Source organism: Triturus cristatus, chromosome 2_1, assembly GCF_964204655.1.
Source record: "Triturus cristatus chromosome 2_1, aTriCri1.1, whole genome shotgun sequence".
Classification (NCBI taxonomy): domain Eukaryota; kingdom Metazoa; phylum Chordata; class Amphibia; order Caudata; family Salamandridae; genus Triturus; species Triturus cristatus.
Window position 1 is genome coordinate 286324296 of NC_140581.1, and position 886934 is coordinate 287211229.

General features: G+C 45.1%; 2 protein-coding genes and 1 long non-coding RNA gene across 7 annotated transcripts in view; 2 read left to right on the plus strand and 1 right to left on the minus strand.

Moving 5' to 3' along the window:
• Positions 1-90951, plus strand: part of EGFLAM (EGF like, fibronectin type III and laminin G domains) — a 699898-nt gene extending 608947 nt beyond the window's left edge. Inside the window, exons 16-24 of one of the 2 annotated variants that reach the window (XM_085631113.1) lie at positions 16333-16444; positions 41331-41447; positions 44776-44956; positions 50911-50934; positions 52587-52665; positions 56761-56904; positions 70837-70920; positions 72639-72742; positions 85714-90951. In XM_085631113.1, the coding sequence (XP_085487239.1) occupies positions 16333-16444; positions 41331-41447; positions 44776-44956; positions 50911-50934; positions 52587-52665; positions 56761-56904; positions 70837-70920; positions 72639-72742; positions 85714-85868 (1000 nt within the window). In that variant the 3' untranslated portion in view covers positions 85869-90951. The remainder of the gene's footprint in view (positions 1-16332; positions 16445-41330; positions 41448-44775; positions 44957-50910; positions 50935-52586; positions 52666-56760; positions 56905-70836; positions 70921-72638; positions 72743-85713) is intronic. The other variant, XM_085631115.1, reaches the window with a different exon arrangement.
• A 143648-nt stretch (positions 90952-234599) lies between these two features.
• LIFR (LIF receptor subunit alpha) lies at positions 234600-871598 on the minus strand. 4 transcript variants are annotated; one of them, XM_085631117.1, is made up of 21 exons: positions 871475-871598; positions 691795-691856; positions 553008-553158; positions 520322-520439; positions 490879-491027; positions 477842-478005; positions 475723-475897; positions 458121-458366; positions 444272-444404; positions 438510-438676; positions 400848-400993; positions 376855-377020; positions 363590-363666; positions 347142-347361; positions 338968-339147; positions 335818-335919; positions 321343-321510; positions 289318-289479; positions 270874-270967; positions 252723-252801; positions 234600-239347 (listed from the first exon to the last, which is right to left on the minus strand). In XM_085631117.1, exons 3-21 carry the CDS (start codon positions 553102-553104, stop codon positions 238694-238696), a joined length of 3297 nt encoding a protein of 1098 aa, XP_085487243.1. In that variant the 5' UTR covers positions 553105-553158; positions 691795-691856; positions 871475-871598; the 3' UTR covers positions 234600-238693. The 4 variants fall into 4 exon arrangements, with proteins under 4 accessions (XP_085487243.1, XP_085487248.1, XP_085487247.1 ...); XM_085631122.1 differs by having other exon boundaries at positions 691795-691853; positions 871475-871542; XM_085631121.1 differs by lacking the exon at positions 871475-871598 and adding an exon at positions 752883-753103.
• On the plus strand, positions 659057-673469 carry LOC146864108 (uncharacterized). The gene is made up of 3 exons (XR_014976610.1): positions 659057-659104; positions 672089-672177; positions 672489-673469. It is a non-coding gene; the product is annotated as an uncharacterized LOC146864108 (long non-coding RNA).
• Positions 871599-886934: the final 15336 nt, after the last annotated feature.

Genomic DNA, 886934 nt, shown 5'->3' on the forward strand with positions numbered 1-886934 from the left:
CTCACTGCTAACCTTTTCACGGTCACGGCACCCTCCACATCATGCAGCTCCATTCTGCAAGCTAATAGGTCTCACATTTGGTAGTGAGTCTTGATATCGCCATGGCAGAGGACATACTAGTGCACCTATCATCATCACAGTTTGTACACCCGCTCAGTGCTTGCGGTGCTTCTAACTCAGTGAGAAGTGAGGCCAGGCTTCGCTGTTGGGCTCAAGCCTACACTGCGGTGCAGCAGAGCACACAAAACACCAAGTGTCTGGACCACCGGGACGGGCCATCACCGTGGCGGTGTGACTATGCCGGCCGCAGTGCATGCGTTGCGAGCAACTCTAAAATGGCATAGAGCACATGTGCCCGGTCTTTTTTATTAGTAGGGTGACGTGTCATGTGACGCCTGTGCTGGATGGGTGTGGTGTGGGTGTATACCAGCTGTGAGGGAGTGGCTGTGGGAGGTTTCCGTGTTGGAGTGTTACCATCACCCGGGTTGCAAAAGCCAAAGTGTCACTCTGTGAGCCAAGTCCAACAATATGGCCAACATGGAAGGTACGGGGAATTACTAACCCTATATTCATCCATAGTTCCACACAAGAAAGATGGTGGACATGAGACATCTGTGTGGATATGAATGTTTATTGCACATTCAGTGGAGTGTTGCAGCTGTAACAACACAGGGCCATGGAAAGTTGAAGTTTCAGTTTTTGGCACATGGAGGGCAGCCAATTAGAGACAAGCTTGTTGTCGGAGTTAGGCTTGCGCCAACATGTGTACTTATACAATCACTGCGAAGATCCTCACGCACTTATAAATTCACTATACACTCTGCTTGCAGTACTCTATTGATGTAGTCTCTACGTATGTACTTGTACAATGACCGAGACAAAGTTACATAACTAAAGTTTTCCCCCACTGTCAAAGGTAAGATGGTTGTATACACTGTCCAGAGCACTATGTAATGTGGTAGGGCCTAGGGGTAGCATGTTGCATACATAATGAACACACGGACACAGATAGATAGTGGAACTGGGTACGGGCACGTGCGCTCGACTCCTTTTTATTACCAGGGTCACATGTCCAGTGACGTCTGTAGTGAATGCGTGTGGGGTGATTGTAAGCCAACCCTCCGGGAATGGTTGGTGCTGGCAACAAGTACAACAGTAATCATTGGATCAGACACAGAGATTCAATCATAAAGGGTCAATGATTTGTGCTGCACTAAGGTACGGGTACCAGATATGAAATCATACAGAAAACATTCGATCGTAAAGGGTTCATGACTTGTGATACACTGAGGTAGGACAGCAGATGTGAAATTATAGACAATATGGGCATCAGAAGCATTTAGCGTCTGCGCAGCCAGCGATGATACGTGTTCCGGGTGGGCCGCACTGGGAGCAATGTCTCTTGCCTACTGGACTGCGTCATCTGCAATTGCGACTCGATGTGAATTGTGAGCCCTGCTATCTGCAATGTAGATGGAAGGCAGTAGTCAGCACAGACATCGAGGAATGCTTTTTGTCACTTCCTCTTGACAAAATCCGAGGACATAGAGTACAATTCTGTCTACAATTAATAAATCATGTCTCAATGTAAATTGTGAGCTCTGCTGACTGCAGTGTAGGTAACAATAGATGAAATATGTATGGAATACATTGTCAAAATGTGTAGGTTTCGGGGACGTTATAGTTAGTTGCCTACTGGACTCTGAAATTCATGAATCACGACTGAATTCGAACTGTGAGCTCTGCTGACCACAGCGTAGATTGCCATTCAGTGTTCCTTTGGACTTGCAAGATCAATTTTGTGATTGTACTAAAGCTATAATTGATATCAAAAAAGTTCTTGAAGCAAGGATACTAAAAGGATATTATTTAGGTTTCAAAGAGGTTGTAGTTAGTTGCCTACTGGACTCTGTAATTAATGAATAAACACTCAATTTTAATTGTGAGTCGTGCTGACCGCAGTGAAGGCCAGAGGCTGCAGTCAGCAAGGCCCCACAGCCACATGGCATTCAGTAGAGCTGCACAGTTATTCGCAATTCAGCGTGTGTGCAGCCAGCGATGATAAGTGGTGCACTGAGTTAGTGGCACCTGAAGCAACCTGCGTGTGCGCACCCTGCGATGATGCGTCGTCCGAGCGGGCTGCACTGGGAGAAATGTCTTTTGCCTATTGAATTCAGCCTTAGTAAGGCCACGTGGTGATGACTTATGGTGCACTGAGTTAGTAGTATCTTTGGCGCACAGCGTGTACGTACCCTGCAATGATTCGTGGTCCGGGGGGGCCACACTCGGAGCAATGTCTTTTGTCTATTGATTTCTGCCTCAATAAGGCCACGTGGCGATGATTTGTTGTGCACTGAGTTAGTGGCACCTGAAGCACTCAGCATGTGTGCACCCTGCGATGATGCTTGGTCCGAGAGGGCCTCACTGGGAGCAATGTATCTTGCGTACTGGACTGGTCATCTGCAATCGCTACTCCATCTGAATTGTGATGCTTGCTCTCCGCAGTGTAGATCGAAGGCTGTAGTCTGTATGGACATAAGTCTGCGGTGCTGTGCCGCTGGGTTCGTAGGGGGCCTGTGTCGAGGAGACCCGCGGTCATGGCAGCAGCCACGTGGCAGGGTGAGGCCCGCCGCTCTGGCAGACTCGTTGGTCTTCACAGTTCACAAGTGAACCACGCCCAGAGCCCCGGCTTATTTATTCATACTCCTACACTGGAGTGCCGTACGTTGGACCAGCCCACCGCGCTTCCGCTTTCAGGGGAGGACAACACAGCTACATGTCCGAGATCTTCCCCACTGCCTGAGGTAACATGGTTGCGTCTATTGTGCACAACACTACAAGCACCAGCAGTATATGTACAGATGGAGAGGTTTATGATCTGTATAGTGAGGTCTGTCCAGCACATCACCGCTACACTTGGTATTGTGTGCATTATTATTATTGATGGATGAGTTGCTTCCTTCACACATATTTGCTTGCCATATCTGCCAACATTCAAGTATTGTGTGGCTGAGGGACCTTGCTGTTTTTGGAAGGTCCGCTGTCCTGTTTTGCGCTGCCTCGGTGGTAGTAGGGAGGGGGCTGGTCCGGGGGGGACGTCCTGAGGCTGGTGGCAATGAGTGTTGTGGCCTTCATGGGTGTTTTAGCTGCGTGATCAGTAACTCTATGACATATGTTGCGCTTCAGATGTGATTCTGGGCTGCGATCCCTTTCACATTGTAGGTAGTCGTCCCGGTTTACACCAGTAAAATGCAGATGTTGGATACCTACTGCAAACGTGGCGTATTCCCTGTTTTTGGATCCTATCCCAAATTTGGATGCTCGTTGAAAATATCGGGATCTGGTGCTTTTGTGTTAATTTTTGTACGGGGACGTCTACACTGTATATTATTACTGTTAGTTATTCTCATTTGTGACGCATTTTTATGGGTGGAAGCTATTGCTGGAAAACTGGGGATATTGGCTGTTTTCACTAGGTTGACAATAAAGTGATAATTTAAAATCACTGAAAAAACTATAGGTTTAAAGAAGAAAATAATTAGAAATTAGCATTTAAAAAATCTTTGAAATTCACTGAAAAAAACATAGGTTTCAGGTACATTATAGTTACAAATTAGCATTTAAAAAAACCTTTGAAATTCACTGAAAAAACCACAGGTTTCATTGACGTTATAGTTACAAATTAGCATTTAAAAAACCTTTGAAATTCACTGAAAAAACCATAGGTTTCAGGGACGTTATAGTTAGTTGGACATTTCACTCATACAAAACCATAGAAATTCCGCCGTTATAGTTAGTTGAGCTAACTATAACTCATGCCCCCGCAATACACTGCTGATGATGTCACATATTACATCATTCATGACATGGTCAGTGACATCACTGATGACATCACTGATGACATCTCAAATGAACTCACTGATGACATCACTGATGACATCATCAATGTGACAATCTGATGCACCTACTCACACCCTAATATAACCTTTGATACACCCCCTGTAAAATACAGACTTCCATTTTCAAAACCATCGACACACCAATACCAGTTATTACAAACGCACTCACTAATTCCTAGGTCTACAGACACATGCACTCATTCATCTATACAACCATTCATACATGTATTCGCTGATCAATACAACACTATCATATGCACTCATACACCTATACAGACTATACACACCACCACTCATCCTAGCCAGTCATGCACTTATCCTAGTCAGTGATGCAAAGAATCAATCACAGTTCCATTTACTCACCTACATAGTTATACACACACCACCTCATTTAGTCATTTACATACTAATGCATACTTACTCTCCTATATAATCACTAATACAAGTATACACTCATCCATACAGCCACTCCCACAATCACTGACTCTCACATATAGTCATTTATAAACTCCAACTCTCACATACACTGCCTTTTACTTTTGTACTTACTTGGACATCTACCACTGAGACATCCAGTCACTCACCAACACATCCATACACACACTCACTCACCCATAGAACTGTTTCCACATGCACTCTTAAAGTCATACACCCAGTCAATCAACCACTCACACATCTATGCACAGAGTCACCCCCCCACCCAACCACACACACACTCAGTCCCCCATACAATTACTCAGGCAACTAATCAATAACCCATATAGACACCCGTGGAGCTACTGACCAACTGATGCAGCAGTTTATACAACAGCAGACAGATTGATACAGACATTCACACAGTTTAGTCACTAACCCATGTATTCAGTATGACACATTTAATCACTCACTTAAACAGTGAGTCACACACCTACTAAACCCTCCATCCAGACACTTATACATCCACTCATTCTTCAATACAACTTGGTATTTATATAATACATATTTAAATTTGAAAGTAAAACACATTCACTGGATGATGTCATCAGTGATGTCATTTGAGATGTCATCAGTGATGTCATCAGTGATGTCACTGACCATGTCATGAATGATGTAATCTGTGACGTCATCAGCAGTGCATTGCGGGGGCGCGAGTTATAGTTAGCTCAACTAACTATAACGGCGGAATTTCTATGGTTTTGTATGAGTGAAATGCCCAACTAACTATAACGTCCCTGAAACCTATGGTTTTTTCAGTGAATATATATATATATATATATACATATTATCTACTGGCGGTCGCCAGTAGATAGTTATAGTTAGGACCGTGTTTCCATAGGAAATCCGCAACATTCTATTTGGAATAACTTTGGCGCCAGTTGACGAATCCTCGCGAAATTTTCAAAATAGGTGGGGCGCTGCGCTCCGCTCCTACCCTAAAAGTCTCGGGGGGATTCGTCAAGCGGGGGCTGAGAAAAAAGGGGGGTCCCAAAACGCATTTTCCCCATGCAATTTTCCATAGGGACCTTTAGTCCAAGGTACAGCCCGAACGGCTGAACAGAATTACTTGAAATTTGGCAGAGAGGTAGTCCTCAGGTCAGGGATGTGCCTTTTGCAGGTCTGGTGTCAATCTGTTCAGAAGTTCCTGAGAAAATCAAAAGTAAACTCATATATATATGTGGGCGGAGCCTAACCACACATCTCATCCTGAGATCTGATTGGCTGTCAGCACTTCATCCAAGAAGTGTTGGCAGCCATCTTGGGACCAATATACATGATAGCACCTCATTAAAAAGCATTGCAGTTAATAGAAGATTTTAAGACTTTAGTTACATTATAAATCATTTGTTGATGGTACCATACTCATTTTAGGAATTGTGGTATGTTCTAAGGTGATTTCACCATGTGAAAAAGCCTTCTGCTGGGATATCATGATTGAGAGAAAAATATTTTCTCACGCTTTTCCCACAGAGGTTTGGAAGCTTATTTTCTGTAAATTCACATTATCTTTTTCAGTCATGTGAGAATGAAGTCTGACATTCTCAGTAAAACATGTACATCCAACAAGGGCAGAGACTGTCAGTTGATTCCTTTGTGTTCTACTGCAGCTTCCCAGAGTGTTCCAAAGAACAACTAGAGCGCTAACAGTCCTATTTATGATAAACGTATGGCACACCTGAAGCCTTCTTGCTTGGATTAAAGTGGTAACTCTTAAAACATTTAATTTAAAAAGGAACAAAATGAGGGGGCTCATTTTTCCATAAAAAGTATGATTAGTGCTGCAGAAAGAAAAATTAGGGCACATTGTGAGTGACTTCTCAAATCCTCATCTATTTCATTAAAAAATTCTTACATGCAGACTGAAACATGCACTTTCAATACCAGCAGCAGTTTTCCCTGGTGAGCAGTAGCTTTACTACAGTGATCTAATGAGCAAAAAGAGTGCTAACATTCTGAATTTATGGCAAATGTGTGACACATCTGAATGCCTTTGGAATCAAAGTAAAAAACTGAAAGTATTTCCTACTGAGGAGACTGCAGTAAATGAGGAAATTAGGAAACTTCATCACAAATAAGTCTGCCAAGATGGCCACCAGAGACAAAAGAGCCCAAATGTAGCCCAAATATCACCCAGATGTAGCCTAAGTATAGCCCAATGACAGAATGTCCCAGAGTGTTCTTAAAAACAATTAGAGCGCTTACTGTCTTCATTATGACAAAAGTATGGCACACCTGAAGCCATCTTGATTGGAATAAACTGGTAACACTTAAAACATTTAATTTAAAAAGGAACACAATGAGGGGGTTCATTTTGCCATAGAAATTATGATTAATGCTGAAGAAAGAAAATGAGGGCACATTTTGAGTGACTTCTCAAATCCTCTTCTATTTCATTAAAAAATTCTGACATGCAGACTGAAACATGCACTTTTAATACCAGGAGCAGACTTCCATGGTGAACAGTAGTTTTACTACAGTGATCTAATGAGCAACTAGAGTGCTAACATTCAGAATTTATGGCAAATGTGTGACATATCTGAATACCTTCATGATGGAATCAAAGTAAAAAACTAAAAGCATTTCCTACCGAGGAGACTGCAGTACATGAGGAAATTAGGAAACTTCATAACAAATAAATCTCCCAAGATGGCCACCGGAGACAAAAGAGCCCAAATTTAGCCCAAAATCACCCAGATGTAGCCCAAATATAGCCCAATGACAGAAGTGTGCAAAACACTTATTATTTTGTGTTTTTGCAGTGTTATATAGTGCAGACTTGTCAGGTATTGGAGTGCTTTACATGAGCATTGGTTACATCACACAAGAACAAATTCATTTTGGTTGTAGACATGGGGAGACTAAGTGATTTGACCAGAATCACAGAATGTCGAGCTGAAGCAGAAACTCCAACCTGGTTCCCCAGTTGCAAAGTCTGCAGTTCTGGAAGTAACACCACATCCTCTCCCCTAAGTGCAACATTTAATCAAGTGGTCAACTGGATAAAAAAACATAAAGGTAACAAATAATTTAAAAGTGCTTTCTCGCTAATTGAAAACTCAGAAAATATGTCCTTATTTTAGTCTTTTAGAGCACTAACCATAATTTTGATGCCAATCAGACCCTCTCATATATGTAATTTCTAAAGGAAATGCTCTAGGTATTACAGTTTTGATTACATCAAGATGACGTCAGGCGTTCCACACTTTTGTAATAAATATAGAATGTTAGCAATCTAGTTGTTCATTAGGATACTGTTGAGAGGCAGAGGCCAGGGGCACGGACTCTGAAAATTGAAGGCAGGTAGGAGGGTGCAAAGGCAACAATTTAACCACACTGAGCAGGCAGGAAGGGCCGTGGCAGCACAATAGACTATGGAGGGCAGTGGATAGGGGGGCAGGGGCAACAAACCAACAATACAGGACTTGCAAGAGAGGCTGTGGCAATGTAATAGACCATTGTGGGCAGAAGGAAGAGGCAATGGTAGTACAACCATACATGCCAACAGACCTGATTCAGCCAGGAAACGTCCAATGTTTTTAAGCTCAAATGGGCTTTATTTTATCTGTCTCCTGTCTACAATCTCCTCTTTTTCAATGTAACTCAAAGGGGAAAATCAATACCCCAGTTTTTTTTCAAAATCTCCCTCTTACCAAGTTCAATTTGTTCGCAAGTATGGTACATTGGATCATGGAAGGAAATGGGGTAGGGACATGGACTTGGATAACAGAGGACAGGAGGGACATGGAGAGGTGCACCAAACTGACCCTGCAGGGCAGGCATCAGGGTTTGCAGCAGCACAATACAACACACAGGGCATGCGGGACGGGAGTTTAGCACAACAATCCATAGAAAGCAAAAGGGAGGGGACAGGACCATGCACATGGACAACAGAGAACAGAGGGGCAAGAGGCAGGACCATAATGGACAGACAGGAGAGAAAGCTGCAGCATAACAGACCATAAAGGGCAGGAGGGATGGATCAGGGGCATTACAATGGAACAGACAAGCCAGGAGGGAGGGAGTAGGGGTCTGCACATGTAAACAGAGGGCTGGGGGCAAGGGGGCAGGGCAGTAGCAGCAAGATAGCCATGGAGGTCAGGCAGGATGGGCACTAGAAGCAAGAGACACCATGAAGAGCAACAGTGAGACTATGATGGCATACACACAGACCATGGAGGGAAGGTGGGAGGGGTTCAGGGGCAGCTAACTGACCACACAGGGAAGGTGGGAGGGGCCATGGCAGCACAGAAGACCATGCAAGACAAGTGGGAGGGTTAGTGGTATTACACTGGCTATGATGGGCAAGAAGGAGGGTGCAGGGGCATGCACAAAGGACGATGGAGGATAGAAGGGAGGGTCAGGACCTGTGCACAGACAAGAAAGTTCAGGGGAAGGGGCCTCACAACAGACCGCACGGGGCAGGCAGGAGGAGCAGTTGCAGCACAACAGACCAGGGAGGGCAGAAGGGTGTGGCAGTACAATGGACCATGTAGGACAGGAGGAAGAGGATAGGGGCATGGCATGTGGACAGGCAGGGTGGAGGTGGCAGGGACAGGTTACAGTCATTTGACAATGCTAGGCAGGCGGGAGGGGAGTGACAGCTCAACAGAACACTCAGAGTAGATAGGAGTGGCAGGTCCATGGAACATGGTGGGCAAAAAGGATGGAGCAGGGGCATACACAAAGACATCGGAGGGCAGGGGGAAGGAGAATAGGGGCAGCAAGCTAAGCACAGAGTTTAAGCAGGAGGTCAATGATGGGGCATAGAATTGGGCAATGGAGGGCAGGAGGAGTGGACTGGTACATCATACTAAATTGAGGGCAGTGGCAGCACATCAGACCATGCATGGCAGGAGGGAGGAGGCTAGTCCATGGATTCACACAACAAGAGGATAGGGAGGAGGGGGATGGGGCAGCAAGCTAACTGTTCAGAGAAGGCGGGTATTAGGAACTTTATTGTTTTTAAAACGTGTGTCTGTGCGAACTACTTAAAATATGAACAAGTATGCAGCATAATCTCACTTATATTCAGGAAGAAGAGGACGTTTGTGACTGTGACTCCGGGCTCACTTGGCACAAACACCCCCTGACCCTCCACCCCCTATCACAAAATGTAATGCCCGTGAAAAGGGTAGGTGAACACAGTGTTATATAGAACATAGTCCTGAGAGCACGATTGAAAATGAAAACTAGATATAGTGTATGGTATAAACTATGCACCAAAAAGTGTGATATAAGATGAACCGGGTGTGAAATATAATATGCAATACATTGTGCGCAATGACAGATTCATTGGAGAGCGCGAGATAGCACAGGCACTAGATTGTGCTATGCGATATGCGCCTTGGAGTGTAATATGCACAGGGCAGTGTTGTGTAACCTAACTAGTCTCTAAAGTTGTAATATAAAATATGTGCTGGGGAGTGTAACGTTGCATATGCACTGTGACAAAGATATGGATCCCAGATTGTAATATGTATGGCATAGCACTGTGCGTTATAACATAGGCATCGAGGAAGGCACGTTAGATGGGGCAATATAACCCGTGCGAAGACAAGTGTGGCATGACATATTCACGGGGTGGTGTTACAGTGCACATGGGCTAGAGAGTGTCATAGCATATGCACTAGCTGGTGGAATACAACACAGAGGTGTGTGGCACTCGGCAGGCAATGGTGGGTGTAACACAGCATTGGGCTCTGCCAGGAGCGCACTGTGACTCTCAAGTGATGTTCGTCCCCTTTCCAGAGAGTAAAATAAAAAGTATTACACATCCGGCAGTGGATGTGTGTTTTATTAACCGTGAGGGGGGTTTCTTACATAGTTTTGGTCGAATTTTTGTCGAATCCCCTTTGAATGGCTTGGTGTGCATGTGTATTAAATGTGCCCGTCAATAGCTACCCATGTTTGTATAAATAAACTACAAGGGTGTCTACCGGGATTAGGCACGGTAGGGCATCAGACATGTCAGAGCTTCACTAGTGGTGTAAATACATTCCACGTGGATTCATTGTATGCATAGTCGCCTTTTAATGAATATCACGCAAATCCTCATGGTGATAGGTACGTACGGGTTGTTCAGCATGTCCTAGGTGTGTCTATAAATATATATTTTTTAAAAATAATAAAAAACAGTGGCCGGCCCTGGGGATTGGGGTCAAAAAAATATAATTAGGAGACAGGCCCTGGGGGATGGGGTCATCAGGGCCAATAAATTAGAATAAGAAGGGGAACCACACAGCCCCCCTTCTTAAAAAATTAAAATAAATAAAAGACTGGCATTGTGCCGGAGGCCACGCCCCCTCCTTGCAGCACTCTGCAAACGCGCCCCCTGGCGAGTTGTAAGTTGGGGAATTAATTCCTCTTCAATACTGAGGGTCCCTGATGGCCAACTAGCCCAACAGGCATCTCCAGTATGCGCCAGGGAGCTGCGCTGCAGACAGGTGTTCTGAGGCCAAGCCCCTTTTTACACCTCTCTGCAACGCAGCTCTGTGGCGCTTACTGGAGGTACCTAGTGGTCTAGTTTGACCCTAGGGACCCTTAGGATTCAAGGGGACTTAATCTCTCAACTTAGAACAGCCACAGGGCGTGTTTACACAGTGGTGAAGGGAGGGGACGGGGCCTGAGGTGACGTGTGCAAACACGCACTATGGCACGTTTTAAATTGGGGATATAATTTCCCTTCAATACTGAGGGCCCCTGGGGGCTAACTAGCCCACCAAGTGCTTCCAGTAAGCGCCACTGAGCTGCATTGCAGAGAGGTGGTCCAGGCTGTGCCACTTTTTACACCTCTCTGCAACGCAGCTCTGTGGCACTTACTGGAGGTACCTAGTGGGCTAGTTGGACCCTATGGACCCTCAGGATTCAAATGAACTTAATCTCTCAACTAAAAACGGACACAGGGCGTGTTTACACAGTGGTGAAGGGAGGGGATGGGGCCTGAGTTAACGTGTGCAAAAACGCCCTGTGGCCTGTTTTAAGAGGTAGTTTTAATCCCCCTGCCCTATTATATACTAGGGGCTTACAGAGGAGATCATGCTAATCACAGGGGGACCCCAACGCATAATGTTCCCTAGTGTATGTAGGTGTTTTCACTGTATTCTAAGTGTCTTTTAACATAGCACTGGCTCTAGGACTGGTTAGTCAGACTCAGTTACCACCAGTATCCGTCTGAAAAAGTTGAGGGTACAGGATGATTTTGCAACAAGGATTCTTTCTGCTCTTATTTTTGTTCTTTCTGCACGTTATCCTTCTTCCTGCACTTTTCTTCGTCTTTGAGGACTTCTGTTGCTTCTTTCTGCACTTCTTTTTTTTCTTTCTGTGCATTTTTTCTTCTTTCTTCACATATCCTATCTCTGTAGGCATAGTTAGAAATTAGCATTTAAAAAACCTTTGAAATTCACAGAAAAAACTATAGGTTTCAGGCACGTTATAGTTAGGAATTAGCATTTAAAAAACCTCAGAAATTCACTGAAAAAACCATAGGTTTCAGGGGTGTTATAGTTAGCTGGACTTTTCACTTGTACAAAACCATTGAAATTCCCCCGTTATAGTTAGTTCAGCTAACTATAACTCGCGCGCCCGCAATGCACTGCTGATGACGTCACATATTACATCACTCATGACATGGTCAGTGACATCACTGATGACATCTCAAATTACATCACTGATGACATCATCATTGTGATAGAGTGGCAGACCTCCTCTCACCCTAATATAGCCTTTGATACACACATTCAAAAATAGAGACTAAAATTTTCAAAACAATAGACATACCAATATAAGTTACAACAACCTATTCAGTAATTCTAAGATCCACATACACATCCACTCATTCACCAACAGTCCTATACAGTCACTCATACATGTACTCACTCATCATATGTACTCGTACACCTATACATCCTGTTACACAATGCCACTCATCCATAGAGTTACTCACCCACATAGTCACTCATGCTAATAAAGAATCAAACATACATTAACTTGCATATACAGTTATACACACACCACCACACTTACTTCTACGGAAACTTACACATACTTAGTCTTTTAAACAATCACTTATAGAAACACATACTTATTCATACAGGAACTCTTTCAATCTCTCACTCTCACATATACTCACTTATATACACCAATAGTCACATATACTAGTTTAAAACATATGTAGTTACTCATAAAGACACTATTGAGACAGTCATTCACTCACTAACACACCCATACACACACTCATCCACCCATACAGTCCTGCACACATGCTGTCTTCAACACATACAAACAGTGAGTCACTCATTCATGCACCTATGCACTACGTAATACCCCCACCGAACCATGCAGACACTCAGACTGATACTCAAAAAACCAACTAATAACCTATATAGACACCCATGTAGCTACTCACCAACCCATGCAGCCACTTATACACAAAGTGAGAGACTGATACAGATATTTACATATTTAAACATTACTCACTAACCCATGTATTCACTATGATACACTTAATCGGTCAGTTACACAATCAATTTTTCAAAAACAAATCATCCATTTAGACACTTATATACCCATTTATTCTTCCATAGACCTTGAGATATACATATATAAAACATATTTAATTTTCAGAAAAACAGACATTCACTGGATGATGTCATCAGTGATGTCATTTGAGATGTCATCAGTGATGTCATGAGTGATGTCACTGACCATGTCATGAGTGATGTAATATGTGACGTCATCAGCAGTGCATTGCGGGCGCGCGAGTTATAGTTAGCTGAACTAACTATAACGGGGGAATTTCATTGGTTTTGTACAAGTGAAAAGTCCAGCTAACTATAACACCCCTGAAACCTATGGTTTTTTCAGTGAATTTCTGAGGTTTTTTAAATGCTAATTCCTAACTATAACGTGCCTGAAACCTATGGTTTTTTCTGTGAATATATATATATATATTCACTGAAAAAACCATAGGTTTCACACACGTTATAGTTAGGAATTATCATTTACAAAACCTTGCAAATTCACTTAAAAAACCATAGGTTTCACACATGTTATAGTTAGCTGTACATTTCACTCGTAAAAAACCAATGAAATTCCACGTTATAGTTAGATCAGGTAACTATAACTTGCGCGCCCACAATAAACTGCTGATGACGTCACATAGTACATCACTCATGACATGGTCAGTGACATCACTCATGACATCAATGATGACATCTGAAATTACACATTGTGGATTGCAGTCGCGCAAGTTATAGTTACCTGATCTAACTATAACGTGGAATTTCATTGGTTTTTTACGAGTGAAATGTATAGCTAACTATAACATGTGTGAAACCTATGGTTTTTTAAGTGAATTTGCAAGGTTTTGTAAATGATAATTCCTAACTATAACGTGTGTGAAACCTATGGTTTTTTCAGTGAATTTGTACGTTTTTTTAAATGCTAAGTTATGTATTTATTTTTTATTATTTTTTCTGATTTTTCACTATGCGCACACCCTGCGCGCACGGTGCGCTTTGCGCACCGTGCGCGCGCTGTGGGCGCTCGGTGCACTTCGCGCACCGAGCGCCCACGTTGCGCAGTCCAGGCCGTGCGCGCCTCGCCTTTTTTTACGCAGTAACATTTGTTTTTTTGGCCCTTGTGGGTCCTTTAATTTATTTAATAAATGTGATTGTTACTTCTTTATTTTTTTTTTGTTATTTTTTTTGCCGTGCACGTACGGTAAGCTTACCGTACGCGTACCCCGCGATTTTTTTTGAAAATTATTAAATTTATTTTTCGTACTTTTGGGTCCTTCTTGGACCCCCTGACAAACACTAGGGGGTCTGCAACTCTCTTCGTTGCCCCAGTTTCACGTTCCCCACCTTTGTTTCTCAATGCGAGAGACAGAAAATGGCGGCCGACACTTCCTGATTTCGACCGATTCGAATGTTTACAGTCATGTAACCACCAATCAGAATTGAGCTTGCGCACGGCACCGTACGCGTATGGTAAGCTTACGGTAAGCGCACGGAGCGCGCTTACAGATATATATATTGATTTAAATGCTATTTTCTCAGGACCTACTGAACAGATTTACACCAGACCTACAAAAGGCACATCCTTGACCTGAGGACTACCTCTCTGCCAAATTTCAAGTAATTCTGTTCAGCCGTTCGGGCTGTAGCTGTGTCTAAAGGTCCTATGGAAAAATGCATGGGGAAAACGCGTTTTGGGACCCCCCTTTTTTCTCAGCCCCCGCTTGACGAATCCCCCCAAGACTTTCAGGGTAGGAGCGGAGCGTAGCGCCCCATTAGTTTTGAAAATTTCGCGAGGATTCGTCGACCGGCGCCAAAGTTATTCCAAATAGAATTTTGCGGATTTCCTATGGAAACACGGTCCTAACTATAACTATCTACTGGCGACCGCCAGTAGATAATATATATATATATATATATATATATATATATATATATATATATATATATATATATATATATAGTGATTAAAGCTGTTCTATTTTGGAAACACACTCATAAAGGTCATTCTATACCAATGACATTTGTCAAGCACAGCTCCTCTCCTTGGGAGTTTTAGTGACACAAAAACCAAATATTCTCAAATTCAGTGCCCAAAGTCCATATCAAGGCTCCGCATCAGCAATAAAAAACTACTCAGTCAGCACCTGAAAACTCATATCAAAGGCATGTGCCTAGTCAAAAGTGCTCACATAAAATGTTTAATATTTGTATCTAGACTCCAGCGTTAGGATCAAGACTCCAATATCAATGATATAAAATTACCCAGAGTCAGCAATGTAAAATTCATATCAAAGTAATGTGCTTTTTCCAAAGTGCTCACATACAATTTTGATCATTGTATCAAGACTCCTAAGTTTGTGTCAAGTCTCCTTAATCGCAATTTAAAATTACTCACAGTCTACAATTGAAAATCTTGTCAAGGTTTTATACCTTATCAAGAGTGCTCACAAGCAATAGTCGGTATTTATATCAAGATTCCCAACCAATGGTGTAAAGTACTTGGAGTTCCCTCTCAAAATGTGTATCGAAGCTTCATAATGTGACACAAGATGGCTGATTTACAACCAGTAAGGACAGCGAGTCAGCCACAAGCATTCTAATCACAACTCATGTCTGCAAGGTGTCTCTACACATGAAAGCTCCTAAAAGATATAGAGAGCCTTTCAAAAGAACCTACCTGTAAACAGGAAGTTGGAGGTGGTATGAGGCAGGCAGAGTGAAGGGTGAAGTTTGATGAGGAGAGGGCATGGGAGAGCGGTGGTCAATGTGGAGGAAGATGAGATCACACCCAAGAAAAATAGGACAGTATCAACCTCACGTCCCCTTAATACTCACCTTAAGTCATACAAAAAGCCAAAGGACAAAACACACTTAAGTTGACAAGAAAAGTATCTCAAACAGAATTGAGAGGTTAAGCCACTTATTTGTCAGGATGCAGCAGATAAAGGGAATGAGCCTTAAATTGAGGTAATCTTTTGAATTTATAGTTGTTCGATTTCTAATGAATATGGCATTTTTTCATCTGGCTTTTAAAGCTACATAAGTTAAGCTATTCGTATAATATTTATTCTTTGCAAATTTCCTTTAAATTTGATTTGAATGTCAAAAACTACTAAGTAAATTATCATATTGAAATTCCTTTGTTGTGCTGCTTGTTGATGTGCTGTGGAGTAGTACGTTATTACAGAATTGAAATGCTGGGAGCTTTATTGAAGCAGAGAGCAAGAAATACCCGTTACATGTGCTTTTGACCAAGATACTTTCACATTTAAATAGTGAATGAGTTATCAAGATGTCATGTAGACTTGTATGGACATGAAAAGCAATTTCTTCACTTTAGAGTTCCTCATTCTATACCATTTTGACAGTAGCAGAAGGAACATTCCAAACACATTTTAAACAGTTTTAATACTCACAAAAGCAGTTTTTTCCCCCAGGAGTGCAGAACCCATAAGTCTGGGCCAGTGGCATGAGCTACGTGTATCTCGCACAGCAAAGAATGGTATTGTACAAGTGGATAGCCAAAAACCAACAGAAGGAATGGCAGAGGTAAGCATTAATAATGTTCATTAGAAATGTCTAGTTCTGATTAGCAAACTATTAATGAGGCTTAATTAAAAAAACAACACTTATTTTTCAGGTATTTGAATCTTACCTTTAAGTGCAGTAACCAAGTGACATAAATGTAGATAATTTGGACATGCTTTTATAAAATAGTAATAGATTTGATGTAGTATATGACAAATATGAAAAACATGTTGACAGTTTTCTGGAAGTGGTTTTGCTGTCCTGTTTTGTGACCAGAAAAACCTCTTCCTCAGTTCTAATTAAGGTTTCGTTTTCTGATATTGATATGCAAGCCCTTCACAAATAACTATTTTCGGCTTAGAACCACAGGGTAACAGAGATAGAAATAGCATGCCAGCGGAATAAACATGTTTTTGTTTTTTGTTGAATATGTTATCTTGACACACCTTTTATTGACTGGATAACAGAACGGCCATCTTGCATTACTATGGTGAATGCTGATTGTTTTAATTTAGCTAATAACCTGTCACACATTGTGAAATAGTCTCAATATTGCTTACAACCGAGCAAGTTCGCCATTCCATAATAATGTATTACTGACATTTAACAGACAGGTGACCACTATTAAACTAATACACCTCTCCCTATCCCTCCAGGATACTATTTCCAATGATATGGTGTCTTCCCAATGATATGAAAGCAATACAAAATGTGAGCATTATTTAAGACAATAATGTGTGCTGATCCAGGTCCACTTTCACATTCTTTCACCTGTATGTTGGTGAATATGGCTTGTACGCACACAAACATATAAAAAAAATACAGTGAATACAAACCAAGGATATGGCATATAGGAGGACTAACTTAAAAGAAAACTTTTGAGAACTTTTTAACTATTCTTCAAATTTGCAGATCCAGAGGAACTAGTTGGAGAAGGCTATTAATGATGAAGACGCAGCATGTTCTCACCAGCAACATCACTGCTTAGACCCACAAAACCATTTAACAACAACAGCACGGACAGTAGTACCTACACCTGCTGCTCCTCCCTTAAACCTCTGCACTGTGATACAAGCATTTAGAGTGGCCTGCTGTTGATAATGTTGAGAAAGGATGCAATATATCACCAGGTACAAGACAAGAATCATGGGACTGCAGATTCAGTGCACTGAGTTCATATCTACAATATGGTCCACTGCATCCTGTGCCTTTGGACAAATTCACTATACTGAGTAGTGGGCCTGTCTCTATAGTGCAACACATACTGCAGGTATCGCCACCACAGATGAAGAGATTCAAAATCTTGCCACCTCTCAAATTCTCACGCCACACATTATACAAAAAGGAGCATTAAATGTTCTACCTCTCCATTGTCATCTACCAGGCCATTCATATTTTGCATTGAATAGTCAGGTAATACCAAGTAACTCTTGCCTAGTTCAATCATCAAGCGCATCCATACAAAATATACCAATCTAATCCATAATTCCAGCAACATGGGTGACAGAATCATTTTAACATTAAGTACAACGAAAAAAAAGAAGTGTTTTCAAATTACAGCATCACCAACATAACTCATGCTCGTCCAATCCATCCACCATTAACCCACAAATAAAAAATACAACAAACCCATACAACATCAGTTAGGCATTGAATTTAGTATCATATCTTCCTGTGCGCAAAATGCGGTGAAAAATAGGAACCAGCTTTCTTTTAGCATTCTCCATTGTCAATTATGTATAGGAAGAAAGACATCACAATTTTTAAACAAGCATTGGCAAAACCTATAGGTCTTGCCTTTGTGAACTGTTGGCATTGGCCAATTGTTTTTAGCCATGCTGTACAGCATTCCCCTATGCTTTGCAACATAGCCAAAGGAAATAAACGTAAAAAAAGGTGCTATGATGTGGCGGTTGCATCATCTGTGTGCGCCTACAAACTGGTGTTGGTGAGGAAGAGTTTGAAGGGGATCACAAAGTGCTAGGGTGGGAGACAAGCAAAGTAGTAGCGGCAGTCATGAGGAAGCAATGCAGGGTGAGATGGAAGCAACACAGTGATCAGGGTGTAAAGAGGAAGTAAAAGGTGTGAGAGAAGAAGGGTTTGGGTGTGGGAAAGTAATACACAAGACGGGAAGGAGAAGCAATGGGCAAGAGAGCAATTTGGAGCAGGTGGGAGAGACCAACGTGGGTTGGAAATCGAAGTGGGGGATGTAGGAAGGTGATTAGAGAAGCAACAGGAGAAAGAGGAGGGCACGTGGAGGGGAAGCAACACGGAGTATTTGGGTGGGTAAGTGAAGCAACAGGCGATAGACTAACCGGGAGCAGGCAGGCGATAAGTACATAGGCGAGACAGAACAGAGCACAGAACACAGAGAACAAAGGGAGGAAGAGAAGAATCCTAGGGAGATAGCTGAAAAACACAAGCACTCTCGTGGAGTGCTTAAGATAGAAGGAAAATGTATGCCCCTAAATTTGAGCAGTGGAAGGACATAAGTACATTGGCAATGCTCCAAGGATGTAAAAGACAAAGTGAACAAGGCAAGCTATTAAATAAGAAGCAAGCTAATGGGAGTGACAGAAAGCCAACACATGATATGGAATGGGTGTGCTCCTGGACCCTGTATGTTCTTGACAGGCCCACAATATATCTCTCAACAGATGGTGCAGAGCTGTCTAGTAGACTCAACCTAAAAATGGTAATTGTAAGAAATTGGGTTATAGATTGAGGGCGGTGAAGACCTTAGTCAAATAACGACGACAATCCTTGTCAGGGTGAACCACAAAACTTACTAAATTAACCGGTGCTTAACCCTCTGGTAGCTTGGCGTAGAACCAGTCAGGATTAACTTAGAGGCAATATATAAAGTATTTATGCAGCATACAAACAGTAATAATGTGAAAGTAAAATTTTATAGATAAGATGACATAAAAACGAATTGGATCCAATCAGTAGAATCGTAGTTATGAATTTTTAAAGTTGTAAGTGAAAAGATCAAGGCACCATGGTTTTCTGGTTGTGCGAGACGAAGGAAAAGTCAAAAGTTAAGGCCGGCTGCAATGAAGCTCGGTTTGACTACACAAGGTGAATTAGGCCCAGTCTTGGCTTACTGTTGGATTTAGAAGAAATTTAGAAGAAAACTTTCTTAGAAGGTAAAGTCAGCAGGTCAAGGCAGCTGGATGTATTTGAGGAGGAGGCATCATCGTCAGGGAGCCACTGGAGGGAGTCGCGGTGAAGAATTCTACTTTTGGACTTTGAAACTTTTTTGGAAGTCGAAAATCTCCAGTGGAATGAAGCTGTAGGCTATAGCGGAGAAGGGATCCATGAGACCGGATACTGTTGCTTGGAGCTTCTGCTGAACAGGATTTGCTCCTGCTGAGAATAACATAGTGTGAGCTTCTGAACCGCCTTATCCAAAGACCTAAGACATCTGGGAGGCAGGTAAGGTTTTAGTCGAGTGGGCAAATATGCTGGGCGGGACTAATGGAGTACCTTGTGTGTCAGACAGCATAGTTTAAAAATGACACGCCATCTAATCGGCAACCTGTGAAACCTCCTAAGAATCAGGGAAGAGGGAGAGCAACAGGGAAAATTGCAGTTTAGCCATGCGGCAGAGTTCTGGACCACCTGCAGCTTGGACAGCAAGGTGTTGTTTACTGATGTCAACAGAGAGCCTCATGGTGGCAAAGGAAGTGTGTTAACTTGGTCTTTCATGGAAAGTGATTGGTCCAAATTCACTCCAAGATTTTTCACGACCTACTTAGGTGAAGGGACAGGGCCAGGTTCTGAGGGCCACCAGGCAGCTGACCATAACTCAGTCACTTTGCCAAATAGCATGATCTCTGTCTTGTCGCCTACAGTAGTAAAAAAATGTTTTTTTATAACCACATTTTTATTGTTTATTTCCACAACCACAACAACAATAACAACATAAACAGCAACTTTGTGTCAAACCTGTAAGGACAGTACAGCAATACAAGTATTACAGTTCCACCCTCAGCCCATGGTAATCCAACCACCTACACCAGATCTTCTCATGTTTGAGGGTACAGCCTCTTGCTTCATAAATAGGCTGCACCAGGTGTGCACACCAATCTACCCCCCTCCTCCACTGAGCCACAGATGGGGGATTTGGGGCCCTCCACCTGCAAGCTATATCTCGTCTGGCCACAAGTAGCACCACTCCAATAAAGGTGCGGTCCAACCTAGGTCCTCCCAACTCCTCCAATAGCCCCAACAAAGCAACTCTAGGGGTGAGATCAACTTGGTGCCCCAGAATCTCAGAAATCTCTCACTCACTCTCCTTCCAAAACAGGATCAGTTGATGATATGTCCAGACCATGTGGAAAAAATCTGCTTCAGCTGTGGAACAGCGGGTACAACAGAATTGCCAGTTTGACGGAGCCTCTAAGGTGTCAAATATGAAAGCTGCAGGTAATTAACCTGTACCATTCGCAACTGCACAGCGATGGCCAGTTCCATGGTGGCTATCAGGCCTCACGCAAATTGTTCTCATCAAGTTCGCCCAACCAAGCATCCCACCAGCCGTGTTGACTCGGGTAACACCCTTGTCCAGCTTCCTCATCAAACGTTTAGCTTCAAAGGGGTTGAACTCTGGGATCTGTGTACCTGAGGGAATGTGAGCCAGCAAGGCATTGTGCAATTGCAGATATTGGTAGAACTGCGTGTGAGAGAGCAAGTACTGCTCCTGCATTTCTTGGAAGGACTGTAGGCCATCTACGTGCCACACATCTCCAAGATGGGTAATACCTATTCTGTCCCACCTCACAAAGCCTCGGAGCCCAGCAGTGTGGTGCAGCCAGATCCCCTGCCACAGTGTGGTCAGCCCGGTGAGCTTCCGCTAATCCTTGCTTAGTAAAATTTGGATGACCCATGATTTTCATTCATCTTTATAAAGGCCATCTTCTTCACATTTATGGGTGAGAAGCTTGCCATTCTGTCACTGGTGATTTAATCATTTGCACAAAATCCTCTCTCTGTCACTACACTGACTATAGGCAAAGGAATAGTGAATGAACAAAAGTACTGAAAATGTATTTAGATAGTATAAAACTGTCATCTTAATTTAGTATTGTGCATTGAAGAATAAACACAAACCGACGCATAGAGCAGGCCATAAATTAGATCTAATTTTTACCACTGTGACAGAATAGAATTTCTCCACACAGAGGAATCATCTTGGACTGACAATTTATTTCATGGTCATATTAAACATTCTCGAAGTGAAAAAAGCAGTGGTCCTACTTCTGTTTTAAATACCCGTGATAACTGCAAATTAGTTATACCAACAACCTTTAATAATAAATTTCATAAATCACTTAAACAAGTGAGCAATTTTAAAAAGCTTAAGGATGTTGGTAAGATTGTGACTGCAACAATAGGTATATATATTCTATGGAAACGAAGAAGTAGAAAGTCTAATAAATTCAGTATCCTTGGAACACTCCAGTCTTCACAGAAGAAAAAGGAAAATTGAAAGAATTAAATAGGACTTATCGTAACAAATTATATTTCTCTATATAAGCTTGAATTCTCAAAACAAATGCGTTACTACAATCAACTAGTAAGATAGACAGAAATAATCTATAATTCCCACAAAATATTGCACACTAAAAACCCTGCAGAAGAGATTTTTTAAAACAATGGAAATTCTAAATAACACAGCCTCTACAAATAACAGTATAATTCCATCTCATGAGTTAGTGGATACTCTAACAGTAGACAGAACCTTAAACTTGGAATGCTCTACGCCTCAAGAAGAATTTAATTGCACCAATGAGAACTTACTTATCAATAAACATTTCTTTTGTGCTTTTCACAGTGATTTCAGAAAAGGAATGTAGGAAATAAATCACACAGACGAAGCCATCGGGCTCGCCATTCGATGCCTGCCCTATGGACAGATTAAAATCCTATAGCCAATATGTCACTCATAACACACATTAGCAATATTTAATTCAAATCTAGGCAGGTTCCCATACTCTTTAAAACTGCCATTATTAGACCTTTACTTAGAAGTCTGTCCCTGAATCCTAAAAATCATCCTAATTTTCAACCAATGTCATTGCATCCATACATTGCAAAGCTCCTGGAAAAGGACTTTATGTTGGGGAGTCCTGCAAGGGTCAGCCCTGTCCCCACTACTTTTTAATCGTTATGTTCATTGTTCTTAAAACAATTTAATATGGGTATATACCTTTATGCTGATGCTACACAAATAATAATCAACTTAAAAGATGATTCTGAAAATCCAGTGTTAGGCTTGTTGCCCACTCTAAAAGCAGTATATGTACCAAAAGCTAATTCCAATGGGTCTCTTCAGGACAGAACTCCATCTACCAAAGCACCTGGGAGAAAATATTGTGGGAACATCTATTAACCTCATAGGTATTTTTACTTGTTTCACGCATACACCTACTACATATGTACCAACTTCAACAGGATGAATACATTCAACTGTATTTATCCTGTACTTTAGAGGTCTCAATCAGGTTCAACACCGTACCCTACTGTAACAAATAGCCACATCCATAGCGCAATGTGTAGATGTCGTCAGAGAAAAGTTACTTACCAACTTCTGGGCCAGAATAAGAACCCCGCTCCAAAAAAACATGTATCACTAGGAGGTATGGTTTAGTTTAATAATGAGTACTATAGCCCATGTTATTCTATGGGAAAACTATTGATGTTGCTCTACAGTGTTGAATTCAACTTAGGGCCCCAGAAAAAGCCAGCGTCGCTTACTTAAAAGACTAGGGGGCATATGTATCAAATGATTTTGTATTCACAAATGCTGCGATTCGCAAAAAAACAGCCTTTGCGAATACAAAATCGCAATACGCGATGATTGAGCCCTTTCCGCATCGCATTATTAAGGAATCGCTAATTTTGCGATTCCTTAATTTTGCGTAAGCATTTAAGGAATCGCAAATTGCGATTCCTTAAAATGCTATGTAACAAGCACCCAAGTTGTGCGATTTCTCCTTAAGAAATCGCAAATTACCACCAACTTCAAGTTGGTGGTAATTTGCGATTTCTTTGAAAAATTCACTTTTTGCCATTTTTCAAAGTGCCATGTGGCACACATGCTCATTTCAGGGGTGCATCAGTGTGTCCTTATGACACCCTTGCACCCTTGAAATTATTCTTAATTTGCGATTCTCTAGTTGCGAATAGCAAATTGAGAATGACTTCCCATTCATTCCTATGGACCTCCTGGCCCATAGGAATGAATGGGAAGGTATTCCTTAATTGCGATTTCGCAATTTGCTAATCGCAATTAAGGAATAACAAGAAATCGCAAAATATTTGCGAATTTTTAAATACATCCCGTATTGCGATTCTCAAATAGCGATTCTCAAAAAATCGCTATATGAGATTCGCAATAACGGATTTTGATACATATGCCCCATAATTAGAGGTACATCAAATGGAAAAGTAACAGTTCATGGGGCTTCAATTTGCCCTGATTTAGGTACAAGGACCCAAAATAATGTGCGCAGAATGGCACTGAATGCACCTGCAAAGGGCTGTCTCTGGCATTATCCAAAAGGCATTACACCTGGTCTGATTCAGCTCAGAGGCTTTCCCTTTTTATAAAAACCTTAGATTCGCACAGAGCTGTCGTAGGAATCCTGGCAGGGTCATAGCTTGAAGGGGGATTTTGGGGTGAGAAGTCCCCCAAATAAATACATTCTTGGCATTTTGCCTCTGGGGGACCCTAAGTCGCGTCTGCTATGTCTGTGTCATTTCTTTTTCTCTTTTGTTTACATTTTACTCATTCAGTGATGCTATAAATGATGTCATAGGACACCATGAGTGATGTAATTTGTGAGGTCATAAGCAGTGCAAAGCAGGGCACAAGTTATAGTTAGCTCTGTAGCTCTGTTAACTATAACTTGTGGATTTCTGTGTTTTAATTAGTTCAAAACATTAATGTTATCACTGACATATTCACCTAATTATAACGTTACTTAAACCCTTGTTTTATCTCAGTGAATTTCTACGTTTAAAAAAAACCATATACAGATCTATTTATTAAATATAGCTATAAAGTTACTCTACTCTTCGTTTTTGTCTGTGAATTTCTACTTTTTATTTTACGTAAAGTAATATTTTATTACCAGACGTAAAGCCAACACCCCTGAAAGGGCACGGCCTTAGGCCACGCATAGCAGGGTTGGGCCACAGGGCCTGGGCACAGAGGCAGACAATCCCATGCTGCAAATCAACAGCAGGGGGTTAGCTACAGGACCTGTGGCCAACCCACCTGGAGGCAGCCAACCCCTCGCTAGCAGGCAACTTCATTCTGCGCATGTCCTTTTGTCGTGCACAGTGTGGGGTTGGCCTCAGGGGCTGGCTTGCAGCCAGACCCTGCAGCCAACTCTCTACAGGCAGCCACATCTATGCTGCCCAGAGCCTTTGGCCATGTGCAGCGAAATGTTGGCCACAAGACTTGGCCTGCTGCCAAATGCTGTGGCCAAAGCCCCAGCAGGCTGCTAACCCCACACCGCACACTGCCCCTGGCGTGCGCAGCATAGGGTTGGCCTTTGGGCCCGGGGGAATGCACCCCTGGGGCAAAACATATATATATTAAGGGGAGAGGGGGTGTGCAGCCCCCTTCCTTGACACCTAAATGGCCTTGGGAACCCCTTCCCCGGTCAGTTCCAATAAAAAGGGCACTAGGGCCATGTGACATCCCTCCCCAAGATTTAAAAGGTGCTGTGTATCCTATTAAATACAATTAAACAGGGGAGGATGGCATGCAGCCCCCTTCCTGAGCCTTATTAGGCCCCGGGTGCCCCATCCCTCAGTCGTTTTTTTTTAAATGGAAGGGGGGCCTTCTCTAGCCTTGATTTCAAAAGGGTAGAGAGCCCCCCTAAACCTCCTCAATCCTGGGGAACCCACCTCCCTGGGTCGTCCATTTTTTTAAAGGAGGAGGAGAGCCTATAAGGCTAAGGTGGCCCAATCCGGCAGGGACTCATTTCATTTTTAAAGGGCGGGGGTCATGTGTCCCCCTCCCCTAGCCTTATTAGGCCTGGGTATACTATCTCCTGGGACCACGCTACATTACAAAGGGGGGACCACGTGGCTCCCTCCCTAAGCTGTATTTGGCCCCAGGGACCCCACCCCCCAGGGTCCAGTGCATTTACGAGGGGATGGAAGCTGCACAGCCCCCTTCCCGAACCTTTATAGGCCTTGGAGAGCCCACCACAGGAGCCACAATCTCCTAAAAAGAGGAGAGGCCACGCACCCCTCCCCCCGAGCCATTTTCATTCCCTTCTCCTGAGCCATTATTGGCCCCAGGAAGCCCATCCCCCCGGAACCGAAATCTTTAGGAAAAAGGGGAAGGGGCTACGCGGCCCCCTACCCAAGGCCTATGAAAAGGCCCTGTGTACCCTATCTCCTGGGCTGTCACCTTTTTAAAAAGGGAGAAGTTATAGGCCCAAGGGAGGACACCCCCAGGGCCAAAATTCACCATGCAAGGAGAGGGGGCCACACTGCCCCCCTCCCAGAGCCATTATAGGCCCCTGGAAGATCGACCCTGGGATGAGGTTCTCCAAAAAGGGGAAGGTGGGTTGTGCCCCCCCTTGAGCCGTAAAAAGGCCCTGGGGACCCCATTCCCCAGGGCCACTACCTTTCCAAACAGGGATGGAGATTAATGACACAGGGGACCCCATCCAGGTCCTGGTCACTTGCTGTGTACCGGGGAGCCCACCCCAGGACACAGCTGTTTCCCTGTCTGCACTGCAGGGTGGGAGCATTTTAAAATTCCCACCCAACGGGAGCATACACAGTATTGCTCTCATCTGGAGGGAACAGCTACTTATGCTGCTCGCTCTGGGCGGAAGCAATTTCTTCTTCTGTTTCTCTGCGCATCAGTGCCGGCAGGGAAGCAGATCAAAAGCCTGCTCCCTGCTGGCGAGTGTATTATTAAAGCTCTCAACCACTGATAGCAGATATTGTTTTCTTTGGATAGTCTCCACTTATTTTCTAGGGATTTGCATCTCCTTTTTTGTAACTTTAACTCTAATCAATACCATTTCTCAGATGGTGTATTCCTGTTAGATTTATTTATTACTCTAGGGGTGCACAAATCCAATGCATTAGTAATTTCATTATGCAAGCGTCAGCCTCTGCCTGAGCAGAGAGTGTTTCCGCAATGTTTAGGTCACAAGCAAAGTAATGGGACGGAAACAGCTCGGGGGTAATAAGGTTCCATGGTCTTTTTGCTGTTGTTGTTTGTGTGGGCGCCTTGGTTTGCTTAATTGGCAGGTTAAGGGAAAAGGAGATTAGAGAGTGGTCAGTCCGTGACAGCGGTGTGACCTCGGAGACAATGGAAGGTCCAATGTATGCCCTGCTGTATGGGTTGGTCCTTTGATCCATTGTTTTAATTGCAGTATCTGCATGTCACTTTCTAAGTGTTTCACTATTGGGTCCATGGAATTTTCAAAGTGAACGTTGAAGTCACCAGCTATATAGTTTTTGTGTTTTAGGACAGCAATTTGGTGCTAAACTCTGGTTTGTATCCAGGAGAATTATAGATCACTACCCCTCCGAGTAGATTTTGCTCACCCCTAGACACTGAGAAAGCCAAGATCTCGTGTTCACCCAGTTGGGCCACCGGTTCAGGAACGCAGTTAAAGCTCAGCTATACCCCCTCCCTTTTGTCCCTTCCTGTCACTTTTTAGTAGTTTATAACCTCCCGGTAAGACGGTCACAATGTCAGGGGAGTTGTTATCATCCAACCAGGTTTCTGTAATGAATGCTAGGTCAGAATTTACATCTGCTAGGATGTCCCAGATCTCGAGGCAATGTTTGGGCATTGATCTGGAGTTAAAATAAATACAGGTCAGCTGAAGGCCATTCAGGCTGATGTCATTCCTAGTGTGCTGTTCAGCTGCTACTTGGCTGCTCCATTTACAGTGGAGGAATGAGAAAGGCCCCTCCATTTCCCGGGGGGATGTTTTCACACAGGGTTCAAAATTATCTGGCTCGGATTTGGCTAATTTCAAAAGCATTTCTCTAGGGTATTGGTGGCAAATATTTGGTTTTTGAATAAAAGGTGCAGTGTTCCTGGCCTCAGGACCCGTTCGGGGGCGCATGGGAGCAGACGGGCTTGCCTTTGTTGTGCCGGTGGTGCGGCTGCTACATGCGTCCACTGCGCTGCCGCCGCCCCGTTTTTTGTAGTCCAGTGTGTTCCCACAACTAGAATGCAACCCCTCCTCCAGCGCTGCTTCTGGCAGCTTCCGGTTGCGCTGAGGTTTAGTTGTGTGTTTCGTGCCCTTCTGCCCTCCTAATCAGCCGAGATTTCGGGAAAGCACAATCAAATTCAAATTACATTACTGGTATTACATTTAAACCGTTTCTAGTAAGTGCTAGTTAATTCAGTCAATTTGTTTCAATCACCGTTTAAAATACAAAGTAAACATTTAAAAAAGTGAGACATTTTTAAAAGCGATAGTGCGGGCGATGCAAATGCTGTCCTAAAGCTTAGGGGGAGTACAGAGCAAATTATGGTGTAGTCGAGTCAACAGTGCAGTAAGAATAAGCGATCCTGCTGACCTAATTTGGGGGAGGGTATGACTTAACGGCTAGGGCGGACGACTTTGAAGCAGAGGAACCAGGTTCAAGTCTGGCGGGAGGCTCAAACATCCTGTGATTCCGCGCAAATCACTTGGGGGCATATGTATCAACATCTCCATTTGCGATTCTCAAATAGCGATTTTTAAAGAATCGCTATTTGAGAATTGCAAAACGGGATGTACTTAAAAAACCGCAAAACTTTTGCGATTTCTTAAAATTCCTTAATTGTGATTAGCAAATTGCGAAATCGCAATTAAGGAATACCTTCCCATTCATTTTTATGGGCCAGGAGACCCATAGGAATGAATGGGAAGTAATTCTCAAATTGCGATTCGCAATTTGCTAATCGCAATTTGAGAATAATTTCAAAGGTCCAAGGGTGTCATGATGACACCCTGATGCACACCTGAAATGAGCATGTGTGTGCATATGGCGCACATACATGCCCACGTGGCACTTTGTAAAATTCCAAAAAGTGCATTTTTAACAGAAATCACAAATTACCACCAACTAGAAGTTGGTGGTAATTTGCGATTTCTTAAGGATAATTCGCGATGCTTTGGTGCGTGTTACATATCATTTAAGAAATCGCGATTTCTTAAATGCTTACGCAAATTAAGAAATCGCTAAATTAGCGATTCCTTAAATTTGCGATGAGAATTTGCCTCATACATCCCGTTTTGCGAATTTTTAATCGCAAACGCTGTTTTTTGCGAATCGCAGCGTTTGCGATTAAAAATTTGGTTGATACATATGCCCCTAAATCTCCCTGTGCCTAAAAATGTATGTCTCCGTCTGTAATGCAACTGGTGCTCTTGTAAAGCACTCCGATACCTTCGGGTCAAGTTCGCGCTATATAAAGCTGCAAAAAAAAAAAAACATTAAAATAACTACCCAATGATGGCTGTCACTGATAAATACGTGTGTGTGTGTGTGTGTGTGTGTGTGTATAAATATAAATATTTATAAAATATTTTCTTGACACTAGACCAGCAGAGTGTTATAATCATAACAAATTATTGATGGAGTTAATCTCGTGGTGTCTGAACAATAATTTCTTTGTTTTTGGCAATGAGGTATATGTCCAGAAGAGAGGCGTTGCGATGGGGGCCTGCTTTTCTCCCAGCTATGCGTGTTTGCACGTAGGCTGGTGGGAAGAGCAGGTCCTCAAGCGTGAGCACTCTATGGACTTCAACAACAATGTACGCCATTGGTTTAGATTCATTGACGATATTTTTATTGTATGGAGTGGAAACACTGAAAATGCTACTGATTTTGTTCATAAGATCAATCAAAACACATGAGCAATGAAAGTATTGAATTTTTGGATGTGAAGGTGTTTGTAAAAAATGGAAAAATTGCCACTACACTGCATAGAAAAGTCAATGCTGGCAATTCTATATTGCATGCCAGCAGTGCACACCCCAAACACCTTATTGACAAAATCCCCTATGGGGAATTGTTAAGGCTCAAAAGAATCTGTACTGATCATAAAGATTTTGAATCATGCTGTGAAGAAGCTTTGAGCAGGTTCAGAGAAAGAGGATACAATGAAAAAAGATTACAAGAGACAGTAAACAAGGTCAATCTGAGATCTAGGGAATCTTTACTTCCGAAAAATAACGATGACAATGATGTAAGTTTAGAAGATGAAATACTCACTACTTATAACAAACAGGAGAGAAAAATTTGGTTGATTGTTAAACACAATTGGCCTATAATAATGACGGATGGAGTATTAGCCTCTAGACTCCCTAACCAACCCACCATCACCTTTAGAAAAGGACCCTCAATGCGCACACAAATTGTGAAAAGTAGCCCAGAACTCACTACCTCTAGTACTTGGTTAACAACCAAGCAAGGGTTTTTCAGATGTTCCCCGTGTCGGGCATGTAAGTTTGGGGTGAATACCACTGAGTATTTTACACCATTCAGCCCCACAGCAATTGCAATTAAGGGCAATTTTGGTTGCAGGACTGAGTTTGCGGTCTATGTTCTGAGATGCACCTGTGGCCTACGATATGTAGGCAGCACTAAACTACAGGTGCATGTCAGAATATTACAGCATTTACGAGCAATTGTGAATAATGACCCAATGTACCCTGTGGCACGACATTTTAAGACAGAATACCACAATGATCTTAATTGCCTAAATTATTATGTCATCAAAGCGGTACCAAAACCACGCAGAGGTGGAGATAGGGAAAAAATACTGCGGAAACTGGAATCTACAACTATATTAGAATTGGATAGTAAGGTCCCTAATGGGTTAAATAATACTGAGGACCTTCACCATTTCCTATAAACTTATAAACCTGTCAAATATAAGGATATGACCATTTAAATACTCTTGCATATGCATTAATGCAGTGAAATTAGAAAACGAAAATGAGAGAAAAATTGGGAAAAAACTTTTTTTACGCTTCTCATTACATCAACTATTTTAGTACATTACGTATATTTGGAGAAAATGTTTGTACATTTTTTTTATCACAATTATTATAGCACTGGCACTTTATTTAGGATAATGTTGGTATTTTTGGAAATTTTCATTAATACATAAATCCTTAGATTCGATTATAACATTTCCACATTTCAACAATATTGATAAATGTATGATAGAGTCATAGTCTGTCTTAGATTATATTCTAGGTTACACTAAGTGCAAATTATTTAAACTATTTTCACTTAGATTTTTTCAGGTTTACTCATATAGCGATTTTGCACATATAAAATATTTAACTATGTTTTTAACCAATGTTAATTCGTGGTTTCATTACTTTTGCTGTTGGAACAATATAATTTATGGATAACAAATAATATTTATATATTTATTGAAATATTTATGTATTTATGTTTATATATATATATTTAAACTGCAATGTTTTACGGTATTTTACTGTTATATCAAATGTGCTTTTATCAGCTGATGAAAAACAGACAACATACATATACAAAACGTAGGAAATGTTTAAAAAGTATTTTTACTATATCTATTAATCACGTGGTGTTTCAACTGGCTAAAAAAATGGCGAACAACATTTCCCCTGTATGTGAACAAGGACTGTTCCAGTCCGAAACGCGTCATCTTTGAGGAAAATAAATAATAACAGCCATACCTTCCAGTTGTCCGTCTCTCTATTCGCCTTAATTGGAAGTTGGAGAGATACCTGTTCTGCATATATTCATATATATATATATATATATATATATATTCATATATATTTCCCCAAAGTCCAATACTGCGCTCTCAGTTACCAGTAAATTCCAAGATCCAAAATAGTATCCAAAGAGGTGTTTATTCCTCACAACAACGCGTTTCAACTCTATGCAGAGTCTTGATCACGTAAGGACAAACAATAAGTGAGCAACAGATAAAGTCTTCCGGGAGCGGTAAACAGTGACAAAGGACAATCGTGTTGGCCCATGTCAGTACAGTGGCAGACATTTTGCAATGGGAATACAGACGTAAATCGTAACAATGTGGCAGACATTTAGCAGTGGGAATGTGTACGTAAATCATTGTAGCAGTACATGAATGCATGTAAATAGTGCCTAGTTGATAATTGCTGAGTGAGCATGAATTAATATGCAGGATCAACATGTGTAACAGGTAATCTGTATACAGTACATAAAACGCATACACCACATAGACCGCATGGATCAAGGTACGGCAAGTGCCGCTTGTCACAAGGCAAGATTCGTCTCAGCAAGTGCAGAGTGCACGAAAATTGCGGGGGAGTTACTAGTGATGTGCATTCGTGCTGGGAAATGTCAAGACGCATGCCACAGTATAAAGAGCAACTATCGTATACAATGCTAAAATAGTCATGTGGGTGAGAATATCACTGTCTTATATTGGCAAGTGCCTCAAATATCAAATAAATCAAATAGATCAAATAAATCAAAGCTATGCAGGGCAAGTGCCCGTGTGCGCCTAGTGCAGTAAAAGTCCTGAATGAACACGGAAGTACTGAATAGATCGGAGATCACTGTACCATAACCTCAGAAAGCTTCATCCAAATGCAGTGAGAGGGGGGGGGGAAAGGGTAGGAAGCCCGTGAGTGTGCACGTGATTGTGATGAGCTCCTTCCTTCCCTCCTAAAGTAAAACAGAGAACAAAACAGTGTTATCATCTTAAAAACACAGACACAGCACAACATTAACAATGTTGTCATTCTAATCAAGTGTGTTACAGACAAGGAGGAGGGGGAGAATCTAAACAAGTTTGGCCTACAGTATGTTCTGCTGAGTTAAGTAGGCATAAAACCAACAAACAACCAAAACAAAGCGGAAAAGAGATAAGCATAAGTCTATAAAAATAAAATATCCATTCATCATGATACATATTGTGATACATATTATGATACAAATTACTTAAGGTGTACTGCCAACTCCTCATCCTGGTTCAAACCCCTGGGGTGTTTGGTCTGGAAATCTACGATGTATCTAGATTCCCTTTGTCGTAGTTTGAGTACTCTATCACCCCCCCTCGGGTTATTGGAAATCTGTTCCAGGATAAAAAATCTTAGGAGGTCAGGGTTGGAAAAATGTCTCTCGTTCCAGTGTCGAGCCACCGCATATTTGGCATCAGAATGTATGATGGCCCGGTAGTGTTCCAACACCCGTTTTTTCGCCATCAAGGTGGTGCTACCTATGTACCATAATTCGCAGGGGCATACAATCGCATAAATGACAAATGTCGAGCTGCAGGTAAGGAATTGTGTTATCTCTTTATGGATACCATTGCAACTGACCTTTTTGCAGTGAAAACTCCTCTTGCATGCCTTGCAATGGCCGCAGGGAAAGAATCCCTGCAACCCATGTTCTTGTCTCTGTGGGTACCTGGTGACATCATTGTGTAGTAGCATATCCCTGAGGTTCCTCCCCTTCCTGTATGTGACACCGGGTCTCCTGGGAATAAGATCACCAATAGTGGTGTCTGATCTAAGAATATCCCAGTTTTTGCTCAGAATACCTTGTATCCTGCGTGAGTCTGCACTGTATGTCAGAATGATTCTAGTCTCAGTGTCGTCAGCATTGGTGATGGTGTTGGAGAGGGTGGTGGCCCTATCTATTGCGTCTGCTCTGTTTTTTGCTTTGCTCAGTACCCAATTGGGATAGCCTCTGTTCTTGAAGCGTTCCAACATCCTGGTACTCTCTTGCTGGTAGGAAACCTCGGTATTACAGTTCCTTCTTGCCCTGAGCAGCTCCCCATAGGGGATACTCCACTTGAGAGTATCCGGGTGGCTACTCAGAGCATGCAGGATGCTGTTGCCTGCCGTCGCTTTTCTGTAGAGGGATGTCAGTATGGAATTACCCACGATGTCAAGCTTGACATCGAGGTACTCAGCCGAGCTCTTACTGATGCTACCAGTGAGGACGATGTTGTAGTCATTGGTGTTGAGTAGGTCAATGAATTCAAGAGCTTCGTTCTCCGCGCCTTTCCAGACCAGAAAAAGATCGTCAATGTATCTAAGCCACATGATGGTTTGGGCTAGATACTTGACAAAATTCGAGTTCATGAAAACCTCTTCTTCTCACTTGCCCATGAAAAGATTCGCTAGACTTGGCGCAAAGCAAGAACCCATCGCGGTACCCGTAGTCTGTCTATACAGGGTACCGTCGAAAAGAAAGATGTTATTGGACAGACAGAATCTGATCATGCTGAGAATCATCTTATTATGCTCCCTGTAGTGTAAAGGTTTGGTGTTGAGAAAGTATTCACACGCTGCAATACCTTGTTCATGGTCGATGATCGTATACAGGGATTGCACGTCTAAGGTAATCAATAAACAGTCATCATCCACCTGTAAATCATTAATCTTACCCAGAAAGTCCTTCGTATCCCTGACATAACTGGGCAGGTTGCTGACAAACCCTCTCAGAAAATGATCTACATACTTAGACACATGTTCAGTAACACAACCCCTAGATGACACGATGGGTCGCCCTGGTGGCTTGGTGCAGTTTTTGTGTATTTTGGGTAATAGGTACAGGACCGGTACAATGGGATGGTCATTTTTGAGAAAACAATATTCTTCCCATACCAAAATACCCTTATCCCGCCAGGTGGTTAGCATATCCCAAATAGTGGTAATGCTGTTGTTGTAAATGGTGGTATCTATGGGTGTGTAATATCTTGTGTCAGAGAGTTGTCTTTGTGCTTCGGCAATGTAGTCTTCTCTGTCCATAATCACTATATTGCCTCCTTTGTCAGCTGGACGTATAATGATGTTGGTATCCTCACTCAGTGACTTGAGTAATGATCTCTGCTGTGAAGAGAGATTGGATCTGTAATGCCGGTTCTTTTTATGTCTGAATGTGCCTAAGGTCTTGCTGACTACATCATGAAAAGTATCGATGTTATCGTGGGGTAGGAGAGGTAAGAATGTCGATTTGGGTTTAAAACCCGAATGGGCTGGAGAATCAGTGATCAAATCCAAATCTTCTAAGATTTGGGTGGTAGTAGGTCTAGTTTCTGTGGAAGAGATGTTGTTGGGGTGTTCGGAAATGGTGCTATTGGTAATGGTAACATTTTCATCTCCTAGCTCCAACATCGTGATGAGTGTGTCAATATCCCCCACATTCAACTCATTGTCATGTACAGAGGTATTTCTAATATTCTTGTTACATTTAGAGTGGTCCAGTCTTTTTAGTCTATGCCATTTCTTAAGTTTGAGCTTTCTGGTAAATTTGAAAAGGTCGATTCTGGTACCTGTATAATCAAATTGTTTTGAGGGGCAAAAGGACAAACCTAAACACAAGGTGCGCTTTTCAATCATAGATAGGGGTCTTTTAGAGAGGTTAATAATAGTTTTGTTCACCATCTCTGGATCCATTAGTACATCTTTCTCGGGCGTCTCCTGCTTCCCATAGCGCCCCTTGCCTTGCCTCTTCCTCCATCGTTGGAAAACCCTGATTCGTCTGTTCCTGCGTTTGCGTTTCCTCGGCCGCGGCCCCGGCCTTGACCCGACCTCTCTGGCGTCGTGTTGTTGTTATTGGGTTGCTTTGTATAGTCCTCTGACTCCTCCGGATGTGCTGGTGTTCCTCTAAAAAATTGACTTGTCGAGGAGTTTGGTTAGTTGGAATGCTAGTATCTGCTGAGACGTCTGATTCCGTATCGCTGATCACAGAGGTTGTCGATGTTTGTAATACGCATGAACTGTCAGTGTTGATAGGAGGCGCTTGCTCATTGTATAAGTGATCATATTTCCGACTGAAAGTTAGGATCCTCCCACTCTCGTAATCTTTGTAGTCCCGGTCCAGTTTTCTTTCTTTGCGAGCTTTGATATCTTCCTCGTATTTGTTTAATCGTTCTTTTATGTTGCTCATGCTGGAGTTCAGTTTATCTGCGTCCATTGTTTTGGCGAGTTCAGATAGGGTGTCCTGGATTTCTTTCATGATGGTATCCCTATCGATCCAAGCGTATTTTACTAGGATTTCCAGCATCCTTTTGGAACTTAACGCGGAATTCATGGACCACTCGTTAAGCATCTCCGGGTTCGGGGTTTCATACGTCGGGGTCGTGAATATTCTTAGACCTCTTGGTACCATGTTTTGGTCTATATAATTTTGTAGGGAAATTGCTTCCCACCACTTTGAAATTTCAAGTTTTTTAAGCTTCTCCAGCTTACGAAGTTTGTCATCTGAGGGTAATTTCGTGCCTGTTGTCCCTCCTGTGGCAGCCTTGGGTTGTCTTTTCGCGAACATAGCCTGAGCGGCCGCTCTCCTTGCGTCTTCTTCCTCCATGTCCGTGTGCACCCCTACAGTGGTGATAAGTGTTGAATGGTACTGGGAATTTGCTGGGAACCCCTGCTGTAATAGCAGGTTCCTCCTGCCTCCTGAGTACAAACGATAATCGGTCTAGTGACAGGAGGGACAACAGGCACGAAATTACCCTCAGATGACAAACTTCGTAAGCTGGAGAAGCTTAAAAAACTTGAAATTTCAAAGTGGTGGGAAGCAATTTCCCTACAAAATTATATAGACCAAAACATGGTACCAAGAGGTCTAAGAATATTCACGACCCCGACGTATTGGGTACTGAGCAAAGCAAAAAACAGAGCAGACGCAATAGATAGGGCCACCACCCTCTCCAACACCATCACCAATGCTGACGACACTGAGACTAGAATCATTCTGACATACAGTGCAGACTCACGCAGGATACAAGGTATTCTGAGCAAAAACTGGGATATTCTTAGATCAGACACCACTATTGGTGATCTTATTCCCAGGAGACCCGGTGTCACATACAGGAAGGGGAGGAACCTCAGGGATATGCTACTACACAATGATGTCACCAGGTACCCACAGAGACAAGAACATGGGTTGCAGGGATTCTTTCCCTGCGGCCATTGCAAGGCATGCAAGAGGAGTTTTCACTGCAAAAAGGTCAGTTGCAATGGTATCCATAAAGAGATAACACAATTCCTTACCTGCAGCTCGACAGTTGTCATTTATGCGATTGTATGCCCCTGCAAATTATGGTACATAGGTAGCACCACCTTGATGGCGAAAAAACGGGTGTTGGAACACTACCGGGCCATCATACATTCTGATGCCAAATATGCGGTGGCTCGACACTGGAACGAGAGACATTTTTCCAACCCTGACCTCCTAAGATTTTTTATCCTGGAACAGATTTCCAATAACCCGAGGGGGGGTGATAGAGTACTCCAACTACGACAAAGGGAATCTAGATACATCGTAGATTTCCAGACCAAACACCCCAGGGGTTTGAACCAGGATGAGGAGTTGGCAGTACACCTTAAGTAATTTGTATCATAATATGTATCACAATATGTATCATGATGAATGGATATTTTATTTTTATAGACTTATGCTTATCTCTTTTCCGCTTTGTTTTGGTTGTTTGTTGGTTTTATGCCTACTTAACTCAGCAGAACATACTGTAGGCCAAACTTGTTTAGATTCTCCCCCTCCTCCTTGTCTGTAACACACTTGATTAGAATGACAACATTGTTAATGTTGTGCTGTGTCTGTGTTTTTAAGATGATAACACTGTTTTGTTCTCTGTTTTATTTTAGGAGGGAAGGAAGGAGCTCATCACAATCACGTGCACACTCACGGGCTTCCTACCCTTCCCCCCCCCCTCTCACTGCATTTGGATGAAGCTTTCTGGGGTTATGGTACAGTGATCTCCGATCTATTCAGTACTTCTGTGTTCATTCAGGACTTTTACTGCACTAGGCGCACACGGGCACTTGCCCTGCATAGCTTTGATTTATTTGATCTATTTGATTTATTTGATATTTGAGGCACTTGCCAATATAAGACAGTGATATTCTCACCCACATGACTATTTTAGCATTGTATACGATAGTTGCTCTTTATACTGTGGCATGCGTCTTGACATTTCCCAGCACGAATGCACATCACTAGTAACTCCCCCGCAATTTTCGTGCACTCTGCACTTGCTGAGACGAATCTTGCCTTGTGACAAGCGGCACTTGCCGTACCTTGATCCATGCGGTCTATGTGGTGTATGCGTTTTATGTACTGTATACAGATTACCTGTTACACATGTTGATCCTGCATATTAATTCATGCTCACTCAGCAATTATCAACTAGGCACTATTTACATGCATTCATGTACTGCTACAATGATTTACGTACACATTCCCACTGCTAAATGTCTGCCACATTGTTACGATTTACGTCTGTATTCCCATTGCAAAATGTCTGCCACTGTACTGACATGGGCCAACACGATTGTCCTTTGTCACTGTTTACCGCTCCCGGAAGACTTTATCTGTTGCTCACTTATTGTTTGTCCTTACGTGATCAAGACTCTGCATAGAGTTGAAACGCGTTGTTGTGAGGAATAAACACCTCTTTGGATACTATTTTGGATCTTGGAATTTACTGGTAACTGAGAGCGCAGTATTGGACTTTGGGGAAATACTTACGAGCCGGCGTGCTCCGCCGGCGTTTGCGCCACCTCCCTTGGGTCGAGCAATCCAGCAGGAGCGTTTCTTGGATCATATTCATATATATATATATATATATATATATATATATATATATATATATATATATATATCAGGCCTCAAAAAGTCATAAAAATGTTACTAGACCTACACGTCGAGTAACTTCCATAATCTACTCGACCCAACTTTGATGTACTTGACCTGTAAACTGGTCTCAAATTGTGTGATCATTGGCCTTTTTCTTCATTCTCACATATGCGAGAACCTTCAAATATGTGAGTTCAGCATTCTGCTGTAGAAAGCATAACTCTTTTCTTTGATTAAATAGACTAAACGTTTTCACCATGGGTAATACGAATCTAGCCCACATATAGGGAACATATCATCCCTCACTTTCCTCTCAGTTTACTAATAGCCTTGCCATCAGGGCAGGAGTGTTTCTCAGTTCATTTTTAAACATTCACTTTTAATAAATATATTACTACGGCATGATATGGTAGAATGAAAACACAAAGAACCCACGGGTCCAAGAAAGCAGCCAAGAAAAATAGTGTGAGCCACAATGACCAACAACAAACAGGACAAAGATGGGAATATCCCTTTTAAAGGACAACTCCCCTCACAGGTGTCAAACTTCATCATAAGGGGGCCTCCTCGTGTTGGGACCTAGTCGCGGCACGGGCTACAACCGCCTCTCTACGAGGAGGGAGATCAGGGATGTTTTGTTATGTGGCACATGGGTTGTCCTAAAAACCCTATGTGAGCATGGGGTGTGAACAGAAATGTGGTGCAGTGCTCAATGAGTGAGTGAGTAAAACTGCCTACAGGGTAAGCAATATACTTTATTGGGCTAGCCTGTAACAGGATTAAAAAGCTGTGAATGAGCCTTATCAAAACTATAAGTGGCTTCATTAGCTAGATCGACATGTTTCAGCCGCAATGATCTATTCAAGTATCTTGGCTTTCATCAGGATCTGTGTAGTGCAGCTACTGCCAAACAGAGAAGTGCAAAAGGTGTCAAAACAAAAAATAACATCAAAGTGTTTATACTGAACCAGATGGTTGTTTGCTCATTCTGGTCCGCAAATTGAGCCTGTAATGAAAGCAGACAAAAAATGTTGTGTTGGATATCAGGTCAGGTCACAAGTATCTTGACATACATTAGCCCCAACCAAATAGTGAAATGTGGCACTTATCCAATTGGTGAGGAAAAATTGCCACAACTGTCCGGTGCTAATTTTAGCAAGTGGTACAGATGCCAACCTGAAAGGAGGAGGGATGGCGAAATAAAATCAAAGCAAAAGAGGAAATAGGCAAGTAGAAACCTATATGCATTCATCATTCTCTGGAAAAGAAGAGTTAAATTCCAGAGTTGCACCTAGCTCGAGTGGGCTATAAAAGTAGCACACTGTCATTTACAGACAGTACATTCCCAAGAAATGGGCTAAAACCTTCCCACTATCTTGCAGCTGTAGTGATAAAACTATATTGCGTATTAATAATAATCTGTGAAAATTGAGTTTCAGAAAACATATTTATCTTTTGCACATCACCAAGTAAAGTGTTCTAATTTATTTTTCATCCCACTAAAATATTTTTTTCACCTAGCAGAAGTACTAAAAATGGCCTTTCGCAACTAATGAAATATATTTTGAAATGTTTATACAGTTGACAAATTAGCTATTTAAATGTGTGTTAGGAAAAACCTGAAACCCTACAGCCTTTCATTTCACACTTCGTACATGAGGTCAGACAGTTCACTTTACGAAATCCTGCAACTCTGCAGTCATAGAAGGAGAAGTAATTGTAAATTGACTTCTAACCTCTGTCTTTGAAAACAGAGCAAATGCCACAAGATAAAAACAAGATTTAAGGCATCTTTATTTCTCCTTCACTTCCTGACGGGTCAGAACACCTCTACTTTGTCACCTCGCCAGAACAAGCGAGTAGGTCCTAAATATAGTTTGACCTGATAAAATATGACTCACCATAGGGAGTGGGAGAGTGGACTTTTTAAGGCCTGTATAACTTTTTTAAGCTTACAAACATTGTCACCAGGAGGGTAAAAAGCTGTGCCAGTCTCAAATTTCCAGGCATACATCTGTCAATCATACACCCAGGTGAATGGGGGAATGCTTGCAAATAATCATACCAGTGGCGGACACCTGGGTGGCTTCTGACCCATTGTTTTTCACCCACTGTTTCACACTAGACAGAGGCCCACCTAATGCAAATCAGTACGGACTCTGTTCTTCATGTAAATAGTCAATCCTGAACCTTGCTCATCTCACCCCTCCAACCAACAGCTCTCTGTTTTATCATTGTGAAATTTAGATTCACACTCGTTCATTTCACTGACTAAGCTACATCCCTGAATCCAAGTCTAGTAGACACTAGATGACTTAATGGAGACAACAGGTCATCAAGGAGCCAGGTCACTCTAAACGTCCTTTTTGATTTTGGTGGTGTTGAAAGGCCTGTATCTCAAGATCTCTCAGTCACAGTACAGCTTTTTAAGGAAGGGACACCCAGTGTCTAGGAACTCCCACCTGGAAATGCGGTAGACACTAAAGTACTGACCTGTGCCTAAGACTTCTGACCACTGATTCAACAAGCAATATTTCTGTAAACTTAAAGGCTAAGAAGATGACTTCAGTAGTTAATAGTTAAAAGTTATTTGACATCTATTTATTTTGCACCCACATAAAGGCTGTTGTAAATGAATGAATCCCAAGCAAAGTACACCATATCAAACTAACATCTAAAAGTATTGAGTTAAAAATATAGTGTGGACAAAATATTGTGTCAAGAATATTGAAGCCAAAAATACTGTGAAGGTAAGTTTCTATGGGTAAGCAAACCTTTACTATACTTAACTCCACATTTATGTGCTTTGACAATATAAATATCTTCAAGGTACGTAGATGTGGAGTTAAGAATAGTAATTCTTTACTTACCTATTTTCACATACCTTACCGATACTTTGGTCCTCGATATTTTTTACATGATATTCTTTCCACCCTATATTTTTAGCTTTGATGTTCTATCAGACAACCAAAAGAATTTGAACACGTTGTTCTGCATAGCACTGATGGGCCAGATAAAGACATTGTGTAGCACAAAGGAATGCGAGGACAAATATTTAAGTCTAGGACCAAGAGGGTTATGTTAATGTCTAATTTTCCATGCAGTTTAATAGAGTCCTAGACTGCAAACCACCATGTGTTCTTGCATGCAATAAGAAAAATAATAAACAGAACTATGATATTGGTTGGTGTGAAACTGCACACGGTATGATAGCTGCACAACGATGAAACACTTAAAAGCTCTGTCATCTGTTTTGCAGGGAGCCTTCAATCAAATTAAATGCAATACAGACATCTTTGTTGGTGGCGTTCCTGATTATGACTCAGTGAAGAAAAACTCTGGCGTTGAGAAGCCGTTTAGTGGAAGTATTCAAAAGGTAAGCAGCACTTTTTAAATCAGATTTAGCAGATGTTGGACTAGAATTTCATGGTGTCCAGATAAATATGTACTTCACATGACATGCTTAGGAGGAACATCAGAAATTCCCGGTTCTTCATTAATGGGAATATAGAGGCATCGACTAAGGTAGCTACATTTGTAAAACTTACTCATAAAAATAGCAACAAAAGTCCAGGCAAAGCTAACACTGAATGTCTGAAGGTCTCAATACAGATATCACAAAGGAGTTGCTTTAGACCAATACCTTCTTGGAGGGCCTGCATCAGTGTTTCAATAATAACTAATTATAACAACTTATATTTTCACAGTGTGTTCTGCCACACTTCTGCACTTTTAAGCTCTGTAAAGAAAGACTGTTACTATCAACAAGTTTGATGGCACTCAATTCACCACTCTTGAACAGGTGGCAGGCTGAGTTGCTGTTGCAAGGATTCAAACTTGTTATCAGCAGATCATCTAATATTTGAGCAGACATAGGGGCTTAATTGCAAGCCCCTTGTGCCGCAGGTGCGTCACTTTTAATATGGGAAAAATGACGTACCGGCAGCACAAGGGGCTTGTAAATAAGCTCCAGAGTTCGACTCACTGAACCGTCCACAATGTTTACTCCAAAAGCTGTGGTCACTTCCATGATCAGCTCTACTGTCTGCAAGAGAAACATTACTGGAAACGGAGCACTAACATGTGCATGCTTATGCTCAGAACTTAGTATAGAAAAAGTTCTAAATATTATATTTAATATTAATTTATTATTTAAATATTTAATATAGCAGAATCATGCTTACCACTGTATATTTTCAACTGAAGACTTTTTATGAAAAAATCTAGAGAAATTACTTTCAAGGTGATAAAGATTCTGACATAATGTTCGTAGCACATGTGACTATAGATACACATGCTCTCCATACTTATGCCATCTAGTTGCTTTTGTTCAAAGCTGTTTTCAAGTCACAAGACCTCCTGTGACTCCACCCTTAGTCCATAGATCCTCAAGACAAAGACTCCACCTCAGATTGTTTTCTCCCTCAGGTTTGAATGTTCATGTGCCAGTGCCTGAAGCAAAATGTCTTCTTCCATGGCATTGAGATATAGGGCAGATAGCGCCCAATCCATGATGAAGGTGCCTGTCTATTATTCTTCATCGCTTCCCTGCATCAGTTGCTGGCATTTATAGGCGAGCGAGAAAGTTCTAATTTCAGTTTGTTCCTGAAGCTCACAACTTTATTCAACCCTGTATTGTAAGGGTTTTCTCTCTCTGTCTTTCAGCTATTTAAAGACTCTGTGTGTGCTCGGCTAGACAGTAGCAGAATGGTTCATGAGGAACAGAGTGTGATGAGTTTTTGCACCAGTACTGTTTGTGTGTGGTACAGTGCACATTGAATTTAATTCTCAGCTCTAGTGGTAGCCATTGAAGCTGTGTCAATGTGGGTTCAATATGATCCTTCATCTGTAGATTTAAGGAGATCGTGGCACCCTTATTTTCGAGTGACTTTAGCCTCTTGATCAGTCACTCTGGAAGTCCTGTGTAGGTGATGGTACAATATCTAGGTGTGGCATCACCAAGCGCAACTCTGTAGATCATTTTGAGGCATGGGAGATATTTTCATAGTAGGCCACAGCATTAATTTGATGGTTAAATGAAAGCTCGGAGGCAGAAGAAGATTCCCAATTACTCACTTTCTCAGTTGTAGAGGGGAGTGGATCAAACTTACAGGAACAGGTGGGCAGAGTTGAAAGGGTGTCTGTATGGGTGGCACTGTGTCATTTGAAAAAACAAGCAATTGTAATGCAATAGGTCTCCGATTTGTGAGAGTTTAAGCTAGTGGCATTGTAAATGACAATGCCTTTCATTTATCGGTTTTGATAATTAACACATAAATAAAAGGCGTTGTCATTTACAGTGCCAATACTTCAAACTCTTTTAAATGCGAGACCTTTTATACTTCAAAGCGCTCATAGTGTGTTGAATGTTGCAGGAAAGCATGTCGTGCCTGCAGTAGGTGAAACTTATTAAAGAAAATAGTGATTACAGACTAAATAAGGCATGCCGTGTAACAACAGCAGTAAAAGGGCCAGTCCTCATGGGAGATTACAAATTAAGACACGGCGGTTCTGAGGAGGGACTAACAAGCCTATTAACAAATCAGAAACCAGCATTTGCAAAGAACAATGACACAAGCCAATGACAAATATGGGCAGAGAGTGGGAGGAGGTCAAGTCCATACTCAAATACAGCACGCCTCGCAGACCTAAAAAGAACAAGCAGAAAAATACTTGCAATTGGATTTAGCAAAACAATCTCTTCAAAATAATGTCTGTTAAAACACAGCTGTCGAAAAGAATGGAATAAATAATTTGGATTCTTTTTGTCAAATTCTGTAGGAATTTCAATATCATATCCAAATCATATTGGTGTATGGAAATAGAAGGATTACAGGAAATATATTTTTTGATTTTGAATAAATAATAAAAATGGATGATAAAAAAACTTTTTATTAAACTGATTGCGATTTGTTATGGAGAATGCATGAATGAATTAAACGGTACTTCAATGTTCAACGATAAAAAAAAATGGAAATATACGTGATTATTTTGCAGTTTACAGAACCATAAGGTGCAAATGAATGACTAAGAAGCTTGGGTTTACGCCACAGGATTTGGATGTCCTTTGTCTTAAGCAAAGATGCTATTTTGACTGTTGGTGACGTAGCTGTGTCCTTTTAATTTCCTCTTTTTGTATGCCCATGCACACTTTTTCCTTTGTCTCTCACACATCATTCTCTTTGGTATACAAGATTGAGAGAATGGAGTGCTACAAAGTATCTCCCAACTAACGATGTGCAAAGAAAAATGCCAGCTCTGAGATCATGGCTTTGTTCATGCGATTCACCACTATCACAGTGTATAATGAAAAGGACAAAAGTGATAGCTCCCTCCCCGCCACAGGCTAGAGCCTCAAAATTCTACCCATGGCCCTCACCACTTATTACAATCTCCTAAATTTGCTTTTGTACCCAGTGTGAGTGTGATTGAAAGTCATCGGGATATCATTCAGTGATTGTTACAACACTGGGCATTCATTTTTTACCAGTACCAGTTTCCCCCATATCAAAGACACTGGATTAAAAAAAAATATGCATGACATAAAATGTAAAAAATAAACTTCGAAATCAAGGATGCGTCTTGCATTCATTATTATCACACTTCCTAAAATAATATAATTGAAATGAATGGCTTGTCATGGTATCAATGATGGATTCTGAGTACCAAAGAATGTGTTTGTTTCTCTGTCTGTCCTATCGCAGATCATCCTAAATGACCGGACCATCCACTTAAAGCAAGGGCAGGCGTTTGGGGTGAACCTTGACAATACTGTGCACCCATGTGCGACTGTGCCCTGCGCTAACGGAGGAAGCTGTAGGCCGAAACGGAACAGCTACGAGTGTGACTGTCCACTGGGCTTTGATGGAAAGCATTGTCAGAAAGGTATGATGCCACCTTTTCATTCATTTTTTAAGTGATAAAATGACCATTACAGGTTTTCTTTTCCAAGGATAATCAGGCTATTTCTTTGTCTTATCCAAGACAAGGGACTGCAGTACCAGTTCAATGTCCTTTCAAAAGTAATTTATCAGAGTAAACAAGTTTTAAGTATAATATTGCTGCAATGTAAGAGCTAATGCACTGTAAGTGAGTAAAGGTTTGTATGAGAGGCTCCAGACTTCTATGTGTTAGCTGACTCATGAAGTGAATAAGGGATGTAAATAAGCTCACAAACACCATTAATGGTGCTGGGAACCAAGGATGTAGTGTAATAACATGTAAAAATATTGGGATACAAAAATATAGTAGTAAAAATATCAACTAAAAAAATACCATCTAGGTATGTATCTGTTAACTATATTTAACTCCACTTATATGTAACTTGGCATTATGTATATATATATATATCTTCAAGGTACATAGATGTAGCAGGAACAGTGAGAAGAAAAGAGTTACTGGAGAAAAAGAATTAGAGATATGATGTTGAATGAGCCATTTCTTGTGAAGTGATGGACCAGGTGAATCAGTGCTTAATTTGTAGTGCAAGACCCAAGGTATTCCACTACAGGCAGCACCACCCACTTCTCTTGCCACTGCTGCTGAATGGCAGTGCCAGCATCACCTTCTAGCAATCACACCCAAACAAGTGGGACGTTTTGGGCTATTGCAAGTAACCTCAGGCTGTAGGGATGGCCTGGAATTGTGAGTTTTATCATTTTTAATACATTGCATTGCTAAACAACACCTTCTAATTTCCATCATATTTTCTACTATCCAGTCTCAATTGGACCCCATATACAATACTGTTCTATGTACAGTACCTCAGGAGTTGCTCCCGATACAATAAAAAAAAATATCTGCAAAGTAATCTACTGCTTATTGGAGCAAGGTGTGCAACACCAAAATGTACCCTTCCAAAAATGTATATGCCTTAATAGATAGATAATTTAGACACACTCACTAAGATTCAAATATATCATAAGGAAGATTAGATTGCTCTTCTGGGAATAGTGTTGGGTTTAAACTCAGTAACAATTCCAAATGGACTGGAACAATCCCTACAAAATAATGAGCCAAGCGGCAGAGCTTTTCTGTGGAATCTCTGCTTGTTTAAGGGAAAGGCTACGAGATAGACTAGATGGGTTTGGCAGCCTTTATATCCAGTTTACAATCATTATCTTTCACTATTTTATGAGGGGAATTATGATGGTTTTAACAGTGATGGGCTGCACCACCTGCTACAGGATGTGGAAATAGGGAAATTATATAGCTTGATATTCCAAGGAAGTAATGCTACACAATCAGGTTTAGGGCAGAATAGCAACTAAAAATCCAATATGTTCTCTTAATTTCCATATCCTGAAACATGTAAATGTCAAAAAGGTAAACTTTTACATTTTACTTAAACTTGGCCTTCGACTTTATCAATGGGTCTAAATTGTTGTACATTTTTAACTTGATGGGAATGTAGAGCAGTCTGCTTGCTGCAAATTAAGGTTTATTTTAAGCCTACTCACTGTTTGTAAGGGACATACAAATAGAATACCCACCTTTTGAAAAGGACAATCCACAGGTGTGGGTAATGAACTATACCCACTTTTGTTTGATATTGATGCTACTATGGCCCTCCGAACAATGGAAAAGAAAAATGTCCTACGAGTCTTTTTAGTGAAGACAACAGAAATAACAAACATATTGAATCTTACTAGGTGGGTAATTAAAGTAATTACCTTTTCCCCCAATTGTGAACTGAAATTAAATATTAGATAAATCATAGTCATAATTATAGGTTGCGAAAACACATGATTCTAGAAAATTACTTAGGTTCAATCAGCATTTCGTAGGATCCTGTTAGTAGCTACTGACTATGCTGGTAAAGTATTAGTTATTGTATATTACTCCATAGAGGTTTTGGCAAATGTATTATTCAAAAAAATATATGATAAGTGCTAAAGCAGATGTCAAACTACTTGAAAGTACTTTTGCTCTACACATGTCCAGCCAGGTAAGGTAAGTAGAGAGTAGTGACAAAATGTGGGGAAGCAAGGATGAGAGGATGAAGGAAGAAGGATGCCATGTTAGCTGCTGCTCAGAATGTTTACTGGACAATATGAACAATGCTACTCTTGGCACAATTTAAGAATTCAAAAAAATTTGTTATTTGAAATACTTTTCTTCTATTTTTATATTTGTGTAATGTTCATAATGATTTATCCAATATCAATAAAGTTTATCGCTGTTGTTTGTAAAACAGAACTAGTGTAACATTACTACACAACAGATCTTATATAGAATGCCCTAAATCCTGAATGCATTTTGAAACATGAATGGTTTTTCTTCACGAGGTGTAACACCCCTCAAACATTATACAAAAGAAAAAAGGAGAATACAAAAACTATTGCTCTCAAATATTAACATATGGAAAGCAAATTAGAAAATGTCTTAACTTAGAAATAATAATTCTTTCAAGTCTGGGTAAAACTATCCCAGGTGGTTTTTACTATTTCCATATTTGCCTCGTGGTTTCATTGTTCTCACTGCTGCCAGTATTTATATTATTCATCATATTTGATTCATTTTTTGTCCTTACTTCAAACCACTCAATCCTTGGTTTATCTATTTTTTATTATAGTCCTCAAACTAACTGAAACAAAACAATTAATGTCAAGGAGAGCAATACCTCTGGATTGTAAATTATGCCCATAAACAGTAAATACAAAATGCCTCTTGTTAACATTTTCTGTAATTTTTATTTGAACAAATACTGGGGAACATCCAAATGAACCTTGCAATACAATAGATGCTGCTAATAGATCTCATATTCAACAACAGACTGTGGAGAAATCAGTCAAATATTTTTATCTACACTCCTAAGTTTTCAGATTGACTTTATTAAGAACGGTCCTTACCTTTCAAGCTATACCTCAAACCTGGTTAATAGATACAACATGAATTTAGAAAGTCTGGAGGGTGTTGATCATGTAGTACTTTGTACAATGCTCTCAACAAATCAGACTCAAAGTTGGTACAAACATTATCCAGGATCTCTATGTGATTGGAAATATCAAGGCAATATTAGGCTGTATTCATTCAGGGCATTTCCCATGTCAGACGTCAAGCAGTGTCTCTTTGGTTCTGTAAATTCTGATGGGCGTCTACCAGGTTACATTCATAAGACTGCCAGACAGGTAGATGATGAACTCATCTATAAAAAATAAATACATTATTTCAAAGTAAGTTGCCATGAGACATCTGAATATAACAACTACCTAAGACCTGAAAGTTTCATCTACTCTTTCCCTAAAACCTCTAAAGCCATAGATCCACTTGCATTGGCAATACTAATGGGGCCCCTACATGCCTTGGCTCATGATATTACTGTTGTATAATCTCTACTTTCATGACAAATATAATAGACTGGATGCTTCCTAAAGCAAAACACATAAGCCATACAGTAATCAAGGCTGCCGACAAGGGATTTTGTTTGTGATAACTTGGTTCTATTTCTTAGTAATTCATTTTGGGGGGTGTATTTAAGCAAATTATACACCAATAATAAATGTTATCAACAAAAACAATCTTTAGATAAAAAGTACACACACGGGAATTATTTTTTTGTGAATGAAACACAAATCTTTTTATATATATATCAGAGTAAAAAAGGAGTACAAAAGAACCATTGGTTTTGAGCAATAGATCATGAAAGGCGGGTTAAATCAGATCCACATTTCATCAAAAGACATCTATTTCCGTATAATTTTAACAGAGACTAATCTCATTGTTGAGAAAAAATCAACTGCATTTATTTAATGTTGTGGAATTAGACGATGGAGTCGACGTTTCGGTCTTGAGTGGCAGAAGTCCGTCAGACCATCTTCAGGACAGTTAGTTATTGCATAATTAGACCCTTCGTGAGTTCTAGGAATCCCACATGACTTGTATTTTGTTTGTTTTATTGTTGTCAGGGCGTTGTGGTTGATACTATAGCCTATCAATTTTCGAACTTTCTCATGATAGGAGATTGAACGGGGGAAGTCCTTACTCGTTCTTTTTTCAAGAGATTTCTGATTATCGTTCAAACGCGCAAAAGTCTGCCGGGTCCTGACCAATAGAACCAAGTTATCACAAACAAAATCCCTTGTCGGCAGCCTTACTGTATCAATTTATCCGCCTAAGCCCTCAAGGGTATATTGGGCTTGCCCTTCATCTGGTGCTGCCATACAGTAATCAAAGCATGAAGGACAGAAAATAATACAGTGATCCACAAGATTGAACAATTTTACTCATAGGAATAGCCATGTTCCAAATTTTCTAACGGATCAACTGTTTTTACATATGGCATGCGAGTGCCATGAAATCATACAAGGTTACTCACATAGTGATCAGTGACGTCTTGCTACTTGCCTTGGCTGTTGTATGTACCGATCACCAAAGAATGCACGATTCAGTTTAAGTTTGTTCCTAAGGCAAAGATATCACCAGATATTTTATGTACCTCATCATACCCTCTGGATCCAACAGGCATATGCCTACTAATGTTTGTGCGACTTCTTGGACAATTGTATTAAGTAGTACATAAAGTAACAATCGGGACTATTCTAAACTACCACACGTTTGATCATTACGTTCCTAAATTAAATTGGGCCTTTAGAATGAGGAACGATAGTCAAGTATAGTGTAACTGTCTTTTTCCGATGTTCTTTTTTTGTCAAATTATTCTTCTCAGTGAGGTGCTATCATGTTCCTTTACTGGAAAATATTTTTCATTTTAAATATTTATACCTAATAAGAGGGTTGCTTAAACTAGGTGGTAACTGTCAACCCCAAAGATACAATAATGGACACTGACAGTGGACACATTTGGTTTGTCCTCCATTGAGTAAGTAGTCTACATTTTTTGTAACAATTATGTGCATCGCTGATGATAGTAATGTAGGCAACATCATATGCGTAAATATTCCTATGCTCCCCTTATGAAAATCTCTCTTTATTTATTTTACACACTGCAAATGCATGTAACTTGTGACATGTAATACTGTGCAATGAAACCAAAACTGTCCTAAGTAGTTGTTTACAAATCACTCAAATTACGTAAAGAGGAAGTACGTTTAGGATTAAAAGTTGTGTGCACTGCTTTTTTTACTAACAAATGCCAGCCTTCTATACCTCAGCTTTAAGCTTGCTGCTGTTTAGTCATAATATTTGACTAACATTCGTTAACGGATGTGAATGTACATTTAGGAGTACTTGTGGAACAGGGAATGCTAAAGAAAGAATAGGATCATACTATTCACTAATCTAGAAAGTCTTTGGAGTCTTTTGGGTTACCAACTTAATCAGTGGTTAATTTCTAAAAGAAAAAATCCAGTGGCCTAAAGTATTGCTCAGAAGTCTGTGAATAGCACTATTGAATGTCGGTGTGCTGAATAACAACACTGTGTAGTCTTGATTTCACCTCATGCCTCTTTCCTCCATCACCCTGCCCATTTATCTCACTCTTTTAGGTTCTTTTTTTATCCCTACGTTCTTTGTCAATATTTTTCCATCTTTCCCTACCTCCTTCATTTGCCTTTTGTGCTTTTCTCTCTCCAGCTCTAGGTCAAAGTTTGAGGAAGAATAAGTGCAGATCCCTTAAAATTAAGTGCTGGTGGGCACCACCTGCAACCACCAGCTAAAATTAAGCACTGAACTTAATTTGTGAGTTGTGCACAAATGGACAGTGCCCAAATCTAAATTGTTAATCAGTGTTATTCCAGCTGGGTTAAGTGAACATATATTATGAAACGAAACTGAACCATTTTGTCTACAGTAAATAAGTGTCTTTAATAAAAAGTTATCTTACTTGTACCTAGTGATGGATTTTAATTATCATTTTGTTTCATGCTTACTGCATGCAGAGTGTGGAAATTACTGCATCAACAGTAAGTACTTTTAATGGCTAAATATTGATTGAATCATTGTGGATTGGCAAATACCCGCCCAATCAATTCAGGAGTTCATCACACTATTTTCTGTGTACATTGCTAGTTTTTATTCTAAAATAAGCAAGTATACATTTTTATGCCAATGGCTTACACTTTCCGTTGCCACATTCCATAGGAGTGAAACAAATTTACAGATCTTTTTCCAAATGCATATGATAAACTAAATTACACACCAATGCTGCTACAATTGGGTATCTGTCGCCTATTGTAACAAGCAACATCCCAATCATGTTAAGTGCTCTGGCATGCATGCAAGGTGACATACTGGTGACGATGCAAAAATATATATAAATATATCAGGGAAAAATAAAAGCAACAATCGGATGTAAGAAGAAATGTATCTGAGTCCTTGGGAATAACCGAGTCCTCCATCTATAATGAATGGATAGGACATAGTAGTTGTGTCAGTTTTTTTAGGACAAATAGAGACTATGTAACTCTCTCCCATTTAGATTAATTGTAAGCATCACATATGAATGCCTGGAACATAAGTAACACATCTTCCTCTTATGGAAATGTTGGGCAACCTTGTGGTAAAACATATGTTTCTTGGAGTGGAGAATATGCATACCATTAGACGTCATTTAGGGGTTGCCAGGGGTCTCAGCTGTGATCCCTGGCTGGCCCATTGCAACCCCAGGAGTTGCCTTTGTGACCCCAGGCCACAGAGGTGGCAAAAGCAATGCCAAGAACAGAACAAAAGGTAAACGGTGCTGTGATGTGCACTGTTTACTTTCTGCAGCTCCGGCTGTGAACTAAGGCATTCAACTTCAAACAAATAAACATTGTTTTTGTGCAGGAAGGGGCACCTTCCTGCACAGAAACAATCCTTAGAGGCAGATTATTCTTTCTATGTGTGCTGCAGAATGCAGCACATATGGAGAGAGGAATTATCAAGGAGAAGTAAATATTGTTTTCTTTGTTGCACCTCTGTTGGGTAGGTGCACCATTTTGGGTCAAACTCAGGTTTACAAGTCTTTGTACATCGGGATCTGCATCAAAATGCACGTATAGATGCATTGGCATGCTTATCCTCCACTCATGTAATGCCTACTCAATGTAAAGTAATGCAAGGCAGTGACTTATGCTGCATTGCATTACTTTGCATTTACTAATCTAAAGTGGTTTTGCCTGGCTTAGTAAATGCCAAAAATGGTTTTGTGTCGGGGCTGCGCCACAAAAGTGACACAACCCGGACTCAAAAATCATTGTAAATCTGGGCCCTAATATTATGCGTAATAAAAATAGAAATGTGTAATGGTCCATCATCAGTATCCTATTGAAAAAGTGATATATAATATGTGCATTTATTTATGTTCATAACTTGTGTTATATAATTGTGAACTTGAGAGTCTATAGCTTCAGCAATATCAGGTGCTATCATTAAGATTAAGGTCACGTGACATGCTTTCCTTAGAGGATTCAGGTTCAGATCATATCTTGTCACTTCCTGTGATGTCAATGGGTCAAAGGGAAGTTATGTGAGTTCACTTCCGCGACCACTGGCATTTTGATGATTTGAAACCCACGTGAATATGTTTGCTTTTCAGTATCATGCGTTGCTAACTGTGGTTTAATTAATCTTCCAGTCATTACAGAACCCATTGAAATCCCACAGTTTATTGGTCGTAGTTACCTGACATACGACAATAGTGACATGTTAAAAAGGTAAGAAACCTTTGCCTGGCTACAAAACTTATGTCTATTTTTTGATTCCCACATTGTCATTTTTAAGAAAACGTATTGTATAACTTTGAATTTAAAACAGCTGCCTGAATAACATATTTTTTTAGAGTTTTCTCCATTTGGCTTCTGAAGAAAACAGACTAACTGAAAGCATCTGCATGAATTATTTTGTGCTTGAATTCTTCTTTCAATTGAACATCAAACCTAACATTTATTATTCCTTTGTTCTCTATGGCCTTTTTATTTTGTGCCAATACTGTTTCTTGGCCGCCTTAAGGGACTGACTTTGGCAGAAGGTTTTAACGCAAGGAATTGATGTAGTCTACCCCCAAAGCTCTATTAAAACAGCAGTACTACCAATAAAACAGATTTTATATATCTTAAAAGTGACAGATGTTTATGATATTGACTTGCATTCTTCCAGTTGTTGTTCATAAAACTCAGAATAGCTGTCATAATTGGTCGACACTCAAGTTGGTTATCGCATCAGAGTTGGGGACATTCTCCTATGCTTTGTTAGCTTGCTGCCTTTTACTGTAACCATTACAGTGAAAGAAGTTTAAAGAGATTTTTCAGATTTGATTGGGAGACAACAAATTCAGGAGTATAGCCATCTTCTTGAGAGAAGAATCAATAGCAACAAAGATGAGAATAGGACTATTTATAAAATATGCCTCGAAGATGAAATGCAAATTCATTTAAAGGATTTGCTCTTTTTGTTTGTGTTTTTTAATGATTTTGTTTATGCAGAAAGAAAATAAAGCTACAATTGCAGAGACAAAAACAAATCACAAGCTCTCCCAGTCCGGTCAAAGCATACCCTGCCATACATTTATGTAGATGAAAAAGTAGTAAACAACAACAGCGATGTCGATATTTTTGTGACCACTCTAAATGTCTCTCATATTGAAATACAAGCTGATCTTAACAGATATTATTATTCTCAGGATTAGCCATACTACAGCAAATGTCTTTGTGCCCCTGACATTAGCATTCCCTTTCAAAAAACTGTTTTATTACTGGGGAAACCAAACAAACATTGTAAAGACATTAGGTATCACCTATGTGTGAGCAATTGCCTTTGTCAATGGGTGGAGATGGGTAACAAGGGGTGGTGGTCAGTAGTGTGGCGGTTAAAAAATGCACTGATGAAAACATTTTTTTTTTATTTTCTATGGGAGGGGAGAAGAACAAATGATAGGAGAGAGGGTAGCCTGGGGAGAAGAAACAGGGCTGGGGCCGGTGGTGGGGGAGAAGACACAGGGATGGGGCAGGTGGTGGGGGAGAATAAACAGGGATGGGGCGGGTGGTGGGGTGAGAACAAACAGGGATGGTGTGGGTGGTGGGGGAGAACAAACAGGGATGGGTCAGGTGGGGGGAAACAAACACGATGGGGCAGGTGGCAGGGGGAGAACAAACAGGATAAGATGGGCCTAAAGAAACAGGATGGGGCGGATGGAGGGTAGAAGAAAGAGAATCGAGGAGGTGCAGGATGGTAAAAAAGTGCTCTAAAGCGGCCAGTGTTGACCATGTCATAGCATGTTTCTTTTAAAAGGAAATAGTACCTGAATCACAGGAATGGATGGCCAGCGCAGGGACATAATTAAACCTAAACAGTCCATGCGCCACTGAAAGAAAAGATTGTGACCAAGCTCATTATAGAACACTAGAATCTGGCAAGTAAGAGCACATGCACTAGTGCATACGCACGGAGGCAAGACCTAAAAAAGGGATGGCTAGTTTACTTGTTTCAGCATATTTGAGCCTTGTTATTCCAGCAACACAGTGAGCACAGGAACCAATTCTGGACATACAAATCGTACTTAGGGCATTATGCGGAGGAAACCAAAAAACTGATGTGTGGATTGCTTGAATTAATTGCAGCTATTGGTAACTTACTCTGGGCCGAAATTGAATCTATCATTTTTTCCTAACTATGCCACGTCAGACAGGAACCAGCCTTGTGCAAACAGTATTGGTCCTTCTTCAAAAGGAATAGTTCAGTCCAAACTGCCAATTTAAACCCCCTCTAAATCTGAACACAAGTAACCACATACCAGTTTCAACCTTTTTGGGCCTCGTCAATAGGATGCAGCTTGAGTCTATAGCACAGTAAGCACAGGACCAATGTCTGAACATGACTGCGTGCTCTCATCCAGTACTAGATTTTGTGCTATCAGGAGTGGATCTGTGTTATGAGGCCCCTAGTTTCTACTTTATTCTAGTGCTCCCAGAAATATGTTATTCTATATATATATATAATTTCTCATTTTGTATTATCATTGAGCTGAAGCCTTTAGCTCGGATTCCCTGTGCCGCTCCCGCTTTTAATGTTTCCCTTTTGTTCCCCTTCCCTTTATGCCTAATACTACATATTCATGGATACACGGTGGTCCCTACTGTATTTGTACCCATTAATTTGACGGAGTTGGTTATGCGTCCCCCGCCCCTTATTGTTTTCAAGGAATAGCAGATTATAGGTGTTTTTATATATTGCAACTTCTTAGGCCACAAGGCCGGTCTGGTAGAATTACAGTTTGTTAATTAGCCACTTGGCTTAGGACAACCTATGGAATGCACATGCATTAGAGCCTGTGGACATTGAGAATTGAATAGTGAAAACCTGGACTCAGATGTGACAATGCCAACATTGAGTGACAGCACACGCTCATTTATTGTTTATATATATATATTTCTAATTTTACATGTGTGGAACACATTGTGTATTTTCTTTGTTTAAACTATATCTTAGTACAAATAAGTCTTCTCTCCACCACTTGGTATTGATTTTGTTGCAATGTTTTCCAAAATACCACCGCAAAATGTAAAGGCAGTCTGTTGTTGCTATCTATGCTTGTAACCAACATTGTCTGTCCGTCTTTTATGTTTACTTATGTGCACTACAAATGGTGCTTGGAAACGGTGAAATTCTGACTTGTGAAGAAGACAGTCTTGGTCACAACACGTTGCCTTTAGATAAAATTTGGCCTTTAAAGTGACCCTGGAGTGCGACGCTTTCTTGTGGACTTAACTGTACAAGGAATTTCTTACATTTATGACCGGGATCCAGCAACCGTATATCGCACCGACCCACCGTCTGGTGAGGGATCAGCTGTGCTGGAAGCTTTCTCGAATAGAGATAGATATATATATATATATATATGTATGTGTATATATATATTTGCATTTGGAAGGCTGACAGACCCTCTTCTAGCACGGGATCAGAAAGTACAAGACACCCAACACATGCATGCATACATAAAATATTGAGTCAAGGAGTTAGGGCCTAATTACGAGTCTAGCAATCCAAGGACGGCCAGACTCATGGTGGTGCCGTGGTGGCAGTCCAGCCACCGCCGCTCCAGCAGCCTGAGAGGCATGGGTGGTGGTACCGCCCTGGGACCACTGACGCCACCAGGGAAGTGTTGTTCCCTGGTAGTGGCGCAGACGTCTCAGGCCGCAATATGCTTGGCAGGACCGCCCTGATCCGGCCAAGCATAATACGAGTTTCCTATCTGCCAGGGTTTTTATGGCGGTTCCACCGCAATGAAAACCCTGGCGGGGAGGAAACAAATGGGGCCCACTGTGGCTCAATACCCTGTGCATCCATGCAGAGGAGCACAACATGTAACCCCCTGAGTTCATGCACACCAGTTCCTGCACGACATGGACACAATAGTCCATGCCGTGCAGGTACCTTGTGAGCCTTCCCATTGCTGTGCCTTTTTCAAAGGCACCACTGTCTTTGAAAGTTGCACCGCTGGGGGGAACCGCCACATCGCCCACCCGTCAGACTACAAAAACTTCTAATCTGGTAGCAGCAACTCTTGGCAGTGCAGGGGTGCGGCGGTGTTGGGCCACCCGCCCCCCACACGGCCAAAACTCATAATCGGGCCCTTAATGTTTTGATTGATTTACATATTTAACATGAAGAGACAAAGTCATAGTTCTGTTGTCATCCTGTTGGAAAACTGGTTAGTCAATTGCTAAACTTTAGACAGAGATATTTGGTTGCTTCAAACTAATTTTTGATTGTATAACCAATCTCTGTTATTTATTTTGATTTTTAACCAACAGAGTTTCAGGATCTCGAACAAACATATTCATGCGGTTTAAGACAACAGCAAGAGATGGTCTGCTGATGTGGAGAGGCGATAGCCCTATGAGGCCAAACAGTGATTTCATCTCTCTTGGCCTCCACGATGGGGTTTTAGCATTCAGGTAAGCATTAGTTTTAGCTTCAGGCTGCACATGTACAAGTTAAGTGTATTTATGTCTGACATCACAGCACCTAACTCATTTCTTTACTATTTTGACTTTAGTATTACACATTTTGCGACTATTTCTTCTGATCTAGTACTATCTTTGATCTTCATTTTCTAGACACAAACCACCATCGTCTAATATTTTCTGTATTTTCTATTGTGTCTCCTCCCTTCATTCAGTACACTCACAAATTGGCAAAAATAGGTATATTTTCCAGCAATCGACTATAGACTACTTACAGTTGTGATTTTTTGACAATATCTACATCCTGCAACCGGGCTGGTACACCATTTGTGCATTACACATTTAATTGACATTAATATTGTTTTTTTCCATTCTGTCTGGTGACTGCTTAGCTTTCATTATATACAGGCAATGTTACTAAATCAGTGGTTTTTCCAAAATCTAGATTCTGTATTAAGGGCCAAATGGGCAAGGGAGGGATTAAACTTGCCAGATATTTCTGTTGAATAGATTGATCATAAATATACATAACTTGGGCATCATCTGGCGTATTTATTTTAGGGAGGTTTAGCATGCGTAAAAAAATATTGTATTAGATGTGTTGGGATTTATGGAGGACTTTGGCATAAAATGAATTAACTAAAAAAAACAGTGTCTTTCTTAGGTTGTAGGATATTTAGTCATGCATGTAGGAAAGTGCCGCTTTTTTAAATGATACCCCCCACACACTTTTTGCCTGGTATCTGATGCAATTTTGACAGAAGTGCACTGGGTTCCAGCATTCTAGGTCCCCAGTGCCTGATCTCTTTCCCTAAAACTTCACTATTGTTCCCCCAATTGCAATACTTTTAGCACCTCCTGTATGTCCCTAGTAAATGGTACACCTGGTGCCTAGGGCAGGAAAGCTACAGAGGGTCTCTAAAAACTGCAGCATGTATGATGCCACTGTAAGAGATCCCTCAGCAACCAACATGCAAACTGCTATTGCAGGCTGCTTGCCATGGAGTAGAGAAATGTTAAGACATGGCACACCTCATGTGTGCCATGCCTGCAAACACTGCACGCATTATAGGTGTGTAACCCCTACAGCAAGCCTTACAGCTCTAAGGCAGGGTTTACTATACTACATGTGTGGACTTATTTGTATGAGCAGATATGCCCCTGTGATGTCTAAGTTGATTCTTAGATATTGTAAGTGGATAGGGAAGCCATTTTGAGTACATGTGCTAGACACTGGTGTTTACGAGTTCCCTCAGCTACCTGATGGCTTCACTGAAACTAGAGCTGTTTGCTATCAAACATTTCATATTATTAAGCCCACACTGATTGCAGTGACACATTTATTAATACATGCACCCAGAGGGCACCTTAGAGGTGCCCAATGAAAACGTGCCAACTATCAATGTACTGGCTGACAGGGCGTACACCAGCCTGCCATCACAGACAGGTTTCTGACCCCCTGCAGGTGAGAGCCTGATCTCTCTGAGGGCAGAAACACTTGCCTGCTCTGGCCGGAGGTGTTGTCACCTCCTCCAAGCAGGATGGCCAAGTAATTAGCATATCAAGGCAGTAGGCTTCAAAGGCCTCTACTGCCTTTTGATAACCGACCCAAAGCTTCCTCAGACAGGGGAAATGCAACCCATGACCCTGGCCCATTTGGCACCAGGACAGGCAAGAAAATTAGCTAGTCAGGAGGCGTGCTCCCCTCTCAGGCTAATGCGACCCCTATAGTGGGCTACCTGAAGTGAACACGACTTGTAGAATTACATCATCTTAGTTTTGGCGGAATTAGTCTCTCTGGGATAGGGTTATGCCCACCTCCCACTGGCAGTGGTCATATAGAGGGTGTAGACACGTTGAAGGCAAATAGCCCATTGCCTACTACCTCTAACTCCCCATTACACCCCTTTGTTGAGTATTTAGGTGGCACCCCTGAAACCAGGAACTTAGATTTGACAGATCAGGAAGAGAGTACAAAGAAGAGGCGTGAGAAAAGGGAGAACTGAAGACTGCTGTGGACATTTGGTGCCAAACCCTGCCTGCCTTCACCAAGTCTTCACAATCTTACCCAGCGACTCGTCCTGCAGCTGACCAGCTTCCAAGAACTCTGGGAGAATGCCAGCATTCACAAATTGTAATGTAATCTACCCATGAGTAGAGGAGCTACTCCTCTGCAGTCCACAGGCATGAAACAAAGTCCGGTCTACCAAGTTGCCGCTCCCCGGCCAGACCAACACAGCAGCCCCCCAGAAAGAGGACCCAGTGCTCCTGAAGGTCAGATCTGTCCCACACCAAGTGAGAGGACATTAGGACCAATTGAAGCCACATAGGACCAATACCTGGGGCACCAGCACCCATGAGAGTCCAAACAGCACCCATGAGAGTCCAATCCGGACTCCCCCTGCATTGAGAGACATCAGCACTGCAGAGACCCACTTCCAGAGTGGCCCAGCTGTCCTGATTTTGCACCCGCAACCGGCGTAGACTAACTGAAAGGCATTAGGACACAGAGAGCTGACCTTTTCAATCTGCACACAAGTGCCCCAGCCAGGCTACCAAAACCCGGCTATGTTCCCTACTCTCTAGGACCCTTGTTAACAGAGTCCCCCATTGGGAGCTCCCTGACATGGCCCCACATCACCTACTCTAGCCTGTGTCTAAGTGGCCCTCCTTATTTCCACCAACTTAGTGCACACAGCAACCAAACCGACCAGCAACTCTGCACCTAGACGCCCTAGGGCAGGTAACAAGTACAGGTAACTGATGGTGGTACTTTGGACTTTGGCCTCCTACGAGCATATGTCCCAAAGGAGACCCCCAGAAACGAATCGCGAATATCAGTATGCAACATATACCTTTTCTTCCATAGGGAAGTATTGCTGCGTAAAGACACATTGAATTGACGATTTACTTACCTATAAAAATGCAGAACAGCAAAATTACTTGCTTGATAATGAAGTTCTTGGTATCAAAACGTATATAAAAATACAACTTATTTTTCTAAATTTGTCTCGGATTTATTTTTGTGTGTGTATCTCATTTATTGCCTCTATGATTACAACAAATGCTTAGCAGTACCCTCTGATAAGCCTAACTGCTAGCCCCCACAACACCGCAAAAGAGAGCATTTGGATTATCATTTCTGCCTTTGTTAAACCAATTGGGGTTTGCCTGAACTCTTTACACAGTGTGCCTCGTTTTTGTTCACTATATAAAGAAACACACACAAGATGATGGACGGAATGTTGCGCAATGGCAAAACACTCACCCCCAGTCACAGATCTGGGTTTAATCCATCGTTATTTTGCTCACCACACCACCCCAGTTCCGACATGGCCATATGCAAATCAGTCTTGACCCTGTGCCTCATGGGAACAGTCCAGCCCGAACTGCCAAGCCATGTCTTCCCTAGACCGGAATCAAGCATCCTAGGACCGGTTTCTGGCTATCAGCCGTCATCAGCCAGGATAGCTTGACTCCAGTGGCGTAGTGAGCACGGGACCCACGTCTGGGCATACCCTTCCCACATAGGGTGAACAGCAAAACACACAAGATGATGGACGGAATGTTGCGCAATGGCAAAACACTCACCCCCAGTCACAGATCTGGGTTTAATCCATCGTTATTTTGCTCACCACACCACCCCAGTTCCGACATGGCCATATGCAAATCAGTCTTGACCCTGTGCCTCATGGGAACAGTCCAGCCCGAACTGCCAAGCCATGTCTTCCCTAGACCGGAATCAAGCATCCTAGGACCGGTTTCTGGCTATCAGCCGTCATCAGCCAGGATAGCTTGACTCCAGTGGCGTAGTGAGCACGGGACCCACGTCTGGGCATACCCTTCCCACATAGGGTGAACAGCAAAACACACAAGATGATGGACGGAATGTTGCGCAATGGCAAAACACTCACCCCCAGTCACAGATCTGGGTTTAATCCATCGTTATTTTGCTCACCACACCACCCCAGTTCCGACATGGCCATATGCAAATCAGTCTTGACCCTGTGCCTCATGGGAACAGTCCAGCCCGAACTGCCAAGCCATGTCTTCCCTAGACCGGAATCAAGCATCCTAGGACCGGTTTCTGGCTATCAGCCGTCATCAGCCAGGATAGCTTGACTCCAGTGGCGTAGTGAGCACGGGACCCACGTCTGGGCATACCCTTCCCACATAGGGTGAACAGCAAAACACACAAGATGATGGACGGAATGTTGCGCAATGGCAAAACACTCACCCCCAGTCACAGATCTGGGTTTAATCCATCGTTATTTTGCTCACCACACCACCCCAGTTCCGACATGGCCATATGCAAATCAGTCTTGACCCTGTGCCTCATGGGAACAGTCCAGCCCGAACTGCCAAGCCATGTCTTCCCTAGACCGGAATCAAGCATCCTAGGACCGGTTTCTGGCTATCAGCCGTCATCAGCCAGGATAGCTTGACTCCAGTGGCGTAGTGAGCACGGGACCCACGTCTGGGCATACCCTTCCCACATAGGGTGAACAGCAAAACACACAAGATGATGGACGGAATGTTGCGCAATGGCAAAACACTCACCCCCAGTCACAGATCTGGGTTTAATCCATCGTTATTTTGCTCACCACACCACCCCAGTTCCGACATGGCCATATGCAAATCAGTCTTGACCCTGTGCCTCATGGGAACAGTCCAGCCCGAACTGCCAAGCCATGTCTTCCCTAGACCGGAATCAAGCATCCTAGGACCGGTTTCTGGCTATCAGCCGTCATCAGCCAGGATAGCTTGACTCCAGTGGCGTAGTGAGCACGGGACCCACGTCTGGGCATACCCTTCCCACATAGGGTGAACAGCAAAACACACAAGATGATGGACGGAATGTTGCGCAATGGCAAAACACTCACCCCCAGTCACAGATCTGGGTTTAATCCATCGTTATTTTGCTCACCACACCACCCCAGTTCCGACATGGCCATATGCAAATCAGTCTTGACCCTGTGCCTCATGGGAACAGTCCAGCCCGAACTGCCAAGCCATGTCTTCCCTAGACCGGAATCAAGCATCCTAGGACCGGTTTCTGGCTATCAGCCGTCATCAGCCAGGCTGGGGGTGAGTGTTTTGCCATTGTGCAACATTCCGTCCATCATCTTGTGTGTTTTGCTGTTCACCCTATGTGGGAAGGGTATGCCCAGACGTGGGTCCCGTGCTCACTACGCCACTGGAGTCAAGCTATCCTGGCTGATGACGGCTGATAGCCAGAAACCGGTCCTAGGATGCTTGATTCCGGTCCAGGGAAGACATGGCTTGGCAGTTCGGGCTGGACTGTTCCCATGAGGCACAGGGTCAAGACTGATTTGCATATGGCCATGTCTGAACTGGGGTGGTGTGGTGAGCAAAATAACGATGGATTAAACCCAGATCTGTGACTGGGGGTGAGTGTTTTGCCATTGTGCAACATTCCGTCCATCATCTTGTGTGTTTTGCTGTTCACCCTATGTGGGAAGGGTATGCCCAGACGTGGGTCCCGTGCTCACTACGCCACTGGAGTCAAGCTATCCTGGCTGATGACGGCTGATAGCCAGAAACCGGTCCTAGGATGCTTGATTCCGGTCCAGGGAAGACATGGCTTGGCAGTTCGGGCTGGACTGTTCCCATGAGGCACAGGGTCAAGACTGATTTGCATATGGCCATGTCTGAACTGGGGTGGTGTGGTGAGCAAAATAACGATGGATTAAACCCAGATCTGTGACTGGGGGTGAGTGTTTTGCCATTGTGCAACATTCCGTCCATCATCTTGTGTGTTTTGCTGTTCACCCTATGTGGGAAGGGTATGCCCAGACGTGGGTCCCGTGCTCACTACGCCACTGGAGTCAAGCTATCCTGGCTGATGACGGCTGATAGCCAGAAACCGGTCCTAGGATGCTTGATTCCGGTCCAGGGAAGACATTGCTTGGCAGTTCGGGCTGGACTGTTCCCATGAGGCACAGGGTCAAGACTGATTTGCATATGGCCATGTCTGAACTGGGGTGGTGTGGTGAGCAAAATAACGATGGATTAAACCCAGATCTGTGACTGGGGGTGAGTGTTTTGCCATTGTGCAACATTCCGTCCATCATCTTGTGTGTTTTGCTGTTCACCCTATGTGGGAAGGGTATGCCCAGACGTGGGTCCCGTGCTCACTACGCCACTGGAGTCAAGCTATCCTGGCTGATGACGGCTGATAGCCAGAAACCGGTCCTAGGATGCTTGATTCCGGTCCAGGGAAGACATGGCTTGGCAGTTCGGGCTGGACTGTTCCCATGAGGCACAGGGTCAAGACTGATTTGCATATGGCCATGTCTGAACTGGGGTGGTGTGGTGAGCAAAATAACGATGGATTAAACCCAGATCTGTGACTGGAGGTGAGTGTTTTGCCATTGTGCAACATTCCGTCCATCATCTTGTGTGTTTTGCTGTTCACCCTATGTGGGAAGGGTATGCCCAGACGTGGGTCCCGTGCTCACTACGCCACTGGAGTCAAGCTATCCTGGCTGATGACGGCTGATAGCCAGAAACCGGTCCTAGGATGCTTGATTCCGGTCCAGGGAAGACATGGCTTGGCAGTTCGGGCTGGACTGTTCCCATGAGGCACAGGGTCAAGACTGATTTGCATATGGCCATGTCTGAACTGGGGTGGTGTGGTGAGCAAAATAACGATGGATTAAACCCAGATCTGTGACTGGGGGTGAGTGTTTTGCCATTGTGCAACATTCCGTCCATCATCTTGTGTGTTTTGCTGTTCACCCTATGTGGGAAGGGTATGCCCAGACGTGGGTCCCGTGCTCACTACGCCACTGGAGTCAAGCTATCCTGGCTGATGACGGCTGATAGCCAGAAACCGGTCCTAGGATGCTTGATTCCGGTCCAGGGAAGACATGGCTTGGCAGTTCGGGCTGGACTGTTCCCATGAGGCACAGGGTCAAGACTGATTTGCATATGGCCATGTCTGAACTGGGGTGGTGTGGTGAGCAAAATAACGATGGATTAAACCCAGATCTGTGACTGGGGGTGAGTGTTTTGCCATTGTGCAAAATTCCGTCCATCATCTTGTGTGTTTCACTATATAAAGAGCCAGCTTCCTAGAATGCCCTCATATTATTTGAACAAGAGAGATCTGGGTCGGGCTTAGAAGTGGTTTAATTAATTTTGATAGGAATGGGGCAGGAAGCCTACATTTCTCTTTGAGATACATAGAAGTGCAATCAAACCCTTGGTAGTGTTGCCTTCCTGATGGTTTATACCACTGCTTTTTTTTAATTCACCATTCCAAAATGGTTTTTTCCTCTGAAATAATGTCCAAGGATCCTAGCTAAGAGACCATGTCTTACGTTACTTTTCTGTTTCGATGGTCACTCATAAGACGAACAGGTGAAATTCACAAGTTTCACTGGTATCTCTTATATGGCATAATTATTATATCCAGATGTTTAATAAAATATTCCCTGGAGATCCTGGATAAATGAGGGAATATTAATAGTTAGTCAAATGTCAGTCTTTAATTTTGGGTCATTTTGTCATCTTAGACAGGAGATTTATACATAGAAAATTGAATCTAATAGATATAGATTGAGTTGTAAGGTGCATAGGGCCAGATGCATCAAACATTTTTCTCCTCGCAAACGGTTGCGATTGCGAAAAATGCTTTTGCGATGCATCAAACCCAATTTTGTGATTCGCTATTTGGAAGAGGTGTGTTTAGGGCGTACCTTCAAAATAGCGAATCCTAACGGTATGCATGAATGTTTTGTGACCGTGAATGCTGTCGCAAAACATTCGCATTTCAAGTAGGTGGTAGCCCATTCGGAAATGGGACGAGCTCCCCAACGGACCCCTTCTCCTTTGTGAATGTCTGTAAAAGCATTTTTAAGAGCAGGCAGTGGTCCTTTTCATTTTTCTTTTTGTAAAGCATTTCGTTTTCCTTTAAGGAAAATGGGCTGCTTTAAAAAAAAAAAAGATTGCTTAATTTAAAATCAATCACAGACATGGTGGTCTGCTGATCTTAGCAGGCCACCATCCCTGTGATTTTTGCTAGGAATATAGATCGCATGCCATTACAACGCAGTCGTTACAACTGCATTGTTACATCACAAAGCATTACATTGCAAGTCGTTACAACGACTTGCTGTAGGGGGCACGCTGGACTTAGGCATAGTATTATTTACTATTCCTGCTCCAGTTTGTGCAAGGGGAGAGGTGTGGTGCAGCGGCCAGGGCAGCTGATTTCGGAGCACAGGGTTTACAGTTCGATCCCCGGCTCCGGCGGCAGCTCAGCTCAACACCATGTGACTCTGGGCAATAGTTCCCTTAATTTCCACGACGGCCCCTAGCGCCTTGAGACCCGTAAGGGTGAGTAGTTCGCGCTTTACAAATACGGATTTAAACAGCAATTCAACACCTTGTGCCCTCTATCGCAAGTTGTTGTATTTCATGCCTCCCCCTCCTCTATTGCTCCTTAGAGGAGGTAATTGCATGATTACAGTTTTTGTAAATTATTAAAAACATCATTGCTTAGTCCTCAAAATCTCAGGGTTGTGCAGTGTGGGAAATGGATATTGTATGTATGTGTGTTCTTATATAGCGCTCGACTTACCCTTGGGCATCTCAGCGCTTGCATTGGGAACCCGTCCTGGCTTTTTCCCTGTGAGATAACCCGTACTGGGCATCCCCAAGGTGAAAGCCAGGCATCCCGCCGCGGGGGGGGGGGCGTAGTGGAGATTAAGCAAGCTATTACCCAGAGTTGCAGAGTGTGAACCCATGATTGGAGTAGGCACCAAAGTGAGAATTATCGAGTCTGTGGACATTTGGGCTCAGACCCTGCCGCGTCAGGAATTGAACCCTGGTCCCGGGTCTGACCTCTGCTTCAGGGTATGCCTTCTCTAACCAGTGAGCCACACTTCTCCACCCATCCATCCATATTCAGCTGGTTACCCCTGTCTGGGAATCTATCTTGTGTTGTACTATCCCACAAACCCTGCATATTAATTTGCTCTTTAACACTAAAAATATTTTTAAAAATTCCTGCACCCGTACACCATTGCTTAATTTGAGGGCTGCTGCAAATGACTCTTGTTAGCGCTGTAACAAAGTAGTTGGTTCACACTCTTAAATGAGTGAATGAATGAAGGCAATTTATAACACATGCATTTACTCCAGAGGAGTGTCCAAGTGCTAGTCTGCTAAGAACAGAACAGCCACTCACAGTGGGTTCAATGAAAAAAGATGTGTTTTTGGGGACTTCTTAAAGAGAGCCTCACACTGAATAGCACGCAGAGCGAGCGGAAGTGAATTCCAAGCATTTTGAAATATAGGAATCCTCACTAATAAAGCTGTTGTCAACCGAAGAGCTTTAAACAAAACCCTTTTCTTAATGGGAAGCCAGTGAAGTTCCTGCAGATAGGAGGAGACGATACACTTCTTGAAAGGCACAATACAAGATAGCCTGTAGCGTTTTGGACAGTCAGAAATTTCCTAGTCTTTATAATCGGACACACCGATAAAAAGACAGTTGGTGAAGTCCAGCTGTGGTGTAATCAAAGCATGGACTACTATCCCCCAGGTTTCAACTGCTAACAAGACCAGGAAATTCTAAATGGAGCATAGCAGATTGAAACAGGTCCCAGCTACAGGACCAATCTGCATGTCCATAGACATGCTGTTTTTATGTACATGTAATAATCTGGTTCTATGGGGGCCTCCTTTACTTATTATTTCCTTTAAGATAGGTTTATCATACTTTAAGATTAGCATGCACAGAACTTTATATTTAGTGTATTAATTGTTGTGGCTAAGCCCATTCTTCTTGGCCAGGTTGCAATTTTCCCCAACTTACTTTTTATAGGTGGCAGGTCAGACAAAAGTGTTGCATACTTTCTGATTGATTAAACAAATTATTGCAAGCTCAAACTGGGCCAGAAACCATTTACCAAATGTTTGGTGAGTAGTAGTACATTGCAACTTGACATTCTGAACTAATTTCCTTAGAATGCATCAGCACATAAGGCTTTTCGCTGGCTCTTCTGCACAATGCGGATAGCTTGCAACCCAAGAAGGTGTGGTCTTTTCAGTTGTTGCTCTGATTTTGCTTTTCTTTGTGCAAGCTGTTTTGTCTTTAGTGTATTCAAAGCTACCGTTTTTCTCTATTCAGAGGAAAATGTTGGGCTCAGTAGATTTCCCATATCAAACAGATTGTTTTTTAGTATGATATAATGCTTAAGGGAAGAAGTTCTACGAAGGCTTTAACCACCAGATAGTTTGTGAGGCTGCTTTCTATCTGCATAGTGTGCATAGCTATGCTGCACACTCTCTGGAGTTGACCTAAGTGTAATCTTCTTTACATGCGATAAAGGGAAAATGTTTGGAGAGCGTCCTAAGTGTTTCCTCATTACTCTTTCACTAACTCGTAGCTTGGAAGTATTGGACTACCGCCTCTCCTTGTGACTTCATAAGCCATGAACTGTACTATGCTGGCAAATGTTTATTGACCTGATGAGAAAGGGTACTGTTGCGCTTCCTTACGAACCACATTTCCTCCAAACTCTTGACTACCCCAGTTTAATGTGAAATGTTATCCGCATGTATGATCAAAAACAGATATTCCTTTACTACAAGCAATGGTTCTTCACTTTTACTTTGGTTATAGACATATGTCAATGGTATTGGCTAAGGACTATCACTTATGATTCACTGGTGTGTATTTGTAGGTCAATTGCTCTACAATAGGTTTTCATCACTGATGCCTGATTACAATCTTGTCGGGTGGGATACTCCGTCACAACATGACGTATATCCAATCCGCTGTATTACAGGTTCCATAGGATATAATGGAATTGTAATTTGGAGGATGGGATATACGTCACATTTCTGATGGAGTAACCCTGTCCACCAAGATCGTAATTAGGCCCCAAGTCATCTGAATAGAGCATTAGAGAAACAAAGATCCTGGGGATGTCTTTGAAGGCATTAAACCGCCTAACCAAGGGCATTTATGTGTAGGGGGAAGATACAGGAAGCTTCATACAGCCTTGTTTAACGTACCTTATTGTATGGTATTTGTTGGTAAACCTTCCTTTCAAGACTATCCGAACATGGGTTGATTATTCAGTGTACAGGGCTGGGATGACATTTAAGAAATGTTTGCTGAATGCTGATGAAAAATGAAAATAAACAGCATAGAGTTTGATCTTTTTCACGTCTGTATGCTTGTGAAAAATGTGTGTTAAGAAAGAGATGCAGTCTAATATAGAGAGATCTTGTAGGAAGCCCCATTGGCTTTGAAAATAACATTTTATTCCTCAATCCACACTCTCAGTTTGTATACACTTACGTTTAGACACACTTTACAGTAACCCTCTGCAAAAAGTTAAGTTTCACCTTGTTCCAAAAACATGTCACATTAATGATGAACAAAATATTCCTTTCACTCACCCATTCCATCTCTTTTTATTTTAATTTCACTCAGATTCCTGTTCTTCATCCCACTGACAGCCATGATCCAGCCCCCACTGGATCATCTGCTTCCAATTGCATGCAGTGTCACGCCTTATTGCTCACCTGCTGTGACCCTGAGAGAGAACTCCTTACTAGGGCTAATCAAAGATGGGTAACAATTCACTGGAGGCTAGGTCATGAGGTTTACATCTGTTTCCTTAAATCCATGCCTTCTCAATGTATCGCTACTTCGATCATACTTCAGGAATTAGTGCTCATAAGTATAGAATACCACAAGAAATAACATTCTATGTGCCCAAACTAAGGTGGAGGACATTTTGGAAACAGAACTTAGGAATTGAGAATGTCATTTCCAATTCAAAGATGGTGGACATTTTTAAGTCAGTTTTCAAGTCTTGAGAGAGTGCAAATGAGAATTGGTTTGTGGCAGGCATTTTTTAGCTTCAGTATATCAAGGAACTTACCATGGATGTCCTTAGTTACCATTCCTTGCTCCGGTCTGTTTGTTTTTCTTCATGCCTGAATCACATTTTCTTCTATGAACTCACATTTGCTGTTTCCAGTGGTCCTCCCTCTGGTTTACCCATGTTCCTTCACCAACAACAGCATTTAATTGAGAATTCTACACCATACAGCAAAGTGTATTTGGATATTCCTTTTAAGGCAAATGAGTGAGAATTCTGAATGTACACTGCGATTTCAACAGCTCTTCACTCATGGTTACCACTAAATATGAATTATATTGGGTTGCAACAATAACATTTTCTGGGCTTTGCTTGAAACATTGTCAGACCACAGGAGTGTTTCATCCTCACTTTCTTTCGATTGACTTTTTCCATTGAAATGCACGAGGGAATATTTTACAGCTAAAAAGTACACATTATCACCACATATTTAAATTAACTCTTTATCTTAGCCATGCATTGTATACACAAAGCAACCCACCCTTCTAATTGTTTTGTGTTGAAGGCGCAATGTTTTTACTTTGCAGTTCTTGTTATGCTTTGGAACCAGTTCCATTAAGTTTCCAATTAGCTAGAATGTTCATTGGTTGATTATCTAATGAATGTCCATGATACCTTTCTAGATAAAAATGTAAATATTCCACTCGAGAGACTTATCTAAAGAGTAGTACCTTGGAGCTGGTTTGGGTACTAGTATTTGGGTATTAGACTTTCTTGTAACCTTGCCTGAATGGTTATGCTTTCCTACTGTTATCAGTATACACAGGACTCCCACTGTATTTTCTCAACACATTAGCACCGAGAGTTGGGTACAAACTTGCTTACATTATTTCACATAAGCAGACAGCCATGGCCCAGGGCTGGAGCTTGCAGAAGGTGTTCAGAGAAAGCCCTCCTTAGAGTCGTCATCTACAGCTTGCATACAAACAGCACAGAGTCATATGTCCTCAATCCTACAATGCCTGGTGGATTATCGAATTGCCTCAGTTCATGTGTATTGAGTAACCGTGTGTCTATTAATATGTTCAGTCACCACCACAAAGTTTCACTTGCTTTACTTTTCATATCCTTGGTAAATCAAGCCAAAAAATATCCAATCTGATTCTAAAGAAGTATTTTTAAAAACTGTATTAGAAAGATGTTCATTGCCAAACTATCCAATTTGTGATTTGTCTGCATTGGAGTGTTTTGACATTTGATGCTGAGCAACAATTCATGCCACACATGCAGAAAGGGAAAAATTGGAAAAACATTAATATTCACTCTAAAGAAAATAGAGAAATGAATATAACCCAAATGAAAAATTGTCACAAAGCAATACCTTTTTAGCTGCAAAAAAATGTGTTACCAGGACTGGGCAGTCTGCATCTCTTAATAAACAATCTTGTGTTGTTTTGTACACTCTGTGGTCCCTTTAAGGTACTATATTTCTACATCTAATGCTCCAGAACGATTGTCCCTGTTATCTAAGATATAAAATGGAAACCTATATGTCAATGCTCAAGGTGTCCAGTTCTATATAAAGAGCATTGTAAAACCGAAATCAAAGTCAAAAGAAAAGTGCTTTACTGTGAGGGACCAAGAGTGTCCTTCATTTTGACCACTGCTTAAAATTACAAATGCAAATACCTTGCTGGTAATCCTATGCTACTCACTCTTCCTGTACTTTTGGAGCACAGGCTTGCAGAGGTGATTATTTTCATTGTGTTTGCATTAAATACACTTATAAAGCATGAAATATTAGATTAAACCTCATATAAGGTAACACAATTGGAATAAATGAATCTGGCATTAATATGCTAATGCAATGTTTTTACAAAAATAAGCCCAGACTGAAAGGGAAGATTGGTGGTCTACATGTAAGGCGAGGATATTTGTAAGACGAGGATAGCTGATGCTGCTCTGTTTCAGGACTTTCTGTATCTTATTGTCATTCAATTGATTGATGTAAGCAAGGGATGTCATTATCAGTGCCTCTTACTATTCTTTTCAGCTACAATCTGGGAAGCGGCATTGCTACAGTTTGGGTCAATGGGTCCTTCAATGATGGAAGGTGGCATCGAGTGAAAGCCGTTCGGTACGTGATCTGTTTCTAAACAGTTTTTTACTTTTTGTTAATGATCAATTATACGATGGATAGTTGTATGTCACAACAACCCCACTATTTAAAAGGGGACCAAGCAAATGGAATACAAATCATATGATCTGCAATTTGATTGGTGCATAACTCTTACATCATTTAGCTCCCTTACTGCTGCTGTGGTTGTTGTTTCCCACTGTATCCTGTTAATTGTCCTCTGCAGGTTAGCACTGTGCTCTCACCCCATTAATGAATAAGGAGGCAGGACAGGGCAAATGCACAGTGCTTTCCATCAAGGAAGGGAGCCAGAATGAATGACTTCGTCCCTGGCTGCTTCACCGCTGATCTAGCTGCTCTGCAGTTGGCTGTTTTAGTGCTTCAATTGCAGCCATGTTATAAAGTGGTACTCAGTGGACACATATTAGTGCAAACTGTATCTAAATAAGCTAAGAAACATGATTTAGAAGTACTACAAAAGCAACTGTGTTGCATTTTTAAGGTGCTAATAGCGTCTGGTAAATCCTCCGTTCTGAAGAACATCTTTTATTTGAGGCTAGATTGCCATAGCTCAGCATCAGCTATAAATTGAAATTACTAATATGACTACAGTAATGAAAGAAAAGCCTGCCCGTTGTATAATATGCATGTATGATTATCGCTTGTCTTTTTTTAAATCTCTTTATTAGCATTTTGAATTTTTCCTTTAAAATCAGGTTATACAGGTAATATATCAACTCATGACATTGCTCAACAGTTAGCAGACTGCAATCTTGGTACAGAAACATGCATCATTATAACATTTTTCCATGCAAAATGTGTAGGCATGTCCATTATACCGATCTGAATTTCTAACCTCTTAATAGTCTCCTCATATGAGTCTGCATGCTGGGTTTCATCAATTGAGTCAACCTTGCCCAATGTCTGAACAGTTGCAATCCAGAGATTTTTATCTCCAACAATTCAAACTTTAATATAACAAAGTTGCCTAGTCTAGCCCTGGTCTTCAACATTAGCGATCCCCACTACACTCCAAACTCCCCATGTATTTTGCCACGTCAATAGAGTGTATTACATATACAATTTCACTTAACACATTTAGATCCCCTGAACCGTCATAGCACCCTATCGAGTGCATCCGCAGTAATGGGGCTTGGGTCTGTTTATTTCTAGCCGTGTCCTTAGTCCCTGCCCATGGAATCCCCATCACCCATTAGTGCAGTGAGTTGTAGCGCTACCAGTATGGAGTCCCATTGTCGCGCAATAGGGTATGTTCTTAGCCATAACGTGTCTTCTTTGTGTAATGCAACACTTTCCGCCTGGACCCACACCAGAAGAGATTGTATGATTATTTCTTGTTATATTGTTGATAAGCATCTATTCCTAATGGGTGTAGTTATTCTATTGTCTCTCTGTCTTTAGTTATCACAGGCAGATTTATTGACCACAGTTACTTAGTAACCACGTACAACTCTCCCCATCTTATTTTGGATTTTAACCTTCTTTTTGTTAAGATGCATTTTAGTGGCAGTGAAATAGTTCAAACAAATTTGTCTTTTTCAAGTTAATATTCCATTGTTTGGCATTTCATTATAATGTAGTCTTGGTGGGTTTTTTTATTCACTTTGTTCCATAGTGAATTTCTTAGTATGGTTCCAAGAGGGGTGTAAAGAACATGTCCATCAGCAGTCATGAATACCTTTTTATTTCTATTGCAGTGATGGTCAATCAGGAAAAGTAACTGTGGACGATTATGGTGCACGGACAGGAAAATCACCAGGAATGATGCGCCAGTTAAATATCAATGGAGACTTGTATGTTGGTAAGTGTCCACCTCTCAATGACAGTGATTTACTTTTATCAAAGTCTTAGAGAAATTGGCAAAAAAAAGTTTATCAAAGAAGTATTACTATTAAATTGTAGTTTTGTTCGGACCCCAACAACCACTTAATAAAAGTAGCCTGCACCTGCCTCTTGAGTTTGAGGAACTCTCTATATTGTTTGAGCTCAATGCTATTCTTTGTCCTCCTTATTTCCCTTGAATCAGTCACACCGTGCTTTGTGGCAACTCCATGGATTCTTGGCTGCTCCTCTGATGGGGTGCCCTACAACATACATTCTAGATAAGCTCACACATAACATAAGCTAGTACAATTTAAACTACTACATAGGCGGCGAGGAGGTCCGGTCATTTGCGGTAAGGGAGGACAGTGGCAGTGTCTCCCGACTCCGCTTGGCGTCAGGTAAATCCTTGTCAGAGCGGAGCATTGAGCATCGAGCAGTCAGCATATGTAGCGTGTTATTGGCATTGTTTAATACGTTTTTAAATCACTTGCGGCGTTTTTTAACTTGCACGCATAATTGCAACCACTTTCATCTTGGGTTGTATTTTATTTAGTGGACAGCCTATTGTTCATTTCTGTACTGTGAGGGGCTCTGGGGGCCGGATTCTGTCTTAGCTCGGTGTTTCAGCCTACCCGCCCTGGTCCGACTCGGTAGCCAATACCGTTGAGCGGAGGGCGGGCAGACAAGAGCAAGACACGCCCAGTAACCCCGGAACTGTCGAACGGTTAGCGCTCTAACATCACTCCACACAGGGCTATTTAGCCCCTCGGAGGTCAAAGCGCGCAGCGGTTGCGCGCAGAGGGGCGCCATTGACGGCGCCGAAGACAAGCCAAAGACCTGCCCGTCTGCGCCCGTCCGCGACAGGACGGGGCCAGGGGCTATGGGGCCAAACAACACTGACCACCCATCTTCGCCGACTCCAAGGATGACCTATTCAGCACAGGTACTTCATGAGATAGGCGGAAATCAACATCAGTTACAAGAATGTATGATGGGAAGGTGTCTCCAGTTAGACAGCCCATTTTCTTGCCGCTTTTGTCGAGCTCAGTTTGGCATATTTATTGAGGAGACTTGTCCTAATAAAAGTACCTATTCTGCTAGCGTTAATACAAATGGAAGTAAAACTGTTGTCGGAAGGAAAAACCTACTTTGTAATATTAGGTCTCTTCCCAAACATACATCAGAAGTGTGGGATTTAATTTCTACTAGTGAGCCTGATTTTTGTTTTCTCACAGAAACTTGGCTCAAACCCCATTCTAATCCAGCGATTACGTTAGCAATTCCCTCAGGCTACAAAATAATTAGGCTGGACCGCCCTAGTAAGGTAGGAGGGGGGATAGCCATTGTACACAAACAAGACATTCATTGTACCATCTTGGCTGAATTGAGCTCGCCAGTTATTGAATTATTGGTTTTTAAATTTTATTATTCTCCTAAAAACATTCAGATGGGTGCTTTGGTGTATCGCCCCCCAGGACCATGCACTAATTTTTCTAATACATTAATTGAGGTTCTTGCCCCTCATATTAGCATTGACAAGGACTTTTTACTGGTGGGGGATTTTAACATACACAGTGATCTGAAAGACTGCAAAGAGGCACAGTCTGTGTTAAATGATCTTTCTCTACTTGGGCTAACCCAAAGGAACTTTGGACCAACGCACCGGGCAGGACACACATTAGACCTGATTCTATCCAAATTCCCTGCAGTCACATGTTCTCCTCCCACTCAAGTAAGTTGGACTGACCATTATATTATTGAATTTTATTCTTCCTACCCTAATAACACTTTGCACAGACCTATCTCTCTTCCTTGTCTTCGACGGCAGTGGCACAAAGTTAATAAAGAAGTCTTTACCAGTAACTTTATAGAGCCCTCTGTTACTATGTTAGAAAATGTGGAAAGTGCTCTAAAAAAGCTGGAAACGGCTTCTAGAGCAGCCATAGATAAGATAGCCCCCATAAAGAGTTTTAAATCTCGGCCTGCTAATAAACAGGAAATCTGGTTCTCCAAAGACCTTAAAACATTAAAACAAGCAGCCAGGAAGCTGGAGAAAATATGGAGGTCCTCCCATTTGGAGAGTGATAGAAAGCGCTATTGGGACTCATTATCCAGCTATCATAAAGCAATCCGGAGTGCGAGGAAAATTCACATAACATCTCAAATCACGGCAGCAGGGAATTCTCCCAGGGTCCTTTACCAGGTGCTCAGCTCGTTTGTTAAACCAGTAGCATGTGAAAGCATCGAACTTGCGTCTCAACAGCTCTGTAATGGTATATCATCTTTCTTCTCCAATAAAATTGACACTATTTATGAGAAAATTGTGGTATCTAATAATGCCATGACCACAGACACAGTTTCTACCTTTCAAAACACAGAATTCGATCATGGCATAAACACTCTGGACACCTTTCCCTCCATTACCTATGAGGATCTATCTGTATTGGTCAAACAGATTAAAAGTGGTAGTCCAGACGATATTATTCCAGCCAGATTAATGCCCACTCTATTTGACATACTAGGTCCCACGATCATTAAACTCATTAATCTGTCCCTGAGCATGGGATCTGTCCCCAAAGAATGGAAACGTGCACTAGTCAGGCCAATCAGGAAAAATACCACCACTGCTTGGACCGAATTATCCAACCTAAGGCCTATCTCACTGTTACCTTTTCTGGGGAAACTTACAGAAAAGTATGTTAATAGACTCCTTTCCAACTATATCGAAACTGTGGGCGGCCTTGACCATTCTCAATCTGGCTTCAGGCCAAAACACAGTACAGAGTCTACATTACTGTCTGTTATGGACGACCTGCACATGCTCCAAGATAAAGGCTATTCTGTGATCTTAGTCTTATTAGATCTATCAGCAGCGTTCGACACCGTGTCTCATAACATTCTTATTGACCGGTTGTCGAACGTGGGGGTTAAGAACAAAGCCCTGGCATGGCTGAGAAGCTTCCTTTCTGAGCGCACCCAGACTGTCACCATGGGTACGTATCGCTCAGCAGAGGTAAAAGTCTTGAAAGGGGTACCACAGGGCTCTTGTTTAAGCCCAACGCTTTTCAACATCTACGTGGCTCCCCTGGCAAGAGTGATGCGTAAATTTGGCTTCATCCCCGTGTCATATGCTGACGACACGCAGCTCCTCTTCCCTTTTAAGACTCTTACCTCGGAATTGAGGAGATCTTTCTCTGCAGGCATGGAAGCTGTAGCAAGTTGGATGTCCACCAACTACTTACAGTGTATCGTTAGTAAAACGGAGGTCATGCTGTTCGGTGAAGCGAAAATACTCTGGACTCCAGACTGGTGGCCTCCTGGTCTAGGCGTAGCACCTGAGCCCAAACAGATAGTTAAAAACTTGGGGATTCGCCTTGACCAGGATTTGTCACTAAAACAACATACGAATTATGTCGCAGGCGTATGTTTCCATACTATTAGCCTGCTACGTAAAGTCTTTCCATTGCTGCCTGACCAATTCAGGAAGACGCTGGTGCAGGCCCTTGTTATGAGTCGGATCGACTACTGCAATGGTCTCCTGCTCTCGGCAAATGAGGGAGTATTGAATAGACTTCAGGTAATAAAAAATACTGCGGCTCGCCTTGTTCTTAATGCCCCTCCTAGAACAGCATCAAAGCCACTTTTAGAAGAACTGCACTGGCTCTCTATCCGCCAAAGGATAAAATTTAAAACTTGCTGCCTAATACACAAGAGCCTAAATAGACAAGGTCCACTATATCTGGAAAAGAAATTTATTCCATATATTCCATCCAGAATGCTCAGATCCAGTAATGGGCATTTACTGGTAGTGCCGCGTGCCAAGAAGGCCAGGCACGGAAGTAAGGCACTATCAGTGTTGGGACCTAAATTGTGGAATTGTCTCCCTGTAGCTATTCGTTCCTGCTCCGAACACCTGATGTCTAGGAAACAACTTAAAACCTTGTTGTTCACAAATGCGATCTAGTGACTTCCGCATCTTCCACTCTTGATAAAGGACTATCCCGTCAGCAGCGCAGAGATACTCCAGCTGGAGTCGATTCTAGCGCTATAAAAACCTGCAAATAAATAAATACATAGAACGTACTATTCACGAACAGCCCTAGCCCGAATGGGTTATGGGGAGGACACAGGGTTTAAGAGAGAATGTGGAAGGGAAGGATCGTTCTTCAACATTTTGTGGGACTGTCAGATCATCCGTCATTATTGGATGAGGGGCTAGGAGGTATGTCGGAAGTGCTGGGTCATGAACTCGACCTGGATGGCAAAAGGTGTTTACTTAATATATGGGGTCCGACAGATCTTAAGAGCAAAGAGAAGCTGTGGGCGACCTTGGGACATATGGTGGCGAGACGCAATATCACCAGGCTGTGGGGAGCGAGAGAGGCCCCAACACTGGCCTCATGGAAAAAAGATATGGACTGGTGTATGTTTAGAGAAGAAACAGTCTATGTATCCAGGGGTGTCGAAAGAAATGGTCTCAAGTATGGGCAAAATGGAATGAATATCACAGAAGTATATGTGCCCCCCCCCGTTGCTCCCTACCCACCCTGCCTTTGACGACAATATGTCAGCCGACTTGTGTAAATTCAACGTATGTGTGATTCTGCCTGCTAACTGTGCCATTACAATATTTTGGCAGATGCATTTAAGTATTTCTGTATGTTGTTTTTCTGCCATGCTATTGTACGACTGCATGATAGCTCTCAATAAACAGAGTGAAAAAAAAAAAAAAAGCTCACACACAACAGACAGACAACAATACACTGATCTTCTCATTCACAACAGCTTTCAACTACACACACTATTGGATGTGATTAAAGGAAGCCCACTCCCGAACCCCTACAGGACACCCTCAATTCGGACTGTCCCAGGACAGCCAAACCTACACACCAACATGCTGTTAAACAATTGGCTACATAACTTACAAAACATTTTGAGTCAGATTTTAAGCCAATGCCACTGACTACAGGCTATAATTTCAACTGGAACCACTAAAGTGTCAACAAGGTCATAAAATGGAGAAAGCTGAACTATACATGAAAACAATGTTCGGCCTGCATTCGTCACTTTTAATATAGTGGGTAAAAAGTTTGCATCAACTTTTTGCGATCATCCTTAAAAATGTGGATTTGCTGAAGTTCACAAAACCTCCTGCCTGCGGGATAATAATTATGCTGGTTGGTTCTCCGACGACTTAAAATCAAAGAAACTTGCTCTAAGACAAGCAGTACGTAGGTGGAGACGCCACTATTCCTCAGATAAGAAGGTTATATTTTTAACTCCGCTTAAAGAATATTAAAACGCTATTCTTCAAACTAAGGCAGATTACTTCTCCATAAAAATCTTAAATTCGGCAAGTAAGCCCAAGGACATTTTTTCTATAGTAGACGAGCTTGCCAAACCAGATAGAGTCATGGCGAAACCTGTCACCTTGCAATCCTTATGTGACTTTCTCAACTCCTTCGTCGAACACTCCCTCTTCCTTGACTCTCATCAGGCAGGTTTTAGACCTGCACACTCAGTGGAGTCAGTTATTCTTACAGTCATGGATGAGCTCAAAAGGGGGGCAGACAAGGGCATCTCCCAGGCCTTGGTACTCCTTGATTTGTCAGCGGCATTCAACATGGTCGATCATGATCTCCTGATTGACCGTGTCAGCAATGCTGGGATCCAGGGTCTGGCGCTAATTTGGCTCTCTTCTTTTCTCAGCAATCAATTTCAAGTGGTTCGCCTCGCCCATTTCTCTTCCATCAAAATGAAATTGACCTGCGGGGTGCCTCAGGGCTCCTCCCTTTCACCCCTTCTCTTCAATTTGTACTTACTACCCTTGATTTGCTCCCTGAGAGAAAGAAAGGTTGGAACTTTTAACTACGCTGACGGCCTTCAATTGGTATTTGATATCAATTCATCGGCATCTTCTGTGTCCAACTTTCAATCCACTCTGAATTTTATCAGCAAATGGATGAATAGCAATCAACTAAAATTGAACCCTGATAAAACCGAGCTGATCCTTACGGGTGGGCCAGCCAACCCGTGGAACTCCAACTTTTGGCCTTGATTACTGGGAAATCCCCAACTCTCAGCAGGTTCTACCAAGAGTTTGGGTATTGTGATCAGTAATGATCTGTCTATGAAAGCCCAGATTGGCTCAGTGGTCTCCGCCTGCTTCTTTCAATTGCAAAGAATTAGGAAGATCATTAGAATTTTGACCATGGAAGCTCTGACTTTAGTCATCCTAGCTCTGGTAATCTCCAGTGTTGATTACGCCAATTCACTGTGTGTTGGTATCCCAGCATATCAATTACATCGCTTACAGCTGGTGCAGAACCAAGCGGCCAGGTTGATTTTTCATCAGCCCAAATGACACCACGCCAGACCACGAATGAAAAGCCTACATTGGCTTCCTGTGGCGAAACGCTGTGCCTTCAAGCTGGGATATACCATCTTCAAAGCCCTCTCTGGTAATAGTCCAGCATTCATTTCTTCTAGGATCCAGCGTTATACTCCTTCTCGGGACCTGCAGTCTTCCCATTTGAATTTGCTGGCTACTTCATCATTCAAACGCAAGAAGTACGGGAGACTAAGATTTGCAGTCTTGGCCCCGCAATTTTGGAACTCGCTTCCTGTGGAGTTGAGGTCTGTGACCTCTTGTGCACAGTTTTGGAAACACCTTACTTTCCAACTCACTGCAAAAGCCTGCAAGGCACAGGAGTCCACCACCACTGCATTCACATTCTTCCAATTTTTACAATGTCACTTAAACACTTTATAACAGAATTTTAAAGAGAAGACAGAAAATAAATCACCATCTAATTAGACACTTAAAGTGCAGGCAAAATAAATAGCCTGTATTTAAAGTTAATATAAATAAATGAAATAAAGCCACTTTGAACTAGGTTTGGCACTGAAGAGAAAGGAACTACTTTTAGGTGAATAATGTGCACAGGCTTTGTGCAGTCACTGAGAGTGAAGGAAGCCAGTGAGTAAAGTGAGCTGATCCATTGTCCCATGCTATAAACTGTGATGGGTGGATGCAAAATGTGAATGACGTTTAACTGACCAAGAGATGCAGATTACTGACCCAAAGCCCATCTATGAATGTGTTATATGCCTGGATCCTCTTAGGAATGACATAGGGGTGCCTTCTCCCATATCCGATCAGTGGGTTGCATTTGCAATTGCTATTACAAATCATTGATACGTACCATTATGACTCCTAAGTAGGCAAGGGATCGCCTTTTTATGCCCCCCCCCTTTTGCTATTCATAATGAGTTGCAAAACCCCTGTTTCACAGAGACCTGGACCAACGCATCCTCCGCCCCAGACATAAGCACCACCATCCCAGACGGATACAAGATCCAGAGGAAAGACCACCCCAACCACCCAGGAGGGGGCCTCGCCATCGCCCAAAAGGGCACCCTCTTCCTCACCACCTTCAGCGAAACCTTCCCCTCCACCAAACACCTGCACTTCCAAATCCAGACCACCCCCAAAGCCACACTCCGAGGAACCCTTGTCTACAGACCCCCCGGCCCCCAAACACCCTTCACCACCACCATCACTGACTTCATCGCACCCCACGCCATCGCCTCAACAAACTACATACTCATTGAAGACCTGAACTTCCACCTCGACAACCCCAGCGACCCCAACTCCACTATCCTTCGTGACAACCTCGCCAGCATCGGACTTAAACAACTCGTCAACACACCAACCCACAGTGCAGGACACACCCTCGACCCCATCTTCGTGGCAGGAAACAGCATCCAATTCAGCCACACAACGCAGCCGCCATGGACCGACCACCAATGCGTACACTTCGCCATCAACAAACCCAAGGCACCCAAACCAGCCCCACGCCCACCACGAAGGAACTGGAGCAAGGTTACCGACGAGCAACTTAACTCCACCCTCACCCGAGACAACCACACCTGGGCACCCGACGCAAACGACGGAGCCAGAGAACACCACACCTGGATCTCCGACTGCTCAGACGAGCTCGCCCCGCTACGCTAAGCCGCCTAGTTCACCACCGCTCTCCAAGAAGCCAGACGCACCTGCAGACGCCTGGAGAAGAACTAGAGAAAAACCAAGACAACCGAAAACCACACCACCTACAAGGACACCATGACGGACTATCACAACCAGATCAGAGCCACCAAGAGGAACTTCATCCACAACAAAATCCTGGCCAACTCCAACAACTCCAAGGAACTTTTCAGTGTCATTCAAGAATTCACCAACCCACGCAGTGAAGCCACAGACATCACCCCATCCCAAGACCTATGTGACAAGCTTGGAACTTATTTCCACCTCAAGATCAAAAACCTCTACGACAACTACATCGACCATCCACCAGGCACCACAGACTGCCTCTCGCCCCCCAGAAACACCAGCCAGCCCACCATCTCCAACTGGACACCGATCACGGCCGAAGAAACCGCCTCGACCATGAAAAGCATCCACTCAGGGGCCCCCACCGACCCCTGCCCCCTCCCTTCTACCACAGAGCTGCGGCTGCCATCGCACCCGAACTGCAACTCACCATCAACACCACCTTCAAAACAGGCACCTTCCCAGATGACTGGAAGCGCACAGAAGTCAGACCTCTGCTCAAGAAGCCCACAGCTGACCCCACCAACCTCAAGAACTATCGGCCCATCTCGCTCCTCCCCTTCGCAGCCAAAGTTGCAAGGAAAACAGTCAACAGGAAACTGACACGATTCATTGAAGGGAACGCCGTCCTCGACCCGTCCCAATCCGGATTCCGAAGCAACCACAGCACAGAGACAGCCCTACTCGCCGCCAAAGATGACATCCCCACCCTCCTGGACCAAGGCCACTCCGCTGCCCTCATCCTACTCAACCTATCAGCGGCCTTCGACACTGTCTCCCACCGCACGCTAGTCGCCAGACTACACGACGCAGGCATACAAGGAACAGCCCTGGACTGAATCCGATCGTTCCTCACCGGAAGAAGCCAATGGATCAGACTCCCACCCATCCTCTCTGACCCCATGAAAATCACCTGCGGAGTCCCACAGGGTTAATTCCTGAGCCCCACCCTCTTCAACATCTACATGGCCCTCCTTGCAGCTATCGTCCGACAACACGGCCTCAACATCGTATCCTACGCCGACTACACCCAGCTCATCCTCTCCCTCACCAAAGACCCCACCACTGCCAAACTCAACTTCCAGAAAGGAATGCAAGACGTCACAGTCTGGATGACCAACAGCTGCCAAAAGCTCAACGCTGAGAAGACAGAAGTCCTCGTCCTCGGTACCACCCCTTCTGCATGTGACAGCACCTGGTGGCCGACTGCCCTCGGAAGCCCACCTACCCCCTCAGACCACGCCAAGAACCTCGGCATCGTACTCGACTCATCACTCACCATTAACCGCCAGGTCAACACCATCACCTCCAGCTGCTTCAACACCCTCCGCATCCTCCGCAAGACCTTCAAGTGGATCCCCCCTGAGTCAAGGAAAACAATCACCCATGCACTCATCACCAGCAGACTGGACTATGGAAATGCACTCTACGCCGGCATCAACAAGTCCCTATTCCGCAAACTCCAGACTATACAGAACACCACCGCCAGACTCGTCTTCGGCATCCCCCGACACGAACACATCAGTCAACACCTACCAAGTCTCCACTGGCTCCCCGTGGAGAAAAGAGTCACTTTCAAAATCCTCACTCACGCCTACAAATGCCTACACAACACCGGACCCAAATACCTCAACAACATAATCAACTTCCACGTACCCAAAAGAAACCTCCGATCTTCCAACCTCGCACTGGATGAAACCCCGTGCATCCACAGAGCCGGGGCAGGCGGAAGATCCTTCTCCCACATTGCAGCCAAGACCTGGAACGAGCTACCGGCAGACATCAGATGCGCCCCCTCCCTGAACACCTTCAGGAAGATCCTCAAGACCTGGCTCTTTGGCTAAGCAGATCTGCGGATGCCCCCCTCAGCACCTCGAGACCCTCACAGGTGAGTAGCGCGCTTACAATTCCCTGATTGACTATTGCGAGTCAGAAAGACGTTTCTGACTTGTCAAAGTGGTTGTACACACCAAACACACACTTTGGCAGGCACAAAGCCTGAGTTTTTTAGATTCGTATGCCTTGTGACCATGAAAGTGTTTTATACACGAGTTCCCTTATTCCCAACGTTTATTTAAGATAAGCACTTGCGCAACAATGTGTTTTGAAGAACCTGCATAATGATAAATTAGATCACATTTAAGTACAATTAAATAGAAAAGAATAAAAAGACAAGTATCAATAAATGCAAAGTCATATCATATATACATTCTTTAGGGCAATCTGAAAACAAGAGGAAGTATTAGCATGCGTATAGCCATAAAGAAAAGGTATAGCTAAACAGGAGTCCTGGTGCCAAAACCTTCATGAGCCATCCTAAGAGGCAAGTTCATTGTGAAAAGAGACTGCACCTTGTTGGGAACATGCCTGCTACAAGTGAAATCCAAGGTAGCAAAATTCTAGAGTGGGGACAGAGTATACCATCCTAGCATAGAGTGGGTGAGATTCTCTTCACTGCACACGCATCCCAGATCTTGCTTCGTAACAACATTGAGGAGGGAGGGTTTAAGTTTACCCAAGAATGGACTATAATGAGCTTTGCTGCTTTCAGGACGTGTAAATGAGGAGCCTATATAAACCAAGACTTTCAAAGAGGCACATCTAGAAAGCAGGAAGACAAGGCCTTAATATCCTTGATGTAGGTTAACATTTTCTTCCAAAACATATTTACACTTTGACAGTTGGACCAGATATAATGCATACTGTCAATTGTATTAATTTGTTTCCATCAAATGTAGGAACATTTGGGCTACTCTGATGAGGTTGTCATATCATGAGTAGCATAGCTTGTACGCATTTTATTGATTTTAATGCACTGAGAATAATTCAAGCTCCTTGTCTAGATGTTAGAACATAAACTTGCAGGTATTCATCTATTAGGCTCAGACTCCAGCTCTCTCAGCTACCTATGCTCAACTCTTGGTGTCTAATGTAATGTTTTAGATGAGTTCTCGTGTGTCTGGTTGTTCAATTGAAACCTACTTTTTTTCAGACAGTTTTCAAAGCCCTTGGACCAAATTTATATTTCGGCGGACAGGACACTCTGTCACAAATGTTGCAGATATCCCATCCATGGTATTAAAAGTGCATTCATTCCTATGGCATTTGCAATATATCTGACGGGATAGCCGTCACGTTTGTGACGGCGTATCCAGTACCCGAAATATAAGTCAGGCCCGATGTGTCAAAGTCTACGCTTACCATCAGAAATCAATTGCTGAAGTGTCCTGAGACAACCATCAAAGCAAGCAATAAGCTACGAACTAAGGGCCAAGAGCGACGGAAACCTTAAGTCAGGTTTTTAAAGAGACGCAAAGCCACTTTGCGTGGCTCAAAAAATTTGGAGTAACACAACGCAGCACAAATCGCAGAGAGGCTTAACGAGAAGGAATATCTTTAATTTTCCTTGTTACCTCCTCTTTCTACGTGTGCTGTATTCTGCAGCACACAAAGAAAGAGGACTATGGGCCTCCGGATTGTTTTTGTGTCGGAAGGTGTCTCTTCCTGCACAAAACCAATCCTGCATGCGTCCCTGCACTATGCTGCAGTGGTGCTTGCATTGGTGCTAGGCTGTCAAAAAGGCACCAGCACAGGAGGAAACCTCAGGAATGTGCCCTATGCATTAAATACAGCACATTCTTGCCCTTTCCAAGTGGCACAGTGCAGCACAGCAAGATGACATACTTTGCTGCACTGTGCCACTATCCCATAAATATGCCCTTTGGAAACCAAACACAAACTTGATATTTCCCAAAATTGCCATAAGTGGGCCAGAACAAGTTGAGATGTAAAGCCGTACAACAGCCATGTTCCAAGCAATATATTTCACACTGAGGGCAATAATGTAGCATTTATTGGTAAAGTTTCTCAGCTATTATTCGCATCACTCGTTACAAAATTCCACCTATTTACGAGTAAGTATGAAGTTGATCACACTGGATTCTCTGTCAGATAATGTGTGTTGGGTTGTGGGGCTAAGAAACTCTATTAATGTTATGTTACATTGAAATGTGTCCTTGCATACACGTTATATTAACAACAATATAGAAGTAGGGGTTCCTTACAAATGAGCTAGGAAAATGACTAGATAGCCTGCCAGATATACAACTAGACAGGCACGCAGATGCAATTTTCCGTGCATTTGCACTGTATAAATAGTATGATAAATAAAAGTGCAGTTTACATGCCAGATAAATCCTGACATAAGCAGAATGGGGACATCAATATATATCTACGTGTATGCAGTGTTTAATTAATAAAAAAAATAAGTACCAGGGCCTACAATATTTCGCATGAGTCCACTGCAGCTGACACTTTTTACTTGTCACCTTAAAACTATAGGTTTAAACCATAGTTTTATAAAACAAAATATTAGGTATCATAAATAACTGTGTTCCACTCACGAGTTCTGCCAGAAAGTCTCACACTGCCACCAAGTGATGCATTCTGATAAATACAAGTAGGTGTTTTACAAATACGTTCCCGAGCCAAACATCAGCAAACACAGGCACAAATTAAACACTGCTTGTATATATGTGTTGTATGTATAGTGTGAACCTAGCTGAAAGGCATTGGGGCGCTATGCCAGATCAAAGGGGAAGGTACAGTTTCAAGGGATTGCAAGCGTAAATAGGTTCTGAGCCGGAAGTGGACATTAACTTTGTCATGATATAGTGTTTTTATAGAAATGTGTGTGTCTCTTTATCATTAGCATGTTAGATAGAAGCACAGACATATCGAACGAGCACCGGGAGAAATACAAATATTCGCAACAAGCAAACCTATGGTCAGATTTTTAATTTGTTGCTGTCTGTATTTTTTCTGCCCTGTAGGTGGAATGAAGGAGATAGCCTTGCATACAAACCGGCAGTACATGGGGGGCTTTGTGGGGTGCATATCACACTTCACCCTATCCACTGATTTCCACGTCTCCCTGGTGGAAGATGCTGCAGATGGGAAAAACATCAACACTTGTGGAGCCAAATAGCGACGCAGAGACTTTCAGTGAAAGAGTAATTCCAGCGGTGTAAGACCACTAAAAAAAGACTTACTGCTTCCCGGGACCACTCTTCCACGGAGCCACCGAAATATTACAGAAGACGGGAAATATAAATCTCTCTTGTAAAACTTTTGCTTTCTAAATTGCACAGTTTTTAGTGTATGTATTTAAAGTTAAAAGGCTTCTAATTTACATGAAGATTGTGTCTTTGAGTTTAAATATATCACCCCCTTCACAGAATTGACGTCTGACTACAGAAAACTATGTACTCAGAAAAGGAGATGTGATGTGATATTTTTTCTGCTAATAGGTCTTGGCATTAAACATGGGGTTTATACCTACATACAGCAACCACATTTACTAAAAAATATGCAGGGATCCAGATCTCATCGAATTGCCAGAAAGTTCAACAAATCCGCATGCCCAAAATAGAATGTATGAGTGATCATTTTTGATGTCAAATAGCAGTATTTATTTGTTCTAGAAGGCAGATGGAAAGCTTCATTATTCAGTTACCAATGTGTACCAGTGTCTAAAAATCAGTATTAGTAATGTTTACTTAGCGGTGAGGATGACACTGGGGGGAAAATGCTCTAGGACAAGTCTACGGACTCTTTCCACACAATCAGCGCTTCTTGTTTTCTTATGGAAGTTACTTAAGGAAAAAAATCTAATTCACTTAAATCAGTGCCCACATCATTAACATCTAGGTGTTATTTCTAAAGGCAAACATCTAGGTGTTATTTCTAAAGGCAGACATCTTGCTGCTATACATTAAGCAAGTTCTTGTTTCCCCAAAGATGCAAGTGGTATCTGGGACAGCACTCCAGCAGTAGCTAATGGACTGAACAATAAAAGAACTGCGCATAGAGGTTATATGGACCAAAGCCTGTTTCTGGTTATGTCCCAACAGCAAACGTCATTGGGCTCCGGGCACAATCTGCCATTTTACAAGCTGTTCTTCAAGGATACATCAAGGTGAATTCCATTGTCGGCTAAATAGCTCAGTGCAGGTCATACGTCCGAATGTCCTTCTGAGACCGACACCATTTCGATAAGGATAACAGACCTTTAAGAAGCTCAGTTCTGGACATATAGTAAAGGCAGTTTGCCAAATGTTCTGAGATAGTTTGACAACTACAGATAACTCACCCTAAAATCTTTCCCCATGAAGGAATCTGACGGGCAGTTCGGACCAACATAGAAGGAGTAACACTTTTTAAAGTTTCTCAAATACCTTTTTTCAGTTACCAGCACCATGTAGTCATCTTGCATATTCATGCCTTTCCTCTGTGCTTAGAGCATAGCACCTGAATCCCTTTCCTGAGAATAGGGTATGAGAAGGATTTTGTATCCAGGTTATTAAACGTCTGCTTCAGTGGATAAATGAAGGCTACCCACGGGTTCATGCTCTCAATACTTTATTCTGGGCTATTTCCTGACATAATTAAGGTTTAGGTAAACAGAAAGACACATACACCTTAACATATTTCCACAAGTTATGCTCTGTTTAGGAACTATTGTAAATCCTTTTTATGGTGCTTCATATAAAGATCATCTACTTTAACATAATTCGTAATAATGTGTACAAACAGGCAACCTATCAACTGTCGAGGACATGCTCTTCCATATAGATGAGTTCAAGGAGAGCGTTTACAAACTTTGCACACATGTATGCCCACAAGTAGAGGCAAATTTCACATGTCACATGTAAAAGTATAAAGTCATAGGTTAAAGTAAATATTCAGAATTTTCATCAACATTTAAGAGACAGTCAAATGGGAGAGATAAATCTGTCATTAATTGCAAAATTACATAACAGGAATACATGCTATACAACTGCAATTAGAATACAATAAAATAGGCGCTAATGGTGCCACACGGAGGAAGGCATAACTTCCTACCATTTAGTGAAGAATCCGAGTGTAGATTCACTAAACATAGTCGTGCACCCTAGCCTGAAATCTACATGGTCAATTTGTCTGCAACTTACTTGATAATAGAGCCTGCAGAACTTGTATTTCACTTTCAAGGATGCTATATTGTGGAAACTGTGTACATATCAGTATAAACTCTCACCAAGGATACATTAACAATTTAATGATCCTTCAAAACAAATTGATTTCAATTCCAGCCAGGCTTCTCACGCTTCTCTCAGCTCTTCTGTCTAATTCTTATTGGTAATGGGGCTTCTGGGAGGCACAGAGAAGTGCAAAACAAATGTAATATATGATTTTTGTCAGTAATAGGATGTAATCTCATTTTTAAAATAACTTCTAGTTAGTTACACATACTTAATGTTAATGTATGCTCATCGTTATCAAACATAACACATTTAGATCCTCTGAACCATCATAGCACCCTTATGGAGTGCATCCGCAGTAATGGGGCTTGGCTATGTTTATCTCTAGCAGTGTCCTCAGTCCCTGCCCATGGAATCCCTATCCCCCGTTAGTGCAGTGAGTTGTAGCGCTACCAGTATGAAGTCCCAGAAAATTGGCAGCTTGGTGGGCTGACCTTTTCTAGACCATCATGAAGAGGAGTTAGAAAGGACTTCTAGGTAACTTGTTTCTTAAATTATGCCTAATTACATAAAGAACATGTCCAGCCTCTTCCCGATTTGAGGGAAGCGTTTAGATCGCCTCAGAAAGGAGTATAGGAGGGGACCCGTTACAATCAAAGACACCTTATTCAAAAAAATTGTCCCACACACTGTAACTACTACACAACAGTTTCCTTCCTTGAATTTGGTACAGTCATGTCTGCTTGAACAGATAATTAGAAGTAACACTACCCCTCACCAGTAGCATTTGTATGTGGTATGAAACTCCAAAAAACAGCAAAATGATATACTACCAGTCTCCCACATCAAAGAGGCTAATTGCTTCCACTGTGTTCAAGAACCATGATAAAGGAAAATTAGGACTGTAAGCAATGATGTTTAAAATGCTCACTCCTACACATGTACAACTGTAGCACCTGTGAGTCAGCAGCAAATATGTGCCACCTGCACATTATGACATTCATCCAAAAACCCAAATTTAATGTGCTACTCCTTGGCGCCTCCAGGTGTGCATCACAAGAGACCCAGCTCCTATCCAGTACTTTTCATTCTTTAGACATTACAGTGCAAACTGACATTCGTCTTGATCCATGGTTTGTTATCTTCCAGTCTATTTATTTGCATTTATAAAGCACACACCATGCCATTAAGTAAAACAGCATGGTGGAGAGTAGTGCAGAGGAAGCAATTGGTGTGCAGGAAGTGTAATTTATGGAGACAGGATGTTTTTTTAAGATCCACGTGTACGTCCAAGGACAGTAGAGGGGCAGAAGGTTTATTTACTATGGTATGAGATGTTCCTTGAAGGTTCTTCACATGCTTTAGAAAGTGGGGGATAGAATAAGCTAGTGCAATGGGGTGACATTTCAGAACCTGGTTCCTGGTCTGGTCTTCATTGTGTTGGCAATGCCACTACTAGGGCTGTTACATGGGCCTTGATCTTCTCTTGCCACCAAACTATGAGATCTTTGTTAAAATTCAAGCAAGGTTACTGAGTGGCTGCCTCTGTCAAGGGCCCATAGAAGCAGTGAATATTTCTACAAGCACCGTAAACTTGCTGTCAAGCAAGAAAGTCATGGTGCTGTTCTTAACAAATAACTCACATTATACCTCATTCAAAGTGATGCAGAAATAGCCAAATAAAAAAACAGGTTATGGAAAAAAATGGAACGATCCGCCATTACCATGGTGTATAAGGCGATAACCAACAGCTGGTTTTGATTACTTAGTATTTCTGCTTTACAAACAGACAAAGACAAAAAAAGGACAAAATACTCTGACAAAAGACAGGCATGTAAAAAAGGATTTTGCAGCCAATACAAGCCAGTTTGCAGTGTGCTTTTGACTAGTAACCTTTTTAACTGATGGATGAATCTATTCGCAGAGTTCTAGGTAAATTCTTCTCTAATATATCCGGATGCATCCTCTCAAATAACAACTTTTTTTGCTTCAGCCTGCAGGTGGGTATCAAACTATTTCCTATTTACCTTGCCTCACTCAGGAGCTTATTTTACAAATTCCTTCTCTAGCTTGTGACACAAGTACTTAATCTCATACTACTTCTGTGTGTTTGTGTGGCTTTTTCAAACACACAATCTTGCGTACACCCAGGTCCAATAGAAAACTAGATGAAGATAAGGCCGATATGCATGAAGGACTGTAAAAGCTTTCTTCGGTTCTGAAATGCACAAAAGGTTTAGTTTCAACTCACATAATCTACAATGAGATTTCTGTAAACATCCTTGAACCATGGAACTAATGCAAGTCTCCATCAAATACTGGAATGGATGAACAAATGCATACATTCATTCATGAATTCCATAGAAATTAGCTATGAAATATTCATTTAGAGGAATGCAAATCTCCATAAAATATTGCAATAAATGAATTCTCTTAATCATGTATTCACTGGCACCAATGCAAATCGATATCAAACATTGGAATAAATGAAGAAACCCATTCAGCATTTATAGAAAACAATGAACAACTTCAAATACTAGAAGAAAGTTCCTTCTTTCTCCAACTTCACACATTGGCGAGCCGATTCACCTATTTTTAAATCGAACTACACATTCTTTCAAATATAATTAATTCAATTCCAGGCATCATGTTTTTTAATAAAAACACGAAGAATGAACTTGTCTGAAGGTTGAAATTCTTGCAATGAGTGTCTTCATATTTTGTACTATGACCAAACTACTTGACCCTACCTTTGTAAAACCAAACTAGACATTTTGTACATGTATATTTTTATAGATGCAACAGGCTCTGGTAAATAACTATTTAGCATACTTTTGACATTTTAATCCTTTGCACAATTTCCAAAATATGTTGTTTGTTGATTAGGAACGGCTATGCTTTGTGCTCAAATTGTTCAACGTTATTTTTAGAGATATATGTGAATTATAATCTGTTTTAAATCTGATGTTTTCTTTTGTAAATTTTGATGATAAAACTTGTACATTTATGAAGCCATCAGACATAAACAAATTAAAGATTTGAACTATTGCACTGGTGTCTTTTTATCTATGGTTAATTTATTTCTAAAGCAAATGATCACAAACCAGCTTTTTTATGCTAAAAAGGGAAGTGGCTATTTATCTGGTCACCAGCAAAATAGCACAAAATCTATGCTATTTACTAAATTTGTACTTAATCTCTGCTATTTACCCAGCTAAATATCTGAAACTTCTCTATTTATCTGGCCACATGCTAAATATCAAAGATTATGTACTATTTCACCAGCGACCAAATTAATTCTGTGAAAGACAACTTTATTTTGCTGGACATGAACAATAAAGGGACTCAGGCAATGGAATGAGGTGGCCATTTTGTAATGGGGTGAAGGAAAGCACGTGTAGCATTATAAAGGAAGTGCATACACAAATTTAGAGAAGTATGTAAAAAAGTGAATAGTTTAAGCCAAGTTGTTTATGGATAAAAAAAAGTAAAACCAATTCAGAATAAATACATTTCTGCTGTATAAAAAGAGATGTTAAATCAAACTTCTGCTACAGAAGCTTCAGGTTATATGACACAGATGTTGTGTTCTTCAGTATGGGTGTATCTGGCTGTTTGCATATGATTCTTTAAAGTAATGTCTGCAAAGCGTACTGAATATGTTTTAATTAATGTTGCATACATGTTGATCATGATGCGTCATGATAATACATTGATTTTTAATGTTCATTATCAACCTTTTGATATTAGTTAGGGCTGGACTCATCTTGGACTTCTTATTGTAATGTCTTATTATGGGCTATTTTTTTTATTTGGGATGTGCTTTTTTAGTAGTTCAGATATGGCAAACAAGAGCAGCTTGTAAGCAGTAGCAAACAGGGAGTGCAGAGAGACAGGTGATATCTGGGCCACAGAGGAAGGGACACTGAGGTAAGGCAATTAGAGCTAAAGGACACCTTGCTTTGGGGCACTTGCAGGAGTAAATTGGGTCAAGAAACTGTAATGTGGCCTCTGTGAAACAGGACAATTAAAGGTATGGGACAGGTTAGCAATGCACCAGGTCATTAATAAGGGAAGTGTCTATTCACTCCACTAGCCTGTGAATAAACACTCTTTTTAGGTCTCGCCTACGCAGCACGCATGCGCTGCATAGGAGGGCCTTTAGCTGTCGCTCTGCTCATTTTCAAGCACACACTCGTGCTTGTGGCGGCATCCACCTTGCGGGAGCGAGCAGCGGCACGCATGCTAATTGGCTGTTGCTCGCTCCCATAAGGGCATCGGGTAATTAGCGCGATTGGTTTCACTTTCACGGCCGCGTCGATTTATGCCTGTTGTTTGATGTCAGTGAATTCCTTAACTACCGCCTCAAAACTTGTAAGTAGTGTGCCTCCTTCTAGTCTTCCCTCGAGTCCTTGTTCTTTTTGGTTAAGCAATCGACAATCCATGGGAGTTCATGTGTTTTCCATATTTCTCCCTAGAATAACTCTCTCCCTTCCCCCGCTTGCTCCGTGTTACTCTTTATCACCCAGGTGCTTCTCCCAGGCCCCTTTTTTTGTTGGACCTCTCTCGTATGCCTCTTTCTCCAGCTTCATGTTGCTCTCTCTCGCCCATGTGCTCTGGTAGTGCTCTACTTTGCTCTTTCACCATGTCATTTGTTTAAAGCCTCCATGTTGCTTTCCCCACCTGTGCCTCTCTTGTGTGCCTCTTTCTCCAGGTTCATGTTGCTCGCTCTCGTCCATGTGCTCCGGCAGCGCTCTACTTTGCTCTTTCACAGTGTCATTTGTTTAAAGACTCCATGTTGCTTTCCCCACCTGTGCCTCTTGTGATGCTTTGCTGCTGGCCCGCACCCACCATTTTGCTTCTCCCATCCACCCGCTCCCTCCCTGCAGCTTGACCCATCACTCTTTCTCCTTCTTGCAGGAGACAGCCCTCTGTCTCAACTTGTCTCACTCTCTGCCATCCCGGGTCCATAAATGTTTCACACTGTGTCTCCTCTGTCTCTCAAATTATGTAGCTTCGTACTACCCTGTCGCTCATGACAGTTTGTTGTCTCTGTGTCTTTCAGTTGTCTCACCATCTCCAAGTCTGTCACGCTCTTTGTCTCCCTCCATCTGTTCTCAGGATATCTCGCTCTCTGTCACCTCTTGTCTCCCACTGCATCTTACTGTGAGTCTCCTGTCCTCTCATGCTGTGGCCGCCTGTCTCTAAGGATGTTTTGTTGTGTATCGCCCTCCTTCCTCAGAATGTTTCGCTCTGTCACCATTTCACTCGTTGCGTGTTGCTAAGTGACTCCCGGGGTCTCTCAGAATATCCAGTTCTCTCACTCCCTCAGGGTTTCTCGCTCGATATCACCATCAATCTCTAAGAATGTTTCACACTGTGTCCGACATTCGGGAAGTCCCTCTTGGTCTTTAGTTGTTACTCTGCCTCTCCAAATGTCTTGCAGAGTGTGTGTCTCCTGTCTCTTAAACTGTTTGTCTGTCTCCTCTCACAGAATGTCAGTCTTTGTCTCCATTCATTTCTCAGGATATCTACCTCTGTTTCCACCGGTCTCTCAGGTGTCATACCCTGTTTCTCCAAATGCATTGTCTCTTCATTCTTACTGTTTCTTAGGATGTCTTATTATGTCACTCTATATATCGGAGACTGTTTCACTCTGTCTCACACTCAGTGTTTCAGGATGTCTTGCTCTATGTTTCCATCGGTTTCTCTCAGGATATCTTTGTCTTCATGTATTGTTCAAGTGTCTCACTCTGTTTCTCAGGATCTCGCTCTCTGTATCTTCCTGTCTCTCACACACTCTCGCTCTGTAGAACACACTGCCCCTCGTGGTGTAGTGTTCTGTGTCTCCATATGCATACCAAGATACATGACTCTTCCATGATTTACTCCTCCGTGTCACCTTAAGTCTGCCTCAGGAGCCTCACTCTGTGCCGTGTTCCTTTTCTCAGGATGTCATATTCGATGTCTCTCCGGACGTCTCCATCTGGCCCAGACCATGGATTCAGTGAAGCAGTGTCCAGAAGTTTGTCAGTCCTGGGATGTAGGCCACAACTGGAGCTCATTCATTACTGTAGAGTCATGGTTAGTGCACCTAGGGACCTGGGAGAAAGCAAGTCTTCATTAGTAGCTATTTATTTTTGTTCTGTTTAGGTCGAGCCTGGGCTGTGCATACGCTGCTCTGCGAGGAATGCTGTATTAGAGTGCGGACTTGATGCACGGCCCACTCTCTGCCCATATTTGTCATTGGCTTGCGTCATTGTCCTTTCGTAAATGCTGGCTTCCAATCCCCTAGTAGGCTTGTTAGTCCCTCCCTAGTACCACCTAGTCTTCATTTGTAATCTCCCATGAGGACTGGCCCTTTTACTTCTGTTGTTACACGTTATGTATTAGTTAGGCTGTAAGCACTATTATCTTTGATGAGTTTCTCCTACTGTTGGCGCGAAATGCTTTCCTACAACATTCAGGTCCCTCATGCACGCTTTCACTTTCCAAGCAGCTTGGGACAATAGCAGCTGCTTCTTTGAAATGAAATAGGTCTCGTGTTTGTAAAAGTTTGAGCTGTTGGCAATGTAAATGACGATGCCTTATATTTATGTGTTAATTATCAAATCAGATAAGTAAAAGGCATTGTCATTTACAATGTCAATAACTTAAACTCTCGCAAATGCGAGACCTATTGCATTGCAAATGCTTGGTTTACACTTTTCACCCAGAGTAGGTTTCAGGCATAGATGGTTAATGGTTCCATGTTGTGGGTGGCCCTTTCAGCCACACTGGCATCTTAGTCACCTGTTCAATATGTCCTTGGAATTGCGCTTTAACTTTTAACATACAATACATTGTTTTAATTTGGCTGAGACCTGACTCTACTGAGCCTTGAGTTGGAGCATTGGCAGCTTTGTTAGCAGAAGACATCTGGAAGCCAAAAATAAACAAGCATTTGCAATGCAATAGGTCTCGCATTCATGCAAGTTTGAGCTAATACCATTGTAAATGACAATGCCTTTATTTATGTTTTGGGTTTTAAAACATAAATAAAAGGCGTTGTCATTTCCAATACTAATAGCTTAAACTCTCGTAAATGCGAGACCTATTAGATTGTAAATATCATAGGAAGAGACCAGCCTGCAACATCTTCAAAGTAGTGATAAATAGTGCAGTGAAGAAGATGTGTAAGTGTTGTGAATTACACAAACACAAAGTGTGAAGTGAGAGTTACAAATGATCCGAGCGATAAACAGTAATAAAAGTGCTCCAACACCTTTCACACCGTGATTACACTGTTGTGGCTCAGGAGGGAGAGCGGGGGGGCTATTTCCTGCCCTCTCCGTAATTTGAGTGTGCAGTGCGGCATTGCATAATGTCATTGCTATCTTTGGCCTAATAAACACTCCAGCTGTAGGTAGGGCCCTGGCTTCACCTCCTGGTGCAGGGTGGGCTGTGCTTTATGGCACACATGGAGGGAGGTATGGTTTGGGCTGCAGCTCTGGCCTCGTACAGTGCCCCTGCTATTTCTAGTCAGCGAGAGGCATTGAGAAGGTGGTGGTTTTGGTGGTGGTGGTGGTATTGGTGGTGGTGGTATTGGTGGTGGTTGTACTGGTAGTGGTGGTGCTGGTGGTGGTACTGGTGGTATTGGTGGTGGTTGTGGTGGTACTGGTGTTATTAGTGGTGGTACTGGTGGTATTGGATGTGGTACTGGTACTGGTGGTATTATTGATGAGACTGGTGGCATTGGTGGTGGCACTGGTGCTGGTGGTACTGGTACTGGTGGTAATGGTGGTGGTACTGGTAATACTGGTGGTACTGGTGGTGGTGTGATACTGGTGGTGGTGTTGCTGGTACTGGTGGTGGTGGTATTGGTGATGGTGGTATTGGGGGTGGTGGTATTGGTGGTGGTACTGGTAGTGGTGGTGGTGGTACTGGTATAGGTGGTACTGGTGGTATTGGTGGGGGTGGTAATGGTGGTGGTACTGGTGGTATTATTGTTGAGACTGGTGGCATGGGTGGTGGTGCTGGTGGTATTGGTGGTGGTGGTGATACTGGTGGTACTGGTGGTGGTGGTACTGGTGGTGGCGGTACTGGTGGGTGCTGGTACTGGTGGGTGCTGGTACTGGTGGTGGTGGTACTGGTGGTGATGGTATTGGTGGTATTGGTAGTGGTGGTATTGGTGGTGGTGGTATTGGTGATGGTGGTATTGGGGGTGGTGGTGGTGGTACTGGTAGTGGTGGTGGTGGTACTGGTATAGGTGGTACTAGTGGTATTGGTGGGGGTGGTACTGGTGGTGGTACTGGTACTGGTGGTATTATTGTTGAGGTGCTGGTGGTACTGGTGATGGTGGTATTGGTGGAGGTACTGGTGGTACTGGTACTGGTGGTGGTGTGGTGGTGGTGGTGGTGATACTGGTGGTGGTACTGTTGGTGGTGGTACTGGTGGTGGTGGTACTGGTGGGTGCTGGTACTGGTGGGTGCTGGTACTGGTGGGTGCTGGTACTGGTGGTGGTGGTACTGGTGGTGGTACTGGTGGAGGTGGTGGTGTTACTGGTGGTACTGGTGGTGGAGGTACTGGTGGTACTGGTGGTGGTACTGGTACTAGTGGTGGTGGTACTCGTTGTACTGGTGTTGCCGGTACTGGTGGTGGTGGTACTGGTAGTGGTGGTGGTACTGGTTGTATTGGTAGTGGTGGTAGTGGTGGTATTGGCGGTGGTACTGGTACTGGTGGTATTAGTAGTACTGGTGGTATTGGTGATGGTGGTATTGGTGGTGGTGGTACTGATAGTGGTACTGGTAGAGGTGGTGGTGGTTCTGGTACTGGTGGTACTAGTGGTATTGGTGGTGGTGGTACTGGTGGTATTGGTGGTGGTACTGGTACTGGTGATATTGGTGGTGGGACTAGTGATATTGGTGGTGATACTGTCACTGGTGATATTGGTGGTATTGGCGATGGTGGTATTGGTGGTGGTGGTACTGGTACTGGTGGTGGTACTGGTGGTGGTGGTGGTGGTGGTAGTACTGGTGGTGGTACTGGTGGTAGTGGTACTGGTGGTAGTGGTACTGGTGGTAGTGGTACAGGTGGTGGTGGTACTGCTGCTGGTGGTGGTACTGGTGGTGGTGATACTGGTACTGGTGGTACTGGTGGTGGTGTTGGTACTGGTGGCGGGACTGGTAGTACTGGTGGTACTGGTGGTGGTACTGGTGGCGGTGGTACTGGTGGTGGTACTGGTTTTGGTGGTACTGTTGGTACATGTACTGTTGGTGGTCTTGATGGTACTGGTGGTGGTACTGGTACTGCTGGTGGTGGTGGTACTGGTGGTGGTGGTACTGGTGGTGGAAGTACTGTTGGTGGTGGTACTGCTGGTGGTGGTACTGGTGGTGGTACTGGTGGTGGTTGTACTGGTGGTAGTGGTACTGGTGGTGGTACTGGTGGTGGTGGTGGTACTGGTGGTGGTGGTACTTGCACTGGTGGTGGTACTGGTGGTGGTGGAACTGGTGGTACTGGTGGTGGTAGTGGCACTGGTGGTGGTGGCGCTGTACTGGTGGTGGTGATGGTGGTTTTAGTACTGGTGGTGGTACTGGTGGTGGTGGTACTGGTGGTGGTGGTACTGGTGGTGGTGGTACTGGTGGTGGTGGTGGTACCAGTGGTGGTGGTACTGGTGGTGTTGTACTGGTGGTACTGGTAATGGTACTGGTGGTGGTAGCGGTGGTGTTGGTACTGGTGGTGGTAGTGGTACTGGTGGTGGTACTGGTGGTACTTGCACTGGTGGTGGTACTGGTGGTGGTGGTACTGGTGGTACTGGTGGTGTACTGGTGGTGGTACTGGTGGTGGTGGTACTGGTACTGGTGGTACTGGTGGTGGTACTGGTGGTACTGGTGATGGTACTGGTACTGGTGGTGGTGGTACTGGTGGTGCTGGTATTGTATTGGTGGTACTGGTGGTGGTACTGGTGTTACTGGTACTGGAGGTGGTGCTATTGGTGGTGGTGGTATGGGTGGTGGTAGTGGTGGTATTGGCTGTGGTACTGGTGGTATTGGTGGTGGTACTGGTCTCGTCTGAACAAAGGTGCGTGGCTGTTATTAAATTGAAAATGCAGAATGGGGCGCTTTTACAAATAAAAGCATTTTTTTCTCAAGTCGACAAACAAATGCTTTTTTTTATAAAAGCGCCCCATTCCGCGCTTTCACTTTAATAGCGGCCGTGCACCTTTGTTTAGATGAGCCCAGTCTAAAGAAAGTAGCGTGCCACCATTAAAGATAAAGAGCGGAATGGGGCGCTTGTTTTGAAAAAGAAAAAAAACGAATAGTCCATGAATACCTACATAACAAAAGCGATGGAGCTATGAACCAATATCAGGCAACAGCTGAAATTACACTTTGTAGAGTGTTTACAGGAGGTCTTGCAGACCGCGCATGCGCGCTGATCTCAACCTAAAAATAAACAAATACACCTGAATGACAGGCTTGGAGGCCGTACCGGAGTAAAGTCTTTGTAGAGGAGGCCTGGGGAGGAAGGAGGAGGACTTGTAGAAGGAGAATGATGATTAGAAACAAGGGGTGGACCACCTGGAGGGCTAGAATGGCCAGAAACATGAGAACAAGAAAAAAACAGGATGAGGCTACCTAATCCATGAGGACTAGGGTGACCATAGCCAGAGGATACCAGGAATAAATAGATGCAGAGCACAATCAGGTGAAAAAGAGCAAGGAGAACCCAAACAAGAATGAGAAAAATCAGAAAGTTATGGAACAGGGGGGATTAGGGCGCCGAGGACCATGGCCAGAAAGAATAGAAGGGCCAGGGGTAGAAGACCCAGGTGGACAGTCCCAAGAGAACTAGTACCTGGAGAACAGTAAGAAAGAGGACCAGGGTTAGGGGTGGTGGTGGTACTGGTAGTGGTTATGGTACTGGTGGTATTGGGTGTGGTGGTATTGGTGGTGGTAGTGGTGGTACTGGTGGTATTGGTACTGGTGGTATTAGTAGTACCGGTGGTATTGGTGATGGTGGTGAAGGTGGTGGTGGTACTGGTAGTGGTGCTGGTAGAGGTGGTGGTGGTTCTGGTACTGGTGGTATTGGTGGTGGTGGTACTGGTGGTATTGGTGGTGGTACTGGTGATATTGGTGGTGGGACTAGTGGTATTGGTGGTGGTACTGTTACTGCTGGTATTGGTGGTACTGGTGTTATTGGTAATGGTGGTATTGGTGGTGGTGGTACTGGTGATACTGGTACTAGTGGTACTGGTGGTACTGGTACTGGTGGTGGTGCACGGGTGGTGGTACTGGTGGTGGTGCTGGTGGTGGTGCTGGTGGTGGTGGTACTGATGGTGGTGGCACTGGTGGTGGTGATACTGGTACTGGTGGTACTGGTGGTGTTGGTACTGGTGGTGGGACTGGTAGTACTGGTGGGGGTACTGGTGGTGGTGGTGGTGGTGGTAGTACTGGTGGTGGTGGTACTGGTGGTGGTAATGGAGGTGGTAATACTGGTTTTGGTGGTACTGGTGGTGGTGGTACTGGTGGTACAGGTACTGGTGGTGGTGGTGATGGTACTGGTGGTGGTACTGGTACTGCTGGTGGTGGTGGTACTGGTGGTGGTGGTAATGGTGGTGGTACTGGTGGTGATTGTACTGGTGGTACTGTTGGTGGTACTGGTACTAGTGGTGGTGGTACTGAAGTCAGCGAGAGGCATTGAGAAGGTGGTGGTTTTGGTGGTGGTGGTATTGGTGGTGGTATTCGTGATGGTTGTACTGGTAGTGGTGGTGCTGGTGGTGGTACTGGTGGTATTGGTGGTGGTTGTGGTGGTACTGGTGTTATTAGTGGTGGTACTGGTGGTATTGGATGTGGTACTGGTACTGGTGGTATTATTGGTGAGACTGGTGGCATTGGTGGTGGCACTGGTGCTGGTGGTACTGGTACTGGTGGTATTGGTAATGGTGGTGGTACTGGTAATATTGGTGGTACTGGTGGTGGTGTGATACTGGTGGTGGTGTTGCTGGTACTGGTGGTGGTGGTGGTGGTACTGGTGGTGGTGGTATTGGTGATGGTGGTATTGGTGGTGGTACTGGTAGTGGTGGTGGTGGTACTGGTATAGGTGGTACTGGTGGTATTGGTGGGGGTGGTAATGGTGGTGGTGGTAATGGTGGTGGTACTGGTACTGGTGGTATTATTGTTGAGACTGGTGGCATGGGTGGTGGTGCTGGTGGTATTGGTGGTGATGGTGGTGGTGGTGATACTGGTGGTACTGGTGGTGGTACTGGTGGTGGTGGTACTGGTGGTGGCGGTACTGGGGGGTGCTGGTACTGGTGGGTGCTGGCACTGGTGGTGGTGGTACTGGTGGTGGTGGTATTGGTGGTATAGGGTGTGGTGGTATTGGTAGTGGTGTTATTGGTGATGGTGGTATTGGTGATGGTGGTATTGGGGGTGGTGGTATTGGTGGTGGTGGTACTGGTAGTGGTGGTGGTGGTGGTACTGATATAGGTGGTACTAGTGGTATTGGTGGGGGTGGTACTGGTGGTGGTACTGGTACTGGTGGTATTATTGTTGAGGTGCTGGTGGTACGGGTGATGGTGGTATTGGTGGAGGTACTGGTGGTACTGGTACTGGTGGTGGTGTGGTGGTGGTGGTGGTGATACTGGTGGTGGTACTGGTGGTGGTGGTACTGGTGGTGGCGGTACTGGTGGGTGCTGGTACTGGTTGGTGCTGGTACTGGTGGTGGTGGTACTGGTGGTGGTGGTACTGGTGGTGGTACTGGTGGAGGTGGTGGTGGTACTGGTGGTACTGGTGTTGGTACTGGTGGTGGAGGTACTGGTGGTACTGGTGGTGGTACTGGTACTAGTGGTGGTGGTACTCGTTGTACTGGTGATGGTACTGGTGGTGGTGGTGTTGCCGGTACTGGTGGTGGTGGTAGTGGTGGTGGTACTGGTGGTATTGGGTGTGGTGGTATTGGTGGTGGTAGTGGTGGTAGTGGTGGTATTGGTGGTGGTACTGGTACTGGTGGTATTAGTAGTACTGGTGGTATTGGTGATGGTGGTATTGGTGGTGAAGGTGGTGGTATTGGTGGTGGTGGTACTGATAGTGGTACTGGTAGAGCTGGTGGTGGTTCTGGTACTGGTGGTACTGGTGGTATTGGTGGTGGTGGTACTGGTGGTATTGGTGGTGGTACTGGTGATATTGGTGGTGGGACTAGTGATATTGGTGGTGAAACTGTTACTGGTGATATTGGTGGTATTGGCGATGGTGATATTGGTGGTGGTGGTACTGGTACTGGTGGTGGTACTGATGGTGGTGGTGGTAGTACTGGTACTGGTGGTGGTACTGGTGGTACTGGTAGTGGTGGTACTGGTGGTAGTGGTACTGGTGGTGGTACTGGTGGTGGTGGTGGTAGTGGTACTGGTGGTGGTACTGGTGGTGGTGGTACTGCTGCTGGTGGTGGTACTGGTGGTGGTGATACTGGTACTGGTGGTACTGGTGGTGGTGTTGGTACTGGTGGTGGGACTGGTAGTACTGGTGGTACTGGTGGTGGTACTGGTGGTACTGGTGGTGGTACTCGTTTTGGTGGTACTGTTGGTACATGTACTGTTGGTGGTCTTGATGGTACTGGTGGTGGTACTGGTACTGCTGGTGGTGGTGGTGGTACTGGTGGTGGTGGTACTGGTGGTGGAAGTACTGTTGGTGGTGGTACTGCTGGTGGTACTGGTGGTGGTACCAGTGGTGGTGATATTGCTGGTGGTACTGGTGGTGGTTGTACTGGTGGTGGTACTGGTGGTGGTACTGGTGGTGGTGGTGGTACTGGCACTGGTGGTGGTACTGGTGGTGGTAGAACTGGTGGTACTGGTGGTGGTAGTGGCACTGGTGGTGGTGGTGTTGGTGGTTTTAGTACTGGTGGTGGTACTGCTGGTGGTGGTACTGGTGGTACCGGTGGTACCAGTGGTGGTGGTACTGGTGGTGGTTGTACTGGTGGTACTGGTAATGGTACTGGTGGTGGTAGCGGTGGTGTTGGTACTGGTGGTGGTAGTGGTACTGGTGGTGGTACTGGTGGTACTTGCACTGGTGGTGGTACTGGTGGTGGTGGTACTGGTGGTACTGGTGGTGTACTGGTAGTGGTACTGGTGGTGGTGGTACTGGTACTGGTGGTGGTACTGGTGATGGTACTGGTGGTGGTGGTACTGGTGGTGCTGGTATTGTATTGGTGGTACTGGTGGTGGTACTGGTGTTACTGGTACTGGAGGTGGTGCTATTGGTGGTGGTGGTATGGGTGGTGGTAGTGGTGGTATTGGCTGTGGTACTGGTGGTATTGGTGGTGGTACTGGTCTCGTCTGAACAAAGGTGCGCGGCTGTTATTAAATTGAAAATGCAGAATGGGGCGCTTTTACAAATAAAAGCATTTTTTTCTCAAGTCGACAAACAAATGCTTTTTTTTATAAAAGCGCCCCATTCCGCGCTTTCACTTTAATAGCGGCCGTGCACCTTTGTTTAGATGAGCCCAGTCTAAAGAAAGTAGCGTGCCACCATTAAAGATAAAGAGCGGAATGGGGCGCTTGTTTTAAAAAAAAATAAAAAAAAAAGAATAGTCCATGAATACCCACATAACAAAAGCGATGGAGCTATGAACCAATATCAGGCAACAGCTGAAATTACACTTTGTAGAGTGTTTACAGGAGGTCTTGCAGACCACGCATGTGCGCTGATCTCAACCTAAAAATAAACAAATACACCTGAGTGACAGGCTTGGAGGCCGTACCTGAGTAAAGTCTTTGTAGAGGAGGCCTGGAGAGGAAGGAGGAGGGCTTGTAGAAGGAGAATGATGATTAGAAACAAGAGGTAGACCACCTGGATGGCTAGAATGGCCAGAAACATGAGAACAAGAAAAAAACAGGATGCGGCTACCTAATCCATGAGGACTAGGGTGACCATAGCCAGAGGATACCAGGAATAAATAGATGCAGAGCACAATCAGGTGAAAAAGAGCAAGGAGAACCCAAACAAGAATGAGAAAAATCAGAAAGTTATGGAACAGGGGGGATTAGGGCGCCGAGGACCATGGCCAGAAAGAATAGAAGGGCCAGGGCTAGAAGGACGTGGAGCACCTACCAGGGGGATAAGGAGGAACAGAGACAGGAGTAGAAGACCCAGATGGACAGTCCCAAGAGAACTAGTACCTGGAAAACAGTAAGAAAGAGGACCAGGTTAGGGGGACCAGGACCACAGAGATCAGATCAAGGAGGATCAGGGGACCAGAAGCAGAAGGACCAGGTAGGCCACAACAGGGATGGACCAGGACTAGCAGAACCAGGCGATCATATATCAGTAGGTCCAAGAGGAATAGAATGGACCAGAAAGTACAGGTACTATTGGACCAGGATCAGAAGACCCATGAAGGTCAAGTTTAGGAGGGCTTTAAACCATGCTGAAAATGGTGACCCACACCACATGAACTAGGAGGGAAAGGGTCAGATTAAAAAGGACAAGGAAGAGCAGACCCAAGAGGACCACTATTCCCAGGATGTACTGCACCAGACAAACTAGTAGGACCAGAGCCAGAGGGCAAGTAAGACCAAAATTAAGAGGACAGAGGTACCAAGGTCAAAGGAATAAGAATGAGGTGAAACAGGCAAACCTGGGGGCCAGGAGGACTAGTAGGACTATGATGGGGCAGAAGGATCAGGGGGCCTTGGAGGGCTAGGGAAACCAAGGCCAGTGGAACTAGCATCAGAAAATCGGATCCAGGGGAACCACACAAAGGAGCACCAGAACTAGGAAGACCAGGCGTAAATGACATGGGGAACAGGAGCAGAAGGATTATGGAACAGGAAAACCAGGTGGACTAGGTACACCATGGGAGCAGTATCAGGTAGAATGGGGCTCCAGAATTCGGGTGAGGATGATGAAAAGTGCTAGAACCAAAAGTATGTGAAACAGGAGGACAAGTATCCAGAGGGCCAGGGCAGGAGTAGTTGGAATGGCAACCAGAAGGACCAGGACTGGGAAGGTCAGGAAGTTGTAAACCTACCATGGACAAGAGGTCCTGGACCATCAGAATTGGGAAAGGCTAAGATGATCAGCTGTGGGCCAGAGCAAGTTATTGCAGAACCGTGACAACAAGGAGAACTAGGACCAGGGCTAGATGGAGGAGGACACTGTGACAGGTTTCAACACAGAACACCACAGAAGAGAATCAGGAAACCTATGACAAGGATGAGATAGAAGACAGGTCACTAGTGACTACACCCATGGATGACAATAGCTTCCAGAATGGGGTCCAAAAGACACTGCCCCAGTCACCCAAGGAATGGGATATGACTTCCAGGTCAGAGAGGGCAGAGCACAAAACACAGGTAGTGTGCAACAGCAATCCAGTACCATACTCTACCTCTGGGAGGCCAGTTCAATCAATCAATCACATAATTTGTAAAGCGCACTAGATACCCGGTAGGGTTTCAAGGTGCTGGGGGGGTGGGGGGAAAGGGGTGCTGTTACTGGTCGAAGAGCCAGGTCTTGAGTTGTCTCCTGAAGGTCAGCAGGTCTTCAGTTTGTCACAGGTCGAGGGGGAGGGTGTTCCAGGTCTTGGCGGCGCAATGGGAGAAGGACCTGCCGGAAGTGGTTCTCCGGATGCGTGGGGCCGTGGCCAGGGCATGGTCAGCGGAGCAGAGATTCCTGTTGGGTACGTAGAAGGAGAGTCGACTGTTGAGATAGGCTGGGTCGGTTTTGTGGAGTGCTTTGTGTGCGTGGATCAGGAGCTTGAAGGAGATTCTTTTGTCGACTGGGAGCCAGTGCAGGTTCCTCAGGTGGGGGGTGATGTGGTCACGGCGCGGGTCGTCGAGGATCAGGTGTGCGGAGGCATTCTGGATTCTCTGTAGTCTGCTGATGAGCTTGGATGGGGCTCCGGCGTAGAGGGCGTTTCCGTAGTCGAGTCTGCTGCTCACTAAGGCCTGGGTGACTGTTTTCCTCGTGTTGGTCGGAATCCATCTGTAGATCTTGCGGAGCATGCGGAGGGTGTTGAAACAGGTGGAGGAGACTGCGTTGACTTGTTTGGTCATGGAGAGTTTTGAGTCGAGGATGATTCCCAGGTTATGTGCGTGGTCGGGGGAGGCCGGGGGGACCCCAGTGACGTGGGCCACCAGGAGTCGTCCCATGCGGAGGGGTGGGATCCGAGGATGAGGATTTCCGTCTTGTCTGTGTTCAGTTTGAGGCGGCTGTCCTCCATCCAGTCGGCGACGGCCTTCATTCCCTGGTGGAGGTTGGATTTGGCGGTGAGGGGGTCCTTTGTGAGGGAGAGGATCAGCTGAGTGTCATCGGCATAGGAGATTATGTTGAGGCCGTGCTGTCGGGCGATGTGTGCTAGTGGTGCCATGTAGACGTTGAACAGTGTCGGGCTGAGAGAGGTTCCTTGAGGGACGCCACAGATGACCTCGGAGGCCTCGGATCGAAACGGGGGTAGACAGACTCTCTGCGTTCTGCCGGAGAGGAGGGAGGTGGTCCAGTCCAGGGCCTTGTTACAGATCCCTGCGTCATGGAGGCGTGTGCGTAGTGTGTGGTGGCAGACGGTGTCGAAGGCGGCGGAGAGGTCCAGGAGTTCGAGGGCCACCGTCTCGCTGTTGTCCAGCAGGATCCTGATGTCGTCTGTGGCGGCGATGAGGGCGATCTCGGTGCTGTGGTTGCTGCGGAATCCTGATTGGGACGGGTTTAGGATGTTGTTGTCTTCGAGGTGCTGGGTGAGCTGGGTGTTTACTATCTTCTCGATGACCTTAGCTGGGAATGGAAGCAAGGAGATGGGCCGGAAATTCTTGAGAATCGCTCGGGTCCGCCTTGGGTTTCTTCAGTAGGGCGTTGACCTCTGCGTGCTTCCAGGCCTCAGGGAAGGTGGCGGTCTTGAAGGAGAGGTCGATGATTTTGTGCAGGTGGGGAGCGATGGACTTGCTGGCTTTATTGAAGATGTGGTGCGTGAGAGGGTCCGATGGGGATCCGGAGTGGACTGTTCCCATGGTCTTGATTGTGTCCTCGATGCTTACGTTGGCCCAGGTTGTCAGGGTGTCGTGGGCGGTGGGGTGCGGTGGGTTCGCTGCGGTGTGGTCAGTAGGGGTCGTCCGGGGTCTGAAGCTGTCATGGATGTCGGTGATTTTCCGGTGAAAGAAGGTGGCGAGGGAGTCGCACAGGGCTTGCGATGGTGGGATGTCGTTGGCGTTGGAGCTTGGGGTGGAGAGTTCCTTCACGATGGTGAAGAGATCCTTGCTGTTGTGTGCGTTGTTGTCAAGCCGGTCCGTGAAGGAGGTTCTTTTGGCGGACCTGATGAGGTGGTGGTGGTTGCGGATGGCTTCTTTGTGGGCAGTGCGGCTGTCTGGCGTCTTTTCATTGTGCCATATGTTTTCCAGTTTTTGCCAGGTGCGTTTGGAGTTGAGGAGTTCCGGGGTGAACCAGCTGACTCTTCTGCTGGTGTCTGTGTTGGTGGGGTTTTTCAGTGGAGCGACGGTGTTGGCGCAGTCTTTCATCCAGCGTTCGAGGGCGAGTGCCCCTTCATCCGGGTTGGTTGGGGTCGTCGGGGGATTGAATGTGAGGTTTGTCTGTAGTTGTTCTTCAGTGATTTTGCCCCAGCGGCGGCTGGGGGTCTGTAGGGTGTGGTGGTGTGTGAGTGGTTTTCGGAAGGAGAAGTGGATGCAGTGGTGGTCTGTCCAGGTGAGTTCGGAGGCGTGGCTGAAGGTGACGTGGGGGCTTGAGGAGAAGATGACATCTAGCGTGTGGCCGGCGTTGTGGGTTGGCATCGTGACGAGCTGTTTCAGTCCGAGGTTGGCGAGATTGTCGATCAGGGTGGAGGAGTTGTTGTCGTTGTTGTTCTCCAGGTGAAAGTTCAGGTCTCCGAGGAGGATGTAGTCAACAACAGATGTTCTAACAACCATCCTTCTAGAAACCATGGTTTTTGGTGGGGGTTTCATTCTCTTATTCCTTATACCCTCCTCTTCACCTTTTCGCAACTGGTGCTCCCTACGCTTCTGGATACTGATACTGTCAGGGAACTAGCAGGTGATCTTTCAGGGGACTAACTGGTTGAGACTGGTACAAGACTGGAGACTGGTACAAGACTGGATACTGGGTTTGTGTATGGTCTCTGAACAAAATACAAATAGGAGAGTACCTGAAGGCTGCCAGGGAAGCAGGACAGAAGCAGAGGACTGAAGCAGGTTGGAACAGACAGTGCATAGGGAACTGGAAGTCTGCAGAAAACACAAGTACTAACAACAGAAAGGTAAAGCAGGTAATCAATAGCCAAACTATTACAAATATAGGAAATGATTGCTCTGTGAGGTGAAGAGATCTAATTTGAAAGCAAGAAGCAGATAATCTCACAGAGTTCTAGGAGACACCCAGGAGCTCCCATAGAGGAATGCAGGGTGGTCCTCTGTGCCAATGGTGCAAGCCTTGGACTCTATCTGGTGCCTTTGAAGCGAAGACAATCGGAATTATAATATAACCTCAAGACAGAACAACAAGGAACAGAACAAGGATACACCAAAACAGAAACTGGGCTCGGGGAAAATCAGGATTGGAATCTGGATTAGGAGCAGGACTGGACACATAGAGCTGAGATACTGAAAATAAGGCTAGGAATGATCTACACTCAAACAATGCAAAACAGAAATATGCAGACAAACAGGAACACAGAACGCAAGCATAGGTGTCTGCCTGTAACAGGGCAGATCAAAAAGAGTGCAGACAGGAGACTATGATCAATGACTAATACAGGAAAAGAGATGCAGGAAAACAAGGGACAGAATAGCAAATAGCAGGAAAATAGGTGGAGGTAATAAGTGAAACAGAATCAAAGAACAAGCCTATAACAGCGTCAGAAATAACCAAGCCCAAGGAGACGCAACAGAAGTCAGTTGCAAGCCTCTGCACTCTGCCCCCACAGTACTGACATAGCTGGATGCTCAGGGAAGGAGCACAGGTGCAGGGAGAAAACCAAGTGCAAGTACTTAACCAGGTGCAGGGAATCGGGGAACGACCAATGAAGGGAAGGCTGAACTGGGACCTGGTGACCAAGGGAAACAGGAGACACGTCACACAGAATAGAAAAACCTGGAACAGAGTATGGATTGGAACATAGAGAAGTGTTCAGAATACAAATATAAAAGGATCTGAATAACCGTAGGATCCAGGAACAAATCTAGTGAACAGAAAATCACCACCAGGACATGATCTAGGAAGGGTCTAAAGACAGAGAGAACTAACAAGTACCATAATGCATCAGGGGAGTGGAACAGAAACCTGGACTAAAAGGTAAAGCAAAACTAAGTATGGTAAGTGTTGATATGCATGATGTCCTATACAGATGTGAAAGGCAGGTTTGTAAAGGGCCTTCAGGAGTGACATCTAGAGGCAGGATAGCAGAATCCTGACAGAGACAGGAAGATGGAGAGAAGGTAGGATTAGCCTTGCTATCCTTTGAGCCACCCTATGTGGGTTGTGCCACTAAGACCATCAGGAGGACAGTGTTCAGTAGGACCAAGAGCTCTGTATAGGCAGGACAAAGTAGGAATAGTGGGCGACGGGACCAAGGGCCTGGAGCAAGGAATACCAGAACAAGGGTGATATGGTGGACTAAGAAGTCCAGGAACAGATCATTGAGAGGGCATACACTACCAAGCAGTATAGATCAGACAGAACCTGTGGTTGCAGGACTAGTGTGAGGAGGATCAGATATAACAAATCCAACCATAGTTAGGACGACCAAGATGATTGGAGAAGAGTGTCCAGGGGTACCTGGGTCCAAATAAATAGGCTCAGGAGGACCTGAAGAAGTAGATTTACAACAAGTAGAACCAGGAACAAGAAGGCGAGGTCCAGGGGTTGCAGTACCAGGAGGACCAAGAAGAGAAGGAAATGAGCCAAGAGGACCAGGATAATCCAAATAAGGAGGACAAGGACTAGGAGGGTCAGACCTAGGTAGAGAAGGACACGAGAAACCAGATTGACTAAGGAGACAATCAAGAATAGGCACTGCAGTACCGGGACTCGAAGATTGAGAGCAAGGGGGGCTTTTACAAGGTGATCAGGGCAAGCAGGACCACAAACTAACTTGGCCAGGAAGGGCTAGAATTGGCAAAGGATAAGCTTTATCAAAACCAGCATGAGAGGTCAAGAACAATAAGGACCAGGAGGTCTGGGAACAATAAGATAAATACTAGGCTGGCCAGGAAGACCAGGTTCAGGAAAACTAAGGCCAGGGGAACCCAAACTATAAGGACCAACAGGAAATCGTGAAAATGGCAAGCTTATAAAAAACAAGAATAGTTGGATCTGGTCATAGAGGACCAGGATGAACAGATCAGGGACCAGTCAGCCATAGCCAGAAGGATAGGCTCTAAGAGGACCAGGAAGACCAGGGCCAAGGGGCCTGGGATGATCAGAACCAAAATGGCCAGTATCTGTGGCACCAGGACTAGGAGGTCAAGACACAGGAGATCAGGATGGCCACAGCCAGGAGGACAAGGCCAGAATACTAGTAAAATGATGACTAGTTGGTTGAGGAAGAAGATGTCCATGCCCATGACTAGAATGAGGAGGATCATGGCCAGTTGGATATAACCATGAGTACAAAGAGTATGAGAACCAGGGTCAGGAGAATCAGGACCACATTGAGGAAAATCTGAAGCATGATATCTATGCTGGGTAGCATTGGGGGACTAGAATAAGCAAGAAATATGAGAATACAAGGAGGGCCAGAACCTGAGCAAGAACATCTAGAAAAATCAGGAGCAAGAGAACGACGTGCAGGGCTTGGAGTGCCTGAGGGACTGGGACCTTGGAACAGGAACCAAAGTATAGAGTGGAGTATAAATACCAGGACCTGGGGGTAGCAGGACCAAGGAGAGGAGGATTAGGAGGACTAACAGAACCAGAGTCAGGAAGACCAAGGGAACAAGACCCAAATAGCAAGGAAGTCTAGTACCAAAAGGGCCAGGTTCAGAAGGACCCAAACAAAGATAACCAAGATGAGGAGGGCTGAGCCCTAGAGCATTAGGGCCAGTGAGTGATATACCAGAAGGGTCATGAACACAGTAAACAGGGTTAGGAGGACCAGGATTATCCAAACCAGGAGGACAAGAAATAAGAGGGCCAAGCCCAAGCGGGCCATGCAACAAGAGGTCAGGTTGACCAATGGGAGCAGCAGGACGAGACTCTGGGGTACTAGGAATCACATAAATCAGGTGAGGAAGATCAGAAGAGTCCCGAAACCACTACCAGGGTGTCCAAGGCTATGGGGCTAGGAAGGGGGCCAGGAGAGATCCTCAGCCACATATATTAGAATATCCCTCTTATAAATGGTTCATTCTTCTTATGGTGTCAAATCATAGAGACCTCAACCTTTCAGCCTACTAAAGCAATGGTGGGAAGTAGAGGCTAAATAATTATACATATAAAAAGCCAGGAGCATCACACCCAGAAGCTTTCTGACACTGGCACAGTGGTCTAAGGGATGATCAGGAGCTGAGGGGCCAGAAATTGGATGGGCAGCAGGGTTGTGGTCTGTGAAGAATGGTAGAAAGAGTTTTAAAAGCTCAGAGGGCTAAAATCAGCAAAAAAACAGATAACAAAAGGAGGCAAAAATGATGTGGCAATCAGCAGAGGACACTGCAGATAGATTGGCTCAGTTGGCCAACATAGGGAGTCTGAGTAGCAAAGGGCTGTGATTGCCGTCTCTGTTAGCACAGAGAATTGAGATCTGCAGTGGTTGCTTTAGCATATCTTTTGGCAGTCAGAGGAATTTGAAACTGGGCTGTGGGGCCTTAAGGCAGAAGAAAGGGTTGGAAGGGCTTTGATATACTCTTAGGGCAAATAGAAAATTCAGAAACCCAAACATGATATTCTGAAGACAAATGTGAGCCTGTCAAAGCCATGATATGGGTTATGTAATCATCGAGGAACAGCAAATGGATTCAGTGGTCTATGAGGGCTGGCAAAGGCGTAAACAGACTTTTGAGGGGCAGCAAGGCTGGAGTCATGAGAGTCTGAAGAATTTTGAGGGTCAGTGTGCACTGTCAAGTGGCACTGGCTTAGAAGCTATAGGCTTCTGAGGGTTACTGGGCCGTGAACCACCAAGAAGACTTTAACCTACACTGGCCTATGGGCTCTGAGAGCTAGTGGAGGTGGTGGGGCCATGAGTGTTGGTAGTGGGGATGTGAGCTTCAGTAGAGAGAGTTGTCCTGGGATGAGGGATCATCATAGGAGATCAAAGTATCTTAGTGGCAGTGGGAGGGGGTAAAAAAACAGTAATTATCTGATGATCACTGTTAGGGGTGGTGGAAGAGGCCAACAGGTGTGGTTTGAAGGCTCTTACAATTGCCAGAGGTACTTGAGGGATCTGAATTTGCTCCCTGTGAACAAGTGTATTTTGTTCAAAACCCTGCTCAGATTCAAACTGGCCCAATAAATTGTTCCACCAAGAGAAACTTGCATTCAACTAATGGCCATTTGGCCAGAGTGCCGAGGGTCTGCCTTTCAAAAGCTGGTGGCCGGTCTTTCACCTACCTGGGCCCTGGGGCATGGAACAAGCTCCCATTTGACCCATCAGGCGTCAAATTGTCTGAGAGGTTCAGTTCAGAAAGAAACAAAAGACCTGGCTTTTCGCTAATTAGTCAGCTAGCTCCCCTCCTCCCTAGTGACTGTGAATAGCACCAGCACAGTCCTTTGAGTAGCCGTGCTCTGTATAAATCCAGCTTCACTTTTATTTCATTCATTTCAATTAAGTTCGTTTACTATGGCTGAGGCTCGTTAAGGTGGTATGAAAACGTATGGGTTTTGAAAGTCATTGGAGGAAGGTTTTTCTTTTTTAGAGCATATCTGCAGTTGTTGGGTGGTTTGAGGGGCATCTGAAGAGTAGGAGACTGACAGAAAAGATAGGTTAGACTTTGATATTTTCAGCGGAGCTTAGATGGCTGACCTGAGTTAAAGATATTCATAGTGTTGGTAGGACATCTGAGGTCCAAACAAAGAGATTGAAGAGCTGGCCGCCAGTGTGACGTAGATGGAGGTTTGCCAGAGAGACTAAATGGCCTGTAAAGAGGGGGGCTTGGATAAGGGTTTTGTAGAAGGAGGCATGGAAGAGGTTGTGATGCAGTTGAGAAAATTGGATGGCTGAGACTGAGGGTAGTTTGAATGTGTGCTTTGGGGCTGGGCTGGACTTTACAGAGCCAGTGAATTTCACTGTTTAATAAAGGTATTTAACAATATTGAGACAGGAATGCCCCCTAGAATAGCATACTGGCACATTTCCCTGCCATAAGTGCCTGACTGCTTTTGGAACAGGTATCCTGACTTTGTTTTATTGGCCCTGGACATACGGATTCCTGAAACAGTTGGCGATTGGGGAAGAAGCGGCCAAAGCATTTCCTTTGTCATATCAGGTTTCCTCCAGCTTTCTGCATTGCTATTGATCTAGACAATGAGAAAATATGGAGAGGGCATCTGGCCTGGAATCAACAAAACATCTGACCCATCCATACTGGTCTGACCAATGATTCTTGTCATCAGAATCCAGGAGGAGTTGAACTACAGAAGGAAGAAGCACTTCTGTCGGATTATAATATTTTGTATTGCAAGATCTGTATAATGCTTCATGCGCCACTTAAGGCTACAAAGTATTTCTGGGTTGCCCGCTAACACACAACCCTGTTTTCTGTATATTGATGATATTGTGTGGCCTCTATGGGAAACACTGGGTATCATGCGTGAGAAATGTATGCCAATCATTTTATAGAAGACTTGTGGTTGTGTTTATGCATGAATTGAAGCAGAGAGTTTTAGTAGAGATGGTGTAGCATTTTCAGACATGTAACATATTTTTGGTGGTTGTGCTTAGTTGGTAGTGTTGTGGGCTTGTAGTCCCCCTAGATGAAAAGTATTAAGTATCATGCAGGCGGTTTAGAGGAATGCTTTAATTGTGTGTCCTCATTCTCAAAGGTGTGCTTATGCATGGAGTGAGGCAGAAAAGTGTAGGATAGATGAAGTCCAAATAGTGGGTATGTACCATCATCCTCTTATTAGACCCAAGAATAATGATCTGGGTGGGAACAGCAAGTGCTATCCCTTCAATAATAATTAAAGCTACACCATGTAATAGGCGAGACTAATTGAATACAGGCATGAAACAGTAAATCTTCAACAGCAGAATGTGGTACCATCTGGCCAGCAATGCCCTCTCCATGACTCAGGCACAATAAAGACAGAAGTTACTATTGCGATTAGTAACAAATATAAAACACTGAAAATTCAAGAGTGAGTCTATTTGAACAGTATATTTAACCGGAATTATTTTAGGGAGGTCATTGGAAATGTAAAAGTTTTTGGTAGGACATCCTTATATCCAGGTATATCATCACCGGTTCTCAAGTAGGCAATCTATAAAGGTGGACACCAACACGCTATCAAATATTTATCTTTTACTATGATTATTAGTACTGTAAAGGCAAGTACAAATACAATGAACACAGACATCTTGCAAATGTAAACCTAAATTGGATCTTAAATGTAATACGCATTCTACATTGGCCATATGTCTGAGAGAAAACACACACTGGACAAGAGATCTGAACTTAACAGTCAACCAACAGACACAATAACGTACACTCCAAGCAAGTGCTTATCATAGTAAAAAAAACAAAAAATGTTTAAACTCACAGCAAAACAAAACACTGCGCGGTCCAAATAGGATTATAGTTACCATATTGTAATCTCATCTACAAATCTCAGTGCAGAGCTTTAGCCCTCCTGGTGCCCTTTCACATTTCTAGGAGTTTTCCTCATGTCCACAGTCCTTTTTATGAAATATAGGGTTGGGCATTGGTTAGGTACAGGTGCAGTTCACTCTGGGTGGCCCCACCAGCTAAAGCTTAGATCGGTTCAACAGTTCATGCTGCTACTAGTTTACACTGGTTCTTAACAGCAGATCTGCCTCTGTACATTCAATCTCAGACTTTTCATGGTTGGGCCCCATTTTACCAGCTCTATTTATGGCTTTTGTGGTGTTGGTGGGTGCATCCTGAAAATCTGCTCCCTCAGCAGCAGCAGTTTTAAGATGCAGGACAGTGGCAGTAGCTTCACTCTGAACATGTGCTACTGGGTGCGGATCAGCGCCACAGGTCCATATGGAGGGCACAGGCGGGTTCTCAGTATCGGCCATTACACGATCTCAAGTGGATGTTCGCCTTTGGCAGTTTGTGGATTTCCAGGCCAGATCACAGCTTCTGGATTGGTGACAACAACAGTCCCTGTTGCAGGGAGAGCAGGATATTACATTGATCAACTCCTGGTTTCATTCACTCTGGCAACCAGCTTCTTTTGGCTGTTCCTCAAGCTAAGCACATGCTGATCTTTTTCTCCAGGACACTCCCTACTCTTGTAGAGTCAGGCACTCTCCTTCTCTTACTAAGAAGACAGGTAGGCTTCTAGGTAACAAGACTCTCTGCTCCTTCAGCAAGAAGTGTAGATTTCAGGTCCCCTTACTGCTGAGAGACTGGTTGTCATGCTGTCAGCAGTTCTGGTCACACAGGAGCTCTTCCAAAACTCTGCAGAGAACTCCCTTTCTTGGTCATTAAGAATTTGGATGTATCAAAGCAGGCCTGTTCAGTGAGAGTCTTACCTGGTAAAGTCAAGACTGTGGTCAGGGTAAGGTTACAGTGTAACTCAAGAGCACGCACCCTGGTCAGCTTTGATGAAATGAGCCAGAAGTGGGTTGTTGTGGTCAGCTCCTGTGGGTAGGTGTACACTTACCTAGACGACATTGCTGTCTTCAGTTCCAGTTGGGAGGAACACCTGTTCCACCTCCAGAAGGTGCTTCAGGCCCTGCAGCAGACGGGCCTGACTATCAAGGCCAGTAAGTGCCTGGAAATTCAGGGTTGCATGGTATATCTGGGTCACATGGTGGGCGGGACAAGGTGCAGCCCCTCCTGGCAAATATTGAAACCTTCCTGGCAACCCCCTAAAACACAGACTGAGGTGAGGGCCTTCCTAGTCCTCACAGGATACTTACTATGGGGGGTTTGTTAAGGGATTTGGCACCATTGTCACCCCCTTAACAGGATGACTTCCAAGAAACATCCCAGAAAAGTGATCTGGACAGACCTGCCAGAAAGCCTTTGACACCCTCATGGAGGCAATGTGTACAGCACCTGTACTCAAGAATCCTGAATTTGCTAAGAGGCTTATTGTGCAGACAGATGCTTCAGAGCATGGCATAGGGGCTGTCTAAGACCAGTTAAATGAGGAAGGCCAAACCAACCAGGTAGCCATCACTAGCAGGCGGTTACTTCCCCAGGAACAAAGGTGAAATGCTATTGAGAGGGAGGCCTTTGCTATGGTCTGGGCACTGAAGAAGGTGAAACCATACCTGTTTGGGACTCATTCCAGAGTTCAGGCAGACCAATGGACCTTCAGATGGGTCATGCAAGTGTGGGGTGAAAATCCCAAACCTTTGAGATGGTCCATCTCCCTACAGGGAATGGACTTTACGGTGGAACACGATCCTAGGTCAGACCACAACTATGCTGATGGTCTAGCCAGGCTTTTCCGCCTTAGTGATGAGAACTCCCTGAAAGTTGCGTAGTTCTCCCCAGTCTCAGGTGCGGGGGACATGTGTTAGACCTGTCAGCTTTAAGGTGGTCTTCCCCAGACTCCTGCATATTTTTCCGATCTCATTTTTGTTGGATCTAGGACTCTGTGCGCTTTAGCACTGATAACCAGTGCTAGAGTGTGTGCTTCATCCTTAAATCAGGATAACCTTGGTTTCTCCCCAATTGACAAATTTAATTTACTTATATGTTCCCAGTAAAATGGTACTACATGTATCCATGAACTATAAATTAAATGCTACTAGTAGACCTGCAGCCCTGATTGTGCCACCTATTTAAGTAACCCTGCAAACATGTCTCAGGCCTGCCATTGCAGTCTGTCTGTGCAGTTTTAAGCTGTCAACCTGGCAAAACAAACCTTTTGCTATGAACAAACCTTCCTTTTTAGGTCTCGCCTATACAGCGCGCATGCGCTGCACAGGAGAAAGACCTTTAGCCATCGATGCGCCTTTTCAGCCAAAAACGTACACGCATTGCATTGCTTTTAATGGCAACACGTGCACGTCTGCCGATTTCCTTGCGGGAGCGAGCTTTGAAACCATATGTTTGTAATTAACCTGCAAACATATGGTGCCCCTGCTCGTTCCCGGAAGGGAAACAGGCGCAGGCCCCATCCTGTCTTCCCTCCCCCACTACCTCCTTCTTTAGCGCGAGTCGCGCGTGCGTGTTTGTTTTCATTAATGGCGCTCCTGTGCTTGTTCTTTTCTTCTAGCGTCTTTGCAGTCGTGCCGGATGAACAAAGAGAGCCCGCCGCTGTTATTTTAAAGGCAGCCTTGCTTCCTACACTCATGTACCCTCTTGCCCCTAACATGCATGTCTGCACCTGAGATGTTTTTCCGAACCCCGAAACTATCCAACAGTCAGATGCATCGTAGGGCAGACTCCAAAGTAAAACGTTTGCCCCAGCGCTTATAATTTTACAAATTGAGCACTGTCTTGCCACCCTACCCCCACCCTTTCCAAGAATGTTATTCTCTAAGCGTGACATAGCTGCATTTGGGGTGTTTGCTAAAACCCCAAACTACTGTCAAGACGATTGAACCAGCATGAGTTCCAGTGGAGTTGGCAGTTGCGCCTGCCTTCTACGGGGGTGTTCGAACCCCGAAATGTCCCGAATCTACAGGGCCTGACCCAAGCTCACGCACTCCACCTGAGACTGTACTTTTGCCACAGATAAGACCCTCAGAGCAAGTTATGTTACATGCTGAAAGTACAGCATGGCACGGTCTGTGGGTGTGCTTGAACACCCCCACACCCCCCCAAACTGCCAGTATGCAAGAAGGGAACAATGGCTTTGACCCTTCCAACCACCGACCACCCTTCGCTGCCCCTTCCGCCCGCCTATCCGTCTTGCACTGCCCTTTCTTCCGCCCTCATGCAAGGATCCCAAAGCCGGAGTATGTCATGCATCAGGAGCACAGTACGGCCGCAGTACACGAGTGATCAGAAACCTCCGAAACTGTCCATATCTGCAGGAGGGGGAGGGGGATCTTGACTTTGCTGCATAACATATATCCACCCCACCTCCATGTTGCACGCCCCCATCCGCCCGTATAGCACAATGGGACATGTATGTCACACACTAAGATTGCGCCATGACCATTATCTGCGAGTGTCCCGATCTACCAAATCCTCCGATTTAGCTGGATTTACAAACTTTGTGCCACCCTGACCCATGGTTCCAAGCCCTTGTCCCCGCAGCGGTCTTCCACAAGTGCAAGGGGAGCTGAAACGGGTTGGCATGGCATGGCAACCCTGGACAGCAAAGAGTGGAGTTCGCAGGAGACCAGCAGTGGCTGTTCCCCGTCGTTTCAACGGGGGAGCCAGACATTCTAAAAGGCACACCATGGCCAGTTTGAACATTGTTACAATATTTTGTCAAAGGAAAAGAACATATCCTTTGTACACAGGAAGAGCTGTCATTGTGATTCTCGTTCCTCCAGAAACACTCCTAAAAAAGCTTACAGTTTAATGGTGAATAAAACCCGTAGAGAACTGGTACTTGCGTTTAGTAACGCCCTCTCCATGGTGGTACACAAATCTTGTGTTGTGCGAGTATATTCTACCTAACGACTTACTAGGGCATGTTGCTATGATCAGCATAAATGATAAATGGGTGAAACCTGCTGTGCACCCTGGCTCCTCCTTCGCCCCTGTGCCCACCCCTGCCAGACCTCTTCCTGCTGTTACTCAACGGGCTGTTCTTTAACACGCAGCCGGCAGAGCAGACACGGGGGAAAATGGCTGCTCCCACACCAACATTCCGGAGAAAACACATCGAGTCAACGCCCTGTTCCTGCCCTAACACTGCTCGTCCTGTACCCACATCACCACCACAGCCGCTATTAGGCAGGTACCCCTCAGCCGAGTACAGTGTAGCACATCCGCGCCCCGTAAACCCGCTGTTCTACGCCACTGTCCCCAATGTGTGAAGACACGCAAGGTGTCTCCCCTCACCCCTCCTGCCATCCACTGGCAGGGTTCTGTTTGCACCGTGCCACCTGATGTCCACCCAAACCGGCCACTCAAGGCTTAGAGGTCTTCATCTGTACCCGGCAGTGCGAGCTGGTCACCGGATAAACCTCCCCAAATCTAAAGATGCGCCCCTTATTGGCTGTCTGAAGACACAGACCACCCCCATGCCCCCGGCCTTGTATGAATAATGACCGTGAGTTATTCCATGCCAGCCCCTGGCACTGCACGAGGCTTCGAATGGCTGCCACACACGGGGCACCACTGACTGCTTCCTGCACAGCGCCTCTCCCTGGTAGGGGTCCGCGCACCACAGATCACATGCTAGGTTAGACCCCCCACAGCCAAGGAAGCTAATGCTTAAAAGACACCGACATCGCAGACAGGCTGAGGTTTGTCAAATTGACGTTTCTCTCAATTTGCCCTTTCCACTGAAGACATCACAACTTCATTTCCCCAATTCTGCGTATTTCAGAATGGCTGCCTCCCCACAACTGGCCCGCGTGCAAAGGGGAAGCAGAATCCAGCCCCGATAATCTCACAATGCGCGCCCTCAAAGAGCAGGATGGGATACATAGTATAGTCTGCAAAATGTGCCCTTCCCTTAAGCAACACTGAGCATTAAACACAGAGCTTCTCCCATCCTTCTTATGAAAGGACCCCAGCCTGGGAGTTCCCAGCACACAAAGCGCACGCGGGCAAACAGCAGATGCCCTATTTGGGATTACTCTGCAGCGCTGCGAAACCTTTGCAATGCTATTACAGGATTGCAAAATGCACCTTTTTATTCCCAAGAGTACCGCTCCCACCTCAAACACACCAAATCCACACACACGCAAAAAGAGTTGGCTATTTAGCATCAACAAGCAGTGTTGCGAAATGTTTGCAGAACAGCGTGCTCGAAAATGTCTGGTTTAACCCAGATTGTTCCCTGACGGATGTAGCGCCCCAAGTCTTGAATAGAGACTCAGGGTACTTAATGCCTTGTTCCCCATCTCCAGGAAGGATTCCGCAAGACCAAAGAACACTAGTATTTATTGCTCATTGCGATTGCTTGTAAAAGACCCCTCTCCAAACAAGCATTGGCATAGCCAATTGGTCTCGCCTTTAGAACCTTATAAGTATTTAGTTATGCAGTACAATATCCTTGGTGCAACAACATCAACTGTTGCATGTTTAAACACTTATAAGGTCCCAAAGGTGAGACCTATTAGCTTTGCCAATGCTTGTTAATACAAATGTCACCTCCATGGTAGGCCCTAAAAGGCCCACAGGGTGTGGTGCACTGTATTTAAAAAGTAGGACATGTACTTATTATTACGCTGCTCCTCAAATCTGACGTAGATCCACAGCTCTTTTCATCCTACCACCCGATTGCATTTCTTAATTGTAATGTGAAACTGTTCACTTCTATATTAGTCCGAAGACATCACAACAGTTAGCCAGCCCTAATCTCTACCCAGCTATCCGGCATTAGTAAAAATAGGCAAGCGACAGACAATGCCTGGCTTGCAGTGCTTTGATGGAGGCGGCTGCGAGACTGATGGTTCTTCTCCTTCTTGATGTGGAGAAGGCCTTCGACCGGGTTGATTGGCCTTAGCTCACCAAACTACTAAATAGAGCTGGATTGTGCCCTAAAATGCGAACCTTCATTCAGGCAAATTTTAAACATCCTTGAGTAAAGATGAAGATTAAATGGCAAAACACCCAGCCAACACCAATAACATGAGGCATGCGGCAGGGGTGCCCTATTCTCCCCTGGTCTTTGCTCTCTCAATAAAACCTCTCATAGTCAAGATATTACGTAATCCAAATATTAGTGGTGCATGGGTGGAGGAGGATGAACATAAGCAAGCGTTTTTGCCGATTATATACTCTGCTTCATAACCAACCCTGCCCGCTGCTCCCAGCTCTACTGGCGGTGCTAGACCGCTTTGCAGCAGTCTCAAGCTTTAAGATCAATTACTCTAAATCTCAAGGCTTGGGGGTGGCAGTACCCCATAGGGGAAATGTGAAACAAAGTCCATAAAATATCTAGGGATCCACCTACCCGCATACACTCTATCGCTGTTGAAATGTAATATTCCACCTCTTCTACAAATCCTATTCAAAGACCTTTATCACTGTGGTAAATTATACATTTCCTGGTGGGGATATCTAAATATCATAAAAATGTACTTCATGCCCTGTTTACTGCATACACTACAAACATTGCCCCTGAATATCCTTTAACTGACTTTGTTACATATCTGCCTGGAAAATGCCAGACTTTGTTTGGTGTGGTAAATTGGCTATACTAGCACGCTCAATACTTTCCGCCGACTAGAAAAAGGGGGACTGGGATTCCCTAATGTTATTGCCTATACCCAAGCAGCCCAGATACGACCAGCTCCAGACTGGAATTATAATCTTGACAACAAACCATGGGTGGTGGTAAACCAAGCCTTCTCCAACATTCCCCTAAAATATATCTTATGGTTCCTACCTAGGTGAACCTGAAATAGACAAGCCCTTCTTCTGATTACAGCAACGTTGCTTGAACACTGTGAAGGAAGTGACCCGATTAGGGCCACCCGGGTCACTCGCAACCACCTCTCAGCCTTCCATAGAAATGAAGAGTCGGTCAGACATTAGAGAACACAAACCAGGTATATTTATTCAGGTTCACTCGAGTGGAGCCCCATCAGCTTAGTCACTTTGGGGTGCTGCAGAGAGGACTGACATCAACAAGCATTGTGATACATTATGTACGATTCAGAACCAATAAAGGCACGCCCAGACTGGAAATTTCCAGATGGAGGCAGCTACACAAAGGAGGTACAGAAGGATAAGTTTAGATCCTGGGACCGGGCACACACTATCTCTATGCCAAGGTTGTTCTGGCTGCGCCTATCGCTATAATAGAGGGAGCAGGCGTCCATCTAGTGGGAAAGATATGCGTTAATAAGAACAATGTATTCATTAGTACAGCAAGGTCCAACCTTGAAGGAAACGAAAATTACCAAGGCTGCTTCTCGCAGAGACAGAGAGAAGCTAGTTTCAATCATGGTTCAAAATGGCGACCAAACATAAAATGGTGCCACGAATGCTAACTTATGCAATAGGAGCATCGGTAGCTTTCCTATGGGCACTACACTTGACTGTTGCCAATTTCTTTTGGATTGTCAGAGCGGACAAAAGCCTATATATGTGATGACCGTGCTGGATCTTTGTGCCATGGGAAGTAAGGAACCCTCTCTCTGCCCAGAGTCGCCCAAAATTATGGGCGACTCCAAAGGCGTACTGACTGTCAGTATAAATATTGACAACTAGCCCTCACTCAATTCACAGGCTCTAATAAGGGCAACCAGCTCTGCAGCTTGGACCGACTTATAGGGAACTCGTGATGTCGTAACTACCGTATGCAGCGTAGTAATAGCGTATGCAGCAGTTGTAGTGCCATCTGGTAATTTAAAGAAAGAGCTATCGACATATAGTTCCCCTTGAGGGTCAGATAAGGGAACATCAATCAAGTCTACCTGTCTTTTCGTCTCTTCTTCCATCCGGAAGATACAATCATGTATGTCAATCTCCTCATTCTCAGAAGGGAGGGGTAGTAACATGGCTGGATTCAGAGTGGCACATCATTTGATCGTAATATGTTTGACGAACAGCGTTAACTCGTAACCTGTCAGATGTGTACTGGTGAGGTGCTCTGTCTTTGTCTTATTCAAAAGTGTATCCAGAGCATGGGGTACCATGACTGTGAGATCAGTATCTAATATGAGTCCAGCCGATTGCCTTATCGAAACCGCCACCGCCGCCCTTACACAGCTCGAAAGGGCTCGTGCGACAGGGTCAAGCACAGAAGAGAAATAAGCACAAGGCTGTTGCTTATCTCCGAATTTTTGTGTTGGAACAGAGCGTGCAACCAGCCATCTCATGGACGTACAACATAAATTGCTTTGCATAGTCAGGGGTGCAGAGTACTGGAGCTGAACAAAGTGCAGTTTTCAATTGCTCAAAAGACTGCTGACATTCAGGCGTCCAGGGCAGGGGTTCATGCACATCTTTTAGTGTTAAAGCAAGCAGGGGCTTTATTAACAGTGAATAGCAAGCATACACTGCCTGCAATAGGTAGTGATACCTATGAAAGCGTGCACATCTCTTTGAGTTTGCGGAACAGGCATTTTAACAATGGTACTGATGCGCTCAGGGGTCAATCTCCTACCCTCCTTCGACAGTAGGTGACCTAAGTAGGTGACCTCCTGTTGACACTACTGAAATTTGTAAAGGTATACTTCATGGCCATGCTGAGCTAAATGCAACAACAATCTAACCGTACTGTCTCTGCAATCTTGTTCTGTATCCAAGGCGATGAGCAGGTCATTGACATACTGAAGCAATTACCTGTAGGGATCGACAAGGAATCCAGCTGACCTTTCAATACCCGATTATAGATGCTTGGACTGTCTGTATAGCCTTAAGTAGCGCAACAGAATCTAAAGCTTCTACCAGCTAGGGTGAACCCAAACAGATACCTGTTGTCAGGATGAATGGGAAGGCTAAAGAACGCATTTTTCAAATCAATGACAGAAAAGAATGTAGCAGAAGAAGGAATCATTGTCAAAAGAGTCGTAATGTCAGTGACCACAGGAAACTGGGGATCACTATTTTATCAACTTCCCGCAAGTCAATCACAAAGCGATAAACATCTGCATGATCATCAGAGGAAGCTGAATGTGTCCATTTGAGAATGGGAAGAATAGGGCTATTACAAACATTAGCAGTCGTCTCCTCAACCACTCCTTTCTCAATCAAGTCCTGTATAATGTGTAATAAAGCTCGCTCACCTGCCTGCGGTATTTTAAAATGAGGGATTTGAGGTAGAATAGCATAGTCTTTAACTCGGATCGAAACTGGCGGTATCTGTAACACTCCCACATCTGTGTCACCTGTCTCCCAAAGAGTGGGTACATCTTTAAACTCTGCAGGAAGAGGCGCATCTTTGGAAAGGCACTGCATAGCGTGCATTACATCTGGGCCCATTGTCATGTAAACACCCGCCGGGGAGCAATAGATCGTAGCATGCAATTTCTTCAAAAAGTCCAAGCCCATCAATTTTCTCCCAATTAGACGTCAACAAGAATGGCGAATCCATAGTGAAAGGACCAACAGTCAACGCAAGAGGTTTTGAAACGGGGCTCACAACCGGTACACCAGAAAAACCTACCGAAACATTATTAGGGCCAGACAGATCTGCCCTAGGGACCAAGGAACAAGAAATCGAACTGTTAGTTGCACCTGTATCCACCAAAACCTCCTTAGCCGAACCATGCACATCCGCACTAACATACGGACCACATTGATCTGCAGGAATCGGAACTGGCTCCTCACTCTGTCCCTGGCTGTCCCAGCTGTAAGACATCCCTGTCACCTCATCCATGTCATAATCATCATTATAATACTGTCCTCCCCGAGGGTCATCATAATAGTTTTGATCAGAACCACCCTGTGAGGCTACAGCATTCTGGGCCCTGTCCTGACCACCAGCTCCACGACCACGTCCACGAAAACCTCATCCTCTTGGGACCGCCACCTTCTGCAAAAGTGCATGACAGTCGCTACGCCAGTGTCCCTCCTCTTTACAATACGCACACTGATTCGGCCCTAAAGGAATGGTATTTGTTGGCCTGCTAGTGCATGGAAGCTGCCGGGCCGAACCACCACATCCTCTACCAATCCAAACCCCTAGAAGCCTGCTGTAACAATACCTTCGCCTTTAAATCCGTGAGATTCTTCTCCATCCTCTCCTTATCCTAATTTTCCCTGTGTTCATAATACTGTGCCAAATTCAAAATGACAGCAGGGGAAGATGTGGACCAGGTGCTCTCGGAAGCCTGCAATTGGGTCGGAATCTCAAGAAGCAAATTGAAAACAAATCTATTGACAAACAATCGAACGCCACCGAAATCCTGTCCACTATAATCTAGAAACACACCCTCAAACCGAGTGGAAAAAGTCAGACACACTCATCTTTCTTCTGGCGACAAGCCGATAACTTGTCCCAATCAACTTTTCTCAGAGGGATAAGAGAATGCATATATGTAATGATAATGATAATGATACGGCTAGGCAAAGCAAGTATCTCTGGTCTAGGCTTATCACTTTGCTTCAGTTCCTGATCCCATACTTTAATTTGATCCCAAGTACCACCCAATTCCGCAGCATGATCCTGTGTGTTTACTTGTCTCCAAATATCAACCAGAACTAGTAAGCCAAAGAACATTTCAATATCATGTGTCATCACTATAGAAGAGGCAGCTTCAATCAATTCTTTATCATAAACAGTTGAATTATTTCTAGGGTCAGGTAACTGAATCTTAAGAGACAAGACTTCACTCTTTTCCCACAGAGTATAAACCCATTATTCTTTGAAACAGGCCGCTGCCCCATGTCTAGTAACAACATTATGCTGATCCCTTAACTCTGGTATTTCGGGATAATAGGTAGGATAACCTCCCGCATTGGAGACTGAGATACCGGCGTGGGACTCTTCTCAAGCAGTCTACCCCAATAAGCAACCAATGTCGCAACATTACCAAAAACTTGACCGGGCGCCATATCAGTAACATATACATGATTCTTAATATCATATAGAATCTGCGGTGATGCATCATTGAAACACTGCTCCCAAAGACAGATCAAAGTAGTCAACATATGCTTAAGGGCATGCTGTTGTACAAAAGGCTCATAATCTTTCATCACACCGACACATCTTTCAAACCATAAATGGGGTTTTGGGCCCAATGCGTTGCCTGATTAGCCACTACCTTTTTCTCTGCATCTCCAATCCTTCATCCAGTCTCTAGCCTCAAATCCACGTACTGGTGTCCCGCTACTCTGTGATATCGGGGAATGGAAGAACACAGTGGGAGTGATAACAGAGGAAGTAGGCACTAATGTCGCTGCTAGCAGTGTCGCAGGTGTAAGAGCTGGCGAAAGGGATGCCGAAGCAATAGGTGTTGCAGAAGAACTAACAGTCTTAGTTGCCACAGACGGCGAGGACAAAGAAAGAACAGGGGGTGTCTTGGCCAAGGCAGTCCGATTAACAGAAGCAGAAACAGCAGAGACAGAAGAACCGGGCAGCTGAGCCTGTGAGGGAAGAACAGGATATATTCTCTGTGGGGTATATGGGGGTGGGGGTCGAGTATCTAACAATTTTTCCACAAACGTATCATTTTCTTCTTGGGTCACATAAGATTTATCAATATTCAATCAAAACCTCCTATCTTCACGTTCAATTCCTCTCTCTTGTTTCTCTCTATCATGTGCTACAGCCTTCTGAGCCAATGTTTGTATTCTCCCATTCCGGGCCCCTTTCTCTGCTTTCATTCGCCTCTGCTTAGCCTCCTTGTGCCACGTTCGAAGAGAATCAAACATAGACTGTCTACTTCTTTTTGCAAACAACTTCTCCTGTAAAAACCCAATTTTTTGTTCATAAAAAGTGCCCGTCAACGACCACTGCAACTTGGCATTGTCCCTCATATATTTGTGCCATAGCATACTAAACATAATAGGGCTAAGGCATGCTACACATACATATCAAAGTTCGGAGTGCCTTCTGGAGGCGCAGGCTGACTTTCTTCCAATCTAGCATCTGCAGGGCAACAACAAGAACAAGAAACCAAGAACCAGCTAATTCTGGGCATTTTCAAAAGTGAGCCAAATTCGTTATGTTGCCCAGCAAAGTGTTTGCAAACACTTTGTACCAAAATCGGTCCTCAGACCGAGCCAAATACAAACCAAAATGGTACCATATCCACAAAGAACCAAACCAAACTCACCTGGTGCACACAGGTCAAACAAATTTATTCTCCACTGCCGACTCTTCGGACCAAACGGTCAGATCCAAGGGTTTCACCGTTCAGTACTCCAGTCGGGATGACCGCTGGGGAGGCACCATCTGGCAGGACAGAAGGGGCAGCTGCGAGCAAACAATGCTCCTCATACAGGGATCCCTAATTTGTCCGTCCGACCCGATGATGGACTCGACCTCCCCACCCATCCTGAGGAGGGGATGGACCACTCACCCGATGGAGTCCCTGTTCGGGCACCAACTGAAGGAATTGACCTGATTAGGGCCACCGGGGTGACTCTTGACCACTTCTCAGTCTTCCATACAAATGAAGAGTCGGTCAGACAGAAGAGAATACAAACCAAGTATATTTATTCAGGCACACTCGAGTGGAGCCCCGTCTGCCCAGTCATTTAGGGGTGCTGCAGAGAGGACTGACATCAGCAAGCATGGTGATACATTATGTACGATTCAGAATCAATGAAGGCACACCCAGACTGGAAATTTCAAGATGGAGGCTGCTACACAAAGGAGGTACAGAAGGATAAGTTTCAAACCTGGGACTGGGCACACACTTTCTCTATGCCAAGGCCATTCTGCCGGCGCCCATTGCTGGACTAGTGGGATCAGGCCTTTATCTTGTGGGAAAGGTATGCGCTAATAAGAACAGTGTATTCATTAGTACAGCAAGGCCCAACCTTGAAGGAAATGAAAATTACCAAGGCTGCTTCTCGCAGAGACAGAGAAGCTAGTTTTGATAATGGTTCAAAATGGCAGCCAAACATAAAATGGTGCCTCGAATGCTAACTTATGCAAACAATATATGTAAACCACACAGCTAAGGCATTTTTATTCTAACAACTGGAACACCTTGATACATCAGAAAGCTTTTCCCAAATACCCTATTTTGCTCATGCATATAATCCACAACCCGGACTTCCCGCCAGGGATCCTCGACCCTCACTTTGCTACTTGGAATGCGGGTGACCCCCACGGCAAAATTATTTCTTTAAAGATCGAGATCTTCAACGCTGGAAACCCTGATAGACAAGTGGGCCCTCACTAGATGGGGACGACTATCGCCTCACACAAGTGATCCATTGGGTAGCAGGGAGGCCACACCGACAACGGATCAATAGAGATGACACTCACCTAGAGTCCTTATTCAATGCCAATATGAGTAGAAAGGATATATCGTGGCTACATAAATATATTACAGAGCTCGAATCCCACTAAAAACTAACATACATTACACAATGGGAGAGAGATTTGGGCATGGACACCTCTGACAACAATTGGAGGGCAATATGGAGGAGAGCGTCAGGGTCTTCCATGTACATACAACACAGAGCAAATGACCACAAGCTTCTAACTAGATGGTACCTCACTCTCATGCAGCTACATGCTATATTTGGTACTCCAGACACATGCTGGAAGAGCTGTGGGGAACGAGGTGTGCTACTACACTTGGTGGTCTTACTCGCGTGTCTAAACCTTGTGGCGGAAGACTTGGTCTTTGATACAACAGATAATGCACATCACTCCCCCCACACTGCCCATAATGGTACTCCATGCCAACTGAGGGCCTTTAGAAACCTTCTCCCTGTCTTCCCCAACTGGAAAATGAATATCTCGTCACCTTCTAGCTACTCCGCTTATCAAAGTTAAACTATGGAAGGTGTGGTTCATAATGTGTTCATTTAAGCAATAAAATGCCTGTCTCAATTGGTCCATGACCGCCTGTACAAATTTGAGAAGACCTGGCGTCTCTCATTACCCATGTGAAGAGAGAACGTGGGTGGGGGGTCAGAATTTCACCACAGTTGACGCTAATACTTTGCAGCTCCGGAGTTTGCTCGCTCTCCCACTCCGAAGATGAGGGCACTTGAATATCTTAGAGGGCCGCTGGGGTTTGGGGACATCCTGGGTGACTGTTTGGAACTGGTAACTTCACCATCGGTTGTGGAGCTCTTGAATGCTACGTGTCACCATATATCCTCGGCAAAAGTGATAATTCTATCACCTGTTTCCTTTATTTTATTAATGAAGCCACCCTAAACAGTGTTGTGTGCTCCCAATTGTGTTGCTCGTTCTTATCTTTCTATGGGCACAGTTGCACTTGTTGTTTTGTTTCCTTATTTTTGATATATAATGGTAATAAATGTATGTTTCGTTTAAGTTTTTACACAAAATATTTATGAAGTGTGAATCGATATGTAGAATGTAAACTATATATATTTTTTAAACATGTATGAAAAATTATACATTTTTGTTTTAGCTATTAATTTCAAATAGATAAGTATAAATGAGATATAAATAATTATTAAAGTAAATAAATGTAATTAAATAGAAAAGTATCCTTGTATAAAACATGAAATATATGTGCTCATTCATATATTATGCATTCATTTGTGTAGTACGCCAAAAGAGGGGGATTTTTAGGCATATTTGATGCATGTTTACAATTGCAGATTCTTTTGCATGCATAACTTGAGCATTCCAACATAAATTATGCACCAAAGCTTTCATCCCATCTTCGGAACTACAAAAAATGAGGCTAAACAAGAAAAATATTAAATATGCTAATATCTTTTGAATGGTGACACCCAGTATTCATGGATTTAGCTGCATAGGACAATGTAAAAAAGAAAGTGTGCATATTTAAATATGTACATTTTTGGGAAACACACAAACTCTTTTAACGAAAAGAAAATTCACTAAAAAGCTTAGCTTAATTTTAAAGTAGGAATATTAGTTAGGTTTTTCACTAGGTTAATTGTGAAAAATGGTGCCATAAATGGGTTACTATAGCAACACAAAAAGATGATGACTGGAATGCTGAACATTGTTAAATATTCACCCCAGTTGCAGACAGTTTGAGCTGGACTGTTCCCATGGGGAGCAGAGTCAAGACTGAATTGCAAATGGCCGGGTCCAAACTGGGGTGGCATGGTGAGCAAAACAATGATGGATTTAACCCAGATCTGTGACATTGGGTGAATGTTTCACAATGTTCAGCATTCCGTCCATCATCTTTTTGAGCCGCCCTAAGTGTGAAGGTTATGCCCAGATGTAGGTCCCATGGTCACTATGCCACTGGATTCAAGCTAGCCAGGCTGATGAGGGGTGAAACCCCGAAACCAGTCCCAGGATGCTAGTTTTCCGGTCCAGGGAGGACCTGGCCTAGAAGTTTGGAATGGACTGTTCACATGGGAAGCAGGGTTAAGACTGATTTTCAAATAGCTAGGTCCAAACTGGGGTGGCATCGTGAGCAAAGATACAATGGATTTATCCCAGATCTTTGACTGGGGTGAAAGTTTGACAATGTTCAGCATTCCATCTTAATGTTTAAATGGGTAAAACAAAAAAGAGAAAATAAAATTACTGGTGTAAAATATGCAATTTGCGAACTTCACATAAAAATAAATTACATAACCTTAAGAATTGAATGAAGATAAGATCACATCTACAGAAAATCTTTGGTTTGCTCGTAATGACAGCTTACGTTTTTTAAATCCATTATGAGTATTAAGTTAAGATCCTCGTTAAAGTTATCTTAAACAATTTTTTGAGTCTTTAGCAAATCAGCTCCTTTATCTTTCAATACATCTAATTTATTATATATTTATTATGTGTACTTTACATTTGACATTGTTCAAAAATCAGCTTTTAATATTCAGAACATAATGTTTAACAGAGTATAAATTTGCATGAGTATAAAAAAATTGTATGTAATATTCTCAATATATTTTAAAAATCATATTTACACAATTCAACATAAAGGAGCTTATTACGATGTTGGGCGAAACTGCGTCTGCCTGACGCCATCGCGGATACGGGTCTGACCGACCGCTTAGTTATGATGTGACTACACATGGTGCAGTCGCAGGCTCCCTTTTTTGTGTGGGAGCTTGTGCAGCGGTCAGAAACCAGTCACAGCACAAGCACCTATACAGAAAAGGGAGTTTGTGTTCATCCCTGCATGGCATGGCAGGCACCTCATGGTGCCTGTCACGTGATGGAGTAGTGAACAGGGGAGAACTTGGCCACCAACCAGAGGCCCCTGGTTGAAGGGGTCCTGCTAGTGGCCTCCAAACTCACTTTCCCACAGGCTTTCCATGTCAGAAAGCCTGCTATGGAAAGCTTGCTGGAAACTGAGCATCGTAATCCGGACAGGGTAAAATACCATCCATATGGATTACGGGACAGCCTCCACTGGTTTCACTTCTGACAGCCCAAATTGTATTTAGGTAGTCGGAAGTGAATCCGACGTTCTCGGTCAGAAAGCCTGCGACCTACAAAATATAATTTCATATACACAACAATATTTAGGTAATAAAAATTATGACCATCAATATTCTTTTTGCAAAGTGACCAAAACAATATTATTACCATTGATATTATGTCCCATAATGTTCTGGATACCACGTTATTTTAGAAACTTTATTATAGACTAACAATATTCTTCAGTCAATATGAAATTGAATCATCAATTGAATTATGCCATTGTTTGGCCAAGTTTCTTGCCTTTTCATAATCTTTGTTAGTGACAATTGTGCCAAGCTCAAAAATGGCTGGAAAGCAGGAGCTGTTACATAGGACGTTTGCTGACGATAGCCATTTGCTTTTGTAGTTTTGGGGGTTATTCTCAATATTTGCCTTTAAAGGAGATGCCATGCAAGAGGCAATGGGGGCTGGCTCCATATAAGTGTTTTCCAATGTTGCTTCCTCCGGTTTTATTCTATTTTTAGACACTGATTTAGTAGTAACTGTCTGAGACCAGTAACTTGTAGGGGGACTCTGAAAGTACCTTTTTAGTAGGTGTCCTCTAATTTACCTTCTCCTTGAGACATTTTAATCAGTCTTCATTGGGCTTTCTCCAAACACTTAACATCCTCACCAGATGAATCACATGTGCCTGCTTAAAAGTGTTTACCGCAGACTTTTTGTGTCTTGTTCCAAACTCTCCTTGCTGGTAATATGCCTGCAGTCTCTGATCTTTAGCTATCTACAGGGTTGAGACACGTAGAGCTCAATTCTAGTTATGGGTACATATAGACAGTTTCTGCTGTCAAGCGGACCATGAGTTGGCGATGCTTTTGAGCGTATACTTCAAAAACTGCATTTTGGGTTGATACAAGTAGAATCGCACCACCCTCTTGACGTTCGTCGTTTCTCAATCTCACATTGGATCAGGAAGTACTGAATCCTCAACTCACCTTTCTCAATTAGCTCAAAGAGTTATTTCAAGACCCAAAAGGATCCTCTTCCCCCACCTCTGTTGTGGTCACAGACTGGACACAAAGAAGATCTTTTTAGTCCTCTTCATTATTACCCTAGGAAAGAGAACTGTTCCTGGTAGCCAAAGTGCTACCCTGAACTGACGAGTACAAATGAAAAGGGCCATTTGTTGCCTTAAAAGTGTTCCAGTTTCAGGGGAAAAACCTACAAGGGTTAAAATATGCGTTGCCAATCTTGAAGCCCTTGATTGAAGATGAAGATTAATACTGAAGTTAATAGCAAGGCACCAAGCTCCCCTTGACATGAAGGAAGAGGAACAGGCAAACATTGAATATCCAGAAGTAGATCCAGTAGAAATTAAAATTGCAAGAAGCAAAAACTGGGGATAACAATAGTAGCAGGGAAGGGTAGATTGCAATGAAAAATAAGTGAACAAACATGCTGTAAATGCCTCCTTCTGTATGATACAAGCAGTAACTCAGATTTGGAACCTCAGACAGCATTTTATGAAGAAACCACTATTGTGGAATGGGCAAATAATAATGCGTGGCTATGTCCCTTTACTCATACTCATGGCATTGGATTGGCACACAAAGAAGAAAGCCAAGGCTGACATCCTTTGCCTGGAGCTGAATTCCACAGTCCTACTCCGGCCCTTTATGTCTGAAACTACATGCATCTTGCTGAACAGACCTCTGTGTGATGATTAACACTAGCACCAGAGCAGTCTAGGTTGTGTGGAAGGTTTCCGATGGTGAGCACTAACGCCAGAGCTCTAGGTTGAATGGAAGGTTAAGTACATGTTGGGCATGGTTTCCAGCAACATGCTGTCTCATAGCTTAGAGTGCTCTGTCTTCTCTTGGAAGCTCTTGGGACAGCTCTAAGCATGGATATAACACTAAGCCTTGATTTTGAAACCAAGAGCTTATTGGAGTGATGATGAAAGAAATGGTAGCCTAACAAAGAGCATAAATGTCAAATGCATCTCTCCAAGACCGATCACTAGATACATAATCTTTTAGGTGAAACTTACAAGAATCACACATTTCCTGAACCTCATTTCCTGGTTGCTCGTGTATCGTAACTGCCAGAGGCTCAGACTGAAGCTAATGATAAGGGTTAGGAACATGCGACTTCAGTTGGGATGAATGCAAGATGGAATGCACCTTCCAAGAGGGAAGCAACTTAAACCGAAATGCCACAAAATTATAGGCTGAGTTATACAAATGCACCAAGAAATTGTGGTTAACATTTAACTCTCAATGAGTGAACAAGAAGGAAACATGAACACATACTTGCCTTCTCTCCAGGAGCAAAAGGAGAAGAATTTGATTATGATTAATAACCATATTCTTTCATTTTGATTTTAGGATGGAGAAACAGTTCAGAAACAAGATGCCTATGCCTCTGTAATCTCAAATAATCAGTAGCTACTGGGGAAATAGGTTCAATTCAAATCAGATGAAAAAACTCTTAGATGAAATCCTTGCATACAAAAGAAAAGTGAAACCTTGGTGACACTATGGGGTGTATTATTATTATACTACAATTCTAGAATTGGCAACAAGGAAACCCAATTATTTTTAGTTGTTTTACAGTAGCATGGTAGCTATTGCTAACTTATAAACATTGATTAGTTCATTCAGTTTGCCGGCTTGATTGTGGATGATAACTAGAAGAAAGAACGTGTTCAACTCCCAATGCTTTTCAAAATGCTTTCTAAAACATGAAAGGTGCTGAGTACATCTTTGAGAAATTATAGTATGAGGCAATCCAAGAAGATGAAAAAGATCAATCAAAAAAATGTAGGCCATTTACTCAGCTGATGGTAATTTGGACAGAGGCAAAAAACATGAAACATGAGAAAAAAGCCCAAGGGTCGGCCGACCTGAATCACTGATGGCTGGGCTGCACATGCAGAGTCACAATGGAGTTTGAATTCTCAAGAAGGAGGATTCACAATGCAGCTCCTACCGGTCTATATAGGAAATAAAACATGAGGGGCAATGCTCCAAACAAACAAAATGACATTCAAGTAAGAGGCAAACAAAGATGGGAGCAGACAAAAAGAAAGGGGCAATGTGTTGATGGAGTTCAGTGTCCCTTGACGAAGCTGGGCAAAAAGCCACAGTGAATTTTGAATGAAGTCTTAAATCTAGATGGTGCACTGCAGGGGATGCGGAACGATGTAACTAGTAACTATGGCAATAGATTTGTCAACCCTTGGCGATAGCACTGAAAGTGGTACCAGAGACCCTGAGGGGGTGGAAGGGCTCCTTTACAGAGGCTATAGCTTGCCCTTCTCTTGCCGTTTGATTACTAGCAGCACTTACACGATTTAGTCAATCACGGTCGTCCCTGCCTGCTTGTGCCCATGGACCTCCTACCCTATTGCTGATAAAAGACTGGGGGATTGAAGCACACTGGAAAACTGATAAAAGCACCAGCCTAAAAGCAATCAGGAGGCAACCAAGTACAGTGCAAATACTGCAGAGACTGGATGAGCCCACCTCTAGAGATTGGGGAGAGGGATACACTGCCCCCCCCTTAGAGACCACCATAGAGTGCAGTTACTGGCACAACATGTAGGAAGCACAGACCATTTTGATACTATTTTGAGGGAAATTGCTGCATCCCATGATGCGACAGAGTCCAAAATTTATGAGGTAACCGTTGCCTGAGTTTATTAAGACCAGATATGAAAAAGCTATCAGAAGTGGGCAGCAGCGGTGGTCCGTCGGCTACGCTGCCGACTTTGGTGCTGGAAACCAGAGTTCGAGCCTCGAGGTCGCGTCCACATCCTGTGATTCTGGGCAAATCACTTAATCTCCCCGTGCCTGAATGTGTACTGTAAATACGGTGCTCATGTAAAGCGCTCCAATACCTTTGGGTCGAGTACGCGCTATATAAATATGCAACACATGCCATACTGTACAAAAAGCACAGCAGCACGTCAGACGTCAGCTCTAGGACGAAGGTGTTGGTAGCGAGAGCAGAAGATACGGAGGGAAGTCCCAGTAGGAATAATACGATTGTTGGGCTGCCTGACAAGATCGAGAGTCCTTCCAAGGAATTGTTTCTTGAGCAGTGCTCATGCACCACGCGGTAGCAGAGGATCTCACCAACGTTTTCAACATGAAAAGAGGACAAAGAGTAGGCATGAGTTTCTCTGTCCCCCAGAGCAATAGTATATTGACTTTTGATTACAGGGACAGAGACAATCTTCTGCAACTGGCGAGAAAGAGTGGTCCCTATCAGGTGGAAAGGAGCAAAGTATCTCTGTACCCTGCTTACACCATTGCAGGTGGACATGTCAAGGTCAATCTTAGGGCACTTGGCTTTAGTACATGCTAAACTGAACATTGTGGCTGGCTAATGGTAACACACATTTGTTCACAGATGGGAGACATCCATTACAATGCAGGCATTACAACATAATGCCTTTACAACGCAACCATTACAACGCAGATTCACTTACATCGCATGATTTTACAATGCATGCCATTACAACGTATGTTTTTACAACACATTGGTAAGTATTGTATGGTAAGTGTTTATTTAACTTTTTGAGAATGTAGGTTTAATAATATAACAAATATTAATTTATAATACATTTTTGTTTATGAAAGTTATTAATATTTAGGTATTAATATTGTTATTAAATAGTTTATATTTCTGATAATGATCATATGAATTATTTATGGAATACGTATATTTTGGGGGAAATAATACTCAGGTATGCATATTAATACTAACTTGTTATTAATTAGGCAAAATGTATAGAAAATATTAGTTTAATTTTTAGGGGGGATTAATACTCGGGTATTAATTTTGTTATTAAATTGTTTCTATTTATGAAAATAATGATACTAATTATTTCATGGATTAGGTATAGTTTTTGGAAAATTAATATTCAGGTATTAATATTAATTGTAAGTAGTTATTTGTTATGTAAAAATGAATAGAAAATATTCTTTTGAGTTATAAAAAAAAATGAAATATTCTAAACATGAAAAAATTAAGGGTTAATTCCGATCCTGTATTTTTTTTTTCCGTACGACTCATATCCGTAATTTTTCCCATACGAATCGTACAAGTCCCGTCCCTCCTGTGAAGTACGATTCGTACGGGAAAAATACATACGGATGGGCCCGATCCATACGGATCGGAAAAAGTTGTCCGAGACGGACCCGGACACTTTTCCGTACGAATCCTAAAAATACAGTCCGACCGTACAAGTACGATCCGGATCGGCTTTCCGATTTAGGATTCGTACGGAAAACGTTCTGTACACGGGGAATGACTTTACCCGCTACAAAGCAAACTTTGTATGACTCGTATCCCGGGAAAAGTAGTTCCCGGGGTGTGAGTCGTACAGGGGTACAAGTCGTACAGGCCCCCCATGCATATGTACACACCTTACAACAACATCGCGTATGTACGGTGCGTACCCCAACATCGCGTATGTACGCACCTTACAACATCACGTATGTACGCACTTTACAACAACAGCGCGCATGTACGGTGCTACGCCAACATCGCGTATGTACGCACCTTACAACAACATCGCTCATGTACGGTGCGTACGCCAACATCGCGTATGTACTCTGGGTCCGCCAACATCGCGTATGTACGGTGCGTCCGCCAACATCGCGTATGTACGGTGCGTCCGCCAACATCGTGTATGTACGATGCCTACGCCAACATCGCGTATGTACGCACCTTACAACAACATCGCGTATGTACGGTTCGTACCCCAACATCGCGTATGTACCGTGCATATGCCAACATCACGTATGTACACACCTTGCAACAACATCATTGCGTATGTACGGTGCGTACGCCAACATCGCGTATGTACACACCTTACAACAACATCATCACGTATGTACGGTGCGTACCCCAACATCCCGTATGTACGCACCTCACATATGTACGCACCGTACATAGGCAATGTAAAACAGCACAAGGAGGGCCTTTAGAAACCTTCTCCCTGTCTTCCCCAACTGGAAAATGAATATCTCGTCACCTTCTAGCTACTCCGCTTATCAAAGTTAAACTATGGAAGGTGTGGTTCATAATGTGTTCATTTAAGCAATAAAATGCCTGTCTCAATTGGTCCATGACCGCCTGTACAAATTTGAGAAGACCTGGCGTCTCTCATTACCCATGTGAAGAGAGAACGTGGGTGGGGGGTCAGAATTTCACCACAGCTGACGCTAATACTTCGCAGCTCCGGAGTTTGCTCGCTCTCCCACTCCGAAGATGAGGGCACTTGAATATCTTAGAGGGCCGCTGGGGTTTGGGGACATCCGGGGTGACTGTTTGGAACTGGTAACTTCACCATCGGTTGTGGAGCTCTTGAATGCTACGTGTCACCATATATCCTCGGCAAAAGTGATAATTCTATCACCTGTTTCCTTTATTTTATTAATGAAGCCACCCTAAACAGTGTTGTGTGCTCCCAATTGTGTTGCTCGTTCTTATCTTTCTATGGGCGCAGTTGCACTTGTTGTTTTGTTTCCTTATTTTTGATATATAATGGTAATAAATGTATGTTTCGTTTAAGTTTTTACACAAAATATTTATGAAGTGTGAATCGATATGTAGAATGTAAACTATATATATTTTTTAAACATGTATGAAAAATTATACATTTTTGTTTTAGCTATTAATTTCAAATAGATAAGTATAAATGAGATATAAATAATTATTAAAGTAAATAAATGTAATTAAATAGAAAAGTATCCTTGTATAAAACATGAAATATATGTGCTCATTCATATATTATGCATTCATTTGTGTAGTACGCCAAAAGAGGGGGATTTTTAGGCATATTTGATGCATGTTTACAATTGCAGATTCTTTTGCATGCATAACTTGAGCATTCCAACATAAATTATGCACCAAAGCTTTCATCCCATCTTCAGAACTACAAAAAATGAGGCTAAACAAGAAAAATATTAAATATGCTAATATCTTTTGAATGGTGACACCCAGTATTCATGGATTTAGCTGCATAGGACAATGTAAAAAAGAAAGTGTGCATATTTAAATATGTACATTTTTGGGAAACACACAAACTCTTTTAACGAAAAGAAAATTCACTAAAAAGCTTAGCTTAGGGGAGGAGCCTAGCGCGCAACCATGATGGCCGCGTAGGTGCGAGGCTCCCGAGGACCTCCGCGACCTCCTAAATTAATCCTGGTGATATCCTGTCCTTGTTGAGGGGACTGTGTCGGGGAACCCGAGCTGAGGCGCCACCCGTTTTTTGGGCTCGAATCGGACCCCGAACACCGGTGGGAGCATCGATCGAAGGTTGCGGCCTTCTCCTCGCTGGCCCCCCGGATTGGAGTAGTGGGGCGATCCGGGGACAAAGTGAATAACAGCGGCGAGCGGGGCTGGGCGACTCGCGTACCCCGCACTTTCGCTTTCGCTTTTGCGCCCTCCTTGCTCTCAGGCAGGGTCGGGTTGCGGAGCGGGGTGCGGTGGTGTGGTCTTGTCCAGGAGCCCGGCTGACCCGCCGGCGGTGGGTTGACCTGCGGTTCGGTGGTCGCCCCCGCCCCCCCCCTGGCGCCCGTGACTTGGTATAGTGGCCCGTTCGGGGAGCTTGGCACGACGGTGGAAGAGCCAGCATGTCCACCAAACAAGATGGCGACCGGGCGAAGGTGAAGACGACCCGCCGTGGCACGGCGTACCAGGCTAACAGTATGGACCGCTACACGCTCCAGAAGGGATCTCCGGAGACATCGCGTGCATCCCCGGTGGGCCCGACGGAGGCATCTGCTCATCCGGTGGATCTGACCCTCCGGGACGTCATGGGCGCCATCGCAGAGATGAAGGCCTCGGTGGACCAGCGTTTTGACACCTTAGCGCAAAAAATAGACTCGGTCCTGGTGGATGTGAGCCTTGTGAGGGCAGACTTGTCCAAAACAAACGACCGAGTCGACTCCCTGGCCCACACCACAACGAGCCTCACGACAGACGTGGTGGCCCTCCAGAAGGAGGTGCGCCGGCTTGGCCAGGCGAGCGCCCTGATGGACCGGCGACTGGAGGATTCCGAGGGTCGGGCCCGGAGGAATAATGTCCGTATTGTGGGGGTGCCGGAGGGACGAGAGGCGGAGGCGGCGGATCTTTTCGTGGAAGAATTGATCCTGACCCATCTCCAGCCCCGGGGGCTGAGTAAGCTTTTTGCGGTGGAGCGTGCTCACCGGGTCCCCGGGGGCAGACCTAAGACCGGTGCCCCGCCGCGGCCTCTCATTGCCCGGATTTTTAATTTTCGGGACAGAGATGCCATCCTCCAGACCTCCAGGCAACAGGGACCGGTCAAGCTCGACAACATGGAGGTACATTTCTACCCAGACTTTACTCCGGCGGTCCAGAAGCAGAGACAGAGCTTTCTTGGTGTTAAACGTCGCCTAAGGGACCTGAACCTCAAGTACTCAATGCTCTTTCCAGCTAAGCTGAGGGTAGAGGTGGATGGTCGCACGCACTTCTTTGACCGGCCCGAGGCGGCTGGGGACTGGTTGGACACTTTGCCTGGTGGTCGGGGCCGGGGGGGCGGGGGGGGCACAGCTGGCGAGGAGGGCCCGCCGGATCAGAATTGAGGGGTGACTGAATAGGCCTTGCTCTGGACGTTGTTCCTTCACCATTTATTGATTGCGTATGTTCCCCTCCTATGGAGGTCGTGCGGGGTCTGTTGGGGGCTTCCCTCCTCCTCTGGGGGACTAGTTAGTGTTTAGCTATGGGGCGACAGGCACACTGCACTTTGGGGGGGCTGTCTGGGCTCATGCAGGGGTGCAGGGAGGGGGGAGTTCTGTTGGGACCGGGGGGTGGGGGGGGTGTGTTGTTTGTTAGTACCGCAAGGCAAACCCGCTACTGTGTTGTTGTTTTTAAGATGCTCGGTGGGGGACGACCGATTGTTTCGACGTATGATGGGGGGTAGGGATTTGACTGTGTTGTCATGGAATGTTAACGGCCTGGGGGATAGGATTAAGCGTGGTGTGGTCCTGCAGTACTTAAAACGTATTTCACCAGATGTTGTCTTCCTGCAGGAGACGCACCTTATAGGTAACTCCTTTCATGCAATGAATCGGCGGGGATATCGGTTGGCGGCCCATTCCGGCTTCACTTCGGGCTCGCGGGGGGTGGGTATTATGATCAAGAACTCGCTCCCGTTGGAGATTGACGAGGTGCGCCATGATGAGAGGGGACGTTACACTGTTCTGGTGGGAAGAATGGAGGGTAGAGTGTTTATCTTTATATCAGTGTACGTCCCGCCTGGGTTACAAGCCACCACATTTGCGGACCTGGGGTGCCTCCTTCTGGACCTTCCGAGTGGCCTGCTGGTGGTTGGAGGGGACTTTAATGCGGTAGCTTCTGGGTCTATGGATCGCCATCCCCCTAGGGACCTCCCCCGGGCACAGGCGTGGCTGCCCGGCCTCTTGGACACGCTGGGCCTGGTGGATTGCTGGAGATTAAAGCATCCCGCATTGCGACAGTACACCTTCCACTCGGGTGCCCATGGTAGCCTCTCGCGGCTTGATTACATCCTTGTCCCGGCGGCCCATGCAGGGAGGGTGGGGGAGGTGCGCCATCTGGCGCGGGGTATCTCAGACCACTCCCCATTGTTGTTGCATTTCGATGTCTTCCCGAGGGGGGATGGCAGGGTGGCCCCAATCAATGCATGGTATTTGCGCGACCCCACCATTCGTGCCGATTTGATCACATCCTTACAGCGATATTTCGACGAGAATGTGGGGTCGGTCCCTTCGGCCATCTCCCTGTGGGAGGCTTTCAAGGTAGTCCTTAGAGGGGAGGCCCTCTCCTTCATCTCCCATGCCCGGCTGCGCGAGCGGGAGGAGGTGACCCGGGTAGAGGCCGAGATTGCAGAACTGGAGGGTGACCTGGGGAGCGGGGTAACAGATGCCAAGTTGCATGTTCTACACCTAAAGCAGGCGGCCTATCGGGCCCTCGTCACGGAGGCGGCCAGGGGCCTCAGTAGAGAGCAGCAGGGGCGATTGTATGATGTGGGTGATAAGGCTGGCAAATTGATTGCGTGGTTGGATAAGAGGGAGAGAGCGAGCCGCGTGGTGCCGTTGATTGAGAGTGTGGATGGTGCGTGTGTCACTGAGCCGGAAGCCATTGTCTCCTGCTTCGCGGATTATTTCCGCGAAGTCTACTCCCCGGTTTCCCCCTGCTCGGAGGAAGATTCCCATGCCCTGCTTCGGGACATCGCACTGCCCTCCCTTACGGTGGAGGACAGGGATTCGCTGGACGCCCCTCCCACCTCGGACGAAATTGCCTTGGCTATTCGCTCGGTTGCATCCGGCAAGGCCATGGGCCCCAATGGTATTCCCATTGAGCTATACAAGCTACGCCCGGATGTGTTGGCGCCCCACCTGCGCGCGATGTTCCTGGCGGCCCACTCGCAGGGTTCCCTCCCGCCGGACCAGCGTCTGGCCACAATTGTGGTGATCCACAAGGAGGGGAAGCCCCGTGAACGGGTCACATCCTATAGGCCGATTTCGCTCTTGAACGCGGAGCCCAAAATCCTCGCCAAGGTGTTGGCCAACCGGTTGGTTGGCGTGGTGGGCGATTTGGTCCACCAAGACCAATCTGGCTTTATACCACACCGCAACACGGCGCTCAATCTGCGGCGCTTACACGGGGTGCTCACGCGTGTCCCATTTGTGCGGGAGCCGGCCATCTTGGCGTCCTTGGACGCCACCATGGCGTTTGATACGCTTGAATGGCCCTACATCTGGGCGATGCTGGCGAAATTTGGGTTTGGCCCGGGTTTCATTAGCTGGGTCAAATTGCTATATTCGGGCCCATTGGCGCAGGTGGTGGTGAATGGGCGAGTCTCGGCCCCATTCGCGCTGGGGCGGGGCACGCGACAGGGTTGCCCCCTGTCACCTCTCCTGTTTGCCCTGGCCCTAGAGCCCCTGGCGGAGTGGCTGCGGTGGCACCCTTCTATCCGCGGCCTCCGCTGGACCCCCGAGCATGAGGACCGTGTGTCTCTCTATGCTGATGATATCCTTCTGTATCTCGCCTCCCCGCGTAAATCACTGATCGTCCTGGTTGATGTTTTGCGCTCATTCGGTCGCAACTCAGGCCTGGTCATCAACTGGGCGAAATCCTGTGTCTATGTGCTTTCCGGGGAGGCTCCGGTCCTACCACGGGACTGTCCGATCCAGCTTGCCTCCCAAGGTTTTCGGTACCTGGGTATATATATCACTCTTGACCCGGAGGCCCGCTATGAGCGGAATTTGCTACCCCCCCTCCAGCGCTTGAAGGAGGACGTGGTGCGCTGGCGGCGTCTGCCGCTTTCGCCGCTCGGCCGAGCGGCCTTGTTTAAAATGATATCCCTGCCGCGCTTCCTGTACGCCCTCCAGAATACTATGGACTTGGTCCCGGCACGCTACTTCCGTGAGGTGGAGGGCCTCCAGCGGCGCCTGTTCTGGGACGGGAGGCCGCGCATTGCTCTGGCTAAATTGACGCTCCCGTGGTACGATGGGGGAGTCGCCCTCCCGGACATTAAACGGTATTACTGGGCCTCCCAACTAGCTGCAATTAATCATGGCCTTTACGGGCCCGCCTTGAACCCGGCATTTGAGATGGACAGGATGCTCCTGCCCGGTGGCGATTATAATCGAGCGCTCTACTCTGGCGTGCCCGACTCCCGTTTGACGGGACCGACGCGTGTCATGGTGCGTGTCTGGCACGCGGCTAATGCAGCTATGGGGTGGAAGGACCGTTTGACCCGGGCGTCACCGCTGTATGCGTCTGAGAGGTTGGGCTCCCTGTGGACGTCGAAGGGCTTCGAGAAGTGGGACACGATCGGAATCAGCACGGTGGGAGATCTCTGGACGAGGGGGGGATTCAAAACTTTTGAGACGCTGCAGGCGGAGTTTCAGCTGCAGGGCAGTGAGTACTTACGGTACATACAAGTTCGCCATGCGCAGGGCTCCGTCTTCCCGGATGTCGCATCCATTCCGGAGTCTTCCCCCCTGGAGGACAGAGTGCTAGATGGCCATGTCCCGGACAGCACGATCTCTCTCATATACAAAAAACTGATCAACGATAGATCGTGCCTGCTGACTAGTCTCCGCGAGGCTTGGGTTGCCGACGGGCTGGAGCTGGACGATGAGGATTGGATTTCCGCGGTGGCCTCTCCGAAAGAGGTGGCCATCCCGGCTCGCCTTCGTTTCGTCCAGCTCAAGATCCTTCACCGGGTTTACGTGACGGGGCCAAGGCTTCTACGTATGGGCTTTGCTGGTGACGGAATGTGTAAGCGTGGCTGTGGTGCGTTGGCGACTTTCATGCATATACTGTGGGAGTGCCCGAAGGTGGAGCGATTCTGGCGTGGTGTGCATGCGGTCCTGCGTGTGGTTACGCGTGTCGCGCTGCTGCCTGAAGCGAGGAGATGCTTGCTGAATGTATGGGAACCAAATGACTATTCGGTCCCGCAGACGCGGTGGGTGACTCTGGGATACATGATAGCTAAGCGTGATATTGCTCAATTGTGGGGATCCCAGAGGCCCCCTGCGGTGTCGGCCTGGAAAGAGCATATGGATTGGTGTATGTTTCGTGAAAAGGTGGTGTATGTGGCGAGGGGTAAGCCTGGGGCGTGGGTGAAACTCTGGGGCCCCTGGAACGCCTACCGCGGGGGTATTTGTGAGCCGCCACTGCTACCGGCCGCCTCGCCTGCTCCGTCTCCCTAGACGGCCCCCCCCCCTTCGGCCGCGGGCGCGCGGTCCCCCAGTCCCTGCTCTACTCCCATTCCCCTCTTCAGAGTTCTGCTGCTGGTTTGGATCCCCCACTTATGGAGCACGTGCTATCACTTGGGATCGCGGGTTGCCTTGCGGGTGTGTGTTTTTCTTTCTTGGTGTTGTTTTGATTCAAGAAAAGGGAACCGTACTGTGGGCATGGAGCTATGTGGCCTGCACCATTGATTACTCCTGTTTCACTACTCTGCACTGCCGAGAGGCTTTTACTGTATGTATGCAATCTGCTTTTGTCACTCTAGCGGCCGGCCGGGTGGTTGTAGGCCCATACCTGTAACTTTTACAAACTGCAATAAACGGTTTCAAAAAAAAAAAAAAAAAAAGCTTAGCTTAATTTTAAAGTAGGAATATTAGTTAGGTTTTTCACTAGGTTAATTGTGAAAAATGGTGCCATAAATGGGTTACTATAGCAACACAAAAAGATGATGACTGGAATGCTGAACATTGTTAAATATTCACCCCAGTTGCAGACAGTTTGAGCTGGACTGTTCCCATGGGGAGCAGAGTCAAGACTGAATTGCAAATGGCTGGGTCCAAACTGGGGTGGCATGGTGAGCAAAACAATGATGGATTTAACCCAGATCTGTGACATTGGGTGAATGTTTCACAATGTTCAGCATTCCGTCCATCATCTTTTTGAGCCGCCCTAAGTGTGAAGGTTATGCCCAGATGTAGGTCCCATGGTCACTATGCCACTGGATTCAAGCTAGCCAGGCTGATGAGGGGTGAAACCCCGAAACCAGTCCCAGGATGCTAGTTTTCCGGTCCAGGGAGGACCTGGCCTAGAAGTTTGGAATGGACTGTTCACATGGGAAGCAGGGTTAAGACTGATATTCAAATAGCTAGGTCCAAACTGGGGTGGCATCGTGAGCAAAGATACAATGGATTTATCCCAGATCTTTGACTGGGGTGAAAGTTTGACAATGTTCAGCATTCCATCTTAATGTTTAAATGGGTAAAACAAAAAAGAGAAAATAAAATTACTGGTGTAAAATATGCAATTTGCGAACTTCACATAAAAATAAATTACATAACCTTAAGAATTGAATGAAGATAAGATCACATCTACAGAAAATCTTTGGTTTGCTCGTAATGACAGCTTACGTTTTTTAAATCCATTATGAGTATTAAGTTAAGATCCTCGTTAAAGTTATCTTAAACAATTTTTTGAGTCTTTAGCAAATCAGCTCCTTTATCTTTCAATACATCTAATTTATTATATATTTATTATGTGTACTTTACATTTGACATTGTTCAAAAATCAGCTTTTAATATTCAGAACATAATGTTTAACAGAGTATAAATTTGCATGAGTATAAAAAAATTGTATGTAATATTCTCAATATATTTTAAAAATCATATTTACACAATTCAACATAAAGGAGCTTATTACGATGTTGGGCGAAACTGCGTCTGCCTGACGCCATCGCGGATACGGGTCTGACCGACCGCTTAGTTATGATGTGACTACACATGGTGCAGTCACAGGCTCCCTTTTTTGTGTGGGAGCTTGTGCAGCGGTCAGAAACCAGTCACAGCACAAGCACCTATACAGAAAAGGGAGTTTGTGTTCATCCCTGCATGGCATGGCAGGCACCTCATGGTGCCTGTCACGTGATGCAGTAGTGAACAGGGGAGAACTTGGCCACCAACCAGAGGCCCCTGGTTGAAGGGGTCCTGCTAGTGGCCTCCAAACTCACTTTCCCACAGGCTTTCCATGTCAGAAAGCCTGCTATGGAAAGCTTGCTGGAAACTGAGCATCGTAATCCGGACAGGGTAAAATACCATCCATATGGATTACGGGACAGCCTCCACTGGTTTCACTTCTGACAGCCCAAATTGTATTTAGGTAGTCGGAAGTGAATCCGACGTTCTCGGTCAGAAAGCCTGCGACCTACAAAATATAATTTCATATACACAACAATATTTAGGTAATAAAAATTATGACCATCAATATTCTTTTTGCAAAGTGACCAAAACAATATTATTACCATTGATATTATGTCCCATAATGTTCTGGATACCACGTTATTTTAGAAACTTTATTATAGACTAACAATATTCTTCAGTCAATATGAAATTGAATCATCAATTGAATTATGCCATTGTTTGGCCAAGTTTCTTGCCTTTTCATAATCTTTGTTAGTGACAATTGTGCCAAGCTCAAAAATGGCTGGAAAGCAGGAGCTGTTACATAGGACGTTTGCTGACGATAGCCATTTGCTTTTGTAGTTTTGGGGGTTATTCTCAATATTTGCCTTTAAAGGAGATGCCATGCAAGAGGCAATGGGGGCTGGCTCCATATAAGTGTTTTCCAATGTTGCTTCCTCCGGTTTTATTCTATTTTTAGACACTGATTTAGTAGTAACTGTCTGAGACCAGTAACTTGTAGGGGGACTCTGAAAGTACCTTTTTAGTAGGTGTCCTCTAATTTACCTTCTCCTTGAGACATTTTAATCAGTCTTCATTGGGCTTTCTCCAAACACTTAACATCCTCACCAGATGAATCACATGTGCCTGCTTAAAAGTGTTTACCGCAGACTTTTTGTGTCTTGTTCCAAACTCTCCTTGCTGGTAATATGCCTGCAGTCTCTGATCTTTAGCTATCTACAGGGTTGAGACACGTAGAGCTCAATTCTAGTTATGGGTACATATAGACAGTTTCTGCTGTCAAGCGGACCATGAGTTGGCGATGCTTTTGAGCGTATACTTCAAAAACTGCATTTTGGGTTGATACAAGTAGAATCGCACCACCCTCTTGACGTTCGTCGTTTCTCAATCTCACATTGGATCAGGAAGTACTGAATCCTCAACTCACCTTTCTCAATTAGCTCAAAGAGTTATTTCAAGACCCAAAAGGATCCTCTTCCCCCACCTCTGTTGTGGTCACAGACTGGACACAAAGAAGATCTTTTTAGTCCTCTTCATTATTACCCTAGGAAAGAGAACTGTTCCTGGTAGCCAAAGTGCTACCCTGAACTGACGAGTACAAATGAAAAGGGCCATTTGTTGCCTTAAAAGTGTTCCAGTTTCAGGGGAAAAACCTACAAGGGTTAAAATATGCGTTGCCAATCTTGAAGCCCTTGATTGAAGATGAAGATTAATACTGAAGTTAATAGCAAGGCACCAAGCTCCCCTTGACATGAAGGAAGAGGAACAGGCAAACATTGAATATCCAGAAGTAGATCCAGTAGAAATTAAAATTGCAAGAAGCAAAAACTGGGGATAACAATAGTAGCAGGGAAGGGTAGATTGCAATGAAAAATAAGTGAACAAACATGCTGTAAATGCCTCCTTCTGTATGATACAAGCAGTAACTCAGATTTGGAACCTCAGACAGCATTTTATGAAGAAACCACTATTGTGGAATGGGCAAATAATAATGCATGGCTATGTCCCTTTACTCATACTCATGGCATTGGATTGGCACACAAAGAAGAAAGCCAAGGCTGACATCCTTTGCCTGGAGCTGAATTCCACAGTCCTACTCCGGCCCTTTATGTCTGAAACTACATGCATCTTGCTGAACAGACCTCTGTGTGATGATTAACACTAGCACCAGAGCAGTCTAGGTTGTGTGGAAGGTTTCCGATGGTGAGCACTAACGCCAGAGCTCTAGGTTGAATGGAAGGTTAAGTACATGTTGGGCATGGTTTCCAGCAACATGCTGTCTCATAGCTTAGAGTGCTCTGTCTTCTCTTGGAAGCTCTTGGGACAGCTCTAAGCATGGATATAACACTAAGCCTTGATTTTGAAACCAAGAGCTTATTGGAGTGATGATGAAAGAAATGGTAGCCTAACAAAGAGCATAAATGTCAAATGCATCTCTCCAAGACCGATCACTAGATACATAATCTTTTAGGTGAAACTTACAAGAATCACACATTTCCTGAACCTCATTTCCTGGTTGCTCGTGTATCGTAACTGCCAGAGGCTCAGACTGAAGCTAATGATAAGGGTTAGGAACATGCGACTTCAGTTGGGATGAATGCAAGATGGAATGCACCTTCCAAGAGGGAAGCAACTTAAACCGAAATGCCACAAAATTATAGGCTGAGTTATACAAATGCACCAAGAAATTGTGGTTAACATTTAACTCTCAATGAGTGAACAAGAAGGAAACATGAACACATACTTGCCTTCTCTCCAGGAGCAAAAGGAGAAGAATTTGATTATGATTAATAACCATATTCTTTCATTTTGATTTTAGGATGGAGAAACAGTTCAGAAACAAGATGCCTATGCCTCTGTAATCAATTCAAATAATCAGTAGCTACTGGGGAAATAGGTTCAATTCAAATCAGATGAAAAAACTCTTAGATGAAATCCTTGCATACAAAAGAAAAGTGAAACCTTGGTGACACTATCGGGTGTATTATTATTATACTACAATTCTAGAATTGGCAACAAGGAAACCCAATTATTTTTAGTTGTTTTACAGTAGCATGGTAGCTATTGCTAACTTATAAACATTGATTAGTTCATTCAGTTTGCCGGCTTGATTGTGGATGATAACTAGAAGAAAGAACGTGTTCAACTCCCAATGCTTTTCAAAATGCTTTCTAAAACATGAAAGGTGCTGAGTACATCTTTGAGAAATTATAGTATGAGGCAATCCAAGAAGATGAAAAAGATCAATCAAAAAAATGTAGGCCATTTACTCAGCTGATGGTAATTTGGACAGAGGCAAAAAACATGAAACATGAGAAAAAAGCCCAAGGGTCGGCCGACCTGAATCACTGATGGCTGGGCTGCACATGCAGAGTCACAATGGAGTTTGAATTCTCAAGAAGGAGGATTCACAATGCAGCTCCTACCGGTCTATATAGGAAATAAAACATGAGGGGCAATGCTCCAAACAAACAAAATGACATTCAAGTAAGAGGCAAACAAAGATGGGAGCAGACAAAAAGAAAGGGGCAATGTGTTGATGGAGTTCAGTGTCCCTTGACGAAGCTGGGCAAAAAGCCACAGTGAATTTTGAATGAAGTCTTAAATCTAGATGGTGCACTGCAGGGGATGCGGAACGATGTAACTAGTAACTATGGCAATAGATTTGTCAACCCTTGGCGATAGCACTGAAAGTGGTACCAGAGACCCTGAGGGGGTGGAAGGGCTCCTTTACAGAGGCTATAGCTTGCCCTTCTCTTGCCGTTTGATTACTAGCAGCACTTACACGATTTAGTCAATCACGGTCGTCCCTGCCTGCTTGTGCCCATGGACCTCCTACCCTATTGCTGATAAAAGACTGGGGGATTGAAGCACACTGGAAAACTGATAAAAGCACCAGCCTAAAAGCAATCAGGAGGCAACCAAGTACAGTGCAAATACTGCAGAGACTGGATGAGCCCACCTCTAGAGATTGGGGAGAGGGATACACTGCCCCCCCCTTAGAGACCACCATAGAGTGCAGTTACTGGCACAACATGTAGGAAGCACAGACCATTTTGATACTATTTTGAGGGAAATTGCTGCATCCCAAGATGCGACAGAGTCCAAAATTTATGAGGTAACCGTTGCCTGAGTTTATTAAGACCAGATATGAAAAAGCTATCAGAAGTGGGCAGCAGCGGTGGTCCGTCGGCTACGCTGCCGACTTTGGTGCTGGAAACCAGAGTTCGAGCCTCGAGGTCGCGTCCACATCCTGTGATTCTGGGCAAATCACTTAATCTCCCCGTGCCTGAATGTGTACTGTAAATACGGTGCTCATGTAAAGCGCTCCAATACCTTTGGGTCGAGTACGCGCTATATAAATATGCAACACATGCCAGACTGTACAAAAAGCACAGCAGCACGTCAGACGTCAGCTCTAGGACGAAGGTGTTGGTAGCGAGAGCAGAAGATACGGAGGGAAGTCCCAGTAGGAATAATACGATTGTTGGGCTGCCTGACAAGATCGAGAGTCCTTCCAAGGAATTGTTTCTTGAGCAGTGCTCATGCACCACGCGGTAGCAGAGGATCTCACCAACGTTTTCAACATGAAAAGAGGACGAAGAGTAGGCATGAGTTTCTCTGTCCCCCAGAGCACTAGTATATTGACTTTTGATTACAGGGACAGAGCCAATCTTCTGCAACTGGCGAGAAAGAGTGGTCCCTATCAGGTGGAAAGGAGCAAAGTATCTCTGTACCCTGCTTACACCATTGCAGGTGGACATGTCAAGGTCAATCTTAGGGCACTTGGCTTTAGTACATGCTAAACTGAACATTGTGGCTGGCTAATGGTAACACACATTTGTTCACAGATGGGAGACATCCATTACAATGCAGGCATTACAACATAATGCCTTTACAACGCAACCATTACAACGCAGATTCACTTACATCGCATGATTTTACAATGCATGCCATTACAACGTATGTTTTTACAACACATTGGTAAGTATTGTATGGTAAGTGTTTATTTAACTTTTTGAGAATGTAGGTTTAATAATATAACAAATATTAATTTATAATACATTTTTGTTTATGAAAGTTATTAATATTTAGGTATTAATATTGTTATTAAATAGTTTATATTTCTGATAATGATCATATGAATTATTTATGGAATACGTATATTTTGGGGGAAATAATACTCAGGTATGCATATTAATACTAACTTGTTATTAATTAGGCAAAATGTATAGAAAATATTAGTTTAATTTTTAGGGGGGATTAATACTCGGGTATTAATTTTGTTATTAAATTGTTTCTATTTATGAAAATAATGATACTAATTATTTCATGGATTAGGTATAGTTTTTGGAAAATTAATATTCAGGTATTAATATTAATTGTAAGTAGTTATTTGTTATGTAAAAATGAATAGAAAATATTCTTTTGAGTTATAAAAAAAAATGAAATATTCTAAACATGAAAAAATTAAGGGTTAATTCCGATCCTGTATTTTTTTTTTCCGTACGACTCATATCCGTAATTTTTCCCATACGAATCGTACAAGTCCCGTCCCTCCTGTGAAGTACGATTCGTACGGGAAAAATACATACGGATGGGCCCGATCCATACGGATCGGAAAAAGTTGTCCGAGACGGACCCGGACACTTTTCCGTACGAATCCTAAAAATACAGTCCGACCGTACAAGTACGATCCGGATCGGCTTTCCGATTTAGGATTCGTACGGAAAACGTTCTGTACACGGGGAATGACTTTACCCGCTACAAAGCAAACTTTGTATGACTCGTATCCCGGGAAAAGTAGTTCCCGGGGTGTGAGTCGTACAGGGGTACAAGTCGTACAGGCCCCCCATGCATATGTACACACCTTACAACAACATCGCGTATGTACGGTGCGTACCCCAACATCGCGTATGTACGCACCTTACAACATCACGTATGTACGCACTTTACAACAACAGCGCGCATGTACGGTGCTACGCCAACATCGCGTATGTACGCACCTTACAACAACATCGCTCATGTACGGTGCGTACGCCAACATCGCGTATGTACTCTGGGTCCGCCAACATCGCGTATGTACGGTGCGTCCGCCAACATCGCGTATGTACGGTGCGTCCGCCAATATCGTGTATGTACGATGCCTACGCCAACATCGCGTATGTACGCACCTTACAACAACATCGCGTATGTACGGTTCGTACCCCAACATCGCGTATGTACGGTGCATATGCCAACATCACGTATGTACACACCTTGCAACAACATCATTGCGTATGTACGGTGCGTACGCCAACATCGCGTATGTACACACCTTACAACAACATCATCACGTATGTACGGTGCGTACCCCAACATCCCGTATGTACGCACCTCACATATGTACGCACCGTACATAGGCAATGTAAAACAGCACAAGGAGGGTATATTCGACCCGCACTACACCACAAAACACGTCTACAGTGCACAAAACATGGAAATGACTGACCTGGCCACATCCAAACAGGCAAACAGCGGGCCAGACTCACAACCACCCCTTATAACACACCCACCAAAAATGCAAACCGAGGCCCACCCACAAATGGACCAATAAAAAGGGCCCACACACACAAACCATGAGCCTTTGCAACAGACTCACTGCAGATAGAGAGCACACACCAACAACTGCACCCATCCAACTTAACATACACACCTTCACACAACCTCCTTCACACATACCCCCTCTTCACATTCAGACCCACAACTTCACATTCAGACCACACACCCACAACCATCCACACCCTCACCCCACACCATGCCCACAGCCAAGAATCCAAAGTTCAAAAAGGAGGAGCTGGAGATCTTTGTCAATGAAGTCATCAGAGTCGAGCCACAGCTGTTTGGAACATTGGTCAGACAGACCAGCATAGCCGAAAAATCACGCCTGTGGCAGAGGATCGTCGATAGGGTGAATGCTGTTGCACCCATCAGAAGGACCAGAACTGAATGCCAAGCCATGTGATACGATCTGCGGAGGGCAGTCAAGCGAAAAATGAATGATGACTACGCCCAGAGCAACATCACTGAAGGTGGTGGGCCCCGCAGACCAGTACATTTCCATCCCTGGGATGAGAAGGTGATGGCCCTGCTTCTGCCGGTGGGAGTACATGGACTTCAAGGAGTTCCAGAGCCTGGTGAGTACACAAACAACTTATGTAACATGGGGGTAATGGCATCCACACCCCAACTACACAAAATGCACGCAACTACCTCCAAACACTCACTGGCCAGAATCATAGTCAAAAACAACGCTAATGCCACTAACATGTGTATGCCCCATTGAGAAAGCAAGGCCATGCTATGTCCCATGTTACACGAAGCACTAACCCAAGAATGGATGTCCGGTATGCTGGGAGGGTGGGTGTCACAAACGCATTGTTGAACTCCAAATCAGACACAATTGCCCTCATCCCATATGGCCCAGGTACATACCCATGCACCATGCTCAATGCACAGGGACTGTGAAAGTACTAACAAGATAGCTGACATTGGGCCATGGTGTAGGCAGCACAAGGCCCTCCTGTGACCAGTGCAAACACAAACACCAAGACAACAAGGTCAGATATCTAGGACAGGAACTCACACTCACTGTCATGGCAGCATGCTCCATGGGGAGACAGCTACATCACCGGGGAGCCCCAGTGCCAAATCACACTACACCCACCAGCAGGCCCTGTCACACACTCCCCTTACACAAGCAGACACCCCCGGGACAGGCAATGGATATACCCACTGTCACAATGGACATGTAACACAACAAGACCAATACATAGCCGAAGAAGCATCCAAGCCAAAAATCAACAAGTCAAAGACTCAGGAACACATATCAATCTGTCCCCCGCAACATACCCATCCACAAGTGAACATTGAGGAGAATGCTAGGCACATACAACTACCTGGAGGAACAATGCCAACTAGAATGTGTATGAAACATGGATGTTGCATGAAACAGCATTAACATGGTCTGTCTCTCACACACAGGGCAACGTGAGGAATCTCCCCCCAACAATTGGGGTGAAGAATCACAGTCCCAGGCTCGGGAGGAGCCTGATTCCACTGGCAGCGACGCCTCTCAACACTCCGTGGATGACCCCGACCGACCTGGACCCTCTGCTGTCCAAGCCCCTGCAGCACCTGGTTCAGGAACATCTGTGCCAACCACCACCCCCATTCCTGCCACATCCCAGGAGACACCGAGGAGCCCTGCCCGCAGTTAACAACTGAGCCAGTCTGACCAGGAGGGACAATGTTCGCCGGGCAACCAGGAGAAGGCAGACAACACCACCACTGCCATCCCTCAGGGGTCCCGTAGACCCGATGTGCCCACAACGGCAGGCCAGGCTCGTGTGGGAAGGGGTGGTGGGAGTGGAGGCAGGCGGAGGCGAGAACCTGCCCAGCCACAACATCATGGAGGCATACCGGCGTGACACCAGGGAGATCAGCCAGGTAGTTGGGACACTCACAGAGATAAAGGGGACCATCACAGAGATGAAGAACCAGCAGGCCGAGCAACATGCCAATCAACAAGAACACCAAGGACGGATGGAGGCAAGACTGGCTGAGCTTTTGGCGGTGCAAAGGGACATAAGCCATTCACTCTGTCGGATCGCAGACAACATGGGCAACCCTCCCTCTGCCACCATGCGAAGACCACCACCAGCCACAGGGAGGGAGGTGGATTTGTCCGACGGAGCATCCCAAGCATCGTCAAGGCCTGCATCTGAGGGTCCCCCGAGGAAGGTGGGTCGTCCACGGAAAAGACCGTGAGAGGCAGCGGCCCATCCACATCTCCTAGGTCACCTGGCCTGGCACCTGGCCTTCATGTGCAACAGCATCACCTCATTGACTGACATTCTCTGCCACATGGACTTGCTGGTCACAGTCTGACCAATGATGCCAAACACTGTGGTCTGGACTCTGCTGCTTTCAAATGCCAAGGATCCCATCTCCCCCTGGGAACTTTGGATTCTATGGTCCCTGCATTGCACCTTTTTCTTGCACAAATCACGCCCCAGACCTATAACAAAAAAAGCAAAAAAAATGTGATGTTGCAGTCATTTCGCATGAGTCCACAACATAAGTGTGGGGATATGTCCAAGTATGCCTGAGTGTGGAACTAACTCCAGCCATCCATACACTGGGATCTGAGTCCGGTCGAGGACACACATGGGTCACAATGTAACATCAAATACAGACATGGAGCCCAATACTCACCCGTGATGGCCTCAAGCTGCTGAGGGGAGGCTTGCAATTCTGCTCGGACAGACCAATTTGGAAGAGTATCATGAAGGCGCAGAGGTCATGGGTCATGTGGAGGTGCCCGGGGAGGGAGTCCCAGGTCTGTTTGGCGAGGTGTGAGAACTATCTCCTGCATGCAGTTGTTCTGTGGATATGATGAATGGTGGCCAGGGCAAGGTTGTCTGCACGGAGTTGGGCCAACGGGGTGTTGGATGACAGACGTCCAAGGTCGGTTTTGGGTCTAGGGTTGTGGACTGCCTCCTGAGTGTGGGTGAGGAGTCTGAAGGTGATCCTGCAGCAGACAGCGAGGCATTGTAGCTATCTCAGGTGGACGGTGATGTGACTGGGGCGGGGGATGTTGAAGATGAGGTGTGCGGATGCACCCTGGATGTGGACAAGTTCTCCTGCAGATTTGCTGTTGTCCCTCCGTAGAGGGCGTTGCTGTAGTTGACCCGGCTGGTGTCGTGGACCTTGGGGATGGTCTGTCTTGCCTTGGAGTGGATCTATCTGTGGAGCATTTGCAGCATGTGGAGGGTGTTGCAGCATGAGGTACAGATGGTGTTGAGTTGCATGGTAATTGTGAGCGATGAGTCCATGATGAACACCAGCTTGCGTGCGTGGCCACTGGGTGCTGGTGCGGTGCCCAGGCCGGTGGGACACAAGGAGTTGACCCAGCCGTAAGGGGACAATCCTCAGATGATGACCTCAGTCCTGTCCAAGTCCAGCCTCAGGTGGCTGATGTTCAGCCATTCGTCAACCGATCTCATGCCTTCTTGAAGGTTGGATCTGGCAATGGCTGGGTCTTTGGTGAGGGTGAGGAGCAGCTGGGTGTCAATGGCATACGAGATGAAGATGAGGACGTGTGCGCATGTGATGGTGGAGAGGGGGGTCATGGAGACATTGAAGATCGTCACGCTGAGAGATGAGCCCTGGGGCATGGGCCAGATGACCTCAGTGTACCACATGCGGAAGGGTGGAGGCCGACTCCCTGGGCCTTGCTGGTGAGCTACTTGTTGATTTAATCCTGGGCCCTCCTCTGGATACGCCGTTGAGAGGTCAAGGGGGTTGGTCTCACCATTGCTGAGCAGGGCAAAGTTGTTGTTGGTGGTGGCAATTATGACGGTTGCAGTGGTGTGATTACTGTGGAAGATGGTCTGGTGCTGGTTGCCTGGAGCTGTTTGCGTGGAGGAAGTTTGTCAGTTGCTCGTTGAGTGTCTTCCTGATGACATTTGCTGGGTAGGGAAGCAGGGTGATGTTCCAGGAGATCCTGCGGTACTGCCGTCCTTTGTTTGAGATGGGCCTGGGTCTCTGCATGCCTCCAGCTCCCATGGAATGTGGCAAACTCAAAGGAGACATTCATGACGTGCTGGACGTGGGCTTCAAGGATGGGGAATGATGTGGTTGAGATGTTGTGTGGGTAGGGGCCTGATGGAGAGCCAGAGTGGATGTTGCACATGAGCCAGGTGGTGTATTTGCTGCTGATGGGAGTCCAGAACCTGAGGGGGGTTTGTCCCGCGGATAATAGTGCTGTCTGCCTCTGTGTGCCAAGGCTGTTGTGTATGTCCATGAGCTTGCAGTGGTAGAAAGTTACAAGGGATTTGATCGGCTTTGCAAGGGTGGGGTGTCTTTTGGATGGAGAGCTGCTGTCAGTCCACTCACAATGCTGATGAGCTCCTTTATGTTGTGTGTTTTGGTGCCTCGGCCCTATCTGAAGGATCTCCACTTGTCCTTGCTGACGATATGGTGATGGCTGTGTGTGGCGTTTTCCAGGGCTGTAAGGTAACTGATGGTTCTTTGTGTTGCAAGGTTTGCACATGAGTCCAGTAGATCTGCCTTGTCTGAGGTGGCTTAACTGTTGTTGTGCTTCACAGGAAAGTCCGTCAATGTGGCAAGATTGTTGGATCAGTTGCTGATCCAGTGTGTGAGGTTGCAGGGTGTGGCGGGGGTGTTGGTTTGAGTGTCCCACACAGCTTGTCTGTGGTGACTTACATCAAGCATCTTTGGGGGATGGGTAGCGGGGTGTGGGGCAGTGTGTTTCTTGTCGGAGACTTGGATGCAAATGTTGATGGACCAATGATGGATGGTGGTGTGGTTCTCCTCCAGCAAGAAGTTACTGGCCCCCAGCCACATGTAGCCTGTGGAGGTGAGGGCGTGCATGCAGATGTACGTATTGATGGCTTTGCGGATTTGTGGATGTAGGTCTGGAGATCTGTAGATGAGTGTTACTCTGAGGGTTGCCAGGGGGTTGGTGCAAAACCGGATTTGTGACACTGAGGGTGTACTTGTGAATAAATTGCAAGTCATCCGCCGGGATTATTGGTGCCGTCCCTGCGGGTGATCTTGTATCCGAGAGAGATGGCAATGAAGAAGTTGTGTGCTGAGGATGCTTTTATTCAGGTTACTGTCATGAAGGTGATGTGTTGGGCTGTTGTGTTGAGGAGGTAACAGAGTCCAATGGCGTTCTGGTGGACGGAGCGGGTGTGGAGTAGGAGGCACATGACCTGGTTGTTCTGACAGGGTCTGGTAGGCGGGGCAGCGCTGTGTAGGCAGTTGGAGTTGCACACTCAGCATGCAAAGGTGTCGTGTGTGCGCTTAGGGGTTGCCTGATAGCAGGCGGTTGCTTGTCTGGTGGACATTGCTTGGAGGGTGGCTGCGGCATGAGCCTGTTGTGTGACGTGGGTCATGCAAGGACCAGAGGGTCGTGCAATGTGCACGTTGCAGGCGCAGACGGTCCTGCCTTTGGCACGGCGTTGGCGCAACAGTAGCACAGACAAGCTGCTGACTGCATTAAGAATTGGTGCAGGGGGGAAGGGAGGAGCATTTTGGAGGTGTGTGGGTTGCAGAATCAGGGAGCTCGGTGGGGCGGTGCCGCAGGTGAGGCTGAAGGGGTTAGAAACTATGCAAAAAGTAGCACACAAAGACTAGGAGGTCAGAAAGGCACAGTGCAACAGGTGTATGTAAAGGAAGGTGTGTCAGGTTACTCATGGGTCACTCCGAGAAAATGTATGAACAATCACAAAAATTAAGGCCACAGGATCAGGCAACAAAATGGGGAGCTGCGCACAGGAGACGCACCGTCCGCAGGCGTTGACGTCCCATTGTGGGGAGCAACCTGCACAAATACATACACAACCAGGTACTTCATGCACAATAGAGATTTTTAGCTATGAAGAACTGCATGCATGTTGCCGAAGTAAACATACACTCATATGCTCAATCTTTGACAATTATGACATAGATGACACATGCAAACTGGCAAGAGATCTGCAGTGACAGAGATGAGGCACTTTGGATTGTGCTGAACACCTGTATTGCACAAACTCACACAAAGGGAAATGCATCCATACGAACAGACTCACAGGTCAGTTGACAGAACATGTGGGACATACGCTGGACCCCCCCCCTTCACAACACGGATGTTGTAAATCCCAATGAACTGGCACACAAGTTAAGGGGATGAGCCAAACACATCTTGCTGCACACGGAGAGGCTGCAATTCACCATAGAGCCTGTTGTTGTGATGTCCCACACTATGTCTACCCGTAGCATCTGCAATGTTTCAGGGGCAAGGTTTACGCACATTGATGCCTTCATCAGACTCCACACTCCACTACAGATGACTGTCAAGAAGGGTGACTATCATGTCATGGGAGTGATGCTGCATGTTATATGCTCCATGGTGAGAAGGCATGTATGCATGGTACCACAACATGTACACATTCCCAACCCGTACCATCACCAAGAAGCCTTGCTGCAATCCTTACCCAAACTGACAATTCCACATGTCCGTACATGGAACGCTGATTCAGCACACGTTGCAATCCTCATGAGGAATAGCAGGAGGACAAAGGTGACACGAGCAGACAACAGGCGCAAAAACCTGGGAATGACAGACACACAAGAAGTCACCTAAAACAAATCTCGCCGCACACATGGTCAGTTACGAAACCTGAACAATGTTGGACACATGCAAATTTCAAAGAAAGTCTCTCCGTAAAACTGTGTGGCATGACATCATCACTCGAGTGACACATCAGTACACACATCAAAGTCACTTTGCATTCAGTCAGCTGGACACACAAATTGCAACACATGCCACTCAATGCTACAAGCTTGCACACTCGTACCCAGTGACTCACCATTATGAGAAGAAGTTGCGTATGAGCTGACTCCGGATATCATCCTCCTCCTCCTCATCACTTGCCTCGTTACCAAGCCCTGGATCCTCCACGGGTGGATGTTGCTGCTCATCAGGATCAAGGATGAGTGGCACTGCCTTCTCAACGGCCATGTTGTGCAGCATGCAGCGCACAATGAAGATTTTGCAGACCTTCTCTGGTGCATATGGGAGGGACCCGCCTGTTTTGTCAAGGCACCGGAATCAGCTCTTCAGGAGGCCAAACGTCCTCCATGTGCATTGTTGTACCTGTGATCTGCAGCTGTTCTTGGGTTGCGGAGAGGTGTCATTAGCCATGGCATGTTGGGTTATCTAGAGTCCTCTACATGGAAACATCATGTACATAAGTGGGTCAGGAGATGCCGTAAGAGCCAAAGATACCGCAACACACAGGACAAACAGAGTATACCCGCCAACAAGACATGCTCGTTCGTTGTGCAGCCGCAGCATCATTTGTGGCACCCTGCTATGCCTCATGATGTAGGCATTGTGTGTTGATCCTGGAAAACATGCACAGACATGGGAAATCAGCATGTTAGCAAGACACACCACAAGGGCATTTATTGCGTGTTAATGTTTACGGTTGCGATAGGCTTGCTCCTGTGCCTGTGGTGGTACCAAAGCCACATGTGTCCCATCAATGGACCCAATGACATGGGGCATCCCTCCCAGGGCATAGAAATCACCCTTGACATCTGTCAACTCCTCAGGAGTAGGAAAATTGATGAATTCATCAAGGTGCTCCAACATGGTTGCCAAAACATCACGCAGGACACGGCTGAACATTGTCTGTGACATCCCACCAACATCAGCTATGGTCAATTGAAACGTACCTGTGGCAAAAAAATGTAGGGCTGCCATCACCTTCATCTTGGGGGTCAGCGCAGTAGGATACCTGTGTCGCGGTTGGAGGTGTGGTGCCAGCTTGTCGGACAAGTTCTCAATCAACTGTCGAGTGAATCTGTAACGTCGGATGCAGGTACGTTCCCTCATGGCAGCCAAGTCTGGCATTGGTCTTGGGAAAGGCGGTGCCCTGCAAGACATTGTTAGGAATAATGAAGATTGAGAGTCTGCCAACATCAATGTCAATGAACATAGCACATGCTAAACTGCTACTAAACATCCGGTAACTATGGAGTCTGGTGTGTGCAATACATCCAGGACACATAAGCAAGCTTGCTGGCACTCCTACGAAAAGCCAGATACACCGGTTGATTGTCAAGTCTACATGACATGCCCTGAAATGAGCTGGGGGCAAGTCTGAGTGAACAGCCAGAGATATCACCGGAGTGACACTCATCCACATAGCTGCATTGGAAGGATGTCATCTCATCCAGACAGTTGACTGCAAGGCACACGCACAGGTCACATGGAATGTCAAATGTACATATGAAACACATTGCGATGAAGGGGTACACGTGACAACAAATAAACTCAGCCATTGAGACGACGCAGACATGTATGCGTGGGAAAATATGATGTCCAATGCACACAGACCCTACAGCCGTGGGAATCCACATGTGGCATGGTGTGCGTAGATGTGTGCCATGCCCATCTCCACACAGACCCATGTTGGATGCACCAACAGCAGATGCAGTTGCCGGAACACTAACAGCAAGCTCATGGGAACAAATGACACACACCTGACATAGTCACATAGGGGCACGCTGATCGTGACAGGTCAGTTGATAGAGTGTCCCTGTCCCTGGCATCAGGAGACAGGTGCGGGTGGTGATGACTGTGCCATCCCACTGCTGCTGTGCATGACACAGTTGTACTACAGACACACATGTGGCAAGTGTCAAGGTGATGTGTGCCACATAGTGACCCATCACACATGACATGTGTACACAGGTCATCACACATCAATTGTGCAACTAGATGAGATGACCTGTGCCATATCACTGGCTGACACACTTAGGGCCTGCACATGAAAGTATGCAACGACAAGTACTTGATGGACATCCTTGTGCAACTCGTAGCCCTCCATTCCTGGCGTGTGTACGCCTCGTATCACTATTCTACTGGTGTCCGTAGGGGTACGTGTGAAACACACCGTACACATGCATTCATTGCGTGTGTGCGGTCCGTATCACTGTTCTCCTGGTGCCGTAGGGGTACGTGTGAAACGCACCGTACCCACGCATTCATTGCATGTGTACGGTCTGTATCACTGTTCAACTGGTGCCGTACGTGTAAGTGTGAAACGCACCGTACCCACGCACTCATTGCGTGTGTATGGTCTGTATCACTATTCTCCTGGTGCCGTACGGGTACGTGTGAAACGCACAGTACCCACGAATTTATTGCGTGTGTACGGTCTGTATCACTATTCTCCTGGTGCCGTACGGGTACGTGTGAAACGCACCGTACACACGCATTCATTGCGTGTGTACGGTCCGTATCACTGTTCTCCTGGTGCCGTAGGGGTACGTGTGAAACGCACCGTACACACGCATTCATTGCATGTGTACGGTCCGTATCACTGTTCTCCTGGTGCCGTAGGGGTACGTGTGAAACGCACCGTACCCACGCATTCATTGCGTGTGTACGGTCCGTATCACTGTTCTCCTGGTGCCGGGTTGCACTATTGTTGTGCTGACCTCTGTCAACATTTCCTTTGTTGGTGACGGATCCCTTCAACAATGGCCATCCCTGCTCACCGATGTCTCCTGCTGAATCGTTTGTGCCATCCTTGCTAGTCACTGTACTTGTATTTTGAGTATGTAGGAATGCCTTCAGGGACAAATTCACCCTTTTCAGCACTATGCATGTGTGTAATCACAGCCTACCACACAAATGGTACTTGTTATGCAGGGTATTTGGGCACCTGACTCACAATAGTGGGCATTGTATCTAGGGGACTTCCACCCTATTCCTTCCATGAGAAACAACATCTTGGTGGCTGGTCCAGCACCTGGACATTCCTATCAGTCCTGGGATGTGCGTGACAGTGTGTGTTCCCTTTGGCTATCTTAGTTTTGTAGGCAGTTACATGACTATACAGTCTTGTGGCATGAAATCAGGGTGTGTATTGTGCTGCATCCGCCATGGGTGGGTATGCATGTGTTATTTGTCCTCACACCCACATGTGGTGTGTCATGCAGTGGGTGAAAGACATCCATCCTCCTGGGAGTGGGACACTGCTGTCAGTGATGTGTTGTTATAGCACTGTCATCATAGTCCAAAGTTAGGGATGCGTACATACCACCATGTAGGTGTGGTCATCTGATAATGATGTACACCCCCCAATATATCTGTCCACTGCTGGGAGTCCTCTGCACCCACCTCCATGTCTCTGTCCACTGCTGGGAGTCCTGTGCACCCACCCCCATATGTCTGGACACTGCTGGTATTCATCTGCACACACCCCTCATATTGCAGGCCACTGCTGGTTGTCATATGCACCCACCCCCATGTCTCTGTCCACTGCTGGGAGTCCTGTGCACCCACCCCCCATGTCTCTGTCCACTGCTGGGAGTCCTCTGCACCCACCCCCATGTCTCTGTCCACTGCTGGGAGTCCTCTGGACCCACCCCTCATATTGCAGGCCACTGCTGGGAGTCCTGTTCACCCACCCCCATGTCTCTGTCCACTGCTGGGAGTCCTGTGCACCCACCCCCATGTCTCTGTCCACTCCTGGTTGTCACATGCACCCACCCCCATGTCTCTGTCCACTGCTGGGAGTCCTCTGCACCCACCCCTCATATTGCAGGCCACTGCTGGTTGTCATATGCACCCACCCCCCCATGTCTCTGTCCACTGCTGGGAGTCATGTGCACCCACCCCCAAATGTCTGGACACTGCTGGTATTCATCTGCACACACACCCCTCATATTGCAGGCCACTGCTGGGAGTCCTCTGCACCCACCCCCATGTCTCTGTCAACTGCTGGAAGTCCTCTGCACCCACCCCCATATGTCTGGACACTGCTGGTATTCATCTGCACACACCCCTCATATTGCCGGCCACTGCTGGTTGTCATATACACCCACCCCCATGTCTCTGTCCACTGCTGGGAGTCCTCTGCACCCACCCCCATGTCTCTGTCCACTGCTGGGAGTCCTCTGCACACACCCCTCATATTGCAGGCCACTGCTGGTTGTCATATGCACCCACCCCCATACCTCTGTCCACTGCTGGGAGTCCTCTGCACCCACCCCATGTCTCTGTCCACTGCTGGGAGTCCCCTGCACCCACCCCTCATATTGCAGGCCACGGCTGGGAGTCCTGTTCACCCACCCCCATGTCTCGGTCCATTGCTGGGAGTCCTGTGCACCCACCCCCATGTCTCTGTCCACTGCTGGTTGTCATATGCACCCACCCCCATGTCTCTGTCCACTGCTGGGAGTCCTCTGCACACACCCCTCATATTGCAGGCCACTGCTGGTTCTCATATGCACCCACCCCCATGTCTCTGTCCACTGCTGGGATTCCTGTGCACCCACCCCCATATGTCTGGACACTGCTGGTATTCATCTGCAAACACCCCCATGTCTCTGTCCACTGCTGGGAGTCCTCTGCAACCACCCCCATATGTCTGGACACTGCTGGTATTCATCTGCACACACTCCTCATATTGCAGGCCACTGCTGGGGGTCCTGTGCACCCACCCCCATATGTCTGGGCACTGCTGGTATTCATCTGCACACACCCCTCATATTGCAGGCCACTGCTGGTTGTCATATGCACCCACCCCCATGTCTCTGTCCACTTCTGGGAGTCCTGTGCACCCACCCCCATGTCTCTGTCCACTGCTGGGAGTCCTCTGCACCCACCCCCATGTCTCTGGCCACTGCTGGGAGTCCTGTGCACCCACCCCCATATGTCTGGACACTGCTGGTATTCATATGCACACACCCCTCATATTGCAGGCCACTGCTGGTTGTCATATGCACCCACCCCCATATCTCTGTCCACTGCTGGGAGTCCTCTGCACCCACCCCATATGTCTGGACACTGCTGGTATTCATCTGCACACACCCCTCATATTGCAGGCCACTGCTGGGAGTCCTCTGCACCCACCCCCATATGTCTGGACACTGCTGGTATTCATATGCACACACCCCTCATATTGCAGGCCACTGCTGGTTGTCATATGCACCCACCCCCATGTCTCTGTCCACTGCTGGGAGTCCTGTGCACCCACCCCATATGTCTGGACACTGCTGGTATTCATCTGCACCCACCCCTATATGTTTGTCCACTGCTGGTATTCATCTGCAGCCACCTCCATATGGCTGGACACTGCAGGTATTCATCTACAGCCACCCCTATATGGCTGACCACTGCTGGGAGTCCTCTACAGCCACCCCTACATGTCTGGACACTGCTGGTATTGATCTGCAGCCCCCCCATATGGCTGGCCACTGCTGGGAATCCTCTGCACCCACTCACCCACCCTCTTGGAGCAGTACACTGCTGGCCTGGACCTACACACACACCAATATGAAGGTAACATGCAGGGCAAAACCGTAATCCCACATTCGTGGCGTGTGTACGCCTTGTATCCCAAATGTACTGGTGCAGTAAGGGTACGGGTGAAACGCACCGTACCCCCGCATTCATTGCATGTGTATGCATCGTATCACTATTGTACTGGTGTCCGTAGGGGTGCGTGTGAAACGCACCGTACCCACGCATTCATTGCGTGCGTACGGTCTGTATCACTGTTCTCCTGGTGCCGTAGGGGTACGTGTGAAACGCACCGTACCCACGCATTCATTGCATGTGTACGGTCCATATCACTATTCTACTGGTGCCGTACGGGTACGTGTGAAACGCACCGTACCCACGCATTCATTGCGTGTGTACGGTCCGTATCACTGTTCTCCTGGTGCCGTAGGGGTACGTGTGAAACGCACCGTACCCACGCATTCATTGCGTGTGTACGGTCCGTATCACTATTCTACTGGTACCGTACGGGTACGTGTGAAACGCACCGTACCCATGCATTCATTGCGTGTGTACGGTCTGTATCACTGTTCTCCTGGTGCCGTAGGGGTACGTGTGAAACGCACCGTACCCACGCATTCATTGCGTGTGTACTTTCCGTATCACTATTCTACTGGTGCCGTAGGGGTACGTGTGAAACGCACTGTACCCACGCATTCATTGCGTGTGTACGGTCCGTATCACTATTCTACTGATGCCGTAGGGGTACGTGTGCAATGCACCGTACACGTCCACTTCCATAGTTGCGGTATGCAGGGGTTGCTGGACACACCCCCCAAGTGACCAGACCCTGGTGGTAATGTATGGGCTCCATATTATAGGTTTGGATTTGGGTATGGGGTATGTGTCCTGCCCCTCACCCCCACACTTGCCCCTGGGTGTTCTCACCTTCTGCGGCGTGTGCGTCGGGTCCGGTGCACCAGGTCGTAGGCTAAGAGGACCGGGATGACACGTACCATGGGGTTCATGGCATGTACGTCGCGTACCGGGGCTCCGTTGCGTAGCAGTTTGCGTAGGACTCTGCTTTTCCGGCTGTGGTTGGCTCCCGTAAAAAAAAAGCCATACAGAGTGACGTAGGGACGAATCGTACTTGCTGGGCCGGAACCGCTGCTTGAATACGTCCGGACGTCGCGTACAAGCTGTTCCGGATCAGAATCGGGGTTTTTTTTGACCCAGATGGTCTTTTGAATGAAACGTACGGAAATAGGCTTTCTGTACGAATCGTACTTCCTAGCTTGTACTGAAAGTTTACTGGGTACGAGTCGTGCGGAGAAAAAGCTCCGTACAACGATTCGTACAGCCTTTTTCCAGGACTGGAATCGGCCCCTTAGTAATGAAAAAATAGGTATTGTGATGTTTAAATATTATGTCTAAATTTTTGTTGGGAAAATTAAATATATAATTCAATGTAAAGTAGATGTACATTCAAAATTATTTATGTTTAAAAAATATTTTATATATATATATATATATATATATATAAAAATGTTTAAATAACAAAAAATATTTAGATTTTTAATTTATTTGGGTTAAAAAATAAACATGTATAAATAAATACAACACATGTAATGAATTTATAACTATTTTTTAATCATAAATTTACATATTTATAATTTTTTCAATAAATTAAGAAACAATTATAAAAAATAGAGTAGACATACATATTTTATAAACAATTTTGTATTTTATTATGTACAGTAACATTTCATACAATTTTCCCACGCTTTTCCATTGTTTTCAATGAGAGAAAATGTCCATTTTTATTTTAACAGAAAGAAATGACGTCGACGCGTTAACTTAACTTTCATCATTACGGAGATCATTGCTGGAGAGAACAGAAGCAAGGGAGAGCTGCGTTAAGGTAACACAAATTTACATTATTAAAATACATATTGAAGTGGTAATTTTTATTGTAAGGAGAGATGAAGGAGGTAGATAGAGGTAGCAAATGTGCTTTACGTATTTTTGATGTGTGTTTACCAACTAATTTCCGCCATTACATGTTGTAGTAGGAGGCCAACGTCGGGTGTCTTTCTTTTCACGAACTATTTTTGTTTCATAAAGTGGTTAATGGTATATATATTAAACACTTCATGAAACAAAAGTGTTTTGAAAGGTGTGCTTCTTTAGTTTAGCGACATGCTTTTCAATAAAAAATATATTTTTATCATTGTCGCGGTTAGATGTGTTTACAATGTGATTTAATGTTATACATTTTGGATGTGTTCATCATTATTTTTCACCAGGATTTTTGGGCCAGATGGATTGAATTCTTGAAATTTGTTGCGTTTTTTTTGACAAACAAAAAAAAATTGGGGATTTTTTAATTGGGTTGACTCATTTTGGATTTCTACTGATATCGAAATGGAATTGTATTTCAATTTGAATTGGATTGCAATGTTGGAATTTGTTGCGATTTTTAACAACATCTTTATTTTTCAGGATTTTTTTATTGGGTGCGTTTTTTACATATGCACAGTTTTTAGTGTGCATATTAATATCTTTTTCATCGGTCGATGGATATTTTGAATGGATTCTCTGTTATTTACTTTGGATGTAAAAAAAAATAAAGGACTCTTGGTGAAGTAATGCATGGAATGTAAGTCCAAGAGTTGAAGAAAGAAAACATCGAAGGTAAGGAGACCCAACTTTTATTATTAATTTTAAAATGTTTGGAAATAATCAATAGAATAAGTGGGAGTTGTTTTAGGGCAAAACAGACAAGTACAAATATTTTGTGTGTTAGAAATGTAGGATGTGAGCAAGATTATCAAGATAGTCTGAAGCCACTGTCAACGTAAACTGTTGAATTACACCCAATAGTCTTTCAGACATTTCCTTAGTTCTGGTAGAAATACATGGGTTCAGACTAGCCGATAATGATTGTGACATTCTCATTTCTTGGAAACTTTGCTCCTTCTTCAAAAATTAGGATGAGGTTTGCCAATTGATTTGCTGAAGGAGTTATGCAATCCCTCTGTGGCATGGTTTGTTTTTGCTCCTCCCTCTAAGCAGGTCGAGTAACAGTTCCACCACTCTACATGGAAACGTGGTCTCCTTCTGTGACCCGACCTGGTTAGATGACCAATCCATGTGTCTTCAAAATAATTTATTATAGGTGCCAATTTTTCTTAATTTGTTGTAAAATATTCAGATTCTGTAATTGAAGTGTAGGATTCGTCTACATTGTTAGGAGGAACAAAGCAAAGGGCTGTTAGTTTTTTTAAGTTCAAACTGTAGTTTGCTACCTGATATATAATCCTCAATTAAGGATGTTTTTTGTAGTTTTCGCCAATATGCCTGAGAAATGTGAAAGAAACATCCTTGAATTTGGGTATCTGGGTATGTTTTTGTTATTGTATTAATCATAGTTAATTCATAGTCAATTTTTAATTTTCTCGGACTTTTGTTGGATGCTTTAGATTTTTTCACTGATAATAATTCAGTGTATGTTGAGGATTTTTTATCAGGTAGTAAACTGTATACTATGGGAATTACAGTATTGTTAATGTATGCATGAATAGTGTATATTTGGGTGAATGGATGGGGCGTGCTTTTAAACGTTCCATCCATCATCCAAATATCACTGTTTTCTAATCTTACTAGATTATGGGGTGTGCTAAAGATTATTATTCTCTTTTGAGGGTTTTGGTTGTTATGCAATAGGAAACGTTCATTAGAATAAGTAAAAGAGAGTTCAGGTGGAATTATTATGTCAGAGTAGGTTTGGGGTGTTATTCTTTGTGGGTTACTTGTCTGTTTTTGACATCGAATAATTCTTCACAAATTAGGTATGGTGGGCATACTACTTGCAACATGTGGGGGAATGTGTTAGGATACCGCCCTTAAAACTGCACCACAGGTTTCTTTGGAGGTGAATGCAATATCTTTAATTTCATTAATTATTTCTCTAACTTCAATCTCCATTGCAGAGGCAGAGTGGTTATGGTCTGTGGTTCTTAAAACAGTGTCACCAAGAGTAACCACTCTGCCTGTGCAATGGGTTGAGTAATATTGCACACACCTCCAATGACACCTGGGTTCAGATAGTCTCTCCTTACAATAAACATGCCCACTATGGTTCAGTAGTCCGTTCCCTCTTTTTGATGTCAGGTATTTGGCTTCCTTGGATGGGGTAGACATTATGGTTTCTGAAAAGAAAAAAAAAATAATGTTAATATATTTAATATTTTATTGTGTAATGACAGTATATTTTATCTAATCAATTTAACAGTTTACAATTCATGCATTTTCAAGTTCTGTTTAAGGTTTTAAACTGTGTTGTTTTTCTGTCTTTGTTGATTTATTATATAAAGAATCATGCTTTATTGGGAGAAAAAAAAGTTAATTTGTTGTATCGCAAAATATGTCAATTTTTCTTACCTTTGAATTAGATGTTGTTTTATTATTTTTGTTTGGTAAATTGATTTATTGATTTGGTGTTTCTGAAATGAAAAATATGTAATGGGTTTTATTATATACATCTAATTTATGGAAAGGTTTCCTAGGGAGAGAAATATAGTTAAGTTTTTGTATGGGTTTTTTTGTTTCAGAAATCTTACCTTTGCAATATTGTTTAGGTTGTTTCTTGCTTTTGTTTGTGAGTTTGAGTTGTGGCCTGAAAAAGTAGAAAGAAACGTATTGTTAGTATATTGAAAGTATTTTAAATTATTTGTCTGAAATACAATAGTATATTTTTGATTACGGAACAACACGTTCAGATTTTATAATTGGACAAAAGTTTTTCATTTTTATTTGAAGAGATATATTTTTGCTTATTTGACTACATTTCTTTAGTCAAGTTTAAACAATCTATTTACATGCTATATGTCTTTCTGACGGGAGGAAAAAAACGAATTTCTTTATTATAATAGAAGTACAATTTTTAATGTAATAATTTATTGATGTGAAAATTACCTTTTTATGTTTTATACTTTATGGTCGTTGAAAGTTTTAAAAGCTGAAAGAAAAAATATTTGAACATTGCTTATAATTTGTAATTATGTTTTTTAATTTTTTAATTTGTGTTTGTATACTATATCATTCGTTTACTTGGGTTTTTGCTGTTTATATTTAAGGAAATTACCTTGCAATATGCTTTTCACAAATTTTTCTGGATAATTAGATATGTAATTCTGTCCAAATGTTCTTGGACTTTTGTTGTTGCATGTAGTAGTAACCTGTTGATATATAAAAAAGAAGTATCAATATGTTTAGTTTGTGATAACATTTACTAGGTAGTTAAAAATACAACAGCATGTTTTACTGAGATAAGTGCATGTTTTAGTAGGTTTAGTAATATAGTGTTTGTCAATATACAGTATTTTTACAGAGTTAGGTATGCTTTAGATTAGAAATAATAGTTTTATCTTCTTCTCATTTAGTACTATTTTTGAGGTAGGCATGTTTTGGGGTAGGAATAGTAATTTAAACCCCACCACTATCGAGCGTTTTCTCTGAGGCAAGCACCCTTTGGAGTGGGAATAGTAGTTTTAACATACCACTATCCTGCACCTTTCCTGAAGCAAGCACCTTTTGGAGTTGGAATAGCAATTTAAACCCCACCGCTATCCAGCATTTTCCCTGAGGCAAGCACCTTTTGGAGTTGGAATAGTAATTTTAAACACACCACTATCCAGCATTTTACAGGAGGCAAACACCCTTTGGAGTAGGAATATTAATTTATTAATTTTAACATACCACTATCCTGCATTTTTTCTGAAGTAAGCACCTTTTAAAGTTGAAATAGTAATTTTAACCCCACCACTATCCAGCGTTTTCTCTGAGGTAAGCACCCTTTGGAGTGGGAATAGTAATTTTAATATACCACTGTCCTGCACCTTTTCTGAAGAAAGCACCTTTTGGAGTTGGAATAGTAATTTAAATCCCACCACTATCCAGCGTTTTCTTTGAGGCAAGAACCCTTTGGAGTTGGAATAGTAATTTTAAATACACCACTATCCAGCATTGTACGGGAGGCAAACCCCTGCCCTTTCCCTGAAGCAAGTACTTTTTGGAGTTGGAATAGTAATTTAAACCCCATCAGTATCCAACATTTTCTCAGAGGCAGCATCCTTTGGAGTAGGAATAGTAATTTTAACATACTACTATCCTGCACCTTTTCAGAAGCAAGTACCTTTTGGAGTTGGAATAGTAATTTTAACCCTATTACCATCCAGCATTTTACAGGAGGCAAACACCCTTTGGAGTAGGAATAGTAATTTTAACATACCACTATCCTGCACCTTTTCTGAAGCAAGAACATTTTAGAGTTGGAATAGTAATTTGAACACCACCACTATCCAGTATTATCTTTGAGGCAAACACTATTTGGAGTAGGAATAATAGTTTTAACACTTTAATATTTTGCACCTTCCCAGAGGTAAGCACCTTTTGGTGTAGGAATACCAAATTTAAACATATCACTATTCTGCACCTTCCCTGAGGCCAGCATATTTTGGAGTTGGAATAGTAATTTTAACCCCTCTATTAACAACTATTTTCCATCAGGCAAGCACCTTTAGTAGTTCGAATAGTAATTTTAAACCCACCACTATCCAGCATTTTACAGGAGGGAAACAGTCTTTCGAATAGGAATAGTAATTTTAACATACCACTATCCTGCACCTTACATCAGGTAAGAATCTTTTTTATTTGGAATAGTATACTTTATTTTTGGAACATTTTTCATAAACCCACTATTATACATTTATTTTTAAATGGTAAAAATGTATATAGTTTTAGTCACTTACTTTATATATATATATTGTCCAAAATAGAGTATTTGGCAATGTTTTGTCTGAAAAAAGTTAATATACTTTATTTTACTATGTTTGCTTATCTAGAAATTGTTAAGTAGATAAACATTTCTGTAGTTTCTACTTACTTCATGTTTTAGAAGGCTCGCTCCAAGGTTTATCGTTCTCAGTGGCCGGCTTCTTTTACACGTTTAGTTGTGTTGAACGTAATTTGAAAGGAAAATATATTTTGTGCCTAATTTTTCTTTGTGTTTTTAATGGTGTCTGAGAATGTAAATAATTATTTTGTTATGTATGTTTTCGTAACTTTTTATTTTTGTATGTTATAACATTCATTTCGGCTATTTCCGGGTCAAAGTAATTTCACTGAAAGAGTTGTAGGACTTTTGTTTTCTGGAATTTAAAAACAGAAGTTGTTTTTTTTGTGTTGATATTAGTTGTGTGTTATAGTGTTTTTGTTATTTGAAACTTTACGATTTATTAATGGTAGATTACTTTGTGTACTTAACTGTATTAATGTTTGTTTGTTTTGTGCTTACATAGTAAATTTTTGAAAATGTTGCATAAATGTATGTTATGTTAAAATATCATATATAAATTATGTTATACTAATTTAAGTTTGATATTTATTTTATATGTGTTTTATACGTTTTGGTAATGTCTAGTAAAATTATATTTAAAAAATCATTGGCGAAAAGTGTACCTGAGTATTAATTTTATTACTTGAGTATTATTTTTACAAGTGAGTAATTTTATTAAATATCGTGTTATAAAATAGTATCTGTTGTAGCAATATTTTTAATAAATTTATAGACATTTTTTTCTTTAATGTATTAATATTATACATGAGTATTAATTTTAGTACTCGAGTATTAAATTTGATGCGTGTGTATTAATTCCCAGTAACCACATTTTAATACACTTCCCTACCCAAAACCCCTATTTCTCTGCATCCCGCACCAGGGGTTTATTATACAAAAAATATATGCATATTGCATTGTAAAAGTGTGCGTTGTTGTAATATACATTGTAATGGATCATTCAATATATTATACTACATTTGCATTGTAATGGTATGCGTTGTCATAGTAATTGCGATGTAATGTCAGTTGCGTTGTAAAAGTTGTGTTGTAAAAGCATGCGTTGTATTTGTTTGTGTTGTAACGTCATATATTCTTCACAGATACATCAGATGTAGCAGCATGGGTAGAGAGACTGGCAAAATAAAGAAAAATCCAATTAGACCTATACAAAGAAATTGAGTGCCTCTTAGGAAGCGCACCAGAAGCAAGACCATGACGCAATATAAGCCGCCATTGAAACAAGTCAAGACTGACCAGCAGCAGATGGGTGCAGAGCTAACAAAGTGGAAAGAAATACACCGAACATCCTTTGGGTCCCTCAGACGGCACAGGAAATGTTTTGGAGCAAGAAACTAGTCGTGCTGACTTTGAAATTGGAGGAATGATGGCAGTGACAATTAGATGGCTGATGACCTGTTAAGTATTGAGAAACAGGAACAGGACATTCAAGTAGATCTGAGGGAATGATTGGGAGATGACTGGTTGATAGAGATGATTGAAAGCTCAGTTATGGGGGGTCAAGTAACTTGTATACATCAATACAAACAACTAAATAGCTGCACCTTGAAAACCAAAAGACCAACTTGGGGGATTGCAGACTACAGAGAAGTATTAAAGGTGTCAATCAATCAAGAAATTTGTAAAGCACACTACTCACTATATATATTGTCCAAAATAGAGTATTTGGCACTGTTTTGTCTGATTTTGAAAAGTTTTCGAACAAACTGAAAAAAAGTTAATATACATTATTTTAGTATGTTTACTTATCTAGAAATTGGTAAGTAGATAAACATTTCTGTAGTTTGTACTTACTTTGTGATTTAGATGGCTCGCTCCGAGTTTTATCGTTCTCAGTGGTCGGCTTCTTTTACACGTTTAGTTGTGTTGAACGTAATTTGAAAGGAAAATATATTTTGTGCCTAATTTTTCTGTTTTTAATGGTGTGTGAGAATGTAAATAATAATTTTGTTATGTTAGTTTTCGTAACTTTTTATTTTTGTATGTTATAACATCCGTTTTGGCTATTTCCGAGTCAAAGTAATTTCACTGAAAGAGTTTGTTTTCTGGAATTTAAGAACAGAAGTTGTTTTTTTTGTGTTGATATTAGTTGTGTGTTATAGTGTTGTTGTTATGTGAAACTTTATGATTTATTAATGGTAGTTTACTTTGTGTAATTAACTGTATTAATGTTTGTTTGTTTTGTGTTTACATAGTACATTTTTGGAAATGTTGCATAAATGTATGTTATGGTAAAATATCATATATAAATTATGTTATACTAATTTAAGTTTGATATTTATTTTATATGTGTTTTATACATTTTGGTAATGTTTAGTAAAATTATATTTAAAAAATCATTGGTGAAAAAAGTATCGGAGTATTAATTTTATTACTTGAGTATTATTTTTACAATTGGGTAATTTTATTAAATATTGTGTTATAAAATAGTATCTGTTGTAGCAATATTTTTAATGAATGTATATAATTTTTGTTTAATTTATTAATATTATACGCGAGTATTAATTTTAGTACTCGGATATTAAATTTGATACATGTGCAATAATTTCCAGTAACCACGTTTAAATACACTTTCCCACCCAAAACCCCTATTTTCCCTGAATCCCGCACCAGGGGTTTATCATACAAAAAATATATAAATATTGCCTTTTAAAAGTGTGCGTTGTTGTAATATACGTCGTAATGGATCATTCAATATATTATACTACATTTGCATTGTAATGGTATATGTTGTAATAGTAATTGCGATGTAAGTCAGTTGCGTTGTAAATGTTGCGTTGTAAAAGCATGCATTGTATTTGTTTGTGTTGTAACGTCATACATTCTTCACAGATACATCAGATGTAGCAGCATGGGTGGAGAGACTGGCAAAATAAAGAAAAATTCAATTAGACCTATATTAAGAAATTGAGTGCCTCTTAGGAAGCGCACCAGAAGCAAGACCATGACGCCATTGAAACAAGTCAAGACTGACCAGCAGCAGATGCTAACAAAGTGGAAAGAAATACACCGAACACCCGTTGGGTCCCTCAGACGGCACAGGAAATGTTTTGGAGCCAAAAACTAGTCGTGCTGACTTTGAAATTGGAGGAATGATGGCAGTGACAATTAGATGGCTGATGACCTGTTAAGTATTGAGAAACAGGAATAGGACATTCAAGTAGGTCTGAGGGTTTGATTGGGAGATGACTGGTTGATAGAGGTGATGGAAAGCTCCGTTATGGGGGGTCAAGTAACTGTATAAATCAATACAAACAACTAAATAGCTGCACCTAGAAAACCAAAAGACCAACTTGGGGGATTGCAGACTACAGAGAAGTATTAAAGGTGTCAATCAATCAATCAAGAAATTTGTAAAGCACACTACTCACCCGTGAGGGTCTCAAGGCGCTGGGGGGGAAGGGGTTCTGCTACTGCTCGAATAGCCATGTCTTGAGTAGCCTGCTGAAGGTTAGTAGGTCCTGGGTCTGCCGTAGGAGGATGGGGAGGGTGTTCTAGGTCTTGGCGGTGAGGTGGGAGAACGATCTGTCGCCTGTGGTTGCTCTTTGGATGCAGGGATGGTGGCGAGGGTGGCGGAGTGGAGCTGGCGGTTCGGGGTGTAGAAGGTGAGTCGTCTGTTGAGGTATGCTGGTCCGGTGTTGTGGAGTGCCTTGTGTGTGTGGGTGAGGAGTTTGAAGGTGATCCTCTTGTTGACGGGAAGCCAGTGCAGGTCTCTCAGGTGGGGTGTGATGTGGCTGTGGCGAGGGATGTCGAGGATCGGGCGTGCAGAGGCATTCTGTATGCGTTGTAGTCATTTCAGGAGTTTGACCAAGGCTCATGCATAGAGGGCATTTCACTAGTCCAGCCTGATGCGGACGAGGGCCTGGGTGACCGTTCTTGTTTCAGTGGGGATCTACCTGTAGATCTTGTGGAGCATGCGGAGGGTGTTGAAGCAGGAGGATGAGACGGCGCTGACTTGCTTGGCCATAGGGAGTGTTGAGTCGAGGATAAACCCCAGGTTGCGTGCATGGTCGGTGGGTGTTGGTGCTGCTCCTAGTGCGGTCGGCCACCAGGAGTCGTCCCAGGCTGAGGGGGTGGGGCCGAGGATGAGGAACTCCATTTTGTCAGAGTTCAGCTTCAGATGGCTGTTCTTCATCCACTTAGCGATGGCTTTCATTCCTTCGTGGAGGTTGGTTTTGGTGGTGAGGGGGTCCTTGGTGAGGGAGAGGATCAGCTGGGTGTCGTCGGTGTAAGAGATGATGTTGAGGTCGTGCAGTCGGGTGACGTGGGCGAGCGGTGCCATGTAGATGTTGAACAATGTTGGGCTGAGGGATGATCCTTGGGGTACACCGCAGATGATCTCAGAGGCTTTTGAATGGAAAGGGGGGGGGGAGGCGGATGCTCCACGTTCTGCCAGCGAGGAAGGAGGTGATCCATTTCAGATCCCTGCATTGTGGAGGTGTGCGCGTAGGGTGCGGTGGCAGACAGTGTCGAAGGTGGCTGATAGGTCCAGGAGGATGAGAGCTGCGGGTTCGCATTTGTCCAGCAGGGCCCTGAAGTCATTGGTGGCGACAATGAGGGCAGTTTCGGTACAGTGGTTGCTGCGGAACCCGGACTGGGACGGGTCCAGAATGTTGTTCTCCTCGAGGTAGCGGGTCAGCTGTTTGTTGATGGTTTTCTCGATGACCTTCGCCGGGAACGGGAGCAGGGAGATGGCCGGAAGTTCTTGAGGTCCCTCGGATCTGCCTTGGGATTCTTGAGTAAGGCGTTGATCTCGGCGTGATTCCAGCTCTCTGGGAAGGTCGTGGTCCTGAAGGAGATGTTGATGGCCTTGTGGAGATGGGATGCAATGGTGGCACTAGCTTTTTTGAAGATGGTACGGGCATGGGTCTGACGGAGAGCCGGAGTGGATGGTGTTCATGATTTTGATGGTGTCGTCAGTGGTTTTGTTGGTCCAGGTGAGCAGGGGGTTGATGTTGGTGGTGGCTGTGGGGTCTGAGGTGTCGGTGGCTGTCGGGCGGTCAGGTTGTTGAAGCGGTCGTGGTTGTTTGCGATCTTGCAATGGAAGAAGGTGGCAAGGGATTCGCACATGTCTTGCGATGGTGGGATGTCGTTGGTGTTGGAGCTAGGGTTGGTGAGTGCCTTCACGATGTTGAAGGGCTCTTTGCTGTTGTGTGCGCTGTTGTCGAGGTGGTCCTTGAAGGAAGCCCTTTTGGTGGATCTGATGAGGCGATGGTGTCTGCGGATGGTGTTCTTGTGGGCTGCGTAGCTGTCCGGTGTCTCTTCACGGTGCCATTTCTTCTCCAGTTTTTGGCAGGTTTGCTTGGAGGCATGGAGATCCACAGTGAACCAGCTGGCTTTCTTGTTAGTGAGTCTGTTGGAGGGTTTTTTGATCGGGGTGAGAGTGTTAGTGCAGTCATCGATCCTGTGCCTGAGATTGCGGGCGGTGGTGTCGGTGGGGTGGCGGGTGGGCTTCGGGCGAGGGTGGTGTTTAGCTGGTCCGGTGATTTTGCTCCAGCTGCGGTGGGGGTCTGTTGAGTGCGGTGGTGCATGCTGGGTTTCCAGAAGGTGAAGTGGATGCAACGATGGTTGGTCCAGTGGAGTTCAGTGGTGTGGCTGAAGGTGATGTGGGAACTTGTGGAGAAGATGGGGTCAAGCGTGTGGCTGGCGGAGTGGGTGGGTGTTGTGACGAGCTGTCTGAGATCGAGGTTGGCAAGGTTGTCAATCAGGGTGGTGGAGTTGGTGTCGTTGTTGTTCTCGAGGTGGAAGTTCAGATCTCCGAGGAGGCTGTAGTCTGTGGAGGCAAGGGCGTGCATGCTGACTAAGTCGGCGACGGAGTCTCTGAACTGAGGCCAGGGTCCGGGGGGTCTGTAGATGAGAGTTCCTTTGAGGGTGGTGTTGGGATCAGTGTGGATATAGAAGTGCAGGTGTTCGGCGGTGCTGAGGGTGTCGTTGGAGCTGGTCGTGACCCTGAGGGTGTTCTTGTGGATGATGGCGATTCCACCTCCTACTCCGTTGGTGCGGTCCCTGCAGGTGATCTTGTAGCCATCTGGGATGGCTATGGAGATGTTGGGGGCTGAGGAGGCCTTCATCCAGGTCTTTGTCAGGAAGGCAACGTCCGGGGAGGATGTGTCGAGCAGGTCCCAGAGTTCTACGGCGTGTTTGCGTGCGGAGCAGGTGTTCATTAGTATGCATCTGAGGTGGTTGCGTCCTGTCGCAGTGGGCGGTTTGGCGGTGTGGGATCCCCTATAAAAAATAGGTCTGTTTATGCATCTGCGGACTGGTCTCACAATGTCTATGTTGTTTTATAGTGGTTGCTCATTGTACAAATGTTGACATTGTTTAGATGTTGTTAATTGGTTTTATTTAAGCTACTGGGCACAGCCTTACTGACTTGTAAAGGAAGGTATTCACTGCAGAAAGGGTTCATAGAGATGGCGAGCTATAAGGGCTATGTTAGAAATGGGTCTCACTCGGCACTGATTGAGAATTGTTCATCATGCGACTATAACACAATTATAGGAGTACATATACTGAATAACTATACATTTTTATCCTGGAATATACATGGTATGGGGAACCCAGCTTAAAGGTAAAGAATCTATGAAAACCTGTGTAGGCAGAGGATTGATGTGACATACCTAGAGGGTATTGGAAAAAGCTCCCTGTTTAAGCTCAGGGGAGGATGTCATATAAAAAATTAATATCGTCCAGAAACTGCTTTATTACTTTGAAGTTACTTGCAAGTATGTTTAGGAGGATGAACAGTCAATTGGTTAATTTGATATTGGTATTTGATACATAAATACGCCTAGAAAAAGTTGCAAACTCCTGACCACGGAGCGAGGACTTGCCACACTAGATATGGGGCTTTATTACTGTCCAGCACAATTACAATGGTTGGAAAAATCACGAGGGACAAATTTAAACGTTGGGATGTCTGATGCATGGACGGTCCATGGAGCAAAAATATACATAGGTTATGCAACACATTGGCTCTCCTGGAGAGGTTGCAGGGGCCACTGACGCTGTTCACGGTGGACTTTGAGAAGATCTTTGGTTCCGTAGCTTAGACTATCTCTGTGCGCTATTATTAAAGGCCAGTTGTGGAGATCTGTGCATTAAATATGTGCAGCTGCTGTACTTTGATTTGTCGGCTAGGGCCTGGCTTGGTCGGGGGGTTTCTAGTGAGTTTTCTGTTCAGAGGGGGACAAGAAAGGGATGCTCCGCTAATGTTTGCACTGGCCATTTAGCTCCTTGCTGAGTGGCTCCGCGTTGATGGCCAGGTTGCGGGTTTTGAGTGGGCTCTCAGGGTCTGTGAAAGAGTATTCCTATATGCAAATGGTCTGATTTTTCTCCACGAACCCCAGATGTCTAGTACCGGAGGTCTTCTGAAGATATGCATATTTGGTGTACTAAATCAGAGGTTTAACCCTATATGCTCAGAACTCGCAGAACTATGATGGGCTTCCTCTCTGCAGATCATGACAGAAGGTTTTAAGTATTTAAGAGTGTATGTTTTCAGGGTGGAATACAGGGCATAGAAGTGTAGCATTTAAGACCAACTATTCAAATTGCAGAGAGCCATCTCCTTCTAGTCCCTCCTTCCTCTGTTGCTCTTTGGCAGAACAGCCATCTTAAAAATGGTGGTGTTGCCTCTCTTTCTGTATCAGCTCCAACATTACCCATTTTAAGTCCCTGGTAACACCTTCAAGCAGCTGAATTCCTTGGGGTTTTCTGTGAGAGGGTAAGATACAGAGGATTTGCCATAAAAGTCAACATTTGAGGGCGGTATTAGTGTAGCGGATGCAGTCTTATTACAGAGCTGTGCACTTAGCAGTGATTGACAGCTGGCTTCACTCACTGAAGACTGTCCCACCTTTGCTACCAAGAGATTGGTCATGGGTGATATACATTTCTTTGATTACCTGTATGGGGGACTCGTACCGGTGACTCTTCACTGGCAACCAAACAGATATCAGGGTCCAGAAAGAGGGAAGACGGGTGCAGAAAGAGGCAAGAGAGGTGCAGAAAGAGGCAAGAGGCAAGAGGGGTGCAGAAAGAAGCAAGTGAGGTGCAGAAAGTAGAAAAGATTTGCAGAAAGAGGCAAGAGAAGTGCAGAAAAATAATGAAAGGTGCAGAAAGAAGCAATAGACATTAAGAAAGAGGCAAGAGAGGCACAGTAAGAAGCAAGAGTGGCTTGCACACCATTAGTACCAATTTAACACCCACATTTAGCAGTAAGTAACAGATGACCTTACACCACGCTGTAACACTTGTCGCTGCATTTTTGGTAACATTTGAGCCGTTTGAGCTATAAACAAGGCATTTTTGTTCAAATCTGCAGATTAGGCAGCATATGATGGATTATGTGGCTAATGCGGAAAATGAATAATTTTGCAAAAGTCGGCGCAGGCAAACAGTCGCATCATTCCAATAGCCCTGCTCATACCTCTGACTAGGTCCAGAAGTGCTCCTCAGTGATTTCTTCTTTTTTTATCCTCATTGAGTTCATAGTTTAGCTTCTATGGAAACGAGGAAGACTAAACCTGAGGTTACCACAACACAGACTACCATACCACTTAATTACTCTCCATAACACATAATCCCACTCTACATAATTCCTATACACTAAATACCACATACTTCCTATCCACATAATTTCACTGCAAAACATACCACATAATTCCATTACACACAACGTACTTCCACTCCACTCCCAAAAACATTAGTAAAAAACTTTTAAATTTACAACACCAATAGCTCTAACTCTTGCAAATGCGAGACCTATTACATTACAAATGCTTCTTTAACTGGTAGTCGTGTTTGTAGTGTGGTCGCCAAAGGGGGTTTGGCCTCCAACCAGCGCTCTGGAATTCCGCTGCATAGGACTTACAGGAGGTACCAGGAGGGCTTCTTGGCCCCCAAAGTCCCTCAGGAATAAAGCGGACTTAATCCCCCATCCCGTAGTGTGCCAGAAGGTGCATTTGCAGACTAGTGGAGAAAGGGGGGCGTGGTCCCCGGATACCTCTTAGCAATACCACTGCATGGGACTTTACTGGAGGTAACAGGAGGGGTAGTTGGCCTCCAAGGACATGCTTGGGGGCCAACTACCCCTCCTATTACCTCCAGTAAGTCCCGAGCATCAGCATTGTTAAGTACTCATAGCAGGCTTCCCTCGCACACTCTGGGTAGGGGATTAAAGTCTCATTCGCTGCTGGAGGTCCTTAGGGGCCAACTAGCCTACCTGATACCTCCAGTAAGCCCCAGATAGTGGGATTGCTGAGAGGTGGACACAGGCCACCCCCCTTTCTCCACCACTCTGGAAAGGCACCTGCTTGGGCGCTCTTGGTTGGGGGATGAAGTCCCCTTGCCTCCTGAAGGCCCCTGGGGCAAACTAGCCCACCAGTTACCTCCAGTAAGCCCCACAGGGTTCCCTTTTTGGGATTTGAGAGCTGTTTAAGGTGGCAGGGCTGGGGACAAGGGTCAGGGGGTTATACTTACCTGAAAAATCTTAAACACACATATGTCTTTGCCATACATGCCTTAACAATGCATACTTCGTTGCAAAGGCATGCATGGTAAAGGCATGTGTGTGGTTAGGACTGTGTGGAACTGGCATGTGTGGGAATCGAATGGGTGGTTCTGTCACACAACCCTACTGATAGGGTCAAAGCTTGGGATAATTTGTTACATTTCTTTAAAATGCGGATATTCGTGATGAGTCTGGGATAGAAAATGAGTAGAAATGTACTTTGCAATGGAAATGAACTGCGTATTGGAAGAGTATGGTTTATTAATTAGAGTCCTTTAAAAGTTTGGCATCAAGTAAAAAATGTACTTACCAAATTAGTATATGTAAAAAAGAAGTGTACTTGTGAAATAAGATGTTTCTATACATGCTGTGAATGGGGACTGGACATAAGTGGGGGAGAAGTTAAGGTAAATGGTAACTGTAATTGTATAATTGTGTATGTTTTATTAAAATGCTAATACAATTATGCAAAACAAAAATAAGTTAGACAGTAGCAGTTGAAAACAGTTATTATGTGCAATAATATACATTGTCATGACCATGAGTGCACTTCACTCACTGGTGTATAGGAGCCCCCCCAGGCATTTGTTTTATAAATAAGCCCCGGGGAGGTTGCGGTCCCCAGGGCTGCAGGGGGGCTGCATGCCCCCCACACATTATGGATAAAGCCCCAGAGAGGTGGGCATTGCCCCGGGACCTGGCCCACCCGGGGGCTTTATGAAACAAAGTGCGGGAGCCCGAGCATTGTTTTTTTTTTTTCGGGCAGATACGCGCACTCAGCGGGAATTCGGCAGATTAGGTTTTTAAAAAAAATTTTTTTTTGCGTTTTCAAAAATGCTATTTTGGGCGTTTTTATACGCATTACGGACTTCGAGTCCCAGCGAACATCAGTGTGACGTTGCATTTAGCATACGCCAACTGGGGGGCATGTAATAAAATGAGCCAGAAATGAAAGTAATGCGATCCTCAAGTGTCATGTGTGCAGCCCAAGAAGAAGAGGTTTCGACCTTGAAACGCATCGGCACAACATTTGAAAGGTGGAGAAGAAAGGCAGGCTGGAGTACAGAGCCGGAGGGCAGAGCACCGTCGAGTGCCTTCTTAATGCTTAGGGCATTTTGTTGATTGATTACTGCACACGGCAGCCCAGCCGTGGGGAAGGCATCATCGCCTGCTGGAAGAAGAATGCTAATACCAGCTGGGCAAGGCTGGAGTCTGAAACTGTTCGGGACTTTTTTGGCACAGTGCTCTTCATGAAAATGAAGCCTGCTTAAACGTGACACAACCTACTATAGGTATTTAAATAAGCCTAATTTACAACTGAACACTTGAACTAACTCAAAGCAAGCATTTTTATTCGCATTATGGACTTCGAGTCCCAGCAGACATCAGCTTGACGTTGCACTTAGCATACGCCCACTGGGGGGCTTGCAATAAAATGAGCCGGAAATTAAAGTAATGCAATCCTCAAGTGTCATGTGTGCAGCCCAAGAAGAAGAGTCCACACAACATATGAAAGGTGGAGCGGGAAGGCAGGCTGGAGTACAGAGCCAGAAGGCAGAGCACCATCGAGTGCCTTCTTCATGCTTAGGGCATTCGGTTGATTGATATATATATATATATATATATTATCTACTGGCGGCTCTTTCTGCACCTCTGTTGGTTCTTTCTGCACTGCTCTTGCTTCTTTTTGCATCTCTGTTGCAAATTTCTGTGCCTTTCTTCCCTCTTTCTATACTCCTCATCCCTCTTTCTGCACACCTGTTCCCTCTTTTGCACCTCCCTTGACTCTTTCTGTACTTTTCTTGCTTCTTTCTGTACCCTTCTTCCCTTTTCTGCAGATCTCTTGCCTCTTGACATTGAACATTTAATAGATAACCTTTCACAACGAAGCGCATAATATGTCCTCCGTGTGCGGACGGTGCGCGAAGCGCATCGCGTGTACATGGCCCATCCAGCGTAACGTGGGCACGCGGTGTGCGTAGCGCACCGCGTGCCCACCGTGCGTGCACGGCACTAACTGCGTAAAGTGGGCGCGCGGTGCGCAAAGCGCACCGCGTGCTCACTGTGCGCGCACGGTGCGCGAAGCGCACCGTGCGCGCACGGAACGAACTGCGTGAAGTGGGCGCGCACGCCACGAACGGCGTAAAGTAACTTAGCATTTAAAAAACCGTACAAATTCACTGAAAAAACCATAGGTTTCACACACGTTATAGTTAGCGGACATTTCACTCATAAAAAACCAATGAAATTCCCCCGTTATAGCTAGTGCAGGCAACTATAACTCACGCGACCGCAATCCTCTGCTGATGCTAATACTGTATTTAGACACTTATTTGCCTATGTCTTCTTCCATTAAATTTTAGCCATACATATATTGCAAATATTTTTTTTTCATAAAGACACATATGTCATCAGCAGAGGATTGCGGTCGCGTGAGTTATAGTTGCCTGCACTAACTATAACGGGGGAATTTCATTGGTTTTTTATGAGTGAAATGTCCGCTAACTATAACGTGTGTGAAACCTATGGTTTTTTCAGTGAATATATATACATGTGATCAAGGCCCGAGTGGGGGCTGAAACGCGTCATGGCGGACTGGTACAGAGTAATATGAAATAAAATCTCAGTGATTGGCACCGAAGTTTTGGGTCCGTTCTTTCGTCTAACCAAGGCAGCAGCATTAGAGACGAATTTACATTCATATATATATATATTCACTTAAAAAACCATAGGTTTCACACGTTATAGTTTGGTGGATATATCACTTGTAAAAAACCAATGAAATTCCCCTGTTATAGTTAGTTCAGATAACTATAACTCGCACGACCGCAATCCACTGCTGATGACGTCACATATTACATCACTCATGACATGGTCAGTGGCATCACTCATGACATCACTGATGACATCATCCTTGTGATAGAGTGGCGGCCGCGCGAGTTATAGTTATCTGAACCAACTATAACGGGGGAATTTCATTGGTTTTTTACAAGTGAAATATCCACCTAACTATAACATGTGTGAAACCTATGGTTTTTTAAGTGAATTTGCAAGGTTTTTTAAATGCCAATTCCTAACTATAACGTGTGTGAAACCTATGGTTTTTTCAGTGAATTTGTACGTTTTTTTAAATGCTAAGTTATGTATGTATTATTATTTTTTTTATATATTTATTTTCCAATAAACTACGTATTAAAAAAAAAAAAGTACTTTTTTTTTGGGGGGGGGGGTTTCACCGAGCGCGCACGGTGCGCGCATCCCCGTGATTTTTAAAAAAAAAAATTAAAATGTTTTTTCTGCCTTCGGGGTCCTTCAGGGACCCCCTGAAAAAGGTTAGGGGGTCAGAAACTCTCTACCCTGCCCCCTTTTCACGTTCGCCACCTTCCTTTTTCACTCTCGCACTGAAAACAAACAAAATGGCGGCCGACACTTCGTGATTTCGACCGATTCGAACGTTGACTAACATGTAACCACCAATCAGAATTATGCTCGCGCACGTTAGGGTGCTCGCACGGTGCGCGTACGGTTCGCGGCTATAGATATGTATATGCTTTTAACTGCAATTTTCTCTGAAACTACTGAACAGATTGACTCCATATATGCAAAAGGCACATCCGTGAGCTGAGGACTACCTCTCTGCCAAATTTCAAGTAATTCTGTTCAGCCGTTTGGGCTGTACCTTGGACTAAAGGTCTCTATGGAAAATTGCACGGGGAAAACGCGTTTTGGGACCCCCCTTTTTTCTCAGCCCCCGCTTGACGAATCCCCCCGAGACTTTCAGGGTAGGAGCGGAGCGGAGCACCCCACCTATTTAGAAAATTTTGTGAGGATTCGTCAACCGGCGCCAAAGTTATTCCAAATAGAATGTTGCAGATTTCCTATGGAAACACGGTCCTAACTATAACTATCTACTGGCGACCGCCAGTAGATTATATGTATATATACTGTGTAGGACTCTTAATCAGGAAACCAAGCACTTTCACACCCATGTAGAACTTAAGGGCACCAGAGCACACCTTAATATCATTTTCTGTATATTCCTGTACACAGTCAGTCATCGATAGCAGACAGATATGCCACTGGAGAAACTTGTTGGCAAAATGATGAATGTACTCTAGACATTTTATGTAACCAACAAGTATTTTCACAATTATTGTACAAATGGCAGTATTGTATTTTATCCATGCACTTACATGTACTATTGCACTCATTCATTTGTTCAAAATGTGACGTAAAACATGTTTAATTTAATTTCTACTATGTCTATGAAAGGCATTTTCACTGTACTTTTAAATAATTGCAATGTGGAGACGGAGGTCATGTGACCAAGACCACGGACGTGGTCGAAACGCGTCGTCCTAGCTGCCAGGAATAAATCTTACCTGCTGAATCAACCTTGTGGGCTCGTCTGATATCCTTTTCGCCGTATTTCTCTTTGGGAATATATATATATATATATATTACCTACTGGCGGTCGCCAGTAGGTAGTTATAGTTAGGACCCTGTTTCCATAGGAAAACCGCAACATTCTATTTGGAATAACTTTGGCGCCGGTTGACGAATCCTCGCGAAATTTTCAAAACTAATGGGGCGCTACGCTCCGCTCCTACCCTGAAAGTCTCGGGGGGATTCGTCAAGCGGGGGCTGAGATAAAAGGGGGGTCCCAAAACGCGTTTTTCCCATGCATTTTTCCATAGGACCTTTAGACACAGCTACAGCCCGAACGGCTGAACAGAGTTCCTTGAAATTTGGCAGAGAGGTAGTCTACAGGTCAAGGAAGTGCCTTTTGTAGGTTTGGTGTAAATCTGTTCAGTAGATTCTGAGAAAATAGCCTTTAAATCAATATATATATCTGAGCCAGCTTACGGTGCGCTTACGGTGCGCTTACCGTACGCGCACGCCGCCGTGCGCGAGCGCGATTCTGATTGGCTGTTAGATCTTAGTAAACATTCGAATCGGTCGAAACCAGGAAGCGGCGTCCGCCATTTTCTCTCTCGCAGTCTGAGAGGGGGTTAAAAAACAAAGGCCAAAAACATGTAAAGGGGCTGTTTAGACAGATCCTAAGCACCTAGCCATGTTGAGGGAGTCCTCAAAGATCCCCCAAGGCCAAAAACCGAATTTTAATTTTTTTGATAATTTTGCCGAATACGCTTACCGTAAGCGTACGGTAAAAAATAATTCAAAAAAATATATATATCCCTACTCTCCCCACCCCATGTGCAAATGGTTCCCGAAGGGCACCATTTGTGCATTGCATTATACAAATGTGAAAAATTAAAATATTACCTTTCACAACGAAGCGCATCATATGTCCTCCATGTGCGCACGGTGCGCGAAGCGCATCGTGCGTACATGGCCCATCTAGCGTAACGTGGGCACGCGGTGCGCTTAGCGCACCGCGTGCCCACCGTGCGTGCACGGCACTAACTGCGTAAAGTGGGCGCGCGGTGCGCGAAGCGCACCGTGCGCGCACGGAACGAACTGCGTTAAGTGGGTGCGCACGCCACGAATGGCGTAAAGTAACTTAGCATTTAAAAAACCGTACAAATTCACTGAAAAAACCATAGGTTATACCCATTAAGTTCAAATAATAATTTTTAATTTTTAAAATAATTAATTGAAAATATAAGTTTAAAAAATGCGATAAAAAAATATTTTAAAAAAAGATAATGAAATTGACACTGAATTTGAAAAATATACAAATCCAATCAAAATCATTAAACATGATATCTTTAGAGATAAGTAATAGATAGGAATTAGCATTTAAAAAACCTTTGAAATTCACTGAAAAAACCATAGGTTTCATGCACGTTATAGTTAGGAATTGGCATTTAAAAAACCTTTGAAATTCACTGAAAAAACCATAGGTTTCAGGGGCATAATAGTTAGCTGGACATTTCCCTCGTACAATACCCTAGAAATTCTCCTGTTATAGTTAGTTCAGCTAACTATAACTCGCGCCCCCGCAATGCACTGCTGATGACGTCACATATTACATCACTCATGACATGGTCAGTGACATCACTGATGACATCATCCAGTGAGTATGTGTTTCTGTACAGTTTTAATATGTTTAATATATATAGGGAAAGGTCTGTTGAAGAATGAGTGGGTGTACAAGTGTGTGAACGGATGATTTTCTAGGTCCGTAACTGACTCTATAAGTGAGTCATTAAATGTATCTTACTGCAGACTAGTGACTAAACTGTGTGAATGTCTGTATGTGTCTGTGTGTAGGTGTATAAGTGGCTGCATGGTTTTGTGAATAGCTATAGGAGTGTCTATATGGGTTATTGATTGGTTGTCTGAGTATCTGTATGGGTGCCTGAGTGTTTGTGTGGGTAGGGTGTGTGTGACTCTATGCATAGATGTGTGAGTGGGTGATTCTATGGGTACATGGTTTTAAGAGTGCACCTGTGATGGACTGTATGGTTGGGTGAGTGTATGTATGGGTGTGTTAGGGATCGAATGTATATCTCAGTGGCACATGTGTGACTAACTACATATGTGAAAGGCAGTATATATGTGTGTAAGAGTATATAAGTGGGTACATGTGAGAGTGTGTGATTGTGAGAGTGGCTGTATGGATGAGTGTGTGCTTGTATCAATGATTGTATAAGAGCGTAAGAATGTGGTACTATTTTTATGAGTAAGTGAACTTGAGTGTGTTTAACTGTATAGGTGAGTAAATTGGACTGTGTTTAATTACTTGCACGACTGACTAGGTGTGTCAGTACCTCAATGGATGATTGGCGGTGTGTGAGTGTCTATATAGGTGTATAAATGCATATGATAGTCTTGTACGGAGTCACTGTAAGTATGAGTGACTGTATAGGTTAAGAGTTATAGAGTTAATGAGTGGGTATGTAGTTATTGGTATTGGAGTATCTATGGTTTTCAAAATGGCCGTCTGAAATTTTGAGTCGGTGTATCAAAGGTTATATTAGAGTGTTAGAAGATGCACTAATTTATCACATGGATGATGTCATCAGTGATGTCATGAGTGATGTCACTGACCATGTCATGAGTGATGTAATATGTGATGTCATCAGCAGTGCATTGCGGGGGCGCGAGTTATAGTTAGCTGAACTAACTAAACAGGGGAATATATATATATGGTTTTTTTCAGTGAATTATCTACTGGCGGTCGCCAGTAGATAGTTATAGTTAGGACCCTGTTTCCATAGGAAATCCACAACATTCTATTTGGAATAACTTTGGCGCCGGTCGACGAATCCTCGCGAAATTTTCAAAATAGGTGGGGCGCTACGCTACGCTCCTACCCTGAAAGTCTCGGGGGGATTCGTCAAGCGGGGGCTGAGAAAAAAGGGGGGTCCCAAAACGCATTTTTCCCATGCATTTTGCCATAGGACCTTTAGACACAGCTACAGCACGAACGGCTGAACAGAGTTACTTGAAATTTGGCAGAGAGGTAGTCCTCAGGTCAAGGAAGTGCCTTTTGTAGGTCTGGTGTAAATCTGTTTAGTAGTTCCTGAGAAAATAGCATTTAAATCAATATATATATCTGAGCCAGCTTACGGTGCGCTTACCGTGCGCTTACGGTAAGCTTACCGTACGCGTACGGTGACGTGCGCGAGCGCGATTCTGATTGGCTGTTAGATCTTAGTAAACATTCGAATCGTTCGAAACCAGGAAGCGTCGGCCGCCATTTTCTCTCTCGCAGTCTGAGAGCAGGAGGAAAAACAAAGGCAAAAACATGTAAAGGGACTGTTTAGACAGCTCCAAACCACCTAGCCTTGGTGAATGTGTCCCCAAAGAACCCCCAAGGCAAAAAATTCATTTTTAATTTTTTTCGAAACGGTATGGTACGGTAAAAAATATTTTTTTAAAAAAAATTATCCACACTCTCCCCACCCCGTGTGCAAATGGTGCCCGAAGGGCACCATTTAACCATGGCATATCAATTACAAAACAAAATGTAAAAGCTTACCTTTCACAACGAAGCGCATAATCTGTCCTCCATGTGCGCACGGGGCGCGAAGCGCATCGTGCATACATGGCCCATCCAGCGTAATGTGGGCACGCGGTGCGCGTAGTGCACCGCGTGCCCACCGTGCGTGCACGGCACTAACTGCGTAAAGTGGGCGCGCGGTGCGCGAAGCGCACCGTGCGCGCACGGAACGAACTGCGTTAAGTTGGCGCGCACGCCACGAATGGTGTAAAGTAACTTAGCATTTTAAAAAACGTACAAATTCACTGAAAAAAACATAGGTTTCACACACGTTATAGTTCGGAATTAGCATTTAAAAAACCTTGCAAATTCAGTAAAAAAACCATAGGTTTCACACATGTTATAGTTAGCTGGACATTTTACTGATAAAAAACCAATGAAATTCCCCCGTTATAGTTAGTGCAGGCAACTATAACTCACGCGACCGCAATCCTCTGCTGATGCTAATACTGTATTTAGACACTTATTTGCCCATGTCTTCTTCCATTAAATTTTAGCTATACATATATTACAAATATTTTTTTTTCATAAAGACACATATGTCATCAGCAGAGGATTGCGGTCGCGTGAGTTATAGTTGCCTGCACTAACTATAACGGGGGAATTTCATTGGTTTTTTATCAGTAAAATGTCCAGCTAACTATAACATGTGTGAAACCTATGGTTTTTTCACTGAATATATATATAGATAGATCTTCGTTTTCCTATACCTCTTAGATGAGGAAGAACGAACACAGATCACAATTCTGGTGCAAATGTTTTCTTTATTGTGGATTGTCTGCCAGTTGAATAATACCATGTGTTACTTAAGAGTGGATAAGTCATACATAATCAGTCTGCAAAGCAGATTCTTGGATCTCCTTAAGGGATGGTTCGACAAGCAACTACATAACTGGGATGAGTATCAATTCTTAAAGAATGAGACTCCACCATTCTACCTACTACCAAAGGTACATAAGGACCTACATAACCCTCCGGGTCATCCCATAGTGTCCTCCAAGAAAAGTCTGTTCGAAAATGTTTCCATCTATGTGGATCATGTCAGTGTACAGGAAGGATCTTAATTCTTTTGTAAGGGACACAAAAGATTTCTTACAAAAAGTACAGAACATCCATTGGCGGCAGGAACACTGGTTAGTTTGTTTAGACGTTGAGAGCCTATACACCAGTATTCGGCATCGTGATGGTTTAAAAGCTTGTGAGTACTTCCTAAAGACCAGGAGTATACACTTGTTGGAGCATACACGTTACTTCAAATTATTGAAATGTGTTTGACTATAAATGTGTTTCTTTTTAACAATGCTTTCTACAAACAAGTACAAGGCACTTCCATGGGCACCTGCTTCACTCCCAGCCTTGCTAATCTATTGGTGGGCTAGTGGGAGGTGCTATGGAGTGAGGCATTGGAACACTGGGCATGTAAAGTGAATCTGTGGCTAAGGTACATCAATGATGTGTTCTTTTTGGGGGAAGGCAATGAAAATGACCTGAAACAATTTGTAATTGAATTTAACTGTAACACCGTTAATTTAAAGTTCACTATGCAACAAAGCCAACAGACTGTTGAGTTTTTAGATCTTAGGTTAATTGTAGAAGATATCAAACTCCATACTGATTTTTTAGAAAGGAAACAGCAGGGAATTAGATACTCCACACGGCCAGTTGTCATCCCCCCAATTTTAGATGGAGCATCCTATACAGTGAATTTTTGCGAGGAAAAAGAAACTGTAGTTTTGAATCCAACTATAAAAAGGAACAAGTTGGAAATGAGAGGGAGGTTTCGAGCTAGAGAGTATCCCTAAAAAATGCTGCAAGTAAGAGCAATGAAAGCAGATAACACGAACAGGAATGAAGCTTTGTTTCAAACCCCAAAATCAGAACAAAAGACAGTTGATAAGGATGTCCCCATATGATTTATAACTAACTTCAATACCAAGTCAAGAGACCTTAGAAAAATCATCACCAAAAGATGGCATATTCTAACACAGGATACAATGTTAAATGCTAAACTGGGCCAAGTGCCATCTATTACGTATAGAAAAAGTCTATCCCTTAAGGACATGTTAGTCAAAAGCCATATGGCACACTCAAAACCAATTGGTTGGAGAGGGGTGGTGGGTTTCATAAATGTGGCAAATGCAAGGCATGTAGCCACAGAGAGATTGTGAAAGAGGTAATTCTACAGAGAACTAACAAACGGTGGAAGATCAAAATAAACATCCAATGTGGAACAGACTTTGTAGTCCATGCCATCTCCCGCCCCTGTGATAAATGGTATATCGGATCCACAACTTTACCTGTTAAAAAGAGAATACTCAGAAATTGAAGGGCCATAACTAATAAGGATTTTAGTTATGGCACGGCCAAACACTTTCATGAGGCCCATTGTAGCAATTGGACAACAGTGAAGTTTTTGGACCACGAAACGATCCCTAAGAATCCCAGAGGTGGTAACCGAACCTTGGCGTTGAGTAGGTTAGAATCACAATTCATCTTACAGGCCGGCAGTACTTTCCTAAATGAAAGAAAAATTATGAGGAATTACATGTACACTCATAAATCGCCGATAGCCCCCGGTACCCCACTCCTAACAGGAGTTTCCGGAGTTTTTTTTGGCATGACACAATTTAGAAAGTTAGAAGAACAGAGACCTGGAACTGTTCGACATAGTAGCTGTCTCTCCTTAACAGAAGATACTATATTGTAGAGATTGATATGAACATGACTTAATTTTGTTAAAGGTTTTCTTTTGATAGAATTGTGTTACCGGAGACGGTGTGGCAATATATGTGTACACATAGTGAACAAAACTAGACAGTAATCATAAATAAGAGGGTACTTAACCCATGATCTACATTTGAACTAGATGAGAAGTTTAGGCAATAAGACGTAAGGATACTATACCCTGAATCTGACTCCACTCTATGCTATTTCAATGATGTTACTCGTAAACCATGATGACATACCATATAATTACTATTGTTTCCATGCTTAATAATTTGTGTTGAACGACATGTATATGGTAACCTCGGTCTACACTTCCTGCCATTTTTCTCCCCGCTCCCACTGCCGTGTCCACCTGTAACCCCTCCACCTGACCCCCACTCCCACCTCCCAGCTACTCGTTCCCTCGCCCCTCCCCTACAAAATGGCAGCCGCTGTGGGGAGAGCGCGAGTGAGACCTCTGACTTCAGGTCTCAGAATCGCACTCTCCCCGGCAGCTCCGCTGTGCTGTGTGCCGCCTGCCAGCCCCTCCGTGCAGGGTTCAAGTTCTCCATGCCACTGGTTCTTATTTTTTTCCACTTTGGTGTTTTAATTGTGCTTCATCCTCCCTGTGCACTGTTCCCTAACTGTGTTTTATTTTTCTGATTGCCATTGCTTGTTTTTCCGTCTTTTCCTGCTGTAATCGCCAACTATCCCTGTAATCCTTCCCACCGTTTTTCTCCCCTCTCCCCTGCCGCATCCACCCATAACCCCTCCCCCTGACTCCCCACTCCCGCCTCCCAGCTACTCGTTCCCTTACCTCTCCCCTACAAAATGGCAGCCGCTGCGCCAAAGGAGCACCTAAGGCAAGCCCGTCTGCGCCCGTCCGCGACCCGACCGCGACCAGGGCCTCCACTGCCTCACCGCTACGAGTGAGCCACCCTCCACGCACTCAACCATGGAAGACGCGCCGACTGCACAAGAGCCTCACCGATCGCCACCTGCGGACAATTCTCGTGCAGGCCCTGCGGCAAAACCTTCTCCATCAACAGAGCCCCAGTCACACACCCCACCGAACCCCTGTCCTGCATCCTGCTCAATGTGCGCTCCCTGCACCGACACGCCATAGAAGTCTGGGACCTGCTTGACACCCTCTCGCCCGACGTCGCCTTCTTCACGGAGACCTGGACCAACGCCACCTCCGGTCAAGAAATCGCCGCCGCCATCCAGGACGGCTACAAGATCCAGAGAAAGGACCATCCTCACCGACTGGGAGGAGGACTAGCCATCGCACACAAATCCCACCTCCGCCTCTCCACATCCAGCTCGAGTGACCCCCACTCCAACACAGAACACCTCCACTTCCAGATCCAGACAAACCCCAAGACCACGCTATGCGGCACCTTCATCTACAGACCACCAGGACCCCACACCCAACACACAGCAACCATCGCCGAACTCGCCGCACCCCACGCCATCACCTCCATGGACTACATTCTACTCGGTGACTTGAACTTCCACCTCGACAACGGCAATGACCCTGACTCCACGGCTCTCCTCGACAACCTCACCGACCTAGGACTGAATCAGCTCGTCAACACACTCACTCACAGGGCGGGCCACACCCTCAACCCCATCTTCGCGGGAGGAACTATCATCCGCTTCCAGCACATCACCCAGCCCCTCTGGACTGACCACCACTGCGTCCATTTCACCTTCAACGCCAGCTCCGCACCCAAGCCCGCCCCACACCCACCATGACCGAACTGGAGCAGGGTCACAGATGAACTCAACACCACCCTCCGCCAACACCCTCCCAGCGCCACAACAGACCCGAACATTGCAGGCAGGGACTTCCACTGCAAGGTCTCCCACTGCGCCGACAAGCTCGCACCCCTCCGCCCCCCCCGCAAAACAACGCCCGCCAAAAGCCGACTGGTTCACCACAGAGCTTCAAGAAGCCAGATGCTCCTGCAGACACCTGGAGAAGTCCTGGCGAAACCTGAAAAACACGGTAGCACGGAACAACCACAAGAGCGCCGTGAAGGAATACCACTAACGCATCAGAGACACCAAAAGGACCTCCATAAGAGACAAAGTTCAGACCAACACGACCAACGCCAAGGAACGGTTCAACATCATACAGCAGTTCGTGAAACCCACCTGCGAAGCCATGGACATCACACCCTCCCAGGAACTCTGCGACAAACTCAGCGCCTACTTCCATCTGAAGATTAAGGCCATCTACGACAACTTCAGGGAACCGGAGACGAGTACCACCGTCCTACCCACCGCTGCAGATAAACCCACCATCACGTCCTGGGACCCTGCCACTGCCAAACTCATCACTGCTACCATGAAGAAGACCCACTCCGGAGCCCCAACAGACTCCTGCCTACCATGCATCTTCCACAGGGCCGCCACCGTCATCGCACCCAAACTGGAACGCACCATCAACACCTCCCTCAGCTCAGGCATCTGCCCTGACGACTGGAAGCGAGCAGAAGCCATCGGCCGACCCAAAGGCCCTGAAAAACTACCGGCCCAACTGTCTCCTCCCATTTGCAGCCAAAGTCACCGAGAGACTAGTGAACACCCAGCTGACTGCCTTCCTGGAAGAAAACTCCATCCTGGACGCCTCCCAGTCTGGATTCCGCAGCAACCACAGAACCGAGACCGCCCTCCTCGCCGCCACTGACAACATCCACTTGCTGCTTGACCAGGGCCACACCGCGACCCTCATCCCCCTTGACCTCTCTGCAGCTTTCGACACCATGTCACATCGCATCCTCGCAGCCAGACTACACGACACAGGAATTCGAGGAACCGCCCTCGAATGGATCCAATCCTTCCTCTCCGGCAGAACACAGAGGATCCAACTCCCCCCTTTCCTCTCCGAGCCCACGGAAATCAACTGTGGAGTCACCCAGGGAACCTCACTCAGCCCCACGCTTTTCAACATCTACATGGCCCCCCTCTCCGCCATCGTCAGACATCGTGGGCTCAGCATCGTATCCTACGCCGACGACACCCAGCTCATCCTCTCGCTCACGAAGAATCCCGAACACACCAGACACTGCTTCCAGGAGGGCATGAAGAACGTAGCAGCCTGGATGAACAACAGCTGCCTGAAGCTAAACTCAGAAAAGACCAAGTCCTCATCCTCGGCCCTTGCACCTCCGCCTGGGACAACTCCTGGTGGCCCTCGGGAGCCCACCCACCCCCACAGACCACGCTCGGAACTTCTCCATGAACCGCCAGATCAACGGTGTCACCTCTGCTAGTTTCAACTGCCTGCGCATCCTCTGTAAAACTTTCAAGTGGATCCCCCCTGACTGCAGAAGGACCGTCACCCACGCACTCATCACCAGCAGACTAGACTACGGCAACGCCCTCTATGCCGGAATCAACAAAACTCTCATGCACAGACTCCAGACCATCCAGAACACCGCAGCCAGAATCGTCCTGGGAACACCGCGCCAGGAACACATGACCCAACACCTACGAGGCCTTCACTGGCTCCCTGTCGAGAAGAGGGTCACTTTCAAACTCCTCACCCACGCCTACAAATCCCTCCACAACATCGGACCCAAATACCTCAACAAGAGGGTATCTTTCCAAGTACCCAAGAGGTCCCCCGCATCCGCAGAAACAGGACCGGTGGGAGAGCCTTCTCCCACATCGCAGCCAAAACCTGGAACATGCTCCCTGTGGACATCAGACGCTCCCCGACCCTGCACACATTCAGGAAGGACCTTAAGACCTGGCTCTTCAACTGAAGCGGAACCGCTGCCTCCCCCTCACCAGCGACTTGAGACCCTCACGGGTGAGTAGCGCGCTATATTAACCCCTGATTGATTGATACACTGAACAGTGAATGGACATCTAATTTAATTTAATCAACCTATTAACTAACATGACATTTAATATTTTCTCAACCTTACCTGAAGAAATTATAATTTTGTTGGTTTATGATTTCATGCATGATTAATTGTTCAAATGTAAGGCGTATGTGTAATCAAGAGAGTATTACTGAAAGTCTTTTGTTTATGTCTCTTTACATGCATCATGTGAGAGAGTGCATAAGGAATGGAAACTTGTTTTAAGGTCATGTGACCAAGACCTGGAGAGGTCGAAATGCATTGTTTGTTTGCCTGAACAAACTTGGAGTAATTGGCATCTACAATCGGAGTGACTCGTTTCTTACTACGAACCTGGTAGGAATATTGTGCATGTGTCCAAGCGGCGGCATCCGCTTGAAACGAGCCCCTACCCATAAACGACTCGTAAAGCCTTTGTTGTAAAGGCATCCCATTGTTGAGCCTTCATTGTAAAAGCTGTTTTCCATGTGGGACAGTCTCTGAAAAGAAGGATCACATTTGAAGTAGCAGAATGGCTAGTGATAAATGACCATAGAACCCAAGAGATGAGCATTTGGAAGAAGTAACTGTTGACATTTAAAGTTTATTGTATGTGATCTCTCTTGTATGCGAAAAACTGAATGTCAATATAACAATGAGATGGGACCTATATGTTAGTAAATGATGTACAATAAACGGAGCTATGCCTATTTTTCTATGTAAACACTAAAAAAAGTTACATTATTATAATAATTTTTTTAAACAAACAACTGCTCTGAGGAGACACATTAAGGCAGGTGGTACCCACGCCTTAGTCTTTAACAATCAAGATTAGAAGCCAGCTGGGATACACCTCCCAATAACATACACACACTAATCAACCACCCTCTTGCCCAGTACTATGGTCACACCAATGACGAGAAGCCCTGAACACTGAATTCTCCCTATCATTGGACCCAAAGTTAGCTCTAGTTAGTTTGTCTCCTTTTAATTTACAGATTTGTACCAGTAGGGTACCATGAGTCACTATACATAAGCCGAAATAACTTCTGTATATACCTTCACCAACAGATCCCCTATCACATTGTTATAATGCGGGAGTCTCAATTTGGACAAAGGAAAGTGGTTATGCTTGTAATAACAAAGATTTTCCTGCTTGTTCTTTTTGCGATTGTCATAAGTTGTGTGTGTCAGTTGGTCACCAAACATCATAAAACTAAAACAAATGACAAAAATGGCTGAGTAATAAGTTTCATTACATTGAACTGTAATTCCTTATTTGGCTCAAATGTAGCTTGTTAGTTAAAATACACATAAGGCCTTATTATGATAGTGTACGGTCAGACTGTCGCCGACAACCACGGCAGTCAGGAGACCGCCTGACAAGCAGGCGGCGGTCCAACCTCTCAATTACAATGTGACCGCCGGGCGGGCGGTCGCAAAGTGCTCATTTTCCCGTCAGCAGGAAAAGGGCTGCAGCACAATTGTCGTGTAAAACAGCACTTTGCGCACATATATGCACCAAGTGCCATGCACCACGTGGTGCAATGCACATGATGAAGGGTGTGTGTGGGGGTCCTGTCTGGGGTCCCCAAAGTCCCTTTCCTACAGCCTTCTTATGGCAATTAGACCACCATGAAAAGGCTTTCAGAAAGGAGCATAGTAATCCTGAGGGTGGTGCCTGCCTCGGCACCGCCTCCATTCGGGATCATGATTCCGACCACTGCCCCATTAGGCTCACTGATCCTGGTGGAGGTGGTGGTCTGTCCTGCGACAGACAAGGGTCCGAATACCAGCATTGTGATGTGGCGGTCGGACAAAGGGCTGTCTGTCAGTGGGACCGCCACCGACAGAGGCCCCTAAATTCTTCAAGCTAGAGGGGTCTTTAGATAAAGATATTCTAATTCATGTGGATCCATCTGTTCTTGAGTCATCATGAATATGACTAAGAAAGATGCCAATTAGACACCGACGGTGAATTACATACTGATTATAATTAACTGACTGAGGATAACAATCAGATAGAGCATCTACCATACATTGAACCAGGAGTATAAGTGATAATGAAATCAAACTGTGCAAAGAGAAACACCCCTGTAGTTTGATGACTATTCCAGCAATGAAGATTTCATAAACACTGCAAATTCAGATTTGTATTTCAAATGGTTCTCTATTATCCTCCAAAAGAGGTCTCTATTTAGTGCAAGATAACTTCATGGCTAATAATTCTCTTTTGAGAAGTGAGTAGTTCTGTTCAGACAAAACATGAGATTAAAGAGAGAGAATACTCTTAGAGTAGACAGTACTTTACTTTCTAATTTTTGGTAGTATGGGCAAGCAGTAAGTCTTTATCAGAAGGTAGTGCTAAGCATTTATATTACAACCCAGGCAAGAGGTGATTTCACACTCTCAAGGACTAAACTCTGACCAATTGGTTTGCATAAAAATATTATTTAGTTTTATTTATTTTCTGAAACCAAGCCAGGCCTGGTACAGGTCAGTATAGAAATACTTTGCAACCATAAGCAGCTTAAATACAGGTTGAATGCAGTGAATTAGTTACAGTAGAATTATTTTGTATTTGCAGATAGTCAGAATTACTTTGCAATTACCTTTCTTACACAGCCAGATATCTCTAGATACAAGGCTGGTGCATTTCCAGGTGAGAAAAATGAGTCAATGCGTTTTGCAAACTTAATACAGGTTTACAGTATTACCCACGAGCCACAGTCTGAAAAGGCAGAACTGAGTTTACGGGTCCGCGTGTAGGATTTAGTCAAATGGGTACTCGAGTCGCACCGCCAGCGGCACTGAGGCGGCAGGGTGCAGAGTGCAGGGACCCAACATTAGCCAATGGGATAAGCACAGTCGCGGGCTCGGGGACTGCGGCAAGCAGGCCACCAGATTGGGGAACAAAAAGCTCCTGGGGCCGGGGTCAGCACTGTAGGGCCCAACACAAGAACTACACCACCAGAGGCACAAGGGCAGCCGGGTGTAGGATGCAGTCTTGACTGATGCTGCAGATCCGGTCATGATTCCCTTGGAGTCAGTCAGCTGCTGTTGAGGGGAATGGGGTTTTGGAAGTTGTCGTCCTGTGACCGCAAGTGTGTGGTGACGGAGTCGTTTGGACGGTCGCGGTTGTTCTTTCTGGACCGCTTTGGTTATGGAGTCGGTCAGGGTGTTGCCTTCAGTCGCAGTCGAGGGGACCTTCTAGTTGTTGGCTGCAGGCTTGATTTGGGAGCTTGTTGAGGTACAGGGGTCACTGGGATCCAGGTGAGGATCACTGTGGGGACCTCCTGAGGGTATTGGGTCACTCTGGCTTGGGGCACCAGGAATAGAGTGAGGGAGACTCACTGAGTCGACCAGAGTCAGAGTCGGTTACTTTTGAGCACATCTGGTACTCACAGGAGACAAAAGTCCTTTTTAGTCACAAAGGCATGGCAGGTTCTCTGGGTTTTCAAAGACTGCTGGCTACACCGAGATTCTGTTGGAGGAGTCTGAGGTAGGGATAGGCCGGTAGAACTGGGGCCAAGTCAGTTGGTGTCCTCCTCTTCTCTCCACCCGGCTGTTCGGTCCTCCTTTTTGCTTCTTTTCGGCTCTGGCCTGAGGAGGCAAGGTTCAGGGTTGCCCCTAAATACTACATTTAGAGGCGTTTACAGGTAGGTTCAGGTTGTGACCAATGGGTCCCTTCCTTAGGGTGGGTACACCCCCTATTATGCAACCCTCCGGGGGGGGGGGGGTGGAGCATGACCCTCACTCTGCTTGAGTCCCCTCATCTGCAAAATGGCAGGGACAGAGTTGTGCTTCACCTTGCCTCCCCCTGAGGTTGGCAAAGGTGGGCACACCTATCCTCCGGTCTTGGTTTTCCTGCTGATTCTCCCGTCCAAAGTTGGGGTCGCAACCTGTAGGGGCCAGTTGCTGGGAGCAGCAAATGGCTGGGGTAGCTCACAAAGGCAGCAGGCCTTTGAAGCTTGCCCTTCGTGGACCCTGCCCATCCTGGGGAGGGAGCTTAGAGCCCTATCCCAAGATGTGCTTTGTTTCAGGACCCCAAGAGCGGCAGGCTCTCGACCAGGGGTCCAGAAACATGTCTGGAGGTGGCAGTCGGTGAGCAGCTCCTCAGCAAGGACACTTTTCGTTTTTCAGGGGGTATCTCTAAGACACCCTCTGAATGCATTTTTCATTAAATCCCACACTGCATCAGTGTGGGTTTAATGTGCTGAGACGTTTGATACCAAACTTCCCAGTTGCCAGTAATGCCATTATGGTGCTGTGGAGTTCGTAATAACAAACTCCCATACCATATACTCTTTATGGCATTACTGCACTTACAATATCTAAGAATTGACTTGTAGGGGTAAAGGACTCTTGCACCTGTACCCTCACCACTGGTATAGTGCACACAGCTAGAGGGGTGACTCACTTATGGCAGGGTAGTGGGATGTAGGCATGGCTCACAGGGATGTGTGCCATGTTGAGTCTTCACTTTGTTCTGCACCAAAACACGCAGCCTGCAATGGCAGTGTGTGTGTGTAAAGGTACAGGGCCTCTAAGGGTGGCAGAAGAAGTGCTGCAGCCCTTAGAGATCTTCCCTGGTCACAGTGCCCTTTGGTATCTAGGGTACCTTTTACAAAGGACTTTCATGTGGCCAGAGAGTTACCAATTTGGTTTCGCAACAATACAGTTTAGGGAAAGAACATACACCCTGGGTACAAGGTTCACAGAAACCCAGGGCACACACAGTCAAAGTGCGTCAACACTGGACAAAACGTGGTGGGCAACCATGCAAAAAGGGGCACTTTCCTACACATAGTTGTCAGGCACTCTTCTCCCTTCTTAGGCCTCCGAACCGCTCGGTCTCTGTGCACTTATGCTACAGCATGCTGCCTGGACTTTCTCGCTTTTCGTACGCCTCCCTTGCAGCTACCATGGAGCCTTCAGCACATGCCTCGGTGGCTACTTACCATCAGATATCACTCATTTAAATGTTGCCTGGCCTGGTTTTCTGCTATCAGCATGGGCCTCTCCCACCTTTCACAGCTACCACTACCATCATTGTGCTCACCTTTCTTCAGGAGCCCAGGGGTGAACATGCTGCAGGACAATAGGTGGTATCTTGTTGTGGTTGGGACGAGCTCCTCCTTGTGGGATTTAAGATGTCAGAAGGATCCCTGCTCTACTCTCGACTTGGACCTGGACTAGGGGAGCACAGGAGATTTTGAGATCTGGGATTTGGGACCGTGAGCCAGTGGATGTGTAGCCCATAAGGGGGGCATCCTTTTGGCCTGTTCTCGCCTCTTTGGCCTCCTGCACAGCTGGATTTAACACTCCCTAAGAGACCAAATGCACACCATTGGATTTTTGGACACTGCTTGAGCCTTTCTCTGTGGGTGGAGGCGTGCCCCATTTTGTTTACTGGGGCGAGGGGGAGCCAAGTGTACTTTTCTCCCTCCATTTCTCATCTTCCATTTTTCTGCATTTTCCTACATGTACTGGTACTTCATTGTGGCACAAGGCACTGAAGAGTTTTGAACTGATTCTTGTGAATTATTTAAAGACTGGATCTTCTAATGAATCTTTGAGTTTAAATTAACTATTCCGTTTCTGGGGGGGCGGAGCTTTCTGGCACCGAAGATGGCCGCCTAATAGAGGAGCTCTGTGCTTCAACCTACGATCCTTAAAGAAACCTGCATTAACCACCGCCCTGTGAGGCTGGTGCCATCCGCTTCTGAAGGAGCCGCTCAGCTCGAGTTGTGGTTCCGTGCACACAAAGTTACGGGTGTGACAGAGCGGTGAGTAATCTGGGCCGTGAATCCCCGGACCTGCGTCGCCACCCGGCCGGCCGGAAGTGGGATCGGGCTGGGATACATAGCTGTAGTGTGCTAGTCGGAGAACTGGTGAAGTGCGGAGCAACATTGCGAGCGGCCGCTGAAGGCGTCAGTGGTTGTGCGGAGTGTGGCGCCCTATCCTGTGCACACCGGTCTGTGAGGAAGCAGTGACGCGGTCCCCAGCGGGTGTCCGTTGATAGCGTTAGACGCGTGCCTGAGGCCTGCGGATGGGGCTGGACTGACGAGACGGTGAGCGTGAGGGAGTGACTGGGCGCTGGGATGAGCTCCGATCCTTGTGGGTACGACTGTGAGCCCCGGTCTGCAGAGGGCTCCAGTCGGAAATTGTAATGGTGGCGTAGAATCAACGGCAAGCCGCCATTTGTGCCCCCACCGAATGCCCACTGTGACGTCTGCTGCTCGGTGGGGTGCGCTGCGCTCCCTGCTTGGCTCAACTGCTTGAGGACTTCTGGTTCCTGAACTGGCTGTCAGAGCTGGGAATTCCTGTCACCACGGATCATCTCACTAATAACTACAGGTAGTGGGTGCGCTCTGGACTGTTAATGGTTTGGCACCCACTACGCCCATTTTGAACTGCAGGGGAGGCGTCGGCCTTTACGTGGCCAAAGGCGAAGAGTGTTGCAGTGCTCCTTGCAGGGACGACCCCCATGCTGCGGGGTTGGGGGTCCCTCAGTGTGCCTGTGTGCGCTGTGCTGCCCTCCAATAATACAGTGCTGCCGACTGTGATTGACTGTTGATCCCTTCTATTGCTCTGCACCAGACACATAACGTGAAATCTGCAGATTATAAAGTGCTGCCCTACCCAGACCTGGTGAGTACTACTGTGGTGCACCGCTATGGGCAGAACGGACAAGACACAACAGAGATTGACTTTAGAGCAGCGCAAGCCTAAGGACCACGCACTGTCCGCTGACAATCGGTAAAATGGCGGCGAGCGGGAGCAAGAATCGCCCGATGGTGAACTCAAGACCATGCTGGCCTCGATGGAAAAAGGCCTGCAAACCTCACTAACGGTCTTGGGTACCAAGATTGATTCCCTTTCCTATCGTATGGACCGGATGTCCGAAAGAATGGACAAACACGCTGAACGCATCGATATGGCGGAACGACGCATCACTGAAGTGGAAGAGACGTAAACCGAAATGGATACCGGCCACAGACGTATGGATAGGGTACTACAAGTGCTACAAGAGAAGACCGAAGACTTGGAAGCGAGGTCTCGGAGAAGCAACTTGAGAATTACCGGCCTACCGGAATCTACCTCTACCGGAAACATGGAGCAGTTCATCGAAAAATTGCTGGTATCGCTTCTGGGCTCCTACACATTCTCGCCCATGTTCATGGTCGAACGGGTGCATCGCTCTCTGGGCCCGCAACCAGTCCCTGGAGCACCTCCGAGGCCTATCATAGCGAAGTTGTTAAATTACCGTGACAGGGATGCAGAGCTGCGAGTCGCGAGGGAGAAGCAGACTTTGCAATATGAGGGGTTCACGCTCGCTTTATTCCCCGACTTCACCATGAAGGTACAGGAGGCATGTTGCCAGTTCCTGCCACTCAAGAAACAACTTAAGGACCGCAACATTGACTATGTAATGCTATATCCGGCCCGCCTGTGTGTCAATCCCCAGAGCAAATCGCACTTTTTTACAGATCCTAACCTGCTCCAGAAAGCTATGAAGGACTGGACCAGTGGATAACGACGTAGCCCGGATAAGGAAGTCGCGCCTGGGGCGGTTGGAGGTTCGCTGGTGGAGCAGGACTGATATTTGACAGATCACCATACAGATAAGACTTATGTCTATGAAGGCAATGTATAGTGCCACCTTCACTTGTGGGAAGATCCAACATTAGGGAGGTGCTGGGAGGCGATTTGATGGGAGTGGGGGGGGGGGGAGGTTTCAGTTCTGCAGATACACTGTCCTGACCCTACCACTTCCTGTTGTTTGGCACTTTACTGTTCGGTTGTAGGGCAGTCTTGGTAGCTTACTTGATCCCACAGCTTTACTCTATATTGGACACGTGTCTTTTGTTAATGTTTAATATCAGCTTGTTTGAGTGCGGGGGGCTCTCAACTGTCGCCCAGTAGGTAGGCAGTGCACTACCGGCAACCTCCGCCTACGAGTGCAACACACACACTTGGGTATTGTTAATGAAGCTTTCTGAAGGGAGGAATAACGGCTCCTTTGTTCAGAGCAATGCTAAGTATGTTTTGTTTCATGTAGAATTTGGGGTATTTTTGCATCAAGTCCTGGTTGGGGTGGTCTTGATGTGGGAGGGGGTGAAGGGTTGTTGAGACTCAGATGTTGTATAGTGCATGTTGATAGACAATTACACTTGCCACGCAGCGCCACAACGCCATACACTATTGAGATATGGTGACACAGATTGATTCCGAAGTACATGGCCAAGGGGGTGTTCGGGACTCCAGGGTGGACACGCTAGGAACCCTCACATGGAACGTCAGGGGGCTGAATGATTATAGGAAAGTTTGTATAGTCCTTTCATATTTGTCGCGGCATGCCATAGATGTGGCTCTTCTGCAGGAAACACATCTCCCACTTAACTCCCGCATGTTACACAGCAGAGGCCTACAAGGCAACATCCATGCTGCAGGGTTCACCACGCATGCACGCGGTGTCCTTACATGGGTCAACCCCAAGTCGGCACTTACTTTTGACCCACTGTACACTGATACTGAGGGCAGGTATGTCATTACTAGATGTTTTGGGAAGGGCATGGATCTATTAATTGTGAATATATATGGCCCCAATATTGATAACCCTGAGTTTTTTACAGTACTGGCAAATAGAGTGGGTGGTCACTGTGAGGGCATCCATCTATGGGGTGGCGACTTCAACCTGGTTCGGAACCCCAGTTTAGATAGATCGGGGGGACCCGAGAGGCATGTTACAGCTGCTGCCAGGGAGGTTGAATGTGCGTTACTTGGGTTTGACTTAAGGGACGTGTGCCGTCTGAAACACCCGTAATTGGGTGGCTATACACACTACTCTGCAAATCAAAATTTACACACTTGCATTGACTATTGGCTAGCAGCCCAGACACTCTGACAGGGTCCGCTCATGCCATGTATTGCCACAAACGCTCTCTGACCACTCGTCAATTCTGTTGGTGATAGACACACCCAGCAGGCTTATTCCTCCGTTCATGTGGCGGTTCCCCCCCCCCTATTCTCTAATTGATACAGTATTTAAAGAAGAACTAGCTGAAGCTATTGAGACCTTTTTTGATAAGAACGTTGGCTCGGTAGAGGACTATCAGGTATTCTGGGAAATCTTTAAAGTCTACATTAGGGGGATCACAATATTAAAGCGATCGGGGGTCCTCCGCTCTACACAAAATCGACTGACAGAGTTGGAGGGTAAGATCAAGATTCTGGAGTGCCGCCTGTTGATAGATGTGGACGACTCAGTTACGAGGGACCTTGCAGAGCTGCTGTGAAAATATCACGTGTCGGCTGATGACTAGCTCAAGCACATGGGCAAATATGCCACAGCCAGGGCGTATGGTGAAGGTGAGCGGCCAGGGTCAGTTTTAGCGCAACTACTTCGGAAACGCAGGAAAGCACTGCAAACGGTGGAGGTTAGATCAGCAGAGGGTGAGCTTTTGACTGAGGTTACTGATGTGGCAGATAGATTCCGACAATATTATACAGAATTATATGCTACCAGAAACGAGGCAACAGACAAAGATATTATTGACTACTTGTCACACATACAACTCCCATGGCTCTCTAATACACACAGCAAGTTCCTCATGAGACCCATAGAGAAAGATGAAATTCTTCTCGCCTTAACCAGTATGAGAGCATGGAGTGCCCCGGGGTCAGATGGTCTCAGTGTCTCATTCTATAGGGCATTTTTAGATTTGTTCCTCCCGCAACCGACTACACTTTTTGACGACATGTGTGTTACGGGCAAAATGCCCCCCTCATTGTCTGAAGCAGTGATTGAGGTCCTTCTCAAGCCCGGTAAGTCTTCGGAGGAATGTGCATCATACCGCCCTTTGTCTCTGCTTAACATGGACACGAAGATATTCGCAAAAATCCTTGCTAATCGTCTAGTCCCCTTAGTCCCAATTTTGGTTGCACTGGAACAGACAGGGTTTGTACCGGGTAGAAACTTAACCTATAATCTACGCACGGTCTTCGGTGCGTTACAACACACCAAGCCTGAAACACCAGCGGTAGCAGTCTTCCTAGATATTGAGAAGGCGTTTGATTCTGTGGAGTGGCCGTTCATGACGCATGTTCTGACCAGAATGGGAGTGAGCCCAGTTTTCCTACAATTAGTCGGCACCCTTTATAATAAGCCCACGGCCAGCATAAAAATAGGCAACATAGTGACAGTGTATTTCATGGGGCACAAGACAAGGCTGCCGATTGTCTCCATTGCTTTACGCTTTAGTGGCAGAACCTCTTGCCTGTGCGGTCCGGGAATACCATCAAAATCGGAGTATATGTTATCCACGCTACAAAATCATAGTATCCACGTATGCGGACGATACGCTCTTGTATGTCAGGCATCCGTAATCTAATCTCTAGGCAGTTCTTCGCGAAGTGGTACGCTTTGGAGCTCTTTTGGGTCTACACGTGAACTGGCCAAAGTCCATTGTCTTTCCGTTGACCCCAAACACTCCACAGTTTGATCTAGACCAGGGGAACTCACAAACTTTCTCTTGGGGGCCAAATTTACAGTGTGGTTTGTGGCCGAGGGCCGCACCTTGGGGGCGAGGTCATTGGGGAGGGGGCAGGGCTAGAGCAACAAAAAAAAACTGTGACCATGAGGTGGAACACAGGTCCATGCAGCCGACGCCTTCGTCCACTGAGCCACCGGACCCGCCATACACATATCTCTCTCCCTCTCTCTATCTCCCTCCCTCCCTCCTCTGTCTCCCTCCCTCCTCCGTCTCCCTCCCTCCTCCGTCTCCCTCCCTCCTCCGTCTCCCTCCGTCCTCCGTCTCCCTCCCTCCTCCGTCTCCCTCCCTCTCCCTCCGTTCGTCTCCCTCCCTCCTCCGTCTCCCTCCCTCCTCCGTCTCCCTCCCTCCTCCATCTCCCTCCCTCCTCCGTCTCCCTCCCTCCTCCGTCTCCCTCCCTCCTCCGTCTCCCTCCCTCTCTCCTTCTATCCGTCTCTCTCCCTCCCTCCCTGTCTCTCTCCCTCCCTCCCCATCTCCCTCACTCTCCCCGTCTCCCTCTCTCTCCCCGTCTCCCTCTCTCGCTCCGTCTCCCTCTCTCTCTGTCGCCCTCCCTCTCCGTCTCCCTCTGTCTCTTTGCCTCTCTGTCTGTCTCTGCCTCTATCTGTCTGTCCCTACTGCCCTCTGTCACCCTCTGTCCCCTTACCCGACTCTCACACCCTGCTGTTCTCTTGTCATTCTTTGTCACCACCCCCCTTTGCACCCCCGCACTCTGCTTGTGTGGCAGCTGAGGCAGCTTCCCTTCCAGGGCACACACAAAGCCCCACCCGAGTACTTCACAGGTCTTTAAGAGACCATTTGCATGATAACGAGGCTTTGTTGTATTTCACCTCTTAGCGCCCCAGCAGCTCCACTCGGACTATCGCTTGAATCCCCGGGCCCCCACAGAGCAGAGTCTTTGTTTGCTGACACTGTTAAAAAAAAAAACACTGGTACGATGTCTGAAAGGTCCGCGGGCCGCCAAGAAAGGCTTGCCGGGCCGCTGGCGGCCCGCGGGCAGTACTAGGAGTACCCCTGATCTAGACTATCCCCTGCAGTGGTCCACAGATGCGGTAAGATATCTGGGTATTAAAATTCACACGGACTCCGATATAGTATTTAGAGAAAATTATGGGATGACCTTTAGTAAATTGGAAGATGATGTTGAAAGATGGATAAAACTCCCGTTGTCCCTTCTCGGCAGAATATCCATCATGAAAATGGTGGTGCTGCCACGTCTTCTGTTTCTATTTACAAATATTCCTATGGTCCTGCCGCACGTCTTCTTCGATCATCCTACACCTTGATGGTTCGGTTGGTGTGGGCGGGTAAGCAGCCAAGGGTAAAGTGGCAGATATTGGTACTGCCATACTCAATGGGCGGACTGGGCGCACCTGTCTTCAACTTGTATTACAAGGCCGCACAAGCTGCACATGCATATCATTGGGTGCATGGCGCCCCAGACATATCGCACCTCCGTATTGAATCGGTAGTGGCACGCCCGCTTCCACTCCCCGCAATGTTGTTTCAGGCTCCTGACCGCCGGACATGCATCTTCAACTCTATTAATGCCACTACCCATGCCTGGCACTACCTACTGCAATCACAGGCAGGTGCGATACTTTACTCCCCGGCAACGCAGATAGACTGGTGCACATGGCTACCACCTTGTAGGGAGAGAGGAGTTACACAGGTGCTTCACACTCTGGGTATACACACAGTGGGGGAGCTGTTTGACGGCGGGGTGACCAAGGGTTGGGAGGATATCAAACCTGCAGATCAGGAACCTTCCATATTGACGAAATTTCAGTTCCATAGAACAAGACACGCACTGAGGGAGCTGCTGGGGGACGAATACCTAGAACCACCTGAACTTCTTGCTTTAACACTCGTTATCCAGGTGAAGTCCCCTAAGCTCGTAGTTGCGACCATTTATAACTCATTCATGGCCTACAGAGCGAACCACTACATTAAAGCGTGCCTGGCGTGGCAGCGGGATTTGAACGTGGATGTAACAGACACTATGTGGACTTATTGCTGCACAAGTACAAAGCGGATCTCGCTTAACGGCAGACACCGACTGATACATTTTAAATACCTAAACAGGGTATATCACACGCGATTTGTGAACGCTGCCATGCGACATTAGTTGACTTCCTCCATCTGGCCTGGACATAGCGGTCTTTTGGGTATTGGTCTTCAAGGAAATAGGGCAGATCACGAAACTGGTTCTTGATCCAGATCCCTTGCTCGCCCTACTAGGCTACTCTAGGTTAATCCCTAAAGGCGTGCGCAGATTGGTTGATATGAGAATGCTGACGGCCAAACGCAGGGTTGCTATACACTGGTCGCGATGCCTACGATCACCCAGTGGAAGAATGACATGACATTCTGCAGTACACAGACGGAGCTTTTTAGTGAACTGCTCCCGTCACGCAATAGGCCCAAAAACTTTTGGGAGCTATACAATACTTATCGACACACCTCCACAACTAGTGTGAATGACACCCCTGCTCACACACACAGTTAGTGTGCTCAAGGCGAGAGGGCGTCCTTGTTCGCTCTGTGGGTTTGACCGATCTACACTCACAGTTAGAACTTATTTCAAGGGGCTGACTCACCAATGTGCCAATTGTACGGGGGAAAGTGAATGAGAATGCTATGATTTTCCCTTTTGTTTATTGTGTTCCTGGCTACATGTTCTGTCGACAATTTACATCATTTGACATAAGTCCATATGTATGCACTGTGTTATAATACGTTGCAATGCTGAGTCTCGCAGTTGTTCGAAGAAAATCAATAAAAATACATTTAAAAAAAAAAAGTTTCTGACAACCACTATTTGCCACAGTATTGCATTTATTTTATTTCAAAGCTTTTATTAAAGATTTTAGTACAAAACAATCAGTTGGTATACATACATGGGATACATAAATTGCCAACAGTACAAAAGTAAGTTTATTACATATGGGTAGTATGAAGGCTGGCAAGCATTTATCAAAGAGCCCACTAAGGCATTTATATCTACGTTGATCAACCGCTTGGTGAGAAAGAGAGTGAAGAAGAAAAGATACAATAAAGCGAATAGGTACAAGAAGGTTACCAATGTTTACAGATGGCAAGTGTATACCACCTGTCTAATCTAAGTAGGCTATGTCAGCAGGAGTAGGCACCTAAGTCTTGGTTGCAAACCTGCGCAACAGGACGTTAGTAGTGATTGTGTAAAAATAGTGCAGATTAGTATCTCAGGGGGTGTTGATCTGTCCATGGTAATGGTCCAGACTGTTCCATAAAGCTGTATTAGCCGAGATAATGGGGTAATATTTAGTGTGTACCCCTAGAAAATCTGCTGGTGCTGTTTGACATTTGGCATCTAGTTTTCTATTTGAATCCAAGTGTTATTCAGTGCATCACACCTAATCTTTTTAGGGCACCTATTTATGTCATACAAACATGCTCCAAATGTGGTATTGAAGGATGCTCTGCAGCTACACCCAACCGTTATTTCTCCCAAAGCATTTAAAATCACACATAGCCCATCTTGTCAAGTCGGTTTAGATGACAGCAGCTACAAAAACATGCAGAAGATCTGTTGTCAGTAATTGATGTCAGCAAATTTCACATTTCACAACTACCAGGCTCCCCTCCTCCAATAGTGAAAAGGATTTAGTAACATCCATTGCCACTAGCTTGCACTGTAATGATAAATGCATGTCATCTCAACCAACCACTCTTCCTGCCCCACCAACCCCCGCTGAGAAGACGGCCACTTGCTCCACTGTATAGGAGTCAGATAGTGGCTTCCAGTTTATTTGCTGTGAGAAAAGAGGCCTTTTAGTTGGGGTAGTTGTGAGACCTAAGCAAGTATTGATGTTACGATTCTGGATCAGGTCCTGGTGAGTTTCTATAACTCAAACCTCAGTTCAGGGTAGCCTTGGCACAGAGCGGACAGGCTTAACTCAAAGGAAAACAAGTGTAAAGCATTTGTCATTGCCTCAACAGTCAATATGTAAGGAGCATGACGGCATAAAAATCCCACTCCGATTTACAAATATAGTGTGTATATTTTTATCTTTAAACAGACACCTAAATGACAAAAATCAGATCAAGGGAACCAGAGTAATGATTTTTGCAAGGTTTTCATAAGTCACTTCAATTCAATCCCAAACAATTTGTAAATCACTGCTTTTCCCTCTTAGCAGTACTCTATGAGCCTCAATCATGAGGGTCAGGCCAAAGTCAAAGTTTCAGGCTGACTGCAATTGAGTGCAGGGTTAGATGCAGGAGCTGGGATGGCCCCAGTCAAGATTTTACTTTTAGTTGTAAGTCTGTGGGGAGAAAAAGTACACGTTAGCACCAGCCAAGGGCCCAGGACTTCTGGGGTACCGCTTGGGGGCTAGGGCTTGATCTGATGGACTAAAGCAGTGGCAAGTCCAGCGGCATCTGGTCAGCTGGGCACTGTGCAGGCTTCTTTAGTTTTTGTGTCCCTGAAGTTTATCAGGAGGCTAGTCAACTTGCCCTTAGAGCCCACTCACTGGTCCTTGGCACAAGTGGGAGCAGGTCTAGCCCTTGGGGTCTCTTGCCACGGGTTTAACAGCAGCAGCCATTCTTTTTCTGAAGTTCTGTCTTGGTTTAGCAGGTGCAGTCTTTCTTGGTGCATCCCTTCTTTCTGAAGTCCACAGGAACAGCAGTTGCAGTACTTCAGTTTTTTCCAAACCCAGCAGCGTAATGAGACTGGATGCCAATTTTGAATTTGTGGGTAAGGAAGGGCTCCCCGGCAAATGAGGGCCCAATTCCTGTGGGACACCCCTGTCCAATCTTACATAATTTTCTGTGCGGTTGGCCCTATACCAATAGATCAATCAATGTTTATTTCAGGGATGTTTCCCCATAAAAGAAAATGCAATATAATACAACAATAGAATAAAGTGTATGTTGCAAAATGTACAAATGTAAAATGTTGGTTTAGGCATATAAAATACAATTCACAAATACAGAACACCATTGAGAAACATACATCATAAAATCATCTCACTACTCAATATCACAAACAGCTTCCTAAAATCAGATCCCCAAGCACCAAGGTTAGTCTACGCAAATGATGTGCTATCCAATGGTGACCTAGAATGCCAAAGCTGACCGGTTCCTAATTATTCAGAGACAATGTAAAAACATAATTAAGGAGAACGCAAGAAGGGGTAAATGGCCAGACTGTAGGACTCTTACAGTAGGCATGTAGTATTGAAGACCCATACATAGACATGAAGGGTGAATCCACTTCCTCCTCCCTGCAGTACCGTTCGGGATAATAATAATATATGCTCGGTTTTCTACTTTCTGGCTATTGCCACGTGAGCAAAAGATAGTTGTGTCTTGGCCAGTATTCTACTCTGATATTAAGCTTGTAACGCAAAGGGTTCCATATCGGAATTTCAGAAATAGTGCTCTGGCTAAAGGAGGATATATATCAACCACAAATGTCTCAAAAGATGGAAAAAGCTTGAATTCTAGGTATCTGTGAGACTCACTGTGCCGGTACACTCTTGTAACTGGCCCAACATATACTCCCTGTAAAGCTTTTTTTATAATGCCTTTTGTGGCAGGTGTTTTAGAAGACGGACCAATCCCCAGATTCTCCAGCTGCAAAGTACCTAGCCAGAATTTTATGTGACACAATCAAGGGAAATCATTAGAGTGTAAAGATATAGAATTTTGAATAAACGGACCTTTACTGGGGGCAGGTTCGACGGTTGACCATAGTATAGCTCAAAACAGAAGGTGTCTCCAAACAGCTACAAGCTCAATCTTATTTAACACAATATAAAAAAAACAACTGAACCAAAGGTAGGTTAAAAAGAGATCTGATAAAAATGCTTTCCCCCTACAGCAAGTGCAGATGTATTTGTATGACCCCACATCTCTGATACATGTAGAGCAGCAGACTGCACCTTAGCTTTATACACCTCCAGAGCTGGGAAGACAGATCTAGAAATTGCTGTACGTTGCATCTTTAGATGTGTGGATGCCCTATGCTTGACTTGCCCTTCTCCATTTGGGGATCCCAAGATAGTCTATCATCAAACTTAATTCCCAGGTAACCACATCTTTTCGCCCTCCCCATATACACAGGCCCTACGGAAATATGCCAGCAAAAGTCTCTGTGAGGGTTAATTGCCACGCACTTTGTTTTCTGCATATTCATTTTTAAACCCATTAAACGCTTTACACTTAGACAAAATATTTTGCAGGCCAAAAGGAGTTTGAGATACAGAGAGGGGATCATCAGCAAGGAGTAGAACTGGTAAGGGTGAATCGTTAAGTGTAGGAGAATCGTTTGAATGGATTAAAAGAGTTTTGAAAGCATCATTAATATAAAGAAAGAAAGGAGAGGGTGCCAGAAAACACCAGTCTAACCTCTCGTCATACATGGACGCATTCTGTAAGCTTCCCGTTTACCCCAGCACACCTGTGCATAAATATACTCATGAAATCGAACTGTAATGGTCAACAGTGAATTGGCACACCCATTGACTTAATGGATTCTCATACTGACTGTCTCAGGGCAAAGTCAAAAGCTTCCCACAGGTCAGCAAATGCAACATACAAGTGTTAATAGAAATATATTTCCATTGGATAAGAAAAAAATCTAAAAACTTGGTCAATGTTGCCTAAATTCATCCTGCAAAGGTAATAACACCTCACTCAAGTTTGTTAAGAACTTGTCTGGCAAATATCTTCTGCAATTTGTTCAATAAGCTTATCAACCTAAGGTTACTAGGAATGCCTTTAAACCCTTTTGCTAAATAAGTAAGATTTCAGCCCAACGCTCAGGTATCCGGTACCTCTGGGCCAATCAATTATATCACTGGATATTAAATTAATGTACTGAGTGCATAATGCTACAACATATAGAAAAATATCCTGTGATCTTATCAAAGCCTTGTTCTTTACCTGCCTTCACATTCACAATGGCAGGCTGGGCTTCTCCAATAGAAAAAATTGGATAATCTGTTGATTCAGATCTAATGGGGTTGGCCCGGAAGTTATGGTGGCTAGTCAAACAAGTCTGAGATGGACATAAGGAGGAACATAGGTTCTCAAAATTAGAAACCAGGATGAGGGCTGAATAAAATGGTTGGTAGGGAAATTTCCTCAACTGCCACAGGCAATAATATACCAGAAAGAAGTCATATCTCTGGTTTTAGATGCCTCAATAAGGTCTACCAGAAAGCCTCATTCCATTCCCTCTTGTAAAGAAATGCCTATTTCTGTATGGTCAACCCCAATGTTTTGGATTGATGCTGCTGGTTTTACAACTCAGAGTGCACAGAGGTCTGCTAACCAGACCTCATTGTCAGTGCCCTGACCTTAAAATGTGTATGTTTGATTGGCTTATGCCCAAATGGCATAGGCTAACTTACTTGTAAGTCCCTACTATATTGTACACAGTGTCTAAGTTAGATGGACACCATTGGGACAGCAGCACTGGTTGTGCCACTCTGGGTAGGACAAAGGTAAAACATGTCTCCTAGTCCGCCACTGGAGACTTGAAGGGCAGTTTTAAACTGCCAACTCAACTTTGTCATGGTAAAGCCTAATCCTCTCTTTTTAATATATGCACGTCACCACTAGGGTAGGTCTAAAGAGTCCAAAGCAGGGTGCTGTGTAGTAGAAACCCAACAATGCTGTTTTTACAGTGGAAAAGGCTTGTAGCCCCCATTGGCCAGTGCAGATTTGTAAGTGGACATCTCAGGCTTGCTAAATTCTTAGTGGTAGTGCAAAAGGTGATACTGAAAGGTATCAAACAACTCATTACATTAAGCCTGACTTGATGCCCAAGTCGAAAGCTGGGCCATCTGTGACCACAGCCCTCTAGCCATCCTGTCAGGAGAAGGTCACACCTCCTCCCCCAGGGAACCTTTTGTTCCTCCTCCCTGGGAGCGCTACACACCTCCTGGGAGGGCAGCAGGCTGTCTCAAGTGACAAGTGCTGCAGTTAATCAAAAGCAGCTACTAGAACATTGGGGCAAACAAGTGGCGACTTTCTAAAGTAACCTTTATGTTAATAGTCACATTAAATCGGACTGCAGCAATACGTCAGGTTTAATATAACCATCAATTTGATACCATGAAGTCCTATGTTTGGTGGCCCCAAAAGAAGTTAGCACTCAGCAGTTGGGCTAGTGTAACCTTATGTTAGCCAATGGGACTACCAGATTTACTCCAGTGAAAACAACAATTGCGAGTTTTTACTGTCAGGATAGTTAAAGCATAAAAGAAACATGTCTTTTAATATTTAATATTTGGTTACTAAGGCCTTCCCTGGAAAAAAATTAAATTATTAAAAAGACATTTCCTATAATATTAGTTAATATTTGGTTACTAAGGCCTTTCCTAGGAAGGACTTATAATTATTAAAAAGAAAGGTTTGAACGTGGCGAAAGAGTTTATTTTAATATGTTGGGTTGGCAGTTTAGGACATTTAACTTACTAGCCCTGGTTACACTTGGTTTGATATACTAGGGACTTGCAGGTGAGTGAAATATGCTAATCAGGGATTAGCCAATCGCACATACACTTTGAGAGGTCAGAGCATATGCACTGGGGCCTGGCCTGCAGGGCCCAGTGCACTTCAGAATCGAAAAACCAGCAACATCAGTCTAAACATTTGGGTTGCGGCCCTTTATTACATATTGCAATAGAAGGCTATGCAGATTACAAAACTGGTGGTACCACGATCCTAGTCCGTGGCCCAACCAAATTAGACACATGCCAACAGGCCACTAACCCATGAATATTATCTTATGCTTAACAACAGACTAATCTGGCAGATTGTCGCCTCAGGTACATCACTGTACCTGCAACCACTCAATTTTGCGATGAGGAGGGACCTCGGTATGACTGGTCTCCCAGCCTCCATTGGCCTTTCAACACAACAGTCTTAGGCACAAAGATACACATGAGGTCTCACATGGCAACACCAAAAGTGGCCCGGTGGGCAAAGCTATAGTACTTAATGCAACAGCAAAAATGTTACCCCCTGTTGTGCCATGCATGGAAGCCCCCAAACACACAGCTTCAATCAAAGAACCTTAGGGGGCCTATAAAGCCTACATAATTGACCTGAAACATCTGAGGGTCACATGACACTCTCAATCAAAGTCATTTGTTGAATCTTCTGCCATAATTTGAGGGCAATGACAAGCTTACATCTAATGGTATTCTGTCAATTGCATTTCTAAACACACGCGAGTCATAATGAAGCCACAAGGTCACACAACATTCACCCGTGCGCAGCTGTATAGGCTGCAAGGTCTCTACTGAGTAACTTGGGAATACTGGTAACAAATAGCTCACTTAAAAAGTATCCATTCATCCTTAGTTTAGTCAACCAGTCTCCACATAAATACAGTAATGTACCAGGTGACAGACCAGCTTATCGGTTTAAAAGCTTGATCACCGCAAAGTACCCAGAGATGTCTTGATCTTCAAACTTCCCATTGTGAGGATAAGATAGAACACCAGTAAGAACAGTAGGATTTCTTCAAAGGTGACTGGGCTGTTCAATCCCTCTTGCAAAATCCATTGAATGATTCCTAACACTACACACTGCAACGTGGCTTCTGTGGTTACCGTCCATGTTCCTCTAATCCTGCCATCAACTAAGAAACATAGCCTCTCTGCACTTAAACTATTTATCTAGAATACGGCAGGCCTAGTGCCAATATGAAGGATGCTGACTGGTGCATGTTTATCAATAAGCACCAGATCTGTGCATTCCAGGGAACCTGGGCTCTAATCTCCTTGCATATATCAGGTTTCTACTGTTCCGAAGTTCTCGCTGTAAACATATCTAAAGGGAGGACGTAATGGGGACTGTGCATTTGGCTCATTATCCCACTGACCTGTCAGATTACTATTATTAGCTCCAACCACCCATTACCCAGCATTTTCTGTTAACCAGTCACTCAGATTTTCAAATTTCTCTCTGTAATGTACCTTGGAGAGGGGTGGCCTCAGGTTAAAAAGCTAACGCCTTATTGACCATCGAAAAGGCGCTAAACACTCGGAAGTAAGACTTGACAACTAGCTGCAACTCTGCAATAATTATTGCTGGGGACTTGCTCCAAATGGTATCCAGGGTAATTCAATGCAATTGAAGATGATGACAGGGTATGGATAATTTCATATTTCAAAGAAAATAATTTGTGTCCTCTGACCCAGATCACTGGGCCATCAGATTTCTAGGGTTGTTCAGGTGCCATCTCCACCTCACATCATGCAAGACATGTATGCCCTGTTTGGGGAATTTAAAAACCTGTTGGAGAAGAGTGCATTCTTTTCTTTAAGTCATGTTGTACAGTAGCCCGTGCTGTTGTGCAAAATGTCTAAAAAAGTGAGGGAGAAAACACGCGGGAGAAAGCAGCAACTGACAGTGGGCGGAGGAAGCACAATTTAGAAGATTTGGAGGAGAGCCGCAACAATGGAAGCAGGAGGAAGTCGATGGACTTCCTCAGAGATTTGCAGTTGATGACCCTCAGAGCCTCTTGACACGAACTCCAGCACCAACCGACAGTCACTAACCCTCAAGGAAATGCATGTTCTATCATTGTAGAATGACTATTGGTGGTGCTATGGAATATATGTCTTCCAAATTCTGCCCTTGGGCCACACCAAATACCAATGGTCAGACTAGCATGCTGACACTAACTGAGGAAGCAGCTGTGCAGAGCTTTGCCATTTGTCTTCGGATTCATTGGTACCAAAATGCAAAAGAGTTAGTCCTCAAAAGCTAGCCAGAACATGTCAGCTTAGGAGCGAGTAGTCTAAATGTCTGAACACGATGGCAGAAAACATTCTGCAGAAGAGAATAAGTCCTTTATCATTCATGGACTATCGGAGGAGTCACAGCATGTCGTGACGCTAACTTTTTGAACAAAAACAAGTTGTAACATCCAGGGCTAACAATAGATGATATGAGTATACAGAGAATGTAACTACAGCCACATATGCTACAAATAGTTTTTTGAACCTTTAATAATAACTAAATAAATTGGGTTAACTCCATGTAAAAATCATGTTGTTATTATTGTACATTTAATTAAAAAGGGAAAGATAGATGAGAGGCCTAGTCCCCCAAACTAAACTCAAATTAGTGTTTGTTGTTGTAAATATGATTTAATAGAAGGCAAGGGGGTTGGTGGCACTTACACTTATGTCAAAGTAGTGTTGTTATTCTACATATAAATGTAAATAATTAAAAGGGGCCCGGTTAACCCCATGTAAAAATAATACTGTTATTTGTAATTTTATATTTAATTAAAATGAGAAAGGGATTTGGAGGGGGTTACCCACAATTAAATTAAAATTGGATGATTTCTACATTGGATGTAATTGAAGAACAGCTAAAATGTTGAAATGTATGACTTTCTTGTTTTGAATGTGGATTATTTATGTTAGTCCTGTTCGTACAGCAGCAGGTTTAATATTGTAATGTAAAAGCATTTTTAGGTCATCTAAGTCTAGAATATAGACCAATATTTTACGTTGTGACAGTAATCATGCCGGTTTTCCTTCTTGTCTTTAATTTCAGGTTTAGATTCTCGCATGACTAATTTCTTGGAAACTACACTTTGTCCAGTGTTTTCAAGAAGTGGTAGCAGGTTACAGAAGTAAAGAAGATATGGCATTAGTGTTTTTTGCCTTACTTTCCAAACAAGTTTTGTATAGTAGTTTGACTGTGATATTTGGAATTGCGGCTGCTTTCTGCAACCTGAATTGTTCAAATGACCTTTCCCTGTTCCCTCAAAATATTTTAGGAAGACCGACAATTTTTCTTCATTCTCATCATAATAATCAATTTGGCAAAGAGTATTATAATGCTCATTCAAGTGGTCGGATTTAACAAAGGCCAATGCTTTAATTTCTTTTTGCGGTTTACTCCCTTTTATGTACTTCTCTACAAGGCAGATTTTTGTTTGTATTTTCTGCCTGATTGGTTGTCCTAAATGAAAAACAAGCAATCTTGGATTATATCCTTGGATACAATTGTCTTATGATGGTTATCGAAGACAATCAAAATTGTTTATTTTTTAAGGTTAGATTTTGTTCGCTTTTGTGGTAACCCAATTAAACAATTCACCGCAATACTGTTTTAACACTGTATATTAGTGACATGTTATTTTGTAGATAGTGTAATTTTGGGTGAAGAGTGGTGGACAATTATTAAAGAATCCATCCAGCATTCAAATTTGACTTTGTTTATGGGTAAGTGGGTTTTTGGTTGTGGTAAATAGTAGTATTCTTTTGTGGGCTTCCTATTTGTCATGAAGTAGGAAAGGTTTGTTAGTATGTGCTACTTTTAGAACAGTAGGTATTAGCACTGATTATGAAATTAAAGGTTTGGGTGGATAGTCCAGTCTTTTACCTGTTGTCTTAGTTTTTTACAGTTTATGGTCTGTTTTATGTTTGGTAGTGAAGGTAACTGGCTTGCAACATGCTGGTATACGTTAAGGCTCTTTTCTTTCAATATGGGTCCTGGATGCGCTTACCTGTCCTTATTTGTCTAATTGCGCTTACCTTTCCCACAGGTGCCGTGAGGGGAACGGCTTGACTCTGTCCATCAGCGGAGCCGTGAGGGGAACGGCGTCACGGCACTCATCGCGGCTGTGAGGGGAACGGCCTTCACCTTGCCAATTACATCCCCGAGAAGGCAGCGCAGGTGTACCGGCGTCATCAGAGGGCGTCAGGAGCCCTCAAAACATCGCGGGGGCACACGCAGCGCGGGACGCGCGCGGGCGTGCCCGGGCGCTGCCCGGGCGAAGCCCGGGCCAAGGGCGGGCCCGTCTGCGCCCGTCAGAGGCCGAAGGAGGTCGGGTCGGGCCACCCCCCTAAAATCTTCACAATGGGTAAGCGTAAGCAAGCAGCGTCTGTGGAAGGGAGTGGGAAGAAAGCGAAGGTCCCCAGGAAATCTGATTGCATAATCTCCTATTTGTCATCTGCTGTTGGGGTGCTATCCAAGGAAATTGCCAATGCTGAACAGGAACTTGGTCTGGTACCTCACATTCTGCCCCGTGAAACCAGTGACTGTGTGGCAGTACCCAGTATTCCTCTGGAACCTGTGGTGGTTGTGTCTAGTCCACCTATAGGAAGGGAGTCTGTCCTATTTTCCCAGGGTTTGGTTGATCAACGGGAACAACAGGCCCATGACAATGCAGGACCTGTGAGGTACTCCAAGAAGAAGATCTCGAAATGCCCCAAACCCCTAAAAGCTGCCCTGCCTACCGGTGGGCATTTAGGGACTCTTACGGTGGACGTATTAGAGGATATAATTACCTCACGAATAGAACCTTTACTGGTGGGCATCGCCAAAGACATTGTTTTTTTTTTTTTTTTTTTTTAAAACCTTTATTACAGTTTCAGAGACATACAAGTATGGGCCTACAACCAACAGGCCGGCCGCTAATGCACAGTGTAGACTTAGGCACAGCTTAACATTCACATCGATCAAGCAACAAAAGAGCTACTGGAGTGCTAATCAACTCAGCCGGCCGCAGCCGCAGTCCATAGTCAAGCAAAGAAAGGTTTCATATTTTGAAAAAACGAAAAACATCACACCCACAAGGCAGAGGGGGTTAATGGCAGTAACATGTGCTCCTCGCATCGAAGGAGTAAACAAACCCGGGGAGACAGAGGGGGGGGGGGGGGGGCCAGGCAGAAGAGACCAAATTCGCATGTCGCAGGAGCATGTAGGAATGCGCGGGCTAGGGAGACAGAGCAGCATCCATCTCACGTGTTTGGGGCGGGGCGCAAATACCTCCACGATAGGAGTTCCAGGGACCCCACACCTTAATCCACTTCCCAGGCTTGCCTCTCGCCACATATACCGTTTTCTCTCTGAACATACACCAGTCCATGTGTTCCTTCCACGCTGAGATCGTTGGCGGCCTCTGGGAGCCCCACAATTGTGCAATGTCACGCTTCGCTACCATATAGCCTAGGGTCACCCACTGCGTCTGCAGCACATTGTAATCAGTCGGTTCCCAGACATTCAGCAAACATCTCCGTGCCTCCGGCAACAAGGCAACATGCATGACTTCTTCCAACACCGCATGCACTCTACACCAAAACCGAGTCACCTCCGGACACTCCCACAGGATATGAAGGAAAGTCCCCAGTAGTCCACAGCCTCGCTTACACAGACCATCCACCGAATACCCCATACGCATCAAACCAGGCCCCGTGAATTACACTCTATGAAGTATCTTAAGCTGGACGAAACGCAAGCGGGCCGGGATAGCCACCTCTTTCGGGGAGGCCACCGCTGACACCCAATCCTCGTCATCAAGTTCCAAACCGTCGGCAATCCATGTCTCCCGCAATGAGGTCAGCAAACCCATTCGATCATTGATAAGCTTCTTATAAATCAGCGAAATGGTGCTATCCGGCACATAGCCATCCAATACTCTGTCTTCCAACGGGGAAGACTCTGGAATGGCCGCCACGTCCGGGAACACGGAACGCAGGGCATGATGAACCTGAGCATAACGAAAGTATTCCCTATCGTTCAACTGATATTCAGTTTTCAGCATGTCGAACGTCTTAAATTTCCCTTTCGTCCAGAGATCCCCTACCTTGCTGATACCAATCATATCCCATTTCTCAAAGCCTTTCGTAGTACACAGATAACCCAAACGCTGGGAAGCGTACAATGGCGTTGCCCGAGTCAAGCGATCCCTCCACCCCATCGCCGCATTTGCCGCATGCCACACCTGCACCGCGACCCGCGTCGGGCCTGTCAATCGCGCATCAAGGGACCCCGAGTATAGTGCTCGATTATAATCCCCGCTTGGCAATAACAATTTGTCCATCTCAAAAGCCGAGTTCAGAGCAGGCCCATACATCCCGTGATTGACAGCAGCCAACTGGGAGGCCCAATAATATCGTTTAATGGCAGGGAGAGCGACTCCCCCATCATACCACGGTAGGGTTAGTTTGGCAAGAGCAATCCGCGGCCGCCCGTCCCAAAACAATCGACGCTGAAGACACTCCACCTCCCGAAAATAGCGGGCCGGCACCACGTCCATAGTGTTCTGTAGGGCGTACAAAAAGCGTGGCAGCGACATCATTTTGAACAACGCCGCCCGGCCGAGCGGCGAGAGCAGCAGCCGCCGCCAACCCGCCACATCCGCCCTTAGGCGCTGAAGGGGGGGGGAGAAGGTTCCGTTCATACCGGGCCACCGGGTCCAGGGTTATAAAGATTCCCAAATACTTGAACCCCGACTGCGCAACCTGGATAGGGCACCCCCGCGGAAGGGGGGGGGGCCTCCCCGGAGAGAACGTACACACAAGACTTAGCCCAGTTAATGACCAATCCGGAGTTGCGACCAAAGGAGCTCAACACATCCACCAATACAATAAGCGATTTGCGCGGAGATGCAAGGTACAAGAGGATATCGTCCGCATATAGGGAGACACGATCCTCGTATTCCGGCGTCCATCTAAGGCCACGCATCGAGGGGTGCCACCGCAGCCACTCCGCAAGGGGCTCCAGACAAAGCGCGAAGAGAAGAGGCGACAGCAGACATCCCTGTCGTGTGCCTCTACCCAAAACAAAGGGAGCCGACACCCGTCTGTTGACCACCACCTGTGCCAGTGGGTTATCATAAAGCAATTTCACCCAGCCGATAAACCCCGGGCCAAACCCAAACTTCGCCAATGCTGCCCAAATATACGGCCATTCCAAGGTGTCAAACGCCATGGTAGCGTCCAGGGACGCCAAAATGGCCGGCTCACGGATGAACGGCGCGCTAGCGAGGACGCCATGCAGTCGCCGCAGGTTCAAAGCGGTATTGCGATGGGGTATAAAACCGGATTGATCCTGATGAATCAGGTCGCCAACAACCCGGATCAGGCGATTGGCCAGTACCTTGGCAAGGATTTTGGGCTCCGCATTTAACAAAGAGATAGGCCTGTAAGAAGTACACCGATCCCGCGGCTTCCCTTCCTTATGGATAACAACAATAGTAGCAAGACGTTGGTCAGGGGGGAGGGTGCCCGCCGCCTGAGCCTCAAGGAACATGTCCCGGAGATACGGCGCAATCTTATCTGGGCGCAACTTCTATAATTCGATGGGAAGGCCATTAGGACCCATGGCCTTACCAGAGGCAATAGAGCGAATGGCCAAAGCAATCTCATCCGGCGACGGGGCCGCATCCATCAATAATGTATCCTCATCAGATAGAGATGGCAGAGCAATGTCTCGAAGCAGCAGTCGAGAATCTTCCTCCGACCGCTCAGAGACCGGAGAGTAAACCCCGTGAAAATACTCCGCAAAGCAATCAACAATATCACCGGGGTCCGTCACACGCACACCATCCACCCTCTCAACATCCGGCACCACTAGACTCGCTCTCTCCTTCTTATCCAACCAGGCAATCAACTTCCCGGCCCTATCACCCATATCGTACAAACGCCCCTGTTGCTCCCTGCTCATACTCCTAGCAGATTCGGTAACCAGCGCCTTATAGTCGGCCTGTTTAAGCTCCAGCACATGCAGTCTGTCATCCGTGACACCTTGCTCCAAATCAATCTCCAACTCGGTGATCTCATTTTCTAGCCGAACAACCTCCTGCGCCTCGCATTTTTTGGTATGGGAAATGAGAGACAGGGCCTGGCCCCGGAGCACCGTCTTAAAGGCCTCCCAAAGGGAGATGGCGGAAGACACCGACCCCACATTGTCATTAAAATAGTGTTCCAGGGACTTGACCAGGTCTGCACGGATCTTGGGGTTTCGTAGGTACCAGGGGTTGATCGGCGCCACCCTCCCCTCCGCCCCCAAGGCGATATCTAGGTGTAGCAAAAGAGGAGAGTGGTCAGATATACCGCGTGCCAAGTGCCGCACCTCCCCGATCATCCCAGCTTGGGCAGCAGGCACTAGCATATAGTCAAGCCTCGAAAGACTACCGTGGGCCCCGGAGTGAAAGGTATATTGCGCCTGTCCAGGGTGTTTCAACCGCCAGCAGTCTATCAGTCCTAGGGTATCCAGAAAGCCCCCCAGCCAGTTCTGGGCCCGAGGGAGGTCCCTAGGGGGGTGTCGATCCTCAACTCCAGAAACCACAGCGTTAAAATCCCCCCCCCCCCCAAGACTAAAACCCCCCCCGGAAGCCCAAGTAGCAGGCGCCCCAAATCAGCAAAGGTGACCGTCTGCAGGCCCGGCGGCACGTAAACCGTGACCAGTGAAATCAACTTACCCTCCCACCTCCCCACCAGAGCAGTGTAGCGCCCTCTGTCGTCGTGGACCACCTCATCCACCACCAACGGGAGAGAGGTCCTGACTAAAATGCCCACTCCCCTCGAGCCAGAGGTGAAACCAGAATGGGCCAGAAGGCGATATCCTCGTCTGTTCATGGCATGGAAAGAGTTCCCTATGAGGTGCGTTTCCTGCAGAAACACAATGTCAGGCGAAATACGTTTCAAGAACTGCAGGACTACCCCCCGCTTTATCCTGTCCCCAGCCCATTCACATTCCATGAAAGAAGTCTCAACCCCTTACCCCCCATCGCTCCCAGCACAAACTATCCCCCTCCCGGAGAGCACAGTCATAATAGCACAACAGAAAACATTACCCCGCCTTGTGAAACAAACAAACAAACCCCAACCCCACCCCATCAACCCCAACAGAACTCCCCCCTCCCTGCACCCCTGCGTGAGCCCGAACAGCCCCCCCAACATGCAGTGTGCCTGTCGCCCCAATATAAAACTCACTACAGAAAGGACAAGAAAAACCCCAGAAGGAGGAAAGGGCCCCAACAAGCCCGCCGCAACCTCCAAATACCACGGGGCAAAGAGTTACAAACTGGAGTCCAGTGCAGCCACAGGTGCAAAACGTTACCAGTCCAGTCCATCGCCAGGATCACAGTTCCATTCCTACTCCGTCAAACCCTCTCCGCTCTCTGCCATCTGACCTTCCCGACCTCGACTCCCGGGTAGGGCATCCAGCCACTCTCCCACCGCCTCCGAGCGGTCGAAGAAGTGTGAGCGACCATCTAACTCGACCCGCAGCCTAGCCGGGAATAGCATCGCATACTTCAACTCCATGTCTCTCAAGCGCCGTTTGATGGCCGAGAATCCCATCCGTTGCTTTTGAACCGCTTGCGTGAAGTCTGGGTAAAAGCTAACATTAGAGTTCTCAAATTTTACTGGCCCAGCCACCCTCGAGGCCTGAAGGATAGCGTCTCTATCCCGAAAATTAAAAAGTCAGGCAATGATCGGCCGCGGGGGGGGGCACCCACCTTAGGCGCACCCCCTGGAATCCTGTGGGCCCGTTCCACAGCGAAGAACTTGCTCAGCCCTTTGGGTGCTAGATGAGTCACCACTAGATCCTCTACAAAAAGATCCACAGCAGACTCCTCCGATCGTTCGGGCACCCCGATAATACGGACGTTATTCCGCCTGGCCCTGCTTTCGGAGTCCTCAAGGCGACGATCAGTCAGGTCACTGGCGAGCTGCAACCTCCGCACAGTCGTCTGCAAAGCGGCCACATCTACCGTTAGGCTCGACGCCGCTTGAGTCAATGAGTCGACCCGGTCATTAGTTTTGGACAGATCCGCTCTGACCAAAGTGACATCAATCAACACCGAGTCCAATTTATTAGCCAAGGTATCAAATTGCTGGTTCACAGTCGCCTTCATCTCCTCAATGGCCCCCATGACATCCAGCAGAGTCAATTCGGATGATGCGCCTGAGGCCTCCTTGGGCGGCTCAGGCGATTTACGTGATCCACTAGGGGATCCCTTTGGCTGCGCATAGCGGTCCATATTGTTGGCCTGGGAGTAGGCTCCCCTCCGGGTAGACTTGGGTTTCAGTTTATCGCCGTCCACTCTCGTCGTCATCGTTAGCGACCACCAAAGTCAGCACCCTCCAGCACCCGGAGGAAGGCCAGGAGATCCGGGCCACCAACCGAAAAGGCCCGTTTACAGATCAAGAATCAGGCTATGCACTCCGTCCTCGGCGCTGCTCATCCAATGTCTCGACGTCAGTTTCCGCAGATCAACTCGAAACCGAAAGTGAAAGCACGGGGTCCGGGGCAGGCCCAGCCTGGCATGCCGCTGTTGTTCACTTCGCACCCGGGCACCTCACCAACTCGAGTTCGGGACCAAGGCCGGAGAAGGCTGCAAACTTCAGATCGCCACAATACCGGTTCCCGGAGTCCAATTTCGATTTGGAAAACGAGTGGCACCTTAGCGCAAGATCATGAACAGAAGCCCATCGAAAAAACCAGGATTATGACAGGATAGACGTGGGAGGTTGCGGAGGCCCTCGGGAGCCACAAGCCTCCGCGGCCATCTTGGTTGCGCGCTAGGCTCCTCCCCGCCAAAGACATTGTTGAGACTCTGAATGCCTGTGTGGCCGATTTGCTTAAAAAATGTACCGGTCTGGTAGCTTCCATTAAAGAGTTTAGTTTACATCAAGAGGGGGCTAGTGAGGCTATGCATAGTCAAACTAGGCTAGAGAGGGGCACGGGTGTTTCTTCTGGGCCAATGATTCAATCATGTTCTCAGGGGGCGGGTATTACCTCTGGTAGGGGAAAGAGCAAGGACCCACTCCCTCCCACTGTGCAGCCATTATTATCTAATCATACCTATGGTAATATGTCGCTGGCGGCTAGTAATGCCGCACCCCAGTCCTTGGGAAGCAGTGTGAAGCACGCTAGGGATAGTTTGGTTACACTTGACCTTCCCCCGGAATCAGCCCCCTTGGTGGCTGTTTTTGTTGGGGTACCTCCGCTTCGTGGGGGCGCGTTGGAATCTACGCATGATTTATTGAGGCACTCTAGATCTTGGTGCTCAGCCTCTAGTTGTGGTGGCCTGGATATCTCCCCTAACATAATTATGGCGAGAAGGGTGGGGTGGGTTGGGAGGAGGCAGAAGCGGCTTGTGGGTGACTGTGTAATCGTTAACTTTAACAGACCGAATATTGCAAATAGATTGTTTTGGGATGGGTCTGAGGTAGGGCATGGGGGAATTAGAGCAGTCCCCCTAGGGTTTTTTTACCCACCCCAACCTAAAATTCTATCCGGTCTACACAGTCACCGGGCAGAAGCCCGTATTGTTAAAAACACTCCTCCCACACCCCTGAGGCAAGATCCTCTGTCTAGACTGCCATATCAGGTGGGGTGCCAAAGCTCTGGGGTTTCGTTAATGCCTGGAGATTGTCAGCTTCCCAATAATGTTTTGTTGCCCTGTCCCTCTAATTTGATTTTGAATAATTACTATACCCCACTGTCAAATCTGGAAGATAATGATTGACTGACAAACTCAGCTCAGCTACCTGACCTTTATACTGAAAACCCGGCTGGAGGGGCTAGTTGTAAATTAATTAGCTGGAACGTGGCCGGGACCAGAGCCAAAAGAGAGGATGCGTCCTGGCTTGATTTCATAGGCAAATATGACATTATTGCCATGCAGGAGACTTGGGACCCCTCCAGTAATTTTTTTCTGGATGGTTATTCTAGTTTTGTGGTACCGGCAGTTAGGGGTGGTGCAGGACGAGCGAAAGGGGGCCTAATATTCCTTTTTGCACTCCATCTGGTGGGCACATTCACTCGCTTGGTGTCTGATTCCAATAACTTTCTTTGTGTAGAATGGTTCGCTTCCCACTCTCTGAAAGTTTTACTGATTAATTTTTATAATTCAAGGGACTGTGCTGACTTTAATCAACATGTGATCGCCTTGCAAACTTTTATGTTAGAATACAGTCAAAAACAAAACACTGGCTTCGAGATCGTCCTTATGGGCGATTTTAACGTTCATTCTTGTATTGGTGACTGTTATCTGAGGTCCCATGATGCTCCTGAGGGGCCTTCAGGTGCGGTGGAGCCCCATTTCGAGCATACTAAGCAGGGGGAGGCCCTGGAGGTTTTCCTTGCCACCATCAACATTTTTTAGTCTAATCTTATAGAGGTTGGGGGCAGAGCTATTACATTTAAAGGTTCTACCTTGGGATCAGTAATAGATTACATTTTTATGTCCTCGGGTGCCTTAGCTAGGGTTATAGCTCATAAAGTTGTCCCGTCTGCCCACAGTGATCATAACCCGGTATTTCTGGAGCTGGTTTTGCCGGAGAGTCCGGGTGGTTTGCGCCAGGATTGTTATAGTGATCTTCCCCTGATTGTAAAAGATCAGGGTCGTAGGGTCAAATGGGCTAAGGTGGTCCCGGCAACCTTTCAGGAGGAACTTCGTGCTAAAACTGTTGGGCCCTGGGCCATTTGCCTGAATGATAACTCGACTGCAGAGGAGGTGGTGGAGGCCTTTGAGGCTATCTGTGTACAGATCTCCAGGGATTTGACCTTGACCTCCACCAATACTCGCCGAGGTAGTAACCCCCCTAGATGGTTCGACGGGAGTTGCTCTAGGGCCCACAGGAATTTGCTTGAGGCGTTAAAAAGCAGCCCTAGGGATAAGGGGGCAATTGGAGCAGCGAGAAGGGCTTATAAAGAGACTATTGCTAAAAGGAAAAAGTCAATAAAATTAGAAGCCTGGGACAATCTTTTATCCATTGATGTCCTTCGGGACAGTGGGAAGTTTTGGGCTACAATTAACCACCCTTTTTTCTCGGGCTCTGAGGGCACTGTCCAGGACTGTATAATCCTGGCTGAGCAATGGTATGACTACTTTAGCAAAATATATGGGGCAGGTGGTTTAAGTCTCGCTGGCGGTAACACTTCTCTAGTACCCCATTCCCTGCCCTGTTTATTTTTTGATCTGATGGACGTGGAGAGAGCCATAAAAGACTCTGCCAGTAATAAGGCGCCGGGCCCTGACGGTGTGCCTGCAGATCTATATGGCTACTCGCCTAGTCTATGGGCAAAGATTTTAGTCAATGTTTTTAATGCTGTTTCAAGCAATAGGTTCCCTGCTTCGTGGGCTACGGCACTAATTATTCCAATTTTCAAAAAAGGCCAACGTGATGACCCTTCCTGCTATAGACCCATCTCCCTGTTAGACTCTGCGGTTTAGATCTTGGGCAGGGTCTTACTCCATAAACTCAGGGATGTCTTAGACAGTCAGGGCATTTTGTCTAATTTACAATATGGCTTTAGAGATAATAGGGGGACACTGGATCAATGTTTAAACCTACAGCTCCTGATTAGTAAATACACGGTGGCGAAGGACGGGTCCCTTTTCATGGCTTTTATGGACCTGTCCTCTGCTTTCGATCTGGTTAACCGGTGTAAGCTGTGGGCCATCATGACGGATTTAGGTATTGATCCTGCATTGGTGAGTTTTTTAGCAGCACTACATCAGGATCTCTCAGCCTCAGTGAGGGTCACCCAGGATGGGAAATGCACTAGACACTTTAGGTCAGAGAGAGGGGTGAGGCAGGGGTGTATCCTTGCCCCACTCCTCTTTACTATTTATATTAACGGCCTGGAGAGGTCCCTGGGGGCCCCGAGAGCGGACGCGCCGCGTGTGGGGGAACTGGTTGTACTGGTTCTTCTATATGCGGATGACGCTGTTCTGTTGGCCCGCACTGATGTGGGGCTCCAGAGATTGTTGGATGCCTTCGGTGCCTTTATGGCCGCTCTAGACCTTAAGGTAAACATAAAGAAATCCCATTTTATGGTGGTAGGGAAACAGAGCAAACAGTCTAAATCTAGATCTTTATTTTGTAATGGGGAAGAGATTACCAGGGTAAAGGTTTTTTGTTATTTGGGAGTTCTCTTCGATGAGAATGGTTCCTGGGGACCGCAAATTAAGCACAAACGTAACTCTGTAGCAAGGTCCACCTCAGCGCTGTTGAGTTTTGCTAAAAGGCTGGGGGCAAGACCAATGGAGGCCCTGCTGAAAGTCTATACCACAAAAAGCCTGGCTATTGCCACCTATGGCACGGCTTTGTGGGGCTATGTTACGCAGGATTTGATTCAAGTAGTTGAAAATAGATTCCTGAGACATTTGCTTTCTGTTCCCCAATCGACTCCTGTTTTTTCAATTCATGCGGAGGTTGGTTTGGGTTATGTTACGGACAAGCTTAAGATGGCCCTATTGTTGTGTTGGGTGAAAACCTGGTTAAATCAGGAAATCACTCTTAACCATCTGATCCTTACCGACATCCTAGCCTTGGATAATGTTAAAAGAATACCTTGGTTGGAGTACGTTAGAGCGGCGTTCTCTTGCCTTGGGCGCCCTGAGCTTTTTTCGTCCCCATCACATATTGTCAAGGCAGACATTGCTTGGATTAAACAGTCTTTTCAAGACAGGGTAAAATTGGATCGTGAGGAGCGTGAACTATTAAAACCCTGTGTTAGAGCGCACTTCATGCTCTTTTTATCTCCCTCATTGGAACCGTACTTAAGTATTGTCTCCAATCCATACCATAGATTTTTATTGTTGAGATTTAGATTTGGTCTGATCCACCGCTCACTTGGTTTCTATCCGTCCTGGGGCAGGCCTGAATGTAGTAAGCCATGCCACTGTGATGATTTTTCATCTCAAGACACTATGCACTTTATTATGTTCTGCGAATTCTACTCTGTAAGCCGTAAAAAATATCTGCTCCCAATTTTGAAGGAAGCCGGCTTTTTACAAGTCAGACCTGCATTGTTATTTCTTCAGCAGCTGAGTAGCACTCGTATTATATTCAGTGAGGCAAATTTCCTGGTGGCTGCTATGCGCTGTAAGGCGAAAACTTTTCCCAACCTATGTAACCAGTGAGCAACTTTTTTTAATGTTTTCCCTTTATGTATGGCATTTTTAACTGTGCGGATTTACTGCAATTATATTGGTTTATTTTATGTTTTGGATCGTTTGTTTGATTCTTGTATGAAATCTGTACTTTTAGGATTTTAATTAATCGAATAAAGTGTTTTGACTGACTGACTGTCTAATTGTTGCCTCCTGGACAGCAGCAAACCCCCAATGGAAGATGAATTGTTTACTTTTCACAAAGGTTATGTGCACACTATTGAGTTGTTGCTTTTTGCAGCAAACAATTTTTTTTTAATAAAATAAGGGATTTGTCTAGATAATCTTGAGCAAGCTCCGTAAGGCTGTTCATACAAGAGGTTAATTTTTCCAGATAATTTGTTTGTTGGAAAACATATCACTCTAAATTCCAAACAAATTTGACCAACTGCTAAAACATAATGCATACAAAAGCTCTTTGGAAAATACTGAAAAAATGAATGTCCATGAAATGTGTTAACATGTAAGAAAATATATTTATTTGTTGATGATCACAGCAAATGTATAGCACTGGCTTATGGCATGCATGTGTCAGACGAGACATACATTAGACATTACACAAGAGGCAATTCAATTTAGAGGAACATTGACAAGGTAGTATCTTTACCGATTCTAAAATTCTGGATATGTAGCATAGATATTTGTAGCATTCAAATTGCAGCAATCCACTGTTTGAGCATGCATGAATAAGGTTTTACTCTGAAGCTTATTTTTTTGATGTATTTCTAAGGTAAGCATAATAGGTTCCAGTAGAGAGATCCATATCTTGCATGGGAACAACACGCATTGACTTCACGTCATACATCTTCTCATGCATTAAGCACTTTTAATGCACCATTTGTGACTGTTTACTATAAACAGGTATACAATATGTGACAATATTAAAAGCTTATCAAAGCTTTAGTGTGTTATACTGTGAAAACTATTAGGAAATACGTATCTAGAAAACACAAGGACGCCTCACTATTGAAACTTTAACACCCCCATCCCGCAAGCATAGTGTTGACTTGATTAAAACAAAGAAGCTTGATATGTATAAGCTCCTCCACATCACATATGTATTGGCATTAGATGCTCCCTATTACATAAGGACTGCATATTCTGCCTTACCCCACACAGACGCTACTGTAAACTCACAAGATAAATGTGTTACATCACGGTCATTGTTTCACAAAACATTTCACAGTATAAATTTTGTTAAATTGGGTATAAGATATGTGCTAACTCCTACTCCACAACAAAAAAGCACAGCCTTTTGATTTAATTTCATTGTGAAGTCTTAAGAAAGTCCCAAACATATTGGTTAATGGACAAATGATGTTGCTGCAGGAGTATTACATTTTATGTAACCGCAATACAAAAACCTTATGTGTGATCCCCAACAGAATGGCATTTAATTTATGATACTTGGAGGAATCATAGGTGTACATAATGTAATGCACCTTGATAGTTTGCATTTTATTCATAGTCAAAGATCAATTTTGAAACTAGCAAGAAACAGGTATAACTTATTCATATTGTTTAAGGAGGTTAATGTATATACAATGCTGTAACAATAAATGCTGAGTTACATCTATGCAGACCTGGAATCCATAAAGCTTACGCTAACATAATTCACTTTAAATTCTATAACATGATAATTCATGAATTTTATTATGCTGCTTAATTAGGTCTTTTTTAAATGTCAATATAGCTGCCTGTAATAATAAATACCTATTGAACATGGGAAAGATTTATTATGCAAGTTGCTATGCGTTACTATTCATTGAAAAGGCTGGAAACAAATACAGTTGACAAATATCATTGGTGCAGATGATTAATTTACAATTCTCTAATTTTGGAAACCACCAGAAGATTAAAAACTAAAACAAAAAGGTTGCTAGAGTGTTGATATTTTATACACATTATTACCATCAATAAGTTGTTATATGCAAGATGTTGAGAAATAATGCAAATATCAGAACACTAATATCAGTAAATTATGTTGTGACAAGTCAACTTCAACAATGAGTCGCACGGTAATTTGCCAAAAATATGTTTGCCAAGGAGTACAGGTGCTTTAAGAATAATGCACCAATGACAAAAGGTATCAAATCATTCTAATATTTGTATGTGTTGTATGGACAGCACCTTCGTTGTAATTATCACTCTAGTGTGTTTTGGGCATACAATGTTAATGTTCTCAGCATGCGAGATGGATTTCAATGATAGCACAAGTGATCTGTAACATATAGTACTCTAGCATATATTTATACATGGGACAGGGTACAACAACAAAAAGGTTGATAACATTAAACAGTGATTTACAAATGGAATGTACAGTGATTATTGAAATAAGTAATACACTTAAGTTGGATAGGCAATATTAAACAAGATTATGTATCTAAGTTATGCCACCTAAAGCATGTAGCATACTTTTAGAAAATAAGTCCCAATAGTTTTTCCAGATTAATGCCCTCTAAATATTAACAAACAAAAAAGATTTTGACAAATTTAACTAGAAATATCTGGAAATAGGCAGACATCACTTATGTGTTCTAAATCATAAGGCAATCTAGTTATAGCTTACATGTCAAAAAAGTGATTAAATATATGAGTAGTGTTCAACACCAAGATCAAAGTATGTAGTGACTGTAGGCATATTGATGCCATTAATAAAGACCCCATTCAAGATACAAGTTAGATGTCCACTTTAAAGTGTATAATTTTTACTTTTTTACAATTAATAGGTCACAATGGTATATTTTCTAAAACCTGGTGCTGGTCATATATGTATGCCTAATGCGCACAAACTCCATAATCTTATGAATTGTGGATTTTCATTTGGAATGGTGGTCAAGGATCCCCTGGGTGTCACCATGAAAATACTTCTGGACTGCGCAGGGGGTATGCAATGCAAATCTCATCCATTACCAAACAGTAGAGGACTTCAACGGAATTCACGTTTTTCATGCCACTTGCTACCGTTAAGGAATATCTAACATACACTTGAATGCACATGGCCAATGTTGGGTGAAAAATAAGGTGATGTCATTACATAGCTCAAAATATAAGTGAGGAAAAAAGTGAAACAAACAAAAAGAAAAATGTGAATAGGTCGATATTCTGTAATCATACCCATTTGTCAAACATATACAGATATTATGAAGGAGTAGGGTTACAGATCTAGGAATAAGTCGGCTGAATTTGGGAATTCTGTACACTTCTATGTGAATTATCAGAAAAGTGTATGCTACTTATAAACAGATGACGCCCACCCTGAAATATCTGTGAATAAACTGAAAGTTGGAACTTGTGCATAAATTAGATCTTTATTCTGAAATCTTTCTAAATCAGCCCCTTAGTGTATATATTTCTGTTGAATGCTAAAAAGGTTCACTGCATACAATCTAGGACAAACACACAAAAAACTTAAAACAATTCATATGAAACAATTTATAAAAGGCAGTTTTCAGAACACACTGAGCTTATTGAAAAAAAGAAAAGAAGCTTGCATATTGTCTACATTTGTGTAAAAAGACTTAAGCATATACACTGAAACAACCTGAAAAGAAAGAAGCTTATTGTATAGCAATTCGAAAAAACCTGATTTGAGCAAACTTCTTTCTGAGGGACCTTACTATAGCAGATGCCAGAATGTACCACTAAAAGGAATATTTTACAAAACAGGATAATGCTAAGAGCAGGCAGCTGAAAGAGTTTCAGATGTGTTTGCCTATTGCAAGTGAAGAGCCTACTTTCAGTGCTTTGATCACCAGTGGGTATCCCACCAAGTCTTGGGTATGATGGTTGTGGCAAGATTAATGCTCTCCATCTACTGAAATCCTGGACTATTCCGTCAAAGGACATATGGCATGTTATCTAAATGTTTTTTTATGAGTGCATACTTGATACAATCACAGCAGCATAAACATTTAACTTTTTTTTAATTGTTTGAGTGATTAGGAGGTAAGGGCCTGCTAAGGGGAACACTATTAATGCTTGCACTCACCACACTGTTCTTAATCTATCTTTGAAAGGGTGTTAATAGTCATTATATTAGTACATCACTATAAATTCACAGTTCTAAATTGCACTTCTGGAATTATCTATGTATTTATTTCATGTAGAAACCTTATGGATTGCTACTTTTTTCTAGGAAATGTCACAGAGGAGAAATGAGGATGATACAATTTCCAGATTCGAAGGTACGGGGGTTTCATAAAATGACACTAATAGACTTATTCTAATTCTTGGCTTTGTGCATGTATCAATATTCATGTTTTCGTTTCTTGAGGGAATGAGCAATCAGCAGTTGAAGAGAAATATGATCTCAATGTTATATGCTGTTATGGAACCTGGGATCAAAAAGTTGTCAACAGTTTATTTAATGCAGGTCATGTGATGAGAAAGTGTTTGGGGAGAAAAGGGGGAGTATCATAAATATATTTGAACATTCATCTTAACGTTACCTAATATGAAATATATCAAGCATCCTTTAGTTTATTTCATTTGACCGATTTCTTATAATTAACTGTTGGCATTTTACAAATACACAATGATTAAGGAATTGCATTTTTGCCAATTTGATAGCATTCAAAAATTTGCACAAAAAATTCTGAGAGTGGGGTGCACTTTTCCATTGACTAATAATTTTAGAGTTTTAGCTGCCATCAATGGTATACCCAAATACATCATAATAACTATCTGTTTCAATCTACATGTTTAGGAGACAACATTAATGGGCATTGCATAATGCATCTCTGCTGTCCAATGTCGTAAGCGAGATGATCAAAAGGTGAGTGAGATAGCTCAGAAATTCCTAGGACTTTAATGTTATGTTATGTTATATAAACTTATAAAGCGCACTGTTACACGAGGGTGTCCTGGCGCTGCATACTGTTTACCTGAAAGAGAGTCCACCCCCCAAGAGTTTACCGGATATTAGAATGAAAACAGCCATGTCTTCAAGTTTTTTCTGAAGGTTAGAAGTTCCGTAGCAGACCTTAAATAAAACGGAAGCCTGTCCCAGGCGGTGGTGGCTCTGAGCACAATGCTCTTTCCACTCCAGCTGGCCTTATTTGCCCTAGGAACTGCTGCCCGTTTGGCTTCCGTTGAGCGCAGTGCTCTCCCAGGGACGTACCATTGGATACGTTCTCTTAGATCTTTAGGTCCTGTTCCTTGTAGGGCTTTGAAAACCGTGCAAAGAGCCTTAAATTGGGCTCGTTTTTTGATTGGGAGCCAATGAAGGTCAGTAATGCCTTTCCTAATTGATACCGACCTAGGAGTGCCAGTGAGCAGCCTAGCTGCCGCGTTCTGAACCATCTGGAGTCTGTTATGATGTTTATTGTTAATCGTCAAATAAAGACTGTTGCAATAATCCAAACGGGATAGAATTAATGCAGATTCTACCGCCCTAAAACTTTCCTCCTCCAGGAGTGGTTTGATTTTTTTCAATGTCCTAAGGATGAAAAAGCATGTAGATACCACTCTGCTGACCTGGTCCCCGAAAGAGAGGGTGTTATCCACAATCACACCCAGATTTTTTACTGTGCGTGTGGGTTATGGCAAGAGCCCCATCTCACTGGGCCACCAGGCCGGGGTCCAGAGGTTAGGATTGTTCCTGAAGATTATCACCTCTGTCTTGCCAGAGTTCAACTTTAGGCAATTGGCTGACATCCAGCCTGTAATGGCCGCCATGCAATCCTGGCAACTGGTGGCCAATCCCTCTTCTTTCCCTCTCTGTAGAGATAGCACAATCTAGGTGTCATCCGCATAAGAGGTAATGAGCAGGCCGAAGGAACGTATAAGGGCAGCCAGAGGTTTCACATAAATGTTAAAAAGTGTGGGGCTAAGGGAAGATCCTTGAGGGACTCCACAGGGAAGGGCAAAAGGTTTAGATCTTTTCCCATCCAGGTCCACCGTTTGTGTTCGGTCTGTCAGAAATGATTTCAATAGGTCCCAGACAGCGCCTTGGACCCCGACCTTCGACAAACGATCCAATAGTAGCTTGTGGTGAACAGTATCGAAGGCCGCTGACAAGTCTAGCATGATAAGAATAGCTGACCCACCCTGGTCGACTGCCTCGCGTTTTTGTAACGTGGCTTTTATCAGAGCGGACTCCGTGCTGTGCCCAGCGCGGAACCCATATTGGGAGTGATCCAGTATGTTATTATTTTCCAGGAACAGGCTTAACTGCTTGTTCATGGCCTTCTCCAAGATCTTGGCTGGTAAGGGGAGGGGGGAGATAGGCCAATAGTTATTGGGATCACTTGGCTCGAAGTTGTTTTTTTTTTTTAGGAGAGGTAGAATGGAGGCAGTTTTCCAGGAAACCGGATAATGCCCAGTACACAATATCTGATTGAGTAAAGGAGTCAGGGAGTTGGTAATGATTACCGGAGACATCTTCACTATAGTGGCCGGACAAGGGTCCTTAGGGGAACCAGATCTACAACCCTTGAGCAGGTTAGAGACCTCCACGTTAGTCAAAGGGATGAAAGTATTAAATGTGGGGACAGGGAGGGTTGTTGTGGACACAGGACTTCTAACACTGGCTGCTCTCGATTGGTTGTTAAAGGAGGAGAAGATGGTATCAACTTTGTTTAGAAAAAAAGTGGCGAGAGTATTACAAAACTCAGTGTCGCCGTGCACAATAGGCTTGGAGGGAGTCATAAGCAAGGTTACCGTTTTGAACAGTTCTTTTGCTGAAGATTTAGCACCGGCGATTTTTTTCAGAAAAGTAGGCCCTTTTTTCCTCCTGCAGGGTTTTTTTGTATTACTAACACATTCAAAATTAAAGAAAATCATTAGTATTATGCTTGTGTGGGCATATTTAGTCTTGAATCCAATTGTATTTAGGGGGTTCATGTCTGTATGCCCATCTTGGAGGAAGCTCTTATTAATTCATCTGCTGATGTCAAAGATATAGCAAACTGGCCGAAGTGGTGACAAGCCGCAAAGGCCGTAGATCTTTGGCATATGGCTCCTTCTGGGGCTTTAGGCTGAATAGGTGAGGTCAGCAAAAAGGCATTTATAATTTTGGAAAAGATATTATAAGAGTTCCAACTGAATCGAAAGACATCTGGGTACTTTTCTGCAATAACAAAGGAGCAATTATTAGTGCCACTGTATCACTGAATAAACCACCTTGCTGCAGGTGTATGTCTACCAGCCCATGGTCTTGGAGATTAATCATAACAGATAAACAGGAAGACATTGTATACTTATCTAGAAGGCTGCAAATTCTACCCAGTTTTTATTAACTTGACCTTTTTAGCGAAGAAAGATTGACTTTAATATGACTTGACAGTCCACATGATGAAAAAGCTGGCACAGTTTGTGGCAATAAAGTAGTGTTAAGATCCTTGTTTCATAGTATACGTTTTATACTTTTGTAACGGATGAAGGTAGTAACGTAACTGTCTAAACTTTTTAAATAGATACATCAATATTAAAATAATTTTCACATTTAGGCAAATGAAGAATATTATTCAACCCTAAGTGATTGTATGACCAAAACATATGTTGTGCAGTTCTATTACATCTACATTTTCATGGAACTGCTCGCTACAGCATCCAGCTCAGCAGCACTTAAATCTTTTCCTAAAAAGACCACATTTTCTGTGAGGAAATGAAAACATATACTGGAACGTAAAGTGCTTTTGAATTGCTTATCGCTCCCCAAGCACCACTGGACATGCATAATCATAGTTTACAGTTCTTACTGCCAAACCAGTAAAACATTCAACACTATTTGTGCTTAGAAAGCAAAAATAGTGTTGAATAGTCTGATACATATGTAAGTACATGTGAAATTACGAATTATTCTTCCCACCCTGACTGTCTCAAAAAAGGCCAAAAGATTGGTAAACCTATATTTTCAGATTATTTCTGAGCCCTAGAAGATGAGTTCTATGGGGCCACTGTACGTGTACAGCATATTGTGGAGAATTACTCACTTAAAAAATATCAAATATGATTGGAACTGGAACTGGAACGAACTGGAACTGGAACAAACATCCCAGTAATAAAACACCCGGATTTTAAATGAATTCCACAATAAACTTACCAAAACAGATGTTCTATAAATATGATCTTTTGGCATAATGCCCCAGAGCTTAAACACAGACATAGGCAGGTGGTCACTTGCAGCCAAATCTATGCATTTGAAAGCAAGTAACAAGCACAGTTTCCAAGGAGAGAATCCAATTCATTCACATGTACTTTTTTTGTTGAAAACAGATAGCTCTTAAACATTCAGTCTGGACTCTGCATAGGTGCAATGTATGTGAAGCTTACCATACTGTGAGCCAAGAAGAACTGTATTATACTGCAGGAACATGAACACTTATCACATTAAAAGACATGGATCTGTCAGCACACTTTATGATTCATGAAAGGAAGACTATAATATATTTGGTACAACACAAAGTTTCTCTGCATTGTGTGAAACCTCACATTGAGTTTAACGGAGCTTTCATTTGACTAGGCACTTCTTAAAGACACATATTTTCAGAGTTTAAAAATGCAGTCCTTAAGTCAAGGACTTTCAGACCTCTAGGTGACCATCTAGTAGGTTACCCTTTGTAGCAAACTACCTATCTTAACACACAACTTGGGTTCCCATGGTTTGGCGGCCAGAGTGTTCTCAAAGAATGTTAAAGTAATGGTGTGAATGAAAACATATCTAAAAAAACGAAATTAATAATAAACAACTTATTTAAAGTTAATTATTTTTAAAAGAATGACATGCTGTCCCTGGAAGTTACACACCCAGTCAAATCACTAACGACCAAATCTGCCAAGTCAATGCATTTAGCAAATACAATTACACATTGATGCATAATGGAAGTAGAACTATCCAGTGCATAGTATGGCCTCTCCATAGACAGTGTTTTAACTATATCTCTGTTTTTATCTTTTTTTTTTTTAAATAACCTACTGTAAACACGGCTATCTTACACATAGCATTAATGAATTTGGGACTTTTAACTACTAAAGACTACACTAACACAACATCTGGGTTAAGTATAAAATAACTAGCAACCATTTCTGAAAAAAAGGAAATATGCCAAAAACCTGTGCAAGTCATATAGGTCATGCAGGTGCCAAATTCTGTTACAGAGTGCCCAGGAGGAGAGCTATGTGGGTTGAAAAATAGAGGCAGGCAATACCAAACAAGGAAGATGCTTGGAAGAGAGGCATGTTTGAGCTCAGAGGCAAGCGCTAGCGACTATTAACAGAATGTTTTGCAGTGACAAGGCCACTGTTAAGAAGCTTTGGCCACCAAGTCTCTCTCTTTGCAGATTTTTGGCATCCCAATATCGCACGGTATAGCCATCTTTGATGGAGGTAATCCAAGCCCTAGACACTTGTAATCTGAAGGGTTTTGAGTGTGCTGATTTGGGGCAAAAAAGAGGTTGCTCACCTGGAATTCATTAGAATTCTGCATGAATGACAATGAAATCCATCCTATCAGTTTTCCCAATTTCATCAAGCCTATTAACACCTTTTTAACACACAAAGCTGTGTCTTTACACTCTTGGTACCAAACTTCACCATACTCAATTCAAACGGGGCTCATAACTTAAGTGATATGAGTAATAGCAAGTGTGTGGTGAAAAGCAGCACCGTTTACAGCAGGTGTCTGAAGAACAAGAATAGAAAACAAAAAAAACACAAGAGCGTCTGTTCATCCCTTTTTTTTTTATCACCAAGAGTAATCACTTTGTGATTGACTAAATAGTCTAAAGCCTTCACCATTTCACACAAACGGGAACCCTGAGGTACGTGATTGCATCTGCTTCATTTCAAGAAAGCGTGACTTTTTCTCATGACTTCATTTAACAGTAGACCCAAAGACTTTGCAGCAGTATCCACAGAGAAAAAGGTGATAATCTGAGGACAGCAGACCTGTCATAAAGTCTACAGCACTTTAAAGAGGGAGGTAAGCATCTATGCAGGTAAGCTTATACAGGTAGCTGGGCATAGCTTACTGCTATGTTCTGTCACATTTTATACATTAGTCTATTGACCATGTTTCAGCATGCTTGCCTACTATACAATTTCAAAAAGAGGCCCTACATATTTTCACCTATCAAAGTGACTCCAACACTGGAAGAGTAGCTAAGGTAGAAAACATTCTTTGGCTAAAACTAAATTTCATCATTTTTTGGAATTTAGAGACCATTCCAGTAACAGGTTTATTGGACGTGGATATTAAATTCCTAGAAATTAATACTAGAACTGTAACAAGTGTGGTAACAGCCATCCTTCTGAAATACTCGGCCACAGGTAGCAATAAACTGTGTTGCTGCCTTTGCAACACGAGGAAGACTGCACACTTGGGCAGCATTTTGAAGATGGTTTTTCCAGAAGCTACTCATCAGGTTTGGTTTGAAAGAGGGAGGTAAAAGACCACCCAACATGAGTAGGTTTGAGTGAGTCCTTGTCATCCTCTGGGGGAATCAAGAAATGTCTAGAATTAATTGAACATGGACTGCCAAAAGACGCATTTTCACCATAACTCGCAGCCGATGTAGGTGAGCTTGGAGAATCTGCGTTCCAATTATTTACATTCACCTGAGGCTTATACCCTGCGCTTTGGTCTACGCCTTCCTCAGCAGGCAAGTGCCCGCCCATATTCACAGTATTAATAGGCAGTTGCATTTGCGGCTTGTAGCCCGCCATGTCCTCCAAGTCAACATCGGTTTCATCGTTGGCCTTCGTTTGTGGCTGGTACATTAACTGAACGTCAAGATAGATTATTTGAGAATCATCTGCATTGTCATCTACTCCTTGGTTACATATCTCTTCCTCAATGATGGGCGGGCAGTAGGACACAACAACATGATTTTCGCTTTCTGAGTCAGAGTCATCTTGAATCAAATTATCTCCAAGCTCATCACTGTATGCAACTGGTGATACAAGTTCAGTATCCACTATCTTCGGTATGGTCGACAGGGTTTCCACCACTTCCACACTGTTGGGAGTGCAAGGATTCATCTCCAATGTTTTAAGGGATGGATTACCCTGAAATGCATCAAAAAAATAATGAAATTATTTTTAGCCTTTTCTGTTAAGTAACAAACACAGAAAACATATTTCAGCAACTGAAGACTCCAGTACCTCAATAGGGGCAGTAAAAGACAAGACTTTTTCTAAAAGACGGTAAAGGGAACATTAAGTATATTACAAGTCATTGATCAATGAGACACACATAAAATAGGGGTTCAAATATAGGTGTATATCTAGAAATTTTAAAAACATGAAAATCATCTGAAGCTATAATGTAAGGGAACTAAACCAGTTATTAGTAGGGACACACATAATTTCCTGAAGGTGTGCGTAACACAGAAGAAAGGGGAAAATTAGATATAAAAAAAGGAAAAACAATAGATCCCAGCAATCACCATGCATTATGCCAAAGTTTAAATCCTTGATGGGAGCAGGGTCAAGACTGTTTTGCATGCAGTTGGGTTCAAACTGAGGTGGCATGGTGTGCAAAATAATGATGCAGCCCATGTAAATACCAGTGGCTGAGATTAATTCAAGGATTCCATCCATCACTTTTTGTACAATTCAATCAATCAATCAATCAAAGCATTTGTATAGCGCACTACTCACCCGGAGGTTCTCAAGGCGCTTGGGGAGGGGGGTCCGCTACTGCTCGAACAGCCAGGTCTTGAGCTGCTTCCTGAAGGCGAGGTGGTCTTGGGTCTGGCGGAGGTGGGTCGGGAGGGCGTTCCAGGTCTTGGCGGCCAGGTAGGAGAAGGACCTTCCTCCTGTGGTGGCTCTTCGGATGCGGGGGACGGCGGCGAGGGCATGGCTGGTCGATCGAAGCTGGCGTGTTGGAGTGTAGAAGTTGAGGCGGCTGTTGAGGTATCTTGGGCCTTGGTCGTGTAGGGCTTTGTGCGCGTGGGTGAGGAGACGGAAGGTGATTCTCTTGTTGACCGGGAGCCAGTGAAGGTCTCTCAGGTGTCCGGAGATGTGGCTGTGTCGGGGGATGTCGAGGATGAGTCTTGCTGAGGCGTTCTGGATACGCTGGAGTCTCTTCTGGAGTTTGGCAGTGGTTCCGGCGTAGAGGGAGTTGCCGTAGTCCAGTCGGCTGGTGACGAGGGCCTGGGTAACCGTCTTCCTGGTCTCGGTGGGGATCCACCGGAAGATCTTACGTAGCATGCGCAGGATGTTGAAGCACGACGAGGAGACGGCGTTGACTTGTCTGGTCATGGAGAGGGAGGAGTCCAGGATGAAGCCCAGGTTGCGTGCGTGGTCTGTTGGTTTGGGTGCGCTGCCCAGGGCAGGGGGCCACCAGGAGTCGTCCCAGGAGGAGGGCGTGGAGCCCAGGATGAGGACCTCCGTCTTGTCCGAGTTCAGCTTCAGGCGGCTGTTCATCATCCACTCGGCTACGTCTGTCATCCCTTCGTGTAGGTTGGCTCTGGCGGTGTCGTTGGTGAGAGAGAGGATCAGCTGGGTGTCGTTGGCGTAGGAGATGATGTTGAGGTTGTGTTGGCGTGAGATGGCCGCAAGGGGGCTCATGTAGACATTGAAGAGGGTGGGGCTGAGTGAGGAGCCTTGAGGAACGCCGCAGATTACTTCGGTGGCTTCTGATCTGAACGGGGGGAGGCGGACTCTCTGTGTCCTTCCGGCGAGGAAGGAGATGATCCATTCTAGTGCCTTCTCATGGATTTCGACGTTGTAGAGGCGCTGCGCTAGCGTGCGGTGGCAGACAGTGTTGAATGCCGCGGTGAGGTCCAGGAGGATGAGGGCCGCTGTTTCCCCGTTGTCGAGCAGGGCTCGGATGTCATCAGTGGCTGCAATGAGGGCGGTCTCGGTGCTGTGGTTGGCCCGGAAGCCAGACTACGAGCGGTTGAGGGATCCATTCGTCTCGAGGAAGGCGGCCAGCTGCTTGTTGGCGGTCTTCTCGATGACTTTGGCCGGAAACGGGAGGAGCGAGATGGGGCGGTAGTTTTTGAGTTCGGTGGGGTCCGCTGATGGTTTCTTCAGTAGAGCGCTGAGTTCGGCGTGCTTCCAGCTCTCCGGGAAGGAAGCGGTGTCGAAGGAGGTGTTGATGATGTCCCGCAGGTGGGGTGCGATGACAGCGTCGGCCTTGTTGAAGACGTGGTGCGGGCAGGGGTCGGTTGGAGATCCGGAGTGGATGGAGTTCATCGTGCGTCGGGTCTCTTCGGTGTTGATCGGGGTCCAGGCGCGGAGGGTGGTGGTGGGGGGTGCAGGTTCGGTTGTGGGGTGCGTTGGCTGTGTGATGAAGCTGTTGTGTATGTCTGCGATCTTGTCGTGGAAGTAGGAGGCGAGGGAGTTGCAGAGGTCTTGTGATGGGGTGATGTCGTTGTTTCCGGCGTTGGGGTTGGAGAGCTCTTTGACGATGTTGAAGAGTTCCTTGCTGTTGTGTGCGTTGTTGTCCAGTCGTTTCGTGAATGCGGTTTTCTTGGTGGTGCGGATCAGTTGGTGGTGTTTTTGATTGGCGAGCTTGAGGGCGGTCATGTTGTCTGGTGTTGGGTCTCTGCGCCAGGCTCTCTCGAGGGCTCGGCAGTTCTTCTTGGAGCTCTTGAGTTCGTCGGTGAACCATGGTGCTTTCTTGCTGCCGGGTCTGCTAGGCGGGGTCCTCAGAGGGGCGAGGTCGTCTGCGCAGTTGCTGATCCACTTCGTGAGGTTGTTGGCGGCCTGGCTGGGGTTCGCTGAGCTGGCGGCGGGGTCCTGGCTCAGGGATGCGGCGAGCTGGTCGGCTGTGATCTTGTTCCAGCTTCTGCGTGCAACCTGTTGCTGGTGGTGGTGGATCGTGTTCTTTCTGAAGCTGAAGTGGACGCAGCTGTGGTCCGTCCAGTGGAGTCCGGTGGCGTGGCTGAAGGCGATGTCCTTGCTAGATGAGAAGACGGGGTCAAGTGTGTGTCCGGCGTAGTGGGTGGGGGTGGTCACCAGCTGCTTGAGACCGAGGTTGGCGAGGTTGTCCAGCAGGGTGGTTGTGTTGCGGTCGTTGTTCTCCAGGTGGAAATTGAGGTCCCCGAGGAGGATGTAGTCAGCGGAGGGGAGGGCGTGCGGGCTGATAAAGTCGGCGATGTCTTCGCTGAATTGTGTGCGTGGTCCCGGGGGTCTGTAGAGGAGGGTGCCTCTAAAGGGGGGTCTTGGGGTCGGTGTGGATCTGGAAGTGCAGGTGCTCGGCGGCTGTGAGGGTGTCGTCGGTGTTGGTCGTGATGCGGATGGTGTTCTTGTGGACGATGGCGATGCCTCCTCCCGTCTGATTGACCCGGTCCCTCCGGGTTATCTTGTAACCGTCCGGGATGGCGATGGCGGGCGCTGAGGAGGCGTTCATCCAGGTTTCCGTGAGGAAGGCGACGTCTGGTGATGTTGTGTCGATCAGGTTCCAGAGTTGAACGACCTGTCTGTGGATGGAGCGAGTGTTGAGTAGGATGCACTTCAGGTGGTTGCTGTTGGTGCTCGGCTTGGCGGATGTAGTGCAGGTCCGGATGCAGGAGAAGTTGCAGGAGTGGCAGCTGAAGGGTCCGTGGGTGCGTCTCGGGGTGGCTCGGTGGCATCCAGGGGTCCGTCCGGTGTTGAGTGCATTGAGTTCGGTGGCGTCGTAGGTCCGGCGGGTGGGCTGGTGTCTGCGGGGGCCAGGGGTCCGGGCACTGGGCGCGGGCCAGGCGTGGACGGGCACAGATGGGCTTGCCTTTGGCGCGCCTTCGGCGCACAATCGGCGCGCCCGCTGCGCGTCAACACTGCGCGTGTGCGCAATTGAGTATGTCACCCTAAGTGGGATGAGTATGCCCAGACGTGGGTCCCGTGCATACCGTGCCACTGGAACCAAGCTATATCCAGCTGATATGCCCATAACAACCGGTCCTGGATTGCTTGTGTTACGGCTCAAGGAACTGCCAGTTCAGGCTGAACTGGCAGTTCAGGCTGAACTGTTCTCAGTAGAGCAGGGTCAAGAGTGATTTGCAAATAGGCGAGTCCAAACGGAGGTGGCATTTTGTGCAAAATAACGATTGACTGGGAAGCGGCCCGAGTAATTACCAGTGGCTGAGATTAATTCAAGCATTCCATCCATCACATTTTGTCCACTTGACCAAGTCAGATTGGAATCGTTCAACCACCACCAAATGGTCCAAGCTCACCTCATCCAAGACCTGGATGTTCTTCAAGAGGCACCCCCCACTGGGCAGTTGACTGTAGTTGAAGGATCCAGTGTAGAGGCTGCATATGCAAACAGGCATGAGGAGGAGAAGCTAAGCCTCAGAATCAGTTGGTCCAGAACAAAAGCTCAAGCCTGAAGGTCCTTGACTTGCTGCTTGGATAGAAAGGCTTGGCTACGACTGTCACAACAAAGAGAATCTGATGCACGGGCCAAAGATGGGATTTCAGCTCATTGATGGAAAACCCCAGGGTGGCACGCAATTAGATTATCACCTGCAAGTGGTCTGAGACTAGCTGACACGATTCTGCCCTCAAAAGCAAGTTGTCGAGGTACAGGAATAAGTGAACTGGTAATGCTCAATCCTGATAATGAACCAGAATTAATGCTTGTGGGTTGAAGGATGTCTGTGGGTTGCAGAATCGGCACATCAAAGTATGTGTTGTGTAACTCCAAGGACACCATCCAGTCTCTATGATCCAAAGTCCACAGGACCTGGCAGCATCAACAATCTGAGATTGGAGAGGAGGAGCCTAGCACGCATCCAAGATGGTCGCGTGAGCACAGGGCTCCCCGGACCCTCGCTGCTCCTCGGAATTTATCCTGACTTTATCCTGACTTGGTTGACGGATTCTGGAAGATGAACGTTGGCTGAACCCTAAACTCTTTTCAGAAACCAAATCGGACCTGGGAGACCTGATCTACGGTGGTTTGAACTTTTGAGGCCCAACTGATGGTTGTGCCCGGTGCGAAGGTGAACTGTGGAGCCGGGGCATAGTTGAACAACAATGGCATTGGGGCTGTGCCAGCGGCCGTTCCATCACTTTCGGTTTCACTTTTGGATCTCTGAGTGGCTGGACCGTGGAGTTGCTTTGTGCGGCTGGGTTTTCACTCGGCCTTCGCTTGGTGCCTTTGCCTCCGCCTGATACCAGTGTGCCCATTGACTTTGATCCTCTCGCACCGCCACAGTGCGGTCTCTGGTACGGCTCGTGTCTGCTTCGCCTGTGCCCCTTCGCCGCTTGCTCGGTGGTCCCCTTCGGCGAGCGTGGTTCAACATGGGTGGCAAGGGGGATCCCGAGAGGCGTAAGACCAAGACATCCCTACGTGGGGGACCGGTCCAGACTAACAACATGGACCGCTACACTCAAGGTAAAGGGTCCCCTGGGACGGCCAGTGTTCTCCCGGATGACGCTGGTGGTGTTCCGTCCGTCCCTCCGGATTTGTCATTGCAGGACATCATGGGCGCCATTAATGGCATCAAGGAGACCATCGCTAAGCAGTAGGAGGCCTTGGCCCGTAAAATCGACACGGTGGCCATTGATGTTACGCTAATTCGGGCGGATCTCTCTAAGACCAATGAGAGGGTTCAATCGCTGGATTTGCGGACGTCCACCCTTGGTACGGATGTGTCGGACCTGCAGACTGCTCTTGGCGACCTCAAGTCGGCCAACGACCTGATGGCCCGGCGGCTGGAGGACTTCGAGGGACGGGCTCGACGCAATAACATCCGCGTCATAGGTGTTCCAGAGACCTCCGACAGTCGCCCGGTTGATCTTATGGTTGAGGATCTCATCCTCAACCAGCTTTCCCCCACTGGCCTGAGTAAGTTCTTTGCCGTGGAGCGGGCCCATCGAGTCCCGGGCGGTCGGCCGCGACCGGGGGCTCCCCCGAGGCCTATTGTTGCAAAACTTTTTCACTACAGAGACCGAGATGCGATTCTGCAGGCCTCACGGGTACATGGCCCGGTCCGATATGAGAACTCATCCGTTAACTTTTTCCCGGACTTCACCCAACTTGTCCAGAAGCAGCGGATGGGCTTCCAGGGGGTGAACGCCGTCTCCGGGACCTGGGTCTTAAGTACTCTATGCTTTTTCCTGCTAGGCTCCGAGTGGAATACGAAGACCGGACTACCTTTTTTGACTGTCCTGCGACCGTGAGTGACTGGCTGGATTCTCTACCGGACCGGGGTGACCGGCCTGGGCCTTCTGGTGGTGCCGAGGGTGGCGGGCCTCTTTTGGAGTGACTTTTGGTCCTTGACTTTGACATTTTGTATTGTTCGGCTGGGTTCTACTTCTTTTGTACATTTTGTTTAATTATGATCTGTGTTGGGGGCGGGCAGGGACGGGTCCCTTTCCTCCTCCGGGGTCTTTTCGTAGAATGGGGTTTGTAGGGCGACAGGCACACTGCAAGTTGGGGTGGTTTTTTGGACCGCAGGGGTGCAGGGTGGGGGGAGTTGAATTCGGGGGGAGGTTGGTGGGTGGGAGGGGTTGTTTGGATTTGTGTTTTTTGTTTTCAAGGCGAGGTATTGGCTCTGTTTCGGTCTCCGGTGTCGCGCTATTTGCTGGGGGACCCTTGATCTACTGGAGGGGATGGGGGGGGGACGGGTTGAGATTGATGTCTTGGAACGTCACTGGATTGGGGGGATCGTATCAAACGGGGTGTTGTGCTGCAATATTTGCGTCGTTTGACTCCTGATGTGGTATTCTTACAGGAGACGCATTTGGTTAGTAATGTTTGTCATGCCATGAACAGGGGGGGCTACCGACTCGTGGCCCATTCCGGTTTCACCACCGGCTCTAGAGGGGTGGGCATTCTCCTACGATCTTCACTTCCGCTAGAGATCACCAGGGTTGTCCTAGACGATAGAGGGCGCTATGCGGCCCTGACTGGAGGTGGGAGGGACAGTCCCTTTCCTTGGTTTCGGTTTATGTTCCCCCGGGCCTCCAGAACTCCACTTTCTCAGACTTGGGTCGTATGCTGCTTGAGCTTCCCGACAGTCTTTTGCTTTTGGGTGGGGATTTTAATTCGGTCGTTTCAGGAGATCTGGATCGCCACCCGCCCAGGGCCCTCCCTGCTGCCCAGGCGTGGCTCGGCGGGCTCTTGGATACCCTCGGTCTGATGGATTGTTGGAGGTTAATGCATCCGACACAGTGTCAGTACACATTTCACTCTGGGGCCCATGGGAGTCTCTCCAGATTGGATTATTTTCTTATGCCCGCGGCCCAGACTGCCCGGATTCGAGAGGTTAAGCACCTGGCCCGGGGTATCTCTGATCATTCCCCACTGTGGTTGCTTTTTGACACCGGGACGCGGTCCGCTGGGCGGATCGCCCCTATTAACCCTTGGTACTTGCGAGACCGAAAAAACCTTCGTGATAGCCTTGTTAAGTCGATTGATCGGTATTTTCTCGAGAATGAGGAGTCGGTGTTGTCCTCAGTGTCCCTGTGGGAAGCCTTCAAAGCAGTGCTCCGCGGGCATGCCCTATCCCAGATAGTGGAGGCTAAGAGGGTTAAGAATGAGGCGGTGGTGAAGCTGGAGACTGAAATATCGGGGCTGGAGGCAGCTTTGGAGACGGGTGTCACTCAGGACGGGCTTCACGCCCTCAGCTTGAAGCAGTTTGAATATAAGTCTCTTGTTACTGACGCTGCCAAGACCATGTATAGGGAGCAGCAGGGTAGGTTGTATGATGCCGGGGACAAGGCGGGTAAACTGATTGCTTGATTGGATATGAAGGAGAGAGTGAATCGTGTGGTCCCGGAGCTTCGGGTTTCGGATGGAGTGTGTGTGACTGACCCTGGTGAGATTGTGGAGTGTTTTGCTGACCACCTCCGGGCGGTGTACTCCCCGGTGTCTGATAGAGAGGAGGATGACTCTCGTCTCTTGCTGCGGGATATTGCCTTGCCCGGCTTATCCGTCGAGGATCGTGAGCAGATGGAGGCCTCCCTGTCCGTCGACGAGATCGCTACCGCGATTCGTTCCCTTCGCTCGGGCAAGGCTATGGGCCCCAACGGACTGCCGATTGAACTGTATAAACTACGCCTGGATAAAATCGCGCCCTTCCTCCGTCGTATGTTTCTGGAGTCGCTCGAGCGGGGTTCCCTTCCCGACGACCAGCGTCTGGCTACCATAGTTGTGATTCCCAAGGATGGTAAGCCACGAGACCGCTGTGCCTCATATTTCCCTACTAAATGCCGAACCGAAAATCCTTGCCAAGGTCCTCGCTAATCGCTTGCTGAGAGTTATATGTGATTTGATACATCCGGATCAATGCGGCTTTATCCCGCATCGTAATACCGCTCTCAACTTGCGGCGTCTCCATGGCGTCCTCGCTAGGGCGGAGTCCTTCTCTGAACCGGCCATATTGGTTTCCTTAGACGCCACGATGGCCTTTGATACCATCGAGTGGCCATTCCTTTGGGCGGTCTTGGCGAAGTTTGGCTTTGGGGAGGGATTTATTAGTTGGGTTAAGCTCCTCTATGCTGGACCAATGGCTCAGGTGGTTGTCAATGGGCGGGTTTCTCTGCCCTTCGCTCTCGGGAGGGGTACTAGGCAGGGGTGCCCGTTGTCCCCTCTGCTCTTTGCTCTCGCCTTGGAGCCGCTCGCTGCCTGGCTCCGCTGGGAGCCCTCGATCAGAGGGATCCGGTGGGCCCCGGGCTTCGAGGATCGGGTCTCGTTGTACGCGGATGACATTCTTTTGTACCTCACCTCGCCGCGGAAGTCGCTCAATGTGCTTTTTGATGTTCTTACTTCCTTCGGGAGAAATTCGGGTTTGATAATTAACTGGTCCAAATCTTGCGTGTATCCTATCTCCGGTGGCCTTCCTCTCTTGCCGCCTCGGCTTCCGATCCAAACATCTCAACCTTTCTCCACATCCTCTGGGAGTGCCACGAGGTGGCGGAATATTGGCGCCAAGTGCATGATGTTATGAAACGAGTCACTGGGGTCGCTCTGTTGCCGGAGGTGCGCCGATGTGTTCTGAATGTGTGGGAGCCCAATGACTATAATGCGGCCCAGGCTCGGTGGGCGGCCCTTGGAAACATGATCGCAAAGAGAGATATTGCGCAGCTTTGGGGTTCCCAACGGCCTCCCACCGTGTCCGTATGGAAGGAGAACATGGACTGGTGCATGTTCAGGGAGAAGACGGTGTATGTGGCTCGTGGTAAACCGGGGGCGTGGGGTAGAATCTGGGGTCAGTGGAATGTGTATCGAGGGACTATCTGTTCTCCCCCCCTGGTGGATACGTCTGAGGTTGCCTTGTCCCCCTGATCCTTGAGGGTTCCTTGCTTAATTTGTTCATCTGTGTATAGATTTGGTTTTCCCGTGGCCCCCCCTCCCTCTCAGACCCCCCCCTTTTTTTATTGACCACCCTAGGGTGGTCGGGTGTGGAGTTCCTCTACTGTGGTTATACGCCCTTTCAATGTTTTTCGCCTTGCTTTTTGTTTTTCTTTACTTTTGTTGATATTTATGTAAAACGGGTATATCCTGACGTCCCTTTTGTGCAGTCTGATTTTCTGTAATTTAGCGGAGCCCCTGTGGGCCAGTCATTGTTTTTTGACCTGCTTGATCATTTCTGAATACTAGCGGCCGGCCCAGGAGGTTGTAGGCCCGTGCTTGTACCCTTTTTCTCTGCACAATAAAAACTTTTTAACAAAAAAAAAAAAAAAAAAAAAAAACAATCTGAGATTGACCTTCCTCAGAAAGGTGCGTAGAAGTCTGGGATCTAAGGTTGTGCACAATCCCCTCATCCCTCCTGAGAACCAGGAATTATTGGATTATTGGTAATAGCATCCTGTGTCCTTTTCCACCTTGCGGACCACCTTGGTCAAAACCTTGGCAAGCAGAGGATGAACTTCCATGTGGAGGGTAGTAGCATGCACAACCGGTTTCTGTGTAACAACTAGAGGAAAGTGGGAATGGAGGAACACAAAAGGGAGGGCGTAACCAACCTGAAGGACCCACTGATCTGAAGTAACAGCATGCCAACAAGTAAAATAAATGGATACGTTAAAGTGGCTTGACAACAGTCGCACCAGGTGGGGAGGAGGAAGATGAAAGCCGGGTTACCTGGTGACCACGGCCTCTACAAGCACCCTGTCCTTTGGAGCTGTAAAAAGGCTGAGCAATCTCCTGAACAGGTTGAAAGGGCTGCTGTTGCAAGTCCTCTCAAATAGCCCTTGAACTTTTGGTACTGCTGGTAAAACTGACGGGTGGGGACAGCAGCCCCAAAGGGCATGCCATAGCACTGTGGTCTTTAGTGCACTCCAGAGTCGAGTCTGCCTTTTCACCAAAGATCCTGGATCATCAAATTGTTTATCCATTAAAGAAGCTTGGACATCACTGGAAAGCCGGAGGTGCGCATTTACTTGTGGTGATGAATCACCATCCTGGTGACCATGGTATGAGCTACACAATCTGGGGTATCCAAGCCAACTCTGAGTACAAACTTAGCAACATACCTGTTTCTGTGCACAATATCTACGTGAAGGAATGTCTGAAATCATCAGGAAGGGCAGGTGAAATGCCACTCACTATGATCCTAGGTCCAAACTGGATATTGACAGCACACGTTTGCCCAAATAATCAATCAATTTTGATTCCCTATCCAGCACAAATATATGAAAGATATTAGGGTTACTCTTGGTAGTGGAAGGCTGCAACAAAAGTATTTTTGCAGTTGGGTACAGGGGCCGGAGAGGGGTGTCCCTGGGAACAGGCCTATAGCACCATGAAATCATCTGGCTTAACAGAGGACAGGAGCAAGGCTTAGACCAAGCTACAGAAAAGCAGATTATAGGGCCACATTAAATAGCAACACATTTTAGAAGTAGATGGTGCAGTTTCAAGAATTTATATCAATAAATGTACTTTAGTTTCCACTGAAGGCAACTGCAAATCCAAGACCTTCACAAAACTGCATACCACCATGTCAAAAGAGGCATTCTCCTCAGTGGGAGGATCCAAAGGAGAATTATTTTCAGTTTAAGGAGAGGTATCAATGCCACTATCTTTCTATAAATCCATTAAAGTCATTCATCGGTATAATGGGTGGAGGGAGTACATGTGACTGTGTCATCATCATTGTGGGTAATGGATCAATCCCCAGGACAGTGTCAGGGTCTGAGAAAACAAGGCCTAAGATCTTTGATATTGCCATCAAGGAAGGAGTGCAAGAGAGGGAGTCTTCCATGGAATGGGATCGAGCTAAAGTCTACTCTGGATCAGAAATCATAATAAGTGAGGAATACATAACTGGTGCGAATTTGGGGACAAGTATGGAACCTGTTGCAGAGGCACCAAGGTACAGTCTGGGGCCGATGGCAGGCCAGATTGAGGTTGAACAGTGTCAGATGGCGTTGGGGAAGGACTCGCTTGTGGAATTACAAACGGAACCTCCTACAGGCATGAGGCCCGAAGATGAAGCACAGCAAAGTGTAACCACCTTACACAATTGCAGCATGGCCCTTTTTTAAGGCCTCCGTTTGCCTTGGACACTACAATGTCCTGGAAAACTTCAAACGCATTGACACGAGGACTGGAATTGAGTCCTAAGACGCAGCTAGAGTTGCATTGAAGGGGTAACTGTGTGAATTCTCCTTGGATTGGGAGCATTGGGTAAGGGTTGTATTCCCCTTGGATTTCTTGTCATTATGCCACAACTTGCCTTTCAACCTCATCTTAGACTTACTCAATGACATAGAACTGAGATTAAGAGCGGCTTCATGACTTTGAGCGGTGACCCCTCTTCAGTGTTCAGTGAGGCAGAGTTTGGTTTTACACTCCATGATGGCTCTCAGGTGCATCAGGAACCAGTAGCGGCTGGCAGGGAATGAGGGTAAAGTGGAGGGGCAGAGGGGGTGGGGGACAAAATAAATAAATAACACTTACCTGTTCCATCAGCCGCATCTCTCCTCCGCTTCTCGAGTCCAGGAAGCACCCAGGCTCCCCATAGCCAATCACAACGCTGCAATGCTGTGTTGTGATTGATCAGAGTGCCATGGATCGGCCCTTAGATGGGGACTGGGGAGCTAGGCATGCTCCCCACTAGGCAGTGTAATGCAGCCTGCTGGGTAACATGCAGAGTGCGCATGACTGTTTGGCCAGGCCAAGACAGACAGCCTAACAGTTATTGGCATCTGGAGTGTGCAAACTACTCCTTACCCTATGCCTCCAGCCGCACATCGCCCTAACCCAGCCCTAACCTTAACCCAGCCCCGAACCTGGGAAAAATAAAATGATAATAACTAGGTTATTATCATTTTATTTTTCTTGCTCAAAGAGCAATGGGGCGACGCTATGCTGCCTTAGCGGAGGAGATGCCCCTGTTCAATTTTGCCATTACTGGCAAAGAGCTGGGTGTTTTGAGTGACAGCAGGCTTGGATATTGAAGATTGTACCTTGATCACGAAATTCAAAGAAAGGTCTCCTGCTTATTGGGAGAATTTCCTGACAGAGCCTAATTTGGACATGGAGAAGGTACATGTAAAATATATCACAACGAAGATGAAAGCTGAAATGTTCACTGGGGAAACCAGTATGAAAGGCTTAATTTCCCCTCTATTTAAAGACGTAGAAAGGCAAAATACATGACACATGCTTTACTCTGCCTCATATTATATGTTTGAGAACATGAGTATCCAAAGTAGGGTGTCACATGCAGAGGTTAAAACTGTCCCAACTGCCTTCTTCAATCACTCGAGGACTTTAAGAAAATTGCAATTTCCAAGGCATTGCCATCATCAAATTAATGAAAATGCCACTTTCCCATCAGCCACTCATCTTATATACAATGTGGGCAATAATGTAATATTAAGCTTCATTCTGAGCACTAGTAACAAGTGCCAATATAATGCTTTCAACTTAGAACTCCTGTTACCCCTCCAGTTGCCTCCCTCTTTTCTTTCCTCCCTCCCATCAACATCATCTCTTCCTCTCTTCACTACACTCCCCATATCTTATCTGCATGACATGTTTCACATCTGGAATGCCTTTCAAGGGAGGGAGAGAGAAGAAGGCATGAAGTGAAGTAAACACACAAATGGGAGAGAGTGCATTTACTGAGCCTACAGCTGTAGCCCATAAATCAGTGGTGGTGGTTTGATATGCCTTAATGTTCAATAACACAGACGTTGCTGGACGAAATTAGATAATCATTCAAGTATGTTAAATCCGGGTTGCACATGTTTATCAAAAATGCACGCTCTAGAATTTGAAAGTGCCCCCTGCTGATGGTTTGAATGAACAAGGCCCATCAAGTAGCTGCTTCTGGTCTTCAAGAACCTGTGGATGCATCACAAGTTAAAAACGTGTTGCAGATATCTGTGCTTTAATTCTAGCATGGAACAAGTAGTGCTAGCAATCTTCCACTTTTCATTCCCACAAACAACAAAAAGAAAAGAGCTTTACCCAAAATACCTGCATGCAATATATCATTGTCCTACCAATACATTCAAATATTCAGAGTGCGATGAAAATTATTACCTCACTGATACTGTTTTCAAACTGCAGTGCCTTGCTGTTTTGTGGATTTGGAATTTCAGGGTAAAAAGTTTCCTTGAGCCTTTAAAAATAAAAATCAACATTTGTCTGAACATTATTGCCATTTAAAAAGAGAGTGCGATTTAAAAAAAAAATCATACTAATTGTATATAATGGATACAAAATAAGGAATCAGAGGGAACTTTAAAAAGTGGCAAAAACATTGATGTCAATCTCATCCATTACCACCCGACAATCTGAAAGAGATTACACAATTTGCACCTCATATGTCAATACAACTTCAAATGTGCTCAAATTAATACAAAGCAGACTAAAATCATGGGCAGAGGTACAAAAACAAAGAATCATTTGTATACTTTAATTGAGCTCACTATCTCCAGAAAGACAAAATTATGAAGGGAGAGGTGAAGCACCGCTTGAACCAAAATGTCAATCTGCTTTGAAGTAACTTATAGCTATGCTTTGAATCCTTGTTTCTCTCAGTACATCCTTTATTGCATAGAACATGCCTTTTATGAATTACACTCAGATGTACAATGTACGTTTAGGAACCTTAACCACTAACAGTGTCCTCACATCTTATCAATGGAGGCACGAGTAAAGTGATAACATACATTATGAGCATACATTATGGCTGGCTATAAACAAAGATATTATTCAAGGACATTTAAAATGTATTAGCAACAAACAAGTATCCCCACAAGCTTTTTTCATGATAAAGACATATTAAATCATCAGTAGAAAGCATAAGCTACTTCTGATCTGATAACAGGTTATAGGAGCTGCAGAATCTGTTATGAGAAATGATTTAAGAATGTTTTGATGGCCAACTGGAGATACTTCTTCCACTTTTTTTCTCAAATGGCACGTTTCTTTGATTTACGTACTCATTTCTCTCCTCGCCATCATCACGTACAAGCCATTTTCAGGTGAGGTACACAATAGTGTGTATCATCTGCATGGTTGCAACCTCTACAGATAGCATGTGATGATCTAATTTTTAAACTTGTTCCTCTTGTCAAAGAGTAGGCACCTGGACTCCTGGCCTGCCACTTGGATGTGGTTCTTTAGTTCCTGCTTGTTCCAGCCTGATCCAGTGATGCTACCGCTGACCAGGTTTTCCAGCCCAGGTTTTCTGCTCACTGTTCTTCCCACCAACAGAAGCCCACCCCAGGACCTACTTAGTGCAGGCTGCAGATCGATTGCATAGTGGACGCACGCAGCCGGTGTGCCACTCATCTGTGCCTAGACCGTGCCCAGTGCCACGACTCCTTGCCCTCCCATCCCCCGAAGATACACCATCTCCGAGCTCTACACACTTGATGCAGCAACAAACACTGCCACAGCACTGACCCACGCTTCATGGTAGGACCTTTCACCTGCACCCACTGCCAGTTCACCTGCCACACCCCACCGACCAGCCCCACCCTGAACACACAACAGACACCACCTGAACAAAAACACCAATTTGTATGCAGCCTTCTCAACACACGCTCACTATGCAAACACACAACCGACGTTCTCTTCCTCACCGAGATCTGGCTCAAGGCCACATCTGCACCTGACATCGCCACTGCAATACCTGAACGATACAAGATCACCCACTGCGACCGTATCAACAAGCCTGGTGGAAAGATCTCCACCATACACAAGGAATCCATCCAATGCACCACAACACATAACATCACACCAGCCATGGAACACCTTGAGTCTGACTCCAAACAGACAGCAAAACCACCATCAGGGGCACCCTTGGGTTCTTCAGGACCAAGTGCAGCATTCTGCAACTTCATGGCCAACTTCAACGCCTCCCTTGCTATAGACTCCAACAACTACATTTTCCTCAGCAACCTAAATTTCCATCTCGATGACCACAATGACATTAACACTACAGACTTCCTCGACAGCATGAACAACAGCAGACTGACCCAACTAGTCCATGACCCCACGCACACCGCAGGCCACACACTAGGCCACAGCTTCACCGCCAGTGACCACAGCAGGTATACCCACGCCACAGAACTCACTTGAACCAACCACTCCATCGTCCATCTCAACATTACCAGCTGACGGACCTCCGCCCCAGTCTGCCCAAATCCCCTCACCGCAGCTGAAGAAAAGTCTCAAAGGACAAATGAATCAACGCTCTCAACATCACCCAGCCCATCTCCTCCAACAACCTAGACCAGAACGTCAGAAACATCAACAACTGGATCAGCACCTGCGCCGACAGCGTCACTCCCACCAGCAACAACACCCACAGGAGGTCCACCAAGCAGGCTAACCAGTACATTGAAGATCTCAGAACCACTAGATGACACTGTAAACAACTGGAAAGGAGATGGCGCACCAGCAAGGGAAACCGACAAGGCCGTCTTCAAGACATCCCTCAGCCCAGACTACAGACAGTTGAGAAAATCTAAGAAAAAAAGCCTTAGCCTCAAGCACCGAATCATGCTCCAATAACAGGAAAACATTCTTCAAAAGGAGTCAAAGAATTCTCCAACCTCTCAGCTGCAACAAACATGACCTCCTGCACAGGACCTCTGCGACAACTTTGCAAACTTCATCTACGACAATGTCGCCAACGTCTACAGAAACTTCAAACCCCAGCCCATGGCTACCGACTACTTCAAGCAATACAACGAACAGGCTACCACCACAGACATCCAACTAACCAAATGGAGCCAGCTCACCCAAAAGGACATTGCCTCCATCATGAACCTGGTCCATTCAAGGGGCAAACCAACATATGCCCTAACCGCATCTTCAACCTAGGCGAAGCCAGAATCAGCCACGCACTCATCACTGTCTTGTTGAACACCTCAACTGCCGTGGCCACCTTCTCCGACGACTGGAAATACACAGACGTCAACACCCTACTAAAGAGACCATTGGCAGACCCCATCAAACTCAACAACTACCGACCGATCTCAATGCTCCCGTTCTTGGCCAAAGTATTAGAAAAAAACTACTAACAACTCTCCTCACATATGGAACAGAACCTCCAACTTAACACCTCCCAATACGTATTCTACTGCAACCACAGCACCAAGACACCTCTTTTTGCAGCTACCGATGACATCCGAGCCCTACTCGAACGAGGAGAGACTGCGGCTCTGATCCTCCTAGACCTCTCGTCAGCCTTTGATAAGGTCTACCACCCCACATACATCACAAGGCTGCACAGCATTAGCATCCAAGGAGCTGTTCTCAGATGGATCGCCTCCTTCCTCACCAGAAGAAGACAAAAATTCCCCCTTCACCTCCGAACCCAGGGAAATCATCTGTTGAGTACCCCAAGGATGCTCAATCATCCCCACCCTTTTATGACACTTATGGCCAGTATCGCCAAAGCCCACTGACTCAACATCAGATCTTACGCCAATGACACACAACTCATCCTTTCCCTCTCCAAAGACACCACCAACAATAAGACCAACTTCCACAACTGCATGACAGACGTCGCCAACTGGATAAAGGACTACTGCCTGAGGCTCAACACGGACAAGACAGAGGTACCGATTTTCTGAAACAAAAGCTCCCTATGGGACGCATCCGGGTGGCCCTCAGACCTCGGACCTACTCCTACCCCCACTAACCACGCTAGGAAAATAGACAATACTCTGGACATCAAGCTAACCATGACAATTCAGGTCAACTCTAACTTCTCCTCCTGCTTCTTCATCTTCCCCATGCTTCTTAAGATATTCAAATGGTTAACCCAAGAGTCAAGACACATCATCACCCAGGCCTTCATCTCCGGCTGACTGGACTATGGCAATACTATCTATGCAGGGATCGCAGCTCACCTCCTCCTCCGACAATCACAGACCATAGAGAATCCCGCAGTCAGTCTTGTCCTGGATCTCCCTAGACAAACCCACATCACACCTTACCTCAGGGAAGTCCACTGTCTCCCTGTACAGAATAGATGCCAGTTCAAGCTACTGAACCATGCATACAAGGCCCTACACAACTGCGGACCTGCCTACTAGAAACACCGCCTAAACTTCTATCAGCCCACCAGACACCTTTGCTCTGCGTCCTTTTCTCTATCCCTCACCCCTGCATCCGACATAACAGATGTGGAGGTCACACCTTTCCCCTACCAGTAGCAAAGACATGGAATGGGCTACCCTTTCGTCTACAGACCTCCCAATCTCTTCTGGAGTTCTTAAAGTTCCTTAAAACCTGGCTATTTGCCTAATCAACCGGAAGCTGTCAACGTCTGGGTATCCTCAAAGGTGACAAATAGCACTCTACAAATCTACGGATTGATTAATTGATCTTAGATGCATCCTGTGATAGCTCTACCAGCACAGTGTTCAGTTTATATACAAAATGAAAAGGGGAGGGTCTAGGATAGAACCCTGGCATACCCCACTCTCTAAATTAAATGAATCAGTACACTCACTATTAGGACCAAACCTTTCCCTGGCACATAGGTTAGGATGCATGATTGAGAGAAAAAAAATATTTAGTGTTTAGTTCATACCGAAGAGCATTGGCTGCAGCTTAGATCTGTTAACCCTGGCAAAGGAACTGGAACTGGAGAAATTCATTAACGCAGTGGCCAATGCTAGGCCAATAATAGAATGGAGATTTAAGCACTGCTTTATATGTACCAAGACCCACCCTAAACACATAATGGAAGGTGCTCTGAACCCCATGCTCATTAGCCATCACCTAATTCTATTAAAAATTACTGTACCATATACCTTTACAGTAGATTCTATTAGAGATATGGGCCGATAGTAATGTGGGTCTGCACGATTTACCTTTTTCAAAATAGGGTAAACGATGGAATTGGACCAAGAACAAGGCACATTTTTCACATTTAGGTTGTTAACGACATTACATTTAAATAAGTCTTTAGGCATGCCATTAGGTCTTGGGGCCTTGTTGGATGGATATTCAAGCAAGCCTACAACAAGTACTTGGAGATCCGCTTCAAGTTTGAAGTAGGTGTGTGATCCATCTACCAGAGAACCACCACTGTCACAGATCGGTAAGGAATAGATACTACAAAGCTACAAAACCCACTCCTCTATTGGTATATGGGAGCTCACAAGCAATGTCTCTCTTATGCTGGCTACAATCGAGTTAAGGGTATACCAAAATAACTTTTTTCTTTTATTTGGAGAATGTGGTCAAAGCTTCACATCACTCTTTACGATTATCCCTTAGGGAGCACTTTTAATCTTTGCGACAGGTGCCTACAAAGCTGGCAGACAAAGGTTTAGCAGACAACGCACTCAGCAGCCTATTTGCAGCTAGGTATGCTGCATTCAATCACCTTGGAGTGGAGGATTTAATAAGGGGCTCAAAAAAACAAGCATTGGTAATGCATCGGTTTCGCCTATGTAATGAATAAAGAGCTGTTTTTATCAACCATTGTCTGGAAGAAGGAAAGATCTCCCAGACAGATAACACTGGAGTGGAGAAGATGTGGCGCAGTGGACAAAGCTGATGATTTGAGGGATGGGGATCCCGGTTCGAATCTCCGTGGCGCAGCGCAACATCCTGTGATTCTATGCCAATCACTTAATCTCTCCAGGTGATAAATTGTTATATAAATATGCTGCAAGAGTAAAAGGCAACACTTTATGAAAATATAGTTCCCCCAAAGAGGATGTTAACAGTATTTCGGCGGCGGGAAAACTGATAAGAGAAGCAGACGAGGAACAAGCATTGGTGAATGCAGGAAAATATTTTACAGCCAATGAGAAGCCAGGAAGGAGAGGGGGCTCTTTTAAGTTTATATTGAAAACAAAAGATTGCTCAAGCACAGCAAAACCTAAAAAACACCATGATTCAGTAGATTCCACATAAGACACAAGCTGTTATTGTGGGGTATCAGATTAAAATGTATCTTAGAAATGTTACTAGACAAAGGTGTGGGAGCTACCCTTTGGCAGTTAATGGATTATGGTCTACAATATTCATATTAATGATTCTGCAGGAATACAGATGACCCAAAAAACTGCTCGGTAAAAAATATAGTCTGTAGTGGATAAACATCCTCTTTAAAAAAAAAGTAAGAATAAGGGATGAAATAAAGGCCATCCATTTACGTATTTTGACCATATATTGTTCCAAGATAGATTTTCCCAACTCAGTCCCTCTATAGTTTCACAGGCAGAATTAATGTCTGGAAAGTTCTGATATGGGAAAGAGTCATTTAATTTGTTCCAATTTAAACTAGCATGAAACTCCCAACAAATCACCCAGTTAGGTGTTGAAAAAGAAAAACTGGATGAAATCTGCAAGGTATCAATGAGGTTAAATAATACTAAACAACTGGCAATGTTTATATATGAAAAATCATCAGTATAAACATGATTTCCTACAGTGTTCTAACAAACCCTGTACCCCATTGTTGCTCATATCAATAAAGATGATGTTAAATTTAGAGCAAGTTTAAACCCTACCGAAAGTTCCCCCATGGCTCTGCATGACCTGTATTTAGCAGCAGAACTGAAAAATAAACATATCCACCCCAAATGGGATCCACGATTGATCAGGTTTCCTGCAGGACGACAATGTAAAAACCGTCAATAAAAGACGCCCAAGCTTTAACATAAACTTTCTAGGTCAGCCCGCAATGTTCTAACTAACTATACTTCATGTAAAACAGAAAGCACAGATGGAGAAACATTGCTGGGACTTTCGGACAAAGTACACAAAGTTGAGGAGGAATCACAATAGGTACCAAAAAGAGTGGGTCGTAGTGAATCCAGGTCACAAAAGCTCTGCATAGGGAATAATCTGTTATAAACTGGTATGGGATTATTACACTTAATTGGGAGTAATCTGGGAACAGATTCAGAATGGGAAGTAGTACAAAATAATGATGGCTTATTTAAAAAGCCAAGTGCCAAGCTCCAAATTCAACTGTGCTTATCACATTGATACGAATAGCTAGCTGTCAATGTCCTAACAAGAATAGGCTTTCTAAATTGATGTTTACACTGTTATCGTGAAATGATTTCAGGAAAAGCCCACTCCATGGGACTCTCCTCAAAGTCAACATTTGATCAGTTATAAGTGCTAAATTCCAGATGCTCAGAGATCCAATGTATGGCTTTGTTCCATAGTTGTGACACATCTTCCTCTAAGAGTTCTCTTAGCGCAGGAACATTTGCAAGGATTAAGACATATCGGCAGGCCTCTGGGGAGAGAGGTTTGAAGCATACTGAGGGTTCATATTCCATTGAATACCTGGCAACCTGCCCTGGATTCTGCTAGCCAAAATCATTGCCATCATTAGTTCTGTGTTCATGGATCTAGACATACTTATATCTACATACAGGTCTCCTTCTGGACATAAAATGGTGCCTACAACAGCTGGACCAGCTGCGGGCACAGAACGTGCTGCAAGCTAGGGGCGTGGTTGAGTATGGGGAGGATTTCAGGCCTTGACTGGCACACCCTGGCTCAGCACTTCCTCAATATGTTCCACCTTATCATCGATGGCCTTAATGATAGACATTGTCATGTATAACTGTAAAATCTAACCATGCCTAGGACTCAGATAAAATACCTTCCATATGAACACTGTATGTGTTTAATCTTCTCAACAGAGGATGATAATACACCATGTGATCTAGTTGGTGCCCCTTGAATTATTGTGTTCATTAATGGGGCTGCATCTGAAAAAGTGCAACATGCAATAAAGTATAACAATGCATAAAATTGGAGTAAAAAAACTTTCATAAAAACAGTGCTCTTGCTGACTCTATCAATTTAGAATAATAGGACTGTCACCCCATAAAATAGGTTGAATATGCTACTTACCAGTATGCATCTGTTCTTGGCATGTAGGGCTGCTGACATTCATATCTGTGCATAGATCGCCGCCTAGTGTTGGGTCCGGATGTTTGCACGTTGTTGTCCTGGAAGAGTCTTCGAAGTATCACGAGATAGGAGACTCCTCCCCTGGACCACAGTGCGCATGGGCATCCTCTCCATCCTTAGATTGTTTTTCGCCATTGTGGCAGTGATGGAGTAGATACAGTAAGGGATGACCATGCTATACAGTAATTCTGTGAGCTGCAGCTGCTACAGGCGCCGGGGAGGAGGGTGGGCGATATGAATGTCAGCAGCCCTACATGCCAAGAACAGATGCATACTGGTAAGTAGCATATTCAGTTCGAGGCATGTGGGCTGCTGAATTCATATCTGTGCATAGAATACATAGCAGTACCTCCTATTAGCGGCGGCTACCAGTGCCAGCTGCAGCAGTCTGAAAAAGAGTTTTGAGAACAGCCTGTCCTACAGCTGCCTGCTGTTTTGAGTGTACATCTACACAGTAGTGTTTGGTAAATGTATGTACAGTGGACCATGTGGCTGCTCTACATATTTTGTGTAAAGGAATGTTTCCCAGGAAAGCCATGGACGCCCCTAACTTTCGTGTTGAGTGGGCTCGTGGGGGAATCGTTAATGTGCGTTTAGCTTTTTGATAGCAAATTTGAATACATTTAACGATCCATCTGGCTATACCTGCTTTGGAAATGGCGTTGCCCTTGTGTTGTGGAGAAAAGGCAACGAAAAGTGGTTTTGTCTTCCTAAAGTCCTTAGTTCTGTCTATATAGTACATGAGGGCCCTCTTTACATCTAGTGTATGGAGCATTCTCTCAGCGACATTTTGTGGATTTTGAAAGAAAACAGGCAGTTCAATAGTTTGATTCATGTGGAACTGCGATATTACTTTAGGCATGAATTTGGGGTTGGTACGTAGTACGACCCTGTTTGCGTGAACCTGTATGAATGGCTCTTGAATGGTTAGTGCCTGGAGTTCACTAACTCTTCTTAACGAAGTGATTGCTATTAGGAAAGCTACTTTCCAGGTGAGGAATTGAATCTCACATGAGTGGAGAGGTTCGAAGGGTGGACCCATCAGTCTGGTGAGGACCAAGTTGAGGTTCCACACCGGTGCTGGTGGGTGTCTTGGGGGAATTACTCGTTTAAGTCCTTCCAAGAAGGCTTTGATGGCAGGCACTCTGAATAAAGAGAGGTGCTGCCTGTTTTGGAGATAGGCTGCTATTGCGGTTAAATGGATACGTATTGAGGTGTATGCCAGATTGCATCGGTATAGGTGTAAGAGGTAACAGATTATGTTTTGAATGGATGCGTCTAGCGGGTTAATGTCATTGTTGTTGCAGTAAATGACAAACCTCTTCCATTTAGCTGCATAGCAAGCTCTGGTAGTGGGTCTCCTGGCCTCCTTGATGATCTCCATACAGTCAGGTGGCAGGTTTAGGTAGCCAAACTCTAAGACTTCAGGAGCCAGATTGCCAGGTTCAGCTGTTGCGGATCTGGGTGCTGAATTTCGCCATGGTTCTGCGTCAAAAGCGCGGGTTTGATCCGCAGCCTTTGATGCGGCACCACGGAAAGTTCCAGAAAGGTGGTGTACCATGGCTGGCGCGCCCACGTTGGAGCAACTAGGATGAGTGTCAGTGAGTGCTGTCGCAGTTTGCGTGCCACCAGCGGTATTAATGGCGCTGGGGGAAAAGCGTACGCAAATATGCCGGACCAGTTCATCCATATCGCATTGCCCTGCGACTGTGGATGTGGGAACCTGGCGGCAAAGCTTTGGCATTTTGCGTTTTCCTTTGTGGTGAATAGGTCTATCTCTGGATGACCCCACTGTTGGAAGTACGGTTGGAGCCTTCATGGCTAGGAAGATTGCCATCAGTTCCAGAAGGTTGATGTGCATCTTCTTTTGCTGTGTCGTCCATAGTCCCTGCACTGTGTAATTGAGTACATGAGCTCCCCATCCCTGGAGAGAGGCGTCCGCTGTCAGTACTATTTGTGGAACAGGCTCGTGGAACGGTCGGCCCTTGCAAAGGTTTTGTGGATTCCACCAATGCAGAGAGTTGTATGCCCGACCGCTCACCAACACTAGGTCTTTTAATTGCCCGTGAGCCTGATTCCATTGACGTGCCAAGCCCTCCTGAAGCGGGCGCATATGTAGTCTCGCGTGCGGGACTATGAAAATGCAGGAGGCCATCATGCCTATCAACTGCATGAACACTCGCGCAGGAAGGGAGTGTTGAGGTTTGAACTTTGAGATCAGCAGTTGCATGCTGTTGATCCTCACTAAATTTGGCTGAGCTGTGGCTGCCAGAGTGTCTGTGGTCGCGCCCAGGTACTGTCGTACGTGTGCGGGTTGGAGATGTGATTTTGGGTAATTTAGTGAGAATCCCAGAATGTGAAGAAGGTGGATGGTGAGGGACATGTGGCTGGCGCATTGCTGGGTTGACTTTGCTTGAACAAGCCAGTCGTCCAGGTAAGGGTAGACGTGAATGTGTTGTCTCCGTAGATGTGCAGCCACTGTAGCTAGGCACTTGGTGAAAGCCCTGGGTGCTGTTGTCACGCCGAAGGGGAGGACTTTGAATTGATAGTGCTGTCCCTGAATAGTGAACCTGAGATATTTCCTGTGTGATGGGTGTATGGGTATGTGGAAGTACGCATCTTTGAGGTCTAGTGTGGCGAGGAAGTCTCCGTGGCTGAGCAGCGGGAGAACCTGCTGTAGGGTGAGCATATGGAAATGCTCTGACAGAATGTAGTGGTTGAGGGGTCTCAGGTCTAGTATAGGTCTAAGCGACCCGTCCTTTTTTGGGATTAGGAAGTACAGAGAGTACACCCCTGTCCCCTGCTGGTTGACGGGCACGACCTCTATTGCACCCTTTTGCAGCATACTTAGCACTTCCTGCTGCAATACTGCTAAGTGCTCTACGGACATAGGACGGTGCTTTGGCGGTATGTTGGGTGGAGTGGTGATGGTTTTGCACGTGGACAGGAACCGCTGGAGTCTCCCCCCGACAGGGGTTATGTGGTCGGGGGGGAAGGGAGAGGGCGTCACTGTTTGTTTTTGGGTGAGGACCTGGTGTTGCCCTAACCACGTCCTCTGCCCTTGGTGCTGGAGCCACGATATCCACCTCTGTTGGTTTTATCGTAGGTACTCTGTGTGCCCCCTTGAGTGTATTGCTGCTGTGACCCCTGGCCTCTAGCTGCTCCCCTATTCCCGGGGCGACGAAAGGAGCCACTACGAAATTGCTGCGTTTGCAGAGCCCCCATTGACTTCGCAGTGTCAGTGTCTTTCTTTATTTTTTCTAAGGTGGTGTCAACTTCTGGGCCGAATAAGTAGTCGGGGTTGACTGGCTGATTCAGGATGTTGTTTTGAATCTCTGGTTTGAATCCGGAGATTCTTAACCAAGCGTGTCGGCGTAACATGACGCTGGTGTTAATTGCCCTTGCTGCTGTGTCGGCAGCATCCAGTGCGCACTTAATGGATGCGTTGGTAAGAAGTTGTCCCTCTCTGATGAGGAGCTCCGCTGCCTCTTTGTATTCATCTGGCAGATGCTGGAGTAGCGATTCTAGCGTGTCGTAGTGTGAACGATCATAGCGAGCCAGGAGGGCCTGTGTATTGGCAATGCGCCAGATGTTTGCTGCTTGAGCTGCAATTCTCTTGCCTGAGGTCTCCAGCACCTTGGACTCCTTGTCTGGGGGAGGAGCATCACCTGTTGTTTGCGAGTGGGCTCGTTTGCGAGCGTTAGCAACCACCATGGAGTCCAGAGGTAACTGACCCCTAATGTACATAGGGTCTCCGGGCGCAGGCTTGTATTTTTTTTCAATCCTGGGGTTTAGCACCCGTGCCCTGGTTGTTTCTTTGAAAATGTCCTTTGCAGGTTTGAGAACACCTTTCAACATGGGCAAAGTTTTGACAGTTCTCTCGGAGGAGGCGAAAGTGTCCACTAAGAAGTCTTCCTCAACCGTGTCAGAGTGGAGTTGTACTCCATGATTGGCGGCAGCATGTTCTATGAGGGCATTGAAGGCAGCAGTGTCCTCTGTGGGAGATGTTTTGGCGCTGTAAAGCTGCGTGTCCTGGGTATCTGTCGCGGTACCCTGGTTTGTAGGGTCATCCCATACTTGATCTGGGTCCTGCTGCTCTTCAGGATCGATATCCCTAGGGTAGGTGGTATCATCACCCATGTAGTCCTCCATTGCGTCTGTTTCGGACGGCGTAGGAGAAAAGGATTGGGGATCCTGATAGGAGGTTTGCAAATGTTCATACAGAACCGGTTTCGACTCTGCTGGCAATTTGTGCTTCAGAGGTATTCTGTAGGAGTCCAAGGCCTTCTCTGGCGTGATCTTCCGTTTGCGGAGCATCAGTCTGCCAGTGTGGGCGTCGATGAATTGTGGCTGTGAAGGCTCAGAAGGTGAGTGTCCAGTAGATGGGGACTGTGTCTGGCGGACACGTGTTCGGATCTCGAACATCTTCGGCGCCGTGGATGGCGGCAAACCAAAAGTGATGTTGGTTGGCGCCGAGGGTGCTTTTGGAGCCTTGTTCGTGTCGGGGCCCGACGTGGATTGGAGGGCTACCCGTTCCCTGATGCGTTGCAATGACGCCGCGACTTGTCGCACCGAGAATGCCGAAGGTTCTTTGGTGCCGGTCGGTACCGTGGAGGTAGGCGTCGACTGCTTTGGAGCCACAGGGTCATCGATCCAAAGAGAGGTATCAGCGGTCGTCGGAGTCGATGACTTGGCGTGTGCCGCCGTCTTTGAAGTGGACTCAGATGGAGCGGCCATTTTGACTTTGGTGGTCGGGGCCGACTGCTTCGGTGCCAGGGGCCGAGGCGCTTTTGTGGGACCGAGGGCCTTCCTTTTCGGGTCGGTACCGATATCCGCTGCAGCGAGTTCGGCGCCGAAATCCCTCTTATTGCGTTCGGAGCCGACGGTCTGTGTTGGCGTCGAAGAAGTGGAGGTCTTCGAGGCCTTCGAGCCGATCACGGCCAGTTTCACTTTTGGTTTCGGTGGAACTGGTGCGACGATTGGTTTCGGTTTCGTTGAAGGGAATCCAGTCGTCTTTGGTAATAATGGCTCGTGCTGGATGTTCGAGGCCGGGCCCGAAGGCGGGGCCGTAGAACTTTGGGATTGATCTCGGGTAAGGCCCGGAGGCGATCCCTTGACCTGAGCCGTTGAATGACGCACTTTGACGGCCTCCGTATCGACGGGTAGGCCTGGCTCTTCGCTAGAGCTATCTTCTTCGGCCCCAAAGGCCTCATCGTAGTCTCCTACCTCGTCGACGGCTTCTTCCCTGTGAAAAAGCACTTCATCGGCGTCTTCCGATCGGGAATCGTGTTCGGAAGCGGGGCTGGAGTTTACTTCTTCCACGCTCTCAACATCCTCATCCTCGGTGCTGAAGATGTTGGCCGGGGCAGGCGCCGATTGCTGCGCTTCTAATCTCGCTGCCCGTCGATTCCGGAGAGTCTTCTTCGATCGGAATCGGGCACAGGCCATACATTTCGATTCGTCGTGATCCGGTGAGAGACATTTGTTGCATACCGGGTGGACGTCGATGTGTGGGTATTTGGCGTGGCATACAGGACACCGTTTGAATGGGGTCCTCGATTCCATCGTCGATATAAGGTCGATGTTCGGACCAAACGGATCCGAAAGGATGGAAGAAGTTTCTAAACTAATTAAGAAAGCAGTCGATACCGAACGGGAACAGTACCGACGAACACTAAAGGCCTTTTGGCCTTAAACTAAATTTTCCTAACTTGAGCTAAGATAAGCACATCCGAACCCAATGGCGGAAAAAAACAATCTAAGGATGGAGAGGATGCCCATGCGCTCTGTGGTCCAGGGGAGGAGTCACCTATCTCGTGATACTTCGAAGACTCTTCCAGGACAACAACGTGCAAACATCCGGACCCAACACTAGGCGGCAATCTATGCACAGATATGAATTCAGCAGCCCACATGCCTCGAACATATACACTAAAGGGGCCCTAACAGAAAGAGTACCTCGTGTTGTTTTAAAGACAATTCCAAGTCACTGTTCTTTTTTTAGTCTTTGAGCAATCCACCATATTGCACTGGATGTTTTTTTGGGCACTTAATGTGTTGTGCAGGGAACCTAGTTGTGAACACATCAGAAAGTGCAAAATGTAGCTTGTGGAAGGTTATAAGTGCAAAGTCAGGATTGTTTAAGGGCAAGAGTGTGACCCTGAGAAAGAGCGATGTGCTAGTTGTGTAAGCATAAACAAGATTTGAATTATGTTGTTTCTATGTCATAAATCCTTTTGAGTTATGCATTTTTTTTTGCAATACCATCAATTTTTATGAATGAGTGGCCAGTTAGCAGACTTTGGATTAGGGCCAAGTATTTGCCAAGTCTTGCCAGCTTAGCCGGGGTTTCTAGGCTGAAGAGCAGTTTTTTTGCTTCCTTCATGTGCGTGCTCCATATTTTTGGAGTACTGCCTTTAATAAAGTGCGAAGGTCACTTAAAAGGACCAGACATATGCAAAATAGATAGCCCAAAGTTTCCCCACTTGAGTGACACGGTCTGCACGTGCGGTATTGGCAAGTGACTTCTAGCTTCTGTTTAGTTCTTTAATTGGGAGAGGGGCGAGTCTTGCATAAAGGATCTGCTTGAGCAATGGATTTCTTAGAGCGTTGTTCAAGTATGGCTGAAAGAGCCTTTCCCGATAAGAGTTTAATATGACCTTGATGCTACTTTTGGACTCTTCGATAGTTTTGATGTGTCCTGCTTGGCTAGGAGCCTGACTTGTTTTTTCAGTGTGACTCTAATGTCAGGTGATTTACGATGTTTTCCCAATTTTCTCTGGGCAGGTTTAGTTTAGTACATGCTTCAGTCAGGTAAACAGACCAGGGATTCCACCCAATTATAAATATATCCTTGAAGATCTCTTTCATTGTATTTTTGGGTTGATAAACAAGCGCTGTGATACTACTGAACAAAGGCTTCCAAATTCTCAAGGGATTGTTTACTCAGAACAAACTCTAGACGTACTAGGGAGTTTGGAAGAATTTGGAAGATGTGCTTATAGGCAAGACATTGCACCCTCTCATTGTGTACACTAAAGCCCTGGGGAAGACTATTTGACCATAACAAATAGTAGGTACGATATTTGCTCTTATTACCTTTCATATTACTTCCGTGGATGGGCTTTGCATGGTGAAAAGTATAAACAAGGAGTAGGACACTGCCTTTCCCTTTTCTTCCATATGAGTGATATGCAGTTTAGCCTTTTCATACTTGCGAACCACACGCTCAGGGAATTGTATTTGGGGCACTCCTTATTTTCATGTTTCCTAGTTTCCAATGCAACTTGTGCTTGTTACGGTAACACCCAAATGCGACAACCTTGTCTTTGTGCAGATCTCCATGAGTTCATTAATGGTATTGTAAGCGTTTAGCACATCCAGAGCTCTCTGCAGTCCCACCTTCATGTGGTCCAATAGTATCATGTCATCTGAGTACTGCATCAAGACTAAGCATACCTGGCCAATTTTAGGCAATAACAGATTTGGAACTTTTAAGGATTTACTTAAGTCTTCGGTATACAGGCTGAAAAGCATGGGTACAATGACACATCCTTGTTTTTAGCCTCGGTCCATGAAGATGGTGGTTGCCAGGTTTTGCGTGAGCTTGATTCACACCCAGGTTTGAGAATAAAGTTCAATTATGGCATCCAACAATTTTTTGGGATTCCCCAGCTGTGTAGTCTATTTCTGAGAATTTGCCTTTCCACGCCATTGAAGGGGGTTACTCGGCTGGTTAGCCTACACCACCAAATATGCTAATATCATGATTTTGTCGGTGGTGGAGGCCCCTCCCTGAAGTCCAATTGGTAAAACGGCATGATGCCCTCTTCTCTGACTCCGTTTTCCAAGTCCTGTAATGATGTGCTTTCAAAAGCCTTTGCTTCGATAACCAGCAGAACGATCATTCTGCAGTTGGGCGGATTTGTGTTGTCACCTTTTTTATGTTTAGGTTGGAGGATTGATCCCCTCCAGGAATTAGGGACTACGGCTGTAGCAATGCACTGCTAGAAAAGTGGAGAGACTAAGGATGTCCAAAATATATAATCCTCCCTAAATAGGTGGCTTGGCAGCCCGTTCGGTCCCGAGGCCTGTGTCTTCTTATGTTATTCAGGATTTTTCTAACTCAGCTGTGGTCCCAGTACAACAAGCTTGTTGCAAGGCTGGTCATGTGCAGGTCCATGGTTTTGATGTGCATGTGATTTAGCACAGCGCTTTCCTGTGGCTCGGGTTGGATGGAGCCAATGGCTCTGGTTGAAGGTTTGCAGTACAATGCTTTGACAGTCTTAAGCGAAGAGTCAGCGGGTATGCCATTGCATTTGTCTTGGGTGGGACCATGTAAGTGATTAATGTGCTGCCAGAATTCGGCCAAAATATCAGATCTCAACAACAGAACGTCAGATAAGGGGAACGCAATACAAGTTGATACTGTCAGATCAGACACACCAGCAGCCTTTTTAAGTAATCTCAGGTTATTTCTGCTCCCCTTTTTCCATTTGCAAACTGGCTCAGGAATAGGAGACACATCTTTTTGTACAGGCCCGAAAAATGCCCAATGATTTAATGGGAGTGTCATGTGCAAGAATATTAACATGTGTGGGGACAGAGATCTTTGAACACGAGGGAGCAACACTGACAAGTGAAAGTCCTCTTTCGACCAGCTCGATCTCCCCACTTACAACCCCTGCTTTGTGGGCTAAAAAACTATCCAAAGTGGAACTATTGGTGGTAGAACTGGACGTAGCAGAGGAAGCACAAGTTCTTATGTGTTTCCATAACCATAAAATACAGCAACATCTGTTGCAAGTGAAAGAAGGGTGTCTCAATGTGGCCTCTGTCGAACGCAGATGGGCACGCTCTTCACCCGGGCCCTAGCCCGCGCTGCAGGACATGAGAATGCACTAAAAAGTCCTAAGCCCCACTTTCAAGAACAGGGAATACTGGTAATTGATGTCCCCCTGCGTCCACTCCAGCCTCCAGGCAGAGCACCGACTGGAACGCTTCCCCTCTACTCGCTAATTTGTTTGTTACGATGCCCTCTGTTTATGCTTTGGTCACTTTTCAGTTTCTAGTCCTACTAACTGGACGAATCGGATACTGAAATCAAGACCAATAATTATAAAACATGGCTGTATCTGTAGAATGGTGCTAACATCGAACATTGCTTTGCTTGAATATTTGTTGCCTAAATGTCCAGTGTTTGCCTATTTATGTGCAGAATACTGGAGTCAAATGGGAGCCATATTTCTGCAAGGTGTCAGACACCCAAATTCTTGGTCCTTCCGTAGTAGTGCTGTTTGGATCACATCAGTAAATTGCACACCTGTACAGGCTGCACAAACATAGCACCCCAGACCATGACATCTTCTTTCATCATCAGAACATTTGAAAATAAACACAGTTTAGTGCTCATCAACTGAAGAAAGGGCCTCGATATGAAAATAAATCTAGTGGGTTGGTCAGCAAGGACACAGTCTCCTCCACTGTGTAGGCTTTGTTTTAGTATTCGTGCGTAAGACAGTAGGAGCACCCTCTCCACCGCTGTGCACTTTTTCTTGATACAACGATTTACTAGAACATTTTCACTAGATACCAACATTAACAACTCACTACATTTTGCAAAAAATGAACAACACAACCGAAGAAAAATGCAATTAGGAACTTCACACTTGTTTGGATTTCTCCACACAGTTTGTAAGCCTGAGATTAGGCCTAGGCGGTAAATTCCGTTCTGCTCGCGGAATTTGGGTAATTTTGCATTCTACGTAGAAAGCGGAATTGCCCAAAGTTCTGCATTCCGCGGCTTCGCGGAATTTTTTGCTTGTTCACATTTTCAAAATGTATGTTCGCGAGATATTTCCCTCCAAGCAAGCAAACAGCGTTCGTGAACAGGAAAAAAGCATCGCGAACAAGCAATTCCGCGTGTTCGCGGAATTTCTGCGTGCGTGCGATTTTTTACCGCTTTGCGTAGCGCGACTATACAAATTCCGCCCACCCCTACCTATGATGCCAATGGCTCACTGAGGCTGCTCGGTGTGAAGAACCTCCTGCTTACTAGCAAGAAGGTGGTAAAGATGTAATGCACCATTGTTGCCAAGGGTAGAGTGAGTAAGCTATCCAGTCTCATGTTCTCTTCACCAGTGGCATTTCACAGCAAAAAGTAATTATAAAGACAAAGAATGTTTTCTCTAAACTCAAAGAATCCGTCAAAGAAAAACTAAAATAGTTGAAATCTCAGGCATAAAAACACAAAACATGTTAAAGTGTGCTTTACCATTCTCGTTTCCGGTAGCAGATTGTACTGGTCACAACGCCAAGCAGCAAAGCAACGGCAATTGGGATGAAAATAGCCAGGATTAGGCCCACCACTAGGAAAGAGTAAAAAGACCCAAATTAAAAACATAATAATTTAAAGTTCACATGCTGTATTAAACAATTCTTTATAGCACTGATGCCGAACAAGCTTTTCTCTAACAAAAGTTTTTTCTCTATCATATCTGTGAAACAAAACCTCAAGGCAATCTTTCTGCTTATATGAGGTTTTGAAAATTGCCGGTGTGAGGGTAACAGTAGATGGATTTTGTGCGACATAAGTTGTCTCTGTCAGGATATGAAAACATGGATCAAATGGTCTTAAATATTGTGTATTTTGCTCAAGTGCTGAAGTCGAAAACTAGAATGACGTCCCTTTATTTCAAGGTTAAGATCTAAGCCACTAGACTCCATTCCTTTACCATAATTACTTGCATTTGGGTCACAAATGTAGTTTCTCATGCGAATTCTACTGATAAATAGGAAACATTCATATTTACAATAATTAGCAAATCATTCATAATTCCAAACTTTCAAATTACAGGAGTAGTCAGCACATATCCAGTGATGGCCTGTATTTTGAATAATGCATTTATCAAATCACTGGCCAGGAAGTATGGTGAAAGTAGAAGGTGTAGCACTCCAACCCGGCCGTATCGCGAGGCCCTATCTATTCTCCACTTCTGGACAAAGCTAGACTCTTCTATTCACGCAATACCTCCATGCAGAGTAAGCAACCAGCTGTCAGATCACCTGAAGAGAGTCATTACAGCTCCAAACTCTCTCTCGCCCTGTTCCTCTTGCCTCAGTCATCCCTCTGCAATCTTCCCACATACTCCGTTCCCATTCACATATCTGTAATCCTCCATGTTGCCTGTGGCTGCTCTCCCAGCGAATACCCCTACAATAAAGCAATCCCCACTCTCGCCCTGTAGATTACAATCCAATCCCCTCCACCCTCCAGCTGATTAAACAGCAATTCTTCTTGAATTAGTGGCTAGATTTGAGCTTTATAAATCACATTTGTATATGCATATAACCTAAATACCAAAGTATAAAGAATATATTGTAGATTTGATTTCCCTAACCATCGCAATGGACACCCATCTTAAATGTGAAAGGTGTAGAACCTACTATCACTAGCCGATGACAGGTAGTGACAACAAACTGATTTCAGTTACTCTGAAAAAAGAGATGAAAAATGTAGTCTGCTAATTGGTCTTAGAGGTCATCCTATCATAACTTCAAACATAACAGGGTCGAGGGTTGTGCAACAAACTTTGATAAAACACTGAGCAAAGTCGACATTAGTGATGGTCAAGCGGCTTTCTTCAAACCCCAAATGGAAATGACAAGCTACCGGAAGAAGAACCTCTTTGAAATTTTAAGACATATTTTGAACTATATATGCACAGACCCAGAAATCATACACGTAGAAAGACATGCCAAGAATTCACCAATTCTGACTCTCTGCTAGCACGAAAAGGTCCATTTTTAGGATGTTTTGAGAGGTAGTAAAGTCACCACCTCGTAAAAACATGAAGGCAATTCCATCTGATCTAAACAGGTACCATCACATACTTTGCCCCTCATTTCCAGGTAAAAACAACATCTGCAGCTTCAGTACTTACAAAGTTTAACTTGGTAAGCATACACCGCAGTAGTCCACAATCATCAGGCCTGTTAGCAGTACAAGAACAGCTACCTTGAAAGGAAAACATAGACTAACCAGTGGTCTAACCAACATTTAAAACTATTTATCATATGTTAGCCATCAACACTCTTAAAGGCATAATAGAAAACTGTTGGAAGAGGAGGAAGAATATATATGGACTTCTGAACCAATGCCCTTTGAGGCTACCAAGTCTCAGCTTTGTTCATTGTGCTCTTCAATTTGTAAATCGAGAACCACGGGCAGTTAACCAAAATCTTGGCATTGCTACTACAAATATTCAACAATTATACTTAATTTAGCTTAACGTTCCAGAACAACATGGCATGAACTACAATGTGACATGCTGGATGATACATTAAAGAGTGGATGTCACAATAACACCGATAAAGCCATTCCGTTTAAAACAGTGTGTTCTGCTTGTTACTTCTTAGATCCCTATATATGATTGAAATTATTTACCCCTCCACAATGTTTTATGGAATACCCCCACTGCTGGCCATAAAGACATATATGGACATCAAACGACACCTACATATGGAAATTATAGTGAAAGAATTTCAATCTCAACAACATCCTATTGATAAACAAATAATGAAATTACCAGCACAGACTTTAGCTGTGAGGTGCAAGATCAAGTGTTCACAAGAACAGATTACTGCAATGCAACTTTTCCTAAACATGGCATCTTGAGTAATCTATGCAACCTGGCTTTGGCCCCATCTCTATATTACAATCTTTACATTGATTAGCAGTGTAAGCCTGGTACATCTTCAAATCGAGCAGATTTATTTGCACCCTCCATTTGTATACCTTACTGGTGACAGCAGATCCCATTCCACCAATATCCTCAACTCTGAGCACTCCAATGCTGAAATGCACAAAGGCTTAGACGACCCACAATCCACCACTCAAGAGACCGAGACTTGCATTCAACAATATGGTACTTTGCTGACTGACAAACATTGCTGAGACCCAACACACAAGCCTTGGTTGAACAATCCAGAACTCAAGACAGACGTGATTAATTTGCATAATAACACAGTGTACTCGACTCTAGGGACAAGACACACTGGTCATCATATCATGGCCTATTGCCTATACTTGTACTGTGGAAATTTGTTTGCAACATGCATGCTTTTGATTTCTCCTACAGTTCACCATATTGGATCAAAATATCCAGGACTTTATAAAGCTAAGTAGATTCAACATTTCCTGTAAACCACTAAGTGATGCAATTATTTGCCCTGAATATAATTTCAATACAGAGTGGCCCAGTTTCCTCACTCGTTTCCACATGCTATCATTATTTATTATTTTTCCAAACACAAAGATACACATTCAAGTTTTCCAAAACACTTCCACAGTTAGAGTTCAATTGCATGCAAAGGGGAACAAACTGTCTAATGTTTTATTTACCAGCATACTCCGGTTGAGAGCGCTTCATGGTATCTCGCAAGACATATGGTTAACGTACTGATGCCAGTCATTTGGTCTTGCTTCCACTCCTTCCCCACCTGACCTATGTATCTTACTGCTTTCATCATTTGCACAATAAGACTTGTGATACAGATCTTCAAAGCCCCTTCACAGATGCTGACTAGACAAGAACCTGTACGCAGGTGCAGAACATCACGAGTAATGCAAGATTCAAATTAACATATTTTAACTACGTACACCCACACCTATCCAGCACTGACTAGATTAAAGAGTATATACCCTAATAGAACTTCAATTTGCCTGTGGTGTGAAGAGTGAGAAGCCTCATACCTGCATAAGATGTGGACATGTGGGGCACTGTCAGTGTTTTGGTAACAGGTTGTATCATGACACAAAGGGGTGGCAAGGATTTGAATTGAGACCTCAGTACAACACTGCCTACTTAGTATTATACCTAAGCCCAAACGAGGGAAAATGCAACATACATTTGTGAAGCTTGGTCTGCTTTTGACGAAACGCTATATAGCAATTCAGTGGTTATCCTATTGGGGAGCCAGAGTGTTAAAGTGGGGGTAGAGATATAATGGAGTGGGCCGTGGTGGAAGTGCTGCACTTAGGCTCCATTATGGCAGATGAGAAATTTGAGAAGGACCTGAGAGAGTGGGCAGACATGATAAGTAGATCTAAAATCATGCGGAAGCGGATGAGTAGGGTGTCCTATGCTGGGGACCTTGATTAAACAAATGAGTGAGCTGCGGGAATGTGGGCCTATCGACCTACCCCATTGCTAATGTAACAGTGAGTACATGGGGAGAGGTCAATAAAATAGCATTTACAAAGTTGACAGGGAGGGGCGAGAATTATCCCTGAAAGTGATCGTAAAGGAGGGGATGCAACACTTCACGTGTTGATGTTATATACTTCTATTACTGTAGAGATGTTGATAATGGCACAAATGATTTTAAAATCCTTTTTCTTGTGTACATGAGCATAACAATGTTTAATTAAATTGTCACTATGTTAAATGATTGAAAACATAAATAAGGATTCTAAAGCAATATATAGGGGAAAGGAAATACAAACACCCTATCAAGTAGAGAGTTTTTATAAACAAGTAAAAAATAGCACCACAATTGTCATCCTAGTGGTGTGGCTCAGAGAAAGAGAGTCTGCCCCAGTTAACCAGTTTACTTTTCACTTATTCAAGAGTTGTTAGAACATTGGTAGCATGGAATTTGACTTCAGAGACTTTTACATAGAAAGGAAGATATTTAAAATCGACTAGCTCCCAATGCAATGAAGAGTTCACATCTCCCTTCACATGTTCATTCTTGTGATCACAGAAGACAGAAACCGCCACACCCTATCTGACACCTAAGGCACAGAGCACGTGGAACCACTAGAGTCAACAAGAGAGCAGCAGCAGAGTAAAATCAGTTAGAAAGTCTAGTTTTCCAAATAGGATGAAACAGGTAATGGGGGTTTTCGAAGCAAGTCAACAGTGGTTCAACTACTTTAATACTAGCAGAGCTACCTCTGTCACCATAGAGGACATCCCAACATCTTCATTCAATGTTTGTGTGCTCTCATCGCACAATTGGTGGGAGAACATCGTCTGGTTGACAGCTGGTTGTAAACATAGATCATCTGATTCAGGATTTACCTTTTACTTGGCCCCTCACAATAAACTTGTTCGGCTGGACAATTTTTTTTATTTCCAACGAATTATCCGAAATAGTCAAAATAGAGAGTTTTCCGAGGGCTGTCTCAGATCACAGCCCTCTTGTAGCTGAATTTTCGTTGATTGGCATTACTAGAGTTCGAAACCCCTGGACCTTTGCAAGGAAGCTTTTGTTTGATCAATTATATTGTGATCATATGGTCAAATGGATATTAGAATTCTTTGATATCAATAGACACAGTCTCAGGTACTATGGCCTGGGATACTTTCAAGGCAGGGGTCCTAGGGGAAAATCTGAGCTTTTCTCTGTCTCGTCAAAAAGTGTTACAGGAGGAAATTCAGGAGTGGTTTGAGCAATTAAGAATGGCTGTTATGAGCTTATGGGCAAAGTAAGGGCCAAGTTATTCTGGACTGTCAACAAACAATAGCGATTATGAAATCAAAAATCCATCAACACTTTGGGACGGAGGCGGCAGCTAAATATATGCTGTATAGTGCTGAATTATATGAGTTGGGGGAAAGTACGGGGCGAATATTACATAAACGCTTGCGGCAACGAGAGGTGACTAATCGAATCTGTAAGATCAGAGACCATTTAGGTATAATTCATGAATCACCGGTGGAAGTATTGAATGTATTTAAGAACTATTACGAACAGCTATATACTGCGGGAGCAATTTTGTTAAGAACTGAATCTTCGGAACACTTTTTTAAAGATCTAGGGAGACTGAAGGCTATGCATGAGCAAAATGAAATCCTTGCAGCTCCAATTACTTGGGAAGAACTGGAGGATGCTTTAACCTCACTAGCCCTGGGTAAAGCTACTGAGTTTTATAGAGCATTTTCACAATCTTTAGGACAAAGCATGTTACAAATTTTCCAGCAGGCTCAAAAGGGATATGTCCCCAATTATTGGCAGAGGAATACTAGTTGTATTAAAAAAGGAGGAAGCAAGATTTGATTCCAGCATCTTACAGACCTATATCCCTTATACATTGCAACAGTAAAATATATTCTAAAATACTTGCAACTAGGTTGGGTAAGATTATCACCCCTTTGGTCTCAATGCGCCAACATGGGTTCATCCCTGGCAGAGATAGGGCAAATCATGTATGTCGGGTCATAGCCCTTCTCGACTGAGCTCAGGCCACGGACTCACTGCTGGGGGTAGTCCTGTTGGAGGCTGAGAAAGCGTTTGATCGGGTCTCCTGGCGGGTTCTGTGTACTGTCCTTCAGTGGAAGGGAATAGGTGGGGAATTTATCCAGGCAGTTAAGGCATTATACCTACTACCGAAAGCCACAATCAGCATTATACGGCAGTACTCAAATATGTTAAGATCAGCAGGGGGCACTAGACAGGAGTGCCCGAATTGTCCCCTGCTCTTTGCTCTCCATTGTGACCATTTTATAAAGAAGTTAGAGCAGTGAAGGTCAACGGTATCGACTATAGAGTATTGCCATATGCAGACGACATTGCGGTGCTTACTGCTGATGTCGTTTCTGCACTTCCCGAGGTGAAGACTCTAGCCCAGCAGTTTGGGGCCTTTTCTGGATATAAATTAAATATAGATAAAACACAGATGCTCTGCTCAGGGACTATGCAATGTATAAGCCTACCAGTAGTTCTAGAGGCAACTTATTTGGGGGCCAAATTTGCAGCTGCCATAGATAAAATTCCTGATTTAAATATTGACCCAATATTACATAATGTAAGCAAAAAATTGGAGGGATTAGATCATCTACATCTCTCATTATTTGGCAGAAGCAATGTTCTCAAAATGTCAGTCTCGCCAAAATTGCTATATGTCTTCAGGACTGTTCCTTTAGAATTCTCCCTGCTTTGTTTAGCATATTTGGAAAGGGTATGCTGTAGGCTTTGGTGGGGGTATCGTAGACCAAGGAGGGCTTACAAATGGATGACTCTTCCAAGACAGCGGGGGGTGTTGACTATTCCCCGCTACCTTTATTTTTATTGGGCTTGCCTCTTGCAACATCTGGGTATCTTATTAGTCGGGGATAAAGCAGAAGTCCCTGTGGAGGAGAGGCCGACCATGTACGAATTAGGACTAGGGACTGAAGCCAAGGGCTGTCTGATCGGGATACTTTACCCCAGCTAGTTTAAAGACTACATTTAAAATATTAAAAGCTGCTTATAGAGAATGGAGGCAGGCAAGGCAGAAACTGAAGATCCCAAAATGAAACATATATACTCTATTTTTTGATCCAGGTATCCTTCCATCAATCTTTCAGGACCAAGTTACTTTTAGTTGGGAGAGGGATGGGATTAAGCATTTGGGTGCTTTATATAGCGAAGGTCAGCTTTTGTTGTTTACGAACTTACAGTAAGAGTATGGGGTAGATAAATGAGATTTGTTCAAATTTCTGTACATACGGAGTTTCCTAGAAGGAAGTGGGAACAGGGCAGCTCTGATAGCAGAAAAAATACCAGTGGTGGAGACCGTGAGAAGCAAGTCCCGGATTGGGCAAATTTACCATTTTCTCATACAAGCATCCACAGATGACATTGAGGCTCAGAATGCAAAATGGGAAATCAGGATGGGGAGGGAAGGAATATATATTGAAGATTCATTGGGCCTGGCGAACCAGGTTTTAATAACAGGAAGTCTTAGTACCCAACATTTTATATATGCTTTTGATCTTTACTACACCCCAGCGAAGATAACTAAATGGGGTGGTACGAGGGGAGGGAAGTGCAACAGATGTGGTTTACAATCAGCAGATACCCTACATATGTTCTATTCCTGCCCCAAATTGGTTAGCTTTCTGCAAGATCTTGAGGCTTTCTTAATTATGGTTTTAGGCTCATCGGTTTCAATCACCCCAGCTCCTCTAATTCTGGGGGTACTAGATAGTACGGAGACAATTAAAAGGGTAAGGGCAGAGAGAGGGTTCTTGTTTATTGCAATGGCTTTTGCCTGTCTGTGTGACACCTCTCCACGGCTAAGTAACGACCCTCCTGATTTTACCAATTGGCGGTCTAAAATGTTAGCAATATATAATATAGAATCTTTGGTTTATAAGCTAAGAGGACAACGGAAAAGGGATCTAGGGTGGAGAATCTGGGCACCAATCTCTAGATCGGTAAATCAATAAGGGATAGTGAAGAGAAAATTTAAATTTCTACTTTCTGTCTTTGGGGTTTCTTTTCTTGGAGTAGTTGGCTAAGGAGGAAGGCAGGGAGTATGTCATTCAATTCTCCATCTAATGATATCTGATTGTAGATTATGTTTATGTATGAATTCTGTATTTGAACTCTCTATTTATTGCATTTGCACTTTTCCTCTGTAGGCAACAATCTATGAGGCGATTTAAGCTGCTTGGATGTAAAGTGTTCATCCCTCTTTACATATCTATATACTTAATGAATTTAAAGTATAAAAGATTCAAATTATGTTTTCCCTTACTCCTTTATATTATATATTATGTGAAGAAATTGTATGACATGTATTAATTATCTTTATTATTGCTGCAATTAAAAGTCAATAAAAAAAGATAGAATTGGTGCTCCTGGCAAATACAGTTAAGCACTAAACATATGAACACAGATAGCTAAAAATGATCAAGTGTGTTTATGTTTGCCAAGAACAAGCTTCCTTTAAGACCTAGATCTTGTACCTCACAAAATACCAGTACAATAGCTCCTTCTATCCTGTTATTTGTGTCTACCCTTCTACGGACACTAATACATGTGAATATGCCTATTTTTAAATCATGTTCACATGTAAAGTTGAACAATAAAACTCTCAACATTTACTATCTATGATAGTATTACTTCATCACACATGCATAAATATATTTTCAACAGTCTTTTTAGTACTACAATTATGTGTATCTATAGAACAGTTAAAAACTGGTTATCTCAGAGTGCCACAGAAATAGGATGGAAATTAGTGAATTTAAGATTGGAAGACATTAAGATTTCAGAGATTTTCGGAAGCTTTAGAAGTACTGATCTCTCAACATCTTTGCGTGTGGCAGTTCAGTTTCTTGGGACATAGACCATTCGTGCACCTTCCATATGCTGCCTTCCTGATAGCCTTGTGAGGTTGCCCTATTTAGTCTGGTAAAGGTTTTAGGTAGCCTTAATAATCATATTGTCGATTAGGGTTCAAGTCTGACATCTGTTTTCCAGCTACATGAAGCCAATGGACATGCTTGGGATGAAATGATGGACGAAATGCTTTAAGCAATCTCTGCATCTGATAATTACTGTAGGCCATGTTACACCCCCATCAGTTTTTTGGCTAGCAGTCTACTATAGACCGGGACTGTGTTAGTCATGCTTAGAAGCAACTGTGGCAAACAGGCTATTAAGAGCAATTGTTCCTCTAAGAGGAACAGTGGATCTTCTCTTGATATAGTTATGTTTGACTGAGAAAAATGCATATTAAGCTGGAAGAATACAGATATTGTGTTTTGACTTGAAGAGCATGTGTTTAGTTTTTTCCATTGCTTAATTCCCTTTGATTATCTTACATTCACATCCCAACTAGGAGAATAATCTCACTGAGCTTCTTGGAATCTTGACAGCAGGGTGATCAGCTGTTTATTTCCCAAATTTAACTTGAAGATCACAACTGCTTGCTGTAGTACCTCCTCAAGTGCCATTAGTTATAGGCCTTGCAGACCTTTACTTTCCTACCCTGGTATGGTAAATCGGCATTTAGATTAAAATTGATATCCAAATGGATATTAAAATCACCACAAAAAATCAAGGGGCGTGGCCATGAGGCAAACTCAATACTCAAATAATCCTGTACATCGGGATCATCTACATTGGACCCATAGATAGAGCAAATCATAAAAGAAGCATTATTAGCTGCTAGTTTATATTTTACAATAGCCCATCGGCCCTGCTTATCTTCCTTGGTTCATTTACAGATACCCATACTATTTCTTACTAAAATTGCCACCCCTCTAGTTGTTGTCCCCTGACGCTTACAAACTAACATATTATAGCCTAAATCCCTCAGCCACCATCGTTTGCTCTAAGGGTATATGGGTCTCTTGAAGGCACACAAGATCAATCTGCATGAATCGGAGGCTCTTGGCCAACATACCCCTTTTTTTAGGTCTCGGCGAGGCAGAGCATGCGCTGTCTCGTCGAGAGATGCTGTATAGAGTATAGCGGGGAAAGATCCAACCACTTTTCGGCCATAAATGTGATTGGCTGCAAAATTAAATTCTTCTTTTTGATTGGTATTTGGCTTCTTAGTGCCGCCTCCTGACTGCCATGGTGTCATTTTTGCTCTTCCGAGGCTATCAGTCCCTTTACTTGTAAAACCGCTTTGTTTCCCTGTCTCTCCCCGTTCCCTCCTGCAGTCCTCAACTTCTTGTACCACATCCACCCCCCCACCTCCTCCCGTTTGTGCCTTCTTTCATAACGGCACTTCCATTTAAAATGCAATAGGTCTCGAGAAAATCCAAGTCCGATTGCATTTTCAATGCATGTTTGCGGTGTGATTGGTGGGTGAGTGTGCACTCTGTGTCGCATGCTCGCGATGCCTTACATCGTACACATGCGCAACAAAACTGTGGCGTTCCAAATTCACGGCGGAGCTCCACTCCCAGGAATACAAAGTACTGCAGGGGTCAGTCCGGAGGCACATCAGAGCAATGACGCTCTTCGACGGTGTCTACCCCTTACACCCCCAGAAGAGGAGGCCGTTCATCTTCGACGTCCAGCTGATCGTCATTATCATAGTCTTCCTGACGTTTGTGTGCTCCTTCCTGCTCATCCTGCCTGGGATCCGAGGCCGCGCGGTAAGGGACCATCAAACATACATGCCTTCCTGTTATTCGACAGCGATCGCCTCAGAGGAAGCTTATGAAAATCCACCCTCCTGCGGGTATCTGGCCTGAAGGAAGATGGGCAGGCCCCGGCCTGCCACAGTTTCACGCACTCAGCTCCGCCACGGCAAACTCATGTTCACTATTAGATCTGTGAACATCTCAGATTTCACCCAAAGCAGCCTGGCCCTTAAGGGAATCTGGGATGGTACTCTCAGGTTAATGCTACGGATGGCGGGAGGGCTGTCACTTGGCCAGTAGGGCTGGGGCAGGATCATTCCCATTTGGCCGAAGACCTCTGGCCGTGATAGCGTCCAGATACTTTCACTTTTTGTGACTCAAAGTTTGCAGACACCCTCTTTATTGCTCTGAATTCACTATCTCCAGGAGGCCACCTTTTGAGTAAACTACCTGAAGTTTTCCATATAGGGCATGTGCACAGATAGAATTGACATTTCTGATGTGCTTTCCAGAGGAACTAGTCTGAAAGAAAATCTATTATTTTGCTTTGTGTAATCAGAGCTTTAAGTGAGGGGGAAAAGTGAGAGAGAGAGTGTGTGTGTGTGTGTGTGTGTGTGTGTGTGTGTGTGTGTGTGTGTGTGTGTGGGGGGGGCATCTAAAGAGCGCTTGGCTAGGTATTTGAGGGCAGGGCTTAACGCATAACCTATATTTCTGTGACTTAAATAATGGGCCATTCAACCGGTACTTTGGTTTCTCTCAGAGTTCTGTTATTGAATCCAGATATATAACACATCTGACAAACACCTAAAACCAGTCATGACTATTGGCTTTGTCGGTTGATAGCGATTTAAGATCAGTGGTTGATAGCTATTTAAGATTGAGTGAGAACAAGAAGCGACATTTTTTCACTCTCTTCTGAATGTACTTCCTCGCATCCCCTTCACTTTACCACCCCCTAAATGCACTCACTCACCTGTAAACACTGCTTTCATTTTCTTTTACTTTCGCCTAGTTAATATTTTGACAACTGTGTATCTCCATCACACATATCTGCACAAAATTGCAAATGGAATACCTGACAATTAAACTATGTGCTCTACAGAGAGGCCAAGGATTGCATGGCCATGTATTCTGAACATATTTTTGACCCACTTACAAGCACTGCGAGAAACTCAAACTGCCTCAGCCTCAACTCCTGGGCTCTTAATCATGGCCTAGAAATGACTCCGTTCAAAGTATGCACTATACACAAGCACTATATAAAATATTATACAAGACAAATTGTCTTCCACGAGCACCTGTGGACAATATTTTTTTCAAATCTTGTATTTTCAGTAATATGACCACCAAAGACCCTGATTTTATATTAAAACAGAGCTTTGGACTATACCATTTCCCGCTGAAAGGCAATATTTCGCTCCATGGGTTCCCATACCTGGCATGTTATGCAGTTTGGTGCCGACTTTGCCTCCATGTTAAAGAACAGTAGATGTTTCAGCACCCAGGCTAATGTGCTGCATAGCTAAATACATAGAAGATCCCAAAGGCGAGACCGATTGCATTGCAAATGCTTGTTTGTCATTGAGGCCACATATGTTCACTGAACATATCCGAATTTTACCCTCCATCCTTGCATCTAAGATTCTTAATATCAGATATTTCCAAAATATTTATTAATTAAAACATTTCCACGAAGAACATTTCTTTCCTCCTTACACAATTAGAAGCGTCATGACAAATATATTTTAAACAAGCATTGGCATAGCCAATAGGTCTCGTCTTTGGGACCTTATAAGTGTTTAGCCATGCAACAGTTGCATAACTTAACACTTACTTATAAGTTCCCAAAAGCGAGACCTATTGGCTATGCCAATGCTTGTTTTAACTGCTGCCATCTATTGAAGCCTCACGGAGAACATCAAAGCAGCCGTGAGGCCGAAAAAGTGATCGCCATCGCGATCAAACATCAAAGCGGCCTCGAAAGTGAAAGTAATCGCGGTAAAGCGCGACGCGCGCGCCCGCGCACATGCACTGTGGCTCTAGGCTGGCCTGGTAGCACTTTTTGGAGCCCTCACAAAATGTCTCGCCAGACCAGCGCATGCGCTGGGTCAGGCGAGACCTAAAAATGATCACCAAATGTTTGCTCCCTCCCCACCTTCCCGCCCCCCCCAAATCCTTGCTCTCCCACCAACCCTCACAGACGACTGGACCTTCCTGGTTGGATGATGGAGTGCAACCCCTTCCGTATGTATGTCACCAACCGCAAGTTTATCTATAAAACCCTAAACAAAAGAAAGTAAGAAAAAAAAAAGAAAAATTGGAAGAATACCATTACTTATTCCCCCTAACATAGAAGGGAATCTATTCAAGAGACTGTAAACTCTTTAACTTTAATCTCCGATGAGAAGAAAATGTGGGATCTCCCTTCAGACTACCTTTAGCTTAGCAGGATACATTAAAAAAACCTGAGCTCCCTTGCTTTGGAAAGGTTGGATCAACTGCCGCAGTCGCCAGCGACTTTCTACTGTAGTGTGGCAATAATCAGGTTTGCCAAAAAAAGTATGCCCATTAAAGGAGGGCTGCCGATCTGGTTGAGCTAGATCATAGATTTCCTGACGAAGGAGAAAATTCCCAATATAGATCAAAATTGCATCAGGTTTACTCCCTGCTGTCAGTGAAGGTTTCCTCCGCTTAAATGGGAATCTGTGTGCACATTGGATTTCTTGAGTCCAATCCCAATTCCCTAACTCTGGGAGAGCCCCTTAGAGAAGACCGACAAAAGTTTTTATAACATCACCCCCCTCAGACCCCTCTGGAATGCCCAAAACCCTCAAGTTATTCCGTCTTATTTAAGTTTCGAAGTCCTCCAGCTTCCATTGGGTGTCTGACATCTGATTTTCTAGTGACACTGTCATTTCTCTATGTGCCGATGCTTCGTTTTCCAGCGTGTCCACCCTATTCTCCACCTGTCATTCTTTCCAATGCTATCTCAATAAAGTTATCAAGGAAGTTTTGGTACACAAACATAACATAGGATGGTGCTATGAAATATGTTGATAATGTAAGTACACATTACACACACATTAAAATATAAATATGTATTTTGAATTAGCAAATTATTTGATTGAGTAACCAGACATTGTTTGCCATTCTATTGCATTTACACATTTGGAGTAATTACTGGGAGGTCTTGGAGTATTCAGTGAGGACATACAAACAAGCAGTCATAACAATGCTGCTGCTACTTATTGAAACAATTTAGAGGGCACCATATAAAAACAGTTTTGAATGTTGTACAGGCTATTAGTTTCACAAAATGTAACATAATTTGAATCATTAAACACTTTAGTTTGTTAAACTATAACTAAGCATCAAGTACCCTGAACCTTGTTATATAAAGGTTTCCACCGTTCCTTTCCAAAAAACATCTGCTTTATATTTTGAGCTGATAGTTATGATACATTAGTGCACTTTTCTGCACTAGTACAATAAGGAAACTCTGTGAGGTGCATTTGATAACACTAATAGAACTAGGATTCATGAAAAAAGACAAAGTCAACAATCCTAAGACTGCTAATGATTGGAAAATGCTGGCAGTGCCAAGAGGGTTTCCAAATTTGCCTAACCGTATTCCTAGATGTAGTCAACTACATGGGTAACACCCGGTCTTTTCAATGATCCTTTGCCCTGATTATAGAGTACAAATCTCACTGAAAAACATCTTTAATTAACAAGCCTTTGCAAAGCCAATAGGTCTCAGCCATCCGAGAGCTCATGGCGCTGTCAATGACAATGTCCTTTAGTCATGTGTTTTGGAGTGTAGTGGATGTATGTGGTGTGGAGTGGAATTGTGTAGGTTGGATTGGAATCGTTAGTTGTGGAATTGTGTGGCATGTAATTGTGTGATGTTGAGTGGAATTATGTGGTATAGTGTGTAGTGGAAATATATCGATAGTAATTATGTGGTATTGAGTGTACTGTAATTATGTTGAGTGGTATTGTGCGTCATGGAGTACAAGTATGAGGAGTGCCATTGTGTGTTGTGGAATGGCATGGAGTGGAGTTATGTGTCGTGGTGTTAAATTTTGTGGCATGATGTGGAATTATGTGGTGTGGATTGGATGTATCTGGTGTGTAGTAGAATGTTATGGAGTGGAAATATGTTTGTTGTGAAATTATGTGGTATGGAACGAAAATGTGTAGGTTTGAATTGTGTGGCATGGCACTGTGTGGCACTGACTGAAATGATGTTGAGGGGAATTATGTTCCATGGTGTGGAGTGTATTTATGTGGATTGTTGCTATGTGGCATAGAGTGCATTTATGTGGGGTGTATTTATGTTACTGAGTAGAGTGAAATTATGTGGAGCTGAATAACATTTAAAAAGGCTATAAATTCCACAACATTGGCCATCGGTATACAAATCTTCTACGCTGGTTACTGGAATCCTTTGCTGTCGCTTTTTTTGTAACATTTTTTACAAGAGCATTTTGTGAACTTCCAATACACACTTTCATACCATTTTGCAGAATAGCGAGACCAGTTGTAGAATGTTTTGCTATAGGAGGATGGCACCTGCCCTCTTCATTCTTTTGTGACTCTGATTTGTAAAGCGGGAGAATGCTGAGCTGTACCAGTGAAAACTGATTTAACGCTTTGTTGTGAAAGGAGTGGGGGCTTATTTCGGGTCGAGGGGAGTCTTAGTGCCACTTTCTGCCATAGTATCCTCAAGGCCAGTGTTGTGATCATGAGCTTGGCTTTAATGAGAATGCTGGACGCCAATTATGGCCTGCTTTTGTTGATTGCATGCCCTCGTCTACAGCCCGAGGCAAAACAGGCACAACAGGGAAGAGTTACATGTTCGGAAGGAGGAAAGGATGAAATGTGTTTCACATATGGCAGTTCATGCGGTAGATTGTTACAAAAAAAACTGGTACTGCATCACTACAGATGGCTGACAATCAGACGATGGGGGACTAATGGCCAATTGCAGGTTTAAACAAGACAATGGGAATAGCTCATTTATTTTAGTGCTTTGAAGCTACCGAAGCGATTACAAGAGCCCAAACAAAGCCCAAAACTTCTCAGCATGTCAAGTGTCACAAGAGCAGGTGCAGGCATTGCTTGGCAAACCTTAGAGTAGGCCATTCAGGGAAAGTGTAAGGGTTTGATTAACCAGCTCAGTGTCATCACTTGAGATATATTATGTAATCCAGGTGATTTTGGAAGTCAAATAAATAAGGCTCATATAAAATACCATCAGCCCATTTAATAGACACGCCATCCAACACTTTTGCTGCCTGCTCATGGTGAATATATGAATTCCTCAAATTTTTGCATAATAATGCTCTATGTCGCAGTTAATGATCCTTGCTAAAACCCAACTTCTGGCTCCTTCGTTCAGATCCAATGGCTAATCACTCTGGATCACACTTGCTCTACTATACCCAGTGGGTAAACAGATGTCCGGCATGCCGCTGACCGTGCCTTGTATTGGCCAAGCTAAGATAAGTTACTGCAGAGATAGGCGCTCTACACTGAGGAAGCTGCAGCTATCATTAGATATGGGTGAGCAAACAACCTGCGCAATGCTCTGTAAGTGTTTGCAAATGTGCATCATACAACACAAATCACGTAAAATCTGATAGGGTTTATAAAATACTCAAACGATGTATTCCTTCAACATGTTGAAACTTGGATATTAATATGGCACATTACGGCATGGCACTGAGAGGTACTTATTCAAAGTGATAGTTTTCAAACCTTTAAAAAAAAGAGTGAACAGCCCTTGCAGTCGGAGGTTCAGGACAGGAGGAGAGAATGTGGTGGTAAGCCAGAGCTGCCGATTATGAAGCTGGGAAACCAGTTTCGAGTCTCGGCACAACATCCTGTGATCGTGGTCAAATTACTTAATCTCCCTATACCTACAAAAAAATAGTGTCCTTGTGTAAAGTAACTGCTGTTCACGTAAAGTGCTCTAAGAATATATTGGGTGGTGTTCATGCTATATAAAACTGCATTAAAAAAAAAAAAGAGAGAGGATGGAGCGAGTGAACTGAAAACACGAGTGATCCAAGAGAAATAAAAAAAGTAGTCCCGAAAACATTTCCTAAAATGGCGGTTGTGTATGAATAGTAGTATTTAGCTCTGCTCTTGCGGAGGGTTAAAGACGAATAGAGAACGAATAATGGAGCAACTAGGGATCCAGCAAATGGCAAGCCTACGGACGGGCTGAAGACCACAAAGTACATACAACAGGTCTCTTTGAGACAGCGTATGCGTGCCATCCAGAGCTGAGACCTAAATACAGGGTTCCTTCTTTTACTTTTATTCAGCGGTGGTGGCATTTTGGCAAGAAACGGTGTGCATAGCACCAAGACGATGAAACCTTAAGTCAGAAAGCATCAAGACAATGATAGGCTTTAAGTGGTGACAATAACAAGGAACAGCATACATTTATCATTTGCACATATTACACCCAGCAAGCAATGACGAGAATAAATGCATCAGTGGGCTGGGGATGTGTGGTCAGCAAGTGGGTCAAGCAGAGGTGTGTCACTGATATCAGGAAAAAGGGGTTCTGCTCTTGCCCACACAAGTGTACAGTTTGGGGCAATTCAGCCACAGTTAAACAACTTTTCTCTTAAACACCACTTTGATTGGCCTTGGAAGGGATGAGCTGTTAATCTGATTTAAGCAGGAGTCAGAGACCCTCATTATTCTCCTAATGTCCACAGCATGTTCTGCTGTCTCCACAGTAAGCTAGTCGGTATTTCGGAATCCAAGAATGTGAAAATTATTTAAAGAATAGTCCTATCGATCTGGGATTAACACTTGGTACTTCAGCAGGAACTGTCTACACAGACCGCAAAAGGGCTCCAGCAGAAACTCTGACCTTGCCCATTACGCTCCGTTCCTACAAAAAGGAATGTGTCTTTGTGTAAAGTAACTGTCCCGCTCTAATAATACATTCGGGTGGTGTTCGTGCTATATAAATCTGTATTTAAAAAAAGAAAGAGTGAGATGGAGGACGAGGCGAGTGAACTGAAAACACGAGCACTGTATGAAGTGCTCCAAGACAAATAAAAACGTTGTCCAGAAAACATTTCCTAAAATGCCCACTGTGTATGAATAGTAGTACTTGGGCCCTGCTCTAGGGGAGGGCTAAAGACGGGAAGAGGCATGACACATGCATGCCATGGGCAAATGGGGAGAACGAATAAGGGAGTGATGAGGGAACCAGGAAATGACAAGTCTATGGGACAAGTCTATGGGTGTGCTACAGCCCACAAAGTACATACAAAAGGTCTCATATTCGAGACAATGCATGCAGGTCGTCTAGAGCCGAGACCTAAAATTCACTTTAAAAAACTAAAGCAATACATCATGATAGTCTTTGGAAGTCAAATTACTAGCTATATCTATTTAGTAATGCATAGCTCCTTTTCTATAATCTTTGTAAGCTGGTATTGTGGATATCTAAAAAACTAATATAAAGAGCAAGGCTCTCTATGTAAGACTCAAGCTGACCTCTGTACAACCACAGTGCTCAATATGTTAAATTTTTTTTAAATAGCACGCTAAAGATCTAGAAAAGTAATGAACGGTGTACTTCTTAGCTCTTCAGAGCACACCTATTTGTGTATCTACTTGGAGGATGGTGCCCATCCCTTCCTGCATTCATCCACGTATTCATCTAGCTTCCCATCGGATGATCAAACATGATGGTTTTTAGCCAGATAACAGGACTTCATGTAAATGTGGTTTTGAAATTGATATCGGGTACCAAACTATTGTATTAAAACGGCTAGAAACATAGAATATACTATCCTCTTACTTACAATTGTCTGGTGTGTCCACGAACAATAAAGTCAGAGGGCTTTTTCCACCTCCAGTATAAGATTGCAAGCCCAGCATATAACGGGTTCCACTTTTAAGATCACGTATTGTCAATATCTTTGTTTCCGTATCAGTGATATTCTTGACTTTCATGTCTGTACGACCTAATACCAAAATGAAAATATTTAAAAGGTTATAGCATGAGCGGAGGCAAATCAGGTTAAATGTGTATTTGGAAAGAGAATTTCATACGATTTCTAGCTACAAGGGACAATACAGGTCAGCAAGACAGAATACTATTGTAAAAAACAGGTCAAATATTACCAGTAAATAATGAATGGATTTAGAAAGCATAAAATCTGCAAAGCTTTGCAGACATATGCCCACTGTTTGGGTACAAATAATTCAGAAATGGAATCAGTATTACCAAACGTGTTAGAAATGTCCAGCAAAATGATCGTATCAGCAATGTAGTTATCTACTTATTGCAATGAAGATGGTAGACTGGGTGAGAGGATCTTGTTTGAGGCATAATTATAGCAAATAAAAGGCTGACCCAGTAAACATTGAATGATTTTAGGTCCATGGTGGAATAACCATTGACATCTTAGCTCCAGTCAGCTCATCCCAGTATCTCTAGCCATAAGAATGACTTGTGATTGTTTCATCAAATGCCAATATGTATGTAATCCAAACATTTGGATGTAATTTGAAACTCATCATTGCGTGATTAGCTCCATTATATAGTCCTGTGGAAAAATAGTATGCATACTGACTGTGAATTACTTGGCTGTCTGGAAAATATTACCCATCTACTACCCCACTGCTGGGTATCTATGTTTGTGGGAAGAGTCTGGTGGATTTGTTTGAGACAATATGCATTATCAATACCATACCGAATGAAGGGTGTGCCTGTGTTAGGGAAGGAAAATTACTCTGCATGTTAAAGATGTGTACATCTGCCATGAGTGCCCAACTGTACTGTTGTCTGGATCTCTAATGGGGAATTTTTATCATAGGCGAACAAGGATCATGTGTGTGCCATGACTTAGGCCTGTCTCACAGACTGCAGTCTTGTTGGGCCGGCAGGAGCGCCAAAATCATTACCCTCATGATGGTGGAAGGCTATGTCTTCACCAGGAGTTAAGGTGAGCAAGTGTAAAGGTGGCAGCAAACCGTGTAGTAATCGGTAGTATTGAACAGGACGTTTGTACCTTGTGTCACTGTAATTAAGCCTGCAGGCTCACTGACCTTTTTAAAGGTTCCGCTGTTGTGTGCTTAACTGACCCGTGGCCTGTATCAGGTAAGATGTGGAGTGCCGCGCAGCGCAGGAGTAGTGACACTATGAGGTTGTATGTGTGCCTGGGAAGGGTACAGTACAGGGATAGAGCAGTACTGTCTTGTATATGTGTGGCTAGTACGTGCACTGGGTGTATGTCATGGCAAGAGGAATGAATACATAACATGAGAGATGCAGTGCCGAGAGGTACATATGTGGATAAAGCATGTGCTGAGTGTGTGGAGCACAATATGTAGGTTGAAGTGTTGTGCAGCACACACCTAGTGAGTGTGTGTTTGTAAATAGCACACCCTGGTTAAAGATAGAAAAGCTTCAGTGCTAAACAGTGTGTGCACTGGTTGGAAGGGTACATGTAAGGTAACATGCATGGAGAAACTGTGCTGGGCTGAAGGGTGCTGTGAAAGTACACTGAGTGAATGTACCTGCAATTGTGCATGGTATGGAGGACCCAGGGTTCCATTTTGGTGGCCCAGCGCTGGTTGGTAAAGACATGAGGAGGAGAGGGATCACGCCAGACAGATTTGTGTATTGCTGCATTCCTGTGAGCTGGGTGGGGACACGCTAGAGGGAAAAGGAAGAGACTCCCTTTACATTTCATAAGACTGCTCTTTGATTTAGTGATAGATCACAAGGAAGGAGCCTGGACACATCTCAGGAAAGGAGATGGGGCTGATAAGAGAATCATAAAGAATACGGCTAGGGCCCTGGGATTAACCTTTTGATGCACATATCACTGTGGCTGATATCCAGGTGTGAATTCTGGTCACTCCCATGAATTGTCCTATGGACAATCAGCTTTGAAGTTGTGCTTACTATGACAGACACCTTTCATGAAGGAAGGTGAAAAGGAGAAGTGCCCACTTCAAAAGAAGCAAAATCTAACATAAAACCCAGACCCTAAATCACATTTGATATTTGTAAAAGCACTAGAAACAAGCATTAAAAATGCAATAGGTCTCGCCTTTTATTAACTTAAAGCCATTTGCTTTGCTATACAATACCATTAGCAAAGCACATTTACATACAATTCATAATATCAAGTTTATAAGCAGAATCGACGTTGGTGGGTAAGAAAATAAAAGTAGCTACAGATAAAGTTAGTGCCCTTCAGAGCAAGCACATTTGCAAAGTAGAAAATCTGGTATTAACACTCATGTCTCCTGTTTTGAAAACTGACCAAAGTCACTATGCCACGTATCCTGTCCTACACATACATGTGGTAAAGTACAGTGTAGATACATCACAAAGACATTGCACATCAAGGAGGAAATCACCAGATAGACTGATTAACCCAAAGGCTGAGTTTTATATCTTCAGGGAACTCTAAGGTGACTTGCAATATTATTTTAACACACTGTATGTGGTATTTTATTCCTTATGATACATGGCTATACTATTACTCTGTCATAAGCTGCCAATAAATATCTAAGCTCATACACTTTCTGAAGAAGGGATATTTAAAGTTGTAGGCATGTTTAACAGCTGTGAAATCTGTACTGTACGCATTAACATCACAATATGTCAAATGAAGTTTGTTGAACACCTAATTTAAGCATTTTGATGCAAGTCACTATCAAAACAGCTTTTTGGTTTACAATGTACAGATAGATTCCTATTCTTTAATTGTTAACTTCTGCCATCCAATAAACATACATTCTTCTATGTCTCCTTAAAAGACAGTAACAGCATTGTCAGGGAAAGAAAATTAGAAACGTTATGTAGAGATTCTCCTGCTAATAATTGTTTCAGTGCCAGTTGAAGCTGACTGTTTGCTAGGGAAGCCGCTTTTTTCCAGTACTTTCTGGCCTCGTAGCAGGTATGTTAACGTCACAAGTGAACGTTAATAAATGATTACATAAGGAGGAGCCTAGCGCGCAACCAAGATGGCCGCGTAGGTGCGAGGCTCCCGAGGACCTCCGCGACCTCCTGAATTAATCCTGGCTATATCCTGTCCTTTTTGAGGGGACTGTGTCGGTGAACCCGAGCTGAGGCGCCACCCGTTTTCCGTGTTCGAATCGGACCCCGAACACCGGTGGGAGCGCCGATCGAAGGTTGCGGCCTTCCCCGCGCCGGCCCCCCGGATTGGAGTAGTGGGGCGATCCGGGGACAAAGTGAACAACAGCGGCGGGCACGGCTGGGCGACTCGCGTACCCCGCGCTTTCACTTTCACTTTTGCGCCCTCCCCGCCTCCAGCGAGGTAGGGTCGCGAAGCGGGGCGCGGCGGTGTGGTCTTGTCCAGGTGCCCGGCTGACCCGCCAGCTGTGGATCGTCCTGCGGTGCGGTGGCCGCCCTCCCCCCCCCCCCGGACCCAGTGAACGGGTCTATCGGCCCTTTTGAGGAGATTGGCACGACGGTGGGAGAGCAAGCATGTCCACCAAACAAGATGGCGACCGGGCGAAGGTGAAGACAACCCGCCGTGGCCCGGCGCACCAATCCAACAGTATGGACCGCTACACTCTCCAGAAGGGATCACCGGAGACATCGCGCACGTCCCCGGCGGGCCTGACGGAGACGCCCGCCCAGCCGGTGGACCTGACCCTCCGGGACGTCATGGGCGCCATCGCGGAGATGAAGGCCTCGGTGGACCAGCGCTTCGACACCCTAGCGCAAAAAATAGACTCGGTCCTTGTGGATGTGAGCCTGGTGCGGGCAGACCTGTCTAAGACGAATGACCGGGTCGATTCCCTGACCCACACCACAACGGGCCTCGAGACAGATGTGGCGGCCCTCCAAAAGGAGGTGCGCCGGCTTGGCCAGGCTAGCGCCCTGATGGACCGGCGACTGGAGGATTCCGAGGGTCGGGCCAGGAGGAATAATGTTCGGATTGTGGGGGTGCCGGAGGGACGAGAGGCGGAGGCCGCCGACCTTTTTGTGGAAGATCTAATCCTCACCCATCTGCAGCCCCGGGGCCTGAGTAAGCTTTTTGCGGTGGAGCGTGCTCACCGGGTCCCTGGGGGCAGGCCGAAGACCGGTGCCCAGCCGCGGCCTATCATTGCCCGGGTTTTTAACTTTCGGGACAGGGACGCTATCCTGCAGACCTCCAGGCAACAGGGACCGGTCAAGCTTGACAACATGGATGTGCGTTTCTACCCAGACTTTACTCCGGCGGTCCAGAAGCAGAGACTGAGTTTTCTCGGTGTTAAACGTCGCCTGCGGGACCTGAACCTGAAGTACTCAATGCTCTTTCCAGCTAAGCTAAGGGTGGAGGTGGAAGGTCGCACGCACTTCTTTGATCGCCCCGAGGCGGCTGGGGACTGGTTGGACACTCTGCCTGATGATCGGGGCCGGGGGGGTGGGGGGGGGTGCGGGCGGTGGAGAGGGCCTGCCGGATCAGAATTAAGGGGTGAATAATAGGCCCCGCTCGGGACAATATTTCTTTACCATTTCTCGATCGTGTATGTTCCCCTCCTATGGAGGTCGTACGGGGTCTGTTGGGGGCTTCCCTCCTCCTCTGGGGTACTAGTTAGTCTTTCTCTATGGGGCGACAGGCACACTGCACTTTGGGGGGGCTGACTGGGCTCATGCAGGGGTGCAGGGAGGGGGGAGTTCTGTTGGGATGGGGGGGGTGGGGGGGGGTGTGTTGTTTGTTCGCACCGCAAGGCAAACCCTTTACTGTATAGCTGTATTCGAAATGCTCTGTGGGGGACGACTGATTGCTTCTATGTATGATGGGGGGTAGGGACTTGGCTGTGTTGTCCTGGAATGTTAACGGCCTGGGGGATCGGATTAAGCGTGGTGTGGTCCTGCAGTTCCTGAAACGCATATCGCCAGATGTTGTCTTTTTGCAGGAGACACACCTTATAGGCAACTCCTTCCATGCCATGAATCGGCGAGGCTATCGTTTGGTGGCCCACTCGGGCTTCACTTCGGGGTCGCGGGGGGTGGGTATCATGATCAAGAACTCGCTCCCGCTGGAGATTGATGAGGTGCGCCATGACGAGAGGGGACGCTACGCTGTCCTGGTGGGTAGAATGGAGGGTAGAGTGATTGTTTTCATGTCAGTGTACGTCCCGCCTGGGTTACAAGCTACTACATTTGCGGACCTGGGGCGCCTCCTCTTGGACCTCCCGGGTGGCCTGCTGGTGGTTGGGGGGGATTTCAATGCGGTAGTTTCTGGGTCTATGGATCGTCACCCCCCTAGGGACCTCCCCCGGGCACAGGCGTGGCTGTCCGGCCTCTTAGACACACTGGGCCTGGTGGATTGCTGGCGACTAAAGCACCCTACGCAGCTGCAATACACTTTCCACTCGGGTGCCCATGGTAGCCTCTCGCGACTCGACTACATCCTGGTCCCGGCGGCCCACGCTGGGAGGGTAGGAGAGGTGTGCCATCTGGCGCGGGGTATTTCGGATCACTCCCCATTACTGTTACATTTTGATGTCTTCCCGAGGGGGGAGGGCAGGGTGGCCCCAATCAATGCATGGTACTTGCGAGACCCCCCTATTCGTGCCGACTTGATCAAATCCTTACAGCGATATTTTGACGAGAATGTGGGGTCTGTCTCTTCGGCCATCTCCCTGTGGGAGGCCTTTAAGGTAGTCCTCAGAGGGGAGGCCCTCTCCGCTATCTCCCATGCCCGGAGGCGTGAGCGGGAGGAGGTGACCCGGGTGGAGGCCGAGATTGTGGAACTGGAGGGTGACCTGGGGAGCGGGGTAACGGATGCCAAGTTGCATGTTTTGCACCTCAAGCAGGCGGCCTATAGGGCCCTCGTCACGGAGGCGGCCAGGGGCCTCAGTAGAGAGCAACAGGGACGATTGTATGATGTGGGCGATAAGGCGGGTAAACTGATTGCGTGGTTGGATAAGAGGGAGAGAGCGAGTCGTGTGGTTCCTTTGATTGAGAGGATGGATGGTACGTGTGTCACCGAGCCGGAAGCCATCGTCTCCTGCTTCGCGGATTACTTCCGCGAGGTGTACTCCCCGGTTTCCCCCTGCTCGGAGGAGGATTCCCATTCCCTGCTTCGGGACATAGCGCTGCCCTCCCTTTCGGTGGAGGACAGGGATTCGCTGGACGCTCCTCCCACCTCGGACGAAATTGCCCTGGCTATTCGCTCGGTCGCGTCCGGCAAAGCCATGGGCCCCAATGGTCTCCCCATCGAGCTTTACAAGCTGCGCCCGGACGTACTGGCGCCCCACCTGCGCGCGATGTTCCTGGCGGCCCACTCGCAGGGTTCCCTCCCGCCGGACCAGCGCCTGGCCACGATCGTGGTGATACACAAGGAGGGGAGGCCCCGTGAGCGGGTCACATCCTACAGGCCAATTTCGCTCTTGAACGCGGAACCCAAAATCCTCGCCAAGGTGTTGGCCAACCGGTTGGTCGGTGTGGTGGGCGATTTGGTCCACCAAGACCAATCGGGATTTATACCCCATCGCAACACGGCTCTTAATCTGCGACGCTTGCACGGGGTGCTCGCGCGTGTCCCGTTTGTGCGGGAGCCGGCCATCTTGGCATCCTTGGACGCCACCATGGCGTTTGACACGCTTGAATGGCCATACATCTGGGCGATGCTGGCGAAATTCGGATTTGGCCCGGGGTTCATTAGCTGGGTCAAATTGTTGTATTCGGGCCCATTGGCGCAGGTGGTGGTGAATGGGCGAGTCTCGGCCCCATTCGAGCTGGGGCGGGGCACGCGCCAGGGTTTCCCCTTGTCGTCGCTCCTGTTTGCACTGGCCTTGGAGCCCTTGGCGGAGTGGCTACGGTGGCACCCTTCTATCCGTGGTCTCCGCTGGACCCCTGAGTATGAGGACCGTGTGTCCCTCTACGCCGATGATATCCTTTTGTATCTAGCCTCCCCGCGCAAATCGCTGATTGTCCTGGTTGATGTTTTGCGCTCCTTCGGGCGTAACTCAGGCCTTGTCATCAACTGGGCGAAATCCTGCGTATATGTGCTTTCCGGGGAGGCTCCGGCCCTACCGCGTGACTGCCCGATCCAGATTGCCTCCCAGGGGTTCCGGTACCTGGGTATATATATCACTCTAGACCCGGAGGCCCGCTATGAGCGGAACTTGTTGCCCCCCCTCCAGCGCTTGCGAGAGGATGTGGCGCGTTGGCGGCGTCTTCCGCTCTCGCCACTCGGCCGAGCGGCCTTGTTTAAGATGATGTCCTTGCCGCGCTTTCTGTACGCCCTCCAGAACACTATGGACTTGGTACCAGCGCGCTACTTCCGCGAGGTGGAGGGCCTGCAGCGGCGCCTGTTCTGGGACGGGAGGCCGCGTATTGCTCTGGCCAAATTGACGCTCCCGTGGTACGATGGGGGGGTCGCCCTCCCGGACATTAAACGGTATTACTGGGCCTCCCAGCTAGCTGCAATCAATCATGGCCTTTACGGACCCGCCTTGAACCCGGCATTTGAAATGGACAGGATGCTCCTGCCCGGTGGCGATTATAATCGAGCGCTCTACTCTGGCACGCCCGACTCCCGTCTGACGGGGCCGACGCGTGTCATGGTGCGTGTATGGCATGCGGCTAATGCAGCTATGGGGTGGAAGGACCGTTTGACCCGGGCGTCACCGCTGTATGCGTCTGAGAGATTGGGCTCCCTGTGGACATCGAAGGGCTTCGAGAAGTGGGACACGATCGGAATCAGCACGGTGGGAGATCTCTGGACGAGGGGGGGTTTCAAGACTTTTGAGACGCTGCAGACGGAGTTTCAGCTGCGAGGCAGTGAGTACTTTCGATACTTGCAGGTCCGCCACGCGCTGGCCTCCGTCTTCCCGGATGTTGCGTCCATTCCGGAGTCCTCCCCCCTGGAGGACAGGGTGCTAGATGGCCATGTACCAGACAGCACGATCTCCCTTATATATAAAAAACTGATCAATGACAGATCGTGCCTGCTGAATGGCCTCCGCGAGGCCTGGGTTGCCGATGGGCTGGAGCTGGACGACGAGGACTGGATCTCCGCGGTGGCCTCTCCGAAGGAGGTGGCCATCCCGGCTCGCCTTCGTTTCGTCCAGCTTAAGATCCTTCACCGGGTTTACGTCACGGGGCCGAGGCTTCTACGTATGGGCTTTGCTGGTGACGGATTGTGTAAGCGCGGCTGTGGTGCTTTGGCAACTTTCATGCATATACTGTGGGAATGCCCGAAGGTGGAGCGATTCTGGCGTGGTGTGCATGAGGTTTTGCGTGTGGTTACGCGTGTCGCATTGCTACCTGAAGCGAGGAGATGCGTGCTGAATGTGTGGGAACCAAATGATTATTCGGTCCCGCAGACGCGGTGGGTGACTCTGGGATACATGATAGCGAAGCGTGACATTGCCCAATTGTGGGGATCCCAGAGGCCCCCGGCGGTGTTGGCCTGGAAAGAACATATGGATTGGTGTATGTTTCGTGAAAAAGAAGTGTACGTGGCGAGGGGTAAGCCTGGGGCGTGGGTGAAAATCTGGGGCCCCTGGAACGCCTACCGTGGGGGTATTTGTGAGCCGCCACTGCTACCGGTAGCCTCGCCGGCCCCATCTCCTTAGCCGACCCCCTCCCTCAGCCGTGGGCACGTGGCTCCCCAGTCCCTGCTATACTCCCATTCCCCTCTTCAGAGTTTTGCTGCTGGTTAGGATCCCCCATTTACGGAGCACGTGCTGTCACTTGGTTCGCGGGTTGCCTTGCGGGTGTGGTTTTTTGTGTTGTTCTGTTTGACAAAAGGAAACCGTATTGTGGGCTAGGAGTTATGCGGCCTACGCCATTGATTTTACCTGATTTGCCAATCTGCTCCGCCGAGAGACTCTCACTGTATGTATGCTATATGCCTTTTGCTACTCTAGCGGCCGGCCGGATGGTTGTAGGCCCATGCCTGTAACTTTTTCATCGTGCAATAAACGGTTTAAAAAAAAAAAAAAAATGATTACATGAAAGATGCATAATCACAACTAGATAGTGATAAGAAAATTTGAGACAGGGTTTTTTAACTGGGATTACAGGGTCCTCTGTATAGTATATTTATAAACACTGACAAGAATAAAGGCATCTCAGTACAGGCTTTTATTGTGAAACTGCTGCAATGTATCAGCTGCAATAAATCATTTTTTTGGCTGTTTGATACAATACAGAGTGAAGAACATGTGCACCAGTAGTCAGTGTAATATCACAAGTAGTCCACTGTACAGTGAAAGAAAGCTCAAGTACGGCACACAGATGATTATGTCATGAACGTTTTATTACATCCACTCAAATATAAATGTAAACAACCGTTATTTTTTAAAATATTTCGCTGTGAGTGGTTCGACGGCAGAAGCACACCTAGCGGGTACCATCAACGTATGGTGTGCTGAAAGGTTATAAAGAAGATCATTATCATTTAGCAAAAGCAGGACTGTCCCAAGTGTAAACTAAGCAAGAAAGAATTTGCTATGTTCCTTCCTTCCTTCCTTTTTAGGATGAGAGACACCAAGTCTGTATTTCATGAAGAAAACATTTACAAATCACCAGTGGCAGATCAAAAAGAGAAATCGCAAAATAGATCTAAAAGGTCAAAATCAAAAAATAAAACTGCAACAAAAATGAATGTGTTCAGGTGTACGATTGTACTTAAAAATGTGCAAGTTTGCTGTGACCAATGTGATAAAGCAGCTCTCTATGGGCGACAATATGAACGACTTTTGGCCTGATCTAGCTTAAAGTAAATTAGTAATGGGTTAAGAACCCATTATCGACATTTGCTATTATGCAATGGAGTGTCTACAAGAACATATGCTCTGCCTGGCCAAGGCTACATCTCCGTACAGCTAATTACAAGCTATGCGGCACCCCACTTCTCGAAGATCTCTGTATGTAGCCTGTTATTAGGGCTGAACTGCCTAATGCCGGTCACCATTCCTACAGGCATCACTGGGGCGGCCCTGACAGGGAGAAAACATGGCACGTTGGAACCTGCGTGAAAAAAGATGGGGTGGGAACGGAGCCAGTGTATACATGCCAACAGCAGCGATGGCGGATGCTGATCATGTACAGAAGGCAGCGCAGCTGATGAGGATGCTGCCGAGCATGTGCAGCAGAGATGGGGGATTCGGTGGCTGTGCTTGGAAACACGAGGGCATATATATACAGAGAGGCGATAGAGAGCATGCCACACCCCAGACTCTCAACTGGATGCTGGAGATTACAAGCATTGGCATTGCCGGGCGGCTGCAAAACGGAGTCTCAGAAGTCCCGTGACTGGACCAGAGAGTGCAACAGCCGGGACGGCGTTGGCTTCACTGCCGAATTGCATCCGGAGATAGTTATTAAAGGGTCAAAAGGGAGAACTCTTGATTACAGCCTAATAGTTTGAATTCCCTGATGCAGCCAGCAGTGAATGGGGAATAATCCTGAACATGTAATACAAAGTAGGGCGAGACAGGGATTAGCCTGACATTACTAAATGCCCAGACCTGAAGGGGACTATGTTGTTGGATTGGAATGTCATATTTCTTTGCCGTTGTAGCGTTAAAAATGAAATGCAGTTTTTTTTTCATAGAAGCAAGTATTTGCACGGACATTGATTTATTGTTCGTACTGCATTTTGAGTTAAAAGTCATGTTTACCTACCTGTATTTACAACCCCTGTGAGGGAGCCTTAACTGCTCGACCACAGCTAGCACTGAGAGTCAAGAGCAGAACCCTGGGACATAAGGAGTAAAAGGCCTTACCAACACGATTGGGCCCAGTAGCCCCTGCATGTCCCATGGCTCTCTGAAAGGGGTTCTGACAGCCTGTCTGTGTAGATAATGTTAGCTACACATAAACTGCATCTCAAATATCTTCTTCAAGTTTGATTTAGTCTGTAAATCTGACCAGGACTTTCCCACAGTGTATTACAATCAATAGCTTAAAATTTTTCTCGAGAACACAAGAATATTATTTTTCTGAATGCAGCACAGCATCAGTGGGATTAAACCTGGCTTCACAAAAGTGCTGACAGTGAGTAAGATTATGGCTCAAATGCCAGGGCAGTCTGTTCATCTACCCCAGGTGCCACCCTTTTTTAAATCATTCTCTTTTTGGCTAAGGGACTCATGCACAAAGGAATTTTGTGGTCACAAAGCCTATGATTCGCAAACTCACAGGGTTTACTTGGCTAAATATATTTCTACTATTTACAAAAGCCTTTTCATGAGTTGCAGAATTCTTACCAACTCATAAAAGAGCTTTTGCAATCCTGTCTCAATCACAAATAGAAGTGGTTGTGAAAGGGGCGTCCTGCTCCTATGTGTGATTCTGAAAGGAATGTATCAATGGTTTGTGACTCCAACTGTGGTCCCAAACCGTTGCTTAGATACAGACAACTCAAATGTGAGAGGTCTCAGATTCACAAAGTGGAAGCTGTCCCTGTGGAACATCTTCACTTTTGGGAATCACACCAATCAATCAATCAATCAATCAGGGGGTTTATAAAGCGCGCTACTCACCAGTGAGGGTCTCTAGGCGTTTGGGGGTGGGGGGATGCAGCTCCGGTTCAGTCGAAGAGCCAGGTCTTGAGGTTCTTCCTGAGGGTGTGCAGGGTGGGGGAGCGTCTGATGTTGACTGGGAGCTCGTTCCAGGCCTTGGCTGCAGTGTAGGAGAAGGCTCTTCTGCCTGCTCTGGTTCTGCGGATGGTCTCTGCGAGGGCGACGTTGGCGGAGTGGAGGTTCCTTTTGAGTGTGTGGAAGGATACTCTCTCGTTGAGGTATTTGGGTCCGATGTTGTGGAGGGATTTGTAGGCGTGGGTGAGCAGTTTGAAGGTTACTCTTCTCCACGGGGAACCAATGGAGGTCTCGTAGGTGCTGGGTCATGTGTTCGTGCCGTGGGTCTAGAGGACAAGTCTGGCTGCAGTGTTCTGGATGGAGGTTGTGTAGGAGGGTTCTGTTGATTCCGGCGTAGAGAGCATTGCCATAGTCCAGTCTGCTGGTTATGAGCGCGTGGGTGACAGTTTTTCTGCATTCGGGGGGTATCCATTTGAAAGTCTTGCGGAGGATGCGAAGGCAGGGGAAGCTGGTACAGGTGATGGAGTTGATCTGGTGGGTCATAGAGAGAGAGGAGTCGAGGATGATGCTGAGGTTCCCTGCGTGGTCTGTAGGGGTGGGCGGGCTCCCAAGGGTGGAGGGCCATCAGGTATTGTCCCAGGTTGAGGGTCCGAGGATGAGGACCTCGGTCTTCTCTGAATTGAGCTTCAGGCAGCTGTTTTTCATCCAAGCTGCGACGTCCTTCATTCCTTCCTGGAAACAGAGTCTGGTGTCTTCGGGGTTGTTTGTGAGGGAGAGGATGAGCTGGGTGTTGTCGGCGTATGATACACTGGAGAGCCCATGCTGTCTGAGGATGGCGGCGAGGGGGGCCATGTAGATGTTGAAGAGCGTGGGGCTGAGCGAAGATCCCTGGGGTACTCCGCAGTTGATCTCTGTGGGTTCGGAGAGGAAAGGGGGGGGGGTCGTCTGACCCTCTGGGTTCTGCCAGAGAGAAAGGAACGGATCCAGTTGAGGGTGGTTCCTCGTATTCCAGCCTCGTGGAGTCTGGCTGCGAGAGTGCGATGTGAGACGTGTCGAAAGCTGCGGAGAGGTCTAGTAGGATGAGGGCCGTGGAGTGTCCCTGGTCGAGTAGCATGCGGATGTCATCGGTAGTGGCGAGGAGGGCGGTCTTGGTGCTATGGTTGCTGCGGAATCTGGACAGGGAGGCGTCTAGGATGGAGTTTCTTTGATGAAGGTGGCTAGTTGAGTGTTTACTAGTCTCTTGGTGACTTTGGATGTAGGGGAGGAGAGAGATGGGCCGGTAGTTTTTCAGGTCCGTAGGGTCGGCCATGGGCTTCATGAGGAGGGGTTTGACATCCGCCCGCTTCCAGTTGTCTGGGAAGATGCCGGATTTGAAGGAGGTATTGATGATCTGACCTAGTTTGGGTGCAATGGTGGCGGCAGCCCTGTGGTAGATGTGAGGTGGGCAGGGATCCGTGGGGGCTCCTGAGTGGAAGTTCCTCATGGTTGCGGTGGTGAGTTAGCTGGTGGCAGGATTCGAGGTTGTGATGGTCGGCTCTTTGTCGGTGGTGGTGGTGGGGGGGTGGTGTCCGGCGTCTGTTCGCTGAAGTTGTCATAGAGGACCTTGATTTTCAGATGGAAGTAGGCACTGAGCTTGTTGCAGAGTTCCTGGGATGGTGTGACGTCCGCGGCTTCGTTGGGGGGTTTGGTGAATTGCTATATTATGTTGAAGAGTTCTTTAGTGTTGGTTGCGTTGGTGTGGATTTTGTTTCTGATGAAAGTCCGCTTGGTGTCTCTTATGTGCTGGTGGTATTCCTTCAGGGCGCTTCTGTATCTGTTCAGGTCTTCCGTTGTTTTCTGGTTTCGCCTGGTTTTCTCCACGTGTCTGCAGGAACGCCTGGCTTCTTGGAGTTCTGCAGTGAACCAGGCGGCTTTCAGGGGGCGTTGTTTGACAGGGTGGCGGAGGGGTGCGAGCTTGCCGGCGCAACCGATATCTAGCGGTGAAGTTCCTTTGCTGCGGAGTTGGCGTTGGTCCCAGTGTGTGGTGGGTCTAGGAGGAGGGTGGTGTTTAGGTGCCCCTCTGTGATCTTTCCCCAGTTCCTTCGTGGAGGATGAGGGGCAGGTTAGGGTCCGGAGGTGGTGTTTAAGGTGAAGTGTACGCAGTGGTGGTCCGTCCAGAGGGGCTGCGAGGTGTGGCTGAAGTGGATGATCCTGCGATGATGGGGTCGAGGGTGTGCCCAGCTCTGAGTGTGGGGGTGGTGACAAGCTGCTTCAGTTCGAGGTTGGAGTCGGGTCGCTGTGGTTGTCGAGGTGGAAGTTCAGGTCTCCGAGTAGGATGTAGTCCGTGGAAGTGATGGCGTGGGGTGCGACGAGATCAGCAATGATGGCAGTGGACTGGGTGCGAGGTCCAGGGGGTCTGTAGGTGAGGGTGCCTCATAGCGTGGTCCTGGGGGTGGTCCAGAAACCCAATGCCTGTTCACCCCCATATCTTCGCAAGCAGATTTTTTAAAGCAGCATACGTTATTTCAATAGGCATGGGCTGCTTTTAAAAACATGTTTCCATTTGGAAATACAAATTTAGGGGCGGAGCTTTAATGAGCCTCGCAGGCTTCCACCCCTGCATTTGTAGCTCCCAACCTGCCAACACAAGGGGAGCAATGTGAGCGAGCGGCATAGTCAGACAGATTTTCTTATTTTTCTAAAAACAAACCTCTGTACATAACAATAAAGAGATCGACTTCACTGTGGGAGTGGTTCCTTATTACATTGAAACAAATTCTAACTCAGAAGATTTTTAGAGATAGGATCCCTTCATATGCCTTTTGGTCTCTGCGCAAGACTCCTGAAGCACACTATAATAGAAAAGATGGAATGTGCACTCCATCAAAAGAATCTTTCACAGCCAGTAGCTGGCTAGTATGGGGCCTACAACTGGTAAACGGACTACTGTAATCATGGAACATGGAAATCCTTGCTATATCTTCTTCAAAGCGGCCATGAAGAACAAGTTACTTACCTTCTGTAATGTAGTTTCTGGTGCATACTCCCTCTAATTGCAAATTGCTCACAGTTAGAATACACCAGGCACCATACTGGATGCAGACGTTTTCACAGCAGTGCTCCAGAATGCCACCAGATGGCTCCATTTGGTTCAGTGTTCGCCTCATTCTGCCCTGGAGGTTACAGAGCAGAGCTGCATATAAGTGCCACCATTGCATGCCAATGTCAGTTTCTTCCTTGACTTTTTCCAGGCCCCCCATCTACAAAGTCCTATTTTCAGACCTTTGTAGATGGTAAAAAGGAGGCCACTTCACAGAATGAGGAGGTGGAATGGCAGTGAGGAATGTGAGGTTAGATAGAGTATCTACCAAAAATTTAAAAATGGTTACTTACCAGTAGGAGTAGTATAGTAGCTTAAAGACTTTTCAGAATTCACATGCTGTGCATTCTTTTCCTGGCTAGTCGTTGGGTGCCGAATTGTGTGTCTCGTTTTTTTTCTTCCCTTTTTGAATATTGTCGATCACCATTACATGGTAAGTCCATCCTCTCTATGACGCCAGACATGCGTCCGAGTGCATGGTGACGATCTTCAGATCCTTTCTTCCCCTTGACAGCTTGTAGTTTTGGAAAGTCCCTTTCTAAGAATTTACTCTCTCTCTTTGTCTGTTTGCTACTTGACATTTCCTGTGGAGGTGTAGGCTTGCATGTGAATCCAGAAAATTCTAAAGCTGCAAAACTACTCTTACTGGTTAAGTAACCATTTAGTTTTTCATCCTTTTTTGTAGTCACTTGCTGTGCAATTATTCTGTAGCGATGTCGACCTTCTTGGGGAGGTTGAGTTAAAAAAAGCTTAAGTTTACTCTGTTCAAACCATGCTTCTTTGTATGTCCACACCGTCGTGTTGTTTTGTGAAGGTGTGTTTTAGCCAACATGTAGATGTCAGTGATGGGCAAGTTTGCCAGGAAGACCAGAGTTGTGCCCTTTTTCCTTCATAAAATGTGTTCAGGGTTGTTTGTACTATGCATCTTGCTATGGTTCCCTTAGTCACTGGCATGCCTTTACTTGCTCCTGCAAAATATAAGAAAAGTTGGCATCCCTTGCTTAAAGTCTTTGTGCTATATAAGAGCCTGCATATGTCCAAACTGTGCAGGACCCTTTCAGCTTTGGCTCTTGAAAGAAGGCCTGTAGCTGAATGCTTTGGTTAAGGTGGAAATGTGACATCACCTTGGGTAGAATTTTGTTCTCTACACTACCTTGTCCTTATATTATTAAAGGCAGAATTCTCGGTGGTGAGTGCTGTTAGCTTGTTAATCCTGCACATCAACATGAAAGCTGTCAGAAAAGCTGTATTTTACACTAGGAACTTGAGGTCTGTCTAGTGCACGGGCCCAAAAGGCTCTCATCAGTTGTGTGAGCATGATATTCAAGTTCTGTAATGGTGATGACACAGCTCTGGATGGAGATACCTTGTTTAATCCTTCCATGAATCTTTTTACCACTGGTATGGTGAAGAAAATCCTACCTAGAAGGGAGGTGGAGCTGGCCAAATTCTATGTACTCAAGCGCCAGGCTATGAGGGTGAGAGTGTTTGGTTCTGGGTGACAAACAAGTACCCTGACATTATATGCAGATCTTGTGTGGGTTTTGAGGCTAGGTTCTCTCTCTACAAGATTATTACTGGCTCAGAGTACCATGACAGTCTGGCCCACTGTGGGGCGAGGAGGATGAGTCACACGTTTGAATGTCTGAATTTGTCAAACACTATTGAGATCAGGAAAATAGGTGGAAATGTGTATGTAAATGTCCATGATCAGCCTATTGACAGGACATTCCCCCTGGACCGGGGGTGCAGGTACCTGGGCACGAAGTCTTGGCATTTTGCATTTTCTGGTCTTGCAAGGAGTTCTATGTATGGTGTGCCTAATTCCCTGAAAATATTGGCCGGCACTTCCTGCTTTAGCGCATATACATGGGATGCATTTGCTAGCCTGTTTAATTTGCCTGTTACAATGTTTTGTATGCCTGGGAGGAGTATTGCTACTAGGGTTGTGGCCCTTTGGATTGCCCATTTATACATGTTGTGTGCTAGATGTACAGTTGGAAAAATCTTGTCCCGTCTTATCTGTTGTGGTACAAGATTTCCGTTGCTGATCAGCACACCCTCCACTTCTGCATGGAAGGCTTTCAAGGATAAGAAAACTGTCTTCAGTTGCAGCAGGCTTATGTGCTTTAATGGCGCCAGTAATCTCTTATCCTTAGGTCATTTATGTGTGCTCAGCATCCTGTGTGGGATGTGTCTGTCTTTATGGTAGCTGTAGAAATCTTGAAGGGTTTCCCCATGGTCACATGTTCTTTGTTACACCTGCTATTCCCTTCTGAATTTTTACAGTGGCAACCACCAGATTCTCTCAACTCCCTGTGGCTGCAACCAGGAGTTGTTAAACCACACTTGTATTGTAGCCTTGCTTGCGGTTTGAGAGGGATGCATGAGGTAATCATGCCCATTAGCTTAATTACAGTTCTCACTGTCAGAGACTGACTCCTCAGTTAGTCGAGCTTGTTCTGTTATAGCATTCGGACTCTAGGGCACTGGGTAAGCCTGTGCTGTCATCAAGTTTAGCTCCACCACTAGGAACACTTTCTTCTGTTCTTGTTGTGGGGATGAGTTTTTAAGGTTTAGGGTGAAATCCAGTGGGTGCAGGGTCTGGATCATCATTTGTATGTCCTGTTGGCACTTGTGCCTCGAGTTTGCCTTTACTAACCAGTCGTCCGGGTATGGGTAGGAGTGTATAGCCTGCTTTCGAGGTATGCAGCTACTGCTGCCAGACATTTTGTGAACACCATTGGTGCAGACTTCATGCTGAAGGGGAAAATCTTGAACTAGTAACAAACTTTGTTTTAGGTCTATAGTGGTCATAAAGTCTCTTTTCTTTAGGAGCGGAATTACAACCTGCAGTGTCACCATCTTGAAGTGTATCTTTATGAACTTGTTTAAGTATTGGAGGTCCAGGACTGGTCTTAAAGTTTGATCCTAATTTGACACTAGAAAGCAGGCAAAGGAGAAGCCTCTTCCAGTTTCCTGGAACTCTTTCTATGGCTCCTTTTTTGATTAACACTTGCATCTCCTAGTGCAGCTGTCTTAGTTCCTCCACTTGCAGAGGTGGTCTTCTGATGCGTTCTATGCAGTAGCTGTGTTTTATTATATTTAGTATCCACTTGTCTGCGGGGATTGACCTTCACTCCTGAAGGAATCTCTTTATTCTTCCCTCCACCGGTGTTTTGTGGTGGGGTTGTTGTCTGAGATAGTCACTGGCTTAATTGGGGTCTCTCTCGTGGTTGATCCCACCAACTTGCCCTTCCACAAGAGGGCGGTCATACTGGGTACTGCTATTGCACTGTGTGGGCGGCTGGTTGTCCAAACCGGTGTTGTTTTTTGCGGGACTGTGCTGTGTTGGTAGCCTCCCTGACCTGGGATTATTCTGGTAGGCATGCTCCTCCATTTGGAGTACCCCCTGGAATTGAAACACATCAATTACCTCTGCTGTTTCATGTCCTTCATCTGCTGCGGTGCTTTATCTACTTCTGGCCCAAAGAGGGCATACCTGGTGAAAGGCATGTTGATGCACAAGGCCTGTACCTGTGGCTTGAACCCTGAGACTCTCAGCCATACGTACCTCCTGAGCATTACTGCGGTGCACATCTGTCTGCTTGCGGTGTCTGCAGAGTTGAGGGATGATTTTAGGCATGACTTGGTGATATTCTTGCCCTCTTGAAATACCGAATTGGTCTTCTTTTTGGACTCTTAAATGAGGTGCTACATAAGGCCCTGCAGTTCATGAATTGTTGACGCCATTAACGGTTGAGGAAGGCACTGGAAGTGGCAATCCTCCACTGGATTGAGGCCTGCCTACTAGTCCCTCCTCTTGCTGTCTCCACCTGGCAGTGAGCCAGTTGATGGTGGTGCATGCCTCTCTTTCTTGTTGTTGCCACTATGATAGAATCAGCTGGAACATTGCCCCTTATGTCAATAGGGTTCTGCGACAAGTGTTTGTATATTTTACTGCCTTTGCTGGTTGTTGAAAGGTTTCCTTTCATTGGTCAACGATGCTTGGTAGCTTGGGTTTGCCTTTTGGGACGGCATCACTGTCACTAAGAGGAACCAGGAGTATTCCTTTTGCTACTCCAACGTAACCCAATAAGTGTCAGCTGTCCTCTTGATCAGCCCATTTGACATCTGGTGGTGAGATCCTCAACAGTTCTTAACACCATCCTTGGGGGATTCGCTGTCAAGATCCTGCCACATGTCTTCCTACTGTTCCGTCCTTCCCGATAAAATTTGAGTCTTTGTCCTTGCAGTGGAAGAACTCTTGTTCTCCCTCCTTTTTGCTCCTATTCCTCATGTGGGGTTCAAAACCTCTTGAAGGACTCATCAAAGTCCTTCTTTCTTTGCTGGAGTGCCACCATTTGAGATTTGAGTGGTGTCTTAAGGTCATCCTCGAGCGCCTTTTGTTCAGTGTCAGTTGCCATTGGTACCTTCTACTTCAGAGTCGGCAGCTCTTGGGCCTTGTGCTCCTTCTCCTTCTCCTCTTTCTGGCACCAGTAGCTCTAGAGGATATTGTGAAGGTTTGATCACATTGATGTCCTTTTGCTTAGACCCATGCAGCTCCTTGGATTCAAGCTGTCCTTCGAGTGTCATACATTTTGATGTCAGTGCAGAGGCAAACTTAACGTACCTTGAGTCTGTGGGTTTCTGGGGTTTGTTTACCTTCTGGTACTTTTTGCACTCGGCTTCCTTTGCAGACTCCTTCCCTGCCATCCTCATGGCTTCAAGTTTCTCAACATAAATGACCTCTTCCTCTGTGTCTGGCTCCCCTCCCTGCACCAGTTCCTTGGGGGGGGTTGGGGGGGGGGGTGAGAGGAGGTACTATCTTCTTTGCTTGATAGAACCAGACTAGGCTTAAACTCGGTCTCCCCTGCAGCGTCTTGGGCTGGAATTTGGCACAGGCACAATATACAGATCTCATGCAGGTCCCTCTGCGTGAACTTGTAGAGGTGACTGGGGCAGACCTGAAAAGGGGTATTCACAATGTCCACTTTCTGCCCCACCTCAGTGCATACTCTGACCATGTGCTCCTCGTTCAACTGGACTTCTCCCGTGCTAAGAAGTGGGCCCGGGCCCTAACTCCCACAACCCACATTCCCTCTTCCGCTTCTAGTGGTCTTCGGTGGTAGTCAGATGTTTCCTGTGTCTTTTGCAGTGTTTTCTTTGACAATCAGTTATGTTCCTTGAATTTCCCTCAGAGCTCCTCCATCTTGCTTCCAGGCCACCAGTGGAAAAAAGGACCTAACTATGGCAACCACGCACAGGAACTTCCGGGTGACACATCTGACGTCATTGAGAGTATGGACTTACCACCAGACGACGAGCGACCATTCCGGATCCAATCATTAGATGGTAGAATAATGCACAGCAAGGGACTCCATAAAAGGATTCATACTGCAAAATCTGCTCGTCTGATGGATACTTCTAATCTCCGATTGCTTATCTTTGGAATATACCCGTAGCACCAGACTGGATCCAGAAGTCTATAAGCAGCAACCATGTGCTCTGCCGTCAATTCCTTTCTTACCAAGCCTTCAAATAAGGATCCAAAGCCCCACAACAGTTTTTGTCTGTTTTCTCCAAATTGAATTCCAGTGAGCAAGGAAACAATGTCTCCAATGAAGACTACAGGGTTTAAACCTGCCATGACTGTCAGAAACAGATGTTCAGTAACGGATGGCACTATATGTGCCTTTGGATTTTGGGCTCAGGACATGACTCTTAAGTTGTGCAAAGAATATGCCCCCATATTCCTGAAGGCAATTTGGGACAGTGAAACATAGCTGCAGTCCAGGTTGAAGGTGTGGACCCATTCCAACTCTTACAGTTTCTCCCGCCCAGGTCTTTTATGAGATCAAAGTCACCCGGTAGTCAAAGTCAAACAAATAACTTAAGGCGTCGATGCAGTACTCAACCCTAACCCGCTGACTTTTTAAAGAGTATAGCTACCCCTTTTACAACACACTCCTGATCTGTACAGACATAGCAATCTACCCATCTCGTTTTTTTTATAATGTCGTCCCATTCCTTTTTTAATAGATGTGTCTCTTGCAAAATTATGATCTCACTATCTATTACCCTTAAGTACTCCAAAATTCGACGCCTTCTACTTGGTAGCCTTAAACCATTTACATTCCAAGATAATATGTTAACGTTTCTTCCTGACATTTCTTCTCTCTCCTAATCTTACAATCCGCTTTACCCCATTTTCTCTTAATTGTCCTAGGTGGTCCTCAATAACTCCCATTGCTGCTTTTTCTTTTATTTTTGCTGCATTCTGAGGATATTTTTTTGAATTTTTCCCTAAATTGCTCCCCACCCCTGTGCATTTTTTTTGAGTTTTTATATTTTTGAATGATAAATAACCCACCCTGGGGAAGCCTCCCTCTTTATCTTGTTGGGGTATATTGATGCCCCTTCAGAGCTCCAAGGCTGCCCGCTTTTTTTTTTTTTTTTCCCTTTTCTCTTCATTTTAGTATATATGGGCTCCTCTCCTCATTGTATATATATGTATTTTTTGGGGGGGATTTATACGGTTTGTATGAGTTCCAATTTTACATTTAAAAAAAAAAAAATAAAAAAAAAAAATGTTTAGATACCCAATCACTAGGCTAAATCACCAAGAGCTAAGTCCGCAACCCTTCTCTCCTGTAATAAATATAATTCAAACTCCAGTAGACAGCCCTGATTGACTCCTTGCCTGATCTTTCATTTGTTCAAGGAAAAGATCGACTTCAGCAGGGTCTCTTATGTTGTGCATTTTGTTTCGCCACATAATTCTGAGGCTGGCCGGGAACTTCATCTGTACTGAGGCTCCTAGACTTTTTAGTTCCTGCATGTATTGACCGAGTTCCCATTGTCTATTTTGGGTAGATTTTGAGATATCTGATCTGATTCTGAAGGTCCAATCATCTTTTTTATGAGGGCCTTTCTTTAATGCTTCACTCAGGATTCTTTCCTTGATGTTGTAGGTTTTAAAATTTACTAAGATTTTTCTTGGGTTCTTCCTCTCTTTATTTCTACCAAAGGGGTCACGGTGGACTCTTTGAATATCGTCATCTAGTCCTATTTCTTTGGTCCATGGGAATTGCTCCTCAAGTAGTTGGACTATAAATTTCTTGATATCTACCCCTTCTTTTCCTTCAGGGACATTTAATATTCGTATGTTGTTTTTCCTTGCCTGATTTTCCAAGGATTCCAGTTTTTCACTCGTACTTTTTTCCTTCTCTTTTAGAACCCTTATATCTTTTTCATTTTGTTCTACTTTTTTAGATAGTCCCTCAACTGTTGCTTCAACTTCAGTAACCCGATCGTTCAGTGCAATCATCTTAGTGTCTAGGGCCTCACACACCTCACAAATTTTACCCTGATTCATCTCTGATATTGCAAATTTTGCCCTCATTTCCTCCAGCATCTTCTCAAGGAACTGATCTGTTGGACTTAAGCCTAAGGTCAGGATTTGTGTTTGGTTCCCCGGAACTCTATTCCCACTATGATGTGAATTCAATTGATCGTCTGCCGGAGTCAGCTGGGAGTCCACTGGTGAATTAGGCTGAGCTGACATAGCCGAGGTGATAGGATCAGAGATTAACTCAGACATCATTAAAGATGCTGATGATATGACAGTTTTGGAATGGGACTCAGTTGGTGCAAGCTTTGTTCTTTAAAAAGTCAGTAAAAGCCCGAATCGAGAGAACTGAAGTTGATAAAAAAGGTAGATGGGCGATTGCTAGGGTCAGAATTCACAACACCCCATACACGATAGCTGGGTATTACGGGCCGAATCTAGATGACCCCACCTCGCTACAAAATTTATACACTCTTTTACTATCGTCTGTAACTCCAGTGGTCTTAGGAGGAGATTTTAACTTGATTCCAGACCCCAAGACAGATCGCCTGCCCCCAATGAAATACATAAATCTCCCAAAAATGAGGGAATGGTTGCGAATCTACAGAAAAGATCTGGGGTTGGTGGACATCTGGAAGGAGAAAGGTGATAAAACTTACCCGTTTACGTTAAAAAATAAAAGACTGGGTCATCAATCCAGAATTGATTTTTTTCTTGGAGAAAAAACGATAGTATGTAAAATCATGGGGTTGAGCATTTACCAGCCTTACTTTCAGATCATTCCGCTGCCCTACTCAAAACTCAATTGGGCATGGAACAGTCTAACATAAGATGGACGGTGGATCGAACCATTTTCAATGATATACAAATCGTTGAGAATCTAATAAAAGAGTCGGTGAATTTCTTTGAAAATAATAAAGAGGGAGTATCTCCTCAAACTACATGGGATGCATACAAGGCTGTTATCAGGGGGAAAATACTCAGTCTGGCCGCTTATAAAACCAAAATATCAAAACAAGACATTAGAAGGTTGGAAACCGATATTAAAAATTTAGAGTTATTAATAGAAGCGGAGGTGGATCTGGAAAAAAAAAAAGAAGTTGGAAGTAGACAAGATGGCATACGAGGAAAGATTAACAGGAATTCTAGAAAGTAAGGTTAGAGAGAGATGGGAGGTAAGCAAGCTCGCTCATTATGAATACGGGGAGGGCTGCAGTAAGTTGTTAGCATGGAAAACGAAGACCGATACCAATAGAAATAAAATACTTAATATCTTACCAACCCTGACCTGCCCCTCTCTGTCTAAAGAAAAGCGGCAAGGGTGTCAAAGTGCCAATCGATCTCACTCTTGATTCCTGATTGAGAAGTTGATTCCACAACTGACCATGATGTGGCTTAATTCCACGGGTTATTGCCAACATCACAGCAGATTGAGGGCCTTAAGAAGGCCTTGCTTTGTATTTCGGTCTCTCTCTCAGCAATGGTCCCTGTCTTGTTAATGTCGGTGCCAACTTCGCTGGAGTGAGATCTGTTTCGACTCCAATGTCAGAACCCAAGCTGTGGTCTCGTTCTGACTCCATCAAGCGTACCCAGTCCCATACAGTCTGGCTTAGTTAATGTGCTCCAATTACCGTGGAGCATTCCTCAGAGGCTCTCATCTTTTTGGGTCTGATTCCAACCAGAGTCTGCCACATGCTGGATATGGCAATGGGGATGATTTAACCCCACATTATGATGACAGACGTTTATACACAAACTTATAGCAGGCCAGTGTGCTTGATATCTCCCAGGATACAGGGGTGTTTTAGCCACTTGGACGCCCAACAGAAGAGAGTGCTTCTTTTGCGGTCATAATTAGATGAGCAGCTCAGGTCCTGGACCTACAACTGCCTTCAGCTGAAGTCAAGACAAATGTCCTCACTGATGTTTTGCACACTTATGAGAACTTAATCTAAACCATGATCTTGCCTACTGATAAACAGGCAGATGGCCAGTTGCCATACACTGGAACACAGCAACCCGGATTTTCTTACCCCGCAGCCTAATCCTGAGAGTTTTGTGGTCCAGGCTACCACCAGCAAATTGCTTCCTTAAGTCGTCCCGTGACCTCTCCAGACGGGGAGTCGAAAAGGATTGAGGCATTCTGGAAATCAAAGTTCTAGTCAGCCAGCCTAGCATGGAGGTCAGTCAGTGCAATCTGTCTATTAGGACGGTATATGCAGGCCCACTTTGATATGGCCAGCGAGATCTTGTCAGCAGTCTCAGAGGCATTTAGGACCTCCTTGGCACAAACCATCCAAGATGGCAAAAAGACAGCCAAGTGTGTGACTCAGGCTGGTCTGAATATTACTGCCCCATTGGGGCGAGCGGAGAGACTAGTGTGGTGCTCCGTCGTCATGCGGGATGCGATCCACAGGGTCTTCTGAAGATGTGCAGGCTTCCCATATGGATTTGATGGACCTGACATTTTATTCAGCTTGTGATTTCTCCTTTTTGGGTAGAGTAAGTTATGGTACTGCCTAAAGATGATAATGGCCACCGAGAAACTAAATATGGGTCACGTAGCTGCTTATTATAGAGCAGTCTTGGCTCCTCTAGTATGGGGGTGTGACTGCTAAAGAATATTCACAAGTGAATAACAAAGTTCCATCTAAGAGCAACAAATCTCTTTTCAAAGAACTCCATGCATCACCAAAGAATCCTCAGTACCAATTCAGCCTACACGAAGAAATTAGATACTGCATCCAGAGACCTGTTCACTACAAGTGGTACTCTTGCGACTAGGGGATTGGTGCTGAGAAACCCCATGAAGATGACTAGCAAAACCAGAATATCAAGCCCTAAATAGAACAACAACAATGTGCCAACTAGTCACTTTCACAGTGCTAGAATACAGAATCACACAGTGTACAAGGGCTGGGTAGACACATTTACTACAAAACACCTATACAGGCACTCTGTACACGGGTACAAGAATAGATAAAGGCAAAATTAAGATCTGAAAGGAGGGATAGTGCAGAAGTCATGCATAACTCTACTACTGGCGCTCAAAAGAGTTAGTTGCATAACACAGCAAATCCCAAAGACATTATATGTGGTAAGTAGATAGCACCATCAGTGCTCTGTGGTAGTTTAGTGCATGCGTTCAGAATCATACACTTGAAGATAACCCAGGCCAGAGATGCGATCAATAATCCTATCTGCAACATCCAATATGCCAACATTATTTCCTTTACCCCACTAAATGCTTATGTTGTTCAAAAACACACCTCTACCACAGTTACTATGGGTTTCTTTGTATTTATGCTTCCCTGGCTGTCTTATGCATGTTCCTATCACATATGTACTCCTGACCTAAGTATTTCTTCATATGCCCCTGCCAGACTGCAATTTCTTGACCTTTTTTTATTCTGCAAACAGCAACACAAATCCTTCTGCAACCAGGGTGGTAGCTGACTGAGCATATTGCTTAGCTTCATCATTTTGTTAGCAGTTGCAAGCATATGGAAACACAAAACAAGACAGCCATTTCAGGAGGAGGAGCCTAGCGCGCAACCAAGATGGCCGCGTAGGTGCGAGGCTCCCGAGGACCTCCGCAACCTCCTACGTTTATCCGGTCTTCATCCTGAATCGGTTGAGGGGACTGTGTCGGTGAGCCTGAGCCGAGGTGGTACCCGTTTTCCGTTTTTGAATCGGACCCCGGGTGCCGGGGTGAGCACCGACTGAAGTTTGCGGCCTACTTCTCTCCTGACCCCGGATTCGAGTTTGGGGGCGACCCAGTGGCGAAGTGAACAACAACGGCAGGCTGAGCCTGGCGAGTCACGTACCCCACACTTTCACTTTCGCTTTTGAGTCCCCTTGCCATCATCGCGAGTGGGATTACGGCGCTTCTTTGTGTTGGGGTGGCCTCGCTGGGAGACCCTGCCTGCCTGCCTGCGGGGACCCGCTCTGCCTTCCTGGGGTGACCCCCGGGGCTCTCGGCCTTGATTGCTTGCTCTCCACTGCGTGGCTGGTGAGGGTGCGAGATACACGACGATGGCCACGAAGCAGGATGGAGATCGGTTGAAGGCCAAGTCGACCCGGCGTGGCACCGCACAGCAGGTCAACATCATGGATCGCTACACCCTCCCGAAGGGGTCTCCCGGCGGATCGCACAAGTCTTTCGAGTGCCCCCCGGATGACCCGGATTTGCCTACGGATCTGACTTTGCAGGACGTCATGGGCGCCATTGCTGAGATGAAGACCTCAGTGGGCCAACAATTCGACACCTTGGCGCACAAACTCGACGCGGTCCTCATCGATGTCAACCTTGTTAGAGCAGATCTCTCTAAGACAAATGACCGGGTCGACTCCTTGGCCCATACCGCGTCGGGCCTCACGACTGAGGTAGCGGCCCTTCAGACGGAGGTGCACCGGCTCCGTCAGGCAAGTGCGCTCACGGATCGGCGCCTGGAGGACTCCGAGAGCAGGGCCCGGAGGAATAATATTCGCATTATCGGAGTGCCCGAGGGACGGGAGGAGTCGGCAGCGGATCTCTTTGTGGAGGACCTGATTTCTACCCATCTCCAGCCTCGAGGACTGAGTAAATTCTTTGCGGTGGAGAGGGCCCATAGAGTTCCTGGTGGCAGGCCGAAAGTCGGAGCCCCTCCGCGGCCTCTTATTGCCCGTATTTTCAATTTTCGGGACAGGGATGCGATTTTGCAAGCTTCCAGACTGCAAGGGCCGCTTAAGCTGGAGAACATGGAGGTAAACTTTTATCCTGATTTCACGCAGGCGGTCCAGAAGCAGAGATTGAGTTTCCTGGGCGTCAAGCGGCGGCTTCGAGACATGAACTTAAAATACGCCATGCTTTTCCCGGCCAGGCTGCGTGTGGAGGCGGATGGTCGCACTCACTTTTTTGACCGTCCTGAGACGGCCGGGGACTGGTTGGACACTTTGTCTGGGGGACATGGTCGGGATGGGAGGGGGGCGACGGGAGGAGAGTGCCCACCGGACCGGGTCTGAGGTACTTACACGGGAGCTCACTCCGGATGATGCCTCTTTCGGCCAAGCTTAGGATCTCCTGACTGTTGTGTCTTGTTTCCCCTCCATTGGAGGTGGTGCTGTGTTTCGAGGGGGTTCTCCTTCCTCCTCTAGGGGGTCTTAGTAGTTTAGTTTACACAGGGGCGACAGGCACACTGCAAGTTGGGGGGGCTGTTTGGGCTCATGCAGGGGTGCAGGGAGGGGGGAGTTTTGTTTGGGATGTTGGGTTGGGGTTGGTTATTGTTTATTTGTACCACAAGGCAGAAGTATTGTTGTGCTATTTCTAAAGTGCTCACTGGGGGGCGATTGATCGATTTCGGCTATGATGGGGGGTAGGGGACTGAGCCTTTTGTCCTGGAATGTTAATGGACTGGGGGACAGGATAAAACGGGGGGTGGTCCTGCAGTTCTTAAAACGAATTTCACCCGATATAGTATTTCTGCAGGAAACACACCTCATTGGAAACTCCTTTCGTGCCATGAACAGACGGGGCTATCGCCTTGTAGCCCACTCGGGCTTCACGTCTGGTTCGAGGGGTGTGGGCATTATGGTTAAAACCTCGCTCCCGTTGGAAGTTGAGGAGGTGCTCCATGATGATAGGGGACGATATACGGCTCTGGTGGGTAGACTGGAGGGTAGAGTGATTGTTTTCGTCTCTGTTTATGTCCCGCCAGTGTTGCAAACAACTACTTTTGCTGATCTGGGGCGCCTCCTTCTTGGCCTGCCGGAGGGGATTCTAGTGGTTGGGGGCGATTTTAACGCTGTAGTTTCCGGGACTGAGGATCGTCACCCTCCCAGGGATCTCCCCCGTGCCCAAGCGTGGTTATCCGGCCTCTTGGATACATTGGGGCTGGTGGATTGTTGGCGGCTGAAACACCCTACGCAGATACAATACACCTTTCATTCCGGGGCTCATGGCAGTCTTTCGAGGCTTGATTATGTTCTGATGCCAGCGGCACAGGCGGGGAGGGTTGGAGAGGTACGACATTTGGCGCGGGGTATTTCAGATCACTCCCCGCTCCTGTTGCACTTCGACATTGTCCCGAGGGGGGAGGGGAGGGTGGTCCCGATTAATCCCTGGTACCTGCGTGACCCCACAATTTGCGCAGATTTGGTTAAATCTCTTGATCGATATTTTGAAGACAATGTGGGGTCTGTGTCGTCTGCGGTTTCTTTGTGGGAGGCGTTTAAGACGGTACTCCGGCGGGAGGCCCTATCCCTCATTTCCCATTCCCGGAGGCGCGAGCGGGAGGAGGTGACCCGTATCGAAACTGAGATAACTGAGTTGGAGGGTGATCTGGAGTGTGGGGTGACGGATGACAAATTGCATGCTCTCCGACTCAAACAGGCGGACTACAGGGCCCTCGTCACGGAGGCAGCCAGGGGCCTCAGTAGAGAGCAACAGGGGCGACTGTATGATGTGGGTGATAAGGCTGGTAAACTGATTGCGTGGCTGGATAAAAAGGAGAGAGCGAGTCGAGTTGTCCCGTCGATTGAGAGACTGGATGGTGTGTGTGTCACTGAACCGGGAGAAATTGTTGATTGTTTCGCAGAGTATTTCCGTGGGGTGTATTCCCCGGTATCTTCCCGCTCGGAAGAGGATTCCCATGACCTGCTTAAAGACATTGCGCTGCCTTCCCTTTCGGAGGAGGATAAATTGTTGTTGGACGCGGCCCCGACATCTGAGGAGATTGCCCTCGCCATACGTTCGGTCGCCTCTGGCAAGGCCATGGGTCCTAATGGCCTTCCCATCGAATTGTACAAATTACGACCGGATACGCTGGCTCCGCATCTCCGTGCTATGTTTCTCGCGGCCCGCTCGGCGGGTTCCCTCCCGCTGGACCAGCGTCTGAGCACTATCGTGGTTATTCATAAGGAGGGGAGGCCGCGGGATCGGGTCACGTCCTACAGGCCCATTTCGCTGTTGAATGCGGAGCCAAAAATTCTCGCCAAGGTGCTGGCTAATCGGCTGGTTGACGTGGTGTGCGATCTGATTCACCAGGACCAGTCCGGCTTTATCCCTCATCGCAACACCGCGCTCAACCTGCGGCGTTTGCATGGGGTGCTCGCGCGGGTCCCGTTCATACGAGAGCCAGCCATTTTGGCGTCCTTGGACGCCACTATGGCGTTCGACACGCTTGAGTGGCCATATATTTGGGCGACGCTGGCTAAGTTTGGGTTTGGCCCGGGATTCATTGGCTGGGTGAAACTGTTATATTCCGGACCGCTGGCGCAGGTGGCAGTGAACGGTAGAGTATCGGCTCCGTTTGAACTGGGCAGGGGCACGCGGCAGGGCTGCCCGCTGTCGCCGCTCCTCTTTGCGCTTGCCTTGGAGCCCTTGGCGGAGTGGCTGCGGTGGCACCCTTCTATTCGTGGTCTCCGATGGACCCCCGAGTATGAGGACCGCGTATCCCTTTACGCGGACGATATTCTTTTATACCTTGCTTCCCCGCGTAAATCGCTGATTGTACTAGTGGATGTGTTGCATTCATTTGGCCGCAACTCCGGCTTAGTCATCAACTGGGCTAAATCCTGTGTGTATGTCCTCTCCGGGGAGGCTCCTATCCTTCCGCGGGGTTGTCCTATCCAGGTCGCTCCGCAGGGATTTAAGTACCTGGGTATCTTTATTACCCTGGACGCCGAGGCCCGGTATAAACAGAACTTACTCCCCCCCCTCCAGCGCCTGAAGGAGGACGTGGCGCGCTGGAGGCGCTTGCCGCTCTCACCGCTCGGCCGTGCGGCACTGTTTAAGATGATGTCGTTGCCACGTTTCCTATACGCTTTACAGAACACGATGGACGTCGTCCCGGCGCGCTACTTTCGTGAGGTAGAGGGTCTGCAGCGACACCTGTTCTGGGAGGGGAGGCGGCGTATCGCTCTCGCGAAGCTGACGCTCCCGTGGTATGACGGGGGGGTCGCCCTCCCAGACATCAAACGGTATTACTGGGCCTCCCAGCTGGCTGCGATAAACCACGGCCTTTATGGGCCCGCCCTTAACCCGGCCTTTGAAATGGACAAACTGTTACTGCCGGGTGGCGACTATAATCGTGCGCTTTATTCTAGATCGCTCGACGCACGTCTGACGGGCCCTACGCGGGTCGCGGTACGGGTGTGGCACGTGGCAAACTTGGCGATGGGGTGGAAGGATCGGTTGACCCGGGCGACGCCACTGTATGCATCTGAGCGACTGGGCTGCCTGTGGACCTCGAAAGGTTTTGAGAAGTGGGACATGATAGGCATCAGCAGGGTGGGCGATCTCTGGACAAGGGGGGGATTCAAAACGTTCGATGTGCTGCAGACGGAATTCCAGTTGCAGGACAGGGAGTACTTTCGATATGTACAGGTCCGTCACGCGCTGTGCTCCGTATTCCCGGATGTTGCCTCCATCCCGGAGTACTCCCCTCTGGAAGATAGAGTGCTAGATGGGCATGTACCGGATGGCACGATTTCATTGATTTACAAAAAGCTCATCAACAATCGCTCGGGACTGCTGACTAGCCTTCGTGGGGCATGGGTCGCCGATGGATTGGAGCTGGATGACGAGGACTGGGTGTCTGCGGTGGCCTCCCCGAAAGAGGTGGCCATACCGGCCCGCCTTCGCTTCGTCCAGCTCAAAATACTCCATAGGGTCTATGTTACAGGACCGGGTCTGATGCGTATGGGATACGCCGTGGATGGGCTGTGTAAGCGTGGGTGTGGTTCTTTAGGGACCTTCTTCCATACTTTGTGGGAATGCCCGGAGGTGGCGCGATTCTGGCGTGGTGTACATGCGGTGTTGCAGGCGGTCACGCATGTGACGCTGCTTCCCGAGGCGAGGAGATGTCTGCTAAATGTGTGGGAGCCGACTGACTACTCGGTGCCGCAGACGTGGTGGGTGACTCTGGGATATATGGTGGCCAAGCGTGACATAGCGCAATTGTGGGGCTCCCAGAGGTCACCAACGGTCTCGGCGTGGAAGGACAACATGGATTGGTGTATGTTTCGGGAGAAGGTAGTGTATGTGGCGAGATGTAAGCCTGGGAAATGGGTGAAGGTGTGGGGCCCCTGGAACTCCTACCGTGGCGAGATTTGTACCCCGCCGCTGACGCCTGACTTGGCAGTGGCCCTGTCTCCCTAGTCTGCTTGTCACCTTGGTTCTGGGTATTGTGTCCACTTTGTTTCTGTCCCGGCCTATCCCCCCCGCTATTCCTGTGTATCGGTAGGGTCCTCCCCAGGGGAGCTCATATTGCTGCTTTGACTTTTGCTGCCTTGTGGATTTGTTTGTAGTTTCTTATATAAAAATGGAACCGCCATTTGGGGGGTCCGGACGGTGTGGCCGCCAACGCTTCTTTCAACTCCTGTGACCTCTATCACGCTGCAGCGTGTGTTTCATAACTGTATTCTATGCTCTTACTGTTTGCTGGCGGCCGGCCTGAAGGTTGTAGGCCCATCTTTGTATATCTTTTGCATTCTGTAATAAAGGTTCCAAAAAAAAACAAAAAAAAAAAAAAAAAGACAGCCATTTCAGGAGAATGCATCCTCTAACAAAACAAAATAATCTTAAACATCATGTTGAATAACAAACATTATCAGTCAAGCAAAGTGCAATTATTTTTACAGCCTATGAAACCGGATACCTACATTGTTACCAGAGTTTTATCATGATTTCACAACTAATGTTGTAACAGGAAATCTTCTTTCAAGAAAGTACATTACTAGGACAAACATTCCCATTAAATTTTTTTTTGTTAAACATCAACTAAATACAGCAAATTTCTTGATCCTCTCGTCACAAAAACACAATGGACGATGCAAATAACTGCCTATGTCTAACATACAATACATTATTCATTGTGTTTTACTTACCATTCCCCATAAAACTGAGCACTGATGTGTTTGTACCCTCCTTAGAAATATAGACCAAGTACCCCTTCAAAAAGCCTCGAAGCACTTCAACGGACATGTCATCCCACTTTATCTGAACTGAACTTGAAGTGGTTTCTTTTACAGTACAATTTGGAGATAAAGCTGGTGCTGTTGAAGAATGAGAAAAGTATCAATGGAATTGGAACAAATTCATTAGTGCCGCCTAACATGCATTAAGTAGTTCAATTTTTGCTATGTACTACACATGAATACAATATAAATCCATAAGTACAAACTTGAAATCCCAGGATCAAAAATAATCCTGTTGAAATCATTGTAATAGGCAAATTCAAAGACACAAATTTAATTCTGGGATTTTTTCCTGATTTCTTTATGAAAGCTAAAATGATTATTCTTTTTCAAAAACATACAAATCGAGTAACATCTCAACATTTAAAGAGGAGAGGATCTAGGGGCTCGAGAAGACAGCCGTGAATAGCAAAGCATGTATGAACCAGAAAAAGGGTTTGGAGTACAGCTGGAGTGGGTTGTGATGTGGAGGGAGAAGTTTGCAGTTGACAGGGTAGCAATTGAAAAGTAAGTGAAGATCAGAAGAGGATATGTGCTGCGGTCGGGTTAGCAATTTCTGAATGATGTCCACAGTTATTGGTGGCTTTGGTACATCTTTCATGTCACAATTTAGGTCCATTTTCCCTTTTGAGGTGATGACAGCATATGGATTAAGAAAATAAGTCAGGGATGTGTATCTAAGCTTCAAACTCAAAGCTGTTGGGCCTATGTCAATAATTTTGTGTTTATTCTTCGGACAGGACAGATTGATGATAAGATTTTAAAAAACAAATCAGTGAAGCTCAGTGTGGTCTCCAGCTCTAGAAGCAAGATGTCCTATGCAATCTTGGGCCTGTGTACAGTAAATTAACGATGATAGTCTTGACTGCAGAGCACTCTGAGTTGGAGTTAGAGATCGAGAGCTGGTACATCCCCAAGAAGACACTGTAGGAGTACTGGGCAAAGTTTCTATTTCTTGGACGTGTCGCAGAGGGTGTGTTGCAGAAGGTGTGTTTGTTTGGTCTCTTTAGTTCTCAGGTCAGTCTCATTGTGGTCATGACATATTGAGTTTCACCATTGGGTCACCATAGGCAATAAGAGGATTTCAGAAAACGACAGGTCAAATGGCATTAATACATGTGGAAGCCTAGTTCTCCATTTTAGATTAACCGTGGCAGGTTCTACTGGTAAGAGCAAAATCTACTTTTTCAGATGGAGCTATCCAGGCACAATGACAAATGGTTTTCAAAGAACACTGTTACATTAGAAGTATAGACAATGGCAGGTGAGAAGCATGTGTTTATAGTGAAGTATTGTGGCGTTAGCTCTAGCAAAAACTGGATTCTAGACCGAAAGCATGGAGCTTATCAGGCAACCATAGTGATCATGTGAATACAGATGCAGATTCTAGCATTTAGCAAGTCATGTAAGGATTTCTTTTTGACTCCGATATAGATTTCTTAGGTGACCTAGCTCAAGGACTGGTTGGGTTCTGGGTATTTTTATTCAATGTTGTCTGTCAAGTAGCAGTATTTGCTGGATAATTTGGGTTTGTTTTCTGATGGATGATGATGCGAGTTACATTTGCTTGATGTGCAGTTGCTTTTTTTTTTTTTAATTTAAGATATTTTTTATTTAATTTTTACAACAAACAAATAACCACAAATAACAAAATTGGAATAATATATGAGCAAGATATTCGTGTCAAATTTGCTAAGATCGCATAAATTATGTGATGTATCAATAATTAGAGTTCCAAAACCTGTATATACACCAAAGATAGAAAGAAAGAGAAAAAGAAAAAAGCCCTTTAAAAACAAAAGAAAAGAAAGAAAAGAGAAAAGTAAGAAAAGAGAAGAAAAATAGATAATAAACAACAAGAGGAAACCTGTATTAAGGGACTATTAGCATTTATATACATCTATTGGGAAGTTCACTACAAGCACAAAAAATCCTGAACAAACCATCAAATATTGCAGAAATAATATTACAGAGAAAACAAACGGAGCATGGTTATTCACGGGGGTTTGTGTGTACTGAAGTAAACGTCCAAGGAATTCCATAATGGTCTAGACGAGGGTTTCCATGGAGAACACTGTAGCGCAATATTGTCTGCACAACTAAGGTGAATAACCCAGTTCATCCTTCCTTTATATGAAGTTTTGTGTGTGTCCTTCCAATTATTAAGTACCATCTAAACTGATGACGTAAGTAAGAGATCCAATAGGGCTTTGTCTGTATCATTACATAAATCAACCACTAAAAAGCCAATAGTTAGTACAGAAAACTCTCTTTTCCACTCACATTTGAATATTTTTGAAAGAAAGACAAAAACCTTGCCCCAAAAGGTCAACACGGCCTTACAATGGAAAATAAGATGGGCTAAGTCCCCAGTTTCCTCTTTACAGTTCCAGCACAATAGGTCATCACGAATATGAAGAGAGTGTAGTCGAGCTGGGGTCCAAAATGCCTTGTATAGAAGCCAATATTTAGTTTGAGAAAGTACAGGGGCTATTTTATTACCGGTTATCGAATTCCACACTTGTGGCCATAAAGAATCGGGTATCGGGTCAGCAGAGTGCGAACTCAAATATTATCATTGAGTTTGGAAGTTTTAGCGCGGAGAAGTATGTAGATATGTAAGACTTCATGTCCTAGTTTATTAATCTGTCACAAACGTTGGTAAGGATGGAAGTACATTATGAAATTTGGATTTGGTTATTGCCGCTCTTACTTTTAGAAAATTATAAAATTCTAATTTGTAACTGTTTGAAGGTCTGCAAATGTCACAGGATATGAAGAGTGTTCCAACTGATAGGGGAAGAAAATACCCCGATTGATCCAATCAGCAAAGTTTAAACTTTTCCCTTTGTAGAACACTGTACGATTAAGCCATAAAAATTCCATCTTAGATCCCCTAATACTTACATCTAACTTCTTATCTACTAGCAGAATGGCCAATTTTGTGTTTTTGAAGATAGATTTTGATCTGCTTGGATAGAGTTGGGTAGAGGTAAGCAATGCCAGCGGATTGAGATTATCAAGGATGGATTGTTCTAGATCTAACCACACCGGGCTATAGTGGGCAGGGTGCAAAATCCAATAAGAAACCTGTTTTGCAAGAAACATTGATTGATATAATTTAAAATCCGCCAGATTAACACCACCCAAGGATTTATCAAGTCTCAATGTTTTGATACTAATACGAACCTTTTTGCCCCTCCATAGAAACTTTGTGAGAAGGATGTCTAGTTTATGGTGGAAATCCTCCGTCAACAGAAGTGGGAGCATATTTATAAGATAATTGACCAAAGGTGTGATCATCATTTTTATGGTCTCTACCCTTCCCCACCATGTTATAAATTTTGGAGACCAGGAATCCAAAAGTTTTGTGAACTTTTCCAAAGTTACTTTCTCATTGTGAAGCAAGGTATCAATAATATTACAACCAAACTCGATCCCTAGATATTTTATATATCCCGATTGCCATGCCAGGCCCAAATTACCCAAAACATCTTTAGTACAGTGCACATTTAAGGGATTCACTTTCGATTTGTATCTATTAAGAGTGTATCCTGAACGTACAGAATAGTCTGCGATTGTATCCATCAAGGCAGTAATTGATGGACCCGGATTTTCAGTCAATCAATATATCATCCATATAGGCAGCTAATTTAACCTGAATTTCCTTAAAACCAACTCCCTTTATATCTGAATTCAACTTAATATCCTCAATTAACTGCTCCAGTGCCAGCGAAAACAAAGATGGAGACAAGGGGCAACACTGTCTAGTGCCCTGTTGAAGAGAAAAAGACTCAGACAGGGATCCATTAATCGCAATACAAGGCGATGGCACTGCATAAAGGAACATTACCATTTTGTTATACGATTCAACCAGATTAAAGACATGCATACATTGTTCTAAAAAGGCCCAAGAGACCCTATCAAAGGCCTTCTCGGCATTCCAATGTAATAGCAATAGCTGGATCCGGTTTAAACGCAGCATTTTCTAAAACATGACACATCAATCGAGTATTATCGTTAGGAAACCTATTTGTGAATTACTTATTAAACGTGGCATAACAATGTAAAGTCTTGTGGCTAGAATTTTTAAATAGATTTTACAATCAACATTGATGAGAGATATTGATCTATAGTTCTTGGGGAGCAGAGGATCTTTCCCTTCTTTAGGTATGACTACTATGTTGGTTTCTGTCATAGAATCCGTTGTGCGTCCTTCACTAGCTTTATCATTAAAAACTCTCAGCAAGGTCGGTTGTAGTCGGTCTGAAAAAGTTTTATAGAAAGTGGCTGTAAAACCATCTGGGCCCGGAGCTTTAATATCTTTAAATGTTTTTATCAAAATCATTACCTCTTTAACACTGATTGGTTTTCCTAGCGCTAGTTTATCTGTGTCAGATAATTGGGCAATCTAAGCCTATTCAAGTATTGGGTACGATTTTCTAGGTTAAGATCCTGACCCTTTTTATATAAATCCTTGTAGAAGGATTTAAAGGTGTTTAGAATATCTTTCTGTTTTGTATGTGTATGACCACTGATATCCTTGATAGACGAAATAATATTCTGGTTCTGTATGTGCTTTAGATATGAGGCGAGTCATTTTCCCGCCTTATTGGCTTCACAAAGATTAAGAGTTTTAAATTTGTTTACCCATACACCCGCCCGTTCACTCAGAATTTTATTGTATTCATATTTCATTTGCGTAAGTGACATGAGGATAGAATTATATTTTAAATAAATGGCATGAGAAGACTCCAAAGATTTGATTTCAAATTCTAATCTACCTAATTCAGCATTAAACATTTTATTTATTTTTGTTTTAATTTCAATAATTATTCCCCTAATAGTAGCTTTCAAGGCATCCCATAGGGTATTAACATTAGTCTCAGCAGTGTCATTATGCATGAGATATTCTACAATAGCCTCCTCAATTTTCTTTTTGTCCTCAGGGTCTGATAAGCCATCATTATTGAAACGCCATCTTTTTGGTGAAGGTTCATTATGACTGCACGCCAGTTTAAACCCAATGCACGAATGATCCGATACTAGCTTAGGGAATATATCGGAGCGTTCAATTAAATGCGTGAATGAGCCTGAAATAAGAATGTAATCAAGTCTAGTATACGAATTGTGTGGATTGGAATAAAAAGTATAGTCTCTGGAATCCGGGTGTTGAAGGCACCAGGCATCTTTGAGATTACATTTAGAGCATATAGTGTGAACTATGGCATGCGATCTGTTGGGGTGGTATGTGCAGTTGTATTGTCTGTCTATTATCGGATCTAACGGAATAGTCTCCACCAACTATGATAAGGTCCTCCTGAGGAAGATCCTCTATAGTTTTTGATATGCCCTCCCAAAAGTCTGGATCATCTGTGTTGGGGCCATATATATTCACCACATGTATGAGATCTTCTCCTTTCCTTAGGTGGGTAACCAATAATCTACCATCACTGTCATGAGTTTGTGATTCTAGCGAAATATTTGCTTTTTTAGCTATCAAGGTTATCACCCCCTTCCTTTTATGATCTGCCGGTGAGCAAGCAATTTGTGCAATTCAATTATGCTTAATGAAAGTAGAACATTTTGTTTCTTGTAATAAAATTATGTCCCTTTTGGTTTTAGCTAAATAATCAAATATCTTTCGGCGTTTAATTGGGTGATTAAGCCCTTTAACATTTAATGATATGATATTAAGATCTTCGGCTAAATTGCATAACCTAGGTTGTGCCATCATACATACAATGGAGAACTGGGTGAACTAAACACATGATAAAGTTGAAGACAGAAGGTATTATGTCCAAGTACACGTTAGATGCATCAAAATACTTTAAATTGTCTATGATCAATATAAATGCATCAAAAACAATCATGAATGAAATAACACATAGGTACTCTTGTTTAAGCAAAGCACAATATTTCCAAAGGACCTCTTTTGTAGTAGAACCATGGTGATCCCCCATCAATAACAATAAGCAGAAAGCAGCAGACAGAAGAAAAGGAAAACAAAAATGAAACTAAAAACAGTCGGGAATCCTCAAGAAACAAATCACATCACACCCAATGAAATTCCACAACTCCTGGGGTTCCCCTCCCAGACTCCCTACACCCGCCCCCCCATCCCTGCATACTTCAAATGTAGGAGGTGCGACAGCAGGAACATCGAACTGTCGAACGGAGTGTTTCATCATTTAACCTGATAAAAATTTCCAGAGAACATCTTCTAGATCAAACGGCTTATATGATATAAATAAGCAATATCATGAGTCTAACCGTTGTTAAACAAGACAAATATTCTCTACCTTCTTAAACCTATTCGAAAACAGTGAACAAAGGAAAAACAGCCACTCCCTATATTAAGGAGAGTTATCAGTGTAATTAGAACCCAGCTTGAAAACTCTTAATTTTCACTTGGTATGAGAAAGAGTAATCAGTAATTTTGAAACAATTCGTGTAATCACCCATAAAGGGCCATCAAGGATCAAAACATATAAACAATAATAAGCAGAGACATGTATACATCACGACTTCCTCTTATTGGAAGAAGACTGAGAAGAATCCATGCCCTGAGTGGGCGGGCCTTCTAGAAAGTTTGATAAGTCCGTAGGGTCAGAGAAGTAATGCTGATGGCCATTAACTATGATTCAGAATTTAGTCTGCCCTACAAAAGAAAACTGAATACCTTTGTCTCTTAGCTTATCTCGTAGGATGAGGAAGCCCCTTCTAGTATCCACAGTAGGTTTAGAGTAGTCCTGCGTGGAAATTATTTTGTGGCCGTTCCAGATAAGCTGTCGAGTCTTGCGGGCGTAGTTGAGGATAGCTTCAGTGTGTTGAAATCTCAGTGGTCTACAGATGATAGGATGGAAGTAGATTTAAAAGTTGGAATTCTATGCACCCTGTCTAGTTCTAAAGGGTTTGAAAATTTCAAGCCAGTGAATTGGGGTATCCAGTCTTCAAGAAAAGCTATACATGACCCCGCATCATCCTCCGAGTTTTCCAGTATACCTACAATTCTAATGTTGCCCCTCCTGTTTCTATCTTCAAGTTCAGCGGATTGTTATTTTAAGGTTGGTTGTCAGATCCCTAAGTGACTTCAGCTTTTTTTTTTTGCAGAGTTTTATATAACGCAAACTTGACCCGAATCCAATCAGGTATCAGAGCGCCTTACATAGCACCAGTTACGTTACATTAGGACACACATTCATTCTTTGTTAGGCACGGGGAGATTAAGTGATTTGCCCAGAATCACAGGATGTTCAGCGTCATTACCGAGACTCGAACCCAGTTCCCCAGGTCCGAGTTCGAGCGGCCTAGCTGTTAGGCCAACTCTTGAAGGTCTTGTATGAAACATACCCCACACTGCTAATTCTTTGTTCTGCGGACGCAACTTTCGAGTTAACTGTACTCTTGTCTGCTCGGATAGATGTTAGCTCTAACTGCATTGCATCTGTATTCTGTTTGGTGGATTTAGAAAGATCATGAACGTCCGCTAATTTTTTGAGAATCATATCCACTGTCTGCTTTGGCCTTGATGGGAGAATCAGACGGTGAAGGGTCACCCTTGTTTCTGTTGAATTGGATTTTAGATTCTTTTTCGGCCATTGTAGAGGACTTGCAAGGATGAAGTGTAGATTACACTTGCCCGTACACTCAACGGTAATAATGGAGTAAGCGTTATACTTAAGCAGAGCACTAATTTATTTATCAGGACCAGAACGCAACTTGACCACAGTTATTGAACACACGGAAATGTCTAGAGCAGGAACAGATGAGAGGAGTAAAGCATTTGACTGATGAAATGTGCTGGCAGAGCAGTGGTGAAAAGTATATAATATCAACTAATACTTCGCATTATATTGAAGAATCACCAACCAGTTGCTGACTGTGGTAAATGAGCTGAGGAAATAATGATCAGAAATGGCATCCCTAAGCAACTCACCCTGCAGAGCAGAAGATGGAATCCTGAAAAGGGAATAACACGCCTCTACCCTGCATGGCTAAGTCAGGACAACACTCCACACAAACCTTAATTGCTGATCTTCCTCTGCACATATATTAAGCCTAAGGCTTTGGTTAACGCTGCACTTGAGTTTGTGACCACAAGCTATGAAGGCGCTGGTTATAAACGATAAGACCGGGAGTCCAAGAGCTGAGCACTCACCGATCACACAGCAAGGAAACAACGTGCACTTTGATTTCTCCTGGCAGCCATCGCAAGGTCAGGCACTGATCAGCTGGAGGGCACTATAGCGGCAGGACCGGTCACGCTCTCAAAAGATTCCCAAAATTGATCACATCATTCATAATAACCAAGACAGATCCTCGTTTGGTGACACCGCATAATATATCCCTCGTAACGCTAAAATAGCGATCTCTGCACCCAGTCAATCACAGCCGCCATCTTGAGGCCAGGTTACAACAAAGAAACGGTCGTCGGGAAACGTGAAAACTTGGTTACATTTTTCAAAATACCTCATCGAGGATGTGCACGGGCAGCAGTCCTTCAAATCCGCTGCCTGATATGGAATCCGGTGCTAAGCAGGTCTTGTAAAAGTCCCGGAGTACAGAACGCACGAGATACGATATTTTGAGCCGACGGGACTCCAAACTTATCAAAGTTGCTGACAGTGAGTACATTGTCAAACGCAGACTATTTCTTACGGTGACAGCATTCACAGGAGCAGCGCTCCATCAGGGATCAAAGTTGGATTCAGCGAAGCCCCACCGTTTCCCTTTTCTCCAGAATAACTTCAAATCCCCTCCGTAAACGACGGAGTCAAGCAGCCATCGGCTCTGCCGTCTAAGCCACGCCCCGTGCAGTTGCTTTTTTGACGAAGGATTTACAGTTGACATTTCAAAATGCGAGCTCTAAGTGATGATAGGTGCTTGCCTTCTGAACATTGGACAAGGTCACTCACTTACTAATTTTCAAACTCTTTTTTTATCCAGGCTTTCCAGAATGGTGAAGTGCTTTGCTATAGTTTTGAGGTCTTTTTCCTACTAAAAGCACTTGTTCATCCTGCTTATGGAGAGTTCAGAGGCTTCAGTATATTTGTTCTTGGAAGACACTAGCAGTATAAGAGCTGCTACAGTTTCATAATGGTTTATGGATGAAAATGTACTAGATCAACACTTTTATCTATTATATTGTAACATATTATATTGTCATGATGCAGGCTATATAATGAGCAGGCCTAACCTCAGAACGGAAAAAAAACTCAGAAACAGAAATAATATAAAAACAAGACATACTTAACTTGTTGATAGTACTACATGGATTCTTTCCCAGTATACACAATACTTGCTTTAAATTTGTATTGAATCTTTAATGCAAGGGTCATTCATTTAAGTGTTCAAAAATTCGGCAATTTAGATGAATGGTTAACAGAACGGATGTTCAGGTCATCTTCAAATCGAGATGTAAGTGGATAATAATGAAATTTACCTCCACAAGATGTCCGAGTGCCAATACGGCATCTTGGATGCCCTAACCAATGTATTCAGAATGAAGAGATATATTTGCTATGAAAAGGGATATATTTTGCTTACATGTCTATAAGTGAAAGAAGTATGGAAGACAGCAAAACTTGAACCTCTTGTCCTTCACTGAGCAATAAGTATAAGGCAATTTCACTTTAATAAAGTCAAGAACCTTTGTGTTCTATTTAATTTTTGTTTTCCTTCTTAGTGCAGGCAATTATTCTTGTCATAGTAGTAATTTTCAATTTTTTTTACAAAGTTACCATTCATTTATATAATCTAATTAACTATGGCATTTAACTAGAGCATCAATTATGGTGCTGCAGCACTTTTGTAACATCATACATATGGGCTGTCCCAAAAAAAGAAATATTTCAATTACTCTGAACCATATTAAGTGCAACTTACACCATGAGCTCTCTCGGTGCTAAAGGCATTAAGGAAGACCAACATAACCAAATTGAAATTTGGAAACATAATACGCTAATTTTTTTCTAAATAACAGAAGTGTTGCGATCATTTTTAATTCTACTGGAAGTCTGTTCCAAAGAAGGGGAGCCCCCCAAACAAAGCTTATGAAGATGATGGTGGATCTAACATCTGAACTGATGACTGAAGCGTGCAGATTGGCTTGTATAAATTTCATTTACTTTTTATGATTTCCAGAACCTCGGAATATATTCTGGTAGCCCTTTTGGAGGCCCTCCATATGTTTCTGTGCAGGGAGCACACAAGATTGTGAAAGAACTCTTTAATCCTAGTCGTGTGGCACCTTTTATTAAAGCCTCTCAGGAACTCTGTGATGACTTGAACTCTTTTTTTATTGAAAAAAAAAATTATTCAGACCTCCATTGCTTGTAACAATTATGATGCAGAAGATAGTAGGGCTCCCTCCAATCTCCTTTCACTTGATATTCTCCCCATGTTAAATAGGGAAAAATATTTAGAATTGGTTGCTAAGGTCAAATCTGGCTCTCCTATGGAGGAATGTCCTATAAATATTAAGAAAGCAATCTTTCTGGCTTTTCTTGATCCTTTTCGTGAGTTACTCAATCTCTCTCTATCACAGGGTATTGTTGCATCGGCTTTTAAAGAAGCGGTAGTTATCCCACTTCCAAAAAAACAAGGACTTAGATGTCAATAAATTGGAAAATTATCGACCGATTTCCTTACTTCAGTTTCCGGCAAAACTGCTGGAAACTCACGTGCCATCCTGCCTTAGTTTCTTTTTGGAAGATTCTAGGTTTCTGAACATTTATCAGGCAGGTTTTCGTCCTGCTCATTCCACAGAATCTGTGATCGTATCTGTCCTGGATGATCTCAAAGGACAGGCCGACATGGATTATAATCAGGCTTTAATCCTCCTCGACCTTTCCGCGGCATTCAACACCGTGAACCACACAATTTTGTTGGATCGCATTGCCGCGGCAGGTCTTGGAGGGCTGGCACTTGATTGGTTTGGGTCTTTTTTTTTTTAAATCGTAAACAGTCGGTGTGGCTGTTGCCCTTTAAATCCAATAGTGTTGCAATGAGTTGTGGGGTTCTGCAGGGCTCCTCTTTGTCGCAGATTCTTTTTAACATCTATATACGTCCTCCTCTTATTTTGAGTCTTCGGCAGAGGGGAGTAAAAATCTTTAATTACGCTGACGATATGCAGCTGATCTTTACCTTGGAGAATATCAGCGAATGCAGAGATTTCATCAGGGATTCAATGGTTTTTATAAAGACTTGGATGAATAAGAATCAATTAAAACTAAATTCGGAAAAAACAGAAATAATTACTCCATGTAATAAAATTATCCATTGGGCACCCTCTTATTAGCCACCAGAGTTAGGTGTGGGCCCAACTCCGAAATCATCGGTTAAGAGCCTGGGTCTTTATATAGACTCTGACCTGTCCATGAGAACTCAAATTAACGCAGTTACCTCTGCTTGTTTTATTCAGCTTCGAAGATTGCGTAAGATTAGACGTTTTTTCAGCAGAGAGGCCTGCATTCAAATTGTGATTGCTATTGTTCTTTCCAAGTTAGATTATGGAAATGCCCTTTATCTTGGCATCCCTTTATATCTTACACATCGGCTCCAGATGATTCAAAATCAGGCAGCTAGACTTATCTGTCTTAAGGATAGGAGATGTCATATCACCCCGCTCCTTAAAGATCTTCATTGGCTCCCAGTTGAGCAACGTGTGCTGTTCAAAACTGGCTGTATACTTTTTAAAGCTATCCTAGAAATTGGCCCTAGGTTAATTATTTCTTGCATTTAAAAACATCGGCCTGAGAGCAATTTGCGTTCTAGGCATCTTAATATCTTGGAGGTGCCCAGAATCAAATGGAAAAGAATGGGCGGGACCCGGCTCTCTTATCTGGGCCCGCAGTTTTGGAATTCCTTGCCTAACCACATCAGACAGGAGACAGACTATTTGCGGTTCAGGAAGGTTCTGTAAACTTGGTTGTTCTCTTCAGTTTTTAATTAGGCCCTTTTTCCTTCGTTTTCCTCTTTTTCTGCTTAGACTCCGTAGCGCCAAGAGACCTGTTGGTGTACGTGCGCTTTTATAAGTTCCCAAATAACATAACATAACATAACAGTGATGCTGCACAAATGTGCGGACTAGGGCTGTTAATAATAGGCTTCTTATATGCCCATTATTTCTGAGCTATGTTAGAGCCATTTGCTCCAATCCCAGAGGTCCCATCCACAAAGGTTTACTGTCTTGTTGGTACTCATGCAATTGTGGACACTAAATTCTGACAAATTTGGCCTTCGTGAAAAGACCATTGCCAGTCAACTGTAGATTTGACAATTATATGTTGGGCAAATGTACGCTTCAAAGAATCTTACCTGTCTTCTATCAGTGGCAACAGTTAAACAACACTAAGATTTAGAATCTGAGATGTTGCCCAATAAAGTGCATAATTCTGCGAAATACATAGAATTGTTTCCAGACAAATAACACCAAATGTCTCTTTGAAGAGTCAAATAGCCCACTTACATTTAATCAAACCATGTGCCAAGAAAAATCTTGAAAGGATCTACACTGCAAACATTCAAATTAAGACAATAGACTAGCTTTCCAAGCGAGGAATATGTGAATTTTGGTAAAATAATGTAATTCTATTTCAGCACTCAAAGCCTTCGTTTAAACACTAATTTATAAGACAGTGGGTGCTGCAGGAATAGTTCCTCTCACATACTTTGAATGCTACATTGTTGGATGATAAGAGATGAATTTCTCTAGACTTATCTACTATTGCAGGGTTTTCCAGAGTTGATCCTGAAGGGCAGGATCCATGCCAGACTTTAAAGATTAAAACATTTATCTAAATGGGGATATGCAAAAAATCTGGCATGGATTCGGCCCTCAGGCCCGACTTTAGAGAACTTTGCACTATTGCATTGACAGAGTAAGCTAGCGTTTCCAATAGTTATACAAAGGTGTATATACAATTATCCACACGTTGTTCAGCACAGGCCAGGGGATCTTGAGGGGCCTGAAAGCTAATTATACCTTCTTCACTTCCCTTTAGTAAATCATCACCATGCTAGGATAAATTAAACAGCTGTCCCTGTAATAATGGAAACAACCCATTCTTTAACCACAAGAGGTTACCAGAGTACTCCAATAACTGCACAGGTTGCCATGCAGAAATGCGATCAGATGGTCATAATGGTAATGGCCTTACCAAATTATACACAGCCAAGCAGCATACCATTACGGGCACCTGGGTCGTCCACTAACTAAAACGCAAGAGAGCATAATGCAAATATCTTCTAAATAAGATGGATGGACAACTCTTATTCTGGTCTCCTGTTGCACCTCGCCTTGATATTCATCCCTTCCCTTGACTGAATTTCCTCAGCAATAATACTAAACAATGACTCAATCTGGTATAATGATTTGTTCCTTTGGTATCTTCCTATCACTAATCTTCAACACTCCTTACAATTATCCGTAGCCCTTTGTTGAGAGGCGCTCCTTGACTCTCTCTCTTCAACTACATAGATGATGTCTGAATACATTTGACCATAGATATATTTGGAGCTCTCGTTTTACCCTATTGCTTGTAAACATTCTTATACAAAGGATTTTACTTCAGTGTTCTCTTGTTACTGTGAATCATTTCACAGGGTTCACAGTCTGTCCTTCCTTCATGGCAGAAGTATGCTACTTATTGACCATAAAGCTTTCAATCCCTGCAGATTCAGTGCATATCCTACAAAAGTAAAAACTAAAATCAAATATTTTATGATCACATCAAGATTACAGTTATCTGTGTAATCAGATCAAGTGATCAATTTGGTTTCTGAGGTCTTAAAGGATCATGTGGACAGGGTGCCCACAGAAACAACACAACACCATCTGCTTCAGTTTTTCAAGTGGGGAAGTTACGCATCCAATGCAGTCAGTTCTACTACCTAAGAGATACCAGTGAGATGTGTATATCACTTTCTCTGTGAGAAGAAATGCGAGGCTAGCATTCTAACAGCACTGCGACTAAAAAAGCAAGACAGAAAATATGGCCATTATTAAGCAAGGACCAATAGGTTAAGAATAAAAAACAAATATCAATTTGTAATAGCATGAATTAAAAGTTTCTAAATCTTCACATTCAAGCATAGGACGTACAATAAAATATAGTTTAATATTAAATGGACTCTTATTTTCTCTAAATTGAACAACATATGCTTTATGGTATTTTAAGACAGGCAATGCATGACAAAACAGTTTATTCTAGGTCTGAGGTATAATAATATTTTTTAAAACAAAACAGTCAAATATTGGTTATAATTGGATTTTGCAAAGTTTCTAATCCACACCTACTGTGCAAAGATTTGATTCGATTGACCATTCCTAAAATACTTAAAGGTTTGGTTTAACATGTCATAGCAAATGAAGATACTTACGCAACTCTTGAATGTATCCGATTACATTCTTTAACAACTGATACTCATATTTGTGGCAACTATAGACTGAAAATGTGTATCTTACTCCAGGCTGAAGAAGCGCTGCAAAGGAAGAAACAGATATATTTTAATCGTTCAAGCAAAATACAGAATATGTCTTAATGGGGGAGGCACTCTGAATTCAAAAAAATCCAGATAGGAATGAAACGCTTAGGCTGGGCGGTTTAATTTATAGGGTTGACTATAAAAGATCAAAAGAAACAAGTTCTACACGTGAGGTAACTTCGAGCCTTCATTTGGATCTGAACAATGAATTAAAAACTATGAAGGAGTACATGCCTAAGGAGTTGTCAAGCACATCTGACAAATCTTCACACTTTTGGGTTGGGAGTGTAGTTCATTTATCGCATATTTGCATAGCAATGCATTCAAATGGGGTTGTTGATGGTCGGTCTGCGGAGGAAGAGAACAGGTGTGTGTGTGAACTCTTGCATGGCTATAAGAGAATTAGAGAATGCAGATGATAAACCCACGTCTGTCTTTGAAAAACTATCTCAGAACACAGCTAAAAGGTTAGGATTGATGAGGCTTTCTGCAGACTTAACCCTTCTGGAATCACAACATGCCAGTCTATGGCCATGTTGTACTTGCAAACTATAAGACACGTGTTCAACACAAACATTTATATTGATGGCTGCCATCTGAATGCATTTTCTAATATTGTATCATTGAATGGGATATTTTAAAATAAAACAAAGTCTATAAAAGATGACAACTGCACAAATGTGCACACGCATGGGTGGCCATCATGAAATGTTTAAAAAAGTATTTTAAAATGACCGCTCACTGGTAGTGTGTCCAGTGGGGAAAAAAGCACCAGGGGATTTTTAAAGGGGGTGGTAGTGACAGGAGAAGTTGACGAGGAAGAATTGGAGGGGGAGCAGAGAGAGGGTCATAAAATGGCCTCTCTCTTGTACTGCACTGCAATGTAAGGCCTGATGTCACCAGTGAAAGAATACGTCAATCAATCAAAATATAGACTAGAATGGTCCTGGCAGGAAACACACAAGAATAAGGGGAGGAGATGTGCCCTAACAGCCAGAGGTGCCTACTTTGGAATAGGGCAACCAGGTTCAAGTGCCGGTTTTTGCTCAGTATCCTGTGATTCTGGGCAAATCACGTAATTGTACTGTCCCTAAAAAAGAAAAAAGAATCCGACCTTGTGCAATGTAATCTTGTGTAAAGGTACAATGCTCTAATGCCCTTAGGCCAAGCTTGTGCTATATAAAACTATATTTAAAAAAAAAACACCTTGCAATATGGATGAACAACAAAGCCAGACAGCCAACAAAGGCATCTAATCGTGGGCAAGAAGATAGATGTAATGTTAATGTTATTGACATTTGTAGAGCGCAAACTGCTACCCGAAGGTGTCCTGGCGCTAAAGATGATGCAAACGCCTCTCTTAAGATATGCTATACAATGGAAACAATGTGTCTTCTCCAGACAACTTAAGCTCTGCATAGCAGAGACTTAAAAGACATGAAAGAGTGGCATAGAATTTTATGCTCGGGTGACGGCACTGTAGAACATCTTCCCTATGAAAGACAGTCACTGTGGACCATCTTAGCATCAGGAAGGAGCTAAATTGTGCCTCTACCCTATACAAAGTAGACTATGTTATCTATTGAGTCACAATAATATGTTCAACAACAAGACATACAGCCAGAAGACCACATTGTATGGAAAACGCGGAGTACTAATTCCAAAAACAATGTGGCCTACATAAACTTGGTATCTGAAATACACGCAAATGCTACACTACAGATATTTGGCAGCAAGAATGGAACATCATGCTCTCTTTAATGTCCAACTGTTATCAGCCCAAGGTGAGTTTGTAACCAGGCTTTCCTTGTAAGTAGTAATTGCAGGTATATTAAATACGTCTTAAATTTAAGATGTACTTGTATGTGGGCTACATTCTGCTTTCAAATGATTGTAGGGCTGGTGTGTGCATCAGAGGTCGAGATGGTCGGATTCAGCCAGATTTTCTGACAACTACTTAAGATACATTTATATACCATGCATCTAAATGGCATTAATTTACATAGTCAGTGGTTAGCTTGAAAATCTGGCATCTACGATCTCCATACATCTCCTGGGTCTATAGAGGACAAGTGATGGTTCAGAGAATGCTACTTCTAGGTCTCTATTCTTCAAAGTGACACTGGGCTCCTTTCATCTTCAGCCTACACAAGGATGACACCTGAGGACAGAGATGGACAGAGTGGAAGGACTAACAGGTGAGCAGAGCAGCATTCAGAGTGAAAGTGCTCGCAGACTGAAATTCCTATAGTGTTTGACTGGCCAAAGGAAGAACTTGCACCTTCATTTAGTACCAACTTGCACCTTAATGACTCCCTGAGACAAATATCCTGCAGCAGTGGACTGGTAATTCACCCTACCTGTGATATTAAGTGGCATCAGAGATTTGAAGTGGTATTAATTTGTGCCCTTCGCATATGCATCTACCCTTCTTATTTCATATGGATCCTCCATGCTCCCTAGCCACCTCTGTAGCTGGTGCTATGGGTCTGCCTTTTGTTGGATGGCCTCTGGCAGGAAGCTCAGACATAGAAAAATATTGTAGTCTGTTTGGATCAACAAAGGGGTTAGTTCGCTTTGGGGTTCAAAATGACACTACAGTTAATTCAAGCTGTGCTCTTGTTGTCTAGCAATAGAGCTGCAAATCTTTATCGGCAAACAACCCCTTGACAATTCTAAATGTTTTTGTAGCAATCACAGAATAATGCAATTTGTTTTAGCACAGTTTGTCTGTGTGATGCTGCTATGGAACCCTAGATGTTGGATACTGCTGGGAGTCTGTCTATATTTGCATGGCATTTGCAATAGCCAGAATAACAACTATAGATTCCAAAACTCGAAAAAGATATGTATGTGGATGTATATGTTTGAAAATATTCAATACTAAGAGTTTTTGAAACTAAGTTTAACCTATAAAAACAAGTACTTGTTAAAGATCTAAACAAAATAATGTTCATGCATTTCCATTTACAATGCATAAAAAGTGCTACGTATGACATGGTACATAAGTTAAATATTTAAAAGAAATTGTCAACTCAGACTTACAAGAGGGAATCCATGCATCGGTTGCATCCGAAGGAAATGTTTTCCAGTCCAAGGGTGATGGCACAGACCCCAATGACTGGCGCCACTGCACCGTGATACCACAGGTGGCACCGGAACCATAACGCCACGTGATGTTCATGCCATCACCTGTTCCCACAGCATACTCGGTTTCAACATTACCTACGAGTAAAACATCAAGTAAAAGAGAGCAAAATAACTGAAAAGGTATGAATGAGAGAAAAATAGATGTTATTTTTATAAAAGCAGATACATTTATGGACAGACTTGATATATGCTGGATGTCGTTGAACCTGTGAAAGGGGATGACTATCTGGAGCGTGAGTGTATATTTAGGAACAATGAATACAGCACAGGGCCGCTTTTAAAAACTATTTTCCATTTTAGAACAGGCCACTACTAGACTGACAACGACCCTGTCCTGTCGTCTTTTATTAAAACTGCCAAAAAATAAAAAGATGGCTAGAAATGTCATTTTATGCAGATAGATGGCAGAGGAGGCAGGGGGTTCAGAGCAGGTCAGGCCCGGGGTGGGCAGAAGGCGGAGAGGCCGTCTGGGGCCATGCAGGAGGGGACAAGCGCTGCACTTTACTTCCCCTCCAAAACGGAAGGAGGAATCTCAACTCGTAGTAAAAATGCACATTTTATTAACCTCTGCCTGTGCTGGAGAACATCAGGAGGGATTAAATAGAGAAAATATTTCTTATTTGTTATAAAAGTATCTTCTGCTCTGTGAGAATAGATACATTCACAGTGTGGGGCCCAGAAGGACAGAGTTAGATGTTTCGAGCTTCCTTCGCCCTATTTTTCACGACACCGGAGCAGCACTTAGTTGCCTAAATACTCCACTGCTCACGTCTTTGTGGTCCAATGGGGGGGTAAGGCAGCTGGTGGCTGTGCAGTGTTCACAACAGTAAATGTAACACTAGAGAAGCAGCCTGCTGACTAAACATTCCCGTCTACCATCGACAAAGGCGCACTAGAAAATCCCCTGCACTGCTGGTCAAGGTGGAAAAACACCAAATTAACTCCCACCCTGGCACAAGACAAAGGAGAACACAAGGAGGAACGACGAGCCATTCGAGCCCTTGTCAAAGATATAGAAAGTCCTAAATAAAGCAATACCCTTCTGCACTGGGGAAGGTGTAGGGGCCACAATAACCCTGCCGGCCCTTGGGCATGTCTGCGAGAGTTTAAAATGTAAACAGCCCTTTCTGGCTCTGAGCAGGGGTTAGTGGTAACATCAAACCCGCCAACACATGGACCTGATTGAAAAGGTCATGTACAGGGTGAAGCGAAAACAAATATCTCTCTCTGTCCTTCAGTTTTGGCAGGGTTAATGCTTGACCTTTAGGCACAGTGGAGGAAAGAACAACAACCCCATATCATTTGGTGGAGAGCCTGATCTTTAGAAACAGGAGCTTCCCATGGGACTCCTCCAGGCGGTAGCTGAACTGGGACGCACACCCTTCCCCAAAGACCAGGCCAGAAACCTCGTTTCATCCTAGACAACAAACTCACAAAGAATAAACAGGTGAATGCAGTGACTTTATCCTGCTTCCGCATACTCAGAATGCTCAGCAAGATTTTCAAATAGTTTCCCACGTCCACGAGACGCACTGTCACCCAGGCCCTCATAACCAGCAGGCTAGACTACCACAAAGCGCTCTATGCTGGCATCTAAAAACACTCTTGCCAGACTCATCCTAGACACCGCAGAAATGCGCACATCACTTCCTACCTCACAGAACTACACTGGCAACCCATCCAGGGAAGATGCCAATTAAAGCTGCTCGTCCACGCCTACCAAGCCCTCCACAACAACAGACCTACCGTAACTCAACAACTGACTTCAACTCCACCATACAACCAGACAGCTACGCTAAGCCTCACTCGCCCTAACAAGTACCCCCCCCCGCATCCACAGAAGCAAGTGAGGAGGGTGCTCCTTCTCCTACATCTTCGCCAAGACCTGCAAATTAACTCCCTCAACACATCAGTACCGCCCCTTCGCTACTCAACTTTCACAAGAAACGGAAGACCTGGCTGTTCAACTTGAACTCCACCCGACCTACGTTCCTGCTCCAGTGCCTGGATACCCTCATGGGTGATAAGTTGGAAGGAGATGGTAGAGTGGACGCAACCAGCAAAATAATCTCTGATAACTTGGCAAAGCCAGGGATTCTGTTTTCCTTTGACCTCCAATCCATCTGGCAATGGCAATGATCTGCTTCTTTCCCTCATGGTCAGGCCAAGAAGGTGGGAGAAGGAGAAGATTCCTTCTAATTTGGATCTCTTTGTCTTCTTACACCACAAGCACTCCAACATTGTGGTTGATTTCATCCTCGCAATATTCATGAATATCTGAAGTTAATTTATTTAATCTCATTTTTTTCTAATATTAGTGGTTTTCCTTGCTTTGATTTGTGAACATGCTAATATTTGCGAACAAATGCTATTGAAGGATAAAACTGCCAATTGAATTTCCATGGTAAATGGAAAAAAAACACTTGTTTTTTGATACACCTTCACTGATTCACTTTGCTCTCTTTGTTCAATCTGTAACAACTGTGATAGGTTAAAAGCCTGCACTATCTACTCTGGTTTCCCCAAGGTTTGGTGCAAATTGGTTAAGGTGGTTGGGGATATGCAAAAATGAGGTTTCCTAAAGAGTGTTTTCTATGTCGAACTCAGTCTTAACTAAAAAGAGTCAGATATCTGATGTGCAGAGTACAATTTGCTTTTTATTGATAAGTTATTGATTGCTTTTTAATTTGCGGTTCTCGATTGTTTTTTTATTGATAAGCCTTCGCCTCTCATGATAAATCATGAGAGGTGAAGGCTTCAGTGAGCCTTGATACCTCTCCCCTTCCTCCACAATAGTAATAGTAAATGGCAAACCAATAAGATGCTACACCTCGGGCCGGAATCTAGATACTGCAAGCGTGGTAGTGAATTAGACGTGCTAGTGGTACTGGAGCTGCTTGGTGCTCAACTCACAGGTAACAGCATCAAGATTCACCAATTTGCCAATGAGTCACAACTCTACTAGACAGTCTACTCTGCTTTAGACATTCAATGCCACTGCTTGCACATCATCCAGAACTGGATGTCTAAAGCCTACCTGAAGGCTCACCCCAACTAAGACAGAATTTCTATTTGTCAAGAACAACAAAAAGTACAAACCTGGCTCAATGGCATGAACCTTTATGGTTTCAAAGCACAACCTTCACTGAATGCCAAATCACATAACTTCACCCTGGACACCAACCTCTCCCTCAAATAACATACTGTCAGAAAATAAAGACTGCCTGGCACCAGCTCCCTCTTCTAAAGTCAAACAGTTTCTTCCATAAAGCGACTTCAGAATTACTATTTAAACCGGTGTACTCTTACATCTGGATGGTGGTAAGGCCCTACTCTATGACCTCCAAGGCTCCATCAGGGCCAGAAAAAATATGATCAGATGATAGCTTCATGATGGAACTCCATTGGCTCCCGTTGCCAGCCGCACTATCTTCAAAATTAGCTGCATCACTTACAAAGCCAAAACAACTAGCACTGGTGCTCATCTTGCAGACTAGCTTACCACCTCTAGTGGCTTTCGGAACAGCCACAGCCAGGACACCAACAGACTGCAAACAGGACACCAACATAATGCAAACTAAGTGTAATAAAGAAAAAACAAAACTGGCCTTTTCTATCTATTCAACAGGATCTGTGTATCCATCAGGACTGCCCAAATGCTGCTCCAATTTAGGAATGAGTTGAAGACTCACTTCTTTAAAGAACCCAACAATACAATCCATTAACTGTGCAGACTTTAAGATTGCCTTTGACCAAGTACAGCACTTTGCGGCCTTTTGGCTAGGTTTGCACTACAGAAATACCATATTCATACATAACTACTGGTCTCCATGGATGCAGAATAATCGGTATCTGTAGCACTCCTTGTATAAGTATTTGAAATATTTTGTCCTTCAGGATGATCTTTTCCCCCTGCTTTTTGTAAGCGTCATAATGGTGCTTAACCAGCTCCCCCATTGATAACAGTAATATCTTTAAAGCAGGTCAATGCAGTTGGCAACACGCCACAGTGCAGCTGCCCCCCACTGCTAACCACTTTCCTGTGCCATTGATTTTCTTGTCCCCCCCAACCAGGCCAAGGGGTATACTGCATGCGTGAAAGCCCTTGTTAGTGCAGTATGTACAAGTGAATTAGATGGGACACTTTCTCTAAGGTATATATGGTCTTGCAGAACAGCTTTATACTTACTCTACACCCTAAATGCGAGTACTTTTGCTTCAGCTGGACCCCTGAAGTTCTACTGGAGCATTTAAGTACACTCCTCAGCACTGGCAAAATTGTACAGATGGCTCAAAAGTTTATGAGTGCCTCAAGGAAAAAGTCATTTTCTTCTTCCACTACACTGAGCTTAACCTTGTGGTGATCTGCTGCCCATTGCATAAAAGTTTGTTATGGGTTTGTGTTATCCAGTAGGGATGGCCTGACTGGGTATTACTCCTAAGATGGGTCACCTGAGGGGTCCACATGATAGTCACGTCAAGGCTCACCTTCGCCATCTGCAGGTATTGGTCTTCATATATTCATGGCTGATCTGCAGTGGGGTCCTAATCTGAATCTGTGCGTTTAGACTGTGCCGGGGATAGTGACCATGAAGATGACTGTGCGAGTAGAGTTGCAGGTGGCTTCCTGGGCTTTTTCTTTTTTGGGTGAGGGGTAGGCCTTAAACTCCTCTGAAACTGCTTACTCAAGGGCAGGCTGTGATTTGTAGGTGTGAGGTTGAAATATTTGCGAGCCCAAACTGCCTCGGTGGCCATCCCTCACTGGGGATACAGTTTGGCCCATAAAGTTTGACTTTGTTTTTTTCAGATTCATGAATCCTTAATGGAATTTTAAGCACAAACCTCATGATGCACAGTGCCAAGTCTCTTGATGTCATTGATGATGTTGTTTGTGATGTCATTGCTAACATGTACTGTCAATCATGTGTGCTTAACTACTCATAACTGGATATTTCAGTGGCAATACGGCTGAGATTTCTAACATAACTGCACATTAAGTGTCATTTTTCAGCAATTTTCTAAACAATATACTAATTTTCTGAGAAAATTACCCATTACCAACCTTTGAGTGAAGCCCTAACAAGTAACTGTGTAATTTGGGACTTTACTGCCATCGAAGGGTTCTAGTGAAACTACACATCATACTCAATAAGGCCTAAACCCCATTAGTTTGCAAATGTCACTGGAATCCTAAGGTGACACAGCAGAACATACTATACAGTTGCCCACAAGTTAAGAATATATTATTACATGTCTGTTTTGGGACAATTAGGTTTTTTCAGTTAAATATTTTTTTTAAGTAGGGTTTTTGAGGTAGGAAAACAACTAAATGTGTATTATTTACAAACACACACACAACCACCCATGTATATTCATAGATAAGACATTACAAATAATGGTAGTGCACACCTTGTAAAAGTTCTCATATGAAAAATTCTATTCTAAGAAATTGACTGAACACCATACACAGTGCTGTTGTAGTTCCAAATCAAAACATAAACCCCACTTAAATTGCACAATTTATAGTCCTCTACACAAAACATAACCTGTTCTCCACTGTATAAAGATCTTCACTTGTGCATTCAGTGATACAGAAGATATCAAAATGCATTTAATAAAGGCTATTCTATTTGGCATTCTAAATGAGGAACATAAAAAGCTGGCAAAAATTAGGACATAAATATTGTAGGAAGCTGGCTCTTTATATGATATATCAAAATGATATATATTGTGTGAAGAGTCCCAGGGGTTCCCTTCTGAGGGGAGAGGGGGGCTTGTAATGGCAATCCTTAGGCGCTCTTCTAAGGGGCAGTGTGTTCGAGCAACTTACAAGACCAATCTCCAGGAGTTAAGGTGAGTGGTGGGTAAGGCCCACGGCAGCACCAGCAGAACACCACCAGTGCAAATAGGGCAGCTGGGTGGAGAGGTGCAAAACAGAGTTGGGGGCCCAATGTTACTCTATAGGGATCGGTCTCAATGTAAAAAGGGGCTGCAAGCTCTAACTGGGAGGCCAGTTGGGCTGAACCAACAGAAGGGCTCAGGCCTCATGATGCCCAGAGACGTTGGGTCACCTATGATCCTCTTCTGCACAGCACAGGGGCGACAGGTGCAGAGGTGTCTCTAGGCGTCTTGTTTTTCTTAGAGAGAGCTGTTGCGGTAGAGGGGACCTGCGTGCAGAGGCTGCAGACATGTCAGAGTTCACTGGGGTTGCAACCACAGTGGACTCTGTCTCTTGAGGGCTGGGGGACCTCGTTGACACCGTTGGCCCACTTCTATCTGGCTTAGAGCAACGGGTGCAGTGGCGTCTTCAGGCATCAGGTTCCAGTGGTCACAAAGTCCTCACAGGAGTCTTTGGATGCCTGCAGGGAAGCTACTTTTCGGGAGGTCTTGGTTCCTGGGTGAAGTGCTGGCAGGTTTCCCAGGCTTCGTGGACACAGCAGCTGACTGCTGAACATGTTGACTTTTGGCACAATTGTCGAAGTCAGCAGGCAAGCAAGCAGGGTTGGAGCCAAGTCAATTTCTGGGGCTTCAGTTCTTGCAGGATGCGACTCTTCACGTCCTTTTTCGTCTGATCTTCTGGCGCCAAAGACCCCCCTAAATACTGAATTTATGGGTATTAGGGGAGTGTAGGGTGATAGCCTATGGGCTACTGACCCTTGGTGTCACTATGCCCCCTATATGACCCCTTCCTGTGGAAAGTGGGCATATAACCCTGTCCCAGAGTTCCTATGTGTGCCAACACAAAGATGACCAATTCTGAATAGTCGTACCCACATCAGGTTAGGCCACCTTAGAGTTGTACTAGACTGGGGGTGAGCACCTGACTAGTTAATTTCCCCCCTGTCCAGGTGCCAAAGTGCTCCAGTCAGAGACGGTCGGCCTCTTCTGTGAGGGGAGACAGATTCGCAATTCAAAGGCGTGAGCTTCTTTGAAGCTCGCCGGCCTAGGAGTGCTAATCAGTATGCCATTCTGAGGGAGGGCATGTGAACACCCTCTTCACTTGCATGTTTTGTTTGTGACCTCCTGAGAGCAAATGCCCTTACCCTGGAAGGTCACAAATCTGTCTCGGTTGGCAGGCTGGCAGAGACCAGTCAGTCAACACACCAGAGGCTGGTAGGTTTTCAGTGGGCACCTCTAAAGTGCCCTCTGTGTACATGTATTCACCAATCTACCACTGGAATCAAGGTGGGTTTGTGAATACAAGATGTTTGGTACTATACATCCATATTTTCAGTGAAGCCGTCATGTAGCTGGGAAGCTCGTTTTCACCAGTGTCCAGCACACGTTCTAAAATGGCTTCTTTGTTCACTTGCACTGGCAGTAGTGGAACTGACCAGCACAGGGGCATATCTGCTTATGTAGGTATGCCCTTACATGTAATATTAAGCACCCTGCCTTAGGGCTGCAAGGTCTTCTGAAGGGGTGACTTACAAATACTAAATGCAGCGTTACGGGACATGGCACAGAGGGATGTGTAACATGTCATATTTTAACTTTTGTCTGCATCAACACATGCAGCCTGCAGTGGTAGTATTGCATGCGTTTGGTGAGGAGTCTATTAGAGTGGCACAATTCGTGCTGTAACCCTTGGATACCCTTCTTTAGTACTTCATGCCCTAGGAACCAGAGGTACCATTTACTAGGGGCTTGTATAGGGTGCTATAGGTATAGTCAGGTGGGGGGACAATTGTACAGTTTTGGGAAAGAGATTTGGCACTCACTCTGGACCTAGTTAACAGGAACCCATTGCACTTCAAGTCGAGATTATTCATGTACCAGGGAAAAAGTGGATGTGACCATGTCAAAAAGGGGCACCTTCCTGTGACATAAATATTGGCACCACTTTCCCACACTAAACAAAATTTTTTTTTGAAATCTCATTCAATTGTGTTAAAATAATGATTCCGTATATAGCAATTCATACCGTCTGCTGTTTTTGTTTTAAATGTTACCCTTACCCAAATTTAAAAGCATTGAGTCTGTGAAATTAATGCATTTGAAAAAAGTGATGCAAAATATTGCAGCAATTCAACTGCAGAGCAATAATTGAGTCCACATTGAAAACTCACCACTTGTAAGCTCCAGAGTAGACAGGTTTGCAGGGGGGGAAACCCCGGCAGTGTTACTTGCCACAACACTGATTATGTAATCTTTGTTGGCAAGCTTTATCTGTGTAGTGGTCTGCGGAATGCCAACAAGGCGTCTCTCTGGCAAAGAATTCCCATTCAGTGCCGTCCACTGAACTTCATAATTAAGGATCTCCCCATTGGCCGCATCTTCAGGTAAAGGCTAAGAATAAAAACCAACATGTAAAGCAAATCATCATCATGGTTGCATAAGTAAAGAAGGTAAAAGGAAAATTTCAGTGGATACTTCCTTTAAACTAGGACACCTGTGATGATAAGCTGACAGACGTGGGCACAATTCATAAAGCTTATTCTTTGAGTAGCTTTGTCTCACCCACAACGGTCACTTAGAGTGTAGCTGCCATGTTTTCCCTATGATACCCTGGCACTGCCTCTGTTACATCTGATGTCAGGGGTCATAAAGGCAGTAACAGAGTAAAGAGGGATCTGGGGTACTGTTTATTGTTCATACTGTCCACTGTAATAGAACATCAGACGTAAATAGGATGCTAATAAGTGGCTACAGGTGGGAAAAAGGATGAATCCTGTAGACCCAAAAGAAGTAAAAAAAAAAGGCTCTGGCAAAGTCAATAGGTCTCACATATACAAAAGCTATTGGAAATGCGTTTTTTGCCAATTTGCAAACCAGTGTGGCTGCTGTTCAGCATGGCCAAATGTTAGTGGAGTAGACTGTTTTAGAGTGAAGTGGTAGAAGTAGTGTTGTGGACTCGATTTGTTGGAGTAAAGTGTCGTAGAGGTGAGTGGAGTTCAGTGGCATAGAGTGTTGTAGAGTAGACTGGTATACTTGAGTGAGTGGCTTGGAGTAGGGTGGGTTAGGGTGGACTGAGTTGGAGTGGATTGAGTTAGTGGGGTGGATTGGGTTGGAGCTGATTGGGGTGGGTTGGATAGGGTGGATTGAATTGGAGTGGACTGAAATGGAGTGAGGTGGAATGGATTGGGGTGGATTGGAGTGAGTGGATTAGATTGCTTTGGGTGGGTAGATTGGAGTGATGAGACTGGGTTGGGGTGGATTGGAGTAGGGTGGTATGGAGTGTGGTGAATCAGAGTGGGGTGGATTAAACTGAACTGGAGTGGGGTGGATTACACTGGACTGGGGTGGATGAGGCTGGACTGGATCGGGTAGATTGGACTGAATGGGGTAGACTGTAGTGGGGTGAATTGGATTAGAGTGGGGTGGACTGAACTGGAGTGGGGTGAACTGAACTGGAGTGGGGTGAACTGAACTGGAGTGGGGTGAACTGAACTGGAGTGGGGTGAACTGGACTGGGGTGGGGTGAACTGGTCTGGAGTGAACTGGACTGGGGTAGGGTGGGTTGGATTGGAGTGGGTGGATTGGAGTGTGGTGGGTTGGATGGATTGAGTAGGGTGGACTGAACTGGGTATGAAGTGGACTGGGTTACAGTGGGGCGAATTAGAGTAGAGTGGATTGGACTGGAGTCGGATGGACTGGACTGGAGTCGGATAGATTGTAGTGGGGTGTGTTGGAGGGGTGGATTGTAGAGAGGTGGACTGGATGGGGTGGATTAGATTGTAGTGGGATGGATTGAAATGGGGTGGGGAGGACTGGAGTGTGCTGATGTGGATGTGATTAAGGTGGGATGGAATGGAGTAGGGCAGATTGCATTGAGGTGGGGTGGATTGAGTAGGGTGAAATTGATTGAGTGTGGTGTACTGGATTGTAGTGGGGTGGACTGAAGTTAGGTGGAGTGGGGTGGAATGGACTGGCATGGGTGGAACGGACTGACATGGGGTGTGGTGGACTGGAGTTGATCAGATTGGATGGTACTGGGGTGGACTGGATTAGAGTGAGGTGGATTTGATTGAGTGGGATGGCTAGAATTGGGGTGGGGTGAACTAGATTGGGGCGGAACAAACTGGATTTGCTTGGACTGGATTGGTCAGGGGTGGAGTGGATTAGACTGGGGTGATGTGGAGTGGGGTAGATTGGATGTGGCTAGATTAATTGCTGTGGGGTGGATTGAAATGGGGCGGATTGGAGTGAGGTGGATTGGAGTGGGGTGGGATGTATTGGAATGGGGAGGATTGCTTTTGGATTAGAGAGGGGAAGAATGTTTTGGATTAGAATGGAGCAGGTTGGAGTGAGGCAGATTGTTTTGGATTTGAGTGTGGCAGATTGATTTGGACTGGAGTGGGGCAGATTGTTTTGGATTGGAGTGGGACAGATTGTTTTGGATTGGAGCTGAGCAGATGGTTTTGCATTGGTGTGGGGCAGATTGGAGTGGGGCTGATTCTTTTAGATTGGAGTGGGGCTGATTCTTTTGCATTGGAGTGGGCCAAACTGGAGTGGGCAGATTGTTTGGATTGGAGTGGGAAGGATTGAGTGTGGCATATTGTTTTGGATTAGAGTGGGGAGGATTGGAGTGGGCAGATTGTTTTGGATTGCAGTGGGGCAGATTAGAGTGAGGCGGATTACAGTGGGGCAGATTGTTTGGATTGGAGTCAGGCAGATTGTTTTGGATTGGAGTGGCGCAGATTGTTTTGATTTGAAGTGGGGCAAGTTGGAGTGGGGCAGATTGTTTTGGATTGGAGTGAGGTAGATTGTTTTAGATCGGAGTGGGTAAGATTGTTTTGGATTGGAGCACACAGGAGTGGGGCAGATTATTTTAGATTGGAGTGGGGCAGATTTTTTTGGGTTGGAGTGGGGCTGATTGTTTTGGGTTGAAGTGGAGCAGACTGTTTTTGAGGGGGGCAAATTGCTTTATATTGAAGTGGGGCAGATTGATTTGGAATACAGTAGGTTGGATTAGAGTGGGGTGGAATGGGGAGGGAGTAGGGTGGATAGGATTGGAGTAGGGTGGATTGGATTGGGGTGAGGTGGAGAAGAATGAATTGTGATTGAGTCGGTGGATTGGGGCAAGGTGGACTGGAGTGAGGCAGATTGTTTTGGATTGGTGAGGGTAAATTGGAGTAGAGCAGATTGTTTTGGACTGGAGAGGGGAGTATTGGAGTGGGCAGAATGTTTTGGAATAATTGGAGCACATTGGCGTTGTGCAAATGTTTGGATTGGAGTTGGGCAGATTGTTTTAGTTTGAAGTGGGGCAGATTGGAGTGGGGCAAATAGTTTTGGGTTGAGTTGGGCAGATTGTTTTGGATTGGAATTGACAGATTGGAGTAGGGCAGACTGAGTAGAGTGGAACAGATTGTTTAGGATTTGAGTGGGACAGATTGTTTTAGATTGCAGTGGAGCAGATTGGAATGAGGTAGATTGTGTTGGATTGAAGTGGGGAGAATTGGAGTGGATCAGATTGGAATGGGGTGGATTGGTTTGGATTGGAGTGGGTAGATCGGAATAGGGCAGATTGTTTTGGATTGGTGTGGGGCAGACTGGACTGGGGAAGATTGTTTTAGATTGGAGTGGGGTACACATTTTTTGGGGATTGAAGGGGTGCAGATTGTTTTTCAGGGGTCAAATTGTTTTGGATTGGAGTGGGTTAGATTGGAGTGGAGCAGACTGTTTTGGAATACAGTAGGGTGGAATGGAGTGGGGTGAATTGGGTAGGGTGGGGTGGAGTGGGGTGGATTCGATTGGAGTGGGGTGGATTGGTGAGGGGAGACTTGGTATGGAGTGGGCCGATTGGGATGAGGTGGACTGGATTGGAGTGTAGCAGATTGTTTTGGATTGCAGTGGGGCAGATTATTTTAGACTGCAGTGGAGCAGATTGGAATGGGGCAGATACTTTTGGATTGGAATGGGGCAGATTGTTTTGGATTGAAGTGGGCAGATTGTGTTGGATTGAAGTGGGCAGATTGTGTTGGATTGAAGTGGGGAGGATTGGAGTGGACCAGATTTGAATGGGGTGGATTATTTTGGATTGGAGTGGGAGATCGAAATAGGGCAGATTGTTTTGGATTGGGGCATATTGGAGTTGGAAATATTATTTTAGATTGGAGTTGGGCAGAACATTTTTGGGGATTGAAGTGGGGCAGATTGTTTTTGAGGGGTCAAATTGTTTTGGATTAGAGTTGGTAAAATTGGACCGGGGCAGACTGTTTTGGAATATAGTAGGGTGGAATTGAGTGGGGTGAATTGGGGAGGAAGTAGGGTGGATTGGAGTGGGGTAGACTGGATTGGGTTGGGGTGGATTGTAGTAGGGTGGATTGGAGAGGGGTGATTTGGGATGGAGTGGGCGGATTGGGGTGAGGTGGATTGGAGTGGGCAGATTGTTTTGTATTTGAGTGGGACAGATTGTTTTGGATTGGAGTAGGGCAGATTTTTTGAATTGCAGTGGAGCAGATTGGAATGGGGCAGATTGTGTTGGATTGGAGTTGGGCATATTCCTTTGCATTGAAGTTGGAAAGATTAGAGATGGATGGATTGGAGTGGGGCAGATTGTTTTGGATTGGAGTTGGTAGATTGGAGTGTGACAGATGAGAGTGGGACAGAATTTTCTGATTGGAGTGTGGTAGAGTGGGGCAGATTGTTTTGGATTGGAGTGGGTAGATTCTGTTGGATTGCAGTGGGGCTTACCAGAGTGAGTAGAGTAGATTGAAGTAGGGCAGATGGGACTAGGGCAGACTGTTTTGGAGCGGAGTTGGTCAGATTGGAGTGGAGCAGATTGTTTAGGATTTGATTGGAGCAGATTGTTTTGAATTGGAGTGGGGCAGGAAGTTTTGGATTGGTTTGGGTCAGGCTGCTTTGGATTGGAGTGGGGCAGGTTGCTTTGGATTGGAGTGGGGCTGTCTGCTTTGGATTGGAGTGGGGCAGGCTGCTTTGGATTGGAGTGGGGCAGGCTGCTTTGGATTGGAGTGGGGAAGACTGGAGTGGGGCAGATTGTTTTAGATTGAAGTGGGGTAGATTGTTTTAGACTGGAGTGGGGCAGATTGTTTTAGACTGGAGTGGGGCAGATTGTTTTAGACTGGAGTGAGGCAGATTGTTTTGGACTGGAGTGAGGCAGATTGTTTTGGACTGGAGTGGGGCATATTGTAGTGGGATGGGTTGGGAGGAGAAGAGTGTGGTAGATTGGAGTGGAATTGGATTGAGGTGAATAGTTTGGAGCGGGGTGGATTAGACTTAGTAGAGTGGATTGGCGTGGGACAAATAGGAGTTGGGTAGATTGGAATGCTAGGCCTTCTGTAATGAATTACCAGGCTTTAAAGAAGAATGCCATGCTGTCTGACAAATGGCAAGCAACGGGCGGGCTCCAAGCCCTTAGATGTTAACAACAGTGTCTGGCAAGTGAGACGCATGCGCTACAGCATGCTCTTGCAGACTCTACCCTAAAAATGCATAAGGATACTTCATGTATCCCTGGCATTTTAGTGAATTGGCAGCCATGATCTTACTACTGTGTTAGCTGTGAATAGCTCTGAATTGCCCTAGATAATACCACTTTTCCTGCGAGTAATAGGGCCAAATGTACATACGTTAGAAATTGCGAGTTCCTAATTGCGAAATGTGTGAAACACTACTGTTCTGCAAGGAGATATATGTTTTGCAGAATGGCCCATCTCCATATGCTCTGAGCTAGGTGTGAAAGCTGCAGAGAGTGTGTTCCCCCCTGTTTCTGTATGTAGTACATTGCTGTCATGTTGTCGGTACGGACCAGGACAGCTTAGCCTAGGAGGTGGAGTTGAAAAGATTTTAACTCTAGGAAGATTGCTAACAGTTCCAGGTAGTTTATGTGGACTTCTCTTTGTTGGGGGTCCATATGCCCTGGATGGTATGGGTTTGAAGATGAGCTCCCCAGCTGGTGAGCGATGCATCTGCTGTTAGCACGGTTTGTGGAACAGGGTTGAGGAATGGCCGTCCTTTGGAAAGGTTTTGGGTGTTCCACCACTGCAGAGAGCAATGGGTGCAGGCGTCCACCAACACCAGATCTGAGAGCTGACCTTGAGCCTGGTTCCACTGACGTGCCAAACATTCCTGTAAGGGATGCATTTGGAGTCCTGCATAAGGGACGAGGAGAATGCAGGAGGCCATCACCCTGATTAACTGCATGAACACTCACACTGGTAGTGAGTGTTGAGGCTGAAATTTCTGGATTAGAGCCTGTATGGCGCTTATCCTGACTTGATTGGGATATGCTAGAGCTTTTAAAGTGTCGATTGTAGCCCCTAGGTATTGTTGTTTGCTGGACGGTTGGAGATGGGATTTGGCGAGGTTTACTATGAATCCCAAGCTGTGAAGCAGTTGAATTGTGTTGTGTGTGTGTTGCACACAGCTGCTGTGTGATTTGGCTTTTATGAGCCAGTCGTCAAGATAAGGGAAGACATGAATATGCTGTCTCCTTAGGTGGGCTGCAACTACTGCGAGGCATTTGGTGAAGACTATGGCTGCTGTAGTGACCCCGAATGGGAGGACTTTGAATTGCTAGTGTTGACCATCTACCACAAACCTGAGCTATTTCCTGTGAGAGGGGTGAATGGGAATATTGAAGTAGTCGTTCTTTAGATCCAGAGTGGAGAGAAAGTCGCCCTGTTGAAGTACTAAGAGCACCTGTTGGAGAGTGACCATGTGAAAGTGGTCTGACTGAATGTAGAGGTTTAGCGGCCCGAGGTCCAGTATGGGCCTGAGAGAGCCCTCCTTTTTTGGAATTAGGAAATACATGGAGTAAACCCCTTGGTCTTGATGAGGCAAGGGGACTGGTCCTATTGCATGTTTTTGTAATAGAGAGATAACACCTCTTGTCTGAGAAGTGTTAGATGTTCCGAGGACATGGTACACTGTCTGGGAGGAATGTTTGGGGGTGTAGAAGTGAGTTCCAGGCAATAAGCATACTGTATAAATTGTCTTACCCACTTGTCTGTTGTGATGGAATTCCAGACAGGTAGGAACTGTAAGAGACGTCCCCCGACAGGAGTGGGATGATCGGGGGGAAGTGCAGGGAAGTCACTGTTTAGTGGTGGGGGGTGCGGCTATTGTAGTCACAACCTCTCCCTTTATTATTGTTGCCTCTGTAGCCTCCGCGAAAGTATCCTTTCGGGGAGGTTTGAGTGGGGCTCTTGTAGGAGGAGAAGGGATGTTCTGAACCCATGGTTTTGGAGCCAGGTCTGTAGAAGGAGTGGCGAAAAGAGCCTCTAGGGGAAGGGAACTGTAAAGCCCCCATAGACTTAGCAGTCTCTGTATCTTTCTTCATCTTTTCTAGGGATGTGTCAACTGCGGGTCCGAAAAGATGTTCCTGATCAAACGGCTGATTCAAAATAGAAGTTTGAACCTCCTGCTTGAATCCGGAAACCCGGAGCCAAGCGTGTCTACGCAACAAGATGCCAGTGTTAATTGCACGAGATGTGGTATCGGCCGCATCGAGCGCACATTTTATTGAGGTATTGGTAATGAGTTTGCCCTCCTGGATAAGGTCGTTGGCTATTTGTTTGTACTGGTCAGGAAAGTGTTCCATGAGCTTTTCAAGCTCGTCGTAGTAAGACCCGTCGTACCTAGCCAATAAAGCTTGGGCGTTGGCAAACCGCCAATGGTTTGCAACCTGCGATGCAAAACGTTTTCCGGATGCGTCAATTAATTTGGAATCCTTATCAGAAGGGGGGGGTGTCGCCTGTACTCTGTGAGTTTGCACGCTTGCATTAGTTACCACAAGGAAATCAAAGGGAATCTGACCTTTAATGTAAATTGGGTCATTGGGAGCTGCCTTGTATTTTTTATCCACTCTGGGATCGAGAACCCTGGCTCTGACTGGGTCCTTAAAAACTTCTGGGGCATGTTTTAGCAAGCCTTTTAACATTGGCAGGGTGCTTGTTGACTTTTGCGAGGGTGCGAAGGTTTCGAGCAAAAAATCTTCATCTAAGGGGTCAGAATGTAAGGGGACTGTGAGAAGTTGGCCTGATGTATGATGTCACTAGTTCTAGTGTACACCTTATATCAGTCCAAATACCCTTATGGTGATTGGTTGTAAAGTCAACCTTATAGACCAGCTATCCTAGTGGTAGCATGGACAAGAGCAGTCTTAGGCTAAACTCTGAATGGCATGTGAAGCCAGCTGTGATACCATATATAATCCCTTGAATACCAAATGAAAGGACACCACAACAGATATATATATAAACTAAAGTGTATTTATTCTAAGCAAACCCTCAGCACTCTTTATGAGATTAGAGGTAAGTACAACACAGTCTTATTTAAGCATACATTAAGTCACACAGGTAAGTAATACAGTTAGGCCCTAGGGGCCACGCAAACCATATACTAAGTAAGTGGTATAAGAACCACTGTCACGGAAATAGAATAGGCCTAGGCCTAGGGAATCGCTGGGGCTACACTACACTAGCGTTAGTTAGGAAGTGGGAGGCCCACGGGATTCGTGTGCAGAGTGGAAACACTCACGCGTAATGCGTAAAAGTCAATAGCAATAGTACAGTTTAGAAAACGGTAGATTTAGGACACTTCCGGAGTAGCTAGGAAGTTGAGACTTGAAAACTAGACACTAGGATAGTCACTATCCTGATGAGCACCGGAGTACCCAAGTTACCTAGCCCACAGGCTGCGGGTGCATAGGGGTGAAGATGCGTCGTTTTCGTCGTCGACTCCTATGGATGCCTGAAGAAAGATGCTGACAGGCAGTCAGTGAAGAGTGTCCGGTGGATCCCACGGCTGGGATCAAGAAGAGAAGAAACCTGCAAGCAGAAGGGACAGAGTCAAGGTCACTAGCCAGTGACCGCGTGGAACCAGGAAGGAACCAGGCGATGTCGTGAGGATTGCAGGTGAAGGTGAAGCTTGTTGCTGCAGCCAGGAGGACCAGGAAGCGTCGAGGACGACCAGGACCAGGAGGCGAGCTGTCCCACGAAGGCTCTTGCTGTCGGCGGCGTCGAAGTTGGACTAGGACTCACCAAGCCTTGGCAAGCGGAACCCACGAAGAACGAAGGACTTGCTTCTGGTGCAGACCAGGAAGGTCTGGGGTGCTTCTTCTTTGCAGAGAAGCGGGAGCCAGTCTGGAGGAGCCAAACCAGCGCAGAAGATTTCAGGGAGCGTCGTCACAAAGGCCACTAGCCAGCGGGCAAGCAACCGGACAGACGCGGCAAGCAGGAGACTGCTGAAGGGCCCCACGCAGGACTCGTGGAGTGTGGGGGGCTGATCTTCGGTGCAGATGGTGCTTGGGGTTGGGGCTTCTCAATCCCCGGTGCACAACTTCGAGGGTACCTCAGAAGCTGCGCTGTAAGTTACTAGCCACTTTTTCCAGGTAGCCGGTCCCACGTCGCTCGTCGCCTCCACGGATCTCAGCTCTGCTGCAGATGTGGATGAGGGTCGGAGAGGTCTGGAAGTCAAGGCTCTGGTCGGGCTCTGCAGTCGGTTCCTCGTAGAACGGTCGCAAAGCAAAGGGTAGTCTCTTGATGGTGCCTGTTTGCACAGGGTAGCCACTCCTTGGCTACAAGGGAGATTCTTCAGTCTTCTTCTTTCGTCGAATGTCGAAGGTCCAGAGTTTCTGTTCAGTTTTGCAGGTTCAGGATAATCTAAAGTCTTGAGGCCCAACTCCCACTCTTATACTAATCTGGGGGGCTGGGATACCTGCTAGGTCACGCCTTATGGGTGGGACCTGGGAGGGGGTGGTTACACCCACTTCCCTTTGTCCAGTTTCGCGCCAGAGCTGGGGCTGGAGTGCCCCAGCGCCGGTTTGAACTGGACTATGCAAGGAACACCTTGTGTGCCCCAGGCATGTCTCATTCCTTTCAGCCCACCCTGCCCCAATACACTAAAGGCTGTCTGGGGAGGTGCTAGCACCTCCCCAAGCAGGAAACCTATTGTCCAGGCCTCCCTGGCTGGGATCACTCCCAGCTGCAGGAGGTCAGACTTGTGTCGTGGCAGCAGCATCCATTTTGTGATGCTGAGGCTTTGGTCAGAGGCTAACAGTTGAAGTATGATTGTAACATGTCTTTCCCTCTAGAAGGGGGGAATAATATTCTCATGTCCAGAAATGGCATGGGGGTATTATTCCACAGTGTTAGACACCTTACACGACATGTTTTGATACAGACCAACCATAGTTACCATAACCGTTTAAGATTATAAGGCACTTTAAGAGTATATGGTAGGCTATATCATAGAACAGCTATAAGGACATGGTTCCGAAAGCTGCAGACAGGCTCAGCTCATGCTAGAGCACCATCTCACATGTTACCAAGCACTCTGCCTCCAGGATTGTTAAGGCCTGCCATAGGAGTGACTGATAGGTACACATGTGTCTATATATGAGGGTAGATATAGGCATACTATATCTAAGCAAGGGGTGATTACACGACCTTGCCCCAGCTGAGTGATCAGCCAGTTGTGTCTGATTGGAAGGCCAGACCAGGGGTGGCATAATACATGCTGCAGCCCCTGGGAGGCCTAGGGTACACCTATGCCCTGGGTACCTAGGGTACACTGTACAGGGTCCAATAAGGTGATCCTTACCAATTGGTTATGTACCTAGGGTACATGGAGTCCATTTTACAGAGAGAGCAGACAGCCTGAGACCCTGAATGGCAGGATATCAGGCCAACTAAGTCGAAAAACCAGCTAGACACTAGGCAAAAAGTTGGGGGTAACCATAGTCAGATATCCACCTTCCTACAGGGACCCTGTGGTATTGGGCAGCCCTGTTGATTTGTTGCGCAAACCGAGTGTTGTCATCTGGTGGGGACGGCTTAGATGGATAGAGATCCAGATCATTATGTGGGTTAGGATCTGTATTGTAGTCCCCCGAAGTGTCTACGTCATGTGGGAGGCTTTCCGTGGGGTCTTAGACTCTTTAGGTTTTTGCGGCTCCGAGACTTTTTTCGGCTCTGACGATTTTTGGAAGTCAGAAGCCTTTTTTGGCTCTGAAGATTTCTTCGGTTCCGAGTGTTTGTCCTTGCTATGCTTCGATACAGAGGGCTTCGGCATCAAGGTTCTCTTCGGCGTGGACAAAGAGTCTTTGACTTGTTGCTTTGGTGCCGAGGAGGACTTTCCAGTGCCGGTATAGGGTTGGCTCGAGCCTGAGCCGGAAGGCTTATGTTTAGGTTTCATAGCCGGGCCCGAGAGCGGGAGTCTGTAACATGTCGCTGGTGCGACCCAAGCCGGAGGGCGAGGGTGTTACCGGAGCCTTCGGTTTATTTTTCGGGAGAGGGGTTTCGGTTCTCACAGACCGCTGAGCCGAGGTGACTGTTTCCTCTTCGGCATCGAAGTTGTCGGCCTCGGAGACGGAGAAGTGTTCTTCATCACCCGATTGTTCCGACTGGATATTGGGGTCTGCTTCGAAGATGTCCGGAATCGAACTGCTTCCGCGAGACGTCAAGCCCAACGATCACGGATGGTTTTCTTCGACCTGAACGATGCACAGGCCTTGCAGTTTTTATCTTCGTGCTCCGGGGAGAGGCAGAGATTGCAAACCTAATGCAAGTCTGTGTGTGGGAACTTAGCACCACATCCGGGGAATTTTTTGACAGGAGTCCTTTCCATTGACTGTAGGCGTGGTCGGCGCAGAGAGACCCAATGGCCTGCATCGAAGATCGAGGTCCAGGAGTTTGTTTTAAATGCGCGTCAAAAAGGGAAACGCGATCGAGACAATAGCGTTGAGTGGAGAGGGATTGCGCATCGAAGGGGCATTCCAAACCGATATCGTCCCGGAGCGCAGCAATTCACACCCAATGGCGGAAAAAAACAATCTAAGGATGGAGTTGATGGCCATGCGCACTATCGTCCTAGGGAGGAGTCACCTACCTCATGACTACAAAGACTTCTTTCAAGACAAAAACAAAGTGCAAACATCCGAGCCCAACACCAGATGGCGATCTATGCAAAAGTATACAATCTGCAGCTCATATGCCTCAAACACGTTTATGGTTACGTGTATTTATGCACTAATTTAAATAGTGCACCCTCTACCCGACTCAAAGGTATTGGAGCACTTTACGTGCGTGCCAGTTACATGATCTATGTTTACCTCATTTGCCAAGAGGATATCGAGTGTTTTGCAGTGGCCTCCCTTCTATGCTTTCCTTCATCATACTTTATGTGCTTCTCTGCACCAGCGCTCCAGTTTAATGTTTCCCATCTGTTTTTGCTCCCCCCATAACTCTCCCACACCAGTACAGCCTTCTACTCTGTGATTTTTTGTGGCCCTAGCATTTCTTGTTCGTATGTGTACTTCTCCTTGCCGGCCACTTTGCATCAATAATTCCCGACCCACCAGTTTTACAGGTAAAACTTCTCAATTTTTGCCTTCACCCTAAGGTGAAAATAAAATCTTAACTCTGCACTGCCTTTAGTGTAACTTCAAAGACACTGGTTAAAGTTCTTTCACACTCACCATTTCAGAACTGAAGCATTTTCAATGTTCTATATATACAACAAAGCCACAGTTGTTGCTTTTTTTATCATATTCAACTACCAGTCACTGACAAAACCAATAGTCCAGGCTTGTTGTAAGTGTAATGTTACTTGTTGTATTATATATCTGGACGCAATGACAGAAGCAGCAAAATACCTTTCAGGCAGCACACTATGCTAACTAAGCACAGATTTTTTTGTTTAAATTTTTTTCAAGCCACGTCCTTAATTACATTGGCCACGTCCTTTGAGAGACACCCACACAGTTTTTTCATCACAATTAAAGCCCAGGTTACAAGGATGAAACATTCAAAGCACCTAAAAAGGCCTTATGTTATAAATAACCGTATTGCCATTGAAGTAATCAGCACACAAATTATTTTTAAAGTATTACAACTCATTGTTGTCTGTTTTACAACAACTGTTGAAGTACTGATGGATTTTGGTCAAAGCTTCTCTGTTTTCCCTAAGCAATTGTTTTAGCGTTACCAAACATTTGTAAAAAGGAACTTACTACGTACCAGCCCTTCTAAGAAACACTGTTGCCCATATTATACACACTATAACATTTTTCTGTGTATTTTAATTGTTATAGATTTGCTTTTTCATTAAAACACGCTTCCCTATTTGAAAATGTGTGCTACATTATAATAACACCTCCTTTGCCACTGTAAACACACCATAAAAATAAATCTTAATTTTGCTGCCACAGTAGTGGGACAATAATCACAAAACTCTAAATCTTTTTTTATGTTAATTTTATTTTTAATAAGGTCGTTCAGTTGCGCATGATGTCTTCTTGATTATATATAAGGTAACAAAAATGCTTATAAGACTTTTTTATTCTAACCTTTCAACATGCTGCACAGCAGCCACAATGCTCTACAACATAGCTTGAACACAATGGCAAAGCTAATAGCTCTGGCTAAACACTAAGAAGGTCCCAAAGGCGAGACCTATTGGCTATGCCAATGTTTGTTTAGCACACAGAGCACCTTATAGGAGGCGAATACGAGAACATGATGCAACCAACACAACCGCGCTAGCGCAATTGTGTGCCTTCTCACGCACATGAAGAGATCTTGCCCTCCCGTATAAAATATTGCATTAAAAAAATAAAAAATAAATAAAGATTTCCTGTTTGAGACTGCTTTGAATTCTCTGGGGTCAGCAATAAATGCTAACGAGAAGTGGGAAATCCCTAGAATGCGTGAGAGTTGACGTGCATTCAACTTTTACAACTTTTACAGAAGCACTGAAACCATATGGCAATGTCTGCTTCTCCCCCCGACTCCTTTCTGAACGCCACCTCACTCTGTTAGCCTTCATGTCTCAGTGAACACAGACCTAGGTGGCAGCACCAGAGGAGCAGTGAGGGAAGTGGATATTCGCAGGGCTCGAGTCAGGGTACCACGCGGGTGGACGGCGTCCCCCCACTTATTTTACCGGGAGCTCGATAACTGGAGCAAATGGAGCCACACATTCACTCTTTGACCTCTCTGGGGCGAGATCGGAGCTCATTCAGAACGCTGCTCACGCGCTGGCTTCTCTGATGCAATCGCATCTAAGGGGTGAGCGAGGGGAGGCAATGAGTCTGATGGTGCAGGCCCCCTGTCGTGACGTCAGCGTCCCCCCACTTCTTTTTAGGTCTCGCCTGATCCAACACTTGCGCTGGTCTGGCCGAGACATTTAGTGTACGGGTTTTTAAAGTGCTACCTCACTGGCCTAACGCTTGCGTTCACACGAGCGTGCACGTGCGCAGCCGCCATGTGTCTTTCCTCCGCCGCACTTGATCTCGATCACTTTCACTTTAATGCTTGTTATTATACCCGTCAGCTCGGCTTAGAACATTCCCAGATGACATCAATGCAGACCGTCTGTATGTTTAAATGGGCTTAAATGCAAAAGTTTGCGAGACATTTGCATTTAAATTAGACTCGCTTGGCTGGCATGTCATCCAAGGAGTCTGCACCGAGTCAAAACTGGTTCAGAGGTTTTTATTTTGTTGCACATTTCAAAAGATGCCCGCAGGCTGCAAATAAAATGTTTGGTGCACTAGTGACCTAGTAAATTTTCAATCATATTCAGCTACAACTGTATTGAAATCCATAAATCACTGACCCCAGTTATGTCATGATTACAGTGCTTATTTTCTGCCCACAGCGATTCTTGCTGTTTGCTCTATTGACTAATTTCAAGAGGCAGTACATCATGAGTGACATTTGCAGCCTTCTGCAAATTATGGAGCAAAAAGGCAGTATTTCTTCAATAAGCTATTGATGTATGCTAAATTTTACTTTTAACACGTTCATGGTTACTGAATCTCAGGCAGGTACACTAGCTTGTCAGACCGTTCGATTGTGAAATGATCTACAAGTTCAAATGTAGATATTATTTTAATATTTTTATTTTAAGTGTGCAGCTCTATTATTGCTTTCAAACAAATATACTGCGAAAAGCTCACTTTCAAACAAATATTGAAAAGCTCACTTTCAAACAAACATACTGGTAAAAGGTCAGGTCATAATAGAATTAACAAGCATTGGCATAGCCAATAGGTCTAGCATTTGGGACCTTATAAGTATTTAGCCATGCAACAGTTGGTGTTGTTGCACCAAGGATATTCTGCTGCATAACTAAATACTTATACGCTCCAAAAAGCGAGACCTGTTGGCTATGCCAATGCTTGTTTAAGGACTTGTGCCCTGGATATTAAGCAGTTTACTGCACCCTCTGAACTCGTCCCCGTCCCCTGGGCGTGGGGGAGGGTCCTCGGTACGGGAGAACGAACACGTTTGCGGAAGATTAACAGAACTCTATCCAGCATCCTTAGCATGTCTAAAAGAATCCAGGGCAAACATAATAAGTAGGGGAAAAAAGAAAAACAAATTCGATTCATTCAGCAGCGGAGTTCCTTGTCCCTTAATGGAAGTAGAATGTGTACACGAACGAAGATGAAACGGGGACAGGGACGGGTGGGGGTGGAGAAGGATCTGAGGGGGCAAGGAAAAAGCAGCAACATGAACGGTGGGCGGGTGGGAGGTTAACAGAAGGAACTTGGATGATGGACAGGAGACGGGCTGAAACAAAACACCTAACAGAACAAAACAGAACTATGGGCGGACTGCAAGCCCACTGAAATAAAAAAAAATGCCTTGAAGAGACAGTGCACAACTCTTGACGAGACCCCCTCCCTGCTTCCCCATCCTTCCTTCTCTCTCCTATTCTCGATTCGGACTTCCCTCCTCCCCTACATAAATGCCTGGTTTTCTACTGGGAGTCACCCGCTGTAAAGACCATATACTATGCGCTTATTATCTGATGTTAACTTAGTACACAGCTTTCTTACATGAGATGTTATGCTATGTTTATACAATATTTACTGATATGCATATCGTGTCCTACTCACCAAACCCTGCTTATGCCACACAATTTCCTCTCTTTTTGTTGATATTGTTTTTGTTTTGTTTTATTAAAATTCCAATAAAAATGATCTGAAATAAACCAACAAACAAGCCCCACCTTTCTGTACAAGTATGTTTTCCCACAGCACCTCAAATCTCGAAACGTTGAAGTGAGTGGTCCTCTCATTAACTCTTGGAGCGTTCATTTCTGTCCCCTCCCCCGTTGTAAACTACTTTGTGGTCGTCCAGGCTCATGTTAGGGACAGCTGCTGATACCTAAAGCACACAGTGTGGAAGGACGAAAGTAAAGGCCAACACTCAGCGAGTGCAGCTTAGCCTGGTGCGTATTTAAAGACCTGGAGACCAAAGGGTTCTCCAGCCCTTTGTGCTGCTCACTCAACTGTGACAACACCTGATGTACAGGCTTCCTGCAAACAGATGTTGCATCAAGAGCTAAACGAACAGTCACCGAAAGGATTGCACGGGAAGGCTAGCAATGCTCGGCACAGCCAAAACAGAGAGCCAGCACGGTGGCCACCCCGGCCCTTCCCGGTGCTCCTTTGCCTTTAGTGTCACCCGTTTTTCCCCTGTAAGTTATACTGCCCGCCCTGCCCTTCTGTACGACCTTCGGATACAAATGATGAGGGGTCCATTTGCAGTAAACACAAGAACACGCCTGGGCAGTTTTCTGTGTTACAACTGAAGCCTACCTTCCAGTATAAGAAAAGTGTCCGTCCTTCTGAGCTCCACGTGATTTCTCGCCAGACATCCGGCTCTCGTTCGGGAGCTGAAGCCAAGAATTTAAAATACAATTAATGGTAAATACGTGCTACAGGAGATGGCATAAAGGACCTCTTAGAATTTATAATGGATTTCATTTAAACAAGTATTTTTCCATTTTACATAAATGCAGGACACACTATTTAACTAATGAAACTACCTCTCACAGTAGAAAATGTATGCATTATTTACGTTTTGCCTGAACTTTAATTATCCTATATCTTTGAAGTTGTTTTACATACTTATATAAATGTAGTATCCACACCTTTCAGTTGAATTTACAATAATACGCCACAGACTTGTTATTTTAAACTAAAGCATAGGTCAGTTCCAGTATTATTGGCAGATGCGCTGATTAAGTAAATCCAGCACGGCAGTCTCATCTAGGCATCTTAATCAGCCTGAGCTCCCTTCTCATTCCTATATGTGGTTTAAATAACTTTCAAGGTATTACACCATCTTACATGCCTCTCACACTACAGGTATGTAAGTGTTTGGAAACGGCTAGGTATTGTCATCCAGTTTATTGGCTCACAAAGTGCGGCACTCAATGCCCCATGCTGGCATCAGGCAGAAAACTGCTACAGCTCTCAACCTATCCAAGACGGTGGGTGGGTTAGGACTTGGCTAGGGCTGAATGTCCAGTGGGAGGTGCTGGCCCCAAGCTGCACTATGGTCCAACATGTTTCTCTTAAAGCTGCAAGACAGAATGCTGCTACCTTAGGCTTTCCGACTGAGAGCAATCCACTAGGTTACAACGCTTAACACTTTTTAAACACCTACATACCAGCAGTGTGAGAACGCTCTCAATGGTTAATACTCAATTACAATGTGAAGATAGGTGAGTAGATAAGTATACATTGCACTTGTAAAGGTTGCTGTGTGATAGTCGCGCCATACTAGCCGGTCGCTCTGGCCTCTTCCCAGTGGGCGGCAGGCTAGGGGCTGCTTTCAGAGTAGATGGGCTGCCATCACCCAGCCAGGAAAGTCCAGAAACCCTTTCTTGTTGGGCCCTTCTACAATGTGGGGCTTGGTTCAGCATTTTTGCCAGGACTGGTTTAGGTTTCCAGTCCAGCTCCGAGGATAGCATTCCATATAATTCTCTAAATGAAGAAGATGAAATTCCACCTTTTACCATGTTTTTAATATGGAGGTTGAGATGGAGTCCGATGCCCAATACTAAAAAAAACCCAGCAAGATGGATATGCAAGAGGCATTTAAGTTGGTGTAATGCTTTAAACCACCAGTAGGAATGAGACCGAAGATGAGGCTGAATGAGATTAAAGGCATCATTTCCAGGTTGGTGGATAGGGTCAAAATGTGGCAGGTATTCTGTCCACCATGTTGTAAGTGCCATAGGCTATAATGCACTTGTAAACGGTGGATGGGGCATTAGTGTCCCATTCTCCAAACTTTAAATAAGGACCTAACAATTGTCAAGGTCAGCAGAATAGAGCAAGGGGGTAATGAGATAAACCCGGGCAGGCAAGGCAAACTTGGCAACCGCTGCACGCAAGAGGAGCCCCAGCTCTGACAAGGGACACCAGTGTGCCTGAGGCCGCCGCTGTGTTTGTGCACCATGCCACCTACTACTGGCCTCCCTCCCACAACATTGTGCCGACAACACTTGATAGAAAGCAGATGCAACACACTGCAGATGTAGAAGAGGGGCATCATCAAATGAGGAGATCCTGCAGATGGAACAAAAATCGGGAATATTTTGCACTAAATTGAGATATTGAGGACTGGAAGTGAGATCTCAGCAAAAACGACATTTGCATATTAGACCTGTTGGAATCCAGTGACAAGAAAATTCAGAGAAATTTGTGGAGCGGCGCCTTTCAAAGGTTTTTAGTAGAGACCAACTCTCCCCAGTGTTTCTTGCGCAGAGGACACACAGATCATGGGACGGTAAGACCCTTTCCCCTTTACCTGGTGCTCCACTACGACCTGTAATCATTTGACTGCAAAACTACTGTGATAGAGACATGGTCCTGATGCTGGCAAGAGAAATCAACATCAATGTGTTTAATTTTCCTTCTACCTTGACTTTACAGCTATTGTGCAGGAAGCAAGGGAGACCTTAGGAGACATCAAGAAGCTACACTCCCGTGATGTACAACATGCAATGCTTTATCCAGCCTAGCTACGTATACTTTGGGCAAAAAAAGACTACTAACGTTTTTTAAAAGAATATAACAAGTAACAAGCATTTACAATGCAACGGTCTCGGGATTGTTAAAGTTAGAGCCATTGGCATTGCTCATGACAATGCCGTTTCTTTAAATGTTTTAAAAACAAACAAAAATAATGTCATGAGCAATGCCAATAGCTCTAACTTTACCAATGCCGAGACCATTGCATTGTAAATGCTTGTTCAGAATATTTCGACTGATAGGAGTGAAATGGTGTAAGGTTGATGATACACAAGTGTCTGGGGTTCGGGCGAAATAATACGTCAAGCGCTTATAAATGTCCAAATGTGTCTTTTACGTGATGGACAACGTAGGGGGGCCCTGCCGCCCATCTCTTTCCTGAACAGAAACAAATGTTCGGGGCCATAATCCCAGCCCGTAGCGCGTGGGCACTCCATGGCGCGCGGCCAAGCCTCTCTGACCTGACCTTAGGGTTAAGGGAGACTTGTGGCGTCACATCCCGTGGAATGGTGGCTGTGCAAGCCCTGCTCCGAGTCACAAATTAGACAGCCTAAGAGAGGGGGAAGGACCGGGACAGCCAGTGACCCCTGAAGGCGGATTAACCTCCAGTGGACCCTCATTAGAAGGCACTTGCTTGGATGCGGACAGACGTCAGGTGTGACCCTCGGCTCAAAAAATCTCTTTATTAAAAGACGCATGAAGCACGCTCCCCTCCACCCGAGGCTTTGAAGTCAGATCAGTGCCCGAGTAAGAGGGATTTGAGGGGACAATGGGCAGTCCTCCCCACCCCCCACCTCTTACTCTGGGGCTGCAAGCCCCTCCCGCGCCCACTGCCACCTCATTAATTAAGATTTACACATGAAAGTTACAGAACACTGACATTTTCACCAGCCGGGACCGGGATTAAAAACGCGTGAATCTCTTCCTTTTGGGAGCTGCCAATATTTTATAATGTCACTCAAATAAGAAAATGATAATTAAATCCGGATTTTAGCGGCCAAACAAACGCCAAAGGGCTGACGAGTAATCACGAGCGTTTTTTATATCCCATATACACGAGCAGAGCCTTTAATGTAACCCTGATATTAAAAGTTCTGATTAGTGGGGGAGGAGCCTAGCGCGCGACCAAGATGGCCGCATAGGCTTAAGGCTCTCGAGGGCCTCCGCAACCTCCCACGTCTATCCTGACTAAATCCTGGTAAATTTGACGGGCTTATGCTGATGCATTCGCGCTGAGGTGCCACCCGTTTTCCGAATTCTGATCGGACGCCGGGAACCCGAATGGTTGCCCTCCGAAGTTTGCGGCCTGCTGGTGCCTAGGTCCCGGTCTCGCGTTGGTGAGGTGCCCGGGTACGAAGTGAACAACAGCGGCATGCAGGGCTTGACCTGCCCCGTACCCCGCACTTTCACTTTCGTTTTCAAGTCTGCTGCTTGGGATCGGCTGAGGGACCCTGGTGTTTCAGAGGAGCGCGGACAACGGAGTGTCTGGCCCGATCTTCGGACTATCCACGGACGTCCTGCCTGCGATCGCAGTGTCCGCTTAACTTAGCCAACGGGTCCCTGTCCCTGGCGCTGGCGGGTGCCAACCTTGGTGGCCTCCGGACGATGGCGGCGAGACTCGAAGGGGACAAGTCGAAATCTAAGTCAACCCTGAGGGGATCCTATGCTCAGGCCAACAACATGGACCGTTACGCGCAGCTAAAGGGATCCCCCGCTGGCCTGCATAAATCGCCTGAGCGGTCTAAAGAGCTGGCGGGCCCGGCGTCGGAGTTTACCCTGCAGGACGTTATGGGCGCCATTGAGGAGATGAAGGCTGCTGTGGGTCAGCGATTTGATACCCTGGCACATAAGTTGGACGCGGTACTGATCGATGTGAATTTGGTCAGGGCAGATCTGTCCAAAACCAACGAGCGGGTGGACTCCTTGTCACAAGCAGCGTCGAGCCTAACTGTGGACGTGACCGCCCTGCAGACGGAGGTCCGTCGGTTGCGGCTTGCCAGTGACCAGACTGATCGTCGACTTGATGATTCGGAAAGCAGGGCTAGACGGAACAATGTCCGTATCATCGGAGTGCCGGAAAGATCGGAGGAATCTGCTGCGGATCTTTTTGTGGAGGATCTGGTGATCAACCGTCTTGTGCCCAAGGGATTGAGCAAGTTCTTTGCGGTGGAGCGGGCCCACAGGATTCCAGGTGGTGCGCCCCAAGTGGGTGCTCCCCCGCGGCCTATAATCGCTCGACTTTTTAACTTTCGGGATAGAGATGCTATCCTTCAGGCGTCGCGGGTGGCTGGGCCGCTGAAGTTTGAGAACTCCAGTGTTAGCTTTTATCCGGACTTCACGCAAGCGGTCCAGAAACAGCGGCTGGGATTTTTGGGTGTCAAGCGGCGCCTGAGGGACATGGAGCTGAAATACGCGATGGTATTCCCGGCGAGGTTGCGGGTTGAGTTCCAGGGCCGTTCCCACTTTTTTGACCGACCGGAGGCGGTTGGTGACTGGCTGGATGCCCTACCGCGAGGACAGGATCGAGACGGTCAGGCGGAGGAGAGCGGACGGGATGTGGTGGAGCAGGACTAGAACTTGGTTCCTGGCGATGGACTAGATTGACTGTTCATTGCACCTTGGCTCAGTTACACTCTAATCCGGCACATCATGCCCTTCAAATGTCTGGGGGTTGCGGGGAGATTTTTGGGGTCTTTTCCTCCTTCTGGGGTTCTTTTGTGGTAAATGTTAGGGCGACAGGCACACTGCAAGTTGGGGGGGCTGTTCGGGCTCAAGCAGGGGTGCAGGGAGGGGGGAGTTGTGGTTTTGGGTCTGTGGGGGAGGGGGGTTGTTGGGGATGGTGGTTGTTTTTTTGTTTCGCAGGGCAATGTGAAGTTGTTTGCTGATTTCTCCGGGTTGTGCTCTCCGGGATGTGGGTTTCATGTGCGGGAGTGGGATGGGGGATAGGGGATTGTGAATCCTTTCGTGGAATGTGAATGGTCTGGGGGACAGGATCAAGCGCGGGGTGGTGTTACAGTTCTTGAAGCGGCTCTCGTCCAACATTGTTTTCCTGCAGGAGACACATTTGGTTGGCAACTCCTTCCAGGCCCTAAATAGGAGGGGCTATCGCCTGGCCGCTCACTCTGGCTTCACTTCAGGCTCTAGGGGAGTGGGCATCTTAGTTAGGACCTCCCTCCCCCTGGCAGTAGACGAGGTGCTTCACGATGATAGGGGGCGATATGTGGCACTGGTGGGGAGATGGGAGGGTAGAACCATCTCACTGGTGGCGGTCTATGTGCCCCCGGGGTTGCAGACGACTACATTTGCTGACTTGGGGCGTTTGGTTCTGGGGCTTCCTGGGGGGGTTTTGGTGTTGGGTGGAGACTTTAATGCTGTGGTCTCTGGATTGGAGGACCGTCACCCCCCCAGGGATCTCCCTAGGGCTCAGGCCTGGTTGGGGAGTTTTTTGGACACTTTGGGACTGGTAGATTGCTGGAGAATGATGCACCCGGGGCAAGCGCAGTATACCTTTCACTCGGGGGCCCATGGGAGTCTCTCGAGACTCGACTATATGCTCATGCCGGCGACCCAAGCGGGGATGATTGGGGAGGTGCGTCACGTAGCCAGAGGTATTTCTGACCATTCCCCTATATGGTTGCAACTGAGGGTTGACCCTGGCACAGAGGGAAGAGTGGCACCTATTGGCCCCTGGTATCTTCGTAACCCTAAGATCCGCGCGGAGTTGGTCAAGTCCACTGATCACTACTTCACTGATAATGTAGGGTCGGTGTCGTCGGCCGTCTCCCTATGGGAGGCTTATAAGGTGGTGGTCAGGGGGCAGGCCTTGTCTCTTATCTCCCATACTAAGAGGTGCGAGAGAGCTGAGGTGGTTCGCCTGGAGACTGAAATAGCTGAAATGGAGAAGGACTTGGAGCGTGGAGTTACTGATGAGAAATTGCATGTTCTCAGCCTCAAACAGTCAGATTATAGAGCGCTAGTCACGGAAGCTGCTAAAGGGATGTATAGAGAACAGCAAGGGCGTCTGTATGACGTGGGGGATAAGGCCGGGAAGTTGATTGCTTGGTTGGACAAGAAGGAGAGAGCGAGCAGGGTGGTGCCCGTTGTGGAGAGAATGGATGGAGTTCGTGTGACTGACCCTGTTGAGATTGTTGACTGCTTCGCGGATCACTTCCGCGGGGTATACTCTCCGGTTTCCGTGCGTTCGGAGGAGGATTCTCATCTGTTGCTTCGAGACATCGCACTGCCAACCTTATCGGAGGCAGATGCAACATTGATGGAGGCGAAGTTGTCGTCAGATGAGATTGCTTTGGCCATTCGCTCGATCGCGTCTGGTAAGGCGGGTGGTCCTAATGGTCTTCCCATTGAACTATATAAGTTACGTCCTGATAAGATAGCGCCGTATCTTCGTGACATGTTTTCGGCGGCACGTGCGGCGGGCTTCCTTCCCCCTGACCAACGCCTCGCCACCATAGTGGTGATACACAAAGATGGGAAGCCGCGAGACCGCTGCGCCTCCTATAGGCCCATTTCGCTGTTGAACGCGGAACCCAAAATTCTGGCTAAGGTGTTGGCTAACCGACTGGTTCGGGTCGCGGGCGACTTGATTCATCAGGATCAGTCCGGTTTTATACCCCATCGGAATACCGCCCTGAATTTGAGGCGGTTACACGGTGTGCTGGCTAGAGCCGAGTTTATACGGGAGCCGGCCATCTTGGCATCTCTAGATGCTACTATGGCGTTCGACACTTTGGAGTGGCCATATATTTGGGCCGTTTTGGCGAAATTTGGATTCGGTCCTGAGTTTATTGGTTGGGTAAAATTGTTATACGCTGACCCACTGGCTCAGGTGGTGGTGAATGGTAGGGTGTCGGCTCCCTTTGCACTGGCGAGGGGTACGCGACAGGGGTGTCCGCTATCACCCCTTCTCTTTGCGCTTTCTTTGGAGCCTCTCGCCGCCTGGCTGCGTTGGGAGCCGTCGTTGCGAGGCATTAGATGGACGCCGGAATTCGAAGGCCGTGTCTCCCTTTACGCGGACGACATCCTTCTATATCTCACTTCCCCCCGACAGTCACTAATGGTATTGGTGGACGTGTTGACTTCCTTTGGCCACAACTCTGGCCTGGTTATCAACTGGGCCAAATCGTGCGTCTACGTCCTCTCCGGGGAAGCCCCCCTCCTGCCGCAAGACTGCCCTGTTCAGGTTGCTACCCTGGGGTTCAAATATTTGGGAATCTTTATCTCACTGGATCCCGCGGTCCGCTATGAGCGAAACCTTCTCCCTCCCCTCCAGCGGCTGAAGGCCGACGTCGCAAGATGGCGACGACTTCCGCTTTCACCGCTTGGACGGGCGGCATTGTTCAAAATGATGTCGCTGCCTCGCTTTTTGTACGCCTTGCAAAATACTCTGGATGTCGTACCGGCCCGCTATTTCCGGGAGGTTGAGGGTCTTCAGCGTAAACTGTTTTGGGACGGGCGGCCGCGGGTTGCTCTCGCCAAGTTAATGCTTCCTTGGTACGATGGGGGGGTTGCACTCCCTGATATCAAATGATACTATTGGGCGTCTCAGTTGGCGGCTGTGAACCACGGGATATATGGTCCTGCCTTAAACCCGGCGTTCGAGATGGATAAATTCCTGCTTCCAGGTGGGGATTATAATAGGGCGCTGTACTCGGTGACCCCGGACACGCGGCTGACGGGACCCACGCGGGTGGCGGTGCGTGTGTGGCACGCGGCGAATGCTGCGATGGGGTGGAGGGATCGCTTGACTCGGGCGACGCCGCTGTATGCCTCTGGGCGGTTGGGCTGTTTGTGGAGATCGAAAGGCTTTGAGAAATGGGACATGATTGGTATATGTAAGGTGGGTGATCTTTGGGTGAAGGGAGCTTTCAAAACGTTTGAAATGCTTAAAAAGGAATATAAATTGAACGATAAAGAGTATTTCCGATATGCTCAAGTCCACCATGCGCTGTGTTCGGTTTTTCCGGACGCTGCTGCCATCCCAGAGTATTCTCCACTGGAGGATAGAGTGTTGGATGGCTATGTGCCCGACAGCACTATTTCTTTGATTTACAAGAAACTCATCAACGATCGCGCGGACTTGCTGCTCCGTCTGAGAGAGGCATGGACAGGCGATGGCTTAGAGCTGGATGATGAGGACTGGGTGTCGGCGGTGGCCTCCCCGAAGGAGGTGGCGATCCCGGCCCGCCTCCGGTTTGTACAGCTGAAGATCCTCCATAGAGTGTATGTCACAGGGCCCGGTTTGCTGCGTATGGGTTATTCGATGGATGGATTGTGTAAGCGTGGATGTGGCCTACCGGGCACGTTCCTTCATATATTGTGGGAATGTCCGGAGATTGTGCGATTCTGGAACGGTCTCCATACTGTACTGGAGGGGGTCACGCACGTGGCCCTGTTGCCAGAGGCTAGGAGGTGTTTGTTGAATGTCTGGGAACCGAATGATTGCAATGCGGCACAGACGCAGTGGGTGACCTTGGGGTATATGGTGGCTAAGCGTAACATTGCACAGCTATGGGGCTCCCCGAGGCCGCCCACGGTTGATGTATGGAAGGAGAATATGGACTGGTGTATGTTTAGGGAAAAGACGGTGTATGTGGCGAGAGGTAAGCCAGGGAAATGGAGTAGGGTATGGGGTCCGTGGAATTTATATCGTGGCCGTATCTGCGCCCCGCCTTTGCCATTAGAGGTCGATATTGCTTTGACCCCCTAGCTGCGCATTCTGCGGGAGTGTGTAATGTGTGTTCCATGCTTTGTTTTCCCATTGCCCCCCTTCACCGCTTCTGGACCAGAATAGTTTTGGACACTGTATGTTGTTCCCCGTCCTGGGAAGAGCACGTTGCTATCTCGGACTCTCATTGCCTTGAGTGTGTGTTATGTTTAATAAAAAATGAAACCGTTGTCTTAAACCGTCCCTGGCCTATGGCCATGGTCTGTTATAGGTGCTTACGGATTGCCGGGTACTTTGCCGCTGGTTCATTTGAATGTATGGCGTTACACTGCGGGCCCTCGGGCTCTATAGCGGCCGGCCCTGGTGGTTGTAGGCCCTTGTATGTCTTTTATTGTGTGCTAACGGTTTCTAATAAAATAAAAATATAAAAAAATAAAAAAAATAAAAAGTTCTGATTAGTGTAGTGGGTGCTAGCGACCCCCCCCCCCTCCACCTCATCACCCTCCACACACACCCTCATTTCCCCCGCCCTAAATACAAAAGTCAAACAATTAATGACTGGTTCATTCAATGCGCTTTGAGCTGAAGCGCTTCTCCCTAGCGCCTGGTTCATTCAATGCGCTTTTTTGCTGAAGCGCTTCTCCCTAGCGCCTGGTTCATTTAATACGCTTTGAGCTGAAGCGCTTCTCCCTAGCGCCTGGTTCATTCAATGCGCTTTGAGCTGAAGCGCTTCTCCCTAGCGCCTGGTTCATTCAGAGGTGGCGTCGGTGAGTGATGCTCGTTTTAGATTAAACATTGGGGAGGGGTTCCTCAGCGGCCGCCACGACAGGGAACGCTCAAAGTGGGGTATGCATATAGGGTTTATGGGGATGTATATAGGGTTAATCTAGATGCAAGGCAGGGCTGTATAGAGTCCGGGAGCTGCTGGTACCCGGGGGCTGGAGGCAGATAGTGCGTGATAAAGGGGCAGAGGCTGGAAACAGGGCAATGGGTACATGTTCTGTGAAAGGCAAAAGGGATGGGGCAGAGTCAGTCGAAGACCAGGCTTCCACTGACATGGTGCTTAGGGTTCACATAACCGCAATGACGTTTTAACCTTCACAAAAAGCCAATAAAAAAGTCAAACTTTAGGAAGGTGGTGAAGTTTAACGCCTTGCCCCGCCCACAAGAATGTAACCCCCGGTTTCTTATCTAACTCTACCAGCCTGGGTCTCAGCACGAGCCATACCGCACAGACAACAACAGTTGTTGCTTTTTGTAATGTAAAAGGCATTTCTTAAAGCGCTCTGTTACTCCAAGGAGCGTCCAGGCGCTCTGCGCCTCCAATGGGATGTAGCTGAGAAGTAACATCACTCTTGCTTAAAACCCCATGTTTTCAGTTTCCTCGGGATCTAAGGGGAGGGGGAGGTAGACGAAATGTACCTTCACTCCAAAGGGAGTTTGTTCCAGAGTGAAGGTCCCACACATGAAAGACACCACCGCCTTTCTCCGAGGCAGAGCAGAAATGCCTCGGAGAAACGCAGCGTCCTTTTCGGATTCGGGGGCGTGTTTTGCTGTTGTCTCCTCCTTAAGACTTCTTGCAAAAAACACGCCCCCCGATCCGAAATGGACGGGGCCTAATCTGAATGACTGACCTCTTCTCCAATGGCTGGCCAGCATTCAAGAGGCCAGCCAATGGAGAACAGGGGAGAAGAGGGGCTGGTTCAAGCCCCTCTTCTCCAAGTCATTAAATCTCCGACTTCCGGTTCTGCCTTTCGGCAGACCGGACGTCCTCGACCTAAAAAGGAGGAGCTAAGAAAGACAACACTGTGCAGACAACTGCTTCTCACAGTGATTCCTTGGCCTCTGGTGTAAAGATGAAATCCGGAAACAGGTAAGGTAGAATAAGTGAAGTTTAATCCGGTAAAGCCCTGACACCAAGAGGCGTCTAACAATCTACCTGGCAAGCTGTCAACATCTGGCAACAGCAACTAAGTAAGCTCCTTATTCAATAGAGACTTTTTTGGGGTGGCGGGGGGGCACAGATAGGTCACATTTTTAAATAATTGTTCTCTAGCTGCTGTCTCAAAAGCCTTGTCAGTTTGATATCAACTGATCACTTATGACGCTACTATATCCTACAGTGCAAGCCGTGAGCATAAAGTAAATAATGTTCAGCATTGATGCGGACTGTGGGGTGGGATTATTCCATTCCGTGTCCCAAAGAGTGTACCACAAGTTTCAGACAGCAAACCCATGGGGCGGGGGACATTTGTTAGAATGTTCTTCGAAGCCACTGGTTGTGGATAAATGAGGGATAGCAAGAGACTAATTTCAGTCACAGACAACCAGATTACCCCCATGATGTGGAGCTTGTGATTCATATTGACAGAATGACGTCACAAACCTTACACACATTCACTGCAACACTGTATCATGCATATACGAAGACTCATTTAAAAATCAATGAATACCCGCCTTAAACTTTGTTTAACTGCATGGGAATGAGGAACGGCTGCTCTCTATTGCAGCTCCTAGCAGTAATTGCAATAGAACTGCTAACCTGTTGAGCCGCAGAGGACCATCCTAATTGAGGATGTCTTCAGTAACGGAAGGATTATGCTGTCAATATAGGCAGACATCTTACTTTTTGCCAAGCATTCGGAGACAAGCCTACCAGAGATTCAAAAGGTGGTGAGGTTTAGCTTTTACTCCGGTAGTAAGATCAACTGAGGGAAATTGAAAGTGTATGAAATCAGCTGTTTTAATGTACAAGCTCTGCTGGAGCAAGAAGCCTGTAATACATCTTGGAATAAATCAATATTAATAGCTCCAAAGAAATTGTAATCAAAGACACTATGGGCCCGCATAGAAAGGTTATCTATGAAAGGAGATAGAGGGATCCACTTACCAACATGTATGGGTCGCAGGGTAAACTCAATTAAAATTATGTTTTTGCCCAAAATTCTTTTATATTTTCACTAATAATTTGATACTTCTGCCACAATCCTTCTTTGCTAATATTCACACTTTACTCTCACATTTGATTTAGGCTAGAGAGCAACCCAGGTTTAGATGGCATGTCATGACACTGGCATATGAAAAATAGTTTTTTAGTACTTCATTTGGAACCTTATTTCTTAGTCACTGGGGCACATAATGCTGCATACGGGTTCTATCCACTGCATCTCAATCTGCATACAGTGGTGGAAACTGACCTCAGAGCAAAAGGCACACCACATTATCCACTCCAATGTCCTATCCATAGAACCATTCAGAAACTACCACTAATTAAGCATGGTTTACACAATGGAAACAGGCAGGCTATTCACAGGTATATTCTCCATTGATCGCCCTTTAAAACAACCATAACACATGTCTCTCAGTTCAGTTAGAGACCTACTACGTTGTATAGGGTGGACTTGTATAGAGTATCTGCACATAAATAAAAAAAATACGTCCCTTGAACAATTTAAAGAAAGGTGCATTTACCAGACCCCTAGTTAATTTTAGGGGTATTCTCAGAATACAATGCACCTTTTTAACCAATGATAGTTCTTGCCACTGCAATACATGTGAAAGGGGTCAGAGGATTAATAGATATGCTGTACGCCCTGATGAGCACTATTGGAGTAGATACGGATGTCTCCATGACTATGGGAATCTCACTGCAGATGAAAGGCTCACATAGAAGCTATATCTATGAACTACAGGCATACACTCTTCCACTTTAAATTCTTACAAAGATTGTAGTATTACATGCCTCCAATTGGACATACATTTGTCTCTGCTTGGATCATTCATGCCAGAGATGTAAGACCCCATTTTCAGATTCATCCGTATGTCAAGGTATTTATAGAGCGCACTGTCACCAGACGGCCACCTTGCGGTGTCGCCTTTGCGGTTTCCTGGCACTGATGCTCATACCGCTGTGGGACCCCTCCTGGCTTTCCCTGTGAAGTGTCCACTCCTGGGCACCCCCAGGGTGAAGCCAGGCATCCTTAGCGCTGTTGGGGCCGGTGTGGAGGCTAAGCAAGCTATTGCCCAGAGTTGCAGCGTGGGGCCTGTGATTAGAATACGCACCGAGGCGAGAATAGACAGGTCCGAGGAAATTGAGCCCGAGCCCCGCCGAGGCGGGAATCGAACCCTGGTCCCTGGCCAGAACTCTGCTTCAGGGTCTGCCGCTCTAACCATTGAGCCACACTCCTCCACTATGACCTGGGTTTCAGTAGCATTCAGCAGTACTGGCACATAGGATTGCAAACAAGTTCAGTACTGCATGTTCTTTATGCAAAATTGCTTTAATTGTTTAGGCCTCATCATGGAAGTGTTTGTGAAATAAACTAAGTGAAATGTAATAACATGGAGAACTTACGAGCTTCTGGTGTGGTATGCGTCTTTTCAGAACTCCAAACGCTCCACTTCCAGAAGTGCTCCAAGGCGGCACACCTCACGCGGAAGGCGTAAGTGTTAAACGGATGTAGGTTATCCACAGAGGCACTGTACAAGGAGTTGTAGTGTCCACTCAGAGTGACATTTCTCTGTTGAAAAAAAGGATACACATAGATAAGTTATTTACCAAGGCTCTAAAGAGCAACAGCTAATGTTACTGAAGGAAAATGAACTCTAAAGAGGCTTGTGGGAAATGTTTAAACCTTTCACACAATGCACATGACTCTACAGCAAGTGTAATGGGCTGTTCATTGTCTAGTGCGGGGGTGGAGTCATGACTCACACAGCCCCTTTTTTTTTTTTTATTATATTTTTATTAGCAATTCCAATAAATACAGATGAGCAAGTCGATCGTACAATAAATATAGCAGCAATGTAAACACATTAATACACACTCAATGATGACAATAAAAATACATAACGGAAGAATACAAAGCAGTATGGAGGGAACAGTTCGAGCTGGGAAAAATTCATAGGCTACTTAATATTGCCAAACTCCATTCGCCCAAGCTGTAATCGGTGCCCAGATTTTTTCCCCCAAAATTCTAGACCGCAATGCTCTAGTAGCAAATATGGATTTCTCTTGATTATACACCCCCAAAAATCTGGCTAACCACATCTGAAAGCTGGGCGGATGCGGATCTTTCCATTGTGCTGCTAGTATGATTCTAAAAACAGCCGTCCCTATAAAAAGACATGCCTCTTCTTCACGACTAAAACCTAGGGTATTATCATATCCGAGAATATAAAGTGTGCTAGAAAACACCATCTCATGACCAAATACCTCCTCCCAGAATCTTAACACCATATTTTTAATTGGTATTAGTGCAAGGCAGTCCGAAAACATGTGAGGGAGAGTAGCTGGTCCTAGTCCGCATCTTGGGCAGGAGTCGTCTGTTCTTTTTCCCCATAAAAACAGCTTGGCAGGGGTAAAATACAAATTAAAAATTGTCTTGTACAATTGTGCCTTCAGATTTGAGGATAAGAATAGTTGAGATATTAAAACCAGACTCATGTCAATATCGATATCGGGGTTACGTAGTTTTTCGACCCATGAGGCTTCAACACTATCTAGATCGCTTGGAAGCTTCTCCTGGAGAGTATTATATATAGTTCCTATCCGAATAGAATCTCTAACAATGACATCCATAAATGGTACAGTTTCAAGCGAAATCGTATTGGACCCTAAAATAGAGTTAATTTGAATAAACTTAAAATAATCATTATTCGAAATTCCAAAAGTGCTTTGTAAATTTAAAAATCTATGGCCTGTCCCAGCCCCCAAGAAGTCACCAACTGTATGTATCCCTGCTCTATCCCATTTTTTTGCAGTTACATCATTAACATGTGATGGTAGTATCGAGGATTGCCAAAGAGGTGTGTATCTATTAAGTTTCGGGATTTCCATCAGCTTAGCGGCCTGCCTCCAAACCTTCCATGCACTAATAATGATCCTCAGCTTGTTTTTTTAATAATATCTTACTTCGGTTTGTCTTAAAAAAAGTCCCTGAGCTTCTTTCCCCAATGCTATTTCATAGATAGAGGGAATCACAGTATCTTGATTATCTACATTCATCACAAGGAGGGGTGCCATTTGTTGAAGAAGGGCTGCCCAATGGTATAGCCTCAGATTCGGAGCAGCCAGCCCTCCTCTGTTTTGAGGAAGAGATAAATATTTCATTGACCTCCTGATTTTCCCATACTGCCATATAAAACTAGACATTTGGGACTCAAGCACTTTCATGATTTTTTCCTCTAAAAACAGGGGAATAGCCCGAAATAAATACAGTATTTTAGGGAGAGTATTCATTTTTAAATAGTTACATCTACCAATAATGGATAGATGTAAGTTATTTACCCTTAGAAGATCTTTAGTAATACTCTTAATTAGAGGATCATAATTCAGTTTGTTAATGTTTTCTATTTTTGCAGTGATGCACACTCCTAGATAGGTCGCATTTATTGCAGTCCGGGGGTCAGTAAATATAATATTCTCCGTACAGAGAATAACCGTCTTGTCTCTATTTAGAGAATATCCCGAATATTGTCCAAATTGCCGTGTAATTCTTTCAATTTCAACTATAGCCTCAGCGGGGTCTGATGTTAAAACTACCACATCATCGGCGTATGCAAGAATTTTAGTCTCGTGTTCCCCAACGATAACTGGCTTTATTTTCTGGCTGTATAATAGTCTAATGATCAGGGGGTTTATATATAGCGCAAACAATATCGGGGAGCAAGGACACCCCTGTCTGGTACCTCTTGAGATATTAATAGGTCTCGATTCACATCCCATCATTTGTAACTTGGCCCTGGGTTGTTGATACATGGCCTTAATGGAGTTAATAAGTCCCGGCCCAAGATTACATTTTTCTAAAACTCCCCACAGAAATCTCCAAGACACCCGATCAAACGCTTTTTCAGCATCGAGGAGGATCATTGACATCGGGTCCCCCGTTTTTGACATAACATCAAACAAGGTAAAAGCCCTGCGGGTATGATCTGTTGTGCCTTTGCCCGGGACAAATCCATGTTGCCACGGGGATACCAGATGTTCAATAACCCTCCCGAGTCGATTAGCTATAATTTTTGCATATAATTTAGAGTCCGAATTAATCAGGGAGATCGGCCTGTACAATGTAGGTAAATCTGCTGGCTTGCCTTTCTTTGGGAAGACGATTATGTTAGTATCTCTCCAGGATTCAGAGGGGTTCCCGCTTGATTGTATACCGATAAACAGGTCAACTAAATATGGTAAAATTTGAGTACCTAAAACTTTATAAAGTTCGAGGGGGATCTTGTCGGGACCAGCTGCTTTCCCTGTAGCTAAGCCTGATAGAGCTAATTGAAGCTCTGCAATGTCAATTTCTCTATCCAGATCCTCCCTAGTGTCATTATCAATTATTTTGAATCCTTCCGTATCTCTCATAAATTCCCTAATAAAAGTTTCTATTTCATTTGAGTTATCAGATTTATCCAAAACATCTGAACCCTCTGGGATATCGTTTTGATATAGCTTTTGGTAATACTGTTGGAAAATTTCAACGATATCCTCAGAGTTCGTATATTCCTGGCTGTTAGCTTTAATTGTAGTTATAGTGTTATATGTGGATTTCTGTCTAGTATGCATCGCCAATTGCTTCCCCACTCTATCTCCATTCTCATATAGCTTAGCTCGATGTGCTTGAAACGTCTCTGCCGCTTTCTGATTCAGCCAGCTGTTAAGTTCTGTTTTGAGAACAAGTATACAACACATACTGGGTCCTGCCTCCCCACCATTTGATATTAACGACGTATGTATCTCTTCAGCTGTTATAAGTTCCTGCATCAGTGCTTGCTGTTCACTATTTTGTTTTTTCAGATGCCTTGCCACATAACTAATCGTTTCGCCTCTGAGGGCAGCTTTAAAACAGTCCCATACCATTCCCCTCGGTGCGCTATAGCGATTCATATAACAAAATTGTTGTGTCCAGTTTTTAATATATATAATGTAGTCCTGATTAGATAATAATTTCCTATCGAATGTCCAGGTAGTGCGAGGTCTAGTGAAATTATCTAATTGAAGCGACAGAATCAAGGGATTGTGGTCGGATAGTAGTTTCGGAAGTTTAGTGATCTCAGCATGATCAGCCAGGTCCGTTGTTGTTAGTATATAATCTATTCTTACGTATTTGCTATGGGGGTGCGAGAAATAGGTATACCCAGGATCTGAATGTTTTTTTTTTACCCATATGTCCACTAAGCAATGGATATCCATAAGTTGACAAATTGCTTTATATACTTTCGGTTTTCTTCCCACATACCCTAAACAGTTTAAACTTTTATCTGGTAATCTCATAGATATATTAAAATCTCCACAAAAAACCATCGATTTAGGCCAGAACACAAGTTCTGATTCAAGATCTTTAAATATTTGAGGGTCATCTAGGTTCGAGCCATAAACTGAACAGATAGTTACGCCGGAGGTTAGTTCTATAATTGCCCATCTCCCAAGGGCATCAGCTTTTTTGCGCGATGTTATTTGAATAGATGATTTTACTAGTATAGTTACACCCCGAGTGTTAGATGTTTGTGTTGTACTAACAACGATATCATATCCTCCAAATTTAAGCAGATCTTTTTTTTCCCAGGGTAGATGCGTCTCCTGTAAACAAACTATGTCGAAAGATTCTTGCTTAATTATTTGTCCTAGTCGATTTCTTTTATTTCTGTCGTTCAGCCCCGCCACATTCCAAGAACAAATTGTTAGTCTACCCATTTTGAGATATTAATTAATCTCCCAGAGCTTATCATCTTGGATATACCAAATGAGTAAAAGAGCCTATATGTAAGTCTTACATTGCTCATCAAAAAATGAACCAAAACCATCCTCATAGTTATTTGTTTTGCCACTGTTTTCGAATTATTTATTGGAATTGCTTTTTTCCCCATTTTTCCACCCACACCCTCCCACACACCTTTCCTGTACATGACAGGCCCCCCCTCCCACCCAACACCCAGAGTGAGGCATACAGACACCAAGGTCTGTTGTGATGGTCGTGCTCGGTACAACCAGAGCGTGTGCCGATTAAGTTCCACATTCACTGTGTAAAGTTCAATTAATCCCTTGTATTATTAAAGCAAAACCAATAACATCAACGGAAGAGTAAACCGTCTCATCAAAAGAAAAAGAGCAAAAAAAAAAAAAAACAGAAAACAAACGCAAGCGCAAGCTGCTCTCTAACGGTTGGATCCTAGTTTTATAATTATGATTATATCTCCCTCCATGTCCTTTCCCTTTCCCTTTTTTTTTTCCCTCCTTCCCTTCTCCCCCCTCTCTTTCCCCTCCCTTCCCTCCTTTCCTTCTCCTTCCCTCTCTCCTTCACTCCTTCCCTCTTTCCACTCCCCTTCCCTGCTCTCCCTTTTTTTTTCCTTTTCTTTCCTCTCCCCTTTTTAAATAAAGAATTCCGTTTTCTATTCCATTCTATTCCTTTCTGTTCTTTTATTCTTTTTTTTCCTACCTCCCTTTCCCTATTGTATCTACTTCAACTCTTCTAAATACTCCTTTGCTTTTATTTCTGAGGTAAAGAACTTAACTTCTCCTCCCCAGATCACCTTTAGCCGTGCAGGATTATTTAGGTAGGCTTGAGCTTTTTTATCCTGAAAAGGTTTAATTAACTGGCGCAGCCTCCAGCGCCTTTCAACAGTCGAGTGGCAAAAATCTGGGCGAACGAAGAACGAAATTTCATTCCTCGTTCGCCTAGACTCTGGCCTGGCCTTTTCAAAAACAGCCTGACGAAGCAGGAAATTGCCAAAAAAGATAAGGATTGCACGAGTGTAAGTCCCAGTTTTCTGCGGTTGTCTCAAGGTAAATGGCATACGGTGAGCCCGTTGAATTTCTTTGGCCCAATCCCAGCTAGCAAGCTCGGGCATAGTATCACGAAACAGATCTATTACAAAAGAGCGAGCATCCCCGCTTTCGGCCCCCTCGGGAACCCCCAGCAGTCTTAGGGTATTCCTTCGCTGGTAATTTTCGAATTCTTCCAATTTCCATTTGACATCTGTCAATTCTGCTTCATGAGAGCTCACCCTAGCTGCAACTGCTGCAGTTTTGGTCTCATTAGAAACAATCCTCGACTCAATCTCAGGCAAGCGCTCACCAAAAGAGCTACATGTCTTTGTTAGTCTGCGCACTACTCCCTGGACTTTGCGCAAAGCAGTCTGTGCCTTACGCCAGTCCTGAGATGTTTCTTCCCGATGTGCGGCAATAGCTTGTAGGATGGTATCGAGGGCCGAAGGTGCAGGGTCTATATGGATTGTGGAGTCGGATTGTTGTTGAGAAGTGGGAGTAGGGCAAGGGGCGATTAGTTGGCTAGTAGGTGAATAATCCCATGCTAAATCCTTCAAACCTGAGTGAGTTTTTTTCTTCTTCAAAATCGTTTTTGAGTTAATCTCAGTATCTCTGTCCCCTTCCTCAGACCCGCTTTCGTCAGAGGTGCATGAGGCGGATTCATCTGACTGCCCTGCCCCATCCTACAGGGAAAAAAAAATCGCTGGGATCTAGCTCGGTATCTAGCTCAGCACCGCTCTCTACCCTCTCTATATTCTCATTCTCTTGAGCGTGTGTGAAATTCAGCGGGCCATCCTAAACAATACTAGCTATCGTGATGCGTTGGGCCTCCGCCTCTAAACACCCACCATTGACACCCTTCCCGAAGGAGGAAAGAACCGAGACAGTCATACCTTCTTCTGCCCCAGACCTGCCAAGAACCGCAGCCAAACTGGGAGCATCAGGAGCATCACGAGCAGTGGCAGCCTCACACCCCCCACCTGACACGGAAAGCGGGGATGAAGCTGCCGGCTCACCCCCATTTTCGGCATCCGTCTCTGTCACCAACGCCAACACCATTACAGGTGATCCGCTGAGAGTAATATGTTGCATTTATAAGCGTTAAGGGGCTGGGGGGGCACACAGCCCCTTAACGCTTATAAATGCAACATATTACTCTCAGCGGATCACATATATTGCTTATTCCGCGCTTTTTGCATGTGCAAAAGTTATAAACAAAGATATTGAGGTAGTACCAGAGGGTGTGGAGATTAATCAGTGCACTGAGATAAAGTCTCATTAAAGTAAAGTGATCGTAGCATGGATTATATGACTTAGTAGGCAGTGATTTCTTTAGTAAGACTTTATAGCAGTGGTAACAAAGTAGACATTGAGCCCTGCACTGCAGTGACAGCTCACCTACATTCATTGTCACTGGGTTGCATGCTGTTTTTATATATTTTTCCAACAAGTTGTGTTCTCTTTTGAAACATGTGCCAAGTAATCGCGGCAGCTAATCGCAGAAGGATTGGCACGCCCTTGTAAAACAAATTTCATATTTTGTAAGGTTTTACTTTAAATTCTATGGCAAAAGAAAGGCAGATAGTCTGTCGCTGGGTAAATAATGATTGTTTCTGATGCCCAAGATGTTAGAAAGTGATACTACAACAGAGTGTAGGGCTGACAAAGTGCTTGAAAATATCATAGTAATGGCTTGTGTAACTTGACTCAGAGCTGGTGTCAGAGCAAACAAAACAGTCATGGGTGAGTGTATCCACAAGGTTCCAAATGATCTAATCGAGAGCATCACTAGACCAATGTGTCCATCACCTCACTGCTTATTTGTTCTAGCTATGCGGGTAAAGGTGGTGAGGTACACGTACAAAGCAACCCAGAAGTAAAATGAGCAGGAACTCAATACATTCCATACAATTATGATGCTTCATCTCTGATATTAATAGAAATGCAAAATAGAGAAAATAATGCTTCTACTATATTTGAGGAGTTGTTACAATAAACAAAATCAATCTACACATCTCCTATGGGAAAAAGGAATTTTCCAAAGGACAATATATTCTTGGCTAATATTGTATCCAGATATGAGCAAAAAAAACACCAAAAAACCCAGAAGCATATGGACACCATTGTATGCCAACCAAAAAGGCATAGATACTGAAAAACCAAATGTTCCAAAATAACATATAAAGAAAAGCTCTTTAGAAAAAGAAGGGCATTTGCGGACTGGTGGCACAGTACACCTTGAGTGTGCTTGGATGGAGGAGATTGAGCCTCTGTAGTAATAGATCTAATGTTGGCAATGATGACCGAAGTTGTGTGGTTGTCTTGTTTTATTTTGCTTTGCCGGTGTGATTAATCAAGAGAAAGGTGTAAGAAATAGGACATTTAAGCTAAATAATGTATATCATTTGTACATATTGTGATGGAGAACATTCAGCTATGGATTCCAGAGTGCACTGGGAGAGCATAGGAAAACCTTGGTACAGGCCAAGGATACAAAGAAACGGAAAACAGACGCGTAAAGCTGTGAACACGAACTTGGTGGCTGAAAACGCATTGGTTTTTGAAAGCTGTTGTTGTCTCATCAGGGGTGGGAAATGGCCATTACAATGCGTGATTTGCTTTGTTAGTTTACGAAACATGCAAGTTTGTGGGCATCCACAAACTGAAATTCAACCCTTTCTTACCCTGGAAATGGTTGGCATGTTAGTCAAGCCAGCAGCTGAATTAACTGCTTCCAGTATAGAAAGGACACTGGAGCAATCCTGATTTGCTGAGGTTTTATGGGAAGGGTATTCTTCACAGGGGAAAATATCTTCCAACAGAGGGTAAAATAATATGTGAGTTTTCATATTCTGCTGCTCTTTCCACTGTATAGAATCTTATGCTATATACAATTTTACACAGAGGTAAAGTAAAGCCATACAAAGTCATGACAGGTACAATAGTACACCTGTAAACTTGTGTGACGTGACTTTCCAGTCACTCTATTACAAGAGTTTTGTGTAGGGAACAAAAGTGTAAAAGCAGACCCAGGCAGTGTCCTAGGAGCCTGACTGTTCTGCTGCACATTTCTACATAAATCGGGCCCATTGTATCTATGCGTAGGCGCCTTCCAAACACCAGCATCCTTGAGACTTGGGTCATTCTGGTCATAGATTTAGTGCATCTTCGTTTCTAGCTCCAGTACATTTATTCGACTGTAATCCAAAATGAAATCCACTATTGGTCAAAATAGTGTGTGGCAAAGGAGGGTGCAAACACTTGGGGAAATTGGGGAGGTCAGTTAATGTTATTTAAAAAAGGTCAACCAGATCTACTGGGTCCTACATCTGATAATTAAGAGGAACCCATTCAATGAGGGTATTACCGCCCCCAATAAGAGCTGGCCAACTGAGCACCCTGCCTGTGCAGGCCATTGTTTGCAGAATGGGGCAGCAGTGGGTTGATCCCTAGCATGCAAAGGATATCACATCTAAATAAAAGTGCACAGAAAGTAGACACATTCAGGCTTGGAGGTCGCCCCTTGACTAAGAACTCGATGAACGCACAAACTCTTTCATTTTGTCAGGGCACGAGGAGAGTCCAGAATAGATAACAGGCATGTGAGTAAGGTCACAAACAGGTGACACCGGGACCTGAGTGAGTGCAGCACTTTATCAAGAACAGGGACAGTCTTTGCTAGAGAGGATGCAGGCGTTGCAGTGTCCCTTTGCATGTCTGAAGGGATTACCTGATGTTTACTCTCAATTAGAGCAAAGCCCCACGCATGACTCAAAATAGCCCAGACAGCTCTCCCAGGGGAGTCTGAGGTCACTCTTCTGAGCATATCTTCTTGCTGCAGTCTAACTGAGGCAGGGTCGTCACCCAGCTTCTTCGGGGGGGCAGCCCCACTTAATGCTTCATTGGGGTGCTGAAAAGAGGCCCCCATGGTGGATACCACATCTGTTCAATCTTGATAAAAACACTAGCCATGGAAAATGACATTCTCTTCGTGAAAGTTGGAGATTATTACTAGCTATCGGGTAAGCCGTTTTAAGCTCCTGAACAAATTAGGTCTGACCTGCCCAGGTAGGCACCATACAGCGGCTTTTCCCTGACCATGTCTGGTCTGCTAGCAGCAGCATACAAAGTGGTATACCAATTATGCTGGGGAGTGGGGTTAGATATTCTGCTGGGCATCCCACTTTGCATACTTCAGAGGTAGCTGGTTATGAGCGCTCATTGATAATATATATGGGATAAAGGACACCCTGCTGTGCATTACAAGGATATGGCAAGTCACTGAGGAGTTCCATGACCATATAGAGGAACGAGGCCAAAATAAGTTTTTACACTTGAGCAGCTAGGTTACTTCTTTACCACAGGTGACTGGTTGCGTCACAAGTCCCCTATACAGAAGGAAATTAGAGACGGCTTTTCTACAGAGATTGCAGGCTCCAATGCTTCATAAATGCCACAGATGGCGTTGCTATCTAGTTGATATTGTTCTATCTCATTTGCGATGTTTGTAACTATATCAACACCAAAAAGAGGAGGACAAAAATCCGTGTTTTTATTTGAAAATTGTTAATTAAGCTATTATATAAAATAATGCTAACAAGAAAGTTCAATCTATTTTATATCATGAGCAGAATGCGCAGATAAGGCATATATATTTCCAGATGATTTCTGCCAAGTAGCCTTGTAGTGAAACGTCACTTCTGACTTCACATAAAGAGAACCCTACCTTAACCAAACACCTGGTAAATACACAGAAATATGTTAAATGGTCAATGTATAGTAGATAAGAATCAGTAAAGAGATGGAGAGTCTCAATAAACACAGAGGCAAAATTAAAAGGCAAAAGTAAGTTATGCAAACCACAATTACTTTGCAAAGTAAACAGTAGAACTGTTTATGCCTGGTGATGCAGAAGAGCAAAAAAATGTGAGGATTGTCCATTCGGAAGGCACTACATTAAATTATTCTCCTGAAATAAGTATAGATTGTATAAACATACTGCAATATTCGCCAATAAAGAGCCAGGCAATTATAGGATTATCAAACCTATAAAACTACTGAATTTCATTTACCACATATCGACTAGCCAAGGGACTTGGCGAGTAAGACTTCTTTGCACAGGCCAGCTTAGTGCGATAAACGCGCAGTCTCATTTCGAGTGCCCGTGCAATCTTCATGAGAATTACAAGAGCCGTAGGGACACCGCTGGTTAAAACCCTTTCCCTGCAGACAGCAGCCGAAATCTCCTGGTTAAACTCTGAGGGAACATGGGGAATCACCTAGGGGAATTGGTGGCGTTCTCTCCTATTTCCCTGGTAATAGCCGATATCCGAGTACTGTCCGGGTATCTGGCAGAGAAGGATATCAGGAGAAACACTGGGGCACTTGTAATGAGGCCCTCTCTGCGAAATTAAAACTTACCAATTATTTGGTCATTAATAATTCTAGTCGTGTAAAGAGTCACAAAATGCAAAAACTGATATCAATCACTAAACACAACAGCCTATTACATGTTATTTAGGGATACGTTAACATTTCGATGTAGGCAAACCTTTACCCTATGACCGAGTTAGGCGAGTAGACAACAAAATAGGTTATGGTGCGATAGTATTTTGGGGTTTTAAAACATCATACTATAGGTAGTAATCCTCGCTGAGCCTGCTTAGTTCCATTAGCTTTGCCAAGGGGCTTTTAAAAACTGCTTATATCACATATATTCGGGGCCACAATTATTCAGCAGAGTTGACTAAATAATAAGGCAAGAGAAGGCAAATTACGCTGCATGATGCGGCGCATTTTGTTATAGTATTATTTTATTATTTTTACACATGGTCAAAGTGTCTGAGAACCGTTCACCTTAATTAGTATTGATTTAACACATAAATGCAGCAATTAGTAACTGAAAGATGACCAGTCAACCTTTGCAAAAAGTCTTCTGGAGTTCACGGTCCCGAGTCGCCATACTCTTTGTAACTTTTGATCCATTTGAGCTAGAAACACATTTTTTTGTGTTAAAATCTGCAGATTGTGCAGCAGATAACTTATGTGGCAGATCCATAACTATGCGAAAAGCCTCTGAAAGCACGCCTCTGACTCAGCTCGGGGTCCTGCTGGAACAATGAGTCGAGCTTCTATGTGGGTTCTGCCTGCCAACCTCCCTCTACCCTCATGCACAAAGAGGTAAAAACAAAGCATTAACATTTGAGTTAAAAATGTAAGACATATCTGGATTAATCGCGGCAACCTGCTTAACTAACTTGTGTGATTTAAGGCAAATAGTTTATTTTACCAATCCTTCTTTTTCCTCACTATTGCATGCTATAAGACCTTCAAACCCGAGAGCTCAGAATACCGGCTGTACAAAAGCCTATTGTGTTTGATTTGATAAACTATAATGTTGCTCTATTTATGAGAAACTGGGCCGCATATTGAGTTCATGTTACAAAATGGGGTCTCTAGTTGGCAGGTTGTTACCCTATCCATGTAGGGATCCTTCTTCCTAGTCAGGATAAAAGAGTTACACTACTGAAAAAATCCCTGCTCACCCCTTTGGTGGCTTGGCACGAGCCGTCAGGTTTATCTCGGAGGCAGTGTGTAAAACATTTGCACATAACCAACAGTAATACAGTGAAAACACTACAAAAGGACACCACACCAGTTTTAGAAAAATATCCAATATTTTTTCCGTGCATACAAGAACAACAACGATAAAAATCCACCATACAGTTCTTAGACCTATCAATAAGGAAAAATAGACTTAAAATACTGTTCCTTGAAGTCGATAGCTACGCCCAGGGCTATCACGGCATTGTGAACAACAAATCCAAACAGTTCTATCTGACCGCGGCATCACGGGCCAACTGCAGTGTCGGGTAAACCCGCAAAACAGTACCTTTAGAAATGCAGGGCGTCAGGACCTCGAGGTGAGCTCCAAAGAGCCGGCGTCAACAGGTGTCTGTTCCGGAGGTTGGTGCAGGAGTCGTCGGGCCCTTGAAGTCGCACTCGTTGCAGATCGAGCTCCGTGCGGTTGAAGTCAGGAGCACCGGCTCCGGTGGGAGTCAGGGCTGCGGTGTGAAGTGCAGGGGTGCGGTGACCTCAAGTCGCAGTGTCGGCAGTGGCTGGGTGACGGTCGTCCAGTAGCGTCAGTGAGACCAGGGCTGCGGTGCGAAGTGGTGCGGTGCTGGTCGCGGTGCAAGCAGGTCACGGTGCAAGCAGTGCATCGTTGTTGCTGAAGCGCTGTCGTTGGCTGACAAACCAGTCGCTGGTGTCGGTAGGTCATGGCTGCGTTGTGGGACAGGGCGGTGCATCATGTAACTTACGAGCGGTGCCCTCAAACCATGGTGCAAGTAGCAGTGTCTATGTCGGCATGGAGCGGCGTCATTCGGGATACCAGGGCGGAGGCGTGAAGAGAGGTGGTGTGAAGTGCGGTGCCCACAAGTCATGGTGCAAGCAGTGACTCAGCAGCGTAGTGGAGACCAGGGTTGCGGTGCAAAGAGCTTTTTCTTCTGTTGCAGCACAAAACACACAGTTCCCAGTGCTGGTAGCAGATGAACTTGAAGTCTTTGCTGTTCTTGAGGCTTCTTGAACAGGGGGCAAGCTCTACCTCAAGCCCTTGGAGAAACTCAGACAAAGGTTTCAGAAAGTTAAGTTAAGTGCAGTCCTTTCTCTGCCTAATTCAGAAGCAGCCACTGAAGGCCAACACAGCAAAGTGGTAGTTTCTTTTCACAGCTTCTCCAGCTCATCTTCGTGGCAGGTTCAATGATCTAAAAGAGTTCTAAAGTTCTGGGCCCCAATATTTATACCACATTTGCCTTTGTTCTCTAGTGGCAAAAACGTTTCTCAGCTTACTCCAAACCAGTTCTGTCCTTTCTGGTCCAGCGTCTTGGCAAGAGGTGGAGACAGCATTGGCACGGGAGACAGGGCATCCCACTACTCCAAATGCAGTCCAGGTCTTTTCAACTCAGCTCAGAGTCACCCAGTAAAGGCAGGACACACCTCAACCTGTGGCTGTCTGCAGTGAATGCACATCCCCAGCCCCTGTCACCCCAAAACCAGACAGTCAATACACAACCCAGCAGAGGCACATAGGATGGCTTAGCAAGAAAATGCCAACTTGCTAAAAGTGGCATTTTTAAACATACAATTTAAAAACCATCTTTACTAAAAGATGTGTTATTCAACTCTGAGTTTAGAGAGCCCAAACTAAATTTTTCCATCTTGTCCCAAAGGAAAGTTATATTTGTAAGCTGTTACAAAGCAACTCCCATATTAGGCTATGGGACAGATAGCCTTTCAATAGTGAAAAACGAAATACACAGTATTTAACTATCAGGACATGTCACACACACCAGGACATGTCCTACCTTTCACATACAATGCACCCTGCCCAGAGGGTACCTTGAGCCTACCTGAGGGGTGCCTTACATGTAAGAAAAACGGAAGGTTAGGGCCTGGCAAGTGGGCGCACATGCTAGGTTGTCATGGCAGTAAAAACTGTGCGCAGACATTGCAGTGGCAGGTCTGAGACACCTTTGAAAGGCTGCTTGGGTGGGTGGCACAATCAGTGCTGCAGGCCCACGAGCAGCATTTGATTTACAGGCCCTGGACACACACAGTGCACTATACTAGGGACTTAGTAGTAAATCAAATAATCCAAACATGGAAACACCAAATCCATAAACACAATTTACAGTAGGAGAACTTGCACTTTAACACTGAGCAGCAGTGAGAAATTGTGCACTAAACCAGCAAAACGAAGTCCAACGTACCTTCAAAACCAGGAGGCCAGAAAACAAAATGACAGGGGAAGTACGCCAAAAGATGCCAGGTCTAACAGTTCACATAACAAATGTCTTGCCTATTATTTCACTAATAGATCTGTCGACAGGGTGGAGGCAGAATGGTTCTAAGGTCAGGTTTAAAAACTATCACTTCTATTAAGTACTTCTCAGTGCAGTGCTCTAATGTGACATATTAATTCCCAAGTTGCCACTTGTTAAAGAAATACACTTTTTGAATTATATTTTACGTGATGTTTGTTGTTTGAGTTACACAGCAATTATTTTCAGGGACTGGCTCCTGCACGGGCTCGACGAGCCAAGCCACACCTATCTGTGTTAATTTCTTGGCTTGCCCACCTCTATATCTATAATCTAATAATTTAACCTTATATAGGTACTGCCACTGGAACATTAAGCTTATACAGACAGGTACACCCAGTGAGACTTAAACCTCAGAGAGGTACTGCCGGTGGGACTTTAACCATATACAAATACTGCTGGTGGGATGTAAACTTTATACAGGTACTGCCAGTGGGACTTTAACCTTCCACAGGTACTGCCAGTGGGGCTTTCATCTAACGCATGTACTGCCAGTGGGGCTTTCATCTCACACAGGTACTGCCAGTGGGATTTTAACCTTACACAGGTACTGCTAATGGAAGCTTACCCTTATACAGGTACTGCCAGTGGGACCATACCCTTATACAGGTACTGCCAGTGGGATGTTAACCTTATGCAGGTACTGCCAGTGGAACTTTAACCTTACACAGGTACTGCCAGTGGGACTTAACCCTCATACAGGTACTGCCAGTGGGACTTTAAAAACATGCAGGTACTGTCAGTGGGACATTAACCTAATACAGGTAGTGCTAGTGGGAATTTAATCCTATACAGGTACTGTCAGTGGGACATTTACTGTATACAGGTACTGCCAGTGGGACTTTATCCTTATACAGGTACTGCCAGCGGGAACTTAACCTTATACAGGTACTGTCAGTTGGACTTTAGCCTTATACAGGTACTGTCAGTGGGACCTTAACCTTATACAGACAGGTACAGCCAGTGAAACTTAAACCTCAGAGAGGTACTGCCGGTGGGACTTTAACCATATACAAATACTGCTGGTGGGATGTAAACTTTATACAGGTACTGCCAGTGGGAATTTAACCTTCCACAGGTACTGCCAGTGGGGCTTTCATCTCACGAATGTACTGCCAGTGGGGCTTTCATCTCATACGGGTACTGCCAGTGGGATTTTGACCTTACACAGGTACTGCTACTGGAACCTTACCCTTATATAGGTACTGCCAGTGGGGGTTTACCCTTATACAGGTACTGCCAGTGGGACCATAACCTTATACGGGTAGTGCCAGTTGGATGTAAACCTTATGCAGGTACTGCCAGTGGAACTTGAATCTTATACAGGTACTGCCAGCGGGAACTTCACCTTATACAGGTACTGTCAGTGGGACTCTAGCCTTATACAGGTACCGCAAGTGGGATGTTATCCTTATACAGGTGCTGCCAGTGGGACTTTAACTTTATGGAGGTACTGCCACCAGTCAGACTTTAACCTTATACAGGGGCAGCTGTTGGGAATTTAACCTTATTCAGGTGTTATGCTAAGTGGATTTCTAAAGCGCATGTCTATCCATAGGCTTCCCAGCACTGGCTAAGACATAGCGTTGATTCCGGACAATTGGAGAAACACAGGGGGGCTATTAATGTGGCTATAGCCAGGCTTTTAGCCTTTTTTCTGAACTATGTTTCGTTGTTTAGGCACCCTAATTCTATAGGGAGCGTGTTCCAATATTTGGGGACAAGATATGAAAAGGACTTACTGCTCCATCTGGCCTTGCGAATTCTAGTTACCTTCAAGAATCGACCCTTAGAGGATCTTAAAGCCCTACTAGGGGTGTAAGCGATCAAGAGTGCCCTTATCATAGTGGGTCCTTTGGCGTTAAGCCCTCTATGTGCCACAGTGTTTTAAAAGTTCTCCTTGCCTCAATGGGGAGCCAGTGCAGGGGAGCTAGAGCACTGTTTGCGGAGGCAAAATTTGGGACCTTGTACTGCCACCAGTGAGACTTTAACCTTATACAGCTACTGCTGGTGAGACTGTTTTACCTTACACAGGTACTGCCACTAATGAAACTTTAACCTTACACAGGTACTGACATTGGGACTTTGCCCACATACAGGTACTGTCAGTGGGACTTTAACCTTGTACAGGTACTGCCAGTGGGGCTTGGAGGCTTAAAGAGAACTGGACTGACTTGGAGTTGGCGAAGAGCTGGTACAGTTTAGATTGTTTTGCATTGCACAGTACAAGAGCAGGGTACAAATGATTAATGAAAGCCTTGTTTACCCTTCCAATGCTTTGGTCAACAAGGATTGAGATGTACCTGCTGACAGGAGGGTGCTGGGGAGGGGATTCAGCTGTCTAGCAAGAGCATGAGAAACGTGGGCACTTGCAGATGGCGGGAACAGAACAAAAAGTTCTGAGGTTCTCAGTTCTCACAGAAATTAGTGAAATGCAGCAGGGGGCTTTGCTGTGGCGTCTTAGTGTGGTGGGGCTCACCCTACTGAAATGCCATGACACTGAGAGCCTGGCAGTTCTACTTTTGGTATATGATGAATCAAACTTCTAATTTATGTACAAAACATATTGTCAAGGATGGCCCATAGAAATGCTTAGAACTCACAAATTATAAACATTTTTGAAGACTGTTCAATGGCTTGCATTTCTACTGCACACTAGGTACCTCAACTGAAGATATTTATGGATAAGAGTCATGGTAACAGTACTCTACTGCAAGCTAGAAGGCAGCAAATTTGTTAGTTGTACATAGTTAAAGACCTCCTATCAAGGAATACTTATTTTTATGCAGCTGTATTTCTTGATCTACCCGTTTAGTTTAAAGAGTAGGCATACAAACTACATAGCATATGTATCTATATGGGATTTATACAGTAGGAACTTGGCTACAAAGCAACCAAGTGCTGCAGTTAAAAAGGGTGACATCAGTCACCCCTAATGTAGGCCCTAGGGGCAGGGTGACATGCAACTACAAGGTAAGACATGTAGTTTACATTTTACATGCCCTGGTAGTGACAAACATCTACATTCATTTTTCATTACTGTGAGGCCTACTCCTCTCATATGCTAGCATTGGGAATTCCTTAAAACCCTTTTATACTGTAATTACTGATAAGAAATGAGTAGCTCCATCATGTTTCCTATCTTTGGGATAGGAAGGAGAAAGCCTCTTTAGTGGTAACATTGGATTTAACATTACTATTTTAGAAAATTAACTTTTGGAAAGTGGGCATTTCTTGACTCTTAACTTAGCTTTGTGTGCCTGCAGCCTATCTCCAATACACATCTGGGATGGGTGACAGTTACACTTTGTGCATTCCCTCTAGACAGCCACAAACACAGGAAGGGCAGGTCTGATAGAGAACTCATATGCATTCTGATGGCTCTTCCTCGGCAGGGAGAGGGAGCTGACATCTGAATAGGCAGTGTCCTGTGTCCCACACAAAGGGCTGATTACTCCCCCCACAAACAGGCTGGCAGAGAGGGCTGGGATGAAAGGGGACCTGTACACTTCAAGGGCCTGCTTTAAAGTAATCCGCACTTGAAAGGCACATTTGAGTATAAGTACTGGGGCTCTGCCCCTACCAAGACCGTACACTACAGGACCTGTGAAGAACTCTGCCAGAAGTAAAGACAGAAGTGGTACAAGGATTGCCACTCTGCTTGACTGACTGTTCTGAAGGAACTGCTTTCCTGCTCTGATGAGCTGCCCTGCTGCCTGCTTATCTCTGCCTTGCTGAAGACAAGGATTGAACTAATCGCACTTGAACCTAGGGTGACTCTTTGGGCTTGCTGGCTTGCCCCCTGTTTCTGACATCTCAGGGCCTTCAAAGACTTCCCTCAACACTGCTGGTGCTGGATTCTGCCATCCGTGAGTCCTCCCTTACCTTAGTTGCCAATCCAGTCCTGGGCCTCAGATCTGCAGCTGTTGTGCTTCAAAATCGACACAGCAATGACTTTGCACCGCTTGGACCGACGCAGTGCATTTTGATGCCGACACAGTGATGATCCGATGACGTACATATGCGGCTTAGTGGCGATGTGGCACCTGACTGCAAGGTTCAACTATGGCCCACTGCCCGTATTGTAAGGGGTTTGATGCTGAAGCGGGACCAGACTGTGAGGCTTGATGACGACGACAGACCTGACGCTGTGAATCAGAACTGATGCATCGAGTCTTTAATTGCAACGCTTGCTCCACCCAAGGTACTTTTTCAGTGACCATGTGTGGGTCTTGTAGCCAGCCTGTCCTCCATCGCAGTCAGCCTAAACTATGGATGTACCTCAGTCTAGCGCGACCTCAAATAACCTTTTCGGACTATTGACTTCAGAGCACCATTTATGATTATTCTTCAAAAATTCATAACTTCGGTTCTACTAACTGGATTTTTGTTGTTTTGGTCTTGTTTTACACATAAAAGTATTGTTGAGTTTTCAAATCCAGTGTGGAGTACTGTGGTATTTTCATTGTTTTACTGTGTGTGTGTAGCCACATACTTTACACATCGCCTCTGTAGAAAAGCCTGACTGCACTGTGCCAAGCTACCAAAGGGTGAGCACAGGTAATCTTTTAGTGTGTATCTAGCTTACCCTAACTACGATTGTGGTCCCTACTTCAATAGGGTGCGTAACTCTGCCAACCAGAGACCTAACTTCTACTATAAACTAACTGCAATTTGGAGACAGCTTCTGTCAGAAGCCATAGATGACAGGTTTTAAAGGTAAAAGAGTCTGGATACCTCACGGTGCCACCCAAAGAGGAGAATCTTGTTCAGAAGTTTTAACTGAAAGACACAAGTAACAGAATCAACCTGCTTCTATAACAGGAGATCTTCATTAAGCCAGAAACCCACATTTCTGCCCAGGATGGTTCGAAAAAGGGGAGCTCTCAATGGGCTAGGCCAGAATTCAGCATTCCCTAGATGGTTTGGGCCACAAATTAATACCTCTGTCTTGTTGGCATTCACCTTTAACATATTGCTGCTTGGACGGCTAAAAACAGGATTGAGGAGAGTGTCACATTTCATCCTAAGTACTGTCCAACCTAAAAAGAAGCTGAGTATTAGCAGCATATGACAATTAACTGATGGACAAAACCACTGTTGCCCATATAGCTACAGACTGAAAGACAGCAAATTATGACACACTGCTTCAAAGGTTTCGAAGAGGTCAAGAGTTTTAAAGGTTGTACAGTAGTCAAATAAAATGAAAACGTTTATAGGTGTTTTAATTATCATCTGGAAAGTGCTGTGATCTAATTGGATGGTTGCATCAGAGCATGAAGGAGAACTGGCATTTGATAAGAGAGAGCTGTCCTTGGTTATGTTATGGAGCTGGTTGTAATAGTATGTATGATGAACCTTCCTAGAAATGTCAGATCCAACAGCCTGGTGATTTCCTCAAGATGGGGGTTTTCAGAAGTGGCAGTATCTGTTCAGCTTAAAAGGCATCTAACAAATTACTTTGAAGGCAAGATTGATGAGGACGGTAGTCGGCTTAGATGTTGTCTGTGGAGAGAGTAATGGATATGGACAATATGGGGTTATTCCGAGAATGCTTGGTCAAGGGACCATCAGCATTAAGCGTGCTGTCAATATTGTCTTGCTTCTTGTGTATCTCGTACTTGAAGTTGACAGCTTAGCACTACTCCTTTGAATTAAATACCACAGCTGATTTAGTAGGGCAGTGCTGGTCCACTTTGATAAGTTGTCACTTTTGTTGGAGGCCTTGCTGATGACAGTATTGCAGTGGGCAATGAAGAGCTGTCTGTTTGTAGAGTGGAGTTATTTCAGGGTTGTGAGTTCATCGAGCACTTCTGTGTGGATCCACTTCTTCACTTGATGTCTGATGGCATGGTTACTGTGGATGAGATCCTGGCTGTACCATGGTACATATAGCTAGGTTTTCTAGCAACAGAGTTTCAGTGGGGTGCGAGTATCTGCTGTAATCTAGAGAGACTAATAGAGGTTCATATAAGAGCTTCAGCATTGGAGCTGTTCCTCAAATGACTGCTACAGCTGTCACGTCTTGGTGAAGGGCATCCTGTGAAACGTTTCTCAAGGATATGCTTATGGTCTCTATTAGTTTTTTCAGTCACTTTGGTTTATGGTTTTGCTTGTTAGGTTGGAGGGGAGACAACCCTATCTATGTGCAGTTGAGAACCAGGATCTCTCATTAGAGCTGGGCCAGTTGTGTGACCAGGCTCATTATGTTTGTCGGCAGAGGGTCCAAAAAGGCAATTTTCATCATTGTAAAGGATGGTGGAAAATCCATATTGTTTGAAGTGTTGATTGAGACTGCTGTAAAAAGGTCACAGATCTTGTTGTGGAATGCTAAGCACTGGCCAGTGGGACAACAGATGAGGTGAAAGGTAATTGGTTAGGCAGGAGGTCAATAGTAAGGGGCATGACAGGAGCTCAAAGTAGCAGGTTTTCAAATGTAGTACATGGACATCAAGTATGTACGGTTTTGAGCCAGGACTCTGAAATATAGATTACATAAATCCTGCTATTGGACTTCAGGTCAGCACTGCACAAGACTCCTGGGTTTAACTTGATGAGAATATGGTAGAGCAAATGCAAACTCTGAGAGAAACGGACGATAATAAGTAGAAATCTTGATTATGTTGTTTTGCTTCCAGACATGCAATACGCTGTTGTGGGGTGTGCTCTTTGTGCCCTTTAAGAGTTATGGTCACGATGAACCCTGATATGTTATTGAATTAAGAGGTGTGCGATTTTGAGTGTCTGGGACAAAACCAGAAAAGGTCTATTCAGCCAGTGCATTTGATTGATTATGTTGCCCTCTGCTTTAGAAATATGGAGCATAAAGACCCTTGCAACAGAAAGAAGGAGAAGCTGGAAGCTGATTGGATGGGACGTATAATGACTAAGGGCTCATATACATTATGGTTCTGCTGCAGGGAATTCAGAATTTTAGAGGATTGGCTGATCCTCAGGGTGACAAAGGGCTTATACTAGTTATCTGTTAAAAATGTATATCTTTTAAATGCTTGAGATTTGACTGAGTGCAAGGTTAAGATAAGGACAGATGGCACTCTCTTGCTTTTTTAATGGTCCAAGACACATGCCCAACCGTACTCCAAAATCAAGTAATCGTGTTATCAGGATGGCTCCAATACTGTACTTTCAGAAAAAGTAGTTATCTAATTCCTGACCAAACAGCAAGTGATAGTGAAGAGAGATTTCTGCACAATTTTGGTGTACTTACTCTGCACTAAAATTCCATGCGAAATTCATACTTACCAATATATATTTATACCAAACAATGTAACTTTCTGCAGGAATCATCTAATACACTAAAATTCTTTATGTTATGACCTGATTTTGAGAGGTTTCTGAATTGTTATTGAAAATAAAAGAGGTGTGCAATGTATAAATAGAATCTGGCATTGTACAAGTCTTATTGTTCACTAAAAAAGACAGTCAGAGGTACATAAAATCTACATGCAATGGGGTATTACTAAGATAAAACACACAATTGACTATGAGGGTCAGATGAATATAAACTAAAAGTTGAATGCAAACCTTATCACTCCTAAATCTTTTCACATCAAAGCAATATATTACTGTGCTCTGTTATAGTTCCACCACACCCTAAAACAAGGCCAATCATACCATCAGCACGACAATAAGTTACAGCTGTGATTAGAATCATAAGAACATCTAAGATAACTGAGGGACAAGAAAATATGGAATCTGCCAGCTGTTTATACACAATTCTGATATAGTTCTCATAAGTAGTCTGCTGCAGCAGGGTTAGAGGAGGTTCCAGATCCCTTGCATTCAAGAGTAAAAGTTGGGAGAGTATCCATTTCCAAAGGCGAATGTCTGCAGAATCCCAAGATTTCACTATGGAATTATATCATTAAAGGAAATTGTGTACGGAAACATCAATAAACAACATCCACGCTGTTGCCCATAGCCTAGCAGCCCTTTCAGCTGTATCCCATGGTACCAAGCCCTATGTAGAACCTCTGGTTCAATGTACAGCCTATGCAAAATGTTTAATTCTATCTCTATTTAGAACCTTAAAGGAAAATCTAATATCATTAAAGTATCTAGTTATGACTTATTTGTCTATCCTTTCCCTGGGACTTGTGAGTGTACTGTATAGTTGGGTCTAAGCAGTTTCTGAAGACTCAATTTCACGAATCCTAGCTATATTCCTCCAAGCATGTAAGGGTTTTGCATGCTTTGCTTATATCTGAAAGCGTAGTCACTGCAACAACTGTCAGTCAGAAGGTGGTGTCTTTTTTATGTTGAGCATAGCAATAAGCATAAGGGGCCCTTGTGAGTCATATAGGTCGCAGACTGCAAGAGTGACACTACTGGACCATGCCAAGCACCCTGAGCCTGAATCTGTACAGTAAGGCAGGACTGTTGGCCAGAAGGGACATCAGATAGAGTCTCTTGGGTTTCACACATGCTACAGTCTACAATTTCACCCCAAGGTTACTAGTTTATCTTTCGAACGGATGCTTTATTTTCTGACATGTTTTGGATACAAGTTTCAGAAATGTAGGAGTGTACTGCTTGGTTCGTCGCTATACCCATTCCTGTTCAATGAGTACATGTGCCCTCTCACCCAAGTCAGCAATCTCTGCCATATCCAATTCCACTGGAATGCCAATGATATCAATACTCCTCTCTGGCTGGAGAGAGATTTGGATGATCAAAGTACTACCTTGAACAGGGTAAAAAACAGAGGTTCATATCTTTGGGATTTTCATTAATATCAAAGTTCACCTGCACTTTACATGGTCTTCTGACCTTGTACAAGCCCCAATTCCTCCTACTTCAAAAACATAACCAAAATTAAAAACTGGTGTGATACTGAAAAAGTCCTTTATTCCACAGATAAACTTCCATGGGTAAATCTAGTCATTATCTGCATACCGGTGAATGCTTATATCATGAGGAAAGATCAGTAGCTCCCACAGGCCAAAACAAGTACTATTCAGAATCAAGTTTCAGGTGGCAAGAATTTGCCTGCATCCAAAAAATCACTATTTTGCTCCCCCTCCTCTGACACCTCTCCACTTATTCCAGTAAAGTGAAGAATTCAGTTCATAATAAGATGCCTTCATTAAAAAGAGTATTTCCCTACCTGCAAAATTTGGCCTCATAAAACGGATCAAGGAAGAATCCAAGGTCCAAAAATGCCTCTCACCTCTACCAAAGTAAAAGTAGACAAATCAAACAGTGGAAGATCCCTCAAAGTCCTGGGCCCTGCATTTAGATTGTCCTATCGCCAAGAGCTTAAACTAACTGCCCAGAGTTTATGAAAGACCTAAAGATCTTGGTCTTTACAGACGCTTTCAGGACACAAGACTACCCCAGTCCCTCTACTAGAGATCAGGCAACCCTCTTTAACAAGACTTCTTGAAGAAAACATATACTTTCATGCGATGCAAAAGTTTGTCTGAACCTTCTAGTCTTCCTGAAATTCTCGCTCTGAAATTAGTTTTAAATGGAATCAATCATCTAGCACTCTCAAGTGAAGCAAAATCTTTTGGATCCACAAACTCTTTGCGTAAATAAACGAATAAATTAAAACACATTATTTTACAATATACATCCGTAAACCAAAAATATGTATTTGGCAACTGAAAAGTTACTAAACTGTACTGATGCAAAATTGCTTATTACAACCATGTTTTTAACAATTTGAAGCAAAACAATTTTTACCAGTTCTGATACGCCAGTGTTTTTGCTAGTTTCAACTTGACAATTAAGCTTCAGTAATGTGAAGTTCCCACGTAACAACCAAGAGAGGGTGACATTTCTTGGGCTGGTGCTGGAAACCAAGAGGTTTGCGCAAGCTTCTGGATGAACTGAAAGGGAACAAGTATCATAAAAGTGAATGACCTTCACCAGACCTTCAAAGCAAAATATTACTTGTAACTTCTGCAGTGGGATATAAAAACGGGACATAACTTGTACCATTAACAACCCATTTGTATAAATAGTCAACACAGCAAACAATAAAAATGCATAAAATATATAATTGCAAAGGAAATATCGGTTTTAACTTGTATTTCAATAGTAGTTACAGCACAACTGTAGAGAATTTGGAGGTAAATCTATATATATATATTCACTTAAAAAGCCATAGGTTTCAGGGGCGTTATAGTTAGCTGGACATTTCACTCTTACAAAACCATAGAAATTCCACCGTTCTAGTTAGTTCAGCTAACTATAACTCGCGCCCCCGCAATACACTGCTCATGACGGTACATATTACATAATTCATGGCATGGTCAGTGACATTACTGATGACATCACGGATGAAATCTCAAATGACATCACTGATGACATCATGACATCACCGATGACATCATCCAGTGACTGTGTGTTTCTGTAAAGTTTAAATATGTTTTATATATATGGCAAGCTGTATTGAAGTATCAGTGGGTGTACAAGTGTCTGGATGAAGGATTTAAGAGGTGTGTGTCTGATTGTATAAGTGACTGATTAAACGTGTCTTACTGAATGCATGCATTAGTGACTAAACTGTGTGAATGTCTGTATCAGTGTGTCTGTTGTTGTGTAAGCTAGTACATGCGTTAGTCAGTAGCTACATGACAGTTTATATGGGTTATTGACTGATTGCCTGAGTATTTGTAGAGGTGCCTGAGTGTGTGTGTGTGTGTGTGTGTGTGTGTGTGTGTGTGTGTGTGTGTGTGTGTGTGTGTGTGTGTGTGTGTGTGTGTGTGTGTGTGTGTGTGTGTGTGTGTGTGTGTGTGTGTGTGTGTGTGTGTGTGTGTGTGTGTGTGTGTGTGTGTGTGTGTGTGTGTGTGTGTGTGTGTGTGTGTGTGTGTGTGTGTGTTGGAGGTGTGTGACTATGCATAGATGTGTGACTAGTTGATTCACTGGGTGTATGGGTTCAAGACTGCATGTGGAAACAGCTCTATGACTGGGTGAGTGTGTGTATGGGTGCGTTCGTGAGTGAATGGAGATCTCAGTGGTACATGTAAGTAGCTACATATGTAAAAGGCAGTTTATGTGAGTGATGGTATATATAAATAACTATATGTGACAGTGAGTAATTACGAAAGTGGCTGTATGGATGAGTGTGTACTTGTATCACTGATTATATATGAGCAAATATGCACTACTATCTGTATGAATTAGTGAGGTGGTGTGTGTATAACTGTATAGGTGAGTAAATGGGAGTGTGATTGATTCTTTACATGACTATCGAGGTCTGTGAGCAACTTCATGGATGAATGACGATATGTGACTGTTTCAATAGGTGTATGACTGCATATGATAGTGTTGTATTGAGGAATGACTGCATGTATAAGTGATTGTATGGGTGAATGAGTGGATGTGTGTGTAGACCTAAGAATCAGTAAGTGGGTATGTAGTAACTGGTATTGGTGTCTCTGTGGTTTCAAAAATGGTAGTCTGTATTTTAGAATGGGTGTATCAAAGGTTATATTAGGGTGTGAGGAGGTGCATCGAATTATCACGTGGATGATGTCATCAGTGATGTAATTTGAGATGTCATCAGTGATGTCATCAGTGATGTCATCAGTGATGTCACTGACCATGCCATGAATGATGTTATATGTGACGTCATTAGCAGGACGTTGCGGGGGCGCGAGTTATAGTTAGCTGAACTAACTATAACGGTGGAATTTCTATGGTTTTGTATGAGTGAAATGTCCAGCTAACTAGAACGCCCCTGGAACCTATGTTTTTTTCAGTGAATTTCTAAGGTTTTTTAAATGCAAATTTCTAACTATAACTTCTGTAAAACCTATGGTTTTTGCAGTGAATGTCAAAGGTTTTTTAAATGCTAATTTCTAACTACAATGTCCCTATAACATATAATGTTTAAGTAAATTTTAAAAAGACGTGTATACTTTTTATAGTGAAATCTAACTTAACAGTAGTCTTTTATAACTTAGAACTATGGCTCCTGGTTTTATGGTATTTATTTTTGGGGCAATTCCGTCTGTATTTATCCATATATTGTTTTAATAATTTGATCTGTATTTACCCATATATATTTTGGGTTTTGTGTAAAAATGAATCTGAAATGAGTGTTTTTCCACATTTATTTTTCTGATAAATATGCACTCATGCCTGAAGGACTGACCGTTTTCAGTCATATAAACACTCTCAGATGATAACATATGCACAACCTTGATATTAAAATGTGCATATTTTCTTTTACGAGCATATATATTGCTGTTTAAGGCTCTTTACTAAAATTCTTTTATTGTTTTAACCATTGTTACTTTTAGAATGACAGACCTATAAGCCTGGTAGTCATGATTGACAGCATTTAGAATCGCTCAAAAAATAACCCAATTTCCGTTTTTAACCACATTTTTAAACAAATACAGAGAGGAAAATAAATAGTTTTCTGTCTATATTTATCTGTAAAAATCTGTATAAACGGAAAACAGGAAGCCCTACTTATAATTTAACAATGTTTACAACTTAATTAGCAGTAATTAACATATAAGTGTAGTAAAAGTGTGATGCAGCACCTATAATACCTGACTTCGAACAACAGTGTTCACAGTTCGATTCCCGGCTCGAGCAGCATGTTAGCCCACCACTATCTCCCTGTGGGCAACACCTTGCTTAATCTTCCCAACGCTCCCGAGAGCCGGCACACCTTTCCGGGGGTAGCTGTACGCTTTACAAATGGTGGCATTTTTTTAATTTAACAGCATAGTGATGACAAATATTAGCACGTATTTTTTCTTCTTCTATTGTGAATGATATTTTTTTTATGTCTTCTATTTAGATGTTTTTAATCATGAGAATGCAAATGACACAGTTTGCGGGGTAACAGTTTTTAAACTCTCCAACGTATGTACATACTAAGGACCTTATACGTGTTACGATGGAAATCAAAACCTTTACAGCTTCACATTTTGAAACTTTTCCCAAAACGTGCACAAGTTAAACAGTTAAAACATGAGCACGTGTAAACTATAAAACGTGACATCTAAATAGGCGGAGCCGCATCTTTCTTCCATAGACTACTCAATAACCAAAAAGTATATAAACCACACCCGTTGTTCGATTAGTTTCATTTTCGCGAGTTATTTATCCGTGTCCATTCTGTGATGCAGGTTTCCTTTTCTAGCGTTGGATTCTTGCTTTGCGGGAACAAGACATATTACGGAGTTGTAAGTTGTTTGATTATGGCATAGTAGATATTTATAATACGTAGCTATTTGTCAATATTTAAACATTTAGATCTAGAAAACAGTGTTATTGCATGTTTTTGCCTTTTTTTCTGTAGCGTTAGCAGCTTGTTTTCAGAAACAGACAGATTACAGCAAACATTGCTCATTTTCAGGCTCCTTTTAGCTTATATATTGTGACTTTCTATATTATAATATTGACACTGTACTTCACTTCAGAGGTGTTGGTGATCCGTCTGCGCAAACCCTAAAGATTTATAATTAACGTCACCAGCTTCCAGTTGTTAGTCTGTTTTCCCCTGGGGATCATATACTGTCAATATGTATATTATAATATGAACAGTCATGGTGATCTCAGAGGAGTTCATGACCCGTCGGCGCAAAGAGTAAAGATATATTAGCAAAGTTGTTAATGTTAATGTTAATAGTGCTTATAAAGCGCGAACAATCATCCTGAGTAGGATATCACGGCGCTATAGTGTCAGTAGTGAGTGGTAGCAACGTCACCAGCTTGCGATTTTTAGTCTGTTCCCCCCTTTTGATCATATACTGTGAATATGTATACTATAATTTTCACAGTCATAATGATCTCAGAGGTGTTTATAACCCGTTGCCACCAAGATCAAACATTTCGAAGTCCCGGAGAAAAGAAGCTCTGAAAATATTCACCGCTCGAAAGTATTTCTTGATTGATCTTCTGTTGTATTCATAACTTTATTTTCCTTTTCTTTTTACTGTAACAGTGGTGTTATATTGTAATAGACTGTCCTATTGTTACAGAAGAGGAATTGGAGATTTGCCAGCACCATCTGAAATAACTATGTAATGAGCATACTAAGCTTTATAACATACTTGATCAGATATTTTTTCAGTGAGCATATTTTACGAAATTGCAGTCTAAAAAATATAGCTTTCATACATACTTTCTTACTTTAAACATTTGATAAACCCTACATTTCTGAATGTTATTTTCTAATTTCTATTTTTCTCAGTTGCGGTTCCTATTCACCTTCTCCCTATAGAATATATAAGACCAGTACTGTATATTATAATAGTACTATCCTATATATTCTTAAAGGAGTACGTGATTTGTTAGCGGAACAGTGTGCGACCTCTAAGCACTATGACAGAACGTTCCCGAATTCTACAAAATGCAAACTTGAAAAATGATAATGCATACATTTCTATGTAATATGAAGTCATTTGTGATAAACTGTTTTTTACTTATTCGTCTGACCTCAGATGATGTAGTGCGGGAGTGTTTGTTGTAGCACTTCTTCTCTACTTTATCTAAAAGTAACTGATGCCCTCTTATATTATCAAGAATATGGGGCAACACTTTTCCAAACTATAGCAGAAAAAAGGAGGGTGTGGCCACTCTTATGTGATATTTTATGAAATTCAATTTTTATTTGTCACCCCTTTAATATATACAGCGTCAGTACTCGAAGAAAGTTCATTTGTAATTGCTAAATAAAAACTGTTTGAAACCTAAACTGAAATTTTTGCTGTGCAACCACACCTCCCCGTCAGAAAAGTAAACACCACATTATAAGTAAATAGTGCTACTGGGAAGTATCCCACCTGCAAACTTAATAAAAAGAAGACTGCAACACACTCTGTTATTTTTCCGCCATGATTTGCACACCCCACGGCAATTATATAAATGGTCCTTAAAATATATAAAAAACAATTTTTACCTTCACAATCCCTCTCCACCACCTTGTGACCACTGTATAGAGTTAATAGTGTTCCTCCCCTCCCCTCTACTACTTTGTTTTCCCGTACTCCTTTGAAGTGCGTCACAAAATGGCTGACAACAGTGAACCGTTCCCACCCAATAAGGAGCAAACTTGTACTCGGAACACTTTAGCCAATAAAATGTCCATGTTGTTCCGCAGAGGAGGAGGGAATGGCTCTCAACATTTCTACTTTTAATGCTTCACAGCCAATGAATATTAAGCTTGGAAAGGTCCCGCTTGGAACACGTTACCCAATGAGATGTCCCTAATACTCCGGGGAGGGGGAAGGAATCGCTGACAACACTTCTACTTTCAATGGTTTACAGCCAATCAACATTAAGCTTGGGAAAGTCCTCCTTGGAACACGTCAGCCAATCAGATGTCCATCCTACTACACGGAGGGGAAGTGAATGGCTGCCAACACTTCTACTTTCAATAGTTCGCAACCAATCAACATGAAGCTCTGAAAGCTCCTCCTTACAACATGTGAGGCAATTAGATGTCCTTGCTACTCTGCGGAGGGGAAGTGAATGGCAGGAAACACTTCTACTTTCGATGGTTCGCACCCAATGAACATTAAGCTTGTTGTTAGAACACCTCAGCCAATTATACATTAATTTTGTTCTGTGCACAGATACAGAACACGCCCTCCCACATATTAATAAATTTCCTGTAACAAAGTGACTCTATCCGTGATAAAAGTGAACACTGCATAATAAGTAAACATTATTCCGCATTATATTAAAGGAAGGCAGCAATACGGCGCATTGTTGTTTTCCTGATACAATTTCCACAGCCTACTGAACCCCCCTCCCAACATAAGTGAATCCCCCACTTTTATTTTTTTAAGAAATACCCCCGGGACCTAGCCCACCCAGGAGCCTCATTAAAATAAAACGTGAGAACCTGCGAACCCAGCGCGAATTGCGCCGTTTTTTTAAAAATGCTTTTTTTTCCCCTAGGGTTCCTGCTGGGACCCCATGAGCAGGCCTAGGGGGTCAGGGTGTTTCTACCCTGCCCCCTTCTCTTGTTTTATACCTTTGTTTCTCTGTTTTCTAGTGACTCGCTTCTACCAAGTCACAAGACGTCTGCCAACACTTCCTGGTTTGGGGTGTTGACAGCCAATCACAGTGAAGTTAGTACACGGGACTTAGGCTCCGCCCAGACATCACAACTTTTATTTTTCTAATTTCTCAGCAACAACTGAACGGATTTACACCATTTAAAAAAAAAAAAAAGGTCGCTTTCTGATCCAAGCACTACCTATTTGCCAAATTTGGGGTAATTCCGTTCAGTAGTTTCGGCTCAAGCCTTGCACAAAGTTTCCTATGGGAAATTGATTTTTTTACTCTTGTTCTTTGATTTCTCAAAAACTACTGAACGGATTTACACCATTAAAAAAAAAAAGGTCTCTTCCTGAACCAAGCTCTACCGTTCTGCCAAATTTCAGGTAATTCCGTTCAGCAGTTCGGTCTGTAGCTCGTCGCACAATTTCCTATGGAAATTAATATGGGGAAAAAGTGTTTTGGGGACCCCCCTTTTTTCTATGCCCCCGCTTGACGAATCACCCCCAAAAGTTCAAGATAGGAACTAACCTAAAAAGTGCAACGTTTTGGAAAATTTCATAAAGATTCGTCAAACAACTTGATAGGTAAGCACGCCTCCAACACAACAATTCCTTTCACCGTTCAAAACTGCCGAGTGCTCCTTGTACGTTAGGGTACTTTGAGCTTTGATATTTACGCGGTGACCCTGCCGCGGGAGGAGCACCACCCTGAGAGAACCGGGGGCCATGCGGTCTTTAATAATGGGCCGATATCGTGGGGCAGCAGCGTATGGATTTTGCACGAATCACGCACAGCGAGGCCCATCTGTGGGCTTGAAAGGTTGCCAGCTGAACATTTGCGCAACTTGAGGCACTACAAATCCCACAAGCCCATCCAGGGCGTGCATCTATGCAATTAAGGGGGTGGTGCCCTAAGCGCTTTTTCCAAACTGCCAAAGCCTCTGAAGAGAAGTGGGGACACTTCGAAACGCGTCAGGCATCCAGGGCAGTTTTGAACAGTGAAAGGAATTGTTGTGTTGGAGGCGTGCTTACCTATCATGTTGTGTGCAGCTGAGGCCCGAGTGCTCCTTGTACGTTAGGGTACTTTGAGCTTTGATATTTACGCGGTGACCCTGCCGCGGGAGGAGCACCACCCTGAGAGAACCGGGGGCCATGCGGTCTTTAATAATGGGCCGATATCGTGGGGCAGCAGCGTATGGATTTTGCACGAATCACGCACAGCGAGGCCCATCTGTGGGCTTGAAAGGTTGCCAGCTGAACATTTGCGCAACTTGAGGCACTACAAATCCCACAAGCCCATCCAGGGCGTGCATCTATGCAATTAAGGGGGTGGTGCCCTAAGCGCTTTTTCCAAACTGCCAAAGCCTCTGAAGAGAAGTGGGGACACTTCGAAACGCGTCAGGCATCCAGGGCAGTTTTGAACAGTGAAAGGAATTGTTGTGTTGGAGGCGTGCTTACCTATCAAGTTGTGTGCAGCTGAGGCCCGAGTGCTCCTTGTACGTTAGGGTACTTTGAGCTTTGATATTTACGCGGTGACCCTGCCGCGGGAGGAGCACCACCCTGAGAGAACCGGGGGCCATGCGGTCTTTAATAATGGGCCGATATCGTGGGGCAGCAGCGTATGGATTTTGCACGAATCACGCACAGCGAGGCCCATCTGTGGGCTTGAAAGGTTGCCAGCTGAACATTTGCACAACTTGAGGCACTACAAATCCCACAAGCCCATCCAGGGCGTGCATCTATGCAATTAAGGGGGTGGTGCCCTAAGCGCTTTTTCCAAACTGCCAAAGCCTCTGAAGAGAAGTGGGGACACTTCGAAACGCGTCAGGCATCCAGGGCAGTTTTGAATAGTGAAAGGAATTGTTGTGTTGGAGGCGTGCTTACCTATCAAGTTGTGTGCAGCTGAGGCCCGAGTGCTCCTTGTACGTTAGGGTACTTTGAGTATGAGTATGAGTATGAGTATGAGTATGAGTATATATATATATATATATATATATATATATATATATATATATATATATATATATACTGCAAGCTCAGTCACCAGCTTCCACGTTCTAGGGAACAGACGAAACAGACACAGACCTTGATTATCTTTAAGAAACACCTAAAACTTATTTAATTGAATAACTCTGCATGAAGATGCCTGCTTCCCGGGCGCCGAGAGATCCCCTTGGGGATGATTTGTGCGCCATATACATAATAAATAAATAAATAAAAATAAATAAAGATGTCAGTGCAAGTATTTTTTATTGTTTTTCACCCAGCACTGCCGCATGAACGCGTTTCGGCCTTCCAGAGGCCTTGATCACATATATATATATTATGATTTTAATAACTGGTTGCAAATGAGGAATTGATTAATTAATCATGAATTAATGTATTAGCATTTTTCTCTGATCATTTGCACATACTCTGATTTGTTGTCTCATATTTATTCCAGATTTTATAGTCTTGTTTTAGCTGGGTTTTACTACTAGTTTTATCTGGGTTTCCCGGCTTTTTCCTGTGGTTTTACTTGGCTTTTACTGGGCTTGGTTTGGAGTAGTTTTATGAACAATTTTAGAGTTTCTTCTTTTAAAGCCACCTTGATCCTTTCAATTGCTCTTCGCTTTCCATACCATTTAGTTATTGATTGCATTATTTTAATGTCATGTTTATGCACTTGCACTTTATATTGACATTTTTTGTGATCATCACACTAATAACTGTAATCAACTTTGATAATAATGAAAACGTACATATTGATTGGTGATGATTAGCAGCTATTTGCACTTAAGCATACTTTATGCTCAAGATGTAAACTCAGCTAAGCACTTGCACTTATATATTTATGATGATAATAGCATCTATACGGTACTTCTCAGACTGATTTATCAGCTATGATTTTAATAACTGGTTGCAAATGAGGAATTGATCAATTAATCATGAATTAATGTATTCGCATTTTTCTCTGATCATTTGCACATATTCTTTTGTTCTATTCAATAATTTTTGATTTTGAATGTATTTGGATAACTATAGTATTTTTTCTATCTCTATGTATTTAGAAAAAACGAACATGTTTTACCAGTTTTCTTCACTTAGATGAGTATTTATTGCGGATTGGCCCTTGGGGCGTCATGTGATCAAGACAGCGTCCTGCTGTCGAAACGCGTCATGCTGGGCACTTGCTATACGAAATGTAGCTGATTGTGGATGCAATAAACCTGCACTTTAAAGCTTTAAAAGCACGTTGTGGCCCGTACCTGTTTGATGCTGGAAATAAGCATGTCAGGATCGTGAATAAATAAATATATATATATATATATATATATATATATATATATATATATATATCGAAAGAACTCCTGCGCCTGTATCCTGGAAAGCGCCTGTAGATCCACAGAAAAGGAGCACGGACCACCACTGGATGCAAAAGTTTGTTTATTTAAACTCGAGGTAAGTCAGCCATGACGCGTTTCGGCTCCGTGGAGCCTTGATCACATGACACGCCATGAAGTCACCTGTTGGTTTATATACATTTTTTTCTTTTTTTGCTCACATTTGATTGGTTACCATTTTGCTTTACATTTAAAGTGACAGTGCTTAATAGTGCCCAGTTACAATGATTTTTATACGGGGTTGATTTGAAAATATCTCGGTAAAATACCGCGGTCTCTAGTGACAGATGTGGTTACACAACCGTGTGTGTCTGCCAATTGCCACTGACAACATCTGATGGTATGCTTTTGATTAATAAAAACATTATTTACATCAATAAATAAATAAATAGATAAATACATATGCATAAATAAGTTTAGATAACACGTTACACACTGATAATAATTCTAAAACCATATGTATGGATTAAAATCATAGAAATACTTAGACACAAATGTTATTGGTTAAAACTTAGGACATAATGATCATAAGTTTGCGTTTACCACTGTCTAACATGAGTGAATCATTCTGGTTTAAATACCATGTCACCGTCTTATTGTATCAGTGTGTAGCTAATGCCAATCATAATTGATGTTGTATGTAATTATGGTTGCGAGACCTGTCGATTAGCCCCTGATATATTTTGAAGTTTGGTGTCAAGAAAAAGTGTAAAAAAAATATGTGTAAAAATCAGTGTACCCTATCAAAACTATTTTAGAAAGGCCTTTCACAAATAATTATTGATATAAAATACATCTAAAAGTAACCATCAAAGTATGTGTATTAAAAACATGGATAGAAAATATTAGATATCCTGTGGGGAAGGGGACTTCTGGGGTAAAAGAGGCCGCTGTGTGTTACCTTATCAACAATGCAGTACGTCGTGAAGTTAATTTGTGACGATACTAAGGTAAGCTATACTACTATGCAACAGGAAGTGTCTGTTGTCAGCCCATGTTGTATTATTTAATAGAGATACATGAAAGGTTGGTAAAGTCAAGAGGTTGTGGGGTACTGATATGCAGTCGTGAATCAACAGATAGTCTGTTTCAGAGATAGGTATACATATCTTCTGTTGCGTTCAGGCCATTAGGGCTCTTGGAGTCTAGTTCTAAAATGAAGCGAGTCTCCATTTGTCTAAGAATCTTCTCCCTGTTGCCCCCACGTTTGTTAAGGGGCACACAGTCGATTATAAAATATTTGAGCAGTTTGGGGTCTGAGTGGTGATGTTCTGCAAAGTGGCGGGCCACTGGGTAGGTAGGGTCTTTGTTGGTTATCGCTCGAATGTGTTGTAGTATCCTTTTGTGTCCCTGTAGTTTGGTACTTCCCACGTATTTCAGCCTACAGGGGCACTCAAGGATATAAACAGCGTATTCTGTTTTGCAGGAAAGGGCTTTATTGATGGTCATTTCTTGATCACTGAATGCAGTTTTATATGTGAGTGTGTTAACCCCGCATTGGCAGGCTTTACAGCTGCTGCATTTGAAAAAGCCCTTTCGCTGACTGAGCCAATTACCCTTAGGTTTCATGGTTGGATTGTTTTGTACTAATTTGTCTCGCATGTTAGGTGCCCTTCTGTTTGTCACAGACAGTTTAGCAGGAACAGTAGGTCCTAAAATGGGGTCATTTTTGATTAGGGGCCAACTTTTCTGTACAATTTTGTTGATTTCATGCTGTTGTTTACTGAAGCCCAGTATCATTCGGAATTCATCATTTTTAGGGCACAGTATGGTGTTAGGTAAAGATGTTGATAATTCATTGGGATGTACTTGCAGAAGAGTAGTTCTGTCTAATGTTGTGCATTTGGTGATGGCGGCTTCTATACATTTTTTAGAGTAGCCACGTTGAAGGAACCTACTGCGGCTATCATGTTGGGCTTTTAGTAGTTCTTCTTCCGTACTACAGATTCGCTTTAACCGAATCATTTCGCCATATGGAATGCTCTGAACCAAATGTTTAGGGTGTAGGCTAGTTGCGTGGAGGACTGAATTGACAGCTGTAGGTTTCCGATGGATTTTTGTTTCGATGTTATCATTATGTATATAAATTTCTACATCTAGAAAAGTAACCTTAACAGCACTGATATCATATGTAAACTTTAAATTGATGTTGTTTATGTTAAGTTTGTCAATAAAAGCTTTTGCCTCCAGTTCAGTTCCATCCCATATTAAAAATAAATCATCAATATAACGCCACCAGCATTTGACATTGTTGTTCAGAGTTTCTGAAAAGTTTCTGTGTAGGACCATTTCTTCCCACCACCCCATGTGGATGCAGGCGTAGCTTGGTGAAAAACATGCGCCCATTGCTACGCCCCGTAACTGCTGGTAGACACAATTCTGGAATAGAAATAAGTTATTGTGCAGGCAAAAGTCTATCATATCTGTGAGCATTTTGCTGTGAGCTTGATAGATGGGTGCTCTCTTGTCCAGATAGTATTGAACTGCTTTGAGACCATCCAAGTGATTGATGCTCGTGTATAAAGCTGTAATATCCATTGTTATCAGTAAATATCCTTGTTTCCATTTGAAGTTGTAGATTTTAGTCAGAAAGTCCCCAGTGTCTCTAAGGTACGATGGAAGTGCCTGGACATAGTCTTGGAGGAAATAGTCAATATATTGGGATGTGTTTTCTGTTAAGCTGTTCTTTGCCGAAATGATGGGGCGCCCTGGTGGTTTGTTTGGGTTTTTATGTAACTTTGGAATGAAGTAAATTTCTGGAGTTGTGGGTGAATTGTTTCGTAGGAAGCCATATTCATCTTTGTTAATCAGCCCCATGCTCCTCCATGCCATAAGCTTGCTGTATTAGCATTGATAGGTAGATTTGAGTTTGAAAGGGTCGCTTCTCCGATAGCATTGTGTATCTGAGAGTTGGCTAAGGGCTTCTGTATTGTAGTCTTCCCTAGACCAAATCACTAAATTACCGCCCTTATCGGCATTTCTGATAACAATGTCTTGGTTATTGGATAGCTTTTTCATGAGTAGGTTGGTCTTGATGTTTTGTTTTCGAATCTTAGGTTTGCTGTTCTTATGATTTGATCTGTTTATTTTTAGATTTAGATTTTTCAGACCCAAGATTATTTGTTCATGATATACGTCTATTGCATCTCTGGGCATAATAGGTACAAAGACCGAGCGTGGTTTGAACTTGGTTGTTGGTATTGCTTTTTCTGTGTCTGGAGTCATTATGGTTGCTTCTGCGTCTTGAGAATCTGTGGATGAGGCTAAAGATTGCAAGTCTCTGAGTAATGGCATGTCTTCATTGGATAAACCAAAGACTTGAGGCTCATTTAGAGGAGGTGATGTTGAGATTGCATTACTGTGGTTCACTTGTTTCATCAGGTGATATTTTCTTAATTTTAATTTGCGAATAGTTTTGTAGACATCAATTCTGGTTGCCGCATAGTTAAATGAGCTTTCTGGGCAGAACGATAGTCCAAGTGAAAGTAGCTGTAGTTCGGCATTATTAAGGGTCAAGGATGTTAGATTGGTCACAGTAATATTCTTTGAGTGTGTTGGATCAACGTCTATTTTCGATTCCATCTGCGGGTTTGGTATCGTCTTGACGAGTCTCCTTTGGTGTGCCCTTCTCCTTTCTCTTCGTTTAATTGTTTCTTTGTTGATGTTTGTTGCGGTGGTCTTTTTGGTCGAAGTGTTTGTTTTCTCTCTTCGACTAAAAAATCAAGTTCTTCCGCGAGAGATATAGCCACTGGGATTCTTTTATCTCTGATGTCTGCTTCTGTTTCGCTTTCTATTGCGGAACTCAAGTCTGATGTTGATGAGTTGGCTTGCTGTGTTCCCTTGTAGTTTGTGGGTCTTGTCTGTGACATATTGCTGAATTTTGATATCTTCATGTTTTCATATTTTTTCGCAAAAGTGAAGATGCGACCACATTCGTAATCGGCTTTGTCACGATATATATATATATTATCTACTGGCGGTCGCCAGTAGATAGTTATAGTTAGGACCGTGTTTCCATAGGAAATTCGCAACATTCTATTTGGAATAACTTTGGCGCCGGTTGACGAATCCTCGCAAATTTTTCAAAACTAATGGGGCGCTACGCTCCGCTCCTACCCTGAAAGTCTCGGGGGATTCGTCAAGCGGGGGCTGAGAAAAAAGGGGGGTCCCAAAACGCGTTTTCCCCATGCATTTTCCCATAGGACCTTTAGTCCGAGCTACAGCCCGAACGGCTGAACAGAATTACTTGAAATTGGGCAGAGAGGTAGTCCTCATGTCAGGGATGTGCCTTTTGCAGGTCTGGTGTAAATCTGTTCAGTAGGACCTGAGAAAATAGCATTTAAATCAATATATATATCTGTAAGCGCGCTCCGTGCGCTTACGGTAAGCTTACCGTACGCGTACGGTGCCGTGCGCGAGCTCAATTCTGATTGGTGGTTATATGACTGTAAACATTCGAATCGGGCGAAATCAGAAAGTATCGGCCACCATTTTCTGTCTCTCGCACTGAAAAACAAAGGTTGATAACATGAAAAGGGGGCAACGAAGAGAGTTGCAGACCCCCTAGCGTTCGTCAGGGGGTTCACGAAGGACCAAAAAGTATGAAAAATAAATTTAATAATTTTAAAAAAAAATCGCGGAGTGCGCGTACGGTAAGCTTACCGTACGCGTACGGTAAAAAAAAATAAAAAATAAAAAATTATTAACAATCACATTTAATATATAAATCTAAGGACCCCCAAGGGAGAAAAAAACAATTGATATTTTGTAAAAAATGGCGAGGCGTGCACGGTACGAAATGCGCAACGTGGGCCCGCGTGCCCACAGCGCGCTCACGGTGCGCGAAGCGCACCGTGCGCGCAAAAATTAAAAATAAATACATAACTTAGCATTTAAAAAACCGTACAAATTCACTGAAAAAACCATAGGTTTCACACACGTTATAGTTAGGAATTAGCATTTAAAAAACCTTGCAAATTCACTTAAAAAACCATAGGTTTCACACAAGTTATAGTTAGCTGTACATTTCACTCGTAAAAAACCAATGAAATTCCACGTTATAGTTAGATCAGGTAACTATAACTTGCGCGACCGCAATGCACAATGTGTCATTTCAGATGTGATCATTGATGTCATGAGTGATGTCACTGACCATGTCATAAGTGATGTAATATGTGACGTCATCAGCAGTTTATTGTGGGCGCGCAAGTTATAGTTACCTGATCTAACTATAACGTGGAATTTCATTAATTTTTTACGAGTGAAATGTACAGCTAACTATAACTTGTGTGAAACCTATGGTTTTTTAAGTGAATATATATATATATATATATATATATATATATATATATATATTCGATACTCCTTCTCCTGTATCACCAAAGAAACGGAACGGACTCCTCTTAGTAGGTGCTTCAATGTTTTATTTTATCGCGCTTTCGCAGCCATGACGTGTTTCGGGCTGCCCAGAGCCCTTGATCACATGACATGCTACTGATTTACTCCCATTTTCAAAGTGACAAAGTGCATTATGTGCAAAGAGGGATATAAAAGGCAGACTTTCCGTTTGAACTCTGTTTTTACAAAACTCGGCTGTATACAGTTTAGAATTTTGTTTCCTGATTGTATAAACACTATAGTATGTTAAATTATTTAACAATTTAAATACTAAAATTCATGTGTAAATACATAAAATCATGTATAACTACATATATTTAAAATATTATACACATGTTAAAAAGACATTAGGCAAAGGATTTCATACCATGTCTGCATAATGCATAAAATCTGCTGCTTTAAAACCAATGTGCAAATTTACGTTTCAGAGCAATGACTGTATAAATACTTGATAAACGAATCCCACACAGTAAAAAACAAATCAGATTGTAACACATATGCTGACAATATTAGTCCGTTTTCTTTAGACAGGATCCGGATCTGACTTATCATGCCTAAACTTTTCTTACAGGAATTAGCTTCTAAGCATGCAAAAACCCAAACATGTCCTGTAATTGGGTTCTTGTGCCTTGTATACAGTGCAAGGATAGTGCAAAAAAGTGCAATTAAGTGCTGTAGTGCTGTTATGCTGTCTAGCATAAGTTTAAAATTACTGAAAAAGTGTCACCGTGCTTAAAAATATCCAGTGTGCCATGAGCCCATGTACACAACTGGCGGAGAACAGGTTGTTTGGGGAAGAGGGACATAGATAAAATCATATGAAACCCCTGTTGGGTATGTCAAATGTTTTCATGATAGACTACCTTGATTAAAGCCAGGTTTACAGATCTTCAGTAGTATTTAAACCGTGTGGACTCTTACTATCTAATTCTAAGATGTATTTTGTCTCGAGTCGCCTGAGTATTGCACCTTTGTTCCCTCTCCTCTCAGTGGGGGAACACTGTCAATTACGTAATACTGATTCAGATTTTTATTGTGGATCTCGTTGAAGTGGCGGGCTACCGGATTGGAAATATCATTATTGGTTATTGCCCTTAGATGTTGTAATATCCTCTTGTGGACTTGGGGCGGGTGCTCCCCACATACCTCAGTCCACAAGAGCATTCCAATACGTAAACTGCAAACTCAGATTTACACATTAAAAACTTGTTGATTAATGTTGGCTTGTCATTGAAAGGTGAATGGAATGTGGTTTTAATTTCTCCATATTTGCACCTGTCGAAACCTCTGCGTTTGGCTAGCCAATTTGTATTTTTAGGGATTTCAGGACTACTGCTGACTAAATAGTCACTGGTACTGCACGTCTTTCTGAATGTTATAATGGGTGAAGATGACAGTTTGTCCACTATAATCGTATCACTTTGAATCAGATGCCAGTTTTTCTTGATTATTTTCCTGAGACTGTCCCTCAGTTTGTTGTAAGTTAGGATTAACCTAGGGTTGCTAATATTGTTTTCTGCATTTTCTGTCTGTTTTGTTTTACTGTTTGAAGGTTTAAATAACAAGTCTTCTCTGGATCTAGTTTTCATACGTAGTATTGCTTGACCTATGACTCGTTGTGAGTAGCCTCTTGCAAGGAATCTTAATTTACATTCCTGTTGGGCTTTACATAGGTCATCCTCATTGCTACATATCCTGCGTATTCGTAGCATTTCTCCATATGGAATACTGCACACTGTGTGTTTTCGGTGAAAACTACTCGAGTGCAATATTGTATTTCCTGCCGTGGGCTTGCGGTTTAAGCGTGTAAGTACCTTATTGTTCTGTACCTATACATCCACATCTAGAAAGCATATACATTTTGTGCTAGTATCAAACAAACTGTAAATTCATGTCATTGTTATTCAGTTTGAAAATAAAATCTTCAGCACTTTGTTTATCACCACGCCATACTACAAACAGATCATCTATATAGCGGACCCACTTGACCACATTTTCTGCCCAAACTTTTCTATGCATTGTTTTCAACACCATCTCCTCCCACCACCCCATATGTAGACAGGCGTAGCTGGGCCAAAAGCTTGCACCCATAGCTACGCCTCTCTCCTGGTGGTAAACCTGCTGTTGAAACATGAAGTAGTTGTTGTTTAGACAAAAATTTGTAAGGTCAATGAGCATTTTGTTATGTGCATGATATTCAATGTGCATTGTGCCTAGATAGTATTCTAATGCCCTTAAACCATCCCTGTGGTGGATAGAAGTGTATAGATTAGACACATCCATAGATATTAGCACATAGTCATCTTGCCATTGAAAATCATGCATCTGCCTTAGAAAGTCAGTGGTATCTTGCCTAACGTGCTCTTGAAGAAATGAATCAATATAGACAAACATTTTCCAGTAGACTTTCTTTCGCAGAAATTATTGGTCTGTCTGGGGGTCTCAGTCTGTCCTTGTGGAATTTTGAGATGAAATATACTACTGGCATTATCGGGTGTTCCTTTTTAAGGAACTTAAATTCTTCTTGATTAATTAGCCCCATGTTCTTCCATGCCAATAGTTTGGTGAATAGTGCATTGTCTTTGCGATAGCTTTTGAACTTCGTTTGTAACAGTTGCGGTCTCCCAATTGGCATAGAGCCTCCTCCATGTATTGATATTTCGGCCAGATGACCACATTGCCACCTTTATCTGACTTGCGTATTACTATGGAGTCATTATCCCACAGTTTTTTCATTAGTTGATGATATTTCTGCAACAGCACATTATATTTGTTCCTTTGTTTTTGAGTTTTTAAGTGCAATTTCCTGATTTCTGGCGTGATAATTTAATTAAATGTGTCTATCGAATCCCTAGTCATTACTGGCACAAATTTGCATTGTGGTTCAAAATTTGTAACCGGTGCGATGTTGATCTTAATATCCAATAATTCCATGTTCATTTGTGTAGATTCTTCATAGTTGTTTGTTGATACATCATGTTGTAACACATTGAGATCACGGAGTAAGTTAATGTCACAGGCTGCTAATTCGGTACCCGTTCTTTGCTGAGTTATTACAGGAGCCATTGTTTGCACTTTATTTGATTTCAGTTGATGGCACTTTTGAAGTTTTATTTGTTTGATATATTGATATATGTCTGCTCATGTTTGTGGGTAGTCGAAATTGATTTCAGGACAGTATGTTATCCCCAATTTTAAAGCTGGTCCTCTGCTTTGTCCAGATTGATACTGGCAAGATTTACGATGGAGTTTTCATTCAGGTCTATATCGTTTATTTGTGGTGCCATCCTCTTTTGTTCGATTTTTTGTTGTTTTGCACACTCCGTCCTTCTTTTCCTTCTGTCCCGGCGCCTTGCCTTTCTCCTTTGTTTGTGTAGGTATTTGGCTTCCTGGGCCGGAGTGTCTAGCGCCTTTCCTCCCATAAAGAATTCAACTCTTCAGTCAATGTGTGTCTCCTTTTTTGGTATTTGGTCGCCCCTGATGTACTAGGATTAGCTTCCGTTTCTGATTCTGTGTCTACTGCTGAGCTCAAATCTGACATCGAAGGTGCTGTCTTTATTTCTCCACTAGATCCAGCCATGGGTCCTATTTCCTATTATATATATATATATATTTTTTTTCCCACTAAAAAAACCAAAGATTACAGGGACGTTATAGTTATGGGTCAGATTCTACTCATACAAAACCAGAGAAATTCAGCCGTTATAGTTAACTATAATTTGCGCCCCTGCAATGCACTGCTTATGACCTCACATATTACATCACTCATGACATGGTCAGTGACATCACTGCTGACATGCAGCCCCCAGGGTGTAAAAATCAAAGTGTGCTCTGCTTTGAACAAGTGAGAGCAAAATGCTTTGGCTTGTTTAAAGCGAAGCACACTGGTTTGCTAATCCCATAGCAAACTGCAATGTCCTGGGGGTGGTCACCCAGGACATTTCTGGAGCCGGCCCTGGGGGATAGCAGTCCCCAGGGCCCTTGATGGCTTCAGTAAGGGGGCCACGTGGCCCCCCTCCAATCTTGAAAATATCCCCTGGGAGGTGGCGGTCCCCGGGTCTGTAGGGGGGGGGGCATAGCCCTCCCATGCATCTTGTTAACATATAGCCCCAGGTAGGTGGTGGTCCCCAGGGCTTCGGGGGGGTCTACAGGGCCACCAAGCATTCCAAACAATTAGACCCGTGTTGGTGGCGGTCCCCGGGGCTGCATGGGGGGGGCTGAAGCCCCCCCAAGCATTATAATCAAACATAGTTCCGGGGTAGTGGCGTTCCCCGAGGCTGCGTGGGGGGGTGGGGCTGAAGCCCCACCAAGCATTATAATTAAAGATAGCTTCGGGGAGGTGCCAGTCCCTGGGCTGTGGGGGCCCACATCTATATTTTTTATTGCCCCCGGGACCTGGCCGACCCGGGGGTCTAAATTAAATGAAGCGTGGGAGCCGATGCTTCGTTTTCTTTTTCCAATTTTCGGTGGGATTTGCGGATCCATCCCGTCCATTTTATTTACAAAAAAATGCTCTTCTTGGCACTGGAGGTCCCTGTGTGACTCCCCTGAACAGGTCTAGGGGGTCTAGGTGTTTCTACCCTGCCCCCATTTCCTTTTATTCTTTTTTTATTTTTTTAAAACCTTTTTTTAAAGTTTTTTTTCTTGCAGCTTGGTTCAACCGAGTCATAAAATGGCTATCAACACTTCCTGGTATGAAGTGTTGGCAGCTAATCAGATCTCAGGCACGAGATCTGGAGGATTCACGGATTCACCGTGGCCAAAGTTGTACATCTAAGAAATCTTTACACTTCTCAGCAACTACTGAACCATTTAACAAAAAGGGTACTTTCTGGGCCAAGAGATACCTTTTTGACAAATTTGCTGTAATTCTGTAGGTATATTACCTACTGGTGACCACCAGTAGGTAATATATATCTTAGGGCTAGGGAGTTTAACGGCTCTGCATGGGCATAGTAGGCATCGTCTGTGCCGGATGTGACATGTACAGTGCCTAGATTGGCGTCATTACAGTGAGCTGTTTCAGCACCAGAGGCACGGGCCACATCAGAAGGTTTATTGACCAGTAAGGATTCTAAGGGCCTACAAGGACTTTATGTCCAGTTCGCATAACATTTAGGATGGGATTGGTTGGTAAGTAATCTGCGGCTAGATAGAGTATCTCCCAGATAACGTGTAACCAAAGGAAAATAACTTGTTCATCTGATAGAGACTAGAGATTCTTTGCTTTAGAATAGACATCAAAGCAATACCAACCTGGAGGTGGGCCTGCTCACAACAAAATGTCGGGGAGGACTGAACAGGCAAAGTGCCCATCACAACAGACCTGTTTGGTAAATGTGTGCAAGAATGCCCACGTAGCAACCTGACAGATGTCCAGTACAGGAACTCCATGAGCAAACGCAGTAGATGCAGCTTTGGCAGAATGAGACTGAAAACCCACAGGATGATGCTCTTTGGCTAATGCATAGCAGATCTTGATGCAGCGTACAATCCATCTGCACTGCTTTCTAACTCCTTTATTTCAATGAACTCTACAAACAGCTGATCGTCCACCTGGTGTTTTTTGGTGCAATCGATATAGAGTGACAGTGCACTTTTAGGAGCCAGACAGTGGAGTTTCTCTTCCTCCTTGGAGTGGTGAGGCGGAAAAAGGAAAGTTGGAAATGTGATGTTTTGGTGGACATGGAAAGATGTCCCTAACTGTGGCAGAAAAGAGGCACCGTTTAAACAGGAAGGGTTGGTCCAGCAACCATATAAAAGAATAGATGGTACAAAGACATTCCTTAACTGTGCCCAGTGCATGACCTTGGTGGGCTAAGGACAAAACAAACATTATTGCATACAAGAGTGCAGAAAGTGTGTAAATTTGTTTCTCAGCAAACCGATCCACAAACTTGTCCAAACAGCAGGCGTATACAGTTTTTGTTTATCAATTGCCTGGCTGTCAAGATGACCCCACAGACTTGAGGAGCAAGGTTCATGACCCTCAACTGCTGCCGCTCAATCTCCAAGCAGGAATATGGAGTGTGCGCAGGTTCAGGTGTAGGACCCTCCCCTGTTATTGTGACAGGAGATTGTCGCAAAAGGGCAGCCTAATCGGAGGGCAGATGCTCATACCCAGAAGTTCTGGAAAGCATTCTCTCCTCACCCAATCTGGAGCCACCAGGATGACTTGGGCCCGGTCGGTTCTGATCTTTTTCAGAACTCAGAGGAGGAGAATTATTAGTGGAAAGGCGTGTAGGAGTCGCATATTCCAGTTTAGTCGGAACGCGTCTCCGAGCGAGAGCTGCTTTAGCAACTCCAGCACGCAGAAGTGCTTTGCGCACTCTCGGCGGTGGTGCATAGATCTAACCAAGGTTCTCTCCAGTCCTGAAAGATATCTTGAGCCACCTCTGGAAGCAGATGCCATTTGTGGTCTATGAGCCATCGACGGCTGAGTTTGTCCAACCCAGCATTTAGCGATTCCGCCAGGTGGTGCATGATCAATAAAATGTCCTGATGTTCCAACTATGTCCAGAGGCACAGAGCCTCCTACGACAGAGCCCGCGACCCCACTATGTCCCGTCTATTGCGTTACCATATGGTTGTAGTATTGTCCGTGAACACCTAGACCAGCTTCCTTTTGATGGGAGGCAGTAAAGGTTTATACGCCAAGCAAATTGCCCTTAGCTCCAGAAGACTGATGTGAAGCATTCTCATCTGGAGACCAGAGGGTTCTGGTCTCCACCTCTCCCAGATGGCCACCCCAGGCCAGAAGCGATGCATTGGTCACCACTGTCAGCTCAGGGTGGAGAAGGGTTTGTGACCGATCCAATCTCGGTTCAGCAACCATTACCGCAGATCTTTTGCAGTATTTTGCTAACTGGACCCGATTGGAAAGGATGCCTTAGTGCTGTGCCTGCAGTGACTTCAGTTCCCACTGCTGAGCCTGCATGTGCCACCTGGCATGTTTCACTAGCAGGATGGAGGAGGCAATCAGACACAGCAGAATCAGAGTCAGACTCACTGAGATCCAGGACCAAGGCTGAAACATCGGGATCATAGGCCGAATGTCCTGGACTCTCTGCTCCAGTGGGTAGGTGTGGAATTGCACTGTGTCTAGAATGGCTCTGAAGAAAGGGAGCTTCTGGGAAGGAGTCAGTGTTACTTCAGCATGGCAATAGTGAACCCCAACAAATGCAGGACATCTGCCGTAGCTTAGAGGTGGGTAACAACTACCTATAGCGAGCTCATCTTAAGCAGCCAGTCGTCAAGGTAGCGGAAGACTGGTACTCCTGACCTATCCAGATGTGCTGCAAACATCACCCTCACCTTTGTGAATACCCAAAGGGAACTGACGAGACAAAAAGAGAGCACAGCGAACTGGAAATGCTTGTAGCGCACAGTGAACTGTGGGTAACTCTGGCCTATGGGATGGGAAATGAAAATAGGCGCCATGCAAGTCCAACACTACCATTAAGTCTCCAGGTTCAAGGGCTGGCAAGCCCTGCGCCAGAGTGAGCATTTTGAATCTTCCCTTCTTCAGGAAGGCATTAAGAGACTGCAGATCTAGAATAGGACGGAGGCCTCTGTCCTTCTCTGGTACCATAGCAACCATGACCTATTTCTGATGCCTGCACCCTCTTGAAGGCTCCTTTACCTAAGAACCTGCCCTTTCTGGCACAGCATGGAGAAGTGATCCTCCGTCAGCTGATATGATGACGGTGGCAGAGGCAATGGGGTTTCTAGGAGTGGAAGGGCACAACCCCACCAGACAATTTGGAGCACCCACTTGTCCAATGTTATGTCTTGCCATTGAGGCAGGTAGTGCCTGATACTGCCTCCACCTGGGTGCCTGTATTGTTGAGAGGTTACACTAAAGACATTTGGAGTCTGTGGCGGCTGTGGGCTGGGCAGAACTCTGGTCTTGGCTCCCACAGGACTTGTGGAAACCACGTTTGTGGCCACGAAAAGTCTGGGAAGCCTGTTGGCTGTGGTGGCTTTGCTGGAAAGGACATGGCAAGTAGCCTTTACTGCAGGCACAGAGGGAGCAAAAGGAAGAGTGTGGCTGGTGTGGGGCCATGGCGAGCCCAATGACTGCGCGGTGACCCTACTTTCTCTGAAGTGCTCAAGCGCAGAACAGGCAAGTGCCATTGAAGGGCATGTCCATAAGGGATGCCTGGACATCTCTTGAAAAGGCAGTTGATCACACCCGGGAGTGGTGATGGAGCACCAACAAGCAATGCCCGTGCCTAGCGAGTCTGTCATGTCCAGCCCGGATCTGATGGCAAACTTTGCTGTGTCCTTGCCATTGGCAATAGCTGTGTTGAAGATGGCTTGGGTCTCTAGCGAGCCCTTACACAACTGAGTCCCATACAGTGTGGCTTTCATCGGCCCAAGAAGCATGTGGTGTTCACCGACCATAGTGCAAGGCTAGCAGTAAAGAAATCCTCTCCCCAAAGGTCTCAAGCCTCTTGGTTTTCCTATCCGGTGGAGTGGTAGAAAAGGCATCGGGATTAACTTTGGAAGGTTGAGGCCTGCACCACCAGGCTCTCAGGGTTGGTGCAGGCCTCAACCTTGGTGAGGAAAACTGGTTCCTCAGGAGCAGGGCGGTTGGTGATGTGAAATCGTTTTGGGCACAGGGGTGCCTGTATAGGGCTTGAACCAGGCCCGAGCAGGAAATCAGAGAGAGCTTCAATGAAAGGCAGTAGATGGTCTGTGTGAGATACCGTTAGCTGAAGCACCACCATCAAGACATTGGTCTCGACTTCAGGGAGGGTAGCTGGAGGTTGAGGACCTGAGCCACCCTCCTCACCACCATAGCATAGGATGCTCCTTTCTCCGTAGACACACTAGGAGGAAAGAACAGGCCAGGGTCTGGTGAGGTGTCCAGGCCACTGTTGTCAGCCAACTCCTCATACAAGTTGTCATCATCCAATATCCAATTGGACCTAATGGTCTTCATGGGGATTAGGATCCTTAGATCCAAGCCGGGCAAAGTCCCCACAAGCCTGTCAAAGGAAGGTGGCACCATCTTTGCATTAGACGGTCGCTGGGGTCTGGTCGTCACTCGTGTCAACGTCGAGCAAATGGGCAACAACGAAAGGCTCAGTACCGTTGACAGGCGTTACCTGTGATCAGATTTTGCGACCAGATTCGCTCTACAGCCAGGAATGGATCCAGAAGCCCAGAGTGGTTCCTAGTGCAAACAGGTCAGCAGAAATCCAGTTACAGGACCTCCCAAAATCATGGGGGCCTGAAGGTGCGCCAGAGGGGTCGGGCTACCCAAATCTGAAGTGCATGGCCTCATAAAACTCCTTTAGTTAGGTGGAGTCCGCTCCAGCCGTTTGAAGTCACCTACCGTTGCGCTGATGTACTGCTCAATATTTTCCAGATCCAGTCTGATGCCTGGAGGATATTCTAAGCTAAGGGATCAGCGGTTAAGTGTCTCTATCAGATACATTTTTGTAATGATGATTTTTTAATTTGGATAATTGCAACTTTGCTCTTTGTTTAAGGTTATTGATGAAAGGTTTAATCTAATATTGGTGGTTATTGTAACACCAAGAATAGTTCTATTATTTTGTCCTCAAACCCTTTCCAACCCAAGATATTTTGACAATTGTTATATTCAACACACTGATCCTCGCAAATTAGCTCTTTTTAACTATCTTATGGAGTGGAATCTGCTTAATGTCAACAAACCTGTTAAGGGGGGACTGCAAGTTAATACCATGTTTACTGGGTGTTCTTCTGTTATTAATTATATTTTGTGTTTCATTACTTTATGCCAATTACGCTATATTATTGTCTTTTACACCAGGTGGTCTTAAGAATTTAGTTTACACTTGATTTTGAGACTAACTTCTCGAAATCCCACATTATGACTTGTGGACCTAAGTCCCAGATATTTGGTAGTTTATCAGTTAAGGGGCAAATAATCTTTTTGGGTTACATTTGACATTGCTAGTTTACAGACTGGGTGGCAGCAAAGAACATCAGACAAGTTCTTCTCAGCTAGCAGCATTGTTGTTTAATTTAGCTACTAATCTAGGCAGTACATCCATCCGCTCCCCTGCTAAAGATATATAAGATGCAGTGTGTGCCAATGCTACTGTACGGAGCTGTGGTTTGGGGTTATACTTCCTCAAGTAACCTTCAAATCGAGCAGAATAATTTTTGTCATTTCCTTTCTCTCCGCTCTATAGGCCTGCATTATTTTTGCCATGAGGAACTACGGTTAACTTGTAAAGAAGACCTCATTAAGTTAGTCCACTGTTTCTATGGGCTTCGGCCTAGATCAATCCTAAAGCTACAAAAATTATAGACTATTGTCTAAAGTGCTCCAATGGCTTACAAATTATATGGCTATTGAATGTTGAAGATACCAAGGAGGAATTAGGTGGACAGAGTATTTTCCAATCCTACACTCATTCAAAAACTGGACAAAACATGATTAATAACTCTTTCATGGAAAGCAGGTGCACTCAGAGGCGCAGTTGAACTTACTAAACCCTTGATAATGAAGAATTTTTGTAGCCATATCTTTATATTGGTACACAACCATGGGAGAGGCCTCTTCCTACAAGATTTAGATTAGGCTCAATTTGAGGTTGTTTGTCTGTTCTCTTGGGCCAGAATACCAATGATTAAAAATGTATCTGCTCATGTGACAATAGTGAACTTTCTTTTCTTTTGTAAGTTTTATTGATTGTTTACATTTAGATATTTACTACGTGGTGCTGTGGAAATATGGATTTTTCTGGTCAGTTATGTCCCCTATCTTGGACCCCAACGGTTCTATGTGCATGTTACAAGTACATGTATGTTCCCTCCAGTTCCAGTTATGAAGACGCAAATACATGTGCGTCCACCGTTAACATGTCCTCTGTTGATCCGCCATGAATGGGCCGGATATTCCATTCCTAAGTACGAAAGGCCACCGCCTTTATATGGTTCACTTATGCCATTTTACAGTCCAGGCAAGTAGGCCCTGATTCTGTCATCAAACTCTTCTTGCCTTCTGCCTCTGAAAGCTCCAGTCTGAGCCTGCATCTGTGACCATGAACTTTGTCTCATTCTCTGCGCGGCTCACAAAGCCTGACATCAGCCTGCTGCCTGCCAAAAAACTGTATTTCACCTTCGAAAATTATCTGCTCCGCTCCCTGCCCAATGCATTCCTGTCTAGTAGCTTAAGTAAACATTCTGCCAGTTACCGAGCAAAAGCCCGGCTTCTCTGTCTTCATGCAAGTAATTCATAGCCCTGTTACTATGGAAGATTCCGCCCTCGCATCTAGTGTAGACACTTAGACGCTTGTACACGCACTAACAGTCAGTATAGTCAGTATAGAATAAGATTCTACTCGAAGAAACCTCTCTTTTGGATAACTTAGTTCTTTAAACATAGGATGTTAGATATGATTTGGGATTAGGTTGACTTGACCCTCCAGACTTCTGTCGCCACATGTAGAGCTAAATGTCAAGTCCCCTTCACCCCCTAGTTGCACGTCAATCACACGTCATACTGCGGCGCGCGCATCTATGCCAAGTATAATCTTATAGATCCACCTATATATGACATCATAACCAATTATGTTCCTTTTTACTCTTCATTACACCCATTTTCGGTTACGCATGTGAATCGTCACCTTCCTTATCAATTGTTACGCCTCCCGCATCTATTTCATTGTAATGTATGTTCTATAAAAGTCATTTCTTGTCAATAATGTATGTACTTCACTTCCTGAACCTTCGTGGTGATGGAACCTGGAGCAACCGATTATAATCGACCACTGGAATAAAGCCCATTCCGAACCTCTAATACCACGGATTCTGCCTCTTATTTACTGAGCTATTTTATTATGTTTCTGTATCAAATTAAGTCCCGGTAATTTAATTATTTACCACATGAATGGCGCCCGAACAGGGACACTTTCTCATCTCACGCGCCGGCGGTGCGTTGCAGGCCCGGTCTCCTGCCACAGCTGGACGGACAATAACGCGTACCAGCAGGATTTCCTGTATCTCCCTCCGGTCAAGCGGGGGCGACTGAGACTGCGATCAACACCCAGACGAGGCGGTGAGAAGTGCGAAGTATCCCGACCAGAGCCTAGCTGAGAGAGCAAGATCCGAGGTATACAGAGGCCCACCAGTTTCCGAAGTCCCAAGTCGAGTCCAGTGTCCGAAGCGTTCGAGTCGAGTCCAGTCCGGTTCAAGTTCAGTCGAGTTTCTGAGGCCTTCCGTTTCCGAGCTACCCGGTGAGTACCATTACTGGGGAGGCGTTCTGGCGTGCACATAAGTTGTGCCGGTCCAGACGGGTTTGGGTACACAAATCCGGTCTGCACTGTTTTAGCAGTGTATCTGTACTGTTTAGCAGTATATCTAGTATATCAAGTATATAAATTCAGAATAATTCAGTTCAAGTCGAGTATCATGTTTAATGATTAAGTTTTTCTTAGATCATCGTCGTCATCATTGTTGCTCAGTTAAATGTTAAATGTTAAATGTTTTAATAACGTCCTGCATATTGTGTTATGAATGACTGTTCATTATTGTGTTTATTGTATTAAGTTTATTCAAAATCCAGTATCAGATCAGTTCTCATTAAGTTTGTTCAAAATCAAGTATCAGATCAGTTTTCAATATGCCACTCTTTTCGAAACTAAGACAGATCACAACTAGAAAAGGGGTACTCGAAGAAGCTGTTCCCATTCCTCCTAGGGACACTCCAGGTTACTTCATGTATCATAAACATGGCCTAGACGCCATATTGTTTCTTGATCTATGGGTAGACTACACTAAGGAATTACCAGAAAGTCAGAGGTGGCCCGCAGCGGGGACCTGGGATGCAGAGTGCATCGTGAAAGTAGAGGAAGAATTATGGAAAAAGAAAGCCAGACAATCACAGAAAGACGCCATTGAATTATGGCGTAAAGAATCGCATAGACGTACAGAAAAAGCACGTAGACAGGAAGAAAAGAGTAAAGAGAATTCAAATGAAGTCCGAGAAAATCTATTAATTAAAGAAGGTGCACGAGTGAAATCAGAACAAGTAGACAGACAAAGAAATGCCCTTATGAATGGTATGTATCCCCTTCTGGCTGAAGGATTACCTAAGGCTACTCCAGGGATACCAAAAGACTTGCCAACCCCATTATTTCCGATAAAGGTACATCCTAAGGGGCATCCTAGAACCGCAGAAGATGTTTTTCTTTCCTCATATTTAGATGACGCAGCTCCCGAGTATGCTAATCCCGCCCCACATAGACCGCCTGCCAGGGAGGTTCAACGCCAAGATCCAGTACCTGTATCGCTACAGCAATAAGTTCTGACACAAGTTCCGGCAAGCACATCTGTTTCTGCATCTGTTCCTACAACTACTTCTATAGCTGTATCCACACCTATAGTTGCTGTATCACGTTCAACGAATCCTTTCACACCCGATACCCCAGATGGGGCTACCGGAGGTGCTACCAATATTTTTTCTACGCCACCTAGAATAAATAAACTTACTTTTCAAGAGTCAGCACATTCACGTACCCCCAAACTCATAAATGCCCGTACGCTTAAGGAACTTCTTATAGATTGTAGATATGACCCTGTGCCCGGAAAAGAGGACGAAATGACCCTAGCATCATTACGTATCAGACGAGCCGCAGTGTATTTAGGGAAATTACCAGGAATGACTGCACATCTAGATAATATATATCATTTTGTCCAAACTGGGCGAGATTCTGAATGTATTAACAGAGCTATGGAATACCAGAAAGTGGAAATACAGGGGGAACTGTTGCGTTTCCTCATAAATTGTGTGATCAGAAATCAAGACCGACCGGGGGTAGACCCGGAAGCAATGCAGATTCTTACCAGATGGAGCCAGAATATATCAGAAGGGAGACATGATAAGCAAAACTGTATAATAGCCATGTGCCGAAAGATCCGTAAAGAAATAGAACGCCTACACGAAGAAAGATTAGCGGTAGACCAGTTCGAGCAAAGCGAGGAAGAAGCATCAGGACTGCCCACAGGACAGTCAGAAACCATAGCCTATGTAGGTAAAAGAAGATCTTGTAATAGTACTAGATGTATTACTGATCCGATACGTCCGATGTGTCTAGAAAATAACAGGAAATTTCAAACACCAATAATAAATATAAGGTCTAACGAACATTCATTCCAAGCAGCAGATAAATTACTCCGAGAACGAAGGGGTTATCATTTTCTCGATTCTATGGATGAACAAGAATTAGCCAGGTCAGCTGTCCATTGGGTTGACAGTCCCGGGAAGTATAGTGATGACACAGTAGCGCACACATTTCTGAATCTCACCCCAGATGAACAGCGTTTAGCTGGGATTTATATGATTCAACAACTTCTTATACTATATAAAAGCCAACATTCAGATCCTGGTCCCTTACCTGATATATTGACCGAATTACTCACGAATAGATGGAGAGGTTCAGGTACTAAGCTAATTAAAGAAATACTAGAATCAAGAAAGCAGTACATTCTTTTTATATGCCCAGAACATGTCTCACTACCCATTAAGGAAAGAACAATGTATTACATGGACAGACAGAATCCCTTACGAGAAGTGCACCCAATAAAGGGCGAGGACAATGAGTTTAAACGTGTATATGTATATACGCCCATATCGAAAATAGAATTGTTGGAAATGAAGAAAGTGGTACCCAGTCATGACAAAGACCCAGCGGGTTTCCACCGAGAAATTAAAGACATGTTACTCATGGGAGAGTATACCTATCCCGACATTATGACAATATTAAAGGTATTGATGCCTGCTGGCATTTATGAAAAACTCAAGGAAAAAGAGTGGGAGGTGGGAGACCAAAAGATAGATTGGACAGCATTAGAAGCAGAAGAAAAGGCCCGAGGTCCAGGTTCAGGGCTTGGGGACAAAACTAAAGCACTACCAGGTCTACTAGTACAGGTACTGCCACGTTTATTAACCACGAAAAAGGAAGACTGGGGTGCAATTTCAGCCTGTAAACAAAAGCAAGATGAAGACACTAGTGATTTCTATGCACGATTTGAAAAATGTTTTGGTATAAATAGTGGTATAAAAGCAAGTAGCGAATCATACCCACATCTGTTTGTGACAAAATTAGTTGAAAATTCCTTGCCCCAAGTGAAGAATAGAGTATTAAAATTCGAGAGTACCTGGCAAGGTAACACTCCATCACAAATGTTACAAATGTTACAGTATCATCACAATAGAATTAGAGAGGAACAAGATCATGAACAAAGACGCATGAAAGACACGAAAATGAAAATGCTAGTTTCCCAGACAGTTCCAGCTGAAGGACATAAAAAGGGTACGACACATTCTGGCGATTTAGCAGGACCTGTAAAAGGGACATGCAACTATTGTAAACAACTAGGTCATCATGTACACGATTGCCCAGTCCTGAAGCGTAATATCGCCGCGGGTATTACAAAAGAAAGACCACGGCCACTTAGACAGGATCAGAATGAACAAGGAGCTTTGCAGCATGCACAGGCCATGCCAGCTCCACAACAGACTATACAGTTTGTGCCAGCTGCACCCGCGCTGCCTGTTGCTGCCACACAAACCACGACACGACAACTATACCAGACCGCACAGTATGACTATCCTGATTATCAACGATATGCATGAACCAGCCTAGAGAGGGAAGTTGACTTACCCCTTATCGAGATCCCTGTAGATCAAGAAGGACCTTATGTACATAGTGAATTATTAGGCCAAGACAGGAAATTTTTACTCGATACAGGGGCAAGTCGAACAACCATAAAACGTAGTGAAGTTCCAGGGGCACCCCTCTCAGGCTCACAGAATATTTCCCTTGGTTTTTCAGGAAAACCTATTGTTAATGAAGTGTCACAACCTCTTCCACTTACGATAGGACCTTTGACCCGAACTACAGATTTATTGCTTACTAAATCATGTCCAGAAAACCTGTTAGGAATAAAGACATTGAAAGCTCTAGGAGCTATAATATGTTGTTCTCCGGAAGGAGTAAGATTGTTTTTACGTGATTTTAAAGGTCATTATGTGTCTAGAGACATGGATCCCCGATTGCAGACTTTACCTACACATTTATGGGCACAAGGCCCTACTGATGTTGGTTGCATGAATATTACACCATATCGAGTTACACTAAAGGCAGGAGTGGTACTACCACGAATGCGACAATACAAGTTACCACCAGATGCTGTAGTGGCTTTACTACAAATCATTGACGAACTCATTGCCCAAGGAGTGGTTGTAGAAACCGACTCCAATATATGTAATTCACCGATAATTCCGATTCTCAAACTAACAGATCCGAAGGCCCCGCCAGTATATCGATTGATTATTGATCTGCGCGAATTAAACAAGTGTATTGTGCCACAATTCCCTGTGGTCCCTGATATCTCATCATTACTGACAGCTATTGATTCCGAAGCAACATTCTTTACTGTAATTGATCTCAAAAATGCCTTTTTCAGCGTCCCAATAGATCCGGAAAGCCAATATTTGTTCGGATTTAGTTTAAATGGACGTAGCTTTAAATTCTCACGCGCACCTCAAGGATTTACAGAAAGCCCCAGCATCTATAGCCAAGCACTGAAACGAGAACTTGACAGCATCCACATGCCAGTTAACACTGCTTTGCTTCAATATGTCGATGATCTGCTGATCACCGCCCGAAGCGAACCCGAATGTGAAAAAGCATCACTGACAGTTTTACAATTTCTAGCCGAAAAGGGGCACAAGGTGTCCCCTTCTAAGCTGCAATTCTGTGTCCAGCGAGTGATTTACCTTGGTCACTCGCTGTCCAAGGAGGGAAGGCAGCTTACACCCGACCGCATTCAGTTAATAGCTAACATGCCAATACCCAAGACACAAAAGGAGGTGCGGGCTTTCATAGGCCTCACTTCATATTGTAGACAGTGGATCCCTCAGTATGCATTTCTAGCAAAACCACTCATTCAGTTGACAACACAGGAGGCAGCCACATCGACTGTCCTCCCTTGGACTCAGGAACACACACAAGCTTTTGAAAGCTTAAAGAAAGCTTTATGTCAAGCACCTGTTTTAGCAACACCATGTTACAGTAAACAGTTTACACTCTTTATTACAGAACGAGAAGGTACTGCCTTGTCAGTACTCACACAGGAACAAGCAGGAGCACACAAACCATGTGCTTATTTTTCTAGTACATTAGATCCCGTAGCTCAGGCTCTGCCTGCGTGCCTGAAATCAGTGGCAGCGACAGCTTTAGCAATCAGACAAAGCGATGCCATAGTGTTAGGACATCCATTGACAGTACAAGTACCACACGCAGTAGAGGTTCTTGTGAACCGAACGCAAACACAACACTTGACTATAGCAAGACTTACAGGGTACGAACTAACATTGTTTCAGCCACATATAGAAATCAGACGTTGTAACACATTGAATCCTGCCACACTTTTACCTGTAAATGGAACAGACCCACTAGCCCATGACTGTATTGAAGTTATTACAATCACGACGAAACCCAGACAAGACTTGACAGATGTTCCATTATCAGATCCAGACCTGACGTTGTATGTAGATGGTTCATGTATGAGAACAAGTACAGGAGAGTTAGTGGCCGCTTACGCAGTCACCACAGACACTGAAATTATTGAAACCAAGTGTATAAATACCTTGTCCGCTCAAGCAGCAGAGCTCGTCGCTCTGACACAAGCCTGTATTCAAGCCACAAATAAAAAAGTCAACATATACACTGATTCCCGTTATGCATTCGGAGTCGTACATGACTTCGGCGTGCTGTGGCGAGAGAGAGGTTATTTAACTTCTCACGGTGCCCACATTCAGCACGGACCCCTCATTCATGCCTTATTAGATGCAATACATTTACCCATTGCAATATCGATTATGAAATGTAAAGCTCATACGAAAATTACTGATATCATTTCTCAAGGCAATGATCTAGCTGACAGAACAGCTAAACAGACAGCTCAAACTCAAAAATCCGACATGACAAAGACAATAGTTCCGACGCTGACACATTGTATGACGGTTAAAGATCCTACTCTTGACGTAATTGATATACAGACACATGCTACACCAGAAGAAATAAAGAAATGGACGGAATTAGGAGGGATCCAAACGGATCAAGGATGGTTGATGAAGGAAAAGTCTGTGTGGTTCCTTCCTGATTCAATGGTCCAAGTCATTATTAACACTATCCATAGTCCAGCGCATCTAGGAGAGAAAGCTATGCTAGACAGCATTCAACATATTTGGTTCAACAAGCATTTACGAGCTGCAGCCAAACAAAAGGTTCGTACCTGCATGATCTGTTGCCAGTTCAACCCAGGAAAAAGCGTTCCCGTAGAACAGGGTGGATTTCATCCTCCTGATCATCCTTTTGAAGTCCTCCAGATGGATTATATCCAGATGGAACGATGCAGAGGATTCAAATATGTTCTCGTAGTTGTCTGTGCTCTTTCCCGTTGGACGGAGGCATACCCGGTTTCAGATTACACTGCCCCGACTACTGCCAAACAGTTGGTTCGAGAATTCTTCCCACGGTACGGCTTACCACGTGTTGTTCACTCAGATAACGGCCAGCCGTTCTCATCCGAATTAATGAAACACGTTTCACTTTTGTTAGGCTATCAGTGGAAATTCCACTGTGTCCGACACCCCGAAGCAGCAGGTCTCGTAGAAAGACATAATCAGACTCTGAAAATAAGATTATCCAAAATATGCAGAGAGAAAGGTGTCGACTGGGTAGTAGCATTACCAGTTGCACTCTTTTACACAAGAATGGTAGCACACTCTCGAACAGGGCTATCCCCGTATGAAGTGATCTTCGGCAGACCACCAAATATGTGGGGGACGCCTATACCACGCAAAATAACTGATATTGACTGTAATATGCTGACAGATTACTTGGCTTCCTTGATGTCTGCACTACAATCTTGTCGTTCACAGGTAGCTGCAGCCTTTCCTGACAACACTGAGGTGAAACCCCATGACGTGGTTCCGGGGGACCTGGTCCTCGTGAGGAATTTTGACCGCAAAACTCAGCTGGAACCTAGGTGGAGGTCACCTCAGCTGGTGTTGCTCACCACAAGAACAGCCGTGAAGATCGAAGGCAGAAAGGGATGGATTCATTCAAGTCATATCAAGAAATTCCATGGACTAAAATCAGATGTGAATACCTCACCTTGTGTGTCTTCACCCATTGACTCAAAACTTCCTTTTGTGGAAAAGAGTGACTCTGAACTTTATAAATTAAAGCTTAGGCCCAATCAGTCGAGCAATTTGATTGTTTAAGTCCTCTCCAAGGTGAAGCGGTTGAATTGTCTCTGACATGTATCCCTTGGACCTAAATAGAGAATACACCCGAAAAATGTCGAAACGACAGGCGTACTGTAAATCACTGCGTAGTCATTGCATAGTGACGTTATTAATTTTGTTTTTCTCAAGTCTTTTAATAATTACTGCAAGTATATTGTTGCACATATATTATCCTATTTCTAGACATGTTTACAATGTTACTGCTGAACATTCTTTTAGTGAATTACCTCCGCTTGAATTGTCATACAGATTTGCGCTGCGCAATAACACTTTTATTAGTATGTTACATCATTCCCATCAGGTTAGCAATGCTACAAATTGTTGGATATGTGGCCGACTCCCTCCCTATCAGAATTATAAAGGAATTCTACCTCTTTTTCCATACCCGTTCACACACAACGGCTCCTGTGGAGCATAGTTTAGTTTGATTAATTCCCTAGATTCGAACTCTGCAGTTTATCAAGACAATAGGGTATGGGGAAATCTGAACTTAGTTTTACTTAAGGTCTGCTATCCTAACAAGGAGGGACTTCCCAAAAGAACAGGAACTGATCTAGAAAATGAAGTATATGGATTAGGTAATTTTACGCTTAATCTTATGATCCTAAATGTCGAATCCGAAGTTACTCCAATTTTGCCCGCTATGTCAATATTTCCAGTAAAAGGTGAATTATGTATAAGAAAGAATGGTTCCATACATATGGGCCATAGTAGATGCACCACTGTAGTAGAATTTAGTGATCAAGGCAAGTCTACATTTAGAGCTTCCCGCCATTCCTATTTTATATGTGGTCAGACGGCATATGTACGTTTGCCTCTAGATTGGGATGGTACCTGCTACATTGGATTCCTTTTGCCACCTGTTTTTCTAGCTCCTCCTGATTATTACAGAAATATTCATTTAGTACACAATAGAGAAAGGAGAGATCTCCCAATAGTCGACTACACTGAAACAGCATGGGAAAAATACACAGATTTCAATAAAGGTCTCTTTCCCTATATAGGTACTGTTACTAATAGTAAGCTGATACGTAGATTGACTAGAACCCTTGAAGCAGTAGTGAACGAAACTATTTCCGCCTTAGGCAATTTAACAGAAGAGCAGTCTGCTATGCGGATTGTTGTGCTTCAAAATCGTCTTGTCCTTGACGTCATCCTGGCCGATAGGGGCGGAGCTTGTAGGGTCATCGGATCAAACTGTTGCATATTCATACCAGAAAATTCGCCATCTGTATATAAGGCCATAACCCGACTTCATAAGATTGTAAGCCAGATACACCAGAATCCAGGCACCTGGACTTGGTCCGGTTGGTTTTGGAGCGTGTTATCAGCCTGGGGATGGAGAGTTCTATCCTTCCTAGGTATTGGCCTTCTCATATTATTCAGTTGCTGCTTATGCCTGCAATGTGGACCAGCGATTTGTGGTCTGTGTGCCACATCGTGCATTCCACATCAAGATTTTCATTCAAGATCCCGGAAGAAGAAAGAAGAACAAATGATGCTATATGAACAGATCAATGGATTAATGAAGATTGATATCTCTTGACGGGCAAGTAGGGGACAAGGAGGGAATGTGGAAATATGGATTTTTCTGGTCAGTTATGTCCCCTATCTTGGACCCCAACGGTTCTATGTGCATGTTACAAGTACATGTATGTTCCCTCCAGTTCCAGTTATGAAGACGCAAATACATGTGCGTCCACCGTTAACATGTCCTCTGTTGATCCGCCATGAATGGGCCGGATATTCCATTCCTAAGTACGAAAGGCCACCGCCTTTATATGGTTCACTTATGCCATTTTACAGTCCAGGCAAGTAGGCCCTGATTCTGTCATCAAACTCTTCTTGCCTTCTGCCTCTGAAAGCTCCAGTCTGAGCCTGCATCTGTGACCATGAACTTTGTCTCATTCTCTGCGCGGCTCACAAAGCCTGACATCAGCCTGCTGCCTGCCAAAAAACTGTATTTCACCTTCGAAAATTATCTGCTCCGCTCCCTGCCCAATGCATTCCTGTCTAGTAGCTTAAGTAAACATTCTGCCAGTTACCGAGCAAAAGCCCGGCTTCTCTGTCTTCATGCAAGTAATTCATAGCCCTGTTACTATGGAAGATTCCGCCCTCGCATCTAGTGTAGACACTTAGACGCTTGTACACGCACTAACAGTCAGTATAGTCAGTATAGAATAAGATTCTACTCGAAGAAACCTCTCTTTTGGATAACTTAGTTCTTTAAACATAGGATGTTAGATATGATTTGGGATTAGGTTGACTTGACCCTCCAGACTTCTGTCGCCACATGTAGAGCTAAATGTCAAGTCCCCTTCACCCCCTAGTTGCACGTCAATCACACGTCATACTGCGGCGCGCGCATCTATGCCAAGTATAATCTTATAGATCCACCTATATATGACATCATAACCAATTATGTTCCTTTTTACTCTTCATTACACCCATTTTCGGTTACGCATGTGAATCGTCACCTTCCTTATCAATTGTTACGCCTCCTGCATCTATTTCATTGTAATGTATGTTCTATAAAAGTCATTTCTTGTCAATAATGTATGTACTTCACTTCCTGAACCTTCGTGGTGATGGAACCTGGAGCAACCGATTATAATCGACCACTGGAATAAAGCCCATTCCGAACCTCTAATACCACGGATTCTGCCTCTTATTTACTGAGCTATTTTATTATGTTTCTGTATCAAATTAAGTCCCGGTAATTTAATTATTTACCACAGTGCAAAAATCTTATTTTAACAGATGTAGACCTGCAATGTGTTTTGTATACATGTTGCCAGGAATTTATGTTTTTTTGTCTGTGGGTTTAAAAAAAAAATCAGCTGCTAGATATCGTAAATCTGTGTTTTTTTAATTAACTGCTCTGATTCTCTAACTATATTGAAAATTCTACTCGATGTATTAGAGTTGTGTGTATTCATACTTTTATGATTAGAATTTTATAACATATGTGTTTTGATTGATATGCTATTCTGAAAATCTGACTTTATTAAAAACAATTTGAGGATTAAAAACCACTCTCAGAGTATTAAGCACAGGAGAATTGGAAGAGTTTTAATCACTTCAAAGTTTCTAATATTAGATTTCTCTCTCGGTATTAAAAGCCACAAGATGGCAAAACAAGCTTTCTTACAGAAAAATGAAAAAAACACAATGGCTGCAATCATACACGTGGTAAGTCCATATATAAAATGAATATCAATCACATTGCTGTACTTCATGCAAACATAAAACTGAAGATTCTTACCTCTTTGCCTAACATCGATTGACAGAGCAGACTGAGATTCGCCTAATGGGTTGACAGCACTTAATGTAAAATTATATCGATTTTCATTTTCTCTTATTTTAAATTCACAGTTAAACCTCTTGCTGTTTACGGGAGGTGCGCCACATTTAATGACCGTTCTGGATATCCTAAGGAAAAAAAAAAAAGATTTGCAATTTGGCTTTGTTTTACTTAATTAATACATTTATAGTAAAGAGCGTACTGAAGTTTTACTCTGCATAGATGTTATATGTTTCATATATTGCTACAAATTATTTATTTATTTGAAGTGATTGACATAGCCACAAACATTTTGCCTTTTGGCCACCTCACAGCATTGCTGCAGTCACAAATGTGCACGGTGTTGTTAAGAACACATTGGTAACGTAAAGTTTGTATCTTGCATAGTCGGTTGAGGAACAGGGACATACAGCTGTTGCAGAGAAATACCTTTTTTTGCAAGAGACAGAGGATATACATTTGATTGCTGAGAGGTTATTGCAAGAGGGAAAGAAGTTAGGAGCAATTGTTGATGCATGTGGTGATAAAGGCAGTGCTTAATTTGTTAAAATAAAAACAAATAAAATATTAAGACTAGGGCCCAAAGATTTCGATATGAGCCCATCGCTGCTGAAGGACAGGATTACAAAATGCCAAGGTTGGCTAGTAATGATTCGACCTCATGCCCCTTTCTTCCCCTACCCTACACGTCATGTTACTTTAGCTCACTCGGGGTTCTTTTATCCTCCCTGCTTTCTCCCTTGCCACTCTTATCAGGTCTTCCTCTTCCTCCTCCTTATTCCATTTCTGCCCTTCTTACTTGCTTTAGATCAAAGTGGTGCTCAAAAAGAAGTCCTGGTCCTCAACTAATAGTATTGTTGACTACCACCCGCAACCACCTGCACAAATTAAGCTTGTTTACCTGGTTTATTAATTGTTTGATTCATTGAAATTTTTAAAACATACCATTCAGGTCAGAAAAGCTCTCAGATAAACCTATGATCCTAGGTCGAACAATTTGAAGCCAACCTTTTTATACAAAATCTATAAAATCTACTACGACTCCATAAGAATATTTAAGTTAAAATATACCTCTTCAAATAATAAAAAAAATGATTAAGTATAATCCATCATTATAACAAACTACGCAACTGCAAAACAATTTGTGATTTCTAAACAAAATGTAATTGCTACTATGCCGGTTAAAATCTTTGCAATCTTAACTTCATTTCACAGATATTTTATCTATAAAGACTCAAAGTGGGTCAAAGGCACAATGTATCTGAGGAAATGTCTTCCTGGAATCCACAAATTCAGAATTTGCCAATGTGCTTATCAAAAGAATACTTCAGCCTTTTAAACCGGGATTTGTTAAAAAGAAAAGGTAACCCTAAAAATGTAAAGCTTGCCAAATCAGCCTTCCTCGTTCTCCCTTTGCTCAAAATATTGTGGTTTTAGCCAATCTTAATTTGAGCCTCATTCACTCATCTGTGTATCTCCCTGGGAATGCTTCAGCTCCATGTGGAAGTGTAGCGGATGTATGACGTTACAACGCACACTATTACAACGCATGCACTTACAACGCATTTTTTACAACGCATAATCCATTACAACGCATGACATTACAACGCATGACACTACAACGCATTTTTAAAAAATACCTTTACAACGCACTACCATTACAACGCATACTACCTTTACAACGCATACCATTACAACGCATAATATTAAATTACATTTAAGGTAAGTATTAGATAGTATAGGGGTAAAAATTACTATTCTAACTCCAGGGGGTGCAACAGTAGGGTAAGTGTTGGATAGTGTAGGGGTAAAAATTACTATTCTAACTCCAGGGGGTGCAACAGTAGGGTAAGTGTTGGATAGTGTAGGGGTAAAAATTACTATTCTAACTCCAGGGGGTGCAACAGTAGGGTAAGTGTTGGATAGTGTAGGGGTAAAAATTACTATTCTAACTCCAGGGGGTGCAACAGTAGGGAAAGTGTTGGATAGTATAGGGGTAAAAATTACTATTCTAACTCCAGGGGGTGCAACAGTAGGGTAAGTGTTGGATAGTATAGGGGTAAAAATTACTATTCTAACTCCAGGGGGTGCATCAGTAGGGTAAGTGTTGGATAGTATAGGGGTAAAAAATACTATTCTAACTCCAGGGGGTGCATCAGTAGGGTAAGTGTTGGATAGTATAGGGGTAAAAATTACTATTCTAACTCCAGGGGGTGCATCAGTAGGGTAAGTGTTGGATAGTATAGGGGTAAAAATTACTATTCTAACTCCAGGGGGTGCATCAGTAGGGTAAGTGTTGGATAGTATAGGGGTAAAAATTACTATTCTAACTCCAGGGCGTGCATCAGTAGGGTAAGTGTTGGATAGTATAGGGGTAAAAATTACTATTCTAACTCCAGGGGGTGCATCAGTAGGGTAAGTGTTGGATAGTATAGGGGTAAAAATTACTATTCTAACTCCAGGGGGTGCATCAGTAGGGTAAGTGTTGGATAGTATAGGGGTAAAAATTACTATTCTAACTCCAGGGGGTGCATCAGTAGGGTAAGTGTTGGATAGTATAGTGTAATATTATGCGTTGTAATGGTATGCGTTGTAATGGTAGTATGCGTTGTAATGGAATGCGTTGTAAAGGTAGTTTTTAAAAATGCGTTGTAGTGTCATGCGTTGTAATATCATGCGTTGTAATGGATTATGCGTTGTAAAAAATGCGTTGTAATGGTAGTGCGTTGTAAAAGTTGCGTTGTAAAGGTTGTTCCCCAAGTGTAGCTATCAGTCTGGATTTCAGCACAGTTAGGATAGGGCCCAGTAAAAGTGCCATCATTCGTGGCACTTTCATCTCGAATGCAGAATATAGAATCTACCACTCCCACTCTTACTAAACAAGCTTCAGAATAGCTGTTTGAATGAACCCTTTCAATTTCCAACCCCTTCAGCCGCTATTTCCAGGATCGGTAATGCTCTTTCTAAAGATCGCTGCTGTAGTTTTGGCGAGGTTTACTGTCATCCTATTTCTGATATTATAAATGTTGAATTCATTCAAATCGCTTAGCAACCAAATCGAGACAATCTGAGACCCCAGTGTCCTCAGCATGTCACAATGCTGGCAGAAAGCAGGACCGCCACAAAAGGGGGGACCTTGGGTCTAATTTACCCAGGTTGAGAGCTTGTTATTTCAGCTTGGACTGGGATTGGTGGCGGAGAGGTACTTTAAAGTAAGCCACATCAGTGTGGACATCAGAGTGCTTTGAATTATATTTTGACTGTTCATTCTGTCACTTTCTCTGCCTGTTTGACATCTTGAATGACACATGCCTTGCTGCATACACTAGTGAAGTAGCAGCATGCAAAAACCGCATGTTACATTTTTTTTCTAATCAGCCCCGGGACAAGTGAAGCACAAAGCTGGAAGATAGAGGTATAAAAAAAAACACATAGGAACAGGGGTGAGCAAAGGCAAAGTGTATCGAAGCATCTAGGGTCTATCAAGGGATTGGTAAATGGGAGAAAACGAGCTCCTCATAGGTGAAGTAGTGGAATGCACCCTGGAAAGAGCCACAGCTGCAGCATGACCATGATGTTATTTGGGGCACCTGCACCACTCTTGGCTTTTTAGCAATCGGCACCTCAAATGGTATGATTTGATAGGCTTTATAATGGGCAGAAGAAAACTACAAGACCCATAATGCAAACCAATCTTAGCTAAGATGCCAGAATCGGCTAAAGGTGTCAAACATCATTGGACAAGTTGTCAGCTATGGAGAATGGTGTGAGATGCTGATGTGAAAATGCAGGGAAGAATCACAAAGAGTTGCACAGGAGAGATACTGTGCAGGATGAAATGCGTGGGATGCTGTTAAAAATGGATCGCGAGGTCCCACCAAAGGTTAAGCCCCTGACTATTTAGATGCTTTCTGGAACAGAGAAGGGATCGAATATCCATCGCTTTATTAAATGGTGCTCATCACCAATAAAACAAGCATTTGCAATGCAATAGGTCTCGCATTTACGCGAGTTTGAGCTATTGGCATTGTAAATGACAATGCCTTTTATTTATGTTTTTTAAAAACGAAAACAAAAATAAAAAGCATTGTCATTTGCAATGTCAATAGCTCAAACTCGCTTAAACGCGAGACCTATTGCATTGCAAATGCTTGTTCTCGGTGGCTCCTGTAAAAGAAGGAAGGGTGATCGGGGCAGGAGACAGCAAGAGTGATCGAACGTGGACATGCAGTGGCCTCGCGGATGGAGGTCTCAAGCAACGGAAGGAAGCGGAGGAGGGTTCATAGGAAACCAAGACAACGTGCGCGAGGCGTCAGAAGCACAAGGGTGGGCTTTAAAAAACAGTAATAATGAGAATACCACATTGGCCCAAAAGTGAGCCTTCAGGGACGTATTTTTCCATAATGTGACCACAGCTACAACTATTATGTGGAAAGCCTCACTGGGTTATGCTGGGGTGTTTTTTGCATAAAGACAATCTATATATACATAGGCTAATGTAGAAAGCAACAAAATAGATGAAACTATTATTCAGCTAGTGAAAATATGATATAAAGGTAAGAATTTAAAGAATACAATTTCCCGAAATGCCACATGGAATGTCACGCGTCGTCATGTCATGGGCTTTGATAGAGCTCGTTAAGATGTGACTTGCATGCTGCCTGACTTGTTCAGTCCCCCACTTCTCTTTTTTAGGACGTGTGCCCTGACTGTATGGCATACTCTGAAATCACATGGAGCGCTCTACTTTGAAATGTAAATTTAAAGGCGCTCGCTCTTGGGAGGTGTAGGCGATGGCCAGTACCACAAACTGATAGTGTAGGGGTGTTGACAGCGCGAGTGATTTCGTTGCAGGGGATGAAAGACAGAGGTGAGAGAGAGGAGCTCTCAAGAGCGAATGAGATAAGCGGTGGCGCTCGCTCGGTCGACCAGTTCATTATTTCACACTCTAAAAGCTCTCTCCCCGTCTCTCTAATCGAGCGCCAGCAGAGAGGGGTCGCTGGTCCAAGTAAATTTCAGAGTAAAAAGCCGATTCTAAACAGTAAATGGAGACAGAGCTACCCCTGCCTGGCAACTGTTCCCGAGATCGCTCCTTTAGATGTAAAGAATCCGCTGTTCTTGTTTTGTATTTGTGGATTTTGCAAGTAGTGTAAGCAGGGCCAGACCACGAACAGAATCAAACAGAGAATCACACAGATAAACAAGCGGAAGTGATCGCGTTTGCGATCACACATCAAAGCGGCGAAAGTGAAAGTAATCGAGCAGAGCATCAAAGGGCTGGGTGAGAAGGGAGGGGGAATGCAAGGAGCAGAGAGGAGCAGCTGTGCACGTGCACGCCATCGTGCACTCAAGCCCTAGGCCAGCAAGCACTTTTGAAAGCCCACTTACAAAATGTCTCAAAGAGACAGCTTTCGCTGTCTCAGCGAGACCTAAACAGGCAATGCAAGAAAATGGCACCTGCTCCATCAGCGATGAATATTCTCAAAAGAGGCTTTGCCGCCTCATGGTGCGGATGCATGATAACCATTCTTTAGCAATATAGGAGTACACGTTTTGAAATACACTAACTGAATACATGTATTTATTTAGACTAGAAAAAAATAACAAACTGACGACATTAATGTTTTGTATTAGTTTTGCAAACTAACCGTAAAATGTAAAGAAAAATAAGATGAGCACGCTTTATATCAATTCTAAAACCCCTCCATCAATCTGTGTCATACCTTTCATACAAGGAATACTTTGTTTCACGGCGGTCTGAATACAGCCCTGTGGGTCTCCCGACATTCCAACTGCAAATGATCACATCATACAAACGAGTTTCACAGCTTAAGTTGTGCGGGACATCAGGAGGGTCTGCAATGAAACACAAACATCATCATGGAGATGTAACCATGCAGCACAATCTTCACAAATGCCATTTATTTGTTGTACATAAGTTTCTTTTGATAAGAATAGGACCCTTCAAAGTTGCAGGTTGAGTTGGAGAACTTTAGGACAGGATGTCCTGCTGTATCCTAGTTTGAATGTTAATAGTTTACTGCTTCCAAAAGATGTCTTCGCTTTGTAGGCTGTGGTGGACATCTCATGGGAGGTCTGAGGAGTCTGCCTTCGCTTTGTGGGCTGTGGTGGACATCTCATGGGAGGTCCAATGTGTCTGGCTGTGGTGGACATCTCATAGGAGGTCCAAGGTGTCTGGCTGTGGTGGACATCTCATGGGAGGTCCAATGTGTCTGGCTGTGGTGGACATCTCATGGGAGGTCCAATGTGTCTGGCTGTGGTGGACATCTCATGCGAGGTCCAAGGTGTCTGGCTGTAGTGGACATCTCATGGGACGTCCAAGGTGTCTGCCTTCACTTTGTGGGCTGTGGTGGACATCTCATGGGAGGTCCGAGGTGTCTGGCTGTGGTGGACATCTCATGGGAGGTCCGAGGTGTCTGCCTTTGCTTTGTGGGCTGTGGTGGACATCTCATGGGAGGTCCGAGGTGTTTGCCAGTCCATCTTCACTGGAAGCGAAGGACAGAGCCTCGAATAAATAAAGCTCTTGTCCACTTTTCAGAAGAGGGTTTAATCTGTAGCAGAGCCCAGGACTTCACGGCTCAGCAGCTGTTTCATACATGGACATACCTTTCTACAGCATGTGATCCGCTAACAGTATGACACTTAAAGCTTTGCCTCTGTGACACAAAACACTCAGGTGCTGAGGGGACTGAGTGAGTGCATATTTGATGCATTAAAGGGAGGATATCATGCTTTGAAGCAGTCCGGCACCCTCTAGTAGTCAGGGTATCAGGTCCTCAGAAGCATGCTTGGTTCTACTTTGTTAACAATCCTTCTACAAACAAACAAAAGGGAAACCGGTAAAATGGGTCCAGATTACTGGGTAAATGTGTGCTGACTATTTCAGAGATCAAATTGTGCAACTGGATGTCAGGTATTGAACAAACTGAAGGGTGATGGTGATGCAGGCGCATTATCATCTGGTTTCTGTGATGTCATGTGTGGTGAAATGCCTGGAGGACCCAACAGAGCACTTCCCCATGCTATTTACTCTGGATGGTGAATAGTGAAGTGTGGCTGATGTGAATGGTAATGGAGTACAAGGGCCCTAGCTCAGAAGGTGCTGAGTGGTCTACTGTGAATCTATATTGCTAGGCTGGTGTAAGGAAAGGGATATCGGGGATTTCAGAATCTTTAATCACTTCATAATCTAATCCCCAAGACACACTATAACGGATTTAAGGCACATTTAGTGACAGGATAAAAATGTCGACAACTAGGAACCAGCAAATACTGATGGAAGTCTCCAAAAAGTATGCAGTTATTATTAAAGCTATTGGGAGAAATATATTTTAAGTTCTAAGATCACTGCGGTATGCCTGCTGAAGTTAGCTTCTATTGCACCTTATCCATCCAAACAACACGAGATTCTGTGTTGTGCAGTAACTGCTGTAAGCTTGTGCTTGGAAGATTTGGTGGTTTAGGCTTCAGCTTCTGCTACATTATGTAAGCAAGCTCATATGGCTGACAGCAGCGGATTGGACAAAGCCTTTCTTGCACGTCTGCTGCTTCTCTTTTGAAATATATGCTCTGTTCGCAGTGGGCAGAAGAGGTAGGGTGGAGAAGCTCTTGCTGTTTGTCCAGTGCTATTCAGGAGTCAAAGCAGCACAAAAGATGTGATAGGCCAGAGAGTTTGCTTTTGTGTACCAAGCAGAGGTAGTGGGGCATGCAACACTGGGTGCAAGCAAATTTGGTATTTGGGGAAACCGTAACCCTAAATGATACCTGCACCTCAGAGTAATTACAAGCAACCAAGATTAAGTCAACCATTTCACATAATGTTTTGTTTTTCTCAGCTTCCCTTGACCACCTGGTTTTCAATTCTCAGCCCAATGCTTAGAAGGAACCAGACTAACTAAGGAACCAGACTTACTAAGCTTTGTGCTTAGAAGAATGCAGGTAGCTATTCCCTATAGATTACTACAGAAGGAAGTTTTGCAAATGGCAAGAAGTAACTGAAGCTGGATCTTAAGAGAACTGATTGTGAAGAACAATCTGTGAATGATAATGCCACATGCCAAGCGACTGCAAAATACTCGTGTAGTTACAAAAGTGCATATGGACAATGTTTATATTATTCCATGGACTAAGTACACCCTCCCAGCTGTTTAGCATAAATGCAGGTTACAGTTTCAGTGAACATTAAAACTTTAAATCCTAAGTGACAAACAAAACTAAGTTGTTTGTCCAAAACAGATGAGTGAATGAGGAGGCTAGCATGGAGGAATAGTGCTAAATTACTTCTACATACTTCCAGGCTGATCTTGTTAGTGTAGTTAACAGAATGTTTGGTGACATTCTTTCCAAGTACTATTTACTTTGGAAAATAAGGCAATTGAGGCACATGAAGCTGAACTAATTTACTGAATATTACATTGTTTGGTTCAGTGAATAATCTGCGAGTAGACACAGGACCCATGGATGAGAAGCCAGTAGTTTGGACACTAGCCCACACTGTTTAGAGCAGACCAGGTATGGTATTGAATGGAAGGGGAATTCACCGGTTTGTTTCAAGGAAGTTGACTTAAGACAATTATGTGTAAACTCTGGCATTCCAGTAGCTGTGTCCGTCATTGCCAGCTGATAGGATACTAAAGCCAAATGTTTGACTCTTTTCATAAACTGGATTGTCACCACCCATTTCTGAAGAAGAATTTAATGGTATTCCCTCCTATAACAGAAGTACGGCCTCTATTAAGGCGCTTCTTCTTCCTTGCCTTGTTTCAGATTGTCACCTCTTTCATGAGGGTCCTTCGGTAGAGAAAGCTGTAATTCCAGTACCACAGATTCTAATGGCAAATGAGATGTAAATATTATAGTCACAAATACGTAGGTTCTATGCTTCTGCTACAGAGAAGCTGGAAGCTAAACTTGCATTTTTTTTTAAAGCTATCAAAACTTAGATATTAAAGGCTGGGGTTTTCCGCTCTTATTAAAGGAAACCTGTTTCACCCTTTTGTTTGGACCAATGCTATGGTTTTGGAGTGCTAAACAGTCTGCCAGAACCTGCGAATGCATGTTCTGCTTACATAATGACACATGCTTGACTTTCAAATCAGCCCATGCTGTGGCAGACTTGTGCAGACAAGAGGTTTGACAAATAGTCAGATACTAAGAAGAGTATCAACATCACTAAATGACAAACTGTAACTTAACTGGCAAAGGTGCTTTTAACAATAGCATAGCAATATGTACATTTATGGTTCGAGAAGTGCTAGAACACATAGTACATTACTCTTTTACCAGATCTCAATATGTAATGAATTTATATTTGTAAGCAACTGGGGTATTAGTCGAAGCGGTGGGTGTGAACTTACCTCAAGTAATAGCCACAATCCTTGCCAGAGTGAACCACAAAAGTCACTAAATAAACGTACACTTACCCTCCGGTAGCTTGGCACAAAGCAGTAGGGCTTAACTTAGAGGCAGTGTGGAAAGTATTTATGCAGTATATATATATATATATATATATACATTTCTTTATTCGGATGCAAAGCAACCATATAAGATAAAATACATCATAATAAATAAGCACACAATTCGTCTAAAAGAAAACAGTGCACATAAGTAAAACGCACATCACATAATCAATAAACTCTAGATAATCTAGAATTATAAGCGGCCCACAAGAAGCGTAACACTGCACATAAAGTCAAAGGGTTAGGTAGCAGCTGTAAATGCAAAGGGCCACTTTAGCATGCCTGAACTTCAAACATTTGAGCAGGGGCCGGAGAAAACGTTTTTTGGGGAATTAAAAATATTTACAGAATAGGAAAAATCCCACCGGTGATGCTAAAATGTGGTGGAGCTGATTAAATCTAAAACGCGTGATCAGAAATCTGTCATGAGCACTAGTTAAGGCCAGGAGGTACGGTTCCATACCCAATACTGATTTTAACATTACGTATGCCCTGACTGAAGGTTTGCTGAGCTCCAGACTTTCACGGTTCGAATTAAAAAATTTGTGGTGTAAATCTTTTATAATGTTAATGTCCCCCTTATTTAAAGTGTCATGTGCAAAGAAAATATCTGGTCTACCTATCGTCTGAGAGGACTCCTTTATATGATGTATCCAAGGTATTTTATTACCATGCTCCAATTTCAAGCAGTCCGATACAATCATACGATTTAAGTGCTTGTGCTCGGAGGTCCAAATCTTTATCCAGCACACTAGGGGTTTGGTTGCCACTTAGTCTGCCAGAAAGCCCACCCTTAGCTCTTCATGTACAGTCCAAACTCGTAAAATCCATCGCAGAAATTTATTTTCCGCCACCTGTAGCCTATGTGTGGGCACGTACCCCCAAATTTCACTCCCATATATTACTCTTGAGATGCCCTTGGATTTCTAAAGTTTAAGGATCACCTCCGGGCCCCTGAGCCTAATCTATTCGCTAAAACTAGTAATAGCTCCCAAAGATTTATTTAGCTCATTCAGCTTCCCTTCTAAGAGGGCTTCCCAGTTACACTTATCATCGAATAACACACCCAAATAGGGGAAGGTCGGTACCCTAGCAAGAGTATGGTGCCCGGCTTTAAAGCTTTTTGACCAGATCCCCCGTGGGCCCACCGCCATTACATACAACTTGGTAAAGTTCACTGACAGATCCAGCCCATCCATGAATACCACAAAACCGTCTATTAGGGCCTGCAGGCCCCGGACCGTACAGGCCATGAGCACTGCTTCGTCCGCGTAGAGTAAGCATGGCAAAACTCTCGTGCCTGCTCAAGGGGAGTCTGACTGAAGGCCCGGGAGAGCCGCCTCGAGGCCATTAATATAAACTGAGAATAAAAAAGGGGCTAAGATGCACCCTTGATGCACCCCCCGTGTACATTTAAAATGTTCGGTGAGGGCACTTCCAATGAGGTTAGAATGTCCCATAGCTTGGACCGGTTAACCCGGTCGAATGCGGACGTAAGGTCCATAAAGACCAAATACATGGCACCCGGTTGGGCCACAGTATACTTTGAAATTAGAAGGTACAGGTTAAGACATTGGTCTGTGGTTGATAGACCTTCCTGAAAGCCATATTGGACTTCCGATAGGATCTAATTATCTATGGCCCACGTAGACAATCTAGAAAGAAGAACCCGGCCCAAAACCTTGACTGCAACGTCAATAAGGGAAATTGAGCAATAGGATTGTGGCTTGTCCTTATACCCCTTCTTAAAAATGGGCACTATCGTGGCGGTGGACCAGGAGGGCAAAGTCTTTATCAAGGCTGCTGCATTTAGGACTTGGGTTAGTAGGGGGGCCCAGACCTCTAGGTTGCCGCAAAAGAGATCTGGCGGGATACCATCGGGGCCAAGGGCCTCATTTGGGGCCAAAAGCTGAATACTAAGGGATACCTCTGCCAGAGTGAAACTAATCGGGGGAGTCACCACGCAAAAGGGGGATGTCAACTTTGCGCTCTCTAATGAAGTCTTCACCGTACACTCTTGCGTAATGGGACACCCATTGTTTGGCTGTGATATGGTGACATACTGACAGGGTAGATGCCTCTGCGAAACAATGACTATTAATAATTTTCCAAAATAAGGAAGAATCCCTCAGTTTGCTAGCTTTGGCTAGGTCCTCCCATGCCTGCTTTTGCAGATGACGCCTGCGCTCTCGTCGCTTCTTTATACAAGCGACGGCACGAGGAAACCCTAGCTTTCACCCGTGGCACCTGTTTCAAGGCTGCTTTTAACCTCCTTAAAGCCTGCGGGCACTTGTGGTCAAACCCTGAGGGGACAGCCTGAGCCCGCCCTCCTACCTGTGTAGTTAAAAGGCCTGCAAATCTCTGGGCAATGGAGGAAAATGAGCTTAAAATATCCTCGCTTGGGGTGCTTGGGTTCAGGAAAGCACCTATCTCAATCTGGCATGAGGAGAAAAGGGTACGATTAAAAGCCTTTGCGTCTATGCATGCCCATCTAAGGCGCCTACCCTGATCAGTGGGAGTTAGGGATATCTGCGGCTGACCAGGACCTGGCGTGGGATAACCCAGTCCTGTCAGTACCAGTGTCAGTGGATTGTGGTCACTGAAGGCACTGTCCTCCATGTTGAATGATCCAGGGGCCATCCCCAATGATGCTGTTACAAATATAAAATCTATAATGGTTACCGCTCCCCTACCTTTATAGGACGGGGTCAAGTTGGAAATGGGAACAGGGGGGCCAAAGATCTATGGTAATCACCATACTCTGTGTCATTAACAGGTTGTTTAGAGCCTTTCCATCCCGTGTGTGTTCCATATGGAGCTCCTCCGAAATTGGACATGGCTGTACTTTCCCCTGGTTCTTTCCAAAAGATGGACACAAATAGCAATTGAAATAACCCACTAAAATACAATTCATAAGCCCGCGCCCCTCCTCTTTTAATTCATCAATCGCACAATTTAAAGTGTTACAATTAGTGGGTCCCCCCCTCACCCTTCTTGGCGTCATAAAAGTTGATGCAGTACTTAAAGAGTAATAAAGTGAAAACAGAACACAAAAAGTTCAAACCAGATAAGCAATACAGGTAATTTTAATAAATAATATGACACCAAAATGACAACGATCCATTAAGCAAACATTGAGATATATATTCTGAAAGTTTAAACAGGGCTGGACAGGTTATTGATGAATGTGGGAAAGTTCTCAACAGGCGAATTCTGAAGTCTGTGCCAAGAAAGCCCTCGATGTCAATTGGCTTGGCATAAGTCTTGGTGAAGTTCCTTACATTCAGACGTAAAAAATATCTGGAAGTGAGATCTTCAGCGGAGCAAACTAGCAAGCCGAGGCCGACCAGCGAATTGACGGATGTAGGGTTAACTGCGATCCTGATCTCTGCTGGTTCTCCAAAAAGAGAGTTTGCAAAAAGTTATGTCTCGGCTTTTGCATTGTGGACAAGAGGAGTACACTCTAACAGAAGCCAAGAGTCCATTACCTGGGGGCACCACTTGAAGGTTAGGACACACTCCAACAGAGCCCAGCAGCAGGGTCCAGGGCAGGTCCAGTTGGGATTGGTCAACTGTTGCATCGAGAGAGGCCTTTGTAAGATTGTTGTGCTCTTGTAGCTCAAACAGGAGGTCAGCCAACTAACCCTTGGAGTCCCTTCTGGAGCCCTAGTTTCAAGGCAAGCATATTCAATCTTCCTTCAGGTTCTTCACACAGCAGATCAGTCCTTCTGATTTTTCATATGTCCAGGAGTGTTCTTAGGAGAAGACTGTGGGGTTCACCTCAGTGCCCAGTGCCAGCCCGTGGGGAAAGGCCAAGTCTTTGTACACCCACTAAACCAGTTCTGGTTAATTCTGCTACCCCCACTGGGTTTTGTGCCAACGAGACTAGCAAAACAAAGGGGAGTCAGGTCTAGGTGTAAGCTTGATCTGTCAGGGACAAGGTGTGCTGCCTTTGAAGCTCAGGGAGGGGCTGAGCACAGACCATCCTGTCATCGGAGGAGTCCCCCACCCAATACCGAGAGTCATTTGTCCACTGACAGGGAGCAATGCACATCTCACCACGGGAGAGCCAGCAGGAGGCAGATGACATATGGGCACTGGCAAGAAAGCCTTTTTAGGCAGAAAAATGATAACTTTCTAAAATTATATTTCCCAAAATCATAGGTTAAAATCCGACTTGACTATTAAGTTGAATTTTAAATTATTGTAAAAAAGGGTCTTTAAACATGATTCTAGCTTCTCCCAAGCCGAATGTAGCATTTATTTAATGTGACCGTGTAAAACAGTGTTAGTCTATGGGAAAGACAAGCCCTGCCAAAGTGAAAAAAAGTTGGGGTTTTTCATGGTCAGGACATGTAAAACATTAAATATACATGTCCTACTTTTTACATACCATACACCCTGCCCTACGGGCCCTTTCTGTGCTACCTTTGGGGTTATTTAGAAGTATTAAAAAGGAAGATATACGCCTGGCAACAGGTTTAATTTGCTAGGTTGAAATGGCAGTTTAAACTATAGATCTAAGCTGCCGGTGGCAGGCCTGAGACATGCCTCAGTGCAATTTTAGTGGGGAACAAGTGCTGAAGCCCAGTAGTAGTATTCAATAAACAGGCCCTGGATACATACAGTACCATATATTAGGGGCTTACAAGTAAATAAATAATGGGTTTAGCAACAGAAGGCAAAAATCTGGTGTAACTGCAGAAAGGACGCATTTCTAACAATATCCAATATCTACGGACAGTTTTTCTTGAAATGCACACAAATTAAAATGGATTTAAGATCACAGTGCTAATGTTTACAGTTTTTTTGGCTAATCTGTACTTCAAGAGAAAGATTATTTGTTTTGCTGGTACGGATGATGTGCTTATGCTAATATGAACTAAATATGCTGGCAACTGTAAATACAAAGGCATTTCTTGACAAAGATGTGAAATAAGACATTAAAGTATAGAGCTTTTAACGGCCACAAAAATACCAAGACCACACACTCACATAAGATGGGGGGCAAGGATGGCACAGGTCAGATGCTGATATCCTCATCTCTGCCACTGGCCCACCAAACTCCTGTGATATAAGAATCAGGTGGCAACTAAAATTAACACGACTTGGTGGGTTAGGACAGAGGTGATGCACCATGCCAGGCGCAAAACTGATGATAGTCCAAATGTTCCCCCTCCCAGGGCTCATTATGTCTTTGAGGTTTCTATGAACTCGAGGAAGATGGGGATAAACTGCCATCTCCCCTGCACTGCACTCTAAATCCCAATGGATTACCTTCTTTGAGTGCACATGCAGCTACTGACAAAAAGGGAATCCCAAGGATTTCCTCACCAATGCTATGCACATAACATGGTATCAAAGTGATATGGCCGCCCTTAATCGAATTGTCTGGTAGAGTAAAAGGACTGCAAAAAGCCTCTTAAATAGATTAATTCATAGGAAAAAATCAACCCAAGGGTGGAAAAGTATGATAATGTTCTTACAAGTACGTTTGCAAGAGTCACCACAGTCGAGAAAATGCCAACAGGCCAGATTTGGCTTACACTTGGGGTTGGAAGCCAGGAAATTAAGGAGAGAACTGAATAAAACCCTGTGAAATTGTTGTTAGTAAAGGGTTTCAGATGAGGAGTTGAAAGATAAGATCAAAGTTTTGAGGCAATCTTACAGAAAGCAAAGATGAGCTATGAAAACAAAAACGATGAACAAAACTGGGCTAGACTCCAGCAGCCATTAAATTAAAAGATTAAAGGCCTCATTAATAAACTCACCGAGGTAAAAAAGCAAATAAATTGGAGCTTCTCGCAAAAACAGTGGACAGAATACATTCAACAGTTATATAAACTGGACCCCCGGCCCTTGACAACATGGCCCACACCACCCACACGTGGGGGAGAGAAAGTATTGTCAGATAAACCCTTAGAGTGGAGGGAGAAAAATAACCAATTAACAGTTATATCAATGAGTGCTCCAAAATTTCTGCATTACGTAGGCTGTGAGAATTCACAATTGACATTGGAAATGGAGGAACCCTGTAAGAGATTAAGCAAATCCGAAAGTGAGCAGCCAGTTGCCCAACAATAGAAATGCCTGTAAGGCGATAAGTAAGCTAAGAGGGACTGACGCCCAGGGTCCAAAGGGAGTGTCTGCAGCTCTTCTTAAATCAGACAACTCCCTGTGGAGACCAATATTAACAAGTGTTTATACTGACTGCTATTGTACAAGCTTGGTTCCCGATAGCTGGAGTGGATCTATTTTGGTACCAATCCGTAAGAAGAGGAGCCGGCAATGACCGAGTAATTACCATATCATAGCATTATTGGACATAGAGGGAAAATGCTATGCCCAATGACTTAATGAGGACGTAGAAGCTGGGGCTACTGAAAAACAACTGATCCCAAAGTTTCAATCTGGTTTCCAAAGAAACTGTCACAATGAGGATAATCTGCTTACCCAGTCTTTTTTAATTGAGGATGATGTTCACCCAAAATCTTTGCCACTCTACCCAGCATTTATTGATTTCACGAACGCTTTCGATGACGTCCCAAGAAACAGGCTTCGGTAAAAGATAAATAGCTGGGGAATTGCCCCCTGGCTACTGAAAGCAATTGAATCGCTTGACAGTGAGACATGGGTAAGAATCAAACTGAAAACGAATTGGTCCACTTCAGAGTAAAACTTTACAGATAAAGGTCTTAAACAAGGATGCATCCTTGCACCCATGCTATTTCCCCTCTACATGGCAGATGTGCAAAGCAACCTGGCCAACCGTAGATCATGCCTGCCACGCTTGGTGAGTCAGAATATTCAAACACTCCAATATGCAGACGATATGGTCATCCTAGATCGTACGGAAATAGGCTTCCAGAGATCTATCAAAGCACTTGCTCGCTACTGTAAAGACAATTCTATCAGGATCAATTTAATTAAAAACAAAATAGTGATAATTGGCATGAAACTGATAAAAAAAAAAACCTTGGTATGTTGAGGGCTCACTCCTGGTGACAGTGAAAAACTTTAAATTACTGGGTGTTCCCGTAGATGAAAGGAGCGATAAAGGGGCACAAGAATAAGATTTAAAGGCATTGGCTACGTATTTACTCTGTGCAAATTGGACATTTAAATAATAACTTGGCCAACTCAAACATGCAAGCCCTTCTAACATTTGTGGGCTGCAAAGTCATGCCTGCGCTATCTTATTGAGCCATCATGGTTAAAGATAAATTATTTTAATTCTTGGACAAACAGCAATGCACACAATATAGATAATTGTTTGCTCTTCCAGATTGCACAAATTAGGCTAGAATACAACCTCTCCAGGCAAAACCTGGTGTTGCATGCAAAAAGGATATTGTTTTGCTTGAAATTAAATATAGAGAATGCCAGTATATTGAAACAACTGCTATAGAGGAAAATATAGGAGCCAAACTGTGAATGTCTATCTTTCTTAAAAAAGTCCATCCAAATGCTGAATTCGTAAAAACCTTGTCAACACAAATCTCGAAATAAAAGCTATAGAAAAATAATTAACGAAGAACGCAGAAGCACTATACGTGGCCCAACGGACGTAAAGAGTAAGTTGTACAGAAATTGGGCTTCTGGCCTTTATACCCTTGGCTCCCTCCAAGATTACCTGAGCCTGCTTCTTCTGAACAAGCCAAAAAATAAACTCATGAGGCTTGGATGTGGTTTGATACCTCTAAGTTGCTACTGGTATGGACGCCAACATGGAGCTATGAGTAAGCAATGTAGACTATCCAGGAAAAAGGAGAAGTCGTTGCTGCATGTGATTTGCATCTGCAAGTGCCTTTAGATCGTGAGGCAGTGTTGGCTATGACCAATAGTTCACGCGCTGAACATTTGATCTTGTAGTGACGTAATCTTTTGCTGCATAGGAGACGAATTGTGGCAGCTGTCAGGGCGCTTTGTACAACAAATGAAATCAGTGGCAGACCTACAGCAACAGGCAGTTATTACAGACAGACAATCACAAGGAAGAAAACATGCTGCCCGAAATTCTGATATTGTCTATAACTTCTAGTGTATAAGGATTTTGCTGGTGAATTATGTAGAACTGCCATTCTTTTATCTGATACACACTTTAGCAGGATGGGTTGGGTGTAAGAATGGGAAATGTGCAATTTTATCAAAAGACAATTCAGGGATTTTGGATATTGTAAGCAATTTTAGCAGAATCCCTTACTACGGTGGGCTGTCTGCAATAAGGGGAATGGTGCAACTTTTTCATTGAAGGACAATTTTGACTTATAGGGGCTGTGTGCAATATTCAGAATGTTGCAATTTCTATTGAAGGATAACTAGGGAAGGATCTCAGTAGGTGGGCTTGTGTGCAATAATGGGAAGCATGCAATCTCTATCATAATTTTTTATCTGCCACTTTAGATTCACGTTGACAAATTCTATTTAAGGTTTTAATAGAGCACTCTATTACATTGGGCTGTGTGCAATTAGGAGAATTGTGCAATTTGTATTGAAGAATAATTAGTGCAAGGGAAATTCTTTGATAAGGTCTAAATAAGTTGAATTTGTCTCATAAAGGAAATGTGTAAATAATTGTTTTAAGATTGTGTAAAGACGTTTTTTAGAGGTTATTGAGTGAGGAGATGGGGGCATGTGAGATGCATATTTTTACTGTCAAGATTTTACTTAATCAAACAGTTCATATTTACATTTAAACTTTCCCAGATGGTGAGACAAAGAAGCAAAGGGGTTGGCAGGATGGGCCATCTCTGACTTGATGAGGCAGAGAAGATGTCACCTACTATACTTGCACATCACAAAGGCTCTGCCTGAGCACACTCACATAGGCTTTGAAACTAGTCTATTGTGACCCCAGACAAGTGGGGCCAGGACAGGGAGGCAGGAAATTCCAAACATTTCTGGGGTTGGAAACCTCCAGAACCTTTTGATACTTCAAAGTGGGCATCAGGTATAATGGACTCTCAGACGTAACTCTTAAGTACACCTCTGGACCTGTGGAAGACTCAGAAGGATCTGTGTTGTGCTGTGCTGCTCTGCAAGAAGGACTGCTACTCTTTAGCCTGAGTGAAAGGACTGGACTTGCATCTTGAACCTAGGACCACCAGAGTGACTCAAAGGGCTAGTTGGCTGTCCTCCTGACCAAAGCCTCAGGGAAAGAAAACGATCCAACAACCTTGAACCCAGCACCTGGGCTGTGTGCTGTGAGACCTGCTCCTCCAAGTGGTGCCACCCCAGTTCTTGACCCGTAGAAGCGGCCCTAAAGGTGCTCTGCCATCCTAGTTGTGGTCCTGTGGGCAGAACCAATGCAGCACGACCCATCTCCTCGCAGCTCAGCCTCAGAATCACCGCTACGAGACTCATCCCCAACAAAGACCCTTGTATCGTAGCCAAAAATCTCTTTGGATCCACCAGTTTGCGACGAATCTTCGATGCAGGACTTCGCATCACAAGCCCCTTGTTGATGGCATACTCTACAATGACGCAGGACCTCGCATCGCAGTATCACAGCGGGATATCGCAATGCTCCGCAACCAGGATTTAAGGTAATCTTGTTCAGCAGGCTTAACTAGACCTCTGTATTAGGCCCACGCTCCATCGTGGTCATCATTAACATGTGACTTTGTCCCAGTCTGGCATAACCAGATAACGACAGTTGGCGCTTTGTGCTTCTAAGCACTATTTTTACCTAAAACTGAAAAATTGCATATCTCCAGTTCTACGGATTGGATTTTTGTCTTTATGGTCTCAAATTATTTATTATATTTTAATCTATTTTTCTAAATTGGTGTGGGATATTCCTTGTGTTGTATTTTCACTCTATTACTCTATACTTTACACACTGCATTTAAGTTAAGCCTGACTGCTTTGTGCCAAGCTACCAGAGGGTTAAACACAGGTTAATTTAGGGTCTACTTGTGTTTCACCCTGAAATATTGTCGTTCGTGCTTGAGTAGGGCTTCACCCAGTCAACCAGTAACCCAATTTCCAACACCAGCTGTACTTGATATTGCTTTAGACGGGATGTGAAAAGAGAAAGTAATTTAATGATTAACAGTATAAACAATGGTTTAGTAGATTTGATGATACTCACATCCAACAAAAACAACAGCTCCATATTCCATATTACAGACGATATTTGTCCCACTAGAATCTGAAACATTCATGTCGGAGACTTTAATTGCACTGCTGTGACTGCTGAGGGGAATAATTGGATATTTTTTAATTCCATATACCAGGGATGTCACTTTCTCTCCTTCACCAAGTATGCAACAAAATGTCATGTTGGAGCCGACAGGAACCACCTTTTCGTCAGGAAAGACAGACGGTCCAGGGTTCCCTATAGACAAGAAAAAGGGAAATTACTCACCCTATTCTTTCATTTATAAGCATGCTCATGTACTTAACACAGCATTTCCTAACAATACCCAAATTCATACCAGAGTTTCTAATGATCCAAGCATTCATCCAAAAGACAAGAAAAATGTTAAGACCCGCCAAAAACTAGATACACCTAAGCTAGCTACGCCTCAAATACTCCTAGTCAGAGATACAACTTTTTTTATCCAGGCAGTGCAAATTAATTCCTGTTTGACTGGCCTCCTTCTGTGGGATCCCACCATCTCTCGCTCTGTCCATGAGCTGGGTGTTGTTCTGAACAAAAATTTAACATAAATCCAATAAGTGAACAATTACGTTCATAACAATTGTTTCGCCTTTCGGGTCTTACAACATAACCTGCTTCTAACTCACAGGATTGTCCTTGCAGTGGTGCTCAGCCACAGAATTTATGCTGGCCTCCCTACTACAACCATTGCTAAATGGCAGGATCCAGAGCTAAGCCGCTCATCACTTCTGGAGGGCGGACTTGCTTTAAGGTAAATACTATAAATACATTTTGCAGCAGGAATGCAGTCTCTGAAAACAGAGGGCTCAGGAGATAATACCCCTCTTATCCCTACCCCCCCTGTGACTTCTCTGATCTTACCTTTCACACAACACGATCTGACAATTGCTTCCTTTTTCCCTCCACTCTGAAGACATCTCCTCAAGGTCAAGAAATCCCTGAATATTAACCTTTTTCGATAAGCCTTTGGGATGCTCGTCTACTGATATATCATTTGACTTTTATCTAAGATGCATACTCTCCTACATGAGTGTAGTGCAATCCTTAAGGTACACGGAAATGACTGCTAGACTGCCCCTGTTCTCCACAGTAATAAATTATATGATACATTATAACTTAGCATGCACTAAGAATCTATAGGCAATTTAACAGAGGCATACATATTTAAAGGTAGAGGTTCAAGATGACATACATGTTTATTGTATGGCAGGAGACAAAAACCATTTGCAATGTATTTTCTATACATGTAAGGCAAGTCTAAAAACCTGCCTTGAAGCTCCAAATCCCAAAAGTATGAGATACGTGACATGCATTGGTATCATCGCAGATAAAATGTGGTTTGTCAAATGTGCTTCCCACAACGAAATTACATGCATTCAAAGGTGGTGTGAACAAGCAATATACATAAGCAGTATATTAGGTGTATTACCTGTTTTTAAGCATACAATCTTTGATGTAACTGTCTGTGTTAAATGCAGTTGATTGAATTTTATATAGGAGCCCTGGATTTAAGTATTTATGTACATGATATTTTGGGCTGTGTTTATGCTTTTTTTTTGCATCTCATTTATTTCTATTTCTTGGTCCTTGAAAAAATCAAATTGGAGCTAGTAGAGTTAAATATTTATTTAACTGATAAATGCAAACTCATACTCCGATAGTACGTTTTCAGTGCACTAACTTGCCATACATAATGAATTCACCTGCACACATCAATTTAGCAGTACCGGTGTTGTTGTTCTTCAGTAATTTAAATTAAATTGTTTTACCTCGTCAACTAATTTATATATCTTTCCATTTTAAAAATAAATATGGACTAGGAAACATGAACACCCATTTGTAGTTGTGTATAAAGTAAGTAAAAACTAGAAAGCAAAAACCCTAGTTATAGTATGATTATTACAATGTATGAACGTTTTAAATATAAAGAAAGCATTTCTATATAGTTAAAATCTTGTAATCTTTGTACTACTCAAATACCACTTAAATAATACTGGAAAAAGACATTGGAGATTGTGGTAACAAACAGAGAAAACACAAAAGGTAGGCAATAATTAAAAGATGAGGGACAAAAAAGAAGTACATAAAAAATAATAATAGGAGGTGATAATATATTTATTCATTTGAAAAGCAGGATGTGCTGTACAAAACAAAGTTACCTGATGCGTACGTTAGGATCGGAACAATAGGTATGTGGTGGTTGTTTAACAGAGACCAGAGAGTAAGAACAAATGTTTCATAAATAAATATTTACTATGCCAGATTTAGTGAGTAGGTAAGATAGCGGGTGGTTGTTATTTAGGATGCTAGCAGTAAGAAGAGAGACAACACATTGAAGACAGCAGATAATTCAAGTGGAATGGGTCCCAATTAACCGTAAGAATGAAATCTGGATGCTGCATATGGAAGTCTGAGAGTGAGCAGGAGATTAAGGCTGGCTAAGCAAAAGTTGCGAGTAGCTACATATTTGGTCAGGAATGAGATAGAATTCCTATGGAAGCTATTTATGGCTACCAACATAAGAATCAGTTACTTAGAGAGAACTCTAACCTTTGCCGACAGCCACTATTTTGGTGATGTCGTCATGGTAGGCATATGCGTGGGGAGACTGTAAAGGGTCCTTGTGGAAACATTTAAAAAGTATAGCGGGGAGACTCATAAAATGGCTATTACAATAGTTAAATTGTTAAACACAAGTGAGGAATATAAATACCTTGAGTGTGTGGAAGGTTATGTACGGAAAGCTTTTCTGAAGCTTCACTAATTTAAATCTGGTCACTGTGACTATGAATGCTCCCATTTACAGGCATCTATTTTGTATACACACATATCATAGTGATGCTGAAAAGTAGTTTGAGATTTTTGGGTTAAGGCTTGACAGGTGGAGTACACTGGAAGTGGATAGGGTAGAGGCAGGAGGTGCTATGTGGCAGAATTTCCACTTTGCTTGAGTTCAGTACAAATTATCTGATGGTCATTCAGAGAGAGATCGCTTTGAGGCAGCTAGAAAACAGATTGCATTTGTAGGTAGGGAGTTGTATAGTTAAGACTATTGAGATAATAAGCGCCAAGGGAACTGATTTCGCTGAGGAAAGTGATACAGAGGGAGAAAGGGAAAGGGTCCAGAACTAAGCCCTGTGGGTTAATAGCAGAAGTGGTGGATGGAGAGTGAGAAGCAACAAGAAACTGAGAAAGAGCAGTCAAAGACATAAGATGAAAAACAGCTAATGCCAACACTTTGATATGAAGATTGGATGGTGTGGAAAATATGGCAGGGGGGACAACAAAGCAAATGTGGTGAAAGGATTGAGAAGGAAAAGAATACAGGTGAGGCAATAGTGATGGGCAGGGATCATAAAGTTGGGAATAGGTAAGAAGATTCTTTCAGTAGAGTGCAGTATACAAAAAACAGACTGAATCAAAACAGGATGGGTAGCGAGTAAGGTAGAGAAGTGGTAAATAAAAGTTACTCATGAATATTTCAGAAAAAAACAATTAGGGACGAGAAGATAATTAGCAAGGGGATAAGACTAAAACAGATTTAAAGAAGGGTGAACAGATGTCTGTTCTAAGAATGATAACAGAGAGAAGACAAGCAACATAGGAGAAAAGAGTGGAAGGACAGTCTCAGTAGTTTGATGATTCGGTAACTGAAGGAGACATATGGATCACAGGACAGGTTGGCAGTATGTGTATTAGTCCAGCGGGTTATACAATAGGGACATCAAATAGCTAGATGTGGCAATTAGGAAGATTACATAAGCTGTAGAAGGAAGGATGTGGGCTTGAAAGTAATGTTTTAAGGTTACTTCTAATGTCCAAGATCATAGAAGAGATGAAGGGGAAGGATGAGAGACGGGTATGAAGGAGAGGGGAAACAAGATTCTTGATGCAGTGGTTAATATGTTGAGTGTTGATGTGTAGTGAGGAAATTAGGCTATTGCAGTAGTGCTGCCACTTGGGAAGAGAAATGTGAGCGTGTTCTGATTGTGTGTAGAGAGGAGGTGTCCTGTGGTTGAGTTTTTTTCTCCATATTCAAAGGGTTGCACTCTTGTTGGCTTTTAATGCTCAAATAGATGGATACGATCCAAGGTAGGGGATACATTGCTGGTGGGGAATAGTGTATATCAAAATTAGTTCTCAACATTCTGCTGAGCTCTTCTTCGAATGATGCAAAGTTCAAACATTTATGAGGTTCTTATGAATGTGAAGTAGGTCTAATGGCATAATGTTTTGGGAATATTTAGGTTTAGCGATCAGGGTTTTGGGTTAAGGCTGGAGACAGACATGTATCTGATGGCATGGTTACAGAGGGGTAAGCAGTGAACAAGAGTTTTGAATCAACATGATCAGAATGAGAGTGGACTGCCATGTGGATGTGCATTAGAAACACGAGTAAACAATGTTTCCAGGTGTGCAGTTGATAGACAGAATATACACACTGAAAGTGGTGCTGATTGTAGTGAATCTTGAAGAAAGGGGGAAGTGTTGACCAGGAGAAGGCCAACTCCTCAGCCCATTTCACTGCTATGAGCCATGTGGTAAAGGCCAGTGAATTTGGAATGTAAAGCTACAGCTTCAGCAGCGTTTGGACTGATACAACACTCAGCGATGATAGTTTAGTGAGGGATGGTGAGAGTTCAAATGGTAAGTCATGCCAGCTACCTTGTTGCAATTTATCGGGTGCTCCTTATACAGAATTAAGAAGGAAGAATTCAGTGTTTTGTATTCATCTTTGCTTTGTGTTTAATCAAGGGAGATAGGGCCTAAGACAACAAATAAAGCAGGGTTGGGGCATAGAAGAGTGAGTAGTGTTGGTAATGTTTGGAGTGGCCATGAAGGCATGTGACTTTGTGGAATAGAAAGGAGGCACATGATGTGGGATGGTGTGAGAGATTTGCTTGCCTGGTACTGGAGGAACAAAAGAAGGGGTGTTTTCGTTACAGCTCATTCATTGTAAAATAACACAATTTAATGTGTAGAAAATGAGCATACATTGCTTAAAGCAGTCCTTTAACTGCAGGTACAGAAGCCATTTGTATTGTTGGGACATTGAAAGATAGTGACGGAGAACTGATCAAAATGTACATTTAAGGTATATAGCTTAGAAACTTTTCAGTCATGTTTACTGTATAATAACAGGGCAGTGTTTTATGAAACATACCAATGTTAGAGTGTATAATATATAGAATGGCTTACAGTTGAAAGGCTAACTGATTTGGAGGCATTCTGGAGAAGTGTAGGAGGATACTGCATCATAAATGAATAAATGTGCCGTGGTGGTATGCCATCAGTCCAGATTAACATAACGAGTACTGAATGCTGTAAACTACATTTTTGGGGGTTTCCGTTGCAGGAGAAATAATGGAGGTAAAGTTGAATACAGCATGGAATTGGCACTCAGGGTTCATTCATCTGTGACCAGAGTGGAGTGAGCAGAACTGGACCTAGTTCTTTCACAAATAATTTCATGAGATTCATTAGTCATCTGCTGTACTTATACTGAGCATTATTTCCAATGAATTACCCAACACTTTAATTACATTGTGGAGCTCTCAACCTGCCCAAACAAGCAAAGCAATCAAATTGAAAGTAAGTAGCAGTCCACTGTTAAAAATTCATAACCTATGATGAATTAAGGCATTTCCACCCAAAAATTTAGAATCAGCACTTGACGATAACTTTGGATTTATGTGACTATTTCGTTCATATGCAGAAGGAATGAGTAAATGTTAAACAATTTTGGAGACAGTCCATCCTTTTATACGTTATGTCGTGGATTAACAAATAAAGGAATACATGCTTGCTGAAGTAGGCGTAGTTCAATGATTTGCAAATTTGAAATCATAAATCATTTCTAACCAAGAGGGACTGCAGTCATTCTATAGTCAGATTGTGCACTTTGTAGGTGGCAATCAACAATACTAACATGCAGGGTATTCCAGTATTCAATGAGGAAGGTGTCGATGGCCCACTCTAATATACCCTAATACACCATTTTAGTTTAGGCCACTATTTACAGTTTGAGTCTAAAACATTGCAACTTTATTTTTATGATGTTGACACCAGGAATGTCTTCTTATATGTTTGATCCTTAGTGATTGCAGGTGTCCTATATACGTCAGCCATGGTACAGAGATCCATTATTGGTCAGTAACATAGAACATATCAATACATAGAACATATCATAACATTTATATTTTGTAAAGAGGATGTACTAAATCGATGAGCCATTAAACCCAGCAAACTAGGCCATGGCTGGCTATTACTTTCACTTCTTCTAACATGGGGTCAAGGAGAGGAACCACACCTTCACATGGAATTGGCCTTCGCAATATACTTGTGTCTGCCATTCACCAGCAGGAAGAGTACATGAGCATTATTGTTGTTGGCATCACATGGCCGCTATACTTGATCACTGAAAGCTTCTGCCATAAGGCATAGAGGGGCTTAAACCCACCTTTTGCAATGTCTGAGTGCTCTCTTCCAGTTCTCATGAGTTGCTGCTTGTCCATTTTATAGGCATTTAACATTTGCATTTACATGTCTAACTTTGCCTCGGGATATAGGCAGTGGTACTGAACAATCAATGATGAGCTTTGAGTGCTTTACTGTCTAGGCTAACCTGGTGCACGGCGGGGCACCTCAAGATTTTGACAGCAACATTGCTTATGGCTAGCATGTAGTTGAATCCTGGAATGCAGGATCCACATAGATCTACTTCTCAGTTCTAGAGAGTAGCTTTGGTGATAACTCCGGAAATACCTATATCAATGGCTTGGTGACTGAGGCAAGCAGCAATCTGTGTGTATGTACGTACCAATGTAAGTATATATACGCAAACAGAGTGTGAGAGTGCGAGTGTGTGTGTTTTTTTTTCCAAACAATAAATATATCAAAATGCTGCCCTCCTCCCAGGGGGCTTCCTGATCACAGATTTTGATGGCATGAGCAATTTCACCAAAATGCCGCCAACGCGTTTCAACCCTTGAGGTCTTCTTCACGGCAGCTGAGTTTCTTTGCCAATTACTTTCCGTGGTCACATGCCTTAAATGCTTCACAGGCATTCTGGTACTTGTAGTTGAATATTTGTTAACCTTATAACATTGTCTGGATTCGCACAGTTATTACTAAACAAAAGTCCTCCTTTAAAACTCTAAGCAGGATGTCAGTCACACTGACTTGGAGTTCAGTAATGTACAAACCTTTTCCATTTAGCTGCATCGCAGGTTCTTGTTGTCAGCGGTGCTGGAACAATTTTCAGAGTGGGAGTGCTGCCATTAATGTTAGATCACTGAAGTCAAAGGGATTGTGAAAAATCCAAGGTTCACACAAAAACAAGTGTCACGTCCATTTTGCAGGAGAAAAGAAAGGGTGTGGTATCTAGTCTGTGGTGCATTTTGGAGCACTGGTGAGGTAGCACATTGTCCTTTACAGACCACACATTTTCCATTGAAATGGCCACTAAATTTGAATAGACATGCAGTTTCGTTGGTAAAACTGTACAGCCCACAAATAATAATGTATGGAAATTAGGTTTTAACAAATATTTATCATTTGTGCTTCACCAAGAAAAGTATCTTGATTTGTCTTGATCCTGTTAAGATCACACTTCAGAATTTCAAAAACAATTACTTCATTTGTGCATTCCTAATTGCGGATATATTTTGAAATATGTACAGTTCATTTACAGGTATTTAATTGTATTGTATGCTAGAAAAACACTGACATCCTACAGCCTTTCTTTTCACTTCCTGTGCCACAGCAAGATTCTCACCTAGGTCACATTTACAAAACCCTCTCACTTTGCAGTTAGAGAAATAAAAGTAAACATGTTTGAAGATAAAGCCTGACATTTGGCCTTTGTCTTTGAACGTGCAGCAAATGTGACAAAGATAAACATAAAAGTTAAATGCATCTTTAGTGCTCATTCATTCACCTTCTGGATTCCAGTATGGTTATTTGTGGGGTTTCTGCAGCACACCTGTACCCCTAATTCCAGCACCTATGCTTCTTGTAGGCTTAAGCACTTACTTGAGGATGATCAAACACTCTGGAGGTATGTTGAGACAGCCAAATTCTAACACCTCAGGAGCCAAATCCCAAGAATTAGCTGCTTGGGGTTCAGTGACTGAGGGTGCCCTGGCTCTGCGTGAGAAGGTCGGCCAGTTGGGCAGCTTCTCGTCAGGCACTAGGGAGAGGTCTAGAGGAGTTGTACACCAGGGATGTCTGGCCCAGGTGGGTGCCACTGGATGAGACTGATGGATGTTTATTGAAACCTCCAAACCACAAGCAGAAGATGTGGGAGAACGGAAAAGCGCAAACAAATATCCCTAACAAATTCATCCATAGTACAATTTCCATGGACTTTGGGTGTGGATACCTAGAGGCAAAGGTTGGATCCACGTCTGGGAGCTCCCAACGATGGCTGTACGGGAGGAGGATTAGTGGGTGTGATTCCCACTTGTGGACTTGTAGCTGCATCCAGAAGAGTAGGTCTTCAAAGTCTATGTCCATTACAGGTAGAAAATCTGCTAGTAGATGGACTTCGTAGCTGAATATACAAATGCCCTGAGCCAACACAGACAACTGTTGCGAGTGCCTCCCTGCTTCTGCAGGTGGCACATGCCAGTCATGTTGAACGTGTGAATAAGAACCACGTTGTGCTGAACATGAATGAGGAATGACTTGAGTGCTAGCTCGACGGCCATCAGTTCCAGGTAGTTCATGAGGAGACCCCGTTGCTGTGATGTCCATATGCTTTGAACTGTCAAGTTTTTGAAGTGTGCTCCCCACGTCCATTGTGACGGTCACCTGCGGGACTGGGTCAAGAAAGAGCCTGCCTTGAAACCTATTGGTGCGGTTTTCCCACTGCAGTGAGCGATGAGCATGGCCCTAGATTAGCACTATGGCTCCCAATGACCCTAAGCTTGTGATCACTGTGCAGCTAAGCACTCCTGCAACGGACACATGAAATTTGGCATGGGGAACTATGAAAATGCAGGAGGCCATCATGCTAAGGAGATGCATGACGTCCCTAACTGTTAATTTGCACTCTGGCTGAAAAGGAGGGAGGAAGTGCAGGTATGCTTGGGTGCATGCTGGGGTGGGGCAGGCTTTCCTGCCCCACCCCAGCATGCAATAACTGCTCGTAAGCAGGGCTGAATCTGGAGGGGCTGGAGGAGGGACTTGCCTAGGTTTATAGGAAAACCCAGACCGTGTAACAGGTTGATGGTGAATTTGGAATGTGTCAGACATTACTGCTGGGTTGTGCTCTTGATCAGCCAGTTGTCCAAGTAAGGGAAGACGTTGATGCTGTTTCTCTGGGGATGAGCTTTGACCACAAAAAGATACTCTGAAAACCCCATGGGGTGGTGGTTACCCAAAAGGGCAGCACTTTGAACTGATAATGCGGACCACTTACCACAAACCGGGGGTACTGGCGATATGCAGGGTGGATCGGGATGTGAAAGTAGGAGTCCTTCAAGCCAAGGGCAGTCATGAAGTCATCTTTCTGCAGTACAGGGATGACATCCTCTAGTGACACCTTGTGAAAGTGCTCTCACATGATGTATTTGCTGAGGGGCATGAGCTGGAGTACGGATCTGAAGGAACTGTCCTTTCTGGGCATGAGAAAGTACAAATAGTACACTCCCTTGTCACGTGGTGGAGCAACACTGGTTCAATGGCCGCTTTGAGAATTAGTGTCTCTAATTTCTCTTTAAGGAGATGCTGGTGTTTCTGAGAGAGGGTGGGTCTGCGGGATTAATGTTTGGTGTGTTTGAGGTGTGTTCTAAACAGTATCCCTGTTTGATGATTGAAAGAACCCATTGATCAGAGGTGATCCCCCGGCAATGGGCGAGAAACCCCAAACAGTCTTGCCCCGACAGGTGTAGCGTGATCGTGGGAGAGGGAGTCACTACTAAGTAGTAGAGGCTGACTTACCTGTGGCACCTCAACCTCTGCCTCTGGAGCAACTGTTGGTGCAGCTGCCACTGGTAGGCGGTAGATGCCTTGGGGGAGGTTGTCCCCCTGTATAGTTGGACCTTCGAAAGAACTTCCAAGGAGAAGGGTTTTAGAAGGCTCTCATCGCCTTCAGGGTGTACGTGTCCTTTTTTATTTTTTTCCAGCATCTCATCAACCTGTGGTTAAAACATGTGCTCCCCGTCGAAAGGCAAGTTAAGGAGATGCTGTTGTACCTCTGATTTAAAACCAGAGACACGCAGAAAGGCGTGGAATCTAATCAGGAAACTAGAGTTAATGCCCTTTGCTTCTGTGTCAGCTGCGTCTAGGGCACTGTGGACGGTAGTGTTAGAAATGAACTTACGAGACAAGCTTGTGTTCCCATCTGAGAAATGTTGGAGGAGCTCCTCCATCTCCTCCCAGCGAGCATGGTCATAACATAAGAGTAGTCTGATGGAGTTTGCAATTCTCAATTGACTTGCCAAATGAGCGGCACTGATCTTTCTACTTTCTTTATCAGGTGAAGGAGCATCACCAGTGCACTGTGCGTTAGCATGCTTTCACGCCGTATGTCTCACCAGGGAATTAGGTGTATGTTGGCCTCTAATGCACGGTGGGTTGGAGGGTGATGACTTGTATATCTTATCAACCTTTCAGGGTCCTACCCTAGCTTTTACAGGGTCTTTAAAGGTTTCAGGCACAGTTCTGAGCATGCCTTTAAGCATTGGGAGATACTGTAGCAACCTTTGGGTAGAGGAGTGTGTTTCCACAAGAAAGTTCTTGTCCAGCTTATTCTTATGAAACTCTACCATGTGGAAGGTTGCGGCCATACTTAATATCTTGTGATATGAGATGATATTGTCAGGAGCAGGTGGCTTTGTGAAGTAGATGTATGGGCCAATATCAATAGGTGGGTCAATGGTTTAATTTTCGCATTGGCCGTCTCCCGTCCCTGGTTCGAATGGGGTCTGAAGGGCTCCCTCCCCCTCATCAGAGGAACATAGTGATTCCTCTTGTGCGACTGTTTGAGGAAGGAGTGGTGAAGGAGGTGGTGCTAGAGCTGAAGGAGGAGGGAGTGGTGGAGAAGGGAATGGTAGAAGAGGTGGTGGTGCAATGTGCCGAGACGGTGCTGGATTAGTGCCCCTGTCACAATGTTTCCTTAATGTAGGCAGAGGCAAGGGTTCCTGAGCAAGCTCCTACTCCAAAAGTCAGCTTTCGTTTGAGGGACGAAAAGTGTTGCTCCTCCTGACTTGTTACAATTCTCCCTGTTTGAGGATGGAACGCGAGTTGACGCTGCCTAGTATTGAGCTCCTACTGGGCCAAAGCAGGATGGGTTGCTCTTGGTCCTCCATCCCTGCTGTCTATAAGGCTTTGGACCTCAGAACACTTGGACACCGATGCAGGATTTTTCTTGTCTTATGCCGAATGGCTTTTTGGAGCTGAAGGAATCTTGGGAGCCAAGGCAGGTTTTGGTGCCGGCTTAGAAGGCATTGTTGGCACCAATAGCTGGGGCGGCTGTTTCAGCGCCGGCGGTTGACTTGGACTTGGCCCGAGGCCTTCATTCGGTGTTGGTGTGAGCATTCAGGCAGCGGAGGACTGGAAGTCTGGGAGCGGACTTCGGAGCTCAATGCCTGACCCTCTGTAGGGCGGTGTTCGGCCTGTCACTGCCGGTATGGAGGTGGACAGGGGGAGAGGTGTAGCACTCTCACTTGACATTTTCTGCTGGGTGAGAGGCAGTTCCTCTGTCTCGGAGTTGGTGTGAGAGAGCTCAGTTCTGGGCAGAAGAGGGCCTGGTGGCCCAAAGTCTCTGGTAGTGGCTCCACCTCGATATTTTGGTACCCAAGGAGATCAGGGGAGTTGTCTTCTTGATGGTGTGTTATGGTACATTTAGCTAGGGTCCGATCACATTGGTAATGAAGTGTCTTTTTTAACTGGAATGTGAGGCAGTCGGCGAGGATGCCTCGTCTGGAGTTACAGACCCTATGGTGAACCGTCACCATCATGGGGTGTTTCGGAAGGCACTGTGGACAGTAATGGAAAGGTTTTTTTTTCTATTACCGAGTCTGCATTCTTGGTGGAAAAATCTGAGGAGAAGGGCCCGGGATGCAGCATGTGCTCCAAAGGGGGATGGTGGAGGGAATTCAGATGTCGAATTTGGCAGCTGTGACCGTGGTTGAAGCAGAAGACGATTGTTTATGTGGATCAGGGCGGAAGAACCTAGAGGTACCGGTACCTAACAGCAGAGGGCATCGTCCTCACTCAATCAATCAATCAATCAATCAAGCATTTGTATAGCGCGCTACTCACCCGGAGGGTCTCAAGGCGCTTGAGGAGGGGGGGCCTGCTACTGCTCGAACAGCCAGGTCTTGAGTTGCTTCCTGAAGGCTAGGTGGTCTTGGGTCAGGCGGAGGTGGGTGGGGAGGGAGTTCCACGTCTTGGCGGCCAGGTAGGAGAAGGATCTTCCTACCATTGTGGCTCTTCGGATGCGGGGGACGGCGGCGAGGGCGTGGCTGGTCGATCGAAGCTGGCGGGTGGGAGTGTAGAAGTTGAGGCAGTCGTTGAGGTATCTTGGGCCTTGGTTGTGGAGAGCTTTGTGTGCGTGGGTGAGGAGTCGGAACGTGATTCTTTTGTTGACGGGGAGCCAGTGCAGGTTGTTTCTTAGGTGTGCGGAGATGTGGCTGTGTCGGGGGATGTCCAGGATGAGTCGTGCTGAGGCGTTCTGAATCCGCTGAAGTCTTTTCTGGAGTTTGGCAGTGGTTCCGGCGTAGAGGGAGTTGCCGTAGTCCAGTCGGCTGGTGACGAGGGCCTGGGTGACCGTCTTCCTGGTTTCGGTGGGGATCCACCGGAAGATCTTCCGTAGCATGCGTAGGATGTTGAAGCATGACGAGGAGATCGCGTTGACTTGTCTGGTCATGGAGAGGGAGGAGTCCAGGATGAAACCCAGGTTTCGTGCGTGGTCCCTTGGTTTGGGTGCGCTGCCCAGGGCAGGGGGCCACCAGGAGTCGTCCCAGGTGGAGGGCGAAGATCCCAGGATGAGGACTTCCGTCTTATCTGAGTTCAGTTTCAGGCGGCTGTTCCTCATCCACTCGGCTACGTCTTTCATCCCTTCGTGTAGGTTGGTTCTGGCGGTGGCGGGGTCGTTGGTGAGGGAGAGGATCAGCTGGGTGTCGTCGGCGTAGGAGATGATGTTGAGGTTGTTGGCGTGCGATGGCCGCAAGGGGGCTCATGTAGATGTTGAACAGCGTGGGGCTGAGTGATGATCCTTGTGGTACGCCGCAGATGACTTCGGTGGCTTCTGATCTGAACGGGGGGAGGCGGACTCTCTGTGTCCTTCCGGCGAGGAAGGAGACGATCCATTCCAGTGCCTTCTCTTGGATTCCGACGTTGCTGAGGCGTTGCACTAGGGTGCGGTGGCAGACAGTGTTGAACGCCGCGGAGAGGTCCAGGAGGATGAGGGCCGCTGTTTCGCCGTTGTCGAGCAGGGCTCGGATGTCGTCAGTGGCTGTGATGAGGGCGGTCTCGGTACTGTGGTTCGCCCGGAAGCCGGACTGCGAGGGGTCGAGGGATCCATTCGTCTCGAGGAAGACGGCCAGCTGTCTGTTGACGGTCTTCTCGATGACTTTGGCATGAAACGGGAGCAGCGAGATGGGGCGGTAGTTCTTGAGGTCGGTGGGGTCAGCTGATGGTTTCTTTAGGAGGGCGCTGAGTTCGGCATGCTTCCAGCTCTCCGGGAAGGTTGCGGTGTCGAAGGAGGCGTTGATGATGTCCCGGAGATGGGGTGCGATGACGGAGTCGGCCTTGTTGAAGACGTGATGAGGGCAGGGGTCGGTTGGAGATCCGGAGTGGATGGAGTTCATCGTGCGTATGGTCTCTTCGGTGTTGACCGGGGTCCAGGCGCGGAGGGTGGTGGTGGCTGGTGCGGTCGTAGGGTGCGTCGGCTGTGTGCTGAAGCTGTTGTGTATGTCTGCGATCTTGTTGTGGAAGTACGAGGCGAGTGAGTTGCAGAGGTCTTACGATGGGATGATGTAGTTTCCGGCGCTGGGGTTGGAGAGCTCTTTGACTATGTTGAAGAGTTCCTTGCTGTTGTGGGCGTTGTTGTCCAGTCGTTCCTTGAATGCTGTTTTCTTGGTGGTGTGGATCAGTTGGTGCTGTTTTCGAGTGGCGAGCTTGAGGGTGGTCATGTTGTCTGGTGTCGGGTCTCTGCGCCAGGCTTTCTCGAGGGCTCGGCAGTTCTTCTTGGAGCTCTTGAGTTCGTTGGTGAACCAGGATGCTTTCTTGCTGCCGGGTCTGCTGGTAGGGGTCCTCAGTGGGGCGAGGTTGTCTGCGCAGTTGCTGATCCACCTCGAGAGGTTGATGGCGGCAGGGTTGGGGTTCGCTGAGCTGGCGGGAGGGTTCTGGCTCAGGGATGCAGCGAGCTGGTCGGCTGTGATCTTGTTCCAGCTTCTGCGTGGAGCCTGTTGCTGGTGGTGGTGGTGGATCGTGTTCCTTCTGAAGCTGAAGTGGACGCAGCTGTGGTCCGTCCAGTGGAGTCCGGTGGCGTGGCTGAAGGAGATGTCCTTGCTGGAGGAGAAGACGGGGTCAAGCGTGTGGCCGGCGTAGTGGGTGGGGGTGGTCACCAGCTGCTGGAGTCCGAGGTTGGCGAGGTTGTCCAGCAGGGTGGTGGTGTTGCGGTCGTCGTTGTTCTCCAGGTGGAAGTTGAGGTCCCCGAGGAGGATGTAGTCGGTGGAGGGGAGGGGAGGGCGTGCGGGCTGATGAAGTCGGCGATGTCTTCGCTGAATTGTGTGCGGGGGCCCGGGGGTCTGTAGATGAGGGTGCCTCTGAGGGTGGTCTTGGGGTCGGTGTGGATCTGGAAGTGCAGGTGTTCGGCGGCTGTGAGGGTGTCGTCGGTGTTGGTCGTGATGCGGATGGTGTTCTTGTGGGCGATGGCGATGCCTCCTCCCGTCTGGTTGACGCGGTCCCTCCGGGTGATCTTGTAGCCGTCCGGGATGGCGATGGCGATGTCGGGCGCTGAGGAGGCGTTCATCCAGGTGTCCGTGAGGAAGGCGACGTCTGGAGATGTCGAGTCGAGGAGGTTCCAGAGCTCCACGGCGTGTCTGTGGACGGAGCGGGTGTTGAGCAGGATGCACTTGAGGTGGTTGCTGCTGGGGGGTCGGCTTGGCGGGTGCAGTGCAGGTCCGGATGCCGGAGAACTTGTAGGAGTGGCAGGTGAAAGGTCCGTGGGTGCGTCTCGGGGTGGCTCGGTAGCAGCCGGGGGTTCGGCTGGTGTTGAGTACGTTGGGGGTGGCGGCGTTGTAAGTCCGGCGGGTGGGCTGGCATCCTCGGGGGCCAGGGGTTCTGGCGCTGGGCGCGGTCCAGGCACGGACGGGCGCAGACGGGCTTGCCTTTGGCGCGCCTTCAGCGCACCCGCTGCGCGTTAACGCTGCCCATGCGTGGGGCCGTCATAAGAAGGGAGCCGGGAGGGAGGGTCCGCTGGGTGGCGGGAGCGTGGGAGCCAATCGGCTGGCGGGGGGGCGGAGCTGCAGGGAGGCAGCAGCAGGAAAATCGAGTGCGGGCGGCTCAGCGGCGGCTGGGGCGCCTGCAGGGAAATGAAGTCGGCGTCAAAAGAAGTCAGCGGCAAAACCAGGAACAGCGGTGAGCAGGAGGCAAGGGGAGCATGGGGGCGACCAGTCCTAGGAAGGCGCAGTGGTCGAAGATCCCAGAATGCCTGTCCAAACCAGAATGTGGATATAAACTAACTAATAGTGGAGCCAATGCCCATGCGCATTAACAGTAAAAGGTGGAGTCACCAAACCTTGTGACCTGAAGACTTCTTTGTAGAAAAACAAGTTTCACACATACGAGCCCAACATTAGATGGCAGAAGTATGCACAGCATGTGTAACAACAACTACACATGCCACAAACTGGCATTTAACTGAATGTAATCACTTACAATGTCACCCATCAAGCTTGATAGTATTTCTGAATAAGGTTCTAAAATATTTTGGTGGTATTAGTGGTGATAAAGATGAGACAAAATGTTGGATCAAGCTTGAGTTGCTGTTATCCTGCATTTTGCTCTAAGCTAATGAGATCCATTCACTTCAGTATCCAGGTTGTCCACTGTTAAAGTCATATGGCATCCCATGCAGTTAAAAAGCGCCTGTGCATGGGTACCCAACGCTCCCCGAGTTAGCGGAGTATGCAACAGTTGGCAAGACCTAAGGGGCGGCTCCTGATAATGTCTGCCTTTCCTAGCTTTTCCTGTTCATTTGTGACCATTTTCTTGGACTGAAATCCACCGTACAGTGGCTAACTGCGACTTAATGCACAGTTTTGTCAACATGAATTTTTTTAAACCTGTCTTTTCAGGCACCCAGCCCTGTGAAGCAGGTGCTGGAATTCTCCTAGCATGTCCTGTAACTCCCAAGTCTGGATGCATGATGATTCTCAGCAGAGCAGCAGTCGATCAGCACCAAGGTGCATTGGTCAGCTGCAAAGATGTTGGCATATGTCATAAGTTTTCTGGTTCAATAACAGCACTGAAGACAGAACAGAGGACGATGGGAGAGTTACTTCACAGATGCAGAACCTGGTCCGCACGAGTGTTGGTTTAAAAATCTTAACATGGTCCTGGAAGATGTTTACAATGGTAACAACATCAATTAAAACTGTCATGGGTTATCCTTATATGGTGCCTTGGTATTTGGAGTGCAATTTCCAGAAAAGTACAATTTTGTCCATTTAATAGATAGAATAGGTAGTTTAATTTCCTTTGGTATCACCAGTGGAGCAGTTCGTGTCATCGGAGAGATGCACAGCAGGTGACATTGGCCCTACGCAACTTCATGAAGTGATTAATTATTCCATAGGTCAAGCATTTATTTATTTGGCTGGAAACACTATGGTTTGAGGGTAGCTGTCACCACAGAATCTCTATGATGAGATCCTCCTGACTTTCTTTTCCACAAATAACAGGCCAGATAAAGATAGGTAGCTTGTTCCAGGCCGTAAGGCAGGACTCTGGGAGCAGATTTAGCTAGGTAGTGCAGGCAGCAGATCTAAGCGGCTAGGTAGACAGTTATCTAGAAATGAGCAGGGCTTCCCATCCAGTCAATAAAGAAAAGGGAAGGGAGTCGCATCAGACCCTCTGTAAAAAAATAAAAAAAATTGGTTCCAAGAAATAATAGTTCCTTCTGCAGGTGCTTCTGCAGATCAGGTGAGTTGTTTACATTTCTTGCAGAAGTATGTGAGAAAAGGAGGTAGCCTAGTGAGTGTACTTTTATGTTTTTGTCATTTGCATAGCTTACAGTGTGCCACTGGCAAGGGTTTCCAGCACTTTTAGAAATTCACAGGCATTGTTTCAAATGACTGCAAGTTGTCAATTATGGCAGACTAATTTGATAAAGATTTGCTAGCGTAATATGAATTGGTATGTATCACGCACCTGCTCCACATGCATAAACAATGAACCACTTCACTAGTATTATTGTGCAGCTCCCATCTTCTGTTTACTCCTCCACGATGAGGTTTCATAGCTGCTCATATTTGTAATAGGACTTCAAAGAAACATCAATAGATCAAGTAAGTTTCTCAAATAACTGATCAAACAAATTTAACAATCCTACCAGGAACTGTCTTAATACTGCTCCAGCCACTCCATTTCTTGTCGCCATCATAATATTTCTCATGCAGGTAGCATCTTATTCTCACAGAGTGCGAAGTACATTCCAAAGCCATATCAGAGGTCCAGTTATAGTTAAACGTTTCCTCGTCTTCAGTCCAGGTCGTGCTATACAGGTTCTACAATTTTAAAAAAAGCACCCAATCATTTCTTGTTCTGAATAATACATGCAACATTGTGTAGCCACTAGCAATGAATAATTACTTCCTTTCTGAAACAGTATGTACATGACATTTGCAGAAAAAAAACATCCAGACTACAAAAGGCATCCATCAATTCATTCCCGCAAATAAGAACATCATGTGTTTTGAAAATCTGAGTCATGCCGGGCATCAGAATCAGAATTTGGTCCTGAGACATACAATCTGATTTCAATTAATTAAGTGCCTGAGGGCAGTAAAAATGGCAACACATTGGTAAATGTTTGGAGAAGGTATTCAATAATAACATGGAGCAAAGTTCCAGAGAACATATTTGAAAGGAAACCTGTCTTAAATATGATGGAAAAGTTACTGCTTTTGCCACCCAGAAGTTCAATGAAAAATCGATTAACCATCTCTACTTGAAGAGCACCTCTCTCCCTTCAGGTAGGCGGGAATCGAGCTGAAATCATTCTTTAAAAAAGAGCACTGAAAGCATTGTATCATGTATGAGGGCAGAACTCACAATGACATCAGAAGTTCTTAGAAATGCCCAGATCGCTTTGCATTATGGGACTTCCAGGCTATAATGGAGGGCCAATTGTCGTAAAATGGTCATCGGGAGATGCAAACATTTTTGTGGCAGGTCATTCTTTCTTTAAGACCTCTTTCTCGCTTTCTTTACAGCTCTACTCACAATGAAATTATCTAAACTTGAGGGCTTCCCCACACTCATCTCCTAAGACACACCTCAGCTGATATCACAGATGTCTGAGTATATTGATTGCAATATCATTTGTCTGGTAATCATCCTTATACCTGCTCCTTTTAATTCCCTCACCATGTTAAAATAATGTTATCCAAAAAAGTAATTAAAATAAAAACCTGATGAAACAAATATTCTGAAATATAATCAAAATAGCACAGTAGTTTGAAAGTCTACGCAAACACTTGCAGGTCAAAGGCAAAAAATGAGGAATGGCTGACCCAGTCTTTCATCTCTCTGAAGTTTAGCAAATAAATTTTATTGAAATAGGAAATAACACCTATTATTCAAGTGCCAAACGTCCTTCAAACAGCGGTTTTATGACAGTGAGGCTTTTTATAAAGTTGAAAAGAGGGCATTTGAATGATTTACTAGTAAATTCCTCTTACCATGAACGTAAATGTGTCCAATGTAGAATATTAGCAGGACATAGCCTGCCTGTTTGTTCTAAATCCTTCAAGAACACTTTTAAAACAATTTAGACATGGGTGAGCAGAAGCTGTCCCGCTCCAACCACTCACTCTTATATGGCATAGAAAAAGGTTACACCAACTCTGCATATACATTCCACTCTCCAAATGCTGAATCCATAGAGATGAGAAAGAGGGTGAAAACAAAATGTGTAGGTCATGAATTCAGACTTTTATTGTTTTCATATAACATAGGCTATTCCCACTAACCGATACTTTCATAACAGTTACTTAATTGCATGACTGCTTTAAGATACCAGAAGGAAAAAGAATCATTCTTTTAATCAGCCTGGAAGAGAGAAGGTGAACTATCAGGGCCACACTGCAGAAGAAAGGCAAAGATGGCGGAAGCCAGCAGTTCAACGTTTGTAGTTTATCGACCAGGTAGAGAAGGTTTTCATGAACAAGTAGAAGCAGCGCCACCACTGTGCAGCACTAAATAATTATGACTAAAGCTAGATAAATTACAAGAATCAGACTTTTTCATTCAGTGCTCTGATATGGTCTATTTCACAAGTGGTAACTACACAAAGTAAATTCACCCCATGCCAAAATTCAATTCACTTTGCAGTGTCCTCAGGGGGAAAAAGAGACTCACTTAAGACACTCTTTACAGTAGCTGACTAATAACTATTAGGGTGAATTTTGTACAGTCATACATATGTATATATAATTCAAAGTACATACGGTTGATGTCACTTCCATGTTTTCAGTACGCAGAAACTGAATTTGCCAACTTGCTTTGACTTTTTCGGAAAAGCTAGATGCATTTCCTTTCCATTCCACGAAAAGCGAATTTGTTGCGTAGTCCGGGGTCACAAGCAGTATTTGAGGTTCATATGGAACAAAAGCTTAAAAAGAAAGCAAGGATCAATAAATATGGCAGTAAACATAAACTAAAACTAACATTTTAAATTCTTAAAAAATAAAATTTCAGAAAAAAATATCAGAACTACCAACTCTATTTTAAGATGTTATACAAACATCACTGAAAAATAGTATAAATCAAGGCTATCACAGAGGAGTTCTTCAAATAATTATTTGGAAGGTTGCTTGTACATAAACATTCAACTTCAGTACCACATAACACTCTTCGGGTCCTCTTGAGAGATTTATTGAAAGCAATTAATCGTTTACCTGAAAGGAGATAAGCTGATGAATATTGAACATAATCTACTGCTCAAAATGAAGACTGAAAATTGAAATTAGAAATGCAAGGAATAAGTGATGTTTTAAGAAATAACAGTACTGAGGAGGTAGGTATAAGTACTGTAGAAAGTTTAATAAGCAAATGTGTATACAGTTAGGTTGTCTAGTCCAACTCAGTCTGGGCCGCCCTTGTTAGGCTCTTTACCTATTGAGGGGAAAAGGTGCCTATATTTGAGTCACAAAGTAAATGATGCCCTCTTAACTGTCTGTACCTGACATTGAATGTAAATATTCAATGCACATAAAGTGTGACAAAGTATTCCAACAACGAATTTTTGGTGAATTGGGAATTGCAACCAATGTGAAATCTAGAAAATGAGATCACCAGTCTTATTTACTTCTTAGTTAATTTGTCTCTTTATTTAATCTATATCCTCTGTTCAATCAGTTGTGTACTCCTCAGATGAAAACAGTAACTTTCCATGGAAAGATACATGTATTGCCTGATAAAACTATTAACAAAAGCGCTGGGAAAGCCTGTCCTTCCACAAACAAATGATGAATCGAAAGCAACAAAAATATATACATTAAAACTTCACATGCAGGCTTTTATAAATTAAATGCGTTAGAGAACCATGTGTTGAGGCTCAAAAATGCAATTTTGGGGTTGCTGCAACAATTAGAAATTATTGGTCATTAGACCAGTAATTAATGATAGATAGATAGATAGATAGATAGATAGATAGATAGATAGATAGATAGATAGATAGATATCACCACAGACCTGAGATGGCAGCACATGATTACAATTAAGATTACTATATATGCACACATCACAGAGTGTGATGGCAATCTGCACACCCTATTTTTAAGAAATTCTCAGAAAGAGAAAAGTAAATATATTCATATGTAATGGTTATGTGAACCAGCCGGTCCACTGTCTGAAATTTGAATAGATTTTGAATTTAAGAAGGTCATCATATTTAATAAAAGGAACAAAAAGTTTTTTTCTGTAGCAGCCTGTTAGAGAATAACATTTCCAATCCATAGGGAGGGTCAAAGCATATTAAGAAGGGTCAAACAGCGTACATGCTTTTTATCCACCTACTGTGGAGGTCTGGCGTCCTCGGATCGCCTTTCATATTATCAGGCCTCGCATCTGCTGGTCCTCAACGAGTGGTGGTACGGTGATAGGTGAGACCCGGCGTACGCGCTAGAACGCCACCTTATGGGACAACACACACTACATACACTTATGTACTCGGTGCAGTTGCGGAGTGCGTTGCCATCAGCCACGCGGGTGGTGTTTATGGTTTGGAGACAGGCGCTGCGGTGCATGGGCTGGTGGAATGTCCTGACTCAGGAGACCCCATTGTGGAACAATGGGAGCCTGCCTCACTTGGTGGCCCTTCCGGGTTTTCGGGGATGGGACGCCATTGGTATCTCCACCCTGGGAGACGTTCTGAGGGGTATGACACTTAAGTCATTCCGGGATATCCAGGAGTTTCATATGCCCCAATCAATCAATCAATCACGAAATTTGTAGAAGGCGCTACTCACCCGAGCGGGTCTCAAGGTGCTGGGGGGGGGGCTGCTACTGCTCGAAGAGCCAGGTCTTGAGGTGCTTCCTGAAGGAGAGGTGGTCCTGGGTCAGTCGAAGGTGGGTGGGGAGGGAGTTCCACGTCTTGGCGGCCAGGTAGGAGAAGGATCTTCCTCCGGTGGTGGATCTTCGAATCCGTGGGATGGTGGCGAGGGCGAGGCTGGCGGAGCGGAGCTGGCGGGATGGCGAGTAGAATGTAAGGCGGTTGTTGAGGTATTCGGGCCACTGTTGTGGAGAGCTTTGTGTGCGTGGGTGAGGAGCCTGAACGTGATCCTCTTGCTGACAGGGAGCCAGTGCAGGTCTCTCAGGAGGGCGGAGATGTGGGAGTGACGGGGGATGTCCAGGATGAGTCATGCAGATGCGTTCTGTATGCGCTGTAGTCTCTTCTGTAGCTTGGCTGTGGTTCCGGCGTAGAGAGCGTTCCCGTAGTCCAGCCGGCTGGTGACGAGGGCCTGGGTGACCGCCTTTCTGGTTTCGGTGGGGATCCACCGGAAGATCTTTCGGAGCATGCGAAGGGTGTTGAAGCATGAGGATGAGACTGCGTTGACTTGCTTGGTCATCATGGGGGAGGAGTCAAGGATGAAGCCCAGGTTGCGTGCATGGTCCGTGGGCTTGGGGGCGGAGCCCAGGGCAAGGGGCCACCAGGAGTCGTCCCAGGCGGAGGGGGTAGGTCCGAGGATCAGGACCTCCGTCTTGTCTGAGTTAAGTTTCAGACGGCTGATCTTCATCCATTCCGTGACGTCTTTCATTCCTTCCTGGAGCCTGGTTTTGGCGGTGGCGGGGTCATTGGTGAGGGAGAGGATCAGCTGGGTGTCGTCAGATTAGAAGATGATGTTGAGGTTGCGAGCGATGGCTGCAATGGGGCTCATGTAGACATTGAAGAGGGTGGGGCTGGGCGAGGAGCCCTGGGGTACGCCGCAGAAGATCTTGGTGGCCGCGGTGCGGAAGGGTGGGAGACGGACTCTCTGGGTTCTATCGGAGAGGAAGGAGGTGATCCATTCCAGGGCCTTACCTTGGATCCCAGCGTGGTGGAGGCGGGTTATTACGGTGTGGTGGCAGACGGTATAGAACGCGGCCGATAGGTCGAGGAAGATGAGGGCGGCGGTTTCCCCGTTGTCGAGCAGGGTCCTGATGTCGTCGGTGGCTGCAATGAGGGCGATCTCGGTGCTGTGGTTCGCTCGGAAACCGGACTGCGATGGGTCGAGGGAGTTGTTCGTATCGAGGAAGGCGGTCAGTTGTTTGTTGACTGTCTTCTCAATGACTTTTGCGGGGAACGGGAGGAGCGAGATGGGCCGGAAGTTCTTGAGGTCTGTGGGGTCCGCGGTGGGTTTCTTCAGGAGGGCGCTGATCTCTGCGTGCTTCCAGCTCTCCGGGAAGGTGGCGGATGCGAAAGAGTTGTTGATGATGTTCCGCAGTTGGGGTGCCATGATGGAGTTGGCTTTGTTGAATATGTGGTGGGGGCAGGGATCGGCAGGGGAGCCAGAGTGGATGGTGTTCATCACGTGGGTGGTGTCTTCAGTGCTGACGGGGGTCCAGGCGCAGAGGGTGGTGGTGGGGGGCGTTGGTGCGGTACGTGGGCTGGGTGCCGAAGCTGTCGTGAATATCGACGATCTTGTGGTGGAAGAACGTGGCGCGTGAGTTGCAGAGGTCTTGCGAAGGCGTGATGTCGTTGTTGCTGGCGCTGGGGTTGGAGAGCTCTTTGACGATGTTAAAGAGTTCCTTGTTGTTGTGGGTGTTGTTGTCCAGTCGTTCGCTGAATGATGTCTTTTTGGTTGCACGGATCAGCTGGTGGTGTTTTCAGGTGGCGTTCTTGAGGGCACTCAGGTTGTCTGACATCTGTTCGTGGCGCCAGGCTTTCTCGAGGGTGCGGCAGGATTTCTTTGAGTCTTTGAGGTCGTCGGTGAACCAAGGGACTTTCCAGCTGCCAGGTTTGCTCCGAGGGTTCTTCAGTGGTGCCAGGTTGTCGGCGCAGTTGGAGATCCATTGTGCGAGGTTGCTGGCTGCGTCGTTGGTGTCAGAAATATAGGTAGGGGGGTTTTGGCTGAGGGCAGTGGTAAGCTGGTCGGTGGTGATCTTGCTCCAGCATCTTCAGGGAGCCTGTTGCGCGTGGTGGTGAGTCGTGGTCCTTCTGTAGTTGAAATGGACGCAGCTGTGGTCGGTCCAGTGTAGTCCGGTCCAGTGGCTGTAGGTGATGAGGTTGCTGGAGGAGAAGACGGGGTTCAGCGTGTGGCCGGCGTAGTGGGTGGGGCTGTCTACCAGTTGCTTGAGTCCGAGGTTGGCGAGGTTGTCTAGCAGGGTGGTGGAGTTGCTGTCATTGTTGTTCTCCAGGTGGAAGTTCAGGTCCCCCAGGAGGTTGTAGTCAGAGGAGGCGAGGGCATGCGGGCTGATGAAGTCTGCAATGGCTTCGCTGAATTGTGTGCGTGGCCCCAGGGGTCTGTAGATGAGGGTGCCTCGGAGGGTGGTCTTGGGGTCGTGTGTATCTGGAAGTGAAGGTGTTCGGCGGCGGTGAGGGTGTCCTCGGAGTTGGTCGTGATGCGGATGGTGTTCTTGTAGACTATGGCGATGCCTCCTCCAGTTTGGTTGGAGCGGTCCTTCTGGGTGATCTTGTAGCTGTCCGGGATGGCTATGGCGATGTCGGGGGCCGAGGAGGCGTTCATCCAGGTTTTTGTGAGGAAGGCGACGGCTGGTGCTGTCGTGTCGAGGAGGTCCCAGAGTTCGACGGCGTGCTTGTGGACGGAGCGGGTGTTGAGCAGGATGCACTTGAGGTGGTTGTTGTTGGCGCCTGGTCTGGGGTGCACGGTGCAGGTTCGGAGGCAGGTGAATTTGCAGGCTTGGCAGGTGAAGGGTCCGTGGGTGCGTTTCGGGGTGGCTTGATGGCATTTGGGTATTTGGCTGGCATTGAGTGCGTGGAGGGCGGCGGTGTTGTATCTCAGGCGGGGCTTCTGGTGCTGGGCGCTGTCCAGGTGCGGACGGGCAGAGACGGGCTTGCCTTTGGTGCGACAGCAGCGCGGCCGCTTCGCGGCCTCCATAAGAAGGGCAGTGGGAGGGAGGAGCAGCTGGGAGCGGGGCGGCGAATGGGCTTGCAAGGGGGTGGGGCCGCAGGGACGCAGCGGCGGCAGAATGCGAGAATGCGAGGGAGGGGAGCGGGAGGGGGGATACAGAAGGCAAAAACGGGGGGCAGGGGTACAATTTAGGGCAACAGCAAGAGGAGGAACAAAGGCACAAAACACAGTGAAAAGGGGCACAATATTACGGTCATACAAAAAGCAAAAGGGGACACACTATTACGGAGATGCAGTAAAAAGCAAAAAGAGACGCACAATACAGTAAAAGTGTAAAAGTGTACCGGTGGCACGAGGCAGGAAGTGGCAGAGCAGGCAGTGGGGCAGCACAGGCCGTGTCACAGGAGGACCGTGAGGCGGCAGAGGGGGGGCGACCTACCTGAACTCAGGGTCAAGGGTCGCTCCCTTCACCGCTTCGCGGCCTCCATAAGAAGGGCAGTGGGAGGGAGGAGCAGCTGGGAGGCGGGAGCGGGGCGGCGAATGGGCTTGCAGGGGGGCGGGGCCGCAGGGACGCAGAGGCGGGAGAATGCGAGGGAGGGGAGTGGGAGGGGGGATACAGAAGGCAAAAACGGGGGGCAGGGGTACAATTTAGGGCAACAGCAAGAGGAGGAACAAAGGCACAAAACACAGTGAAAAGGGGCACAATATTAGTGATACAAAAAGCAAAAGGGGACACACTATTACGGAGATGCAGTCAAAAGCAAAAAGAGACGCACAATACAGTAAAAGTGTAAAAGTGTACCGGTGGGACGGGGCAGGAAGCGGCAGAGCAGGCAGCGGGGCAGGCACAGGCCGTGTCACAGGAGGACCGTGAGGCGGCAGAGGGGGGGGCGACCTACATGAACTCAGGGTCATGGGTCGCTCCCTTCACCGCTTCGCGGCCTCCATAAGAAGGGCAGTGGGAGGGAGGAGCAGCTGGGAGGCGGGAGCGGGGCGGCGAATGGGCTTGCAGGGGGGCGGGGCCGCAGGGACGCAGCGGCGGGAGAATGCGAGGGAGGGGAGTGGGAGGGGGTACAGAAGGCAAAAACGGGGGGCAGGGGTTCAATTTAGGGCAACAGCAAGAGGAGGAACAAAGGCACAAAACACAGTGAAAAGGGGCACAATATTACGGTGATACAAAAAGCAAAAGGGGACACACTTTTACGGAGATGCAGTCAAAAGCAAAAAGAGACGCACAATACAGTAAAAGTGTAAAAGTGTACCGGTGGCACGGGGCAGGAAACGGCAGAGCAGGCAGCGGGGCAGGCACAGGCCGTGTCACAGGAGGACCGTGAGGCGGCAGAGGGGGGGCCACCTACCTGAACTCAGGGTCAAGGGTCGCTCCCTTCACCGCTTCGCGGCCTCCATAAGAAGGGCAGTGGGAGGGAGGAGCAGCTGGGAGGCGGGAGCGGGGCGGCGAATTGGCTTGCAGGGGGGCGGGGCCGCAGGGACGCAGCGGCGGGAGAATGCGAGGGAGGGGAGCGGGAGGGGGGATACAGAAGGCAAAAACAGGGGGCAGGGGTACAATTTAGGGCAACAGCAAGAGGAGGAACAAAGGCACAAAACACAGTGAAAAGGGGCACAATATTACTGTGATACAAAAAGCAAAAGGGGACACACTATTACGGAGATGCAGTAAAAAGCAAAAAGAGACGCACAATACAGTAAAAGTGTAAAAGTGTACCGGTGGCACGGGGCAGGAAGCGGCAGAGCAGGCAGCGGGGCAGGCACAGGCCGTGTCACAGGAGGACCGTGAGGCGACAGAGGGGGGGCGACCTACCTGAACTCTATCTATTCTATCGATACTTGCAGTTCCGCCACGCACTGTCCCCAAGCCTGCAGGGTCTTGAGTCCCTACCTGAATTTAGTCCCCTGGAAGCAAAGGTTTTCATGGGGGACCTACAGGAAAAGAAGATTTCTCGAATTTATCAGTCCCTGGTCACACACTGCTCCCCTACACTTCAAAAACTCCGGGGGGGACTGGGAGGGGGATGTGGGCAGGCTGGAGGAGGAGGATTGGACGGAGGCCCTGGCAGCTCCGCGGGGGGCTGCCATAACGATACAGCTCTGCCTAGTCCAATTCAAATACCTCCACAGGGTCTACTTTACTAGGACAAGGCTGTGGTGGGCGGGGGTGATCGCTTCCCTGGAGTGCCTTCGTTGTGGTCGGGAAGAGGGTACATTTATACACACGGTTTGGCAGTGCACATCACTAGATCGCTTCTGGAGGGGGGTATTCGCATGTCTCTCCGAGGTCCTGGGCTGGGAGCTTACACATACACCGCAGCTGGCTCTGCTTCAGGTCATGGAGGGGGTGGGGGGCAATGCCCACAAACGGCATCTCTTGCTCTTAGGCCCTACACTGGCGAAACAATACTTTTGCTAAGGCGTGGAAGGTGACACGTGCCCCCTTGGTGGCCGCCTGGAAAAATGGTCTGGACTTTTGCATGGGGCTGGAGCAGCAAATCTTTGTGGCCAGGGGTTGCCCGCGCAAACACTATAAAATATGGAAACGAGGGTCCTGGAGGTACGCGATTGTTTGTAAAACTGTGTAAACTTGCTTTTAATTGTGTTGACTGATAACCTTTAAACAGCTTACTGATCTCTGCATCCCACCTTTTTACCACGCAGCCGATTCAGCGCTGCTGCGGTAATTGTTTGGTCTCATCCAGCGGCCGCCATCGCAGGCGTGCTCGCTAGCCACGCCCCCTTGAGGCCACGCCCCCGCCCCTTTATAAAGCGCCGCTTTGAAAACATTGTCAGAAATCAGATTCCCAGACCTGAGGCGGAAGCCGGGTCCTGGAGGTACGCGATTGTTTGTAAAACTGTGTAAACTTGCTTTTAATTGTGTTGACTGATAACCTTTAAACAGCTTACTGATCTCTGCATCCCACCTTTTTACCACGCAGCCGATTCAGCGCTGCTGCGGTAATTGTTTGGTCTCATCCAGCGGCCGCCATCGCAGGCGTGCTCGCTAGCCACGCCCCCTTGAGGCCACGCCCCCCTCCTTCTCCTTTATCATGTGCCTGGGCAGGAAGCGCAGCGGACGAGCGCAGCGGGAGCGCCGTTTGCGCGCCGAAGGCGCGCATGGGGCAAGCCCGTCTGCGCCCGTCCGCGCCTGGACGGGCCCAGGGACCAGGCAGTATGAAGAAATCATCAGGTACTCCTCTCTAGAGTTGCATTCTCTGCATGATCCCGTTCCTCAACCACTCGACCCGTCCACTCATGCCCGCCTAAAGGCAAGCAACATCCTTGCTCACCATTACTCACAAGAACCGACTTCTATCCTCTCTCTAAATTCAAAAAATAATAATCCCCCCCCTAAACCTAATCTCCGGACCCTCCGATGTCTCTATCTTAACACCAGATCCCTGGTCAAACACCAACTTGACATATTCCTGCTCCTAAAAACGGATAGCCCCGACATACTCTTTGTCACTGAGACATGGCTCACCATAGACTCCCTGCCAGATATACTCTCGGCTTTACCATCAGACTATTACATCCTGTCTGCAAATAGAAAACCAGGTAAAGCTGGGGGAGGTGTCGCCGCTATTATTCACAAAGACCACACATTTACCTCCTCACCCCCCCTAGACTTACCAGACACAGATAACCTAGTTATCAAATCCGACACCGAGACAGGCACCATGGTGCTAGCATTGATATACCATCCACCCACATCTATGCCTTCCTTTCCTGCCTCCTTGTCTGAGCAAATAGCAGGTCTAGTCGTTGACTACGACAAGGTTATGGTCATTGGAGATTTCAATTACTGGTACAACAACGCAGATGCTGGTCCTCACGCCACAGAATTGTTCGAACTCCTCTCTAATTTAAACTTCCACCAACATGTCTCGACCCCCACCCATGAAAAGGGACATATCCTAGACCACATTTGGTCTCACATCTCTACCTCCTGCCCCACGGCCTCACCATGCATATGGTCCGACCACCACTTACTGCAATTTTCTATTACCACTCAGGGTCACCAAAAAAACAACGCGCCCCCGGGAGGATCAGTCAGGAAATGGAGATCTCTAAACCTCCAAGATTTTCTCTCCACCCTGACCAACTCCATCTCCACCCAGGGACCAGACATCAATCTGACGGATAAAGCGCACTCTGAGTGGCTCCTCTCTGCATGTAATGAACATGCTCCCCTTACCAAGTTCTCTCACGCCCGTCGCATGGACGCCCACAAATGGTTCTCCGCTGAATTGAAAGAGCAGAAACTAGAACTCCGCCAACTCGAAAGGAAGTGGAGACATAGCTACCACGCCACAAACAGAGCACTCTATAAGATAGCCCGCAAAAATTACAAGGACTCCATCTTATCTGCTAAAGCCACTTTCTTTTCAGATAAAATTTCCAACGCCAAAAACAAATCACGGGAAATCTTCAGAGTGATTAACGATCTTTGCAATGACGCCAGAACCGCCCCTTCCCAACCTGCATCTCAAATGCTGTGTAACCAACTTAACGACTTCTTTAAGGAGAAGATCGACAACATAAAAAACAGCATTCAAACCAACCACCCTGCAGCTGACGAGTCGGACATCTGTAGAAACCCCAACATCCTGCAAGACATCCCCCCCATTGACCCACCTAAACTATTGGAACTAATGAACCGAGTAAAATCAGGCTCACCCAACGACCCCTGCCCCCCGCATATTTTGAAAGAGGTCTATACCATACTCCCTCAGAGCATACTCCCTATCCTGAACACCTCCCTTTCACAAGGAATAGTACCCGATTCCTTCAAAAATGCCACCCTGGTTCCTCTTATCAAAAAACCAGGTGCCGATCCCTCCAACCTCTCTAACTATCGCCCCATCTCCCTTCTCCCTTACTGTGCAAAACTACTGGAAGCCTATGTAACCAGCTACTTATCCAACTTTATCGAAACGTCAGACTATCTCGAACCCAACCAAGCGGGATTCCGCCAGGCACACTCCACCGAGGCGGTGATCCTCGCCGTGCAGAACACCCTAAGGACCAACGCCGACAATGGTATTCATCAGGCCCTCGTACTACTCGATTTATCGGCCGCGTTCGACACGGTGGACCATACTATACTATTACACCGTGTCGAACAAGCCGGCCTCAGTGGCGCGGCCCTCTCTTGGATTAAGTCCTTTCTGACAGACAGGTCTCAGGCAGTAAAGCTGGAGAACTTCACAGCTCCCACCCTCCCAACCACTTGCGGTGTCCCACAGGGCTCCTCATTGTCTCCCCTACTCTTTAATCTTTATATCAAACCCCTTCTGCACTCCCTGAAAAACAGAAAAGTTATTATTTTTAACTATGCTGACGATTTGCAGTTGGTATTCCCCCTCAACTCCCCGGACTCCATCGAGGAATTCCAAAAGACCATGCTGCATATCCAGAGCTGGATGGATCGGAACCACCTTAAACTAAACCCAGGAAAGACTGAGTTAGTACTCCCTAGCGACAGTGCACTCAGCTGGGGGCCCCACTTCTGGCCACCCTCAATGGGCACACCCCCATCCCCCTCCCAGTCAGCGAAAAGCCTCGGGGTCACTCTTAGCGCCGATCTCTCTCTGAAGACCCAGGTCGGAACAGTGATCTCCTCTTGCTTCTTCCAACTAAGAAAGATTTAAAAAATTGCTCATTTGCTGTCCCACTCTGCTCTCATTCAGGCAGTACTCGCACTAGTCCTCTCGCGATTAGATTTCTCTAATTCTATTTACCTCGGCCTCCCCCTCACCATCTCTAGACGCCTGCAGATTGTGCAAAATCAAGCAGCCAGATTAATTTTCAAGAGCAATCGCAGGAAGTCAGTCAAACCTTTGCTAGCCTCCCTCCACTGGCTCCCCATCACCCATCGGATCACCTTTAAGACAGGCTGCATAATTTTCAAGGCTTTTCACGGAAAAAGCCCTAGGTTCATTAACCAACTCCTCAACAAACACGTCCCGACTCGCGAGCTTCGGTCTGCCCATCTATCCCTTCTCACGGTGCCGACATTTAAAAAGAAACGACTCGGCGGATCCAGTTTCGCATACCTCGCCCCAAAAACCTGGAACTCTCTGCCCTTGTCTATCCGGAGCTGCTCCAAGCTGACAGAATTCAGGCGAGCGTTGAAGACCTGGCTATTCAAACAAGCGTACGGTTAGAACACCATACCTTCTGACCCTTCACTATCCATCTCTCATCTGTTTTCTTCAGCGCCATGAAACCCCTGGGTGTCCGTGCGCTTAACAAATTCCGCATAGAATAGAAACGATGGGCGGAGTATCGGGGCCTATGGTTGGAGCCGCCAGCGATGGTGGAGCCTCCGTTGCCGGATTAAGTTTCTGGGCCTGTATAGCTGGGGGGAAGGGGGAGAGCAGGGAGGGTGTGCGTGCCTTGCTTAGGACTCTTTGATCTCCTATTAATGCTGTGGACGAGACTGTATAGACTCAGTGCGATCTTTAGGGAGAGAGGGAGTTGGGGGGAGGGGTTCAACATCATTTAATGTTTTCTCATACTGCATTGCTGATCCTGCAAAAGTCGATTGCTGTCATGGTTGTATTTGGTCTGATTTGGCAGATGACTCTGGCGTGCAGAGCCCTGCGCAATATATGCAAATTGATAAATAAAATATGTTTCCACAAAAAAAAAGAAGGGTCAAACAAATGCCTGTTCTGAATATTTACACATTTTCTGCCTTCATTACGGTCTATAACGTCTCACTTGTTAACGCTATCATAGAATCTATAGATTGTTTGTACTATGCAGCAATACCTTTTCATTTACCTACTGGAAGAATCATGAGTAAAATAATCTTATTGTCATTAAGAACATGGGGGACAAAAGGCTGTTTACTCATAACTCATTATCTTAAAAAAATATTCAGTATTCTGAAAAAAGCCACATGGCACAATTAGGATTGCATTTTGTCAATTTCTACAGGAGTATAAAGTAGTATTTTTCAGGAAACACATTTGTATTGCCATTAAAAGAGGCTACTACATAATTTTACAAACACTTGTAACAGTGCAAACTTCACCACATAATTCCAGGTATAATACCACAAGCTCCATAAACCCTAATAAGTCACCACTCACATTATAATAGAGAAGTACTGCTTTGCAGCTGCCTCACTCTGAGGACTTATTTTGATATTGTTATAAGAGATGGAGCCTGGAGCTTATTTCATTGTATCTCTTTACCTATGTTAGATTATACATTGAATTACTGAGTTAAACAGGTTGGGAGGTGTTTATGGTAGATGTTAGTTATGGGTGGTTTACTACTTCAGGCTATGAATTTGTTCTTCTCTTTAATTCATATTGTAGTTGTGGCTCAATGCTATACCTGCATCTTGCAATTCTAAATATTGATTTTTGCCAAACCCTGAAAACCCCGGGTATAGTTTGCTGCAGGCTAATTTATCATACAATATAGAGAAAATTAAGGGGGTACCAGTGAAAATAACTCAATTAAATATATTACTAATGCTTGTGGGGGTTCACAATATACACCTACCTAAGTTAGGACAACTCCACTCTTGGAATTTAGCATCCATAAAGGAAAAGGTCAACCTAACTCTCCACTAAGGGGCACATGTCACCAGATAGTTGGCCGTCAGGGTTTCTACCCAATCTGACATGGTAAGCATGACCAGCTAACAAGTGTCAATTTCTGTAGTTTTAGGCTTTAGATTAACAGCCTAACTTACTTCAAGTGAATTGCACTACACACACTTTTTTTCACCAAATATTGATCATCTCAAGTTGGTTTCTGGAATCTCTTGTACATTCTTTTACATTTCAGCTGTGACCCCATGAATTCAAACGCCAGCGTTTTATGCTCTAGAACTGTCTCAATGGAATCAGTAATATTCTTAGATGTCTGAAAATTATACTTAATAATATTTACAAACACTGTATTGTTATAGGAACAAAAGCTTAGGATTTATTACTTACGAACATCATTTTCACTCAGTCGAAAAGTTGTCTCAGCACTTCCATTTCCATTTTTTGCAATGATCTTCACTGATGTTGTTTGAAATGATGATGCATCAAATTCAATGCTTGTTTCTTCTGTTACAGTGCACTCGTCAGGAGAAGATGGTCTAAAGAAAGACAAATCATTTAGCTCAATCAGGATTGTAAATTCTTCAAGTCAAATGTTTGCTGCCAAAACTGTTCTAAAAAAAAAAAAAACCTGTAGAACAGTACCTTTTCACATACACTCTTTTGAACCATCAATTACCTAACATGTCTGATCAATATCCCCAAACTTGATGATGGTAAAGTGTAAGATCCTCAATTACAAATACTTTTCCACATCTTTCTTTCGCTTAAATAAGCAAAAAAAATCATAATTTACATTTCAAAATTCTGAACCATAATTCACCAACTTTGCATTGGAGGATTTTTACAAAGCAAATTCCATATACGTATTTTTAATTGGGCAACATTTCTGTATGAGTTAGACGTCGATAGATGGGGACAAGGGGGATGAATAAGACAAAGCAATCTCAGATGGTAACTATTCAACTATCATAAATACACACAGAGTTGCAACTTTGAGAGTATCCGCAAAGGTTTCCTTGGGCATTTCTCACCCTGATACCACATGAAAGCACTCTTGCAAAATGCACAAATGTATTTTAGAAGGTCTAATAGGAGGGAGCATCCTAAGATTTAATTGGGGTAACAGAGAAGGGGTGTCTACCCAGTGAGATCATTTTCACAATATGAATGAATTAATGTCTCTCGCTCTCTATCAATATATATATATATATAAATATATATATACACACACACTAAAAAAAACAAAGGTTACAGGGACGTTATAGTTAGGTTCAGATTTTACACACAAAACCAGCAGTTATAGTTCGAGTTATCTCAAGTAACTATAACTTGCGCCCTATGTTAACTATAACTCGTACTCGCCATACACCGCTTTCTCATCAATAATTTTACAGTAAATGTTGCTGTGATATTATTAATAGACCTTTTTTCTTTAATAACTTCAAAACTACTGAACGGATTTACACCAAACCACAACAAGCACTCTTTCTCGACCAAGATCTAGGTTTTTGCCATATTTGGTGTAATAACGTAGAGGTTCAGGCTGTAGTTGGGTTCAAAATCCCAAAGGGAAACCGCATGAGGAAAACAAGTTTTAGGATCTCCCCTTTCTCTCGGCCACTGCTTACGTATCACCCCCAACCTTTCCAATGAGCAGCTGAAGTGAGAGGCAAACTAGTTTTGAAAATTTTGTGAAGATCTATCAAACAGCGACAAAGTTATAAGCAACACAAAAAAAAGCTTTTCCAATGGAAACTAGTTCCAAACTAGAACTACCTACTGGCAACCATCAATAGGTGATCTATCTATAGATAGATATAACAACGCCATACTACATTAACTATACATGCACTACCTATACCCTTGGATATTACCTAAGTTATAGCATATGAAATTATTGGAGTAATAAAAACACTTATGACATCAGAAATGATATTATTGGACAGACAGTGCATTGTACAGTGGCGAGTTATAGCTTACGTAGTGTGACGAGTGAGGTGACAAGACTGTGTACAGAACTGTGCGAGTGATATTAATTGATAGGGGGTACATAAGGATAAGGAATATGCTACTTACCAGTATGCATCTGTTCTTGGCATGTAGAGCTGCAGATCTACACACTTTTGCATAGATCGCCATCTGGTGTTGGGCCCGGATGTTTGCAGTTTGTTTTTCCTCTTGGAAAGTCTTTGGAAGTCACGAGGTCGGTGACTCCTCCCTTGGGCTTCGGCTCCATCCTCAGATTGTTTTTCGCCAACAGGGGAAGATGGAGCGTAGTAATAACAGTGAAGAAACCCATGTGTGTTGTATCTAAATAAGATAGACTGGAACAGATACAGGTAGCCGGGGAGGCGGGTGGACGTGTGTAGATCTGCAGCTCTACATGCCAAGAACAGATGCATACTGGTAAGTAGCATATTCCGTTCGAGGCATATGAGCTGCAGATTACACACTTTTGCATAGACTACATAGCAGTTCCCAACCTTAGCGGCGACCACCAGTATCTGTTGCAGTGGTTTGAAATAGTGTGTTTAGTACAGCCTGGCCCACGCTAGCTTGTTGCTTGGTTTGCACATCTACATAGTAATGTTTAGTGAAAGTGTGCAGTGTTGACCATGTAGCTGCTTTGCAGATATCATCTAATGGGATGTTCCCTAGAAAAGCCATAGAAGCCCCTATCTTTCGTGTAGAGTGGGCTTTAGGGGGAACAGATAGCGTTCGTTTTGCTTTGTGGTAGCAAATCTGTATGCATTTTACAATCCACCTAGCTATCCCTGATTTTGAGATGGGGTTGCCTTTGTGTGGTGGAGAGAAAGAGACAAATAGTTGTTTGGTCTTTCTGAAAGGTTGTGTTCTCTGGATATAGTAAAGTAAGGCCCGTTTAACATCTAGCGTGTGCAGAGCCCTTTCTGCAACCGTTTGAGGTTGTGAGAAAAATACCGGTAATTCTACCGATTGGTTTAGATGAAAGGGGGAAATGACTTTGGGTAGGAATTTTGGGTTGGTACGGAGAACAACCTTGTTCTGGTGCATTTGGAGAAAAGGTTCTTGTATAGTAAGTGCTTGTATCTCACTGACCCTTCTAAGGGAAGTGATGGCTACAAGAAAAGCTGTGAGAAATTGCAGTTCGCATTTATGTAAGGGTTCGAAGGGCGGTCCCATTAGCCTTGTGAGAACTATATTTAAGTTCCACACAGGTGAGGGTGGTACTCTGGGGGGAATTATTCGTTTCAGGCCTTCCATGAAGGCTTTAATGGCAGGCACTCTGAAAAGTGATAGGTGCTGTCTGTTCTGTAGGTAAGCGGCAATTGCTGCGAGGTGTAGCCGAATGGACGTATATGCTAGGTTACACCTTTGTAGATGGAGCAAGTAGCATATGATGTGCTGTATAGATGTGTCTAGAGGATTGATTGTGTTGTGATGGCAATAAACAACAAATCTTTTCCACTTGGCAGCGTAGCAGGCTCTAGTGGTAGGGCGTCTAGCTTCTCTGATGACGTTCATACAGTCAGGGGGAAGGTTAAGGTATCCGAATTCTAGGATCTCAGGAGCCAGATCGCAAGGGTGAGCTGAGCTGGGTCCGGGTGTCTGATCTCTCCATGGTTCTGGGTTAGGAGGCATGGTGAGAGGTGTAGCTTTTGGTGTGGTACTACCGAGATTTCCAGCAGCGTGGTGTACCACGGTTGTCTGGCCCACGTTGGAGCTACTAAGATCAGTGTGAGGGAATGCTGTTGTAGCTTTCGCACCACTAATGGAATTAGTGGGAGAGGTGGAAAGGCGTACGCAAATTTGCCTGACCAGTTCATCCATATCGCATTGCCTTTGGACAATGGGTGTGGGTATCTGGCAGCGAAGCTTGGGCATTTTTTGTTTCCGTGGGTGGCGAAAAGGTCTATATGTGGATGCCCCCACATCTGAAAGAACGGGTGAAGAACCTGTGGGTGAAGTTCCCACTCGTGCATCTGCTGCGTCTGTCTGCTGAGCAGATCTGCCATGGTGTTTTGGACTCCTGGGACATGTTGGGCTAGGAGAAAGATTTTGTGTGGAATTGCCCATCTCCATATGCTCTGTGCTAGTTGAGAGAGCTGTGGAGAGTGTGTGCCGCCTTGTTTTTGAATGTAGTACATGGCCGTCATGTTGTCTGTGCGAATGAGGACTGCCTTGCCTAAAATCTGTGTTTGAAAGGATTTTAGGGCTAGAAAGAGTGCCAGTAACTCCAGATGGTTGATATGGAGTAACTTTTGTTGCGGCGTATATGTACCCTGCACTGTGAGGTGTAATAGATGAGCTCCCCAGCCGGAGAGCGATGCGTCTGTTGTTAGTATCATTTGTGGAACTGGGTCCAGGAACAGTCGACCTCTGGAAAGATTTGTGGTGTTCCACCACTGCAGAGAGCGATGGGTGCGACCGTCTACCAACACCAGATCTGTCAGCTGCCCCTGGGCCTGGTTCCATTCGCGCGCTAAGCACTCTTGGAGTGGACGCATCTGGAGTCTTGCGTGAGGCACTATGAAAATGCAAGAGGCCATCATCCCTATAAGTTGCATAAACACTCTTGCTGGAAGAGAGTGTTGAGGTATGAATCTTTGACGCAAAGCCTGAATGCTTGCCATCCTGGCAGGATTGGGGTAGGCTATGGCTTTTGAGGTGTCTATGGTGGCACCGAGGTATTGCTTTATGTGGGATGGTGTTAGCTGGGACTTTTGGTGGTTCACCGTGAAGCCTAGCTGGTGAAGTAGTTCGATTGTAGTGGCGGTGTGGTGTACACATTGGTCGTAGGACGTGGCTTTTATGAGCCAGTCGTCCAAATATGGGAAGACGTGAATGTGCTGTCTTCTGAGGTGTGCCGCCACTACCGCTAGGCACTTGGTGAATACCCTTGGTGCTGTTGTGACCCCGAATGGGAGCACCTTGTACTGGTAGTGTTGCCCGTCCACTACAAATCTGAGGTACATTCTGTGAGCATGGTATACCGGAATGTGAAAGTGAGCGTCTTTCAAGTCCAGTGTGGTGAGAAAGTCGTTCTGGGAGAGGAGCGAAAGTACCTGCTGAAGTGTTACCATGTGAAAATAGTCCGAATGTATGTATGTGTTTAGAGGCCGGAGATCTAGAATAGGTCGTAGAGTCTCGTCTCTTTTTGGTATTAGAAAATATAGAGAGTAGACCCCTAAATTTTGCTGATTGGCGGGAACTTGTTCTATTGCCTGGGTGGAATGTTTGGGGGGGGGGGGTAGATGTCAATTCTAGGCAGTACCCTGAGCGAATAATTTGGGTCACCCATTTGTCTGAGGTGATGGTCTCCCAACCCTGAAGGAAATTTTGTAGCCTGCCCCCGACCGGAGTGGGATGGTCTGGAGGGAGCGGGGGGAAGTCATTGGGTAGGCGGTGTGGCAGAGCGGGCGGTATTTGTTTTGCCTCTGCCTTTATTGTTATTGCCCCTATAGCCGCCTCTTTGATAACCCCTTGTGAAGGTGGACTGAGCAGGGGATTTGTAGGAAGTGGATGCGCTATCTGAGAAGTAGCCTCTAGCTTTACCCCGAAAGGAAGAGCGGCGAAAGGAGCGCCTAGGAGGGTGTGACTGCAGGGCTCCCATAGGTTTCGCCGTATCCGTGTCCTTCTTCATTTTCTCGAGGGCCTCATCCACCTTTGGGCCGAATAGGTGTTCTTGGTCAAAAGGATGATTTAGGATGGAGGCCTGTACCTCAGGTTTGAAGCCTGATACTCTGAGCAAAGTATGGCGACGGAGGAAGACGCTAGTGTTAATGGCCCTAGAGGCTGTGTCTGCTGCGTCTAAGGCACAGCGTATGGAGGTGTTAGTTATAGTCTTACCCTCTTGAATTAATTCATTGGCCCTATTTTTGTATCTTTCTGGGAGGTGGTGCATTATGGTTTCTAATTCATCATAATGGGCTCTATCGTATCTGGCCAATAGCGCTTGAGTGTTGGCGATACGCCATATATTGGCTGCCTGTGACGCAGTGCGCTTTCCTGATGCGTCCAGTAGCTTTGACTCTTTTCAGGTGGTGGTGCTTCGCCTGACACCTGAGAGTTTGACCTCTTCCGTGCAGTGGAAACCACTAGGGAATCCAGTGGCGCTGGCCCTTTGATATAGGCAGGATCTGTGGGGGCAGTTTTGTACTTTTTCTCTATGCGTGGGTTAATGACCCTAGCCCTGACTGGGTCCTTAAAAACCTCTGGCGCATGTTTTATCACCCCCTTGAGCATAGGTAGTATGGAGGTAGACCTATGTGCGGTATCAAAGGTGTCGAGGAGGAAATCCTCCTCTACTGGGTCAGTGTGTAGCTCTACCCCGTGATAATGTGCCGCCCTCTGAAGTAGGTGGTGGAAACCTAATGAGTCTTCCGGTGGAGATGGCCTGGAAGGGTAAAGGTCATCTTGAGGGACGTCTGGAATGTCTGGATTATTGTAGTTGTCCCATGGGTCTGGGGATCCTGGAGGGGTGGGGTCTTGGGGCTCATGCCCTGGATCGTAATATGGGTCCCCCTGATCATCATCGTCTGGAGACGGGGTCGGGGAGCGATGAGGTGGGGGTGGAGAAGGCGGAGGGGGTGGGGGTGGAGGAGGTGGAGAAGGCATTCTGAAAGGGGAGGTAGGAGAGTCCCTCCTCTTTGGAGGTGGAGGCGGAGCCGGTATGTCCAAATGTCTCTTTTTAGAAGAGTGCCAAATGTCCAGTTTTTGGAACCTTGGTAAGAGTCTTTTGCAAGGGATCCGGTGTAAACAGTTCCTGTGACAATGTTTGTTCCGTCGGCACCGAAGGTTTCGGGGCCGATTACTTTTTAGGCTTGTCCGTGACGTGCTTAGCACTGGGCTTGGGAACCTCCGATTTCTTGGTCGGCGCCGAGGTGGGCTTCGGCGTGGAAGTGTCGGTGCCGAGGGCCTTATGGGGTTTGGTCGGTACCGAAAGGCTGGGTTTCGACACCGAGGACTTTGGTGCAGAGCTCGGTGTCGGGGTAGAGGCCGGTCTCTTTTTCGGTGCCGAAGTGTGTTTCTCGGCACCGCTGGAGCCCGAGCCGCCGGAAGGCTTATTTGGCTTCTTCACCGGGCCCGAAGGTGGGGTGTTTGAAGCAGTGTCTCTGGTCTTGCCTAGGCCCGGAAGCGAAGGCGTGACCGAAGCCTTTTTGGGTGTCGGCGCGGGTGGGGGTATAGTACTCACGACCCTCTGCGCCGGGGTGATGTCCTCCACATCTGAGTCGTCGGCTTCGGACGCACTGACGAGGTCCTCTTCGGTGTGCTGCTGTCTCAGATCTTCGACGTCGTCCCTGAAGATGTCGACTGGAACGGAGGTCGAGGAGTGCGTCATGTTTCGTCTGGCCCTTCGATCTCGAATAGTCTTTTTCGATCTGAAAGACTTGCAGGCCGGACAGTCTCGAGCCTCGTGTTCAGGGGAGAGGCAGAGGTTGCACACCTCATGAAGATCGGTGTGGGGGAATTTGGACCCACATCGAGGGCACTTCTTGAAAGGAGTTCTTTCCATCAGCCGGGACCGGAGTTTGGGTAGGCCCGAAGGCCGCCGTCGATGACTGGAATCGAAGATGTGTCAAAGAGAAGGTGATTGAGGAGATCTGAACTATACCGCGATGAGCGAGGATTCCGCTTCGATCGTCGAACTGGAAATGTTCGGAACCGGAGCGCTAAGTATTACATCCGAGCCCGATGGCGGAAAAAAACAATCTGAAGATGGAGCCGAAGCCCATGCGCAATACCATCCAAGGGAGGAGTCACCGACCTCGTGACTGCCAAAGACTTTCCAAGAGGAAAAACAAACTACAAACATCCGGGCCCAACACCAGATGGCGATCTATGCAAAAGTGTGTAATCTGCAGCTCATATGCCTCGAACATGTGAGTTATAAGTAGGACTTACAGTAATATGAAAGCATGTGTAAATGATCATTTCAAAAGATAAGCTATGAATTTATTATGGTTGTGTAGTTTAAGTTGTGTTTGGCACAAATAAAATTGAAATAGGCGCGCAATTGGTACATAAATCATAAAATTAAGAGATAATTATAACTGTACAATTCCAACTGTTCGAGGAGCTTAATTTGGGTTCATATACCAAACCTAAATAAAGATTCCCTAACTATAACTGATGTGTAGCCTTTGTTCTTTTTTGAATTTCAATAGTTTTTACAATGTTATTAACAATTTTTGTAGTCCAGTTTAACCAGCGGAGTGTTATTCAGTGTAGTGTGGTACAATTTAGTGGTAGATAGTGTTGTAAAGTGTACTCTGGGATGGTATATTGTGATATGGTGAAGTGAAGTAAAGTGGAATGAGGTATAGTGGAGTAGTGTATAGTGGAATGTCACACAGCAGAGTGGCGTAGAGTGGAGTGGCGTACAGTGAACTCGGATACAATAGAGTGGAATTTATTGGAGTGGCATTTAGTGTAGTGGAGTATAGTGCAGTGGTATGCAGTGGCATAGCATATAGTGAAGTGTGATAAAGTGGACTGATGTACTGTAAATACTGTAGTGTGTGCTCACATACACTGCAGTATCATGAAGTACTATGCACTAGAGTGTTGTACAGTGTAGAGGCCTATATTGGAATATTGTGTACTGAAATAGAGTAGAGTGGAGTGGCGTACAGTGGAGTGTAGTACAGTGGAGTGACGGACACTGAAAGAGCGTACACTGGAGTGGGGTATACTGGAGTGCTATATAGTGTAGTTGGGGAAAGTTGAGTGGTGTCCAGTGGGCTTATATAAAGTGGAGTCTGGTACAGTGTAGAGTTGGAAAGTTAAACTGTGTAAAATGGAGTGCTGTAAATTGGAGTACTGTAAAGGGCAGTGGTGCCGAATGGTATACTGTAGACTACACTTCAGTACAGTGTAATGCAGTACAGTGCAATAGCGTATAGTGGAGTAGCATAAACTATAGTGAGTTAGAGTGAAGTACCATACAATTTAATAGTTTAGTTTAATAAAGTTGAGTTTAGTAGCGTTAACTGTTTAGACATACAGTGCAGTGCTATATGTTGGAGCAGCGTACCGTACAGTGGCGTCCAACTCAATAGGGTTAATTATAGACTGTAGTCATGTACAGTGAAGTGTGGTTTAGTGGAGTGGGGCAGAATGTACTCTTGTAAAGCAAAATGGCATACAGTCGATTGTGGTACAATGCAGTGGCGTATAGTGCATTTCATTATAATGGTACAAGCGTTGAGTGTAATAGCAGAGACTGGAATAGCGTACACCCCAGTACTGTACCATCAACTGGGCGATAGTAGAATAGCATGTAGTGAAATAGAGTAAATTGGGGTAGGGTACAGTGGAATAGCGTTGAGTAGTGAGCAGTACAGTTTGTACAGTCCAGTTGGGTCGAGTAGACTGGAGTAATGAATAGTAGATTAGCACAGAATGTAGTAGCGTATACTTAAGTGTCAAAGTGGAGCAGCATACTATAAATTCCATAAAGTGGAGTGGGGTAAACTAAACAGTTAAACAGAGGAGTGGCATAAAGTGGAGTGTGTAAATTGAAAATAAAGTTAGCACTAAAGTGTCTCCAAAGATGGAAATGGTGTCTACAAAGATGGAAATGGTGTCTCGCGAAAATATATACTATAATAGTTAAATGTTCTGGGGTCCCAAAAGGTGGTTGAATTCAATGCATTTTGCTTAATTTAAACTTGTTTGGATTAGATATTATGGTGCAGAGGAGCTTATGTTGGGTAGTACGGGTAAGTAGTGTAACTATCTTATAACTTTGAGTTTATTTAAAGTTTTTGAGATCAATTTGTGGGGTATGTCTGCAAAATATGGGTGTATTTTGCTGTACTTCTGTGGAACACAGTGATGCCAAATCATTAGCTGATTGGCTAATGATTGCCTTTACAAATGTACAAGGCAGGCATGTTGTTTTAGGTACATTTTTTCAGTGTTCTGCATTGGTATATACGTAAGTAATTGGTTTGGAATTTTTGCCCTACCTACTAAAGTGGTAATAGGTTTTGCAAAATATCTATGAGACTCTTTATATTTTTTGGTATAAATAGGGAGTTGTGTCATTATATACGTTTTTCACTGTTATTTTTGTAGCATTTTATTTTATGTAGCGCAGTAATTTTTAATGTGCTACTCTGTACCATGTTTTTTAGCATATTTAAATATGTTAAAATTGGAAAATACACTTTAGCTCATTACATTTACAAAATATAGTGTCTTAGTGTTTTTCTACATTTAAAACAAAAAACTAATTTTCTTTTGGTACTGGGCGGAGTGCTTAAACTTTTCATCCCAGATCTGTGACTGGGGGTGAGTGTCTGAAAAGTTTCAAGGCTCAGTCCATCATCTCCTAGTGTTTGCTTTGTTTGCCCTAAGTTGGCAGGATATGCCCAGAGGTTAGCCTGGCTGATGAGGGGTGTACCCTGAAACTGGTCCCAGGATGCTTGTTTCCGGTCCAGGGAAGACCAGGCTTGGCAGTTTGGACTGGACTGTTCCCATGCGGCACAGGGTCAAGACTGATTTGCATGTAGCTGAGTCTGAACTGGGATAGCTAAGTGAGCTAAAGAACGATGGTGGATTCAACCCAGATCTGTGACTGGGGGCGAGTGTCTGAAAAGTTTCAGTGCTCCATCCATCATCTCCTTGTGTTTGCTTAGTAAGGTATGCTCCACTTCAAATGATGAAGCATGACCACTATTTCGATGTAAGATGGAGTTACAAGTTAAGAAAGATGGTTGTTTTGATCGATTCATCTGACACCTGTAGTTTGACATACACAAATTCAATCTCTTGTGTACTCCATTTGCCTGTCTATGTCAATGTTATATTAAATGGATCGTTGTTGAGTACATCCATATATTCTCTCAAGGGTGCCTCATCTCCATCCCATAGAATAAATAAGTAATCGATGAAGCGCACCCAAAGCACAATGCTATTGCTATTGTCCCGTGCAATCAGCCCATGCCACCTCTTATTCACACCAGCCCATACAGATGTTTGCATACGTGAGGGCAAAAGATGCCCCCATTGCCGTTCCCTGTTTCCGAAGATAAATCTTGTCAAAAAGAAAGATGTTATAGGTAAGACAAAGAGATAACATGGTTAGGAGCATGGTGGTATGTTGAGCATAAGCCAGCGGTCTAGGTCTAATAAAATATCAGCAAGCCTCAACACCAAATTGATGTATGATGGACGTATATAGTTAACTAACATCCCCTGGCACTATAATATAGCTCTTACGCCATGGTATATTGTTGAAGTTACACAGAAAATCATTGGCATCCTGTATATAGGATAAAAGGCTTGTGACATGGCATAGAAAGGGCTAAAAATCTAGAGGTGTTCTCAGGTAATGAGCCCATCATGCTCACAATAGGCCCTCCCGGGGAATTATAAAGTTCTTTGTGTATTTAAGAAAGATCACCAGTATCCTTGGGTGATTCACTCTCAGGTATGTGTGCTCATCCAGTGAAAGCAGTGCCTGATCCAACCATTCTTTAAGCATGGTGTGATATTGGCTTTGATATTCCTTAATGGGATTGATTATCAGTGCTTGATAATGGTGTTTAACTTTCAGTTATCTGTTCATCTCCCTTACATATTGACTTTTATTTATAATAATATTTCCACCTTTATCTGAAGGTTTTAGGATGATTGTGTTGTTATTCTTGAGTGAATTTAATTCACGCGAATCATTGGCAGTAAAGTTGTTACACTTCTTTTGCTGTGAAGTTCTTCTGAGTATCGTCAACAATAAGTTCGTCAAACACATCAATAAGGTTTCCAATGGGTAATTGAGGTGTAAATCTACTGCCTGCTTTAAAATGTGTGTGTGCGTGTGTGTAGCAGTGAACAAAGGGCACAAATCTAGAATAAACACTTCATAACATTAAGTGTGAGACATTTCAAAGATGAATAATACTGTGTTGGAGGTAGTGCTCCTTGAAGAGATAGCTTCAGGTTTTTCTTGAATTGCAAGAGTTGGAGCATTTCTAATGCCGGGTGGCATGTTATTCCAACTCCTGTGTTGGTAGATAGAGAAGTCCTATTTTGCTCTTTTTCCTTCTTGCACTTTGTTTCCTCTAGTCTGTCAGCATTCTGACTTATGGTGTGGTGTTTTACAACTTAAATCTACTCACCTAGATTACATTTCTTGTGAATGAGTGATTAAATTGTTATTAGTATATCTTTATTATTAACTGAGCAACTGTCCAACACCTCTTTACAAACAGTACATACATAAACATTTTGGTATTTCATTATATTTATTCTACATTTGGTATTATATAAAGATTAAAACACATTGCTAATCAGTGACAACTCAGGGAATGGGAAAGGTCAAAGATAAGCAAATAGGAAGACTAATACATTAGGTTGTTAGCATAACACACATATTCCATTAGAAATAGATTTAACAGATTTAAATAGTTGGTCTAACAACAAAAAGCTGGGTAGGGAAAACAAATTAGGCCAGGGAAAAAGGAACTGTGAAAGTACCAAATGAAGAGCAAGAAGATAAAATACACATAGTAATTCTAAACAGTTTAACAAGAATCACAGTTGGGTGGATCAAAAGAACAGCAATAATGCATGGAAGATTTTTGTAAATATCTTAATAATGCCTGTAGCTAGCCAAGTTCATTTGTGGAGCCTTTACATGTTTCAATATTTAGGTAACTCCATCTAACCACAGCTGAGATTTGAAGCCATTTCAAAGCTCTGTGTTTCTGTACCAATGATTTGAATAGCATCTATTCTACCCAAAAAATCCAAAACATATTGTTTGATGGCAGTATTTACCTTTTACCTTATACCTATTTACCTATTTTCGTGGTTTGGCTGGCATACGAATTAGCACAAGCTCATAATGTGGTCTCTGTGAAGAGATCTCAAGCATAATAGAAACAAATATCTGCCATCTGATATTCATTTGTGAAAGCGAGACCAATTCCAGCTCTCACTTATTTAGGGGAAGCATACCCTATATGGACTCAGTGACAATCATTCCGTGATGTCCATAATAGACATTTCAATAACACAAATTAAGCCAACAAAAATTATTTTTGCATTTGAAGTGAAGGCCACAATCTACAGGACCTGTAACTGGGTTACCAGGGAAGATCTTTTTCTCCCTTTCACTGGAGAGGGTTTGTATGTTCATGAGGTGTATGTGAGAAGTTAGTAAATACTAAAACTAGTTTCTTACCACTACACTTGGACTACACACAAAATATGTCTCTAAGGCCTATCTGAAACTCTTACCACCCCTTGAGTATTATGTATACACATCCTGGAAGAACTTTAGGTAGTTCAGAAAAGAGTTGTGTTAGTAAGTTAAATTACCTAAACCCTTAATATGGTTTTACAATGTTATAGCAAACATACAAGTTTAAAAAGTCAAATATAAAAGGTATATAAATATAAAAAGATCAAATATAACTTTTCGAATGTTTTAAACAAATATTCAATTTCTATTTATTAAAAGAATGTTCTGCTGATTTTTTTTCAACCCTTGCATGCAGACATGAGTTTGTTAAATTGGTTAAAACATTTCCAATGAATTACAGCCATTTAGAGCACTCTAAAACAATGACGATTTGCATGTTTGTCTAACTAATACAAAGCTTTTTTTAAATTACCAAACCATTTTCATCAAAGTTTTTTTGAAGTAATAATTCTAACTATTTTTAAATTCAGTCTTTTAACTCTTCAATCACAACTGTACAGAGCCTGAGGGCACAAAGGTGGACTCAAAGATAAATCTGAATAAAGGGTAAAAAATCTATATCACATGTGCCCCTGGATTTTTTTTATTTATTATTACTTTTGTACATATATTGCTGTTGTTTTTTATACCTGGGAAGTGAGGAACTGCACAACAGAACCTCATTGCATGTGCCTTTTCCTAAACATGGTAGCCATATTGGATTAATTTGAAGTAATGTTTGACTTTTCTGTACGGACACCACAATAGTGCAAAAACTGAGCAGACAGTGTAAGAGTCCGCACTGATCATTTTGCACTCAGCAGTTGAACAACAAAAGCAGCAAGGCATGGATAAACACAGTTTCTGATTATTAAATACAAATTTTGAAATTGTTAGTCTGTTTTCTTCTGCTTTTTAAAAGTAAGGATCAGCGACATAGTGTTGAAATTTAAAACATATAAGGTTTACCTATTTGCAAGTCCAGGCGGCTAATATGAGCTACTATGCCAAGTTCCTAAGTGATGTCAAAGCCATTTTACATTTTGATAAAGTTGCACAGCGTCAAACACCTAGTTCTTCTAACTGTGGCTAGGAAGACAGTAAGGACAGCATTCTTCCAACATACAATCAATTTGTGAAAATATAGATCATTAGTCAAAATGGATATTTAATATACATGACACAAGAACTACTTTTTTTTTATTTTTTGAAAAACTTTATTGTGCAGAAAGCAACAGTACAAACGTGGGCCGACAACCACCAGGGCTGGCCGCTAGCATATGCATGCCAATTACGTGACGTCACAAAACAGAGACTGATCCCCAGAGGCGCAGCAAGATTACAAAGTTATGCTCGGCAACGCAGAAGTTAGGCAGAATACTGATATTTTAAATTTTGACAAGAACTACTTTTGATAAAACTGCGACACTGTTGTCATAACACTTAGAAGAATGGAAGAATTCATAAATGTCTGGAAAAGGACTGCGAAGGAACTGAACCCAATTTTTGCCTGAATCTATGGACTTGAAAAGATTATTTGAGGACCAAATATGATGATCACTTGCTGAAGCCATGTGGAAACATTGGTCCAGAAATTTCCAGAAGACTATTTCCTGCTGTGGGGCTGAGCAAAATGTTGAAGGGTCAAGACAAAGAGGGAACAGCATAAACCTTCAAGAAACCAGAAAGAAACCAGAAACCAGCAGGACTAGTGACTAGACTAGTGATGGAAATGTGTGGTTGAAGTAAAGCATGGATGTTTTAAAACCATAGTCGGGGCATTATTTTGGTTCAACGCCCAAAAATGCATGCTCTGGTGCCTACCATTGCATTGTTTTTCTAAAGAAAAAAACAGAATGTTCAACAGAGTGGTTACAGTTTTTAACAAGAACAAGTGGCTTTCATACTAAAATCTTCCCATCGATTTTTCTATCAATTTGTACATCAGATTTGTTTAATTTCTGTGCCATTCAAACTCAATTGTTTCATTTAACTATGTTGGTATGCTTAATTATATTATTGTTTTGAGTGCTGCTGTTAAAGTGTCTTTCATACGTATTTGGGAAGGCCTTGCTACCTTTGACAAAGTACTAAGGCTAATATTGGAATTTCTCACAAAAACATGTTTACCTCTAGGAGATACATTTTTTTAACTGTACATGATTTCAGTTAACTTTCCTATCAAGAGTCACGATAGAGCCATTGAATTATACTTGATATTTAATTTAATAAAGCAAGGCGTATGCCCTAAGGCGTCTTGGCGCTAGCGTCTACTGAGAGAGAAAAATACTGCAAGTGAAGATAAATTTAAATCTGGGATTAAAAAAGTCATGTTTTTAGATGTTTCCCAAAGATCATCAAGTTTGACTGGCCTCTAAGGTGCAAGGGTAGCTGATTCCACAGCTGGAAGGTGGAGAAGAAAAATCTCCTACCACCCCACTATCCCTTGTGGATTCTGGGAACACTCACTGTTTTTGAGTTGGTCGAAAAAAGATGCCTTCTGGGTGAGTACCAAGTAAATTGAATCTTATGATATGCAGGTCCAGTGTGGTGGCGTGCTCTGTGTGCTATACACAGAGCTTTAAAGGCCACTCTCTTTTTTAGGTCTCAGCTGGCGTTGGAGCGAGCATGCGCTCCTCGCCTCGAGACTTATAGTGATCAAGTCAGTTTTAGAAAAGGGCTTCAAGCCCCGCCCCTTATCGCCATTGGCTTGCGTCACCGTTTATGTTAAACGGTGCACCGCCATTGGAAATAAGGTGCCCGGGGTGCCTCCTTTTGGCTTTTTAGTCTGTCCCCTTCGGACATGGTCGCCTGCTTTATGTGTGCCGTGAAGACTTTTCTTATCTGCTTGTTTATTTAACAAGCACATAAGAAATGTCTTTACAACAGGCACGGAGCTCAGATGCGCACAGGGAGGCCAAGGCAATGCTTCAGTTAGGTCCACCCCATCCCAGCTTTTCAGATCTGGTTATAGAAAGTTTTAAGTCCCCGATATCACAAAGCCGTTGTTATTTTATTAAAGTAATACAAGACAAGAAAAACTGCATTCCAGACACACATCACATCCCTTCACATGCAGGCAAAAATCACTTTCGCAGTTGTCGCTCGAGAGGTAGGTCTCGCACAAGCAGGATCACAACACAGAGCTCCCCATCCCCCCCCTCCCAATGCCTGGTCTGTGTAACATCAGGGTCTGGAGCCAGTTAGTGAGGGAGCCTGGGGTCTGCACCACACGCGCACAGCGTTGAGTCCACCACCCACACCGACGTGCAGACACGGAAATGTGAAGGACGGCCTCTCCCGGCCACAAGACTAAACCACAGGGCAAGTGGACGCACTAATGAGCAGCGGGTGCAAATCAAAGCCACACGGTGTGTGGTGAGAGCAAGCCAACCCAGGTGTATGCACCGACTGGTACCACAGGAGGCCACAGAACAGATGGTGACTCACAGAGGCGAGAGAGACATCACTGCTCGTGCCTGCACCGACTGGTGCCACAGCAAACCACAGGAGAGATGGTGACCCACTCAGATGCACAAGAGAGTCACTGCTCGTGTCTGCACAAACTGGTACCACAGCAAACCACAGGACAGATGGCAAACCCACCAGGAGACGAGAGAGAGTCACTGCTTGTGCCTGCACCGACTGGTGCCACAGAACACCACAGGAGCGATGGCGACCAACTGAGAGGAGAGAGCGAGTCACTGTTTGTGTGTGCACCGACTGGTGCCACAGCATACCACAGGACAGATGGTGACCCACTGAGAGGCGGGAGAGAGAGTCACTAGTCTCTACTGCTCACTCCCGTTCTACTCACTCTCTACTACTCTCTACTACTCACTCCTACTCTCTACTACTCACCCACTACTCACTCTCTGCTTCTCCCTCTCTACTACTCCCTCTCTACTACTCCCTCTCTACTACTCTCTACTGCTAACTCACTACTCTCTACTACTCACTTTACTACTCACTCTCTACTATTCTCTACTCCCTACTACTCTCTACTCCCTACTACTCACTCTCTACTACTCACTCTCTACTCCCTACTACTCACTCTCTACTAATATCTACTGCTCACTCTCTACTGCTCACTCTCCACTGCTCACTCTCCACTGCTCACTCTCCACTGCTCTCTACTCTACTCACCCTCTACTCACTCTCTACTACTCTAAAACTCTCTACTACTCTCTCACTACTACTCTTTCACTACTACTCACTCTCTACTACTCTAAAACTCTCGACTACTCACTCTCTACTACTCTCTCACTACTCACTACTACTCACTCACTACTACTCACTTACTCCTACTCACTCAAAACTACTCACTCTGTACTACTCACTCTGTACTACTCAACTCTACTACTCTCTACTACTCACTACTACTCACACTCTACTACTCTCTACTGCTCGCTCTCTACTACTCGCTCTCTACTGCTGTCTACTCACTCTCTACTCTAATCACGCTCTACTACTCACTCTACTATTCTTAACTACTCACTCTCTACTACTCACTCTACCACTCTATACTACTCTCTAATCACTCTCTACTCACTCTACTACTCTCTACTACTCACTCTCTACTATGCTCTACTACTCACTCTACTACTCACTCTACTACTCTCTACTACTCTAATACTCTCTACTACTCTCTAATACTCTCTACTACTCTCTACCACTCTTTACACACACTCTACTATGCACTCTACTACTCTCTACTCACTCTCTACTCTACTACTCACTCTCTACTCTACTACTCACTCTCTACTACTCTCTATCCACTCTCTACTACTCACTCTCTACTCTACTACTCACTCTCTACTCTACTACTCACTCTCTACTCTACTACTCACTCTATACTACTCACTCTCTACCTCACTCTCAACCCCTCTCTACCTCTATCCCTCTCTCTACGCGCACATGTATATATGTGTATATGTATGTGTATATATTTACATACATACATATATAAACATATATATACACATATCTGTATATTTATATAAATACAAATATAAATGCATGCATTCATATACATATATGCATACATATGCATGTTATGTACATGAAAGTTTGAAAACCACTAATAAAAGCAAAGCTAAAAAGCCACCTAATTACAAACAGAATTGCTATAACTTAAATGAGGCCGAGACCTATTGCATTTTCAATGCTTGTTTAGGTCTCGCCTGAGCCAGCGCATGCGCTGTCCTGGCAAGACTTTTAGTAAGTGGGCTCAGAAAATGCTACCATGGCCGGAATAGAACTTGCGGTTACGCGCGCGGGCACGCGCTTACGAGCAGAGGCGCCATCTGGCTTTCCTCGTCATGCTCATGAAGCGCAGCGCTCGCAGCGTGCGATCACTTTCACTTTCGCGGCCGCGTCACTTTCACGGCCGCGCGGCCAATGCTTGTTTTTATTGGGAGCGAGTGCAGCTCTTCCAACACACTGGACATAGGATGGAATTTTCTGATATTTTTGAGGAGACATGCAGCAGTAGTCTACAGTTTTTAAAGGGAGCCTTGCTGCATGCCCAAATAAAGGGCATTGCAGTAATCCAATCTTGTAAGGACCAAGAAAATGGTGATCAACTTCTAAAGTACTGGTGGAGTAAAGTGAAGAGTTTTTCTTAACGTTTTTAGCAGAAAGACACAAGAGGAAGCAAGCTTATTAGTCTGTTCCATGAAGAAATATTTGGCATCAAAAGATTAACCCCTAGTTTCTCACCTTAGAAACCGGAATGGGAAGGGTGCCCCTAGTCCAGGTCCATCAGGAGTCATTTCAAAAGGAGGTGTTTCCCCCAACGAGGAGCATCAGTGTTTTTTGGGAGTTCAATCTGTGGCAGTGACTGCTCATCCACCTGTCCACTGCTCACTTAGTCGTTGAACCGAGGAGCCACCTCTTCAATGCTGCTCATAATAGATAATACAATTTGTGTATCATCAGCATAGGAGATGGTTGAGAAGCCAAAAGATCTTATCAGCTTTGCGAGGGGAGCCACGTATATATTAAATAACATGGGGCTGAATGATGATCCTTGCAGAAAACCACAAGCCAAAAAAATGGGTTGGAAATAAAAATCACCAAACAAGGCTGAATGCTCTCTTCCAGTAAGAAAGGAGCATAGCAACTGATATGCTGACTCACCTAGACCTAACTCAACTAGTCGTTGCTTTAGGACAGAGTTGCTCACTGTGTCAAAGACTGTGTATAAATCTAATAAGATTACTGTAGCCGTTCCTCCATTATCCATGATGTTGCAGATCTCTTCAGTGGCCACTACCAGTGCAGTCTCTGTACTATGAGCTCGTCTGAAGCCAAATTGGTCTACATCCAGAATCTCATTCTCACTGACGACAGAAGCACAGAAATAGGAAGGCATTTCTATAGATTTATGGATGGTACAGAAGAAGTTAAAGGCCACTCTTGACTGAATTGGTAACCACTGTATGTGCTTAAGCAATGGTTTAGCATGGCTAATCGTGGGTGTCCTGTATGAAAGTGCGGCTACATTGTTTAATATGATCTGCAGAGGAGATATCACATTTAGGGAGCAAGGCATTTCCATAATTGTGGCTGACGCTATCAAATATCTGCCCACTAAAATAAGAAAATACATTACCTTATGGAGCCTGTGCTGATGGAAGGAACAAGAACACACCACAGCTGAGATATATGCTGACCGACTCTAGTCACTACCAAATTTGAAACCAAGGTTTGTTAACAGATAAACAGCCAAGGGCAAGAACACATTATATTAGAGAGGTATGCTCCATGCACTATTACTGAAAGATGGGAAGGAAACCCTTTGCCAAAATTTTGATAGCACAGAGAGCAAGCTTTTGCAGGGCTGTATCTAGAAAACCAACCTCTCTCGCCCTCAACAGACAATTTCTATGGCCGACAGTATCAAAACCTGCTATCAGGTCTGATAAAATGAAGGCACTGACAGCACTGCCATCATATGTATACAACCAAAGGTTGTCCTTTGCTGCAATTCGAATATACTTCATGCAGCAATATGGGTGAAAGCAAGAACAGCCATCATCAAAACAACTTTGTCCTTGAAGAATGGGGCTGTCTTGATTAGCAACATGCAATTTCAAAGGTTTAGAGGCTGCTAGCAGAAAGGAAATGTGTCAGACATTGACTGCACTGAAAAGATGAAGCTGAGGTTTTCTGCTATAGGAATAAGGAGTAGTTTCTTTTCTGTAACTCCAATTCTGTAGTAGGGGTATCTCTGGGATAGTCATAATCTAGTGAATAGCCCCGCCCATGTGCGGGGACCCCGGAGCAATAAAAAAAATAATCTCTTAAGGTGTCAAGCCATGCAGACCTGCATCTACCCTTAAGAGAGAATTTAATCTAAAGACAGATAATGCAGCCTATACCCACAGGCTACACTGTCCAGTACTTCAACTAGGAAATTCCACCAACATCCACAAATAGCACTGCCTGCCCAGCTTTTTCCACAAGGAAAAAACCTGCCTCCACCAGCAGAAGCCTCTGGAATGATAGAGAGAAAGGAATTGACAGACAAGCCCCATAGGCTGCCATTATGTGGCTCAGAACAGGATACTGTGCCTTTAAGAAAACTTTCCAGAACTTTTCCCAGTATCCCAGAATGCACAGCAGGTCCCTTTTACTTTCAGTTCTTTTTGAAGGCGTAGCACGCCAGACCTGTAGCATTCCTGACATTAATAAATATCTCTCCACCGGGCAGGAGGGCGGGCGCTTATGACTATCACAGAGATACCCCTACTACAAAACTGGAGTTACAGAAAAGAAACTACTCCTTCTGTAGTAGGGGATCTCTGTGTATAGTCATAATCTAGTGAATAGAATGGCAAGCCCATCCCAACACCAAAAACGGCGGTGGAGAAGAATTCAAAATAACACCACTATTGTGCGAACAAATTTCGCAGTGAAGCCTGCCCAACCTGAGCATCTGCCCTGGCATCCGTGTCCAGACAGTAATGCTTAGCAAAGGTATGGACCGACCTCCAAGTGGCCGCCTTGCAGATTTCTGCAATCGGAACATTACGTAGTAAAGCAGATGTAGCCGCTTTGCCCCTGGTGGAATGAGCCTTAGGTTTACCCCCTAAGGTCTTATTAGCCTTTGGATAACACAATTGTATACAGGACACAATCCACCGAGAGATGGACTGTTTAGAGGTAGCAAGACCGGTCCTGACTGATCCATAATTGATAAACAATTGGTCTGACCTACGAATATCCTTGGTCTTATCAAGATAAAACTTCAACACCCTCCTAACATCCAGGGAATGGAGAGACCTTTCCGCTGGAGAAGAGGGATTCTGAAAAAACGTAGGTAAAGTTATGGTCTGGTTGACATGAAAATCAGAAATAACCTTAGGAAGAAATTTAGGGTGAGTACGTATAACAACCTTAGCAGCATGAAATACAGTATAAGGTTCTTGACAACATAATGCCTGAAGTTCACTCACCCTGCGGGCCGATGTAACGGCCACTAAGAACGCCACCTTCCAAGACAGGTGCTGCAACGAAGCCTTGTGAATAGGTTCAAAAGGCTCCCTCATCAATCTGGACAGCACCACATTCAATTCCCAGGAAGGCGAGGGAAGTCCGTCAGGAGGGAACACCTTCTTCAAGCCTTCCAAAAAATCCTTGACCACAGGGATCTGAAAGAAGGAAGTCTGTGAAGGGCATTTCCTGTAAGCAGTCAAAGCAGCGAGATGAACCTTAATGGAGTGGAAATTAAGGCCAGACTGCGCCAAATGTAAAAGATATGGAAGGATGACATCTTCCTTACAGGTCGTCGGGTCAAAGTTCTTGGATTTGCACCAGATGCAGAATCTCTTCCACTTGTAAGCATAGGAAATCCTAGTGGAAGGACGTTTAGCCTCCTTCAGTATGTCCATACAATCTTCTGATAGATTCAAATGACCATATTGCACTATCTCAGGAGCCATGCCGCCAAACTTAAAGACGAGAGGTTGGGATGCACCATCCGCCCCCCGAACTTCGTGAGAAGGTCCGGCCTGCACGGCAGCCACATGTGAGGAAGGAGAGACCGGTGAAGTAGGTCCGTGAACCACCACTGCCTGGGCCATTCCGGGGCAATGAGGATCATCCGCGCCCCGGACTTGGACAGTTTGATGAGCACCGCCGGAATCAGGGGAATGGGTGGAAAAGCGTACAGAAAGCTGTTCGACCAGTCGATCCATAGCGCATTCCCCAGCGTCCCCTGCTGGTAGTACCTGGATGCGAAGTCTCGGCATTTGCTGTTTTCGGCGGTGGCGAACAGATCTATGTCTGGAGTTCCCCACCTTGCGAAGACTTCTCCTAGTACTTCGTCGTTTATGACCCATTCGTGGTTTTCCTGAAGCAGCCTGCTCAGTGCGTCCGCCTGAACATTCTGCACCCCCGGCAGATGCGTGGCCGTAATCATCAGTCCCCGGGCCAGAAGCCAGTGCCAGAAACAGAGCTTTTCCCAATTGCCGTGGATGAAGAAACGCCGAACTAGCAGAAAGCCGGCACCTAACCGACAGCAAGAGAATCTAGCCACAAAAAGCAAGATTGGATCAGAAACACATGCCATTCCTTCTCCCTTAGAACCATCCAAAAGGGCGAAGAGGATACAGCAACCTATAACGGAAAAAGAGGTCCCATCGGAACTTTACATGAGCCCTGACGAAGACCTTATGAATCAAATATAGGTCCAATACGACACAGGTCGAAACGTGTCGGCTAGCAGAGATCCAGACTCGTTCGTGATAAAAATCAGACATCAGTGTCTCCTGGAGTGTCTCCTGGAGAGTAAAAATAACAACCCAGTCGCAGCTCTCTATAACGACTATTAAACATCTCTCTCTGACTCTGCTTAGGACCACACTAACTAGTTAACGCTGAGGAGCCAATTAGTTTGCGCCCCAACGACTTATAAAAGTGGACACCTCAGTACCGTAGTGAAATAATTTCTCCGTTTGTTCACAATATTTATGTCTTTTTGATATGTCATTAAGTCATTGTATAAAACGTAAAGAATTTTCACTGTTTTGTGTCAAGGATATGTGTGTTGCGAAATGAAGAAGTGTTCTTTTTGTTTCAAACAACAGTAAATTGTAATAATTGATTTAAAAACTCGCAGTCATTAAACAGGCTTGCTGAGAAAAGATACAATTGTGATCAATGGTGTCAGAGGCAATTGCACGTTAAAGAAAGTGCCAGATCGCCTGCGCCTCCTGCGACAGAGTGTGCGATCTCGACCCCCCCCTGCTTGTTGAGGTAATACATCGTGGTTGTATTGTCCATCTGTATCAGCAGCGAGTTGGTCTGGAAGGACGGATGGAAGGCCTTCGATGCCAAGGAAACGGCTCTGAGTTCCAGGAAATTGATGTGGTACGTAGACTCCAGCAGGGACCACTTTCCTTGTATCTGTAAGTCTCCGGAGTGCGCTCCCCAGCCTTGGAGAGACGCATCCGTCACGATACTCGTCGTGGGAATGTCCTTGTGGAAAGGGACCCCCCTGAGGAGATTTTCCGCCGAACACCACCATTTCAGAGACTGAAGAGCATGCAGAGACAGTCGTATCTTGTCGTCCCAAGAACCTGTCCTCTGATCCCACTGATCCTCCAAGCACTCCTGCAGTGGTCTCATGTGCAGCCGTGCGTGAGGAGTGAGGAAGATACAGGAGGCCATCGACCCCAGCAGCGAAGACACCTTCCTCACTGTCGTCGACGGAGCGGTCATGAGGTCCTGAGCCTTCCGAAGGAGCGATAACCGTCTCCCCTCCGAAGGAGACACGCTTGCTGACAGCGTATCTATGGAGGCCCCACAAGTACTGTATGCACTGGACCGGAGTCGGGACAGATTTGGACATGTTGACGTGTAACCCCAGCTTGTTCAAGAGAGCGCACGTCCTCCGGAAGTGCGCCTGCGCTTCCGAGAAAGATGAGGCCTTGATCAACCAGTCGTCCAGGTACGGGTAGACAAACACCTTGTTCCTCCACAGGTGCGCCCCTACCACTGCCATGCACTTCGAGAAGGTCCTGGGCGCAGACTTTAGCCCGAATGGCAATACTGTGTATTGATAATGATTGGCGCCGACTTGGAATCGCAGGAACTTCCTGTGTTTTCGTGCAATGGGCACATGGAAGTACGCATCCTGTAGGTCTATGGCACAGAGCCAGTCTCCCCGTTGCAGCTGAGGGTAAATCTGATGCAACGATAGCATGTGAAACTTCTCTCTTCGAATCCATTTGTTTGCTTGCCGCAAATCCAGAATGGGCCTGAACTCGTTCTTGTCCTTCTTGCAAACCAGGAAGAACCGAGAGTACAGACCTCTTGCCCTTTGAGACAGAGGTACGTCTTCCACCGCCTTTTTCCGTAACAGGATGTCCGCCTCCGCCTGGAGCTCTCGCAGTTGATACTGCGAGCTTACCGGCGGAATTGCTGGAGGCGGTCTGATGAACCGAAGACTGTATCCATTGCAAACAATATTCAGCACCCACTTGTCCTGAGTAATTTTTCTCCACTCTGCCAGGAAAAATTTAATGCTTCCCCCCACTGGAGTGGGTAACGGTTGCAGGGGAAGTAGATGCTCAGGGCCGAGACCCGGACGGGCCCTTGGTAGCAGTAGCGGACTGCTGGCCCCCTCTACCCTTCTGGCGTTTCTGGAAGGGTTTCCGGAACTGCTGCTGCTGGTGTTGCTGCTGTCCCGAGGCCTGCCCACGCCGTCTGCCCGCAGACCCGAACCGTCTCTGGAACGGAAGCTTCTTCTTCTCGGGCTTCTCCAACCAGACAGCCGTCAGGGTCTCTGCCTCCGTCTTCATGCAGGCCATCTCGTCGTCCGCATGCCTGCCGAAAAGGGTTTCCCCCGAGAAAGGCAGATTGGCCACTCTATGTTGAGCCTCTGGCTTGAGCGAGGTAAGGCGCAGCCACGCGTGACGTCGTTGGTGGACGCCATGACAATACCCATGCGCCGCCAGCAGGGACACATCCACTGCCGCACTGATCAACTGGTTCGATACCAGCATCCCCTCGCGCAAAGTCTCCAAGAAGTCGTCCTCCTTGTCGCGAGGCAGCAGCTCCGCGTACTGCTGGAGACTCCCACAGGGCACGGTTGTAACGCCCCAACAGAGCCCCGGCACTTGCCGCCTTCATGGTGGTAGAAGCCGTCCCACAGACCTTCCTGCCCGCCGAATCAAGCCAGCGGCTCTCCTTATAGGGTGGAACCGTCGATGAAGGGGTGGTAGCATGCTGCTTCCTCGCCGCCGTCACAATAACCGAGTCTGGCTTCGGGTCCATCCTCAAAAAAGTCGTGTCCGGGTCCGGCGCCCAATACTTTTTCAGGAGCCGTGAGGGGGCGGATTTCATCACCGCCGGAGTGAGGAACAACTCCATAGCGGGCTCCACCAGTCCCGGCACTAGAGGCAGCAGGGGGCGAGACAGGTGCTTCTTGTGCAGCGTCTCGAATATCACGGACGTCGTAGGTGTCGGTACCGTCACCGTGATTCCCAACTTGGCTGCTCCCCTCAGTAGTACCTCCTGAAAGGAGACTAGGTCGTCAACCGGCGACACCCTCGTCCCTGGCGAGTCCGACAGCGTCGGCGAGAAGTCCCTGGCAGATGATCGTGTGCGTGATCTGGATCTGCGCCTCCTGCGGCGTCGCCCCGATGATGACGACGAACGCCCACGGCTCCACGATCTCCCTCTCCATCCGGAGCGGGAGCGCGATCTCCTTGGCTTCGGTCTGTCCGCCGGCCTCGCCGGACCCGGCGACGGTGGCTTGCCCTGGCGCCGCGGCCTAGGAGTTCCCTGCGGCGGCGTTGGATACCTGGGCAACGAGACCGACCGTGGCGGAACCGCGGGTGGGCCCGAAGGCGTGCGAGGCGGGATAGAACGAGGAGGAGGAGGAGGCAGTGGTGGTGTCGGTAGGGGTGGAGGCGGAGGAGATGGCGTAGGGATCCGCGGCGCTGGCTCCCGTGGCAAAGGAGTGCAGGGCAGCGACCCCGGCCTAGTCGGTGTATACACGACGGAGTATACCGAGCCCGGGGACTCCCTCTTTGACGTCGAGCGCCTCCTTGACGTCGATCGCCTCCTTGACGTCGATCGCCTCCATGACGTCGATCGCCTCCATGACGTCGATCGCCTCCATGACATCGATCGCCTCCATGACGTCGATCGCCTCCATGATGTCGATCGCCTCCATGACGTCGATCGCCTCCATGACGTCGATCGCCTCCATGACGTCGATCGCCTCCATGACGTCGATCGCCTCCATGACGTCGATCGCCTCCTTGACGTCGATCGCCTCCTTGACGTCGATCGCCTCCTTGACGTCGATCGCCTCCTTGACGTCGAAAGCCGCTTCGACGCCGAACGCCGCCTCGACGGCGAGCGCCCACGGTCGCCCGGCGACGTCGGGTATCCTCTCGACGGCGGCGACAGGCGACCTCCCCTCGACGGCGAGCGCCGACGCCGGGCCTGATCTCGACGTCGATGACTTGACGGCGGCCTGTTCAGCTTCCTCGACGTTGAGCGTCGACGCCGCTTCTCCCCAGAGCCCTGGGGAGAAGGTGAACAGATCGTAGTCATCCCCCTCGACGCTGTAGTCGACGCCATCGACGGCGGCGGAGAATGGGGACGTTTGCCGGTCTTCCTGCCCCTGGGGAGCCCCCCCAGAGGCCTCAGCAAGGGCAGAATCAGCCCCTCCAGACCCACCTTGTGCCTTCAGCCTTCTGTCCTCCAGGACTTGGAGCCGGATCTTCATCCTCTCTCTCAAGGTCCTGGCCGAGAACGAGTGGCAGATTTCACACTCCTCCGGCACATGGGACTGGGGAAGGCAGACGATGTACACCCTGTGTGGGTCTGACTTAGCCTTCTTCCTATCGCACTCTGGGCACTTGTCAAACAAGCCAGGCATGATGACAACACCAGAAAGAAGGCCACAACACTAAAAGCTTGAAAAGTGACAAAATCACCAAATACACCCTTGAAGAGGGAGAGCTCAATGCTCCAGGGTCCTGCTAGCAGGAGCCGGAAAAAAGAACTGAAAGTAAAAGGGACCTGCTGTGCATTCTGGGATACTGGGAAAAGGTCTGGAAAGTTTTCTTAAAGGCACAGTATCCTGTTCTGAGCCACATAATGGCAGCCTATGGGGCTTGTCTGTCCATTCCTTTCTCTCTATCATTCCAGAGGCTTCTGCTGGTAGAGGCAGGTTTTTTCCTTGTGGAAAAAGCTGGGCAGGCAGTGCTGTTTGTGGATGTTGGTGGAATTTCCTAGTTGAAGTACTGGACAGTGTAGCCTGTGGGTATAGGCTGCATTATCTGTCTTTAGATTAAATTCTCTCTTAAGGGTAGATGCAGGTCTGCATGGCTTGACACCTTAAGAGATTTCTTTTTGTATTGCTCCGGGGTCCCCGCACATGGGCGGGACTATTCACTAGATTATGACTATACACAGAGATCCCCTACTACAGAACCATTGCTTCTTTGAAGGGGGTGGGATGGTTCCACTGCAGACAGCAGCTGAGAATTCAAAAAGGATGACTGATCAAAGGACAAAAACTGGTCAGGGTGAAAAGTTGGGAGAGAGGCAGACAACATCAGAATAAAAACTACTCAGCAGGATGAGTGTGGATAGCAAGGACTTGTTGTAAAATAAGGACACAAACGATTAGCATTTGAATGTTCTAAGAGATTAATAAAAACATTGAGGAAATCTTCATCTTTATATAGGGAATTAGAGGAGGGGTAGTAGACTATTCTCTAATGGTGTTCTGCTTGGCAAGTTAACATGTTTAGAATGGATAAAGAAAGACAACCGCACGGATGCTTGTATTGGCAGGAAGGAGACCCTTTTCTAAGTTCTAGCACAGTTAACATTTAGTTTTGTGATTCCCAACTATGATAATGCTGGACTAGATGTTTTGTTGGGTCCAAAACAAAGTGCATGTTTAATTCAAGACATCTCCTTAGAGACTCTCCCTTTTGTTGAATCCCCGGCATTGCTACAGTGGTCCCTTCTAAATTATCACCTTGAGGAGACCTCTTATGATCAACTTCTATAGTTTCTTAGCAAACATGTGTAGAATGCTGCAATTCCTTTAAATGCAGCTCTTACTATACAGTCTATTACTGTTTATGGCAATTTCTCGACACCAGGACCGACATTAGAGGCCCCCGCTCTGTGTGTAAGCTCCTCTATGTTGCTGAGCAGTCTTGAAAGAAGGTCAAAAGTTTTTGAACACCAGATGTGTGGTTTATCTAAGGCGCGAGGGCCCTGTGCCCTTACCACCAACAGAGCCCGGCTAACGATTAGATTCAGGATCCACAGTTTGGGCTATGTCGGGGCCTGACACTTCTAACTTGCAACATTTAGCCAAAAGAACAAACACTGTGCTGGACGTGGTGCACCATCCCTCCAAACCGTTGCCCGTCCTCGGTCAGCATCATGTTCCGAATGCAGGCAGTTTTGAACACTACATCAGCTGGGCCATGCACCTCCTTCTTGATCAGTAGAATGCTCATTTGGTGTATGGAGCAAGACTGGCTGCTATGTCAGCAATGGCTTTAATTGCCAGTGCTGCTGGAGAACACGCCCATTGTTTCATGCCAAAGGTGTGGAGCTGCAGTCAAACGGAGAATAAATCTCTCTCTATGCTTGCCTTGATGAGCATGCCCCAAAAACACAACTGTTAATTCATTCAATACTGGTAACAAGCTGTGCTTGTAAAGTATTTCAGAGAGAATGAATGAATATATTCAGAAGGGTAAAAGGCTGTGTCTTTTAGTGCTGGCTCCATTCGTGGAACCCTCTGCCTCTTTAGAACTAATCACAGGCTAATGAGTTGGTCGTTAGCAAAGCCATCGAAATCCGATTTCTCACTAACTTACTAGCAGTATGTTTGGATCTAGGGTCTGCTATATCATGACGGGACTGCCTTTTATCCCATGGCACATTTCCCAGGGGGGCTAAAGACTGGTTTCTGAAGGCCCAGTGCTGCTGGGAAGTCCCTCTATCACATTCTTCAACTTCCTAAATTGAACTCCAGCAACACAACGGGGGCTTCAGGATAGAGAGGAAAGACATCATAGAAGGAGAAAAGAGAAAGTGGGGAGAAGAAAAGAGACTTAAAAGGGATAGACAGAACGATATAGAGAAGGTAGGAGGGTAGTGAGGCTGGATTTAGTATTTTTTGCCAATGTTGCTTTCGTTTCCCAGCCCTGCCCTATATTCTAGCAAGGTGCAACCTACAACCATATGTGTACTTTACAAGCACACAATATATAAATTGGAAATGTATAACAATTAGAGTATGAAATATGGAAGAAGATAATCAAACTTCAAAGTAGAAAAGCAAGGATATTGTTGGCGTATGTTTAACTCTTTGCAGGTATTAACAGTGATGGCAAACTTACACTAATTGCGTGCTTTAGAAAAGTTACAATAAAGAAATTGAACAAATCCTGATCATAACACAAATATTAACATAATCAAAATACTTTTTTATAACACCTCATTTACATCCAATTTGTTTACAACTCGTAATACATAACATGTGAATCTGAAAGTAATACACAAACATAGTGCCTTACAATAAAACAGTACAAATTAATCCAATCCGTATTACCTTAGAACCAGAAACTATACCAAAAGAAAATTTTAAAGTCTCACCGATAGCACACTTGATAAGTAGTGTTGGTATCTGAATGGGAGGAGCCATTCCACGAGCAGACCCAAGTCTGCAAATTGTGTGTAATACATTTGAATGTCTCTGGTGCTTCCGGAGCATCTGAAAGAGCAAAAAGAACAGGTGTCACTCCAAGTGTTATACATTTGTTATTTGTGTGGTGTAGGAGAGTAGGGTCTGCTATCCTATGGTCACCCCAAATTTTTGCTTTTTGCTTCACTGGTTTTTGACATATTGAGGCTGTGGGCCTGCCAATCAGACCCCCAGCCTGCTGTTCTCTCTACTAAATTAAAACTATGCACCCTAGGTGCATAACCAATTGGAAGTGGATCACCCTGTCAGCCCCTGTACCAGTGTACACTAGGTACCCAGGGCATTGGTGTACCCAAGGCCTGCCAGGGGCTGCAGCATGTATTATGCCACCCCAGGCTTGGCCTAACAATCTGACACAACTGGCTGATCACTCAGCTGGGGTAAGTTGGTGTAATCACCTCTTACTTAGGTGTAGTATACCTATACCTAACCTTAAATGGGACACCTGGTAACCTATGAGTCACTCCTATGGCAGGCCTTAACAATCCTGAAGGCAGAGTGCTTGGTTCCATGTGAGATGGTGCTCTGGCATGAGCTGAGCCTGTCTGCAGTGGTCGGAACAACTTCCTTCTACTGTTTCCAGATATCGTCATACCATATACTCTTAAGTGCATTATGAACCTCGCGGTTAAATGCTATCTTTGGTTTGGCTTTATCAAAACATGTCGAGTAAGGTGTCATACGAATTGGAATACTAACCCCTCGCCAATTCTGGCGACGGGGTTAGCATTCCACCCTTCTAGAGGGACACGACATGTACAGTACCTGAAACCCGGGTAAAATCAGACATAGCCTCAGCTCCACAAAATGGATGCTGCCACCACAGACACAAGTCTGCCCTCCTGCTGCTGGGAGTCCTTCCAGCTTGGGAGGTGTGGACAAAGGGTTTCCTGCCAGGGGAGGTGCGTGCACCACCCCAGACAGGATTTTGTGTATTGGTCAGGTAGGGCTTGAAAGAAACCAGACATGCCTGTGGCTCACAAGGAGCCTCGGTGCATATGCCAGTTCAAACCGGTCCTGGGGCACACCAGTCCCGGGCCTGGGGCGAGCTGGACAAAGGATTGGGGGTGTAACCACCCCCCTTCCTGGTCCCACCCATAGGGAGGGACCTAGCAGGTAGTCCGGCCCCTAGAATCCGAATAAAGGTAGGAGCTGTGTCCTAAGACTTCAGACATCCTGGAATCAACTTGAAACTAAGAAGAAGACGGGAACTTCGACATTCTGCTGCACAGAAGACTGAAGAAAATCTCCCCTGTGGTCAGGGAGTGACCACCTTGCTAACGCAAGCACCATCCAGCGAATCACCGTCTGCTTTGCCGCCGCCTCCCGCCGGAGCCCGAGCCCAGAGACTGACAAGACCTGGACCTCCAGACCTCTCACCGCCCGATCCACAGTCCCTGCAAAGAGGAGACCCGTGGAGGCACCGAGACACGTGGAGCCAGCCATCTTGAAACGACTACGACAAGCTGACCAGTGCAACAACCGAGGCTCCCTCCAAGTTGTGCTTTGGGTCCCGAGAAGCCCAACCCTCGAGCAGCATCTGCACCAAAGGTGAGCCCTCCAGCATCTCCACGATCTGCGTGGGGCCCTTCTGCATTTTGCCACTCGACGCGCCTAACCGGTTGCTGGCCCGCTGGCTAGTGGCCATCTTGGCGACGAAATCTACGACAAACACCGCTGGTCTGGTTGCTCCAGACTGGCCCTTGCTCCCCTCCAAAGGAGCAATCCCTCTGACCTTGCTGGTCAGAACCAACAGCTGATTTCCGAATCCTTCTACAATTGCTTTTGCCAAGGCTTGTTTGCTTCAATCAAGTCGCCGACACCGCCGACAGCGAGAGCCTGCGTGGGACAGCTCGTGAGCCGACTCCTGGACGTCGTTGACCTTCAGGGACCACGTGGCTGCGGAGACAAGCTACCCCTCATCACCTGTTTGCACCCGACATCGCCTGGTACCCACCTGGTGCCACGCTGGTCACTGGCTAGTGACTGTGAACACTGTCCCCTCTGCTTACAGGTCTTTAACATCTCCGATCCACTCTTGGATCCACTGCATCTCTTCCCGACCGACCGCCTGCAGCATCTTTGTCCCAGGCTCAACGGAACAGATAGAAGAAACCCGACGCACTTTGAGGCCTATGCACCCGCTTCCTGTGGGTGAGGTAAAGCTGGTACTCCGGTGCCCATGTGTAGTAATACATCTCTAGTGCCTGTGTTCCAAATCTTAAGTTCCTAGGTCATCCGGAAGATTCCTTTTGCAGTAACTTTGTACTTTTTACGCACCCATTGAAACCTATGGGAGCACGCGTGTGACTATTTGCTCTGCACACGCCACCCGTGGACCTCCTGGTCACTAACTGACGTTAGCTCCTTGTAGGCCCAGCGATTCTAGAGGCCCTAGGCCTTTTCCCTTTTCTGTTCGTGGTACTTATACCACTATTTTAGTATATGGTTCGAGTGGCCACCAGGGCCTATCCATATAAAGTGCAACTTCTGTGTATTCTGTGATAATCTTGTTTGACGATTTGTGCTCCTGTGCTCATAAAGAGACTAGGGGTTACTTTGAGAAATAAATACATATATATTTTGAATATATATCTGTGTGGTGTCCTTTCATTGGTATAAAAGGGGGTTACTATTGGTAAAACAGCTTGCTTAACACGCATCACGAGTTTAGCCTCAAAGACTGCTTAGCCTACGCTACCACTAGGGCAGCTGGTCCGAAAAGGTTGACTTACAACCACACCATAAGGGTTGCTTGGCATGGTACAAGGTGGTCACTAGAACTAGTGAACAGCATATACCAGGCCAACTTCTCACATTGGTGAGCAGCGGTTGGATTTGAGCTTGCTGTGTTTTACCATTGTAATCTCTTGGTTACCAATTGAAAGATCACATAGGTACCTGTAGGTACATATAAAACAAGATTAGATATACTTAAGTTCTACTGAACTTAGTTGTTGTAGAGCAAAGGGAGTAGCACACCCTGACTACAACTACTAGATAGGTTTAGTAGGTAAACCCAAGTGTAGGTAGATTGCAACACATCCACCCACACTTAAGAGCAATGGCCGGGGCAGAGGGGTCCACTGTACCCATCTCTGTTGAGAGTGACCCCCAGAGGGCACCATCCAGCTTTGCTACCCTTAATCAGAATGAGCTCAGGCATTTGGCAACTCTTAGAGGCCTTAAACAGCCCAAGAACCCAAACTCTGCTGAGCTCAGAGAGCTCTTACAGAATGATGAGAATCAGAGAGCACTCAAGAAAGCTTCCCAGTTAGCCCCCTTAGGGACAGGAACAGGAGGCCCCCCTTCTGAAGATGCCACTGAAGTACCCCTTCCCAATAGTCACCCCTTAGATGGGATGCCTACCACAGAGGATGAGAGTGAAAAGGATACTGACAGTAGTGAGGATGAAGGGAGAACTAGCCCAGTGCCAAGTATTATACTTGGCCCAGCTAAACCAAGGCTATTGGGGACTGACAGTGGGTTCAACCCACTGGATCTCCCCAGTGGACTTAACACAGGGTTTGGAAGGCAAAGGAATCGCTCAGGTGACTCCAATGCTTCCCATGGCTCTAGAGGCTCTCAAGGTCACTCCAGGAAAAGGATGACCACCCCTCAGAGGAGGGAACATGAGGCCAGAATGCAGGAAGCCCAGCTGAGGATCAGGAAGCAGGAGCTAGAAGTAGCCCTGATGGAAGAAAAACTGAACAAGGCTAGGCAACCTAGAGAGAGTGGGTCTATACCCACTGGTGGCAGCATTGTCCCTAAGGACAAAGATAGGGTTTTCGATAATAGAAACCTGTCTAAGGTTGTGCCCCCCTACAAAAGTGGGGATGACATCCACAAGTGGATAACTGCTCTTGAGAGAGCCTGCAAAGTACAGCAGGTTCCTGAAGATCAGTGGGCAGCAATCCTCTGGCTCTCCTTTGAGGGAAGAGGCAGAGACAGACTCCTCACTGTTAGAGAAGAGGATGTCAGAAACTACAGAGTCCTGAAGAGTGTTCTAGTTGATGGGTTAGGCTTAACCACTGAGCAGTACAGGTTAATGTTCAGAGACACCCAAAAGACACAGACTCAGGACTGGTCTGAATACATTGAATGTGCCACTAAGGCTTTGGAGGGTTGGTTGCTGGGAAGTAAGGTATCTGATTTTACAGGATTGTATAATTTGATGATGAGAGAACAGATTTTAAATAACTGTCAAAACCAGCAACTGCATCAACACTTGGTTGACTCTGATCTGACCTCTCCCCAAGAATTGGGAAAGAAGGCAGACAAATGGGTCAGAACCAGGGTTAAGCAAAAGAACCAGAACCAGGGCCAAGGGGGTGATCAGAAGAAAACAGACCAAAAGGGTGGAGATCAGAAATCTAAAGACCAGAAGTCTTCAACAGGGCCCCAAACTACTGCTAAGGAGGGTGGGTCCCAACAACAGTCCAAAAAGAAGAAAGAAGGTCAAAAGAAACCCTGGTGCAATCATTGTAAAAATACAACTCACTGGACTAGTGATTGCAAAAAGGGTGGAGCCCCCAACACTGTTGCCCCTAAGGCACCTGCTCCCAGTACTACTGTTAGCAGTGTTGGTCCCCAGACAAAGGGTGTAGTGGGAATCACTATGGGAACTGAAGGAGATTCTGACTTAGACAGAACCCTGACACAGGCAGTCTTGATCTGTGATGGGGACATTGATTTGTCCCTGACTGTGAGCCCCAGTAACCTGGGCAAGTACAGACAGACTCCTTTAATTAATGACAAAGTGGCTCAAGCCTACAGGGACACATGTGCCAGTGTCACTATGGTGACACCAGGCTTTGTGGATCCTGGACAGTACATACCAGGTGAGAACTACCTGGTGACCAATGCCAGCAATGCCACTACTTCACATAGTGTGGCAGTTGTTAACTTCTCATGGGGAGGGGTAACTGGCCTCAAAAGGGTTGTGGTTAGTGCAGACCTCCCAGTAGAATGTTTGTTGGGCAATGACCTAGAGAGTTCTCTATGGTCAGAAGTGGAGTACAGGACTCATGCAGAGATGTTAGGTATATCATCACATGTCCTTGCTGTGACCAGGTCACAGGCCAAAAAGTGCCTCACTGAACCACAGGTCTTGGATCCTGGAACAATGGACCAAGCACCTACCAAGAAGAAGAACAGGAGGGTCAAGGCTGTGCCTTCCCCCCTGCCTCAGAGTGATGATCAGCCTTCCCAGGAAGCTGATCTAGAGGACCCTGAAGGAACTGTCCCTGAAGAGCTTGAACCTGATCAGGTTGAGTTTCTGGGGACAGGGGGACCTTCAAGGGCTGACTTGAGGCAGGCTCAGTTATCCTGTCCCTCTCTTGAACCCCTCAGACAGCTGGCTGCTGCTGAGGCTGCTGGGAATGCTCAAGGTACCCATAAAGTGTATTGGGATGAAGGGCTCCTTTATTCAGAGGCTAGAGACCCCAAGCCTGGTGCAACCAGGAGGTTGGTTATACCTCTGCAATTTAGGGGCTTCCTCCTTACCTTGGCCCATGACATTCCTTTAGCAGGACACTTAGGCCAGAACAAGACTTGGGACAGGCTTGTCCCTCACTTTCACTGGCCTCATATGAATGAAGATACAAAGGAGTTTTGTCGCTCCTGTGTTACCTGCCAAGCCAGTGGCAAATCAGGTGGCACAACAAAGGCCCCCCTAATACCACTACCTGTGGTGGGGGTCCCCTTTGAAAGAGTGGGAATAGACATAGTGGGTCCCATGGATCCTCCCACTGCATCTGGGCACAGATTTATACTGGTGGTAGTGGATCATGCCACCAGGTATCCAGAGGCAATTCCCCTTAGGACCACTACAGCACCTGTTGTGGCCAGGGCCCTGCTGGGAGTATTCTCCAGAGTGGGGTTTCCTAAGGAGGTAGTATCTGACAGAGGTACCAACTTTATGTCAGGATACTTAACAGCTATGTGGAAGGAATGTGGTGTCAACTACAAGTTCACCACCCCTTATCACCCACAATGCAATGGGCTTGTTGAGAGATTCAACAAGACCCTAAAGGGTATGATCAAAGGATTACCTGAAAAGCTCAGGCGAAGATGGGATATCCTTCTACCCTGCCTTCTGTTTGCTTACAGAGAGGTCCCACAAAAAGGAGTTGGCTACAGCCCCTTTGAATTGTTGTTTGGGCACCCTGTGAGAGGCCCACTGTGTTTGGTGAAGGAAGGATGGGAGTTACCTCTCAAAAAGCCTAAGCTAGACATAGTGGACTATGTACTTGGTCTCCGCTCCAGGATGGCTGAGTATATGGAGAAGGCATCTAAAAACCTTGAGGCAAGCCAGGCCTTACAGAAAGCTTGGCATGACCAAAAGGCTGTCTTGGTTGAGTATCAGCCAGGACAGAAGGTATGGGTGTTGGAGCCAGTGGCCCCAGCAGCACTCCAAGACAAATGGTCTGGACCCCATACAATCCTGGAAAAGAAGGGAGAGGTCACCTACTTGGTGGACCTAGGAACTCCCAGGAGTCCCCACAGGGTACTCCATGTTAACAGGCTTAAAGCATATGTTGACAGGGCAGACATGGGCTTGCTCATGGCTACAGATGAGGGACAGGAGGAAGAGAGTGACCCTCTCCCAGACCTGTTGTCTCAGAACCCTGAAGATGGCTCAGTTGAAGGAGTGACCCTTGGAGGCAACCTCACTGCCCATCAGCAGACTGAATGTAGACAGGTTCTACAATCATTTTCACATATGTTTTCCTTGATACCTAGTCAAACTGACTGGTGTACCCATGTTGTGGACACTGGTGACAGTCTGCCTGTAAAGAACAAACTTTACAGACAACCTGACCACGTCAGGGACTGTATAAAGGCTGAGGTACATAAAATGCTGGAATTAGGTGTCATTGAACCCTCAGAGAGCCCCTGGGCTAGCCCAGTGGTTCTGGTCCCCAAACCTCACACCAAAGATGGCAAGAGAGAGATGAGGTTCTGTGTGGACTACAGAGGACTCAATGCTGTCACCAGGACAGATGCACACCCTATTCCAAGGGCAGATGAGCTCATAGACAAACTAGCTTCTGCAAAGTTTTTGAGCACATTTGACTTGACAGCTGGCTATTGGCAAATCAGGTTAGCTGAGGAGTCTAAGGCCAAAACAGCATTCTCAACCCCAGGTGGGCATTATCAGTTTGTGGTGATGCCCTTTGGTCTGAAGAATGCACCTGCCACCTTCCAAAGGCTGGTGAACCAAGTCCTTACTGGGTTGGATGACTTTTGCGCAGCATATCTTGATGACATTGCTGTCTTTAGTTCCACCTGGGAGGATCACCTGATCCACCTGAAGAAGGCTCTTGAGGCTCTGCAAAGGGCAGGCCTCACTATCAAGGCTACTAAGTGCCAGATAGGGCAGAGTAAGGTTGTGTATTTGGGCCACCTTGTAGGTGGGGGCCAAGTTCAACCACTGGAGAGTAAGATACAGTCCATCAAGGATTGGTCCCCTCCAACCACCCAGACTCAAGTTCGAGCTTTCTTGGGCTTGACTGGGTATTACAGGAAGTTTGTTAAGAACTATGGGTCCATTGTGACTCCTCTTAATGATCTGACATCCAAGAAGATGCCCAAAAAGGTTCAGTGGACAGTAAGCTGTCAAAAGGCATTTGATGACCTGAAGGAGGCCATGTGCTCTGCACCTATCCTGAAAAGTCCTGACTACTCCAAAGAGTTTATTGTCCAAACAGATGCTTCTGAGTTGGGTGTGGGAGCTGTGCTGTCACAACTTAATGTAGATGGTCAAGACCAACCCATTGCTTTTATTAGCAGAAGGTTGACCCCCAGAGAGAAGAATTGGTCAGCTATTGAGAGGGAGGCCTTTGCTGTGGTGTGGGCCCTGAAGAAGCTGAGGCCATACTTGTTTGGCACTCACTTCAAGATTCAGACCGACCATAAGCCCCTCTTGTGGCTAAATCAGATGAAGGGTGAAAACCCCAAACTGCTTAGGTGGTCCATTTCCCTACAGGGGATGGACTTTACAGTGGAGCACCGGCCAGGTACTGACCATGGGAATGCAGATGGTCTCTCCAGGTACTTCCACTTAGGACATGAAGACGAGACTGGTCAAGGCTAGTTTAATGTCCCAGCGTTTGGGGGGGGGTTGTGTAGGAGAGTAGGGTCTGCTATCCTATGGTCACCCCAAATTTTTGCTTTTTGCTTCACTGGTTTTTGACATATTGAGGCTGTGGGCCTGCCAATCAGACCCCCAGCCTGCTGTTCTCTCTACTAAATTAAAACTATGCACCCTAGGTGCATAACCAATTGGAAGTGGATCACCCTGTCAGCCCCTGTACCAGTGTACACTAGGTACCCAGGGCATTGGTGTACCCAAGGCCTGCCAGGGGCTGCAGCATGTATTATGCCACCCCAGGCTTGGCCTAACAATCTGACACAACTGGCTGATCACTCAGCTGGGGTAAGTTGGTGTAATCACCTCTTACTTAGGTGTAGTATACCTATACCTAACCTTAAATGGGACACCTGGTAACCTATGAGTCACTCCTATGGCAGGCCTTGACAATCCTGAAGGCAGAGTGCTTGGTTCCATGTGAGATGGTGCTCTGGCATGAGCTGAGCCTGTCTGCAGTGGTCGGAACAACTTCCTTCTACCGTTTCCAGATATCGTCATACCATATACTCTTAAGTGCATTATGAACCTCGCGGTTAAATGCTATCTTTGGTTTGGCTTTATCAAAACATGTCGAGTAAGGTGTCATACGAATTGGAATACTAACCCCTCGCCAATTCTGGCGACGGGGTTAGCATTCCACCCTTCTAGAGGGACACGACATGTACAGTACCTGAAACCCGGGTAAAATCAGACATAGCCTCAGCTCCACAAAATGGATGCTGCCACCACAGACACAAGTCTGCCCTCCTGCTGCTGGGAGTCCTTCCAGCTTGGGAGGTGTGGACAAAGGGTTTCCTGCCAGGGGAGGTGCGTGCACCACCCCAGACAGGATTTTGTGTATTGGTCAGGTAGGGCTTGAAAGAAACCAGACATGCCTGTGGCTCACAAGGAGCCTCGGTGCATATGCCAGTTCAAACCGGTCCTGGGGCACACCAGTCCCGGGCCTGGGGCGAGCTGGACAAAGGATTGGGGGTGTAACCACCCCCCTTCCTGGTCCCACCCATAGGGAGGGACCTAGCAGGTAGTCCGGCCCCTAGAATCCGAATAAAGGTAGGAGCTGTGTCCTAAGACTTCAGACATCCTGGAATCAACTTGAAACTAAGAAGAAGACGGGAACTTCGACATTCTGCTGCACAGAAGACTGAAGAAAATCTCCCCTGTGGTCAGGGAGTGACCACCTTGCTAACGCAAGCACCATCCAGCGAATCACCGTCTGCTTTGCCGCCGCCTCCCGCCGGAGCCCGAGCCCAGAGACTGACAAGACCTGGACCTCCAGACCTCTCACCGCCCGATCCACAGTCCCTGCAAAGAGGAGACCCGTGGAGGCACCGAGACACGTGGAGCCAGCCATCTTGAAAGGACTACGACAAGCTGACCAGTGCAACAACCGAGGCTCCCTCCAAGTTGTGCTTTGGGTCCCGAGAAGCCCAACCCTCGAGCAGCATCTGCACCAAAGGTGAGCCCTCCAGCATCTCCACGATCTGCGTGGGGCCCTTCTGCATTTTGCCACTCGACGCGCCTAACCGGTTGCTGGCCCGCTGGCTAGTGGCCATCTTGGCGACGAAATCTACGACAAACACCGCTGGTCTGGTTGCTCCAGACTGGCCCTTGCTCCCCTCCAAAGGAGCAATCCCTCTGACCTTGCTGGTCAGAACCAACAGCTGATTTCCGAATCCTTCTACAATTGCTTTTGCCAAGGCTTGTTTGCTTCAATCAAGTCGCCGACACCGCCGACAGCGAGAGCCTGCGTGGGACAGCTCGTGAGCCGACTCCTGGACGTCGTCGACCTTCAGGGACCACGTGGCTGCGGAGACAAGCTACCCCTCATCACCTGTTTGCACCCGACATCGCCTGGTACCCACCTGGTGCCACGCTGGTCACTGGCTAGTGACTGTGAACACTGTCCCCTCTGCTTACAGGTCTTTAACATCTCCGATCCACTCTTGGATCCACTGCATCTCTTCCCGACCGACCGCCTGCAGCATCTTTGTCCCAGGCTCAACGGAACAGATAGAAGAAACCCGACGCACTTTGAGGCCTATGCACCCGCTTCCTGTGGGTGAGGTAAAGCTGGTACTCCGGTGCCCATGTGTAGTAATACATCTCTAGTGCCTGTGTTCCAAATCTTAAGTTCCTAGGTCATCCGGAAGATTCCTTTTGCAGTAACTTTGTACTTTTTACGCACCCATTGAAACCTATGGGAGCACGCGTGTGACTATTTGCTCTGCACACGCCACCCGTGGACCTCCTGGTCACTAACTGACGTTAGCTCCTTGTAGGCCCAGCGATTCTAGAGGCCCTAGGCCTTTTCCCTTTTCTGTTCGTGGTACTTATACCACTATTTTAGTATATGGTTCGAGTGGCCACCAGGGCCTATCCATATAAAGTGCAACTTCTGTGTATTCTGTGATAATCTTGTTTGACGATTTGTGCTCCTGTGCTCATAAAGAGACTAGGGGTTACTTTGAGAAATAAATACATATATATTTTGAATATATATCTGTGTGGTGTCCTTTCATTGGTATAAAAGGGGGTTACTATTGGTAAAACAGCTTGCTTAACACGCATCACGAGTTTAGCCTCAAAGACTGCTTAGCCTACGCTACCACTAGGGCAGCTGGTCCGAAAAGGTTGACTTACAACCACACCATAAGGGTTGCTTGGCATGGTACAAGGTGGTCACTAGAACTAGTGAACAGCATATACCAGGCCAACTTCTCACATGTGGTAATCACTCATCCACAGATCAAAGAAGGTAAGCGACTAGAACCCCCAACAGCTCATGTAGTTCGTCAATGTTCATGTCAGGTGCACTTGTCATAGCTCTCATTACCTTAGTTAGCAACCGATTAGCTCAGGTGTTTTCCCAATATAATGGACAGTTAAAATGTCATGGGATTGTCATGAAGACTTCAAAGTTGTGGTGATGTCAGATGCCTTCCCAGACTCCGGGAGCATCCATCTGTAGTCCTCAATCGCTGCAAACATGTCAAGATTTTAATATCCACAAAAGATAAATGTACTTACAAAGAATGTAAATAAGACTCATTTACTGCGGCTGGGCACCACCTATAAAATATAAGGGGCACGCAGATGGAACAAAGGCGCTACCCACAACGGTTCTGAGAGAGATAAGGCTTTATTCCGAACTAGCAATAATAAATTCAATACCCCAATGTGACAAGGAAAGGAAGCATGGAAGAGGAAGAATGAGCGAGTGATAAAAGCGAGTGCACGTGCAAGCATGTATGTATGGGAGGGTTATTTTCATATTATATTGTTGTAAGAATTATATGATGGGGCTCGTCATTTTCGTAGACTATAAGGTAATGGGCACAGAGTACACCTCAAACAGCATTATGAAAATCAGTTAGATCATATGCATGTGTTGGCATTTTTAAGATTCATGAATCTGGCTAGGAAATAATGAAGCATAGACAGTGGTGGTACATGGTTTGGAGTACAGTGGCAGTGTGTATACGTTTGTGTGGGACATGAATGGGTCGTCAGAGCTGGGAGACGCCTTAAAAATAGGGATCCAGAATGTTCCTTGAAAGCACGAGTGTTGACCTCTTTTCTTAACTGAAAGGAAGAATTGATAAGCCACATTTTATTTTACAAGGATAGCTGGAGAATGTTTCCAGAGTAAAAGTAAATGAGGCCACACAAGTATATTAACCTAAAAACAAGCAAAATTATAGAAACTCAGAACTCATACATTCTAAATCAATACTTTGAGATTGTTCATTACAAGACTGCACTAGGCATAAAACATACTATTTATTCTTGCCTACTGGACAATAATACAGATTTAGAGATAAAGTGAGGACAGAGATGTTTAGTGCACACACTGTGGTCTTGCTGGAAACAACCTATTTTTAATAAAACTGGGACAGGATACTGACAGATTTGAGAAATACCCAAAATGAAAAGTCATTGTAGCTGACTGCTTCAAGAACAGGATCAATCATTTGATAATCAGAATATGCTGATATCCTCAATTCCTGAAGTCAAACTAACAAAGCTGAATAGAGATGTGGGGCTCTGAGAGAATGATATAAAGGCATGTTGATCATGACTGCATTTAAATGGTATATGGAACAAATTATTACACTCACATAGATATGACATCTTAGCCATTAGCAAACTTTTAACAAGCTTATCTAGAACTGAAGAGTACTCAAAGTTGAGGAGCATAATCCTGTGTAACTGTTAAATCCTGGCGATGATGAACACGGGTTCGCAATGGTTAATTCTGATATAGCATATTGTCACAGGTAGCTAAACAAATTCAAAACATTCAATAAAATATCTAAGTAATAATGTGCATGATGAACTGGTACAGCATGGCAGGATGGATGCGGTTGTCTGAGCTTGCACCTCCGTACACCCACTGCTGAATTCACATTTCAACACAAACTCGTCTCCTCACTTTTGTGTTTTCTTTCGCTGTATCCAGGACTTGCAGTTACGTCTCTAGATCTTTATGACACAGAGGTAGAATAGACTTGGTGTGCTGCCAACATATGAACACCACACAGCAATCATACCAATAAACTGTGGTCACATTGTTGATGACTTTACAAATAAGGAGAGAGTGTAGGAGTTGCAGTCCCACACACAGTCCTGCATCTTAATGGGGTGAAGGAAACAGCTCCCACATCAGTTAACCTGTGGGTGACTCTGACCAACAGCTTATGAGGGCAGACATGATTTATGCAGCCAGACAGACAGGGCTAATTCTAATTATGTAGGAAAATTCCAAGCATTCCAACACCGAGACTTCAAAACAAAAAGGTTTACATTTATGTTTAGACATTTAAGATATGGGCAATGGTAGAAGTGCCCCTCCTTGTTGGGCATTACCCAATTTCCGACATACGAAGGAGAAGCCAGGAAGTCAACCCATTAGTTTTAATGCTATACAAAGGAAGCTCTAAGATACTGAATTGTTTTACTATTCATATCGGGAAGATAAAGATGGCTGGTGTGGTCAAGCAGCTAAGCAGTGTACGATGCCCTTCTTTAAGATGATGTATGCACCAACTAGTGTTCTTACTATGTGAATGATGAATATATATACATTTGTGGCGACAGTCAATTATAATTTACTAAGTTTCTAGAATTAAATGAATTCGATGAATGATTTCTATTCTACAAACATTTAACACAAACGGGATGTGTCATTGAAGAAGTAAACTAAAATGATTTAACACAAAGATGGCAGAACGATATTTTCTGGGGACGCTAATTATGGTTTTGTTTACCAAATTGTTTATGTAAGATTAAAGAAACCATCAAGTGCAGTTAAAATTTAACATGTGAAAATGACGCAACAGAATTTAACGGCTAGCTACTGGTAAAAACATTTCCAAATATATTTATGACGTTGTCCCACATTTTCTAGCTAATTTTGAGTTTCATGCTTTTTAGGTTTCACTTGCGCTGTGCTTGCGAAATCGGTTGTAAGCAAAAAAGGGAAAACTTAAAAACTGCCTTAGCTTACCATTGGTTGGCTGTGACGTCACTCTAATTTCTTTGCTTCTTACTGATCAGAGTCCTTGCCTCGCCTACCTCCTGGAGCTTCGTGTGCGTCCCTGCCTTGAAGCATGGATAAAGTACAGGTTTCCTGCCTGCGGCCAGTGCCCTTCCATTGGCCGCAGACATCTCCAGGCATTCTTGTTTTATATTTTACATACACTCCTTCACCCCCTGCCCTCCTCCCGCTGCTGCACCCTCCCTTGTGTTGCTTTCTGCCTACCCTTCCCCCCACTGTTGCTTTCCCACCCCTACCCTTTCTACACTGTCTGTGCTTGCTTTCTCACCTCCCTGCCCTCCTCCTAGTGTAGAAGCTTTATTTATCACCACTTACCCTCCTCCCGCTGTCCATGCTTTGTCACCCTGCGCCCGCTTCCCACTGTCCGTGTTGTATTTCCAACCACCACCCACCTCCTGTTATCCGTGCTTTATTTACCACTCCATCCTCCCTCCCTCCCCCTTCGTGCTCTTTGTTCCGTCCGCTCAGGAGATAGTGCACAGCGCCGCAAGCTGCTTTGCAACATGTCTTACAGGGAAAAAAAAAAACCAATATGATGCGGGCCGCATCAGATCGTTTTTTTTACTGTAAGCCATGTCGCACAGCAGCTCGCGCTGCTGTGCTATGTGTCAAAAAAAGCATTGACAAAGCCAATATATTTAGCATAGCCGAAACCTAATGGCTTTGCCAGTGCTTGCTACTTCTCCAGTTTAAAACGACTGAAGCCAATAAGTGGCTGCCTAAAAATGGTGTCAAGAGAGCAGTGCATTATAGGAAGGAAGTGATGTTTGTGATGTGGCCGTCTTAAGGATTTCACAGCAGATTGATGTATAAAAAGATCTTTTCTACCTCAGTTTGACTAATGCATGTGTGCCCACTAGAAGGAAGGCCCTCTAGATGGAATGGATAAACAGATAGATGGCATACTGATTAGAAATTAAAGGCATTATCCACTGGGAAACTGACACCCGGTAAATCTGCCTGCATGGCGCACTCCTTTCTTTGGTGACAAATAATGAACATATTAGTTTAAGAGTCCAAGTTGGAAAGTGCCCACAGAACAAGGTAGGGAAATAACCTGGCAGATTGTGTAGACTCAGTGAACATTGTAGGGAAGAATCCGAAATATGTACTTATTTCTACCACTTTTAAAAATGGCAGAAGCTGTAAAGACCAGGCAGCCCGCGCAAGAGGTGCTACACCTCCTGCATATTTAATTTCCAACCTGCCAGGGTGCAATTTGTGCCTGGGGCAGGAGGGGGATGTTTCCTCCTTTGGGAGTCAGCCTGGTGTATATCAGAGGTCGGCTTAGCCTTTGAAGCTCACCTCCTGGATGTGTAACTCCACTAGCCTTCCTAGTAGGGAGGAGATGTGACTTCCTTCCTGCCCGGGCCTTTATTCCTGACTACTGGGAGGGATCGTACTGCCTGGCAGGAGGTCCGAATCCTGTATTGGCGGCATCAAGAGCGGGTTGCAAGCCGGAGCACAAAGAAGCTGGGGGAACCAGGTGGGCATCCTCTAAGGTAGCCACGTGGGTGCATGTCACATCGTCCTCAACACACGATTCATGTCAGGGGTGAGAAGGTACAGTGTTTGATACCAAACACGGCATATTTAAGCAGTACCCTAATGGACCTGCCAACCTCGGGTTTGCCTGGGTGCCAGCCCATTTTATCCTATGGACATTCTATTACTAATAATGTCTTTTAATGATAAAGCCCACTATTGGGACCGATAAGCTTGCACTTTAGACCCACAACTTTAATATAATGCACCCTACCTCCTGGGCTTTAGGAGGCCTTCCTTAGGGGTGACTGACATATTTTAAAAGTAGTGCATTGACTTGCCTACACATGGTGAGGGCAAAGTTGAAATGGAGCAGTTTACTTCTTCCTTGGTGACCTACATTTGCACATCAGCGGCCCAAACTACAAAAACACTGCACAGCCCCTCGACAGTATCAGCAGCCTTGGATTGACCCAGATCGTCCATGACTCTACATACACCGCAGGACACACGCTGGACCCAATGATATTTTGGACAAGCACGCACACACAGTCACCATATTGTGGGAGCCGACTTTTCTTTCTTCAAGGTAATTCATTTTTTAAATTAATGTTTCACCAAGTATTTTTTACCGTGGAGATTTCTTCACTTTATATCATTATTTTTAGCACGTGTTTGAATTCATATGATATATTGTTTTAACACGCCTTAAACTTTAACACACCTTTAACCATAAGACGGTTTGCGTGTATTTTCAGGTATTGTTATCGTGAATTTAGCTGTGATTATGTAACAATTTTGCATGAGAGTTCATTCAGAAACCTCGGACTCGTTTTTCTTGTAAATCACTTGTTTCAGGTTTTGTCACGTGTATTTATCTGAGATGATGTCACAGTCTTGCATGCAAGTGCATTTTGACACATCAGGTTTTAAGGTCACAATTTTGCATGCCATCGCATACGGACAAGCTTGTGCTTTAAATACTTGTTTTTTCAAATGTTGGAGTAAACTAAATCTTTTGCACTTACTTTACTGTCATGCCATGCTGGTTAAGCACTTTCTTATGATTAGGGCACATTTATTTCTTGCTTGCACAGTCACATGGGACTAAGTCGGTCACTGGAAATGCATTAATTTATCTGGCCTTTAAGTCATGCTTCACAGCAAATTGTTGCAATTTTGTTTGAATTATTTGTCTTTCTTGTACTTGGTCATGTTTTTTTCTTGGGGAAGCACCAAAATTGCACTTTTGAGCTGCTAATGTTATTGCATGGTCAGGTCTTATCGGTAGAGATTTTGGCCACACATTCTTGTGTGATTTGAGATGTTCCCATTAAACATTCTGATAGCGTTTTTAAACCTTATGTTACAGCTACCCCTGACAAAAGGTTTTACCTGAAATTCATCGAGTCTACGATTAATTGGATACCATCGTTTACTGTGATTCCAAACTGTAATGCGCTGTGGATATACTTTGAGCAGCATCACGTTTGCATATCGAAGATTGATAAATTCAAGATTTGAATAGAGGAACACAATTAAAAAATGTGGACATATTTGTTCTGTTTTGATTAGCAGTAGTTTATTTTGTTGACATTTAAAGCCTGTGGGCCTGAAGGGTATGCGTCTTGGGTCTGGCTAACCGTTTGGTCAACAGAAATTGACTCTAGATTTGTACGCGTGTTACGGACAGAGCGTGCACCAAGGCAGCACACCACAAACATTTATTAACATTGTTGTTAATATTTTGGCCTAGTGCTAATCTTGGAGACGATAACTGTGATGGTGGTAATGGGGGAATTGAGGTAATCAGGCAGGTGGTTGCGGTGGTGGTACTATTGGTAATAACGACAATGAGGCAGTGGTAATGGAGGTGGTGGCAATAAGGATTGTGATAATGGTGGCGGTAACTGAATGGGTTGGTGGTAATGGTAATGATAGTGGTGGTAAAGGTGAATGTGGCAATGGTGGTGGTGTAGTAATTGTGTTTGTGGGGGCCAGGGTGACGACAATGGTGATAGAGTAGGGACCACTGAAAGGCATGGTTATATGAGGGAGGCACAGCAGGATCTGAGAATGCCATGAGCTACTGCTTTCTGCCTTTAATGTGCTGCAGTGGTAGAGGATTTGACTCTACATTTTGATGGACACAAAATATAAATACATTTAACACAGTGCTCACAGTGATGTAGGGTAATCTCACTTAACCACTATTTCACCTGGCATGCAGCTATGTTAATATGTTTGGGTAACTGCTGTAGAACCAGCAGGGCTCGAATCCAAGCACTATTTCAGCAATGGAATACAAAGTCTCTTAAATAAAAATAGCATAAAGGAGATCACCAAATATGCCAACCAAAACCCCTCTCGCTATACGGCTTTTTAAAACCTTTTCTTGCATGAGCTCTGATAGACAGCTGCACTGTCAAGCTACTTCTAAAAATGGACCACTAGATCCAGTGCCTAGAGGCGGCGATGCAGGTATATGAGCATTTACCATAATTGAGAAGTAGACTGATGGATATACTGATTCGGATGTTGTTTGCAGGATCTAGCCATGGCAAAGTAAAATGAAATATTGCAATCAAGAGGTAGCATTTCAAGATGAGGCCTCACATGAAGGAGAGGGTAAATACTTGTGTCTATCCTGAGGGAGTTAGTCTCAACCTGTAATTATGGATACCAAGCAGCGAAAAGAACAAGGATGTGGTTCATGCCATGATCAGCAACACAAGGATGAGGCGGCAGTATAGCAGTAAATTGAGTTTAATTTCAAAACAGCTTTACTAGTGGCCTAACGCTTTACATGCTCTATGCCAAGGTGGAGTAGCCTAATGCCCACCTTACCAACTTTCTATTCTTTTGAAAATAGCATAATCTGAAGACAGTGTAATGAACATAAATGTTTGATACTTTTAGATCATCAATACTATTCCATCCCACGTTTTAAGTGGAAAAATGTAATAGAAAATACATTTTATAACACAATGGGTAATGAATATTTGTAAAAAGTGGATTGGACTTCAAAAGGAAGTGAGAGTTCTCTTTTGCCAAAGACACTTACATTAGTAGCCTTTTTCAAAGCTGCATTTAATGTAAAGGGAGCGTTGCTGGAAGTTTGCAAGTCTTATCCGCAATTATATTTTTAGGTAACTGAGGGGCAGAGTTTGTTAGAAATTAAGCTGAGCCACACTGGCAATGAGTGAAATGAATCTAAATGTTAAATACATTTTTCTCAGCAATTCCAATAAACCCCAGTGAGTTTTTGGGGGGAAATATGGGGCAAGTAGCGTACTACTGACCAAAAGAATAAATAAAATAACTAAATGTGTTTAAAAGCTCTTTTTGTAGACAAAAGTATGCCACCCTCATACTGACACCTACTCAGCACTGCAAAATCTAATTCTGGCTGCTGCAGAGGCGGCTCTGTTGGGACAGCAGGCAGCAGGACAGGCAGTCAGGGTAAGGGGAAGGGCAGGCAGTCAGAGCTTAGTCCCTCCATCAATCAAGAGACCTGCCTTTGTGGTGCTGGAATGAGTGACTGTGCCTTCACTTAGGGCCAAGGCCACCTTTTCTGTTCTACTCTCTCCTCCAAGGCCATCTTATCAGCACTTCCCATTCGGCTAGATTGGCACCGCACAATGTATGGAAAGTACCCCTACTCTCCTCTGCGAAGGAGGGTTAGCGCACAACCCTTTTACAGTGGTAATCTCCAGAGAGCGGCCTAGCATTCTTAGATCGATATGTGCACACAGACCCTTACCGAAGCCTCTTCTGTTCCTACCTTTAGCTGAAGAAAGGACGGTGGCCTAATTCCTAGCACTGGAAGATGCATTCTTTGGGAACGGACTGAGAGGACAGTGGTCAATAAGGAGATGGTTGAAGACACTTGGGTTCAGGCAGCTGAGAGGAAGGCCTTGGAGATATTCTCAGCACAGCTTGAGCAGGGGCCTGTCTTGTTCGTCAAGAGCAGCAGGCTCCGAGCTGCTCTGTGTTCAAGGCGTTTTCAGGAAGGTGGAAGCTTCAGTTTATACTTCCAAGTACGGGGTGCAGCACCCCAATGCCAACTATTGTCTCTACATACCACAGATTTTAAAACTCCCAACCATTCAGGTCTTTCAAGAGTTTGCCTTCAGGATAATTTAAAGGAAGGCCATTCCGTAGACCCATCAAGGAATGCACTACCTATGCGCAGATGGTTAGGTACACATTTCAGGGTCTGCTCTGGTGGGCAACCCTAAAGACGGATGCAACCCAAGGGTTCGCCAGTCATTAACAATGCACAGGTTCCAACGATTGTTATCAAGAACTGAAAAAATGAAGCATTTTTATGATCGTGTTCAGAACACACAGCAGTCGACAGCTCGCAGGAGTGAACCTACTACAACTCAAAAAACAATAAAAGGATGAAGGCCTGTGAGGAGCGCAGCAATCGAGACTAACTACTCAAGCCTAGAGCGAAAAGAGACCCACGAGGAGGGCCCAATGGAGGAAATCCCTATGTCGGGACACAGCAGAAGGGTGCTTCTGATAAGCACCAATTTGTATTTTGAGGGGTCCTTCAAGTTCAGGAGCCCCACAAACTGCAGCAAAAATTAAAAGGAGGAACTTACACAGGCAAAGGAAAAATTGAGCTGATGAAAATGCTTAATGTTGTGAGGTTCAGGATAAGTCTGTCTGTGGTGTTTTGTATGGTTTGGAGTAGTTTGAGGAGCGGGTGGAAATTGTGGCATAGAGAGCATTGCCATAGTCAAGGCAGATGGTGACAAGAGCCTGCGTGACTGTCTTTCTGGTGTTGATTGGGATTCATCTGAAGATTCTGCGGAGCATGCGGAGGATGTGGAAACAAGAGGAGGAGACTGCATTGACTTGTTTCATGGTCAGTTGTCTATCGAGGATGATGAAGAGGTTGGGTGCATGGTCTGTCGATGTGGGTGTTTTTCCAGGTTCCATTGGGCACTAGCTGTGATCCCATGCAGAGGTGTTCTTCCCAGAGATCAGAATTTCTGTTTTTTCAAAATTTAGTTTGAGGCAGCTGTTCCTCATCCATTTGGCTACGTCAGTCATAGCATTGCAGAAGTTGGTTTTGGCAATGGAGGGGGCCTCAGAGTGAATTGGATAAATTGAGTGTCGTCGGCACAGGAGATTATTTTCAATACACGTCATCTGATGACGTCTGCAAGGGGGTCATGTAGATGTTGAACGGGTGGGATTGGGGTATGCCGCAAATGATGTCCTTGGGTTTGGAGGTGAAAGGAGGCAGACGGATGCTCTGTGTGCGCCCTGAGAGGAAAGAGGTGATCTACTTCTGGGCGTTTTGCTGAATGCAGATGTTGTGGAGTCTGTTGATGAGGGTGTGGTGTGATATGGTGTTGAACGCAGCAGAGAGGCCGAGGAGTATTACAGCCACCATTTTTCCATGGTCGAGGAGGGTTCTGATGTTGTCTGTGGTGTCAATCAGCATGGTGCTGTGGTCAGCATGAAATCCTGATTGTGCGGCGTCAAGTAGGTGATTTGAGTTCCAGGTATTCAGAGAGTTGGTTGATGTCTTTGGGCGGAGGGCTTCTTTAGGAGTGGTCTAACCTATGCGTGCTTCTAACCATCTGGGAAGGTTGCTGTAGAGATGGAGGTGTTGAGGATGCTGGTGAGCTCCGTGCTGATTGGGCTAGCTCTGAGGTTGAAGAGACGGTGGTGGCAGGAGTCAGTGGGGGCTCCAGAGTGGATGGATGACATGATGGTGGTGAGCGGAGACCAGGACCAGATGGTTATCGTTTGGCTAATGTTCCCTGGTTGATATAAGTTGTCGAGGTTGAGGGTAGTGTTTCGGGGTCAAAGGTGTTGCTGATGGTGGCAATCTTGCTGTGGAAGTAGTCAGAGAGGGTGTTGCAGAGTTATTGGGAGGGGTGGATTGTGTTCTCTAGGACTGCCTGGGTTGGAGAATTCCTTGAAAATGTTGATAAGGGGGGAGGAGCCTAGCGCGCAACCAAGATGGCCGCGTAGGTGCGAGGCTCCCGAGGACCTCCGCAACTTCTACGTTTATCCTGTCTTCATCCTGAATCGGTTGAGGGGACTGTGTCGGTGAACCTGAGCCGAGGTGGTACCCGTTTTCCGTTTTTGAATCGGACCCCGGGTGCCGGGATGAGCATCGACTGAAGTTTGCGGCCTGCTTCTCTCCTGACCCCGGACTCGAGTTTGGGGGTGATCCAGTGGAGAAGTGAATAACAACGGCAGGACGAGCCCGGCGAGTCGCGTACCCCACACTTTCACTTTCGCTTTTGAGTCCCCTTGCCGTCATCGCGAGTGGGATTACGGCGCTTCTTTGTGTGGTGGTGGCCTCGCTGGGGGACCCTGCCTGCCTGTCTGTGGGGACCCGCTGCGCCTTCCTGAGGTGGCCCCCGGCCTTGATTGCTTGCTCTCCACTGCGTGACTAGTGAAGGTGCGAGCTACACGACGATGGCCACGAAGCAGGATGGAGATCGGCTGAAGGCCAAATCGACCCGGCGTGGCACCACACTTCAAGTCAACATTATGGATCGCTACACCCTCCCGAAGGGGTCTCCCGGCGGATCGCATAAGTCTTCCGAGTGCCCCCCGGATGCCCCGGATTTGCCTACGGATCTGACTTTGCAGGACGTCATGGGCGCCATTGCCGAGATGAAGACCTCAGTGGGCCAACAATTCGACACCTTGGCGCACAAACTCGATGCGGTCCTCATCGATGTCAACCTTGTGAGAGAAGATCTATCTAAGACAAATGACCGGGTTGACTCTTTGGCCCATACCGCGTCGGGCCTCACGACTGAGGTAGCGGCCCTCCAGACGGAGGTGCGCCGGCTCCGGCAGGCAAGTGCGCTCACGGATCGGCGCCTGGAGGACTCCGAGAGCAGGGCCCGGAGGAATAACGTCTGTATTATCGGAGTGCCTGAGGGACGGGAGGATTCGGCGGCGGATCTCTTTGTGGAGGACCTGATTTCTACCCATCTCCAGCCTCGAGGACTGAGTAAATTCTTTGCGGTGGAGAGGGCCCATAGGGTTCCTGGCGGTAGACCGAAGGTCGGAGCTCCACCGCGGCCTCTTATTGCCCGTATCTTCAACTTTCGGGACAGGGATGCGATTTTGCAAGCTTCCAGATTGCAAGGGCCGCTTAAGCTGGAGAACATGGAGGTGAACTTTTATCCTGATTTCACCCAGGCGGTCCAGAAGCAGAGACTGAGTTTCATGGGCGCCAAGCGGCGGCTTCGAGACATGAACTTAAAATACGCAATGCTTTTCCCGGCCAGGCCAGGCTGCGTGTGGAGGCTGATGGTCGCACTCACTTTTTTGACCGTCCTGAGACGGCCGGGGACTGGTTGGACACTTTGTCTGGGGGACATGATCGGGATGGGCTGGGGGCAGCGGGAGGAGAGTGCCCACCGGACCGGGTATGAGGTATTGACACTGGGGCTCATTCTTGATGATGCCACTTTTCGGCCAAGCTTAGGGTCTCTTGACTGTTGTGTCTTGTTTCCCCTCCATTGGAGGTTGCGCTGTGTCTCGAGGGGGTTCTCTTTCCTCCTCTAGGGGGTCTTTGTAGTTTAGTTTATACAGGGGCGACAGGCACACTGCAAGTTGGGGGGGCTGTTTGGGCTCATGCAGGGGTAAAGGGAGGGGGGAGTTTTGTTGGGGATGTTGGGTTGGGGTTGGATATTGTTTATTTATACCACAAGGCAGGAGTATTGTTGTGCTATCTTTAAAGTGCTCTCTGGGGGGAGACTGATCGGTTTTGGCCATGATGGGGGGTAGGGGACTGAGCCTTTTGTCCTGGAATGTTAATGGACTGGGGGACAGGATAAAACGGAGGGTGGTCCTGCAGTTCTTAAAACGGATTTCACCCGATATAGTATTTCTGCAGGAAACACACCTCATTGGAAATTCCTTTCGTGCCATGAACAGACGGGGCTATCGCCTTGTAGCTCACTCGGGCTTCACATCTGGTTCGAGGGGTGTGGGCATTATGGTTAAAACCTCGCTCCCGTTGGAGGTTGATGAGGTGCTCCATGATGATAGGGGACGATATACGGCTCTGGTGGGTAGACTGGAGGGTAAAGTGATTGTTTTGGTTTCTCTTTATGTCCCGCCAGGGTTGCAGACGACTACTTTCGCTGACTTGGGGCGCCTTCTTCTTGGCCTGCCGGAGGGGATTCTAGTGGTTGGGGGGGATTTTAACGCTGTACTTTCTGGAACTGAGGATCGTCACCCGCCCAGGGATCTCCCCCGCGCCCAGGCTTGGTTATCTGGCCTCTTGGATACCCTGGGGCTGGTGGATTGTTGGCGGCTGAAACACCCTACGCAGATACAATACACCTTTCATTCTGGGGCTCATGGCAGTCTTTCGAGGCTTGACTATGTTCTGATGCCAGCAGCACAGGCGGGGAGGGTTGGGGAGGTGCGACATCTGGCTCGGGGTATTTCAGATCACTCCCCGCTCCTGTTGCACTTCGACATTGTCCCGAGGAGGGAGGGGAGGGTGGTCCCGATCAACCCCTGGTACCTGCGTGACCCCACAATTCGCGCAGATTTGGTTAAATCTCTTGAGCCATATTTTGAAGACAATGTGGGGTCTGTGTCGTCTGCTGTTTCTTTGTGGGAGGCGTTCAAGACGGTACTCCGGGGGGAGGCCCTATCCCTCATTTCCCATTCCCGGAGGCGCGAGCGGGAGGAGGTGACCCGTATCGAATCTGAGATAACTGAGTTGGAGGGTGATCTGGAGTGTGGGGTCATGGACGACAAACTGCATGCTCTCAGACTCAAACAGGCGGACTACAAGGCCCTAGTCACGGAGGCGGCCAGGGGCCTGAGTAGAGAGCAACAGGGGCGGCTGTATGATGTGGGTGATAAGGCTGGTAAACTGATTGCGTGGCTGGATAAAAAGGAGAGAGCGAGTCGAGTGCTCCCGTCGATTGAGAGACTGGATGGTGTGTGTGTCACTGAGCCGGAGGAAATTGTTGACTGTTTCGCTGAGTATTTCCGTGGGGTGTATTCCCCGGTATCTTCCCGCTCGGAAGAGGATTCCCATGACCTGCTTAAAGACATTGCGCTGCCTTCCCTTTCGGAGGAGGATAAACTGTTGTTGGACGCGGCTCCGACATCTGATGAGATTGCCCTCGCCATACGTTCGGTCGCCTCTGGCAAGTCCATGGGTCCTAATGGCCTTCCCATCGAATTGTACAAATTACGACCGGATACGCTGGCTCCGCATCTCCGTGATATGTTCCTCGCGGCCCGGTTGGCGGGTTCCCTCCCGCTGGACCAGCGTCTTGCCACTATTGTGGTTATTCATAAGGAGGGGAGGCCGCGGGATCGGGTCACGTCTTACAGGCCTATCTCGCTGTTGAATGTGGAGCCGAAAATTCTCGCCAAGGTGCTGGCGAATCGGCTGGTTGGCGTGGTGTGCGATCTGATCCATCAGGACCAGTCCGGCTTTATCCCTCATCGCAACACCGCGCTCAACCTGCGGCGTCTGCATGGGGTGCTCGCGAGGGTCCCATTCATACGAGAGCCAGCCATTTTGGCGTCCTTGGACGCCACTATGGCGTTCGACACGCTTGAGTGGCCATATATTTGGCCGACGCTGGCTAAGTTTGGGTTTGGCCCGGGATTCATTGGCTGGGTGAAATTGTTGTACTCCGGACCGCTGGCGCAGGTGGCGGTGAATGGTAGAGTATCGGCTCCTTTTGAACTGGGCAGGGGCACGCGGCAGGGCTGCCCGCTGTCGCCGCTCCTCTTTGCGCTTGCCTTGGAGCCCCTGGCGGAGTGGCTGCGGTGGCACCCTTCGATTCGTGGTCTCCGATGGACCCCCGAGTATGAGGATCGCGTCTCCCTTTACGCGGACGATATTCTTTTGTACCTTGCTTCCCCGCGTGAATCATTGATTGTGTTGGTGGATGTGTTGCGTTCATTTGGCCGCAACTCCGGCTTAGTCATCAACTGGGCTAAATCCTGTGTGTATGTCCTCTCGGGGGAGGCTCCTATCCTTCCGCGGGGTTGTCCTATCCAGGTTGCTCCGCAGGGATTTAAGTACCTGGGTATCTTTATTACCCTGGACGCTGCGGCCCGATATAAACAGAACTTACTCCCCCCCCCTCCAGCGCCTGAAGGAGGATGTGGCGCGTTGGAGGCGCTTGCCGCTCTCGCCGCTCGGCCGTGCGGCACTGTTTAAGATGATGTCGTTGCCACGTTTCTTATACGCTCTACAAAACACGATGGACATCGTCCCGGCACGCTACTTTCGGGAGGTGGAGGGTCTGCAGCGCCACCTGTTTTGGGATGGGAGGCCGCGTATCGCCCTCGCGAAGCTGACGCTCCCGTGGTATGACGGGGGGGTCGCCCTCCCAGACATCAAACGGTATTACTGGGCCTCCCAGCTGGCTGCGATAAACCATGGCCTTTATGGGCCCGCCCTTAACCCGGCTTTTGAAATGGATAAATTGTTACTGCCGGGTGGCGACTATAATCGTGCGCTCTACTCTAGATCGCTCGACGCACGCCTGACGGGTCCTACGCGGGTCGCGGTACGGGTGTGGCACGCGGCAAACTTGGCGATGGGGTGGAAGGATCGGTTGACCCGGGCGACGCCACTGTATGCATCTGAGCGATTGGGCTGCTTGTGGACCTCGAAAGGCTTTGAGAAGTGGGACATGATAGGCATCAGTAGGGTGGGCGATCTCTGGACGAGGGGGGGATTCAAAACGTTCGATGTGCTGCAGGCGGAATTCCAGTTGCAAGACAGGGAGTACTTCCGGTATGTACAGGTTCGTCACGCGCTGTGTTCTGTATTCCCGGATGTGGCGTTCATCCCGGAGTGCTCCCCTCTGGAAGATAGAGTGCTAGATGGGCATGTACCGGATGGCACTATCTCATTGATTTATAAAAAGCTCATCAACGATCGCTCGGGACTGCTGATTGGCCTTCGTGAGGCATGGGTTGCCGATGGATTGGAGCTGGATGACGAGGACTGGGTGTCTGCGGTGGCCTCCCCGAAAGAGGTGGCCATACCAACCCGCCTTCGTTTCGTCCAGCTCAAAATACTCCACAGGGTCTACGTTACGGGGCCGGGTCTGATGCGTATGGGATATGCCGTGGATGGGCTGTGTAAGCGTGGGTTTGGTTCGCTAGGGACCTTCTTCCATACTTTGTGGGAATGCCCGGAGGTGGCGCGATTCTGGCGTGGTGTGCATGCGGTGTTGCAAGCGGTCACGCATGTGACGCTGTTTCCCGAGGCTAGGAGATGTCTGCTAAATGTGTGGGAGCCGACTGATTACACGGCGCCGCAGACGTGGTGGGTGACTCTGGGATATATGGTGGCCAAGCGTGACATAGCCCAATTGTGGGGCTCCCAGAGGTCACCAACGGTCTCGGTGTGGAAGGACAACATGGATTGGTGTATGTTTCGGGAGAAGGTAGTGTATGTGGCGAGAGGTAAGCCTGGGAAATGGGTGAAAGTGTGGGGCCCCTGGAACTCCTATCGTGGCGGGATTTGCACCCCGCCGCTGACGCCTGATTTGGCAGTGGCCCAGTCTCCCTAGTCTGTTTGTTACCTTGGTTCTGGGTATCGTTTTCACTTTGTTTCTGTCCTGGCCCGTCCCCCCCCCCCCCCCCCCGATTCCTGTGGATCAGTAGGGTCCTCCCCAGGGGAGCTCATAATGCTGCTTTGACTTTTGCTGCCTTGTGGATTTGTTTGTAGTTTCTTATAAAAAAATGGAACCGCCAGTTGGGGGCTCCGGACGGTGTGGCCGCCAACGCTTCCTTCGACTTCTGGGACCCTTATCACTTGTCGCTTGTGTTTAATAATTGTGTCTATGCTCCCACTGTTTGCTAGCGGCCGGCCTGAAGGTTGTAGGCCCATCCTTGTATATCTTTTGCATTCTGTAATAAAGGTTTCAAAAAAAAAAAAAAAAAAATGTTGAGAAGTTCTTTTGTGTGGTTGGCAGTGGTGTGATGCGGTCAGTAATGGCTACTGTCTTGGCATCCTGGATTCATAACTGGTAGTCGCTGAAGGCTACTTTATGGGCAGCTCAGTTGCAAGGGTCCTAGGTGATGAGCCATATCTGTTCGAGTCGGTTGCAGTTGTATTTGGTGGTTCCGAGCTCTGGGGTGTACCAGCCAGCTAGTTTTTTTTTTTTTAGGTTATTGCATGTTTCAGCGAGGTGACTGTCAGCGCATTTGTTGATCCAGGAGGAGAATTTCTGAACGGCGTGGTTGAGATAGGCTGAAGTTTCAGGTTGTGTGGTGCTGACGGCCTGAGTCCATTGCGTCTCTGTTACCTAGCCACAGAGGCAGTGGGTGGAGCTGTGGTGCTTGGTGGAAGAACGCTGGGCGTCAGAGATGGTAAAGTGAATGTTGGCATGGTCAGTCCAGGAGAGCTCCGAGACATGGGTGCATTTTAATTTTGTCACTGGAGGTAAAGATGGTGTTGAAAGTGTCTAGCTTTGTGCCTGGGTTCAGTGACTAATTGGGCGAGGACAATGTTGTTGTGGTTCTCCAGGAGGGAGGAAGAGTTGGAGTCATTGGGGGGGTTGACGTGGAAATTGAGATCGCCGAGCAGGATGTAGTGGCGAGTCTCAATAGCAAGAGGGGTGATAAGATTGAGGATGGCATTGCAGAAGGGTGGTCAGGGTCCTGGGGTCTGTAAACGAGGGTATCTCTTACCGTGGTCTTAGTGTCGATTTGTAGTCAGAAGTTGAGGTGCTACATGAGAGGATTCGGTCGTCTATGACAGTGCATTGGATGGTTTCCTTGTAAATTATGGCGATACCCCCGCCATGTTTGCTGGTGCGGTTCCGGTGTATCATCTTGTAGCAGTCAGGGGTGGCAGTGTCGGGGTTCGAGGAGGGGTTAAGTCATGCTTCAGTGGTGAAGACCATGTCAGGGTAGAGAGTGGTGATGGTTTCACAGATTTCTGTGGAATGTTTGCAGAGGGAGTGGGCGTTAGGCAGGATGCACTGAAGTGCTTCCTGGGTTTTCGTGGTCATCTGGGAGGTAGCGGTGTGGGGTCCGGTGCAGGTGGGTGGTCCATGTCGCAGGAGAAGCGCCAGTGTTGGCAGGTGAAGGGTCCTTTGGTTGATTGGGGTGAGGATGTGCAGCAGATGTGGTGGCATTCAGGGTCCAGGAGCTCCTTGGAGGTTTACCAGCGGATGGTGGGAGGACCAGGGGTCCTGGCGCTGGGCGTAGTCCTGGTGCAGACGGGCAAGCCTTTAGTGCGGCAGCACAGCAGCCTCCATAAGTAGCCCTGGGAGGTGGGAGTGGCTGTCAGGGAGATGGAAAGGTGGGGAGTGGGAGCAGTGATGGGGCAAAAGAAAGGGCGGAAACAGACGAGGTAACCAACTAGGCTACAGACTCCAAATAGCCCACAGCTAAAAATGCCCCAACAAATTATCACAACCTGAGTAACCAGGCAACAAACAAAGTAAACAAAATGGGCAGTAGACGGAAGTCCCAACCCAGTGGGCCTCAGATCAGCCTTCTCGATCTGGTGCCTGTCGGGACTGGGAGTGGTGTCCCGGTCTCGTGGAGCTGGCAGCAGGGGGAGTGGCCCACATGAACAAATATGGATCTGACATGGTTTCAAAATCGGAGTTCAAGAGCTAAACTATTCCCTATGTTATGTGTATTTGCATAGAGCACAACTTACCCGGGAGGCTATACCGATACAAGAGTGGTCACCCACTACCACACTTGTAAGTTAGTAGGCATTAACATGTCTGCTAGAGCAGCAATTAATATTTTAACACTATGGCAATAAGGAAATATGATTAAGAAATGTTGCAATTAAAGGGCGTACAAACCAGATTACAGACATCCAGGACTCAACATTATTGTTGCAGCATGGATTACAACCTAATCACCTATTAAACATTCCTATTGTGTGACAATACGCAAATAATTCATTACATTTTTCTAGAATAGGTTGAGGAGCCATATACTTCACGGCATAAAAAGTGACAAGTAATGCATTCCAAATACCTTTGACTAAGGACAATTGCTACCAACAAAATTTCACTGGAAAGGAATCTAGTTGGAAGATATCCTTTTGGGAAACACTCCCTGTATTTGGTTCTGTCAAAGACCGCTTCAGTTTTGCTAATGGCACTTCAAGGGCTTATAACATCCCAATAATTTCAAGGATGCCACTTGTGGAAGATGCAGTTCTCTGTAGTACAAATGCAACACACAGACCGCCGTCAATATAGTCTGTTATAAGCACATCCACAGGCCTCAAGGCCACCACCATTTATCATAATATCAGAAATAACCAAATAGATACTGGAGGCACCCATCCTTGCAGCTTACTTGATATGTAGTGAGTAAGGATGTCCACCTCCGGACAGGGACACCTCCTGCTGCCTTTGGCTCATCCTTCCTCTAAACCTGTGGACAATATCTAATACACTGATCTCCAAGCAACCCATTACCCTGTGTTGCTAAATTAGCGCAGCATGAGTACTCAAACAAACATATGTGTCCATAAATGTCAACCAATTACAGAAAAACTGCAATTTTAGTAATTCACAATGCTCTTTTCGTATAAATAAACGTAAAGCAATTGCATGCCTTAGCAATTGTTATATCATTGCAAACATAATTCGGGAACGTGAAAAATATTTATAGGGGTGGAATGAGAAGTACTGTCTGGCAAGGACATACGAACTATTCTGCACAGTCTCTAACACGTAATGAATGAAAACAAGGCCTCCTCAGAGAGCCAGAGACTAAGAGAGACTGCTTGTATGGCATGTATGGTCTCCTTATTAAGGACCCACATGGGCCAAACTGGACTGTTTCTGCCAACCGAGCAATATAAAGTGCAAGGAGAAAACAAAGGATGGTCACAAGGCTCCTGACTTGGCTTTCTACCACAGGCAAATCTGTCTCAAACACATTAGGCAAGAAACCAGGACACAATTGTACTTGGACATCCAGGTATCCATAGACGAGCCCGCATGACATTCCTTACTTTACTTTAGAGTGGTCTCGTAAGGTTTGCAATTTCTCTTGGGACCAATAATTGGTAACTCAGTACGAGTTATCTTGATTTTCACTCACATCAGGGTTTTGAGTAAAATGACCTTTTTTACTTCTTCCCCATGTTCAGTTTCTTTATCTTTATTCTTTGTTTTGCCCTATGTTCCCACTCATTTGCTTTGTGGTTACTGGTATCTTGTGCCCTGGTTCCATGTTTATTTCACACTCGGTCATTATCTTTTTGCTTCCTGTGATTTAAATGATCTCAGTCATGTCTCTTTTCACTTCCTCTCTCCTTCTTACTTCAGTGTAACTCGTTTGCTCCGGGGTTTTGCCTTTATCGATTTGAATCTATGTGTCTATGGCAAAATGTGCCGATATATAAGTGCCCTAATCGAATTTCTCGGACATAATGTACGGGTTTTACAAGAGATAAATCAAGTTCTTCTATTTTCATGTCTCCTCTCATTTGTTTTCTCCTCTTTTTTCACATTCTCTATCTAGATCCCTACTCCTGCTTCCCACCACCCACTCCAATTCAGGAAGTTGTCCCTTCAAACTCCTCCCCTTGAAACTGGTCTGCTCTGGGGTTTTACATTGTTAGCACCGAGTTGAACTCAATTCATGAAATGGAAGTTTAATAACTTCTAGACACCATATAAAATCCAACACAGCGTACAGTATCCTCATCTATAACAGGAGCAATAGCAGAGTAACAGTATTCCAAAAGTCACTTTGATCTGATTTGATGTAAAAGCTCTTCCCTTTCGGCCTTGCGGTGCACAGGGAAGTAGGATGCTGGATGCTGGACCCACAACACAGAGCCAGAGACCAGAAACTCTTTCGTCTGACCCTGGAATAGCACCACTCGGCTGGCGCCCTAGTGTTTGCTGGATTGGAATAGAATAGGAACCCTCAATGCTCAAATGCTCATCATCGATATGATAAAACAGCACATGATCATACATTTTCGGTGAGGGCATTGTAATGGCACATTTGTACAAGAAAAAATGTTTAATGTGACAACATCGCAACAAAGGTTCCTATGCAGGTTTGAAATCAATACATTTGTTTCAAAGAATTGTTGCAGGTTCAACGTAGCCATCAGGCAAAGGTGTGATAAGAATTGTAAGGCTAATAAAAACGGAAAAGCATCAGCTAGAGGTACACAAAAAAAGAATTGTTTTTAGAACTATAGGGGAATGATGAGAGGTGGAAGAATATATACTGGTGTTACCTCAACATCCCAGTATATCCCGCCCAGGAACCGAAACTCTACATCTTGGAGGAGGATTTACCTATGTACAATATCACACCATACTGTTGTAAGGCACGGCATACATAAATCCAGCAGTTAATTTGTAAAAAAAAAAAAACATAAGTGCCTGGGCTCTCATCACGAGGCAGCTTGCACCAGCCCCTTTCTCCTGTTACAGCCGCCTAAAGAACCAACTACTAACCATGAAAGTTGGGAGAGAATGTGGCGTAACGGCCAGATCTACCGACTTCGGACTAGGGGAACCAGGTTCGGGTATTGGTGTTGACTCAACATCCTGTGATTCTGGGCAAATCACTTAGGGGGTTATTTACAAGCCGCTTGTACGGCCGGGAGGTCACAATTTCCCATATTAAAAGTGACACACCAGCAGCTCAAGGGGCTTGTAAATCAGCCCTTTAATGCATCTTTAACTGGTTCTCTTGAAAAGCCCTGGTGTTGATGATTAAGTGCCGGTGCTGAGCACTGGAAACCATCGGCTCAAATTAAGCACTGCATAAATCCCTTTACAAGTGCAAATTCCATGTTGTGTGAATCACAAAAGCGAATTTGTACTCGTAAATTGAGACATTTGCACATGTAAATTGACTTTTCTGTGCAAACGGCTTTGTGGGGTGAGACACTACAGCGAGCTATTTATAGTCAAAGGTGTTTTTTCTTGGCAGGACAAACTTTGCTATTCATTCTTTCCAGGTGAATAAAAAAAGTTAATTGAGTGGAGCTAGTTATGAGAACCACAATTGTTAACAATCCACAGATTCAGTCTGTATGTGCTGTGAAGTACATCTTATCAATTGATTAGATTAGTAGGGCTTAGAGATTTATATAAATTGATTACGATCAAATGTGTCAGTATACATCAGTTTTATTTTTTAAGCTGTGAAATAAATATGTAAAGGGATATCATGCTTTCTGAATTAAAATATGTCTCAGATAACTACTTTAGATGCACAGTAACATTTTAGAGTGCACCTTTTCAAACACTTAATAAAAACGGGATAGAATGCTCTTCCACGCTGAACTAACCTATTTATGTATGCAGAAGGAAGTAATGTTTAAAAATTAAAAAGGAAACAGTAACAGACAGGCACTATATTAACTCACCTTTCCCTTGGCAAACAACATGGCTCAGTAAACATAAGACGACAGTAGCAGGTAGAAGCCAAGGGCGCGGATTACCGCCCATTCTTACACCATGCATTTTTTATGTTGGTAAGTAGAAAAAGCGCTTCATTGTCCTTGGACAGAATTCGCCCTGCAGTGAAAGGAAAACAAATGTTTGTTTTTAATATCATAAAACATTTTTCTCAAAGGACAAGCAACAGTGTAAGAAATGTGTATGGCATTGACACATCAAATTATGCATGACTTTACTGAGCATTAAACACCTCTCCAATGCACACGGCCACAGTTATGAAGTTGATAAATCGGATGCATTGTTGGAGACAACCCTAAGGCCTCTTCTCTTCCACCGCCAAATTACACAAATGGCCACCGCCAACAGACTGCTGCATTCATTGCAAAGGGCAAGTTAGACCCCTGCGTTATACCACTGCCTCCATCCGCCGCCAGCCTCCACAAATTGCCACGGAATAGCAGATTGTTTCATTCAATGTGAAATAAACAAGAAACAAAACACGGTTATACCACTTTCTGCCCTTCTACCACCCCGTCCACAAAAGGCCGCTGTGAACAAACTGTTGCGTTCATTGTAAAACAAGACAAGTCAGGCCCCAAAGTTATACCACAATTGTTTTATTCAGCAGAACAGATATCTGATGCAGTACTTTGCCAAGATTCCTTAAACAGCTCAGCTTCTCCTGAAACAAGCATTGGCATAACCAATAGGTCTCGCCTTTGGGACCTTATAAGTGTTTAGCCATGCAACAGTTGTTGTTGCACCAAGGATATTGTGCTGCATAACTAAACACTTATAAGGCCCCAAAGGCAAGACCTATTGGCTATGCCAATGCTTGTTATGTAAGACACTTTCAAATCCGACTGTAGTCGTCCAGAATGTCTTGCAGCAATGCATATTGATTCACCCTTTAGTGTAATGAACTCCAGCAGTAGAATAAATGAACGAACATACTGTTCTAGATGTCTTGTTTACGCTAAAATCCGAATTTTCAGGGAACAAATTGTTCCGAGAAAGAGAACTGAAAAGCCAATATTTTTGATTGTACATACAGCAACTGTATTTCCACTTATTGGCCTGCAGATCAAGCTGCTGTCTCTGGCAGCAGACATTGGGACATCAGAGACTACAGCATTACATAATGTCATGCACATTATTACAACACCGTTGTGATGTCAAGTTCTTATTACAGGCGAGTGCAGATAGGGCACTTAGACTGAAATAAGTAACTGAGATATGGGTTTTAGAAACCTAAGCAGGCTTTAAAATATTACATTTGCTATAATTCAGTGCAAAATGTAAATTCAAGTATTTTTTAGAGAAAAGCAGATTTGGAGTTCAGGATGCAGTCAGCGCCTTTGAAGCACACGCTTTTAAGTAACATCATTTTAAATATTAATTGCTCTGCACCCCAGTGCTCCTGCATGGGCCCAGCACTTACAGACCCCCCCAGGATATTGCGGCATGGATTAGCAAATTTAGCGGCACAAATATGGAAATTTAGCAGCACAAATATGGAAAGTTAGCGGCATTTTTGCAGCATTTTATTTTACTCAATCATTCATTTTCAGCCTTAAATCAATGGAAACTGTTTTAGCAGAGTATTCCACTTTGAATAGGCAACTCGGGATTTGGAACAGAGGAACCAGCCCACAGGTGAAGGCTGTTATCCCTTGGAAATGCAATCCTCCATTTGCTTTAGTATAGTTTAGCTGAGAAGCCCATCAAAGATGGCCTGGTAGCATCCCATAGGAAATGACATTCTAGAACCTACCTTAGTGTATGCTCTGGGGGTCCAGATTGGAGAGACAGGGACAAACAAATTGAAATTATACAACCAGTCACAGTATATGACCTGTGGAATCCACTTAGGAGCAGCTGAGGAGAAACTCATAATTAAGGCACTATACAACCGTGTAATACTTTAAGGAAAATCGCGAAATCCCGGAGGGTCTGGCTAGGGCTCCGATCGTTTATGTTTTCACGGGTGAAGGGGGCGGAGGGGTACAACGTTATAACATTTGCAATGTAATAGGACTCGCATTTACGAGCGGTCAAGCTATTGTCATTGTAAATGACAATGCCATTTATTTATGTTTTATAAACCAAAACATAAATAAAAGGCATTTTCATTTACAATGCCAGTAGCTCGAACTCGTGTAAATGCGAGACCTATTGCATTGCAAATGCTTGTTTTTTTACTATTCTGCTAGGGTGACAGACATTACACAGGACATGTATGGATGGATTTTGCTGCTGCTCTGTTCTCTCTCCACCACTTCCTTGCCACCTGACAGTTTCCAGAGTGTGACTTCTTTTCACCTGATCTGCCACATTGGGTTCACTGCCTGCGCGCTAAGTGTCCTGTTCTGGTCCCTTGTCTCCATGGTACCCATCACCTTGCTTCCCATAAATTACCTGCCTGTATCCCATTCTGACCCAAAGATGGTCCCTTCCTGTTTACCTTTCCTCTACTATTTGCTTTTATCCAGTTGCCACCTCATCAACTCATATCCTGGTCTTATTTCGTCACTTCACTTGATGCCTGGAAAATGTCCTCCTCTCTCTTGATTTCTACCCGCGCCAGGTTTTGCCCTAAGGTGCTCGCTGCCATCCCACTCCTGTCCGAGTTTGCTATGATAAAGGCACCCTCTTAAATTGGGAAGTAGCGTCTCCCCATGAAACTTATTCACCAGCAGTTGCTGTCTGATTGCGCGCATTACCGATTTCGCGGGTACTTTTGTAAAAATCGCGGCATTTTTACAAAAGTGCCCATTTCGGGCGAAATCCTGGAGGGTCTGCTTAAGGGAAAAATAAATTTTCCATCTCACCGCGTAAGGTTACGAAGATGAAAACAACATGTGCGTTGCGTGCAACGCTCGAGAAAGTTTTCTTGTCCAAATCTAAATAAGAAATCCTCAGTTTATTCCCACATTTTTTCCAGCGTGAGTCTGTGCTTTCTGTCATGAATGACAGATTTGATTTCAAATATTTAACCTCTTCACATTTTGCAGCTCGCAGGCACGCAAAGGGAGCTAACATGCTTTATAAAACAATTCAAGTACAAAACACACGGCACCGCCACCAATTTAAAACAGTTCCAAATTTACATCACCAGCTGGATCAGTGACTTGTGGGAAAACGGCTGTGTGTGAAAAAGGCGTAGCGAGAAAAAAAACACAATAGGCATTGTTTTTCCAGGATTTCTCGTCCCTTCTCTTAAAAGAGTAATTAACCCAGCAAATAAATTGCCTAGGGGGCAGTCTGCGAGCGCCATATACTTTCCTTGTATTTCAACCCACTATAAGTTTATGTGTGGTAAGGTTGTAATACCACGCAGGAGTAAATAGATTTGTCAAGGTATCCTTTTGTGAATATCTTGCACTCCTGGCGTTGATTTACAAGCGCATATATCTTTGTAAATCAAACCCAATGTGCCTGTGAAAAAAAATATCTGGAGAGAAGAGAAAAACACCCTACACGTGCACGCTTGCGCATGTTTGCATCTGTGTGTGTCTGTGTATGTAAGCTTAGAAGAGTAGAATGTGCAGAACACGCAGATGACAAGGGAGGGACGCTTGTTGTGCAGAAAGCATAAAAATAAAAGAAAATAGCTGAAGTACTTCAGAGGAAAAAATGAGCTTTAGCCTCTGGCACTTTGTGAACAGGGAAAAGTCAAAACCATTTTCATGTAATTGTGAGCAGATGCGCACATTCTGTACATTTCCAGATAAAAGGATGTGTCGAAATAACATGCAATTGAACATTTTAATACATGAAGAACCGAACATTTTTTCCCCATCAGTAGTAATTATGGCGCAGCATGTACATTACTCTGGCATAATGGTGCTAATCCCTCCCCTCCTCACAATTTCACTTCATCCTGCCAGACTCACATGAACATGTCCTTCTAAACAAGTGCGCGCCTTGCGCTGAAAGTTTTTAAAACAAGCACGAGAGGGGTGCATGCGCAGCAGTGGCAAAAGTGAAACTGATCGCGCTCCAGATGGTGCCTCGGGGGCTGAAAGCTGGCGGCTGCACGCGTGTACGTGCGCGTAACCGCAAGCACTAGGCCAGCAAAAGCGTGGGGTAGTACTTTTAAATGCCCACTACTAAATGTCTCACAGAGCCGAGCATGTCCTGGCTCAGGCGAGACCTAACAAACCTGTCGCAATCTTTTAAAGCAGGTTGGAAACGGAGTGACCTCACAGTCAGTTATACGAGCCATCTGTGCAGTGCAGGAGTAGCATGGCCCGGAAGGATCAGCCACTACGAAAACAGCAGCAGGGAATGAGGGATGAGGTCTCATTTGCATGGCAAAACTGACTCTCCTGTTACAGACTAATTATCAACATAGGTAGGGCCTGGTAGACATCTACTTCATTTTCAAGAAATAACAGGGCGACAGTCGCACTCCTCGTGTAACGCTTGGTGTCTCTGTAAATCGTTTAGTGGGTGTCAGCGGGTATCGCCTTCTGATCGAGAAGCGTAGGAAAAAATATTGTGATAATGTGTTTTCATGAAAAGGCCCAAACATCCCCACCTAGGTGTGCCCGGTGGGGATGTTTTGGCCCTTTCAGGAAAACGCATTATCACACACCTACTCACAGCTGCCAAAGATAAGCTGGAAAAGCCACTTTGTGCAGTTTTTTTCAGCTTGTTTACCCTGCCAACGTGTGATTTCGGCTCCTCATCGTGTGACCATGTGAAGGGAGCCTGAAATCGTGAGAGTTGGCAGGTCTGTAACATACGTGGCTGGCAGTCAGGACAAATGGCCACAATAATAGCAGCCTTCTACAGAACCGCCTGTAACATACCAGTGTGTGGGGTCAGGAGCCATCTCCAATGAATTTGCCGCAGAGTCCGCATTTAGAGGGCAACATGGTCCTGGCATACCCAATAGGGACCTTTCACCCAGAAAATAAATGGCTGCCTTTCACCCCTCTAAAAGGCAAAGCTCAAAATTCTGTGCAAGTGGGAGAAAATAACTGCAACCGGCCCCACGCTGCACTGTTCAAACCGGGAAAGAAAGGAGGAGGGAAAGACAGTGAGGAGGAGGGAGAAAGCAGAAGATAAAGAAAGACAGAGTTATGGGGAGCTAGAGAGGATGGGGAGAGAGAAGGAAGAGGAAGAAAAAAAGCAGATGGGAATGAGAGAGAAAAAGAGTGAAAGGAGAGACAGGAGCGAGAAAAAGGTAGGCTACTTCGAGGAAAAAAAAACACCAGTCTCTGCGTGACCGAGCAGGGGGCACTCGGTTCATCTATTACGGTCATTACCAGGCCCCTGATGGCCAGCCAGAAGATGTCACATGATATGGCAGCCAGATGGGACACAACACACCCCATCCCCTAAAAAATAGCACATAACGGCTTGATCCACGTTGGCTCAAGTTATCCAATGGGAAGTGCTGATTCTCTGCATGGTACTGGGTGAGGCAAAAGCCAAGGCGCAGCCCCCAAGGCACATATCATTACATTGTTGAAGTGACTTCATGATAATGTAAAAATATATATGCTTGCATGGTGTTTCCCAGACAAAATCAAAGGCATTCTGTGACCAGCTCATAGAGATAGCCAATTTAAGCACAGTGATGCCCAGAGATTAAAAATCTCTGTGTGTAACCCCAAATGAAATTCATTGTCCAAAATTACCTGCCGATAGCGCCTACCCGCAACCACCAGCACAAATTAAGCACTGCCTTCCTATTTGGGTATTATGGCCATACTTTATGTAACTAGGGGGCCTTTGTGTTCCGAGCGATAAAACATAGAATTTAGAAATATGGTCAGACTGGGTCGTAGCGTCGGCAGTTGACGGGTTTAAAATGCTTATTTTGAGAGGAATGTTTTGCTTTAGTAGGTAGTAAAGTTACAAGTTGCAAGTGATGCTGGCTCGTGCACATTTTCACAAGACTACTAACAACTACATTGAGAAGTATTCTGCTAGACCAAATAATATTTCTTACTGTGAGCTTTTAATGTGACATCACAGAACAGCTATCTTCCAGGATCAAAATGTTGACACTAAATTCATTTATTAAACAATGGTTTCATATTTGCAAGCTCTTTTGCTTTGCTAGGAAAAATAGATTTTAAAATACAACTTTATTATGGTGTTTTATGGACTACAAACAACCAGCCGGCAGTACAGATAACTCCAGTACCGGTTGCTACCAGACGGGAGTGGTGGGGGTAAATTAAAATTAAAAAACACTTACCTGGCCCGGCCGGCACATTTCTCCGTCCTCTTCTTCCTGTCTTCGCTAGCAGCAGGAAGCACTCCTGAGCCAATCACTAAGCTGCAATGCAGAGTTGTGATAGGTCTGAGCGCTGCGGTTCAGCACTCAGATGGGGACTGGGAGGCTTTGCATATTCCTCACCAGGCAGTGTAAAGCCAGCCTGGTGGGGAATATGCAACATGCGCTTGACTGCTTGGCTAGCCCAAGAGGGCAGGTCAAGCAGTCATGCACACTAAGGGAGTGAAAACCACTCCTCTCCCCGCTCTGGCCAACCCCGCCCAACCCAGAGAGCCATTGACTTCAATAGGAAAAATGAAATGATAGTAACGATACGTTATTATCATTATATTTCTCCTTTGAGCAGTGGGGCCACGCTCCTCCACCTTAATAGAGGAGCCGCCACTGGATAACTCAGAAGTTGACATTGCCATAGGTCATAGAGCAATGAAGATGACACAAACTTCCATCGTTGGTGAAAAGATTTAAAGTTCAAGGACAACAAAATCAAGAAGCCATCTGGACCACCTCTCTTGCCTCTTTGGCAGGCAAGTCCCCCAGTTCTGGAGGCTCTTGACAGACCCGCAGCCAGAACACCATCAGAATGTAAATGTAAATAGGCAAAAAAGTAAAACAAGGCAGAAAGTTCCTTCTCGATGGATGCATCCAGGCAATTGATCAACTTCCCTTTATCCATCAGGAATATCCCAATTTAGAAACGAGCTTGACGGTTCTCATTAAGTAATACTACTACATCAAGATTCAGTAACAGCTCTCTTTTGCTTTTAGAAACCAGCTTTCCCTCTAATCACACAATGACTATCTTTGCCTTTGACCCTCTGCAGTACTTTCCAGCCTTTCGGCTATGTCTGAGCTACGGAAATAGCACACACACACATAATACATACATACATTTGAAAAAAAGTCATTTTACGTACCTACAAAATGCTTTGCTGGGATTACCAATATCCGCATCAAATAGATGTGTGCTATTGTTTCACAGAATGTATTTTCTTTTAACATACCGGTCTTGTTTGCCAAATATAGTTATTGTTCGAGATGTTATCTGTCCTTGAGGCAAGGCCTATCTCTAAGCTGAATTGTTTTAACGTGCTAATAGGAGGGGATGTTGATGCTCAGATAGGTCGAAATTCTATCGACCCTGACCCTTTTGTGCTGAGAGATACTCTCATCTGTACCTTAAGATTTTCTGGCACTAGAGGGACCCGTAAAGTTGGCTAGTTTGATAAAGATTGTAGGGTGGCTAACCAGCGACTTCGGGAAACCCTCAATGCCCGGCCAAGAATACCACAAAATATTGTGCAAGGAAGAGTAGCCTATAAGGCATTAAGGTCAGGAAGCAAGCCATAAAAAGGGAACTTTGGGAGCGTCTGGTATGTACCTATAATCTTGGAGATGCCAAGGGACTCTGGGAGCTTGCTAAAAGAAAGCAGCTATCCCCAGGTATGTCAGATGCCTTAGGCACAAAGATAACACCTAAACAATGGGTGGCACAGTTCAAACAGATATATTCTTTAGAAACTGAGGACCCTTTGGCTTCCACAGAGGAAGCACCATGTTTCTAGTGGGTTTCACATTCAAGCTCGAGGAAGTTTACTCATTCAGGCCAGCCCCTCCAACAAGTTGAGAGCTTTATAAGGTGAACATTCTATTTTGGGCAACTTTGCTAACTAAAGTTTTAAATGACTCGACCTTATTTGGCATCCCCAGGTCATGGAAAGCTGCCCCTGTTGTACCTGTTTTTAAGAAATCAAACAGACAGGATCCTAGCTGCTACAGGCCTATTACCTTACTAAGCTTTGTAATTAAAGTGGTAGGTCGTATCATCTTACAAAGAATGGACGACTGGGCGCAACTTAATAATAATAATAATACTGTCATTTGTAGAGCGCGAACAGCTACCTCCTAAGAGGTGTCCCGGCGCTGTAGCAACTGGTGGTGTACAAGGCAGCCTGCGTTAAACAAAGAGTCCAAGGGATAAGTCCTGATTGAAAAGCCAGGTTTTGGCTGCTTTCCTAAAAATGGTTTTAGAGGTGATTTGTCGCAAAGCGTTTGGCAAGGCGTTCCAGAGCATGGCAGCCCTGAGCGAAAAGGATCTGCCCCCTAGCCGAGCTTTCCTAACTCGTGGGGTGCATAGCAGGTTCTGGGAACCTGATCGGAGAGAACGAGGCTGCTTATACGCTCCAAGCCTCTGCTTCAAATAGCAGGGGCAGGATCCGTGGAATGCCCGAAAGGCTAGGGTTAGGTCCTTGAATTTGATTCTATTGGTGACCAGCAGCCAATGCAGTTCCTTGAGATGCGGAGAGATATGCTGCTTGAATGGGACGTGTTTAATCAATCTCGCAGCCGCATTCTGGACCATCTGCAATTTCTTTATATGGTGCGCTGGGAGGCCTAAATACAGGGCATTCGCGTAATCCAGACGAGAGGTTACTGTGGCATGGACCGCCGACAGTTCTCTGGCAGAAGGTGTAGAATTTTACACAGGTTTCTTAAACTACCAAAGCATGCACCTGTCGCCTGTTGAATTTGGGGCGAGAATGATAGGTCCGCCTGCCATTTTACACCCAGGTTTTTTGAACAGTCTGCAGGGTGGGAGGGCAGCCCATTTCCTCAGGCCACCAAAGGTCTGCGGCGGGTGGTTGGCTGTTACCGAAGAACAGAACCCCCTGCCATTTTACACCCAGGTTTTTTGAACAGTCTGCAGGGTGGGAGGGCAGCCCATTTCCTCAGGCCACCAAAGGTCTGCGGCGGGGGGTTGGCTGTTACCGAAGAACAGAACCTCCGTTTTGTCAGCATTCAGCTTGAGTTTGTTGTTGTTCATCCATTGTGCTATATCTTTTAAGCAGCTCTTAAAATTCTCAAAAAGAGGCACTCGACAAATCTTTAAAAGGAAATACCAACTGGGCATGATCGGCGTAGGAAATCGCCTTCACCCCCCAGCTGGCAATCAGTGACAATAATGGGGCCAAATAAATGTTGAAGAGCAGTGGGCTCAGGGCCGAACCCTATGGGACCCCACACCAGCTTACGATTGGATTGATGTGGTTGGAGCGCCACTCTCTGCGTGCACTTATGAAGAAAAGATTTAAACCACTGCAAAACTGTGCCCTCAATCCACAAGTCCTGGAAGCGCTGGATCAGGATTGAGTGGTCAACCATATCAAATGCTGCAGATAGATCCAGGAGCACCAGCATGACAGATGCCCCTGAATCCAGCTCCAGCCTGACTGAGTCCGCCACCTCTATTAGGTCGGTTTCTGTACTGAACCCTGCATGGAACCCAGATTGCGTATCGTGCAACATATTGTAGTTCTTGATAAAGTTGGCCAGTTGTTTCTGCACTATTTTATCAAGCATCTTAGCTGGTGCTGGTAATAAAGAAATCTGTCTATAATTACTGAGTTCGCCTGAATCCACATTAGATTTCGTTGCATGCTTCCATAGATACGGAAAGATGCCTGTGGTCAGGGAGGTGTTCCATATTTCAGACAGCACCTGAGAGGAGGAGTAAGCTAACTCCTTCCATAATTTCGGAGGGCAAGGGTCCTCTGGTGATCCAGACTTGCAGCACTTGATATCCACCAGAGCCTCCTTCTGTGAGATCAAAGTGAAATTTGAGAGAAGGGGCCTGGAGTATTTCCTTAACGCTGAGTCAGAATTAACGGTTTCAAGTGAGGTTGAAAAGGAGTTGTAAATCTTCCGGATTTTGTTATCGAAGAAATCTGATATTTCCTCGCATAACGCCATTGAGGATTGAACACCGATCAACAACTCGCGAGGTTTAAGAAAGGCATTTACAACTTTAAAAATAGCTTTGTCAGGTTTATCGGCCTCCTCAATGCATTTGGCTATGTAATCTCTCCTGGCTTTCTTCATTGATTTATGCATTTCTTTTAATGATTTTTTATATGTAGCTTTCGCTAAGCTTTCATAATCCACTCTCCACTGTCTCTCAAGCTGCCTACACCTGCTTTTCATGTTCCTCAGCTTCACCGAGAACCATGGGGCGGAGGGTGATTTTCTAAAAGATTTCATCATTTTGGCTGGAGCAGTGGACTCCACAGCCTCCGCAATCCACTTATGAAGGGTCACGGAATCAGCTTTGGGGTCCCTAGAAAGTGCAGGTTGGCTGTCCAACAGCACAGGGCCTAAAAACTCGGCTGTGAGCTTTTTCCAGTTTCTTTTCACAAAATAGCAAGAGCTATCTGGAAAATGGGATTTGGCCAGATTGAAGGAGAAGGGCACAAGGAAGTGGTCAGACCACACCAGCTGTCTCGGGGCTTTGGTTTTTAGAGACGGTATGTTAGAAAAGACGAGGTCCAAGATATGCCCTGCTTTGTGAGTGGGAAAGGTAACAACTAGGGGTAGATTGGCCCCTTCGAGAAAGGAAACTACCTGCCTGGCTTGCGTGCAAGAGGGGTTCTCTACGTGCAGATTAAAATCCCCAGTACAGTAAAGTTGGAGAATAAAAGATTTCTGCGCGATGTAATTGCAGAGTTCTACGTGAATATGAGGTAGACAGTCAGGAGGTCTGTATACTATCAAACCTGCAAAGGAGATTGTGGGGTTCATCTTAATACAAAAATTAAGGCCTTCAATCACGCCCATATTTGTCAGTGATGAGCATGCAATCTCCCAGGAGTCTTTCATAATAATCGCCACTCCACCTCCTCTTTTTTCTCCTTGCCTAGTCGCACAGCATATTTTGAAACCCGCCGGAATAGCAAGTGCCACAGCAGTAAGAGCCTCATCTTTCAGCCATGTTTCAGTCAAAAACATGATCTTATACTCCATCTCAGCCAGAAGTAACCAAAGATCCTCCGCATGTTTAGACAGGGATCTGCAATTAATTAAGCACGCCCTAATGTTATCCTTAGGCTCACTCTGCCCTCTTCCTGCAGCTATTGAGTCCCCGTGGGCTTCAGCCTCATCTGGCGCCCAGTAACACTCCGTGCACGGGCTTATGGGCCGATCAAGAGCCGGAAGACAATTTTGTGTTGTGGTGCAAGAATTTGCCTTCAGGGCTAGTAGCTCGTGTCTGGACCACTGAATTACATCAGTTTTGATAACAAAACGGGCAGCATGGCTGGCGCTAGGCGCGATCCGGCCACGGATGGGCGCAGACTCGCTTCAGGGGTGCGCCCGCTGCACGGCCGGATACACATGCTACTTAAGAGCTGCCCCCAACCGGAAGTGTTAGTGTTGGGGGGGCGGAGCCTCGTCTCTCCACGCAAACAGCACTCAGCTGCGGTGGAACGGGGACAGGCCCGGCGAGAAAGTACAAGTGCAGGTAGGAACAAATTTAAAAGTTAGGATCGCAATACAAATACAATTTTAAAAAAAAAGGTTTTTAAAACAAACAAACAGGAACACCCCCACTGTAGCGCAATGCCGCCTGCAACACCGATGACCTAGCCTTATGGCGCGCTGCCACCAATCGCTGCTCGTCCATACACACCTGCAGCATAAGAGCTGCCCCCAACCGGAAGTGTTAGTGTTGGGGGGCGGAGCCTCGTCTCTCCACGCAAACAGCACTCAGCTGCGGTGGAACGGGGACCGGCCCGGTGAGAAAGTACAAGTGAAAGTAGGAACAAATTTAAAAGTTAGGATCGCAAAACAAATACAATTTTTAAAAAAAAGGTTTTTAAAACAAACAAACAGGAACACCCCCACTGTAGCGCAATGCCGCCTGCAACACCGGTGACCTAGTCTTACGGCGCGCTGCCACCAATCGCTGCTAACATCCTGAGTCCAGTCCAGTATGGGTTTAGAGTGGGTAGGGGTACACTGAAGCAGTTTTTAAACCTTAACCTGATGACTGGGAAATATGTAGAGGCAAAATTGATCCATTTATTTATCGTTCATGGACTTGAGCAGCACCTTTGATCGTGTCAATAGGTCAAAATTGTGGAACATCTTAGTAGATCTTGGAATGCCCAAGCCTTTGATAGATTATTTAGGGGGTCTACATATGGATATTTCTACTTTTGTTAGGTATAGTTTGGAAAGTGAATGTACGGTTTCACTTAGCCCCCCTCCAGGGGAGAGGCAAGGATGCGTCCCGGCCCCTCTTATTTCCTTTATATATAAACGGCTCTGCTTTTAAACCACGTACTCTCGTCAGGGATCTTTCCTACATCTTGGAAGAAAGCCTGCATTCGCCCTATACTAAAAAAACACTAGTTAGATCCCACTGAGGCAAGAAACTACCGACCCATCTCATATTTGCCACTCACTGCCAAAATCTTGGAACGGGCCATGAATGAAGACCTGGTGATTCATCTGGAATCCAATGATCTCCTTGATCCTTCACAACACGGTTTCAGACCAAATCATTTGACCGAATAAGCATTGGTCATGGCCACAGAGGAGATCCGTAAGCAGTTAGATAGGGAAGGGTAAGCGGTGCATGTCCTACTTGATCTCTCTGCCGCTTTTGACACCGTTAACCATCAGGTGCTAACGCAGAGGCTAGAAACAGTAGGAATAAAAGGGTCAGCTCTTACTTTGCTTACTTTTGTCCTCTCTCATAGAGAGCAGAAATTGTGCTGGGGTAATTTCACTTCAGAGGCATTCTTTCTCCCCTTGCGGTATTCCGCAGAGGTCAGAGCTGTCCCCCACTCTATTTAACATTTATGTCACCCCTTTAGCTACACTCATTGGAGTGCATGGTTTCTCTGTGGTATCCTATGCAGATGACAGACAGATAGTTGGCAAGTCAGTTTAATAACTGTCTGTCGCACATCATTAGGTGGATGCACAAGAATTACCTTAAGCTAAACACAGAGAAAAAGGAAGTGATGGAGTTTGGAAGCGGTTTCCCCCTTTGGAATGACTTCTGGTGGCCTGTGAATGGGGGCCACGGTCTGACCTGGTTAACAAAGCCAAAAACCTGGGAGTACTGTTTGATCATCAACTCTTTTTTTCGCAACAGATTAACCATGTTAGATCCTCCGGTTTCTTTCTTCTAAAAATCATGAGAATTTTTTTTCTATTCATTCCACGAGAGTTACAAAAACTGATAGTGGCCCTGATCCTCTCTAAAATAGAATACTGCTATGACCCTTTTCTGGGCATTGATAAACGCCTACAACTAAAAGCTGCACCCTTACAAAATGTGGCAGCTCGGGTGCTGCTGAATATTCTCAAATTAGACCCCATATCGAACAGCATTCGAAAAACCCCTGGCTACCCGTTGAAGAAAGGATCAAGTTTAAAGCTCTATGTCTGGTGCACAAAGCATTGTAAGGGGGGGGGGACCTCGTTACCTCCAAAAATATTTCGCTTGTTATGTCCCACGGAGGGACCTAAGATCGGCCAATACTGGGTTTGTCAAAGTTCCTAGGCTCAGAAGGGCCAGGCTGGGCGGCAGAACCCTATCTTACCAGGCAGAGAAAATCTGGAATTCACTGCCTGCCTCAATCAGATTGTAATCCAATTGTTCCTCTTTCAGGAAGCTGCTCCAAACCTGGCTCCAAGCCCCCCCCCCCCCCTCCCAGTAAATAGGAGCATTTTTAGCTCCATTTTAGATAATGTATGTGCTCTTTCAGAGCCAAAACGCCTAGCCATTCGCTGCGCTCTATAAATGTTTTACTTACTTACTAAATAACTATTTGGGAAACAAATGGAAAGGACAGGGCAAGGACAGGGCAAAAAGCAAATCTGCTATGTGTCATCCCTTTTACATGCAGATGATAAAGTGTTACTTTTCCATACTTTGAATGGCCTTTTGGGTCTAGTGGATTTGTTTGTTAAGTTCATGGATGAGCTTTATATGGATACAAACATTGCCAAACCCCATTGTATGGTCTATGGGAGCAGTCCTCTAAAGTAAGACCGATAACCACTAAAAGGAAGGTTATTTCAAGGGCGAGTGAGTTCCCATACTTGGGCATCACGTTTGGCCAACAAAACAGTTGGATTCCTTGTTTGGTAAATAGATGCACGCGCTTTAATAAAGCTTGTGGTGCTCTTTTTAGGTTTTCCTCAATGATAGGCAGTAAACCAAATTTATAGAATGAAATACCTACCAGTTTTGACTTATGGTGCAGCCGTTTGGTGGTACCATGATTGTCTGAGTATACAGCGAGAGGAGAACTGTTTTTGCAGGAGACAACTTGGTGTGTGCCCCACTTGCTCTAGCCTTTTTTTGTATTAAGAGCATTTTATGATGTTTTGAGTAGCACAAAAAATTGAATATATTCTCTTTTAACATACTTGTCTTGTTTCCCCAAGAAAAAATCTTGAAGAAAATATTCCTTCATTAAAAGAGGCTTCTATTTATACATAGCTCATTGTTAAGTTAACATACAATTTTCTTTAGTAGAAGGAGAAGACTGCAGTTCCATTCGTGGGAAGGGATTTTTAAAGTAAAGAAACCTCATGTGTATTTGGATTTCAAAACAATAAAGTTGCATGCTCGAAGGTTACGGTCTAAAACGCTATGGTATCTCATGTGAGAAACCAAGGAGTCAATCTGTTCCAAGGAAGAACCTTGAAAGATGATTGGACGATAGGGGAAGAATATGCAACATGGACTGCTACATTGACTTTGACCATTTATAAAATGTGTTCCTAGAGTAGGTTAACGCCATTCCTTTATTTCTTTTTGCCCTGCCCAGACACCATTGCTGACCTGCATTTTCCTCTGCCCTACTCTTTATTTGCTTGGGACTCTACTAAGTTTCATGAACACCCCTTAATGGGAAGAAGTTCTTTGATTTGATTACTGATTTTGGATATTTTGCACTTTATGCCTGAGCACACTTTCTTTCGAACTTGAACCGGTTATGGGTTCGAATTGACACCTTTCTACCCCATTCTTAGAATAAGGATTTTTCTTCCTTTATGGAACATGCTTAATGCATTGTATTTTGATTGAACTAATCATCATCTTTTTCTCTATCAATTCTGTAAAATAATGATTTAAAATAAAAGAAATAAAATCTATGACTGAACAAAAGACGATTCACTCAATTTTGAAATAATTAAACCCTTGAAATCTTTAATAACTCATTACTGACTGATCTTAAATGGAGACTGTGAGTAATATTTATGCGATGATTTGCTCCAAATTCTCAGATTCGGCGTCCAAGGTCCATTGGCCTTGCAGATGAAATACAGCGGAGATTAGCCCTGTCTGTGATAGTAACCCGTGCTTTATTTAAACTGATTCCTGCTACAGCACTTCCCTGATGCTTGATTCACATTGGCTAAAGACATAGATACTGAGGAAATTCAAATACGGCCCCATCTTTTCTTGTAACACCATTACGCTGTTGCCCTCACTCAGGCCCCTTCAACCTTCAAAGTGTTTCTTTCACATTCTATACTGTTGCACATATTACACGACCTTTCCTGTCTCCCTGAGCTAAGTCCATTCTGAGACCCGGCTCGAAGCAACTAATCCCCGAGATAACCATCTATTGACCCTTGGTGACCGTTCTCGGCCTCTCCAATTGTTTTACGAATCACCATCTTCAACACGCAAACACGTCCTGTCGTAAATTAATTTAACCAAGGAATGGCTATGCCACCTGACCTATAGGGTCGGGTAGAGAACACGACCTTAGGGAAGGAATTTCTATTACCCATTATCCTGTATCTTGTACAAAGAATGTTTTCTTGTGGACGATTTGTATTTTTATTGCACATTGAGGGGGTTGTTGCTTTAGGGGATTCAAGCGCTACAAAAGACTGTGAGCCACGGATTGAAGTGGCAGTCTCCTGAGAACCTACCACTGATGTACTTCTAGGACAACTGCACCTAGCTGCAGCTAATAAATTGAAGTTCCTATGCCAAACAGAGTGTTCCGTGTCTCTGTAATTTGGAAGGTGAACTCAAAAGATTTCAGGCGTACCCTCTGCCGCGAGGCTTAATGAGCCCGGGTCTTCAATTGGTGCCCTCTGTGAGGCCGCTTCAGAGGTCGTGGGTCCAGCCCGAGGATCGTGAGGAGCCCCGCATGGAAATTCCGGAGGACGCGCACCGCGTGATCGACCCCTGCATGTCGTAAGTGGACCGAAGGTTTTTAGTGTGTGGCTTCTCCCTTCCAACGGCTGCAAAGACCTGCTGCCCTGATTGCGGCCACGCTTTGGCTCCCTTGGTAATTGGTATCGCGAGACATCAGACGGACCTCTGTTGGCGTACGAACACATCTGGTTAAGTTAAGTATAGTGGCCACTCCTTTGTCTTTGTTTTGTCTTTGTTCGACTTTTGCAAAAACCGATGGGTGAGTGCAGTTTTTGTACTATAAAGTGACTAATTAACCCCTTGAAGTTTGTAAAGAAACTATTGTGGTAGCGATGCCTGGTTTCAGTAAGTTTGGAAGATGGTTTTGTTGTAATCGCGATAGGGCTTCCCGACTGGAGGACTCTTGTCCAATTCCTCCGGCCGGAACTCCCACTTATGAAGTATATTCTAAACATGGTATTGGCCCCATAGCTTTTAATGAGGCATGGGTTCGCTATACTAGGAAAGATGGTGTTTTACGATGGCCACAGAACGGCAGTTTTGAGCTCAATATTTTAGATAATTTGGAAAACACTTTGTTTAAGCGAAAAGCCCGGCCGGCTATGTTTGACTCTTTTTCGCCTATGGCGTAAGGAGGCCAAACAGAAAGAAATAAAATAAGCTAAAAGAGATTGGAGGAATATGTCTATTTTACAAGCTGCGCAACAGTTTAAAAATAATGAAACCGATCATGCGATTGAGATCTCAGATAGGCAACATCGTATGGCGGTAGATAAATGTTATCCAGTGTTGCCAACTTCCCCTACGGAGAAAAATGTGGACCCTGAGAAGGATCCTTTAATGTCCCATCTGTTGAGATTACCCCCGCCCTATGCACAGGGAGCTAATGTACCTTTTGGATTACCGCCTGTCCCCGGAGCGAATGCACCTTTATTATTAGCACCTGCCCCGCCTGTTCCGCCTGTTGTCCCACCTGTCGCTCCTCAATCGGTTCCTGCACCCCCACCACAGCTTTCTCCGGTATTACCGAGCTCTCCCTTACCTTCGGCTCCCTTCGTAAATGTTACTCCCTTTTCTGCCCCGCCTAATATTCGGTCTCCTGTCCTAATGACGAATTCTCCCTCCGCTCGGAGGAGAATGATCGATACCGTTTCTGGCCTTTTGTCCCCTCTCTTTGGGACATTTCAAATGACCCCTGTTCCTCCTCGTAGACAAACTCGTAGTCAGCTCCCAGGTCCGGAGGAACGGGAAGTGCTAGATCTTCAAGCCCGAAGGTGGATCACGAATGGCCCCCAGTATAGTGTGCAAGATATTATGGTCACCTTTCAGCAGTGGGAGGCACCAACGCAGAGATATGTTTTTGATACTATGTGTAACATTTTAAGTCAAGAGTTGGAGGATATGGGATTGGGACGAGCCCCTCAGGGCCTGCTCGATGTTCAGGCCGAGTTTGATAAAGGGCTGATTGTGGGCGCAGAGGTTAAGGACGCGGTAGGAACGCTTGTCACTTTTAGAATGATGCTTGCCTGCCGGTCCTTGCCAAAACGCGATTCCTCCGTCAGGCGAAAATTAAAACACTATCCCATGAGAGAGGTTCCCCCAGTGTGGAGAGAAGAGGTTGCAGCTCAGGGTGCTAATCCTCTTATACCTGCTCACTTTCAACGCATGTGGGTACACGTTCCGTGGAAACGATCTGAGGTATTGGCCCTTAAGCAGTCGTTACCGGACCCCCGTAAAAATCCTGCTGGGTACTACAAAGAGTTGTCCCAAACTGTCGATACATGCATTATGAATTTGGCCGATATTGACATGCTAATGGGTAATGTGGTCCCACAACCTTTATGGGCTAGGATTCGGAAGGAGGACCATGTGGGGGAACTAGGGGGTGATTGGGCTGCCATACTCGCCGTGGACAGACTCCAAATGGGTGGTGCCAAACCTGAGGCTCTAATTACAAAACTCCCAACTAGGATCATTGCCTTACTGAAAACTATGATGCCCCCTCTGCGAGTTAATTGGGATAAGTTAGCAGCTTGTAAGCAGAAAGCGGATGAAAACGTCTCTGATTTCTTTACTCGTTTCGAGGAGACGTTCATCGATCATAGTGGTCAGGATATGAGCACGGAAGGTGGCCAACGGTTGTTTGTAGACAAATTTGTGTCAAATTTGGATCCGGAAATATCTAATAAGTTGAAGAATTCCGAAAGTGCATGGGCGGTCTCCTCTTCGGCCCAGATATTGGCTACTGCCCAGTATTATGAAAATAGGGATAAAGAGGAAAGAGAGAAACTTGATAAAAAGACCAAAGAGTTGAAAACAAAAGTTCTTTTACAACAAGCTTATCCTCCTCGCCCTGCCCAAAGTGAATATCAGCCGTCTCCACAATTCCAGAGACAGTTGCAGAGGTCTGGGCCTTTCGTTCCCCGACCCCCACTGGGCCAAAATCAGTGCGCTTACTGTAAAGAAGAAGGCCATTTAAAGTATAATTGCCCGGTTTTGTTACAGCGCACGAGCGGTATTCCCGCGTCACGAGGCCAGGGTGGTTCTCAGTCAGCACCAAGAGGTAGAGGACGAGGTACGCCGCCTAATAACCAACGTTCCATGCCCCCTGGAAACTCCACAAATTATTTTGATCAGCAAAATGTTCAGTCTACCAACTATTACAACAGTGATTACTATACTGAGGATGAGAGTCAGAATTCCCAACCTAGCTAGGACAGCCATGGACAAAGTAAGGGAGTAGTATCAGTTCCAAAGTGGACCAAAGCGGGCCTTATGTTGATGTGGAAGCACTAGGTGTTACAGAGCCATTCCTATTAGACGCTGGTGCAACAAAGAGCTCTATGATTCATTCTAAACTCCCTGGGGCACCTTTGTCTGGCTGTACAAATGTTTCTGTAGGTTTTTCTGGCGACCCAGTTCAAAACCCAGTTTCATGCCCTTTGCCCATTTCAATAGGTCCTTACAAATTGGAGGCCCCGCTCCTTTTAACAACTGGTTGTGGTGAAAATTTGTTGGGCTTGGATTTATTGAAGAGATTGTATGCGACATTACACTGTTCCCCTTCTGGTGTACGTCTTACCTTAGGTAAGAAATTGGCCTCACCGATGTACTTGTATAAAGATCAGCTTCCCCCTGAATTACAATCTCTTCCAGCCACCCTCTGGGCCACCGGCCCCAATGATGTGGGCCTCCTGCGGATTCCTCCCTACATTGTAACACTCAAGCCTAATACTAAATTTCCTCGCATTACACAATATAAAATTTCCAGTGACGGCGAAAAAGCTCTTTTAACTATAGTTCATGATTTGGTACAAAACAATGTGGTCGAAGAGACTAGGGGAAATGTATGCAATAGCCCTGTTCTGCCTGTTTTTAAACGAACCAACCCTTCTCAGCCACCTGTCTATCGTTTTGTGATTGATCTCAGAGAGATCAACAAGATTGTGGTACCTCAATTCCCTGTTGTCCCGGATATTAATGCCCTGCTGACAATGATATCAGCCTCAGCTTCCTGGTTTTCCGTCATTGACCTCAAAAATGCTTTCTTCAGCATTCCCATTGCTGAGGAAAGTAGGGATATTTTTGGCTTCTCCTTAGCAGGCCGAAGCTTCCGGTTCAAGCGAGCTCCTCAAGGCTATTGCGAGAGCCTCTCCATTTATAGTCAAGCATTGAAATCACAGCTCGATACTTTGTGTTTATCACCAGGGGCCACTCTCATTCAATATGTGGATGACCTGTTGGTTGCAGCAGATTCTGAAGACACTTGTAAAAAGGCTACCATTTCACTGTTACGCCACTTATCTGACCACAACCACAAGGTTTCACCATCAAAATTGCAATATTGCTGCCAAGAGATTACCTACCTAGGTCATCTCTTGTCAAAGGAGGGACGGCGATTGACCCCAGAACGTATCCAAGCAATTGCCCAAATGCCTATTCCATGTACGCAAAAAGAGGTGCGTGCCTTTTTGGGTATTACCTCTTATTGTAGGCAATGGATCCCCAATGTTTCCCCTTCTGGCAAAACCTTTGTTGGCACTCACTCTTAAAGATACACCACACCCGCTTCAATGGACTGCGGAATGTCAGAAAAGTTTCACTGATTTACGCACTGCCTTGTGCTCTGCCCCTGTGTTAGGTACTCCTGATTACAGTAAGCCTTTCACACTCTATGTTCATGAGAAAGAAGGTTGCGCGTTATCAGTTTTAACGCATCGATTTGGGGACAAGCAACGCCCCTGTGCCTATTTTTCGGCCACGTTAGATCCAGTGGCCAAGGCATTACCTAGCTGTTTGAGGGCTACAGCAGCAGCGGCAGTTTCCATTCGCCAGTCTGCTGGATTGGTATTAGATAATACCCTTATTGTCATGGTACCGCATGCAGTAGACACCTTCCTAAATAGAACAAAGACCCAACACCTCACGAGTGCACGCCTTTCGGGGTACGAATTGCCGCTCCTGGCTAGCCACATACAAATTAAGCGATATAATACCTTGAACCCACCAACATTGCTGCCGATTCCAGTAGAAAATGACACTCAGGAGCAACACGACTGCTTCCTCCGCACGGAGGAAGAGACAAAAGGCAGAGTTGATTTAAAGGATACTCCACTCCCGGACCCGGATGGCACCTTATGGGTGGACGGTTCTTGTTTTAAGCTTCCCAATGGTGAAACGACCTCATCCTATGCAGTCACTACCTTATACACTGTTGTAGAAACAGCGCGTATTATACATAACTCAGCCCAGGCAGCTGAATTGATAGCATTGACTAGAGCTTGCGTTTTGGCTGAAGGAAAAAGGGTGAATGTGTATACTGATGGTATACGTTTGGAGTGGCCCATAGTTTTGGCCGCCTGTGGAAGGAAAGAGGGTTTCTCACATCCCATGGCACTAAGATACAGCATGGCCAATTGGTAAATGACCTCCTTGAATCACTCACCTTGCCCACTCAGATAGTGATTGTGAAGTGTAGTGCACATAAGAAGATCACTGATGATGTAGGTCAAGGAAATGCTTTCGCAGACCACATAGCGAAAGAGACAGCTAGAGACACTACAAGCCGCATGTATGTTGCAGGCTCTGCTAGATGGGTTGCACAAGGAGGGATGTGTGAGAATACTGTGGACAGTGTGAAAATGATCCAGGTAGAGGCCACAGAGAAAGAATTGAGTACGTGGAAAGAAAGTATAGGAAGATTGGATGTGACAGGGTGCTGGACAGACTTGTCAGAACATCAACGCTGGTTGTTACCAGATGCTTATGTACTCCCAGTAGTTACCATGCCACATGGTCCAGCCCATATTAGCGCTAAAGGTATATGCAAGCTTCTGGCTCCGGTATGGAAGAATGTGGGGATCCCTAAATGTGCAGACAATCTGGTTAAGCATTGTATTGTATGCTTGATGCATAACCCGGGGAAGGGAACACCAACACCAGCAGGACACTTTGCTTCCCCAACTTACCCTTTTGAGGTTTTACAAATAAGATTACATCCACATTGAACGATGTAACAATCTGAAGTACGTTCTTTTGTGGTATGTGCTTTCTCCCGATGGGTAGAGGCCTATCCCCTGAAAGATAATACTGCTCTATCCCAAAAGTCCTTTTGAAGGAGTTTCTGGCAAGATTTGGGTTACCGAGAATTATTTGGAGTGACAACGGAAGTGAATTTGTGGGTCAGATCATGCAGAAAGTATGTACAGGCCTTGGCATTAAGCAAAAGTTCCACGCAACAAACCATCCTCAGTCAGCAGGTTTGGTGGAATGCTATAATGGCACCCTTAAGCTTAAACTGGGGAAAATACAAGCCAGCACGGGTCTTGCCTGGCCTGATGCCTTGCCCTTGGCTCTCCTATCCACCAGAACAACCACCCATTCCCGTATGGGGCTTAGTCCTTATGAGGTTGTCTTTGGACGCCCTGCAAATGTTTGGGGAGTCCCAAGGCCAAAGAAATACTCAGAGATAGAGCATCCATTGTTGATTGACTATTTACATGATCTAACCACTAAGTTACGTGTCCTTCACCAACAGGTACAAGAAACTTTGCCCCAGGCTTCAACGGATCCTGGTCACACCATACGGCCGGGAGACTGGGTCTGCGTCAAAAACTTCCAGAGATCAAAGAACTTGGAACCTCGCTGGAGAGAACCTCGTCAGGTACTACTGACGACGCGTACTGCAGTAAAGGTGGTCGGCAAAAAGAACTGGGTACATGGGGTACATTGCAAGAAAGTGCCCCAACCATTGCCTTATGATCAATGGGTTCATAAACGAATTAGTGACTCTGAAACCGGAAGAATACCAAGATTTGGACTATTCAGCGATGCACGCCTAGACTTTGCCGGAGCAGGACAAGACGACGACATGGTCCTCCAGACAGCTATACCACCTGCAGTGAAATTGGACACTACTAAACCACATCTCCTTTTCCAAGAGCAAACTGTACCTGGTTCCCGGAGGTACGATTTGAGGCCCAGACTGAACAAAAATACCTCAATAGTGCTTCATTGACTTTGTCTTTATCCCGATTTCCACATGATTGCAGGGCCGTGATCGTAAGTCTCAGAATTGTGACCCAAGATGTGGCTCTAGGCCTGTGGGACTTGTAGGAAAGTATAAAGAACTACAGACAATCACAGCTGAGTGAAGCAACCTCCCGTCACGGGCAATATTTAGAGCTGGAAATGACTGTTAACAAGGGAATGGACAAAATACAAACAATGAGCACAAAGCATTGTAAATTATTGCATAATCGTTTTATAGTGGCTTTAATACTATTGATTTTGATGTGTATTATATTGTCTTGTATAGGATGGGGACTACACGTAATTTTTACACAGCCTACCCCCAAAGTTACGGTTGAAATGCATACACGTCACTCTACCACCTCATGTTGAGTCAAGAAGGAGTGAATTCCGCAACAATACATTTGTTTCCATGCTACACCAACATCAATTGGCCACTAATGCGACGAACTGTTGGGTTTGTGGTCTTATGCCAAGTTCGGTGAATACTGGAATGCCATACATTACCCTTCCTTTTTCATTTAATGGCTCTTGTAGTGCATGGTGGGAATTGAGCGCCAGTTGGGTATTTTCCAGAGATGGGGATACTCGAGAAGTAAGGAACTTGGGAGTACATCTATACCATTTATGTTGGCGGAACAGAAAAAGGATATATGGGACGGATAGTGAGAAGTCAGAATATGCTGATCGCCAAACCAAATCTACGGATTTGTATTTTCTGCCCTCTAATAGAACCTCTCGAAAAGGACAAACTTTTCTAGTGGTACCTGGACAAGCACCATTCTGTATTAGGAAAGGAGGGTTAGAATATAAAGGTACAAGCAATTGCCAACATATTGTGACATTGAATGGGACAGATTGGCCTCGCATGGTTCCCTCACGTAATACATACTTTGTGTGTTGAAATAAGGCTTACACTTCTCTACCAGGTAATTGGAGAGGCACTTGTTATATCGCTTGGTTGTTGCCCCCTACATATATAGCAGATGCCAAGCATCATTTACAGAAAAGAGAGGTGATGTCTGACCAGGATACGTCAGAACAAGGAGTCGGGGATGTCTTGAAAGGACTCCTTCCATTCTGGGGCCCAATAGCCAACAGTAGAGACATAAGACAACTAATTCGAGTTGTAGAAGCCACTGTCAATGAAACAGCTGGAGCTTTGAGTAACATCACTGCAGAACTCGCTGCTGACCGCCTTGTCATGCTTCAGAACAGGATGGTATTAGATATCATCCTTGCTGACCGTGGGGGCGTATGCAGATTGATCAGATCTAGCTGTTGCATTTTTATTCCAGACAACGCCCCTACAGTATACCAAGCCATCTCTAAGCTACATAAGATCGCTGAGTCCGTTCACCAGGATGAAGGGAATTGGTCCCTGATGGGATGGTTTGGGGGACTACTGTCTACATGGGGATGGAAGATTCTTACCTTTGTCGGAGCGACTTTGGCCATTCTCTTCTCATGTTGCCTTTGCCTACAATGTGGTCCAGCTATATGCGGGCTCTGCGCCACCCTGTGTGTACCAAATCTGGTATCACAGAAAGCAGCGAGTTCAAAGATAATGCTGCAACAACAGCTTGTAGATTTCATGGCTATTGAAGTCGATTCAGATTAACAACAGCCTCTTGTTTCTTTGCCTGAGTAATGGCAAAAGGAGGGTCTGAGGAAATTCAAATACGGCCCCATCTTTTCTTGTAACACCATTACGATGTTGCCCTCACTCAGGTCCCTTCAACCTTCATAGTGTTTCTTTCACATTCTATACTGTTGCACATATTACACGACCTTTCCTGTCTCCCTGAGCTAAGTCCATTCTGAGACCCGGCTCGAAGCAACTAATCCCCGAGATAACCATCTATTGACCCTTGGTGACCGTTCTCGGCCTCTCCAGTTGTTTTACGAATCACCATCTTCAACACGCAAACACGTCCTGTCGTAAATTAATTTAACCAAGGAATGGCTATGCCACCTGACCTATAGGGTCGGGTAGCGAACACGACCTTAGGGAAGGAATTTCTATTACCCATTATCCTGTATCTTGTACAAAGAATGTTTTCTTGTGGATGATTTGTATTTTTATTGCACATTGAGGGGGTTGTTGCTTTAGGGGATTCAAGCGCTACAAAAGACTGTGAGCCACGGATTGAAGTGGCAGTCTCCTGAGAACCTACCACTGATGTACTTCTAGGACAACTGTACCTAGCTGCAGCTAATAAATTGAAGTTCCTATGCCAAACAGAGTGTTCCGTGTCTCTGTAATTTGGAAGGTGAACTCAAAAGATTTCAGGCGTACCCTCCGCCGCCAGGCTTAATGAGCCCGGTTCTTCAGTACGCACAGATAAACTCAGCTCCAACCTGAACATCATTCAAACCTGGATGTACATAGTGAATCTGAACCTCAACCCAACAGAGATTATGTTATTTTCTCTTTATGGGAGAAACCAAGAGCTCCTCAATCAGGATTTGCACATTAACTGGAACTAAGATGGTTTCTCCCCATATCTTTTATCCTCTGAAAAATTTCTGACATATGTCACGACCCATCGCTGTATGTCAAGGACCACAAGAAGAAAAATGCAAAAACCTTATGAGCGAGGCTCCCACTGCTGTGTGTCTCTATGAACTTCAAGCCCAGACCCTGTTCTTATGACCCACCAATGAAGGTAATTCATTACACTACTAAATCCAATGTATTAAAAGTGTCTTGAGATGCCACCACAGCTAGAAGCACATGCCTTACAAAGAACACAAACCCAAACTGGGATTCTTGGCGGGATAACTTGAACAACCTTCCTCTGAACCGCATACTTGCTCTTCCATGGGCTGTATTCCTTCTATTCCCCACCTGCTGTTTTTGGATCTTTTCTGTATTTGTACACAATTACAATGCTCACTTTTCATTGTAAACTTGCGTCCATGTCTCTGTAGCCTCAAATCGTTCCTACTTATTTCTGTTGAAATGTATGGCACGCACACATACCCTTTAGTTTTCGGTTTGCACTTTATAAACACCCCAATAAAATATGCCTTCCTTGACCAGCTGCTTTGGCTACCAGTGCTTAAATTAGCTATCTTTAAGTTAATGTGCCACACGCATAGAGCAATTCATGGGAATGTTCCTAGGCTATTGCTAAATAAAGTAAACTTTCACAAACCTACTCGGAATATCAGATCAGCCAGCATGGCCTTATAAACGAATTAAGAAATCCTGGATGGGTGGACACACTTAACTTCTTAGCCGCCACTCTTTGGAATAGGCTCACTTAGGATCTACGCACCGTGATGGATTTGCTGACATTAGAAAAAAACTGCAGACATGGCTATATCCACTTTAGTGTTATTAACCAGGAAGCAGTTACTGACTCAGACTAGGGCCGGGATATACTTCTGGGGATGAGTTGTGCGCTTTACATATACCAAATACAAATATATTTTAAAAAGAGCTGCACTAATTTCGATATCTTGTACAGAATAGCAGATAACTCAATTTATCTGTAGTCATAAACTTTTGTGCCCCACAATTGTAACCTCTATTCTGGGGATATAAAACTCAGATTATTTTCAACTGGACCTTTTAGTAAAGCACAGTGGTGCTAAAACGGTCTTTATTGTGGAAGTGCTTAAATAATGTGAACTCACAAAGTGCAATATCTCTTCTCCTTGAGCCTGGGGAGCAACAACATCCTAAAAGTAGTAATTTTTAGCGACTTAAAAACTGAAAAATAAACAGCAATCGGCTACATTTTCTAGTGCTATGAATCTGGTGTCTCTTGGGAAACAACTATTGCCCTCAAAGAGAAACTATCTGGCAATGTATTTAACCAAATGCGTATTTTCTAGGCCTGGGTGGTGAACTCCGCTCTGTTCGTGGAGTTTTTCACACTTCGTGCCCCGCGGAGCCTTTGGAGTTCTGAAAATCTCCGTATAGTTGAGTTTTTTCCTCTCTCGCGAAGAAAGTCCAACGCAAGACCGCTTCCCAGCGAGATATCTCAACACTGGGGTCGCGGATGGTAGCTACCGCTCGCTTTGAGAAACCTTCCACTAGCATTGAGGAAGCCATCGCTTGAGTAGAACTTCTACTCGAAAGGTAGAAAGAAGCAGAGCCCTTCTTGTGCTGCACGTGAGGCAGTTCTCGCTGATTTTACAGGGTGGGACAAACACCCGGCACTAAAAATCAGTGCGAACAGAGTGAGGTAACGTACTCTGCCGCTCGCGGATCTCTGAGTAGCTTGGCAGAGTTTGTCACTTTTCGGAATTCCATGTGGCGAAACTCGGAAAATACCGCCCTGAACTAGTATTTTCATAGATAGTTTCCAGGACCACATATACAATGCCCCACAAAGTTTGGCGGAACTGAGTTCCCCTTCCCACACTGAATAGAGATATTTAACAGCGCCAGTGTGGAGTAACTCTACAACATACACAGGTTGAAAAAAGATTGCAGAGCAGTTTGTGAATGCCCATAAACCAACTTCTTCATTGACTTTTGAGACTGAGCACATCTTGAACTGTCCACTCTCAACTCCCTGCAAGAGATTTACTCCAGCTGAATATTCCACTGTTGTGTATAATATTCTGTAGGAGTATGTGAATTCAGGTAAATATCTAAAATTAGATATACAGCCTTTTTTAATGTAAAGTTTAATTTCAGATAGAAAATAGCTATATGAATCGGCGCAGTTATGTTTTGAACTGATAAATATATGGTTTCCTTTTTTTGGGAACAATTTATTAATGAATAAATAAAACATAACAAAATGCTCAAACAAAGACCGTGAATGCACCGTAATATCAAGAAATTAGTAATAACTAAGGACTATAAAACTACTACTATGTTTTGAAGAAAATTCGAGATTCTTATCTAGAGTGTGACTGAAATGTATGGAAAAAATGGACAAAAACATCAAGGTATCTAGACCAGAAGGAAATGCAGGTGTATTTGACATTAACAAAACCTTTAAAATCCAGAGTGTAAAACGTATCTGATATCACAAGAATGTATACATTTTTATATGTTATGAGTTCCTGTTTACCATCAAATACGCCCGAAAGACACGAGATTTCAATAAAATTGGTTTTCACTTATTTGAAAGGCTGACAAACTTTAAAAGTTGCTCTTGACAAGCACCATGAAGTCACGTTCGCGATCGGTGCATTTCATTGGGCCTCAAAGGAATTGCTTGATTGAACTGACATCATCAGGGTAAAAGCCACGGGGTCCTTTGAGCTTTTATTGTATGAATTACAACACACGATAAACAATAATGACTCATAAAAACAAGCCCACTAACGCAGATACAAACTAGACTGCGAGAGAAATGTGAGTGCCCAAACAATAATAGATATGTGTTTTAACATGACATCACAGGATAGCTTTCTCTCAGGGTCACATATTGACACTAAATGCATTATAAATGTGTTTTAGTCTTGTGCTCTACAAACGATTTCTTCCATTCGACAGTGTAAATGCACTGTGATGACTGCAGCACACAGCGACGAGACACCGGTGACTCAGGGGATGACGCAGCAGAAGCGTTGTAAACACTGACGAACGGCCATGACGCAATCCTTGCGTGATGAACTCACGTGAGCAGATTAAAGGTGAAGACACTTGATAAAAATAAAACGAGCCTTCATAGCCAACATAAAAATGCGTTTTTAATGTTTGCAATGTCTAAAGTAAACGTGCGGTGTGTTAATGGCCACACCTCACGAAGTATCTTGTAAACTGACTTTCATTGAAAAGCTCAGCATTTCTTTCCCCAGAGATGAATAGAATGTAAATACAGCAGGGAAACAAACGCTAATTAAAGTGCTATTGAACTCTACTGTATTGACCTGAAGGCTTGGCAGAAAAGGACGTATTCATTGCTTTGGCATTCATTTCCTACGGTTTGCTGAATAAGAGATTTGTCGGATTATCTGAAGACCTACGTGCCGTGTGGATGAAATACCTTAGACACAGTTACTGATAAATTGTATTTATTCCACCTGAAGGGCTTCATTTGCAGCAGCACATCCTGTCAGCTCGTGCCTCTCTCACAGCTCCCACTTTGATGAAATATTTTGTACGCATAACATGGGTTCCATTCCAGAACCCGGGCTGGGTAGGCGAAGCCGTTCCCGATGGAGGCCCGGGTAAAACGCCGTCTGGAGGCGGAAGGCCCTCCCCGCCCCCATTTGCATGCCAGCTAGGCCAGCGGGGGCCAGGATTGGCCCCATCAGGCATGGCGAGCCCCCCCAATCAGGGGCGAGCTAGATAGGCCGAGGGGGGGAATAAAAGGGGGCCAACGGCCCAAGTAAACACATGCATCCCCCTCGAAATAGGAAGGAGAAGAATCCCACCCACCCACACATAAGAGACGGGCGTCGCAGCCGCAAGGGTAGAGGGGTAGCGAAACAAACCCAACAAACTTAGTAAAAAGACAAAACTTACTAGACGGTAGATGGAAGGATCTCACAGTGTCCTTGGGATGCCTCACGGCAGGGGCACTGAGGGAGCCAAGGGGCAGCGTGTCGCCATAAAAAGAGTAGAGGTGATGCTCCCGCAGGACCCTTGGGATGCCTCACAGCAGGGGTACAGAGGGAGAAGATGGCAAGGACACAGCCTCAAGAAAAGTAGAGTAGATGCTCAAGTAAGGTCCTTGGGATGCCACACGGCAGGGACCCCTGGGAGAAGGGAGGGCCAACGAAAGGGTTACAGGGCGAGCAGGACGGCACTTTCGGCCCGGGCATGTCCAGATGGACACCCTCCAAATCGGTAGCAAGCTGAAGCCTAGACCCGTGAATCGGAAGCCCAGAAAAGGGGCTCCTCCCCTCCCAGGTGATTGAGGAGGCTGGATCCGTAATGCAAGAAAAAGTATAAGGATCAATAGAAGGAAAGAAATAACATGGCCAATAAATAAATGTGTATATGACCATAAACAATCAAAATGTATAAAGTTACGTTTTGATGAATAAACTGTGACCTTTTCAGGCACCCAAGGAAATTGTCAATGGTGATTTAAGGTAAAAGCGCGCAGTTGGTGGAAACGGGCAAGGGAAGCGGGGCGGTACGACTCGCCGCCTGGAGGGGGTTTGATACTACTAACCAACTCCAACCCACAACACATGCCCCTCTTTCTACAACCACAAAGGAAACAAAACATAGGAATAATAACAAAAGGAACACATAGTGCAAACATAGGGTAACAGAGCTACAATACCAAAATTAATACATTGTGCAAGAGTACAATAATCGTGCAACACATGGAACGATAATAACAACACAATTTATTTATAGATCGACGTATTACTGTGAATGTAATCACTCAACCATACAGGTGGGTTTCTGTTCCTCTTCATAGAAACCATACATACATCACTACTACACCCCTCTCAGACCGGGTTTCGTCTCTAAATGGGTACCGAGACGGCCCTCCTTGCAGTGACTGAGGAATCGAGAAGGATTTTAGACCAAGGGGGCACTGCGGCTATTATCCTTCTTGACCTCAGTGCTGCATTTGATACTGTCAATCATGCCACATTGCTCCTTAGACTCATGACTCTGGGAGTGTCTGGTATGGCAGTAGAGTGGCTGCAATCCTTTCTTAGTGGTCGCTCTTTTAGGGTCTTTGAGGGAGATGTAGTCTCCGATCAGTATCCCCTTAATTGCGGGGTCCCTCAGGGCTCTGCCCTGAGCCCCACGCTATTTAATATATATCTTAAACCTTTGGAAGAAATTGTCCATCCATTTGGCATAAAAATCGTCTCCTATGCAGATGATACCCAGCTCGTGGTAGCTCTTAACCATCCTGAAGGGTCATCTAGCACGCTAGGCCGTTGTCTAGAGGAGGTTGCCAAGTGGATGGAACAATCATGCCTTAAGCTTAATGGGGATAAGACGGAGCTCATGCTTTTGGGCAATTCTCCTGTCTTTAACCCGGCCTCCTTTTGGCCAGTTTGCCTAGGCCCAGCTCCGACCCCTAAAGATCAAATCAAGAGCCTAGGCATCTGGATTGATCACTCTCTTTCATTCAGTCACCAGGCAGCTAAACTTTCTGCTACCTGCTTCGGGCTATTAAGGATGCTGTATAAGGTTCTTCTCCTTCTCCCTTTCCACGCTAGAAGGATTATGGTCCAAGCACTGATCCTTTCTCGCCTGGATTATGGTAATGCTTTATACCTGGGAGCATATCAGTACACCATCAACAAGCTCCAAGTAATACAGAATTGTGCCGCCCGTAGACTTCTTCAGGTTCCTCGTTGGCTCTTTAATGCCAAGCAGGCATTAAAGAGCCTGCATTGGCTGCCTATCAGACAAATGATCCAGTTTAAGGCTATGCGCCTGGCCCACAAAGCCTTCTGGAAGAAGCCCCCCCCCCCCATTCTTCAGTCACTTATCACCCCTTATCATCCGAAGAAAGACCTTCAGTCATCTGGATCTTTTCTTGCCCTTCAACCCAGAATAAGAAGGGCCAGATGTGGTGGCCTCTCCTTTTCATATAATGGTGCCACTGGATGGAATGCTCTTCCACTTCAACTACGTAAGGAACCTAATCTCTTATCCTTCCGCAGGTCACTAAAAACCTGGTTGTTTTAAGCTTCCTTCCTTGTCTCATGCTTCTTGCCTGTCTATCTGCAGCGCTGGGAGGCCTACGGGTAGCCATCGCGCTTTATACATTTTATTTCATTTAATTCATTTCACTAGTGTCACCACTAGAATTAGATCCAGAAGAAGATTCCTGAGAAGAAAATGATTCCGAAGGCAATTCTGAAAGAAACAGGAACCTCATTCTCCTCCTCACGGACTGAAGTGTCATTAACCGAATTATAAACTTCCTGCTCCTGAACATTGTGACCACTTCTAGTGTTCTCTTCTGGGTCTCCATTATCCACACCACATCCATCCTGTGTAGCCAACCATAATCATAGATAAACTCTTTCTCACCCAAATTCCTCCAAAACCCCTTAGGTTCTTTTGCTACTGTACTGAGACTCCAAACCCTGCCAATGCTCAGTCTGACTGCATTTTGTAAACTTTCCATAACTTCCTCAGGAGGGTAAAACAGGGTTTCTCCTTTAAAAACGTTACCAGATTTTTTAATGCAAACCCAATCTCCTACATTAATATCAGTAAACCTCACACTATGATTAGCATCACAATCTTCTTTTTGCTATGACCATCCAAACATTCTGCTACGAATATCATTCACAAACCACTGTTCTATACCTGTATAAAACAACCAACCAGGATTATGTTTCGATTGGGGATTCCTTGCCCTCACACTAAAAGTTGAAAATTCTGCAAAATCATTCATAGTGACACAATAAGCCCATACCATTTGACCAAGTTCAGCGATCCAATCTTTATCACTACTTATTGTCGACTGAATCGACAATTTAATCATACTGTTAAACCCAAATAAAATGTAAGGCGGAGACAGTGGTAGTCAGTTCAAAACGCAGCTTGTTTTCTTGCAAATATTTTCTGTCTCCTCCTCCTCCTACACACAAATAAACAGCAAATAATCCTGTTAAGCAAAAGAGATATTAGCTTAATACAGGTTCCTTCTAAGGACACGTACCTTATAGATTTTGCAGTAAGTCTCATGGCCGAAGTTTGTATAGAGAAATTAAAGTTTCCACGTTAAATCCTAAGGTTTCCATATATATATTAAGGTGAAGCTTTAAAATGATCCGATCACCTCCGTGTTTCAGAGATGTACTCTAGCTGGTATGTATTAAAGGGGTGAATACCAATGATTAGAGGAGGCAAGAAGAAAAGGCAAAACAGGTAAAGTCCAGCTTCTTGTTCTCTTAGTTTCTAGATTCAATATACTGTTGCTGCATGAGACCTCCTGTTGTCTTGAAATTGACAGATAAGTATGGTGGACTATGATCTCTAACTGCATTTCAGATGATGGAGGTGATATTGAAATGGATGCATGTGCGCATGCACAAGAACTAGTGGCAGTTCCTTAGCTTGGGTGTTATTCGCCGTTGATGAGGCATACAGCAGCAAGGGTGATGCTCTTCACTGGGGCTAGGTGGGTCTTCTGGATGCTAGAGAATGGAGCATTGCTTCAGTTGAGGTGAAAAGATGCCTAGTGCTTGTACATCTGTTCTAAATTCATCTTCCGAAGGAATAGTTTACCAGTAAGAGCAGCAAGAGTTGCCTGACACTGCAGGTCACGTTGTTGGGCTCATTTTGACATTTGAGCCCATCCAGCTAGACTAGCTAATTGTTTGTTCAGGTATCATTCGTTTGGTGCCTGTCAGGCATGCAGGCAGGGGTCTGTGTCTGAGAGCTACTTGGCAGAATGGGGAATTGGGCGTGCAGCTGGCATGTACCTTATTTTTTTTACTTTAGAATGGATTCAGATTAGCTCTCTTATTAAAATGCTCTGGTATTCACAATCTGAATGTTATCTCTTTAGTGAGTTATAAGTATGCTTTCACTCAAGGGACAGCCTAGTTCCAACCAAAATTGCAGAGTGTCTGCAAACTCATCACAGAGTGTTGAGACTGGAGCTATTTGAGAGCAATGTATAAGGCAGGGGGTAATAGAGACCAGGATGATACACAATTGACCATCCGCCTCTATCAATTTAGTCGCCACCCTGTAACCCTGGCTGAGATCTGCGGATAGTCTCCTCTTGCCTGCTACCAAAGTAAACTCCTAATTGACAATGAACTATTTCTTTCTTCACATATAAATGTGCTTTCATCCTCCAGCTTCTTTCCATCCACTGACATTATTTTTAAAAGGCCTTGTCATTTTACCTACTTATTTTACGTCCTCAAGTGGTCTCAGCTTGTATTCTTTTCAGACTAGACTACTGTAAACGCCTCTATTTAGGTCTACCAGATTCATCCCTGGGCAACCTTCAAAGAAATAAAATCTTTGCAGTATGCATGTTCATAAAATAAAAATCTGATAACGTTCTGGGGTTAGACTCAAACTACATTGGCTTCCAATAAAGAAAAGAGTTATCATTAAAATGTCCCTCATCTTCAAGTAAACCCACTGCAATCCAAATCCCAACTGTTATTCACCCTTCCTCTTGTGAAGTTTTCAAGTGTGGGAGGGCGTTCTTCGCGCTATCTTGGCACACAGCTTTGAAATAATGTACCACTGCATCTAAAATTTGGGTCTTCTCTCTTTTAATTTAGGAAGTTTAAAAAAAATTATGTTTTGTTTAGCTCATCCTTCCCCTTTTTTTCCTTTTATTTCTAAAATCCAAGCATCAAAACGCCTGATAGTGAACATGAGCTTTATACATTTTTAAAATCACTAAACCTAGATGAGATCGCAAGATAACGAATCTGCTTGAAATGATAATCATCTTGCATCTTTATTACCAGTGATAACCTTGTTAGCTGTGATGCAACCCATCTCTCTAAAGACTTGGAGAGTAAAATTCTTGAAAAAATGCAGTAACTGTTGAGGTTATTTGAGTTTGCAATATCCTTGTGTTTTCTTTTTTCTTTATTTCTGTTGTTTTCCTTACAATTGGGGCTATTTCATGTTACAGAAGCTAGAAACACATGGAAATGTAAAGTGGCTAGTAGCTACGAAAGAAGTGTACAATTTCCAAATCCATGGACTGAAAATTCCTGTTCACAATGGATTATGACAGACTATTTGACTTCTGCAGTAGATTTCTGAAATTGTAAGGTTAAATCTCTTACTGATATTACCCTACTGTAAACTTCAATAGGGTTTGTAAAGTAAAGGGTCTAGTGTTCACATTGGCAACTTCCCCCACTTTTCATACCATGTTAATGGTTCGCTTCGCAGAGTTTTTGAGTATTAATCAACATTATTTCATCAGTGAAGTTTTAAAAGCTTATATAATTTTTATTTTTTATTAGACACTTCATGGATTCACACCTTAGGACTCTTTGCTTCTAAGGTTTGTTCTGCTAATGTATGAAAATACTTTAAGTCTTTTTTATAGAAACAGCAAGCTTATTTCAAATCTCAGTGGAAATATTATGAGATAATCAGTGAAATAAGGTGGAAATAGAAATACTGCAAATTATGAGCCTTCCTTATGCCATTGAAGGGAAAGAAGGAAAAATGAAATAAGTCAGATTTTGATTTGTAGCAAATGGAGTTCATCGCTAAAAATCTTGGGATGTGCCAAATTAACATTTAAGTTCTGGAGATGAAGATAAAATGGAAATAATTTGTACATGTCTGATAAGGGATAAGTCATTGTTGGGACAGACTCAGAAAGCTATTTGTAAAATGATCATGAAAACTGGCACAAGATACATGTCATGGCAGTTAATGGCACAATGTCAAATTAAAATGTGCAAGAAACATTTCTATGGTGCAAAATACAAAAAAACTAAAGTCTGGATGATTTCTGCCGCCAATAGGTTTTATAGGAAACATCTACACCTTGTGAACATATAGGTCTGTCACTCCAAAGGAATTACTGGAGAAGATGAATAACATTAAGAAACATTGTGGGCATTACAGTGTTATTGTAATCCACACAAGTACAATCCAAACATAAAAACGGTAGCGTTTTGGAAAAAGCGGAGTAGTGCACCATTTTGGGTTTATCCTAGATTCTCAGATGGTCGTATAACCCAAAACATATTACATCTGACAATGCATATGGATTGTATGCTTGCCTTTGGTTTGGCGTGTCAAGTGTGCTCCAGAACTTAAAGACGTATACCAGTGGTAATGAAGATCATAAAATTAAAGGGTTTATCAATCAAGTTGAAAAATGCTTACTAATGGTTCCAATATTTAGGAGACACATTACTGAACCACCTACAAAATAATTAATGGATACAATATTAACAAACAAGTGTCCAGAAGATTAAGATGGTATGAGTAGGTAATGTAATATTATTACAAGATCATTGGTCCCTTTGGTGCAAACAGCAGTTACAATAACACTTTGGTAGGTAAAACACAGATGAACGGTTTGATAAGTGTGAAGCCAATATTCAAAGTTTGAAGACTGGTACAATGAACGCTCTCTTTCAGAAATTTAAGAAGGATAACTGAAACATGTTCAAGGTAGATGCAAGTGTGAGCGTGCAAAGGGCTGGTCTCACACAAGGGCAGAATGAGTGTGAGAGAGCGTTGCTGATGCAAAATTTGTAGGGGTGCTCCATACTCACTGTTAGTCCGCATCCATATATAATGAAAGAGTGTTTAGACTTATCGTAGAAATATATTCGTTGATATAGAAAAGAAGAAATGTAAACAGGCCTCGAGAAAAGGGAAAAGGCCACCAGTTATTACGAAATGCATTTGTATATGTGTAACGTTTAGTTTTGCAACGATGTCATGTATTAAGTGATATTAGGTTACGTTAGAAGAATAGAATGTAGGTTGCTCATGTATAAGTATGAGACGAAAAAGTTGAATTGGAAATTGCAATGTGTTTAGATTTAAGGCCTAATCATGTATGTAGAAGTGAAGGCCTCTAGTTCCCTATATTAGCCATGTTTTATTAGGCCGACAGGATTTATAGTAAAGCGCACAATTACAGTGAATTGTGAAACTTCATGATGCAAGGGTTTTTCCGTTCATTATTTTTTGTTACAGGTGCAAGGCCATGCAGCTTGTTAGTTAAGAATAAGTCTTTGTGTAAACAAATCATGATAGAAGGAGTAGACAGAAAGGGAGTGAACTGGAATGTGAAATAGCAACTCCTGGTACAGAAGGAGCCTGGGACCCAAGGTCGAATTAATGAAAAGGAAGATGAAAGGGTCCGAATGGAAATCTACTGGTAGAAGATCTGCCTGGAGGTGTGTGCTGGAGGGCGTGAACAAGATTTTGGGGTTTTGTATTAGGGACAGCGCCCCGAGGGAGGAGCAGACGAGACTTAGGAGAGAGACCGAGAGGAGCACTATAGATCGAGCTCTCATTTAGTGAAGACTTCTTAGGAAGTTTCACTGCTGACACCTTTTTGCGCTTAGCTTACCTGAAAGGGAATGTTATGTAGGGATGTCACTTTAGAATAGAGTAGGGACAGAAATGTTTGATTCATGACTTTCAAATTTGACATCAGAATAGCCATATTGTACCTGATGCTTCTAGAAGCTGTAGTTCTGTTTATATTTAGTCGAATGTGAAAACTTCGTAGAGTAGCTTTTGTGTTAGTTCCCATTTATCTTTTGTGCCTTGTATTGAGGTGCCTTTATATTCAGATGTTTTTTCTGATAATAAAAGGTCAACTTCCCTGACTTTGAGTCATCCTTTATGAAATGTCAAATTGCGGTAAATACGATCTGATAATTGTGTTTCTTCCCTCTACGCTATTTGGCAAATAAAAAGATCCTGGCGACCTGAGTGGGTTCTTGTAAGTAATTGGTTAGAGACAAGAATCCGGCGTTGCCAGTTGGTAGCAGAAACGGATGGTTTATTTCTGGTAGCGAGGGAAGATTGAGATTAGGATAAGTGATCCTTGAGGCCCATAAATGTTAAGGGAGGTTGACTCATCGGAAGGTGAACAGCAGACGACCTGGCGGACGGACATAGATGGCGAGTAGCAGTGCGGCAGCAAGCAGCAGTTCGAAGAGTGAGTATGAATAGGATGCGAGGTTGTAGATTGCGGTGTTGTATTGTGTGAGATGTCTTGCGGAGTTGGTGTGAATGTTGTGTGATTGTGAGATCAGGCTGTGAGCGCGCGCAGCCCGGGAAAGTCTTAGGCGATGGGAAGCTTAAGCGAGTGGGTGTAGAATACACCCGTGGTAGATTTTGTTGACCACCCGAAGGGCATCGTGAGGTACCATCGATCACCTGGACCGAGATAGGGGGAGCGAATGTGTGAGTGCATGACAACCGGACGCTGGTCGTGGGTTGTTGTATGTGGAATTGAGTATTTGTAACCTATCAAGAGGCGACCTGTCTGCCCGGCGGGGACAGACAGTTGCCAACCGAGGTCGACAATTTCGAGAGACTGTGGACGGACAGTCAGAGGCTGTGGACGGACAGCCAGAGAAGTAACTTGTTTGGGACAAACGGTTATTTCAGCGTATGAAAGGGACGAATGCAAGGGTGAGACGTGTGTTGTGAAGGAGGGGAACTGCTGCGAGTGGAGGAAAGTGACGTCTGAAGGTGTCGCGCTGTGATAGGTTGGTTGGTGTAGTTCGCGCTGGCATTGGTGGACACTTACCATGAAGTAAACAGAAATTGTATACGTTCAGAATTTGGCCATTATGAAATGTTTTAAAGTTTTTCGAAAATTGTGTCGAGGTGATGAACATGTGGTTACTCGAGAGGGAGAAGAAGCCCCTCCCGAGGATACCCCAGCACACTACATGGCAAGAAATGTGGGGTTGCATACCATAATTTGGTTTGAGAATTGGCATAAATTGACTCAAGGTGAAGGAGAATTAGCATTCCCGAGGTATGGCTCATTCAGGTTAGCAGTGTTGAACCAGTTGAAGTCTGTGATGGCGGCTTTACGACCTTTATCAAGGCCAACGCAATTTGAAGCACTACATGCGTGGATTAGAGCAGCGCATGATGGAGAAAGAGGAAGAAATCAGGAAGGGGTGAAAAAGTCGATCAGGGCTTTTCAGGATGCCAGGTGGGATGCAGCGGAGAAAAGATGGAGAGTACAGGCAATAGAAGGACATAAATTGTATCCCTTATTGGTAACGACAGGAAAATCAAAGGAAAAGGCAGTAGATGGGGAGGAAGACAGCGATACGGATGACAGTCTATTGGAAAGGTTGCTATCCGAGAGACCACCTCCGTATAACCCGGAGGCCACAGAGGGAAATGAGACAAAGGAAGAAGAGAGTAGGGGAGGACTACCCCGTTCAGAAGTAAGGGTGGAAGGAAAGATCTCGATAGGAACCGAGAATACGAGGAATAAGCCTGTAACTAGCTTCGGGGTTGAAAGAGGCAAGAGGCGTGAGGTTACCGGATGCTTTGAAAATACCGGTTATTATCGGACCTATTGAGTTGATGTATGAACTTGAGCCAGAGAAGGTGGAAAGCTCAGAACAGTCAGAGGCAGGGGTGAGGAGTGTGGTCGAAGAAAGTGAGTCGGTGAGGAGAACGGAGCAGACTCCACAGCCTGTAGAATGGAGTACGCCGCTGCCAGCTACAGCCGACTCCTCGGGAGGACAGGGAGAGTCGAGACCTGGTAGATCAAGGTCTTTAGCTGAGTCAAGATCAGACTTAAGAATGTGGACGCCACCAGTGAGAACCCAAAGTCGGGGCGTGTTACAAGCAGAGAGGGATCGAGGGACGATTGTAAATCGTTCTGTTCCCATGGGTATGCCAGGAGAGAGTAGACCACAGGAACGAGAATGTGAGTACGACGAAAGAGATGGTGCAGGTTGTCGAGAAGTCCTGAGGGGAGCCCTGAGAGGAAGGATGCTAGATGTCGTAAGACTAAAGGCAGAATTGGACGAGATAATATACGGAAATTTACCCCTTGAGAGAATTTTAACGTACAAACAGGATGAGTTACTCTTTGTAGCGAAGGATGTGACTCGTAAAGCGAGGCCAGCACATGAGAAATTGTCAGAGCTGGCAAAGAGATATGGGGTGGATTTGTCGAAGACTAAAGCATTGCAAGGAAATCACAGGTTACAGTACAGTGAGCAGGACTTGGAAGAGAAAAGAGTCATTGGATTGAGAACCCATGTCAAAGATCTAATCATAGCGATGAGGGCATGGATCATGCTTGATAAATGGGAAGAAAAGTGGTCAAAGAAGAAAAGCTCCAGGGGTGCAGTGGGAGAGACGCCACCTCCGGGGGGAGGAATAATGTAGATAGGGAACTTCCCTTTAAGGGAGGTACAGAATGGAGGGTACGTGCATGTACCTTGGAGTAGGGGTGATTTGGCTGCCTTTACGAATGATTTTCCCCGTTTGAGGGAAAAGCCTGTGGAGTGGTACAAGCAAGTTGATCGCTTTGTTAAAATCTCGAAAGTACTGTGGATTGATTTGAATACTTTGTTTGACATCAAAAGTTCCGGGTGATCTGTGGTCGGCATGTAAAATTGCGGTTGAGTGGCCGGCCTCAGAGCCTAACAGGAACCCGATTACAAATGGTCCGTCGCCGATAGTGATGAAAAAGTTCGAACAGGTAATCACATGGATGAAGTCGAAGGTTTCACCCCAAGACACTGACTGGGTGAAGATAGATAGGACAGTGCAAGAGCCTAAGGAGACAGTGCATGAGTTTTACGAGAGACTCTTGCAGGCTTTTAAACAGTACAGTGGTTTGGAGGCGTTGGATACCAAAGATATGGGACAGTTTGTTTCCAAATTTGTGTTGGGATTGAGGCCAGAGGTTAGACTCATGATACAGCAGCATTTGATTTGTTGGCAATATTGAAAAAGACCACAGCTTGTCATCTTTGCCATCAGATTGGACACTGGAGACGCGAGTGTCCTTTGAATCCGTTAAACCAAATACAGCAAGAGGAGGAGTTAGAACAGGTCCCAGTGGAGGACACACTCCCTATAGTGACGCGACCTAGGATGAAAAAAGGGGGGACAAGCGTTCCGCAGGTACAGTTTCCCAACCGCCCAGGGTACCGAATATGCAGCAGGGAGCTCGGACCTATGTACAGATGCCACTATTGGAAGTGAATGGGGAAGATGATTCCGATCCAGCAGCAAGATCTTGCTGGGGAGGAGAGGACGATTGTACGCTCAGAGCGGTCCTAGAAGTAGATCAGAAGGGACCCTTTGTGGAAGCGGAGATCGATGGCCACCCTACGACCTTTTTGGTTGATACGGGGGCTACAAGATCGACTGTAAGGGCCGCAGTGATTCCGGATCTACCCCTTTCTGGTCAGACGATCCAGGTTGTTGGTGTAGCAAATAAGAAACTGACTAGCTCACTGACCGAACCAATACCTATCAGGATAGGGAACTTCAGTGACCGACACCAGTTTGTGGTGTGTGATTCTAGCCCAGTCTGCTTGCTAGGAAGAGACCTATTGTGCAAGCTTAATTGTACCATCTATTGTACCCCGAGTGGAGTGGAAGTGCAGACGAGAGATGACGATGCAACATTTAAGGTTGCGAATCAACGTTGGTGCGTGGAAATGTATCCAGCACTAACGGTGGAGGAACTCTCATTTGACCTGAGGGACTCCGTGTCGGTTGATGTGTGGGACCTCAGTGGGGAAGAGATCGGATTAGTTAAAGGAGTTGAGCCAGTAAAAATTCAAGTCAAGCTGAATGTAGAGTACCCGAGAACTCCCCAGTATAAATTATCACCTGAAACTATTGAGGGAATTAGACCAGTAATTCAGAGTATGCTTAAACAGGGAATTTTGAGAGAGATTAGGGGTAGCCCATGTAATTCGCCCCTAATGGGATTACAGAAACCGAGCGGGAAATTTAGGATTGTGCAAGATTTGCAAAAAATTAATGAGATAGTATAGTCCCATGTTGTCCTGTGGTACCGAATCCATCTGTGATCCTGTTTCAAATCCCATGTGATGCAAAATGGTTCACAGTGATTGACTTGTGTCAAGCCTTTTTCTCAATCCCTCTGCATGAGGAGAGCCAATTTCTTTTTGCGTTTCGGCTGCAAAATCGTGTGTTAACATGGTGTCGTATCCCACAGGGATATACTGAGAGCCCGTCTATTTTCAATCAGATTTTGAAAAAGAACCTTGAAGGTTTGGTGCTTCCACAGGAGTCTGTCCTCGTCCAGTACATTGATGATCTGCTCGTGGCGTCAAAAACTGAGGACGCCTGCAGGATTGATACGGTAGCATTACTGAACTACCTAGGAGAGAATGGGCATAAGGTGTCTCCGAATAAATTACAGTACTGTCTGAGTAAAGTACAGTATTTGGGTCATCGGATTGAGAAAGGTAAAAGGAAAGGGTCACCAGATCGCATAGATGCGATTTTGAAAATGCCTGTTCCGACTACCCAGAGGGCAGTTCGAATGTTTTTGGGAATGGTTGGCTATTGTCGCCAATGGATCCCAAACTTCTCCTTTGAAGCGAAGCCCTTACAGCGGCTGACGCGCAAAGATGTGAGTGATCCGGTACCATGGGATGAAGATTGTTTAAGGGCATTCTTGAGACTGAGAGAAGCCTTGTGTTGCGCTCCAGCTCTGTGGATGCCTGACTATGCTAAGGCATTCGCATTATTCTGTTGTGAAAAGGAAGGTTGCGCATTGGCAGTGTTAACTCAAGTTCATGGGAATGTCCGTAGACCAGTTGCCTACTTGTCGGCTACTTTAGATCCAGTAGCCTCTGCGTTGCCCGGATGTCTCAGATCCATTGCTGCAACAGGTGTCAGTATCGAGAGATGTGAGAGCATTGTAATGGGTCACCCGCTTACTGTGCATGTGCCACATTCTGTTGAACTGTTGATGACGAGGACTAAAACACAGCACCTCACGAACAATAGGTTGACGCGTTATGAACAAGTCATCCTTGCGGCAGAGAATGTGACTTTGAAGAGGTGTTCTGTTTTGAATCCTGCCACATTGTTACCTATCCCAAATGTAGATGATGAAGATTGTGAGGATCATGATTGTCTCGATGTGACTGAATTGTGCACCAAACCCAGACCTGATATTGTTGATGAACGACTTCCAGAATCGGACGAAATATTCTTTGTGGACGGTTCATGTTTAAGAGACAATACTGGTCAGTTGAGAGCAGCGTTTGTTGTCTGTACCATCACTGGAGTGGTTGAAGCCGCTTGTCTAGAAGGAGTATACTCCGCACAGGTGGCTGAGCTTATTGCTTTGACCCGTGCCTGTTTGGCCGCTAACCAGATCCGTATAACGATTTATACGGACAGCCAACACGGGTTTGGTGTCATTCATGACTTCGGACAGCTATGGTCCCAGAGGGGGTTCATGACATCATCTGGGTTACCCATTAGAAATGGGGATTATGTGAGGCAATTGTTGGAAGCGTTGCAAGGTCCAGAGGAAATTGCCGTTGTAAAGTGTTCTGCCCATACGAAAGGAAATAATTTTGTATCGCTTGGAAATAATTATGCAGATGAGGTTGCTCGATTTTGTGCAGAACAGGGATGTAATTTCACGGAACGACATATTGAGGGAAGCCAAGAGACAACCGACTTCAGTATGATGCTAGCCATGGCTGATACATTGGAAGAGTTAAAACAGTTGCAGGATGAGGTGTCTGACCAGGAGCGGGATAGTTGGGTGCGAGCTGGATGTGAGAAAGGAGATGTGGATGTTTGGGTTTCGAGTGATGGAAGAGCGGTGTTACCGGAATGTCTGTTGAACCCCATGGCAAGATTGATACATGGTGCTGTACATCTCGGCAGAGATGCGATGGTACGAGTGTTTCGTCAAACGTGGTACAATACGAAGTTTCGGGCAGCAGCCGAAGCTGTGTGTCAAAGATGTGTCACTTGTCAACAAATGAATGTGGGAAAGAGGACAGCTGTGACAATGAGTCACATAGGGAGGTCAGGTGGCCCTTTCAACAGGATGCAGTTAGATTTCATTGAGATGCCAAAGTGTAATGGGTTGAGATACATATTAGTCGTAGTATGCGTCTTCTCTAGGTGGGTGGAGGCTTACCCAACACGTAGGTGTGACACACTAACTGTAGCCAAGTTACTGTTGAGGGAACTCATTCCGAGGTTCGGGTTCCCGACCTCTCTTGAATCGGACAGAGGTAGGCATTTTCACAGTGAAATCATGAAATTGCTCTGTGCTGCCTTAAACATAGACCAAAGGTTGCACTGCAGTTACCGACCAGAGGCTTCTGGGATAGTGGAGCAAGTTAATGGGACATTGAAGGCCCGGATGGCAAAGGTGTGCTCTTCAACTCCTCTGAAGTGGCCAGATGCATTACCTTTACTCCTCATGAGTCTCCGGAGTGTGCCTGATAGGAGAACTGGATTGTCACCCCATGAAATTCTAATGGGGAGAGCGATGCGTGTGCCAGCAATACCCGCTTCTGCTTTGATTAATATCACTGATGATGTAATTCTCGACTACTGTAAAGGCCTGGCTGACGTGGTCCGTTCTGTGTCCCAGCAGGTGCAGGCAGTAGCTGTTCAAGCCGCCAGTGACCTGTGCCACGATCTTTGCCCAGGGGACTGGGTGCTGGTGCGTAAACACGTGAGGAAGAGTTGCTTGGATGTTCGGTGGCGTGGGCCGTACCAGATCATCCTGGTCACGAACACGGCAGTGAAGTGTGGGGGATTACCAAATTGGGTGCATGCCTCCCATACCCGCAGAGTCCCAGCCCCCTTGGAAGATACAACCCCTCTCGAGAACGAAAACCCAGCTGAGGTGGCAGGGCCATCTGGGAGGGCAAGTCAAGCTGTGAGGGTGACTGACGCAGCTGGTTGTGCACTGGAGCAAGTGAAAGAAACTCCGAATCAGAAACGGAAACAGAAGAAGGTGCCGTAGGCAGGATTGAGCCAAATTCTGCCGAAAAAGAGAACAGTGCACGGGGTACCAGAAGGGAGAGCAGGGGTGTCTCAGAAGCAGAAAGAGTTTGGTCCGCGAGACAGAAACGGGTAAACTTGAGATTGACACCCGGAAGAGATCTTGCCCCAGTATCAGAGGTGACAGAGACAGAGCAGGGTGACGAAGATCAAGACCCAGAAGCTCCGAGAAGGTCGAGGAGAGCCAGAGTGCCGTGTCGCAGGTACGCCTCACCTGAGTGGACGTACGTAGTGACGAATGCCAGGACTGATGAGTACGGGGAAGCTGAGATCGATCACTCTTGTCAGCAGTCATCCGACTCCGAGGGTGGAAGTGTTGCTGAGGATTCCAGGATTGGAGATCGAAGGAATACTGACCCTCAATATTCCAGACCCACCGCTTCTGAGTAACGTTCGTGGTCTGATCTTGGATACATTGGCTTTTCCGACCTTTGCTGTCATACCCTCTCCCCAAGAACTGAAAAATTTCAAACTTGAAATCTTACAGGGGGTCCTAGAGTTGTTGGGACCAGCAGTTATTCTGGACTAAGGAACTTTGTTGAGCATAAGAGCGAAAAGAAGATAACCTAGGTCCGAGTGAAAGAAGAATAAAATTAGGGACTTTTCCGTTGTAGACATTGAAAAGAGTAAGGAAGCCTTTTTCTGAGCAGAGTAAAAGAAGAATTGAAAATTCTTTGAAAGAACATTAGCTACAGGGAACGATTGCCCTGTGCTGAGACGCAAGCCTGAATGAGAATAAGACTTTTGCCCATTGTCATTGAACTGGACTTTGAGCACAGTGGGAAGATGGCTGAAGCTGGAGGTACTCATCGTAGAGCCAAACTAGTGATAGGTACACTTTTAGGAGAAGTGATAGCTGTTATATTTGCAGTAGTCATAACGTCTTATGCAGTGGCCCATAGACAGGAGGGGGAGGTTCAGGGGACATCTATACCTGTCACTCCCAGTATAAAGAGGGATATTTCAGGAGATCAAAGAGCTATGATGTTAGAAGAAAGTCGTATGTTTCACATAGATTTGTCTAGAGGTGATTTCAAACTTAATGCGTATGCAAAATTGTTGTATGAGTACGTTGATGCGATGGATGCGAAGGATTGTTATGTGTGCATGCAGTTGCCTGCTTCTGTAGATGAGGGTATTAGATACCACCACCTTCCGTTGACATATGGGATTTCATGCAGTTTACTGCTTAGCTTGTTTTACGAAAGGAAACAGTTCGAGTATTATTTCTCTAATTATGACACAGTGCTTCCTGACGTACCGGCGTTTAAGCATTTGAATAAGTATGACTATTATAAGACGGAAGAAAGACTTCGGACTTATTTCATACCGACCAAAAGTTTAGATACTGCTTATGCACAGACATAATCTGACGTGTTTGTTATCAGACACTGAAAAGAAATGTATTGGTCAAGTTGAAGATAGGTATAGAAAATTAAGCGAGAAAAAGGATGGGGGAAAGAAGTCTGTAGATTGGACTGACGAGGAATAACTACATAAGTCAAGGGGAAGTTATGGACCCATAGCTTTAGATCATGTACAGAAGGGAAATTTGTGTTTTGCTCGTCGGCAGTCTGACAAGGACAATATCTGGGTTGGACATAGTATATGTGATCATACTTTTACTGTGGAAGATTCAGTTAGGAATTTCTTGCAAGGTCAAGTACAAGTTATCCCGACAGTGTATTATGTGTGTGGAAGAAATGCATATGTGAGATTGCCCGCGCAATGGTACAGGACTTGTTATTTGGCTGTTATTTTCCCAAAGATATATCATGCAGAGGATTTGAATCTGCTGGAGACTGGACGTCATTCTAGAGTACGGAGAACTGCAAGTGCAGGAGTTGTGATTGGTGATATTTTTGGAGTAATGATACCCAGTTTGGGGGTGGTTTTGAATGATGTGAAAATACTAAAGTTAGCAACTGTGGTTGATGAGTTGTCGATGAACACGGCGAAGTCATTGCTGTTGGTGGATGGAGAGATGTTATCGATAAGAACAATGGTTTTACAAAATCGTCTTGCATTAGACGTATTATTGGCAAAAGAGGGCGGAGTCTGTAAATTGTTGAAGGTTCAAGAATGTTGCACGTATATTCAATCAATCAATCAATCAATCATGGAATTTATATCGCACACTACTCACCCGGGAGGGTCTCAAGGCGCTAGGGGGAGGGGGTTTGCTACTGCTCGAACAGCCAGGTCTTGAGCTGTTTCCTGAAGGCGATGTGGTCCTTGGTCAGCCGGAGGTGGATGGGCAGGGAGTTCCATGTCTTAGCCGCCAGGTGGGAGAAGGATCTTCCTCCGGCGGTGGCTCTCTGGATGCGAGGGACGGCGGCGAGGGCGAGGTTCGCGGAGCTTAGCTGGCGGGTGGGCGTGTAGAAGGTCAGGCGGTCGTTGAGGTACCTTGGGCCCAGGTTGTGGAGGGATTTGTGTGCGTGGGTGAGGAGTCTGAACGTGATCCTCTTGTTGACAGGGAGCCAGTGCAGGTCTTTCAGGTGGCTCGAGATGTGGCAGCGTCGGGGGACGTCCAGGATGAGTCGGGCGGAGGCGTTCTGGATACGCTGAAGTCTTTTCTGGAGCTTGGCTGTTGCCCCGGCGTAGAGGGTGTTTCCGTAGTCTAGTCTGCTGGTGACGAGGGCCTGGGTGACCGTCTTCCTGGTCTCGGTCGGGATCCAACGGAAGATTTGCGGAGCATGCGGAGGATGTGGAAGCAGGATGAGGAGACGGCGTTGACTTGTCTGGTCATTGATAGGGAGGAGTCCAGGATGAAGCCCAAGTTGCGTGCGTGGTCCGTTGGCTTGGGTGCGGTGCCTAGGGCCGGGGGCCACCAGGAGTCGGCCCAAGCGGACGGCGACGGTCCCAGGATGAGGACTTCTGTCTTGTCCTTGTTCAATTTCAGGCGGCTGATCTTCATCCACTCGGCGACGTCTTTCATCCCTTCGTGTAGGCTGTATTCCAGACAATAGCAAAGAGCTGAGAAAATATATAGTCAACATTACTACGCTTCACCAAGAGATTGCAAGTTTGGCAGAAGAGAATGTATGGAAAAAGATTGGCAAAGGATTTGGACATGTGGGAAATTGGTTTGCAGACTTAGGGAAAGGAGTTTTCGGATACGTGCTGAAACCAATAATAATTGTGGTGGTTTGTGTGATCTGTTTGTGGGGACTTGTGAGAGCGTTCAAGTGGTACAGAGGAAATAGGGCTGAGAGGACTCTCAGAGCGCATGAAAGGCGAATGGCGCATATACAAGATAGTCAATATCAGGACCTGAAAAGAATGGAGGGCTTCCGACAGAGCAGGATGGCTACTACTTCTGTGTAGATGAATTTATGTGATGACAAGTTGTCATCAAAGGGGGGAACTGAGAGAGCGTTGCTGATGCAAAATTTGTAGGGGTGCTCCATACTCACTGTTAGTCTGCATCCATATATGATGAAAGAGTGTTTAGACTTACCATAGAAATATATTCGTTGATATAGAAAAGAAGAAATGTAAACAGGCCTCGAGAAAAGGGAAAAGGCCACCAGTTATTACGAAATGCATTTGTATATGTGTAACGTTTAGTTTTGCAACGATGTCATGTATTATGTGATATTAGGTTACGTTAGAAGAATAGAATGTAGGTTGCTCATGTATAAGTATGAGACGAAAAAGTTGAATTGGAAATTGCAATGTGTTTAGATGTAAGGCCTAATCATGTATGTAGAAGTGAAGGCCTCTAGTTCCCTATATTAGCCATGTTTTATTAGGCCGACAGGAGTTATAGTAAAGCTTACAATTACAGTGAATTGTGAAACTTCATGATGCGAGGGTTTTTCCGTTCATTATTTTTTGTTACAGGTGCAAGGCCATGCAGCTTGTTAGTTAAGAATAAGTCTTTGTGTAAAGAAATCATGATAGAAGGAGTAGACAGAAAGGGAGTGAACTGGAATGTGAAATTGCAACTCCTGGTACAGAAGGAGCCTGGGGCCCAAGGTCGAATTAATGAAAAGGAAGATGAAAGGGTTCGAATGGAAATCTACTGGAAGAAGATCTGCCTGGAGGGGTGTGCTGGAGGGCGTGAACAAGATTTTGGGGTTTTATATTAGGGACAGTGCCCCGAGGGAGGAGCAGACGAGACTTCGGAGAGAGACCGAGAGGAGCACTATAGATCGAGCTCTCATTTAACTTCTTAGGAAGTTTCACTGCTGACACCTTTTTGCGCTTAGCTTACCTGAAAGGGAATGTTATGTAGGGATGTCACTTTAGAATAGAGTAGGGACAGAAATGTTTGATTCATGACTTTCAAATTTGACATCACAATAGCCATATTGTACCTGATGCTTCTAGAAGCTGTAGTTCTGTTTATATTTAGTCGAATGCGAATACTTCGTAGAGTAGCTTTTGTGTTAGTTCCCATTTATCTTTTGTGCCTTATATTGAGGTGCCTTTATATTTAGATGTATTTGCTGATAATAAAAGGTCAACTTCCCAGACTTTGAGTCATCCTTTATGAAATGTCAAATTGCGGTAAATACGATCTGATAATTGTGTTTCTTCCCTCTACGCTATTTGGCAAATAAAAAGATCCTGGCGACCTGAGTGGATTCTTGTAAGTAATTGGTTAGAGACAAGAATCCGGCGTTCCCAAGTGCAGGGAGAAAGAGACTTGTGAGACAAGTGTGTTGAGCACTGGCATGCGTATGAGCTGTCACTTATTTGAAGACATTGTTATGGAAAGCACATTTCTAAAATGTCTTCACAGTGCAGGTCCTTGATTCATTTTCTGATAAAAGATTCAGATCAGGCCTCATCTAGAGTTTTAAGATGGGTAATAAAAAGTAAGGAATGCAATTTTGTGGTCAAGTAAACTCCTGGTAAGGAATATGATGTGTAAGATTACTTGTCAAGGCATTCAGTTAAAGGGGAAGGAGCATTTAGGTTGGTGATGATAAGTGAAGTATGAAAGGATTGCTTCTTTGGTGTACTAAAATAAAGTGCATTAAGAGGATGAAGTATTAGGTTAGGAGGAATTTACAGAATGACCAGGAGGTATAGGTGAGTGAGTGTAAGGAATCTGAGCATGTTCCAGAGCAGTTACTGGTATCTGAATTAGAAAAAAAGTGAATGGTTTCTTCCCTTACGTAAGGGAATTTCAAAGGGGGGACAACTGGGATGGCTCATGAGGGATTTTAAGGTAAACTGAGGCACAAGTTAGATCGCAGAATTCAGGCAAACTTGTGCTGAATTTTTTTAGGAACTGGAGGAGTTAAAGTTGATGGGTCAAGTGTCAAATGAAGATGACATAGGTTTCTTAGTCGACAAAAAAAGGCTCCTTTCAAACTCATTGATCTTTTGCCCACCATGCCACCTCAGATTAGAACCAGCCATATGCAAATCAGTCTTGGCCCTGCTGCAATGGGAACAGTCCAGCCCAAACTGCCCCGCCAGGTCCTCTCAGAACCGAAACACAAACAGCCCAAGGCTGGTTTTGCCCAGATTGAGGCTCTTCAGTCGGATGCAACTTGATTCCAGTGACTGATCAAGGGACCTGTATGTGGGTATACCCTTGCCACTTAAAGCATTACATCCAACACACAAAAGGTGAGAGGAGGATGCTAGCAACAACTGTAACTACTGGTAATCGCTCTGGTAGCATTCCAACCCATTGAACCCATTGTTCTTTTGGCTACCATGCCACCACAGATTAGACCCAGCCTTATGCAAATCAGTCTTGGTCTTGCTCCAGTGATTATAATCCAGCCTGAACTGCCAAACCAGGTCCTCTCCACGTATCCCTTGCCATTTAGGGCATTACATCAAACAAACAAACGGTAATGGGAGGATGCTTGCACGGGAGTCAACATCTCAGTGCGGTCTGACGTTGACATCACACAGGCCGGACATTTTAGATCCGTATGGAGTGTCACTAGCGAGAAACTTAAAATGGGCCACACCTTATAGAGGCTATGGATGTGGAGCGGACCTCGAAATATGGTTACACACCTTTACAACTATCGGGATCACACATGCCAGGAGGCTTACTCATCTTAAGGGAACAGAATTTAGGGACACTAACCAATATACAATGGCTGAATGTACTCAAGTATGTGGGGAAGACCTCTAGGAATGCTCAGCTGAACTTTTTCCAGTTTAATTATCTTCAACACACATTTAACTCCTGCTACACAATGTTATGTTATAACATTTTTAGAGTGAAAACAAATACCCTGAAGGGTGTCCTGGAGCTAGGAAGAAATGTAGTATCGGCAAACAGGTGAGTGCGTCTCACTTCCTGAAAGGCCATAAAGATGATAAATTCTTGTTCAAGGGAGCTCATTCCAGAGTTTTTCAGCTCTGAGTGACTACAGAAAATAATCCAAGCAGTCTCTGTTAATTGTCCCAAATGATCAGATTCCGATACTACATTTACCTATATGGTGCGATCATGCAGGACTGTTGGAATCTACTGGGCAAAAATCACAGATCTACTCATTATCTGGACAGATAGACATCTGTTAAATCCTAAATCCTGTCTATTGGGCTTTATGTAGCATCCTAAACGGGATCAAATGAAAGTAACTGTATTAACTTAGCGCTGATGATGGCTAAACGTGTTATGGCTACCAACTGGAAATCAATACTGCACCTAAAATTCATAAATGGAGGCTTAAACTCTACTAATCACACCATACCACTGCAGGTTGACCCACATTTGGATTCAAGGGCGCCTTGATTAAGCCCAGATTCTTTCTTCTGACTCTTATCCCAACATCTGAATATTCACTTCTGTCAGATTTTATCACTAGACGATATATATATAAAATGAAATGTAAATGTATTGACTTCGCACTGATGATGGCTAGACGTACTATATTTAGTCGATAATTGCACTTGAAATTTATAAACGGAGGCTCAAACTCTACAAATGGGGACCATACTACTCCAGTTTGACCCAAAATTGGATGACAGGCCACTCTGATCAAGACCGTATTTTTTCTCTGGCTCTTATACTAACCTCCCAATATGCGCTTCTGTCAGATTTTGTCACTATAAGATATATAACTGGGGCTTACTGTAAATTTCTTGTTCCCATTAACCACATGTATTACCTGAATGGATGCACGGTTGTGCGTTCATGTTAGTCACTTGCACTGGTTTATAATGTGCACCATGCTAACTGGTTCATCTGATGCTTATGTTAAATGTTTGTTGCAATATATGCAGTCAGTAATCAGTATGAATCGCGATTAGCTTCATTTGAAAACAGTTTCTTTTTTTTTTTTTAAATGAGGCGAGTACATCAGATAATTGACACCCTGAGCACCAAAGCTGGTCTGACAACTAAGCAGTTTGGTCACAGTTATGATGTCACATCCGTTCACAAGCTGTGATGAATGACTATCAGCTGCTCTGCTCACTGTGGTATTGGATATTCAGAAGAATTACGGCAGATAGGGCATCAATGATCGCGCTCTTGGGCCTGTAGGAAGGGTCCAATGCATGAACCTTTAGTAAAAGAGCTGACAGTGTACGGGATGCTGGAGATGCATGGAGGAACAGAACATAGCTGAGGCATGGCGAAGGAAGGACAGAGCGAGCAGTGCATGAGTAAGCACCAGGAGTGATGAATCATTGCGGACGATAAACCCAAGGAAGCAAGGTAAAGAAAGAGAGACCTACACGAGCATAAATGGAGACAAAGCTGCAAGAGGAGGGAGTGCTGCAGAACCACAGCAGGAGAGATTAATGCTCGAGTAGGGAGCGAGACCTACAAGAACCAGAGTTAGAGGCTCCCACAACAGACAAAAGAAATGGACCACAACAGCAGCGGAGCATAATGCATGGGTCAGGAGTGAGAGATGCAGCAGTCCAGAGAAACTGAGCACTTCAAGAGCCCAGAACCTGAGTGTCACGGGAGCCTGGAGCTATGGAGAGCTGCATAAGACATGATGGAGGAAACTTAAGCGGAGCTTTGAGAGATTGCAGCAGCTGCAAGGGAGTAGCCCAGAAGAGCGGTACTGCTGTAGGAGCCTAGCGGTAATGATCAATCGATCAATCGATGCTTAGGAGAGGGGTATAGCAGAGCCGGGAGAGAAGGCAGATTACTAAAGACTGGATTGAGGGAACGTTCAACAAGCCTAGAGGGACTGAGTGCTGTAGGAGTCAGCGAGCGGATGCTACTTCAAGCTCACCGGAAGAAGGGCTGATCGGAGCCTGGCGGGAGTGCTGGTAACGGTGTCTTGGTATGGAACTAGGCCACAGAAAGCCAACCACAGCTCAGACCAATCCTCCCTGGCCCAATTTATCGAATCGGGTAAAAGTAAGTGTCCTTTTCGTGCCAGGGATCCACTCTTTCTACCTGTGATGCCAATGATGTGTTCAATAAGGTGACATTTAAAGTGTCACACACGGCTTCAGAAATTCACAGAGCAGGGCACTGAAACCTCGAGAGCCAAAGATTCGCGAGACTATGTGCTGAAGGTGTTCCCAGAACAAACCTATTTTTTTTTCTAAACTTTTTCGTTAGACAATATTAAGCATTCATAGAAATTCTCAATTGGACAGTGACAGCGAAAACCAAACCAGGCCTTCAGCCAAAATAAGGATTCATGAAGACATATCAATGTTTTGCAGTTCAAATGTTCTGTATAGTTGGCCAGATTAAATTAAATGTTCTCATGTTGCCAAGAGAAAACAGCAAACTCGCAGGGTCAACATTGACTGCACCCAGCTGTGACTGAGGCTCGGGCCGGCAGGACTGCGTGGGTGTGGGAGCCGGGAGGGAGGGGGGGGAGGAGGGGTGATCTGAGCTCGGTGACTGGGGTCCCGTGACACGATCCTGTTCCCAGGGGCTCGCCTGGCCGGGGCACTGTATTGAGAGGAGCAGATCCCTGCGCCCGATACTGCGGTAAAACGAAGCTGTTCGGTCTCTAACAAACGACATTAGCCCAGTTATTACTACGGTGCAAGTTTCGAATTCCAGTTTACCACAGCATGAGCAACATGGATAGGATATGTGAAAATCACTTTTTACCGCCTCAACTATTGTTGTGGTCAACAGTCCTCTTGAATGTGATTTTACCTAACTGTATAAAAGTAAAACTAGCATCTTGGTTTGGTTCCTCCCCCCCCCCACAAAACACAAACATGAAAAATGCTATGGTATAAACAATACATGCAGGAGCTCACAATGTGTTATGCTATTCCTTACCATAGTTGAGTGTAGGAGTCATACTGCCATCGCCCACCCACCGCAATAACGATAAATTACATTTTACATTCTGTGCAAGGTTAGAATAGCATGCAATCTGTGAGGCGGTGAACTGGAAGGCGTCAACAGTGTACATAAAGATGTGCAGAGTGTAATATGGTATTTATTACCACTGTTGAGGGTGGAGAGGAGGCGGCCAGCGGCGGACCGGGATTGTTTTACCAGTGCATTCTAGTTCAGGAAAAAATAAAACACTACTAGCAAGAACCAGGAGATACATTTGTTGACCTCTGCCTTTGGAAAGCTCGGCTTTTTAGAAGAAGTCAAAAGAATTCACGCCTGACTATCACATCAGGTTGTCAACACACCAGTCGTGCACAGGTCTGTTTAGGTGAGGAGAAAATTTCATCCCAAAACAGATCAAATGGCTGGGTTGGCCTTTAGCCAACAGTGAGCACTGTCTCGCAATTGACCCCCAGGCTTTCTTCCTTACCCCATCCCGTCTGCACAGGGCCCCACTATCCAAGCATAATGTACTGTGCACATTCAACAAGCAGCACTCTCCTCTCAAGCACTAAGGATGCCTCATTGCTGGCGACGTATACCTGAGCCATGGTTCATTCGCGGGAAAAGGCCCACCAGTGGTGAAACATGCCACCATTCCATTTGAGAAATATACCAACATTCCAGAAGTTTAAGCACCTAGTGCTTTACCATGTCAACTTAATGATGACAATTTAGATACCCTTTGTTCTCGTCCAGAGCTTCGAGCCCCGGCAGCAGACACTATTAAAACTTAACTAAGAACACAAACATGCCTGTTGACCAGCAGCAAGTGGTTTCAGAGATTCAGACACATACCCAGAGCTGGTTAAAGGAATACAACCACAAAACCACTTCACACAGACCGCCACACAGCTGCACGGTAATGAGTGTCAATCAATGACAGCCTGAGTCAGGCTTTACCTAGTAAGGCTGCGATTTCAGATCACCTCTGTCGAGCAGTGTTGACGTCCTTTCACTTCTCACAACTGCTGTAGAGGTCATGAATAAAAAATGTTTTTACTTACTTTAAAGAGCAGAACATGTGAGTTCAATAAAACCATTGTTTGCATTATTAAATACTGGCTCTCTCACATTTAGATTTACACTTTTATTTGCAGACATATTTCTGCTTGTTTAGGAGTCTAAACGAGGCCAACTAATTACATACATTTTGTACATCAGTTTGCAGTATGCGGCTGATTTTTGATAGTTCAGAGGTAAATTCATATGTATGAATTAGTCCTCGGAGGTAAAATATTTGCTGTAATATCCTGCATGAGTGCTCAAAAATTACCAAAAGATTGCATTTGCTCTACACACAGTCAAATATGTTAAAAATAGGGGTGGGCAAAGAATTCTGCTCTGACAGCGGATTTACTGAATTTTGCACACTCCGATGTACGCGTGGAGCGCGAAGTTAGGCAAAACTCCAAAAAGTGACGCAGTTTCTTCTCTTAAGTGGCTCACCAACATTACGTTGGCAGCGCTCGTGAAAAAAAAATTCGAGCTAGACCTCCTCCCGGTGAGATTTCTCAATGCAGGTGGTCACGGCAGGTCGCAATCGCTCTCAGAAGGTGGCGGCCACTCGCTTAAGGTTGCTACCGCTCGCTTTGATAAATCTGCCACTTGCGTTGAGGATGTTGCCGCTCGAGTAGAACATCTACTCGAAAGGCAGAACAAGGCTGTGCCCTCTTGCGCTGGTCGTAGTGCTGTTCGTGCTGATTATAAAGTGCGGGACAAACTCCCAGGACTAAAATTCAGTATGAGCAGTGCTACTCGCCAAACTCCGCCACTTGCAGAAGTCGGTGGAGGTAGCGGCGTTTCACGGAGCAGAACTCTGCGAACTCCGCCCAGGCCTAAAAACAGTTTGGCAGATCAACACTTGTATACCGAGCATTTTATCTCTTTAACAAATACAAGAGGGACATTATTCCACCAGTGCGATACAAAAGGTTCAAAGTGAGTCTCAGATACAACAGTCCTCTATGCCATTCTGTAGGCCCTAGAAGGGTCCATGACTGTCAGTAAGGGAAGGTGACCAAGAAGAGGACTGCATAAGAGCCCTCCTACACTCAGGAGAGTGGCAGTGGGTGGGTATACTTTCTACCACTTCTAATACTGGGTCCTGGAATTGTGTCAATGGAAGACCATTCATGTAATAAGAAAGACTAGATTATGTGGCAGGAAAAACCAAAATATGTGACATATTATCCAGTGCATTTTGTGGCATCATTACCTAATCATTATGGAATTTTAACTCACCATTAACGATAAAGTGGTATAGAAAACAGTATAGAAAATACATACCTTTTCTAAAAAAAAAAAAGAGAGAACTATACAAAAGAATTATATCGAAGTGTTCCGCCGATCCGACACAAAATGTTACTCTCCTGCAATTAATGAGTAGTGGACCATCAGAGGCATTAAGACGACGACATAATAGAAATCTAAGGCAATTAATGGCTAGGAAATTGGGACATTTTTTAACTGATGGAGAGGAGACACCATATAAAAGAAGAATGACCTGAAACTCCAGGGGTATAAAAATCTAGCAGTGAAACTTCACAATATACCATCTTACATCTGAAGGAGATGGCTTCAATTGGGAACGTTACAGCAAACACATCTCAGCAGACAGGAATACTGACAGCCGGAGAAGGAGTGGGTAGGAGAATATAGGCAGTGGCACTTTATGCGAGAAAGTTAACATTCTGTACTTCAACTAGGCAACAAGGCTACCATGGTAGGCAAAGGAAATGGCACAATCGCACAAGGAAGGTGCTTATTAATAAGAGGGTCAATGTAGGACAGAAAGCTATGTTTTTGAATGTTTACGTGCCGAAGGTCAATTATTCAATCAATCTGTATTTGTGAAGCACTGCTAATCACCCATGAGGGTATCCAGGTGCTGGTCTGAGTCGAAAAGCCAGATTTTGAGTCTCTGCCTGAATTATACAAATGAGTGTGATGTCCGGAGGTGGAGGGGAGGCTGTTCCAGGACTTGACAGCGAGGTAGGAGAAGGAACGTCCTCCGATATCGCTTCAGCAAATGCACAGTGTCTATGCAAGGTAGGTGGAGCAAAGGTCTCTGGATGGTTGGTGGAAGTTCAGGTGGAGGTTGATGTATGCTGGTCCTAGGTCATGGAGGATTTTGTAGGCCTGTGTCAGTATCTTGAATTGGCACCTTTCCTGGACGGGGAGCCAGTGGAGGTTCCTAAGGAGTGGGGTGATGTGGAACAGTTTGGGCAGCTTGAGGATGAGTCTCGCCGCAAAGTTCTGAATCTGGTGGGTCCTGTGTACAGTGCGTTCTCGTAGTCCAGTTGGCTGGTGACTAGGGTTTGGGTGTCAGTTGTCCTTGTGCCCATGGGGAGCCATTTGATGATTCTTCAGAGCATGCAGAGAGTGTAGAAGCAGATGGAAGAGACTGCGCTGATCTGTTATTTCATGGTGAGTTTGCTGTCCAGGATGATGCCGTGGTAACAGGAGTGATCTGTCGGTGTGGGTTCCAGTTCAGCAAAACACGAGGTGTTGTTTCAAACTGAGGCACTATTGCCAAACACCAGCACTTCGGTCTTCATGCAGCTGGTCTTCATGGTGGTGGGGTCTGCAGAGAGCGAGAGGATGAGCAGGGTGTCGGCATAGGATATGATGTTGAGATTGTGGGGTCTGACTAGGTCGGCTAGAGTGGTCATGTAGGTGTTGAAGAGGGTGAGACTTAGAGAGGAGCTTGGAGGGACGCCGCATATGGTACTCTTGGGTTCTGAGGCAAAGGAAAGATTCTCAGGTCCTCGTGCAAGCTCCTCTTGTGTCTCATGCAGTACCCCTGCAGCTCTAAATGTGCCCTTCCTCCACCACTGCCTTCCCCCATTGCATTGTGTGTGTCTACCCTGCCTGCTTCGGAGTGTGACTGACTTAGCTTAGCCATGTTTTCCTGTCAGCTAGCCACTCGCACTGTATTTGTGATTGCAGTATGCCCCTGTATTGTGCCAGTTTAGCCTTTCTTCCTCTCTTAGCCTTTTCCTCCCTGTTAGTTCTGGTATCGCCGCCACGCCGACTTTCCCCCACAGCTCTGCCACACCTTTTTCACCATTCCAAACCTGGACAGCAAACTCACCATGAAACAACAAGTCAATGCGAGTGTCTCATCCTGCTTCCACACCCTCCACATGCTACGCAAGATTTTCAGATGTCTCCCCATCAATTCCAGGAAAATGGTCACACAAACCCTTGTCACCAGCCAGCTAGACTATGGAAACGCACTCTAAACCGTTATCACCACCCAACTCCTCAAGAGACTCCAGACCATGCAGAACGCAGCCGGCAGACTCATTCTCAAACTCACCAGATGGGACCAGACCACACCACACCCCACCTCAGGAAACTCCACTGGCTCCAATACAGAGGAGATGCCAGTTCAAGATGCTGACTGTTGAAGTTGGCCTGTTATAGGATGTCCACTAATTAAAGTGGGCACATTGTACCAGTCCAAACAACCATTATGGTGATTTTAAGAGGTCAAAGATAACCTTAGCAAGCTATCCAAGTGGTAACTGGGGAGAGCAGCCTTCAGGCTTAGTCGTAAAGGAATGTTAAGCAGCTTGTTTTACCAGAATGCAACCTTATTGTAATGGTTAAATGAAAGGAGAACCAGACAGTAGTTATACAAATATGTATTTATTATTCACTCTAAATACCTTACAGTATCTGCTACCTGCAGATAAACACAAAGCAAACAATACTTTAGCACAGAAACATTCGTAAGTAGCACTAATACACAATGGGCTCCAGGGGGAGACCAAACCATGTACTAAAATAGTAGTAAAAGAACCACGACTCGAGTCAAGACAGTGTCTAGAGGTAGTAGAATCGCTGGGACCACAAGGAACCACCCAAGGTGAGTAAGGAGGGACGCCACGGAGGATGGGTGCAGTGTGAGAACACAACCGCGTGCCACCTACAATTCAATGGAAGAGTCGCGGTTGCAGTTCTAAAGTTTAAGGACCCTTGACAGTGGATTATTAAGAAACCCTTTGGATCATAGGAGGTTCAAGAGCCACCCCATCCGTGGAGACCATAGTACCAGAGTTACCTATCCCAGGGAAGCCGGGTGCATAGGGCTGAAGAGGTGTCGAAACTGCTGTCCATCTCAATTGAGGACTTCAAGGAAATGCCACTGCGGAAAAGTGTACGTCGGAATCCAAAGAAGGATTCGTGTTGAGGAGTACCTCAAAGCAGAGGGGACAGAGTCTGGGTCACTCAGGAGTGACTGGGGCTCTGTAGACGAATGCCCACCCATGTCTGGTGCTTCAGGTGTGATGATGGAGACCTTGACTCTACAGCTGCAGGGACCAAGAGACGTCGAGGACGATCAGGAGCCAGATACAAGCTGTCCCACGAAGGATGTCTAGTGCTGAGGGGGTCGGTGTCCGGCGGGAGCACCAACAAGCCTTGGAAGCACCAACCAATGAAGAGGGTCAAAGAAGGTTACATTCTGGCCCAGCAAGGACCAGGGGACTCACCACAGCAAGGGGAGTCAGGGCAGGCCTGGAGCAACCAGGGGAGCCCAAAAAAAGCAGTGCTGTCCCTCAAATGGACCCACAGACCAAAGGCACAGGAGTCGCAAGGGGACCTCTAGCAGTTTCAGTGACAGCAGGTAGGGCACGGAGCGCGAGGAGGCCGAAATCCTTTGTACGAAATGTGCGCAGAGGTTGGGGCGATCGACAGCCCAATGCACTTATTGGGGAACGCCAACAAACATATGCACTTGCAAAAGTACGCGGTGCACAGGGGTTTAGGTTATGCAGACCCCACGAGGGATACTGGCCTCAAACTTGGTTAGAGGGCAGCTCGACCTCAAGGAACATAGGAACCCACCTCTTGTGTTGCTGGAGCTTTCGGAGTCTGCAGGAGCTTAGGATCAGCAGACCGATCAGTTGTGTTACAGTGCCTGCGAATGCACAGGAGTGACTCCTTCACACCAAGGGAGATAACTTCAGTTGTCCTTGATGCTCTACAGGTCCTGCACGAAGCCTGAATGGTGCACGGAAACAGACGATGCTTTGGACAGAGAGGGAGACGAAGTCGTGCCCACTTGAAGTCCAGAGTGTCCAGATGGTCGAAGGTCAGTGGCTTCTTGATCAGAATCCTGTTGACGTTGAATCTAGGGTCCTATCGTCAGGTAAGCCCTTTTGTACCCATGGGAGAGGGTTGGACAGATTCAGGGGACCCTCCCAGGGGAGGGTCAGGACATTGGGGAGGATACTCCTCTGTCCTTTGTCGAGTTTCACACCAGAGCAGGAGCCAACGGCTCCCAGGACTGGTTTGAACTGGACTATGCACAGGGACACTAAATGTGCCCCTCGTCTAGACTTTCAGGCCCTTTGGAAGTGCACCCACCCAGCCCCAATACACTACATCCTGTCTGGGAGGTGGTCACACCTCCCTGTGATAGAATGCCTATAGTGCTGCCTTCCCCTGCTCGAGCTTGGCTCAGCAGTAGGAGGGCAGAAATGTGTCGCTGGAAGGCAGCAACCATTTTGTGCTGTCTGGGTCGAAAAGACTGGTACGCGGAAGACCGGGGACCCCACGAAGCTCACTTCAGAAGGGTGGAATCATACCTCCTACTGGTGTGGAGGTATGATTTCAAGGTGTTTGATACCAAACATGAAATGTTTTGTTGCAGCCGTTTTCGAGATAGCATTATACACTAGTATATTATGCACCTCTAATTATATGTCTAGCTGCATCACAAACAGCCCGGGAAAATGGTCTTAGAAAGCTGCAGGGGCGCTCTGCTCATGCAGGGGCACCCTCTCACATATAACCCAGCACCCTGCCTTCAGGACTGTCAAGGCCTGCTAGAGGGGTGACTGATAGGTTTTAAGTGTAGTGACCTATAGATATAATAAACCTATATCTAAAGTAAGTGGTGCATGCACCATCTTACACAGGCTGCAATGGCAGGCCTGAAATTCCATATTGTATAGTCTCTCATGGGTAGCATAATACATGCTTCAGCCCATGGGAGGCCTCTGGGGTACTTATGCCCTGGGTACATTTGTGCCATTTACTAGGGACTGACAAGGGTACCCCAGTATCCAATCTAAAGTGTGCCTAAGTACATAGCATAACGTTTTAGGGAGAAAGCAGACAGACTGAGGTCCTGATTAGCAGGATCCCAGTCAGACTAGTCAAAAACAGTGTTTCAAGCTAAAACGTGGGGGTAACCATAAGAGGCATAATTCTCCCTATTTTCTCTACTACACTTCTGTCTTCCATTCTCACTACCTGTAGGTCATCTTCATTGTCCTTTATTGCTCTTTTCTCAGGTGTATCACTCTTTCTGTATTGATGCCTCTTGTCTTATTCTAACCCATGGGTACTAACAAACATTTTACTAGGGACCAAAAGGTTTTATCTGTTAAGTGACCAAGGGCCGTATTGATGCCAGCCGGGGTGGTGGTCATGGGATGGGGTGCCGGGGGGTGGTGCCAGTAAAGTGGGTGTGGAAGTAAAGCATATACATCGAATACCTGAACTGCACAATGTGAAACCAGAAAACTTGGGATTAATCTTGGCTTCACCCACTTTACCACACTGTATGATCCTAGGCAATTGTTTAATTTCACTTTTCCTCCTTTTTCTTCATTGCCATGTATAAAAGAACATCAAAATACAGGAATTCTGGAAGTCCATTGTACAAAACCTACTCCTGTGTTTGATTTAATAAACTATAATGTTTTTTTCGTATTATAGGGAAACAGCCCAAAGAGTGTAATTAACAAATGACTTGCATCCTAGTTCACTATTGACATTATTGTCAGGTTGGGTAGATAAATTAATGTTTGCAAGTTCGTGTTTTAAAACTATTGCTTTAAACCAAATACTTCGCAATGCACGGATATGTGATGTACTAAGGTGAAACAGTTCTGCATGTTAGCGAAATACACTTTTTGAATTTGGAGAGACCTTCCCATATTTTTACACTTTTACTACAAGATGTCTTTAGAAATATAAATGTTTCAAAAGTTAGGCGGTGCAGGATAGCCTAGCTACTTCCTTTCTTTATCTTCAATTAATCTTTAAAGGCTTGCCTGTTCATTCAACGTATTTCTCAATGTTCATGCTGAGCCGAGAAAACAGCAGGCCAGTGCTGCTGTTGACCAGTGGGGCGCATGTGAAAGGTCAGTAGAGCTACATGCTGCCCCCAGACCGTGCTTGAAGTATCAATGATCTAACCTCTACTACTGTGCCCACTTTGTTTACACTTCTCTCTATACCCATCTCTACATCTACTGTACCTATACCCCCTTTTCTGTAACTGTCTTTCTTAGCTCTCCCTCAATAGATCCTCATCCTGGTCTCTCTCATGACCTTATGGCTCTCTACCGCACTCTATGCATATCTCTACCTCTCTACCCCTCTATCTTAACTTTCTATCACACCCTCTCTCTGCTCATCAGTGCTCTCCTTCCTTTTCATTTTCCTATACGTCTCCACCATTTCACTTTTTACTCGCCCAGCTCTCTCTCCTCTCTACCCTCACCTCCCTCCACCTTTCTCTAACCTTAACCTTTCCCTCATCACACTCATCGCTACTCTCTCCCTCGATTCTTCTTCTATGTTTACATCTTTCACTATCTAACTTCTCGATTGATCTCATCATTCATTTGCTACCATACCTCTCCATCTCTTCATCCTCTTTTTCTACATGTTTTATATCACTTGTTCTCACCTCCTTAATTCTTTCTTGCTACCTCTTTCTCTACCACTTATTCTGTATCATTACCTACTCTCTTTCTGTACCTCCCTCTCTCACCTCAACTGAGTCTCTATCTCACCTCTGTTCCTACCTCTCTAGCTCACCACTACGTTTTACCCAACCCTCACCATTCCTTTATATTTCAGTCTTTATAGCTGCACTTTAATCTACAACCTTACTTGCCTCTTGATCGTTTTTTTTTTTAAACTGGTCATCTTTCTACCTTCCCTGATCTTACACAACACTTCTCTCTCTTTACCATACATTTCTCTCTGACATAACTATCTACCTACCTCTTTACATCATCTCTGTCTTCCTTCTCCCTCTACTTCACTTCTCTTGCTGTACTGTTCTCTTTTGACACGGAAGCAGAACAGAAACAAGCATTTGCAATGCAATAGGTCTCGCATTACTGAAAGTTTGAGCAATTGGCATTGCAAATAATAATGTTTGTTGGATTTTTTTTTTCGTTTAAAAAGTATCCCAGCAATAGCATAAGTAGGGGTGCAGTACCATATGTGGCCAATAGAGGATCCTTTACAACTCCACCAGGACACCTAGTAGCAGCCTGTGGTACTCCACTCTTTTCTTGCTTCGTGGATTTTATTACTTATGCTACAGCTGGGATATTTTTAAACCCGAAAAAAACTAACAAACATCATTATTTGCAACGCCAATAGCTCAGACTTTTAATAATGCGAGACCTATTGTGTGGGTGTGTATGAGTTATAAATCTGTAAGTGGTGTCCCGTGGCGTGAACAAACTACAAGTGTAGCTCATCTATTAACATTTGTTTACATTTGCGTTGTGAAGGCATGTATGGTAAATGCATATGCGTGGTAAAAAATGAACAGGTAAGTATAAACCTGCTATCTATCTATCTATCTGTCTATCTATCAACCTATTAACCTACAACCCCTAAATCCTCATAATTCCATTGCCACCCAAAAACCCATACCCACCGTAAACCCTACAAATTCCCTTGCCAACCAAAAACCCATCCCCCACCCTAAAAATGCCCTTGCCACCCAAAAACCCATCCCACACCCTAAACTCTAAAAATACAATTGCCACCCAACGACCCATACCCACCCTAAAACCCTTAAAATGTCCTTGCCACCCAAAAACCCATTCCCACCCTAAACTCTGAAAATTCCCTTGCCTCCCAGAACCCATCCCCACCCTAAACTCTAAAAATATCATTGCCACCAAAAAACCCATACCCCCGAACCCTAAAAATTACCTTGCCACCTAACAACCTATCCCCACCCTAATCTCTAAAAATACACTTCCCACCCAAAAAACCATACCCACCCTAAACCAATTCCCTTGCCACCCAAAAACCCATACTAACCCTAATTCCTAAAAATACCCCTGCAACCCAAAAACCCTCCCTAAACCCCAATGACCTAACATACCTATATATGAGTGTGTATATATGTATATATATATATATATATATATATATATATATATATATATATATATATATATATATAAAACATTGACCTGCAAAATACTTACATTTTCATTGTAAAGGCATGCATGATAAAGGCATATTCATTGCAAAAATATGCGTGGTAAAGACGCATGCACTCTAAAGCCTGCGTTGTAATGGAATGCGTGGTTTTGACCGCATTGTAAATGCTGTTTCCTGTGAATCGTTACAGTCAAACATAGTCCTGTATCCTACTTGTGCCCCTTCCTTCACTTACAAGCACTCTAATAGATGGCCATCTCCTCATAATTGTTCTAGTGCAGTGATATCTCCTTCTGTGGGATTCTAAAACATCTTCCTTCACTGCCTTTACGCCTTGTGCACAGAAGTAGCGGCATCCACTCTGCCATTTACGCTAATAGGCACATATATGCATTCTCAGAGATTTGGTGGTACGAGTAATGGAAAAACAGGAAGTAGGAGGTTTTGATTTTAGTCAAAGGGCAGAGCTCTATGTCCCTGGTATATCTTTCTACTATTGCTGCAGAGAAAGGGAAACCCCTCTAAAAAGGTAGCTAAGGTCAGGGAGAAAGAGGGAAATTGACAATAGGAACAATCGAGCAAGAAAGCTCCCCTTTGACCTATATTTCTTTACAAAGAAGATTGTATCTAGTATGGGTGTATGCAAAAAACACAGTCAGAGCAGCACAGTTGTAAGATTCCATTCTAGTTATTTATTTTTACTTTTATCGTTTACTTAATTTTTCATAATCACTTTTTTTCATAACATATATTATTTAAAACAACGTGCAATTACATTTTTGGGGGAATAATTTTTACTTTTTATACAAATATAGTTCTTTTTTTTTTAAACACAAAAATGTTCAAGCGATGTATGCTCTAAATACAGTAGAAAGATTCTGGACCCCTACTGAAGAACGGAATAATCAACAATATACCATTGGCAACCACTCTCATTTATTCAACACAAACGTACACAAACATTCAAAACAATTCAAAACACATATACACATCTGGGTCTAAAGGGGAAACAAAGATATAAAAAGTCTCCAAAACAAAGTTAGATGACCGTATACAGCAAGGTCTAGACAAATGAGGTCGACGCGCGTTTGGGTGGGGTGAAACACGATATGAACCACCTTCTTCAGAACCTTTCCCAAATAGTATAGGTTTTCACACAAACAAGTGAAGAGGGGTACAGGTAGTACTATTCACAGACTTGTTTTATATTTATCAAGTCCAAACGCAAGGAGGATGCACATTTGTAAGTAAGGCATAGGGCGACCGTGCATATATCATATGCGGTCCTGGTCCACTTGGTGTGCTTCCTACAACCTTGTATCTGTTTCTATGTCGGATGTTTCTTTTCTATATATATAGGAAGGATCACAACAGTAATTTGCGCAGGTTTCATAGATCTGTGTGTGAGAGGATGTGTGGCACATGATTCAAAGTGTTCCTTGCAGGAATGAGGGAATGTGCTCCCGCAACGTGGCAAAGATTGCATGTACTTACGTCACCGCAGTAGGTGTCCTATTTTTAAGACCGTGACATTCGTAGTGCTCCGCTTCCTGCAACAGCGTCTATCTTTCTACTATTTAAATAAGCACATTTATATAATAATGTTCGCCCAATACAGCTATGTATAATATAAAGCACAGAACATAAACCAATTTTGACCTGTACTTGACTCAGTCATCCATTTACTTACTTTTATATTATTGTGTGATTTTGCGAATGTGTCCACAAAATTAACTTTCTGCCCTGAATAGGTGTCCTGAATTTTGACCCTTTTCCCTAAATATTTATTTACTGCCCAGAATTTGCCTCCATGCCAGGTGGCCACCGTAACACAGTAGCTGAGCCACTGAATGAGGGCATTGGAGATTGGCTGAAGGAGAGTCAAAACTCACGACTCGCTAGCGACTATCTTTATTTTACGGCAGGGATAAGCGATTGTAATGCGTCATTTTGGACCAGCACAGTGTATGTGCTAAAGTGAATAAAATCCATGCCAATTAATATTGTAAGATCTTCATAAAACGCAATATTGTTTGTTGAAACGTTATAAGTGTTAACATGAATTACATGATTGGCCCAAACAATATATTTTCGATGTAAACGACCGAAATGGATAATTTTGGGAGATTGTTTGAAATAGTATAAACAAAAATGGGGAGCAACCTTTACCTAATCCAAATGACGACACCCTAGCCAAAATCTGATACATTATTATGTTGAGATTAAGAAGGACGAAGGGGTGAAACAAGGGGGGGAGAGACGGAAGGAAAAGTAGGAGGGAGACAAATTGGATTGGAGGAAAAAAGCAAAGAAACACGAGTGGTGCAGCGCAATTTTGCCCATCCTTTACACATCACAGATACATCACTATTTCATAACGGATACATGATATGAACGTAAACTTAGCACGTTTCTTCTGTGGGCTAATGATATCAAAATAAGTGTTGCACTTGACATTATTTCCAAATTGGGATCAGTGAACTTACTCATATTGTGTGCCTTAACCACACCAATTGAAATATTCTTTGAAGTTTTGTTGAATAAACCACCTTTACTTAATAGACATGTACTCACTATAGACACAAATTCGACTAATATGATGTGTGCCTTAATACACTGAATGGCATTTACTATTATATGTTGGAGTAGAAACGAAACCATTCTCATGTTATGAAATATCATTTAAAAAAACTAAATAGGTTTAGGTAATGTGTGCACTAATGATTCATATATTGCATTAATATTTAATTCCTAGACATACTTACACGTATACATTTAAGATTCTACTGTATGCCACATGTAGTATGAATTTAATGTACTAGAAACTTATATTTGTTGGTGTATAAATGTACGCATGCATATTACATGTGCACCACTGAGTTGATATTTAAAGTTGCTTTAAGTAGGAGTGTTGCAGTGCTGCATAAAATACTGTTTTTACATTTCTGCTAACATGACATTTCTTGCAGGTATTCACGTGCATTGTTAGTTTGAGAATAGAAACATTACTGTACTAGTGTTAGAAGGAGAAAGCCTGAACAGAAGACCCTGACGAAAGAATATGGAGAGCCAGAGTGTTAACTGAAAGGCCTATTCAGCAATGTGACAACATGGCCTGTGTGTGAGAAGACTATGTCGTTCCCATGTCCAGAGTGGAATACTTTGCAAATGTTGCAGTCTACAATGAGAGAAATGGAGAAAGACATTAGACCGCTGATGATGAGTGCAAAGGGGTGTTGCCCTGGAGACTCGTGTGTGCGTGTTATAACTAAATGTTCATACTAAATGCTGTGAGAGAGAACAACCCCACAAAGCTTTCAGAATCTGACCCATAAAGACTCTTGACCGAGCTTCTGAAATGCGGACACCTTACTTTTTTTATCCCTTGCCATGTTCTAATTTCTTTCATGGAAATTGGTTGATTTTTTTAGATTCTTTAGGATTCTAAGAACGCTCCGCCTAGCTTGGATTTAGCTTAGGAGATATAGATTTACAAATGTAAAGATGAGAAAACCTGAGATTTTTCTCTGAACATCAAATTCTTTGGTTACTCTTTTGTACTTCTGTTACAAAGCTTTTAGTTTGCGTGATTTTGGCCCGCCTCAATTTCTTTCGGAGGTGGAGTCTCCCAACTGTTATTCTTTATCTTTATAGGATTGTTGCTAAGAATAGTTTATCGGTATTTGATTGTTAACTTGTAATAAACCTTCTTAACTAAAATTGCTAATTCCTGGTCCTAACTGTGTGGCCAACTCAGTTACACTGTTGATACTGATTGATGAAATGCTAACTCCCCTCACTCCTCAGTGTGGCTAGGAAAGGTCCATTGGAGCAGGATAAATGGTAAGAGAGTAGGCCCAATACGCTGCATCACAACAAAACAGGTAACAAGAGAATACGCAAAGAAAGTGAGAAAGGAAGGAGCAGAGGTGGTCGAGAATATGCGAGTGGAGAAAGAGGAGACTGGAGGAAAGAACAAAGTCAACACAAGGTGCAGGGAGTGAGAGAAAGGAAAAGCGGCAGTAGAAGGGTGAGGGAAAGGAGGAAAAGATTCGATGGGAGGAGGGAGGAGGGAGATGGGAGAGCAGAGAAGCAAAAGGGGGAGGAGGGGTGCTTCAGAAGGATACCAACAAAAAGGGAGAGGGGTTGGCCTAACGGCTAGGGCGGTCGACCTTGAATCTGGGGAACCGGGTTCCAGTCTCGGCAATGACGCTGAACATGCTGTGATTCTGGGCAAATCTCATAATCTACCCGTTCCTAACAAAAATGAATGTGTCCTCATGGAATGCAATTGGTGCTATGTAAAGCGGTCTGATACCCGATACTGGGTCAAGATCGTGCTATATAAAACTCCCTAAAAAAAATGTTTTAAAAAGGAGGGGAAGAAGGCAGAAAAGAAAAAAAAATGGGTGAGAGGACAGGGAAAGGCAGTCGTAGGGAGAGTATAAAGAAAGGAGCAGAGAAAGGGCAAAAGGAGAGTTCAGAAAACGGCTAGTAATGAAAGAAGGGTAGAAATGAGGAGAAAAGGAGAAGGGATAAGAGAGACGGAGGAGAGAGTAAAAAGAGAGAGGGGGAAGGGCAGGGACAAGAGATATTCACAGGATAACGGGAGCAAAATGGGGCACACAAATGGAGAGGAGAGACACCACAGTGAGCTAGGGAGCAGTGAATGACAAAGAATGGAGACTGTGTTCCGAGAGTCACAGTTTGCAAGGGAAGGAGTAATAGCCCTGACATACGCTATAGTGGGTCCCTGGCAGTCTTGCAGTGTCTGGGCCTGATTTAGGGAACACACTATGCTTTCTAACTCGGGCACCATGGCGGCTAGGCTCCATATCAATGGATAGACCAGGACCTTGTATAAGCACTTATGTGCTGCTATACTGTTACATGTCACAAATGGGGTATCTTCCAATAACTATCTTATTACATGAATATAACTTCCTCAACTCATTATATAGTGTTACTCTAAGAGCCACAATGAAATGTCACACACGGACACAGTGAAACATGGAAATGTCACACGTGCAAATTTAAAACTCGGAAGCTATGTGCTGCTTGTTTGGCTTTAGAATGCATACCAATGTTGCTCAAAACAAAAAATGCAAAGCATAAAAAAATATACAGTATACAAAATGAAATACACAACATGAAATGTATACACATATATTCAGTTGCGTCAGTGCCAAATACTGATTCATAAAAATAATTGTACCGGAAAATTCACAGACTTTCTTATTCAAATAGTTCATCAACATGATACAATAATGCTCTCGTGGCATATATGGACTTAGGTGTTGCTGCGGGTTGGCAGATTCATTTGTTAGCATCATCACTAAATGAACACTTGCCATGTGTGTGCGTCGGGTAACCAGGAAGGCGGCGGCAGCTCTTTGTAGAGGGCGCTTGTGAAGAGCAGATAGGATGGTCGGTGAAGTGTGCCCCAGGAGGGCGCATCCATACAAAGAGGCGCCATATGGCAGTCGCACAGTGGGAACAGAGTGTGGGAGTGTGTATGCGCGCCTGTCAACGACAGTACAAAGCATGCCGTGACGTCTCCCTGCTCATCCGAGATCCTGATCAGCAGAGCGCAGGCAGCTCTGCGTCGGATCTCGCTTTCATTTCAGCATGTGTTGACTCATTTCCGTTTGCACAGATCCCTCAGCTCCAAGTGGATTAGATTAACCCTCCAGACAAAGCCCTGCAATAGCGACCTCATGCCGGGCTCCCAAAGATGCTATCCCTCGAGTTCCTCTGAAGCACATCCTCCTGAACTCATGCTGGACAGGCCTCAGGGCCAGGGGTTACCAGCACCTTACACCCGGCCTGGAGAGACTGTCCTTGCCTGCCCCCGAGACCTCACAAGAGCCTTTCTTACCTTGCTTATGAGTAGAAAGACTGAGTGTCAGTGTGTGACCAGCACTAAAGCCTGTTGGAAAACCCGAGTTTTCATGGGTCTACTGTAATTAAGGAATATATTTTCTATACAGAAGAATGATGCAAGTTCCAGAGGGGGGTACCTCGAGCATTAAAGGATCGGCCACCAAAGTATTTCAGTACTGCAAGGTGTGGGCCAAGGTGGCCTCGGGCAGCTGACTTAACCGGAGGCTCTTCCACCATGGTCAGCCGACAATATGGCGGAGAGCGGGGGGCCGATCACAGGACTAGGCGTTTCATCCCGGACCCTGGTTTGTGACTGAGTTTCAGACTGGGCCAAGTCAGGTGGAAGCATTAAAGGCTTCCGGGGTAGCGCGGCCCAAACTCCGTCCTTATTTAAGGGGTCATGCAGCGGCGAGCGGGTCTCTTTGCTTCTGCTCACCACACGGCCCGATGCCCCCTGCCACCCGCTGAAAGCCGGCAGTACACTCCCTTAGAGCGTCACCCACCTCGATGTTCTGCCAGGAGCCTCAACTGGCTCGAGAATTCTTCCCCACCCACTATCCACAAAGCAAGGGGCCCAAAGGGCCGACGTATGGTGGCAGGGGGTTCTGTAATATAGGGCATTTGAATCATCTTTTTTCTATTGCAGGATTGATTACGAGGTCAATTCTATGCAATTAATTTTATGCCTAACGATTTTTCTCCTATAATTCAATATATTAAGTTTTTGCTGATTTGTCATATTTAAGCCGATTGGCGGGTGCCCTTATTATTAGTGGGGACACTTTGAAGACCTTTATGGCATCCTTATACCATCTGCATCACTGGACCCTCCACGGGCAAGTCGAAAAGCGGTGCTGGGGCACAGGGGGGTCAGGGAAGTCGCTGACACGCAGTCTTTACTCATCAACTACTTGCGGAGGCGCGGTTGGCGTAAGCTAGCACAGGCTCTTGGGGGAAGGGGGGGAGAGGGAAACTTGGGTTTACAGGGTGACCATGGTAGGTATCCCAAGGGCAGACAATTACAAGCGTGGTTGTAGACTTGAATTTGTTGTGCATTTGAGCGGCACCCACAAGCATGCAGTAGCCAAGTTAAAGCTCTCAAACACATCTGCAAGCAGTCTCATGGAGATGTTAGAAAAGGAAGGAGAGAGAGCTGATCTTTGTGGTGGATTCCACAGGTGATGTTAGCTGAGCTGGGAAAGAAAACTAGGAACGAGAAGAACCATTTCAAGATGGTCCCTCAACATTATGCTGGTTACACGATGATCCAGGAGTATAGTATGTTCCACTATATCAAACACTGCTGAGAGAAGGACTCGGAGGAGGAGCAGAAAACAAGATTGTGCATGATCCAAGGTGGAGACTCGATTTTGATGGAGCTCTCAATTCCTGCGAGTGGGCGGAAACCGGTGTTGATACTTCTCAGGAGGTTGAGATCATCCAACTGAGCTAAAAGATGTGTATTAATCGCACATTCTAGTACTTTGGCTATGCAGTGAAGACCAGAATTCAGAGAGGTTGGATACATTTCTCCCAACACCTAAACTTCAGTTGCTACTTACTGCCTTCAGACTTTGATGTATGATCAGTAGAGCACTTCAGCAAAGTAGGAAATAACAAAAACCATAGAGGAGTCCCGATAAAGAGACAGTATGTTGTATGAGAAGAATGAGTAGACGGTAATATAGTCATTTGAGCTTATTTTCTCACACAAGTTGAATATTTACAGTTCTTTATTGACTTTGAAAAAGGAAAAATAAATAACACATTTTGCCCTAAGGCACATCACCAACTTGAAAAACATAGAACCTGCAGATGTAGGCATTCTTAGTAGGCAGAATATGTAGCGGTTGATAATGATGTATGTGAGATTGAGGTTTCTTGCTAATGAGTAACAACTATATATTGGGGTCACCTACCATAGCACATGAACATTTAATTAAGAAAACTGAGAAGAAATGAAGAAAGTAGTAAAGTAGAAAAAATTTGCTATTTCCACAATAACATAGATAGATAGACAAACAGCCAAATCGATAGATCCAGCAAGCCTAAGGAAAGGAATCAAAATAGGGTTCAGTAGGCCAGGGTAGACCAACAGATCTTGATATGCACCGTAGGAGGGTTTGAAATTTGTAGTCAGTATTTGGGGGGAGTTAGGGTGGAGGAGATTTTTGCCGATAATCATAAAGCTTTTACCACATATCTATACTTCTAGATATCTCATGATATTTTTCTAGTGCAATATTATTAGCACTTCTTGCAAAATATAACCATGCATGGACAGAAATATATTTGCACGATATCCAAAAGGAAAAGATTAATTTGATACCATTATTGAAGAAAAGACCAAGGAGTAATAAGGGTCACAGCACAGCAGGGCAGAGGGAGGCACAGGTCAATCAGTCCCACTACAGATATAGGCACATCCATATATAGGGGGCTCTGATGTCACAACTGCACCAGGTTTTCAGGCTCGCAATGATTATTAGATGACTCCTGCTTAAATGAATTCCATGCAACATCATCATAGGAGGACACCCTGAAAATGTGACGCCGTTCTGACACCTAAAGGCAACGTTTGACACTACTGAATTTTTGTGTAGTTTTTCGCTGTAGCAGAAAGATGTCTTACAAGAGAGGGTATAATCGACCCGAATGGTGCCCTGGGTCCAGTGGACACTGTTACAGAAATCAGGATGTCAAATGATGGCGAAATGGGTGGTAACTTTTGATCAGGGCAATGATCGATAACATAACCACACTAGTATGGATTATACATCAAGGGCTGAGGTGTGATGGTGCTTGTGGCATCATTGACAAATATATTGTATTTGTTACTTACTCTAAGAGCTTTAGTGCAGTCTGCCTCCGCCACTGCCTTCTTTGGCTCGGAAACCTTTAGAGCAGTGGTTCTTAACCTATTGTCGGACGATCCCTTGGGGGTCCGCAAAGCCTACTCAGGGAGTCTGTGACTACTTCGAAAATAAATTATGTTAACAGATTAATAAGTGTATATTAACAAAGAAGCAAAACTGAACATTTTAAAACGTTCTGTAAAGGTGAAGTACTTTGATATGAGAGGCTGTAAATGAAGATTAGTGCCCTCAGCTTGATATGCGGGAGCAATGCAAGGGCATGAAGCAGAATAAAAGATGAACAAATCTACAGTATGAACAAATATCAAGAATAAAGTGGCCTCACCTTATTATAAAGAAGCTTCAATCTCCCATCAAAATGTTCATTTTTGTCTGTGAAGTCAATAAAATACTTCATAATTTATTTATTTGTTTGATGAATGTTTGTTTCTGTATTTTCTATATATTGTTTGGCGGATCAAATCATTGAAAATGTTTAGGGCCGGGTTCCCGGCTTCAAGTTATCTGTGCTTAATCTGAGCTATGGGTTGCTGGTGGGAGCCAGCAATGCTTATTTTTGGGGGCCGTCACTTATTTTCTGCATTAGATGCTTGCCAAGTGCAAAAGAGGGAAAACATACAGATTAGAAAGCTGGAGGAAGAGAAAGACAAATATCGTCACAAAAGGAGAACGCAGGAACCTGCAAGAGCGAGAAAAAAGGGCAGGGAGTGCATGGAAGTGGATTAAAGACTTCCACCCTTGGTATTTGGCGTGCCTACATTTAATCGCACCAGCATCGGCATCTGAGCAGAGTTTCTAGCCCCAGCACTCTCTTTCACAAATTAAGTACTGCTAGTAATGACTCATTGGGGTCACCGTATGATTACAACGATGAGTCAGTGGGGGTCCTCGTCTTCCAGTAACGATTAAGTGGAGAAGTCAAAGGGTTAAGAACCATTGCTTTAGGCCATTACCACCAGGGGATCAACAGATGCGAGTATTTTAGATTCACCCTCTTCCTATTGATTCCTTGGGTGCATCCTGCCCCTTCCAATGACATTAATGAGGGACTATTTTACATCTAAAAAGTACGTTCTGTCATGACACATTTAATTCTTTATGTCATCCATGCATTCTACACACAAAGCAATACTTAAAAAAAAAATCAAATTGAAGCAGCCATTATTATTTTGTATTTATTATGACATAGATCAAACTTAAACCCGAGTGTATAACGTAGAGCACCGAACAGGTCAGAGACAGAATTTGGTCTCAGGTCAATTTTAAGGCAATTCAGATGCTTAGTCTCCTATGTTTACAATAGTAGTAGTTACCTTAGCTGGACGCGGCCAGCAGTTAACCCTGATCACATTGTGGCAGATCCAGTGCCGGACGGCAGAGGGCAGCACTCGTACACCTCTGAAACTGCACGTCAGGCTCAGCCTCGAAGCAAAGAAACAGAGCTCGCTACAAAGAGTTACAGAGCCCTTAGTTACAATAGCCTTGTATTCACAAGGCAAACCAGAAAATGTACTGTCGTGTTTGCCAGGAAGCGCGCCAACATGCAGCGAGAGTCTTATGCCATGAGCAGAGCGGTGCATTCTGTACTCCTCTATTTGGTAGCAAAAAAGAACCGAAAGACGAACATTCGCAAACTCAACCAAAGCAAAGTACTTCTCGAATATCCACTTGGGTAGATAGGAGGTTTTTGCTTCTACTAAGCAAAATAACTAGGTGCTAGCTGCTGCAAGGCGTGTTGTGGCTTACCAAGAACATACAGGGGCTTAGAGACCACCCACTGCTTACCGTTATTAGGCTTTCCTGTCACTCATTGGTCACTCATTGGACTGTTTTTAGGTCTCGCCTGAGACAGCGCTTTAGCGCTGCTCTGGCGAGACTTATAGTAAGCGAGTTTTGGCAGTGCAAACAGTGGCTTTTCAGGCCTCCAAATACAGTGCATGTGCCCCGGGCGCACGCACCATTTGGCAGCCTGAAAAGCACTGCCTGATCACTTGCTTTGATGTCCTCAGTGAGCCGCGCGGCCACTGAGGACATCAAAGTGCACACCATTTGCCACCCCCTTGTTTTTTCCTTTGATCCCTATCTTTCCCTTCCTCAATCTCACCCTCTCCCTGCCTTTTACAACTGCGGCCCGCACCACTGCGCCCGCCCCCACTCCCCCCTCCCACTCCCTCCTCGTCAGCTTCAGTGCGCTCTTGTTCTCTGTCTCCCAAACATCATCCAGCAACGATGCCATGGCTGGCTTCACTTTCTTTCTTGGACCCTTCCCCGGTTCCCTCTTAAATCCTACCCCAGCATCCTCCCTTTCAAGCCAGTTGTCACATAACATTTATTTTTCCAGTAATTTTCACTATATTGAGAAATGCGGTGGGTGGAGTTCACAGTGTGGGGGAAGGGCTTTAACCTCGTGCTGGATTCCGCAATGGAGTGCTCCGGCGCACGTCACATACACAACACCGAAACAGTGGAGGCGCTGAGAGATCTTATGGAGTCTTATGGGTGACAGGGCGTGTGGCAACACGAGACTCTCAGAGATTGGCATCACGGATGAGTAAGGTTGTGCGCCATCCCTGGACTCATGGAGTTGTGCTGAGTGTCGTCGGGTCGGGTCCGCGCAGCTGGCGTCCCTCTCAGTCTGATAGTGAGAGTACGCTGCTGCCTGCACAGGATGGGGCAATTTAATAATATTAACCCGGCCGCGGCGCATGGTTGGACCGGTGGGAGTCTGGCACAGCATCGACCTAACCTCCCGGACAGTGACTCTCTCAGGGTCAGTCAGTAGGTCCGAAAGCATAATGGCCGCACGGTATCATGAGAGGCTCCGCATCGGGCGCTGCGGGGAGACTGCACGACGCAGTGCTGCACAGCTGTGCGCCCGCGACCACCTACTCCGTGCAGCTCAGTCACGGTGCGCCGCGGCCGCTGGACCCCCCCGGCGCTCAGAGAGACAGTGCCTCCTGCCTGACTGGAGTAAAGTTCACAATAACAATCAGCAAGTAAGTACTTTCTGGTCAGTCTGCCACAGTACTGACTTTACAGTACTGTTACCTTAATGTCACACAGCACCACACGCACTGCTGATTTGATCATGCCGCTGCCCTGCGACCGGACCTGGTCACAGACGAGAGGTTGCACTGACTGTCATCATGGAGCGGCTACTGCGTGGCTCACTGATGTATTGATAGTTTTTATACTTTACAGCCTGTCGCTCTGCTCACTGTAGTGCCGCGGCGGGCTAGGCTCCATTCAGCGGACTGTTGATTTAAAGCACTGACTAAACTTTAAATATAATTTCAGGCCCTGACAGAGGGGCCTCCAGTCCATGCGCGACTTGTCAGTGCTACTCTGCTGTGCAGGAAACCACACTCACACTGGCACCAGGCAGCGGTATTTTTAAGTCCTGCTGTGCCCCCCTGCTGCCTGAGCCTCACCAGCCCTGGCCCCAGGTAGAGATTTCCATCGTCTGGGCAGGCCTGTGATGTAACGCATTCTTCACCTGCCCTGGCTCCATGTGTGACCTATAGGTGGGCCGGCGGCGGTACGGGAGCGAAGCACTACCATGCAGTTTCAAACCGCATAATGGAGGCTGCCTCAGTTGATAGCCTGCACTGGAGTCGGCGCCTGTATTTGTAAGAGTGATCACTATCTATAGTGAGCTGTGCGTAGTCATCAACCACGGGCGGCAGCATGAGCACTTTAATAACATTTATACATTTTATTTCAAGGTGGTATGTCGTGATTATATTACAAGTGGTGGCGTAGGTGGCTGAATCAACTTACAAGCGTTCATGCTGTGGTACCTCCCTGATGGTATATGCTGGCGGGGATTGAGCCACAGGCCAGCAGTGATGCACGTGCGCTAAAGAGAAGGCAGCCGGATAACATATACCTACTCTGCTCCCTGGTTCGCAGCTCTCTGCAGGCCTCGCTGTTTGCTAACACCTGCCTGCAGTGCTTCACTGACTATGTAAGTTAGTTGCTAAGTGCGGTAGAAGTGGTAGGAGGATTACCCTAACCAGCCCTCTCAACAACTCTAGAAAAGGCTTCTGCTAGACCCCATCCTCCCAGACAGAAGAAAGTTGGCTGCACTGTAGAGCCTGGGAGACCGCGCAGCCCAGGCCAGTGTGAGGATGCGACCAGCTAGTTTCAGTTGCGTCTGTTAACAAACATAACTCAATTATCCTGCACTGCACGTCAAGTTGGCGGATGTAAAAAGTGCATTACCATGAAGCCAGAAGATCAAATGGACAGTTATATCTGAATGTGCAAGTAAACAATACAGCACAATCAGAAAAATGAAAAAATGAAATTTCAAATTATAAAATAACAATACAACTGTAGAAACGTGGAGTTAAAAGTTTAATCTTCTCGCCACGTAAAAAAGTTAATTAGATTTCACATTGGGTAAGACAGATCTACAAAGGCAAGCTAATAGTGCTGTAAACCTACTGTATTTTCTTTCACGCTGTGCGGATTGTCAACATACGTGGTCATAATAGGCACTTTAAAGATGGTGGACGAAGAGCCATACCCTTGTAGTACTGAATCAACAAAAGGGATCTCATTTTGAATAAATCGCACTAAACACTGTGAAGGCTTACGCCAAGTTTTTCAAAGATTTGTAAACAGGGCAGAGGAGAATCTGTACAGGGAACACTTTGGGCATGCACTCCCTGCCTCCTAGGCAACAACTCATCTCAGACGTCATCCGGTGGGATATAGAGTTTTCCTGTATACAAGTGCTTTAACACGTCATTGTGCTTTCAGAGGCGTGATATACTGAGGGCACTCATGGTCACAAAAACACTGACTGATAAGACCTTACAAAAGTGCATATTGTGAAAGCTGGCCTATAACTTGTTACCTCATCTCGTCAACCAAGATTATCCCAGTTTCTCGTATAGTCCATGGGCCTAATTCGCCCTCCCTGTCAAATCATTATTTTTTGTATGCAATTTTATATAACGCAAACACGACCCAAAGGGGTTCTAGGGCTTTACATGAGCACCGGCTACATTACACAAGGTCACATTAGTCTCTTTTATACACTGAATTGTGCAGGATCACAGAATGTTAAGCCAATGCTGCTGAGACTCAAACATGGTTCACCAGTTTCAAAGTTGGTAACTCTGGCCCTAGCGCATTCCAAGTCAACAGCAATTTAAAGCCTGAAAAGATCACTGGATGCAGACTGCGCCTCGCTCTTCGCTGGCTTATGAAGACAGCAAACATTCAACCCCACATAAATCAACACAGCGCTACACAATTAAGTGGCACGCAATGTCACAACACAAAAATGCACACCACAAAATTCAACTTTTGACCTTCGCATAATTTCACACAACACAAATCAACACAATTCAACTCCACATCATTCGACATGCCACATAAATACCATCCATCAAATTCAACTCCACACATTTCCACTCTGCTCCATGCCACATAATTCCACTTCACATAACACCGCTCCATGCAAAATAATTCCATTACACTCCACGCAACACAATTCAACTCCAGATAATTCCCCTCCACCTAATTACACTTCAGCCTACATACTTACACTTCACACCACATAATTACACTCCACATATATCCACTCAGCTCCAAACCACATAATTACACTCAACAAAATTCAACTCCAGCATGCCCTGTATTTACACTCCACATAATTCCACACCATACCACACAATTCCACACAATGCCACGCCACACAATTCAATGCAGCACAATTCCATACCACATAGAATAATAACACTCTACTCCATACCACACAATTACACTCCACATAAATCTACTCCATGCCACATAGCAACACTCCACATAAATACACTCCACACCATGCCACATGATTTCGCTCAACATAATTTCACTCAATGCCACACAATTCCACACAACACAATTCAACTCCACACAATTCCATTCCACAACACTAAATTCTACTCCACAACACATAATTTAACTAGATACTACATACATCCAATCCACACCACAGAATCCACATCATGCCACATAATTCTACATCATACTACATAATTCCACTCAATACATGCCACTTTACGACACACAATACCACTAGATATAAGCCCACTAAACTTAATACTGCATAATTAATATCCACATAATTCTATAGCACACCATACCACATAACTCCACCTCACATAACTCCACTCAATGCCACACAATTCCAAAACAAACAATGCCACTCCAACCCATATCATTTCACACCACATGATTGCAATCCACAGAATATAACTCAACATCACGCCACATAATTCAACTTCACTACATACCACTCCACGCCAAACAATGCCACTCCATGTAAATCCACATCATGCAAACTATTTACGCTCCATATAAGTCCACTCCACACCTTGCCACATATTTACACTGCACATATTTCATCACCACCCCACATAAATCCACTCTACTTAATAAAACATGGCTAAAGACATTGACAATGCCAATTGCTCTCAGAGTGCTGTCTACATTATTTAATGTATGCAATAAAAGTCTAGCAAATAAAAAATTATCACTCTATAATAAACACATACGGTATGGTGCTGTGTTCTTTTGTTCACTGTTTAGCAAAAGTTGATTATTCGGAGGCAGTGAGTTGCAGTTATCAAAAAGTGGTCTCAAACACTGCCAAACTGCTGTTCTTTGGGGGAGTATTTCACGTACTGGTATCAGCAAAGCATCCTACAATGTCATAGTTTACTATTTAAGTGTGGTAGCAGATAACGTTGATTATTATTTCAATTGGAAAATTTAAAACAAATGTACTGTTATCAAAGATGAATCATTAACATACTTTTAACTCCCAGAACATAAACGTCCATGCCTTTCTCCCAGTAAAACTCTGTTTTATTACTTTGGTGATTTGAGTATCACTTATGGCATACTGCAATGCAATTTGGTCCCACACACCGCAAATTAACTCCAGAAACTAATCCACATATTTAAATACATAACACACTATTTCATTCTATATAATTCCACTACAGTTCATACCATTTAATTTCTATCCACATAATGCCACATCACACCAGGCAACATGTTTTCACTACACAACTCCACAACAAACAATTTAAATACAACCCATCTCTACATTGCACTTCAAAAAACCTTATCTTTCCCACACAAGCACACTGCCCCTCTCATTCCCTCCCACTACCACTAACACCTCTCATCTCACAATTCCACTGCCCTTTCACATCCCTCCCTCAAACTACCTATGTCCTATCTAAACTGCCTGCTCACACATGCTCCCTTCATATACATCATCATACTGAGTACAGGTCCACTTCTCACCCCCCCTTAGTGCCCCTCCCCATACTATCTCTATCTCTATCTCTAGCTCTATCTCTATCTCTCTCACTCCTCTCTATCGCACGCACGAATCCAGCAATTCTCATATTCCTTCACTTCAAGTCTTTCAGCACAGTTTCTTTACCATAACTTTTTTTTAAATCCAAACCACAAACACACACTCTCCTCCTCTTCTTTGTGCATCTATAACCTTCTCTCTCCTTCATTCTTGCTTTCTCACACACTCTTTCTACTACTCTATCTAGTTTATTACGCTGTGTGCTTTTATCATTGGCTGCTCACGGGGAAGGGTGGGGGCACTGGGTCACGTCGGTGGTGGAAAAATAACAGTAAAAAAACAAGCATTTGCAATACAATAGGTCTCGCATTACTGAATGTTTGAGCTATTGGTGTTGCATTATTATTAGCAATGCCAATAGCTCAAACTTTAATAATGCGAGACCTATTGCATTGCAAATGCTTGTTTATTCATGTCCCAGTGTGTCAATCTTCTGGTTGCTCCTCTCAATGAGCATTACCACCATAGCTTTGATTAACTGCCATCTCTGCTTCCACTGCTTGCTTTTCAAGAGTTATTTTTTCTTGTACTAAGTGGCGAGTGCATGTGTTTTTGAGCGGTCGCCCTTTTCGCCTACTTAGGACCATTTTTCGCCCTAAGTGGGATGGGTATACTCAGACGTGGGTCCCTTGCTCATTGTGCCACTGGATTTAAGCTAGCCTCGAAGCCGGTTCTGCGTTGCTTGTTTCCAGTCCGGCGAGGGTCTGCCTTGGCAGTTCTGGCTGGACTGTTCGCATGAGGAGCAAGGTCAAGACTGATTTGCATACAGCTGGGTCCAAACTGGGGTGGCCATGTGAGAAAAAGAACGATGGATTTAACCCAGATCTCTTGACTGTGCGTGAATGTTTGATTTGTTCAGCATTCCGTCCATTAATTGTGTGTGCAGCATTTTTTGCCCTAAGTGGGATGGGTATGCCCAGACGCGGGTCCCTTGCTCGCTGTGCCGCTGGAATCAGGCTGGCCTGGCTGGTGAGGGGTGATACCCCGAAGCCGGTCCTGCGATGCTTGTTTCCGGTCCGGGGAAAGCCTGGCTTGGCAGTTCGGGCTGGACTGTTCACTTGAGGAGCGTGGTCAAGACTCATTTGCATATGGCTGGGTCCAAACTGGAGTGACATGGTGAGCAAAAGAACAATGGATTTAACCCAGATCTCTTGACTGGGGGTGAACGTTTGATTTGTTCAGCATTTGTTTGTACTCCGTGTTGCTATCGGTCAGGGAGTGCTTCCATCACCCCATTGCTTCGATTCCCACCCCCTCTTCTTTTCCTGTTGCTCCTTCCCCCACAAGCACCCGCACTGTTGCTTCCCCCCGTCCTCCTCCATGGTGCTTCTGTGCTACACTGCCCTCCACCATTTTGCTTCCATCCCCAGCAATGCTTCCATTCCCCCCCCCCCTTTCCCATTACCAACTCACTTTAAAACATAAATAAAAAGGTTTGCACATTTTATTTTATTTTTAGTTTTAGTTTCCGATGCAGCTCGGATCAGTAATTAAAAACAAACAACAAGCACCTGCATCATTTTGTGGGCACTTCCTATAAAACACAACTTGTTATAAATGATTAAGTCGTAAGTGATGTGACAAAGATGATAGGCATGTGACCCAGGGGAGAATGTACAATTAATTAACAGCTTTTTGAGTTTTAAAACCCTGAAGAAAATCGTTTCTTGACACAATGTCTACAATTCAGACTGTCATCATCTGTGGTTCTTCAGTTATTAAACTATGACATAGTGAAAAACAGGATTGGGTGGAATATGTGAAAATATTTAACAGACCTTCCTATGGATGTGAAAAGACCCTCCACTACGGAGCAACTATCACCCAATCTCTTAATCTGTGTGGGCACATAAATCTATTACAATTACAATAGAAAGAGTAATTTAAAGTTAGTTTATGAAAATCGGTCATGATCTAAAATGTATGTGCCAATGACAACACAAAATTATTTTCTCATAATCTGCCACACCAGCGAAAAAGGGTCATGTCCTGCAAAAATCAAATCACAGCAATGTATGCAGAAAAAAAGTTAAACATCGATTGAAACTATATGAACTCAGTACTACTGACGATAAAAAAAAATGAGTCCTCCATTTTGAAGCACCTTAACTACAATTTGTAATAACTGTTTCTTTGGTAATTAAATATTTTCTTTCTAAACACTTTTTTTTGTTATTAAATGGGGGTTGAACCACGGATGCTCCCAGATATACTTACTGCTCATGTTAGAACTGGAGTTTCTCACTGCTATTCACAGAGAAAATGAATCACTTATAGGAATCACAATTCAAAATTGCTAGTTCTGAAGATAAATACCTCGAAAACAAACACTTCCCAGAGTGTTTATTTCCAAAATACATTGAAAGAAGGACAGTGTGAAAGGAACGAAGGGTTTAAGACCCTGGCGTTAATGGTAAAGGGCATAGGGGTCAAGGGTATGTGGTTGGGTTGAGTGTTAGGATTATATAGGGTTCTACACTACAGATTTATGGGCTTGTGGTATAGGGTAAAGGGTTCGGGGTACAGAGGTTCATGTTATGGGGTTGGGGATTAAGAATTTGAGAGTTGGGGGTTAAATGTATATGGATATGTGGTTAGGGATTAAGGGTTGCAAGTTAAGCGGTAAGGATCTGTGGTATAGCATGAAGGCTTTGGGTTAAGGTTATGGGGTGAAAGGTAAAGGATTGATGAATTCCTATAGAAGGGTTAAGGGTACTCGGCTATGGGTTTGGATTTTTGGGTATAGGTGTTAAGTGTAAAGGTTTGGGGAATAGAGTTAAGGGTATAGAGTTAGTATTGGAGTTAAAGGTTTGGGGTTGAGGGTATGTAGTATAGAGGTTAAGGTTTATAGAAAATGTTTAGGGTTTTCGTTGTATGGTTTTGGTTTAGGCTGAAGGGTTAAGTGTTAATAATAAAATAAAATAAAATTCATAGAAAATGACGCACACTAGCAGCGAAGACTGGCCTGGCCCCTACTGGCCTGTTTTTAGCTGATGGGCTGCCGATGACCGGTTCCCGCCAGCTATAGCCGCCGCAGCTCCTCGATCTGCGCAGGCCTCCCGATGACGACTCCCTGCTTAAAGCCGCTGACCTCCCTGTTCCTCCTGGCGATTCCTCAGCATGTTCCTTTGCTCCTCGCTGTTTCTTCCTGGCGACCACAGCTCCGTCCTCCCAGCGGCAATGGATCCCAGGCACCAGGTAAAGATCTACTTGGTTTTTTTAGGTACTGAGCCAACTCGGATCGGTAACTACAAAGAAAACAAACCGCTGCGTTCTGTAGATGTGCTCGTGTGATACACTCCCTAACAAAATGGCAAAGTGGACCACATCTGTTGTGTTGGCGTAAACCATTGGCACAGCCAATAATTTCCAAAGGCAGGACCGATTGACTTTGCCAGGGCATGTTTCCTTGAAGCAGAAATGGTATTGCCCTAGTTTGCAAACAGCCTGAGAGCAGAATCGTTGCTTTCACTGCAGAAAGATTTTCCCGTTCTTTTTGCAGTCCATAATAGGCACAAAGTGAAGACTTTCAGCATTTTAAAACCATCAAAAGAGCTTGCCATTTATATAAATGTTCACATAGGACCTCAGGGAATGAAAATAAGTGAATTACAGCTCATCTCTACTTTAACCCTCCTTGGGTAGTTTTATTCACTTCTCTACAGAGATTTACTGCCACTTCGTATTCTATTCTTTCTCTCACTGTCCAGAATCCCAAATCATTTTGAAGTGACCCACCAATGGCATGTTTGTGCTACACCGATCACTGAAAATAAATTGTGTCCCAGAGGTCTTTTTATTGGTTGAATGAATTGAAAATGTTTCTGGTATATGGCCCTCTTTACAAACAATGTAGTGAGTTGTAGGTCAGCCTGGGGTGTATACAAATCCGAAGTACTTTAATTAGAAACAATTTGGATGTACCTTTGCCTGAGTTCAGAGCTAGTTATATTTTAGGTGGCAATTGACTCTTTCTAGTTATGAAAGGTACACAGGGACATTGCCTTTTGTGGGATTTTGTGCCAATGCTAAGATCTCAGCCAGCAGCTCCTTGTAACTATGTCCTTCTTGGCATGCTTTAAGGAAAGCCTTTCTGTGACAATCGTGCATTGTTCCTGTTAATGCTTCAACTAGCTAAAGAGAGCTTCAAATGAGCAGATCATTGAAACACAATTCTCGACTAGCTTTGCATCCACATCCATTCCAAACTGTCCTCTTTCTCAACAGTAGCTTTACTCCGTTAGCTGGTGATCAGACAGGCTGTCATTCGGGGTGCAGCCTGAGACACCTTTTTAAAGAGCACTATCCCTGCTGGAGGGAAAAGGATGGGTTGAACGGTAGCGTGCAATATATTAGCTGGAGGGTAAGACTTGAACTAGGACTGGGTCTTCGGCTACTTCTTAATCTTGTGGTCCTTGAAGGCTTCTTTGATGTCCAAGTCAAGGAACTGTGTGCAGTTGAAGGTGAAGCTAATGGTCCATTTTGGAGAAGCCATCAGTGTAAAGTGTCTTGCCATTTTGTCTTCATTGGTTTAAGATTCTGTTTCTGATACATTCAGATTTCAATGATTGAAGCAAGTTGTGTCCAGTATTTTAAAATGGCTAGCATCCCTGGTTAAACACCTACTGATTTAAAGGGTAGTCTAGTGGTATCACATCGAGTGGCTCATTACTCGCCCAATTGGTTTTGTCCCTGACGTTTTGCATGCACACTTGATTTTCTTCAGGGTGTACGTGCATGAACAATCGAAATCTATACTTTTTACCCACCTCGAGATGGAAAACATGTGCATAATTTCTTAAATTGGCTAAAAGAGTGCCACTGGTATGTGGGCTGACTACAATTTGTGCAGGTTATGCTTGGAGCTTTAAAAAACAAGCATTGGCATAGCCAATAGGTCTCGCGTTTGGGACCTTATAATTATTTAGTTATGCAGCACAATAGCCTTGGTGCAACAACAACTGTTGCATGACTAAACACTTAAATGGTCCCAAAAGCGAGACCTATTGGCTAAGCCAATGCTTGTTTGATATACAATTTAGAATTATTCTTTTCATACTAATTGTTCGCCCGCAACATACTTCATTTATTAAACAATTTGAGGGCCAATAATTCACCAAAGACTTACATTTTTTTTGGATCTCTTCAGGTATCTGGTTCGGGAAGAAAAGACACCTCTGAGTTATATGAAGAAATGTTTTTGTGATTCCCAGTGCTCCCTAAGTGTTGTGTCACGGCAGACAAGTAGGGTATGTTGTCGTCATCACATGCTAATCCGTCATGGAAATCTCTGCTCTGCATGAAGTTCTGCTATTGCTCAAATAGATCAAACTTTAAGATCCAGCGCATTTACAGGCAGCAAGAAAAGTCATTTGTAATTTGCTTGGCAACAAATGTCATTTGTGCATGCTCTTGCACAATATCCTAATCAAAATAATGGTGATGTGACCTCCTACAAAGCACTAAGAGAAACACTGGTCTACATAACCCAGATCATTTGGATTTACACAATTTCTGAAAAAAGTAACATTTCCAAGGAAACAAAATAGAAGGAAGCCTCTGTGAAGAAGTGCTCGCTCTGAACATTGTTCTGAAGGACAGCTAAGAGTCATCAAGAGTTGATTGGAATGGAAATCGCTCCAACAACTATGCGATGTGGACATCTCAAACATACGGCTGCAATTGGAAGTGAGGTGGAAAAATACAAACTAATGTCAGGCATCTGGCAGTTTTGTTACTGTTATGTTCATATATAGTTGCAATTCAACCAAGAGGAGGGCGACAGTCCACTTCACAGGAATCAAAACAAACAAAAAAGATAAAACACAATATCATTTCAGAAACCGACAAGACACCCAGCACCGATAAAGAAACAAATATGTTGCAGAAAAACCACAAGAAGAAAGGATGATGTGTCAGGAAAAAAGGGACAGCGAGGGCCAAAATGAGGCATGTACCAGGATCGTGGGGGTAGTAGCTTTTTAACTCCCTCCATAAATGCCTTAATGAGCGGTATCCTCAAGATAGTCAAATGTTGTAAACAACAACTACAGTTAGATGAAGGCAGATGTATGTTGTATATGATACCCATGCTTTTTGTAGGTGAAGAAAGTAGGTAACTATCTCTTGCAAAGTACGGTTTAAGAGATCCGATTTTTTTAGCAATACAGTAATGGACAAACCTCTTCCAATTAGCTGCATAGCAAGCTCGAGTGGTGGGCACCTAGCTTCTTTAAGGATGGACATGCATTCCTCTGGTAGGCGTAGGTATCCAAGCTCTGTGTGAGTGGGTGTCTGAGTGGCTGGACAGGTGTGTCAGCAGCTGTGTGAGTGATTGGGACAGAACGGAATCTCACCTGCCCCTTTATCCAACAAGAGTCCACAGTTTTGCACAAAATGGCTTCCCAACTGGAGTACATTCTATTGGTCAATTAGTAAGTGCTAACTGTTTGGGTACATGTCTAGTGCATATTCTACACTACAGCTGCGTAATGGACCAGCAGGAAATGTCTCCAGTGATCTTCTGTGCATGTAATTTCGGCAATGTGATTGTCCCTCAAGCGTCTTGTTCCATAAATCTGTGATAACATGAATTCTCCTACAGAGAAGGCGACAAGACTACAAAAAGGTAAAACTTAACCAAACAAAGGCACTTTCTCTTAATTTTATTAAGTGTTTGTTTGGTGGATATGTCCTCAGCATCAGGAGAGCGTCACCAAAATCGTTGGGAAATGCACTGGGGGGGCCTTTTTGGTAAGCTGTCCATCATCCTAGCCAAAGGCGGGAAGACCTTTGCATACTACCAAGGTGGGCGGGGCTGGGTCAAACGGGTGAGGCTTCCAGGTGATTTTTCACATTTGCATAGTGGTAGTAATTTAAAGGGAGAACCATGGACTCTGAGCTCACCAGGAGAAACCAACAAAGAACCCACTAGTCACTACAGATTGTGCTCTGATAGATCAATGATGCATTCACCTCCAGCAGATCGCTTTTTCAATGTGGAATTGCCAGAAAAACACACTTGCTCTGCCTTCATCAAGCCCAGGAAGTTAGGATTGCTTGTCCTTTACAGATGGGGCATGGGATTGCGCAGCTCCCCTTCTCGGGCCGATTTCAGCTCCAGTGTCCGGTCACTAGATCCTGGGTGCACTGGCCCTGATGGGAACTGCGGGGGTCAAATGCTCCTGCGGGCCATGCCGGCTCCCCATCTCCATCGGGAGACGGCATTGCTTGCGCACACAGGGAACGGACCAGAAAAAATGGTGCTTCCTGCGTGTGGAAGCAATGTTTTCATCTGTTTTCCTAAATCAGATGAAAAAGTCCATTCCCACCTAGAAGGAGCAGTTTTCCTGCTGCCGCACGCTCAGACCGGAATTACTGTTTGCTCTCGCTTGGTGGGAGCTGTCAAAGCTCCCGCAAAGCAAGTGCAAACAGCTATGTCCCAGGGGTGAGCACCCAGACACACAGGGTGATAGCCCTGGGGTGTGGGAGTCCCCAGGGCCATTAATGGCTTCAGGAGGAGGGCCGCACAGCACCCCCTTCTTTGTTATTATAGGGCCTGTCCTGGGGAGGAGGTGGTTCCTGGGGCCAAAAACAGCCCGAGGGAGGTGGTGGTCCCCGGGACACTAATGGGCATAAGACGGGACTCTGCATGACCCCCCTCTTCTGTATTGGCCAAGCACCGGGGAGGTGGCGGTGCCTTGAGCTATGAGAGGAGGGATCACATGGAACCCCCCTCCACCTTAATTTTCTTTGGCCTGCCCCGGGGGAGGTGGCGTTCTCCGGGCCCGAGATCGGCCATTGGGAAGAGGGCTGCGAGGGCCCTCCTCACCAACATAAATAGTAGTTTTTGCACCCGTGACCTGGCCCACCCAGGGGGCGATGTTTAAGCATGTGTGGGAGGGTGTGCTTTTTTCTTCTTTTCAATTTTGCCACATATTCACGCTAAAATAGAAAAACGAAATGTTTTTGGACCCGGCCAGGCCTACGGGGTCAGGGTATTGCTACTCTGGCCCCTTCTCTTTGTTTTTAAGCTTTTTTTGCAGACTCGGTTGAGTCCGAGTCCCAAAATGGATGCGAACAGTGTTGGCAGCCAATCAGATCTCAGCATGAGATTTGTTGGATCCGTGGAGGATCCGCGTCACTAGATAAACAAATGTGTTTATTCTTTAATAATTTGAAAACTACTGAACAGATTCACCCCAAATCACAAAAAGGGCTATTTCTGGAACAAGAGCAACCTCTCTTTGGTGTAATTCCATCCAGCAGTTCAAGCTGCAGTCGTGTTCAAAATTCCCATAGAAAATTGCATGGGAACACACATTTTTTTACCCCGCTTTTTCTCAGCCCCCGCTGGACGGATCACCACAAAACTTTCCATGCATAACTCAACAACGTGGGCCACTTGTTTTGAAAACTTTTGTAAAGATTCGCCAAACGGCGCCAAAGTTATAAGCAAACCAAAAAACTATTTTCCTATGGAAACTAGGTGCTAACAATATATTTATATAGATATATATATATATATATATATATAAGCATATACACACACACACATCTTTTTTGTACTTTTTTCACTCCTGATTGTGCACTTAGAGGTAAAAGATGTAAACTTTTTAAACAAGCTAACGCCAATTCTTTTTAAGTCTCGCCTACGCAGCGCGCATGCGTTGCTTTGGAGTGACCTCTTGGAATCACTCCGGGCTTTTGTGGAAACTCGTGCATGTTCTGCACTGTTTCCAATCAGCCCTTGTGCATGTACGGCGTTTACCTTGCGGGAGCAAGCAGCGGCGCCATCTGCTTGCAATTATCGCGCACGCCGCTGCTCGCTCCCGTAGGTAAACGCTGTAGATGGACTGCGGGGCCACGCTTGTCTTTCAGTGCGGGCTCTCCTGTATCTGCCACTCATACTACAGAGATAGCTTTGCATACGGGTTGCAGGGTATGACGCGCTGTTCGCACCAGCTGTTCGCGTTCGTTGGGATAAAACATGTCCGCGTTGCTCTATGCAGCGACCGCCGTACACTCATCAGTTCACTGTGATGTATCTTTCACTGGCTGTTGCGAAGTACAATAAGTGAGCAGGTGTGGTGGGTACGGAGGTTAGCAGGTGTGGTGCCACAGAGGGTGCGTTCTCGTTATCGCAGGGGAGTCCATCCTGTGAACTGTGCTTGCAGAAACCAATCCTGGTGCAGCACCAGTTACTCCCTGGGCACATTCTCTCGCTCGACTGAAGCTGCCAGACAGGCTCGCTGCCTTCTCGCTGTGCAGTGCACTTCGTATCGTTATGTCCATCACATGCTGTTCGGTTGCTTTTTTTTGTTGTCTTTTTGGTCTGTTGAATCTCAACAGTCAGTGTCCGAATCCGAAACTCACCTATCACAGGCCACACGTTTCTGTGCATGGGTGGGTGTGAATCCGGTACGGCCTCCTGTGATGAATCACTGGTTTCTTAACATCGCAGTGCCAGAACCCACCCCATTTCTCTGTTTAATACCCATACGTTCCTGGTTCACTTCCGACCCCTGCCAATTTTCTCCCTTTCAAGGCTAGAGGTTTCTTTGCATCAATTGATCTGAACCCGTCCCGCCCACCCATATTAATCAACTACAGATCCCTTTCCGTGGGATATAAACCAGACACCCACCCACCAATCCCCCCCCTACCCCTATAGGCCTAAGGCCCTTTGCATCGGGGGATTTTGATCTGATACCAGCTCCTTTCTTATCAACAACAGGCTCCTTTGCAACCCAATCCCACCCCACACACAATCTTTCTCCCTTTAACGGCCATACGTTCCTTTGCATCGGGGGACCTGCTTTCTAAACGCTCCCCTCGTCTTATCTTACACAGACTTCCCCTGCCCTGCTCCTACCAGCAGAAGACCCTGTAATTCGGGCAGCTGTTTTTGCAGCTGGTCACAGGTTTGTTCCTTCCTGTTTTGTACCTTCCCGTGTGTGTACTTGTGCATAAAGCATGTTAACGTTGGTGACGTTCTTCTGTTCCGACTCTCCTTCAATGCCGGCTTGTGTTTTTTACTCCGTTGTATTTCTTGGCAGGGGAGAGTGGCAGACCTCAGAAAGTGTCTGTCACTTCATCCCAATTAGCAACCGTTTATTACTACCTAAATTGGTAATGGGTCCCAATTTCATTGTTTTGCACTACTGCTAAGCACTGTCTTGCTACGCTCCTATAGTCAAACCTGCTGAATACTAATGAGTTACTCCGTCTTGAATGGAATGAGAGAACTGATTTCTTGAATTTAAAACAATCCGTATCAACCTGCAGTTACTCTGTGTTGGTTATGTAGCAATTAGTTTTCGTTAAGGATTTAAATTAACTTGAGCCACGAGGTTTCTGGACGAAGGGGTAACTTTGAAAGCACTGCTGAGGGAAGTAGATGGTGTCCAACTGATGGGTGCTGGATAAGGTTGGAAAGCACAGGACTTTAATTTTGGAGGACCTAAACGCAACGGAGGATGCCTGCCCATCAGAGCCAGCCGCCACTGCCTCCGCATTTTGCTTCACACTCTTTTATTGCCCCTCCTACACTGCTTCTCCTCACACTCCATCCTGTCTCAGTAATGTTCCTCTCCACGCCTGCCACTACCTTCTCACGTCATGCTGATCTCGTCTCTCCTTACTCTCTCATACTCTTCCTCACTTTACTCTCTCACTTTGTCACTGACTGACTGACTCTCACTGACTGACTCTCTCACTGTCACTAACTCTCTTTCTCTCATTTGACTCTGTCTCTCACTCTCTCTCTCACTGACTGACTCTCTCACTAACTGACTAACTGACTCTCTTACTCTCTCTCTCTCTCACTGACTGACTAACTAACTGACTGACTCTCTCACTGACTGTTATAGAGGTACGATTTCCCAACCTTCACCCTCCTCCTATTTATGCCCCTATAACAAAAAAACCATAACAAGCAAGCATTATTACAGGCAGATAGAAGTTGCCAGCATTAAAAGGACAAAAAAACTCAAGACATTTATTGTTAATACTTTTTAGGTCTCACGTGCGTTGCAGGGCAGAGAGCCCTGCTCCGCCTCCGTGAGAGATTTTGTGAGAGGACTTTGAGAAGAGGGCTTTAAGCCCCGCCCCTCATTTCCATTGGCCGGCGTCACCGTTTATGCTAAACGGTGACCTGCCATTGGAAGTGAGGGTTGTCTGTTCACGCCCTTTGTCTCCGAGCCGGACTGGCTCGCCTGCTTCACGGCTGACGTGAAGAACTTGCTTATCTTTATGGGGCCATGTATTTGAAACACATGGCCCCATAAAGACAAGAAATCCTCATGCTCTGGCTACAGCGCGGTCCTCCTTTCACTTTCGGGACGGCGCTTGTTTTAAATGCCACGGAATCTGTCCAAACATTTTAATGTTAAGATAGGTATTTACAAAGCATTTACAGATCTGCACGACGGTGATATATATGACCCAGAGCCCTGATGTTTACCCTCACGAATGCATATGGGATCGCTGGTCCTCGTCACCCCAGATATGACCCTAATGGCAGATGATGCACACACAAATCCGTGCACACACAACCTGGAGCACATTCCCCGTATCTGTGGTTAATTACCTGCTCCTGGTGTGCGTCTGACACCAAATCTCTCCCCCCTCCCCGCACAGTGGCCTGTTTCTGCGCTCGGTGCCTCCTTCCAGTTATTACAGGTCTGCATATTTAGAAGGTCCGCTGGCAGCCGACTAGGGGCGCCCTCCCATTTCATGAACTTTGTTACAACCCTTCCAGCATAAACGAAAGTACCATTAAGATTCTTGGTACTGCATGCTGGGAATGGGCCATGTAGGGTGTGTGGGTACACTTGGCCTCAGTATATGGTTTTATTATTTGAAGGGTGTGAGAAGTTGGCCTGATGTATGATGTCACTAGTTATAGTGTACACCTTATATCAGTCCAAATACCCTTATGGTGATTGGTTGTAAAGTCAACCTTATAGACCAGCTATCCTAGTGGTAGCATGGACAAGAGCAGTCTTAGGCTAAACTCTGAATGGCATGTGAAGCCAGCTGTGATACCATATATAATCCCTTGAATACCAAATGAAAGGACACCACAACAGATATATATATAAAATAAAGTGTATTTATTCTAAGCAAACCCTCAGCACTCTTTATGAGATTAGAGGTAAGTACAACACAGTCTTATTTATGCATACATTAAGTCACACAGGTAAGTAATACAGTTAGGCCCTAGGGGCCACGCAAACCATATACTAAGTAAGTGGTATAAGAACCACTGTCACGGAAATAGAATAGGCCTAGGCCTAGGGAATCGCTGGGGCTACACTACACTAGCGTTAGTTAGGAAGTGGGAGGCCCACGGGATTCGTGTGCAGAGTGGAAACACTCACGCGTAATGCGTAAAAGTCAATAGCAATAGTACAGTTTAGAAAACGGTAGATTTAGGACACTTCCGGAGTAGCTAGGAAGTTGAGACTTGAAAACTAGACACTAGGATAGTCACTATCCTGATGAGCACCGGAGTACCCAAGTTACCTAGCCCACAGGCTGCGGGTGCATAGGGGTGAAGATGCGTCGTTTTTGTCGTCGACTCCTATGGATGCCTGAAGAAAGATGCTGACAGGCAGTCAGTGAAGAGTGTCCGGTGGATCCCAAGGCTGGGATCAAGAAGAAAGGAAACCTGCAAGCAGAAGGGACAGAGTCAAGGTCACTAGCCAGTGACCACGTGGAACCAGGAAGGAACCAGGCGATGTCGTGAAGATTGCAGGTGAAGGTGAAGCTTGTCGCTGCAGCCAGGCGGACCAGGAAGCGTCGAGGACGACCAGGACCAGGAGACGAGCTGTCCCACGAAGGCTCTTGCTGTCGGCGGCGTCGAAGTTGGACTAGGACTCACCAAGCCTTGGCAAGCGGAACCCACGAAGAACGAAGGACTTGCTTCTGGTGCAGACCAGGAAGGTCTGGGGTGCCTCTTCTTTGCAGAGAAGCGGGAGCCAGTCTGGAGGAGCCAAACCAGCGCAGAAGATTTCAGGGAGCGTCGTCACAAAGGCCACCAGCCAGCGGGCAAGCAACCGGACAGACGCGGCAAGCAGGAAAATGCAGAAGGGCCCCACGCAGGACTCGTGGAGTGTGGGGGGCTGATCTTCGGTGCAGATGGTGCTTGGGGTTGGGGCTTCTCAATCCCCGGTGCACAACTTCGAGGGTACCTCAGAAGCTGCGCTGTAAGTTACTAGCCACTTTTTCCAGGTAGCCGGTCCCACGTCGCTCGTCGCCTCCACGGATCTCAGCTCTGCTGCAGATGTGGATGAGGGTCGGAGAAGTCTCTTGATGGTGCCTGTTTGCACAGGGTAGCCACTCCTTGGCTACAAGGGAGATTCTTCAGTCTTCTTCTTTCGTCGAATGTCGAAGGTCCAGAGTTTCTGTTCAGTTTTGCAGGTTCAGGATAATCTAAAGTCTTGAGGCCCAACTCCCACTCTTATACTAATCTGGGGGGGCTGGGATACCTGCTAGGTCACGCCTTATGGGTGGGACCTGGGAGGGGGTGGTTACACCCACTTCCCTTTGTCCAGTTTCGCGCCAGAGCTGGGGCTGGAGTGCCCCATCGCCGGTTTGAACTGGACTATGCAAGGAACACCTTGTGTGCCCCAGGCATGTCTCATTCCTTTCAGCCCACCCTGCCCCAATACACTAAAGGCTGTCTGGGGAGGTGCTAGCACCTCCCCAAGCAGGAAACCTATTGTCCAGGCCTCCCTGGCTGGGATCACTCCCAGCTGCAGGAGGTCAGACTTGTGTCTGTGGCAGCAGCATCCATTTTGTGATGCTGAGGCTTTGGTTAGAGTTAAACAGCAAAGTAGGATTTTAACATGTCTCTCCCTCTAGAAGGGAGGGATAATATCCTCATCACCAGAAATGGTATGGGGGTATTATTCCAAAGTGTTAGACACCTTACACGACATGTTTTGATAAAGCCAAACCATAGTTACCATAACCGTTTAAGATTATAAGGCACTTTAAGAGTATATGGTAGGCTATATCATAGAACAGCTATAAGGACATGGTTCCGAAAGCTGCAGACAGGCTCAGCTCATGCTAGAGCACCATCTCACATGTTACCAAGCACTCTGCCTCCAGGATTGTTAAGGCCTGCCATAGGAGTGACTGATAAATACACATGTGTCTATATATAAGGGTAGATATAGGCATACTATATCTAAGCAAGGGGTGATTACACAACCTTGCCCCAGCTGAGTGATCAGCCAGTTGTGTCTGATTGGAAGGCCAGACCAGGGGTGGCATAATACATGCTGCAGCCCCTGGGAGGCCTAGGGTACACCTATGCCCTGGGTACCTAGGGTACACTGTACAGGGTCCAATAAGGTGATCCTTACCAATTGGTTATGTACCTAGGGTACATGGAGTCCATTTTAAAGAGAGAGCAGACAGCCTGAGACCCTGAATGGCAGGATCTCAGGCCAACTAAGTCGAAAAACCAGCTAGACACTAGGCAAAAAGTTGGGGGTAACCATAGTCAGATATCCACCTTCCTACACAACCCCCCCCCCCAAACGAAAGGAGATAAGGCTGGCCTTGACAAGGTAAGCCTCTATTGCCTAAGTGGCCATATAAGGAAGAACCAGCACTGGCATGGTTACCCCCTGTCTCATGGTCCACTAAGCAATCCCTCATCCTAAAGGTATCATAGGGTCTCCACCATAGGGAATCTCTACCTTGGGTGTGTCTTTGCAAAGTAAAAGGCTGGTGTTGAGATGGAGTACTGAAGTGAGTGTCCTCAAAGTGAGGCCTCAGCTTCCTCCAATCATCCTCCACCATGGATGCCTTTCTTTCTTTCACTGAGTTGCACTGTGCTCTCAGGGTCAGCCTCTGGCTACCTAAAGCTGGAGGCTGGGTCCCTTTTGTGGGCTTACTGGAGGGACAGGTCAGGTTTGGGGCCCTAAGGTCCCAGGTTTGCCTGTGCCCAACAGAATCCCTCTGGGGGAGGTCCCTAACTACCTGTAAAGGGGATCCCTCAGGAATGCTTTTACCCATCACCTGGCTAGGGCTACTAGCCAGGCAATCCTCATTCTTTTGATTGGGGGGTTCTTGTGGACAGGGGCCCTCTTGGGGTCCACTGGCCTCCCTGACCTCTGCAGCCCTGGGCTGACTGAGGCAGGGTAGAGAGAGGCAGGCTACCTGCACCAGACTGGGTCCCACCTTGGAAGGGGCCACTGACATCAGAGGCTCTGCCAGGCCAGGCCTGGCTACCTCTGGGGCAGTTCCTTCACAAGGGGTGAGGTCAGATCCCTGAGGAGGCTGACCTTTTCCTAATGTCTGGGGAGAGGGAGACTTTTCTTCCTCCCCACTACTCTCTGTTTGTGTGGAGTGATCCATAGTTTCAGGCTTCACTACACCTATGTCAGTCTGAGTATGGGCTGAGACCATTACAGCCTTGCCAACCTTTTCAGGGAGGCACTCAGTTTGGGTTTGAGCTGTGACTGTCACAGCTCTGCCAGTCTCTACAGGGAAGTCTGTCTTTGCCTGGGCTGTGGCTACCACTGCCCTTCCAACCTTTTCAGGGAGGAAATCTACTTGGACAGGGGTTGTGGCTGGCACAACCCCACTACCCTTTTGTGAAAGGCCTACCATTTTAGAATGGGTGTCTTGTTCAACTCCAGCCCAAGCTGAGAGTTCTAAGTCATTCCCCAGTAAGCAGTCCACAGGCAAGGTTGGAGACACTGCCACCCTTTTGGGGCCAGTGACACCTCCCCAGCTGAGACACACCTCTGCCATGGGATGACTGTTCTGGTTGCCATCAATGTTAGTTACCTGGTATGAGAAACCAGGCAAAAGCTGCTCAGAGGGAACTAGCCTATGGGCCACCATAGTGATGCTAGCTCCAGTGTCTCTGTAGGCCTCAGCTTTTCTACCATTGATGTAGGGTTCCTGTCTGTACCTACCCAAAGTGTTGGGACAGGCAGTGAAGTTGGCAAACCCCATGCCACCATCACAGACAAGAGTAGCTGCTGTAGGGGAATTGGCTAAGCCAGAGTCCCCCTGTGTTCCCCAAGAAAACCCAACCAAATTTTTGGGGGCACTACCACCACCTGGGGGTTACTGCTGACAGTAATAGGTGGTGTGACAGGAGTAGTTGGAGGAACAGTTTTGTTTTTAGCCTGTGGGCAACTGCTGTCAGTTTTCCAATGCCCAGGAGTTTTACACACATGGCAGTAAGGCTTTTTAACTGTGGTAGAGGAGGGAGCTTGGGACCCACCACCCTGTGTGGAGTTTTGGGGCCCTGAGGAAGATTTCTCTTTTGTTTTATCCCCACCCTTCTCTTGAGGCTTGGTGGTATCTTTCTTTTGGTCACCACCCTGATTTTTAGGCCTAATCCTGGTCCTGACCCATTTATCTGCCCTCGTTCCCAATTCTTGGGGAGAGGTCAAATCTGAGTCTACCAGGTGTTGATGGAGAAGCTGGTTCTGACAATTACTAAGGATCTGCTCCCTCATAATCAAGTTGTACAATCCTGTATAGTCCTGCACCTTGCTGCCAGTTAACCAACCTTCCAAAGCCTTAGTGGCACAATCCACAAAATCAGACCAGTCCTGTGTCTGTGTCTTCTGGGTGTCTCTGAACAACAACCTATATTGCTCAGTGGTTAAGCCAAACCCATCTATCAGAGCACTCTTCAGGACTTTGTAATTGTTTGCATCCTCATCACTGACTGTGAGGAGTTTGTCTCTACCTTTGTCAGAAAAGGAGAGCCACAAGATAGCTGCCCACTGACTCTGGGGAACCTGCTGTACTTTGCAGGCCCTCTCCAAAGCAGTCATCCACTTGTGGATGTCATCCCCATTCTGATATGGGGGGGACTATCTTGCTTAGGTTTCTATGGTCATAAGACCTATCCCTATCTCTAGGAATGTTGCTGCCACCAGTGGGTTCTAACCTACTTAACTTTTGTTCTCTAGCCAGAGCAAGCTTCTCTTTGGCAAGGGCAAGTTCTTCCCTCTGAATCCTCAGATTAGCTTCCCTCATTCTGGCTTCATGCTCCTTTCTCTCATGGGAAGTCATTCCCCTGTGAGAGGAAGCATTAGAGATGTTAGAGACATGGGAGTGGATGGATTCCCTTGAAGGGGATCTGTCCCTCCTGCTTCTCTGTGTAAGCCTACTTGTGGGTCTGTATGGGGGGACCCCATGAAAACTCCCATGTAAACTTAGGTTAGCCTGGCTAAGTCTTCCTACTTGGCCCTGGCTGTCTACCTCTCCATCTGAAGCCCCATCTGACTCCTCTGTGGTGGGTAGACCCTCCTCTGTGCCTAGGGCACCTGCCTGAGATGCCCTAAGAGCATCATACTCCTCTAGGAGTTGTCTTAACTGAAGGAGGGTAGGGTTTGCACCCTGTTTTATTCCTCTGGAGGTACACAAGTGTCTCATCTCCTGGAATGTTAAGGTATCATATCTAGAGGGGATCTTTTGCAGACCTGATCCTCCTGAGAGAGCATCTACTTGATCTCCTCTCAGAGACATGATCTAGTGAGGGTGTGGTGTGTGCACCTACCTACACTAGTTGTATCTACTAAACCTCTCTAGTAGTTGTAGTCAGGGTGTGTTACTCCCTTCAACCTACAACTACAAAGTCCAGTAGGACTTAAGTATAATAATCTATGTTGTATGTACCTAGACAATATCTGTGTGATCTTTCAATTTAGTATCTTAAGATTACAATGGTATTACAACAGCAAGCTCAGATCCCAACCGCTGCTCACCAATGTGAGAAGTTGGCCTGATGTATGATGTCACTAGTTATAGTGTACACCTTATATCAGTCCAAATACCCTTATGGTGATTGGTTGTAAAGTCAACCTTATAGACCAGCTATCCTAGTGGTAGCATGGACAAGAGCAGTCTTAGGCTAAACTCTGAATGGCATGTGAAGCCAGCTGTGATACCATATATAATCCCTTGAATACCAAATGAAAGGACACCACAACAGATATATATATAAAATAAAGTGTATTTATTCTAAGCAAACCCTCAGCACTCTTTATGAGATTAGAGGTAAGTACAACACAGTCTTATTTATGCATACATTAAGTCACACAGGTAAGTAATACAGTTAGGCCCTAGGGGCCACGCAAACCATATACTAAGTAAGTGGTATAAGAACCACTGTCACGGAAATAGAATAGGCCTAGGCCTAGGGAATCGCTGGGGCTACACTACACTAGCGTTAGTTAGGAAGTGGGAGGCCCACGGGATTCGTGTGCAGAGTGGAAACACTCACGCGTAATGCGTAAAAGTCAATAGCAATAGTACAGTTTAGAAAACGGTAGATTTAGGACACTTCCGGAGTAGCTAGGAAGTTGAGACTTGAAAACTAGACACTAGGATAGTCACTATCCTGATGAGCACCGGAGTACCCAAGTTACCTAGCCCACAGGCTGCGGGTGCATAGGGGTGAAGATGCGTCGTTTTCGTCGTCGACTCCTATGGATGCCTGAAGAAAGATGCTGACAGGCAGTCAGTGAAGAGTGTCCGGTGGATCCCAAGGCTGGGATCAAGAAGAAAGGAAACCTGCAAGCAGAAGGGACAGAGTCAAGGTCACTAGCCAGTGACCACGTGGAACCAGGAAGGAACCAGGCGATGTCGTGAAGATTGCAGGTGAAGGTGAAGCTTGTCGCTGCAGCCAGGCGGACCAGGAAGCGTCGAGGACGACCAGGACCAGGAGGCGAGCTGTCCCACGAAGGCTCTTGCTGTCGGCGGCGTCGAAGTTGGACTAGGACTCACCAAGCCTTGGCAAGCGGAACCCACGAAGAACGAAGGACTTGCTTCTGGTGCAGACCAGGAAGGTCTGGGGTGCTTCTTCTTTGCAGAGAAGCGGGAGCCAGTCTGGAGGAGCCAAACCAGCGCAGAAGATTTCAGGGAGCGTCGTCACAAAGGCCACCAGCCAGCGGGCAAGCAACCGGACAGACGCGGCAAGCAGGAAAATGCAGAAGGGCCCCACGCAGGACTCGTGTTGTGTGGGGGGCTGATCTTCGGTGCAGATGGTGCTTGGGGTTGGGGCTTCTCAATCCCCGGTGCACAACTTCGAGGGTACCTCAGAAGCTGCGCTGTAAGTTACTAGCCACTTTTTCCAGGTAGCCGGTCCCACGTCGCTCGTCGCCTCCACGGATCTCAGCTCTGCTGCAGATGTGGATGAGGGTCGGAGAAGTCTCTTGATGGTGCCTGTTTGCACAGGGTAGCCACTCCTTGGCTACAAGGGAGATTCTTCAGTCTTCTTCTTTCGTCGAATGTCGAAGGTCCAGAGTTTCTGTTCAGTTTTGCAGGTTCAGGATAATCTAAAGTCTTGAGGCCCAACTCCCACTCTTATACTAATCTGGGGGGCTGGGATACCTGCTAGGTCACGCCTTATGGGTGGGACCTGGGAGGGGGTGGTTACACCCACTTCCCTTTGTCCAGTTTCGCGCCAGAGCTGGGGCTGGAGTGCCCCAGCGCCGGTTTGAACTGGACTATGCAAGGAACACCTTGTGTGCCCCAGGCATGTCTCATTCCTTTCAGCCCACCCTGCCCCAATACACTAAAGGCTGTCTGGGGAGGTGCTAGCACCTCCCCAAGCAGGAAACCTATTGTCCAGGCCTCCCTGGCTGGGATCACTCCCAGCTGCAGGAGGTCAGACTTGTGTCTGTGGCAGCAGCATCCATTTTGTGATGCTGAGGCTTTGGTTAGAGTTAAACAGCAAAGTAGGATTTTAACATGTCTCTCCCTCTAGAAGGGAGGGATAATATCCTCATCACCAGAAATGGTATGGGGGTATTATTCCAAAGTGTTAGACACCTTACACGACATGTTTTGATAAAGCCAAACCATAGTTACCATAACCGTTTAAGATTATAAGGCACTTTAAGAGTATATGGTAGGCTATATCATAGAACAGCTATAAGGACATGGTTCCGAAAGCTGCAGACAGGCTCAGCTCATGCTAGAGCACCATCTCACATGTTACCAAGCACTCTGCCTCCAGGATTGTTAAGGCCTGCCATAGGAGTGACTGATAGGTACACATGTGTCTATATATAAGGGTAGATATAGGCATACTATATCTAAGCAAGGGGTGATTACACAACCTTGCCCCAGCTGAGTGATCAGCCAGTTGTGTCTGATTGGAAGGCCAGACCAGGGGTGGCATAATACATGCTGCAGCCCCTGGGAGGCCTAGGGTACACCTATGCCCTGGGTACCTAGGGTACACTGTACAGGGTCCAATAAGGTGATCCTTACCAATTGGTTATGTACCTAGGGTACATGGAGTCCATTTTAAAGAGAGAGCAGACAGCCTGAGACCCTGAATGGCAGGATCTCAGGCCAACTAAGTCGAAAAACCAGCTAGACACTAGGCAAAAAGTTGGGGGTAACCATAGTCAGATATCCACCTTCCTACAAAGGGGCATGAAAAGGAAGTCACAGGTTGTTGCAAAAAGGACAAAACAGGAGGGCCTTCGCGGTCCCTGAGATGCAGCTGCTGGGATTTGCCCGCCTTGTCTGCTGCTGATGATACATAACAAAGTACTTATTTAAGCCGCTTCTAGGCTCTAGGACCCTCTTCTCTGCGATGGAACTAGAGGGCATCAATGCATTAATATATTTCCTCATGGGCACAAAATGGGGTAAAACCAGGGCCAAATGAATTATGCAACAGGGGAGGACCAAATTATGCCACAGGATTGACTCAATTATGCGGCAAGAAAAGGGAATTTATGCAGGGGAAGACCAAATTATGCCACAGGGTTGACTCAATTATACGGCAAGAAAAGGCAATTTATGCAGCGGAATGCTGCACATTTTGTGATTTTTTTATTACTCATTATTTTGACATTTTTACTCATCTTAACGCTGTCTAGGGAAAGCTTTTACCTCAGTAGTATCAGTTTAACACCAAATACAACAATAAGCAAGTGAAAGGTGACCAGTCAATCTTTACCAATGAATGACCTTCCATTGTGCTGCAGCACGTCGTCGTTTTTAGTAACTTTATCTGTTCGAGCTAGAAACTTCTTTCTTGGTTACCATCTGCATATTAATGCAACAGGTGATTGATTATATGGCAAATGCAACACATCCTTAATTATGCGGGAAACGTCAGGGTCACTGAATCACACTATTCCTGTGGCCTTATTTAAACCTATCGGATACATCCTGTTCCTGGTGTGGAGATTTAAGAAAGAAAGGTTGATTCCTTTGCGCTTGGTTGCATTGGATGATAAGGTTTATGGTGGATTCTTTTGGGTAAATAATTTTGTTACAAAATTCTGTGAGCCCTACATTATTCATTAGGGAATATTGGGGTAAATAAAGGAGTGAAAAATTGAGCACTTAAAAAAAATTACGATATTCGGACAGTTTAGGAAAGGGGTGGGGTGTCTGCCAGAGAGAAAGGCGGGCCGGGAGGAAGGGTGGGTGCGCGCAACTCAAACAGCTGCCTGGTAATGAAGTTTGAGTTAAAGATGGCGCGAAGCGGTTTTATAAATATGAAACTCACAGTTTATGCTTTTACTACTGTTGATATATAAATACAGACAAAATTAATCCGTGGTACTGTTTGTATTTAGCTTTCTCTCAGAAAATAGAGGTTATATTTCTTATTGGCGTCTGCCACCCTGCTGCCAGGCTTGGCCAGTCCAGTGTGTACTGACTGCTCACCGTTACCTAGCTATCACCCAGTGGCTTCCAACACAGAAGCAAGCGAGCCGAGCTGGACTGGCCTATAGGGCAGTGGGACAAGGGCAGGCATGAAGGGCCCATTGTTTTGGCTGTTTGTTGTCTGTTTTATGGTCTGCTGGGCAGTGTTTTTTTAATTTTACTGTTGATTTCCCTGGAATTACACAAACATTGCCTGTGGCAAGCACACATGTGTACTGTCTCCCATAGCTTCCAAGATGCTGTGTGTTCTCTCTACAAGTTCAGTAATCTCGATATGCAATCGTGGACCACTGATTTAGCTATCAGCTTCTTTTTTTTTTTTTTTTCGGTTGGGAGGGTGAAGGGGGTCAATGGGGGTGCTTTTGTTTTGGTTGGCCCAGACCTATTTTCTACCCCAGTCCGACTCTGCAAGCAAGCAAGGGATATGTTTTACAAGAAATGGTGAAAAAGAGAAGGGAGCGTAAACATTAAATGCAACCAGGCAGCGGTCATCAGTAAACCACTGGCAATGCACTAAGCTTTAGCAATGTTTTTTTTCCAGTCAGCAGAACTGTAATTTTGTTGGGAACTCAGCAGGGTCCCTTCCGAGACGATCCTTCATCTGAGGCACAACAGACTGCCCAAAAACATGTTTTGACAGCTGAAGATCGCAGGGGAACTCCATGTTTCAGCCCTCTCCATCAGAGTACTGTGCTGCCCCCTGCCAGGCATTGTGAGCAGGTTTCTTGGCACAGAAAGAATTGCGTGAGAACGACTTGTTAGGTCGAGCCTGTAGCAGCGCGCATGCGCTGCTCTGGTGAGACTTTTAGTAAGGGGCTTTAAAAAGCTCACCACACGCTCGTTCGTGTGTAGCCTATTGCTTGCGGTTACCCGCACGGGCGCCATATGTTTTGAATTATCGTGACCAGACACGGGCGCAATAATTCAAAACATATGGCCTTGTGCTCGCTCTCGCGTGCCACTTGCGGGACACTCCGTCGTCATGGCTCATTAAGCGCATTGCTCGCGGGCACCCCTTCAGCACGCCAACATGGGCCGCGCGCGTGCACTATTCACGTGTATTTTCAACTTTTGTTTCATTTTGCTAAGAAAGCTTTGGAACATTAGGACGCCCGGGTCGTAAGCGGTGTCATTTTTCTATCAATTAAACCTTCAGAGAGAAGGGCATTAACAGCCACAGCCTGCCTCGGAGTAATTTACTGTCACTTCGGTTAGGAGGAACTTGACTTGAGGTGCTGCATCTGTGCACCCCATCTGTGCGCTCGGAAATACTGTGGCGTCAGCGAGGCGCCAGCTTGAAAAAGAACACCTCGACACTGATTGAGCGAGCTACCGTATATATTTAAATAGAATAATATTAAATACGAATGATCGGAACATTTTAAGGATAACGCTGTGGGGCTTGTTTTTAAATCTTATGTCAAGTTTGTAAAATGCTCTGACAAACGCACAACTCCGTGGAAAACTTTGATACAGTCCACCGGCCGCTTAGATAATGCTTATATATATTTTTTTATAGATAGACAGTAAATGTATTTAATCGATTGAAAAGAAAAGTCGACACATTCTAAATAATACACATAGTTTTATATTCTGTTAAAAAAACTTGTTTTTCAACTTTGAATGAAACAGCTGGAGGGGTAACTGTAAACCTATAGGCAGACAAATTTATGAATGAATTAATGAATGCATACGTGAAAATTCTCGGAAATAGACAAATGACACAAAAGAAACTCAACAGTCGCTTTCTTGTTCTGCCGATAAAAGGACTTGTGATTATATTTACATTAAAATCTCCGCAAACGGAAGAGCTGTCGCAGACCATGTACACTATTTACAGATCGGATGATAGTGAACAGATACGTGTGTCACCAGCCGGTGACACCAGGCTGTGTTTGGACCCGCGTGCCCCTTGCACACGTGGGCTGTGTGTCCTTGCACCCCAAGCAGGGACACCTGACCCTGGCCTGTCATCTATGCACGGCTGTCCTCGCTTAACGGGACACAGATCCTAGAGCCGAGTCCCGTGACACACGCAGAGCGCCTCACTTGTGAAGGTCCTTATTTTAGGGGGGCATGTCACCGGAAACACAAGGTTGTTACTGACTGTCACTCCTCGAGGCAGACACTTGCATCAGATCAGCTGTTTGCCGTTAGGGAGGATTCATGCACTACAGCAGCAAGAGAAATGGGATGACATGGTTTGTTGTGTTGTTGGCACATATGTTGCACCCATTCAGCAGCATTCATGGCCTCATGGTGCTATATTACTCTTTCTGTATTCTATGTAGGTCGTTACTGCTGCGCTAAAAGGTTAGATTTCGATCAATCTGTCTGAGGGATATGTTTGCACTATGGTGGCATTGTACAATTCACACACATATGAAGAAGTGCGTATGTTGTGTGGTTGTACATCCCACATGCATATATGACTTCTTTGCATTCTACTGTTTACATACAATATGATGGTTTTAATTAACTGAAATAAGTAAGGACATGGAAGACAGCAATCATAATCATGTCTAATGAATCGCAGTTAAGAAAAAAAAACGAAAACATGCGGTGACCCCAGTCAGTGCTTTAAACAGAAATATAGAAGTGCAGGTACTCATTCTTTGGAATACCTGGAATCCCACGTTCTTTTTGTCTTTCTCTCAATCATTTTATCTCCGTTTCTTTCTCTGATTTATTCTTCCTTTCTTTCCCTCTTTCCTCCCCTTCTTATTTTTCTTCCCGCAATCTGTTCATATTCTCTCTATTTCTTTTCCCTTCCCTTATCTTCCTCTCTGCATTATTGTCACTACTTCGCTTTTTTCTTTCTCTTTCATTCTCTCTCGCTCTCTTGTTTTTCTTTTCCATCCTTTCAATTTATCTTCCTCTTTAACCTTTCGCTGTCCTCTTTTTTCTCCTTGTTCTCCTCTCTCCTCTTTTTATCTTTCTATCTCTTACACCCTTCTATTATATTTCCCCTTGTTCTTTTTCTCTATCTTTCTCTTCTTTTTATCTCCCATTTTCTTTCTCTAGTTCCTCCTCCTTTCTACTCCCTCTTTATTTGTTTTTTCTTTTCTCTGCTGCACTCTGTTCTTTTTCTCTCTTCTCTTCCTCTACCGCTCTTCCTCTTTATCCTCCTGCTTTGCTCAGTCGTCTTCTCCTTTCCTCTAGCTGGACTGTGTCTTCTCTACATCTCTATAGATAGGTGCTGCGTGTGTGTGTGTGTGTATGCTAATAGTGTGCAGTATATCAATGTTGTCCCGTATTCCTCTCTATTTCGGCACACGTTTCTGTTTATGCCTGTGTTAGAAGTATCTATCGATCTATCTATGGTTTTTAGTACTTAAAGATGGCAGTCAACAAACAAGCATTGGCGTAGCCAATAGGTCTTGACTTTGGGACCTTATAAGTGTTTAGCCATGCAACAGTTGATGTTGTTGCACCAAGGATATTGTGTTGCATAACTAAATACTTATAAGGCCCCAAAGGCAAGACCTATTGGCTATGCCAATGCTTGATTTTATTGTAGTCATACAGCTAGTAGTTGTTACCCACAAGCACTGAGATTTGGGGCACTGCACCACGTGTGCTTCCAGCATGTGGTTAAAGACATCGCTTAGCTGACCTTGAGGTAGGGTTTGGATTTTTCTTAAATGTCTTGAAAGGATAAATCGCTCATTATTATTACGTTGGTGCATATGTTTGGGTGTTCGTTCAGCATTCCTGGATTTGTATGTTTTTGTCTAATGCTTGTTTGTCACTGCTCACCTGCTTGTCTTTTTGTTTTGGGATTAGCCCGGCCTGTCATGCGTTGAAATGTCACACTTTTGAAGCCTCTGCTGAACAGAGGGAGTGCAGGAAGGTGGTGATGTCTGTCTGTAAGACTAAAAGAAGCCAAGTCTGGGCGGGGTTTAGTTACACTAATGCAAATCCCTTTAACCTGAATCCGTTTTAAATGTGAAACGTGACAAGGACAGTTTGGGGAAATATAGTTGTAAAGCAGTTCAGGGTCCTGTTTTGTTTTTTTAAACAACAAGCTGCCTTGTACGTTTGTTGCCATTATTAAGCCAACTTATATTTTGGTTGTTTTCTTTCCCAGATTTTTTAGGCTCCAAAGTCGACAGGACAGACCTGTTCAACGTTTCGTACTAAAAGACTGGTTTACGTGCCAAATCAATGAATTGATGTAAGAAGCATTGGTAAAGCCTTTGTTAAAGATTGCAGGAATTGCTGTTAGCATGAGCTAAAAGCCATTTTGTTCCTGGCAGCCATTTTAGTTAGCCATGTGCTTTCTCCCTCTTCCAGAGCCTTGCACATGCTCAGAGAGACCTGGAGCTGCCAGAATGCACCTGCTCCTAGTATAGAACTGTCAGGCTGTTCTAACTGATGTCAGCAACTCATTACTCCTCCTACTTGTTGACTGTGCATTTTCTGTATGACCATCTATGTGTGTAACTCTTCTCATGTGCACTTGTACCGCCGCCTTTTGAGCCCCTGTGTGGGTATAAAAGGCCCCTGTTCTCTGTACTCCTTAGAATGCCTCCTACAGTGGCCTGAGGGCACTGTGTGACACAATCTCCCTCATGTGAGGTTAATAAATATGCTTTCTTGATATTACAGCTTCTGTACCAATCTCTTTGTTGGTTTAAAGGACCAGGTGTATCATTGAACCCCTTAGAAGGTTTCTATTTCTTCACCTTTAGGTCACAGTTTACATATAAACGTTGTTTTTTTTCTAACGTATTCACATTTAATTTCTTCTGAATTTTACAATGCTTTAGGTCTCGCATTTGCAACAGTTTAACCTATTGGCATTGTAATGACAATGCCTTTTATGTTTTAAAAACCAACACGTAAATAAAAGACATTGCCATTTACAATACCAATGGCTCAAAATCGGGTGAATGCGAGACCTATTGCATTGCAAATGTTTGTTCAATATGGTTGTTCAGTTGTACATAATGCTTTCTTGGTCATATAGAAGGTAACAAAAATTCTTCTGACACTTCTTTATTATAACTTTTCAGCATGCTGCAGACTTCTGTACAGCACTGCTTAAAGACATAGGCAAAGTCAATATCTCTAGCTAAACACTTATAAAGGACCCAAAGGCGAGACCTATTGGTTATGCCAATGTTTGTTTAAAAAAGCTCCAGAAAAGCAGTACTCAAACACCCTGACAGTGAAATGCTTAAAGCTACAAGTGGTAGGTGCTGGAAACGGATTAAATGACTTGTAGATTTAAACTCGTGTAATTACAGTCACTGAGATCCTCAGTTCAAAACGAACTGTCACTGGAAAAGCAAAGTTAGTTTCTATATCATAACAAATGGAGTGAGCAGATGATAACTCATTGATAAAGTAGCCTATTGCCATGAATAAGGTATTTCCTTTAGAAGAACATATGTTAATAGAAACTGTGTACTGGGACATACCGCTCTATTAAACGTAGTGACCTAAACAAAATAGGAGTTCACCTTACAATGAAGAAATAAACCTAGCAGTGCCACCAAAACATGGCACATCATATGCCTAGACGTGCAACTGCAGGCTATCCAGATCCAAACAGCTCAACGCTGAGCAATGCTATCCACAGCTATCCACATTGCTCCACCAATGAATATCGTACTGACTATCACATGGACAGCATATGCCTTACCGCGCAAAGTATAAACGGAACCTTTTCCTGACACCGAAGACCAATGTGCCCCAAATTCTCTCAATAAATAAGAGTGCTCGCAAGTCAGTGCTTAATTTGTAGAACAAATAGGTGCCAGGGCCCTCGTCAGGAGGCCACTGCAGCTTGCACTACCCACTGCCCCTGTCAGAGCTGTCAGAGACACTAACAAGACAACTACTAACCATCAAACTCCTACCCGAACATCAACCTTTCTGCCCAACTCCTAGCAAGCTCTGAATCTACCAGATGCTAGTGTGACTTGTCTGAGATACTGTTAGAAATGGGGTCTCCAGTAGGCAGTGGTTTGAACCCTGTCTAAGTAGGCACCTACAATCCTAGTCAGGGTAAGTATAGGACACACTAAGTTTACCTGTGCTCACCCTCGGGTAGCTTGGCTCAAAGCAGTCACGCTAAACTACAGAGGCAATGCGTAAGTATATGTACACAATAAGGCGGAGGAGCGTCACCCCACTGCTCTTTGAGCAGGAAAAATAAAATGATAACGTAGTCATTTCATTTTTTGCAGACTCAGGGCTGAGTTAAGGCAGGGTGGAGCTGGAGGCACAGGGGGAGGAGTGGTTTGCACACTCCGAGTGCACATGACTGCTTGGCAGGCCGTCTCGGCATTTCAAACAGTCATGCACACTTTGCATGTTCCCCACCAGGCTGCATTACACAGCCTGGTGGGGGAACATGCCCAGGCCTCCAGTCCCCATCTGATCACCAATCCACGGCGCTCAGACTAATCACAAAGCTACTCTGTGATTGGCTATGGGGAGCCTGGGTGCTTTCTGGTTCTGGGACTCACCAGCGAAGCGGAGGCAGCGGTCAGTGGAAGAGGTAAGTGGTGGTTTTTTTTCTCCCCCCGCCACCCCTACTTGCCCTGCCCCTCCGCCCCAATTCCCTCACCCCTCCATGCTCCTTCGCTGCCAGCCGGTGGAGTGTGTACACACACACAGTAACACAATGAAAACACCTCAAAAGTACTCCACACCAGTTTAAAAAAACAGCCAATATTTATCTGACTAAAACAAGACCAAAACGACAAACATCCAACATTCTCAACTCAAGATACGAATTTTTAAAGAATAAATGCAGTTATAGCGCTTAGAAACCCAATAGCTTTGACTGGAACTATAACTATGTGCTTGACGGATTTGAATTCAAAAGTTCGGATTCCCCTTGCCACTATCCAGGATGCTTCTAAGAAAACCGTGGGGTGGGTAACCATAGTCATGGCCGTGGGAATAGAGAAGAAAGAAAAGGCTACCTGAACATCAACTCACAGCAGAGCTAAAAGAAATTAGCATTGCTGGATAAGCTAAACCCACCAAGCCAGGCCAAATGGTGCTTCGCCATGGTGAGAGGTACAGGGCGAATAGATCAACTAAAGCAAAGATCACTCTCCCGAGGACCAACAAGACTGTCTCTGGGGGCTGGAACGAGAGCGTATCCCTCCTCACTAGAAAGGCAGGGGGGTAAAACACACACAGCCGGGACCCAAAGGTCGAAGGGCTTGTGAACAGTTTATTAAGAGTAACAAGAAGCTTTCAGAGAGTATTTTAACTCATAGTACAGCAAAGGCATGAAGTGTTAGGAACACATAGAAGCTTATCTAGGGGAATGTGCCCAGAGAGGACTTCAGCGCTCCTCTAGACATACCCAAGGACTTGGAAGAAATACAGAAGGTCTTGAAGACCATGCGTTCGATCAAAATCCATCTATAAAACCTTCCTATCCCAATTCTGGAAGCCGCTGCCTGCCCTCTTTAACGCCTTTATAAATACATCAGCAGGAACTCCCACCTTGTGTGAGGCAGATGTATCCCTCAATTCGGAGAAGCCCCCACAGAACGCTCCTCCAAGGAGGCCACAGCGGCCCTGAACATTGACGCAAAAAGGTTTACAAAAATAATAGGTAATTAGGGCTCAGTTTAACCTACAACACGAAGGCCTGAAGGTGGGCTAACCCGCGAAAACAGCTCAAATTAGCTGCTGTACATAAAACATTTCTTATGTCAATAACTTCCAGAGTTTTATATAGCGCGAACCCGAATCGTGTATCAGAGCGCTTTACATAGCACCAGTTACGTTACATGAGGACACACATTCATTTTGCTTAGGCACGGGGAGATTAAGTGATTTGCCAGAATCACAGGATGTTCAGCGTCATTGCCGAGACTCGAACCAGTTCCCCAGATTCGAGTTCGACCACCCTAGCTGTTAGGGCAACTCCTCTCCCCAGAAGAAACTGTCCCTCTCAACTCACCCCAAACTAATATGATTGCCAACGCTGTGAATAGCGGAAACTTGTGCCTGTACTTACTGCCACAAAGGTTTTGATAGAACCCGTTATCAGAAACCTTTCCCGCCTTCCTGTGTGTTTTTTGTGCCTTGGATCTCAGCCACATTTTGGATATTGCGTTGCAGTTTCATTTTGGAAAACCTACGCCAGGCAGGATTGATGCGTTTTCCATGCTGTTATTACAAACAGACAAAATTGTGATTAATTCTCAAACTTTCCCAGAACAAACAAGTCAACGTCCGCTCAAACAAATTCTGTGAACTAAAACAGCAAATGCGTACGGTTCACTCATTATATATGGAAGCATAGATTGCCGCACCCATGTAAGACTGCTGAGGGGTGGCCTTCCACATTTCAATGTCTTTGAAATTATTAAACACCCACTTAGTGCAGCGGTTCGAGAAAATGGAATATCCAACAGGAAGAGACATGCTATTCCCAGTAGCTATATTTAGGATATCATTTTTTGCTCTTTTGTGGTCAATGCAAGGGAAACAGGATGCGCACGCTGGCAAAGTCCCAGCACAAAGAAATAGAAGTAACAAATAATTGGCAACTAACAGTTTCTTACTCGTCCAAGTACTTTTATTAAAAAAATTAATCACGTTAAAATACAAATAAAAAACACCAACATTACATTAGCTGAAATAAAGGAATTGTAAACTACATTGTATCTACAGCATGTAGGAACTAAATGTGGAGGTACTAACTAGAAACACTGCATAGCAGTACATAGTCTTGGCCTCTTGCAGCATTTTCGTTTGTGTGAATAACACAGCTGTTGCCAAGAGCAGCAGAGCGCTCTGTTGGATCAACCACCAAAATACTGCAGGCAGAGAAGATCAGATCCCCTTCTTGTCAGAATGGGAAGGAGTTCATCAAGCTTATTGTTAATGCCTCATTTAAAAAACTCTTTATCCGAATTATTGTGAGGTAGGAGTCAAACCATTTCAGAACCGTCCAATGAATGCCCGTTTATTTCTAAGTGGGTTGAGGTGATATTTAAACTCCAGTGTTGAATGTCATTGTTGGATAAGGTAGGATGAGGATGAGGATGAGCCTCCATCAACATCGGGAAGAATCTCTTCAATTACCTTAAGCGCAGCATCTACTGTACTGTAACCAGCTCAAAATCTAGGTTGAGGCGCGCCAAGGAGATCGTTAGTTTGGACGTGGTTCCCTGATTGGACCAACATTTTTCAATGATGTTCGAGAGAAAGGAAAGGCCTGAATTTGGACTATAACCAAACAACTGAGGGATCCATATTTATTTCTAAGAGAGGTTTTATGTGTACAGCTTTAGGGAAATTAATAACAATGTCCATGTGGAGTTAGGAGTTGGTGAGTAGGAGCCAGTGTGCTAACAAGGTTTGGCAGAGGTCTTTAGCCAGTGATGGTGGAAGGGGGCCGTCAATAAAGGATAAGGGTTTGTCATCGTAGACAACATTTTGTTGGTGAAGGGTACAAATATGTTGCACCTGCAGTCCCCAGTCCCTGACAGGAGTAGGGTTATTTAGTTGTTGATTAAGAATTTGAAATAGTTTTTATAATTTTTGAGACGAGATTAGGCATGAGAATGGTAGGCATGTATTATTTAACTTTAAATTTTAGACGCTTAAGTGAAATTAGAGATTTTTAGTTCCTCCAGATACTGTCAGTTTTCAGTATGCATCTTTTATAACTCAGATTAGAGTAGGATCACTTAGATGACTTGAATTTGAATACACCTTAGAGTGCGGGGTACAGTAGTCAATAGTTTACTGGGAGTAATAGGACTGGAACAGAATATATGTATTGAAGTAAGTAGGTAATGAGTTTAGGAATAGGTAGGTAACGGACAAAATGTTTTCATTCAGATTTTTTTATTCTTTGCTCTAGGCATATTCTCCTTTACAGTGAGAATGCACTTTAGAGGTTTGAGATGTGACTGAAAGTTATCTATAAGTGACAAGACCAATGATTATTATGGGACAGTGGCTCATGTTTTTGCAAATATTCTTCCCAGGAACTGTGCCCTTGTAACATGTCGGTGTATTTCTGCTGTATCACATTGTTAGCAGCTTGAGGAGGAGGAGGAGCATTGGGGGGCTTTGGTGTGGGGGGTGGGGTGAGAGAATTGAGTGATGGCTGAGTCAGATGGAATGTTCCAGCTTATAGTAAAATCTCCTCTGAAGATGGAATGATACGTGTGTAGTTCTGGAACTTTGGTCATAAACAAGGAGTGTATCCCAGGAGGCCGGTATTTAACGATGAATCTCAGATAGGTCATTTGTGTGATGGTGACCTCTGCTTAAAGAAATTCAAATGTACAAAGTGTGGGATGGGATGAGTCAAGTGGGTATAATGTTTCAAGTATCAGAGAAATTTCACCCCCTATATTGTCATGTCAGTCCTGTCTGAGGATGGATTATTTGACTGGTACAAGAATGCCCATGAAGGGAACAGATAAGTAATTTAGCTAAGCCTCTGACAGCATGAGGATGTCAAGGTAGTGACCATTTATGGGGGCAGAATTATCTGTAAGGTTAAAGAACACAGATCTGCAATCAAGTTAAACACGGTTCAGTAAAGAGGAGATGATACTTTCAAGTGAGCAAGCAATGTGTGAAAGGTTATCTGTCTGAAATGAGATTGGAGAGTCATGGTTGTCTTGTAGCGGTTTAGTGATTCTAGGGCACTGAAAAACTAACTGGGCTATGAGACTTTGCATTCAAGTTAAAGATACCCTAACTTGGCAGATGAGTAGCAAAAGATGAGATCTTGAGTTAGTTTCCGTTTTAGAGATGATTAGCTACTTCACTGTGGAATCAAATGTAACCAACTCTCTTGTGCGCCCATTCACCATGATTCCTATTAGAGTTCCACAGTTGATTGATACAGAAGGAAAATAGTTTTGTTAGATGCCTAATTAATGACATAAGAAGTGAGCAAAATGTCGGAACCCTAGACCATGATATCATTTTCCATAAATGCAGAGCTACTGTCACGTACAAAGGCACATCCCTGAATACATATTCCGTATGGCATACGGATGCCATTCATATTACCACCTTAACAAGAGATACTCCAGTAGAACATTTATTTCTCTGAAAGTGGCATTATAAGGACATTTTCCAACTTAAATACTAATCTCTCCACATCACCACTCCATCCAGAGAACGGTGGCACATGAGTTCTACTTTTGATTCAACTTATTATATCAAATGAGATTACATCTTGCTTGGGCATCAACAGTTTTCTTTAAAATTACTAGGAAAATGTACAAAACTGTGCATTACCACCTCTTAATAGTAAAGTTACCTACTGAGATGACTCCAGTATTAGAGTTGTTAGACATTGGGTCTCTAATTGGCAGAGGTTTGCACCCTGTCCAAGTAGGAACCCCAATCCTAGTCAGGGTAAATCAGATAAACTACCTAATTTAACCTGTGCTCACCCTCTGGTAGCCTGGTACAGAGCAGTCACGCTTAACTTAAGAATTCCTGTGTAAAGTATTTGAGCAACACTAAAATTACAGTTTAATTACAGTAACACAGTGAAAATACTCCACACCAGTTGAGAAAAATAGAAAATATTTATCTGACTAAAACAAGACCAAATTGAAAATCAGTAGAACTTGTGATAAAAAATTTTTTAAACTGCAATATAGTGCTTAGAATTCAATAGCGCTTAGGGACTACTTGACGTCATGCTGGAAAGGGGTAGATCCAAAGTTCAGGCCAACCGTGATGGAGATCCATGCAGGGCCTGCTGAAAAAGTACTGTGGATGGAGCAAGCGTTGGCGACTGTATACGTCGGTTCCAATTCACACAACCAGGCCAATGCAGTCGTCATCGAACCTCGCAGTCAGGCCCACGTCGGAATCAAACCCCTTTTGATGCAGATGGGTCATCGTCATCGAACCTTACATTAGAGTCCCGCGTCTAACCGCTTTACAATGCAGCGCTGAGTCATTGTCGAGCCTCGCAGATGAGTCCTGTGTCGTCATTAAGCCGCACATGGATGTCCTCGGGTCGGCGATCCATCGGCATCAAAGAGGACTGCGTCGGTTTGCAGAACCCACTTTCAAGGCCCAGAACTTGATTGGCACCTCTTGGAAGGGCAGGTCTCACAGTTGTCAGAGTCCAGCAGCTGAAGCAGAGTTGAAGGAAGTCTTTGATTACCCTGAAACTACAAAAGAGGAGGCAAACCAGCAAGCCCTTGGAGACACTTGGGTTCAAGGATGTAGAGAGCAAGCAGTCTTTCTTACTCCCAGGCAAGAAGCAGTAAGCCAACGCAACAATGCAGATAGCAAAGTGGCAGTCTCTCCAACAGCACAGCAGCTGTTCTTCCTGGCATACTGTCCTCGGTTCCAGCAACGTTCTGATTTCATGGTGTAAGAGGTCCAGTACTTATACCCAATGTGGCCTTTGAAGTAATGAGACATTAAAGAGATGTTTTGAAGTGTACAAGCCTGTGCCTTTCCTGCCTTGGCCCCAGAAACACTGAAGGGAGGTATGCAACCCTTTGTGTGGGTACAGGTACAACCATATTCAGGTGAAAGTGTCAGCTCCTCCCTCTCATCCTGCCTCAGGATGTCCCATCAACATGCAGATGGTTGCTCTGTCACACCTACTCTCCCTTTGTGTGTAGCTGTATAGACAGAATGCAGGAAGCCTGCTGTCACCCACCCCAGACGTGTATTTCAAGGACAGGCAAAAGGCACCAAATGGTTTAAGTAAGAAAATGGCACCTTTCTAAAAGTGTCATTTTCAGAACTACAATTTAAAAAACAACCTCACCATAAGTTGTGTTTTTAAATTGAGATTCCAGAGACACCAAATTAGGCTTTCCTATCTTGTCTTAATGGGAAACTTCACTTCTAAAATGGTATCTGGCAGTCCCCATGTTCCCTGCGGTAGTGAAAAACACATTTAAGAGCCTTTCACTACCAGAACATGTAAAACTTAAAAGTACATGTCCAACTTCTTAAAAACACTGTACCATGCCCTTGGGACTTACTAGGGCCTACATAAGAAGTGACATATATATTAACAAGCATTGGCATAGCCAATAGGTCTCGCCTTTGGGACCAATAATTATTTTGCCATGTAGTGATAAGAGTAATTGGAAAAAGATCTGTTAACAGGTCGGAATCTCCTTTAATGGGGAGTCTACACTTACTATAGTCATTAATTCTATACCAATTAAACAATATACCCAGGTCAAAAAGCCCTTCTATATCAATTTGCCAGCAATGCATCTCTGTTTGCAGGACTTTCCCTATAAATGTAGCTACCCTTCTATGGGCTGCACTCACTGAAGAGAGACATTCAAAGCGTGACAATTTGTTAAACATGGTAAAAGTTGACAGACTACATATGAGGATGTGAGTGCACTGCAGAAAAATAATAGCCAGGTTATGTGTAAAAACCTATGGTTTAATTGCCAGTAATTTACACCAATTAAGCCTATTCACATTAAATAAAAATTCCCAATTAACATAATATGAACATAACATGTATTTGCAAAGTGAATGTTCACCGAAGGGTATCTTGGCGCTGAATAACAGTTGTTTATTCTAACCCAACTCAATGGTACTCATTTCATCGACCCCAAAAGGTTGAAAGGCTGAGTGACCTGCCAGGATTTGAACCTCTGACTACTAAGCCATCAGACCCCAATAAAATATAGTCCTATGTGTATCTATACTGAAATAATTAAATTCCCGTTGAGGTGTATTCCATCCTCACCTCCACCATCTGCCATACCCATCGAATCAATAACACATTGATACACTGGCATGGAAGCAAATGTGCTGGTCCGTTATTATAAAGCGCGATGTCCTTATTCCCAATATGATTTATAAAGTGCCAAGTGTTGCATATCTCTCCATCCATACCACCCCTTCAGTGCAAAACATGAATAAAATACCCTACCTGACTTCATCCCACAAAAAATAGTAGTGATACATATTCGTAATTGTAAAATGCTCAGTGCTTGTTACTAATAGAATTATAATCTGCTAAAAAAAAGTGTGATTCTCTGCCCCTGGATCAATACCAACCATTTCATAACAAAACTTTACTAAATGCAGTACCAAAACTTAATCAAAAAATAATTAGCTCTTTTGATTTGGTTGAGCTTAAAATTACTGTTTCCTAAATGTGCATCTTAGCAAACTCGAAGTCCTCCTTACTCTTAGACCATCAAAGTGCAAATAAAATCACATCCTATGTTTCTCTGTTTTTCCTTACTTGAACCCCATAACCTTCACTCTACCTGTTCTTACGTGCCACCCACGCTTTGACCCCAGCACAGAACCTCTTAATAACCCAGTTGGCACCATGACTTGGTGCTATTGCTCCCCATGATTCCTATTGATCTCCCATCCCCTTACCATCAATCTTAACATCATCATCATGCCAGAGTGAAAAACATTATTCAGGAAGTCCTGTGCTGCTTTAACCCAGAAAAATAAAGTTATCACTTGTAAAGAACCTTTACTTTAGCTAGTTGCACAAGGCGGCTAGGTTGCCAGTTGCTTGAAAATGCCTAAAATATGTTTTAACTTTCTATGCCTATGACCAGTTATAACTGCTATGCCTGAAAAAAAAAGTAAAATTATATTAATTCTGGATTTCGAAAGCTTTTCCCGAATTGGTTTGGTGTTTTCTATAGCGTTGACATAATTCAGAAGGCTTTGGGGCGCTTTAGAAAGGTTTAAGAATGGGCGCATTAGTTCACTGTAAACAAAACACGAATATGTAGAATTAAAGCTATACTATTACAGTAGTGATTATATGAATGGATGGGTGGCAGTGCTTACAGCTGTACATTTATGGGAACGTCTGCCTGCTTCTGCGGAAATGGTACACTCTAGTCTTTAAAGGAGGCGGTGAAGTCTTTGAATTGTAGGTGAATTAACTACAGGTGAGGTGACGGGGGCAGTGTATCCAGTCTCCGCCGCTTGACCCGTAAAAAGCTTACTTGTGCCAGGCAAGCGCCCTGACGTGGGATTTGGGCGCTACAGTTTCGGTGCATACCACTGACATGCACCTTTTTAAAAGACAGCGCAAGCAGCCAATACATGCTGCAGGTATGATGGCCAAGAAGCAGCATTAACATGCATGGAACAAACATGCTACATTTAGGAAACGTCGGTTGTGGTATGGGCACGTGTATGTGCTGAAGGGAGTTTCTAATGTTCTTGCAGGAAAAAGGGAAATTATCCGCATCGGAAAATAAACGCTGGTGAGAGGTGACGAATTAATTCTAAGCAGACAGCCTTGTGTTTGTATAGGGGATTTTAAGAGACAAAAAAATAAATATATAGAAACACTTCTGAATATTTAAATAAACGAATAATGAACGAAGAGTGCATAAAGAACAAAGACGACAATGCGTTCCTAACTTGTGTAATTTGTAAACTATTTTTTGGTAACTTTTCCAAAGAGACCTGGCTGAGTGATTAAAAAATGCCCCTGAGAGCACCTCAACCGCTGGCTCTACGGGTTTCATATCCTAACAAACCCCTTTGTATCGCGGCTGAAGCGATGTATCACTGCGGCTTTGTCTCTCCAATACACTTTCTGGATGTTTCAGCGAATGCGGTGCTGCTCACGGTAACACGGTGCGCCCGCTGCAGACAAGATTTGGGTGTCACTGGAGGGGAGCAGGGGACACAGACTGGACCAAGAAGGGTAGCTGATGTGTTCCGAGGTCGCAGTGGGAACACGGCGTCTATCTGAATAGTGGTTTAGTTCTAGCAGGTTTAAGTAGACTGCGCAAAAGGGCACCACAGTGCCACCTGCTCCTTGCGCACGCTTCTGGGCGCACAGGGTAGAAGGCAAGAGGGACAGGTGGACTGGACTCTCAGTGAGCATCCCGGGCTCCGGAGTGAGCAGAATCCTGGGGAACTCCAGACAAGATAGGACAGGGCCTGTGCACACCTGGTCCAACACACAGCACGCTGGAGGGGCACCAGGAGCAGCTGGCACAGTACCAGCTCAGACGGACATCAATAACAGGAGCGGTCACTCACGGGCACACTGCGGGCCACAGCACACTGCTCGTTCATGCGCAGGCAGCTGCTGTCGAGGCCGCACGAGCGCAGCACCTGCTCGCTGACGTGCACTCCACCCGCAGATAGAGAAAGACCCTGCTCACCTGTGCCATTCACTGCCCAGCACAGCTGGAAAAGGCGGTCACTGCCATAAGTGACAGGTGGGCTCGAAGGTTAGTTGTCACATACTGCAGGCCAGGAACACAGGAAGTGGCAGTCATGGGAGGTGGCAGTCACAAAGACTGCAGGCCTGTAATTCACACGCAGAACAGACTAGGGGAGAGGGGGCGATGGTTAGAGTGAAAAACAGACGGCAAGGCTCGAAGGTCAAACCCAGACACCAGGGCTCGGCAGTCACACTGCAAGCAGACAGCAGTCCAACGGCTCGAGAGGCAGTAGTCACACACAGCGGCTGTGAATAAAGGAGAGGCACAAGGGGTGACAGTCAGACACTGCTGTCGGAGACAACAATCCAGCGACGCTGGAGGTGGCAGTCAGGCACAGACAGCAGGACTCGGGAGAAAGCCACACACTGCAGGCTGTGAGAGCAGGGTGGAAGAGGTCGCGCAACCATCTGTTTCCAATTAACGCGATCGGTCGTGATAATTGGAAACAGATGGCACTGCTGCTCGCTACCGAGGACCCTAGGCCAAGAACCTGAGAAGGCGGGACATGCACCCGCCCTAGGCCAATTGCATGCTGTCTTTCTTAGAAAGAAGTATGCAAAGATCAATAGGGGGAGATAAAAAAAAAAGCATGCGCACAAGCGTGTGTTCAGAGTTTTAAAGCCCTTACCAAAGCCTCGCAGAGCAATGCATGCGCGCTGGCTCAGGCGAGACCTAAAAAGGAGGGGTTGAGCCTGACAAGACGGTTAATTTGCCTGCTTCAAATGGCAGTTTAAACTGAACATACAAGCTCTGCAGTGGCAGGCCTGAGCCATGTTTAAAGGGCTACTGAAGTGGGTGGAGCAATCAGTTCTGCAGGCCCACTAGTAGCATTTAATTTACAGGCCCTGGGCACATGTAGTGCACTTTACTATGAACTTGTAAGTAAATTAAATAAGCCAATTGTGGATAAGCCAACGTTACCATGTTTAGAGTACAGAGCACATGCATTTTAGCACTGGCTAGCAGTGGTAAAGTGCCTGGAATCTTAAAGCCAACAAAAACAAGGTCAGAAAAAAATGAAGGAGGAACGCAAATAAAGTTTGGGATTGACCCTGCAGAAATGGCCAGGTCCAACAGGAGTACACAACTGCCAAAGTTGTTCTTTCCAATTTAAAGGCAGTTTCAGCAGAAGATGTAAGAGGAAGGCGGTGATTTTTCTTGCATTTCAATAAACCAATATAAATGGTTACCATAAAATATTAATCCAACCTAATCAATTGCCAACTGAATTGGACGCAAAAGTTTAAAAGAAAGTTAACTAAATAGCAGTTCAATATATCTGCCCATCAAACCATTTAACAATATTATTACAATCTTAAAAGTCCTGTTTTACCACATGTTAAGATGTTATGCCATTCAATTCTTTCTTTTTTTAAAGGTTATTTACCCTGATTTAGGCATGATGGAGCAGGGTTTTGCAAAAATGAAACCTGCTTGGATCAAGTACCCCCATAATGCGTACTAACAGTAAGTAGATGTGATAAAATCTAACATGCACCCACATAAACATAGGGGAATTGCTTTGTGCATGTCTGAAATAACACGCAAATGAATAATTTGTAATAATCTTGTGTTTTGAAAAATAAAGAAAGAAGTGGCATGAGAAGGCCGCATGTACGTCAGTGTTTTGCAAGTTGCATTCTGCTTTTAAAATGTAATTATTAACGCTGCTTTGCACTAAGCTTAAGCTAGGTAACATTAACAGGGAAGTAGTGCAAGGTGGGTGGTGAGGGTTTATTACCATATTATTAATAATTGTTCGTTTCCATTTACTTCAGCATGCTGAATGAAGCCTCCATGTTAGAAGTTAACGTGAATGGGAGGGGGAAGTTTCCTCGGAGCGAGTCTGCTCTGACATGAGACCAGCAAGTTGTACTGAGCATCACAGCTGACATGAAGTAGTGAAGGCAAGAGCATCAGACGACCACCAATTATTGTGCCCGAGCGTGTGACCAGGAATGTGCTCTGCGGAGATATTGACTGAATAAAGAAGAAAGTACTAAAATGTATCAATATATAGTGAAAGTATCAATAAACTGAAGTTTGGATCATGGGAACCTTTTTTCACAAATAAAGTTGTTGAATAAATGCGAAGTCATGGTGGCGTGATCATGCCACCCCTTGAAACCCACCAATCCCTGTGCGAATTGAATACAGAATGTAACATTAGTGGGCTGATCAGATCACTCTTAGGGTATATCTGGGGTGCCTTTAGGGATGTGGTTTAGGTAGCTTTGACTGGCAGGAGAGAAGAGGGGAGATGAGTCACTGTCCTTCGGTTTGCAGAGAGGCCTAGCTGTTTCTATCCTGTCCTATTCCTAACTAATAATCTCTTGTGTTTCCTGATTACCTTTTGGGGAACCTCCAATATCTCCTGGGTCTAGGGAGTGGTATTCCTACAGACCGATGGGTTTGTATCTAGCTTTTGTCATTTCAAGCGTGAATGTATTTATCTCTGAATCTTTTGTCTCTCTACCTATCCACTCCATCAACAATATATTGAAATGCTTTATTTTTAGATGAACCTGTTGTCTCTTCATCTATACCTCCGTTAGGTATTATATTGTTTGGCATAATCATTCTGCTGAACTCTTTTGTCTCTTACTCTATCCACTCCTTCATTGCATAATGTCGTTGCTGAAAGAGTCTGTGTAAATTGCATTATTTCTTTGTTCGTGAGATTCGATGTTTGTAATTGTGACCTGATGCAAATGAGCATTTACCTTAAGTTCTGAAATAAAACTCACGTATTATCCTTACCGAGAGTCTGTGGTTAATTGGACACATGTTTAGTGAGATAGTGTCTTATCATTACCATTAACTACTCAACTAATTGGTCCATCAACCAAGTAGAGGAAGAGTTGAAATCAATATTACTTATTTAAACAAAATGTTCTGGGAGATTATACAAGAAATAAGAGATGAACGAAACAAATTGACCCCAGCGCATCAGGGATACTGGGTGAATGTGTATGGGCCATTGTAGTGATTTGTGGAGTATCGATCCCTGATCAATTATTGGTATTGGCGCTGGATCAGGCATAACAGGGCTTCAGAGTTTTATTGCTGTTAGGGCCAGTTGTACATGTTCAAATGCTGTATTTTTCAGGAGCTGGCATCTAGCAACATTTCTAACCCCTCTGCTTCACACAGTACGGTATATTCCCTGCTGGAGCCTGCCATCTAGATCTGTAAATGCATTTTAATACAGACCTGCCTTCAACCAAAACTGATTTTATAGGGTACTGGTGGTGGTAATCGCAACACGAGGTGTGCCCTAGCCCGTGTACTTGTTGTTGCCGTTTTATTGTCTCTGCAAGATAAGATGGTCAGAGAGGCTAAGTTGGTAAATGTTCTGGGCGCCCTGGGAGACATTCTCTTCAGAAGCAAAGAGAACAGAATAATTATCAGAGAGATAATTAGCTCTCAGAGGCGCTTCTTGTCCTCAAAATGAAGGTCAAGCAGACAAAAAGTTCCAAGTGGAAACAAATAAACCTACTAAGTTATAAAACTCCAATAAGAAGGATAAGAAGCAACAGGCAAAAATACTACATTTGTCTAGATTCTATATGATGTTAAAAAATCTGTGCCACACATTCATACACAGGAAATGCCATGTGCTGGACAAGTTATATACTCCAAGCGTGCTGGTCCAAACGAAGAGACGGCAAGCCAGTAAGTTCCATCCAGTTTATTCGTGATGTCCAAGCTACAAGTAAATAACAGAATAATCGAACTGCCATATTACATTTCATAGATACTTTCCCCTCTCATTAGAATGGTTTTCCCACCAGCCTTTCACGAGGATGCCCAGCAGCATTTAAAGCAGACACCGCGTGGCGGCACGCCCGTGTCTGCTTTATGACAACAAGAAGGGAAGTACACGAGCGCGCGGAAAAGGAAATAAAGAACGCACGCTCGTGTATGCAGCACCTTGGAGAAACTATTCTCTGAAATTTGGCTTGTCAAATGATTAACCAGTAAAGCAAATTAGAACCATAGGATTTCTTGAACAATATCCACACTTTTCACACAGAAATCCATTACCTTCTGAATATAGGAAAATGAACAAAGAACCCATCCTTCTAATCACAAGACGGCATTGTTAAATTCATTAAAATGAAATAAAGAATGCTTCTCAGAGTACACTGTCGACGCTGATCCAAATAACCCCGTTTATCATACGGGCTTAAATCCACTATATTTTTTAATTCTTTTCTACAAACAGTATTTCGAATGGCAGTTCTAAATATTCTTCACACATGTTCACATATTTGGTAATGTAGCTTGCTAACATAAGCATTTGATGCTGAAATACGTGTTTATCTTGCCAGATTTAGCCCTTCATTCTGTTATGGTTGTTGAAGTGTAAAACTAGGTTTGGTGACAGTAATACCGATTACGAACACTCTTTTAGGTCATGTCAAGGCTGGGGACAGCTAACAAAAAGATTTCATGAGCTTCACAGGGTCCGTAAGGGCACTGTATGACACGCTAACCTGCAATGACCATTCCACGCGTGCCCTTATGACGATTCACTTGTTGCGTGTCAACGAAAGGCACCTATGCAAGAGCCCAGAACCAGTTGCAGTTCACACAGCTCTCCTTGGCGTGGCCCTGTTCACGGTCTATTCAGGACAGCAGTCAGTATTATAAACATTTGAAGCTGGCCTCATTAAACCTACTGACCATCCACCTGCCCAAGCCCAAAAGATTTGGGAGGCGAGCTGTTAATGTATTAGGATCTAGCCCAAGAAACACCCATCTCCTCATACTTGAGAAGAATTGTTAAGTTATGGTATGCAGATTTGTAAAACTATCACACAGCTCGGAGCAGGTGTGAGCTTAGCACAGCCAAGAGCCTAGTGGGACTACTCAAAAAGCCAAGTCTTCAGCTACTTGCATAATTCAAGAAGTGAGAAGGATGCTCTTATGTGTAGAGGCAGGTCTTTCCACACTTTAGGAGCGATGTAGGCGAAGGCTTGACAGTCCGATCTGTTTTCCGTATGCATGGGATGTTTGCAAAGAGTCGTGGGGAGGTGTCTTTAAGTTTTGTTAAAGCAAATGCGGTTGTTGAAGTATGCTGGGCCAGTGTTATGTGGTGCCTCGATAGTGTGGTTGAGGAGTTTGAATTGTGCTCGTTTGTGTATGGAAAGCCAGTAGAGCTCCTTTAGGTGTGGTGTGAATTGAGTGCAGCGTGGAAGGTTGAGAGTGTTTCTGGCTGCGGAGTTTTTTGATCATCCTGGCATAAAGAGTGTTCCAGTAGTCCAGTTTGCTTGCAAGCAGGGCATGCGTGATGTTTTCCGGGTGCTGATAGGGAGCCATTTGGAAATATTCCTCAGCATCTTCAGGGTATGGAAGCATGAGGCCGTGACAGCGAGGACTTGGGCGAGTTTACTGTTGATGATGATCCCAAGGTTCTTGGCTTGAATGGTGGGGGTGTGCGTCGGTCCTCCCACTGTTGGCTACCAAGTGTAGTCACATGGTGAAGTGTTCTTCCCAAAGATCACAATTTCAGTTTTGTCAGTGTTTAGCTTTAGAGAGTTGGTTTACATCTAGTGGGAGGATTAAATTATGTAGGCATTGAACTTGATCCCGGTACTGGGCGTCTTCTCCGTGAGGGAGAGAATGAGCTGTGTGTCATCTGCGTAGGAAAGGAAATTGATGTTGTGAGAGTGGATGATGCTAGCTTCAGGGATCATGTATGTGCTGAAGAGGGTCAGGCTCATACAGGATCCTTGCAGAACTCCGCATAAGAGATCGCAGGCGCCCAAGGTGTATGTTGCCAGGCTGACTGACTGGGTCAGGAAGGAGCAGATCCATCAGAGTGCGTCTCCTTGAATTCAGAGGTAGTGTAGGCGTTGGACGACGATGAGGTTGGAGACTGTGTCAAATGCTGTGGAGAGGTGCAGGTGGATGAGAGCCACCATGTCTCCTCTGTCCAGAGTCATGTCATCCATTGTGGTGATGATGGCAGTTTTCGTGCTGTGGATGGGTCTTAAACCAGACAAAGTGGTGTCAAGGAGACAGGTGGTCGTTGAGACATTCAGTGAGGTGTCTGTTGATGATTTTCTCCAAGTCCTTGGCCAGGAATGGTAGCAGGTAGATTGTCTGGTAGTTGGCGAGTGTTGAAGGGTTCGCATAGAGTTTCCTCAGCAGTGGGAGGACAGTTGTGTGCTCCAGGCATATGGGAAGGTTGGTTAGGAGGTGGAAGTATTCAGAATGGGTGTGAGCATGGCGTTGAGGGGTTGCAGTCCTCAGGAGTGGTGGGGCAGGGATCCGATGCAGCCCCTGGGTGGACAAACTTCATGGTGTAAGCAGTATCCTCTGGGGTGATGACAGGTCACGTGGTTAGCATTGGTTCTTTGGCTAAGATTGGAAGGCATTTGATTAGATTTATCAGGTCCGTTTGCAGATTGAAGTTGCTGTAAATAGCAGTAGTTTTGTGGCAGAATAATTGAGAGAGACTTTTGCAGAGGTCCTGCAAGGAGGCAATCAAGTTGTAAACAGCTGCTGGTCAAGTGAAATCCTTCCCAATGGTGAAGATTTGTTCCCCTCGGTTGGTGCTGGCATTGATAATGCCTGCTAGAGCAGTGCATTTAGTGGTCCAAATTATTTGGCGGTAGCATCTCAGGACAGATTTGAATGTGCTTTTGCCTGTATTGTCCTGGCTCATTCTCCATTTGCACTCCAGTTGTCTGCAGTGACGTTTCATCAGTCTGAGTTCCTCCGTGTATGAACTGGCCGGGGTCTAGAACTTGTTGCATGCGTTACAGTCTTTTGATGGGGCCAGGGAATCGGCACAGGAGGCAATCCAATTGTTGACATTCTTGATGGCTTTGAGCAGGCTGTTGCTGTGTTTAGGTTGTTGGGTGTTGAGTGCTGAGAGCGTTGTTCCAGTCCTAGTCAGTGATGCTGCTCCAGTTTCTGCTAGCTAGTGTGGTGGTGATATGTACATTGGACCAGGACAGGGATGCCAAACATGATGGGATCATGGTCTGTCCAGGAGACTGGTGTGGTCTCCTCAAATCTGATTTTGTCAAAGGTGGTGAAAATAGGGTCCACAAAGTGTCCAGTGACTTGGGGAGGTTCTTTTACTCGATGATGTGATCTTCCAGAAGGACCTTAATGTCTCAGATTCGGATGCAATTGCTAGCGCCGAGGGCGAGTGGGGAGACGATGTCAGTGCTGGAGTCAGTAAACTTGGTGCGCAGTAATGGTGGTTATGTAGATGAGGATGCTGCTTAGGGTGAGGTTAGCTGTGACATGGAGCTTGAACAACAGATGGTCCATGATGGAGGATGCCATGTCCATAGAGGTGGTGAAGATGAAGGCGTTTTTGTAAACAATGGCGATTCTGCCTCTGGGCTTGAGACACCTGTCTTGCCTGGTGATTTTGTACTGGATGTGGGGTCTAGGGGTGGCTATGGCAAGGTCTGTTGATGATGCAGGGTTCATACGAGTATTTATTAGGAAAAGTAGGTCCGGCCGTTGTTGTGCAGCTGGTCCCAGGTCTCTGTGGCATGTTTGGTGAGTGAGCAGGTCCCGAGGACCATGCATGTGAGAGGGGAGCATTGTGTGAGTGGTTGAGAGACTGTGTGAGTGCATGAGTGTGTGGAGTTTGGGATGCAGGTGTGGTAAGTGTTGGGTGTGGCGAAGTGCATGAAAGAGTACAGGAAGCACAGGAGAATGCTCCTTTGGTGTTGTGTGGTGCAGGGAGGTGAGGTATCCGAAGGCCCCGGTTAATTATAGGCCCATCTCTTTGCTGCCGGCCCTTACGAAGATGCTGGAAAAGCACGTCCATGGCGTGCTTTCCAACTTTGTTGAATCTAATGGGATCCTGCACGCCACCCAATCGGGCTTTCGTCCCCATCACAGTACTGAGACTGCGCTCCTGGAGGTCTCGGAAACCATTAAAGGGGTTCTGGACTCCGGGGGCAAAGTCATGCTGGTGATGTTAGATCTGTCGGCGGCATTCGACACCGTTCCCCATGTTGGTCTTCTCGCTAGACTTTTCGAGATAGGCCTGCGGGGGACGGTGTTCGACTGGTTTTCTTCTTTTCTAGCCGGCCGCCGGCAGTCGATCTGGGCCCCGCCGGATTCCGCCGTGATGCCGCCTCTGGGAGTCGGGGTCCCTCAGGGCTCTATTTTAAGCCCGACCCTCTTTAACATCATTATGACCCCATTGGCGGCGTTGGTGGAGTCGCATGGTGCCCAGATCGTATCCTATGCGGACGACACCCAGCTCCTCTTCTCTTGTAAGAGAGGAGGCGACTTTGATGGGGAGAGCATTCGGGATTGCCTTGGGGCTGTTTTTCATTGGTTCCATCTAAACAGCCTTAAGTGCAATTCCGACAAGTCCGAAGTACTTTTCTTTGGGTGTGATACAGAACCAGACTGGCAGGCCTGGTGGCCACGGGATATGTTCCCTCCGTCCTGTTCCTCTCAGGTTGCTAAGAATCTGGGGGTGAAGATGGATAACAGGCTTACCTTGAAATCCCAGATCCTGGGGGTGTCGGGCATTTGCTTTGGCGTCCTCAGGATGCTGCGGAGGTTTCTTCCTCTGTTATCCATGGAACACAGGACGCTGACTGTCCAGGCTCTGATTGGGTCCAGGTTGGATTATTCCAACGCTCTCTACCTGGGCCTTCCAGAGTACTTGTTGCAGCGGCTTCAAGTGGTACAGAATGCCGCTGCAAGGGCAATCTTTGGCCTTAGCAGGCGATCCAGGGCCTCGGGCCTGCTGGCAACTTTACACTGGCTTCCTATTCGTAAGAGGATCGCTTTTAAGGCGCTGACCTTGGCCTATAAAGCTCTTCACAAGGAGGGAGCCAAGTACCTCCAAAAGAGACTGGTTTTTTACCATCCAACCAGGTCTCTGAGGTCGGAAGCCCTGCATTTTGCTGTCGTCCCCCGGGTCAAGAAAGCGCGCCTCGGAGGCCGCTCGTTTGGATTGCTGGCTTCTCAGCTGTGGAACTCTTTACCACTGGCCCTGCGGGGAGCCAGCAGCCTATTAGCTTTTAGGAAAGGCCTTAAAACCTGGTTGTTTTCTCAGTAGCTGGTTCTCCGTGAATCTTTGGCCCATTCTTCTGTTAGTTCTATTTGGTGTTATGTTTTTTATGTTGCAGTATTATCTCTTTCTCCATTAAAGCGCCGGGACACTCTTTTTGAGTAGCCGTGCGCTATAGAAATGTATAAATAACATAACATAACATAACAGGTAGCAGCATGTGGAGGGGTGGGTGGGATTTAGGGCACAAAGGCTTTTCTTTAGTCCAGGAGAAGCAAGAGGATACACTGTTTCCCGTTGGCCTACTGTGTGTTGGCACAGTGTTAAGTGTGGAATTCCCCAAACAAGAATTAAATTCACATGGAACTCACTCATTACTTCTTACCCTTCTGCCAATTGGAATATGTTCAGACCTCTACAAGTCCGTACTAGACTTCGAGATTTGAAGTTACTTACAAATGCTTAAATCCTTTCATTTTAAGGTAATATCTAAATTGAAGTATTTTAGAAAAGATTTCGGATCGTTGTATCAAGCTGCAAGGATATTGAATGTTTGAGATCCCTCCCACCAAACTGCAATTCAACCACCGGAACTCCGAAATCACTCATCCAGATCTCCCTTACAGGTAATAGTGTCAAATAACCGCATGGGCGCAAGGGAGCTCTCTTTGCCAAAGACATTTACAGAAATCGGTAATAAACTTTATTTTACAGCACAATTCTTTTTTTTAAATTGGCTAAAAAAACAAAACATTAAAAAAAATTAGGGTCTGGAACAGCAGAAATCAATAATGCAGGTGCAGCTTTCATTCAGGCTTCCATACTACAAGCATCTCCATTTATTTATTTATCGTTTTTCTATTGCGTGTACAAGAGCATCAGAGTGCTCACACAGACCAAGAGGAAAATAGAAGAAAGAAAGAATGCAAAAAGTAGTAACACAATGATGTGCAAAACAGAATCTATGCTGGTAGGTACAAAAATCCAGATAAACATTGATAAAACCAATTATACACAGGTCAAAACGAGAACGACGAGGAAGGATGTTCGGTCACTGAACAAATCATTAGCAAAACCTCAGGGTCTGTACAGTCCAAACACACAAGCCAGCCAGAAAACGTCATAGAAATCAAGATGCAACCTGAAGAAGTATTTAAGTTTTCCTTTTAAGTCCCGATCGCTCTTAACCTTAACATCTAAACCTGAAGCAGAGACTCCAAGCAGGAGTCCAGAGGAGTTGGCTTCAAGCCAGATTTTCTGTAAGCCTCTTTACAATACTCAAATGTTAGCCCTAAAGGATCTAAATTGATAACCCCTGTAATAAACTCTTCGTACTAACTACATCAAAGGCTGTTTGTAGGTCTATGAACATTACAAACAATCTCTGCCCCTTTATATAGAGAAGTTTGACAATTACTTACCTAAAACCAACCTGAAGCTGGAAGAAACCCTCATTAGTCTTCACCCAACTGACCCAGTGTTCGGTCAGCATGGTTTTTGGTCATCTCCCATCTCTCCCACCACGTCTCCATAAAGATCCCTCGGCAAGCATTTAGGAAAATGCAGTCGCCTGGATTCTATAAAGGGGCTCATCTGATTCTAACTGCATGCCCTCATGCGCCTTTTGAGTAAACAGATTAAGTTCTCTAGCAACACTTCAGCTACTTTGAACCTTTAAAAGCATTGTGGATTGCATTATGCATTGCATGTTTTTAAAATGAGTATGCATTTAGAGGAGGGCAATCTATAAAGCAAATAGCAACATTTTATTTTGTTTTCCGTTACCTAGTGAACTAAAGCCTAACACCAGTCGCCCAAAGTAAAGATCTGTCAATCTACACCAACTAGCACATCATATCCATTTATTTCTTTATGGTTTCATCGAACTGGGTTTAATTTTAAAGTACAAAGGTGAAAAGGCTGAACAAGATTAGGACGCACAATGATAAAAAAGTAAACATTTAAACATCACTTTTTAGAGGTCAAGATTTTAAGAACAATCTCATTATCCATACGACTATAAAATTGAAACTTTGTTTACAAACCATAGCTGCAAAAGTCAAATGAGCATACATGTAATTTTTCAATTAAACTGTTACATTTGTACTCACTGATCAGGTGATATGGAAGGATTCAGTACTACAGATGGGCAAGTAAAAAAATATGGAAAAGCCCAGCCCTGAAAAACTATTCCTATTAATAATTCACTCCCAATGACGTGGAGGGTAAGATCGTATTAAAGTTCTAAATTTAAATTGCTCTAGGAGAGTGATCCATTTCTACTACTATTTTGTTTGACATATTTTGAAAGCAAGCCGATCACCTGCATCACAATAGTCCACTATTTCGATATGCAACTCATCTATCACGGCTAATTTACCAAAACAATGTGTAAAATATTTCATCCTCCTTGGACAAGTTTCGTTACACTGTTTTTAGGTCGAGCCTGGGTAGTGCATGCGCTGCTGCGAGGCATGCAGTAATGGAGTATGGCTTTGAAGCCCCACCCACTCTCCACCTATATTTTTAATTGGCTTGTGTCATTATCCTTCGTAAACAATAGCTTCCGAGTCGCTGTTAGTCCCTCCTTGGTACCGCCTTGTCTGAATTTATTACCACCCATAACGACTGGACGTTTTTCTGGTGTTGTTATATGGTCTGCTTTATAAGTCGATGAGCACTATTTTCTTAAATGATTTTCCCCTATTCCACCCATGACATCGCAGCACCCGCCAGCTTTTATTTTAAAGTAATGTATTTATTCAAATTACAGCGTGGTCTGCTTTCACTTTAGAGGCCGCTCTTACTTAATTATTAATTACCAGTGGGCCGCTTTCACTGTGGCGGCCGCGCTACAGAAGCTTTTGAAAATAATTTTTTCCACACTTTGTGTGAAAGCACCATAGGTGCTTTCACTTTGTTGACCGCACCACTTTGTGTAGACGCTGTTCACTGTAACCTAAAAATGCGAGCAGCATCTAAAAAAAAATATATATAATAATAATAAGGGCGTGGCCACTATTACAGTGCCCTCGCATTTGCAAGAGTTTGAGCTCTTGCCATTAAAAATAACAATGCCTTTTATGTATGTGTTGCTTTTAAAAACACATAAATGAATGAATGAATGAATGAAAGGAGACTTGTGAACGCGCAACTTAGCCCGAAGGCATCAAGGCGCCTAACCAAAGACAATACAAAAAGTAGGGCAGATCATGTCTAAGCGTAGGCCTTGGCGAAAAGCCATGTCTTAAGAGCCTTCCTAAAAGCAAGCGCTGAGGGAAGAGATTTTATCTCTAAGGGCAAGTTGTTCCAGAGCCTTGGAGCAAGAGTAGAAAAGGCTCTACCTCCCCAGTTAGCCTTACGTATCCTGGGAACTTGGAGCAAGAACTTCTTGGACGACCGGAGAGTTCTAGAGGGTGTATAAGGGACCAACAGGTCCCTCACACCTCCGGACCGATTAGTGGCCAGGGCTCTATAAATCAAGGTCAGGGACTTGAAGGAAATCCTGGCCTCCATTGGGAGCCAGTGTAGAGTCCTTCTTGCCATGTGAGCTGAGGCCCGTTTGGGCAGGTCCAAAACCAGTCTAGCGGCGGCATTCTGGACCATTTGGAGACGGGTTACCAGACCCTTGTTAATGCCTAGATAAAGAGCATTACAGTAATCGAGTCTGGAACCAATCAATGCCAGGACTATGTGTTTCCTGGCCTGGAAGGACAGGTAGTGCCTGATCCTTCGTAAGATGTTTATAAGGCCCCAGCAGGTTGAGATGGTTCTCTTTACCTGCTGATCCATCCTCAAAAGGGGATCGATCAGGACACCCAAGTTTTTAGCCAGAGTGGTCGGTGAAGGGCACACCCCCATAGTGGAAGGCCACCAATCAGCCGACCAAAAATCCTCCTTTCCCCCGAACACCAGAATCTCTGTCTTTTCTCCATTGAGCTTCAATGAATTACAGACCATCCATTGAGCGACCGCCTTCATACAGTTTTTAAATTTAGAGGCGGCCAAGATAGCGGGTTGGGTAAAAGACAGCAGAATCTGTGTATCGTCGGCATAAGATATTACCTCCATCCCAAAAGATCTAATAAGCCTGGCAAGTGGGGTGACATAGATGTTGAAAAGGGTCGGACTTAATGCCGACCCCTGAGGAACCCCACAGTGCACAGGAAGGGATGGAGATAAAAACTCCCCCAGCTTTACTCTCTGTTCCCTCTGGTTCAGGAAGGATGCCAGCAAACTAAGAGCCGTTCCTTCCACCCCTATCTCTCTCAGCCTTGATGTTAGAACAGAGGGAGACAGGGTATCGAACGCAGCCGAAAGATCCAAAAGGATGAGGAGAGTGGTCAGTCCCTTGTCAACCCTGGTGCGGATGGTATCAAGCACGATGGTAAGGGCAGATTCGGTGCTGTGTTCTCTCCTAAATCCGTGCTGCGAGTGATCTAGCCTGTCATGGGTTTCCAGAAAGTCGACAAGATGCTTATTTAGATGAATTTCCAGCATCTTGGCGGGAGCTGGGAGCAACGAAATAGGGCGAAAGTTTTTAAGCACCCCCGGGTCCAGTGTGGATTTCTTTAAAAGAGGTTTGACCACCGCTTTCTTCCACTGTGGGGGAAAGGACCCTTCCTTCATTGCCCCGTTCATCACACCCAATAGGGGTGGGAGGAGACAGTCCTTGCACTGTTTAAGGAGTTTAAGAGGGCAGGGGTCTAAGGGGGACCCTGACCTAACCTTGGCCAAGAGAGCTTCCAGTTCCAGTAGGGAAAGGGAAGGAAAACTAGACAGACTCCCGTGGGACACCTCCTCAGATAAAGGCGACAGGGTGATGGAAGAAACTGTGGATATAGATAGGGCCGCCTTTTGTAGCTCCAGTGCTGAATGAATGTCTACAATCTTGGTGTTAAAGAATTGTGCAATATCATTACATAGCTGTTGAGAGCTAACCACAGGATCTGGCATCTTTAAAGAGATGAGCGTGTCCACGATTTTGAAGAGGTCTTTGGGTGAGGAAAGGGAAGCAGTGAGAGAGGTAAAATATTCCTGCTTGGTTCTAATTACCTCCTTCTTATAGGTCTTCAAAAGAATTTTATGTTTGTCCCTCTCGCACAAGGCTCCACTAGACCGCCAACGACGTTCCTGTCTCCGTAATCCCTGCCTGAGCAGTCTGAGTGATTCGGAGAACCATGGTGCCGAGGGGGTTCTTCTGGCAGAGTAACACAGGGTGGCCGGTGCAAGTTCATCCAAAGCTGATATAACACCCTTCTCCAGCCTCTCCACTGCCACAGCTACGTCCTCCCCAGGAGTGATCAACAGCCCTGTAAGTTTAGGGGCGAGAAGGTTATTAGTCAGGGTCTTTAAATTACGTCTCCGTTCAAATTTGCTAGGCTTGTTGCCCCTGTTACTTGACAAGAAGGTCGTTAAGACCAGGGGAATGGCATAATGGTCTGACCATGAGAGGGGCAGAGGTGATTCAGCGACCAACCGAGTGTCGTTGGAAAATACCCCGTCAAGCGTGTGGCCCGCCGAGTGGGTGGGTCCTCTGACTAACTGTGTCAGCCCACACCCAGAGAAGGTGTCCAAAAGAGATTGGGTTTCAGACGAGTCCGCCTTCTCCAAATGGAAGTTTACATCCCCCAAGACAGTGAAATGGTCACAGCCAAAGTGTGACTCTAAGATCTTAAGCATTTGACTACAAAAGTCAGTTTTAGTCCCGGGGGGTCTGTAAATGAGAAGGCCCTTAAACGGCACTCCGTAAGCATCGTTGATAGAGAATTGGAGAGCCTGAAAGGACTCCTGAAAATCGTCTAGCAGAATAATATGGCAGGACATATGGTCCCTATGTAGGATACCAATCCCTCCCCCCATCCGCCCAACTCTATCCAATCTCACTAAGTTATAGCCATCCGGGACAGCCTCCACTAGATCAGGACCTGAGGAATCCCTAGCCCAGGTTTCAGTTATAAAGACCCAGTCCGGGCCCCTAGATAATACGAAATCCTTAAAGGCTAAGTTATTTTTAATCAGGGACCTCGCATTAACAAGGAAGCCCGTGTTGCTCCTTACCTTAAAATCCAAATTAGGCCTAGGAAAAGCAACTGATGCGGTCGATCCATGGGAAGGGGATCCGAAGCAGAGGCAGGTGGGAGAGGTCAAAAATCCCTCAGGAACATACCCATGATGGCAAAGGAGTTTGGGCGGTTTTAAGGCAGTGAAATCCAACCTGGTATATGTAAGCCTCGGATCCTCCCGAACGATGTGATCACTCCTGGCGCCATCCAGCCCGTCCTTAGCGCGGACGGGCGCAGACGGGCTGGACTCTGGCGTGACTCCGGCGGGAGAACGGCGACCTCGCTGCGCGACCACGCTGCGCGTCAGCATGGCGAGGAAATATAGGGCACTAATCAGGGCCCACCTGTGAGCTGGAGCGCTGCAACGCGGGAAAAAACTCCCGAGCTCCCCTATCCAAGATGGCGCCTAAAGTCCAGTTACGGGCGCCTAACGCGCTGGGAATGACCCGCTAAGCAGCGGTGGGGGACCAATTTAAAGTGCAGGTAAGGGGGCAGGTTAAAAACGAGGAAGAATAAACAAAGAAAGCCTAAAGCAAATGGAAAACGGGTACTATTAAAATAATGGTCGAACACTACGCTTACTCATGAACAGCCTTGAAAGTATGTCCAACCTAAGAGGGCACCTTTTAAAGCCTTCCTCTATGATTGCCTCTAATCAGGGCCCACCTGTGAGCTGGAGCGCTGCAACGCGGGAAAAAACTCCCGAGCTCCCCTATCCAAGATGGCGCCTAAAGTCCAGTTACGGGCGCCTAACGCGCTGGGAATGACCCGCTAAGCAGCGGTGGGGGACCAATTTAAAGTGCAGGTAAGGGGGCAGGTTAAAAACGAGGAAGAATAAACAAAGAAAGCCTAAAGCAAATGGAAAACGGGTACTATTAAAATAATGGTCGAACACTACGCTTACTCATGAACAGCCTTGAAAGTATGTCCAACCTAAGAGGGCACCTTTTAAAGCCTTCCTCTATGATTGCCTCTAATCAGGGCCCACCTGTGAGCTGGAGCGCTGCAACGCGGGAAAAAACTCCCGAGCTCCCCTATCCAAGATGGCGCCTAAAGTCCAGTTACGGGCGCCTAACGCGCTGGGAATGACCCGCTAAGCAGCGGTGGGGGACCAATTTAAAGTGCAGGTAAGGGGGCAGGTTAAAAACGAGGAAGAATAAACAAAGAAAGCCTAAAGCAAATGGAAAACGGGTACTATTAAAATAATGGTCGAACACTACGCTTACTCATGAACAGCCTTAAATAAAAGGCATTGGCATTTACAATACCAATAGCTTAAAATCTCGCAAATACAGGACCTATTGCATTGAAAATGCTTGTTATACATCGCACGTCTGCCAGCTGCTTGGCCTCTTCTGTGCAGAAATATTGTCTGCAGTTTTGGATCTGCCCACAAAGACTTGATCGTGAGGCTGTCGGAGATAGACCATGCCCAATACTGTAAGAAAGTGTGTTGCATTTTGGGTTTCTCCTGCTGTTCCGGTCCACTAGGTTGGGGAGGTTGTCAGTGAGAGATACGGTCATATCCGTGTGAGGTCATGGTGTGTTAACGGTTCCCTCTGTGATGAGGATTGTGTGGTTCTGCGTAGTGAAGGAAGAGATCTGGTGACTCTGCACACCCAACCTAAGCTGAGTGAGTCAGTTATACCTTTAGGGCACTTTTACACCAGGGTGGTGGAAGATGTCTTACGGCCCTGGATGAGCTCTGGTAATGTTGTGAAGTAGGGGCTCAGACGGGCGGATGGAGACAGACATAACATAAAGGCAGACTGACAGTCAGGTAAGAAGGACCTTGTCTCTTAAACCAATGGGAGAATAACTCTGCTTAATGCTCCAAGTGAGGCTAAGCGGTTGGCCCTAAATGTCTCCCAGCTCTTATCTAACTGTAGGTACAAGTCACAGAGACATTTTTAGTAGGATGGCATGATTGGATTATTACTTTAAAATAGTATATTGCTTAAGTGAGTATTAAATAGATACAGGTCGCCTTTTACCATCAAGATGTCCCAGATTTCAATTATGTGATGATCACAGATCTGGGAGAAATGGAACAATTACAGGGGAGGGTAATGTGAGCCCCCACATGCAAGAGAAGGCATCAGCGCGATCGGTCTGACTAATGGGGAATCCGTGAATGATTGCTTGATCATGTGATTGCATGCTTGCTCCCTGTCATGTACCAATGTCCTGCCGCCATTGTTCATATATGTATGCCTTTGGGATTGTCAAGCCTTGTTTTCAATAATAAGAATTATAAAAAATAAAAAAAAATATGTGATGATCATCTGAACCTTAGTGAATTTTTTTTTGTTTTATCTAGTCAGTATGGACAAAGCGGACACCATTTCATGTTCTCAGGTTAACCACCAATTGTGTACATATTTACCCTTCAGATTAATAATATGCCGCTGTATCTCAAACGGATATCCAATGGATATCCTTAAAATGTAGAATGGCTCGGGGCCTTACGGTCTCACACAGATATCCTTAAGGCCCAACATTGCACCCCACTGATTTTCTAGCCCAGTCTGCAATTTGACAGCAGTGTGTTTGATTCGGGTTACATTCTCACCTACTTTTTAATCTTTTTTCTCTATGTTTCCTTCCTTCATAACTTTATTAGTGTAACTGCCACGTTCCTTTCCAAAGATTACAGATTGTGCTACAAGTGATCCAACCCCAATCTCTGTAAATCAGTCTTCCTAGATTTACTTTATAGTGGTCTTTGTCCCAAATCTGAATTCTATAGCATCTATAAACTTCTTTTTACATAAGCTCTATTTAGATTTGAGTCAACATGGTACAAATCAAATCATGCCAATTCTATTTTTATTTAATCTCTTTTACGTGCTAGACTCACTCTGGTAATCTTGACAGCTACTTAAAGAAAGCACCAGTGTCCATCCCCAGCATTTCTAAGTGATGAGTAGACATAGCAAAGGGTGCCTCCCTCAGGCAACTTCCCAGCTTGACTCATTCAAGCCTGGAAGGAATGCAGGCACAATCCTACTTTAGTACTGCATAGGAAAACATAGCATGCCTGTTACCATCTGCTACTCATCCCTTCCCCCTCTTCAAGACATTCACACTCACACACCTCAAACACCTAGGTAGGTGCATTTTAGTAGGCTACACTCAGAAATCCTACTCACATAAACACACTCCTCCATCACACATCTGTCCCAGCATCACCCTGCTTACTCATGCTCACCAATGCGAACATGGCCCCTGGGCACACATCATACATAACAGCCCTCCCACCACATAAGCTCCATAGCTCCATCACAGAAACATGTTTAAGGCCCGATCTTCCATGAACCTTGCATTCGCAAATCAGTTGACATTCATTCCATCATGCACAGAACAACTCTGCATCTCACAATCATGAAAGCCATCCCTTCACATTTCCTCTCCAATGTCTGATCTGTATTCTACAACTAACTTCTCTCACATAAATATCACCCACCTCTGTCATTCAACATCCCAGCAGTCCATTGGATTCTTCACTCCACACCCTTTCACAACAGAGCTAATAATATGGACCAAGTCATTTGCACTGTATTTTCTTTGACATACGTAGACTCTTTACCTATAGACTGGTCTGATCACGTCGTCATTCCCGCCTTCTGCACTATTCTCAAGCACCTGCCACAGTCCCACAGCCTTCTACAAGCACGAACTGAATGCAGACAAGAGACATATCCTTTAGGCAGAACAGAGGTGCTGCAGGTCAATGCCCGTTAAAGTAGTCAGAAATCTGAGAACAGCTCACAGCACCAAATAAAGAACATTATGTTGTCAAAGCTTGGCACTCATTCCAACCCTTACCAGTGAAAAATTGCCGTCCAACATCATAAGCTTCTTAAAGGCAAGATGGTTTCTTCCTCTCCTTAATCATCAACACTCTCTAACAAGGATCCCTTACACCACTCCTAAGCATTGTAAAATCATATCAATATCACGGCATTCACCTATACTCACCAGAAACTGACCAAATCTTTTCACTCTTCAAAAATACTTTTAATTGAGCGTGATGAAATAATAAACTACTGTTCAAGCCCTGGTATTCTCACATCTGGATGGTGACCATGCCAGAATCCACACTGGCACACCTTAAAGGCATCCTATAATGCTGCAGCATTTCTCATCCAGGGCCTGAAGTCTCATGATCACATCATCCGATCCTGCTGGAACTCCATTGGCTTCCCTTGCCAGCCAGCACCATCTTCAAAAGTAGCTGCATCATTTACAAAGCACCAGCGCCCCCGCTTATCCTGCAGGCAAGATCACCACCTCTGGTGGATTTCCACGTAGATAAACCCAGGACACCATCAGACTGCTGATTCAGCAATGCAAAAAAGAAAAAACAAGAGAGCAGGCCTTTCCTATCAATGCATCCAGGATCTGGAATAACATCCCCTATGCTGAAGAGTTGAAGACCCACCTCGTTGAAGAACATTACATCACAATGCATTAACCGTTTGGCTATGATCGCTTTATAGAAATACCATATATACATGCATAATGTAAATGGAGGGAGAAAGATCTGTTCTAACAATGGTTGCTCAAATAAGAGATACTGGCAGTAACATTAAACTTAGAGCAAGGGAAAAAATAGATTGCCAAATGTATTTAGTAGCCATTTTGAAAGAAATACTGTAATGAGTACATAATTCTAGAGTGGGGCATTGGTAAAATAGGCAGTGGAGTAGCTAGCCGTTGTGCCGCCCATGGCTGTCCCTGCTCTTGCCGCCTGACGGCCACAGGTAAGAACACTGGCCGCTGCCTCCAATACTCGTGCCGCCTGTGGCAGACCACCCCTCTAATTCCCCACTACACCCCTAAAAATAAGATATATTTTGGCACACACTACACTCCATTTGATTAAAAGAAAAACAAGTAGAATTACAGCTCTATTCATCAAAGTTTCCTTTGGTAGGATCTTTATATGTAAATTAGCTTTCTGTAAAGCACTGAAAAAAATCAGGCGTACCCTGATCCAAAATCATTTTTATAAATATTACGCTTCCTTTTGGCTAACCCATTAAGACAGAACCTTCCTCCCTCCTCATTAGCTACACGTTCATTAAAATATTGGCATCAAGATATTGAATATTGTCTTCCATTTCTGGCAAATTATGGCATCTTTGTGTGGGAGAACAAATGATTTGTTGCGTAATGGGTATGGAGATACACCACGCATATATCTACTCAGAAAAACAGACATTATTTGGAACCCCTTTCCCTGTTTCATCTCAACCAAACTCTTTAGGCAGGAGACAGTATATCAAATAGATCACCAGCATTTTGTCCCATTACCTTTTGCTCCAGGGCAATTGTGCCAGTACAGGTCATTGATGTGGTATCAATAATGGAGAGCTGATCAAAACCCTTGGAAGACATGAACACCCACACGTCCAGCTAGCTCTGCCGCAGCTGGAGATCTTAATGGGAAACATTGTGTATTTATGTATCAGTTTCATATGGCACAAACCGGACCTAAAATGTTGGCATAGCATTTTACATACGTTACAAAAAAAAGTTGGGTACAGAACAACATAATGACATCAACATAAACCACTAATAAACATTGGCAAACAGTGCCATTGACAAAGCATACGCAAGTAAGGAAGAGCGGGTCACAATGGTGCAACGGTTTCTGGAAAAAGACCGCTGTCCTAGTCACCTTACCCCTATGTATACATTTAAAGACGTCCCTCAAGAACCTCTGGATTATCCTTTGTACGAGTGGAGAATAAACATCATTCAAAGAAGCACTCTGCTCTGACTCTGTCATGCCACACCACTTACTGAATCGACCTTGAGGCAATGTTTGAAAAACACCGATTTAAAAATAATCTGTCAAGTGCTGTAATCTCCTCAGTCACACCAGGCAAGTCACACGACCTTCTTGCTGTCGTGGGGAAACAGTTCAGGCTTCGATTGGATCAAACGTGAATCAGCGCATTCACGTCTGTTTTTGGGACAGACATGTCTGGAGCTCCTTACCTGCCTACAGATGCGCGCTCTGTGTCCTGGCAGCATGCCGGATCATTTCTCCTCCAGAACTGCTGTAAAGGAAACGCACACATTAATAAAAGCTATTCCAGTGCAGATGTTTGTACTCGACCAGTTTATTAGTCATGTTATTCTTCTCTAGCAGATCTCTTGTGCTCAAGAAAAATGGGAAAATTCGTAGAACTATCAAATAATAAAAATAATCACGGTGTTGTTTTAAGGTGTGCATTCCTTACAATCAAGATTGGTGCTGCGTTATGAATAACATTTAACTGCGACATGCCAAACCATGCTATTTCAGATGATTTAAAATTACAAACCTTGGGGGGGATAAGAGGTGTGAAGAAGTTCACTCAATAACAAAACATCTGCTGCACAGACTCTTTATTAAAAATACATGTCCATACACGTCCTAAATCTCAGGACCCATTGGTTTTGTGCTTTCGGGATCTATGTTTGCCATGAAATATTATCACTGTGTCGTACAAAAATTCCCATTCCAGCAATCTGCAAATTACGCAAAACAACACCTGGGAGTATCTGTTGTAATGAAATTCCACTTCCAAAATACTACCAACGACTTATTAGGGAGGGGATGGCACGAACTATCTGATATTCAACCTTGCCAGCAGACGCAACACCATCCAAGAAACCGGTATCGCCAATTCCATAACCTGGTAAGATGCCTCCATGCCTCTATAAACACTCTAATCTTACCTCATATAGTCCATGTGTATTAAACATCTAAGGACTCGCTGGACTTTCCAAAGAAATAGAAGATACTGTTATTAGCTTCAACTACTGATTTACTCCAACAGTGATCTTTATTTATAAGCTCCTTTCCCGTTTTTGCAAAGGGCTGAGAAAATACCTTCTCTGTTACTTTATTGAGCATTTGGTTGATTGCGTCAATATGAGCCCTGCGAGACTATCCCGGGGCACCCGTCTGAGTCACGTCTGTCCTGCTGCTCTCTGACCAGGACATTCCATTTCTCAGGTCTAGATCATGTCAGATAAATGATGCTGCCGTGTTCAATGATGAAGCTGGCATTCCGGTCTGATGCAGCTAACCCTCCAACGGGGAAGGGATGGTAGGGAGGAAGCGGTCAGGCTAACTAGCCATCTTAGAGGCCAGTCTGAAAGGCCTTGCCTAAACTCTTGTGTTTTAAGTGAAAGCCTGGATCAGATCCGACACTAATCCTGTAAGAACAATTTGAGGTTTCCCTCAATATATACCGTATCAAGTAGATGTTGAACATTAATCTAACAGCACTCCCAAAGTTGAAATGGAAATGCAGAAAACCTATGCTAAAAACGTTCAATTTAAGAAAGTACAACACACCTGTATCCACAAACATGACCACAGGTAATACAAAAGATATCCAAATAAGACAGTATGAGTAATTAAAATGCTAAAGAAATGATAATTTGGGTAATATTTTATAATATTAACCAAGGCAAGATTTCTATAAAAGTTTGCAATTATTCTAAATGTATCGATGTAGTTTCATACAAATTTTCTCTGAAGCTAAATGAAGTCCAAATATGTTTTGTAAGCACTTACAAAAAAGTGGCATGTAGTTTGAGATGAGTAATGTGTGGGTCTGGAAACATACCCACTAAGGATTACCCATACTTTGCTGTAAAACAGACGTAATAGAGTCCTTGGAATGCAGTAATTTAAAGAAGGTGACAGGTATGGAAATGTATATAATGAGCAAATGTACGTACACCTGCTTACCGAAATATTGTCTCGGTTTCTTTTAACAAATTTTGAGGAAAAGTAAACTGTTGTTGTGGCATCATCAGGAGTGCAATATCTCCATATAATTTCTACGCCCCCTGTTTTTATTGTTTTGGCATCACATGAATGATGCAACCTCAACTGCTACTTTGCCTCCCTTCGCTGCATTTTAAGAGTCCAGAGTGTGCATTGACACAACTTTGTTAAGGGCTGCTCACAAGCACCTCAGGCACCCTGCCGTGCAGGTTTTAAATTGTATTTAATTTCGCTCCACCTTTTATATTCAAATTATTTTCAGGACTTCGTCACACAACACTTCATAGTTGCTTTAACTTCCTGTTTAGATCTCAATTATTGGCCAAACCTATTCTTTTGAATATAGCATATGGTGGGCTTTGGGTCAGCCCTTACTCATGGTTGGATGGTTTGGTTGGCTGTCTCAGTTATCCCACCCTAATCATGTGGTTGTCCCACACAGGAGCATTTTGGTCTCACAGTGTTAAAAATGGTTGACTTGTATCATTCCACTAATGGTGCTGCTAATGTCATTCGGGAAACTACTTTTTCTTGTATTTGTTTTTCTTTTCAGCACACCGTGGGAGGGCATACGTTTTCTTGCTCTTTCACCTGCGTGCTGCTTCCCACATCTCTTCCGCACACTAACCCTGCAGTCTCCATCTTGCCTCTCTCCACTTTTCTGTTGCTCCTGCTACCCCTTCTCATAATTTCATTTTATGTTTTTTTGGCTCACCCCACTCCTGTTTTTCTCCTCCGTGTTCCTACCCACTTGGCACCACTCCCCTGTACTCTTCTCAAACCTGACGTTAACAAAATAAAACCATTTCTCTGTTTTTCTTCGATCATATACTTGATTTTTCAATAATAAGGTCTGAGAAGTAAAACTCCAGTCTTGTCTGAAGTAGCACTTTCAATAATCTGCCTAGTTTAGAGACTGTCCCTGCAGTTGGTCTTCTTTTCCTTTCTCATGCTTCCTCAAGGTGCAATGTGATAGGTTTATTTTGGGCGTCATTTTTTGTATCTTTTTTCCCCCATCATTTTTGTGGCTGTTATTTGATGTTTAAGGAAATATCCGCCAAACAGAGAATGCATTTATTTAAGACTAAGTACCTGTTTGAGGAAGATTTAAACCTTTATCTGTAAGCGCGTCATCTGTATATGAAGTTAAATATTAAGTCACAAATTCCAGTTAACAAAAGTATTTAAAAAACATTGGCTAAGAAAATAGGTTTCGCAACTGAGACCTACTGGCTTTGCAAATGTTTACTTGGTTTATTACTGCACGATAAACAATCACTTCATTTGTTTTGATTTTATTGATTTCTCGCCCCTGCATTCCATCTACTTAGTTGTGAGTTCCAGTAAGTTGCTGTTTTGGAATCTTGTGCTGGCTTTTCTTTTTAATTTATGCATTTGTCTTTGCAATGCCTTAAACATTGTGTCCTCTAAATATTTCTGCCTCTGCTGCCCCTCCCCCTACAACTGGGGATTAGAAGTCCTGAGTGCAGGTCCACATATTTGGGCCAAATGTTGCTGGCACATCAGTTCGGTACACTGCTCTGGATGTTTTTTACCTACTTTTTTCCATCCCTTTATGTTGCACATATTTAGGGACCTTGACTGTAAGACAGTCAGAGTTGGCAGCTTTCATTTTTATGCTGATTTTGTGTTTACTTTTTTCATGTGTTTTATTCCGTTGTTTTATTTTCTCTCCATGTTTTTATCCAGGTCTGACACTTATTAGGCTTTTTTTAGGCCATCCCCAGCAGTGCGCGGACACTGGCTGTGCTTATTTTTCTTGAAGTTTTTAAAAATGATTTCTAAGATCTGTGAACGGTAATGGCCCATTCTTTCATCTGTGGCAGTCTTTTGAGATGCCTCAAAGTGCATCTGTGTAGCAGGAGAGCCCATGATAAGCACAGTAGGTGTGTGTGTGTGGCACTACTGATTGGGTGGCAATCCCAAATCCTTACTATGGCCGCCACGCTTCCGTCGGCGCTTCGGAGCTGCTTGGTAGGATTATACTTTCTGTTGATGCTCAGTGGTGTCTAATACACCTGACCAGCTGTGGCTCTTCTTCGTAGACACCTGCTTGACATTTTCTGGCTGGATATTGCCCTGCGCGCTTCACCTAAACATCAACCCGATGGTTCTTCGCACTAGTTAAATAATACAAAATCAGAAATTACTTGTTGCAAGCTGTACATGATGCTTTAAGACTCCTTGGGCTTTGTCATTACCTTTACTGTCAATTTCATCTATAAAATCACTTGCGGGGCGTGGCCAAGATGGCGGAGTGAGCGGTCGCACTCTCCGTGAGCTCCTGAATCCCCAGGCCCTTGGACCGAGGATTTTAGCAGTATCTCCCCCATATCTGCTGGGAGATCGTGGGGAAAGAAGGGGACTACCAGCGACCCGGCGGTGGGACTCAGCGAGACCCCGAAAGATATCGCAGGAGGCCGCGGAAGGCAAGCGCGGGACGGAGCAGCAGGGAGGGGCCGAGAGCCAGAGCCTGCCGACGCGGACCACGGTGCGGAGCCCAAGCATCCCCTGACCCGGCGAGAACCTACCCCGATTGACGGAGAAACCGGGAACGGGACTGCCAGAAGACCCTCACGGGGAGAGGTCGACTGAAGACGGCGGGAGGCGGAGCCGAGGCCGGGGCCGGGGCCCGGAGCCACTACACGGCGCGGAGCCGGGGGCGCGGCCTACAGGCGGACAACGAGGTGGAGAGCGACAGCGGAGCCCCGCATCGGAGGCCCCGGTGCGGAGGTACTCTGGCGAGATAGCCTGGGCGGCAGCCGGTCCTGGGCTCCGCGGGGGACACGACGGATGGCCCCGCTAGCCGCATGACGTCAGAGGAAGAGCGGCAGAGCGGTACAGGGCCCAGTGAGGAGTGCGGAGGAGCGTGGGGGCGAGCGCGGCAGGAGAAGAGGTCGAGGTGCACCCGGCGGCCTGGCCAAGGGCCCAGCACGCATCTGCCTGGGGGAGTCGCCCCTTTATTGCTTAGAGACGGACAGTTCGCCTGGCGGAGCAGCCGGTGAGCCCCGGAGGACTGCAACAGCGGAACCTGGGAGGACACGTGGCATCTTGCGAGGAACGGCCAGGGGCCTGCGGAGGGCGCCACCTGGTCGGGGGCCGGGTGGTGGACACTAGTGTATCCGGCGAGACTCAGAGTGGACGGTTTCCCCCCCCCCTGGCCGGCGCTGTTCCCTGGGAAGGGCTGCAGAGAGAGAAAGTAGGCCCCGCGGACTCGCGCTGCCACCCAGGGGTGAGAGGCAGCAGCACCGGGACTGAAGGCCCGAGAGAGGAGCAGGCTGAGGAGACCCTCCTGCGGTGTGTCACGTCAACGGGCCCGAGAGGTGAGGTGTGGGCTCGGCGGGGCCCTGGCGGTGGTGGGCGGGTGCCGCCTGACCAACCGACGCAGCAGGAGGACGGGAGACCGAATAAGCGTGGAGCGAGCCCCGTGGCCTAGCGACGCCGGCGGGTGGAGCACCCGAGACACGGGAGGAGCCGGCCGCCCCCTACCAATGGCGGGCAGCAGAAGCAGCAAGAAGGGAGACCGCACTCTCCCGGAGATGCTCAGTAGGAACCACCAGAGGGTGGATAAGGGGCAACCGTCGCCGGGCTCCTCCGGGGGTGCGCAGGAGACGGACGAGAGAGAGCCGCCGGTGACTAGAGCCTTCATGGAGTCACTCTTCAGCTCCCTTAGGGATGACTTTCAAACGCTGAAACAGGAGGTCGCTGGGGAGATGCGAGAGGTGCGCAGAGAGGTGCGCAGAGAGGTAGACGGCCTGGGAGAGCGGGTGGCTTCCGTGGAAGGTGCTGGTCAGAGGAGGGACGAGGACATTGAGCAGTTGCAGCAGGAGGTGCTGCGCCTCCGAGACCAGCAGCTCAACCTGCAAGCCCATAATGAGGACCTCGAAAACAGATCCCGGCGGAACAACATTCGGGTCCGGGGAGTTCCGAGCGCGGACGAGGGGTCTGATGTGACCAGCTACCTACAGAACCTGTTCAGGGAGATCTTGGGAGAGGCGACGGACTTCCCCATCCGGATTGACAGAGCGCATAGGGTGGGCCCACCGAGACGCACGTCGGCACCACCGCCGGATATTCTGGCCTTTCTACCGGACTTTCCACTCAAGGAGCGAATCTTGGCTGAGGCAAGCAAGAAGCCATCCCTGACCTTTCGAGGACACCCAGTAGCTTTGTATCAGGACTTATCTGCCATAACGCTTCAGAAACGCAAAGCCTTCCGGATTGCCACAGACTTTCTGAGGGAGCACAGCACGCCCTACGCCTGGGGGCACCCCTTCCGACTCATCTTTCGGTGGAATGGCACTTTGCACCAACTACGCTCCCTGCCGGAGACCTGCGGGGTATTGGGCATTCCTGAGACGGAGGAAGATACGGCTACGCCGCACCGGAGGCGCGTTACCAGAGACGGCTGGCAGCGGGTGACGGGGCGGAACTCTTCTGGCCGCACCGAGAGGCCGGACTCACCCACCATCAGGGCTGGCATGGCCGGCGCGGTGCTCGAGGTGGCCAGAGACACTGCCGCTGGTGACGTCGCATTGACGGCGTAAGAACCCTCCGGGGGGAGATCATCACAGCTTACTTCACTTTGCAGGTTTGGGGGCTCTGGGGGGGGAGGGGGTAGCGGGGAGGAGACGGTGGCTGGACGTCCACTTAAGTTACTCACCACAGACTAGTCCCTCGTGGGACTCGGCTGGGACTATGGTTCATTGGGGTTGGAGGACGGGGGAGGGAGGGGGGGGGGAGGGAGGGAGGGAAGGGTGGGGGTTGGGGTTGTTCGACTGTTGTCCAAGGGGTTGCTTGTTGGGGTTCGGGGGGGGTTCGTTTAGGTTGTGGGGTTGAGGGAGGGGAAGGGAGTGGTTGGGGGGTTGAGTGGGAGTGTGGGGGGGTGCTCGGGAGGGGAGGGGTGGGGGGGTGCTCGGGAGGGGAGGGGGGAACGTCCAGTGCACCACAGGGATTACGGCTGCCTTGGCGGTGCTCTTGAGACGGACTCCGCGCCTGCGGAGGCTTTGCGCTACTTCACCTATCCTTCCCTATGCCGCCTACCACTCTTAAGCTCGTGACACTTAATGTTCGGGGCCTCAACAACCCGGTTAAGCGGCGCGCTGTGTTATCCCTACTAGAAAGCACCCGAGCAGACATCTGCCTCCTCCAGGAGACTCACTTGTTGCCTCGGGACTGCCACAGGCTCCGATCCCACAAATTCCCGACTCAACTCTTCTCTTCTGGCAATGCTAAGACGGCGGGGTGGCGATTTTGGTGGCCAGGCAGTTCAGGGGAGAGATCTTGCACAAACAATCCGAACAGAAAGGGAGACTGTTAGCCTATAGGTTTAGGGTGGGGGGTATCCACTTCACAGTGGGATGTGTATATAGCCCAAACGAACAACAAGAACGCTTCTTACGCGCAGCTTTGGAAGATGTCACTGCCTCACAGGACAGGCACATTATCCTCGGGGGTGACCTCAATATGGTCTTTGACTCGGCCCTAGACAGATCCGCGCTTCGCTCTCCGCAGGCGGGGGAATTCTCGGCCGGGTGTAAGACACAGCTAGCGGAGCTGGACCTCGACGACCTCTGGCGCCGCATGCATCCTACTGATAGAGACTATTCATACTACTCCCACGCACATAAGACCTACGCGCGCCTGGATCACTTTTTGGTCACCGCGCCGGTATGTGCGATAGCTACCGCGACAGAGATGGGGGTGGTCTCCCTGTCTGATCACGCAACGGTCACCGCCGAGCTTCGACTGCCGCCGATCTCGGGTCCGCCGCGGGTTTGGCGCCTGCGGGACACATTGCTGCATAGGAAGGCAGTAGTCACGCAAGTGACGCATGCCATTCAGGACTACCTGTCCCATAATGCGGATTCCACCACTTCGCAAGCGACACAGTGGGCGGCCATGAAGGCGGTGATACGGGGGGGAGTTTATAGCTCTTTCCTCAGCCGACAACAAGGAGCGGCGGCACAAGAGGGAGGAGCTCACCCAGCGGGTCCGCGAACTGGAACAGGTGCACCGCAGGACAGGGGCTCCCCGGGTATGGCGGCAGCTAAAGGAGGCCAGAAAGCTCTTGGCGGCCCTGGACTTGGACCGCGCGGAGTACGCGGCTTTGCGCTTACGCCATGCCTACTACACGGGAGGGGATAGATGTGGCCGGCTGCTGGCGAACAGGCTTAGAGCGGCTCGACAACAACAGTTAGTGAAGGAGGTCTCCGACTCCACGGGGTCGATGGTTACGGAGGACACCCATATAGCTGAGGCTTTCCGGGGATTTTATGCGGACCTCTATACGGGGGACCCCCCGGATGCATCGGCGACGGCGGCCTATTTGGACTCGACTGCCCTCCCCTCCTTGACGCCTTTGCAGGCGGAGCACCTGGACAGGGATATACGAGTTGAGGAAGTGATCTCCGCCATCGCCCGACTTAAACACGGGAAGGCCCCGGGGCCGGATGGCTACACATCCCTTTTCTACAAAACGTTCTGTGTGACGCTGGCCCCGCTTCTCAAGCGCCTCTTCAACTCCTTCACTGCTCCCGGGGCCATCCCACCGGACCTGCTGCAAGCCTCTATCACGGTCATCCCCAAACCGGGGAAGGACCGGACGCAATGTAGTTCCTACAGGCCGATCTCACTTTTGAACGTGGATCTTAAGCTGTACACCGGGATCCTAGCGGCCCGGTTGGCTCCCCACCTACCGTGCCTTATAGACCCAGACCAGGCGGGCTTTGTCCCGGGACGGCAGACGGTAGACAACACCAAGCGGATAGTTCACCTCTTAGAAAAAGCATCACGGATTCCAGGGGAGAGAATGATGCTTTCGGTGGACGCGGAAAAGGCGTTTGACCGCGTCCACTGGCCTTTTTTGGAGCAGGTCCTGCGGAAGGTGGGGATAGGGGACAGATTCCGATCATGGATTTTCAATTGCTACAAATCTCCGACGGCAGCGGTACGGGTGAATGGCTACAGCTCCAGAAGTTTTGCCATCGAGAGGGGCACGAGGCAGGGTTGCCCGCTGTCGCCCTTGCTCTTCGCCCTGTACATGGAGCCTTTCGCCCAACGGGTGCGTCACAACCCAGCAGTGAGGGGGGTGCGGTTCGGAGGCTTCACTCATGCCATTAGCCTGTACGCGGATGACGTCATACTGTCGCTGGATGATCCGCTCACTGCCCTTCCGGCGTGTATCGAGGAGTTGGACTCCTTGCCGCGGTTTCGGGATTCAAAATGAACGTGGGGAAGTCAGTGGCGTTGGACGTGTCGCTCAAGCCAGCTAATAGGACTTCGTTGCAGGACCTCTTCCCGATACTCTGGTCGAAAGAGTTGGTGCCTTATCTCGGGATTCAGCTGGCTCCCACCTTGCCGGCTATGGTGGCGGCTAATTATGCCGCTTTGGGCAGGAAGATTCGAGAGGAGATAGGCCGGTGGGATCGCAGCGCTTTGTCATGGCTGGGCAGAATAGCTGCCATCAAAATGACTGTTTTGCCCCAGATTTTGTATTTGTTTAGGGCGTTACCATTGCAGCCACCTACGGGCTGGATCCAGCAGACGCAGTCGGACCTGGCGCGTTTCATATGGCGGGGCAAGAAGCCCAGGATGAAAAGGGCGCTCTCTATGCTCACGCCGGAGGCCGGGGGGCTGGGGATCCCGGACCTCCGCAGGTACTTTCAGGCAGTGCAGTTACGTTACTTGGTGGAGTGGAGTAGGTGGGAATCCGACAAGCACTGGCTTTTTCAGGATCAAGCGGTGGCGGGCAGGCCCTTGCAAGAGGTGCCGTTCCTTCGATGGGCTCACCGCCCGGCGAATCTATATGCCTCCTTCGTCACGCGAGTACCCCTACGGGTCTGGGATGCTACCAACGCTGTGCACGGCCTGACAACATTCCCTTCACCTCTCACACCCTTGCTGGATAATCCGGACTTCACCCCGGGACTGGAGAAGGGGGCCTTCGCTCTTTGGCGGGAGGCGGGGTGTCGGGCCCTATGTCATATGTATGACCCGGAAGGGGTTATCCCCTTCGTGCGCTTCAGACAGGAGTATGCGCTCCCGGAGACCGAGAGGTTGCACTACCTACAGGCTCGCCACTGGGCGCTGCATCCACAGGTGCGAGAGACGGCTGATAGGAGACTTCTCCCGTATGAGCGATGGCTTTTGACTCGCACGTCCGACGCGAAGCTGATCACCGATCTCTACAAGCTGTTACAAACACCCTCCTCCCACTTCTATAATCCGGGACGGGAGCGCTGGGAGAGGGAACTGGGCAGGTCGCTGAGCCATAGGAAATGGGAGCAGGTGGCATATAGGGCCAGGCACTCGGCGTACCATATGGGACTCACTGACACGTTCACCAAAGTCTCGACGTACTGGTACTACACCCCGGAGCGCATACACTACATGGATCATAGCAAGGATTCTAACTGCTGGAGGGGATGCGGGCGGGTGGGCACGCTGCTACACATCCTGTGGGGCTGTCCGCTCCTCGACTCTTATTGGAAGGAGGTGATTGACGATATCGACTCCCATTTTGCCACTGAGCTGCCGCGCTTCCCTGCATACATATTACTGGGCCTCCCGAACGGGTTGATGTATCCCTTGAAATCCCGCAGGGGTAGACAGATAGCTATTGCACTGGGGTCGGCGATGCAGAACATCCTCGCGCACTGGCGCTCCAAGACACTCCCCACTGTCACAGGCTGGCTTCACAGATTATGGCATGTGTTGGGGATGGAGAAATTGTCCCTTACACTGGCAGGGGATATAGAGCAGTTCAATGATCTCTGGCAGCCGTTTCAGTCCCTGCTGGTTACTGAATTTAGGGAACTGACCTGCCCGAGATATCTTCGCCTCCTGCGGCTTACGGCCCTGGAGGAATCTGCCTCTTAATTGGTAATGGGGTGGAGTCCCTCTGGGAGAGACAGGGAGGGGGAGACGGAGTGGATCAGACCTACGCACTGGACGGGGGGAGGGCAGGGGTTGGGGTGGGGGTATGGGAATTAGGGGTGGGGGAGGATGGTTCGGGAGGGGGGGGAACTGTTTGATTGTTACGACACTGTTCATCATCGAGGGTCACAGCGGACTGCCGTATTATTAGAATGTTCGCTACAGGGCCTCCAGCCCGGCATTGGACTTCGCCGCTGTACTCGTATACTCACGATGTGTCGTATTGTTTGTTTCTATGCATTGCAATAATAATAAAAACATTTTAAACCTAAAATCACTTGCAACATGCACGCCGCTCAAGAGTTGTGCGACTGTCTTTAGCGTCATTTGCAAGTATGATCACCACTATAGAGAAAATCATTTTGAAGCAAAGATCAGAGCTACCTCCTAAAGTGATACCAAATTCTCATCAAAACATGTTAAGAAACTTGTCCGTCAGCAGCTGAAAACGTACTGACGTTTATCAATACCAGTAAATGTGCGGGGTCACTAATGGACACAGGTTCACCACCAATCTTTTCCAGCATTTCCTGGCAATCATCAAGTTTTTACGGCACAATTGGCCATGATTACTCTGCACCATGATTATGCACTATTAGTAATGCTGTTATTTTTAAAACGTATAAAGGCCAATTTCAGAATAACACAATTTCGCACAATTACCAGAGGGAGCCATTATTACTCAACTGCAGCCTTATAAAAAAAATCTTCTTTTGAGATAGCTTTAAGCACGTTTTAGGCCTTAGAGCTACACAAATACAGTTGCCTTAATCATCCTGAGAGGAGGCGTGGGTCAGGGGAAAAAACAGCAAAATTTCAATAGTCTACAACTATCTGTTCTTGCAGGGTCATATAGCGTGAACTTGGCCCAAGGGCACTGGGGCACTTTACATGAGAACCAGACGTTTATTATACATGAGAACCACATGTTACAGTTTTTTTTCATGCATTGCGGAATAAGTGATCCGTCCAGAATCCCAGGATGTTGAGGGGAGTATGGGATTCAAACCTGGTTCCCTAGTTCCAAAGTCGGCACATCTAGGCGCTCTGCTGATTCTTTCTTTCCGCCACACATCAGTAGTGAGCAGTAGGAATCTACTGAAATCCAACCCTGCATTGAATGCAGTGCGAGGGAGCTGCCGTGCTACCTGGTGTGACGAATGGGGATCATAGCTCTCCAATCATTCAATCTCTCCACGGATTGCGGAATACATCGTTTTAAGATATTGTGCATACGTTGCCATGTATTCTAAGAAAAAGGAACTTAATGCTCCCACAATAACAGTGAGATTTTAAAAATTACAACATCCCAAAAAACATTGGGTGGGATAAAGACCTTTCGAAAATGTGTAGTTGTATGCCCATTTTTGGTGCGATAATCAGGAACAAATTTGCCTTCAGAAAGACCCCCGAAAAGACTATTCCGGTTTAATTGGACTCCAGCATACACAGATTCCCGAGTAAAGTGCTAAGAGACTACAGGACTATATGCACAAGATCACATCTTGCTTTGTTCGCTCTCCTATGTCTTTTTCTACATAGCTATACAATGTTCTTTGTCAGCTGCTTTTTTTTATTTTATGCATTCTGATGGATCATTCCTTCAGTTTATTGCTTAGCTTTTTATTTCTTTTAATTAATGCTTTGAACTCTCGGATTATGCTCCCAGGTACCCACTGATGTGGATTTCATGGCAGCTAGGTAGTGCAGACGTGATGACTCTACCCCACCCCAATTTCCAGGACTTAAGTGTCTGTCAGAGTGCGCGAGGGTCAGCCTGACAAACGCTCACCATATCAAGGTGAGACAGCCAAGTGCATTACATGTGCTAATGAGCAGGCACCATGCAGCCAAGGTTTGCCAGGCTGAAGATCTCACAGCCCCAAGGGTAGTGGCATCATCAGTGTGACAAAGCCCTATAAGTATCCTCCGATCACAAGGGAAATTGTACTGATAAAGTCAGCCGTCGGCGCTTTAGGTTTAAGCTCTGAAGTGCACAAGGCTGACTGTCAATCAGTGAAACCCTACATCACCCTTTCCCAACTCATCACAGAGTGGGTTGGGATCAGCAAGTCTCACTGAGCCCACCCTGTGACGAGTTAGGAAAGGTCTTCCTCCTATTGACTGATCCGTGGCATAGTTAACTTTTGATACAAGGAGGTGGGATCATCTGATTTCTGCTACCTGAGGCTGCCTGTACCTTCCAGTACCCTGTCGGGTCATCATGCTTCCAAACACTACCATGTCATCATGCTTCCCAACCCTGCCGGGACATCATGCTTCCAAACCCTGCCGGGACATCATGCTTCCAAACCCTGCCGGGACATCATGCTTCCAAACCCTGCCGGGTCATCATGCTTCCAAACCCTGCCGGGTCATCATGCTTCCAAACCCATGCTTCCAGACCCTGCTGGGACATCATGCTTCCAAACCCTGCCGGGACATCATGCTTCCAAACCCTGCCGGGACATCATGCTTCCAAACCCTGCCAGGACATCATGCTTCCAAACTTTGCAGAGACATCGTGCTCCCAAACCCTGCCGGGACATCGTGCTTCCAAACTCTGCCGGGACATCATGCTTCTAAACCCTGCCGGGACATCGTGCTTCCAGACCCTGCCGGGACATCGTGCTTCCAAACCCTGCCGGGACATGGTGCTTCCAAACCCTGTCCGGACATGGTGCTTCCAAACCCTGCCGGGACATCGTGCTTCCAGACCCTGCCGGGACATCGTGCTTCCAAACCCTGCCTGGTCATCGTGCTTCCAAACCCTGCCGGGACATGGTGCTTCCAAACCCTGCCAGGTTATCGTGCTTCCAAACCCTGCCTGGTCATCGTGCTTCCAAACCCTGCCTGGTCATCGTGCTTCCAAACCCTGCCTGGTCATCGTGCTTCCAAACCCTGCCTGGTCATCGTGCTTCCAAACCCTGCCTGGTCATCGTGCTTCCAAACCCTGCCGGGACATCGTGCTTCCAAAACCTGTCGGGACATCGTGCTTCCAAAACCTGTCGGGTTATCGTGCTTCCAAACCCTGCCTGGTCATCGTGGTTCCAAACCCTGCCTGGTCATCGTGCTTCCAAACCCTGCCTGGTCATCGTGCTTCCAAACCCTGCCGGGACATCGTGCTTCCAAACCCTGTCAGGACATCATACTTCTAAACCCTGCCAGGACATCGTGCTTCCAAACCCTGTCAGGACATCATACTTCTAAACCCTGCCAGGTCATCATACTTCTAAACCCTGCCTAGACATCATGCTTCCAAACCCTGCCTAGACATCATGCTTCTATACCCTGCCGGGACATCGTGCTTCCAAACCCTGCCGGGACATCGTGCTTCCAAACCCTGCCGGGACATCGTGCTTCCAAACCCTGCCGGGACATCGTGCTTCCAGACCCTGCCGGGACATGGTGCTTCCAGACCCTGCCGGGACATCGTGCTTCCAGACCCTGCCGGGACATCGTGCTTCCAGACCCTGCCGAGACATGGTGCTTCCAGACCCTGCCGGGACATGGTGCTTCCAGACCCTGCCGGGACATGGTGCTTCCAGACCCTGCCGGGACATGGTGCTTCCAAACCCTGCCGGGACATGGTGCTTCCAAACCCTTCCAGGACATGGTGCTTCCAAACCCTGCCGGGACATGGTGCTTCCAAACCCTGCCGGGACATGGTGCTTCCAAACCCTGCCTGGTCATCGTGCTTCCAAACCCTGCCTGGTCATCGTGCTTCCAAACCCTGCCTGGTCATCGTGCTTCCAAACCCTGCCGGGACATGGTGCTTCCAAACCCTGCCAGGTTATCGTGCTTCCAAACCCTGCCTGGTCATCGTGCTTCCAAACCCTGCCTGGTCATCGTGCTTCCAAACCCTGCCTGGTCATCGGGCTTCCAAACCCTGCCGGGTTATCGTGCTTCCAAACCCTGCCGGGTTATCGTGTTTCCAAACCCTGTCAGGACATCATACTTCTAAACCCTGCCGGGACATCATGCTTCCAAACCCTGCGGGTCATCTTGCTTCCAACCTCCCACCACCTGCTGGCGCTGCTGCCTTCTTTGTAGAACCCTTATGGGTGTATGTATGTACATATGAACGCATGTGTTTGTGAGTGGATTGGTGAGTATGTGGACGTTCGGGTGCTTGTGAATGGGAGGGTGTGTGCATGTGTATGCTTGTAAATGGGTGGATGTGAATGTGTGCGAGTACGCATGTGTTGTTATAAGCTCTCATCGCCCCACAACTCTGAAACTGATCCAGCTGCCCCTGGCGGGTTTGAGGCTAGGTGCATGTCTATTTAACACAGGACTTACATTCGGCCATGTTTTTAGTGAACTGTGGTGACTCTTCAATTACATGAGTCGGAGTACAGCCTGTTTCTAAATCTCCCATTTCCTTCCCACCCCCGCTCGTCCCGCTGGGATAAAACCTCTGGTTTTCCTAAAACAGCTGGGGCCAGCTCTGTCTTTTATTTACTGTCTCAGCATTATGCACAGCCAACATTTCAATTTACCAAACATTTCCTATTTCCCCAATTTACTTTTATTTATGAATGTGTGAATATCCCTATGTGTTTATGAGCGTACCACGGAGTACTGAATAACTATATACACGTCTTGCATAATTTGATATGAAATAGTCAAGGAGCAAGGTATATTTTGTATTCAACCGCATGGCCTCCACACAGAATGTAAAAATGCACATTTTATGAAACACAATCTTTGAATCTTTTAAATCACTGAAAATGCAGATGACAGGAAAGGGAGAAAGTCTCCATCGCCAGTCTCAGGTAAAAAAGAAATCTAAAGTCTGGAGAATGATGCGCGTGGGTGCACGCAGTCTTTCGGTTCAGGCACATTTAGATCTTGCTGCATTATGCAGTTCTCATTTAACTTCAAATACTATCTCTTACAATGAGCGCAAATCACATCCTTTTTTTGCACAGAACAGTTTTCACCAATGACCCATTTATGATTCACCCAATCACCATCAGTGAATGTTCAAAAGCTGCTCATGATGACGTAAAGTGCCCTCTCACGTTGAGGGTCAGGGGTCGCTATAGATCTGTTGCGAGGGGAGGGGGCAGGATGGTGTATAACTTTGTGATCACAATGGATATGTCCACCTCTTGAAAACACCTAGAATAGTCCCAACTCATTTGATTTGTGTCAATTATCTGCAGAACTTCGACAAAGACCCTTCACATTTGCCTGGGTCCACGAGAAAGGGAATGCCTCGGACAACAAACGTTTTTCATGTGGAGAAAAAACATGCGATCCAGTTGCTGCTTATAAATAACCGAGAACGCATTCTCAGGCACCAGAAACTCCCCGAGCCAGGGCTACTCTAGTTTCATCTTAAGTTTGCTTCAATGTAGTAAAAGGCTCTCTTTTGAATGGCAACAACGAGAACCGTTTTCATGGCGGAGTTGACCTCTTTAGGTTTCTGAAGTCACCAATATTCACTGAGTCCCACAAAGTGACGAGTTAGGACCCATGTGAAGGTTTCAAAACGTGCCGTGCCGTACCTTACTGAATGGGACAAGGGCACAGAGAAGAATCGTGAATACCCACTCTGATAGCACACAATAAGCGGAGATCACGCCACCACATTAATGAGGTCTGTTCATGAGGTACTGATCTACCTCGGGCTCTTTACGGACGGTCATGTTTGACAGGGTTCCGGCACACATAACCTCGCTGCAGCTGTGTACCCTCTTACATCACACTGGTCAACCCTTACTTACCACCAAACAGTATTTAGCATTCACTAGCATCACTGTGGTCACCTTCATACTTACTATATTAGTACAAAACGCCTGCTCGCCCCACTCCTCCACCCCGCTTCAGTTAAGCGCCGCATCGTTCCTTTTCACATGAGGAACATAGGTTATGTCCAAAAACGGTGTGATACAGAGAGCAAACAAAAACGGACAACTACAGAAGAACAGGAGACATCCACGCGAAAGCTAGGAGAGAAATCCTGGCCCTAGGTTGTAATAATACTGACAGATGCTTTGTGAACACAATTGTGCAAAAGGAGATCAAGAAAGGTTTACCCTGCTTCAGATTCTCTTATTCTTATTTATTACCAGAGTTCGTAGTGCTGGCATACTGACTTCAAGCCACTCCACAGCACTTGACTAAACACCAGACAACAGAATTCACTGTCCAGCGATGTAGGCGCTCACAGGGATTTAGAGTTATGTGGAACCCAGACCGGGGAATGTTACCTCGACCAGGGATATCATCTGTAAAAGGGTTTTCAGGCAGTTTTTTTTAGACACTGGGAGATTATGTGATTTGCCCAGATTCACACTATGCTGAGCCGACTCCAAGACTGCGCAGTTCCAAAGTTGGCAGCTCAGGCCTTTAGGCCACTTCTTCTCCCCTAAGGATTTCTGTGTCCTCGCAATAAATGTTCATGGAATGAAGATCCTGCATAGGTGGTGCTTCCTGGCCGCCTGAACGGCTTTGTACACCGTTCACCAGTACCTCGAGCTTTTGATGCAAATTTTGAAGTAAGGAGGAAATATTTTGAAATGAACTGAGGATGTGACAAACATTTAAACTTTAGACTGAAATTCACTGTGGGATTAGTACTGTGGTGGGAGTTCATATTCCCAAGGACCCATAGCGGTATTCTTTGACTCACTAACTCAACACAACGAGGGGAAACAAGGGTGGTATGGCAAGTAAGAATACAGTGAAGTACCTCCCCTAAAACAAAATGGATCTTTGAGGTGCGGAAGTAACATAAGACGAAAAAAAACCCAACATGGTATATAAATAGAAGTCCCTCAAACAAAAGAAGTTCTGATGGAGGCAGAGGAGCCATGACAGGGGCAGGATGGGGTAAGTGCATACATGCAAAGGGGGATCAAAGAGATCTTGAACAGATGTTCAACACTGCTGTACGGGGGTATAAGAGGGTCACTGACACCCCTTCCAAATGAAGTCCCGTTACTGGTTAACTAGCTGTTGTAAAAACACGCAAAGGATGGCGGGCATAAATAGCAATATACCGCCTTCGGCAGAGTTGCTTTCGCTGCTCTCACTGAAGTGTTGTGGCTATGCGTGTGGGGCAGTGAGAGATACTGCCCTAAACATGAACACTGCTGTATAGACAGGTTCATTGGGTAAATACAAAATAATGATAAAACAAAAAAATGACAGGGATGTGAATTTTAGACAAAAACTACTGCATCTTAATTGCTTTTTTTCTTCAAGGTCTTTATTGTGTGTGCTGAAAAGTAAAAATTGTGAAAAGAAATAAAAACCTGCTCATAACTTGAAAAAATAACAGCAGTAAGAATATCGATTACCCTATATTTCTGATTTCTCACCAACTCTCAAGTGCCTCAATTGTGATAAAACGTAGATCAAGCAATACAATATATTTTGTAAAAAAAACTCTACAGTGGTACGCCACGCAGCACACCGATAAAGGCCAACAGAGGAACAACTGGTGTCCATGAAATAAAGCATCTTCTTGGACAAATGCATAATATACTTTAGGGGCGTTTGCCCGGACAACAGAGAACCTGCCCCAGATGAAGTGTTTCAGGCAAAGATTTGTGGCTACCAATTTATCCCGAATGAATACAGATGAGCCTGGACTTTTCTACAGGGTTTGGTATTGTTTAAAAAGTGCATCATATGTAAGCGTACTCTCAATTTGAAGATATATGCCAGGGCCTGCTGCAGCCGCGTGCACCTCCAAATCCAGCCTTCGATGAGTAATACCGGTTCTCTGGAATCACCTTTCTTCCAGAAGATGCCTCAGCGAGCTGTAAGGCACTGGGCGAGGCTACGCGTTTTAAGGCTCACTGCCAGAAGTAAGCAGCTTTGCTGCAAGAAAAAAAGATCTGTTTGGCAACGTGTCTAAGTTTTGTTCACCTACATTATTTGGGAACCCATAAGGCACTGGGCACATACACAACACAGAGGGCACTACTGCTTTCACAAACACCTTTTTTTTTGGAGGACACATTTGGCTTTTTACATGGCGGCTAAAAAGCAGCATATCTCCAGTAACTTTAAAGCCATACTTTATTTTCAAATACTCACCATTGATTTCCCACTGAAAGCCTGGATAATCTGAGGAGATCCGCTTTAATGGACTCCTCAACCATGGACCAACAGTTGCCCATGCTAATGTATTAACTTTTCTTCAACAGCAGTTTAAGTCATTATTTCTGCACCACCGCAGACACCCTGAGGACACATTCAGTCAAATCCGTCAGCCCCTGACTCTGGGTCGGTCTCAATGCCTTCCCTGACAGGCCATCCTCAGTGAAGCAGCCAGTCCAATGAGAAGGCGGGTTTTACAAACATCAAGTTTCGATACTGTGCGCAGACCTGGAACGATTTGCTAATCCCTGTACTAATCTTCCATCCAAGTATAACTCTTGCCGTGACGTGTTCAATGCACCTCGCCCATTCAGAATGCAAGAACAGCGCGCGCTCCTCATTAGTGCATGCAGACCATTCTCGAAATCTAAAAATACTCCATATTTGTAACTCAATCTCCTTTCCCGCTCTCTGAACTTTAGCTCGTAGGTTTAAGCAGCACTTTATTGGAAAACCTGTACGCATTCCACAGCTATCAAGGAAAAATCGATCCTGCTTTTGGTAAACTTCACAGAATATGCATGGAGGTACGATCATCGTCTTAACTAAGCTCTCTAAAGTTCAGTACAGCAAGTACTGGTGAGTAATCAAATACTCACCAGGTACCGGGTTCGACTAGCAGCAGGCTGCTCATATAATTATCTTATTCTTAAAGAAACTGGTGTCTTGTTTCCTAACTCGGCGCTAGTAACAGTGCCACATTTCCTTCAAAATGGTGAGTATCTTCTCTACTAACCCTCTGCTGACTCAACTAGTTTCCCCAACATTCTAACTAAGAACTGTTTATCGACCGTCTATTGGTGCCAGGGATAGAAATTAGGCCTGGCCCAAAATTCCGTTCCGTTCGCGGAAATTGCGATAATTTGGCATTTTCGCGTTCCAAGGAAAGCGCGAAAATGTCAAGATTTCCGCATTCCGCAGCTTAGCGATAATTTGTTTCTTGTTCGCGCTGTAAAATAATACATTCTCGCGTGCGCGCGATCGCCTTACCTGAATCCCCGCGTTCGCCGACAAGTTTTACCGATCCGGTCACGTTCTCCACGAGATGTTGGATTGTTGGTAGCCATTTGCGCTGTCTCGCGACAGTTTGCGTCCGTAGTAACGTCATGCGATCACGTCTTTCTTCTCGCGATCATGCACCGCGAAACAAGTGAAAACAAGATGGCCGCGCCCGCGAGCAACCGCATGGGTAAGTTGGCAAGCCGCGACTACGCTGAAAATACCGCGAACGGGCGGGAAAAAAACTTCTGCATCTTCGCAATATTTCCGCGTGTTTGCGGAGATTTTTAACATTTTCGCGATAATTTGCGAAAGTGAATTTCGCAAATTCCGCCCACCCCTACTAGAAATAAGGTTTTCAAGTAAGAGTATTTTACTTCCTTCTTTTAGAAATTCAGACTAAATGGTTTCTTGGGATTTAAAAAAAAAAAAAAAAAAAGGTCCTCATTTCTTGGGAGTGTATCAGGCAGGCAGAAAATGAAACAAATATTTTTTTTTATTGCTTAACCATTGGCACTTATTTTATGGAATTCAAACTTACTTTCTAGGTGAAAATATGTGCAATTGAAATGATGTATTGTTCACCTTAAAGCTCCTCTTCTGGACCTCCAGTGCACCTCCTTGAAGCACATTACTGCCGATGCAACCGGTTAGAGTATCGCTTGTCCACTATTCCCAAGTTTAGTAGCTGACCCATCAATATTACAGTCTAAAGCATAAGAGTAAAGGGTTGGAGGGGCCAAGTACAAGGGACTACAGTGATACCCATGTGTTGTAAGAGTATTTATTTGCCAATTTAGGGACACAAGTGACATCAGAGTCGCTCTCTCGCTCTCTAATTAAGTTCAGAAAAAGCCACAGGCGTAGACTGCTTGCTGTACCTTACCTGGGCAAACGTTTGTCAAAATGACAAGTCAGGCGATTACTTGTGATGTGTGAGTGCCCGGCCGGTGAGTGGGAATAAAGAGCACGGAAGATACAAAACGTGACAGGATGTTACCTCATGTTGGTTGCTAGTATAGGGCTTACACAGCCGCCATGCTACTTGAAAGCACAGTGGGAGGTGGAGGCCACATTGCAGGTGAGGAAGAAAAATAACATTATAGAATGTTAGCTGGTTATGCACACAATATGACGTCAACAAATGTCTAGGAGGCTGCGGGAGCCGAACGTGAGGGTGTTAGAGAGATCCAGTGATGAAGTAGGAAAAGGTATCGGGTGTGAGGAATACTTCACAAAGGATACCAGGAGGAAAGAGCTGAGAACTAAGATTTTGAGATAAAGAAGGAGATGTCCTTAAAAAGGAGAGTTGCCAATTGTGCTCTAGCAGTGTGGAAACGTTTTATTTTTCAAAGTTAAAACACAAGGCGGTGGCGCTCCTACGGTACAACGGCAGGAGCCCTGCAAGTGACCGACCCCTATTATTCCAGCACAGAACGCGAGCAGAAGTCCAAGCGGACATAAACACGTTAATAAGTGCTAGGGTTGGTGTTTATATCGCGTGCCTCCGGATCGTGCATCCGCGTCTGGGGTTAAACAACATGAACTGGTATTCTCATTTGAAACAAGGCCAGCGTGAGGGCGCCCGCCGAACAGAAACCTGCAGCAGCTACTACTAGACGCCCTTAAGCAGCAAAGCAACGCGGCTGAGACGCGGATCTAAGCCGGTCCTTAAACAGATATCTGAATACTTTGGTAAATGGAATAAGGCAGAGACAGGAGACGGGTGTTTGTGATATCTGCTCCAGCAGACGCAAGCGTACGTCCGCCCGTGAGGATTCTCCTAAAGCATGGCTTCTTTAAACAGGGGGGGGGGGGGGGGGGCGAGGGAGCGAGAAGCAGAAAATATCCCTTACATTCAAATTATAGCGGAATGTGGGGCACTAGTAGCGCGGTCTGCAAGACGAGAGATTTTCGAGTTTATAAGAGAGGGGATGTCAATGCTCTGAAGCGAAAACCCGGATTTAATATATGTATACTTTACTAATTTACAGTGTTGAGAAAAGCCGACCTGGCGCCTACTTATCACGTGACCCCTAAAGTACGCGGAAAATGCAATCCTTTGCTTTAGTCAGTGGTTCTGGGCTGCACTTGCTGTAAACAGCAAAGTCTGGAGCGGTGCTGTGGGTGGAGCCCTTACAACAATAAGGCAAGAGACAGCTATGTGGACCACGGTGCACGTTACTTCAGCGCTGTTTTTTTTACACTTTCAGTATCCAGTGGTGATAGACAATCTGGCCCCTGATTGAGTCGTAAATGGCTTCCACAATTTGGCTACAGTGGGCCCAGTGCCACTGCACCTTTTGCACCAACAATGATAGCCACGCCCCTGTCACAAACAACATTCACCCAACTAAAGACTTTACACAAGGTGGTAATGAGTTGGGTAATTGCAGAATCACATACAAAAACAACTTGATATGGTTTTGAAATTACATTAACTTCCGATTGCTCCATCCCTGTATGGATTTTGCGCTTCTTTTCTCCATCCAATGCTTACAAATTGTTCTTCCTCTGTTTTCAGATAAAAAGCATTTCCCAAGTCAACAGGTCTGACTTGAATGGGGTAACACAAGCAAGAACAAGTGTTTCCAGGTGTTACTGAATTAAAACCAGACTTATCTGCTTTGTCAATGCTTGCTTTCACTTTTTGTTTCAGAGTGCTAGCCACTAGTCAAGCCTTCGGGGCTTCAATACATTGACCCCCATCGAAGTTGTGAACTTTTTCACTGTGTCCCAGAGTTCATTGCCATGTGGTAGTGTCACAGTATGTGTCACATCATGTGTAAGAACGCTTCTGCCTCTGAGGTCCTACTTTTCACCTTTGTACTACTCCTTGTTGTCCATTTTATGAAAACCCATGCTGTCTTGTATACTTGGTGAAATGCTTGAAACAGTATCAGTCTGAACAGGCGTAACCCTAGTCCTTCCAAAGGACCCTTCACACCCAGGGCCACTCCACTGCGGAGATCTACTCCCAACAAGGAGCGTCCCTTCCAGTCTTCACCACTAGATGGGCGTTAGCAGCATCACTCGTTAAACATCCTATACTAGGGCGATAGCTTTGCCCCATGCCCCTATCTGTAATCGCTGCAAGGGAGCAAACAGTTGAAGGGCACATGGGCATGTGGTCCACAAAAACTCTTACTGCCTTACTCAGTCTGTTGCCCTAAAGTTACAGGGCTAACGCAACTCCAAACAACTACTGACGTCTTGAAATGCTATGAATTTGCCGTTATTTAACACACAATACATAGCCACCCTTTTTCCGTCGAGTCAAATCTACTTCCACGGCCCCCTTTGCGAAATATGTTAAATCCCATTACAGGGCAGACACGCACCAAGGTTCCTCACAGGTATTATTCCTGGACAAATACTGTTACGATGCCTGAAACAATACAGTTGCTACTACTAAGACACTTCTCATTGCTTCCCTAAGTATGGCTGGGCGTTTCCAAGCAGCTGACACAATACTCATAAGTGCGACACCCCCCTGTAGTAACAGTAACCGCTCTAGCTAAGCTATTCATTGTTCACATTGTGCACCATCTGTTTGGGGGGCGAGGGGGGTCAATACCATCATGCTTCCTGTATCAGGGTCCTACCATTTTCCTAGCGCCCACCAGACCCTTCTGGTGGAAAACATGCCCTCGTTATAAGTTAAATATCTTTCAATCTTATTCGTAGAGGTGGGAATCAAAATGATATAAGCTAATAGCCTCCAAACTGCTGCCTTTGCCCCCAAACCAGCCTCCCGCTAAGCTGTCGGAAGGAGGGGTGGGTGGAGGGATCATCGGAACGCCCCTCTTTGGAGTGAGATCACCCAACACGCACCTGTGGTTGAGCCTTGAATATGCCCTAATGCTGGTGAGTGGAACGGATATTCTCTGCCTCTATCCCGCTGTGCCCTGCCTGGATCGGACCATTCCGAACGAAACACTGACTTTTGGGCAGTTGAGATCTCCCACCCAAATCAACAGAGAGAACTCTGTTGTACCAGGATAGGAAAGAATCTGCCGTCTTTCGACTTGGGAGCACAGCCGTGTAACACAACATATCTTCCAGTATGGTCCAGATCATGGTTGTGATCGGTAATAGGATTCTTGATGCACTAGAACTTTCAACCTCCTGGGAGAAAGTTGAATATGGGGGATGCTTAAATGGTCCCTTCATCTTCCAGACACCTTAAAGCTCTCCTCCTTACTGAGTGCCTCACTTGGAGAATCGTCACATTTACTCCTGCATTTCTGATCGAATCTACATTTTAATGACAAGCCGTGTGAATGGCCATTTTAAAATTTCAGTCTAATTGTAATATTGCCTCAGTTCTGCAGTAATAGTGGAAAATCAGCAATTGCTGGACTACGCTTTAAAATGTATTTTCACCTTTGTCAAGGAAAAGTCCAAAATGTATGTTTGCCGCAGCAAACCAGGCCCTTTCTGCAATTTGTGAATACGAAAATAACGTAAAGCATAGGTCAGTATTTCTTTTCCCATTCCAAGTACATGAAAGAGAGTCTGTGACAGTGAGTGTGTGAGTGAGTGTGTGTGTCTGTGATAGTGTGAGTGAGTGTCTGTGATAGCGTGAGTGGGTGTGAGTGTGTGACTGAGTGTAAGTGGATGTGAGAGTGAGTGGGTGTGAATGCGAGTGAGTTGAGTGTAAGTGTGTGTGAGAAAGTGTGAGTGAGTGTGATTGAGAGAGTGCGTGAGCGAGAGTGTGTGTGTGAGTGAGAGTGATTAGTGAGAGAGTGTGAGAGAGGGTGTGTGCGTGTGTGACTGAGTGCGTTAGTGTGTGAGTGAGTGTGTATGGTACATCAAAGTGCATTGGCAATAATGTGTGGGTGTCAGAAAGGTCAGATCATATGGTCGAAGCCAACTTTGAATAACTGTCCATGTTGTTCGCTTGTGCAGGTCTTTCCGATACTTTCATGATCAGCAAATTCTCGTTCTTCAGTCCAACATAATGAATTACCAGTATGAACTTATCACGTAAGGGGAATAACAGTAGTCCCTTGTGTACTAGGCAAGATGTTCTCAGGTGCCTCAGACAGTTATCAGCATCTCAAAGACACACCCAGCCACCAGTCCTGTCCAGCTATACAAATTGGGACACAGCTTCAGCTTTCATAAAAATTATTGTGCATATCCCAGAACATAAGAGATAATCAACCTGGTGCCTCATAGATGCAGACAACAGTCCCTACTTCCTAATCAATGAGAGGCAAGATCCCTCACAGGGCCTCTGAATATTGGTGGGACTTCCCACTCTGCAGTGAGGTCAGGCACCTAGTTACAGCACGCTGGATCGCTTCCCCTTCCAGTATGGTGCTGCTGAGCCACACCAGGTGCTGCATGTATACAGCAGCACGTTTACCACATTTCTTGTTTTTTGGCAACAATTCTTTATTGTTACAGGAAACATTTAGAGTGATAAGACCGGCTGTAGGATCACAATATATTTTAGGACTGTTACGGGCAGTGCTAGAAATGGAAAATGGAAGTGCAGGTACTCTGTACCAGAGTACCAGCTTGTTTTTGAGAAGTGACGGTACTTTCAAATTAAAAGTATAGGTTTTCTCTTGAGAAGTACCGGTACTCTCCATCTTAAAATAAAAAAGTGCCGGTACTCAGTACCGGACAGTACCGGCCCATTTCAAGCACTGGTTACGGGTACATGTAATGAATCACAATCTGCAGCTTCCAAGGCATGCTCACACTACTTATCAAGGAACTCTGATTGTCAGTTACCAATAATGAAGAGGGAGGTTAAATGGGTTAAACGGGAGAAGGGAATTGTGTGAAGAGCGGTTCAGAGCATTTATTACCCCTTCCATGTCCAGCAGGGCCCTTCACATCAGTTGCAACTTGCTAGAGGAACTCTGTGTTCTACACTGATGGACCAGGCCAGAGCTGATCACCGGTGTCGGCAAGAAGTCTTACTGTTCCTTTCACGGGGGACATTTTTCTTCCTTCTTTCGGTTTGATGGGGGGGGGGAGGGGGAGGGGGGGAGGACTGCATCATTCATACTGTGCACCATCAAGTGAGACTGGCTTCATGTCCAGTCAGTTTTCCGGGGCCCCTCTGGCAGCAGCAGGGCCTCGTTAGTGCCGGCCCTGCATGCTGACGCCTCACACCGCCTCCTGAGTCAAGTCACTCATTGGTCTCCATCTGCCAATCCACCACAACGCTCCAGTTGTCCTCTCCCTTCAGTCGCTGCCAGCAGGTGCCCGGTGGATGCTGCACTTGGACCGAAGGGCAGCTGATCACCCCACAGACAGGGAGTCCTACCATGCACATCCTCAGATGTCAGGCACAAGGGGTCATGCTCCGTGGAGTATTTCAGCACCTATCCTTTAGTCTGAATAATAAACTCGGGGTCAACACCCAGTTGCGATTCACCTCAGTTACTGAGCCGGGATGTCTATGGATGACCCCGGTCAGGGGAGATCATCACGCTGTTGCTGGGACACTAGAGGAGCATGTCGTGAAGCAGGCCACAGCCCCATATCAGGCAAATGTATTACTGAAATATAACCTTGACTGAAGAATGCAAAGTGACACACAAGGAACTGTAGTTTCTCTTCTTACCCTCGTATTGAGAAGATGGAAATGACTGTTTTAGACAGTGCTCAGGAAGACTTTAATTATCCGAATCCTTCGTCTTCTTATCACTTCGGCCAACAGTATTGCTTTCCTGGAGGATAATTTTACAGTTATTTGAGAGGGTTCTCTTCCTATTTTCACATACTATGTTCTTTATTTAGGAGCTAATGGAAACCTGTGCTTAAAAAACAAAAAGTGAGCTCTCTATGAACTCTCTAGAGGAATGATGCAACACATTTAGGGGCCCTCTATGAAGTTAGTGATTGTGTAGATGAGCTCTACTTTCACTAGATGTGGCACCAAAGTCCTCCCACCAGCTAGTCTCCGGCAGGAACCTATCCACGCTTATTTGGCACCTGCCTGCTTGTGGGGATCCCCTGGATCAAAGTGAAGTGAAACTGAAAGCTCGCCGAATAAACTGTGCATTTGTTCTGCCTCCTCGCAGTGAACAGGAGGGGCCTGAAGCCAGACAGACCCGAGACAGGGCCTGCTGAGGCAGAGCAACCAAACCACTGCAGGCGGATCTCTGGGCGAAGGAAGGGGCCGCTGCTCGACTCCCTCCAGCCCTCTCTTTCCTCAGATTGGAGTCTGTGCAAAATATGCACCTTGTACAATCCCATAAAACAGGAGAGAGGAAAACGGCTGCAAGAGCCTGCAGTATCGACCGCAGCACAGAGTCACTCGGCTAATTCTAAAATACACAAATCTCCTCCCTTCCTCCATCAATAGCAAAGGACAGTGTATTGAACAACTGATCGATAACATCTCGACCACTGCTCTTGCATTTTACAGTAAGCGTTTTATTGCAAGCCGCGTGTTTTCATCCGTCATGCAGGGACACGAGAGTTACAGCTTTCAGATGGGTAATGAAATGCTTAGCCAGGATTGGCACGGCGGCCCTAGTCACAGAGGCCTGAAGGGGACTTGTACAGAGCATCCCTCACCGTGAACATACACACTGTTGATGTGACAAACTACATGGAGAAGCGAAGCTTCACGAAGGGAGAATGTAAACTACCAATGCAGCACGGCAGCGTACCACACTACCTTCACGACCCTTCCCTGTCCCTACCCATCAAGACTCCTTGGGTTATTTGACTCACAGCAAATACAATTCCACACCAGGAGCTTACTGAATGCAACCAATCCCAGTGTGTTCCACTATTTGCCGCTACTCGTGCGTGCAAAGGCACTTGTAGCACCCCCAACTGTACAGATTTCCGAGAGCAGATATATCCCTCCAGACTTTGGTGTCCACATCTCACCTGTGCTATTTAAGTGCTCACAGTTTAAGTGCAGTCATACATCTGGGCCTACACTTATCATCTGTTCAACATGGATTCTTTCGGAGTTCCTGTTTTGAACTCGTGCACTGCACAAGTGTAGGCGTTATGCATCCTTTGAGAGCACGGCCCCAAAATGTATATTCTGAGAGACAATAAACAATTAAAAAAAGAAAAAGGTAATCAGTGCAAGATTTAATCACAAAACTATACCAATACCTCTTGGAATTTATGAGCATATCCCCCACTTTTCCTCACCACCCCACAGCAACACCCAATCTATCTCTGTGTTAATCCAAGTGCCATCTCTCACTTCAGTCGAGGCGTGCCTTCGCCAGCTCTAGGCACCATCGCACACTGCCTACAAGCCATTGAAATCTTCTAATTTCTTCCACTAAATGCAGCCTGGCCGTGTCACCTTCTCCCACGAGGATATCCAACTCTGCCTCAGGACCACTGACTTCACAACTCCAAAGCATGTTAATTATCGGTGTTTCCACTCTAGCACAGCACAGCCTGTGGATGAACATGCCCATCATTAACTTTAGATTGCCATATGAGCTGCCAAGTTCCATGTCACTTTATATCTAAATACAAAAAGGGAACATTATATTAAAACATGAATGTTTCATTTATTTTAGCCCCGCTCGCATTTCTCTCTGTAAACATTAGGGCGCCAGGAGGCTCACGGTCACTTGGACACCGAGTTTCCAGTTCTGGGTTTTCCTTCTATAATAGATAACCCAAAAGGGGGAGTGGGAGGTTTTCAAGTGGACCAAAATACACCCTCCCTATCATGACAAGCCACACAAGGGCATCTGGTCCTGGGATGATTAGTGGATTACTTAAACAAGGTGTGGATTGGAGTTCTTTTTGGGATTTTTCACAAAAAGGAGAAACACCGTCATGGCCCCAGATATGTGGAGGATGTGGTGGGCCCCACCAGGACCTCTTTACAAGCATATTATTTTTTGTTTTTTAATTACTCTTTACTTGTTAGGCGCACAGAGACACTAAAAAAAAAGTATTCAAAATAAGTTTCGGGAAGCTACGATTTTATTTGTACTTTCCCAGTCGCATTAACAAAACCAGAGAGATGCAAGTGTTGCAAAGGGGTGCAAAGCTTGATTCTTAGTGTTAATATAAAGTTATATTTGTCCGCTCACATGTGATGCCACTACGGGTCCATGACATTCATCAGTAAATGGGGGTCCCACTAATAGTTTATCAAATGTATTTCCTACACTATTGGCCACATCGCTGCAAGGTAGTACCTCGTAACCAGCAAGAGAAAGATAATGTATTTGTTACAAGTCATGCCCAAAAACACAAGAGGTCATAACGCTGCTAAAAACCTTCTGGGTAATTACCAGAATGTTGAATCATTTCAAATATTGGTAATCCAGCACACGTGACCACACTTCATTAACATGTGTATGCATATCCCTGGCCCCCGACAGGCAGCACAGAGGGTTATGTCCAAGTCCTTCGAAATTCTATTATGTCTCACTGCAACACAATTACCTGCTTAACTGGCTCGCTAGGTACCACTACAAAAATGTGGTACCTGTGGCGAGGAGAGGCCCGATGATGAAGCATACCACCTTAGTGGGTGATGGACTTCGCCCTTTCTAGGAAAGATCAGACAAGGAACTCCTATCCAGACCATTTAGAACTAATACAGTTCTCTTCCCAGGATCAGATACCTCTGTGAGCCTACTTTTCATCTACAAAACGATATTTTAAGATGGGCTGGTGCGATGTGTTGCATTTACGAAAAGCCAGATTACGACCCTGTTAATGAACTGATTAGTTAAATGTTAGACCAGACCAGAACTGCAAAACCTGACGTCATGGTATAGAAGGACTTGGTTATCTGAAAACGAATAGAAAACGGAATTCACTTTCTGTTTAAAGTTGAATTAACTGTGTTTGCTGCTACAGAGTAGTGTCACATCGTGTCGTTGCCTGTCCGACAAAAAAAATGTGTTGTGGAAAAATTAACCGAGTTTCATAGAACCAAGATGTGGAGAAAAGAAGAAATAATAATCAGAAAGAAAATATAACACACAGTGATAGTGTGAAATAAAGGAAAAAAGGAGAAAAAGAACTGATATAAATTAAAAAATATTAAGAGAATTACAGAATGACATTAATTGTGTAGTGACAAACCATGTAACATATATGTCAATAATGTCTCCTACATACAGGCAAGTAAGTGGTGGAGCCACCGTGCATCAAGAAAAGCTTTGCTAACTTCAACACAAACATACTTTTCTGGTGTTGCCTTTTAACCTGAGGCACCGAGAATGAAAATGTAGGAGTTCATTGGAGACAATCTAAGGTATGCTAATTATCCTAAGAACAGCATCACCAAACTCCACATGACCGGCACCCCCCTGCACAGTGTACCCCCACACAAGCAGCTTCAGTGGAGACCTGGAACGATGCCCGTTTCTGGTCAATTCTGCTTGGTCCTGGGTTTGAGAGAGCGGGGTCCTGTGAATTATACACTGGATGTTGCAGAAAAAGGTTGTTCCCACTCAGGCTGTCCCTAATCATTGTGTGGACATAAAAGCTGTACAATTTCGACCTCACAGCGGTATGAATTGCTGGGATAATGTAAATTATTTTTCTGCTAAAGCCCAAAACCTTTTAAAAGATAGGAGTCTGTTGGCACGTTCAGCTCATGGTGTTCGATCAGCTTGTGTCTCACACTAGTGGAATGTAAAACTTCTACCCGCTCCTGAAATACGCCTGGCCTTCCCACCATCACTCTCTTTCAAGAGCCAAGTGTGCGAAGGGAGCAACTTGCTTATCGCTTTGGCGGCCTATGAGCGCCAGAGTGAAAGGGCAGTACAAACCACTGAAGATGCTCAATAACCACTGGTCCTAGGACCTGGAGAAAAGGCAGCAGGCGGCACAAAATTATAAATAAATAAAACAAGGCTGTAAAAAATGGACACTGATCCGAAGGGGAGGGTAGAAAAGAGAGAAGCAACGTCGATTTGTAGAAGCACACACTGCGATAGTGTGTGAAACATGCGCCTGTAGTGTAAAGCCGATCTAGTCTTATGTGTTACACGATGGGAAGACAGAAAAGTCCGAATAAGTTTTGGATGATTTGACATCTTTCACAATTTTACATGCAGGTTAATTTTCAAGGATAAGGCACCCCTGGCTCATGATCAAAAATGTCAAGTTTACTTGCTAAAATATTAAATACAAGGAGTGATGCTTGCCCCTTGTCCTCTGGCAAGGAAACTATTTTGTCAATTGCGAAATTTTCCACCTTGAAAGAATTTGCCACGTTCTTTTCCAAAATAATCTGACATTTACTTATTATTCAGCATCTTCTGGGAAGGTCTACCGCAGGCTTTTTGTAGTCAAGACCACAGCGCATCTTCAGCTCTCAAGCTGGAGGCGGATCCAACCAGCAGGCCCGGCGTGGAGCGCAAAGGAACCCAAAACAACTGCTCCCACCCCTCGTTCTTGGCATCGGCTCAATGTTGCTGCCGACCCTACATTTGAGAGGCGATCTGTACGCCTTGGTACAGTTACTTGATGGGTTCCTAAATCACAGCTTGTACCACAACTTCTGCCTCAAAAATGCTTTTAGACGGGGAGGCAAAAGGAAAATGACTGTTGCGAGGGCACTGAGCTTTAGCAATTACCTGGCTTGTTTGTACCAAAGTCAGATTCAGAGACTGCATTTGTAATATCTTATATGTAAATACTGACTCGAATTTAAGAGTTAAAGAAAAAGTGGATAATCATTGAGGCTGGAGCCCATGGCAATACATCACTTGCAGCGTAGTGGGCAGGTGTGAGAGGCTGGTCTTGGACATCTTTTCTCTTAAATCCAATAAGTGAAAATTAACAATACTTGGCATGCACATTATAGTGGTAAGAGATTGATTTAAAAAAAAGCTTTGCTTCTGCTCTCCATGCGGATTACGTGATGACCAACCTGTTTTCGTTTTTTGATTTCAAGAGTAATATTCACAGCTACAGCGTTGAACTAAGTGCCTCGCACTGCTGCCACGTGCAGCTCAAAGTCAAACCGTCAGCACTGTAGCTGCTTGTTCGAATCTCAAAGCAGATAGTGGTGGGAAAAACAAACATCGCAAGAGTCATGAACCCCATTATTAGAAGCCTCAGAAACACCAATTTATATTTACAGACAGCAAAGTATAAGAAAAACATCTACTCCACCCTAGCCCAATTTACCCCACTCCAATCTACCCCAACTCATACCAATCTACACCACACCACTCTATCCAACTCCTCTCTAATTCCCTCCAAACTACACCACACCACTCCAATCTACCCCACTCCACTTTACCCCAATATAACCACACTCCAACATAACCACACTCCAACCCAATCTACCTCAATTTACTCTACCCACTCCAACACTCCAATCTACTCCCCTCCAATCTACTCCAATTTACCCCACACTACCCCATCCCATCCCAATCTATCCCACACCACTCCAATCTACCCCACTCCACTCTACCCCATCTACTGCACTCCAAACTTCTCCAATCTATCCGCACTCCATTCCACTATACCCTACTATAATCCACTCAATATACCCCACTCTAATCTACCGACTCCATCCCAATCCACTCTTCCCCAATCTACGCCAATCCACCCTAATCTACCCCAATCCACTCCAATCTACCCCACTGTACCCCAATTCAATATACCTCACTAATCTACCCATCTATTTCCACTTTATGCCAATCTACCCCACTCCACTGTACCCCACTCCACTCTACCCCAATTTACCCCACGCTAATCTACCCCACTAACTTTTAGTCATGCTGAACAGCAGCCACACTGGTCTACATAATGGTTAAAACACATTGCCAATGCCAATATCTATAGCATAGGTGAGATCTACTGCTTTGACGGTGCTTGTTTCTCAAGACAGCGAGTGAAGAGGACTCTGCAGCTAAAGCAATAAATCACTACGCCATGTACATGTCTAATATTCTCCATCTCCCTCTGCAAGGCACCCAGTGCAACAGAGGACATCTATCGGACATGTGATCATGACCGACATGTGCATACACTGAGCTTTGTCAATCTTCCCTGTGACAAAGTGAGTGATAGCATTTTTATACAGTGTACACACTTCTAACCACTGATTGGAGGAACTTACTGATGGAATATAGACATCATAATAGGAGCTTGGGTGAGCGTATTGACAATGACACAGTCATCAATAGAAGTGCATGGTAACATAAGATACTACTCTGGTTCTAAGGCTGCAAACAAGTTAAAAGCAAAGTCCTAGGTACAGGAAGTAAGGAGTCCAGCAGTGTCTCATTGGCCTCTTTTGTGTTTTTATGCATATCTGTACTTCTAATTTCTAAACCTACCAATGGAGTGCTGTACAAAGTGCAATGGGTATTACTTGCAGCTTACTATTTACAGTTGGTGAGATCCTCTTCACGAAGCATCAGGGAAAGAGAAGCACGTCGGATTACTTCTGCTCCTTGAAGAAATAGAGGAGGGAGGAGCTTGTCAGACCAGTATCAGAATGTAGTTATAAAGTCTACATCTGTAGGCAGAGAAGGCTTGTTTTCTGGTATTCGCATTCGTATACTAATAGAGCCCAGCAATTCCACTGATGAAGGTGTTGCAAAGGCCACCACAGAGCTTGAGCTTGTGTGCTGGGATACTGGAGTTCACAGTTTTGAATGTAACATATCACACCTCAAATATGATGCAGGTAGGGAGGTAACATGCTTCAGCAGGGGAGTCACACCGTTGATGTGGCTTCAAGGAAACAAAGGTGATAGCCTCCGCAGTCAAAACGGCTTGGCTTAAACATTGTATCAAACATTTTAGTCAATCATTTTTAAGCTTGTAACAAATTAATCGGCTGTAGAACATTGTATATGTCCGCACTATTGCTCCCGCTCATCAACAACTGTATGCGTCCTTGGCGGAGGTCAAATCTTGCCATTTTGGTGAAGGCTGGGGTCATGTTTACCGAAGGTCCTCCATCAGTAATAATCTAATTCCCTTGACTCATGGCACAAATGAGAGTCTGAAAATTGTGATGAACTTGGCATCTCGCTAGTAATTTTTCATCTGGATTACCGCAACATACTCTATGCTGTAATACCTCGGAAAAAATCCAGTAACCTCAAAGGATCGAAAACCTGACAGCAACGTTATTGTGCAATCCAAATAAATCAGATCAAACCACCATGGCTTCAATAGAAACTGGAGCAAGTGATAAGGGGCGTGTTGCTACTCTGAGGTGAACATCTGATCTCTCTCCACTCACCCAGAGTCCAAACAAATGAGTATCCAGAGCTGCAAGTGTTGGCACTCTACAATGTAAACCGATATAAATGAAAACAGAATAACCGATCATTAACCTTGAGTGCTACGGAATTAAGTTACCCACCTTTCGGGTGGTAAAAATAATTGGGGTGGAAAATCTTAGGAGTAAAAGAAGAAATCAGGTAATTAAACACGTTTGTGTAAGTAAAAGTGGTAGGAGTATAAGGTGGGACTAAGTAAGGTGTAGGATAGGATTAGATGACTGATTAGGGTGAGTGAGAATTAGCTTTGGAGATGGTGTTAGTAATGGAATGAAATGAAGGTTTGGCCTGAGAATTTGGTTTAAATGTATGCACAGGATTATGCTAAGGAGGAGGAAAAAGTATAGGACTAGGATATTGGTGACAGCTTGGGTAAAATGAGTGATGAATTAACAATTTGAATAAGGTTTAGGGGGGGGAAAAAGGTTTGCAGTGAAATTTGGGTCACAATATGGGGCTCCCTTCGATTTAGAGGTGTGGGGACTATTTGAGTGGGAAAAATAAATCAATAAAAACAAGATTTAGCTTGAAATTTCCAAAACAAATTTTTGTTTTTTTGTAAAAAACAAAAAAAGGAGGGAACAAACTAATGTTCTGCCCTAGATTAATCTCAAAGTGATTTTTCATAGAGAACACCCACCTACAATACCACACCCACAAGCAAACCACACCTGTCATAGGACTCAGCTCATGATGAAAGCAGGACAAAAGCTTACACCGTTCTCTGTAACAAAATACTGCAAAGAATGGATGATTTATAGAGTGTGTTTGACTGTTCCTTAGTCAGACACACTAAATAAAATATTGAAAAAATTACAAAGCAGCTTCTTCAAAGAGAAGAAGTACTCTCCTTCTGTTTTTATACACTCCTGTTGATATGATAAAAAGGCCAAACGCATAAGCCAACATTCTATATTAGAACCAATGGGAATTACATTTTTGCAGGAAACACACCATACTAGCTTAAAAATAAGAGTATTGAGTGCATGCTAATCCAAAATGTGTAGTGAACAAATACGGACTGCCTGGCTCGTCCAATCTGCCCATGACCCTTCAGGTGCTTGCTCCACAGAATCTACGATTTTTTTTATTTAGCCTTGGATTTTTATCGCTGTTACTTGCATATAGCGGATTCTAATTTTTTTTTCTCTTTTCGTTCAGTTCTTTCTCCATGCATTACCATGCCTTTCTGTGAACGTAGATACATTACTTCTGAAACTCATTTCTAGTTACAAGAACACAATAGCTAGAAAACGCCCCACCGGTACAAAAACATTCTCATGCTTCAACTAAATTCCTAAACGTATAATTAACTGACAGAACAGATGCTAGCAATAAGGTAAGACAGGCCAGGACCACCAATGGAAGCTCTCTTGACCACTCAAGCCACTTTCTGTGCTGAAAGGGCATCTTTTTATTTTTAGACAGCTCCTTAAAAGTAAAAAAGCGGTGTTAAAATGTTAGCAGGGGTGTAAGCGATGTCATTATATCCTTCCCACCATCCATAGTATCCATGTAGAAACAGTAGGGTATCTCGAAACAGGCAGGCCTACAAGCATGAACGCTTTAATCTCAAAGAAAATTAAGGGATAGATACAGTGATATGCCAATAGTAATCTCTCATAGGTAGCAAATAACCTGTAAAAAAAAAAAATCAGTGCAAACCTTTATCCTAAATGTATTTTGCTAAATTGCAAGGAGACATTCACTGCATCTACTGCTGTATAAAAAAATATGTTCCATCAATCACTCTACCCAGACCATACGACTTCGGTAGACTGTGAAATCTGCTTAAAATCAGACCAACATATACTTTCAACTATTAAATCCTTAATCAGTGGTCACCAAGCTTTGTGTGTGTACATTCTAAGATACATTCCAAAATCCTTATTCAAAATGGGCACTCATGTGACCTGTGTGTGTGTGTGTGGTTTTCATGGCCCCATACAACTGATGCTTGCCTGAACATGATCAAAAAAGAATGGTTCATCTAGGAAGAAAAAGGTTGTCAGTGTTTATTTGAGGCTGAAGAAGGATGGGAACAGCAGGTTTTCCAGTAGCAACAGCGTTGAAAGAAACAGTCCTTGGGTCCAGTGATAGCTCTCCCTAAATCCCCACTTATTTTCCTTGCTGGTTGAGGCTAGGCTGGCACCACCCTCAGCCATGAAGGGAAACGAGAGCAGCGCAGAAGAGTCGGTGTTCACGGTCCATGACAGTCTTCTCGTCCTCCCTCTCCTAATTCCGCAATAGTCAGGCTCGGGCCCTGGGATGGGCGTCGATGCTGTGTTGGGCCTATTTGTAAACTGGATACTGGAAAATACAAACTACATTTACTATAATACCCTGCGGATCTGTGCCACGTGGCCATGATCCACACACGATCCGCCACCCTCTACCAGGCCGGCCTTGGAGTGTGGGGCTTTAGAGGACACACACAAGTGGATAACTGCACAGTGGGAATCATTGTCAAAGACCAGGCATGGCAAGGCCTCTATTCTTCTCCTTGTAATGAAGACAAGAACAGCTGCTTCTTTCGGTCAGTCTGCTGCTAGCAACCACATAACTACAGAAGAGTGCAGATGCAGCAAAGTAACGTACATTGCTTAGCGGAAAAATTGCTAGGTACCATCAATCTGAAAAATAAAAGGTGTATGACAGTGAAACTGCACAGGAAAGACAGTAGCCATTACAACAAACCCTACCAAAGGTACATGGCTTCTTATTGATAACCGCATCGTTAATTCTGTGCTAGGTATAGAACAAGTGAGCCTTTCTTCAGCAGCAACGCAGTGTGTCTACCAAAAGGTCGTCTGTGTTTGCGATACAAATATAAAACCTCCGTATGCATCAGTGGCAGCTACCCAAGAAGTACAACATTCAAAACAAGTACCCAGGTCATCAGTGAATGAAAGGTCTGAGCAGAGCTGGGACAATCATTACCAGCCTGACATGAAGAAGAGAAGCTTTGTCTCTTCTGGGTCACGTTTCCAAGTTTAGTCTGGTTTTTGTTTGCATGTGAAGGAAGAGAGCAGCCTTGTTCTTGAGTCTGGTTTCCGCTGAGAGCAGCCTCGTTCTGGAGACTGGTTTCTGGTTGCATGCGGGCGAAGAGAGCAGCCTCGTTCTGGAGACTGGTTTCTGCTTGCATGCGGACGAAGAGAGCAGCCTAGGTTCTTGAGTCTGGTTTATGCTTCCATGCGGATGAAGAGAGCAGCCTAGTTCTTGAGTCTGGTTTATGCTTCCATGCGGATGAAGAGGGCAGCCTCGTTCTGGAGACTGGTTTCTGCTTGCATGCGGACGAAGAGAGCAGCCTAGGTTCTTGAGTCTGGTTTATGCTTCCATGCGGATGAAGAGAGCAGCCTAGTTCTTGAGTCTGGTTTACGCTTGCATGCGGACGAAGAGAGCAGCCTAGTTCTTGAGTCTGGTTTACGCTTGCATGTGGACGAAGAGAGCAGCCTAGTTCTTGAGTCTGGTTTACGCTTGCATGCGGACGAAGAGAGCAGCCTCGTTCTGGAGTCTGGTTTACGCTTGCATGTGGACGAAGAGAGCAGCCTAGTTCTTGAGTCTGGTTTACGCTTGCATGTGGACGAAGAGAGCAGCCTAGTTCTTGAGTCTGGTTTATGCTTGCATGTGAACTAAGAGAGCAGCCTCATTCTTGAGACTAGACTTATTGGGTTGGTGCCCAGTGCTGCAAGAAACAGTGCATTAGTCCCATTACAGTCGAGCGGCCTCAATGTTTTTGGAGGCTTTTGGGCATTGTCTGACTGCTGCAGTGGGAAGACACTACTTCAAGTATAGACAATTTTGTCATGGTAGATTTCTGTTCCGAACAATCAGCTGTAAGCAACCTTGGGAGCAACATTTTATAGTACTAAAAGGAGCTGCTAGATATTTTTTCCTTGATATGGTAATGCGATTTTTCAAATTCCTCCCTGTGAGGGCGCTTTGCTCATACGTAAAGGAACACTATTTGCCTTTGCTCTTTTTATCCAATTTTTTAGAATGAAGGTTACCGAGGAGAGAAATGGGACCATCTAAGTTCACTAAAGTATTCTAGAACTATCCAGAGAGACACCATGTGTGGCAAAAGCATCAACAACAGAGTGACTGTATTGGAAACTAGGTGACATCTCATCAGTAAATAGGTTACATTTCATCTGTATATATGAAATCTCATCTCAGAATACAAATTACATACCGTATAAGAGTCTAAACTCTGCTCAAATTATCAGTTGAAGACAAGTACAAATCAGTCATTTTCCATGAATAGAATGGCAATGCGCAAAGTAGTAAACCTCTGGCAGAGTTTTTGTAAAGTTTGTGCAAACTGGGTATCTCCAATAACAACCTCAACATGTCCTCCTCCTCAATTCTTCTTTAACCTTTTTGTAGCAGTTTAAAGAGAGAAGAACATTGACTTTTTAAATAGCTCATAGTAATACCCAACACAACATCACTAAAAAGATCTAAAACTGGGTTTCTAACTAAAAACTTGATTAAAAAAATCAGTTACCTTTTTTAGGAGCTTGAGCCGAAGACTGACTGATAATGGAAGACAGTCGTTTGTGATACCACAGCCAACGACTCCTAAGCAATATGTCTGCAGAGGGCGTAACCAGTACTCACATGGTTCATAAAGGTAAATAAAGGTTTAACACAGCTGAAGTTCAAACGAAAAATCTAAAGTGTTTTTTCATAACTATAACTGGAATGAAGGAAAAGGATATATAACAGTTCTCAATCAAGAAACTATCAGAACTATACCAGCTTCATCCATTGCATCTAATCCTCAACATCTCATAACACTGCCTTAAGAAGAATGATCTGATGCGATAAAAAAAAATTATGGACGGAACAATTTTGACCTTTAAATGTCAGATTGTCAACTAAAAGGTATGAATTGGAGGCCTTTTGTGAATTGATTATATAGCGTAAAGAACGCAAAACGTCTCTGCATGGTCCGCTAGATCCTTTAAAATTAGATACCTCAATCTGACCACTAACAAATGCACATGGGGCGGAGAAGGCAGGGCCGGCGCTAGGCATCGGCAGTTGCCCAGGGTCTCGCAATCAGCCCACCAACTTGCTGCTCACCAGTGCGACACAGTCTAGACAGAGCAGCAAACCAGTCCTCTTGTGGCCACTGCATTTCTAATAAATATAAAGGTATCTCGTTGCTATTGGGACAACTGGAAGGGCCCCTCCCCTGGGTCTCGCTGCAAAATGGAGTGGCGGGTCCTCGTATGGTCCCAGTTGCAAGGAGACACTTTTTGCAGGTTTGTCCTGCAATCAGACCACCTGCCTGGCTGCCCACACAGAGCACCGAGGGATGCCTATTACAGTGTAGCTACCCCTCTAGTATTAATCTTTTCGGGTGCTAAGCAGCTCTCACACCTTCAGCCCTTTATCAGCTGTAGGTGGCTGGGAGGGAGGGGCTGCTGTCCAGGAGATGTCTGCACAAAGGTGCTTCAGGAGCAGTGGCATCTAATGCGATGCAAACAACCCAGAATGTGTCACGTTCTATGCCAATTAGAAGGTCCATGGGACAGGTGCAGGATCACCTACCCAGGAGAACCATGGAAGGAAGTCCAACCAGCTCAAACGGCAGGAGGGATCCAAACTCGTTCCTTCTTGTGGCTAATTTTTTTGTTTACATTTCTTTTATAACGTTTCTCATATATTTCAATGATAATCATATGCATACATACATTTAAAAAATAATTCATAAATCAAACGGTATCTGTCAGTTTAACATATTGGACAATACTTCAGCGTGGAGTATGTGAAAAGTCAAGCATAACAGTGATTCGATACTGAGGGATGAACTGCGGGGAAAGGCCTTGGGTATGTAACTTGGTAAGATAAGAGCAGCTGCCTGTGTCAGTGCACCGTCCTCGCGCCACTGTACGCCTTGATTACACTCCTGGTTACTTTTTTAACATATTAAAGCTGTATATCGCCAGTTTTTGTTGTTTATGTGACCACGTTTTGACTTGGATGTGCACCTAGGTTACTCAATGCTCTGGGGCTGTATGGTTTCCCTGGACTAGCGCCGCTTAAGGACATCAGGTTTTATTGTGTGCTGTTTGTTTGGGGGTTTCCTTGCGTCTCTAGGCGTGTCTGCCAGGCACTGCGAAGGTCTAAGAGTATCGCATCCCATGCTAATGCCATTGGTATTTTGCGTATCGCAGTAACGTCTTCACGTATGAGCACCACACTTTCCGCCTGGGCCCAGCATATAATAGAGTGAAACCAGGCGTTCAGCGCTGGTGGTTCAGGGGATTTCCAGCGCCTAATGATGAGGCGTTTGGCTACTACAAGTCCCAGATCTATGAATCGGGTTGTCACCCTATATTTTTTAGGCCTCTGATATAAGCCCAGGAGGCATGCCTCCTCAGACCATTCGGTGCATTGTGCTAAGTGTGTTGTGACGGTCTCCCAGTAGGGGGTCAGTGCAGTACATGTCCATAGCATATTTAGGAGGTCCCCTCCCACCAGCCTGCACCTAGGGCACTGGGTATCATCTCGACCAAAGAATTGGTTAATCTTAGCTGGTGTCGTGTAGGCTCTCTGGGTTATGTAATATTGTATAAGCTGGGACCTAGCATTCCGCGGGATGAATGTAGGACCTTCTAAAATGGCTACCCATTCACGTTCAGTACTTTGCCTCTGCAGATCTGTGTCCCAGCAGCATTTAAGAGACGTCAGTGGGGTTGCCACGTGCGTTCGTAGTGATTATGTTAGCCATCACGTGAGGTGTCGTCCCATGCCCATTATGTGTCGGTTCTGAATCGTGAGGTGCATTTCTGGTTCTTGTGTTAAGTCACCCGTGATTGTCTGCAGCGCCCTCGTCAATGCAGCATGGAATAAGAACTGCACCTGTGGCAGGTTGTATTTGTTCCTTCTTGCGACTAATATGCTGAGCATGGTCACTGCAGTAGAAAACTGAAGGGCACTTAAAAAGTTATTTTAGTTGTCGCTGGTGCCAGCTGCTCGGTGGACGGCGACCATGGAAAAGGTTTTTCTCAAGTTCAGAGAATCAAACAAAATCAAACAATGCGGGGTAACAATCACTGAAGTGCCCAATCGAAGACAAGTGCCTATGCTTTTCTAGGCATACATATGTTTGGGTCAGACTTTTCAAGTGTGTGAGCTCCTGCATGAGCAGAGTTGACAGCTGCACCCTCTGTCTGGGTGCCTTCGACACCTGTTAAGTGGCTGTGTGTTTTCAAACAGAAGTCCACAGTATAGGCGCTTTAGCAATGGTCAGATCACTTGTGCGCCCTTTAAAGGGGGGTTTAAAAATGGACTCGACCGGAAGTAAGATTAATGCGAGCAGCCATCAGTTCACTTGAGAGGGTTGAACAGCACTCTTTCGGATGTACATAAACCACAGGCGATGATAAGGCCGGCAGTTCTCAGGAGTAATCCAGGTAGATGTTCGGTCACTAAACCATTCGTCTCTGTGAAGTATTTACACAGAGATCAAGTGGAAGCTGCAGCAGCAGGAAATTAGAGGGTGTAACTTCTGCATGGAAGCGCACATTACTGGAATAGGGTTCGTCGTGGTTATAGGTTTACGAATAACAAAGCAAGCAATCAAGCCTCCATTATCAGCCTAATGAGGCCAGTAACGTGCAATTATATCTCCTAGGCGTCGAGTGCCCATGGGAGGGATGGATCAGCAGTACTAGACAATACATACGAAGGAACTAGCTTCAAAGCCATCATTGCAACTGCCTCTCAGTGCGAGCACAGTTGTGAGTTTAAAATATGATGTTTCACTGCTGTGCAAACACGGGAAACACATCTGTAGTGTCGGCCGTCTACCTCCGATAGAACACAATAATACAAACGTGGTGTGATGCATCAACTTAAATACAAACCTCCTCTTCGGAATCCATCCGAGAAGGAACCTGGGTACACTTGATAGCTAATGCACTAGATCATTTTTGCATACAAAAAACAATAAGTCAACTTACATTTTAGGTTGCATGAAAAAATAATCTCAGAATTATTTCAACTCCTTAAACCTACTGAGAATATTTCTCAAAAGATTATCGCACATTAAGAGGTGTGAACAACCCACATCTTAGGACCATGAATATAGGTGTATCTTAACCATACCATACCTTCATGTGCACTACACAGCAGAAGGGCTACTACCGTGGTCAATATTGAACAAGCTATGACACAATTCAACAAAAGAGTGCAAAGTCTTACGGCGCACCCTTCCATACATGATACAGTACACAGATCTTTAACGTGATCGGCCCTGGGAGGATCGCCACCTTGAAGTGGTCAAGCAGGTTGCGTGTTTCAGAGACCAGAAGAGCTACGCCGCGGGAGCGCAGTGTTCTGGGAGGGTTGCCCAAGCAGACAGGTCAAAGGGTAGAGACCAGACCGAGAACGATCCCCTGGCCCTCCAGGTTGAGGACAAGGCTAACAGCTTTGTCCCATAAAGAAAGCATTTCTAACGGAGAAAGCAGAAAATGTGTGTTGCTGCCCAACATGCCGGCTGGCATAATGAGCAATAGTAGTAGTAGCGGCATGATCAAACTCACTTCAGATTAACCAACATGAACAGAACTACTTAACTGGACACTAACAGGTTTACTAACGAAAGTCAACATTACACAGGCGATAGTTGGAAATCCCATAAGTGGATAAAAAGGGTGCCCAGTTAAAAATAAAAGAGCTGCAATTCTACAATAATTGCAGAAAGCGGTAAACAAATGCTGAACATAGAATTCTAAAACAAATACAACTAGTCATGCACTACAAACACAATTTCACTGTGCGATGTTAATAGATTTGTAGAATGCAGCTTATCACCCGTGAGGGTGCCTAGGCGATAGGTTGTTGAAAACAGAGTCTAGCAGTGGTCGGTGGAGGGATCACAGTGCCAATCGAAAAGCCAGGTCTTCAGATTCTTTTGGACTTCCAGCAACGAGGATAAGGACCTTATGTGGAGAGGGAGGTCGTTTCAGGATTTGCTGCATAGCGGGTGAAGGCTCGGCCTCCAGCTCTGCTTCTGCGTATGCAGGGTACTTGGGCGAGAGAGAGAGAGGCAGAGTGAAGGTGTCTGGTAGGTTGATGGAAGTGGAGGCGGTTGTGGAGATAGGAGAATCCGGAGTTGTACAGACCCTTGAATTTGTGTATGAGGAGCTTGTAACGGCAACGTTTCTGCACCGGGAGCCAGTGAAGCTGCCTTAGGTGGGGAGTAATGTGGGTACGTCCAGGGTGGTTCAGATGAGTATGGCGGTTGAGTTCTGGATGGTCTGGAGTTTCTGGAGGACGTGGGCTGGTATTCAAGTATAGAGTACATTGCTGTAGTCCAGTTTCCTTGTGACGAGGGCCTGCGTGATGGTGGAGTCACCAGGGGTGTAACACCCTGCAGCCACCGTGGTGCGGGGGGGCCAGCATGCTACAGGGGCCCCCTCAGCACCACACTTCGGCCAGGGAGCTCCTGATAGAGTCCGGAGGGGGCCCCTCCACGTCCCTTGCAGGGGGGGGGGGGCCCTCAATTTTCGTTACGCCACTGGGAGTCACTTGAAGATTTGTGTAGCACTTGAAGAAGCAGGAGAAGGATGTGACGTCATTGACTTGTGAGGCCATGGTAAGTTTGTTATCGAGGAGGATTCCAAGGTTTCTGGCGTGCTCAGTCAGGGTTGGTGTTGGACTGAGCTCGGAGGGCCACCAGGAGGAGTTCCAGTGGGAATTCTTGTTTCTGAAGATCAGCAGGAGGGTGTCTACTTCTGCTGCGTACTTCCAGTTTTCTGGGAAAGTGGCAGTTACTATAGAGGCGCTGATGATAGTCGTGGGTTTGAGGCTGATTTTGGGCTCACCTAGGTTAAATATATGGTGGGGGCATGGTCCGTGGGGGCCCCCGAGTGTACTGTCTTTTTGAGGAAGGTTGTGTTCTAGTTTTCGCTTTCTGGTTTGTTTGACCGATGCGTGGGTGTTGGCGCAGTTTGTGATCCAGGAGTTGCAGTTGCTGAGGTCCAGGCTACTAGTGGGTGCCAGCTGGTTGGATGAGAGTGCATATATTCAGGCTTCTTATGTGACTTTGCTCCAGTTGCAGACTGGTTCGCTGGGCATTCCTGGGTGGGAGGCCTGTGAGGTTGTGATGCTGAAGAGTGCCGCAAAGTGGTCCACCCAGGTGAGCTGGGTGGTGTGGCTGTATATGTGTCTGTCGATGGAGGTGAGGACAGGGTCGAGCATGTGACCTGTGGCATGTACAGGATCATGAATGAATTGGGTGAGTACACAGTTGTCCGGACAGTCGAGGAGGTCAATGGAGTTAAGTTCTATGAGGCCATCTGGGTGGAAATTAAGGTCGTCGAGGAGTATGTATTCTTTGGAGTTGATGGCAAAGAGGGAGATGACGTTTGTGATGAGTGGTGTGAAACTGGTTTGTGGTCTCAGTGGGGGGTACACAAGGGTTCCCTTGATGGTTGTCCTTTCATCGGTCTGGAGTTTGAAGTTCATGTGTTCCATGGACAGAGTGGTGTCGTCAGTGAGGGTGGTGCATTGGATGGAGTCTTTGTGGATGATGAAGAGACATCCTCCTGGTTTGTTGATGCGGTCACAGTGGGTGATCTTGTATCCTTACGGGATGGCCGTTGCGATGTCGGGGCCTGATGATGGGTTGAGCCAGATCTTCATGAAGAAAAAGATGTCCAGTGCAAGTGAGTTAAGGACCCAGACCTCGGTGGAGTGTTTGGTGAGAGAGCACTTGTTAAGGAATGAGCATGTGATCCGCTGTTGTGTTGCAGGTGTAGTGCAAGGAGTGGCCTGAGGGGCATTTGGAGGTGTAGGAGTAGGCATGCAGCATCAGATGAAATGGCAGGTGATGCAGATGAAAGGTCCTACTGTGGTAAGAGGGGCAGCGCTGCAGAAATGTTCACTGCCATCAACCGGTGTCGTGGGAGCAAATTGTGGACGAGGTGTAGCTCAGGGGGGGCGGTGGAGTGTTCGACAAAATAGGGTTCATGGCACTGGGCGTGTTCCATACTCAGATGGGCTTGCCTTTGGCACACCGGTAGCATGGCTGCTGTGCAGGCACCATTAAGTAGGTCCGTATGTCCTGGAAGGTGTGCGGTGAGCGGGGCTTGCATTGGTGGCAAGATGCGCTGGAGAACAGGTAATGACCGGGCCGAAAGGGTGAAGGCTGCTGGTAGCATCACAAGGGGTGAAGGTAGGTGGACAGAAAAGATGGCAAAAGGGGGCAAAGCAGTGAGGAGCAAAGAGACATGACTGAAGGCAAAAAGAGGGAAAATCGGGGAAACAGCAAAGAGGCACAAAAGGAGCACAGAGGCACGAGTGAAAGGCAAACAGGGGCAAAAAAAATGGGAAAGAGTGATGAAGCACGACAGAGAGGGGGAGAGTGCAGAGAAAGAGGGAGGAGGTCAACAACAGGAGTGTGGAGCTGGGCCTGAAAGGGCCTTCACTGGTAGAAGGACCAGTCCAGGTAAGTGGGGAGCTGGGCCGGGGCACCCGCTACCAATAAGGTACTAACCGCAAGTGCCTCTATGAAATTTGACTAAGACACAATGTATGCATTTCTTCATTTTTTGGTTCATTAGTACATTGTAGTCAATGGACCTAGGTACTGTAGGGGCACAGGGCTCTTGTTCCTGTGCCCACACCATTGGCATAAAGCACCCAGCTAGAGGGGTGGCTGACGTATGCCATGGCAGTGTAGGTGGTGGGCATGGCACACAGGGATGTGTGCCATGTCGACTCTCTGTTTTGTCTTGTACCCAGACACTCAGCCTGCAAGGGCAGTGTGTGTGTGTAAGGGTACAGGGCCTCTAAAGGTGGCACAATGAGTGCTGCAGCCCTTAGAGGCCTTCCCTGGTCACAAGGCCCTAGGTACCTAGGGTACCATTTACCAGGGGCTGACATGTGGCCAGGGTTTGCCAATTTGGGTTTTGTGTTTTAGGGAAGGAACATAGGCCCTGGGCACCTGATTGGCAGGAGTCCAGGGCACCCTCAGTCAAAGTACATTCAGCAAAAAGTGGGGGCATACCATGCAAGAAAGATGGCACTTTCTCACAACATCCTTTTAGAATAGCATCTTTTTATCACTTGTCATTCCCAAAGTGAGCAAGTGCTTACTTGAGTAAAATAAAAAGGGAAAGACATTCGCTTTAATGAGCAGCTGTGTACAAAGAATGAGTCGTTGTTTACGTGCTACAAATGTATCCATAATGCAGGCAAATCGCGTCAATGTTGTGAAGAGTACAAAATCAAATTGGGAAACACATACATTTGTGTCCACAGACGGGGCACCAGAGTCCCCATAATCGGAGACACTAGAATTCTGTGTAAATGAAAAACCAAATGCAAGATGGCTGAATTATAAGGTAAAGAAAGAAAAAGAAAATGCAATAATGTACTATTAAGGGTAAAGTTCCGGGCATTATTATTTAAATATCTTAACATACATTGATACAAAAAGGGTTCGATAGAAAATTATCATTAACAATGTTGTCATGTCCTTTCTACCTCCATGATTAGTTTTCCGTTCCGAAGCCACCAAGATCATCTGCGGCGTACCCCAAGGATCCTCCCTCAGCCCGACATTGTTCAACATCTACATGGCACCACTCGCTCACGTCCCCCGACTACACAACCTCAACATCATCTCCTACGCCGACGACACCCAGCTGATCCTGTACCTCACTAAGGACCCCCTCACAGCCAAAACCAACCTTCACGAAGGAATGAGAGCCGTCGCAAAGTGGATGAAGATCAGTCGCCTGAAGCTGAACTCAGACAAGACGGAAGACCTCATCCTCGGCCCCACTCCCTCGGCGTGGGACGACTCCTGGTGGCCGACCACACTGGGAGTAGCACCAACACCCACCAACCACGCACGCAACCTAGGTTTCATCCTCGACTCCACACTCACCATGACCAAGCAGGTCAACGCCGTCTCATCCTCCTGCTTCAACACCCTCCGCATGCTCCGCAAGATCTACAGGAGGATCCCCACCGAAACAAGAAGAACGGTCACCCAGGCCCTCGTCAGCAGCAGGCTAGACTACGGCAATGCCCTCTACGCAGGAGCCTCGGCAAAACTCCTGAAACAACTACAACGCATACAGAACGCCTCCGAACGATTGATCCTAAAAGACCTGCACTGGCTTCCCGTCAACAAGAGGATCACCTTCAAGCTCCTCACCCACGCACACAGGGCACTCCACAACACCGGACCGTCATACCTCAACAGCCGACTCACCTTCTACACCCCGAACCGCCAGCTCTGCTCTGCCAACCTCGCCCTCGCCACCGTCCCCCGCAACCGCAGATCAAACATCAGCGGCAGATCATTCTCCCATCTCGCCGCCAAAACCTGGAACACCCTCCCCCATCCTCCTACGCCAGACCCAGGACCTACTCACCTTCAGGAGGCTACTCAAGACCTGGCTTTTGGAGCAGTAGCAGCACCCCTCCCCTCAGCGACTTGAGACCTTCACGGGTGAGTAGTGCGCTTTACAAATGTTATGATTGATTGATTGTGTATGATATGACAAAGTGGCACTCAGAAGAAAACAAGTCTACGTGTACTTAAAGCTTGAAAAAATAAGGAGCATCCACTTTCTGTGAATACTAGCATAGTGTTAGCACCTGTGCTCTTCAGGAGCTCTCTTTCAGGTTTATTCTGTGTTCCTACGATAAGTAGTTGAAAGCACATCTTTCACTAGCTAAAGATGATACATTGTATGAAGCATACATCTGTAGCTAAAGAATAGATACATCTTGTCCAAAATGTGCCTCGGTTCTTTTTCCATCACCATGCTTTTTCTTCAGGGTCAAGGTAGCACATTTAAAGTTTGAGGCATCACAGCTCAAAGGTGCTAGTGACACCAACCAGGTCAATAGCTTCACATCCATGGGTGATGGACCATGGTACTATAGTGAGCAGAGTAGGATCTGAGCAATGGAGAAATTGAGATATCGGCCCACAGTCACAAATGGTGCAAACAAGGACCTTGCAGACCTCATTTCAGCTTTCTGATTTGTTTAGAGGTGAAGTCAGGCATGTGCTGGACTTCTGGGAAGCAAGACCACCTAAAGGATCCCTCGTCCTCCTCCCGCCCTTTATATGTGACTTAGAGACACTTTTTTTCAACTCAAGTCCATAAAGGATAGGGGAAGGCCTGCGCTCAATACAACAGAGGCTAGTAGCCTTGCAGCCTGAGATCAATGTGGACAGAGCGAGCATGCCAAGGCTGAAGCCACATCTTCAGAAATGGTCTGGGAAGCCCTGTGTATTTCAGAACTCGGTTCTCAAGCAATGCTATCAGGTAGACCACTGGATCTCTGGAGAGTTTAACAGTAGTCTGAGATGCTCTTATCCCTTGGACCTTGTGTGACTCTGAATAGCCTTGTCAAATGTCGAAGACATGGGTTGAACCTAGTCAGGGAGTAGGGATGTATGGCTCCAGACTAACAACCTAACGAGAAGAAGTGAGCACCCTGGTTTTCAAAAGGTATGCAGTGACTCTGACTCACGTTCCTGTCCTCTTCAACTTGCAGCCGTGAAAAAATGAACGGAGCATAAACTACACCCGAAAGACAAACCGCGAGTAGCAGAAGAGGCAATTGTCAGATTTTAAATAGCAGTAGTAATATATTGCTTCAAGCAGCAGCATAATAGCACGTTAGAGATCGGGGACACCAGTTGCAAATGGGAAAGTGGTGAAACTAATGGTATTATCAGATTGTCATTTAAATGAGGGAAGTATCTTATCTCTATTTTCCTAACCTAGGAGTGTGCTTAAATGGTACTTGCGCCTAGAGGCTTTGCGTGGTTTTCTGATTTGATACACAAGCCCATCCTTCAAGTTCTCAGATGATGTCATTCTGAACCTAACGCCAACTTGTGGTTAATTTACACACAAGGTCCATCGGTAGAGTCTACACGGCAATTATTAAGTCTACGTGACGTGTTGACATGAATTCTAACTCTCTAGTCCTGTTTGATGAGATCCAGTAGCTGAACCCCGTTAGGCAGTGAGGCATGGACAGGAGACCATCTCTTTCCATTGGATAGCTCCCTTACAATACATCTAAGGGTGCTGGTCAATGTGCAGCTGCCGAAAGGGAAACAAAAGCCTGTAGCAGTATTTGTTCAAGTGGGTTGGCTTCTCCCTACATGGTTCATTCAGCAAGGTGCTCCAGACTCCAGGTTCTGCAGAGAATCTGACCGTGTCAACACGTGCATCCCAAACTTGTTTGTGATTATTCATCCAGAGCATACCACTCATTTCATCTGGACAGAAAAGCATTATACTTTAGCTTGGTGATGCTTTGTGCCTTGGTGACTGACTCGAGATGGGAAGAGGATGGAGAGACTTGAACTATTTGCATTAATATTTTAACAAAGAGGGTTTTAAATCCATTTACGAGGTACAGCAGCTAAGAGTCAGGCTTTATAGAGCTCAGTACTCACATTACAGTAACCATCCATGAGAACCTAAGTGTATGTAGCCTCAACCCAAATCAGCAAAGTGGAAAGCGCAGGGAGTTTGTACTTTGTAGTGCTGGATATCTAGTGCAACCCACCAATCAACTATGCAAGAAATACATTACATATAGTTTAATCCGCCTACTGAGGATCACGAGGAATTACAGGAATGAAGATTTCCAATGACCTTTGCTGTAGCCTTAACATCCAAAAACATTTTAAATTCTTAGTCATACACTGAAAAAGTGATGCTTAACTAACATTAACATATTGCATTTATTTGAATGAGTTTGAGCAAGTTCTATCACCCTAACGATTTGTTCCATTTATCACGCTGAACTGATTGATTAAATGTTTGCATGTTGAAGTTTCTCGGATCTCCCTTGTTAAGCCACAGCGAAGGGTATACAAAGGAGGGCTGGCGATTCCAGACTTTCAAACCCATTACTGGGCGGCGCAGTTGACAGTAGTGAATGACTGGGTATTTGGAGACCAAGAGGATCCGACATATCGTGTGGACAGATGGGCGATGGGAGACCGTGGACATCTGTCTATTCTTAACAATAAGAAATGAATGCTTCGATACACACTTAAGCAGTCGTTGAGGTATGGGGGGGAGGCTAACAAACGTTTGGAATGGGATGGCAAGTTGACAAATAGGACTCCACTATGGGACAGTGAACCTCTGGGTCAAAGCAGTAATTTAAAAGGGTTCCTTAAGTGCTTCTAATCGGTATTCAGTATCTCGTGGACATCTGGAGAGGGCGCGCATTATTAACTTTTGCAGAATTACAGCAGGAATTTGAACTAGGGAAAACGGAACAATTTAGGTGCCTGCAGCTCGGACATGCGATATGCTGTCATGACGCCAGACGGAGAGCAACTGCCAGAGTCCTCCCCAATGGAGGACCGCCCACTGCAGGATGCAAAGCCAAAGAAAGCAGCTCCATTAATAAATAAGAAAATTATTAACAACTCCCCAGATCTGCTGTGTTCTTTGCGGGAGGCCTGAGAGGGAGATGTGGGGCTTATAGAAGATGACGATTGGTTAGAAACCAATCAGAGCCCCAGAGACATAGTCATAAGGGTTCTCTTTCAAATGATCCAATTACGAATACTACACAGATCTTATTATTCTGGGTCCTTCATTGGGTCGAAGTGATACAGCCCGGCGAGGGAGAGGGGCATAGTGGTTTCATTTTTTTCATATCATCTGGGAGTGCCCTGTGATCCAGCGCTACTGTAGAGGAGTGGTACAGGTCATAACGAATGTCACTGGCATCACGGTCCCGCTGGAACCAGACGGCTGCTGCTCTGTACAACAGGGGAGGACACTTCGCCTTGGTATTCCAAGTTGTGGTTACAACTGGCAGCTGGGGTGGCCAAAAATGACACTGCGAAGGTACAGGGAGCGAGTAGACCCCCCGAGTGTACGAGAGGGGGGGGGGGGAGAACCTGGATTGGTTTCTTCAAGCAGAAAGGGCGATCTATTAGAGGAGGGGTTCCCCCAAGAAATTCGATAAAGTGGGGAACAAATGTAATCTATATAGAGACCCATGTGGGAATGATAGGAGGGTAATGGGAGGGGCTTGCAGTTCCTTGGTTTTCTGCTACATCCCGTTCGATATGCTTTCGTGATTCTGTCTGTATGTTCTTTGCTAGGTTTAGAACTACTGCAAGGTCATGGACACTGTGCCTCACTGTCTTGACAAGTAACACTGATTGCAAATGTCTTTGCTATTCTATGTGCATCGAGCAAGTGTTTAAAAAAGGATTATGAAATTTTTGTGGGCATTACCGCCTGTGCTTAATAAATCACCAGCGCTGGATAACACAGCATGTGTGGTACCCTCTTCCAATCCTGGTTTCTTAAACCAGCACCACTGGGCATCACATATTACGCAGTTTCAGAAACGAGACTACAAGTCCCAGAATCCAACAAGTGGCTGGGTAAGAAGCCAAGACTAGCAGAGGGTCCCACACATCAGAAGGGGTCTCCGGGCTCATTCCTCATGGTTCAGCTCTCATGGTCTGTAGGAATCAGCACACATCTACCCTGGCATCCTCAAGCATAGCATTTAACTGGACTGAGTACTGTACGCTGCAGCGTGAGGTCCCTCATGAGAGCAGCACATTAGCCGAATGTAATGAGGAGAAAGTTAAAGTATCACATTTGAAAAAATAAATCCTTTCAACTGATTGGCAATGGGTAAAATACGAAGTATGAACATTACTCCCAGACATTGTTATGAGCCGATGTAAAGGTAATTCAATCAAAACAATAGGTGCGGTACACACCTCCAGAAAGGAGGAACTGGGAGGGGAGCAGACAGAGGGCTGTCAATGGGGGGGGGGGGGGGGGGGTCTTTTAACACTCTTCAGTGTAGGCATCGCTTTACCAATATGTTTTCTATAAATGGTCCTAGAAAAACTCGAAAATGTTAATAAAAGACTAAACAGGAGGACCTGCATGTGGAGGCTGATGCCTCCCGCGCCAGATTTTGCATGCAAAGGAATTTAAAACATCTTTTCACTTGGCAGGTGTGACATGCCACAATTCACCAGGCTAAAACTGCAGAGGGGCAGTGTTCAGAGCACACGTTATCACAAGATCCCTGGACGAGCAGGGGTTTGAGCAGCGACTGGAATTTAAGGGCACACTCAAAATCCGGTCAATGCCGCAGGTATTTTCATACAGGTGAAAGTTGGTTTTCCAGGTTGTCTGAAGGGTCTCTCCTATGGCTCTGCGTAAAACGGCACGAAAGTTGAGAGGGCAGGATTACAGGGATTCGGTTTAATGGAAAGAGCCGATTTTTCGATTCAAGCTTCCGGAAGGCAGCACACTTTGATGAAAATCATGATGCGAACATGATTTCAAACAATTGCTACACATTATAGGGTGGGGAATGTTGATTCACAGGAGGATGTTTTCGGTTTGAAATCTCTATCTTCTATGCAGTAATAGTTGAAATGCATTATTTGTGGATAAATTAAGAACTGCAGCATTTAATTTTTCTCAATGCAATCAGTTAATGAAGAGGTTGGTACGGCTAAAAAGTAGGGGAAAGAACAAGGAAGAGCCAAAGAAGTAATGCTTAAATACCTTACTGACAATTTCATTTCTCTGAGTCCATACTTCCCTTTTAGGTCGAGCCTAGCGCAACACGCATGCTCTGCGAGACTTTATGTAAGGGCTTCAAAAATCTGACCACACGCTCGTACGTGTGCTTTTGTTTTTGTCACAGGCTATTGGTCTTTGCGTGCGTCTTTCCAAGAAAGACAGCACGCAATTGGGCAATAGCCTGTGCATGTCCCACCTTTCTCAACAAATGTAACCGCCCATGGCCTATTGCTTGCGGTTACCCACACGGACGCCATCTGTTTTGAATTATCGTGCCCAGACACAGGCGCGATAATTCAAAACATATGGGCTGCTGCTCGCTCTAGTGCGCCCTCTTTTGATTCCCTCGCACACGCGCGCACACCACTCGCGGGCTTGGTTAATTTTTGTTCTCCTGCTGGCTACTCTGGGCTGGAGCTGCCTCCTCTTCCCTCCTGCTTTTTTTAGGTCGAGATATCTAGAGGGTCTCGAGCTGAGCCAGGAATTTAGTTATGAGCTCGCTCTCCCACTTCTAAATATGAAACTGCATGCCAGATCTCACATAGTGTGCTGTGTGAGCGCCGCATATTCGCACATAGTTGTGAACATGTTAACCTCCTTAACAAAATGCCCTGTATGTCTGGCAACAAGCTGCAGCGTGTGACCCTGTGTAAACTTTCACAGTTCACAGGCTGCTGATGGGTGTGGCTATGCATGATCTCGCACGCTCTTGATAAAACACACACGGTTTCTTATTGTGTGTACACTAATTATCTCAATCAGTCTGCCGCAGAGCCAGATCAGAGGTCTGTCTCTCCGCTCCCGTTGGTTGGTGTGAATGAAGCAGTTTCGCTTCCCTTGCTCACAGAGCAGCCTCTACCCCTGACAATCACAGCGTGTTCGCACAGTGTTTGCAGGCAGCAGAGAACCAACAGGAGCGCCGCCCCCTCCCCTGTCCCTCCCCCGTGGCATCAGTTTCAGTAACGCGCTGCCCTGTCATGGATACAGGCGCTCTCTGCCAGGGGCGCGCTCCTAATGCCGTGAATGACGGTCAACAAATTGTGTCGCTTCTTTACCAACGGACTACTTCCTAGTGGACTAGTCACATGGAAACCATTTTCTGCTACATATCTGTGACCGTCAAATGTACAGCCCCACTGCCTAAGCCTGGGGCTCGTGGACATGGTCGTCATACACAACTGTTTTGAGGGAAAGCACTTTAGATATGACAGCACTTCACCCACATCAAACGGAGGCCCAGTCAAGCTAAGCGGAATTTGTGATTGTCGAGCATGTATGAGATGCAGATCGGACTGCCTGGCATGGTCTCCTGCTTATGTTTAAAGTTGCCTCACATGTTGTACTGAGTGCTTTATAGAATCACTGAAATGCCCCTGGAGCCCGACTTTGAAGCCGGGGAATCAGGTTCAAGTCTTGCGGGAGGCTCAAGCACCCTGTGATTCTTGACACATCACTTAATTTCCCCGTGCCCAAAAATGAATGTGTCCGTCTGTAATGCAACTGGTGCTCATGTAAAGCGCTCGGATACCTTTGGGTCGAGTTCGCGCTATCCACTTCCGAAGCCTTTTCGCAAAGGGTGAATCACTCCCACACCACGTTAGTGCCTCTGAGAGGTCCGGAGAGCATGTGCAGTCAGTTATTTGTGTGGCAGTGTCTAGGAAATGCCAGGAGGGCTGGGGAGTAGACAGTCACCTGTCGGGCTGCAGCATCTGGCTAAACACTTACAAGGTCCCAAAGGCGAGACCTATTGGCTATGCCAATGCTTGTTGATCTTAACATCCCTCATTTTCTGAATAACTCTGATTATCGTGTAAGGAGATTTTTTTAGCACAAATATTTTGGACTATTTTAGCTTGGTGCAAAGAGGAAGTACAAGGTAATGGTATGGAACGATGGGCTTTTCTTTTTTTTTTTTTTTAAGAGCCTGTCAGACAGGACATTTAGTGAGAACAAGGCAGATTTCCAGTCTGCCGTATTACAAGACCCACAGGTTATCATGCACTTGTAATACTGCGGACAGGACAGAGCCACTATTTTGAAGTGGGAGCCCATACGTCAAACTGTAAATAAGGCCCTCTGTCTATGTAGTTAGAGGGGAGGTTATGTTTGCCTTTAATTTTTGAATTTTTACAGAAGGTAGGACTTGTGATCCTCAAAAGTAATGTTATGTTCAAAACATGGAGGAATGGACTAACATTAATGGAATTACTGGTAAGTAGTTTATGCATTCAGCTGTGTCTTCGTATTTTATTACAAAGAGTACATAAACAAAACATACTGAACAGTGATGTTTCTTGCGTGTTTGTTTTTGCACCTTGCAATATTATATGCTGAAGATGACATCTGCATAGAAGCACAGAGTACTAAAAGCTAAAAATTCAAGAGGAGAATAACTCAGAAGGAGGTCAGGGATATTCTGCGGTGGAGCCGGAGATATCACTGCATATGGGTTTCTGTTGAAAAGCTGCACTTCTCATGTTCCACCAAAATAATTACTTTTTAGGCCTGTTCATAATATTTTTTATTAAGTATAAATTTGCTGACTACTTTGCATACTTAAAAAGAGAGATTGTGGGGTGCGGCCTGATGGGCCAAGATGGTGGTCGTTCTCTGATGGAGCTCTGGACGGCCACCCCGCGTCCCTTTCCATCCTGGTGTTGACAGGCGCGATGGGTTGGCCGGAGCCTGCCAGCGGTAGCTGCCCAGTGTGTGGCGATTGCCTGGGGCGCACAACTGCACCTAAAGAGGAGACCCTGTCGCGCTCGCAACCACAGAGACCATACTCGCTGTGCCTGGGTCCATGACAGCCATAAAAGCTAGGAAAATAATAATACATAAAGGGATTAGTGACGGTTTAACATTAGAATCTTCATTTCTGTGTATGAATTACTCTTTTGGGTTTGTTTCGCTTAAGTTGGCATTTGGGCCTACCAAAAGATGGCGTCCAAATTGGAGTTCGGAAGTGGCCACCGTCTCGTGAGCGCGATGTCTACTGCGCAGACGCGGATGGCTCCGTAGACCTCCAGGCAACCTCTAGTCAAAACGCAGTGTTCCTGGTCAAGGATAGGAACATGGAGGACTGCCCAACCTCAGACAGTAAAAACTGGTCTAAATGAACAATGGAGACATACAAGCAAGCAACTACAATGTTGCATAAAGATGTCATACACGGAGGAAGTAAACCAGCAGAATCCGTGAGACCCCAAACCGATGAGAAAATTGGACAACATTGCAAAACCTCATCCAATCAACCAATCATATGCGTCCTTAGTCCGAGAATGTTTCATGTTATCCCAAATTTTATTATAAAAAGGGTAGTAGAATAGGGAGGGAGAGGCTGCCTTCTTTTCCTTGATGACCGCACACCACTATCGACCCCACAGGCGATGACCGATGCTTGCACGATTTCTGGTCCTTTGGAGAACTTCTGGACTGTAACGTGCGGAGCAAAGAACTTTCCGGACTTTGAGCTTTGGCCTGCTTTATTTGGACAATTAAACGGCTAAATTTGCTTATGCAGAGTCAATTGAATTAGAAAATCCCACTAGCAAGAACAGGTAAATATAAAATGTCATGCGATTTGTCCTGATTTATTAAAATTCTAAACTTTGATTGACCAAAATGCTAATAATAATTGCAAACAATATTTAGATAAACAAATATTTGATTAACGAAAATTACGAGTTTGTGGTTTTTCAGGGAAAAATGAGATTAAAGGATTCTGAAGCTTAAATGTGTTTTAGCTGGTTCTAGATCACCATCAACCAGTCCAACTAATTGGTCCATCGACCGAGTGGTGGGGTGCTTTGATGTTAAGATTAGGATCCTATAGGAGGTAATGCAAATGTATATTCTGCAATATAACTTTTCTTCCTTATAGGTAATAAGGTACCCCCCCCCCCATGTCCAGCGCATAGTTATTCATCCCTCCTGTGTGCAGACTCGTCGGAGAAAACGTATGAGTGTTGGTGTTATGAGCCCCACCAATGAATGCGTGTGTGAATGAGCTGGTGTGACGTTGGGTCTGCGACGCAAGGAGGATAGTTGTAAATTTGCTCTCGCTTTTTCCGGCTTTGCGCTGGATCACTACTCTGGCATGCTCCATTCATACAGCAGACACTCCCCTCCCTCCCCCAGATACCACTGACTGCCAACTCACATCCCACCATCAGTTCAGCTGTTGAATCTGCTGCGGTTCTGGACGGTACCCGGGAAATAGTCTATTTGAACGTCCAGCTTTCGAATACTCATGAGGATGAAGACACTGCAGAGGAAAGGCAGTGGCGGCTCCTCCATACGGGCGTTTGGGCGCCGCCCCCCTGCTTTCTCGCAGTGCGAGAAGGCAGAAACATAAATGGTAATAACTACCATTTATGTTTCTGCCTTCTCGCACAGCGAGAAAGCAGAAGTGCCTGATCGGGGGTGGGCGGTCCTGCTTGAGGGCAGGGGGGAGTGGCTTGCCCAGTGTTGTGCATAGGGACTGTTTGGCCGGCCCTGGGGCCGATCAAACAGTCCGTATGCACAACACTGGGCAAGCCACTCCCCCCATGCCCTCGAGCAGCACCGCCCACGGCGCCCACTCTACATAGCGAAAATGGTCCCGGCTGGGGCGCTCTCTACTGCGCCTCAGCGTTGTGATTGGCAGAGCGGAGGGAGGGAGGCTGCCTCTCATTCATGACGACATGACGACGAGAGCTTCAGGACGGCGGGAGCGGCAGTTTGGACGCATCCAGAAGCTGCGGTGTGCAGGACGGAGCGGGAGTTGGAACGCATCCAGAAGATGTTGCAGGACGAGGATGGTAAGTTTTATAATATTCTTTCATTTACCCACCCGCCTCCACCCCCCGTGACGACCCCCACCCCCATCATGCCGGCCGTTACTGTGAAGTTATGAATGTACAAAACTATTTTAGGCCCTCCTTAGGCCTAAAATAGTTATGTACATTCATTACTATTTTAGACCCTCCGGTGCCCTATCAATGCCAGTCAGGGCCGGCTTTAGGGCGATGCGATCGTTGCCACCGTGCGGGTGCTGGCTTCCTGGGGGCGCCGTGTTTGAAAGTTTATTATGCCTTTGAAGCACCTGCTGCAGCGTTTCTTTCACCCCGCAATTACCAGGCCTCACATAAATGTCAAGATAACTCGTGTGATTAATTATCTTCCTGGAGAGAGATCAGTGTTTTGTATAGTTGTGGTTTTGACTTAGGTGAAGTTAGTGCAGAGGGTTAATATGCCTGCTGCAGAGAACGTGTACCATGTAGATTACAGATGTAAACAGATCAGCAGGTTACTTGCAATGTATAATTTAAAGTCCTTAGTCCTAATATAGAATAGTGAGGTATTAACTTTCATCCTAGAACTGCATACACGCTGCAAAGTACAGAACATTGATCAATGTTGCAAAAAGGGTTAATTTGGCTAGAAATCGATTCTTATTATTAAAGAAAACTCCCAACTATGCTGTTTCTTTTTCGACTCCGAGTTTGTGCTTCTCCACACCAAGCACTCTTAAACTATGCTGCCTACCAGTATGGATGACATGTGACTCCTACACTTTTAGTCCTTTGGCTTACGTAACATTTCCTACACAGTGATTTACACATGTATGATTGAATGTCTGTGTGTAATATGCGTGTGATGCAAAGTGCTCAGACACCCTGCACTGGTATGAGTGGCGCTATATGACTAATTCAATGCATCTGAGAGAGTGTGGTTATGGAGACTTGGTCACTGTTTTCGCCACCCAATCTTTGGCCCTAATGGAGACCTGAGGTGACATATAGTTCATCTTTCTTTGGCAATAAGGTCAGGCGGCTAACGCCAATGTTCCCTATTCTTTTAAAATAATGCAGTCAGGCTTAATGGATGGCACGGGTGCAAGCAGGAATGAAGCACGATATGGGACAGTTTTAAATGTGTTTAATTATTTCAAGTCTACATATCCTACCTACTTTTATAAATATTCTTGCTTTCTGAAATGTGGTTTAACCTGCATCCTTTGGGCCTTTTTTTTTTGTTCTTCAAAATTTCCTTGGCGTGAGGGTCCTGCAGTTCCCCTTTAGTCAATCAGTCTCGCTATGACACAAAACACATTTAGACCCTTTTTTTACGCCCCACCACTTTCAAATGTCACCAGCCACCACTGAGGAAAGGGCTGAGCACCCACCCAGCCTCCTCACAGATCCAGCCAACACCAGCCCCTGCACAGATGCTTCAAATGTGAAAGAGCCGGGCTGGCTGGATCCCCAACCAACTCAGCCCTTGGAAATGTTCAGCATCTGTGTGTTCAAAACTGCAGACTGAGGAACACAGCTGCTATGGACTCGGGTCCAACATTACCTGGCTCTGCATAAGCAGGCCCGTGTCCAAAACCAAGACCGTCTGAGCCCAGAAACAAATGTAGCTTAAAAATGTTTAAAGTATTCATAGTGATGTCTAGAAAATCACAACATATCTGATGCTAAGCCCACGCCCTTGTGGGCTGTTACAGAGAAGATGTCATATTATAACAGATGCAGCTCAAACGTTATGCTACTGAGAGCAGTGATGTGTGGGGGGTCCTGATGAGACAGAATTAGAGTAGCCTCGGTGTGTGAGAGGGTGGTGCAGCCACACCTGGACACGGCTGAACGACGCACGCTGTGGTCGATGTTAACATACTCCGAGTTATTGAGAATAACTAATCATTAGGATTTACATTCTACAATATAGAAATGCGGAAAATTCACAGGAGGGGCAGGCTTCCTGCAGGCTTCCTTTGAGGGTGGGGTGGGAAAGAGATGCCGCCCACGGAAGGGAAGAGGAGAGCCTTCTGGGGCTGGGACGACCATCGACACGTTTGCAACACAGAGGGTATTCACGGGCATTCCGCGCGGCCTTTTCAACCTGGTTTGCTCACTTAAATTCTCATGGTGGGAGCGTTCTCTAACTCCCCCGTGATTACTGGGGATGAACGGAATGAATATCTCCGAATGGAAGGAATAATAATATCTTACATACAGAGAAAACAAAATGAAAGTGTTCATTTATGCCACACTTACCCTGCACATGAGTAGAGATAGAGGGGGATACATGTGGGATACGCAGGGCTGTTCTTCGTCACAAACACACGATGACACAGAGCACACTGCGTGCTTGCTGGTGGAACACAACAGCTGTACCACGACATCCTGAGGACATGGGTCGACATTATAAAATGATTAAGACTCTCTGGCTCGCGGCTGGCTGAGGTGCCCGCTGCGAGCGAGGACAGGGCTGGTACCAGTCCAACAGGATGTGAACAAACGTGGCTCACACAAACAACGCGTCCTCTGTAGGCGCCATGTTAGTTCGCCGCTGCTCGAGGGTGCCGCGTGCCAGATTGGACGTCTCCAGTAAAATGACACCCGGCTAAGTGCATCTGTGTGCCGTGGCTTCGCTGCTGCAGCCCGTCCCCTCTTAATAATGCATTATCCTTTCAAGAAAGCGGGTTTGGGCTCAGTTTTTTTCTTGTCAAATGTGAAAACTTTCCACATAGCTATAAATGCGCGCGAGATAGTCGAAGGAGGTGCAAATGTGTTCTTTGTACCTAATGTGATCAGAGGGACTTCTTGGCGCTGGACGCTTATATGATTTCGAAGCTCTAAGTGGAAAACTTATCAAACATCAGAAACATTCAGCTACATACAATTATCATAACAGTAAAAACGCGTCCCTGCTGTGCACACAACACTAATATTTATAGCAGTTAGTAATCCTTCGAATGGATCACCTGCAATTCGGCAAGGCATCGATTCGCAGACTTCCTCTTTATTTACTTCTTTAGAAACTCATTTAATGTTGCATTAGTGCCCCGTAAATTATAGTTGCTAGTTCTTTAAAATGATTTGGTAACTATAAAACATACCGTAAGAATGTACTGTTGGTTCTTTTGTTTGGTAAGTATAATGCACACCATACCCTAAGTATGCAGTTTCTCAGTTTATTCACTATGATTTGTAACTCCGAAGAGTTCCACATAGACGAAAAAATTACATCTAAAAATCAACATTACACTCCATACCGTAAGCATGCACATTTACACGCATCAGGTTACGCCCATTAATAATTGTAACTTTTTCTTCTGCTGTCAGATGCCTTTTAGACTAATGAATCTACTCAGGCATCAGTGCTGACCGTATAGGCACAGATTCGAACCCCCAAAGGCTCCGCCTTTCATCCTTCCTAAGTCGATAAAATGCGTGTTCTTAAATCGGGTTTGTTATTCAGTTCTTAAACGCTCCAATGAGCAAAAGTGTGCTTCCAAATACAAGCCAAGCTAAAAGTTCTAAATTAATTTTATGTGCAGAATGTCTTTGAGAAATGCCCGACATGAAATATCAAGAAGCAGAGATAAAAAAAATATAATACCTGCCAATGTTGCTCTTGAGTGACGAATGTGGCAAACACAGCCTTCGCGCAGGAAAAGCGCTGCTTTTAGTCCGACTGACAGCAAACTCCCCTTTCTCGTGAAACGGCATGCGCCTCGAGGTTTTACCGTAGTGTCCTCGCTACTTCCGGACAGCTATTTCACCCAATCGGAGATCCATCACCACCAATTAACACGGCCTTCAAGTTCAACTAACAATAGCGGGGCTTTTTAAAATCAGCCTCACTTCCTTTACCATCACTTAAGGGAGATGCATTCCAGGAAAGGAAATGGAGACAGGAAAAAAAGCAAACTTGCTTGGCCGTGAACGCCTTTCCTCTCAGCACTGATTAGGTTAACACTGTTCCCTCTAACAGGTTTCTGAAAAGTGGTGTTGTATGAATCCCAGCTATCTCGCGGGTAGTCTCTTTGCCATTCAGTTGCTCTGACGCTATCGTTATGTGCGTGCGTTTTCTCTCTTAAAATCTGAAAGTAAATACAACGTGAAAATTAAAGCTACTCTGTATATTTATATCTCACCTACTAGACAACACTAGGCCAGATGTATCAATTGGGAAAATGTGTTCGTACATAAGGCCCTAAGTGTATAAGTGCGAAGGGGCGTTTGCGGGTTTACCATAATCGTGCAGTCTGCTTCCGGCCTGCGCTGGTTGCCGTTGGATGGCTTTAGTGTCACTATAAAACCCAGAAGAATAAAAGACCCCCCTTGGAGAATCTGAATCACACACCAGTGATGTTCAGCCAATCACAACACTCAACCAAGGTCTTCCCGTGTTCACTACAGACCTTTTTCCTCACAAAAAGTGCCATCAAAGTGAAAAAGTTACACAAAGCTTTAACCTCTGTATACACTCCCTCATTTATGACACGTCAACCTGGAGCATGGAGCAAATTTCATCCATTGCTGCAGTTCAGAACACATCTCATGAACATAACAAGCATTTGCAATGCAATAGGTCTCGCATTTACAAAAGTTTAAGCTATTGGCATTGTTCATGACAATGCCTTTTTTATCTATTTTATAAAACAAACACATAATAAATCACATTATCATTTAAAATGCCAATAGCTAGTGTTGCATTATTATTAGCAATGCCAACTGCTCACACTTTTATAATGCGAGACCTATTGCATTGCAAATGCTTGTTTTTAAATGTACACATTGTTATCCACTGACCATCTCTTCGCCCTTCCAGAATAGTAAAAGGTAAACACATGGCCCGTATCTTTCCTGAGTACGGTGACAACCTTAACAGGCTTATTTGGTAGGGTTGGCTCTCCCTCTCTTTTTAAGTTGGCCGCAGCTACTGTGCTGGATTTGCTTCTGCCTTCCCCTCATACCAGACCCCGTTTAGCCAGGCTAAATGCTGTATTGTTTCCTCTCGTTCACCTGAATCTCGGAATGGCTGTAAAGAGGAGTTCAGCTTGGCTCTCGGTTTGGTCCCCCCTTCCCTGTGGATTACGGATTGTTATTGCGCTATACCAGAAGCTCTTGGCGTGCTGGGCAGGCACCCTCCCCCCCCTACGTTGCTCTTTGTTTTGATGGTGGTGCAGCCCTGCTCTGGGAACGGTAAGCCGTCTGCAGCGGCAGAGCTTGTTTACTACTTTCTACTCCGAATAACATGTCAATCACTCGGTTCCTCCCCTCGCACCTTCCTGTTGGCTGGTTGTGGAATTCCACCTTTATGTCTGTCTGGACCACGGGATTGGTTGTGCTGGCCTGTCTGTCTGCAGGAGCATCCCACAAAGATGCAGTAGTATAGTAGTACCAGCAGCTGCAGAGGTGCCGTGCTGCATGCACAACGCACTTTTTTCAGGACCTTTAAAGAGTGTTAATGCTGCAGACCTCCCCCGGCTTTCAAGTCCTCCCTGTGATAAAGTAAAGCTACTTGTAATTATTTCGGTTAAGAACGGAGAAGGCGACCTTGCCGTGAGCCTCAGCCCCGCCCCTTTGGAGACCAAGCCACACCGCACGCAGACATGGCATGTTTAATTACTTAGGTCTGCAGTAAAGCAGGAGAGACTTCGTGCTCCGCACACACGTGGCGTGGTTGCTCTGCTGCTGTGTTTAGGATGATGCGTTATTGTGTATGAGGGGCCACAGAGAAGAGCAGTTTAACATGGCTCATTTTTGCGTATTTTATATGTTTATTGCATGATAGCTGACTCTCCAACCTATATTCAACCCCATCTTCTTCGGAATAAATATAGAAAAACATAACACTGAAACCCAAAAACAGCAGTCCGCCGCCATTGTTGGATTGCACCGCCGATGGCGCACTGCATCTTATGCGTTGCACCTCACCTTCCCTCGGGCATAGGTATAGCCCCCTTGCACCGTAGGCACCCCGTTTTGGCACTGCGTTACCCACCCTCTCAGGTGGTCCGTCGGCTAGACTGCTGACTTTGGTGCTGGAAACCAGGGTTCGAGTCTCGGGGTCGCGTCCACATCCTGTGATTCTGGGCAAATCACTTTAATCTCCCCGTGCCTGAATGTGTAACGTAACCGGTGCTCATGTAAAGCGCGCTAATACCTTCGGGTCGAGTTGGCGCTATATAAAACCTGCAAAAAAAACACCAAAAACATTTCTACACCCTAGTCTACGTTTGCGAAAGTCAGTGGCGGTGCAGGGCGCTTCTGACCTCTCAACGTTAATTTATTTTGGCGTGTTTATGGCTGCAGTAAGTCCGTTACAGTATCTGAGATATGCTAAAAAACGGATGGAAAATGCTAGCACGCTCTGGTATTGGACGGCCTCTAGCTAAAAAAAAAAAAACCCACAAGGGGTTAAATCCATACAGTGAGCTACAATTTCGTCACGCAAACGTGAAGGTGGGCGTGTTATTACAGACCCTTAACGTGATCGCCAAGGAGGAGCGCATTCTATGCATACATTGAGTACGTGGTTTTAAAAGGCGCATCTCTTTTTGCGATCAAGGGGCGCCATGGCATCTCGTCGATGGCTTTGCGTGTATATTTTGGCCTCGTTCCTGTATTGTGCGGTGTGTCTGAAATTTGAATCGGGTGTCTCGTTTCCAGCCTCACAACGAGCCTACAAATCCGTGTGATACGCCTGTAGTGGCCATGAATTATTTGATGGCTGATCACAATAGCCGGCCTGGAGCCCGCGCCGGATCGGATGCAAGACATTGTAGTTTCTGGGCCTTTTTGGGAATTTGGCGTGTGTGCGAAGGAAGGGAATTTCCCCAGCAGCCGCCGTAAATGCCAAAGCACAGCTATTATATGGCGCGCGATATTGGGCAGTTTCTGAAAATTACCTATTTTGGCTTAGAAGTAACCGTGACACAGGTAACAACTGCGCTCATGCGGTCATTTATAGTTTGTTCTCAGGCTCCGTAGGCGACAGCCTTAAAAAGACAAGATGGTAAACAAGCGTGCACTGAAGCTGACGAAGTGGGAGGGGGGGTGGGGGCGGGCACGCAGGCTGCCAAATGGTGCGATGAATCACGGCTAAAGTGAAAGCAAACAAGTGGTTGCAGGACTCCAAATGGTGCGCGTGCCCGGACGGGTCACATGCACTGTAGTTGGAGGCCTGCAAAGCCACTGTTTGCACTTCCAAAACGCGCTTACTATAAGTCTCGCCAGAGCCAGCGCTAAAGCGCTGGTCAGGCGAGACCTAAAAATCAATGCGCCTCTACCACCCTGCCACAATACCACACAAACTAAAACCCACAATTATTCACAATTATTTAAAAACAAATGGGCGCGCTCCACGCAACAGTCCTGATGCATCTGTTATAAATGTGATCCACCACATCCATTCAACACAAGTCCTGATGAAGATGCAAGTATTCATCTATGGTCCCTCGTAGGCCACAGATTCTGCACAAGTATGTCAAAAGAAGGCCGTCCATTTCCAGGACATGGCTTCCACATCCCTGGCACTACCTCAAGTACCTTATCAAAATCCCAAAACGCCAGCACACAATCTGTCGAAGAAGCAAAAACATAGAACAGCTTTCTGGGCACCAGGTTCTGGGATTCTCTCCAGCACCTTTTGAGAGCAGAGGCCACGCAGCTGCTAAGCAAGTCTCCAAGACAGGATTCCAACTCAGATTCCAGGGCTCGCCTTGCATCCTGCTTAGACTAATACGCCTCCCATTGTGCCTTGCAGTCTACTTTTACTATAATTTATGCGGCCAGATCGGGATTTGCGTGATACATCTCAGGTAACAGTGTTGTCCTAATTTTAGACCAGACCTCTTAACCCATTCTGGTGACACCCACAATATGCAGAAATATGTGTTGGCATACAAAGTGGGTTATGTGGTTACTAAAACAGTCCGTCATCTTCGCCCACTGTGAAATGTATGGTTGTTTGGTTAAGGGGGGCAGAAGCCCACCATACCCAATCCCAAAACTGTTGTAGCAGAGAATAACTCAACAGCGAGCCTCGTATCACACCTCTCTGGTTGTTGACAGTGAGGGGAATTAGTATGTCTATGATATTACCTTTCTTTTGTAGACAACGGCCGACAACCTCCATACACCATAGAAGGGGTATGTATGGTTTGCGGTGGCATTTAATATGCACAACTTTTGCCTCTCTATTCTGTCTGTCGCCTACACTTCCAAATACGATCACAGCATCAGGACACTCTACAAGGCATACTTCTGCTGTACACCAAGACGAGACTATTTTTGTAGAGAACTTCCATTTACCACCCTTGCAGTTACACTACACTAAGGAAAGAAGGGCAGATGAAAGGTCATGGACTAGAACTCAAAGCCATCATGTTTGACACAGGAACTCCTGCACAATGGCAGCTTCGCAGGAAATATGGATCTGCACTTGCGGGAAGTAAGCCGCTCAATTCCCCTACTCCCTGCGCTACTAGACACGCCAATTACATTCCTGTAAATCTTTTCTCGTACAGGTTAAAAAAAAAAAAATTCTTTGCATAAGGGTCTTGGCAGCAACGGGTAATTAGATTGTCAGTATTTAAACCTAGTTCCATTTCATTCCTTTCAATTGGGTTCAATCACCTAAAGTGCAATAGAGAAACCATTAACAGCTGTGATCCAGTCTAGCAGCCAATACCACCAATCGAAGTGTTATTTTATATGACACTGAATCATAATCTGCACTCCACTCTAAATGATGTATGTAAAATATGTAATTAAAAATGGTGAAAGTGTTTATGCAGTTCTTTATTTGATATTGTTCCCAATGCCCAGCAAAGGTATCTGTGTTATAAGTACCTCACAGCATTAAAAGCCTTAACAGTTAATTGCATTTTTGGCCTATACTGAGTAAATGTTAAGAGTTCTGTATTAATGTTTGCTGTTGTAAGTTGGAGGGCCCTATACCCTGGTAGGTTTTGCAGTGGTGAGCACTTTGCCAACCAATTGCATTGCATGTACATGCCATGTTTGTACATTGTTCTCTTTTGTGTTATTACTGAAAGGCACAATTACAGCCATTTAGCACATAACTGAGCTGTGCTGTGACCTTCCGCTGTGTTCTGTTCTAAGTGCACACCGTTGAAGTACACTACAGAGAACCTACACATATCAATGTATCCAGGAGGCGTGCATCTCTCCAGTGTTTTATATCAGATCATTGGGTAAAGTCTTGGATTTCCTATAATGCCCGATAAGCACTGCCATTGCGAACCTGCTCTCAGAATTAGGTACAGCAACACAGTGTTATGCCAAACAATGCCAGGCCCCCACCACAAAGGTAACAAAAGTCAAAACCGGTCTCAAATGTAGCATCATTGCAATGTGAGGTGAGGCGACGGCTCAAGAGTCAAAACCAGTCTCAAATGTAGCATCATTGCAATGTGAGGTGAGGCAACAGCTCAAGAGTCAAAACCAGTCTCAAATGTAGCATCATTGCAATGTGAGGTGAGGCGACAGCTCAAGAGTCAAAACCGGTCTCAAATGTAGCATCATTGCAATGTGAGGTGAGGCGACGGCTCAAGAGTCAAAACCGGTCTCAAATGTAGCATCATTGCAATGTGAGGTGAGGCGACGGCTCAAGAGTCAAAACCAGTCTCAAATGTAGCATCATTGCAATGTGAGGTGAGGCGACGGCTCAAGAGTCAAAACCGGTCTCAAATGTAGCATCATTGCAATGTGAGGTGAGGCAACAGCTCAAAAGTCAAAACCGGTCTCAAATGTAGCATCATTGCAATGTGAGGTGAGGCGACGGCTCAAGAGTCAAAACCGGTCTCAAATGTAGCATCATTGCAATGTGAGGTGAGGCAACAGCTCAAAAGTCAAAACCGGTCTCAAATGTAGCATCATTGCAATGTGAGGTGAGGCGACAGCTCAAGAGTCAAAACCGGTCTCAAATGTAGCATCATTGCAATGTGAGGTGAGGCGACAGCTCAAGAGTCAAAACCAGTCTCAAATGTAGCATCATTGCAATGTGAGGTGAGGCGACAGCTCAAGAGTCAAAACCGGTCTCAAATGTAGCATCATTGCAATGTGAGGTGAGGCGACAGCTCAAGAGTCAAAACCAGTCTCAAATGTAGCATCATTGCAATGCGAGGTGAGGCGACAGCTCAAGAGTCAGGTGAACCCTGCAGAGCGGCCCAAACACATCATCATTGGTGACTGAGAGATTGTAGATAAAATTCACCAGTCGCCGTTTAACTTTCCAGCATGTTTAATAAAATAACATAATGAGGGTACTAGGTTTTATGGGTCTACGTCACAGTACCTCTCCCTATTAACAGATGGAAGGCTTGATGGGATCATGAGCTATTCTTCTGGAGCCGGCTGTTGCAGGCTGCTCGGATGGCACTGGAAGGAACAGGTGGCTTGGATCAATTATCCATCCAGCATGGAAGAGTCTTCAGGAGCTCTCCCATTCATTAGCTTTATTTTGGGATTTTTTTTTGTGCAGATTGTGGAAATATGGGATTAGAGGTTATCAGAACAAAGACATCCCTGTAACCAAGTCTCACATACCACTGAACAGTCTCAGTTAAACAAGCATTTGCAATGCAGTTGGTCATGCATTAGTGAAAGTTAGAGCTCTTGGCATTGAAAATGACAAGGTTTTTTACTTTTGTTTTTTTTGTATGCAGTATTGTATATTTACATAACCCTATTGCCATTCATATGACCTTGCTGCCCTGGAGACCCAGAAAAGGGAACTAGGTTATGAGGGAGAGGAGGCAAGAGTAATATATTATAATGTATTTAAAATAGTCTCTTTTACTGTATTGATGCATTTTGTGGACCTCCGTAGGAGTTCCTTAACAAATAAAACTTTTTGACTTTAATAGGCTGGCTGAAAAAAAATGATGCATTAAACCGTTCTAATTCCCTGTAGGAAGCGGTGACATGACTTGCGCCTTGCATTCCATGAATACTCTATAGAATGTTTTAAAAAATAACTCTGTTGTACCGTGATTAAAACAGAAATAAAGCAGGGTGACAAGCAATCCAACAACTGCTATGAAAAATAACTCTTCGATTAATACAGTCGAAATTTTAAACAGCACAACCCATTATGTTTAGCAACACCCGCAATAAGTGAGCTGCTGTGTGATACAACAGTGCACATATCTGAAGGTAAATAAATACATAACGGCTCTTCTGCCTTGAGTATCATGTCATGGGTTTCGTACACAGACTAGGAATATTTTGTGGTGAAAAATACACTTTAACCATAAATCCACAAGATGTCGGATAGCAGAACCGTGACATACATCTGTTGGATGCAAGATTTAGATTATTTTCTAAAGGAAAATAAGAGCTGCGTCAACAATGTTCTTTTCACGAATAGATAGGAGCCCTAAAGGAAATCACCTTCCCAGCTGTAAGCAAAAGCTCCAGCCATGGAAGAATTTAAATGCCTAAAAAAGATGATGATTTCAGGGTACCTCCCTCCAATCTGAAAAACGAGAGCATGTGGTGCTGAACAGTTTTGGTGGTGTTGCCCGATCATCCTAGGACTACCAGAGGCGAAGATATGGGCAACATGATTTTTTAAATAAAAGGCCCTGCAAAGGATTATGGGGTAAGTATCTATGGTGCAGTGAATTTTATAGCAGCAGCTCACCTGCTGTGCCGGGAGAGTGGTGAAGAGGTTTTTCTTTGTTTTTTACCTAGTTTGTTATGGCTTCACGCCGGTTTCATTTTTCTTTAGGGTGTTTCAACAATAAGAAAGCAAAAACGGATTGCAGATTAAGTGATTTGCCCAGAATCACAGGATGTTGAGCCGGCGCCGCGACTCAAAACTAGTTCCCGTGCTCCAAGATCGGCAACGCAGGCCGTTACGCCACATCCTTTCCCCTATAAAACTTATAAAACACAAATCCTGGGAAATGTAATGAGAAGAGCAAAAGCAAAGAAAGAGCTCGCCAAGACGTACAAGCAGTGTTGTGAAGGTGAAGTACCATACGCTCTCACTAGGTGTCCCTTAGGACCTCTTTTGGCCACATATGGTACTGCACCCTGCAACATGGCTCGGGAAAGGATCTGGCTCAGCGGGGAGAGCTGCTGATTGGGAAGCTGAGGATCCGTGTTCAGTCTGCTGTCTATTCAACGTTGAGCAGCAAGGATAGGTGCACTAGATAAATAAAAGCGACTGATTTAAAACAACATAAGAATTCAAAGCAGCGATCCCGGGGGGCGGGCAAGCAGTGTTGTGTCATGCAAGGGGGTGGGGGTAGACTGCATAAACTAACCAAGAGAACAAAAAAGTAGTGGCCTCAGAGGGGTGTTGTGGGAGGGGTGAGGGTAAGGCACACGGCAAGCAAATTAAATGACCTAAGTTTCATTGCACAAGTAAAGAGAACAGTTAACGAGCAAAGACGCAGGCCAACAAAATAAGGTTCTCTCTAAGTATAAATAACCTGATCAGTACAACCACATGTAAGAGGGCCGGTCCTCATGGGAGGATACAAAATCCCAAAAGGATGGACTACTAAGCACATTCACATTTGAAAAGCCAGCATTTCTAAAGGACAGTACAAGTAACCAATGAAAAAGATGGGTGTTTTTTCAAGCCCATATCCTAGATACAGTATGTTTCGAAGAGACAGCGCATGCGCTGCCTAGGCGAGACATATACATTAAAATTAGGGCCAAGGGTGTAAAAGTAGGAGGATCTCAATTTATTTAGGACACAAATGAGAATGGAAAAATATCCAAGGTTGCAGACACTACAATTACATGAATAATAAATAGAACACAGTGACTTTTTCTTATTATGAGATCTGTAAGAAGTAATGTAAATATAGGTATATTTTTCTAAGTGTTGCTTTGAGTTTCTTATTACCCCTCGAACATATTTCGAACGATAAAAAAGCAGTGTTTTGGTTATTTCACATACAGCAGCCAGCATGTTTATATCCATAATCTCTTTTCCTTCAACTGTGTACAACTGAATGATCACATACCTGGGTGCTGCATATGCCAGCAACGAAGTAATATGCCAGCATGAAAAGGGGCTGATAGGGGTAGACAAGAGACTGGATTATGCCATGTTACACTGAACAAAACTCTAAATCTCAATTCACAAATGGTTATTTTCTACTGAATGGGCTTGAGCCCAGAATAAATGCACATCTGCACAGACATGAAATGCACATGATGCACTGCACATCTGGCAGCGGTAGGACGTCCTGGACCAATGGGTGGGGATAGAAACTTGCCTGGCAGATATTTAAAGCTTCCTGCAATTTGAGCCATCTCTTGTAAACACCATATTTCCAAATTTTATCATCATGAAAGAACCTATGGAGTAAAAAAACCCGTGCTGCGATGAATGTGTTTTCCTTCCATTTAATGTAAGATCAACATTACACAACAGTACCATCAGGGTTAGAGTAAAAAACCATGTTCCCCCCATGTTTTATTTACCACAACGCTTGAGCTCCAGTGCAGGTCATACCAGCATTCAGGAAGGACCTCAAGACCTGGCTCTTCGACTGATCCAGAGCAACACCCCCTCCCCCCAGCGCCTTGAGACCCTCACGGGTGAGTAGCGCGCTCTATAAAACCCCGATTGATTGATCGTTTAAGACCAGTTCTAGGAGGCTTTAAGTATTTAGGTCTCTACAGTATTGCACCATTACCTCCTCATGAATTCTGTCGCTTCGAGTGAAGTGTACCTCGCCAAGATAAAAGAGGCAGTTCAGGAGATCCTGGGAGTCAGAAAAGTTAAAAAAAGAGCCAGTGCTGTGTCCACTGGTAGACAGGAGCTGCTGCTCCATCGAGAACACTGCTACCGCGACCGTTCTAAAGCTATTGATTCTCTATTGGTTTTACCAATTATTAAACAGTTTCTTCAAATTCACCCTGCTTGCCGTTGGGCCTAAAGATTGCCATTTACAAAGTATTCCCAAATTCTTAATTTACCAACAACAATGTCAACCTAACACCTGGAGTTCTACCTCCCTAATTCAAGAAGTGAAATGGTGATTCTGCTACTGAAAAAAGAAAAACAGGCTGATGCCTCCGATGAGTCCATCTCAAAAATGCCGTCCCTGGCCTGGTCACTGCTGGAAGTATGCAATTAATAAAGCATCACAATATTTGTTCAGTACAAAAAGCATTCTTTGACAGGCCTTACACCCTTTTGTGACTTCAAATCTTCAACAATCTCCATTCCGTAAAATCTATGCATGGCGGTGGAAGCCACAGGTATCACTTCTCTAATCATATTAGAACTTCTTCCATTCACTACTAGGATCATCTTTTCTCATGAACAAGTTCATCTCATATCCTCCAGCTCAAAACCTGAGCCCTTTGACTCGGAGTGTTAGTGGGCCCACGTTTTCTAAACAACTGGCAGCCAAACTTCCTCAAACCAATCTGCAAGGCTAGGGCAAGGCTACCAGTTATTCTGAAGGCCACCAAGGGTCATCTGACACTCACTGTTCATCATCTGCTTGATTTGGCACCAAGAAGTGTCAGTGGCATATGTTGCACTCTATAAAAAGTCGTAACAAAGTTTTGGGTTTCCAATACCTGGACAGATTCCTGGAAGGCCACACAGTGCTGTGTGTTTTTTACACGCTGTGGTACGAAGACTGCTTTTCAGAGTCACTGAAATATATGCATTCTATCCTCCAACTGATTTCAACAACAGTTTAAACCAATATATACATGTTACACTGGCATTGGTTTATTGTATTTTCTTTAGCTCTATATTTCTCTCACAATGTATTAGAAAGTGGCAAGCACATTTTTTAGACTGCGGTTAAAAAGCACATCTTGGGGGTTAGAAAAGTGCCCTGCATAAGTCTGAACAAGAATGTCAACCTATGCAGGGTTAAGATAGCATGCAAGGACAGTTACATAGATCAAAGGGAATACATATATTCCAGGTCAGCTGTCTTTGAGCAGAAGGACACCGAATACATACATTTCTAGGTCACATGCCTTTGAGCAGAAGGGTACTGAATACATTACATACATTTCTAGGTCAGATGCCTTTGAGCAGAAGGGTACTGAATACATTACATACATTCTAGGTCAGATGCCTTTGAACACAATGGTATTGAATACATACATTCTAGGTCAGATGCCTTTGAGCAGAAGATTACTGAGTATATACATTCTAGGCCACATACCTTTGAGCAGAAGAGTACTGAGTATATATATTCCAGATCAGCTACCTTTGAGCAGAAGGGTACTGAATATATTACATACATTCTAGGTCAGATGCCTTTGAACACAATGGTACTGAATACATACATTCTAGGTCAGATGCCTTTGAGCAGAAGATTACCGAGTACATACATTCTAGGCCACATACCTTTGAGCAGAAGAGTACTGAGTATATATATTCCAGATCAGCTACCTTTGAGCAGAAGGGTACTGAATACATACATTTGTAAAATAATATTTTCTTTCCTACAGAAAGGAAACATGCACAAGTTCAATGTACAATTGTGGATAATTATTTGTAAGTTTGAATTGGGAGTCACAGAACGACCGGTTCCCAAGTGACTCCGCCTTTTGTAAACAGTCTCATGTTATTTACACATTCTTAATTACATAAGTTGAAACTTATGAAAGCGCGTGCAAGATTCACACTTATCGGCACAAACATGCTCAGCCCGGGACGGCAATTAAAACGTCTGCCTGAAAGTACGCATAAGTCGCACACAGACAACAGAAGAACTAGAGAAAGCTTTTGGAGAAAGTAGAGGACAAAGCAAAAGGTATACATTAGCATACCACAATTTTGGACAGCTCATAAGATGCAGGTCTTTATCGAGAACGAATCACAATGTATGTATATTGTAGTCTCTCAAATTCTAGGTCAGCTCCCTTTGAGCAGAAGGGTACTGACTACATACATTCTAGAACAGATACCTTTGAGGAGAAGGGTACCGAATACACACATTCTAGAACAGATACCTTTGAGGAGAAGGGTAATTGTAGGAAAGTAGGATCTGCTTCTTATGGTTACCCCCACTTTTTGTTGCTTGATGTGATGCTGTTTTTGACTAGTCTGACTGGGATCCTGCTAATCAGGGCCCCAGTCTATCTGCTTTCTCCCTAAATGGTTGTGTTCAATACTTGGGTACATCCCACATTGGATACTAGGGTACCCTTATCAGTTCCTAGTATATGGTACTAAGGTACCCAGGGCATAGGTACCCCAGAGGTCTCCCATAGGCTGAGCATGTATTATGCCACCCATGAGAGACTATTCAAAATGGAACTGCAGCCTGTGTAAGTTGGTGCTTACACCACTTACTAAAGATATAGGTTTACGATATCTTGGGTCACTGCACTTAAAACATATAAGTCACCCCTATAGCAGGCCTTTGCAATCCTGAAGGCAGGGTGCTTGGTTCCAAGTGAGAGGGTGCCCCTGCATGAGCAGGACACCCCTGCAGCCTACAGAGTCCATTTTCCCGGGTTGTCAGTGAAGCAGCCATATACTATATAGAGGGACATCACGTAATTACGCAATGAGCATCTCGAAAATGGCTGCAACAAATCTCATCATGTTTGGTATCAAACATGTTGGAATCATACCTCCACACCATAAACAGTGTGGGGGTATGATTCCAAACACTGGAAGAGCCCTCCGTTAGGCTCTGTGTTCCCAGTGCCAACCTTCTAGCCACGGACAGCATAAAATGGTTGCTGCCAACCAGAGACACATTTCTGCCCTCCTGCGGCTGAGCCAAGCTTGAGCAGAGGAAGGTGAAACACTAGGCATCCTATCACTCGGAGGTGTGACCACCTACCAGACAGTATTTAGTGTTTTGGGACCGGGTGGGTGCGCTTGCTAGTGCCTGAAAGTCTGCATGAGGGGCACATTTTGTGCCCCTGTGCATAGTCCAGTTCCGACCAGTCGTGGGAGCCATTGGCTCAACTCTGGAGGGTCCCCTGAATCGTCCCAACACTTTCCCTAGGGTACTTAAGGGCTCACCTGGGTGTAGGTCCCCAGATTCGTCGTGGGACAAGATTCAATTCCAATACCACTTCCACTTCGCCCGTCTGGACACTCTGGACTTCGCTGGACTGCGTAAGGGCCCGACTTAGTCTCCCTGCTTGTCTGCTGCATCGTCTGTTTCCGTGCTTCGTACAGAAACCCTCCAAGGCCTGTGGAGCATCAAAGACACTTGAAGGAATCTCCCTTGAAGTGAAGGAGTCACTTCCCTGCATTCGCAGGCACCTCAACACTGCTGACTGGTCTGCTAATCCCGAGCTCCTGCCGACTCCAAAGGGTTCAACAACACAGGTGGATGTTTTCTATGTCCCTCGAGGCCTGAGCTGTCCTCTCAACGAGTTTGAGGCCAGTATCCCTCGTGGGGGCTGCAATAACCGAACCCCTGTGCAAAGTGTTATTTTGCAAGTGCAAAGACTTGTTGGCAACTGTGCAACAAGTGCATTGGGCTCCAAGTAGCCCCAACCTCTGGAAACGCCTTCCACCAATATCTTCAGCCACAATGCCTCGTGGACACCGTGGCCTGTTCCTTTGGTGAGTTGCTAGAGGTCCTCTCGCGACTCAGTCTATTTGAGGGTCACCTTTGTTTCCCATTCGGGTCCTGGTCTTCCTCAGCGTCGCCTGATCTTCACAGCTACAGAGTCAAGGTCATCGCCATCTTCCCTGAAGCACTGTACATCGAAGGGCATTCGTCTTCCAAGTCTCCTGGTCACTCCCGAGTGACAGACTCTGTTCCCTCTGCTTTCAGGGACTCTTCTTCAAGAATGCACGTTTAAATTACCACGAACACTTTCGCCCATTACAGCAGCTGCACTTTCCTAAAGTTCTCCATTGGGTTTGACAGTGGTTTCCGACACCACTTCACCACTATGCACCCGGCACAGAAGGCTGCGAGAGGAGGGGGGACTGCTCCAATGACAGAGGAGATGGGGGAGAAATGGTTTGCTCACTCCAAGCGTCCATGAATGTTTGGCCACCCTTCTTGGGCCGGCCAAACCGTCATGCACACTTTGCATGTTCGCCATGTAGGCTGCTTCACAGCCTGCACGGAGAACATGCCCAGGCTCCCATTCCCTGGCTGAGCGGCGAACCACGGCGCTCAGACCAAAAACGACACTGCATTGCAGCATTGTGAGTGGCTCAGGGGAGCTTGGGTGCTTCCTGTTCCGGACCCAGGAGAGAGATGTTGGAAGAGAGATGGAGGAAAGATGCAGCGATCAGGTACGTTTTTTTCTTTTCTTTTTTAAACCCCATTCCCTCCCGTCCCCGATCCACGATGGCCTCCACTGTACAGGTGCCTTCATTTGCGGCCCGCAGACCTTGCCCATGATTTTTTCAAAAGTGTCAGTAAACCTAAAGAGAGCAATCGGATACTGCGCAGATTCAATACGTATTCACTACGTATTCTACAGCGGCCCTGTTCTGTGTTTACTGCCCACCTCTGTGACATCACACATGGTGGGAAGCAGAGGCCCTTTAAAAGTCAGCTGTTGCAATTTCACAGCTGACTTTTACGGGGCCTTCTGGAAAGCTTACTGCTTGTGTCCCACGATGTCCTCTCCGCACCAAAGAAGGGGGCAGTAAGCCAAAGGGTAGGGATAGGAAAAGGCAAGGTTGGATACAAGGTATATAAGGGAATGTACGGGGTCACACCCCTTCCAGGCAGAGCAATAGGGGCAGTGCTCTAAATGGGAAAAAATAGGTGCAGGCACTCAGCAAATTAGGCTGCTGGTGTGGGGGCGGGGCAAGTGGTTGTGACTAGGAGACGGAGATAGGGGTAAACTTTTAATAAGATCCACATGAATTAAAAATGTTTCAAGTCTGAAAATATGAGTTTGTGAATTAGACATTGTAAGATCTGGATGGGGTAGTGCTTTTTGGCGTTTGTCAATTAATCCCATTCTCCACTGTACACCATTTTATTATGGGGCACATGCATCATTTTTCTCCTCTCCGATATCCTTCATCTCTCACATTATCTCCACCTTAGTGGCAGTCTTTTAACTCTCACAATATCTCCATCTTCATGACAGTCTTGCTTCACCTTCTCTTCACCCAGCCCTCTCACATGGACAAAGATGTACATGTTGTCACTCTCTTCTCACTTGTAAACGCAACATTTTCTTTTCCTGTTGACAATATTTCATCTGCTGCATGCCTCCTACACAAACTTACCTACAGAATCATAATTAAAACTGCCACATATGGAACTTTTGCTCTGTACACTCCTCTGAGAGGCTAGGTATTGGATGTGCATGTTGTCTGATCACCTTTGTGATCCACTGGCAGGCACAATTAGACTTTCACACTTCCTTTATCAAGTCCAAATGCTCCTGATCTCATCACACCAGGAGGATGCGCGCCATTCTCTCATCTCACTACTCTGCTTACTATTTTCTGATCTTTCTATGTCTTTTTGTACCCTTCCCTATGTCACTTATTTGACCCTTTTTCTCTTCATCCCCCACTCCTCACCTCCAATCTAAGAAAAGGCTGGTCCTCCTTTAGCGTGGCAGCCACCGCCAGTGGACATGAACACAGGGCCCTCTACTGCACCCATTTCAGGCCCCTCAAAGTCCTGGCCACTCCGGATTTGGAGGAATCCTTGTGTGCACTGGAGAGTTCAAGGCTATGTAAATAAGGGTTGCCACCCGGCTGTTTTTTACTAGCATCGTCAATGCCTAGCCAATACAAACATTATGAAAATCACTTAAAGTCGATATTTTGCCCTCTTACCATTGCATGATTAGTAAAGAAAGCTTTTTAAAACTTGTGGTCGAACTGTATTGGCTATCCTTCACTGATAAATACTGGGGGGGGGGGGGGGGGGGGGCATAAAAGCCATTATAAAAATGAATACGGGCGAGTAGAGTCCTATCTTTAAATATCATGGGCGGCCCTTGCAGATTCTTAAAATATTATCAAACGCCCAGTATTTGTGTCTCTGTCCTGTCTGGCGCGCGATGGAGGGCAGATTCTGCTGCTGGCTGCCTTATGATGCCCTCTTAGCTGGGTCCTCCATCTGGCTGCGGTACTTCAAAGCACAAAGACGATCCTCTATGTCCCTCGCTGGGCTTAGCTAGATATATATGGTCCTCTTCGTTTTGTTGCGGTTTGGGTGCTCGCAGCTGCAGTGGCAAAGAAGGAAGGGGGCGCCATTGGAAACCGCTCTCTTGGAGGGATTCCCTTCCTTGCCACACTGCAACATCTAGGAAGACGCACGTGAGCCACGTTCAATGCAGTGGCTCCTCACGGAAAATGGGCATGAAAGTGTATGCTATAGTAGGAATGTTGTGCATGCCGACATGACCATTTCACCGAAAACCTCACATGGAGTACTGGTACTCTCCTCAGTCCTGGAGAAGTTCCGGTACTCACCAAGAAAAAAACCCAGAAGTGCCGGTACTCCGTACCTGTTGTGATGGTGCAGGGCCCTAGGCCCCCATACCCTGGTAATGACCACACGGACACAGAGGGTACACTCTAGAACTGGCCCAGAGCACGTGCCCTCGGCCCCTTTTATTCGCAGGGTCACCTGACTGGTGACGCCTGTGAGGGGTGGGTGTAAAGTGTGGTTGCAGTACAAGGCTGCACACTAGACCAGTGATCAGACGATCACTACATCTGTGAGTACCGGCCCATTTAAAGCACTGCATAGGGGTGTATAGGAGCAGCTGGAAGAGCAGTCGGGTATGTGGAAGCAGTGTGAGGCAGAGGTTTGAAAAAGACATTTTGACCCAAGTGCATTTTCAGTGGAAAGGCACATTTTTTAACAAATTACCATTGAACTGTTTGAAAAAGTTGTAATTCAAACTATTAACATATATGCCAAAGAGTATGGGGGAAGATACTGGCCGGATGGTAGTAAAATGTCTAGCAATGTTTTGAAAAGGTGATTTTTGTCTTTACTCTAGCCCCGCCCCAATGACCCCACCCCTGTTGACCCCGCCCCATCGGTGCAGACCTCGGCCACAAACCACATTGTAATTTTGGCCCCCGACAAAAAGTTTGCGAGTACCCATGCTATAAGGCGATGTATGTGTAAAGCAAGTTACAATAAAAGGAAGTACTCTGCTGCTTCAACCCAAGGCAGGCGGATACACGTGATGCTTGTATGCCTCGGCTCTCCTTTTACGTCATTGTTATTACATGCTACCCACTGGTTGAATTAAAACAAAAGACTACAAGTCCCAGAACACACCACTTTTATTTTATTTTTATTATTAATGAAATAGACCAATACAGCAGCTTTTCTTTACCAAGTGTGTGCCTGCTTCGTGTCACAGAATGAGTAAACAACAGCAAACCGTGGGATATTTCAACACTTCATCATGCATAACGGCCTTAACTTGTTAGATTTGCTGCGGGCTTTTCTTTCAGAGAGCAAAGAAAGAAGCTGTTGTTGCCGGGGCTGGCGAGGCGCAGCAGCCGCCTTCTCGGGTGTCTGTGACTACAGCGGTAACGCCATGTCCCAGCCGGAGACGAGGCTTGGTCTCCATCCCTGGCACACTGCAGAGCACTGTGACCTTTCTCTTACCGGAAGTAAAGACCGGGGTGACCTCTGCGTCTTACGTACGCCACGTTATGCGGAGCAATGGGGTACAGCTGCACTTTCCATCAGCAGTCATAGGCCACAGAAGGCGGCCTTGCACGAAACATTCCCACCTGAATACTGCAAGTAGGGTAAACATACGCTGCCTGCTTGGCAAACTCTGACGTCACACCACAGAAAAAGAAAGGTGGTTTACGTGTCTATCATACAAAGGCAGAACTGAACACCTTACTGTAAGGGTTATCACTCAATGTCCTAGTGTACTCTCCCCTCGCTCCTGTCATTAGAACAATGCCCGTCACAGCAAACGTAGGTTTCCATACCAGCTGTCGCTACCAGGCCACATGTGCGAGTTAAGCCTGCTCACACAAGGTGACGTTATTTGGCTTAACGAATGTTTGTTTTGCCAAGTCCCGTCTTTTTGACAGCTTACCTCGGTTCTTGTTTGGAATACAGACATCAATGCTCTGTTTGTTCTCCTGTTAATTCCAATGACCGGTGATGTTATTTAGACCATAAACGCAGTCAAACAGCCATCATTTTGGGAAGTGGCCACAGAAGAAAGACACCTCTATTTTTTATTACTTCAATGTTCGACCTTCTACCATAATAGCTGCCCTTCAGAAAGATGACTTATTAGCGAAGGGGTTTAAGGCGCTGGTTCAGTTCTTACTAACCCTTCCCGTCTCTCGGGTTGTTTTTCTGTTTTCTCTCTGGACATTCATTCTCCGTATCCTGGTTTGGGTTCGCCTCACTCTTGGTGGTACCAGGGTATTAGGTCTGGCTCCGGCCTCTGCTGTAACTAGATGTGTAAAAGAACAATCCTGTGCACACATACAATTAATTAAATCAAAATTGACATGAGTAAGTACAACTTGACAAAAGAAACATCCGTATATATATTAGTAATTCTGTTTAATATGCGTATCCAGCCGACACGTGTTTCATCGTGGGACGTGTAAACCACGACTCTTCAGGGCTGGAAAGAATACAAAACATTTCATGCTAAGACATGTGCCACAAGCCAAACGATTGCAAAAATTATATTGCATAATCCAAACGTAGAATACCACGCCAATGCGGAGATAAAAAAGAAGAAAAACACCACTGCTCCAAGAAGGTACTGAAGTGATAAGACAAAGGTATAGAGTAAGCCTGCACCACCAATCGGTGAAAAGACACAAAGAGAGGGAAGGAAGGAAAAAAGAACGATATTATCCCCAATGCACCAAAATAGAATGAAAGGTACAAAGGCTATGTTCCCTGTGAGTACAAATTCTACAAAAATAAAATAAAACGTCCATACCTGAAGCTAATGCCAAAATGACAGTAGATACTGAAAAATAGAACAGTACGAACAAATAGTAAAACAAATGTGTGTTCATAGGTGCCAAGACAATAATCCAAAAAGCAAGTCTAAAAAACAGTAAACGAGAGTATCTTACCCCTCCACCGGTGATAATTCCAACCCGGTAGGGTAACGCAAAATGTGAGCGATGGGTCAATAGATCTGAGCAAATAGGTATAGTCTCTGTACAAATGAAAAATAACACACCCAATGTAGATTGCACGAAAAATCGTATATGATACGTAGGTCAGAAACCAAATACATAAATAATTCGTACCTCCAAAAATTCAGCAAAAACAAGGGTCTTAGATGACTTCCTGCCGCCAGTCACGTAAAAATCAGTGGTAAAGACAACGTATCCTTAAATAGTAATTCCAGCCCGTAAGTGTCAGGCAACGATTTCTGCTAGAAAACGTCTATGCAAACAAGTGTCTGAAATAAAGACGAAAGCAGGAGCCAAAGTCAGGTAACGATAATGCCTCCCACGATGTTTAATCTAAGATAGAAAAGATACCAAGTCAGCATCTATGCCGTATTCAAGAGAAACGAACAAAATTAGAAATTAATTCGGTACTTACAAGTAGAAAGAGGTATCAAAACATCCTGGCGGCATCCATTCCGTATGCGAGTGAATTCGAGACTCGTGACCCGGAAGTGCTTATATGTCAGGAAGCGCCCAAACACTAGAACGTTAAAATAAGTATATTGAGTAGCACCGGAAGAAGACGGACCGTAGTGCACTGTAGCCGATCGAAACCGAAGTGCCGGAAATAAAGGAAATTAAATCTACTCATAATTTATTTTTAAGGATAACCCCCACAATATTTACATAATCCAGGCACCACGCACAATGTGTCACAAGCTATTTTTTACCCGCCGAATGTTTAAAAGAGAAAAACATCACAAAATACCACAGCTGCAAAACGCGAGTGGTACAAAGTAATCCCATAAAAGAGACACGGTTCTCTAACCTCGATATAAGTCTCTAATGGTCAAACAAGGGAAAAACAAAACTCAGAGCATACGGTGTAAAACAATCCATTAAGCTCATCAGAAAAGTGTCAATCACAACCTGGAGCCAATCAAGTCTACGATAAAAATATCTGATTCAATCCCCTAGATAGAGGATAGAAAAGAGGGAGGTAAAAGAGAGAGGCAGAAGAAAGAGAGAAGGAGGTAGGACAGTGAATACCAGTGGCATCCCCGTCCTGCATGTATCACTATTTGTATATCCTAGACTAACACAAAGGTCAACTGAAACACGAAGTGTATGACATGTAGCGCATTCAATCACACATGACTGGACAGACAGTTATCAAACATTACACCAGTCAATGAAAAAATATGAATACAGTAAGAAATTATACAGGATAAAACACAAGTGCCAAATTATAGGCACTAAAAATAGTCCAACAACAAGAGAGAGTATGTACTGAAGCACAGAGCACTTAAAACGTCATCGTTCTGAATTACATAAAATGAAGTAGAAAGTTCAATCACAAGATATAGCAGAATTAAGAGAGTAAGAGAGTACATAAATTACAGCAACATTTACAATCGCTCACATTTTGCGTTACCCTACCGGGTTGGAATTATCACCGGTGGAGGGGTAAGATACTCTCGTTTACTGTTTTTTAGACTTGCTTTTTGGATTATTGTCTTGGCACCTATGAACACACATTCGTTTTACTATTTGTTCGTACTGTTCTATTTTTCAGTATCTACTGTCATTTTGGCATTAGCTTCAGGTATGGACGTTTTATTTTATTTTTGTAGAATTTGTACTCACAGGGAACATAGCCTTTGTACCTTTCATTCTATTTTGGTGCATTGGGGATAATATCGTTCTTTTTTCCTTCCTTCCCTCTCTTTGTGTCTTTTCACCGATTGGTGGTGCAGGCTTACTCTATACCTTTGTCTTATCATCACTTCAGTACCTTCTTGGAGCAGTGGTGTTTTTCTTCTTTTTTATCTCCGCATTGGCGTGGTATTCTACGTTTGGATTATGCAATATAATTTTTGCAATCGTTTGGCTTGTGGCACATGTCTTAGCATGAAATGTTTTGTATTCTTTCCAGCCCTGAAGAGTCGTGGTTTACACGTCCCACGATGAAACACGTGTCGGCTGGATACGCATATTAAACAGAATTACTAATATATATACGGATGTTTCTTTTGTCAAGTTGTACTTACTCATGTCAATTTTGATTTAATTAATTGTATGTGTGCACAGGATTGTTCTTTTGCTTGGTTTTAGGTCAAATTTTATTTGTCCTATACAATTCGAGGGGTTTCAGGGGTCTCCCCTCCCTGTTTTGCACCATACAGACATTGAAGCTCACATCACTGACGTTTATCAGCAGAGCGCCATTTCTTCCTAATTTTTTAATACCCCGTTCTAACTTTTTACATTGTAACTAGATGTGTGCCCTTCCAGCCTATCACGGTCAGTGATGGCCAGATCTTGACATCTGGTAGTGTAACCACACCTATAATATCGATTCTCACTACTGCCTACTAAAAGCCAAATGTCAATTCTCCCCTGCTTCCTCCAACTTTCCTGCAATCTGTTTCTACCCCTTTATTACTTGCTCTTCTGTGTTTGTATTAACTGTAGCAATCTGTATCACTGTGATGTGGTTTCTCGATGCACTGTCACGTGGTTTCTCGATGCACGGTCACCTGCTCTTTTCATGTCAGTGTAATAAGGAATGCAGAATTAGAATGGTGTGTATGTTCTTGGTATTTAAGTAAATGTACAGAATGTTTGGACCAGTTGATGCTGTGCCCTCCTTATGCTTGTACCGGTTCACCATGCTGTACGAGGTTGTTCAATAAAGAAGTTGCATAACTTACCAGTGTTGGTGATCACTACATAAACTGGCGACGAGGAGTTTTACAAGTCACCACGTTCAGGTGTGCCAGTCCAACTAATTCACTTGGAATCAACCAAAACTTCGCCTCCCAAAACACATTAGCTTAATAAAGTAAAAGGCGGTGCTAGAGCATTGTGTCCCTGATAACAGGGACTTCTCTAGAAACGCAAAGGGTCATCCTGTAAATTATGTCACAATGCATCTCCAAACCCCAGGAGACGCCCCCAAACAAAGTTCTAGGATGCTTTTCGTTGGCGATCGCGAGCGATGCTGGGCTAGGTAAGAACTGTTTTTTACTTTTCACTGGGAGGCCTCTGTGGCCTCAGACTGATCAGAACTCGTTTAAACCGTATTACCTGTATAATAAATGAAAAGCCACTTGCATGTCTCTGGAAAATAGGCTGCACAGATACAATATTATAATACAGACAATGAACAATGAAACCATGAGGTGACAGTATTTGAATGGGAGCATATTGGTGGATAATGTGCTACACATTCCACTGAAACGTATTGCTGGGGCCAACTCAGTTACTGGTATACGTCCAACCTGACATTTCAATATACATCTGTTATGTGGTGTGCATCAGTTTCCGGTAGTGCTAGTCAGTGTCTTTTAGTCTGAATTTTCTGAATTCTCAAAACCGCCCAGTGTCCTCGTTTTTTTATTTTAATTGAAAGCTGCTCAGACGCGAGTCAACAAGTATTTTTGTCCATGGTTCTTTTCAGGAACAAAAAAAAAACCACAAAAAAACCACAATTGACTCACAAAACAGAATCCTAATAGATTTGCTAAATGCCACAACTATCTTGTATACGTTTTTTCCCCAGAAGAACTGATGAAAAACAATCCGTAGGGATTTGCGTGATGGAGTTTAAATAAGCCAATTGTAGTGGTGTGGAATGTTGTTTTTAAACTGTAATTCTTGAAATTAAACAAATATTTCAGAATGTGGGATATTATAAACTGCAAAAAATAAAAAAATAGAAAATACATTTATATATATATATATTAAAAAAAATATTTTAGCAGTTTATAATATCCCACGTTCTGAAATATTTGTTTAATTTCAAGTATATATATATACATTCCTTAAATATAAAAGAAGGTGGAGCTCGTCAGAATATGGCGACCTGTACGGCACACTCGCTTCATACACAGAGCAAACCTTTTGCAGATGGTCAATTTCTCTAGTTCCACCAGCTGGCTGCGGACTATGGCCTTCCACCGGGGCAATTTCTTCTCCATAGGCCTCTAGTCAACACATGTCACACCTTGTGGACTACCACGGAAGCAGAACCCACTACACACCCAGTATTGCATCCCCTGTATGATCGTGACCTGCCGCTGTCTCCCCCCTAGTTTATTCCCCCTACTCCTTCCCCTGTTTATAGGTTAATCCCCAAAACAAACTACTAATAGCAGTACCTCTCGTCCTCTATGCATACTCCATAGCAAAACCTGTATGCACACTGCTCTTTCATATGTACAATACCCATGCTATGTATTGTTCATGACATACAGTGCTACGTTTGCCATTTTGACGAATTCTGCCAATTGTAACTGCGATTTGTAATGTAAAGGCCAATACATATATATTTTTTTTAAATGAAAGAAGGTGGAACAGAGGGGTGAGCAGGAAGAAGGCACTGGGAAGTGAGTGAGAACTGGATCAGTATTTGGCAGTAGAAATATATGCTTGTAAGAGGAGAATCAGATAAAGGTGGACACAATAATAGTGGTAAGGGAACAGAAGCAAAGATATGAGGAAAGAAAGCAAGAAGGCGTCTGGGGAGCTGTGGGGACAGGCAAGAAATAGAGATGTAAGGGGCAGAGATGTAAGGGGCTGAGATGTAAAGGGCGAGTAGATAAGATGAGGTTAAATGAGGGGGTGCTGAGAGGAGTGTGAAAGACCAGAGGGAAATAGTAAGGGTTAAATGGAAGGAGAAGTGTGAGCATTAGTACTAAGTGTGTGGACACGAAATGGACTGTACCCTTTGGCACTGGGAGTGGGCGAGGTATAAATATGACAAATCCATACATGAGTAACCATTAATCCCGGTTCTGACCAATCCAGGCCATTCCACGGGCGGTCATAGGAAGAGTCTCAGACGAGTGTGACTGGGGACCTTAGAACCACTATATCACAATTGTGTTAAACTGGCATTTGAAGGCGCAGGATTGCGATCCATTGGGTGGTCCCAAAGGCCCCCCAGGTTGCGGTGGAGAGAAGAAATTTATTGGACTGGTCAATAGCTGCCACGCAGCACGTAAAGCGAGTGAGGCGGGACCACAGGGTAGAAGAGGTCTGGGAGGGGATGAACCCAGGTACTGAAACCCCTCAGGAAGCAACAGGGTACAGCACAGATATCGACAATTAAAAAGCTAAACTATTATACCAAGAACTTGTATGTTGGTGCTACAGAACGCAAATACATTGTACTGTATCGGTGTGATGTCTAATGCCCAGGTTTACTACTGGAATGGTTGAAATGGCATTGTTCATGTGTTTAACTTCGCAAAAGCAATAAAAAAAAATACAAAAAGAAAACTGGCCTTTGAACAGTGGAAGACGTAATGTAATGTTACTGTCTGCAGCAGGTTTCAATGCAGCCAACTCTGGTACAGGGTTCCTCCGCCGCAAATAATGTATAAAGACACAAGAGACTTCTACTAACACAATGCCCGAGGACTGATTAAAACATAGTCATACAGAGCTCTATAATGTATTGGCCCATCGGAAAAAGCTTCACCTCATAATGGCCGTGAGGTCGAAAAGCTCCTTATTGTTTACGTTTTGATTACTTTTTAAGCTAAACACTGGAGCATCCCAAGGGCAGTTACCTCACTCCATATCTTCACGGACATTGTTTACAGTCTGTGGCTTCTGAGTGAAAACGACCTGCATTCTGGGGGTTGAAGTCCAGGTTTGTTTACATTAACCTACTTAGGCTAGCTCACATGATAACAATGATCTGCAAGTCAAAAAGTAGTGAATGTCAACCCTCCTCTTCCCTTCTGCTTTAAATGTAGGGTGTGGTTCACTCACAATTAGTCTGTTTAATACGTTGTTGTCATTACAATTGACTTTACCACCAATATCCAAACACAGCAACATCCCCTCTCTGCCAAGACTTGCTCACATGCCTCTAAGAGGTCTATTGGTCCCTTTTGTAAGGTGTAGTATATTTCATACAAGTATTTAAATTTACGTTCCTAGCAGACGTTATATTTTATGTTTTCGCATTGGACCTGTCAAGATGTGAGACACTGTCAAGATGAATTGTTCTTTGTTCAGCGCTCCAACACTCCACATGGTAGAAAAGCGTCCTATATAAAATCTAATTTAATATCTAGGTCCAGCAAAGAAGGCCTTTCTTAATCTCAGAGATGATCAAATTGTGCTTAGGCGAACATGAACATGTTCAGTATTTTTATATTGCTTTTTAGGTCTCGCCTAGGCAGCGCTTGCGCTGTCTCTCCGAGACATGCTGTATTCAGGATATGTGGATAAAGTTCCACTTACTTCCCACCCATCTTTTTAATGGCTCCTGTCCTTTGTAAATGGTGGCTTTTCATTAGTCATTAGGCTTTGTAGTCCCTCCTTAGTACCGCCTTGTCTCTACTTGTAACCTCCCATGAGGAACTCCCCTGTTACATATGTTGTTACGCCCTAGGATTTAATACAGCCTGAAGGCACTACTTTCTTAAAGGCCTTCAGACAGGGCACTCACTTAGTCCTAAACTAGATTGGCAGTGATTACTTTACTCGCTAGCACATCTCACATTTATATTAGACCTTCTATAAATTTCCCTTCATCAGCTCTACATAGAGTGCTACCTAATCTGGAATTAATATAATAATTATTTTGTCACATTTCAAAGCTACTAATTGTATACATGGACATAGCTATTTGCTTGTGGTACTGTCTTGCATGCAATGCATTATGAGAAGGGTAGACTTACCAGATCCTCAAAGTTTATGATGCTCACCAGGGACCTCTAGGCACAGCTTGTGTTACTGCACCTAGACAAGCAGTGCTGATGCCTTGCCCACTAGGGACATCTAGGCGCAGCTTTCTGTACTGCACCTACCACAACTCATTTATATTAGACGTTCTATAAATTTCCATTCATCAGCTCCACATAGAATACAACCTAATCTAGATTTAATATGAGAATTATTTTGTCACATTTCAAAGCGACTAATTGTATTTGTACTTATAGTTGTTGCTTATGAGAAGCAAGGCTGGCAGTAACTGCGCTTCTTTTACTGCCAGCCTTGCTGTTCATAAGTTCACAAAGTGCGTGTTTAGGCACCGCTTGCAGGTTTTGAAAACACATAAATAAAAGACATTGTCCTTTACAATGGCAATAGCTCAAATTCTTGAAATGCGAGACCTATTGCATTGCAAATGCTTGTTACATTTGCATTCAGCCCATTTCAAAGTGCTGTTTTTTTTCTCTCTCTCTCTGTCTCTGTCCCCCTTCCTTCGCAGAACCCTAGTGAATAGAAATGCTCTATTATTTTGTATAGTTCTAAATAAGTGCATTGAGCCTTCTTATAAGTGTGGTCTGAAAAAGGAACAAAAGCAAGTGGAGGTAAAGATGAGTTGCCCAAGAGAGTACAATATGGATTATTGATGGTGCCAGGAGGAATACTCTTGTCAACCGAGTCACAGTCACTAGAACACGTCTCCAGCATGCTTAAGTGAAAAACCAAACTTCCCAACACTAAAGTACTCCTGTGCGTCAGTGGGGCCAGGGTACAGTGATTCCATACAGCTCACAGGCACTGGAAGTAGGGGTGCAGCCCCCCAAAATAATCATGCTGGAGTTCAGAAGGTAAAAGCACAACAGAGATGCCTACACTACATTTTGTCTTTTTAGCTTGTCACATTTGCTATGCATTGTAAGTTAGAGGTCAAGCTGAGGACCAGGAGGTGGGGAGACCATGCATCGCTTGGTCAGTCATGAAAAGGGGAGGGTGACCCTTATCAGTGTAGTTAAATACTTTCTGGTAGTAACTAATAAAGTGCATTGGAAAAGTTTGGATATGGAGCTGCACAATGTTTATTCTTCCTGGAAAGTGGATTGTCAATTGTATTAAGATAGAAATGGCAATAAAATATGACATAAGTATATACAGACGTAAAAACTCAGGCTGTCTTTTGTATATTTGGCGCTTATTCTTTTATCATGGACGTTGGATTTCTCTGACTGCAAAGAAAGGTTTTTGTAAAGTTAATTATTTGACAATGTTGCTGGGGTTCAGGGAATGATGGAAACAAAGATTTTAATTGGATCAAAACACATAAAAAACTTGGTGATGCAATATTTGCTGAAACCCGTTGTCTACATATTTTCATTTGTGCAGTACATACTTTATCAGTAAACCTGTATGTTTGTACACATTTAGTGGCCATTTCAATGGAAACATGCGGTCAGTAAATGACAATGGGCTACCACACCGTGCTTTACTAATATAGTGGTGACACAGTGCTCCACAACGCTCCACGAGCTACATACTACCCTCTCCTGCTGAATGGGTGCAATACATTTGCTACACTTCTTTTTGTGACGCTTGTATTTTTCACAATCCCTATGCCTTCAGTGATGTAACACTGATAGCACCAGCTCCACCCTGAACCTGTGTCAGTGGTGCTGAACATCTTCAGTCTTGCTTTATTATTTTTAAGTTGTACACTACTGTAATGCCCCTGTTGGCTAGGTTGGCACTAATTATTGAGTAAATAATAACATTAATGCATCTGCTCCTGAAACACGACTGGCAAGCTCCAAGAGGGCAGACTTGTATTCAGTGGATGTTACTGAATACAGAGGGCAGGGCTCTTTGGGTCAGTTGGACTCTTGAGTAGTCATCTGGCTGACAGGACCATTGCTTCTGGAGACAGCAGTATCTCGTGATCGATTAAAACACTAAAAATAAATAAAATCACTCTTTGGAAGCGCTCTTGCAAATTCCCAATTGCACGTTGTGCAACTTCAGTCCTAATGGTGTTAAAAAGAAAACAAAGACGTACCTCCTTCAGATACATGTTATCTGTAGATTTCTCTGTATTTTTGTAAGTGGAATGATTATTTACATGGTTTCACAATCAGATAGTGTTAATTGTCTTGTTTACTGGTACCTCTCCATGATGGTCACACCAGTCTAAATAACTTAAAGAAGAAATTTCTATTTGAGATACTGACCTGGTTTGGATCAGGGAAAGACGTTAAAACAAACTAGGCCTAATTATCTCTCCCTTTGAAAATGTAGTTATTGTCTACCAAAACTAAAGAAATGGCGCACAGGGTGATGCCCATTAGATTTACCTAGACCAGCATAAACCTACAATTTATGTGTGCTCCCTCATTTCTTTCTCTTTGTCCTTCACCTTCTTTTGGCAGGCATTCTACCACACCTATGCTTGAATATTTTTTATATGATCTCCATGTTAAGGATCCCCTCTGGGTACTTGTTGCGCTCCTCATGCAGAGGTAGTTACCATGTTTTCCCTGCCTCCTTAAGAAAGGAAATGCATCAACTTTTGTTGATAGTCGTACACACTCTGGGCATTAGCGAGGAATAAGGCAAAGCTAAAATTGATTCAGCCGTCGCAGTCTGTCGTCCAGAAAGTGTGAGGTTGCTACATTTCCTTTTCCAGATGTTAGGACTGCCATGGCTGCTTCAGTTACATGGTCAAAAGAAAGAAGCAGGGTTCGACATAAGCCTGCCTGACCAAGGACTGATAAGAAAATCCTATTGGTGGACCGACCCTAGGATAGGAAGCCCTTCCTTGGCCATGTGCATATTCCCATATATAGACCAGACACAAAAAATCTTGTACACCCAAACAAAGCAAACTACATCGCTACCCTGATAACGGTTAGGGTCAATCCCTTTGGATTTCAATGTTGAACTCAGCCAATTCTCCTTGAACATGAACACAAAACTTATAGCGACCAATGAGCCTGAACGCCCCATTACATTGATATCCTGTTCATTCATGTGAAACTCTGTCTTTGGCCTATTTTTCCTAACCTGATCCTCTATACTCCAGCATAAACAACAGACAGTCGGGTAAGAAATCAGCACTATCTACTACAGTCATGCGAATTCTGAGCAATCCACTGCAGGTGCGTGCAAAGTGCCCCCTTCAACCACATCTCCTACATTCTAGGCTTATAGCAAAACAAATTTGGGAGTCAGGTATACGGTATATGGTTCTTCACTTGGTGCTTTGCTCCCTTATTACTCACAGAACTGGCATATGGCAAAGTCAGGGTACTATTAGTGACAGCCTCGCTACCCATGGCATTACTAACGAGTAGATATACATCTCACACATCATGAATGTATAAACTTAAATTTTCCCACATTTAGGCGCATAGCATTTACATCTGAGAGGAAAAACCAGATCAGTCTGTAAAGTTCCATGAGAGGCACACAGGGTGTGGAGTGCCTCGCACTCTTTAATCATGGCGGTGTCTAGCTACATACATGGAGTGTCATCTAGCTATTGCATACTTGAGGGTGGGTTTACTCACTGCCCAAAGTCTATCCTAATCTTTTTTTCCTGTAGCACTGCATAATAAATCGACCCTAAATTTGTTTGTCAGTTGTCTATCCAAATTGACATTTAATGGCTAGTTTCTTAAGCCTCACCAGACATTCATCCACTGTCTTATGTTGTTTCTGTGGTGGCACGTAAAATTTCTGACCAGTTGTAAAATCGATAGATCTGGAAAAACCTGGTTTATTGCCTCATTGGTCACATCAGAAACCGTGACCCATCGGGAATCAACAGCTAGGGTAAAGTATCTGAAAACATGTTAACCCTCCTTTCCAATGCACTATGTAATAAGGTATTCTTCCTAGCCGAGGGAAAGTAATCCCCATCAAAGGCCTTTATGTAATTTTCAAATACTTCTATCCAGTCCTCCAGTTCAACGGGAGAGGTGCCTGATTGTGCCAAGAAGTAAGATGGCGGGATAGCAGACTGTTACATATACATGTTGTGTGGTTAATAAAAACAATATGAAAAGTAAACTAAAACTTTCCTAGGGAGCTAAAGCAATAGAAACCAAGATGGAGTTGAAGGTGTGCCAGTCACCACTAAGGTTTAAGCATAAATTCACTGGTGTTCCAACCAATAGAAAAATAAGCTGCAAATAATATCAGAACATTGTAGTCCTTCAATAGCACATGAGTAGACTGGATGCGTCCATCACCGTTGGGTGATACAGGTAGTCTGCTACAAGTCTTTAACATCAACGAGCCACTAGATTGCGCGGTTCAACAGTGCCCTGGAAGGTTTAATTATCTCTCCCTAAACCTCACAGTGCACTTTGGAATATATCTGGTCATCAAGAGTTTTGGCTTCATTGGGGACAACTGTGCTTTCCCCAAGCTCAAAGATGGCCACCAAGCAAGCATGGTGACATCTGCCTGTAGTCGCTGAATAACTTACAGACCATTTTCTATGGGGCCTTGCAAAGGGCCTTGCATTTCACTGCTGGAGAGGCATGCAGAGCATCAAGGATACCTTCTATCTTATCTTGGAGGAATGGCATCACAAACAGGATTTAAACAGTGGGTTCACCAGTCCTGCTGGAGGGTCATGTAGCAAAAGATGCTGCGGCCGCTGGAACTCATGGTGCTCATGGGTGGCCTTCTTGTCACTGCTGTGTGACAGGGTTGCAGGCTGCTGCTAACAAGCTCCTCGCCAAAATATGGTGAAGCGACCGGAGGTAAGCTGGATTGTTTAGTAAGAGGACCAGCTCCGCTGACAGCAGTGTTCCTCGCCAAGCAGCCCCATCTAACTGAAGCAGAATGTTGGCCTAGGATTTAAAGAACAATCTGAGAACTTGGGGTGTTCCGTGATCTACGCATCATCATAACACTGTACACCAGGTCAATTAAGCACTGTAAGGGATGATAGCTTCTAACAGATTCTATTTTACTGCCTTAATGAAGTCAACAACATTTTACTGAAATGTGATGGCTTCAGCTTTCTAGATCCAAATCTATGACCCAATTTTACCCGTTGAGCCCTTCATAACACTTGGGCAAAAGGACTGGTGTGCTACAGCGGACTTGAAAAGCCACCATCCACACTGTCTCTCCTAAACATCTACAGCCAAGAAACACAGACACCGACAGAAAATAAATTAAGTAAAATGTTTCCCCATAGAACCGCATAAGGAAAAGAAGAAGCAATCATCCTAGCTGCTGATGCAGTCATGGGTGAGGACCACAGCAATTAAACATAATTTCTACTGAATCATTTTTTAAGGCAGACAGGGAATTCGGCAAGCCATCCTCCTACGCTAGAACCAAGAGTCCAGGATAAGCTTAACCCCACCAGCAAAGCTGCGCCAGAAAACCTCAAAATGGGGTAAAGGTAGTTCAGGTACAACTGGTGCCAGTAAAAGATGCTACTCTTCTTACATACACATTGTTGCCTAAGCAGTTTGCACAGAATGCACTGCTATGAGGAGGCAATCTTTACAATAAATAAGGACTTAAATATTCAATTGTTAGAGGTTTACTTGTGAGGCTACACATTTAAGGTACAATATGTATCACACTGAGTAGAAATGAACAGGTACCAACTAGTCAAGACAAGGAGCGACAAGAAGCCGCCCAGCCAGGCTGTTTTGGTAATTTGCAGTTAGAATTCACAGCCTGGTCAGAGTAAGCAACAAATACAACTCAGTGCCAAAGCAAACATTGAAGTATTTGCATTTCTGTTCTGGCAGATGAGGGCACCAATTGGGCAGCATGCGAGATGGAAAGGAGAAACGGACGCCTAAAAATGAGGAAGCTGCATTCAGGAAAGTTTAGCAGCAGACTTTAGATCGAGTGTTTCTAAAATGTGATCCTAGCTGAGAGAATGGAGACAAAGCCTGCCAAATGTTTTCTTTGGGCTGGCTATAGACTGTTAGGAAAGCGAATTTACATAGCTGATATTACATCTATTTACTCTAGCTGTTTATTCAGGGTGGGTGGATGACTTAAATTATGCAAACAAATATCCTGGCTACCTCGTGCAACATATATTTAGCCAGACAGTCATGAGGCAGATACTTAATATTGTTATTGTTATTGTTATTGTCTTGCCCTACTCTCTTTATTGACTGGGTAAGGAATTAAGAAATAGCAGTGCTTTTTCAAGTCACTCATTCTCCATTGTGGTAGTAAAACCTTTGCACCATCGCAAGAAATGTGTGAATCGAATTAGTACACTTCTTCCAAATTAAGTTATGCCACCATGGCAAGAAACATATACAAATATGTTCATTAATACAGTTGCTCAAAATAATGTTTATATTTATTTTCACTGCCATGGCATGCATGGAATACACCCATCCTCATGAGGGAATTGATTTTAGTATGCTCCATGTAGTACAGATTGTCACCAAACAGACTTACGGTCAAGGATGTGACCTTCGAAGTGTCTTCTGAACATCAGCAATCCAGTACAAACCACCAACATCCCTAGACTGGAGCAACCACTTTGTCATCCCCATGTCCCAGCTCAGCATTCTAACAAAAACCTAGATTAACCCAAAAGAGAGGACCAAACCTGTAGGTCCTTCAAAGATTTCTGCATAGATAACTTATACTTGAACTAATCTCTTACCTTACAAACTCCGCATCTGATGCCAACACCCATGTAAACAACTTAAATACTTTTGCGGAATAAATCCACAACTAAAACATGCAAGTGCAAGTCAAAACCTTCATCACCATAGAAAGATAAGGACTTTGCTGACAATAAACTGTCCATCTGCAGACACCAGAGAGAAAAGAAAAACGTAACTTCTGGTGACCTCATGATACTGAAGCCCCTGTTCTAGCAACATGCGGACAGCTCATTACATCAGCCAAATTAAAGTACTATACCAAACACTCAATCAACATCAACAGAAGAAGAATGTTTTTCAAGATGATCAAGCACTGCATCAACTCCCTGCCAGGTCCACCTATTCCTCACTCCAGCGACATGTGCAGTGTCTTCAGTGAAATAATACACTGGATCCAATACACCACATCCAACAGCACATCGCCAACACTGAGCCTGCTTCTCATCTTAACCCCACCCTTCCAATTAAATCCTGCAATGGCCATCCTTCAAAGTCCGATCTCTCACCAATCTTGCCAACATACTCAACTCCCTCAAAGCCACTTCTTATGAAGAGGATGTCTTACCCGCATTCGTCATCAAAGCTTTCTCTGGGGAAGCTCTTTCACCCTGACTCATTGTCAATGTCTCCATCACTCAAGTTATGCCATTAGCTTTCAAGACAGGCCGGATCTTCCCAATCATAAACAAATCAGCACTACAATTGGATGAAACTGCCAGCCACTAGCCCATCACTCAACTGCCACTGATCGGCCAGATGATTGAAAAAGCATTTACAATGCAATGGTCTCGGCATTGTTAAAGTTAGAGCTATTGACATTGCTCATGACATTATTTTTGTTTTTAAAACACTTAAAGAAACGGCATTATTTACAATGTCAATAGCTTAATCACTCTCAAATGAGAGACCTATTGCATTTGAACCCACACACAGAGCCACCCACACACAAATAGAGCCACCCACACACACAGAGCCACCCACACACACAGAGCCACCCACACACACAGAGCCACCCACACACACACAGCCACCCACACACACAGAGCCACCCACACACACACAGCCACCAAAGCGGAATTTTTTTAATTACTTAGTTAATGTGATCTTCTATTTGCAGGTTTAAGTCTAACATCCCTAATTTTTTCACCTTTTGCTCCAGTACTGGTTTGGTTCCCATCAATGGGGGCCATAATTCGTAGTTGCAAATATGTAAGTGGTAGCAAAACCCTTGTATTTTACACCATTTAAATGGAACCTATTATAGGACACCCAGGTTTACACGTTAACGAGGCTTGATCTCAAAACATCAGATAGGCTTGATGATTATGGATTTGAAATACAATCTGTGCATCACCTGCACCTATAATTGCAGTGGACAATGTAAGCAAAGAGGCATTACATTCAAGTTAAAAATCAGGATGGGCAGTACTGAACCCAGCGGAACTCCACATTTTAACTGCTTTTGTTCAGAGCAGACCGTTTAATTAAATCTGGACTTATTGACCAGTCAGAAAACTTTGACACCAGTTTAACACACTACCACCAATCTGCAGAAAGTCCATCTGATTTAACAGAATCTGGACATCAATGGTGTCAAACACAGCCAGATACATCAAGGAGAATGTGCGTGACTAGGATGTATCGATCCACGCGGACTCATCTTATCTAACACTACGGTTACCACACTCTCAGTGCTGAAACCAACTCTTAAACCTCTTGTGACAAATATAATATCGCATGGGATATTACATCATTATAACAATCATTGGCAGAGCAAACCGGTGTGGCGCTGGCTGGTTCTATTATATTACTAGCAAAACTTTATTATTGGGTGAGGCCGCCAGACTCATCAATTGGGAAAAAAAAAAAAGAAATAGCTGACAGCAAAAAAATGTGTTTAGTCTCAAAGCACACATCGCCACAGTAGTCCTGACACTTAAGGGACCTACTTTGTGTATGGATGTGTTCTTAGTGATGTGCTCTTGGTGAGAAGTAATACTCGTCTCAATTTTTTTTTAAATTATATAAATCTCGTACAATAAAAAAAAATCAGTTTATAAAATACATACAAAATATGTAACCCAAGACTAAAACCATTCCTTCTAAAACTGCACAAGAAATAGGTTTATAATATCATTAAAAAAAGTATAAGCTCATCTCTCACTGAAGTTAGATAGCGGATGAAGTGGGCAGAATTAAAACGTGAATGGCACAGTAACATATCGATGAATGAAGTGCGCGGGCCGAAAGCTCTATAAGTAGGTATTTTAAACACATAAAGTAACATTAAGAGGCCCTGGTTGGACAGACATAAAAAAGACAACAACAAAAATGCAATCTGTTAAACGATTGAAAGAACACACCTCCCTACCTCACTCCCCCACCCCAAACCAAGGAAAAAAGATGGGGCTGTGCGCGTTCGTCGTCATGCTGTGGCACTGCTATTGTACGAACTTGGCACGTCGACCATCTTCAAGGTTATAAATAAGCCAAACTTGACGCCTCCATTCATTTTGCTTTACCTCCAGTTCTTACGTGGCCGCACATTAATCGCACAGGCACGCCTTTGTAGGAGGACAAACAGGACAGCGACATTTCAGTCTGCCGCACATACGGTTGCCCACAAATTGCACACGAAGAAAAACATCGTTTTAAAGAACATCAAATTAATTGAGACAGGACATAGCTCCTAGAATCCTACACGTTTGACATCGATGACACTATGCATCGATCGTGGGGAAATACACTACCCCATTGTTTTGGGCAGGGGAATATTAACACCTCACCCAATTGAAACGTGGGTGGAAGCAGTTACGTAATCTATGGTAAATCCAGCAGACCTCAATTCTAATTCAGTTGTCAGCACTTTAAACTGTGCCATTCAATTCAAAATATGAAGCTCACACCTGAGTGAAAAAACGCGAGAAATAACACTTAAGCTTTAATGCGCTTCAACACGCAAGAGTGTGAGGACTTTGCCTCTTAGTCTGTGATGGAAAACACCAATCAAGTTTATTCATTTTATGACAGTACCACATGCAGCGCCTCAAGGCGCATTGCATTACCATAGTGTTAAGGAACGTGCAGGTAAATGCAGGAAAACTCGTTGGAATTGATTACCTATTACTGCAGCGTAATACATACATAACGTTAATAAACGGATATCTAAAATAGAATTGCCGAGGTTTGCACTCGCGACAGCAGATGTCAGCGGCAGACTTTTAAGCCACTGAGCTCCAATTGACAAGTTGCTGGGTGACCCCTGCCTGAACGGCCGGACCAAAGACATCTTTATCACAAGGCATTGTGGGCACGATGACCTATGTGGGTGCCCTTCCTTTTAAACTCATTTAACAACCCCCTAACCGTAGCGTATCGAGTCTACTTACGTTTACAGTTGAATAAATAATTTCAAAACTGCACAGATAACGGCCCAACGGCCGCAACACGCAAAACCGATATGTCATGTTTTCATTTAAAATTATCTAATTTTCTGTGTCAGCTACTTGTTATTCAAATGGACTCCGGATGTCTACCAGCCTGAACCTCGACTCGAGTTCCCCGTGCGCACCGAGGCCTCCTACAGGCAGCCAGAGAAGGCCCGAGGGTTTGGCCGCCTAGTCTCCGCCGCGAAGATGCACCCCGCGCTCCCCTATACCTTGAAACTCGCCTGCGGCGGCCATGTCAAGCCGGGAGAGGGGACCAGCGAACAGACACTCTCCTTCCCGACAACCGGCTCCCTTCTCCCCCCTCGGACTCACTCAAAGACGTGCTCGGAGGCCCAGATCTACATGGCCAGACTGTAGGATAAGTGCGTCGCCGCTGCCTCGGTCTGCAGGCTGGGTCGTCAGGAGCTGAAAGACTGGTGTGCAATGTCACCCGGAAGCGGAATGGAATATTCCAGTGACGTCGCGGCGCTCTCGGTGCGTATGAAAACGTAATCATGACATAACCGTAACATTACCTTGCCAGATTTAAGTGTGTTTTCTTGCTATCATTGTTCCCAAGAGGAAAGGTAATTTCGCTTAGTTTGCCTGAATTGGGAGAGTTCGCTACCTTGCTGCTTTTTGTGGACTAGGATGCAGGCCTTTTGTCGCTTCTCGGGCGCCCTTCGCTGCCTCTCCTCCAACAGGAGGAAACAAGCACACCACTGCCTTTCTCCGAGGCGAAGCAGAAATGCCTCGGAGAAAGGCAGCGGCATTTTCGGATTCGGGGGCATGTTTTCGGATTCGGGGGCGTTTAAACACACCCAACGAAAAAACACGCCCCCGAATCCGAAAAGGACGGGGCCTGTTCGGAGAGACAATCCTCTTCTCAAATGGCTGGCCAGCATTCAAGAGGCCAGCCAATGGAGAAGAGGAGAGAAGAGGGGCGGGTTCAAGCCCCTCTTCTCCAAAACATTAAATCTCCGGACTTCCGGTTCTGCCTTTGGCAGACCGGATGGTCCTGAGACCTAAAAAGCAGTCTGCGCTCAACTTCAAGGTCACATTTATGGTAATCATTTCCCACATGACTACCAGTATGGCTTCGGGTCACACTGCAGCAAGGAGACCTCTGCCTTAAACATCGCAGACTACACCCTCTTGACCACAAATGAAGCTGACCCCGCCTCCTGATTTTACTCAACCTCTCAGCTACCTTTGCCACAGTCAATCATCCCACATCCTGGATTTTTTAATTGGATGATTTCATATACTGCCAATGTCCTTCCCTTGTTCACCTCCTACCTTTAAACGTTTCACCATTTTGGTCACACATTCACCTCCAGGTTCCAATAGATCACCATCAACTGCGAATTTCCACAGATTTCCATGCGGTCTCTGTCATCTTCAATCTCTACATGAAGGCCCGTGGGGATCTACTCAAAGATAATAGCATCAAAATTCATCAACATGCCGATGATATACAACTCTACTTGAAAGTCTCCCCTGAATCGGACAGCCTGTGCCTCAAACAGTGCCTGTCTCTCATACCGACCTATCTTTCTAACCCCTACCTGAAACTCAACCCAACCAAGACAGAATTCCTGTTATTTACTATGAAATAGAAAGAAACTGTACAAAGCTGGTTTAATGACATGAACCCAAACTTTCGCAGAATGCCAAGCTTACTTAGATCCATCTTCAAGGAATACACTGCTATGAAAGAGACAAAGACAGCAGAGTATTGGCTCTCTTTTCAAAAGAAAGTAACACTCTTCTTCCAGAAAGCAACTGTAGCACTGCTGTTCATGCCCATGTACTGTCGCATCTGGATGGCGGTAATGCCCTGCTCCAGGCCCTCCCAAACTCCATACACAATGCAGCATAACTCATCCATTGGCACCCCTTCCCACCCTCACCAGCTTCAGAACCAGCTACATCATTCACAAAGCTATCATGGATAAGATTTCTGCTCATGTTGCAGACAAGCAACGATCTCTGGTGGCTATTGGCGCACCCGCAGCCTACACGCTGTGAGACTGGAGACTAAGAAGTGTAAGAAAGGCAAAAAAGTCAACAGGCCCTTTCCATCTGTGTACCCTAGATGTGGAACAAATTCCATGAGAGCAAATAGTCCTTTTTGCATGGTCATCCCCATTTTTTCTTAGTAGTGTAGCAAACTGCTGTCCAGTTCCCAGTCTATGTGCTCTGGATCCCGAAACATGGTAAAATTGTCTAATCCTCTAATTGGCATATTTAACTTTCCAGTAAAGCCAAAGCATATGGATACAGTGCCATTACTAGGCAGAAAAGAAAACATGGCTTCAGGCCTATATGTGTAGCCTGCCATCTACAATTTTAAACCTGCAAGCAGGCCTGTCAAAACAAACGTCTTGACAGGTGGGAAATCCGTCTTTTAAATATGAAGTATGTCACCTCTAAGTAGGCATTGTAGCCCATGAAGTATGGTGCCTAATATTTAAAAGTGGAACACGTAAGAATGTAATGTTTGCCCTACACTGACTAGCTCCAAAAGCTGTTTTCACGGTTAGGATTGTAGCTTGTTCTATTAAGAAAAAGCTACAGTACAGTTAATCTGTTAATCCTGTATCTTGGGTTTAGAATAAGCTAAGGACATAGTTGAACACGGTTTTTACTTTTAAAATTTTTGTTTTCTCCAGTTTCAATATGTTTTTAATGATATATTTTGTGGCAATGATTTGTGATTTAATTTCTTTTTTAAATTTTTATTAGAACATTGGAATGTTGGGAGCTCCACTGAAAACAATAGAGTAGCTCCCGGCTTATAATGGCTGGTATAAGCCCGGAGCTCCAACATTCTAACGATTGTTTTTGTGAACAACGGCTTCAGGGAGCCCGAGGGGATTTCAATCCCCTTGGGCTCCCTGAAGCCTTTGTTTGTTAGAACATTATGCCCTCTAGTGGCAGAATGTTCTAATAGCCTTATAGCCCTTCGTAGCTGGACTATACTGGCTATTAAAGTCCCGCTCCCTTGTTAAAGTCCCTAGCCGAGGAGCGGGCCTTTAATAGCCGGTATAGCCCGCTACGGTGGGCTATAAGGCTATATAAAAAATCCAATTCAATAGTAAAGATGGGCTTTTGATACATTCAAAGGAAAAGTAACTGTTATAAGTTATACTTTCCCTGCCTGAAACCCCTTCAGGCAATAAACATTGGTCTACCTGCAGCTATCCTGTTACTGGCACATTGATGAGGTGACAAATATTGCTCCCAGAGTGTTAGACCTGATACTGATCATGTAGCGTTTCCCTAAACTTTTAGCTTTTTCCCTCATACATTTTGCTGGTTCTCATGTGGAGCCTCGAGGCTGTGGGCCCTTTCCCTCTGTATTTCAGTGTGAAAGTGTGGGCTCACTACTTACACATGTTAGGAAGTGGTGAGGACACGATGTTTGTAAACCTGGGTCAGGCCTGTCATTGCGGTCTGGGTGCCCACTTGAACTGCTGGTGTGGTTTACCTACAGAACTGACCTGCCACTGCAGACTGGTGTGCGCACTCACACGAACTGTGCATTTAAACATGTGTCTGACCTGCCACAGCAGGTCTGTGAGTGCGCCCTCATGTACGTACTCTAGCTAGCCTGTAACATACACGGTCCATCCGGAGGAACCTCCACTCGGATGTAAGGAGAACAGACTGGCAGGCACTCACGAGTGTTTGCTGCCCTTCTTTAGAATAGAGATCACGACTGACTCCTTATAACTATCTGAGACCACCATTCCGGCCATAATTTGATTGTATAGTGATACCAAAAATGGGGAGAGTTAGTCTAAAAACAATCTGTATACTTCAATAGGGATCCCATCATTACCACTTGCCTTTGCCATTCTTTAAATGATTTCACTTAATTCTGCGGTTGTGATCGGTTCGCTCAGGAACATACAGTCCTCCTCACAGATCGCAGGTAGCTAGACTGTCATAAAATAATCCTCAAGAACCTGGGGGCTAACTATCTGGACTTCCTCATAGATATTGCTGAAATGAGAGACACCCATTCCAATGGTGACGTTAGGATTGGCATATCTTGCATGGAAATGCCACTTGTGGAAAGGGGTTGGAGGAGCGCATGTGGGCATTCACCAGTTACTGCCATGCACCATTGGGCATGAAATTGAGATAGCCAACCTCTGCCATTAGTAGGTCTGGCAGAATATATGGGGGGGCATACATTGTGACACCCGGCCTCAAGGGCCAGATCGCAGTCCCCCATAAAGATAGAGATTTGCATTCCGTGGCCTCATGGCAGACAGGATGGAAATTTAGGGCCCAAGTCTGAACCATCCCTCAACTTCAAAGGCCCAATAGGGGAAAACTACCCAGTGCCAGCCAACCAGATCGGGGAGATCCGCTTGTAGGGACGCAGGACCAGAGAACCTGGACTTTGTAGTGCACATTGCCAGAGGACTCTGTTGTGCATATGGAGGATAATTGCCAGAGGAAAGGATCGCGTGCCTTCTGTAATTGTGGCTAAACTGGGCCGACCACCTGCGGGCATGCGACACCCTGAAGTGGACTCTCAAGGACCAGAAGGATGGTCTATTCTCTCCGAGGTCTCAGGGATATCAAGAAATATACTATGAAGGGCCCACACCATCTACTGGGGATATCTGAAGAGTAGTGCCCTCTAAGTGCCCACATCACCTGCTGAAAGCTGGACAGCGATGTGTGAGCTTCGAACTACAAACTCGCGCTTGGAGACCAGAGAGCCTAGTACGGAGCTCAAGATGTTGCCCGCATCTAAGACGAAGTGGTTTCTGTACTGCAGGGACCCCGGCACGCATAAGCATCTTTGTGGTGGTGAGCAGATTTACCGGTTGCGGGATCCAAAGTGGCCCGCTTTGTCAACTGAGCCACATTTCACCGGTATGCCACTATGACTGCATGCTAATTGTGTGCGGTGTTCATTTCACAGGTTGTGGCCCTCAAGGGTGCACCCATTGCAGAGTCTCAATCTACCTCTTGAGGCTTGGCTGTACATTGCGCCTGTGTGTGTGTCCGGAATCGCCTAGTGTAACTGACATCAAGGTGTGCTGGAAATGTGCCTCATCTCCAGGGAGGTACAGAATTGCAACTCTTCTTCGTTTATCCTAAAGTGTCTGCTGTGACTCATCTCGTCGCACGCCAGACCTTTTGCCCGATTGTCGGGGCACAACCCGATCAATGTGTACCTGAAGGGATGCCTCCTCAATCCAAGTGGCTCCCTGTGTGCTGTTCCCCATTCGTTCTTTGTTCCCTCACTGCCCCCATCACGATGAACCCACTGCCCTCTCACCATCTGGCCCCTCCGAAGACTTTGTGGTGACAGGTCAGAGTGAGAGGAATTGACTAGGCTGGTGGGATGTTCAGGAGCAGGTCAAGAGACTGCGTGATCCCCCTGCCCCTCTCCACCCCCCTTGCTTCGCAGTAATGAGCTAGTGCCAGAAGGCCCTGGTGGACCCCCGTTTGTAATGAATTGTTGCTCTTGCCAGTTTCCACTTTGCAACCTGTTGGTGAACTGCCTGAGTGGCACCAAGACCCACTTTAAGTCTACAACTTGTTTATGCTTATTGTCTATCCCCACCTGCTTTCAGGGGAACCTGAAGAGGTGTAACCTCAGCCATGAACGGCCTTATGTCTGGAGGGCCGGGGCTGGTGAACTTCCATCCGGGGTGTCTGGGACAGCAGGGGTGAATTGGAGGGCAGTGGGAGACTTGAAGCCATGGGGTCAGCAGAGTGTTACCTATTGACCTGCTTGGTATCAGTGGCACCGCATTAGGGTACCGGGTGCGTGCGAGTGTGACAGCGCCCATAAGGACCGGACTGGTATCTGTCTCATTGCGCAAGCAGTGCAACATGAGTGCGTGGGAGTAACTGTTTGTGGACCATCTGTGTTTCATGATATTGGGCGGAGGAGTTGGTTTATACATTGATCTTTTGCTAACAGCACTTGACATCTCAACAGTGGGCTGACCCACGTGGCCTCCTCCAGCAGTGCTGCTAAAAGTGTTATAATTCTGTGTATGTACATAATACGGATATTGGTGTGGCCCAGGGTGCACCCTTTAGCAGTGTGAAGTTGCCTTAATAGGATTGTGAGGGTACGCCAGGGTCTGACAACATGTTGCACCACATAAACGTGCTGTGTGGGGTTTAGTGTAGGACTTTTCCCATGTATGAAAATTGAGATCTGATCTATATGAATTATGAGGCTAGTAATCTTGCAAGTGTGATTTGTGCCCAGAATTCATGATACTCATGATGCATTGTTGAACGTGTGTGTTGAATTTAAATTACATTTCTTGACATCAAGTGTTAAGTCTCTCTTTTGTGTCGTGATAAACATTTATTGTGTTGGCGTGCTGTGCTCTTGCTTTACACATTACGCCTGAAGAACGCCTAACTGCTCAGTGCAAAGCTACCCAATGGTGAGCACGGGTTGTAAAATGTGTGTGCTCACCTGCCATTGACAGGAACAATGCATTCTGCCTGGCTGGGGTATCCCGCCAGCCAACCAGACCGTGCCGGAGCAATTAATGTGACCCAGCTTAACTGAATGAAGCAAGGTAGTTTCGGAGTTCCCAGGAACTTCACACACTTAAAGGAGCAGGGGAGAACTTTAATTGAATAGTTTAGTGATAAGGAAAGCCTGGACGAGAGAGATGTTTTGATCCCAAAACACATTTCAGCCTCCTGGCTTCAGTCGCAGAGGAGGAGAGAGCTGGCCCCAGAACCAGTTTAATGTGGTTGAGTGGAACTGGACTGCTCATTACCTTAAACACAAGCCTAGGTGTGCCACACACTCTCTCCACGGACAGAAAGATTGTGTTATGTCGAATTTTACTGAGAATATTGCACTATGGCATAGTCTGCAGTGAGGCAAAATATGTGCTGCAAAAAAGAGGTGGTTTGCTCTAGGGAACTTTCTGTCAATAGGTCAGGGAGTGTCCAGGTGTCACTCCCACTCACTGGCTAGTACACTAAACATATGCAATACATCACTTAAGCACCCCAGAACACTTAAGAGAGCTGTGACAGAAAATAAGAGTACTGCACCTGCTTCTGCAACCTGTGAGGAGGTCTGAATGGCTCAACCTGCTCCCACTTGTACCAAGGACTAAAAAGTGGACTCCAAGGGTACGTTGGCCAGCCTCTTGTATGGCAAGAGGGCTGTAAACCATTGCAAGAGACCTTTTTCCTGGTGTGACCTGATGACCAATTACAAATTAAACTGGACAGGACCTTGCTGGTGGCCTCCGCTGGAGTGTGTTCTGGCCCCTAACTGCTGTCCCTGGGGTCCTGGGAGCCTTAGAAAAGGTGAAGGGGGAGAGCCCCAGCAAGTTGGAACTAAGAAAATCTTTGGACTTCCAAAATTTACAGAGCTTCAGGAGGACCTCACACCAAAGATGTCTAATTTTGAAAAGGACTTCATCAAATACAGCTTCAGGCTTGCCCCACTCGCTCTTTTTGGAGCTCAGTATCTTCCAAAGTCCAAAAGAAGAGATCTTGATCCGGCTAAGGCATGAAAAGTAACTGGCGGACAAGAATTCTTCAATGGGTGCAAAATTTGAATTTTTCTACTTTGAACATTTCCCGCCAAAACCAACTGTTTTAGTTGAACCTTGATTAGTGGTTATTCAGCTTTGAGAGAACTTCTACAAATACAGCCTTCAACCTTGTCCTGCTGGAGGATTTTGAATTCAACAGAAAAGACTAAGGCAGAAGGTAAAAACTTTGACGCCCCACTTGGTGTAGATGACTGTCACTTCATCGTGGATGGCCTAAAATTGCACCTAGAGCCTGGTTAACCACGAACAGTGATTTTTAATTGACACATTACTTTTCATGGTTTTTTTTGCCTTAAAACTTCATTTATTCCTCCGGTCCCCTTATTTGCTTTAGTCAGTTTGGTGTAATTTTTCTTATGAGGTTTTTCTTCATTTTTAGAAATTAGTTGTGGTTTTTTATTGTCTTGTCTTTTGACTTTGTGACTGTTTTCATGTTGCTAAATACTTGGCACATTTTACTAATTTAAGCCGGTCAGCTCTTCGCCATTGCGACCAGTGGTTGAGCCCAGGTTTAAATCATTGAAACTGTGCATTTAGCCTCATAGGATTTTGCGACTTATTACTTGGGTAGGAACCACATCCTCCTCAACAGATAACACATTTTCTTACAATCCCATTTCAATGAGAACTGCCCAACGCTGCTCCAATTTTGGAAGGAGTTGAAGATGCACTTCTTTAGAGAACACTAGATCAAAATGCATTCGCATGCCACAAAGAAGCGATCACTCCGATCACTCATTCACTGTACGTTTGCCTTTGATCCTGTTCAGTGTTCCAATGGCTTTCACCTAAGTTCGCCCTACAGAAATACTGCATACATACACTGGTTTTGTTGGGATTGCAGCAATAAATAAACGTTTGCACAATTTAAACTGAGATGTAATCCTTCTCTCCCTTTCTCTCCCTTTCTACCCCTTTCTACCCCTGTATAGCGAGAAGAAGTTTTGCAACAGCATTACTTCACCAACCTCAGAAGTAACAATACACACCCTTTGATCTTTCATTGAGAATGCAATAGGTCTAGCCTTTGATTAAGTTAAAGCCATTTGCTTTGATAATGGTATTGTATAGCAAAGCATATGGCTTTAACTTAATGAGGTTCTAGCCCCCATTCTAGTCTTCTCACACCCAATGCATCCTTAAATGTCCCATGTACAACTGGGGTTGACACTCCTATTACCCCTGCCCTCCAGTGACACTTTATTTGTTACGGGTGGTAGTGGTGGTGGACGTGGTAGTGGTTGTGGTGGTGGACGATGTGGTGATGGACGACGTGGTGGTGGTGAACGACGTGGTGGTGGTGGACGATGTGGTGGTGGTGGACGATGTGGTGGTGGTGGACGACGTGGTGGTGGTGGACGACGTGGTGGTGGTGGACGACGTGGTGGTGGTCTTGGACGACGTGGTGGTGGTCGACGACGACGTGGTGGTGGTGTTGGACGACGTGGTGGTGTTGGACGACGTGGTGGTGTTGGACGACGTGGTGGTGTTGGACGACGTGGTGGTGGTGGACGACGTGGTGGTGGTGGACGACGTGGTGGTGGTGGACGACGTGGTGGTGGTGGACGACGTGGTGGTGGTGGACGACGTGGTGGTGGTGGACGACGTGGTGGTGGTGGACGACGTGGTGGTGGTGGACGACGTGGTGGTGGTGGACGACGACGTGGTGGTGGTGGACGACGTGGTGGGGGACGACGTGGTGGGGGACGACGTGGTGGGGGACGACGTGGTGGTGGATGACGTGGTGGTGGACGACGTGGTGGTGGACGACGTGGTGGTGGACGACGTGGTGGTGGACGACGTGGTGGTGGACGACGTGGTGGTGGACGACGTGGTGGTGGACGACGTGGTGGTGGACGACGTGGTGGTGGACGACGTGGTGGTGGACGACGTGGATGTGGTGGTGGACATGGTGGTGGACGACGTGGTGGTGGACGATGTGGTGGACGATGTGGTGGTGGTGGACGACGTGGTGGTGGTGGACGACGTGGTGGTGGTGGTGGACGACGTGGTGGTGGTGTGGTGGACGACGTGGTGGTGGTGTGGTGGACGACGACGTGGTGGTGGTGTGGTGGATGACGACGTGGTCGTGGTGGATGACGACGTGGTGGTGGTGGTGGATGACGACGTGGTGGTGGTGGTGGTGGATGACGACGTGGTGGTGGTGGTGGATGACGACGTGGTGGTGGTGGTGGATGACGACGTGGTGGTGGTTGACGACGTGGTGGTGGTGGTGGATGACGACGTGGTGGTGGTGGATGACTACGTGGTGGTGGTGGATGATGACGTGGTGGTGGATGACGACGTGGTGGTGGACGACGTGGTGGTGGACGACGTGGTGGTGGACGACGTGGTGGTGGTGGACGACGTGGTGGTGGTGGACGACGTGGTGGTGGTGGACGACGTGGTGGTGGTGGACGACGTGGTGGTGGTGGACGACGTGGTGGTGGACGACGTGGTGGTGGTGGACGACGTGGTGGTGGACGACGTGGTGGTGGACGACGTGGTGGTGGACGACGTGGTGGTGGACGACGTGGTGGTGGACGACGTGGTGGTGGACGACGTGGTGGTGGACGACGTGGTGGTGGACGACGTGGTGGTGGACGACGTGGTGGTGGACGACGTGGTGGTGGACGACGTGGTGGTGTACGACGTGGTGGTGTACGACGTGGTGGTGGTGGTGGATGACGTGGTGGTGGTGGATGACGACGTGGTGGTGGTGGATGACGACGTGGTGGTGGTGGATGACGACGTGGTGGTGGTGGTGGACGACGAGGTGGTGGATGACGTGGTGGTGGATGACGTGGTGGTGGTGGATGACGTGGTGGTGGTGGATGACGTGGTGGTGGTGGATGACGTGGTGGTGGTGGATGACGTGGTGGTGGTGGATGAAGTGGTGGTGGTGGTGGATGACGTGGTGGTGGACGACGTGGTGGTGGTGGTGGACGACGTGGTGGTGGTGGTGGACGACGTGGTGGTGGACGACGTGGTGGTGGTGGTGGTGGACGACGTGGTGGTGGTGGTGGTGGACGACGTGGTGGTGGTGGTGGACGACGTGGTGGTGGTGGTGGACGACGTGGTGGTGGTGGTGGATGTAGTGGTGGTGGACATGGTGGTGGTGGATGACGACGTGGTGGTGGAGGACGTGGTGGTGGAGGACGTGGTGGTGGAGGACGTGGTGGTGGAGGACGTGGTGGTGGAGGACGTGGTGGTGGAGGACGTGGTGGTGGAGGACGTGGTGGTGGAGGACGTGGTGGTGGAGGACGTGGTGGTGGAGGACGTGGTGGTGGAGGACGTGGTGGTGGACGTGGTGGACGTGGTGGTGGAGGACGTGGTGGTGGAGGACGTGGTGGTGGAGGACGTGGTGGTGGAGTAGGATGTGGTGGTGGAGGAGTAGGATGTGGTGGTGGAGGAGTAGGATGTGGTGGTGGTGGAGGAGGACGTGGTGGTGGTGGAGGAGGACGTGGTGGTGGTGGAGGAGGACATGGTGGTGGTGGAGGAGGACGTGGTGGTGGTGGTGGAGGAGCACGTGGTGGTGGTGGTGGAGGAGCACGTGGTGGTGGTGGTGGAGGAGCACGTGGTGGTGGTGGTGGAGGAGCACGTGGTGGTGGTGGTGGAGGAGCACGTGGTGGTGGTGGAGGAGGACGTGGTGGTGGTGGAGGAGGACGTGGTGGTGGACGACGTGGTGGTGGACGACGTGGTGGTGGTGGTGGTGGACGACGTGGTGGTGGACATGGTGGTGGTGGATGTAGTGGTGGTGGTGGTGGACATGGTGGTGGTGGATGACGACGTGGTGGTGGAGGACGTGGTGGTGGAGGACGTGGTGGTGGTGGTGGAGGACGTGGTGGTGGACATGGTAGTGGACGTGGTGGTGGAGGACGTGGTGGTGGTGGTGGTGGAGGACATGGTGGTGGTGGAGTAGGATGTGGTGGTGGTGGAGGAGTAGGATGTGGTGGTGGAGGAGGAGGACGTGGTGGTGGTGGAGGAGGACGTGGTGGTGGTGGAGGAGGACGTGGTGGTGGTGGTGGAGGACGTGGTGGTGGTGGAGGAGGACGTGGTGGTGGTGGTGGAGGAGCACGTGGTGGTGGTGGTGGAGGAGCACGTGGTGGTGGTGGTGGAGGAGGACGTGGTGGTGGTGGTGGAGGAGGAGGACGTGGTGGTGGTGGTGGAGGAGGAGGACGTGGTGGTGGTGGTGGACGACGTGGTGGTGGTGGACGACGTGGTGGTGGTGGTGGTGGTGGACGACGTGGTGGTGGACATGGTGGTGGTGGATGTAGTGGTGGTGGACATGGTGGTGGTGGATGACGACGTGGTGGTGGAGGACGTGGTGGTGGCGGACGTGGTGGTGGAGGACGTGGTGGTGGTGGAGTAGGATGTGGTGGTGGTGGAGGAGTAGGATGTGGTGGTGGTGGAGGAGTAGGATGTGGTGGTGGTGGAGGAGGACGTGGTGGTGGAGGAGTAGGATGTGGTGGTGGTGGAGGAGGACGTGGTGGTGGAGGAGGACGTGGTGGTGGTGGAGGAGGACGTGGTGGTGGTGGAGGAGGACGTGGTGGTGGTGGAGGAGGACGTGGTGGTGGTGGTGGTGGAGGAGCACGTGGTGGTGGTGGAGGAGGACATGGTGGTGGACGTGGTGGTGGTGGACGTGGTGGACACGGTGGTGGATGTGGTGGTGGTCATGGTGGATGTGTTGGTGGACATGGTGGTGGTGGACGTGATGGTGGTGGATGTGGTGGACGTGGACGTGGTGGTGGTGGACGTGGTGGTGGACGTATTGGTGGTCGTGGTGGATGTGTTGGTGGACGTGGTGGTGGACATGGTGGTGGTGGACATGGTGGTGGTGGACGTGTGGTGGTGGTGGAGGACATGGTGGTGGTGGTGGAGGACATGGTGGTGGTGGAGGACATGGTGGTGGTGGAGGACATGGTGGTGGGAGACGTGGTGGTGGTGGGAGACGGGGTGGTGGTGGGAGACGGGGTGGTGGTGGGAGGCGGGGTGGTGGTGGACGTGGTGGTGGTGGACGTGGTGGTGGTGGACGTGGTGGTGGATGACTTTTAGGTAGGCAGATTGCGGAATGAGAGGAGGATTTCGAAGGGGGCACATGGGAGAGCAGAAAGAGGCCAAATATTAGAAACAAAAAACGGCGAGTTGATAGAACACGAAACAGATTTAACGGGGTGGTCCCTTCTTGCAGCTTGTGTGAATGTTCCTTAGAACCCCATTTTTAGTAAACAGGGGGACCATGGGGAGATTAATTGATTAATCACGCATGATGATCGCGGCGTGCGATTAATTGATTAATCACACATGATGATCGCGTGCGGAAGCTGGTGTTGTTCGAGTCACGGCATTGGCTTACCAATGTGTGACTCTGGGCAAATTAGTTAATCTCCTGTGCCTTCTAAAAGGCAATGTGTTCCTGAGTGAATGAACTCTTGTGGAATGTAACTGGGTGTCTTGTAATGGTCTCTACTACTCTTGAGTTCAGTTTGCACTGTATGAAGTTTCTAAACAAACAGCCAGCAGACCTTGTACAGCAAGAGCCTATTATATCTGTTCATGTAGCACACGCACAGCAATGAGGACTCTGTACAGCCCCGTACTGTACACTACACAACAAACAAATATCCATTCATGTAGCGCAAGCACAGCAATGAGGGCTCTGTACAGCCCAGTACTGCATTTAAAATTTGAAACGCATTAAAGCGCAATACTCCGTTAATAAAAAAAAAAACACGTCATGCCTGCAGTGAGAGTGGCTCATGTAATGTAACTGGGTGTCTTGTAAAGGTGTCTACTACTCTTGAGTTCAGTTTGCGCTGTATGAATTTGCGCTGTATGAATTTGCTAAACAAACAGCCAGCAGACCTTGTAGAGCAAGAGCCTATTATATTTGTTCATGTAGCACACGCACAGCAATGAGTGCTCTGTACAGCCCAGTACTGCACACTACACAACAAACAAATATCCGTTCATGTAGGGCACGCACAGCAATGAGGGCTCTGTACAGCCCAGTACTGCATTTAAAATTTGAAGCGCATTAAAGCGCAATACTCCGTTAATAAAAAAAAAAAACACGTCATGCCTGCAGTGAGAGTGGCTCATGTAATGTAACTGGGTGTCTTGTAAAGGTGTCTACTACTCTTGAGTTCAGTTTGCGCTGTATGAATTTGCTAAACAAACAGCCAGCAGACCTTGTAGAGCAAGAGCCTATTATATTCGTTCATGTAGCACACGCACAGCAATGAGTGCTCTGTACAGCCCAGTACTGCACACTACACAACAAACAAATATCCGTTCATGTAGGGCACGCACAGCAATGAGGGCTCTGTGCAGCCCAGTACTGCATTTAAAATTTAAAGCACATTAACGCGCAATGCTCCGTTAATAAAAAAAATAAACATGTCATGCCTGCAGTAAGAGTGGCTCACAAAGAAAAGAAACAAGCATTGGCATGGCCAATAGGTCTCGCCTTTGGGACCTAATAAGTGTTTAGCTATGCAACAGTTGCATAACTAAATACTTATAAGGTCCCAAAAGCGAGACCTATTGGCTATGCAAAGCGGCCGTGAAAGTAAAAGTGATCGCGATCACGATCAAACATCAAACCGAAAGTGAAAGTAATCGCGGTAAAGCGCGGCGCGAACGCCCGTGCACATGCACTGTAGCTCTATGCTGACCTGGTAGCACTTTTTGGAGCCTGCTCAATAAGTCTCGCCAGACCAGCGCATGCGCTGGGTCAGGCGAGACCTAAAAAGTGCTTAGCGGCTAATTAAGAGAAACTGTCTCCCGCCGCAAGTAAAAGATCCAGTCCCGGTGGGCGGGGCCAAAAGTGGACAGGGTGGTAACCAGGAGGGACTAAAAAGCCTCCTGGACAATCGTAACACCCGGTTTTGCATAACTGGTGACGCAAAATGACGCGCAGCAATGCAAAACACGGGCGGAGCAGAAAGCGAGCTTTTGGAATCGTATAGATTCCAAGAAGCCCTCGCATGGTGAGAGCAGCGCATGCGCGCTGCTAACACCAGACGAGACCTAAAAATTACTGAATGAAAAATATATACGTAAAATGAACAACTTAAAAATGTCAGAGATCAAAAGAAAGCAAGTCAAGTGAGTAAGAAGGAGAAGCTGTTGCAAATACCCGTCATAACTAAATTAAATAACTTTCTTCTAGGACTGTGCCAGAAAACAGTCATTAAATCAATGTAGGTTCATTTAACAAGGGGCTGTTCAGAAATCGTCTTGAAATTGTGAGCCTTGAAGAGAATTTGAGGGTGGGGAGGAAAAAAGAGCTTTCACCATGGGTCCTTAAAAATATCCTTTAGCAGCAAGTGCCGAGTCAACATCCCAAATAAATATGTGGTCACAAGACTAATGCCTCTAAAATCCTAATGAAGCTCATTAAAGGGGAAAATGCATTATCTAGTTGCCACAACTTATTGTTATTCAGTCATCAGAAGAGCCTCCTTTTGCCTGCGCTGTTACAACACGACAACAATACTTTGGCCACTGCATTTACTGCCAGGGGGCTTCCAGTCACATCTCTACTAAGACAGAGTCCAGAATGATGCTGCAAGCATCCTTTGCCTGTGTCTTTTCCACAACATGAATTCTACATCCAAGCTTTTGCTCTCACTCACAATAAAGCGAACATCTCACGTCAAAGCTCTGCAGCTGCGCATGCGTGTTCCTGAAAAGTCCCTAGGCTTTCCAGGCCTTCAGATGTCACAGTAGCCTTCACACAACCTTGCCAAGTGCAAAGGGTTTGGCAGAAGACTCCTTCGTCAACATGGCTCTGCTCTCAGGAGACTTCGTCCTCTGCATCCAAGGGCTTACAGGAGACTTCCTGAAATGCCATAGCATGCCGAAAAGCTACGCATTTCAATTAGCCAACCGCCTGGCTGGGCCACAGGGCTCTCATGGTTTTCTTTATCTAGGTTGGTATTAGCACTCTGAAACAGTGACAGAATTACACACACGGTACAAAGACTTGGAACACATTTTAAAAGTTTGCTCCCTGACACCTTGGGCATATACAAAGTCAATTAAGGTGTCATGCTGTAAAACTGGATATGGTTAAGGCTGCAGACCTATTCAGATTTTGTTTGATAAAGAGCCTAAAGGTACAGAATGTTCTGTTCCTCGCTTGATAACCAACGAAAATAGATGGGTGCTGGTGAACCTGTACGAAGCAAGCTTGTCAATTGAGGCCAATACATCAACCAGTATCCTGGCAGGGGCGCTGATGTCATCGGCAATGACGTACTTGCAAGATGGCTCGTCCACTTCCTGTTTACTTCTCGAGGAAGAAGAGATCGTGTAGCCAAGCGTTCACGTGGAAAGAGGTACTTTTTATGGAAAAAGAACATACTGTGATTTCACCTGTAAATGATGTTATCACGCACAAAGCGAACAATTAAATTCCAACAAAACGCACACAACGTGATTCAGTCATTTCCCATGATTCTTTTCCCTGATTAAGGACCGCCAAAGCAAAAAGCGAGCTAGGCTTTAGGCTCTAAGCCTGGGATAAGAAGGGGATGACTGAATGTAATGGAGGCCTATCTTTCCGCTTGCCTAGCTCCAGTGCCTTTGTCAGAGCTGACCCTCCTTTATGAGACACAGGGAGGCTGGATATTGACAACAAAAACCCAGAGCACGACAGACATAGAAATAAAGCCAAGCAGTGCATTATAGCATGGATGCAGAAGGACTCAAGAGTGTTCAACAGAGGTGCGCGTGTGTACCTTGTGTACACACCCTGCAGGTCTGGCACGGAAGCAGCTCTCCTGGACATACGTTGGGCACTCACAGCACACACTCGTGTAAAAGGACTAAACTGAAACGGACTATGAAACAGTGCTTTATTGCATCTCAGAAGGCTTTCAGAAGCCCAACAAAGAAAGAAGGCGGTGAAGGGTTTCCCTAATTATAATGATTTGCATTTCTTATGCCGGGAAACAAAAAACAGTCTCCTTTCCCAGTCGTATTACAGCCCTTACAAACAATGCCTGGAGAAACATGAGAGAGAAAATAACGGGAAAATAACGTTTTTTTATTGAAGACCCCTTCCACTCATCTCCTGTGCGTTCTCGAGTCCTTCTCGGCAGACTGAGGCACCAATTCACCCCTCATTAACCCCTGCTCATCTGCATGCGGGAGGCGAGTCTTTCAAGCAAGTAACTTTTTGTCCGCAGTGTAATGCAAATGAGAGAGGGCGCCAGTGGAAATATTAACAGCCACGCTCAACCGACCCTCAAAAACTGGGACATTTATTTAACACAGTGACGGGAATCTCATGACGCCGGGATGACCTTGAAAACCGGGACAGTCTAGAGAAATCCGGGAAGTTTGCTAACCCTAAAAACAGTACGAGTTGTTTAACAATTTCAACGTAAAAAACGTTATAAACATGAAGTTTGCTTACAGTCAGGCCCCCTAAAATTAGGGCAAAAACAATAGTTGATGGACAGAATGCATAACAAAATCATATATTCACCCCAGTACAGAGATCTGGGCCTAAATCCATCGTTTTTTTGCTCACCATGCCGTTCCAGTTTGAACCCACCCATAGGCAAATCAGTCTTGACCCTGTGCCTCATGGGAACAGTCCAGCCCGAACTGCTCAGACGTGAGTGCTCTCCATGCCACTGGAATCAAGCTATACTGGGCACAAGCATCCTAGGACCGGTTTCGGGGTTTCACCCCCCCTTCAGCCAGGATAGCTTGACTCCAGTGGCACGGAGAGCAAGGGACCCACGTCTGGGCATACCCGTCCCACTCGGGTGACAAATGCAAAAACACCAACCCAGGGTCAAGACGATTTGCATATGGCCAGGTCTAAACTGGGGTGGCGTGGTGAGCAAAAGAATGATGGATTTAACCCAGATCTCTTGACTGGGGGTGAATGTTTTGATTTGTTCTGCATTCCGTCCATCAATTGTGTGTCTTTTGCTTTCTTGCCCTAAAATCAGGCGGCAGAGGAGGATGAAATTATGAGGTAGGGTTTTATAAATTATGCTCCAATACAAAGGCAAATTATGCGGCATAAAGCAGCACATTTTTTGTGATATTATTACTGCATTGTTTTGACATTTTTACACCTGCAACCACTTCTGAGAAAACAGTTCACCTTATTAGAACCAATTTAACATCAAAATATAGAAATAAGCCACTTACAGATGACCAGCCAATCCTTGAAAAAAGCCATCCAGTGCGCAGGAACCACAGTCGATATATTTTTTGTAACTTTCGATCAGTTTGAGCTAGAAACTATTTCTTTTGTTAAAATCTGCAGATTATACAGCAGATGATGCATTATTTAGCAAATCTATAATTATGTAATAATCGTTGCAGTCGCAGAATAGCATAATTCCAGTAGCCCCGTCATTAGAATGCATGTACTTTTGACCAGAAGATCAAAATCCAAAATCCTAATAGATCTGCTCTCAGTTTGACCACCTACCGTCTTAGACAATCACAAAGCAGCAGAAACCATCAAGGGCTGTGAACTCAACCATTTTCGCACCTTACAGTGTCGGCCCATTACATTTAAGGAACAAAGCTTAGCCCCTCTATTCCACACTACACTGGAACGCCAAGACTGAAGAAGGTTCAAGGTATCAGTAGGTCCCGCAGTAAATCTTGTTCATCCCTGAAGGCAAATGCTCAAGTATTCCTCCCAACAACCACCAACTCAAGGGTGATACAGGGGTGTATGATCCCAAAGAATTTTGCCAGAGCGAACAAAGCTACAATTTTAGATTTAACAAAGTGCAAAAAGAAAGAAACAAACAAAAAGATCAACAAAAAGCATGGTCAGCAAAACCATTTCTGGTACGAATGTGGTAATTTTCTAGACTACTCGCTGATGCAGTTCACTAGGTTTCTCTTCAATGCTCTTTGACTTTCGAGACATAGACATAAATCATCTATTTTCCAGTCGGGTCTAGAGCGGTTCACCATAGGCCCATTTAACCACTACATGAAGACTGACTGCTTGATATTTTGGATTTTGATTCAAAATATAGCAAAATATCGGAACAAGCATATACTTCTTTTAATATGGTCCCAAAAGAGGTAAAGACAGTCTGGAAAGTGAGACCTAAAAACACAAGGGTGAAGTGTAGAACAATTGCATTAAGTGAGTAGTTCAGAAAAAAGAACCAGATAAGCTCTATATAGTTTTTTTTTGTTTGTTTTTTTAAACGATTTGGGGGAGCAACGGAAAAAACAGCAGGCAAGTCCTAATAAACCGCAGCCATGGTTTTATCCCGTACCATAGTTCACAAAGATGCATGGACGGCAAAGGTGACACGCACATACACCGATTTAAAGGACCAATATGTATATACATACAAACTGGCTTCAACTACCTTAAAACACATCTAATGTCCTAATTTTACTGACAACTCCTCACTGTTGTAAATTAATTTCTGTACAAAAAGCTACCAAACTTCGAGGTGTTACGTTTTGTTCTTTGTGGTGCCCTTTTACTTGAAACAAAACTATGTTCTTATTGAGGCAATCCCTGCGGCCAGATCCCCTGGCTTTCTACCAACCTGTGTTCTACCTAGTCACCAATGTCGGATATCTGAATATTTACAACAGGTTGAGATTCCTCTTAGAAGACATAGCCCAAGCCATTAGCCATACAGTCTATCCCTTATTATCAATCTTTACAAGAGGATTTCAAACTGAGGGGCATATTTACAAGGGAAGTTGCAAAGCGTGTCGTTAGCCTCCTTGGCCTAACAACACGCTCCGCCACTTCTGAAACACATGGCTGCACTATATGTACAAGATATGGTGGTGCAGCCCTGCATTTCCCCCTGCACTGGTGCCAAGTCTAGCAGCTTGGCACCAACACAGGCACCCTGGCACCATAGTGCAAGGGTGTCTGCGTGCAGGGGAAGATTGTTTATGTACAGGCAGGTCCCCCTTCCTGCACATAAACAATCTTGAAATCCCGTTTTGTAACTTCTATGTGTGCTGCTTAATTCAGCACACACAGAAGTTGCAAAACTGCATTTTTTAAAATTGTGTATGTGCAGGAAGGGGGACCTTCCTGTACATAAACAATCATTATTTAACCTTTTGCTGTTCATGTGTGCTGCACAATGCAGCACACATGGAAACAGCAAAAACGAAGAGAAATTAAAATTTCTCCTCGCTTCGCCAGGTTAAGACCAGATTTTCCCAAGTCTTAATTCTGGCGCTGCCTCCTATTTACGCCTTCCTTGTAAATAGGAGGCAACATCAGAATCAATGGGTGTTGTGGTGAAACGCCCACCGCAACACCCATTGCCCTCTCCTTTCATGCTAGGCATAGCGTGAAAGGGTTCTTATTTACAAGGCAGCGTTAAGCCACGTTAAGTGGCTTAACACTGCCTTGTAAATAAGGCAAAGCCCCTATCGCCACAGGAACGTCGGAAAAATAGGGACATGAACATATGCCCCCTAGTTTCTTATTATTTTCTAAGCGGACCAATCCTAGGCACATTATAGAACTGAAATAATTGGAATATACTGAATAAAATAATATCAAAACAATAGTTTGTCAAGTAGTGCTTCTGTGATGGCTCATGCACGTTTTGCAACTTGTTGCATTGATTTTCAATGGCCTATAGCTAATGTCATCTGATTATTCATTCAAGGTTTTATGCATGGACTTGCTTTTCTGCAGACATTACAGTTATGTACGCAGCTGATAGTCGCACGCATGCCTACAGCATTTTATACTGCTATTGACATGCATACATGTTTTTTAACTGAAATGAAACAAAAGTGATGAAGCATTTAACAACATAAGAATGGGCCAGATATCCTGCAGCAGTGTTTGTAGTGAGTGAGCGTACTCATGTGATAGGGGACTGGGTCAGGACTTAGCTCAGTATTATTACGATAATAAAGATTTACAGAGGTGGAAACCTTGGTTTCTCTGTTTAATCTGTCACACTGTGTATATCCATCCTGTGTTCCAGGTGAAGGATTAAGGCGAAGGTCAGTTTACCCTGAGCATATATCTTTTGGTGTACCTATGTATAGTACAAGCTTTGCGTATATCTGACACGTGTGCTATGTTTGTTCTGTCATACAAGTAATTTTTCAGGCGTGAATAGTATTTTGTCCCATTGGTGGGCAATAGGTCTCCTACAAAGAGCATTTTTAATTCTCCATGTAGGAAAAGGTTTTTCCTTGTGGCCCAGCTAACCAACTCTCTGCGCAATCATCTCAGCGGTGGGGCTACTGCTGATAGTGAGGACATGAAGATGGATCAACAGTAGCATTAGGCCAAGGAATCTATTTCCCACTTACTTCAGTGAGGGGAAACTCAACAGGCTTATTGGACAGTGTTGTGTTGGGTGCAGGTTAGTGCGTTCTAATGGGTCCTCCAGAGCCCTGCTTACTTTTTCCCAGTATTCATTGACTGAGAGACTCCCATGCTCTATAGAACCACCCAGCTTAAGCACACTTCTTAGGCATGTTAGAGGCACGTTGGAGTGGTGTACATGTATATTGTGTACAACGTTTTAGAGGTCAAATATGTTCTTTTGTGCGATTGAATTGGATATACTTAAAGCAAGTGTTTCTGGAGATCTTTTTAAATATATTCTAGTATTCTTTCCCATTCCCCACTGGTTACTGCTTCCACCAGGTTTTGGTCCAATTTGTACATTACACCATTGATCTATACAAGGCAAAACCTTTTTCCTGGTATTGCAATAAAAATAAGTTCAAAAATTGTAAATGGAATACTTCAAAGTTAAATCTGGTGAACATATTAATACAGATGTATGCTCCACTCAAAGCTAATAGCCATAGGATGAAAAGAAAGTATCATTATTTAACCTGAATGGCTAAAAAGTCTTACAACTCCAATAAAATCCAGTCAGTTGTGTAAAAAAAAAAAACTCATCTGGGATATTTTAAAACACATGAGATTTTAGCAACTCACAACTAAGTGCAGAACAATGGAGCTCCCACTGCTATACTGGTTGAAAAGTTGTCCACTCTTTCTACAGATCAGGAGTGAAAGATTTGTGAGGAATTTATAGTTGACCCAGGGATGGTCTCTACGCAATAAGGTGGCCTATGACACAGCTGTGAAACAGCGCAGTTTGAAGGATATGCCCGGACGTTTGTCCCGTGCTTACTGTGCCACTGGAACCAACCTACACCCAACTAATAAACCTCAATCGGGGCGAAACTAGTCTTGTGTTGCTTGTGTTCCAGTTCAGGAAGAACCTGGCATGGCAGTTTGGGCCGCACTGTTCTAACTGGGGCAGGGTCAAGACTGATTTGCATATGGGTGGTGGATAGAAGAACTGATGGGTTGGTATACTACCCAGAGCGATTACTACTGGTTAGACTTATTGCACGCATCCTCTTATCGCCTTTAGTGTGTTTACAATCTATTATGGAAAGAGACCGACATTTATGATGAGTAAGTTTAGTAAATACAGTATGTGAGCCCAAAGATCTGCAGCAAAACACATTATTGCCCTAGCCAGGAACCCACATCCCTTTGCACCTAAACAGGAGATCAATCATTTAAAATTCCAGAATTTTTTTTAAAAAGTTCCTCTTGTCCTCCTAATCGGACATTAGACAAGTGGTAAAACTGCATCTTGTGTTTTGGGAGGGTCAAGAAACTCAATTTTAGGTAACTGTTGTGCCTACAAATAACCATCTGTAATCATCTGTGGGCGTCACTGGTGCAATGGGGGCCATTTGTATAACTTACTAAATTCTCATTGATGTTAACTTCAAACAAGTCGGATCTAACTTGTACTAGCAGGTGAAACATGTCAATACAATATTTACTTTAAAATTAGACTAGACAGTCACCGGCATGTTAATGCCTGCTTGTTGCTCTGTAACAATAGACTATACACAGATCTTGATCTAGTCCAAGCAGCACAGTTGAAGGGACTTCCCCAAAAAACATTCCTTTCAGAGTTTATTGCAGGTAAAGGCTATATTTGGACTATAACAGTTTCCGATAAGTTGCCCTGAAAACGTGACCGATTCCTAGCTTTGGTTTCCCATTTTTAACATGTTCAGTGAACACAAGCAGTGCACAGTAACAAAGGAGGGCCACATGCCAGGAGTTTAGTTGGACGGGTGCTATGAGATTTGTTCATTCATCCTTTCGGAGGTTCGGATGCTCTGATGTGCTGGTGCATTATAAGAAAACATTTTGAATACATAAATACATTGCTAATAAACATTGAAGATCTATGGTTTAACACAATGTATGCAACCGATCATAGACTGAATCAAGTTATTTTAGCATTGAAACTGAACTTAAATAACAACTCGTACTTTAAGATTTTATTCATGGAATCAGACGAGTATAATTTTAGCCCGACTCTTCCTAAACTTGGATTTGTTTTGAGGTGGTCTTTAAATTTGCTCACCATGAGAAGGTCAGACATATTCTAGCCCTGCTATCAGTCATTACCTCCTTTAAATCAAGCATGTCCATCACACATCCAGGAGGGCTGGATTCAAGCTGGAGTTTGAGGATAACCACAGAATATTAAAGCATGATCTATTCAAAATCAACTGTATGCAATTTATCTCATCTGGATACCCTGGACAGCTGGCATGGATTGTACCTCCGTTGGACACCTCAGTTTTACATCATACTATGGACAATGGATCTTCCTTAGAGAGACGACTTTCTATAACACCACGCCTCATACACTCCTGAAGATTACGCTACTGTACAATAGGAACACATCTGCAGTGGCTTGCAATCTAGCTTTCCTTCAGGATCATTAAAATCGGGTCTGTTTTATTTCATGCTCTTGTGTAGTTTCCTAGCAAACTTTGAATGATAAAAGAATCCTTCAGCTCCACTAATCTTTAAGTTTAAATGAAATCCCAAATGGCAAGGCAGCGACTGTAGATTAAAATAAAGCTATGAATGTTTAGATGTTAAGTTGCCTCGAAGAGTGATGTGAGGAGACAGACGAATCTTCCGACATTCCCAATGCGCAGTACACTGCGTGCGGAATCCCACGCCCTACCACAGAGGATGTGCCAACAATAACTAGTGACTGCGCTCTCGCTCAAGATCTTGCCAGGAATGGCTTAGTGGCACGCACAAGCACTGTGCATCATGCTGTCAGATCAGGAAAATCACAGAGTGCTTGGTGGAAAATCCCATCCGGTTCAAGAGCGAGAAACACTGGTCCTTCATTAGCAACAGACATTTACTCCAAGCTCACACACCATATGTGGAAGAACAAACAATATACTTTAGGGCCTGCACCGTGCAGCCTCAGTGTGGTGTTTCCCCCACCATAAAATGCGGGTGAGGGAGAATGATGGAGTTAGAGGTGGACGGGACTTCTAGGAGTCTGGAACTGGTCTCTTCCTGCAAGTGCTTGGGTTGCCCTGCCAGGATGCTACCAGCCATGTAGGTGATGTCTGAAGTGCCTTATCAGAAGAAAAGTCCTTTGTCAATTTGAGTTACTGCCCTGCACTTTCCTCTTTGTGATTATGGGACAAGACAGACATCCTTGAATTCTTCACCAACATCTTGTTATTGGATTTATGAATCCAGAAAATTCTACAGGGATGTTACCATGCACACTCTTAAGACAGCCGCTTCCACCCTGAAGCATCACTCTGCACGTTTCAAACCTAACTCAGATGTTCACACAATTCTTGTGAAGGCCAAGAGATAGCTAAGTGGGTTAAGTGCCTGCAGCTGAGATTACTGAGCCTAATCCAGGTTACATGGGCAAAGTCCAGCAGGGACAAATAGCCCTTTCATCCTTCTGAGATCGATAAATAGACACTATTGTGCATAATAAGAGTAGCAAGACTTATCTACACCCTAGACAGTGGCAATAAGTAGTAGTAAGCACTATAAAATACAATGGTAATGTTTAAATCGTAAGACAAACAAAGTCCTACTCAGGAGCACCCTTCAATGCTCTTGAAGAAAAATGAGAATCACAGGTAACTACTTGGAAATGTAAAATGATGTTTTTTTCAGCCTTCTATTCCTCGCTGCTACAATGCGTTTAAAGGAACACCCACAGTCTAATCCAGTTTCGTGATTATTCACAGAAGGCAATGCTGACTTTATATGCAGTCAGGCCTGTTAAACAAGACGCACTGTGCTTTTATGAGCATGTAAAACATTCTCATGAATCACGAGAGGGACAGTTTGCAGTGATTTTTAAGAATAAGTTGCTGTATTGAAAGCACAAGTTCTTAGCTCTGATGTTGCTAGCCCCTCAGCCAAAGGACTCCATAGATTACTCCATATCCACGAAATAGGAGTCACATTATTATATGCATTTGTCTCCTACATTAATTTGTTCAAAGGGTCTCATATTTTGGATTAGTTTTCTGCAGCAAAATACAAGTGACTGCGTTGAACAACTCGCATCCATTGGCCGCCGGGTGGCCAGCATTGCAGCTACGATAACACAAGTTGCACTGTGATTGGTTCACCTCCAATTTTGGTGACCTAAAAAATATTTCAGGTTGTTGGCTGAAGCAAGAGCCTGGTTAATTTCTGAAAGTATATGAATGTGCCCTGTGTTTATAACCATGTTTTCCATTTTGATTTAGTAGCGTTTTAGTGCTGCTACTCCAGTGTATCTTCCCAGAAACAGATTACTCCTCATCAGCAGTAGCTGGTGAATTCAGCCAAAATTCCTCACATTCCAACGCATATCGTTACACAGCCAGCTAAGTGCTTCCACTGTAGCTCATTGGACGGTGAAACGTCCATTCTGTGCAATACAGGGCTCATACTTCCACTTTTCTGTAAGTTTATTTCACCATCTACCAATGGTTGCTAAGGTACTGATTAATAACTTTCATTAGGTCACGCCTAACTAAAAATAGGGCAAAAAACATTTGGAACAACCTGTTCACGGATAATAATAGTCCCTGATTAGGTATATAAATAAGAGAAACAGGTGCACGCAATGCTGGAATGAAGGTGGAACCAACCAGATCGCCGATCCAACAGCTATTATCTAGCGGGATCGTGGATCCGTCTCGCCCCAGTGAAATGTGCTTAATTGGTCAGTGTAATTTGCCAAAACCGAGACACAATGCAGCAGTGCCTGCATGTTGTCTGCTTTCTGTTCAGAGCAGCAACGTGCAGGCGCTGAGGGGGCCTTTTATATTCTCTTCCATCTGGTTCTGAAACAAAGGGCACATTTAAGAGGCCAATCGGCCCTCCTTTTGTTCGAGTGGAATCCTGACTGGGAGCTATCCTACATATTATCTCACAGAAAGGTCAATCAGGAGAATTGCTATCCACACACGGTACTGCTCCGATATTCAATCTCACAAAAAGTACCGTACTGGAAATTTAAAGATGAACTTCAAAGTGTACAGAAACCACACCTTAAAAAGTATTAAGTTTAAAGACGAGAACCCTCACTCACCACGATGGTGACATGCTTCATCATTGGGTCCCCTCTTGCACAGAGTCCGCAAGGTACTCTGTGTGGGCTACAACTCTCCCTTAGGAGAGGAACTTGAGGTGTTCTACACTCCAATGTGAATCTGTGAATGAGGGGCAGAGTGCAAATAATATCAAATGTGCTTTAAAACCATCTCAATATGGAGAAAAATTATTTATTAACTCCCCCTTAAGGATGGATCTAAAATAAGTAGTGTGACGATAGGGATATAGATATTTCCTATCTGACTAGGTCAGGTCAACATGTTTCTGCCAGTTTGATTTAAATTCGTGGCATTCATCAGGACCGTTGTCTTGTCGCTCTGCTTAAAAATAATAATGAAAAACCATACTCATAATTTGTAGGTGTCGAGATGACCAACATCAGTTTGGTCTTCTTACTGTAACACATGAAAAAACAATCTTTAGTATCTCATATTTACCACATATCTATAGTGCCTATCACCCAGTGTATGTGGAATCAATGTCAAACAACACCCAAGTGGCACACATCAGAATTAAATAGAACTTTGTCGGAGAGGAGGAGCCTAGCGCGCAACCAAGATGGCCGCGTAGGTGCGAGGCTCCCGAGGACCTCCGCGACCTCCTGAATTAATCCTGGCGATATCCTGTCCTTGTTGAGGGGACTGTGTCGGGGAACCCGAGCTGAGGCGCCACCCGTTTTTCGGGCTCGAATTGGACCCCGGACACCGGTGGGAGCACCGATCGAAGGTTGCGGCCTTCTCCTCGCCGGCCCCCCGGATTGGAGTAGTGGGGCGATCCGGGGACAAAGTGAACAACAGCGGCGGGCAAGGCTGGGCGACTCGCGTACCCCGCACTTTCACTTTCGCTTTTGCGCCCTCCTTGCCCTCAAGCGAGGTAGGGTTGCGGAGCGGGGCGCGGTGGTGTGGTCTTGTCTAAGTGCCCGGCTGACCCGCCGGCTGTGGGTTGACCTGCGGCTCTGTGGTCGCCCCCGCCTCCCCCCGGCGCCCGTGAATTGGTATAGCGGCCCGTTCGAGGAGATTGGCACGACGGTGGGAGGGCAAGCTTGTCCACCAAACAAGATGGCGACCGGGCGAAGGTGAAGACGACCCGCCGTGGCACGGCGCACCAAGCTAACAGTATGGACCGCTACACTCTCCAGAAGGGTTCTCCGGAGACATCGCGCACATCCCCGGCGGGCCCGACGGAGGCATCTGCTCAGCCTGTGGATCTGACCCTCCGGGACGTCATGGGCGCCATCGCAGAGATGAAGGCCTCGGTGGACCAGCGTTTCGACACCCTAGCGCAAAAAATAGACTCGGTCCTGGTGGATGTGAGCCTTGTGAGGGCAGACTTGTCCAAAACGAACGACCGGGTTGATTCCCTGGCCCACACCGCAACGAGCCTCACGACGGATGTGGTGGCCCTCCAGAAGGAGGTGCGCCGGCTTGGCCAGGCGAGCGCCCTGATGGACCGGCGACTGGAGGATTCCGAGGGTCGGGCCCGGAGGAATAATGTCCGTATTGTGGGGGTGCCGGAGGGACGAGAGGCGGAGGCGGCGGATCTTTTTGTGGAAGAATTGATCCTTACCCATCTCCAGCCCCGGGGGCTGAGTAAGCTTTTTGCGGTGGAGCGTGCTCACCGGGTCCCTGGGGGCAGACCTAAGGCCGGTGCCCCGCCGCGGCCTCTCATTGCCCGGTTTTTTAACTTTCGGGACAGAGATGCTATCCTCCAGACCTCCAGGCAACAGGGACCGGTCAAGCTTGACAACATGGATGTGCATTTCTACCCAGACTTTACTCCGGCGGTTCAGAAGCAGAGACAGAGCTTTCTTGGTGTTAAACGTCGCCTACGGGACCTGATCCTTAAGTACTCAATGCTTTTTCCAGCTAAGCTGAGGGTGGAGGTGGATGGTCGCACGCACTTCTTTGACCGGCCAGAGGCGGCTGGGGACTGGTTGGACACTCTGCCTGGAGATCGGGGCCGGGGGGGCGGGGGGGGGCGCGGCTGGCGAGGAGGGCCCGCCGGATCAGAATTGAGGGGTGACTGAATAGGCCTTGCTCTGGACGATGTTCCTTCCCCATTTATTGATTGCATATGTTCCCCTCCTATGGAGGTCGTGCGGGGTCTGTTGGGGGCTTCCCTCCTCCTCTGGGGGACTAGTTAGTTTTTAGCTATGGGGCGACAGGCACACTGCACTTTGGGGGGGCTGTCTGGGCTCATGCAGGGGTGCAGGGAGGGGGGAGTTCTGTTGGGATGGGGGGGTGGGGGGGGTGTGTTGTTTGTTTGCACCGCAAGGCAAACCCGCTACTATATTGTTGTTTTTACGATGCTCTGTGGGGGACGACCGATTGTTTCGACGTATGATGGGGGGTAGGGATTTGACTGTGTTGTCATGGAATGTTAACGGCCTGGGGGATAGGATTAAGCGTGGTGTGGTCCTGCAGTACTTGAAACGTATTTCACCAGATGTTGTCTTCCTGCAGGAGACACACCTTATAGGTAACTCCTTTCAGGCAATGAATCGGCGGGGATATCGTTTGGCGGCCCATTCTGGCTTCACTTCGGGCTCGCGGGGGGTGGGTATTATGATCAAGAACTCGCTCCCGTTGGAGATCGATGAGGTGCGCCATGATGAGAGGGGACGCTACACTGTCTTGGTGGGAAGAATGGAGGGTAGAGTGTTTATTATGATATCAGTGTACGTCCCGCCTGGGTTACAAGCCACCACATTTGCGGACCTGGGGCACCTCCTCCTGGACCTTCCGAGTGGCCTGCTGGTGGTTGGAGGGGACTTTAACGCGGTAGCTTCTGGGTCTATGGATCGCCATCCCCCCAGGGACCTCCCCCGGGCACAGGCGTGGCTGCCCGGCCTTTTAGACACGTTGGGCCTGGTGGATTGCTGGCGACTAAAGCATCCCGCACAGCGGCAATACACCTTCCACTCGGGTGCCCATGGTAGCCTCTCGCGGCTTGATTACATCCTTGTCCCGGCGGCCCATGCAGGGAGGGTGGGGGAGGTGCGCCATCTGGCGCGGGGTATCTCAGACCACTCCCCATTGCTGTTACATTTCGATGTCTTCCCGAGGGGGGATGGCAGGGTGGCTCCAATCAATGCATGGTATTTGCGCGACCCCACCATTCGTGCCGATTTGATCAAATCCTTACAGCGTTATTTCGACGAGAATGTGGGGTCGGTCCCTTCGGCCATCTCCCTGTGGGAGGCTTTTAAGGTAGTTCTTAGAGGGGAGGCCCTCTCCTTTATCTCCCATGCCCGGCGGCGCGAGCGGGAGGAGGTGACCCGGGTAGAGGCCGAGATTGCAGAACTGGAGGGTGACCTGGGGAGCGGGGTAACAGATGCCAAACTGCATGTTCTACACCTAAAGCAGGCGGCCTATCGGGCCCTCGTCACGGAGGCGGCCAGGGGCCTCAGTCGAGAGCAGCAGGGGCGATTGTATGATGTGGGTGATAAGGCTGGCAAATTGATTGCGTGGTTGGACAAGAGGGAGAGAGCGAGTCGCGTGGTTCCTTTGATTGAGAGTGCGGATGGTGCGTGTGTCACCGAGCCGGAAGCCATTGTCTCCTGCTTTGCGGATTATTTCCGCGCAGTCTACTCCCCGGTTTCCCCCTGCTCGGAGGAAGATTCCCATGCCCTGCTTCGGGACATCGCACTGCCCTCCCTTACGGTGGAGGACAGGGATTCGCTGGACGCTCCTCCCACCTCGGACGAAATTGCCTTGGCTATTCGCTCGGTTGCATCCGGCAAGGCCATGGGCCCCAATGGTATCCCCATCGAACTATACAAGCTACGCCCGGATGTGTTGGCGCCCCACCTGCGTGCGATGTTCCTGGCGGCACACTCGCAGGGTTCCCTCCCGCCGGACCAGCGTCTGGCTACAATCGTGGTGATCCACAAGGAGGGGAAGCCCCGTGAACGGGTCGCATCCTATAGGCCGATCTCGCTCTTGAACGCGGAGCCCAAAATCCTCGCCAAGGTGTTGGCCAACCGGTTGGTTGGCGTGGTGGGCGACTTGGTCCACCAAGACCAATCTGGTTTTATACCACACCGCAACACGGCGCTCAATCTACGGCGCTTGCACGGTGTGCTCGCGCGTGTCCCATTTGTGCGGGAGCCGGCCATCTTGGCGTCCTTGGACGCCACCATGGCGTTTGACACGCTTGAGTGGTCATACATCTGGGCGATGCTGGCGAAATTTGGATTTGGACCGGGCTTTATTAGCTGGGTCAAATTGTTGTACTCGGGCCCCTTGGCGCAGGTGGTGGTGAATGGGCGAGTCTCGGCCCCGTTCGCGCTGGGGCGGGGCACGCGACAGGGTTGCCCCTTGTCACCTCTCCTGTTTGCACTGGCCCTGGAGCCCCTGGCGGAGTGGCTGCGGTGGCACCCTTCCATCCGTGGTCTCCGCTGGACCCCCGAGCATGAGGACCATGTGTCCCTCTATGCTGATGATATCCTCCTCTATCTCGCCTCCCCGCGTAAATCACTGATCGTCCTGGTTGATGTTTTGCGTTCATTCGGTCGCAACTCAGGCCTTGTCATCAACTGGGCGAAATCCTGTGTATATGTGCTCTCCGGGGAGGCTCCGGTCCTACCACGGGACTGTCCGATCCAGATTGCCTCCCAGGGGTTTCGGTACCTGGGGATATATATCACTCTTGACCCGGAGGCCCGTTATGAGCGGAATTTGCTGCCCCCCCTCCAGCGCTTGAAGGAGGACGTGGTGCGCTGGCGGCGTCTGCCGCTTTCGCCGCTCGGCCGAGCGGCCTTGTTTAAAATGATGTCCCTGCCGCGCTTCCTCTACGCCCTCCAGAATACTATGGACTTGGTTCCGGCACGCTACTTCCGTGAGGTGGAGGGCCTCCAGCGGCGCCTGTTCTGGGACGGGAGGCCGCGCATTGCTCTGGCTAAATTGACGCTCCCGTGGTACGATGGGGGGGTCGCCCTCCCGGACATTAAACGGTATTACTGGGCCACCCAACTGGCTGCAATTAATCATGGCCTTTACGGGCCCGCCTTGAACCCGGCGTTTGAGATGGACAAGATGCTCCTGCCCGGTGGCGACTACAATCGAGCGCTTTACTCTGCCGCGCCCAACCCCCGTCTGACGGGACCGACGCGCGTCATGGTGCGTGTCTGGCACGCGGCTAATGCAGCTATGGGGTGGAAGGACCGTTTGACCCGGGCGTCACCGCTATATGCGTCAGAGAGGTTGGGCTCCCTGTGGACATCGAAGGGCTTTGAGAAGTGGGACACGATCGGAATCAGCACTGTGGGAGATCTCTGGACGAGGGGGGGATTCAAGACTTTTGCGACGCTGCAGACGGAGTTTCAGCTGCAGGGCAGTGAGTACTTTCGGTACCTACAAGTCCGCCATGCGCTGGGCTCCGTCTTCCCGGATGTCGCGTCCATTCCGGAGTCTTCCCCCCTGGAGGACAGAGTGCTGGATGGCCATGTCCCAGACAGCACGATCTCCCTCATATATAAAAAACTGATCAACGACAGATCGTGCCTGCTGACTAGTCTCCGCGAGGCCTGGGTTGCCGACGGGCTAGAGCTGGACGACGAGGATTGGATTTCCGCGGTGGCCTCTCCAAAAGAGGTGGCCATCCCGGCTCGCCTTCGTTTTGTCCAGCTTAAGATCCTTCACCGGGTTTACGTGACGGGGCCAAGGCTTCTACGTATGGGCTTTGCTGCTGACGGAATGTGTAAGCGTGGCTGTGGCGCGTTGGCAACTTTCATGCATATACTGTGGGAGTGCCCAAAGGTGGAGCGATTCTGGCGTGGTGTGCATGAGGTCCTGCGTGTGGTTACGCGTGTCGCGCTGTTGCCTGAAGCGAGGAGATGCTTGCTGAATGTGTGGGAACCAAATGACTATTCGGTCCCGCAGACGCGGTGGGTGACTCTGGGATACATGATAGCTAAGCGTGACATTGCTCAATTGTGGGGATCCCAGAGGCCCCCTGCGGTGTTGGCCTGGAAAGAACATATGGATTGGTGTATGTTTCGTGAAAAGGTGGTGTATGTGGCGAGGGGTAAGCCTGGGGCGTGGGTGAAAATCTGGGGCCCCTGGAACGCCTACCGCGGGGGTATTTGTGAGCCGCCACAGCTACCGGCTGCCTCGCCTGCTCCGTCTCCCTAGATGGCCCCCCTCCCTTGGCCTTGGGCACGCGGTCCCCCAGTCCCTGATCTATTCCCATTCCCCTCTCCAGAGTTCTGCTGCTGGTTGGGATCCCCCACTTATGGAGCACGTGCTGTCACTTTGGATCGCGGGTTGCCTTGCGGGTGTGGTTTTTTGTGTTGTTTTGTTTTGATAAAAGGGAACCGTACTGTGGGCATGGAGCTAGGCGGCCTGCAACATTGATTTCTCCTGTTTTGCTAAGCTGCACTGCCAAGAGACTCTTACTGTATGTATGCAATATGCTTTTGTCACTCTAGCGGCCGGCCGAGTGGTTGTAGGCCCATACCTGTAACTTTTTCAAACTGCAATAAACGGTTTCACAAAAAAAAAAAAAAAAAAAAAAAAAATAGAACTTTGTCCTCACCATGAAGCAGATCAATACCTGCCAATACCTTTCATTGGTCCCTTTGAACGGGTGTCTAAAAAAATATAGATAAGTATACTCAATAACACTACAATCAGAATCCATATGTCGTACTATATAGCAAAATGCTAATAAGACATAGTGCGCTCCGGGTCAAAATAAAATATATAGTAGTATGCACTGAGCGATCCAACTAATGTGATGGAGATAACCAGTTGTATATCTGATAGATAAAATATCATAACAACCTTACAGGGACCACCTTACATTAACTATAGATTCGTATTGACTCTATGGCAGCTGATCAATGTCCCCAAAAGAAATCATTAGGGTCAAGAAACTCATACACCTTCACATGTGCATGTTACCCCACTCTCCAAAGACCGAACTACTTGATAAAAAAACACGGAGAACACGAACATTTATCCTGTGTTCCTGGGTGTAAATCACTGGTAAATGACCAGTTCGTTACTCGCAAATATCGGACTCAAATGTACCCGAAACAAACAGAAATGTATTAGGAATCACTCACCAACTCACACCGCCCGCTTCTCCCAAATGGAGCCAACGAAACTGAGTCCGGTGAATCTCTTTTTAATGATTCCTTTTGTCCTGCTGACACAACCCGGAAGTGTACAAAAATTACTTCCGGTTCACGGACCCCTCCATCTAAAACGCGACATGGACTATGTCACGGATTATTAGAGCAACAAATAATAGCGATCCACATTCTATTCCTTCTCAACTAAATTCCGTAATGTACAACAAGGTCGAAACTCAAGAGAAACCACCTCCCTATTTGTGCCAAATCGGTCCAGTGCATTCTGGGATAAGTAGTTTACTAATATCTTCTTATTTAAAAAAACAAAACTAATTCGATGCCCAAAGGCTAGATATGAGAGAACCCTTGCTAGATTCAATCGGAATTACTCACTGCAAAAACGCGATACCACTGCAAATTTATCGCTTCGATCGCATCCCATCAGGTTAAACAAAATTAAATAGAAGTTGCAGAAGGATAAAAAGGGGGAAATCGCCTTGTTCTTATTATTACACCTACAAAATTTAATGTAGGTACAATGTAAGATGTTTTTCATTGATACCATCTGAACCTGAGCTTAACATTCCCCAGAACGGGTACTTATGATAGAACACAGCCATGTGAAGAAACAACATATAGAACGTATTTCTAGGACTGAATTATCTCTAGAATGTCAGAATCACAGTGTGTTCCACGGTATATCTTCATTAAGGCCATTAATATGGCTTTTCAAGCGGAACACCCATCTCTGTTCCCTAAGTAACAGAACTCTCTCTAACGGACCCATGTTGGTATGATATTTAGGTTTATCAATGATGACCCATGTGAAGTCATCTTCAGTGTGTGATCTTTCAACAAAGTGTCTTGTCATGCAGGTGCTGTTTTTTTTTACAACGAAAAGCACTCCGATGTTCAATCATCCTTTGTTTGAACTTCCTAGTGGTCATTCCAATATATACCAATGGGCACGGACAGGTGATCATGTAAATGACCCCACTGGTATTACAATTGGTATGTGTATGTAATATCCAAGGTGTACCAAGACCTAGATCAAGTTGAGTCACTTTCTTAGTGAAAGGACAAACAGAACATGTACCACACGGAAAATGTCCTACCACTGGTGTGGCACCCTATATGGTTGGTTGTCTCATTTCATGTATATCAGTTCTAGGTCTAGTATGTACTAGCATGTCTCGTAAATTGCTACTCCGCTTAAAAGCAAAGAGTGGTCTTTCTAGGGACAAATTCCCTGTATTCAAAATATGCCACGCTTTATTGACAGCTTTTTTAACATTATCTGATCGATCACTTAAAGTGGTGACACAGACCATCCTTTTGTTTTCAGGTTTAGCATAGGATTCCAAAAGAGCCTCCCGATGGTTGTTACGTGCTCTCTTATTAGCCCCATGTACCAGTTTACTCGGATAGTTACGAGATTTTAATTCTTCAGTCAAATTTTTAGCATGTATTTTATATCTCGCTACTTCACTACAATTTCTTCGCAGTCTCAGAAACTGACCTACTGGAAGATTATTCAAGAGTGCTCGGGGATGAAAGCTATTAAAGGTCAACAATTAATTCCGTGCCATGGGCTTTTGGTATAATTCTGTCTGAATCTTCCCATATCTGGGATATAATCGCAAATCTAAAAATGATAAAGTTGTGTTACTGGTTTCACCAGTAAATTTCAGATTACGATCTTGTGTATTCAGCCATAAGGAAAACGCATCTAGAGAACCCTGGTCACCTTCCCAGATGACCAGGATATCATCTATGTATTGTCTCCACAATTTCAATTGATGTGAAAAAGGATTGTTAATGTCAAAAATAATATTGGTCTCAAAATTGTACATGTACAGATTGGTCATACTAGGAGCACACGTGCTGCCCATAGAAGTGCCAGTCGTCTGCCAGTATAGATTCCCCTCATAAGTAAAAACAATTTCTTTCAGGGCTAACATGGCACATTGCATCACAAAGGAGTTCGGTGTTTGGTCATCACGTGGATGACTCTCTAACAGAAGTTCAATTATTTCTAGGGTGTCATCCTGCGGGATGTTAGTGTATAATGACTCAACGTCATATGAAGCCATTAACAATATAGCAGGGTCAAAGGAAACTGTGTCAAGAAGAGACAGAACGTGCTTAGTATCTTGTATATAGGACGGCATCTCCGCTACAATGGGGCGAAGGAAGTGATCCACAAATTTGGACAAGGGCTCCAAAACTGAGCCAATGCCCGACACTATGGGTCTCCCAGGAGGCGGTCTCTGGGCTTTATGTATTTTGGGAAGAATGTAAAAAGCAGGGATCTTGGGATGTTTCTGAATCAAGAATTCTGCTTCAGTCTTGGTTATCCAATTCTCCGGTCTTCCTTCTTCTACCAAAATACCAATACATGTCTGCAACCTCGGAGTGGGGTCTTGAGCAATCTTTGTGTAGAATTTCACATCATTCAGTTGTCGTAAACATTCATTACGATAATCAGTGGTGTTCATAATGACGATAGCCCCGCCCTTATCCACTGGTTTAATCGTGATGTTCGTATCACTGCTCAGTTCCTGAATACACCTACGTTCTATGTTAGATATATTACAGAATGTTTCTTTAGGGATTTGTAAACCTTGTTCATATTCTTTCAAAACTGCTTTCTCAAAGGTGTGCACTTCTGAGGGCATTTGTTGCAACATAGGAACAAAGGTAGATTTATTCCTCAGTCCCGTGTTAAACTCGTCTCACGTTTTTCTTTGTCAGAGAAGAAAAAATGTAATCTAACTTTACGGTAAAATTCAAAAAACTCTTTATAGATCAAAAAATTGTCACCTAACTTAGTAGGATCAAAACCAAGCCCCTTAGATAGAACCTTACTTTCAAGTTCTGTAAGATTTTTGGAGCTCAGATTGACTATCAAACTATCGGGTCGTTTGTGGACGCTGTCATGCTCCGGGTCACTCTCTGTTCTATAGAGGGGTCGCAACTCACTTGTTGTTGTGCACTCGTCGTACGTCCCCTGTTGTTTCCTCTTCGACGTCCTCTTCTTCCTCTGGCCTGGCCAAAAAAAGGAGGGTAATTAGGGCCACCAAATGGCGGACCTTGATGAAAAGGAGGGGGTGGATATGACCATGGTTGTGGCAGCCACCAAGGGGTCTGTTTTGGGTATACCTGTAGATTACCTCTTTCACGCCTCACAAAATTGGCTGATGTATGTTCTTGGTCCATATCATTAGAGTCACTCTATTCATCTGAATTGGAAGTCCACTCATCTGTATCTTTACGCCATCCTCGTTGTCCTCTTTTATCTTTCTTCTTATTCAAAGTAGTTTGATAATCATCAGATATATATGGATAGACTTTCTCTAGAGTAAATCTATCAAGATCTTTCTTCAATTTATTGACCTTGAATTTAACCAGATCATCTTTGATTCCATTTAGATTTTTAGTAATCTCCTCTAGTCTCTTCTTGTACACAGTAACCTGTACTCCCGTTTTCAATTGACTTTCTAATGTTTGTATTTCAACGGCTAGAAGTTCGGCCGTTTCTTTAGCTGTATTTATCATTAAAATTAGCCAATCTCTAGTACACCGCCATGCAATTTTCAACCAATTCATCACAAACACTTTGTTATCTAAAAAAAGTCTTGGGGTATTTGTCACTACTAGTCCTGGGGGAGCTATATTCCCTCTCAAATATTCAGTCAATATAGCAGCATGTAAGATGGTTCTAACCTGCTGTTTCTTCACATTGCTGAGCCTAGTCCATTCTTCTGCATGAGCTAGTCTGTGAGATGTGTGTATCCAAGATACTAGGTGTTTGTAGTATTGCCTGGACCATATCATCATCAAATGCCAAACCAGTATTCTCCGTCATTTTTACTAATAAAAGGTAGAAAGTAAAAATCCAAACGCACTGGTGAAACAACTATAGTGAAAAAAGTATACACTGTTCTAAATACAAGTTAAAATAGACCTACAGCCCACAGCTGTGCTAACTATTATCTCACAGAAAGGTCAATCAGGAGAACTGCTATCCACACACGGTACTGCTCCTATATTCAGTTTCACAAAAAGTACCGTACTGGAAATTTAAAGATGAACTTCAAAGTGTACAGAAACCACACCTTAAAAAGTATTACGTTTAAAGACGAGGACCCTCACTCACCATGATGGTGACATGCTTCGTCATTGGGTCCCCTCTTGCACAGAGTCCGCAAGGTACTCTGTGTGGGCTACTACTCTCCCTTAGGAGAGGAGCTTGAGGTGTTCTACACTCCAATGTGAATCTGTGAATGAGGGGCAGAGTGCAAATAATATCAAATTTGCTTTAAACCCATCTCAATATGGAGAAAAATTATTTATTAACTCCCCCTTAAGGATGGATCTAAAATAAGTAGTGTGACGATAGGGATATAGATATTTCCTATCTGACTAGGTGAGGTCAATATGTTTCTGCCAGTTTGATTTAAATTTGTGGCATTCATCAGGACCGTTGTCTTGTCGCTCTGCTTAAAAATAATAATGAAAAACCATACTCATAATTTGTAGGTGTAGCGATGACCAACATCTGTTTGGTCTTCTTACTGTAACACATGAAAAAACAATCTTTAGTATCTCATATTTATCCTACATGCCAGTGCAATGGAAGGAAACAAAGGCACACAGCTGATCACTTGCCAGGTATTTATGAGTAACTTAAGAGATTTGGAGACAGGTTTTTGACTTTGTGCAACCCTTACATGTAAGAGATATGCGCGCACTGTAAGAATGTCAGATGCATCAGCAAACACAAATAAAAATGTAAATAGAACTTGCTAATTTTTTTATGTAATACTTTTATAGCACTACTCATCGACAGTAAGGTAGACAAGTGTACACAAATTATACATTGACAATAAATCATACAACGGTGAAGTGTAAATCACTGTACAGGTAACAAGACAACAAGGCTTTTCAAGGTGTAGGAGACACACATCGGCTTTACTGTTAGGAATGATATGCTAAAATTGTATAGCTGGGAGAAACACAGTAATGCAGTGCTTGGGGTTGCCCATTATTATTAACCAAAGAAATCCTTTTTCAGCAGGCTAAAAAAAAAAAAAATTGGGTGGGGAAAACAATAAGACTCTAAACCCATGTGTTATAGTTTGCATGAGGGTGTTTGAAGCCGGTTCATAGCTCACTGTTCAATATATTTGAAAGATTGCAATTTATGAACTGCAAGTAATCAATGGACCGTTCACATAACATAATCAATCATCGGTCATCTGCATTAACACGGTGTGCTTTGAAGGAGACACATTAACCCTTTGTGCTACTGTAGAAGTCAAGACTATAACAAAATAAAACACAGATCTCTCCAGTAAGTGCCTTGAGTTATCTCACCATTAATATTACTGCCCGAGATTTACTGACATGCACAGGTGCTTTAACCCCATAAGATATTTTAAACTGCAGCCTTTGCAACCAATTAAGTCACAACAGATTTACTGTCACATTCCTCCACGGTGCCAATTTGTTTGCGAGATAGGTTTTATTTTTAAATAAATGTATATATAGTTTTAAAAATGTTTTAATAAATGTACAAGTGGTCTGTAGGACTGCTTTCACGACTCGGTCCCCTTTTTGTTGCCCACCTTGACCCCGCCCCCAATATATTTTAAATTCCAGCACTGACTGCGTGTGTTCAGAGACGCGTAATTCAATGTTTCTACAGCTTCACGCTGTTCATGACAAGTCCCCATACAATAGAGCGCGCGGATGGGCATTCCACACATAAAGTCGAATGCACCAGCTCTCTTATTTGCCAGTCTCAAGCATTTGTTCGGAAATACAATGCAAGCGAAACTTCAAGGCAATTTGGAAACGGTCCTTGACCGGTGCGGTCTGTGGTTTGTTCCTGTACAGTTTTTAAACCATGCACACTGCAGCGGCACCGGTTACGTAAGATCTGGCTCACATCTGAACACACAGTGACCCGCCATCGAAGGAAGGCAAGGCCGCAATTACACTTTCCCTTCTCTCGGCCACAGCCACCAGTCAAGGCGAAGCTGGAGTGAACAGCTGCAACTCGAGGCGCCCAGAATCATGGTTTCAGCTTCGCTTTCTAATCTTTCCTATTTTGTTCATTGCGTCCCTTTCTTTCATTCCGTGAACTTGGAACACAGCGGTTTCCAAAACCACAGCTGCCCGGGCGCCGGAGGGAGACTCGCGCACAAAGTGAACGAAAGGTCATGCGCGGTGGCGTCAGAGACAAAAGGTCAAATGAGAGGGGAACGGACATTCGAAAAGTGAAAGCCCAATCCTGTTCAAATCAGTTTACGAGCAGAGGTTTGATCCAGGGACCACCAGGCTGACTCCAGAGACGTTTTAAGGCATGGGCAAAGTGGGCTCTGGCCCAGGGCCCCGCCTTTCAGCCCCCCCCCCCCCCGTTCTGCAGAGAGTCATGTTCTGATGACCTTGAATAATTCTTAAACATATTGTTTGAAATAGTTGTTCTTTAATTTGTTATTAATGTGGGTGATGTGTGAGCATTTATAACAGACAGTTTGCAGAGAAATGTTGTGTTCTTGCTTCATGCAACACTCATTAAAAAAGTTTATTTTAAATCAGAACAGGACCTCACACTTCAGAAATAGGGGGGCGTAACAGAGATTATTTGCAGTAATATTAATGAGCTACTGCTGTGTTACAATATTGAAAACACACATCTCTATCCATGAATATTAGATACCAACACATTTAGAATTTGGACGATTGTGTCTGTACACTGTCACAGACACACTCTGTGTCAAAGAGGCAATAAAAGAGCTGAAACTGGATCATAAATTCAAAGCTGTTCTGAACAGGGACCCCCAAAATACGTTTGGCCCAGGGCCCCCAAATCCCTCAAGATGTCCCTGGCTGACTCTACTACAACTACATATCATTCCAGACGGCTCGCATGCCTCGCCTCTCCCTTCCCACGGGTCTCTCACACTGCGATGCCATAGACGCTTTGTCAAGACAATGCCCTCAGGCAGGACAAACCTCCTTTCACTCCGTTTCAGTATAAAAACAAAAACTGCTGGAAGATGGCTTCATTCAACTAGAAAATCGTTAAAGCAAAACAATAAAGGGCTGCTATAAAATATTAAACTCCTAAGGTAAAAATAACTCATAGCTTGGTGCGTTGCTTGGGTTAATATATGCAAAAACAACAGTTGATGGACAGAAGGCAGAACAATGTCATACATTCACCCCAGTACAGAGATCTGGGCCTAAATCCATCGTTTTTTTGCTCACCATGCCGTTCCAGTTCAAACCCAGCCATATGCAAATCAGTCTTGACCCTGTGCCTCATGGGAACAGTCCAGCCCGAACTGCTCAGACGTGAGTGCTCTCCATGCCACTGGAATCAAGCTATCCTGGCTGAAGAGGGGTGAAACCTTGAAACCGGTCCTAGGATGCTTGTTTCCAGTCCAGGGAGGACCTGGCATGGCAGTTCGGGCTGGACTGTTCCCATTGGGCACAGGGTCAAGACTGATTTGCATATGGCTGGGTCCAAACTGGAATGGCATGGTGAGCAAAAAAACGATGGATTTAGGCCCAGATCTCTGTACTGGGTTGAATGTATGACATTGTTCTGCATTCTGTCCACCAATAGTTCTTTTTGCATGGGTTAATATATGGCATTTCAAATGTAGTTTAAAGTCTTAAAAACTTGAGTGTTCATTGACGAAATCGGCAGCTCCGACATCAGCAACATTGTGCTTTGGTTATTTTCTTCATTCGAAGCATATGCAACAAAAAGAAAAATAAATAAAGAAAGCCTGGCAGCCAAATGCTTGCCAAAAAATATAAAAAAAATTAAAAAAAATCCACGTTAATGTTATTAGATCATTTGAGGTGACACCTGGCAGGCAGGTATACAGGTCTTGGAGCCCTTTTTAATTTGAACACAGCTCACAAGAAAATATTCTTACAAAACGTTACTACTGTTTTTCAATTACTGTGACTGTAACCTGAAGACAGTTTAAACATGCAACAATGAAATAATACATAAAGAACAAAAATTTGTCAAAAGAAAAAAATATTGGCAAAGTATTGGCACATCAACCCCGTTTCTGAGGGGGAACTTCTTTTCTCTTTTTTAGACAAATATGCACGTGATCACTGCCAGCTTTTCACTTACAATGAGCCTCAATGGAACCCATTTACATAATGAATGGTCAACCCGCAAAGATGGCAAAGATCTGGGCTTTCTGGGCCTACACTGAATATGCTTGCTCTTGCCAATGCACGCAGCACTCAGTCCATTACAGGGGGTACAGAGGACACCAAACGAGCTAGTCTGCCACTCTGGATACATTCCAGAACTTAATTATTTAATATTCTTGCACTCCCTTCTGTGATTCCAGATGCCCAACTCGCACTGCCTTTGACCAGAGGATAACACAACCCATAAAGGTACCAAAGCACCCAGCACTAGCTGTCATTTCAGCCCCAGGGTCTATTTTTCTCAACCAAGCAAGCTCTAAGATGTTACATAAAAACGAAACACTTCTAATCTTCCCCAAGTGGCCTCTGTGACATTGTCTCATCCAAGAACACAAAATATCTGCCTCAGCTGAACAGATCTGTGGCAAAAATAAAAAAGCTAGGCAGGAAGGAAATCGAATTCTGTTGCTCTGGAAAAACCGGATGCAAAACAATACATTTAGTCTTTAACCACTAGTTTATTTCTCAGAAAAACTGTAAATGGATTAACTAAACAAAAACGAACGGGTTCCGTTTTCCCAAAATCCGATTTCAAAGTAATCTGAAATCATCCGTGTTTCTGCCAAGAGAAGTTATGAGTTGAGCGCACACGACGCTGGGTGAATCTTGTCAAAATATATTCTGTTTATGAATAAGGCAAATTCGAAGCAAAAAAACGGATATCGGACTAGTCTGGTCTAGTGGTGACCATAGCCTTGTGAAATCGAAGACAGAAAATGCATGCATACCATGGAAACAAACACGCACGGGTAGCTTGGTCAGTAAGATTGGGGGGAGGCGGGGGGAGACGGCGGGGGCTTCTGCTTTCCCAACAACCATGTAGGTTAAAATACATTCATTATACGAGAAGCGGGGCAGGAGGGGGCCTCAAGGAGCAGCCGGAAGGGCAAGGAGTGTGGATTCGGAGGGTACTTCAACTCGATATTTAACAAAATAATAATTTTAAGACATTTAAAACAGTCAAGTGTACGTCTGCATGCGTTTGTAAAAATACCACGTGAAATCCTCCGAACACCTCACCATACCCGACTTAAAGCACCTGTGCGCAACAATTTACAGCAGAATACATTTATTAAAGGGTGTAACACCCCAAACGCCCATCCTGAACCTAGTACGCCCCTGCGCAAGAGAAAGAGAGAGAATGAGGTCTGCGAAAGAAGGGCACAGGTAACTAACAAGTTGTAAACTGCTCACTCAGCCCTGTGAATTCAAACACCGCCATTAGCAGAAAAATACTTCAATAAACACAGCATTTGAATGGCACGTACTACAAGAACATTCAATTTATTGATTTGGTTTAGAGCGGTCTCTGCACATCTCCTATATCAACTTGAAGACTCTGAAAAATATTTCACAATTACACAATAAACAAGCATTGAAAATGCAATAGGTCTCGCCTTTTATTAAGTTAAAGCTATTTGCTTTGCTAATGGTATTGTACAGCAAAGCAAATGACTTTAACTTAATGAAAGGCGAGACCTATTGCATTTTCAATGCTTGTTTTCATTCTCTTCCCCCAACCATAATAGCTCACCGACTTCTGTAGTCCATGTTTAAAGTTGGTGTTTGCTCTTTTTTTTTTATACAGATCTGGGCTCTGTGCAGGGTCTAGTCTGTGCTCCTATTCTGAACAATATGTGTTTCTGTGTTTGAGTGTCAAATGTGTCTGTCTATTGGCCGAGACTGAAGTTTTAAGGCTCCATATTTGAAAAGCCAATAGGTATGACTTCTCAGAAATGGAAACTTAAAATTTTCAAATTTAACATCCATACATAAAAATGTTTTTACACTACTTTGTGCCAATACTCTATTTTTCTCTCTAATAGGACCCATGAAAGCCAATGTTATTTACTCAGACAGCCAACTGTAACCACACATTGAATTAAAGTGGTGAAAAATAATGTCATGCAGTCCAGAGGAGGCCACTTGGAAAATCAGAGGACACAAATAATACTTTCATTTTCAAAGATCAAACACAAAAGAATCCAAAAACAAAGTTTTACTGGTGATAAGGTAATGAGGAAAACGAGAGAACAACTGAATCTGCCCTACAATGGAAAATGTCCACAACACTTACGCAAATGATCAAAAGGGTCAGATGTCATGCAAAAATACATGAACACTATAAGAGTAATGGAAAAAATTAATGACAAGAGTGAGATCAATTGTAGAACAGATTCATTTTCTAACCAATGAAACAAAATGACATGGAAAGAAGCAACATACTTAATTACGCAGTATCTTGTAGGCACCAACAAATGGCAAAGCATACAAAGAGTTGCAATAGTTTAGTAGAAGTCAGAAACAAAAGTACATTTTATAGGGATAAACACAGTAACATAATGCAATAAACTAACAAACACCGATGTTTAACCTATGGATTCTTAGCTCATGTACTTATCCCTAGCTCATGTACTTGAAACTGGCTGTTACTTTAGAGGGAAAAAACTAAATACCTTCCAAGTCCACAAAAGCCCAGCACGTGCACAGTCAGCCACCCAGCAGTAACAGCTTAACATTGGCGTTCCTGTGCTCACCTTACAGGGTGACTGGCATATGGTGACTCAGGAAAGGGGTACTGCTAGCTGCCTGAAGTAAAGAGATCAGATGATCCCATGAAGACATTACTTATATTCTCTGACCACGTGCCTTCAAAGCGTGGGAAGCTCACAAAGCTCATCGCTGTAACTGGGGTGGAAACCAGCTTGCAATCTCTAGGGTGCAGCCAACAATTGCTCTTCAGAGTGGCATGATCAATTTAAGAGAAATTCTAGAACAAAGGTTAAACACGTAGAAGCCATAGAGTGTAGTCCATGTGGCTGTTTTGCAAATCAATTTAATGAGATTATGTCTATGAAAAGTTCCTGATGGCTGCCTTGCACTAACTGCATGAGCATGAATCCATGCAATAGTAGCAAAGTATGTACAAGATGACTCTGCAGGACACACTTTTATATGCAAAAAGAACACAATTAAGAACATGTATTTCCTGAGTTACGGCTGTGAATTTAAACCTTTGTGCGCGTGTACGTTTGGCCTACATGCACAAGAATTGGTGTTGCACTCACCTAAGGATTTACAAAGCATAAAGCAAATCTACTCACAAAAGGCTGGGATCAGGCAGGAGGTGGTTTCAGAACTGGAATGCTTTGTCCGTCTGTGCACACTCATAAACATACATGTTTAAGGGTATTAACCAACTTCACTACAACGCCTTCCAGCCGTGGCAAAAGCCACACTTTCTTCCAGGGGTGCATTGAAAGAAGTTTCTGCATGTGAGAAATTTATGTCCCAGGAGAAGAAAATTAAAACAAATGAATGTGCACTTACTCAGCAGATTATTGGATGTGGAATTCACAAATATTTGCTAGGAGTACACAGGCAAACCTGCCACTGTTGCAGCTTTGAGCCCTAATTCTGTAACCTCTTGTGAATTCCTGACAGTCGTAAATCTACACCAATGCAAGTTCATAGACCTGTGGGTTCACCTTTGTGGCTTTCTTTCTGAACTGTCCCTCAGTTAATTTTTTGCATGTTGCCCATACTTGGTTTACCCTCCTTTTGCATTTTTTTTTATATATCATGTTGGTGAGTAACAACAGCGTGACATGGATCACCTACACAAGAAAAAGATCAGTCCTTCCAGAACATTACAGTGAGGAGCATGTTGTTGCAGGGTGACTATGAAAGGGACTTTGCACGTTACAGTCCTCCAAATATCCTCTCAACCCTTTATCTCCCATTGCTTCTCCTTCTTCTGTTTTCCTTGCCTTATTCTCATCCAAAACACATGATTTGCTCGTTTCCACCAGCTGGATAGGTGTTTGGAGCATGTACTCCGCCTATTTGCACTGCACATTTTAAATCCTTCACCTTCTCCATTAATCTTTGGATAAAAAAAGAGGTGTGTAACAATTGGAATATCATTCATACTAAAGATTTCTGTCATAAATGTGATTACCATTAACTTATCTGCGTTTAGCTTTGACAAAAATGTTATTTCTGGATATTTAAAGTAGAGGTCTACCATAATAATTATAAACTGTGGACAGCCTCCTACAGCTCCAACTGGTCCTACAATATCTAATCCCACTGTCAAGGCAACCTCAGTAGTCCTTTACAGGTCACTGAATGGGTTTCTTCAACATGCATGCTACCACAGCTGGTGCACGTTATGCAGTCTCTTGCCAAGCTCTTAACCACATCATCTACATTAAGGTGCAATGAATTAGATTTTAGCTAAAGGTCACCCCAAATAGCGCCAATGAACCATACTTCCTTTTCCAGGATCTAGATGACGATTTTATTGTTACACTTGGCTTTATATTGAATTCCTGCAGAAGTGGAATCACAGGAGCAGCACAGGGAGCATGCAGGGAGAAGAAGACACAACAGTACTGACAGCTTCTTATCCATAAGAAACACCCTGCAAACTTAGAGGCGGCAAGCATTAGGGGGGAGGGGGGACAACATAGATAGGCCAACTCTCATATTATGTTCGCAATAATCTGCACACTTCACTTGAAATTAGAGAGAATCAGGGAGGACAGTCACGGCTTACTAGACTGAATTATCAAAGATTGCAGTAGGTAACCTCACCACTAGGGTTTAATTTTAAAGGCAATTACCCTGCTACTGTAATCAGCTGCCACTAACTGTTAGTAGTGTTGTAGCTTGGTTACAGTACTGGTAGCCACCTAGGTCAAAAGGAATATTCCTTTGAGCTGGAGGGAGAATAGTGAGACTAGCAAATCTTCTGTGACAAGATATATATCTATTCAGATCCAGCCAGGTTTACCCAAGTAGTTATCTTTAGTGAAAAACACCCAGCAGAGATTTTACCTGAGGCGCATGTGATTGGACGTATTACATCAGTTAGTGGCTTGCCTTAAATGGGCAGCCTGGACATCTGGCTTGCCAAAATGTCCTTGTGATGGCCGAACAAAACAATCCACGATCCATCTTATGCTATTTTGTGGCCTATTCTGGTATTTTAGGAGTAGTCTGGTACACCCACTTTTTCTCCCTCAGAAGCTCTTCGTGCACCAGGATGCATTCAAATGACTATTTAAACTTGAGAATGAATTAGTCTGTTATACAGTTCCAATGTATACTACACGTGTTATTGCTAGAAAAAACCAACTAACAGAATCGGATGATTTGAAATATTTAGAATCGAGCTTATAGTACCATGATTTGTGGAGGATATATTTTGACTAAATTGTTTTTAAATAATAGACATCTCTGGAATGGATTATAACGGTATTTTAGATTATATATTTATATGTAGATTACAATAGAATGTAAATCGCATCAAGACTGATTGCATCATTGTATAGATTATCTTGCATAATGTCTTACTTTTTTTGTGCGGCGTGCCCTAGATGCGGGGTAGTAGGGGCGGAGCTCGGACATATGTTATGGGACTGCCCTCACCTGCGCGCATACTGGAGGGAAGTGGGCGAAACACTGACTGAGGTGACGGACAGGGACTTGCAATACACCAAGGCGGTTTGTGTCCTGCACTGGTTTCCTCATACGCCCAAGAACAAGACCACAAGTAAATTTATTGATATGGGCCTCCTCTTGGCAAAGAGAGAGGTGACGCGACTCTGGAAGTCGAAGGCGGGCCCTACACATGGGAGGTGGATTAAGGAACTGCAGAAATGGGCGGCGAGTGAAAGCACACTTAGATACCAACTAGCAACTCGCAGAGCTGATGATAGAGCGCTGGCGGCGGCCGCAGCGTGGGAGGGGTTGGTGCAGGCCCTGCGCAGCAGCCTAGCGGAGGAGGATGAGGCGCCCTCTGAGCCGGATGTTGTTCCCCGGAGCATTCCAACCACACAAACACAGTAAATGGTTATGTACCCCTGAGATGTACCCCAGACTATACATTAATACCGGGAACAGTCACAGTCGTAGGCGTGGGCACTGGAGGGTGGAGAGGGTGGGGGCTGGGGGATAGGGACTGGGATGGGGGAAGTGATGGGGGGGGGGGAGAAGGGGGGAGGAAACTTCAAAGTGGAACGCAGACACCCCACTATGTTCGCGGCAAATGTACAGATTGAAATATGGTTCACTACAGTGATTTCCTTACCACCGCTGCCCGGCCTCAGGGATGTGGGCTCAACAGCTTTGTACGACTGCCTACATAGCCACGTACGATATGGAACTGGCAATAGCGGTGTAGGAATGTTATGGCTCTACGCTGCTTATTACATTACATTGTTCTGCAATAAAAACGGTTTTAAAAATAAATAAATAATGTCTTACTTTTTTATAAGGTATTTATGTGAAGTTTTTAAGCGGAGTATTTTATTACCGCTTTTATGGTTAATGAATTATTCGAATGAAGATTTGATAATGATGGTATAACCAAATGGTGGTCCAGGCGGATTGACAGTATCAAGATGTTCACGATTCATTCCTATCAACATAGTGGACCCTTTTGAGGATTTTGTTGTCAGGGATTTGCAGAGAGTACGTCATCGTCTGTATATAGTTACATTTTGCACTTTATACCCTCTATTTGTATGTATGAATATCCACTTATTGCTTTTACATGTGCTTTTATGGTCATTATTGACCGAATAAAGATATTTTTGAAGTTTTAAATATTCTTATCATCCAACAGAACCTAGCACACACCTGATTAGCAGCATACAAAATCAATATCAATGCAGAGTAATTGTCAGCAGGCTCTAACAAGGGTCTCCTGCATGAGAAAACCTACAGGGGCTGCTAAAATGATAAAATGTGGAGCCGATTGTCACAAGGAAATGGCAACCAGGACATTCAACCCTACACAACCCCACAAAAAAGTTTCAAACAATTTTTAATTTCCAATGGGATCAAATGGAGCAGGACACAGCTATGCTTACAGGTGGTACTTAATGTTACAGCAGGATCCAAAATTCAAGAAAAACCCAGTGTTCCACTTTGAAATAACAACTGGTTGCTAAACTGCAAAATATGCATACATATAATTACATGCAAACTATCATCAGTGTGAAAGCAGAGGCAGATTGGATGTTAAATTTTAGTGGCATTCAAACGGTCATGTATTCACAAACCACAGCGCCACTTCGATGTAGACAGAATCCCCCTCTAATGCAAATGCCACCTTAAGTAGACATCAAGTCACTCTAGTGGAGACACAAAAAGTCCCCTCTTCTGTAGATTCAGTATACAACGCCTCTCTCAGATGGATTCAACACACCCTCTCCTCTACTGGCACCACAATGCCTCTGTAGTTGAGGATCTGAAATATATCCTATTGTATCTCCATCAGCCAAGTTTCCACAATAACCTTTCCGCTTGCAGCTGCAGAGCGGAGACGTTCTTAGGAAAACTTGGCTGATGGCGATACAATCAAATATATTTCTGATCTGGGGAAACTATTGGAAATCAATCATCCTTACTGTGATTCTTCGAGGCTGTGACTGGATAAGGCCTTTTTGAGGTGACATATATTTAATAACCCAGCCTATTATCTTTAGACAAGCGAGGACCAAAAATTAATTGTATATGAGAAGAATTTGAGAACGACCCATTGGGAGTGGAAGACAGTTTATCTTACCCGAAATGTTGGGTGAGGAAATAGAACAGATGTTCTTTCCTGGTATAAGATGTTGAAGAAGCAGGGGTACCCGTTTAACACATTGGCTGCAAATACTGAACTTCAAAGGCTGTACCTTGTAATAATCAATTCACAAACTTCAAATTGTACTTTAAAAAAAAGACCTTTTGAATGATGGATTTGAGACATGAGAACGTATTCTGACAATGAGGCTTTTAAAGTTTTGTCAACATAAGTAAATAAATTAAAGTTCCCGCTACACAAAACTTGACAAATAAATAAATAAATAAATAAAACAAAAATTATGACTTCTGGAATTTTCTGTTCTTTATTTTGGGGGTAGGATAGTAGGGTCAGCATATCAGACTCAAATTCCCATAATTTTGTGTGCCTCCCTTGTCTGATCTCGCCCAGACAAATTTTTGCTTTCTGGTAGGCAAAAGCCTCTTGTGGACCACAACAAAAATCTTACAGTGAGCTTAAAGTCCTCCCACTGCTTACTACGGGATGGCTTTAGGGCCTCTCTCATTTGCTTGCTTTATTATTCAATGGCTTGCCTTCCTTTTTCACGTTTGTACCCTTTTTCCATCATTTTGATTGGGTGACTAATCAGAATTAGGGAACTCTTTTTTTTCTTTTTCATTCAGCACTTCATGAGAGCACGTTATTCCTTGCTTCCTTTCTCGGCATTAGCTTTGCCAATGCTTGTATATTCCGGCACTACTCCTCGTATGCGGATATAACCATGCCTCCTTAGAGGCCCCGCCATTGCTCCACTTATGCAATAGATTCTACAGTGACCCTATTATAATTAGGGCTCCCAGTTTTATGGTATTTATATTTTTGTCATTTCCGTCTGTATTTATCCATATTTATTTTTTGCTAATTTTATCTGTATTTATCCATATTTCTTTTAGGTTTTGTGAAAAAATGAGGCTAAAATGTGTATATTTCTACATTTATTTAACCAGTTAATGTACACTCGTGGCTGAACGCCTGACAGGTTTCAATGAAATATACACACTCAGATGCTAAACTACGCACTTATAAAAAAAACTTGCACATTTTAGTATCATCAAGATTGTGCAAATCTACTGCTGTTTACTAAAGTTCCTTTATTTGTTTAATCCCTTGCCTGTCAATCCGCACAGCTTTTGGCCTGGCAGTCATGATTGACATTATTCAGAATCATTTAATTAGAACCCAATTTCCGTTTCTATCCACATTTAAAAATAAATACAGACAGGAAAATAAATGGTTTTCTGTCTGTATTTATCTGTAAAAACGGAAAACAGGGAGCCTTAATTATAATGGCCTCCAAAATTATCCATTTATTTTGGCCTCATAATATCATTACAAAGGCGACACTCCAGTGTCCCTTTTATCTGGGTGTAACACAACCGTCCTTGATTTTTGGGAGAACAGACTCCCCTTCTTCTCTGAAGACTGGCTCCACAACGTCATTATTTAAGGTCCACAAAGGCCCCTGTCTATGGGATCCACCATGCTTCTCTTATCTACACACCATAATGCGCTCTCATGAGAACATTTCACACAGTGCTCCTCTTACGGAGACTTCTAAAACATTCAGTTCTTATGGGCTCACTGCCTGCCATCAAACTTCAAAACAAGACATGTGCCACTCAGTCACTTTGCAGTTTGTCTAACACCTCCCAGTGCAGTATATCTGGCGGAAAAAATCGGCTTCCTTATAACTGATCAGACTTACGTTACCCCACCAGGAGAATCCTCATGTCCTTCTTCATGCTGTCAGATGCTGAGGGCTGCCGTGTCTTCTCCTGGGCCGGGTGGTGGCACCTCCTCCGGCTTCCGCCTGCCTAGTGGGGTGAACTGTCTTCCCGACCGGTCTCAGGGTCCCCAACATGTCCAGGAACTAAGTCTTAAACACTGAGGCTTGATGAGAGGTTATTGCCGCTGATATGTGTCCTCAGTCTCTCCCACCACCCGGCTCCAGCTGCAAGAACAGCAAGACTGCGTCTACGGCAAGCATCCAGGATAAAACAAGAAAAAGGCACAAGCGTATGGGGGAGCAAAGAAAAACAGACACGAGAGCGGATCTTAAGCACGGCACGGCCCGAGGCAAAGAGAAGCGGAGGGGGGAGCCTCCACGCAATTAAGTAAATTAAAGGAGCGCGATGAGCCCGAAGCGGGTGCCGCACTCCGAAATATAGTAAACAAGACACATATGGGTTTGACTGCCCTTCAATAAAGTCCTCCAGGCAAATAAGTAAATTAACGGAGCGCGGTGTGCCTGAAGCAGGCGCCACGCTCCGAAATATAGTAAACAAGACACATATGGGTTTGACTGCCCTTCAATAAAGTCCTCCAGGCAAATAAGTAAATTAACGGAGCGCGGTGTGCCTGAAGCGGGCGCTGCGCTCCGAAATACAGTACAAAACAATGCACGTATGGGTTTCGCTGCCCTTCAACAAAAAGCTGTTGGCGTTGTGTGGAAAACATAGTGCGCCCCAGCTAATGAAGCAGCGTGTGTCACGCCGCAAGTGAGAGACCGAATCCCGGTGGGTGTGGCCAAAAGGAGACAAGGCGGCAACAAGGAGGGACTACGAAGCCTCCTTTAGAATCAAAAGGCAGCGTTTTGCATCTAAGCTGACGCTAGCCAATTACAAAGATGGGCGGGGCTTCAACTCTGCCTCCGAGAGCTTCGGAATCTGTATTGATTCCAAGAAGCTCTCGGATGCCGAGAGCAGGGCATGTGCACTGCTACTCTCCAGCCGAGACCTAAAAAGGGAGGGGGAGTAGGTAACATAGCAGTAAAAGTATTTATAACATCTAGTAACACAAGCTGCATCCCTTGCCAAATTGAAGAAAAAAATGTTTACGAGATTACCCAGCAATTAAAAAATTTTTTAGAGACATGACACAGGATATAGCCACCCACAGAACACTGCCTGTTTCTCGAATTTGTTAAAAAGGGAGTCTTAAAACTATTTGACTCAGTACTGGCTGTTTTCTATGGCTTTCATTGTCTATGTAATTTATGTATTAAAACATTTCATACAATGCAAACATGACCCGTTTGTGTATTAGAGAGCTGTACAAATAGCCATCACGTCACACAAATCGGGAAAGGAGAAAAACAAATGACTATCAGAGAAGGAAAAACCATGTAGTTACATATATACAGTGTATCATTAAACTTATCTGTTCTAAGAGTTACCCGAAGTAAACCAAACGCTAGCCAGACTGAAGAAAATTCATTGCTCCTGGGGAAGTTATCCATGCAGCAAGAGCTTTTTTACCTCTTTTTTCAAGAAAGCAGATGAGGGTTTTGTTCTGATTTCCAGAGGAAGTGTGTTCCAAATTCTAGGGGCAAGGGCGGAGAAGGAGATGTAATTCTTTTTTTTTTATTTTATTTTTTTTATCTTTTGTGGTTTCAGTAAAAAGGAGGCCCTAGTTAACTTGAGTTTTTTGGCCAAGTATACAGGAGTATTTGTGATCGAGGGCTTTGTGCCTCATGCATGCAAACTTTAATTGGATTCTGGATTTATATGGGAGGCACTAAAAATATGCTTTAAGTCTGGAGTATTGTGGTCTATTCTCCTGGAACCTGTTAAGAGTCTGGCCGCGGAGTAAATGTGGCCTTTATTGGGGCAAACTTTACTTTAACCCCTTCAGTGCCCATGACGAGCTGGACTCGTCATGGGCTGCGGTGGCGCTGTGCCCATGACGAGTCCAGCTCGTCATGAACTCCGCCCGCTAATAAACAGCGCGGCACTGGGCGGGGAAAGGGGCGGGCATGCAAGGGGTTAAGTAGGCCAGCAAGAGTGATACACTCGTAATCTAAATCGGGAAATGGCCAGAGATTGAACAGCTAATTGAAAATACACAGAGGGCAGAAAGGGTTTGATTTTTCTTAGAATGTTATTTTGGTGGTTGGCTCCTCTGATGGTTGTACGGATATGGTCTTGCAATACTGAAATGTTTGTCCAGAGTGATGCTTAGAGATCGAGTAGTGTCAATAATTTTGAGAGCTTTGAATGGTTTCTAAGGGGGCCGAGTGGGGTGCGATCAGAAGGAATTCAGTTTTCAGGGTGTTGAGCAAGAGGTGATTGCAGGTCAGCCATTGTTGGACTCTTTGCAAAGTGAAGTCCAGTGTTTTGATATCTTCAGGTGAAGAGATTTTCAGCTACAGCTGTTTATCATCAGCATACATGTGGTAATGGATGTTTGAGTTCTTCAAAATGTATTTGAGAGGTTCCATGAACAGGTTGAAAAGCGTGGCTAAGAGAGTAGAACCTTAAGGTACAGCAATTGTTACTGGTGTAGTGTTTGATAAGGATTGGTTGATTTTGATTCTCTGAGTCAGAGTTCTATATTGAAGGAAAGAGGCGAACCATTTTAAAACATGACCCTATATCCCCATCCTACTTCCATGGAGGTCAATCATGTTGTCATGTTTGACCGCATCAAACACTGATAAGAGATTGAGAAGTATCAATAAACAGGATTCATTCTGATCCAGTAATCTCAGGGAATCTTAAATGATATGCGTTAAAGACGTTTCTGGGCAAGGACTAGATCTGAAACTAGATTGGTATAGGTCTAACAGTTGGAATTGTTCAATGTAGTCACAGAGTTGTAGGTGTATACATTTATCCAGAAGTTTTGTTAGAGTCGGGATGTTGGAGATAGGACGAAAGTTGCTGGGGGTCAGACTGCTTAGCATTCTATTTTTTTAAGATAGCCTAAAAAGAGGACAGGTTAGCCCTATCAAGGACTTTACCCTCAGAGAGAGATGCTTTGATGGTCTTCGTCCATAAAGGGAGTAGGAAAGGTCTGAGCTTTTTGACAAGTTTAGCTAGCAGAGGATCATTACAATGGTTAGATGGTTTTAACGAGGTCATTATTGTGAGTATACCCACTTCGTCAGGGATTTTGAAGGAGGACCATGTAACCTTATTCTTTGTAGACTATCTAATATAAGGAGAGTTGAACAGGTGTTGCACCAGGAGATGACGGGGATGGGCGGTGCGGATCAAAAGGGGAGATGCGAGTTGCAATTGTAATTTAATCTCCCTTGTCTTATCGATGAAGTTGGGGGAGAGCTCATCACCGTTTGGTAGTATCTTTCTTCTCCACAGATTGTTGTTTAGAGTGACATGTTGTTTGATGATTTCAAAACGTTTTTAGGCCGGTTTTTGGCACGATCTAATTGCACCCTGAAGTAGTCTGCTTTTAACACGCGTATATATTTGTTATAAGAGTGCCTTACTGCTCACAAATGTTTGAGGTTAGCGCCAGATGGAGTGTTTCTCCACGTTCTCTCAGCAAGGCCAAGATTACGCCTTTCCTCATGTAGATTGTCACTGAACCATGGTTTGAACTGTCTATTTGGTATTCTCTTAAGTTGCTTTGGAGCAATCGTGTTCAGAATAAATGTCATGGATCGGGGGTAGTGATTGGTAGGTTCATTCATGTTTATCATGTTTGCGGGAGGAGTTAGGATGTTGTTGCTCATTGCAATTAGCTCAGTAGTTTAATCTTGGCAAGGTCTCTGGCCCATTGTCTGGGTTTAAGCAGTTGCCCTTTTCTAGATAGCACATTTTCCAGTATAAGGAAGGAGAATATAACGTGAACAGACCAGTCACAGAGGATTATGGATTCAAGTTGAATCATATTGTCCATAGCGACGATTAGATCACAGTAGAGCCTCTATTGTGCGTCGGACCATTGCAGAATTGAGTGAGGTTGAGGTCCATAAGGACGGCATTGCAGGTGTCCAGAATGGGGTCATTAAAGTCATTCCAGTGTACGTTGAAATCCCCAAAGAAGATCTGATTGATGTGTTGGTCTGAGTTTGAGGAGATGGTCTCCATCATTTGCTCAATAAAAGATAGGGACATAAGTTTCAGAACTGGCTATTAAGTCATATCAACACAAAACAAGCACTGGCAAAGCCAACAGGTCACACATTTCCTGAATAAAACATGGATCAAAGCCTGCTGCAGTGACAATAAAAAACAAAAAAGCATCACTTTCTGTATTCAATGCATCTGAAATATTGTTTTTTAATTTATTTTATGAATTTATAGAGTGCGACAACTACTCGTAGGGCATTCTGGGATTACATTTTAAAAAACTAAATGTAGCTCAGTCCTGAAGAACATCTATGGTTTGCTAAAAGGATTTCCTGGAAATAGAGAAGACAAGAGGTGGTTCAAAGCTCTGATGTTAATGAGCGCCAGGTCTTTGCAGTAAGGGTCAAGAAAGACCAGCCGAACATCAAGCCTTTGTGAAACCTGGGATGACTAGCAGGTTGGCAGACTGATCTAAGGGTTCTTAAGAGCATACATCTTATAAAGCCTTGGCTTATATTGAACCGGAGATGGCGGGCGAGAAATAGTTTTATGGCATAACACTGGGGCCATGAAAAGGCACCTTCTTTTTTGCTTGGAAGCCAATGTAAAGAATTTAAGCAAACCCAATACGTTAGATTTTTTTTTTACTCTCTCCTCGTATACAATGAGCTTCCACATTTTGAAAAAGTTGCAGTCTTGATATAAGATATGCAGAAAGTCCCAGCGAGAGTGAACAATACCAATTCAGCTGTGTGGGGGATATGGCCTGAACAACGCAGGCAGAGTCATGCATGCCGTTCCAATGCAAGCGCAATCACATTTGCGTGTATGTCTTAATCTAGCATATGCATGGTTAAGGCAACACACGGTCTAGATGCGGAGATGGGGAGGGCCAGGAAAAGAAAGGATCGAGAGAGGACGTGGTGAGGTACATGGGGCTGGGGCAGGGTTTTGGGGGGTCGTTTTTAAGGTTTAGGGGTAGTTTTTAGGGCTCAGCGTTAAGGCTGGGGAGGGTTTTAAAAAAATAAAAAAAATTTAGGCAGGGTATTGGGTTGCCTTTAGGATTCGTGGTGGAGGGTCGGGTAGTTTTTACGGCTCAGGGTGGGGTCGGGATATGTTTTAGGGCTCAGGGGGGTGGGGTCAGGGTCGTTTTTAGGGCTCAAGGGGGTAGTTTTTAGGGCTCGTGGGGAGGTAGTTTTTAGGGCAAATATCAGAGGATACCCACTGTAAAATAGGCCCCTAAACATGATGACTAAGTCTAGAAAAAAATGAGTCCTAAAAACTTGGATGAAGAAGGTGAAGCCCGTTTTAGCCGTCTGGTCAGGCAGGACTAGTTCTCAAACTAGAGAGGACAGTGACAAAGATAAAAAAACTAAAATCCAGAGTGAAGAGACGGGCTTTTAAGGATCAGATGAATCAGAGAGAACCATTTTCCAATTTCAGTTGTAGTGGTAGGGAAGAGCCCTGGGCATGAAACTATCAACTCTAAAATGTAAGGTCAACAGAAGGTCCAGAGTAGTGAACCCGAAGTTCTTGTCGGATAGTAAGAGAGGATAGGCCAGGTAGTGTCATTTGTACGAGGCAGTGTTTTAGAGATCGCTATTTCTTTTATTGGAAACAAATGGAGGGATTGCAGGGTTCACTAGTTGCAATGTTTCTGTTTCAACTAAATACAAGAGGCAAACTGCAAACTATTAAGCGTGGAGTGAGATATAGCAAAAATAGATTAGTTTATAGACAATTGCAATAATTTAACCCCTTGGCAGCGGTGCGAATTCTGCGGTGGCGCTGGGGGGGGTGCGGGGTGAGCGAGGCGCCACCATACTAGTGACGGAACCACGCCGTTATGAGTCACGTGCGAGCTGATGGTTCCGTCACGACTCCGCCCACTCGTTAATTCGCCCGCACAGGCGGGGAATCAGCGACGCGTGGGCGGAGCGGCCGCAGCATGACGGAACCACTCCGTCATGAGCACACGCCGCCCGTGACTCATGACGGCGTGGTTCCGTCACGAGCATGCAAGGGGTTAAGCAGTCTAATGCCAATTTCAGAAATGATGACATAACACTAAGTTCACAGGGAAAATTGGTACTTCAAACTAGTCAAGTAAAATAAATGTTTTAATGGGTTTGAGCAAGAGCAGAAGCCTCCCTCTTTAGAACACGACTAAAGGTTACAATTCTACATACATGGAAAGATACGCTGCGCTACGGTAGGGCTTTAGAAATGCAGTTTGTATTCAGTAATAGCACCAGAGTTTAATTTAAAAAAAAGACTTCGGGGGCAAAAGGTTTTTTTTAGGAGCTCAGCACAGGGTCCGCTAACTATTGAGGCTGCATTATGTTTTCTCTCTCTTGTAGGGTCTCCTCCATCTCTGCTTTCTCCCTTTGTCTTCGTTTTCTTACTTTTCTCCTCCTTTTTCTGCCCTTTTCTATCTTGCTGTGAGGCTGTGAGTCAAAGTCTGATGATGAAAAAGAAGTTCCAGTCCCAAAAAACACATGCTGCTGCCCACCACCTGCACACAGAGACTAACGGAGCAGCAGTCTGAGTGACAGTCCTCAGGTCTGCCTGGACCTGCTGCTACTTGGCAGAATATTCCGGCACGTGACATTTTCAGGGAGGCTCATTTACAGTAATGTGGGCTTGATACATTTAGAAGCCAAGGATACCCACAAGTCTTACACGGTCTCTCTTGAGAACGCACTACGTCTGCCTTCAGTTGTGGGCGTCAAGGACCGCAAGGTCTACTCCAATCATCAGACCCATGTTAGGACATCTCCGTGTACAAGACCAACAGGAATGATAAAGGGCAATGTGAAAATGAAGTAAATGTTAAAAAAAATAAACCATCGAAGGAAAATGTTTAGGGCACTTCCTGAGCTAGGATTTCATTTTGATCTGCTAAATACAAGTAACAAGTAGTTTATTAAACATCAGTTGCACTACAAAAAGAACATAATGAACTACTCAAAACAATATGGAAATGGATCCAGATTCGACACTTGACAAGACAAAGTTCTGAATGGAGTACTCAAAGATAAAATTGCTGAGTGTTTTAGTAGAGATGACGTTGCGTTAGACAGGGCGACTCAGTGAGTTGAATGTATACCACCGACAAATGCAGTAATCTGAAGGTCACAAATCCTAGTGCCAGAAAGGCAAACTCAGCCTTCCATCCATCTGAGCTTGGTAAATTCAGCAGCATAAGTTGAGTAAGAGTAATTTAGGGATACCTCGTCACGAAGCTTACCTATAACACATAGAGAAGCAGGACTTGTGAAGGCAAGGGTTGAGGAGATCTGCAACGTAAATATGTGACATTTTTTCAAAAGAAGCATATGAAGCCTCAAGATAACATGGACGAAGCAGGAACCTTTCTTAGCACAACAAAAGCTCCTGTATATATAAAAATGGCACGATGCATCATTGGGCATTAGATTCTCTCCTTGTGTTTTTAAAAAAAAAAAATTTAAAACAGACTTTCCTTGGCATTTACGATTAAATTGACAATTCACAGTAACATCTCAATCTTTCCAAAATCCATAAACCCTTTTCCTTTCCCCCATACTTTAAGGTCCAGTCCTTATCACATAATGTATCTAGACAATAAAGTCTTAGTCTATACATGTCGGACAGTTTGTTACTACATACACTCTATCCTTTCTTTATAATTTTGCTTTTAGTATTTGCAACAACATATTTACAACTCTAGGTTTCTACTGTCAGAGTTTTCATAAAGGTACTAATAATTATTTTCCTCCCCAGATACATCTTCCTTGTCAGGATCTTTTAGACAATCAGTAATAGGTCCAACGCTCGAGCCCTATCAGCTGATTCTCTTCCTTTCCTCACTTCTCTATGTAGTAAAACGCTTTCATAGTGCGTCCAACAAATCAACTCCATCTTCCATTTTTTAACTCTGGGAGTCCAAGTTGTCTTCCAAAGCATAGCTATTTCTCGTCTAGCAAGAACCAGAACCATATCAATAAACCCTATAGTCTGTTTGCACCTGGCAAGAGCTTGGAAATCCTGTAGAAGACAAGTCAAATGAGCACAATCTATTGTTCTCTGTGTCAGCTCATTTTTACAGGACACAACAGCCCTCCAGAAACCCACCAATAGTGGACATGACCATGACATACCTAGCAATAGCAGATCTAATTTGGCAGAATTTAATTTGTAAATGTAAGGTCTGGGTCAGTCTGTGTGTATTGCAGGGAGGTCCTAGCGAACATGGCTGAACATCTACATGTTCCTTAAAGGTATTGTCTCACCACAAAAATGCTCACCATTGTACCCCATTATGGGCATGAGTGAGCGCATATCCAAGGTGGGAATGTGGAGGAACCGCTGTAACTTAAGAATTAAAGGGTTTCCCTACTCTTGTGAAACCTAGAAAGGTACAATTACAGAAGCAAATTTTCCACCTGATAGAAATTCCATAGAAGTAAATGTTACAAATTCGACCACTTCTAAACATCTATAACTGGAACAGATTTCCTATGAGTGGCACCGGAATGCTCTGAGAATCCCTAAAAACGTTGAACTTTTCTCAAAATTTAAGAGTGCTTGAGGCAATTTTTTTACTCTTTCCCGGGGCTTTTAGAATCATAACAATCATTGGTAGATGACAGCTGTGGGGAAATGCTAGGGTGTTAAAAATTATTTAGTTAGTAAAATGCGTTTCTTTTTTTATACGCATATCTAACAAAAATTAAAAAATGGGGAAAGAAACGTGCATTAAACAAACCAGTAGATGATAAGGGCTGACACAAAAAGCCTAATTACAATGTCAGGTGGACTAACGTACGCCCGACACAGATGCGGAATGGAACCGCCCGACCTTAGTTCAGCAGTTGCAATATTACGATACGACCGCCCATGGTGCGGTCGCAAACCTCCATTTGTCAATGTAAGCTTGTGAGGTGGGCAGAAAAGGCCTGCAGCACAAGCTTCCATTGACAAATGGAGATTTGTAAACATCCCTGCACCATGTGGTAGGTACCCATGAGGGGCCTGCCACACTGTGCAGGGATGTTAAGGGGGTCACCGTAGGTGCCCCCAGCACTGGCGTACAAAAACTGAGGGGGCCTCCCTGCACTGTATGAAGAGGGGCCCCCTCCAGGCTCAATCAGGAGCTCTCTGCCCAGAGTGCAGTGCCGAGGGGGCCCCCCCGCAACGCGGGGGCTGCGGGGGCCTGTGTTACGCCCCTGGCCTCCAGTCACCAATGCGGAGGGCCAGAGGGGTAAGGGGGCCCCACTAGTGGCCCCCAATGTCTGTTTCAACAGCCTTTCCATGTCGAAAAGGCCGACATGGAATGACTGTCAGAAACAGACATCATAATCCCGATGGCGGTGCTGCCATCATTCAGGGATTATGCGCTCTGTCCGACACACCCACTGGCTCCTTGGGCCTGTCAGAACCGTGAAGGAATCCCCCTGCAGGTTTCACTCCGCCCGTCATCACGGCGGTCGGACTGTAAACCTACCATGTCAGGTGGAAAGCTTCCAACCGCTGGTCGGAGACTTTCCGCCCGACATCATAATAAGGCCCATAGCCTTTAAGTAAGCACAGATATATGTATGTTGGTGAGATGAGGCTAGAGGCCGCTTTAAAAGTAAACTTGCGTTATCTGTAAAGTCCTCCAAAGAAAGCCACGCTTTCGAATTTATTTAACCTTTGAATAAGCGAAGTATGCATTTAACACTATTATTACCCTTAGTAGACAACAGTAAAAATGCACACTACTCATTCATCTGGCGTTGGCACTGTTGCTGTAATCCAAAACCATGGTACAAATAACAATTTGTAATTATTCACGTAATCTGCAAAGATTACATGTGTTTATTCGTTCAGACAATGGGGCCTATTAGATGAGCACGTTTGTGCAACACTACACTGACCTGATAGAAAGGCGGCTGCTTTTTCCGTCTCACAGGTTGTCGTGGTAAGCAGCGGTTTCACACAACGTGAAAAACAATCGGCGGGATGGGTTTTACTGCCGCGGATCTGTGATCTACCGGCAGACACTCACTGGTATGAACAACAAGGTGTCAGCGCAGAGGCCTCGCCACCGCGCTCATCTCGCCGCTGTCACAGCACAGACAACCTTTGCACTGGCTGAGAATGTCTCACCCAAAATCTGGCGTCCTTTCCATTATCGCGAGCCTTGCCATCGGCTCAGTGATTCTGCAGGCTGCAGTCATGCCCAAACGCACACAGGGATCGCGGTTTAAGGACCTCACTGCAAGCGCATAAAACGCTACATAAACCATCCCTCCAGCTAAAAGCACAGGGCACTTTATATAAATTATAACATCAGTTTTTACAAGCACTTAGAATAATTTTGCTGAACCGAGAACAAATAAACATTGTTACAAGAACAGTTAAATGACATCTGAGTAACACACAATTTCCGGTAGTCAGTTACTGATACATATAAATACCGTATGTGAGCCCCCAATACTCACTGTACAGGACTAACATAAGCAAGGGCTGCGTGAAAAAAGGGTTTCATGTGCCTGGTACATGATGGAAAATATTGGTTTTTAATAAAAACAAAGAATCTCTGCAGAAAGAGTGGAAAGTATGTGAACACAATCAAAGCGCTATGCATTTACTATAGCCAACATGGACTGCAGACTCTTGTGATGTAACCACACATTCAGGCTGAAAAATAGACCACAAACTTCTAGAGCCTTCATTAAAGTTATACAGGTCTTGTTAGCTGAACAGTTGCGTCTCGCACTTATTCATAATATTTCCAGAATTACGCCATACCTACTCATGGAAAAAAAACTTTAGTAAAAGGAGCCTAACAAGAGCAATCCATAAAGGTACAAGCTACCTATAATGGCGAAAAAACACCTTAAGAATTGTGTTTCAATGATGAGTTTGGCGGATGCTCTTAAGAAGTCCCAATTCTCTTGGTATGACGTCAAACTCCGTCCCCAACATGCTCCAGAGCACATGCAACATGCAGCAAGCGGGGCAAACTCACAAACAGTTGCCACAGTATTTATCTGACTTTTTGGAAATTTTGGGAACCACAAAAATACCAAGTATTATACACATTTATGTAACTTCATTACAATATCAAACTCTATGTCCTTCATTCCCCACCAAGAAAATATTTTTCCTGGTCAAATATTCTATATACCTGCAAGAAATATGGAGGTGCTTAGAGATGTTCTCCACCCCCTTTAGAACATCTTGCGGACATGTTTTTAGAGTAACTTTACTTGCGTCAATGGGGGGCTTAAATAAGCCAGCAGTGGTGTTAACAAATGTGCGGGTGCTTACTACAATGACCTCCCCTTATCATACCTCAGAAACAACAAGTTTACCGACCATTAACCCAAAACTCATGATGTCACGCTTGTGGAAATCTCCCTGGCAAGTAATGTCCAACTAAGGCCATAAACAACTGCAGCTTCTGACTCTGTGATTTAAATGCCATTTGTGCTTCCATAGATTTTTCCTTATTTTGTGCACCAAAGTGAAAGTTAAGTGTGTAATAGATTGTGAATCAATCACGGAGCCATCCTCTCGCTGGATACAGTCTTCGTTCAAACTCTAGTGGCTATGCACTGTTGAGACATTTGTTTGCAATCAGATTTTGCAACGATACACTTCAAAGTAAAAAAGATAAATGCATTTTATACTATGTGTGTGCAATGGTCCCCTGCAAAGTCTACCTAAAATGTAAATCTTAGTAATTTGTCTTTTGTTTACCTGGTGATAGGTTTCACAAATGGGCCCAATTGAAAGAGTGATTCCACTTCTTCCCAAGGCAGCGAGAGTCCTAGGGATCGATGTTAACGTCAGAGCAGTGCACGTACGACTACCAAAGTCTAATGGCTAGTGGGATACCGGTGCACCCAACCTCATGGTGGCAGTATGACAGAAGCTGGGGTAGTGCAGCACAGACTCCATCGGCATGGCAAAGAACAGTCAAAAAGACTGCGCATGGGCTTATGGGCCACAAAGTAAATATACGCAACTTTCAACATGAACAAAAGAGGAGTTTGTACAAAAAGCAGGGGCAAGTCCAGCACTTGATATCATGGTTTGGCAAAGACACCTTAAACTAGGAGGAGGTGCTGGAAAGCCATCCTATAGATTTAAGTTCACATGAGCTGCATTGGTAGACACACTTAGTGTTTGATATTGTATACTCTGGTCGGGAAGGGAGGAATCTAGGCATTGCACACATCCACCAACAATTCAGTTTAGTTCATCCACATGAATGTACATAGTATGGCAAAAGAGTACACTTTGGAAATGTATGCAAATCAGATTTCCATTTGTACACATACTCAACTAGATATATTTGCCTGTCATGAACGTCAAACGGCTCGACACTTCAGGCCAATCTCAGTTGAATCAATATTTTCCACTGGGTGGGCCAACCACTTCCGGGCAACGTCATGTGTTGTTCATGGGTGGGAGTTCCGGATGCCATGATGTACGTCCGTAACTTCTCCCGCGTGTCATTGCGGTCCCACCACTGCCGGTTCTGGCCAGTTCTTTAATGCTGGCTCAGCGTTGTATGTTAGAGGGTGGGCTGCAGCCTGCAGCAGGCTTGGCATTCATGTCTCCTTCCTTTTAGTGACTGTGCAGCGCGCGCCGGTCTCTGTGCAGAACCCAGTCTAGGACTCTTCTCCCACCAGGGTCCCGAGGCTTCCCCCACTGCAGCAGCGTCCTGAGCGAACTCACTAGTTTGCATTTTCTTCATGGTTGTGTTATTGTGCTTTGCATCTATTATCATCCAGTGTGATGTTTTTGTTTTTAATATACAAAAGTACGTGCATTATGTAATCCTATTGGAATTGCACTCATCCTTTTATTGATCAACCGACAATGGTTTCTTCTGATCCCGGTCTGATCAGCTGATTTACTGCGACTTTACCGACACATTTGTCAGGCAAAATACGCTTGTTTTGGTGAAAGACGGTCACAGGGCTCGAAAAGGTGTTTGCCTCCTTATTATGATATTTTCTTTTTGTGCAAAAAGAGTGAAGCAAGTCAGAAAATAATTTAGGGCTTGCTAGAAGTTGATCTAATAACTTGTATGTTCACATAAGCAAATTAAATTCGCACAGGTCGAAATACACTTCAGTACGTGTAGTATTTTGCAAAATCTAATACTGAAGAAGAACACACGGCTGCAGTCGAAGATTCTGGTGAATGTCTTATTCGCAGTTTCTTGAAGGCGCAGGTTTGAGGTTTGCATTGCTGCACTGTGAGCTGCACTGTGAGCTGCACAAACAATTCCTTATCTTGTGAGACACTGCTATTGACTTTCACTTTGGCACAAGATATTCACAATCGCAAGAGATAAACTTTAGCAATAAATCATTTCAGTCTGACGAAAAGATAGGCCAGCGCCGATAAAAATGAAGCAGTGCATGTTACACACTAGTTAGCAGAACGGCCACATTACAAATGCTCGTTTATTGGACAGGTCCTTGGTACGGGCTAGAAGCACCAGGGAGATGACAGGCAGCTTACTTCGTACTGTGTTTACATGATCCAGCAGCGCCGCTCCCACAGTGCCCTGGGCCCCTCCGCTCCCACAGTGCCCTGGGCCCCTCCGCTCCCACAGTGCCCAGGGCCCCTCCGCTCCCACAGTGCCCAGGGCCCCTCCGCTCCCACAGTGCCCAGGGCCCCTCCGCTCCCACAGTGCCCTGGGACCCTCCGCTCCCACAGTGCCCTGGGACCCTCCGCTCCCACAGTGCCCTGGGCCCCTCCGCTCCCACAGTGCCCAGGGACCCTCCGCTCCCACAGTGCCCTGGGACCCTCCGCTCCCACAGTGCCCTGGGACCCTCCGCTCCCACAGTGCCCTGGGACCCTCCGCTCCCACAGTGCCCTGGGCCTCTCCGCTCCCACAGTGCCCAGGGCCCCTCCAATCCCACAGTGCCCAGGGCCCCTCCAATCCCACAGTGCCCAGGGCCCCTCCGCTCCCACAGTGCCCAGGGCCCCTCCGCTCCCACAGTGACCAGGGCCCCTCCGCTCCCACAGTGACCAGGGCCCCTCCGCTCCCACAGTGACCAGGGCCCCTCCGCTCCCACAGTGACCAGGGCCCCTCCAATCCCGCAGTGCCCAGGGCCCCCTCCAATCGCACAGGGCCCAGGGCCCCCTCCAATCGCACAGGGCCCAGGGCCCCCTCCAATCGCACAGGGCCCAGGGCCCCTCCAATCGCACAGGGCCCAGGGCCCCTCCAATCGCACAGAGCCCCTCCAATCGCACAGTGCCCAGGGCCCCTCCAATTCCACAGTGCCCAGGGCCCCTCCAATCCAACAGTGCCCAGGGCCCCTCCAATCCCACAGTGCCCAGGGCCCCTCCAATCCCACAGTGCCCAGGGCCCCTCCAATCCCACAGTGCCCAGGGCCCCTCCTACAGTACTCAAGGCCCCTCCAATCCCACGGTGCCCAGGGCCTCTCCAATCCCACGGTGCCCAGGCCCCTCCAATCCCACGGTGCCCAGGGCCCCTCCAATCCCACGGTGCCCAGGGCCCCTCCAATCCCACGGTGACCAGGGCCCCTCCGCTCCCACAGTGACCAGGGCCCCTCCGCTCCCACAGTGACCAGGGCCCCTCCGCTCCCACAGTGACCAGGGCCCCTCCAATCCCGCAGTGCCCAGGGCCCCCTCCAATCGCACAGGGCCCAGGGCCCCCTCCAATCGCACAGGGCCCAGGGCCCCCTCCAATCGCACAGGGCCCAGGGCCCCTCCAATCGCACAGGGCCCAGGGCCCCTCCAAACGCACAGAGCCCCTCCAATCGCACAGTGCCCAGGGCCCCTCCAATTCCACAGTGCCCAGGGCCCCTCCAATCCAACAGTGCCCAGGGCCCCTCCAATCCCACAGTGCCCAGGGCCCCTCCAATCCCACAGTGCCCAGGGCCCCTCCAATCCCACAGTGCCCAGGGCCCCTCCAATCCCACAGTGCCCAGGGCCCCTCCTACAGTACTCAAGGCCCCTCCAATCCCACGGTGCCCAGGGCCTCTCCAATCCCACGGTGCCCAGGCCCCTCCAATCCCACGGTGCCCAGGGCCCCTCCAATCCCACGGTGCCCAGGGCCCCTCCAATCCCACGGTGCCCAGGGCCCCTCCAATCCCACGGTGCCCAGGGCCCCTCCAATCCCACAGTGCCCAGGGCCCCTCCAATCCCCAGGGCCCCTTCACTCCCACAGTGCCCAGGGCCCCTCTGCTCCCACAGTGCCCAGGGCCCCTCCGCTCCCACAGTGCCCAGGGCCCCTCCGCTCCCACAGTGCCCAGGGCCCCTCCGCTCCCACAGTGCCCAGGGCCCCTCCAATCCCACGGTGCCCAGGGCCCCTCCAATCCCACGGTGCCCAGGGCCCCTCCAATCCCACAGTGCCCAGGGCCCCTCCAATCCCACAGTGCCCAGGGCCCCTCCAATCCCACAGTGCCCAGGGCCTCTCTGCTCCCACAGTGCCCAGGGCCTCTCTGCTCCCACAGTGCCCAGGGCCTCTCTGCTCCCACAGTGCCCAGGGCCTCTCTGCTCCCACAGTGCCCAGGGCCTCTCTGCTCCCACGGTGCCCAGGGCTTCTCTGCTCCCACGGTGCCCAGGGCCCCTCTGCTCCCACGGTGCCCAGGGCCCCTCTGCTCCCACGGTGCCCAGGGCCCCTCTGCTCCCACGGTGCCCAGGGCCCCTCTGCTCCCACGGTGCCCAGGGCCCCTCTGCTCCCACGGTGCCCAGGGCCCCTCTGCTCCCACGGTACCCAGGGCTTCTCTGCTCCCACAGTGCCCAGGGCCCCTCCAATCCTACAGTGCCCAAGGCCTCTCTGCTCCCCTCCAATCCCACAGTGCCCAGGGCCCCTCCAATCCCACGATGCCCAGGGCTTCTCTGCTCCCACAGTGCCCAGGGCCCCTCCAATCCTACAGTGCCCAGGGCCTCTCTGCTCCCCTCCAATCCCACAGTGCCCAGGGCCTCTCTGCTCCCCTCCAATCCCACAGTGCCCAGGGCCTCTCCGCTCCCAAGTTGCCCAGGGCCTTTCCGCTCCCACAGTTTCCCAGGCCCCTCCGCTTCCACGGTTTCCCAGGGCCCCTCCGCTTCCACGGTTTCCCAGGGCCCCTCCGCTCCCACGGTGCCCAGGACCCCTCCTATCCCACGGTGCCCAGGACCCCTCCTATCCCACAGTGCCCAGGGCCCCTCCGCTCCCACAGTGCCCAGGGCCCCTCCGCTCCCACAGTGCCCAGGGACCCTCTCGCTGCTCTGGCACAGAGTAAGGCTCCTGCATGGTCTTGTGAGTCTGCCTAGAGAAGGGCCTCATTCAGCTTGTTCAATACCACTGTACGCTGCCAGGTACCTGCGCCGTTGTTCACCCCTCCTTTTCTGATACCGATGTTCAGCGGTGTCCCTCTTTCCTTCTGCTGCCCCCTACCTTCTAGCTGTCCTCTATGCACTCCCTCCTTGTAAATGTAAATGTAAATGTAAATGTACAGATATTTATATAGCGCAAATCACCAACCGGTCTCTAAGCGCTTGCTTAGGGAACCCGTCCTGGTATTCCCCTGTGAGATAACCCAGCAGGGCATCCACAAGGTGAAAGCCAGGCATCCCGCCGCGAGGGGCCATTGTGGAGATTAAGCAAGCTATTGCCCAGAGTCGCAGAGTGTGAACCCATGAATTGAGTATGCACTGGAGCGAGAATTATCGAGTCCATGGACAATTTATGGACTCAAGACCCAGCCGAGCCGGGAATTGAACCCTGGTCCCAGGCTGACCTCTGCTTCCAGGTCTGCCTACTCTAACCAGTGAGCCACACTTCTCCACCTTCCTTCCATTACCCCTCGGTCATCCATCCACCTATGTCCCTTCTGTCAACGGTCCCCCTATCTCACTTCTGTCAGCCATCTCCCTACCTCGCTCCTGTCAGAATGGCAAAAAAAACAAAGGGGGCAACAGTGGGGTGAAGGGGTGAAGTAAGCACGAATGAGCCTCCTGAGCATGGGGGGGGGGGTAGGGGAGGGGGCAGATGGGGCGGGGGCTAAACAGCACCGGCAAAAAGCATTGCGAACGCCATTCGGTCTACACTGGCGTAGCCAAAAGACGAGACCTGATAATGGCAAATTTAGGGTTAAGGACCGATACATATTTCCTGTGTGTCTACCAACAAATGAAAGGATTCACATTTCCAATACAAGCTGGTCAGCACTGTGGAAATGCATCAAATGTAGTCATCCTCTGGGCAGCCAACAAAGGATCTGCAGAGCGGGAATTGGAAACTGACACCACCGTAATTCAGGGGCCATAATGGAAAGTACAAAGATTCTCTCATTTATAAGTTAAAACCTAATTCACATGTTACTTGGATACATAATTGTCCATGGCTCCGGGAAACATGCTTTACGCATTTCATACTGAGATGCAGAAACAAATGTCTGAGGATTATATCAGTTACTGATCAGTCTGAGAGCCATTAATACTACAGCCACTTCTATATCAACCATTGCTGGTTTCTCACTTCGGATATGGCCACAAGTCTTAGCCACATAACCCTCTTGGGTAAATCAAGAGTTTCTAGGTTATTTAAGTGAGGAAGAGCTGCTCTGGCAAACAATTTTGTCTCAAGCGCAAGTTACTGTCTAATTTCCCTGACCCATCAGAGACCGTCCACCACCAGCATTACCATAGCAGCATCTACCATACAACCACATCACTTGAAGAGAAACCGTACAGCTCTTATAAAGGGCCATGATCTGTTTTCTTCTTTTTTCAGGGCTCACATCTTTCTTCTAGTTTATGCACTGTCCCTGCACTGCAAGGTCATCGTTGATGACATTATGAGGTCCCAGAGAATGCCACCTGAAGATGGCATCATGTCCCTACTTGAGCAGTGCATGATTGCAAGGCCAGCAAAACCCCAAAAGGGTGCCCATAACACAATGGCGTTACGAAACTTGAGAGGGCCCCACTACAAAGTACAGGGAGGGCCCCCCACACACACAGTGCCGGAGGGGGTTTCCTGGAGCTCGGCCCTTCCGCACCGCTGGGGCTAATGTTACGCCATGGAAGCAGCAGCCGTTATCCTGGAAAGAGGGCCTTTATTAAAAAGTTGAATTCCTATATCCGGGTGCGGGAATCGGAATACAGGCATGGTTGGACCGCAGATGATTTGGGAAGAATAAAAAGAAAAAATTGAGAGTTATCTTGTGCCCGGCAAGCAGCATTATTGTATGCGATTTTCCGCCAGACGCAGTGATACACACCTTGGCCTACATTGGACCCTGAGCTACAGATCAGAGGACAGGAAGGATTCAGCTTGGCAGTTAAAAGGCGGACCTATCAGACGATGCTATAGCTTCTCCACATCACTTGGACGCACATCACTTATAGTGACTTCGCACACCCTTAGTTCTCCAAGGAGGGAGGTTACAATCCCTTATACACTTTTTGTCCTGAGGCAGGTGGGATTTATCAGTTTACTACCATCGAAACGCATCGACGCTTAATGCTACTGAATCTAACCACGAGAAATTACTGAAAGGAATTAAAGTGCATCTTAACCAGGATATGAACTCGAAGTGAACAGTTGGATCAGGTCTTGTAACAGCACTTTTAAGCCTGTGCAATAGGGTCTCCCAGTTAGCTCCAAAATGTTTCCTTTCCTTATATCTTACTGTGAGGTTTATTCCTATGTGGGGTTTAAAAAAAAAAAAAAAAAAAAAAAAAAAGAAGACGACATTTATACACTGTCTTTTCATCGATTGTGAGGTTGCTATAACCTGCACAGTAGGTTTTGTTTTTAACACATTCTGTATGTATTAGTTTTTAACATATTCTGTATATATTGTACTGTATATGAATAGTTTGGTTTTTAACACATTCTGTATGGATTGTACTGTATATGAATTATAAAATACTCAATGTTTTTAGATATAAATCCTGATGTTTTTAGTATGTGATTTTTCTCCATGTTAATAAACTCTCCGACGTTACATTACGAATTTGGTGGTATTTTAGCTTTAAGGAACGGATCCGGATATATGTGTACCCCTTGTTTGAGGGATTTTTGTGTTTGAGTGAGTTTTGAATGAATGTGCCTTGAGCTTGTTTTCCCAAAGGGACATTTTTTCCTCTCCTGTTTAGTAGTACCCTGGTCCCTTCGGTTGGTGGGGCCACCTCTCTTCTGTAATCGCTAATTTTACGCCACTGCCAGGACATAGGCCAAAATGAGCATGCCAGGCCAAATGCTTCAAAGGGCTATTGCTTTATTTTGAAATGCAGAAGAACGATCTTTATGCCCCAGCGCACCCTGCCATCAGCCCATAAATTCCCCAACTCGAGATACCCTACTACTCTTAAGGTTACTGGACCTTCCATAAGAAACAGGCAAGCAAAATAGGAAGGGGTAATGGTACCAAGGAGAAGGGAAATAAATCCTCAATTCAATTTCTTGCTTTGGGACAGATGAAGACCCTTCGGAAATACAGACTTACCTCATAGGCATAATTCAGCAAACTTTAGGATGGCATTAAATCATTATTTAGTCATTTTTAAGTCGACCCTACCACAAAGTGCGAGCTGTCGGGTTACAGAGGCGTGCAGTCAGCACATTGCTTGCCATTGGTTGGCTTTACTGTCATGTCACTCTTATTTGCTTGCTTTCTATTTGATGGCTGTACTTGTTTCAGCCTGTTGATCTTGTGTTTGTCCCTTACATGAAGCATCTCTTTGATTTGCTGGTTTCTGTGCTTTCCCTTCCTGCTTCTATGGCACTACATATTTATTTTTAATTAAGCACTTAACGATAGCGCATGTGTTTTTCCAGATGTCTCCCTCAAGTGTTTTACTTTTCCTCTGTGGTCTCGCTCACCCATGTGCTTCTGCACCCATCCGCAGGGCCCCTCCACAGTATTCCCTTTTATTCTCTTCCTTTTATTACTTCTCTCCTGCCCGCCGTTTTGCTGCTCTCCTCACCTGTCATCAGCTGCGATTTCTTCATTAGGGCGGGCTGCGTTACCCCCCCCACTCACTGCCGCGTTAAACGTGAAAAATAAAATCGCAATGAAATGATTTCATTGCCATTTTATTTTTCACTATGGGGAGCAGCAGCCGCCAGCCTGCCCGAGCCAGGAAAAACGGGGGGCGTGTCGGCAGCAGATGACTGGAGCAGTGACTGACTGGGCGCTCCAAAGTGTGCACGTCAGTTTGGCCGGCGCCGGCCAAACGAACATACACACTTTTATTTCTCCAACCCAGCTGTGTTGCACAGCTGGGTTGGAGAAAAGCTACAGGCTCCCTGTGCATGAGTGAGCGTCAGGCCAGCCTGCTCAGGCAATTCAGGCGCTTTTCTCATGCTAGCATGAGAGCAGCGTCTGGATTGGGTGGGGAGCCTGTGCTGAGGTCCAATGACTGTCGAGAGGTCGGAGAAGAGCTGGAGAGGAGCGACAAGGTAGCGTTAGCTCAGGTAAGTCTTTTTTATTGATTTCTTTGTGTTATATCCTATACTTCCTAGTCCTGGCTGCTCAGCCTGCATGAGTGTGATGTCATGGAATGTTGGGAGTGTGTGCATGCTTTGAAAGAGTGATCAGTTAGATTGAGTGGGGCTGAGCAGCAGGATGCTGCTCCCGGTGGGGCACCCTGTACCAACATACTTGAACCAATAAATCTACCTAACTACATCCCTGGCTCTTGGTCTACCTATGACGACAGCACTTTCTTCAGTTACAAAACGTTGTCTTCCCCTAACCCACCCCAAACCCCGACTCACCTCCACTTTAGATTGGTGGCGGCCGTTGCTGCCAGCCATTTTCATTCACCCCACAACCCATTTATCCCTTTTTTTTTTTTTAAAGCTCTTCACATTTTAAAAGCTTTTGTGCTACTTTTAAAAAAAATGTTGCCAATCTATTTTGGATTGGTAAATAAATAAAATAAAAAAGTGTCCTTTTGTAGGCCCTAGCATGCGTGTTACCCGCATGAGCATACCCAAATATTGACAGGACAGTCGTGTCCTCGCATGTTTTTTCGTAGCCATGCTGCACAACAGCCGCAATGCTGTACAGCATGGTTCAAACAAATAAGCAAAGCCAACTGGTCTAGATGGAAAGACCTACTGGCTTTGTCAATGCTTGTTACACATGTTAAAACAGTCTGGGCAAAGGTTTCAGCTCATTAGTGCCAGTTGCACACCAAAATAGAGCAATAAGCACCTGAAAGATGACCAGTCAGCTTCTGCAAATGTCTTCCACTGCACGGAAGCACACAATGCTAAGTTTTTAAAAAACAATTTTTATTAAAGCTGCAAATTACGCAACAGATTATGGATTATGAGGCAAATCCATAATCATGCAGAAAATGCTACGGCCACAGAAATGCACAACTCCAGTGTCCCTGCTCGTACATAAACCAGGGCAAAGGTATGAGAGGGCAATATAGACACCCTCAACCAGTCAGTTTTATACCCAACATCACATAGCACACACATCAGGCAGAAGCCACATGACGATGGGACTTGCTTTGGACAGGAGAGTGCAATAGGACCTTGAACCGTGTCACAGCCTGGCATCTGGCTCGTGCCTTCAGTAGCTCACCCATCTCTCAAGGGTGTACATCATTATACCGCCCATGAAAACTTTCGTTTCCTTTGAGAGTTCCTACTATTTTGCAAGTCAAGTAAAATGACTCAAAGGCAGCTTAAAAACGACCTATCAATGAGTACATGAATTTCTAGAGAAAGTCTCATTGCAAAAACAAATTGTGGTTTGCTTGCTTGGGAAGTGTGCCTTGGGAGCAGCTTTTTGTGATTCACAACTAAGTCACGCAGCATGAAGCTGTGGCAAGGGATGTTCAGTGCCACACCCACTATTCAATCTAATGCCATATCGCTGAACACGACATTGCTTACAGACTATTTTTTCAAATGTATTAAATATTTGCTTCGAATAGTGGATGTGTTACAGCTAATTTGTGGATAAATTTGAAGCATTTTTGGGCGTACACATATTAAAAAGTTGATTTATTGTGCTTTCTTTGTACATGTGGGTTCCAGCTTGAACATAACAGTAATATGCCCTGGTGTGGAACTGTCCATAAAACACCGTGGAAATGGCAGAACCAGTAACAACGTTAACCACAATCATTTATGCAAGATATTGAATACGTTTTGGGAAATATAGGCACATTTACTGTTGCTGTTATGCCAATATTCCCCTCAGTAAAAATCTTCCAGAACCACTCATGGGAATTGACCGAAGGAGGTTTGCGATAATGACCGCACACTGCTCCAGACATACGACAGATAGGAAAAATTGTCACAATCCCATTGCCCAACACTAGTTTCTGTATCCATCATTAACAACCCATTTAAAATGACCAAGCATGCCGAGAGTGGTTTAGGAAACGGCACGGGAGTCAACCAACCTGGGGTCTCTTCATGCACTTTGTACTTAACCTCACGGTGTGATCATGTGTGGCACAATCTAAATTAACATATATCAGAGACCCTGTGTTTCGATAGAGGCACGTAAAACTCAAGTTATTCTCTAAATTATGATGCACTCGTTTTTATAGTGCCATAACATTTGTGGAGTTTGGGCAGCCTTAATGATTCTGGGATTTTTTTTGGTCAAAGTTAAAAAGTACGTTTGGCATGGTATTTGGGAATGTTTCGAATTGTTTAGAGGTATATCATATTTGATAGTAAAACTAGTATTAAATTAAGGTGCTGCAGCAAACTTGCATTGCCATAATGTAAGAGAACTCACCCCCTCTAAGGAAACTGACATTTGAATGTCTTGAAGTAACATACCAAACGAGAGTTCAAAGGTCACTCCATCTTTCTCCATTCCTGCAGCGGGTCCACTCTGGGAATCCTCAGGATGGTGCATAGAAGATGGTTAAGAAATAATAGGTCTTAGAACAGGATGGAAGGATGGCTGACCAGTACATTAAACTTTCCTCAAGACTACCCCCACGCTAGAATCACTTTCACCCAAGCGGATTTATTGCAGGGATTTTCAATCGCATCCACATACGATTTATTTCTTCAAGGATTATTTTTTAAAAAAAATACACATCACAAGAGATTGAGAGCGCAGAGGCACGCCACATAAACCTCAACAAATAAATTGTTGAGCCTAGAATTTTGTGTTGCAAGTAGATAAATCCAAGTTTAAATTCTCCTTTAACCTGACCAAAAACATAAAGTTTGCCGGTAGATGCCAGTCAAACGCTTACATTTGAAACCTACAATGAAAACTGTTGGTTGAGTCCTAATCAAGAAACAAAGTACACAGCACAGCCAGCCTCGCCTAGTACCATCTACACCTACCCATCCTTCCTCCGGTCAAAGCTCTACACGTGATGCCCCTGATCCCAGCTCATCAGTGTACTGACTACTGAGGGCAATAGACCCACTGAGCAAGACTTTCTCTGACGCTGAACCCTAAATAAGGCACAGGAACGGACAAAAACTACGATCCCAGTGAACTGGTTTTTCTCCCCCTCCAGTGCTTTTTTGCCTGGATGAACCTTAAATCCACCAAGGAGAGGGACCATACCAACTGGGCGAGCACAAACGGAGAACAGATGTATACATATGGCTATGGAAGCAAAATTGCACCAGACACTTTTTGTCACAAATTAGTAAACCGGTTCCGTGTGAGAACATCTTTCCAGGAATATGACCTTCCCCAAACTAGATATATAAATATATGTATGTATGAGAAAAGGAGAGAGAGAGATATGCAGAGGTGAAGAGTATAAAATGCTATTTTTGACCACTTTTGAATGTGGGGAATCGCCATCAACACAAGGACATGTAATAAATAGCATATTATACTCTGTTTATCTGCATACAGGGTTATTAGCATGGCATTTTATCATGCGTATTTGTTTTAGCAAATGGAGTAAACCAAAACCAGGATGCAAGGGGTTAAATCTGTGCAGCAATGTGAAATCGCACTTAAGAGATATTGTGACTATTAACAGAGTTGTTTCACTGTGTAAAGTAATTCTCACAGGCAAACTGTGAGCAGTTAAAAACGGTTTCACTTTTGCTGTACAGTGAGAATATTTTGGAATTTGAACTTTGCACTGCAGTAACAGGTTACTGAGTATATATATATATATATATATATATATATATATATATACACACACACACACACACACACACATATATATAACGCACACACACCCACATACATATATATGATCAAGGGAGTTGTCCCGAAACGCGTTACGCGAAGAATAAATACCCAAGCCGGATGGCTGAAAAGCATCTCCAGTGTCAGTGTCTGATTTTGATAAGAAGTCGGATTTGGTTGGAATATATATATATATACATACATATATATATATATATATATATTTATCGCTACCAGGTTGCACCAGAAGCCAAGGCACTCGTAGGCGGGTGCTGTAACGCAGTGGTGCCCGCGTTCAAAATCAACGCTACCAACAGAGTCCGTACTCTCGGACAAAGCACAGCACTCAGGGAGTAATCCGTAGATTTGTTTATTCAGCAACAAACAAAAGACAGACGCGTTTCAGGTTATCCTTCTTCAGTGTCTAGTTGCGCTAGCCGCGCGAGAACATTTTAAACTCAAAAGGCCATTGACGTCACTTCCCCCACCAGTACAGCTAATGCAATATTATCTATCACATGGCGGCCATCTTAACAGGGTGAAGTTAACGTACCAACTTATATGGATAAACATATTTCTTTGTTTATCGCTCAACATTCAAGATTTAAATCAACAACGTCAAGACTACACAATTGTTACTCATCGTAAATGCAATCAAGATGTAATTAACTAAACATATTGTAAATATCGCTTGACAATTGTGTGTCATGGAAAGCTACAAATGTTCATAAAATTGAGCCGTGGATCGGCGTGCATATTGTAGCAAAAACCTCATAGTGTTCAATTGATACGTTTATGTATACAATAATTCATTATATATATATATTCTCTCTCTTTCTTTCCGGGAGGCTGTAAGGTCAGGGGGCCGATTTTGTTAGTGGGGACCGGTTTTGTAGCAGTGCAGCAGTTTTAAAGGCACTACAAACTTCTTAGTATATCTAGAAGTTTTTAGGGAATGATAAAAGCGTCAAGATAATTTTGGTGATTAATGTACCTGCTGGAGAAAGATGGAAGTTTTGTTTAGTGGCAGTTTAGACTCATGTACGGTAAGGCAGATGGTTAATATACTTGCTGCAAAGAACAAGTACCATGCACAGCAAAGAACAGTATTCTATTTGTATAGCTCAGTGGGTTACTGCTTTTATCACAGAGATTATTTTGTTACTGTGCAGTTACAATCGCAATCTAGCACACTGGGAAATGAACTGCCATCAAAGAGTTCTAGGCAAATTGCATGGCAGTTTAGAAAGTTATGTTTTCTTTCCAAGTCTTTTATTTTTCAAGTCAACCAATGTGTTATGTTCTGAATCACGAGTTTGTGCTTCTCCAGACCAAGCATTCTTAAACAATGGCTTCCAGTATGGATGACATATATAACATACACCTTGTAGTCCCCTTTGCCTTAAATTACATTTTCTATACACTGATTTACACCCGTATGATTCATTGTCCCTGTATGTGTGTGTGATGTAAAGTGCTCCGATACCCTACATTGGTATGAGAGGTGCTTTAAAACAAATGAAATACATGTGAGAGAAGAGCTATGGACAGATGAGAGGCACAACTGAAGGGCGATAGTGTGCAAATCATTGAAGAGCCCCAACAAAGATGGTTGTATCCTGGGGTACATTAAGGTCATCATTTACTATGCTTTTAAAGCGGATACAATTGAATATATAAATGACTAATATGTTGCAGAATGCACCATTTAGAACCCCAAAGCCGCCCTTTTTAGTGGTCCACCCCATTCGCTGCACTCGCTATGCACTGTATGGGGGATGGTGTGACAAAATTTACCAGGGCGGCTTTGGGTCTCCCGTGAACAAGGTCTGAGTAGACTGAAACGCGTTGGGTTGTTAACCTGCTTGCCTTGCTGTGGATACAATTAAACTGAATTGGTAACAACACTATACCAGGGAGTGCGTGTGGATTTATCCTGCAAAGGAATTTGGTTGATATATATATATATACACCCCTATTCCTAATTACACATACCCTTACCCAGTTTATTTTACCTATTTAACCTTAAATATCCATTCATCATTAAAAAACATTTACGTTTTAAATTAGTTACAAAATGGTCTACAGTGAAGGTTCATACAATTTACTTTTGAAAATTACAAACCTTTTTAAACTCAAATGCAGGTTTTGGTACAATAGAACATAAAGATTAATTTGTTGTAAACGGTTCTAGCAAAACAATATAATTGTAAACAAATATTCTAAAAATGTAATTTTTGCAAATTATATTTTTGAAAACGGTGTTATCGTGTGCTACCCTTAAACCAGGCTGAAGATATCCACTTATTCAAGCATCATTCAGCATTACAGGTTTGAACATCATCAGCCTTCACCCAGGGCGTGGACAACTGATTAAGGGTGGTTTTTGGTATTACTCATTCTTCCACTACCTCCTCCTCTCCCTCCTCCCCCAACTACCTCCAAAAGATACATGTGGGCAGCACCATTCCCTATGGGAATCACACTTGACACCCATGCAACATTAAATTGTTCATCATGACAACCAAAGAATAGCAAAGCCCACCTTCCACCTAAAAGCAGATAGCTCAAACATTCAAGGCCTTGGTTCTATGTTCCATGTACTCCACTACATGTATGTCAATATTCCTCCACCTGCCCTCCACACTTCGATCAAAGGCCCTCTCCTCACCACAAGAACGAAGTACTATGAAAGCAGTGGAAACAAGTCAACTGGCCTTGGCAAGCTGATCAAACAGTTATGTTTTTCCCCCTTTTCTTTTTTCTGCAAGCATATGCCACAACAATAAAAAGTAAACAAGCATTTGCAAAGCCAAGAGGTCTCGCCTTTTTCAACTACTGGCTTCACTAATGATTTTAGCCAATGCTTTCTCCAACTGACCACCAAGTCATTTCACAGGTGCCCCTTATGCATGAATATGTATGTATGCATGCGCATGTGTGAACCTATGGAACGATGCAGCCGTCATTCTCGTTTATTTACCGATCCAAGATGGCAAACACCACTTGGATCACAAAATACAAAAAAATAAACGTTACTGGAGTGGAAGAGTATTTTGGCATGTGGAGTTGTGTGGCAGCAAACGGCAGCTGCTGAGCCTTCAAAGTTTTTAAAACACACGTACGAAGAGAAAGGAAAGCAATTGAAAATGAAACAAGCAAATAAAATTAACAATAAAGCCAACCAATGGTAAGCAGTGGGAGCGCTCTAACCCACATAACGTTTTTAGAATGAAGCAAAGTTGGTGTTATTTTCACATTCATTTGGTTGTTTCATATTCAATGGCTTCCATTCCCCTTTGTGTGCATGTCCCTCCCATGGAGCATAGTCTTGATTTTCTAACTGATATCCTTCCTTTTTGGTTACGCACACCACGAGAGTGCACATGGTTTCCAGCATTCTTCCTCGTCGCCTTCTCCCTTCACCAAATACCCAATCCCCACACTGCATGATCCACTCTCCATTGTGTGCTTCTCCAGAACCCATTCCTCCGTTACCTCCCACTTCCCTGCATTTATTTCTCATGTTAATATTTTTTGGGGGGAGGAGGGGAGGGACAGCAGCAAATTGCTGCCGGTCCCGCCTCCTTACGAAAAGCATTTTTTTCATTAGGCGCACCTTGCATGTTTTTTTCTCTTTACCAATCCAATATATACATGTACACACACACGTATATTTATAAAAATGCACACAAGTAATTTTACAGGTGCGCTTTTGCAAAATGACAGCCACTAGCAGCAGCATTGTGCTTTCTGTTTTTAATATACTTTTCTGCAGTGCCGCTGGTGTACTAATGCAGCATTCGGTCTCTCTAGCCAACAATATGTCAGGTTCGGCCCTGCCACTGCAATGTCACTATATTGCAGGTTGGAGACCGTGGGTCGTTCCTCTGAGTAGAGCGAACATAGACCATAGTGGAGAGAAGTCCGGCTATACCCAAAGGGCCATGTTTATACACACGGAATGTGTTACAAAATCAGCGCATCTGGAATTTCCATGGAACTGTTCCGGTGCCAAAACCTTTCCTTTCGAAGGAAATTAAAGCAATTGTTTTTAATTAGGTCATGTCATATAATTGCAGAAAATGATTTTAGAACAAGTCTGAGCAACTACTCAGCTGTCAGGACAGCACAATAGTGCAGGTTCATAATAGCTAAACAAATTAACTTGCTTCTTTTTCATGAAAACTAGAGTTGGAACCAGCTCGTTGACTGCACTGCGCTACACCTACAAATCAACATCTTTCCAGTGATGACTCTGAGCAGCATGCGTTTTAAATACCCTATACATCTCCTCTTTTTGAAAGTGAACGTTTAATTGGAAAATGCATTTTCACAGAACACCAACATAAGCTGCGATGGCCATAGTTACTGCTGGTTTTTTTACTGAGGTTTTATTGCACTTGTATTATGCTCAATCTACACATCACAAATGATTCTTTATGTTTTCAGGCTGCAGGCATGGTGAAACAGATCTATGCAAAAGCTGCCTTTCATCAGCCATCTTTAAAAGGTGTGGTTTTCCTTATGCTTTTCACATTTTCTACGCTGAATTTCCTTCTATACCTCATCTTAGCTGCAAATGTAACACTAGCGGTTGGGTTCGATTCTTGACTAGGGTGCTCATGTTTTGTCACACAGGTATTTCGAAAATATGTAGTTGAGTCAGCCATGCATGTAAACCTACATATTAGGAGAGAGGACTGAATCTTCCAGGATTCTTCATTTTTTGTGAAGAAACACATACTTCGTATATGACGTTTCTCATTGTGCATTCAAACTACAGATCATTTTTAGGGCTCATCTACTTTCTGTTTGCAAAAGACTTCCTGTGGACAGTACCAAAAACTTACAATATGTTCAGAGACATATCACTGCTTACAATTGGTTGGTTTTCTTGTCACTTCATGCCTTTCTTCTTACTTGATGGTTTTCATTCCTCTATTTGTGTTTGCCCCTGTCCTGGAGCACAGCTTTTTCATCGTCCTTTTGACTGTTCCTTCAACTGCTCACATTTAGGGAATATTTTTCTTTAAGCAGTCGGTTATACTGCTGCTGCTCAGCCTGAGTGTCTGTGTGAGAGAATGTTGCTGGATGGAATGTTCGTGTGTGGGAGTGTCAGTTGGTGATGGGCTGAGCAGCAGTGAGGCTGTTCCTGGTGGGGCTCTCTCCCTTGTAACATGCTACTTAATAAATCAACTTGAAGACACTACCTGGAATGGACATTACCTTTATTACAACACAGTCCATGAGAGTGAATGTGTTTTCTTACACTTGTGTGTTGCTTCTCCCCCCTGAAATAGCTGCCTCTTTCCCAGGCACGCTACTTTGCCCCCTCCTCCCCATCCATTTCTTCCCCACAGCAGCTTTTTCATTATTTTTTTTTATTCCCATTATCCAGGACTCGAGATAATTTTTTGCTCCTCCAAACGCCTATTGCCTCTCACTTGTGTCCCCCACCCACTCTTCTCTTGCTCCCGCACCCCACGGTCCTTAAAAATATATATATTTTATTTGTAATTGTTTTAGACGATCCAGCAGCAGCCATTTGCTGCCTGGCCATCACACTTTCAATAAAGTGCTTTCACATAAGTAAAAATTCTTTTTTTTAAAAATTTTTTTACTACTCCCAGTGGTACCAGCTGTCTTAGACTGGTAAATAAAAATATAAAAAAGGAACAAGTGTCAATATGCAGGCTTGTGCATGAATGGTGATGCACCAACACACGTAATTTCACAATCACATGCCTATTAAACAAGGCCACTAGCAGCGTCATGTGTATGGACTCATTCGCACACTCATATTTTTTATGTTAAAAAGCATCAGCAAAAAGCATTAGCAAAGCCGAGCAGACAAAAATTTGAGGCTTATAAACTTTGCCAAATCTCTGTTTTACATTATTTTGCACAAAATTACAATGTCATGAACTGGGAAAGCAATAAGTGACCGGAATAACAAAATGCTGGGATAAACTAGAGTTCAAACCGGGGTTTAAAGGTCAGAAAATCTGCCAGTATCCCATATCCACTCCACATCATTTCCTTTACCCATCATGAAGAGAAATAAGCTTCCTTTATGTGGTTATTTTGCCACAGTATACTTGTTCCACAGTGAACACAAAGTGCACCATATGGTTTATATACAGTAAAACTACAGTTGCCACGCTTCTCAATTATCGACAGACAACAGTATTTTTTTGTTGTTGCTAGAATGCCATCTGTAACTCATCCCGTGCTGTTCAACTAGGGTTGCCCCCTTTCTCGGAGAAAAAAACGTTACTTTTTTTTAATGTTTTGAGATTCTGGACACACCAGGTACTGGTATCTGTAGAAGAATTTAAATAAAATCTTGTGCATTCTTTTTTTTCCATAAGCAATTCTGTCTCTGTTTACATAATCACTTAAGAATAGTTATTATGGAGCTATTTATTTTTATATTTGTTGTTTTAAGTTTATATTTCAAGGGGAAATAATAAAAACATATTTCAGAGCTTGACCTGAAAATCCTGGCAACGTCGGTAAAATATCGGTTAGGTAGCAAAGTTATGTTCAACAGCATTTTATGTTTATTTCTCTGCAACCCAATCTGCAAATTGACCCCAATCTTTCTCATAAATGTTTTACAAGGAGAGGCACTAAACAATCTGTTCACCGGAAAAAACGTAACTCTACTGGCCAAATAAAAAATAATAACCTAACCAGGACTCCAGAGAACAGGAGTAACCAGTTGAAATAAATATAACTGAAGAGTTCCTCCCCGATAGTTAATAACACGATCAAACACAAATGCCACCATGATCACAGAGAACTGAATAACAGTTAATTACATGCTCAAACAGCAAATGCCACCGTGACCACAAAGATCCCCTTTGTAACCGGTCAACTGGAGCTTACCAGCAGAGGTATAGAAACTGTTTCCACGCGTTGCTTCCCTCCCTAAACCCCAAACAAACCCAAAATATCTCAAAACATACACAGGGCACTCTTCACATGTCCTAGTCCCTAAAACGACTCAACTTTTCCACTCCAATTTTAAACGCATCTCCCCATGGCGGACACTTGCTTCGCAGACGTGATTACATCAGTCATAATCCCATATGAGCAGCGCAGCTGAGCCAGGGCGATGAAATCAGAAAGGAGAGCCGGGCTTCCCGGGTAGGCAGGCAGGAGCCCATGCACTGAGGTGTTTCTATAATCTGAGGCTGCGTGAAAAACCGCAGCAATTTTCGTCCCGCGCCCTCATAAACATGATGTGAAAAATCAAAACAAACCGCGGCCGGCTGCTAATAGGACACTTTGAAATGCTGGTGGATGAATCAGACCCCGAGAGCCGCGAGCCACGGCGGACAGAAGTCACCCACGACTCCCTTCCCAAAACGGACATAATTCAGACACGTGAAGGGTGGAAAGCGCTTACCTGTAAAGGGCCCTCTCCCTGCCGCTGATCCCTACTGAGCCGGCGACCGCACGGCCATGTTCTCCCGAGCAACAGCTCCAATGCTTTTGTCCCTGCCAGGGAAAGAGGAGTGGTGCGCTGATTCCCACGGACTGCAAGTGCAGAAGAGTAGTGCCACCTAGCGCCTCTGACGCATACTGCACCCTATTCCACTGGTACAAATTCACTTCCAATACTGTAGCTTGGTTTCGGGGGTACATCCTCAGCCTGCGTCTTTGCGGGCAACTCTTTTCCTTAAGTGTGTACTCCTTGCTCCATGGTAATAGCGCACCAGTTTATAACAAGCATTTGCAATGCAATAGGTCTCGCGGTTATGAGAGTTTCAGCTATTGGCATTTTAAATAACAATGCCTTTTATTTATGTTTAAAAAAAGCATTATTATTTGCAACGTCAACGGCTCAAACTCGCGGAAATGCGAGACCAATTGCATTGCAAATGCTTGTTAACAGATAGGGTCTGCTGTCTCTTCCTGGTTTGAAGGTAACCCCTTCTCCTATGATGTAGGACGGGTGTTGCACACACAGGACCCCATTCGCAAAGCCATTTGTGTAAGTCTAGTTTGTTTTTTTACAGAGTTTTATATAGCACAAACTTGACCCAAATCGGGTATCAGAGCGCTTTACATAGCACCAGTTACGTTACATGAGGACACACATTCATTTTTGTTAGGCACAGGGAGATTAAGTGATTTGCCCAGAATCACAGGATATTCAGTGTCATTGCCGAGACTCGAACCCAGTTCCTCAGATTCGAGGTCGTCCACCCTAGCCGTTAGGCCAACTCCTCTCCCCAAAGTTTCAGTTGTCATGTGTAAATAATTTAACTACAAAAATCCCCCAAATCTTTGAACTAGGACACACTTGCAGTATTCTCCCAAACTTGCGCCTGTCCTCAGACCGACCCTTAAGGAGTGCCGGTGCTCAGGGGGTGAGGAGAGGCGCTCTGATGGATTGAGTGATTCAAAGGCGAGGCATGGGGTCCCCGGGATTCGGCTGCGTGTACCGTCTGAACAGTGGGAGGCGCACCAAGCAAGCAGGCCGGGATATGAATCCATATTTCATCCTGACAGGAAGGCGTTCCGTTGTCAGCGCAGAAGCCCTCGCGAGACGTCTGCGGTTAGACAAAAACAATCTAAAACCGCCATACAGTATACATTCAATATAAAAACAGCACACGGTCACATCACAGAAACAAAATGACTGCAGAACTGGCAATAGGATGGATATAAGATGAACAGTCATATCTATCATAATGTCAGCTAGTTCTATAGACAGCAGCCATTTGGGATGTTCACACGGTGTAGTCGCTGTGCCCATACAAGCCTCAGAATTAGGTATGCTAGCTGTTTCATGCTGTACGCTGTACATTTGATCTAATCTGAATTGGTGACGAGTGAATATGGACCGATTTTGCTGTGTGAGGGCACAGCAAAGAGAACCTGCCTAACACCCAGAACTGCTGACTTTGGAAGTGAGGAACCAGGTGCGAGTGGGGCGTTGGGGCAGTAGGCTGTGATTCTGGGAAAACGATTAAAGTCCCTGTGACAGAAAAATATGAACCTGTGTAATGGTATCCGCTGCTCCTGTAAAGCGCTCCAGTCCCCAAACGCTCGTGCTATGTAAAGCAGCAAAAAAACCAAGATGTATGTATGCAAAGTACAACATGAACTCTTAACGGTTTAACAGAAAATCCACACTTTTCTATTAGGCTTAACAGATATTTAAATGGCTATGTATATACCAATTAACAGCCAGCATTACAAAATGTTCCATCACCTTAAGGCAGTTTATCTTGGCGGAGGCAATTTCTGGCATACATTGAAGCACAAAAGACCGGTCAAGTGTCTGTGAAACGATGTCCCTTACCATTCCAAGCAAAGCAAATCTTGACATGGTAGAATCAACCCAAACGCTAATTTTCATCTTACTTCTTTAAACAGCCACGTTCGGATGGGCCCAGGTGTCATGGATTCCATGTAAATAGGGAGACTGATCTAATGATCTGGAGCCGACGGGGGGAGGGAGGGAAAGTGATAGCGCACCATGCGTGCATTACTGCTGACGCCGTGCAGGGTACCCGGGAGCTTCTGAGATGATCTGGAGCCGACAGGGGAAGGGAGGCAGGGAGGGAAAGTGAGAGCACGCCATGCGCGCACTGTGTTGAAACGCCAGCCCTACCCGGGGAGAAAAGCTGTGCACGCGTACGGAGTGCACATCTCCTGTCCGTACGCGTGCACATCTCCTGTCTCCCTTCCGAACAGAAATCGACGACAATAGATCTTGCCAAGGCGGGCAGCGCATGCGCTGCATCGCTAGGCGAGACCTAAAAATGATCTGCACACTTATAAAAAATGTTTTATACGGGTACAAAGAATTCCGTAAACAAAAGTTGACCGAAATCTGCTACACATAGGCCTTTTCCTGAGTGATAAGTTAAAACATCCGAGTCTTTTTGGAACACAATCGTTGGGCATACACATTTATTTGCGCAGTCAATTAAGAAAAAACGACCATGCATACACATAACAGTTGTGAAGAAATAGTTGTACTATTTTTTTGTATATGTATAAATATGTATGTGCACGTATATATTTATAAGAGTAGGACACCTAAAACTAATCTATTAGAAATTAATTTAATAACGCAATATATTGATGTGCACAATTTATTATTATATATTACTGGGGGTTTTTAAACACAAAGGTAACTATATCAATTATCATATGGGTAAATAGTATAATTTACAATTTTGAAAGGGTAGCAAGGGTTTTTAGGGTTCAGAGTTGGGTAGGGATTAAGGGTAGCTAAGGTGCCATGGATGGATAATGAAAAGATGTAGTACAGGGTTTTTATGGTTCAGGGATGCAGGCGCGTTACAGGCCCCCGCAGCCCCCTTGGTGCGGAAGGGAGGGCCCAAGCTGCAGGGGGCCCCCTCAGCACAGTCAGGGTGGGTAATTCATATCGCCCGAGATATCAAGATTTCTTGTGAGGGCAAGAAATTTTAATGTCTGTTTTGCCCGAAGGGCACGTAGACAGTAAATTATGGCATAGGGACCAAACGATTCAAACCTGTTGCTCACAGCCCATTAGAAAGTATTAAGGATATTCCACCACATTCTCTAATGTATAGTTGTCTGTGATTGGTCAGATGGCCATCACTGCAGCCATGACTGGGATTTGATGAGCGGAACCCTGAGCCCGCCCCCTTTTACACCTTTCCTTCCTATTGGGTAACCCAGCTCAGGGGTGGGCTCTGGGCGTTTGTTGGTCGTGAAAGAATGACAGAATAAGGGGCCTGCTTTTTCATTCCCCAGAGTGGAACTTGAGAAGGATCTCAAATTCTCTGTTTCCTACAGAATACCACATCACTGTTAGGTAAGAGGTTTTTTCTTGCTCTCATGTGACTCGTGGCATCCGGGTTCCTGCCCTGGCCCTTTCATTTTCTTGGAGCACGAGGCAGACATGGAGCTTCTGCAGCTCCAGAACACCCACAGCACTGCCCTTTGTAGTTTGCTCCACCCTTAGGCCTCTCACACTGAACCCAGATCGCTCCCCTCGCATCCAAGGCTTGCAGTAAAATTCGTTGATTTCTCTCGTCATGCAACTCTTGGCCCCTCCCTTCGCACTTTGCTTTCCTTCTATGCTTAATGTCTCACCCTTTCCCCCCCTCCCTTCTGGGCTTCTCATGCAGCCCCTGCGCCACCCCCTTCGGCCTCTTAAGTCTCAATATTGAAGCCCCTTACTTTCACTGTGGGAATCTCATGCAGCCTACAAGCCTGTGCTTTCCTTTCCAAGAGCCCCTAAAGTCTTAACCAGTGCCTAACCATGGTATTTTCTTCCACCTATGGCTTATCAGGTGGTGCTATTTGCCATTGCCTTCTGTCCAGAGATTTAGGTGCTCTGCACTTGTCCCTTCACCAGCACCAGGGAATGAGCAGTCTGGAAAAGTGAATAGATGGGGCAAGACAGAGTTTGTCTTTGCGGGCAGGTTTGCCGTGATTTCTTTACCACAGACTAAACGTTTAAGCCTTCATTTCAGTGATACAATGTCACCAAAACCTTTAACTTGAAACTATGAGGGGCTTTATATGCAGTTCTGTGCAGCGCCAAGCATGATTTTAAGCCAGCAGGGGGTGCTAGTCTGAGGGTGATTCTTCAACAGTCATGACAAAAGGAATCCGTTACTAGCATCAGCCATCTGATGTAATCTCAGGCCTTCACGAGGACCACAGCTCTGCTCTCACTTACATCAGCGATGCCCACAGGCGTTCCAATAATCCACATTTTATCTGATTTACTACTATAACAAGCAAGTCTCTGAAAGCTCTTTTCGTCCCCACTACCCCCTTCAAACATTATAAGGTACTGGTTAAACACAGTGCTCCTGTGGTGTTTCTAAACTGACAGTTGTTTTAGGTCGCATCTAAAAAATTAAAAGGTGTTAATCTTTATCTAAGCGCTACCAATCTTGCAAGATTGAGAAATGGAGGACCAGGAAATTAAAACACTTGCCCAGGATCACACAATGTGGTTAAGTGGTGGAGAGTTGAAGTTATTAGCACAGCGCCCCCTCGTTTGGCAGCTGATAAGCTTCATTCTCACATGAGCCTGGTGTACTGCATGCCAAGATAAGGGAGTTATGTGGAATGGTTATCTCAAATGTACCAGGAAAGGTGAGTAACTGAAGGAGCATGTATGGCTGGATAGTGTGTTTATGCAGTGCATAGAAATGGGCTTCTTAAAAGTGGACGTATGAAAGCGAAAATGGTAATCTAAATGTGTCCAAAGAAAACCTGCTTAGAGTAGATAGGCTGGTGAGGCCCCCTGATTGCTTCACAACAGCAAGACTTGTGACTTTCAAGCTGTAAATGCCTCTGAGCCTATAAATCTGTCCTTTGTGTTGTGTTGGCCTTCTCTTCCCAGTGCCCCGGTTTCTCTGTAACAGCTATGACCTCTTGCAATGTAGAAGAGTTTGAAATGGCACCACAGAGTTAAGTCTTTCATCCCCAGGCGGTCAGGAAGGTAGTTTTTAGGTCTCGGCTTGAAGGCTGCGCTTGCGCAGTCTCGATCCGAGATTTAATGACTTGGAGAAGAGGGGCTTGAACCCGCCCCTCTTCTCCCCTGTTCTCCATTGGCTGGCCTCTTGAATGCTGGCCAGCCATTGGAGAAGAGGTCCGTCATTCCGATTAGGCCCCGTCCTTTTCGGATCGGGGGGGGCGTGTTTTTTTCAAGAAGTCTAATTATCTCCTCCAGCCAATGGCAAGAGGAGATAAAAGCAAAACACGCCCGAATTCGAAAACGCCACTGCGTTTCTCCGAGGCATTTCTGCTCTGCCTCGGAGAAAGGCAGTGGTGTGCTTGCCTTTTGCTCTGCCTTGTTTGCATTGGGTTGAAGGATTCAGAGCCCCCAGAATGGTCAGGGACCCCCTGCGTCGCAAGAGCTGCAGGGACCCATGTTATGTTCGTAAAAATGTCTCACCCACCTTGCTGTACTAGCGAAATGTCGAGACCGCTTATGTGGACACTAACTGCTCTTTTGTACATGGGCAAACGGAAATAGTAACGTTTGAGCCTAGAAAATCAGATTAGGAGGTAGTGCCCGGGTTATTTTACACTTTCTGCAGGTCCCTTTTATGTAACCTCGATTTGTTTTTATTGCCGATTCCACTCAAAGAATTGCCCCTTCCAAGCGACTTTTCCGCAGAGCGACAGCTGTGATTCACGTTCATCCTTTCAGCGTTTAACGTCGCCTCCCGTAGCCCCATTCTGCGTCCTTTTGGTGTCCCCATTTCCCTCCTCCCTGTACATTTAGCGCTTCCGGTTACTGGAAACAAACTAGGACTTGACTCTCGCGCGACTCCCAGCCTAGTGCGTGTGAGGACAGTTTGTAAACAATGGGCTCCAGCGAAACCAGAGAGCGGGGTAGGCGGGGCGACTGCCCGACGGAGACCCGGAGCTGCTGTCTCAGCAAATTTACTGATGGAGGCTAGTGGGAGGGGCCTTGCAGGATACTGAACACCAACCCACGGGAGTCGCTGTACCTCCAGGAATCTCTTTCCCTTCAACCAAGAATCACTTTCCGCCCCGCAAAAATCATTGCTCCCTGTGATTGGTTCGACCCTCCCCCGTTCATGGTCAACAGCTGGATCGGACTCACTGAACTATGCTGCCTACTGGAAGTCGGCACCCCCTTGGATTCACCGCTCATGGTCAGCACTTAGTTTCATGATCTAAGAAAGTAGCTCTCATTTTGTAACGGAAGTTTTTTTTTTTTTTTTTAAATTAAAGTGAGGGTTGAAACTTTACAAGGAGAGGTGTCTTGACTACTGCGCTATATGTAGCAATCACCCTCGGCAATTCTTACTCCCATACCGCTCCCCCTTGGCAATCACGAGGCCCTTCTCTATTGGAATAAATAATTGGTATACTCCTTCATACTGTGTATCTCTCTTCGTTTTAGAAGCTATTCCCTGGTAGTTGCCTCTGTACCACCATTTAAGCGCCGATGTCCCCCCACCGCCCACATATTTAGAAGACCCTACCTCATCCGCAGGCCCCCTTTCCCCTCCCCTGGATTACTGACCAGCCACGATCACTGACCCTTCGAGCTTCCCTACAAGAATCCCTTTCTTTTCCTTTCGGGATCTCCGTCGCTCCGTCGCTCCTCTCCACTTTGAATCACCGCCCTGTCCTTCATTTGCAAAATAGAACAGTGGTAAAATACACGCAAAGGACATGGGACACGCGGATGTAATGAGTGATTTGCATGACCTGTGACTGTCACAGTATGTGTTGCTGTCGAATATGCAATTCGCTGATCTCCACGCTTTAACATCTCTGTTTTTTGCTTTGTGTGTTTATGGCCCGGAGTTGTGCTGTTCCAGAGGTATATTTTCGCATTGAACTGGAGTCCTCTGCTCAGTATTGACAAACTGTGGGTTGTCCCAGACTAGTATGTTTTCATTCTTGGGTGGGGAGTTTAGGATTGTCCACTATCTACAAACAGTGTGTCTTCTGTGCGCATGGCTATAATGGTGTTGGTAGATTTTGAGCCAGTGATGTGCTACTGACGCATGGTGAGTACAAAGTATTTTCTCTGCTTGCTGGAATACTCTCTGTCTTGCTTTTCTCCTTACTATCACACGGGAGGGAAAATTTTTTCTTCCCTGCCCGCCATCTTTTGAAGGTGAAAATGAGAGGAGGGAAGGAGGGGTAGTAGGAGGGCTCTAGCTGGGGAAGCTTTGTGAATGTATGAGCTGGGCACGGAAGGGGTGGGCATGGGATGCGGTTGCCAGGCGGGCGAGGGGGTACCCTTGAACGTGTGACGGGAAAGGGGGTGTGGGGCGTGATGGTTCCAGAGTGGAAGGGACATATATCTCCTAGTGGGTGTTACCAAGAGGCCAGGTCTTCGCTGTGATGCTCGGCTGTGGGGGGAGCTTCAACTACCTGGCACCCTTTTTAGGTTTCTCGTGCCTTAAACACTGTTAAATGATGATTTATTGCTAATCTCGTCACAGGTGCTGGAAGGTTTGTGGAAGCCACTGTGTGTGTATGTGTGGCTCTGAGTGTGGCTCTGTGTATGTGGCTCTGTGTGTGTGGCTGTGTGTCTGGCTCTATGCGTGGTGGCTCTGTCTCTGTGTGGGTAACTGTGTGTGTAGGTGGCTCTGTGGGTGGCTCTATTTGTGTGTGGGTTGCTCTGTGTGTGGGGGTGGCTCTGTGTTTGGGTGGCTGTGTGTGTGTGGCTCTGTGTGTGAGTGCACATGCAATAGGTCTCGCATTGGAGAGTGATTAAGCTATTAACATTGTAAATAACAATGCCGTTTCTTTAAATGTTTTAAAAACAAAAACAAGAATGTCATGAGCAATGCCAACAGCTCTAACTTTAACAATGCCGAGACCATTGCATTGTAAATGCTTGTTTCTTTTTTTCTGTTGGAAAGTAATCACATGCAGTGCAAATGAATGTACTTCATGGAGAAGGTCCTGTTAAAAGCTGCGAAACTCAGAAAGAGCTAATGTTCCAAACCTCTCCAGAGAGGCAGCAGAAAAAAGTGAAAGCACTGACTGGGGACAAAGCGTTGCAGGAAGTGTTGACCACTTCCATAACTGGCCTCCCGGAAGCAACCCTGAGTTGTACATAAAGCCTGACACACAGGTCCGTCTCCTGAGGTGACATAGCTGTCTTACATTTTCTGCAGAAGTCTACCACCATCCAATTGTTAACATTCAGGATTCATTTACTGTGGCCAATCACTGGCACAGCATACACGACTAATTCAGTTTCACAGACACAAATTCCCGCAGTTTGTACCGTGATTTGTCGGGAGCTGTAAAAACTAGCAATATCAATAAGCAAAGCAATGGTTCTTCCCTGGCCTCTATATCATCCAATGACATGTTATTTAAGATTGTGTGCAATTCAGTACATGAACTGTCCTTGAATGATTTGTGAATATAGAAAGCAGAGGCAGTGTAATTTGCCCCTGGCCTCGACTTAACACCTCCTGGACTGGCAGTTTGGGGTCTTCTTCAAGTATCTGGCATTGTTCTATGATCCCATATAACATGAATTGAGTCTTGGGCTTGTCGAAGATATTACTGACCAGCCAGCCAGTATCACAGTTGAATCTTGATTGGTCTTCTTTTCAAGGTCTTGCAGACTCTTTTTCCGAAATGCTCAGATAGACGTCACTGGTGCAGCAAGGATTCAGGCTTAGTGATTTTTCCACATGCTCCGAAGGGCACTTCAATCCCAAATAATGCTTCTAGGGCTGCCTGTGTTTCTTTGGTAAGACTGCTACAGCATAGGCCTTAGTGTGCCCCCCACACCAAATGGGCTGCAGGGGTTTTCAGTCTTGCTGTTCTGTATCACAATGTCACAGAGCTTGATTTGTCCTAATGAAAACCTTAGACATTTTCAGAGATTATGCTTTAATCTAATTGGGGCAGAAATCTGCAGACCCATCCCTTATGAAAAAAGGAATTGTCGCATGCGCTTCCCAGGACAGATTGAAGAGTCATGCTTTCCTGAGCAGGACTCTCATCTAGACATAATCACAGATCACATTCATATCCATCCCTGACTATTACCTGTATCTCAAATCTTTTGTGGATACCTGCTTGGTTCTAGCTGACATGTGATGGCCTTTATAAGTTTTGCAAATACATTATGCAATAATGGTATCCTGTAAATAGGCAATATTGATTTACCAGTAAAATGTACACCGTTTAATGTGTCATTTCTGATTCCTATATGGAATCTTTGTTGACACTGTTCTTCCAAATGGCAGCTGGAATGTATCAAGTGTTTGAATATTTAAAACCGAATTTTCACTCTACCTGGCCATCTAATTGATTAAGTGAAGAGGTAAGGCAAGTGGATTTCTTTTCAGGACAAGTGGATTTTTGTACTATTTTGTCCGTTCAACAAGTAGATGTTTTTTAACAATTCCACACCCCTGACAGTGCTTAGGCCTGGGAGCTCCAGATTAAATCCGGAGCTGGGGCCCCTCCATGTACCTTGCAGGGGGGCCCCCTCAACCTTCGTTACGCCACTGCAGGGATGGTGGTAAGGATTGGGGGTCGCAAGAGGTTTTTAGGGTTAAGTGATGGCTAGCAAAAACTAGAAAATGCGTAATAAGGGTTTTTTTACGGTTCAGGGATGGTATAGAAATAGTGAGAGATTTTTAGGGTGCTGGATTAGTAAGGGTTTTTAGAGTTCAGTGGTGGATAGAAAATCGTAGTAGAAATATCAAAATAATTTAACTAATGTGTTGAACTTATGGCTTTTTGCAAGCCCCTGTCCTTTTTTGAATGCCACTCAGGGTATCTATGTACAGTTAACCATCCAACTTTAATCACATTATGAGCTTTCAAAAGTCCGCTTTTCTAATGCACCATTCACCTGGCTCACCCCTAAAACGGATTGATCAGACACTATTTGGAATATTTAAAAGTGATAAAAAATGTAACAACATTAGGCCAGTAATTCAGTATGTTTATGATTTATATTCCATCAGTTGTGCCTCTGTTTTAAAACAGTACTTCTTAAACACCTAAATGTACTGAAATGAAGAAACATGCTGTATTTCTTTTATTGTGTTGCTGTTTCCTGAGCGATGCAGACAACAGTTTATATATCTTGACAGTTGAAATTTTCCTATATCATTATTTTGTTCACTAGTGAAAAAGCAATAACTCCAATAAGGAATAGTCCATTTGTAACACTACAAGATAGTCCAATATATTGGGACAAGTGTATACAGCAGAAATTAATCTCTTTACATCAATTACTCTGTGATGAGAAATTTGTTTTCTTCCCAGACCCAGGATTAAATGCAGTTTACCCAAATAAGAACTGTGGAATTATTTGTCACTTAAACAGAGGCTCATAAATATGAAGGATGACATCATGAATCCAAACACAGGATATACAATGTTAAGTGAGTTATGTTTAGACTTGTCATGCTTTAACACAATGTGCTACACCGCTTACATCTAAAAACACTAAGGTCTTGATTATGAGTTGGGCAGAATTTTCAACCCCCACCGTGTAAATCCATGTGTGCTCAGGGAATTGAATTCTGGCATAGCTGATATGAAGATGGCAAGAATCCATGATCTCAGATAATGAAATGAGGCAACCCTTTCTAAAGTTTCACAATCAACTTGAAGGATCAACTTCATGGGTTAACATGTATCAATAATCAATATGTTTGTGTTGTCTTTATTGCGCACTCGTGTTTTCCACTTAGAATAATCGATGAATCCATCAGGTAAATAGTTTGATGCACCCTTTGTTTGGTCCAGTATAATTTCATAATCTGCAATCATTAAGTAAAGCCCCCCCTTTCTTGGCATATTTTGATTTGAGTTCTATAGCGCAGTGTTTACTCATTCACTAATAAGAAAACAAGTTACTTACCTGTAACTGTAGTTCTCCAGTATTGGAGCTTTCATAGATTCACATACCTGAATCATTCCCCGTCGTCGAAACGGGAGTCTCCGGTACATAAAAAAGCATTGCTTAGTAGTATAGCAAACTGAAAAAAGGCCTAGGCCCATTTCCATTTTGCAACCCCTAACCTTCGTTATGTAAAAAAGGACTAAACTTGTCTCTGAACCAATAAGAGCCTCTCACCCTCTAGAACACTCATGAGAGAACCTCTGCCCCTCAGATTTTCGTGCACTTGTGCCATAACACTCTTTGTGCTAAATCCGAGGTGAGCCTCTCAGGGGAGGAGGGTGGGTTGCATGTGAATCTATGAAAGCTCCAATACTAGAGAACTACAGTTACAGGTAAGTAACTTGTTTTCTTACTCCAGTATTGGAGCTTTCATAGATTCACATGCCTGAATCAGAATAGCGAGCAGTAAATAAATGCACATTTTTGTAACCCAAGACCTGGAAAACAAGCGAACATAGGTAGTGTGATAGAAAAAAGCGGTATCATTCTCTATACCAAAACACAGATCTCAAAATTACTTTGCAAATTGCATCCGATACCATAAACAAAAATAAAATGTGCAAATGTAGTAAATAAAGGAAGGAGGGATGGTAAAGAGGGCTCACCGTTACTAGATTAGGTTCCTCCGCACCGCTTCTCCCACCGCCACATCTCTTCCTGCAGCTGCATCCAAGCAGTAATGCCTGGTGAAGGTGTGCGTACTTGTCCAGGTTGCCGCCTTGCAGATATCCTGGATCGGCACTCCCGCAAACAAAGCAGTAGAAGTAGACACTGCTCTTGTCGAATGGCCGTGGACTCGTGCATTCAGAGGTCGCCCAGCTGCCTGATGACAATACTCTATCGCACTGGAAATCCATCTGGCAATTCCCCTTTTTGACAAAGGGAAACCCTTCCTGGGTGCGCTGAAGGCGACAAAAAGTTGGAACGGCTTGCGGAAAGGCTTAGTTTTTTGCAAATAGAACTTTAGACAGCGTTGGACATCCAGCGAGTGGAGGGCTTTTTCCGCCGCTGTGGTTGGTTGAGGAAAAAATTGTTTGAGAATTAGAGGCTCATTTAAATGAAAGTTAGTTGGTACTTTTGGAATGAATTTTGGATTAGTCCTGAGTTTCATTCTGTCCTCTTTGAATTGTAAGAAAGGGTCTTGGATCGTGAGAGCCTATATTTCCCCCACTCTGCTGGCTGAAGTGAGCGTGATGAGAAGTGCAACTTTCCACGACAGGAATTTAAGATCTGCCCTGTGTATTGGCTCGAAGGGCTGTTTCATTAACTGGGAAAGCACAATGTTCAATCGCCAGAGAGGTGGTGGAGGTTTTATTGGAGGGAAAACCCGGAACAATCCCTTCATGAATTGCTTGATGACTCTAGCGGACCACAGAGATGGCCCAGAGGCAGTCCTTCTGTAGCGTGATATTGCGGCTAGGTGTACCATTATAGATGCATGAGCCAACCAGACTTTGCCAAAAGCAAAATGTATGGAATAATTTCGTGTGCAGCCGAGTTCAGAGGATGAATGTTACATCTTCTGCACCATAAACAGAATCTCTTCCACTTCATCCTGTATGTTTTGTTCGTACTATCCGCTCTGGCTCTAGATAGTATGTCCCTGCACTCCGTTGGGATGTTTAGGTGCTGAAATTCGCAGTATTCAGGAGCCAGGCTGCTAAGTGCAGTGATTTCGGATCCAGATGAAGTACTTCCCCCTGGAACATGGTCAGGAGTGACGGTATCGGCTGGAGGCAAATCGGGCGTTCTTCTGACAGTAATAGAAGCACTGCGAACCAGTGTTGTCTGGGCCACCATGGTGCTATCAGGATTATCTTGCACGGTTCTTTTTTGATCTTCATAAGAACCTGTGGCAGGAGGGGAATTGGAGGAAAGGCGTAGGCAAAGATGCCTGACCATGCCATCAAAAACGCATTCCCCCAAGATCCCCATTGGGGAAGCCAGCTTGCATAGAACTGGCATTTTTTGTTCTCCACTGTAGCGAATAGGTCTACTGTTGGTTTTCCCCATCTTTGGAAGATGCTGTTTGGACTCCCTTGGTCGATCTCCCATTCGTGGCAGGTGGATTTGAGCCTCATGAGAGTATCCACCTTGATGTTCTGGTCCCCTGGAAGATGTTCCGCTGTTATGGATATCCTGTGTTGCAGTGCCCATTCCCATATCCTTTGGGCTTCTTGAGACAGGGAGAGTGATCTTGTTCCTCCCTGTTTGTTCAAATAGTGCATTGCTGTTGTGTTGTCTGTTCTTATTAACACAGCTGATCCCTGTATCCTTGGTAGGAACGCTAACAATGCCAAACGGACGGCTCTGAGCTCCAAGAGGTTGATATGCATTTGCTGTTCGTGCAATTTCCAGCGACCGCTGACTTGGAGGTCCTGAAGGAATGCTCCCCACCCTTCCAAGGACGCGTCTGTTGTAATCACCAGTGGGGCTGGTTGAGTAAGGAATGAAAGACCCTGCGAGATGTTCCGTTTTTGAGTCCATCATGTTGCCGCGTGGACCATGGTCAGAGTTACCCTGAGTACATCGTCGTAGGATCCTTCCGCCTGATGCCATTGAAGATCCAGTTGCTCTTGTAACGGATGCATCCTTAGTCTGTAGAAAGGTATGAGGGGAATGCAAGATGACATCGTTCCCAGCAATGACTTGTACTTGCGTACTGAAAGAGACTTTCTTTTTATAAAAGTCTGGGATAGAGATATTATTCCCAGCTGTCTTTCCTTGGAGGGGAACGCTTTGTTTACCTCTGTGTCTAGTATTGCTCCCAAGAAGGTGATGTTTTGTGTTGGCTGAAGAGATGATTTTTCTACGTTTAAAGTCAGACCTAATCTGGCAAACAGTTCCACACAAGCCTTTGTTGCCGACCGGGCCGATGTTGCTGATGGCACTTTGACTAACCAGTCGTCGAGGTAAGGAAATACTTGGTGTTTCTGCTTTCTTAGGACCGCTGCCACTGGAGCCAGGCATTTCGTAAAAATTCTCGGGGCTGACTTCAGACCAAAAGGCAGTACCTTGAACTGGTAGTGTTCTCCTGCCACCATGAAGCGAAGATACTGCCTGTGGGAAGGATAGATGGGAATGTGAAAGTACGCATCCCGTGGGTCCAATTTGGTCATATGATCTCCTGTGTTTAATAGCAACAGAATATTTTGGAGGGAAACCATTCTGAAAGATTGGTTCTTGAGGTAAGTGTTTAGGGATCTGAGGTCCAAAATAGGGCACCATTGGAGAACGTTTTTCTTGACTAGAAAAAAACGGGAATAAAATCCCCTTCCTCTCTGGGAATTCAGTACCGGTTCTATTGCTCCTTTTCAGAGCATTGTCCGAATTTTCCGAAGCATCTGATGTAAGTGTTTTACCTCTTGGTGTTTTGGTGGTGTACAAGGGGGCGTTTGCAGAAGCTCTAGAGTGTGTCCAAATTGTATTATGTTGAGGACCCATTGATCCGTAGTTATCTGCTGCCAATTTCGAAGATGATGAGAAATCTTTCCACCCAGGGGAACATGCGACATAAGAGGAATAGGTGTAGCCATATTCAGAACATTGTCATTGTCGACGGGTATTGTCCTCCCCCTGATGACCTCCTCGACCTCTAGGAGTAGATTTTGTGTAACCTCCTGTTTGTCGCTGCGCATACTGTTGACGGTATGGGTGAGATGAGGTGGAGTAAGAAGTATACCTGCCTTGTTAGTAACCCCCTCTATAGGAGGATTGGCCCCTACCTCTTGAGCCTCGAAAAGGAACCTTCCTGTACTGCAGCGTTCCCAGTGATTTCGCCGTGTCTGTATCTTTTTTGATACTCTGCAAAGCCTCATCAATGTGCTTCCCGAACAAATCTTCTCCATTGAAGGGAAGGTCCAAGATTTTATTCTGGACTTCAGACCTAAAAGCTGTTGCTTTCAGCCATCCTTGTCGGCGTAAGACTGCAGCTCCCCCCAAAGATCTGAAGGCCGTGGTCGCAATGTCAATTGCGCAATCTATGACTTCAGCTGAAGTCCTTTCTCCTTCCTGGAGGATCTTTCTGGCTTCCTGTCTGTCAGCCTCTGGAATGCTGTCTATGTAAGGCGAGAGGTCGCACCATATTTGTCTATCATACCTGCCCAGGATGGCCAGGGCATTTGCCGCCTTAACTAGAAGGGCAGACATGGAAGAAAATCTCTTCCCCGCATTGTCCAAACGCCTACCCTCTCTGTCGGGAGGTGTTGAAATTGGAGCTGTTGTATTTCTTGATTTTTGCTGAGCCGCCTGGGTTATAACTGAGTCCGGCTTGGGGTGGCCTAATAGACAAGCTGGAACATCCGAGGGTGCTTTATATTTTTTGTCTAGTCTTGCGAGTACTGGAGTAACCGTTGCTTGTGTCTCCATGACCTTGAGACCTTCTTCCCAAATATGACTGACAATCGGAAGAGATCGAACTGCCCTACCATATGGCTCCTTAAAATCATACAAGAAA

Bases quoted from the DNA above. Each gene is read 5' to 3' on its own strand.
- LIFR (XM_085631117.1), bottom strand. From the start codon at position 553,104: ATGCATGGTGTAAGAATGGGCGGTAATCCGCGCCCTTGGCTTCTACCT. The intron at 520,440-553,007 runs GTGAGTTAATAT...TTGCTCTTTCAG, and splicing joins TGTTGTTTGCCAAGGGAAAG to ATGCTCCGGAAGCACCAGAG. The intron at 252,802-270,873 runs GTAAAGCACACT...TTATTTTTAAAG, and splicing joins TGCTACCGGAAACGAGAATG to GCTCAAGGAAACTTTTTACC.